The sequence below is a fragment of the Lathamus discolor genome, chromosome 4, assembly GCF_037157495.1.
Source record: "Lathamus discolor isolate bLatDis1 chromosome 4, bLatDis1.hap1, whole genome shotgun sequence".
NCBI lineage: Eukaryota > Metazoa > Chordata > Aves > Psittaciformes > Psittacidae > Lathamus > Lathamus discolor.
The window spans coordinates 74753800-75741380 of NC_088887.1; the positions used below are offsets into that span (position 1 = coordinate 74753800).

Consider the following 987581-nt stretch of genomic DNA (forward strand, 5'->3'; position numbering starts at 1 on the left):
GCTGCAAGCAGACCCGTGTGAGGAGCCGTGTGGCATTGCTGGTTGCCTTCCACCACTGTGCTGATGTCTATCAAAAAAACTGGCACCCACTCCAGTCACAGAGCTTTTCATGGTGGTTGGCTTTTCTCCCCTTAAAACTCTTCCTCAAATAAGGCACTGCTTCTTACACCTCCCTGCCCCTTTTGTAAGGCTGCAAAGGCACAACCGACCCTGTTAAATCTGAAATACTTTAAAAGCAGCCAGTTTTCCTCTTGCTGGAAAACCCCCCTCCTGATGCTGCTGTAAAGAGCTGTTCAGGGAAGGGATAGGCCAATCCTTAGCACTCAAAATGCAGCAGAAGACATACAGGAGAGTGAGATGGAGGAGTTTCAAGGCTGATAGTTTGCAGGAGACTGACTGACCTTGCAGCTGCTCTCCTAAAGGGGATCTTGCCCCTCTTTAATGTGCCCTTCCTACCCTGTCTGTCCCCAAGCAGCAGTACCAGTACTCATCAAATCCTGATGACCTGGTTAGGTGAGCTAAACCCACCAAGAATGTTTTGTTTTTCTTCTGCTGCTGCTAATGGCTGAGTTTTCTATCTCACTTAAACTGCTAGGTGACAGCCAGTGTCAGTTCAAGGGAAGCCAGGGCACTGTGTGGCCAGGGAAACAGGGACACTCTATTTTTAGGCAGCTAGCAGCCCAAATTAGCTGTGATGTCAACCCACGCCCTCAGGTCTCTGATGGCTAGGGAGACTAAAGACATGATAGAGAGGGTGAAGGAGAGGCAGGAAAAGCGCGAAATCAAAACAGACCAAGGATAAAGAGAGTACGCATACTAGATGCAAAGTAGGGGCTGGACTGTGAGTGTTGATCGTGGGAACAGATGGAGAGATAGAGAGAGAAATGACACCCATTACACTCAAAGTCATATGTATGAGAGAGGGGAGGGCAGAGACAGAGCGTGGTGGGAGAGATGGAATTCACACAACAGGAGAAAGATCTGCAGAAAATAATGGTTTAAGAAAAACTGGAATTAGGACTTACTGTTCACTGGAAAATCACAGCCTAGTTGTATCAGCGCGCTTAGAAAAGAACCATCCTTTGAAAACCAGCTCAATACTTTCTCTTTTAATGTTTGACATTTGCAAGGATCACCTGCTCTTTGTACATTGCATAGTCACACAAGAATTAAAAGGTACAGCATCACCTTTGGCCAGCCCAATAAACACTGGATTAACTAGAGGCATAACATTGCACAGAATAAACTACGGCCAAATCAAATAAAATATTCTTCCAGTTATGTAGGGGATCAAGATGCAAACAAAAAGATTTTGATACTTCCATGGCTCTCCATTGGCACAGGAACCAGAGAGGAATATTCATTAGACCTGACTATAATGTTTATCTTGTGTGGGAGGTCTTAGTATAGCAATATGTATTAGAAACTTGATATTTTTCCAATCAAACCTTCCCACTTCCATCTACATATATTTAATTGTAAGTATTAATTTTCCTACCTGAAGCACTTTAAATAAATGTACAATAACCACGTTCTACACAGAAGATGAGCGAGTATCTTAGGAAACTTGTGATGAGCCCTAGAACTGCTCCATCCTCCACACAGCTGGTCCAGAGCAATGCAAGATGATCCCTCCTGCCAGCCTGTGGGGGGTCTCATAGACCAAGTCGATGATCTCACCCTCATTTCTCCTGAACTGGGATACTTTCCCCCAAACCAATCAATCACAGTTGATGCAAATTGGCATCTATACCAGTGGAAAGGTGACGGCTGGTAAGAAGATGCCCTCTCACACACAGAAGTGGGTTTCTTCGGAGCACAACCAACTTCAGTTTACGCTTTTCTGAGCACTGAAATATGCGGGCAATAGAATTAATATAACTGCGGCTTCAAAACAGAACTGCAGAATGCACAGAAACTCTCAAGTGAGGTGACGTCATCTGACCTCAACTGAACAGTGCTGTTCAGCGCAGCCTTAGGGGAGAACATACTTTGGCCCCTTGCAGTGGTGAGGTGGCAGGAGCCCAGAGCTGCCCTACCCCTCTGTGAGGATTCCCTGAACACATGGCACCTTTCAGCAGGCACAAATCCACACCACTTAGGCACTGGGGCTACGGGCATACTGCAGGAGTGTTTTTGATCGCTGCTGTCACCTAACGCACAGTTGACATAGGGTGCATCACGAGTTCCTCAGATGTATGCAAAAGCCCCAGTTCGTGACAGGAAACATACTTTTTCCTTCATGACGGAAAGCGCATTTTAGAAAAAGAGAAAGTTTTCCAGGCAGGATGCACTGATTGAAGACAACTGAAAAAAGGCTGGAAGCTATTCTTTCAAGATGAGGTTATGAAACCAAATTGATAAAATGGGTAACTGTGAATAAGCATGAAAAAAGCGAAGTCTTATCAGCTGGTTTCACAGAAGATGTAAGTTGGGAAGAAGAGATAGGCTTTCACATACTCAAAACCACTCTTCAGGCATGATCCAGAGGCACTTAAACTTCAAGCTAAAGACCAGGTGAGGATGAAGCTTTGTAAATTAGTCATACTTGAAGCCTCCCCCCAAGATATCCTGTACTGAATCAACTAACATCTTGAATATTATTGCAGTCATACTGACTACTGCTACAGTATGCATTAATGATTTAGTAACATAAAATTGGGGAGTAGTGGTATTGAAAGAACACTAACAGACCCTGGGTAGAAACGCATGTCCTTTGTACTGCTTACCATGAGGAAGCCATATTTAATTGCCAGAGTCACATTAATAGCAAAATTAAAATTTTATTTTCAATATCAAAACTAAGAGGATAATGTCACCAGATGACTTATGGGGCAATCTGGAAAAGATTAAGAGACAACATCTTACGCTTTGTATTTACAATCAGATTAACTATGAATTCATTTTATGAGTTGTTGTAGGGTGTATTTATAAGGTGAAATTAAGATATCATTTACCTTAATATTGACCGACTGAAGTCAGAGGGACTACAGGAAGTAAAAAAAAAAAAATACTTCTGGAGAATAAAACAAATAGAGTATCTGTTCTGAAAGCCACACACAGTTTTTTTCTGCATAGGTTAAAACTTTAATCATAACGGATTGTAAACTGTAAAGCAGTTCTTGTGTTTATCAGAAAATTCTATTTTATGTGTGAATTTCATGTCTTATACATGAGGACAGATAGAACTCTTCTACTGCATTATTGGAGACTTATCAAAAAACAGGATGCTTTTTTCTTGTGAAGATGAAAAGTACAGAGATAAGCAGGGAAATAAAGACTGAAGTTTAACCAATAATATTTTTGTGTGGTTATCAGAGGAATGTAATAATTAATCTTTTAATCATTCTGAAGATTGTGTGAAATCATAATATCTCATCTTTTCCAGCCTCAACCTGCCATTCTTGATCTGAATTACAAACAATAAGAAAGGAGATGATTTAATGAGCAACTTTGTCATGTTGCCATTTTGCCTTAGTCAAAGGCAAATGTCTAGTTTTGCCTCTAAACTAAAATGGAATAGACTTGAACTATGCTTACAACTGAGGCAAACATGAACAGAAAGTTAGGGCTATTTTAAAGCTAGAACCCCGGTGTCTTCACGTTTTCATAGAGACATAACTAAATATTTAAACTGTTAAGAAGAAAGAAACATTAATTTACTAGAAAATAAAACCCATTTTGTGAAGAAACACGCATGTATGAAAAGAAGTCTAACATTTGCTGCATACTAAAGTAAACCCATAAAGAAAGATTTCACTCACAATGGTAACAGGTATGTTCTTATTATGAAGGAAATAAAATGTCAGCATGATTTAATCATAATAAATAGGCACTTCAATAAAGTATACATTTACACTGGCTTTCTGAATGCTAGGGCATCACAAAGTAGTATGGCTTTATTACAATGGATGGAAGATGGCAAATACTTAGGACCCAGTGCCAACATGGATTATAACAAATCCAGTGAGTATTTTGTTTTTCAATTATTCATAGAAAATTTAATCCTGATTAAGTATCCTTGGGCAGGAATTCATGGGTAGTTGATGACTGAAACCAACATTTATTTGAAATGCTTCTGTTAATTTAATCTGTGTATATGGCTTAATTATGATTGAATCCTCAATGTAACAGAAATGAATTATATCAGGATTAAAATTCTAGTACCACATCACCCATTCCATTTTCTTTGCCCTTTTTTTTTTTTATTTAAAAGATGCAAGCCTGCTGTTTTAACTACCTTCATGTTGCTATGTCTTCTAAGCCTCAAATACTGTTTAAACCTTCATTACTGGATTAAATTTGTAGTTACATTTATTAAAAAAAAAAAAAAAAAAAGAAAGAAAAAAAAGGCAGATAAACCCTATTTTCCTTCCCCTTAAAATTTTAACCAGTATGAACACTAGTTGCAAAATAGTCTTTTCTTTTACACCAATAATAAAGCAAAGTTTCTCACAGGCAGTTGGGAACATTTTACATGTGTTTTCTAGAGGACTCCCCTTCTTTTGTTTGTCCTTCTTTTATATTTATACATAAAATACATTTTCTCTAAAGCATGAAAATAAAGGAACTTTTACTCATCGTTACACATCACACCAGTTTCACAACTGGCCAATTTCAGACTTGTTTGAGCCTGTACGTGTTTTAAGAACTGCATTTTGTAAGACCTTCAAACCTTGTATCGATACAAAACAAGGACATTTTTTGTGTGTCTGTGAACGGGAGAGAAAAGATTCATTGTACTTCTCCATGATATAGCTCAACACCACATGCTGCATATAATATTTATAAAATTATTCAAATTATGGATTTTTCTACTCCACAATACTTTTAACAGATCAATCTAGGGACCTTGTCAGACCAAAGGTCTGTGAAGTGCTCTTATATTATTACTCTTTTCCAGTGAAACCAATGTATGACACACCTGTGACAAAAATACCTGTATATTTAAGTCATTATTGCACATTTATTACAGAAGGTACACTTCCTAAACATCTCAGAAGTGGTGTCGATTTTTATGTCCAGAGGATACTGTTAGTGGCAATGTCACTGATGACAGTGAAGATACTTCCCAATATAGACTATGAGATAGAAAAAGTCTGTAGAGGATAACCATGGAGATGCACTGACAGAGGATAACACCCATGGTAATAATCTAGACAAAAAAAAAAAAAAAAGGTGAAAAAAAAAAAGTGAAAAAAAAAAAACCCCAAACCAAAACCCAATGAAACCCCAACCCAACCTGCACCAAATAACCCACAATAAATTTCTACAGCATACTGTGTAAGTGCTTGAGGTCTAACTTTAAACCTTTTAATACTGCTGCAGTTACAACAGATTTGAACATGAGTCTCAAGTCCAGGATTCAGACTCTAACACCTGGGTGTTTTTAACTTGGTAGGTAGCCCTTGGCAAGTCACATAACCCTTCTGGCAGTCTCTGTTCTGGGGAATTTCAGACTTGCAATTCACCACCCATGCAGTTTCACAAGCAGAGGTGATGTTTAGATATTCTATTCTTACAACAAACAGAGTTGGGGAGGGGGAGGGAGGAAAAGCCTGGAAACACTTTGCACTAACACAGTCATGGAGCTGTGAGGATAGTGATTTATAAGTCTCACTTAGCCAGACCTCTTTTCAGCACAAGTCTCTTCAGGTGTAAAGGATATCTGAGGTGGTATTTAGCAGACATATAAAGTTAACTACTGTTCCTGAGAAAGCAGAAGTCTAAGTATACAGAGTCTTCTAAAATACATGTTTTCCTTACATAGACATGATATTTACTGATTGTGCATTTCTTTATTGTATTGAAGTGCATTTAAAGAAGGAAATACAGCTAAATTATCATAGTTCATATAGGAACTGCAGCTGCACACAATGGTTAAACTTGCTCAAATGCAAGAGCAGAGCAACTGCACTCACTCTTCAGCAAGCTTAAACTCTCAAAACTTCGAAAGTTTCCTTTATCGATCTCTCATGTTCTGTTGCCCTGATGATAACTTTAATCAAACAGCAATTAAAAGGCTTATTAGTAGCTTTAGAGGAGCCTTTTTCTCCTTTAATATCTTTTTTTTTAAATCAAAGTATTTAATTTACTATATATTTTTGGTGGAACCTTTTTCTTTCCCTTACATATCCTCTATACAAACAAAAGCTCAATTTCTGAACATATTTGCATACAAATGCACAGATAGTTATAACCATAAAGAAAAGAAGCAAACTTTACCCTGGAATGAGGCAGTCAATCACCTGAGAATAGTAGTGCTTTTTATCTGAACGTGGCAGGCTCCACACACTAGTTCTCTAGCTCCCAATATGTTTAAGCAACCAAGAAACCCAGTGAGTCCACCTTTGCTTTTAACTGTTTAGCGCTTAAAAACCAAACTACACAGTTGGACAGATTTCTTAATCTAAAGAATACAGTTCAGCTACACATTCCCTGACCTATTTAGCCACATAAAGCTTTTAAAGGATGAAGACTAAAAAGCAAACAACAGAAAAAATCCACTGATTTATCTTTCTACTAGCTTTGTTAAAAGAAACCCCAAGGTGTTTTTAATTAAGAATAAACAAGCAAACAATAAAACAAAACACCCCTCCACATTTTCCTTTGACTTAACAATCTCCCCCCTCTCCCTCCCTTAACCTAGAAATTACTACTCTTAGATGATTCAAACCCTGTATGCCTTTGTAAAATATGACTCACATTAGCATCAATGAGAGCTGTGTGACTAAGACTTTTCAAGTTGCTTTGGGGTCATAAGATTAACCGCCTAAGAGCATGAGTTTGCTAACAAACACTGAACATGAAGAACAACTACTATTCAAATTCCATCTCTTTTATCTTGCCTGTACATACCTTTTCTCTTTGATATTCTCTGAATATTACAGCAATGGTTGCAAGACATGGGTGGCACAAAAACCAGAGAATGCAGGCCTGAAAGAGAAGATGAGTTTAAGTTATAAAATGACTACATGCCAGCTTAGAAGAAAGAAATGACAGTTAGAGGAACTGCATTTACATTTCTGTCTATTTTATGAACCCATTGTTTAATTTTCAATCAACAGAATGAAAACCACACAATGAAAGGTGGGATTTCTGTTTAAAAAAAGCTCTATACTCCTTGTCAAATTAATACGACTACTCAGTTTGATGACAGAGTGCAATTTAATCAAATCAGACACTTAAACATTAACTTTCTTATGGAAGAAGAGTTTAGTGCTTCAGTCAACTGCATGCCACAATTATATTTACAGCAGAAAGGATCAGTTTTCCTGATGCAGCCCATACTTTGGCAAAGGTGATATAGAACTCCCTTTTCAGCGTGCTTCTCTCCACTGTGATGATCTGATAAAGACCAGCAGCCAGTGATAAAGCTAGGCAAACTCTGAGGCCAATAAGCAGACCGCTTGCTAAGCCGTGGTGTGAATGGTAGCTGTGGTGATTCGTATCTTCAAACTGCTCCCAGATTAGTAAAAAGCTCTGGAAAAGAACAGCAGCAAAGCACATTTAGAGCAAACAACGTTACACTAAACCTCAATTAATCTTCCCATCACAGATTAAGTTATTTGCACAACTGGTCCCTAGCCTGAACTGCTTTTAGTTTGTCACTTATCTATTCTCCAAGTGCAACTGGCAGGAACAGTCTCACTTCCTGAACTTCATAACTTTCTAAAAGTTTGACAAGATAAAGTTTCCTTTAATTTGGACAGAAGGAATGTGGCACCTTAGCATAAGATCCCAAAGAATCTAGTTAAACATAACCGAGTTAAAAATAATCTAGCTAAGGAGTAGGCCTACTCAGCAGGAAGCCCACTGAAATGATTCCACAGGGCTACAGGGAGGTGTCTCCTTCCACTTCAGATCCACAACCTGTAAAGCTTGTTTCAAAGGCAGGCGACTACGCCTTTTCTTTCAAAATCCTAACAGGATTCACTTTTCTTTTCAAAGATGGGGAAGTAAGAGGGTGGTGCTGCTGCCCCTTTTATACAATAGCCTAAAGGCTCAAGCATTCACCCAGGTTGAACTTGGATCTCCCACAATTCCTTTCTTTGCCTAAAGGATATCCAGCTCACATCTCCCACCTCCTTGGAGAGTGCCGCAACTGCCAGGCTATAGGCTGTTCTTGGGTGGGCCACTCTCCACCCCTTCTATTGAAGCTGTGCCATTGTGGAGAAAAGAATTCAACATCAGCTAGGTCAGAAAGGTGAGTGAGCCTGACTCTGCAAGCCAGCAGCTCAGAAACCTCTGAGGGTCCAGGACAGAGAGCAGTACAGGTTCCAAATACTGTTCCAACATCTGGACAAATGCTCTAGCCAACAGATAACTACACAAAAGAAAGTAATCCTCCTTAACTTTCAGCACTGTATCCATCTGCTGCAGAACCCAATTCTGTAGGAGCACTGTGAGAAAGAATATTGACAGATCCTCTAATGAAAACCAGACTAAGAAGTGCCTAAGCTTATGAATCTTAGTAGGGTAGGAGGCAGGCGCCTACTTGTTGCATAAAAAATGGGTCTTGCTGAAGAATACCTTTTTAAGACTTTGGGAATGTTAACGTTATAAATTAGAATACCCATAAAGTTTAGATTCTCCCAGCATCATGTAGCAGCTGAACGGCATTTTACGACTTGAATATACACTGGAATCCAGTCTACCTACTACACACACCTAACCTGCACTTAGGTTTCAGGTGCCTAATGAAGCAGGCTTTCCGAAGAAAGGTAGGCAAATTTGATTTATGAGTGAGGTAGCTCTGAAGACCTTCAGAAGCAGACACTGTGTGCCTCAATTTAGAAATCTAAATTAGTCAAATTCCTTTCTGAACACATTCAAAGCTGCTCTCACTATATTAACTGCATAAAGACAACAAGGTTACTGATATTAACTTAAAAAAATAAAATCCACCTGTGCCTTTCAAAGGTAGGTGGCCTTGAGTCTCATCAGTCAAAACACGATCATTTTTGCTTAGAATATCCTCAGAGAGTACTCTCACACTTTTCCCTTCCCTTACCTAGGCCATGACATGGGCAAGCATGACTGCTTTCATTTCAGTCATTCCTCAACCACCTGGATGGAAAATGAAAGGATGGGAGAAGGACAGACATGAAGCATGCATGTCTTGAACATCACTGATCACTAGTAAACAATCTGACCAACAGGCTTCAAATGTCTCCACCATAGCTCTCCGTTTCTGAGGAGCTCCAAGCAAACATCTTCAAACGATCACATTATTTGACTGAGAAATCTGTCAGGGGGTAAAACTGAAGTAAGACTAAATGGCTCCCGAAACCCCAAAATACAGTGCAGTGTTTGGTAAAATTGTGTCTGCAGCACTAGTTTTGGCACAAAATTGATGTATTCCTGTCACAGAATTTATTTCAGTCCGGGTAGAATATGCTTAGGCAACAAACAAGAGTTCCACCAGTTACACAAAAGAACTTTGTAAGCTGTGTTACACTGCAGTCTTGTACAGAGCATTTTCCCTTTTGATGTTTACACTTCCCTGGACTGGACACACATAGTCTGAGAAAATAAAGAACAGAGCTCACAAGGGATTGAATTTTCCTTAACCTACACCAATAGTAACAACAATGAAGGAAGCCACTTTTATGAGAAGATGACAAAGAGCTGGAGTAAAGGAATCATGAGAACAAAGTCCAAATCCTCATGGGAAAATAGTGTCTGACGACAGGGTATGCTCTGGACTAGCTGTTTAAAGAGTGTAAGCTGTGTAAACAACACAGGAGTCAGTTGATCAAAGACTGTGTATAGTAACAGCAATGTAAGATCACAGAAATCCAGCTTCCTTCAGTTTCATTAGATTATTCCAAAATAAGCAGAAGGCAGAGACATTAGAGGCAGAGAGAGAACCATCCATGCAAGACACTAGAAACTCAGACAAGGTGAACATGTGTCACTACTCTTATTATGAGCTGGGATAGAAAAGGGGGATCCTATAAAAGAGAATTCTCTACTATGAAGTGCTCCTAAGTTACAATGGATTAAGCAATCTGTTCTCAATGAAGGAAGAACCTTCACAGCCAAGCATGATCTCTTTAATTTGCTATGCCTGAGAAACTAAGGTCAGTAAGTCCTGAAGTCCCTTATCTTGATCACAGAAAGGCATGTATCACCTCACTTAGATGCAATATCAGGAACAAGCTGAAAAAACACCCACACAGCAACCTGCTGAAGTGGATATCAGGGACATTTTATTTTGTTGGCAGTGAGCAGAACCATGTCTGAGCTCTGAGAAGAAATCAAGGGGGGAATTCTAATTGTTATCCCAAAGAACAACTCTGCTTAGGCTGTAGACAAAAGAACTGGATGCACTAGGTAGCTGAAGAGCTGACTCACACTAGCTATGCCCAACATTAAAGTAACAACTGCTTCTTTGTAAAGGAGAATGACAATCTCCTTATTTACATAACACACTGTTCAAAATACCTGACTTCACCTGCACATACTTCTGACCTATGTTGGTTCCCAGTGGACACCAACCACTGGCCAACCACGGTCTTCCTCTTCAAATGCTAGAAGAATGTTTGCCACGGACATCATGATGATGTTCCAGATATACAAGCTGAACCTCCACATTCATACAATGAAGAACCAGACACTCTTCCTTTTTTTCATGAGTAAACAATTATGGTAGAACTCCTTGCCTTCTCTATGCCAACACTGACTTCATGGCAAACCAAGATAACATACCAATCTCCAGTAAAGGCAGGTTCTCATGGGACAGATCAGTTTTGAGACACAAGGGGAAGGGGGAAGCAAAAGTGAAATCAAAAGTAGCAGCAAGGCAAAGTGGATTAACTACGTGCTTCTAACCATATCTAGTCCTTGGGTATCTGATGTCATGCAATACCAGTACAGTAAATTGGTTGAGATGTAAGGTCAGAGGTAGAGCTCATTCTGAGCACACCTTTGCTGCGTACCTAAGAACCCCTGTGAAGCGTGATATCTAATGCAGCAAGAATCTGTGTCATTTTGGTCAGGTATAAAGTGATCAGCTGTCTTTCCAGAATCATTGCCTCCACTCCAATCAGCCCTGAAAGCTGAAACTGCTCATCACACATCCCATCAGGTCTATGTGATGGGAAAGGACTGCCATCAAGAAAGTTTTGAACAAGGTTTGTGTCTCAGCAGCAGAGGGTGGAATATATAGAGCAGCCTGGGAACCTTTTGTTTTGAGGCTGAAATAAAGAACAAGTTAAGGCAAAGGGAGATGCTGAATGGCAAACTTGTCCTCTTTTGGAGCTGCAAAGACCACAAAGAGATTTGCTGACAGCACCTGAAGAAGTGGAATCCTCCACACCTCCACAGTGTAGGCTGTGTCCACCCTACATTGACTACCTGTAAACACAGCTTGGGAAACTGCTGTTGTTTCTAAAAGAACAAAAAGAAAGAATCCACAGCATTGGTACAAAGAGGATGAAAAAACCTTGAAAATTTGCTGAGTAATTTAATCTAGTAGCAAGCAAACAGGGCCAGATAGTTTGCCAGTCAAAATGCAGTAAAGCTGAAGAATAACATTTTCCCAGACTGTCCACTTGCTTGAGATGAGGACAGGCAGTGAATGGCAATAAAATTAACATGGTTCAATCTCCATCTGTTGCATTAGGGTAATGTAAGTGGTTTCCAGTACCCTCCACAACAAGTCTTCACAACATCTTTGATCATCCACGTAAGTCTGTCCAAGCTCTGGTAGGGGAGCAAACTGGCTCTCCTGTAAGAATTTCTAGGAAAGAGCAGAATAGAAAGGAAACTGTTCTAGGTTTTAGTCATTAGAAGTGCTATAGCAGATCCAACACCCACATCAACCTAGACAGACCAGTGAGCAACAGAATAATCCAGAGAATGAAGTCATGCACTCACAATCTTTGATATAGGCAATGAAGTCTGGAACCTGCACCCCTGCACTCAACAGCTGCATGCTGTATTAAGGAGAAGAAATGCAGTGGAAGGTGTATTTTGTATGTACTGAACCATGAGATGGAAAGTATCTTCTCCAGAAGGGGCAAGGATACTCTTGGTGCCAGTAACTTTTGCTGCAGACAGCAGACACTGAGACGGGTGTGCAAAACCACCCAGACAATGACATACTCCAATATCCATATTCTGTTCCTACAAGACTCCTTCCGAGCCTGACATCCCCACCAGTACCAGGAGATGGGGTAGAACTGTGGATTTGTGGAGAAAAGTAAAATAGCCAATGCACCTGCAGTGCTCAAAAAGCCAACACAAATGTGTAATGGGTCAACACTGGGGGAAGCAGCACAGACATGATACCTTCCCCAAGTTTTACCACAAGTAACAACTAAAAAAAGATCAAGCTGATGATATTGTGTCCTTTCCATGTATAGTAAAAAGGAAACAACAACAAAAAACCTTTTCAGTCTCAAGCGACAAACTACTAACACACCCATGTATGTACAAGTGGAGAGACATGAATAAAATTATACACTTTAGAAGTCTTCTTTACTACCAGCATGTAAAATTTCTGGTGCTAGACGGGTGTCAAAGTAAGGTGGAATGAACCTACCTTTAAAATTCAACACTCCCATTGACCTTAATAGCCGTTGGTTTATATTCATAATTAGCAAGAAACATCAGCTCCCAGCTACTCTTAATGTTTTAGCAGTCCACTTATTTAGTTTGGAAGCAGCACTAATTACAGATACTACTCAAATAGCATAAAATCTTCAGTATAATCTCTTCCTCATTACTGTCTCCAGCTTCTCCCTGCTCTTCTCTTTCTCAATGGCTTTCAGATTCTCTTGCCTTTATGCTGTGATTTAAAAAAATTTGTTTACAAAAGGCACCACGAGGGTTGCAAGATTTCCATTACAATTTACTTTTAAGTTACTGGTTTACTTGACTTTCTAATTCATACTAATGGAAAATATTTGAATGAAATTATGTGTCAGACCATTTGTATATTTGCAAGACCAATCATGCACATGAACATTTCAAGAATTCTCTGATATTGACTGCAAAGACCATTAAACATCCTATTTGAGTGGTTCTGAGAGATGGGCACTGAGGATTTAAGATTTTTTTGTGACAGAATCTCTGACAGCAGCTTTTCTCATCTTTCCTCTCATGCTGCTTGCTGTTACCCTGCACAATGTAGCTCACAACCCCTCAATTGCACTGATTACAACTATTTATAGGACCACATTATAAATCAGATCAGCAAAATTACTGTGCTGAAATCATTCTCTCTCTCTCACTCTTTTTTTTGTGTGTGCAAATCTAGATCATTCCACTGATCCGGTTTACAGCATAATGCTAAAAACAGTTGGCACAACTAGGAGCTTGAAAAACTGTGGGAACTTCTTAGGTGGTTTTACTACTGAACAAAAACATACTGTGGAGCTACACCTTAAATTGTTCAAGTAAAGAAAAGGTGTTGTTTCCTATTAGGTATACTGGGTGCACATTATGCTGTGGGTTTTTTCCCAGTTGATACTCTCTCCCTCATAAAATATTGAAATTAGCTGGTTCATGGTTCTGTCATACTTAATAGCAGCTGTATATTTCAGTATAAGAATGAATATAGAACACAAACCTGTGTAACGACAACTACTACAGCAATGCCAGTAGATGTTGGAGTGGAATCCCACTGAAGAGGTCTGCCATGAGATTTCTTCATTCTGCCTATCGTCCAACCCATACACAGACTCAACAATAAATATAGCATTTGTATCTGTGAGACTATGTCACACACTATTGAAAACAAAAGAAAAACAGAGAGTCACAACAAAAATAAGTTCGTTTCTAAAGCAAAAAGAATGTTCTATATACCCACAAACGAAGGATGGAAATTTATGCCTCTCTATCACCTTTAGTCATAATTTTGATGGTAGTTTGACTAGATGAGATTGTTTTGCCACAAAATGTGGATATTTTGAGTAGTTTCCAGTGACAAAACAGACCACTATCAGCTTTCCCCTAGTTACGCTGCAGTTCTGCAACAACACAGACACATCCTTCCAAGTCCCACTCTTGGGTCAAAGATGTCTGGGCTCAGGAGTCCATCTGCATAAATATACTTATAAATGCTAAAGAACTAAAATCATATGTATGCTAATCACACTGCAAATATAAAACATGATGAAATTAACTCCTTTTTTTACTCTGAAAACGTTTTGTTCAAAGGTCAGATAGTTGCACTGTAGTTTAAAGTAATTGCGCTGTATCTTAAGGATGCAGTAGCTTGCAATAGAAAGCACAAATATTGAGGACAAATTCCACTCTGAGATACTTAAAGGGGAAAACATAATGAATAGCCCTAACACAGACTTCATTTGGAGTGACATCTTGCCTGTATTTCATTTTATTAAATGCAAACTACCTTTGCCTCATTTTGCTATGTCCATTTTTTCCCTTTGTTTGGGAACAATTAACACATACACCATAAAGTTACATTCTTAATCAGCGTCTCAAACCTGCGTTTGAAGCTCTATCTGAATACAGAAAACTTCAAGCTAGAATATATTAAAAGCCTTTACTTGTTAGCCTTGCTGAAGTACTACTGATGGTAGAAAGAACTGAAGATTCTTTCTAGGTGGTTGTTAGCTTTAGACCTGATCAGCTGGGTTGTATTATTAAAGATTAATGTACTTTGACATTTACTAAAAATATTGGAACAGAAAATACTGTCCCTGCACAGAGATTAATATGCACACAAGAGAAGTATGTTGAATGAAGATCAGCTACAGTATTTCCCTGACAGCAAACACTAGCAAAATATGGCTATAAACAGAATTCAGTATGTTATTCCTGGGATATATCTGGTATTCTCACAGTCTGTGTGCTTAAATGCTTCTAAATGTATTCCAACACCTTTGCTGTTTAAGAAATGTCAAGAGCTTTTAGTAAATACAAGTTTGTTCATTCTTTAGTAAAATGAAGTGGCACTGATTTCGGACAAAATGATCCTGAGAGTATTTTACAATGCTAGCAATAGAGACATAGTACTCGCTAGAAAAAAATTATTACATGAACCAAAGGCATGCCAAACCAGTGTCACAAATCCAAGCTAAAGAAATGACTGAGCAAATCAGGATGTTCTAGAGAGCATTTTATTTTCTGTCACTCCTTAAGATAACTTGCTCTATGAAATATAGCCAGACATCATCTCTCAATCACATCTTGGATATAGATATTGCTCAGCTTCAGTGTAGCAACAATTCCAAGTAGATTCCAGGACAAAATGGTATAAGACAAAAATTCAGCACCAGCTTTAATCTGTGACATCTCATACACCTTGTCAGAAAGTAAGAAGGTTGAAAGAAATTTCTAAAGTTGCAATAATCCTATGATATCCAGGGTCACTGTAAAGTCACATGCTACTGAACTGACACCATAGTTACCTGATTTCATCACAGTTCATCTTTTTTGCCCATTCAACAGGCATAATAATATTATTTGACTTTCACATTTCAATCTTACAAAAAAATAACAGAGCACTATTTGTGATGCTTTTGAGTATTACTTGTGTGATTTACACAATTAACTTGAGTAATAAATTAGACTGAGGGTCAGGTCTTTATATATGGTGAAGACTAAGTGATGGTATGAAAAGAGTAATTGTTTAGGACAGTATCTGAACATGTTTCTAGAAAGCAATTCTGGCACCACTGCAGTGAGCAGAAATTCTACCATTTATTTTTAACTTGGATTTCTGTTCTGATATAGGAAAAATGGTAGCACCTTCCGCTTTCAAACTACACTTCTTCCTAACAGACATACCTAGAATTGTAATTGACACTGAAGCTTTCCACATTTCTATTACTTCACCTCTTCTACTTGTTTGGGAACCACAAACCTTAAAAACAGTAAGGATATCTGAATTTCAGGTTATTGATTAAAAAAAAAAATAGAATATTTTATTCTTAATAAACTTTGCCTTAGCAAGTAAAGTTGGCTCTTCACTGCGACACAGAGAAAATCTAATGTGCAGCTACTCTTTCTGAAGTTCTGGCTGGGTAGTTAATATTGGTTTTCTCACTGTGAAGGAGTTATGACTACCTCCATATTCTTGGTTTAATTTCATTTCAGGAGAAAAGAAGGAAAGGTTAATAATACAGTTGCTGGAGAGGCTGCAAGGAGCTGCTAACTCAAATTGTTAAAACAAGAAAGAGACAATTACTGTGGTGCCAAGTGCCACCAAGAGGCTGTTAATTCCAACTGCAAGCTTCTAAATGAACTCTAAGGGAAATATTTTTCTGTTTAGGCTGTTAACTCTCCAATGTAATCACATTACCACAGCACTACTTTCCTGAGGTTTTTCAAGCCAATCAAAAGGCTTAGACAGACCTCCCAGTGCTTCAAAGGTGAACTACAGAAAAAAACCCACCCCAAACATCCCCCATTCCAGCAGCTTTTAACCCTGAAGAACACAGCAGGAGTAAATTAGTGCATTTGGGGAAGGGATGTTACAGGAATTAAGTTCCAGTGATAACTCAGAATATTTATACAGAGTAGAAAAAAGTATTTTGTTAACGTCAATTCTTTACATCAGCATTTTTTGCATCATAATAGTCATATCACTCGTGTTGCAAAAGGCTGATGTTTTTTGTTATAACTTATGTTAAATTTGCTAGTGAAATGACACACCCCATAAAATGTGATTAGGTTTCCTAGAAAACTTCACTATTCTAGATCATGCAAACTCCATAAAACCCGTTAAGGTACCAAAACATTTACTCATGTGATAGGCACCTATTTCAATGTTTGTAGGAAGGAATCTTCAGACAAGAAAATACTTTAAAAAATCCTAAATGATACCAGAATTGTATAAATGCAGTTACTGTAAACAGAATGAAATCTGTTTTTCAGAAGAGCAACTTCAGTACTTCAAAATAAAATTACATTAAAAAATTTAATTAAAAAATCCAGTGCTACCGTACAGTCCAGCAAGGGCATTTGCTAATGTGTTATACAGATTAATGTGTACAAGTATATAAAAAACAGTAGACAACCATACTCACATTCCGACAAACTTCCCATAAAAGGTACTCCTATTCCATCTTTAGAATAACTGATGAAAGAATAAAAAGATTATATTTTTAGGTGAGTCTTACATGCATGTTCCCTATTAAAAGTACATTTAGGCAACAATGTAGTTCTAAAAAGTCAGGCCTATGTTTTGTCACAATTGACACAAAAGAGATCATGTGCTGATGTTTACAACACAATGTTCTTGAAGTCTCAAGACCTGAAAGTAAAAATAAATAAAGATACCTTGAGAAATGCAGGTAGTTGGCAAGAGCTGAACCAGCCTGCAACAGTAATGCAACTGTCAACACCCTTAGTACAGTATGCATAGGTCCACGCTTCTTAAGTGTTTGCCATAGGGACTGTGCATATATGCAAGCAGTTACGAAGTATGCTAGGACAAGCAGGAAAAAGAATTCATGCAACCCTGTGGGGAAGGAGAAAAAAAAAAAATAATAAATATGGGTTAGTTTTTGTAAAGAAATGTTGCTGCTAGCAGTAAATAACTAAAACTATGTTGGGTATTTTTATAAAATCACTGGGAAATACATAATAACTGTCACCTAAAAGTGATAGTACAGATAAAATGAGTAAATCCTAGCCTATTTTATCCAAGAAAGTCAATGAATTTTTTCAAAGAGCTATTATTTGATCTGATAAAGTATTTTTTATTCAACAAAACCTTTTTTTGAGAGTAGAAGGGATTCTGTTCAAATAGGAAGAGGTTTGCAGCAATTACTGAAACAGTATGAAGTGGCATACAGATTCTTGATAAACAGAAAATAATTGTAGCTCATTTGATAAGTCAGAAACATATTTATTAAAGGACTCTTAGCTCTTTCCCCTGCCCCCCCTTCAATTTTTAAAGGCATAATCTGAGATACGAGAAACCCAGAAAAGACTTCTGTTGAATCTATTTAACCACTGGGTGTCACTCGTCCTCCACAGAAAATGGTAAGTCCAAGTAGCACTGTTGACCAAGACGGAAAATTTTTAGATAAACGGGAAGAAAAACAGCACACACAGTAAGTTCATGGAATGAATTTTTTTTTTCCAATTTGAAAAAATGCCCCAAGTTTTTTGTATTATTTATAAATGAGAAATCCTCTGATTTTTAGTCTAGAAGTACTCCAGTAAAATGCTTCCCTGAAGACCTGCATCCTGGCAATCTTTTTTATTGTCTGGAAGCTTTGGAACCCATAATACGAGCTCTCAAAGGGTCAAAACAAGTGAGCTACAAGCAAATATGGGTAAACAGATGTTTCTCACAGAAAATATGTTTTCCTTCTCCAACCTTCCTTTAAACCAAACACTGCCCACAAAAATCAGACTCTTGAGCAGTGTTTTTCCTTCAGCAATAACTCTACAAATAACTTCTAACAGGCTCCACAAACAGATTAGAGGCAGTGCAATCATACACATTTCAATATCTAAGTTGAGAAACATCACAACTGGTTGAGTTCTGAATAGTTGCTAGTACTATAACTTCTATGGCTAAACTGAATTATTTTTTATATGCTTATAGTGAAATGAGAGAAACAAAAGCGTAAGGTAATAAAGACTCCTAAAAAAAAAAACCAAAAAAAAACCCCACTCTGCTTCTCTTGCATACCTACCCAAAAGCATGATGAATGAATGACAAAAATATGCATTTCAGATCAAATCTGTTATTCTTCCTTTTACTTTTTATCTTTATGCTTCAAAAAACACCCACTGAAGTTGGCAGGGATTCTGTAGATAAGTTATTTCTCACTATGATGAATGGGTACACATGGAAAACTCTTTAGGAAAATGAACTAGCTTTTAATAAACATTTAAGACAGAAAGCTCCTTCAAGCCAAAGACAGATTGTGGATGATTGGCTTGAGACCAAAAGGATTTAAATGAAAGTTGCACTGAAATACAACTATGAAAAACACAGAAAGGTAATTTTCAACCTGTCTTTAAGTTTCCTGACTTTCAAGTAACCTAGAGTTGACAAAGAAAATAAAACTTACGTATCTTAATCTGAAACACCTAACTTCATCTTCAAAATGCTGTCTAGCTTGTCAACTTGTCTTAGAAACCCTAGCTTCCACTGGTACCATGTCTTATGTAAAAAACCGCTACCATGTAAAAAGATAAAAGGCTACTTGCCAGGCTTCCTCTCTCTCAACACAAACATTTCACTACATTACAGTCTCAAATACTTCACTATACTTTCCTTATAGTTCATTTAATTTTCAGATCTCCTGTGTCAGGCCACACATGTTCAGTGGAACATGACCTAACTAGAACCATCTGTAACTACGCATTTTTTAGTTGCCTGTATGAAATGACCAAGAAATGAAGCTGGATCTTCTCTCTGATACCCTAATATTCTAAGCTGCACACCTCTCTGGAAAACGACAAATATTATTCCCCAGAAATGCATTAAAGAAAAACAAAACCAAACTAAACCCCAAAACCAACAAAAAAACCCAACCCAAACCAACAAAAAAAAAAAACCAACCCAAAACCACCCCACACAAAACAAAACCCGAACAAACCAAACAGGAAAAGAGAGAACAAAGGAGACATGAAATTCATTTCAGTTCTTTGTAAGTAGACACAAGCACATAACCTCAGGATTTATGGCCCTGATGCAAGTTTTAATTCTGAATAAACAGAGGTGTTCCTCTGCAACTGTGGAAGAAATGTCATGTACAGCTCATCCTATTTCCTACTTGTTATATCTAAATATGTGCACCTAATGCATCTGCTCAGCATGCAAGCTGTTCGGAGTTCTGCTACAAAGAGCTCAAAATCTGCCTACAAAATTAATACAGAGCTGAGATACCTCTCTAGGAGGTCTGTACACCACTTTTAGTAGCCACACAATGTCTTATAGCTGCTCTGCCTCTTGATTTAGAAAAAGAATGCCATCACTGTTTTTTGAGAATTAGTAAATTAACCTTATTGGTTCTGGATATGGATTCACCAAATAAAACCTGCCAACTAAGTTTGTAGATTAAGAAGCACAGTTAAGAAATTACAGAGACAGGTAAATCAATTTATAAGCCTTGAAAAATGAATGATTAACAGTGCTAATTTCTTACAGATTCTGCTAAATGTTTCAGGGAATATTTTCTTCCCTCCAGGAAGGGAACTGCCTTTGACCAAGAATAAAGAGCAGGGAATGTGATTTTGAGCATAGCAATTATGCTCATTTTGGGTATGTAGGCTAAATCTGCATACGAAGGCAGACTAAACCTATGGGACTCTTCCCTTACAACAGACCTAGGTTAGTGTTAGTGACAGGTTGATGAGGCCTCCCAGAGCAGTGCAACTAAGCACTGTGGCAAAGCAGGTATTAGGTTGCTTCAGATTGTCCAAAACATACAATTTCATAGGCATTTCTCTCACTGCTGTCTTGAGCCACTTCTAAGAAGTTTTTCCTTGCATGCATAAAGATTTAAAATTGCATTTCTTAAATAAAATAAAATAAGGACTGACAAATATTTAATCCGCAGTCTGTGACAAAGATACTTAAAGACCTAAACACTGAACTGGCATATTTTTTTGTGCATGTATTCATGTTTCACAGAATAAAACTTTACACAGCTAAGGCATTTAATGAGTTCAATAAAAATCAAGATTAAATTCACATTCAAGTGGAAATTTACAATTTCAACATACGAAAAATACCTATCAAAGATAGCTAATACTAACTTTCCTTGTGCATCTGTACTTCCAGTTAGGCAAGTTTTGGAAAGCCAGTCTAAAGAGTCTTCTGTAATGTCGGAAAACAAAGCTTACTCTCCATGAGAAAGCAGAATATAAGAGACTCTACCATCCATTCCCCATACTTCTGCAAGCACAATTAAGTACTGATTTGTTTGGGTGATCAAATCCTTAACTTACAAATCTAATTTTAAGAAAAAAAGTCTTACCAGATTCCCCTGCGCTAAAGTGATCTAATGGATTGCCTTCTGCATCTGGGTTTAGTAAGACCATTTCAAACTGAATATCCTCGGATTCAGAATAATTCTCCTCGCAGGTAAACTTGTCTACATAAAACACATACCATGTTTCCGGATAAGGAATCTGGGACACTGTCAGATTTTGCTCTGTGTGGTTCACAGTCACTTTGGAAGAAAAACAAAAACAGGATTAAATATTTGATTAGTTTGGGTTTTTTAGAAAAGTCATCTTTGAGCAAAGATATAATTTAAATCCACATCATGATATACAGGTTATAAACAACAAACAGTACCAAACAGTCTTTGCTTTCAAAGCTAGCCATAACACCAGAGATCAGATTTCCAACTTCATCTTTCGTTTCGAATGGGTGGAGAGAAGAGTTGGTGAGGATATGTGCTTCATTCCATCTCTCAGCTTTTAGGCTGGCTGGCAGGGCTCCCTTCTGCCACAAGCCAGTAACTGCAAACTATGTCTCTTACGCTTAGCACATTTCCATCCTCTAGTACAGTACTAACAGGACTAGCTATTCCGCAGATACTTCTGCAGTATGAAAACTACCTTTGTGGAATTTATTCTGTTCTGTTTTCAAAGATATTTAGAGCACCAAACAGGAACAAGTTGGATTGTTGGAACAAGCCATGTGTGAGCTCAGTAAACAACAGCATGCATGCATTAAAGATGCAAATTAGCATATTTTACAGCATCTTCCCAAGATCATAACAGAGTGAATTTCAATTGACAGCTAAGGGCTGAGACCAGTGTCTAATAAAACTGCATATTTCAAATCAGATTATATGTAAAATCAACTATGTAAGAGTCTGAAGTTTCATCTGCTCACTAATCTTACCACTGTTTCTCCTAAAAGCAACTATTAATTAGTACAGTCTCTCCAAAACAAACGTTTGCTGCAAATGAAATCTGTAGCTATGCATGTCGGGGTGAAACTGCAAGAAGTGCAAATACTATTACACTGAGTACTGAACTCGAGTGCTGATCGGGTTCAACCATAAATGAAAGCCATCTCTGTAGAAGAAACAACAATATAATGACTGGACTGTAATTATTTAAGCTTAATAGTTTGAAGCTGACAATGGCCGAGGCTGAGGAAAAATTTTCATTTAAAATCTACACAAAAGCCTTTCCAAATGAAAACATATTCACATAACAACCCTTAGCAAACTCATTATCCCTATAAATTTTGTAGGCAAAATTTAGAACTAATTCCTAACTTGAAGCCTACCTTGAAAAACGTTTATGTAATTTAAATAAACTTGTTTCAACTTCATTATTTTCTGTTATCTAAAGGTGCGAACTGATCAACAGTATGATCCAGCAAGAATACATTTCTTTGTGGCAATTGCCATGAAGTACAAATTCAGACACAAGAACCATAAAACAGTGTTCTAACACGGGTGATTTGTCTTGTTCAGGTAACGATAAGCATGCATTCCATTCTGGAGCTACATATCCTATCAATCAGATTATGCAAAGTGAACCACCTCCCTTCAAAACAACCAATATTTTTAAGAACACAGATTTTAGATTTCAGATGATGCTTAATCCCAATGAAAGGCAAACTGCAGCTGACAGGGTTAGCTTTACTCTCCACCTCAACTCTCAGCTGAGTTCTGACACAGTTATTTGCATCAAGCCTAAACACCACACAGAGTGTATTTTATCAGTTCTCCATTAAATCTGCAAGCAAACGCACAGGAAATGAAGATAAAATAAAAATGCAACTGATTTTGCTCAAGATCCACAAACAGATCCAACTCACCCTGTGGTCACGTCATTCTTAAACACAGTAGAAAACAGCGATACACCACTGGGACAGACAGGAGTGACAGACCAACTGCTAGTCATTTCAGCAGCACTTCATGTTCAGCTCAGATCAATAGTAAGGGAGCTACATCATTAGAAGTGACATCTGTGAAAGATTTCATTGTGACAGCGTTCCAGGAGATCAATTTGTTACTCTAGGGATTCTGGCCGCACAGAGGAAACATATTTTTAAAAGAAGCTGTATTCATTCAAGATATATTTGAATGAAGTTTCTAATGTTAATTTGATTTCTTGGAGGAAAATTTATGCTTTAAGTGGGTCTCGCAACATTACGATCAATAAGTGGCAAAAAAATTATTTCAGTATGTTTGTCTTCCAGTTACATAACTGGATGCTTCAGTTTTTTACTGTTCTTTTACATTTAGATGGATACTTAAGCTTTATCTGATTAGCTCATCTTTGCTACTGTATTAAAAATTTTCTAACATGTTTTGTACCTCAAAGCATGACAGGTTTGTGCCTTCATGAAAATGAAAATACAATTTAATTTTTGTTTTCTCATCTTTGAAAAATGCTATTTCCATGGAACTGGGGAACAAGACCCTCCTGACAAATGAGAAATGTTCCTTCATAAACAGAGTAACAAGATAACCTGCCTATTCTGTACTGGTATAATTCCAAGCTCAAATATTAAAAACATGTGAATGTGAGATTCAGTGATGAATACCAAATTATAAAATTAAAGGGTGAAAGAACATTGAATGATAACAGAGGCAAGATATAAAGTAATGCAGCAAAACCCAGATTAATTTTTGCAGATAACATTACAGACCGAAAAAAAAAAAGAACCTCCGGAAAAGTAATGATTATAAGGTTGTAAAAGAAAATCTCTGCAGGTACAAAATTACACTTTTTTACTGTGTACTTGGGCTATATACTCCCACCTTACAAGCATTCACTTCAGAAGTTTGGAAGTAACTGCAGCAGGCTGCCTCTAATTTTTTTCATTCCACTGCAATAAAACTCAAACTGTACATTTGTAGCCGCAACTTAAACTGTACATTTGAAGCCGCAACTTAAAACTGTACATTTGACTGACCCAAGCATTTAGATTCTCAAGTTCTTCAGTTTCGTATTACAGTAGTATTCTCTGAAAATTCTTTCCAATACTCAACATTACCTTTTTAATGGTAAAGTTTGAGGTAAAAAAAACCCCAAAACTTTTATTCCAAGCAAAGTTAAAGAAAATCTCTGTACTGAATGAGGAATGAAACTTCAGCCAAACATGTACCCTTTTTGAGCTGTGTACAAGTGACAGCATGAGGCTAGAACTGCTCATAAAGTTTGGCTGTTTGAACTGAAGCCATTACTAGCCAAGGATTGTTCATTTTGCAGCAGTAAAATACATAACTTGCAAATGAAGTCTTCTGGAGTGATGCAAACAAAGCAATTTTACTTCCTTGTAATAATTCTTAATTACAGAAGGACGAAGTCATGCTTTTACTTCAGTTGATGCAAAGTCCAAATTCACTGAAGTAAATATGCATGGGCAACTTCACAGGGTGCTAAACACACAGAAAATTTAATTAGTAAGGGGAGAAAAGTAGCAACTCACTTGTCAGCTGAGCTTTGGAGAACTTCTCTGTACAGCTCTGATCTTCGATGCCATTCTGCAGCTTCTGCCATTCCTGCGCTTGAAACAGGTGAAGTCTAGCTGCTTTTGTCACAGCTACTGCTACGTTCTTGATTCTGACACACAGAACAGCATGGTCACCTTGATTTTTAAAAAATAAAATCAACTAATCTGCTTTGATGGCAGTTACAGGCAAAAAGCTAGTGTAGCATAGAGTTTTTTTTATCAGTAGCAGCACTAAAGCTTCACTTTATTTCCTAAACTTTTACCACTACTTCCCATAAAATTCTTCCAACTCTTTAAGAAAAGAATTTCTATATATCTCTAACACAATACTGCATGCACAATTTCCTGTGATGACACTTACACGAACCTTTGCCCTAACCCAAATGTCATTAGCCTTCTCTACTAGAGCCTTCCCTACCCCCTCTTTTTTAAATACAGAATTTCAGACATTTTATTTACTTCCATGCCAAATTTTATTTTCCCAAGTTCAAGTAAAGACAGTCCCTCAACCAGTTGCAATAACTGGTTAAAGTCTAGTGTTTTATGACCTTAGTAGCACTATTATGAGCATCATAAAATAGCTCTTGAATCTAATACCAGAAGAAGTTACGTAAATTGGCCTTCATATTATGGAATGATTAGAGCTAAAATACTTAATTGTAGATGACAGACATCAAATCGATACAAAGAAAACCAAACTTCAAAAGTGTTCTCTAATGTGTCAGTCTACCTATGGGCTGCATCTTGGCCTAGAGAAATACTTTAACCATTTTAGAATTAGCTTATTTAACACAATTATCTTGTCTGGGTAATTCCACAATCCTCAAACTTACTTTGATAAATTCTTTCATTATATATTTCCATATAATTCTTTAATGTAACAGTATACTAAATTAGAAGAAGATTTAATGAAGAAAAAAACCCAATTAGTACTGCAAGAGCACAAACTTATTCAAATTTAAGCAAGCTTTGTATATATTTTAAACCATCAGAGCAATCTTCTCTCCCACCTAACCTAGGCACCAGCGGGATGTGAGTCAATGGACTACTACCAGCTTCAAATAAGGCTTTGCCAGGAATATCTGCTTGTTCAGAACCAGCTGCAAGATAGCAGTCCTGAAATAAAAATCTCAAAAAAGGTAATCTTCTGGGATCTGAAAAATGTTATATGGACTACAGTTTATCTAAGCTGCTAATAAAAGATATTGAAAACTTAACATAAGGTTCTTAAAAAAAGACCATGTCGCTTCACTAAGACCCCAAATACATATAGTGGTAGAATAAAATATATTTGAACACCTAAACCACTCATCTTGAGCCTTAACATTCTTGTCTCAGGTTTAAGCACTGCTGTTTTCTTCAGACCTATTTAGAGCACTTCTACAATTATCTTCTAGGACAGCAACAATTAACTGTTTTCAAGTCACTACCCAAGCAATCCCCACCTTATCTATCATCTTTCATTCAGTACTGGAAGGTCACATTCCAACTCTTAGGGCTTATGTCACATTTTCCTTCATCCCACTAGATTTTGTTTCTTGCAAACATTTTTGTTTTCCTCTCACAGCACTCCTCCAGCCTGGGTGGAAGCCTGAATATGATCTTCATGGTTGTCTTTTGAAGCTTTCCAAAGACTTTTTGTAGAATCACAGAATCAATTAGGTTGGAAAAGACCTTTAAGATCAAGTCCAACCATTATGCCAGAACTGCCAAGACCACCACTAAACCCTGTCACTGAGGGCCTCATCTACGTATTTTTGAAAACACTTTCAGGGATGGTGATTCCACCACTGCCCTGGGCAGCCTGTTCCAACGCCTGACAACCCTCTCTCCAAAGGAACTGTTCCCAATACCCAATCTAAACCTCCCCTACCACAGCTTGAGGCCGTTACCTCTTGTCCTGTCATTTATTACTTAGGAAAAGAGACCAACCCCCACCTCACCACAACCTCCTTTCAGGTTGCTGTAGACAGCGGTAAGGTCCCCCCTCCAGCCTTCTCTTCTCCAGACTAAACACCCCCAGTTCCTTCAGCTGCTCCTCACAGGACTTACCCTCTAGACCCTTTATCAGTTTCCTTTGCCATGAAGCTAACTAATAGCTTAAACTACTGAAATCCTGCGCCTGTAGGAAAGGCATGCTGACCAGCATAGCCTGGTTGTATATGGGGCTCACTAAGCTTGCATTCTGCAAAGTAAATCTGTGTAGCACAGTGTCAGTTCCAACCTGTATTTGTGCACAGGCTATTCTAACAGGATTCTAGCCCACTGCTAGGCCTCTCAGAACTAACAGTCAAGAATTATTACTAACGAGGAGTTAGTAACACAGGGAAGAAAACCCAACCGGAAGGGATCAGCCGAGAACTTAAGTCCCGGTGCACGGTGACACTAGAAACGCCCAGTGACGTGAAACAGCCACTTGCAGGGTCCAGCACAGCTCTGGCTTGGTGGAGCTCCAGGGGGAACAATCAGAGCTGCATATCAAAGTTGAAACGCCCGAGCGCTCCCAGCTACTCCCGCCACGTCAGGCCGCGGCACACCAGGGCGGCGCGCCGCCCAGCGCCCACAGCGGCACTTTTCCCGTCTCCGGTAAATAGCGGCGCTGCCGGGCTCCTACCAGCAACTCTTCGCTGCTTCGAGCGGTTGGAACCCGCTCCTGACTCAGCCGCCCCTCCGGTGCCGGCCCGCGGCGCGTGTCAGACCTGTTGCACACCCCGCCTGAGGCATGCCCACCCTACCGGCTCCCCCGCCGGTTCCTCCCTCGAGCACGCACCGTGGAACTGGAACCGCGCCACCGGCCGCCACGGGTCCCGCCGCGAGGCGGCGCTGCCGAAGCCGCCCCTCAGCGTCTTGCCGCCGGCGCCGCACCAGCGGGCGGCGGCGCAGAGCAGCCACAGCAGCGGCCACCGCATCCTCGGGGCCTGCGGCCGCCGACCGCCGCCGGGTCACGTGACTGCGCCCACCTCCCGCCCGCGTTACAAGCGGCCGCGGGGCAGCCGAGGGGGAGGGCGGGAGCCGCACGACAGCCAATGGGAGCCGCGCGAGAGAGAGCCGTTAGTGAGGAGCCGCCCACCTGAGGCCCCGCCCCGACCACGACGTGTCCGTTGCTGGGTTCAGCCGTAAGTTGAGACCCAGCGTCGTAAAGTGCGACAGTCGCCATTAAAGGCGGAAGTAAAGCCTTGTTCTTTTCGTGCCGCTGCCGCTCGGTTCGGAGGCGGCGAGTTCTGCTGTTCAGACGCGCGGGGAGAGAGGAAGGCGTTTTGACATGGGGGCTTCTTGCTGCAGCTGCGGCTCCGCCTGTGGAACCTGCGGGGAAGCGGCGGCTCCGGCCCTCTTGGCGCATGCGCAGTGGAGAGACCGTGACGCAAGGCAGTGTGTGTGGGGATGAGGACTGTTGCCGTAAAGCGCAGACGATGTCGGAGCCGCCTGTCTTCGAGAAGCGGTTGCTGGTGACGGGGGGCGCGGGGTTCATGTGAGTGGCAGCCGCGGTGCCCCAGTTCCCCTCGGGTGGGCATTGCTGGCTCTCGTGGTCCGGATGGGACCGGGACGGGGCGGGGCGGGAGGGATTCCGGGGGGCTGCCTCCCTTGGGTCTGTCCCGGGCCGGTTCCGCGGCGTCGCTGGCTCGGGCCGCGTTCGCTCAGGCTCGAACTGCGGGGCGCACGTCGGTTTCTACCCTGCCGGGTTTGCCTTAGAGGCTGTCTCGCCTGTGTCGTGCATCAGTTATTTGGGGATGTCCTGCGCCCGCTGGCGGTGGGAGTCGGTGCTCGGCCTCAGCCGTGGAGGGGTAGCGGGTGGCAGGGCTTTCAGTCAGCTCCTGTGTTTAACCTCCACTCTCTAGTGCTGTGGGTTCTGCTGGAGAAAAAGAAACTTCAAATCCATGTTAAGCTTGAGCCTGTCAGCGTGCTCAGAGCCTGAAATTGCGAGAGGACTAGATCTCTGTGTACCCCCCCTGCTTGGGAGGCTGGAGATGATGTGAATAAGACCTGCTAAAGCTGAACGTGCAGGATGAGCTTCTTATATACACGACTGTTCCAAAGAAAAAGGCTACCTTGCAGTCAGGCAATCGTTGCTTCTTACACCTAGCAGTTGTGACAGAGGGTTGAGTGTTGAGAGTCAATATTGTGGGTTAGGAGATTTGACTGTTTAGTTCTTCCTAATTTATAAAATTAATGGTGTAAAGGTATTTTAGACTGGCAATTGAAATGTAGCATGGAACAGCCTCGTTGGAATTGGTTTTGGTAGTTTTTTTTTGGGGGGGTGGAGGAGTGGGTGCTGTGAGCATTGCTGCTCTTTTTTAGTTTGACAGTATGCAGTTGTGGGCCTTCCCAATAGAATAATATTGACATATCGTGAAATATATTTGTAAATTTCTGTTGCTTGTCTTGAGTACAGCCCTCTCTAAACCCAAAGCTCTTTGTTGTTGTTAAACTTATAATTTATGCGTCTGTTACCTTAATGCTGTTTAAGTAATTGTAAAATATTTTTCTTCTATTCCACAGTGCTTCACATGTAGTTGTCTCTCTTGTGAAAAACTATCCAAACTATCTGATTATAAATCTAGATAAGGTAATAGCTTGTTTTCTTTCTTGATATGGAAAACTGTTTTAAATTACTTTTAATGCAATCTATAGCATGTTGAAATTTATGTGGGTTATAATTCTTTATTATTTTTGTTTGACTATCTGTTTGTTCCTATTAAAAAAAATCATCTACTGTTCATGTGCCCATCACAAAGAATTAGTTAAAAAAACAAGAGGCTTTTTTTGAGTTCTAGACTTCAGTTTAATGTTGTTTTTTTTTTTTTCAGTTAAGGTATATTCCAGAGTTTTATGTTTTTAAAACTTCATCATATCTGCTTGCAAAATAGCCTTTTCTGTTATAAATTTTGTTCTCAAACTTACTAGTGGTTTGGTGGGATTTGTGTTAGCTTATTTTCATGAAGCTCACTTAGTGAGACTGTGTGCGTATTTCTCTTTAGCTCAACTACTGTGCAAGCTTGAAGAACCTTGAAACTGTCTCTGAGAAGGAAAACTACAAGTTTATCCAGGTAATAAAGGCTTCCTTTCCAGGAAATTTAACTTTGTCCTGATTTTTATGCCCTTGTATCAAGGTAATGTCTCCATGTCTCCCCAGACTAGAAGCCACAGTTTCTATTTATGGTCAAGTTGAAATCACTGCTACTAATTCTGTCTCTTACATGAAGTAGTCTTTTGGAAATTGATATATTTTATTGTGAAATAAAGGTACAGAATTGGTTAAAGCCTGGTCATGAATGTGAGTGGTTCTAGGGATGATTGTTTTACCTTTTGATAGATGGTGATATGGACAAGATGGACTCATATTAATCTCCTCCATGCCTCTCTGATGCTCTCTTAGATTTTGCACCTTCAAATGCTGCCACTTGTCATATTCCATCATGTGCAACGTATTCTTTCTTGTTCTGCTAGTATTAGACATCAGGCTAATTACTTTTGCTGCTGTAGATGCTGTGTAGTTCATAGTTGTTTTGGAACAGGGTCTCATGGGACCGTTCAAGGTATGATTTCTCTTTTAAAAATTTTGTCAATTAAATTAGTTTACTGTTTCCACGGTTTTATCTTCAGACATGGGGTAGATTTTGATTTATTGTTCAGACAAGTGTTCTGATGGGTGGGTTTGTATGTTGAAGTTTTTCCCCTCTGTGAAAGTTGGTACTAATGCTGATCTCTCTATCTATCTGGGCTGCCTGAGGTTGCAGGACATGGGAAAAATGTATATAATTTAATTTTCTGGAATAGCAACTTTGTGGCAACGTTGTTGGAGGTAGTAGATGTAACTTAAATGTACTTCTTGGATTCAGGCAGGGTGGGGAATTGAATTTGTCCTCAGCTGTTTGGTGACACCCATGGCTGTTTCCATGTTTGTAAAGCACCTGTTTATTTATCTCTAAGCTGTTGAGATAAAAGCTTCATGAGAAGAAAGGGGATGTCTGCTAAGCAAATGTAGTTTCAGCATGCCCAAACTGGCTTTCTGGTTGTTTTTTTCCTAATGTTTTTGATGGTTTCCAGTATGTGATATCAAATGTATGAAGGCTTTAGAAAGGCCCTGTTACCTGGTTGTATATTAACGTTTAATTGCTGGGGATAGTATGGACTTCTAGAAGGCACCCTATAAATAGATCCCTGTGTGAAACGGGGAATAGCAATAAGGAATGATGTAGCTATACTGCTTCTGAACTTGGGTAGGAATATATTCTCACAAAAATTACATCAGTAGAATTATAATAGTATAAACTGGTTTCTTTTTTAACAAAGGTTGGTCAGAGCTTAATATGCAGCTGTGATGCAGCCATGCAGCCAAAGAGTTTACACTGATAGGAAAAAATGTTCTGGAAAAATAATCTCTGATGGGCAAGCCCTACAGTTAGAACTTTAACACTATTGCTGGCTTTAGAAGAGAGCAGGAAGGATAAATGCTGTAGTGGTGTTGTAGAAAAGAGACCTGTTTTGGAAGATAGAGAGGTGAAAGCTTGCAAAACTTGCTTAAGGGACTGTATTTAAGATTCAGTTTTATCACAGTTTCTGTGGTTGCTCAGCCCAGATGTATGGAGTTTGAATTTCATTTAAGAAAAGAGAGTCAATGTATGAGCCTGAAATGTATTTATTGGAGTGTTTCAGATCTGTTCAGGGATAAGAAACAGGAAAATCAGTTCATCTTCCTCCCATGTCTGACATCTGAGGCTGTTGTTCAGAATTGTTACTTGATAACTTCTTAAAACATACATGCATTTGAACTGTTAATTGCCTTGTCTCAGGGACAAAGACTTGTATTTTCAATAACATCTGTGCTCAGGTACTCTCTTGTTTGAACAAGTTGAGTCAACAGATAAATACAAAAACCTGTTTCCTAGCTTGTGTTTACCTTTAAGACCTGCTGTTTTTTCTGTGTCAAACTAAAGAATGGTTTGTGTGTTGATGCATGACTCTTTTCTAACTATATCTGTTTAAAAAAAAGTTAAATAATTACCAGGACAAAAATCAAAATGCAAAATCCTTGCAAGGCATCCAACCATGTATTTTGACTAGTGGAAATCCAGTTCACCTTTCATAACGCCACTAGATGTCACTGTCCGCTAGCCAGACTCCTACTTGGTGAGGGAACTTGTCATTCCAATCTCAGCATTCAAACTAAACATTGTACTTATGTTGTGTATGTTTTGGAGGCAATGCTGTTTCTAATGTTTAGTAGTAACAAAAGTCCCGAAATAAGTTTAATTGAGGCTGTTGCTCAAAATGTGTGACATCTATCCAAGACATGAGACAAATTGCCTGAAACTCAGTTGGTAGTAAACTGTGCTTTCTTTGTAATGGTTTGTTACATGGTGCTTGATACAAATGAGAGCTTACTATTTTCTATCAAAAGTAACTTGTTCTTTTTTTTTTCTGTTTAGGGAGATATTTGTGAACCTGACTTTATAAAACAGCTCTTCAAAACTGAGAAAATAGATATAGTCCTTCATTTTGCAGCCCAAACACATGTAGGTGAGCATTGTTGCATGTTTTGGTATTATTTTGCATAAAGGAGAGCATGAATTACACTTAGAATGCCTTTCACCACGAGCAGAAATACTTGAAAAATTCTCCAGGAAAATGCTTCTGAGAATTGTCAGATTGATATGAACTAAAACAGTTGTTAGTTAATTACTGGTAATAGGTATATATACCTATTACTGGTACATATATATATATATACACTGGTGTATATATATCTATTACTGCATCTTGCTGATGTCTTTGAATGATACTTTTCTTTCTGCACTCGGCCCTTCCTAGTGCTGACGGGAAGTAGTTCTGTTGCCACTAAAAGTTAGATAATGCTATTTCAAATGGAACTGTCCACAGTCAACAAGCTTTTACTCCCAATTCCAGCCTCTTGTTGAGAGGAAGGATTTTGTCTTTAAGTGTAGAGTATCTTTAATAATGACCTTGCTATGTGACAAAGAAAGCACTAGTGGTAAAATCCCAGTCTACATTACAGCCTCTAATATTATGGTTCAGTCAGAAGCCATATCTTGCCTAAATTTAATCAGAATTGTCTGATGTTTTTAATGTAGATCTTTCATTTTGGCATGCCCTGGAATTCGCCTATGTTAATGTTTATGGCACTAATGTGCTGGTTGCTGCTGCACATGAAGCCAATGTGGAGAAGTTTGTCTATGTTAGTACAGATGAAGTATATGGAGGCAGCACTGATGAGGTGAGTTTGGAAGTGTGTGAGGGTTTTTCTAGCTTTACTTGCTTTCAATAGTGAAAACAAAGTTGTCATAACTTTGCTTGGCCTCTGTCAGTGTATGACTTTTGAGCTATTCCTGGTAACACTGGAACTTGTAAACAAGCATTGGTTGTTTCTAGAAAGCCAAGTATCAAAACTGTCCTGAATTCTTTTGTAGCATGTTCTATATTGAATGTGTATTGCCTAAAGCAGAGAGTTTGGGGTCATTAATGACATGTGAATACTCCTCAGAGATACTATCAAATGAATGTATTGCTCAAATTTTGCCTTGAAGTCATGAGACTTCAAGCAATGGGCACAGTATATTTTGGCTTTGGTTTTTCTTTTAAATATAGTTTTTTCCTGCTCTGCCTTGACTGTGAACTGGACAGGCTGGGAACTGGTTTTGTACTGCTTTTGTATCTTTTCTTGATAAGTAGACAGTCTTCTGCTGTAAGTGGAAAGGTGACTTTCTCAGGCTGGTGTGCTTGGTTATTTAGGGATTTTTATTTCCATTGCAGCTGTAGCTTTTGTAATGTTTTAAGATTTATCTGGGTGAAAGAAATGACGTAATGCTAATTTTCACTTTAGGAATTTGATGAATCCTCACCAAAACGTCCAACAAATCCCTATGCCTCCTCTAAAGCAGCTGCAGAATGTTTTGTTCAGTCTTACTGGGAAAGGTACCAAGTAAGTTGATGTAACCTTCAAAAACTTTGAAACCTGTCCTTCATTGCTATGTCTTTCCTGATTGTTATTCTTCTTTGGCTATTCTTCTTGTTTGGATGTGTTATGGCACCACATACATTTGGATGTGTTATAGCACACCATACATTATAGGATGGTGGGGAGAGGTCAAATATTTTTATATTTTTGCAAATCTGAACTCTAATGTCTCAAAATGTTCCTGGATAAAGTGGTAAACAAAGAGAACATTAGCAATTGAAGAAACAGTGTTAAGATTGAAGAAAAGTTTATAGAGAAGTAGAATATGTAATATTCAAGTTGTTTTAAGACTGGTCTCATAGTGAAAGCAAAAAGAAAAGGCGGGGGAGAAGGGAACAAAACCCCCCTATTATTCAGATTCATTTAAGCAAAAATATTTAACATTTTTAATACTTTAGTCTTATTTTCTTGACATGTCCTTCTGCAGAGCTTTTTGACATAGCTTACTTGAATAAGATGTTAATGACTGAAACATTTTATTGGAATGAGTAGTAGTAAGCCAGTCTCTAGTGGACTATGTATATCTGTAGCAGGACTGAGATTGCAAATATTTGTCACCTGTGATGATTCTAACCAACTGAGAAGGCTGGAGGCCCTTGCCCATTTGGTGGATAGCTTAATTCATTACTGTTTGTAAGGCCTTGTAGAAGCACTGTGTGTCAGCTTATTACTGATCAGCAAGAAGCCTGCAGATTTTTACATACTTTCTTATGTAATCATATGCACTTTTCATGCTTTTCAGTTCCCTGTTGTTATCACACGGAGCAGTAATGTCTATGGACCACATCAGTATCCAGAAAAAGTAAGTACATATATGCTTTTCTCTGAGCTTCAGTATACTGTAATTGAGAGTTACAGCGTTGCTACTTTTTTGTTATGAGAATGGATTGATTTTTAAAAAAAACATTGTCTTGCAAGTATATATGTCCACACTTAGCTGTGATTATGTATTTTGGTCTCACACTGATGTGTCTTAACTATCAGCATAATGAATACATGTTGTTTTGCTTGTCACTAAAGCATCAGAGATTCTAGTTATTGACATGAGTTTTACTACAATGACTTTGTTTTGTAACTTTGTTATTTTTCAAAGGATATTTAACTGCCCTATGTCTGTCAGGGTTCCCCTAGTAATTACAATTAACTCGCATGTTATGCTGTAACAGAGAATGTTTAATAACTGAGGTAAGTGCCTCGAAATAAATCGAGAGCAGTATGCCCAACGTAGTGATGTTCCAGCTGTACAGAAAATTGGTAAGATGAAGCTATGGCAATCAGCTGTGAGATGGACAGCTTTGCAAAGCAACTTGTTCTTTGCATGTACCTTGCAGTGTAACTATTTAAAATGGTTATTGGTGAAAGGGAGTTGCCTTTGTAGGCAATACTGCTATGCTAGTGAATGGAAATATACTGACAAAAAGATAATCCTGCATACGTTTTTGGAGTTCAGAGCTTTTGTGAAATGTAGCTGTATTTTGCAGTTCTAGTGAGGTATTTCTTAAAATTTGAAATCCTTTCTGTGTGTTGGGTTGGGTGTTTCCTTTTTTTTTATATTTGCATATTTATTTTTCCCTCTGTTATTGCAGGTGGGTAAGCAATGGTTTTAAGAATGTTTTTCGCTGATGCATGGCTTGGGCAATGTCTGTTTACAGGTTGCATGATGTTGGAAGTATATTAGGGGATGCATCATTGCTTTTGGCCTATATAATTTCTTCCTCAAATATCCACTTCTAGTTACTGCTAAGACGTTACTAGGCTGGATGGATCTTTAGTTTTACTGACTATGTCAGCTCCTGTGTTTAGGGTAGTAAGTTAACAAAATTAAAATAATTGGAATAGCATTCTAATGGCTAATAGTTTAATAACTGTAATAGCAGGACCAACTGTTCTGAATGGATCTAAACTTGTAGCTGAACATAATACTGTAAATCTTTATGCTCACCTAATGTGATCTGTGTTTACTTATCTTGAAATTCTCTTCCAAATGTTTGAATGACTTTTTTGACTATAGACAATGCAATTTGCTGGATGTTTAAATCATGTTCTAAACATTTTCCAATAGTTATGCCTAATGAGACTCTAGAGCAGTTCTATGTGTGAAAAGTAATTCATAGAAATGTTAAGTTTGTAACAACTGATCTGTAATGGTTGACCAGACAGATAACCTTTACAACAGGCACATACTGTTAATGCCGCCCCCCCTCCCCCCCCCCAAATCGTTACAGTTCCTAGGCTTGATGCACTTTTTGATTAGACTTAAGAAAACTTAGAAGTATTTAAAGGGTCTTGTTAAGATACTTCATGGCACTTACTGGTGAAGCACAATGTTCTTTGTAGAGTAATAGCTTCAAAAATAGTGATTTTTATTTTTTTTTTTTTCCTCCATCTTCTCCTGTTCCATTCCTTAGGTTATTCCAAAGTTTATATCTTTGTTGCAGCAGAACAGAAAATGGTATGTAATTTGCTTTTTTGTTTGTGGCATTTGTCCTTACAAACTATACCTCATACTTATTTCACAGCTAAGTTAAGAATTGCTTATTTTGATAATATAATTTCCTTAAGCTAAAGGGTTGCTTGCATATCAGCTACTTAAGATACTTTCAGGTAACAGCTGAGGACAAAACTGCTTAAAGTGCACACTAATAAATTGAATAATTCTGTTTAAGGATTAACAAAATTTTTTTGTCTCTTCTTGGTTTTAAGCTGTATCCATGGTTCTGGACTTCAAAGAAGGAATTTCCTTTATGCAGCTGATGTGGTAGAAGCATTCCTCACTGTCTTGAAGGAAGGGAAGCCAGGTGAAATTTATAACATTGGAACGAACTTTGAGATGTCCATTTCCCAGCTTGCTAAGGAGTTAATCCATTTAGTAAGTAAACAGTTATGATGCTTTCCTTTACCAGTCACTGCACATATAAACAATTCTACTATAAACCTTTTGTAGAGAGAAATGAGAGAAATGAGGCTTGTGGTGGGTCTTAGAAGGTAATCGTAGCAGAACAATGTGCTACCCTTTCTGTGGCAGCTGTACTATGTAAGTTTTGAGTACAAGCTATCATGCGTTGCACTACTGCATCAGTTATCTGGGACATTAATGGTTAAATACCAATTGTTAGGGGTTTTTCATGCTAGCTGCTTCAGTTCTAATTTGAGAATGTGGCACTCAGATGAAGAAGCAGCACTGAAATTGTTCTGGATGGTTTTAATAATCTCTGTAGTTTAAAACCTCTGTTTAGGCAAAGACCATTTCCATTTTGTATATGTGGATTCTTTTTAAACAGACTTAAATCTTGCTAAAAAGTCTATTTTAAAATTTATGTTAAGATAGTGCAGAATGTATGGGGGTGACTTTGTTTCTCTTCTTGACAGATAAAGAAGACCAGTTCAGAATCTGAAATGGAGCACTGGATGGATTATGTCAAAGACAGGTAAGGAAATCGTGAAGGACATGCAGAATAGCTCTATCCTGAGGAATTCTGGGACTCCTGCCGAATAGTTACTTTGTGGAGTGAGAGCAGTTTATAAAAAGTATAGAAAAACTATATAGTATAGAAAAACAATATTTCCATTTATTATTTGGATCTTTAGGTCAGAGTAGATACCTGGAGACGTACATAGAAGAGCGTGTATTGCTAATCTGTCTTAACTTTACTCAGACTTCTCACTACTGAAGTGTGCTTTGGGAAAAGGGCTGGTTTTACACAGTAGCTAAATATTTTATTAAGAATAGTTTAGATAATTTATTCAGTACTTTCTCTTCAACTTCACTTGAGTGAGGTGAATTCCATCATCTCTCATGTAGCATTAGTATGTTGACAATAACATAACTAGTTCAGACTTAAATGCGCTTTATAGATAAGACCTGCACTCCACAGGCAGAAATACACACCTGTGGCGTGTAGTTAGTTTTAGATTCCCAGCTCAAGCTGAAACTGCTATCTCAAAAGTAGATGTAAAATTCTGAGGTGCCAAACTTAAGGTGGTGGCAGAAATTGCTAACTTTTATAAATATGCTTTTGGTCTGTGTTTTTGTCCTTAATTTCAGGCTTGGTTTGGCTCTGTTCTTTTATCTCCTTTTTTTTTTTTTCCTGCAACAATGAGTCTGCTTACCTTAGATACTGCACTCTCACTAGTGATTAGAAATGACATACCTGCTGATAGCAGTTAAGTATTATGTCCTTTAGAATTCTCACTTTGTTTACATTTGAATTGTTACCCAAATGTGTGTCAGTTGTTACTGAACTGAAGTGTCTTTAAATATACTAATTTTTGTTTTTAAAAGGAAGTGTTTTTCAGAAATCCGGGTGTATTGCAGAACTTTAAATAAATTGTCTTTGGCTCACATGATTTGGGTGTTCAGTAGGTCTTAGCATAATTCAGATTGAGGTGTTTCTTCATGTGTACTGGCTCCTGTTTGCTGACACTTAAACATTAATGGGACTGAGAAAACTAACCCCATAGGTATACATCTTTCAGAGAATGTTGAGGTCTTACAAAAGATTAAGATACCTAACTAGCAGTTATTTAATTCTAGAATGAGCAACTTAAGGGTCATGGGGGTTATTTGCCATGGAAAAATAATTTCTGCTTCTGCTTGAGATCAGGATGTTTTAATAAGTAGTTGGTTTCTCTGTGCACATGGAGATCCAGTATGCTAGTGCAGGAGGGCTAGACGAGAATGTGTAACTGCCAGACTGTGAAAGGGAAAGTATGTGTCATGCATAAATGTAGGAAATCTCTTTCTGTGTTGAATCTTGCAGGGTTCTGGGATTCTACATATTGAGTATTATTAAGTTTGCGTAGCTACTGAAGGACTGTAACGACAGTGCTTTGGAAGTTTATGTATTTCAAATCTGAAGTAGGTGAAAAATGTTGGGCTTTCAGGATGAAAATTGTGAATGCAGATACTAGAAAACACTTGCTTGGATAGTGACTGTCTAAAGCATTGCAAAGGCACTGATTTGCACAATTGCATTGGCAGTAATTTAAGTTTTGCATTCATTTCTGTACCAATACGATAATAATTCATATTTATACTACTCAATTCCAAGAAGTTAACTGTACAAACTGAATTGTGGTGTAGAAGCTGTATTCAGTGCCACATAGTTTTTGAAGGCAATATAATCTGTTCATGTTGATGGGAATTTTCAGAATTGAAGCATATGTAATGTTGGAAGACAGTGTGAGGTACTGCATTTCTAATTAATGAAGTAATCTAATCAAATTGTTTTTCATCTGCATTTTATATTTCATCAGACCTACCAATGACCTGAGATACCCCATGAATTCAGAAAAAATGCACAGCTTAGGTTGGAGACCTAAAGTGCCTTGGAAAGAAGGAATAAAGAAAACAAGTAGGACTGATGACTTTTACACTAATTGATTTAGAAGTGATGGGAGGAGGGAAAGGGTCGAAAAGGGGCATATAGGTTTGTTAATGAGAAGCTAAAGAGAAGAAATTTAGCGTTTTAATTTTCCGTAAATGGACTGTTCTTTAGGAATTTACCTGATTAAAAATAAAAAAAGGTTAATCACAATAAAGCACGAGCAACTAGAATTACTTTTTAATGCTAGATTAAGTCTTGCATGAAGACTTTACAAAACCTGCACTAGATTTCTTTAAATATTGTAGGTTAAACGTTTGCATAATGAACTACTAACATGTTTATAGTCCTATGATATGTGTGGAATATTTTAATTTCCCTGTTATTGCTGGTCAACTTGACTCATTAGCATTCTCTTCATACTAGTTGAATGGTACAAAGAAAACTTTCACAACTGGAAGAACTCGGAGAAAGCTTTGGAGCCCTTTCCTGTGGCAGAGCCGTTTGCACAGCTCAGTGGTCCCTAGGGTAGCAGAGAACCTGAAGGAGTTTATTCTACCTCATACAGCCTTTCCTTCAAAGCCTGCAATCAAGTGGCCTCACTGAACTCTTAATGTATTCAAGATACAGGAACCAAAATTAATACGGAACTACAGTATAGCACAAATGTGGAAGGGTTGCAGCACTTTATAAACTGAATCTGTTAATTTCAGCGTTCGGTGCAATAGCTGTTGATTGTTTAAAATCACTAGGTATTGATTTTAAAGACGTTTGCAGGTTGAAGAATATTTATAATGCTATAAATTAGTGTAACTGAAGTCGAATCTGCCTTAATGAGAATAATTTGTGGTTACAGCTTTTGGTACATTCAGTGGAAATTCTTTTAGTTCTGGAATCATTGATCTGTATTAATTTGTTTTTACACTGTAATATATTATTTTTGTCACTTTAAAGAGTTGCATTTTGGTTTTAATCAGGGGGAAGAATGCTATATTTTTCTGGAGAGTATAAATCAGTCAACAGAAGCTAGCTATAGCACCCATATGGTTCAGTCCTTTTCTCTGTTGTTGTAGTATTCCCTTCTGACTGATTGAACTGTTACCTATTCCATAACTTTAAATGCCCCTCTTTAAGAGAGGCAGGGAAAAAACCAGTGTCAGGACATAGCAGGTGTTCTCACTGAGATTTCCAGAAGCATTTTCTTAAACTGCTCTGTTTTAGATATTGGTTTGGTTTATTTGTTTGTTCTTTACCTGTATTACTGTCTTTTACATGTTAATTTCCATTTCTTAACTAATTGTAACCAACTTGAAATACTGTAACATGGTTAACATTCCAGTGATGTTATTTCGTGTGATATGAAGGATATTTATGGAGAAAAATATTCAACACTTCCTTGTGGGTTGGAAGACCTTCAATGTCATGTTTCAGAATTTTTTATTTTTTTTCTGGTGACAAACATTTTAAAGATCTGAGTTTTAATGTAAAGCTTGGGAGGAAAATTCAATTCTAGGAATATGTTGATGCATATTTTTCAAAGTTGATTTGAGTAATAAAAGTTACAGTGTAACTGTTTTCTCATAATTAAGTAAACATGTTGAAAAAGCAGATGGTGGGTTTTGTGGTGCTTTGTTTTCTTTTTTTTAGTATTTCTTACTTTTTTTCAGCATACAGCAAAAACTGTCTTCACTTTTTTGGCTTTTATGTGGAAGGTACAGAAGGGACATCTCTTCCTGCTCTTAACCACTTTAGCTTCTGTACTTGGCACAGTCCCAGACCCTTCTTTTGCTCCTGGGTAGAGCTGCAGAAGGATAGGACTAAGATGCTATGGTATGCGTGGAAATTGCTGAAACTTTTAAAGACTCTCAGCAATTGGGAGTTAACTCGCAAAACAGAAGTATTTGCAGTTCTTCCCTCATCACCCAAAGTGGAGGGAAGGACAGAACTTGGGGCATTTGCCTTAACAAATACCTGCTAGAGTTTCAGTAGTAACTGAACATAGAACTTAATAGTACTGATCCAGGTAGTCTACAAATAGTGCTGCCTTTGGACCCATTCTGCTCCCAGCTTCATAACACCTCTTACGTGTTGGGGGTTGGAACTAGGTGATCTTTGGGTCCTTTCCAACCCTAAGTGTTCTATGATTATATGTATTGTATGGAGCTGTTGATAAAATGCCACTTGCTTGTCAAGAGTCATCTTGAGGCTGAACAATAACGCTTGCAGGCTTATCTTGACACCAGTTACGTATTCTAAAGTCCAAGAATGTGTTACTGAGGGTGAGTTTTCTAGGACAAAGTAGGATAATAATAGTATACTAGAATTACATTGCACTTGTATTTTTTGGGAGTTTCTGATACTTGGTTTGGTAGCGGAAACCTCCATTTGGGAAGGATGAAAGTTACAGGACTTTTTATGTCTGAGATTATTAGAATACTTGGCTTACCAGATAGTTAAGATGAATCACTTAAATTTCATTGTCAAACATACATTGTTGTCAAATATTTTCTTAATTTTCATATTCTCTTGAGCTCATAGAATGATAGAATAGTTAGGGTTGGACAGGACCATAAGCTCATCTAGTTCTAACCCCCCTGCTGATGGGCAGGGACACCTCTACCTAGGCTGTGTCACCCAAGGCTCTATCCAGCCTGGTAGTGAACACTGCCAGGGTGGAGCATTTACCACTTCTTTGGGCAGCCTGCTCCAGTGCCTCACCACCCTCACAGTAAAGAATTTCCTCTTTATATTTAACCTAAACTTCCTCTGTTTGAGTTTGAACCCATTACTCCTTGTCCTACTGCTACAGTCCCTAATGAAGAGTCCCTCCCCAGCATCCCTGTAGGCCCCCTTCAGATACTGGAAGACTGCTATGAGGTCTCCACGCAACCTTCTCTTCTCCAGGCTGAACAGCCCCAACTTTCTTAGCTTATCTTCATATATATCTTCCTTGCAAAATGCAGAAAGTTACTTACCCATCTTACTGTTTTGTATTTTACAAAAGTCAATACCAGAAATAGCTGAAGTCCTGCAGAGATCTCCTTTAGCTGTGGCAGCTGCTTTCTGTGGACTGCATGAAAGTATGTTTGTTTCACATGTGCTTATGATGGAATACTGGTTGTGTGATTTGCCTTTAAAGTATAGATTATTAAATTATTTAAACATTGCAAATAAGTACAGTGTCTTTGGAGCACTAAAAATCAATTAACTTGTGATAGTGTTATCAGATTAGAACTACATAGAAGAAAGCAATAGTGTGTGTTTGGTTTACTAAATAGATCTTTCGAACGTTTTGAATGTTTAGATGCTGAAGATGCAAGCCTTGACATTCATGGGGCTATCCAAACAAGTAATATTACTTAGGAGCAGTGAAAGGATCAAAAGGATTAAAAAAGGATCATTTAATTTTTAGCATATTTAAGTGTTTTTGCTGATTTAATCCTTCAGAGTGTTTGAGATTTTTTGCTTGGTGTTCAAACTTAAATTTATATGAATATATACATATACATTAAAAAAATATACAAATATAAAAAATAATCTAGGAAGCTTTTGCTTTGAGCTGCTGTGCTCTGTAGTGTACTGTAGATAGATTGCATTAGCAGGTGAGTGCTCTGGTAGGAGTGTTCCTTTCACAGGGAAAAGTCTTTTTACTGTTAAAGGAAATAGCTTTTTTTGCCATTAAAGTTCTGGCTTTTATAGGAAGAAGAGGACAAAGGATCTACTAGCAAACTGTTCATGTGGAGGAGTTTAATGCTTTTAGCTTTTATTTCTCACTGTTTCACTCGGAAGGTAGGAAGAAGCAGTTCTACAGAAAGCTAAGGTAGTGATTACAACAACATTGTGAACACAGGAATCTTTCAGTCCACTTTCCTCAAGGTTTGTCTGGCAGAACAATGTGAGGCTACACCGATAAGAAAAATAAATGGAGTAAACGTGTATGTCACTTAACTTGCTAAAACTTTATAATGGAGAAGGGCTGGTCTTTGCTAGAGGGTTTCTGTCCAGGTTCTGTCATGCACAGGTGGCTCACATATGGGAAATTATTTGGGGACAGTTGTCAGGTCTGCACCTCTTTTTGGAGTTACTGCTGTTGTTCGGATCAGATCTTCAGGAGCAACTCCTGAAATCCCTTCTGCCTTGGGCAAAACCAGCATCGCTACCCCGTTATCTTGGCGTACTCCTGCTGATCAGTACATCCCTTGAAGTAGCAAGTGAAGGGATTGGGAAGATGGTGAAGCCTATAGCTGATGCAGGGCTGCCAGGAGTCCACCTGCCCTGCAATTCGTGGCCTGTGCGGCCTGTATCTCTGTATCTGTTCCTGTTTTCATGATGGGCATAACCCTTGCTGTCCCCAAGGCTTTCTCCGCTCTGACCCTGCCAGTTCCTTGCTTGTATTTGTGTGCTGCTTGGCATGAAGGGGCTCCAGCTGTGTCTGAGGTTGCTGTATGTTGTCATAATGGGATGGACTCGGAAACAGCTTTTTTTTGTCCAGCCTGCCTGTTACCAGATATAGGAGAGAGGTTGTGGGTGAAAAAAGTGGTGGTGTTGGTGGTTTTTTGGTTTTTATTTTGTTCCCTTTTCCGCTGCCTACTCTGGAAGGGTACAAAATAGTACAAATCTGGTTTACCATTAGGAGAAAGTTCTGAATAGCTTCGTCTGGACTCAGGATGCTCCATTTTGCTAAAACTCTGTTCTTGTGCTCTTCAAATGGCCATGAAATGCTGCTATGTTCCTGCTTTTCAGTAAGAGGAACTTTCATGCAAACCCCCAGCTTTTGTTTGGGAAATGCTTTATTAAATATGTTATATCTGAGGCTGAATTCCTTCTTATTTTTGTTTTGTTTTGCATTACGTTTAGTTTTTAGCTCAAATTTTTGTGTTAATGTATGACGATGCTAAAGTGAATAGTGTTTTTTTGACTTTTACGCCTGCAATCGCACATCTGGAGTTTATCTGCACCAGAGATCACAAGATTATGTTAACTGCATCAGTAGGAGACACGCTCATTAAGTGATTACATTCATCATTTCTGAGTGAAACAATCGCTGCCAGTGGCAATGGAAAATCATGAGAGTATGAGATTTTGTACCTGTATGTTGTTAGCACACCTCTTTAGCACAATGGTGGGGGGCTTGGGTTTGTTTTTTTAACCTCTTCCTAACTGAATTTCTTTTGTTATGGAGGTTTTGTTCCCAGACACTGAACTGCTGGCCTAGGCCTCAGCATTTGACTTCTGAAAATGTCAGCTCATGAAGAACAGTGGTTGTTCACAAAATGGTGTAATTTGAGGAAAAAATACACTGAAAGCAGAAGGAAATGTGTGTGTGTGTCTCCAGATACTCACGGGGGTAGTTTGGGAGAAGGCTGTTTCCACACTCGAAAAGGAGGGATTTGTTAAACTCTGTTGCTGCAGAAGAGGCAGAGGTTCGTTTGGCTCTTTCTTTTGACTGACACGAGGGAGCAGCAGTGGACAAGCTTGCAAACCGGCTTTCCTCCACACACAGCGTGCAGGGAGCATGGGTAGGGGATGTTCTCACAGGGAGCTTTGTCTAGATCCATGGGATATACAGCTATGCACAAACTTGAGTTGTGAGTGTCCAGCACCAGCACCACATGTGTCAATGTGCACACTTGGGTGCATCCTTTGCATTTGACATGTAGCCATGCATGTCACACTGTAGGAGTGTGATAACAGTTGCCCGTTGCAATGCATGCCTATCTGGCAGTGTGAGGATGAGCTGTTTTTCCTTACAGCTATGCTTAGTATTTGTGAGTTGTGCAGACACGCAGATCCTCTCCTGTACGTCTCTGAGCAGGACCAGGGAAAAATGAGGATAGAGATGCCCTTGCTGTTCATGTCTGTGGTACATCATCTCTCTGCAGTTTGTCAGACTTCAAAATAAAGTCCCTGAAAACTGAAGCACAACCACTGCCGATTTAACCCTCCTGAATACCACATATTCTAGTTCCTGTTGCTCCCCAAATAATCGAGAGAGCCACAGCCGAAAAACCTTTATAAACCTGATACCAAATGCATGTAGGTTGTGCATTGTGCATGGATGTATAGATGTAGTTTAGTGCTATTATTACGTTTGCCCTTGCCTTAAGGCGTTTTATTTACAAAGACGGGTCAGCAATTAGTTCGCAGTATTCATGGATCGGCCATGTGGGACGGGTGACGGCTGTCTCGTTTAACCCGTCGTGTATGCCAGAAGTGGGTGGAGAAGAAGCGGTTAGTGTTATCACTTCGAAGAATCACCTAACGCAGCCGAAATAGCTCAGTTGGGAGAGCGTTAGACTGAAGATCTAAAGGTCCCTGGTTCGATCCCGGGTTTCGGCAAGAGTGTTTTCTTCCTTTTCCTGCGGCTGCGAGGAAGGCGGCGGGCTGCTTGCCTCCCTCCCGCGGGCTCTGACCGATACCGGCGCCCCGGCCGCTTCCTGCCTGGCACGGCCGCTGCCTTGTCTCCGGGCCCCGGGGCCGCTTGCTGGAGGTGCTAGTGAGAGTGCCGCTTGTGGCACCGCGTCTGTGAGCGCGCAGCACGGTACGTGTTATTCCTGGCCATTACCCTGGAGCCGGTGTCAGCGCTGGACTCAATGGCCCCCCCGCGGTGCTCCCCCAGGGACCGGGATTTCCCGTTGCCTACCTCAGGTAGCTCATTTTAAACCAATAAAAAGCGGCGGAGGCATTGCCAGTGGTGAGACTGAGGGAAGCGGTGCCTTTTTTTGGAACGCTTCGAGTTCCTCATTTTAAAACTTTCTCCCGCTTTCGGGTGAATTTTTGTAACCTTTGTAATATACTGACACCAGAGCAATAGACAGAAAAGGGTCTTTCACTATTGGCATCACCACTGCAAAACACAGCAGTAAATCAGCTCCTTACCCTTATTTAGCATCTTTCATCTATTCATGAAAAGGTACCGCTGGTCCTTTTTAATCACAGCATCCCATCAAACACTGCTGTTGAATTGCTTGTCTGATACAAAGAGCTCTCACTGCTGATGAATATCCTATTAGCATAGACAGAAGTGTTACTGAGACTCTTACTAGTAAGACAGATAAGGCATTGTACAACTGCTCATATTACTACTTTTCCTAAAAATTTCTTAAGCCTTTGAGAGAATATTGAGACTGCCCAACTGAGTACTCTGTGACAGATGGGAATGTTAAAATGGAGGTTACTTGTGATTTCTCATCTGCACTTTTGCACATGTGATATTAGAAATAAATACTTTTTTTTTTTTTTTCTGCAAAAAGTGTTAATTATTCATCAAAGACTTTAACTTTGGGAACTAATTAGGAAGGTATTGATTTCTTGCAGATGTGTAATCAAAGAGGCAAATGAGAGAATGACCGTTTACTTTTTGATGCTTTCCATACTGCTGTATAAAAGAGCAAGCTTGAACGTTACACCTCTCTGCTTGCCTTTTGCACAAGCACCCTGGTAGCCAGCTCTTTCCAAGGTACGTTTGGTATGGAGGGAGCTGCCCCATGTGGTGCAGACACCAGCTGGCTAGTGCCACTCACGTGGCGGGGCAGGATGTGGCCCAAGGTGTCTGGGCATACCCCATCAGTGTCGCACCAGAGGTTGGGTCCCCTCTGCCACTGAGTTCCCTGAGGGCCAGGAGCGGTGTGGGTCACTCTTGCCTTTTCAGAGGGTCTGATTTTCAGCAGGAATACCCAGGCACATGGATGTATGACAGTGGTGTGGTAGTGTCTGAAACGTCTATTTTTAAGCTATATTACCTGTGGTAGCAATTCCATTCCCAGAGGTTTTGTGATGTTAAACAGAAATTTTGTGGAGCACTGAAATAACGAGGGTGATAGCCATGGGGACGCTGAGAAGAAAATCTCATTTTTGTTTCATATAGAATTTGGATAGCATGTGCTGAATAAGGCTTCAGGTCTTATGTGGAAGAAGAAGATAAAATTAAGAGATAACCGTAATTCTGGTATTTAATAACTTCTGTCTGTTTGATTTTGCAGGCTTGATGCAGGTTTCTAATGCGATTTGGCAGGTTCTGGGAAAATAACCCCAAGTGTTGTCGCTTTATTGCTTTTATGTCACAGAATATTCAGGCATATTTCATTCAGCTGTATCTTCTTTACACCATCTTTTTGCTAGCAATGCTGCTTTCTAGGTTTCTTCTTGCCAGCAATAATTTCTATTTGCATTTATTCTTCTATTTGTCATGGTTTAAGCCCAGCTGGCAACCCAGAACCATGCAGCCGCTCGCTCACTTCTCCCCCTTCTTCCCCTCCCTGCTCCCAAAGGGATGGGGAAGAGACTGGAAAGAATGTAACGCCCATGGGTTGATGTCCTGGCTTCAGCAGTAGCAGTCGTTTTTCTCCTTCGTAGCAGCTGGTGCAGCACTGTGTTTTTGACTTTCAGCCTGGGAACAGAGCTGAAGAACAATCCAGTAACTAAGGTATAACACAAGCCAGTACTGCTGCCACCAATAATAATAAGAAGGGAAATAACAAGGGAATAGAATACAACCACTCACCACCCACCAATCGATACCCAGCCCGACCCGAGCAGTGATCTAGCCCTCCGGGTAACTGCCCCCAGTTTATATGCTGGGCATGACGTGCTGTGGTATGGAATACCTCTTTGGCTAGTTTGGGTCATGTGTCTTGTCTCTGCTTCCTCCCGGCTTCTTGTGCCCCTCCTCATTGGCAGAGTGTAGGAAACTGAGAAGTCCTTGGTCAGGGCAAGTGCTACATAGCAACACCTAAACCAGCAGAGTGTTAGCAGCATTGTTCTCAGACTAAAGCCAAAGCACAGCACTGCACCAGCTACTAGGAAGGACAAAAATGACTGCTACAGCTGAACCCAGAACACTATTATATTGTCCCCTCAAGATGAACCCCCTGCTAGGAAGCAAATCCAGACTGTTGTCATGTCTGTCTAACTATGTTTTAGTCACAAGGTTCTTTCTCTGCAGCTAGGAAACTTCCCTGCCATTACAGATATGGTTGCATATGTTTTTTTAAAATGACCATCACATACTGAAGTTGATACCTCACAGGAGCTCAGGGGAAAAAATCGTATTTTAAAATGTTGTTTCAGCCTCCCTCAAATATTCAGAATCTGGTGGCAGTTGTTCACATGGTTTTTCTTCCATGACCATCCTTGGTTACCATTTTAAGTGAATGAAACCTGGGGCGGAAGGAGCAGCTCAGGAGGAAGTGTACCCCACATCTTAGCTCTGCTGCAAGCTACAGCCACTTGCATCCACAGAACATGACAAGTAAGGAAGAAGCTTAAAGCTTTACTTTGAAATACCTCTATTTGGTATTTCTGACAGTGGTGGGACTAACTTGCAGTGCCTGGCATTTTCGATAGGCTTTCTGAAGGTTCATGTTGAGGTGTTGCTCAGATGAGATGCTTCTCCTCCACCTCTATGTCCCCAGACTTGCACATCCCCCTCCTTGTCCCTGCATGCAATTTCTGCTCCTGATATTTGTTAGTCATGTCTGCCTCTCAGCAGTCAATAAATGTTACTCTTACATGTAGTAAAATTTCCTTCTTCTGGATGGAAAACTGGGTTTGTCTGATAGAAAAGATTTGTTTGTGTCTCTTGACTAAAAGATCTCTGATTTTGTCTCCTGTACTGTCTACAGACATCTGGTAAATCTCGTTTAGTTAAGCAGCATGATTGATTTTAGTTAAGCAGTATGATTGATGCAAGGGATTTAGAAAACAGGAGTCAGGACTCTCATTTAGTTTTTACGATTTTATGTGTATTTTTAATAACAAGTCTTAGTTATTTCTATCCAGTTTTTCTAGAAGAGCTACAACTGTGGTTTTTAACTTTCTCAGAAAGGTGTTTAAAAAGAGAAACAAAACTTTCAGCTGATGATGCAGTTATAGAATCTAGCACTCTACATTCGAGCCTTTTTATTTTGTTCCCTATGAGTGACCAAGTTAGGAGAGCTTTATTCTGTTTGGGTTCAGCTCAGGAACCCCATGTAAGGAGGGATTTTCTGATCCAGTTCCTTGGGAGTTTTGGGGGCTTTCCTCCCCCTTCCTCCCCCCAGCAATATATTCCAGGGTTCTTGGTTTGGCTTTTGTAGGAGCATAGAACTTATATTCCATAGTAGAATAAGACAGATTTGGGGCAGTTAAGTGAAATCTTTACTTCCAATCCTGCTATGGTTATCAGTGCTATCTTTATCCTCAGTGAACCTCAGGGGAGGCATTACAGTTTTTTGGATGTACATACATCTACTTGCTTAAAGCAAGGGAGCATTCATTACTTTGCCCAACAATGTTCTTGGGATTTAGCCCACATGACATGAGGGATGAATGTCTTTTGTTCCATTTTATATTTTCCTTTGGGATAAGTAGTGGAGTTAGTTTTTTTGAATAAAAATTGTGAGAGAAAAGTATCTTTTGGAATTGGCCCTTGAAAGAGTAATATAAGGTTAAGGCTTTAGAGAATTTATAATGTTATTTTAAATACTGTATTTGTACAGTCTTTCAGATTGATCGATTTATTTATTTATTTATTTATTTATTTTTAATGTGGTACAGAGCCAGATCTGTATTTCCTTCATATTTCTTTCCCTGGGACAATTTGTTGCATTGCTGAATTGTAGGGATGTGACCCTCTGTCCTACTCTTCCATGCTGAACATAAGGTTTTAGGCTCATGCCTTCCTGACCATGTCCTGAATGACAAGCCTCAAAGGCAGTCTGTGTGCTAGCTGGGCTGCAGGCTCACTACAGCTTTTGCACAACATCTGCAAAGCTCCACATATGCCAAAAACAGGGTATTAAACCAGATTACATTTTACTTGTCTTCTTTATCAACCATTATAATTTTACTCTGTGTAAATCGGGTCCTCTCCTGCCACAGCCATTTAGAGTGACATTTGCCTCACTTCACTTTAGACATTTAGTAGTTCAGTGTCCAAGATCAGACTATTCACCCTCACCTCCTTTTAAGGTCTGGACAGAGAAATGAGGACAGAGAGAGGTCATATGACCTTGCCGAGATGCCTGTCTGAGAATGGGATAAGTTGTTCCATGGAGGTTCTACTTTTCCTTCACAGACTATTGGGAAACCACAGGCTAACTGAGATTTAGCTCTCTTACATTCTAGATGCCTGGGTTCCTTAGGTGAATCATACTTTACATTCTGTGACTACCTTTATAGTTAACCCAAGCTAAAAGCTGATGAAGTAACACTAGCGTTGAAGTTGTCTTTGGACGGCCTTTGGGCAGGTGGTGCAGAAGCAGATACAGAGAGGGTCTCAAGTGGTGGATATCTTTGACGTTATTTACACATCTCTTGCCAGCTGAAGATGCTGAGATAAGTGCTGTTGCTTACTCATCATGGTTTCATCTGCCAGTCAGTGTTGTACTTGTCTGAACTATAAATAGGTTAAGGTTTCATCCATGTTCCTGCATACTACGGACACTGGAAAAAATGTGCTTGTCTAGGTAGAAAGTGACATGGAACTGAGTCTCATTAGCCAAATCATGGTACTGCTTCATGATCTCTGAAGAGGTTTCTCAGACAGGTTAAGTGAGGGAATAGAATATAACAATATAGCATATATAACAATATAACAATGTTAACATATATAACAATATAACAATACAACAATACAACAACAATAATAACAATAGGTTGAATTCCTGGCTGCAATCTTGTGTGTTTTTCTGCAAGACATGACCAGATTACTCTTCTCTGAGTCACTCTTTTGTTCTAACAATATGTGAACAGGTTGTAGCATATAAACTGTTTTTCAGGAAAGGTCCATAAGTTAGAAATGGGCTGGATAGATAACTTAAATGTGAGAAAGCAGGACCTGATGAGACTCTTCATGTGCAGAGGGATCTTTTGCAAGGGCAGGACCATGAGACCTCCAGATCTGCTTTGTGTGAGCGAACTTTGGCCTCATTCTTCTGGTGTCCCAGGTTCAGCAGTAGCAGTCATTTTTCTCCTTCTTAGTAGCTGGTGCAGTGCTGTGTTTTTGACTTTCAGCCTGGGAACAGTGCTGATAACACCGATGTTTTTTAGTTGTTGCTAAGTGATGTTTACTCTGAGCAAGGACTTTCTGAGTCTCATGCTCTGCCAGGGAGGAGGGGAAGCCAGGAGGAAGCAGAGACAGGACACCTGACCCAAACTAGCCAGAGGTATTCCATACCACAGCACATCATGCCCAGTATATAAACTGGGGGAAGTTACCCGGAAGGATGAGATCACTGCTCGGTTGGGCTGGGTGTCGGTTGGTGGGTGGTGAGCGGTTGTATTCTCTCCCCTTGTTATTTCCCTTACCATTATTATTATTGGTGGTAGCAGCAGTGGTTTGTGTTACACCTTAGTTACTGGGCTGTTCTTATCTCAACCTGTGGGAGTTACATTCTTTCAATTCTCCTCCCCATCCCTCCAGGAGCAGGGGGAGGAAGAGGTGGGGGGGGAGTGAGCAAGTGGCTCCATGGTTCTGGGTTACCGGCTAGGTTTAAACCACGACACCTGGCTACAGGACAGGGAGGCAGAGGGTAAGGTGGTGAAGGAAAGAGTGAAGACATGAATGAATAAAAGCCTGTGTAAGAAAGGAAAAGTAGAATGTAGGGGAGGAGAAAGAAAATTTGGGAGAAAAGATTCAAGGGCATCTACTCTTCAGGAAGATGGTAAAGAACAGAGATGAGCAGTTACATTGCAAAATGAAAAGGAGAAACTTTTCCAGCACAGAGATAGGAATCAAAGGCATAAGTACAACAATATAAAAGTTTGAAGAAGCATCATCAGACTTACTAGAAATGAATTATAATCTTACAAATATATAGAAAACGACATGGGTAGTGGTTCAACATAGAAGGAAGTGGGAGCTACTCTTTTCTTAGGTCATCCATTATTGCAGTTTTGAAGGATTTGAAAATGTTGAAATATTAGAGAAGCTATTTTTATGAGATGTACTGCTTTGAGATGTAAGCCTAAGAGAACAAAGGTTGTTTCTGCAAGTGTTGAGTCATTTTTTCCCAGGTATAATGGCTTACTAGGTTTTGTGTAGAATCTGGTTGCACTTAGGTAACTCAGAGAGTCAAATAAGACCAAGATGAGGAGATGCAGAGAAGCCTTTCCTCGCACATATTTCTGTTTGGTGGCTGGTTTTAGTATCAGGAGCAGCTTTTCTTTTCATGTGCAAGCTTTTTTTTTTGTCAGGGCACTTAAAATGGCTCACTTGTGGGGTCCCTAGTGTCTGGTGATGCATAATCTCACTGAAGTGACTGCTACTGCTGAACCCAGGACAAGTCTTTACCTCTGGTGAGGGACTTAACAGCTCTCTCTTCTAGTTGCCAGGTTTCCTGAATCTCATAGGAAATGTATGTCTTTGAGATCTCTTTCTTCTGGGTGAATTACTTTTTAGGGTCTATCCACTATAATGTTTAAGATGTCTATTGTCTATAATGGGAACTTAAAGACGTGTAGCTTCTAGATAAATGCATACATATTAGATGCATAATAAAGGTACCTTAGTCTTGAATAGTCTTTCATCTTGTATGATAGCTTTGCTTCACACATTTTTCAGTGAGAAACCCTCATGAGTATTCAAGTAACACATTTCTGGTGGCACTGCTGGAAAACCATGCATTAGATCATGCTTCTTACTTTGTGAGCTCTGGAGCACAGAAATTCACAGTAGTTAAAATCAGCAGCCAAAATACTTATCTGCCACTTAAAATACAAACAAAAGGTTAATTTGATTCAAACTTTCAGTGAGAATTAGCATGATTTAATTTCCCTTCAAAACACTCAGATTATGGCCAGTTTTGTGTCATGTGTAAGTTATAGATATGTTACATGATCTTTGGAGTATATAACGATAGAAACTTTCTCAGGTTCTTTCGCAGGTGAGGTTTATGACATTGCAAATACCCCTAAATGAATGTAAATGTGGTTTGGCAGAACTAATAATCAGAGGTGTAATATTTTCTTCAGAGAAAAGAAAATAAAAAGTATTACAGTGGCTAAAATTTCCAGAAATGCTCATAACTTCTGGATATACAGCTTGAGACACAATGGATTCGAGTCAGTGAGTTTGCTTCTTAGGATCATAGAATAGTTAGGGTTGGAAAGGACCTTAAGATCATCTAGTTCCAACCCCCCTACCATGGGCAGGAGCACCTCCCACTAAACCATGTCACCCAAGGCTCTGTCCAACCTTTCTGACACATCTGTAGGTGCTTGAAAGATAAACCACAGAATTTAGGAAAGACCTGTGGCTTTCTTGGTGGCAGCTGGAGACTGGACAGGATTTAATAAGGCAGAGAAAATGCAGTAGAAATTAGGTTTTAGAGAACTCAGTCCTGCCTACAGTATCTAAAATGTATCTACTTACGAGACTGGGAATCTAAATCGTGTCTAGAGTGGTCTCTACTTTCTCACGAGACTAGACTACATTGACTGTATTGGTGATCTCCACTAATTATGGTAGCGATCCAGTTGCCTAGCTCACACGTAGATACGTGTACTGACGTTATTAAATTTAGGTGAAACAAATCCCACCCCATTTGCCCTGATCACAGCGCCTTAGGTACGTTCCAGTGAGCATACGCAAGTCACCTGGGTTTTGACATACTGAGATTGCACTTTAGTGTAAATCGCAAAGCCCAGACTAGGATTCTCAAGCAAAGGAGTTTAATTTTTCATGTTATCAGAGGCCTCACTGCTATATGAATGCCTTAAGGAAGCTAAAGCTAGTTATGGCCAATATAAAAATCAAAAAAAAAAAAAAAAAGCAATCAAAAATTGTCATAGGTAACATCTCTAGTTACTCAGCTGGATCAAAGAAAGCCAATATTCAGAACCCTGCTCTGCTTTGAAAGATTGTTAACATGGATGTAGCTCTTCTAAGAAAACTGCCTAAACACTGTCAGTGGGAAGCGCAACTATTCCAATCTGGAAAACAACAAAGTGCTTGGTTTTTACATGCCTTCAGATGTAAGAGATGTGAGTTTAAATGGTTAATGCAAATCACTTGAAATAAAAATATCACAGTTGAAAATAATATTCTCAAGGCCGAGCCTGTTGGTTCAACTGAACAGCTGGTATTAGAAAAACAAAATTGAATTAAGGACAACAACAGGTTACTTATTCTTTAATATGATAACTGTTACATGACTGTTCATACTGGCCAATAGTCCAGCAATTCATAGAATCATAGAACCATAGAATCATAGAATAATTAGGGTTCGAAAGGACCTTAAGATCATCTAGTTCCAACCCCCCTGCCATGGGCAGGGACACCTCACAGTAAACCATGTCAACCAAGGCTCTGTCCAACCTGGCCTTGAACGCTGCCAGGGATGGAGCATTCACAACTTCCTTGAGCAACCCATTCCAGTGCCTCACCACCCTCACAGTAAAGAACTTTCTCCTTATATCCAATCTAAACTTCCCCTGTTTAAGTCTGAACCCATTACCCCTTGTCCTATCACTACAGTCCCTAATGAAGAGTCCATCCACAGCATCCCTATAGCCCCCCTTCAGATACTGGAAGGCTGATATGAGGTCCCCACGCAGCCTTCTCTTCTCCAGGCTGAACAGCCCCAACTTCCTCAGCCTGTCTTCATACGGGAGGTGCTCCAGTCCCCTGATCATCCTCGTGGCCCTCCTCTGGACTTGTTCCAGCAGTTCCATGTCCTTTTTATGTTGAGGACACCAGAACTGCACACAATACTCCAGGTGAGGTCTCAGGAGAGCAGAGTAGAGGGGCAGGATCACCTCCTTCGACCTGCTGGTCACACTCCTTTTGATGCAGCCCAGGATACGGTTGGCTTTCTGGGCTGCGAGCTCACACTGAAGCCGGCTCATGTTCATTTTCTCATCGACCAATACCCCCAAGTCCTTCTCCGCAGGGCTGCTCTGAATCTCTTCTCTGCCCAACCTGTAGCTGTGCCTGGGATTGCTCTGACCCAGCTGTAGGACCTTGCACTTGTCATGGTTGAACTTCATAAGGTTGTCATCAGCCCACCTCACAAGCGTGTCAAGGTCCCTCTGGATGGCATCCCTTCCCTCCAGCGTATCAACCGGACCACACAGCTTGGTGTCATCGGCAAACTTGCTGAGGGCACACTCAATCCCACTGTCCATGTCAGTGACAAAGATGTTGAACAAGACCGGTCCCAGCACTGATCCCTGAGGGACACCACTCATTACTGGTCTCCAGCTGGACACTGAGCCATTGACCACAACTCTTTGCATGCAGCCACCCAGGCAGTTCTTTACCCACCGAGTGGTCCACCTATCAAATTGATGTCTCTCCAATTTAGAGACAAGGATGTTGTGTGAGACAGTGTTGAACACTTTGACAAGTCCACGTAGATGACATCAACTGCTCTACCCCTGTCCATCAGTTCTGTAGCTCCATCATAGAAGGCCACCAAATTGGTCAGGCAGGATTTCCCCTTAGTGAAGCCATGCTGGCTGTCACCAAGCACCTTGTTGTTTTTCATGTGCCTTAGCATGCCTTCCAGGAGAATGTGCTCCAAGATTTTGCCAGGCACAGAGGTGAGACTGACTGGTCTGTAATTCCCTGGGTCATCCATTTTCCCCTTTCCTTCTTATCATATGGTGTTTCCTTTCCTTTCCTTTCCTTTCCTTTCCTTTCCTTTCCTTTCCTTTCCTTTCCTTTCCTTTCCTTTCCTTTCCTTTCCTTTCCTTTCCTTTCCTTTCCTTTCCTTTCCTTTCCTTTCCTTTCCTTTCCTTTCCTTTCCTTTCCTTTCCTTTCCTTTCCTTTCCTTCCCTTCCCTTCCCTTCCCTTCCCTTCCCTTCCCTTCCCTTCCCTTCCCTTCCCTTCCCTTCCCTTCCCTTCCCTTCCCTTCCCTTCCCTTCCCTTCCCTTCCCTCCCATTCCCTTCCCTTTCCCTCCCCTTCCTTTCCTTTCCCTCCCCTTCCTTTCCTTTCCCTCCCCTTCTCCCTCCCCCTTTCCCCCCCTCCCTCCTCCTCTCCCTCCCCCTTCTTCCTCCCCCTCCCCCTTTCCCTCCCCTTCTCCCTCTTCCTCCCCCTCCTCCTCTCCCTCCCCCTCTAGCCCCCCTTTCCCCTCCCCCTTCACCTCTCCCTTCCCTTCTCTTCCCTTCCCTTACCCTCCCCTGCCCCTTCCCCTTCCCCTTTCTCTTCCCCTTCCCCTTTCCCTTTCTCTTTTCCCTTCCCTTTTCCTTTTCCCTTTCCCCTTTCCCTTCCTCTTCCTCTTCCCCTTTCCCTTTCTCTTTTCCCTTCCCTTTTCCCTTTCCCTTTCCCCTTTCCATTTCCCCTTTCCCTTCCCTTTCCCCTTTCTCTTCCCTTTTCCCTTTCCCTTTCCCCTTCCCTTTCCCTTCCCCTTTCCCTTTCCCTTTCCCTTTCCCTTTCCCTTTCCCTTTCCCTTTCCCTTTCCCTTTCCCTTTCCTTTTCCTTTTCTTTTCCCTTTCCTTTTCCCTTTCCTTTTCCTTTTCATTTTCCCTTTCCCTTTCCTTTTCTTTTCTTTATTGTTTTTTCCTTTTTTGTCCAAAATTCCAAAGGCTAAATATTTCTCTGGCTTGAGGCTAATCTTTGCTTGAGTACAGTAGAAGGAGCTGAGAAACAATACTGTAATTGAGAAAAAAATGTGAGCCCACTGCCTACTTACTGCTCAGGAATTCTGTATTGCTTGGGAGAGTTGTATTCAGTGATTTCTTTGCCTGAAGCTTTGAGTATTCTTTTTCTATATTCCTACCCTTGAAAAATAAAACACGAGTGTATTAACCCATAAAATGCTTTGGCATCCGTGTGATATATTTCTTCACCACCCTTTGACAATAGGGTGAGAAGTTTGCTATTGGGGCTGAACATGGACATGAATCCAGAATATGAGGTAGCTGATACATTGTTTTCTTATACTTTCAGTGTAAAGCCTATGCATCTTAACTAAGAAATTTAACCCAGTTTGAGGTGTGGTAGCCTGACTTGGTAGTTTAGAAGTGTGGACAAGGCAGCACGGTCAGTATTTGGATGACCAGGGCATTGGCCACTGCTCATGTGCTGAGATTCACCGCCTGAGAAGTCTGATAGTTGCTGCAAAGCAGTTCTAGGCAGCAATGCTGACACACGGTACTACTCATTTCTCGGGAGACAGTAAAACTCTGTAGTAAATAAAAAGTCATTCAGCATGCTATTTTGTAAACTGATATAATGCTGTTATTGTCAGCAGTGACTGACAATTGTTCCTTTATTTAAGCACAATAGCCACGGGGAAGCTGCAGGAACTTCTCAAGAGGAAGGCACTAAGGAACGGACAGTGCCTCCTGTTTTCCCAATGGCTAACACAAAGACAGCTGTCTTTTTATAATTCTGCTTCATGGTTTGTCATGCAGCAGCGTGCAGCTGCAATGCTGGCAGGCCTGCAATGGGCAGCGACACCGTGACGCCAGGATGTGGGATCTGTCCATCCTTTTTCTGTCTGTCTAGGTGTTCCCTCCCTGGCATTCCTAAAATGGTGCATTACTGAGGACCAGAGGCCAGTGCCACATCTATACAGGTTCTGCATGCTGAAGCATGCTCCCAGTTTTGTAAAATTACATGGTTGTGATGGAGGGAAGTAATCATCATGAAAGTTACATATGTGCTGCTCTTCTACTCACGGTTTTCTTTCCCTGCTCACTAAGTAATCTCCATGTTATCATCTACCTGCTATTCCTTTTCTCCACACTGACTTCTCTGAACACAACAGATTTCTCCTTTTCCTACACTACATTAGAGGCACTTTTCCTTGCCTTACCTTGCCTTGTGTGCTTCAGCACTTTGCCTTTCTCTATGCTTACTCTTTCTGTCTTACACAGGATCTCAAATGGTGGTAGGAATCTTCCTATGGGTGTCTAAACTGAGCCAGCTTTGATTATAGTGCCTACTTGGACATGTTCTATATATAGACAAGTCAGTTCAGGGGTTTAATCAGCTAACTGAATCCTATCCTTTCTTTTCCTTTGTGATGCCAATAAATGCGTGTTCAATTGCTTTCACATGGTATGTTGGTAACTTTGGTTCAAGACATCATCTAATCTAGATTCAAAGACTCATCTTTTCCACACCAGAAAGGTATATTCAGGTGCTCAGTAGTACAGGAGGTGTGTTGTTCAGAGTGTCCTTGGGTCAGTGCCTCCATTTATAACTCCTGAGCTTCCTCAACATGTTTTTCCAGCAACTAGTTGTTCTTTCTGTCTTTTTCACATGTTGCATTGAAAAGAGCAAGCAAAAGCCAGTTCCAGGTAAATTGAATCCTAAGAGAGATGAGTTGAAACCCATTTCAGACTACAGGGTATTGCTGATTGGCTTTGCACTTCCATAAATGAAGTAGAATCCCATTTTATTTTGTCTGGCAAATAATAAATTTTTGATATAAAGATTTGATAACCTGAAAGTGCTGATGACAGTGTCTGCAATGTGGATGAGCTCTTTAGCTGTCATGATGGCAGTATGTTTGCTGCATAGGTAATAGACTTCTTGTGCCAGAATGGTGCGGTTCAGCATCCATGGAAATATTGAATAGAACAGACACAACCACAGCTGTCTTCATTACGCATAGCCAAAAATGGCTAAACAACAGAGGTGTGTAGGGGGGAGTTAGGGAAAGCTTTTAGTGAAACAGAGGGAGTTGCCAGTTTGTATTCAGTATGATGGAGCTGAACTAATAGCGGTTGCTTCACACTTCTATCATGACTTATCCTTACTTTATTTTGATTTATTAATTTTTTTTCCTTTAGCACATAGGAGATGCGTTGTGGGCAAGTACTACTGGGTATGAGGAGCTTTTTAAAGCAATTTTTGTCAATGTCCTGAACAAAACCACTTGTCTGTGTGTCTGGTGTGTGTATTGATCTTACAGACTGTCTCCTGCCAGGTGGGTAATAAATACTCAGCTGTGACAGTTCTGAAAGTCTAGCCGCCAGACCAGTCCCAGAACAACCTCTGTTGTAATGATGGGGAAAGGATCAGAGAGCAAACAAGGACCATTTACCCTTTAAAAACACTTAAATAATTTATTTTGCATGCAAAAAGGCCATTAAGAAGGGAACCTTCTACTTGCCACTGTTTACAGCACAAGCACTGGAGTTCTGCAGTCAGCAGATGGAGTCTCTATCCCAAACTATTACTACCAGGTTTGTTAATTTTCATTAATGGTGCACCTATATCCACTGTGCTTCCAGTACATTTTCTACTTTTCTACTGTTACTTTTTTAGTGTTACTGTTACTTTTAGTGTGAAGCGTTATCTTGCGCTGGAAGGAGAAGCAGTTTCCTCTTCTATTTATCATCTGTTTACGGCGTTTTGATTAAAAGTTTAAACCTGTTTCTCCAGCCACCTCAGCTAAAAAAAGACCATCAGTTTCTCAAAGCTTGTGAAAGACTTGGAGAAATGAATCTGAGGCATTCACTTTCCTGACAGGCTGCCAGAGCAGAACTTGCTCTCACGCTGGCGTTTTTTCTGTTCTTTATGTCATGTGCAAAACACGAGGATTTGTGCTGTGCTAATCCCTCTAATGAGAGCTTCTCCCAACCTCTATATAAACCCTGCTCAAAGCCGTGGCTGCTGGGCTGGCACTACAGAGCCAAAGCATCCATCTTTTGAACTGCATTCAAGACAATCTGAGACCAGGATTAAACAAACACCCAACACCAGCATCCTCAGCAGTGAGAGGGATTATCCCAGTTGGCTGTGGCATGGAGCCACGTCAAGGACAGATTGTCCCGTGGCGGCAATTTCCCTGCTCCACTCACTCAGGTCCAGCAGAGAGGCAGAGCCTGCACCCAGCCATAATGGGCACTCTAAGGTGGCTCTTCTGGGCTGGGCTGGGCTACCTGGGTTGCTGCTGTCTCCCCAGGGTGCAGGCACAGTTTCCCCGTGCCTGCATGACAGTGGATGCCCTTCGCTCAAAGCGCTGCTGCCCGGCCTTGGGGACAGACCCTGGCAACATCTGTGGGTCCCTGCAGGGCCGGGGATGGTGTCAGGGCGTGCAGGCAGACACTCGGCCCTGGAGTGGCCCCTACACCCTTCGAAATGTGGATGATCGGGAGCGGTGGCCCCTCAAGTTCTTCAACCAGAGCTGTCGGTGCACAGGTGAGAACGGTGCTGGGGTGAAGGGATTGGGATGGATGGGTCCACTTTGGAGCTTTGGATGCTCCAAAGGCCAGAAACGTCCCTGGTGGTGTAAGGCAACAAGAAAACTTTAAATATTATCTGTTTCCTAAAAATACTGTGTTCATGATACTATCAGCTCTTTTTCAGAGCAATGGAGTCTAAAAAGTGTTTTCTTTCATGCAAACTTTTGGGTTTTCCTCTTTGCCTCTGTAGCTGTCCCTGTAGCCATCCATCACCTTTCTCCACAGGGTTTTGGATGTTTCAGTGCTGCCTTCAAACCTCTGTCACTGCTAATCACAGTGTGGTGGATCACTTCTGATCTGATCAGATCTGATCATCGTTGGTCAGAGATATATTCCTTTTGGCATAGAACTTGGCAGCATGATATTATCCCTGTGCACTGAAAAAGCATGGATGTCTGGCCATGGTGTTTCCCAGGGTTGTTAACTAAGTCTGCATCTCACTTGGTTTGTACAATCAGCAAAGAGGCCATCCGTCCTTTTCCTCTCCATCTCCAGCTGCTCCTTCCCACCCATGACTTTGCTTGGGCTTCTGTCCTCATACACTGGAGGTGAAACAAACAGGGATGGGGTCTACTTGAAGCCTAACCTGGCCAAAAGGACCAGATTGTAATAAGACCAGTTCACTAGTACTGGCAGAAGAGGGGGAATAGGAAGGTGACACCAGGCAGAATAAGATGACAGGACCCTTCCTCAGCAGCATCCCTGGTTGAAGAAGTGTTAAAATGAGCAGGAACTGCAACCTCAGCCCAGACTACTTTGCAGGGCTGGTAGGAGATGGTACCAGGAGTCAGGAAAAAGGCACGTCTCAAGCACTGAAGTCACTTGCTAGACAGACATCAAATGCAGCTTAGGATTTCTTGTTGGGAACATGAAAGTGTTTGAATTTTCTAACATGGGAAGAATAGCCTGCTTCCCCTTAACCTGATTCTTAGGACTAGCTGAACTGATTTGTCTAAAATATATCTTGGCTTTCACTGTCAAAAAAGCCGAGATCAAACTGAGAAGGAAGCACTGCAGAAAATTTCTGCCGATGAGGTTAGGTTTTGCAGCACTATTATTAAGTGAAAGCAGAGGGGTAGGGGCAGATGACTTACATCAACACATGGTGTTACTGAAGCTCTTCAAAGTCATAATAGACTTCAGAGTATAATTGGTTTTTATGTTGTCCTTTGACTAGATTTCAAATGCTTGTGCGGAAGTACTTTTCCAGACAACTTACAAAAATTGAATATATATTTTTTTTTCATTTTAAAGACTTACATAACTCCAAAACTGAAGACAGGTATCGCATACAGGCATAGACCATGAGTCAGAAGAGCACTGAAACACATGGGCTACACCAGTCCAAGTGATTAGGGCATCAAAACCTAGGAGTAAGCCATGTAGACGGACATGGTCTGCATAGGCAGACATTTATTTGCTTGTCCAGCTAAAGGTTAGCACTGGTATTTGATATTTGCATTGCTGGGTCCCAAGTTGTGTCACCAGAATGTATTGTCCTCTCATTCAGCCTTACTTCTGCTGAGCTGTCTGCTCTCCTTGGCTTTTTAAGTCCAGCTTCTCCCACTGTGTTTTTATTTCATTTGTATACTTCAGTCTTTATTTACCTAAATATGCCAGAGATAATGTGGATGGCATCCTCAAGGATGATTTGCAGAAAGGCTTCCTGGGCTCTGCCCTTCTTGGTGCTGCAAGCAAAGGCATTCCTGGGTGAACACTAAGAAGTTCACAACTGCACAGGGTTTGAATTAGATCTGATGCTTTTACAGTGGTGGCGGTTGTGTGTCTGTGTCTATTAGTATTTTGTTGCACTTTTTCCACTCTGTTTTATACACTGGTTAGCTGCCTGCCCATCAGTTTTAAATCGTGTGACATGTGGCCTTTATTAGGCATCTAGGGCTATGATGCCTGTGGTAGGTAACATAAATTAAATATCTACATTCAAAAGGACATGGAACAGTGAACATGTCTACTATTAAGGTATCTTACTTTCCAAATGAATGTTATATGCAAGCTGCCTATTTGAAATAGTTCCTGGCTTGAGCAAACTCCAACCCATGCCAAGGCTCCTTCTGGCATTTTAACAATATAAACGGTTGTGTTCCAATGCCATCTTGGCACTGTTTAATTTATAGTTTAGACATGGTGTAAATGGTCAGCTATGGGAACTCCAGCTGCCATTTAGCTAATTGTATTTGCTTAGACACTGCCATTTAAATGTGTCACATAGCTGATGGTGGTGTGGTAGGAAACGTGGAGGAGTTGTGAGGATCAGGGGCCAGGATTTTCCAAAAGGGGAATTCTGGAGTTCTTGCAATAAACTAATCTGCTGAAAACTTACTAGCTAAGGATAAAAGTTACCTTGAAAATCTGGCTATTTGTTGCTGTTCACTGAGGAAAAGTGTCTTAATATCACATCCATCCCGGTCTGGGTGCTGAATATGTTGGGGGGGGGGGGGTAAGAAAAAGAAAGAATATCCTGAACACAAACAGATATTGATGAGTATTTATTGCTGGATCAGATTATTTTTACATTTGCTCTCAAATTGATGTAGATTTTCTAAGGAAAATGAAAAAAACTCCCACATTTTCATTTCTAGGCTTTAGCAGATAATACGCACTAGTCTCTCTTTAGCTGGGGACAAACAACAGCATAAGATTAGTACAACAGAAAGATTCAGCTTTAATCCCCACTTTTTGTACAAAGAGCTGTAATCAAAATGATAATTGTAAGTCTGTTGTCAGGATGCCGCTTGTTGAATGTTTCATTCTGTGTTGGTGGCAGCAAAAATATAATCTCTAGAAAAAAGGATGTGGTTATGGCATGAATGTAGCCAGGAGATAGAAAAGAGGTTTTAGTTCCTAATTTCAATATTGAATCCATTGTATGTGTTCTACAATTGATTTGGGTGTACACAGTATTAATTCAATTTATATAAACTCTTAAAGTGTAATGACCTGATGACAGTTCCTGATAGCGTGCAGTACGGCGTGAAGGGCAATTTGTTTTTCAATAAGGTGTTTTGAAATAGACCAAATGTTGGATGCACCGATCTAACCCTGAACATTGACACTTGTAGGTAGTTACACAACAAAGCAGTATTTTGGTAGGATAGTCAAATTTACTTTAGAAGAATACCGTTTTAGAAGATTTAGGAACTAAGTGATATTTCGAGTTCTAAAAGAAAAGAATGTACTAATGGGATACAGATCTGCCATAATGTCTTAAAACTCAGTACAGAAGGTTATTGTGAAAAAAGTCACTGCAGTCAGTCATGTGGTTGCTAGTACAGATTGTGACATCGATTAACAAAGATGTAGTTTGAATTCACTGAGGAGTTAAGCATAATTCATTTTTTTTCCAGCCACCATTTAAGGCTGGCGTGTGGATGTGTGCTGACCATGACTCTAAGTTTTTTCCATTGAAGTTTTTTGATAAAAAAATATTTAAATCTTTTCATATTCCTGTGCAATTTATAATCAAGCTGGGGACAGAAAGTTTAAGTTCTAATGTTTAGCTGTAAGCAAATTGCCAGGTAAGCCATGTAGCTGATATGACGGTTCTCCCATTAGGTAAAATGAGTTTTCAAAGTAGTTACAAAGTACACTTCATTTATTTATTGTAGGGCAATGCGGCTGCAGGATAACAGTAAATTATAACCATACCTTGATGACCCTGCTAGGTACAGATCTTCCACATTCTATAGCCTAACAGTATGTCCAGAGGAAGAGCTAGAAGAGAAGAGCTATTTGTCTTGCATGATAGCAATCCTGGTTCTACGTTTCAGATACTGCAGTATGCTGGTCTTTCAAATCTAGTGTAACTCCTGTTTTAATGGAATAGCTAAAGAAGTCTGAAAATGGTCCTTTCTCCCCACCTGATAGATGGTGTGTATTAAGCTGGTCTTTGTGAATTGAAGAGGCATGGCAGCTGTTCCAATTTCATCTTGGTACAAAAAAAAAAAACAAGGCAGAAGATGATGAGTGTTGGATGGGTTCCTTTTTACTGAAGAAAAGACACCAAATTGATGGAGTTATTTATTTGTGTTACACTCAGTGCCTGAAGGCCAGCCACATGCTATGACTGCTCAGATGTAGGCAAATCCCTGTGAGGTCAGGTAACCATTGGGATGGAGAAGCAACTACAGTGGTATGTGATAGCTGGTGTTAGCATGCACCAGTGACATATATTAACACATACCAAGTGTTGTGTCATAAGAAATGTCTATTTCTCAATGTCATGCCCATGGACTGACCCACTAGGGGAAGCTGTGTGGCCATAGTGCCTACAGAAACAGTCAGATTCACCCAACTTGACTGGGAAAGAGCACTATTAATAATGGTGAGATTAGACAGAAGAAAGTTCCCAAGCCATGTGATCCCATCTCCAGACAAAAGGGTTAGTGGGGAAGACACTCCGGATGACTTTTATTACCCAGGGGCAGCATGATGGTAATTCCTGAAAGCAGTGGAAAAAGCAGGGAGCATCTGGATCCCATCTGTGACATGGTTTCCTGTCTCTGTGCCAGAATGACCTCTCACACCATATTCTCTAGAAACCACCAGAGGTGAGAATTATCTCTGCTGTTCCTGGCATAGCCCCAGAGAAGGCAATACACTGAATTGCCTCTTGTTAATCAGTGAAGGAAAAAAAGTGCTAAGGCATGAATCCTTGCATGTTCCTAAGGTCCCTGTATTGAAAAAAAAGATCTTGAAAGGGTCTCACTGTCTTCCTGAAAATGTCTACTGTGTGTTATATCCTGATACCATGAGATTGCTTTTCCTGCTTTCCTAGAGCTGTACAGCTAGAGTCCACCATCACCAGTGTAGCAGAAACTGAAGTTAAGTTGTAAGAGGTTGGGACATAACAATTCACAGTGCTATCATCTGGGAAGTCCACAAGGCAGTAAATGGACTTTCTGAAAGCAGCAATGCATCATTTCCAGACCAGTGGCCTAGTAGAATGCTTGAGAAACAAATGCTGAAAAAGTGGTTCGGGTGAGACATAAAACACCCGGGTCTGGGTACTGCAGTCATTCCTGTTTGCAGTGTGGGAAATCCCGGACCTCCATCAGCTCCTCACCGTTTCATAATGACAGTCCTGCGATGCATGGAGTCTGCTGAAAGAAAATGACAAAAAGCAACTTTCTATTTCATGAAGTGTTGCTGTTGTGTGCATTTCTGACAAGAGAACGTTGCCAAATAGATCTGCGGATAATACAAAAATGTTCCACACAATCAGCAGAACTTTGCCTGGAAATTGTCTCCTCCTGTTTGCCAGTATCTTTTTCACTGCAGTCCTCCTTCTTACTCAGTAAAATCTGATCTCCCATCGAAAAGTGTCTGTGGGAGAACTGAGTGAAGGACCACTTAGCTTACTTCATAGATTAGGTGGTTAAGCTGGTTAATTCTGCAGAGCATCAATTGGATTTAATTAGCACCTGCACAAGGGAAACAGGTAAGGACTAACTGGTCCACCTGGCTTCAGATCCCATACAAGTGGAGAAAAACTTTTTCCCCATGAAGATAACTCATAACTTCAGGCTTTCTGCAAATTCCTATTCATAGCCTCAGGGAGGAGCATAATATATACCTAAAATATGGGTATTGTCTGATAAAATGAGCATGGGTATCAAGAGCTGGATAAATTCACAGGGCCCTCATTGAGAAAGGAATGGGCACCATCAGAGCCTCAGCAAGTGAGTGGTGGAGTCTTGTTCTGGTACCAAGACCAGACAGGAGAAAAGCGATGCTGCCCTAACTTTGGTCCTGTTAGTGCTACGTTTCAGTGTGATGCTTATCCAACACTATGAGTAGATGGGTCATTTGAATTAGCGGAAGTGTGACCATCAGTCTTAAAAAAGGTTGCTGACAGATCTTTTCATGGTTAATTTCTGCTTTGCCCCCCTCCTCTTAAAAAGGATTGAATTTTATCTTCGGTCATGAGGGGAAAACAGCTGCTTTCCAGAAGTTCATGGTCCATGTACTGAAACTTCCACAATACATAGCGTAATTGAGGCAGTGTTTCAAGATATTCCCTATACTTGTCATCTGGTCAGTCCAGGCTGGAGTATGTGATAGTCCCTAATGGCTAGGCTGAGTTGTCAAGAGTGAGCAAGTGCACATATAGTGGAATACACCAAATTCACAACAGCAATTCTGCTCTTCTGTTGGGATTCTCAGGATACTGTGATAAAATTAACTTTCCATGTTCCCTATCTTAATCCCTGCCCTCATCATAGTAACATATGCTATCTTATTTCTTTCGCAAAACTATAAGCTGCTTGCTTTTTCTGGCATGTCTTCATCCCCCTAAACAAATGCAGGCCCCTGGCTTTGGGTGCCTTCTGTTCTAACTGAAATGTGGCAGCTAAGCCCAGCTGCTTCTACCTGTAACAGGACAAAATATAAGCCATCCACCTGGAAGCTCTCCCCATGGAATGTCATTGGGCTATGCACAGTCCAAAACCTAGTTGAAGTCTTCACCTTTGTGATCTCTAACCTTAGCACTGGTCCTAAGCTTCATGATAGCATGTAAACCTATAGTTCTCAGAGCTTCTGAAGTAAACATAAGGTTTCCAAACCCACAGTTAAAAGTGCCCATATCCTCTTGGTAGATCTCACAGGAGTGTGTCACAAATGTTTAGAGCTCAGCAGCCCTTTTCATAGAGCTAGCCATAACCTACACAGCCTTCTTGGTAACAGTCCTTGTAGCCTGGAGGTCTTTGGGTCTGGTAATAAGCCCTGCAGTCTATGACAATCTGAAGTCTTTAGTGTTAAGTGTTGATCTGCTCATAGGCTCAACCCTACAGCTGAGGGACATCTGCCTATTGAGGAACACTTCGTAGGCCACTTCCTCATCTCTGTGTTAGCCCAAAGCCTGTCCTGGTCTAGCACTGCCAATATGCATGGGGAGCAGCTAGATTTGGTAGCATTTTGGAAGATGATTGCCATGGTTGTTGTGGAGTGAGTGTGTACGTGGGGTTGGAGGGAGGCTGGGATTAGGGATTCTCAGCGTAGATTTTGGAGAATTGGGTGAAAATCGCAGAGGACCTTGGCTGCCCCTCTGCTCCCTCCATCCTCTGGCAGCAATGCCCACTGTCCTACACCAGTGCTATGCCAGCAGCCTGCCTGTGTGCAGCAGGAGGCTGATGTCTGCTGCAGGAGCAGTTGGTTGGTTGTTCCCCATCTCCCCTGACAGGCAAAGGCAAAGGCAAAGGCAAAGGCAAAGGCAAAGGCAAAGGCAAAGGCAAAGGCAAAGGCAAAGGCAAAGGCAAAGGCAAAGGCAAAGGCAGCAGCAGCGGCAGAAGGGCCTTTCTGCTGCTGGCAGTCTGCTGTGGTGGGTGAGGGGACATGCTTGAAGAAAGCTCTGCTTTCCTGAGCTCTTCCAGGGTCTGAGCTAATAGCCTCGAGCGGACCCAATTACTTGCCTTAGGAATGATGCCAATGGTGAATGACGGTACTGCAGTGTTTCGCAGGCTCTTATTGCAGCACCATTTAATAATGCTTAAAGCATGACCTGCAGCACCCCTGGTGCTCATCCTGGATCGTATCAGGTCTCAGATACACTGTTAACAGGCATTAGTTTTTCCAAAGTTTTGTTCTTAAGAGAACTGTTTTGTTTGGGGATTTTCTTTTTTTTTTCTGTGCAAAGGATCCATGTGAACTGGCCCTTTTTTGGCTTTGATCCTGGAAGCCTGGGAGTACTTTAGGGCTAGTCAAGCAAAGCACTTCACTTAACCTGAAGTGCTCAGCCCTCTGTTCGCTGAGACTCCTCTCATGCCTGAGGGCTTCATGGAGCTCTGAGCATCTTGGAACATCAAGCCCATTACCCAGTGCTTCACCTCCCTGACTGGCTCAGTGTGATTCTTGGCCCTGCTGTGTCTCTGGGAAACAAGCCATCCTTCTGGTTAGGCAACTGGCAAAGCTGCCAGTGTGCTCAGCTGCTGTCCCTTCCAGGAACTGGCATCTCTGGCAGAAAAGAGTGCTAATTCATAATTTTTCTGCATTCACTGTCAGTTTTCCCTGATTCACAATGTCATGACTTCTCTTTCCCTCCTGATTCAGGAAACTTTGCTGGCTATAACTGTGGTGACTGTAAGTTCGGCTGGACCGGCCCCGAATGCAACATGGAGAAGCCAGCAGTTGTCAGGAAGGATGTCCACTCTCTGACGCCAGAGGAGAGAGACCAGTTCTTCAATGCTCTAGACCGTGCAAAGACAACCATTCACCCAGACTATGTAATTACAACTCAGCACTGGAGAAGTCTGCTTGGTCCCATGGGAGAGGAACCACAAATTGCCAACTGTAGTATTTATAACTACTTTGTTTGGCTTCATTACTACTCAGTCAGAGACACACTATTAGGTTAGTGCTTTTCTTATCCAATGGGCTCTGCAGGTGATGGGAAGGGTGAAAAGTATCATTGCTGAGCAAAGGTAAGTATGCTACTGTGCTACACCATTGAGCAGTGAGTCCCAGGAGGGGCAGATCTGAGGAGTGAAACAGCTGATGATGAGAAACTGGTGGTCATCCACAGTTCAGGGAGGTGTGCTTCAGACCTGCTGTGCTCTGGTCTCCCCACCCCATAGCTTCTGGAGTACACCAGCCGCACTCCCAGCGCATCTGCTGTCTGACAGAGAAGTGGTTCACAGGCTCCATTGCTGGGTGAACTGAACTGTGGTCAGACAGTGACTGACTTCAAAAAGGCATTCCTACTCCACAGGACAAGGTAAATGCAGGAGCAGCAGGAAAGGGCTCTGCAGTGAATTCAGAGAACATGCAGACATGTTTAGGACCAGAGTACTACTGCTTTCTGTAACCATCAGCGTCTAATGATGGGATTTGCCTGACTAACCGCAGCCAGCTTTTAAAATCAAACCAGGTCAGAGGTCTGGGTATCTAACACTTTGATTTCTCCCAGATCTGGATTCCAGTCCTCATAGCTCTTCTAGGCAGAAGTACCTATGCTAAGCCTGTTTTGCAAAGACCAACTCTTACTGGAGATAGCACAAGTATGACTTTTCTATCTGCCAGTCATATGTGAAAGCTGAACAGCCCATATCACAGAATCACAGAATCACAGAATCCCAAGGGTTGGAAGGGACCTAAAAAGATCATCTAGTCCAACCCCCCTGCAAGAGCAGGGTAACCTACAGTACATCACACAGGAACTTGTCCAGGCGGGCCTTGAATATCTCCAGTGTAGGAGACTCCACAACCCCCCTGGGCAACCTGTTCCAGTGCTCTGTCACTCTTACAGTAAAGAAGTTCTTCCTGATGTTAACGTGGAACTTCCTATGCTCCAGTTTACACCCATTGCCCCTTGTCCTATCACTGGATATCACTGAAAAAAGCCTAGCTCCATCATCCTGACACCTACCCTTTACATATTTGTAAACATTGATGAGGTCACCCCTCAGTCTCCTCTTCTCCAAGCTAAAGAGACCCAGCTCCCTCAGCCTCTCCACATAAGGGAGATGTTCCACTCCCTTAATCATCTTTGTGGCTCTGCGCTGGACTCCTTCAAGCAATTCCCTGTCCTTCTTGAATTGAGGGGCCCAGAACTGGACACAATATTCCAGATGCGGCCTCACCAAGGCTGAGTAGAGGGGGAGGAGAACCTCTCTTGACCTACTAACCACTCCCTTTCTAATGCACCCTAAGATGCCATTTGCCTTCTTGGCCACAAGAGCACATTGCTGGCTCATGGTCATCCTCCTATCCACCAGGACCCCCAGGTCCCTTTCCCCTTCACTACTTTCCAGCAGGTCAACCCCCAACCTGTACTGGTACATGGGGTTGTTCTTCCCCAGATGCAAGACTCTACACTTGCCCTTGTTAAATTTCATCAAGTTTCTCCCCGCCCAACTCTCCAGCCTGTCCAGGTCTCGCTGAATGGCAGCACAGTCCTCTGGTGTGTCAGCCACTCCTCCCAGTTTTGTGTCATCAGCAAACTTGCTGAGGGTGCACTCAGTTCCCTCATCCAGGTCATTGATGAAAATATTAAACAGCACCGGTCCCAGCACCGACCCCTGAGGAACTCCACTAGTCACAGACCTCCAGCTAGATTCTGCGCCATTGACCACAACTCTCTGCCTTCTTCCTTTCAACCAGTTCTCGATCCACCTCACTACTTGATCGTCAAGCCCACACTTCCTTAGCTTATCTATGAGGATGCTGTGGGAGACAGTATCAAATGCCTTACTGAAATCAAGAAAAACTACATCTACCGCTCTACCATCATCCCTCCACCTAGTCACTTCCTCATAGAAGGCTATAAGGTTGGTCATACATGACTTCCCCCTCATAAAACCATGTTGGCTGTTCTTAATGACCCCCTCATCCTTGATATGCCTAGTGATGGAGTCAAGAATAAGTTGTTCCATCACCTTTCCAGGGATGGAGGTAAGGCTGACCGGTCTATAATTACCCGGGTCCTCCTTCTTGCCCTTCTTATAGATTGGTGTGACCTTTGCCATCCGCCAATCCTCAGGCACCTCGCCCGTTTCCCACGACTTACCAAAGATGATGGAAAGTGGCCTAGCAATGACCTCCGCCAGCTCCCTCAGCACCCGTGGGTGCATTCCATCCGGACCCATCGATTTACAGATGTCCAGATTGCATAGCTGATCCCTAACCCAATCCTCATCTACCAAAGCAAACTCCTCCTTTGTCCTGACTCCTTCTGGGGCTATAGAAATCCGGGGCCCTCGGGGAGAGTCTGCAGGAGTAAAGACAGAGGCAAAGAAGGCATTCAGCACCTCTGCCTTCTTTATATCCTCTGTCTCCAGGGTACCCACTTCGTTCAGCAGTGGGCCTATATTGCCTCTTGTGTTAGTTTTATTTGCTATGTATTTGAAGAAGCCCTTTCTATTGTCTTTAACCCGACTAGCAAGATTGAGTTCCAAGGAGGCCTTAGCTGTCCTAATTGCCTCCCTACATCCTCTAACAACTGTCCTATATTCCTCCCAAGCGGCCAGCCCCTCCTTCCATAATCCATAGATTCTCCTTTTCCACTTGAGTTTGCCCAGCAGCTCCTTGTTTAACCACGCCGGTCTCCTAGATCTCTACCTCCTTGCTAGAGGGTATCTGCTACTCTGCAGTGGGTTTTCTTCAGTGTGTCCTTCTGACACTGTTCTATTTTGCAGGGCTGAAAGAAACAGTCTCTAGCCTAGCAAGAGCAAAGGTCTTCCAGGGACAGCACAGAAATGTGGAAAGGGAAAGATGCAACTGCTAGTGCTGCTGCAGTGATAAATAAATTCATATGTGGGTTGAAGCTTGCTGCGGTAATAAATCCATACGTGGTTTGAAGCCTCCAGCCTTTGAGTGTTTTAATTCTCATGTGTAATAACAAGAACAAAATACAAGAAATAACAAGCACAATTTAAAGAAAATTGGCAAAGAACATTGAATTACTGTTGGCAGGTTATGGAAAATGCTGAGGTTCTCTATTGATACATTGTGTAGATCCTGCGGCTGATCAAGAGAATGAGATAATGCAGTACATATTAGCAAGGAGCTAAGATTTCAGACAATAAAAATGTTTCTTAAAAGCAAAATCCACTAAAGTGATAAGAAATCTTCACAATGTCCAACTTTAAGGGGAGTGTGAAGTTTTGAGAAGCACTGAAGTGAATAGCTACAGAGGAGTTTGTTTCACTTGTCCCAGGTAAGTGTTATAGCTTGTGATGTGCATGCTCTGTCTAAAGGTGCAGAGCTGCAGGTTTTTGTTTAACTCCACTCCAAGTAATAGAAGAATGTGCTGCCTTTCTCTGAAGCCTCATTTGGTGCCTAAGTGCTTATTTTATCTTCCCTTTGTAGGACCCGGCCACCCGTTCACAGGTATCGATTTCTCCCATCAAGGACCTGCCTTTGTCACTTGGCATAGGTACCATTTGCTGTTGCTGGAGAGAGACCTGCAGGTTAGCTGAACAGTCTTCCTGTTCCTCATGCAGATTTTATCTTTTACTATGTGACTTTGTTGAGCCAGACAAGGGTAACCTATTTCCTAGGACAGCTTCTTACCCAAATTCCCAGGGGTGTTTGCTCACTGATCCTTTTTTTTAAAGTGAAATTAGTGCTTTCCAGGTACTGATCAGTTTCTCACTGTGAACAGTGAGGTGAAGGTTATCATGGAGATTTTTATTTCATCTCCACAACAGAGGACAGAAACTGTGAATTAACACTATTTTTTAACAAAATCAAAGCAACACATACACGTAAACCATGGTAACAGGTATCGTCTGGTGATGCTGAAGACACCAACCTAATGAAAACAACTCTCTTATGCAAATCTAAATATCAACTTCTTTAAATGTGCCAATGTATACATTTAATGCATACATATATTTAGCAATACATCTTTTAAAGAAATATATGTTAATATGGCTGACAGTCAGTTGTCGAAGCATTGACTCATTTCGATTTGCATTACTTCTATTGGCAATGTTACTGTCTTTCAGCCTTGCAGTTCTCTAATGAAAATGGTTGATATCAAAATATCTTCAGGATCTCACTTGTGTGAAATCGTAGCTAACAAGCAAGCACAAGCAAATGCACTGTGTTCCTCTATTAATACAAGTTCAGATTCTTCCCTAGGGCTAGGCTTTCTGGAGCGAAAGCAAACCACATGCACAATTTTACCCATTACCCACTTACATCACTCAGAAAGCCTCTTCGTTGCTTACGGCTCAGTTCAGGCTGTTCCTGCTCTCCTGCGTGGTCTCTGAGTTGGCAGAAAGCCTAACATGGCCAAAAGAAGTGCAGTCCAACAGTAGAGAAACTAGTGACAGTGTATTTGCTACAACTGACTTAATGCCCCAATCTCTTGAAAGGAGTTGAAGCAACACTGTGAAATGCACATAGCTGAAATGCAGAACAAAAAGCAGACTATCCAGCGAAATACGCAATGAATACCCAATAAAAAATCTCACAGGAGTCCCTTTCTTCCTCTTTCCTTTGAAGGTGATTTCTCTAACATGTTTCTGTCCATTGCAGCGACTGATAGGCAATGACTCCTTCGCGCTGCCCTACTGGAACTTTGCCACGGGTAGAAATGAGTGCGACATCTGCACGGACCAGCTCTTCGGAGCACCACGGCCTGATGACCTGGGGCTGATCAGCCTGAACTCCAGGTTCTCGAGGTGGCAAATAGTTTGTAACAGGTATGAGAATATCCAAGGCAAGCTTGCATACTGACCAAACATTGCTTTAATTCAGTACTGACAGCATGGGCTCCCCTCTCAGTGGGTGAGAGCCAGGAAAAGAGCCAAGTCATCTTTCTTAAAACTGGGAGTCATGATCAGTGTGTGTGTAGATGGTGCTGTGTAAATTCTCTCCCTGGTATTATGGAAGTATATTTTTTAAAGATGACTCTTGATACAGGATTTTAGTTGGTTCAGCCAATTTGAGGATGCCAAAGGTCTGCAGAGTTTGCACATTGGCAAGTAACTTTTTAAAGAAGAAATGCCGGCACGTTGGTTCTCTCTAACTCAACTGATTCTGGCAGCAGAAACAGAAAACTGTTTTGGCGTATAGGAAGCTAGAGACAGTCTGAAAAATCTGTTCAATTGTATTGGGTGAGACCTTAACCCTGAAATATTTAGTGCGGTTTGGGGACTGACTTCAAAGTGCTTGAGATTTCACATGGAAAACAACACAGAGACAACCAGGAGCTTGCTGCCAGCTCTCTGTAGACATACACTGATCTGGGTAAGAGTAGGGCTTTGACAGGTTATTCTTATGCAGGACTGTGGTGCTTATGACATATGATGCTGCCTGTTACAATACCCATATAACATTCTCCTTTCGGAGCAGGAGTAGTGTGCAATCAGTCAGATGGAGGTACCAAGAGCTCAGGGCTTTTCAAAAGAGTCTCTTTCTCTGGGTACCTAAAGAGCTACTTGAAATTCTAGCTTTAGGCACCACTTGGCTTTAAATCTCACCCCTACTTTTTCTCGAAGATAAATAGGGCTTTGTTTTTTCTGAAAACTGAAGTGACTTAACTTTTGCCTTGCCAAGGTCAAACAGAGAAGAGGTTCTGTTTACTTCAGGAGTTTCTGAAAATGCAGTTTCATCTCACACTGAATAGCATAGAATTTTTTCACAAGTGTTACGCTGTTTTTCTCCTCTGTCTTTCCTCTTTCTCTCCCTGATATAAAGGACTTGCTCATCATTAGCTACTGGGCAACTGTTGCAAAAGCAGGATGTCCTCGAGACCCTGAGAAAGAGGATGGAAAGCAATGCAGTTGCTTTCCTTCTAGAGGAGATGAGGGATGGAAAGTGAAATCCTATTTTCTGTTATTCCTTGCATTTTCTCAGCCCACTCTGCAGCTCTGCATCGGGACTTCCCTCTTTTTTTGAGTTAAAAAACTAGTCCTCACTCAGGACTGAAAGTTTGTCAGTTCAGAATTCAAAAGAATGTTTTATATTGTCTGGCAAAAACTGTTCTTCCAAAGCCCTTGAGAGAGAAGGTGTGAAGGGAGTTGTGCTTGCTTTTCTGAAGCATCCTCTCTCTGTGGACAATGAACCTGGTAACTCTTGTCCAAATGACAACTCTTGTCCACAGAGGATGCAGAGCCATGGAAAACTATGGCAGAGTGACAGTTCTGCAATGAATTTATCTCCAAGGACACAGGGGGTAAACTGAGGTGCCCCAGGAGGTGTCAGTCCCTGACCCCTGCTCTCTCACACATATAGCCAAGGCCTCGTTCATACTATGGGTCTAAAAGCCATCAAGTCCTCACCTCATTCTGACTTGTGTTTCTGTTTCACACTCAGCTTGGATGACTACAACCGCCTGGTCACGCTGTGCAATGGGAGTGACGAAGGGCCGCTGCGGCGGAGGCCGCCTGGGAGCTCCAGCAAGCAGCTACCCACTGCAGAGGATGTCAGGAGGTGCCTTTCCCTGCAGGAGTTTGACAGCCCCCCCTTTTTCCGCAATTCCAGTTTCAGTTTCAGGTTTGTTCTTCGGCTTCTCCAGAGCTGGCCGGCTCACAGGTTTTCTCTATGTGAGCATGTCTCAGCAAAATATGGTTACTGGATGCTGCTTTTACCCATCCACAGGAATGCGCTAGAGGGCTTCGATAAACCAAGTGGAGCCCTTAACTCGCCAATGCTGAGCCTTCACAATTTGGTTCACTCTTTCCTGAATGGGACCAGTGTTCTCCCTCATGCAGCTGCCAATGATCCCGTCTTTGTGGTATGTCTTTTTTCCCCAGTGTGAGTGGCAGTGGCTGAGAAGCTCCTATCTCACCAGAGATTTGCAGAGCAGAAATAAAGTGAATTCCAAAAAATAAGTCTTTTAAGTAGAAAAGGAAAAATCCTGTATCTTTTCTTGAACATTGCTGCCCCTGCACAATGGTCAAATAAGGAGAGAAGAAATCTCAGGGTGATTTGCAAAATATTAGTTTCTAGGGAGAAAAGCTGCTATTCCAAGTCATGTTGCCCTCAGTCCTTTCATCAGGTGGTATCTAAATTTAATGGCTTATACCAGACAATTTTACAGCAACAAGGTAAGCTGAAAGTGGGGCTAGTTAGTCTGGAGCAGTAGACTGAGCAGTTTGTTCCTTTGTTTCAAATTTCACAAGCTAAAAAGAAGCACATCTGATTTCAGGGGCTCTTGGGAAATAGAAATAATGTGGTTTCACTGGTGCTCTGGTACAGTGCTGCACTGCAATGAACAGCACAAACACCACTGTGTGAATAAAACGCCAACAGTTAACTCCGCTTGCACATCTTTGTCTTCTGATAAATTTATGCCAATTGATTTTCCTCTTTGTTAAACCACAGTGATTACATAGATAAATTCTTGTGCAATGAATTTTTTCTTACCTTTATTTTAAGTTTTCAATCTTTTATTGGAGAAATTAGTCCAAATACTTATGTATTGTTCTTCAGCTTATTTCCTTAATAATTCTTGAATTCCTACATTAATTTCTTTCTTACACAATGAAATCTCCATTTCACAATGCTATTATGTTATGTGCAAGTTTATTTTCTATAGGATATTTTCTAAGTTTTTTCTAGGGTTGTAATAAGAAACCCGTGAGTGCCTCATAAATTAATTTGAATTGCCCCAGACATCTGTTACAGTTGCCAGAAACAACTTTCCCATATTTTAGTGCTTTATAGACTTATAAACTCACTGGAAAGACCTGATCTAATTCACGGGTACCTGGAGCTGTGGAGCTGGTGGCACGCTTTAAAATGAACCTGAAGGAATTAAATTTCATGCAATTTTCCATATCTGCTCAGAGACGAGAGAGATTAAAATATGTTTGAGAGATATATTCAGTTGAATGAGGTCAGAGGGCACTCACCAGAGAGGATGGGCCTGCCTATTCTATAGCCAGCTCATATTAAGCCATCTGGAGGAAGAGCTTATTATGAAAAAGCAGGAATAAGGATGTATACAGCCAAATGTCCTATGTAGAGCAATTTACTCAAGTCTCATGAGCTTTCCTGGTTTCTCATTCTGTAAAACCCACCTAAATTAGATTGCCCTCTTCTCTCTCTTTCAAAAGCTGCTGCCACATTAGATGAGAGTGTTTTAAACGCTGCCAGGTTCTGAAAGAGCGTAATAAATGTGCTTGCCCACAACTGGCTTTGCAGGTTCTTCACTCCTTTACTGATGCCATCTTTGACGAGTGGATGAAACGGTTTAACCCCCCTGACAACACCTGGCCTGAGCAGCTGGCCCCCATCGGGCACAACAGGCTCTACAACATGGTCCCTTTCTTCCCTCCTGTGACCAACAATGAGCTCTTCCAAACTGCGGAGCAGCTCGGCTACACCTATGCCATTGACCTGCCAGGTACGTCGCAGAGGTGTGCAGGCTGTTCCAAGCGATGAGACAACTCATGTTTTCAGTGACACGGGCATATGGGAAATAAGGCACCTTTCACAACAGGCATGGGTCTGTTCACATGGTTGCTAGCAAGCACACACAGGTAGTTACAACTCATCATGTAAGCTGTGGAAACTACAAGTCTGCATGTACTTAGTTTGCTGTGCCGCAAAATGCATCAACTTGAACTGCTCCATTCTTGACAATAACGCTTCTTTGGGGCTGAAGGAGCCTTTGATTTTGGCTCCCATTGCCAGCACTGTTTATACCTGTTACAGGGTCCTTTAACCTGTCAGAGGTCAGGCACTCTGCCAGGGAGCTTGTCTGGCTAATGTCAGTCATTTTAGAAAATACTTGTTTTGAACAGGGCCCTGAATAATAATGTGCTGAAAATCTCATTAGAGATGAACTCTGTCAATCTTTGGATACCCTGGGGAGATGTACCTGGGTGTTTTATGTTATAAACCCCTAATTTTAAAGTTTTTCCATGTCTGTAAGTGTGATGCGCCTTAGGGTTTGTCTGTTCATTTGAAATTACCTTCGACACAAATCAGCTAAATGTAGAAAAACTAGAAAGCCAAGTATTTATGCACAAAATCCAAATTTTGCAGCACAAGTTGCAGTTACTCATGCCTTTGTAAAAGGCACAAGTGTAACAGACGCATGAAAATCAAGCTTCAGCTGCTTTGCCAAAGATTAGATTGGAACAGTTACTTTCTTCACCTCTGTATTCCTTTGGGAGGCAGTAGGTGCTTATCTAACCGGTGTGGCCAGGAATTTCTTCTAAATGCTACCATATATCTGTGGTTTTAATCTGTGGAGACTGTTTAAAGGTCTTTAGACTGCAAAAGATTGAAAACCTTGTCCTCAGGCTGCATTCACGCAGGAGAGCCCTGACTTAGGGAGGTTTGCTAGCTGCTTCTGCAGTGCTTTTCTCAGGGGTGTCCCCAGAATTTTCCCTAAAAATTTAAACTTCCCCTTTTATGAAATTTCAGTTTTCTTCCTTTTGGAATACTGTCCCACCTCCTGCTTTGGAAATGCTACTGCCCCTTGGGCATGAGGTATGCAGAGGGGAACAAAGACATCTTGTGATTCTGCTGCTATTCTACTCCCACCTAAACAGTTAGCTCTCTGTGAAGCTGCATGTCTGTCCCTGTCTGCATGGTCTGTGTTCAGGCAAAGTTTTCATGCCCAAGCCTTTCCCTTTTATATAGATATATGGGTTGCTAATTCTACTTCATGTAACCACATTAGAAATCAATATACACTGCTGGCTTTTACTTGAAAGATGGTAAAGTGGTAAACAATTGATTTTAGGACCTTATTGAATTTGGGCATGATTGCCTTGACTCTTGTTGGCAGAGACTGCAGATTGGGGCACACAACTTACAGCTTTTACAGAGCAGTGTGACATCTCCCTGAGCCATGTCTCCTTAAACCTGCATGTCTTATTAGCTTCTGAATACCTCAAGTCCTTTTGGGAGGTTTTTTGTGACTATTTATGCAAATGTAATTATTGCCATCTCAGGATATGTATCATTTTTCAGAACAGGAGAGCAGGCAATTTTTGCTTCTGAAAGCATAAAAGAAAACTCAAAATTCAGCCGAGTGGAGCAGTGTTATTTTAAGAATGGACAATATTATCTTAGAAGACGGTGGTTCCTCAGAAGTGGTTCAAATCAGACGATAAAATCTGGAGTTGGTCTGCAGAATGTTGCTAAGTAGTGCTTTCAGTTAGAAGTTTGACAATAGGCTGCTTTGTGGTCTTAGGAAAATTTGAGGGTTTTCTGTTGACTCAAATAGCTTGGAAACAGCTATGCTGAAATGTCGTTATAGAAAAAATTGCTTAAATCATTCATAACTTTGGACAAATTAGATAAGAGAATGGTCTTTTGGTCTTGTCACTGTTAATCTTTCCCATTCTCAAGACTTTAATTTGTATGAGAGGTTGAAATTTAAATTCAGCTGTAGACTTCTCTGGCAGGAAACATCTCTGGCTCTGTTACATGGTGCATTACCAGCTTCCCCTGTGGTCAGTGGGTCACTGAACTACACAAGCAATCATAATTACCAGGCTGTGGGACATGGTTTTTCTTCCATGTGATTTGAAAAATGAAATTATGGGCTGTCCTCACTTCAGACTTTTCATATTTCCAGGTTCCCTTGAAGAGACTCAAGTGTGGGCTGTCATGGTTGGATCCACAATTGGAGGAGCACTTATAGCTCTGGCCATGCTTGTTCTGTTGCTTGTACTTTTCCAGCACCGAAGGCAGAGAAGAGGTTTTGAACCACTGATGAATGTGAGCTTCAGCCCCAAAAAGTACATGGAAGAGGCCTAGAGCCCTTGCTCGGTTTCTCTGCTTATTCTTGTAGAAACTGACCTTGATTGCCTCATTGAGAGTTTATCACACACTCCTTTGGCAGCTGACTGCATTGTTCTCATTCAGGTTTTCCTGTTATCTTGTGAACTGTAATACATAAAGTCTCTGGGTTAAAGGCCCAAGACAGGACAGACTTTTCTCATTACCATATGTTATCTGGAGTGTGTGACACTTGTAAGTCATCCTCTATAGATTTAGATCAAGACAGGTAAGAATACAAATAGAAAAAAACCAACTTAAATAACCAAGATAATTTTTCACCTCAATGTGTTTTTGATTTCATTTAGCAGCTCTGAGATGTGCTTAAAATTATTAATTCTACATATATATTTGAATAACATTATTTTACAGTTATCAATAAGTATGCTGAATAACATAGTCTTTTTTTAAGGTTCAGAATGTTTCGTGCTGTTTGACAAAATACAATAGGAACCCCCTGGTCACAGTTTGTTTCAGAACCATGATCCATTCTGTGTGTTATCCCCAATCAGGATGATGTTAGACATAGACAAACCTCCAATATTCTTAAAATTTTAGAGCAGAAGTTGTCTATCAGCTAGGTATACACTTGTGTTTTACCCCTAATGTTATGGACCTCTGACAGAGTTGAAAACGTTGCTCATCCTTCTCTATTTTGGCTCTGCTGCACTGTTCATGCATCTAGGCTTAAATTTCCCAAGTCCAGAACCCAGGGCTCAAGGTAACAAGACTAAGATAGCTCACATTACCCAGCCTGCAGGTGGGGAATCAGGTTTGGCTATGGCACTCCCTAGGCCCCATCATAAACATTCTTTTATACATTCGCTGTATATTCCTTTATTTAGCCATAGTTCTGGACCACATTTAGGTAGCTTTCCTATGTTATCTTGAGACGGGGTTTTTACACAGCCAATGAAGTCCTGAAGAGATTGTGTCAGTTTTGGTGCTTAATATGTTACATTAAAGGAGTCTCAGATTTTGCATTTTGTTAGGTCCTGAGTCTTATAAAAAATCTGCTTTTGTAGCCTTGAATAAAGAATTCCAGTTAGTCATAATTTTGTGACATTTTTTTCTAGGCCTGCTCAATACTAGTGTTGTGGACTAGAAGGAAGATCTCAGTAGGTCTTCATTTAGTTTTGGATATGTGTAACTCACAAAAGTTACCTCTAAAATGCAGACTTTTTTGGGCAAAGAAAAGTTATGATTTGCTCACCACATGCTCATATCGCCCTTGCTGCATCAAGTGGACAATGATCTGCTGCTATTCCTGCTCTTTTGTGTGCCTTTTGGGGGTCCCAGTGTGCTTGTTCCTGGCTCATGCCCAAGATGTCAATGGTTGGAGCACTTTCTGTACAGCTGCTCAGCCAAGTGCCCTAGCTCCCAATCCAGGCTGCTGTTTCGGTGGTTTTGCCATGTAGGGACCAGTGTTACATGGTACTAAGGACATCAGATGAGGTCTCCAGGGACCTGGCTTGGGCATGTGTCGTATTGGTTAGAACATGATCAGTTTCAGTTTGTAGCTAGGTCTGAGGTTCTCCACATGCCCTTCTCGGGGAGATGTCAGCCACTTTCCAGCACTAAAAGACTATGAGCCTTCACAGAGAATCATAGGATGGTTTGGGTTGGAAAGGACCTTTGAAGGTCATATAATCCAACTGCCCTGCAATGAGCAGGGACACCTTACACTAGATCAGGTTGCTCAGAGCCCCATCCAGTTTGACCTTGAATGTTTCCAGGGATGGGGCATCCACCACCTCTTCGGCCAGCCTGTGCCAGTGTTTCATCACACACATTGTAGAAAAAAAATCTTCCCTGTATCTAGCATGAATCTCCCCTCTTTCAGTTTAAAACCAGTACCCCTTGTCCTATCGCGACAGGCCCTGATAAAAAGTTTGTCCCCATCTTTCTTATAAGCCCTCTTAAAGCATGGAAAAGCCACAAACAGGTCTCTCTGAAGCCTTTTCTTCAGTCAGAACAAGCCAAAACATGCACCAGTTAATGCTAAATACTGATTTAGAGAGATGCTGTTGGACAGACATTGACACGTTTTTGTCTTTCAAGTGATATGAGCACCAAAGTTTAGGAGACAGGATAGGCTGCTATTTCCAAGGGTGAGTGAGATTTTCCCTTGGAGTCACAGGGTACCAGACTAGCTTCACTATGTTGGAGTCCCAAATATTTGATTTGCAAGCTGCCCTGGATACAGGCAAATGACAGTGGCAGTGGGGTAGAGAAAGGAATTAAAAGAAGTGTAGAATAGCAGATAACTTATTAGAACTGATTTTGCCTAACAGAGGAGAGTTCTGTTCTTGCTTGTAAATCAAGTGGAAAACTATTTTCATTTCCAGAAAAAAACCTCAAACACTGGGGACACTAGACTGATAATATGCACATAAAAGATACTGGGGTCAGAGATCCATGCATTAGTCTTTCCAGTCGCTGGTCCTTAGTTTAATAATTAGGGCTTTAAAAATGAGACTGATCTTAGAAGTTGCTTGCGAAGACCTGGCAGAAGCAAGCTGTCTAGAGAGCACAGCCTGCCCTCTCGCGGCTTAGTGGAAAATTACCTGGTGACACCAGAGAGCTGTTTTTCTCCGGTTTTAGGAAGTACAGTCTGGGTCTAGCAGCCGAGGACAGTTGTGTCCTTGGTGAAAGGGAGAAGCGTAGGTAAACTCTACATGAAATGCTTAAAAAGAAAGGAAGTTGAGCACAGCGTATTAAAAAACGGATGGAGGAAATCCTGCAGCAAGTAAAGGTTGGTTTTACATGTTCTAATGTTCCATTCATCCAAACCTACAGAAAAGGGACTTTTTTTTTTTTTGTTGCTGGTTTATGCAGTTGTTAGTAAATATCTGCCATCTCATGTTGCATAAATCGTAGTGTTGCTGCTGGAGTGGGATGAAGAGGAACTCTCAAAGGCTTCCATAGACTCCTGAGATGAGGGGAAACTGCTGAAAACACACTATACCACATCTCCACAGAGCCCAGCACTCTCTGGGTTTTTGCTCCTACAAATCATTGCAAAGCCTGACCTCAGCTGGTGCCCATGGACCATCTCTGCCCATCACTTTTTCCTCTCAGATTCATAACTGAGCAGTCATCCAGCCTGGCACAGGGGGGAAGGGTGGGGGACCAACACATCCATCTTTGCGGTTGCTTTTTGCTCTAGACACTTTGCTGTCAGATGGGAGATGCGCTCCTGAAGGAATTCAAGCTGAGATGGGTGTAATCATCACTACTCCACTGCACTCCCACCCCTAAAATAATTCTTGCTGAATCCCTGCTTTCTTCTGACAAAAAGCTCTGAATCACACAGGAACATGTAACATAGCTGCAAATGAGATGTTTAAGCTCTGGAGAGGGAGAAGTGCCCAAAACTATGTCTTTGTCAACCTTTTTGTTAGCTAGACCCATCCAGCTTCCAGCTCTGTATGTAGGGCTTTTGTATGGATTATCTTTCTAAGGAGTTTAATTCTCTCTAGTCACTAGTTAATTGCTCTCTCAATTGGCTGTACTGGAGCTGTGGGCAGCTAATGCCTCTTTCCGAGTCTTCCAGTGGGTCAGATGCCTAATTTTTTGATTCTGTAGTAAGCTGGTGGCAGCCACATCATCTCTGTCAGTCATGGCCTGAGCCTTTGTGCAAAGGATTATCATGAAAATACTCTGAAGGAATTAGTGAGAACCTGGTTTCAGAACTGAATTAAATCTCATTGCTGGCTGTTTAGCTAATTGCTTAAAAAGGAATCTGTTACCACTCTGCCCTTGGTTTAGGAAAGTAGCAATGTAAAGCAACCACATCTTATGGCTATTATTGTAAAATTGGAAGTTGCAATACCAGTACTGACTTCCTGTCCTGGGTTCAGCAGTAGCAGTCATTTTTCTTCTTCTTAGTAGCTGGTGCAGTGCTGTGTTTTTGGCTTTCAGCCTGGGAACAACGCTGATAACACCGATGTTTTTTAGTTGTTGCTCAGTAATGTTTACTCTGACCAAGAACTTTCTGAGTCTCATGCTCTGCCAGGGAGAAGGGGAAGCCAGGAGGAAGCAGAGACAGGACACCTGACCCAAACTAGCCAGAGGTATTCCATACCACAGCACGTCATGCCCAGTATATAAACTGGGGGCAGTTACCCAGAAGCGCTAGATCACTGCTCGGTTGGGCTGGGTATTTTGGTCGGTGGGTGGTGAGTGGTTGTATTCTCTTCTCTTGACATTATTATTATTATTGGTTGTAGCAGCAGTGGTTTGTGTTATACCTTAGTTACTGGGCTGTTCTTATCTCAACCTGTGGGAGTTACATTCTTTCAATTCTCCTCCCCATCCGTCCGGGAGCGGTGGGAGGAAGTGGGGGAAGTGAGTGAGTGGCTGCATGTTTCTGGGTTGCTAGCTGCGCTTGAGTCACAACAGTTCTTTTTGGAGCCCAGCGTGGAGCATGAAGGGTTGAGATAACGACAGATTTGACCAGAGTGTGTCTCATTGTATTTGTGATAAGCATTCATTGTTTTGGATTAATAGTCACTCATCACAATGCTGATTTATTGGCTTTCAAAGTTGTTGCTCTTGATCTCGGCGTTTCAGCATGTCGTACCTTACTTACAGCTGGTATTTGCTGTGTTAGTGCTTATCGCCTGGGGGCCCTGGGGTAAGGTTTTTGTTTCACTGTACTTTATGGTAATGACTTATAATACAACAGACTCACTGATCACGAAATTGATCTGGCTTGTGTTCCCAGTATGGTCACCACCTCTATACTTTGGGAGGTATATAATAGAATTGTTTAGAAATTACACATCTTTTTTCCCCTCCTTGGGTGGTCAACCTGTGAAGGAGACATTCCCTTACTTTCCCAGCTCCCCCACCAGACTGTTTACAGCATCATTTGAGAGTTCTGGAACTTTTGAATGGCCTTTGGGTACCCTTGAGACCTGCCTGCTGATTGTGATGGGGATCGCCATGTTGGCATGCATACAGAGTGTGTTTTACCCACAGAACTCATCTGGTCTCATCAAAGTTCATTCCTTGTGGGGATGATGGTCGGAAGGAAGTCAGGGCAGTAGCTGGTGACCTGAAGACATCTAATTGATGGGCTATAAAAGTGCTACATAGCAGGCAACAGCATACAATTAAGTTCATTGGCTGTTTTCCCCTAAAATCAAATCCCCTTGAGGTATGCATCGGACTTCCCCATTTTCCTGCATTACCCACCAAGTACATCCGGGCCCCTGAGCAAAAGCAATCCCACGAGTGGGTTTGCCTTTACCTGAAGCAGGAATAACCCAAACTGTCTTCCCCAGCAAATTCTTCATGTGCACCACAGGAACTTTGTCCCCCTCTACAATATGTAAGATTTCTGACTGGGCTGGGCCAGCTCTGTTGGCAGATCCTCTGGTGTTGACCAACCAGGTGGCTTTTGGTAAATGCGTATTCCAGTGTTTGAAAGTCCCACCACCCATTGCTCTCAGTGTGGTTTTTAACAGCCCATTGCACCATTCGGTTTTCCCAGAGGCTGGCGCATGGTAGGGGATGTGATATACCCACTCAATGTCTTCCTTTTGGGGAGATGTGTGCCTGTGCTTGTGATGGGAGAAAAAAGAGAAGCAGATCTAAAGACTGTCAGCTGAATTTAGTAGTGAAGGTACACACTTACAGCAGTAGGCATGTGGGTTGATGGCAACCAGGAAGGAAACCTAGCTCCCTAAAGTACCTGCTTTGGCCCTTTATGCAGTGTATGTGCCCAGTTCAATGCTCTGCACAGGGCTGCCTGGAGAAAGTCAGGTTACGAACAAGGCTGCATCTATGATCCTGCTCTGCTTCAGTACTCCTGCAGCTGAGACACAGCAGATATTCATTATCTAAAGCTTTTTGCTAAAACTAGGCTTTCTGAGACCTGGGTTGCCAGAAGAAATGGTACCAGTGCTGGCCATCTTTTTATACACCAGATCTCTCTTCCTGTGAGATCTAGGAAGAGAGATCTCATCTCCTCCCCTCCTAAGGGCTGAAAGACCATGGACATCAAAAGTTACCTCTACACTGGGTTTCAAATTAAGCCAATGTATAAGCGATTGCATCGTGTAGATCCAAAATCATGCTCTGATACTAGTAGGGTACCCTCTAAGGATGAAACATGTGAAGAAAGTTCCAGACATGTACCTAACTGCAGAATCTGCATGTCTGGTTCATTTTGCCTGTGCTGATCTTCTTCACTGACCCTGTTTGCACTCCTGATGATGTTACCATCCCCATGTGCTCCCCCTTCAAAAGGTCTTGTGCCAGGACAGATGGGATTTGCAGATAGCAACTAAGCTAGTAAATGTGATGATGAGAATAAGAAACCTGACATAACAAGCTATTCAGTAAGGAGGGAATAAGCAGCCAGGTCTCTTCCACAGCAAGATGATCCCTCCCTGTTTGCCTCTCCTCCTTTCACTGCCTTGCTCTCCTCTGCCTGTTGGCAAACCCGTGAACCCTGGAGCAACTTCAACAGGCAGGATGGAAAGAAAGAATGGGCTGACTCCAACCGTGCCCTTGGCAGCACTTCCAAGTGCCTGAATAAAGGAGACAGTCACTTGATCTCCATCTCAGATGAAGCCTTTTCAGGGCTTATCTCTGTCCTCAGGCTTTCTTAGACTAAAGAGCTCCTTTTGTGGTTCTGCCTGTGGTGGGTCTCTTTCTGTGGTTCCTAATTTTCTGCAGTCACATAGGAAAGAGCTCAGCAGTCTGGTTTGGATATGGTGAATTGTATTATGTGGGTTGATGCCTGGGAGACAGGTGCTTAAGTGTTCAGTGGTGTGGCCACAGAGTCCCCTCTTGTCACTGCCTTCACTTAGTGATTATGTTGCTGCATTCCAGGCTGCTTCCAGGCCTGTTTTGTGCCATCTATCTCTGATGGTTTGGTCCATCCCACCTCTCGGCAGATTTTGTCATTTCTGACTTAGAAGAGAGAAGAAATCTCTCCTGAGATTTCACTGGCTTTAGGGTTTTTTTTGGTGCCTTTTGCTTGAAAGCATCTTTCAGCAGCTTAATTTTTATGTGGAGACATTATTGCTCAAATATCTGTAACAGTTCCAATGCTGGCTCCTCTGCTTGAGTTAACTGAAAAGCTACTAAACACATTAAATGCTCTGAAGCTGTTATTGTCAGGAATAAGACTGACGACTGACTGACTGACTTCTTTCGGGCTGGTTGCCACCAGTCTCAGATAGAGCCTGAAATGCTTACGAAACCTTCCTTGTTACACTTCTTTTTCATTTTTACTGGGGACTTTCAGACTCCAGAAAGTCTTTTATCAACACATTCTTCCACTACCTTTATTGCTGTCTTGCCCTGCCATCCCACGGTCAGCAGCTGCTCAGGGTGGGGAGACCTTGCCTTAGAGCTGCTTCTTTCTCTGTTGCTCTGGTTGGCTGTGCATGGCGAGAGAATAATGAGGAGAGCTGGTGTGCTCAGCCCTTGCAGATGCACATCAAATTTACTTACAGTCCAAAGGACCCACGTTAACAACTGGCTTTGTGGTTAGCAGGTGCACTCATGCTGGCATGCTGTGCTCCCACTGGTCCCCTTGGCTTAGCTGTCCAGCAGAGATGTGAACAAATGGCTTCATTTAGAGCAGCTCTAAGACTGTTCACATTCATGTCACATCCCAAGGCGGCTGCATCTCCTCACCAAGCCTGGAGATGGGAGCTTCGATGAGACATAGAAAGCCTGCTTCTTCTGCAGATGTGTACACCCACTTGGTCTGCCAAATCCTATGAGTTTAGGATTCATCTCAGAGCTTTGAAAAATACCACTTGTGAAGGCAAAGCACAATCCTTCCTGGGAAAAGAAAAAGCTGGATTTTTTAGCAGAAGGAAAAAGCATCCTTTTATTCAGACCGTGTACACTCTTTCCTACCTCCTTTTCTTTTCCCTCCAACACTTCCCATGTGTAGTCTTAGGATAAGACCCGTGATTTTGCAAAAACAATTAAGGCACTTGTTTTTAATGTAGAACTTGTTGTTTTTAAATGCAACCTCCCAACTAAAAATATTTGATCAGAGACATGGCATATGGAGAGAGAAAGGGCAGAGCTCAGTGTTCATTTACACTATGTCTTTCTGCTGGTGAGAAAGAAGTATATCCTAGTGGCTGTGCTAGGACAGAGAAACAGAGAGATAAAAGGTATATTTCTACTTAAAGCTGAAAAGAGAGGGAAGAAGTGTCATTTTTCAGTCTTGCCTGTATCTAGATATTTTAGCTTGCCCTGGGAATTGCTAGTCATGTTTTTCTGATGTACATTTAATTGTGTTATTTAGACACAGGAATTTGTGTCAGATCATCGCAACAGCTTGTCTCATGCTCATTTTTGCCTTAGTTGCTGTCAGTCACTCAATATCAGTACGGTTTTTAGCTGGAAAGCACATCTCTAGTAGCATTTCACCAAATTGCTCCCTCCACTTTTCTCTAATATTCCATGATTTATTTCACTTGGAAGCAAGGTAAGGGCAGGTTTTACAGAGCAAAGTGAATGGGAATGGGAAGTTATTGAGCAACAAAATGACTGCTTGGAATATTGCCTTTGCCTGACAAGTTCCAGTAAATTCATTTTGCAGCCAGAGAATATCAGATTTTGTCTTCCACATTTTGTGGAGTGTGTAGCAGTGCAGCTTGCTCTACAGTAGGAATCCCTTAGTTTTTAGGTGTGGCTGGGGCATGGGTGGCTGAGGATCTTTGTTTTAGGGAGGAGTCCCCCCCCCCCCCCAGATATTTCAGCATTTCTGGGCTGTAACTACACATACAATGAGAATTACTTCACAGCAGTTGGGAAAAAGTCCCAAAACGCACAACTTCTAGTGCATTTGTGCTGTGCTGCAGGATTTTCCCAGCTGTGTTTTCTGTATGGAAGTGCCCAGATTTCACCTCTGCTGGCTCCTCCGGTTCCTTCTCCAGCCTCCATCTTCTCCTCCACGTTGCTTGCCTTGTCCTTTTGGCTCTTTCTGCTTTGCTTTACAAAGATGCCTATTTCAGCCTCCTGTGACTTATCTATTAACATTTATAACAGTGGGAGAAGGTAGAACAAAGCTTAAACTAGCTGTACTTTTAAAATCATTATGAAATGTGTGGCACAAATAGTTGTCCTGGGACTAACCATCTGTATTTTATATACTCTTTTATGCACTGTATGCCGGTTTAAACATAGTCAGGGTTACAGTTAAAAGATGGAAGCTTTTAAAATGTAATTAAGAGTTTGTGAGGAATCTCCATGTTTATATTAATGTTATTGATGATTTTGTTAACAATTGTTTTATTGATAATTAATGTGTGTGACAAAATGGAAAATAAATTAACCAGAAAACAAAGAAACAACCAACCAACTCAAAGAAGAGAAACTTCATCCCAAGAAATAAATTCAGGAGCCATACTTTGCATCTTTATCTGTTTCACTTTAAGGATATTTTTACTGACACTCAGCTCAATTTTTAACTCTTAATTCTATTATTCTGTGGCTCCTGGGCTTCTCCCATTCTCCTCTTCTCTCTCTTCCATACTCACCATCTCACCAAATAATTTATATGCAGTAAGCACAAGAATCAAAGCTGACTTGTTGCAGTAGGCTGGGCCCTTCTCCAAGCCCCTCACCCTTTTAATGCTGTCTCATTGCCTCAGCCCCAGAGCCCCTGGGTGGGCAGGCTGTCCAGCCCTGCACTCCCTCCTATGGGTCAGGCTTGGTCAGATAAAGCTGATCTCAAAAGTGAAAACCATCCATTATGCGGATGAGATGAGCCATCATCTCTCTTCTTATAAGCCTTCCCCTTGCAGATCCAAATTCCAGGGGAGGTTTTCTTGTGTTTACATCACATTCTTTATATTAGCTTGGCATCTGTGTTTGATGGCTCTCTGGTAAGTCTGAGCTTAGCAATGCATTAGAAAATTTTTCCTTAGGCCACAGTTTTTCCTGGATTAGTGACAACATTCGATTGGATTTATTAATGTTTGCCATCTATACTACCCAAGCATTCAAGTGAATGGATATGCATTTCACAGATGCAAATATGACATTACGTTCAATAGCATATTAAAACAAGAATGTGCTAATAAATTTAGCAAAGCCTCAGAGTTTAATATATCAATACCATTTCAGTGCTAAGGCTGGTTTTCAAATGTCATCTCTAAAATGTAAAAGAACAGACCAGAACCTTTACTTGCCATTCAAATAAAAGCATCTGTTGTTTTCAAACAGTTAGCTAGCTCAGTTTTCACTCTTTTTAATACTTTATCACATTTCATTCTCCTTGAATTTTCTTGGAATTCTGATGAGACAAAAAAATCGTAATGGACTTGCAGTGTTTCATACACTCATGAAATACCAGGAATCTGGTGGAGAAAACGGTCGTCATAGTATATCTAGACTGAAGGGACTCAGTGATGTTTGAATAGGCAGATAGACTTTGGACTCTTAACTGAATCCAATCTAGCAATTCACATTTCAATTCTGTTCCAGCAGGATTTAAAGCAAGGCATCATTAATTAATAGAACCTTGCGGTAGGTGCCTGAGGAAAGAATAATAATTAAAAGGAGTTACTAATTGCCAGATTTTCCATGATTCACAGAAGACTCCATGCACCATTGCAGGTAACGTCTCTTCAGGCAAGTAGCAGAAGTTCAAATTGATGCTTCCACTAAGCTCTTCTATGACAAACAATTGTTTTTTCCTCCTTATGGAGCATGCACAGCAAGGTTTGCCTTGTGTTAAGAAAGTAAGGAATATTGTAAAATTATTAGAACCTGGAAATCATTCTTTGGATGCTTAAAACTGCAAAATGCTATTTTTTGTTTGAAAACTCAGTGTTTTGGTTCAGAATGGGGAACACAGCAGCCTGCTCTTTACAAATGAGTGCATTCCCAACCCTGCCCAAATAATTAGTTCACAAATGCTGTTTTAAAAGGAGCCGATCTCTCTCAATTCAGTGACAAACATCCCCAAGAATTAGCACGCTTCATCTTAGACATGTAGTATGGCTACCCAGAGGTAGGTAATATAGTGCCACCAGTGATGCTCAGTGGTGCCACACATTTGCTCCAGCTCCTATCCCAGAGACGTATGGGTTTCTTGCTGCTCTGCATGGTTGACAGCTACACACAGTTACCTTGGATGAAATACAAGCTGTGGCTCAACAAGCCCCACAAAAGCAACTGATGGCATTTGAGATATCCTAGAAAATTCAGGGTGTAATGAGTGGGACTGGAAGATGTAGGCACAGGATACACAACAGATCCAGCAGGCAGCTGAACCGAACCCTGCAGCAGAGGGCACCAGTGCCTCTTCTTAGAAAACAAAACCCCTCAGGGTGAGATTCAGTTCTCCCAAATCTAGGTTTCTGCCAGGTTAGGGTGGGGTTCAGCTCACCCAAATTGAGGTGATTCTTTTGCCTAGACTTAGGCTTTCAGTTTCATTTAAGGTTCTTGACACCACCTCACCCAGACATCCAGCTGCCAATCTGGAAGGGTGTAGGGCCTCTGCAGGTCCTGTGTCATGCCTGCTGTCTCTGGGCAGATGACTTGGCTAGCCTAAGCTGTTTCAAGTGACACCAGACAGCAACATTTAGACAGCTGAAGAAGACCCTAAAACTTAGAACCTATTCAAGAGAAAAATTTAAAGGAGTCTGTTTTGAAAGTTTGAAAGCCTAGTATGAAATCTTATACTTCACTACAGGAATCAGAATTAGTCAAATCAAAACAAAGAAACAGTCCCCTCTGATTTGCCAGATCCCCCATTTCTTAGAGAACAAGACTGGTTTATATTTTAAGACTTGAGTATCATGGGCATATAAAAAATAAAGTGTTCAGCACTTGCAATAAAATACTATAATTAATTAAGCTCACAATCTGATTGACTTAGAACTAGTAAGTAAAAAAAAATAACAGTTGGGTATAATTTTTTAAACTATCTTATGTATAGTCATGGAAAAATCTCACCTTTTGCAAAGGAATAAATAAATAATTCCTGCCTGAAATTTCATCTTTAGATGTCATGACTTCTGATACTTCCACAATGTTCTTCCCTCTCCACACAGGTTTCAGGGGAACAAGCCTAGTACAAAAATATAGCTGGAAAAAGAATGCTGTAGAATGAACTCGTAAATTATTTTAAAGATTCATTTTACCTCATGATACTCAGGGAGCTGACAATCACAGGGTTAACATTGCTGGCCTGCAGAGACCACTTTTTGTTTTGCAGCCGAGAAACCACAAGACACAAGGCAGATACTTACTTCAGATATTTATTGTAGTCCATCAGAGAATATCAAATCCCTGTTTTCAAACCACCAATATACATTGCCTTCATGGTGTGAGTGAAGGGTGATGAGAATGAGAAGAACTGATGAACATGATTTAGGTTTGTTTAACACATCTCAGATAAAAATGAATTGGACGATTAAGTCAGAGCAGTTATAGTTTTATTCTTTATATGGTAAAGCAATCTAACAAAACCAGTACCATAAAAATAACAAGAATGAATAAGGCATGTCGAAGTCTTCACTGAGGTGTCAAGTATATATATATACATACAGTACTGAATATTAAGCAACAGTGTAAAGGATCGCCCCACACTTTTATTACTGTTGTAATTACGAACTAATAAAGTCAGTGTCATCAGTGTTGTTTGCGAGATAGACACTGAGGATATAAGCACAGATTTAAATGGTGTTTTTCAAACTTCTTAGATATGCTTCTCCTGATACTGGAGCTGATGGCAAACTCTCGCTAGCTTCAGTGGAAGGAGGACCGGAAAGGCTGGGGAAGGCTTTTCTGATCCTCCATTGCATAGTCCTCACACAGCATAAATTACATTGTCCAGGTTGCTGTAACACTTGGAAACTTTGGATTGAAAATGGTTACTTTGGGGAGTCCTTATCCATACACACTGGGAATAGTTACCTCACCAAAAATGACTACTTCTGATCACCTATCTTTAATACTTGGGTTAATGGGCTGTGCTCAAACCACCTACTACGGCATTGTGCATGTCTATAATGGTTTCTAAGCTGAAGACAGTCATGGATCCTTCATGTGGCTTATTACGCCATGAGGCCGAATCAAGCATCCTCTATACTGTCAACGGAGAGAAGTAGGAGCAACATATAACATATGTACCTACAGCAGGTGGAGAGAATGTGTTTCCCTCTTTCTGTCTGTCAATACCGTAGGCAGTCGAGATCTCATGGCAGTGGGTGGCGTATAGTTTGACCTCCTCATTGTTTTCTTGACATTGCACGCCACAGTAGTTGCTGCAACTGGATAATTATAGTAGACAGTCTGCATGACTCTGTGTACTGAATCAGTAAGACTTTCCTGACATGAAATCTGATCCTGTTTTAGCTGAGCTATTGCTCTCTTTGCATGAAGAGATGGCTAATTGTGGATTTTATGTTCTAATGCTTTACCAGTTCAATTATAGCAAGATTAATATAAAGGTCAATATATCTTCTTGTTTAACTGAGAAAAGTCTTTTTATTTCTCATTGCACAGACAACTGGAGAAGCTGTGTTTTCTAACATTTTAAACACAGTGTTTTTGTGGAGATTCACAGATAAAGAGTTTGCTGTGATTTTGAAAACAATATCCTTCAGATCTAATAACTAGAATTAAACTTTCATGTAATGATCAGCATTTTATGTAATGGTGTCTTCACAAAAGCAAAACTTTGGCTAGTAATCAGTGACAATCAATTAAACTTTCCAACAAGCCATTGCAAATATAAAATATGCATATGAATAAACAGTAGAATAACACTATGAGAGAAATAACTTGCCTTACACTGTCGTCAATGAAAATACATATTCATTAATATATGTATACTATGAAGCAGGGAAACTAACAAGGTACAATCTGTCTGAAAAGCATTATGTGGATAACATTTGCAGGCAAAAGGCAGGACAAATAAAATTAATCTTTAAGAATGCTAGTTATTGTCTCAGTCTGTTACTGAGTATTACAATCCTATCCTAACTCTCAAATGTGTTGTAAGCACTAAAAAAGGATTTTTCAATAGTCAGCAAAGAAAGTATTGATTTAGAAAATAAAATGTATGGCCTTTTTCAAATGCCTTTGTCTAGTAACGTAATATTGCACTAGTCAAAATTGCCTTTGCTGATAAGCAAGGTCTTCTAATGCCTATATTTCAGGAAGATGCGTTACAAAAAATGAGTTTAATAGGAGGTCATTCATTACCTGGTAGTAATTTTAAGGTACATAAAAGAAGCAGGTGCAGTATTACAAATATATATATATATATAAACGTAAATGACTGTTAATACAACCCTTTGAGCAAAACATCCCTGCAGTCAAACTTTTCTTACTAATGGACAGGAACACAGCAGTTTATGGTTTAACTGTTCTGTGATTTCCAAATATCATCTTTAACATCCTTGACATGACAAATTGTGAAAGAAAGAAGCTTAAGAAACACAGAATTCATTATAAGTCTTGAGGGAAGAAATGGTATTTACATTACTGATCACTGCTTTGTGAAAACCATATTAACTGTTGTGCACTGGACCTAATAAAGACTCAAGGGGAAATGGAAAACCAGTGGGCCGAACAGTATCATCTGAGATCGTCTTGAAAATGTCAAAACACTTCCCTTCTTTTTATCCACAGGGAAATCTAAATGCATTTCTACTAATCAAAAGTTTCTGGAGAAAAGTGTGTGGAAAGGAAAGAAATGCAAAAGACCCAGTGGCTGTTGGGGTAAACCATTGGGTATTGTTGTGTCATACCGGTTTTGGGTGATGGACAGTGGTAGTATAATTATAAATCTGTAATTCAGTTAAGGGTGTGTGTGTGTGTGTGTGTGTGTGGTGGTGAGATGACACCATCAGAAGTAAAAGCCACTTTCTACGGATTATGAATTTAATCTAAAACACCTAAACCACCAAATAGGATGATGGTTTTGACCATCAGTATTTTACCCAAGTAATTTTTGAAGAACACATTTGCATAAATACAGAAAAGTTATAATTTAATAGTTATTGTAGACTGAAAAGAATGAGGTAGGGGTTCTGAAAAGCCTGGCAAGCTTTTACAAGTTTTTTGTGTTCAAATAGAAGACAAGAAATAATGAAATTATTATTAGTAAACCCCCAAAATATTGCGAACGAGATACCACCTAGGTTGCTTTTTCTATCTGGATAATTTTTTTTGTTTTTTTACATTTTCCTTGCCAGTGCCAGCAGACGTTGCCAAATAACTTCTGCAGACTCGCCCTTTTCCACAGTTATTTCAGAAAATTGCAACAGCACTTATACACTTACACAAGCTATAATCATCCTAAAGCACAGGTCCCTGCCTGGGACTCACCTCGTTACGTCTGTGTCAAGTATTGTGGTAAATGGAGTCCTTCCAATATTCTTTCATAGCATGTACACTTGAAATCTAATGGCTTGTGGCTGTATTTATAGAGATACATATGTGTGTATATGTGTAAGTAATTGTATATACAGGGAGAGAGATGTACACTCGCATATACTATATGTGTGCCATTCTCAGAAATGCAAAAAGGAAAACAAAGTGGAAGAGCAGGAGAACTATGAAATTGGACACTGAATGCGTGCCTTACAGCTCGGGCTTTTGGTTTCTGCCACATTTCAAGTACCAACCCCTAAAAGGGAGGGTGGGGAAGGAAAAAGAGTCTAATTATGGAGTCCCAAAAGATTCCAGAGGATACAAATGAAGCTGCACTTCATTATTTTCATTTTGTTAAATCTTATTTTCTAGCATAACAACCAGCTATTTTGCAAGAGGTATGTTAGCAGTTTGTCAGCATCAACCTGTCTATTTTAACCTTGCTTTCCCTACCAATCTCTTACAAGTTGTGTATTTTCATGTCATTGGGGCTGAGACTGAAAAACAAGTGCATTAATGATTAAACTCAAAGGGTATCTTTATCACAGTTCTCACTCTTGAGGCACTGTATCAATCTGCTTTCTGCCCTTTAGTGGTGTGCACCTTACTCCACACTAACTCAGCTGGCTTGAGCCCTCTACACTGCTTTCACCACCTTGGAAAGGCATCCAGGATTTTGGGAGAGATCTGTTTGAGCTCCAGCCCTTGTGCATATGCACATTGGTTGCAATTGCATTGCGTATTTGTAGCTAGGGTGGTTGACAGGTTCAAATGTCTTACAAGGAAGAATATAAACATAACACTGGGCAGTATGCAGCACAATGAATTCATGTCGGTTTTATGTCTAGTTACATCAGGGGTGGTTTGGCCCAGAAACAAAGTCCTTACACTCTAACTTCCCCAGATGGGATCCCCTCTAGAGGCTCCTCACTCAAGCACTGGCATGAAGAAGAGGCACCTCTGTGCTAACAAGGAGGACAGGAGAGAGTCTGGGCAGAGCACAGATCCCCTGTCTCACCCATGGCATCTACCTCCAGGCACTTAAGCAAGGTGCCTAATAACAGGCCTCATCATCCCAGGCTGCCTGTACATGGAAGAGAGGTAAGCTGTTTCTCAGCTATGGAGGTGCCCATCTCTTTTGACTAACTAGAGATCTAAAAAGACAACCTTGCTGAGCAATGTGCTCCTTGAAGTGCCTAGTACTAAGTGGGATGACATGAGGCCCTAGGACACAGCTGGTTTTCATGAAGACAGATGGGGTGAGAGGAAAAGGAGTTGGTGGGAAAAGATTTCAAGCCTGAGAGAACATAGGGATTGCCTAGAGGGAATGTCTTGGTGCTCTCTGGCACTCTCATCTCTTCTCGCTTCCAAGCTGTGAGTCTACAAGTGGACCGAAAATGCATTTATAGCTAAGAAAGCAGAGCTTTTATGGTTTGTCTACTGTAGTTAACAATCATAAGGCCATATATGATTGTAGTGGAAATAAAAGTCTAGCGTTGCATCCGAAGTAATTATTATAAAAGGCTATATACAAAAACAAATTCAATTGATTAGCCCTACAGAAAGTGATTTAAGGCATTTTACACAAAAAATATTGGGCTCTGTGAAGCCTATTTTGCAAATGTATCAAAATGATTGTAAATATTTTTCTATTTCTGTCCATGGTAGATAAGTTCTCTGAAGTTACAAAGCCATAAAGAATTTCCTTAGAAGTCAAAACTCTGCCTTGCTACACTGCTATATATATATATACACACACACACTGCCATATGCTGCCAAATACTCTATCTTTGTAAGTAGTGCTTGGAGATGGGAGATCTTGGGATTTTTCTTTAGCTTTCATTTTGATTGGAACTCTTCCAAAACCGAAACTGTACCATTTAGTTTCAGGTATGATCTATAAACAGGATCTGTAGGTTGTTTTTCTTTTTGTCAGATTAGGCTGAAATGCTAAAATTGAATCAGTAGCAAAGCAAGTTTAATGCTTAATGATATTTTTTTTCAACTCAACCCTATTTCTGTCTAAAACTGATTTTATTCTAAACTTGACTTGCATTCAAATATCCCCCCTATCAATTCACATTTAACTATATTAAATACTAATCTAGAAATGCAGTGTCGAAACCAGAGCTAACAATTTGCATGTTTTCAAGCAATGTTCATTGCCTGGAGTTGTAAAATTTTAACAAGCAAGTATAAATATCAATTGATCCCCAAATCAAGACATCTGACCTTTCTTTGAATTTGAGAAATGTAACAAAATTGCTAGTGGAAACTAAATCATATTGCTCACCAATAAAGCAAAGTAACCTGGGAGAGGTTGGTATACAAATGTCCATCGACAGACACAGTTTGACGTCCCTGAACATCTGAATGTAAATTCTTCATCTGAAAATTTGTGTCCAGATTATGTAAAAGTTGAAAAAAAGCTACAGAGCTACAGAATATTTTGGAGATGCAAATGCTCCTTTCTCCCCCCCTCAAGTACATGTACATATTCACAAATTGTTTACAAAATATTCTTGCAGCTTCAAACTCAACTAATTGCACAAAGCTGAAACCTGAACTTCTCTGATTTCTCTTTGGACAGATTTTTAAGACTTACCATCCCTTTGTAGCTTTTACAAGCAAATTAAGATTGAGTGACTACTTCATATTAGCCTGTGATATCTAAAGATTGAAAGAGTTAATCTGCAGTTACGTTACATCCATGTAACTTAATATAGAATCATAGAATCATAGAATAGTTAGGGTTGGAAAGGACCTCAAGATCATCTAGTTCCAAGCCCCCTGCCACAGGCAGGGACACCTCACACTAAACCATCTACATGTAGCCAATGTGAAAGTAAATCAAATGGAGCTTGGCATGTTAAAATTAAATAAAAGGAAAAAAGAAGATCCAATACAAAACCTCAAAACAATCAATTCCAGAACTGATACAAAATGTTTCCTGATGTTGTTACCTGTTCACTTAATCTTGCTATAGAAAAACCATAAATTCTTTGCCATTGGCCTTGCTGGCTCAACAGCATGGCAGGCAATAACAAAACAGAAACTATGCTATAGTTAAGAGGAAGAGAAAGAATTTATGTCAGATGATCCAGAACATACCCACAGCAGAACATGTTTAGAATAGAAAATAAAAGCTAAAGGTGGGGTCTGATAAAGCCTGAAAACCCTCCACAAAATAAGTAGAACTAATCTCTTTGTTGCTATATCGCTATATCCTCTATTTGAAAAGAGAAGCAGTGCTTCCAAGAGAAGAGTGCTACCAAAGTCAGAGAGATCTGGGGAAGGGAGACAGAAAATCCAGTGAGTTAAAAACGACTGAAAAGACAGTTTAGCCTGGACAAGAAAATGGTCACAGGGACACTGATGACTGCAAGATGGATGGGATGTGTGGCACACAGGAGGCGAGCAAGACGGGAAGCTTTAGTTACAAATGTTTATCATCAGGAAATACGAATTTGCCAAAAAGGACTTTTAAACATTCATATTTAAGGGTTTTTCAGGCTCAGGATAATACTTTGAGGTGAGGAGTGATGAGAGGAGGGAGGAGAAAGCGCATAGCCCACCTGTGACCTTGTGCTTGGGGTATTTAGTGGAATATGGGAGACCTCTAAGAAACCTTGGCTGAATGACTGAAGTTTGGGCATTCTCCAAAGCCCTGTGAGATATGTCTTCAGGCTTGAGAAGAAAACTCACTAGGTGCATAATGGAATTGAGCAATTGTGAGAGATGTGAAGGACTTTTGTGCCCAAATAATGTATATTTTAGGAAAAGAGAACTACTGACACACAGAAATCTGTTTTAGATAGTAAGTTCTTCACACACTGAAAGATACAGAATTAGCCAGCATACCTGGAAACTAAGAAAAGAGAGAGAAACCTTGCAGCAAACTACAGAAACACCACTCACTTGTGAAGCAATATTTGGGCCCTTGCTATGTTCACAAGTGGATGGTTATAATTAGATTACACAGAAAGTTCACTGATGGTAGACCGAAAGGAAGAGCTGGTCACCTGTGAGGAGCACCACCTATACCTTGTGTGATTTTATTATTAATCCCTCATGATCATATATCTGCTGGGTCCCACTGTGGAGTCACTGCTCCTCTCACTTGCTCCTCAGTTGTCTCTCTAACCACCCTGGAAGAACAAACTCCACTGTTGACAAGGGACAACCTGCATGCCCAGAAGGCTCCCTGCTTCAGGTGGTCTGTGTGGGAACTCCAGCAGTTGACTGCAGCAGAACTATCTAAATGGCTAGCCTCTCACTTTGAAGAAGGCCAATTTCTTTCCAGCTTCCCCAACACTTGGAACAGAAAGCTGTACCCTTTGGAGTTTTTTTCAAGGAAGAAAATCATACTGATTTCTGTTTTAGAGGAAGTAGATTTGTCTTCCTTGGAAATTTGCCATTAAAAGGTCTTCAGAGGTACTGACAGATGGTACACCATATATCTAAGATAAATGGTTGCCATTCTGTACCTCTTTTTTGCAAATGATGAATGGATACTCTCTTTCCCTACTCCCTCTTAAGAAAAAATACAACTTCTTTTGGTAACACAGCTGTTCTGAATTTAGTAAACAAACTACACCCCTGGATGCTGCCTAGTGCTTGAAGTATTAAGCCTCACAGAGGTGCCAGAATAAAGGAGGAAAAGGAAGAAGAAATTGTACTATGAGACAAAAGGCTTTCATGCATGTTACACTGTTAACTATCAATGCTCCCTAATTAAAAATAAAGATGAAATGAGAGCTGACTGAAATACCCATTTTCTTGAATTTGTTTGATTTAACTGTGTAGACTTTAAGCTATGGAGAAACCTACTTGACTTTCTTCAGCTTCTGGACAGGCCAGAGACCTTGGCTGTGGGAAAGCTGGGCAGAAAGACTGCAACTGCTTTGGAGCAAAGTTTGGAAACTTGCAGGTGAGGATGCTAAAGTCACCTCTTCTATGGACAAAGTTACTGTCAGAAAGAAATCAAATACAAACAGATTCCAGAAAAAAAGGATTTACTTTTTTCTCCCTAATTATAGTCGAAATCCTTGTTAATGACAAAGTTCTCATTTGCTTTGTCACAGAGACAGGATTTCACACAGGTGTAATGCACAAGTTTGTTACATAATCACATATGATGCATAATCAGAATTGTAAACTATGTAGTCAGTTTAATAAAAAAGTAGTAAGTAATGTAAGTGAACACTTTGTGTTATGTTGGCAAATTACATTCAGGCTACTGGTTATATTGGTCAGCAGATGCGAATAGGATAGCCTGTCGGAAAATGTTCTGATTGAATTAATTTTTGATCATCTCTCTTGATTGATGCTAGAATTTTACTTTATAAATCAGTTCCAAAGATCTTGGTTCTGCTTTACATTTCCTATGTTGTTTAACAGATGAGAAAATGGTTACTATCATGTTTATCTTTCTATGTGCCCTATTACTACGATACTCAGGTCTTTATCATTGTTTTATCAAAAAGGGTCACAATCACACAAGTTAATATGATTCTTGCAGTCCATGGGAGTAGCTGTAATGGAAACATTGCCCCGTTCAGTGCATCACCCGCCCTGATTTTCTTGGAAGTAGTCATTGCTGCGTCTATTATATTTTGACAACATTATCTCAGCCCCACAGCTAAGACTTAGCCTTTGCCTGTTTAATTCACTTTGAAATTACAGTTTTTGCAGTTCTATGTAATATTCTGCTGTTGTTTATTCATTCTCATCTAGCAAGTTTGAACATTTATGGGTTAATATAGTAAAAAATAGCTTTGTGGTCTTTGAAATGTGGATTTCTTCTTAACATCTGAAGCCTGTTCAGATATTTGTTTCCATAATGCAATCTGTAGAAAGCTGATTTTCCCAGCAGAATCACTCTATAATTTTCTGTATTCAGTTTTAATGGATTATCTCTGGAAGTAAATTAAAACCAAAACCCACAACTTGCGTCAGTGCTCTACTTTATTTTTCATGTTAAAGTAATAAAAGTCTAGGTTAATAAGTATAGTTACATTTGATAATGATTCAGAGTTGATTAGTGAACTGAAGGCAACTGCTGCCTGCTGAGACGCTGCACACGCAGTCCCCCTCCCAAGAACAGCTCTAGCTCACAGACATTTTGCATGGAAGCAAACTAGTTCACACATCTGTGGGAATCATTCTTCCCAAAAATCCCATAGAACTGAGATGCTGTGTATGTCTGAGGCTCAGATTTTGGGAGTTTTCCACGGGCAGAGCTCTGCAACGCCTCTTAGGGAACTGTGATAGGTCAGCCCTTACCCAGAACCCTGAGACACATGTTCCTCTGCTCTTCCTCTTTAGCAAGAATATCTACCCTCTTCTTGTTTTAATTTTTTTTCCCGGATTATCTTTCTTGAAGTGCCAAAGTTTAGCCAGAGTTCAGGCAGTCTGCACTGCAATTACAGCAGTGTGTACTGATTCATCAGAAGGAAAATTTGCAGTTCATTGAACCCTAAAAATTTGGGGATGATGCAAACACAATTCAATTAATATTAAAATGGAAAACCTCACAGGGGTCTACAGCACTGGTTATTTTATTAATTGCATCTATTTTTAATAGCGTCCACTTAAAAAGAATATATAATGTCAAGAACTTCTGGATTGCACGGCATAAAAGGTTTACACAATCAACAGATTTTTCCTCAGGACTTAAGTACTCTTTCTTGAACAGATAATTGTCTTCTTTATCATCTATTCCTTTACCAGCTGCTAACAGAAGAGAAATATTTAAATTGTGGAACACCAACAAATTACCTTAGAAGAAGAGTTACTGGATGCAAAGGATGTGCAAATAGAAACATTGGAAACTATGCAGATTCTCACATTTATGAACATGAATGCTTTTTCTTCTCTTTCCTTCATTCCCAAATTCATTTGCTCTGTAGATTTAATGGCTCTCTTAATCTCAGAAAAATGCAATGTATGAAGACAGTATTCAGCCTTTAGGGACTATTAATGAAATGTGTGCCTAATACCTCATGCAAAGGCATCTCCATCTCCTGACAAGATATCACCATGCATAGTAGGAAACTAAGAGGGGAAATAATATGGAAGACATAAATTTCTGGCAGATCACCCGCGAGACAATCACATTCCAGCAAAGATTGGTCTTGTTCATTGTTTCACCAGCAGTTTGTAACATCCAGTCCAAGCAGAGCAGGGCCCCTCCTGCAAGCTCCCCGAGTGAAAACAGCCTTCATCAAGCCCCCTAGTTTTTAGGTATCCCTCTTACTCCTTGCCCACAAGTCCCTTAAGGTCCACAAGCAGCTGAGAGCACTGTGGATACCAGTTTGGCTGCACCAGCTGAAAACTGTCATTGGATTGCCTAAATACTGACTGAAGCTAACAGATCCTAGGAGTCCATCCAGGAGCTACTTAACCAGCAGCGTGGAGCAGGTACAACAGAGGACTTGCCTTTGGACTTTGTTACCTGTCACTAAGCTTTCAGGTCCAGAATAATCAGAAGGAAATAGTATTTGTTGCCACGGAATACACACACAAGGTAATAAATCAAAATGACACTCAACTTCACCGGAAATAAAGTTGCTGAGGAGGAGAAGTGTAGAAAGGATGTGTGTACGGATAGAAAGAGGTGGGCCAGAGAAGAGTTTGAAAGGACTCTCCTTGAAGAAAGCTGCATGTGCAAGTTCAGGAAAAGAAATTAAAAGATCCTCTGCTTGGTACCTGCTGTACCAGGGCCAACAAAAAAGCCTGTGAGAATTGCTTTAAACTCTGCTGTTTAACCTCCTGAAGACATTAAATGCTGAATCACAAGACCTGTTCTAGAGGGAACCATTAGAGAAGGAGGAAGGACTGCCACGGCATGTGTAAGACGTGTGAACTGAACACCCAGACAGCAACTCCTGCACACTAGGCTGTGCCCAGAAGAATAGATCATTATACTTTAAAGTAAGCAAACAAATGGGAAAAAAAGGAATGGATACAAGTGGCTCAAAACCTATGTTTTTTGTTATTAGACATAGTATATAGACAGTCTCTAAATACTTTGTGGCAAAAGTGCTTCAGTATACTTTATCCTAATGTGCTGTGTATTTTCTATTTTAATTTCATGCCTAAATCAATAGCTAATTATAATCTGACAATAAAACAAGATTGCAGTGGATATCATCTACCTGCTCTGCTGTTAAATTGTAATGTGGCTGCCTAGCTGTATAGTGTTACCACAATTTGTCTATGCCATTTCCAGAGTCACCATAAGAATCAGGAAATAAATTTCTAGCAAATCATTTCAACACCATGCAGGATTTTCCCAGAAGCCCTTTGTTTGTGGCTGATGGAAGGTTTTGATGTCTAATTCTTGACACTCAGCTGTCCAGCTTCCATCCCGGGTCTTATGACCAGGCGCAACTTATGGAAATTCTGTCCAGGACCATAGTTATTTACGCAATGATTATTAAAGCAATGTATCCTTGAAGAATCTGAGCGTACAACTGCCATCTAAATAACAACCATGTCCTTCTCTAGGCCTATCACACAAACTCACATGTCCCCCCCATATACACACATTATGAGAGTGTTTTTCTCTCTCATCCTGCAAGCCTGTTAATAAATGGACAACTGGGTATGTAAAAAATTCTCTTCTCTGTTTTTCATGCTCACCAGTCATTAAAAGGTTACTTTTCAGAGCAGCACAAAAAAGAAGAGCTGGTTGACCAAACGTTTTTTTTTCTTACAAAGAGGTGTCAACCCTGAGCTTGTAATTAAGAAGTTAAAATCTGTGATTTATATATATTTATATATATAAAAATAGATGATCATACTAAGACTAAAAAAGTGAAAGAAATCTCCATGTCAGTACTATATATTTGTTCTGAAATTTTGTAGAAGAAATTCTTGTGACATTGAAATTAACTGATATGAAAGATGTAGTTAGGTGTGAAACACACTATTGATCCCGTCGCTGTTAGTCCATTAGAGAATTTCTGTCTTGGTAGGATAATGAACATAGTAGCAGAAAGTCCTAATCAATGTCAGAACAGTGACAAAGGAAAGAGATTATATCACAAGAGATTATTTTCTGTTCAAACCCTTGAGGGCAGGTTTGTCAGGAGCGTTGTTTAGCATTACCACCATGGCTGATGGTGAGCTAAGTGGAAAACTGTGCCAATTGTATAACATGGATAAATTCTAAAAGAAGCTAGGTGAAATCATGCTACTACTCAATTTTTTACTGGGCATTAAGATTTAAATCCTAAACAACTGTAACATGATATTCTGAAGCTAGTGGAGTTACTATCATATTAAAAGCTAAACTTATTTTTCAGCTTCTCTACCTTCATACCAATCTGATGTGGTTGGCAGATGGAGTGCAAGACATTCACCGCTAAGACATACTTTTGTGTTGGAAAAAAAATCCAGACTTCCTCCTTAGAGCAATGATCGTTCTGATGACCTGAATCATCCTACAGAAGTTCTTAAAGAAACCTGGCTGCCAGTGAAGAACGGTTGCTTTTTTTTTTTGTTTCTTTTTTTGTTTTGTTGATATGCTGTTGAAACACAGCAGCCTTGAGTCAGGCCTGATTCAGAAAGAAAACTGTTTTCTTGGTTTCTTCCCCCCTCTTTTTTCTCGTTAGGGAAAAACACACACGGTAAGATCCTTTTTTTACCTTTGCAGCATAAAAGGAAATGAAGCTCAGAAAGTCTGTACTAAAGGGTTGAGAAAGAATTCTCTCAAGAGTGGATAGAGTCTTCAGAGATATCTGAAAAAAGCAGGAAGCAGTTCAGTCTGGCACCTGGTACTCTTTGGGAAAACAAAAAAGGGAAGCAGGTTGCAGTACTGCTCTCTTCGTGTAGAAAACTGCAAGTGTTTGTGGCATGGTCCATTGTCCAAGAGTATAAGAAAAGAATAAAGTTGGCTGTTTCTGTAGCTAAAACACAGTTTCTGTGACCAGATCCAGGATTATCTCCACTGTCTCTGTAGTACAAGACTGATGAAGATGACAAGCAATGTCTGCAGTGACCAGCCAGGCTGTGTGGCTGAAGCCTCCACCTCCCTCCTGTCGGAGTCAACTGGTGGTGCTTCAGTGGTGATGAAATCGAACTCGGTGGGACATATGTCATCTGTACAGCCGCTTCCGCTGCCTGAGCCACTCGTTTCATCACCTGGCACAAAGGAACGAGGGAAACAACATGAGGGCCATGGGTAACAGGGTTCATTCCCTTTCTCTGTTCCCGTTCCACCCTGTATGGATGAACACCTTGGAAATGGGAAAGTTTCAGTGGTGCTAACTTTCATTCAGTAAAGCATCCAAATGAAAGCCACCATGACTCAAATAGGTACTTAAGAGCTCTTTTGAAAAAGGAGTGCACTGCATTTGACATGCAGATAAGCAAGAGAAGCAAAAGAAGCAAATATATAATTGTAATTTCATGGGACAGAATAGTAATTTTTTTAATATCAACAGCATAAAGCACAAAGACCAAAGAAAGCCATTGCAACAGGACCAATGTATAAATGTGTTCCAAAAATATGCTTATTTAATGATAGTTGATGGTTTCTTACTTGTATCCTGGAAGTTGACATCATTTCCATTATACGCATTCTTCAGTTTGTTAGTCATGACACGTAAGGCCATGATTTGTTGTCGAATGAAGGTGTCTGGCCTTGTGATGTCCACATCTACTTCTGGATTGTTGATCTGGTTGGTCAAGCCATCACTCATAATCTCAGGCAAGTACCTATATAGCAGGATGAATGATTAGTTGAAAATGCATTAAATTTCAGAAATACAGCACTGCACAGTAAATACTGTGCTGAGCACTTTGATAATGATTATATAGTTCTTAAGCAGATCCAGCGAAACCACTTCAAGACATGTTTTTTAATTTCACAGACTCTAAAGGGTCTTTTTAGTACCTCAGCTGCATTGAGAGCAGAAAGAATTTAAGCTCTCTAACCTCCTAACCCTGCACATAGTCCACACCCAAAGGCACTGGCTCTGTGAACAATGGAAGAAGTTCACCAGACAGGAGTAAGTCACTGCATGTTCATTTCCTCTACTGATATGAATGGTTGCACACTAAATTAAGCATCTAACAATGCATACTTCTGTTTTTATTTCTTTCTGCTTAAAAAATATGAACTCCTTTGTTATATTTAGCATATTTGTTGTTCTGAGATAGTTTAGAAGGTTATCTTGAGGCATTATGATGCTCCTTGTTTAAAGAAAGTGATTATTTTTCTCATTCAGGTCTCCCTTTTTTGACCCTTGTGAACAACATCTCCAGTCTGTGTTGTGAGTTTACCAGACTTCAGTATTCTCTTTGATTTGGTCCTTATTCCTTACAAATAGGTTATACTTGCATCTTGCATATGCTTTGTATGTAACATATTAAAGGTATGGTATTTTCTATTTATCTACACATTTGAATTTTTTATTCAGGCTTTTAGCTTACCATTTCTTGATTACTGCATCATTCCCTTCTCTGACCTTGGCAAATGCAGTCTTAGGCTGTTCGCAGGCATTAATTGTGCATTTGCAGGTATCCCTCCCCTTCAAAAATCAGCCCATATCTCCAATCATCCTGTGGTGAAAGTCTTTATCATCTTTTGTTAAATACACACAATTTGACTCCTGCTGCTCTTTGTCCTCAGGAAACTCTCCTTTTAAGCATCTGCAAAGATACCCGTTTTCCTGCTTTGAATCTCTCTTAAAATTTATCTGTGCATTTTACAGCTGCTAGGCTGATAAAGGGCCGACATTATTTCTCTGTGCTGGCATGGTGTCCTGGGAAAAGACAGTATCAATGCTTCTGTGCTGTCTCTCATCCTTCTTTAAATACCTACTATCTTTGTCCTGTATTTAGACTGCAAGGGATTTGGGGCAGACCTACCTTTCCTTCGTGTTCTTTATCAGGATATGATCTATTTTGTAATTAGGTTGTATACCAGGCTATCCCACTGATGTTTGTGGGACTCCTTGTGTGGGTATGTGCTCAGGCAGTAATGATAGCACAGTTTAGCCTACTAATAGCAAACTATCACGATGCATGGTTTCAAATATAGTTTAAGAATATTTCACTTCACTCTCACTTGTGCCAGCCCAATTCCGTCAGTATTCAAATTTGGCATTAGTGCTAAGTGTTATTCTCATATTGGTCTGGAAAATAAATATATCGCTTGAAAATAGCCGTGAAAGTAAGAGAGAGTAAAGGACTTTCTCTGCTGAAGTCATGGTTAAGGGAAAATAAGTTTTGTATTGCTTCTGGAGGTTCACAAAGTGATGAGTGCTTTGCCGCACCAGGGAAGGCTTTAGTCTTGCTGTAATAGGTCCTGGCTTTGCAAGATGAGACTCATTTGTCATCAGTGGCCTTTGAAAGCTTACATGAAAATAATCCTGGGGGAGTGTGAACATATAAGAACAAAACATGACTGCCAAAAATAGCCAGCCTCAAACTGCGTGTCCCATTGTTTCATTAGTACCATAACGAGAACTAACAATGCTGTAGGCATCTCATCCAGACTCCTGTGGTACAGGTTTAACTATGGTGAGAATACAGATCCACCTCCCCTAGTACTGAGGATTGCAGACCAGAGTGTTATGAATCACAAAGATAGAAATTGGAAATAATTCTGCAGAGCTGCCTGGAGGCAGCAGGATGGAGACCTTGACATGCGGGGAAGCTCTGGGCTGCAAAGGAACAGTACCTCCATCTGTCACACGTCTCTACAAATGAAATAGCTGCTGCAGATAAATTACTCAGCCTAGAAATAAATCAGTGGTATCAAGGTGCAGTTGATTAAAAAGGTAAAAAATGTAAGAATTGCCCTACTGGCTCAGAGAGGATGTCCATCTTGCCCAGTATCTTGTGCATGACAGTGGCCATAGCTGTTAGCAGACAGAAGTGATTAGAAATCACTGAGTGTTCATGTGGATTGCTTTCCCTGTTTATGAAGGGTTAGCTGCTCTTTACTACAATCCATACATGAAAAGCTATGGATAGTTCTGAACAGCAGTTCAGAGGCTTTCTTTGACTGATTTATGTTTGATTTTATCCTGTCTTATCATCAATAATAAAAAAAGAATGTACTGACTTCTTAGTGAGCTTTTTATATGGAGATAGTATGAGTTAGTTTGGAGATTTAAAACAATTAGAGAGTGCTGTAGTGTGTGCTTTTTACTGAGGGTCATATTCTGCACTGCCATCAGTGTGGATCACAGTGTCCTTCTGAAGACCATCTAACTTTAATTGGACTACCCGATCAGTTGTAGGAAGTGATCCATTCAGACTGTCACACCCTCTGCAGTACCTGCCTCAAGAACTGGTGATGCCCAAAGCATTCCTGGCATGGAAGGAGAATGGTCCAGTGATTCTCACATAGGTGTTCAAGGGAACCATACTGGATGTGAGTCAAAAGAAATCCATTACCTTATGATTGCCTAAAGGTTAAGTGGATACTTAAGTTCCCAGGTGAATGAGCCTCTTGGCACTTAAGAGTATAAAAGCAAAAGAATTTGAGAGGCTGAAGATTCTTCTTTAGGTTTATACAGATACCAAAACCCGTATGTCTAAATGTAAGTGTCTGCATATGAGCAGAGTCTCACTCTCATCAGATCGAGTCAACACAAGACCTAGTCAAACCCAGTCAGGGGTTTATTTGTCAGTGGAGTGGGGACAGCTGTTGGAGTCCCATGTGCCTTTGGCCAGATGACTGCTCATTAGATTTCACCTGCTGGGATTTAGTTGCACAAACATAGACATCTGGTGCCATTTGAATGTTTTCAGTTATTCCACCTCTTCTCATTACTAGCCCTGAAAGGTGCAGCTTTCTGCATCGTATCTCTAGGCTTGAGGGGAAGGTCTTGGACATTTGGGGCATCTAAAATTGTATTAGGTATCTTTCTTTAGGCAGCTGAATGGAGTCTTGAGTGCCACTTTAGCTACCAGGATGTATGCTGCTTGGTGTCCTGCTGCCACTCCAGCAGGGTTTAAACATCCCGTAGGTCCAGTGTCTTATTTTCCAGTTCCATGAAGGTGTCTTGACTATTTAGACCATCTCACATAGCAGTAGATAAATGTGTTTAGGCAGTGGAAAACTGCCTCATTGACGACATGACAGGATATTTGGGCTTTCTTCAGGCACACTGACATTGGCGATTATTAAAATACTCAAGCAGTTCTAGCCTAGACTCTGGTCCAGACGGGAAGTAGTGTCCTGTGTCGTATTCACCTCAGACATGCTGGAAAGTCTCAAATGAGACTATTCTTACTTGAGCAACACAAACAACTCCTTATTGTCTCGCCAGTATTTATTTAAGTGCATGAATTTACATGTCTGAATGTGAAGCTGGATTCTGTCCTCATCATTGAACTAGTTCACCTGCTCCCTCAGTGGGGAAAAAAAGGCAGAAAAGCCAATATTGGATGTAAATATTTTGAATTGTTTTCCTTTCTTTAACGGACTGGTAGAGACATGGGAACATGCAGCCCAAGGTGTTCTGTGAGCGACAGCCTCTGAGACCCAGCTGGCACATGTTCTGACAAAAGCATTTGATGTGTGTGGGGTAGGGTTAAGTCACACTGATTGGAAGCCATGTCTTGGGACCAGCTTTTGACAGAAGATTTGTTGCTGGCTGGGAAATGTCGTTGGACACATCTGCTTTTGCTGCAGCTCTGTAAGAGGAGACACCCCTGTGAATTTTAAGCTTTGCTGCTGCTTCTGCTCTTGTTAATGATCTCTTTGTAGGCCTGGCCATTACAAGAACTGTATGCCCATTATAAACAAAGTGCCAGACTGAATCAGTGTCTGTTATTTGCATCATCCTAGCAAAAAACCCAAAAAACCCCTAGCTTGCTTTCTTAGCCCTCTGAGTATAGAGAAGCTGAACAATACTGTTTTCTGCTGCTTGCTCCTTGCTCGGTTGTCAGATTTTAGTGTAATTTACATTGTTTTCTAAAATATTAATGCTTTCTGTTTCTCTTAGTCTTCCCATAGTTCTTGCTTGTCTCAGCAGACACAACAAAGGTGTTCTTTTGGTACATCATAGCCAAGTACCACAAAGCCTATTTAAAACCTTTTTTCTTTTTTAATATCCAGATAATGTTCCAGGGTGTGTGCTACCTTTTCAAGTCTAAAAATGACTGATGAATCAGGTCACTTATATAAAGGCTGTAGCTAACCCTCTCCCCCCGCAAAAAAACCCAACCCCAAACCAGAGAATAAATCTTTTGTTTTTTAAAAGACATCTGCCTCAGAGGGCAGCATTCTTCATATTGTGCTGCCACAGCAGCTGCTTACAGTACAACTGCAGCATTCCATCTAGGCAGCACTGGAGCTTTTCCAGGTGCACAGAATTGTAGGCAATAGAGTTCAACACACAGCACAGGCTTACTCGGTCTGGGAGGGGTGTAGGCAGCCACATCTGGTCCAGAAAGACAAGTGCAATGGAAAGTTGGCTTGTTTGGCTAACTAGACCACCTGACCCGATTCTGTTTGCTCAGGAGGTAGTCCCCATAGGATATTTTCAGGGTTGTTTTTTTTTCCTCCATCTTGGAGAAAAGCTTGAGGAGACAGAAGGGAGAAAATGGTTCATCTGCCAGTTTGTTGGAAGGAAGAAGATGTAAAAATAAGCTAGAGCCATCAACTAAGAACTGACAGTTTTCGCACTTACCAAGAAGTGGTTTATTCACACTTTTACTAGTGGTGCTAAATGGTTATCTTTGCCTACTTCCTGGTAAAGACATCCAACTGATTCTCACTGCAAGTCTTGTTGGTCAGTAACGAGCAACTTTTCCAGAGCAGCCACTGATCTGTTGGGTCTTTCTTCCTACCTGAACTTCACCAGAATTTAAAGGTTCTCTGTCAGGGAAGCAGGCACTCCCATACATGTGGTAGAGTGAAGAAGAAAATTTCAGGCCACCTGAGACTATTCTGTGTTCATTTTGGTGAAACACCTTGTAGTTTTGAGCTAGACTTTGAAAATTACAGTGTTAAATTTTCCTTGTATTCCTCACCTTTCTCTAGTTTTAAAATTTGTTTCTAATTGCTGTCTGTCTCATATATAATTCCATTTCTTCTTCTTTGTACTTGGAGGAGTAATAGGTTCCTCACAGAACAGAATGCAGGTCTCACCTCTGCCATAGATTACAGACTTCCAGAGCTAAGAGATATTAATGAATCTATAGTCCTGGTGAGCCTGAGCACCAGGTTAATAGTGCATGAGGACAATCTCTCAGATGGATTGACTGAAAAGAGTTAGCTGAGTTAGTTGAACAATCTGAGGTTCTTCTCCTGAGCAGAGTGGTTGCAGATTTGTTTACTGTTCTCACTTTAGTAATAGTCACTCGTTCAAAGGCTAATACCTTGTATTTGGTTCAAGTCATAAAGCCTGGTTTCCATAATTCTTGGGAAAATTCCTTAATTCTTGGTGAATGTCTATTAGTGAAGAGGTTATCAGCTGTTGTTAAGAATTTATCCATGTATATGGAGGGAGCTAAACTTCTTAGGTTTGATATTAATGATGTTTTTCAGTTTCTAAATATCTGTAAAAAAATCTGTCTTTGTACATCTGGCAGAAGACATTAATTCTTTCAACAGAAAATTACGTGCTTTTGTGAATACGGATATGGTGGCAAGTTCTGTTGGACATTTCTCTAAAAAACATTTTGTCTGAAGTAGCTGTGTATTTTATGTGGATTTTTCAAAAAAACCCGTATTCATCCAGCTAATAAATGTTCTCCCATTTCCACAGTGCTGTTACCTGATGTGACCTGATTAAAACCAGTCTTCATACAGGATCAGCAATGAGCCAAGTGCACCCTTCCAGAACACCTTCCACAGAATGGATGGCTCTGTTATCCCATGATTATTTCCAAATTGGTGACCTTCATTTGGCAACCTGTTGTCACTGTAAATTAATCATGGCAGCAAAGTGGTATCTGGGGAGTGTAATAACCACAAGTGACCTTGGTGTAATGACTCTCTCAGGAGAAAAGCTAGCTTTCATTTTCTGTGACCTCAGGTTTGTAACTCTTTTCCTCTGTTAAAAGCAGCATCAAAAGGTGATGCGTAAAACAAAACATGAAGCATAATGCCTATGTGGCAACTCAAAATTTCCAATTCCTTATACCACCACAAGATCTGATCAAAACCCAGCAACAATCTCCTTTCTCAACAGTTGCCAACACCATGTTGTCTTTTTACTTGTGGTATTAATGTCTAGGAAAACAGGAGATGGCTAAATTTCATATTTTCTATGATGGGTTGTCATATTCTCTGAAATTCGAAATGCAGCTCCTCATATAGCACAGGGGTGCTTATGAGGGGTGACACTGTGGACATGATTAGATATATGCATATTGGCCAGATTTTTGCCACCCTGGTTCTTGTGAACTAGTGTTTGATACCAGATACTAATCAATATAATGAAAGAAATATTTATGGCTTTTATTTATGCTACAGTAAATGTCCTTGTTCAGCAGTCAAGAGGTGATTTTACATCTAAAGCAAGTTACTTTCAATAATATTTTCAATAATATTTTCAGTATTATTTCATATATATGCCATGGCATTCTATGGTATCTTCTGATTTATTACTGTTCTCTCTACTTGAAGAATTAATTGAATTCTGTTATTAAGACTATGACTATAAATTGATTCTGTGAATGGACATGAAATAGAAACTGGACAGAGGTGGAGCGCCTGGGCTGGCTGAAAATGTGTTTTCAAGTGATGCTTTGAAGCTGTGTTTTATGAGGGGGAAGTCATGTATGACCAACCTTATAGCCTTCTATGAGGAAGTGACTAGGTGGAGGGATGATGGTAGAGCGGTAGATGTAGTTTTTCTTGATTTCAGTAAGGCATTTGATACTGTCTCCCACAGCATCCTCATAGATAAGCTGAGGAAGTGTGGGCTTGACGATCAAGTAGTGAGGTGGATCGAGAACTGGTTGAAAGGAAGAAGGCAGAGAGTTGTGGTCAATGGCGCAGAATCTAGCTGGAGGTCTGTGACTAGTGGAGTCCCTCAGGGGTCGGTGCTGGGACCGGTGCTGTTTAATATTTTCATCAATGACCTGGATGAGGGAACTGAGTGCACCCTCAGCAAGTTTGCTGATGACACAAAACTGGGAGGAGTGGCTGACACACCAGAGGACTGTGCTGCCATTCAGCGAGACCTGGACAGGCTGGAGAGTTGGGCGGGGAGAAACTTGATGAAATTTAACAAGGGCAAGTGTAGAGTCTTGCATCTGGGGAAGAACAACCCCATGTACCAGTACAGGTTGGGGGTTGACCTGCTGGAAAGTAGTGAACGGGAAAGGGACCTGGGGGTCCTGGTGGATAGGAGGATGACCATGAGCCAGCAATGTGCTCTTGCGGCCAAGAAGGCAAATGGCATCTTGGGGTGCATTAGAAAGGGAGTGGTTAGTAGGTCAAGAGAGGTTCTCCTCCCCCTCTACTCAGCCTTGGTGAGGCCGCATCTGGAATATTGCGTCCAGTTCTGGGCCCCTCTGTTCAAGAAAGACAGGGAATTGCTTGAAGGAGTCCAGCGCAGAGCCACAAAGATGATTAAGGGAGTGGAACATCTCCCTTATGAGGAGAGGCTGAGGGAGCTGGGTCTCTTTAGCTTGCAAAAGAGGAGACTGAGGGGTGACCTCATCAATGTTTACAAATATGTAAAGGGTAGGTGTCAGGATGATGGAGCTAGGCTTTTTTCAGTGATATCCAGTGATAGGACAAGGGGCAATGGGTGTAAACTGGAGCATAGGAAGTTCCACGTTAACATCAGGAAGAACTTCTTTACTGTAAGAGTGACAGAGCACTGGAACAGGTTGCCCAGGGGGGTTGTGGAGTCTCCTACACTGGAGATATTCAAGGCCCGCCTGGACAAGTTCCTGTGTGATGTACTGTAGGTTACCCTGCTCTTGCAGGGGGGTTGGACTAGATGATCTTTTTAGGTCCCTTCCAACCCTTGGGATTCTGTGATTCTGTGATTCTGTGAAATGTCTATGTTAATCAAGGAGATTATCAGCAGAGGATACATTTTCTTAGTGGCTCCAGAACATTAATCTGAGAAGACATCATGAAAATAACCAGGCTCCTCGTAAGATAAATACTGCAAAAGGAGGGTGAAAAACTAAATGCACCTCCATAACTCCTAACAAATGTGAAAGTTGTGCCAGACCCTTCAGTGCTGGGGAAGAAGAGAGCTGAAAAGTATCAGCCAGATGTGGTACAGACACTAGTGCTGGTCATTGAAACCAACAGGGCTATTTGCAGGTTAGACTGCTCTTTTGTAGAAAGCATATATCTCTTATTAATGCATGCATCCTGATGTGACTCATGGCATCCAGCTAGGAAGCCTGGAAATTCTGTTTAACTGCTGCAGCACACTGGCCTGCGGTCATATCTTACAAAGCCCGCTGACAGAAAGAGATATAATAGAGGAAGATAAAACCAGTTTTTTATTTCTATCTTCACATTGTTCCTTTGTGATGAGTGCTGTAACAGCCAGATGCTCCTCCTAGCTGTCTTTCTCAGAGTCCCCACGGGCTTTCTTTGGATCTGAGACTTGCAGACTGAGGAGTGACTTGTGCCTTTGGACAGATTTGTTCATGTGCATGTGAAAGTGGGTTTAAATGGGCTAGCAGCATCCCAAACATCCCTCTATTCTCGTCTGTAAAATGAATTCTTTTGAGCATTATGTAGTAAGGCTAGGAAAAACGGTGTGCATTCAGTGCAAAACCTCCCCCTGTAAAGTGTGCTCCTTATAAAAAAGATTAGATTATGGGTTGGGTGCAGTCTGTCTATGTATCTGTCCTTCCACCCATCCATGCAAAATTGCCTTATTTTTATTGAGTTTTTATATTTTATATGCTTGTCTCACTCTCCCCTCTCCCCTACTTTTTTTTTTTTATTTTTTACCTTTTTTTTTTTCCTTGGTTTTGATGCATTTTTTATTCTGGATTCATATGTATCTTCAGGTAAAAGGAAAATAAAGCTTCCAGTCCCCGAGTGCCAAGAAGTATCACTGCTCTCCTGATTCAGTGCTCACCAGACACTCAAACCTCTCCACAAACCTTGTCTCCCCAGAAACAGGCTACCACTGCAGACCTGAAGCCTGACTGCCCCTGGAATGGTCCTTGAATCAACTCCTTCCCCTCTCAGAAGGGATAATCAGACCCTCTCGTTTGTCAGTTGATGAATCCACACTGGGACCTTTGGAGACACCTGCTCATCTGCCAGCTCCAGCCCTGCCACAGCCAGAGCCAAGGAAACTTCACAGAAAACTCATCACAAACAAGGGTGGATGGCCACAGAATCTCTGATCAAGTAACATAAGGTCAAACCTTCTACAAAAGTAGGAGCGTTAAATTTATTCTCTGCTGGGTATTTTTCAAGTTTTTCTTATTTTTTTCCCCGGCAAACAGCCCTAAGCTTTGCCAGCCAATCACAAATAGAGCCAAAATTCCAATTTCTGTTTCATCCCAGTATGATATCCCGAGAGTGCCATTGCTTCACAAGCTGTCAGTCCCAACACAGGGATGCTAAATGGAGCTAAAGAGCTCTTTGAAATCTCAGTATAAATTATCCTTCTGGAGCTGAACCAGCGCACATTTTCTGTGTTCACATGCTTACACACTGTGCACATTTACCCCGACTCACACTGTGCACATTTACCCTGGCTTTAATGGCACTTTGACAATACGTAATCTCAGCTACAAGCTGCAAGTGGACAATTGTTCTCCCCATTTCTTTTCCACTCTTACAGACAGTTTCATGAAATACCCTTAGTTTCACGCTTGCTTCAGGCCAAATGAAGAATTGGACTGAGCATGGTGGAGAGGAGTCCACCTCACCTTGCCTTGGTGTGGCCGTTCCAGCAGTCCTCCTCGATTGATGGACCAGCTGTCACTTGCTCATCCTTGCAGATTGTGTAGGGTAATGCTGACCAGAACTTTTTAGAGAGCTTTAGCTTTTCTTTAATATCTGTTACCTGATTAAGAGACAACGAGAAGGAAAATAAGTTAAAAACTTTAGCCACGCTAACTATCATGTTCAATAGTAGGTTGTTTAATTCCATAATGGTGATGATGTTGAAGGTTAAAAGGGCTGAAGGTGCTAAAACTTAGATTCCTGTATTTACAAGTAAGGCACTCAGCATTTGGGTTCAGAGAGTACAAATAATCAAAGTCACCTTTTTCCACAGGCAAGACATTAATAAAAGTGTGTTACATCTTGCTCTTTCTTGTCTCCATTTGTCTAAGGTTTTCTAAATATATATATTTCTAAGAATTAATATGCTTTGCAGTCTGCTGAATGTAAATTCAGTTAAACAGTGTACATCAGATAAAACGTTTCACCCCTCAACTTGGTCGTGTCTTAGATAAATATTATATTTAGAGCTCCATGCACAGGTTCTAAAAAAAATGGTGCAGTGCTGAGCTGATGTTGAACTGATTTAAGACACAGGCTGAATACATTGCAGTACATTTGGATCTCAGTAACAGCAGGAAGTTTGTGTATATACATGCATGCAGAGACTACATCCATCTTTGAGGTTAGGAGTAGACAGATATCTGTAGCTGGATACGGAATCCACATTCAAGAAACATTGGGACAGTATCAAAGCAGTTTATGTTATAAATTCCTTGAACAATAATTTAATTTGTCATGATTCAGGCAGTAAGCAGGAACAAACTGATTTTCAAGCATCAACTTAATAAATAAATGCTCTGGCTAAAATGTTATCAGTTCTTGCTTTGCATATGGTATACCAGAGTGCAAAACCCTACAGGAATTGATAGAAAGCACAAGAAAGGACAGACTACAAAGGATGAACGGTGCCACTGTTGTTCTTATGGAAACAGATGCATTTCGCATTAAGTTGTAATAGGATTTAGGGGAGCTTGTTGAATAGCTTTTAAAGGAAATCGCTGAGCTTTATTCTTTAAAAACAACAAGAAATAAAAGCTCTCCATTTCTCCATTCAGTTCTGAGACTGGCTTTTAGGTTGTTGAGGCACAATATTGTACTTGGCTGTTTATCTCTTTTATCTTTTGTTCTGAAGACATGATAGCTGTCCGAGCAAATGGCCCACGCTGCTTTGCCACGTTTAAACTCTATGGAACAGTCACTTTATAAGGCAGGAGATAGAAACAGCCAGAGATATTATTTCAGAAGCACTGTCTGTGTTTTCATCTGTAAGAAGTTAAGTAGGACAGTATTTGGCTGCATGGGTTGTTGACAGTGTTTCTTGTCATGACCGACACCTTATAAATCTCTGTGCCCCCTGCCAAGCCTTTGTTGCTTTGTTTTCATAGGAGATACCAGCAGCATTTGCAAGCCTTTAAAGTCTCAGTAGGGGAGCCCTGTCAAGGCAAAAATTAAATTCCAGTAGACAGACCATGGACAAGCCTTCAGCACAAGTGGGGATGATCTCAGGATGCCTGCTCTTTCTGACGTCTTTGGTCCACAGGACTAGGGACTTCGGGCAGACAGCAGCCCCTCTTCTTCCGCTTCTGCCCACGCTGAGGGTAAAACCCCTAGGTCCCTACTGGTACAATCAACCAACACAAGAAACTCAATTAAACTGTGTGGTGTTCATGGAGAGGTATGTAAACTCCTGTTATGCCACAGTGCAGAAAATCAGAGAAATTGTGTGTAAGACGTAGGAAGAAGAGTTTACAGGGAGGAAGGTCTATCCATATGAGTCTGGGGAACGCAAGAGTCAAAGTGACAGATCTCATTTATTCCTTTTGCCTGGCTAACTATTTACACAAGCAATCTGACTGATCAGCGTTGAGCCATTAGTTTTCAGAGCAGTCACTTTGTTGTTAGCTGGCAGTTAGTTTAAGCTATTCAAAACTCAGATGTTTGGAGTTATATTCAGATTTCTACCATAATCAAATCAAGAGTTGGTGCTTTAGGACCTGCAGACTTCTGTTTTGAACCACAGTGAGTTAACATACATACATAGGAAAGTGATTTCCCCCCTGGCCCTTGTAAGGGCTGCAATATGGAGTACAAACCTTGTATTTTCATAGAGGTCAGCAAAAGAATGGAGGTTCTCACAGCTCACAAGCTGCACATGGTCTCCAGATACTCCCTGAAAATCAGAATGACTCCCATTCCCCCGTCACTTCTGAAGTTATTAAGTGATGCTTACATACTCTACATGTGTATGCATACAGACAACAATTCATTAGATTTCCTAACAATAACTATGGGTTTGGGGTTTTTTTGCTGTTTGTTTTTTTGTTTGTTGTTGCATTACAGAAGTACACCTGGTAAAGGTCTTACTTTATCCAGGATTGTTGGTAAATGGCAGCTAATTAAATTCCACAGCCATCCCCCCTGAGGTGTCATTTCCATTTTTGAGCCTGGGGGAAAGGGAGACATTTACATGAGTCACAAAATGCTTCAATAGCAAAAGTGAATGCAGTTTAGGGAAAGGTTACCATTTGCAGCCCTCTATAGATTCTGCCAATTCTGGTGCATTCTAACACTTTTTTTCCCCTCAAATGTTTCCCTTCGCAGCTATTCCCCCCTCCCCAGTGCATTATTTCCCCATTGAGCTTTAAACAACTTGTGGATTCATCCTGTGAAGTCTTGCTCTTTCCCAGTGTGTGACTGGATCTCTGTTAACCCTTTTGGTAGTGGAGTTTACACATCTACCTACACAGCTCCTCGAACTTCACCTTGAAACTGGTGTTCTGGAAGTGCAGGGTGGTTTCTGATGGCCTTGAAAGAGGAATTACGTACACTGATTGCTTGATCTCCGCTTTCAGGATGTAGCCTGATGGCCACGTTCACTTCTGCAGGATGAATGTATGGGCAGGCAATGACTTTGGGGTACGTCTAATGCAACTTTAAATGCAGAATAGAATTGGGCAATGTCATGCCTGCCATCACATGCAAAACTTTTCCCTGTGGGTTTTGGTGGCTTCAGTTTGGGATGTCCTCAAGCATGACCACAGAAAGTCTCTTATTAGTCCCCATGGTTATACATGTTCCTTCGCATACCATTTTGCTCACCACCAGCACTTAAAAAATATGTAACAGATGTACAGTCCCTTGAAAATGAGATAAAAGCCACTAAAGGATTCTGTTAACATTGCTTGCTTGTGATTTATGATGTCAGGCTGCTGTATTCCCCTAGTGACCTGCGGCCTTGTAAATGATTCCTTGGTATTTCCTATTCTTTGAATTAAAGATTAACTTTCAAACTTGGTTAGACTTCTGTGGAAGCATTCAAACATGAGACATATGCAATTTTGATATTTTACATATTTCCTTTCCACTTTCTCTAGCAGAGATTTATTTGGATTAAGACAGCTGGATTTCTTGGGCTGTACTTAGCCTGACTTTCCTTAGTTATCTTCCTGACATAGCCCTGATATTATACTGAACTCTTTTTTCAGCTACTTTGAAAGTACTAGATTTGTTTTGAATTGCAATACTTTCTAATGAGAAGAAGGATATAGCAAGAGCCATGCAAAGAGTTAAATTTTTAATTTAATGGGGGGAATATATAGAAATGGATATTAGAATACCCTGGCCTTCATTTAGAATTGCTAACAGAGGAAAGCTACTATTGTGTAGGTGAGAAAAGTTAAATATTTGCATCATTTCCAAAGAGAAATTCATAACCAGAGTTATGGAAATGGTATAGTTACATGCCATACATAGAGAAATGCAGTTAATTTCTTATTCCGGACACTGACTTCTTATGAGACCAAGTCACTCATGTATGTCATGCAATTCCTCAGCAGAACTTGGCACAGCACCAACAAACTCGGTTCTAGTCCTAACAGCATGGGCACGGTTATAAGTACGTAAATAAAGCTGACCAACATTTCTGTGTTATTTACTCACCTTGCACTCCAAAGTAATGAAGCAAGCTAAAAAGCAAGCCCATCATTTTAGCAGGAATTAGACCTTAGCATTCCTTGTTTTATATTCAGGACATCTGGATAAATGGAAAGACTCACCAGGATAGTTTAAAAAGGCATTGAAAATACCATGCAAAACTGGAAGTGACACGACTGCATTTTATAAGGCATGGAAGATCCCAGGAAGACACTTGCTTGTGAAGTGGGCAGCCAAATTGTTTTAGGGTCCCCACCTTTAAAATTTGCTTTTTTGCCCCCATTGTTTCTGAGCACACATTATCGTACTGCTGAAGAAGCGTGCTTCCATTGGAAACTAAACTTCAGTGTCACGTATTCTTTCGTCCTTTAATTCTCAGGCAACATTTAACTAATGCCACTTCTTCATGCTACATTATTTCCAGGTGAAAAACCAGGCAGTTTTCTACTGCCTGCTGCTTGCTTTCCTCTAGACATGTCTGTCATACCCAGCCACACACCCAACACCCTTGCAGTCTTTAATAAAATGATGTAGACCTTGCATAATGACAGGCATCTGGATAGCACATTTATGGATACGGTGCTTCATCACTTGAGCTACCCAGTGGGATCATGAAAAGCATGCTAGGGCATGGCTAGGGAGGAAGATTTTTGTTATGCCGTACTAGCAGAAAAATGTGCTGGACTTTCATATATCAGTCAGTATTTATGCCCATTAGGGATTTAATCTAAAAGCATTCTAAGGCTAATGGCCAACAATTTGTTTAAAAGGACTAAGTCAGCAAGCATATTTTATATACTGTTTCTAGCTGGTCGTTATGTTTATGTCTCTGCTACACGTGGGTGTCATAGGGCAAGAATCATATGTCCCAAGCAGGTTAGTATAGGACAGTTGGGCATTTTAATTGCCAAACAGTTTTCCTTGTAAACTGAGCTTAATGAAAAACAATTACTTGGACCTCTAAGTTTCAGGGGCTGCCCCTTGAGAAAGATGCATCTCCTGTATGTCCTGTTTTACATCTGCCATCTTCATACAGATGTCTCAGAGGCACTAGACACTTATGTATAAACAACTGAACTGGGCTCCCTCTGTATCACCCAGGTATTTGAATTTAGATAAGGAGGACCTCTCTCTTCAAGCTTTTTAAAAGGCACCTTCATTTCTCCACTGATTAGATACAGGGAGTTTAATATGATTTTTGTTTAGATATTTTTGTTTAGAACAGATGCCCAAAATTTTGATGTACATTAGCTACCTCAGCGAGGGCTACCTGCTTCTATTCAGAATGATTAAACGCAGAACTTTATTTTTTCTATATGGAGATTATGTCTTCGTACATTGCACATTTCCCCACTCCCTCACAAAATAATGTAAATGCCAAGCAGTCGCTGAACCACCACACGCTTGACCACGGATCATTTTTCAGCCTTTTAAAAAATGAAGTGTGTACGGGGAACAGATTTGGCAGGATTTGAGCATCACATTACCCCAGCTGACGGGGAGCAGCCTGGATCTCGGGGGGGGGGGGGGGGGGGGCGGTCCTCAAGATGGCAGTGTTGCTCAGCCTTTGTGCTGCTGCCAGCCCCCCCACAGTGCACATCTACAGGGTTTCCCAGAGAATAAGACCGTAGATTGTTCTGCTGAATATAAAATTGACAACCCTGTTATTTTAAACTCGAAAGTGACAGGCTGTTATTTTAATGAGGTCTGCCAGTGCCAAGGTTAACCAAAGCTTTATTTTCCCTACAAAACGTTAAGGCTGCGGTTCTAAAAAGGGGGCTGTGAAATTTTAAGGTTATTGATACTTTCTCAGGTCAGTTCTAAGAATTTCACCTGGACCTTCTTGCACCACAAATGCTTCTTGGTTTCCCCCCTTTTTTATTTATTTATTTTTAATTTGACTTTGTGACTTTAAATGGTCCGGAGCTCTACCGGTAACTGCCAGCTCATGATTCACATTTCTGCACAGAAAGGCAGATGACAGCTCTTCTAATCAAGAACTAATGCCGAATCCCAGTTCTAAAGCACAAATGGGTACTTGAGTGATTTGCGAAATAAAACAAATGAGCTAGGCGACTGTCCAAAGCAAGACTTTTCTCACTGGAGTATTTTAAAGTGAAATGAAAGGATTTTTTGTTGTCGCTGTCTCTAAGTGCTATCCATGTCTTTGACAAGAAAAAGTTAAAGCTCCCATTAAAAGAGAGGAGATTTATGCTGGATGTGAGGAAAAAATGCTTTACAGTGAGGGTGGTAAAACACTGGCAGAGGTTGCCCAGAGAGGTGGTGGATGCACCATCCCTGGAGATATTCAAGGCCAGCCTGAATGTGGTTCTGGCAACCTGATCTAGTTGAAGATGTCCCTGCTCATTGCAGAGGCTCGGATCAGATGGCCTTTGAAGGTCCCCTCCGACCCAAACTATTCTGTGATTCAACGATTCTGTGATTCTAAGGAATGACTATTAGCCCTGCTGAATTCTCAGACTAACAGATACATAACTTTGGAGAGTTCAGTTCCCATACTCATAGTACTACATTATGTATCTACATTCACAGCATAGTCAACAGCAACCTGGCACTGACTCAGCTAAGTTTCTAGTGTCATTTGAGACGCCTGCGGTGATCTGGGCAAGTCTGCTTGAAGTTGTGAGTTATATGTGATTGACCTAGTTGCATTTTGTTTCATTCAGCTTTGATCTGAAGCAGGCACTTTAAAGCAATACAGTTTGCCTACTGCATGTTTTTAGGGAAAATAGTTTACAGGTCTGCATGAACGCACGCAGAAGTCTCCCTCCCATCTGTGGCCTGGCAATGCTTTGTACCACACAGTATGCTAGCTGGCTCCAGGGACAGGTACCACTGCCTGTATAAGGGGCTAGACTGTCACTGCTCAGAGCTGACAGCCCCATGCTCAGAAATAATGTAAGCAAAGTGATCAGGTGCCTTATGGCACTGCTACCTTTTCGTGTCTTAACCTGGAGACCCTGACTCCAGCAGTCTCCATGGCTCTGCAGAGAGCTTAACATTGCCTCACATCATCACAAAAACATGGATTTTTTTTTTTAATAGAACCACTGACATTATTGCTTACAGGCAGGTAGAGCCTGACACCAAACTTCCCACATTCCGCCTTCATTTTGGCTGGGGAGAGAGGAAGGAGGGGGTTTGTGAAACGGTGGAGCAACTTGGGCTAAACTTCTACTCCATTTACCCTCACCTTTGCTCTTGGCTTGATTTGCACAATCTTAAGTCTCTGTAAGTAGGTATGTCAGGCCAACTTCACTGCACCTGGCTCCCCAGTAAATAAAAACATTGCTTCTGGAAAGTGGAAGCTACTGGAAACTTCAGTGCCCTGAAATGGAACTCTGCAGGAAATTGAAGCAGCTTTCCCCTTTCCTGTAATACCTGGGAGCAGTGCTAAAAAGCCGGTCTATGAATCTGCTTCAAGCAAATCCAAAACACTTGGAGGAATCAGCTTTTTATTGCAGTTAAGTATAAAAGTAGCGTCAGAAATATGCTGGAATCTTGAAGATAAAGTGCCAGAGGCTTTTCTGTGGCAAGTCTTAGCCGTTAAGCACGGATTCTTTGTGAACAGTCCTTCATCTCACCAAACAAAAATCTTAATAGCTAATGTAAACAATTACTAATTGAGCTTATATAGACTTTCATTCATCCCGGAAATGTGCATCTGGTGCCAGTAGTGAAGCGGTTGTTTCTTGTCTTAAATCTCAAGTGTTCACAGGAATTGCATGTGTTGCAACAGACGAGTAGTTCAAGCCTCCCAACAGCTGTGAGGAGCGTATGATTTCTAAGGGCAGCAAGAGTTGGGATACGTCCTCCCAAAACAGAGCAAGAAGGATAATAGTACTTCGTACTTGAAGTAGCCTTTCATTTAACTTCGTTTCTTCTAGTGGTTACTTCTTGACATAGCTCCACTATCTTCCAAACTAAAGAAGCTCTCAGGGACTCTTAATGCCTTGAAATAACTCAAGATTCAGCAACAAGATGATGGCTACCCTGGGCAGAAGCTTCTGGGCTTCTGACCTTCTCCCTCAGCCACGAGTGGCACATGCAGCCTTTTATCCAGAGTGCGTAGAGCCATGGAGAAAACGTTGTGCTAAGGTGGCGGAAAGGAAATAAATATATAAAGCCAGACTATGCAAGTGAGAGTTTTGATAAAGGATACACTTTAAAATGTTGAAATTACTGTACAACATCATAAAATATTTGCAGTGTCTTCCATACAATGTAAAACCCAGTAGTTTTCCCTATGGACTTCAGGCATCTTTTGTCAGTGTCCATTTTTCAGAGCCCAGCTACATCTTTCCTGAGAGAGTGCACGTGTAAAAGCGCCTGCTCTTCCACAACTGGCATGCTTATGTTGCAAAGTGGTTAATTAATTAATTAGTTAATCAGACTATAGCACCTTTTTTTCAGCCCATTAAACCGCTCTTTTAAGGTTAGTGGAAATATCTTTGCCTCTTTTCCTGTGTGTGCTCCATGGAGATGATCATGTACAAATCCCCTGCATGCCTGGTGTAACCAGGGGTGCACACCCCTGACACCCCTGGGCCTGGACACTTTCCCATCACATTCCAGCCCTCTCATCCCACAGGGAATGTCAGGCCCCACAGGCGCAGCCGAAGTGAAGGAGTTGCAAAGAGTAAGAAATTAGAGCTGGCAAAATGGATTTTTCTGCATCACAACCTGTAAATAATGTTTTAGTGGACACCCCCAAACTTTCAGCCACAGCATGCAAGCTCCTGCTTCCTCCAGTATCAGGTTTTCATTCCATCCAGTGTTAATGCTTGGTAGGTTTCCCTCCCCTAGTGCTTCTGGTTGCCAGTCATTCAGCTTAAGTGAAACCAGAGCTTGATTTCAGTGGCCTGGATATTTGAGTTCTGGATTATTTTAATCCAAATATACAAATCTGCATTATTACAAGTGGTGAATATATAGAGTTGGAAAAGAATTAAAAATCACTGTAGAGGCTTTGTGGAACTGCATGCGCTGATTGTGGTGATGTGGGGTTCTGTAGTTATTTTTTGTTAAATTTTCTTTCCAGACCCTCCAACGAAGATGCACAATTTCATTTTCAGAGTTGATTCAGAGATGAGATTCAACAAATTGGTGTTGTATCACATGCAAATATAATTTGTTAAAACCTCTATGTCCAAAATGAAAATCACAAAAGACTTAGAATGAAAACAATGATATTTTCAGAGACAGAAAGGTTTATCAAAGGACATTTATGTCAAGATGAATATGCTCAGCGGAAGTGCTTATCAGGAAAACAATCTGAGTCAGAGAGAGCCTTGTACTGTAAATCTACTATGTCAATATACTAATGACTTTCATTGCCTCCCTACTAAGGAGAGGCTGGATATCCTCTGCTGATGTGGAGTTGCACTCTCTTGTCCTTTCATGATAGGGTTAAGTACTTCAGTTCTTGGATTCTAACAGAACAACTGCACACAGCTTTCTCAGGGCTGCCAGGGACTCAGACAGGAAACCTAGACGATGGGTAAGGGTCCAGCTACCACTAGCGCTTACAGAACCACTAAGGATCACTCTAAAAGAGGGAGAAAATGTAAGTCCCGTGTGAAGTACAGCAACGTAATGAGGTGTTCTCATAAGATTTTATCCTAAAGCAGCAGAAATCTAATGAGACTAATCGATTTCCTCTTTGCCGTGACCTGGTGGAAAGTCATGAATTTAGATATTCTTGCAAGATTGGCGTGCAATCTAATTTTGAATCAGGAAATGGACCCCTTCTAGTTTTTGGTTCACTTTGAAGCTAAAAGTGCTAGTGCATGCATACATATATGGAGTCTGAGCATTGTGACTCGGCGAGCAGTATGAAAATCAAGGTGCACTGCTCACCTCTGCCATAAATTCAATACACTCTGCAAGACCATCTGTGGAATCTAATCTGGAGAATATAAAGAGCAAACACTGATGGAGAAATTGTGTATGGATAAAAAAGGGCACAGTAGCAAGCACTTGAGGCATATTGTGTGAATCTGAATGAGAAGGCGTGCATCCCAAATAGTTTTCATTCTAAACAGAAAAAGGAAGACCAGAAAGGAATAACCCTTTTATATATAAAAGTATATATATGTGAAAAATTATATGCAAAGAAAATTACTTGAAATCAAACAGGGAGTCACTGGATAAGAAAGGCATTACTCCCACCTCTCTAGCACCTTCTTCATAATGAAAAGTCTACTTTCCCTGCTTGGGTATTGCATGAGGTAATAAACCTCCTCACTCCTCCAAGGATACGTCTGCCTAATAGTTGTGACAACATAGCACAGTTCAAGTTATATTTAAATCAAGCAGGTGAACAGAGCATGCAAGTAGACTTGGTGTCACTGCATGAGTATTTATTGCGGCTCTTGAGGTCTTTTAGGTTGCCATCCATCTCCCTGCCACCACAAGTGTGCTGTTGACATCTGGGCACTGTGTGCCACAACGTGGCTGAGGGGAACACACCATTTTCTCTATGCTGCCAAGTGAAGAGACCTCAGTCAGGCATCTGTATATGTAAAGTTGATTTTGTCTCCCAGTAATGAAGGGCAATCACCAACCTGGGAATGGGAAGACAAGCAGACAGAGCTGGGAAGAGCTAGAGCAGCTGAAGCTGTGGTATGGGAAAGGGGAGGCATGTGCTAGGCAGTGACAGCAGTGATGTCAAGCCTGTCTTCTGAGACAGGCACAAGTGGCAACAGGCATCAGCCATCTTGCTGTGCTTGCCCTTTCCCCTTTCCTTTACTCCTAATGCAAGAGGCCCATGCACCACAGAGACTACAGAGGGAGGGCATGTGTCGTGGTTTAAACCGAGCCACACAGCTCGTTCACTCACTCCCCCCCCCCGCCTTTTCTCCCTCTTTCTTTCCTCACCCCGCACCCCACCCCTCTCCCCCACCTACCCCGCTCCTGGAGGGATGGTGAGGAGAATCGAGAGAATGTAACTCCCATGGGTTGAGATGAGAACAGCCCAGTAACTAAGGTATAACACAAATCACTGCTGCTACCGCCAATGATAATAATGATAAGAGAAAATAACAAGAGAAGAGAATACAATACCACCACCGAACGAGTTCGACACGCCCGGAGAGAGCCCATGCCCTTCCGGGTAACTCCCAGTTACCTCCCTGGGCATGACGTGCTGTGGTATGGAATACCTCTTTGGCTAGCTTGGGTGAGGTGTCCTGTCTCTGCTTCCTCCCGGCCTCCCCTCGTCCCTGGCAGATCATGAGACTCACAAAGTCCTTAGCCAGGGTAAACATTACTCAGCAACAACTAAAAACATCGGTGTTATCAGCTCTGTTCCCAGGCTGAAAGTCAAAACACAGCGCTGCACCAGTTACTAAGAAGGAGAAAAACTGCTACTGCTGAACCCAGGACAGTATGGCTCTGCGGTGACTAGGATGCTGTCACTGGGATATGTGAGGGCCAAATAGGATATGCATCTTCTGCTGTGGGCTGTGAAGGCAGGGTGAGTGATGCAAGCAAAGCCACCAGACCTGAAGCAATCAAGGTGCAATGGATAGCTAGGGAGCCACTTCACAGGGAACAGTAAAATATTCTTGTATCATTCTTCCCTCGAAGCCCAGGCAATCCTCTGCCTCGTCTTCACAGCTCCTCTGTGAGCACAAACAGGTATAACTGAGCGTTACCTGCTGCAGAGCTGCCTATAGCTGCAGGTAGCATCCTGCTGGTTACCCCTTTTGATGGAAGTGAGCAGCTAGACAGAAAATCAATGTTTGGTCCTTGCGCACAGGCAGCTTAAAAGCAGCCTAGCCTCTGTGTCAGCACCCTCAGGATTGAGGCAGTTGCACACTGGTTTATCTGTCTCTTTTGCAAAGCGCCTTCCCCACCTTAGCCAGCTGCTGCATTTCAGTGAGGATTCATGCAAGGCCGCGCCAGGCATTTGGTGTTTGCAGGCTGTATCCCCATGGTCATGAGTCTATCATAAAAAAAACGACATTATAAAAGTATCGAGTGCTGTAGTTTATTTGCCTTCAAAATCTAGAAGCTTTAGAATTCATGTTTTGGAGGATTTAGTAACAGTCACAAAGGCTGGAAAATTGGATTTGCTTTACCATGATTGACCACTGATTTTAAGAAAAGCAGATTCACAAGACATAGGGTGAAAAACCTAGAAAATCTGCAATTTTGTCTACAAAAACTAAACCCAGACTTCTTTACAGTGTAGAAAAAAAATAATCAAAATTAAAAAAATATGTACAGCCTGACAAAGGGCAGTGTCACAAATCAGCTAAAGATAATAATAGAAACATACACATTTTCTCTCTATTTTATCTATAAAGCCACTGATATTTTCCAGCCAGGAGCGCTTCACCAGACAGAAGAGATTACCCTCATTGAGTTAAAGCTACCACTGATACTAATGCATAAAATATAGGCCACTGCCTGAAGTATATTTTCAGGAGCATCCCATAAGGGTCCTGAGCTTCACAAACTCCAATTTCTTATTCTCTTAATTGGAATATTTCAAGAATATAATTTGAAAAGCCTGGGATTTGGTGGCATGGAGTAGAAAAAGACCAGGCAGATACTGGCACAGGGTAGAAGGGTGTTATCTACCCCCCATGTAAGCTGATATGAATATGTGAAGAAAGACCAAAACCTACCATCTCTGGATTACCTGTGAGAGGAAGGACACAGTGTGGGCAGAAAAGTAATACGATTTTAGGCAAGAGAGATGCAAAATGCCGTTTGTAAAATCTTTTCCCCCAAAGGGCTCAGTGCAGTGTGAGAAGATAAAGGAGAAATTATGAGAATTTACCTAAAATATAAACTTGGTTAATTGCTTTACCCATCAAATTGTTCAGCAGCAGTGATTATGCTATAATTTATAGCACATTTACTTCAGTATTTCCTTGAAAATTCCCTGACAGTAATTTATTTAGGTTAAAGTCATATTCTGTCAAATGCGTCTTAGGCTATCATACTTCATCTGACCATCAAAGCCAATAACAGTAGACACATTGAATTTTTGGAAAAAATAAAAAAGGGTTAAAAAACGTAATAGGGGAAGAGAACTCTTTTATAATGAGTGAGATAACGTTTGGGATAAAAAAAATAAGGGTGCTAATGGGTTTGGGACACTGTTCTGCTGCTACCCACTGCTCTTACATCTTTGCGTACAAGAACAGCAAGGTATCTAGAGTGGACCTGGTGTTTGTGGAGGAAAGGGAGCAAATGCACAGTTGCTCTACAAGTGATCAGAGAGGGGTGGCTCAAACAAAATTAAAAGCCTTGTGGAAAGAAACAGCCCAATCTTTACTCAATTCCTATGTGCAACGGAAGAAAGAACATGAAGTAAATATGATGTTCAAGGAAAATTATACTTATTAGCATGCCTTTTATTCTGCACTGTTAGCACCTTGCTATTGTGTAAAGACTGCCACAAGGAAGAAAAAAAACACCAGGAGAAGTACAGAATCCTAATTGACATTTCCATCCTAAGCAGAACACCGTGATGATTGCTCATGCATTTGGCATTCCTGCTCTCCCTTAGTCAGCACTCTGAATGGCAACATTGCCCTGTAATATTTTTGAGAAATAGCCTGACCTACTGGTCATTTGCCAGCAGAACTAACGGTTGTTGGCTACTCTGCCCTGAATATCAAGCAAGTAGTTACATTCTGTTTCACATTTTCAGCCCCAAATAGGCACATATGAGGAGGAACAGTCATGCAGCATTGGTCATATGAATTCAGCAGCTATAGGGAAGGGTGTTGAGGTCCAACTTTTTTTTTGTCACAGCAGTAATAACTTGCCATAAAATACAATGAAAAATTAATTACTTCTCATTTCATTGGATTCTTTTCCTTTTTCTTTTTATATTTTATCTTTCTCCCCTATTCTTATTCCTTTGTACAGAACAGAATTTTCCTCTTCAGCTGTCTCAGAGCTGGTTCTGTCTGTTCTGCACAACTGGGATATGCTGAGGTTGTGGTCCAGCTTTCTAACCATCCTCCAGGACAATGGCAGCTCCATCTTTATTCTGTAAACACTTGCAGGGGAGCTTGCTCTGCTGGGTGAGACAGGATAGACTGTGCTCTGTGATGGTGAACTCATGCAGGCGTGCAGAGATAGGAGGTGGTTTAAGAGACTCTTCCTTGGCACCTCAAAGCTATGAGCCTGCCCGAATGAGCAAAGCTATAGGGCAGGAGATTTGCTGGGTCAAAGCACTGATTTCATACGGGGCTAAGTCAAGTATGCAATGTAGACATGGGGTTTTGTCAGGCTATTCCTTTAACATATCAATTTAACGTAACCAGCAGGTCATTCTAAATAGGTACATAAACATACCCCCTACATTTAACTGCTGCTGCATGCCATGGTGTGTCCTGCAACCCCTGGTGATCTAAATCAGGTACTACTGGAGACCTATGATTCCTATCCGGTCTTTATACCTGGTTTTCCTTTCCCAGAAACCAGGAATTAAACAGGTTCTGGGTGGTGTGTACTTAAGTCTTGCCAGTCTGGAGCTGGGACTCGAGCCAGAGGAGTTACTCCAGCCTGAGCATCCAGAGCAGCTGGGAGCTGTCATCTTGCCTTTGTCAGTGAAGACTAAGCAGAGCAACTCACTTTTAGATATATCAAGTCAGCACACAAGAGGTTAAAGCACATTAAAAGAAGTTTCAAGAAACTTTCCCTTGAAAATAATGTTGCCTGTAGCCACAGAGCAGATGTACTTCTTTGGTGTAGCTCTAAGTCCTATGAGTATCCTAATAAACACACTACACATTCATTGGAACAACGTGCCCCATGGATTTAAACTGCATCTTATCACATTTTCCTGAAAATAATTATCACACCTATTAGAGGCTATATTTGGGATTTTTAGCCTTATACGTACATCTGCTTTCCTCTCTCTAGACAGATATTTTGCCATGAAGGACATGTGCATTGGCAGCCTGATTTTTTCCCCAAAGAACAGAAATAACCCTGTGACTATACACTGAGGCACTGGTTACGGCTTGAATCAAGGTGCCCTTGAATATGGCTTGAAGATACAGGCACTGAAAATCCTACTTTCTAACTGTTCCAGGAGCAACACAAACCTTTGTGCACAAAATACATTTTTACAGTGTCTCTTTTCATATCAGTCCGTTGGATGATCATGTCGTATTCATAAAAAAAGCAATAGAACAAGAATTTCAGAGCAATGTAATTTTGGGGACATTTCTCTTAACCGGTTTTCCAAAACACTGTGGTTGTGACAGTTGATGCTTTGGAATAACTTTCTGAAAAACATCTCCATTGCAAAACAAAGGCAAATGAAACCTCTCTCCTTATTATTATTTTTTAAAGACCTGACAAGTTAGATTCAGCAATGCTACCTAGGCTGGATTCAGATTCTAGGGACAGTTTGTAGATGATTTTGTTTTTCCTTCAAAATCAGACAACAGGATCTTATTTTCATCTGAAATTCAATAGGAATTCAGTAGGTAGAAAGCACCAGAAGAAACCCCAGAAAAATAAACTAAACAAAGCTCCCTAAGGACTGTACAGATTCATGAAAAATCTATGGAGTATTCTTACCAGAAATAGAAAAAAGAGGTAATATCAGATGGGAAGGGGAAAACAACACACAGCAACAAGCCAAGTGAGCGCAATAGGCGAACTGAAAAATTCAGTTACAGAAAGAAAGACATGCCTGGTAACTCTAGGGGTAGAACTAAAATTTCCTTTTGATGGCTGTACAATGGGTACATGTAGTCCTATACAATCAATAACAAAATTATTTTATGCAGACTAAGTTCACAGCATCTTAAAATGTCTCCTTCTCACATTAATTTGACTCAAGCACTAAGAGCTGGTTGCTTGAACACGGTGAGTGGTAGCCTGCATTACAGCTCTTATTTTCATCAAAATAGAATTTTGCCAGTACAGCATCAGGAGTAGATACCTCTTGTTGCCATCCTTAAAGACAGCAAGCTAACCTATTTTCTCTCAGCAGAGTGATGATGTCTATGTTTCTTGCCTCAGCAAAGAAAAAGTACTACTGAATAAAATAAAATCCAATCCTGGGGACTAAAGCATCCTAGAAAATCCAGGAGATAGTTCCTCATAACCTGTGCAAAATGCTCACAATGCAGACCATTGTGGATGAGATGCCTCACATGCAGAAGTAATGATACTGTGAAAGCCACAAATGCTGTGGTTTGCTGATGGGAGCTTGCAATACAGTAATTACAAAATGATCCGTGTATCCACTTGTAAAAAGAAAACTTGTTTATGAACAGCAAAGCCATCTGAAAGCATGGCTCCTTTACTAGCAGCAAAATTCATATTTTGAGCTGATATAAAAATACACGACATATAAATTACCTGTGATTGCCAATGCTTAAAATTAAAAAAAATGCAAATGTAAGGCATATTCCCCTGCCCTCCTGCCCTGAGAAGTCAGAACAAAACTGCTAGTGTCTTTCTAATGAACCACTGTGGATCTAGAAGCCAAATAATAGCACACACAGGCTGAGAGTCAGCATAACGCACTTTGCTGCAACAAACTTAAATCGGAACTGATACTGAATCAATGTCTTGATCATTTGCTTCCCCAGAGCCCCCTTATTCCCCACAACAGGAAAGTCACTGAAACTTAAAGTAACAGTGCATCACAGTACCGATTTGGTTTAGCATTGTAGCCAGGAGCTGATTTTAGCCAGCATTAAGTGCTTAATTCTCATTGACTGTCATTTTGGGGGTATGCACATTACCCACAGACCATCTACTCTCTGTAGGATGTCGGTTACATCAATGAATGTAAATATCTCATATGTCTTAAGCAGGAATGCTACTGAATGCGGTTCTTTGCATGGTATGCTAAGGGAGCTGGCATGTGACGTTCCAGGAAGAGCAAGTACACTTGTTCATCAAGTTATTTTGTCCAAGCTGGATACAGTTATTCTAGGTCAAAATAATAATATCAAATTTCAAGCACACTTTCATTTGTATTCATCCTGTATTTGAAAAATTATAAGTTTAAGTATATACACAAAGGCATTTATTTTTAACCCTAGCATCAATAATGCTAACCACTAGACACTGGCAGTAGATCTAGATTGCTAAATAGAAGTGGAAGAAGGCACAAGCATGGGACCTTGAATGATTCATGGTGCTGAATTGTTAACTTGTTCCTTGGAACCATACTGGACTACTCCAAGTGCTTTTTCCATCACAATGTCCTGGCATGGTTTGGAGAAGAGTTCAGTCCAGGGACTGCTCCCAGCAGGCGATGCACATGCGACTGCATATTTGTGACACCTTCTGTGCAGCTAAGGCCACCCTGGCAGCTTTGCCTTCTCTTGCACAATCATATACCTGCCTGAATATGTTCAACGGTGCATGACATATATGCTCAGCTTCATGGTACTACACTAATGGACCACAGCACAGATCCAACATTATTTCAGATTGTTTCTATTGGAAGCAGATACACAAACAGACCAAGTGGTGTGGTCTCTGGATGCAGGCAGTTTGCTTCTGTGGAAACTAGTCCACAGAAATGTGAACAAGGCAGAGTTTACATTGTATAGCCGCAAGATGCCAGAATCACACCCTAGCCCTCACCCTATTTAGTGGTATCAATGTACCCTTATAGGCCAGGTTGGCATTTCCAATACACGTGGAAAGTCTTTTGCCTAACTTGATGGATAGGGTCCAATTGCCCAAATGTAGGCTGCCATCGACGTTGGAGATGCCTTGGAGAATGCTGTGTGGCTTTTCGCTGTCATTTCAGAAAGGTGTGCGGCTGCTATCCTGCTGAAGCACTGCTGTGGTATGTATATTGTGTCATGTGTGATAGCCCCACGCATATGCCTCACATAATCTACACCACTTCAAAGGGCAGTAGGTACCATATCTAAGCACATGCATTCAGCTCTGACAGCTAAAATACCGGCTGCATACTAAATTCTGGATCATCCCTTTGTAGTTCAAAGTAGAATTGAACCTACGCATACTCATGCTTATCCGATAGTAATGAACAGAACCCGGGAGGTGCTTCTCTTCCATCAACTTGGAAGAGGTGGTCTACAGAACAGGTACAGACCACAGATTGGCACACTTAGGAGAGCTGTATCTGTGGGCAGCCATGGAGTCCACAGGGAGTTGAAAATTAGAAATAGTGCAAAAATCATGCTTTCTTCAGGCAAAATTGGCTGAAAAATTAAATTGCTGGTATATCTGAAAGGGCTAGTGGTAGGAAAAGATATATCTGTGAACTGAATGCATTTATTATTTTTGTTCATGCTTGGGGGGTTCACGCTTAGGCCAGAATTAGCTTAAAGCTGTTACTTTATCTCTGGAACTCTGCTGAATCTGCCTTGTAACTCAATCAAGACCTAGCAAAATGCACAGAAATCTTCCTATTGACTTTGCTGGACTTGGTATTAGGCTCTAGATTTTCTTTTCTATATACAGTTTGATTTGTAAATGTTACACCCGGGTTTGTTTTAAGATGGTATCTGAGTTAGTCTGTTATGTTCGCACTTATGCTCTTTGGAGGAATGAGCAGATGCTTCCTGTAAAATCAAGACTACTTGCTGAAAAAGCTCTGTATGGTGTTATTAGCCTAACTGTGGGCTCTAGTAAAGGAACATGGTGTTTTGTATTAATACTTATTCTGTGCCTCCTGTTTACCTGTGACAAGAGTCTGTTAGTTTGCTCACCATGATTCCAAGCTCAGATAACATCATTCCGGAAAAGACAGTCCAATGTAGCTGAAAAGATTTTATGCATATAGATAAAAAATGATCTTGCCATATCTTAACGTGAGTGCAGTTTCATTGTCTTCAATGAAAATACCATTCCAAGCAACATGAGAATCGGAGAAATTACTGTATCATTAGAGGCAGCCATGAAAGAGACCACACATCTGGTGTCACTGTCATAAAACAGCAGGCTGTCCTTATTAGAGAAAGCCATTTATAGTTCAAAGCGCCTCATGGAGGGTTAAATGCTTTAAATATTTATGAGTGGTGCCATAATGGCAGAATCAATAATAGTCTAAATGACCCCATCTTAGTGTTCCTCAAAACTGAAGGCATTCCAAAATGACACATACCATAAAACTACAATTTGTCAAAAATGGATGATACAGTCTTTATGCTACACCTCTGTCTCCTACCTATCATTAGTTCTAATAGAATAGATGACACTGATGATGCATTCATAACTTGGTAACATATTTCAGGTTCCCTCCAAGCCCAGACAAATAAAGAAACTTCATAGGTAACATTTAATATCCTTTAATTACAGCACTGAAACAATTGGTGCTTCACTGATAAAAAGTGAAAGACTGCTGTGCTGACGGTCAAATGAGGACTTGCCATGTGAGATTGAAAGATTCTCTACCCAGGGGTGTGGAAGAAAACAACAGAAATAAACGTTCAGCAGAGGAGAAGAACAGCTGCCCAAATACACCCAGATAAGACTAGGAAAGAGGCACAGGTTCCAGGGGAGGAACAATCTGTTTCAGGCTTCATGTTGCCCCTGAAAATCTTCAGCAAAACTCAGCATTCAGTTTTATCTCTTGCTGTGATGTACTTTCCCACACTGCACCTAAAAAGGGTGGTAGCAAAGTATGTGTAATCTGCTCCTAAGGATTGCCTATGTGCTGAAGCCATCAGTTCTTCCATCAAGTGCAACTGAAATTGGTTGGCACAGAGACCAACAATGAATGTACAGTGGTAAACTGAAATGAGGGGATGTCACCTCAGCAGCACACTAGCTAACTGGGAGGGTTGTGAGATTTCTAGTTACTGCAATTCACAGCCAGGCTCAGTCACGCACCCACACTTGCCCTAAGATATTTTGATGTCTTTCCTGCATCACCGAATTCGACCAGAGGATGTTCTTGTGCCAGAACGGACAACAGGATAAGGCCCTTTCTAGGTAGGTAGGAGGTTGGAGTCTCTTCATCCAGGGAAAGAAATTAACCCAGACTTTCCATGTCCTGGTGAATGCTATGATAATGAGCTCTGTCATGCTTAGTGTCCATTTTGGAAGATGAGCCCTGCTTAGTGGCTCAAGGTGATAGCTATGCTGAACACACATAGATATATGACCCAGGCTATATGTGGAGGTGCTTCCTGGTACTGATGAGTAAAGTACTGAACATGCCAAGAAAGTCAAGATTTAAATTGTTATCCTGTTTTGAGCAGTGACTGGCTACCTCTAGGCTAGTGGCTACTTAACACTTTTGGACAACGAATCACTGCAAACTTTTAAACTTTCCCCTGGGTAACTTTGTTTCCTTAGAAACACTTTGCTGAAAACACTATAAATAGCACAGTTTTTTATATGTTTTGAATACCAAGCCTGCAGACTGTTGGTTTAAGTTCTGGAATTTGTTTTGTATCTCACAAGGAGGCACAAAACTGTTCCTAGAAATGATACAAGTAGCTCTAACGCCTGACTCAAATCCAAATATTTAGATTCAGCTCTGGGCTCATGCAATGAGTCAATTTTTTTTTGCATCTAGTCCTAAAAGACCTGATTCAAAAGTAATTGACAGCAGTGGGATAATTACTGTTAACACTGGGTCATGTCCTAATGAAGACATAGATACACATAGCTCAAAATTGTCATTAAATTTGTATCACTCATGTTTCCATTGAACAGTACTGATGAGCTAAATTACAAAAAGGATAAACATTTACTTTTCATAACAGAAGATTTCAATACATCATTGTTTGAGAGGAAAAGAAGGAATATAAATTGATAGAGAGAGGATATAGCCTCAGTAAAGGAGGAGTTTCAGTGAAGAGCCAAATAAGATATTTGTTTTTAAAATCTCTGAAAGGCATTGGAGCAAAACTTAATCCCTGGACATTGTGCATATATTAACCTCTACAAAGACTTTGATCAAATATTCAAATGTCACCAGCCTCTCTTCTGGTTCTTATGGGTCATATAACATCACACGCAACATGAGAATTGACCTTTATTGTTTGCAGGCATGCTTGAGGACATTTACATCATCCAGACACAGCCCAGAGATGCCAATCTCTGCTCCTTAAAAGATCTCAGTAACTCACTGGATGCAAAGCAGAATTGCATACTCATAGAATAACTGATTAGAAGGAAGTTATGAAGGTCATCTAGTCCACCCTGCACCTCCCCTTCGTATCCCCATCCACTTCATAGCAGAGACACCTCCAAAGACAAGTCTGTCTTCAAGTTAGATCGGGTTGCTCAGCCTTGCCTCAGTCAAGTTCTGAGTATCAACAAAGATGCAGGCACCACAAACTGTCTCAACAGTCTGTTCTGGTTTTAAACCTGTTTGGTTGGTCATGTGAAAGAGAGCACAAATTCCCCAACAGTCATTGTTCCACAGAAGTATTTCAGTACACAGCAGAATCAGCCCTTCATCCATCCTTATCCATCAGAGTCAGCCCTTACCTTAATATCAGACAGCATGAAAATAGCATATTCATAGACAAAAACAAAAGCCAGTCTCCTTAGTTTTACACCAAAGCCAATGTTTTGATAGCAGTTTATGTACTGTAAGAGCTCTCTATCAGTGGTGCACAAGCTGCCCACAGAGAATAGCAGCTGGAAATCTTCATGAGTGTTTTCTCCACAGATCATGAATAGGAGATCTAAAGTTTGATTATCCTGTTAATTTTTCAGAAGTGCGGGTGTCTAGCTGTGAACCTCTCAGTAGGCGGCACAAGCAAGATGTGTCAAATTTTGCTCAAGAAGCATCAGATCCAGAATGCTTTTCTAACGCACTGACAGGTCAATTAATGTCTACATTCCCAATGGTTTCCACACTGCTGAGGGCTCTGGGGAAATACAAATGGGACAGAGCAGCTAGTTCCTCCAGTATGGAACTCAAAACCACCTCATCCTTCCACAGAACACCGGACCCTTCAGAGGGTCCTGTGGGGCCCCAGAATATGCCATCTATGCTTCTGAATGGATATGCAGGGAAGCCAACTCCCTTAAAATTGTTTCCTGTTTAAAATAAAAGGAATGCGAAATCCATTTCACTTAATGCCATTTGTGCATCATTACTGCTGGGATGCCTGGCCAGAAAAGAGTCTCCAGCGAGTAAGTTTATGCACACCCCCACTTGCAGAGCTAAAATGCATACAGAGGTAATGCATGTCAAAGACCTCCAATTACTGAGTAGGTAAGTAACTTTCCTCTTAGCACACCACATGATTGAGTCCTAATTGAGCATCACGTTCCTCCTGGATGCAAAAGCAAAATCAGTCAGATAGCTCAAGCATGCCTGACAGAGCTATTTACAAGATTCTGACCATTAGTTATCACTTCAGTGATAGCACTTCACTTTTCATACTGACATGAAAGGTGGCAGAGGAGCTATTTTGTCAATTTCTTGCTTCTCCATGAAAGGAGACAAACATCAGGTACAAAATATTCAGAAAACTGTTAGCTGTCTTTTTCACCATCACATCTTCATCTGTCTCTAATCTGAGTGCTGGGTTTGAGGTGGGGAGTGTACATGTCTGAAAAACAAATACTGTTTCTAAGACTTTCAAAGGACAGTCTACATGAAAAAAGATGTGTTTACATATGAATGATTACACTGTTTTTTACTGTGTGGGCTCCATATAGATTTTGCTCTAAAAGTCTTAGACCCAGGTACTTAAATATATGTATTAAATCTTTTTAATGTTTGGAGTCTATGACACAGTTGCCAGCAAGACTGTGATTGGCATAGGTTTTCTTCCTTTGCTGTTAGTAAAAAAGTGCTGTTTCTCAGACCAATGGTATCCAGTGTCGTTAGATGCCTAGTTTTACAAAAAGTTAGAGAATACAATTTGAGGCTGGTTTTATTTAAAATTAAGCAATTCCTCAGTGTATATTTTTGTCTGGGTCTTCCTTTACACACACACACAAAAAGTGCTCACAGTAATGCCTTTCATTTTAACTGAAATGAGGACAAATACAGATAGAAAGTCTGGTGGGACTGTATTGCTGCCTTCAGCTAGCTAATGGGAGTTTACAAAGAAGATGGAGGCAGATTCTTCTCGAAGGTCCACAGCCTAAAAGTGAGAGACAGTGGACATGAGCAGCATATTCGAAAATCCACTTAGGTGTTAAGAAATTTTTTTGCACAATGAAGGTTGCTGAATATCAGAACAGACTGTTGAGACAGTTTGTGGTATCTCCATCTTTATTGATACTCACAACTTGACGGAGTCAAGGCCAAGCAATCTGACCTAACTTGAAGATAGATCCATCTTTGAACTTATCCCTGCTTTGAAGAGAACAGGTATATGAAAGGGAGGTGGGAGGTGAACTAGATGACCTTCGTAACTTCCTTCTAATCTCAGTTATTCTCTGAGTATGCAATTCTGCTTTGCATCCAGTGAGTTACTGAGATCTCTTAAGGAGCAGAGATTGGCATCTCTGGGCTATGTATGTAAATACCCTCAGGCATGCCAGCAAACAATAAAGGTCAATTCTCATGTTGTGTGTGATGCTATATGACCCAGAAGAACCAGAAAGGAATCTGGTGACATTTGAGGATTTGATCAAAGTCTATGTAGAGGTTAATATATGCACAGTGTCCAAGGATTAAGTTTTGCTCCAGTGCCCTTTAGAGTTTAACATGCATTTCATTTACCATGAGGGAAAGTGTGAAAGAGCCGTTTAAAATGCTAAAACGTTACAAATTTTATCAAATATAGGTGGGTTAAAAGCATCAGCAAATACAATTGCAGATGTCTAGGCAAGTAATACCAAAAGCATTTATATCTACCTGAAAATGTGCACCTTTGAGGACAACAGCTCCAAATCAAACTCCCTGAGCTAGTAGTAGAATTACTTAGTACCCAATCTGAATCTCAAACCAAGAATCAAAGTACTTAGTGTCTGAAATGTAAAATGGCCTCCACTCTTCTTTCTTCCTGGGGAGAAGGAAATTGGACAGGATGGGTAATGTGGACAGATCAGAAGGATCAGTTCAGTTATATCCTTATAGATAAAAGACGACTATGTGCGAAACCTAAAAAGGGAATAGAGAAATTAAAGGAATAGAGATTACCTGATATTGCTTTGTTAAAATTTGGTGCAGGCATACATGCTCTGGAGTGAAAATGCTGAGAATAGAAGCCGTACCTCAGAATTTTTTGTCATTTTTTTTTCTGACAAAATTCTGGGGGTATTCTGATGAAAGAGAGGTCCAGTACACAGGTTTGCAATGCCAAAAGAACTGGATAACATTAATTAGACTAACATTAAAGATAATCTATTGCTTGCATTTCCTGACATATTTATGTTAATACATAAGACTAAACCGGAAATCACAGAGTAAAGAGTTTTCTGTCACAGGCATGCTACCTGACTTAATTTTTCTCCCAGACAGAGAATCCTCCTAAAAATGACACATAGTTTTTAACATGCAGTAAGACCTGTCTGACCTCCTTCTGAAAATATTTGCTGTTCGCAAGGACGTCTCTTCGCTGTCACCTACACTTCTGATGATGCCTGAGGACTGCAGCCAGGAAGATACCGTCACTGTTATGTAGTCTATGTAAGTGACAAATTAGTGTTGAAGACATTCAAAGCTGTTTGGCACAAAGATCTCACAGCTTTCTATGTGATTGCGACGTTTTTGTTCACTGATCTTGTAAGGTTGTTTCTCACTGACTCATAATTTGTCATAATTAGTTTACCTTTGGCCATAAGCAATTGGTACTTTGAAACAGAAACTCGACAATGCACTAACATATTTGTCATATTTATTTCTGAAGCATCCAATGACTCAATTTCTTTCTAGAAGATTATCATGTTTGAGTGGTAGCTATATTTCCTATATTTCTGTGTAGCCACTATGAGGATAAAAAATATGGTACAGAAGAAATGTGTACGGGCTTTATGTGCTTGCATGGAATTCTACATGTCCTAGATTTCTTTGAAGTGGGAATAATAATACTATAATAACAATCTTGTCTTTTGTCACCCTAGAAATTAAATCTGAAAAGAAAAAAATACCCCTAACTTGTTCTCTATTTTTTAACTAGATACATGAATGAAACTAATTTCATGTGTATGGGCAATGCCTGTTGGAGAATCATACCAACCAGGTGCTTTATAAACACGAAAAGTTGCAGTTTCCTGTTCTCTGTGTAAGATGTTATTTGGAAGCCTTGGAAGAGTGAAATGGCTGGGTGGCAGCACTTCTTGCAGGGATGGGAGAGAGCTCCCTGAGAACTCTCAGTGGGTCTGTAGGCTTCTGGCTAGGCTAGACAAAGTGTTCAATGCTGTCATGGCAGCTGAGGTATTTAGGGGCAGAAGCAGAGCTGCAGCCCATGCATTTAGAAGCATACTGTCAGTCAAACCAAGACAAAAGCACCTTGGTATCTGTCATACCCTGCATTAATTGGTAGGATGAGACTATCATTGTTAGAAGGGATCAGAGTTTGTAGCTATTTTATTTTTGTTAAAAAGGAAAAAAGAAATTCCCCTTTTCTTGCAAAGCTTTTATGAAAATCCTGTTGCTAATGATTCCATTCTAAGAGAACTGAAGCCCTGTGGGGGAGTTGCTCTGTAGACATAGCTCAGCAGGGCAATGGCTGTGGTTAGCAGATTGTACAGCAAACACAGCTGGTGGGAACATCTCTAAAAAATAAATCCAGACCAAATCTGCAATATTTATTCTTCTGTGATGCATCCAAGATTGTCTGGATGTGTAAGAAAAGTGTTGGGACAAGGTGGGGGGTAGCAAACTGAAAAAATAATCTCCCTGGTAGAAGTCTGTGTGCCCACACAGAAGCCTTGATGCTATAGTTCCTAAGGAGCAGCTCAGGCAGCAGCCTCTAGAAACTCTCCACTCTCTCTGCACGGGGGTGGTTGGACCACACCTGGATAGGAGCCACCCTGCCTCTTCTGAAACATGCTGCCAGCCAGACCGTGAAGGAGTAGCTTTGCCCCATTACCTGTGTGTGCTACCAACGTGATGGATCTTCATATGTTGCTTGGTGTTTTTCACAATACAGTCATGAAGCATTATATTTAGTTCTGATGATCAGTTCTCAAAACGAAGGCCACAGAGTCTCTCTCAGGTTTACGAGGACTGAGGCTTGTAAGCCATTCCTTTTTCTTAAAACACTAATAGTGCATCTTTTTTGTCATATTTTGAAAAATGTATTTTTATAAAGCAGTGAGGGTCAGTACTGCTGGGTCCGGCCCAAGTACCTGTCAGCAGCAAATGTGGCATAAGTGTCAGTGGTTGCCATTGCTACCCTAAACTATTCAAGTACAGAGCTTACTAAATGCTGCCCTACTACTTGCAGAAAAAATTCTTAATTACACTCCTTTAGCCCTCATTTTCTTTTCAAGAGAGTAGAGTTATGATGACCTTCTCTTCTTAGATGGCTGCTATATAAACCTGAGTCTTCATTCATATTTAGCTGAAAGGATTTTCATCTGGTACTCTGCAACAAATCAAAAACCTGCAGCAACCTGCGGATATTTTATAGTCAATCTAGCAAGACTCTGCAGTTTCACACTGAGTAGTAATATATGACCTAGACAAGACCCCGACAAGAGCTTGTGAGAAAGACTGTGCAGCTTCAAAATGATTGCTTTGAACGCAGGAAAGAAATACGGGCAATCACTGGCACCCCCCGACCCAGGGTAGTCTTCTGAGAGATAAGTATACAGCAGGAGACAAAGAACATCTGGGAGCCGGCAGGTTTTGCAGCTAGGTCATACCACTTGAAGCTGAGATTTAAGCTGATGTATATATAAATAAAACTTTTGAACATTGCCCGCAGTGGAGATGAGGGGAATGGCTTGTTCATTCTCCTGGGACAAGGGATTTTAAGCATTGCCAGAAGTGTCTGGAGACAATGTCTATCTTTTAGGATCCAAATAACCAAAACAGCTGCAAAAGTAAAGCCCTTAAAAATCAAAGGAAGGCTTTGCATGGTTGTGAGCATGCAAAGCCTGGGAGAAATGCAGCACCTGGGAGAAATTTACCTAAATGCTGGGAAGTGGTCTGTTGTCTCTTTTAGACCTTACACAGAGGAAAGGTGACTGCATGGGGTATGCATGACAGGAAGCTATTGAGAGCCAAAATAAGCTGTGAGATACAGTACCACTGTTTTGCAGAGCCATATGTCCTGCACTTACAGACCTTCTGCTACTAATGGATGAATGGAAAGTGTGTCCTGGGGCTGGAGTTGGGGTGTGATGGAGAATAATCTTCAGCAAGATACTAATCTCTCTTCTATTGTTTAATACCAGTATTCAGAAACAATTCAAGAGTATCTGAAGGGGGGCTATAGGGGTGCTGGGGAGGGACTCTTCATTAGGGACTGTAGTGATAGGACAAGGGGTAACGGGTTCAAACTTGAACAGGGGAAGTTTAGATTGGATATAAGGAGGAAATTCTTTACTGTAAGGGTGGTGAGGCACTGGAATGGGTTGCCCAGGGAAGCTGTGAATGCTCCATCCCTGGCAGTGTTCAAGGCCAGGTTGGACAGAGCCTTGGGTGGCATGGTTTAGTGTGAGGTGTCTCTGCCCATGGCAGGGGGGTTGGAACTAGATGATCTTCAGGTCCTTTCCAACCCTAACTATTCTATGATTCTATGTGCTTAAAAGAAGAGGCATAGTCACCACAGAAGGAACTTTTACAGGTGTCTGCGTGAGAGCTAGTGTGGCTGCATTGCTGCTTCCAGGGTAGCTCTACAAACTCCTGGCCCCAGAAGGTGAGTGAGAGAGCTAGACTGAGGTTGCAGTACACAAATCAGGAACATCAGGTGTGTATCAAGGGATACCCTAAAATCCTGTCTGTGGAAGGTGGAGGCACCTAAACCTAGATAGCTAGAAATGTGAGCACAGTGGGCAGGGCAGTGCTTGAGCCATTGTTGGTATATTCAAGTATATTATAACCTGTGTATCTTTACTCTGTGATTCCCCTTTTAGTCTCATGTATTATATTATATTAGTATAATATAATCATATTATATTGTTAGTTATATTACTGTGTAGTTGCTATAGCTTGGATATACTCCAGTGCTTACATTTTCTGTTGCCTGTCAATGCACTTTCACCAGTTACTCAGCACACGTATTTTAAATGATATTTCTGAAATTTGGCTTCCTATGCCAATTTAGTTGCCTCAATGTTTTGGACTCAACACTGGAATCCAGATGCTTGAAAATCTGGTGTTGTGAGACATAACTTGCAGGTACCTGAGTCCTCTACTGAAACCAGCCCATGGTGATCACAGAGCAAATGACTTTTTCAGATGACATCTGATTTCCCTGCACTTCGTATTCCTATATGCCCACAATACTGCAGGTGGTTTGTATAAAATTAGATCATAAATAAAGCCTGAGAAAACATCTCTTTAACAGTGACATCATAAAATACAGTGGTTATTGCTTCTCAGTGGTTTCAAAATCAAATTTGCTTTCTATATAAATAAAATGCTGTGAGATTTTTACCTAATTAGCAGCCTTCCCTTGAAACAGGAGGCAGTGTTTTATTTCTAGCTTGGGGATTATTTCCAGCTCTGAATGAACTGCTTTAAAGGCACAATAAAAAAACAACTGAGCTAGCTCAAAATGGAACTGAGGGAGACAGTGGATGGCATGGGGAGGCCTGCATACACCATGTCAATGAAACTTTTACATATCTGTCCCATTGGTTCCAGCTGGTGCAATGAGCCAGTTGACTGAGTACCCCCATGAGTGAGACAGCTGGAAGATGATTAGTTGTCTGCAGATGTATTACAGATCACCTGAGACAACTTGGGTGAACTGGGAAGAGCAGGTGTGAATGCTATCAAATATTATATCAGCATCAAAATGGAAAGAGTGCAACTGCACTGTGGGAGGTCATAGGTGGCCATTAAGCTGTGTTACAGGATCTTGCAAATCTCCAGCAGGCCTGGCTTGCAATTATAGCCCTGAATAATATTTCCATCAATGCCTGAAAAGGCAAACACAACCTCTTCACTCCAATAAAACCTTACTACATACCTTTGTCAGCTGAAGACTGGATTACTGTAACGCACTCTATCTGGAGTGACCTATTGATTCCACTTGGAAAATGGAGTAAGCATGGAATATAGCCACTGCTTCACTGCTTTCTAAGATGTATGCTATGCCAAGAACACATTACACATTCATTTGGATTTCTGTACTAATATATTATCAGTGAACTTTTTATCAAGATCTATTTCAAGTTTTATCTGTTCTGCTGGAAAGAATATTCCCAGTTAACTTTTTATCTTCTGAATTAACAGTCCTGAATCTGTGGATGTTGCAAACAGACAGAACACAGTCTTAAAACTTCTGCAAAAGGACTTTCACCCATTGCCCCTGAATTTTACTAAAGATGGAAAATAACTGGAAAATGACAGAGGGAGAACCCATTATTCCTTGCTGGAAGCCTGGATTCCCACTGCAGTAATTTCTAGATGCCAGTTCAACCTATTCTGAGAAAGTACGTGGTCTGGATGGTTGTGAGATTCCCTTTGCTGCCTTTACACAGAGCCTAGATGGGCTTGGGCTCTTCTTTGTGTTTTAGGCTGCTGAAGTTACGCAGTTCATTTGTAATTTGCACATCAAACTGGACACATCTAAACCAAGCCCTAAACAATACAGATATAGCTGCAGAACTGCTCACTAACAGACTACTTCAACAGCATGAAATAAGCTCCTTTAGGAGAAACAAAATCTATAAACAAGGAAGAATTGTCATAGAAAGCCCTGTGCTATTTAGAAAGGAATGAATGGGGAAGAGGATGAACAAGGGGTGCAGCTACGTCATGGCAATCATAGATCCTTGAGAGAACCCCAGCCAAGCTCATTACAAACCTGGGGGCTGGATGGCAGTGCTATGTCAACTGAACAAGTTAGTCCTGTGGAGAGGCAGGTCAGGAGGTGCAGAACAGTGCTAAAATATCTTTATTGCCTCTAGAACCCAAGCTGGCAGCTTCCCATGGTGTGGCTCAGTGCTGGGTGGCAGAGGTACACCAGCCCACTCAGAGCTTTTAGTCTGTGTTACTGCAGAGTACAGAGCTGACCCGTGACACATTTTTAATTGTAAAGTTCAAATCTGGAGGGAAAAGAGCAGCAGTATCTCCTAGAACAATCAGAAACCATTAAGGACTTTGCATAAGGAGAGTGGAAAAAAAAAAGAGACCTGAAAGAGATGGCAACTTGCCACTAGGTTACTTGTGGGTATTAATAACAAGTAGACCCACAGGGATAAAACAGAGGCTGCAGGGTGAAGTCTTGTCCTAGAAAGTATCTACTTTCCTCAGATGAAAGCCTCAGGGGCCTGCCCCTCTTCTACACTGTGCAGCTTTTAGGCATATTTTCATTTCAGTAGAGTATTATGGAAATGAGCTGGAAATTAGCCAGTCTCATTCTTTCTTTTCAGCTCTGTTTCTGTACAATGAACTCTGCAAATTCCTGAGGCAGACAACTCTTCTGCTTGTTGCTTTTTGCTCCCTGGCAGTTACAAGCCTCTTGATTAGCTGGTGGCCAGAGGCACACCATGGTTCTGGGGGGCAGCTCCCCTAGTCACCATTTGGGAGCATGAACTCTGAAAGATGATGCCTGCTGTGCCTTCAGAAATCAGGGTTGTCCTGGTGTGTCGAGACAAAAGCTCCTGATGCAGTTTTATGAATCCTGGGACTTGAGCTCGGAGCTCACAAGTGCAGGGTGGTGTGGCTGAATAATGACAATGAGATGATGCACAGCTTTGGCCTTAAGTGAGATTTATGGCTAGGGCTGTTCATGATGCAAAGAGTTTATCACTGTCAAAAGAGAAAGACAAAACAGGGTCTGTACATTTTAAGCAGGTAATTGTAGAGGTTGTTCTCTGTTAAATGGAGGTACAGACATGCAGTGTTCAAGATTTTCTTTCCTGGATGCTGAAAACATCTCTGTTTAGAGTGCAAAGTTTTCAGTTTGCAAGTCTGAAAATCTCAGCTATATGTATGTGAGATACACCTATATAATAAAAATATACAAATATCTCTATACCTTTATGAAAATGTTCAGATAAAGACATCCCAGATGCTTCAAATGCTTTTGGTTTACCATAACATCTGGCATAAAAATAATGCTCCAGCATAGCTGTGGTACATCAGAAATGAAGAGCTTCTATTATTCTCTCAACAGAGATCTCACAGACAACATATTTCAGTTTTTATTAATATAGGTGAACAAGAACTTAATTTTGCAGAGGGGACACATTAAATATGATTTTTCTTCACTAAAAAAGTCCAAGAGATAACAGAATTTTTGCCCTGCAATGAATGCTATTTACCTGCACTAGTTAACTTCTTGCTCAAGTATAACTTGATGGGAAAAATTCTCAATTTTTAGATAAAGGCTTTGAATGAAAAAGTATTTCAGCCAGTTTGAATGTAAATATTTTGTGTTTAAGAAAATGTACCTGTATGGTAAAATGAAGCACTCACAGCTTTCCTATATGTAGAGGAATGGGTACAGATGGACTTAAACTTAGTACTAGTCCTTTCACCTTGACACATCACTTCTGCCGTCTCTATAACAACAATCAGGAAATCTAGATAGAGTCTTATAAGAAAACACTAGAATTACTTTTCTTATGTTCCATGACAGGTGGCATGGAAGTGTTTTTATTTAAAATATGATTTGCACCAGTTTCCTTTTGCGCAAATCAGCTAAAGTCCATTAGTGAGAAATAACTTGGCTTTTATTTTAACCAGATTCATAATCCATGAATAAATTACTGCCTTGTAACTGTGTAGGAAATAAATCTAATTCTGTGTCAACCTGCTGCTTGCACACAGAGAGGTCCCTGTGCAAACAGCCCAGTGAAGCTGAAGGCTACTCACAGTGTGAAATCCAGAAGTGCCACAGGCAGGCTGCTGAGCACCCTCATGCTTCAAAGAAAGAATAACAAGAAAATGCTGTTGAATTTCTTGAGATGTGTGGTGAATAACAGCACAGAGCGCTTCTTTTCTTAGGGGGCTGTGACAGGATTCAGAGTTGCCTAGCCCCAGCAGAGAGATAATTGCTGTAAGTCATTAGAGAGGCTCTTTTCTATTTTTCATTACAGGAGCAAAATTTTATAAACTGTGTTGAAGGCAATGGGAGCTTTAATTTCCTGCGGCTGCATATATAATAATTTTATTTCAAGCAACCAGCTGAACCAACCTATACTGGTCATTACATTTCCTGTCTACTTGTCTTTTTGTAGTTTAGTTTCTTCATCAACTTGTGCCTAGTTTTACATGCTTTTTCAATTTCTGTTTCTGGAGGCATACAGCGTTTAAACTCACTGGCAGTGATCAGTTAGCACAGTTTCTGCAGGCTCTTTTTTAGAATAGCCTAGCCAACATCTAACATCGATCCTACATCATTTATGTTTCAGCTGTGCAAAGAGAATGTTTTCACACTGGGAATGACTTTGCTTTAAACTGTGTCCTATTTCAAGATAAGCCTATTTATTTTCCCTGTGCCCTTGCTGCATTTGCTGATCAAAGGCACTTGCATCTAAACAAGTTTTATTTCTTATAGATGCTTTGCTTGTGTAACATTATTCTACAGTGCAACTGCTCATGAAGCTGAATTTGTAACTAACACAGCCGCTGTGTGGATAACTACAGCCTGTGATAGAAAAAGCAAAGTGTTAGTATCCCACTTGCGGGTTCAAGAGGAAGGCAAAGCTGTGCAAAAAGTGTTACAAAAAGGAAAAAAAAAAAAAATAAAAAAGATTGCATGATACTTCATTAAAATCCAGGAGAACTTTACCATTGTGACTATAACTTCTGTAAGATTTGGCTTACAATCGTGCAAGCAGTCAAGCTGTTATTCAAACCACACTGAGAACTGGAAAAGTGAAAAGCATCACAACAATCAGTAGGCTGCTCTCAGAGCAATCCTTCTGCAGGTTTGTCTCTAAGTGGGAGTGACATTCTCCAGGAGTCTTGCCTGGACTGTGCAGACCTATAGATGCATTCCAGCTTCTGCAGTGTTATGCATCAAGCAAGGAAAGCAAGGAGATACCCAGCTGTGATTTATTTTTAAAGCTGCATTTCAGAATACAATTCAGAACCACCCTAAAACTGGAGTACTTCATTTTTCTGAATCTTCCAAATCTGCAAAATGCAGCTGCAATTCAGCTTCAACCTGAGACAACAGACTGGGTCAGAAGCTTATTGTACTTCATTTATTTCCCAATCTCTGTTTCTAGTCCTGACCTCTACTCTGCTCTTGTGAGACCTCACTTGGAGTATTGTGTGCAGTTCTGGTGTCCTCAACATAAAAAGGACATGGAACTGTTGGAACAAGTCCAGAGGAGGGCCACGAGGATGATCAGGGGACTGGAGCACCTCCCATATGAAGACAGGCTGAGGAAGTTGGGGCTGCTCAGCCCGGAGAAGAGAAGGCTGCGTGGAGACCTCACAGCAGCCTTCCAGTACCTGAAGGGGGCCTATAGGGATGCTGGGGAGGGACTCTTTGTCAGGGACTGTAGTGACAGGACAAGGGGTAATGGGTTAAAACTTAAACAGGGGAAGTTTAGATTGGATATAAGGAGGAAATTCTTTCCTGTAAGGGTGGTGAGACACTGGAATCGGTTGCCCAGGGAGGTTGTGACTGCTCCATCCCTGGCGGTGTTCAAGGCCAGGTTGGATGAAGCCTTGTGTGGGATGGTTTAGTGTGAGATGTCCCTGCCCATGTCAGGGGGGTTGGAACTAGATGATCTTAAGGTCCTTTCCAACCCTAACTATTCTATGATTCTATGATTCTAATTATCTGCCTTACTCGTATCTCCTGCCTGCTTTCCAAGGGAAATATGGTTTGATGGCAGAGGTGTGGAGTGGTCAGGATCTGAATTAATTTCTGACTCAAGTTCTTGGTGCAAGAGCTATACATTTGTACAAGTCTTAGATTAATACATCCTGCATTTTGTTGGGAATCCTAAAAAAGGATTACAACGATAAAAGTAAATAAGAAAATAGTCCCACAAATTTAATCACAAAATGTTTAAATTCAGTCAGGCGCGGGAAAAAATGTAGAGTCACTTTTTATTTTATCTGAATGGGCTTACCCATCCTCCTTTTATGTGCATATGCTTCTTGGGTTCAACTATTTTCAGATGATGTAACTTGCCTCACATTATCCCACAGATGGCTTTCAGCCCTTTAAGAAATGTATTATGCAAGCCAAATCTCTCAGATGTTTACACTTCCTTTCAAGGTTTTTTTAGCAATTTTATCTCATTTTATTTTCCTACTTACAAAAACCTGGCAAAATATCAAAAGAAAAATGTGCAGATGAGTGCTCTTCATGGAAACTAGATGGATGTTTAGTACCTTCTCAAGCCAAGCTAACCTTGGGCTTTCTGATTAGCTTGTTGAAATTCAAATTAATTTCATGCTCCTGGATCCTTTCAGGATTAGTACCTCTTCTAATGAAGAGCAAAGTTAGCTCAAGCTGTCTTGTATGGTGCACCCCAAAGGCTTAAAGCTGGTGATTGTGCTGGTGAAAAGCACTCTTGGCTTTCCTTTTATATTCATAAGTGGGCTACCCAAGACTACCTCCCCTGAATTTGCAGTGCAGAGAAGCAGTTTACTCCCATGGGGGCAGCTGGCATGGCATGCTCTGCACTCAAAGTGGCAGGTTATATTTACCAGGCTGGATTACTGTGCTGCTGTCCCTTATCGTGTAGGCCAGTAGGCACAGGGCATTAGGAACTTTCTTGTGCTAATCATATCTTCATGACTTTTCACACCCAAAGCCTACTGGTAAATTACAAACTGTACATATGGGAAAAAGTAAAGACTTAAGTGCTTGCCCTCTTTGGCTGCTGGAGATAGAAAGAGAAAAGGACACAGCTTGCATTCCCACACAAAGGCCTCAAGAGCTCTGACATTCCCTGAATCTTCATGTAAGCATACAGCCGATTCCCAGAACTGGAATTCCTGGCCCCCCTGAAATCCTCCTGTCTGCATATTCACAACATGGGGTAGCCTGTTCAGGCCTCTCCTTATTGTTATCCAGGGCACCTTTGTTGGAAAAATCCAGTATCTTTCTCTGCATCACTTTCTTGGTGTCTGCCATACTCCATGTAATGAGTTTTTTTGCTAGTCTAGCATGGATCCCCACACTAGCCCATGAAAATCACTGCCTTTCTCTTTCACAAATTGCCACTCAGTCATAGACATGTACTGTAAAATAAAGTGAGTTTAGTTCCCTGAAGGTTATAAATGATGGCATATGAAAGAGAATTAGGATAATCTGAATTATTTCCTATGCTGGGCTAACCCATATAAAACTGAGTAGAAAAGAAAAATTGCTTTGACTAAGCAAATATGGTAGTCACATAAAGAACAGAGCTAACCGTACGGAATATCAGAATCTTATTTAAAATAAACATACTTTCTAAACCAGAAAACCATTCAAGTGTTAGCAATAAAATTTTAAAACACTCTGCCTCATCTCTCTATTTGCCTCTGCAATTCCTTTATACCAACATATTATGCCTATGATTTCTGCCTGACAGACCCTTTCCCTATTTACCTCTAGTTGAACTTCAATCTGACTTTTAACAGCTGCCTAAAGATTCATAGTCGGGATTCTTTGCTCTGTCTGGTTTCTGATAACAGGAAAAGCTTGATTAACTTATCCTGATAAGTTACTATGGCAACTTCCACCAGTGCAGCAAGAATGAAGCATTCACAGGTATGTTCTTATCAGTCCACATTTCCCCTGACTATGCAATTTGATCCACTAAAATTAAATGGTGAATTGTGCAAATGGGGGCTGAGCCTTGGACGCCTTGCTGGAAGTTTGTAATTAGCCTGGATTATAATGTAAGTATTGCTTTCTTTTTTATAAAACACTTCAGCAAGCAACAACTAGCAGAGTAAGGTATCAAAACCACGTAACATTGCATTCAAAAGTGAAATAAATCCTAAAGAGAACCTTAGTGTTCTTAATCCTGCAATTTGCCACTATTAATAGTAAAAAATGACAAAACATTCCTGGCTGGTTTAGGGCATGGCTACCTGAACAAGTGCAAAGCAAATCTGGATTTTCTAAGCATCACACACTCTACTGCTTCAAGTGGGGAAAAAATATGTGGGTGCATGGTCAACACGGAACATCTGAGCCCTTCCTGAAAGCCTGGTAAGTTCACTTGCATCTTCTGGAAAGCTTCCAGAGTGTGTGTGGGCACCTGTCAAGGTGTGAAGTTCAGCAACTTGCTCATGTCCCTAGCATCTACTGAGTACCAGCAGGGTATGGCTTATATCCCGAAGTGAGAAGACAGCCTTGGTCATTTGGTCCGGGAAGGCAGAGTTATATCTTAGGGTCATTACAGGACACTAAAATATCTTGGTCACATCTTTCTTACAATGATGCCATTGTAATCTCTGTTTTCTTTCTGATAAAGCAAATGGCTGAGAGAGACAAGAGAGTATTTCAGCATGGGGACAAATGGCCTTGAAGTGATTACGGCGTCTTTGCCATAGGGCGACATTAAGGAACAAATGACATTGAAGAATATGTCCCTATATGTCATTAACTATTTTCTAGATTTCAGAAAGAGTGTTTGCCAGCCGTGTTATTTCACATTTTAGCACAGAAATAAATCAGCATTACAACCTGCGGGAAATAGGATTCTTTTAAAGTGCTTCCACAACTAGCTTGAGAATTCCAGGGGTTTTGTCCCAGGACATTACCAAGTAATTTTGCAGCTGATCACATTCCTTAGTGAGCTACTGCACATTTCACAGGCAGCATTTTTAATTCAATCAATCCATCTCCTGTCTCTCTATATCCAGCTGACTTCATGATAAAAGAGAGTTTTAGGAGACTCAGTTTTGCCATGCTGATTTTTATCAAGCAAGGGGTGACTTGATGAAAAGTGTGATGAAGCTGGGCTTCTCTCTGTGGGCAGAGAGGAGCTGAGTTCACTATTTTCCATCTAACAATAAAGGTCTTTACCTGGATGTAATCTAGCTGGCCTGGGAATACAAAACTTGGTGGGATTGTGACAGGAGCTCTTTCCCAGCAATGCGGACATTATACTGGGAGAGATGGGTTGCAGGTAAAAACAGCCATGGTTTTCCAGTCCCATCACTACTTGTGAAAGTGTTCTGCTCCTCACAAAGAGTAGGGTACTCACAGTCTCCAGGAGCCCTGTGGCCTGGGCAGCATTGCTTCTCTACTACTCTGCACTTAGAGGTGTAATCTGAACTGAATTGCTCGGGCATAAGTGGCAAGGGGAAGACTATGTCAACTTTCTCCTCTCTCTTGTAAACTTGGATATTATGAAGATCATGCTCTACAGAAACAGCTGATTAATTTTTCTGGATCACTTCATTCCAATAGTGCAAATGAATTGTTAGAAAACCATACAGAGACAATGAGCAATGACTGGGAACCCAGCGTCTTCTATTTCAGAAGAAAAAGATGCCTGAAAGATCTCATTAAAGTGTTCAAGACAAGAACATATTTTTAATACATGTTCAATCCCCTGCACAGGGTGACCCCTCGTTGCCAAAACAAATGAAGTAGAAATACCATCAAGGTGTATGATAGTAATTTCACAGTCTATACAGGTTTGTAGACCATGAGCTCCATAAAACAGAGTCTGAGAATGAAATTTATCTCACAGGATGTCAGTGTCTATGTCCAAGCTATGAACTCTTCTGCAGTCAATGACGAGAAACAGGAACTGAAGGGTGCAAGTGTATCTTAATCCAACAGGAACTTTTAAAGTAGCTCAGAACAGCTGTACCCTGAAAATGCCTATATCTCTCAACTGACAGTAAAGGATACACTATTTGAGTAGCTCTGGGGTTAAATACCTCCTTTTTGTCAACTGGACTTTATCTGAAAGAATGAATGAATAACAATTGAAAGGATTTTTATGTACGTATTAGTTCTAAGATTATAAATGTCCTCTGATTGTTAAGCTCATTGACATTCACTATGAGATCATGGAAAAGGAAGTTTCTTACAGGTTCATTTATTATGCAATGATTTTTTTTTTCCCCATAAGTGCTGCTTTTTTCAGCAGGAGAAATATGTTTCTCAAATTCCTGTTATTTCTGCATATCTATCACACTTTAATATATGATCATTGTAGGTATGTTATATCAAAAGAGGCAATGCACTTCAAGCAACTAGCTTTTTACTTCAGTCACTGTAGCAGTTACTTAGGTAACACAGTTATTATGATGTACTGCAAATTTTTGTGGGCTTGAATGTTTAAAGAGAAAACCAACTTTCATTCCAGTCTGGTTTCATTTGGGTTGCTATATAGTATTTATTCTGTCCAAATACATAATAGGAAAGCAAAATTCCCAGCACTTTAATGTAAAGACAATTACCCTAGCAACTGCTAAGAGCTGGGTGCATACCAGCAATGTGGTTTGCTCTGACACAAATGACTAGCAATGCCAGTTGTCCATCAAGCTCTGGTAGCGTGTAGTCTTGCTTGAATTTAAAAGCTCTCAGTGTTGCCATGTTAGGTGGGTGTCCAAGAACCCCACCACAGACAGTGGAGACCTGCAGCACAATTCAGTTGCTTGCACACAAGTATCTACTGCCTTTGGAGATGTTCCCTCTCCTCCGCATGCCACTACAGGTTTCCAGTAGGTCCTGCACTATATGTGAGACCCTCTTGTGAAGGACCTAGATGCCTGTCTCTGGACAGCCTAAGATCTTTCAGTCACTGGAGTGTAGGGAGTTATTCAGGTAGACAGCTGCCTCATTTTGGTCTTATTTAGGACCTTACAAGTAGCTCCTAGATCCCTCATTCAATACAGACATAAATGAACCTAATGCCATTTTGGAGTCCTCTGGAGCATTCAAAAGGCTGAAGAACTTCTGTAAGGCCCTCATCACATCGTTAGCTCCTTGCAGGTACCTAGATAGCTCAGGGCATCTCACTCAGCATGAGGCACTTGTGTTTAAGCATGTGAATTCTGCCTTCTATTGACCACCTTGACTAACTGTTGCTACCATGGGAGATCAACAAACCCAGCTCCACAGAGCACTTATATTATAGACATTGAATAAAAGACAGCAAAACTCCATTTATGTACCCGAAATGACATGTGCATGACATATACTCAGTGCAGAAGCACCAAAACCCAAGAAAACCAACAAAGACATGCACACAACAGTCATTTATGATTGCTGCCACCAGACTGCAAAGCCACCGAACATGGTAAACTTGTGAGCATCTACTCACTCCCCAGTGAGCACACCTAAGTTCTGAATTTTACAGCCTCAGTCACATTCACTTCAGTAGGACTATTTGTGGAGAAGTCAGGTATTGACTGCTCAGCAGGCATTAATCTAACTCAGCTCTAGCCCTCTGTAAGCTAAGTATCTTGTCAAGCCTGAAGCTGTTCATAGTTGAAAGGGAAGCAGTGGCACTTCCAGGGAACTATTCATGCAATCTCAGGAAGATGTCTACATTAGACTGGGAATTACGCTCTGAAAATGCCTGTTTTCTTATCCACCTGTGAAGGGACTCCATATTACTAAGTCCCAAAGCTGTAGCTGGGGCTCTCTATTATGGAGTGCATGCCAGTGTCCAGAGTGGAATCTGCTGAAGCATCTTGTGGGTATTCTTCTGTTTCTCATGGTGTCTAAGAATATGCAGTGGCAATACAGGAGTTATGCATTTTGTCCTAATGTGGAGCCATGGTGCTGCTAGGGCCTACACCCAGACCTGGGATCCAAGAAGTGCTGCTGGATCTGCCAACAGATGCACAACCTCAGACTTGCCTTTAGTGGATGATGGATAAAATCAGATATGGTGGCTCTTTTCCTTCCCCTTTCCCCAGTATTATTAAATGTCTTATCTCCCCCTATCAGTGATATCTGTAACTAGTCACTAAAGCTTTGCTGTTTATAGGCAGCTGCATTCTAGAAGCATTGTATTACTACCCCAGCAACCTAGACAGATACATTGATACAACGGGGGGGGTGGGAGATAAAAGGTGGAGGAAAATACAGGAAATCTTTCCTAATATGAAATATTTGTTTTTGACTAAAGAAAGTTCACAAAAGGGTCACTATTTGTGTGAAGATAAACCTTTCTAGTCCTTGTACTTTACCTGCCTTCTAACCACTAGTAATACACATAAAAGTCCATAAAGCGTCAATTTCTGTCTATTACAACCGAAGAAAAATGTATGAGATGTTTGGCTTGGGAAATCAGTTTTCAGTCCACTGTAACCTACAATTTGTTATAAGTGGAGTCTGGCATTGCACACTTCTGCTATGAGTTCACAATATATCTGTGTGCTGCAGTCTAGCAAAATAAAAATAGCTGCAAAAGGCTAGAGAAAACTAATTGCCAGTAAAGTATAACACATGTTTTTATTTGCAGAGTGAGAATCATTATTTGAAATTAATTGAGAAATTACAAAAACTTTAATTTCTCTGCTAGTATTCACACTTGTGCACAACTAACTTTTTGCTGAAAAGGCATTTTATGGTCTGGAGTCACTTGCACAGAAGGACCCTCTAATTCTCTACTGGTAAATAATCTAGTGATGTGTTATAAACGCATTATTTTATGGAAACTGAGAACTTGTTGGTTGTATTCATATTAACAGTTCAAGATTTCATCACCTTCCAGGAAGGTAGTCAGTTACTGTTTGTACTGTCATGTTACTTGGAAACATCTAAATGAACACAGTTTATGCACAGCAAGTGGGGACACAAGCCTTGTTACCAATTTTTTAAACCATATTTTTTCTTTTACTATCATGTCAAAATGCTAAAGTGCAGAGGATGTTTATATAGTCACTACATTTCTTTAGCATTAACTAGAACATTAAGAATTCACTTTTCCTTCTGCACATATTCATGCACAGACATATGAAATGAAATGTGATCTATCTTTCAGCTAAAAGAGCGGTGTTGATGTATTTCCTGCTTAGATTCATCTTCCAGGGGCTGATAATACAAACTTCCTGTATATTGTAAAACCTATTCATACCCCTAAGACTTTCCTGGGAATTAGATGATGACTCTCAGTGGGTCTTCACCACCCATCAGGTAAAGAAGTTCAACTAATACTAACGAGTACATTCTTAGAAGATGTTCCAGCAGGCACTGTGTTCAATAAGACAGACAACTCATCACTTCAGGCAGACACTGCATGGCAGTCAAGATCATGCATTTTATTTGACAACTAATTAAGGTAGAAATCTGTCTTTCCTGTTACTGTTGGAATAGTCTTTCGTTGTTAACACTAAGTAGGGTCTGAGCAGCACGCAGACCTATTCCACCTGAAGACAGAAGTGACCACTGTAATAAAGCTCTTAGTAACTGCCTCACATGCATTAGGAGTGCAGTGCATCAGATAGATACAGCAGCATGCAGAACCATTCAGCTGGGGGATGAAATAGTACCACCGTTTTTAAAAACGGGACTTTGGCAGGTCTCCCAAGAGGGTTCTGCCAGCCACCATCATTCATCCACCATTGCCACCTGAAACTGGTATTAACCATGAGGGAAGAAGTGATTGCAGAGACTTACACTTAGATATTGCTTTGGCACAGAAACTGAGAATAAACAAAACTTGACACTAAGCAAACACCTATTTTGGAGATCCAAGCAGATCCTGAATCTGACACCAAATGACCACAACAAACGTTGTAAAACATATTCATTCATTGTGTGCAATGTATATAGACAGCTAATAAGAAACAGAACTGTTTAAACACACAAAACCTGAAACTGGAGGAGCTGTACACCTTGTGTTTTAAAGCAGTTATCTGTTGATTAACATCAGACAGGGTGAAGTGGCATGTCCAACAGCACAGCATCTAAGGGCTGCAGGGGGAAGTAGCCTGTGGGAAGTCAGTGTGCTTCTCAAACACCTGCATGAACCTGTCATCGTCACTCTTAAGAGTGTGACCAAAACCTCCTGAGCTATGAAGTCGTTTACAGGCTCATCGTTTGTATTTTCCCAATGGCCTCTCTATGCAGCTGTTTGAAAAATTAATCTCAGTATTTTAAACCATCTAAGATTTATACTTACTGGGTTTTATTCTAAGGCCTCTAGGGAAATAGAATGTTGAGAATAAACATCCTATCTCAGGAAATTGTCCTAACACTGCATATATTTACCATTTCTAGACTCTGGACAAAAGGGATTCTAACAAAACTGAAACATAAGCACCACTTTCAGGAATGCCTCAGAGGATTTCCTGGGCAGTTCAGATCAATGTCTTCACAGTATATAACAACCTGTTAATTTTAGTCTTTTTATAGCTAAAATGCAAAGCAGGTTTTTTTTTAATCATAGTTTCTACTTCATATAGTCTTTGGAGCACTGGTAAGGAATTGTTCACAACAGATTTATTAGGTTACTACTGCATTTTCTTATTGTAATAAAAATAATTACACAATGGAATAAAAAATAGTTAAAAATTTGACTGAATGGACACTTAAAATACATCCCACTTTATTCCTAAAAAAATATTTCAGGGTCTTTTGCTCATAGAAATTGAGACTTTATTTACTTTATGTTAAGGCAAATAGGAGGGAAGATAAAAGAATATTTTCCTACAAAGTGTATATTCCTTTCCCCAGGGTAAAGAGTGTGAAAGGTTTTCTTTTTGATACTGGGTGCATGCCCATCCACTTATCTATGCAGCCTCTATACTGTACTTGAATGTAAATCACTCGCAAAATGCCACAGCCAATTTCTCATTTGCCTATCTCTATAGTGTGCATATGCATTATGTATTATATGGTTAATAGTGCATCAGCTCCATAGCGGATAATCAAGAAGGCTTCCATGTCCTCCTGAAAGAAAATGTGGAATTATTTCATACACGTCCAGCCAGGTCAGGCTGCAATATATTCTCGGGAGAGACGCCAGATGAATTAAGGCAGCACTGTGCTGTACGGTGATGTGGTGGATACAGAGGTACTTGGGGCAGCTCAAAAGCAGGAGGTAGCATGTTTTTATCAGCATGGGGCTCTCTGTAGACTAATTAGTCCTGCTAAGAAGCAGGATACAACAGTCCAAGCTAAGTCCTTTGAGGTACTTCACAAGTTAGATGATGCATATCTGCATGGTGCTGTGTGTCTGCCTTCCCCTTGGGCTGTGCTGAACCCTGCTGAGGAGGCCTTCTGTCTGAAATCAGGGAACCTCTAACATTTGCAGAAACTTACAAAGCTGGAAAGCATAAGGGAATCTGCTTTCTCAAGCTCCCACAGAGAAGCTTAGTGGTTTGCCCAAAATCAGACACCAAGATAGGGGCAATTCTAGCGAGAGAGCTCAGGAAGGCCTGGGAGTGTTTTTCCATTGCTCCAGTGCTATCTCAAGGCACAGGACTCAGAGCTGAATGCCACTGTGGTGTCTGCATTGCTGAACATGCATATGTGGGGGCTGAGACCACGGGGACACTTACGCCACCTTTTAGCTCACTGAAGGAATACATACCCTCCTTTCTGGGGGTGAGGCATCATCCTTGAAGTGGGAGAATAATACTGGAAGGAACCAGCAGCTCTGGGCACTGGGCAGAATTAAATCAGCCAGAATGCAAACTTAACAGAAAGAACTGCTAGCATTTTAGCCTATAAGACACATACAAAGTAAAGATGGTGAAGATGAAACTTGAGTGTTTTGCCCAGCATTGTACAAAGACAAATGGGAATGAAAGTGAAGAATAAGAATACCAAAGCTTACACCATGTTGCATTGTCCTCCAGATAGTCCTCTGGGAAGCAAGAGGGAAACAGATTCAGGGGACAGAAAAACAAAAACAAAACAAAACAAAATAAACCACAGGTTATACCAAACAGGCAACCACAGAGAAGATAACGAATCTTTATAAGCAGTTGACTTTAAATGAGAAGTTTTAGATCATGCTTTACAGAAGCGACAGAGCTCAGTGGTTAAAATTGTTTAATTTCTGTCAGAAATTCAGGTGTAATTGCTAGATGCCTAGAGTAAGGTTGTCACTTTTTGGCACTTTGTAGTAGAGGTATATGGAATGGTTTCTCTGAGCTGTTTAAACCTTTACTTTAAGAAGTGATGAATCATGCTTTAGAAATATTGGATGCCTATTCAGTTGCCTAAACCTATGTTAAGACAACTGAATGAAGACCTTTATTTTTGTTAACAGTAAAAACTACAGTCATCTAGCCTTCAAATCTAGATAGCTGGTTACAGGTATCTACACTATGGGTCTCTATACTGAGTCAGAAAAGTCCTTGTTTTTGCTTCTGTTGCAGTTTAGTAGAGAAATAGGGTGGAATGCAGTTACTTAAATACAGGCATAGTAAGTGAATCTAGGAGCTCTGAGGTATTCCATCTTACTTCCAGACAGGTCTCCTGTAACTCTGCTTTCAAGTCTGGACATCCTGCAGACCATAGGCATCTCAAATAGTGTTAGGTGACTATGTTTATATAGCTGAGTTCCACCCAGTGGGACATGCAGAGAACAGTTGGGGCTCAGTTCTCTTCTACTACTTGGATGCCACATAGGGTGGCATCCTATACGGTCTTCTACCCAGCCTTCAACTGCCAGTCAGGAGGACATGAGCATCTCAAATTACTGTCCTACCTGTGAGCTCAATTAGATGTCTTAGATACTCTGAGGCATCTCAATGTCACATATCTGCGTGTGGGTATCTCAGCTGAGCTGTTCATTTCCCAGTCTATGAGAGGTGTCTGTGACAAATGGGGTGAATCACTCTCCAAAAATATGTGTCTCTCTCCATTCACTTCAAAAAGAGCCTGACTTTTAGGCCCTGTGCTGTGAAGATGTGATTGAATTGCTTGAGCACGGGTATCTTGAGCTGCTTGAGATGCTGCGGTGTACTCTAACTAGCTCCCCACTGCTGCTCCATAAGTGTATTGGTCTCTTCTAGTCCTGCGCCATATCTGCTGGTCCCATGTTTCAGATACTCTGGAATGTCTCAGATGGTGCTTTAAATCCATGCTTAGACAATTCTCTCAAGGTATACATATCTTCCTAAATACATATGATAATTTTAAACCAGTTACACCACTGCTTTTGGGGGATGTTTTTTTTCATTTTGCACAATTCATTTTGATCTATTTGTTATTTATCAGGCTTTGCTTGTTACAGCTATGACAACAATATAAGGAAACTGCTCTTCCTCCTCTTGGAATGGAATAACTGAATTAATCACATTAGTTCAGGCAAGGACAAAGGAGCACTTTCTCAGATGGGTTCAGTACCTGATGATTTCAGTGTAGGCTTCTTATGAGTTATGTTCAACTGAATTAAGCTTATAAATGGGGATATGAGTAGGAGTAAAAATAAATGGTTCAGATATGCTACATGTCTGTATAAGATTGAGATGCAGAGGAAATACTTTCTAAAGTTGGTGTCTTCTGAGGACATGCTGTCAAAGACAGATGAAAGCAGAATAGTTTGTCACTTCTTTTGAGGTTTATATCCCTGCACGTTGGGACTTTGCGATGACAGTTTAAAGTTAAGCGGTCTGACAGTATTTTATGAAAACAAATTCCAGAATAGACTTCTAAAAGCAGTAATGTAACACTGAACAGTCACCTGACTCAGGAAAGAACTGCTTCTTATATCTGTAATAATCAAAAGGGGTTTTAATTGCTTGACAGGACCATCAAAATACTAATATTGCTGTATGTTTGTATTAAGCACTCAGGAAGAAATGATCATTGTGCAGACTGGAAAACTGCTGTGAGCAGGATTCTCCTTGCATTCTGCTAACAGCACAAGGGTTAGGAGGATCTAAACGAAGCTGGTCCTCCAGGCTCTGTCTATAGTTAATGAAGAGAGATACGTGATTCAGGGAATGATTCAGCACATTAAACACTAAGGATTTAATGTAGGCAGGTCGAATGGTGTTCCTGTGAGGCAAGAGTGCAGCATTTATATCCTTCTGGATAAAATTACCCAAATTGGTGTGAGATGCAGGCAGTGACCTTTCCCAAGTGTTGCTAAGGGATTACAACTCTGAAACAAGGCCTTCTGCTCAAATCCACATAAACAGCCTTTCCTCGCTTCAGCTGAGATCAGTGGCCACCTCTGACTTGAGGGATTGCTGTTCTCAGCCCAAAAGGAGATAACACGCACATCGCTGCCATTTGGAGATGGATTTGATACCAACACTCATCACAAACAGAGCATAAGTAGTTATTCTTTTAAATATCACTAGCAAGAAAAACAAATAGGTATTTGGCTTGAACATTTTTTAAAGTAACAGCAGCAATGCTAAGCTCTTTGTTTTTTTTCTGAAATAATGCATGAACAAACCTAGTTAAATCATATGGAGACAAGTTCCCCTTTGAAAATCTACAAGTTATTACGAGTTAGAAAGGATTTTCTGCATTTGCAGTTTTCATTAGTTACAGCCTTTAAAGGCTGGCAGCATATGACACATCTCTGCTTTATTGAGGATGCTGCTCAGTATTTTCAAAGCTTGTAGTTTAAAAAGGGTATTAATGTGTTTAGAAGTATTCTCCTTATGTCAATATGAAATGTTTCTTAAACCTGTCTTTTTCATTGAAAAAACACTTGAACTGTTCTTAGAACGTAAGTTTAATGCAAATTCAGCTGTGCTAGCAACCTTACATTTTATGCTCTTCCTCCTACCTTCTCTGTTTGTGACCTTTAGCTTTGATAGAGCATAATTGAAACCTACAGGCTTTGATGACTTTTAACTTCACCGTAGCCAATTCTAGACTAAGATCCAGGCCTCTGCACTGAGTGATACACAAGGGCTGGTTCTCTGAATGCAAAGTGAAAGGGTAAAATTAAGATCCTGCCAAATATGGATTTAATATTGCCATACAGATTTTTTGCCTGAGATCCTACACTGGGTTACGAAACTGCTGTGGTAGAAAGACCTAAGTCTACCATGGAAGTAAACATCCTTTTCTGTTTCTCTGTTTGCGATAACCAGGGTACATTGTTTCCAGAAGAGCAGAGAACTAACAAATGCTGATTTTTTGCTGCAGGGTAATCCCATGTCTTGACTAGAAATGCCATGTTATTTTCCATTTGAATTGCATGAAGACTGACAGAATACAGTAAGTGGAATACAGCATAGATACAGGTGATTGGAAAGAATTTGCACTGTGGAAGACTACTGTGATTGTCAAAGGGATTTGTTGAATGATGGTGTTGAGAAGATAGCCAGGTCCTTCTCTGAATTAGTATATTTGGGTTCCTGCCCAGCGATTTAAGCTGCATGTCAGAGAAACCTCTAGATAATTTAAGCCTCTTGATCAGAACCATAGCAAGACATTTTGGTGCCCTAGTGAAGTCAGCACCTGCCTGGCACTCAGCACGAGTGCAGGTCACAAACCCTCACACCCCTGATAATGGTGGCTGTTTCCAGCTAGGATCTCTACTCATTCTTGCTACAGTTCTGAGCACAACTCTCTTTGGCCAGACAGACCAATGCTGTGCAAGTGTTCAGCAATAAGATCGGCAAGCGGAGGGTGTGTGATGCAGTCTGTTTGATTCAGACACTTTACAACTCTTTAATTTTGGTCATTGGCTTTACCTTGAGATGATTGCTGAGACAGTATTAGCAGCTATCATAATTAGCCCATCATAATTATCCCATTATACTGTATAGATGTGTAAATAGAAGGAACATCGAAGTCTGAAATGTAAATCCAATGACTGGTAGTAAAGAAAATAGTGTTATATTAAAGTCTTGTTTTCAAAATGATAGAGTAAATAAAGCAAGATTAATGATCACTGAAGTTTTAGCTGATAAATGTCAAATTTTGGATGGAATGGATGGAAAAAGAGCAGTGGTAACTTTATAACTAAGTAAATAACTGAAACAAATCAGTGTGCCTTTGCAAGTGTATATGTTAAAGAACTAGCTGCTAAAATTTGCTTTGTTACATAGAATTATCTTTAATAAAAAAAATAATATTGCTGTAGATCACTTTTCAAAGAGAATTTATTCAGTAAAGTACCTGCTGTGGCTCATCTGCTTTTTTGGCCTTCAAGAAAGAGCATATTCTCTTCTAACATTTCTAATACATAAAACCTGAGTCATGTTGTTCTCCTAGAATGCAATTTTTTACCATTTCAGTGGAGAAAAAACAATTTACTGAATGCTGGAACAGCTGGCATAGAAATTCTATAGAGTGATTAGGAAATGATTACAAAAATAGTTGTCAGGAGGCTATCACTCTTCCACTACATTACCAAGTCATTTCTACTGATTTGAAAGTGGAATAAATTTTTGCCTTACCAGCCTATCCAAACTTGTGCCAGCAGCAGTTGTAGGTCGCTCCTCTGGGTTATATGGTCTAAACCGCGCATTGAAGTTTTCAGGGACAGAACGGGAAGATCGCAGGGCAGGTGCTGGTTTAGGTTGGCCACATCCTTGGAAAACCTGAAAAAGACATTGCAGGTTATATTAGAATCATAAAAAAGAAAAAAAAAAGGTAGCTGGTATTTTATAGCCTCTTTATTCTCTCTTTCATATATTTGAAATGAGCTTTGACTGACATTTTGATACTAGTGAATTGAGCACTTGCCCTGCATTAAAACTCAGGTTAACAATTAAGCACTATTAATTACTTGGTTAAGGTATAAAAACATATAGGGACTCCCTTAACTTAGGAAGGTGATTATTGTAAGAAATTAACATCTGAAAGCATTTTAATTGCTGTCTTTATAAGACAAATAAGCAAAATAAGTCCTTTGTGGCAGGACTTAATTGAAAATTGGTTTAGCTTTTGCTAAAATGTGGTATTTACCCATTAACACAGCTCTTTGATAATCCCTAACCACAGCTCTCCCTACCTTGTAATTTTGTTTGTTGTCTCAGAGAAATGGCAATGATGGAATAGTCTTATTAACTAGATAACTTTCTTATTCCCTACCAATACCTCCATAAAAGAGGGGTGAGGCATATTGAGTGAGCAATAGTGAGGATTATTTTCAGATAGTGTGTTTGTTTTCTAGGTATAAAAAATAATATTCAGGGTTATTAAAATTTTCACATATTTCCACTTGGAAAAAGTTTCAGTAGCATATAACTGATGGATGCTAAAGGACACAGAAAACACTTTTGACTAGTGGGTGTCAAGTATATATCCCAGAGGGTCTCTCACAGAAGCTGCTCAACTGAAAGGAGTTAAAATATTCAGAGTTAAGTTTTTCAAGTGCTCTCATGAAGCAGGATCCTAATGTTTGCCTTCATGCCAACTCTTTCAGTTCTTTTTTGTGACCACTGTAGTTTGGCTGTTTCAACATTTTGCCTTCATTCAGAGAAAAGAAGAAATTAAATGTCAGAATTTCTTGTAAGCTGTAATTTACAAATCCCTAATGTCATAAAACGATCTGTCTGAATGAGCTTTGTGGAGGTGAAAACTCTTTTACAGGTGCTGTGTTTTGTTTGTAGGACCAGATTACTTTTTTTGTGTTGCAAATAAGATGATGAGCTCATGACCTATGTTGTTAGACAGTGATCAGAAAGAATCACATTTCACTTTTAGACCTTTAGATTTGGAGCCTTGAGCTGCTCTGTCCTGAGGTAGCCATGGATGGTGTAAGTTTTGTTGGTTTCAGGATACATTACAATCTGCTCTTAGGTTTCATGATGTTAATTTAGAGACCCCAAATGATTAAAAATTCACCGAAAGAAATTGATTCATACTAAATTTATGTCTAATCATCAGATCTATTTCTGGCTCAAAGTCCAGCAAGTCAGCTGTTATATAGCCACTGGGATTTTTAATTTATGAGTGGAATACTGCTTGGTCTAGTTTGGCAGGATCTGTAAGAATTTTTTAGGAGTTTCTAGCTTCTTTAGCCATGGTGACCAGTAGACAACAAGCTCATTTAATCAGCCTGGAAAGATGATTTTAGCTTGTGAAGTTTCACATTTTTCAGCAGTAAAGAATTTTCTTTTTCCTCTTTGAAGAAAAATTCAACTAAGATTAATGTTCAGGATTTCTACATGATTGCGTACGCTACTGTACATTTTAAAGGGTAAAATATATATGTTGGGGTCATCAGTTACACTTACAAAAGTGTATTCATATTTCTTCTGACAAAAGATAAATCGTGTGCAGAAAAAAACATTTATTTAGATATCTAAGAAATTCTATTTAGTCAAATAAGCAACCGGGTATTTGCTTACAAAGGCAAGTTATCCAAAGCATTCAGCTTGATTCTCAGGGGAAGAGAAGTGAGAGTACTGAATCTTCTCCTTAAATTTCACAGTGTGTGACTGCTGGGCTACTTTTGTGACGTATGTAACTGTGAGCCTACATCATTTATATTTCATCTTTCCTATGACATATTGAATAAACTGCAACATAGACTTTGTGGCATTTAGCGTCATAGAAATCATTGTAGCAAGTGATTTTATGAACAAATTTACCTACAGCCAGACAATAACAGAAATGGAAATTAGGTAACAATTTTTACATGACAGAAGAAGAAATAAGTTACTATTAAACTGACCTGGCAGAAATACAGTAAGGATACAATATCCAGTAACTACATTTTGAGTGCAAAAGAGACATTTTCTAATTTGCGTCCAGGTATTAACTGACAGAACAGAAAATGTAAAGCCGATACCTGAAATTAACAAATGCTTCCTAAGAAGAAGGACATGGAATACTTTCTTTACAATGCTACTCAGAGATATTGAGCAATTTCTGGAAAAATATCCAGATGTATCTTTATGAATGCTGTGAATTGGCAGCATTAATACACTCTCTTCAAAAAATTGCATTTTATATATAATTGGTGGAGTCCATTTCAGCTGAATTTAGAGAAGGGATTCCCTTTTAAATCAAGAAACCTTAATTTAGGTGTGTACATGTAGGTGCCTATATTTAAGCTAGACATCAAAACTTCCATTATAGACAGTGGAGATCAAAAGCTCCCTTCAGTTGCTCTCACTTCAGCATCTACAATAGTTTGTGATGTCCTGGCATATCTGAGACATTAAGGCTGTCTTAACACAAGACCATTCTGCACTGAACTGCAGCTAAAATTGAAATGGGATGGGATATCCTAGGGTGTCACAAGACCTCTACGGGCAGAGATACGAGACGAGCCATGAGATCAAGCTAACAGAGCCAGTTAAGAATTACCTCTAGCGAGCTGACTGAACGGAGGTATATACTTCAAAATGAGGACACTGATACTGTAAAAAAAGTCCTTTTCCCAGGAGACTTGAAGTTTTGAGTCCTAGCAGATAGAGCTTGTTATCTGTGAAGTCTTGAGCTATACTGTTATTTAGCCATATGCTAGTGTTCAATGTTTCCTATTGAGTTTCTCTGTTTGATTGTGCTCCATTGGCTCTTTCATCTTCACATAGAATAGAATTGATTTTTTCCTGAAATGCCATTACATTTTTTTTGCACAGAGCTCTGGAAAGAACACAGATAAATGAAGAGGTTACGCTAATATTAGATTCAGGGCTATTTTAAGAAGAACCTTGGATGTAGTTTTTATGAAGATTTCCTCCTTATAAATAATGCATAGGTAGTCTGCTATGTCATGGAGCTCATTCATCCTTTTAGCTGAAGTTAATTGCTGAAAAGGAAAATATATCTATAGGTTAAAATGGCACATCCATCAGCTCAGACAAAAGTAGATTTAAGACTTACGAAGAGGAGACTCAGTTATGGGATGGCCTTTATGAAAGTGGAAAAATCTTGGCGTGTCAGCCAAATGACACACCAGCCAAACATAGCTGTATAGAACCAGATTGTTTAAAATGCAGGAGATAGGCCAGTTGTTGTGTTTTGAGTTGCATTTTGAGGCATAATTATGCTGACGCAACCAGATTAGGAATTTTCTTCATTTTGAAGAAAAATGTATGTTATAACTTCTTTTCTGCTGTTTTTTGAGTTTTCCTCCACCTGTAACAAGCGATCTCTGCAATGTCAACTAGTAAACATTCATACTGTTAAAATGGAGCAGATATAGGGCTTACTCTTTGACTTGAAGCAGAAATCAAAGGTAATGGTACTGTCAGCATTATGGGAAGACTTTAAAGGTCCCCCAAACATGTTTATTGTGGCCAAGATTGAAATGAACAATCTATATGTTATGACTCTCCGAATATGACTCCATGAACTACCCCAGGGAGAATGAGAATAAGGTAAGTGTATGCTATGACTAAGTAAGTCTTGCATATGAACTGAGCCATGGGAAACAATATGCAGAATGCAAAACTTTTACCTGAGAGATAATTAAACTGTTGCTGAGACTGAGTTTGGCACTATAATGTTCAAATATCAAAGAAGTGTCACTGGCAAATAACAAAGAGATATCAATAATGAAGATAAATGTCTCAGACATTATCAGGAGAAATCAAAAGGTAAATCTATTGCAACCTGACTTCTACTAGAAGCAACATTCAGGGAACACCACTGAAGTTTTGGCAGACCCAGATTGAAAAGCCTACTCTTAAAAAGCGCCAGTGTCTTGGGAGGCATTTCAGACAGCCCGCACTGACTGTTTTTGAATTCTGTGGTTTGTTTTGCAGATGATGATCTGTCAGAATGGCTGCCAGTGTTAGATGATGAAGCTATGGAAACTGGTTTTGATGATCTTCAGTTCTTGCCTTTCTTTGGAGATGGGAAACCCAGGTCTGATTCAGAGCACATATATTTCTCTAGCAGAAAGGACCTGGAGTCTGAATTTCTAAACCACTGCTCCTTTTTGAAAAGCATCTCCAGATATTGCAGCTGTCAGGAATGGGACTTTCCCCAAGGCAAAATAAGGAAATCGTGTGGCTGTCTTTCAGGGACATGGCAGCCACACATGGTTGAGCAGTCTATGAAGCCTGGTGATTTGTGGGCCAGACTTCCTAGACATACAGTGTGAATACAGGCTGTAGAAAAATACCACAAAAACACAGAAAAATTCCAGCTTTAGGATGAATTTGAGGATCTTAACATAATATTAGTACCTCGTTAATGCAAACTGTGCTAAAAGAATCAACTACAATCAGCACACAATCAAGTTAATGGCCTAGAAACAGAGATGCTCCATTTTATGCAGTGACAGGTGCCAGGATGTGGCTGAGTCTGTATGTCCTTGATCGGAAGTACAAAGATAGAATAAGTACCTGTGGCACCTCTATTAATTCTCTGTCTTGATATTGATGTGCACCCATCAAGAGTCGAAGACAGAGGATTTGTGTCTTCTAAGGAAATGAAAGACAAGGCATGAACCCAAGCAGTAAGCCCTGAGTGTCCACACTGATTAATTGTTAACTTACTGGCCTTTTCTTGGACTGCTCCAACTTGCTTTTGGCAGAATGAAACAGCTCCAGAGTAGGTAGCTCTCAGCAGTACAGAAATGAATCGGGCTGTGACACTTCGGCCTCAAGATCAGGCACTGGTCTTTGTCCCCCTTTTATTTATTAGTATAACTGTAACCATGAAGCCTATTTCTCAGAAAAATAGTGCTGAATAGGAGGTGCAGGTTTATAGGAAAAAGATATTGGACAAAACCTTCAGTACTACATCAAGCAAAGAATGGAGGGACAAACCATAGAAATGGAGACTTAGGAAGTTCACAATGTATTTTTCTCCTGATGTTTAAAATGAAGACTTCATAATTCATGAAGAGCACCCATTTTTACTTATTTTTATACACTTATTATTTTGGAGAGTGTACATTGTTGCTCATTTAATTTTGCCTCCATGTACAGTCAATGCGTTATATCAGACATCTATTTTTCTCAAATAGACTTCAATACATGATTGCAGCTGGTATAATATAAAACATCATTTGGTGATACTAAGACAATTTAATGTGACTGACTTTTGAAATAGGGACATTTTAGATAAATACTTGAAACAGGAGAGGGATGGATTTGGGGTTAAATGAATTCTGGGTCTTCTGCCTACAAAGACAGTAAGATTAGTGAGAGGTTCTTGAGGAAGAAACTGTTTTCATTTGTTCCATTCCTTTTAAAAGAGAAACAACATTATTCAAAATGGCCCAAAATTTTACTGAATACAGCATAGAGCCTCTTCCCATACATCAAACAGGCTTTTAGGTAGAAAAAGCTGCATGTCGGTGATGAAAAATAATCTGTGTGTATGTGGGTGTTGCAGGCATAACATTATTAGCGCATCATCATTTTCCCATTGTAAAAGCATGCTGACTGACTTGTGGAAATACAGCTCTGATTCCTAGTCATCACATTTTTAGTGGGTACAGCCAAACGCAAGATACAAAATTGTTTGAAGATTTCAACACCCTGCCTGAAGCTTTCTGAGCAGTGTCTCAGAATAATTGACAAGTGTGTCTTTTCTCCTACATTAGGTCTGCAATTGCATTCCATGCACCCCATTACATCCAGCAAGGTATCTGTCATTCTCACTGAAGCTCTAAGTGGTCAGTATGTATAAGGGGGAAAAATTAGACAACAGATGACTGATTCGAAATCTGCTCATATATCATATCTACAGATCTGACAGGATAGTGGAGAATGCAGCACCAAACCCAAAGTCCAAAACCAAAGAATAAAGCATTTCCATGTGTTAGAACCTGGAAAAAAAAAAAAAAAAGTATGGATATGACCTAAGAAAACACGGAAATCACATTTTAGGAGAATAATGGTCTATACAGAAATATACAAAAGCCCCTCAAGGATAGACAGTTCTGTTATCTATGAAAATATCATACAATCAATTTCACTGATATAATTTGGTTTCTGTATCTCAAGATTTAAAAAACATTGGCTAAGGTTTCTCTTTGAAAAAAATCTTTACATTGTAAATGGAATTGCTGTGATTTATTAATCTTTGCAGCAAATAAAATATTTCTTAGGGGCAGGAGAAACAGCCTGCTCTGCTGCAAACAAGTAGTGAGATGAGTTTGTGCCAAGATGTCATTGGATGCTGGCAGGGGACGTAGGTTCCTGACTAACGGAAAAAACTGAGAGTTGAGCAAGTAAAAAGGAAAATGAAATACACCTGAGCCTTGGGCGAGTTTTCAGTAAAAATATTTCTTATTTCTTTTCCTGAGCTACGAGCTGAGTTTGCTGAAGCCAGCCTTTCATTCCCAAAGTATTGGAGAGAATTCGGCTGTTAAATGCCTTGATCATGGCTGCCAGAACAAAGTCTCATCGTGCAGGATGTAGACAGCTTTTAAAATCCAAGTAACTTCATGTAAGTTGAAAGTAAAAAGCGTCTTGAAGGAAATCCTTAAAAACCTTCAGCATTGGGGCCATAAAAAGCATCTAATTTTGGGTTGGCAGGAAGAATATTAACCTCAGCCTCCACCTCATCCCCACATTTTTCCTAGCTATGCAGCTTCCTTCCAAGCAATGGAAATTCACCATCTCAGATGGCAGCCTAGCCAACACCTAACTGACTACTGGCAGATCAATGGGGTGCAGAAACTCCTAAAGCAGAGAACCTGCAAACTGTTCACTTTAGATTTTGAGCTGCAGTGCACTGATGAATATTACGGAAAAGCCATTAATTGTTGACTATTGGCCCAACAGCACCTGATACTGAATTCAAAGGATCTTATTAACACAGGGTTCAGAGGTGGTGATGATCTGTGTACACACATACACACTGAAAATGGAAAGCAGGAAGCTGGTATCATTAACTCTGTTTATCTTTGTGTCAGAATCCAGACAAAACTCTATCAAACTGAGGTCTGGTAATCACAGACTGTCCAATGTAATGTTATTTCCCTTGAGTGGCTATTAAAGGAGGTTAAACGGAACATTTTGTGTATTCACCTCAAACACATTGTACTTCAGTTTGACCTAAACGGATCAAAATGTGTTCAGAAGTTAATGTGGAGAATCACAGATGAGACACGAGCAGAAGTTACCAAGCATACTCTGCAGGATATTGCTTACAGGGTTATTGCTAATTTTTGACATTCTCTGTTTTCCTTAAACCTCTTACAGCTATAATTTGGAGTTAGCTAAATAGTACCTTTCTCCCTGTCACTCCCTTTGGTAAACTTTGAGCTCGCTTAACTAGGTGAAGGATTCAAAGGCAGTCTGGTGCACGGTCGAACAAGCAAAAGCTATTTCTAGTGGTCTGGACAATTCTTCTCCCAAGTCTAGACAGAAAAATGGTGGAGAAATTTTTCCCTCTGCTTGTGACCATGCAGCAACAGAAAAGGCGCGACTCACACAGTACCTTTGCCGACACCTGCATGCTGTTTTCTTGCATGTTCATGATGGCTTCAGAAATCTTGACATCAATAGGATCCATGACTGATTCAATGTTGAATGGTCCCTCTAATCTCTCCGCTACCAGAAGCATAGCATCTGTTGAAACACAAAGCAGCCATTCCCTTAAAGAAGGAATACCTTTAGGTGACTCAGGCAGACCAGCATTGGCAGCTGGAGGAGTGGGTATTGAATGCTCCTGAGCAGGAGCCCATGGGGACACGTGGCAGCGAGACCATGAAGCCTGCAGGGCAGCTTCCCAGCTATCAAAAGTATCTTCCACTACTGCTGCCACCATAGAAAGAGGAAGAAATGCTGTAAAAGCTAGATTCGTAATAGTTGCCATAACATTATGGAGCTTGGGGTAAAATCATTTTACACAGCATCGCTCCACTTGAAGCAGCCATTAGTGCTTTGGCATGTATTTATATAGTTTCCTTCCTGCAAAAAAGCAGGAAGATAAAAGTGAATCCCTGGGGTATGTTCTCAGAGTTTGTGTGAGATGATGAAAACTTTGATATGATATATCAGGGTGTTATAATTAAAGCAGCTGTTCTTTCTGACCTTAATGATCTCATTTTCTTGCAATATAAACAGCAGATGAATATTGGATTTCTGCCATAGTATATAGGTATAAACCATATTTGCCTTGCTACATTTTCAAAACATGTTTTAAAGCTGTATGCAGAATCATATATTCTTTGCATGTTTTGGATTTTAAAAACGATTGTTTGCTTAATTTACATCAAAGCCCCTCTGCAAAATAATTTTATCTTTCTGTGTTCATTAACAAGTAGAAACCAAGCGACTGAACAGAAATTAATAACTAAAAAGGGTTTTGCCATACATCACATATGTTCATCTACACAGAGACACAGATTCATCACACTTTCTAAGACAATAGCTGTGCGATTTATACTATGCCTTTGAACATCCTATTTGATCCTTGTCTCACATGTTAGCATTTAACATTTTCAGCATCTAATTAAACAGACGCCACTTGCAATTTTAACATGATAAACAAAAATCTTCACATGCTCTCTTACTTATTCCTCAGACTTAGACTCCAAAAGGTACTAAACAGAATTCTTTCCAAAACAGACCCCATGCATGCTCTACTATTGTGAGCACTAGTCCCATGGCAGCTATGTGAGCTTCTCCGTCCCCACAGGAGCACATGTGTGTGGATGTACGGGAAGAAGAGGCTGGTGTCTCCCCTTAGCAATTGAGACACAGACTCCCATGCCCAGCCTGACCTGAGCACTACAGTATGTTGTTTATATGCACTCAGTGCATGCCCAAAAATCCTACTGAAACTGAAATTACTGGGCATGCAAGCCTAAGCACTTCTGCAAATTTGGGTCTAATATTTCAGAGTATTTTTAGACCGGAAAGAGTCTAATGTCAGTTACTTGGAGTGGGGCGTGCTGCACTTGTTGCTAACTGTGAGAAACGGTGAGATGACAGGAATCTGATTCCAAACAGAGGTGATATTTTGACTGTATGTGATTTTAAAATTTTTTAGCTTAAACACTTCCCAGTGGGAATCTCGATGAAAACAATACGTAGCTCTGACAGAGGAAACGAAACAGGTTTTATACACACAAAGGTAACACACACACACATACACACGCACAGGCATACACTTAGAGATTCCTGCAACAAGTTAGCTGTTTTTCCACATGCAAAGAGAATAAAATATTTTCTTCCTCACACATTTGGAACGACTTGTATACAACATTTATGCCTTAGCACTTTGTGAGCAACATGATCAGCCTAAATCCTAGCTGCCACAACCAATAGTAGGACACATGTCTTGGTGGCTGGATTTTGGTGATTTAGTTCAGGATTAAGGTAAAGATTAGGGTTAATGCATAAAAGAGTCATGCGATAGTGTTTTTTTTCTGTGTGGGTTTTTTTTGATAGGAGTAGCCCAAAGCTTAAGTTAAAGACAGGTGCCTCTGCATGAGCACACTTTAGTTGTGGAACCAGCAGGTTGGACAAGCCTAGTGCTAAGCTCAAGAACATGTTTTGGATAAGGGTCTGTGTTGAAGTAGAGTTCAGTAAAAAAGGTAATTGCTGGAGACCTCTCATGTGAATGGGTGTCGACTTGAGTCTACTTGCCTTTTCTTCTAATGGCATGGGACACTAGTTATGAATTAAAACTTGAAGCAGAATCTCAGCTACACAGCAGAAAAGTGCACCATTTAATTATAAGATTAATTAATTAAGATTTAATTATAAGAATAGCCTTTCCTCAAGTAAAGTGTCTTCAATTTCAAAATTAATAGTTCCAGGAGTTGCAAAGATCTGCTCCTGACTTACACAGTTTCTATTTTTAGAGAGAACATCCTTCAGTTCATCACCTTCTGTTTTCTGAACCCTAACCCTATCCATAGATTTATTCTTTCTGTAGTCTTTGAACTGGAAGTTGGCAGAGTCTGAGATGTGGATAATTTCTAGCTGCCAAAGGTCTGAGCTTTTTGCTGTGGTGAGCTTCCTTGTTTAGTATAGTATGGTATGGGCCTGATGGTGGGTTCAAGAACTTGGGTTCGAGTTAAGACTAGAGGCAAGTTTATAAAAAAGGAAAAGAAAAGAACAACAACAATAATAAAAGAACAGAGAGCAAGATCAAGCAGTGGATCCCAGGTTGTCCATAACCTTTAATTGCTATTTCCTTCTCTAGTGTGGAACGACTCTGGGCCACTCCAGGCAGCTACTCACAACACAAATCTGTGGAGAAGTGAGCCTGAAGCGTTGAGGCTGTGAGCCAAGAGTATCACTTGACATTGGAGCCCTGCAATCTTTTATTTAGTTAGCACTATAGGAGCATGGCTAGGGACCAATGTGTTACGGGAAAGTTTAATTTGAAATTTCCACACCTTTATTGATGACAGGTACATCTTTGTATCAGCAGTCTGTATTTTTGTTTTGGAGCTAGGATGTGGGACAAGACTAGTGTTAAATTAGAAGCCCATACAGGGACATATTTGCAGAGGCAGAGTCTAAGAAACGGATTAAATGCTGGGATGAGAGATGCCTGAAGGGCTAAGGTGAAACAGGTTCCTCCTGCATCATTATTTCTGAGGCTGACACGAGTTGTGTTTCCAGTTAAAGCTTATTTTAGGACTCACTGGACTAGAAGTCTTGGGTAATTGCACAGTTTGGATGAGCTCTTGCACAAATGGAAAACTAATGTTGTTTGAGGACTCATTTTATCTTCTTCAGTTTTAGCAGGTGTGTGGGGCCACGGCTGATTTACCATTGACTTGACTGCTGGGTTACTCATGTCTGCTTCTGGTAGGAGCATGACAAGCTCAGTTGAGCAAAATAGGATGAGCAAGTGCCACTTCTATAAACTCCTAAATTATTTTCTTAGCCTCTGACTGAGCTCTTCCTTTTATCATTTCTCTAACCATAAAACTGTTCTTAATGCTAAGTCAAAGCCATCCAGATGCTACCTGACAGCCTTAGACCGAGAGAAGCCTTGAAGATCAAGGCAGTCATTCCAAGTGTGCAAGCCCCTTGGGAACATAATCACTACTGTAGTTAACCAGCTTCTACCTACTGATTTTTTGAGTTAACCCTCAGATTAAATTTCAGACTGAATTTCCTATCCTTAACATTGTCCTCTACAAAAAACCAACCAACAAACCAACCAACACACCCTCAGTGTGTTGTCTTAAGGTGAATTCCTCCTTTGGAAAATATTTCCTTAGCTCATTAGGTTCATCTTCTTGTCAACTCTAACCCTCACTCCATTGCTAAACCTTATTATGCACTTGCCCAGTACTATATGAATACATACAATACACACACACCAGGTATCCTATGCAACCGAATGAAATAAAAGCTGTTAGGTTGAATATAGTGAAAATCAGATGAAATTTAATCTGACATTTATGATACGACAGTCAAAACGATGTAACGGTCCTTCCCAGACTGTAGCTCTTCAAATCTATAATCATATAGAAACAAAAATAACGCTATTGTCCCAAATATTTTTTCTCCTAAAAATGTTCAGAACAATATTACAGGAGAAGCTGGAAAGATTTCAAAATGACGTTAAGAAAATCTATATGCCTCAGTCTTGAAATCTTAATTCTCAAGAACAGACCCTTGAACTCAAAGAAAGCCTAATTCTGTTTAGTAGGACTCTGTATGGGCTTAATAATCTCTCAGTCAGTTCAAATAGCAGATACTGGGAGCTAAATTATTTTGCACTACAAAAATCTGAAAACTGATTGATTAATTGACTACCTGATTCTTTATGCTGTTAATACACTTGGACTGTGTTGTTCAGTTACGTATGTTCTTTATTTTTACCTGTTTTGCGTTTTTCAAAATCTGCTTTGTTTAGGCTAAGTACCTGTCTTCTCTCTCCATATACTACAGCACTTGGCAAACAGCTGGCATCTAAACAGTGGATCAGGAACTCAGTTTAGGTAAGTCATTCTTGTGTTGCAGGCTCATTAGTGACTGGGAAACAATAAACATGACTAACTGCTCACTCAAACAGGCCTCCAAAACATTCCTAAGAAAGTGCAGAGCATATGGCACACTAGATTCACCATCAGTGCCACTGCTCCTAACCTCTTCTGGTAGATGCATGTTACTCAAAACAGGAGTGGAGACCTTCCTGATAAAGCAAAAGCCACAAGACTGCTGAAGTCCAAATGTGTAGTCCCAAGGGCCCCAAAATGTCTCTGTTGGCTAGGCACAGCAGCTCTGTTTAACTGCTTTGGTATTCCCTTGTCCACACCAAGATATACCATAGGCATTTGACAGAGGTTCTTAGCAGGACATTGTTTCATTTTAAGCAATATGTTTAAAAAGATCCCGCAGAAATGTTTGGTTTACTTCACAGATTATTATTTTTTTTTATTTTAAGTTTTTAATGACAAGCACAGGACATAACTGATCATCGTGCTAGATGATTCATTGTGTAACTTGAAAATTCAGAAGGCCATGTGTGAATTTCAAGAGTTGATGATGTTTTGTGAACCCTGAGCATCTTCAGGCAAAATAATGGATAGACTAATAATATAAATAGACAAGAATCTGACTCCGTTTTCTAGGAACTGCACCAAAGCCACTGTTTTTTTGACTTATGTTGATACCAAAAGTGATGGCTTCCTGTTCATGTTGCATTTCCTTCAGGGCAGGTTTCCAGAAAACTTCCTGGTAAATCCCAGACTGAAACAAAATGATCAGGGACAAGAATACTGATTTATGAGACATCTGACAAGTGGAAAACCCCCCAAACTAGACTGAAATACAAAGCTCCTGTAAAAACAATTAGCACCTCCTTTTTCTTGACACCTCTCTATCATCAAGAAAACGTGAAAAGTCTGAAAGGAAAGACTCAGGGAGCTGATAAGGGAAGGCATTTCTTGGGTCTATGTGAGCTTGGCTGCGACATCAGTTTTTCCTTTCATGCACGCTTTTTTCTTCTACTTTTAAATTATCAGTGAGAGTCCAGCAGTGGCTGAGCTTTCCCCAAAGAAATCCAGAAAAGCATCAGTGGATAAAATCTCTAAAAATGTTGTTTCTTCAGGGAGACAAAGAATGGTGAAATACTAGATTGCATGTCCTATACAAAATCTTAAAGTATATATTGTTTTGGGGAAAAAAAGGAAGAAATTCTTAAATTTCCTATCAGGAGGTTCCTGTTTTTTCTACTCCTTTATATGTTGTCTTACACTTATGTATGGAGAACTGTGAAGTGCTTGTTCACATAGTTGCTTGTGAAAGAATATAAGGATAAATTTTTATTTGGGAAACTTCAAAGGATTTGTCTATGGACTAGTCTGTGGATTGCAGAAGAAGAGAGATGAACCAGCTGTAAACAGGCTGAGCAACTTACTGTAGTTGACTATGACCTTGAGAATGGCAATGACTGTTTTGGAAAAGGATGTAACTGTTAAAATGCTGGGCTCCAAAGCAATGGTCATTTGGTAGCTTCCCAAACTTCTGACCAAAAGCGAGAGGAGGCAGAAGGGTAGCATTTACTATGCCATGCAGGCGAAACTCAGTGAGTTTTCCATCATGACGCTAAATATAAATAGTGGTCATAAAATCTTTAGAGCATTATATGGTAAATTAATGAAACAAAATAAAAAGTAAAAATTGAAAAATGAAGTATGGGTACATAGTGACTTTTTAGAAATATAATAACAGAGGAAATACATCCCTGTAATACTCTGCCAAAACTTTTACTGCTAGATTATGATTTACTAAAAAAACTCAAGAAGAGGAAAGTAGAACTGCACCTTACATTTAATTAGGTACTAAGAACTCTCTTCTCAGGAAATCAGAGTAAGACATGGCAGTGATGCCAAAACTGCTATTTTACTTCGGGTCCACAGACCCCTTTTTTACTTCATTATTCATATGAGAACGTTGTATGATACTATTGTGATGAGGCTTAATTGACAGATTTCCTCTCTGACTACGCAGTACGAATATCCAGTTTTAAGCTTATCTGTTAAGGTATGCAGGCAAATGACTAGTCCTTGCCTGAGGTTTAGGTGAATGAGGCAAACCATGAGATACTGCTGGACGTGGCATGAGGTTTTCTTGGAGGTAACAAGTAACAGCATAGGCAGCTGAACAAAGGTCACAGATGGCTAGCAGAACATGGAGCATTGAAGAAAAATCACCTAGGGTGGTTTGTTTAGGTGGGAGAAAACAAGGGTAAAGGAAAAGATGGATTAACATGAGGTGGGAAAATAGGACAAAGAGGGCATATGAAAGCGCCATCCATGTGGAACCACTGGTGGTCAGCAAACTTGTTGGCTGCCTGATCACTGCAGTATGCTCTATATTCTTATTAAACTCTATTCCTAAACATTTTCTGGTTGGCAATAATAGTGGGGGTATGCATCATATTCTCTGTGCATGTATGCGTGATGTCATGCTAGCAAACTATCTGGCAAATAGGAGGAAACTAGCAGCTGGAAAAGACCCAAGGTGTAAACTGGGTACTTGGTGAAGGGTCTAGGTCTGGGTGAAGAGTCTGGATAGTGTCTGGATGCATAGCCTGGAGGTCCATGCTGTGGTTCAAAGGAGCTGGTTCAAGATGTTTGTGTGCATGTGAATAAAGGGGTCTACATGCATTCTGAGAGAACACTGGCAATGGGCAAGGCAAAAGTTAGGCCCTATACAAACTTCAGGCCAGTCTTCAATGTGTTCTAAAGCTTCATAACACCTCATGGCAGTCTGAGGGGGATCTCTTCACACTCTCAGCCTTCTGAGACAATTGTTTCTGTAGCTCTGCCTAGAGCACAGAGTTCTTCAAAGGAATAGTGAAGAAGAATGCAGTCCTGAAAGTGCCTACCGTTACACTGTACACAGAATCCCACACTGAATATTAGAAATAACTAGGAAAGGAACAGAGCACCAAATAAAACATATTTATATTTAAGAACATATCTACAATGAAATAACATCTTGGATACTGCATTGCAGAAGACGTTGTAAATGTAAGCTTTCAAATATGACAAAAAAAGTAATCTTGAATTAGAAGAATTATAGGAGGATGTAATAGAGGCCAGCCAAACTGCAGGTGACATGAGAACATGTCAAGGTTCATTGCCTATTCCAGTACAGGAAGGGTGATGTAGAATATGAAACTAGAGGATCACATTTTATTAATTTCTTAATGTTATAATGAAGATGCCTTGTTAATCCTAAAACTATGCGGCAAATGTCTTAGTGTTGCCATAACTATCAGAAAACATCTCGATGCTCCTCAATTCCTTTGGTAAATTCAGCCTTTTATTCCTCTGAATCAAAGAAAACTTTTGCCCTGTTTTGTGTGGGAAACCACAATTGCTATTAAGATCTGAAATACATATTTCTCAGGTACCAATGCCAGATTTCTGAATAGAAATCCTATGAGAAATATCTTTCCTGTTACTTTGCCACTAAGCTGACTTTATGCCTTTCCTTGCCATAAATAAACAATCAACCTATGGCCAGCTTTGCTGGCATGACTCCATCCCAACGGAAGAGCTCTTAGGGAGGTGTCATACACAGTTGAACAGACAAAATTGATTTTTGCCTCTCATCTTATTGATTAATATGGAAATGTACTGCAGATATCCCATTGCATTTAAAACCCTGCCACTCTGCAGAGAATTTTGATGCCTAACAGCATTTTCTCCTACTGAGCCTCAATACAGCAAATAAAAATAGTGGGCTCTGCCTCCTCCCCTAAGATAAATGTTTGAATCCCAAATGACTGCGTGCATCAAAGTTGTCATAAATCAATACAGCTGCTGTGACTGATCTATTTATCGTTTTGATATTTCTCTTAAAAGGAAAGAGCAATTTCTCTATGTTTGCCCAGCTGCACTAACTATATTAAGGGGATAAAATAGAACTAATCAATAAGATAGGGCAACACTGTAAAATCCTACACTTGAGCTCCTTTATTATTCTAAATTATCTGTGTCCTAATCTTTTAAATGATTGGGAGATCAAGAGTAAAAATGTTTGTCCAGTGTAGAGAAGGTCAAAGTAATATAAAAACCTAATGTTCATCACACAAGGCCACTTGCCTGATATGTTGTAATCATCATAAATATTAATAACAACACACAGACAGTGTTGGAAGAAAGATCTGTTCCCACTAAAACTTTCACAGCAGGAAAAAAATGTTTTAGCTGAGGGTGAAAAATTTTTAAATGGAACAGTTTTCACTGAAAGATGCTGCCTGGCTGCACATTGGCTTGCAGGCCAGTGTCCAGGGAACCATTCCATTAATACTTCCTCAAAAAACCCCTATTTTCTAAAATGAGCATTTTCCAACAGAAGGAAATTCATCCAATCAGTTCCAGTTTCATCTAAGAGAGACTTATGAATATGAATTAACTATATTTCCCCATAAGAACTGAACTGAACGTCATAAAAACAGACTGGGGAATCTAGGGACTTACGGGGATGTTTTGAAATCAATTCTCTGCAACTGAATTAGTGGAACTCGCAGTCCTCCCCGGTTCCCTGTGCACTAAATGAGGAGATGTTTTCATGCAATTCCTGAACTTTATGCACATCCACTTAACCCAGCTCCTCTGCTTACTGGAATAACAAATGTTGGTGAAATTCTGCTATCACTATCACTATCACTGGCTATAGTTCTGGGATGTTAACACTGATTTTATCACAGCTCTGCCACTTCCATACAGGCATAAGCAAGAATGTGTGGAGCCACTAGCATAGATAGGAAAAAGAATTAGGCTCTATCCTATGTTGTTGTACCCATGGTTTATTGCTATCAAAATAAAATTGATTTCAGATTTTCTGAATGCCAAACTGTAAAGAAAAAAAAAATTAAAAAAAAAATCTTTAAACATGATATCTTCCAAGGAAGACATCAAGATTATTATTAATACTTCTGTCTGCCAAGCAAATAGGGTGTGATCCAAGGACTGCTAAAGTCACAAAGCATCTTTTCAACAACGTGGTTTAGAGGAGGCTGTTCCAATTTTGTTTCCCTTTGGCTAAGCATACAGCAGCAATTGAACAACTATTATTCTCAGTAATGTACTGACAGCAGTGGACAGTGCTATACAAAAATCAACATGTTTTGGCAGGACAGGACTAGGTGGTAATTAAGTTGGTATTTTTATACTTATTAAACAAAATAAGCCATTCTAGTTTGCCTCCACTCAAAACACGGGGGAGAAAAATTAGTGTTTGTCAAATGGAATAGGATGGCATCGATGGGGGAAACTGTGCTTTCAATAGAAAAGAAAAGGGAGGAGGCAGAAAAACTGCATCGATCACTATTCTAAAAATGGATATGGTAATGTCTGCTTTCTTAAAATGCTGGTTACAGTTGTCATACATTTTTTCGAAGAAAAAAATCGGAAAAATCTAACACTAAATAGGACATCATCCAACACTGTTGTGTCACACTAGATACTGGATCCTATCTGTTAGGAGGGGAAACTAGTTCATAGGCACTTAACATTGATGGCATGAAGTAAACAAAAGAGGCCTCCAAAGATATGTCAACTTGGTTCCACTTCAGTAAAAGGAAAATTTAAGACACATTTTTTATTCTCATTGTTTGCCACAAGCTCTATACAGAAAGCTAACAGTTAATAATACAAGTAATGATGATTAATTCAGTAACATTATGTTCCTCTCCCAACAAAAAATACCAAAAGGCTTTGCCAATACTTATATCAGGGTAGCAACACATAAATATAGATTTAAAATATCATCTATATTTTCTTTTAGAAAAGCAAGTTAGGCAACCTGTTCTTCCGAAGGTGAGTCGAACAAATGGAACTGGAATAAGTCTGCTCTCTCGGTGATGTTCACTAAAACCATGGAATAGAAATACTCATTTTGATTATTTCAAACACATCTTTTTCTCTTTCTCTCTGGAAACACAGCAGCCATTAAATTCAACCCACCCCTTGCACTGACCATATTGCTTAACTTCCTTTATTTGTTTATTTTTCTCCAAATATTGGTGTGCTTGGTGTTAGTTTACTACAAATCTGTAGAGGAGTTTTTAGTCATGAACAAATTATTGTGCCTGTGCTTTAGAGGAGTTTGTTCAGCCTTGTCACATGCACCAGCCAGCAATTTCTTGACAGAAATATGACACAGAGAAGTTTCATTAAAACATCAGTCACTTAAATGTAAAAATACATGAAGCACATTTCTTATTTTTCGCTTTCCTTTGATAAGAAGGAATCTCACTAAATTAAAAAGAAAGAGACTCTGACAAGGAAAGAATATGAAATATTTCCATACCTCTATTACACCTCTTACTACAAAGCTTTTACTTCTTTCCTACAGAAAGGCTAGAATATCTAATCATGGACTGGGAATCTGAATGATCAGTTACAAAATACACATGCCAGATTGGCTAAAATTCCTAACTGTGATTCCCTTTAGTGTAAGTAGTTCAGTAGAACTGAAAATCCACTTATATTTATGAAAGCTGTTCTTTGACATGTAGTAAAAATGACTGCAGTCATGGCATGATTGCATGCTTCTGGATACTGCCTGAAGGAACGAGGGACACAACAGTGTTCATGTGTCTCCTCAGGCACTTTCTCCTGTCCTGCTGCTATCCTGGATGCACGATGCAGCCTGGAAATCTAAATGGAGTAGTGTAAAAGAGGACTGGGATGTTATGCTTGGTGGAGATAACTTCCAAGGGACAACGCAGTGGCAGAAGACTCGCCAGCTGCGCCTGCCGAGCTCAGTGTGCAGTCACACAACCTGTTTAAGCCAACTGAAAGAGTAACTTATTCTCCCCCACACCAGAGGACAAAACTTCATCCTGCTCCATGCCAGCACTGGTGCTCAGGGAGTACAGAGGCAGCTGCAGGGAGGATGGACCTGACTGGAAACAGAATCGCTTTTTCAATCAGGTTCATTTTCAGCAGGGCGTGACTGACTGCAGAGCAGCCGGAGAGACAAGCAGAATGGGAAGAAGACTGCTTTGCAAAAAACAGCTTGCATGAGGATGGCTTTTACAGGTACTCAAACCGCTGCTGCCATCTGCTTCAGGATTTCAAGTGGCGCCCACCATCCCAGGTGTTTGCAGGAAGAGGTGACTGCAGGGCAGTACAAAATTGGCACCAGGGCACTGTGAAAACAGCACCAAGAACAAAGTTCTGCCCAATTTCTGCTGCTCAGTTGGGCTCCTTTCCTGCATCTGCTGTTGTTCTTAGACTTTTGTTACTTTACAGTAATCACTGTGTGCTTCGAAAGCACTTGGGAAGTTTTGAATGCCTCCACAGAATAAATGAAAAAGAAAACGTAACAGTAAAATGACACCTTGATATGCCAAAACATAAAGGCTTTTCAATGAATGCGTGATACAAAAATTAATTGTTCCTAAGCAATAAAGGTGCCCATAAATCAGTCTTGTTTTAAAAAGTAAATGCTTTCTAGTCCTTTGTATTTTGTGGAGAAGCAGGAAGGTGTAACAATAAATGCTAGTCAGGAAGGCTGCAATGCGTTGTACCACCTTCTGTTCATTCCAGCTCCCGACTTTGTGTGCCTGAGAAAACAGTGAGCATGTTGTAATAGCAGACTAATGGGTTCTTCTGGCTGATCAGAAAATCTGAAACACAGGGGAAGAATGGGGGAATCACAGTCCTTTGCACACTGAAGAACACAATGATTCATGGGGACAGAGGCCACTAAAGACATATTTATTCACAGTATTTTTGTTCAGTTAAAGATGGATATTTATTATTATTGTAATTTACAATAAATCTAAGGGTTTCTGAAGTGTGGTTGCTTTGTAGAGCTTCATGTTTGAAAGATTGTGATTTCTCAGATAAATACTGTCATTATGCAATTATTTATCCCTTTACCATTAGGGCATCCGCTCTGATTAGTAGTTTACAGATTTGTTTACAGAAGAGATTGCACTGTTATGCATGTTCCTGACAATCAGATAAAATACTCTTGTTTGCATTCAGCTTAGTTGTTTCACACTTAGCTACCCAGTTTGTATAAATCACTTGCTCACATTCTCCCTGAACTCTTAGATGAGTCATTAATAAAAAAAAGACATGGGTCTTTGTAAGCTTTGAATTTCTTTCATTTCTCTTAAAAGTGGACAGTATTTTGTGTGGGTATCTCCAATCCTATCTTACCCAAAACACTGCTTGATGGCATGGGAAATAAGATCGTGACAGTCAATCTGAAATGCACCTTGTCTGCTCCTATTGCTTTCCTGCAGTAAGCAGCAGATTGTGCAAGCACAGTTTAGGGGCAAGAAAATAAGTCTCTGCTGGCAGTTGCATTTTTTCCTCATGGGTCACACACTGAAAAAATTCCCAGATATGACCGGAAGGTTTACAATGCATTTAATTTTGTTAGAAAATTAACAGTAATTTCCCTGATGTCCCATATTCCCCCAAATATCATGCACAAATTGGATGCAGTCACCAGAAAGACATTTTATTTACCAAGAATTTGACTGAATTTGAAGCAAGACAATAGACACTTTTTTATTCCAGATAGTGAAGAAGTATAAGAGACCATGTATCCAAGCAACTGAATTTCTAGGTTAATATGTTTGTTTTCATACCAAATTGTCACAAAAGACAGGTGTCTGCCACCCCTTAAGCTTTCTATAAAAGGCCTCTCTACAGTGCACTCCGAGGCATGTGGATGACAAATCTTTTTCTATTGCAGCTAAACCAAGAGAAAAGTACATCCAAGAGAGGGAGCACAACCCAAAGTGCCTTGCATAAGCTCCATCTCCCTGAAAAGAGTCATTCCACCATTACTATTGCCAGCAGAGGAGCCAGGACTACTGGAAAATGGAGCAGACTGCTTGCATCACACTGGGAAGGAGAACATGGAGTAGGGCTACGTTATGGGGATAAATGTCTTGCTCCTGTTATGTAAGGCACCTCTCTAGTCAGAGCTGGCGAATCCTGCAGCACAGAGCTGCAGGTAAGAGGGCTTCACCCAAGTAACCATACATCTGCCTTTTTGTAACAGTTGTAAAAAACTTTACGCCTTTGTTCAAAACCTTTTCTCATTTTGTGTTTCATGCTCTCTCTACTGCACTATTAATGGCACATGGCAAGAGGTGCTTCCTCCCCCTGCCATTATTTGTTTTAAAGATCAAAGAATTCTAATTGCAAAGTCTGCTCTGATTCATCTATTACTTAATGTTAAAATGCATAGTAAAGGGTGGTAAAAGAACTTTATATTGACTTTGGTGAGACCTATTTTTATCATTTAGATTACTGAAGATTTGTCTATTTATGCTATTTCTATAGAGAAGGTTGGAGTTTTACCCATGTGGATATACATGCACTTGTATTTTGCAGGGCTGTGCTTTATGCATGCATGACTATATATATCATGTATGTGAGCACATACGTGTGCATCTGCCAGAATGCATACAAATTTCATAATTGAAAGTGCAAGTAAATAGACACACAGACACACAGATGCATATCTGGCTGCAAACACCAGGATGTTTTTTTTCTGGTTGCTTGTACTAAGTTATGGCAAATAGACTCAAAATCTACAGCACATTCATCAATTTTAGCAGAAACTTCCAGCCCTGTAAAAACAGTCTTCAAAAGCCACTTGTTGATTTGTTCTTTTTTTTTTGTCTTGGATCTATTCAACAAAGGAAATCTAATGAAATTTATTCTTCCATTCATTTGCTAAATTTGTAATAGATACTGGATGGCTTCAGGGATTAAGGGCAGGACAAGACAGTTTCATTCATGTGAAATATTATTGGCATATCTGTCCATCATATTTGAAAAATCATGGCAGTCAGGTGAAGTTCCCAACGGCTGGAAAAAGGGAAATATAGCCAACATTTTCAAAAAGGGGAAAATGGAAGACCCGGGGAATTACAGACCAGTCAGTCTCATCCCTGTGCCTTGCAAAATCTCGGAGCAGATTATCCTGGAAGGCATGCTAAGGCACATGAAAAACAACAAGGTGCTTGGTGACAGCCAGCATGGCTTCACTAAGGGGAAATCCTGCCTGACCAATCTGGTGGCCATCTATGATGGGGCTACAGAACTGATGGACAGGGGTAAAGCAGTTGATGTCATCTACCTGGACTTGTGCAAAGCATTTGACACTGTCCCACACGACATCCTTGTCTCTAAATTGGAAAGACATCAATTTGATGGATGGACCAGAAAGCCAACCGTATCCTGGGCTGCATCAAAAGGAGCGTGACCAACAGGTCGAAGGAGGTGATCCTGCCCCTCTGCTCTGCTCTTGTGAGACCTCACCTGGAGTATTGTGTGCAGTTCTGGTGTCCTCAACATAAAAAGGACATGGAACTGCTGGAACAAGTCCAGAGGAGGGCCACGAGGATGATCAGGGGACTGGAGCACCTCCCGTATGAAGACAGGCTGAGGAAGTTGGGGCTGTTCAGCCTGGAGAAGAGAAGGCTGCATGGAGACCTCATAGCAGCCTCCCAGTACCTGAAGGGGGCCTATAGGGATGCTGGGGAGGGACTCTTCATTAGTGACTGTAGTGACAGGACAAGGGACAATGTGTTCAAACTTAAACCGGGGAAGTTTAGATTGGATATAAGGAGGAAATTCTTTCCTGTTAGGGTGGTGAGACACTGGAATGGGCTGCCCAGGGAGGCTGTTAATGCTCTATCCCTGGCAGTGTTCAAGCCCAGGTTGGACAGAGCCTTGGTTAGATGGTTTAGTGTGAGGTGTCCCTGCCCATGGCAAGGGGGTTGGAACTAGATGATCTTAAGGTCCTTTCCAACCCTAACTATTCTATGATTCTGTGATATTCTGTGCATTTGCAGTGCATGATTTATTTATGCTGCTTAAAACTGACCTGCACAAGAGTCCAGCAAAGAAACTGGGCAGAGAGGTGAGCAAAAAACGATGTTCCTGTCCCTGGAAAATTCAATAATTTTGCAATGCATTTTTGGCTTGTACATTCTTATGATTTACAACAACTGCCCACAGAAAGGCGGAAAACACTACGGAAAATGAGATAAATTATTTAATGGTTTCAGCTTCATTATTTGTAAAATGGAGCAATTATCTGCTCCAGTTCCTGGGGGCTCCACATGCTATGGGACCGGGAAGCAGGAGATCTCTCCAGCTGGCTGGTGGAACATACCCTGCCTCATGATGGAGAAGCAGTAATATCTTGCCAGCCACCATTTTAGAGCTTGGAGATCCTGAGGTGTCTGGTCCTGAGTACAGAGCAGGAGCTGCAGGAGTGTGGGGATCTCCATGTGTGTATCCTGCATGTCAGCACTGAGTCAAATAAGCCATATGAGATTTATGCGCAGGCTGGCAAACATGCATGTGTATATGTACATGTATATATGTATGTGTGTATGAGCACAGTCCTGCACGCATAAATATCCCACAGGATAAAATATATATGCATCTACAACCAAGCAGGGAAAACCTAAAAAATGGAGATGAAATGATGTGAAACATCTGATTAAATGTTTTTGGTGGATTTTTTTTTTTTGACAAATTAGTGTTTTTCATAGAAGCCCGTTTTGTTAGCGATTTTCTGATGCAGTCTAGCTGGGAGCTGATCGACACACTGCTGCCCAGTCCCCAGCTCTCGAAAAGGCCATGTCCAAAAGTTCTTAAAAATCAAGCCATTCATTTAGTCCTTATGGATGTTATATGGATGTTAATCAGCAGGCACACTGGCAAGGAAGTAAGAAGTCCTCACCTAACTTCTGTTCACAGAGGTTTTCAGGATGCAGAGTTCTGCATCTTTCCCCTTTCAGAGGCTTTTCAATGAAAAAAAGCCCTGTAATGTTAAGTGGTGAGTTGAGCAATGACAACCCTTGCGGCTGAGCTCTGGTGCATACCACTGCCTGCAGAACCTTGGATATATGAGTGTGCATTTGTCTCCAACCAAGGCTGCAGAGGGAAAGCAGCGGTTGTTTTACGTGCTGGCAGAATATCAGAACCCTAACCATACAATATGACCTTGATTCAAAACTAGTTACCCGCCTGGTATATTGGAATAATTCCAGAAATGACGCCATAATTTTTTAGAAAAGTTGGGGACAAAATGTAATGCATCAGTTTTGCCTATAATAAGCAATTTAGGGCCCTGGCAAAGCTCATACAGAATAGCTTCAAGCACTGATAGATTGCTTGTGTATTATCCCTACTGATTACTGAACACTGGATCTGGATAAGTACTTTCCCTCTGATCGAAGATCCACTTTGATAAAAGTGAATTAAATGACCACTCTGCAACGCTTTTCTAACTTCAGGCAGAAGACAATGTGAGCTGGAGCTGAAACTGTGTCTCATGTACAGTGGGAAAGAAGAGTTCGACTGAACGATGTTAAGGATCTTTTCCAACCTGAATGATTCTATGACGTCAACAGCAGATCAGTGTCACCAACACACATGTCAAACTGATTTATTGGTAAAAGAGGATTTTTTTTCTGTTTGCACTTGAAAGTCACTAATATTAAATAAATTTATTTTCTTCCAATGTTATGTAGGTGATGTAGGCACACAGTAAGTAGATTTCTTTAGTAATGAAATGAAAATTAGTATCTTGGGCTAGTAGAAGCTGCTGCATGATGTTTTGTTTGATGCACCACACTAGGCGCCCAGCTCCAGAAGGGCATCCAAAAGCCAGGAGCCTTGGGCATTAGCTATTTCTGACTAATGTGCCCACTGACCTGAAAAGCAAGCGGATTCCCGCTTCCAGTGGGAAATGTGCCTAACGGTGGGCATTTTTTCACGCCCTCCTCTCCCTCACTGGCCTTCCCACATGCATCAGGGCTGTGAGTGGCTGGCTACCATTGGTCTCCCGTAGGAGTGGCATAGCGAGACCCCATTCCTTTCCCTGGCTGGTGCACAGGAACTGCTTGGCATTTCTTACACTCAGGTTGTGACCTCCTGGGGCCCGGCAGCTCCAGCACACTGCCAAACATCACCAGAGCAGCTCTTCCCAGAGCCAAGGCTCTGCAGCAGCCGCAGGGTGATCACCCACCCACAGTCCAGAGGGCTTAGGGGAGACTCAATAAGTCCCATGACGATAGCTGATATGTGGTGCCTCTTTGCAAGCCTTCGCTGAGTCCAAACCCTTTATACTTCTTCCTCCTCCTCATCTCATCTCTGGCTTTCTGCTCTGCTTTGATTTATCCTGCTTAAACTTGGGCACTGAACTGAAGTACCAGGGTTCGAAGCCAGACTAAGTCAGCATCTGCGTCAGAACATCACTGGCACAAATGACTGCATGGGGTTATTTTCCTTTTATTTTAATGCTAATCATTTAGCACTCATGCCTGGCTGTACAAATAAACCAAGTGTTATGCTTGTTTGAGCCATGTTAGCTAGAGAGAAGTACAGTGAGAGCTCTGTGAGAACGGGCTGCTCAGCAAGGCAGTGGCAAGCAGAAAGTCAGCTGCCTTCTTGATGTTTCCTGTTAAAACGCATCTTTACTCATTGCCTAATCTGTTCTGCAAATTGTCAAGTGAGACCTCAGTTTGAAAATAAAACGTGCTCTCCTTCTTTCATCAGGTTAGTTCACCTTCAAAAAAATTCCTTTTTACTTTCTTTCTTTCAGAAGGTGCAGCTGTCTCTATAGAAGCGCTGCGGCCTCTGGGTTTCTCATAATTTCAGGTTTAACTCTTTTTCCTTTCTTTTTCTCTCCTTCTGTGATCCATTCATTAAACAGAGGCGAGGTAGAGAATAAAGAAAGAAAAAGTGCTGCAAACTGATTTGTCACGTGCCACCTTGCTTTACTGCTGTAGATTCAGCTGCCTCCTGAAACCCTTTGAAAAAGGACAAGGCATTCTTTCCACAGGAAAACTGAGAGAAGTCCACCACGAGTCTAGCTCTCTCAGCATTTTGAGGATTTCTGTCAACAACAAAAAGCTGACCAGTAACACGCCAAGGGCAATCAGTATCCAACTGAAGGCAGTGAACATCTTGCTGATTCTCCCAGCCGGAACAATCAGCTTCGATGTTGCAGAGGCTGTAGTGCCTCTTTTGCTGTCGCTGTTGGCCGTACCGGAGCCCTTCGTGCTGGTAGCTTTTGATAGCAATGGTGTCATAGACACAAGCATTGACAGGTCTTCTTGGTCCAAAGGTCGTTCGCTTTCTAACAACTGGGTCATTGATACAACCATAGTAGGATCGCTGTCCCAATCTTCCGGTGCACTCACTGCCAGTCATTTGTTTTGACTTAATGATTGAACTGCTCTGTTCCATTGCACTGGCTCAAATTCTTTCTTGATTTGTTCATGAGACTTGTTCTTCACCCAGTCCATGAGACCCATGGTGTCTAGTGCTTGAGAAGGAAACTGAACCCCCATTCCAGTGTTTCCCATTTTTGACATCAGCATTTCTGCTCCTTCCGCCCTGGTCGCTGAATAAGAGCAGTGTTGTCCTTGTCCCATGATGTTCAGAAACAAGGTATTGCTGTTCCCAGGGCTGAACTGTCCCCACAAATGAAATTCTGTGTTTTGTCTCTTCTGGCTTTTTTTTGGTGTTGTCCCCGGCAAGAGGACAAGCATCATATATGATTATCTTTAAAAGAATAAAATTGGCCTTTCTTGGAAATGGTATTACAACAATTGTTTCTGAAGGAGGATATCAGGAGAGGCTTTGATTAGAAAAAATGGAGGGAATGTAAGTGAATATAGTGCAAGGATGCTTCCTTTCAAAATGGGTGTACTGCAAAATTTAGGAGGTAATTTATAGAAAACCAAAACATTACTACCACTCAGTAGCCCTTTGAAGAGTCTTAAATTCACTCTACACTGAAACGTAGAGAAGAGGGATAGTTGCAGCTATCCAAGCTGCAGGGCTTTATCCAAGGTACCCAAGAACAAATCTCTAGAATGTGCATCTGTGCCTTGTTATTCATTTTAGTTACTTTAAAATGGGCAAGGAAATAGTTCCATTATTGACTGAAGGTAATTTTGTTTGATCAAACACTACATGCAATTTTGATACTCTTTTCCTTAGACAATGAAGTAAAGGCATCTGAAAAAAAATGACAGAAGATTATATTCAAGAAAAAAAAAAGAAAGAAAAGGATACAGAGAAGTCTAATTTCTTTAGATCTTTTTAAGATTTGAAAACTCAATCACAACAATTTTAGTTTTGAACATGTAAATGAAATAGCATCCTAAATTAGGTATCCAGCTTGCACAGAAAGTTTAATTGTCCAGTGAAACAGTTAATTACTGTGGGTGCACTTGCACTAGTATTTTAGCCCAGATCAAGATCACTTTTTAAGTGCATTCCTGCATTCCTTGCCTGTCCTCATTTAGTGTGCTTTGGTTCACTTTGCAACGTGGGCTCAAGGTACACAAACTGAATCCCTTGGGGTAGAAGCTGCACGGGAAGATGTACGTCACACTCACATCCATTTCATTCCCAAGTGTTGCTGGGTATCAGTGCTCAGGACGAAGGGAGAGTTCTGAAATGCATATGCTGCAGACATCAGGTCCTCACCACCAATTGGTTTGCTTTGCAAATCCTCCCCTGTGGGTCCACGCTTCTGGCTAATGTATGTAAAATTTCTTCAGTTGGAGGGGAGAGGTGGCAGCAGAAGCCTCCAGGAGATCCTGGTTTGCCTAAAACCAAGCACCATAACCAGTCTGGCAAGATTTCTCCTGAGAGGTTTTTCAGAGCCACCTTCTTCACTGTCTAGATAAAGGAATATAATATTTATAAACCTAAAGTTCGGGTGCAAGTTGTAACGAAGTAGAGTTCAGCTTCCTTGCTGACTGAGTGCTGGCAGCCCTGCTTTTGAACTCTCTTTAACCAATTATTTTGAGCAGACACGTAGATTGATACTTTTCTTAAAAATATTAATATGTTTATTGGCTCCCTAACTTTTCTTTTATGTGTACAACAGACCAATATTACTACCAAAGTTCTTCTCCTCTCTAAAGGAACTCCCTTTAGCAGGTAACAATCATAAAATAAAACCCTTTAGAAAGGATTTCAGATCTGACTTTTGATTTACACTTACATTTTACACAAAAAGTTTTAAATCTCTTGCATTTTTAAAGTAGCCCTCAGACACTTTCTATTTCTGTAGTGTCCTACTTCCCTCTCTCTAGGTCTCTCTCTTTTTTATATGTACATATAAATATTTTATAGAAAACAGATGGTCTGGTAAAGTTGCTATCCACTAAAAAGGCAGAAGATGAAACAGAATGGATCATATTATTCCCTAACTTATGCTCATAAAATAACTCTATTAACATCAAAGTGGGTATTCAAAGCTGTAGGACTTACCTCCGCGTACTGAAGTGAGTTACCTACATGGAGCCCAAAACATAATTATTGTTCTAGGATGATAAGTGTACTTAACCAGAGAAGCCTTGCAAGCAGAAAACAGTGTGTAACCACATGGTGTTTATACATGATTAAACAGGATGAATATCCACTGAAAGGGACATTATCTTTCTCTTCCTCATCCTGTTCATCAAGAGATGGTGACCTTCCATTCTGCATATTAAAAGGCCTTTCAAGTTAGTGAATCCTGGGAGTACAGATCTGTGTTGCTCCTACTTCTATCACAGAATGATGCAAACCAACTTCTAAGCTCTGGCGTTTCAATAAAAAATGGTCTAAGGTAATAAATGATCAAACACCTGTTTCTTTTCTTTATAAACAGTAAGTGTAACAGTTGGTTCTAGTCTGAGGAGACACCCTGAGGGTAATTCAGTCTTTCTTTTCCCTGTGCAATACCAAGTGGTTCCTCTGAAGAACTGGAGAAGTTTGACAAGTCACTGCAAGAGAGGTGTCTCTAAAAGTAGGGCACATACCAAGAATTCATCACTTTAACTACATCATCGTTCAGTTACAAGGTCATGTAGTGACAGAACAAAAGGGAATGTCCTTAAGCTGAAAGAAGGTAGATTTAGATTAGATATTAGGAAGAAATTCTTCACTATGAGGGTGGTGAGGTGCTGGCACAGGTTGCCCCAAGAAGTTGTGGATGCCCCATCCCTGGCAGTGTTCAAAGGCCAGGTTGGACAGGGCTTGGAGCAACCTGGTTTAGTGGAAAGTGTCACTGCCCACAGCAGGAGGGTTGGAACTGGGTGATCTTTAAGGACCCTTCCAACCCAAACCATTCTGTGATTCTATGATTCCACAGTTCTATGATTCTAATAAATTAAATTGGTATTTACTCCATATTCAAACCAGTAGTTACTGAAAATTGAGTTTTCTATCAACTGACTGCAGAAGTCCACCAGAAACACGAGCTAATTCAGGGAAAGGATGAATGTTGTTTTAAACAAAAAAGCTTCCCACCATACCCTTATTTCAGCACACCCTTTTCAAATGGAGTATTTTGAGTATTTTAGTATAACATTAGAAGCTGAACAGAATCCTTTTTAACCCTTTAAACTGTTGGGTGAAACAAGTTTTTTTTTAGCTCTTGTGAGCTTTTTATACTGAAGTTGGTTTTCTCTTTTAATAGGGAAAAAAGTATGGGATGCTACTATTGTAACTCCTAAAATTAGTGAACTAATGTTGTATGAGTGTTTTCTGAGCTACTGAGCTAGCAGAGCTTACATTGCCCACGCTCTTTGATTGTTCGTTCAATATGCATCAAGACCCAGTTCAGATTTTTAAACTATACATGGTAGCACATTCAGATTTTGATTCAGACATGCTGTTGACAATTTACAACACTACTGACCACACACATATTAAAGAGCTGAGACCACAGTTTAATCTGTCTGAATCACAGTGTTAGTCAGAGGGACCTTTCCAGCTTAAGATTCCAACCCTTAAAATAGGTGGTTATATGTTATTATGTTCATATGTTATTTCATGATTAAAACATTTTTTTTTGATAAAAAAGTAACCTGCAAGGACTTTAAATTTGCTTTTTAAATGCAAAAAAATTTAAAAAAGTAGTGCTTGCAATGTTTTGAATCTATGATTCATTTCACACTAAGTATTTGAATGCATCGGACTAGAGCTCCTCAGACTTTTACAAGCTAGGAGTGCATAAAACTTTAAAATCAGGGCAATTTCTCCAAAAAATATGGATTTTTGTGTCATTTAAAAATGCTTTACAAGGTCTCCCAGGACAACACTGCTGGAAAAAAGTCCTGTTGTTAATCTTAGTGTCAATGCCAACATATTTAGAGACTCACAACACTGACTTCTGGGAGGGAGATTGTAAATGCTGATATATATATGGGATGATGTGATGGGAACTAGTGATGTGTGTGTGCATGTACAACACCGGGGCTGGAAACTTATTTTATTTTAGTTGGAATGCAAGAAAATAAATAGTGAGAAATTCTGCTGGTTCCTGTTATAATTTAAATTGAAGTCTAAACTAAACTTTGCCATATGAAAGAGGCTTTTGAAGGATGAATGGAGTAGTTATTCCTCTATAAAAAAGAGAGTAATCTGAAAAAAGCTGGCCTATCCAACCAAAGGAATCTGCCTGCAGCAGAGATATTTTTTCTGTCTTTAAAATGGTGCTGTTAAAAGCTCTCCTGCATACCCTTATTTGAACCCCTCGGCTCTATTTCCTCTCTGTGTACTCACTCATAAGTAAAAATAGTCATTTGTGTAAGCACGCAGTCATGTTTTTCTACTGAAATATTTGCATGCAAATGTTTCTGACTCTTTCATTTTGAAAAACACTTAAAAAAGCTCTTTTTAATGAAAAGGAGCTACCAAGGACTTCTTATTAGAATCAGCACTTTACGAAAAGGACAGGCCAACTTTACTTGAAAAAGTCATGCTGAATAAATAATAATAAATAGCTTCACTTTGTTTGGCATAGAGGATTTCTTATAAAGTGTCATAATGACAAGCACCATAGTGGGAGAACACCAAGAGAAGACACAAGGTTTTGAACTAATATCAGGAACAAGCAGTAAAGCAGGTGAAGCAAAGGGCTGTTCTGCTTGGCTGGAGAGGAAAAGGAGAAAGTTCTTGTAACCATTCTGGGAAGATTGTATGAAAAGAGTTTATTAATACTGGGTATGGAGCAACTGAGCAGTTAAGATAGCTGGGATGGGATTTGCAAAGGTCTGAAAACTATTCTGAAGAGAGATATGGTGGGAGTTACTTTGGACTCCCAACGTAAAAAGTAAGAAGCAGTAAAGTGAGAACAGAAAAACAGTGTTCAGGGGTGAGCACTTCAACCTGCGCTCTAACCTGCTGTACAATATAAGCAGCTGCAACTGCAGATACACTCCCAGAATGAAATCCACCTCTGCTGAAACAAATAGCTAAACTCGTGTTGGTTTCAAGAGAGCTGGTGCTTCAATTCTGGATAATATATATGCAGTAATAAGAAGTAATTGTTATCCATATATCACAATTAACCACACAGGACTATTATTATTTATTTTGGGAACCAGGGTTGCATGCCAGACAATCTGAGGAAACTTGCAAAATATACATATATAAAAATAAGTAAACAAAAATGTTCTTTATCCTGTAGCCTCTGCTTGTTTTATGAAATAAAAACCTACTAGTTAAAATAGTGAAATAAAATCACAGAATATATATTGTGGTTATCTTGCAGTTTAATTATCACAAACCGTTATAAAAACCTTCACTACAAATGCTACATAACAGTATGCATTTTATAAGAGTAAGATAAGCAAAAACCAAAGAGAAATAATGACACTGAGTACAGCTTTTTAATTACCAAATGTTTTTTAAACTGTCCTTTTTTCTTTTAATAGAAAGTTTATAATACAAACAGATAAAAAAGTAAAATACAAAATGTACTGCATCTAATACACCTAAAATGTACTGACACTATTGTTTCCTTCCACAGTCCTTTTCCTATGATTTAAAAAAGAACCCTAATAAACATTTTAGGAGAAAAGGATGAATGCTATAGGCTCGTATATATTAAAGTAATAATACTTTCATATATTGTCTTCCAGTCGTGGGCTTAAAAGCTTTTTGAAAATATTCTCTTTTAATGGCAAAACTGAAACAGAGATTTTCTATTTCACTTCTTTTAAAAACTGGCTTTTGAAAATCTTTTTTCCCTGTCTCTTAACTTATGAAGTAAAACATACACATTTAGAAAGTCTCAATCTGCCCACTCAATTCATGTTGAAGCTACCTGCCTAAATGATTAGCTACTTCATATTTGACTGGAAGATAACTGTTACATTCAGAGGAGACTGATGCTTGTAGAAGACAAGAAAGCAAATTAGATTTAAATAGGACCTAGGTTTTTTAAAGTTAAACGTCCAATAAATGTCATAGATAGATAGACTGGCTAAACTAAACCTGGCTTGAGAGCTGGGTTTGTTCAGCCTGGAGAAAAGGCGGCTCAGGGGAGACCTTGTCACCATGTTCCAGTATTTGAAGGGTGGCTGCAAAGAAGATGGTGACTCCCTTTTCACTATTAGTTGCATGGAAAAGACAAGGCTTGAGGGGTAAAAGTTACTCCTGGGGAGATTCTGACTGGGCACAAGAAGACAATTTTTCACAATGGAACAATGAGCCATTGGAATAATCTCCCCTTGGAATTGGATTCCCCAGTGTTGGATAATTTGAAGATTCAGCTGGACAGGGTGCTGGGACGTCTAGTCTAGGTCCTGCTTTGACTAAAAAGGTTGGACCAGATGATCCTTGAGTCCTTTCCAACCTGGTATTCTATGATTCTATGAAACCCTTATGCAAGGTAAAGGTGTATTTTCTTTGAGGACATCATAACTCACATTCTAATGTCAGTGTGCTTGGCCACCTCAGATGATACTTCTTCCAATTTTTTCTTGCACATCATGTTAAACGGCAGACAAAATATGAGCATCTTAAAAAATGTCCTTAGATTCTTTCCTCATTGTTACACAGCTTGCTTTCCTACAGAAACACTTGAGATAATTCAGACCCACAAACTCCTCATAACATTTTTCCTTCTATGCAAATGCTTTAACTTTATTGTAAAGACAGTCTTACACTGTCAAGGTTTTAAAAAACAATACATTTTCTTCAGTTGGGAAATGCATAAGTGCACTAATCTTTCTTCCTTGGCTGTAAATCAGATGTGTTTTCTTAGAGCATTTTAATTTTGTACAAAACCCTCCCCCAAAACCTTAAACCAACCAACCAACCAAAAAACCCCACAAAACCACAACAAAAACCCATAATGTTGCCAGTATTTGAAAGAAAACCAAACGCTTTGAGATATTGTAAAAATGATGAACTAAAATAACAAAGAACAAGATCTGCAAAAGGAAATGACATATGAATTTCATAATGCAAGATCCATAACTCTTTATTTAGTGCCTTTCTTCACTTCTCAGCCCAGATCCTGTCTAATGTGCTTAAATTTATATTGACTATCACAATACAGTCTTCACTTGTGTATAAACACACTGCCAAATATGCAAACCCCCCCCCCCCCCCGTTTACTTACATAGGAATACAAAAAAAGGAAAAGATTTTCACTGCCTATGAAAATGAAGGTCACATAGTTTTGCTTAGAGGGAGATAGGTGTAGGGCACCCTTACATGTCTGATGTCAGCAGTCCCGATCTCCCCATGACAGATCTAAAATGAAGACAGGGTACATGCAGCTCCTGGATGGGTGAGCACTCCTATGGGTCTGCACCCATCAGGGTAGGCATACCTGCACACGACTTCTTGTTGCATAGGTTCTGTTCAGCCTAAGCATTTCACAGTTGTGTAGTGCTCCCTCACTAAGATGTATACTTGTGCCTCCTGGGTCCTTTCCAGAGACACACCCGTGGCTGTAAAAAATACCTTTAATTCTTATGATTGAAAAGTAAGCCTGTTCTGAAACCAAAATGTTTCTCAGGTTCTGTATCTTGCTTCTGTAATTTTGGGACCACCTCAGACTTGTATTTGACCCTCCTGTGCTCCCTGGTTTGCATGGAAAGGAAATCAAAGGTGGTCAAATGAGAGCCAAGGTGCATTCTTACAGGTCCCTAACCTTGATGACAAAATATCTGAGACATCTATTTGCACTGGGATGGCTGGATTTGTTCAAGGGCTGATCCACTGTGCAGCTGCCCAGTGTGTTCACGTGTCATTTAAACTACCAAGAATGTCCTTCGAGAGAATAAGATAGAACAGCTAAATATGTCTTACAAAAGGTATTTCAGTCAAATGCCTAGAAAGTAGGACCTGGAGGCCTAATTTATTTTGACCATTGCTAATACAACTACTATGTCTACTACATGGCTGTCAATTTCATGGCACAAAGTCCAGCAGGAAATAAGAAACAGAAATATATGAACTTCGATTTTGCTTTCTTCCTTTGGCAATTTTCTAGTATACCAACAGGGGGGGTTGATGAAGTTTGCTGCGTTTCATCTCATTTCTGTCATTTTGAGAAACTCAGTTTTCAGAATCATTTGAGAACCACTGTTAAGATAGAGTTTAAAAGCTCTTCTAAGTGCACCGCACTCCTGCCTTCACACTCTTCACTTCTACACTTGTGCATTAGCTTTATGATCCATGCTAACACTCGCCAGTTATCATGGTTTAAGCACAGCCGGCAACCTAGAACCATGCAGCCGCTTGCTCATTCCCTCCTGCTTCCTCCCACCGCTCCTGGAGGGATGGGGAGGAGAACTGAAAGAATGTAACTCCCACGGGCTGGGGTAAGAACAGTCCAGTAACTAAGGTATAACACAAACCCACTGCTGCTACCACCAATGATAATAATGATAAGGGAAATAACAAGGGAAGAGAATACAGCCGCTCAGCACCTGCCGATAGATACCCAGCCTGACCGAGCAGTGATCTAGCCCTTCCAGGTAACTGACCCCAGTTCTACATCCTGGGCATGATGTGCTGTGATATGGAATACCTCTTTGGCTAGTTTGGGTCAGGTGTCCTGTCTCTGCTTCCTCCAGGCTTCCCCTCCTCCCTGGCAGAGCATGAGACTCAGAAAGTTCTTGCTCAGAGTAAACATTACTGAGCAGCAACTAAAACCATCGGTGTTATCAGCGCTGTTCCCTGGCTGAAAGTCAAAACCACAGCACTCCACCAGCTACTAAGAAGGAGAAAAATGACTGCTACTGCTGAACCCAGGACACCAGTATACAGGTTGACACTGCTAAGTCATGTCTTCAAGGGATGGGATTTAAACCCAGATTTCTAGAAGTGAAGAGTTAAAGCACATTCCACAGTTTCATTTGTGACTTCCCCTACCCTCTCCTTCTGCCATAATTTTAAAAAACTAGATTACACTAAGTGAAACCATTACAGCTGAATTCCAGCCACACTAAATCAATCCATAATTAATATCTTACAGGTTTAGTTCACAGTTTGGTAATGCCTTATTGTTCTTCATGATAACAGGCTGTGGGGGCCTATTCTTCTGTACATACACATAAGGATTTATATAATTTACCCCCACTATTATTAATGGAAGCAGTCATATATATTCAAATAATATAGAAATATAAAACAGGATGTGATATAATGGAAGAGACTTGCTAAGTTTCACACAAGTGAAAACCGATACAGAAATATTGCTTACCACTGTATACAACATGTATACAATTGCTACACTGATTTATACAGCATTAAATAAATAAGTAGGTGGTTTATGTTTTGTGGATGTCTAAGGTAGTTTTAAGAGCTGTAAATGGCTATATCAGGTCCGACTAAGGTTTACATAATTCACTAATGTCTGACAGTGGCTAGTAGCAGATGTCCAGAAAAGCATGGAAGAGCAGGTCAGGCACATACTGAAACGTCAGAGGAGCATCTTTGTACTTGAAAGCCCCTACCTCATTTTTCTTTAATGTTTTCACTTAACCCCTTTTCTATACTCATAAAAACTTTTCCGGCACCCACACCACCACCTTGCACTACGATATGAGGCTTACCTGTGCAATGTATGGAAAAGCACTTCTGATTTGCAATTTGCTATCTGTTGAGGCCGCATCTGGAATATTGCGTCCAGTTCTGGGCCCCTCTGTTCAAGAAGGACAGGGAATTGCTTGAAGGAGTCCAGCGCAGAGCCACAAAGATGATTAAGGGAGTGGAACATCTCCCTTATGAGGAGAGGCTGAGGGAGCTGGGTCTCTTTAGCTTGCAAAAGAGGAGACTGAGGGGTGACCTCATCAATGTTTACAAATATGTGAAGGGTAGGTGTCAGGATGATGGAGCTAGGCTTTTTTCAGTGATATCCAGTGATAGGACAAGGGGCAATGGGTGTAAACTGGAACATAGGAAGTTCCACGTTAACATCAGGAAGAACTTCTTTACTGTAAGAGTGACAGAGCACTGGAACAGGCTGCCCAGGGGGGTTGTGGAGTCTCCTACACTGGAGATATTCAAGGCCCGCCTGGACAAGTTCCTGTGTGATGTACTGTAGGTTACCCTGCTCTTGCAGGGGGGTTGGACTAGATGATCTTTTTAGGTCCCTTCCAACCCTTGGGATTCTGTGATTCTGTGATTCTGTGACTGAATCAGATATTTCTCACCTCTTGTACTACGAGAGACAGGAAATACTCTGTGCACATTCCCCTTCTTTCTCAGGGTTTTATAGGTCATTGCAACATTTTCCTGAAGGTGTCCCTATTCTAAGCTGAAAAGTACTGGTTCACAGAGTCATTCATAGCATGGAAGATTTCCTGCTTCTTCATTCATCCTCTTTGCTCTGTTCTGTATCACATTTGGTTTTATTCAAGCTTTTTCAAGATGTCTTCTCGACAGAGCTTTACAGATGGAAAAGACAAAGCTTTACAGAGTATTTAACATCAGCTAATATTACAGTTTAGATGTAGAGCTCAGCGATAACATATGAGCTTCTGAGCAAGTATCTGCTTTAGTATAGAGTGTGTAGAGACATAGTGTGACCATTTTTTGTATTTTGGTAGCATTATAGACCTTAGTTCCAATTTATGTGGCTGCAGTTTGCATCTAAAGTTTTTTGATGCCTGTGTGGTGAATTACAGGTTTCATAAAACATACCACACCTTAAGTGTGGCTTCATATTTTATACTGTTGATGTTTTATTTAACTACATATTATCCAAAAGATTTTCTCCTGGGGGAAGAACTCTTAACACTAGCTGCTTATACTCTGAAAAGGTGTTCCGTTACCCAGGGTTATAAGAGGGAGATGACACTTGTTCAGGAAACGTATGTCCATTACTCAGATTTTTTTCAGAAGATCACTCATGTGACATTGGAAAACACAAATCTCATTTTCTGGGTGATCCTTGAACATGAAAGGCTAGTAGGTGTGATAAAAACACAACTATATTTGATTCTGTATGATGTTTATATTTAGGGACAGTTAACCTGAATGCTCTAAAAAATCTCAGTGATGTACTATTATAAAGTACAGACAACTTCCTGTGGCATATGACAGTCGTGTTTTCTCCAACGGGAAGCTGAGGGATACTTTCGCAAGTTATCTGCTACTCTGAGTTTCACTTTAAGCTTTGTTTTGTCCAAAGAACTTGTTTCATCTCACCTGCAACGTGTCAACTTGAGACTGCACTGCACTAGAGAAGAACAAAACACAAATTACCTAGGTCTAATAAAAATACTGTATGCAGGTTCACCTCTTCCATGTAACTTTAAACGATCTTCCATTCTACAGGAGTGATATTCACCAGGTGTGAATTACACCAGTTCCTTGATGGTTACAGGACCTTTCTGTTTGAACTGATTTTGATTTATACATGTTCCAACACCATGTGTGCCCATCAACACCTTGTATGCCTTCTCTCTCCTTGGGACTAGTATAGCTGTGAGAACAGCTAGACCATTTAGACTGAGACCCTCGGTTTAAGCACCAGGGAGTGGTAGTGGTGCTAAAGACACCTCCCTAGTTCTTTCAGTTGATCTGAGTGCACTGGGGAGAGTAGGAATGATTAAAGGCACACAGAGGGCCAGCTTGCTTGCGAGAGGAGATGGAACTGGGAGAATGTTTGCCACAGTGAAGGGAACCATTGCTACAGGCTTTGAACTAACTGATTGAAGAAGCAGGTAACAAATATATTTATTTACATTTCTATAACTGGTGTTAAGACTAGCAATAGCAGTGATGAACAGGTTTGATATTCATATGTGTTAAAAAAAATAAATGTGGAGGTCTGGATTAGAGGTTCTACTCTAAAATTGCCACATAATAAAAAAGCGGCATCAAATTTTTAAAGTAAAATTATTTCAATATGCAAATGCATCTTACTATCCTATTTATTATTCACATAAAATGAGCCTTAAAATACCATTAAATGATGCTCAGTGGTATCAGACACAATTATGATTAACTGAGCTGATTTACCACCCAAGTTTGTCAGATTCAAATGCTTCACATTACCATATTTATTTACTTAAATTGAGCATTCATCTACTTGTTCTTAACAGCTACAAAAAAGTCAGACTATAAACTCATGTTCCTCTAGTATATCTACCAGTACAGTTTCACTTGCTGTGAAATTATAATAGCTGTTTCTCACTCTGGTTTTAAGAACTAGTCATTACTTTTAGATATGATGTTCTCCCTCCAAGTAGAGGCCATCATGAAGTGCAATATTCAGATGCCAGTTTGAGCTGAACTGTGTTCATGAGTACTTGATTCAAGCTTACCTCAAAATTATCAGGTTACTCTCCTGAAGCTGTGATTTCTGCCTCCATGACAGGATGACTTGTCATTCTGATGATATTTACTAAAATAATTCTACCAATACAATTTTTGCACGGAGACTCTTATTTCTAAATAATATCTGAATTTCTCCCGCTTGGTGAGTTATGCTCTTCCTACAGTGGCAGTGTAATTATGCTTCTACATTTCACCACAGAAGCAAATGCTAAGCTTCATTACCAATCTGCAATAAGAAAGTGATATTGTTTTTTCATGAATTCCTACGAGGCAGTGAGATGTACTGTATTTATTTAAGAAAAGAAAGAACAATAGAACTTTTCAGACTTGGCTCTTTTGTGCAATATAGCCTTTTTCTTACCATTCATATAGGTTGAATAAGTGGCTTTAAACAGCTCTTCCAGAGTATTGTAGTAGGAGATAAAGTTATTATTCCTGTCCCTCCAAAGACCCTACAAATGAAAAGTCTTCATGAAGTCAGTGAGAAAAAACTTTTCTCAGTACTATGTCTGCCAAAATCACACAGAATTTGGGCAACGTTTAGGAGTCTTAAATAGCCCTGAACTGCAATTGAGTTAGAAGCGCAACTAAGAAGGCCCAAGGGTGGTCCAAGCACAAGTCCAACACGTACTCTGGCTCCTTGAAAAAGAAGGAATGGTAGATTTGACTGACTGCATGTCATGTTCTGTAAATTTTGGGTTTTTTTTGCATAGATTGAAGTAATACTTAAGACCTTCAGAAGCTGTTAAAGTTATTTCAGCAGATCCCTACTGAGATGTCTGAAATCTTTCATTCTAATTCAGCACTCAAAATCTCTGCATGATGAACAGACAGTCTAACTAATGAGACTGAAGGATACCTCATAACCTTACTGTCAGTGAAGCTCTGTGGACTGACTGAAGACTGGCACACTCACACCTGGTAAGATGCATGGACTCATGCCGGGATGCTATTAGCACATACATTCTCATTTGTTATTGTCTCTTTAATCCCCTTTCCTCATTTTTTTTTAATCAAGTATTAGGAGGCTTTCTCAAAGATGAAAATTTTCTCTACGTTTATTTCCCTACAGATGAAAATAAGCCCCCCACAGTAACCTATGTTTAAAATCAGGAGAAATATGTCATTTCTAAAACACAAATAAGCTCTCCATGGTATTCTGTATAATGTAAATAGTGTCAGTACATAAGCAGAAAAGAAAGCATTCATACTATTCAAGAAGTGTCTACCTTCTCCTCCAACTAAGCCTGGAGGGACTTGACAAGACATGAAAGCACGGCATGTTCAACACTACTTAGGCATTGGTTGTTTATCCCTTTTGCCCTTGTTTGCCAATAAGTTCACTTTTGCCATAAGTAAACTTATAAAAGTTCACTCTAGAGCACCCTAGCAAAAACCTTGTTTACTCTGATTTTTCCTGATATGTATACATACACATACATAAGAAATCAGCACATTTTTTCATTACATATATTTCATGGTTTTTATATTTCTTTGAATGAGACACAAAGACATACACACAAGATGGTGGAAAGCGTTTACATTTACTCAGGAGTTTAAGATTTTTCATCATTCTTACTGAAGCACACCTAATGCTTAATATTTTGGGGCTGCCTTTAATCTGTATTTGAAAAGTCTAATCTAATTGCCTCTATAATAAAAAATGGAACGAATACATCACAATTCTCATTCTTATATTCTCTGAAAGAACATGTCTGGGACAAGAGTGTCACAGCAGAATTTACTGTCTGTACTGGAACCGTGCTCATAAATGTCATAACTGATTTTTCTTTTTTGGTGGGCTTTTTTTTGTTTGTTTATTTGTGCTTATTTATTTTTTAAGAGAGTCCAGGAGGAACTTTCATTGTAAAGATCATCCTGAAATAAGTATTGAATTTATATCAGGGGTTATAGGCTCAGAGAAAATTTTCTTAGTCTTCACATGAGATGTTGCTTATATATTTGTGTTGTAGAAAATTACTGAAATAACTTAGAATTTATAAGGTCCTTGCAAGCAATTAACCAAAATTCCTCTTGCCTTTTTTACCCTACTGAGACTTACCTACACATGTATTTTTATCTTCACCTTCTCTAGCAAAGAACCATTTTTAAGCTGTGGGAGTCAAAACTCCAGCTATGGGGATTAAAACTATCCTAAATTTCCACTTAGGCATACAGTACACAAAGGAGAATTTTACCCACCCAGCCTTCACTGATTTCATTTGTAGTGCTGAGCTGTTAGAAGAAGATTCTGAAAACAGGGCTGTTAAAGACAAACAATGACAATAATTTCATGCATTGTGTAATTTATCTTAGCATATCAGTCTTGATCAGAATCTGCAGAGCAGGGTTAGCACAGCCTAACTGAAAGAAAGCACAAGAAATATAAAAATATGAAAATTCATATTGTAATTTCTGTAACAACACACATTTAACACCAAATGGAAGATACCTTGGTAGCAAGGAAAGGAACCTCTCCTAAATTAAAGTTATATAGAATCATAGAATCAGTTATGTTGGAAAAGCCTCTTAAGATCACCAAATCCAACTGTAATCATAACACTGCCAAGTCTACCTCTAAGTGCCACATTATACCTTATAAATACCTCCAGGGATGGTGGCTCAACCACTTCCCTGGGCAGCCTCTTTGAATGCTTGACAGCCCTTTCAGTGAAGAAATTTTTCCTAATATCCAATCTAAACCTCCCAGGTGGAACTTCTCCTATCATAGAATCAGAATAGTTAGGGTTGGAAAGGACCTCAGGATCATCTAGTTCCAACACCCCTGCCATGGGCAGGGACAACTCACACTAAAGCATGCCTCACAAAGCTTCGTCCAACCTGGCCTTGAACGCTGCCAGGGATGGAGCATTCACAACTTCCCTGGGCAACCCATTCCAGTGCCTCACCACCCTCACAGGAAAGAATTTCTTCCTTATATCCAATCTAAACTTCCCCCGTTTAAGTTTTAACCCGTTACCCCTTGTCCTATCACTACAGTCCCTAATGAAGAGTCCCTCCCCACCACCCCTATAGGCCCCCTTCAGGTACTGGAAGGCTGCTATGAGGTCCCCACGCAGCCTTCTCTTCTCCGGGCTGAACAGCCCCAACTTCCTCAGCCTGTCTTCATATGGGAGGTGCTCCAGTCCCCTGATCATCCTCGTGGCCCTCCTCTGGACTTGTTCCAGCAGTTCCATGTCCTTTTTATGTTGAGGACACCAGAACTGCACACAATACTCCAGGTGAGGTCTCACAAGAGCAGAGCAGAGGGGTAGGATCACCTCCTTCCACCTGCTGGTCACGCTCCTTTTGATGCAGCCCAGGATACGGTTGGCTTTCTGGGCTGTGAGCACACACTACCGGCCCATAACAACTACTTTACAGAAGCTAAATCAAAACTGACACAAGATCAAAACGTTTCTGACTTTTATTTAGCAGCTTGGTAGAACACGAAGAAATCACCTCTTCTGAGCAGCACTTGACATGCACTCTCGATGGAACCACACATACTCTTTGGTAAATGTAAAGAAATATGGAATGAATACAACAGGTGGGCTATTCCTCTTTTCACTTTCCAAAAGTGGTGCCTTAGCGCCCAAATGATATCATTGCCCAAGTGCTTCAAGAAGTTTAATTAAATGTATCACTTCCAATAAATTCCTTGGGCAAAACAAACTACCATAGGGGCACATAAAGAATGTGAACATTAATTGCATTTGAGATTAGCCTTGTTGAATTGAATTCTCACACACTGATACCCTTTTTACTTATACCATAAATATCAGGCATTTATATACCCGCCTATTGGCAGCTTTACTGTAAAGTAATATTCCCACTAGACTGCAAACCAACACAGGAAAAAGTTTCCACTGACAGAAGTACCTGCTTACAAATGACCAGTGAGACAGACAGAACCTCTCTTTGAAACCCTTTATAAATGAGGTATTTCTGTTCAATATCATTCCATTAACAACCTCTGCATTAGAGAATTGTAGATGAAAAAAACTGTAGTTATATAAATCATCAAAAATTTTTGAGGAAAAAAAAAAACAAATCAAGGACACCTAATGAAAAATCCAATTTGCTGATAAATTAATTAAATTCCCTAATGATCCAACCCTGACTAAACATATCCCATTTGGGAGAGACTGAAAAAAAAATTTGCTAATTAACGTTAATGCAGAGACTGGAACAATTAGAAGAATAGGCTCACAGCAGAACATCCCTTTTTTCTCGATTAAGTACAAGCATGATAACTAAATTTTTACATTCACAAGAGCTACTGTGAACTAAACAAGTCCATTACACGCAACACAAGCAATAATATCACAGTCCCCTTGTGGAGGGCAATGTAAACCAAGTGCGGAATATCTGTTCCTTCTAGGTTTACATTTAATCATGTCCCAGTGTCTTGAGAAAACCGTAAGGAATTGCTACTACTGTGGCATTTTCAGTACTCTAAAAGATTGAACATCTTTTCTAGGCATGTTCTAATAAAGACTTTTAACTTTTTGTAATCAATTGATTATTATAACTGTCTTTCAGTGAATATAGCTGTAAAATAGAAAAGTGGATAAACTAACATGTATGGTGTTATAGACTAATGAGAGATGGGAAAGCTCTTGATGTCTCAGATTAGAAGCGGCTGAATTCCCTTTTCCAGTGCTTACTTTTACTACTGATAAAGTTAATTTTTATAATGAGTAGATGAAGACTGCATACATGGTGATGACTTGCACAACTCTTTCCTAGTTTTAATAGCTCTGTTTTAAAAATTAATTCTAGATGAAGTAAGCTTCTCAGCCTACACAAGGGAATCTCATAATATCAGTTTAGTTTTGAGTTTATTGGTTTCTACATGAAAGCAAAAATAGTGCAAAAGATATTTACCAGTTCCTGATGTTTTCTACCATTTCTATAAATTACTAGTTTAAATTTTTTCTATGATATATTTCCATTTTGCCACCATGCTATCTCTTAATTACTGATCAATATGACTCTAAATATAGATCTACTCAAATGGTAGACTATAAGGAGCCATAATGAACTACTGGGTAACAAATGTCTGTTTTAACAGGTCCATAACCATGTATTTGCTGTAGGAGATACTTTACTATGGCTCCAAAGGAGCTATTACAAACTATTGACTGTGAGCACATTCCTTCCCATCTAATTATGTATTAATGTTACTGCTGTTACTGTCACAACAAAGAGAAAGTTGAAGTAAGAGAAAATGTTAAGAAGTGAAGTAGATGCAAATTTATTTAGCATTGAAAATTCTAAATGAAAAGTTTCTTGGTAGAAACATAAATTGGAGAACGGTTGAAAGAAATAAGGATGTCTACTGGAGTTTAATAACACCCAGTGAATCCAGTTTCCAGTAAGTTAGACAGTTGTTTTGTTTCATTCTGTATTCCTGAACAGAGGCATACCATAATTTTCTCTTTTAATACTGAGCTGAGTAAAAGGAAAAAGTTTGCTTTCTTTAACACCTCTGCCATTGCTCGCCACATAATTTTGAACCAAAACGCTTACTAAGAAGGGAGTTTAATTCCTTCTGATTTATCTGGATTTAATTTTTGGTTATGTAAGGAAATATGAAACAAGGAAAATTTAATTTATTTCTTCATTTTACAGTGAAGAATTTGCACAGCTTCAGTCCTGACAGCATGGAAAAAGCAAAGAAACAGAACAGAGACATGATATCTTCTGAAAGAGAAGCAAAGCTAAAATGAAGGAACAGCTCTCTGCAGATGAACGAAGTATGTATCCACCTTCCTGAAAGACAGTAAGACCTTGAGCTATACTCCCATCTTTTCTGCATTCAGGGGTTTGACTGTTTTCATATTTGCAGAAATAACAACAACTACCTAAGACTGATAGTGGAAAAGCCACTGCACATATCTGATAGTGCAATCAAACACAAAACAGGGACAGGATAATTTTTGAAAGACAGCCGGTTTCTACACCCTTCTCTGTCACATTAAGGTACACTAAGCACTCACAAATATGTGCATAATGACCAGGCAATCCACGTCTGGATATTTTACTCTTCCAACAGATAGCAGACATAACCAACAAAGTGGGTCAATTCCTGCTGTAAAGCTTTATCAGAAGCTTGGGATGCAGACAGCAGAATATTTTTCCTTTAAATAATAATAATAAAAAATAATCTATAACTCTATTCTTCAGTAGTGTACTCGGTCTTTGGCACCTCTAAAATCAAGACTTTTTCCCAAAACATGCAACAGCCCTTATGTCCCAGGGGAGAGAATGGAAAATAGAATTTTTCAGCAAAATTGCTCCTGGACATGATTTGCTGTGACTTCTGACCAAAGACTTCCTGAACTGAGAATGAGTCACCCTGCAGTTATGGAATACTAAGCAACAGAGGCTTAGAAATGTCCACAGAATGCATACTTTCCCAAGCCACATGATTCTAAACATTACCTGAAATCTTAGATGGAATCCATCTCACCTAATTTCAGGCATTGGCGATGTAGATGTTTAGAGCTGAGCTAACCAGTTAATCTAGGCAACTTTTGTCTCTTTTTGTCAAATGACAAAAGTTTGAAAGCGTAATTCATTTGACTTATTTTAACCATCTCTACCAGAATGAAGTGATCTACACTGCAATATAAATATTAAAAATAAATATAAGATTTCCAGCTTATATATGTAGCAATCCATATTTGTTTGATTATTTCTCCATAAAACAATGTGTAAGGACAAAAGACTACAAGCTACATGCCTGAAGGAACTACACTAAAGAACACGATCAAGAGATTTTCAAGTCTCTTTTATAAACATCTCACCATTAATTACACTAAGTTACAGATCATATTAAAAAAAGAACCATTTTGATAATTTTGCTAAAATAATCTATTGAGCAATGTGTTATGGGTGCTCAATTATGCTTCAATTATGCTCAAATATGGCAATCAGTAGCTTGAGATAGCTAACAGCTTAGGTTATAGACAGACATGCACACTGTTTCTGATGTCCCCACTCAGTTTTAAACCACCCTGACTACAGTAGCTATATTTGATATGTATTTCATAGAAGATGACTACACTGCAAGTGACAGCACAGGAAAGAATGAGCAATCATGGCTTAGCTGCATATCTGGAACAGCCTCAAAGAAATTACAAACACTGTAAGCATAAAATCAGTGACTGAATTAATTAACTAATGAAATGTCATTTCTCAGTTCCCGCCTGCATTGCAATACTGTGTGCCCTTGAACCGTTGCCTGTATTCACCCACAAGTCTACACTGTTGGAAAAAAATGAATGACATATACAAATATGTACTTCCTATTATATATGTTATGGACAATTCCAAATCATGCCAAATAGTCAGAATAGGGTTGCAAAACTGCTACAAAAGCAACACTGATGTGTGTAATTTTGGAGCAGGAAACAGTTTTGCAGTATCATCAAAACTGTAACGAAGCTAGTGAGTATAGATGTAGTCATATTTTTATTCTGTATGGGTGAATGGTTCATTGCAACTCGTGCTTTCTGCTATATATTCTGAAATGAAAATGAGGGCAGTTAGGCATGGTTTTACTAGGGTAGGTATATCACCACCAAACAAATCAAACCAAAACGATTTGGCCTTCATTAAGACAACTGAACCTTGTAACTGCTCCTTTCAGAAAGAGTAAAATAAAGATACCAAATAGTGGTAGATGTCCACGTGCATCATTTCCCCTCTCCTTTTACCTCATAAATTATAGCTTTAAGGTGATTCAATGCTGTAGGCAAAGCAGAATAGTCCCATGCTACAGTCAGTGACCCCCATTTATGCTGGCATGTGCACACTGAAAATAAAGGTGTCTGGGTTGCACAGAACCACCTGTTTTACATACCAATGTTAGTGTATGATGCATCACACCCCTGAAGTGTATTTCTCTTCCATGAACTTACAGGCAGCATGAAGAAACAGCGCTTCTGTCTGCACATGAGATAGCTGGAGTAACAAGTGTTGGAGCAAATCTCAGCCAGGCAGGCAGAAAAGCTGCTTGGAGCTTTCCAGGGCTGGAAACTGTGTCATGAACAGAGCCTGCAGACAGCATTTACAGTGGCTGTCAAGGAGTGGGCAGCTGTGGTATTGGAGAGTGACCCTCCCTCACTTGCCTGCAAGTGCATAGTTCAGTGCTGCGGAGTGTGGGAAACATGTCTGGAGTACAGGGAGGAAACAGAGCTGGAAGCAGAAGGGAAAACAGAAACAAAGTTGGTTTCCTGGTGTGGAGAAGGTGAGGGAAAATTAAGGAAGTGTGTGGATTACTTGCTGGGTAAAGAACTGGCCGGATGGAAGCACACAAACAGTTGTGGTCAATGGCTCAATGTCCGGCTGGAGACCAGTAATGAGTGGCGTCTCTCAGGGATCGGTGTTGGGACTGGTCTTGTTCAACACCTTTGTCACTGACATGGACTGTGGGATTGAGTGCACCCTCAGCGAGTTTGCTGATGACACCAAGCTGTGTGGTTAAGTTGGTACGCTGGAGGGAAGGGATGCCATCCAGAGGGACCTTGACATGTTTGTGAGGTGGGCTGATGCCAACCTTATGAAGTTCAACGATGACAAGTGCAAGGTCCTACACCGGGGTCAGAGCAATCCCAGGCACAGCTACAGGGTGGGCAGAGAAGAGATTCAGAGCGGCCCTGCGGAGAAGGACTTGGGGGTGCTGGTCGATGAGAAAATGAACATGAGCCGGCTGCAGTGTGCGCTCGCAGCCCAGAAAGCCAACCGTATCCTGGGCTGCATCAAAAGGAGCGTGACCAGCAGGTCGAAGGAGGTGATCCTGCTCCTCTACTCTGCTCTCGTGAGACCTCACTTGGGAGTACTGTGTGCAGTTTCTGGTGTCCTCAACATAAAAAGGACATGGAACTGTTGGAACAAGTCCAGAGGAGGGCCACGAGGATGATCAGGGGACTGGAGCACCCCCCATATGAAGACAGGCTGAGGAAGTTGGGGCTGTTCAGCCTGGAGAAGAGAAGGCTGCGTGGGGACCTAATAGCAGCCTTCCAGTACCTGAAGGGGGCCTAGAGGAATGCTGGGGAGGGACACTTCGTCAGGGACTGTTGTGACAGGACAAGGGGTAATGGGTTAAAACTTAAACAGGGGAAGTTTAGATTAGATATAAGGAAGAAATTCTTTCCTGTGAGGGTGGTGAGGCACTGGAATGGGTTGCCCAGGGAGGTTGTGAATGCTCCATCCCTGGCGGTGTTCAAGGCCAGGTTGGACAGAGCCTTGGGTGAGATGGTTTAGTGTGAGGTGTCCTTGCCCATGTCAGGGGTGTTGGAACTAGATGATCTTGAGGTCCTTTCAACCCTAACTATTCTATGATTCTATGATTCTGTGATTTGGGGTCCTGGGTTGAGCTGCTGAGGACAAGGGCTGTGGAGCTGTTAGGCTGAAGATGGGCGTTGTGCAAACTTTCAAGATGGTGGGGAGGCAGCTTATTATGCTGTGTTTGGAAAGGTGGGACCCCTCTAAGCTTTCCTTTCACCTCCACATTATTTTAGGCCATATTTAAGAATACATATCTTTTTCTATCATGTGAGGATGGGATATGAGGCCAGGCCTCTGTCATGCTGTGAGTTATCGTAATCAGCAGATCCTCAGATGACATCCCTGAAGAAGAGCTGAGAGATATAGTCATGAATAATAGTCCTCAAGCACAGAAAAAATACAAAAAAACCCCCAAAACCAAAAAAACCCAAACACCCCCCCTGAAAAAAACCCCATAACAAAAAAAGATGAAAATTAATGTGAATACAGAAGCTAATTTATACAGAATGAGAGGATGATTTAGAACCAAGGAAGAAAACACATCCCCTGTGTGTGCCCTTTTCCCCATTCCCTGTTCCCACTCACTGCATTTCTATTGTCTTCTATTATAGTTTCTGTTCAAGTTAAGCCAGTATCAAGAATTCAAAGATGATTAAATTAAATAGCTTCTTGTAGAAAATAAATTACAAAGGATGACCTATTAAAAGCAGCATCTTTAGAAATGAATAGTAAATGGCAAAATTAATATCCATTCTGAACTGAGAATAATTCAGGTTTCTGTTTGAAGCAGTAGGAATTCAAGAGCCCAAAGGAATTTGGAAAAAATAACAGCAAATGAATTGACTAATGGTTTAGGAAAACTATTGAATAAGTAGGTAAAAGTTCTTACAAATCAATCATTAAGGCTGCAAGCACAGCTTTCTTTCTCAAGCCTTTTCTTTTAACGCAAGTCAAAGAGCTCTTTAAGACATTTGCCTTATTTCATATGCCTCCTTTCAAGCACTGGCTTTCTTTCTGATCAAATAAAACTCTGCACTGGCAAGGATCATGTTGTAAAGTGTCATAAGTTAGTAAAGCAACTGATCAGAACTGAAGTTTTACTAATGCCGGGTTGCATGTTGTTCTGTTCTTCCAGATAACCAGGATACCAGCACCAGTATGGCCAGCAGTGAAAAAGTGCTAAGAGCTATACCTAAATGATACATTTCCCAGAGCTCACATGAATGTCATGACACCTTTACTAGAGGAACTGCTAGGTTAAAAAATGGTTGTGATATTCAAACTGAAAAAATGTCCAATGAGTCGAAATGGCTTTTTCCAATTATCTCTTCATCTAATTGTGTATGTTTTCACAGAAATGTTCTCAGTCAGTAGCAGCATTGTCTAAGCACAAAGCTATATCATGCTGCTGTCTTGTACACAGAATCCAAGGGTTTTGCTTTTAGTGTCAGCATGCATGAGAATAGGATTTTCACAGCTGCTTTGAGTTGTATTTCTTGAGAGATAAATAACTACATATTTTGTACATTATTACTGAATATGAAAGTGCACCTTAGGCTAGTGTTTCACTGTGTTTTTTTTCCCTCCTGTACTGAAATGCTGAGCAGTGCTTCATTTGGCAAAACCAGATGCTTCTTCCTGCTTCTCCTGTAGCTGAATGCTTGATTTGGATGGGGTTTTGCATCTGTTATGTCAGTTATGGGAATTGCAGGAACTCATTAGCACTCAAGCCCTACGTCAGCAGACTTCCTTTGGGAAAGAGAGGAAAATAAGTGCCCCAAAAATAACCCACAGCAGGAGGTTTCATCCTTTCAAAGATATCAAGACAGGTATCTCTAGTTCTGTAGCTATTGCTTAGGCATTTCAAAATACCTACTTTTCTCCATAAATATGCTTATATTATCTGCTGCCAATGAACAAATCTGACCATTGACTTTGCTGGGAATAGAAATACTGGAGCAAAAATCTGTAATTTGTTTTTAGGTGACCTTTTATGGATTTGACTTACTTTAACATAAGGAATCCATGTTCTGCAGATACCGCTAAAATAAACTTTGGAGGCTGCTTCTCAAGCAGCTTTCAATCTGCAAAGCAGCAAGGAAGTGGTTTATCAGTACTTATACCACAAGTACTGGCAAAGCTCTTCTCAAGATTTTTCTTTTTTCCCTTTTTATTGGCACCTTCATAGGACAACGCCTTGCTGGCATAAGAATACACCCAACTGCTCTCCCCCTTGATAACAGTGGCTTGTTGTTAGAATGCATACTGTCCAAGAATTTAACGCAACTGAATGCTTGTGACAATTCTATCACTTCTTTTCAGGAAAGAAGTTTTTAACTAGCATGGCAAAATAAGAAAAGGAATATATTTGTTTTCTTTGGCTTTCTCCAGAATTTCTTTAGGGCACAAAGGTACTGCCACTTGGATGCTTTAAAGTATAAATAGTGTATTTGCTCCCTTTTATGCTGAATAAACAGACCAAGCCCCTATAAAATGTCAGATGTATTCTTGGCAACTGAGCTATTTCTCATGAAGGATGGCAAACCTAAGCATTTTTTCCTTATGTATAATTAGCAGCTTTGCCTTTCCAGTCAATCCTTTTTTACATCTTAACATCCTAGAAGTCCTCTTCTGTTCCCTTGGAGGTCTGTTGCTTGACACATATAAGATAATGTTTGTTTTTTGGTGCCGTATCCCCACGAAACAGGAATTACACTGCCATTTATTGAGTGTTTTTGAGAACAGTTGCCCAGTCGCCACCTCTTAAAAATCAGTTGGCTAGTTATGCCACACCACATACGTCTTCCTAGTGGGTGCTATGAAAAGTATGTATGTTCAATGTCTTAAGTTGACAGATATTGCAAAGCACTAAAATACATTGTTGAGAAGACCACTGAAGACTGAATGATTATTTCATATACATGAAAAATGGCATAACTGAGTGATTGTGTAAAGGAGCTTTGTTGAGCAGAGAAGGCTGCTCAATAATAAATTCAAGAATTAATTTCAGAACTTCTGTTGTTAAAGGAGTGCAGCATTTGGCCAGATTATTTTTGGTTTGACAGTTGTGATAAGGAATCCACTTTGTTCCACTCCTTGTAGTAAGTTTCCTCCACTTATGCCAACCAAAGAAGCCACACAGAAAATGACCGGATACAATTCATACCACAGCCTATGAGAACAGAGGCTTGTTTGATTTCCAAAACCATCCTGCTTCATACATTATTTCTGCAATTTAACATAGTGACTTTCTTAATGTCTCACTTGGATTTACTGCAGTGAAATGTCCTTTCCTCTCCCTCCCCTCAGTTTCCTGTTTAGACATTGCAGATTAATGGGAATTTACCTGGATTAAATGAATTCTACCCCATCAACTCTCAGTTATTTGTGGGTGGTTTACAAGTTGTGGGTTAGTTGAACTGCAGATGGAGGGACACTAAGCTGTCTCCTTGCAGAGCCACGTCTGGTTTGGCAAGGCCTGTATGCTAATATACAGTTCTGTGGGAAGGTGAGTCTATAGTTTCCACAGTCAGGTTGGCCCAGAAGTGGTTCAGACACTTTACAGAGCCTAAACTAATACCATGTGGTCTCTCTGCACCATGCAGAGTCAACCAAATGGCTTTGCATGAGCTAGTCCAAATCTGGGACGACTGGCTGGGAGAGGAGGTAAAGAGTTTGATGGGCATTGCATGACAGCTCATAGAGCTTTTTTTCTCCATGTCTCTGTGCTGTTTTACAGCAGCTCTCATAGTCCAAGGGATTATTGCTAAGAGACAGAATGGAATGAATACACATAGCCAGCATTGGTCTGATGCCATGGCCAAGCTGATACACACTGCTACAGTGGGAGTCTGGGACAGAGACAACTGGATGGCTCTGCTAAGGTCAGCTGGGTCTGAGGAGTAGGTATTTCCACAGAAGAGACTCTAAATTGCTTGTGCCTATTGCAACTACTGTAAACAGATTGAATGCACAGAGTGAAGTGGTCTAGAACCACTGGAGACAAATTGTACACTTCAGAGGATAAAAGAACCTGGTTTCTATCCCTGCTTTGAGTTGGGAATCAATGAGGAGACGTGACTGGGTGGGCTATCTCTAGGAGCATCTTGCTCCATGCTATTTATCCCTTAGCTGCCTGGAAGTGGACTTCATTCACACACTGGCTGGGAAGGAAGTTCCTTCCCTGTTTTACCTTTAGATGATATCTGACCTGCAGTCACTGCAGATATACCTTAACACATTTTAACATTATCAGCAGGCTGCAGCAGCAGGGAGTCCAGTGCCTGCTAACTGACAGGATATTTTACTTTTCTTGATGGGTGGCTTCTCCCTGCATTCTGAGCTGTGCTACCTCAGCTAAACAGCTATCAGTGTCTGAAATGACAAATATAAAGCAGCATTGTTAATTCAAAATTACCTGCAGACACTGTGCTTCAGAAAAGGGAGTAAAAGCAATTCTTGATGTTGATATATTTCTTCTCAAAAAACTTCTCCTAGCAACGAAAAACAAAGGACTGGAAGAGATGTGGATCACTGAGATTTGGTATTTCAAGATTCTTACAACACTTGTCATAAAATTACCAGGCTGCACCTTAAAAGTGATCAATTTTGTCCTCACTACTTGAATGAAAAGAAATTCTAGAATCTCACTGCTCTAATTTTGCAAAGCTCTTCTTTAACTTCCAGAAAAAAAAAAAAAAAAAAGATATTGTGCCATCATCCTTCAATTGAAATTTCTCTTTTCTTTCCTTCTGCCTTTTTCTCAGATAATGTACTGGCTGGGTCTGCCTGGGATGGAGTTAATTTTCTTCACAGCAACCCATTGGTGCTGCGTTTTCAATTTGAGACTAAAACAGTGTTGATAACACACCAGTATTTTGACTATTGCTGGATAGTGCCTGCACATTGAGACTTTCTCTGTTTCTCTCAACACACCACCAGTGATTCACTGGAAGTGCAAAAGAAGTTGGAAGAGGATAGCCACAGCTGGGACAGCTGACCCCAACTAACCAAAGGGATAATCACACCATGTGGTGTTGTGGTGTTGTGCTCATCAACAAGAGCTCAAAGAATGGAGGCGGAAGAGAGCGACATTGATGGTTATGGTGCTTGCCTGCACAAGTAACCATTACACACACTGAGGCTCTGCTTTCCTGAAAATGGCTAGCAAGCTGCTGACTGATGGAAAGTAGTGAATGAACACCTTATTTTGCTTTGCTCCACACGAGCCTTTGCTTCACCCAGTAAACTTTTAATCTCCATCCACTGCTTTTTTTCCAATTTTCTTCACCATCCTGTTTGGGGAGAGTAAGCAAGTGAAGAGGTGGGTCCTTAGCTGGCCAAGGTCAACCCACCACTGATACAGACAACAGTCATGTTTTCTAACTCTCTTCCAGTCTTCATTTTTCTACCCCTTCTCAGAGCCGGAACATACTAAACCGTTCTCTACCAGTTCCATTTTGCACCCTCTATCCTGACTACAAACTGCCTTTTATGCCATCAGGGGTTTTTGTTTTGTGTTGTTTTGTTTTGTTTTTCTCTAATGAAAATATTTCTACTGATGCATCCCAGGATTTAATTTTCTTTTTCCATTGCACTAATGGGTCACACTCAGATACACTAAGTTTCTGACTGCCACTTCCTGTTCTTGTGGATATTGCCAACCATTTCTTCTCTGACCAGCACCGCTCAAACAAAAGGAAAATGCTGTTTACATCATCAGAGATGTGTTCATTCTACTAAAACAAGTCAAACAATAATTTACTGTTATTATGTATTATGATGGCATACATTTTCAGGAAAACATTTGCACTTGCTCACTTTTTTTAAAGAACTGTAGAGTGAGGTCAGGATTCAAATCTCTGAAGCATCAGTGGTACTTTGCAGAGAGTAAAGTGTGAACTCTTTAAGCTGTGTGCTTCATATTTTCAACTATGTAAAATGTGCAAAATATTAAGGTTAGAGCAGATACCACAAATCTTACAATAAAGCATTATGTGCCTATCATGGATAACAAGGTGAAACTTGGTTGCCTGGTCCCTGGGTCTCAACACTTGCCTTGTCCAGAAGAAATTGGCTTGGGTATGTTGTCTCACAAAAATTTAGAGTTGAAATACCTCTGCCAAAACACAGATTTAGTTTGTCACTTTTTTCCCCTTGTACATAAAAAGACAGGCACTGATAAGGCAGAGTTCATCTTGCCCTGAATGTAAACATACAAAATAGTAAGATAAACCTGTTTCTGGGCAGATTAAAGCCAATTCCTTTTTTGTCCTTTTAGGGATACAGGGATGGTTACTTCATTTCCAGGATACAGCTGCAATTCAGCTCAAAATTCAGACATATATGTGTAAACATTTACATCACAGATATTTAAATTAAATTGCCTGAGTCTGGAGCTGAATGCTAATCTTAATATTAGGTGATATGAATACTTTTTGCATTATTTTGCCATTTCAGAAGTATTTCCTAAATACCCTTCACTTCCACCTTATTTCTCTAACTTTCATTTTATAATTTTCTAAGCCAAATTCAGTTTCTTTTCAGCTCTGAAAAGAATACTGAATTCTTTGACACAGTAACAAAGGACCATGAAGATCAGATTAAAATTAAAACATAAACTTAATTCCCTCTCCTTCTTCCCCCAGCTAAACAGATTTGTGAATGCTTGCTTCCTGGCACATGAAGTTTTCTTGCCCTGTATTTTAGCTTTCTAATTATGCTTTTTAAGGGTGAACAGAATTTCTCTCAAGCCAAGATACTTTCTTACTTGGTAAAAAAAAAGAAAAAAAGAAAAAGAAAAAGCATCATATACTTGTGAAAATTACAGAAAGACAGTTTACGGGCTGTAGCAAGTAAGAACTGATGATGTAAAATGATTATCAATTACTCATTTTCAACCAACTATCTCGCTGGATCCATTCTACCTACTATAGTGTAGTGCATTTATCAACTTAATTCAGGCAGTTAGTCATCCAATTTTCTCATTTCATTATTATGTATAGAGAGCAATTGTTTTTGTAATTATGGTAATAAACTATACTCAGACCTGATTTACCCTCCCACAACTTTGGGCATCTCAGTTAAGTGCGTAAATTGTGATCGTTTTTAGTCTTCCTGGTAAAGATGCTCCCTTTACCTTTCGTAGAAGAAGCAAGGCTGTCAGAGAAATTTGGAAGTTAAGTGGCCACAGTGAGAAACCTGAATCAGCCTGGCTGGGTTTTGGCTATGGCCATTAACGCACAGGTAACTGATTCACTGTTTTGACCTCCAGGATGGTTCCGGGAAATCTGGAACTGCTCTCCTTTAACACACTTCCTTGAAATTTAGTTTAAATTTTTCTAAAGTTTTTCTCCATCTGCTAGCTTGAAACTTAGGAAGACTTTCAGCTTTCACAACTTCTGATAGTCAGTTACCCACGTAGCAGATATATACACTGTATCTCTGAGGATCTGGGTTACTGGAGTGCAATAGTTATTTTTCTAAGGAGGTGTTGGGTCCAAAGCATGGATAGGTATCAATAGCAAGAGGTCGATCTCCTAACAATGTACATGCTACCTATAAAAGAACTCATAAAGTGGAATGTGTAAATGGGTGAATTCACAAGAAGCATTTAGAACTAATTTTAGGGTTTTCGTATAGTCCCTTGCAGTAGCTTAACAAAGTATTGCAAAAAGTAAGTATCAGCGTTGCAGTCCTCAAGCACAACAGTTTCTGCTCCGAATCCAAAATATCTTTGACAGTTTTTGTTACTTCTTTCACCATCTTACATTGAAATCCTGCTCCCTGTAATTATTTTGGTCTTTATCATCTGATAACTTCCAAATCCAAGAGCTATTTTCTGCCTTGACAAAATTATATATTTTCTTACTAGAAAATGTATTCTTGCTATTTGTTAAATGTACTATTATCTTTATCTCTGACCTTTTGTTTTTCAGCGCTATTCATTTCATACAGTCCCTGGGATATAGCTAGAGTATATATTTTCAGGTTTGTGCTTCTTTGTTCATCAACATTAGCCTTCTTTATTTCTGGTGTATTTTTAGCGAGATTGCATGCATAACCCTTGGGCATACATTAATTTATCTTTGAATGTTTTCCATTTCCCTCTGAGTCCTTTATCTCTATTGATTTATTCTACTTGATTTCATCCTGTGCTTTTACATTCCTCTAAAATTCACTCTTTGAAATTTAACATCCTTTTTTTTTCCTTTTGTGGTTTTACCTGTGTCCTAATTACCACCCTAATTAGGTTATGAACACAATTGCAAAGAGCCCTATTCACTTCTGCAATCCCTTTATATTTACCACACACAGTCCTAGCCAAAGATTGATTTTTTCTCTAAATTCTTCCTTTTTCCCTACTGAATATAGAGTATAATGCTGTGCCTTAACCACAGAACTAATAAATCTCTTGATCTATTTATCTTATGTAATGAGACTAAATTTACTAATTCAGAACTTGAAACATTTGCTTTAGACTCCTCATCTCTTCTCTTCTAATTTGGTATTTACAACTCCTGTATGTTCCTACACATTTTTCAACTGGAGGCTATCAACTTGGTGTTTTTCCTTTTTTTCTTTTGCTCTAGCCTTACTTCAGAATATGACAAATGACCTCCACTGTCACATTTTCAGATATAAACTGTATTTATATCTGTCTTACAAAAAAGTTTACAACTTTGTCTTCCTTTTTTTCCTCTGCTCTTTTTAATGTTTGTTCTTTGAAATCTGTCTTAAATTGCTGTTCAAAATTTGTTCTTTGTTCCTCCTCCTCTACTCCTGTTTTTACTTTCTAATTTAAGTTTTTGTAGCAATCCTTTGTAGACTTTCATATCATTCATGTGATCAATCTTGAATTAACTGTATAACACACCTTTTTCATTTTTATGTGTCTGACAGTCTTTGCCATGGTGACAACGTCATTGTAATTGCCATGCACAGAAAATTAAAATTGTTCAGGAATGTACTAGGGTATTGTACAGCTGTGGTGTAATATTCAATTTGCAGTTGCTTGTATACTAGGAGTAGTTAGGTCCAAATACTTGATGCTTCTATGAGAATTTATGTGTGTCTACAGTTAAAAAACCCCAACCCAATGTTTTGTCTTCTTATTTGTTTCTCCTTCCTCATTTAAGCAACTTTCCCTTGCTGACAGTAGCTGGTTTACATGAGCATACTCTCCCCCCTGCTGTCCAGCTCCTTCCTACCACTATTTCTGGTGAATGCATTTAACCTACTGAGTTGTCATTTCTTTCACCTACAACAGTTTTGTGGACCAGAAAGCATTTAAAAAGACTCAAGATTTTATTATTTCCTATCTCCATTATATTTATGACTGTATGTTCAGAAAACTATTCTGTTTCTTAGAAAATTATCCTATTGCATTTTTCTGCAAATTGCTTTCCAGCCCCCAAGACTCACAGATCCTGACAAATGGTCAGATTGCCTTCATCCCATGGATAACTTGCAGGCAATGATGTAGGAACTTCAAAACTGTTCACCTTAAACTTCATTGCAATTTTGGTTTTCAACAATGTTGTACTGAAGTTCAGAAAGTACTGGGAATGATTTGAAAGCCTGTAGTCTCTTCATTTCAATTCCCAATCCAGTCCTGCAGTGTAAAACATGTTTTCTTTTCTTTTTCAGCAGCAGCTTTGTCTTTATTTCCCTTTAGTAACTGCTGCAATAGCACTGGGGTCTGTGTGTGTGTAGCTGTAGCTACTTGTGCAGTGACCATAGGAAGGTGGAGTAACACTGGGAGGTGGTGAAGTAAGAAAGCGATATGATGCATATGCGACTTCCTCCTTGAAACCCTGCTCCCCAGATTGGGGTATATCAACTGCCCACACCACAGTATGTGGCAGTCCCCGCATCCATGTTCTTAGTGTGTGAGTGCAGCTGTTTCTGCACTGTGTTTTAAAACATTTAAATCTCTTATAATTGCACGAGTTAGACTAAAAATCACCCACATAACATACATTTTTTGTATGACTTCATGATCTACATAATTTTTTTTTTTGCAGTATTCACTTGTGGTTGTTTCTAGAAGGTTTTAATTCTTTACCTCTTTAGTTTTCTCTCCCCAAGGAGTTCCTCTTCCACCAGCAAACTGACAGGTGGTTGAAAGTTTCTGAATGTGGCTTGGCATCTAATAAACTCTTCTTTCCTCAGCATCTTCTTTTTCTCTTACTCTGTCCTCCCTTACTAGCTCTAAACCCAGGAGCTCTTGATCTTATTCTTGCCGTGCTCATCTTTTCCAGATATCCTTGCTATGAAATACTCCTTCTGAACACCAGGTAACTCAGTGCATTAACTTGAAAAAATATAATGGTGTCAGATACTTTGGTGAATGTTGTAGATACTGTATGTACCCACATTTCTCCTTAAGTGTCCTCCTTTGGAAATCAGCATATCCTGCCCTAGTTACAAACTTTACGTTTTACTAACTCTTAAGATACACAGTCTGTCACATTTTACAACCCACCAGGCTGAAGTAAAAGAGGATGAACATGACACGAAGCAATCAAGGGCCTCTGAAGAGGGCCCTTGTCACACCTAGTCAGACCCCTTGTGTAATCCAACTAAATTGAGCAGTTTGCAGGAAAACCCAGAAGATTAAACACACTTACCCAAGCAAACCTACTTCCTATCACTTCGGGGGTATAGCTCTGGAAACATGCATCTCATTAAGTTGTGTTAGGCTTCCTAAAATGGCAATTAAGGCTAAAAGGTTGGAGAAAGATAATAAAATGTTATACGGAATCATCAAACTCTATCTCCCTACACCTCCCTCTTCTCCCCAGCCAGTGCCAGCTGTTTTCTAATTAACCCAATGGTAGCAAGGTGTTCACAAGAGGATATCTAGTGATTAGCCAAAGAACTCTCATTTGTTCAGTGCTATTAGGTTTGTGCTTCTAAAGCTCCCTGTTTTGCAGAAGTCTTCAGGCATCGTCAAACTTATGTCTATGCCATATGCAACTACATTAGCTGTATAAAAGAAAAGCCACACAAATTCAGCTAAAGTGATTAACTCATGCTAACTGTTAATAGTTATGCAACTGAGACCAAGATGGTGCAGTGAAATCATCAATGTTCTCATTTCCACCTTTTCCTCAGCTTGTAATCTCTCTTTCCACCTCCACACAGTATTTTTTAACTCCTTTTCCAACACTGGAGTGTCAGTCAGATGCTGTCCTTAGGGACTAGGATGCTGCTCCAGTGAGTAGGAGCACCTCAGCAGGCTGCCATCGCCTGCTCCCTGATTTTAGTAGGTTAGGGTTTAGACCTGGATTTCATTTAGGGGAATAGTCAATGGAGGCAACAGAAGTTATCAGCGCAGAGAAACAGGTACTCTGGAAGACCATATAGCCAAACTAAGGTCTGGACTGCCCATTGGAAGTATGCGGTATGTCTTGAGTCATTAGGCTTTCCACTTAGGGGTCTAAATGTAGGCGGGACAATTCAGTTTCAGAATATAGTCATTAAAGCTGATGTCTTTTAATTAATATGGCTTTAAATATTTAAGTGGAGTAAATTACAATAATCTTTTATGTGAAAGGAGAGAAATTGATCTGCCAAGTCTTGGTCTGTTAAGAGACATATTGGTAATTCTAGCAACAAGATTAATCCTGCCTGTCTTAATACTCTTTTTATTTCTGTATGTTTCAGGTCCTATAAGGTAATTTGCTTCATTTCTTTAGCAGAAGAGAACACAACCTGCAAAACATTTCCTCTTATTATTACTAAAATATCTAAGCATATGTAAGACTTTTGTTGATCTGACATTGACAGATGATATTTTATCTACAGTTTATATAGCTGATTTGAAAGAGCATTTCTGCACCGTCTGTACTCCTGTCTTCTAAGATACCTTTTGAAAACCTATCCCACTTTCTCACACTATTTAGTTACAGAATCACAATAATTAAAAAATTAATACTAGAGCTAATTTTCTATTATAAGTTGATTTTATTTTGTGCATTCCATAGTGACATCTCCTGAAATTTCATATGCCACTTCTCAAAATATTTTTTTTCCTTCCTCAGAAGTGCTGTGACAAATCCCAACCTGAGTTTTTTCAAAAGATGTAGTGTCAAAGTTGGTGCAGTGTAAGTCATCTGGGGATGACAGTGATAGAGAAGTCGTTTTATGAAATGCTGAAACTTACTCCTGCTATGAAACTTTCTTTTACTTGACAGTGTTTAGGTGCCTGGATTGTACAGTATCTTCTATTATTTCATTATATCCACAGGCAGCTCCAAAGTTGAAAGGTTTATGTTGCTGTACACTACATGTTGTAAGTCTAGAGTTTGTTACACTAAAACACCAAAATAAACACTATACTGGTTTAAGTGTAAAATTAAATAGGATGTAAGTGAGAAAGCTGTAATTGTTGTGGTTTGGTTGTTTTTTTCTGTTGGTCCCCCCCCCCCCCCCCCTTTCTTGACAATATTCATTATCTAGGATAATTTGTTATTTTCTATTTATGCACCAGTCAAAACTGAAAGCACATAGCACATGGTTTGTCCTACTTTCAGTGTGAAAATCAAGCTCTTATTACTGCTAATGATAGCTATATATTAAACATAGATGGGAGTACATATTCCTTTTATATTTTTTTTTTTAATTCTTCAGGCAGTGTATTAATCTCCAGATTTAAAATGCAGATGATTCAAGACAAAAGTTATGATCTCTGTCTAAGAAGGGAAAAGGCAACACATCATTAATTAAACTACAAAGTTGGATATGATTTATTTGAAGAGCTGCAACTTTTTTAAAATAGAAGTTTTTAAAATATAAAATGCCAAAGGTAAGTCTAGATGTTTCTTTGAAAACTGTGCTTTGTTGGTAATGAATAAGTTTTGTTGCACTATTAACAGTCCATATAATTCATCTTCCTCCTGTGCAATAATTTATTCAGTGCACACATAAATTCGTTTCTCATCTATAAAGACTTGTTTTAAGATCTTTCAGAGCACTTATTTTAAAAAGAGCAAATGCTTGTGTACATTTATTTCAGGATCACAACCTATTTGAAAAGTTGTAAAAGTTTGCTTTTCCAACTTCTGACAATAAAACATTTGTAGTCTTCACAGTTGACATTTAATAACCATAGTGCTGTAACATATTTCGCCTAATTTATAGACAGTTTAAAGGAAAACTTTATTAAGAAATTAAAAACATTCAAACTAGGAGTATAAAATGAATATAGATATATAAGGATAATAAAAGAAGAGGGGAAGAAGTAGAGAAGCAGTTCAGTAATTGACACTTCTATTTAAATTTAAGCAGGCCTTAAGTAGCAGAAACATATGAAGAAAGCTAGTTTTAGAAATATTTCAGACAAAACAGTGATGTGGGTGCTACAGACCTAGTAAGTAAAGAGCTAAAAGATGGAACTTTAGTTGTTCAGTAAGTGAAGCTTATGGAGATCAAATTTAAACAGCTTCTTAATGAGCTGTAAGATCAATGGAGATGGTAAAAGTGTTGAATTAAGCTTACGGAAGACATTTGACTTGATGTTACATGTCACTTTAATTAACAAATGAAAGTTATTTTAAAGCTCTGCAAGGGATATTTAAAAATGATTAAAGATGGCTGATAGGTCTCAAAATGTCATTATAAATTGAGATTGTTCTTGCTCATCATCAAATCTTTTCAGTGAATTCCCTTAGGGACTAGTTCTTGGCACTTGGATGCATCACGTATTTGTCCAAGATTTGTAAGAATTAGTAAAATTATTACTGGTATTGTGTGAGAAAGGGCCAGGGTGAGCGATAAAAAGAGGCTAACTTCCAGATGCAGCAATATGGGATTTGTCATAAAAGGAAGGAAGAGCCACAGGGCAAGATGTGCTCAGGCACTTCCCACAGTCTTGGCCTCCCAAGGCCAAGGGACCTGCTTTGTCATCCAGAGAGAATTTTCTTTCACTGAGAGCCAAACTTCAGAAAGGGAAAATTATTTCTGATCCTGACCTGCAGAGCTCGGGTGTAAATCCACAGCCAGAAACAGGGAAAAGGTCCTAAAAGCCTTGGTTTAAATGGAATGTATTTTTGCTTCACAACCCCCATTTAGAAAATACTATACCTGATCAGGACTGGAGGTATCACTGACACTGGACCCAAAGCCAAAAAATGGGGATCTGCAAGACAGATCTACTCTTCAGCCCACGGGACAGGTGTATGAAAAGGATACTGAAGGGTACAGAAGTAATTTGCCTACACATCTGTTACTGACATGTCTGGTATTGACATACTTCGTTAATTCTTTTTCTGCACTTTAGTAAGAAGGATAAAATGGAAATGTTTCAGAAAGCCATGAGAATATTAGAAGAAGAATTAAAAAAAATCAAATTCTGCTTACTGAAAAGTGATTTGTTGTAGTTCAAAGATAGTACCTTGAGCTTTCATTTGGGTTCGGAATCACAACCAGTTCTGTAACCATTGGTACATCCTCCAAGGTCCAAGTCCTATGATAACCTTGGCAAACCATAATACATCTCATGCCACCTGCTTGCCCCCCTTGCTTGTTAAAAACATGAGGCTGTTAAGTATCTTAAACCGTTCACTTTACCCATGAGTTTTGCTTGGGACAAAAACATTGTTGTCACCATTTTGCAGAAGAGAAACAGGCTCTGAGAGGTTTGATTCCTGGAAAGATACTGGTGTACTACACTACAGCTTTTCAGAGGCTAGAATTTTATTTTTTCTTTCACAACTTGTGTCTCTTAAAGAAGAGTAATTAGAATTAATACTTGTTACTGCAGTGCTGGCCTGAAAAAGAAGGGAAAGGATGTATAGCTTTTATCTGTGGAAACAGCCTACCCAGTTTTGAATGTAGACATTTTCTGAAGTGTGTACTAGACACATATAAGGGTTTACGGCAACACACTACTTCTGTGTTTCTTGATTTTCTGATATTTGCAATTGTGTGATTAATGTAGAAATAAGAACCATGACAATAAATCAGCAAGGCACAATTCATGTGAATATCAGCACTTAAGACTAGTGGTAAACATATGGTAGCCTGTATGCATAGCTTCTCAAAAAAACCGCCACTAGATCTTTAATGAGAAAGCATTGTGGAATGCCATTTATTTCCATATTCTCCTATTTGCCAATTTTCCTTTAATCACAACACAACCAATAATCTTTATCTCATAATACTTTTGCTATAGTTTTAAACTAAGTCAATAAATTACGGGTAGTTGAAGACCAAAAGACCATCAGGCTTCAAAACGAAGCCTGATAGAAATCGCAGTTGGAAGTATCTTTGAGTGTTCAAAGCCAAAGAGATATTACTTAATGTGTATGTCATTCTTTTCTTTCTAAATCGCTACTGCCATTATTTCCTCTTCAGTGTTTAGGAACTCGTCAGGGAACATGCTCACCAATAAAGAACATTTTGTCAGGGATAAGAAACACAGTTGTGACTGAAAACACAGCAGAGAACCATTACTAGAAACATGTCTATTACTGTAAACACTCTGGTTCAACTTTATAATATAATAAAAGATGTGTTAAACCATCCTTTGCTGTCTATGAAAGCAAAGAAAGATTCTGACCTCTGGAAAGCCAAACCACATGGCCCAGCCCTGCTGTGTGACCCCATGGCAGGATTCCCTGCAGTGAACAGACTGGGAGCAGCACTGCTTGGTCTTGCACTGCTGTGATTTTAGGCACTGTTGCTGCTGCTGGGACACCCATCCTCTCAGAGCTGGATTGTGGAGCACACTTCTGCCAGCTAATGCGTGCTGTGTATCTGCATTATGAAAAAGGAATGTCTTCAGTTTCATACAAAGAAAGCCTGCAAAACCCATGCACTAGCAAACTGATATCCACGTGTCAGTCCAGAAGCATGTATAAATTCAGTTTAGCTAAAGAAAGGTATTAACTAATTAATGTATGGGTGATATCTCTTTCTTTTTTTTATTACCAGAGCTTCAAGAAAGATTTCAGGCCCACTATGAAAAGAGCTGGTTTCTTTTTCTTTCATTACTTAGACATTGATCTTTTTCTTTTTCAGCAGAAAACAGCTTCCAGGTGACATTTCAAAAGTCCTCAGGACCAGCACGGTGCTGCTGCAGTGAAAGTTTTACAATCGCCAACAATGAGAGCACCATCAGGTTAAAGCTCACTGAGTGTGCCTGAAAATTATGCCTGCAGCAAAGCTGTATATTTACAAGAAGTTTATAATTTTATTCTCAGGACATAAAGAAGACCCCAACCAGCAAAACCAAACAAAAACCAAACCACCAAACCAAGTAATTTTCTCTTGGGAAAGCTGTACACATGCTTTGCTAGAGTGATAAGTTTAAAACCTATCAATCAAGCAAAATTCAGCAGTTACCTATGTATAAAGTATTAGCTATGGTATAAGCTTAGTATTTACTTAGAAGACTGCTTAATATCTTTAGTTTACTATCTGCAGTTTAATATCTGTAGTTTACTTTATAGTTTAATTTATTACTGTGTTACAGAATTCTTCCAAACATTTCTTACAATATAGATACAACTGTGTCAGATACAACTAGATTATAAATAGCTTTCAAAAATATTGAAAATCTGCCCTTTGGATGCCAGACCCTTTTGGTCTAAAATATTTAATATTTTCTGTCTTTGAGGAGCTTAGAATATATACTGCATTAGCATGAATTATGGCTGAGGTCACCATGTACCTTATCCTTCCTCATAAAAAATGATCACACAATAGATTGCTATAAATGCTCTGCAAAGCTTATTAGATCCACTCAAATTTGTTTTCTTAGATGGAAAATGAATTTTAAAAATCTGGTCTACAAAACAGTACCTGAGTTGACTTCTTCCAAAAGACAAAATGAAAATCTATACTATTTTAAGTTATTTTGCAATTCAGATACTTTGATCTTGTAAGTGCCTTATCAAGTGAAAAAGCTTACTTCTGACTTATATGAGAAGAATCACTGAGTACTGCAGACAGTTTTAATGTGAATAGAATTATTTGTATGCTCAGGTCCATCCTTCATGAAATGGAGTCCAAGCAGATTGCTATATAAAGACATATATCAGGTAAATTTTTATTTTTTTAAATTTCTGTATTTCTTTATAGAAAGGAAGTCCCAAAGTTTTAACAAACACCATTAAGGATCAGCACTTTAAAGTCTATTTAGATGGTAAATGAACATAGGTTCTTTTTACTCTGAAAGCACAGATTGTTTGAAATGCATTACCCCAAGGGATTATCTTCTCTTTAGCAGACAGATGTATTTTAAAGTTACATTCATCTGTTATTAAGTGTAAATTCACATAGTTCAGGATCAGGACGCAGAAGATGATAACAAAGTGTTGCTTTAATAGATGATCCATAGAAATCCTAGTACCAACAGGCAGGTGCCTCATTTGTATGCATTTCTCATACCCTGCCTGGATCTCAAATGGATAGCTGCCGATTTGCTTTCTTTTTCATCTAAGACCTTCTTGTTGGCACATAATATATTTTCATCAGGAAAGCATGAATATGTAAGAACCCCAAACAATATAAAATATGTATTTGTATAATCACTCATAGCCAGGTCATATTACTGCAATAAATTATACTGTTTGGTGTAATAAAATGACGATAATAATAAACAGAGAGGCTATCATTATTACCGTTCTCATTGTTCTGGTACCATGATCATATTATCCTCATTTCAGTCATATTTTTGTCAAGGCAGATGCTATAAAAATCATAAACCTGATGGTGCATCTAGCATTTTAGAATGAACTGCAGAGAAAAACAAGACCCATGCATAAGTTACGAGGAACAGCAGATGAGTGCTCTGCTTTCCCCTTTGAATGCCGGACCACTGCTAACAGACTAACTTGCAGGTCTCAAATGCCTTCGTGTTAAAAGCATTATTATAGTGACTGGAATGGTACCTTCCAATGATGCGGAAGGACTGAGAACACTCCATATTCCTAGTGGCTGCACCAACTGTGAAACCTTCTTTTGGATTTTTGATTAGGGTATTGTATGTCAACATTTTCCCAAGCTCTGTTAAAGACAACTTTGTTTTTACTCTTTTATTACCTACTCTTACTCTTAAAAGCCTAGGTTTATCCCACACTGATGTTATCCACCTGAAGCTGGTCACTGAGTGAGAGTAAGACAGAGTATTGAAGAGCAGAGTCATGACTCCTGGACTTCCCAAAAGACTCAGCCATATGGCTATTCTTGCAGGGTTTGCTTTAGTGAGACTCAAACACAATTATGGTCTTGACTCAGGAGCCTCTATTAGGTGACCTTCAGTATATTTGGCAAAAGTGCACCCTGAGACTCCAATACATCAGTCACCTAATTTGGTGGAAATGTTTTATATGGTAATTTTAGAGATTGGTGAAATCACTGTACTTTTTAAGATACTGTGTTTCTGAAAACTTCGTAATTTTAGCCTTAGTGGCTCTAATCCAGCTATGGATTAGCATAGATCTTACAAGAATGTTCCAGTTTTCAGACTGCCTAATTCCCTAAACACGGGGAGAGGCAAGTGTCTCCAGAGTTACTGGTCCAAAGTCTGGTCCGGCCAAGCATATGGTGAAGGACATGAATACAGCTAATTGTGAGAAACAAACGTCAAAGCTAAAAGTATGGATGAATCCCTGAAAATTCTCAGTGAACATACATAGTTGGCTATCTGCATAAATTATTCCTGATACTATAGTTGTAGATACTGGTTCAATGTGAGACTGGAGCGATGCTTTCCTAAGTGTTTCATGACCACATTGTGATAAAAAAACCTCTGTCACAAACTAAATAAAATCTATCTGTGTGGTGTTTACAAAACAATGTTTCATACACCAAGAACACCCATACATCCTACTCAACTAGTTTTAGATGTGAGGAGCTATGAGTATGTACCTATGAAGAACCGTTTCAGAAATCTGTTATGAAGATGATAGTGTGACCAAAAGGTAATTTCAAGGTATTTAGTAATCACACAAAGCCTCATACCCTTTTACTTGCTACATGACTAGAATTTAGATTTTATATTTATTGAGACAAGGATTGTATCTTTATCCTTTTGATCTGCATATCAGATTGCATCAGTGGATGTTACATGGTCTCACTGCAAATATAGTTGTTTTAACACTTCATAAGCAGGGAACACAAAAAGGGGGAAAAATAATAATCACTGAACATCTAACATTTTTCCCAAGTCTTCTCTTGTGAACTGATGGCATCATGAGATAACTTCTAGCTGCTGTTGGTGTCTATCCTCAGGCACAATTTCATTGCTAATTATTTTTCTTATTATCAATACCCGCAATTAAAATTTTTGTAATTAGAACACCATGTTTTTATAAAACAATTTGCATTTAGTTAATTTCTCATTATTTTGTTTATTATCTCTCACTCCCTCCCACGAATCACAGTGAGATAGTCTCAGAATGTGTTTTCAGAAAAGATTAACTGGTCCTTCACCTGAAACCAGTTAAGAACCATTGGCCTACACACCATCCAAAACATCTTGGGCATACCTGTATGTGAATATAACTTTGGGGAAAACATACCAAACTCACTCTTCATAGAGTGAGTTTGGGAGTGTGACACTACCATAGCTTTTCTTTTTGCCAGGGTATGTCAAAAATTAGCTTTCGCAAGTGAAAAAGCAGCTACTACAGTTAGAGTTAAGAAAAACTGTAGACAAGCAGGAATAAATAAGATCTTGCCAAGAAGTAGATAGGAACTGTATGGGAAAAAAGAAAATATTCTACAGTTAGGACTACTGAGATGTAGTAAGCTGCAAAAAGACAAGGGAACAGCTTGTGAATATCATCTTAAGCTGTACATTTGGATCTGGATCAACTTTCTGAAAGAACAGGGATGTTTGTCCTTAAATGTTTAGATGAAATAAAGGAGGAACATAAACTGAACTAATTTCTGAAAGTTATTGAGCTGGTGCTGAATTGCTATGACATGTGCTGGCTATTAATATGGTGGCATGACCCTCAGTCACTATCTCTGGAAACCTTCCTGTGGTTCTCCTGAGTCCACAAGGACACTGACGATTTTCTTGCATCCTGTTGATGCCATCTGTTGAGTGCAGAGGTCCACTGTATTGTAGCTGCCCACTCCATCTGCTTTTCACTCCTAACCTGTTTCATTTGACATGTTGGGTGGGTGGACAGCAGGCTAGCACACTGAACTGCACTTCTCGAATACTTCTTTTTTTCCTCATTCAATATGCTTTCCCATCTCAGTAATATGAATTGCCTCACATGGCTGCAGTCAGCTCTGAATTCCAGCAGTGACCACCGAGCAGTTTAGAGTAATTGTTTTAGGACAAGAATCACTCCTGGCATTTACTATGTATTAAATGGGTGTAAACTATTGAAATTGGTGTACTTAAGCAAGGAGACCATGCACCAACTTAGGCACTCTGCATTTCATGCAGTGTTAGGGAGTGGCCTTACTTTGTATTTGATATGCTGGACTTGCACTGGCTTGACAGGAAGTAACTATTTTGTAAAATTACAGAATACATGTAGATTTTACCTTCTGTGCCTAGTTGGCATCTGAACTCTCTCAGATTTTGTTAGAAGTTTTTTATACCTCTTGGCTCATGTTGTAGACTTATTTCACTTGGATTCATGAAAACCCATCAAGGTTTTGTGTAACTATTCATCATGCATCTCAGGTGGATGCCACTCCTTGCAGCTCTTCCCAGTCTGTACACATTTTCAATGCACAGTTGAATTTTTTTCCCCAGTACCATACTTTTGCAAAGTAGTTGCTCTTCACAGTCTTTTTACTCAAACAGCTCTCTTGTTTGATGACAGAAATTTATCTACCACATACACTTTTGGGTTTATTACATTTAGCAATAATGTACCATGCAATGACTTCCTAACAACCTACCAGATTTCTGGCTGTGCAATGCACTGGGTTTCTGGTTGTCCAGGAATATAAGACAAATAGTCACAATCTGCACCCAAAGTAACTCCATGCTCTGTGTGCAATAAATCAAACACAGCCTGGACACTTTGAACTCAGTGCAGATATGACACCAACCCACATGAAGACTGGCCTCATTTGGGACTTGCAGGCAAGAGCTGGCCTGTGCACATACAGCATAGACCAGACTCACAACACATGTATAGATGGTATTATGAACACTTTGGATTCCTACCATTTTCTTCATTAGAGTACTGGCAATTAAAAGCTCTTCTTAGTATGGGAAAATATAGAAGATATTGTCACATAAAATTCCCTTGGCTTCCAACTGCAAAGGATATTGAGGAATATTTTTTTAGAGTAATCTTATCCTGCAATACTAAAAAGGAATCCTGGTTATAAAAACACCCTATTTGGTGCTGTGCATTTTAACTATTTACTCTTTCTGGTAAGATTAATTTTCCAAAAGTTGTGTTTAGTATAAAAACATCATTTAAGGTCTCTCTCTGCAAACAATGAAGAACTAGAAGATCAGGCACAGAGGATGACTCATCTCACCAGTCTTACGCACCCATCTATCTCCGTTTACTACGAAGCCATCCCAGGTGGCCACCTTAGACTAGGTATCCAGGTAGACTAGATATCCAGGTTTTAGATGGCTGAAGAAATTGAAGGAGATGAATCCTTATCTCTAGGTGGTTCTAGCCTTTGTTCAGGTCTGAGGCAAAGGATGGAAAACTAGAATCTACTCTGCTCTTGTGAGACCTCACCTGGAGTATTGTGTGCAGTTCTGGTGTCCTCAACATAAAAAGGACATGGAACTGCTGGAACAAGTCCAGAGGAGGGCCACAAGGATGATCAGGGGACTGGAGCACCTCCTGTAGGAAGATAGGCTGAGGAAGTTGGGGCTGTTCAGCCTGGAGAAGAGAAGGCTGCGTGGGGACCTAATAGCAGCCTTCCAGTATCTGAAGGGGGCCTATAGGGATGCTGGGGAGGGACACTTCGTCAGGGACTGTAGTGACAGGACAAGGGGTAACGGGTTAAAACTTAAATAGGGGAAGTTTAAATTGGATATAAGGAGGAAATTCTTCCCTGTTAGGGTGGTGAGACACTGGAATGGGTTGCCCAGGGAGGTTGTGAGTGTTCCATCCCTGGCGGTGTTCAAGGCCAGGTTGGATGAAGCCCTGTGTAGGATGGTTTAGTGTGAGGTGTCCCTGTCCATGGCAGGGAGGTTGGAACTAGATGATCTTGAGGTCCTTTCCAACCCTAACTATTCTATGATTCTATGATTCAGTGGGTAATGGGCAGAGCATCTCCTCTTGGGTATTTATTGTCCCGGGTCCTGGTCTGGAGCTGAAGTCAGACAATTGGGTAGCTATGCAGTTGCTGTCAAAAGATGCTATGTACCATCTCAAAGCTAAGGTTCTCTTTCATGAACACTGCAGCTGCAATGTCTGTGCCAGTATGCTTTTTCACAGAATTAGTCTGAGTCCCTTCTTATGAGCTATCTGGGAAATGCACTGTGCCTGACCTGTGAGGTTAATCAATTTTGCCTGTGATACCTGAAAACTACCATCTTGTATTAAAATTATTCTGCAGAAGAACTACATTAGACATTTTTCTCACTCGTTTGTTTGATTAAAAAAATCCTGCTATTAGGTGTAAACTACTACTTGCTGACCATCATGAAATAGCTTTCACTTCAGTTTTTGCAGTCATTCTCAAGCTTTTTTATCAGCTGAAAGTTAAGGAGACAATTTCATACATATATTTCTGAAATTTCTACAAATAGCCTATGCCGTACTCTCTTGAAAAAAACCCCACAGGAAAGTTTAAATGTTCTGTGTGGAGTAAACAAACAGAAGAGACATTTCCACTGAGACGTTTTGATGACAGTAGAAATGCCTTCATTTTGATCAAGCTTTTACTTGTCGCTCAAGGGCTTTTTGATTGAACAGGTCAAAAACCTGCTGAGAAAAATATAATTTCAGGCTATTTATAGAATCCCCCAACTTCAAAAGAAAAAGCTTTACCTAGCACATACCCCCCCCCCCCCCAAACCACCAACCCTCTAAACTATTGGGAAAAGTATGCACAGCTAACCAAAGAAGACAGCTGACAATGTTTCAGAGGTCGTATGCCAGATTATATTAGAGGGGCTAAGAGATGCTCCTTTTCAAAGGGCCCATTCTTTTGGCATTAACTTATTGTTCTGTTTTTGCTGAATTGGGGAACTTGAAGAAACTGTTTTCTTCTCCCAGGGGCTTGCTTAGGAGGCTGTAGCTCCAAACTCCACCACCCAGAACCTGCCTATGCCACCTCCTTGGTGTTAGGTATAAGTCAGGTATAAGTCAGGCATAAAGCTCTGCAGTAGGCAGTGGCAGTATGAAATGGGAAGAGATTTCAATCTTTCCATTTAGAGTTTCTTTCTTGGAATCCAATTCATCAGGATGCATTGCTCACTCGGATGTAAATAGATGAGCATATTTAAAGCCAGATGCCAGACATCCGTGCCTGCGCAATCCACCTGTCTCTGCTGCAGAAACAAGACTAACGGGAAAAACTGCCAGACCTAGAAGCTTTTGTGTGGGAAATACAACCTCTGATGAAAAGTACTGGGTGAACTGACTTTTCCTCTGGTTCCAGCGGGTCTACCGGGACCTTAAAATATCTTAACATCAGTCATGAGAAAGTAAGGTTGCAAGAGCTTGCAAGGAAGAGAAGCACTCACTGTTGTTCTCTGTGTGCTTGCAGGAGAGAACCTGCAAGTTCTGCTTTAGGTAACGACCTAAAAGATTTAGAGAGCAAAGATCCAGTTCTGGTCTGCTATTTTTAATTGGGAAAAGGTATCATCAGATCTGTAAATCTAAATAATGTCCAAGAGGGAAGCAACTGGTTGAATATGAAATCTTTCAAATTGTGCTATTAAACTTTCAAAGACCTAGTGGTTTCTACGCTTAGTAAGAAGGGAATTATGTAGACATTAGTGTCTACTAGCAAAGATGCTAGTTCCTGCCAGAAACTAGATTATTCTACATAAGTAACTCATCTTTTGTTCTTTTTATTTTTTTCCTCCTTTCCCTGGTCAAGAAGGGCAACTCAGGGATATTGTTTGGACCAAATGAATAATGAGAGCTGTGCAGGGAGAGAAGTGAAGGCAGAAGCACCTTCTGTGATAATCCCCTTAGGAAACAAAATGACACTGAAGGGGTGGCAAATAGGTTATAGTAGTGCAGTTATCCTGTGACGGGATACAAATCAAGTGATTTCTCATAGCAGAGAGCTGGTTAGGGGGAACTTCACCCTGGGCAAATGCCCTACCATTACACTGCAGGAACAGCACAGTGATGTGCTGTAGCTTCCTCTCTCCTCAGCTGAACAATGTCTCTTACTGTCAGACCTGAGTGAGAAAAAGCTCACAAATGAGGAAGCATAGAGGTGAATGAGCCAAGACATGAAGCAGTTCCCAGATCCAATTCCTCTTAATAAGAACAGAGAGAGAAGAGGAAAAGAGAAATGCTCTGTAAACATCTCCTGAGGGAGATGGCAGCAGCTCCCTCTATTGTGGAGGGAGAGGAGTCAGAGAAAGAGTAGAAACAGGAAAGCTGGTATAAGTTGGAAATTTGTACCATTTTGCGAGACCCAGAGTGAGACAAAACCAATCAAAACAGTTATGCTGCCTGACCCATGGTCACTGGGAGGGTGCACCTCTTTGCCACTGCTTGTAATGAAATAGCAAATGAAACCAGCAGTGTTTATGTGCATTGCTGTTAATGGGTGACACTAAAAAACTATGTCCACTTGCAATTATGGGCCTCCCAGAGTCGTTACTAATCTGTAGAATTTTTTGCTCCACTCAGCCCCAAGGCACAAACACTCATTGCTTTTCTATTTCTCAAGTACCTAAAAAAACACAGGCAAACCAAAGCAATCATTTAGTTTATTATATGGCAAAGGTACACTAGACACTTGGGCCCTCTCTAAGGAGCAACCTTGGCAGTATTTATCTTATTTTTAAGAAGGAAAAGATTGGATGCAAGCTGTCAAAAAACGTAGCATCTTTGGGAAAAACAAATGAAGAAAGCCTTAATTTTCTTAAGTGCCCAGCTAAGCAACCAAAGATAAGAGAGAAGGTGCAGCAGGTAAACATTTTCAGGGGCAGGAGTGACAGTATTGTCTTTCACACTGAACTATTCCTGCCTTTCTGCATTCTTTCACCCGCCATGGTTGATGCTATTATTCTACGGTTCATTAAATGCGTACCTAGTGCTCCCCCTGCACACATTTTTCCTTCAGGCAGCACTCTCAGCCATCCTTTGCTGCCAGTGGAAAAACTTGATGTGCAAGACCAGGCTCCATGACAAGGGCAGCTGACTACTGATACAAATCAAAACCACAAACTGCCACTTCACGATTTAGCAGGTATGCCTGTATCTATAAATCTATTACATGTATGTTAATTATATAAAAATGAACACATTGGTTTTCTTCATTAATTAATAACATGTATTTTATAACACATTACATTTTAAAAGAGGGAATTCACAGCTAAACTGTGTTTGAAAGGTAGAAATATATTTGATACATTACACATGTATAAGGGAGCCCCATAAAGCCCTAATCAATCTCGTGTAATCTCACAACTGACCATGCTCTGAGCAGGAGGCTGAATTGGACCTACTGAGGTCCTTCCCAGCCTGGGTGATCCTGGGAAACCAAAAACAAGACAGTAGAATTGTTCGTATCTGTCAACACCTCATTAATTTGGCCAGGCTATTTTATATTTTTTGCTTTTAAAACTCAGTATGTATTGTCATTACCTCTCTTTGACTCAATCTTCACAAAGCTGAGATAACAGCATCTCAAGTGAACATGAACCAAACCACAATCAGCCAATCGAGTATGTTGGCATTCTTGTTCCAAACAGATTAAGGTTAACCTGTGTGAATAGTTTTGTAAGTAATTTCAATTTTCTGCCAGGAGAATAATTTTACTTAAGGACTCTACTGTTAAATTTGCAAGTATCTATCTCAGTCATTTCATTGCTGAGAGGAAGTTGATCAACTCTCTGTGAACACAGTTGTGAGGTGGAGGCGTTTGAAGCTTTTAGAGTTTGGCCCTGGGTCCACCTCACAGAAAGCTGGGTACTTGATGAAGAGGAAAATTTACTTGGCCTGCCTGGATTTCAAAAGGGAGAGGGAAGCAGCTCAGACCTTGAGGTAGTGTTATGGATTTACTTCTATTCTGACAAATGGAGGGTGCTGTCAGAATCACCAGTGTATATGATTACCATAAATCTGACCTGCGGATGAGTATTCTTCTAACACAAGTTAGGCTAAGTAGATTTTCTCCTGAACCACTCAAGTAAATTTAGAAACAAATTGTGAGTACATTATAAAATAACATTGAATTAATATGTTAATTTCATGGTCAGCTAACCTTTATGTCTCTTTAATAATTAGTTGCTTTAATACTTTGTTAATGCTATTAGTTTCATTAGTTTATGATCTTTTTTCTTACCTTTGGCCTTTTATTACACTAGGTCTATAAATTTTCATAGAACTGATTAGTTACAAGAAAGAAGTTGTTACACTTTAATACTGTTCTGGCTTTCGTGGCAGGGAAACACTTCTAATTTTGTTACATATCTCTCTTCACAAGGATAATTGAAATACAGTGATTGCTAATTAAATTAGTATAGCTACGCTAGCTCTGTCACAATGTTATGATTTAGAGTTGTGGTTAAAAAAAATTGAGTAAAGCCAAGCTATTTTTATAGCTATGCTGTTCATGTATAAAGCTGTATTTTACTCTTTCCAGTAATGTGTCATGACCTCTCCCAGATTATGTTACTTGATCATGCAGGGACAAGGACAACTTGATGCCATATAACATAAAATATTCTAGACAAGAAAAGAGCAAAAGGGTCAGGTCAAGCATTTCATACTATATGTTGCATCAGAAACATTAAACCCTGAAATATTAATGTGGGAGGCACTAGCTTGTTTCCATTTAGTTTCCCAAATAAAGTGTGAATTTGTAAGTATTTTAAGATGCCACTGAAATAAAGTTTTCACATTAAAATAAAGGCACACAGAGATAAGCAATCAGACCTATGTTTCAATGGCTTCTTTGTTCGTTTGTTGACTTTTTTCCTACGATCCGGGACTGACTGGCTTAGTTAAAATCTGTTAACTGCCTTGACTTACTTAACATTGCTACCGTCTAAAATCGTTCCCAAATTGCAAATGAGCTTCATCCAACACCCACTAAATTGAATTAAAATGTTCCCAGTGGCTCAAACTGATACTAGAGCAGTTCCACTGTTCGTGTCATTTACGGGCATTTTGTTTGGCAAGATTTGGGAAGTCCACTGATAACATTCACACCTTTTAATCTGCATTAGGTTTGCTTTCCAAAATTCTGTCATTACTAGAAAGCTTTATAAAAGATGTCTAGAAACTTAGCATTACTTGAAGACTAGTAATACAACAGTCTTTAAAAGATAGTTTTACTGCTGATATAAATCTAGAACAATCTGGTAACAAATCAAATTTCAGAGCACATTCTTTCTTATTGATCTCTTCAGCTTCAGGGAGCAATTTTCAAGTCATCTTACACTTACAGAGTAGTCACTCAACTTGCTGCAACAACTAGGTTTAGACTGAAATTGTGACTCATCTGCACAGTACTAGTCTATTGCTTTACTGGTCATTGCAGAATGTCATCACAGTTATATTAACTAAATTTAATTTCTTTTATATAAAGTAACATTTTATTGCTGCTTTTCACACCCTAAATATCCTAGTAAACAAGATGTTTCTTGTAATGGATTTTCCTGGCAAAAAAAAATGTATTATGTAAATGTACCCAGTCCAAGGTAATTTGTGCAAGATAACTGTGGTAACCGTATTTGAAAAATGACCGGTTTAACTGCCAAAATGAAGCAAATTTCTTCCATATGCCAGTAAAGGTAGCTGCTCCAAGTCAGATTCTGTGTTAGATTAGAGCTAAATTAGAGCTTGGTCCATAAAAGTTAACTTAGGGTAATTTCTATAACATTACAAGGGAAAAAGACTTAAATGTAAATATTAAGATGTTTGGACAATGGCCAGTCTACTGCACAATATATGCCATGGTTAGAAAAAACACTTTCAAGTTCATGTTTGCAGAATAACGTGTTTAAGTCAGGGAGCTTAAGCAGCAAGTCAACTCAGCTGAGTTAAACTGCTTTATATGAAGCTTGATTTTTTCATTCAGATTAAAGGAGTCATTAAGCATTTCCAGTTGTTATTCATGTGAAGCTTCCTTTTCTTAAATTTAAAGTTTTATCTCACGGATATGAGACGCAATTTAGCATGAACTGATTCTAAAGTGAATGTGGAGAACTAGTGAGCAAATCTTAATTGATTTCATCTGTACTAGCTTTCCTTTTGCGATACTTCACTGATTTCAGTAGACTCACTTCTTACCCATAAAAACGGGATGAAAATCAGACCCAGAAATGCAGTATATATTTAATTTACTAATATTCAAGGAATAGGTTCACAAACTATTAAACTCACTTACTGACAAAACTATAAAATATCCAGTCTTAGATGTCCGGATTTACTTTTTTCTAATCTTTATAAACATACAGAACAGGAATGTATTTTTTTTTTTAATAAATGGCATAAATGTTCCAGCTTACCTATACTGTACCTTCCGGAATTAATACCTATACTTAGATCATAGTGTTTGCTGAAAAAACAAGTGACAAAATGAAAATAATGGAATTCTTTTTTTGTTGCTAACTGAAAAATCTCTGTATTTATTTCCATATGGTTAGAAATGGTTCACTCTTAGGAGCAATTGGAAATGCTAAACCTAAACTTACTACAGTGACTTGGGAGCAAGGCAATTGCTGTTACTGGGATTTGACCGGCAAGGATAAAAAATGGTAAGATGCTGGAGGAAGCTGGGCTTCTCTGCATTAGAAATGCATCTATTATGGTTAAGGGAAGGGAAAGGGTGATTGTTTTGTGTATAGAATCATAGAATCATAGAATAGTTAGGGTTGGAAAGGACCTTAAGATCATCTAGTTCCAACACCCCTGACATGGGCACGGACACCTCACACGAAACCATGTCAACCAAGGCTCTGTCCAGCCTGGCCTTGAACACTGCCAGGGATGGAGCATTCACAACTTCCCTGGGCAACCCATTCCAGTGCCTCACCACCCTAACAGGAAAGCATTTCTTCCTTATATCCAATCTAAACTTCCCCTGTTTAAGTTTTAACCCATTACCCCTTGTCCTATCACTACAGTCCCTGATGAAGGGTCCCTCCCCAGCATCCCTATAGCCCCCCTTCAGATACTGGAAGGCTGCTATGAGGTCCCCACGCAGCCTTCTCTTCTCCAGGCTGAAGAGCCCCAACTTTCTCAGCCTGTCTTCATACGGGAGGTGCTCCAGTCCCCTGATCATCCTCATGGCCCTCCTCTGGACTTGTTCCAGCAGTTCCATGTCCTTTTTATGTTGAGGACACCAGAACTGCACACAATACTCCAGGTGAGGTCTCAGAAGAGCAGGAAATGAAAAATCCCCTTTCAAAATCACATACTATGTTTGAAGATGCAATTTTCAGTCACTATTTTAATTAGCTGTTGCTCCCTAGGTGGAAGGGCTTATAGGTATCGGCGTGGTTGGGCCATGTAACACAGATGGTAAATGAGATGGGAATCTAACTAAAGTGTTAGGACTGCACAGGTACATATTCAGGCTTGTATGTGAACAAAAATACCCATAATTTTTGGGCCAGATCACCGGATCCAGAACCATTAACTATCTAGGTCTGCCATGATAGAGCCCTAATGCATGAGTGAAGCCTGTAACTATACAGGTAGCTTTTTCTTACGAAAAAAACCCAAAGAAACAAATAAACTCACCAAAGCCAGTAAAAAACCACCAACAAACCAAACATAAAAAACCCCAAGTAAAAATAGATTTAACTCCTGCTTATTTCTAACTTTTGCTGTCATTGCTTACAACTTAAATTACCTCAGCATTTTTAAACAGCACACACTACGCTCTCTTCCACAAGTGTAACTCAGTATGCTCTGTAACCTCATCTTTAGATCAGGATGTATAGGTCATGTTACTTGTAACATTTTCTTGGAAGATCATTCATAAACATTGAAGATCACAATACAGGTTCTTAATGAGATGGATGCAGTTCCCATTTCGAGCTGGTGATTTTAAAGACAATTTCTCACAATCGTACAGGTATCTCAGTAAATAGGTCAGTTAGATTCAATTACAAAATAAAAGCTCAGCTAAATCTTTCTTACCTTTACAGACCAAAGTGCTGGATTATATGTAGTAGCTAGAGCACCTGTTGCTTAGTATCATATAAAATACTGATTAGACTGACCTTCCATCATGTTGCAAAGCACTGCTAGAGTCCTAGGCATGTGGAAGAGAAAACAGTTTGGTTTACATACTGGTCTGGGGTTCTGCTGAACGATACTGCTGCTTTTATTTATTTATGGCATTTTAGGTTATGATGATATGGTGAAATGTAACTGAATTCAAATGTGTCTAAAAAGTACAGACAGCTGTTCTTTTTGGAGTGTGTGAGAAGGATTTCCTAGTGTGCCTAAATGATGTGAGGCTAATGAGTCTTAAAATGTCTAGCAGAATTTATAAATCTAAAAAGTGGGCTTTTGGGCAAATACTGAGGTGCATGCATAAAATAAAAAAGTATCAAAAGCCTTCTGAAGAAGACCCTTAACACAATGTAGTGATGAAATCAGAAAGGTCAAACGGTGTCCTGTAATGACATTTTAAGTCTTCACTGGTAATTTGTGACATATTGTATAAATCTTCTCTGCTGTGCTGTGCATGTACACTTATGTTCCGTAACATCTGGAATAAAGCAGCTTTTGCTACAAATGTATCAACCAGGGGATTTCTAACAGATCATAGTTTTGTATCTAACGGAATAATTTCTGCTTTCCAAAGGGGAAAGCTAGAAATGATATTTAGTGTTCACTAATCATTAAGTCAAATGGTCCAATATTGGAATATCCAAGATAGCTACCAAAGCTATTAGAAAACGGTACTGCTATTTGAATTACTATTTCTACCAATATATGTACAGGTATTATTTTATGATTCTGTGTTGTGATTCTATCTGTAGAAGAAGATCAGAAACTCTGAGCTGTTACAGAGACATTTGACTGATTTAAGACATCTTTCATTCTTGAGTGATAGGACCTTCCCTATGAAAACACACTTAAACAGGCATCAGGATGTTAAGGCAGAAGAAAAACTCTAACAAGTCTCACATTACTCTGTACACTGAAGTATTTTTTATCCCAAGGGATGTTACTGGTCACAGTAATGTCTTCCTGGTCACAACAGGCTTTCTTGATAATAAAGAAGAGATTTTTTTCCATTATATCACTCTATAACAAGCACTGAAGAGCAGCTAAACCGGTAACATAAATTGAGATCCCTGTTGTCCTGGCTGTGTTATTGCTCATCCATAGGCAGTTATCTGATAGAGGCGTGTTCAGCTGGAAAGACATTTCTCGGGCCACTGAATCCTTTCCGGTCATCCTCCAGCCCTGATTAAGACAATGCTGTAATATAACATCAACTCCATTTACTTTCCAAGGCACAATCTCACAATCTTCCAAATACCCTATTATAAATCTATAAATCTGTACAATAGGAGAGAGCAGAAGCTACAAGCGATAATGAGCCATGAGGGGAACTCAAGGTCATCACCCATGTCTGATAGGCCTTCAATATGAGAAGCTTTGTTAGCTGACAGCAGTGGATTTGGGAGAATGCATCCCCTAAGGAAGGCAAAAAAAGAGACGAACTCTCACTGTCTGATAAAATCTTCTTTCCTCAGTCTGTTAACCTTAAAATTGGAAACAAGGTAAGATGGCTTCAGAACAGGCTAGCTGTGAAAGGACACAGGGCAGCAGGCTGTGAGCACTGACAGCTGAGCTCTACCAGCTGGAAGCCAGTCAAAAAAGGAACTGGAAAATTTATTGCTTGATGGACTGCAGATTAATTTAATAGTAATGTTGTGATCCATTTAACTCTTGTCCCTTGCATTCTGTCTAGGTGCCCTTGTGCCTGGGACAACAAATTCAACAAAACCAGAACTGATTGGTTTGGTAGAAATAAAAAAAAAAGATAAAAGATGTCAGCACCACATGTCAGCGGAAAAGGAGTAGAAGAAGAGAATGAAGCAAGTTTTACATGATGACTTCTCAAAGGAACAATAGTAGGAGCCATAAACTCAGTTCCTGCAGCATATTCTTTACCTGGTGTGACTGTCCAAACACTTTAGCTTGCTTTTGAAAGCCAATGGACATCTCCAGTTTGCATCATTTCTTTCATATGTTCTTATGCCAATGCATTGAGATATTCCTGAAGGAATTTGTTCTTTTTTTTTTTTTTTTTTAAATCATCATCAGCGCCAGCCTAAAGTTTTAAGAACTTTCTTTTGTTTGAAAATAGATGCCTGTGTGTCATGGTTTAAACCAGCAGGTACTTGAGCACCACATAGCCACTTGCACATTGGGAGATTAACTGGAGAGAGATGTGAGATGGGGAGAGAACTGGAAAAATAAAAAAGGTAAAACTCATAGGTTGAGATACAGGCAATTTCATAGGACAGAGATGGAGGGAAAAACAACAACAACAATACTACTACTACTACTACTACTAATAATGATGAGAGTTTGAATGTGCAATACAAGTGATGTGCAATGCAACTGCTCACCACCTGCAGACATGCCCATCCAGTTCACAAGCAGCAACCTCCCAGCCAACTTTTCCCCTAGTATATATGCTGAGTGCAACGCCATATGCTATGGGATACCCCTCAGGCCGGTTGGGATCAGCTGTCCTGGCTATATCCCCTCCCAACACCTTGTGCACCCCCAGATGGTGGGGTGGGTTGAGACACAGAAAAGACTTTGACACTATGCAAGCACTGCTCAGCAACAACTTTAACAGTATGCTTTCAACATTATTCTCATTCTAAATCCAAAACACAGCACTGTATCAGCTATGAGGAAGAAAATTAACTCTATTCCAGCTGCAATCAGGACATTGTGTCAGCTCAGACTAAGGGGGAATGTGATTATCAGGATTATCCTGTTCAAGCTAGCCTAAAGTGTAACTTTATACTGCCTACTCTGGAACATACACAGACATAAAAAGCCTCTCAGAGGAGATGTCCTTTTGACTCAGTAATGAAATGCCACTTAAACAGCCTGCAATCAGAACTGGGGAAAAAAGGCATCATCAATGCAGAAAAACAGAGTCATGTTTCAAAGACTGACAGCATACCAAAATCTGTATGCCACAAAGCAAAGGCCAAGTCTCGCTGAAGCTAACAACAACCATTCTCTCAATTTCAGTGGGGGAGGAAAGTGGATGTTTATCTGTGCTTTCGTATTCTCAGGGGAAGAAGAGCACAGAGGGGCGGAAAAGGTAACCAACAAATAAAGTACTATTTAGATGACGGGAAACAATAGCAGCAACTTTTCAGAGTGTATTAAGGTAGGGCTCCTGGGACCTCTTTCCAATTTTACCACTTATGTTGAGAAGTAAGTCACTTTGTAGATGGTTTTGAAAGTACTGTCTATTTAGTCAGCCAGCTGAGGATCGTGGCTCATGGCATAGTTACACAAACCAACAGAACTATGCTCGTGTGAGTATCTGCCTTAGGAATCATAACCCACTGAAGTGTCAGGAATTTAACGTTACTTAGGAGCGGACCTTTTCACAACTGTTTCACAACACCTATACATTTGTACCTACTTTGACTCACAAAGGACTCAGCATGAGGCTTACTTTTTTTTTCAGCATTCTCTGGTTTTATTTATATAAAATAGTACCAGAAAACTAGCATACCTCTGTACTTCGGATTATTACAGGGTCTGGAAGGCACAAGCACTCTAAAGAAATTAATTTCATTAGTCATCCAGCCTTTTAGGTGCCAACAGAATTTCTTATGTGTTACAGTCTCTGAAATGAAGAATAAAGTAAGGGCGGAAATAAAATAAAGACCAATGCAAATGTCAGAAGTGAAGTACAATTAAAAAGCTTTGTAAATCTAGAGCACCAAGATTGTTGGTTGATATTCAAGGATCACCTCCTACAAGCTCAGGAGTATTGTGTCCCAGCTAGAAGGAAGTGCAGCAGGAGGACCAGGAGACCTCCTTGGATGGATAAGGAGCTGCTGAGGAAACTTTGAGGGGAAAAAAGGCTTTTAAAAGGTGGAAGTAAGGACAGGTGGCTTGGGAAGAATAGAGGGAGGTTGTCCGGGAAGCTGGGGACCAGGTTAGGAAAGCTAAGGCCCAGTTAGAATTAAACTTGGCTAGGGATGTTAAGGATAACAGGGAAGGATTCTATAGGTACATTGCAAATAAAAGACAGACTAGGGACAACATGGGCCCTCTCTGGAAGCTATCAGGAGAACAGGCTACACAGGATTTGGAGAAGGCTGAGGTTCTTAATGACTTCTTTGCCTCAGTCTTCACTGGCAAATGCTCTGACCACAACAACCAAGACTTGGAAGGCAGACGCAGGGACTGTGAGAATGAAGACCTTGGGCCCACTGTAGGAGAGGATCTGGTTCGAGACCATCTTAAGAATCTGAACGCGCACAAGTCTGAGGGACCTGATGAAATCCATCTACAGGTCCTGAAGGAGCTGGTGAATGAAGTTGCTAAGCCACTGGCCATCGTATTTGAAAAATCATGGCAGTCAGGTGAAGTTCCCGACGACTGGAAAAAGGGAAATATAACCCCCATTTTCAAGAAGGGGATAATGGAAGACCCGGGGAATTACAGACCAGTCAGTCTCACCTCTGTGCCTGGCAAAATCTTGGAGCAGATTCTCCTGGAAGGCATGCTAAGGCACATGAAAAACAACAAGGTGCTTGGTGACAGCCAGCATGGCTTCACTAAGGGGAAATCCTGCCTGACCAATTTAGTGGCCTTCTATGATGGGGCTACAGAACTGATGGACAGGGGTAGAGCAGTTGATGTCATCTACCTGGACTTGTGCAAAGCGTTTGACACTGTCCCACACAACATCCTTGTCTCTAAATTGGAGAGACATCAATTTGATGGATGGACCACTCAGTGGATGAAGAACTGGCTGGATGGCTGTACGCAAGGAGTTGTGGTCAATGGCTCAGTGTCTGGCTGGAGACCAGTAATGAGTGGCGTCCCTCAGGGATTGGTGTTGGGACCGGTCTTGTTCCAACATCTTTGTCACTGACATGGACAGTGGGATTGAGTGCACCCTCAGCAAGTTTGCCAATGACACCAAGCTGTGTGGTCCGGTTGATACGCTGGAGGGAAGGGACGCCATCCAGAGGGACCTCAACACGGTTGTGAGGTGGGCTGATGCCAACCTTATGAAGTTCAACCATGACAAGTGCAAGGTCCTACAGCTGGGTCGGAGCAATCCCAGGCACAGCTACAGGTTGGGAAGAGAAGAGATTCAGAGCAGCCCTGCGGAGAAGGACTTGGGGGTGCTGGTCAGTGAGAACCTGAACATGAGGCAGCTTCAGTGTGCGCTCGCAGCCCAGAAAGCCAACCGCATCCTGGGCTGCATCAAAAGGATCGTGGCCAGCAGGTCGAAGGATGTGATCCTGCCCCTCTACTCTGCTCTTGTGAGACCTCACCTGGAGTATTGTGTGCAGTTCTGGTGTCCTCAACATAAAAAGGACATGGAACTGTTGGAACAAGTCCAGAGGAGGGCCATGAGGATGATCAGGGGACTGGAGCACCTCCTGTATAAAGACAGGCTGAGAAAGTTGGGGCTGTTCAGCCTGGAGAAGAGAAGGCTGCGTGGAGACCTCATAGCAGCCTTCCAGTATCTGAAGGGGGCCTATAAGGATGCTGGGAAGTGACCCTTCATTAGAGACTGTAGTGACAGGACAAGGGGCAATGGGTTACAACTTAAACAGGGGAAGTTTAGATTGGATATAAGGAAGAAATTCTTTCCTGTTAGGGTGGTGAGGCACTGAAATGGGTTGCCCAGAGAAGCTGTGAATGCTCCATCCCTGGCAGTGTTCAAGGCCAGGTTGGACAGAGCCTTGGTTGACATGGTTTCGTGTGAGGTGTCCGTGCCCATGTCAGGGGTGTTGGAACTAGATGATCTTAAGGTCCTTTCCAAACCTAATTACTCTATGAGTCTATGATTGTAAGATTCTGTAGTTCCAACAAAAGATTCTTGTGGTTCCAACAAAACCAGCAAAAAACATTGCTCACAGGAAGAAATTAGTTGAGATGAAGAAGGGACATAACAGGTATAGTCAAACATACTCTAAGTGAGTGTTATATCCGAAGTGCATAAAGATTTATAGTCTCCTGAATATCCCATTACACATTTGATTTTGATGGGGCACTACTAAACACTATGGCAGGTGAAGGCTTCCATCAATACATGTGTTAATCTGGCCCTTGGGATGCCTGAGGAATTCCTGTGGAGAGAACTACTACAGATATGCTCAAACTCACAGAGAACAATTGCGAAGTGTTAAATTGGGTGTTCAAGATTTCTGAAACTGTCTGATATCATATAATAAAGTTGAAACAGAATTTAAATAACACTTTGGCAGAATACTGTCTTTCCTAATCATAGACTCAGGGGGAAGGTTTCCAGATGGATGATGAACTGAATTTCAATGATGGTAAAAAGCAGAGAAGACAGACTGCTCCATGGGTGGACAATGATGTCTTTTACCTTATTCATTAGTAATGACAAAATAATTCACTCTTAGTTCATACAAAATTATTTAACTTACAGGAGAAAGAACCCCTAGCTGTCTGCACTAGAACAAAAGTCTTTTTCTCCAAACATTAAGGTGTGCACATGAATACATATCTAATCTGCATGTACCTCTGCTCAATAACCGTACTTACATGATATAGTATATAATCTGTTCAATCATCATGAGCTGATCAATGGGTGCACAGTTCCTAAGGGTGAATCCAGGAACATACTATAAACATCTCAAACAAATAAGTATAAAAGTTCCTTGTAATGTCAATTCATTGCATATTCTTTATCAGACACTTTACAGGAGAAAAAAAAAAAGAATATTTTAGAGAGACTTCATGTTTTATCAGAAATATATTTTCTCTTTTCAGTCAAAAGCTAGAGTGGCATTTTCAGTCTAGTAGCATAGGAATCAAAGGCAAAAAGAATGTATTATTTAAAAATCTCTCATCACTACAAACAAAATTAGTGTTTTTCTGTAAGTGAAAATATAGAAAATCTAGAATCTAATGGCTTTATAACTGCCAAATATTGCATATTTCTATTTTTCGATTACCAGACTCTTTCTTGAATGGTTGCAAACCAAGTGGATATGAACAAGTCAGTACGGACCCCAGGCTTGTAACCACAACAGATCATAAAATCACAGAATCACAGAATAGTTTGGGTTGGAAGGGACCTTCAAATCTAATTCCAACCACCCTTCAATAAGCAGGGATATCGTCAACTGTATCAGGTTGCCCAGAACCACATCCAGCCTGGTCTTGAATATCTCCAGGGATGGTGCATCCACCACCTCTCTGGCCAATCTGTGCCAGTGTTTTACCATCCTCACTGAAAAGCTTTTTTGTCTCACATCCAGCCTGAATCTCCCCTCTTTTAGTTTAAAACCATCACCCCCCACCCTATCGCAACAGGCCCTGATAGAAAGTCTCTCCCCATCGTTCTTACAGGACCCTTTTAAGAACCAAAAGGCTGCAAAAAGTTCTTCCTGGAGCCTTCTCTGGTCTGAACAAGCCCAACTATCTCAGCCCTTCATTGTAGGATAGGTGCTCCACCCTCTGATCAGTTTTGTCACCCTTCTCTGGACCATCTCAAAATACTTATTTTTACTGAAACAGTTCTAGCATTGAAGATACCTTTCCTTAGATTGCTAGTCTGTACCACTGAGGCAAACTCTTGAATGCCTTAGAAAGAATTTATATGTACTTAAAGGCCTACAAGATAGACACGTTAAAGTGAATTAGTGACTGTGACTAAACTCCTGCTGCCTTCAACAGAGATCTCAGGCGGTATTCAGCTCTTCCTTCTAGATCTGTAATCACTGGGTATCAGGTGTAATTTACGCAACTTGGATTTCTTTCATGATTGATGACAAAAAGAAATAAATGCTTCCTAAAAGGGATTCATCTGACCTATTCCGACCTCTGTCTCAAGAATGCAACAACCTGCTGAAGCTATCTGCTTATCTCCATTGACAGGAAAGACAAATGACTACTTTTAACGTAATGATCTGCCTTCAAGACTAATAGGTTATGTAAAAGCTGGTTGCTTTCTGTTATAGCAATCAGTCGGTACTAAAGATCTCCAGCAGCGCCTGCAGGGCTTCCCTCCATTCTTTGGGATTTGTTCCCAAACCATCCACATATACAAACTGCTGTGGAATGCTTAATTATCAATGCAGGCTTCTGAAAACATTACATCTCAGTGACCTAAGATTTCTCTGAATCCTCAGAGAAAGAGCAATGCCCTTATCGACACTCACAACCATTTAACATTTGGAATCCATAACTTCTCTGGACAACCTGCTCCAGTGTCTCACCACCCTCACAGTAAAGAATTTCTGGCTAATATCTAATCTAAATCTCCCCTTTTCAATTTAAAGCCATTTCCCCTTGTCCTGTCCTGTCACGCCCTTGCAAAAAGTCACTCTCCAGCTTTCCCATAGGCCACCTTTAGCTACTGCAAGGCTACTAAGATCTCTCGGGAGCCTTCTCTTCTCCAGGCTGCACAACCCCAGCACTCAGCCCATCTTCACACGTCTTCATGGCCCTCCCTGGACTTGATCAAAAAAGTCCACATTGTGTTTGAAATCATACCAGACTATGCAATGGCCCAGGTGGTTAGGAGAACACACTTTTAGAAACTGCATGTTACCAGTGCTTTATATTTCTTTGTTGATTTCAGACAAGAAAATAAAGTCCCCTACTGTTCATGACTAAACATGTTACCATAAATTCCCTTTTTTAAAATAACATCAATGATAATCCTAGAGCAGGATTCACTACCTGGAATTTGGCATTGCACTGAAGTGGAAATACAGTTTATTAAACTTGTCAGCAATAGCTATTTTTGGCTTCTCTGCAGAGAACATTTTAATGTAAAGTTAACTTACTACTCACAGCCATAGAAAGAAACTCTTTTATTATTAGAATTTTTAAAGCCTTACTATAAATTGCTTGAGGTGAATTGTACACTAACACTATAAAAATAAAATGGAAAACCTCTGAAGTGCTGCAATCCAGAAAATATACACACTGTTATCACAGATCACAAATACAGCTACAGATAATTTTAAACACATGGTAAGCTTCTCCTTAAGTACTTACATTATAGGGAGCATAACTGTGCTCTAAATCTTATTGTAGTCACAGAATAATTTTGCTTTGAACATTTGCGTAGGAAAACCTACTGATGCTCATACTGATATTTATTGAAGCTGGATTGGTTTACAATTTGCAACTCATTAATTCAGTATATAATTCCAAATAAACAAGGAGTTTCTTGTGTAGCTATTTAACTCAAGGGCAATACATTACTGTAAAGTATCAGCTAGCCTTTCTACGTATGAGATGCTCCAGTCCCTTAAGCACCTTAGTGGGCCTTTGTTGGACTTGGTCCAGTATGTTCATGTGTCTTGTGTACTCTGCATCCTAGTGCCAGAGTGAGGGAGCACTGAGTGAGGCTGACCGGCATGCGGGCCAGCACAGATCCATGAGGAGATGCCACAATCATAGCCCACTTTGTGAGAGATGTTAGACTGATCCCTTCCCCTGGCTTATTTCCCCAGCCAAGCACCTGGGGTAAGGATCCCCCACACTGTGTCTCTGATGGTTGTAGGCAACTGATCAGACTGTCTCACAGTGCCTACAATTATCTCTCCTGATGTTTTTTTTTAAGCACAAACAGCAGCTTTTTTGTATTGTTCTAAACAGCAAAGGATCTGAACTTTCAAAGCTGCCTGATTCTAAGCAGAATCCAAATACCTATTTTCAGACACTGTTCACTCAAGACTTTGTTTGTTTGTTTGACTTGGATCACTGCCACGTAATTTCATCTCAAAGACAGTAAACTTTTCTTCAGCGCACTGACGGCTCATCCTGACCTAAGTAACTCAAATTGTGATGATTAATGGATTAAGCAAATTTAGACTGAATTTGTTAGGCATTTCTTAACACTATATGTCATTGGCTACTCTTAGATACTTTCACACTCTCAGAAGATACTGTAATTTGCCCCTCAGCTCAGGCTGCAGATGTTGTGAGACTGACAAGTGCTTCTCAGTATACTCCCCCAAGACTCTGGAGGTTCAAACTCAATCTCAAAGATAATTTTCAGTCTCCCACTTCATACATGTTGAGTTCAAGTTCACTGTACATAATTATATTCAGCACCCTGTTGCAACAGGGGATAAATCTAGCCGTACTCTTTAAACCACCAGTTTATGCTCAGCATCTAAAATACGTTTTGTGGAATTTTACAGTTGCAACATCTAGAGATAGCAGCAGGAAACACTAGAAACATCCAGTGACCCAAAATCCCCTGGAGAAGTGAAGTGCAGAAAGCACTTGCCTCCTTTTATCTCAGAAAAATACTTTCAAGATTTCGTTGATGATTTCCGATTTTTGCCAATGTGCAATTTATGAGATGTAGTCAATTGGATAAAATTATTGTGAAAAATCTGTTTTTTTTTATTTCAATCTATGGCTGGAGAATTTTGTCATTTTCTGAAAAGCTCTGTACCATTCACCAGATTAGGCACAGTGAAAAGTCATTAACCTTAATGACCACCCTACATGTCTACACAGAAGGTGTGCTCTGGAGGCTAGTTAAAGGAAGCTAAAGGTAAAAATACAAACTTTCCATTTGGGGCAGCAAGACAAAGTGACAAAACAGGGAACTAAAAATGACTCAGCAGGAATAAAAAGTGCCAAGAGGAGACTGCAGGCAAAAGAGGACATGTGCTGCTTATTGTCTACTAGCCACAGCCATGGAAAGCTTCTGGCCTGGGGAAGCTCTGAGAAGGCTGCTCTGGGGCAGTACATGGGACACAGGAATAAGCCCAGCCAGCAAAATACAAGCAAGTCTTTGACTTCATCCAGGCTCTTTTACCACACACCCTACCACGTGAAGAACAGGTTTGAATGTCTACACATGAGCACCTATATAAAGCAAGCATGAAAGACTAAGTGATGCAACCTGCTTTGCCCATGTGTCAAGTGTCAGCCTGAGAAGGAAGGCAAAAATATCAGGCCCTACATGCTCCTAAAGCACAGCCATAAGAGCAGTTTCTGTCCCTTTTCAGTTCAGCCTCAGATTCAAATAAGCCAACTTTATCCTTGTGTGCAAAGCAGAACATCCCACCCAATTTATAAATTTCTGCCCCAGCTAACAAGTGATCTGCAAGGCCAGAAACAAAAAGCATCACTGGACTTTGACAATGCAAACATATTTGAAGAATGTCTTAGTGCTGCTCACGGCTTCACAAGGTTTCCTGCCGCTTTCATAGAGAATTTATTAAAACAGACATAATTTCATATGGCAGACACTAAAATAATTTCCAATCATTATATTTTCTTATGATTTAAGCATTTTTATTTTATAAGAGAACATTATGCAGTTAAACTCAATACCATTTCAATTAATATGTTTTCTATTTAATCTCCAGCTATGGTGAAATTATTAATGTTAAAACAGTTATTAATTTCAAGCACATGTTAAACTGAAGAAAATGTGAAGCTTTATCTGAAATTTGTCTTTTCAAACCTAGAATTGGCATTTTTTTTTGTAAATATTAAACTCTCAGTGTTAAGGTAAAGAATATGTGGAAAAAAGAAAAATAAAAGTAGAACAAACCAAGAGAGTGCCATTTAATGTGATATGACAGGAAAACAAAACCAACCCACCAGAATAAATGGGGGCTTCAAAAAAAAAAAGTTAGCTTCACACCATCAAAGCCAAAACATAGAGGCAAATAGTTTTCACATAGCCATCACTTTAATAAAACATGTTGTACGAAACAACATTCTTGCACTTAGGCCGAAATCCAGAAATGATACTGAGACGCCTGTATCCAACTGAAATTAATGGTCTAAATCAAAGGGAGGAGGAATTTCAAATCTGATTCAATGCTGGGCTTAAAGCACTATTCATAAAAAGAGGACTCTCTCTTAAGCAATTCAGACATCTAGCTAATGGCATGCTGGCTGACAAGGAGTACACTTCCATGTGTCTTTTTTTATATACTCTGTATAGGTAGCGGCACCCTGGGAGCCAGACACCTGAAAATCAGATATAATGATACTCCCTGTGTCTTAAATTCCATATACTCAAGTGCAAACCACTGAGAATCCTAAATAATTTATGCCTGTGTGCTTTGGTGGAACTCACTGTTAGGTTCACAATATACAGTGAATATGGTTCTCTATTACACAACTTCTATGAATGGAAAGAACCATTACCAAAAACCTGCAGGATTATGGCAATCTTGATGATGAAAATGACTAAAAAATTAATTAGAAAGGAAATTATCAAATGTTCTACTTTCCTGACTGAATACCAAGTTAGTATCAACCCTTCTAGGCACAAACATAAGGAGCTCAGGAAGAAAAATTAAAAAAAAAAAAAAAAAAAAGATAAAAAAGAAGAGACAAAGCATAAGACAGTGTTAAAACTGGAGCACAGCTTCTATACCCATGAGATTGCTTTTTCTTTAAAGTATTTCAATTACCCTGACAATAAGAGAAAGAACAGCTACACTAGTATATTATTTCTGTAAGTTACCTTCAGTCACTCCGGATCTGACGAATTTCTACATATATTTCACCTAATGAGCTTGTTTTGTTTTTTCCCAACCCCCTTGATGAAGTGTAAAACACATTACAGTTGTGTCACTGGAGGCTTGTTATATGCGCCATCCTACAGAGCCTGTTGCTAAGACAGAACATGTGGTGAGGTTTCGTTGTGGCAGCAACTACCAGCTCACAATGCATTAAAATCTTCAGCTCCTCAATGTTAAATAGGGATTCTATAATCTGAACAGACAGAAATCCCCTGCTCTTTCTGGTAGTTTTGCAATATCAGCAATTGGCTGCTGAGTCCCAGGCAGTATCCCAGATGACGAGAAGAACATCTGCTTTGGCTTATTAATGGCCACTGGCTTTATATCATTATGTTTTTAATTTGGGCAGTGTATTGTTTTTAATTCCCCTCTGAAGACAATGGAACCTATGAAGATCATCAAGAAAGTTTAGTCCTCATAATGAGTGCTCCTGAGAAGGTTTTTTTTAACCTCATCAAACCCTACCAGACGTTTTCCACAAGGAGGCTTCCCAAAGCTGTGGTTGTGCCCACAGAAGGCTGGTTTTAAGATTCAGCCAGTCAGCATTGTACATGTCACCCTGTAAAGTGTCCTGGGTATATCTCCCAAAACAGATGATTCCCCAAAGAATAATAACCAGTGTCTGTACAGAGGCATTATGTCAAAAGACTCTATTATTAATGAGATAAAACTGATGTTGTGTAGCAATCAATAGACGCAGTTAAGGAGATCTGTGCAGGCTTATAAATGTTACAAATTCAATTATTTCAGCAAATGTAAATACAGAGATATAAATATGCTAAACAGTTCAAAGTTCTTTGATGAAAGCTAAAACTAATTTGTGTGCTATAATATACAGTCTTGTTGAAGGCAATGTGAACTGTAGCAATCTTGACCAGAGTTTAAAGGCATCCACTCACTGAAATGTTCATTAAGCATTATCTCAAGAGGCAGTTCTGTTTGCTAGAATGATCTTTTTTAATTAGTGAATTACAGAACCACATAAAATACCTTCAGCTGTCATTGCCTTCTGCTTACAGAACATCTTTATACTGTCTAAGAACAAAATTGCTCTGTAATTGTATCCTCCACTGCAAATGAGCAAAAGATGTACTTCGCAAAATCTCTAGCAGTTCTTATGATGGATCAAAATAACGATAAAGAAACAAACACAGGTTATTATGATCAAGGGTTTTTTTGTGTCTTTTAGAATCCTTTAATGGTAGCTATTTTGTTAAGAAAAATGACAAGGCTGTTGATGTCATATGATCTCTGTGAAACTGAGGTGGCCTTTACCAAACAGAAATATCAGCCACATAAGGCTATGGCTAAAAATAAGGCCAAAAACCCAACCCCTGGAAGACGGAGAAACACTCATACTGTTCTGAAACTGTGCAATATCATTTGATCAAGCACTGAACATAGACTTGTCCTAATACTCTTACATCAACAGAAATATATTCCAGCTAGATTTTTATAATGCCATGTTTGTGATTAACTCTTCTTTTGACTTGATTAATCATAGCTCAGTGTCAGAATGACTGTCTCTTGCACTCTTATTGTCACGTGATGGAGAGAAGCTGGGGATATTTTACCGATAATTATCCATTCAACCAATCAATTCTGCTAATTTAGAAAATGGTACTAAAGTGACAAAAATTAGTAGCTTCTAGAAGAATATTATTTCCATCTCCTGATCATGAAAGAGACTGATCTAAGCCTGTGTATATCTGAAAATTTTGGCTACAACAAGAGACTGTAAATGGACATTATGTGTAAAGATCATCAAAGGGTGTGCAAGGTTGACATGATGAGGTTTCGGAGAACCAGTTAAGTATGTGTAAACAGTTAGTCAGTCAGTCACTGAGTGTGCAGAAAACAAGGGAGCACAAAACTTCCAATATAGAATTTAGGATAAACAAGTCAGCACTTCTGAAATACTGTTAGCATGCAGATAAGCAATAGATATGTAGCTCAATAGGTTATCGGAATGCAAACACCCAGCCTGTAACTTACCTGCACTACTGACTGTACAAGGCTTGAGCAGAGCTGTGAAAACATCAATTCACATATGCCAGTTGCAGCAGAAAAACAAATACATGAACCAACCAACCAGCCAACACCACAACTCAGATAACAGCTATTTTTTTCCATCATTATCAATATATGCATGCCTTAACTGACTAGAGAGTGAAGGAAAATCAGTCACACCAAACTGCTCTCTGCATTAGTTTAGAATAAATGCACAGTGACCACAGGAGAAAAAACATATAAAAATAGTAGAGCTGGAGAATTCAAATAAGAAGCTGATAAAAAAGTACATGATCCATAAAACACCCTGGAAAAACAGACGGGGTAGAGGGAAACAGATCTGCAGCAGTGTAAAGGAGGAAGCTGAAGGAACTGGGGACAACACACACTTTTATTGTCTCTTTTTTACTTTCTGGGGCTGAGTGACAATTTAGTCAAGAAGTAAGCCTAAGTGCGCCCCACAAAGACGACAGTGTAGAGGTAATACCACCCTGAGCAAGTGGCACTTTTCTTTGCAACTTTGAGCATTTCTCTGCCAAAGACACATTTTAAAGGAATTGTGTTTTGTTTCTCCTCTCAGAAATTCAGCAACACAATTCTGCTCTTCTGAGACCTCACCTGGAGTACTGTGTGCAGTTCTGGTGTCCTCAACATAAAAAGGACATGGAACTGCTGGAACAAGTCCAGAGGAGGGCCACGAGGATGCTCAGGGGACTGGAGCACCTCCCGTATGAAGACAGGCTGAGGAAGTTGGGGCTGTTCAGCCTGGAGAAGAGAAGGCTGCGTGGAGACCTAATAGCAGCCTTCCAGTACCTGAAGGGGGCCTATAGGGATGCTGGGGAGGGACTCTTCATTAGAGACTGTAGTGACAGGACAAGGGGTAATGGGTTAAAACTTAAAACAGGAAGTTTAGATTGGATATAAGGAGGAAATTCTTTCCTGTTAGGGTGGTGAGACACTGGAATGGGTTGCCCAGGGAGGTTGTGAGTGCTCCATCCCTGCCAGTGTTCAAGGCCAGGCTGGATGAAGCCTTGTGTGGGATGGTTTAGTGTGAGGTGTCCCTCCCCACGGCAGGGAGGTTGGAACTAGATGTTCTTGAGGTCCTTTCCAACACTAACTATGCTATGATTCTATGATTCTAAAAAAGCATCAAATGGTTTGGGTTAGAAGGAACCTTGAAGATCATCCAGTTCCACCCCCCCCCCACCCCCCCCCACCCCCCCCCACCCCCCCCCCCCCCCCGCCACAAGCAGGGACACCTTCCACTAAGACCAAGTTGCTCAAATCCCCATCCAACCTGGCCTTGAACACTGCCAGAGGTGAGAATCTACAGCTCTTCTGGGCAGCTCTTCAAGTGTCTCACCACCCTCGGAGTAAAGAATCTCTTCCCAGAGCCTGACTCCCCACAGAAGCAGTCAGCACAGGGATTAGGAGGAAAGGACCTCAGTTCAATTCAGCTGGTCAATGCCAAGATCAGAAACATATGCACACAGGTAGCTCTTCCTTCTGATAATCATCTTTGCTTTCATATTTTAATGAGTAATGACTACATGAAATTTTGAGGATGAAATGTAAATGATATTCTAATAAAAAACATGTCACAGGTCAACAGCTTCATGGACATGGGGGAAAAAATCATTAAGTGCTTGACTACTAATGTTTGGTTTGAACTAAATGAGGGTTCAGTTTTGAGGTCAGTTAAAATGCTGCTGCATCTTCACCTTAGTCATTCTTGAATTAATAGCTACATCTCCTTAGCACAAGCATTTTAAGTTTTTTTGGCAGTCTCAGGTACTGTACTGTTATACAGGGTGATGTAAAGGAAACTAAGTCTTCCATACAAGACATAATTTCCAGCTATTTCTGGTCTTCTTGTCTGTCACCAGCTGCTGAAAAAATTTAGCGGAAAGCAGAGCTTAAAAATGCAAGTTCTCATCCACTAGTGCCAATTCCCCTAATTTTCAGGCCTTCGGAAATAACAGAGGCAGAATGAAAAAAAAAGTATTTCTTCTGAATTAAAGGTTAATAAATGTGAAGATATTTTGGATAAGCATGGTCTTACAAAAGTCACTCTGTCACTACAGAATTTGCAGTATTTTTCTCTTTTGCCACATGCCCATTCATGATACTGCAAAGGATTTTTTTTAAACTTGAATGTTGAGAAGACTTTAAGAACTTCAGCAAATGACAAATTAGAGCAAAGGATTGCACTAGTGAGCTGAATTTCAAAATCATTTTCTTCTGGTATTCTGGCAGCTCTCAATTTACTAAGAGTTTAATAAGTCTTGTTAAGAACAGCACGTCTAAACCATTTGATCACCTATACTGCTTAACTCATAGTTCAGCTTCCTACCTATGATCTGGATTATTCAAAAAATATGTCCCGTAGACAGTTCCAAAACATTGCTTGAAAGATACATCATTCTGCTATCCTTTCTGAAAGTCAATACTTTTTGAGACTGAACTGCATCAGGTTTAATCTCCTCCACGCAACACTCCTCCAGCCAGCTTTATGCCCTCGGACATCCCTACATGCCAGTTGATGCATCACTGCTCATGCAAAGCAATAATTTTTCATGCTATAGAAACATCACAAGGTTTGTATAGAGTCCTCAAATCATATCAGACACCGCACTGAGACACAAAGAATTTGAATCCTAAGGACAGAGGAGCTTCAAATGAACTCTAGAGCCTAATAGTATGTCCTGCAGACAAGGCCTGTTCTTCTGTGAATACAGCTACTACTGAGCATGGGAAATCCAAGCCAGTCCGTGCTTGGCTTCTTCAGCAGTGACACTAGGGCCTAAGATAATTCTGCCCCTATTTTAATAGAGTTTGTTCAATGAGCAGCAACACAGGCCCAGTGAAAACCATGAAGAAAAGCTGATCAGCTCAACCTCTCTTCATTTTTAAAGTTTCTTTCTCAGGAGCACTTTGCAAATATTTTTCTTTGAAGTAACAGACCTATGACCTACAGCCCAGAAAGGTCTAGTACCAGTGGTTACTCATGCAGCTTTCCTCTTCTGGGAGTTTCTTCATGTGGAGGTCAGATACATCTTTGCATGATTCAGAGGGGAAAAAAAAAAGGAAAGGGCTTGCTGTTATTCCTGCTTTTCCATAATTCTCATGATCAGTGAAGCAAGCAATTTTATCAAGACAACTGTTATTTGATGAATCAAGAAGCATGACAGATAGTAAAGGATGTTTAAACACAGACATCTGCACAGAAAGAATAATCTTCCCTGTTTTTCTTTTCATATCTATTTCTGCAAATACCTTTATAGTATCTTTCTAGTACAGATTTAGTTGGCATTTCCTCAAATAACCTAAATTTTAATATACAAAATATACACGATTGGAACAAAAAAAAAGAAAAGTAGACTTCCAGGATAAAACTGGAATTTTCTTCAGTGCTACAGAAGGTCCTTCTAGGAAAACCAGGAAGATTTAAGCAGCAGGCACAGAGGCAATTGCATTGGTCTCTACCAATTTAGCAGTGTATCCCATCCATAAATTCTATTTCAATTCAACCCAGACTTCATAAAAAAGGTAAATGGTAGTTTAGTTCAGATATTATAATGGAGCTCTACAGTGATTAAACTTTGAAGGAGTGATTATTTTTGTTTTTATAGAAACAGGAATTGTATTTCTTATTATATTACAGTAAGTCAAAAAATTAGGAGACAGATATTACTTCAATAGCTAGTGTCCTATGTCTGGAAAGAATCAGCAGGCCATTAAGGTAATTACTATACTCATTTGGGATCCTTATAGGCTCTTAAATAGTCTGTCATTAAGATATATACAGCACATCTCTTTAATAAGATCTCTTGATTTGATGAAACCCTTATTAATACCATCCAAGGTCCCAGAAGAACACCTCCATTTTATGTGAGTGTTCTGTTCAAGATTACTCTAGTGTCACTGACATTGCTTTTTGTATAATTAGGCTTGCATGTGGATTCTCTTCTTGAATTTTCAAGACAGTTTAGCAATAGTGTGTATGTACCAATGTGGTGTATCTCCCTTTACAGAAGCAGCTGCTAGCATGAAAATAATGTATTTCTTTTTGATTTTGCTTTTCAATTGGTACAGATTCTGGTTCATCTACAATTACCCAATGAGGAGAAATTGTTTCCAGTGTTTTTATAGCAAAAGCATGCCACTTTAAAAATCTGTATTCCAAAACAACTTATTTCCATTAGCTATGTCCTTTTGTTCCTCCTGTTATACAATGACTGCACTGCAGTTTGCAATAGGAAGAAAAAAATGCACTAATACTCATTCACCAGACTGGAGTTTATATTAAGAACGGGTGGATGCTTTTGTTGTCTCGTGGGAGAAACAGAATCTGTCCATTGATTAAGCACTATATCCCAGATATAGCCCTATTAGTCCAAGTTAAAAATGATTGCTTGATCTGGAAAGTGGAAGAAAAAGTGAAAGCTTGAATGGATAAACATATGCTACTTACAGATGTTAAAAAAACAAGGACCCCTCTAACCCATTGTCACAGCTGTGACGTGTGGAAGTGACAAACTGTTTGAAAGCTGTCAGAAAGACCTGACAGAGGCCATGAATGCTGGTATTTCCCGAAAATCAGGTTGCTGCTGCAGATACTGGATGCATGTCTTGGTAATTAAACAAGCGCCAAAAATCTCCCAGTCCTCCTATCCACATGAATTCATCACCTTTAGAATTGCTATCATTTCAAGTCACATGTCCAGCATTCAGCACACCCTAAAGAAGCTGTTTAGAATCGCACGCAGAGTAGTGTTGAAAACCTGGCCACTCATTTATGCATTTTAACAAGACCAGGACTGTTCTAAATACCTCTTTATATTCACCTTGTGAAACAAACTGTTGTGGTATGTAAGTCTTAAAATGCCGTTGAGAGGGAGAGACAGAGAACTGAAGGAAAGCATGAGAATTTCTAATACCCCCACGTTGTTTGATGACAAAATCTCTATGAAAGAATACTAGAGGAAAAGTGTTCATTTTAGGACAGTTTTTATGGTCCAGGAAGTTTTTATAGTGACTGTGATTTAAAAATGAATTAAAAGTTACAATGCATTCAATGCAATTTTAGACACCATTAGTCCAGACAATATTTGTGGAGTTCTGCATGGGAAGGACTTACTTTCTTATTGCCTGTCATTCAGAGGTGCTTTTGGGTGCACTGAAGATTTTCCTTATCCTTTCCTTCCTTTTTTTGTTATAAACTACAAAAACATTTACCACAAGAAAGAAAAATATGGACATGTCCAATATTTTATCAATATACTTAAGATAAGACACTTCTCTAATTCTCTCTGAGGTGTGCCCGATGTTTGCTCTGCTCATTCTGCATAATTTCTCAAGGGTTAAGATGCATGCAAAAATGGGTAGATAATTCAGAATGTGGAGGAGAAAGGGAATCTGCCAACCTGAGACAAGCAAAACCTGGGAGAATCGTGTAACTAGCTCGCAGTCAACACATCTGTCCACCACTTTTATCCAAACAAACACACTTAATGGGCAATAAGTGTGTTAAGTGGCAATACCCCCATTCCCTTTCAGGAGATCCTCTAGGATCTGCTGAAAATGGATGCGATGGAGGTTTGCTTTAATTGCAAAGCAGGACCAGTGGCAATCATCACAGTCCTGTTGCAACCATTATGAAGGATGGATTTAGGCAATTTCACTAGCCCTGAAACAAGCAAATTATGCTAGACATCATGATTTCTAAGAGTTCCCGGAGGATGACTGCCTTAGCTTGTTTCCCAGTTCTCTAGGGCCCTTGCAAAAGAAGAAAAACCCATTCAAATGCTTTATCTGGCAAACAATTAGGGTAGCTTATTGTATATGAGCTGGTTCAACTTTTCTACTGTTCAGTGTTATTTGTTCTCTTGAATTCTTTACTATTCCTAAGACTATTGCCACAATTTAGAAGGAAAAAAAAAAATAGTGAAGAGACAAATGATCATGACTAGCAATATAAACAATCTTTTGTGATGGAACTTTTCTTCCAGCAATTCATCTGCAAAATCTTATACTAAATCAGGCTGGGATTATTCAGTTGTTTAAAAAAAACCTCATGTGCTTTCACATTGCTGGGCTTAGTCCAAGCATTCGCTCTTTTCCTACTGTACTTCTGCATTCTCTTTTTACTTTCACCAGCCACACCAAAACAGCAACAAATGCCTTAAAAAAATGGCATTATTTAGGCATGAACTGCTGTGTGGGTGCTTAGCTGCTGGCTCAGGTCAACCCACAACATGAATTAATATTAAACTAGGGATCCCATAAATGAAAATCATGGTCTTTAATGGAATCACAAAATTTCTTCAGGGATAGCTCTTCTTTTTCCCAATCACATATGCCCTATAAATTTTAGGACTCTAAAAGTAAAATAAATACAGTTAAAACTCTTGTATCTTGAGAACAGTAAAGAAAGTTAAAGAGTTCAGGTTCTGTTTGACAAGCCATTTACAATTTGCAATACTGCACTTGTGAACCCACTTCTTTTTAATTAAAATGGGCATTTCAACATTAAATAAAAGCTCTAATGGGAAGAGTTCATGTAGTGCTGACAGAACATCTTTGAAAAGTATCAATTTACAGGTGGAAGGATAAATATGTGTTAGAACTATGGAAAGGTAGTCAGGAACAGAAAGAGAAGTGTTGCCAAAGCTATAGTGGGTTGCAATTATAGTAACTAAACAGCTGTATTCCCTTTAGTCCAACTCTGCGCTACAGTCGGTTTATTCCTACTGGAAAAATTAGTACTAGTTTCTAGTGCTATAAGGTGGTGTTATGTTAATAGGAAAATAATAAATATTACATCACTTTAATTTTGGACTTAACAGGGGCCGATTTTAACTTTAGCCCCTAGAAAGTATTCATAGATGGTAACAAAACACCAGATGTTACCAAAACTTTGACTTTGCTTTGAACAGTTCGTCAAATACACCTTTGATGTTGCCAGTACTCCGGCTTGTTCCATCAATTAAAAAATATTTATATACTACCACTTCAAAATAACATGCACAGTCATGGCTACGATTTGGTTTGAGGAAAGTATGGGTTGGTATACTGGACACTTTCTTAAGTTAAGAAACACCCTTTGCTTTTAGAAAACCTAGAAGTGTTAAGTCTCTCTCCCCTCTCTTTGTTTCCAGTTTGAAGCTGATTAATGCACATTAACAAACGTATACTGTATTCTGTTAAGCCATTAAACAGATGTTTGCAACTTAAGGAAGTATTCTTTAGACCTGACTTGAGATACAGAGTCTATCCCAATGACTGTCTTTAAGAAATTAAATATTAGAAACCTATTACACGTTTGCCACTGAAAGGCCATGAGTGTTTTACAGCCAAAGTACAGGAGAAATCTACCATCAAAAAGCTTTTCCTTCTTCAGTTTTTCCATACCGAGCCTGTCCAAGAACTTCGCTTGGACAAGGCTCTTAATTTCTGTGACTATGAGAAGAAATACAAGCTATGTTCTGCCACTGATTATAGGAGAGTGGTTCCATAACTCAGCTGTCCCTTCCAGAAATGTATTCAAAATGCATTTTATTTGTTTTACAGATATGAAGGGAGCAAGATGGGGGGACGGGGAGGGGGATGGGATGGGCACGGGGACGGGACAGGGACGGGACACGACAGTCATAGAACACCTGCAAGCAAAGTGAATATGAAAAAAACAACCAACCCAGAAAGTGACCATTCTGGAAATTCTGGAAATTGGAGCTCAAGGGAGGTATGCAACACAAACGGAACTTGGAAGTGGGGTTTACAGCTTTCCGAATGAATGAAGACAAATGAGCCAGAGAGGCTCCATTCCAAGAAAATAAATCAGCCTAGTCTAACAAACCATTTACTTAGCTTTAAATGTAAGGGTCAACTTTGAGATGTTGCTGGAAGGATACTTATGTTTACTGTTTAGGTCTATCCTGGACCTAGGAAAGTGGTAGTATGTGAAGGATCCAACCCTTCTGAAGCTGCTGCACTGAAGAGCAGCGCAGCCCCAAGTAACAAATTCCTGCTGCAGATGCAAGAGCTTGAAAATCAGGAAATTTCATAATTTAGGTTATACACAAAACTTTACATCTACTGCTGCCCCTGTGTACATGTGATGTGACCACTTTTTAATGCCATGCCCACACATTATTTTTCCCAAAGGGTGGCTGTTTCACCTAATATGCACAACGGTTAATGCTCAAGATATTCTGTTAGGAAGTGGCTTTAGTATTTTTGTGAAACTATAATTCAGTCTTTTACAAGCTTTTCAATCCACCACTCATGAGCCTGTGGAAGCCTGTAACCAACCATTTCACCTACAATACTACCTTATGTATTCCACAGCTGGAAAAAACAGAAAGCCTTTTGAAGGCAACGTCAGGGCCCAGCGGTAAATGAAGGTTTACAATTCAGGATCACCAGGCATGTGTTCTGACATGACACATTCCTTTCAGGTGGATGAACACAAGTATGTCCAGACAAGGTGAGACTATGCGCTATCACCCTGCCTCTGACCTCGGGACCCAAGAGGGAAGTCTGCGAGGGCAGGACAAGCCCGCAGTGACAGAAGTACACTGCAAGTATTGCAGTACTTTCACTATTTCCCTTGCCGAGGGGAGCAGCCCCAGGGCGGAGCCCCCGGCCCCGCAGCGAGGGCAAACCCCGCCCGCAGGAGCCCCAGCTCCGAGCGCCGAGAGCCCCGAGGGAGCCCCGCGCCCCCGCCAGGCCTCGCCCGGGAGCCGCAGCTCCGCTGGGGCGGGCGGGGACTCACAGGGGGCGGGGCCAGGAGGGACGGCCCCGCCCTGCGCGGGGAAGCGCGGGGACAGGGCATGGCGCGGCAGGCAGGGCGTGGCGCGGCGGTTGGCGCCGGCAGCGCGAGCGGGCGGGCGGGGGAACGCGCGCGTCAGGGCCAGGGCTGGGTCTGGGAGCTCCGCGCGCTGGCTGCCCCGGCACCCCATAGATGTCTACCGGAGAGCAGATGAGCGCAGGTCTACTTCTGGCAGCGTCCAGAGGCTGTTCATAGGCATCAGTGCCTGGGACCGGCCTCCCTTGGGACCTGCACTGCAGGCAGCCTCTCAGACCTACGACAGAGCTTGCCATGCAGGACTATATGCATGACATACTATAGCTGTTCTATTCTCTTCCATTCCACTGTCTTTTGTTAAATTCTATTCCGTTCCATTCCATTCTGTTCCATTCCATTCCATTCCATTCCATTCGCTGCACTCACAATGAACTGTATGATAAGACCATTATTTACCTGAAGTGCCAATGCGTTTTCAGCACCAAAACCACTTTCAAAGACACAAATCAGAATGGTTACAGGTGGAAAGAGTATTTCATTTATTTATAAATAAAGTGATTTTATCTGATTTTAGTCTAGCTTAGTTTAGCTGAGTTGATTTTAGCCTAGTCTAGTTTAGGTTATATTTTCTTTTCCTGACTCTGTCAGAGCGGTGCTGTGGTGGTGCGAGAGCAGCGCAAGAAGCCAGCCAGAATGGGCCGGGGAAGACCTGACAAGGGGTGGTGCTCAATGCTACAGAGGACAGGCAACAATCCCGGGGCCACGCTGGGGCCACCCTGGGAGTCCAGAACTCTGCCTCCCCCCGGATGCGGGGCACGAGGGCCAGCTGCGTGGAGCACGAGCCGCTGCCTTTGGACTGCAATAGCCCAAAGGAGCCCCGTGAAGGGGCTGTGCTCGGCTGCAGGGGAAGGCAAAAAACCCCGGGGACACTTGCTAGTCCACCTGGGGGCAAAAAAGCTCTTCACCCCCCCCAGCTGCAGGACACGAGGGCCACCTTCGTGGAGCATGAGCACCGGGCGATAACCGAGCCGGAATGCACCGAGGAGCCCTGCCAAGTGGTCATGCTCAGTGCTCAGAGGAAGGCAAAAAACCCCCGGGGACCAGTGCCAATCTGCCCCGGGGGAAAATTCCTTCCTGACCCCAGTGCTGGCGATCGGCTACTCCCTGAGCACGTGAGCAAGACCTGCTCCTGGTCCACGGGCTGGTTATGGCTCTTGGGGGACACTGGCACTGCCTTTTCTGCCTCCACCTGGAGCCATCTCAGGGGCTTCCAACAACAGCAAAATGACCCTGGCCTGATCAGCCCTGGGGGTAGGAATCCTTTCTGCGCCTGGCAGTGGGAGCTCCAAAGCACTGCGGGAGGGCACTGGGCCATCTGTGGACCCTATTCCTTATGGCTGCTGCCGCTATCTCCCCAGAAGATGAGGACTGCGATCTCCGTGCAGACTCAAGCAGGATTTCCATCCATCCGATGAGCTGTGAGCGTGGCCCCTCCAGGGGCTGGAATTGCAGCAGAGAACCTTCCACAGCTTCGGGCAGTCTTCTACCCTCTGCCCCTCCAAGTAATTCCACGGGTGCCTCAAGGAATTCCTCTCGGGTGCCTTCGGGCTTCCAGCTCTGTCCTGGTGGCTGCGCCGGGTACTCTGGCAGTGGGACTCGGGAGAACGCTGCCTTATACTGCCCCAGGGCATTGTGATGCTGCGTTGGTGGGTGGTGGCCCTGTGACACGGGGGTGACGGGGCCTCCACAGCCCTGCCCACCGCAGCCCTGCCGCTGCTGCCCCTTTGCCCAGCATCCCTTGGAGAAAGGCCGTTGGGCTGCTGGCCCTGAGGCAGTGCCTGTGCCCAGGAGGCCCCCAGGATGTCCCTGCCCATGGCAGCCACACACTGGGCACTGCTGCTGCGTGTCCCTGTAAATTAATCGGTGTGTTCAGAGTGCATCAATAAAGGCATTTATACCACGGACAGTCCTTTGACTCTGGTGATCCCAGAGGTGAAAGAAAAGGGGTTTGGTTCCCCCTGCATGAACTTTGCAGAAACGTAGAGAGCACACAGGATTTCCTCACCATTCCTTATCAATACACCACGTGGCATTTGCTCCCATGCTGCTTATGGTGAGGTCTTCTCCTTGGAAAGAAGAAGAATTTCAGAAATCGCTTTGCATTTGTGACACAGGGTGTTTAGATATTTGCCTGTGTTCATTATCATTCATATGTCTAGTTTGGGGGTTTACCTCTTGTAGTACTACTTGAATGTAACACTTCACTGACTTCTGCCTAATTCCATGTTCTTGATAGTTCAGTGAAGCGTTTTGATTCCAGTTCAGTTTAAACCATGTGGACTGAGCAGCTTTTCCCTGCAACATTCAGGAAAAACAAGTAACTGACTCAGTTATGTAGGACAGTTTTAAACTTAGTGTTTAAACTCAGTGTTTAAACTCAGCTAAATATCATGTAAAGGTATGGCATAGAGGACAGAGATTTAGCAATTGGCAACAAATCCCCCCAGCACATTTGTTCAAATCCCTAAAATGCAGAATGATGGCTGGTCTCTCTCCCATGGGCTTGAGTGATCTGTTGGGGGGGGGGGGGGGGCAGAAAGGGGAAAGTCACCAAGTTTGTTACTGGAGATGCTGGTGTAGGCTGCAGAAGACAACTCCAGCTGGGTTCCTATCTCAAATGAGGAAATCTTTGTGTCTGTCTGAACAAAGTGTTCTTTTAGGTAAACACCTATGTTTTTCACATACAATAGTAGAAAATGCTACTGCCTCTGCCCAGTTCCAGTAGAAAGTGAGGATAATCACCTCTAGTAAGTTGGGGCTGTTCAGCCTGGAGAAGAGAAGGCTGCATGGAGACCTCATAGCAGCCTTCCAGTATCTGAAGGGGACCTACAAGGATGCTGTGGAGGGAGCCTTCATTAGGGACTGTAGTGATAGGACAAGGGGTAATGGGTTAAAACTTAAACAGGGGAAGTTTAGATTGGATATAAGGAAGAAGTTCTTTACTGTAAGTGTGGTGAGGCACTGGAATGGGTTGCCCAAAGAAGTTGAGAATGTGCCACCCCTGGCAGTATTCAAGGCCAGGTTGGACAGAGTCTTGGGTGACTTGGTTTAGTGCGAGATTTCCCTCCCCATGACAGGGGGGTGGAACTAGATGAGCTTGCTGTCCTTTCCAACACAAACCATTCTGTGATTCTATGATTTTTCCTGATAATCTTTCAGCCTGAAGTGATGTCTGATTCTGGGACTTCCTGATCTGTAAGTGGTGGGGTTTTTTACCAAATAGCTATCAGATTTATTATATATAAGTGTATGTATCAACATATGGTTAGAAGCAATAATCATGTAGAGAGCTCTAAAGGTTTTATTGCCAGTGTGCCACTTGTGAGTTATACAGGTCATCCCAAACAAGTGGCAAAACTTTTACAGCAATATTCACTATTATATTTCACTCATGCCACAGAGAGTATATCACAGCAACAACATTAAAGAAAAAAAGTTTAGCAAGGTTTTAAAATAAAAATAAAATGTTGTTATTCTTCCACCTGCAAAGTGAGTTGGCTGCCAATAAATCCTAAAGGTTTAGGGAACTCTCTGCCTTGGTTACCTGATGCACATATTTAGTGCATGTACTTAGTGAAACTATAATGCTGTTCACTTCTTTTAATGTTAATTACCTTATCTTTGTTGCACAGTTTATTTTTTAAAATGCGTAATTATTTATCCGTCTTCTTAACAAGATAAAATTCTATTTGGATTCCTCACAAATGAAAATTACTTTTTCTGCCACACTGTTATATGTAGTTAGGCTTTAAATTTCACTACCTGCCTTGAGCTAAAATATATGTGAAAGGAGGTGCAAGGTCATCTACACAGGATATTAGCATTTATACAAAACAGGAAACAATTCTACCCATATCACACTGTGCTTCCAGTCCTATGGCATTAATAAACCCTGCTTACACACTGTAGTTGTATCAAAACCTATTAAAATGCCAGGGATCACTTATTCAAACAGGGCTTTTATGGTTAATCAGGAAATTTAACATTGATTATACTGCATCTGCTTTTAAATAAAGTAAATGAAATTTGCCCACTTAATAGTCATGATCAATCCCTTTGGGACAGTGAGGGGAATTAACATATTTAATTACCTGGCGATGAATTATCTTTTCACTTGCTTAATATTTAAGACATACTGTATTACTGCAAAAGCTTCATGAACTTTACAAGAATCCTGGTGTTTCAAGAGGGAGGGGGACTGCTTTTATTTCACACTGCCTCAGGATGATGAATATTTTCTTCTACCCATTCAAAGACATTTGGTACTTAAGCATGTCAAGTGGGAGTGTCTCTGAAAATACTTTGTCACTACTAGACAGTGAGGTGAAAGTTGAATTAAGGAACAGGCACACTCTTGAGAGCCCAGTTCCAGGTTTCCAATTTTATCTCCTCTCCCCAAATCCAGCGTCTTTGGATTTCTGGTAAAGCTGCAACTGTTGCAGTAGTGCCTCTCTGTATGCACATATGGAGGTGTACAGAAGCAAGCCCAAGATCAGGACCAAGAGCAGATTCACCTCCTCTCCACATTATGTGCTGTGGGAGTGTCTTCAGGGCTGCCTTTGGGATAACTGGGATAGTCCTTGTGAAAGAGTTCACATGTTCCCTAAAAATCACACTCAGAGTATGTGTGTGATCCCAGAGCACAGAGCAGTTTATCTATTTGTTTTTGCAGTAATCTTCCATGATCAATGCTGGTCAGAAAAGATTGACCATGGTCCTTCCTAGAAAGGTAGATATATCACCTTAGGAAGAAGCTGTGAATCCATAACACAGTCTGCACATCAGGAATGGGGTTTCATCCAGGCCAGGAGTAAGCAGCTCAGCTACCTTGTAGATGTGGAGGTAGTTCACAGCACCAGAACCATGTGCAAGCCTGCCAGTTCAGCCCATGGCCCTGCTAGTTCTGGATCTCACTGCAGACCCTGTTCCTCCGGAAAGTTTTCTGTGTGGAGCTTCTGCTCAAGGCTTCTGGTCCTATTGTTCAATTTTCCCCCTTCCTGCACTGATTCAAAATGAAGGAAAGTGTCTTTTCCCTTTTATAAACTTTTCTGTTATGTGAATACCTCATCTATACTCTCTATACGATTTCTTAATCAAGGAAAAGGGATTGGAGTTTTTTGTTGGTGGTTATTGCTGGATTATTAATTGCCTTTAATTACCATGTAACACTAAGATTAAAATACATTCTAAAACTTGACACTTCAACCTTATTAGCTTAGAACAAGAGTACGGTAGTTTCTAACAATACTATTTATCAAAGGTAAACTGCTTATAGAGACCTTCTAATTATTAGTGTAATCAATCTTCAGCAAAATTCCATTAGAGAGATATAAGCCCTTGAGAAAACTGCTGCTGACTCTTATGAACTTGACCAATTCTGGAAAGTATAAGAAACCTATTTTCTCTCACTATGAGTTACCTATATTCAAATTTGCTACCTTGATTCTTTAGAAAAAAAGGCTTTTGGGTGGTTGTTGATACGCCACTGGAGTGTTCTATTCATCATGTCAATGCTGATGTTCTTATTACTCATTTTTGTAACAATTTTATTCCACAAGCAGATAACTCAATGATTGGGGAAACAATTCATAAATCCATTAGAGGACATAATCTTTTCCCCAGTGTGTTTATTGGCTAGTTTAGAAAGACTGTTCTCCCTCTACTTTGCCTCTTTGCATAACCCGAGAGTCATCCTCCATGCTACTTAATTTGGCTCCTGTTTTCAGTATGCAGATGGACTGTGTATTTCTTAGGTCATCCACACATTCTGCATTTGGAATTTTCACATCTTGCCCTATATGTTAATTTTGGTTGTCTGTGTTGTTGGACTAGAAACTCTTTCCATTCCCAGGTGGGTGACTTAGTTACTAATACTGTGATGGGACGAAACCTGGGCTTGCAGCATTGTCCCTTCCTTGCCTTCAGAATGCTCTGACCTGCCTTCCAGGCTGCTCAGGAGGCCATGGCTGTGGGACATAGGTGTATTCACCCTCCTCACAGCACAGACATACGCTCAGTCATTTAGTTCACCTCCTGTCTTCTTTTCCTGTGTGCCAAACAAGGACACTGCTCACCACAAGATACACAAAGAAAGCAAAGATGATCACTATCACCAAACATGGATCTTATTTTTGTGTGTGTTTCAAGCTCAAGGAAAGGTGCTCTTTATGAACTTTTATGAACTTTTTATAATCTTTCATGAACTACTTTGCCTAGTTGACTGTCTCAGGCACATACTTCTGCCCAAGCCAACAGAGATACACACAAAAGTAAAATGACGCCCCACTAGGCTTCTTGGTTGTGTCACAGAGAGACAAGGGAAGCTCATTTGATAGCCTTTCCTATGTGAAATGAAAGTAGCAGACTTTTTGCTCTTAGAAAATTCTTCCTGGGAGAAAGAGCAGAAGTAACCTGTCCTGCCTACAAAAGATGGAAATGAGAGTTAATTCCAAACAAAACAGTGAGTTCCTTTATCCCAGACGAACTGTGACCTTGAGAATCACAGCTACTCTTTTAAAGATTGTTCAGCATGGTGACAGGTTATTCAACACTAAGCTAAAATGCTTGCTTTCATTTTCTGTTGTTTTTCTCACATTGTCCAAATCAGACTGTATTTCTCTCACTTTATACAAGCATTCAGAGTGTGTCCTCACCTATACTTGCTAGCATTTACCATATCATTTTACATTTCGCCATCTCATCAACTTCATACCTTTCTAAATCCCAACAGAATATTTTCTCTTTCATATATGCCTCCTAACAATCTAGTCCTCATAATGTATCCCAGAAATTAACGTACGTTTACTTACCCCAAGCTAACTACAACATCTAGCAATTTTTTGTACATTCTTCTCTGCACTGTTAAGACAACAAATGTTCTGGATAAAGCTGAATTTAAAATGATGCAAAGGCATATTACTCAGCCTTTGCAGTTTTTACAACGAATTAAACAGGAAAATTATCTTTATTTGAATGGTTCTTTTAATAAGGTTTCATAAAATGAGTTTTCTGCTTGGAGAGGAAATAGAAAATTGAAAGAATGTATTTTCTAATTCTCCTCTGCAAGAACTTGTGTCTTATTTTTCAGTTGACTTAAAATGCATCATGTTTTTATGCAAGAACATAGTCTTCAAAAGCAACATATAGAAATCTTTTTCATTTGCTTCCACCACAGAAATCTACTAATAAAAAACATGATCAATATTAGAAGAGGCTGCAGATAATGAGATTGCTTTTAAGGTTCCTCAAATGGAATTCAAGTTCTATTTTATTACGGATGTGTTTAGCCAGTTCAGCCCTAGACATGTGGAAAAAGTTCAGTGTTTTTTTCATAGCACTTGAGAAGGTATTTTGAAAAGGATAATAAAATTTTGGGATATGAAAGGAGACTTTTTTATGTTTTTTTGTTTTGAAAGTATAAGATAATTTCTACTATAGAGTTGGGCTTATATTCCTGGTATCTATTTTTGTTTGAGTTATAAGACTACTTTTGTCTTCTAATTAACAGTTTTTATTTGAATGAAGTTACTTTAAAGTAAATAACCTAAAGAAGACAAATATATGTTAAAGTCTATACAAGAATTTTCATTCTGGAATAATCATAAAGGCTTTGAGCCATCCTGTACATTTTGGAACCTCATTATTCCTTCTACAGAGTAGAATTTAATTCTAGTTAAAGCTATCTAGTTAAAGCTGGTAACATTATAGTGAAGATTTCATTAAGTAGGATCTTGCAGTATTGTGTACAAATATCTGCAAGATTTCTGCAGAGCCCTGGTACTTCCATACCTACTCAGTTCTTCAGGACTGCTTCAGAAAGACGTTAATTAAGAAATCAGATGTATCAAATGAGAATTATTGGTAAGGTACAAATAAGTATCCTTTTTTTCCCTCTTGCTCAGCTTCACTTATTTTAAAACCAAGAGTTATATACAGGAGTGAAAAATTCTGGACATACTACAAAACAAAAGATCAAGGGTTATGATATTTTATCCCTTTGGATACTCTTTTTTCATTCTATGAGCTCGCACCAGTACCTGTGTTCTTTCCTACTGACAAAGTGATATATTCTTTCGTTAGCATACAGACCTTTTCAGCTTTGTCATTCATGTAAGTAAGGTTTTCTTATAAGCCATTTTCTGCCAAGTTAATACACGAAAGCTTTAAAGGTAGAATACAAGAGCTTTTAAAAATGTTTCAGGGTACCTTCCTTCATACAGTAAAGAGTAACTGCAATCCATTTAAAGTCAAATGCTTCACATAAAAAAAAAAAGCATTTACAGCAGCAGGGTTGTTTTTAAAGCAATTTATTTTATATAATGCTTTTGGCCCAGCCCTTTAGTTCTCAATAGCACTTAACTCATAGACAGAAATCCTAATTTTCTACATGCAAAGTGTAAATGAAAGTTTCCTATGTAACAGTCTTCAGAGCTTGAATGGTGGTAAATATTCAGGCCTTGTTATTTGCTTCTGACTTGCTTGTAATAGCTTAGTGTTGTGATAATGCAATTAAATGCTGTGACTTACTACAAAGCAATAGAACATACATTTGCCATGTGGTTTAGGTTGACTGTGGAATATGGCCAGTAATGGATGCTGTTAATCAGAGAAAAATGTGAATGTAAAATCACAATGTGCAGGTAATAGGCAACTGATCATCAGACCATCTATTTTCAGGCATCAGATCAAAGAAGTATTAGTATCATTCAGTCAGTTAAGTTTTGAGCTGCTCTGGCTTGATGGGTAAGCAAGATCTAGATGTTGCCTTTCTCACTGCAAGTAAACCATCTGAGTTTTGTTTAAACATGAGATACTAGAGTTTCCCTCACGCCCTGGGGGGGCACTCAGGTCATGTCCCATCTGGGACATCTGGGATGAAGTTGAGACATAAAGCTCTCCTCCGTAACTTCTGAAAGTAAGGATGGAGGCACAGTGATATCCAGTGCACTTTGGCCAGGAGGGCAGGATGCTGGTATGCGTTGTGGATCACAGCTGACTGCAATGTGTCTTTAGCTTTTGCCACTTCAAAAAATGGGCCTTATTTGATAAAAATCTTAGCTAGAACATTGTTTTCATCCGTCTCTCTAAATGCTCTTTAAAATTCGTTTACTCCATGTGGCAGAGGTGCAAACCTCTTTACATGGACTTTCTTTCCTTAATCCCATTTTGTGGAGTATTCAGACAGAGCTGACAAATCCCTGTTCTCTTGACCAAGCACTGACAACTTAAGGTTAAATGCTCTTGAGCTAGAACATAACTGTTCATTTGTAGATTTGGCTTCTGAGCCATCTGAATGCAGTGTAAGGCCGTATCTATACATTTTAGGAGAAATACTTCGCTCCAGTTTCTCTCTAGAAAAGTATTCTTTATTGCGTGCTTTGGCATTAACCTATTAATTTCCTTTTAAATAAACAAACATCTTACCTGTTTCCAAATGTAAAAGCTTAGGTTTTATTCTTTTCCCCCAATGGCATGTATATTCAGCTCTATTTATTTGTTTCGTTAGTAAGCCCTGGGTATATACCAGATGGGAAATGACAGATCTGCATATCTCTATATAATTCTGACATCTTTAAGTCTTTTTATAAAATGACAAACTTATATTTATAAGGACCTCTAAAATGAAAATACATGCACTTTAGGCAAAATGTTTACAGTTTGCTTATCCACATAACAACCGTTTCACAGATCCCAAAATATTTATTTTCAATATTGAACTTCTTTTTATGGTTGATATACTCTCTTTCAAAGCTGTTCAGTTTATACAACCAGTAAATTACTTTTCCATAATTGCTGTAATTACAGTCCTCCTCATGTGCTTACTCTTATCTCAGAACTGTGCTACTGTTGAACATTCTGGTAACAGAAAACCTCATGTTTATTTAGGAGATAACATAGAATGCTATGTTAACTAAAATATCTATTTAGGAAGCTCTCTGTAGTTAACAGAATGTGATATTACTGTGATTTAAAAGGCTGTGGCACCATACCAACCATACAAAAAGCTTTAAAGCCAATGTATAGCTCAATGAAACCTTGAAATGTTAAAAAACTTCCTGTTAATAAATCAGGCTTAAGCCATGGCTTTATTATGTAAAGCGAAAATATACTAAAAGTAAGAGAAAAAGGACAAAAACCTCACCAGTATAGTCTAGGTCATTCCTAGGACTTGTCAAATCCACATTTCTGCTTAACCATCTTTGAAGAGACAGTTATTATAACAACTCGGGAGTGTGCATTGTGTACTTTGACAAGAAATTGTATTTTATCTTTCTTGGGCAAGTTTCATCAAGAGTAATACTTCCTCATGTGCACAACTATTCTCATTGTGTTCTAGTTCTCGCTAACATCTATATAAAAAGCAACCCGGTTATTTAAAGCATAGCTATGAGGAAATAACATTTCATTACCTGAAATAGTCATAATAAGGAGGATGGAGAAGACTTCATCCTAAATGATAACTTTTTTTGTGAATTTAGTCATAGTTTTCACCTTCAGTTCCTCTAGTAATGCCTTCTGTCAGTTTTACTATCAGTGCTGATTATCCTAACCTGCTCTTGCAGTTCTAATTCTTTACTAACAACCTCAGAAAAACAAGGAAAGAGAGGGATTGTCAACACAGTTCTGAGGTGGACTGAAGCAGTATTTCTCAGAGCTTTCAGCACTGTTGGCCTGTATTCACAATTGCTTTTTTATTTTCTCATGGATATGATGAAAAACAACTATATTAAATATAGAATTAATCTCAGAATCCAGATTAAACCAGACCTCTCGTAATACTCTGACATATTTACTGCAAGGTACCACCCAGTCTTTGTGTTTCATATTTCACCATTCATTCTGTCTAATACTATATTTGTCATTTTTCATTTTGTTACCATTATTCAGGCAGTAGCCTTCTTAAATGAAGCTTTTGCCATCTCTGCCAGCTTTCCTACGTATCCCTGTTTATCCGCCCACTCAAAAGATTGGGGGAGGGATTATTTCATTCTTGGGTGATGATCCTGTTCACAAAAACATCCTATCAGCATCAAAGTTGAGTGCAAATGGACCAATTGAAATACGCAGCCGTAGGAGGTCATAGGGATGAAGAAAAAGAAATTGACAGGATGCCTTTTCTGCAGTGGTGACCTCAGCCACCTCATGTAAAATTATGATCTGCATTTCTACTTGAGATAGTCACTCCTTGAGTTACTGCTGCTCACCAGTCTGGCTGAGAATTTCAAACTATTTTCCCCCTTATGGTTCATCTTCTACCAGGTTAGTAGTCTGGAGAAAGCTTGGAAAGAAGAACAGAAGGGAAACAGAAGAAGCATATGGCTGGGAAAGGGTTTTCTGCTTTTGATAGCTTCCAGATCTTAGACTGGCTCAGGCGTCTCAGGATGCTTCACCTTATGCAGTAACACCTTGGGATGTTACTGCTAAATGCATCTATAAAGATCTATTGATGAAGATGAAATTAGCTTTCCACCTCTTGTATTGCATTATTTCCTTCCACCATAAAATTGTGGTATATGAGTTAATTCAGGTAGCTGAGGCAGCAGAAAGGATCTTTTGTGGTGGCGGTTATCTTTCTGATGGTTCTGGCCCCAGTCAGCTCTCTGCAGGCTGAGGGCTGCTGGAAAAGACACAGCAGAAACACATGGTGAGGACAGAAATGTGATTGACCTGTTTGCGGCAGTTACCCATAGTTTCATCTCTCTGTAACATCAAACTAATCTCTTAAGTCACAACCTGACTGGTATGTCTGTTGATGTCACTGACCTAGAGAACTCTTTTGCTCTTCTCCCAGTGGCTCATTCTCAGGATGCTGCCTGTCCCTGCTCTGTATTGGCAGTGCTGTTTGTCTGTGCAAAGGATCACAAGATCAGGGGACTGCTGATGATACAGGAGTACAAACCCCCAGGTGGCTGCTCTGTGGGGACTGCCTTAACTGGTTTAAGCAGATGGATACAAAATGTGAAATAGTGGCCAGACAGTGATTTCCAAATGTAACTTGCCCAGATGCTGCCTTCATAGGACTAGAAATGTTTTCTGTCACACCTTCCCACTCTGTGCCAAACCATATGCTTAGGAGAAGATGTGGGACTGCCCCAGTCCCTCACATGAGACAGTAGTAACAGCAGTGGCAGATCCTTGCTCCTTCACACAGGAGGTGGTTTTCAGGTTCTCCTTGTCTCCTCTGAGGAAGAGGAGGGAGATTACTTGTTAGCTTTTGGGTATTGTGTTGACTCCTAAATATTAAAAGGTGAATGGGCCTTTACCTTACTACACCTGACCCTAAGTGAATCTCTGAGGAGGGTCTAGCTAGACCTTTTGCGACTGTAAGGGAAAAGGACTGAAAAGTACTGAACAAAAAATCTAGTGTTTGGTTGGTTGGTTGATTAGTTAGCTTTTTGTTATAAACTAGGATACCCTATGCAAGTGAATTAGATCACAGAGCATCTCAAGGTGCTGTTTCACTGTTTGTTTCATTGTTCACATCTCCTCCTTTGCCATGGTGCCAGAGCTCACTGGGTCACAGGGAGAGACAAATCAGAGAACAAATTCAGCTAAACACACTCAATGAGAAAAACAGAAAAGGAAGGAAAAAAAATAACAAGTGGTTATCATACAGATCAGCTTTCTGGCCTCTGGAGCTGGGATTGGAACACAGGAAAGTGCAAGCGTGTGTGCTTGGCATCATTCTTTTCTGAGGCAGCATAGTCTTAGATCAATTTAGGTCAGCTAATAATGAAGACACACCTTCAGGCGACATTCAGAATTCTGCATGAAAAGCATGTAAACTGCACATCTACTCTCATGCCTGGGTGCAATCTGCATTGGTCAGCAGCTGCTCAGAGCCCATGAGACTGTATTGTTCGCTTCTTATGCTCTTATGCATCATTGCTACATATATTACGCAGAAAATCCCTGCAGAGAAAGAAATAATTTCAGCTGTCTTTGGTTAGACCTTCCTAAAAGCACAATTGTCCACATTTATGAGAAATTTCAGATGGTCATGATAACTTATCTAAATATACATTGAAATCTAAAAATTATGACCTTAAAGACTGGGAATTGAGTAAGCCTTTTCAGATTGAAATTCAGTGATGTAGAGACAGAGTCTGAATTATTCTGGGAATTTTGAGATACCTTACTAGTAGTTTATGAGTACATATGCCCTAAACTGTGATAATTAATCTCTTTTCAGGTTTATACCTGCAGGAATTGTACATATTGGAAATCAAACAGATTAAAACTGTTATTCAACATCTCTTCTTTCGTGCACATTTCTTTCCCTAAAAAAAAAAGGCAATTAACCCATTCCTTCAGTCTCTGTAGCAAGAGGGAAGACGGTACTCTGTTTGGGAATATCCACAGTAGTTTCACAGGTGCTAATAGACATGGCTGGGCTGTTTTACATGCTCAATACATGTTACAGTTGGGAACTGTAAACAACAAGACTCAGTTGGGAACTCGGGGAAATACAGTAAGCCTAGGCTCTATTCTGTGTTGCCATTTTATACTGTAATTAGTATTTAAACCAGGTATCAGTACCTAAACTAAATAAAGCTCAGGATGTACCTTACCTGCAGTGTAACCATGTGACACAGCATCTTCCCAGTATCTGTTTCACTGCGCATTTAATAGTAACATTTTTATGGTGTGACCTGAATTTCCAACACATACAAACTCCCCTACTCCAGCAAGCCAGCGTGAGAATTGGCATGTGTGGGTAAAAAAAGCCCAAAAGGTGACACTGTCATTAGGCAGACAATCTTTCATTTAATGATAGATAAACTCAATTTTTCAAACAGTGGGAAGGGATGTGTAAGTCATCAGGGTGCTCCTAGGTGCTCCAAATGACAGCAATTCACCCCACAATTTACTGCAATAATTAGAAAATATTTTGTGCTAATCCAGGTGCTCCATCCGGGATGCTGATCATCCACATGACTCCATGATTGCTGTGAAAATTTTCTAGTTTACATGTAAGGAAAACAGGAAGAAACCTCTTGTTCTGATGTCCTATCGTCTAGCAAAAAAACCCCACCCTGATTCCCAAAGGTCTGTTGTTTGTATCTCTGTGCTTCTTTAACTCCCTGAAAGGTGACATGCTTACATTTGCAGAATGTTGAATCTTTTTTTCTTTCAAATAGTAGTATTGTAAGAAGGCACTCTGGTTGGAATGGTGCCCATTCACATTCTTAGCACTTCTGTAAAGCCTATGAAGGCATTTGCTCAGTTTGTCCCAAATAAACAAACTACAGCTGCTATACTTCAAGAAGCACACTGCTGCCTCTGCTTGAAAACAGCTTTTTAATGTAAGAAAATGTTAATATCCTTAAATTTTGTTTATTAAAAAGTCTTGTGACATAGTCCTGGGAACTAACTCAGCTCCCATACCTTTAAGTTTGCTAAATACGAAAAATAAATAAAATGCAGCCATGTATATAATACAACGCAATAGCACAACTCTACACCTTTTCTCTTACGTTTTACATACATTACCTAACTTCTCCAATTTTGTCTCAGATGAGGTCACCTTGGATAGTTTGGATATAGTGAGCTTGTTTTATATGCTTCATCAAAATGTCCACGAATCAAATAGAAATCAAACAGAAGGATTTTTTCCTATCTTATCTGCATGCGTTTAAATTAAAGGAATCTGACAGATAACCAAAGCTATGAATAACTACGGAATTCAGACTGAAATGAAGAAAATTCAATAGTTACATAGTTTCCACTGAAAATAATGGGATTTTATAGCTTAACTCATTTGCCTTGAATTCTAAATTTTCTGCAAGGAGTCTGTGGCAATATAATAGCTATTTATTCTATTAATTTCAATAGAATTTCAATAAAAAGTAATGCAAAGTAGTGAGTGCACATCCAGTGACTACTAATTCAATACCATTTTCACTTTTTATTTTAAAGAGTATATTTTTGCAAGTACTGAAAGGTAATTCGGTGTACAGGAAAAGCTAATTATTTTTTTTCATGCCTGTATTAGAGATCCGCAGTGCTTGGAATAATACTTTCATGCATGAAGAAGGTCTTGTAGTCAATCCTGAACTCTATTCTGAACTAGAGGGGAAAAAAATCAGAAAATCTAGTTCCCTCAAAAAATCCTCTCCTGAAACACAGTAAATCAGAGATCTGAGTGTCTTTCATCTCTTTTACAACAGCTTAGCAAGTATGTGTAGCATATACTGAAAGGCAGATTTTCCAAGAAAAGGATGTTATGGTAACATCTGCAAATAAACCAAGCTAGAATTCTAAAACATCATGAGATATAGAAGACTGACATTAGGCAAAACTATTTACTTTGCATAGTATTCCCAGATCTCCCAAATTTTCTGAAGGTTTATGGGCAAGCATTCAAAAATTTGAACAAAAAGACTTCTGATAACACAAGAATTTGTAACCAAGTTTAAAAGATTATTCAACTTCATAAATGCTTATTATTTTCACCCACAGCAAAAGCAGTGTTCTTCAGCTTAAATATTTGTTTCAGAAGTCCACAGAGGTGAAAGCTACAATAAAGTAAAATGCTCTTAGAAAAGTAAGTGAAAAATTGTGATGAGTAGAAACACATCTCCTACAGCACTGATTAAACTGTAGTATGATTCCTATGTGCAACATGCTTTGCATATTCATATGGAACACTAAAAGAGCTTAGAGATGAGCACAACTGGGAAAACCCTTACAAACAGCAACAACACTACGTATACTGTAATTAGTTGAAAAGGGCTGCATTCTTGTCACTTACAGTGTACTATAAAGTCACAAATGAGAATTATTATTCAGTGTTGTGTACTTTGGAAAAAGCTATTTGTAACCTGTTGTCTCCCTCTGAGACTGTTTATTCTTCAAAGAGTGCAAGTCACGTTTACCTGATGGTTTCTTTCCCTGTAAGGAGTAGCTGTCTAGAAGTTGTGCCTTGTAGCTTGTTCTGCTTGGACAGTAGCAACAAGGCAGATTGGATCAGAAGTATCTTCATGTAAACTCTACCTAGGCTTATACCTGGATTTAATATTGCCAGATTTCAAACGAATATAAATGCAACTTGAACCTTTTTTACAAAACTAAGCTTAGTCTACCCATCAGACTTCATGCAACAGCTCTGCTTTTGACTTCATAACCTGTATAACTAGATATTCAAACTATGAAATTCCTTTTTGTAACAGGAGCAAAAGCTCCCCAAATTTTAGAATCAAATTACCTTCCTGAACTGAATGGGGACCAGGGAACTTGAAGGTGCTTTCACAGAAAGAAAAATAAGTCCTTGCTTTCCTCATCTGTCAGGAACAAATAATTTTGGAATTATTTTTTGGAGATACATTCAGTGTCAGTGGAATTAGATCTTTTTGTATTGTTCACTGCCATATTTCTATTAGTACACGATTTGCATCAGCTAAAGTTCTGCCACACTGTCCCTCCTGACTTCAACCTGAGTACTTTATTATACTTTTATTAAACTTTTATAAAAAAGCTTGATCACAACTGAAACAAGAGAGGCTTCTTAAAAAGGAGGTAACATATCATTGCCATAGTTTATCTTCTTTGTAATTTTAAAAATGTTAATTTTTATATGCACTCTTCAAAACATGGATCAGACAGAAACTAGGTTCTATATGTATTTTTCTCGCAGCTGCATTTGAGCAAACCAAATATGCACTTACATGAATAAAAGACTGAAAGATACTGTAAGAATGTATTAATCTTATAAGGCAGTTAAACCAAATATTATGAAAGGTCTCAAAACTGTCTAATAATTTAGAAATGATTTATTTGAGTGCAGTCAATGACCTAAAATGAGAATGTCAGTTATTAATATCTGGAATAGAAGATTTCCCTATTACTAAAATGTGTTCTTAGCCATCAGCATAGCTTGGAGCAGCCACCTCTTCTGCCTCCCACAGACAGGTTTTCCTGACAGAAAATCTTCCGGGATAAAGCAAAAAGGAAACACAACCATTTAATTTTCTAATTGGTATGAAAAGCTAATGAAAGAGTAAGTGCAGTGCAAAGATGAGAATCTGATTTAGAGTTTTTTTCCAGCACTGCAGATATCAGCAGTTTCAACTAACAAAACATTAATGGATTTATTTTTAGTTTGTCAGAAGAAATACATAACCCCCTTCTTTTGAGTGTGTTACTGAAACACAAATCAAAAACTGTAGCTAGAACTGTCACTCTCATGTTCCTATAGTAGGGACAGTCTATATCCTGTTTATCAGCTTCCTTTAACCAATAAAAGAATGCTGAAGAATAACTAAATGCCCAGTGGGTGTGATCCTACATGTTTTGTTAGAATGAAATCTACTAGAAGACATTCTGTATAATTTCATTTACGAAATTCAAACTGGCAACTTGTGAGTACTCTATGTTTTATTGCTTTATGCTCAGGATAACTTATTGCCTTTTTGGCACTGTCCATTTACTATGGCATATCATTCAGTTTAGTGATAGTTTTCATCTCATCCTACAGTTGAGCTAAGCATGATGCTATTGTAACTTGCACACTGAAGGCAAAGACTGACCTTCATCTCATTTCACAACATCACAATGAGACACAAAGCTTAGTTGAAATATTGGATTGTCTTCTGAGGTCAGCAACAAATATCCAATGGACCCAAAATTGCATTCTTTATTTTTCAAGCTGTTATTTTTCCCCTACATAGTTATTTGTATTTTAAGAGTTAACAAGACAAGACAGAAAGGCTCTTTACTGCTGCTGCAGATGGAAGTGTGATATTATGAAGGTGAGTTCCCACTGACATGGAAAGTTCAGTATGTGCTTCTGCTGGCTAAATGAAAAATACCTGTCATGGGAGTTTAAACTCCCATAGGTTAACTTGCAATATGAACGACGTTAAGGGATGTTGAATGTTATATTACAGGGCAGGTGACAGAGTTACACAAAGAAATAAGAAATATAAAGAGCTGAGTTTTTCATATTACCTTAATATTACCTTCTAAACACATTGGAATCTTCCAAATGCTTCAGAACGTTTTTAGATTTCACAGTTGCCAAAATGCTGAATGAATTTTGTCCGTAGCAGCTCTGTCATAACACTGTTGGCCAAACTGGTTCTTTTGACTATAGAAATGGTAACACTTTCTGATATTAAGGTAAAGGAGGGAAAAAACCCTGTGTTTTTCCCAATAATTCCTGCATATGAAAAAAAAAATAAATTACAAGATGAAATGGAGGCTTCACATACTGCAAGAAGGGAATTCGTAGGACCTTTTCCAGAAAGAAAGGATTATTCACTCAATCTTTTACTGTACTAAAATTCTGATCTAATGGTTTCAAGTTTTTGCTTCAAAAACTTGAAGTTTTTACTTAAATCTGGTACTGATATGAGGTACTGTGTAGGGATCTTTATCATCATCTCTTTGCCAAGCCGAAATTTATAGCTCTGTCAACCACTTTTTTACTCTTTTCTATCAGCTTATCCTTAAAAAGTCTATCTATGCACTTGTATATCTATGTGGCATCATTAGGAAAAAAAAAACAACCCACTATTTTGTTTACATTAAGGAACATATTTACTTAAAGGAAAATCCATACAAAATTATATACTCAAATAGGTTTTGCCATATTGCGAAGAAGGTTTGGAGCTTTTGGCAACATGGTGTCATTTATGTGCCGGTCAAAAAAGACCTACTACATAAGCAGTTAAAAATTAAAGGAAATGTAGTGATTTATACTGAGACTACCTACACATTTGAATTCTTTTACTGAATTTTGGTTGAGTTTTTATTCTTCAAGAAACATCAAACTGAAACTTGGAAGTTCAAGGAATAAAGCAGCATAGGGAAATTATACTAAGAACCCCCTAAATATCTTATTAATGGAATTTGGCAGATACAACCCCAAATCTCCTTTTTTGCATATTGTTTATGTAGAGCATTACAATTTATTTCTAAAGGGAAATTAAAGCTGTATTTCAAGTAAAAAAAGAGTGCAGTTTCCTTTTAAGGTCCCAGGACAGGATTGTAAAAACCGTAATGAACTACCTAAGAGATTATTATCATAAACAGATTAGCCCTCATCAGGCAATGGCTCAAAATTACAATAAAGTGAATCAGTGTCAATATTGCTTTGACATCATTGTGGTAAGGGATTTGCACCTATCACCTTGTATTGATATTGTGTAATAACCTCAGCAAAGCATTTACAGACATAACCATGTGTTTTGACAGTAGTAAAGTAGGGAGATAACTTGCTGTAGAATAAATTCGGTGTGAGTTACACGTATCTCTCAATTACATTTACCTGGATAATGGAGAACATAATTTGACATTTGTTTCTAATATGAAGTTTACAGAATCTGGAATAGTTGGTAAATCAATCTATCAGAAAGGACAGATAATCTAAAATGTTATGTAGTCTCAAGTTCTGTTTTCTGTGTATGCAAATTGATTCTTCTTTATGCATTTTCTAAAATAGATGCAGATTCCAAGACAAAATTTTAAAATTATAAAATGGTGTCACAGTGCAACAAAATACAGATAGGTGGTCTTAAATACAGCTTAATACAAAAAGAAATAAGACACAGAAAAAATAGACACAGAGGCAAAAGTTGAAATATAACTTCTAGTATTCCTCTGGGCAAAATTCAAATTATTGCATCATTTATGTTTTCCCTTAAAAATAGGAGTGACTGCAAAACAAAATTCAGATCATCTTAAGTTTATTGATACTGAACAAGCCAAATGATCATGTAACTGAAGACATGTTTATAGAGATAACATAATTTTTACCCTTCCTAGTGTAATACAGCATTGCCCCAATTAAGTACAGCCAAAGTATCAAGTTCAAACCAATTAAATTGATATTTAACCCCTCCTGCTCACAATATTTGAAAGAAATCACTTTATATCGTTCAAAGTAGCACACATTACTGGTTAACCAAGCTTTTCTTAAAGTGGAATTTATTTTTATTTCTGCTTGGGAAAAAATTAGAAAGTCACATGTCCTTCATTTGGATTTGTACTCCTTGAAAAAACAACTGCATTGAAGTAGCTCTTTCAGGTAACTTAACTGTAAGAGCATGGCCAGATTTTGCAGTCTGGGTGTGTGCTCTGTTCACAGCCTTATTTCATATGCCAGGGAGACATGGTATCCCAAAACCCCTTAAACCAGAAGTGAAACTAGACCAGGTAAGAAGAACAGTAATTTGCATATCGTCCCTGGCCTGTGAAACAGGGAAATAAGCACAGTGAAGTGCCTAAGAGGTGCCCCTATAGATAAACAGGGATTCAGGCCTACATATGCCTGATTAAGTGAGAGCTACATTCCTCCACTGAAGAGAAAACTCTTTCAGATGTTAATATACACGGTATCCTAGGACAGAAAAAGCAGTACTGTTTACTGCACTCCTGCAAGCAAGAACTCCCTTGAGGAAGTGTAGCGATAGACTTGGAGACGTACAAAATAATAATGCTTGTTTCATGCAGTATTTGAGCAATAAATAATTAACATGTTCTCCTGTTTCTAGAAGTGTCTCCTGTAACAACCCTGTGTTCATTCATAGCATTTTGAAGGGCAGTAGCAAAACAGCTCCCCCAGCACTTCCCATCCCTTGAATGTAAACACAGACACATTTGCTATTCTATGCAACTTCTAAGCTGCACTCATGACCCATTCATTTCACTTTGATGTAAAATGAGGTGAAGGAGTTGGATGTGAAGAATGAAAATGGAACTGAAAGTCATCATTTAGGTCCAATGGCTTCATTATAAGATCTTTTAAACTTTTTTGACAATGCTGATCAGCTTTGTTATTTTCAAAAGATGCTGTACAATCTAAATGCTGCAGTCAACTTGGGGCTCTGTTATGTCTGGTGGAAACGCTGAGTGTGCAGCTGTCATACCACTTCAAGTTTTGAGAAGCTTTTCCCTACAAATGCAGAAATCATACAGTTCAGGAGTATTGCGTATGGGTGGCAAAGGCAGAATTCTAGAACTGCTGACTTCAATCTTGTATTTTTAGCTGTCACATGACATGATGATGGGTGATGTGCTTCACATGCGCTAATATCTTTCTACCCTTAACAAAAATGGCATAGTTAATCACCATACTTCATTTCCACAAGTCATGCCAAAGTGCAGGAGCCCAAGAAATTTGCTGCTATCATTCAGCTAAGCATTTGCATTTTCAAGAATCCACAGCTCCTCTTCAGGAGCTGCAGGTTTCAAGAGTCACCTGGAGTGAAGCCATTAGCATCCTTTCAGGATGCATCCTCCTAGTACAGAGTTGCCAGCAGTGTCAGTGAACAGCAAGATCAGGACAGATGAGTCCTAGCCAGTAACTGGAGCAGAAGATTCCTATAGTCCCACAGAAGGAAACCTCCTTCTTCAGCGGCATATGCTAGAGCAAATATACAGGGCCAGGGATGCTGTGAGCTGCTTGTAAGAAACTGTATTGCCCCAGGAGGAGTCACAGAGATTTAGCAGGGCAAGTAGAGTTTAAGCAGCAGGCAAGTGCTGGTGCTATTTGCATGCTGCTGTCACTCCCACAACTTCAGAAGGCTTCTCTCAGGCTGAATTCATTACCATCTGAGGAATTGCATGCCCAGGTTGTGCATCCTTTCTACTTCGGAGGGCAAAAAACCAGTAGGGGAACAGCTAATACAGTTTCCTTCTTCTACACATTATTTACCTCACTGAATGGTGATGTTCCCTTTATTTCAGCGATACTCCTATATATTCTAAGTAAGCCATTAGGTCTTGGTGTCATACTTAAATTATAGGCAGTGATTCTATCATTTCTGGAAAACAAGGGGAAAATATGGGATCATGGAGGCTACTGCTTATTAGAGAATTTAAAAATTATAATACTGTAATCTTTTGTTATCATCAAGTTGAGTTTACATTTCATTTGTGCAACAACACATTTTTATCCTGAACTTACACAATTGTTTTATGATGCTAAGACTGGTTTGTTTTGTTTTTTTTCAGTAGCCCTGCAAATTCCTTCATGTAGGCTACTTATGCATTCTGGAGACTGGTGGGCCTGAAGCACACTAAAGGTTTTTTCATAAACAACATTGTATTTGCATCCACAAATCTGGTTCTCAACTTTCGAGCAACTGAATTTCTGGTCGTACCACAAAACAGAGCACTCTGCTCATTTTCCCTTGCTTTTGGGAAACATAAGCTAACGTGGGAAAAAATAATTCTAAACTACAGATTCCATTTTTTCATATACAATCGATGGGGCTTCACAACCCTTAGACCTATCCACCAAACCCTGCCACTTCAACTAAGGGAATAGACATTGGTGCATAGTAAGACCTACTGCAGCCTGTAGAGACAAGAGACTTACAGAAGATGTTTCTTCTCCAAACTCTGGAGGCACTGATGTTTCTCTAAGAAATGGGTAGCAAAAATGAAATCTATCACAGAAAGAACAGATAATTTAAAATATTATGTAGTTTCAAGTTCTATTTTCTGTGTTAAGATTTATCTGTTCTCATTTTGATGCGAGGCAAAGATGGTTTCACTAGAGGTGTCATGATACATTTCATTCAGGGAGAAAGTAAGAAAGGATGATTTTAGCCTAAACAGTTAAATATTTGCATGTAATACTGTTGACACTAACTGAAAATAAAGCTTTATATTTACAGGTTTTGATTTTTAGGCTGAATTTTTTTTGGTGAATGTTGTCAGTTTTCATATGAGCACAAGATGAACATTATGAAATTTAGTGTTTGCATTCAAGTACCCATTCAATTGTTGTGAAACCAAAATTCATTAATTTCTACCAGAATTTAGAGCCATGGCACTGCAGGAATGCAGGAACCTTCTGCAGTGCCTCTCCATGAAGAGAATAAAATTTTTTTCTCCCAGAGTCCTTATGATCATACAGCATACTGTCTTATAACGATTAAGGAGGAGGGTTGCAAAGGGAAGAGACTCAAGAGCCAGGTAACCAAGACTGCTAACATGCCTGGTTTTAGCTCTTACTTAACCATGATCAAGCAGGAGCAAGACTTGGGTCTATTGAGACAACAGATTGTCAGACATTGGTCTGTATTGGTAAGGGTAAATAGAAGTGACAGATATTGCACAGTTCAGAGAAATAAGAGGTGAAAAGCCCTATCTCAATCCACTTCAGAGCTTTCCTATTTCCACGAACCTGATATGTAGATGCCTAACAGCTGTGGCTGTGTTTATTTACAGTAGCTGTTCACACAGGAACAAGAAAATTGTAAAGGATTACTATTACAGACTGATTTTTCCATGAACCAAAGTGAGTCTTGAAGTTACTGTTCTAATAAGCCATTAAAAAGGACAAATTTAGGTGGTCTTTGGAAGCACTAAAAAGAAAATGTTTATCATTGTCCTGAGGGCTTTTGTAAGCATTAAATAAAACTGACTGTGTATTTTCATCACTATAAAGCTTCCATTAGGAATAAGTAGTCAAGGTTTTGATGGGGAGTTTTGCTTAAAACAATCAAGTGAGACTGCATGGTATGCTGTACCTCAAGAGGTTTCCTAAGGTGTCTGAGTCATACTGATGAGAATTAAAAAGAGGGATTCTTAAAGCACAATAACAAGAAAATTTATTTGTCGTGCAGAGCTGCTGTAGTGTCATTACATGAAACAACTTCAAGACTGGAAGGAGAAGCTTTTGCTGAAAATTTGCAGACACGATTTTCTTCTGTGGCTAAAGTCTGGCACGGCAGTGGCAGTAAGAGGTGGCTCTGGATCTCTCAGCCTGGATGCCAGCTTCGCTGGCCTTGAGCTCTACAGTGTAAACACACCACATGCTAATCTGCCTTGCTATATACTACAGAGCTTGTCACATATTGAAGAAGCTGCTAGCAAAGCCACTTGCTCTCCAGCCTGATCAGAAGGATGGCTGTGGATACGAACTAGTGGATAAAGCAGTGGTCAGAATGAGATGCACCTGCTTTCATGGAAATCATCTTTTAGAGGTTGTTGATTCTGAAGCTGAAGGAGGGCACCAAGAGAAAGTGTGGTGCCCACTAAGGGGAGCTCATTCCTTGACTGACATTCCTGCTTGAGAAAAAGAGCAGTTAAAGGGAAATAAATGATCAATTGTAGAGAAAGCCAACGTTAAGGAAAGTCAAACAATCTTGAGATAGAAAACAGGGACTGAAATACAGAGTATCTAGAGAAAGACGACTAACAGTATTGCTAATATTGAAAGTAATTCCCTAAGATAGATGGGGTTTGAATTTTTGTAAATGGGAATAATTTTATCTGTCTCTTCTGTGTTTCCATGACAGAGCGAACAGTGGGATCCCTGATCCTTATTGCTGTTAATTGGTATAGCTTCACAGAGAAGCATAATTTTGACTATATCTGTTGGGCCATGAGACAGAGAAAATCCCTTTTTCCCCACTGCACAGAATCAGTCAGCTCCTCCCCTGAGGCAGCCTCCTTCCTCAGCAGTACAGTTCCTCTACTCATTCTTTCTATCTTGCACTTGCTAACTTTATTTGAGGCTGGTGCAAAGGAGATTATGAGGCGTAACTAACAAGCAAAACAAGCTTTGCCAAAATACACATGTCCACAGTCAGTGTGGCTGGTTTACTTTTAAATACCTCTTAAATATTTTATATAGATACCTAGAAGAAGCATGTATTTATTATAGTTTTATAGCTATATTTATTAAAGACTGTCTTCCTTTCTCAGGCAAAATTCTGAATTTTAGAGGATTTCTGCTAGAGTGAGATGTGGTTCATTTGGCTTCTATTGTGCAGTAATGAAGGCAACAAAATACAAAAAGTCTGTAATGAAATTGTACATGAAACGGACACAGACCTTAAGGTGACACAAACAGGAAAAATATAATAATAAGCCATGCGTCATGCTGCTGCAGCTGTTTCGCCTCTTCCCAATTTTCACAGTCTATAAAATCTTGGAAAGCACCAGATGTTTAGGGGAAGCTGTCCCACTCTCTCTAGCTTTGAAAGTAGAGGCAAGATTTATTAGTGCTATATAAATGTGTTTTCAGTCCCGACTTTAATATTTATAAACTAGGTGGAACATGTAACACATCCTGTTGTCAGAGACCCCATTTACTTTCCCCTGCTCCTCCTCACTGTATATCTTGGGTGTTGCTGGACAATTGCAGGAACTACAGGACAATACCAGAGGCAGTCCAAACTACAGTATTTCCTTAGTTACTGACAACACATCTGAGAGCTTTCTCCTAGTACTAACTTCTGCCAAAACATCCTTGCGATACATAGATGATGAGTGAAGCAAAACTATCTTCTTGTGTATGAATTCGGGATTCCTGCCTATGCAGAGACTGTTAGTGCACAAAATTATTTCTTTTTTTTTTTTTTTCTTTTTTCCTAGTGCATGGTTTCTAGTATTGGAACAGAGATAAAAACTGCTCATGCATAATTTCCAATCTTTCATAGCTCAGCGGTGCTGTAAAGTGCTGCCGTCCGTTTTAATTCAGTGAGTAGAAGTTTTGTTGTGTTTAGTACTAAGGGAATTATGTGTGTTATTAGAAAGACCCTGACAGCTGTCAGAGACAGAGACAACTTGCCACATTTCAATCTTTTATAAGGGAAGGACTAAGGATCATTCTCAACAAAACTGTCAGAGGCCTCAAAAATGGGATAAAACAGAATACCTTTTCCAAACACAGGAAAATCTCTGTCTCTCCCTCTCTATTCCCTTCCCCATCAAGTTGTTGAGGAGAAGTTGTATAGGTAGAAGAAAGAGGAAACATTTCTTGATGTGTTTGTAGTTTATAGTACCTTGTCATCACTGACCTGAAGGGATAATTGCCTTTAAGCCTGCTTACCTTTAAGGAAGCACATAATGTATTGCACAGCATTTAATGAATTACCACTCTGTTTTAACATAACTTACAAGCTTTCATGCAGTTTTTCTTTTCTGAGAGCAGGAACAATAAAAATCTGAAGGACAGTGATGAAGACAAGGGCTTTGCATCAAAGACTCTGAAAGTCTCAATCTGTAAGCATTTCCATGCTCTCCAACACATACCTCACCCTGCCAGCACTCTTACAGAATATTAAAGCACCAGAAAAAATGCTTTCTCTTAGGACCTGAAATCCTGCCTCTCAGCTTTTGATTTGAACAGCTGTCTGCCTTAATAAAAACACTGCTGTTTATTTCGATTAAAATGTTTGGGATTTTCTTTCTTTGTTTTTCTAAAAGCCTACATTATTTTCTTCTATCAGAATTGGTGACAATCCAGCTCTTTCTTACTCTTTAATGGTAAAGGGTAAGTAACTTATTCAATGGCTTCAATAGATTGGTATTGTTTTCTAATCAGCTCCTACTTAGCTTTCTGAGGATGAACTGACTCTTCTTTTCACACCAGTAATCCCACAGTTATCCTTCCATACAGCATTGCTTGTGGTGTCAGCTCCTTTAACCAGTTGGAGGAACTAAGAAGACACATTTATTTTCAACATTTGTTTATTATTGTTGTTTGCATTTCTGCCATATGCTATTTTTATAGAGCACTGGATGTTTTTCACTCCTCATGCTCTGATTAATTTTTCAGCCTGTTTTCTTTTCCCTATCAATCTTGCACCACTGGGTAAAGTGAAAATCCATGAATGAGTCAGAGTCAAATTTTTAAAGTCACATTGGTCAGTGGGATTTTAAATTAAGAAAGATGAGATTGCTTGTATTTTGTCTTTTCAAAAGTAGAAAATACATTCCTTTTCTTTGGTTGTGATAAAAAGAGTTTCATGCCATGTTTTCCAGGTGCTTTTACTTTCCTGAAATCCAGTCTAGACTGATGTTCATTAGTGCCTGGTGTACTAGCTGTTTCTCTTCTTTCTGTATTATCATTAGCCTTATCTAATTCTTCATTCTATCGTGTCTATCATCAAAAGCAACTTGAAGCTCTTATTTCTTGTGAAATATTACTCTTCTGTGTGATTTTTTTGTTTGGGTTTTTTTGTTTTTTGTTTTTTGTTGCAGGATATCTGAATGGCTGTTTAAAGGAAATTTTTTAGTTTACTTGAGTAAAGAATTATATGAATAAAACTGTAATAGCAATCTTCCTGAAATACATACTCTGTGCTCAATCCTAACAGTTTGATTGCATGTTTGGTACTTTCTATTCAACACAGTGAAAGGGAGACTAACATATTTCAGTCAAGAACAAGGAATTAATTATTTGTCATTTATGTAACTTTTGAAGATTTTTGCCTATATACTACCAGAATTAAGAACAGCAGCTGTTGTGATTAATGTTGACTGGATATATAGTGTTACTCTCTTAGCTTGCAAAAACCTAGTTTTCAGTTGTAATACATACTATTTCTGCCACGTCAAGCTCATTATCGAATCCTCAACGAAAGCTTTCTCAACATTTCACGTATCATGTAATAATTCAGCTCAGAAGCCGTAACACCACACCATTCCTTTTGAAATATGAAATACAAAATGTTACTGGCTCAGGAGGGGAAGTGTAATCTCCTACTGCAAGCCATAAAGTCAGTTAGAAAGTAAGGAACATCTGCAGTAGCTTCATTGCAAATATCGACCAACAGTGTCTTCTAACCTCACAAAACTCTGCAGATGTTTGCCATTATAAGCATTTCCTTTCACTAATATTTAAACTCTTCTTACCTATGAACAGATTCCACTCAGTATCCAAATCAGCCTGATTTGCTAGGCAGCCCTTCATTACATTGAGGCAATAGTTGTTGCAAGGTTTCACAGTGGGAAGTCCTCTGCAGTAAGGGCAGTACAACATCTTCATTAACGCCCGGATGCACCCTGGGGTGGGACTGACCTGCAGAATTTAAGGCGGGGGAAAGAAAAAGAAAAAGGAGGAAATCAATCTCCTGTTCTGTGAATTTTGGGATTGCTGAGATTACGCCTTTCAGGCAATAAGTGCAGAAGGGGCAATTTGTGGAAAGAACTCAACCCTTAATAGCATTCTCCTATGAGACTAATCAATTCCTGTCAATTAATTTCATTTAGTACAGCCAGCAGTGATTTTCAGGAACACAAAAATCAACACTCACCTACTGATGGCCGTACTTGTGTGCCCAGCCCTCCCACACAAAGTCTACCGGAAAGAGAAGGAAAAACTTTCAGGGAATCAGCTGGACAGTATCTGACTGATCCTACCACAGAGGATCCTGAGGAGACCCCATGCTCTTCCTACTCAAGCTAGAACTGTCAGTCACATTATCATTGGATCAGATTCTCCACTTCATTAAAGCATAGTAAATCCAGATAATTGTGATGATTTCTAAAATTATTCAGAACTGCACAATGACAGAGGGATATCATTCTGTTTTCAGGAAAAAACAACCTTCTGTCTTCTTAAGTTTCATAAGGAGATTGGGCAGGGGTTTTTTTATATGCTTGCAACATCTTGAGTGACAAAAAGCATTATCGACAGCAGTCTAATGCTTTTCTATTTCCATATCAGCATGGTACAACATGGCTGCAAGTGGTGAACTTAAAGCAGCCACTAGCATTAATGGAAAGTCACCCAATGAGTTTAGGATTTCCAGTCAGTCATTAACACTGGGCATGGCTGACAGAAAGAAGTAGTGTGTAGATATTATTTTTTAGTAATATGTGTTGCAGTTTGCTCTAGAATGGCATAGGTTTCCTTGAGAGGGAACATGGAGGTTAAAGAAAGGTTTTTGCATAAGGCTTCTCCATTATTTTTTCCCTTTACCTCATCTTTTTTAGTCATCAAAATGCTGGTCATCTATTCAGGAATGTATCTTCTGTGTTCAGTGGAGAGATATAAGTCCTTTTTGGGTCGTTTCTTTATCCTGCCTCTGGAAGGGTATGGTAAATCATCATCTGGAGGACATTCACTGAATCCTCCATACTTAAAATGCACAAATTAGTCACGTCTGACAATCATGTGAAGTTCCTTGAGTAAATATTATTTCCCTCATCCTCTCATTTCCATATTTAATTGTTTCATCTCAGACTTAAAATCCTATGTACTACTACAGTATATGTTTTCAGGCCAGAAATCTTGCATTAAAAGCATACATTAGGTACTACTGCAATAACAACTTGTCATGGTGCAGTGGAGCGCAAGTTTCTTGTGCTGAGGTGACAATCTAGAACAATGACAAAGGGCTACAGGTTCCTCGGTGATTTTGAAATTCCTGGACAGGAAAGCGCAAAGCAATGGCACTCCTTTCACTCATTCTGTTGCTTTATGAATAAACACAACACTGATTTTTAGAGAACTATGCAGAACATACTCTTCACACTGGACATATTTACATGAAAATGACTCTGTTAAGAGTTATAGCAGATGCTTTTGAGTATGCTCAGGAGTGAATTTTGCCTTGGTTTCTTAGGGAAATGCACTTTACTAGCACAACACCCTGATGGTGTGTGTGAAAGTATATTTATCCATCCTTTTCTGATAGCTTTTGAATCTTTAGCCAATTTCAATCATGTTTGACAGAGGACTTCAGGTCTCGGAACATGAAGTTCCTATAAGATTTTTGAAAATAGCTGGGAGAAGAAAAAGAGAGGTTCCATTACTGCCTTTATTGAGGAAAGGGTGAAGCATGAGGTCAGTTCCTCACAGATATCAAAGAATCCATGTGGAGGAATGATGTTATGAATGAACCATGGGTTAAAAAAGCACCGGGGGGAACTTTCACCATATTAAACAGCAGAAAATGCAAAAAAGGAAAGCTGGGCTTCATTTTCCACTGCTCAGAACTATTTTTTAGAGGCTCTTACCCAACTGTTTTAACTTTTTACCTCCAAACTTAGAACAGGCCCATTTTTACAAAAAGTTTAGCACCAAAAGCAGGATGTAAGCAGAATACGTATACTCAAGGAATCTTCAAAATTACTTTGAGATTGCTGCTTAAAGCCTGAGTAATTTTTTCCTGTGGGCACTGAGAGTTTTATCAACAAAGTTCCTTTTATGCTTAAAACTATGCTTCTTCCCACGCCCAAAAGTCTTGTCAATGTAAGGTTGTCAGCACCTAGTTGACCCCTGAGTTCAGCTGGAATCCACATGTTCTCCCATACAGAACTTCCCAAACTACTTTGTACTTCTGCTAACAGCACATATACCTATAGGATCTTGAACTTGCACAAAATCTTCCTGACAATTTCATTCTTTAAAAGCATAGCTAGAGGAAAGAAGACAACCTCTGTCTTTATATTACATTTATATGTATCAAATATAAATATTTAGTGAACCTTATTTTATCACAAGGGTAGTCAGAGAGGTTAAGCAGCTATCACATCTTGTAAGTCTGAAGGCTAGAAGTTAAATACTGTGTTACAGCAGTTAAGTGCCTTTGAGAAGGTAGCCTTCACTGAACAGCCATGTTTTAGTTCTCAGCCTCAGCTGTTTTTTCTGCACCTTTATTTTCAGAGAATACGGTCAGGTCTTTTTCCTCCCTCAGCAACAGCTGAAGTATCTTTCATGCAAAAAAGTAATGAAATTTTGATCTAACATGCTGAAATATTTGTTAAAAAAAATAAAATATCCCAAATATAAAAATAGTGTATTTCAGAAAGCTATGAACACATGAAATCTGGAGATTATCACAGACAATTGATTTTCAAACACCTGTAATTGTCTTGCTACTTCTTGCTATTGGCAAATTCTGTGAAATGTATTTTCAAAGCCCATTTCTATCTTAAAAAAAAGAAAAAAAATAATTAAGAGTCTCTCATGGCTAATACTACTTTTCTGCAGAGCAGTCAAAAGGCAGATACTCATTTCATTCAGAAGTATTCAAGACCTGCATTTGCTGAGGAGAGTTGATCCTCAGCTCGGTAGTTTAAATATTTTTTCTGCAACTGATATTTATGGATGGATACAGCTTTTATTTGTGTGCGTGTTTAAAATACATTGCAGTTGGCTCTGTGCTAATCACAGCAGAGACATTTCCATGAAGTTCAAAGTTTAGAAATAAGTACTCCTCATGTAAAACATGTATTATAAATCAATCAGATCACACTGAATGATATAACTGGGGAAACTGCTATAAAGGAGTCATTAACTATATCATGCTGTCTCCCTGACTGACTAGGACATCTTCATTCTAGTATAAGCATATGAGGAAGACAGTCCATTAGAAAAGTGCATTTCTGAGCTTTGATTGAATCTAGTAGCTGCAGGACATGTTACATCACTGCATTTTGTAACATTTTCTGACAACTTCAGCTTTATCTAAATGTATGTTTTTGCATACATGCAAAAAAACCCCAAAGCAAGATTCTCAAGGGCTTTATTACTCAACACTTGTTTTCCCCTTCAGAAATTTTAGAAGGAGTATTATTTCATTTAGAAAACAGATTTTGCAGTGGTGAACTTGCAAATATAAATAATTGAGGAGAGAACTTCTTTGGTAAAAGCCATTAATTGTACTCTCCTGTAACGCTGCATTTGCAAATGCTGCTTTGTTATGTAATTGACCTGGTTTTTATAATCAAAAACCTTGGCTTTGTCAGGTACACAAACATAATAAATCTTCTTTCTGATACACACAATCAGACAAACTGATTAAACAGCCGGTCACCTTTAGAAGGATCAAACATACTGACGTGCAGTTTCTCCACTTTAATTTACAGATTTCCTACCAAAGTAGCTGGTATATGTTGTCTGGTAATAAAGTAGCGGGTATCTTTCAAAGAAGGTACCTAAACTCACAGCATAAAGCCATACTTAGGTCCAGATACTGCCATTTCTTGGCATATAATAAAATCTTGTCATATAATAAAATCTATGAAATACAAGCAAAATTAATCCAAACTGAGTGCCATCCCAGAGACAACAGCTGGGGGGATATAACTTCTTCCTGCATTTCCTATGCTCCCAAAGAAACTGATCCTGTTTGGAATCACACAGAGTCACCCGTTAGCATGAAGACCTTGGGGGGGAAACTGGCGGTAAGAACCTGTTGACTACTAGCCAACTGACCCAGGAAGTAGATACTCTTTTAAAATGCTCTACAGTAGAATAACCCATAGTCTGGGAAGGAGAAGGGGATTGAATTTTATTTCTTACAAACTTGATGAATGCATTAACAACCAGCCACCGGATAAAAAGTAAAAACTTCTACTTCCTTCCTATTTGGTGTTCAAGATGTAGTATCAAATACTTTCCTTTAGACAAGAAGGTGAGTTATATTCCTGCAATCCCATGTAAATGGTGCACAACTGGAGAGAGTGCTTATGTCCAAAATCTCCACAGTATAATTCTAGTATTTCTAGCCAAAATTATATTTAAAATCAAATGGGACATAAGGAATAGAAGTTCATTCTTGTAATTTCGGAAGAGAGGGAAGAAAAACCTTTAATTAAGAATTGCTGATTACTGCATTCAGCCTGCTAGAACTGAGGACACTTTTCCTAAGCACAAAAAAAGGGTTTCTTATCACCCATTGCAACAGTGAAGTAACTTAGATCAGATTGAGATGTATCATGAAGTAAACTTTATAAGGTACACAGGATTACAGCAAACCTTTGGATCACCCATCCTAAGAGCTAGAGGTCCTTTTTTCTTTCATTTTTAATTCACTTCAGTACAAAGACTAAAGTTTAGCCCAATCACTTGCTATTTTTGTCATACAGCTTTGAAACTATCTTCTCAAAATGTTATAATGATCCCTATTTTTTTTTTTTTTAATACTAGGAAAAGCAGGTAAAGCTTGGCTGGCAATGACGCTTTTCTTCCTTTTGCTCTTTCTTTTCTTCAAACAAGATTTGCTCACAGTTGGATCCAAATGATTTGTTTTATTCCTTGTCCATATTTTAGCTATTTTCATGAGCACTGTGCTAGTGCTGATTTTATTTAATAATGTAGATATCAAGCAAGTTCCTTTCATCAGATTTCAGCTGAAAATATCTCTGTAACTACATAGAAATATTCATAAGACATGTGAATGCTTTACTGAAGTACTTCTCATTGTTTCAGTCTGGCGTTTAGATGCTAAGATCTCAATTCACTGCTTTAATAGCACAACCTGATATAAAACCGGAAATACCGCATCAGCCATACTCAGTTGGGAATTTATATTGTAGATCAGTTTGAGAATACTTGCTTATATCAACCAAATGTCCATTCTAATACTAACCTCCTAAAGATATAAATAGTTATCTTTTTAACAATTCATAGCATTCCAGATGACTGAAGGGTAGAAGACCTGGTTGGAGTACTACAGCTTCATACTTGCGTCTTTGACTTTGTGCTTGAATAATACAAAAATAAAAGTAAGTAACTACAGCCAGTTAAACAGATGTAAGATTCCCCCGATTCTGGGACAGTATATCTCTAGAATGTGATGAGCTGAAACAAGGTAAATTTACGTGTAATATTTTTACATCCAATAAAATATGTATTTTTTTAGAAAATAAAGAATTTCTAGTTCAATATGGTAATTCAGCTATTAGAAAAAAATTTAGGGCAATATAATTGAACCCTAGAAAATTTTATACTGTAAAAAAGAAATTACACATTTACTATTTGATACAAACTGTGCAGCATTAAGCAGTTACCACACTGCAACTGAGAGGAGCCACCTTATTTTTTTCTAAAAGAAGAGGAACTTTTAGCCCTTGTCCTTGTCTAACTGAGATGTCCTTTTTCATTGTCAACAATGTTGAAATCATGAGAAATATGGCAATTCAATACTTTATTAAAATTTGAGGCATTTTTCGTACTTTATTATTTGGTCTTCTTAGTATGTCTATAGTTGTGTTCCTGTGTATGTATGCAGTTCTGGAAGGCTGACAAATATTGCTCTTCCATTTTGCAGATAAAAAAAAAAATAAATATCACAAGCAATTTTTAAAGGTATATATACAGATAAAACCCTAAAAGCTATGTACCATAATTTTTCAACACTGCTCATAAGTACCATTTTAATCTGTGATTTACCTCAGTTATCATGACATGTAATTCTGAAACTGGCTACAGGAAAATAAGGACTGCAAGTCTCTAAGTGATTACATCAGGAGGTTGTATATCAAATAATAAATTGTTCTTGGAGAAATGAACTGTGGAATTTCACAACTTCCCCACAGAAGTCAAGGGCAAAATCACACAAGGACAAAATGGGTGAGACTGGACCTCTATTTACAGAGGAAAAGAATAGGGAAAAAAAATAGACTTCTCCTATTTTTAGGAAACTGGGAAAATTACTTATCAGATTATCTGAATGCAGAAAATCCAAATTTAGAAAACCACTTGGAAAGCTGCAGTCACAGGGATATTTTTTCTAAAGCTGTTTTTTTAATCTCTTGAATCACTTCTGTGAGATGTTTTAAAGCATTATTTTTTTTACTATTTAAGTTTTTACAAAATAAAATGTTGAACGCTCTGATGTCAACATTAAAATGTTCTTCTTACATACCTCAAGTTTTACCTGTCAGAGGCATAGTCAATTTCAAACAAACTAGCTGGAAGCATGCTGCTTGATTATAAATATGATTAAACTGAGACTTTCTTAGACTAAAAAAAGTGCAAGCTGACAAAATACTCCAGTATATGGGGGTTTACGTGCTGTGACATATTACTGAGCTGAAAAATGTGTCCTGCAAATTTTCTGGAAAAATATTTACCTTTCACATCTCTTGTTAGAGTAAGCCCACATTAAACAGAATTTGAGGTATGGATTTTGCCTGTTGTTTCCCCAGCATTTCAAGAGCAAAGATAAGGTGAAAAATCTTTGAAATAATTTATTTCTTTCACTCCCAGGAGATGAGAAATTTTCTGTTGCACAGAAGTAAGGAAGGAATCTCGCAGATTGTTAGGCTTTTCAAATCCCACCAGCTCTTCTGGCACATAAACTTTAAGACACTCTCTTAATAGAAAGTACTTCCTCTGCTTTCTTCCTGGAGAAAACAACCCACTGCATCTCACTTAAAAGGGAGTGTGCTGATTTCTTCCAGCCTCATGTAGAAATGTCTATGGCTTCCAATAGATCCTGAGGATCTATTCCACTTTGACTCATGAGGACATCTGCTTTAAATATTTACCTTCAGAGCTCTTTTATAACAGCATACATGAATTTGCACATGGAGGTGTCAGTCTGGCTCTTGAGGCCAGGTGATGTCTTCCTATCAAATTCGCACAGGTCAGGATTTAATTCCTAGCTATTTGCTGCTTCTGGTGGTTTTCATCTTCTGTGAGTATGAAGAATTTATGTTACACCTTTAGCATGCAAATACGGCTGGCAAGGTTGTGGTTATCTTTCAAAACCTGTGTCCTCTTTTGTTAAAATTGTTTCTGTTCTACATGGTATGGCTGTGAGATGTGAACGTTGGTGTGTATAGTATAGCTGTTAGTTTAATGGCTTGAAAGGTAATGCTACTTGGGAGTCTAATACCCCTGTATTAACCCATAAAACGGCTGGGCTGCTAAAACATTAGGTATTTTTTAAATTCTTCTCTTAGGTTTTCTCAATTATTTTTACAACTGTTTCTAGGTTAATCATCTCTGAATCAAGAAATATTACTGGATTTTCAAGATGTAATTTCAGTCACATCTCTTTCAGCTTCCAGACCCAGTGAAGACTTCTGCTTCATTGTCACTCTTGGCATTAACTTCTGTCTCTGCTCAACCTCAAGCTTTCTGCAATAGTTTGTGTTAGTCCTAGAAAATGGGCTCACTAAAACAGCAGTCAAGTTTCCACCAAAGCAGACTGTCTGACTCCCTGTCTGCCACAGGGAGGGACCTCTATCAGGGCAGATTGCTCTGAGCACAACTGGTTCAGTCTCAGTGATCTCCTTAAGAGCAAATCAAGTATTGACTTGCACTAAGAACTGGCCCCATTTTTCATTTCAGGTGTGAAAAGTCCAGTCTTATGGCTACTCTCCTTATTTGAGCGTGACCATCAAATTCATGTCAGAAAGCTAGACCAAATTGGACACTGGCACCTATGTACAAAGTGAGCACTCTGGGCATTTCAGTGTCTGACGGAGTTTACCTCAGGTTTTCTGTTATGACCTTGCAGCTTTTTGAAATCTGCTGTCATCAAGGGTTAGCCTGCTAATACAGCCACTGCATTTTCTTCAGAGGGAAACATCTCATCAGTAGCTTCCAGGCATTGTAACTGCACATTAGCGTGCAGAAGAGCTCTAGCTCTCATGAGGGTACCCAAAGGTAAGTAAGCCCTGTGAAGAGAGTAATAATTTATTTCAGTTAGCCTGATCTTCAGGCCAAATGCAAAAAGACATTGCAGGAAGGAGCTTTTCAGTCACTGGAAATTAAGCCCTCCCTTAATGTTTCCTGAAAAGGGACAGACTTAGACTCTATTGTCTTCAGTGAGCACTTCAGTTTTGTATGTGGGATAATGGAGATAACAATGTGAATTTTAATTTAGAGTTTGTCGGCAGAAGCCATAGTGCTCAATTCCACATAAACGCTTAGATGAAAAATAAAAGCATGTAGCAAAACCAGAATTTATATTTCCATAATCAGAAAGTTCTTGTAGTCAGGTTTCTGCTCTTCATCTTTTAAAAAAATATTTTACTAGCTGAAAGCTTATAGCAGAAGAATTATCATATGTTTAGAAAAGCTTGTTTGACATGAAATCTCATTTGAAGAATAAATCTTTCCTATAAAATTAAAGTTGAATGTCATGTCAGTTTCGTAGATTTTTCTATTATGATTATCTTCATTTACTTTTCACAGAGTTAGTGTATTACATCACAGTGGGAAAACAGACTCTGGTACCTATCAGTGTTAGAAGAAATGCACTCACAGGAGACAATAACGAAGATTCATAAGGAGCTGCAGTAACACATTTTATACAAATTGACTTTCCATGAGTTTGTTGCTCCTTGCTGAATAGCAGTCATTAACTACGAGACATGGCTGGCTTCATGGAGAGTTCTAGGAAGGCTTGATTCATTTATTAATAAGAAATCCTGAACCTGAATTGACCAACCAATTTAGATAAGACCGTCTGTTGTCTAATAATATGTGACTGTAATCTGAATAGTGCTTTTGTAATAAGTATATTATGGGATGAAGGACAAGCAGATCTCAGCTTTGTCTTATTGGCTTCCAAGAAAAAAAATTAGCTGATTTGCCACTGTGGAACATGGAATGTTTTAACTCTTAGCTTTTATCCTGTGTACAAGTAGGCCCCCTGTCTGTACTTTCTTTACCATGTAATAATGTCAAAACCAAAAAGAAAATGGGCTCGAAATGGGTTACAAATGGGTTACAAATGCACCTTTTCGAACACACTTATGGTCATTCATTAGTGGCAATACATTCATTTTGTTCTAGCTTGATTCTACTTGGTGTTACTTGGTACTCTGACTGATGTGAAGATGAAATGGCAGGCCCTAGTTTATCAGCTATGTCGATGTTACTTGGTTTTGCATTGTTTAGTTGCCCTTTCTGGACCAATACAAGAAGTTAATGTCAGCTAAGTACTGACAGTGCTGGAAAACGGTCCTTTTATGTTTGGATGTTTGGCAATAAGAAAATGGAGAAAGCACATGTAATGCTGACTTGTCAGCTCAAATTCTCCTAGCAGCTTTCCCAGTTTTTTTATATGGATTTTAAATAATACTGTGGATTAAGCTTTATTACTTACTATCATGCTTTTATTAACGCTCTAAAACTGAATTTTATAGAAGCATTGTCCAGTTAAGTAACAAAGATAAACCTTTTCTTTGGTCACACAAAATCAGGCATTAATCCACATGAAGATAAGGCAGAAATAAGTACAGATCTGTATGTCAGTGGCTTTGCTAAAAACACATTTCGAAGAAGAATGTTACGTATTTTGTACCCATTTTCTATTGAGCTATTGCCTCTTCCTGCATCTGAATCTATTTGAGTACAGGAAAACAAACCAAATGAACAACAAGGAATATAGAACTACTGATTAGAATATTGTATTTAAAGAGTAAGTTATGCTGGATGAAACATAGCTGTTCAGAAACTTCTTCATATGTCCTTAGGAGTCTGTGTCATTTGGAGCATTCAGTAGATCCTAACCGGCTGAGTTCCTATATGCTTAGCTTTGTAAGTTTAAATTTGGAAAATAAAATGAATAATGAGTGTTGGGAAACTCCAGAAAATGAACCAGACTGGAATTTTATGGTTAGTGTGACAGTGGTGTGTGTAATAGTGTGGGTTTTGGATGTCAACACAGCAGTGCACCCTGAAGTGGTCATGACTACCAGTACCTGAGTATCAGCAAGTTCTTGAGTCTCTTAGTAAGTGCTGTTCCTGCATTTATTTATACTGGTATTTATATTTCCAAACTGCCTGAAACAGTAGCACAAGGTAGTACAGGATAAAACCACTATGAAAAAAATCCATTAAGGAAGCCTAAATATAAAAGATACTAAATTTCCTTTCACTCCTCCTAACTGAGTTCTTTGCTATGGATATTGCGATGTGAAAAAGTACATCAATTCATTTGTGTGCTTCTGTATTTCAAACACACAGATACAGGAACATAAAGCAGCAAACAGTACCAAGCTCTTTGATCTTCCTTACTCTCTGCTCTGGTGGTAACTGTCTTTTATGGTATGAATGCTGAGCTTCAGGGACCAATACTGACTCTGAACACTGAGGCACCTTTTAGGCAAACAGCTGGCTACCCCATTTCCTAGTCAGAGGAAGAAAGCAATCCAGTGTCTTGATGAAAGTAACTTGGCCAGGTCTGGCACAGAATTAAGGCAGGGCATAACATGTAGTACAGGGCCCTCGATGGATGTTAGACTGAGAAGGTGAGGCCACACTCAGCTTCTAAGCCTTCAGGAAAGCAAAGAATCTGAAACTGATTCTTTTAATAAAAAGATCCATTTACTGTATTGACTTTTCCACAGACGGAGGATAATGAGTTTTCTGTGCAACTTAATGAAGTATCACCAGAGAAGAAATCACATAATATGAAATCTTTAGATAGGATTGAAAGAGCACGTTTTGTATTTCCAGAACAGTAAAGATTCGTTGCAGCTTCTCATTTCTTAACAAACCCTGACATGAAAATGCAGTCTGTCCATAAATCCCAATCTATCAGTCTGGACAGGGAGCTGCTTTATGTTTGCATTCATACAGTTTTAAAGCTATAAAACAGTACCCACAAAATTTTCTGTGGCAATTCATTTTTTTAGTAGATCTCTGAAGAGATGTAAGGAGCAGGAAGCCTTTTGTATTTGCAGGAACAGGAGATCTCTGACAGCAAATACAATCCAGGCGAAATTAAAATGTACTGCAGGTGCTGACTGCTGAATGCTAAGATCAGAAGGTTCTTTCACATGGAAAATAAAAACAAAAAAGACACCAGCAGTAAGCCCAAAACTTGCAAATCATATTGCAACATTTTAGTCATAATTGTTTTGCTTTCTTTGTATCTTTGTACATTGTTTTTTCTAGCGTATTTTTTGAGTTATGACCTAAGTTCAAAATGCAGTGTTTACTTTCAAGGAATATGCAAGGCTTAAAGTAAAAGTACAGTGGTTTTCAGCCAAGGCTCAGGTAAGTTAAGCATGTATCCGTTTTCACTATGTTTTAGAAGACATTTTTGCATGAGGATTGTTACACCTGTTACACCTTTTAAAATTGAAGATCATGTCTTGTATATGTGAATTCTGCTGAATATGATTAATTGCAGAAAGTGGCCACTGAAGCCTTGGAGAGGTGAAGAAAAAGAAAAATAACCCAAACTTCTATTTTAAAATGAAGGTTATAGTCAAGGTTAATTCAGCGTGTCACAAAAGTGTGACTGTGACAAGATTTAGTGACAATGTAAGGGCAAATTAATGCAAGATCAGTGGCCTGACTATTGATTCTTACCATGGGATCCTGCTGAAACGAAGTCATTATTTAACTACACTTTTACTTAGACTATTAATGGCTCTCAGAATAGACTGCACTCGAGTTTGATGTCTGCAGCTCCATCTTCGCTTTTCTTTTGTGTTCATAAGTGAGTAGGGAATGCAATATGCACTCAAGAAAATTTTCATGTATTATACCTCACGTACTGTTATTTTCCCATAAAAAGCAAGCCAGCAAATGTTTTCGCTTTTCCATTCAGAATATTCTGTGATATAATTCTGAGTACAGGAAGCACGTCTTGAATTCTCTGAGGGTTTTCAGATCAAAATTTCTCTACATTTCATTCAATCAAATCAATGTTCAAATGGTTTTCCTGCTCTTTTTGAGTGGTTTATTTTTTTTTACCATCTGTAGAAATAGACTCTAAAGTTACTGTTCATACTAAATGCAAGTCATTTAATTGGGACCTACAAGAAGTTAATAAGTAATTGGGATTTAAGATACAACAGCAAGGGGGTTGCTATAGAAATATAAAATTTAAGCATCTATAAAATGACACCAACATAAACTGAACAATAAAAATTGCATTGCTGACTATTAGATCCTTGATTCTCCTAATTCTGAAACAGATCTATTTGGCAAAGTTGTGACTAATAAAAAGTTATCTCTTTTGTACCAATCTCTTGTGTACCAATCTCTTGTGTACCACGATTTAATCCATTTTGTCAAATTACACAGATTTTAAGACTCAACAACTAAGAAGCTGCAACTGGTTGTCATTATAATGTTATTGTATGAAAAGTAACACGTAAAAATAGGCAGAATTCACATTTTAAATGCAGGATTATGTTTAGTATTTTAGGACATGGAAGCATCTAATTCTGGGCTTGTATTATACATAGTACAGTGTAAACAGTCTTGCTTAGAGCAAGGATCTTAGACAATAATTGTATTGTGGGAAAAAATAACTCAGTTTCACAAAAAGTTGATTAGAGATTTAGAGTCTAATTAATCAATAAAAGGGAGTAAAATCTAATTTTTTTTTTTTTTAATAAGAGCAATACATAAAATCCATCTGCAGAGTTTAATCACTGTATTCCACCATATTAATGAAAGCTTCATCTCCAAAGACTCTTTTTTCTCTGGTATACTGAATTTTTACATTATTAAATCAAAATAAACCATATCATTCACAGAATATGAAATATAATATATGCAATGCATGAAACTAACGCAGCTTTCTGCAAATACTACTGTACTCTCAGTGACATAGCCAAGTGTTATTTAGTCCAACGTGTGGACTTTTCTCCTGCAAATGATATTCTTATTTTAAAACTTTTCCTGAGAGAGATAAAAACTCAGCATATTAGATGAGTAAGTAACGTAATAGCTCTCTGTAATAATCATCTCCAGTTGCCACTTACTAATCAGACCTTCAAAAAATAAACAAATAAAATGGAGTACATAAGGGGTTTGCATGCTAAATCAGTATCATGTGACTCTCCATTAAATGATAGTATAGTATAGCAAGAACAATATGTTAAAACAAATATGGAAAATTGAAGAAATTTCTCTCTTATGCACCAAAGTTCATAACTAATAGTGTTAAAATTTTCACATCTATTTTCAACTACCACAGAGGGAACATATATATCTAAATTGGAAAGATAATATATAAAATGCTTTGTTAATGATTTTCCTCTGAATAAAGAAATCCAGCTACAGGGAAATTATCCTGGTTCAGGTTGTCTTTTACTGCCCTTGACACTTGAAAATTCTAAGGTTTAAGAGAGAGACTTTATGTGCTTCAACATTCCAGTCTTGGCTCAATGTATTCTCTTTATAAAGTCTTTTTACTTTTAATGTCTTCAACTTTTCCTTATCACAGTAGGTGCCCAGCAGTTCTTTTTGTCTGATCTCTAGCAGCAGCAATGTCACTTACCTCACCATTTTGTAAGTCTGTGCATGCAGCATGGTAGGCAGAGGAGGAAATGGGAACATGGGTTTTAAAGAGCCGATTATAGTAGGAGCCCACTGCCATGAGTCATTTTGTACAAGGAAATATTTCTATATTTTTGTACTTTTATTATTCCAATATTATTTGCCAAAGCTGTCTTTGGGTTTTATATCTGCAGTGGTTGACAATGCACAGAACAGCCGAATCAACCCTGGTGTTTTGGCACTTAGTGAAGGGCAGGTCTGGGCCACCTGACATATCCTAATCTACTTACTAAAGACTGACCTTTCTGTATTAAGAAAAAACTCAGCCACCCTCACAGCTCCATTTTCTATTCTCCTTGAAAGCCCAAATGTTCTACACGAAGAGAAAAGGAACAAAGTCTGGTTGAAATGTGTTTCTGAGGTTGGAGGAGAGTCAATGTCACTGACCAAGACAGCAAAGAATAATGCTGAGAGAATAAAGGGAAATATACATAGCATTTAGTGTTGACATTAAAACAACCCCAAGCTTTCTCATCTGTGTGTTTTATAATAATTTCCTGATTGATCTAACTAAAATCTGAGACTTATACCTCCTTAAATCTGAAGTTGACTAAACCCTGTATTTGTTTCTCTCTATTATCTCTAAAAAGGTTCCAAATAACTACATCAGATGTTGGTGCCTAAATATAGAATTAAACACGTAAGTGGTATTAACCACACACATTGAATTGCATTTTACTGATACAAGGAATCAGCAGGTGATCCCAGTTTGATTACTGGGCCAGAGATGCTCATGTTATAGAGTCCAGTTACTGTTAGTTGTTACATTTAAAATATCTTATGTAGGTATTCTGAAAATTAAGTAAGCATAAGCGAATTTACTCTTTCTTTTGCTCTGGAAGCAGTGCTTCAAATCCAGGCAATACATGGGATGGCCAGGAGACCCTGCACAGCTTTGAACCTCACAGCATTTGCCCATGTAAATAAAAACTTGAACCTTGGTAGCTGTCAGTACAGCATCTATTTTATTCACTCTGCTGCTGTTTAAGAAAGAAAACCAGGTGTCTTCTACCCTCTAGTTTTTCATTAGAAATGTTTCAGCAGCCTTGTAAGACATAGATCTTTAAGAACTAGTATTCTACTTATGACATTTATATCTAGAGATAGTTGGAAACAATGTACTCTTTGCTGAACTGGCTGGCATGGGGAAATTGTCCTTTTTTATGGTGGTTTATGGTACCTGTACCAAAGTTGTCAGGTTCAGAATCTGTTCCAATGTCCACCTTAATATACACAACACACTACCAAGTTTGTGGCATTTCTCATACCCATTTGAAAATTTGGTCTCTCCATCAAAAATTTACATTAGTACTAACTTCACAGTGATGTCTCTTTGTCTTCTTCACTGAAAGTGAATTAAAGTACTGCACTGATAAGGAAGTCTCCCAGCTTGTGAAATACCTTTGTGTTTTGAACATGACTGAAACTTCACTTACTTTTAAAAGGTCTGGAAAGAGGTTGTGGTACTGTAGCTGACAGTTCATCCATACCGGAGATGGTAATGATGAGACATCTTTCAGCAGGCATTATAAATGGATATCTGGCATTGAGAGTGCCTTTATGGTTTGAGCATGTTTATCCTTGTGGTTCTGGAAACCAGACCACGAGGTGGATTATACTGCTGTATATAAATTGTATTCCAGCATGTTTTATAAATCAGGTGGCTTAATCAGATAAAGACAAATGGCAGTGAATTGGCTTAAATACAAATTTACTGTCAGGTAGCCATTATACAGTTCTGTATTTTACTTTCACTGGATTATCTAACTTAGGCAACAGTAAATTCAGTCATTTGCCACTTAGAGACATGAGTCAAACTGTTACTCAATCCAGTCTCTGTGGTCCTTTCAGGTTCACCATGAATGGGGTTTTGCCATCTAGCAGGGACTGACATCTTATTTAAGAAGCTGCAGAACATCTTTCACTCTGTTAAAGGAGAACTTGGCATGCTGGGGGAGAAATACAAAATCCCTTGCCCTGGTTGGCTGCAGGTGTATTCAGGACCAGTTCAGCCCACACCATACAGAGTGGTTTTATGTGCAGATATCACATTTTGACACACAGTCACGATTTGGCCATGGTTCCTGGTAGCACAGGTTGATTGATGTATAGAGTGGATGAAAGAAGCAGGAACTCCTTCCCATGCCCTCCAAATCCATTTAATACAAAATCTTCAAGTTGAAGATGTATCATATATTAAAATGATAAGAAAAGATGATGCACTTGATCTAAGCAAAAAGCTGGGAAATCTGCATCTGGGACAGGGTCTTCAGTACGTACTGCAGAACACTTCCATCCCACTGAGAATGATATAGGATAAGTGTTTTCAAGGGCTGTTGACAGATATAAACTATAACACATAAATGTTATTTTGTATGAGTGATTTCTGCACTTAAGAAAGTAAGAACTGTAAATCAAGACAATTACAGTAGTTTATTGTGATAATTGAAATTGTTGGGGTTTACATTACTATGGCAAAATGTCTGAGCAAAAGAAAATAATCTGAGGTTATATTTTTTTCCCAGCTTAACATTTTCTTTTAATTTTTATATTTATAGATCTGGTGCCTTCTAGGTCCTTGCCAGTCCAACATAGAATGCATTTTCTTGCTCAGTTTTGGGTAAAGAAAAAAAAAACAAAAACAACCAACTACCACATATCTGCTGAGAATTTATAAGGAAAAAATATTAAGAGGAATGTTTTCATATGCTTTTAGACTCTACCTCTATTTTGTGCATCAACCTAAAATTCACAGTAGATTAAATGAAGTCTGAATAGTAAATTCACATTTAGTCTATCTCTCCTTAAAAGGAAAGAGCAAACCTGATTGTTGGATATAATTTTATAGCGTAAGTTTCTATTTGCTTCCTGCAGGAGTGAACAAATAATCAGTTTGAACTCAGCAAGTTTTCTTTCATTGGGTACTCACTTATTTCAAACCAGTGCTACAATGTCCTCACTTTCCATTAGAATACTTTCCAAAATTTATCGTACCTAAGCTGTCATTTTATAAAAAGTGTAATAGAGGCATTTTGCTGTTGTAATTCACCCTTCTGTTAAATATGAGGGAACAAGACAATGCATCTAATTTTACTATATATTTAGATGATTGTTTGTTTATGTGGACATGAGTGTGAATGAAGAAGAAAGATGGATCTTTCACAAAGAACTAGTTTGTTTTAATATGATCCAATTAAACAATTTCAGGAAAATTATATACTTGACTTCATATAATGTAGTCATCTAGTGTCAGTACTTTGGACCATGTGTTTCTTTAGCACACAACTTAGAGACAAACACTGAGAAGAATCCCTATTCTTACTGTAGAGACATTAATTTTCCCAACTGTTATAAATACTTTAATTTCTCTTACCATGGCTTGGAAGTAAGACACACAGATACTAGTGAGGACCCCTCTGTTGATACACTTTGTGTCTATAGGGAAGGAGGTACTAGGAAGGGATTTAAAAGAAAAGAAAATAAAAGAAAAAATACTTAAATGGTGGGATAAAGATCTACATTTACTTTCTGCTATGCAGTTCCAAAAGCTGCAGGTGCAATACTCAGCAGAAATGTGGGCATACATCCCATAAACGGGTCATTCCAGACCATAGTCATCATCACAAGGTGCACTTCAGCATCTGTTAAATATTTTATATATAGTATTTATATTTACAAGTAGCTTTGTGAAAATCTAACTAGCATTTGAAAGACCATAAAAGAGGAAATGTTAACATGGAGCTATAAGGTGATCTCACATGATTTGGGCCCACATAATGCAGTGGGGATTTATTGATCCTATAAATAGATAGTGAGCTATTTATAAAGTATCATTCTGCTTCTGTGCTACTCTGTATATATTAACAAGACATTGTGTATTGTATTGAAGAGACTGTGGTTGATTATTAGAACCCAGCAATGTATATTTAAAGTATCACTTACTGGGATACCTTAAAAATCTGACACTCTTCTTCACTTTAGAAATCAGGAAAACAATTTAAGATGCTCCCTTTCAATCTCTGTACTTGCATATGATCCACACAGACTTTGTTTTACTCTCCAGTCTATTGTGCTCAATCTCGTGATTCATTAACAACATGAAATTAAACAGGAGCATAAGCAAAGCATTATATACTCTGTTGTGCCCTGGATAACCACCATCTTGCTTTCTATTGCACAGGAAAGTCTTCAGCAAATAGGCAGTCTTTAAAGCATGCTTTCAATTTCTTTTTGGCCTTTTCAACTTCATGAAGAAGGACCAAGAATATGGGCAACTTGAAAAAACATGTTTTGTTTCTACAGATTCCTTTGCTTTTTTTTTTTTTTCTTCCAAATAGCCCAGGGCTACTTGTGGGATTTTACCCTTTGAACTCTCTTGAAAAATCTTCGATGTAGGAATATAATGAAGTTTATCAAGTAGACAAAGCTATCAACCTTGGAGTCGCTTGCTTTGCTAGCCCTAAAATCTTATTTCTCTCTCTAGTAGAATACTCTAGTGCTAGTCCACCAAGTCCCTACCCTTTACTCACTGCAAATATGCAGCCCAGATAATTCATCAGTCATGTGGGAAGGCACCTGTAAGGAATCTGCATATACTTACTTGCTGGGTCTAGGAGATTGGCATCATCAAGAAATTCAGATAGTGATAACCTTACTATAAAGTGTCTTTGACTCCATCCATGTTTGTTAGTGCAGGAAGGAGCTGAAACATGTTGGGTCAATCTGTTGTCACTTGTCACCTCAAATTATTGCATAATTTATCATTGACCAGGACTGCCAATATGATGTGTGCATTTATTTCTTTCTCATCAGAGCTAGTATGTACTTGCTGATGTTGCACAACTAAGACATCCCACAGCCCTCTGCACCACTCTCAGCATAATGCGCTTTTTAAGTCAGTAAAACAATTCACAGGTCAGCGAACAGCAAACAAGACTTAGTGAGTACTTGTGGGTTCTTATGAGTGATCAGAACAGTTTTGCTGCTCTCTTTCTCTGAGAGAACTGATTTTCTTCTTAGATGCTTTTCTGTTTTGCACTGGGATCATAGACATGCAGTCAGCAAGACTGCTCTCAGGTATGCAGTCTGCATTTCAAGCTTCTCAGCGGTTGCAAGCAGGACTAACTGACCATAATTCACACCATTTTCTTATCCAGCTACTACTGCACAATGTGTCTAACTGCTCAGTTTGATCATTGTCTCCTGCTGTGGCAGTTCTCTTTTTCTGTCTCAAGCCTTTTTCAGAGTTTTCCCTTCTGCTTATCTGGGGGTTTGACTTCTAGATTACCAAGGACTTCCTCTCCTGTTTCTGACTTGTACCTGGGTAATACTTAACCTACTTTTCTGCAACATTTTTTTTCTTCCTGGTGAGCACAGAACCACTTTTGCTTGATTATGCAGAGCCTAGTCTGGCATTTTTTCCTCACCATTCTTTCTTAAAGCCTCTTTCAACTTGGCTCTTACGATTATTCTACAAGGCAATTGCACATCATTGCCCAGTAACATCCTTCTATTTTTCCAGTTGAAAAAAAAAAGGTGGATTCTTGCTTACCTTTAAACACACATGGAGATACTTGTGCATGAATTAGTCATTATAGCACCAAAAGAGAGAGCAATAAGAGAGAATTTTAGATGCCTGGTTTTGGGTTGAAGTGAATATGTTTAAGGGAGTGTAGGTTAGATTTTGGTATCCATGTATAGTTGAACAAATCACAGTACGGACCTCTTCTAAAATGCTGAACATTATGGGTTTTTTTTTTTGCTTCCCAAATTATTTGAAGTAGCCAATTGCAGGGGGATTTCTGACGCTATTGCTTACAGTCATGTCCTACTCTATTTTCAGCCCTGGAAAATATAGTGCATACTTTCTTCTTAATCCAAGGTGAAGTGAAATACACTCTCTCTTTCAAAGAGAGAAAAAGGATTTGCAAATTTTGGGCTTTGTCTGAAGAGGGATACTGGATATATTTAGTTCATCTAATTTAATGGGCCCAATTTCTTTGAATTCCCTGGCATGATAACAGTTTCCTTCTAGTGCTATTTAATATAATTTTGATTTTATTTATACTTGATGCCAACTTTTTTGGGTTTTTTTTTTATTATTGCTTGTAAATGAGGAGCATAAGATGGGTGTTAAAAGAAACAGATGCTAAATTACAAGCTATTCATAAAATTACAGCTTCTGATTTATGTGAAAAGCTAGGTTTGCGGACCAAGCTTTCAAAAAAACTCCCAACTAAGCATCTCTACCAAAATTAGTCTTTGGGTAATTTCAAAATGACCAGACATCTAACAAATCCTATTAACTGGCATGGAACAGACTGCTTAGCCCTTCCAAAAATTAGGTGATTAAACTTAAGAATGTAAATATAGGGTTAGGAACTTATCATCATGCTCCTATAATAAAACATGCAAAACAAACAAACAAACAAACAAACAAAAAACAACAACAAAACATACACACACACAAAAACCTAAAGAAAAAGCCCAAACATTTTTCAGAAAGTAATTTGTATCCATTGAAAAAAAAATTTAATGCTTTATAGAATTTCAAAATAGAACTATTACTTAAAGGTGCAAGAAAATCACAACTATCCTGGGTTCACTAGTAGCAGAAAGAATGACACATAGAAACTCCTCTAGACAAATGAGAAGACATTCAATAGAAGCATCACATAAAGTTCGAGAAAGAAGAAGACTGCTTCAGTCTAAATACTTATATGTTGCTTTATTCTGTAAGTGCACAATGTCTGGTGCAATCAGCAAACGCAACCTTAACAGCATCAACTGCCTTGAAAGTTTTTATGCTTTTTATTACAGTGCAATGAACTGTAACATAATAGAGGCTATTATAATGCACAGAGGCAAAGTGATTTTGAGGGGAATATAACCCTTTGTGATGCCACAAATTTCATAAAAATTTCCTGAAAAAGAAGAGAAATAAAGCAGTAGAAGAAATGATTGCATATATGGGATGTAAGTGATCGCTGACAGTAGTGTAGGAATGCAACAAGAAGTCAAAAAACAGCTTGCAGAGAAGTGAAACTGCTACATAATTGTAGGGGTGTGCAGTTTGGCTGCAGTGTGTGCAGACTTCCACCATTCTCTATTTTTCTCTAGAATCTCTTTCATCTATCTTTGCCTAAATTAAAGAACCTCAAACTTCTTGCCCATCCCAACCCCAGAAGTGAAGAGGATCTCCTATGAAGAGCTCTCTTTAAGTACAGTAGCAGAAATTAAACTTCTGAATGCTCTTTTGACAGGTCTTTCCTTGCTGTTTTCACGCATCTTGCACCTAAGTAATGAAGTGGAGAATGGGAAAGTTAGTGCTTATTATGTTTTAGGGTAGGAGTAGGCCCATCAGGCACCAGGAGACGGGCTAGGTAACAATTAAACATACAGAGCTTGCCTTAAACTACAAACATTTTTAGAATTATTTTCAAACAGCTCAAACAACTGTAGAAAGGTATTTTTCTGATCACAAAGAAATTAAACCCAAATAACAAAATTATTCCAAACACTAGTCTTCATATTTTGAATCCATCAGCCGGTGCCACAGTATCTCCTACTAAGAATCTCTTTTCTGTGTCTGCTTTGTCTCTTCACTTTTGTTACATGATTGTTCCTACCCTTTGTAGGATTTCCTCATTCCTGCCAACTTCTCACCCAGATAAACCACTTAATCAACTTTCTTTGAAGAATTAAACTTTTAACAGGTAATTCTCTTATGTAGTTTTCATAAACTGAAATTTAATTTCCTAATTCAATACTGGAAGGATCTATGATAACTCACTCAATGCACACTCTAATGTTATTAATAGTTTTAGAATAAAATCAGAATGATTGATCCATGACAACAATTGTTTCTGCTCAAGATTTTGCTGGTTTGTGGCTTTACAAGGCTATTGGGTGAAAAGCAATTAATCTTCAAATACATGTTTGTCCCTTTATCTATGTCATGCGATAATCAAAGTAACCTTGAAACATAAAATTAAGAGCTTTTGCCACCATTTCTTATTTTTTTCTTCTACCTCAAAGTTCTACAATATTATGGCCCTTCCTCTAAAATGGAGATTCTGGAATATAAGATGAAGTAACTCAGTGGAATGAGGATTACTAAAATAATTAAAATTAAAGTAGGAATGTGAAAATAGTGCAGAATGAACTCTCTTTACCCTTTTAAGAGTTGCAAAAGACTGGTACTTCTTAGTCAATAGCAAAACAGGAGTGTCAGCTTGACAGAATTCCCCCAACATTGACCATTTCAAGGATTAATCAAGTCATCAATTTCTTTTTTCCTCATTTTTGTATGGTTTAGAAGAAGCAAACAAAATCTTGCAAGCAGCCCTTACATTTTGGCCTTGGATAAAAAAATAAAGTCTCAAATCTTAAGGCAAACTGATAATGGCTATATTATGGCTCCAGTCTTGCAAAGTATTCTCGTCATGCAGAGATCACTGCAGGATCCTGGCTTCTGTTCATACTGTCTGATGACTGTTTGGTGGCCAGCACGAGACAAAGAGACCAGTTAGGGAGCTCCACCCATCACATCACCACCATCATGTTTTGCATTAAGTGGTATTCTTGCTGCAAACTGAAGAACTATACTGAGGATGCTGAATCAGTCTGTTATCCATGCCAGTCTCCAGTAAAAAGGATAAAAACTTTTACTGCTGCCTTCACTCTTCAGCTAACAGAGCATTTAATTCTCCACAATATTAATATGGCACTATTAGCAACTACGTAGTTCTCTAAATAGTTATAAAAGTTTTGTTTGAATTACATTGGTTGTTCTTGGCCATAAATGGAAACAAACAGAAGGTACATTCCATTCCCAGGAAAGAGTTATGCTGTGCTGCAACAAAACAAAACAAAACAAAACACACCAAACCGCAAAAAACTGACACTAAGAAATTCTGAGGGGTTTTGCCTTTCTGTCCAGAAGACAGACTGATGAGTTCTGTTCCACAGTGGGAATGTAAGTCTGAATTGCACTGCATGAAATTACACTTGCCTAAGCTTATCGGAGAAACCACCTGAAAATGACTTACAACTCAATTTGTTGGAAAAAAAATAGCAAAGAATTCTGGGATGGTGAAATGAATCTTTCATGCTTTGAAGTTTCTGGATATTTTTTTACAATAACCGTAACATAAAATAAAAGAAACTACAGATTAACCTTCTCTGTAAAGTAGGAATTTACTGATAGATGGTTGTTTTCTATTTCCAAATGATAACTTACTGAATATATTTAGGCTATTTTATGAAAATATTTTTTATGTCAAAAGTACTAAAGCTAAAGAAAAAGAAAATCACCTTTGGACATATAGTACATATTCCTGAAAACCTAGATTTTTCTTCACAGTGCAAATCCCTTCCATACCTCTCCTGCAGGAAGAACTTATTTTCTAATCATGTTTGGAAGGCTCGTACAAAGCTAGACATGAAGGTTTAGCTCCTGTGTGAAGCAAAGTTTTCTGAATGATATTTTTCTGCCTAGCTTTTATACCCTTATGAAATATCTCCCCTTTCAGCTTGAAATTCAGGTCATCGTATTAGATACTTCTGTATAATACAGCTAGTAAACTCATGCTCATTTAGCTTGCTCTTTTTTTTTTTTTTGTAATAAATATTAGTTTGTATCTTTTCATTGTTCATTAAATAGCTCCGATTTCAACTTTTCTGACTGGGAATTTGATTTCTTTGTTTCCTTTGAGTGTGTGATTGTTCATTTTCCTTATGAACCCTCAGAAGAGAGCTCTTTGCCCATATTTTCAATGTCTTCATATTCCTTCCAATTATTTCTCAGGCTTTGTCCCAGGCTATGACACCTGCAGGTGTCATTAACACAGTGTTAACTCTGTCACTGAGCTAATTTAGAAAAATACTTCTGTAATAGAACTGAGTTTGTTATCATAAGGGTGTCTGCTGGTCCATCCCTTCTTCACCTACAGTCTATAAACTGATCACAAATAAAAAGTCTATGAGGTCATCTTCAAGAATGTATTTGGCTTGGATGCTTTTAGTGCTGCTTAGTAACCGCAGCCCGCATTCTAAACAAAGCCAGTCCATTCTTCATTCTACCTATTTACAACATAAAATAATGATCTGGGTAACTGATTATACATGGATTTGCTGCTCCCTTTTCCTATGCTTGTTCAGGAGAACACTACATTACACTGGTTGTTTTCAGGTCCCTCGTATTTTTAACCACCAATTAATTCTATTTCTTCCTAACAAAATTTCTTGGTAGCATCATTTTAGGAGTTCAGAGAAGAGGAAGTTTCCAGAATCATTCCTTTAGGAAAATTCCTCCTTTCAGCTACTGTGAAAGAAATGAAGCAAATTTGGCTGTTTTACCAAATTGACTTCAGCACTTTAGGACATTGTTTCTTTGCTGTCATGGTAAGGGCAGTTGTGTGCATTCTGTCAGTAGACAAAAGCACCTTTGTGAGTTTTACTCATTTTGCATGTAGGAAAAAGAGACAGTGTGAATCCCAAATCCAAGACAAAGGCTCTTGGATTATGGTGCAGTGAATCATATCACTTTTATGATTAGAGCCCTTAGTTTTGGCAAAAAAAGCAGAGTAAATCTAAATTGTTTCCTTCAGATGTATGATTCCCTTGTCCACTTTCACCAAATCCAGTGCAGATGAAAATGTGAAATGGCACATCTACCTTGGTGTCCATGCCAAGGCTGAGGTGCCAGCTCTGGCTTGTTGGGAAAGGTCCATCTGGTGTTCAGCTGAGCCACAGCCACCAGCACATACAGAGGGAAATGGCTATGTGATATTATGTCATATTAAATAACTACACAATAATAAGCTGTATCTTCTCTGCATAAAAGAAATTAGTGTTTCATGGCAATCTTTGTCTCATTCTTATTCAACCACATTGTACTGGAATTGCACACTTGCTATAGAATTGTTAACTTGTTTTATCCATTAAAGTTTTAGTCATGTTAACTCAAACTGAGTCCTCTTGAAAAGTTTAAATAAGAAAGAGAGGAAAAAATAACAAACCAGTGCCCTGTACACAATCATGTATGTACACATTTGGATTAAACTATGTTTCTTCAGTGAAAAGGTACTAATGAAAAAATCAAAATGAACTGCAGAAAGAAAAGGATTTTTTTACAAAAAGCACTAACTGAAATAAGCTTAGGTAACAAAACCTTAAGACTAGGAGGATTAAAGGAAGCTTTATTTTTATCAAGTTAAAACATGTATTCCACCAGCTTCAGCTTTCTTTTTGTGACACCAAAGCCAAGACCTTTTGTCTGTGCATGCAATGCTTTTGCAGGCTGGTACATCATCACTGCCTCACATGAATGATTCCCTGATACAAACATGACCTTGTGCTCCAAACCTGCAATCTTCTGAAAGCAAAGCATTCACTGCTTCCTTCAGGATCATCATCAACCATGCAAATCAAATAAGATATAAAAAAGATGTGTGTGTTTCAGTGCTCTAAACTAGAATGTGTTGTGCCACCTAAAAGCGTTGGTTGCTATGCCTGTATCACAAGGCCGAGAGAATCTACACATTATTGTTTGACAAAGTAAATGAGACTGGGAAAAATAATAGGAAATTAGCTATGCATGGAAACATCACCTATTTTATTTTTCTTAATCTTAGTAGAACTGCTGATTAAAATAATGCAAAATAATGTTTAGATGTTAATGCTAACTAGTAGCAGAAGAACCGAGAAGTAACCTTTTGTTATAAAGGTCGGTCCTAGTGATGTTTTATTCTCTTCTTCCAAGTGTCAGAAGCTTTTTGACAGTGCTGCAGAGTGGGGAATATTACACACTGTTTTTAAGAAAGCAACTTCTCATCCTATTTTTCTGTTTTAACAAGAGAAGTGGTAAAATTAACCACTACAATACTTCTGGAAGGATGAACTGCGTTCATTTAGTAACAGGAGCCTTGATGCTGTAGAAAATTAACTTTGGTCACGCTTTATGACCTAAAGAATGACTTTTAAAATATTTGCTTCCTTATAATAATCAGGATTGCCCTTCCAAAACAAAAGCCGATTATTAGAAATCTAAAGAAGTGTTAAACTCCAGCCATTTAAGTGCAAATTTCTATAAACGTGAACACCTTGAAAGGAAAGAAAAAAAAAAAAAGTAGCTTCTAATTTATTTACTTCTATATAGCACAACTATTTCCATGGTTATTTCAACTTCAAGAAGACTAATTCACCTTTCAGACCGTTCCAAATCAAAATGCAATCAGATCAAATTTATATAAATCAAACAAAATTAATTATCTGCTGACACAATTTTGACTGCAAGTGTACCATAGAAAGTAAAAGGAATGAATTTCTATATTAATGAAGTTTAAATTACAATGAAGAAAAAGCTGAATATGCTTCAATGAAGAGCAGTAATCCTAAGAGGGCCACCTGACAATTACATTTAATATGCTAATGCTATAACAGTACATGAAATTTTTTATTCTGCCCATAAAGGTCTTGTTAACAGTAATTAAATGCTAAGACATTCAGCCCTGTAAAGAAAAGAGATATAGTGAAATTATTATCACTAGAACCAGTGGAAGACATTTTTTTAATTAGTGTTTGAATAGCAAAAGATTGAATTCTCACTACTCAGGGACAACAAGGCTGATCAGGACTGTCAAATTACATGCAATCATACCTTCTTCATTTGAATTGCAAACGTTTGTGTAAACCACTGGTTTTGCTACTCAACCGATGTCAGGAGTTGATGCTAATTCTCACACCCTCCTACCCCTCAGCATGTTTACACACAAGAGCAATGACCTTTGCTGCTGGCTTTGGAGATCTGTGTTTCAGCCTCTAGTGTCAGCCATCAGGCAGTCTCCTGAAGGGGAGATCACCTAGGATTAGGTAAGCAGTAGGTCTCAAGTGCTGAGAAAACACTTTCGAGCAGCCAAAAAGATGACCCACTGGAGAGTGGGTGCTGTTGCTGTGGTTTGGTCTGCATGGGATTCAGGGAATGACAGTCCTTAATGTTATGGCCCTGGCGGCTTGTTTCAAACTGAAAGAGTTTATGTTTTCCAGCCCTGGTGTTCCCTGGCATTTTGTCAAAATGACAGGCATCATGTTCATGCAAACAGACCCTCAGTTCTGTAAAGAACCTCTTGAAAAAATTTACTTTTTTGCAATAGTGAAATAGACTCTTTGCCAAGAGCAAGCACTGGAATTGCACAGCATGGCTTCCAATAAAGAATAATTGGATTCAGTCTATAAAACTAATTAAGATTGCCACAGCCACTTTGGGATCCTAATGCTGCTTTAATGCTTGCTCATAGGATTTTACAAAACATCCATTTGCAATGAAATTTGTTTGCATAGACAAATATATATCAGCTAATTCAAACACATAAAGAAAAATGAGGTCCACTTATTACTTAAACTAGGTAGAAACTTAAGAGCAAATTCATTCAGATTAATATTTAACGAGGTCCTAAATCAAAACTCATGTGACGAGAATATAACTAGAAGTAATCATCCATACAGCATAACAGTGATTGTTGTTCCTTAACAACTTGGCCCCAATTCCACAGCATCTACCACCGTACAGAAATACTTGCCAAATATTTGAAGCAAGAAGTCGAGAAGATAAAGTGCTAAATAAATACTGTAAATCTTTAAGTTTGCATCATATCATCTCACAAACTTGTAATTTCAAATTCTGGTGATAGCAGTCAATTTTATCAAGCAACGGATACCAATGCACAGTTTCAAATGCAGAAAAGGGGAGGGCTATACCATTGGAAAACTGCTAAACATGAGCTATAATTTAATTCTTTATGTAACGTATTGTACTGTTCTAATGTTTGGCCATAGTGACATGGAGTTTCTTTCTATTCTGGGAGGATGGACAGCAGGAAGCTTTGTTCCACTGTTTAAAAAATGTCTGTTGCTTGCTTCCCCAATCATCTTCAGCTTCCAACATGGTAATAGAGTGGTTATCCTTGGAACAAACTAAAATGAAAATACACTGGTAAAGTCTTTGTGAATCAGTAGGTAAACTTCACGTAACACACTCTTTCTGAAAAAACACTGAACCAGTGTGGGTGACTGCACTCAAAATACAAGCTCTTCATCTGACTTACAGTCAGAAATGATAATCAAGATCTCATGGAAGAGAAATTCTACTGAATGCCAGTGACCTATTTATCCTAAAAGGATCTTACATATTCAATGACTTTACAGCATCTCTATATTCTGCAACAAATATCATTTGTGCAATGACTGGAGAAACATCCTTCCCCCTCTTCCTTCCCATGCCATCTTATCTTTCCACAATAAAACCTGGAAAACAAAACCAGTTGCTGTATCTACTGCACAGCTTGCAACAGGAAAAGAAAACGAGATAAAATACTTGCCATGTTTTTACAGCTTATGTTCCTTCCAGTCAACACTCCTCTAACAATTTCTATATTTAGTTTGCTCAGCTGTTTGCCAAGAGGACTCTAATGACCTCCATCTGCAGTTATGCCAGGTATCACTTCATGTAGATAAGCAGGAACTTGGCTAAATCTTGAATGAGAGAAGGTGCACTGTGTCATACGCTAATGTTTTTAAAGTCTGCAGAACAGCTGAACATACCTAAGTCCCCTATAATGCATTCCAATCAATATTTTTATTTTTTTTTTGTTTCAAGTTGGTATACGTTTGATGGCAAAGGACTAAGAAGCACTAAAACAACACTTTCTGGTTACTTGACTAGGAATTACAGAAGAAGCTGTGAAAGCTGCTTACTTTTAAAGTTGACCATTGATAACAAAAATTAACAATTATTAATAATAAAAACCCCACAGAGGCTGATGTATCTCATAACATTACATGCCTTCTGGTCCACCCTTACCAAGTATTTTCTAGTACTAGTCCCACCTATGCAAAACTAAAAGGATTTAAATCACCTTCAATGTCAGCATTTCCACCACTGTAGAACTTGCTTCTGGAAATAAAAAAAAACCCACAAATATGCAAAATGGGACTTTGCACAAGTTCTGGACAGAGCTTGCCAAGAGTTACTTTAAGAATTCCGAAGCAGAAGCAATGGAAACAGAAAGACTGAGAAAGAAAATCTTGCCTTGTGCTCTATATCTTCCCATTTTTCTTGGGCAGTGAGGACTGATCACTCTTCTATCCATGGAAAACCCAAGTGAAACAATTACTTTCTAAGAGCAAGGAGCCTGAAAAGTGAGGGAATACAAATTACAGCGCCAATTTCTGGAAAGCTCATGGTCTCAATATGTGGTATAACAAACTCTTTAATACAGCATAACAAACTTTGCTTAATGCAAAGTTAGCAGACAGTAAAGCTTGTGCCATTTGACACGACTAGTCTCTCCCTGATTGGTGTCATAACTCTACTGATGAGGTGGATGGTGGGAAAACAAGCAAGTGAGTGCTTATGTCTGGGAGGAAATGTAAATTAGTGCAAAACACAATAATTTAGAGTCTGTTAGCTTGCTTTAAAAGAAATAATTTCTTCTGGCTCAAGTCACCTATTTGCCAGCACAGAGATCTAGTATTCCTGCTTACTTCTGGATCCAGTATTTTGACTATATTCCAGTTCCAATACTAACACAACTTTCTTTTAAGTGAAGATGAATGGAGCTAGAAGAGGACAGGAACTGCAATTTCCCTTTTTAAGTGAAAATATGCTGCCATACATCTCAGAACAATACTGACTTCATTCTGTCTTGCCCCTCTGATCTTTTACGCTGAGCATTTGCTTCAGACTAAACAGATCCACACAACAGGAAATACCTGCTATATAGCTGATACACCTAGTGGCAGCAAAAACCTTACGCTTTTCTAAAATTGCAGATTTGTCTCACAATCTCCAAGCCAACAAATAAGTCCTATCCCCTTCTAATTTTTAATGTTACAAGTAAATAACAAACTTCTGACCCACATCGAACCCACAAAAAATTGACCTGTGATTGTAACGCACCAGATACCCAGAAGTGCTATGGCAGTCTCCACAAATAATGGTATTTCTGACACCACTGCATATTATAAAAATTCAAGTCATGTTTGTTTTATTTTTTTTTTCCAAAACCCAGGGGAATAGGAAATGCAAAGAAAGACTTCAGTCAGAATGATCAACATTTTGATGTCCTTAGAAAACTCAAGTAATGTTTGAAAATGAATTAAAAAAGCCCTGAAGCTGCTGTAGTCAATAACTGAAATTTTTTAGAGAAGTTCTTCAAACATCTGAGAGATTTCTTAAACAGGTTTTGTTAAAAATAAATGAGTAGTTTAAGATAAACACTAAGAAATATGAAAAATCCTCAGACTCTGAAATTAGGCTAATGTAAATAGTGTGTCCACAGACGAAGATCTTCCTTTCACATTTGTAATAAAATGGAATTTCCACAGACTAACACCATAACACAATATTCCTGAAAATGATGTAGCTTGTATTCATTTAAAGCATTCACTCAAGGCCAAGTTTCTTCTGAGCTACACCGAATTAACTTTTGCATCCATTTTTTTTTTTAAAAGTCGGCCTAGAGACAACAGATAATGAACAACCACAAGGTCTTGTCTACAAATGAGATACCTGATAGTAGAGAAAAAGAATTTGGTGAGCAATTCCTATTGCTAACAATAAAAGACTGAATTTTTTTATATTTTAAAATTTCGCTTTATACAGGTATGAAATTATTGATTTTTCATGAAACAGTCATCAAGCCCAAGGTTGTGTAGTGAAGTCATTTACAGTGATGGAGAGTGTCTGCCTTACCATCGCATTTGGTTTTGTTTTTAAACCGTGCCCGTAAAGAGTTATATAACCATTCCCCTTTAGTTTTAATGTACATGGGTTCATTCAGTTACAGACACATAAAAGTGCTCTCAAGTTATTGCACTGTACATTGATTTGAAAAAATACAAAAGACCTTTTTCTTTGATGCAGTCTTTGAGCATTATTACCACAAATGTCTGTAGTTGAAATCTCTATCACCGATTCCAGGGTTCCCAAAGAAACTCAGGCATGGTGGCATGAGGGCGATCTGAATGCCTGGGAGACAGGTCTCCTGAGCACATTACCCTGGCAAATCTTGAGGAGGCCTCTGGCAGACCATCACAGCCTGTATTGCAACCTAAGCCGGGCTAGGGTGAGGGCTGGCACACATGTCGATATGTCTAACTGTTAACAGTTGCTGTGTGGCAAGCATAAGGACAGCCTGCATTGCCTGGAGCTTTAGCAGACAATATGTATCCACAAAAAGCACCTTTGAAAAGGCCAGCCTGCTTTGGGGTAGAAAAGAGTTTAGCCCTTATGGAATCAGCTATGCCATGAAGCCACCATCCATGGGCTAGAGAATAGTCCCTAAACCTGTTTCCTGGCATATGCATAGCCTGTTCTGCATCTGTTGACCATCTCAGAAGACTTGCCAAGAAATTAATACGAAAAGCAAATAATTTAACCATTTAGTGGGAAAAAAAATAAAATTAAATTATCATATATGGCCTGATAGGAAAATTACATTGTTTTTACAGACTAATCTTTTAAACAGCAAGAAAAAGATCTCCTGTTGAGGTTACCTAACCCTTGTCATTGTAAATGTATTTTTGGCACTTAAAAATCATCTAAACAGTCTTTAGCAGAACTGTATCATTTCATAGTATGAAATTTAGAAGTGATTGTGAAAATGTCTGTGGCTATCCTTGTGAAAATCTGTTGAGATTTAACTGAGCTACAACCAGGCCAATGTTGTCATTTGTACTATCCTCTGTAGAGCTTGCTAAACCACCTGGAATAGAAATTGTGAACAGGCTGCCTGAATTAGACATGTTCAGTTCCATTGAGGCTTCTGTTGCGATGCATATGTAGGCTACGCGTAGCACACAAGCTTTACTACAGCAAGAGACTACAGCAAGGATGTCGCAACTGAAATTCTCTGCTGCACTGTAATAAAGATTAATGTGTACCGTTATTTCATTGCATATTGAAACCCTAAGAAAATGTATTGAATGTATTTGAAAATTACCTGAAAATTCAGTCACAAATCACATTCTGTTACTTTGGGAAAAATAGATGGATACATGGTAATCCTTAAAGACATCAGAGTCTATCTTTCTCTCCAAGGAAAAGTAAGAAATGAATTCTAGTATGCAGATAATAAAATGCCCTTATATTAACACTGGATAAGTAATCTGCTGACTTTCTGATGTGTATTGGTCCTCATGCAACAGTATATGTTTTGGATCACAGTTCTTCCTCTGAACTGAGAAACAATACCCCTCACATGTGTCATTACTGGCGAGTGATGAAGCCATTATACCCTTGTTCTTGAGGACTTTGAAAAGCCCCAGACTTTTTCGGTATTCGAGTGAGTTTGTGATAAAAGTACAATCAATCAATTCTGACAGTATCAGTTCTGAGCCAGATTCTGTTAGCCTGGATTCAGGTGGAATGGTGCCTTTTTTAGCAAGTGGTGTGATTGAGTTTCATGGTGTTAGTTGCCAAATAAGAAACTATTTAGACTAAACAGGATATCAGAAGTCACCTTCTACAACTAAAACCAAAAACTGTGAAGACTACTAGACATTTAATATACTCTGAAATATATATTTTTTTAATGTAAAAGCTCTTGAGCAAAGACAAATTGATTCTTTTTAAAGGACCCTTTTAATTTTAATGTTTTTTTTCCTTATTTTTCTGACCAGTTCAGAAAACATATATAAAATGACTTTTCAAAAAGCTACAACAGAAAAAAAAAAAAAAAGAAAACAACCTGAAACCCCTATAGCTTGCACTCTTAAGTAAGGCTTTTGCCAAGGAAAGCCCCAAAGTTTTTCTTTCATTCCTTATAGAGATGTTCCTTACAGAAGAATTGCTATCAACAGTGTTATTACCAAAAATAACATCTCTGTAAGCTGGCATCAGAGTGTGAACCAATTAGCGCTATGAGATGCTGTGGAAGTTAAAAACCAAATGTGGCAATAACCATCTGGGTAGACAAAATACTCTTTTTACCTGCGGGTCCTTGAACACAGCAATAAACATATGGCAGAGAGAGCTGGGCTTGTTCAGTGCATTTCTAATAAAAATCTAGGTGACACAAATATGCCATGATAGGTGTCATAGAAACTAGTGTAATGACCTTTCACATCTGGATGCCTCATTTCTAATTAGGAATGAATAAGGCATAACAAGGTCAGGTGACACTGTCTAACAGAGCATATTATGTGTATATGGATGAGGCATTTTGATGAAAAACTTCCAAAGTGTTTTTACCAATTATCTTACCTAACTCAGTATGACAGCAGACTATCCTCTTAAAAGAGCTTCCAGATGTGAAAGGTCAGAATTTTTATCTTGGAGTATGCAGTTTATTCTTCTTCCAGTTCTTTGTTATTGTGAGCTGCTTTTAGTCACTTTTTGCTATGTGTCCTGGTTTTACCAGGAGCCGTTTTGCTCCTTCTTAGTAACTGGTGCAAGCTCTGTGTTTTGACTTCCAGCCTGGGAACAGAGCTGATAACACCGATGGTTTTTAATTGTTAAGTAATGTTTATTCTGGCCAAGGACTCTGTGAGTCTCATGCTCTGCTGGGGATGAGGGGAGGCCGGGAGGAAGCAGAGACAGGACACCTGACCCAAACTAGCCAAAGAGGTATTCCATACCACAGCACATCATGCCCAGGGAGGTAACTGGGAGTTACCTGGAAGGGCACCGTCTCTCTCTTCGGGGGGGGGGGGGGGGGGGGTGTCGAACTCATTTGGCAGTGGCATCGTATTCTCTTCTCTTGTTATTTTCTCTTATCACTATTATCATTGGTGGTAGCAGCAGTGATTTGTGTTATACCTTAGTTACTGGGCTGTTCTTATCTCAACCCGTGGGAGTTACATTCTCTCAATTCTCCTCCCCATCCCTCCGGGAGCGGGGAGGGTTGGGGGTGGGGGGAAGGAAAGAAAGAGGGAGAAAAAGAAAAGGGGGGGTGGGGAGTGAGTGAACGAGCTTTTGTGGTTGGGTTTAAACCATGACACTATGAAATGGCAATAGGGAAACAAAAACAAAGAGGGGAAAAAAAAAAAAGAGACAGATGGAAATGGTGCTCTGAAAAACCCATCAGTTTGTCTTACAGTTCACTCAAACAAGGCCATTACTGACTGAAAATGATCATTCTTGCTCTTTCGAGGTACATGTAGAATAAAACAAGTCATAATATTGGCATGGTCAGCTCTGCCTTCTTCCCAATTAGACTAATTTTTCACACACCTTTAAATTACTGCTTCCTTCTTTGTGTTTAAGATAAAGGAGTAAGAAACATTTATTACATTTTGAAGATCAAACACAAGCCACCTTAATACAGAGCAGAAAGTAAACAGATGTTTTAGTGGTAAAAGAAATAATAGAAAAGGAGAGAGGCGATGTAATACATGATGAAATTCACAGCATGTTTAGGATAACATGCAGACCATTGTAAAGGCTCATGATGTTTAGTGAAATCAGTCTAGGGAGATGTATCAGGAATTATTCACTTAATCTTTGCTGGATCTGAAACTCATAACTAGTTATATTCAAGGTGAGGTTTCTTACGGAGAACAGAATATAGTAGCTGGTTTTAAAGCAATTTAATTTTAGTAGTTCTTGGAATATGAACAGTGTACACCAAAGGGCTGCATCTTCTCCTACAACTTGGCAATCCACTGAACTTGCAATTCTTCTGTTAACATGCGCCTACTGCTTAGTCTTAGATTTGAAGTAACTAGTAAAATGTAGCATGATGATTCTTGAGCTGGAAGATAATTAAACTCTGGAATTGCAGTAGCACGGTATTATCATCTAAGCTAAACAGCCTTCTGAAAGATATTGTACACTTATAACGTGGTAAAGGATATCATTGCAGCTCATTTACACACATTTCCAACATAAGCAGCGTAGAACCGGGATACATCTGTTTTTAGATCTTCAGTTTTCTGAGTGGGCCTATGCACAGAAATACCAGTCACTAAAGCAGTTATTCCTAAATCAGTCCTGGGGTTTTTTTAGGACTTCTAATATGAAGTTAAGGCTTTGGAAAAAATTCAGACTGATGCATTCTTCTTTCCTTTACGTTCTTTACTGTCCTGCTGCAGCCTACCTATCCCTACTTAATTCCTTCCATCTTTTCACTCAGTAATAGCTGAACTTGGTTTTGAAGTTTTACAGGACCAGGGATTATGATCTATCGTGAGGACAGTAAGACACCTACCATATCACACGCACTGTAAAAATAATAGTAACTGCAATAACTAGCATTCCATGTTAAAATCCTGCTTTATTTCAAGCTCTCAGTCAGTGCAAAAGTGCATTTTGTATATTTGCTTTTAACATATGCCAGTCTGTATTTCTTCAAAACTTTCTGGTTTGAGATGGAAGGTTACTAATCACACAGTGCTGCTGGCATGGTTTTCCTGCAAATGAGTCTGCTTGTCTCAGAAGATTTGCCTGCACTGACTACGTATATACAGATTAGTAAAAAACTAGGGAAAAAGCAGGTATTTGCCCCTGGGTTTGGCAAATATGTTCCTTTGGTATGTCTATTAAAGTAAATGTTATCTTTGCACAGCAACCTAGGGTTTTAGATGTACAGTAAAAGATGAAACTACTCAAGGTCAGACTTGAGCCCTGGTTGGTCATGGGGCCTTAAAGTCAACCAGGAATCAGTCAAAGTTCATCCTTCAATGTCATCAATGTTCTGACCTATTTCACTTTGTTCTGAGCAATCATAGTCACTTCCCAACAAGGGAAGACTTCTCAATTCACACAGTCAGTACCCTGAGGAGAAGAGGTCATGAGCCAGCCACTTTCCTACTTCCAACCCTACCATGTAGGGAAAGAGCATCCTCATGTTCAAGGCCCGCCTGGACAAGTTCCTGTGTGATGTACTGTAGGTTACCCTGCTCTTGCAGGGGGGTTGGACTAGATGATCTTTTTAGGTCCCTTCCAACCCTTGGGATTCTGTGATTCTGTGATTCTGTGATTCAGGTGGTCTCAGACAATCATCTTTCTTATGAAGATTTTTGTTCTGACATAAATGAAATTCAGGAGACCATGCACAATGTTAGCCTTAGCTCTCTATTTAAACAGTATCTTTTGACATATTGCATCACCTTGCAATTAAATGATTATGAGTAAGATACAAGATGGAGTTAAAAAAAGAAATTCATAAAGCCCTAAGTATAAATATAGACAGCAGCTGTTCTTTTCTGATGGAATAAAAAGGGGAAACTGATACATGAAGCCGAATGGTTTCCTGCAGATCTGTAAAGAATGCTGTTAAAAATAAAATATTTATTTTTTCCTAGAAGAAAAACAACACAGACTTTCCTCTGTGCTTCATGATACCAGAACAGGTTTTGCGAGTAAAAATGTCTCACACAAGTCTCTCTCTCTTTTTAATAATGATTAAAGCTTTCAAACCACTGCATTTGACCACTACATCAGCTACATTGGAGCACAACGAAATGTATGCTATGGGTTTCATCCCTGCAAATGCATGAATTCTTATACTAACTATGCCAAACGAGGATACACCTATCAGATAAAATGCTAGACTATTTGCCTTTATAAGATTCCTTTCCATAAGACTAAATATAGTGCAAATGACTGCTACACTGTCCAGGGATACTTTCTCAAATTACTGTATTTTGGAAATGATTTGTGAAAAGGTCAATTGAAAAAAGAGAAGGAAAACAAATCCTTGTACTGCATTGCACAAATATACTTAGTTCCTCAGATGGTTCGTAACAGAAGAAAACCCACACTACTTCCAATTACTTCTAATCAGATAATCTGCATTTACAGGAAAACCTCTCCTCTGCAATGAAAAAACAGGTCTCAGTATCTAAAGACTGATAATCTGTACCAGGAGAGGAAGAGGACAAGGAATCCAGCTCTAACCCATACCAAATTCAGAGTAAAAAAAGGGACTCTAAGCTGCTGGGATGAAGTGCCTTTCATTCTACATATCTTCATCTTCCTCTAAAGAATATAAACCCCATTGCTTCCAAGATGAAGTTTTGTTTTGTTTTGGGGATTTTTTTTAATATCTCTGTAACAACCTATAGACTATGCACATGTAATTCTTCCTCGTTTGGTGTTTTCAGTCACTTTGCAGAACTAATGCAACAGTATTTGCAGCTGAATGGAATGAACAAAATGTTTCTTTGCAAAGGCTGAGGTTCTAGTCCTTGAACCCCTGGAAAGGTGCACCCTCACTGCAACTGCTATTAATGGCTTGTTTGTGATCCCTCTGTCTACATGGATAAAGAGGGCAATAAGCAAACAAGACTAACAAACAAATTATCCAAGGCCTAGACTGTGTTTGAGCATTTTCACCAGCACCAGGATATTTCTAGATTCTCCATAAAGCTGCTGCTGAAAGACAGCACAAACAGCATGAGATGCAGTGCTGGCCTTCCTCTTCAGTTTTTGGAAGCATTTGAAGACAGGGCATTGATGCTGCTCACAGTGCCATCTGTGATTGTGGTAAAAGTCTGATCTGACTTGAATTCAGAATCTAATTTTAAACCAAAGTTGTTGTTCTTATTTTTATTTTCTAAAATAAAAGAGTATTCAATTTCTAAGTATTTTAATCAGAATATCTGACATTTCAAATTACGTTTTTCAGATTCATACTAAATAAGGAAGGAAGGGGGTGGAATATGTAAAAAGTTAAAATACTTATTTTGGATCAGGACAGTTATTTCAGAAGACTAATTTTTCCTAATTTAGTCTTTTCCCCCTCAATTTTGTTAGTATGCTACCACTAGTTGATGGCCATCCCATGGCAGTCATGATCACTTCAGCTGGTCTGAATATGTTGTACACAAAATGGTTCATTGTCATGACACTTAGGGATGCCAGACCACTGTAAATGATATTTTTTATGTTACCCAGTGTGCTGTAGACAGGCAAGTGTCAGATCTGTTTTAAATCTTCCATAGTATTTTATATACAAACCAGTTATTTTACAGATGAATAAATTGTCAGCTGTGAGGACTGGCTTTTTATTTGTTTATGTGTTTACATATTAAATAGCGTTCCTTTTCACTCCCGATGTGGATGGTCAATTTCTCTACCTGCCTGTTTTGTTTTCGCACTCCATTCTTACATCATCTGAATGCAGAACATCATTGACATTAAAATTCACATGACATTCTCTATAGCATACTTTTTGCCTCATTCAGATTTGTCAACATTACTTTCTGTTTTCTCTAAAATTTTGCAGTCAGTTTTTTCTGCTGCAAAATAGGGAGTCACTCAAAACACCCTGAAAATCAGGCTACTGCTATGGTTGTAAGATAGGAATGACTAGCCCTTAATCTTTCTAGAGTGTTCCAACTAATGTACCAATAAGTGTCATTTCTGATCTTGATGTTTATGCACTGAGACCTGGACTGACAGTAGAAGTTATAGCCTACCAAAATGAATTCATATAAATACATACTGAGTTTACTAAATTGTGAAATAATATTGTAAATGCAGTGTTCCCTTAAAAAAAAAGGACAAAGAATCCAGACAACACTTCAGGCTGGTGTTTGGGTTATTTTGCCTACAAATAACAAGTTTCACACTGAAATCTTAGAACAACATTTGCAAAGAAAACAGAAATGAAGAAAAACTCTGTTCTCTTTCCAATATAGATCCAAGTTTCATACCTCAAAATGCCTCATTGATTAATTAACAGTACTTTATGTGGGGAATTTTGGTTGACTTATATCCTTAAACCATGACAGTCATTTAAATATGCTATCTGTTGCGAACTTGCATGTTCATGCAGTGCATTTATGACTCTTGAACTCGCACTGATGATGATCTAGAGAATTCAGCAGTTGTACAACACAAAACAAAGTACCTGAGACAGTGAATAACTAAAAGGTTCCCTGAGGGGCAGAGGCAGAGCCTGAAAGGCTAAAGTTCAAATCCCTCTTCTGCATGACCAGCAGGTTTATGAAGTAAGGGTTTTTTTTTGCCTCTGCCTAACAACTGTTCAATCTTCCATGTAAAATAGAACAGCTACAAAGCTGAAAAGTGGAGTGTATAAGCAGTAAATGTATTGCAAATGTTTTGTTTGGGTAACAGGTAATGAGATTTTGGTGTTTCTGTGTTCACACTCAGACACAGCAGGGATCTTTGTACTTATTGTTTAAAGAAGTCATCCGTTATTTTGATTCGACTTCTTCCCTTATGCCATTTCAGCAAAATCTTTGTTAAAATCAGTTCTACTCAGGGAAGAGAGGAAAAAGATTAATTAAAAAATTCTCTTTGTAGACCCATAATAATATCTTTACATAGGAATGCTTGGTGGAGTGAGCAAAATATCTTCTCTCAGGAAGCATATTTACCATATGTAATCAGATGCCATAGCCAGTCTGAATTCCCAGAGATCTGTTTGGCATTTTTCAAGTGCAGTACTCCAGAGCTGCAGGTGTTGGGTATTTTTGATCTTACTATTCCCAGTTTTGCTTGGCAAAAAAATAGGAAAATTCTCGACTGAAGCTTAGTTTCCTTCACATATTCACCTCAGATTTTAAGTTGCTATGTATGTGATTTCCTTATTTATTCTTGCCAGCTGGGGATCAGGGAATGCTATTTTACCTTTGGTAATACTTATTTCTAAAAAGTACCAGAGAGAACAGCATAGAGAAAAAAACACCCCAAAGCATTGCAAGGAAAAAAAATTGATAATGCTCCATCTAAAATGATCAAGTTGTCAAAGATGACACTGATATCAATTCCTTTGTTATTTCAGATGAACCAGTATAATAGCAGGGGACAGAACATGAGCCAGATTTGATTTGTCAAGTTGTTGCTATTATTTTGACAACATTTCTGCAAAATTGTCACATCTGTTGAAATTCTGCTAGAAAATTAGATGTAGCAAAGAACACCAAACAGCCTTATTTTCTCCTACTGCGTGTGTTGGGATTTTCCTTCGGTGAATCATCAGCCGGCAGCAACAATGAAGTGTCAAAACAATCAAAAAGATACCATCTGTTTAAGGGAGATGATCCAAAAGCAGACATGTATCTTTCTAAACATAAAATCCATCAGCACAAAAAACTAAACACACACAAGTGTGTAAGTTTGCATACATATATATCATTTCTGCAATTCTTGACATATTATCAGAACACCCGGACAGCAGTAATTACAAAATTTCCTGTATGGATTTCTATCATCAGCTAAAGCCACAGATGATAGTACTTGAACTTCGCATCATGGGAGCTCATGACATTTGGAAATAAGGAGTATGTTTTCCATCACATGGTGCTTCTCACACCTGGTGCTTGCAGAAATGAAGCTTTGATGATTAGAGTGCTTCCATTTCTTTCAAAGTATTTTTAACAAATACAAGCACAATGCATAGCTCTGCATCGCCAAGAACACCTCCAGCAAACAGACTACAGGATGACTACCGTTATAGGACTCATCCAGATGACCTGTTTTTTTAACTTTTTTAACACTATGCACGTGGAAATCCTTGTTTCACTTGAATGAAAACTGTTTTAAAAAGCTAGTTCTCCTTGCCAATCCTGGCAGCAATAGTAAATGTCCACAAATGTAAAATTTTCATCAGTACATTTCTCGTGTGATAGAAAAAACATCACTGATGCATTTTCCAAAGTGAACATGACAATGAATAATTTGGGGGAAAAAAAGTCAACCATGTTTTCCAAACATGCAAAATTAAGCTTAAGGAAACATCTGCATTGCAATTAATGAAAATATTGACAATGAAAAGATTATTATTAAAGAGGCAAAAAAAGGGAGGGCTGATTGATTGCCAATGTAGCTTACTCACTCTTGTTTAAAACTTCATTGATACATAACAGCAATACACTCTAGTGTTCATACAGAGGCTTATACTTATTTTTCTTTCATTTATACCACCCAGACCTTTTAAAACAAAGCATAAAGAAAAAGAATGATCATTAGGTGACGTAAATGTTGCTGTGTTCCTTACAATTCTCAATCTGTTCTCATTACCACAGTGGGCATCATGAAGTAATTCCAAAAAACCACAGACATCTACCTTCTCTCTTTGACTAATATTTAGCCCCTGGATCTGTTCTTATGCCTTCCATTAGAAGGTAAAATGTAGTTAAAGTGACTTAGGTAATGCACCCATAGAACCAAAAGGCAATATCCAATAGCAAAATCCCAATAGGAGCTGTCTAATGATGTTAAAATAATCAAGTATTTTATTTAACCCCTGTGCTTATATTTAAACAAAATGCTTAAATATGAGCAAGACCAAGGATAACAAAGTTTTGCTTAAATATCTACTGTTTTCCTGAATGTGTTCTCATGCAGCATAAAAAAAAAAAAAAGCTTATTTCTGCTTAAATTTCCGAAAACATATGTCTGCTTTTCTATCTTTCTTCTAGAATTCAAGTGATCTGTGGCGCGGGAGTGGAAAAACTGTACTTGCCTTCACATAAATGTAAAGTGAAATGTATAGATACATGCCCACACTAGATTATAGCAGAAAGCTCAACTTCACTGAAAAAAAACCCAACAAAACTTGAACATGTTGCAAAGGAACCTTCCTACTCTATGTTATTCTCCACCCTTAATACTGTAACTTGGTCAACTTTTCTTTACGCCACTTCTGATGAAACATTTTATTTTTTTCCTGGGTGTACACCCTACCTGATACATCAACATTAGGCCATGCTGTTACTAATGAAATATAATATAATGCTGCCTAGTCATTTTACATCTAATATAATGATTTGCACTAACACAGAGATAGTTACTAATGACTGATTTAAATCTAATCTAAATTTTGATAGTATGCCTAGTGATTTTGTGATGACCGATTTAATTTTGTATGCTCCCACATTAATAAATAAAAAAGATAAACCAAGTACTTCAAATCTGACTGCAAATACATGCAGCAGTAACAAATGACAAAATTAAAGCCTGTTTCTAAATGGTGGCAAAGTCTCAATTGTTCTTGGTGAATTCTCTGTGAAGGTTCCTATGAACAATACCAGGGATTGTGATGATGGTAGTGACATAAAAGAAGAAGAACTTCACTGATGAGAAATTTAGTTGGACTAATTAGTCAGATATAGATTGTAGTAGGTCAGGTTTCTATATGTTACTCTCTGCCACACACATGCACACAAAAATGCAGTGATGCAAGCATGTTACATTCTCAAAATTCAGCCTTAAGGACTGTAAGTATAAAAAAAGAAATGGCCATAGGTACGATGAAATATGTAACAATTCCTTCTTATATATAACAATAACTTCAGCAATGGGCAACAACTTTAACAGTTCACCTGACATAAACAGACCAACATCAAGACCAAAACCCCATGAATGGTTAGTCTTTGAGTAAGCACACTGGAAATAAAACACATTTGGAAAAAACATTTTAAAATGGAACTCAAACAATGTTTTCAAATATGCTTCATCATTCTAGCTAGATGGGGTATAACTGATGACAAAATGTGGTTTTCTGCATTCAGTCAGCAGAACTATTGCATTACATGCATCTTTTCACTGGGAGTGAAGATGTGTGTGGAATGAAAACAAAGTGACAGATCAAAATGAAAGAGAAGTGATACCACATAGATAAACTTGTCTTGGACATATCAGTACTTGCTATTTCATTTCTCTCATATGAAGGATGGATAAAGTAAAACCAATTTTGGTTGTCAAGGGCGGCCACAAAATTGGGAGAAACAACATGAACAACAAAAAGATGTCAAGAATAGGTCTATCAATAACACTAACTTATTTTACACATACACAGTAAAATCCCATCGAGCTTCCAACTTCACATAAATAAAATACCATTCCATTTCTACTGGTTACCATAGTTGCAGAAGACATCTACTGCTTCACCCACTACTCAGATGTCTCAAACTACAGAAGTCAGTTATCTGAATATCTTAACATTCCAATACTACCTCTGTACAGTCTTGAAATTGTAAAGAACTTGTACTAAAACAGTTATTCAACTAGGACTCTACTGACACATTTTTTGAAGATCCTGCACAAACGTCTTGTTGAGGGCAATAGAAACTTTGGCTGCTAAGCCTCTTTGAAAGTCTGTTCATATATTTTTATCTCATTGGTATCCACTAAACATAATCCCTGCAAAAAATAAGAAGACTGTCCAGACAAGAAGGTAAATAATCTGAACAACACTATACAGAGTTCAGGAAGTTATAGAAAAATACATTTAAATTTACCACACAATAAAAAATATAGCTATAAATACCAAATGCATCCTTGAGCTGAGCTATGAGTGAAGTTATGACAGAAGAAAAATTAAACAGCCTGTAACAAAAGAAAAAAAAAAAGGGAAGTAGGGAAATAAAGAAAACCCTTCCTATGTGGAAAATCTGCTGAAACAGTAAGTTTTCTGTAGAAATCTTAGTGTCATAAAACACTGTCCTTTTATCTTCACAGTAAATCTTATATTAGAAGATATAAGCAAGCTGCTATTGTGTAAATCAAGATTCTCCTAATTCTGGTTTTGTCAATAATTTACTAACTAATACTGAATTGATTCTTGGACTAAATCTACATGGAATACATATTATCAGTAAAAGAACCTGAAAGTTACAACACAGAACACAATCAAAACATGAAATAACAGAGTGTGGAATTAGGCATGTGATTTAAATTGAACCGTAATAGAAGGAATTTAAATGGTAGAGATAGCTACATGAGATCTGACCTTCTACCTTCCTTTACTACATGATCAGATTGCATTTCCCAGCAAAAGTAGTATCAACAGCTCTGTGCAGTACCTGCCAAAGTAATTCTGCTAAGGACTGAATACTTAGCCACAGTGGTTTGATCCAGTAGTGTTGACAGGAGTGATAGATAGCTTGGACTTTTTCTTCTATGATATGCTGCAGAAAACTCTTTCAAAGGCTTTGCTTTATCTAGTGTGATCAGGTGATTTCTTCAGAAAACAAAAATAAGTAATTAAATCAACTGCTCTTAAAAGAGATACAGTGAATGTATATGAAAATTAAATGCATGTATAATAACAGAGCTCAAACAAACCTCAACTGAAGACCAACCATGATTTCTAAAAAAAAAAATAAAAAAAACATTACTATACAGAAAATAGATGTCCCTTCAACAAAGTAATGTAATACAAGAGATACATTTAAAGGGATAAGCCTTCATGTTACCCATGAGGATCAGGAAGTGACACTGACTAAAAATCTGACTACTATAAGAGTACGTGATATATGTGATTAAGAATAAGCATACACATAACCACGAGTTCAGTTTTCTTTAAGTTACAACGAGCACATCCATCCCATGCTACATAGAGAACTTAAATGAAGAAGGTTCTCTTCCCATTTGAGTGAGTGAGCAGAGTATTTTCTCTTCCTTTTATACAAAGAGAATAACTACCACACTAGAGACAAAATAAAGTAGCGATGTTGGAAAAATGTCCACTACTCCAATAAATAAAATGCATTGAGCTGGTAGCTGCCTTGTCTTTCTTTAGGTCACACAAGGAAATTTAAATGGCAATTAAGTGCAGCCCCTCCAAATTTGAAGCCATAAGAACTCACCATGACAGAACATTTGGAAGGTGCTTAGAAGCTTAGGGTCTTGGGACCAAAATTTTGGATGCTAATAATTCATGCAAGTGAGGAAAGTTTACTCAACTTACCTAAATAAACAATTCAGACTAAAAATAACCCAACAAAAGCAAGAAAGACGTCACCAGAAGTCTGCTGTGTTATTTCATTTTATGTTTGTATTAGCCTTCAGAAACATTCCAGTTTTATATTAACATTGCTGTCTGGAACAGCAATTCCAGGGCATTTTCTGTGCATACGGTTTTACCAGGTGCAGATCAGCACTGACAGTAGCAAAAGCCTCCTGGTGGTGCTTCATCATATACATCCGTGAACTCACAGCTGTATTCAAATGAGCCCTTCAAAAAGAGATGCAGGCAAACATCTCTTCTGTACTGCCTGGTAAAAAAAAGAGCACTAAATGTGACCTAGCTCCATAAATGGGGAGCCTTTTCCCTTCCCTTTCTCCCTTGCAGAAGCTTCTTTCAGAAGGCTCAGAAGACCTCTGCCTAGTCAGTACAGGAGCTGCAGCTTACCAGTTTCCTCTGGCCCAGAAGGGAGAGGGAAAGGACTAAAAAAAAAAAACCCAGAAGATGCTGTTCTGCATCTCTGCCCAGCTTTATGAACAAAACATCTTGAAGTTGGTGCCGTGGTACACCTGCTATTTAGTCATCAGGACCCCAAAAGCTGTTGCTTCACTCAGTTATTTTCACACCACAGGCTACAACAAAAGGAGGATGGCCAGCAGGTCAATTCTCCTCCTCTGCTCCACTCTCGGGAGGCCCTGCCTGGAGTCCATAACATAAGGAAGGTACGAACCTACTCAAGCAAGACCAGAGGAGGGTCACAAAGATGCTCAGAGGGCTGGAGCACCTTTCCTACAAAGACAGGCTGATAGTTGGGATTGTTCAGCCTGGAGAAGACTTGGGAGAGTTTATAGCAGCCCTCCCGTACCTAAGGTACAAGAAATATGTAGAGGGACTTTTTACAAGGGCATGTAGTGACAGGGCAAGGGAGAATGGCTTTAAACTGACAGAGGGGAGATTTATATTAGCTGTTAAGAGGAAATTCTTCTCTATGAGGGTGGTAAGGCACTGGAAAGAGGTTGTCCAGAGAAGCTGTGACCTCCCCATCCTTGGAAGTGTTCAAGGCCTGGTTGGATGGGGCTTTGAGCAACCTGGTCTTGTGTATCTGCTCAGTGCAGGGGGGTTGGAACTAGATGATATTTAAGATCCCATCCAACCCAAACCATTGTATGTTTCTTCCCAAGAGCATTTTACTTGTTTTATACAATATATACTCTATTGAGAGTATTTCCATTTGTTGATAATAATTTCAATACTGATATCTGATATGATTTCTAGTTTGTTTGTTTTTTTTTTTTCTGTTCTGACAAGACAAAATGTCTGAGAAGAGAAAAAACAAAGTAGAACAGATAATCAGATAAGATTTTCAATCTATCTGAATATTTTTCTTGGAATGAACCATATGATAGCTTGAAAAACCAAGGGAGAACTTAGGTACTCTAAGCATGCTTTACACAACCATTAAATACAGAAAACTCTAACTACTTAATCTCCATCCAAAGGCTGACTGCCAACTGTCTGTTTATATAGATCAAAATATGTAGATCACTTCAAAACTGCTGTCCAAGGCTGCATTTTCATTAACGATCAGCTCAGATCTTCTCTACTGTTATTTAGGACTGGACACTCATATTACCAAAGCATGAATATAGTCTAAATGTAGACTGAGGGTAGTGTATATATTGACCACAGGAAAATAAAACATTGAGATGGGAAACATATGCAGTGGCAAAACATGGGACTTGTCACATCAGTTCAGTGTTAAACCGTTATCAGTCCAGTTAATTCGGACTTTCATTCACATCTCCCCACTGCAAACACTCTTTCTGACCAAGAATTTTTACTGACTTTTCAGAACCCACAAATAGCTTTGTATTTTAAATAACAAAATCGGTAGACATCTTATTTATCTAGTAACATGAGAATGTCTTAATGGTTTCCTAAACATGTAAAATATCTAAGTGCTTCAGGCTGTAAACTTACCTACAAAATTATACACATGGCTTTTTAAGCCTTGTGTTGTCTGGAGCATGGAGATACTACCGAGTCAGTGCTGGTGAATCATTCAAGTGAAAATTTGTTTCAGACTTCTATTGACTGTGAACACTCTAAAGCAGCACTTTCCCCCTGATGGCTTTTTCATGATTTCCCTGCTGAATTTTGCTTTTAATACATTGGGATAAGTAAATAAGCCATTTCATTTTTATTTTCCTTTCTGTGAAATGCTTCCCAAGTAACTTGATTAATGTTCAAAACCAATATTTGAGCAGCCACATAATGTAATTAAAATTTCATAAAATGGCTATAATCATCCTAGCTTGGTAATAAGCAACCTTATTTATCACACAAATGATTTCTTTGGATTCTCAACAAGCACTTGATTTAGCTAACTAAATAATCTGTTTTCTGCAGGAGGTTTGTGTTTTAAAACAGACAATTGAAGTCACAGCCAGAATGGCTTGCCATACAGAGCCAATATTTAATCACAGGAGGTTTCAGCTACGTGTGCATTGAAGTTAGCCTGATTTATCCAGGCAAGTGTGCTTGACTGAGTTCCATTTTAAACCTGTCTGCCCAAAATGCGTTTTTTATCCTGAAGTGATACTAAGTGCACAATGAGCTAATTTAAAAGGAGAATGTTAGGTGAATAGGACTTTTTTCTTGAGTAATGTGCAGTAATGTGTTGATATCTTTAACGCCGTATCAGCCTTTGCTGTCAATAACAATAACTATGAAATCTGCTAGTTGCTGAAGAACCTTAACCATGAAGAGAAATGCATTTGATTTTTTATTACTGTTCTTTACATGATCTCTATTTCCATACTGTCCCTACAGTCCAATTCTGTTTGAGACTGAATAACTGAAAGGTCATTTTTATCTATGCGTCTGTTCTATAAACCTTCCTGGAGACTGGGAGCTAAACAATGCTGTTTCTTCCATGCACAATATTATCAGAAAACCTTTCCACTGGGCAAATGCTTCCTTCGGGTACAACTGGGAAAGACAAAGCATTACTTCAAATCCTGCCCTCATTTACCTCTCTCCATGTAGCCTAGGGCCCACAGTGAGGCTAGAAAGATGCAACTCAGTACTTGTTTGAAGCTCTAATAGAGAGGGCTCTGCATATTTAACAGTTCATAGTTATGCTGACAGTATAAACAGTAGAAAACTATTCTGCTTTCTACTGCTGAATGCAGTCAGTTCTGTAGGTATGATGGGATTGGAAAGGAAATAGGAAAAAAAACCCAGTTTATTTTCCAGAATGTAAGCAGGAAAAGCTGTTTGCTGAAAGAAATTGTCACTGTATACTGTCATTTTTTAGGGACAAAGCTGAGTTAAATATTATTCCAAGGTTCAGTACTACACCAGGAATCTTTTCCTCTGTGAAAATACCAGTCACAGCAGTTGATGATTTGTGACATTGTGTTACAGTCCAGAAGGAACTTGGAATATGACCAGAGGGCGTTACTAATATTCTGCATGACTAATTATTGAACCTTCCTCTGGGTTCAAACATCCCAGTGTTTGCACAGATGATGCTTTTGTTCATCCATCATTTAAAATGCCTTGTAGATGAAAAGCTAACAACATTCATAAAAGTCCATTCAATAAAGCCCTCTGGCTGGGGGGGTGGGGGTGGGCAGGGTGACAGTTTGCATTTTTCTGGTCTTTTAACTTCTTTGCTTCTGATCATGATTACAAATATCATGAGCCACACCCACTGGGAAGGTGATTTGTCATATTTTTCATAGAGAAAAAATGAAATATATTACATTAAGGCAACAGTCAACAGAAAATCTGGTTCTTCTAAACAAACATTTTAGTTCTGTGCTGACAACAAGCTGGAACTTGTTACATCACAGTGCTGTTTTCACCAGGTCTTTAACAAAGGGAATCTGGAAAGGCAGGAAATGAAGGAAGAAGTGGAGCATGTCTGAAATTTACCTTAATATGGAGACAGGACGCAGAATTGGAAACTGCTGGGTTCTCTACTCTAGATTTATTTTAATTGATTATTATAGTGACATGGAAAAATGTCACTCTTCTCTGAAAGTCATTTGAAATAACCTTCTGCTGTAGGCAGAGAGTTGAGGATGATCAGGACTCTGTCCATTACAAGGTACAAATTCTACATCATCTTGAATCCATGACCAAACCCTGCTGATCTTTGTAGTTACTTCTCACTTTGACCTTTGTGAACTGACTACATCTTCTTCCAGTATTAAACAAGAATCCCATGTATTTTTCAGGTCTTATGCAAAGTTCCTGGAAAAAGAAGATTAGATTTAAGCTCTGGCCTTAAATCTCATAAAAGCTTTCATGACTCCAAGAGCTGTAACAGTCACTGTAGTTTGAAGTATGTCATGAGTAGAGCACCTAGATAGCAAGAGAACTGTCCAAACTTCAAGTATTTATTTTCATAGACTTTGCTTTGAAGAGAGTCATGGACATCAAGCTCAAAGCTCCAAAAAACATATTCCTCTTCAGGAAAAGAGAATGTACTAAATATTCTTCCAAAGATCCTCTATCTACACTCAATTTCCTTTCCTTTGTCAGGAGCATTATTATTAGAATTTTTCAGCAGAAAATCAATACTTATTTAATAAGAATTAAGTTGACTTTGAATTTGAAATGGAAATTGAACCTTGCAAATATTTGATTCTTCAAATATGAATCTGTGAAATGGACCCCCATAAGTCTGTTTCTTCCCTCGTTTTAAAGAATGGATGTGCACAAAAACACAGAGGGAAATTACTGGAAAACTCACATACTTGCTAAGTAGATGAAAATTATGGAGAAGCCTAGTGCTGTGTTCAATAATAGCTACTTATTCAGTGACATCCCTGCTGATGTTCTTTTCTGTTTCATATTTGAATGACAAAAATTCACATGTGGTGCGCATAGCACGTCTTAAGCACACATATGCATGTACGTGTCAGTGCACAGGTATCTGCACCTGTCAGATGGTGAGTCTTTATCACGTGTTGAAATTCTGTTTCTGAAAAGAGAAAAGAATAGTCTGCTGAGATTAAAACACCACTCAATAAAAGAAAGATATCTGTGCAGCTATCTCTACATGTTTGCTAATTTTATAAATGCAGGCACTGACTGCAAGGGCTGAATGAAAGATTTCCACTGGCTGCAGAAAAATGGGGTTTAGGATTTAACTCTTATCATCTGAACATTAAACACACTCAATGGTGCACAGTCCTTGCTCCTGCATACAGCCCCGTTGATGAACGGTTACTTACAAGTCCAGGGGAAAAGCCCACAGCCCTTGTTTATGAAATTTTTAGTAATAGGATATTGTGAAGCAGAAATTACAGAGAAGTGGAGTGCTTCATTGAAGGAACAGAAGCATCACAGCCCCTCTCTATATTGACTATATGACTACAAAGTATTGCATTAAGCTTTTCATTTAATAACTTTTTTTCCCTTGGGAAGTATGTTCTGATCTCTTGACATATGATGAATTAGTCTTCAGCACAGTACAAAAGATTTTCTTCATATGACAGAAGCGTTAGTGGAGCAAGGTGAGAAGTATCTATTAGGAACCTGAAGACAAGTATCTATTATAGACAAACAGTTTTAGCCCTTAGAGCTCCAGGAAAGCTGGTCTTCCCACTGAAGAGGGTCAGGAGAAGTACTGATGAGACTAAGGTTATGGTTCCACACACATTAATACTAAGTCTGAGCATTGCTGAATCACTAGGGCAGTACAAAATAGGTTTGGACAAAGCATGAATCAACCATTCAGCCAACCAACCAACCAAAACCATTTTGCCTCATTAGTCTGAAATAATCCTAATCTTCCCCTGTGCCTTAGAGATCACCAAAGTTAGTTCCAACCTATCAATGTTGGAGAATTCCCTTGCATCCTGATGTCTACCAAATCCAATAGCTTCTGAAAGCTGTCAAATTACACAGCTCTTTAGCAGTTGCATTAACATGGGAGCACATCCAGAAAGGTAAACTCTGGGGAACTCTCCACCTAGAGAAGGCAAAGCATCGTCATACTGCAGGCCATTGCAGATCACCATAAACATCGCCCTGATTAAAGTCTTAGATGACCTGGCAGAGTCCAGGATGCCCTGCCCTTGTTTTACACAACTCTTTTCTGATCAGAGATCTGTGAGCAGCTCCAGATCCAGAGCACATTATGAAAAAATGACTATGGTTATGTCACCCTGATTTTAGCAGTTAGTCTGTCTGATGTTGCCCTCATGGAACTATGATCTAGGCCTCTCTTAGTTTAAAAGTAATAAAGAATATGGGCAGTTTTCTCTACTTAGAGCCTGAATATTTTACTTATTTCACTGTTAATAACAGCAGGTACTGAGGAAGGATATTGCCAAATGGACCATTAGAATCACAGAATCATAGAACCATTTAGGTTAGAAAAGACCTTTAATATCAATCAGTCCAACCATAAACCTAACACTGCCAAGTCTACCACTAAACCATATCCCTAAGTGCGATGTCTACATCTTTTAAATACCTCCAGGGATGGTGACTCAACCACTTCCCTGGACAGCCAGTACTTCCTTTTGGGGAAGAAATTTTTCCTAATATCCAATCTAAACTTCTCCTGGTGCAACCTGAAGTCATTTCTTCTTGTCTTACCACTTGTTACTCGAGAGAAGAGACCGATGGGGCTTTGAGCAACCTGGTCTAGTGGAAGGTGTTCCTGCCCAGTGCAGGGGGGGTTGGAACCAGATAATATTTAAGGTTCCCTTCCAAGCCAAACCATCCTATGATTCTCTGATTCTACGATTCTGTGACACCCACCTCACTACAACTGCCTTTCAGGCTGAAGAGAATCTCCCCTTTATCCATAGGAAAACTTTCCCTCATGGCATCTCTTTAGTTTTTGTGGCATCCCTCTCTGTCTTGCTGAATGCCTACCATTAGTCTGTTCTCCCAGTGCCAGAAGCCTTTTGTCCAGAGCATACTTAGCTACTTTTGTGCAACAAGAGCAGCCAGAATGGAGGAAAACAACTTACAATGCACAGGGGAAAACCAAAAACAGAAGACACTGTGCCATCTACCACAGACCTGCAGGTGGGAAAACCTCTGTATGAACCAGTTAGTCTGGCTAAAAAGCAAAGAAGCTGAAGTGAAGATGGAATTTTATCATTTCATTGAGTCATATCATTAAAAGTGAGTTTTAGCCCATACCAAACAGATAAAACTATGAAATGCTGGTTCTTTGCCCTGCTCCCCTCCTGCCATCCCCTTGCCTGCCCAAAGCACTATAGGTTTATTTTCCCCTCAGAATGTCAATGTTTGTTCACGTAGCAGCTTTCCCAAGTGCAATGAAAATTTAAATGGAAAGCTTTAAGCAGTATTATTAAATGATTTCCTCACTCTTTGATAGAAGAACATACAAAACAGATATCTTAATAGGGAATATGTATAGATAATGAACCCATATAACCTCAGTGGGATAGAAATGGGCTGAAATGAGAAGAAAGAGATAGTTGCTTGTTGCGAGAAACTTAAGTTTCTTTCTTCCATTCTGCTTTTTGAAAGAAAATAGAGAAAAGTGTATGTAATATCTTAAGACATTGCAAGTAACAGTGAACTTGCACCCAAAAGTCCTCTTCACCCTAAAGGGAACCAGTAAGCCTGTCAATCTCATGGAACTTAGCAGTGTAAAGATATATCACACAGACCATATTCAACTCATGCTCAAAATTTTGAAGGAAGCTGCACTCCACCTGAGCCATTAGGTCCTAAGTCACAAGTCCATGTACCCAACTTGCAAAGCTGGAAAGTTGGAAAGCTTAGGGGTTTTCCATATTAACAAAAGAAAATAAATAATGAATAATGAACTACTTGCACAGTTCATGGGAATGGATTACACTAGCAATATCTGGTTTGTCGGGTTTTTTTCACTAGAAGTAGCTTATAATGTCTTATAAATTAGCAATTAATAAAATTTGAAAGAAGAGAGGACCGTAATTTAGTACTGTGCATGTCCCAGTAACATAATCAGTGGATAGACCAAGGTGTCTTTTTCAAAATGCTTACTAGTATGTGAAGGATTCAAAGCAACTGCAGAGAGCCCATTACTCCTCAATGCATCAGGCAATGGAATTTAGAGGTAAAACACCACCATTGAGAGGACTGAAAAAATATTTCGGCAAATCTTGCATGCTTGTACTAAGCAGAAATTCTATTTCCTTGTTCAAAACTGAAGGTTTGATTTCCCTATATAAGCTTTTTCTTCAGTCTTTTAAGTTCCAAAAAACCCCTGAAACCTCCAACCCCCTCTATTAGAGAAACAAAAATAAATCTGTCAAAAAAAGGGCAGAAAAGGCAAAGATTTTTTTCTTCTTTAATTAACAAGTCTCTTATGCAGTCATTTTCTGCTTCATTTATCTGTGGCTGAAATACTACAAGAGATTTCAAAGGGTTTTCATTGACCTGTAAGAACAGGATTGCAGAGTTTAATAGTAACAGCATTTAAAGATCATGCAATATTCTGTCACCAGGGCAATGTCAGAAAGGGACAGTTGTCCTTATTCTCATGGAACATACAGCGACTGTGACAATTCCACCTCATAATGGTTTCCCTTCCCATAATTGCTTGATTCCTGGGCAAGATAGATGGTATAAACATTACATAAACCTCCTTTCATTTATACCTTTGTGCAAAATTCAAAACCTGCTTTTTTTATTAGGAGGTATGTCTGTGAATAGTTTTCAGTAAGCTTAGAATTTCTATGCACACAATTTAGTAAATAATGCTAATAATGCAAGTACAATGAAAAATTTTAGAAGATGAAAGATTTTAGAAAATTATGAATTTTAGTGTTCCCTTCTGCATATTAGCATAGGGTTGTGATTTTTTTAATTATTATTATTATTTATTGTTTGTTTATTTAGAAACAAATTTTAAATTAACTGAAAAAATCCAAAACATACTGGTTTTAAAAGGTTTTCTTATAAAGAACAAAAAATATAACTCAATTTGTAAGAAGAATTAGTTTGAATTAAGACTGGGATTTTGTTCTTTTGGTTTGGTTACTTCATTTTTTTCTCTATAACATTTGTTCTATAAATATGAACAACCTGAGCTAAAAACTACCCAGCCTGGTTCTCAAAGAACAAATTCAGTGTTGTTAGCAGTGGTTACTTGTTGCTCTAGCCTTACTTCAGAATATGACAAATGACCTCCACTGTCACATTTTCAGATATAAACTGTATTTATATCTGTCTTACAAAAAAGTTTACAACTTTGTCTTCCTTTTTTTCCTCTGCTCTTTTTAATGTTTGTTCTTTGAAATCTGTCTTAAATTGCTGTTCAAAATTTGTTCTTTGTTCCTCCTCCTCTACTCCTGTTTTTACTTTCTAATTTAAGTTTTTGTAGCAATCCTTTGTAGACTTTCATATCATTCATGTGATCAATCTTGAATTAACTGTATAACACACCTTTTTCATTTTTATGTGTCTGACAGTCTTTGCCATGGTGACAACGTCATTGTAATTGCCATGTACAGAAAATTAAAATTGTTCAGGAATGTACTAGGGTATTGTACAGCTGTAGTGTAATATTCAATTTGCAGTTGCTTGTATACTAGGAGTAGTTAGGTCCAAATACTTGATGCTTCTATGAGAATTTATGTGTGTCTACAGTTAAAAAACCCCAACCCAATGTTTTGTCTTCTTATTTGTTTCTCCTTCCTCATTTAAGCAACTTTCCCTTGCTGACAGTAGCTGGTTTACATGAGCATACTCTCCTCCCTGCTGTCCAGCTCCTTCCTACCACTATTTCTGGTGAATGCATTTAACCTACTGAGTTGTCATTTCTTTCACCTATAACAGTTTTGTGGACCAGAAAGCATTTAAAAAGACTCAAGATTTTATTATTTCCTATCTCCATTATATTTATGACTGTCTGTTCAGAAAACTATTCTGTTTCTTAGAAAATTATCCTATTGCATTTTTCTGCAAATTGCTTTCCAGCCCCCAAGACTCACAGATCCTGACAAATGGTCAGATTGCCTTCATCCCATGGATAACTTGCAGGCAATGATGTAGGAACTTCAAAACTGTTCACCTTAAACTTCATTGCAATTTTGGTTTTCAACAATGTTGTACTGAAGTTCAGAAAGTACTGGGAATGATTTGAAAGCCTGTAGTCTCTTCATTTCAATTCCCAATCCAGTCCTGCAGTGTAAAACACGTTTTCTTTTCTTTTTCAGCAGCAGCTTTGTCTTTATTTCCCTTTAGTAACTGCTGCAATAGCACTGGGGTCTGTGTGTGTGTAGCTGTAGCTACTTGTGCAGTGACCATAGGAAGGTGGAGTAACACTGGGAGATGGTGAAGTAAGAAAGCGATATGATGCATATGCGACTTCCTCCTTGAAACCCTGCTCCCCAGATTGGGGTATATCATCTGCCCACACCACAGTATGTGGCAGTCCCCGCATCCATGTTCTTAGTGTGTGAGTGCAGCTGTTTCTGCACTGTGTTTTAAAACATTTAAATCTCTTATAATTGCACGAGTTAGACTAAAAATCACCCACATAACATACATTTTTTGTATGACTTCATGATCTACATAATTTTTTTTTGCAGTATTCACTTGTGGTTGTTTCTAGAAGGTTTTAATTCTTTACCTCTTTAGTTTTCTCTCCCCAAGGAGTTCCTCTTCCACCAGCAAACTGACAGGTGGTTGAAAGTTTCTGCATGTGGCTTGGCATCTAATAAACTCTTCTTTCCTCAGCATCTTCTTTTTCTCTTACTCTGTCCTCCCTTACTAGCTCTAAACCCAGGAGCTCTTGATCTTATTCTTGCCGTGCTCATCTTTTCCAGATATCCTTGCTATGAAATACTCCTTCTGAACACCAGGTAACTCAGTGCATTAACTTGAAAAAATATAATGGTGTCAGATACTTTGGTGAATGTTGTAGATACTGTATGTACCCACATTTCTCCTTAAGTGTCCTCCTTTGGAAATCAGCATATCCTGCCCTAGTTACAAACTTTATGTTTTACTAACTCTTAAGATACACAGTCTGTCACATTTTACAACCCACCAGGCTGAAGTAAAAGAGGATGAACATGACACGAAGCAATCAAGGGCCTCTGAAGAGGGCCCCTGTCACACCTAGTCAGACCCCTTGTGTAATCCAACTAAATTGAGCAGTTTGCAGGAAAACCCAGAAGATTAAACACACTTACCCAAGCAAACCTACTTCCTATCACTTCAGGGGTATAGCTCTGGAAACATGCATCTCATTAAGTTGTGTTAGGCTTCCTAAAATGGCAATTAAGGCTAAAAGGTTGGAGAAAGATAATAAAATGTTATACGGAATCGTCAAACTCTATCTCCCTACACCTCCCTCTTCTCCCCAGCCAGTGCCAGCTGTTTTCTAATTAACCCAATGGTAGCAAGGTGTTCACAAGAGGATATCTAGTGATTAGCCAAAGAACTCTCATTTGTTCAGTGCTATTAGGTTTGTGCTTCTAAAGCTCCCTGTTTTGCAGAAGTCTTCAGGCATCGTCAAACTTATGTCTATGCCATATGCAACTACATTAGCTGTATAAAAGAAAAGCCACACAAATTCAGCTAAAGTGATTAACTCATGCTAACTGTTAATAGTTATGCAACTGAGACCAAGATGGTGCAGTGAAATCATCAATGTTCTCATTTCCACCTTTTCCTCAGCTTGTAATCTCTCTTTCCACCTCTACACAGTATTTTTTAACTCCTTTTCCAACACTGGAGTGTCAGTCAGATGCTGTCCTTAGGGACTAGGATGCTGCTCCAGTGAGTAGGAGCACCTCAGCAGGCTGCCATCGCCTGCTCCCTGATTTTAGTAGGTTAGGGTTTAGACCTGGATTTCATTTAGGGGAATAGTCAATGGAGGCAACAGAAGTTATCAGCGCAGAGAAACAGGTACTCTGGAAGACCATATAGCCAAACTAAGGTCTGGACTGCCCATTGGAAGTATGCGGTATGTCTTGAGTCATTAGGCTTTCCACTTAGGGGTCTAAATGTAGGCGGGACAATTCAGTTTCAGAATATAGTCATTAAAGCTGATGTCTTTTAATTAATATGGCTTTAAATATTTAAGTAGAGTAAATTACAATAATCTTTTATGTGAAAGGAGAGAAACTGATCTGCCAAGTCTTGGTCTGTTAAGAGACATATTGGTAATTCTAGCAACAAGATTAATCCTGCCTGTCTTAATACTCTTTTTATTTCTGTATGTTTCATGTCCTTTAAGGTAATTTGCTTCATTTCTTTAGCAGAAGAGAACACAACCTGCAAAACATTTCCTCTTATTATTACTAAAATATCTAAGCATATGTAAGACTTTTGTTGATCTGACATTGACAGATGATATTTTATCTACAGTTTATATAGCTGATTTGAAAGAGCATTTCTGCACCGTCTGTACTCCTGTCTTCTAAGATACCTTTTGAAAACCTATCCCACTTTCTCACACTATTTAGTTACAGAATCACAATAATTAAAAAATTAATACTAGAGCTAATTTTCTATTATAAGTTGATTTTATTTTGTGCATTCCATAGTGACATCTCCTGAAATTTCATATGCCACTTCTCAAAATATTTTTTTTCCTTCCTCAGAAGTGCTGTGACAAATCCCAACCTGAGTTTTTTCAAAAGATGTAGTGTCAAAGTTGGTGCAGTGTAAGTCATCTGGGGATGACAGTGATAGAGAAGTCGTTTTATGAAATGCTGAAACTTACTCCTGCTATGAAACTTTCTTTTACTTGACAGTGTTTAGGTGCCTGGATTGTACAGTATCTTCTATTATTTCATTATATCCACAGGCAGCTCCAAAGTTGAAAGGTTTATGTTGCTGTACACTACATGTTGTAAGTCTAGAGTTTGTTACACTAAAACACCAAAATAAACACTATACTGGTTTAAGTGTAAAATTAAATAGGATGTAAGTGAGAAAGCTGTAATTGTTGTGGTTTGGTTGTTTTTTTCTGTTGGTGTCCCCCCCCCCCCTCCTTTCTTGACAATATTCATTATCTAGGATAATTTGTTATTTTCTATTTATGCACCAGTCAAAACTGAAAGCACATAGCACATGGTTTGTCCTACTTTCAGTGTGAAAATCAAGCTCTTATTACTGCTAATGATAGCTATATATTAAACATAGATGGGAGTACATATTCCTTTTATATATATTTTTTTTTTAATTCTTCAGGCAGTGTATTAATTTCCAGATTTAAAATGCAGATGATTCAAGACAAAAGTTCAGTTATGATCTCTGTCTAAGAAGGGAAAAGGCAACACATCATTAATTAAACTACAAAGTTGGATATGATTTATTTGAAGAGCTGCAACTTTTTTAAAATAGAAGTTTTTAAAATATAAAATGCCAAAGGTAAGTCTAGATGTTTCTTTGAAAACTGTGCTTTGTTGGTAATGAATAAGTTTTGTTGCACTATTAACAGTCCATATAATTCATCTTCCTCCTGTGCAATAATTTATTCAGTGCACACATAAATTCATTTCTCATCTATAAAGACTTGTTTTAAGATCTTTCAGAGCACTTATTTTAAAAAGAGCAAATGCTTGTGTACATTTATTTCAGGATCACAACCTATTTGAAAAGTTGTAAAAGTTTGCTTTTCCAACTTCTGACAATAAAACATTTGTAGTCTTCACAGTTGACATTTAATAACCATAGTGCTGTAACATATTTCACCTAATTTATAGACACTTTAAAGGAAAACTTTATTAAGAAATTAAAAACATTTAAACTAGGAGTATAAAATGAATATAGATATATAAGGATAATAAAAGAAGAGGGGAAGAAGTAGAGAAGCAGTTCAGTAATTGACACTTCTATTTAAATTTAAGCAGGCCTTAAGTAGCAGAAACATATGAAGAAAGCTAGTTTTAGAAATATTTCAGACAAAACAGTGATGTGGGTGCTACAGACCTAGTAAGTAAAGAGCTAAAAGATGGAACTTTAGTTGTTCAGTAAGTGAAGCTTATGGAGATCAAATTTAAACAGCTTCTTAATGAGCTGTAAGATCAATGGAGATGGTAAAAGTGTTGAATTAAGCTTACGGAAGACATTTGACTTGATGTTACATGTCACTTTAATTAACAAATGAAAGTTATTTTAAAGCTCTGCAAGGGATATTTAAAAATGATTAAAGATGGCTGATAGGTCTCAAAATGTCATTATAAATTGAGATTGTTCTTGCTCATCATCAAATCTTTTCAGTGAATTCCCTTAGGGACTAGTTCTTGGCACTTGGATGCATCACGTATTTGTCCAAGATTTGTAAGAATTAGTAAAATTATTACTGGTATTGTGTGAGAAAGGGCCAGGGTGAGCGATAAAAAGAGGCTAACTTCCAGATGCAGCAATATGGGATTTGTCATAAAAGGAAGGAAGAGCCACAGGGCAAGATGTGCTCAGGCACTTCCCACAGTCTTGGCCTCCCAAGGCCAAGGGACCTGCTTTGTCATCCAGAGAGAATTTTCTTTCACTGAGAGCCAAACTTCAGAAAGGTAAAATTATTTCTGATCCTGACCTGCAGAGCTCGGGTGTAAATCCACAGCCAGAAACAGGGAAAAGGTCCTAAAAGCCTTGGTTTAAATGGAATGTATTTTTGCTTCACAACCCCCATTTAGAAAATACTATACCTGATCAGGACTGGAGGTATCACTGACACTGGACCCAAAGCCAAAAAATGGGGATCTGCAAGACAGATCTACTCTTCAGCCCACGGGACAGGTGTATGAAAAGGATACTGAAGGGTACAGAAGTAATTTGCCTACACATCTGTTACTGACATGTCTGGTATTGACATACTTCGTTAATTCTTTTTCTGCACTTTAGTAAGAAGGATAAAATGGAAATGTTTCAGAAAGCCATGAGAATATTAGAAGAAGAATTAAAAAAAATCAAGTTCTGCTTACTGAAAAGTGATTTGTTGTAGTTCAAAGATAGTACCTTGAGCTTTCATTTGGGTTCGGAATCACAACCAGTTCTGTAACCATTGGTACATCCTCCAAGGTCCAAGTCCTATGATAACCTTGGCAAACCATAATACATCTCATGCCACCTGCTTGCCCCCCTTGCTTGTTAAAAACATGAGGCTGTTAAGTATCTTAAACCGTTCATTTTACCCATGAGTTTTGCTTGGGACAAAAACATTGTTGTCACCATTTTGCAGAAGAGAAACAGGCTCTGAGAGGTTTGATTCCTGGAAAGATACTGGTGTACTACACTACAGCTTTTCAGAGGCTAGAATTTTATTTTTTCTTTCACAACTTGTGTCTCTTAAAGAAGAGTAATTAGAATTAATACTTGTTACTGCAGTGCTGGCCTGAAAAAGAAGGGAAAGGATGTATAGCTTTTATCTGTGGAAACAGCCTACCCAGTTTTGAATGTAGACATTTTCTGAAGTGTGTACTAGACACATATAAGGGTTTACGGCAACACACTACTTCTGTGTTTCTTGATTTTCTGATATTTGCAATTGTGTGATTAATGTAGAAATAAGAACCATGACAATAAATCAGCAAGGCACAATTCATGTGAATATCAGCACTTAAGACTAGTGGTAAACATATGGTAGCCTGTATGCATAGCTTCTCAAAAAAACCGCTGCTAGATCTTTAATGAGAAAGCATTGTGGAATGCCATTTATTTCCATATTCTCCTATTTGCCAATTTTCCTTTAATCACAACACAACCAATAATCTTTATCTCATAATACTTTTGCTATAGTTTTAAACTAAGTCAATAAATTACGGGTAGTTGAAGACCAAAAGACCATCAGGCTTCAAAACGAAGCCTGATAGAAATCGCAGTTGGAAGTATCTTTGAGTGTTCAAAGCCAAAGAGATATTACTTAATGTGTATGTCATTATTTTCTTTCTAAATCGCTACTGCCATTATTTCCTCTTCAGTGTTTAGGAACTCGTCAGGGAACATGCTCACCAATAAAGAACATTTTGTCAGGGATAAGAAACACAGTTGTGACTGAAAACACAGCAGAGAACCATTACTAGAAACATGTCTATTACTGTAAACACTCTGGTTCAACTTTACAATATAATAAAAGATGTGTTAAACCATCCTTTGCTGTCTATGAAAGCAAAGAAAGATTCTGACCTCTGGAAAGCCAAACCACATGGCCCAGCCCTGCTGTGTGACCCCATGGCAGGATTCCCTGCAGTGAACAGACTGGGAGCAGCACTGCTCGGTCTTGCACTGCTGTGATTTTAGGCACTGTTGCTGCTGCTGGGACACCCATCCTCTCAGAGCTGGATTGTGGAGCACACTTCTGCCAGCTAATGCGTGCTGTGTATCTGCATTATGAAAAAGGAATGTCTTCAGTTTCATACAAAGAAAGCCTGCAAAACCCATGCACTAGCAAACTGATATCCACGTGTCAGTCCAGAAGCATGTATAAATTCAGTTTAGCTAAAGAAAGGTATTAACTAATTAATGTATGGGTGATATCTCTTTCTTTTTTTTATTACCAGAGCTTCAAGAAAGATTTCAGGCCCACTATGAAAAGAGCTGGTTTCTTTTTCTTTCATTACTTAGACATTGATCTTTTTCTTTTTCAGCAGAAAACAGCTTCCAGGTGACATTTCAAAAGTCCTCAGGACCAGCACGGTGCTGCTGCAGTGAAAGCTTTACAATCGCCAACAATGAGAGCACCATCAGGTTAAAGCTCACTTAGTGTGCCTGAAAATTATGCCTGCAGCAAAGCTGTATATTTGCAAGAAGTTCATAATTTTATTCTCAGGACATAAAGAAGACCCCAACCATCCAAACCAAACAAAAAACAAACCACCAAACCAAGTAATTTTCTCTTGGGAAAGCTGTACACATGCTTTGCTAGAGTGATAAGTTTAAAACCTATCAATCAAGCAAAATTCAGCAGTTACCTATGTATAAAGTATTAGCTATGGTATAAGCTTAGTATTTACTTAGAAGACTGCTTAATATCTTTAGTTTACTATCTGCAGTTTAATATCTGTAGTTTACTTTATAGTTTAATTTATTACTGTGTTACAGAATTCTTCCAAACATTTCTTACAATATAGATACAACTGTGTCAGATACAACTAGATTATAAGTAGCTTTCAAAAATATTGAAAATCTGCCCTTTGGATGCCAGACCCTTTTGGTCTAAAATATTTAATATTTTCTGTCTTTGAGGAGCTTAGAATATATACTGCATTAGCATGAATTATGGCTGAGGTCACCATGTACCTTATCCTTCCTCATAAAAAATGATCACACAATAGATTGCTATAAATGCTCTGCAAAGCTTATTAGATCCACTCAAATTTGTTTTCTTAGATGGAAAATGAATTTTAAAAATCTGGTCTACAAAACAGTACCTGAGTTGACTTCTTCCAAAAGACAAAATGAAAATCTATACTATTTTAAGTTATTTTGCAATTCAGATACTTTGATCTTGTAAGTGCCTTATCAAGTGAAAAAGCTTACTTCTGACTTATATGAGAAGAATCACTGAGTACTGCAGACAGTTTTAATGTGAATAGAATTATTTGTATGCTCAGGTCCATCCTTCATGAAATGGAGTCCAAGCAGATTGCTATATAAAGACATATATCAGGTAAATTTTTATTTTTTTAAATTTCTGTATTTCTTTATAGAAAGGAAGTCCCAAAGTTTTAACAAACACCATTAAGGATCAGCACTTTAAAGTCTATTTAGATGGTAAATGAACATAGGTTCTTTTTACTCTGAAAGCACAGATTGTTTGAAATGCATTACCCCAAGGGATTATCTTCTCTTTAGCAGACAGATGTATTTTAAAGTTACATTCATCTGTTATTAAGTGTAAATTCACATAGTTCAGGATCAGGATGCAGAAGATGATAACAAAGTGTTGCTTTAATAGATGATCCATAGAAATCCTAGTACCAACAGGCAGGTGCCTCATTTGTATGCATTTCTCATACCCTGCCTGGATCTCAAATGGATAGCTGCCGATTTGCTTTCTTTTTCATCTAAGACCTTCTTGTTGGCACATAATATATTTTCATCAGGAAAGCATGAATATGTAAGAACCCCAAACAATATAAAATATGTATTTGTATAATCACTCATAGCCAGGTCATATTACTGCAATAAATTATACTGTTTGGTGTAATAAAATGACGATAATAATAAACAGAGAGGCTATCATTATTACCGTTCTCATTGTTCTGGTACCATGATCATATTATCCTCATTTCAGTCATATTTTTGTCAAGGCAGATGCTATAAAAATCATAAACCTGATGGTGCATCTAGCATTTTAGAATGAACTGCAGAGAAAAACAAGACCCATGCATAAGTTACGAGGAACAGCAGATGAGTGCTCTGCTTTCCCCTTTGAATGCCGGACCACTGCTAACAGACTAACTTGCAGGTCTCAAATGTCTTCGTGTTAAAAGCGTTATTATAGTGACTGGAATGGTACCTTCCAATGATGCGGAAGGACTGAGAACACTCCATATTCCTAGTGGCTGCACCAACTGTGAAACCTTCTTTTGGATTTTTGATTAGGGTATTGTATGTCAACATTTTCCCAAGCTCTGTTAAAGACAACTTTGTTTTTACTCTTTTATTACCTACTCTTACTCTTAAAAGCCTAGGTTTATCCCACACTGATGTTATCCACCTGAAGCTGGTCACTGAGTGAGAGTAAGACAGAGTATTGAAGAGCAGAGTCATGACTCCTGGACTTCCCAAAAGACTCAGCCATATGGCTATTCTTGCAGGGTTTGCTTTAGTGAGACTCAAACACAATTATGGTCTTGACTCAGGAGCCTCTATTAGGTGACCTTCAGTATATTTGGCAAAAGTGCACCCTGAGACTCCAATACATCAGTCACCTAATTTGGTGAAAATGTTTTATATGGTAATTTTAGAGATTGGTGAAATCACTGTACTTTTTAAGATACTGTGTTTCTGAAAACTTCGTAATTTTAGCCTTAGTGGCTCTAATCCAGCTATGGATTAGCATAGATCTTACAAGAATGTTCCAGTTTTCAGACTGCCTAATTCCCTAAACACGGGGAGAGGCAAGTGTCTCCAGAGTTACTGGTCCAAAGTCTGGTCCGGCCAAGCATATGGTGAAGGACATGAATACAGCTAATTGTGAGAAACAAACGTCAAAGCTAAAAGTATGGATGAATCCCTGAAAATTCTCAGTGAACATACGTAGTTGGCTATCTGCATAAATTATTCCTGATACTATAGTTGTAGATACTGGTTCAATGTGAGACTGGAGCGATGCTTTCCTAAGTGTTTCATGACCACATTGTGATAAAAAAACCTCTGTCACAAACTAAATAAAATCTATCTGTGTGGTGTTTACAAAACAATGTTTCATACACCAAGAACACCCATACATCCTACTCAACTAGTTTAGATGTGAGGAGCTATGAGTATGTACCTATGAAGAACCGTTTCAGAAATCTGTTATGAAGATGATAGTGTGACCAAAAGGTAATTTCAAGGTATTTAGTAATCACACAAAGCCTCATACCCTTTTACTTGCTACATGACTAGAATTTAGATTTTATATTTATTGAGACAAGGATTGTATCTTTATCCTTTTGATCTGCATATCAGATTGCATCAGTGGATGTTACATGGTCTCACTGCAAATATAGTTGTTTTAACACTTCATAAGCAGGGAACACAAAAAGGGGGAAAAATAATAATCACTGAACATCTAACATTTTTCCCAAGTCTTCTCTTGTGAACTGATGGCATCATGAGATAACTTCTAGCTGCTGTTGGTGTCTATCCTCAGGCACAATTTCATTGCTAATTATTTTTCTTATTATCAATACCCGCAATTAAAATTTTTGTAATTAGAACACCATGTTTTTATAAAACAATTTGCATTTAGTTAATTTCTCATTATTTTGTTTATTATCTCTCACTCCCTCCCACGAATCACAGTGAGATAGTCTCAGAATGTGTTTTCAGAAAAGATTAACTGGTCCTTCACCTGAAACCAGTTAAGAACCAATGGCCTACACACCATCCAAAACATCTTGGGCATACCTGTATGTGAATATAACTTTGGGGAAAACATACCAAACTCACTCTTCATAGAGTGAGTTTGGGAGTGTGACACTACCATAGCTTTTCTTTTTGCCAGGGTATGTCAAAAATTAGCTTTCGCAAGTGAAAAAGCAGCTACTACAGTTAGAGTTAAGAAAAACTGTAGACAAGCAGGAATAAATAAGATCTTGCCAAGAAGTAGATAGGAACTGTATGGGAAAAAAGAAAATATTCTACAGTTAGGACTACTGAGATGTAGTAAGCTGCAAAAAGACAAGGGAACAGCTTGTGAATATCATCTTAAGCTGTACATTTGGATCTGGATCAACTTTCTGAAAGAACAGGGATGTTTGTCCTTAAATGTTTAGATGAAATAAAGGAGGAACATAAACTGAACTAATTTCTGAAAGTTATTGAGCTGGTGCTGAATTGCTATGACATGTGCTGGCTATTAATATGGTGGCATGACCCTCAGTCACTATCTCTGGAAACCTTCCTGTGGTTCTCCTGAGTCCACAAGGACACTGACGATTTTCTTGCATCCTGTTGATGCCATCTGTTGAGTGCAGAGGTCCACTGCATTGTAGCTGCCCACTCCATCTGCTTTTCACTCCTAACCTGCTTCATTTGACATGTTGGGTGGGTGGACAGCAGGCTAGCACACTGAACTGCACTTCTCGAATACTTCTTTTTTTCCTCATTCAATATGCTTTCCCATCTCAGTAATATGAATTGCCTCACATGGCTGCAGTCAGCTCTGAATTCCAGCAGTGACCACCGAGCAGTTTAGAGTAATTGTTTTAGGACAAGAATCACTCCTGGCATTTACTATGTATTAAATGGGTGTAAACTATTGAAATTGGTGTACTTAAGCAAGGAGACCATGCACCAACTTAGGCACTCTGCATTTCATGCAGTGTTAGGGAGTGGCCTTACTTTGTATTTGATATGCTGGACTTGCACTGGCTTGACAGGAAGTAACTATTTTGTAAAATTACAGAATACATGTAGATTTTACCTTCTGTGCCTAGTTGGCATCTGAACTCTCTCAGATTTTGTTAGAAGTTTTTTATACCTCTTGGCTCATGTTGTAGATTTATTTCACTTGGATTCATGAAAACCCATCAAGGTTTTGTGTAACTATTCATCATGCATCTCAGGTGGATGCCACTCCTTGCAGCTCTTCCCAGTCTGTACACATTTTCAATGCACAGTTGAATTTTTTTCCCCAGTACCATACTTTTGCAAAGTAGTTGCTCTTCACAGTCTTTTTACTCAAACAGTTCTCTTGTTTGATGATAGAAATTTATCTACCACATACACTTTTGGGTTTATTACATTTAGCAATAATGTACCATGCAATGACTTCCTAACAACCTACCAGATTTCTGGCTGTGCAATGCACTGGGTTTCTGGTTGTCCAGGAATATAAGACAAATAGTCACAATCTGCACCCACAGTAACTCCATGCTCTGTGTGCAATAAATCAAACACAGCCTGGACACTTTGAACTCAGTGCAGATATGACACTAACCCACATGAAGACTGGCCTCATTTGGGACTTGCAGGCAAGAGCTGGCCTGTGCACATACAGCATAGACCAGACTCACAACACATGTATAGATGGTATTATGAACACTTTGGATTCCTACCATTTTCTTCATTAGAGTACTGGCAATTAAAAGCTCTTCTTAGTATGGGAAAATATAGAAGATACTGTCACATAAAATTCCCTTGGCTTCCAACTGCAAAGGATATTGAGGAATATTTTTTTAGAGTAATCTTATCCTGCAATACTAAAAAGGAATCCTGGTTATAAAAACACCCTATTTGGTGCTGTGCATTTTAACTATTTACTCTTTCTGGTAAGATTAATTTTCCAAAAGTTGTGTTTAGTATAAAAACATCATTTAAGGTCTCTCTCTGCAAACAATGAAGAACTAGAAGATCAGGCACAGAGAGAGACTCATCTCACCAGTCTTACGCACCCATCTATCTCCGTTTACTACGAAGCCATCCCAGGTGGCCACCTTAGACTAGGTATCCAGGTAGACTAGATATCCAGGTTTTAGATGGCTGAAGAAATTGAAGGAGATGAATCCTTATCTCTAGGTGGTTCTAGCCTTTGTTCAGGTCTGAGGCAAAGGATGGAAAACTAGAATCTACTCTGCTCTTGTAAGACCTCACCTGGAGTATTGTGTGCAGTTCTGGTGTCCTCAACATAAAAAGGACATGGAACTGCTGGAACAAGTCCAGAGGAGGGCCACAAGGATGATCAGGGGACTGGAGCACCTCCCGTATGAAGATAGGCTGAGGAAGTTGGGGCTGTTCAGCCTGGAGAAGAGAAGGCTGCGTGGGGACCTAATAGCAGCCTTCCAGTATCTGAAGGGGGCCTATAGGGATGCTGGGGAGGGACACTTCATCAGGGACTGTAGTGACAGGACAAGGGGTAATGGGTTAAAACTTAAACAGGGGAAGTTTAGATTGGATATAAGGAGTAAATTCTTTCCTGTTAGGGCGGTGAGACACTGGAATGGGTTGCCCAGGGAGGTTGTGAGTGCTCCATCCCTGGCAGTGTTCAAGGCCAGGTTGGATGAAGCCTTGTGTAGGATGGTTTAGTGTGAGGTGTCCCTGTCCATGGCAGGGAGGTTGGAACTAAATGATCTTGAGGTCCTTTCCAACCCTAACTATTCTATGATTCTATGATTCAGTGGGTAATGGGCAGAGCATCTCCTCTTGGGTATTTATTGTCCCGGGTCCTGGTCTGGAGCTGAAGTCAGACAATTGGGTAGCTATGCAGCTGCTGTCAAAAGATGCTATGTACCATCTCAAAGCTAAGGTTCTCTTTCATGAACACTGCAGCTGCAATGTCTGTGCCAGTATGCTTTTTCACAGAATTAGTCTGAGTCCCTTCTTATGAGCTATCTGGGAAATGCACTGTGCCTGACCTGTGAGGTTAATCAATTTTGCCTGTGATACCTGAAAACTACCATCTTGTATTAAAATTATTCTGCAGGAGAACTACATTAGACATTTTTCTCACTCGTTTGTTTGATTAAAAAAATCCTGCTATTAGGTGTAAACTACTACTTGCTGACCATCATGAAATAGCTTTCACTTCAGTTTTTGCAGTCATTCTCAAGCTTTTTTATCAGCTGAAAGTTAAGGAGACAATTTCATACATATATTTCTGAAATTTCTACAAATAGCCTATGCCGTACTCTCTTGAAGAAAACCCCACAGGAAAGTTTAAATGTTCTGTGTGGAGTAAACAAACAGAAGAGACATTTCCACTGAGACATTTTGATGACAGTAGAAATGCCTTCATTTTGATCAAGCTTTTACTTGTCGCTCAAGGGCTTTTTGATTGAACAGGTCAAAAACCTGCTGAGAAAAATATAATTTCAGGCTATTTATAGAATCCCCCAACTTCAAAAGAAAAAGCTTTACCTAGCACATAAACCCCCCCCCAACCACCAACCCTCTAAACTATTGGGAAAAGTATGCACAGCTAACCAAAGAAGACAGCTGACAATGTTTCAGAGGTCGTATGCCAGATTATATTAGAGGGGCTAAGAGATGCTGCTTTTCAAAGGGCCCATTCTCTTGGCATTAACTTATTGTTCTGTTTTTGCTGAATTGGGGAACTTGAAGAAACTGTTTTCTTCTCCCAGGGGCTTGCTTAGGAGGCTGTAGCTCCAAACTCCACCACCCAGAACCTGCCTATGCCACCTCCTTGGTGTTAGGTATAAGTCAGGTATAAGTCAGGCATAAAGCTCTGCAGTAGGCAGTGGCAGTATGAAATGGGAAGAGATTTCAATCTTTCCATTTAGAGTTTCTTTCTTGGAATCCAATTCATCAGGATGCATTGCTCACTCGGATGTAAATAGATGAGCATATTTAAAGCCAGATGCCAGACATCCGTGCCTGCGCAATCCACCTGTCTCTGCTGCAGAAACAAGACTAACGGGAAAAACTGCCAGACCTAGAAGCTTTTGTGTGGGAAATACAACCTCTGATGAAAAGTACTGGGTGAACTGACTTTTCCTCTGGTTCCAGCGGGTCTACCGGGACCTTAAAATATCTTAACATCAGTCATGAGAAAGTAAGGTTGCAAGAGCTTGCAAGGAAGAGAAGCACTCACTGTTGTTCTCTGTGTGCTTGCAGGAGAGAACCTGCAAGTTCTGCTTTAGGTAGCGACCTAAAAGATTTAGAGAGCAAAGATCCAGTTCTGGTCTGCTATTTTTAATTGGGAAAAGGTATCATCAGATCTGTAAATCTAAATAATGTCCAAGAGGGAAGCAACTGGTTGAATATGAAATCTTTCAAATTGTGCTATTAAACTTTCAAAGACCTAGTGGTTTCTACGCTTAGTAAGAAGGGAATTATGTAGACATTAGTGTCTACTAGCAAAGATGCTAGTTCCTGCCAGAAACTAGATTATTCTACATAAGTAACTCATCTTTTGTTCTTTTTATTTTTTTCCTCCTTTCCCTGGTCAAGAAGGGCAACTCAGGGATATTGTTTGGACCAAATGAATAATGAGAGCTGTGCAGGGAGAGAAGTGAAGGCAGAAGCACCTTCTGTGATAATCCCCTTAGGAAACAAAATGACACTGAAGGGGTGGCAAATAGGTTATAGTAGTGCAGTTATCCTGTGACGGGATACAAATCAAGTGATTTCTCATAGCAGAGAGCTGGTTAGGGGGAACTTCACCCTGGGCAAATGCCCTACCATTACACTGCAGGAACAGCACAGTGATGTGCTGTAGCTTCCTCTCTCCTCAGCTGAACAATGTCTCTTACTGTCAGACCTGAGTGAGAAAAAGCTCACAAATGAGGAAGCATAGAGGTGAATGAGCCAAGACATGAAGCAGTTCCCAGATCCAATCCCTCTTAATAAGAACAGAGAGAGAAGAGAAAAAGAGAAATGCTCTGTAAACATCTCCTGAGGGAGATGGCAGCAGCTCCCTCTATTGTGGAGGGAGAGGAGTCAGAGAAAGAGTAGAAACAGGAAAGCTGGTATAAGTTGGAAATTTGTACCATTTTGCGAGACCCAGAGTGAGACAAAACCAATCAAAACAGTTATGCTGCCTGACCCATGGTCACTGGGAGGGTGCACCTCTTTGCCACTGCTTGTAATGAAATAGCAAATGAAACCAGCAGTGTTTATGTGCATTGCTGTTAATGGGTGACACTAAAAAACTATGTCCACTTGCAATTATGGGCCTCCCAGAGTCGTTACTAATCTGTAGAATTTTTTGCTCCACTCAGCCCCAAGGCACAAACACTCATTGCTTTTCTATTTCTCAAGTACCTAAAAAAACACAGGCAAACCAAAGCAATCATTTAGTTTATTATATGGCAAAGGTACACTAGACACTTGGGCCCTCTCTAAGGAGCAACCTTGGCAGTATTTATCTTATTTTTAAGAAGGAAAAGATTGGATGCAAGCTGTCAAAAAACGTAGCATCTTTGGGAAAAACAAATGAAGAAAGCCTTAATTTTCTTAAGTGCCCAGCTAAGCAACCAAAGATAAGAGAGAAGGTGCAGCAGGTAAACATTTTCAGGGGCAGGAGTGACAGTATTGTCTTTCACACTGAACTATTCCTGCCTTTCTGCATTCTTTCACCCGCCATGGTTGATGCTATTATTCTACGGTTCATTAAATGCGTACCTAGTGCTCCCCCTGCACACATTTTTCCTTCAGGCAGCACTCTCAGCCATCCTTTGCTGCCAGTGGAAAAACTTGATGTGCAAGACCAGGCTCCATGACAAGGGCAGCTGACTACTGATACAAATCAAAACCACAAACTGCCACTTCACGATTTAGCAGGTATGCCTGTATCTATAAATCTATTACATGTATGTTAATTATATAAAAATGAACACATTGGTTTTCTTCATTAATTAATAACATGTATTTTATAACACATTACATTTTAAAAGAGGGAATTCACAGCTAAACTGTGTTTGAAAGGTAGAAATATATTTGATACATTACACATGTATAAGGGAGCCCCATAAAGCCCTAATCAATCTCGTGTAATCTCACAACTGACCATGCTCTGAGCAGGAGGCTGAATTGGACCTACTGAGGTCCTTCCCAGCCTGGGTGATCCTGGGAAACCAAAAACAAGACAGTAGAATTGTTCGTATCTGTCAACACCTCATTAATTTGGCCAGGCTATTTTATATTTTTTGCTTTTAAAACTCAGTATGTATTGTCATTACCTCTCTTTGACTCAATCTTCACAAAGCTGAGATAACAGCATCTCAAGTGAACATGAACCAAACCACAATCAGCCAATCGAGTATGTTGGCATTCTTGTTCCAAACAGATTAAGGTTAACCTGTGTGAATAGTTTTGTAAGTAATTTCAATTTTCTGCCAGGAGAATAATTTTACTTAAGGACTCTTCTGTTAAATTTGCAAGTATCTATCTCAGTCATTTCATTGCTGAGAGGAAGTTGATCAACTCTCTGTGAACACAGTTGTGAGGTGGAGGCGTTTGAAGCTTTTAGAGTTTGGCCCTGGGTCCACCTCACAGAAAGCTGGGTACTTGATGAAGAGGAAAATTTACTTGGCCTGCCTGGATTTCAAAAGGGAGAGGGAAGCAGCTCAGACCTTGAGGTAGTGTTATGGATTTACTTCTATTCTGACAAATGGAGGGGTGCTGTCAGAATCACCAGTGTATATGATTACCATAAATCTGACCTGCGGATGAGTATTCTTCTAACACAAGTTAGGCTAAGTAGATTTTCTCCTGAACCACTCAAGTAAATTTAGAAACAAATTGTGAGTACATTATAAAATAACATTGAATTAATATGTTAATTTCATGGTCAGCTAACCTTTATGTCTCTTTAATAATTAGTTGCTTTAATACTTTGTTAATGCTATTAGTTTCATTAGTTTATGATCTTTTTTCTTACCTTTGGCCTTTTATTACACTAGGTCTATAAATTTTCATAGAACTGATTAGTTACAAGAAAGAAGTTGTTACACTTTAATACTGTTCTGGCTTTCGTGGCAGGGAAACACTTCTAATTTTGTTACATATCTCTCTTCACAAGGATAATTGAAATACAGTGATTGCTAATTAAATTAGTATAGCTACGCTAGCTCTGTCACAATGTTATGATTTAGAGTTGTGGTTAAAAAAAATTGAGTAAAGCCAAGCTATTTTTATAGCTATGCTGTTCATGTATAAAGCTGTATTTTACTCTTTCCAGTAATGTGTCATGACCTCTCCCAGATTATGTTACTTGATCATGCAGGGACAAGGACAACTTGATGCCATATAACATAAAATATTCTAGACAAGAAAAGAGCAAAAGGGTCAGGTCAAGCATTTCATACTATATGTTGCATCAGAAACATTAAACCCTGAAATATTAATGTGGGAGGCACTAGCTTGTTTCCATTTAGTTTCCCAAATAAAGTGTGAATTTGTAAGTATTTTAAGATGCCAATGAAATAAAGTTTTCACATTAAAATAAAGGCACACGGAGATAAGCAATCAGACCTATGTTTCAATGGCTTCTTTGTTCGTTTGTTGACTTTTTTCCTACGATCCGGGACTGACTGGCTTAGTTAAAATCTGTTAATTGCCTTGACTTACTTAACATTGCTACCGTCTAAAATCGTTCCCAAATTGCAAATGAGCTTCATCTAACACCCACTAAATTGAATTAAAATGTTCCCAGTGGCTCAAACTGATACTAGAGCAGTTCCACTGTTCGTGTCATTTACGGGCATTTTGTTTGGCATGATTTGGGAAGTCCACTGATAACATTCACACCTTTTAATCTGCATTAGGTTTGCTTTCCAAAATTCTGTCATTACTAGAAAGCTTTATAAAAGATGTCTAGAAACTTAGCATTACTTGAAGACTAGTAATACAACAGTCTTTAAAAGATAGTTTTACTGCTGATATAAATCTAGAACAATCTGGTAACAAATCAAATTTCAGAGCACATTCTTTCTTATTGATCTCTTCAGCTTCAGGGAGCAATTTTCAAGTCATCTTACACTTACAGAGTAGTCACTCAACTTGCTGCAACAACTAGGTTTAGACTGAAATTGTGACTCATCTGCACAGTACTAGTCTATAGCTTTACTGGTCATTGCAGAATGTCATCACAGTTATATTAACTAAATTTAATTTCTTTTATATAAAGTAACATTTTATTGCTACTTTTCACACCCTAAATATCCTAGTAAACAAGATGTTTCTTGTAATGGATTTTCCTGGCAAAAAAAATGTATTATGTAAATGTACCCAGTCCAAGGTAATTTGTGCAAGATAACTGTGGTAACCGTATTTGAAAAATGACCGGTTTAACTGCCAAAATGAAGCAAATTTCTTCCATATGCCAGTAAAGGTAGCTGCTCCAAGTCAGATTCTGTGTTAGATTAGAGCTAAATTAGAGCTTGGTCCATAAAAGTTAACTTAGGGTAATTTCTATAACATTACAAGGGAAAAAGACTTAAATGTAAATATTAAGATGTTTGGACAATGGCCAGTCTACTGCACAATATATGCCATGGTTAGAAAAAACACTTTCAAGTTCATGTTTGCAGAATAACGTGTTTAAGTCAGGGAGCTTAAGCAGCAAGTCAACTCAGCTGAGTTAAACTGCTTTATATGAAGCTTGATTTTTTTTTCATTCAGATTAAAGGAGTCATTAAGCATTTCCAGTTGTTATTCATGTGAAGCTTCCTTTTCTTAAATTTAAAGTTTTATCTCATGGATATGAGACGCAATTTAGCATGAACTGATTCTAAAGTGAATGTGGAGAACTAGAGAGCAAATCTTAATTGATTTAATCTGTACTAGCTTTCCTTTTGCGATACTTCACTGATTTCAGTAGACTCACTTCTTACCCATAAAAACGGGATGAAAATCAGACCCAGAAATGCAGTATATATTTAATTTACTAATATTCAAGGAATAGGTTCACAAACTATTAAACTCACTTACTGACAAAACTATAAAATATCCAGTCTTAGATGTCCGGATTTACTTTTTTCTAATCTTTATAAACATACAGAACAGGAATGTATTTTTTTTTTAAATAAATGGCATAAATGTTCCAGCTTACCTATACTGTACCTTCCGGAATTAATACCTATACTTAGATCATAGTGTTTGCTGAAAGAACAAGTGACAAAATGAAAATAATGGAATTCTTTTTTTGTTGCTAACTGAAAAATCTCTGTATTTATTTCCATATGGTTAGAAATGGTTCACTCTTAGGAGCAATTGGAAATGCTAAACCTAAACTTACTACAGTGACTTGGGAGCAAGGCAATTGCTGTTACTGGGATTTGACCGGCAAGGATAAAAAATGGTAAGATGCTGGAGGAAGCTGGGCTTCTCTGCATTAGAAATGCATCTATTATGGTTAAGGGAAGGGAAAGGGTGATTGTTTTGTGTATAGAATCATAGAATCATAGAATAGTTAGGGTTGGAAAGGACCTTAAGATCATCTAGTTCCAACCTCCCTGCCATGGACAGGGACACCTCACACGAAACCATGTCAACCAAGGCTCTGTCCAGCCTGGCCTTGAACACTGCCAAGGATGGAGCATTCACAACTTCCCTGGGCAACCCATTCCAGTGCCTCACCACCCTCACAGGAAAGAATTTCTTCCTTATATCCAATCTAAACTTCCCCTGTTTAAGTTGTAACCCATTGCCCCTTGTCCTGTCACTACAGTCCCTAATGAAGAGTCCCTCCCCAGCATCCCTATAGGCCCCCTTCAGGTACTGGAAGGCTGCTATGAGGTCCCCACGCAGCCTTCTCTTCTCCAGGCTGAACAGCCCCAACTTTCTCAGCCTGTCTTTATACAGGAGGTGCTCCAGTCCCCTGATCATCCTCATGGCCCTCCTGTGAATTTGTTCGAACAGTTCCATGACCTTTTTATGTTGAGGACACCAGAACTGCACACAATACTCCAGGTGAGGTCTCAGAAGAGCAGGAAATGAAAAATCCCCTTTCAAAATCACATACTATGTTTGAAGATGCAATTTTCAGTCACTATTTTAATTAGCTGTTGCTCCCTAGGGGGAAGGGCTTATAGATATCGGCGTGGTTGGGCCATGTAACACAGATGGTAAATGAGATGGGAATCTAACTAAAGTGTTAGGACTGCACAGGTACATATTCAGGCTTGTATGTGAACAAAAATCCCCATAATTTTTGGGCCAGATCACCGGATCCAGAACCATTAACTATCTAGGTCTGCCATGATAGAGCCCTAATGCATGAGTGAAGCCTGTAACTATACAGGTAGGTTTTTCTTACGAAAAAAACCCAAAGAAACAAATAAACTCACCAAAGCCAGTAAAAAACCACCAACAAACCAAACATAAAAAAACCCAAGTAAAAATAGATTTAACTCCTGCTTATTTCTAACTTTTGCTGTCATTGCTTACAACTTAATTTACCTCAGCATTTTTAAACAGCACACACTACGTTCTCTTCCACAAGTGTAACTCAGTATGCTCTGTAACCTCATCTTTAGATCAGGATGTATAGGTCATGTTACTTGTAACATTTTCTTGGAAGATCATTCATAAACACTGAAGATCACAATACAGGTTCTTAATGAGATGGATGCAGTTCCCATTTTGAGCTGGTGATTTTAAAGACAATTTCTCACAATCGTACAGGTATCTCAGTAAATAGGTCAGTTAGATTCAATTACAAAATAAAAGCTCAGCTAAATCTTTCTTACCTTTACAGACCAAAGTGCTGGATTATATGTAGTAGTTAGAGCACCTGTTGCTTAGTATCATATAAAATACTGATTAGACTGACCTTCCATCATATTGCAAAGCACTGCTAGAGTCCTAGGCATGTGGAAGTGAAAACAGTTTGGTTTACATACTGGTCTGGGGTTCTGCTGAACGATACTGCTGCTTTTATTTATTTATGGTATTTTAGGTTATGATGATATGGTGAAATGTAACTGAATTCAAATGTGTCTAAAAAGTACAGACAGCTGTTCTTTTTGGAGTGTGTGAGAAGGATTTCCTAGTGTGCCTAAATGATGTGAGGCTAATGAGTCTTAAAATGTCTAGCAGAATTTATAAATCTAAAAAGTGGGCTTTTGGGCAAATACTGAGGTGCATGCATAAAATAAAAAAGTATCAAAAGCCTTCTGAAGAAGACCCTTAACACAATGTAGTGATGAAATCAGAAAGGTCAAACGGTGTCCTGTAATGACATTTTAAGTCTTCACTGGTAATTTGTGACATATTGTATAAATCTTCTCTGCTGTGCTGTGCATGTACACTTATGTTCCGTAACATCTGGAATAAAGCAGGTTTTGCTACAAATGTATCAACCAGGGGATTTCTAACAGATCATAGTTTTGTATCTAACGGAATAATTTCTGCTTTCCAAAGGGGAAAGCTAGAAATGATATTTAGTGTTCACTAATCATTAAGTCAAATGGTCCAATATTGGAATATCCAAGATAGCTACCAAAGCTATTAGAAAACGGTACTGCTATTTGAATTACTATTTCTACCAATATATGTACAGGTATTATTTTATGATTCTGTGTTGTGATTCTATCTGTAGAAGAAGATCAGAAACTCTGAGCTGTTACAGAGACATTTGACTGATTTAAGACATCTTTCATTCTTGAGTGATAGGACCTTCCCTATGAAAACACACTTAAACAGGCATCAGGATGTTAAGGCAGAAGAAAAACTCTAACAAGTCTCACATTACTCTGTACACTGAAGTATTTTTTATCCCAAGGGATGTTACTGGTCACAGTAATGTTTTCCTGGTCACAACAGGCTTTCTTGATAATAAAGAAGAGATTTTTTCCATTATATCACTCTATAACAAGCACTGAAGAGCAGCTAAACCGGTAACATAAATTGAGATCCCTGTTGTCCTGGCTGTGTTATTGCTCATCCATAGGCAGTTATCTGATAGAGGCATGTTCAGCTGGAAAGACATTTCTCGGGCCACTGAATCCTTTCCGGTCATCCTCCAGCCCTGATTAAGACAATGCTGTAATATAACATCAACTCCATTTACTTTCCAAAGCACAATCTCACAATCTTCCAAATACCCTATTATAAATCTATAAATCTGTACAATAGGAGAGAGCAGAAGCTACAAGCGATAATGAGCCATGAGGGGAACTCAAGGTCATCACCCATGTCTGATAGGCCTTCAATATGAGAAGCTTTGTTAGCTGACAGCAGTGGATTTGGGAGAATGCATCCCCTAAGGAAGGCAAAAAAAGAGACGAGCTCTCACTGTCTGATAAAATCTTCTTTCCTCAGTCTGTTAACCTTAAAATTGGAAACAAGGTAAGATGGCTTCAGAACAGGCTAGCTGTGAAAGGACACAGGGCAGCAGGCTGTGAGCACTGACAGCTGAGCTCTACCAGCTGGAAGCTAGTCAAAAAAGGAACTGGAAAATTTATTGCTTGATGGACTGCAGATTAATTTAATAGTAATGTTGTGATCCATTTAACTCTTGTCCCTTGCATTCTGTCTAGGTGCCCTTGTGCCTGGGACAACAAATTCAACAAAACCAGAACTGATTGGTTTGGTAGAAATAAAAAAAAAAGATAAAAGATGTCAGCACCACATGTCAGCGGAAAAGGAGTAGAAGAAGAGAATGAAGCAAGTTTTACATGATGACTTCTCAAAGGAACAATAGTAGGAGCCATAAACTCAGTTCCTGCAGCATATTCTTTACCTGGTGTGACTGTCCAAACACTTTAGCTTGCTTTTGAAAGCCAATGGACATCTCCAGTTTGCATAATTTCTTTCATATGTTCTTATGCCAATGCATTGAGATATTCCTGAAGGAATTTGTTCTTTTTTTTTTTTTTTAAATCATCATCAGCGCCAGCCTAAAGTTTTAAGAACTTTCTTTTGTTTGAAAATAGATGCCTGTGTGTCATGGTTTAAACCAGCAGGTACTTGAGCACCACATAGCCACTTGCACATTGGGAGATTAACTGGAGAGAGATGTGAGATGGGGAGAGAACTGGAAAAATAAAAAAGGTAAAACTCATAGGTTGAGATACAGGCAATTTCATAGGACAGAGATGGAGGGAAAAACAACAACAACAATACTACTACTACTACTAATAATAATGATGAGAGTTTGAATGTGCAATACAAGTGATGTGCAATGCAATTGCTCACCACCTGCAGACATGCCCATCCAGTTCACAAGCAGCAGCCTCCCAGCCAACTTTTCCCCTAGTATATATGCTGAGTGCAATGCCATATGCTATGGGATACCCCTTAGGCCGGTTGGGATCAGCTGTCCTGGCTATATCCCCTCCCAACACCTTGTGCACCCCCAGATGGTGGGGTGGGTTGAGACACAGAAAAGACTTTGACACTATGCAAGCACTGCTCAGCAACAACTTTAACAGTATGCTTTCAACATTATTCTCATTCTAAATCCAAAACACAGCACTGTATCAGCTATGAGGAAGAAAATTTAACTCTATTCCAGCTGCAATCAGGACATTGTGTCAGCTCAGACTAAGGGGGAATGTGATTATCAGGATTATCCTGTTCAAGCTAGCCTAAAGTGTAACTTTATACTGCCTACTCTGGAACATACACAGACATAAAAAGCCTCTCAGAGGAGATGTCCTTTTGACTCAGTAATGAAATGCCACTTAAACAGCCTGCAATCAGAACTGGGGAAAAAAGGCATCATCAATGCAGAAAAACAGAGTCATGTTTCAAAGACTGACAGCATACCAAAATCTGTATGCCACAAAGCAAAGGCCAAGTCTCTCTGAAGCTAACAACAACCATTCTCTCAATTTCAGTGGGGGAGGAAAGTGGATGTTTATCTGTGCTTTCGTATTCTCAGGGGAAGAAGATCACAGAGGGGCGGAAAAGGTAACCAACAAATAAAGTACTATTTAGATGATGGGAAACAATAGCAGCAACTTTTCAGAGTGTATTAAGGTAGGGCTCCTGGGACCTCTTTCCAATTTTACCACTTATGTTGAGAAGTAAGTCACTTTGTACATGGTTTTGAAAGTACTGTCTATTTAGTCAGCCAGCTGAGGATCGTGGCTCATGGCATAGTTACACAAACCAACAGAACTATGCTTGTGTGAGTATCTGCCTTAGGAATCATAACCCACTGAAGTGTCAGGAATTTAACGTTACTTAGGAGCGGACCTTTTCACAACTGTTTCACAACACCTATACATTTGTACCTACTTTGACTCACAAAGGACTCAGCATGAGGCTTACTTTTTTTTTCAGCATTCTCTGGTTTTATTTATATAAAATAGTACCAGAAAACTAGCATACCTCTGTACTTCGGATTATTACAGGGTCTGGAAGGCACAAGCACTCTAAAGAAATTAATTTCATTAGTCATCCAGCCTTTTAGGTGCCAACAGAATTTCTTATGTGTTACAGTCTCTGAAATGAAGAATAAAGTAAGGGGGGAAATAAAATAAAGACCAATGCAAATGTCAGAAGTGAAGTACAATTAAAAAGCTTTGTAAATCTAGAGCACCAAGATTGTTGGTTGATATTCAAGGATCACCTCCTACAAGCTCAGGAGTATTGTGTCCCAGCTAGAAGGAAGTGCAGCAGGAGGACCAGGAGACCTCCTTGGATGGATAAGGAGCTGCTGAGGAAACTTTGAGGGGAAAAAAGGCTTTTAAAAGGTGGAAGTAAGGACAGGTGGCCTGGGAAGAATAGAGGGAGGTTGTCCGGGAAGCTGGGGACCAGGTTAGGAAAGCTAAGGCCCAGTTAGAATTAAACTTGGCTAGGGATGTTAAGGATAACAGGGAAGGATTCTATAGGTACATTGCAAATAAAAGACAGACTAGGGACAACATGGGCCCTCTCTGGAAGCTATCAGGAGAACAGGCTACACAGGATTTGGAGAAGGCTGAGGTTCTTAATGACTTCTTTGCCTCAGTCTTCACTGGCAAATGCTCTGACCACACCAACCAAGACTTGGAAGGCAGACGCAGGGACTGTGAGAATGAAGACCTTGGGCCCACTGTAGGAGAGGATCTGGTTCGAGACCATCTTAAGAATCTGAACGCGCACAAGTCTGAGGGACCTGATGAAATCCATCTACAGGTCCTGAAGGAGCTGGTGAATGAAGTTGCTAAGCCACTGGCCATCGTATTTGAAAAATCATGGCAGTCAGGTGAAGTTCCCAACGACTGGAAAAAGGGAAATATAACCCCCATTTTCAAGAAGGGGATAATGGAAGACCCGGGGAATTACAGACCAGTCAGTCCCACCTCTGTGCCTGGCAAAATCTTGGAGCAGATTCTCCTGGAAGGCATGCTAAGGCACATGAAAAACAACAAGGTGCTTGGTGACACCCAGCATGGCTTCACTAAGGGGAAATCTTGCCTGACCAATTTAGTGGCCTTCTATGATGGGGCTACAGAACTGATGGACGGGGTAGAGCAGTTGATGTCATCTACCTGGACTTTTGCAAAGCGTTTGACACTGTCCCACACAACATCCTTGTCTCTAAATTGGAGAGACATCAATTTGATGGATGGACCACTCAGTGGATGAAGAACTGGCTGGATGGCTGTACGCAAAGAGTTGTGGTCAATGGCTCAGTGTCTGGCTGGAGACCAGTAATGAGCGGCGTCCCTCAGGGATTGGTGTTGGGACCGGTCTTGTTCCAACATCTTTGTCACTGACATGGACAGTGGGATTGAGTGCACCCTCAGCAAGTTTGCCAATGACACCAAGCTGTGTGGTCCGGTTGATATGCTGGAGGGAAGGGACGCCATCCAGAGGGACCTTGACACAGTTGTGAGGTGGGCTGATGCCAACCTTATGAAGTTCAACCATGACAAGTGCAAGGTCCTACAGCTGGGTCGGAGCAATCCCAGGCACAGCTACAGGTTGGGCAGAGAAGAGATTCAGAGCAGCCCTGCGGAGAAGGACTTGGGGGTGCTGGTCAGTGAGAACCTGAACATGAGGCAGCTTCAGTGTGCGCTCGCAGCCCAGAAAGCCAACCGCATCCTGGGCTGCATCAAAAGGATCGTGGCCAGCAGGTCGAAGGAGGTGATCCTGCCCCTCTACTCTGCTCTTGTGAGACCTCACCTGGAGTATTGTGTGCAGTTCTGGTATCCTCAACATAAAAAGGACATGGAACTGTTGGAACAAGTCCAGAGGAGGGCCATGAGGATGATCAGGGGACTGGAGCACCTCCTGTATAAAGACAGGCTGAGAAAGTTGGGGCTGTTCAGCCTGGAGAAGAGAAGGCTGCGTGGAGACCTCATAGCAGCCTTCCAGTATCTGAAGGGGGCCTATAAGGATGCTGGGAAGTGACCCTTCATTAGAGACTGTAGTGACAGGACAAGGGGCAATGGGTTACAACTTAAACAGGGGAAGTTTAGATTGGATATAAGGAAGAAATTCTTTCCTGTGAGGGTGGTGAGACACTGGAATGGGTTGCCCAGAGAAGCTGTGAATGCTCCATCCCTGGTAGTGTTCAAGGCCAGGTTGGACAGAGCCTTGGTTGACATGGTTTCGTGTGAGGTGTCCGTGCCCATGTCAGGGGTGTTGGAACTAGATGATCTTAAGGTCCTTTCCAAACCTAATTATTCTATGAGTCTATGATTGTAAGATTCTGTAGTTCCAACAAAAGATTCTTGTGGTTCCAACAAAACCAGCAAAAAACATTGCTCACAGGAAGAAATTAGTTGAGATGAAGAAGGGACATAACAGGTATAGTCAAACATACTCTAAGTGAGTGTTATATCCGAAGTGCATAAAGATTTATAGTCTCCTGAATATCCCATTACACATTTGATTTTGATGGGGCACTACTAAACACTATGGCAGGTGAAGGCTTCCATCAATACATGTGTTAATCTGGCCCTTGGGATGCCTGAGGAATTCCTGTGGAGAGAACTACTACAGATATGCTCAAACTCACAGAGAACAATTGCGAAGTGTTAAATTGGGTGTTCAAGATTTCTGAAACTGTCTGATATCATATAATAAAGTTGAAACAGAATTTAAATAACACTTTGGCAGAATACTGTCTTTCCTAATCATAGACTCAGGGGGAAGGTTTCCAGATGGATGATGAACTGAATTTCAATGATGGTAAAAAGCAGAGAAGACAGACTGCTCCATGGGTGGACAATGATGTCTTTTACCTTATTCATTAGTAATGACAAAATAATTCACTCTTAGTTCATACAAAATTATTTAACTTACAGGAGAAAGAACCCCTAGCTGTCTGCACTAGAACAAAAGTCTTTTCCTCCAAACATTAAGGTGTGCACATGAATACGTATCTAATCTGCATGTACCTCTGCTCAATAACCGTACTTACATGATATAGTATATAATCTGTTCAATCATCATGAGCTGATCAATGGGTGCACAGTTCCTAAGGGTGAATCCAGGAACATACTATAAACATCTCAAACAAATAAGTATAAAAGTTCCTTGTAATGTCAATTCATTGCATATTCTTTATCAGACACTTTACAGGAGAAAAAAAAAAAAAAGAATATTTTAGAGAGACTTCATGTTTTATCAGAAATATATTTTCTCTTTTCAGTCAAAAGCTAGAGTGCCATTTTCAGTCTAGCAGCATAGGAATCAAAGGCAAAAAGAATGTATTATTTAAAAATCTCTCATCACTACAAACAAAATCAGTGTTTTTCTGTAAGTGAAAATATAGAAAATCTAGAATCTAATGGCTTTACACTGCCAAATATTGCATATTTCTATTTTTCGATTACCAGACTCTTTCTTGAATGGTTGCAAACCAAGTGGATATGAACAAGTCAGTATGGACCCCAGGCTTGTAACCACAACAGATCATAAAATCACAGAATCACAGAATAGTTTGGGTTGGAAGGGACCTTCAAATCTAATTCCAACCACCCTTCCATAAGCAGGGATATCGTCAACTGTATCAGGTTGCCCAGAACCACATCCAGCCCAGTCTTGAATATCTCCAGGGATGGTGCATCCACCACCTCTCTGGCCAATCTGTGCCAGTGTTTTACCATCCTCACTGAAAAGCTTTTTTGTCTCACATCCAGCCTGAATCTCCCCTCTTTTAGTTTAAAACCATGAGCCCCCACCCTATCCCAACAGGCCCTGATAGAAAGTCTCTCCCCATCGTTCTTACAGGACCCTTTTAAGAACCAAAAGGCTGCAAAAAGTTCTTCCGGGAGCCTTCTCTGGTCTGAACAAGCCCAACTATCTCAGCCCTTCCTTGTAGGAGAGGTGCTCCACCCTCTGATCAGTTTTGTCACCCTTCTCTGGATCATCTCAAAATACTTATTTTTACTGAAACAGTTCTAGCATTGAAGATACCTTTCCTTAGATTGCTAGTCTGTACAAACGGAGGCAAACTCTTGAATGCCTTAGAAAGAATTTATATGTACTTAAAGGCCTACAAGACAGACACGTTAAAGTGAATTAGTGACTGTGACTAAACTCCTGCTGCCTTCAACAGAGATCTCAGGCGGTATTCAGCTCTTCCTTCTAGATCTGTAATCACTGGGTATCAGGTGTAATTTACGCAACTTGGATTTCTTTCATGATTGATGACAAAAAGAAATAAATGCTTCCTAAAAGGGATTCATCTGACCTATTCCGACCTCTGTCTCAAGAATTCAACAACCTGCTGAAGCTATCTGCTTATCTCCATTGACAGGAAAGACAAATGACTACTTTTAACATAATGATCTGCCTTCAAGACTAATAGGTTATGTAAAAGGTGGTTGCTTTCTGTTATAACAATCAGTCGGTACTAAAGATCTCCAGCAGTGCCTGCAGGGCTTCCCTCCATGCTTTGGGACTTGTTCCCAAACCATCCACATATACAAACTGCTGTGGAATACTTAATTATCAATGCAGGCTTCTGAAAACATTACATCTCAGTGACCTAAGATTTCTCTGAATCCTCAGAGAAAGAGCAATGCCCTTATTGACACTCACAACCATTTAACATTTGGAATCCGCAACTTCTCTGGACAACCTGCTCCGGTGTCTCACCACCCTCACAGTGAATAATTTCTGGCTAATATCTAATCTAAATCTCCCCTTTTCAATTTAAAGCCATTTCCCCTTGTCCTGTCCTGCCACGCCCTTGCAAAAAGTCACTCTCCAGCTTTCCCGTAGGCCACCTTTAGCTACTGCAAGGCTACTAAGCTCTCTTGGGAGCCTTCTCTTCTCCAGGCTGCACAACCCCAGCACTCAGCCCATCTTCATAGGTCTTCATGGCCCTCCCTGGACTTGATCAAAAAAGTCCACATCGTGTTTGAAATCATACCAGACTATGCAATGGCCCAGGTGGTTAGGAGAACACACTTTTAGAAACTGCATATTACCAGTGCTTTATATTTCTTTGTTGATTTCAGACAAGAAAACAAAGTCCCCTACTGTTCATGACTAAACATGTTACCATAAATTCCCTTTTTTAAAATAACATCAATGATAATCCTAGAGCAGGATTCACTACCTGGAATTTGGCATTGCACTGAAGTGGAAATACAGTTTATTAAGCTTGTCAGCAATAGCTATTTTTGGCTTCTCTGCAGAGAACATTTTAATGTAAAGTTAACTTACTACTCACAGCCATAGAAAGAAACTCTTTTATTATTAGAATTTTTAAAGCCTTACTATAAATTGCTTGAGGTGAATTGTACACTAACACTATAAAAATAAAATGGAAAACCTCTGAAGTGCTGCAATCCAGAAAATATACACACTGTTATCACAGATCACAAATACAGCTACAGATAATTTTAAACACATGGTAAGCTTCTCCTTAAGTACTTACATTATAGGGAGCATAACTGTGCTCTAAATCTTATTGTAGTCACAGAATAATTTTGCTTTGAACATTTGCGTAGGAAAACCTACTGATGCTCATACTGATATTTATTGAAGCTGGATTGGTTTACAATTTGCAACTCATTAATTCAGTATATAATTCCAAATAAACAAGGAGTTTCTTGTGTAGCTATTTAACTCAAGGGCAATACATTACTGTAAAGTATCAGCTAGCCTTTCCACGTATGAGATGCTCCAGTCCCTTAAGCACCTTAGTGGGCCTTTGTTGGACTTGGTCCAGTATGTTCATGTGTCTTGTGTACTCTGCAACCTAGTGTTAGAGTGAGGGAGCACTGAGTGAGGCTGACTGGCATGCGGGCCAGCACAGATCCATGAGGAGATGCCACAATCATAGCCCACTTTGTGAGAGATGTTAGACTGATCCCTTCCCCTGGCTTATTTCCCCAGCCAAGCACCTGGGGTAAGGATCCCCCACACTGTGTCTCTGATGGTTGTAGGCAACTGATCAGACTGTCTCACAGTGCCTACAATTATCTCTCCTGATGTTTTTTTTTAAGCACAAACAGCAGCTTTTTTGTATTGTTCTAAACAGCAAAGGATCTGAACTTTCAAAGCTGCCTGATTCTAAGCAGAATCCAAATACCTATTTTCAGACACTGTTCACTCAAGACTTTGAGTTTGTTTGTTTGACTTGGATCACTGCCACGTAATTTCATCTCAAAGACAGTAAACTTTTCTTCAGCGCACTGACAGCTCATCCTGACCTAAGTAACTCAAATTGTGATGATTAATGGATTACGCAAATTTAGACTGAATTTGTTAGGCATTTCTTAACACTATATGTCATTGGCTACTCTTAGATACTTTCACACTCTCAGAAGATACTGTAATTTGCCCCTCAGCTCAGGCTGCAGATGTTGTGAGACTGACAAGTGCTTCTCAGTATACTCCCCCAAGACTCTGGAGGTTTAAACTCAATCTCAAAGATAATTTTCAGTCTCCCACTTCATACATGTTGAGCTCAAGTTCACTGTACGTAATTATATTCAGCACCCTGTTGCAACAGGGGATAAATCTAGCCGTACTCTTTAAACCACCAGTTTATGCTCAGCATCTAAAATACGTTTTGTGGAATTTTACAGTGACCCAAAATCCCCTGGAGAAGTGAAGTGCAGAAAGCACTTGCCTCCTTTTATCTCAGAAAAATACTTTCAAGATTTCGTTGATGATTTCCGATTTTTGCCAATGTGCAATTTATGAGATGTAGTCAATTGGCTAAAATTATTGTGAAAAATCTGGGTTTTTTTTTATTTCAATCTATGGCTGGAGAATTTTGTCATTTTCTGAAAAGCTCTGTACCATTCACCAGATTAGGCACAGTGAAAAGTCATTAACCTTAATGACCACCCTACATGTCTACACAGAAGGTGTGCTCTGGAGGCTAGTTAAAGGAAGCTAAAGGTAAAAATACAAACTTTCCATTTGGGGCAGCAAGACAAAGTGACAAAACAGGGAACTAAAAATGACTCAGCAGGAATAAAAAGTGCCAAGAGGAGACTGCAGGCAAAAGAGGACATGTGTTGCTTATTGTCTACTAGCCACAGCCATGGAAAGCTTCTGGCCTGGGGAAGCTCTGAGAAGGCTGCTCTGGGGCAGTACATGGGACACAGGAATAAGCCCAGCCAGCAAAATACAAGCAAGGCTTTGACTTCATCCAGGCTCTTTTACCACACACCCTACCACGTGAAGAACAGGTTTGAATGTCTACACATGAGCACCTATATAAAGCAAGCATGAAAGACTAAGTGATGCAACCTGCTTTGCCCATGTGTCAAGTGTCAGCCTGAGAAGGAAGGCAAAAATATCAGGCCCTACATGCTCCTAAAGCACAGCCATAAGAGCAGTTTCTGTCCCTTTTCAGTTCAGCCTCAGATTCAAATAAGCCAACTTTATCCTTGTGTGCAAACGTGACTGGTGCCAAAGGCAGGGGTTTGGGTTTTTCAGTCACGGGCTGCTGTATGGGACACCTGGTTTGCTGGTGACAGGCGGGATACACCAGTCCCAGAGAAGAAAAAGGGTTTTGGGGCAGGAGTTAGCAGGGCTTATTGACAGGGCTTTAAACTAGTTATGAAGGGGGGAGGGGATTTAACTGGGCCTGTTGGGGACAAGCCCAAGAGGAACATGCTAGGGATTGAAGGATGGCGGGCTAAGGAGGACTATCAATCTCTTGTTTCACTTGTGGGAAAGGATAGCTTTTTAGACCCTGTCCCGCAGGGGAAAAAGGGTACTAGGACTGGCTCCCTGAAATGCCTGTACACCAATGCACGCAGCATGGGGAATAAACAGGAGGAGTTAGAAGTCTGTGTGCGGGCTAAAGGTTATGATCTAGTGGCGATTACAGAGACATGGTGGGACAGTTCACATGACTGGAATGTGGTCATGGATGGCTATGTCCTTTTTAGGAAAGATAGGTCAGCAAAGCGAGGTGGTGGAGTTGCTCTTTACGTGAGAGAGCAACTAGAATGTATTGAGTTCTGTCCGGGGTCGGATGAGGAGCAAGTGGAATGTCTGTGGGTACGAATCAAGGGGCAGACTGGCACGGGTGATACAGTTGTGGGGGTCTATTACAGACCTCCTGATCAGGACGAAGGAGTTGATGAGGCTTTCTACAGGCAACTGGAAGTAGTCTCGCGACTACATGCCTTAGTCGTCGTGGGGGACTTTAACTACCCCGATATTTGCTGGAAGACTCACACAGCCAGTCATTCACAGTCTAGGAGGTTCCTCGAGTGCATTGATGATAATTTCTTAATGCAAATGGTGGACGTACCAACTAGGGGAGCAGCGCTGCTAGATTTAGTACTCGCCAACAAGGAGGGTTTGGTCGAAGTGGTGACGGTCAATGGCAGCCTTGGCTGCAGTGACCATGAGATGGTGGAGTTTAGGATCCTGTGTGGGAGGAATAGAATACCTAGCAAAGCCACAGTTCTGGATTTCCGAAGGGCCAACTTTGGCCTCTTCAGTCAACTGCTAAGGGAAGTCTCATGGGAAAGTGTACTAGGCGGTAAAGGGGCTCAAGATAGTTGGTTAGCATTCAAGGACCGCTTCTTCCAAGCTCAGGATCGGAGCGTCCCAATGAGTAGGAAGTCAAGTAAGGGATCTAGGAGACCGGCGTGGTTAAACAAGGAGCTGCTGGGCAAACTCAAGTGGAAAAGGAGAATCTATGGATTATGGAAGGAGGGGCTGGCCGCTTGGGAGGAATATAGGACAGTTGTTAGAGGATGTAGGGAGGCAATTAGGACAGCTAAGGCCTCCTTGGAACTCAATCTTGCTAGTCGGGTTAAAGACAATAGAAAGGGCTTCTTCAAATACATAGCAAATAAAACTAACACAAGAGGCAATATAGGCCCACTGCTGAACGAAGTGGGTACCCTGGAGACAGAGGATATAAAGAAGGCAGAGGTGCTGAATGCCTTCTTTGCCTCTGTCTTTACTCCTGCAGACTCTCCCCGAGGGCCCCGGATTTCTATAGCCCCAGAAGGAGTCAGGACAAAGGAGGAGTTTGCTTTGGTAGATGAGGATTGGGTTAGGGATCAGCTATGCAAACTGGACATCTGTAAATCGATGGGTCCGGATGGAATGCACCCACGGGTGCTGAGGGAGCTGGCGGAGGTCATTGCTAGGCCACTTTCCATCATCTTTGGTAAGTCGTGGGAAACGGGCGAGGTGCCTGAGGATTGGCGGATGGCAAAGGTCACACCAATCTATAAGAAGGGCAAGAAGGAGGACCCGGGTAATTATAGACCGGTCAGCCTTACCTCCATCCCTGGAAAGGTGATGGAACAACTTATTCTTGACTCCATCACTAGGCATATCAAGGATGAGGGGGTCATTAAGAACAGCCAACATGGTTTTATGAGGGGGAAGTCATGTATGACCAACCTTATAGCCTTCTATGAGGAAGTGACTAGGTGGAGGGATGATGGTAGAGCGGTAGATGTAGTTTTTCTTGATTTCAGTAAGGCATTTGATACTGTCTCCCACAGCATCCTCATAGATAAGCTAAGGAAGTGTGGGCTTGACGATCAAGTAGTGAGGTGGATCGAGAACTGGTTGAAAGGAAGAAGTCAGAGAGTTGTGGTCAATGGCGCAGAATCTAGCTGGAGGTCTGTGACTAGTGGAGTTCCTCAGGGGTCGGTGCTGGGACCGGTGCTGTTTAATATTTTCATCAATGACCTGGAAGAGGGAACTGAGTGCACCCTCAGCAAGTTTGCTGATGACACAAAACTGGGAGGAGTGGCTGACACACCAGAGGACTGTGCTGCCATTCAGCGAGACCTGGACAGGCTGGAGAGTTGGGCGGGGAGAAACTTGATGAAATTTAACAAGGGCAAGTGTAGAGTCTTGCATCTGGGGAAGAACAACCCCATGTACCAGTACAGGTTGGGGGTTGACCTGCTGGAAAGTAGTGAACGGGAAAGGGACCTGGGGGTCCTGGTGGATAGGAGGATGACCATGAGCCAGCAATGTGCTCTTGCGGCCAAGAAGGCAAATGGCATCTTAGGGTGCATTAGAAAGGGAGTGGTTAGTAGGTCAAGAGAGGTTCTCCTCCCCCTCTACTCAGCCTTGGTGAGGCCGCATCTGGAATATTGCGTCCAGTTCTGGGCCCCTCTGTTCAAGAAGGACAGGGAATTGCTTGAAGGAGTCCAGCGCAGAGCCACAAAGATGATTAAGGGGGTGGAACATCTCCCTTATGAGGAGAGGCTGAGGGAGCTGGGTCTCTTTAGCTTGGAGAAGAGGAGACTGAGGGGTGACCTCATCAATGTTTACAAATATGTAAAGGGTAGGTGTCAGGATGATGGAGCTAGGCTTTTTTCAGTGATATCCAGTGATAGGACAAGGGGCAATGGGTGTAAACTGGAGCATAGGAAGTTCCACGTTAACATCAGGAAGAACTTCTTTACTGTAAGAGTGACAGAGCACTGGAACAGGTTGCCCAGGGGGGTTGTGGAGTCTCCTACACTGGAGATATTCAAGGCCCGCCTGGACAAGTTCCTGTGTGATGTACTGTAGGTTACCCTGCTCTTGCAGGGGGGTTGGACTAGATGATCTTTTTAGGTCCCTTCCAACCCTTGGGATTCTGTGATTCTGTGATTCTGTGATATACTGGACATACCCTAGCAACAACGATCTTTAATTTTTAGCACATAAACTTTAAATTGATAATTTACCCATAGAGATTGCAGCTGCACATAGTTTTTTAAAGAATCCTCAGATACCAGAGAGGGGTAAGAGCAAGGAAACTGTAAGATGGGCAAACAAAATGGTTGCAGCAGATAATTTAGCTGTAGTTACCAAACAGTGCAGTAAGGAGATGACAAGATTTATTTCATTGACATCTCTTCTTATAATATATTTGAATTAGACATTGCAATATTCTGACTGTAAGATATGACTTTATGTAAACAAGCCTATAGCATGAATAGTATTATAAAGAGACTTATTAAAACAAATGCTTAAGATCGTTTGCAAGATTTTATTTAAAGCATGACTAAATCAGTTACTTTTCTCCTAGACTTGGAGAATTGCCTGCCTTCATAGCCCATTAGATTTTTCAGTTTGCACCTGCTAGAATTATTGTTCAGAGGCAGTTTGTAAAAGAAACAAATTAGACTGTTTTGCCTTCTTTCAATGCCACCTGAATTCTGTTGCTTGACAGCTTGACTCCAATGAAAAGTGGCTTTTCATGGGTATTAAAAATGCCTGTAAAAAAATAAATAAAGTAGCAGGAAAGAAAGAGTTCTAATCAAAAGGTAATACAGCAAGGAGATGCCGTCTGCAGGAATCTACCTGTTTTAAACGTAAAAGAAAAAGAAAACTGTAAGTTGAATTAGGCTTTTGAATCAGATGCAGAGAAAAACAGTTTGCTCGTTGCAAGAAACGATCAAACTATGATCTGGGTATCTAAGTCCCACAGGCTTGTGTGCCAAACCTTCAAATCAGTTTGGTAGCTTCCAGCCCAAATTCTAAGGGGTGAAAAAAACCCCTATCTAATTTGATGGAGTAGCGCATTGCTATAAAGCGGGTTCAATTACACAATCCTTCCCTGTGCTTCTGGATTTTTTTTATCCTAATTTTTTGGATTTATATCTTCACCTTATATAAATGCTTAGAAATTAGCCAGTACTGTTACCATGAAGAAATAAAACACTCAATTGCTAAAATCATATTGTTATGAAAATCCATTTCTAAGCACAACATGTGAGTTATTGTATAGCTTGCACTGATTTTCACCTCTGGGCAAATCTTGAGAAATCTGTTTCTCACCTATATGGACTATTGGTTTTATGCGCTTTCTTTTAATTTTCTAATTTAATAAGCATGGTTGCTGAATTCTGCTACCGGAGAATGATAATTCAGAAATAACTCTTTTCTTGACTGAAGGAGTTCTTGCTACACTACATAATAATACACACAGAAATCTCTTATAAGCTTAAAGTTCCTAATAATGTAACACAATACAGCTAAGCTGTATAGACTAAAATAATGAATCTACTGTCAATCAGCCTGAGTGGGCACTTAACCCTTCAGAAGCTATGAGGGACATGATAAATCTGAGACGTTCATCAGAATATCATGTTCAAAGGAACATACGATCACTACTAATCTTGTATGCTCATTTTCAAGATTGTGGATGCATACATTCACTTCTTCATTATTTTATTTTTCCTGGTAGTAAAAGATTTCAATTATTTTCTTTTCATTGAGAAAAATGCAACTATAGTAATGAAATATCATTTAAATAGTCCTTGCCCATGGAAAGTACCTCATTCTAAGTTGTTACATGAAATAAATACAAATTAGCTTCTAGTACTTCCTGCAAACAGTTCCACCCTATTAACAGGTAACATGTTACAATAAATCCTGAAGTTTTCCCTTATTTTTCTTTCTTTTAATTCATTACTACCATGAACTCTGGCCATAAATCAAGACCTGATGAATAAAAAAGACTGTGAGAAAAAAACCCCAACAAAACAGGACAAAGGAAAGCATATAGACTGAGCATAACAGAAGAGTGGAAAGAAGCTGCTGTCCACAAGAAGTGAACCAAAAACTGATAATCATAATAGGCAGTAGAAACACGTAGCACACGAATAGCACAGATGATGCCAGTTTCGGTGTTACTTTGTGGACATTTCAGGAGATCTAAAAGTGGTTGTAACTCAGGATATTCCTCAATAAGAATCAGGAGCAGACCAATGATGGAGGCTTTTTGTGAGCTATTTGCATGTTTCTGGTGATGTGATGAGAGGAGGAGATAAGCTATGAAGGTAACCTGAAGCTTATGTTTAATCTAATAAAAAACGGGATCCAGTGGAGGACTGCAAAAGGAAATTTAAAAAATCCAAACCAACCCATTGGAAGAACAATCTTAACAGCATTCTGGAAGCTTTAGCAAGATTGCTGAGTAAAAGAAGGATTGCCTTGGTCAAAGCCAGAAAAGGATGACATCTGATCTGGGAGCCTGGCTAAAAGCATTTTAATGCAGGAAAAAAGGATATATTTGATATAATGTACAATTAGTCTATAATACTTGGGTGTAATCTGGAGGAAATGCCAGGTGGAGACCAATATCTGCAGTTCATACAAGACCTTCTGGTAGAAAGATGGCTGTTGTTCAAAATGCTGTAGAGAAAGGTAATACAGGAAGATTTTGCAGGTAAATTTAAGAACAGGTAACCTGGAGGTATCAGAGAAACAAGGTTTTAGCTTGAGCAAAGGAAACAGGATTGGTATTGATAGTAAATTACATACCTTCCAGTAGAAAAAGTAGTAAATCAGATTGCTGTTAGATGAGATTACCCCCAGGTATGGTGTAGTGGAAGGAAGGAATAAACTAGGACAGACCTTAGACGGCCTTCAGATAAAACTACTATATTGGAAGGGAAATAAAGAAGTAGAGAATCAGAAAAGAACAGAGGCCTAGGAGCAGAGACTGAAAAGATTTCAAGATGATAGAGGTCCTGAAAGTGAGGAAAAGATAGAAGGTAAAAATAAAGTTCTTATAGTTTAACTTAGCTCTGAAAAATTATTCTCATGAGGGCTGTTTCATTAGAGTAGGATTACAGGTTACAGGAAAGAACTGGGAAATAGCTCAGCATGCCGATGGTAGGGCATGTACTCTGTGATCTTACTTCACTGACAGCATAAAGTGAGGTTTGCTGGCTCGCAAATTAGACATCTCAGTGTGTTACCTTAGGGCCTCTTTCTAGCTAATTTATCTGGTCTATCGAAAGAGATGATGAATCAAACTCTTGATGGATCTTCAACTGACTTGAAAGAGGACACAGACGCAGAATAATCATATGCACAAATTAAGGCAGAAATCCTGTCACAAAGATCTTTGTAAATCTGGCCTGAGGTCATTGGTCTCTTCTCTTTCATGGTCTTCCATGAGTTGAATTTGGCTACACTGTCTATGGGAAGATGATCAAGGACTTCTAATTTCTTTTCAGTATTAGAAATATATATATAAATATATTTTTTCACCAGCTTAAGCACAGTTCTTAATAGATCTATTATTTATTTATATACCTTTGGTCCATCTCTCCCCAAACCTTTCCTAATATTTTTCTACCTGTCCTCTTCTTATAAGGGTATGAAAAATCTGGTGTTGTGAACAAGAAAAAAGGTTAAATCCTAAAAAAAAAAAAAAAAAAAAAGACAGTATTTCATAATATAAAATCATAGAATCATAGAATCATAGAATAGTTACATCTATGTTAAGGTAATATTATTCTTACCTTTCATTTAAAAACCAATCTGATCACTTGTTGCTATAAAATTCAGTAAACTCTGCACTGATCCATACCCCAAAACACCCTTGATGTGCACAGCACACTGAAAAGCAGCTTTCGCAGTGCTCACGAATTTCAGATGCACTTAGAGTCTGTTTCATATGTTATTTTTTTCAACATACACCACTTTTTTAGGGGACTGCAATGGTTTCACTAGGACAGCACAAGCCTGACACATCATTACCACCATATCAGCATTGGTCCACCGCACAAAACATCAACTTCTATTCTTAACTGAAACTGGCATACCTGTTCTCCTTTAATCTTTGCCTGATATACAATATGCACCTATACAAAAAGAAAAAAAAGGCATGATTCTTGTCCCTGTTGCAAACAAAGCACTAAGCTTCAGTGTTCCTGTTGCTGGTTCTGCTGATGGGTTGGTCCATATGAATTAGAAGACATTTGAAGATTTGCAGCTTTTTTTTTCTTTTTGCATCTACTTTTTTAGATGTTTTAAGTAGTCTGTTTCTATTCTAACAATTGTTGTTTGTTATGGTATAATACATTTCTATTATTTGTTCATAGCACCAGATATTCATCCAACTGAACCTTTCTTTCTTTGGTTTGGTCAATCTAGGATTTTCAAAACTACATTAAACAAAAATCCATTTACTTACGGATATGAGGGTCATTTCCCCTGTATTTTACAAAAAATTGTCTAGTTAGAAAGTGAAGCATGTCAGTCTAGAAAAAAACTTCACAAAAGTGGTAGGTTACATTGATGCAACTATTCATTGATATCACTTTATGATACCAAGTATTTGAAACAGCCTTGATTCTAAGGAAGTTTTCAGAACACTAGTACTTTTAAGTGTGAAGACTATTAAAATATCCTTGCCCATGGCAGGGGGCTTAGAACTAGATGATCTGTAAGTTCCCTTCCAACACAAACCGTTCTATGATTCTATGAAAATGTAACTGAGATATATGTGCAAACGTCTGTCTGAACTATGCAGTCTTTAAAGTTAAGAGTTTCTTTCTTGTTACGACTGTATCTTTTGGTAAACGTCCAGAGACTGTTATCCTAAGATATTTTTGAGACTTCTTCCATATTCTGCATTTGTCTGATACAAAAATAATTTGCAGCACTAATACAAAAGTTCTGGGTAAGAGACCCAAACCTTCTAAATCATAACATTTGCTTTTTGCCTTTTTTCTAGTTTCTCAGAGTTCATATATTCTACTTCTGGAATTTAATATAGTTAATATAGTTTTAGCTTTTGTCTTCTGTCTCTACAAATAGACTTCCTATGGGCTCCATTTCTTGATATGTTTTCTTAACAGTAAACTAACTGCTGGACATTTATTATCCTGTAATCTTTCTTAAAACAAAGCAAAACCAGGTACAATTTAAATAAGTAAATCCTAAGTTTGTTCCTTTGCTCATATTCAATGTATTCTTTTCACTTGTGGCAGTGGGTAGTATTTTATCCATTAGTAGAATAAAAGCAACAGAAGCTTCACACAAACAAAGGCACTATGATTTGGTTTTGGTTTTTTTTCTTGAGTGACAATTTTGTTTATAAATATGGTACAAAGGATACAGCAGAACTGTTTCTAAAGGGTGTAGCTGGAGGAACCAGTGCAAAGAACTGCAGCGGGTTGGGCATCTACACACTGGCAAGCTATCATTTTTCCATGTAAGAGGGACAGAATGAAATCATATTTTACATGGGTTTATGTTGCATTTGTAAGATTGATATGCTTCATCATGAATGAAGAACCATCAATTTTTCTGCAGCTGATATGTAAATGAAAACTGGAATACTTTCAAGATATTGTAATGCCCTAGGTTTTACTGACAGGGAACGGAAACCAAGAATGTGAACCAAACAGCAGTGGAAAGGAAATATTTCCCTTCTATGCCTCTGACTTCTACAACCTCTTGTCAAGCTAATCTCTGGTTAATCTCAACCTCACTGTACCATATGTACAATGTGTACCTACACACAACCCTTTCTGGCTGAAGACGATTCAAGAACAGCTTTATGTATCAAATTTCTTTTTGAAAGACTTACAGGACATCATACGTAAAGATCAAACTTGTAACAGAAACTATAGGGTTACAACCAGTGCCGACAGAAAACAAGGGAAACTTAGTAGATAAGCAATAAAAAAGGGTTTGATCATACTCAATGTCTATATATTTATATAAGCATCCAAAGTGACTGCTGGCTTGCAAGATTAAGTAGTAAAAATAAGCTACATTATTTAAAAACAGTCTTAAAATGGTATCTTTTTTTTGTCCATATATGAGAGCATTGCTAATGTGAACCACTAAGAGACACTGGCTAGCAGTTACCTCACCTATAGTATCTAAAACGCCACAAACTTTTACCGGAATGCTGGGATGAAGATAGGTCTCTTTTACAGTAATCTCAGTGCTCTCTCCGGAGAAGAGACCTTTATGCCACCACATAGAGGTGTGTTTTCCTACTAAAACATGAAACGCTGGGGAATACAGGTGGTTACACACCCAGGCAGCAGGAAGAAAGACGACGCTGCCTCAAATGTTGAGTCACCTTCTCCCATGCATTTCTACAATCCACCCACATGTTCAAGAACACAAAATTGTCTCAGGAAAAGATTCCTAGGGATATTTGATTTTTTTTTTATGATGGTAAGAAACGTGCAGTTTGAACCCTGAAGTCCTAGTGACTGTGTGCTAGGAGATGAGCCCAGCAGCACAGCAAATCGGAAGCCTAAGTGCTCATTTGCCACTATCCTGAGGGACAACCAACTCTGCAGAAAAAATACTGTCTTAGTGCAGGGACTTTATTTAGGAAATACCAGGCTATCTATTCCTGTGAGTTATAAATTAAAAAGTGACAAGAGAAATTACGCAGTTGATTTCTACTGATAAGATTTGCCAAGATATAAAATATTTTTAACTTGCCTTGGCCTGTTTGCTGTTTTCGTCACTGAATCATGCATTTGCCACTACAAGTTCTTTCTTTTCAGGTTTCATCCTGGGATGAACCTCTCCCCTCTGATTTTCCCTCTTCCCTCACATCATCTGGAAAATAGGCCACTTTTTTCCCCATTTTACACATTCAAGGTTATACAGCAATTTGGTTTGCTGCCTTTATTTTATTTATGCAGCATTTTTTCATGAAAATGTTTCCCTAAATTACATAAAAGATACCCATATTTCACCTGTCAGGTGCCAGCCTTTCAGCAGATGCCATCTTGCCCTGTCACTAATGATAATTATACCAGAGGTCATTGATGGAGGCTTACTGTCATTTCACTGACACAATAGAAAATGCTCATAAAAGCTCTTCATTTATGCATTACAAATTTCCTCCTAATCTCATCAGTAATTCCACTGAACATTTGTGAAAGGAGAGCATAAATAAATTTGTTGACTACAAAGCTAATTTCTTATCATCAGCAGGGATTTCAGCCTGTGTATGCTCTAGTGAATTTTTGCAGAATGTGGTATTTCACCCCTGCAATCCAGCAGGTAGCCTCATTTTCGTCCTAATCATACAGTATCAGTATCTGTTCAGTTTTTATCTTGAATGACATCTGTTCAGGCTCTTGTCCTTATCTGACCTTGATAAACTTATTGTGTTTGTGAAGCCTACAATGTGCTCTTTTAGACTCTTTCTCAGATGAGTTATTGGTTGAGCAGTTGGATACTTGGTTAATCTTCCTGTGCCTTTGGGCAAGAAATCATCTCTCCTGAAAGCTGCTGTGATGAAACTTAGAAAATGTTCTGCTTTACTGGGGAGGGAGAAAAGGTGGGGGGTGAGGGATCTTTCAATGTTCTACTATTCATTTTTATTTTGTGGCATTGTTATATCTTCCAAAGAATTTAGAGTGTATTGTTCCCTTCTGAATAGCAGCTTATAGGAATACATATGGTAGCTTCTTCAAAAGATTTTCGTGTCCCCAAGGGAAAGAGACTGCAAGTCGCTGTTCATGATATATATTCTCAAGTTGCTGCTGAAAAAAGTCCTCTGAGTTGCAACACTCAATGATAAAAAGAAAAAAAAAATCAACTCCGCTAACAACTAACTTGCACACTTGACATAATAAATTATTGTTTCTTATCTCTGTTGAAATTCAGACTGTTCTCGCTAAATCTACAGAAAATTTTGGCATTAGTTTTTAATGAACAATACTATAAACATTCTTTTTTATAAGTCTGAGAAGAATAGGAAGAGGGATGAAAATGCCAAACCTTGTGGCAGCTTCCCACCAAAATGTCAATAGATACCAATGGTAGATGGGCATGAGACAAACGTCCTGGGAAACTATACTGTGACCAGACTGTATCTCCACTCAGACACTGGAGTGGTTTGACATCTCCTACAATTTGGCAATGCTCGTTTAGCTTGCCAGTAAAAAGTATTGTCAGATGGCAAGTAAATCAAACTCTTTTATATGTTTTGTCACTCAGAAGCTAAGACTCATGAACGAGGTGCTGAATGTTTCTGCAAATACCCTCAACCAGAGTTTTAAGACTTATGGACATCTTTGAACATCACCTGGGACACTGACAGTTCTCACTGTGGTGCTACAAAGGTAGGTCTGTAAATTCCTGGTTGACCAGACAAAGTGAATTTTTTACTCTGGATTCACTGGAAAAAGAACACAAACAATTCATATTCACATCTTAGAGCACTGCAGGAAAAAAGCCTGCATCACCACCCACTAAAACAACAATGAAAAAGAACCACTCTTTAACAAACAGTTATTTCAGCAGTCTCCTTCAGAATTAATGTGGAAATAGGGGACTGGAGCACCTCCCATATGAAGACAGGCTGAGAAAGTTGGGGCTGTTCAGCCTGGAGAAGAGAAGGCTGCGTGGAGACCTCATAGCAGCCTTCCAGTACCTGAAGGGGGCCTATAGGGATGCTGGGGAGGGACTCTTCATTAGGAACTGTAGTGACAGGACAAGGGGTAACGTGTTAAAACTTAAACAGGGGAAGTTTAGATTGGATATAAGGAGGAAATTCTTTCCTGTTAGGGCGGTGAGACACTGAAATGGGTTGCCCAGTGAGGTTGTGAGTGCTCCATCCCTGGCAGTGTTCAAGGCCAGGTTGGATAGAGCCTTGGGTGACATGGTTTAGTGTGAGGTGTCCCTGTGCATGGCAGGGGGGTTGGAACTAGATATTCTTGAGGTCCTTTCCAACCCTAACTATTCTATGATTCTATGATTCTATAACAAAGCTGGTCCTGCTAACCTGCAATCCCTTCTTCAGCAGAAGGAAGTATCTTCACAGGATACTTTCTGTTGCTAGATTGAATAAAAAAATGTCTTAGATATTAAGATCTGTGACACTGGGCATTATTTGCTAGCAGGGAGACAGAGCAGACTAATGAGTCAAGGAAGGCTACCTTCAAAATCACCTTTCAAGTATTGTAAGGCTTGGTCTGCTATGCTGGGTAAAAATGTAGTCAGAAGTTGGTATTTGAGATAAACTAATGATTCCTACCATCCACAAGGAAAAATGCTTCAGGGAAGAAACCCCATCTCTGCCAGCATCACCAGTGTCTTATTATAACAAATCTCTTTTTTTTTAAATATTACATAATCATAATTTTAATTACATATACACATACATTATAATTAATAGTGTGGTATGAAAAGAAAAAAAAAAAGCCTTACACTGCAACTAAGGAATACAAGAATTCCAACTGCAAGCTGATCTTTAGCAGGTTAACAGCCTGATGCCTCCTCCACAGAAAAGATCTTTTGTTCCCAGACCCTGCAGTTATTACTATTATGGCTGACATGGCTGGGCTCAGAGGACTACCATGAAATGCAGGAAGGTGCAGAAGGTAAACAGAGAGGTAACCGAAGAGGAAAGCAGGGCCAGGTTTCAAGAGGAAAGGATCATCGCACATGTTAGCTGTGAGAAAGCCAGTAAGTTACATTAGCTTGTTTGTTCCTCAAGAATATCTGATTGTATCAAATCAAGTGATTATACATGTTAATACTCATCATGCTTTTCCCTGGATTGTTATGATAAAACCATATATATATATGTTAATACAATATACACATTTTTCCCTCTGAACTTTGAAACATGTCACCTCACTGGGCCATAACTGATTTGCCTGAAAATATTTACAAGAAAGTCTTTGATTTAGTTGTTGATTCATCTAACTAATATGGATGAATATATGAATACCTACAAATATTTTAAGTCTCTAAACTTGAAGACTGCTTATCTGCTCATACCCAAGTGGCAGCACATTGTTTCATTAGGCATAACCCCAGGACAAAGGGTAATGGGTTAAAACTTAAACTGGGGAAGTTTAAATTGGGTATAAGGAGGAAATTCTTTCCTGTTAGGGTGGTGAGGCACTGGAATGGGTTGCCCAGGGAGGTTGTGAATGCTCCATCCCTGGTGGTGTTCAAGGCCAGGTTGGATAGAGCCTTGGGTGACATGGTTTAGTGTGAGGTGTCCCTGTGCATGACAGGGGGGTTGGAACTGCATGAGCTTAAGGTCCTTTCCAACCCTAACTATCCTATGAGTCTATGATTCTATGATCTTGCTAACAACAGCATTTGATAAAATGCTGATTGCTGAGGAAAACCAGCAAGACAAAAGTCAAATTATCAGTTTTGTCATTTGGTAAAACACAGAGAACATTTTCCAACTCTGAATTTGCAGATTAAAATAAAATAAAATAAATAAAATAAAATAAAAATAAAACCACAAACAAAACAACCTACACCTTCTGATTCTAAACTTTCCAACAAGACTACAAAAATACTTGCCTATCCATACAGACTTTTCCTTGACCTGTTTTGCTCTGCTGCTCAACAACTTTACAGCCAAGCACAGTAAAGAAACAAGAAGGAAAAGCATGTAGATCTCAGTCAGCATGAAAGCAAGATGAAAAATGAAGCATTAGAAGAGCCAAAATAGATAACAAGAAGGCCTGTTGAATGTCTGGCTTTCTGCTTGCCAAAAGAAGTAGAAGCTTTAATTATGATTCATGGAGTCATTAATTCTTTTTTAGACATGAAAGTTAATGGAATAGTGATTTTTAATCGCTGTGGGATGATTCTTGATGTGCCTAAACAAAAATTATGTATAATGCATAAAGAACATTTCAAGAAGGGGAGTCTCACCAAAATAAAAGGATACTTAAGCACTAAGTGCTCATGGAGTGCCTTTCACTGTTTCAGTCCAGAGCACCGGCACTCAGGAGCCTGAGCTTCCAGAACCACAACAAACATGCAGCTGAATACTAAGCACCACTTTTGCTTCCCATGAAAATAACAACAGCTTGCACTGATTCTTTTGAGGCTCTTTCTCTGCAATACCTCCCTGCAATGTGGTGATTGTTGCAGGGCTTACTTCAGTGGAGATGAAACCCATGTCAGTAGGGGCAGACTCTGCTTGGCTGCAGACTGCCTTTGGATTGAAGTGCACCAGCAGCAACTTACTGGCAAAGCTTGTCTGGATTGACTAATTTCAGCAGTTTTGTTTCTGTTCTTATTCAATTTAAGTCTTTGTAGCTAATAAAAAAAAAATTGGTTTTATTTGGATGTAAGATATAGCATTTTCCAAATTGAGGTATGATTAAAACATATGAGACTGCTATGAAGATTTGTACAGAACAGCTCTACAGCCTGCTTGTATTTCTTTATATTGTAAAATACAAATTAACCTGAGTCGTCTTCTAGCTTATTTTTTATTCTTGTCTATGGCCTGTGAATCTTGTGACATATATCACTTTTTACTGTTTGCTTCTGTAGTTTTAACTCCATTCTCCCCTACCTCTCTTCTCCCCCTCCGACACCTTTTTGGTTTGCTTTCTGGAGTGGAACAGGCTGCTTGACACAGTAATATCTGACTGCTGTTTCTTGAGTTGATTAAGCATTTATTTATTTATTTCCTATTTTGTTGAGTGTAGATGTGAGTATCTGGAATAGTCAATGGGAAGTCCAAGACTTCAGCCACGTGTTTGAGAACACTACTATCAATGTCACAATAAAAAACATCCTTGGTTACTTCAGGCACATTTTAAAAATAGGCAGTAGTCAGAGACAGAAAAAAAATAATGCCAGGTCTTCAGTTCACTTTCATATGAAGAGCAGCGCTGCACTCTCTGTCTCTTGTGTATCAAGTTACAAGGACTCCTTAAAATTGCCATTATGGCTCTGGAGAAATTCCACTAAAGTGTCTGCCTTGTATTGTATAAAGACTTCTACTGATCTGCAAAGGTGCTCAGCATGCTCAGCAACTCCTGATTTTGCTGACAAGCTACAAGACCCTCACCTTTTCTGTAAAATAAGTACTTAAGTTAGAATTTAAAGGAAAGAATGCATAAAAAGTATGTTTTAATCTTAATGTTTGTATCTTTAAAGTAGCCTGAAGACAATCACTGACAAGCAATCAGTGAAATGCTTAATTTCCAGGGCACCTCTAAATAAAGCCTAGGTTAGCTCAGTTCCACATCCACATCAACTAATACAATAATTTTGAAATTCAGCTACTTTAACTATCTCATGGACAACAAACTCTGCCAAAAATATAGCTGACAGCTATAAAATATTGCCCTGAGAACTGACGATACAGCTGTTATGTCACTAAGGGTATTAAGGGTATTATTACTCAATTGAGATAACTTTTTCAAATTTTATTTCATTTTTAATATTTCCGAAGATGGAGATTCCACAGCCTTCCCCCATGGAGAAAAAAAAATCCCAACATTTCCAATGTTGCAGCTGGGGTTTGTTGCCTCTCATCCTGTTGTGCACATTTCAGAAGAATTTAGCTCCCTTCTGCAAGCACGCATTGGGTATTTATAGATTTATAGATAGCAATAGGATCCCTGCAAAACCCTCTCTTCTCAAGATTGAGCAAACACCATTATTTCAGACTCTCCTTCTACATCATATCAACAAACATAGCTGGGTAAAACACACAAATAAAAAAGTGAATAAAATATTTATCTGCTGTTATGCACTCATGGATTAAAAAGTGATCAGCTGGAAAACTACTCTGCCTTGTATGCCCGATACAATGAACACATGACCACGAGCATTTTTAGAATCAGGTTTTTCTCCTAGGTAAGTGAAATACATTTCGATTTTTAATGGTGGACAAGAAGGACTTGAAAAATAAGTGGAAATTCTCTGCTGTCTACTAATCTTAGATCCAATACTGCTTGTAGATGCAGTTTTCTCCTACTCATAGCTTTTCTTCACACTGTAACTATTTTCTTTTTATCTCCTTGGTCTAGACACCAGGGCTGACCGGAAGGCCAGAAAGGGAGGAAATGAAAGGTTTGGGTTTTTTTTTTTTTTTTTTTTTTTTTGTGTTTTGGGTGGGTTGTTTTCTTTTTTTGACAACCAGAGCAACCTGTCGGGTGGTGGGGTGATATGTGACCTTTATTGGACACATATAAGTCAGTACTGACATGACCAAGGGGGTCAATAGATGGATCAATGACCAGTTAGATGCTTACATTATGACCATCATATACAGGCCAGGACTAATACTGGAAAGAATTCTGGCATCCACCTCATGTGCCTCACCAAGAAGAAAGAAAGTGTTTCTGCTTCTCTCAGATTTGTGTTACAATTGGTGAGGAGGTTAAATGATCCAACTTTCATACCTCAAAAAAGCAAAAGTAGCAAAAGTAGCATCCCCTCTGCAGATGCATATCCACAAGAGAAAGGAAATAATTGATAATACAAATTAAATGCCAAATATTTCCTTTTGGGATGAATATAAGAAAGAAAAATAAAATACAGAGATTATAGAAAATACTATTAAGATGGAAGTATGAATGTGTGATGGACTAGGGAGCACATAGACAGAGGTGAAGACAGGAAAACGTGAATCCAGAAAAGAAAAGGAATATTGCTTAGGAAATTAAAATGGAAAGGTCTAAAGTAAAAATTGAAAATCCTATTAGGTATTGCATACTTTATCTTGTTACCCATGAGCTAAGATTTGCAAATGAAAGCTTGCAAATAACAGCAGCCTTTGAGGAAGGCTCCTCAATGTCCACTCATACAGTAGGTTTTTTATTATTTAATCTTTGCATTGTCTTGCTATTTATGCATGCCACTTATTCACTACCACAAAAACTTGTGCAAATATTTCTAAGAATAAATTGTTCCATAAACAGATTCTTACAAAAGTAATGTCACAGTTTAGTGGCAGCTGTCATGCTACCTGCCGGATTTCTTTGAAATCTGCTTCTCCCTTCCATCGATGGGATTTGTCAGTCCTCCACTTCCACTGAAAGGTGTATCAGTTGTTAACTTGTGACTGGAGTGTGAAGTGAATGTTCAGTATGGAGACTCTTACTAGCTTTGAATTGCAAGATTTTTTTTTTTTAATGAGAGGGTGTTAAGGATCATTCTTAGATTTTATTGTTTTTCCAAAGCAGACTAGTATCCTCTACATTTTTCCACCGTACTCCAGTGTAATTAGACCTTCCAGGTCATCAAGAGAAATCTTGTCTGTCCATAGGTACCTGTGAAGGAAACGACCCATGTCTTTAAGACTGTCCTTTTCTCTCCCTGCTTTTACTGCTGCTCACAGAATGTCTGAGATGCAATGAGAGCCAGGAAAAGATCGATCTTATTAACAACAAGACAGGCAAACAGAATAGAAAAGCTTTCCAAAACCTTTTATTAGAGCTATGATATAGAGAATACAACAGGGAATCAACTCCAGCCCTTGTGGAACTGCATATATAAGCACTAAGTAAAGTAGTGTCTGGCTAAGTTAAAAAAAAAAGAAAAAAAAAGAGATGCCCTTTTAATATTATATATTAAGAGAAAATTATATATATGTGTGTTACCCTAACTGATGCTATGGTTTCCTCTCAAACAAATTCTCCTTTCCATGGGTTGTCTTAGAATGGGTGCAGCTACATCTGTGCTGCTCTTAGCTCTGGAGGTAACTCGGATGAGTCCAGCTTTCAGGATTCTGCTCCAGACTTCATCATGTGATGCAGATTTAACACCTGCTTTTATGCTTTCTTGTCTTATCCAAACAGCCAATCCAGACAATTTATAGGGTAGTCAAAATCCTGGAGTGCATTTAAGTCACATAAGAAAAGATATATATGACTTTGACATATGGGAAAAATAATCACAATTCACTTATCTGGGAATGTGATGGACTATCAAGCAAATACAATAGAACGGATAAACTATTTAAGGCATATATGAGGTAACACTGCCACATCTGAGATGGAAAAACGAGACAGCAATTAAAGAGATTCTGGATTTTCTGTTTTCTCATATTCCCCGTGCTTAGTTTAATAAAAAGGGCATAACCCTAGAATCTGGCAGCTCAGTGCACTGCAGAGACTCTCTGCTGACTGATTTCTTTGTTCAAGGCAACAGAACGGAGAAAAGCAGCCAATGATGATTATCTGATTCCTATTTATGTTCTATATGCCTTGGTATCTCTCACCTTTTGACCTGAACTGATCCATTGTTAAGAAAATCCTACAGTCAGTAATGAGGACAGCTAATTCCTTTTTCTGAAAGGTCAAGCTCAGAAACAAATCCAACTCTGAGTTTCCTGAAGTGCTAGAAAAAAAAAACATTCCCTTCACCCTACTCTGATCCTAGGGCACGTCTGACCTGGAGAGAATAACTACAAGATAGGACTGGTGCGAAAGACTTGAGCATTTAAAATTATTGGGAGAATTGCTGTTTAAATGCTGCAGTTTAAAGATGAACTTGCATCTACATGCTTTCTTTTTTGAGGGGTTTCTTCTCTTATCGGCAGGAAAGTATAACAGATATCTTTGGAAAATAGAAAATAGAATATATGTTTTGCCTGCAATGAATATATATCTTCATGCCCTAGGGTACAGAGATTCAGGAAGGAAATCTGTGAATTAGTCCACCCTGATGTCTGTGGTACATCATTTTGGAGCAGGGTTAGAAAGAAAAACTCTTTAAAATAAGCAATGTTAATGCAGGGTCCAAAGTCTGCAGGGGCTGCATCCTCACATCTGCCCTGGTACAGCTTGTGCCTATCATCTCATCCATGGCAGGTTTTAGCCTCAAGTTAGGCTACAGATATTCTGCAATGTAACACTTCCAGCATTCTTAAAGGTTTTGGGTCAGGTTTGTCTGTTCGCAGTCATGGTCTGACTTTCTTTTTATTATAAGCTGGGAGCAAAAGGCAAAATATTCTGAGGAAAAAAATTTTTTTCAAAATCTGGAGGTGAGAGAAGTGTCAGAAGGGGAAATTTGATTCCCTTCAAGCACCTCACTTCAGCTGAGCTAGACAAGGGCAGACTACAGGGTTAGTCTTTTGTTTCACAATACACAACACACTATGTGATGATATCCATTAGAACAATTCAAGATTTGTTTCCCCTTAAGAAATTAATATAACCTTTGAACTTTTACAGTCTGCATACAAACACCCTTGCAAATAGCATTATGTGAAACTTCACATATTGGCAAATGAACATGCTAGTCTTGGCAAGGCAGCAATATGTCAGGTTAAATCTAAAACTAGGCATCTGAGAAAAGTCCTTGGTCTATGTCTGGAGGTATAATCTTCCAGTGTGTAACCAAGTTAAAATGATTCAATTTTATCGGCTTTCCAACCCAATATTGATCTTTAAATAAGGATACATGAAAGCAGAGCAATTCCTTATTTACACTGGTAATTTTTAATGTAAGAATGAAATATGTCGACTGAGACTAGTGACCGTTTGGAAAGTTTGTTTAAAAGCACTTTTGTGGGACTCAGACCAAACTTTCACTGGCCCTAGGGCACATATACTGCACACAAACAATCTATTGATTATATTCTCAGATACGTGCTTTCTGAACATCACTTCTTTACAGCTGAAAACACTGAATCACAAAAAGTTAAATTTCAGCAGTTAAACTGCTGTATGCTTTCAGCATTATTTTAGGAGGAAGAAAGTTGCACAGTTGCGCCCACTTCTCTGAACAGGTTGCAATGCTGAATACTAAGAATTATTGGGTTTATACCAACAGGACTTTTTCTGTGGTCCCTTTCCTCACTGAGGAATCAGAACTCATTTAGACTGAAATATAAACTAAATGGATGAAACCTGAATAATTAATGACTTGAAATAGAAAGAGTCAGTGTTTTTACAAACCACCTGGCACTAATTATAAAGAATTCTAATACCTGGGAAAAAAAAAAGATTTTCCAAAGTCCTCTAAGTGTTTCAAGCCAATGATCTGAACATCTATCTCATGTTTGAAAATGGGATGATTAGGCTAAACAAATCTGTCTCTGGGGTATGAGGGACTTCTTGAACAGAGTCAGCATATTGCACACCTATGCCACAAGTCTTGAAAAGAAATTACTGAAGTTCATATGTTAATACATATATGTAAAGCTGAAAATAGAATTTTTTAAAATCCACATTAAAAGGGAATACATATCTACTGCTATCAGTACTTAGCTGCTTGTTACTGAGTGCAGCAACAGACTTCTTGCTCCTGCAACAGCCTTCAGAAGCCTCCTCCAGACAGAAATAAGTGGTCCACAGGCAGTCAGGGGAATTGAAGACACTGAGGGGATCCAGCTAATCATGTTCAACCTACTGTAAGCAGTGGAAAGCAAACCCCATGTGACAGCAAAACTACCAGAGAAATTGCAAAGCAGTAAGGAAAAAACAACCCCCCAGAAAGAAAAGCTCACATCGGTGAATACCTTAGCATTCATCTACCTCCATAGTTTTTACTTGCATTCTTTTCCATCTACTTTCCAATCTCCTCCTCATTATTTTTCCTTTTCCTCATATTTTTTTTCCCTTCTTTATAGGAAAGTGAGTTGTCTACAAAATATATTCTTAAAGCTTGCCTCCCTAGCCCAAATGTCTGCAAATCCACCTCTACAACTAAGCAGTGTGACCACGTGAAGTCTCTGCCTTTTGGCTCTACTGATTATAGGTTTTGAAGGGATTATTCTGTTCAATATGCAGGGACAAATATTGTTTCTCTTCACTTTTCTGAGCTTTTCATTATTGTCTTCTATGTTCTACACAAAACTGAGCTAACAGACACTGAACAACAGCAAAAAAAGTCCAAGCAAAAGAGCAGTTAGTCTGAAATACTTTCATTGAAAAACAAAGGCTAAATCAAGAGCAAGAAGAAAACCTCTTTCCCTTCCCAAATCCATTTACAATTACTTGATGTAGTGGTACTATGAGAATCTAAAGAGAAAAAGATGTGGCCCATCCAAGCTTTACATCAAATTACTCTGTAGGAAAAAAACCACAAACAACCCCAAAAACCCACTACTGCCTCATACAGTGAAAAGAATTAAAATCAGTTCTGTGGAATAAGGCCTTAAGGTTACAGACGTGAATTGTTTGCAATAAAACTAATACATCTCTCCCAGTCATTTTATTATAGATATTGCTGATTGATTTGCTGCATTAAAGTGCAAAGATTGTTGTGCTATAAATTAATATTAACTCTTCCCCCTTTGGAGATCTAAATTTTTTTTTTTAAAATGAGAAAGTGATAAGCAATGTACAAAATAAATATCCTAATTTATTTCATGTCATTTTAATAGCTTCAAATTACTTTTTTTCCTTAAACAAACATCAAGTTCCGTTGAAGATGATAAGCCTTGGCTATCATAAGTACATCTTTGTGCTCAAAGTTACTAACAAAATGTTAATCAGGCCTATTTCCTGCCCAGTGCTATTAGCTATCACTTCAAAGCAAAGCTCCTAAGATTTAAAGACAGTTTTTGAACAGTCAAGACTTCCCTGTGGCACTAGAAATTAAAGTCACTTTTTCTTCTTCCTTTTCTTGGATTGCTTATTCCATCAGGAGTAATTTACCCTAATTAGAGGCTGTGTGTTCTGAAACCATAACTATTTCTCCAGAAAAAGTTAAATGATATTGTGTTGCCAGCTGCTATGCCCCTATCAACTTCATAAGCAAACTTTAAACGTGAATAAATTAAATCTAGAAACACAGCGTTTGTCAAACTGGATCAGACAACTGGACTATCACAGTGCCCTGCCTGTCATTGGCAATGATCAAACACTTCATGCTCTTTAGCAAGACAGAATGTGTCTAGTGCACCCAAGGCAATATTCTTTGTAGGGGAAAGAAAATTCCTTCCTGACCTCTGCAGGTGATGTATTGTCTCCCTGAAGGTTAAGATTTTATTATGACTCTGCTTTCACTTCTTTAACTAGAGAAGTAATGGATATCACGGTAGGATTACTTATATATAAAACCAGATACGTGCTCTTTATTCAACTTGACTCTTCCTTCTTGCCTTGGAAAAAAGTGTCAGGAAGTGGCTCATGCATAAATGCTTGATTTCATAGAAAGCAAAACATCTCAGATCAATGACTGCAGGGTCTGAGGGCAGTCTGTGGAAAAATGCCATCAGTAGGCTTAGTGGGCCCTAGTCTTCCTAGCCAAGTTTACCAAAGGGCTTCCTGTTCTTTCAGTAGTGTAACATGCCCACCTCCCACTGAACGATATAAAAAAGACTTTTTTTGCTCTCATTTTCCATAGCTCCAAGTGCTTTTATTATGGGAGGGTTTTTTTGGTTGGTTGGTTTGCTTTTTGCTTTGAGTTTGGGTTTGTTTCTCTTTTTTAAATTTTTTAGCTATATAGTAGTTACTCATTAGACTAGGACATTCCTGGGTGATGCTGTTTATTTTGTAAACATCATCGTGAGACAGTGGTTTCAGTCACAGCAACATCTGCCTTAAAGTCATAGGATCAAAGATATAAAACATAATAAAGCAAGAGAGAAACATTGTTTGGTTCACAATGTCATCTTTATGACTTTATCACTTTCTGGCTTTTTTACTTTCTTATTTGAGAAGATTTAATTTTTTTTTTGAGATGGCTATTTTTTCAGCTAAGCTGTCACAAATAGCACGAATAATGTCAAACAAAAAACTTGCAGAAGAAAACTTCTTCTTTAGACGAGCCAGTCTCTCCATCCTCTTCTCACCACTTCTCATCTTTCAGATGAGACCAAACAAAACCCCAAACCCCAAACCCAGTGATTAAATGAACATTATACTCAGCTTGGTTGAATTTGAACTTCATAGGCATCATGATGCTCAGGGACAGAGGTGACTACATCCGTATAACTTTTATTTTTAATTGCCCAGTCATGTTAATCAAAGTAAAAATCATTCAAGTGCTGTTATTAATAAATATCTGACTCATTGCCCACTATCACATCCAGATCATTAACCTATATGTTTCTTGCTTCTGACCTCAACTACAGCATTGACTTTTCTTTAAGATGAAGATTCAAAATTGCCCTGTTCTTTTCCCTCTCATTTAAATAGTCTGTCTTAAAAAATAGTTTATTCCCTTCTTTCTTTCCTTTTTTTGTTTTTCCTTTTCCCCTCTGTCAATCTTCCAACAGTGCTTTGCAACAGGCTTTTTGGTCTCATTAAAAAACCAACCAAACAACCAAACAAAAAAAACCCAAACCCATAGATAACAAAAAAACCAACCAACAAACAAAACAAAAAGAGGAAATGATCAAAAGTAATTATATTTCTGAGCTCATCTTTTTCTTTTTTCTTTAAAGTAGAAGACTAAGAAAAACCATGACTCCTTTAACCAATTTAAAAGCTTTTTTTTTGCTACATAAACTTAGCATAGTATGACACTATAACTCTAAAATTTTAGTTACTATCCAATGATCAAAAAGAAGCAATGTCTTTTATTCTTTAACTTTTCCTTCTTTCCTGAGCTTCTTAAATGTTAAGTTTGATTTTAGAATTTGTGTTTCTACAATTATTTCTTTTCTTTCTTTTTTTTTTTTTTTTTTGGGGGGGTGAAGCTGCTTAACCCAGAGCTATGAACTCTGCTTTCAAAATTAGAGTTGTCACTTTCTTATTTTTCTCTCAAATAGTACATATGAGTAGTAGATTTAGATAGTTGGTTAAGAAAATGAGAAACAGCTTTTAAAGATGAAAGCATCTCAGCAATAGTTCTAATCATTCTATAAAAAAGAGGTGTAACTATGGCTGGTCCAGAAAACACAGTGTTATTGGAATGGTTACCTATGGTGTATTTATAAAGAAGAAAATAATATTTCAGGATGAAAACGCACCCCGCTGAAGCAGTTGCAATCCTCCATAAAATCACTGGAAATGAGTAACACATTAAGAATGCCATGCATCTCTTTTTCTGTTGACAAGAAAATGGATCTAACTTTGCAGGATAACGGCATTTTTGTGATACATCCTTGGTGCACACTGTTCTGTCACCTTTAAAAGTGCACAGACTCACTTTCAAAAGTTTATGAAACGTCCAGGGCCTTCAAAAACTGATAATACATTCAGTGCAGTTGTTGTCATTCCGAGAAGGGTGAGCAGATAATTTGCAGCATTACTGGAAGTGGATAGAACTGCCTGAACTTATTATGGAGGGGTTATATTCTGCATTAAAAAGCTTAAAACAGATGTTAGAGGGTTTCTCAGTATATTCAGAATGCAAAGCATTAAACACCTTTAGGCTTTATCTTACAAGAATAACTTTGATTATATACACTGGAATACATCACCTGAATGTATGTACTTACTACGTTCATGGGGATCTGTAGGATAAAAATTTACTAAAGGAACCCTTGCACTGGTACAACACATGAGTTTTTCTGAAACTGCACTTCTGTGGACCTAGGTTTTAAGAAAGTAACCCCAAAACAGACACACTATGTGAAATATAGTGAAAGATGAAATTGGCAAAGAAAAGGAAGCACAATCATGATCATAACTGTCTAAATGACCTATATGAAGTGCAAACTAGAGCTTTCCAATTTATAAAGCACAATCTGCACAAATTTTTAACTAAAGCAAAGCCCCATGCATTTTCAGCTTCTGGTAGTACATATTTGCTTTCCAGATATCAGCTCAGAGGATACTTTACAAAAAGAAAAAAAAAAAAGCCAGAGATTTTAGTTAATTAGATAATATGCATCGTCTGTCTCCCTTAAAAGAATACGAAGTCCCTCTAAGAAACGTGTGTAGCTGTCTGTAAAACTTAACAGTCATCATACATATACAACGAATACACACAGGATATAAATAAAGTGTAAAAAAATATGGCAACATTTTTAAGAAACAATGGAAATGCAGCATTATTGGTATTGAGCTATTCCTATTTAAAGATCTTAATTCACTGTCAAAAAAGCATAGTTTTTCCCTTTGCTTTCCAAATACTATTTCCTATTGACAGTAGAAACTTTTACATGAAAAGACAGTTAACTGTGAGCAGTGTGCTTTATCTCAATTAATGTAAGCCCTCTAGGAGACACACGGTCCCAGACAGCAACTCTTCCCAACTCTGTTAACGCCTATAGGAGAATTAACCAAATTGCTTTTGGAGGTGCCATCTCATTCTGATCACCAAGGCAGCAAGCATATATAACTAGTGTACCCTACTAAAACCCTTTCTAGATCATTACAGTTAAGTTAGATGAAGCCTGCCCTTTGTTACAGAAGTTCACAGAATCACAGAATCATTAGGGTTAGAAGGGTGGAGATCATCCTGTCCAACACTCCTGCCAAGGCAGGGCTGCCTAGAGCAGGTTACACAGGAATGCATCCAGGTGGGTTTTTAATGTCTCCGGAGCAGGGTATTTTAAATAAAAATAAATATAGTGTAGGTGACAGATATGTTTGCGAACATATCATGTTTGCCAAGCATGGAGCTCAGTATATTTTTTTTTTATGATGGATATTTTCTTCTGCTTGAATGTGGAAAAAACCACCATGTGGGAACACTCAATCTATACAGCATATTTCAGTAACTCTTTGAAAGTTACAGGGACCTTTAGGCAAGATGCAGGGTGCCACATGTTGAAAGCACTGTCTGTCCTTGGTGGCACCAGGACTGCATTACGAAGTCTTTCCCTTGCCTAGAAAGAAGAGTGATCCCACATATTCTGCAATGTAATGTGCTCTTTAATGAGTAATGAACTTAGTAGTGATGTGAATCACAAAACACACAACAAAGATAAAATTCGGGAATCCAATTTTGCATCGTTTTAGAACACCCAAAGTTTTAAAAAAATAATACCCAGTGAGGGAAACTTTCACACTTGAATGTAATTTAGCTCATTTGGTATCTCTGGTTATTAGTCTGATGGAAAGCTGATGTATGTTAGCATCTAAGATGTTTCATAGTTTATGCTGTAGCACTGAACTAGGGAGGACATTAATTCACATGGAGAATTTTGGAGCCAGACTACAATAACTCATAAATATTATATATTCCATTATTTGCTTCTTATAAAAGGATTACCATATGAAAACCCAGATATTGTCTGCATATAAGAATAAGGAATCAGAGTATGCAAAAGAAGACAGTTTGTAAATCTGGCAGACTAAAGAAGGAAGAACACATAAGGGTAAGGTTTCATGATTTGCTGACAACAATTCATATTAGGCAGAAAGCAACAGCCTTGCCTCGGTGGCCAATTCCCATCATTTCCTTTGTGCTGGCATCACAGCTGACAAGACCGCATGACCACAGAGCTACTCTGGAAAGCAATCCTGCAGAAAACCTCAGCACAGCTGGGTTTTCAAGTAGGTCTGCTCTGCACCCTGGCAGGCACTGCAACCTCACAAGTGCTAGCACGTGCGCAGGAGGATGAAACCAGGGGACTGCTGGCTTCAAGCAACCAGTCTGAGAGTGGGAGGGCTGCATGAGGCGTGCTGTGAGGACTGGTTCTCACTAAGTATGCCAGTGTTTGCTGGGAGAGGGTTTACTTTTATAGGTGAAGGAAGGTAATTTACATATAGGAATCTTTTCTGTAACCTCATTACTGATTTAGTTCCTACTTGCCACTAACAACTTCTGTACTTGCCTGAGTGCTTAATGCTTGCAATTGCACACAGCATAATCACCCCCTTTCTTTCAAAATTCATACCCTCCATTATTTAGCTGTCATTAAACTAGCAAGATTCTGTAAAAGTTGACTAAATCAATCTGCAAATTACCTTCCTGTTTGAGGAACACCCAAAGTTTTTAAAAAATAATACCCAGTGAGGGAAACTTTCACACCTGAATGTAATTTAGCTCATTTGGTATCTCTGGTTATTAGTTTGATGGAAAGCTGATGTATGTTAGCATCTAAGATGCATCTCTGAACTATTAATTCAGGAGTGAACTCAGCCTTATGCCTTTGGTCTCAAATAATATACTTCAGGATGACTACAGGCAATGTGTGTATTTAAGTGTGTATATCTGTGTGTGTATATCAATGTATATGTATATTATGCATATTATGTACAATATGCATATTATATGTACATGTATAATTTTATTTATATTCATGTTTGTTTATGTTTGTTATTCATACTGATATTATTTATATTTATAAATTAGCTCATGTACTAATTGTTCATTGCTCTTAAATCTCAGAAATAAAGAGTAAATCATGAGTTCTATTTTAAAATGGAATACATCTGTCTGGTAATTCACTGGTCCAAATTCTACCAGTAACTTCCAGAACCACTCATTTAAGGAATTTCTTTTTGGCATATGTATTTCAGCATATTTCTTTTCCTAACTATTTCAAGCATCACTGAGCTCCCTGGTTGTCCTTTCCTGAGCTGTATAGAGAGCTTCATTATCCTTTTCTATGACAATTCCCTGCTTAGCTGCCCATATCACCTTCAAAACTTTATTTTAGAACTTACCTAATTAGCCTTTGATCCACTAATTGGCCATTATCTGCAGATCTCTTTGTTCTTTCTTGCACATAAAGTTTTGTTCCTTTCATTATAGGAACATACAAATTGTCACGCTGGGACAAAACAATGGGTCACTTAGTCTTACTCTGTCTTACTAGGACAAAGACATCTCAAGCAGGCATTCAGTACCCTGAGCCTGCTCCTGTCATTCTCCCTTGTGCAAGTCTTGAACTGAAATAAAAAGCACTTAACATTTTCCCTTAGGCTGCAAGTGTGCACTGAACAGATGTCTTCATTGAACTGTCCACAATGGCATTCAAGGCTTTCTTTTTTTTAACTTCCCCTGAGAGATTATAGCCAATTCAGAGCTTAATCATATGTAAAATAGTGTAGATGTCATTTCCAAATAACATTTATGCACTGATTTGTATACCGTTCCCCTTAATGCTGCTGATTACAGGTAGATTATCCAGGGATACAGTCTTTTCAGGAAAAGCAGCAAATCTAAGTTCTTAACTTTTTCCCAGCTGAACTTTGTCTTTTGGTTCCAATGTAAAATGCATTTGCACTTTTTAGGCTTAAGAGAAAGCAAGTATAAATACTATATTGTAACAGTCTGATTCATTTTGCTTTATTTAAAAGAAAAAAAATCAATCCCATCTTTTAGAAGATAGACCTTAACAAATGAAAAATCATCCTCTTTGAAATATTTCAAAAGCTTGATTCTCAGTATTGCCAAACTTATCCATTTAAATTTTATGAACTAGGCTCCAGAGATCTGTAACTTTCTTGAAATAAAGCAAGATTCTGAACAATATTCCAACCGACTGCTGAAATAGTGAGTGGATGACCTTATATCTACCTTCACATGCTTTAAAAGTTCAAGTGTTCACTCTTTTTTGAAAAAAAAAAAAAATTAAAAGAAAAAATATAGAGACTAAGAAAAGCACCATGAAATTAAATTAAAGAATCAAAATTAAGCAGAGAGCTTTATTTCAGTAATAAAATGAAGGGAAAGAGGAAAGAAGAAAGTGTACCTGGAGCACTGTGTCCTGTTCTGGTCCCCACAATTCAAGAAATATGTGCACAGACTGGAGTGGGCCCAAAGAAAGATCACAACGATGACCAAAGGGCTGGAGAGCCTGCCCAATGAGGAAAGACTGAAGAGGTTAGGTCTTTTTGCCATGAAGAGAAGAGTCAGTTGGGACCTCAACACAGTATTCCAGCATTTAAAGGGTAGCTACAAAGAGGACTGTGGCTCTCTTCATAAGGAGACACATGGAGAAGACAAGTGGCAGTAGGTAAAAGTTGCATTGGGAGACGTTTCATCTTGGCATAAAAGTCTTTTACAGTGGGAAGAATAAATGACTGGGACAATCTCTCCAGGAATGTGGTGGAATCCCCATCACTGAAAGTTTCAAGATGCAATTGTACAGTGTTCTACATAATCTCATCTAAGCTCCCTTTCCCACAAAAGTCTGAACCAGATGATCTGTTGGAGTCCCTTTCAACCTGAGCTCTTCTGTGATTGTTTCTATGATTCTAGGAAAGAGGAAAGAGAGAATGAAGAAAGAAGGAAAAAGAAAAAAATTAAGAAGGGGGTAAAATTGTACAACACTGATTTCCAAGACCACAATGTGGAGCACTGCAACAGGCTCTGATGAGAAAAACAAGAGTTCTCTGAAGTGTTTCTTCCATATGAAGGGTGAAATGACTGCTAGCAGTGCTTGTGCTTAGCTTGAACTCTAAATAAAACAAAATCTGAATACCTTCTGGTTGCCAGGGCTGAATAATTCCAGAGACCTTGCTGCAGTTTCTGTAGGTCATTACACTAATTTAAATTCACAATGCTTTCATCTCTGCTTTAAATGTAAAGTACCTCACACTCATCTGTGCTGCGTTTCCTTTTCTGTGTTTAGTTTCAGTTATTTCTTTCTCAAGTGCTTCAGAATTCATTCTCTCCTTGCCTATCATTTTGTTCTCAAAAGAATGCCATCCCAATTTCAGATTATAAATAAAGAAGCTGTCGGGATAAATTTAGCAATTGAAGTAACTAAATGTGTATCTTTGGCTTAAACTGAATATATTTCCGCTTATGACAAGGGAAAAGTGGAACTTAATGCAAAATAAATTACTTTTAAAACAAGACAAATTAGAGTGCTGTTTCAGCTGAGTCACTCTGTGTGCATGCTTGTCTCTTAATCTTTAGCAAATACTAAGGTAGATATGACTGAGTTTGACTAAAGGTCAGTTCAACTCATATGAACTACCAAGTGGACAAGAAGCATCCTAAATTGATGAAACTGGCTAAAGTATTTTTGTATGTGGTCTTAATTTCTCACGTTCTCCCATGCTCTCGTTATGCCATGTGTTACTGAGTACAGTCATTTACAGCTGTGGAAGGACATGAGATGCTGCGGGCTTCTTATGATGATGTTATAGGTTGGTCATCCTGGAGCCCAAATAACCCCTGCCCAGTCCTCAGCCCCCACTGCAGTGCTGTGATATGATGACATGAGAATCACTGTCCTCTCTGGCTTGGAAATGCTTCCGGAGCAATCCTCCCTGCCTAACTACCCCATGCAGGCTTTGCCCATGGTCTTGAACAATATCTGAACCACGAGACAGCCTTCAGCTTTTTCATTATGTGGCTTTCAGAGAAGGAAGGCTGGCACTCTTTCCTAAGTCCTCTTCAAAATTAGCCAAAAAATGAGTTCAAAATGAGTTAAAAAAAAAAAAAAAAGAAAAAAGAAAAAAAAAGGTGACCAATAGAACTCGAAAGACCACACACTTAAACTAGCCTGCACAGAAAAAGCATGGTGCTATACAGGCAATAACAGAAACTCAGGCCCCAGAAAATATCCAGAATGAAAGTATGTTGGAAATAGGGTAGAAAACTACGCATGGCAACAGTTGGGTTTGGTTCCCAGAGCTTCCAAGAAACCACCCTTTCAGAAGCAGAATTCTGACGAACAAGTGAAGAAATACCCTCAGGAGCCATATTTTGTCTTAGAGAGGAGATGAAAAATGTGAAGAAAGCAGAATAAGAAAAAGTGAAAAGAAGCATCTCTGAGTTATTTGAACAGACAAGAAAGAGAACTGGCAAAGAGAAAGATAATTGGAAAAAACATCAAAGCTAAATGAAGACTAGAAATGACCACTGCAGAAGTGAAAACTTAAACCAGCTTTCAGTAAAACTCTTTTTTATTTTCCTTTTCCTTTGCTGTCTTTTACTTTCACTCTTCCATCTTTTTATGCACTTCTTCTCACTCTTCTTTTTTACTTTTGTTTTTTTTTGCTCCAAATTCTTTTCTCACACATTTGCATTTGATGATGGCGTGTATTAATTTCAGAAGTGTATCCCTTTATTACACTACTCACTGATTCCCACACTCTACTCCCAGTGAACAGTGAGATATTTCTCTACCAAGCCTAAAGGGAAAACTAAAACATAAGCTGCCTTAACATTATGCTACTTGCAGCCTTTTATAGAATCGTAGAATGGTTTGGGTTGGAAAGGATCTTAAGATCATCTAGTTCCAACCCCCCTGCCATGGGCAGGGACACCTTCCATTAGACCAGGTTGCTCAGAGCCATGTCTAACCTAGCCTTGAACACTGCCAGAGATGGAGTATTCACAACCTGTCTGGGCAACTTGTTCTAGTACCTCACCACTCTCACAGTAAAGAACTTCTCCCTTATATCTAACCTAAATAGCCCTTGTTTAAGTTTGAACCCATTGCTCCTTGTCCTATCACTACAATTCCTGATGAAGAGTCTCTCTCTCTGCCATCCTTGTAGGCCCCCTTCAGATACTGGAAGGCTACTATGAGGTCTCCACGCAGCCTTCTCTTCTCCAAGCTGAACAGTCCTAATTTTCCTAGCCTGTTTTTCTATGGGAGATGCCTCATGGCCCTCCTCTGGACTTGTTCTAATAGTCTTTCTTCCATTCCATGTCCTTCTTAGGTTGGGGGACACAATGGCCACTGTATATGAACAGGCTAAGCCTACAAATTACTTACTTAGACCACCCTTTAAAAAAATGTGCTCAAATACTTCTGTCCTCCTTGAACCAGTGTTTTGCATTTAGAATAATTCTTTAGAGTACATAGAGCAGTCATAAATATCCAGCAAATATTGCCAGCTTTGAAAATAACCCCAGATACAATTTCCCATAAGCTTAATTTGGATTGGCAAACCTCTCCTTATGCATAGGTTTTGAATACGCCACTGTTGCAGACTAACAGTATCTTCCACTGGTTTTAACTAGACAAATAGAAGATTCCTAGTTTTCCCATCATCAAAAATACAATTCTGTCATCAAGATCTCCTCTCTTTGTGAAATTCTGTGAATAAGCAGATACATGTTTTCCATTACTTTGTTCTATTAAATACTGCAATTGAACAAATTCCTTTAAATGTTTTCATAACCATTTTTTCAATTCCTGAAAGAAGCAAGCTATAATTTTATATCTCTTTTCTCAAGTGATCTCCTTCGTAACATATACTACAATAATTCTTGTCATTAATAGTTTTATTTACAATTTACCAACCTGCAGTCTGTAGAGGAGTTTTTTTTTGTTAAAATATACATGTTAACACAAACGGAACATTTTTCTTCAACACAACTTCAACACTTTTTAACCTTCTCATATGGAAACAAGATTAACCTTCTATTCTTTCAGTTTTGCACTGCGCATTTTTCTGTAAGCACTCTGGTTTTAGTTTCTACTTACACATGCAAAGTTTTGAACAGAGTTGTTTCAAAACCTACCATAACTTCTTGAGGTAATGCAAAGCTTCCAGCTATTTCATACCAAATACTTCACCCTATTTGGATGTTCCATTTTTTTTAAAGCCACAAAATAATGCTGGAATGCTACAGGTAGATGTGTGTGTTATTAGCAAATAAAGCTCCTCACACTTTCTGATTAGAGAATATAGGAAAACAATTTTGCTTAGGAAACTGAATTTATTCAATCATTTTTGTAAAATATGGAAGACTACATCCCTTCCTACAATCTTATTGTAGTCTTGCAAGTAAATGCTCCCACATTTGAAATAATAATTTCTCTATTTACTTCTACGGCCTGAAAAAAATTGCAACTTTTACTTTTTAAAGGAAGGAAGAATAAGGTTTGAGAGAGTCCTGCAACTGCTTCATCGTGAAGGGGAAGGTGAAATTGCTGGAAACATGATAAAACACAAAGACCATTCTTCTGGGTCAGCTGTGAAGCTAAATAATATAATTTTAATGTAAGTAACTCAGAGTTATGACATCCTTTGAAAAGGATGTTGGAGAAATTATGAAACCAGACATGTTAATGAAATTCTCCTTGTGTTTCTAAAACCTGATTCTAATTTGAGAAATACAAAGCCAAAACCCAAAGATACCTGCAACAGACTCTAAAAAGTTGTCTAATTGTATTGCATTTACATGAAGGCTGAGCTGCTTTTAAAGCCATAACTGAATGAAAGTGCTATGATGTTTAAAGTGCTTTCCCACTCCTCCTCTATACAAGAAAGCACTTCCTATAGAGTTCTGAGGAGCAGTCCTCTCCTACCTATCATGTGGGGCCTTCTGGTTTGCCTTGCATAATATTCCAGTGCCAAAATTGCTCAAAGTTGATATTCAGTGAACGTGAAAGGAAATTTGTTTGTCTGCAGAAAACCAGGAGATTGCTGCGTTTTTCATTTATTAATTACTGAAAATGGAAGCTCGTTCAGTTACTCACCCCCACCAATTCCTACCGTTCTGAAGTTATATAGAAATAAGGTGAAAAGCACTTCACCGAAGCATTTAATATTGGCACTTATTTGTATGCAGAACATGCAGTACTGGTAAGGTGTAGAAAATATTTCTCAGTATAAAATATGCTATGGGGATTATGGTGTCATCTTCAGAATCTGAAAAATTACCCAGTGTATGAAATGTTTAGACACGGTGTCTTATTTGGGTTGCACATGAGTGGCAGTAAAATCACAGGGTCTCCAAGACAAGCTTGGAATTTTGATTTGATTGCAGAGAGATTCTGGCAGGACCCTTTCCAAACTGCAGTTGGTTTCTTTGGCTAGAATTTGGCATGTAAACAAAGAGAAGATTTTGCCATTTATTTCATTCCATATTTCTGGATTTCTGTGCTATCTCCCTGATGATAACTTCTTTTTTCTTCACTCGCAAACTGCTCATTTCTTCAGTAGCACCTGGGATGGATGGAAAACTAACACTACAGATGCAAGTGCTAGAAGGAAAACAAGCCACAAAGCCTGTTGCAGTGTAAGGGTGCACAGTGTTCCTTGTCTCTTGGCATCTTTAAAGAGAACTCACCCCCTCAACTGTCATTTTTATTCCAGGATGATTAATCTTATTTCTTCTTTGGAGTAAAGACTACAAAATAGGCCAATCAGTCACTGTGGTTGTATGTGGTGAAATTTTTCCCTATTATAACTGCAAAGTACAGTGAATTTGAAGCTGATCAATGTGAAGGGTACTGAATTTCCATGTGCATGCATCTCACATCAATGCTCAAACATACCTTATGTCAATGCTCAAACATACCTCAAACAAATGAACCAAAGGAACTCACTGCTCAGTGGATGATGTGGTACTTGCAATGACACTGGCACATTTCTGTTATTGGGCAGCGTAAGAATGCAAGTTAAAGAAAGTCTTAATGGCCCAATCCAATAAAATGTTAATAGAAGCCTAATAGTAAAAGCCAAGTTTATTTTACTAATTTCACTAATATAATGCAGAGATTCATTGTTTTCTGGATTGAGACTAGAGAGCATTAATGCACTTGCATAGAGACTGGACTGAGATACATGCTCCATACTTTTTTTTATTATTATTTTTTTTGTGTATAGTTCAGGGGACTGAAGAACACTTCTAGATGCCTATGCAAACATTTTTCTTTCCCTAAAATATTTTCTAAGAAAGGAAAAAATATCAAAACTACCATATCCCAAATTAAATTTGCAATTTTAATTCCACAGATTAAAAAAAAAAAAAAAAAAAAAGGATGATTTTGGTGCCTTTACCACTAAATTAAAAGCTAAGCCCTCCTCTGCCCTATGAAAACCCACTATCTCTACATATGAAGTAAGTGATAAATAAGTCCACGATATATAAGAAAAAATATTAAAAAAAGGAGGGGGGAGAAGATCAGATTCTTGGTTCCATTCAGCTGCCATAAATATCAAGAGAAAGAATACGGATCCTTAGGCAGACTATCTCTCAGTTTAAACTCAAAACAGCAGACCAGGTTCCTCTTAAGATTTTGTTTTTATTTGAAAACACAGAAAGTAATTTTTTAACACTGCTAGGGACAGAGGTGTTTGGGTTTTGATGGTGTCCAACTCCAGTCTCAGTCCAGGGAATATTTTGCGCATATTCTTATTCCCATTTGCAGGATTAAACAAGCTCTTTAAATGGACAGGTTTAATAGGGTACTAAGTAATTTATGACTTTGAGCCAAAATGGACAATGTCCAAAGAACTCTTCAGCATGATACAGGAAAGAAAGTTTTGTGGGTGCCTTGCCTCCATACATGTTCATCAAAAGATGGTTTTGAGATCATTAAGGGACACTGTATAAGAAGCAAACATCTTACTTCTGACACCAAGGTCAGGAAAGGGCACATGGATGAGTGAAATATAATTCAGAGAACTATAGGAACCAGTACATCAACAAATAATGGTGGGATAAGCTGAGGCAGAAAGAACATGGATACAGGAACGGCATGGCTCTCTGCCTTGAGGTGTTCTAAAGACAAAGGAACAGCCTCTACTAGACAGCCTCTCTAGACAGCCTCTACTAGACCATCTCATGAGGAAAGGGTTTTAACGTGGAAAGAGTTTCAGGGTTTATAGTGACTTTGTAAAGAAATACCTTGGAGGTTTGGTTCTTGACTGAATAAAAATGTTCTCTCAGTGTCTAGGACAAGAGGTACCATGGGCATCTCAACTTATTACAAAGACTTAGATGACTGACTTCCTTAAAGGAGTATTACGTCCTAACGGAAACACAAAAATTGGTTATTAAAATTGTAAGCAGAGCCCATCTATAACCAATGGCACAGGATCTAGACAAAGCCCCAGGTTTCTTTTAAAAGGGTAACTGAACAGTGTTATTACTGGAGACATTTAGGCAGTGTGTGAGGTATGAATCCTGGGTTTTGCCATACACAAGTGGTAGAAAACACGAAAGACATAAAATTAAAAGTGTAGACTTTTTCAACAGTAAACTTCACTGGATTAGAGAAAGCACTACTATTTTTTCTTAATCTTTTTTTTTAGTTTTCTATAGTTTTCCTGCCTTCATCAGGTTTACTAGGTTGGTTGCCAGCAAGGATTTAAACAGTACACAAAGGTTCATAAGAAGAATCTTATGATTCTGCTGTAGCATGATGCTACAGAACAAGATGACAACTATCATTGATATGTATAGGCAACATATAAGCAGAGACTAAGAGATCAAGGAATGAGTTCAGTATCTTGGAAAAGGAGAGTAAGGTAGGTCAGAAAACAGGGGGGTGGTCTCTAAGCCTAAAGATGGGACAGAGCCATAGCAACCTTCCAAATGAGGAAGATAAATAGGTGAGAATGCAATAGATGCAAGGCATTTTTTTAAAATAAGGATTTGCTCTTTGCAGTATTTCTGAAAATTCAGTGGTAGAGCATAATAAGATTTGATATGAAAAGACATTCCTTGGCTAATTCATATCCTCCGCTTTCTGATCTACCACCCAAATGGCTTGGTTTATCTGCATTTTCCCTGCATGTTAAATAATGAATATAGTAAGTGTTTAGCAATACAAAATAGCACTGAAACCCTAGAGACTGGTGAATAATACATTAAGAAATGTAATTTCATTAGTACCATGTTTCCTACTCATTCTATAACATGCTTAATAGCTGAATGAAGAGAAGAAGAATGTATGACTTTCTTACTAATAACATCAGCAGTATGAAGGAAAGCTGGACTAAAATAAATTACTGTTTCTACAATTACAACTCTTCTTGCATCGGAATAATATCTTAACAGTAAGTGTGCTTAGCCATAGCTATCCCCAGAAATCAACTCAAAGCCATCAAGTCAAGCAAAATGGGACTGCTGTAGATCAATTATTGAGACTACACTGGGAGAATTTAAAAAGTATTCTCTAATTTATGCAAACAGCAGTACCATCTATAGCCATTATACCCATGTCAAAAAGTTACAAAAATTAATTCAGAAACATGAATGCAATCAGGGATTGCACAGATAGTCTGAGGAAGAAATCCTCTTGTCAGAAGTAAGTCCCACAACTGGATAGGTGCATGAGGCAACATTTTCATTGGAAGCATTAGATATAAACCAGAGTGAAACGGAACAGCAGTTGAGAAGCTTCACTTGTCCATATAGGCAAGAAGTCAGTTCTTAGTCATACTCTGAATGTATTCTCTTGCAACACTTTCATGTCTTGAAAAGCATAATACATGTCATTAGTCACTCCCAGAAAAGTATGTTTTCATCATTCCTTGTATTGTTAGCTTTATCTACTTCAAGGTTTGGTTTAGCATAAGCCACTGGTGCATCATAGAGCTATTCTGGCTCAACATTCCCAGTGTGCAACCATCACAGTGTGCTGCCAAAGCGGAGAACACCTTCCAGTTGAAAAAAAATAAATCATATTTAATGCTACATCTTTGAAGGATGAAACAGATAATCTGGTCTAAGAGATTTATTGCACTGGGCCCCTTTAAGTATTTTATAAAGAGGGGACACTTTTAAAGAATTCTTCTTTGCAGAATTTTCACTCAAATTAATCTTCTAAACAGTCATCTCTTTAATTTTAAAGTCCTGTATGATCTACACATTGTGTATGATCTGTTGTTATTGTTGTTTTGTGGTTTCTATCCATTCTCTCAGGAAATTTTGGCTGGAGAAGGCACGAGGTACAAAATGTGTGACTAGCAGGAAAGCATCATTTCCCACCATGGTCAGGTGGCATCTAACAAATTTATCTTAAAAGTTAAGATGTTGGGAGATGAATCTGTGTGTAAGGAAATTACAAATGCGGGATTAGGCTTTGGGTTTCAGACACTTAGGTTAAGATGTCTTACAGCCTAATTGTCTGTAAGTGAGGTCAATGTCCAAGCTCCCATGACAGCCAGAGGAGGATCTAGTTAATACAACTGATGGAGGCTGCAGAGATGTTCACTTCACACTAAAATAGATATGGATACCTGCCCAGCTGAATGGTTTCCCCATTACTTTGACCTCACTGACTAGAAGTGGACAGCTTACTTGTGCTCTCCGTACCTCCAGTGTAGGCACCTGATATTAGGGAGAGCTAAATTCCTCTGACTTAAGCTTTGGCCTATGATGATGTGGCAATATGGCTTCACTTGACGTGCTGTTTGTTATCTCAGTCATACCTGGCATTGCAACACCTATTCCTCTGAGTTTTTCACTTAGTGAGAAAATGGAATGCTCAAGGAAGTTCTAATGTTTTATTTTTCATCAGAAATGAAAGATGTTTAAGGGTTAATAAGCAAAGAAAGAAAACTACTATGCAAATAATGTTTACTGAGGGGAAAACCAGGGACAGATACTCTACCATCCAATAACTGTCACTGCACACAACATACAGATGTTTCCATCTGCTTTGTTACTTCTAGCTAAATTTGTATTATTTAGGCTATTACAAGTCCAGCATGGATATGATTTCTAATAACAAGACACAGGTGTTCCCTTTAATTCCCTTTTTCACTGTTTGCTTGACAACACATTTTACTTCAGCTGTTGGGTGTTATTGCTTTAGGCAGACTAATGCTATAAAGTGAATATAATGTAAAAATTATATTTTGGACCCACTGAAGCAAGAACACTTTTAAGATGTGCAATCTAAATAAAAAAATAATGAAATATGTATTTCCTGTTTTCTCTTCTTTTTCATTATGTAAGTTGATCCTGGAACACTAAGTTCACATTTTGTCCGACAGCACTTTAACTGCTATGTAACTAATGCAATGCTGTGTTTTTTATTGTTATTTTGAAGCCAAACTGAAACCAAGAAGCAACTCAAGCCCCTTCCTAACCATCCTGAAGTATGGAGACTTGTCAATTATTTAAATAATGGAAATAAAACAGAGACATTAACTAAAACCAAGAGGTCAAATAGTCTCTGAGATCTGAACTATGACTCAAAAGAAGAGGAAATAAACCATATAGGAAGTGGCAAGCAGACTGCTCTGCTCTTTTTTTCTGAACACATTAACAGAGCCATTCTGTTCACAACAAAGTAATTCATAGACCATTCCCATTACAGCCACTGCCCTCTCCACACAGCTCATTCACTCCACGGTCATTCCTCCCACAGTCTTACTAGAAAATATTGCTTGCAACTAATTGGTTGACAAACTGCAATTGCTCCATTTACAAGTAACGACATCCACCATATTCCATCATTTGGTGAAGACTTTGCTTAACCTGAACCAAAAATTCAATGTGAGAGATAAAGTTTTGGGAAAATAAAATAAATTATTTCTTATTTTTCCTTGATCTGACAATTTTAAGTATGGTTAGAAAGTGTTGGCAGTCTTATTTTAAAGGGCAATTAAAAATAAGAAAAAAGACAAAAACTAACAGGAGATGTTGCTGAAAAACTGAATGTGGGAAATTGATGGTAAAACTGCCATTCCAGAGAGCATAATAAAGGTTCTGTTGTGGAGGTACAGACCAGAGCCAAATCTCACACTGTTTAAAGAAAAAATAAACCTCAGTCTATTTCCTTCTCAGAATCACTTGCCTCCTTTCCTCTACATTTTTTAATCATTACCATGGCTCAAACCAGGTCTCAAACACAGCTGTACAGAGGAGACAGCTCCATTTATGTAAGACAATCCATCCTTGGAGCACCAAAGCCTCAGTTTCTTCCTAGTGTAAACTGAAGGTCATCTCTAGAAAATGCAAGCATTTGTTATCATGGTGGATAAAATGTAGATATGCCTTTCTGTCACATATAAAGGACCAAAAGATATCATAATCATAGAATAGGACTCATTTTCTGCTGTAAAAATGGAAAAAAATGTAAGCTGCATTGTTAAACCTGTAATGATACCACTATTTCCTTCTGTGATATCTCCACATATTTGAAAAATAATGCAATATTTTTCCCATTTCGAAGATATTATTCAAGGGACTACTGTATGTATGAAGGTAATAATAAATTCTCAGGTATCCATAATATCTGGCATAAGGTCTAAAATATATCCATAAATACCTTACATGAAACTACTTCCTGGCAAAGAAGTGAATGTTCCTATTAACTAGCATTGAGTGTACAATAGGCACCATCAAAGGGAGATTATAAAATTAAAATTGAATCAGTTTTATGAGATGAGTTAAAAGTAGTTTCAAGGACTACATCTGTCCATTAATTACCCTGGCAGTGGGCCTGATCTAGCAGAGAGCTTTACAGAAATTCTATTTTTTAAAGCATACAAACAATATCATTTTCCTCAGCTTTTTTTTTCCTGCTTACATTCAAAGCCATGCTTAAAACCAGGTCTGGATCAGGGTATTAAAGAGAGAAATGCAGAAAAATATTCACCCTTGAGAATTATTTTTCTTTTTGCTTCCAACAAGGTCTTTACAACTAAAGGTGACACAGAATAGCTGGGGAAACCCACTGTACGTGAAACCCTGTCAAACACACTAAATAAACAGAACAGGTGAAATATTTCAACCTCTATTACCTTATAGTTATCATAACTTTATGTAAGCCTTGAAACAAGGCTTAAAGTACTTTCAGATGCAAGTGAGATTTCAAGCTGGCGTTGTCCGCTCATAAAACCAGTATTTAAATCTAGTAACATATCAAGCAGTCCTGTCAGTAACACAGTACTTCCAATGACTTAACATAACACTGTTAAACTTTTGGTAACCATATAAACAATCTTAATGAACACATCTGTGCGTATTCATATATAAAATATGCCTACATGCACATATGAATAAGGAAACATCTGCAGTAAAGTCCATTAGGATTAGTTATACGATTAGCAACAGCTACTATGCCTGAATCCCTTTTCAAATGCTGCAGGTGTGTCCTGGCTTTTTCAGGTGACCAGAACAACATGAGTCTGCATGTTGGTACAGCTGCAGTTATACTCCTCATCCCCTCCCCAGGAACCTGTGCTCAGAGCCACTCCTGTTACACCTCCCCTGACACTGTGTTTCCCCAAGCTTGTGTTTTTAGATGGAGCTCTTTCCTTTATTTCTGTCAGTCACTGACTCCTCTGTGTAATCTTTGATACCCTACTGTGGTTTTTCTTTATTTATGTTATTCCATGAAGTGTGAAGAATTCATTGTTTTCCAGGAGATGATGTTCCTACCCAGCTGTGTTTTATTTTCATTAAAACTGAGGGAAAGTCTCCAGCTGCAAGGGAAGCTGAAAAGTAAATCAAGAAAAAATATTTCAGCAGAAATGTATCTTGGAGGTACCATTCCACCTATGTGGTGGCCACAGCAGTGTAACTTCAAATAGTGTGGCAGCTTTTACTAGTTATGTCCCAATATTCTCTGCTAGAAATAATTTTCAGCCTTATTTCATGGGTCCAGTACTGCTTTTGCTGTATACCAGCTTTTTTGCTTGTAAAGTTTCATGGATTTGAAATTAGTTGTTCTGCAGCAGCTTCTCAAGAGAAGATTAAAAACACTTGTACATATTTGCCACATTATGTTTCCTGGCTTTATGTGATTCAGTGTAAAGCACAGCTAAATATAGCAGGCCAAAATCTCAGCTGGTGTCAATCATATCAGGTCCTTTCAAATCAATGGAGCTGGGCTGACTTGTCTCCTCACCCAGATTTTTATTGATACAAGAAAATGGTGGTTTTATAAATATGCAAAATATGTAAATGAGTAAGCTTGCTTTGCTTGATTTTGATGCCACATGAACACTGGTTCCAAAGACAGCTGGGGCTAGTGCTCCAGGTGTCACAACACAGGATACAAACAACACATTATTTCAGATAAAATTTGGAAAAAAATACTTAGAGGTTGGTAAGCGAGACCCCCCCCTCTAGATCGCAGAAGTTTGACATTCAGTGAGTAGAAATAAGAGTGACAATACACGTATGTTAAAAAAAACTGTCTCTAGAGTTGTTCAATGTCCATGAGGACATTAACAATGTGGACTCAACAGGTTTTTTGCCTTGGTCTTCAGCAGCAAGTGCTCTAACCACGCTACCCAGTTCACAGAACTCAAATGCAGGGACTTGGGAGAATGAACTGCCTGTTATAGGAGAAGATTAGGTTTGAGACCATTTGAGGAACCTGAATGTGCACAAGTCCATTGGACCTGATGAGATGCATCCACAGATCCTAAGAGAACTGGTGGACTAAGCTGCTAAAATACTATCCACCATATTTGAGAAGTCATGATAGACCAGTGAAGTTCCCTCTGACTGGAAAAGGGGAAATATAACCTCCATTTTTAAAATGGGAAAAATGGAAGACTCAGGGTTAGTATTGGGACTGGCACTGTTTAACATCTTTGTTGATGACATGAGCAGTGGGAATGAGTGCACACTCACCAAGTTTGCCAATGACACCAAGCTGTGTGGTGTGGTTCATACCACAGGGGAAAGGGATGCCATCCAGAGGGACCTTGAAAGGCTAGAGAAGTGAGCCCATGTGAACCACAGGAAGCTCAACATGGCCAAACGTAAGGTCCTGCGATTGGGTTGGGGCCAAACATGGATATTGGCCATTGAGAGCAACCCTGCAGAGGACTTAGGGCTATTGGTGGATGAAAAACTGAATATGAGCTGTCAGTGTGCGCTTGCAGCCCAAAAAGACAACCATAACCTGGGCTACATCAAAATAAAGTGTAGCCAGCAGACCAAAGGAGATGGTTCCGCCCCCTCTATTCCACCCTCGTAAGACCCCACATGGAGTACTACATTCAGCTCTGGGGTGCCCAACATAAGAAAGATATGGACATGCTGGAGCAAGTCCAGAGGAAGGCCACAAAGATGCTTGGGGGATGGAGCACCTCCCATATGAGGAATGGCTGAGAGAGTTGGACATGTTCAGCCTGAAAAAGAGAAGGCTCCAGGGAGACCTTAAAGCAGCTTCCAGTAGCTAAAGAGGGCCTACAAGAAATCTGGAGAGGGACTTCTTATAAATGCATGTAGTGACAGGACAAGGGATAGTGTCTCTCAACTGAAAGAGGGTAGATTTACGTTAGGTATTAGGGAAATATTCTTCACTATGAGGGTGGTGAAATACTGGAACAGGTTGCCCAGAAAAGTTGTGGATGCCTGTGAATGCCCTGGAAGTGTTCAAGGCCAGGCTGAATAGGCCTTTGAACAACCTGGTTTAGTAGAAGGTGTCCTTGTCCGTGGCAGAGGGGGTGGAGCTAGATGATATTTAAGATCGCTTTCAACTGAAACCCTTCTATGAGTCTATGATTCTATGACAGAGTAATAGAATTTTACTATAATAATTTACTGTTCTTCATCAAAAAGACAGACTCAAAGAAAAAAAAAATTAAAAGCACTCAATTTGCTTCTGAGCTTCTTCCCCTGTGAGAAGTGTGATTTTGAGCTGCATGAGGGTAGCAGACACAGATGTTATTTAACAATCAGGCAGTCCCATTGACCTTCAAGTGGAGGAAAGAAAGCATGCTATAACTTCAGGTGCAACCCACACACTAGCCTAATGGGGAAAAAGGCTATATAGACAGCAACTCCCCAGGACACATGTTTTCCTCCCACTACTTTAATCGAGATAAAGTGGGACAAACAATGGTAACTGCCACATACAGCAGAAATAGATGTTTTGTAGAAGGAAGAAATAACAGGATGGCAATACTATGTACTTGCCTTGTCTCTCAGTGAAGAAAGGCTGAAAATGATGAATTGAGACCAAAATACTGTAATAGTTTTACCTTCAAGTTGAGAAAAATTATCTTCACTGATCTTCTGACTGAAATGTGGTAGTTCCAGTTTTGTTTACCTTAAAAAAAAAGCACCGGACAGGAACCTGAAAATAGCAGAGTGGTTTTCAACACAAGACAACTGCAAAGAATAGCCCTCTCAAAACACTTGTACGAAATGATCAGTGAGGTCAATAGGACAAGTTTTCTGGAAAGATAATCTATTGCCAATTGACCTGATGAAATTCAAAGAAGTGAAGTCCACAGTATATCTATGGAAAATAGCAACTGCTTCCATTTGTTTACCAACACCTTGACAATGTATACAGCATGAGGAGAATGCATCTGGAGCATAAAAAAGTGATTTTCAAGAAGGGGAAAATGGAAGACCTGGGGAAATACCGACCAGTCAGTCTCACCTCTGTGCCTGGCAAAATCTTGGAGCACATTCTCCTGGAAGGCATGCTAAGGCACATGAAAAACAACAAGGTGCTTGGTGACAGCCAGCATGGCTTCACTAAGGGGAAATCCTGCCTGACCAATTTGGTGGCCTTCTATGATGGGGCTATGGAACTGATGGACAAGGGCAGAGCAGTTGATATCATCTACCTGGACTTGTGCAAAGCGTTTGACACTGTCCCACACAACATCCTTGTCTCTAAATTGGAGAGACATCAATTTGATGGATGGACCACTCGGTGGATAAAGAACTGGCTGGATGGCAGCACACAAAGAGTTGTGGTCAATGGCTCAATGTCCGGCTGGAGACCAGTAACGAGTGGTGTCCCTCAGGTATCAGTGTTGGGACCGGTCTTGTTTAACATCTTCATTGCTGACATGGACAGTGGGATTGAGTGCGCCCTCAGCAAGTTTGCTGATGACACCAAGCTGTGTGGTTCGGTTGATACGCTGGAGGGAAGGGATGCCATCCAGAGGGACCTTGACACTCTTGTGAGGTGGGCTGATGCCAACCTTATGAAGTTCAACCATGCCAAGTGCAAGGTCCTACACCTGGGTTGGAGCAATCCCAGGCACAGCTACAGGTTGGGCAGAGAAGAGATTCAGAGCGGCGCTGCAGAGAAGGACTTGGGGGTGTTGGTTGATGAGAAACTGAGCATGAGCCGGTTTCAGTGTGCGTTTGCAGCCCAGAAAGCCAACCGTATCTTGGGCTGCATCAAAAGGAGCGTGACCAGCAGGTCGAAGGAGGTGATCCTGCCCCTCTACTCTGCTCTCGTGAGACCCCACCTGGAGTATTGTGTGCAGTTCTGGTGTCCTCAACATAAAAAGGACATGGAACTGCTGGAACAAGTCCAGAGGAGGGCCACGAGGATGCTCAGGGGACTGGAGCACCTCCTGTATGAAGACAGGCTGAGAAAGTTGGGGCTGTTCAGCCTGGAGAAGAGAAGGCTGCGTGAGGACCTCATAGCAGCCTTCCAGTATCTGAAGGGGGCCTATAGGGATGCTGGGAAGGGACTCTTCATCAGGGACTGTAGTGACAGGACAAGGGGTAACGGGTTAAAACTTAAACAGGGGAAGTTTAAATTGGATATAAGGAGGAAATTCTTTCCTGTTAGGGTGGTGAGGCACTGGAATGGGTTGCCCAGGGAAGCTGTGAATGCTCCATCCCTGGCGGTGTTCAAGGCCAGGTTGGACGAAGCCTTGGGTGGGATGGTTTTGTGTGAGGTGTCCCTGCCCATAGTGGGGGGACTGGAACTAGATGATCTTGAGGTCCTTTCCAACCCTAACTATTCTATGATTATATGATTCTATATATGTATAGTTTTATGGTATTTGTCACTATAACATATTTACAGCAGGTCACAGCTTGGGTTTAAATCCTAATTTGTTATGTGTGCACACCATTTGATTGCTAAGCTCTTAAACATCTATTTTGACATCTCTGGAGTCATCAAGGCAAACCTACCATCCATGTCAAGCTCTGACGCACATGGTGGCTTGAAAGTCTCATCTCTCATTTGTCATTTCTCAGCAGAGAAGAGGACACGGCAATAGGAGCACTTTCCATCCTTTACATTCATGGGAGATGATTGATAATTGTCTCTTGTCTGAGACCATTGCTGAAACAGAAAGGCCTTCCAGGCACAAAGCAGAGGAAAATGATGAGTGTCATCAGGTTCCCAGCTGGGAACTCATTTTACAGCACCAAAACTGACACCCAAGCCCATCATGTAAAGGCTTGGTTCCCACAACAATCCTGAGAGATAACCAGCAACCTTGGCAATCAAGAATAAGGGCTAAACCCAAATGCTTAAATGAAGCCACCTGGAACCAGAAAACTATGCAGGTCTGAGCTGAAAAGTGACAGTTACTAATGGTTATCACAACCTGGAGAATCTGCTGCCATCTGCCTCCCTGCTGACTTTGGATGCATTTCCACCTAGCAGGGTCACTGCCCACAGCTGAACCTTTGCTCAAAGCAGGATGTCAACAGAGCCAGATATTAGGATAATGAAACAAAATTAGTTCTCCTGTCCAGAGACAGCTTGGGAGTGAAAGGTCCCAAGGATATACGAGAAGTTCAGCCTGCACCTCAGTAAGGAACAGTGAAATTACTTCTTGCAGTGTTAAAGGTTATCTGATACTATTCCTTTTCCCTGCACTGGACAAGATGACAGCACATTGGAATTCTGCCTTTTAAGTTCTAGTGTTGAACATAAGCCTACATAGCTTGCAAATAGCACCAGCTCTATGAACAGTACAAGTCAATACTGTAAGCATCACAGCAAAGAGCTGGATTCTCAGAGAGATTTACTTCAGATCAGCCAGTATCTCTTCCCTGCTAATCCTGCATTAGCATTTATTTCAGAAGCAGTATTTTTCAAACACAGAAGGAAATAAATAAATAATTAGCAATTATGAATGTTTCTGAAATTACAGATCTGATTACCCAAATATAGTTACCTATCTGGATTTTTTTTTTTTTTTTTTTTATATTGTTTCTTTTTGGATTACTTAACAGCAGCCTTGTAAGGAACAGATGAATTTTTGCTTTGCTAATACTTAATGACATTTCATATGTTTCTCTTTTAAATACATTGAAAAGTAACTGTTTGGAAGCCAACTGCATATTTTTCAACAATTTCAACCTTTTATACCCTTTTATAATGAGCAGAGGACTGAACATGCTGTATTATGTTGCACCTAGAACATTCACAAAAGCTTTACAGAAGCTTGCATGCAAGTCATTATTGAGTATTTCCAAGTACATGACAATTCAAAGCCTAGAGTCTCCCACAGAGCCTTGTCTCCATCTTGCTCTTGCTTTCAACATGGAAAAAATCCTGCTGCTTTACAGCAAACAGTGTAAGTACACTGGTCACTTATTACGATACATTGTGTTAAAAAGGGTAAGTAAAGAATGAAAGTTTTACATACTTCCCACTCAAAAGAAAATGCAATGAGATCATAAGAGTTACAGAAACATAGAATGGTTGGTACTAAAAGAAACGTTAAAGATTAGATCAGAAGGGACCTTAGTTCAAAAACACCTGCCATGGGCAGGGACACCTTCAACTGGACAACGCTGCTCAAAGCCCCATGCAACCTGACCTCAAAAACTTCAAGAAATGAGGCATCCATAACCTCTCTAGGCAGCCTGTTCCAGTGTCTCACCAATACACATAGTAAATAATTTCTTGCTAATGTGTAATCTAAATCTCCCCTCTTTCAGTTTAAAACCATTCCCCCTTGTCCTATCACTAAACGACCTTGTAAAAGGTCCCTCTCCAGATTTTTGTAGGATCCCTTTAGGAACTGGAGGACTGCTAAAAGATGTCTCCGGAGCCACTCTTCTTCAGGGTGACTGTCGTGGTTTAAACCCAACCACAAACCTCGTTCACTCACTCCCCCCCTTCTTGCCCTCCCCCTGCTCCTGGAGGGACAGAGAGGAGAATCAAAAAGAATGCAACTCCCACGGGTTGAGATAAGAGCAGTTTAGTAACTAAGGTATAACTCAAATCACTACTGCTACCACCAATAATAATAATGGTAAAGGAAATAACAAGGGAAGAGAATACAACACCTCAGCACCAGCCAACAGATAACTCGCCCCACTCCCCCCAGCTGAGCACCGACCGATACCTCCTCCAACCCTGCAGTCCCCAGACCTTCCGGGGTAACTCTCGGTTACCTCCTGGGCATGACGTGCTGTGGTATGGAATACCTCTTTGGCTGGTTTGGGTCAGGTGTCCTGTCTCTGCTTCCTCCCAGCTTTCCCTCTTCCCTGGCAGAGCATGAGGCTCAGAAAGTCCTTGGCCAGACCAAACATTTGAGCAGCAACTAAAAACATCAGTGTTATCAGCACTGTTCCCAGGCCAAAAAATGAAAGTATAGCACTGCACTAACTACTGAGAAGGAGAAAAATAACTGCTACTGCTGAACCCAGGACAGTGACCAAGCCAAACTCTCATAGCCCGTCTTCACAGAAGAGGATCTTCAGTCCCCTGAACATATCTGCGGCCCTTCTCTAGACATGCTCAAGCAGGGCCAAAAGATTTGGCAAGCCCTTTGCAGCCCCACCATCCCTGGAGCTGTAGGCTTTGCAGGCTGTCTGAACCCTAACCCAAATCTAAAAGGCATCTTGGATCTGAGGCTGAGGACCACAGCACGAGGGGTAGCCCAAATGAGAGAGCTGTTGAAGGGGCAATGTTGGTGCATATGTTGAATACAACAAAAAGATATTGAGCATGACACAAAAGCACACTTTATTGAACAGTTTACATTTCTTTAATAAACTGGAATGTCTTTAAACTCCATTCCAACACAAATCATTCTATGATACTATGAATTTTTGTGTTGACAAAACCCACTTGCTAAGTAATTTTAATATCCTATGCAATGTTTTTACAGGGAATGCTTCTTTAAAATCTCCTGTATCATTATTGGTGCTGTAATAGCTGACCTGATATTTTGAAGTACCTTGGATGATGACATTTGTTTATATGCTTACAAGGAGTTTTGGTCATACCTTTAGGTTGATGTTTGTTTAACCTTAATGTCATAAATGATATTCAAATTATTCATGTAATCTGACATTCATAAATAACAAATTGTCTCTCTGAATCAAATATCCGTGTTTGACCAGTAAGCAATGCTAAATGGATATTTAAAATATCTTTTAAACCAATCTACACTTCAGGGAGACATCACTGTAGCCTAGTACACTCCCTAATCATTTTACCTTCTGAAGTCTCACATGCAGTTTGCGTACTCAACATTGCAAGAATTGACTCACTGAATGAGAAATATGTGTACGTCAGTAGATAACACAGGATTTTAAAGTAGCAAGGTGATTTCTTTCCAAAGAAATATGATGAACTAGTCCCCTTTAAGGGGGGAGGAATTTGAACATTTACCATTTAACTAAACTGTTGAATAGGTTTAGCTGCAATTCAAGAGGAGAACGTGTTCTACCTTTCATTCAAGCAAAGTTCATATCAGAGTCTAAAAGTGTTTATTTTTCTAATGCATTCTGTGAATACAGAGGCATACCTCACATGTTTCACATTCTGGATGGTACACTTCCTGAAATCCTATACCCAAACCTGCATATGCTTTAGACTTCCCGAACAATGTGTTCTGCTGCATTAATCTAGGTTATACTCTGCAGTACAGCTCTGTGGCTCCTGTCCAGTAAATAGGAACACCCTACATCTTATCACCTGGCTTACCCCGGAGATGAGGTCCTGGAGATCATGCCCTCCATGATCTACAGTTTTATTCTACAGTATGAAATTAAAAGCAGTACGAAGGGATTTTCTTTCATATGGGCCTTGGACATGGCTAATAAAATCTGCTTAGCCTCAATGAGAAACAGGATGAGGCATAGGCTTTGCTTTACAGAGTGGTATTGTTACGCAGACAAAGTAAGATGGAGACCTGTTCCTTCACACAGTTTGTGAGTGGAAAATCTGCGTTTGAATAGCATCCAGCACATGGGATCTGTAGTCTAGGAGTGAGGGCTTATATATATAGTGAAATTACAAATTATTAATATCAGCATTAATAATAATAGCAGGCAGCCCACATAGGTCACATACTAAATTACCAGAATGTGAAGTTATTCAGTAAGGGTCATTCAGTTCTCTTGAGCAAAAGATCAAAATACTGAGAAAATTACTTCAGGACAGCTCTTCCTCACTGAACCTATTCTCTGCTGTTTTATCTGAGTGCTCAAAGTGTGGCCATAATATTTAGTAAATGAGTGTGATCAAGGTAAGTTTCCACATAAGCTTACTATAGTCATTCTGTTCAGTTCTTAACCTTTTTATTGACAGCATCTTAAACCAGAAAGAGGCATCGCAGTAACCTCTTTTAAAGACTAGCAAAACACAGCCAGTAAGTCCTCTTGGAACGAATTCCTACTTCAAGTCAAATAACTGGGTTAAAACCACAGCAGAATGGTTTGGAAAAGCTATTCCAAAAAATATCCAATTTAATATTCAGAATTTCAAGTGCTAAGGAGGCCATCATAACCTTTCAATAGCTGTTTCTATGGATAATTACTCACAATAAAAATGTGTGTAGTGAATAGAGCCTGGATTTGTGTGGTTTCAGCTTCCAGTCTGAGGATATTCTTCTATCTTAGTCAATTAAAAGCAAGTCTCTTCAATCATCAAGCTGCTGTTCAACACATATGTGTGTAAAAGCTATGATTAAATCAACTTTTATACTGTTTGGTTTTTTTTCATTGTAAATGAAAAAGAGACCTTCAGTCTCTTCCTACAGGGCATATTTTAATTGCTTCTAAATATTTTTATGACGTTCCTCTGAGTCTTCATTACTGTTTCGGTATCTTTCTTGGACTGTTGACACATGGACACTGGGAACACTTTTTCAATTCAGACTGTGGCCAAATCTTTTTCAGACTGAACTAAACATACCCACTTGAATCTGAAAATTTTATCATTTCATTTTATGATAATTCAAGTTTATTTGTCAATTTTTCATCCACTGCAACCTTTTTTAGTCAAGAGGTTGCTATCTGCTACTCTTTAGAAATAAAATACTTATTTTTTCACTTTTCATGTATTTCCAAGGAGCTCCCTAAGCTCCCTTTTTATTCATCCCTGTATTTTCCTGACAACCGTTTAAAATGGCATGTTTCTTGCACTATACTTGTGGTGTCTTAATCTTTCTTCTGCACAGAAATCTGACTCTATTAAGTTCAAGTTTTACAGATAGAACAATTCAAAATTAATAATAATTCAGGGTTTGTTTTTTTTTTTACTTAGGTTGATGTAGGAGAAGGAAAACAAAGAAGAGGAACAAGCCAGAAAGGAAAAATCAGTATAACAATCTTTATTCTAAGATATTCCTCCCCCCCCCCCCAATCACCAAACTGACGGTTCTTAAAACACATTCTGGTGCTCATGCTACAAAACTGCTCTGGAAAGAAAAAAAACCCCAGAGAGTCACATCTAAGGCTGTGACGTGTAACCATACAACTGCTTTCAAAATGAGAAAATTAAGATCTTCCCAAAACTGTTAGGTCAGCTCGCAAAGCCTGGTGAAACAAACAGAAGTCTAAGCCTCTGCGTACGCTAGATAGCCTGGAGTTTCACTGAATCAGAGAGTCAGAGAATCACAGAAGTTTGGGTTGAAAGGGACTTTAAAAATCATCTAGTTCCAAACCCCCTGCCATGGGCAGGACACCTTCCACTAAACCAAGCCGCTGAAAGCCCCGTCCAACCTGGCCTTGAAGCCCCATCCAACCTTTCCTGATGCAAGATTTATGTATTCTAGAAAAAAAAACAACAAACCATCTCTGTTTCAAGCTACTAGTTTAAACCAATTTCTAAGGGGTCTGCTTTCTGTTAAAAAGTAAGCCAAGATTATGAAAACTGATTAGAGAATCCAGATGCCCAGACTGAGCATTTCAGAGTCCACAGTTTTAGAAACTGCTCAGTAGTTTCAGAATTCATGGAATCCCACTTCTGTGGTGTCTCAGACTGAACTGCACAAATCTCTAGCTGCTTTTAAAACTCTTAGCTTTAATGGCATCTATGTAATATGCAAAAGTGAATCTTAATTTAGTAATTGCACTGAAAGAGTAATAACTTGCATTAGGGATATGCAGGCTTCTCTCAAAAATGAGAATAACTTCATTTTTAGGAAACATCAGTCTACATGATTAAATAATTTTATTTTTGATCATTTTATTGTAAACATCATATTAGTCCTAATTCTTGAGCATACTAGCCTCAAAGAGAATTGATTTTATTTAAAATAGGAAAAAATTAGACTCATCAATCCCTTTTTCTTTTTCCTTTAAAAAAATAATTAAATAAATTTTATCTTTAATCCCTACTAATGCTGCCATAACAATGAGCATGACAGTACTCCCTGGACAGTAATTATTTAATATTAATTCTGATAAGGATGTCATCTTGAATCGGCGTGGTAGAAGCCATGAATTACTGGTTGTGGAAAAAAACCCATATTCTTTCTGTGTGACTTCTGCTGAGTAACAGCTAAACACTTCAAAACCACCATGTGAAAGCATTACCAAATCTTATTCACTTTAAAAAGAGAAAAAGGTATTTCTACAAATTCAATGTATATATATATATATATATATATTACATTTTATTTGTGCAGCCCATGGCCCTGATTTAGAAAAGTATTTAAGTGATGTTCCTAGTTCTGAATTAGTACATCAGATAAAAAAAGATGAATAAGTTTTTAGGTCTTTTGTCAGGTCCTAACTAACTAATGTACAAAATCAACATACTGAGATATATTACAAACAGTAACAGAACAGCAAGCACAGAAAACATGGAATGCTCCTATGACAGGGCAATGAAAGATGCTTTTGAATTTCATATTCAGAGAAAAAAAACTGAGATTTTTTTCTGTTTCTTTTAAGCTAGAAGGGGGTTGCAGACATTCACCTGAGATTCATAATACTGTTTTGCAGTGATTGTCATGCCTCCCTTTGTGTAATATATTGGTTCCTCCTATGAATTACAACATCATCAAAATCTCTTGTATGCAAGTCCAATTTGCCAGGGAAAAAAAGCCCTTATAAAAAGAAATCTACATAGCCACTGCATACAAATAGGATTAACGTACAGTTAACAAGAACTGCATTCAAGAGGAGTCAACAGCATTTGCAAGATGTTTAACAGCCAGCATATGAAGTAATTCTGAGATGCAGCTGCATCTGGATCATTTTATAGCTTCTTTGTTCTTAACAGGATGCTCTCTCATATTACTATTTTATGTGCAGTTAATCAGCCTTAGAGGTCTTGTAAACTCACAGTAACAGCATTCCCATCCACACAGTGGATCAAGAAATGTACGGAAAATCTCATTTCACTCTTTAAAAGATAAAATAATTGACATCTGTAATCCTTTCTGTGTGAGGATAGTGTGCAAAACACCATAAAGCCAAACTCTAAGTCACTTTAAAATGTGGTATTATTCATAGGCATGACATCTCTGTTGCAGGAGCAGCTCAGTGGTCCAGAGACAGATTTATCACAATGGGAGCAGAGAAAGTTTAACCTTCCCATTAGTATGTGAAATAGGTACCTCCACACAATATCACTCCCACATCATCTCCGGTGCACAGCCCCTCCCTGCGATTAGCACCTTCTCCACTCCCTGAAATAAAGGCCTGGGAAACTTGGCAGTGAATACTAATTCTCATAGGGAGTTCACCTTGTCGGCTTAGTAATATGGGCTGACTTTATAAAACGAAAGGGAATAAACTTGGGACACCTCCACCTACTGACACTCCAGTTATTTTAAAAAGTGCCAGTTCTATGGTTTTTAAGGCTGAATTCTCATAACCTTGCAATGGGCTGTGAGCAAAGTGCTGACAGCATATTCTTTCCCTTCTGTAAATTTGTCGCTTGCTGGAACATCTAAAAGATTTCATACTGTTTGCACTGTGGTTGTGAGAAACTTGCAGCTGGAGAGACTGCACTCCAGAGACCCTCAGAGCGGCTGGACGAGAGCCGTGTTTTGGATGTGTCCTTCCACGTGGGGTTCTCATGTACTTGCCCACCCTGCTGTGAGTTTTCTCAGCCCGGTTGGCAGCCAGCTTATTATATATTGCTGCTCTGCTGGCAATTACAACACAAAGCTGAGCTGAAACTCCACATGATGATCATAACACATTTTCCTGTGAAAGGAGGGAGAGGTGCTGAAAACCAGCACATAATATTCCTTTTTTTTTTTTCCCCCAGGATGTAAGCTTACTCTTCCCTGTAAAAAAAATAAATCTAGTTTGTGCATGAATGTGGAAGGCACTATTCATTGTACATAGTGGCAGGGGCATGTAAATGTGAATTAATCTGTGTCATTCAACTTTGAAGCCAGGGTTCAGTCCCTTATCCTTTTTGTTTTATCCATGTAGCTGGGGCTGAATGGCTAAAAGTACCTGGGAAAAGTGAGGCGATTAAAAAGAGAGTGAAATAAAATGCTCCAACAATATTGGAACAAATTGGGAGGGTGCAGGGGCAGTTCATTAGCCTGCTTAAAAACGCTAAGGCTGGACCAGATTTTTCATAATATAACTAAATGTGGGAAGCCAGTAATTTAAAATAAACCTTGACTTTCATATTTTTTAACATATATCTTATCACAGCAAAAAGCGACTTTGTCAGCTGCCTAGGGATAAATGGAGGCAGAATGTAGAAAAGGTCAAATAAAATTGCCCTAAAAACTGTGTGATAAATCAAAATTCATTTTTGGTCTGAGAATACAGTATGCAAAAATGTCAGTATGCTATTAACATTCCAGACAGCTACATGCATTCAGTGTTATATTTGTCTGGTAAGAAAAATCAAACACCAGTATTTTTTACTCTTCTTTGTACTACAAACTGCACAGAATTTTCGAGGAATGAACTCAATTTTGTTCTTGCTTCTAGGTCTCCACAATTGCTCAGTGTTTCATCCTGTTCCTCAATACAAATGTCCCATCCACCTGGTGTGAAATCAGAACTATGTACGAACCCTGTCTCAGTGGATCTTCATAACAGCCAAACTGAGCCTACTTTAACATCCAGGTTTGCTAATTAAAAAGTCATTGTAGGGTTTTTTTTAACAATCTGTTAAAATTGACTAAATATGATAAATAAATCTGTGAAGAAAACTCAATTCAAAATGGCTCCAGACATATTTTTCTGATCAAAATCACATTTTTAAATGGTAGCTAAGTTTGTCTGATATGTGCTGTTTATTGTAGTATCTTATTGCGTTATCTGATTTCCTGAGTAAGAAGGTGTGGTCTGCACCCATGAGTATGGGCAAGGCTCAAATCATTCATTTCTTTCTTGTCTTTTGTCCTAAAAAGACAGTGGTATGAAACATTCATTTACTAGCTTTGATAGCATCTAATTCACTACTGACCACAGACTGCTTCTCAGAAGCATGTGTAAGAGAAGACATCAAAGCCTAACATGCTTAACATATTTTCTGATTTTTCAGTTCAAAATATTTGTGAAAGCTGCATATCTCCATTTATTCATGAAAGAGCACAGATATCTGTGCTGTAAATATTGTATGGGCAATTATCCTTCTTATGTGAAAGACAGCAGGCTCTGTGTAGAGACTTCTGCATTTAGCAATAAAGTGAATAAAGACTTCAAGCTTCTAGCCAAGTGCAATGACTTGGAATCAGTTCTTGAAAGTTAACAGCTGATATTCATTTGTGAACATTTTGCTGTCGAGGTTCTGGATTGTCTATGGATGGCAATATGCCTCTTGCAACGTAATATGCCAGTTTTTCAGGACACAGCTGTCAGTCAGCTGTGGGTTGAGGTGTAGAGAGTATATTGCACTGCCAAGGTCATCCCGTATCTGCATGAATAGCTTTGTTTTTTGAGAGAGTAACATACCAGTGCCAAATACCCAAGCCAAAATGAGATACATGAACAAAGAAGAGAGGATGATGTGGTGGTGCAGGCACTTGACTCTGCCAGAGAGTGGATGAACTGCTGTAGGTACCCTGGGCTGCCCAGGAAGATCACAGGTGTCCAGCTTCTGCAGCAATAGGTGCAGTCTTCAAGCGCTCACATATATACATCTATGTGAGGAAACTATCTCAAGCATCGGTAAGCTAGAGCCCAGGATTCACACATTACATTTGCCTTGAGAAAACTGAGTTAGTCCAATCACATGCTGTGACTGATGATGGGATACTAGGTATGAAAGAAGCAAACTTCAATAGGTACATTATTTACATTCCAGTCATGTTCTCAGTTTTTGTTGGTCATGACTTCTTCTGCCAACCAATGTATGCTTTTATGTACTTACATAACTTTTTATGTAACTCTTTAAAGTTGTGTTTTAAAAACCTTTCCAGCAATATAAATTCTTAAGCCGTACAGACACAAATTGTATTCCCAGGGTATTCAACACTCATGCTAATGTTTTGCTTTTAATGTAAGTGCTACAGAGATCTCTGTGCTAATTGCAGAATGTTAACCACAAGCACACCAGAAGTCCGATGTAAAAAGACGAATAAAATCTAAGCATTTTCAATATGACGAACAAATGCAGTACTGCAGTAGTACTGCATAAGCCCATGTCTTGAGCTTGATCCATTTAATGACTTTCATTCAGCTGTTGAACCAGCACTGGTAGAGGCTATTTACATCATACTGCTGATGGGAAGTAACTGAGCTCCTAGCCAATAAGCCATCTAAATTTGTTTGAATTAATAAGTCCTTTCTTGGTAAAAAAACCCCAACAACCCAACAAACAAAACCAACAACACAGCACCACCACCGCCCAGCTTAATGAATGAACAAATTAATTAATGATTGAGTTACTGGGATGTAGGGGAGCAACAAGGAAAATGTGAGATACAAACCATGATAAAACCAGTAAATATAATATTGATTAAGATTCATGGCTATAGAACCATGTAGGCATTATATATTATAATCGTAATCCGTATATCTGATGAGATATCATTGTAAATTGTACAGGTTATGAGATTTAGGGTGTTTTTCTAATGCTGACAAATTTCTATTTCTCTTGATGTCTTCATTATGCAACAGCATTAGCACACCAGAACTTAAGAAATTATGTTTACTATTGATTTATTTACAGACTGGGTGTTTTAATTGGATAATTCCATGCCTGACTAGTTTGCCATGTATTTAGATCCTTTACTGAAAATAAAATTCTTCAGCTGCTGACAAACTGACAGCAGGCTCCTCAGATAAATATTGTGGTTAATTAATTTACAATTTACAAAACTTCCAAGAAAGAAAAAGTAACAATTGTATTTAAGATTTTTTTCCTACCTAATATTGTGCATGTAACCAAAGAACATAAGTGAAGAAAATATTACTTCTAAGAGTTATTTTCTCCTCTACAGTTGGTAAAGAAAGACAGCAACATCCTGAGGTCAACTCATGTTACTGGGGATAGGAACTGCCTCCTGGAGATGCTTATTTCTTTTCATTGCTTATTGAAGAAGCCTATGATAAATACACTCCAAACCTACATAACTTGGTTAACCTAAAATCAGGATTATCTGAAATTCTGTTGAAGAAAGTAACACTCTTTTGCTTAAAACCAGGGTAGCTGAGCTAACCCAAGGGACTTCCATGTTCGGAGAAACCTGATTCTGAATAAATCTGTATGAAATAAATCAGAGAAGGTCAGCTTTCACCTACAGCTCTTGACTGCTTAGTTTAGTAGCTGAGAAGTTTTTTTGCCCCCCTGATGAGAAATATACACTAAAACTAGTGCATAGAGTATAAAAATTGTATAGGAGAAACAAGAAAACATATTTTTTCCCCCTGTAATGGAAACAAAGAGGTAAGGAATCTTTCAATACATGTAGTTAATCTCTAGCTCAGAAAGTAAGTTTTGACACAATCTAAAGTTTTAGTCTCGAGTACATAGTTGAAACTCTTATATCAAACATAATATCAGACTGATAAAATTGTTTTTAAGTACTCCTAAGTCCAACACAATGTGAAGCAGGGTGACTGACAAGGCTGCAGAGAAGACAATACATGACCAAACAGCTCTTTCCCTGTTGCAGTATGGCTAAGCTAGTGTAGGCTGTTACTTCCAACTACAGCTCCCCTTGAATCTTACCTACCATCTCCACAGCTTCCTGAGGCAGAAGGGATTTCTCTCACAGTAAATCAGTTTATACCTTTCTGACTACACAAGAATACAATTTATGGAACAATCTGAAGTCAATTCTCTCATTAGCTAAACCACATGCTTTAAGATGAGACACACTGAAATGCTCAAGCACATCCCAGAAAATCAGTGTTTGAATTTACTGAGGCAGTAACTCCTTCACCAGGTTCATTTCATGCTCTCTATAAAAAAGGAAAACCCAGAATATATCAACTCTTAGGGAAAAAAAAAAAAAAAGGAAAAGAAGAAAATTATGGTCCCAGGGGGCAAAAAACAACCACTCCCCTTATCCAGATCAATAACACTCAAAGGCAAATCTACCTGTCTAAATGGAACATAACTATTTGGGAACTTCAAAATAGCAAAGCAGAACTTTATCGATACTCAAGTGACATATTTATCTGTATTTTCCTTTTTTTTTTTTTTTTCTTTTTTCCCAGTGGGGATATTTGCTTTAAATAATTGGACAATTGGGAAAAAATCCAACCTCTTTTACAAATAGCTCTGCTTTATTCTTCTGAAATTACACCTGTTTTTCAGATCTACCAGCAGCAAACCCTACCATTTGAACATTGACAGGAGCAGTTCTTGGATGATTTACAGCAGATACCTGCCAATGTCTATTTCTGACTCACTTCACGCACAGTACAGGGGTAGGGATAGGATATTTTAACTTTTTTTTTACCCTGATTATTGCTCTCTGACCACCATTTAATTTGAGGCAACTGCTCAAAAATCCTCACTTTTACCTCATGCCAAAAAGTCAGGAAATATGTTTGACAGCAATCAGAACAAAATCAGTTGTGCATTAGGATATAGATTCCTATCTCAGGAAAAGAGTAAGACAATAATATAATATTGGCAATTAAAAAAAAAAATTAAACAGGTGGACTCACATTTCTATACTCAGGTATTGTTTCAGAGGATACTAACCAACAGCTGTAAATTCATACCTATTACATTTGCAGTTATGCTGTAATGTTGCTGTAATGTAATTTAAAGGTTCTTTTTCCTAATGATTTCTAAGAAAAACAAATTGCAATATTGTTATAAGTATGCATAACAGCTGAACTCTTTTGTCATGTCACCCATTCTTTAATTTACAAGGTCTCCTTATTCTAATAATGAATAATCTATATACACCTGTAGGAACAGATTAAAGAGGACATTTCAACTCCACAGTAGTCCCACTTTTTATAGTCTGATTTCAGGAAAATGAATTATGAAACACCACATTTTATATATAAAGGAAATTAAGGTTAATTCTGTCAAAATTTTAATCCTTATTCATCATCTTCAAAATTAGCTTCTGATCACTGAGTTATTGTATAGTTGGATGAATACAGGTTATGCAAGAAGACATTATAATTCTGAGTTTAATCAGTTTTTTATTTGTTAAGAAATAAGTAATATAGAGCTAAGTGGGAGGCAAAAAGTAACCTTCTGGGCTCCTAAGGAGTGCACCATCACTATTCTTACCTTGCCTCATGAAATCCTAACCATGATTAATAAATACCAACTTAAAGAGTAATTTGAAAATGTAAACTACAAGCTAATTTCAAAGAAAACAAATATTGCAAACAAACGACACAGGTGTGTTTTCTGCAGTTGGGAAAAAGTACAGAAAAGAATGTAGGACTTTTATGAAAGGTTGGCAAGAACACCTCAGGTAATTCCCACTGTTGGGTGCAGAAGAAGTTTCATTAAGTTTGTGGGATGTCCACATTATCAAGGCAGTTTTACTGTGGACTAGTTATAGGCTGGCTCATGCATTGAATGGCCACTCGTGGTTCTCTCTGTTCCCTCTCCTTTGTTGAGAGACTGTCAGCTCTAGAGCATGATTCAACATGCACAAGATGTGAATACCCCCCTGGAGGTGCCTATTTTTCTCCAAGGATTGCAGAAACAGCATTAAGTCACTCTGTTTTCAACCTAGTTACTTTAGATCAGTGCCTATCCTAGGCAATATGAATGTCTTGTTATTAAATATCACTCTTGATCTTAGCTTCCAAGAACACCTTTCTTCTACTTTTTCTGCATCAAGCATTCTGCTGCTTAGCACCTTCTCAACTCATTTAACATTCTCTGCACTATAAACCTTTAACCTTTCTTGCTTATGAACACAATTCTAAGCATTTTCATCTGCCAAAAAAACAAAAGTCCATTCTTCTCACATCTGCCCATTTGCCACTTTCACATTAAACACAGCATTGTATTTGAGTATCTCAGGGCATTTAGGAAACATTTTACTTCTGAAGCTTTTTGGATCATGCTGCAAATAGATGTAGGTAAAAGCATAGTAGTGAAAAATGTCTCCATTAGAATACATTTGTTTATTCTTACTGTTTTTAAAGGACATCAGCTTGACAGCACAGCAGACTCGAGTTCTTACTCACTGATAAAATTTAACAAGAAAATGTGACTCTCAGCATTGCTTCAGCTTTGAATCCGAAAGACAAAATTAAAGCTACAAAAGTTAAATCTATATGGTACAGAAAACCTAAAGTAATTTTCTGTACTTGTTGACTTCCTCTGCATTAAGATCAACTGCAAATTTACTGGACCAAAGACTGCTTTCTGTGATCTATGTACATACATATATTGACATTTCGCATAGTGCAATAAATATTCATCAGATGGTAATAACATGTAGTCATTATAAGCTCAAACAGCAAAATTTGTGTGCTATTACGTGATGTTAAGATTGTGTACCCACATGCATATACATACTCTACTCCTCTCATGCTATTTGTATGCTGAAATATATTTGAGCATAAACATAAGTGAGTGGACCTCCACAACCTTTAATTTTTAAAAAGGAAGATAATCCAATTCACCTCTCAGAACAGGATGAGTTTTCCCACTACTTCAGTTGCCAACATGGAACTCTGGGAATCTGTATGTGTGTGTGTGAAGACAGGACAAGACAAAATGTTGACATGGATCGTCACTTCATTAAGCAGTAAGATCAGTCTCTTTATGGGAATCTAATAATTCATCAATAAGTATTTAGTCCTCCTACTAAGATGCAGTACACAGTCACTGAGAAAAGAATTTTGATAATTAAAAAAACCCAACAATTAAATACATTTATATAACACATTTCTTTCTTCCACCAAAATGACTGTCTGTTCGATGTCATATCTTAGCCAGCATTAAAGAATACCTTAGTGCTTTATACATGCCACTGTGTAGGTCCTATGCCACTACATCAGCACTATTACTGCAAAATATGTCAAGGCCTATTAAAATTCTTTTTGATGTATAGAATCATAGAATCATTAGGTTGGAAAAGACTTTTAAGATCATCAAGTCCAATCATTACTCTAGAACTGCCAAGTCTAACACTAAACTATGTCCCTAAGTGGCGCATCTGCACATCTTTTAAATACCACCAGGGATGGTGACTCAACCACTTCCCTGGGCAGCCTGTTCCAATGCTTGACAACCCTTTCAGGGAAGATATTTTTCCTAATACCCAATCTAAAGCTCCCCTGGTGCAAACTGAAACCATTTCCTCTTGTCCTATTGCTTGTTACTGGGGAGAAGAGACGACACCAACCTTGCTCCGTTCTCCATTCAGGTAGTTGTAATGAGCAATAACGTCTCCTCTCAGCCTCCTTTTCTCCATGCTAAACAACTCCAGTTCCTTCAGCCGTTCCTCATAAGACTTTTCTCTAGACACTTCACCAGCGTTGTTGCTCTTTTTGGACATGCTCCAGCACCTCAACGTCTTTCCTGTACTGTGGGGCCCAAAACTGAACGCGGTATTTGAGGTGCAGACTCACCAGTGCCAAGTATAGGGAATGATCACTGCCTTAGCCCTGACAGTCACAGTAGTACTAATACAAGCCAGGATACTAGTGGCCTTCCTGGGCACACTGCTGACTCATGTTCAGCCAGCTGTTAACAGTCTCTGCTCTTAAATCTCCACACTGTATATTGATACTGCTTAAGGGAATGTCCTTGTAGAACTGAATATTTGCAGATGGGATGATGAAAAAGAAATACTTAAAACTTTAAGTTCCATCTCTAGCAGAGTTTTCTCTTCCAACACCTCTTCTAAACAGTGTTTTATGTTGTTACTCTATAGCTATTGTTCAAAAAAACGGCTTACAGAAGATTTTAACTCACAGAGAAAAAACTTTCTTACAAAAAGATGGATAAAAAGTAGATGAAGGATCTCAATCCATTTTGACAGATACACCTTTTTCAGGGCTTTGTATACATGCTGTGACTGGACCAATCAGCTGTCAAACAAACCCTGGCTCACTAGAGTGAGCAAGAATTTACCAAGTCAGATGGAGAAGGAAATTTTGTTCAAGTTCTTCTTCATGTATGTAATCTCTTCTGCTTTTTTATTTGTAACTAATTGCTACAGGACACATGAATTACCCTAGTTCACATTAGCAACTGTGAGCACTGTGCTCCCCAGTTTGGAAAACGTCTCTTGTGGCAGGTCATGTGCTTCAGAGATGTATTAAATTTTCACAGTGTGTTTAAAGAAATCACATGGGTGAAATTTCACTGATGATAATTTTATGTGAATTTAACTACATATACTGATAGTCTATAAACATTTTACCTATGTTAACTCCTAAGTGCTGTTCTTATGCCTTTAAATGGTTATTTCTTGACTGAAAATCTGTTATTCCACCCAAATTTCCTCAGCAATAAGTTTCTGTAAGCTCTTCAGTTTCCTAGTAAAGGTCTTTGCCTTAATAAACTCTTGTTTTATACCTGATTTTTATACAGATCTGAACAATCAGACCCTAATCAAGTTCAGATTGAAGTCAATGGCTAGAGGTACTTTTTACTGATTCAGGAAGGATAGTGGGAGGAAGGAGAGGGAGGCACAGACTGAATCTTAAATAGAGAATCAACCTTTACATATAAAAATATGCAATATACTGATATATGCACATTCACAGTGCTTCAGTACTAGGCTAAGACTGGAAGATGTTTATCTCAGAAGTAGTTCTGGGTAATCAGACAGAAAATAAAATATGGCCTTAGGATGCTTTCTCTGGAGTCAGGGTAAAAATAAGACAGTCAAGGCACTTTGGGTTTAACTTTTACCTCTCCTGCTCCTTGTCCTCCCCTTTTTATTTTTAACAAACTTTACTGCATACTTTATAAGACTGTAAAATAAAATTGAAGAAAAAGTAAATATATAGTAGTAAAGACTCCAGCTTCCTCTGTTAGCTTTGGAGACTCCAGAGTGTAAGTTAATCTGCAAACATTCTTCACCCAAAATTTTAACTGTCATTCAAGTGAAAATGTGAATTGCATTAATTTCCAGTTGGTGCATTCTCTCTTACTTTTAAATGTTGAATGGTACCTACAATGAATTATGTAGCAATAAACTAGATGTAACACATTAGGAGACTTCTTTAATTTTATACTTATGTCCAGGAAACTTCCTGAGGGTTTCCAAAAGAACTTCAGTTTTGAGGTACAGTGTGTAAGCTTCTGACAGTAGTTTGTCCTGTTGTTTGGTTTCTATATGCTTTTCTTGCAAAGCAGATGTGCAATGTTCTTTACAAACGGATGGGTGATGATGAATGATACACACCTGCATATCTTTCCTACAAAACTACATCTTACAACAAGGGATAGGTTCCAAAGAAAATGTCAGTGCAAATTCAAAGCTAATACTCAGGTTGGAAGAAAATATTTTCTTCTTTTTTTTTTTTTTTTTTTTTTCAGGCTGTCCTTTGCAAAACAGCAAACAAAATTAAATTGTTTCAAATATATAATGAATTGACTGGCACTCTAATATTAATATAGTCAGTTAAAGCTAAAAGCAACAAAATAACAGATCTAGCCTGAAGAAATTGGATGCATAAATGACTTTAACAGGGAAATAGGCAAATATAAAAGGTGGTGTGGCCAGATCCAAAACCAACATAGTAATCTGATAGCGAAAAATGGCAAACATGGCAAAAGGGGTTTGGGCGTGGAACGGGCAAGGAGGAGTTTGTCACTGAACATGGGTTTGTTTTCTGGCATAGTGAAAAATGAGAATTAAGTACTTATGGCCACACCTATATGGGTGAGAATTAAGTCAGACTTGCCCCAACCTAATTCCCTGTTCCATCAGCACTGAAGACCATACAGTCATAGAATCATAGCTTGGGTTGGAAGGAACCTTCAAAGGTCATCTAGTCCAACCACCCTGCAATGATCAGGGACATCTTCAACTAGATCAGGTTGCTAAAAGAAGGTGGTGTTTGAGCTGAGAAGCTCTTCCTTATGTTTTTCTGGCTCCTGGGCCAGAGCTGCTTTGACTTCATACGGCTTAGATACAACAGACCACAGCTGGTCGATTATTGCATTCCCCAGGGAATATTAAGTGCTTAGATCTATATGCATTCACTTGTTTTGCCTGAAAAATGGTTCTTAACAGCTGCCACAGTGTGCCATAACATCACAGTGAGTGATGGTACTGCTGGGCCAGCAAATTACTGAAGAATGCAGCTTGTAATTTCTCTCTTTCTTGTATTTAAACACTGAAGGCTATTTTTATGAAACTCAGATTCATGTCTGTGGCCGCTCAGGCTTCTCTCTACCAAATGGATGCATAAAACCTCCATCTGAAATAGAACAATCACATCAACGTCTCTGTTGTGGAGCACTAGCCCTTCTTAGCTTTGTCAGCTTGCCAGATACTGCCTTACAAACACCTGCTTTTGGATCCATGGAGAGTGCCAACACATGGATGTGAATGAAAGAATCATGGGAAGAAAAAGCACAAAAGGCAAGTGTAGACGCAATTCTGTTGCTTGGTGATACAGGTAAGACGGAGTGAAGTGAGGAGTCTGTACATGCTTCCCGAATAAATCCAGCAATATCTCCACTGGTACATTCATGCAAAATTGATAAACCTTTTAAAATCAAAGACCTGAAGTCAAACTTGACCAGTACTGGGACAGACCTGAACATGAAAACATCCCCAGCAGTTTTAAAAGTAAAACCATTTGCAAGAATGGGGAAGGTGTTCACAGGCGAAAACTATGCTTAGACGTTGGGAAATGGCAAAACGTTGTATGTCAGCTGTCAAAGGATGGCAACCCACTATGAAGGACCAGTAGGCATTTCTTATATTAAAATCCTCTCTCAATACACGTAGTTTCTGCTCTTGGCCAGATAATGGTGACAGATATGTATAGCTGAGTTCAGCTAAATCCTCCTAATCTTATTCTAAACTCTACTTTTCCACTATTTTGTCTGGTACATTTAGTTTTCAGTCAAAAAATCGAATTCTTCCTAAGGGCTTTAAAAAAAATTAAAAAAGGGAGAAGGAGAAAGGTAGAAGAAAAAGAAAGCAATGACAGCCTTTGACACGTGGACTGGACAGAAGCGACATTTTCTCTTTAGAAAAGATTATGGAAAAAAAAATCAGCAAGCTTCTGGAATAAAAAATTCCCTTTAGAAGCAGACACTGGAGTATGGAGATAAGTTTAACATTTTATAGATGACCAGAACTGTTATTTTCCAAAATGAAATACTTCATTTTGCATTCCTATTTTGATACTGTTTTTCTTTTGTTTGAGATATATTTTGAGATTCAAGACTTCAGCAATGAAGCCAACTGTCACTGACCTTGGAATAACTGAGAATTGAACTTGGAGCCACACTGTTGATTTCCAAATTAATTATTTTAAAGTCTCAAAGAAAATTTGACCTTTTCAATGTGCTGCTGATGAATTTGTTGACTATAGCACTTAAGCAGATATACATTTAAATTCCAGTCAGTATTCCTGACAAGTTTTAGGTAAATCAGGTATATTCTTGACTAATGTTTTCTGCAGAAACCTGAAGGCAGAAGAACCTATTAGTTTTTGTGATTGTGGCTCACATGAGAAATAAAATTAATTGCTTTTAACAAATCGCGATTAAAAAAGTGTTTCCATAAGCTACCTTTGAAACAGGATGAAGACAATCTCTAAAAAGAGGCATTCTACAAAGTCAGCATGCTGCAAAATGATACAGATCTTCTCACACTGCTTAACCTTCAGACTTTCTCATCTTCCAATTTCCATTTGATTCTTCTGAATTTTATTGTACGCTCCTGTGCTAAACCAGCAAAAATGTAAATCCCGCTGTAAGATTAATTACAGAGAAGGTCTAAATCTAGCAAGGTCAGCAAGCTCCTAGGTGAGCTTTGCTTCTTCACCATTATTTTTATCATGACTTGGCTGTGTATCATGACATGCATTAGGATACATCCTTTGTTCCAGGAATTCCTCTGGAAATGTTCTACATTATCTCTTTAAATAGGTTCTGCAAGTGCCATACCAACATCTTTTATAGGTGAGCAATACAACTGGTAAGAAAACTTCGTGTGCAAAATGTGCTTTCCGGCAATCCTAAAGAAAACCTTGATTTGAGTAATTATTTTTCTAATGTGTCACAACAGTTTTTAATGACATTACTTTCATTTGGCTTTTAATATATAGTTAGAAGCCTCATGTAGAGCTCATAAAAGTGCATTTTCTGTGTCAGAGGCATTCTAAAAAAAGACATAAACTGAGCAAAAGCACTGTAATCAGAAGATCTTTGCTTATGAATGATACAAAGAAGACAGGATTAATGCAGATTTTGAGATGTGCAATGATACATAGCAGGAAACCGGGTTAGTAGACCTACTTAAGGGGAACTGAGCAAGACTGAGTATCTTACTGAGTGGTATGACTCAGCTAAACTCAAGCTAGCTAGAAAGCTAGCTGAATGAAATTTAGAGACATAAGGAATGGAGAAGCCAGGCGGGATTATATCTAACAATTCTAAGAGGTCATGGACAACAGCTTTTGCAGACCTCCTGTTTTCCTTTTGTTGGAGTTGTTGTTTCATTTTAGGCCTTTTCTCCTGAGTAGCTCCTCTGGGACATGTTCTAGTGCACCTGCAGCAGCCTTGAGATACCTGGATATAATTTTATTTTTCCATGAAATGTCTGCAAATTAACAGGATTGGTTTATGTCTCTTTTTTTTTTCTTTTTTTTTTCCTTTTTCCCCAAGAAAGTAGGAAAGATTTCCTGCATAGCTGGAGAATGTCAATTCAAAGGATACTCCCCACAAAGCACTCCAATGTAGGTATCATGCAGTCCTGCTTCTATGTCACAGGCATCTCTAAGCTCTGAAATTCCTCTGTCTCGTTAATCCCTGGACTCCCTTGCCTGAGGAACACCAAGGGATAGAAAAGTTTAAAAAGAACATGGCCCATTCATGGATTGGTGTGATCCAGTTCTTAGAAAGACAGATTAATTCAATTAAACCTCAAAGAATGAATGACTGAAAAAACCTTAAAGCAATAGAAACAAAAAAATAATAAAAACTATGCTTGCTCAGCTGGGCTGTTCCTAACTAACAATCTGAACTAAGGATTATTCAGTGAAAACCACAGTCCTTTTTAGAATTCCTTCCCTCTGTGACTTAAAATGCCAAACCTCTTCATCCAATGAAGTTAAAATATACAGGACATGTAGCTTCTTATCTGTCACACCCTGCAAATCACATTTTCCAGCACTGAAGTACTATTTGTTTTGGCTTTTAATTACCTGAATTATCAGCATGTCATATTTCTCCCCCCCTCCGTGCAATAATTACATGCTGAATCAGTGTGACATTCAATATTGACCTTTGTTTATGTGTCTCACAAACTGTTGAATGTTTACTTATAAACCATGAAAAGCAGAGTTTGTAAGAATATTGATTTAGTGTATTAGAAAAGCAGTGGCTTGGCATTCTGTGAGTAGAAGTAATTCAGGCAATTACTAGAGACTGTTTTTCACTACTGATCTTAGGTTTAACCTTATAATTTTATTACTGAACTTGTTTTACTTTGCCCATTTATCACCAGATTCTAATAAGAAGTCTGATATTAACATAATTTGATAATATTCAGGGGAGGAATGGTTTTAATTCGTTTAAAAAGAGGGAGACATATAGTCTATGCCATACAGTGAGAAAAGTATTGTAACAGCCTTTTTTATTTTGCAATAAATGATAATTAATATTCAAATGCATTAATGAAATAAGTTCTTAGTGGCTGGGTCACAAATCTTTGGTGTTTATTCCACTAACAAAATCACTAACTGCTCCTAATGATGCCCCCGAGCTAAGCTTCACTTTACTTCTGGTATAAAAACTACTTTTGTTGCCAGCAGCACAAATTTGCAAGTGTGAAAGGCGAAGTCAAACTAAGAACAATTCTTCTTGTCCTTATTCCAGTATATAATGGGAAGAAAGCGGTCAAATTTGGAAATAAACCCAACAAATCACAAACCAGTCAAACTTAGGGAAAAGCAAAACTGGCAGACAATAACTAAACCCCTAGATCTATGTAAATAAAAGTACTCTACATTCACGTGCTGTTCCTAGTGAACCAGATTCACTGCAAGAGGCAATGAAAATATAACTGTCTGCCTAGGATTAAATTAGAGCTCTGAACAGCAGTGGGGTAATGACAGCTGGCTAATGACTGTGCTTTTGGATAGGATTGTCCAGTCATAAGTCATTATTTGTTTTTTCTCTCAACTAAACTCCTCTGTTCCTAATGTGAGTTTACCCTGGTTAAAACATGAAATTGGAATAAGTCAGGCTTGGGAAATTATGCTCATGAAACATAAAAAAAAAAGTGTTTTGTTTTGTTTTTGTTTTTTTTTTGTTTTTCCCGCTCCTGTTTTCTATAACTTGCAATGAGAAGTATATGGAAAGAAAATGTTTCCAGGAAAAATCTTCCTTAGGTGGAATGCTATCCTCAGTTTCGGTCTTAATCCTTTTGTTTTGGGAATTAGTTCTATTTTCTACATTCTGTGTTTGGTCTGGAACTCTTACTTATATTCTTCCTTATTTAATGAAAAAGATTCTCCAGTACAAGCAGCTTTAAAATTGTCTTAATTCAGTTATGAATATATTTGCAAAAAGTATTTCAGGAATAATAAGCTCCTCAAAAGACATAAACCCTCCCTTTTTAAAATTTTCCTCTCCATTTTTTTTTTTTCTGCTACATTTTCCACCACTCAATGACGGTTCAGTTCAAAGAGAAAGAGAGTATTCTGACCACTGAGAATGCTTTGCTTAGAATCAGAAAGAATAACTTAGCATTATTTTCTTGTAAAGTATCCAGAACATGAAAATGAAAAATATGCACGTCTTTTCTATCATATTATTGGCAATCACAGCTGGCAGCAACTTCAGAAATATTTTCAGTAGTTTGTTCAGTTTAGCATTAAATACTAAATCACAGCTGGTCAGGAAGGTTTGGGTTTTTTTTTTTTTTGAGAAAAACATAATACATTTAAAAATACTGAATTTGAATATGCTAGAAGATAGCATACGGGAGAAGGATAGCACTTTTTTTTTTTTTTTGCCACCAAATGGTCACAAAGCAGAAAAGCCCATTCTACAGGGTTTTAGGATCTGACAAATTAGTAGAAAAACAGGCAGCACAAAATTTTCCCAATTATTTCTGAGGCTGTGGCTCAAGTCTAGAAACAGCTATTAGCTATAGCTTAAAAAAGTATACTAAAAACCCTGCTCCTGTACTAACCTTTAAATTAATGATCTTTGAGGAAAAAAACCCCAACTGAATAAATGTTTGGTGTGCCTAAATGACAGTTCTTATGTTATATATTGAATATTATATATTGAAGTTGCATCAGAGGAAGTTCAGAATGGACATTAGGAAAAGTTTTTCATTGAGGAGGTGGTTGGTCACTGGAACAGACTCCCCAGAGAACTGGTCACAGCACCAAGCCTGTCAGAGTTCAAGGAGCATCTGGACAATGTTCTTTAGTCATACGGTTTAGTAGATAGTCTTGCAAGAAGCAGGGAGTTGGACTGATGATCCTTATGGGTCTTTTCCAACCTGAGATAGTCTATGATTCTTATATACTGATGAATGAATAGGTTACATTTTTTCACTGTTAGAAATACTGTAATTCCTTTTTGCTCATATGCATACACATCTTTACAAAGCATATCTAGAATTTAATGAGCTGAGGTCTAGTCAAAGCAGTGGAAATAAATACACTGCACTGAGTGGAGATTTAACAAGCCCTTAGCCACACAGACCGACAAAGTTTTAATGCAGTGGTATGAGAAATAAAATGACTTTACAATCTCCGAAAATTAAAAAATGCAGTTGAACTTTGAGATCATGAAAACACCGTTCAACTAAGACTGCACAACTTCAGAGAGATTGAATGTAACTATGACTACTTACAATTGAAATATAATATCAGAAAAAATTACAAACCCAAGATGCCCTAACTACCCTCCCTCCCTATTTATCTAAATGGGACTTATCTAAATGATAATCTCACTGATATAAGTAAATTGCAAACTACTATTGCAAGTGGAAAATATTTGTGATATGTGTTGCCTATTTTGCATGTGCTTGAGAGCATGATTAATTGGAAAGAGAGGGAGGTATTGCTCTTTTGGAAGGAATTCGACTGCCTCGTTTTCAGTTAGTACCAACATTTCACCCTCTCTGAAATCTTTAGAAATTATGTGTCCCTGACATTAGATAGGGAACAAATACTTCTGAGTGTGTGGCCCACCAACTGCTTTACAGAAATGGGCCACAAAAGGCTGAGAAAATAAAGGCCCAAAGGAGATGTTATTACAACTTTCTCAATAATAAAACTCCTTCTCAGAGTTGAAAGCATAGACTCAACATTTTTCTGTGTGAGTGGCACTTGGCAGTGACAGTTCAGTGAGATAATGGGTCCGCAAATACAAAGCAAAGAATCATTTTAGCTTGTGATGTTGCAGCTAGGAGACCCCCCCACTGTTCCCAGCCAGTGCAGACAATGGACAAAAATTTCTGTAAAAGATCTGCAACAGCTCTTTTCATTTTCTCTTTTTTTTTTCCTTTATCTTGACTTTCCCAGATGTGGCACTCTTATCACAGAATCTTTCAATATTAGAGTACAATGAAAATGAAATCCATGCTGAATCCAGATGACTTCCAAACCAGCAACTAAAAATATTTACATGCCTCTTTTCTGCTTCTAAACTTACATATAAACTCTAACGAATGGCTGCAGGGATTTTTTAAGAATGTTTAAAAAAAAAGGGATGTCATTTTCTACATTTGTCACTTATGCTGGTCTGCCTATGACTACACTTTTTGTAGTAACACAACAAAAAGGCTCTCTACATGATTACAAGGCTAGTAGTTCTCATTACTGGATCATAGGCTCATTTACAGATCTTGTGACAAACCCTGTTCTTGAAAGGGCTTATGTGCCCAAACCACAGCAGGCAAGATAAAAACATTTCCTGGAGACACCTGCACATTCTGTACAGAACAAGGAAAGTGACATCTCAGCAGACAATTCAAACCTTAAACCCTTAATCTGTTTGGGATTCAGAAATTATACATCTGTTGCACAAATTACACAGCTTACTCCATACAGTCTGATTCAGTTGATGCAGCAAGACCTCATGCCTACTGACAATAGTGACATCAGAGCTCAGCACTTTCTCTTAAAACCTGTCCCACAGGGACATCATCTCTCTTCAGAGGAAATCTGGGGCTGCAGATCTATGAGTTCAGCAACTTGGAGGCTAAAGAGCTGTATCTTCCCCGTATCTATCAGACTATGTGGACTGGGACTTCATGGAAATGCCCTGCCACTGTTTGGAAAGGACTGCAAGCATTGACAGTGTCAGAAGAAAAGGGAAGACAACCTTATAGTCCAGGAAGCACTTGGGAGGAAGAGACCTTGGTTCTAGCTGAGTGACCAGGATCATGTATTTCATTCACTGACTTCCAAGTGCAAAATGACCCTCTCCTCCCATACAGTCACCTAGACATAAAAATCAGGCTCTCATTTGATGACTACCTCTCTGTCTTCATGGCTTCTGAATTTGTAATTGTGAAATATCACATAATACAGGATAAGAAAAGTTTAGAAGCCTCATCTTGTTGAGTGCTTGAATTTTCAGTCTACTGAAAATCTATCTCTACCTCTACCTCACCTTCTGGCTGTGATTTAAATGAAGCAAGTGAGGCAGTCCTCAGGAGGAAGATGAATGGCTTATGCTTGTAAATGCAAGTACTGCATGGGGCAAATGTCAAAATCATTCATGCACTTATTGTTCAAATGTCTTTGGGCATTTGATAGTGGATCTCACTACAGCATTTCAGAATACAGTTAAGGTCCAAATATACTGCAAGGAATGTGAAATAGCCAGTTCACAGAACAGGTATCTAGCTGGAAGAGCAATTCATAAAAATAAACCTGAATTTGAACCACTGTATAAGAGAAAGTAGTTCAGGCACATTTCTGGTACCCAGATGGGTTATTTCTCTGTGTGTTTTTTTCTTACATAGCTTTAATTACGTGAAGCCCTCAATTACAATTATCACAAATATTTGCATAGGTAAATAATCAAAACTAAAATAAATGTGAGTCAAACCATCCTTTGGGAAAGCTCAAGCTTCAGAGGTGTCACTGTTTGTCTATTTTCTCATCAAAAACACGACTAGACATTTCTAACAAAATCCATCACCCAGCTGCATGATGAATGAATGCTGGGAGAGCTGTACTGCGCTAATGAACAGCAGCATAAATTTGCTTGAAACATCTAAATTCTGATCATAATCATCATCTTTTATATATGTAGACAGTTTTGAATTACTAATGACAATCAGTATCACGCTATAACATTGATGTATATTGGTATTTCATTGTGTCTTAAGCACAGAGAAACGCTTTCCAGTCAGTATTGCCTTAATATCTCCAGAAGGAATTAAAAACAACTGTTGCCCCTATTTATAAACTTAGGATGGGTGTATCAGTAGACATAAAACCCAACCAATCAAACACCCACCGATCATAGTAAAAATGAAGTTGCACAGTCACATTTCAATTGTCTAGCAAGTCTGAGATAAATTCAAGCTCAACATCTCACCCCCCCGATTTCAGATTACCTTGGATACTCTGTTCGCAACCTCTCTTCCTACTGTCAGTCCCTGAACAAAGGTCCGTGCAGCAATGAATGCTCTAGTCACTTGAACCTTCAGCTTCCTGGGTACATCTCCAAATGGCTTCAGCTGGTCTGTGTACTTGCTTACACACTCCAAGTAGTCCTCAGTGAAATGGTACTGGGGGTTTATGAGCTGGAACATCCGCTCCAGCAGCCGAGCCCAGAAATCATTCAGCATTTCCTCCAAGTTCACATTGCCTCCTGTGTAATACCGCTTCAGCTCCGTGAAAAGGTCCTGGAACACCTCTGAGTTCTGCATGTACAGCATGCCATATGTCCGGACAAACATGTCATTTAAGGATCTTTCTGCATTCTCCAGAAGTTCTCGGAAAAATTCTGCAGGGGAAACAAGCAAGTGTTAATGGATATAGTAGTAAGGTACAAAGGGGTTTTTGATTGCATTCTTGTGGCCATTAGTAAAGTTTGTCTAAACATGTTGCTACCACAGTACTTTACTAGTGACATTCATCTACTTGGATAGGAAAAGGCTTAATTTAGATGTAAAGAAAAATTGATTATAACCTGAATTCCCCAAGCAGAAAGATACACAACCTGTAACAGTGAACATGAAAAAACCATATAGAGAACTTCAGTGAAGGTAGTTCCACTTCTTCTTCATGGACTTTTTGAACATGGCAATCTCTGTCCCTTTCAATATCCTCCATAGCCACTATACTACATCTTCTAAGCTAGAAGTGAAGTCATTAATATGATGATTTAACTGAAAATTTAAGGATTTCAGACTAGCTAGATAATTATAAGTTCGATTTTGCTACAGTTTTTACATTATAGAACAATATACAATATAGAATTGAAACAAATCTGAAAACTTCTTTGCAAATAATCTTGAAGAGAATTTGAAAGACACCTGAGTGGAAATGAACAGGATCCCTCTTAAAAGGATTATGTGTCTAGGCAATACTAAGAAATTGTTAGTATTTTCAATAATTTGCTACTCTGCTGTAGAACAGTACTAGCACCCTCCATTAATCATGTCACAGCCAGCCTTCTAATTCCAGTTTGTGCTAGTTGTTGGTTTTTGAACAGCAGACCTTAAAATTTTTTGAAAGGATATCAGACTTTACTGTTTCTGTGCCTTTTATCTCCTGAGGCCAAAACTATAACCTATTTCTGAATTTCAGCTTGTGGATTTTATTCACACTGGAAACCAAGCCCATGAGATACAGTGGAAATATGTTATCATCTCTTCTGCTAAAATCCTTGAACTGCCATATGGTGCTTAGGTTTTCCCAAGAAATCCACTGAGCATGTACAGGAGTTCTTTAAACACATCTGCCAAGAGTAGGCATAGCTTGTCCTGGCTTTTAGAAGACCCCATCTTCTGCTTGTCAACCTTCTTAAACCTCTTTTGGGAGAAAAGAGTTCATTGACTGTTGTGGCCTGTAAATTTGGCACTGCAGACAGCAAGGCAGAGATGGCAATACCTTTGGCAAAACATGTATATTTGCTGCAATTAAATGATTCACACTGATGCAGGAGTCATCTCCACAGCCAACTCTGGGATACCAGATTCTACATATGTGGTCATTGCCCATAGACGCATCTGTGTGTGCTAACTGCAGGGATGTGCTGACTTCTTACAATCTTGGCTAATGCTATAATGTGAATATTCTTTTAAAATAGGGCCCTGCTGCGGCTGCAGTGACTCATAAAAATGAAAAAAACACTGCAATGCTAAAGACATGATGGCAATTAAGACAGTGTAAGAAAAAATCTACACTAAATTTGAGGATTTGCAACTATGAACAGCTGAAAGCAGAATCCACTGAACACTATGGACCAGTCTACAAGGACTCAGTAAGAAAAAAGCCTCATCTTTTTGGCAGAAATTGTGCAGAGCTTCAGTCTTTGATCTCCCAGATAACTGCAAAGGACTTATCATGAAAATGTATACACAGAACATTAAGAATGTACTCACTACATCAAAGCATTTATTAAAGGCAAAATATATTCTAATAGATGTATCAACGTCTAAACTGTCATTAAAACCATAGTTCTTCACAGGCAACAAATTCCAGCTGGAAAAGAATATGCTTTTGCCAAATATTTTATATAAGGAGAAGCAAAAAAAACCCCCAAAATACCAACTCCCCAAAATCACCACAACAAAACACACAATGAAAAAGAAACCCATGCTATTCTTTGTTGCCAAACAGAATAACTTGAGGTACACAACACAGTCTTTTCTGCTGTGTTTCCAAATTATCCACTAGTTCTAACAAAGCTATTTAAGAGAAAAGCAAAACAAAGCTGTTTTTCACGCTAACCCTGACCTGGTGTTATCCTTGATGTCTGAACCATCCTGATTACTATTTTATATATTCAGCATTTCTTGGTCTAAGAAATAATGTACACTGGCTGTACTGCTGAATACATCTACCTCTCTAGTCACACAATCTGAAAGGCAAAAGGATGGCAGAGAACTTGAGGCTGAAATTAGAATGTATTTTAAAGTTTAAGCCAGGCTTTCAGAACAGTGCAACTGAATGACAACTGGGAAAGACGATCACAAAAAAAGCAAATCCAGGACCCTCATTTTCTCTTCCTTAATTCCCTGTATGCTGGGGGCCTGCTGTAAGCAATTCATATGCTGGATCCTCCCAATCCATAGCTATACTGGGAATCCAACTATTTATCTTAAAGGATGATGCCACTGCATAAGTCAGTCACAGCAAAGCATAACTGAGCTTGCTGACAGATGCTTTTGTCTGAGATTGTTAGCCTACTATTTCTTTGTGCAGGGATATCATTTAGCAATCTCATAGCCAGTTTGCTGGAGGCCAATCAAACTTTTCAGGGAGGGGTAGATATTTATTCTGTGCTTTACAGCATGTAACATAATGTGGTCATGCTGGTTGCAATCTTTATTTATACTGCAATACAAACATTATCAGTAACTCCACATGCTTAAAATTTCATGCTAGTCCAAATGTGACACCATACATACGCATTCTGTAGGAAAGCTAATATCCTCTAAATAGCATTACATTTATTCAATTTTTAGTCTTCTCATAGGTCTCTAGTCTTTTGAGAGCTATTGCTTAGAGTAAGTTATTATACCATTAAAAAGTTAAACTGTTAGTCTTCTACATGCTTTGATACAAAAGACAGTTTAAGAGAGTTATCTGCATCAGTAACACTATGCAGAGTCAGGATAATAAAGGAGCAACAACTGCAAAATTGAATACCTCTTTAGTTCCAGGAAGAAAGAGATCTCCTGTTGTACTAATTAGAAAAATTCTCAATCAACTCTGTCCAGCAAAACAAACGCTGCTCTGAAGAATTACTTGCTTTTTTAAACCTCCATACATCAAGACAGAAATCTGATTTGCATCTTATTTTATGTAATCTTATGTACAGAAACTGTGTCCTGGCATAACCGGGCACTTGTCCAGTTAGATCAGAAGAAACTGTACTAGCTTCTGCAAGGCTGAATTTTCCCATGGTCTTCACAGTAATGTAAAGATTTTATGTTCATTGCAAAGATGATATTTCAGCAAATTGCAGGTAGCTTTTGAAAAATAATGTAATATTTCAGCTCAAAGTAAAAGAACGAAGATGAGACAGACATTAGTCATCTTGCTTAATGTGCTTCTGGAAGGCACTCAAGTACTAGGGTGGGAGAGGAGAATCTATATAAGACAGAGCTGCACAGTGTTTTAAAATATATATCTTGTGATTTTTTTTTGCTGCCAAAATAGGCTGTCATGAGAAGTATTAACTCTGGAAATAACTTTTCCTAATTTTAAGTGGTGATTCATTTATATGACAGAATATGTCCTGGCTACATCTTATGTTGCAAACACTTTTTTTCTACAGTTCTCATCTATTACCCAGATGGTCTCAGGAAGCCCATTCCATTCTGCTTATGAGGTAGCTGGAAAAGATAAGTTCTAAAGCACACTGAATTACTGAAAAGATGGAGAGAAGATTGCTGTTGCAAACCGTTACATGCCCTATATAGGCTTAAATGGTAGGTTTCCAGTCAATGGATAACACTTCAGCTAGCTTTCATTTTTAAATATTATTTGTAAATTAAGGATGAAAGATAGATAACAACAGACTCTGCAAATGAAGTCTGAATTGCTTTAAAATGTTCTGTCTGTGATAAGACAACTCAGTTACAAAGTGAAAGGACACAATGCATTACTAGATTTTTTTACGGAATGATAGGTACTGCTCTTAGATTAAAAGCAAGGTCTTGCTAGCTCTCACACTACCTTCTCAATTGAAAGTGGACTTCTTCACTCCATTTTAGCACAGATAATCTAGTGTCATTGTGCAATTCAACCTAGGAGCTAGCTTAATTCCAAAGTGATGACTAGTCGCTGTAAATCAGTGCATCAGGACTGGGCTAATATTGGAGTATGACATGACGTAATACCTACCTTCAACAAAATATATTCACAACCATCTACTGGCAATTATTAGATAAAAAAAAGTTGTGTTATGTTGGAGTTGATGTTCTATGATCATTTCTAGCATGATAAATTCCCCTGCATTTTCTTTTCCATCTGTAATTTTAGCAAAACCAACATCTGACTGTAAGACAAGATGCGAAGCTAGAAACAGTTTGTTGTACAATTCTCAAAAACAAAAAAAGATATGCATGAGCTTTAAGACCAAAAAGACTAAAAGGAAATTTCATTTAATTACCATATAGTCTGCTCAGCTTTCTTTTTTTAGCAGAACTTGAGATCTGAATGCCATACTATGGAGCATCTGATATACCGGACAAGCATTCTCACTCTTACCTGAAAAAAAACAGCATAGCTGCACAGAGCACTTTAGAGGCTGTGGACAGGGATATATGTCTGATTTTAGATCAGCCTTATCAGCCTTTCTGGAAAAGACTGATCAGGGCAGCATACCGATTTAATCCATCATTGACTAACACCACCCAAAACATACAGGCAATACCCTATTACAGCCTTGTTCTCCTACTTGTGGGCATTGATTTGCGAAGAGCTTTGAGAATTTAGATGTACAAAATCTATTGATCTACCATTTATTGTGAAGATTTGCATGCATCTACACCCTATGTGGGCTTTAGTTACCTAAATCAGTGTCACGTCTTTGAACTTCCCAGTCCTGATAAGGCTGATGGTAAGAAGGATATTAGGATTCAGGTAAGCTGACTTTTTAGACAGGTTCTTTGGGGGTTCTTTAGGTACAGATACTTACATTCATGACATACATCAATCGCAGTTTTGTTGGCTTTGGGTTGGTGTGGGTTTGTTTTGGTTTTTTTTCCACTGCCCTATTTCTGCTTTTCTTTGTTCACAAAGTCATTCATGAAAAAAATTTTGTGGACTTCCATCTTTTTGCAGGATCCTTGCAAAGGCATGCTTTTCTTTTTCTATTTTTTTTAAAAAAGAAGTATTTCACAATGCTATCAATCAATGAAAGCTGTGATTTATCTCAAGGAAATTCAAGTGAAATTAATCTCTCTGGTTTCTATACTTTTATATTTTCCAAGTGTTTTATTTTTGGTTTCTAGAGACATTCTTCTAGCAGTAACTAACCTTACAAAACAAAAAGAACTCAATTTAACTTCCTGATTGAGAAAACATTGCTGTAAGGAGAATACTTATAGCAGATGATGTTTTCCCCTATTTTTTGACATTACATTTGTATCTATATTCAAGAGTGAATTAATCGTATGCATAAGGCTAGCAGTGCATTGCTATTACTTTTTTAGTGAGCCTGAATAACTAATTTTAAAATTCCCTTATATCTTTGACCTTTAGAAACACTCAACAGCCACAACGCGGAAACCAATTTCATCTCCCATTAGGAACAACAAAAGCTGCAGTTTGATGAGGTCTGTTGAAAATCGTTCTCATTTTTTTTAACTCATTTTGAATGTATATACACTGCATTTAAAGTTAAGAAATAGAACTCAGATAATTGTGTAATTGCAAATTCCAAAATAGGTGATTCACATCCTTTACTTAAATGCCTTGGGTAAAATCATCTACAGGTGAAATGATTTAGCTGTTCATGGATATAGATACCTTTCTAGAATCCTATGTAAATATCATGACATTATGAAATGTTTTGGAGCCTACTAAATTTGTTAAAAGACAGTGCAGTCTCAATGTTTTAAGTAAAAATGAGGCTACCTATCTCCTCTTTAATCCCTCCATTTCTCAGATTACTGCAAGACTTGTAATTGAAGACACTTCACTGTGATCTTCTTCCCTGCCTCCTTCCCAGAGTCCATGACTTCTTTCCCCTTATGGGTCAATCTTCTGTGAGGAAACAAGGACACAGAGGAGAAGGATCCAATGACGTGCCCTCCTTAACCACTCCCCACAGTGGAGAATGCAGACAATGCAAACTGCATTGTCGTGTGCTAAAATGAGGGACATGAGGATGGGGAAGAAACGTGAACAGCTATCATGGGCTGGGTTGGACAGGTTAGATCAAGTGTGGGCAAATGGGAAAAAAACCTCTAGGCTGATATTTATACATCAAATGCCATTATCACAATGGCAACTTAATCCAGTGAAGAATTTAAGGCATTACTTAACATGGATGTACAAAGACGTTACTGTAAAAATGAAAGTTAATATAGACTTATATGAGCTGTCATCTACTCAAAGCTGATTTATATGCATTGATAAAGGTCTATAAGACCTTATTATGAGACACTGAAATCAATGAGAACTTTATGAACAACTTCAGGGGACGCACTTGCAACATTTAAATGCTAAACTTACTGTTTCTTCACTGCAGAAGGTCATTTACTAACACCTGAGTATGTCTGAAAGGGAGACTTGATCCTGCCATTGATTCTATATAGACAATGCTGCAACTAGGCAAAACATAACACTTTCAGATGAGAACAATTAAATTAGATATTAACACATACTTTTTGAAGTCTTTACTGCTTTCTAGAATCTAGAATATGTTGCATCTGGTACTTTATACTGATAATGTATCCTTGATTATAAAGATGAAACCTGAAATTCCCAAGATCCCCTCAAAGAATTTATTGAACTCATAGCAATAACCAAGAAAGAAAATGCTAGGAATAAAAACAAAGCAATGAGATAGTTCTACACATAATTTTTTTATATGTATGTGTATATATATATATATATATATACACCAGTAACTATACCTGAAGGTTTGACTTTCATTATCAAGTGGAAAATACACAAGTGAAGTACTCATAAAATGCAAGCAAAATGTGACATGGCATCAGAAGGGTGACATTCTAGAATATTTATAAACGGGCATTTAAATGCTTACAGCAGTAGTACTGTCATGAATATCCACGACCAAAAAGACGCATGTAGCATTTCATGGCTATCTGTGAATTTCAGAATGATGAATGTTACATCATATGTTCATAAAAACACATAACGCCTCATGAAACATTCATGAGTCACCACGGTTTCTTCTGAGAAACATTAAAAGCTTTCACGAAAATTATATTAACAAAATATAAACTATAGGACCCTGTGCAGCAATTGTTTTAAAATATAAAGACTGTTCTGTTTTTCCTTACACACCACTAGAGGCTACTAATTATCTACTTCTATAGTCAAGGATATTTACCATCTAACATTTTGTATGAAAATTCTTTGCCATGCCTATAATCTGTATCAATCTTTTAAATGTATTAAAAGTTTGCTGACTTTTAATATAGGGAAGCGTAAGGTGGACTAGAAGACACGGGGAAAATTAATAACCATTTCTAGCCTTGCTAGAATCCAGATAAAACTGATTTAGGCCAGAATAATTTATATATTCTCCCTGAAGAAGGAAAAAAGAAAAAAAGCAGGCAATTTTTTGAGAAGCAGGTCCTAAACCACAGGCAGCATTTGCTATCAGTAGACTCAGTCCTGTGGTGTTCAGAAGCCAGGTGCTGTGCTGGGAAGGAATGTGGTGCTGAAGTCACTGTGATCCTTCACGCCTGTTCTCAGAGTAGACAGCTTGAATTGACTAAGGGCAGGAGTCATTCATCTGGAAGAAGGCTTTGGCTGGCCAGAGGAAAACACTGAAATCTTCATTTACTTTTATTTACTATGTGGTGATTAACCACAAACTGACAGCAGTGACACTTTGGAACTGGGCTTTGGAGGTAGAAATCTCAAAATGGATTTACACACATAAGAGATTGAGGACGGCTTCTTTGCCTCTTCTAGAATAGAACAGTGTCTTTTCTGCTGTTGTTGTTTCTTCCTCTGATTTTTAAAGAAAGTAGACTACTGTGAAGAGCTGTCATTGAGAACTTTAAAAAGCTGTTCTTGGGCCCTATTTAGCGTCAAGACTGGCGTGTTTTCTGAAGCATCCACTGGATCACATCTATTTGGCAAAGGAGTAGGAAGTGCAGTTCCTGAATCCCAGTGTGGAAAGACAGGTATCAGACAGGTCAGACTGGGTGTATCACAATATGTTTAAAATGAGAACTGCAGCTACGTTCACATCACACTTGCAAGTGCAGAGAGCTAAGACATATCTGCACAGTTATATTTATTAAATGTAACTGCTGTAAATCCATTGCAGTTTTCTTTTCCATCTCATTTCACCTTTCTCTCTCTTTGAAACAAGCTCATTTTAGTATTTTTAAGGAAATCAGAATATAACATAAAAAAACCCCTCTAAGATGTGAGACCAGAGACAGATGTTACTACAATAACTGCAAAGAATTCTATTTGAGCTAACTGGCAGAAGCCTGCTGTAAGAGCAGTTTGAAGTTTAACTTCCTATTGAAATTATTATATCTATAAAGTCAATTTTGTATATAAGTCTGCAGTTTAAGAGGTAATGAAGCCATGTTGATGGCTCTTCCAGACACCCCTGAATGCAGCTAATAATTCTGTTATGGTTTAACACCACTAAAAAAAAAAGGGTAAAACTACCTGCAAGATAGTTTGCTTATTTTTAAGCTTATCCAGTTTCCCCACATCCACACTCAAAGGAACCCCATGCACCATTAAGGCCAAGCAGTATTACATCCAGGCTGTTTTCCCAGTTGTTTCTTGACTGTTTGTACACTGCATGCTGTACTATTTGTTACACCAATAATACAGAGGTATGATCGAATTTCTTGCTTGTAAATTGAGCTACACAGTCAAACTTCACTGAAGTAAAAAAACTTTTCCTTTTGTGACATCAAATTAAGTTAACTTGAATGTCAGAATGTCAACTTAGATGTTCTCAGATTGTTAGAGGAATGATATTTTTTTTTCTAAGGTAATAGCAGGAAAGCTAAGGAGCAACAATGGTCTTGGAGAGCATATTTGGGCAGTCAATGACTTTAGGCAATGCATAAAATCATAGATTATGCATACAGTTAAGAATAAAGGTTAAGGATAATACAGCTGAATTCAAAGAAGTTACAAATGTAGGAAAAGATCTATTATTTTGAAGGAAACTATTTCAGAACCTGGATCTGCTTGCATGTACTGGTAGGAAGATACTGGGTTCCCTACGTGGTTTTGTGAAGTCAATAAACTTTCATACCTGGATGTTTCAAAGATCAGGGATCAAAAAATGAAGTTTGTATTTGAATAGCTTTAAAGTCAACAGAAATCTTCATCTGCAGACATCAGTTCACTGGGTCAAGAAACTGCACGATCGATTTTTATCTGACCTATCTTCTGAACAGAAAACTTCTTTTCTTCTATGAGTGTGTCTACTGGGAAATTTTTTCAATCAGAAGGAAACTTCGATGTAAGATGATACAGTATCATGAGCTGAAAAAATGATCTTTGCAAGATTTCTATATGTTTAGGCTTATATTAGATACCAAACAGTATAATCTACTTTTTCTTTGATTAAACTACAGAGGAGTGGCCTTAAAATTCCTAGGACAAGTTTATCTGGGGAATTCTTCCCATTTATTAGCTGCTGTATTGCATGTAATGCTTCCATCTAAATGGGTATTTCATGTAGTGATAAGGAAGTTTTGTGCTTCTATGCTGGTCTGTGGATTAGTTGCTTAATATATTGAACATACGGACAATAATATTTCAATGAACCCACAAGTTAATGACTTGCTAAGCAAATAAACAATGCCTGTAGCTCCTTCCTATGGTCCTATCATGAAATGAAGTGTTATGTCTCAGCAGAAACTAGGCAATATATAACCTATTTTTGGATTTTTGTTTAATGTTTTTTTGTTTGTCTGTTTGTTGAGGTGTTTTGGTTTTTTTTTGCAGAGCAGACACTGGACTTCCAGACTTTCTGCCATTTACTGCTTCTTCCATCTCTGCAATCTTGAGACCCCATTGGGTGCTCTCTGTACTGTACAATCTTCATCCTTGTCTCTCAGACAGATGTAATTTTTCACATTCTGTGGCTTTTATCAGACAGATTGATGGGGGAGTGTAGGCACAGGCCAAATTTTCCTCATTGGTGTCCAGTGCATCCTCCTGAGCCTAGTAGAGATTCCACGTAACTTTTGTTGGCAAAGTGTTTCCATTCAGTGACTAGAATTAGTGCTAGACATTATTTCCTTGTGTAATATTATAGTGTTTTTCTCCACCTTTTTTTCCCCCTAACATTAATGCTGTGTCATGTTTGAGCTGAAACTCCCACTGTTCTTCTCATAAAAATCATGCAAGCTGAGAGTGACAGCCCTCTGAGATGGAGTTTGAGGAACACGTCAAAAAGCTGATCAGTCCCAGTGAGCAGCAGGCAGTGAAGTGTCCAGGGTGAGTCATGCTGACTACAGGCCTTATGTTTGTTTTCCTGCACTATACTATTGCAGAAATTAAATGACATTAAAATATGGGAGTATAAACAAGCATAAATGAGGCAGTACAGGCGTCATGGGAAATCAAAAGCCAGAGAGGACAAAAATAGTAGTAGAGAAGATAGAAAACCAAGGAAATGGCAATTGAATAAAAGGGAGAAAGAAATAAGAAGATAGCTAAATTTCAGTTTTCCAGAGGTTTCTTGGATACAGTCTATCAAAGCCACATAGGCAGAACACGGATCCCAAAACACGTCTATCTTGTCAAATGCAGGAGGATCTGTAGTTCAGGCTACATGGTACTTCATTCCAGATATGGGACTGAGGAACCATGGCATGAAGCCTTGCTCCAGCTCTGCCTTTATGTTCTCCATGGGGAGAGGAAGAAGGCTTTAGATCAGAAGTCTGGCTGTGACTTTAAAATGGGAGCTCCCTTTCACACCCGCAGGCCCCTCTCCTCATATTGACCCCAATGGATCAGTACTAGTATTTTCATTTAATACACGAGTATATGTATTATTGCTTGATAAGGTGATTTTAACGCTTCTTCTACAACTTCATCTGAAAGACTAAAGTTTTTAGCAGTCTGGTAAGATAGGGAAGTAAAACAAATAACTATTGTAAAAAATTATTGTAACTTTTTTTGTCCAATAACTTTTTTATTTATGTTTTCCAAATGTATATATACTAGTTATTTAGGAGAAATACTGAGACATAAAACACAGTAAGGGGCACATATATCAGTACAGCTAGAAAAAAATATACGTATTTCTTTGAAAAGGGCACAAGAGAGAATACACTTGGTTTTTAATTGAGACAACATACTGCCTTGAATGGAGAACTAAATTGTGAGAAGACTTTCCAACTCACAATAAAACAGCAATAACTTCTGAAATGAAAACATTAGGTATGCTACATATTAGGTGACACTAATTACACTGCTCCTTTTCCATAATGAGAAACTTCATAAGTACATTATAATTTTATGTAGCCTAGATGACCTTATACTTTCAGTGCTTCCCAATTTACATAACATATAATTAGAAATGTGTTTCAAATAGGTGACTTTCATATTAGGGTTCAGCATTAAATTCTATTGCTCATTCAACCCATTATGTAAAAAATATTATTCACTTTCACTGAAGAAGCATTATTTTATTAGTCACACATTCCTCTTGTAAAGACCATACGTCCACTCAGAGTTGCCTGTAATATGTGTATTTATAATACATTTCAATTGAAATTTCTATGTTTAATGTCACAATAACTGCAACAGGTGCCATAGAGCCTACCTAGTACATATTTAGTCATTAAGCACTTTTAACTAGAGTTATGCACCCAAGTATTAGTGTTAGTCCCTTAAATACAGGAAATTAGTTAAGTAGCTGAAAATGAACTGGGGAGGGTTCTGAAAAATCTTTTTTGCTGATTACACAGAAACAACAGCTTTTGTCTCTGGAATGAAGTTGTACAGAAATATTTCATAACATCATAAATACCCCGGATTTTATTGTTTTTGTTATTTGCTTTAAAATTGGCCTCTAACACTCTAACACTTTTACTTATTCTAAGGAGACATCAGGGTTTGTACCTTCTGTCACAGGCTCTGATTTAATCTGATTATGCTGAAAGTTATGATTTCTTATACTGTGAGCATCAGGGTAAATTACTACAAATTCAGTATAATTTATTACAAATTGAGATTTATTTTGGCATTGGTTTGCTTGGGTTTTGTTTTTTATTTTTAAATTTTGTGACTACACTGCAGATACTGCCTAAGAACTAAACAGATTCCTACTTTGTATGCAACCATTTCTACTGCTTTAACATACCTCTGCCTATGGAATACCTCAGAACTACTTCTATTTCTTTTTCCTTTGTGATGTTATGAAGTTTGACAGCAAATAAAAAATTCAGTCTCATGTTATTTTGCTGCTGGCTGATACACTGGCATCAGGGCCGAAGGGCCTCTTGTTATCCTTCAAAGCCAAATGTGAGATCATGAATACATGGTCTGCTCTGGACAGATAGAAAAGCCAGAGGCACAAATCCAGACCCACCAGGAGGAACTAAAGGATTAGAAAAATATACACATTTTAATTCTTTGGAATACTTCTATATTCTCAAAGGAATGCATAGGGCTGGAGCTGACACTGCCACAGAACAATGAAGAACTGAGTCATATTTCTATTTTTAAAACAAGAAGGAAGATCGCCACTGTTATTAACTGAATCATATGTATAAATCAGAGCATAATACAAAATTAGAAAGTTCAGACAAACAAGGAGATGAAAACAATGCCTGTTCACAGAAGTTTTTTTCAAAATGTAAGCTTTAAGAAGACATAACACTGGAGGAATGATTTTTACCTGAGGTAGGAGAGGGACAACTTCTGAATTAATAAACCCAGAGCATTATGTTTTAATACCACAGAGTCTGCCTTCTTTGCCTCTGTCTGGTGGACATTAATGGTGAACATTAATCTGGTCATGAGCCCTGGATTATTTTTTTTTCTTTTATTATTTTCTCATTTATTCCTTCAGTCTTAACTTTTTTTTCTGGATAGATATACTGAGGAAGTGATTAGCATTGTAGGCAGCAGACATTTGAGTCTGCTAATCTGTGACACAAAATAAAGGATGGAAATAAAGTAACATTACTTTGCCTGGATTATTTTTAAAAGGTTTAAATCTTTGCTGACATTTTGCTCCTATGATTTCTGCTATCCCGACCTGGGATATACATGGTCTATGTTGTGAACCTGCTTCCCTGAGCATCTGTTTACCGAGTCTTTCTTTGAACTGCTGATGGTAATGAATCGCCTTCCTCTAGCCCAAACTGCTGCATTCAGTTATCATCAAGCACAGGCATCAACGAGAGTTCTAATCTTGCTCTGATGGATGGAATACTAACCTTTCACAAGATTAGAGACACAAGGTGCTCTAGAGATAATAAAATTCAAATAGGTTTATTTCAAAGGGCAACTCAATCTCGATTTTGTTCATGGGTCACTTGACAGATCATTTGCCAATGTAGTTTTTGTGTCCTCCTGTGTCTGGCTTCTGTACAGTCCTCCAGGTATTTCAAATTAAGGGGGGCCCAACAGACAGAGTTTGGCAAGGGTCTAGTTTCAGCAAAAATAGCAAGGTACTCACATTCAGCATGGCACTGGCAACTTCTCTAAAAGTACACCTTAGGTGGGTGGTGCTTGGACGATGGAGAAGTTTTTCTTAGCATTTTCAGGAAGACACAGAAATGACAATAATGAAAAGCATCTTGAATGCTTCAAATGTTAAGCTCCTGTTTGATCATGGAAGAAAAATCTTGCTAGCATCAGGACAGTCAGCTGTGCAATGTATGCAGTAGCTGTAAGCTAAGAGATCTGTAGCTCATGAGTGACCATTTTTAACATGCTTGTCAAGCACAAGTCTAAGTCAGGTATCTACAGACATGAAGATAAGGCTCTTACAGGTGCTCTAAGAAGATTCGTTGAGATGATAGTTTTGGTGTTTGTTGCTACATATGTCAATTAGGATCCTCTGTGGATAAAATAGATAAAATCTCCTGCAACCTCTAAGGTTCTGGTTTGCATCTATTAAAAAATACCAACTGACCTAGTTATGTGGTTTAATAAAACAAAATTAAATTATTACAACTAGTCTGCTTAGAGAACAAGTATTATTGAAACCAGCGAGTATAGTGTCTGGCCTTCATTTAGGAGAAGGATAAAATTAATTAAAAGGCCTCTATAAACCAGAAAGCTAAAGATGCAGGTGTATCAGTTGTATGTAAACTATGGCACTTCCATGACGTAGCCAGGAGGATGGAGGCTGGGGGCTACCTTGTCTGTGGGGATGCTAGCAGCCAGACTCCTCTCCAGGAGAGAGAGGGAGAGAGGGGATAAAAAGCAAATTATGCAATTTAGAAGCGCACATAAAAAGAGCCAGGAAAGCTCAGAGAAAGTCGAAGAGATGTTGTATGCTCAGATCTAAGACAGCACTGAAAAAGAGTATGCTCTAGAAATAAAACCCAATAAACAAGCAAAAAATTGCTCAAAAATTAAACCGCCTTTCTTCTATAGGACTTGCTTATTGCATATTTATAGGGGTGACAAGTTAGAATAACAAACCCTTTGGAGGTAACATTGTATTCTTTTAGCTTCCCAAAACAAGGACAACTACATCATATTTAAAATTCAGTGGTTGATGAGTTCGCATGATAACTAAGTAGGACAGATTTGATGGAATATGCATCTAAAATGTGTACTGGACTAAGTCTGAAATCTGGAAACTGAAAAAGAAAGTTAAAGATTCCTCTTACTGTTTTTAGAGCCTCAGAACTACATTAAAAATGCATTTTCAATTTGAATGTTTTAGCTGTGACAGCTTGCAAACTACTCTATTCTTAGAATTGCAATCGTTACCTCTGGAATCCATTTACATTGCTTAAATTTCATAATCGAGTGAGTTCTCAATATTTAAAAAAATGTTTCTGTTTTCATAAAGTTTTAAGATAGTTCACTTGTCATTACTGTCCTTTATAGTAACAAGCTCTTGAAATTAATTTTATGGTAAATGTCTTTAAAAATGGCAAGAAATAACCCACTATACATGAATCCTGTGATCAATTCATGAACTTATGTGTTTCTTTCCCTTGTATCAAGCACTGGACATTAATTTTCTGTAAATACATGCTAACGTAATCTTTAGGCATGCAAGAAGGGGGGATGCCCATACCTAAGGAGATAAGTCTTTTTCTTAGGGGATGTGAATTTTTCAGATAATCATCTGTCTTTGCCACTTCACTGCCAACCTTATCAACCTTTGTGTAATTTTCTACCTATGATAGATATAAAATGGGGTATTAAATTGTCACAGGATCATACAGGCTAGAGAATATAGAATTAATGTCTGCGTTACCTGAATTGTTCACGCAAAAAGGGACTATATAAAATCAAAACCTTTCAGGAATACCAAAGCTCCCAAACAGCTATGGAGAAGGGTATGACAACTAACAACCCAGGCTGCAGGTAGATCCTGTAGCTCTCCAAGACTCAAGGGCTGGAATGGAGGAAGGAGAGATGAGGAAGCAGGCACTGTGATCAGCCTGTCAGACTAGTAACTGTCTTACCTCAAACATTTACCTACACGAATTTTAGTGGTATGTTTCATCTCAACACTTTGTCTCCACAGACTTCTCTACAGCATTTGAAATCTTGTCAGTATATACAGGTGAGATAAAAAAGCTAAAGACACATGAAGCAGGAAGTGTGACTGCAGGAAGAATTTAAAATTGTCTCTAGAACAAAGTGTGTATTAAAACTTAGAAGATTTTAGCTTCTAGAACAGAACTCCTTTAAATGACGAAGGTATCTCTTCTTCCATATTACATAATTAAAGAAATGAATTTTACTGACATTCAAAACATGCCACATAAACTAGTGTGATAGGCTTTCAGGAAATATATTTCCAAATAAAGGAATTACTGAGGAGCTCATCCTCCGGTTTAAAGCCAGGAATAGGTACCTGGAAGCATGAAATCTAGCATCAGATCTAGTTCCAGAGCTGCTGAAGCAAGTGCTCATTAATCTTTCCTATGAAGCCTGATCTGCAAGCACACACAAAGAAAAGTCAAAGGACTTAGTCGATTTAAACACAGCTGCCCTAATCACACATAGAAACAATCACAGTGCTCAGACTAAGCTCTTTTCCAAAGAACAGCACTTAGGCTAAACACTGTAACACTATGCTCTTCATCATTAACTTTGAATTTTCCTGCTTTTGTGGGATCAAGTCAGACCCTTAACATTATGTTAGCTTTTTGTGGTTTAATTACAAGGTTTCCTCTAGAGTGTAACATAATAACAATTAATCAGCTAGTTCTTAACTTCCACAAAAGGAACTGTCATCTGTTATTATCTGCACTGCTAACTCACCACAATGTCAGCAGAACAAAAACCAAATAATTATACCACAAAAGTTACACACAAATAATGCCTGTAGCTTAAAAAAATGAAAGCAAAAATATCAGACTCATCCCTTAAATTCTCCTTTTCCCATTACTTCTTATATAAACACCACACAACTAAAATTATTTAAAAGAATACCACAAGTAGAGTTAACCTAGCAATACACAAACTGACTGATGCAAGTTGTGGCTGGAAAGTCATCTGAAAAGGCAGAATTCAAAGCTGATTCTGTTTCAGGATTTACTACCTTCTTCCATAACATCTAGATGTTAATTCTCTGGTTTATTTTTAGGTCAAGCTTATTTGCAGAGCCACACTGATTATATTTGCCAGAAAAAATCATTAGCGGATGCAGAGAGTAATTAATGTGATAGACTAAAATAATGCATTTTAAATACATGAATGTGAAATTCAATAAATGCTTTATGAAAAAATATGAAGACAGGATGCTGGAAATTAAAAGCAAACGAAAAACCAGAAAGTCACTGAGGGCATTTAACATTTAAATGTATGAAAGACTCGATCCTATCAGCACTGAAGCATTCCCAGGTTATGATTCTCTCCTCGTTGTGGGCTGGGTACAGAGATGGATAACATTTGCAAGCAGCTGGATTGAAATGTGAAATGAAAACTGAAATTCTGCTGTTGTTATTACTTTTTCTCTTCTACAGAGCAGTTTTCTCTAGGGTGCTGTTCGCCTCTCAGAAGTCACCACATAAAAAATGGCAGTTTGAGTCAACAGATTTGTTCAATGACAAAATATGTTCTTAGGTCTCTTTAGTCCTTTTAGCTCTGAAGCAATAACATGGAAGAGGGGGGCAGAGAGGGTCCTAGTAACTTTTGTTAGGCATGAACAGTGTCTCAAAAAACACAAAAAACAAAACCAAAACATCAACAAAAAACCCCAAACAAAAAAACAACAAAACCAAAAAACCTGCACCTCCCCCCCCCCCAAAAAAAAAAAAAAAAAAACAAAACCAAACCCCAAACAAACAGTTATCATAAGACGTAGTTGGAGAACTCTGAAATAATTGGGGATATCCAGTAACTGCTTCCCAGTCTTAGGTATAGCTACTACTGTCAATGGCTGCTACAGTTCATGTGCCAGCAGTTTTATAGAGTGTTCAATTCTTTTATAGAAATTATGGTATTTATCATTTATTATGTTGCATTTTCTTAATGATGTATATCTAAATATTAGGTGTGGTTTTAATACAAAATGTTTGGAACATTAGCAGGTCCCTGTAATGGATCAACCATAATGCTTGTTGTAATACATTTTTTTATTTGTAGCTACAGCAAGTTTCAAAACTGCAATCTAGTTAATGAATCTAGTTAACCTTTTCCTAACATTATCTCTGGCATTATGGATTTAAGCTCTAGCTACAGTCTTTCTGTGATCATGGGCTGTTTATGCTAGCTTTTCAAAGGTATCCCATTCACTCTTTGTGGCACAAGTCACAAAGAAAGATAAATCTAACATTCCAGCAACAGCTATCACTTCGTTCATTAGTAACAGAGCCTGTAGCAGTGGGATTCACATTCACTTTAACTGCTTTTTTCTTTGCACCTCTAAATTGCTTGTCATCATGAAGAAATGACAGCAGTTCAATAAGAGAAGAATAATGCACAGCAAGAAGACTAGAGCCCATTTTCAATGGTTAATTGTTATACAAAAAAGCTAACAAGTGATTAAAAAGATAAATCAAAAGTTTGCAGAAAGACTAAAGCACCCAGTCAGTTTTATGGCTTCATTTGAGCTACAAAGATGTTATTATACGCCCATTTACAAAACAATGAGCTCTTACTGTTTATGAAAGTTTAATCTCTTGGTTTATTGCTTTAATATATCTAACACTGCTAAGGTTTACTTTAAAATGAAATCTCTGACTATATGATGTGGATGTTATTTTTTACATTTGGTCTGCAGACAGAATGAATAACATAATAATTGTACTCATCTATGAAACAATTAAAGTAGTGGTAATTGCTTCTTCTATCTGCATCTAAAGTAAAAGAATTAATATTTTATCATTTGGCAATGCTTCTCGTTAGCACAATATTCTGACATCTATTTTTTGTTTGGCCACAGGCATGTGAGCAAATGCTGGAAAAAGTTCTGTAGAACCAAAGTGCACATTGCTGGAAAACTGTTCTAAGGAACACATCACCTTAGGCTGACATGTCTCATAAAACTTTGGCTGTTCAAGTAACATCAACAAAAAAAAAAAAAAAAAAAAAAAAAAAAAAAAACCCAGCTTTGTTAAGCTACTAAACCCAAAATTTAAAGAAAATAAACAAACAAATGAACAAACACAGATTGTCTGAGAAGTTGCTGCCCCTCAAATGATATGCCTATCCTAGATTGAACTACAAAATTACAATAATTCATTACAATAACAAGTAATTGTAGCAGTTACTGCTATTACTAAGGATTTTAAAAACAGGTTTAAAAAGCTCAGAATATCAACTGTATGTGAATTCACTACTGTAAACTGTCATTTCTGAAAGAAGCCAAAAAAGAGTCCAGAAAACTATTTCCACTTTCTTCCTACCCTGTCCAAGAAGGTATTGACCTTGGCAGTTGAATTGATTTTATTTTTTATCCATTATTTCAGGAAACGGCTAATGACATGCTTTTAAATTCCTGAGGCAAGTCTTAATGACGCAATGTGAGAGACTGTCTCTCAAGTACCCCTGAGAATTAGCTTGGGGAGGAGAGAGAGATTCTGAAGGATCACAGAACAGAAAAAAGAAACTGCTGGTCCTCTGAAGTGCCAGAAATGTCTCCTACCTTTCAAAGTTATAAGGTCTTTTACTCACTTGCTGTCTCATTCTGCTTCTCATTTGCAGATCAAGTTCTGTGGCCTGAGTTTGGTTATCTTTAACACACATGCTACAAGGTCAGCAATCCAAAACCTCAGTGGTCTCTTCACTTTGCCAAGTGGACACAAAGAAACCATTATCGACCCCTGCCAAGATTTATTCTCTGTATACCTACCAAGACAGAGATTCAGTTCCCCATGCTTCTTCACCAGACTAAGGGCAACAACCAGCACAGTAACTCACATACACATATAGTATTATAATGCAGATATGGTTGATCAGACATGGGTTGGGCATGCAGCTGTTGATATTGAAGGCTGGCCCTCTTGTTATCTAATTAGAAACTCCACTGAGGACATAGGTCAACAGAAGTGAACGAACTGTCCCCAAAGATGAATTTGTTGTGCCTATGATTAAAAAAGACTGTCATGTATCAAAAGAGATTAAGAAAAGCACCAAAACCAACACTTATCCACCACCTCAAATTTTCTTAGCAGTTTTATTTTATTTTTTTTTTTTTCACATTTGGCCATTAATGAAATATATAGACTTTGGACAACCTGTTAAAACAGTTGGACTGTGTTAGCAACTCAGGGCTCACCACAGAAATAATGTAATTCTCTTCCCTGTTACTTATCATAACCTTGCTCCAGCAAGCTCTAAAGACAATGCCTGTTTGTGACTGAATGGTAAGAATGCATATTTTAGCAGTCAATTTTTGTCAAACGTGCTTAAACTTCTTACTGCTAGCATGATCACTTGCAAATGCGATATAAAAATCAGATTCTATTAATTCTGAGTATAGTACACAGTCTTCTCTTCCATAAAAGTTTGCTAAATATGTTCCCAATGCAAGATGCGCACAGAAAAAAAGGAAAAAGAAAAGCATTAAGAACATAAAATGCAAATGCTCATGCCAAATTGTAACAAGGTCATTCACACAGTCCTTTTGGAGCTGGAGGTCTGGAACCTTGAAAGAAAGGTTACACCAATCACTGTTCAAAAGAGTGAAGATCACCATCAAGTAAGAAGAATTATGCTTAGTTTTTTAATAAGCATGTGACTGACCCTTTCCATGCACAAAAGATAAGCTCTCCAAAACCCATCCCAAACAAACAAAACCCAGGAGCTGAGGAAGAGGCCTGAATCAACCTAAATGGTGCAGAGTGAGTCACAGAAATCAAAGCAGCTGATTCTTTCTCATCTTCCTCTCAGCATGACTTCTGACATATCACACTCAGATAATAAGCTACTGATCACCCTAACACAATTCTAACATTATCCAGCATGTTTTGCTGTCTCTCATGTGTGGATATTTATGCATGTGCATAAAGATGGAACTTTTAAAGTCAGTATTATACATCTTTATCCACACTAATGTACATACCCACAGGATCTTTATCAAGTGTGCATAAAATACAAAACTGTGCATCAGAGTATTTCTAGACGTTTATCATAAACCCTCAGAAAGTAATAAATCTATGACTGTTAAAAATAGACATGATTACCAATTCATTGCCACTTTTAAAGACTACCATTACTTAGATCCGCGCTTGTAAATTTTAAGTGCAATTCTTTTTATGCTACAATAAAAATAATGCTAAAAATATTGACTTACTCTCACCAACCTGCAATAACATGCATTGTAGGCCTTTTCTAACTGTATAAACAACAACAAAAAAATAATACAAAAAATGCATTCTTTTCCATAGAAATGCCGACTTGGCAAGAAAATGTTTATTTCTACAAATACATAGCCAGAATTTCTGACTGATTCATTATTTCCAGATAACCCTTTCACTTCATTCGTCATCATCAATAATACTTTAAATATTTATAGTCAGTGACTGAATGTTAAATTTAGAATTCTTAACCTCTTATGACTCTCTTTTCCTTTTTTGTTCTAAATGTTTATTTCCCTTATACAGCACTTTAAATTGTCTCTGGAGAAATAGTTAATGAGTGTGACAGAGAGGAGCATTCCCCTAAACTGCTCTCTATTATAGTTACAAAGCATTCAGGTTACAATGACCAGCTTGTAAACAAGAAAAAAAAAAAACAACCACACAAAACATAAAAATAGTAGGGGTAAAAACTAGTAAAAAAATGTATATTATTTTATTTTGTTCTTTTTACTGATAAAACTAGGGAAAAAAAGCCCCACAAATTTTTTTTTTTTTTTTTTTTTTTTTTTTTTATTTCCCCTTCATAGTAGAATTTGCCCATGGTCAGATGTGTTAAACCAGTGTAAACTGTGCTGCATGGGAGAGAAGTGTGTAAGCGCGCATGGGTGTGAGAAGATATAAAGGTAGGTGAAGCTTGTGCTAATTCTGTACAGTTTATTAAAGACATGGCTGTCCTCTGGTCTGAAAATGCTGTTTTGTCACATTTCATGACACAGAAACACAGGTAATATAGCATTCACTTTCACAAGTCTATGCTTATACTACAAGGTAAAGAGTGAGTTTGGGGAAAGGTTTGATTTGTTACTATTTATTTAAGGATGTGCATTCATGTCATCTAAGTTGGGATGTTGTCAGTGCAGATACCTGTATCCAAATTGGTCACAGGAGGGTCTCTTTTTAGTTAGTAAATAGGTTCAGTGCTTCTTAGAAATACAGATAGTGCTTCTTAGAAATACGGACAGTGGAGTGCACATTAAAGACATATTCTTCACTGAAAGGGTGGTGAGACACTAGAACAGTTGCCAAGAGAAGTTGCCCTGGCAGTGTTCAAGGCCAGGCTGGATGGGGCTTTAAGCAACCTGGTCTAGTGGAAGGTGTCCCTGCCCATGGCAGGGAGTTGGAACTAGGTGATCTTTAAGCCCCTTCCAACGCAAACAATTCTGTGATTCTGTATAAACTGCACCCTGAAGTGCTCTTAATTTACTATAAAAACACCAAGAGTGACAGTGCAGATGAAGATGTCTACATTGTACCTGGTCATGTGAATTGCAGAGTGTTTGAAAACATTCTGAAAACTCTCCCTATTTGAAAAGATAAGCCTGTGATTATCTGCCAGCTAGATTCTTCAGCCCTTTTAATGACTTGACCTATCCAGATTGCTGATGTTAAGGGACCAAGTGATTCCAGATCTTCCCCTCCAAGATTTTTCTAGAGCTTCATGCCATTTATATAAATGAGAACAGAAAATAAATTTTAGACTAATAAAACTGTATTTCTGGCCATACATTGTAATTTCTTATTATCTATACAAGTCTCACAATATTTGTAAGATATTTAGTCTGCATATTGTACTGCTACTCTTCTTTTCCTCCTAATTAAGCATAATATGCATGATTCTAGCCCAAATAAAAGCACCTAACACTTTGCATTTATTTACTGTTCTTCATCTAAAGATCTTAAAGCACTTTATAAACTGTTTTCAACTATGGAAGCTTCTGAGGAATTTCTATTTTATAAAAGAAAAAACCAAAAATCAACCCCAAAAACAAAACAATGCAAAAAACCCAAACCAAAATGGTAGCTCTAGCAGTTCCATATGTTGTTTTTATGCCGTTATAATTGGAGTTTCATTCTGGCAATCACATTCCTGGTAAACATGTCTAAAGATGACAGAACACACTGCAAACCCTGGGAGATAAGAAAGGCAAGTAGGCACGTGCTAATTGGCTTGATTGACCAGCAAGTCTACTTCTATGACATGAGCCATTTCCTCCAGGGCACAGAAACATTACTTCTAACTTCAGGGTAACTATTAGATGTGGGATTTTCCATGGAACAGACCTTGTCAACCTGTAGCTTAAAAGTGGAGTGGGTGATAGCAATTTGGGAAACAAACTGTCAAGCAAATGCTGTGCTGAGGCTGGCTTAAAATAAGGTGGAACTCTGTGCATTTGAGTTACATGTGAACTGCTCTAGTAGCTGCTGATTTGATGGCTGATAAAGAGTGAAGTCCCAGTGGGCAGAAACAAGCTGGTAAATCATAGCGGCCTTCTGATGTTCATTTGATTATAACCACAGCTTATGAATGTCATAATTATGTTTAGGGGTTATTAGCTACTACTAAAATAAGGACAGAAAGGACCATTGGAATGAATGTGCAATGAATGGACTTCATTTATTTGTGGTTGTCTTCTCAGCACTTTGAAAAGAAATATAATAATAAATTAAACATATCAACAAGGGATTAATTGGTCATTTTAATGTGACCATTAGGATAATCAAAGGAACAGAGAATGTGTCATACCATGGGATGCTAAAAGAATGTGTCATGCTTAACCTAACATTATGATGGTTGGGTAGGGGCCAGATATGACTACATTCTAGTACATAAGAGTGTTAAACACCAGGGAGAAAAGAGAGCTATTTAAGATGATGGATAAAATATGCATAAGAACAAAAGGCCATTAATACAGCTTGTCTAGGAATTAGATAATTTCTATTAAACATTAAAGGTGATTTCTTCAACACATTTCCAATAAAAATAACTGGGTAATAAACCTAAGGAAGGCTTTTAAGAAGACACATTCATGCTTTAGCCTTTAGACGTGGATAACCTATGGTATTTTGATTAATAATGAAACCTGATGAATATTATCTATACAAAATACTCCATTACAAATGAGTAAACAAAAAAAAAAAATCCTTATCCATTAAGATAGTGAGGATTTGAAAATAATGGCAACATCAAAAGTTTATACACAAAAAAAAACCCTATTTTGTCTAGTTATCTTTCCTTGAGTTGGTAGAAGGCAGAGACCCCCTAGCAGCCTAAGCCAGACAGTAGATTTTTTTACTCATTAGGTTGTAATGGATAACACTATTCTATTTCTGTAAATATTTATAACAATTAAAAAATGAATTGTCTATGACAACAAGAAATAGAGATACAGAATAAAAATTGAGCTAGTTTTCTAATTTGTCACATGATGCTAACACAGTTTTTATTTACACTGGTAGTTTTCCTTAACAAAACACATTACACATACTTGGTTCACAGATAAAATAATATACAAGAAAAAGCACCACATTTTTTGTAGGTATAAGTGAGGCAAAACGTATTTTAGGAAATTTGCCATTTCGTAAAATATTCTGTATAAGTACCAATTAGTTTTTTCAATAAGGTAGCATCACCATCTTTTTCTAATGTCTTTCACAGGTTAATTTCCTCCTTTTCTGACCTATAGTATTTACTTCAGCCACCTTCTGACATAACACTGAGCATACTGATATGTGATCTCATCCATATCTATCTGGTAGGTGACCTATTTGTCCATCCATCCAAATCATTACTACTTGTTGGATTTAATACTTGCGATTAGTTAGCAGATTCCACAAGGGGGAAGTTTATGTCTGACTGGGGACACTATTCTTTACACTGAAGAGATGGATCTACATTAGAGATTTTAGTTTGGATCAGGCATGCACTTTGGATGCACTTAATCATGCTTTTTTTCCACATGGCAGGATGGCCCTGTTCTGTGCAACTAGATTCCGTTGAAATTAAACCAATCCAGGTGTTCTCTGTGAACACAGCAAATATGCTTCAGCTGGTGTTGCGACCTCAGCCAAGAAAACAGTATTTTATATTTTTTTAGCTATGCAACTATATTTGTATATTTCAAGTAAATTTTTGCTGGAAGATGCTAAGTTTCATTATGCAAGAAAGAAAGAAAGATACAACAGAGCTGCAGTAGGAAAAACCATCATTTATCTTCAGAAAGTGTGAAAAACTTCCTGCGGAATGAGGATTTTACAACAGCGTGACATCCTATGAGAAATCAACTGCTATTATGAGGCAACATCTGGTTCTTCCAAAGAGATACATCCCAAAACAAAAGCTAGAATCAAATCCCAAGAATCAAAAGGTAGACAAAATAGCAATTAAAAAGAATGAAGAGACAGGGATTAGTTCCTGAATTCTACTTTTTTTGAGTTTTTTTTTTTCTATAGCACAAAGTCAAAGCTTAGCACAAGAAATGTCTAAGACTACATAATTTCTCTCTTTTTAAATTATTTTAAAGCTTTGTTGCAGGTACCTATTTATCATTACTAAGTGTCTCTGACGTACTATCATGAGAAGCCAAAAAGCTATCTCTGTCTGTGTGGTTAAACCAGAAGCACTTAGGCAGCCCAAGTAAGCAATGGTAGTTTAATATTTAAGGAAATGGTGACGTGTAGTGATTTTGTCTGAGAAATAATCTGTAACTATGGAAAGCCCTTTTATGCTGGAATTTCGTGTTGCTTCAACTACCATTGGGTCACTGTCTTTAGCGATGACAGCAACTTGCTACCATACATAAAAAGAGTGAGTAAAATCACAGTAACCAGATAGGGAAAGGATGTTTCTATACACCTCCAAATAATGTACTGCCCATGAAAAGTCACAACTCATGCCTTCAATGCATGTAGCTATAGGAATTCCATTATATTCAGCATTTCATATCAATATTAAATGACTTGCTATTACAGCATGTGCAGTAGGGAGCAAGTACCTTTATCTCATTTTAAGCAACACCAGAGAAATAAACCTCTGTCAGGCGTTCATGTAGCCTAAAATGTAGGCACTCAAGGCTGAGATTCTAGCTCCTACTCTGATTTTCTTGGCACTTATGCACAGAATCTCTCGCAATCTGAGTCAAGTTATGTCTGTCTGCATTCTGATTTGGTAGATGCTGACGTAAAGGACATTAACTTTTACTGTAAGATCCTACTAAGGACACCATTTGTAGGTCCATCAGAGTGAGGTTTCTGCTTGCCAAAGATCTAAGCATAACTTTATGCTTTAGTCCCTCTTCAGAAAAATGGGACTAATCAGACTCTCCATGCCTCAGAGAGGATTTGAGAGCCTTAACAACATACCCAGTCAGTCTATGAAGTATTTAGGTATTACAGTGACAGAAGTCATAAAGTATTCTTCAGGAAGCTAAATGCTAAGCATATACAAACATTTAATTTAGCCAAGGTTTAATATTTTTTAAGATAGCTTGGGGAAGAAACAGCAAACACATTTGGACTTTGGAGGAAAGCGCAGTACAAGATTTATATTGCTTATGTGTTTCTTCTGATGTAAAATCTAACAGAATCGGATTAAGCACTATCACTTGCTGTTTAATCTTGGTTTTACAAGGTGTTGGTTGCTTGACCTGATTTTAAAGGATTTAAAATGCGAACCTCTTATCCTTAATAGTGATTCTAAACTTCATAGCTTTGAAGAAGGGAGAGGAGAGAAGATCTGCTGCACAGCCATTGAGATTAGTAGTCTCAGTGAGTATTCATTCCTGTCATGTACAGAAATACTTATATGGCTGCACACTGGGAAACATTACATGCTATTTATGCAATTGAAAACTGAGAATTGAACAGGTAACTAGGAATTTAAGCTGTCCTGCTTGGAATTACAGGTGTACAACCATAACAGACAGATCTCAAGGTTCAGGTTAGATAACTGTGGGAGAATAAAATAAAATACGTAACCCAGTATTTTCTGAAATGCTGGTTGAAATTACTGTGGGCAAACAACAACCCTGTCTTGGCAGGAATCTTAACTTTTACATTATACTCCTGCTCAGGGCTGAGCTGAAAGCAGCTATTTAGGACTTCTGTTCTTCAAAAAAGGGTTTAACTGGTACTCAAAGGTGGGGGGAATTGTTTGCATTAGCAAAAGAAAGACATAATGACTAGTGCTTCTTCCAAGAGCCCTGCTTATTTATCAAAAGCCAGGAGATTTGCAAGCACCACAGTGCCCAAAAAGCACAGAAAATATTTTTTCTTACAAAGCTAGGTTTTTATCCAGTCACCTGAAGACCTCTTTCTCTTTTTTCTGGTTGGTTGTTTGGGTGTTTTTGTTTTTTTATAGTGTTAAACATGCTTCTCTGCAGCTCTTAGTATGGCTTACCTGATGTTCTGGGTTTACCAGGAGCCGTTTTGCTCCTTCTTAGTAACTGGTGCAAGCTCTGTGTTTTGACTTCCAGCCTGGGCAGAGAGCTGATAACACCGATTGTTTTTAATTGTTGCTAAGTAATGTTTATTCTGGCCAAGGACTCTGTGAGTCTCATGCTCTGCCGGGGACAAGGGGAGGCCGGGAGGAAGCAGAGACAGGACACCTGACCCAGGCTAGCCAAAGAGGTATTCCATACCACAGCACGTCATGCCCAGGGAGGTAACTGGGAGTTACCCGTAAGGGCACACTCTCTCTTCAGAGGGGTTGAACTCGTTCGGCAGTGGTATCTCTTGTTATTTGTTAGTGGTATGCTATTGGTTATTTGTTATTTGCTATTTGTTATTTGTTAGTGGTATGCTCTTGTTATTTTCTCTTGATTCTCCTCCCCATCCTTCCGGGAGTGGGGAGGGTCGGGGTGGGGGGGAGGGTGAGTAGACGAGCTGTGTGGATTGGTTTAAACCACGACACCTGAGTGAGTCCGTTTTAAAATAGGTCATTTTTCCAAGTTAATACGACAGTCCTGTAAGGATTTTCCAATCCCTCTGAAAAGCACCATGTTGTGAGTAGCTCATGGTTGGTATAAAATGCACATTCCTATTTGCATTTCGAAGTTTGAAGTGGTAACTAATCCCAGTCACATTCCCTGTTATGTACAAGTCCGACACTAACTCTTAGCTCTTAAATATGCAGAATGTTTGTCCTCTGTTCTGATTTAGGAGTATAAACACTGGATAAGGTCCTGCCCCAGGTTTTCAGCAATAAATTCTTATCATGTCATTGTGAATTTGAAAGAAACCATTAAGTTTTAAGAGGTAAGATAGGGGGTATAACTGCAGACCGAAGGATCCCTTGAACTGGGGACATCCTTAACAAGAATGCTTCCAGTGAAGGATCAGATCAGTCTCAGAAAAGTGCTTCTCTGGACTTGCTGGCCAGAAATTGATGTAAAGAAACGAAATCCAGGCTAGCAGCAGCAAAGAACAGCGTCCTCTCCCTGGACGGTGTGGTGCTGGCAGAAGGCAGCAGGAGCTGGCTTCTCATGCAAATATTACCTGGGAAAACTACCCCTTTCCCATTTCAGTGTCTGACCTTGGCTGCTTGTTCAAGTTCTCCAGTTCCTAGGCAGCATCATCAAGGCTTCATATGAAGGATATGAAAAAGAAATGAGGGAGAAAGGGAGACAGTGGGAGAGCAGACAGAAGAGAATTGGGAGATATACTGTTTAGGAAAAGAGGCTGACAAAAAGCAAGAATTACAGTAATTTTAAAACCTAGAAATAAAAGCCAGCAAAATATTAAAAATATTTCTTTTAAAATATGCATTAACCCCCTGACTGCCATGGAACACTTTGGGGCTGTCTCACTCCCCTCACATGAACAGGAAATAGCCTGGATGAAGCAGCTTTGCTGGTGCATTTCACCTGCAATGGCTAATCTTCTTCTTGCTTGCTGTAGAGAGGATGCTCAGCCACTCCTCACTTGCTTGAGCTGGGTTCTGCTACCCTCCCCTGCAGGGGAGAAAATCCTTGAGGGAACCCATCATTTGCTTTCAGCAATCATCAAGCAGCAAAATTTGCTCATTGCCCATTTGAAGTCGCTTAACACTTCACTGAGAACCGAACTTTCTGCCAGGCTGAAAAGTGATGCAGCATTCACTAAACATTTAATCACTGGCTTTTTGAAACAAGATGATTGTTCTAAGGAGAGACAGAAGAGGGGAAAAAAGGCTTTTACTAGTGGTTAAGCCTGAGAAATGTTAGCTGTTAGAGATCTTTTGGGGTTTTAAATTATTTTGTTTTAGTTACATAAAATTTCTTTGCTTTTTTAAACATAGTAGCTCTACAGCGTGGTACAGGAAGAGGTAATGATTTGGCACATGTTCTTAAATTGAGACTAGGGAAAACTTATGTTCTCCAGTAAAGGAAAGAAGGGGTTGCTGGTCAGTTGGATATTGCTTCTTTATTTCTGCACCATACCCTCTGAGCAATCTTCTGTACTTCACAAGATGTTATTTTACAAAGACACAATCAACATCCCTAAATATAGAAATGTTTTGGAAAATGCCAACAAAAAAAATGAGTTTGAGAGCTTGGTTTTTGAGTTGACAACATATCCAGAACACTTGTATTAGACATTGTAATATATTATAAAAAGAAAAGATGATCCTAAAGCTTCACAGAAAACAAAATGCTATTCACTGCAAATTTCACCAGTATTAAAATATCTTCCTCCCAGTTCCTGAAAACTCACAGTCAAGAAAGCCTCTGAACTTCTGCTTTTGTCAAAGTTCTGAAACTGGAGGCCCACTGTTTCAACAGCTAATTTACGTGTCTTTTATGGAAACACATTTTTCAAAATGTCTTTGGGTTTTTTATAATATAATTTTTTATAATTTAATTTTTGAGCTTGTTCAGCAGTCAACAAAATATAATTTGCATCATGTCTCTTCCCTCAAATTTCTGAAAGCTAACCTTTTCCTTTAGAAAAATCAATTTATATGTAAATTATCACGTATCTTTCTATAGTCCTAAATAGTTTACCATGCAAATCTTTTCAGCACAGATCTTTAGTGTACCTGAGCCCACTAACCATGCATTGTTTTTGATAATTCCAGTTTTCTTCCTTTCACCAACTGCAAGGCTTCCGGAATGAGGGAAACCCGTAAAGTTACCAAGGAAAAAAAAAAACACCGACCTCAACATTTTTTCTTTAATGTAAGTATTTCTGAAATGCCTGTAGATTAAGCAGTGAAATAGGCACTAAGGCCTGCTAGCTTTTGATACTGGAATCCTATGAAACGGGCAGCACAAAAAGACCCCCAGTTGTACAACATGTCCCATATCAAATGCTGAATGACATAAAACTCGATAGCTTACCATCTAACCAAGTTACCCTGAAATGAGCTCCTGTGGCAGTGAAGAGAAATTCTCTTTTCTTTTACTACAAAGAAAAGTGTTGATTTCTTAGATTGCAACTGTTCACACTGGTTTCTGAAAACTCACAGGGATAGAATTCTGAGTTGTGGTAAATCACTAAAAGTCCACTTCAAGATAAAAATGGAAGGCTAGGATGATATTTTTTTCTTAAATATATAACCTGCAATGAGCACAATGTTTACAAAAATACAAAATAACAAAGTACAAGAAATGTAATAATATAGATTTTCTTTAGTTCTGCTACACTTCAAGTAGCTCTTGACACTGACTAACTTTCATTCCACGTGTTTTGTTACCTCATCTTCTGCAGAAGTCTTAAAGCAAAAATGTGCTACTCGTATTGTTCTGTTGTAGATGCAGTCACCCTCAGACAATGACTTCTATCAGGAATAATTTAATTTTTACTATTTATCTGCCCTTATTTTAAGAATGCATGACTGTAGCTGAGCCACACAGTATCTCAGATTATCTACTCACTACTGTAATTCTGGACGTGCATTGTAAGTCACAGCTACCATGTTATATGTAGCTCTAGCTACCCAGTCACACCTGCCAATCTTGTGGCTACATTAATGCACCTCAAATGGGCAAGAAGGGCAACTGAATCAAGGTCCACATCTCTCCAGACTAAAATGGGACCATAGATACAACATCACATATAGACACCAATTTCTACATACCTAAATGGAGACACCTATAGTCTGAAATTGAAGAGTCTCACAAGAAACTACTGAGACTGTCTCAAATTGCTCTAGCTTAGGGAAGGTTCTTTCTATCTTACGTAAAGACTGCGCTACAGCTCAAGCAGCAGGTGATGATAAGAGGTATGATGTCAACCATCTCCTCAGGACCTGCATAATACAGAGCTGTGCCTATGTATACCAAAGTAGATACAGAAGACAGGTTTTTCTGGGAGAGTCCTTCATCTACAAACATCTACAGCAAGAACACTGCTATGGCAACTGTCACTGTAGAAGCCTTCCATATCATGAAAGGAAACAGAAATCACCATTGCATTTTGCGGGGAATCCCATCCTACAGGTTGCTTTAGGAATGCTCCATGAATAACAGTTAGCTGCAACTTCTGGCAAGGAGTAACTATGTTTTGTGATTATGACTTCATCTGTGCCATTCTGAGTGGTGTGGAAGTGCAAAAGTTTAAGGTCAGAAAGCAAGGTGCATGTGACAGGAGCTCAGTTTCTCCAAGTACATTGTAGGAAATTTACGTAAAACATCAGAATTGCAATTTTGCCTGTACATGCTTAAATACTGTCCAAATCCTACGTAGCTGTTTTATTGCATCCTGCTTTAAAAAAGCGGCTTGAAATAACAAAATCAAGCCTTCATATTAGGCAGCTGTGACAATTCATATCTTTTATAAACAGGTATAAGATCATGGTCTAATACACTTCCACCAGTGGGTTGGTGTCACTTTGGTTTGCTCTCCTTATGTTACATGACAATCAATTTTAAAAAGGACTAGCCCAGATCAGTATTGTGAAAGAGTTCAGAAGGTATAGCTGTTCTTCATGAGTGCAATAATTTTTATCAAACTTATGGAGGTTCTTAAGCCTTTGAGAACCTCTTGACCTGTAGTACAGTCAGTGGAAATTTCAGTGCAGGGATTCAGTGCAATTTTGTATTTCAAAAGTCTGCCAAACTCCAGCATCTACTGCTCTTTTTTGAAATGTCTTTAAGCAACAAATTTTATCTGCTCATCTCTATTCTTAAACCATCACTTTCAGCATAGGAGTTGAGACAATTTTTGATGAAAAAATAAAATCTAGTGACTTTACATTTAAAAATATAATCTGTAGGATTTCTTTTCTATATTAACAGGGCTTTCCAGATGATTGAACTATCTCCAAAGACTAAAATGAACACTTTGGTCGACATAAAGTCTTCTATAACAGAAGAATCATCCTTATACAATCTTGTTATTTACAGATCTGAAAGAACCTTTCCGTACTTCCTAACAAGGTACCACAGCAGGAAGTTGATTTGCTGAATTGAAAATATTTTACCTGGACTTAATCTAAATGGCTCAGAGGCATATCAGAGCCTGAAAAGATACACATTTCAGAAGTTAACCAGGATTCTGCACAATAGCTAGTTTTTAAGCGTTAACCATGAACGCCAAGAACACGTAAGATTCCCTTTTGGCAAAGATGTTTCACCAGATAACAGTTCATTGCTAGGTACAGACTGATTTCTAGCTGTGATTCATACCACAAAATGCAAATACTGCACGGGTTTTAAGTCCCTGGTTTCTCAAATGTAAGAACAGTTTGCTACCTTGAACTGTTTTACTCATTTTTTTGCTTTACAGTACATGTGGCTATAATATATATACACATACATATGTAAAAAGTAACATATTTACAGCTTTATGGCTATGTAGCTTTTCAAAGAGGTATGGAAAAGAACTAGCTAAGCTTAAGTTCAATATTGGCACAAAACCAGGTGAGTATCAACTGGACACAAATTGATCAGGAAACTTAACCACAGTTAATAGCAAACATAATGAAGGTGCAAAGCTCTGTAAAACTCTTCCATCAGAACTGGGAGTGGTAAAGGGAAGGAGACATCCTGCTAGGAGCTGCTTTAACTGCTCTTTGCTGGGGCCTGGAGATGTGTTTCAGGTCTCAGGCCTGATCCTTTTGTTCATTTTAGGATGAGGCCATGAGAAAACAAGATGAATTCTTTCAGAGAACAGAATGGAATGGAAGAAGAGAGGAGAAGAAAGGAGAGGAGAGGAGAAGGGAATTAAACTATTACAATTGGAAGGGACCTACAATGATCATCTAGCCCAACTGCAATGTTTGTATTTTTCATATTTTTTGTATTTTTCATTTTAATTAAGTGGAAAATTTTATTCCCACAGTGGAAAATATTGTGAGGTATCAACCAAACTTGAAATTCATTTGCTATCAACATCAGTGTAGGCTCAGGATGACTAAAGAAATAAAGCAACACTAAAATAATTTCCATCATGGTCTAGTGCTGTCTTCTAGAGATTTTTTGTTTTTCCTTACCATGGCATTATTCACATACTCATTCCTCACTAACTGAATTTGAATACCTAATAGAGCTACTGTTCATTTTAATTTAGGCATCTACAGCTTGCATTTGATTTAGTTCCAAATAAAATACCACTGGCTTGTCTTTAGCTCAGTATTATACTTTGCATCTGATATGTGATAGTTAACCCATGGTAACAACCTACCTTTTGGCAGCAAAGCCCTAAACTGTATTTACAGCCTCTGCTAGAAACACTCTGATTACCAGACTAGCCATAAATGTCCTCTCCCACCAAATCAGAGAATACATGGATAAAAAATGTGCTGTAAGTCTCACTATTTTTTTCAGAACAGGAAAGTGCTTTCTCATGATGATAAGGCAGTCAATACTCAATCTTAGTCTTATTTTTCAATTCTCTCACCTTCCTCAGATATTCCTGCAGTCTAGTTTCCTACAAGGAAAAACAAAGACTGAAAAATACTGAAAACATGTAATTTTGTAAAGACTCGCATCTTAAGTCAGTGATGCAAAAAGCCAGCTGTTTTCCCAGAAGTTAAACAGATATAGGAAAAGAGCTGGATCTGAGCAAAAAGATTTAAATTGGTTATTTAAAGTATGAAGATCAAACACAAAGCTTCCCGTCAGCTTTAAGGGGATGGAATCCCTTTAAAACTATTCACATTATTCCCTCCCTTCCTAAAGAAACACCACCCCTCAAAACCCCAAACTAACACCAACACAAAAAGACTACTGCTATCTTGGAAGGAATGCAACTGCCTCTCTTGAAAAATTAACTGCCTCTCTTGAAAAATTAAACATTCATATAAAATTTTGCTTTCCGCATTGGTATCGATATTTTTTCTTTGTTTAAATCATCCCTACCTCCTGACCAAAGTCTTTATGTACAAAACTCTTATTTCTATCACAAACAGACTATGCAAGTATATTAGCTGGAAGGATCCTGACTTTCAGTGAGAAGGCTACATTTCTAATTCCTTCCTCAATCATCACCCAAGGAATTCAAACCCAAAGGAATTTCTGATTTTCTGGACAATTTTGATTTTAATACTATATTTTCACCATCTTAGCTACGATGTCAAGCAGTAAAAGTTCCCTGAAAATAATGTAATTTTGCAATATTTGAACAGATGCTTTAACTGTCCCTTCTAAGTCAAAGGTCACCTCCAAAAGATGCCTCTGAAAGGAGATTCTGAAAGCTCCCTCTCAATTATTCCAAACTGAAATCTGAGAAGTGGAAAACAAAGGACTTCGTGGGTAGCCTCAATGTGAAAAATTTACTGTGTATGCAGGCCAGAAAATCAATGTAGCCCACAATTAACTGCTCTGAGCTTCTGCTCATTTAACTGTTTTGTGTTGAGATTGGACATTCATTAGGGATGTTTCACGGCATAGAAAGATTCCTGAAAACCAATGGAAAACAAACCTATTCTTTCAGAAACTTCTATTCTTACCAGTTGTTTATGTAGAAACATACTCATTTACAGGTGAAATATAATCAGATATTATCAATGTTCTAATGACACATTTAATTTCTCCATAGAAGTTTCAAATTAGCCTCAACTTGAAGCGCAGAGAAACATTTATTGCTTACAGCTTCAGGGCCAGACCTTAAATTTGTTCCTTATTCTGTGCACCATAACAATATCATAACCCAAAATCTGCAAACACTTAATTCCCATTTGGATCCTACAAAGCCTCCTACCATCGCACCCATATATACAGTCTTAAAAAAAAGGAATCATTCAGACACTGAGATGATCAGATTTTGCTGTGAAAATCTCTGCTGGCCTCAGATTCCTAAGCAGGGTGAAAACAACTGAAATGCTCGCACTGACATACCACACCACGTCACGTGCAATAAGATATAGGTAAATATATGTAGTTGCTCTCCTTTTTCTCATAGCTTTTAATGCTATATATTGCCCAGGAAAAAGCCCCGTGGTTTTGACTCATTCAGCATCAGCATTCTTACCTGACTTTCTGCTAATACCTGCTGTATCTCCACTGTTAGAAGTCTCTCTGCTAGCACTGCTCTTACACATATCATCTCATCAGCCAGTATGCCAGTCTGGTTCTCTCACCAAGCCCAGTGCTGTGCTATTACAACTTTTCTCCATTTATTAAGTAAAGTCAGGAACAAAACATACCTGTGAGTTTCTTGTATAGAAAGACAATTTGGTTTTGATATTCAGTCACAGGCAAAAAACATGCAAGGATTTAAGTTCTTTCTGTTAATATTTTTATTTTACTGAGCTTGTGCTTCCACCAGAAATGCTGCAGATCAGGACAGCTTCTGATGTATTTAGCTGTGAAGGCAGTCGGTGCGATTACTGCAGAGATCACAGCACATTAAAACAAATAACAGTCTCAGATATATATTTTCTCCATTTAGTTACATAATAATATAGGTAAGAACCAAGGAGAAACAACAACAACAACAACAAAAACAACCATGTTCTGTGAAGGCTATAATTTAGGTTTAAAACTTACTTCCATTTACAATGTGTGAAAGAGAAGGATTTTAATCCGCCTTTCCATGAAAATGAAACCTCAGCTCCAGAACTATGTCCTAACTTCTACAAACCCTTTGGTTTTGTACACTTTTGCTTTTCTAAAAAATAATCATATTCCCTTTCAGCAGAAAAAAAAATCTTAAAAAAAAGCCATCCCTTAAGTTGGAATGTAAGAAAGTGAGGAACAGATACAGTTGGAAGAAAATACTGAGTTATTGGAAAAAGAACCCCATCCCCCCTCCAACTTTTATCTTTTGTTAACATTACACTAAAAAATGCTAAAGAAGAGACAAAGTGCAGTATATGTATAAAATGAAACTAGTCTTCAGTGTGTGAATCCTCATTGTGACTAGTGCCTGATAACATTTCTGCGTTGCCTGAGCACCTCTGTTGCTACCATTTATTTAGAAAGCAATTAAGAATAAACTTACCTGATTATGTGCCTTGGCTGTCTGTCCTGAACTCATTCACAATCTGCTGGTTAACATGCCAAATTGACATGGATGCTTCCCTATTCTGTTACAGTCAAATACCACTTTCTTGATGACAGATGTTTTCTGAAACCATTCTTGATTATAGCTGGTGTGTGATATATTCCAGTCCCCTTCAGTGCAAAGGTGAATAGCTTATTTTAAATTGTTTTCAACTGAAATCTTCTAACTATTGGAAATGGTTAGGATCAGCTTCCTAAATCTTCAGTTATCACACAAAATAACCAGTCTTAGTACCAGATGGGATTGAAGCACTTGTAAATCACTGGAGATGGAATTTATCTCATGCACCTGTAGCACTCTGTACACACCTACAATAGATTTTGCTGTTTAATATTTTCATCAATGACCTGGATGAGGGAACTGAGTGCACCCTCAGCAAGTTTGCTGATGACACAAAACTGGGAGGAGTGGCTGACACACCAGAGGACTGTGCTGCCATTCAGCGAGACCTGGACAGGCTGGAGAGTTGGGCGGGGAGAAACTTGATGAAATTTAACAAGGGCAAGTGTAGAGTCTTGCATCTGGGGAAGAACAACCCCATGTACCAGTACAGGTTGGGGGTTGACCTGCTGGAAAGTAGTGAAGGGGAAAGGGACCTGGGGGTCCTGGTGGATAGGAGGATGACCATGAGCCAGCAATGTGCTCTTGTGGCCAAGAAGGCAAATGGCATCTTAGGGTGCATTAGAAAGGGAGTGGTTAGTAGGTCAAGAGAGGTTCTCCTCCCCCTCTACTCAGCCTTGGTGAGGCCGCATCTGGAATATTGCGTCCAGTTCTGGGCTCCTCTGTTCAAGAAGGACAGGGAATTGCTTGAAGGAGTCCAGCGCCGAGCCACAAAGATGATTAAGGGAGTGGAACATCTCCCTTATGAGGAGAGGCTGAGGGAGCTGGGTCTCTTTAGCTTGGAGAAGAGGAGACTGAGGGGTGACCTCATCAATGTTTACAAATATGTAAAGGGTAGGTGTCAGGATGATGGAGCTAGGCTTTTTTCAGTGATATCCAGTGATAGGACAAGGGGCAATGGGTGTAAACTGGAGCATAGGAAGTTCCACGTTAACATCAGGAAGAACTTCTTTACTGTAAGAGTGACAGAGCACTGGAACAGGTTGCCCAGGGGGGTTGTGGAGTCTCCTACACTGGAGATATTCAAGGCCCGCCTGGACAAGTTCCTGTGTGATGTACTGTAGGTTACCCTGCTCTTGCAGGGGGGTTGGACTAGATGATCTTTTTAGGTCCCTTCCAACCCTTGGGATTCTGTGATTCTGTGATTCTGTGATTTAGTTTTCCAGACCTTCTTTTTTCAGTTGTAGTGAGAAGTAGGGACTTTTAGAGAACAATTAAAGTAGTCTGTATCAGATCTCTACCTAAGAAATGAGGGGAACAGCACTCTAGGTGTGACTATTCTTTTTTTAAAAAGGAATCTTGAATGACCACTTCAGATACTGCCAACACATTATAGATGCATACACAGATCAGAGACCTCCTTCCATGGATTTTTGCTGAAAAAACAGAGGGCTTTTGAAAGTTCATCCTACTCTTTCCTGAGTGAGTAAGTATTTACGGTACTTTTCACAGCAGAGTCAAGCAGTTTAATTTGAACAACCGATTTCAGAATCTGGTTCCACTTCACTAGCAGTTCGCTACCAGCTCTCACTGACACTGGGAACTAGAAATTCCAAAGTTACCGAGTCTCTGGAATTGATTTCTCATCCACTACCTTTATTCTTTGTGCACTTCATATGAAGTCTTAATATGCACCTGAATGTTATACCAGCATACGCACAAAATCTTAGTGCACCTTTGTATCCTCCATAACTGTCTGGATACACACCTCCTAGGCCTTTTTTATTTCCAAGAAAATGTCTAGAACCAAATAAAGATGTTAGGGTCTATTCTCCTATATCACTACACTCTCTTTTATTACTAAAGCATCACTTCTACCAGTCAAATTAGACCTGAATAAAGGTTCAACCTCACTGTAAGATAAGTATGACATGCAGGAATACAATTATTAACATAACATAATTTTCTTTTTTTTGGGGGGGAGGGGGTGGAGAGTAATTTCTGTTTAAATTTCTGGTCATGGCTCTGCATTAATGTCTAGACTTGCACTAAATATGCACAGACAGAATGTATTTCAAAATCATATGCAAGCAGCCAGTTCATTCCACCAATATAGTACTATATTGGCAACTTGGGAAGCAAAGGGAGTCAAGGGTAATGATCATTTAGCATTGTTTTTCTTTTAGAAACACATCTCTTGACTCAACAAGGAAAACCAGACAAAATATGATGAATCTCTAGGTTGTTTTTACTTGTTTTTTTTTGTTTTTTTTTTTTTTTTTTTGCAGCCTTCAAGTTGATTAATAGCATTACATTAAAAAAAACTTGGTGGTGGCAGTCTTTGTTGCAAAACAAACGGATCAAATTAACCATCCTGTGTACTACAACTCTGGACAACAAAGTGCCAAACAGTACATGGGTGGGTTCAGCACTTTTAAAATGCTCTGTATATACCTTAATGCTTACTTCAGCCATTGATTGATTAGACTACAGTTATCATGTAAAAGGATCAGCCCCATTACAAAGAAAAAGAAGGAAAAAAAAAAAAAACAGCTATCAAGTACTTAGACCTCTATTAATATCACCTGAGAAACACTCAGTATAAATGAGAGCCTGAAATGCAGGCCAAAGGTGAACTTTTTCAATGCTAGTAATTAATTCTTGCTTTGCATAGGGTAATTGAGGGCAAACATAGAATATTGCATGTCATTTCATTACCAGGCCATAAGATGGACTTCTACTTGCACACCCTAGTAAATGTGTTAACACAGGAATACCTTGGCTGCTGGACCTATGCTGAAGATAAAAGCCTCCTTAACCTTCCTGTCAGTCCCATCATCCTTTTAAATGTAATTTCCCTTTCACTAACTATGTTTTCTGCAGACTAAACAAACAAAGAGAGAAAATGCAGAACCTCATGTTTTTCTTTGCTTTAGGATGAAAAAGAGCAGGAATAACTAAAATAAAAGCATTTTGGAACAGCAGTAAATATGATCTAACATGATAATGAAATTCCCTGCCTGGGATTTTCATGCTATTATGGTCACTGCTCTCATAACCCTTAGCTTCCTTTCCTATGCCTGTGCAAATCCCTTACACAGCTGCCTAGCCCTCAGAAGCAGGCTGTGAAGAAAGTCAGATGCAGCTGCCAGCAATACTAGCTAGAAAAATAACAGGTCCGTGACAGAAATCAACAATCAGGTTCCTTGTTTCCCCAGAATTCCATGAACCCCCCCTACAATATAAAGTACAACTCCATTGAAAGTTTAAACCTGCAAAATTTGAAATACACTTTTTCGTGGACCTTTCTGATAGCAATTCACTCAGTAGTGAAAGTTTCAAGACCACCATACCTTGTTTGACTGAGCACACATGTAAATTATTAAGAGAGATTAATCTTCCTACTGCATGATAATTTGTGTTGCATAGTAATATGCTTGCTTCTTCAGAATTTTGACACAAATCTTATGTTCAGTGTGATTAAGAATTCCTTTGATTAATTCCTACAAATTATTTCAGGTATGACAAGTGATAAAAATACAAGTCTATAAAATAGATTAATGCTCAGTGGTATCAGATTCACATACCTTCCTTTCGGGAGTTTAAATGAGAAGTCTGTAGACTTCTTGTACAACATGGAGTTTTCTGTGCTCTGTTGAAATTTGAGATCTGAATCTCCGGAAGTGCACCTCTTTCTCCTCAGTGTGGGATTCTACGGAAAATGTATTCTGACCTAGATATTTTTGTCAAATGCCTAAATTACACAGAATAAACCTAGGCTTCAGTGCATCAATGAAGAAGATAAGGATTTTTATTAGTAAAGTCCTTCTAAAATAAATATGGCCTAAGCCCAGTGCTTTGAAAATTTCTATGCTGTTTGCAGTATTTTGCAGAGCTGCTTTATCACCATGCCAGTGAGCAAATGACGGTGGGATCAGAGCCTTAGGGTTGATATTACATACCAAGCCACAAAATGTGGATAAAGTATACCCTTACCACTATCACCCAGATATTTGTGTCACAATGTTTTCAAATAAAGTGAGTTTTAACATTTCCGCGCATGACTGCTTTATGCCACACAAGCACAGCCTTGATCACCTGAGATGTGCATGTTTGTCAAAGCAGTGGGCAAATTCTAACCAAGAATTAAAACTGCTGTACTCATGAGACAGCTGTAATCACAAAACTAAACTGTATTACCACTCTCCTCCCACTAGCTCCTGACTGGGGGTGCTTCATTCTTCTGTAGCAATATCCAACAGCTTTTGGACTAGGCAGCAGTCCTTATAAAGGCTGAGTGGCTGACACCTTCTGTTTGGTCAAGAGAGAGCAAAAGAAAATATAATCAGAAATGGTCACAGGATACAGCCAACATGAGCTGGGTATTTTTTTGCATACATTGCATCTTTATAGCAACCTTTATGTTGCTGAAAACATCAGCTCTACAGATCACATTAAAAGTCTCTCTGTTCTCAATGGGTTTGGATGGCTGTTTTGAATATCGCATTCTGATTTCATTTTGTATATACAGCTGCATATTTACCTGCTGTTTGTGTGATACTGTGTATTCTGCTACTGTGTATTGCTGGAGATGAATTAGCAAAACAGCAGGATGCAGGTACTAATACATTCAGCTTGATACCTAATGACAAAAAACCTGAACAAACAATCAAACCACCCCCAAACTAGTTTATTCCTGTATACTTTTCATGTTCCACAGGATGGTTTTCCAATCTAACACCCCTCTCCCGAAAAAAACCCAGAAAATGAGCTCATTGTTTTTAGTATTATCAGCAGCACAGTTGTTGGACCTTTCGTTAAACTGGAGTCCATTGTTTTCATATAATGCTACAAGGGGTTTTGTTTCTGCTATGATTTAGCTTCTTTTAAGTAATTATTCAAATGAAAAAGAATAATTAGATAAATTTATTTTAGCAGATTTTCTAAGAAGGAATTCTTTTTGCAATACTATTAACAAATCTTACAGTCTGCGGATTCCACTAGTAAGAAAAGGAAGGGAATTATTTTCTTTTTTACCACAAATCTTTTATTTTTGCTTAACAAATCTTCACAGTTTTGGGGATGTCAGGGAAGATTAACCCACTATTAAAACAGCCATTTATTACAATTAACAGAGAGGAACATTTTCTTGCTATAAATGACTCATTTTTTTCCATGAACTGAAGGCTGCTATCCTTAGGCCTTATTAAACGTTCCAAAATGTTTGTCTGGTGTTTCCAAATAGCAGGTATTATCCAAAATGATGTTTTATTGGGCAAAAATCCTGGATTCTCCACTACAGTTTTTATTATCCTTCATTCCTATCGGATGAATTTCTATGTGCTCCAGCCACACACCCTGACATAGTACTAATAAATCTTTTTTTCAGCCATAATAATATTGATTTTAATGGAAACTGCACTTCTTAAATAAGAAAAAGGAATTTAATACCATATGTTTTTCCAGGAAAAGAAAAAATTCCTGTTTCTAAAACATGACCATAATATGCCTTTATTTTGTCAAATGTCATTATGTCCTTCCTTAGTTATGCTGACAGAGAAGGGCTTTTCTTGGAACAGGTAAGAAAGGAAAACATGTCTTGATTTCTCAGCCCCTGAGACTGCGAGGCCTTGTAAAACCAGAATACATGCGGTAAGAAGGGACTAGCACATTATGTTGTTGAGACAGACTCTTGTTAATACACTGCTGAAAGATTAATTTGTTTATTTTTAAGCTGAATTTAAATCCATCATCAATGAAAGATGGAGCAAATAAAATAAGTGTTCCTGAGTAGGGTACTACTGGATTTAAGTGAACTTTATACCACAGGGCTTTTTCTGATAGGGAGGAGGTGTCTAGAAGAAGAACGCAAACAACTTGCAAAGCATTGTCATATCTGGTATGCCCCTCTTTTGTAAATTACACACGAAATCGATACTTAAAATATGGCTGTCAAAACTGCCTAGTACTAACATATGAATGACTCTAAATTAATCACAGATTATCGATCATCCTATCACTAGAACAGCATTGGTGGGGAATAACCAACTAGTTTTGTTTGTCATCAGTTCTGAGAAATGAAAAAATGCAAAACACACCTACTGAATGGATCTTGAATATAAACCCTTTTTGAGGACCTGCACATCATTCTCAGTCTGGAGGATTTACATAGTGTGTTCTTGCAGTGGAGGCAATGGGCCATAATTACCTGGATTGAATGCTGCTCTGAAATAGCACAGTGGGAGGAATAACATTTATGAATCACAATTAATATGAACCTTTCCACAGAGGTGGATCATGGAGCTGCTGTTCAGTGATGCCCCACAATAAAGTAACTAAATAATTCACAGAGCATTACAGGTCTTTTCTCCAATCTGAAACAAATAAGAATAAATTAATGCAATTTTAGTTGAAACCCATCTCTAAGCTATGGCATTGATTGAATGGTGGCATTAATCGCGTGCTGCTGTTGATAGTCATTTTATAAATTGTTTAGGAGAAAAGCGACTGCCTACTACGAAACTTTTATTTATGCACACAGTTATGTAGGTATAAGCATCATTTAATAATTCATAAATTGCACTTCAGTCATTATAAATGGAATTAAGAATCTCTCCAAGGGTCATCTTGTAGAGTTCTTTGGGATCATATGGGAGAAAATTACCAGGTATCTTTTTCTAATTTCCTTGCATAGGAAGCAGTGACAAAAGTAGCCCAGAGGGAAATAAATGTGTCCCTCAGCAATGGCCACTGAACGACAATACTGACAGCAACTCAATCCTTCATTTGCCAGAAGCATGGTCTCTCTCTCAGATAATAAATACTAAGTAATGATAGTATTGCAAAGACTGCATATACTTCTTCAACTGTGAGAGTCAAAAGAGGTGACATCTATCTCTGACTCCACGCAAATGATCTAAGCAAAAGCTTTATCTCCTCCTTTTTCTTCTGTGCAAGTCATAATCTCATATGCAGTGGCAAGGGGTGTCACAGGAAACAGATGATTTTCAGGAAACTTCAGGAAAAAAATATGACCAGAAATTTAATGACAGGGCACAGCTGAACTTTAGAAAACAGAGGCACAAATACTCTAATACATTCATTGCATAACTTCTATCAGTTAACTTATCCTAAAATATCAGGGTCTGAAAATAAAAGAAACAAATTTTTGCTCACAAGTCTCTGTGTTCGCAATGCTCAGGATTATCAGAGTGAGCTAGTTAGAGATGTCCAAAACACATCAAAAGGCTGTCCTAAAATAAATGGTAGAGATGACCAGGGATTGAATTTTCAGGCTGATTTCCTGTGTCTCTTTTATCAACATCGATGTATTTGATCATGAGGGTATACTCATCAACAGCATGCCGTACTGTGGAACAGAAATATTAAATGATATTTCCCATTTATATAAAGTTAGATATAAATCCCAAACAAATTCACTGTATTTTAGTTCAAATTTAATTAAATTAGCATTAGTTATGGACAAGTAATATTTGAGATAAACTTACATTATTTTTAAAGGCATGTGCTTCACTCATTCTTTTTATTAAACAGCATTGCTTTTCATTTGCATGGAGAGAAAAAATGATCAATCCAGTGTAGTATTAAGAAATTAAAAGTTTACTTGAAAAATATCTTCCTTCTCACTTGATTCTTTTGAAGAGGAAGAGAGGACCCATTCTTGTAAGAAAAAGAATATGAAACTATTTGAACCATTGTGGCACCTAACACTGTTAACTGTACCTAAAGTCTTCATTGTGGCATTTCCATTGCCAAAGCTCTCAGAAATGAGAACTGCATCTGCCAAAACAACCTGTTATGCTGTAGGACATCCTCCTGCCATCACCCTTCCATGCAATGTAGCTTAGAGAACCATAAAGTACTCACTTTGAAGGTAGCAACAGCAGCTTTAGTCCTCAGTATTAACAGTTGCTCCTCATCATCCCCATATTGAGCTGCACTAGAAAGTCACCTGAGCCATCTTTCACAGTGACTGAAATTAATTCAGATGGTATGTGCTGAAACAGAGCGAGAGGACTCCCACAGGCTGTTATTGGGCATCATCTGTGGGGGCTGTAATGCTTACCTAGAGAAGCAGCAATAAACAGCTGTGAAAAGTAAATTCAAACTGTTCTAGCTAGATCTTGTTTGTCTACGCACTAACTTAATCAGCATCATCCTAAGCACAGCTGAGTTCTTAGGATTTCATTCATCCAGTGACTGAGAAGGCTGGCCTGACCTTTCTTAGCTTACAAAGCACAATGAGATCACACCCTATTGCTCCAGGGGGAAAAAAAATAGCAAAAGATTAGTTTTTATGATGGAGATTTAATAATTTTGACATGGCCACAGGGCATATCTCATTCCCAGATTTCACCTTCCAGCACATTCTTTTATTTCCTTTAATAGTCTGCAGCTATAAAACTCAAATTTTTGCTTTTTAATATAAAGGAAGATGTGAAGCTGCAATAGCAACAAGTTGCTGGAAGTCCACGGAGAAGATTTTGGAAAGAAATGTGAATTCTTTAATTCATACCCTAGAGAAATCTCAAACCCCAAAGTTTCAAAACCATATTGTTTAATGAACAGAGAAATAATAAACCTTAGCAGGGATTAAAGGAGCAAGTTTTGAAACTTTAACAAGATCTCTAAGGAAGTTTAGACAAAAAGCTAAAGAAATGATGTTGCTAAAACTTAAAAAAAAGAAAAGCTGAGGTAAAGTTTTAATGTCATGGGCTTTATCTGAACCCTGGATAACCTGGCCAAACTGAATTCTCAACAAAACATCTTTTGTTAGTTGAAGGACAGTCTTAAAAGGTCTAACATTTTCTAGAAGCTCTATGAATCAGAACTTAGAAAATCAGAGCAAAAGCAGATCCTGTAAATTCAAATAGCCAATTCTGCATACCAATGTATTTTCTTCAATCATTATCACTTTAATGGATTTTTTTTAGTTATCTGTTGTTATCTGCTATCTTACGATTATTTATTACTTTATGAAGACTAAGGCTTTCACCTAAAAAAAAAAATGAATATAGGTACCCATGTATGTGATCCATACTTACCTAGTTATAGAATCATGGAATAGTTAGGGTTGGAAAGGACCTCAAGATCATCTAGTTCCAACCCCACTGACATGGGCACGGACACCTCACACTAAACCATCCCATACAAGGCTTCATCCAACCTGGCCTTGAACACCGCCAGGGATGGAGCATTCACAACCTCCCTGGGCAACCCATTCCAGTGCCTCACCACCCTCACAGGAAAGAACTTCCTCCTTATATCCAATCTAAACTTCCCCTGTTTAAGTTTTAACACGTTACCCCTTGTCCTTTCACTACAGTCCCTTATGAAGAGTCCCTCCCCAGCATCCCTATAGGCCCCCTTCAGGTACTGGAAGACTGCTATTAGGTCCCAACGCAGCCTTCTTTTCTCCAGGCTTAACAGCCCCAACTTTCTCAGCCTGTCTTCATACAGGAGGTGCTCCAGTCCCCTGATCATCCTCGTGGCCCTCCTCTGGACTTGTTCCAGCAGTTCCATGTCCTTTTTATGTTGAGGACACCAGAACTGCACACAATACTCCAGGTGAGGTCTCACAAGAGCAGAGTAGAGGGGCAGGATCACCTCCTTCGACCTGCTGGTCACGCTCCTTTTGATGCAGCCCGGGATACGGTTGGCTTTCTGGGCTGCGAGCGCACACTGAAGCTGGCTCATGTTCATTTTCTCATTGACCAGCACCCCCAAGTCCTTCTCTGCAGGGCTGCTCTGAATCTCTTCTCTGCCCAACCTGTAGCTGTGCCTGGGATTGCTCCGACCTAGGTGTAGGACCTTGCACTTGTCGTGGTTGAACTTCATAAGGTTGGCATCAGCCCATCTTACAAGCATGTCAAGGTCCCTCTGGATGGCATCCCTTCCTTCCAGCGTATCAACCGAACCACACAGCTTGGTGTCATTGGCAAACTTGCTGAGGGCGCACTCAATCCCACTGTCCATGTCAGCGACGAAGATGTTAAACAAGACCGGTCCCAACACCGATCCCTGAGGGACACCACTCGTTACTGGTCTCCAGCCGGACACTGAGCCACTGACCACAACTCTTTGTGTGCGGCCATCCAGCCAGTTCTTTATCCACTGAGTGGTCCAACTATCAAATTGATATCTCTCCAATTTAGAGACAAGGATGTCATGTGGGACAATGTCAAATGCTTTGCACAAGTCCAGGTAGATAACATCAGCTGCTCTACCCCTGTCCAGTTCTGTAGCCCTGTCATAGAAGGCCACCAAATTGGTCAGGCAGGATTTCCCCTTAGTGAAGCCATGCTGGCTGTCACCAAGCACCTTGTTGTTTTTCATGTGCCTTAGCATGCCATCCAGGAGAATGTGCTCCAAGATTTTGCCAGGCACAGAGGTGAGACTGACTGGTCTGTAATTCCCCGGGTCTTCCATTTTCCCCTTCTTGAAAATGGGGGTTATATTTCCCTTTTTCCAGTCGTCGGGAACTTCACCTGACTGCCACGATTTTTCAAATACGATGGCCAGTGGCTTAGCAACTTCATTCACCAGCTCCTTCGGGACTCACGGATGGATTCCATCAGGTCCCACGGACTTGTGCACGTTCAGATTTTTAAGATGGTGTCGAACCAGATCCTCTCCTACAGTGGGCCCAAGGTCTTCATTCTCACAGTCCCTGCGTCTACCTTCTAAGAACTGGGTGGTGCAGTCAGAGCCTTTGCCAGTGAAGACCGAGGCAAAGAAGTCATTCAGAACCTCAGCCTTCTCCAAATCCTGTGTAGCCAGTTCTCCCGAAAGCTTCCTCAGGGGGCCTATTTTGTCCCTAGTCTGTTTTTTGTTTGCTACGTACCTGTACAATCCCTTCCTGTTATCCTTAACATCCCTGCCTAGGTTTAATTCTAACTGGGCCTTAGCCTTCCTAACCTGGTCCCTAGCTTCCCGGACAACATCCCTGTACTCTACCCAGGCCACCTGTCCTTGCTTCCATTTTTTATAACCTCTTTTTTCCTTTGAATTTTCCCCAGCAGCTCCTTATCCATCCAAGGAGGTCTCCTGGCCCTCCTGCTGCACTTCCTTCTAGTTGGGATGCAGCACTCCTGAGCTTGTAGCAGGTGATCCTTGAATATCAGCCAACAGTCTTGGGCCCCCCTGCCCTCCAGGGCTATATCCCATGGAACCTTACTAAGCAGGCTCCTGAAGAGGCCAAAGTCTGCTCTATTGAAGTCCAGGGCAGTGAGCTTGCTACACGCTCTTCTCACTGTCCTGGGGATCTCAAATTCGACCATCTCGTGATCACTACATCCAAGGTTGCCCTGGAGTACCACATTCTCAACAAGCCCTTCCCTGTTGGTGAGCACAAGGTCAAGCATGCCACCTCTCCTTGTCGGCTCCTCTATTACTTGCAGAAGGAAGTTGTCTTCCACACAATCGAGGAACCTCCTGGATTGCTTGTGCCGTGCAGTGCCATCGTTCCAACAGATGTCAGGGTGGTTGAAATCCCCCATGAGAACAAGGGCCTGCGAGCGTGAGGCTTTTCCTATCTGTCTGTAGAGGCTTCATCCACAGGTTCTCCTTGATCAGGCGGCCTGTAACAGATCCCCACAGTAATGTCTCCCATGGCTGTTTTCCCTTTAACCCTGACCCACAAACTCTCTGTAAACTGCTCACCTGCCCCCAGACAGAGTTCCATACTCTCCAGCCTATCCCTAACATAAAGGGCAACTCCCCCTCCCCGCCTGCCAGGCCTGTCCTTTCTAAAGAGCCTGTAACCTTCCATCCCAACACTCCAGTCATAGGAGCCATCCCACCATGTTTCTGTGATGCCCGTTATATCATACCCCCGTAGATGTGCACACATCTCTAATTCCTCTTGTTTGTTCCCCATGCTACGGGCATTTGTATAGAGGCATCTGAGACAAGCTCCAATTGAAGCCGGCTTGTTGGCTGGAGCAGCTGGAATATATCTACATTGTTCCGAGCATTTATTATAGGTGCTGGCAACTGACTGGGTGTGTTGGGATGGAATGATGCCCCCCTCCCCCAACACATTTAGTTTAAAGCCTCTTTGGCCAGTCTGGCAAGCCTCCTACCAAAACTGTTCTTCCCCTTCTTTACCAGAGCAGCTCCACCACCCCCAGTAGACCTGGCCTACTAACTTCAGTCCTGTGTTCAAGACACCCAAACCCCTGACTATGACACCAAACCCCTGACTATGACACCAGTTGAAGAAGTTAATCCAGCAGGTTTAACCAGTTGATCATTCCACTAAAAATAATTTTTAAATTGTTAAAATTTATTTCATTTAATTCAATTTAATGATTTTATTTTATTTTATTTTGTTTTGTTACTGTGCTTGTGCTGAATCTGGGTATGGAAAAATCCTATTTACTCAGACAGGAAGGTTGGTTTAGAAAACATTTGACTAAATTTTGGCAAAAATCCTATAGGCACAAGGAAATCTTCTAGATGTATTCAAATTCTAGAAGAGAATTTGAATAGGTAACTCTTTCCTGACTCAGTCTTCTCCATTTTTCCTCTTGCATTTAAATCTGTATTGAAGTCCAGCTGGCTTATAAAGAATTAAACAGAATTTTAACATAAGATGGTCAGTACAGTGTGTCATGATCTCTATTCAGGATAAAGGAGAGGGGTACTGATTTCCAAAATCCCCTAAGACTTTCAGGCAGTGCAAAAGACCTGTTGCCCACTATAAGCCGACTTGGAAGTGTAGGTAGCCTTATCCTTGGGATACAGCAAAAGGTGAAGGTTAAAACCGCATTTTTTCCATTTCTTAGACACCTTTGGCTGCTTACATCATCTGAGGAGTTGTAGCAGGAGCCCAACAGTAATTGCCAAACCACAAATGGCTTTCCGCATGTAAGACTGAAACATGGGTAGCACAAGTAACAACACTTAAGACTTTTCCTCCTGCACTTGTTTCTTTGCAAAAGAATTGGCTGAATCAATATTGCTTTCTGCACTGTCAAAATGTGTATCCTCATGCACATCAGGCATTCTCAGACTCCTGGATTTCTTGATTTATATACCATTTAAGAGACTTGAAATGATGGAATTTGAATGCAGAAAGAAGCAACAGCAAGGAAATACATTACTGGAGCTATATCGGGGCTTGCAGATTTTTCATCTTACATGGAACCAATTTTTAGGTAACTATCTTATAATTTTTAAGGCAAGAAAATAATGTTTTACCTTTTACTATTAGATATCTGCCTTCTAAACAGAGCAAGTAATAACTTTCTTCATAGAGTAGATCTTAATCAATCCAACATTTTACACTGTTATTTAGAAAACACTTTCTTCAGCTGCTCTGTAAGGAAAGCAAAAGGCAGTATTTTCTTGCCCTACATGGTCTTGCATCCATGACCATAGAAAACCTCTATCCTTTCTTATCCTGCTTTTCCCCATGCCAATTTTTTGGTCACTCAGGGCAATTCTAACTGATCTATCTTAGCTCCAACTACACAGTTAATATCCTGAGTGGGTGAAAGATTAATTATTGACACTGAGATGTCGGACAGCAGAGGCCAATTACAGACAAAAGCTATCACAGAGTCGTCACTTCCAATGTCGTGTCAACACCAATCCCAAATGCAAAGGAAAACAATTTCATGCTGAACTGAGAAAGCACTAGTTTAAGTACATCTTATGTAGCCAGCATGCTGGTGTCACTATTATCCATTTTCCACAGCTGAAGGATATGCTTTGCTGAGCTGTGTGACTCATCTTGCAAGCAGTAGTAAGCATGTATGGCCCAGAGCAGTGGGAATGCTAGATGGGAGGTAACAGACAGCACATCAAACATGCTTCTGGTACCCAAGGGGAACAGAGGTTGGCGAGCAATTGTGACTTAAAGAAACTCTTCTGCGTGCTGCTCATTGACAGCTGTTATTATGACATCTAATCTGTAGTCATTATTTGTGGAAGCAGCTCAGCCAGGATCCTGCAGTCATTCTGCTAAACCCACTTAGTGGATTACCTCGTGCTGTAGTTCCCTTCAAGTTCTCTTCTACGGTTGCAAGAGAACGGAGTAGAAACCTTGATCAGTGAGTGGCAGCAAAACCACTCCAAAATGTTGAGAAAGAAAGGAGGAGAAATAAATCTGGATGCATAATATGTGCCAGGAATCCTCAGTTGAGGAGTGACTGCTGAAGGCTAGTAGTGCCGAGGGATCCTTACCAAATGGGACTAATTTCGAAAAGCATAGAATGTAATTCTTTGCTATTTCAGGTATCATACAGCATTATCTCCACACAAGTTAACTCTTCTGCTTCAGTCCTACTGCTGTCACTGCTTTGATGGCTGGAGGATAAGTGATGTCCAGCCTTCAACATGCTCTGAATTATATTGTTTCCTGTTGGCTCTGGCTGACCTATGTACATTTTTGTTTCCTTGTTCACAGATGCTCTTTTTGGTGAAGTCACCAGATTTCAACCTTGCTTATTATGACTGCCCAGTTTTGAAGAAATTCTACCTTGGATAAAATTATTAAGGATAAATTCAGCAGCCAGGGAAGTCACTTCGGCCATTGCTGATACTAACTCATCAATTCATACTTAATTAGTCACACAAAGTGGAAGAGCTCCAGCAGGAAAACCTGAAAAAGACTAATCCAGAATAACTGCCTTTTCATGCTGGAGACCACAACCCTACACATTAAATCCAGTTTCTCTCACTATTGGTTTTGACCAAGAGCTCCATTAGGGAGTTGAGAAGGCTTTGGCAGCAAAAGCCCGTCCTATACTGGCACAAACCAGTAAAGAGCTTCTGTTTCAATTAACTGGATTTTCTAGCTAAAATAAAACAAACAAAACATTGTCAGGAAGTTCTTGACCACTTCTAATTTGCACAAAACAATTCCTGGACTGATTCCATCTCCAACATTAAGACCAGTTACAAGTTAATGTATTACGGTTTACTGAATTGATTTGAGCATTAATTATCAAACTTCAGTAGTAGGTTTGACAGGTGCATTGTTCAGTCATGCTGTAACATTACTCCAATAACTGTCACTCCACCATGTATCTAGCCAGTAATCATCATGGTCCTTGCTAGAATTGGGAATAATGTATGTTTCTACTCTGGGTCCTGAGAAGAGAGAAAATCACCTAAATTTCCTTTTAAAAAATGATGGGTTTCTTTTTTTTTTTTTTTTTTAACACAACATCAAGACTTGGAATGAAGAAAAAAAAAAAAGAATTGATTAAGGATTCTTCAGCAGTGTGAGTCAGGGCACTCAGTGAATATCAATTAGCTGAAGAAAACTCAGTTTCAGTGCAGATTATCCTTAAGGTACCACTGCTTGAATGAAGTTTCAAGATGCAAATACTGTATGTTAGTGGCTGGTCTCCTCAAACATCCACCTCCACCCCCCGCCCCCCCCAAGATCTTGCATAGCTATAGGATGGTCTCTTGTGTGACTAATGTGGGGTTTGATTAACATGAATTCTGTGACCTTACATCCTTGACTTTCCCAAAGAATGCCCAAGTGAGATTTTTAATATATGTCTAATAGAATGTAAGAAAGATGACTACAGTATAAAGGAACATTAGTCAATTCTTTATGCTTATGATGATGTATGATAATTTACAGAAGATCTGAATCACATAAGAAGATTTACACTCAAGCTCTGCAGAAGAGCCTGTAAACAACGGATCCATTAATTCACAAATATTTACAAAAATCAGGATGATGATACCAGGTAAACAAGTAAAAGGCAAACAGAATTCTGTCTTTCAGCAGGCAGAACGCTATACTGTAAGAAGCAGGTATATGTGATTTAGGGAACAAACATCTGATTAGAATTAATTACTAGAAACAGTGCCTCTGTTTTACAGCGTTAGCATGGTCTATTTCTATCAGCTGTATAATAGAAACCAAGGACTCATGTCAATTCAGAGAATAATCAGACAAGCTCCCCGTTGATAGGCACAGCAGTGACTCAAACACAAGTTAGGAAACAGAATTACTGTTATTCCTCTGCAAAAACAAATACCAAGCCTGACGCTATGAGTACCCTTATGTATGACATCTTAACTTTGAGCATTATGATTTGATTCACTGCATGTGGTGCTAAAAAGTCGCATCATACAGTATAATTCAATTTCAAGGATTGTAAATACTTTAAACTTACGTAAATAACACTTTATATGAAATAGACAAAATGGCAAAAGGCCTGTAAGTAAAGTCAGCATATCAGCAGTATATCTTGGTAGGAACTCCAGAAAACAAACTGGCAACAAAATTACAAATATTTGGATATATAATTCAATCCAAACAATGGTTTGCTCCAGCAAGCAATTCAGCCAATACAGAATATATATGTGTGGGTAGCTGAGCTGAATTAAATGGTTTGGGGCATTAGAGATGACACACATTAAAGGAAGTCCAAAGTACAGATGTCACCATTTGCAACATGATACCTCTATTTTAATGTAGCTGTTAAAATCCATCACACTTTGTAATGCTTAATATATTATTCAATTAATGAAACAATACGGATTGATTCTATTGGGAGTCATTTTCCACTAATACACATTTATTTGCCTTGGTTTACCTCAGTGACAAAATACCCCAAAACATTTAATTGAATTTTAAAGAAGGTAATACTGGTCTAGGTGCTAAAATAAAGCAGAATAACACAGTTCTGGCGCTTTTAAGTCCCAGTTGAGAATCACAGAATCATAGAATAGTTAGGGTTGGAAAGGACCTTAAGATCATCTAGTTCCAGCCCCCCTGCCATGGGCAGGGACACCTCACACTAAACCATCCCACACAAGGCTCTGTCCAACCTGTCCTTGAACACTGCCAGGGATGGAGAATTCACAGCTTCCCTGGGCAACCCATTCCAGTGCCTCACCACCCTTACAGGAAAGAACTTCTTCCTTATATTCAATCTAAACTTCCCCTGTTAAGTTTTAACCTGTTATCCCTTTTCCTATCACTACAGTCCCTAAAGAATAGTCCCTCTCCCCAGTATCCTTATAGGCTCCCTTCAGATACTGGAAGGCTGATATGAGGTCCATGCAGCCTTATTCACAAATACACAAGAGTTCATAAATTACTTACACATACTACATGAACTATATAATGCTACTAAATATATATAATTTGAAAGATTAAAAAAGAAGAAAAAAAAAGAAGTAGTTATACAGAGAAAATATTCTTGTATGGACCTTTTAACACTTCTTCCCTCATGAACCATGTTGTGGTATTCATGATATGATGTCAACACCAAGACTGTTGCCCAAAGAAGTTTTGGGTGCTCCATCCCTGGAAGTGTGCAAGGCCAGATTGGACAGGGCTTTGAGCAACCTGGTCTACTGGGAGCTGTCCCTGCTCATGGCAGTGGGGGTTGAAACTAGATGATCTTTACTGTTCTCTCCAACTCAAACCATTCCATGGTTCCACGATCCTATGATACTATCCTAAAATATAAAAAAGTAAAAAAAATCAGAGCCATAGCTAAGCATTTAAGCAGCTATGCAGCTAAATGTGCATTTATATAGGAATATGTGAAAAGACAGTTTTACACCAGTCATGAACAATACAGTTGTTTCAAAGAAATAACAAATATTTTAAATGTTGAGGTTCATTTTCCATATTATTTATAACACTGAATGAGCATCCAGCATAAGTCTCTGACCCCTTTGTAAGGTGTTTAAAATTGACAACGAAAAGTAAATTATGCACTATAGTTGTTGCAATTCTGTCAAAATTGTGAGACACTTCTAAGTGTAAAATACAGCCCTTAATATGACAGGAGCCATAAACTGACACTAGTATGCTAAGCTAAAGCTACGAGAAACATATGCTGGATAATACTTTTTTTCCTTTATTATAATTCTGAGTGTTAATCATTCACAGCAGGAAGTGGTTTAGAGGTCTGATGATTTGTTCTAATCAAAACTGTCACAGAAAGAGATGATGCCCTCCAAGCAAAAAGAACAAGTTAATTATACGTTCCATTCATTAGTGGACACGGAATTGACAGCTTTTCCAGTGGCTCTTCTAGAAATAGGAATAAGCTGATTTTTACTTCTTTTCCTCAAAACTGCTTCTGTCTGTTTACTGGGGTAATAAAACTTGTAATGAGCCAGTGAGTCAATTATTTCACTCATTTCTCAGAAACCAGAACATTTCAAATTACTATTTACTGCTAAACCTTTTTCTCTATGACCTGGTTTCTGTCCTCTTTTAATTTTCATCCTGGGCTGTTCTCAAAGTCTGTTTTATTTAATAGAGATAATTTTCTCTCTCAAAATCCCAACAATTTCTTAAAAAAAATCCCAAGAACAAAGCAAACCAGGTATGAATCCCTATTTAGCATTGTTAGCAGAAAGAGTTCTTGTACTTTGCCATAAAGAAATCTCTCCTTTTAGATCTTGCCTCTTTGCTCACAAATCTTATTATGTCTTCAGAAAACATAAGGAGTCAAATGCCTTAATGACAAGGCACTAGAAGTTCTTGAGATTTAAGGCAGTGATGCACATAAAATAGAAGGACACTTGGATTACACAGCTTTGCATGCTTCCTTTATCATTATTGATTTTGCAAAGGGAATTTAATGCATCTTGCAGCTGGAAACGTAATATCAAGGAGACCAGAAAGATCAAGTGTATTACTAAGCAAGTCTCACGCTTGCCTAGAGAGGAATTTGATCAACTGGGATTTGAAACAGAACAGGCCTAGGGTCTGGGGAAGAGGTAGAAGCCACATTTAATTGGAGCAGATTTTTGTTGTAAGAGGTTCTTAAACAGGTCATGAAACATCCTGTCTAGAAATAATCTATTTCCTTTTCTTTTCATTTTTTAATACTAAATGTACTAACACAATGAGTAGCAGCATAATATGTATCCAAGACCCACTTCATAAAACGTTTACAAGTAATAGGAACAAGAATGCAAAATGCCGTAATTTAAAAAAAAATAAATTAAGCATGTTGATGCTCTGTTTGTCTCTCTATTAGTTGGAGGGGATAACCTACTTCTTCTACACTACAATTACAGTTCTCCATCTGACAGTTTCTTTATAACTCTTCCAGGTTTCCATTAGGATTACTCTTCTCTGGAAATAGTACTCTTATTTCTTCTTTACATTTTAGCAAGTCCTCTGTTTGGACTTGGTTGTGAATAACCACTCCAGGGTACAGTGAGGTATATCATATAAAGTAACTAAAGACTTTCATCAGTATACCTCAGTCTCCAGCTGATACTGGGTTTTCCCTCACCTCCTTTGAGGAGAATTCCCTGCTATTTTCAGCAGGAGAATTATAATGGCAACAATTTTTCCAGGATTTCTGTCAAGGCAACAAGACCTCCTGCAGGACTTGATGGCTAATTGCCTTGGAGCACAATCAGGACACTCTTCCAGGTGTCTTCTCCCTTTTCTCTCAGTTTTACCAAACATTCTTGTGTTGGTGTACTTCTCCATCTTGAATTCAATATTTTGGGGCTGCCAGTATGCGGAGTTTGTGTCAATTTTACTATAAGCTAATTAAAGCTAAACTTGAACTTATTTTTTGTTCAGTATTTATATCTTGGATTTGGTTGGATTCTTTCCCAGACTTTCAGAGGGACTACAGAGGAAATTGTGTCTGATCTAACATTATTCTAATGAAATTGTACAAAAATTCACAGTGAAGAATGGAGACCGCATTTCTATAAAGTTATTATTTTAGTTGTCCAAGGTAACAAAAAAATCTGGCTCAGCTACTTGCACAAAGTGATATATAAGGTCAGTCAGCAATTACAATATTTTTGTGGTTTTAGCCCAGATGGTAACTCAGAACCACGCAGCCGCTCGCTCACTCCCCACCGCTTCTTCTCCCTGGCTCCTGGAGGGATGGGGAGGAGAATTGAAAGTATGTAAACCCCATGGATTGAGATAAGAACAGCCCAGTAACTAAGGTATAATACAAAACTACTGCTGCTACCACCAATAATAATAATGATAAGGGAAATAACAAGGGGAGAGAATATAAAACTAAAAGGGGAAAAGGAAAAGAAAACAATAAACCCAAGTGATGCACAATACAATTGCTTACCACTGCTGACTGATACCCAGCCTGACTCAAGCAGCAATCTGGGCCTTCTGGGCAACTCCCCCCAGTTTATAAACTGGGCACGACGAGCTGTGGTATTGAATACCCCTTTGGCTAGTTTGGGTCAGGTGTCCTGTCTCTGCTTCCTCCAAGCTTCTTGTGCCCCTCCTCACTGGCAGGGCATGAGACTAAAAGTCATTGATTGGAGGAAGCACTACTTAGCAACAACTAAAAACATCAGTGTTATCAGCGTTGTTCTCAGACTAAAGTCAAAAACACATCACTGCAACAGCTACTAGGAAGGAGAAAAATAACTGCTACAGCTGAACCCAGGACTGATCTGAAACCAGAACATTTTGAAGTTAAATTCTCTACATTACCTAATAACTATGGAACATATGGGTGGATCATAAATTATTTACTTTAAATCAATATAAAACATGGGACCTAACTAGGAAGCAAAATAAAGAAGAAGAGGTTAGAATCCTGATCAGACCAAAAGAACTGAAAATGCATACAGAGGATATCATCACTTTCCCTGGAGTAAGGCAGATCTCCAGTTGTATGTGACACTTATGTTCCTAACATGACTTGCTTTCCTGTATCCATTTCGTGTTGACTTCATACTTCTTCTCTACAAACATTTCCAGTTGCAGAGCCACACCAGCAACCCTGAACATGTTTTCTATCAACATGAAAAACACTGCAGGAGAAAAAAGACCTAAAATTAAGTGCAAGTAAAAGAAGAAGGTAGAGAGAGATGACCACACCTGTATTTGCACAGGTGCATCCACCAACTCAGTGATTTATGGATGTGATGAACTCTACCTCAGAGTAAGGATCTATTTCATAGACCTGGGGACTAGAAACACTCAGCATGTTAGGGTTGGTTCTTGGTAATAGCAGAAATACCTTTTTCAGCTGTATGATAAGTGGTTACACTTTGTTAACAGGGAATGTCAAAACAGATGTGTTTAGCAGATTATGCCTTCTAATCCATTCCATTGCAAGCTTGCTAGCCTTAGCTGCTTAATACATTCTATTTTTGTTCGATTGCAATAAGCTTAGCACTAGAAAGGCAGCTAATGATAATATCTCAAACAGCTTGACAGTGCCACAAGTTTGCTGAGTGTCAGACTAGACGACAAGATTGTGTGTAATACCTGGGTTTTTTTTCAAAAGCAATGATGTGCAATTCTGCCCTCATCACTGATGCTGTATTTTCTGCCTTATCTGTTCCTCTCACTTTTGCATGTGTTTGATTTATTTTGTCTTCGAGGAAAAAGGACAGAACTGGAGTAGTGAAAGCTGCAGTCCTTCTCAGCTAACCTTTTCCAATAATATCAGCATTACTACCTAAAAACTGTGGAGCAGAAAGGATTGTTTTTCTAGAAACTCTTGAGGTCATTAGAATTGCAAGAGATTGGATATCAGGCATTTTCAGCCACTTGAGATTTTTTTATTTCCTTCTTTTGCATGTTTAATAAAAGGGAAAAGGTGGTTTCCATGGTGGCAGCTTATCTCATAGACTTGGGTCTTGGTATTTGAATCTGAAGTGCATGTAGCTGTTTGGTTGTGTGGGCACAGCTGTGTATAAAAAGTTTGACACTGAGCCCATTCCCGCTATCAGAAAGTATATGGCATCTTCTTTTGTACTGGGGGCTTCAGCTCTGTGTGTAACATCAAGTGTGCTACTTCTAATGCTGTTCAGTGTTCTGCAATATATTAGCATGATGAGAGCTGTAAATGCCTTACGAAAATCCCCACTGGCTGCACTGGGCTTAGCTTTTTATGTTAAGACCCTGCAGCCTTACGAGACTAGTTTCTGCCTGTAGTCCACAGCTGAGTTATGCTCCTATATTTGTGGTGGATCAGGCAGTGCACCCAAAGGGAAAGCAACATTGGCAAATGCAGATTCACAAGAAGCATTTTGAAAGATTTTCACAGTGTTACCTAGATATTTTGTAATATAAAACAACAAATGTGGAGAGAGAAAGTTATAGCTTAATTTGGAAAAAATATTTCATAAGATAGATTGGTTTCAAAGCCAAACCAGACCAAGCAAACCAATAAACCTAGGACACAGAGATACTTGGAAAATACTTGAAGGCTGGAATGCTGTGTGCACAATGCATGGAGAGAGACAGATCTTTCACAGCAATTAAGAAATCAAACATTTTAGCCTGACATATGTTGTGGTCTGCTATTGTGGCATCCTTTAGATGAAAACTCCAAGGGTAGAAATGTAGGAGGTAGGATTCAACCTTCACTTATGATCTGATTATAAGAAAAGCAGCAATGAAAATATTTATAATTGCAGAAAATCCTACCATATGTACTAGAACTAAAGGCATTTTAAATCTGTGCCTAGGTTTTGCAACTCATGCTTCTACATGTGGTTTTGAATGTCTGCATTTTATTTCAGAATAGAAAATGAAAGGTACTTTGCTTGATGGATTTGGGGATTCTAAAAAAACTTTAGGAGGGAAATTAAGGTGAGGGAACTGCTAGATGCAGGTGAGAATGGACCACGTGACCACTTCTGATGGGCAGTGGGTTGAAAACAGTGTCTGAAGGCTTTACAATGTTTTTAGTATGTTAACAGTGTATTGGCTGATGCACAGCAACTGTTCTACAAATCTATGGCAAAAGGCAAGTAATTCACTATTCTGTTTCTGGTATCACTGAGAGTAAAGGGCATTCGACCTTGAAGAGCCAACGCATGTTTTAGCAGTGAGACATTGGTCCTGATTGCTTCTTATTTATGTTATAAGCTTTGATATGAAATATTCCAAATAATTGCAATGCTGATTTCTCTCCCTTTGTTTGATGTTCCTCCAGACTGTGGCTGTGTGAGCTGAAAACTAAAAACTGCCAGATAAGCAGCAAGGACTAAAGAATGGAATTTTTCTGTTTCATTTTTATTCAAGGTTTGCCTTACTAGTGGGGTGCATGCAGGGCACATTCAAATAGCTTCTTCCTGCAAACAGTTATTCACATGATTAACCTTTCATGTGAGAATAATCTGCAGTATCTTATCGGCAGTAAGTATCAAGTCCTATGGATATGATGATGTTCTAAAAAGATATGCAGGTCACTTTAACAGCTAATGGTCACAAATTTCCTCTTATGGAGGAAATGACAAAGAAAATGTGAAGAAATGTCATTACTTTCTTTTGTCATTTTGCCCTGCACTTTATCAAACCATAAAAATATTCTGTAGTTGGATTAGTATAAATTTCAGCTAAAAATTCAAAGGCCTATAAAGGTATAACTTGTGGGTTTTTTTCCCTGGTATATTTCATAAATGGTATTGAAATTCATAGTTTAAATAAAATGTTTGCAAATTTTAATTATTAATGATATGGTTTAATCTACCACACACTAAAATGGTGCAGTTGGTCTGTGAGTATGAACATATTTTTATATATATCTGGAAGACTGAACTTCATCTTAATGAATATAGATTTCTCAGATGAATATAGCCATAGTGTCAGACTTTCTTCTACCTTAATGCATGTCGGTTGGAGAACACGAGAGTGTCATGTTCTCCCTACTTTCATATTTCTGCCTTACCTGCTTCTTGCTGACATTCAATCCAGTTCTTACATTCAGCACATCAATCTGCATGCTTAAATGTACTGCTCTTCTTTTTCTGCTGAGAGTCAAGAAATATGATCAGACGACTCTTATCTCGAGGGATCTGCACTCTATTCTGTCTCTGATGCACAACATCCCACTGGAGTGTTCGATTGTTTATCTACTTCCACTCAGGCTTATCTTCTGCATCTCGTAATGTAGTACATTAAAACAAGACTGTTGCCCCATTTGTTTGCTTACTGATTTAGCAGTGACAGTCCCCTTGTTGCACGATTGTTGTACTCTGCTTTCTTAAGCATACACCTTCTATAATTATGATTACTTATGTTAATTCTTTCCTACAGAGTAGGGCCCCTACATGTTCTAAACACTTTACAAATGCTATCAAAATATTAGTAGAATCATAGAATCATTTAGGTAGGAAAAGACCTTTAAGATCACCAAGTCCTTTTGTAAACCCAAAACTGCAAAGTCCACCACTAAACCATGTCCCTGAGTGCCACATTCACATATCCACCTCCAGGATGGACTCCACTGCTTCCCTGGGCAGCCTGTTCCAGCACTTCGCATGCCTTTTGGTGAATAACTTTTTCCTAATATTCAGTCTAAGCCTCCCTTGGCACAACCTGAGGCCAGCAGCTGAGGAAAAAGTAATTTAAGCGGTAGGTAGGTCACTATCATAACTAGACTTCTTTCAGAAGAGCCCCTGTTTTTAAAAGAAAGACTTCAATTGCAGTATCTTATGTACTCTAACAAATATCATTTTAGAGGACTATTACAGATCTTTGAAGTGTATTAAATTTTTCGTAATTTAAAAATATAAATAAAATATAAAAATATATATGTGCTTGAGCGCATTGTTCTATCCCTAATTTGTTCGGACCCAGATGGACTTTTAACTTTCCAAGGCAGAATCATTAGTGCATGCCTATATAGGTACTCACATATTTTGAAATCATAATACAAATGCAGAAATGTTAATGCTAAAATCTAAATTACCAGAGAATTTGAGGACTAAATTACACCAAACACTGATGTCTTCTTGGTAGTGGCTAATATATATCCTCTTATCAAAACAAGGCAAGATGTATTTCTATTGTCTAACAGCAGTCCCAGAAAAACAGCTTTCTTAAGTCCTGTTTTGTGGAAATTTTCACCTTCAAAATTATGATCTAAGATATTAGTATCTTCCTACAGGCTCTACTGAACAAAGAAATAACGTAAGCTCTAATTTTTTCCCAATTACTTAATTTAATTTCTCTAATTATTTCCCAATTAATTCTTTTCAAATTTCATCACCAGTATTACTATATAAGCTCAAGGAAGATAATTTAGACAGCTTTTTATAGAAGGTCATGCGTTCATACAATCACCTAACTCTCTGTGACAATAATAGGACAAGTGTACCTGGCATTCCATTAAGATGTCTATATTGGATTCTGAAAAGTGAATGAGTGACCCATTCTCCATGCTTGCCCATCATATTTAAATTCCAAAGTGTAACTGTGAAAAGACTAAGCTGCTAGGCATTGCAGAACTGTGTTGTTTATCTAGGACCCTGCTGGGATGTGCGATACTCTCTGGGGTAGAGGAAGGGCAGAGCCCATGAAAGCTATGAACAGTTCACAGTTACAAGTAAATGTGGTCTCATATCCTTCCTTTCTCATCAAGCCCAAGCTTTTTGATCTATGCGACTCAATATAAAATAAGTGAAAGAAAGCTACTAGCAGACGGAGTTTATGTGCAAATATGGTTTAGCTTTGAACGACAAGTTTAGAAATTTCTTTGGTAGTGGGAATTATTCTGTTTCTGTATTGTGGTCATTTATAGCACATGACAACTGACAGATTTAGGTGTGTGATGCTATTTATATCATGCAAGGTGTGCATTACATCAGTTGAGCATTAGGACTGAGAACACCACTTACGGGACAAGTGAGCAGTGACACTTTATTTCTCTACTCAGAGCAGAGAAATCCTCATGCACTAGCACACCAGGATTTCTCTGCTCTGAATAGAGAAATAAAGTAACTGTGAGAGACTGAACTGAAATCAGACTCCACTGTCCACTGTCTCAAAGACTGGTGTGAGGAGCCGAGGTCCACTCTCTGAAAGATGGGTGTGAGGAGCTAAGACTCCACAGTCTATTGTCTCAAGGATTGGTGTGAGGAGCTGAGGTCCACTCTCTGAAAGACGGGTGTGAGGAGCTAAGACTCCACAGTCTGTTGTCTCAAGGACTGGTGTGAGGAACTGAGGTCCATTATCTCAAGCATTGCTGACAGACATGTGCAGTTGAAGAGCTGGTTGCAAGACCAGCAAAACTGGATGCACATGATCAACCAGGAATGTGTAGTAAATGACAGAGGTACTTCCCCCTAACACATAATAAAAGGGGACGAAAGTAATCACCCGCGTGGCCACACCCCGCTGAAGACTATGGACCCTAGGGATGCCACTGGATCCACGGTGGTGACTATCTCTCTGTACTCTGAATACTTGCTTAATTTCTATCCTCTTTTCCAATCTGTCCTCTTTTTTATCTTGACCGATTGTGGTACTTGACCTTGTTTGCATCTTAATTTCACTCTGGGGATCACAAGCAAAGTATTTCCAACACTGGGTTTTATCCAGTTGGACCTTGACACAAACTCACCAAAGCAACAGCATTTTACTACATCAGAGTTGCACAATCAAAACTATAGCAGAGTAGGTGTGCTCTAGAGTCATCAAAGCCCCACTTGGCAGGTAATCTGCAGCAGCATCAAGATCTTCCCTTGCCCGGGGAATGCACATCACCCCTCAGAGGAACAGATGTGGGTTCTCGATACATTGAGAAACTATTTCCTGGACTCAAAATTCAACTGTAGAAATGATATGCAACTACAAGTATCAGAATTGTTAGATCCAAGTCCTAGCTCAATTCCTTCTTAAAACTGAACAAAATTAATCACAACCGTACACAAGAGCCAATAGAGAAATCTTTACAGATCTCCATTTATGTGAGATACAGACATGTTTCCCTTAGTAGGCACAGCATCACCCAGTTCAAAAGTCAGAAAGCATATGCTTAATTATTTGCAGCCCTCTGTTATACATATGACATCTACAGCAAATATATTAACATCAAGGGGTAGAAATACTTTGCTGACATCCAGGTGTGAACTGTGGTTGTTTTTAACTCATGCTAAAATGATTGTTACTTCATCCACACTGTGCATGTTTTTACACTTCCAGAACTGTGAACCTCACAGAAATCCAACCCTGACTCATGACCATGCTCAAAGCTGCAGAACTCTCTGAGTCCTTACTCGTTCTCCTTCTCCTTTTGAAACGACTAGCAAAGCACACTGGCAAATTTTTTAGTGGAGAACCACTGTTTAGCCATGGCTTCTGTCTTACTGGCTCCTTTTTGCTGAGATGCTACTCCTTCCCCAAACAGAGCTGGAGTATTTGTGTGGAAGGAGGGATAGTATGGCATTTTCCCATTCTGCACACTGTAGGTTATGACTAGTTTATGCTTTAAAATATTATCAGGAAATGACAGATTGCCGCTTGCTAATATTCCCATTGAACAGTCTCCTGTCTGACAATAATTTCCTTACACTTGTTTCAATAAGCTGTATAAAAATCTCCCCTACGCAAATTGCCCATACAGCATTAAATTGTAACTGGACTGACCCAGATGCAATCTGAGTCTCCGACTGGCCTCAAAAGCCCTTCTATGTGCAAGAGCACTCATCTGCTTCTGTACATCATTGCTCATCAGTAAAGGATATCACTTCCATGTTTCTCCCAGTGGATTGTGGCACTCATGAGAGGTGAATCTAAGTAAAGGTCAGAGATTTGACTCCTTATGCAAGTTAATTCTCTTAATCCATTCCTGGCAGTATCATTTTCTAAGGCCCCTTTATAACATCCAGGGATAAAGTGTAGTAATGTCACGGAAGGGCATTAACTCTACAGAATTTGCTAGAATCTTGGCAGATACCAGCTAAGCAAACAAGATTTTTTTTTTTCAAAATCTCATTTTTAGTATTTTTATGTTATTCTGCCTCCCTGAAAATAGTGTAAGCAGTAATAACCTGTTATTAATATAAAACATTTAACTTAAAAATTCAACTTTTTTGAGGGTTGCACCATTATTTTTATCTTTAATTTAAAAAGACAACTTAGAACTTTTGAAATAGACCTTTGAGAATTTTATGTTTGAAGAATTTGGAAACAGGGACATTAGTATATATATTTGTGAATACGTTGCTTGAGTCACAGTAAAGACTGAACCTCTTAACTCCACATGGCATGAGAACACCTTATCTTTGGGGCTTTTGGCTACTCCCCTTCTCATTCAGACATTTGTTCTCTGACTGACACAATCCTGTCACTGAGACAGAGCATTGATTTCAAAGCATCAGTATCTCTGGCAAAGAAGCAAACAAAGCACAATGGAAGTTTCTCTTTTTGGGTGTTAGAATATCAGCTGCACTGGGACCTAACAAAATTGCATGAACTGAATAACCACTGGAAAAGCCGAGGGTAAAGGAAGGCAGCAGGCGCTCTTCAAGCAAAGTACGTAGAAGAGCCCCATGGACTATGAGCAGCCCTCACAAACAATAAAAAAAAAATTGTTTCAAGCTCCCAACTCTCTTATTTAACGGGAATAAAGTTACTGCTACTTTTAGCATCATGGTGTATCAGCAAGGTGCACTCCAAGGATTTTCTAAAGTAAAGGCTATCTCCTGTATCAAAGTCTATTCTTATGACAACAGGCATTTTGAGTTGCAACAAACTTACTGAAAAATGTAAAAGTTTATAGCAAATTTAGTAAGTCAAGAGAGAACAATGATTTTTTATGAAAGGCCCAGAGAGCTTTTTGGGACAACAGGGAGGTCTGGGAAGAGACTTTTCTTTATATACACCTATATATTGCCTTTTTTCCCTCCTTCACTCTTCATTTGAACCATGTATGATTAAATAAAGAGGCTAGTTGGAGCAGATGTGACACCTTATAGGACATTGTCACACCATTTGGTAAAAATGTATGTACCGATAGGACACTTCCAGAGCAGAAACTGTACTCAGGGAAAAGATGTGAGGACAGCATGGCAGCAGACCTTTGAGTATGTACATCAAGTTCCAGGTGAACACTAGAGTTTTTTAATACAGAGACATTTGCTGCAAAGCAAGCATACAAGTGTAGGGAGAAAAAAACAACAAAACAAAACCAACAAACCCACAACAAACCAATTTCTCTCTAAAAAACAATTGGTTTTATGTAGAAGATGTAAACCTTTTAATTTGAAATATGCTGAAATTAAGGAGATGCAGGCAATTTTGTTTGGTTTTGCTGTTTTTCTGAAATCTTATGACAAGTTGCTACTACACAATTTACACAAAATATAATGAAGCTCATTCAGCAGACAACATTAAGAAATGATGTTTCATAAAAAGATACACAAGATGTATTTATTATAAAGCTGGTTTCATGTTCATTTAGTCTACCTTCTAGCATATACAGCTGTACACTGAGGTATACCTTGTTATCCATTGACTAAAATTATAACAACTGGTTTGATTGCCTCAGCACAGGGGAGATAATGACTAAATTAGGCTGTTGGCAATAACAGAGTCATCTTTTTAAATCATGTCAATTAGCATTAGAGTTTCTTCCCTCAGGTGTCCCAGGGGTCCCTTTTGGTTGCCCTTTTGCTTGAGATAAGCAAAATCCTAAAATCCTTTTTTTTTGGTACCTATATCTCTGCTAATTACTTCTTTTTTTTGTTTTTTGTTTTTTGTTTTGTTTGTTTGGTTTGGTTTGGGTTTTGGTGGATTTTTTTTCTTCTCTTTTCTCTTTTTTTGTTCCCCCAGCCCATTATTGTTGTCTTAATGAGCTAGAGTTGTTGATAGCACTATGTGCTGGTTTTGGCTGGGTCAGATTTTCCACGTTTTGAATTTGTGCTCAGAACAGTGTTGATGACACAGGGATGTTATAGTTACTGCTGAGCAGTACTTGCACAGAGTCAAGGCCTTTTCTGCTCCTCACCCCATTCCACCAGTGACTAGGCTTGGGGTGCACAAGAAGCTGGGAGGGTACGCAGATGGGACAGCTGACCCCAAATGAGTCAAGGGATATCCCCAGACCATATGGCATCATGCTCAGCATATAAAGCTGGGGGAGACATTTAGAGTGATGGTGCTTGCCTTCCCAAGTAGCCATTACATGTGACGGAGCCTTGCTGTCCTGGAGATGGCTGAACACCTGCCTGATGATGTGAAATGGTGAATGAATCCCTTGTTTTGCTTTGCTAGTGCACATGTAGCATTTGCTTTACCTATTAAACTCTCTTTATCTCAACTCACAATTTTTCTCACTTTTACCCTTTAGACTTTCTCTTGGCTGTGTGGGGTTAAGTTGATGGCTGGGGTTTAAACCACAACATACTGTCAGCCACAGCCTTGGGAGAGAGACTCTTATCCCAGTGGTATACTGGAGCATCATGTTCTAAGCCTGTGAAGTACTCCTATCCTTCTTCCTGACCTCAATTTACAGCAGCATACCACTATGCTATTTAATAAAGTGTTCTGGAGTGTGTTAAAACACTTTCTTCTTTGATATTAAAAGTTGACAGTAAAAATTATTAATAGTGAAGTTCCTGACACATAAATTTGATGTATAGTCTAGCTGGGTCACTGCCCAGCTAGCCACACATTGCAGACAGTTCTTTATGTGAATGTTTTTCGCAATGAGAGGCAGAGATTGTTTTCTAAACAGTCGGCACTTCACCCAGCATGGCAAACCAAAGCATCTCAGAAGCAATATATTAGTCTATACCAGAAATAACACATCAGTGTGCATGTTCTTTAAGAAAGATAAGAGAGCACTGGAAGCCAGACTGGTGACTCAGTTAACTGTGGTTTATTATAAACTGAAACAAATGTTACTGAAACCAATGTTACGGAAACTGTCCAACAACACTAAGTATTAATAGATGCAGACATTGAAAATATGTGATGTATGTATTTCAGATGGGGATAGGAAAGGACATCATGCCACCCCCACCCACCTGAGATCAGAATGGGGGTGTGATTTGCTGATGTTGGTTATGCTAGCTAATACGGGAAGTTTCACCACTAAAATGTACTCCTTCCATGACAAATTATTCCCTGGTTTTTATGTAATCCAAAACCCACTAAGCACAAAGAATCCTTTGAATTTACAGTATCATAATTAGGACTTGGAAGGGATAGGATCTGATCCACTGTTCTTTATACCAAAATTTACTTAGACATATAGTAAACTTCTACGAACTTTGCAATATATTCAAGAGGAAAAAGTAGGAATGGAAACATTAAATAGTTTAGTGTTGCCACTACAGGCTATTTAAACTTCTGCCTTTCTAATTGAAGTGGGATATCCAGGAATGAAGGAAGAACCCATTGAAGATAAATCATGAGAAATAATTCCCATCACACAGAAAAGAATAAACACCTCACCCCCTCCATAAACTCAGGGGTACACCAGGATATAAAGAAATATCAATCCAAGCTTCTAATAAGATATTTGAAGGTAGGTTACCCATTATCACTGTAAATGTTTTGTTATTTCTTGTTTCTCTTTCTCCAGAAATGTCTTTTTACAGAAACACATACAGAATTTTCCTGCTAAACCTTTCCTATCAGCTTTATATAATATTGCAAAAAGTCCAGAAGTACTGTATATGAAGCATCATCTTAGCCTATATGTAGTCTGACCTCAAGTTAAATCCCAATAGAGAACAGAAAAATATCCACAAAGCCCAACAGCTTGCAAAGAACAGCTTGCTTGTTGCATGCTGGTTTTCTACAGGAACTCAGTGGTGTCTTATTAAATTGAAAGCATACCAGTTAAAAAGACTGAAAGAACCCAAATGAAGATTTTTTTTTTTATCTAACTGCATGATACTAATATTCCCTACTTCACTTTCACTAAGTTTTTTTAAGATAAAAGATGACAAAGGGAAGTGCTAAAAGCTGCTCTACAGATTTTAAGCCTCGTTATTTTAAGCCTCTGAAGCTAATTGAAATTTATTGATCTGTATTGAGAGAGCTGGCTGCTACAGAAAGCAAGCAAGAAAGAATCCCTACACGCGGCTTGCACAACCTTCGCATCAGATCTGTGAAGGGAGTTTTTTGTGTCATGGCTATCCTGACAAAATCCTTTAATCCTAAAGACTGAGGTGGTAACCAAATACCTTGCAACTGTGAGGGCTGGAGCTTTCTGCTGTCTATTAATCCCTCCTGGTTTGCTCTCCGCAGACCTAGCAATCAGGACTCAGGAAGCTGCTCAGGCTACACATTAACACTCAGAGGAGGGAAAAACCTACAATATTTGTTTCAAAGGTGTCACTTCTGAACTAGGAATAAGGCTGATCTGACTTGCTGTGCATGCTCCCCATGCACACAGGAAGGCAGAAGAGGTAGGCAGAAAACCATAGTGGTCAGAGCTGTACAAGGCAGCTGGGGAAGAGTAGCGGTGGCAAAAGAGGTTTTTTGGTCTGGTGCAGTTGTGTCAGGAGAAATGTGAAAGACGTCATTGCTGCAGATTAATTTTGTGGATTAATTTTGTGTAGATTAATTCAATTCCTGTTATCTTGCTCTTCCTTAAGAAAAAAAATTAAAAAAATCGGTAAGTCTCTCTGTGTAGCAAACCTCTTCAAGGTCATGGTTATGGACCATTTCTCTAAAATTAGGCTTCCTTGCTGCTTCTGGTTCGGGTCCACTGATGTTATCAGAGCTGGAAGTCAATGCCCCAACACAGGTTTCTTGCTAGCTGCTGACATGGTTTTAATTGGACCTGACCCTGAAAGTCTGCTGAGTGTTAAATATATACATGTTCTTTGTAGGACTACTATCCATATTGTTCAGAAGTGCTCACAGAATAGGTAATGAAGAGAATAAGATACCCAAGCTGGGAAATCAGCATATTTCCTGAGAACTGTGTCCCTTCCGCCATGGAACATCTTCCGACTGGGAGGGCTACAGCACCAAAATATCTCCCTTTAGGAGAAAGAAGCTTCCAGTTGTCCATAGCTGTACGGCCACCATCTGGACTATGCTTATTCACTGCATAATGGATAAGTACATTGCCAGTGTTGTGATAATCAAACATACACAATACTTGCAAAGAAAATAGAGTATACACTTTTCTGTATACAGAGTTGTCCCATAACAGCTCCAATAAAATAGCCAGACAACAGATAGGGCAGATTTCAGACTGCTACTGTGGCCCACTCACAAGATGACAAATACTAAGATGTATGCTTTCCACGTAAGTATTAAGTTGTATGCTTTCAACTTGAGTGGAAAATACAAAGTGAATGCAAGTTATAAATATTTCATGTAAGTAAAAATCAAAGGAGGCGATTGCTTTGCATTCTGTTATTCTCTTTTACCTCCTCCAAATGTATTCTCTTTGGTGCAAACAAAATTAGATCAAGCTCTTTGGTCTTACTTGGACAACTGAGGTCAGATTATAAAGTTCATATATATCAGAGTCAAACTATTTTTTCCTGTTAATACCTTAGATGCTATGCTTTACAGTCACTCACTGAAGAAGAGATCCTGACACTACCTATAGGCAGTCACCACTAAATGGGTTTGACCTCTGGGTCAAGTTTTACAGTATCATACTACAGCAGCTGGCAACAAATGCTTGTCCTGGAAAACATTTTTGTTTCTTTAGCTTTTCCTTTATTCTTACTTTCTGAAGTTAATTACTTTTCTGGTAGGCTCGGTACTGATTTCCGTAGCAATCCTCACTGGCAGAACTTTCTCACTAGATTCACAAACTGCAGTTTTGCACTGTGAACTGCACATTCAAATGGGGGCATTGGGTCTTTTGCTTTTTCTTCCTATCTGGGAAAAGAACTTTCTAAAGAGCCTGGATCTAGTTATTCTCTCTCAGACAGCTGACTTTTAAGATAGCTTGTCTACACAGGCAGGAGGTGAAATAATCTTTCAAATACAAAGGGCAGCATTCTCATCTGCCAAAGCTCCACAGTGTCATGATAGCTTCCTGCTGACACAAAGCAAGACAGGCTGAGAGACAGAGAGCACGCCCTGATTTTAGGGGTTCCCTAGATTTCCCTAATTATGGATTACCTCTGCCTTAAGCTTTAAGAGTAGAAAATAACCAAGAATTAGCTCAAAAAAAATGTCCAGGAATTATAGGAAGAAAAAGTGTTAGGCATGCTTTGTAATTATTTTAATGTGCACACTCACCCAGAGAGACCATCATGAACTTCATTAAATAAACAAGCTTATGTACACTATGTGTCAATTAATGCATTAATCTGCTGAAAGGATATGATATCTAGGCTGCAGTCACTTGGCTTCCAGTGTTTGGATGATGCACACAGATGATAAATTTACACTCAATGCAAACTCATTTAAACTCATTGTATAAATTTTATGCATAACTTCTTGTAACTTCACAGACAAAGCATATTTTACCATTATTATGAAAGGGATAGATGGATCATAATTTGATTTCATATTTTTGTATCTTTTAAATCAACTTGAAAATATATACTACAGGTACTCAGAATAATTTCTGAGTCATTTACATTTTGCATCCTCTAATTGCAGCTTCCATGACCACTCTCTGTTTCTATTATCAGAAAGCGTTTTGGTTATAATTAAGTAATTTGATAATTTAGTGCAGGAGAAGTTCTACAAGATACCACCATTCCTTTAATTGTAAAAAGTTCTAGTGTTATGGTTTTATATTACAATAAATAGAATGTATCATCCTTTAATCTTATTTTGATATTTGGTTCCTACACAATAATATGCTAAAGATACGTGCATGTAATTGTCATGGGAATGCACTTTCTATCACTAAACAGCACAAAATGTTTGTACACAGGAAAATCTGGGAGGTCGCTTGTCCAATCTCTTGCTGAAAAAGGGTCAGCCACTCAGTCAGATGAGGTTCTGGGCTTTTCCCAGACTGGCTTTGAAAATTTCCACAGATGAAGTTGTTACCCAGATTTATTTAATTTTGTTTAAGTTAGACCCAAGAAGAATAATGGCAGTAGTTTTAATTTTTTGATAATTCAAAACCCCATCTTGAAATAAATTTGAATTTGCAGGGGATGATTGGAAAAGCAGAAAGCAAACATTCTCACACTGAAAATATGCCACTGTAATATCTTTTTATGATAGGAATGAACAGTGCTATATAGAAGCCTTTGTTCAAATCTGGCCCTATAAATTATCCTGTCTCAAAATATGCCCTTCAGAGAAAATAATCAGTCCTCTGTGCATCTGAATTTCTTCCATCTATAATGCAGCATAAAGTTACCTAATTTTCTTGCAAGGGTGTTGGGACTCCTACTTCATTAGCATCTTCAAGGCATTTTGTCACCTTCAGGAGGAAATCAGTGATACTAGCAACAGCAGCAGCACCATCTCAATATACAATTAGGTCACGCTATAAAGGGAGGATTAATGGACTAATTTTACTTTTGCAAATGACAGTAAATATACCTTAATGAGAGTTGGTAGACAGTCACTTCACTGCAGGCAAGAATGACCTCAAAAGCTGATTTAGAACACAAAACATTCAAGAACATATATAATTTTGCAAGTTAGAAGAAAAGTTGAAATTGAGACACTGACCTCACCTCCAATCTAGTGCAAGTATAACAGTGTCATCTGCACAGCCTCTGTGCAAGGGAGTAATTCCTGTCACTCCTAACACAGATCTACTCACATTAGGTCAAAATTACAGGTTTTTTTTTTTTTTTTTTTTTTTTTTTTTTTTTTTTTTTTTTTTTTTTTTTTTTCCAGCAGATACTTAGATTTTGACTCCCAAAGTTTTAGAAGATCTTGGCTATAACGGCATGGTACAATGCGGAGTTCCTTAGGACTTTTTCTCCAGCTGAAGTTCAGGGTTGCTGTGGGTAGGTCAGGTTGACTTTATAGGTCTAATGTTCTCAAACATGAAGTAACATGCTGGTTAAGATTAGGGTTAGGATTTGTCTCTTCACGTTACAATATTCATTAGATGTGTGAGAACAGCATTTTACACAGAACATATGCATCAAAAAGGATAAGCTATGGGAATGAAAGGGTTCCATGGAAAAATGCCATGCTATGTTATGATCCACACTGCAGGCATCCCTTAATTCTTTTTGCTGAAGGTTCACAGACTGAAAGGCAATATTGGTACCTGCATACAAGGCCACCAAGTCAGGCTTACTTCATGGTCCCACACACCTTACATTCCTAGCAATACAAAGACCCAGCTTCAAGAAGAATTTACCCCAAACATACAAACATGAAATTATATCCCCACAGAATAAGCCTGCAAAATAACCCAGGTCTGCCACTTTTTGGTACCCATTGACTCGATGATCTTAAGGATCTTTTCCAACCTAAATCTCTATAATAAAAGAGATCAGATGCCTCTTCTGATATAACAGCTTTTTGAAAGAAAAGAGTGAGGCAATTATTTTGAAAGGTAAAAATTATGTCAAACTATTTCAAAGAGGTGGTCTTTGGGAGATGTCTGTAGTCAGTTTGTATATACTTCAATCAAAATGTGATCTTATATTTGCTTTAATGTCACCTTTGTTAACGTTTAGTAATTATTTTCTAACAATGATTTCATAAAAAAAATCAAAACAAACATAAATTGTGTTTCACAAAACTGAGAAAGTTAACTTAGATTCTCAGTCTGCCTGCACTTGAACAAGAAAACATGAATTTCAAAGAAGCAGCTAAATCAAACCTTATACTCAAAAGGACAAAGTATTAACTTTCTGTTAATTTCAGTGTTATGTTGAGGTTCTCTTTGCATTAGTTAAGACATTATTTCTGGATAGGCAGTAAAACTATTCATCACAAGGATCAGAAAAAAACCAACCAACCAACCCCTTGAGATTCTGCTACTGTGTTTGCTATCAATATTTTTGTCTTAACACAATATCCAAACCTTGTGGGTCCTGTGGGATTTAAAATACATGCACAATATATGAACTTGGTGCCCTCACTGGCAATCAGCTACCTCGACTCCCTCCTCTTCTTTTTTGAAAACACAGGTATAGAGATGCAATGACCTCAATGCCCTCTCCCCAAGCTACTCAAAAGGGATCATTTTCCTGTAGGAAAGTGAGCCTGGATGTTAGCTGTGGTTTTCTATTTTATTTTACTTTTTTTTTTTAATCTGTAATATAGTAGGAGAACGAAACACACAGCAAATGGCATGTAATGACCAAAATATGTTCAAGCCTTTCAATTCCCCGTTTAGGCACCAAGTTGAGCAAACAGAGGGAAGAACTGCAAGAAGTGAGAAGAGGCTGTAAAGAGCAGAAGAAGGGAGCTGAGGAGAGTCAGAAGCATCTTTACAGATGAAAGTGTCACTTGTTACAGAAAACGCTTCCTACAGAATCCTATTTCCATGTTTCTCTGCTTCAGCCAAAACTTAGTGCACACAATTTCTTTCATGAACTTGAAACCATATGTCTAAATCAATGCAAAATCCAAATCTAAAACAGAAGTAAGTGAGAAACATATAGGAACATTTCAAAATTTCAAAGATGGAAAAAAAAAGAATTAACAAATCAGGGAACTCAAGTCAGTCTCCCTACAAAAATAAGAAAAATAAGAGGAATCTAATAAAAGCTTTCAGTTTTGAAAAGTTTTGTTGAAATACTGTTTCAATTTTCACCTGTTTATTCTTCTTGAAAATTTCTAGCATAATCACTTAGAATTTCAAAATTAAGAGTTATTTTATATTAAACAAAACCAAGGCTTTCCAGTGAAAAAAACAGCCTTACTGTGAACATGAAAATATTCTGAAGTTGTACTTGAGATACAGTGATGGTCATTAAACTGCTGATAAATTAACATCATGTATAATTAAACTCAATTGTTTTCATCATACAGCTGATTGCTATTCCTCCCACTGCAAACAGGAAATGACTTCATGGAATCAATCGGTGACTGCTGACATCTTAATGGAGACAACTATAATGTAATTCTGTCTCTACACAGCACAACTGTTCCCTGAAGTACATTTTCTATTGATATTTTTGTAAAAATGCCTTCTATCCAGTATATTTCAGGGTCTGCAAAGCATGCTTTTGCACCCTGACAGCTTCATGATGAAGTTGTATGGTATCTTGCATAGTGTTTCTTAATGTTTAGGAGGACAAACATGCAGGCAAAGAATGAAACCTAATCTTTTCCTAAACATCTCTAGCTACCATGCCACTATCCCCAACAGTAGTATGTGCTGTTTTCATTTCTCATAGCTTTATTTATTCCTTTATTGTCTCAATACTTCTTATGTAATCTACTTAGAAATGAATGCATATTTGGCCAAGGGAGAGGCATACGAAGAAAGCAATAAAAAGTCTCACTCTGGAGAGAATTAAATTACCTTTGTGAGAATACTAAGTAACAACATTACTTGCACAAGGAGTCTGATTTAGTGATTTTATGTATATATATATATATATATATATACATATATTTGTAAGTAATTGATTATAGAATTGGGAACCAAAAGATTATAAAAGCACTGTGGGCAATCAAAGCATGTTTGGTTGGTTTAAATAGGATGCAGAGCTCAAACACTGTTAATTATACTGACAAAATGTGTGGGCTGGAGAGCCAAGCAGGAATGTAGAAAAAGTGCTTCAAAGCTGTAATTTAAAAAGAAGCAAAGACAGAAGCACCTGAGGGTGTCTCCTGAGGATATATCAAACCAATCTGCTGCTTGGATTCACTTGAAAAAAGTTGCCTCTGTCCATGACTAGTACTTTCAATAACAAGGAATAGCACAGCAAAAAGGGCAGGGAGAAAGTTTCCAAGTGATTCAGGATATATTCCACATCGTTGTCACAGAAAAGTTACAACAGATTTCAGTTGCTGCTTTGTTAAAAATAATAATAATAATAAAAAAGATCCCTGCTATTTTATTCAAAGATGAAAGCTAATGTAGTGTGAAAAAGGACTTCAGCACAGTATTATATTAAAGGACATTTGCCTTTTCAATCTTCATTTTACAGGCCATTTAATATTTTGTTAAATGAAAACTGACCCTGGGAAAAAAACAACATGTCCTAAATTAAATTAAGGTGGATGTAACATAGCATACAGCCCTGTTCCTGTTCTCTGAAGTTACCATGGAAATAATACCTAAAGTACAAATTACTCCCATGAGAAACTGCTAAAGAACATCTTTTGAACACTTCTAAAAGCATTTAAAGAGACTGAAAATACAACTTTATTTTCTAAAATAAGCCATAAGTGAAAAAAAGAATGATGAGGTGATAACTACTTAATTGACTGAATGGGCTATGTATCTGTCAAGAATTCCTGCAAGACATCACAAGGATTGGTGTGTAGAAGAGAACGGTACAGTATCGAATTTAGAATATGCAGGTAATCACTTCTTCACCCTCTGAGTTTCTCCCTAGCAGTTCTGATTCAGCAAAACACTTAGGGCATTTTTAACATTAAGATCCAAACCCTTTCAAAGGAAAACTTGTAATTTGATTTTCCTGCAGCCTATATGTAATCCCACTGACTCAAATGATGCTCACATTCTTAACTTAACCCCTCAACAAGGGATCAGCCTTGTTTAAATGCTTTGTAGAACTGGGGCTATGGTAGAAAATTAAAAGCAGCAGATCTGGGTATTAGAATCAGGTTTCATGCCACGCAGGTGAGAGCATTTCAGTGAGGATGGGTATACGTATGTATGGTTTACTTAAGCAACAATATATATCCAGGTGGTGATGAAAGACACCATGTGAACTATTAGCAGGCAGCTCCTGGCCATCTGTGCAAAGCTACAGTTTTCTTTATTTTATGCTCGTTACATATAGTGACAGATGACAAGAATTAAGTTCTCTGAAATTCTATTACTTATGGATAAAATTAAAGAACAATAAAAGATAAATGGGGTAGCTGTGGCCTAAATGACAACCATATGGATAATACAATTTAATACATGATAAGAAAAATTTTCAGTGGGGTGAAATGTATTCTGATGTCTATTAGCAAGGTGTATTTTTGTCACTCTGTAATTTCCAAAGCAAGACAAGGAAGCTTAAATGAAATTCACTCACAGTGTGGGTGGGAAATATATGTGTGGGGCTAAACAATATTCTAATTACTTTTGTTCTATTCTACCTTTTTTTTTTTCTGTAACTTACTACCCATGGCTTGTAAATAACTTAATGAGGTTTTGTAAATGATATAGTGAACATGTTTCTCGGCTTGAGGGCATGATGTGTACTTTGATTTCCTTCTGACCCGATTTCTGAACTGTTTATTTGAAGTGGGACCAACTATTCAAGAAACCATGAAGTTTTGCTGTGTTAATTGCTACTGATCTAATCATAAACAAACTTCAACTGCTTTCTCACTGAAGAATTTCTAACAGCTGAAAAGTACTGTGCTTTCATAGTTCTTTTAAAAATATACACAACCTTAGAGAAAATATTTGTATTAGGAGTCAAGTTTCTTGCATTCAGTATAATGTATATAAGAGCTTAGACATGGATCAAGAATCCATCCTGATTGCAAAGATCGCAGATTCTCAAAACCCTAGTCTACAGGGCATCCCATACATAGTTGTTTTGTTCTTTCATTCCTCTATCTTAAATTGCAGTTAAAATATATTAAATGCCATGACTGCACTACTTTCGCATAGAATCATTAGCTTTGATTTTCAAATGGTTCACATGCAGTCATAAATATAATAAAATGACGACAGGTGCACAGGCACATTCTTTGTAGTAAAAGCTAGTCTGAATAAAAAGATTTTAATATCACTATTTACTGAATTTTATCAGTTGAATTACTGATTTTCACTACAATATTGATAAGCCAAATATGAAAATACCTTAGAGACAAGAGATTCTTTAAGATCTTCCCGTAGAAGTCAGACCTAGTAATGTTACACAAGAGTTTAGTGAACTTGGCAGCATTAGATTTACAGTTGGATTCAGTGACCAGTCTTTTTCAACCTACGTGATCCTATGATACCTTTTATTTTACAGGCTATTTATGATTCACCAGGTATGACTTTCTTTCAGTGCCATTCCCTTACATCATTGACCACATGCCTGCAAAGACTATAATTTAAATGCAAAATGTAAGAAGAAGCCTGAGCACTTGAGCTATCTACTGAGTTTTGGACCAAAGAACGTAAGTTTTATGCTTGCTCTGAATTAGGTCTCTGACAGGTCCCGAAACAGATTATCTTTCTGAATGTAGAACTTGTAGCAATTGTTTGTTTGCAGCACTCACTCTATTGCAAATTTAAAACCTGAAGCTGTGCATCACTTTTTTCTTCTTTTTAAAGTGCTGTACTTAATTAAGTGCATTTTTTACAAATTCTGACATATCATAAAAAAAGAGCTTGCAAATTATTAATGATGTTTCATCACCATCAAGGCTAGCAATACAGTTGAAGAAAGCATGGTATCATGTATATCCATTTGACTAATAGATACAGTGCCCCTGAATTTATGTGAGCTGCACTTAAAGACACAATATGTGTTTCTCATGACAGCAGGAGCAATAAAATTGGTAAAAGGGATGGAAGAAAGCAGGGAAAAGAAAAACATGCTCTCATGCCTAACTGGTTAATGCTATGGCTAGCAGATACGGTCTTAATCTAATTCTAATTATCAATTACTAGAACTTCATTATATTATGAAGTATGTACAGGCAACTCATGAAAATATACAAGTAATTTATTACTTTTTATTACAACTTATTATTTATTATTATTACTATTACATTTTATTACATTTGAAAATGTATTGAATATTATGAACAAAGCTTAGCACACAAAGGCTGATCATGAAATATAAGTTAGGGACATTCAGGGATGATTAGATAGTGGAGGAGATTCATATCCTGAACAATTTCAGTAAGAAAATGCAGTTTCAGAAAACTGTAGGTGCCATTTCCCTCAGAATTCCTAGAAATGTGAAAGAAATGAAGATTTTCAATGAGTTTGGTGAGGACATACAGCGATTCATCTTATCTGATTTTCCTCTTTAGAACTATCTTCCAAACAAAGCATTTAAATACTTAGGTATCTGTTGCATAGTCAAGTTTCTTTTCACTTTAGTAGACTTATTCAATTAGCATGCAAGGTCACGTGAACAAAGAAAGAAATCTGTTTTCCTAAATTCTAAATAAAGCCATGTTGCTGTCAAATTTCTTGGGTTTCTGAAACTCAAAATGAGCTTGGGAATCCTTGGAACTGGGTCACGTTCCCCACCAAACTCCAAGAACTGGCTTAATGTCTTGCCATAGCAAATCTTTTGATGATGGGCACTTTTTAGTAAGGAGCAGTCCGAAGGTGACACAGTGTGAACGCTTTTGTCAGAGCACTACTTGTGTCTTGGCTATGTTAAGGAAAAATACTTAACGTCCTTTCCTTTTTTTTAGGCAATGTAGGAAAAGTTTGTTGTAGCTACATTTCTATTCCATTGCTATTAGGAAGATAAGCAATACATTTTAGTGAAAGTTGGAATTTCTTTTGCTATTGCTTGGAATAAACTCTATTTTCCAGTTGTGAAGACACAACTTTTGTTCTGTTTCTGGTAGGACTGTGTTTGTCATATGGTGTAAATAGGATTAAGGAAACTGGAAAGATCACCTTGCCATTCTGATGTTATGATTAATGTTACTGGACCCATGGGGAAAAACACTTATATGAATAATATTAAGTAGTTTAAAGCTGATTATCTGTGTGATTACAAAAGTGACTAAAACACTGAAGAGTAATTTAACTGCAAAGATAACTGTAAATAAAAATTGCATTAACAATACTTTTATTATCAGAAAAGTAAACAGGTGTGTTTTCTTGGAGCTCTTTTAGCAAACACATGTGCTGATTTTTATCCTGATACTTCCACTCACATAAAAACCATCTGTTCATTCTTTTAAATTCCAATTAGTGCTATTGACTGATTTACTTCATTAATCTCTTCTACAAGTATTTCTTCTAAGTTTTGCCTACATGAGTATTCTCCTTTGATAGAAATACTAGAGAAATATGGCTGCTACCATGAAGAAGCTAAACTGCTCTTCGCTCTCAGGTGTCCTTTTTTGCACCCCAAGACATACAATATTAAGACATTGTTCTGAAACTTCTGTACTCCTGCAAATATTTTGTAGCTGCTCTTAAGCATTCTTAAAAGGTGCTTCAATGAAATGGATGGTTATTCTAGTGCACAGCTAAGCACCATAAATAAATAATTTACGAGATTAAGGAGTCTTCTTCAGGGAAGAAGAAACTGTACTTTTTACTTTAAAGCCTTTCTCCACACCCCCAATGCCCCCTTCCTTACACGAGGTATCTGAATTAAATTAGCGAGAGCTCCCAGGAAAAGATCGTATTATCAGGGAAAGAATGGTATGCATACTGTGAGAAATATGCCAAGGAAAGTCGAAGGGAAAAAAGTTAGTTGCAGAATCTTTTAAGGCACATGTCCACAGCTGGTCAGCAGTTTAGGAAAAATCTTAGACTACTCATTGGTAAAAAGATTTCATAAATGAATGAAGAATACCATCTTCATTGATGAGAATAATTTATTCCATTCTTGGTAGATGATGACCTGATATCATCTGATGGTTCCAAAATTATGTCTCCATTGTATACAGCAACACAATCTAGACAGGAAGCCTCTGTCACTGAAGAAAATCCATCAAGAGTAAAACAGGTAGTAGGTCATAGCTCCAGCAGAGTCATTTACTCAAGAACAATAAAACAAATCTCTCATATCTCCCCTATTTCATCTATGAAATAAAGTTTAAATCCTCAGTTTCTGCCTACAGGATACCTGATGGTTTAGGCCACTGTAATTAAATCACTTCAGACTCTTAGACAAAGCCTGTAGTCAAATTTTGATTCTTCTAGAACTGTCAGAGACAAGTATAAGGATAATCTGGGCAGCTAAGAAGGCTTTCTCAAAGATTAGTCATGATCTGAAGTAGAATGCCAGAGGATTTAGGGATTACAACATACACCCCTAGCAAAAATAACTGATAGTTATCAACAATAATTAGACAAATTTGGAGTTCACAAAAGCAATCAGGACACAAGCTGTGATCAGAAGCAACATGTATGCAGCTGTTTTAAGTTTCATCCCCTTTTACAGCAGTACATCAGGGTTGTGTATATCTATATATATTAAACAAAAATAAATTCCCACTCATTAAATAAAATATTAGATGACAGTGATGAATATTTTTAATTCCTGGAATGAGAATCTACAGTGTAAGAAAAAAAAAAAAAAAAGAAACAAACCAAAAGAGATTTTGGCAAAAAGGCTTTTTTCGTTCCTCTCTTCCGTAATTTCTTCAGTGCTCAGCTTAATGGAATTCTAATTATTGAGGATTCCTGTATCTTCTAGTGGTTATGTAATGGAAATCTTTATGCATTGGTAGAGAATAATATTTACTAATTTTCTTGTGAAAAATCTTAATTAAAATAGCTGACTTCATTATGAAAGCATCCAAGATTTTCCAGCCAGGTGCAGGAAGTCTGCATTTGTTGCATTTTTGTATGATGATGGCATATCACAAATGAATCCTGGCTTTTTAAAATTTAAGGGAATGATTCATAGTTTCTTTTTTCTTTATATATGAATTATATAACATTGACTATTCTATCTAATTCATTTTCTGTCTAACATGTTTTCCATCTATTCACAGTGACTGATGTTAAGAAAAGCTATATTCACACAGACAATCCCTGTTCTTACACACATATGCATAGACATCCTTACATTCAAAGCTTGTCCTTTTTTGATTGTTGCAAAATGAAAGAATAAAAGCTCTGCTCTGAGATGATGATTGCTTGCAAATAAACAGAAAAGATGTATCTACTGTTCTCATTCCTTTGGGAGGAGAAAGAAATTACCTTGATGGACTTACTTAGAAACTTCTGATATGCAAAGCATAAATCTGTACTGGGATTATTTTCATTTTACTTATTCATTATACTCATTTTACTGAATTTGTAATTGTTGCTTGTGTTAAACTTTATTTGTAGAGAATATGTTTCAGCATAGCTTTTAATTTACTTAGTTACATTCATAAAGTATTTAAGTGTTTTGTAAATAAATACGCGCTATAAATTTCACACGGACAATCGGAATAGTAAAGCTCTACCATTAGCAAGTATTTTCTTATTTCCACAACTGCACTGTCATGCCTTCACAATGAATGAGGTGACAGGATTACCTATAGAACTAACCTAAATATCACAGAATCATAGAATTGTTAGGGTACGAAAGGACTTTGAGATTATCTAATTCCAACCCCCCTGTCATAGGCAGGGAAATATGCTGAAGTGAATGAAATATCCATCCTTATACAATACCAATACACATAGTAAGAGAACATACATGTAAAAAGACAGAACACCACGATAGTGAACTGATTGGATTTTTTTGTTTTGTGGTTTTTGTCTTTTTATCTGGAATTACAGCCTTAAATAACTGATTTATAGTATTTATAGTTGCATTGCTGCCACCCAAACCCACGATATTTTGCACAGCATGTGGTGGATGCTTGCTCCCCTAAGCGTGATGCTAGCATCACAGGTTTGGAAACAGGGCTGCTACAGTTTGTTCACTTGCATCCTTGATCTAATGATACAATCATCAGAACAAATGAATTGATATCTCTGCTTAAAAGCCTGATCATTTAGGTCAAAATAAACTTTGTAAGAGTGAATACTTCAGGCTGAATATGAACTGAAATAAGACAGCATAATCTCATGTTTATGCTTCTGTCTTTACTGATTTACATATTGTCACTTTACTGACTTAGATATTGTCACTTCAATTTACATCACACAGTTTCACTATGTTTCCCAGGCCTTATCACTGAGATTTTAGACAATTTCTGGAGACACAAATACTAAACAGAACCTTAAAATTAACTTCCTCTTGCTTTCTAGACATTGAGGTTTCTTATTCTGCACAAAATTCGTAGGAGAGCATCTTGTCTTTGACATACACCCCTGTTGAAAGTTGTGCGACTGCTCTGCAAACTCTGCTTTCTGGCAGCAGGTGCATGGCAGGAAGACAGTTCACCTGGATGACCAGAGTTTGGAGCTATTCTGCAGCTCTGACAATTACAAAACCATCTCTTCTTTATGCAAAAGACCAATCTGTCTAGAAAAACAGTAAGATACGATGATGGCTGTTTTTGCAAACAACCTTTCAACCTGTATCCAGTCTTTCCATAACTAAAGATTTGATTGCTCTTCAGTGATTTATACTGTCATTTCTCCAGGCCAGAAGAATGACTTGCTTCATTATATATTAAAAATTTGCCATACAATTCCCTTTAGCCAAGAATATTTTAAAGAAATATTTACTACTCAGAAGATTGCTGTTTAAGAATTGAAGTTATGAATATTTGTTAAAGAGTAGCTATGTTTTCTGTAATAAGGCACACCATAACATTATATTGAAAGCTTTTAAATATTTGTCTTTCACCTGCTGCAATAGCTTTGCTCTGAGTTTATATATCACCATTGACACAGCAGAATCATTAGGAAACCTTTTACTTTTTGCAACAGATTCAGTATTTGAGTCTTTTCAATTTTAAATCAATGTATTATCTAAACTACATTAACTGTTAACTCAATTCACACATTGAACTTATACCAGTATTAACTGCATTACATTTTTTGGTATTTATCTGAACTACGAAAAAATGTAAGATATTTTAATTGCTGAGTAAAATGTAGTTGATTTTTAGCAATATGCTTAGAGTATATTTGCTACATATACCTTTTTAAAAAAATTCTTCAAAGATGCTTTTAATTTCCAATGCTAGATCCAATCGTTAATCATCCCTATGCGAGCCGTTCCAACCCAGTGTCCCTTCAGACTGTAAAACAGTTCAAACTGTTTGTCAAAAACAAGGTGGACATTAGCATATCTCTCAGGAGCACTGTTTAACCTTAGTAACTAAGCTGTTTATTGAACCTGAGATAACACTGTAGGGGTTTATCTGTACATTTGTTCCAATATGATAAGATTCAACACCTGTGACAGTGCAATTTGAAATTGTTTTTTGAATTTCCCTTTCTCAAGCAAGGGCAAACTCTCTTCTGCTGCATAAACACAGAAATACAGCAGTTATCAGCAGACTTTCAGTATACAATGTGCTTTCTGAAGGAACACTCCTGAACTGGCACAGCTCTCCCAACAGGGAAATCTGGCTAGCCGTTGTAAAAGACTGTGTGTAATAGCCCTTAAAAATCCCACCTCCCACATGAGAAAACCACCACAAAAGAGTATACAGCAACAGAACCTGGGGTGGGACCGACCTCACTAAAGGCATCTCCTACAGCAGAATTTAGCTAATCTGCTTTAGATGTTTACAGCAGAATGAGACTAATTCCACTGAAGGAATGCCTGGTTTCCCCCACTGTCTGTAGAGAGAAAATACCTGCAACAGTGAATAAAAAAAGGTCACAGAGAGTCCTCTGCGCCAGAAGTGCCATTAGCATGAGGACAGATGGGACATTATTGGCATTGCCGTGTGGGCTCAAGAACTATGTAGGCCAGGTTGGACAAAGCCTTGGGTGGCATGGTTTAGTGGGAGGTGTCCCTGCCCATGGCAGGGGGGTTGGAACTAGATGATCTTAAGGTCCTTTCCAACCCTAACTATTCTATGATTCTATGAACAGCCAGGCCTGGTGCTGTCTTTTTTATATCCTGTATTGGGAATGGCCCCTTAAATGTCCTCCACAAACAACTCTCAGGCACCACCTTGCAATGAAAGCATGCCAGGACTGTGTGGTAAAGATAAGCAGCACCCCAGTTCTCACACCCGCCCTATGTATATGCTTTACTAAGCATGCCCAGTGACTAGGTCAAAAGTAGATACCTGGCTGAATCTGATGGCTCTGTAAAAAAGACACACAGGAAGAAGTTTGTTCTTCTCTAAGAAGGAAGTAGATATGGGATGCATGAAGAAAAAGAGTGTAATAAAAAGGCAGAGATATTTAGGAAAACATATGCAAAGCCAATAAATCAACTCATAACATTAGACTCTCCAAATCAATTTATCTCTTCTATGAGTCTTAATGTGGAACTCATAATAAAAACGGGTGCAACTAAGCCATTTACTTGAATATGACACAAGGTCCGCAAGTGCACCATCACTAGCATTTGTAAAGTTCTGAAATGCAGACAATGGGTTGGAGCAAACCTTATTATTTTTTATACATACTGTGGCTGTCTATCCTCAGTCTTTATTGTTTGAAGATGCTAGTTGAATAAGTGCTTGATATCAATGTTTTCCCTGCTCTACATCCTGAAAAATCTGGAAACAGATATGAGATTATAGGCTTCTATCCCTTTTTGTTTAAATGGAAACCCTGGTGGATAGAACACCTTAAAAAAAAAAAAAAAAAAAAGAAAAGAAAAGAAAGAAAATTTGATATTTGATTTGGTTTTGTGTTCTTTTGATTTTTTCTGGTTCACACAATAATGACAATCCTGCAGGTAGAACACAACTGCTTGTTTTCAAATACAAAGAATCAAGGCAAAATCTAAAATATGCAAAGAAATAAGAAATTCTGGATATTTCTTTTCATCTTTAAGCACTGCTGACTTGCTTTCTTAGCAGTACCCTTTTCTATTATCATCACAGACCTGTGCACAGCAGGCTTACGCTCCCCCTTTACATGTAAATCCCAATAAAAAATATAAAGTGCAAATTATCAAGACAAGAGCAACTTAATAACTTTTTTTAAAAAGAGAATATTGATGCTTTTGTAGCCTCCATGTAGTTAATTTCTTCAGAAGATCGTGACACATAAAAGAGGATGTGAGAGCTGTGCAAAAAAATGCTGCAGTGAGATACACAAACACTAGTTGAATTCATGGGATTGCATGTGCACGCATGTTTATACACATCTCTCTTCTGTCTGTCACCTATCCATCCCCAAAGTCTTTAAACAAATTACCTGCTAAACTCGCTCCAATCATACCTTATTGTTTGTTTTTTATGTATTAGTTTTATAGTGCTGATACTATGCTCTCTAGATCAATTTTTAGAAGATTTTGTAGCGACACTTCAGAGACATTAAATACTCTCTATTAAATGTTAACAATCACCTTTTACTATGTCCTCATATTTGAAGTCTTGATTGCTAGTTTCAAAACAATGCACAGTAAAATTCAAATCAAGGATGAAATGACAAAGGAGAACTGGATTTAGAAGCTTTCCAAATGCAACTTCATATTGCCTCTTCAACAAAGGGGTAAGCTGTCTGATGTGCACAATGAAAAGCTTTGGATACAATATCAACTATACAAAATGCTACATTCTGATCATGCCATGCTGATAAACACACCTTTCACCTTTCAAAAAATTGTTGTTTATTAACCTGCAAAGCTGGTCTAAGAAAAAAAATCTCTTTGACTTAAGTCAGGATTGCTTGTTCCATCATCTCTAGCAAAAGTTTTTAATGTTTGTCAGGAGAGCTACCTATTTGGGAGTACTCATTTGGGAGCAATATTTGCAGGTATAAAAATTTATGAAATTCAATGACCTTCAGAAGCTAATAACTCCTTGTTTGTGGGATTACCTAATTGAACATGCAACCTTTGGGAAGCATCAGGACTGGAAAAGGAATTGGATCAAGTTTCATCAAGGAAAACAGAAACGCTCCTTAAACCGTGATATGGCCTCTGGTGGCATAATGTGGTTTGGAACTGAGTTTAGTGCTACCCTGTTGAAAATCATATCCAAGAGCTTTACACTTTTTGGAAAGCTGGTTCATTTTTATGCATTGTTTTAGTCCTTAAAACCAGCAGCAAAATAAATTTAGTTGTACAACGCCATACACAATGTGTATGTGGAGAGAAGTCCCTTGTTTAGACACGTGATGGCTCACAAATCCTATTTGGGAAAGAACTCCATTGTATATTTGACTGTAAAGCAGACATGTATGTTTTTTCCCTAAACCAGAAAAGAATTCATGGACATGTTTCCACCTAAATTACTACTAACTGAATTTCAGAGTCAGCTTTACTTTATGCACCTTTGCATATGCTTTCTTCAATGGAAATATTTTCCTTAATCTTTATTTTTTCTTAATAAGTACTATATTTCAAGCTTGTATGTTAAATGGTCATCTACTGCTATAAATTTCTACCTTCTTAAAACGTGTCCTTTCCAAAAAGCTATGCTCCAAGTTAGGATGTATATAAAAGAGTTTATGACTTTCCTGCCTAGTCCATTAATCCCCAATTACTCAAAGTTTTCCCATTCTTAGTGAGAAAAACATTTATATCTCTGATAAGTAATGATTTCTATCCTTTCAAGTACAGTCACCATATTCAGAAGGTTACAAAATTTTATAAAAGAACCTATGCTTAAGAATGAATAATTTTCCTGGATTACCTTCTCATTACAGAATGTTCAGAAACTATTTTACCTTAAGCCTAGCAGCAAACTGCTGCATGCTTTTGAATACATTTCCACAGATAAAAATACCTCAGCTTTAGCTATTAGAATATTAACAGCATAAGATTAACATTTCTGAATATAAATTTTAATAATAGCAGAAACCTTTTTTCTTAAACTTGCCCTATTTTAATGGAATAGTTCACAAAACCACCAATGTCTACAGCATAAAGAAAAGTAATTGCACAATGAATCTAAAAAGAATTCTAATTGCATTGTACTGTGCATATAATAGATGGATCCAGTAACTTAATATTTATCTAACAAACTCTTGAAAAAAAGCTGTTTATTAATGTAATTGTTGATGAGATACAATGCTGGTAGTTTCATTCACAAACAATGTCTGTATCATGCTTAAAGCCTGAAAAATATGGTATGAATGAAAATATTTTAATGTTGAAAAGATTGTTAAATGCTGAACCACTCAGAATATTTAAAGGAAACACTAAAAATAAATAGGGTTTCCTAGGCATAGATGACATGTCTTTTTAAAAATATAAATGGAGCCCAGTTTTAAAGACAAACACAAAAGACAACAATAATGGAAGTTCACTCTCCCATATTCCGTGAATCACCCTGATTATACTTAGCTTTTCTTGTACCAAGTATTACTATTTTGTTGCTTGCATCTTCTAAAGTATAGGACAGATCACTGTACCTTGTCCACAGTGTCCAATCAACTTCCTCTATCCTTCCTTGTCTTTTTCATTTTTCCCCTTCTCTTTGCAGAGTTTTAATCTTTCATTTGCCTCTTTCAAGTGAGAAGCCTTATTCTTTGTTTCTTTTTTTGGTAGCTTTATCAGCTCTCACCCATTCCATTATTATGATTTCTTCATAGAAATTAGTATTTTTGGTCACCTTTCTCCTGAACCTATGCAATTAAGTTTGAGCTGGTTAAACACCTCACATACTCTTTAAATAGAATCATACAAGCATAAATAGATTTCCTAGCATTTCTCAACAGTGAACTTATCTGGAACCATGATCCCATTTTCTTAATCCACCTAGCTTTGAGGTGCTACCCATTTCCTTTTTTCTTTAATAACCTGAATAATTTTGTATCACCCTCAAATATGGATATTTTTCTTCCAAATTACTAGTCAGACATCACAGAGCTTACTTCTGAATTTTGTCTTTTACGCCCTACTGCTAACAACCACTTGTGAAAGACTTTATTGGAGTCTCTTTCAAAGTGAAGATGGATTATGCCATTAAGCTTCTCTTCATCTACCAATGTAGTCTACTAAAGGTTTTTAAACAAGAAATGAAAGTTTTGTTTTGTTTTTCTCTGCTGATAGCACTCCATAGGATAATGTTTATCTTGTTCATAATTTCACTCTCCATTAGCATTTCAGTTATTTGACTGGTGCTTAATCAGCATTCACTAATCTGTTCCCAGAAATAAAAATAAATACATGGTCTATATTTCAAATTTTATAAAGAAATCCTTTTTGACATAGAAAAGAACTGCATACACATAAAATAGGAAAAAGAATATACTGTGTTATAGTTAGTCAGCTCAGGCAGATGTTTATTTTGTAAGCTTATGTTTTACCTAATGAAATATAAAGAATGTCAATAAATAAGACATTTTAGTCAGGTCACTAAGCTAGGCATGAGTACATATGCACTAATATAAGGATATAAAGCAAAAGAGTGATACCTGAAAATAACATTGCCTCAGCAATCAGAGTTAGGCAGCTAATGTCCTAGGCATGTTTTAAGGAGTGCCTATGCAGCCTTCCCCTCATTGTTTTCCTCCTCATTTCAAAAGCGTTTTTTCTAGGCAATGGTTTTTAATTTAGTACTGCTTAAAACTGTTTCGTGTTATCCAGAAGTGATATATAATGTTGTTGCTCAGCACTGTGTTTTAAAGAGCAATACTAACAGTCTGCTAAGCTTCACTGGAGCTCTAATGTTAGCTTCATGTGGTCGAGAGTGTACATTTTTACAGGGATTTTGAATATTTTGCCAAAAACCTGCCAGTGATGAGTCAAATATTCTCATTCCCAGTGAAACTATTCTCTCTCTAGATGTCTGAGGGCTGTTTCTGGTCCAGCTTACCTAGATGAAATGAGTATGTCATCATAAATTAAGTTAATGAATCTGGTGTAATTTCCGTTGTTATCTTTGGTAAGCAAACGAACACTATTCACTGTTACTTTTGATAAGCAAATGAAAATTATTAACTGGTCTACAGCCAGACATTGAACCACTGACCACAATTCTTTACGTGTGGCCATCCAGCCAGTTTTTTATCCACCGAGTGGTCCACCTATCAAATTGATGTCTCTACAATTTAGAGACAAGGATGCCATACAGGACAGTGTCAAATGCTTTGCAGAAGTCCAGGTAGATGACATCAACTGCTCTACCCCTGTCCATCAGTTCTGTAGCTACATCATAGAAGGCCACCAAATTGGTCAGGCAGGATCTCCCCTTAGTGAAGCCATGCTGGCTGTCACCAAGCACCTTGTTGTTTTTCATGTGCCTTAGCATGTCTTCCAGGAGAGTCTGCTCCAAGATTTTGCCAGGCACAGAGGTGAGACTGACTGGTCTGTAATTCCCCGGGGCTTCCATTATCCCCTTCTTGAAAATGGGGGTTATATTTCCCTTTTTCCAGTCGTCAGGAACTTCACCTGACTGCCATGATTTTTCAAACATGATGGCCAGTGGCTTAGCAACTTCATTCACCAGCTCCTTCAGGACCTGAGGATGGATTTCATCAGGTTCCATGGACTTATGTATGGTCAGGTTTTTAAGATGGTCTCGAACCAGATCCTCTCCTACAGTGGGCCCAAGGTCTTCATCCTCACAGTCCCTGCGTCTGCCTTCCAAGACTTTGGTGGTGTGGTCAGAGCATTTGCCAGTGAAGACTGAGGCAAAGAAGTCATTCAGAACTTCAGCTTTCTCCAAATCCAGGGCAGCTAGTTCTGATAGCTTCCAGAGAGGTCCCATGTTGTCCCTAGTCTATATTTTATTCACAAAACATCTAAAAGTTCTCTAAGAAGGTAATTTGCATTTACATTATTATGACTTTTAGACTGAAAGAAAAAGAAACATTGACTTTCTGATGGCTGCAACAAGCTTACAATTTTTGATGTTAGGCTATAACACATGACTCCAATCAGAATCAAAATGGTGTGAAGTTCTCCTCAGGACTTCACTGGAAGATGCATTATAAATATATATATAGCTATTATTATCTTGCTGTTTGCAAACAATTACAAGATCTCCTACAGAATCTATAGCGATAGACATAGTATCTGAAAATTAGCTAGCCTTCTTTTAATTATATAATATTATAAATATATTTACAACAGTATTTGATACTTATCTATCTTACAAATGAGGGTTAGTATTTTATTTCTAGCAAAGTTTTATTCTTTCAGTTATGGCTATTCAGGGTACATCAATGTCCACAGCAGTCAGCATTTTATGCCTTTCTAAATGCTTTCCTTTAAGAAGCAGGTTAATGACAAACTGGAACTGTGGAATAACCATGAAAAGGAAAAGGGAATTCAGGCATCTGCTGCAGAAATACACACCAACCACTCCAAGCAGGTGAGCAGTGCATATTAAGTAAGACAGGCAATTAAAATATTTTCAGCATTTTTTAAATGTTAAAGTGTTTTCACTGACTGTGTAAACTATTGATTTTGCAAAGTGAAATGTGCCTAAGAAACAAAATGTAAGCTCAATTAAATTGTCCTGACAGCTTCTTGAGCTTAGAAGCAGATACAGATTAGAAAGAGATATTTACATCGCCCGTTTTTCTCTTGGTCTCCAACAGCTTTATAAACATCTTGGAGCATGCACGAATTTTTGCGCATCAAAGTAAAGGTAGCATTTAAAAATCACCAGAATGTTTTTTTCTAAAATTATTGACTAAAAAATTTCAATGCACTTAACAGGATTTAAGTGAATATAAAAATATCAAAAACAATCATAAGAAAATAGAGCACACAAAAATAGTCTGTAAGTCACTGAAATTTATAAAGATTGTCAATGTATGGGAAAATTAAAGGCTCTAAAATCTGAAAAGTCGTGTTAGCATGAAACTCTGGGACTAGTTATTTAACAAAACTTTGAAAACTTCAGAAAGAAATATTGTATTACTTCCATCCAACTGAGACATAGCTTGCTTTGTTTCTATACCTATCTCATGGGTCAGAAATGAGAGTCTTTTGAAGACTTAAGAAGAAATATTAATTGAACAAAAAGAAATGAAGTACTGCCAAAGGAGGCTGCCTAAAATACTCATTTTCCGTTCAGTTAAAATGCACGGAAGAACATCCTTTCTAAAACCACATCTCTGGGATGAAATAACAAAACTATAATTCGGAACAATTTAAAAAGATTTAAAAAAAATGTAAAATGTCTTCCTGTGATTAAAGTCTAAATTAACTTTGTGGTGAGTTGTCAACAGAAAGTCTGAGCCTTTTTCATGTTAATTTGACAAATATAAATCAGCTAAGTATTAAATGTCACTATTTTGTACAGCAACTGAATCTCTAACATTGTTCCAATGTGAAGTTAGAATGGTTTCGTTTTGTTTTAAAAGTGCACAAACATGGACCCTTACTCAAGGATCTTGAATAATGTCTAAATCTTTGTTATTACCTTCAGTGACTACTAATGTTTACTTTAAGGGATGGTATATATATAATAATTCACAACAACAGCAACAACAGCTCAGTGGGGTGGGTGGGGTCATAGAAAAGCTAACGGATTCTGGAAGATGCTTAACTTGATTTGGTGGAATCAAGAAGAATATGTGTCTGGTGGGGTCAGGAAATTGAAACCATGTTATTTGTTCTGCTCTACGCAGCAGAACTGGGCTGTCAGACACACAGAGAAGGCTATGCTGTCATATTGATGGAACATCTGGTTGGCCTGAGAGCACTGACATCTTCACATAAGTACCATATCTTGAAGAATTTATCTTCTGTATCTTTACTGCTCTGTACGTGACTGGAAGAAAGTATTCTTTTAGTCCCAGGAAGTACTCCCTAGAAAACTCTTGCACCTGCTGTCAAAACCTGGATTATAAAGCCTGCTTGAGCAGGTAGAATACATTCATAATTGCCTCCCTCTGAACACAGGCAAGTACTAGTAGGTAAACTCTACTGTAGTGTCCTCTGTGTGTGTGTTTGTGTAGGAAAAGCATTATTTCAAAGTTAAATACCAGATTCTGTAAAACTAAATGTCTGAAGTGATTCAATTCTCAGAAAGTGCAATACAGCCAAGAAATGTTGCTTCTACCAGACTGTGTTGTGCAGTCTGTGTAATGGAAAATGTTTTCTATTTCTCTTTGAATTTTAGCTGTGATCTCACTTGCATGTATTTGTGAGTCATATTGTTTTAATCAGTTCTAAAGTTCACAGTAAGTACAAGGGCACAAGAGCTTTTGTAAATGTAATGTCTCCCTGTAAATGTGAAGAAAACACAGCTGAGCAGTACTCAGGGAGCCCTGTAGGTTCCAGCAGGTAGGAGCTCACTCCTGTTTAAGCAAGGGTGCAAAGCCAATAGAAATCCTACGGTAATATCTGTTTATATCTTTTATTTTGCAGTTAGCTAGAAACTCAGTTTCTAATGGGCCTCAGGTTCTCCGAAATGAAGACTGAGTGGCTTTCATTCCTAAGGCATGCCAAAACCGGGATGTAGAGGAATTGTGGGTGGTTACAGGCAAAGGTCACTGATCAGTGGTAGATGGTCACACCAGTGGTGGTGATGTCAGTAAAGCTGTTTCTCTTTCTGTCTTTGATCCTATGCTGACTCCCAAGCATCCACAGTACTTCCAAAGCATATCTTCAAAGCAAAGGAAGGTATTGAAAAGCAGTCTGCCATCGCCCCTTCCTATTTTCTGTCTTTTCTCCCCAGAGATTTCCTGTAGCTGGTTCTACTGCTTGTGTTTCCAACAGCCTGAGATCCCAATTCCTGGCATGTCAGAACGTCTTGGCCCCTAAACATAATAACTTTGAGCTCAGCAAGGTTTTACCTGAGCTATAGCAGTATCTGAATGACACAGATATGAAAAATTCAGAGCAGTAAAAAAGTGGTATTATTTTTAGAAATACGTTCCCATTGTTTTTCTGACATAGACTCACTGAAAAATATAATCTGAGAATTGAGCATCAATTTTCTGTTCCAAACTTGTAACACAGCAAAACAGGTAATTGCGCTTGTCTCCCTATTTCACATGTACACATATGACCCTGTACTTTAGTAAGCTATACAGTCAACATGACTATTTCAAGAAATAAATACTATATTGCATTGATTTGTCTGACATACGGCACATTTAGTCTTCAGACTCACTCCATTATCTTTTTGATATATGATATTAAAAAAATGTAGGGTTGATACAAGAATCTGAAATTCTCACTCCCTGTACATAATGGGCATCAGGAAAAACAGTGGTGTCTTCCAGAATCTGCTTCAGCAGCTGTCTACTCAGCAGGAGAAACAAGCTTCCATATTCCAGTAACTGCTAATTACCATTGATGCACTTCCCTATATAGCCCTTCTCTATTGCACTGCCATCTCATTTCAACAAATGGGGGAATGACTCCGGACAGCACCCAAACAGGCCTTATCTCTGCCTTTGGTTGAGCACCGCATGTCCACTGAGTCTCAGCTGGGGACGTATCTTTTGCTGAAATTCAGGAGATTTAAATTGTATGCATAACAAGGTTTGCCTTTGGATGTCTACTTGATACTTTGTGAATGTGTCATCTGATCTCCTCATAGCTTTATATACCTTTTTAACGTAAATACGTTTTTTTCACTCCTCTAAACCCTGTATCAGAGTTTCATTTTTAATACTTTACATTTAATACATTTACTAGTAGCCATATTCTTTGGTAGAAATCCTTCTTTTGCAATCTGTAGTAGCACACCATTGTTATGTAAAAGTCCATCCTGGCACTCTTTCTTTTCTAAGAAATCCAACTTGAAGCAGTCAAAAGTTATTTAGCAATTGACATTGACATAACTTTGCCACAAGCAAGTGAAGCAATTACAAGACCTGGGTTAGGTGCAGGTGAAACACCTTGATGAGAAAGCAATGAAAAATGACACATCACACAAACAGAATGGTTTCATCAGTGCAACATTAAATCAACATGCATGTTTCTGGCACTCCCCATTCTTTAGATAATAGAATAATCAAACAGAGGGCACGACTGATATTCCCATTTTTTCCTGACAGACTGGAAATGAACTAAATAAAGCATGCCTGTGCACTGTCATATGACTGTATTTTAACCAAGACAGTTTCAATTTAGTGCTTCATAAACCACTTCACATTTTAGTCTGACTTGCCTGTGGCTGGTACAAGAAGATAATCTGTTTGTTGGATTTTTCCTTCATTCCCTAATAAAATCAGTATTTACTATGACCATCGAAATCAGGCAGGATATCACAACAACAAATGAACATATATAACTTGAAAAATAGTTTACCTGATGTTCTCGTGAAGGCAGTATGTCTGAATAGTGGTAAGAGTTAATGAGAGGAACACAATACTCTCACCACTTAGGCTGAAAATGCATCTGAATACCACAGAATTAGCTGTTTCCCTCTTCCTATTAAAAGAAAAAGATTTATCCACAAGAAAGTATTTATTTTTGGGACATTTCAGTTTACAGAACAATTTGGTATTAATTTATTTCTCTTTCTAAGGTTAACCACAAGTATCATTAGATGAGTAAGCTGATTTTATATTTCTCAGAAGAAATTCAGCATTTCTAATATTTCACGATAATTTTCCCTTCATTTTCACTTACAGTATCAGCAAAGTCCCTTTGAGAATATATCCAGATGAAATGTCTTCTTACCCCTCAAATGCTACCACATATAACAATTATAGGACTTTTGTGAAGCAGTAAGGTATTTTATTCCAACACAAAAGGCAACCTTTACTTTCAATATTTCCATCTCTTGCCAGGCAAAAAGATCTTCCTATTTATGCATTTGTATTACTGCATCATAATGCTATATCAGCTACAATAAATAATGAAAACCCTGTATTAGAGAAGGAGGTTTCCAAAGCTGTGACTGGTAGAAGCAATGCACCATGGCACTTGCAAAGTCATCCTTTCAAGCTGCAAGGGTAGAGCCTGATAAATAGAGAAAAATCTAAATAAGTCTATAGAATCTACACTCTAAAGAGAAGCATTTAAAGAGAGGGTGCAACAAAAGGGCAAAGCATAGTAAGTGGTTTTAGTAAGAAAAGTGAAAATTATACATTTGATTCAATGTCTTAATGATGTTACTACACAAATCTTCACGAGTCCAAAAAATACAGCAAAATATTCTGACACTATGCATTTATTTTTTAAAATAATTTTGTTTTTTTCTTTTGAAAACAAGTGCGCAAGTCTTCTAGTTATTACAGTAGGAGAGTGCACTGTAAACACTGCATATATTTTGATAGCTATCTCTAACAATGTATTTTCCTGCTTATTGAATTATGCTGCTATATAAAATGAGAAAACCTCCAACCTTCTTATAAAAAGTATAATACTTCAAATTCAAGAATGCAAGGCTTAGAAAGTGCCATAAATACAGAGAAATAGAACTTCTAAGAGTAGTATCTGCCTTTAGCAGAAACCAAATATTTGTTGATGTCTCACAGCTACTCAACCTACTGAAAACACTGATTGCAATAGGTAGCTTCAGCATCAGTGTCAGTTCTGTCTACAATAAAAGCAGCCAGCAATCACATAATTCCTAGTAGTCAGTTTATTTATATTTAACCTTATATTTTTTATTTATTTATTTATATTTTACCTCTGTATACATAAGCAGCTATTGATTTCTGCTGAATTGACATGTCTATTGCTTGGGAACTAAGAGATTATAAATATTGTATCTTGAGATTGGACAGAAGTAAGAGACAATCTCTGTCATGGTTTATTACATTATCAGTTACACCAGAAGGGTTTTTTTTTTAGTTTTAAAAAATGTTCTTGCCTCACTGCACCGATCCTGTGTACAGTATCTATAAGAAAAGGTGTTAAAAAAGGGGTTTGAGAGAATAATTACCATAAGAGATTAAAATAATTTTGGGTATCATTTATTCCAGAGGCTTCTTTAATCATCATTATTATCATCTTTCCCTGTTATACAATGATTACGATAACATCATATTTTCAGTTCAACTTCCTGAGATGTACATTAATCAGAAAGACAGTTTGTTTATATTTTCAGTGTTAAAGATTTCACTAGGTTGAGTAATATTAAAACCTCCTATTTATGCTGCATCTACCAAAAAAAATCCTCACGACAGACCATGATATAACATTTCAAGATATTAAAACTCAAAAGTACAAAATCACTACTGAATGTAGTAAAATGTAAATAATACATTTACACAAGTGTGTAAACTGCTACTATCAAATAGTCATGTGGTTTTCCTTCATAGAAAAGAATCCAAGGAAATGATGGTAACTACACTCAGCATAGCAAAAGAAAAGCAGCTCACATTAGGATGTAGGTAGATAATTCTAAGCTTGAAGCGGGCACAGAACAGGCAAAAGAAAGAATAAGGTCTCCATTCTATGATGGAGGAGCAGAAGAAACTAATATTAAGAGCTTCAAGGGGAGCCCATGACCTATTCTGGCTAGTTTATAAAGCTGACTAGTAGGTGCCTGATCACTTTACCCTTCACATAATTTTTGCAGCAGCCCAACTCAATTTTGGGGAAGAAAGTAATTATACATCTGAAAATTAGACTGAACTAAATTAGACTCATACTTATTTGAGCGGGCTTTAAGGCACCAGAATTCCACTGAGCATGCTGTTTCCAACATATGGAGACATGTAAGCTAACCACTTAGCACTGAACCTAGTAATATGAACTCTCCTCATACTCATTGTCTCTGAAGACAAATAGGTTGATTCAAAGGAAATTAATGCATCCTAAAATAAGAGTCCGAAAGGTGCCTACATTAAAACTTACAGTCAACTGAAGTTCTGGCTTCAGACTTCTAGGTATCTGTTAGGGTTAAGGACTGCTATCATTTACTATCCTTATAAGCAGCACATTTTTTTTAACAGAGGAATTTACAAATATGTATATATGTATATATTTATATAATTATATATACTCTGTCCCATGATATTTAGGAAACAGATGTTTGACACTGAGACTGTAGATCTTAGGTTTTCTTCCAAAACCTCAGTCTCCCACGAATTTGGAATAATACTTTAAAGTCAGGTAATTCTGCATACTGAAAAAAATGTCTGCAGATTAGTACATTCATAAACATTGTTAGGTAATTTAGGAAGAATCTTCCTTGGCCTCTTCTGATAAAACTGTGCAGTTATTCATAAAGAGCCCCTGAATCAAGTGCTCCTACATTAGAAATGTATTTGAGGACAAACAGAAAAACACAGAAGCCATACTTTGGTCCAGACACTTAGTAGGTAACTAGAAAATTTGCACAGTCTAGTACTACATATCTGTACAACAATTCTTCTAATTTTCTTATCTATCATTACTTTTTTATATTGTTATTATTAACATCATAGACACTTTCACCTGAGTGGACCCACTGGAATTGTTTGAAAGCAATCCCATATCGACACAATGTGGTACAGCCATTTTGCTTTTAAACTTCTTAATAAAATTTGAAGAAAACCTACTGTATATTTCAGGAAAATGTTGAACGTATTATCATTTTCATAAGCTCTGTGACAAATATACAGTCAGGATGATATCATTATAGAGTTAATTAGGTATTTTAATGCCTACACTGATTATTCTTATCATGGTATTTCCAGGAATCATAGAATAGTTAGGGTTGGAAAGGACCTCAAGATCATCTAGTTCCAACCCCCCTGCCATAGGCAGGGACACCTCACAATAAACCATCCCACCCAAGGCTTCATCCAACCTGGCCTTGAGCACTGCCAGGGATGGACCACTCACAACCTTCTTGAGCAACTGATTCCAGTGCCTCACCACCCTAACAGGAAAGAATTTCCTCCTTATATCCAATTTAAACTTCCCCTGTTTAAGTTTTAACCCGTTACTCCTTGCCCTGTCACTACAGTCCCTGACGAAGAGTCTCTCCCCAGCATCCCTATAGGCCCCCTTCAGGTACTGGAAGGCTGCTATTAGGTCCCCACGCAGCCTTCTCTTCTCCAGGCTGAACAGCCCCAACTTCCTCAGCCTGTCTTCATACGGGAGGTGCTCCAGTCCCCTGATCATCCTCGTGGCCTCCTCTGGACTTGTTCCAGCAGTTCCATGTCCTTTTTATGTTGAGGACACCAGAACTGCACACAATACTCCATGTGAGGTCTCACAAGAGCAGAGTAGAGGGGCAGGATCACCTCTTTCGACCTGCTGGTCATGCTCCTTTTGATGCAGCCCAGGATACGGTTGGCTTTCTGGGCTGCGAGCGCACACTGAAGCCGGCTCATGTTCATTTTCTCATTGACCAACACCCTCAAGTCCTTCTCCGCAGGGCTGCTCTGAATCTCTTCTTTGCCCAAGCTGTAGCTGTGCCTGGGATTGCTCCGACCCAGGTGTAGGACCTTGCGCTTGTCATGGTTGAACTTCAAAAGGTTGGCATCAGCCCACCTCACAAGTGTGTCAAGGTCCCTCTGGATGGCATCCCTTCCCTCCAGCATATCAACCGGACCACACAGCTTGGTGTCATTAGCAAACTTGCTGAGGGCGCACTCAATCCCACTGTCCATGTCAGCAATGAAGATGTTAAAAACTCAGATCCTTATGATATGTGCTAAAAGAGAATTTATTTTGGTCATTTAGCATGGGATTTCTGACTTAAGATATCTGCAATGTAGTTTATATCTCTGCTAGTCACGGTAAGATCCTTGTACAGTCAATGAGGAGAAACAGGCAGCGTAATCCTATAGTCAGATTTAGAAGTCTATTTCAGGATGCAGTGAATCATACTCAAGTTTTGTTGTTCTCCACTGATTATAAGTGGAAGTAAGTATGATTAACGCAGATGAAGACATCTGTATTTTAGATATCTGTGTTCAGTTACATGAATTCATCCACAAATTGTGCACATGCACATTTACGCATCTGGATATTATTCAAAAGAACTGCATAAATCAGCCAAAACCATTTCATGTCTTATTTAATGAACAGAGGGAGCACTTCCTACTTTTCTTAAAGTAATACTCCATCATGCATTGATATTCTAATCTATGACAAACATATCTGTGAGCACGCAATTCACACAGTCTTCATTAGCATATCTGTAGTTTTCAATGAAGCACAGCATAGAAGCATGCAAAACATCCCAATAAGAGACAGATCATATGAAGTTGGTGTGGCACCAGGTCAAAAAAAAACACCTGAGGTCCCCAAAGCTGTCTAAATTCATTAGCGTGGTCCTAATTAACTTTGCTGCCTAGAAGGAGTTTTGATGAGTTCGGATTCTGTTCTATACCAGCATGCCTATATTGCTGCCAGTTGTGGAGTGTGCTAAAGCAGTGCTACTTTGCAGTTCCCTGTTCCATACTTAATTGTATGGCACAAGAAAGCGACAAGCATAGCAAAGCATCCCACTGCACCTCAACCTAGCAACAGACTAATATTTCAGATGATACAGTCCATGTTCATCAAACTTTTCTATGGTCTTAAACTAAAAATGTGCACATTGTAGTCCTAGACTTTTATTTCTTCCACATTTATTTTATATTGGAAATGATTGAGAGAGCACGTTTTCAGCTGGAAGTTCTTTGGCTAGAAAATTCATATAGCTGTGAGTCAAGATCTGTCCAAAGAAAACTGACCAAAAGGGACTAAAAATGATTCCTCTGTGATTATGAAGTCATCAAGCGGTATAATTCTAGTACAGCTCTACACAGCTTGTCTGTGGATAGATGGAGGATAGAGGGTCAGATAGGATGGTGCCAATGAAGGGATAAATGCAATAGCTTGCGTAAGAGAGTTTCATCTCTGTTCTTCATTCACTTCACTATCATAAAGCTGTGTATGCTCTCTGCAGCTATACAGATACACCACAAAAGCCAGCCATCAGAATGCTAAGCCTGACATACCTCTTATTCATGGAGATCACCTTTTTCTTACTAGGACACATGCTCATGCTCATGTCTATCTCAACTCAAAAGCATGAGAAATGATGAGATGCCCCTCAGTAAACGAAATCTAAACTTTGTAAACACTAATAAAATGAAAGATGTTGCTATAATGAGAGCTTTTAAAAGGAATAGCTTCTGTTCAAACTGCTGATACAGGATTATATAGAATTCTTTGTCTTTTTAGAGAATATTTTCATGATTTAGAGTAGGTCTGTGTAAAACTTACATCTGTTCTATTGTATTTTGACAAAAAACACTTAAATTTGGAAATGTGTAACATAGAGAAAACTTAATTTGAACTGAGCAATCTGTATAAGCAGATTTATAGAGAGGTCTGTGTTCTTAAAACCTACTGTAAAGTCTATACATCAGAGCAATTAGGAAGACTATTTTCTCAGAATAACTAAGATAAAATAATTTTGACAAGTAGAAACGAATTGAAATTCATAAACTCATGCTTTTATATTTTATTAAAAAAGATTTTTCTTCCAAATGTCACTGCAGTAAAAAAAAGCCCTACTGTAGCGGGTACTTAGCCTGAAAATACTCACAGAAGGATTGTATAATTAAAGCCTGCAAGAACTTTGTTGTAAGACTGTTTAAAGTCTTCCATTACTTCTAGTATATTTTCCGGTAGCTTTTGAAAACTTTATTAAATTTACTCAGGTATTTCAAGAATAAATCTGTTTTCCTGTACTTTAATTTATCTGATACAGAGTCACTTGATAGTCCCTTTAACAACAGTGACTTTGTACATCATCTTGAGAGAAAAAGAAGCCCAGAAGACTTCCAAGAGATTCTACTTTTGAAAAATACATTGAACGCCAAAATGGCATGTTTCTTTTCAAATAAAGTAGTATCTTTATTTGCAGAAAGGCCAGTGAAAACCTCCTCTCTGTTTTTATCTCTGAGAACTCTTAGATCAGAAAAAAGGAAACTCTTAACTCAGAAATGTGATTTCTCCTCTTCTCTCTCTTTGTCATCATTCTGTTTGTATTCTCAGTAGCTAAATATCTCATGGTCAGTGATATAATTCTTTAAATACTTTAAATTATTTTTGACATTTTTTTCTTGTTGGAATTTCACAACAGTTCACCATGACAGACATATTTATTTATCTGTATTAGGGTTACAAATGAAAGCAGGTATAAACTGATTTGAATAAGCATCTTGGTTTTTTAATCAAAGGAATTTGATAGTGATTAAAAAAAATCCAGTATAAGAAAGTTTCACTTCATTTGAGCTCAATTTGTTCAAGAATCATAATGTTTTCTATAACATGACACGGAAAACAAATGATTATGTCAGTGGCATGTTGTTTACTGTTATGAAAATGTTTGAGATAAGAGAAAAAAGCAAAATGGATAGGCTACACCTCCTCAAATTTTATCTGTCCAGAATGTAGGCCTGTGTATAGGTTTGCCATGTATGTTACCCATATCTTGCCATTGATTTTAGAAATATTTCCAGGGATCATTTCCCCCATTATTAAGTAGGTGAGTCACTCTCTAGATTGTAAAGTCAGCACACAAGCTTCCAATGCCATATGAGAAGCCCTGCCATACAGAATAGTCACACGGGACTAGTAGAGATGATGCAAGATCTATAAAAACACCATAGGGATGTATCGGGTGTGAGAGTGTGCATCAGAGGAAGGATCATGTGGCACTGGATCTTGTGGTTAGGTAAATGAATTGATCCCAGATTTCCATTAACTCTGACATAATATAGATAATTCAAATGTTTGTGTTTACCTTTAGATACTTCCATCCAGTCCAGAGTAGTGATTTTTTGCAAGACTGCAGAAGCTGTTCAAAAGCAGGCTGCCTTGTCATAGAGGTGCATGCAAAGCTGCTTTCCACTAGAGTACCAGAGCTCTATCAGTATGTTCTGCCTCTAAAAAGTAGTTTTCCTTCTTGCATTATGTATCAATATCACATGATACCACTCACAGAACATATAAAATGCTAAATGGACTTTTCCTGTTTATCAAGACAAATTTTGAATGATTCTTGAATTAAAAAAAAAAAAAAATCCTAAAATGTAGTCATGTACAACATAGTCTGTGCATTTTGTGGTAAGGTGAAGACTGATGGAAAACATATAGTTTGGATTTCTTTCAAGTCTCAATAAAACTCAAGGCTTTAATTTACAGGCATGGAATTTAATTTCCAAGGCACAGAATTCCTGCTGGGTTTATGAACAATCTGGTATTGTGATATCCAACTTCTAATGTATGCCTTTATTCAAAATTAGTGTGCAGCATTTGTGTTAAACAGTGTAGTTCATATACGTTTAATTTTAGTCTTGTGAAAGCAGGGTGAGATATGACTCCATGTGAACAACAAGAATGCGAAGTCCTATGAAAACAACCTTAGAAAAAGCCAACCCTCAGACAAGCCAGAGGGAATGTCTATTCCGAACGGTGTTGTAACCAGTAACTCCAGCTGTATCACCAGTGGCTATGTAGGGAAAGGGGCCAGTAATGGTGGAAGTGGCTCCAAGAGTGGATATGCTACGTCTAGGAAGCGGAAAGGCAGGCACAACAGTGCGAAGGGTTATGAGACCTTGAATCTAGTTCAGGACAAAATAATGCAACAGGAGGTCAGTGCACCAACCTTAAAACAGGAACTTGAGAATTTCAAGCCTGATTATAGTGAACAAAAGGGGATTTTTTTTTTTGCCCAGGTAGGTTGTGAATATTCCATCCCTTGTGGTGTTCAAGGCCAGGTTGGACAGAGCCTTGGGTGGCATGGTTTAGTGTGAGGTGTCCCTGCCCATGGCAGGGGGGTTGGAACTAGAGGATCTTAAGGTCCTTTTCAACCCTAACTATTCTATGATTCTCTGATTCTCTGATTCTATGATAGTATTCACGAATCACAAGAAAATGGATATGCACAAAAAAGGATTTGATCTGTATTAGGCAAAGCACATAACGACAACATTTACAGCTCCTATCATTTTTCAATCTACAGTGTAACTGTATATAACAGGAGAGGTCAAATATGTAGCCATTCACTGTCCTTAACAAGAATGATATAGTAGCTGCAAAGTCTCATCAGCCTAAATGCCCACAATATTTCCATTTGAGTCCTAGCTGTATAAAGGTAAATGCTGATTAAATTAAAAGCCTACTGTTATTTAGAGCACATGCTTTTAATCTGACTAAAGAGGTCAAACAGAACTGTCCCAAAGCATACTTAGTGATACAGTAAGCATATATACATCATCATCTCCTTATCACAGTCAACATCTGTCTCTTGTTTTTCCCTCTTTGTAATCTGAAAATCACCACACCTGTTTCTCGCTCCAAAATGAAGACACCTCCTCTACCTTCACAAAGAACTGCAGCATGCTCTTTGCATATTACATGTACTATTTTAAACAGGTTTGGAAAGCACACAGTTCTGTAGGGGTGTAGGTGTGGTTTTATGTAACCAGATTAGGGGACCTTATACTGTACCCTTTAGTAAAAATGAATCCTACATTGTCTGTTTTAAATACTTATTTCTGATTTTAGATAACATACCATTAAGTCACAGATTACTGAAAATATAAAATCAGAAAATAAAATCTGATTTTCATTTTCTGAAGAAATTTGGAACTCAATCCTGATTTTCGTAAGGCAGCTTTTTTTCCTATAGCTGTACAATATTTTATGTTCACACTTCTCTCTATAATTCAATTATAAACCCTTGCCTATGATGTTTCACGCTGATACTCTGTGATGTTCAGGAGTTGTAGCAGACCCCAACAGACCCTGGACTGGTGGAAAAGTCCGTCATTAGTATAGATTTTGTCATTCCTTGGCATTATTTTTCATTTTCAGATAAAAAAGTCTGAGCTGCTGAATGACACCATCTCATATTTCAGCTGGTTTAATCAGCAAAAACGTCCCAAAAGAATGAAATGATATGCAATAGAGAATGTCTTATTTCAGTCAAAAATATTCAATAGGATTAAATACCCAAATTGGATATATATTTCTTAATACTATTAAAAGTTCTCTCCATTTTAGAGTCTTTAACAAACAAATCTTTAGACTGTGCTCTCTTCCTACATTGGCTGAAAGCAAAACAGCAATAAATATTTTAAGACTTTAATCATTTCCAGACCCCTTAAGGTACCAATTAGCATATTAATGCAGTGGTTCATTGGTCTTATCCAAGAAGTTAAATTTCTAAATGACTAAATAAAAAGCTTTTATTACATGACTATGTGAAGACTGGTGTTACTTGCAAAGGAACAGGGAGAGGAGAGTTAAAATACAAACCTTGTATTTGATAAATTGTTCAGTCAAATAATTTCAAAGGTCTCCTCTCTTTCTGCAATTAGTCTAGCAATTAAAACTTGATCTATATACTGAAAATTATATTTGACTTCATAATTATGTTTTAATCTGCTAGTAGAAATTCAGAAAGATCATGTAATTAATTAATTTCTAGGTATGCTCATTACTATGTATGTCTTAAAACATTCAGCGTATTTTCACGGAGTTCCCTCCAGAAAAAAACAAACCAGCAAACAACTGTATTTGTTGGTGGTGTTCAGAGTTGGTGGGCAAGAGGTTTTACTGGTACGTGAGCTTAGTGTTGGAAAATAAAATGGGTGGGAAGAAGACAGAACTGTTAAAAATTTCTTGATTTACTTGCCAACATAAATTGGCTACCCATAAAAGAAATACAGCGTGTTCCTTAAACTCTTAAGTCTCAGACATACTCATGAAACTGAACAGTCTTTAGATGAAGACTCTGAAATTTGGCTTTCTTTGATAACACAAAGTGCTCTACATGTCACCATAACCTCATAGGCAGGAAGACTGCACAGACCTATTCCCTGAAAAGGTCTACTTTGGCCAGATCAAGTTTCTTTTGGTGTCATTCAGGGCTACAAAACTGCGCGCAAGAGAGGCTCTAAACCGTTCAGATTAGTCAACTGCATCCTGATTTTTGCGTCCCAGGTTGCAAAGGAGAAAGCAGGAACATGCCACCTGCAAGAAAATTTTCTAGGGCATGTGCTGTTCCAAGCACAGTACATTCACTTCTATGATGACTACATGTTAGCAACATTAAAAAATAAGGGGAACATCAGCGTTTAAAGCCCAAGAGTTCAACTCATCTCGTGTAGCAAAGGAAAAGATGTAGTAGTGGAGGGATTTTTCATTTACACGAATATAGCTGTAGGTGATAAAATAAGCCTAGTGCTGCTAATGAAGTTTTAGAAGGTCCTTTTGCAGACAGATCTACATAACAAGATATTTTTTTCAGATGGGAGCACTTGATTCTGCCCTGACCCTTTATTATAATATTTTTGGCAATCATGATAAAGAAACTTCTGTGAGGCAAAGCAGGGTACCCACAGAAGTCCCCATTCTCATAAACTTGTAGCTGCAGGAAATGGTGAAGATTTCACTTTGCCTTCTAAAATATCAGCTTTCTCTTTCTTTTAAACAAAATTTTCAGATCTGCTTCACTGGTTCATTTTTTTTCATTGAGTGGTCTTTTTATTTTTATTCCAAGTTATTATGTCTTAAAGCTTTGGAAAATGAACAGCTAGTATTTCAAAATTGTTCAATAACAGCAGGATGAATATTGTCTGCTCTACAGATTGTTTTAAGACATATGAGCCTACTGAAAACAAGCAGTATCTACCAAGACCCATAACTACAAACTTAAAAGATGGGAAAGGCTTAATACATTCCCAAATCCAGCTAGTTTTTGTAATCTGATGAAGTTTCCTCTAGGTTTTATAAAAAGGTCTGTATTATTAGTCCTTAAGACATCATAGCTACAAAATGTGCGCACAAAATGTAAATGCACAGAAACACATATATGTATAGTAAGTACACAAGACGAAATATACATGCTGTGGATACTCACAAACTGAAGTTACCGGCTGGTATGGAATCAAGCCATTGTGGTAGAAGCAACCAAACATCACCTGCTGAAGGGTGTCCAAGTACTTGAGGTAAGAATGGGCACTCTGGAGTGATGTGACTGACAAAGAGATTAGCTGGGAGGGTATATCTGGGAAGGTTAGCCAGCTGTGGCTACTGATGTGGGGTATCAATGACCCTCTGAGGCTAAGTTTAAGGTCATAAATAAAGGGTGAAGCAACTCATATGATCATACATAGTCTTGTCATTGTTAGTCTACTTTCTGATTCTATTTTGAACTGTTCCAAACATTTTTTTTTTCAAAAGAGGAATGATGTGGAAAGTAGTGAAATTGTAGGCAGTATAGATGTGAGGCAGCCCATGTCACTCGCTCTCAGGGACAAGAAGCACTCCTCTTTGCTTTACCAGCATAGGACTATCCATAAGGCCCAACCAAGCTCTTTCCCATGACAGGGTGCTACAAGTTGGCCCATACCTGTTATTTCTCCCTGGCACACTAATAGTCATGCTCTGGCTCTGAGACACGTTTTTATGGCCATAAACCTGACAAAGAAGTGTCTCAGTGTGACTTTGAAAGTTGACCAACTTGTCATTTGGTTTGCATTTTACAGGTTTAAGATGTCAGTGCAGGATTATGTTTCCAAACAGTTTGTGAGGGAATGGATGATTCACTGTTGGAAATAAATAAATAAAGCTGCTGGAATTGCTTTTCTTCCTACTTTCCTCTGTTACTAGCAGCAATGAAGCTCAGAGTTCTTCATACAATCATTCTGTGCAGTAAGAAACCTATCAGGTCTGTCTTCACACCTTTCCTAATCATGATCATAATTTTTGTTTAAATGACCACTCTTTTAACTCAAAAAGACCCCACAACCCTTTGACCAGCACAATCTGTTTTACGGATTTCTTAAGTGTGGAGGGGTAAAGTTGCATCATACAGGAAGAAAAAAAAGACGAATATAAAAGTATGTTGCCTTCATGACAGCTTAGTTTACCATTGGAACTCAGATCCACAGAAGGCTGTGACCATAACAGAAAGAACAGCTGGCAGACAAATAAACTAGAAAAATAGCTAAAGAAGAGCAGTTACGTGAAAAGTGCGTAGAGCTCATCAGAAAAGGAACCTATCACAGGGACAGGAAAAGGTCATGAATCTGCTAAAAATCAGTTATTTCCAATATCTCTATGAAGTCGAGAAATCTTTCAGTTGTTGGGGGACTTTGTTTTAATTTCTTCAGTAACAGAGTTCAAATAATACACAAATTAAATCTTTTTTCCTTCTTTTTTAATTTCCAAAAACCTTTCCCCTCAAAACAATGACTATAAACCCAGGTTCAAATTTTTCTGATGTTACTTGCATAAACTGAGTCCTGAGGGAGCTAACTGGTTTTCTGTTAGTACCTGATCCTACTCTTTAATGTGCATTGGATCAGATCCTTAAAGAACAAAGACTAATCCAGTACAGTCACCAGAATAAACAATTTAAAAGTACTAGATTATAAAATAATACAGGATTACATGTTTAAAATAAACATATGCCAGATATACAGGTCACACATAATTAGTCAGCACCAACTTATTCTCTGTTACAAATAAATAGCCTTTCAGTGGTAACCTACATAAAATTTTATATTATTCTTCCAGCCTCTATCTGTGTTTCCAAATGCTAAACATAAGCAAATTATGGAGGATGCATTAAAAAGAAAAACCCTGCATTTCTGCGCCAAGTTGATCTTCTTCAGAAACTGCCCAACATAACACCATATCATAGTCAAGTATGTTGGAGCACAAGATGGTTTGTTCGTGTATGGTAATACTCCCCAGACTCTTGCCGTGTTACTTTCACCATTATACAATTTGCTTGGTCTGTAATTTCAACAACAAGCATTGTAAAAGTTTCTGGAAAGATTTAGTAATCATCTAATGTATTCCATGAAGGGATTATATTTAAACTTTCACAGCATCTTTTCTTGGTTACAAAGGTGCTTGGCATTTGGTGTTTGAAGCTAGCTATAACAGAGAGACATCTGTACCACTCTATTTCAAGAGGGACATTAATTTTTATCTTCATTGTGTTCTGTAGGAATCCCTCAGTGTGCTTACTAGACAAAAAACCCCGTTGGCCAAAAGTCTGACCTCTTTACTATGCTTGGTTGCCTAGTATTTCAGGAATACAGTAAAAAGTAATAGCAAAGAGCAGCGCAAAGATAGAAGGAAGACATCTGTAAATGGTACCAGCTCTCAGAAATTTTGACAGCATCTGCTGACCTACAGCATTAACATATTAGCTTTTCACTTTTAAAGACCTGAAGTGTAAAGAGCAGTTTCCCATGCAAAATGATAGGCTCTAGTCAGCCCACACGGAGAAAAAGATAGTTATCCAAAGTGAAGGTCAGTGCTTAACTCTGTAGTTTTGCATGCACACAACTCAGCTACCGAATACTTGCCTGTTCCTAGTTTTCTATCATTACAGTCTAAGCAGAAGGAAAAAAAAAAAAAATAGTGTAGACAATTGATTTTATCTTCTGTCAACTATACTTTTGAGTGACTGATTCACTGAACTGATGTAATACACAATTGCACAAGTTTGAAATTTCTCAGAAAGCTCAGTTTAACATGTCAAAGACCTCTGGTTGAAGCTATCCTTCATTTCATGTTGCCTAGGCATATGCATGTTCCCGTTTTCCACTAGGTGATATATTTTCAAGGAAAACTGCATGATACTATGCAAATTTACTACATTTGCTTTGATCTGTGTTCAAGGTCATGCTGGTTCTTTCTGACTCAGGGGACTAGTGGTATGAAAGGGCTGAGTACAGACAGAAAGAAAAGAAAGGAAAGAAAAGAAAGGGAAACAGAAGAGGAGAAGAGAAGAAGGAAGAGAAGGGAAGGGCAGGGCAGGGCAGGGAAGGAGAAAGGAGAGGAGAGGAGAGGAGAGGAGAGGAGAGGAGAGGAGAGGAGAGGAGAGGAGAGGAGAGGAGAGGAGAGGAAAGGAAAGGAAAGGAAAGGAAAGGAAAGGAAAGGAAAGGAAAGGAAAGGAAAGGAAAGGAAAGGAAAGGAAAGGAAAGGAAAGGAAAGGAAAGGAAAGGAAAGGAAAGGAAAGGAAAGGAAAGGAAAGGAAAGGAAAGGAAAGGAAAGGAGAAAAAAGCCATATTTACAATAAAAAAAATTGAACTAAAAAAAATCTTTCTAGCTGTCAGAATATGTAATTTTAAGATCTCTTACAATATAAATCAATGTGAACATTTGGTCCTTCATAATCTTCAGTACTAATTTGATTTAATAAGGACTGTACATTGCATATATGCACACACATACGCAAACAGACAGCACTAAAGTGTGGACACTTAGGATTAACAACATATAAATTGAGAACATAAGCAACTTATTTTTATAGACTAAAAATGCCATCAATATTTAGCATTAATATACATCCTCTGAAGGGAGTAAAAAGTGAGGAGGCTGAAACTAACGTAAGCATTTCCTAGTGACAGAATTTTGAAGGGATGATGAAGCAAAGCCCTATGCCATTTCTGGGAGAAACAGGAAGAAATGTCTTGAAATTGCCAAGACATAAAACCTTCCTGCAAAGAAAGTATCAGTACATTCCACAAAAGAAAATAAGACTGACAGAAGGGAAGTTGGACAAAAAAAGGGGTTAATGATTTTGAATATGCCCTTATTAGCAGAGCAGAATTTACTAGAGGTGGGCCTGTGTAAACCAAGGTGGGCCTGTGCAAACCTGAGTTCAACAATGCCAAGTGCAATTAGTAGCTTCTTCTTAGTAGCTGGTGCATTGCTATCACCTTTAGTCTGAGAATAGTGCTGATAACACATCAATGTTTTTAGTTGTTGCTAAGTAATGGTTATGCTGATCAAAGCCTTTCTCAGGCTCATGCTCTGCCAGTAAGGAGGGTCATAGGAAGCTGGGAGGAAGCAGAGATAGGACACCAGACTCAAACTAGCCAAAGAGGTATTCCATACCACAGCACGTCATGCCCAGTATATAAACTGGGGGCAGTTACCCAGAAGGGCTAGATCACTGCTCAGATCGGGCTGGGTATCGGTTGGTGGGTGGTGACCGGTTGTATTCTCTTCACTTGTTATTTCCCTTATCATTATTGTTATTGGTGGTAGCAGCAGTGGTTTGTGTTGTACCTTGGTTACTGGACTGCTCTTATCTCAACCCGTGGGAGTTACATTCTTTCGATTCTCCTCCCCATCTCTCCAGGAGCTAGGGGGAAGAAGAGGAGGAGTGAACGAGCGGCTGCAGGGTTCTGAGTTACTGGCTGGGCTTAAAACATGCCAGCTGCATTCAGATCTGGGGCCCCAATGCAAGAAGGACATGGAACTGTTGGAGTGAATCCAGAGGAGGGCCACAAAGATGCTCAGAGGGCTGGAGCGCTTCTCCTATGAAGACAGGCTGAGAGAGTTTGGGCGGTTCAGTCTGAAGAAGAGAAGGCTCTGGAGAGACATTATAGCAGCCTTCCAGTACCTGAAGAGGCCTACAAGAAATCTGGAGAGAGACTTTTTACAAGGGCACGTAGTGATAGGACAAGAGGGAATGGCTTTAAGCTGACAGAGGGAAGATTTACATTAGATAATAGGAAGAAATCCTTTACTATTAGGGTGGTGAGACACTGGCACAGGCTGCCCAGAGAACCTGTGGCTGCCCCAGCCCTGGCAATGTTCAAGGCCAGGTTGGATGGGGCTTTGAGCAGCCTGGTCTAGTGGAAGGTGTCCCTGCCCATGGCAGGGGGCGGTGGAACTAGATGGTCTTTAAGGTCCCTTCCAATACAAATTAATCTGTGATTCTGTGATTCCATGTGGTTTTGACCATCACTAAAGAATGCTGCTACTATATATTACTCTGTAGTAAGACTTCAGTGTTCTTGCACTTAACATCTAAATCTGCTGATACTGGTAACAGTGTGATCAGACTCGGCTTTATGCATTACAGAGTATGAGACTACCAGATTATGAGATTTTGTTAACTGCTGAAGATCAGCTGTGATCTAGATAATGAGTGCATATCATTAATGGGCAGAATAAGCCAGAAGAGCTTCAGAAACACAATACTGAGTCCAAGCTTCCAGTCAGACATCTCTGCCTTATTTCCTCTCCTTATTATTTCATTCCTTTCTACCGGGCGAAAATTTTACAAAATAAGGAGGTAGGAACTAAAATGCTATGTGCCTTTTGATATAACGTTGAAGCAACTTACTTTTGCCCTTTTCCAGCCTGTTAAAAATCATAGAATCATAGAATAATTAGGGTTGGAAAGGACTTCAAGATCATCTGGTTCCAACCGCCCCACCATAGGCAGGGACACCTCACACTAAACCATCCCACCCAAGGCTTCATCCAACCTGGCCTTGAACACTGCCAGGGATGGAGCACTCACAACCTTCTTGAGCAACTGATTCCAGTGTCTCACCACCCTAACAGGAAAGAATTTCCTCCTTATATCCAATATAAACTTCTCCTGTTTAAGTTTTAACCTGTTACCCCTTGTCCTGTCACTACAGTCCCTGACGAAGAGTCCCTCCCCAGCATCCCTATAGGCCCCCTTCAGGTACTGGAAGGCTGCTATGAGGTCTCCACACAGCCTTTTCTTCTCCAGGCTGAACAGCCCCAACTGAAATCAGCCCTTTTTCTTATCACTTTTGACTTCCATATTTTGTTTGATCAGATTTTGTTTATATTGTTGACTGCTAGGGGTTTTTTTGCTTTTTCACTTATTTATAATTGAGAAGGTAAGGGCAGCATCTTTTTTAAAACTAGATTATCACCACATAATTAGAGATATTGATTTCACTGTAAACTTCCTACGTTTCCTCCATAGGGATGGAGGAAATCAAAGGATACCATCATCTTTCTGCTGATGATTTAAAAACTGCTACTAATGGATAGTGCAGTGAAATTACATTTTCTTCCCCTCTTCCTCTTTGTCTAAGTACTATTAACAGGTGCTGGATTTCTTCAGTAGAAAAAAAAAAAAAAGCCACTATAATGAATGCATTAATTTTTTATCATCTGATTTGTTTTCTTCTTGTAAAGTCATGGTTTTGGCAATGTTAAAAACATTCCTAGCACTAGACCACAGTTAGGGAGCACTGGTATTCATTGGTAATTACGAAGTTGAGTATCACAAGAATTTATAAGAATTTATATCCATTTGCTGTATGCAAACACATCACATATTTTCCTTATGTTTATATACACTAGTATACACATAAAGACATTACGTGAAAGTAAATTGTATGAATATGAAATATATTCATCCAGCATAGGACTTGTTAGACAGCACAATCATAGAATCATAGAATGGTTTGGGTTGGAAGGGTCCTTAAAGACCATCTAATTCCAACCCCTCTGCCATGGGCAGAGACATATTCTACTAGACCAGGTTGCTCAAAGCCCTGTCCAACCTGGCCTATATCTCCTTTATCTCTTTTTGCCTATTCTGGTGATAACCGCACATTTCACTCAGAGAATTATGCTGAAAACAACACAACAAAGGACCATAATACTTAATGTCCTAAGGTCCTAAAATCTCATCTATTAGTTCTATTAAACTCTGATTTGACTATAGGCGAAATGCGAACTAAACCTTAATTTCACATTAGTCAGTAGTCCATTTATAACCACTGCACAAACATAGCCTTTTGGTATCAACAGGGAACTCACAAATCAAGCAGAAAATAGGACAGTTAATTGGTACTTTTCACAGCTGAGAAAAAGGTACATTGGGTAACATTACAGCAAATTTGCTCCATCAGTTATTCTGTGAATTTTACCATGCTTCTGTCGATGCTACCATAGAGCTGGTATTCCAAAAAGTCATGAGGCAGTATAGAAGACTGCTTAAAAATTATTCAAATGTCAAATTTCTTACTTAATGTAATGCAAATGCTAGTTTTTAAACCTGATAAATGAGTTAATCTGTACATGTTCATGCACCATAGAATCATGGAATCATAGACTGGTTTGGGTCGGAAAGGTCCTTAAAGATATCTAATTCCAACCCCCGCCATTGGCAGGGACACCTTTAACTAGACCAGCTTGCTCAAGTCCCTGTCCAACCTGTAACTCTTTCTACCTCTATTAATGTCTCGTACGATATAACTTGTTGAAAACAGTACACTGCTGCATACTCTGGTCCTTCCTGAGTGATAAGAAAGCATTTAAGAAGCTTTGTAAAAGCTGTTAGTCCTCAGATATTCGGTAGAAAACCTTGCATATTTTGAAATCAGCTAGCAAATGTTTCTAAGGGAGCCAATTGCACCCACGGGAAAGAATTGGGGTTACACCACCACTGGCCTCATTCATCACTTCCTGACAGTGGCCTAGTTAAAGTTTGCAGTTTTTCTGCTTTGTGACGTGAAAATGCACCAGGTGCTGTGACTCAGTTTCAGACTAACACACTCCTTCAAACCAACATGTAAAGTATATAGCTTTCACTAACTGCATGCAGTCTATATGAACATATAGAATATCACATGAAGAAAGCTATGATTTACATATGTGATAGCGCTTATTTTGTTTTGGTTCCATAGCATATGATTATATGCTTTCACTATGCATTTTACCTGTATCATGTGCTAGACCTGGGCTCTATAAGCTACTTTTAACTGTTTAACCAGTGTGCTTCTGCATGCTCTGATTTTCTCAAATGCTAATACTATTTAATTACTTGGATATCGCCAACACCTGCAATATAGGGACTGGGTAACTACATATTTGCAAACGGCAAACTTTTTGCCCAGTTCCATAAACTAACTACAATCCTGACTGACAGAAACAGTTTTCTCCTCTTTTCTCTTACCTCCTTATCACCCCAGAATTTCCTAATAAGTTATTCCCTAGTTCCTCATGTAAGTGAAATGGAGCCGTGCCTACAATGATGCATTTTAAAAGCAATTAGATTTGTATTCTTACACTAATCATGATGGTATCAGAGTATTCTGCAATACAAGTTTAAAAGTGATGTATGACAAGAACTATAACTTCACTTTTCTATCTTCTTCGCTGCTGAAATATTTTTAACTAGCTTTCTCTTGTGCTTTTCTAATTCTTTTTTTATATATTTATATTTAGTGTGTTTTAAAGGAATAAAGAATAGAAGAAAGCATTATTCATTTTACAAGGATATCTTAGAATCATAGAATAGTTAGGGTTGGGAAGGACCTTAAGATCATCCAGTTCCAACCCCCCTGCCATGGGCAGGGACACCTCACACTAAACCATCTCACCCAAGGCTCTGTCCAACCCGGCCTTGAACACCGCCAGGGATGGAGCATTCACATTGTCCTTTGGCAACCTGTTCCAGTGCCTCACCACCCTAACAGGAAAGAACTTCCTCCTTATATCCTATCTAAACTTCCCCTGTTTAAGTTTGAACCTGTTACCCCTTCTCCTATCATTATAGTCCCTAATGAAGAGCCTCTCCCCAGCATCCTTATAGGCCCCCTTCAGGTACTGGAAGGCTGCTATGAGGTCTCCATGCAGCCTTTTCCTCTCCAGGCTGAACAGCCCCAACTTCCTCAGCCTGTCTTCACACAGGAGGTGCTCCAGTCCCCTGATCATCCTCGTGGCCCTCCTCTGGACTTGTTCCAGCAGTTCATGTCCCTTTTATGTTGAGGACACCAGAACTGCACACAATACTCCAGGTGAGGTCTCACAAGAGCAGAGTAGAGGGGCAGGATCACCTCCTTCGACCTGCTGGTCACGCTCCTTTTGATGCAGCCAGGGATATGGTTGGCTTTCTGGGCTGCGAGCGCATGCTGAAGCCGGCTCATGTTGATTTTCTCATCGACCAGCACCCCCAAGTTCTTCTCCGCAGGCTGCTCTGAATCTCTTCTTTGCCCAGTCTGTAGCTGTGCCTGGGATTGCTCCCACCCAGGTGTAGGACCTTGCACTTGGCATGGTTGAACTTCATAAGGTTGGCATCAGCCCACCTCACAAGCGTGTCAAGGTCCCTCTGGATGGCATCCCTTCCCCCTAGCGTATCAACCGAACCACACAGCTTGGTGTCACTGGCAAACTTGCAGAGGGTGCACTCAATCCCACTCTCCATGTCACCGACAAAGATGTTGAACAAGACCGATCCCAACACAGATCCCTGAGGGACACCACTCATCTCTGTTCTCCATCTGGACATTAAGCCACTGACCACAATTCTTTACGTGCAGCCATCCAGTCAGTTCTTTATCCACCAAGTGGTCCACCTATCAAATTGACGTCTTTGTGCAATTGTACAAATGTACAATGTCTTTGTACAAAATTGATCTTTGTACATAAATGTTCTCCATCCACTACTAAAACTACTTAAAAGTGCAGAAAAAAAATGTGACTGCAAAGGGTGTGATGGCAGCTTGCTACACAGTATGTATTTAGTAGAGGTGAGCTCATGAATGTACTATAATGTTACCACCTTTAACCACTAATTGATGTTGAAGGTAGATAAGCTGATAAAAAAAGAAAAACTCTTCTGAAGAAGAAATGTGAAGACAGGCTTTGTGCATGAAACGAGTTGAAACTTCCTCCTCAAATCCTTTTTTGTCTCCTTACAGACTATCTTGAAATACAGAATCATATCCAGCGCAAATTATATACATCTCCCACCATGCTATCTCCTATATTCTAGACAGTAGTCCCACAGTGAAAGAAAAAGTAAAATAGTAGCCACATTTTCTTCAGGGTTTTGCCACAGAGGAAAGTTAAGATGGAAACTGAAGCTTGACTGTACAGTTTCCCCTTCTGTGGAAAATACAGAAGGCATTATCCTAATCACTACATTTGTATGCAGCCTTGACCTCATCCCTCCCACCACGCGGTGCAAACATTGTTGACACCGGAGTCATCACTGTGGCAGGACTGCTGTTCCTGTAAATCAGCATTAACCAAGCATGAGCCATAATCTGAAAATGGTGAATGAAAAGAACACTTCTCTGAGGGTAAATGCCTGTGTGTGGTGTTTTTGTTTGTTTTGTTTTGTTTTTGGTTTTTTGTTTTGTTTTAAGCTGATAATCTCCAGCATATGTTTTACTGTATTCTAGTTTGAACTTGTCATTCCCTGAAACTTCAGTGTGGTGCTGCAGTGTTTGTTCACCACTGATGCATTAAAGGATTATAGAATAGTGTAGTGATTCTGTTTCCAAACTGATTCTGGGGTGTATTCTTTTTTATGGGGTTTAGGTGTTGATTTTTAGTTGTTTTCAAGTTAATTTATATCCATCCTCTTTTGATTATGTGATAATATCAAGAAAGAAACAAAAAAATTTTTCCTTTTTAATTTTGTTATGCAAAATATTTTTTTCCAATGAGCACATCTAGAAATGCATCACTTTTGCCTATCTATTCATGATTCATGTGACATTTTTCAGATGAAACACCTATTTTTACTTTGGTTACCCTTAGCCTTCTTAATCAGTCTGATTTCACAGCTGTTTGTCATCTCCTATTTCTGAACTGGTAACACAGGACACTACCTACCTCTTTATAGATTTATCTTGTGTATAGCAGTATGTAACTTACAGTTTTGTGTTCTTCAAACATTCAGGAAGTTACACAGCTATTAAACTCATCATTCAATAGAAAAGTATTTTTCTTGGTCTCATCTATTTCTTTTGCAGGATGTAAAACCTGCAGGACTGTAAAGCCTCAGTTTGTTTAAACAATAGTAGAAGGTTGTTTCTTCAATACACACCAAGATATTGAATAATTATGGCCAAAGTAAATCTGTAGCTCCATAATAGAAAAAAAACCCAATCCCACAAAAAATACCTCAAAAAAAATCTCTGCGAAATTCAAATATGAACATTACCATAAGTGGTGGGAGAAAAATCTTCTATATAATTAAATTGTCCTTAAAAACAGAGCTGTAAAATATTCTAATAATATCTTAACTAAAGATTTCATATATGGATATGTTTATACTGACATGACTCACTCCTTTCAAAACTTCATTTCTATGTAAGATTCAGATTTAAAGGAAACACATTATTGCACACCACAGGTTTGGATTAAAGTTTGCTAATTATACTTGTCCTTTAACTGGAGGTAGTCACTCAAAACTGATCGTGTAGGCTCTGTTTTTCAATCCATAAAGGAAGACTGACACCTCCACAGTCCTTTCCTTATAGTCAGTTATTAGTTTTACACTAGATTACATCTGAGGAGAAGACAAATCAGTAAAAATACAAATTGTAATGTATATGGACAAAAATTATGATCAGAAAATCCTACAGAACTATGACATGAATCATATAAAGTGACTATTGGTGAATACATAATTCTGGTTAAACAGATGAAAGACTGGAAAGATGAAAGAAAGGATAAGTTGGGTGACAAGAGAACCATAGTTCCCTGTAACCACACCCCACCTGCTGTAGATTTTACACTACTGGCAGTATTAGAGAATCTGCTTTGGAGCAACTGAGAGGCTTTAACAATATTTAGTGTTTACTTTTAAGACTCTGGGATTGGAAGAATTCCCTGACATCTCAGATCAAAATCTTTTCTTGATCTTTCCTCACTGACTTACTTGATTAAATGTCTATGACAATCTGATGATGAAATGTTCCTCATATGCAACATAGCCTGCAAAACGTCTGGTATCTCCCTAGACCCTTTTCTATGCAAGAAAGGTTTATAAAAGCTAACAACTCTTAAAAGCATGCATTGCATCATGCTTTAATTATACTCAGCCACACTAAGAATGATATGCTGTTGTGTTAAATGCTCCTTACTGCTTTCTCTCACTGCTCTTAGCAGGTACTGCAATGAAGACAAATAAATTCCAGTCATTATGTGTCACATGTTTTGTTGCTTCTGGCTATAACTATTTCGCAGTTAAAGACTTCATTCTTTAGGACTACCATTTACGGTCTCAGGAGCATCAGGTTCACTAAAATGTGTAAATGGGGGGAAAACACACATTAATTGAATTTGATGTGAATTTCACCTGTGATACAGCTACAACTGCATTCCTGATCTCCAGTTGTTTCAGCAACCACTGCTAAATTCAGTTGGAGAAGAGATATGAAGACATAGGGTTCAGAAAAAAACCCCCACAACCAAACCCAAACCCCAGAAAATATGATTCCTTACTTCTATTATATCTTAAAATTTGTTCTGTATGAATTGCATGTAAAAATGAGGGAAATACGGTTGTTAAAAACTGCCTTGTATTCAGAAAGTCAATATACTGAACACACAACTTGAACCCTTTGTTCACTTCTCAATTGCCTTTTACCAGCCCAGGATTTTTACCTTTTCTTTTTTAAAAAAGGGTAAAATATGCCAAGAGAAGTAACATTTACACGGAAACCTTTTGCTTGTAGACAGACCTTACTACATCAGCTATGAATTTCAATCTTTTCAATAATTTCCAACCTATGCTAACAACTACATTCTTCAGAAGCTGATAGTAGCAATGGAAATGCATGTCCAGTACCAAATAACTATGATGCTGCTGCTAGGTTATTTGTAATGTCAGCTTCTAAGTACTGTGCAAAAACTTCAAAGACAATAGAAGTGTGGATTAAAAAGCAATAAACTCATTCTAAGTCCCAAACCTTCTTGGCTAAGCTAGACAAAGACATATATTAAAAAATTTTCTCTGCTTCCAGCTTGAGATGCTCATAAAAATATCATATGTTAAACCATCGGAGGTCATCTTCAAATGCCAGCAACAGCAATATTAGAACCTGATGACCTCCTCTATGCTTCTCTTGGTATATATAATATAATATTACAGTGTAATTCATCCTTATTATTTCAGTGATATGGATCTTGTTCTTATTTGAATGTAACGAAGAAAAAAATAATAATTAATTGCATTTGCACAAGTTGTAGGTACTGACAGTGGTACTGTAAGAAGGTTTTTTAGAACTGGAATATAATGCCATTTTAACAACAGGTTTCATCTGAGTTACATAAGCGCTTGACTTTTATAGCCATGTCGTGGTTTAAGCCCATCTGGCAACCCAGAATCATGCAGCCACTCACTCACTCCCCCTCTTCTTCCTCCCCCTGCTCCTGGAGGGATGGGGAGGAGAATTGAAAGAATGTAAATCCCATGAGTTGAGATAAGAACAGTCCAGTAACTAAGGTATAACACAAACCACTGCTGCTACCACCAATAATAAGGGAAAAAGCAAGGGGAGAGAATATAAAACTAAAAAGGGAAAAGAAAACAATAAACACAAGTGATGCACAAAACTTCCTCACCACCCACCGACTGATACCCAGCCCAACTTGAGCAGTGATCTAGCCCTTCCGAGTAACTCGTCCCAGTTTGCATACTGGGCATGATGTGCTGTGGTATGTAATACCTCTTTGGCTAGTTTGGGTCAGGTGTCCTGTCTCTGCTTCCTCCTGGCTTCCCCTCCTCGCTGGCAGAGCATGAGCTCAGAAAGTCCTTGGTCAGAGTAAACATTACTCAGCAACAACTAAAACCACTGGTGTTATCAGTGTTGCTCCCAGGCTGAAAGTCAAAAACACAGCACTGCACCAGCTACTAAGAAGGAGAAAAATGACTGCTACTGCTGAACCCAGGACAGTATCCATCCCTTACTCCATACCATTGACGTCATGCTTAGATCACACATTTTTCAATATACCATCCTTTTTGTCTCAGATATATATATACATATGAATAGTTTTTATCATGTTCAAGCTGTCAATAACATTTTTCCTCATTTTGATGGATATGAATCTCATAGTTTATTCACATTTTCTGGTTCAGTGAAGGAACGTGACTAGCACAAAGTGACTGCAGGATATTTTCTTTATTGCTTTATCAGGAAAATCCCCCCACACTTCTACATATTCTATATTAACTTCCTTTTCAGAACCAAGGTCATAAGATTATGATCAGAACAGTAAGCAGTGTAGCTGTAAACACCATCTTCAATACTGTCTTCTCTGTCTGGATAGACAAAGATTGTGATCTTTAAAATCAGTGTGGCTGCACTAATTCCTAAATGTTTTTTTTTACTTCTGGAAAATGTCCTAAGTGTTAAAAATAATAATAATGTATGAGGTTATGCTTACAAGTATTCTATTAACCAAAAGGGAAATTGTCTCTTTAAAACCAGAAAGCAAGTTCAGAATAAATTCAATCTAATCAAGTTATCTTTGCACCTTCAAAAGTCAATATCACACCTTCAGCTCACAGGGAAGAAATATTTCACTTTGCTATCAACTCATCATCAACTGACAATTCATGGAAGGCAAGCAATTCCTGGGGGCTGTTTCACTGCTTTTAATCTCTGGATACTGTGGCAGCCTTGAATTTCCCTACACTGCTTAGTTCCTTAAAACCTTTAACACAATTTTAGCATAGATTTTGATTGATATTTTAATTTCCTTTATTAAAATATAAAAGGAAAGGAGTCTTTTAAGCTCCCAACTGATAATGGAATAGTACTTATATTGTCATAGGGAGCTAACTTCCTATTAATACAATTGAATTTGACATTTCCATTAAAAAATCTTTCACTAGTGTTATATTATTATGTCTGTGACAGCTCACTCTGGGTTCTGTGGTTACATACTGATTTCAGATTATTGCTTTACTTCATTTTTTTGTTTAACCTACGTAAGTGGTCCACTTCAGAAAAAGATTAATCTGTTTGTTTTCTAAAAGGGTAGGAAGAAGATACTTACTGAGTTCAATTAAACTTTTGCATAATAAGTGTATGTGATGCTCTTAATTTAAAGAAATTTAAAGAATCTCTTGCTTAAGGGAGAATCAAAATTATGCTCTGGAAGTAGCATAAACCACTTTGCGAATTTTATGTCAGTAAAATGTAGGTGTTTGGAAAATGTAAAGGGATACCTCTCAGGAGACACTATGAAACACAGAAAGCCAGACATAAGTGAAAAAGGAATATGCAAAGCAAGGCACTAGACCAACCAGGCAAAATCCCAGACCCAGCTAAGTTTAGGTTAAATTCTGAAGAATACGATATCAATCACGCTCTCATCATAAGACACTTTTAAGGATACACAGCAGCACAGAAAAAACAGCCTTCGGGCTTTCAAAATCATTATATCTTTAAACATTTAACAACATGAATGTGACTTCAGTAGCAACATGTGATTTCAAGCACTACCTTAAAATGCAAGTAAGACAACTTAAAGACTGATAACAGTAACATCACAAGGCCAGGTAGGTACCTCAACAGCAAAAATTAATTTCAATACAGTATCTTTTATACAAAAAATACTTATTCAGGTACATGATATATTCTGTCTGGGAGCTTAACCTCTGATTGTCCTATGATGATTGCAAATTTAGTGAAAAACATTGAGCCAACCTCAGATTTTTGTTTGTTCAGAAGATTATCCTTTCTACATTATTTCACTACCTGTCATTTGACCTTGTCTTGAAAATCACTGCATGCTTCTCATGCCACTGCATTCACTGTTGACAGCTGGTGTTTATCACCAGAAGCTGTGGGGAGAAAATTAGTCAGTGTAGTGCCTAGCCCACTTACAAAAGCAGATAAAATAAAAAATAAACAGAAATGAGGAGTCCCTAAATACCAGCAGATAGCAGTTCAACAGATACAAGGAATGCACAATGGTTATATCAGGTTTCATTGTACAGCTGCTGTCAGCATTCCTACTGCTCAAGAAAATAGCTGAAGTGATACCTGTGGTTTCTAATATCAGAAAGCACTAGCTTTAAAATATGTCAAAATGCAGCATGTACTGCTATTTTCTCTGGTAGCCTAAAACCTAAACAAGGTAGTGACTGATCACTGTTTGCCCCACTTTTATAATCATCCATTACTGGCAACTGTCAGAGACAAATTCTGGGCTAAATGGACCTGTAAGCTCAGCTGGTGTATGGCTGCTCCTCTGTTTTGATAAAACACCTGTCAGATGCAGGAAGCGGCATCAGGATGGGGATGTGGGGGACATAATATTTCAGGTGTGAAATACAATCCCAGTCCCGGCTAAGCTTGGCTAGTAAAACTACACTACATGTTTTCATTTAAAGGCATCAACTCTTGTATCATAGACAAATACAAGAATTTACCCTTCGGTAACTGAAAATACACTAGCTTGCAGCTCAAAGTGTTAGTCTAGCTGTGTTCCTGCCAATACTTTTCTACTGATGACAAGAAGTGTTGGAATAGCCACATTTTGGTCAAGGTAGGCTAGGCAGTTATATTTAGTTTTTGTATTTATATGTTTAGTCTATTTTGAAAGCTCATTAGTGTTGTTTAGAAACAAAAGGGCTACATATAGTGAGCAGTTAATCTATTTTCCCTAAATATTGGTTTCCACACTTGGGAGGTCCTGCTCTTTCATTTGCACTTATCAATGTTCATTAGCTCCTTTGAAACCCTTTTCCCTCATTTTACCTTTCTACTATCTGAAAGCTGCGAATGGCATATGCATAGGGCCAAAAAGGTCCCTATTGACAGAAATGAAAATCCATCAGGCAAATTAACATAAAGACAATACCCCTGGCTCATGAAGTACCCGAGTATGGATCATAGGATTATTGGAAAGTGATGTGTATTATTGCAAAAGCTTGATCTAAAAGAGTTTAAGACTATGTTCTTCCCTGAACATCCAATTGACCATTGCTAGGTAGCTCTTTGTTTTGACACACTGAAGCTTTTGACACATTAAAGGGAACATGAAATTATATTCTCTCCAACAAGCTTTAGTTCTGCTTTCTTGACTCATCTTACTTGTTTATATTACACCTTTATGACTTAGACATGCAAACTGCTCATGACAATGAAGCCTGCCTTGTTTATAAAGAGGTATGTGCACAGCAAAAGACTAATTCTATATCCAAACATAAAATTAATTAGGCTTTATGAAAATTGCTTGGATTATCATAGAAATAATTAAGCCGTGATGGACACACATTATTTTGAACATGCAAAGCTGCCAAACTGAAAAAAAAAAGTTTGCATTGCACAGCTTTCACATATCAGTATTAATTTTAAGGGACGCAGCCACTGAAACAAGTAATCTTATATGTAATACTACTCATCCAGTACTTGTTCCTAGTCAGTGAGCAAAACTAGAACAAAGAAGGGATAGAGGAATGACTGATGACTATTCTTGCACATTAAAGGCTAGCGGGTTCACTCACATGTGACTCTTAATAGATTTTTCAATCTTGTGGCTTGTGGGCTTGTGGAAAGTGAACAAGTGGCACAAAATGTAATTCCTGTTGTAGGAAATAAATAACAGTTTTAATTGTTCTTTTAAAGTGCGGTCATCCAAATCTTCAGGATGATCCTATGTATTTGGTTCTGTCCCTAAATATGCTAGAAGCTTTCCATAAAAGAGAAAATAGCTATTAATTTACAAGATTTTTAAAAGATTGTTGACAAAAAATGTTCAACTGTTTCTGATTTGCTCACAACAAAGACATTTTGGAAACTTGCGTCACTATCAAAAAATCTGCATTCCATACAGTGCTTCAAGCATACTTGTAAACCAGGAAATAACATTTGGATGTTTCCTTGAAATGAATTTAAGTCTTCTCAAACAACATTTTGAATAATTTCATGTAAATGAATTCTGAGAAGTCTACAAAGGGATTTCTTCAGTTGTCAAAGTGATTTTTAATTAACATAAAATGGGAGTCTCTTTCCTAGTTTCCATCAGTACTTATGATGCTACTAGAGGAGTTGTAGATCATCTTTATAAGGCTTACTTAATGCTTGAAGACTCATGGAACTTAGTCATGTATATAAATTAGCAAAATAAAAACTATAGCACTCTACCTGTTTTTACATAAGAACTAGCACTATCAATTCACAGCATCTAATTTCAGCCTGGATGAATCATAAGCAACATAATCCCAAAACATCTAATTATTTATTGTTCGTAGACAAATCATGGTTAGACACAGTAGCAAAACCATCTGAAAAGTCAAGCTTGACCAGAGAGGTTCAAGGCTTCCTGATTAAACCTTCAAATATCCCAGCTCATCTTCCTATGAAGTTTTCAACACAAAATTATTTAATTCACCTTAACAAAACACATCTAACATCTGATAATTTTGGCTATTATATTTTTCTTACCACTATGAATCCAATATTGTTTGTAATGAACACAAGTAATAAAGGCAGATCTAGAAGCTGATTATTAGATGGCAACATGAAATACGGCTACGCTCTGACAAGCAGCAAAAATCAGCCTCCATATGTATTTGGGCATCAATTTAGGCATGTGGGATGAAATTCATGAATATGAGGGAATGTTCATTTTCACCAGTGGAACAGTATTTCATTCCCTTTGTTTCATGGGGTTTAGATTCCAGTGTCAGCTCCAATTTCAGTGAGCTCTTTTTTTCAGTGGCCTCTTCGCAGACATTCATTCCTCCGTCATCCAACTTCTAATCAATAATTTATTAATAAAGAGCAATGTGGTTGTTTTTTAAAATAAACTGCCTTTTCAGAAGGAGTGCTACAGCCCTTCTAACTGTCTACTTCTTGGCAGTAATTTGACAGTAATCTCCATCCATGCTTTTCCTTTGCCAATGCAATCTTTACCCTGAAAACCCAGCTGCTGCTGCTGCACCTTCCCTTCCCAGGTGCTAATACCTATTCTTTTAAACAAAAAACCTCATTTAGAGGTAGGAAGGTTATGGATACTGACCAACATACTTTCCTCAAAATTATATTCAGCATCTTTGCCTTTGAGTTAAGATGCCACTTAACTGTAAAATCCATCTCTGTAAGAAAACATGTATTTAATTGCCCTCACACAGCCAAAAAACTCAGGCCTAACAAAAGCTTTGAAAAATCAACCTACCTATGATGCCTAAAAAGTACCAGTTTAACAAAATTATGTCTGCTGAGGTTTGGAAGTCAAAATTATGTTATCTAAACATCATTGTTAAGATGAAACCATGCAATATTAAATAGAGAAAACAAAATATTTTTTAAAAATTAAAAGCTCACAGGGTAGTCTATAGATAATCACATATATAATTTAAAGGAAAAAATAGTAATCTAGATCAGTCAAACCTTTGAAAATAAAAATGGCCTTGTGCTACTCCATCTCTCCCAATTAAGCTGTGAAAGCTCTATACTCAATGTTATTAAAATGGCTAAAGAAAAATGTATTACATATCACCCTCATTTTTATCCTAAATTGTCATGAACAGAATATGTATTTCTGAGTGTAATGGTGCATTATCTTTAATCCATTTTTAAACACAAAGACTTTTAAGGTCATTGCTAATTAGAAAAAGGTCCAAACTCTTCATAACTTAAGGCTTTTGATGCATCACTATAGTTAAGCAAATTTACCTGTTTGGATTAATATAAACATTTGAGAATTAGACCAGCTTATCCCAATGGGTTTCTATCATTTAACTAGCACTTATTTCTGGGCAGGAAACAAGATAAACTTCTTTCATCCAAATAAGGAGCAGTATTGCCAATAAAAACATAAAACTGAATGAAACTATGAGGGGGATTCTGTTTTCTGCTAATTTCTCAGAATTACAAAACTACTGAAGGGAGTAAATAAATGTCAAAGAAGGAATGTCAACACTAGCATTATAAGGACAGAATCAAGGAGAAAGAAAATGTCAATGGAATGTTGTACCTAACATACTTCCTTTTAAATGGCTTCACATCTCTAAATTAGGCAATTCAACAATAACCTTAAATTATTGACTGTGGGGCATTTTGCTCTTTATAAACTAAATACCAGATATACGTTCAGTACACTTTACAGAGTACCATTCTGATTTAACTGACTGAAAAATATCTGTAACTTTACAGACAAGCAACTGTCACTTCAGCATTTCCTTTACACTCTGTAAAGTCACGTAATTCTGTGGAGTCTGTCCCTCCTTTGATGCACTCCATTTGGTTTGTGATAAAGTATTTTATATACCCTCATTCCTCAGTGCCACAATTGTCTTTGCAAATTGCAAACCCATTTAGATCAGTCAGTGCTACCCAGCCATGGATAAGAAGTTTGATTTTGCTCTCAGTGCTACAGTGAAAATAGACATATATCTTACCAAATATTTTCCTCTGCAATCTCATTTTCAATGCTCAGTGGCAAGATTTACTTCACAATATAAATCAAAATTCAAATATAACAGGAAAGTACTGGTTCAGCTGTGGTTCCAAAGCCTTTCTTGGAAATACTCACCTAGCCTACTACATATCTCTGAAGGAATTTCATATTAGTCCTTGTCATTACTACTTGTTGAAAAACAAAACTGATGATCTAAGAGATGTGGGCTTATGCAATGGAAAAAAACATAGTAAGACTAACCATACAGATCTAGCTGCTGTGCCCAAAACGAGCAAACCCCTCTCAACTTCACTCCTTAGAGGTCTTGAGACAATATACATTTAACAGAAAGAACCTGAAATACAAGAAATATAAGGAAATGTCAACTGACTGTCTGTCAAGCAAAATTCTGAATGAGAAGGAAAACTAATACAATATTCTTACCCCAGATATTTCTCACTGATTTCTCACTGATTCTCACTAGACCTATATATTCTTCTCCTCTGAACTACTGCGCACCTTGACCATTTTCCACTTTTAAAAATACAGTTCTATAGGTCCTCTCGCTTTAATGAGGCATATATGGAAACCAGATTTTACCTGGCTACACTAAAACTTGGATCAATTTGCAGAGACAAACATCAAGTAGGTTTTCCTTTCCAAGCCATTCCACACATCAAACCATTTGGACCAGCTTCAATAGAGGACTGATGAGTGGAATTTCCTTCCACAGAATTATACATAAATTAAAAGCAAATGTTTTGTGTTGAATAAATAAACAAAGAATACTGAAAAAGTACAGTATAGGATTTGGGTTTTTTTGTTGGGTTTTTTGGTCTTGTTTTGGTTTTTTAAACTTCAGAAAGATTCTTTAAGTATTCACTGCTATGGTACTAAACCATGAAATTGAGTATCTTTCTTCAACAGGAAGAATACATTTCTTCTTCTCTATGGTATATTTTTTACCACAGTGGTCATACTACTGACCAAGTTGATTGCTACAGTCTGTAACTTGAATTAGCAAGAAGGAAGTGAATAGGTTAGCCATGAAAATGTTTACATTTATGTTTCCATATTACTGGCAAAGAGTAGGAATCTGTAGAGAAAAGTAACTTCTAAAATGTCCCTTACCACTTCACACAGTTTTAAGATGCACTGCTTGTTTTTTTACTTACCAGTAAAAGCCAAGGCAATAGCTAAAATGATTATGCTTCAGTAACTAGATTTTTACTTTTTTTTTTTTAAAGTATATGTTCAGCTTCTCAGTAGCATTATTTGTTACACAGCATTAATATGCCACCTTTTTCTTAAATGCATGTACAATAAAATAAAATGGACAATTCTCATTTAAATAAAAACTACCTTGCAAGGACACATGCTAAGAATGAAACGTCTTTAAAATAAAGTACTCTTTAAAAACACTTTTTATGAACACTTAGAGACCAAGATGCCATAAATCACAATTCCCACAGCCGATCTGAATTTGTTTTTATGATGCATTGTTAAGTAAAAGTAGAAATCCACAAGAACTTTCAAGTCCATTATGTTTATCCCCATTCAGCTGCATTGCTTGCTTTAGTAATTTAACATTATTTTACCAAAATAATAAAATTTATTCTGTGATGAGGAATCCTGCTGAATCAGATATATCGGCTTTTCATAAATTAAAAAAAAAATAATTTAATCTATCTGACCTGTTCAGACACCTTTTTAGTTGTGAAATAATTAAAACATCAAAATTACATTTTTTCTATTCCATTAGTACTATTTTAGATGAACAACTATTGACTCAGTTCCGTTAGCAAAAGTACATGGACAGAAGCCTATTTTGTGTTGATAGGTGTTTAAGCAAAGTAGGAATTTTAGCTTTATTAGGAACAAGAATTTATGCTAAAACTTGAAGCCCTTTTTACCTTAAAGCCCAGGAAATTTACTAATATTATTATAAATGGGCTCAGACAGTCAAGGTCTAATTTCAGCTGCACTGACTCATCATATATTTCACATCCAAAGACAAAAATAAGATTTTGAGTTCTCATGTCCTACGGAAATATGAAGTATTTTATAAGTGACATCTTTTCAACACTTACTTGCTACATTTAAGACTAAAGAAAAAACCAAACACCAAGCCCCTCTTACAACAGCAAAAAAACCCTATTGCCTTACCTCTAGGATTTCAAAGCAATGTCACCAGCAGCACAACTGGGACAACAGTAAGTCTGACATTATGAATGTGCTGTGGAATGTGCAGTGAAGCAATGTTAGCCTTGCCAAAATTAATATAGAAGCATATGGCTGCCCAGCCCCCTGGTGTTGCCAGAATACACATAGGAGGAGGCACTGAATTAGTCCCAGACATTGCTGAAAGTCCAGATGAGCCAACATACACTAGCGCATTTACACCTGGACTCAGACACCATAACAGTAAATGTCAGAGATTTGGAAACATTCCTGAAACCTCATCAGACTTTCCCAACTTTACTGTTCTGGAATGAAATGAAATGAAAACATGAGAGGTTCATAAAGGTACTGAATAGCTGTGTTCAATCACATTTGTAACTTTCTTTGTATAATTCTGTACCATGCAAGTTCCCTGAGCTTTCAAATTTGGAGCAGCAATCCCTTAATTTTTAAAATTCCCTCTCTTATAGAGAAACTATGCTCCACAACATGACTAAATTCATCCAGTAGAACATAATGGTACACTAAAATAAGTGCAGCATGGGAGAGCAGGAAAAGACATGCAGATTCAGAGTAACAGAATCATAGAACGGTTACAGCTGGAAAGCAACATTTAGATCCAACCCCCCTGCCATGGGCAGGGACACCTTCCACTGGACCAGGTTGCTCAAAGCCCCATCCAGCCTGGCCTTGAGCACTCCCAGGGATAGGACAGCCGCAGTTTCTTTGGGCGATTTGTTCCAGTGTCTCAACACCCTCACAGTAAAGAATTACTTTCTTAATACATGTCTGCAAATTCCAGTCCAGTATAGCATTCAGGCACATCTCGCTACCACCTACACCCCATGCTAAATACACAGAGAGAATCATGAGGCTGCCTTAGGTTCTTTGGGAAATACTGGGTGGCTTTTACCAGCAATTGCTAAAAGAATAAGTTTTCAATACAGTATTGCTGGCTTATCATAATTAGGATGGTTGACACTTTGTATTAATACCCTAAAAAAAAAAAAAATCAAGATCACAGTGTTTGCTAATTTGGGCTCTGAAACGAATTTATTGCCCCCTTCAGGCAAATAATTTGGGCTATTTTTTTACACCGTTGTTCCAGAAGGCAAGGTTTGCCACACCCAAATCTCATCTGAATAATCTTCCTTTGCTGCACTTTTGATTGCACAGTTTGCTTCCTCTGGCACACTGCCTAGCCTTCTGAAGGCTAGAGAGGTTTTATCTAACTAATGTCTCACACAGGTATTATATTGCAACATGTAACTTTATAGATGAATATCCACATTGCATTTCAGGTCTTGAGATCTTCTCAAGGCTCAGATATTGCCAAGACAAAGACCTAAAGACCAGATTGGATATTTTATTGTGTTGTCTGGGCTTAAGCTCTGTGATATTTTAGTAGATAAACTATGCTGTAACTAGTAATAGTTACCACCTCTCTTTTTTTCCCAAATTTACATGCCTGCTGTTAGCAGCATATCTCTACTCCATGTTAGAGACAAATCTCTTGTCTCACAGTTGCAGTGACTTCTGGGATTTGTGGCACTTTGCTAAGCTGACCTAGAAAGCAGATCTACTGTAGGAGTCAGTTAACCAGCACTTAAATAATGTCCATATGTTACCTTGTTAATGAAAATATATCAGTTGATTTAAAAGTGCATTTGTAAGTTACTCTGTTTTGGTCTGATTTTATATTTTGATGTAATATTTCCTCCAGGTATCCTAGTCCTGTGGGTTACCTTCCCTTTTTATAATCAAGAGTGTCTCACTGCAGAAAAAGTAACTCAAATATGACCAAGACTTGAAAATTAAGCAATTTGATATGTTTATTAATTCTCTGAATTAAATTCTCTCTGGTTGTATCATGACTTACATTTCAACTTAAAGGGGATATAGCTCAGCACAGAGAGTAAAAAAAAACACAAATGCATTAACAAATTTCCTGCTTACATATAGTAAACCAAACACAAATTGGATTTAAAGGGAGTGGGAAGAGACTTAATGGAGTACAACTTCTTCCTCTCATAAAACAATCCGAACAAAATGCTTACGAATCTATATTTGTCTCCTGCTTTAAAAGGTGAGAAAGAGAGAGTTTCTGTGATTAAAAAGGGAGAAAAATATTTCACAGAATATTTGAATAGCACTGAATGCTAAGTAAAATGAAATATGCAGTATTCCAAGACTAATAAATAGCAACATTATAATATATCCCATAATCAGGAGTCAAAGATCAGGGCTTCAGAGTAAGAATCTAGTCTACCAAGTATTTGAGCAGGATTAACACAATGAAGTATGATTTTGGTTGACAACAGGTTTGGAATACCATGGGACAACACAACCTGTAGGATCACAAGTAGTCTTATAATTACTTTAGAATTTGTAATACTGCTTTGGGTACTTACAAAATATTTCTTCAAAAGCGGAAGTATGAGAGAATGAAAAAGAAAGAATGATTTCTGAACAACGCATCAGTTTTCAACTGTTCCTTTGAAGAGTGTCATATCAAGGTAAAGGCACAATGGTTTTTTTCTATATGGTATAATGTACTATATATTGGCAATGAGCCAATCTGTATGTTAATATTCTGCTGAATCTGAGAACTGATGGCATTTGGAACACTGATAAAACTATGATTAAAAAAAGTATGGTGCTTCAGAGATCTAAATTCAAGGTATCTATCATCATTGACTGTCTTAGGTGAATGCATTTTAATTGTGATGGTGATAAAAGAATACTGCCATATATGATGACTGGGAAGCTGCATGCTATTACAGCCTTAGAAATAGTTTCACACCCTGTCCCAGATACACACTATTATTGTTACCAAAACAGGGTGATATTTCTAAAATGACATGGATTTTGGAACATACCTTTCACCCTATCTTAATCTTCTCTCCTCACACTTTCTTATATGCTTTAATCAACCATGATACTGCTAAGCCTAAGGTAACATAATAGTCATGAAAGTGTTGACATTGTCATTATGTTTATCTCATCTCTTAATGTGTGATTACACAAAGATACTAAATTAATTTTTTCTTTTGTTTCTTCTGTACCATCCCTAACTCCTACATCTACTAGTATGGCGTCTGGCAAACTTACATCCCTATTTTTCGTAATGATGAAATATTCATACAAAATATGCCAAATCTATACGGTATATCCCCAGCATACACAAAAGCTATCAGATGACACAAGTTTATCCTTGATCTTATCTCCTCTGATTTTCCTTAATCACAGATTTTTGTATTATTATGTGATATTAGGAAAGTTTTAATAGCAAGCTTCTCATATTATATACATTACCAGCCTTCACATGTTACACTATAATGTTTAACTGTCAGATCCTCTATTTTGAAGTAAAATGAATTAATATATACATTCAAGCTACATACAGAGTTGCTGCAACTAAACATAATTTAGGATAGTAATAATCTGACAGTTTAGCTCATATCTGTAATTTCCTTGTTGGGAGAGAGGGCTCATGACACGTAAGAGTTCCAATATTTATAGCTAGTCTTCTGCCCCATTACTGATGGCTAATTCATCAGAGATTTTTTTAAATTAGGTATTAAGACTGATTTTTTATTTGTTTAGAAAGAGGCTTTCAACCACCATTAAGTGCATTCCTGCTTTTGAGAAAGCTTAAATCTTTAAGCCTATACAGTTGACCAATTGAAAACTGACTGAGGACCACTTTGCTCTGTGGCTTTCCACAATTGCTGCTGACTCCCTAGAGTGTTGTAACTTTTTCATTACAGGATTTCGTAAAAGGAATGACTACATCTGGCAGGTACCCTAACAGCCAGAGTTGCAAAAGTAATGCAAAATAGTCTGTGCTATTTATTGGAATTTTCATTGAAATAATCTCTCGTGTAGTGAGGAGCTGAGATGGGGGAGCTTTCACCAGCAGATGCAATCTGCATTGCACGGATGTAGGCTGTTCAGGAAAGACCAACTGGGATAGTGATGAGGAGAGGTGAGCTCTGAGCAAAGGAGTAAACTGAATGGCTAGAGTTTGGCCTTAGGACTGGTGATGAGTCAGTTCAGAGGACAGACTGACACAGCTGACACCATGGTATGCTTCTGCTACAGACTACCTGACTGAGCAGAGGAAACAGATGAAGCTTTCTTTAGAAAGCTGGAAGAAGCCTCGTGATAATAAGCCCCATTACTTATGGCACATAACAATTCTTGTATCTGCTGGAAGGTCAAATAGCAGAGAACAGAACAGAACAGAACAGGAGCAAAGCAGGAGTAAACCCTTGAGACTCCGGAAGTGTACTTGTAAACATTTCATGACACAGGTGATGGGCAATGTAACTACGGAAGATGGTCTACTGGAATGCTACTCAAAAGCAATCAAGAAGTGTTTGGAGACGGGGCAGTCAAGGGTAGCCTTGACTGCAGTAACCTTGAGACTGTGGAGCTTAAAAATCTCACAGGAGTGACCAAGAAAAATAATTACAATACTGAACTTCAGAAGAATTTATCTTGCTCAGTGATCTAGGCACAGGCTTAGAACAGTTCATTCAACTTAGAGGGCAATCTCCTCAGAGCACAAGAATGGCCCATTCCAGTATGCAGAAAGTCAAGCAAGCAATATGGAAGGCCAGCATGGATGGACAAGGAACACCTAAACAAGTTCAAAACCAAAAGCAAAATACAGAGAAAGTGTAAATGGGGATAGGCTACCCAGGAAGAATTCAAGGGCACTGCCCAAGCACGAAATGATGCTGTTAAGAAAGGCAGAGCTCAGCTGAAGTGGAAATGAACTCGCAAGGTGAAGGGCAACAAAAAGAGTTTTTATATGTGTATTGGCAGCTAAGGGAAGTAGAGGTCCACAGCTCAGTGAAGCGGGAAAACTAGTGATATAAGACATGGCAAAGGTAAAGGTACTCAATGAGCCAGGTTTGCTCTCAGGTGTCCCAGGCTGTGGGAGCAAAGCAGTACCCAGAGGCCAGAAAAGACACACCTAGGAAGTAATGCATATGTGTATATATATAGAAACAGAGAACCAGACTTGCTGACATTATATGGGTAGAAGTGCTTCTTATCAGTAGGGTACATTTCCTTAAAGAAATTGTAATGATCTTCAAAGGTCTTCAATATTTTTATACTTTGGGTTCCTTATGTCACATTATCCACAGCAGCTGGCACATATATGATTCATAGTCTACTGCTACTTGTTACTCCACTGCCTGAAGCTGAAGCAGTTTGTGGCACTGATCGGAAAAATGCTTATGATCCTGATTCATTACCAACACAGTTATAGCTGATCAGATGGCAGATTGTTTTCTAAGAAGTTAGAAATATGCAGAATTCTATTAATCTGGAGTATGCACACCCCTTTGTGAGCAGAATGTCATGGTTACATATTCAAGCACCCTGAAGTTTGTCAGAAAAATTGCCTATGCATATGCAACTTTATAGCCTCTTTGACATATTCTTCATAATATTTTTAGTTACATGACTCATTATATTTCTACCTCAAAGCTTCTAGTTTCATTTATTGTTACTCAAGGTAGCATTTTTGTTGTTTTCTTTATTCAGTGTTTGACCCCGTATCTTACTTAGCACACACTATTCAAACCTTGTATTGAAAGTGAAATTATTTTCTTCATCACTGTTTCCATGGCGGCTTTGCTATAGTCAATGAATGCTTCATAAACACAAATTCCTAAGATTTGATTTATTACAGCTAATTTTCAGTTTCAAAATTAATCACAGTTGTACTAAGATGCCCACTAGGTTTTTTTTACACACTTTTGATCACTTGAGACCTGACTTCTTCATACGCTAATTTATAACATTGTCCTCATTGAGGGAAGTCTTAACTGATTTTATTTACAATTGGAAACACAAGAGTTCTGCAAATCTGACCTCACATTTTTCACGGTTTATACTTACAAGAGTATTTAATGCACTAGATGGAGGATATATTTTTGAAATTCACATGTAGGTTCCAGGAATTTCCTTTTCCTTCCCTCCAGACTCTGCCATGCTGTACAGCTTTGTCTCTCTCTTTCCCCTAAAAGATAACTAGTCTATCACCCCCCATTTTCTCTTGTGGCTCTCTGCTCTGTAGGCTACCTCTTTCTACTACAGGTGGCATAACTGATAGATATCTGAGCAACCATTCTCAACAGGGGCATTCAATCTTAAAATCTGCTGCTTCAAATCAAGAATAGAAAAAGAGCACACGTTCATAAAAGCTTTTCTTATATTTCCACTTATAAAGATACTACTTTTAACATGGCTGCATTAATGATGGTATCATCCTGTTTCACAGTCATCAGTTACACATGTTCAAAACAGAAATAAATGAATCAGGTAACCTACAGGCAGCATTTTCTTTCAATGAAGCCTGAGAGAACGAAGTATTGGCTTAAGGCTCTTTAAAAATGTACATGATCATACAAACAAAGACTATATTATCAGTCATGTGTGCAGATCTTAATTTTAGCATTCCCTAATGCTAGTATTCTAAGTTCTAATGCTAAGTAAATATTCAGTAATGTCCCCTGCTATAGTTTTTTTTCCAACTGTTTGCATATTTACAGGTAAAACACACATATATCACAAAGTATACATATACCCAGACTGATTCATTTTTTATATTAGCTAGCTATGAAGATAAACAAATCTCACTGAATCATCTGGAAGTATATTAAAAAAGATATTTAAGCATTGTAATTCCAATTGGTTAATATGAAGCACATTTTTTTTAATTAATATTAGTACATAAATAGCAAATGGATGAATCATAGAATTACAGAACATAGAATCATGAAGCTAGAAAGAAAGTTGAAATAAACTGATTGCTAAAAACAGGCATCCTATTTGTACCAGGTACATGTTTTCCTGCTAAATAAGAGCTATCTAGACCAGCTGACAGCCAACCTCCTGTTAACTCTCACCTGAATTTATATATTATTTTCTAAACCCAACACTGCATTCCCCTACAAACCTGTGATTCTGCTGTATTTATAGCTGTTTGGACTTCTTAAGACCTTCTGAAGGTAAAGACATAGTAGATTCAAAGTTTCATATTTCATATTTAGTCATATGCAGATCCTTGTTTCTTCTCCAGAACCATACATCAACTTTTCCCACCAGTGTTCCTCCCACTGCCAGTGGGAAGGATATGCTGCTGCCCAAGCTGATAGCCTTCTACTCCCGGGTGCCATGGGAAATCCCACTTTGGCACAGGTTGCTAATGGGACTGCTGATCAACTGATATAATTCTTATTTTATGTCAGAATAAATAGACTAGAGCTTGAGTAAAAGAGAAAGAGGAAAAAAAACAACTAACATTAAGATACAGCAAAGGTTGAAGAGGAGGGGATATTCTTCATTAAAGGTTTCCCTCTTGTGTCCTGCGATACTCGCATAAATATCATCTGCAGTGCTCAAGTTTGGCAGAAATCTGAGCCCTGATGAACCCCATGACTTCAAGTGTGCTTAGTTGCTGCTATTTATCAAGTGGGATAGCATCCAGGGATGAAAGGGCTGTAAACACCACTGCATTAATTTGTATACATTTGACAGTGATGGTTGATGAGGCTGGGAAAGATTAAGCTGCTCTGTGAAAGGTGAGCAAGCCAGAGGAGGAGGCTCAACAAGAGGACCTAAATCCCAGTTATGCAAAACAAGAGTCTATTGTTTGAGATTTGCATCGATGTCTGCAAATACCTTGTGTCCCTTAGGCATTCTGCAGGTGAAACTCTGGTTTAAAGAGTCAGAAGCTGACTGAAATTAGTTTGATAGGAAAAAAGCTTTGTTGTCAGATCAGTATGAAAACCTGACAAATAATAAGGAAAAAACTAAACCAAAAATAATCTTCAGGCATTGAAAGCCTGACAACTGCCAACCTGAAAAATACTTCCCTATGTATTGCAGTTTCCTATTTTAAGTTATCCTATATTTTGAGACAATGTTACAAGATGACCAGCCAATCTCTTAAATTACCCACATCTCAGGAAACCAGATGAAGTCAGTGATATATTGAAACAGAACATATTCTAAGAATAGAACCAAAACATAGCATGTGATTTCCTCTGCTGAATTCTATTACACCATAAATTAAATCCTAGATGTTGTCAATACTAGAATCACAGACATCAAAGGCTTTCTTCACAGTAGACACCATGTGCTTGACAGACTAAACACTCATTAAAAATCTCCAGCATACCTGTGTTACTTAAATGTGGACTTGGAAGACAGGATGGTGTCAGTTTGCTGAATTTGGATTATAGGGTAACTCTACAGTCAGAGCTACAGCTGCTAAAGGCTAAATACAGCTGATAATGAGGACATTTCAAGTAAGAGAGACGCATACACACCTAGATGGAGAACTAGTGTTATGTGATAAAAGATCGTCAGAGACCCACAGCACACCAGGCCAGTATTGTGAAAGCATTCGTAAAGGGGGAAAAAAAGCCACTTTTTAGTCTATAAGAAACATTACAGAAAACTAGTACAGTGATTTTATTTCTTTTTTTTTTTAACAGGTGGAACACAATGAAACAGAATGGAATCAGACAGAATTTAAGCTGCTGCATTTGGTATTAACTGAGTCTCAATATGGCAATATTTTGAAGGTGGGAAAATGAAACTGAAGATAGAGCAAGCACCAGATTCTCAAAAATAGATTAGAAGCCATAGAATTCAGACGGACTTTTTCACACCTAATATGCAGAAATGGTGCTTTGAGAAGATATTGAAAGTTACTGGCTGCAAGGGAACAAAGTTGCTGCGTGTGAAATGAACAAAATGCTGTTTGAAGCAGAGCAATAATTTGCAACAATTATTTCATGTCTGGAATCAGGCCACAGGTAGGCAAGACAATTAACTAGAACGAAACAGGGTCTTAGTAGCTGGGATAGAGTAATTCTCTGTATTCATCATTTATCAGAAAACCTGGCTTACATAGGAGATGGATTTTATTGTAGTTCAGCATGAGAGAGAGAAAAATAAAAGGCTAAGAGTTCACTTATCCACTTTCTTTCAGAGATGAGTGTTCCAATACAGGTTTTGGAATTCAGATTGGTATGTGACGACAAAAGCCTCTGCAATGGATGAGCTTAAATCTGACCTTAATACTGGCTCAGCTTCATGTCAGCTTTAGCTGAAGTTGCTGGATTCAGCCACTGAGTGAAATGCAATACACAGAAATTCAGACTAAATGGGCTAACAATGACTTCTGCTTCAAATGATGCACAGATTAGTTAGCCTTAGTTTAGGCACCTCCAGATTGCGAATTTAAGTCTCAGGTAGTCATACTAGCTCCCTTTACAATCCATGAAGGGAAATTAATCTTATGCTAAGAAATGCATCTAAGAAGAGCAAGATGAATTACATTCTGGAACGCTTATCTCTGCGGACTTTAAAAGAAGCCTAGGGAACTGGCTGAGATTTACGTATCTATGCTTTACATTTGTCAAAGCTGGGCAGATAAATCTCTTTTCAATTTTGTTGGGTTTTTGGTCAGGTTTTTGTTTGTTTGTTTGGGTTTTTTGTTGTTGTTGTTATTGTTGTTCCCCTACCTCAAATTTGTGTTTAAAACCACAAAGAAATGTTTCCATTTTTACTGTTTTAAAGCTTCCTTGCTGTTTCTGTGACCATCCAAACTCCCTAAACGTCTTTTTACAATAGATGACACTGACATAATTATTTACAGATTATGTTATGGCAAGAATAGTAAAAATACAGCATAACTGTTCATGAACATACAACAGATGACTACAGAACTACTGGATAAATAACAAAAATCAAGATTTAAATACAAGCTCTCAGCATTCTTCCAGAAGTATTATGGTGTGCTATGGGTGATGAATACAAAGGAGAGATCTGTTCAGATAAAGAATAGGTATATGCCACTCTTTAAGTGGACAGATTGTAGATAATTTTTCCATGGTAACCAACTAATGCAACATTAATAGTTCTAACAGATGGAGGATTATTAGTTTGTCAAAAATACAGACCCTAAATTAAAGTTAGCCTCATAATGAAAACTGATAGAAAGAAAATTCCTTTTAAGTTTGTAAATCAAGCTGGCAAAACATAAAGTAAGGAAGCAGATACAACAGATGATACTTTGGAAGAAGTGGCCCTTCAGCCACCATCCAGTCTCATCTTCTGATGTCTCCCTGGAAGCTAATTGTGTAAGTGACATAGATTCTGTTTGTCAGAATTGGTTTTCTATTATTTGTTAGCTTATAATTACTATTTCAAATCTTAGCCAGTCCTTGATCTAATGTTAAGCTGTACAAACAGAACCAAAAATCTGCATCTGTGCCTTAAACAAAATCTTATCCTGAACGTATCTGAACTTATTTTTACTGCATCTGCAGCCCTAATCAGCTAGGGCTGCACCCTCCTTAATTTACTTAACCCTAAAAAGAGGCAAACTAACCCACTACAGTGAGTTTCAAAAAATTGCTGATCTAGTTAAGGGCTGAAAATCACAGTTTCTAGATCAACTTGCATAACTGCTTATTCACATAGCCAGATCATTTATCACTAATGGACTTTGTGGAAATTGTGATGGAAAAGCAACTTTAGAAATGGAACAAAATTACTCAAGTGTAGAATAAAATCTCTGATATTTTTAAATAACTTTATATCACTTTTTTGTTTATCCAATGAATTCTCAGTACCTGCAAAAAAAAAAAAAAAAAAATCAGATTATTACTGAATATGTACTGAAATGTTACATAACAAACCACATTATGGACTCATTTTTATTAAAAAATGTGAAACACAAATGAAAAATTCCAACAACACACATCACAAGCTTCTCAGTTGTAGAAGTCTTTCCTGAGCATTAATGACATAAGCTGAGAAATATTTAATAACATTTCAGCTTATATATTTCAAAGACTCAGAATTGTTTCAGTATTGTCATATTCGATATACTAAGCTATCTTTTTTACTATACAAATAAAATACTGCATTTGTGTGATTAGTACACAGCACTTGCAGGAGCTAAAAGTAAGCACTTTAAAGTTCGTGGGTTTATTTCACAGGGACTTAATATATTAGTATGTGTGGGTGACTATCAGATCTTACGGCATTTTACTACATCCAAGCAAGGAGAAAGAGATTCTGAAATGTGTATTTGACAGTCTATTGGAAATTACCACTACTGCTTCGATTTTTCAAAGTGTGCATCTTGTTGCAAATGTAAAACCTTCAAAGAAATTTGAAAAACACTACAGAGAGTGCTGTATGCTTTTGCCATCTGAGTTCCCCATGGTCTATTCTAAAGATACCTAGACCTTATTGTTGTCTGTTTAAATCTTTCCTAAAAGACTAATTTACAGTGTCAAGGCCACTGGCTAACATCCATTTCGACACTGATGAAATTACCTGGAGTGATACAGTGTCTCCAATGGCACCCTCTGTCACAATTAATGAAATATGAAGGGACCAAAAAATTTTTTCTGGCTCTGCATTAGAGAGCAGAGGAACAAAAAGGTAAAATAGTAAAAGAAATGAAGAAGAAGAAGAATAAAACACTTTGAAAAGTGTGAGTGAAGACATATTTGCCTCCAAAGTAGTCTTCAAATCCCACAGAAAGAAGAAAGATTTTTCCAGTCATGGTCTGGAACAGTTCGCAAACAGTGTTTCAGCATTACAGTCATGGTATAATGTTTTAGAAAGGCAGAGGAATGGATGATAAAGTATTGTTGCTGAGTTAAACAATGAAAAGAATAACATTACAAGACTACTTCTTGCCAAAACCTGAGTAAGTACTCAGGCTTTCTCAAATCTCTCTACCAAAACAGTCTTCCCTTACAACAAAGCTGAGTATGCCAACAGTCATTATACTTGCAGAAATGATAGATAACTATTCTAATTTTGTTACAAAGGGGCTCATAATTGCATACAAGTCAGATGGAAATTACACTGAAATCAACAGGCTTCCAGTAACTCCAGAGGATTTTGGATTAAGACATATGAACTAGCATCTCTGGGAATTCTGAAGCCACAGTTATATGCAGTTCATGAGGCAAGAATGCAATGTTTGCACTGCCCTTGTACTAGAATATATAATGAGGAAGGAAAGCTGTGATACCTGTCCAGTTTTCAAGTACTGAAAATTTTAGCCAGCCACCACAGATATATATAAAAGAATGCAGTGAAAAAAACTAAAAAATGCAACAAATTTTTTAATGTCTTTTCCCTATATATCTCATATTTGAAGGATTATTACCATTATCATTTCAAAGACCTCTATCAGGCCTCTATTATGACTTTAATAATTTACAGAAATGCTGTACCTGAAATATCCTAGTTGTTAGTTACTGGGTGTGCATCTCACTGTAACCTCCTAGAGCTCACCTTGTCCCTCCTTATTCATTTGGTTACTTCTGGGTCTCTATTTCCAGCAGCTTCACCATAGTAGATTTGTCATATTGAAACGTTAATTTTGGTCAATTTATGGTTCATATGCTTGGAGGGGGTGTTAATAATTTTAAATTTGGTGCTAGTATACTCACTGATTCCATTAAATCCTTTAAAACAAATTGGGGCCAATGGGAAACATGACAGCAGGTGTGAAGCAGAGCAAGTATTCAGTTGCTGGTACAGTGTAATTCAGACACATACTAAGTACAGTGAAACAGAAAAATCAGTTTCACTCTTTTTACTTATAATCCTTACAGGAAACAGATTTTATTCAATTACTTAAAAAAACCAGAACTAATCAACAATATTCAGAGGGACTAATGTAACAGGCTTAAAAGCAAACTTTTGTCTATAGTTCTGGTTGGAAATATTATTCCCAGCTTGATACAGTTATATTAAATACCAACACAAAAGGCATGAATTTATGCCTAACAATTACATGCTCTGAATACTACCAATGCATCACAATACTTAAAAAAAAAAAAAAATTAAGCATCTGATAAGCCCCCTCCTATCCTAATATTTCTTTCTCTGTACCACTTACAGAAAATCTAGATAGAAAACTGAAGATTGTTTCTGGGGCTTTTATACCTGTTGGGCTATATGAATACATGCATTGCACTAGTGGTGCTTCAAAAATCTCTGCTTATTCCAGTGGTTAATGAAAATTACCTAGGGATTCACAGTACCATCCACAAAGTATTATTTTTGCCCAGAATGCCAGCATCATTATCAGAGATATGTCAGTCCACCAGAATATATTTTTCTACTTATATAAGAAAAATTAGTATTTCACACAAAGTTTATTACATTTTTTAATGTAAGTGATGTTGATTTCTACCAAATTTAGAACACAAAAGAATTTCACACTGCATTTTGATATATTCACTTCTAAAGAAACTTTGGCAAATTAATAATGACCAAACTATTATGTTTAAAAGCTGACAGATCATTTTAGATACCTATATTTTAAGATGCTCCAAGTTAAGTATGTGTCATGAGGTCTTTTTTCAGCATTAGCAGGATGCCTGAAAGCTTCGTAAATTCAATGTCCGACTGAATGCCTGTAAGCCTCTCTTGGAGCATTATGCATGTAGCAACAGGCACGACCCAGACAAAACAAAGAAAAAGTGACATACAATTACGTTCTCAAACATTAGAGCACTTGATTTGAGGATAATGCCACACTAATAACTGAAAGATGACCTCCACTCAATACTGCTATGGCAAAACAGGATCGTATCTTACAACAGATATGAATTATACATGAATTCTACATACCCTTATTACACTACTGACCCCTGCCATGAAAAACACCTTCCAACCTTGCTTAAATGAGCATTTTTAGTGTTTCATAACGTTCTACTCTAAAATCTGCTAAAAAAAAATCAAAGTAATTAACCTGTTGTAATCTTTATAGAAATAACACAAATCAGAACATAATTTCCTGGTGCAGTGCTTTTTTTTTTAGCCTAAGAGCATCTTCTAACTTCACTTAACACTCTTAGGGGGATAATCCCCCCAAATTAACAAGTATCAGTGACATGAGACCATTACAGAGTAAAACTTTTCAATTTGCCTTCTAAGCTGCCATGGTTAATTAGTTGGACAACTGAGTCATCAAAAGCTGCATGCCCTAAAGCCATTCATCTCAGGGTGTAATACATTTCAGTCACTGCAGAGAATGTCCTTGTTGAAGCCATATGGTTGAAACCAAATTACACCACATCTCAAAAAGAAAAAGCCAATTGGCAGAGGACAGAAACATCCAGTTGCTGGAGGAAACCATTTTTCACAGAACAGTCTCTATATCACTGTTCTCTCGGTCCCAAACCTCAAGTGAGGCCTATAAAATACCTTCAACATATGAGCCTGAAAACCAAAACCCATTATTATACCAGACAGTAAAAGTTATGGACCGAATAAAGATATTGCACATTCCATTCTTCCCAGTGACATCTGTCAACTACCCCTGAACGTTTCATAGGCATTCACCACCTGCTTCTGTCAGCTCTGTGCAGAATAATCATCTTCCCACCTCTGCTTTCTTAACAACCTCTTCTTTCACTAACTGCCAACCACCCTTTTCTCTCAAATTGCTTTACTGATTAGAAGAACGAAACTAAATACAACTGTTTCTAACTGGTGGCTATTTTATAATTTTTCTGTTTCTGGTACACATCTAAACAATGTGGTTTAGTGTCCTGTTTCTCCTCAGCTCAGTCAATCAATCTAACAAAAGACAGTAATTTTTTTTTTTCTGATTTGTAAATTGAGTTTTTATATGGACACATAATCCCGCAGAAGCTTCCCGTACTGATGTAATAATACAAAGTGTAGCTCTTTAGTTAGCTCTTTTCAGGGTAAAAAGTAAATGAGTTGAAAAAATGACATGAAGTACCATGCAGGAGTTACAGAACTATTTAATTTTCTACCAAAAAAAAAAATCTCCTTTGTAAGATATATAGGCATTATGCCTAAATATGTTTATATTGATTATCCTGGACTAAGGTACACATTACAGAAAAAATATCTGAAACTGAAGTCACTGGGAATTGTGGATAGTTGGCAATTACCAGAATCAAATCCTTCTTTATATATTAGTTGGTAGTCATCTTCAGAGCCATTTAACTATGTTTTGAAAGTGAGTTATCAGATGAGGACAAACAAAATGCCTGAGTCCCCATTAAAAAAATAAATAAATAAAAAATACCAAAACAAATTTGCAGCACCAGCTGTTTCCAGAGGAAGTCAGATACAAAGTAATAACTTTCTCTTTTCAGCATCTGTATTCAATTTCTAAGGTAGATCTGTCACTTTATTTTAACAAACCCTAACAAGATCAGTTCACAGCCATCTGTGTCTCTCTACCTTGCAAGTAATTGAGGCTGCATTGCCTTAAAAAATACCATTCAAAGCAAAGCAAAACTGCAAATGATTACAGATGATATTTTGAAGTTCATTACATCTTACAGTAGATATCCCCATGCACTTGTAAGATTGCTTGTTCAAGTGTAGGTGAGTTAGGAAACAACACAGAGCTTGCAGAGGAGGACCACGAGACCCCCTTCAGCAGCAATTCTGTTGTGTTCCCACAGCATTTAAGTGGTTACAAGTTTTTGACATACCATGGTGCTCACATACTCTTTCCTTTAGTCATTCCCTACTATGAAACAGACCACAAAGGTAGGGTATAATTAACACTTGCACTACCTGAGAATCCATATAGCAGAAAGCTAGCAGATAGAGGAATCAGTCTTTCAACAGCAATGTACCAGAATTCTCCAAACACTGAGACTACAGCCATAGTATCACCAACAGAGAAAAGTTAGCTATTATCCCACTCTGCTCTGTGCTTGTCAGGTTACACCTGGAATACTGAGTCCAGTTCAGTTTTAGTTGCTGCTATACAAAAAAGATGTGGATAGGCTAGAAAGGATCCAAAGAAGGTCCATAAAGATGACCAAGGATTGCGAAGCCTGTCATATGAGGAAAAGCTAAGAGAACTGGGCTTATTCAGTCTTGAGAAAAGAAGGTTCAGGAGAGACCCTGTCACCATGTTCCAGTATTTAAAGGGTAGCTGCAAAGGAGATGGAGACCCCCTTTCTACAAGGAGTCACATGGAAAAGGTAAGGGCTAATTGGCACAAGTTACTCCTGAGGATATTCAAGCCATACACAAGAGGAAAATTTTTCACAGTGAACAATCAGGCATGGAATAATCTCTCAGGGAAGTGGTGAATTCCCCAACATTGGACACTTCTTAGGATTCAGCTGAACAGGGTGCTAGGACATCTAGTCTAGACTGTGCTTTTGCCAAGAAAGGTTGGACCACATGATCCTCAAGGTCCCTTCCAACCTGGCATTCCATGATACTATGATAGGTAACTGGGTGTCGTGGTTTAAACCCAACCACAAAAAGCTCGTTCACTCACGCCCCCCCCTGACCCTCCCCACTCCCAGAGGGATGGGGAGGGGAATCAAGAGAATGTAACTCCCACAGGTTGAGACAAGAACAGCCCAGTAACTAAGGTGTAACACAAACTACCGCCAATGATAATACTGATAAGAGAAAATAACGAGAGAATACGATACCACCACCGAACGAGTTCGACCCCCCCGAAGAGAGAGACCGTGCCCTTCCGGGTAACTCCCAGTTACCTCCCTGGGCATGACGTGCTGTGGTATGGAATACCTCTTTGGCTAGTTTGGGTCAGGTGTCCTGTCTCTGCTTGCTCCCGGCCTCCCCTCATCCCCGGCAGAGCATGAGACTCACAAAATCCTTGGCCAGACCAAACATTACTTAACAACAATTAAAAACAATCGGTGTTATCAGCTCTCTGCCCAGGCTGGAAGTCAAAACACAGAGCTTGCACCAGTTACTAAAAAGGAGCAAAACGGCTCCTGGTAAACCCAGGACACTGGGCTATAGGTTGCTCCTAAGCAGTATAGGTAAAGAAAAAGCAGAAAATGTACATACAACAAAGTTGCTTAAGCACAGTTTTCTAAATTCCCACTTTAGAATAAACGGTCTCAAAGAATGTGTATCCAAGCAAATTCTTTAACTAAAAATAAATTAATAAGGATAAGCCTGAGATATCACTGGGTATAGTCTCCCTGCCTTGTATAAATAAAAATCTACTTTGATCCACATGGCATCAAATCACATCTGCGAGAACAGCAGACATTTGTAAAAACAATGTGTGGCATTAGAAGCAGAATTTCTGATGCAGAAATTAGGACCAAGGGAGAGACAGCACATTAATTCAGTATTAAATGAAGCCAATTTAAGGGAATGAAAACAAAATAAAACAAAAACCCCAGAAAATTATCAGATCAGAGCCAAACACTGTGGATTTAATTCAGTTCCCCTATAGTCATATAAAGCATTTATTTTTCCTCATTTGTAGAAACAAAACTGTGCTATTAGTAAAGAAAATGAGTTGTGGTCTAATTATAAAAATGATACTTCTGTGTAAAGATGGAAGTACAGTTTTTAAACCAGGCAATTTTCTCTTCCAGTTTATGGTTGATTATGAATGTCAGTCAGAGCCTAAAGTCACTTACAGATGAACAGCTACGTGTAACTGAATCCTATCTATAAAATGGAGGAAGCTGCAGCTAGGAACCAAGCTTTTGCACTAAGGTAAATGCTGAGTGCCATAAACTTTAGGACACATTGTAAAAGTAACACATCCAAATCATTACTACAGAATCAATCAGTTAACAACATACCAGGCTCAAAGGGATAAAAAAAAAAGCCAACAACTACAGTGACAAGGGATTATAGACAACACTTAGCAAATCAACCAAAGCCAACAAATATGGCAAAGGCAACAGCCTGTCAAGAACCTAAGGCAAGTGCAAGGTTAATTGCAGTGAAATAGGCAGCAATTTGAAATTACGTGTAATGGTCAGGTTATAAAAACATTCCAGTAGCTCTAAACTGGAATTTAATGAAACTGTCGACTATTTCAAGCAGCAGGAAGAACTAGAGATAGGACTCTCTTGCTTACTGGAGGTAATAATCTATGCTCAAGTGCATCACAAAAGCTAAAAAGGAAAGGAACATCTGAGGTCATGCTACCAGAGACTTGGCATCTTGGCAGTACTTCATGGCAGCAAGTATTTGTGAAGTGGAAGATGTAGACCTCTGAACTGTAAGAAAGCCATGTTCTTATACTCTTACGTATATCAACATCTGATTTCTTTCTCTCATTTCACAAAGATTCTATCTACACTTCAACTTTTAAAGTAAAAAATACTTCTGTGGTAGTTTGTTGACCCTCTCTGACTAGCAAAAAAGAGCTGTTTTTGGTTAGTTGAGACCATACCCCTGATAATGCTCCTATAAAGGCCACATGAAAAATCAGCATGTGTACTAAAAAGTATGCATGGGTGACAATGTTTAGTACAAACACAAATTCCTTTATTTTCTCTTTACCATTACTAGTATAAATGCTCTTTATTTTCAATAGTTTCTATTTTCAAGAAAGTCATAGGTCATTTCTTACATGTTCCCAGAGGAGATTCAAGTCTTTGCTTAATACTTTGATGAAGAATGCTACACCAAATACAGCCAAGAATGAAACTGACAGCATTCAACACCTCAGTGGGAAAACAATTACCTCTCCTTCTACTCTTCACTTTGAGGCAAAAAAATACCCTTTTTAAGTATTCTAGAGTATCACTCAACTCTTAGAACAGTAACATTTCTGTAATGAATAGCAGTTTCCTTCTTTTGGGGTCCTTAGTGTTTTGATTTTTTCCCAAATCCCATAAAATCTTGGGTTATTTACACAGTAAACAATTATGGATACTGCTGTACTGGTTTTGGCTGGGATAGGTTAATTCTCTTCATAGTAGCTAGTATGGAGCTATGTTTTGGATTTGTGCTGGAAACAGTGTTGATAATTTAGGGGTGACTTCTGTACTGCTGAGCAGCACTTACATAGAAACAGGGACTTTTCTGCCTGTCACCCCACTCCACCAACAAGCACAAGAAGTAGGGAAGGGAAAAGACAGGACAGTTGAGCCCAACTAACCAAAGGGATATTCCATACTGTATGATGTCATGCTCAGCAATAAGAACTGGGAGAAGGAAGAGGAATTGGGGATGTTCGTAGTGATGGTGCTTGTTTTCCCAAGTCACCATTGTATGTAACGGAGCCCTGCTTTCCTGGAGATGAATGAACACCTTGCTGCTGACGGGAGGTGGTGTGTAATGCCTTGTTTTGCTTTACCTATTAAACCGTCTTCATCTCAACCCATGAGTTTTCTCACTTTTACTCCCCTTATTCTCTCCCATATCCTACCAGGGGGAAGTGATCAATTGGCTGTTTGGGTCTTCGTTGCCAGCTGGGGCTAAACCACAACAATTGCCCATATATTGAATAGTACGCCTACTTTTGATGTGAAAATATGAGTAAATCTTACTTAGGAGATACATGACTTACCTAATTTATTGGAAGGACAACACTTTAAAAAATTGTAGTCATTATTTTTAATTTACAGATATGTAAGACTGATTTTATTTTATTCCTGTTTCCAAATAATCTGAAGTCTTAAGAAACTTACACTTAAAAACTACTTGCCATTATATTTCAATTCAGGGTCACTTTCAGATTCTGAAGCTCTTGAAGTGTTATCACTTGCCCAGGGGGGTTGTGGAGTCTCCTACACTGGAGATATTCAAGGCCCGCCTGGACAAGTTCCTGTGTGATGTACTGTAGGTTACCCTGCTCTTGCAGGGGGGTTGGACTAGATGATCTTTTTAGGTCCCTTCCAACCCTTGGGATTCTGTGATTCTGTGATTCTGTGACATATACGCTAAGAATTTCCCACTGTGACCTAACCTAAAATGTCTTAGGCCCTTCAACACACCCTATTTTATCTGAGATATTTGTATGATCCTGGTCGAAGTGATGCAAGATTTATGAGAGATTCATGCTCTTCTGGGCTTTCAGGTAGAGGACAGGAAAAATACCACAGGCATCTCAAAAGGCACAGACAATTACATCGGGGGAAAAGAAAACAGACATGTGGGATGTCAACTCTCAGGTAAAGATACCTATATTTATCTACACACCCCAGCTCCCACCATCATCAGGGATGAAAATTTTCACTAACTTTCCTGAATGTAAGTATCTAGCACCATTTTAAGTTCTTTAGGATATCCTGCCGGCCCTTCAGCTGCTACACCAGAAGTCACGTTAAGTGCTGTCTCATATCTGTCAGCCCTGGAAAATCATCTCAGAAAGCCTGCAGTGGCTCAAGTAGTACTAAGCACCTATGTGAAAGAACCAGTAGGCATCCTTGGCCAATTTAGTCAGAGCCCTGGAAGCTAACCCCTAATCTTGGTTCAATTACCTAAGCAGTGTCTACTTCCATCTGAGATGTCAAATGAACATTGAATTGAGACCAGTAACTAGGTTGTCTGTATTTAACAGACCTCCACTAACAGGATAGGAATTTAGTCACTTGGCTCACTTGTAAGCACCTGTATAGCATACAACTGAATTTAAGTATTCTAGTATCCAAAGAATACTCTTCCCTAAACATAAGTTTCTAGGTACCTTGTATGTACAGTACCATGCACCTTGAATGGCATTAAGCACCTCTGTTTAAGCAATGGCATTCTTCTCCAAAAGTCTAATAAAACTTCAGTGTCATTTCAAGTGCCTAAACAGAGATGTCTAGTCTTATTTGGGATGTTCTAAGATACTCGAGACATGAGGCATTATGCCATGGGATATAGCAAGACTTGTACTTTTCTGATGTGACAGCTGGAGGTCAAAATCAAAGTGCATTTCAAATGGCACTGGATGACTATATATAGGTACTTTAATAAGGCCATTTCTGCATGATCACAGACAACTTAGTTTAGAATGCTCCCCAAAAACCTGCGTGGCTAAATGTTGAGAAGCCAAATATTCCAAACCAAAGAAAGAAAATCCACAGAGAAGGCTTTCAAGCAAAACTACTTTAAGAATATAAACTGTTCATTAAAATACAAGAAACAGAGCCTCAAAAAAAAAATCCATTTATTATAAATTCATTGGTGTACAATCACTGGTTACCCATTCTGAATGAAATGTTAAGACCTCAATGTAAAGACCTACTTAGATTAAATCTTCAGTTGGATGAGCTCTCTCCAACTATCACCCTGATTTCTTACCTTGTATCTCTTCACACAGACGCATTTTGTTCAGACACTCTAAAATTGCTTCTTTCAGAAAACACTGGCTAATTAATTTTTTTTGCATGCTCTAGCTGAGCTGCTGTGATACGCCTAGTAGGCAAGGAACTTGTTCAAAGTTCTGTGAAACAATTTATTATAAGGACTACTTTTGAACTGCTTTAAAGAATTAAAGTAAGGCAGCACTAGTAACAGTGAAGAATTTTGCTACTAATAAAAATTAATCTATTAAAAAAAAACCCTACAACCAAAATTAAACTGCTGTAAAGTTTTTGATACGCTCACTTTGTATCACCATAACCTTTTACTGATAGAACAGTTTCTCCCTTGGCCATGCGTTTTACTGGCTCAAAACGTTATAACCTTCTAAGAAGTTAAAGGGTCTGCATAATGGGCAATTCTTGATTTCTTATCTTATTTCACCCCATTCTGAAGACAAATCACGCAACCAAGAGTGTCAAATATGGCAGAAGCACTAGTTCCCTCCATTCCCAGAGGCTTCAAGAACTTTCTCAATTTCATGCTTCCTTGCACAACTTTATTTACACTAAAACCATTCTCCTATGTGCTTCAGAGCAAATACTTGGTCTTGATCTCCCTGCAAATCTTAGCTATATTATTTGAACACTCTGTGAAGCCTTGAGTCTTTACTATGGACTGTGGCTGACATATAAGGTGAAATACAAGTGAACTGCATAATGGAAGTTAATGTGCCATCAAAATGGGGTCAACAGGATACAATCAAACATGTGTATATCATCTATTCACAGTGTTAAAGCTTTTCTTCAAAACAGTATTTAGATTTGAAGTGGCTGCTGTAATGCTGATATTTGATCTACATTGGTGGGGTGCTGCTAATTATCTTTTTGAAATTCAAGTTGGTGTCAGAGAGATTCAACAAGAGATCAATAATAATTTAATTAAAAAATTATAATACTTGTGGTTTCTCAGCAAAATTTCCACGAATAAACATAGCTGCAAATATAACCCCAAATACTACTGAGGCTGCATTTAATTACAAGCTTAATTACATGGGCTTTTTAAAAAATTGCTTTTATACTGTTTGATTGTCTCTGTAAATTATCAACTCACATTCAAGCATTTACCATTATGTCTCCATAAAAAAAATCTTCATGCATGTATGTGAAGAAATACATTTTCTTCTTGAAAGATAGACACTCTCTTTTAACACTCAAAGCTTTTAAAAAAATCAGTAAACGCTGCTGAATACCTATCCTTTACGGAGAACATAAAACTTCTCTTCAAAGCTCTTATTTAAATATGTTAACTACTTAGACACTTTTCTAATGCAAATTGGCATGAATTGAAAGACACACTGAAAACCATTTTTGCTCCATGCCATTCAAAGTTAAATGTACCTGTTTTGTACTTCTGTACATCTATTTCTTACTTTCCTGGAACTTTTCTCACAAGAATTTAAATTATAAGATGAAAGAGAATACTTGTGTTTCACAGTGTGATGGAAAGGAGCTGGTTCAGTTTCTGACTTTGCTTGTTCTGACCCAGTAACAGCGATTTCATTCAAATTAAAGAGAAAAGAATGTCAGCTATACAGCAAGTAACACTATAAAATTACAACTGTATTACAAAACACTGCTGAGCAATTTTCACTGTTATCACACAACTGCACTTTCCTAAGTTGCTTATCTAAATTAAAAATGCTGATGAAACTCAAACTCAATCTTCTAAGTACTGAAAGATCATTAGATGACTACACACTCCCATCTTTAGAACTACACTTGGAATTTCAGATCTCTTACAGAAATTATTTTCTTTCACAATCACAGAACATCTGTGTAAACTAATGGAAAAAAAAATTACTTGTGGAGATAATGCTATTTTACATTTAAAGTTAGTTCATAAGATACCTTCCAGTTTCTTGTTGGGATGCGTGAATTTGTTCTAAATCAGGCGGTGTCTACAGTTGGCAAGGACTTCTTATAAAGCCTTTTGAAAACTCTTTTATTTTACTGCTTTTTCTCAAATGGCATAAAAGGCTGCTTCACCAATGTCAGACAGAAGTTTTTCACATAGATTTACTGCTTTAGATTTATTGTATTAGAAAATAAATCACACATTTAATTTTCATTATTTGCAATACTATTCTCACAACAACTTCACAAAGGTATTTCAAGTGAACCTACTTTTATACTGACTGTTCTGTGACGATGGGAGTATGTTACTTCTGGGAGGGAGGTGTTCCCCTATATGCAGCTATTTTTTGGATCATTACTGTTTTGGTATACAATTTATGAACTTTACTCTCCCCAAATCAAGAAACAATAGCAGAGATAGCACTAGTTAAAATCAACAGATGCTTTGCAGATTGCCATAAAGCTGTGTCTGATAGTAAATACCGACTTATCTACGATACTCAGTTCTTCAATTCTTAAGACATTTGCACAAATCACCAGCTTTAAAGCACCATGAATTCTACTCAATCTTATGTTTTTGGTTTTGTTGGGTTTTTTGTTGTTTTTTTTTTTTTGTTGGTTTTTTTATAATATCAGAGAATGGCTGAGGTTGGAAGGGACCTGTGGAAGTCAGTAGGTTCAACCTCCCTGTTCGAGCAAAGCCTCTCAGAGCAGGTTGCTGAGGACCATGTCCAGACAGCTTTTGAGTATTTCCAAGGATGTGGAGACTCCACAACCTCCCTAGGCAACCTGTGCCAGTGCTCAGCTACTCTCACAGTCAGAAAGTGTTTCCTGATACTCAGAGGGATCCTCATGTGTTTCAGGTTGTGCCACTGCCTCTGGGTCTTTGCATCCTCCCTTCAGGTAATTGTACACACTGGTAAGACACCACTGCAGACCCACTGACCCCAGACTCTTCTGATCCAGGCCAAAGAGTCCCATTTTCTTAGTGGCTCCTCAGTACGTCCGTGTCTTATACCTCCAGGCTCTTTTCCACCAAGCTGCTTTCCAGTCAGTTGGCCCTAGCCTGTACTGGTCCCTGGGGTTATTTCTCCCCAGGCTGAGGACTCTGCACTTCCCACTGTTGAACTGCATGAGGTTCCTGTTTTTCTTTATCCTTCTTAAAACAAATTATGCTGGGATAGCACTCTGAAGAAATACAACTAAAAGGTCAAAACTATCAGAAAGCTTAAACTTCTCGGAGTTTAAGGTACTATGGCCTTTTGAAAGAGCTTCAGGGATTTTACTTTGTAAACTTTTGTGTTTGTGGTATTTCTTTCTTGAAACAGTAAATCCATGCCTTCCTCCTACTGTCATCCAAAAATAAGACAGTTTAAATATAAACCTAAATAATGAAAAAATTGAGTTAAGAAATGGAAAAAGAACCAAATCCCATATCTGAAATAGCACAAATGTTTGCCTTTTTCATCTTGTCTTAAACCAGTATTTTAAAGAAAAAAACTTCTCTCTACAAGCCCATGTGATATTTTAAAAAGTCATTCCCTACATTTCCATTTTGTTTTCCTTACCTTGAAATTTTCTATTTTCTTTTTTACTTTCTGTATGAAGCCATGTGATCATCATTTTATTGTCATAGTGCTGCATGACAGCAAGAAACAAAGACGTATTCATCATGTAACACACCTGCATGAAACTATATGAAAGAAGACATACTATAAATCTTCAGTATTTATGTCAGATAAGTGGTAGGCAAAACTGTCATATTATCTCAGATTTTCCTTAAAACAATCTAACTCAATGCTCTGACTTCACCACCTTGATCTACAGACCTCTCTGTACCTCTGATAAAATTTTTTCCACCTTGAGCATCTGAGAATTTGATGTTAGTGAAGATTTTTCTTATATTTTCCTGTCTGTACTGACACGAAAAGTACAAAATTAAGATAAATTCTTCTGGACAGGAGTAAAAACTGGACAGAAGTCTGCAAACTTGTTTATCTCTAAGCCAGGAATTAGGTTACAATTGCAAATTCAGTTTCTTCATTTAGCAAAATGATTGTGCTGTGTATTCCATTTGATGTGCCACTGTTATTCTGTCCTGGATCTTGTTTTGGTTTATCTCTACGTCAGTGGTCTAACAACCAGGTTGCTATAACTTAACTTGTTCTAGCTTTAGCTTTGTGCAGTTCTGTGGTGGCACAGAAATAGTTATGATACTTTCAGTTTGTACACACACGTGTGTATGTGTATACATATGTAATTAAAGGATAGTAACAGCAAGCTGTAATTCTGTATTGAATGTACATTATCCATTGTTTTATAACAAAAATGGCATGGAATGGCACATATTCTCTGGCTCTAGAATAAAACTGTCATGTAGAGCAGCACGAGTGTAGGATGACAGCATAGGCTGCGGAAGTGCTGATGTAAGACAGTAACAGAGGTTCCAGCACCACAAATAAATAACCAAAGATCAATTCCTGATCAGCACTGGTCTCAGGAGCTGGGTAAAGCTGGGTTTAATTCACTTCTAAAGAATAATCTTGTTCACATAGGGTTTGAGGTAGACAGGATATCCTTCCACAAACTTTGTTTTTCAAAACAGTACATATTCTCTTGCTTCAAGTCTCTTTCTACTATGATTTTCTGCACCAACTTGTTCTGGAGCTCATCTGTATTCTACTTCAACATTTGGAAGTATTTTACATTCAATGACAACACTATTTTTAACTTTTTTTTTTTTTAATTCCTAGTGAAACTCTGAATTTCCTTCACAATGTCTTCTTGCCCAAATATATGGAAAATTCACTTTGGGGTTCAATACCTGACATATTTGAAACATTGATCCATTAAGTCAAACTAGTTCAGCATGAGCTTACCTCATTACACAGTGGCAAAATGTAAGCACTGGATTCAGCTTACTTTCGTGAAAAACAAAGGGTTTACCTAAACCAAAAAAACATTTTGTGAATTTCAAGCAATGCAACTGGGCTAGAAAAAAAGATCAAATAAAGTGGGATTTTTTTTTTTTTTTTTTCCGTGGAGATTAATTTGTGCTTACTTTGTTCTCTGAAATGTTATTTGAAACATTTTAAAATGCCCAAATTCTCCAGACACTGTTTCATTTTAATTGAAATGCTCATTCTAAAGATATCCATTCTCAGATTCATTAAAACTTTACAGAGAACATACTGTATATTAATTGATACATCCTCCCCTTACCTATTCTTATTTGACTAATCAATGTTCAAATAAAAGGAGAACTATAAACTTACTTAGGAGAGAATAAGTCAGGACAGGACCAGAATTACATCTTTCATCCTTAAGCAGTGCATGTAAGGAATACTTTATTCATGTATCTGTATCCTACTGATTTCAGTGTGATACAGATATGCACATGCACAAAAGTGCACGCGTAAGAAACAAACACAGACTCATTCTGTCTTAGATATTTAAGCATCCTCCTTTCCTCCACCGTAAAAACTATCTGGATATCTATAAAAAAAATTCAATGTCAATAGATTAAAAAAGATATATAAAATGAACTATCATATTATTATCAGTATCCTTACAACAATATTAAAATAAGTTCCATCATAGTAAAATATGAACTTTTTATTCATTTCCATGCCACAATTCATGGAGTGGAAGAATGTCCTCTTCCAGTGACAAAAAAAAAACCCAAACAAAACACCACCAAAGTGTTAAAGAAGTGGGCAAGAAAAATATTTTAATAAAAGCTTTATAGGTGCTCCTTCTCTGAAATTCCCTTTAGAAGATCCAATTTCCCTTGCCAACTATGTTGAATTTTAAGCTACATCAAGTCCTGGGAATGGTAAAGCCTCCTGTTATACTGAGTGAAGATCTGGGTAGCTGATTGGTCTCAATTCAACTGTTGAAGACCAGTTGCTAAAAATTAATGCCACTGAGATAACTGAAGATGTATCTTGGATTGTACAGGCCATCCCACATAAAATTTGACACAAGCAGCTTGACAACTAACATTTCTACATTTATTTAGGTAACTGTGTTCAGGCAAATGAATCAGTGGATCTGAAGAGCTGCTCGGTTTATCCTACTGGATAGCTGAAGAAATGCCAACATCTAGTGATGATTTTGGCTAGAGTGCAAGCACTCACTCAGTTCAGTTTCTATATCACAGACATCTAGTGTCATTTGAAATGCATTACTGTAATCTTCCTGGCCTTGAACTGTCACACCAGAAGAATGTGGGTCTCAAAAATGTCCTGTGTCATGTCTTTTTATTGAAATTAATGGACAAATTCCTGTTAATTGCAACATACCTGGATTAGAACACTCATGAAAAAGACCAACATAAAGCAAAGCAGACCCACCAATGTCTCTAACGAGTCTTGCATCGTATCTGCTACTCTGGTAGATACATTCTGCATATTCTGCATATTCTGTTGTGGTTTTTTTTTCCAATGAAACTAGACCCTGATGCTTACATAACTGGTTTGTGACTCCTTTGATTTCAGTGGAAGCTCAGATAGCTAACGCGCTACTGGTGGTAGTGTTGAATGCTTTTAACAAGTAAGATAGTTCCCTCAAACTACATGATAAAAGGTTCTTTCTCAGGTGGAATCAACCAAAGAGCCCCACCAAACCCCAACCTACCACATATCTTTGCTGGCCGAGTTGAACAGCGAAACCGTACATTTTTAGATGTACTGTTTTTCTGCATATTTTCCAGAAGAATGTTGGAACCACTTTGCTTCAAATTAAACTTTAAAAAAAGTCTAGCCTACATGTTGACTCATGGAAAACAAAACTTCTAAGAGTAAGGAAGAGCTTAGTACATTCTAACATTAAGCTTACAAACACAGTATCAGCAATAGGTAAAATGAGATTCCTTTACACTCTAAAGATACCAAGACTTGTAAGAGCTGATTGTGAAGCTGGACAATTTAATTTTACACAAATTGTTCTGCTTTGTCCCCCCCTACTTCCCACAGCTTTGTACACATTTCTGCTACATTTCTGCAGTACAATCTACCTACATAAAATTAATCTTGATGACATCATGTGGAGCTAGTTAGTCAGAACATTTAAGGAGGATAAAGCACTTTAGCCTTAAGGACTCTTAAAATGAGAATCATTTATTCTCTGTTGTCTTCCATGAAATGGATTCTTGCTGTTGCTAATGTAAAAACCTGCTGCTAAATGTTTTGACTGTACATATTAGCCAGCTGGTGGTTCAGTTCTTACTATTGAGTTGCCCATAACTGAAATAATTAATTTAGCTAAGAAAAGTATATTGTTTTGTACCATTTGGATTTGTGACAGTACTCTGTAATCACCAGGGAGCTTATTTGGATTTGCAGTAGTACTGGAGTTGGTAATCTGTAATGGTAGAACAGCAGCTCACAAAGTAAAGCTTACGAAGCTCGGGGTTTTGCAGGAATAAGTTGCAGAACTTTTTATAATATGGATGCTCTTAGCAGCTTACAATTGGCTAAAATTTTAATCTGTGTTATCCTAATAACCTGAAAACAAAACGTGAATTTGAAAGGTCTCTTTCTATGCACAGGTATCCTTAACATTGTCTACTCATATCTGCATAGCAAGAAATAAATCAAAGCTCACTGCAGTGTGCAGAAAGGCTCCTGTTGACTGTCGAAAGATTGGATTCAAGTTCTCAACAAAAATACTGCTTAAATCCAAAAGATCCATTAATGTCAATTTATAGGAATTTTCACTGCGTATTTCTGTTGTTATATCTGTTTACTTCTTTCTGCTCATTGCTTGCGTTACAACAGGCTTCTAAAAATGTATTATGTCAAGACTAACTAATACTTGGAAATTGCAGTCACGCAAACACTGCAATTCAAATATATTCATTGATTATTTGATCCAAACTGCAGCTTGCAAGTAAGAAGATTAATATTTGTAATACAATATTCATCATGCCAAGCATTGTGTCTCTTTTATTATTATTTTTTTTTGTGTAAAACCTCCCTAATGGCAAAATGAGACATTTATTTATCTTTCTTGCATAAAGACTACCTACAGTCCTTATGCAAGAAAGATTAGATATCCTTCTCAGATATCTAACAGAGCCAGATTCTGATGTTCCTACCCTGGAGAACACGGAAGAACTGGAGGATACTCTCAGACTCTAAGTCTCTCAAAGCCATCTATTGTAGGCTCTGTTTCCTAAACAAAATGTGCCTCTACTTGCAGGAGCGGGTGGTTGACCTGGTGATTTATTGATTTTACATTGAAAAGAACTGCATTGGTCAGGTTTGGTATACAACAGATTCCAGTACTGCAGGTGACAGATCACGAGTAAAAGGGAATGTACCATCATATGTCACTGCAAAAAAAGAGAAAGTGAGAATCTCTAATGGCGTCAGTACTAATCCCTCTGAAAGACAGCTGTGTTTTGTTATTATTTTTACAACAGTGCTGAATTTCGTAACTGTATATTGCTATAGTTTGTGTTTTAATAACACTTTTCTGTATTTTTAAATTCAATACTAGTCTGTTCAGATAGTTATTTGCACCTGTTTAATTGTTTACAGATGTAAAACATCATGTGTTTTAGCAACTTGTTTCTCAGTAGTGACCAAAAAGTGGGTTTTGAATTGCTAAAGCCGGGAAAAGAGTATTGAAATATTTAGCAGTCTCTTTCAGTCCAGGTGTGTACTGAGCTTAATAAAGTTACTGAATACCACCCTTATTTAAAAATAGCAAATACAAACTGCCAGGTATGACTGTGAACATCACACTGAATGTGTACCATAACTAACAATAGAATCATAGAATTATTTAGTTTGGAAAAGGCCTTTAAGATTTTTGAGACTAACTGTTAACCTGACACTGAAGTCTACCACTAGATCGTGTCCCTAAGTGCTGTATTTACACAAGTTTTTAATACCTCCAGGGATGGTGACTCAATCACTTTGCTGGGCAGCCTGCTCCAACTCTTAACAAGCCTTTTGGTGAAATCCATCACCAATCCATCACTCCTCATAAGTTTATGTTCTAGACCCTTCACCAGCTTTGTTGTTCTTCTTTTAACACATGAAGGGAATCCTGAAAGCAGTACCTTATTTTAATTTCAATATACCAGAAACTAGTATTGAACCAGCTTTATTTACAGCAAAGGTAAATAAGAGAGTGAAGAACTACCATATTATTGCTGCACCATTACTTGAATCCTCCCCTGGATTCAACAAGCCAGAGCAGTTCTTCCTTTAAGAAACAGCAACAGCAATTATACAATAGCAGATGTCTTAACAGGGAAAGCATGTAATAACACTTAACTGGAGGGAAATTGGGATTAAGACAAGCAGAGTCCTTGCACAAAACTGGCAGCCACACCAATAGCAATTTCCTTGATAAAATATCTTATTGAGAAGGAAACTGAAAGTTCTTTTTTTTTTCCTCAAACACAAAGTAGAAGGAAACTAAAGAGTTACAGACTTATGTCCTACCTCTCACAAATCAATTTTCATAAACGAAGATGTCTTGAGTAGTATTGCTTTCAGACTTCCTAAAAAAATTTATATCAAAAGATATACATAGAAAAGCTGAAGTACATTGTTTATTCATTTTTACCTAATAACAGCATTTTGATGCTGGATTAACTTAGAGATGCCCTTGCAATCATTTTTTGAAACTTACATTTACATAAAATACTCTTTTTCACACTTCAGTATTACTTGTATATAATAGTATCATCCTTGGACAAGAAAATTAAATTTTCCTGTGATGGTTTTGAAGGATTTACATTTATATGCAGATTCTGGCTTTTACCTCAGTTAAAATGCATTCATTGAAACAAAAGAAAGAAAATAAACACTGGTCAAAACAAACAAACAAACAAAAAATCTCAGGAAGAAAAACATCAACTGTAATAAAGCATGAATTAGCTTCCTACTGATTAGCAACTCCATTTTCCCATTAGGATTTATTTTATTGATATTTCTTTTACTGACAGGAAAAAAAGTCTCTAAATATCCAAACTGTCTTCTCATTACTTTCTCTCTGCTTTATTACTATTATTTATTGCTCTAAGCCATACATCTTCCTGACCTCTAAGGCTTGTGACTTTGGGGTCCTACTTTGTTGGTGTTTGAAAGTGGTATCTAACTTTTCCCTCTCCATCCTTCACACTACAGCAGGAGGCAAAACGCTCCTGGCTGCTCCAGCATTTGACCATTGCCTAAACAACTCCAGCTTTGATTCACAGTAACATCCTCATCCCAGGGCTTTTTGGCATTCATGTAATTACCATGCAGTCAGCAGCTGAAACTATCACACCTTTAATGCTCACCAATTCAAAACATAAATGCCAGCCAATCAGTTTCTACTGGGGTGTGTTTGCCATGCACTGATAAAGCAACCTGACGCATGTGACTGCTCCATGGACAAGCTCTTTCTACTACTTTCTTTTCTTTTGTCATCTGATCACAGAAACACTGCCTTTTCCATTTCTCTTAGACAAGGAGTTCCTGGGTTTTTAGTCAGTATCTCCTTGACTTAGGCTTATTCTGCACTTAAAAAAGCTGATGGCTCACTTCGGTTATCCATGTAGAAGGGTCTGGTGCCATTTGAGATGTTTTAAGGTATGCAAGATGTCCTCACAGGTCTAACAAGACTGGTGCAGGACCTCCGGGTCAACCATACCATTTTGAAGGGACAGTTGAAGGCCAGGCAGGAAAACTGGTGGTTTTTCATAGGTCACTAGGTGTATTTCGGAGGAAATGTTGCTCAAAAGCAGATATTCTGCACATGAATCAGTTGCTGAAATACAAAGATATGGTATTTGAACACTCCAGCTCTCCCACACATGTTGTATTATGTTTGCCAAACCTCTGTATGTGTCTTGGAATCCTGAAACATCTTAAATGGCAAACATGTCTATTTTTAAGGTGAATGAATCTGCCACCTTGTAATTTGATGTGTGCTATCTGGAGGTGAAATACAACCTGGAACAAAAAAAAAAGCTAACCACAGGCATATTTTTCTCAACAAAATAGTTTAAACATATCTGATTGAGTTTGACAACCATTTATAAAATCAGAGACAGCAGGTAACTAACAATACAATGCAATTACAATGTATTGTTCCTAAATTCACATTTTCATTTAAAATGCCAAGAATTTTGGTTTAAGGCCAAGTAACTTAAATTTGCAATGTATTCATAAGAAAGTTTTAGAAACAAAAGAATAATTTTGATGGTCAAATGAATTAAAATAGTATACTCGTTTTCAATTTTATTATGACAAAAACCTGTTACGTTAATTTTGGAGAATAGAGGTAACCAAGAAAACCCTCTAACCCCATAATTTCAAAGGAATAAATGGTGAATATAATAATAGGCAAACATACGATCCCTGCCCTTCAGCAAATTTTGCTTACTTACAAATGTAATTTCTTGTTCATCAGCATATCATTCTTCTCGAAGGAGAACAATTACATGTGAAGCCATAATGAGCCATGCAAAGCAGCCTAACACTGACCATAGCAAGATGTTACTGGGATATGCTCATAAGAAAGTCTAATCTATCTAGTAGCAGATGTCTGGCATGCAAGCAAGCACGTATTTTTTAAAAGACCAAACTCTTTACCCATAGTGAATATGTCTGTAGGCAGAAAAATGAGTTATTTGTTTATAATTACATTTTTATATATTGAAAACAAAAAAAGTAAGTACTAAGAAATCAGGGTCAAGAAAGTTTTCATTCTGCTTTTCAAGGGCAAAGAGACAAAAGTATCATTTTCAAAACCATGCTAAAATCCCCACTTCGTGCATGCTACAAATGAACCCCTGACTGTGGTTAAGCAACATCTAGCAAAACTATCTGTGTAGTAGCCAGAAAGTAAAGAGAAAATAGGCTGAGGTGCTATGAAGTCATATGAAGTACCCCAGCTATGTAAGAAGAGGTAAGGAAACAACATCTCGGTTAACTCAAGTTATAACATTCCTTATTAGAGTGGGAAATATTCAATGCTTGTTCTGGAGGAAAAAGCTTGTGCAGCACTGTCCTGCACTTTCCACAATGCAGAACACCCTTACAATGAACAAAGAAGCCCTCCTAGACAGAGTAGACTGGAGAAACCACAACAAAAACATTTAAACTTTGCAATACTTGCCACACATTTGATTGGAAATGGAAAAGTTAAAATACCGTAGAACAGGTTTATTCTGTGGATTATACAGAACCAGCTGTACATGAAATAAAAAACAACCCACAAATAAGAAATTATTAATCTAGGCAACAGTACCACGCATAAAAGAGATGGACATGGGTTCATGTACGCATGCTGCACACAGGGACTCAGTGAAAAGGAATTTTTCTCTGCAGTGAAAATCAAAGTAAATATGAATGTGGATACTTCATGATATCCAAAACAAGATGTGGGGCTAACCTAAATATACAACTGCATCTTTGTTCTTGAGAAAGATACAAACAAAATACCTACATTATGGCTCATCCAGCATTATGCTAGAGCAGCATTACAACATCACATTCTTTACACTGTCACACTCAAACTTTTTGATCAAATAACCAAATGCAAAATAAGGAGGCTTGTGGCAGTATGAATAACATCAGACCCTTTAGTCCTAATATCTCAGTGAGATGAACAGGAATTAGACATCAAGAATGGTGTCATTTCAGAGGTAAAGTCATTACCATTTACTAAAAAAAGATGAGAAATATTCCATTGTGAGAGATTGTTTTTTCTGTGACTTGCAATTGTCTCTGTGCTGCTCACATGAAATTCAGAGAGGGTAGAAAAAAAATGCTTTTATCAGGCTCTTTTGTAAAATGAAGTGTGAGGAGAGTTGCTTCTTCACATTTAATTTTGTTTACACTGTCACTGGAAGTGACTTTAATTTCAATGATCTAAAATATACACCAACTTGCAGTCCAAGTTCCAAGTTCATCTTTTCAAATCTGTATTTTTCAGTGCAAGTGAAAGACAAAGGTGTCCATATTTGTGCAATATTATTTAATAATATACACAGGTTTATGCTCACATATGCATGCAAATTGCTTGGGCTGTATTTTGTGCCACAAGAATGATTAACATGGGATGAAAACATGCCTGTAATAAGAAAGGACAAAAAGTCAGTCAACAAATTAATAAACAAACTTTTAGGTCAACCTTTTCTCTTTTAAATCATAGTTTTAATGAAATCTGGGAGAGTAGGAAGCCTGGTACTTGATGATCTTACACCTCTAAAGCAGATGGCTTCATTATCGCTTGTGATTGGAAAACCTCATCTTGTAAGAGTCACCAGAGATTTCATGAATATCCAGAAATAAAAAATTTGGAGGTTTGCTGCTATGTCTATAAAATTAGCCTAATATTGATTTTCTGGTGCATTAAATCTGAAGTGAGCCAAGTTTAAATCTGAGGAGACTGGAAATAGTGCTACAGCATTGGCTACTTTATTGTAAATCAAAATATTCTAATTATATTTCCCATGAATTTGGATCGCTTAATGTCCTCAGCCACATACAAGGAGAGTGTAAGTGTCTGAAGTCTTGATGCAATTATTACTACAGTCCAGTTATGATAAAGAGCCATTAAAATCTCATTGGCTGTATATTGCTATAGTTGAAACACAGCAGAAGCATTTTGTACCAGCCAATAATGTTATAACATTTCTCAGATTGGAGAACATTGACGGTATGCAACATAACAGAGGCCAGTCAGTTAACTGGAATGCAAAAAATAGGAAGGAAATTACCATTAAAAAAAAAAAAAAGAAAAAAAAAGAAGTGTTTATTCTTCTGTTGGATGAAATCTGCATCTGCAAATCCAGCAGTCACATACCCAGTACTTTGATCATTTTTTTGTGAGTGTGACAAGCGATTTCAGTACCTGAAACCTTCTCACACATGCAGACATAAAATGCTGTACAAAAAGGAAGGAAATAATGTCTCCATACACTGTGCCTGTAAATAAAAAAGCTTAAAAATATGGTGAAACACAAAAGCCAGCACAGAAATTTAGCCAGGGAACTTGAATATGGAAGGAATAACAAGTCCTTAAAACATGAAGAAGGAATATCTCCTATTACCGTGGGATAGTGGCAGCATGGTTCCTTCTGGCTGTGATCACTCTGATTTATTGTGATATCACCTTACCTAACTTCAGATATCCGTGGCATGCATCTGAGAGGCTTAATCTTAATTTCTCGTATTGTCAGTAGAGAAAAGAAGCCAATATAAGATGTATTCATCTAACCTATTCTGAAATAGGAAATATGTTATGCCCTGAGAGTTCCTATTTCTTTCCACTGACTATCAAGGGAGTTGAGACAATTTGCTCAGATGAAGTCATCCATGCACTGGCTGACATTCCCATTCAAAAATGAGAGAGAGGGAGTGAGAGAGAGGGGAAAGATGAAGCGAGAGTTACCAAAGATGCAGAACAAAAGGAACTAAGCTAAATAGAAAAGGCCTATTTTCAGAAAGGTGACTAATCTTTTAAGTCCTATGTAAAGAAAAAGAACAATCATCAAGAACTGGGAGCAGCAACCAACACAAGTATTTTAATTAATAGAAAGTGAGAGGCCAGTGTTTGAAATGCTAGTGGAAAAAGTACAGCTAGATTGACACTGGGACATAATTCAGAACTGAACAAGGTGATGAATAGATTTAACTGCCAAAGGCAGAGAGGAAAATGCTCTGAATAACTATATTACCAAGCCTGAGGAAAGCATGAAAAAAGGTATAAATGTGCACAAAGCACTGAAGCAAGAACACAACAGGAAGGGAGACTTCCCAGCCTTCTGCACAAGGTTAACTCTTCTGGGCCCATACAGCACTGTTATGTATGTGGTTAAAAATAGCCCACTTCCTTTTTCATATGTACACTGTTTGATTGTTGCTCCTATTCAAGAATTTAAAATCTTTTAAATACCTGAAGTTCTTTCTGTTCTGACTACTCTAGATATTGCCACAAGACATACCACAGAATCTCAGAAATGCTGGTTGAAAGGGACCCCTGAAGGTCATTAAACCCAACCTCCCACTATAAGTACAGCCAGCTGGGACTTGCCTAGCCAGAGCAGCAAAAACCTCCATGGATGGAAATGCTACAGCCTCTCTGATCAACCTCTCAGCTTCCTCCTGGAAAACTGTTTTTGTTTTTTTTTTACCTGAAGCTTTCAAGCTGCAATTTGTGGTCACTGTCCTCTTCAGTGGCTATGCTCCTCCTCATACATCCAAGTACACATTTGTCACAGTAAGGCAAAAAGCAGACTGTTCATACCTAGCCTGGCTTCCACACTGACCCCTAGGCCCCTGTTTTCTAGCCTGCAAGTGGCTTGTCATTCCTAGGTGCAGTGCTTTTGTAAAAGGTTTATTCTGTGTCACCATCAAGGTCACAGATAACGATGCTGAACACTGTGGGCCCCACCACTCACCCCCTAGCATGCTGTGTACCTTCTCTTCAGCCTCCGCCTGCTGGGCATCTAGCCACTGATCACACTGCACTTTAAGTCTGACAGCCCAGACAATTTCCTACCCACGTAGCAGTCAGATAAGGCAGCCAGGGTCTCCTCAGCTACCAAATGAAAACACTGTGGGAGACAGTGTCAAAAGCCTTACCAAAGTCAAGGTATATTACCTCCACAGCTCTTCTTCAATCTGCAGAGCCAAGTCATTTTCTCAGAGAGGCAATCAGGTAGTAAAAGCATGATTTGCCCTTCAATGCCTGCCGTGAATGCTTGCAGTGCCTGAATACAGCTGGCCTCACAGTCTTTTAATTTTAACACCTGCAAACTGACAATCTCAGTCCTGTAAGGCTGTTGAACCCCAAACTGATGTTGAAATGACCTGCTGCTATTCAGGACATCATAGATTTGTAATTGTTTTTTTCAGAGTGCTGTTTCTAGGGATGGCAATAGACCCTGTAGGATCATACTTGCAAATTAACAAGCAAGAATAAAAATATTAAATTCCTAAATGCCTCCGTATCTCATTTTGGGGATGTCTCTTGTTTCCCTTATCAAGCCTTAAACCTAACTTAAATTAACTTGAAACTATTGAGTAATAAACAGAAAAAAAGTGTTTTTAAGTCATTTAGCTGTTCTAAACATTAGTTATAAGGCTTCTGATTAAAAGCAATTCTTAATGCAGTCTTCTGTGAATAAACGATAACATCTATTAAAGTTTACAAGAATATACAGCTATATACAATACATGTACATCTTAGGTTTACAGGCAAACCAAAGGTGTGTTCACAGTAATTACTGTTATTGTGAATACCATCACCTCTATTAATGCAGCATTTTCAAATATCAGGTTTCATTGTTTCCGTTTAAAATAAATAGCATGTTCTGAAATCATGGCAGAGCTACCTTTTAAGGCATGCATTTCTGTCTGTCAGAGGCAAAGACAAACAGATCAGTTACTGAACAGTAAAGGTCAAAGTATAAATCAATCATTTCACTAATAAGCTATCTTGTCAGTGACATGGACAGTGGAATTGAGTGCGCCCTCAGCAAGTTTGCCAATGACACCAAGCTGTGTGGTTCGGTTGATACGCTGGAGGGAAGGGATGCCATCCAGAGGGACCTTGACACGCTTGTGAGGTGGGCTGATGTCAACCTTATGAAGTTCAACCATGCCAAGTGCAAGGTCCTACACCTGGGTCGGAGCAATCCCAGGCACAGCTACAGCTTGGGCAAAGAAGAGATTCAGAGCAGCCCTGCGGGGAAGGACTTCGGGGTGCTGGTCGATGAGAAAATGAACATGAGCCGGCTTCAGTGTGCGCTCGCAGCCCAGAAAGCCAACCGTATCCTGGGCTGCATCAAAAGGAGCGTGACCAGCAGGTCAAAGGAGGTGATCCTGCCCCTCTACTCTGCTCTCCTGAGACCTCACCTGGAGTATTGTGTGCAGTTCTGGTGTTGTCAACATAAAAAGGACATGGAACTGCTGGAACAAGTCCAGAGGAGGGCCACGAGGATGATCAGGGGACTGGAGCACCTCCCGTATGAAGACAGGCTGAGGAAGTTGGGGCTGTTCAGCCTGGAGAAGAGAAGGCTGCGTGGAGACCTCATAGCAGCCTTCCAGTACCTGAAGGCGCCCTATAAGGATGCTGGGGAGGGACTCTTCCTTAGGGACTGTGGTGATAGGAGAAGGGGTAACAGGTCCAGACTTAAACAGGGAAAGTTTACATTGGATATAAGGAAGAAATTCTTTACTGTGAGGGTGGTGAGGCACTGGAATGGGCTGCCCAGGGAAGTTGTGAGTGCTCCATCCCTGGCAGCGTTCAAGGCCAGGTTGGATGAAGCCTTGTGTGGGATGGTTTAGTGTGAGGTGTCCCTGCCCATGGCGGGGCGGTTGGAACTAGATGATCTTGAGGTCCTTTCCAACCCTAACTATTCTATGATTCTATGATTCTATCTGCAAGCAATAGCTGTATAAGGAACAGAACATTTAGCTTGATGTTCTCTGCACAGGTATTTCAAGAGAAAAGGCTCAAGATGATATCCTGATTCCCATCCGTCTTCTGAGAACAGTGCTTTAAGATGCTGGATATCTCAGAGCTGAGCACTGTAACAGGCAGGTGCTAGGCCAGCCAGGAAAATAATTATGTGCACTGTATGGTGTCAGTTGAAGGAATGGACATATAAGCGTATTTGTAGTATTTACAAACTAATTTCCTATCATCTTCACCTGTTGATGGCATAGAATGCACCTCTTTTTCCAGCTTTCTGGTTGATTATATTTTTTATTCCTGACTATGCTATGCACTTCTGGTCCTTGTGAAGAGATAATGGTTAGTTTCTCCTTTTCTATTGTTTTCATCTGCCTATATTTTTGTTTGTTTTGTCTATTTGTTTTATACACGCATGCTGACATTCTGGGTATGCTTTCACAAGTATTTCTATCACACCAAGTAAACAGTGATTGTAACAGTTAATTTTATCAGAGAGTATCCATTATTTTGCAGAAGCTGAGCTGAACTGTTGTTCACTGTTGTTAGGTATCACAAGAGGACAACACTAATTTTTCAGTTCTGTATAGAAATATGGTAAATATAAAGTGTCTGGCAACTGAAATAAGGATGACTAGTTATTTACTGGCTTACAGACATACTAGGCACCTTAACAACCAGAAAATGGAGTGTTCAATGCAGTATTCAGAGAAACAATTTTAGTGCCAGCCAATCTTAAGTGTCTTTATGAACACCTAATCTAAGAAGGCCACAAGTCTACTGCAACTTGGTAACAGGTCTGAAGAAAAAAGCTTGCTTTGTCTGATAAATAAACGGGGTTAAATAATCCACTTTAGCTGTGGCATGAAGCTGCACAGCAGAAATTTGATACAATGAGAGCATTGTTGTTTCAAAAACATCAGTGATGACAGGAAGTTATGGCAAAATTTCAGTACTTTAATTAGTTATGTTAGCAGTATATTCCAAAGAGCTGGTGTCACATAAAGAATAGGCGTTTTTTGAAAATGAATCATCTATTAATCACCTGGTAGAAGGAGTAAACAGCACATTCATTTAGTTTGTAGATAATTCCAAAATGGGAGGTGCTGCAACAACTTCTATAGAGGTAAGACAAAAAGCCTCTAGTGATCGAAAAGAAAAACTGGCAGTCAGTAGTGGAGTAGGTTCTATCTGAGAAAAATGAGTGAATGCATTTAAGACACGTAAGAAAAAAAAAACCACAACAGGAATACCTGGGGAAAAATAACCTGACAGTAATAAATGTAATGTGAATGCATAACACATTGTTGCAGCAAGGAAATAAATCAGTTTCATTTCATAAGGCAAAGGACATTGTAAACGAGAAACCCCTTCTATGGCAACATGGTACACTCACTGAATATTGTGTATAGGTCTGGACACTTCTACAACAAACATCTGAACTGAAAGGAATTTACAAAAGGTAATAAAAAGTGACAATGAGAGAAAAACTCATGAGGGAAAATAAGAAGTATTCCTGCTTACAGAAAAAGCTTCTATCTACGAAAATGGGGAAAACCCGTGACTTTCTCTAAAAACTTGACATCATTAAATTCAAGAAAGGTGACGTTATATCTAAAGGTCCAAGACAATGTAGATGAAAAGCAGCCCTTGTTACATTTGCCATTTTGTTGCTACCAAACTCTGTGACCTCAAGAAAGTCAGACTGCCTTTATGTGCCTCAGTTTCTTCATCATCTTTATAGGTACATCAATACTTTCCTAGTTCACAGAGAACTGACAAGACTTTAATTAACCCATCTTGATTTAAATTATTTTAAAAAAGAGGAAAATATAAATAGTAGAATAAAAATTCATGGGGTGAAAAACAAAATATGCCAAGGATACTTTCACATACAGAAGAACTGTCAAGAACCGGATAGGTGAAACTGCTTGAAAGAGTGAGTTAACATCCTTGTGGTTCAAAGGTTTAGGGATGTGTGACTTACATGCTAACTTAAAACTATGATTTCCATCTCTGTTATTCTGAGACACTGATCCTTTGTATATTAATCCCCCTGTGAATAATATCTGAGAAGTCTTTCTATGTGGCTGGACAGAATTATGTATTTGGTTAAAATATGACAATGAAGGACAACTCCATAAAATCTGACTATAGATTTGCTTTTCAGCAAAGTGTCTTGAGTCTTATTTCAGAAATGTCTGAAGCAGATGCAGATTTGAAAACAAGTTCTGTTATTAGGTGAATGAACATGCAATTCATAAATGTCTTTTTTGGTAGTGGATGGGGATAATATTTTTCAGACAATGTTAAATTACCTACTGAGTCGTCATCGCTAAATCTGTTTTCAGCCTTTTTTAATATCTTACCTAAGAAGGGATGTCAACATTAACGGTAAAGCCTGACAAGCCATAAGCATGTTAGATATTCTACCATTAAAATATGACAGATAGATTGATACCAGCATCAGAAAACCTTCTCTTTATTAATTATCTGGGAGAGTAATTTCAGACTCATGCTTTCACAATGAATGTAACCTTAGAACTACTCTACTCTCTAGGCATTTCTAAACTATTCCACAAATTCCTTCCCAAATGGCACTGAAATCTTTGGTAACAAAATCAGATTCTTTTCTTTCCCTTAGTCATATAAAATGGGACCATTAATGTAAACTTTGAGCTGCCCTGGTTTACCCAATAATCAAGTTGGCAAACACAGAGACATTAGACTTATTTGGAAGAAAACTTCCTTCCAAGAAGGAACAGCATAGTAATGTATAGATGATAAAGATTTAGGAACAGAAAAGTTGTCGTCCACATTTATCATTTAATGAACAAATAACACTATCATCTTGCTGGAAAATGTGGGCTGCTTCCACTGTAAAGCACAGCACATCTAAGTAAAACCTAGATCTATTTCCTGAAGAGACTTCACGTTAATGTGCCAGGACTATGTAATTGTGATACTCCATTAACTCACACATGTTTTGCAAACAGAAGCTGAGAAGAAACCTTTTAGCTGTTGCAGAACTTGCTGCACTTGTTTGTAGATGGTCTATTATTGAATTTGATAGTGTGCTGTTTTGCTGGGTAGCCTAATAAAGTCTTTTAAAGAGACTAAGTGAGGCATTGGTGGGAGCAGGGTCTGGTCCTTTCCTAGGAGTCTGAAATCTGCATTGGTACTTCGACGGTTTTATGCCACGGCCAAACATAAGCAAATAACCAAGCATTAAGTTATCAAGTTCCTCCTCCAAATTTCCACCTCCTAATTTTGTTACTCTCTTGACAGTATTTTGTTATCTCCAAGATTTACCACACTACATGGCCAGAACATTTAATTTTCACCTCTCTCTCTTTCTGTACCTCCCTCCCCTTTCTTTTATCTGAAGAAACCACAGCACATTTTTGCTGATTTAACAAGTTAACCAGCTTAGTTGGTTTAACGTTGGCTGATGGTATGCATGCCCATCACAGTAAGGTGACCTTGTGGTTGATCCTAAACTTCCACATCTAAAATTCTTGAACAATATGAGTTTAACTACAACCAGCCTAAATATGTTCATCATATTAATGAAGGAAATGTCAAGTGAGAACGATATGTAAGGTCTGAGTAGGAAAACGGTGTTTTAAAATAAAGAACCCAGACCTAGGAACACTGAGGTCCTGTATACAAGTTGTATGCAAGGAAAACAAAAGTCACTCATGAAACAAGAGTAACTTCGGGCAGCATCATTTAAATCTCTGCACACAGAAGTATTTTTTTTCCCCTTTTTATTGTAAATTTAGTCTTTTAAATGATTTTTAATGTTTTGATCTAAAAAATATAGCTGTTATAAAGATGCCTTATTTTGCTACCTGTGCATCCTATAGCCATCAGAAAATTATATTGCTACTAGTATGTCTAGTAATCGTGCAAAAGAATTAAGCTTCTGTAAGCCACAAGCAAAAATATTGAGCAAGCAATAAACAAGAAATAACACATGGCCACAGTATTAACTTTTTAATTTCACATGGGCATGAACAGCACAACACAAACTCACAAGTAATATTAACACCTGAGTCTCAGATTTGGGACCAGCCAATAGAATGTCCAGGGAAACCTTCTGCACACCTACAGCATTACAGATGCACAAATCACACCCGTAAATGGTCACTGGGTCTGTGTTCTTTTCCCCTAACACTGCATTTGTTTTAATTACAGAGATAACATAAAAAGCCTCTCACATCACTGATAGTCCTAGCTAGATATGGATTATTGCTTAAAGTAGTAAAAATAAATAAATACAATATATATTACTGTTATGGGCATTTTCAGTCTGCATAGGAAAACATTTTATCTTTAGGGAATTTGTAAACCACAGAATTAGAGAAGCAAATTAAAGAGATGGAAACATGTAGAAATTTTAGTCAAATCGGGAAACTGTTATTGTCTTTATACTGTGTTAAGATTGATTTCTTTCAAGCTGTGCATCTGAAGGCCTAATTACAGATACTCCTTGCATTCTGAAGTCTCGAGTTGAAGAGGAAAAGTAGGTGCCACAAGGTGGGCAGATTTGCTTACTACATAATGCTCAAGAACAACAAAAACTTCCTGCTGGCAAACAATCTTCAGATAACAGCTGCCTTATTCTGTTCATACCTTTAGATGATTTACCAGATCCTGCAGCCTTTGCCAAATAAATCCACTGACTTCAATGGCAGCACAGCTCAGTGGCAATTGCCAAGGTGGCCTTCCTCAGGCCACCAGATTTCAATGCTTATCCACCCTTTCATGGGATTCAGAGGCCACCATGGAAGTATAGTCAGTTCTCATCTGTCCTTCTCTCACCTATAACCTTCCCTTACTCCTCTGCATGGTTTTTCTTTCATATGCTTCATTAGAAACAGATGAACAAACCCATTTCCTCCTAGGCACACAGCTACAAAAGTGATAAAGTTTTAGCAAGCAATCTACTGATCTGTAAGCAGAAAACTAGATCATGCTACAGAAACACATCTCTCAGCAATGTAACTACATAAATCATGTGCACAGCCCAGGTGAAGGTGAGGGAAAGGAGTTTGATTTCAAAGTGCTTCTTTTAAAAAAAATGGTGGGCTCAACATTGCTTTGGCCTGCTGCATTTTGCATTAGCTGAAAATGCAATTGATCCCCCTGCAAAGGCCTGGCATTAAGCCTGTGCATATTTAAGTCCAGCACAGACTTATCCTTGAGCTAAGAACCGAACAGGGATTTTTCTAGTTTATGTATTGTCAAGTGTTTCAGTATGTAAGAAAGAAGGCAGTTCAAAAAACCCAGTCACATTAAGGAAAAGAAAGTACGAATGTAAGACGCCAGATAATCCAAATAAATCCTTATGCTTTTAGGCTTCCCTGTGAACAGTTAAGCATGATATTACTCTGGCAAGAGTAGTATTGTCTCCTGACTCTGTTGCTAGAACTGACCAATTACTACTTCCAACTAACACTTATATTTTTCTTCTGTTTAAAAACTATGTAAAATCAGAGAAAACCAGAAGTCAAGTACACTCAGATTCCTCAGACCATCAATATCTTCCTTCTATAAGAACCATTATTGAAGGACCATTTGAAAACTTTCCTGCTTCTTTTTGACTTTCCAAAGCCTCTCCTATTTTCATGGTATTTAGATCTGGCATAAAAAGAAGTACTTACACAAGGGTATGCAGATTTAATAAGGTGGGTCCTAAGCCAATAATCACATCACTGCTAAAAATACTAAAGATATGCCCATAGTTATTCAAGAAGTGTGATACTGGTGATACTGTGACTGTAAAATGGGGGGGGGGGGGGGGGTTGGGGGAAGAGGAAAAGTCTATGGCAGGGTTATTTCCAGTCTAGGAGCTGTATAAATTCTTAATCTAAAATTCCTTAATGATCACTTGGTACTTAACATCTCATTTTTATTTATCAGAGAAGCTGTCACATAGGGATGGCTAACATGCAAGGCATTTTATTCTATCTTTAATTATGTCACCATACAACTTATTTGAGAAGCCGGTGTGTGGCAGAGGACTGATTAAAAAAAAAACAAGAAACCCACATTAAAGTAACTTCAGCTTGGATGCAAGCTTCCACAGAATCCTAAATTATTTATGTCAGTCCCCTTATTGGCATGTATCTGTGCCCAGTGTAAAAAGTGTGGCATGAACATGGATAGATTGATATTTAAATAGTACAACTGTGTATCTATCTGCTATGTAATACCTTTAAATCAACAGAATGAAGACAATGAAATTGAATATTTACAATATTTTAATAGTTGGTATTGATAAAATTTTGTGTATGCCAAAGCATTAGAAAAGTGTTTAAGGAGGAACGTGTTGGAAGACTTTTATTTATTAATGACATTTTGGTAACAAACGCCAGGAACCATCCTAGAGACAGGAATGTGTGATAGTAGGTGTTCCCCATCAGCTTATTTGAAACTGTTACTAGAAACAGTCAGTGCTCCATTTCTTCTCCCCTATATCCAAACTGTTCTCATGCTGCTGTGACTTTTCAGACATGGCAATCCAAACTCTACACTGGTGCAGAAAAATGCCATGTGTGGTACACGGTGCATGATGAACTGGGAAGTAAAAAAGGTTGGTTGATTTAGCAGTATTTGCCTCTGTCTGAAATGTCATCATTCCCACTGATTGTAGTGCTAGAAGAGTCTGAAGAAGTAACACTTCAAGAATGATCAGATTCTAAGTTAATGTGGCAAAACTGGCCCAAGCAAGATGTGGCAATGTAATGAGCCTCACTAAACATTAAATTTTCACTGGTTCAAGTTTCCAGCTAATAGAAACAAACAACATTCCTCCCACAGTGATATATAATTAGATTAGAATGATGAAGCCTGTATACCCTTACTTAAAATCCAATAAGTGAATAAATAAATCACAACTTTTAGCAGCTGATTACCAACAGGCTTTAAAGGGCACAGTGGCCTTTTAAAATATCAGACCATATATGTTTTGGTATCAAAATAGGAAGCTGAATCTCAAATATAGACTACATATAGGAAAAATCTCAAATATAGACTATATATAGGAAGAAGATGGCTTCTGGACATCACGCTAAAAAATCCAGACTGACTTCACAGCTGTAGTTCTCCACTGGCTGTAGCTCGCTCTCTTCACTAGGCAGCAGATCCCAGCTTGCTGAGTTTGGGGAGAGTCCAAAAATGATCCTGAGATCCACTCCTCATAGCCTAGAAGCATTTTCAGTCCATGGCCAGTACTAAAACTTCATTAGCGCAAGAGAAGGTGGGACAGATTTCCCCTGCAAGTTGTTTAGTAAGAGCTTAAATTAACATGTTTGTTACTTATTTGTAGGAGTGCCAGGAAAGCTATGGAGATATATACATCAGTAGAAACCGAAAAAACCTCCTGAGAGTGTTTGAGATTTGCTTGTAAAGCTGATCAAAGTGTTAACATCAGAAACCTGAAAAAAATGAAAAATGCAGTGCTGATGCTTTTCACAAATTCATAAAACTTCACTGTGCCATAAAATACACTATTGGAAAAAAGCTTATGATAACTTGCTTCCTCATTTTAAAATGCAAATGTTGTATTTTTTAGTTGAAAATAATCTTCAACATTCATTTGAAATCCTTCAAAATGAAATACATATTTCAACTTCAAATCTTGCTTCTTGCTTTGTGTGGTGATTGAAAGGTGTTTTCTTCAAGTAACTGTCTCCAGTTGTTGAAAATTAAAAAAATCCAGTCATCATCTGCTTAATCTTAGGAGTTTATTGCTCTGAGAAAACACTAAATATCCTAGTGTGTGTTTCTTCACATGTTATCTATTTCTTGTTATGCTTTGTAAGCTTTTTGTACATTTCCCCTCTAGAGATTTTGCATACTCCAAAAACTAGGTTGCAACAGGCAGAAATTGCCTTGTCTTCCAGTGGTAAATCCATGGAGCTACCAAACTTCAACAAGTATGTATAAATTGATATCTTCCTTAAGATACACACCCCCACGAAAATGCTTTGATGTCAGAAGAATGAAAAACCAGACAACATAATTTATTTCCTCAGTACAGTTTTAGTACCTGCATAGTCACGTTGTTCTTAATAGGGTAAAAATTAAATCACATACATCATACCCACTCACTGAAGTAAGTACTCAGTAACCCCCCTTTGCCTTTTTTTGGCTGTGATCTTGCTGAGATTTCATTGACTGAAATGTCCTACATTACTGAAATGAGCTGTTTTCACCTCCGTCCTGCTTCAGATATACCTAATGTTTTCACTTTGAGTGTAGCTCTTCAAAATCAAGGATAGCCTCTTTGCTGCGTGATGATTAATTTCCTAATCAGAAATAGCAAATGGCTTGATACCACGAAAAGGTATCTATCATTCAGAGTAAATAATTTCACCTAACAATGTTTAATTAGTAAGTTGCCATATATTAAAGAAGATCTATTTCAGGCCTTAAGATTTGTTGTTCATTTGATTAAAATTCTTAGTATAGCTTCAAAGCACACTTCAAGTAGCAATGGTGTCCACCATCTGTCTCTCCACCAATATAAAGACTACCTTCCATAAAAGCTGCATCAAGTTACCATCTAAGACTGATCATGGTTATAGACATAGTAGATCACTCATGACATACATAGTATTTTTGGTCCTAACTCTCATTCCCCCTTTTCCAGCTAATCTCTAACTCTATGCACTATTACAATATTACTGCTGTTAATGGCAGGTAACTGACCTGCACATTGCTGAAACATTCAGCTGCTGGTTCAGTGATAAATCATTCTGAAGGCACAAAACATGCAGGTTAAACTAGAAGAAAATGGAAGAGTTTATGCCTGATAAAGCTTGTAAATTAATCTATACATACCCTGGAGTAAACTGAGCATGTGATGGATATACAATAAACACATTAAGCAAAAGCATTTCAGAGTAACTTACATGGGAAAGTTTAAAATAAAGATCCCAATTTATGTAAATATCCCAAGAAGTGAATGAGTGGGAGCTGTATCAGTAATATTCAGAAAAGAATCCATAAAAAGCATTATGGAGAATCAGTGAAACTGAGTGCTCCAATATATTTAGGAAAATTGGAACATTTTGATTATAGAGGTTCCTCTATCTACCACGCCATGCATTTTTTTTAAGTCCCAATGTTTCAGAAATGACACCTGAATGTTCACGTACAGTACAAACAAGCAGGAAATCCTGAAGTATGTATAATCTGGTAGGATTTATATCTTGGTGATCTAGTTTGATTTTGTCTGCAGTGGTCTGGCCAGCAGCAACTGTGCTAGTTATGGTGGTGTCACCTCTCACAACAGTTGCACGGCAAGCATGGTGTTACACTAACCAGCTTGTCTGCACAGCCCTCGCCAGCTCTGAGTGGGGCTGTCAACACAGAGACCGACTGCTGCCTCCTTTCTAACAGCACCTACACAGGCAAGCAGCTAGATTGCACTGTGGATGTGTAGGCACCATATGTGGGGGGTTTACCTCTCAGCTATCAGAGAAGAATGAGTGCTTATGTATATAGCAAGCAGGGAAGACTTCAGGAGCAATATCTCTGTGCCACATCTTTCCTATTTTCTTCCTGAATATCTGGTAGCTCTGATTTATTTATCCAGTTTTCACAGTTACCACTAAGTACAGCGCAAGTGGCCACTATCTCTAAAAGTATTCTTAAGGCACATAGGTATATAGCTCCTTTCTCTCCTTAAATAATTCATCTTACTGCTAAAAGTGACATTCCTGTAACATTCCTCCAAGAAAAAAAGCCATTTCCATATTTTTCTGGTAGACCACAGAACAGAGGTAAAAGGGAAAAAAAGAAACTTTAATTTAAAATAAACTGTAAAAGTCTTTTACATCTTTGTCTACAGAGATTTAGTGAATCCCTGCAAATACAGAGACAGAGATTTTTCAAATATTCCAGAATCCTTCTCAAGATACATTATTTTAAGTTTGCTATTAATTTCCCAGTTGTTTGGACACACAGGCCAAAGAATTAAGAAGGGCAGCAAAAAGACAACAAAGCCCGTGTATTACAGTCAAAATATTAATCTAAGAGGTAGTATTCCTGCATTTAATGAGGGTTGAGGGTAAGAAATGAGAAATTATAAGGCTACAGTTCCTATTATCCAGGGTGCCGATGCTATGTATGAATACCCTTGTTTTGTAGCTTGTTTTCTAGATGCAGTCCCTATTTTTGATTCTTAGAGCATGTTTTTGTCCTTGCTGTGTGTCAGGTGAACACCTACTGTCACAGTGAGAATCAGATATGGGTAACAGAGCCTCTGACGGCTGATTGTCAGAAGACTGATGTCTTTCATCAGTGTTATGGACTTGAGGCTAAGTCCTTTATTAATCCTATTTTTGTCCATAGGCATATAAAGTACCTTTAATCTCGGGATTTTTGTGTATTTGTAAATCAGTAATTTTACTTATGGGTTACTATTTTTAAGTCTTGGATTCTAAGTTCAGAAAACAATTTCCATCATAAAATATTAAAAACATACACTATTCAGTGCTTCAGCAAAGATTAAATGTCATTCAAATTTAACAGGACAGATTTTTTTTCAACAAGCTTACTTGCGTCAATATTTTTAATGTCTTTTCCCCCACAAAATACTACAGAAAAAAGGATTACTTCTGTAAAAGAGGTAAATAAAGCACAAATAGAACCTCAGAAGTGTGTTAGATTTTTCACTTCTTTATTCCATTCCTTGGGGTGGAATTTAGCTGAACAAATGTTTAAGTCAGTCCACAGTATAGGCATGTATGTCTGAACTAAATGCCCTCTCTAATCAATATGAAGAAATAAGCACTTGAGGGAGAGATTTTTCCTGACCTATATCTGAGGTGTAAACTTCATACCAGCATGACTTGCACCTATCATTCCCTATCAACTTCAGAAGTACCCTACACCATGGACATACAATATTTGGCAAGGAAAATTCTGCTTTCTGTTTAACAGGAAAAACACTGCATCTCCACCCTCTCAAAGCCTGTTTGGATTTGCCTATACCTGGACAACATGCCTTCTAACGAGATTCATTTGAGACTGCATCGGGTCCGCCTGTTCCAGCACAGGGTAGCAGCTTGTCCTTTGCAGCTTCATAAACCTGATGCAGCTGGTTAGAAGATTACATGCCCCACTGACCAGCTGCTCTTAGAAAATGAAGCTGCAGAAGAGCAGAGAGAACAAGCCATCCAAATGCGTGAAAGGCATTTACAGCTGCAGGGAACATGCAGAAGACACCAGTTCCCATTGTGATGCCTTTCAGTAGGGGACTTGACCAGGTTACAGGAATTTGCACCCCTGGCTGGAAACTGTTCTTACTACTGGGCCAATGCATCCTTTCCAAGTTTCATAGGCTTGCCACCTCTCCTCTTTTGGTTAATTAAAAAAATATTTTGATCTAATGCAATTCACAAATTTTGACATAATATGCAAAACTGATAAACAGTGATCTCAGGGTAAATCTTAAAGGATTAGACCCTAAAATCATTTGTATGCAATAGTGACTCCTCTTAGGCTATTATTAACTCTGAGGACTTCAAGTAATCTCAGCACAAATCTTACAGGATTATACCCCAAAGTCATTTGTAGAAAGCAGAGATTCCTCTTAGGCTATTATCAATTCCGATAGGATTTGGATCAGGTGTAGAATATTTTATTTTCAAATTACTGGTTTTTGTCAAATATAAGGTAAGGGTTCTTTTATCAAGAACCTCTGTAAAGTTTAGAAACTTGTACCAGATGTCCAACAAAGCCAGCAAGCGTAACTTTTTTTTTTAAGGCTTCTAAGTGCTCTAAGGCCTGTATTTGGGCAAGTGTAGAAGTTATGTAGTGTGTTAAACCAGTATGAACTATACTGAAACTGCGGCCCTGCCAGCACTGTTACAGCTGACCAGTTGTGGACTTTCAAAAAATCCACCTGTCCTACAATGGACTTTGCATTTGATGGGGAACACACTGCAAAGTGACACTGAAGTCTGTAACACAAGGAAAGAAAACAGAACAGAATCCCACCACCTTCTCCAGAACTAAAACATAAAATACCTGGTGTCCCAGCTTTCATATGGTGTACTCTATGTTCTGTTGCAGATATGGCAGCAATAGAATAATATGAGTAGTTAATAAGATTATGCTATATCTATTTGACTTTCCAGACTCCTTAGAAGCCTCCTGCCTCCCAAACAGGTCTGAAGAAAAGGCAGACCTTTCTGATTCTCTGCTTCCAAAAACCGAAGAAACAACCCAAAATTTTCCTGTGAAAACCACTCCCTTTCACATTCAAAGCAAGCAAAGCTTGAAAAAATTATCCTGCTGAAAGTCTATCCTTCATCTACCAACCATGACAGCACCGGGTGATAGCACTGGTGTGCAAGTGCGCTCTTGTGCTGCAGCACTACCCCTCTTCTGCAGAAGTTCATGGAGGCCAGTGCAGCTCCAGGCATGCACTGGGAGCAGAGGGCAGAAAACTTGCATTGACCATGCAACTGAATCTCAGTTAATTACAACTTTCAGCATCTCCATTATTTTACTTTCCACGCTTTTGTTTTTTTTGTTGGTTCCCCCCCCCCTTTTTTTTTTTTTCTTTGCCATGTTTAATGAGATAATTATAACTGTCTACAAGTTTTCACTTCCTTGAAGTGTTCATAGAATCATAGAAGGGTTTGGGTTGGAAGGGATCTTAAAATCATCTAGTTCCAACCCCTGTGCCCTAGGCAGGGACACCTCCCACTAGACTAGGTTGCTCAAAGCCTCATCCAGCCTAGCCTTGAACACTGCCAGGAATAGGGGAGGCACAGCTTCTCTGGGCAGCCTGTGCCAGTGTCTCACACCCTCACAGTAAATAATTTCTTCCTTACTTTGCTCTTTGTTGGAAAGCAACTTCACAAAACATACTTGTCAGTTCTAGTATCAAGGAAAGATTCAAACCCACTATTTTTCCCCAAGTTCTTTCATAAATTGTGCAAGAAAAGAAAAGGGAATATAGGATGTCTGGGATAGTATCTATACTTGCAGGTATTGTTTTGGGAAATTATCATTGAAACTTTCTTTCCTGCCCTGTAATTTACACTGCTACTGCTGGTAATGACTGTAAGAAATATAACCAGCACTAATGGGTATGGATCACTGTTCTCCTAGACCGTAAAAAAGAGGAGCATAGGGAATGATGAACCTGTAAGAGAAATCAGTGCAACTGCAGATTGGTTCTTACACTATTCAGGTTATTTTCCTTAAATGACATCATGCCTCACACATTCTGCTGAAGGCTATCCATATCCATTTAAGTTCATGACAGCTATTCTTAGAGAGTCTTTAATTTCTAATACCATTACCAAGCCTATTACCATACTTTTTTTAATGAGGAGACAGTGTCTCTATTATCAGGTTCAGATCTATTTAGCTTAAATTAAATATATTTGCTATAATTGTCCTGTAGTTATTCAAAGGATTAGTGAAAAAATGTCATTGAGCTGCTAGTTCTCTCTTCATTAACATTCCTGACAAAACCTCCTGGTAGGACTGGTTTCAGATGCTGATGGAGCAATACTTTAAAGAAATTGGCTAGTCTGTGAAACAGCTATGTCACTATGCATGAACTGGTGATAAGAAGATGATGCTATTACAGCTATACTGGGAGTATAATATATTTTATGATGCTTTGAGGCATACAGTGGGGGTCCAAGAACTGGAGGTCCAAGAATTGGAGCATGATTGCTTATCTATTACTAGGAACTGTATCTGATGGAACTCTTCACCTGTGTGTTTCCTACCTGCTAGGTTTTTGTTTCTTTTCCTAGTTTTTGGAAGAGTTTGTGAGTCATATCACTGAGTCAGATATTTCTTTGCTAGGAACATTGAGGACCTACTGTTTCAAGGGAATTCTTCTCATTTCAAGGCTTGCTTTCTTAGGCAAGATTCCCAGGAGATTTTCTGGATCCTCATTCACTCATTAGTGAAATTCCAGACACTGATTTTTTTGAAATGACCATCTAGTATGGCAATGCAATGGCAAATACACAGGTGTAGACAATACAGCTATAAACATCATAAAAGGCTCTGCCAAGAAACAGCTGGCAGCTGGTATTGTGTTGTGTAGTGACTCATGTTAATTCACACCGATTACATAGAATATGGAGATGGAACAAAAAATACTATTGTCAGACCTTTCGCCCTGAGGAACCTTTGAATGTAACATACTCTGAGGAATAAAACACTTCAGAAAAAATGAATCTAGAAGAATGGAGCAGTTAAAAGTCTCAAGACAATTACAGACCCTTAGAAATATGGAGGACAAACATGTAAGAAATGAGTAAGACTGTATAAGGTTTAGGATGCAAGAACTGATTGCCAGTTAAAAGAAAGGCATCATTTCTTCTGATCATAGTTGGTTCCAAAATGCCTAATAACTTCCAAATCTCTGTTATGAATTTAATATTTAGCTTCTCCTACTTATTACAGAAATTAGTTCTTGTAGAGATTTGGAAAGTACTGCACTTCACATAAAATTAAATATAAAACTTACACAGAAATTATGTCGGAACATTGCCAGCAAGCTGAGGGAGATGAACCCTTCTCTCAGCTCAGCACGGTTAAGGCCACATTTGGATTGATGGGTCCAGGTCTGCACTTCCAAATACAAGAGGGATATGTACATACCAGTGGAAGTCCAGCGAAAGATGATGGAAGGACTGAACCATCTGTCATATCAGCAAAGGCTGAGAGGGCTGGTACTATTCAGACTGGAGAAGAGAATGCTCAAGGGGGGGAAGTCATCAATGTGTATATATGTCAGGTGGAGGGAGACTAAATAAGATGGAGCCAGGATGTTCATTATAAAGGCCAGTGACAGGACAAGAAGCAATGAGCACAAATTAAAAACAAAACCAACAAAACAACAACAACAAAAAGAAACCAAGCAAAACACCAAACCCAATACCATGCCCCACCCCCACCCCTCCAAAAAAAAAAAAGCAAACCCAAACCAAAAAGTAAAATTCCATCTAAACACAAGAAATCACTTTCCTACTGTGAGAATGGTCTGTGAGAACTGGCACAAGTTGCCCCAACAGGCTGTGAAGTCTCCATCCATGGAGATATGCAAAATGAGGCTTGAGGCTGCACATGGTCCTGCACGACATGCAATAGCTGTGATGGGGGTGGGGTGTGACTAGGCCGTTTCCATTGGTGCCTTCATATCTCAGCCATGCTCTGATTCTGTGATTCTGTGTAAGAATGTGTACCTTACATAGAGAGGCTAAAGAGACAATGTTTAAGTTACAGCAGATTGAGTTCCTTTGTAGATTAGATCATGAATAGGAATCTGAGATAAAATCCTGAAAAGGAAAACAGACCTCAAAACACCTCTCAAAATGGAAATCAAAATTATTCCATCAATGCTTAAGTGAATGGTTGTGGGGCAGAAAGCAAATTAAAAAAGCGAGACACATAAAGGTCAGATCATAATTAAACAAATTGTTTACATACCTCCGGAAAGTCTTACAAATCGTCACCCTAAGACATGTCTGGTACAGCAGAAAAAAATGCTACAAATGTCTGCACAAGCAAAAAGCTTGGCAGCACCACTAGTTTAAATTAATTCCTCACAGGAGTTAATGCTTAGATAATAATGTTCTTGACAAACACAGGTCCTGTACACAAAAAAATCTCCCACAAAATCATCACAATTTGCTGTATTTGTTTTCTTATTTGTGGTATAGTAGCATCAAATGGCAGAATCATCCATCAAAACTCCCTTGTGCAATCAAAGTACCAATTAAAAAAAAAAAAAGAGATAATTCTTGAAGAGCTGAAATACTGACATTATCTAACAATCCAGTATTTGCTTTATACCAGAAATCGTCACCCTAGTTTAAACTACAAAATATGTAGATTTTTTTTTACTGAAAGTCAGCCTGTTAGGAAAATACATTCTTCCGTTAATGTACTTGCCTTCTAGAAAAACTAAGCAGTTTTTCCATATAAGTGAACAACGGAATAGTTTTAGAATAGCAACAAAATAGTGACAGTATACACAAAGTTCAAACGCCCTTTGATAAGGCTTCAAATTGAAAATTACCTTTAAAACATCAATGATAAACTAGGACAAATCACTACGCCTTTTAATCCAACTTCCTGCAGAGCAGATCCCTAAGAATCCCAGAAAATAGTGCTTACAACAGGTCAGTAACTTTCAGCTACGTACCTTCTCAGCAGTATTAAGATACAGAATTTCAGGTTACTCAAAAAACCATAATGTGCTTAAGTTCATTTCAATATAAAAAGGCCACAAGTTGCCAAAGATTTAGTGAGGTGCCATCTGAGCTCTGGTCAATGACCCCAGTGTTTGCAGTAAACTACACTGCTGTTCTTGGTTTCCTTCTCCAAAAGAGGAAAGACCTCTATGTATAGACATTTTGAAATGTCTGCTCTGTGTGCATACTCATAATACTGCACACAACTTTTGGGTTCTTTTTTTAGGCCCTTCAAAGACAAGTAAAATTTTGAAAATCCACTACATAAAAAGTTCCAATTTCACATCAAAAAGGGAAGCCATCACAGTGCAGAGAACAGCAGTCATCCACACCACAGCCTTCCCAAGGACTAAGGACACTTAGGACACTTTCTATATTATATTAGCATCTGATCTGCTGCTGGGAACTTTTGTCCAGCTCATCCTCATTTTCCATTCTCTCCTTTTATAATTCATCTTCCCTTTTGTGTCATCTTGAGACAATATTAGCAAAAAGAAGTCTTTAATCGGATAGAGAGGATGATACAGAATTACCCTAAGGAGTTAAAGACATCTTCACTTTTTTCTGAAGGCAACCTCAGAATTTCGAAGTAATCTTCCAACTTCAGGGATAACTTTCCTCCATTCTCCTATATGTGTGCACATGCCCGTTACTGGGGTTAGCCATCTTTACCATACCTGTTTGCAGAATTTCTACCTGCATGCAAAGCTCTTTGCAATGTCGATTTACACCTCTTAGTGTCAGACCCTTTTGAGCTTATGCATATGCAGAAATGCTCAGGGGGCACTTTCTACGCAAACACAGATTTCATATTTAGATAAAACCATGACAGAATATTCTGAAGCTCTTTTACTCTTTGCTAATCTGCAGTTTATGAGAAAAGCTAAATAAAGTATGACTTGTAAATACAGGCACAACCATAAAAGCTGCTTAGTGTTCATTATTAAAGACAAACATTTAGTAAACTGAGACACTGAATCCTTGATGTTACAAAGATCTTACAAAGGATGAGGACCAGAAAGACGGGAGTACTGATTAGAAACAAATAAAAACCTCAAACTGTCCTTGTCAATTCTTTCTAGGTATAAAAGATGTGTTCCATACTGCTTAAGTGGTTTGCATGACAACCCCTCTCAAATGCAACTGAGGCCTTAGTGTATGGAAGCCAGAAGCCCTCTAAGAGACTCTGTACACCACAAGAAAATAATGCAGGAAAAAACTACTGCCTCAAGGCTACAAAAAGGCAGGCTACAAAAAAACCTGCTTTGCAAGTACAAAAATCAGGGGAGATCATAGTTCATCTTGCAACAGTGAACATAATTGCAAACCTAAACTTTGCATTTGAAACTAGGAGACAAAAATTATAAACCCCTCTATGCATATCTAATCTCTTTTTTTCAACATTAGCCAAGCCTGCAAGCGCTTAACAGCCTGATTCTTGATGTCATTGTAATTAAAGGCAATACTCACAAGGCTGATAAGCAGACCAGCTGTAAGTTAACCTTTATCTTAGCCAAACTGACAACTGCAAATGTGATACCTAATTGTAAAGAAAAGAACACTGGAATTTATTATTGATTACTGACTTTTAAGTCCCATAACCTTGAAAATAAGTAAATGACATCCACCAGCCTACCATCAAACTTCTTGTGCCGGGATACAAAAGTGGTGCGTACAAAGTGACTTGTCTCATCCACTAAATTTTCAAACTCCAGTTTGCTCTGTTGGCTTAACTTGTCTTCCATTTCTGAGGTGCAACATGTATATTCCTGAGGGCAGATTCTCAAATGTTCCCCTGGAATGACAAGAAAAAACAAAAGTTTAAAATATCTGGATACATATAGAAGTGTGTTGGTACCAAACATACATGAAGTCTCTTCAGTTAAGGGAGGTGGGGTACTTGAAGAGCTCTTTAAGGCTTGACCACTTGATTGGGAAAACACTTTGAATCTCTAACCACTTGATTGGGAAAACACTTTGAATCTGTATCTACCACTTTGCTATAGTTGGGCATTCCATACACAGGAGGGAAGACATACTTTGGAGACTCATTTTGGTACTTTAGAAGGTACAACTCTCTCATGCCAAAAGCGATTCCTCACACTGAAGAAGCCTTCCTCATAAACAGGCATATACCTAAAGATTTTAAGACAATTGCTTCCTTTCTGTTTATATTTGAAATGCCTGGACAAATACCTAGTGAGATGACCTGTTACAAGTCACCAAAGCTGTCTTGATGTCAAAAGCTGAAAAAGATAGGTCCCACTTGCCCAAATGTATCTGAGCATTCTCCCCTTCTACCCTTCCTTCCCTTCTGCTTGAGTAAGTGTATTTTGATGACTGTGTTTGGATGCCACATTTTCATAGGCAACATTTCTTGTCAGACAGAGCAAATGCTCTGCTGAATAGGAGAAAGCAATGAAGAATTTAATTAATGCTTATGTTATATGGAAATGCAATGTAAAAGGTAATGAAAGCCTCTTATTTAATTCAATAGATTTATCACTGGAAGCACTGTGCCAGTTCTTCTGACAATATTGTTTTCTTTGGTACAATCTGCAAGTGGAAACCAATCCTTTAGCTCATGAAATTAAAATTGTCTGTTATTACATGAAATGTGAATTTCCAATTGACACTGTACTATGGGTGTCAGAAACATTTAGCTCAGTTTCTACAAAGGCAGAAAATTCTACCATTCCCTCTTGAGAAATAAAAAGAATGATCTGCCTCTATGATTAGAGTTACTTGTAAGGCGATGAAAACATTTAGCTTACTGTACACCAAATACTGATTAAAAATCCCGATTTAAAATCCCTTAAAGGTGAAAATAAAATGATATACAAAGCCTAAGGGTTAAATAAATATCAGGGACCTGATTCTCATTTATATTGAGACTCTATCACTGCTGAGGCATAAAGAAGATTTAAATGCAATTTATACCTACTTTAAGGCTACTTTCACCATTCTTAATACGTAGTGAGAAGAATCAGGCCCTAAGATTTATGCTTCCCAGGAGTATAATACATTTAGTTGCTGCATCATTTTGAAGACAGCATCAAAAAGAGGTTTCCATATGCTTAGAATAAACATTGTATTGAGTTTGTCCTCACCTTATTCCAGTTTCTATTTCAGTTTTGAATCAGGTCTTTTAATTTGAAATTTAGTCATTCCTCAACCCTGACCCATCACCCCATCTTAATCTGTTTTTTCTGCAAGAATTCATAATACATTAACTATAGTGCCATGAGATTTCTTTTAGCAGTCTCAAGACTTTTTTAAAAGCTCCCAGCTATACATCTTCAGGAAGGCTCATTTCCTTATTATCAGTTACTGTTCAACAGTACTACCTACATACATGTCCCCGTCATGTCCAAAAGCACCATGATATAAAACACTGTATAAACATCAAAAGAGATGACCGCCAGAATATTGTAAGGATTGTTTCCCATGTTTACTACACCCTTCAACACAGTAAATTACTTCCTTCCCATTCTCAAAATCATACATGTAAGCCATAAACAACACATACAGCAACTGGTGAGCCAGCTGCCGTCAAACATAAATGATAGTGGCAAAATAATGGTTGCCTTACTCTCTACGTCGCTGTCACAGTAAACTGAAACTATTCAACAGGTAACATCTGACTGTGGGGGCATCATAATAAGACACAATATAAATTCTTTTAGTAACAGCAGTGCTCTGAGTTTTTATTAGCTGTCAGAAAGACAAGGAAAGCTGAAAAACTACGTCATTAGAAGCACTGCCATGTGCTTGGTTAAACAAGTAAACAAACAAAAAATCATCCATAACACCTGTAACCCCTTCCTCAAAAAACCCAGGGGGGTTTCCTCACTGGAAAGCACTGGGTAGACCTCCTATCCCAGTTCCAGCCCTGGTGGTAGTTTTTCTGTAATGATAATGTCCTGCAGTGCTGCTGAAGTCAAGAATTTTTATAAAATTCAGTTTCCTGTTAATTTCAGGTTTTTTTTCTCTTCTATCTGGCTCTGTGTTTTTCATAATGGCCAAACTATCAACTGTAATAATGCTAATAATTAAGGCACTGTGCTTAGTAATAGCCATGGGTCTAAAATTTTAAGCTATTACGATACGCTGACAATTATAAAAAAAATAAATCATATTAAACATATTGCAGTCATTTCTGTAGCATTATTTATTTATTCTTGCTTATTTATTTGCAGTCTTACTTCTCTTTGCTACAAAATCAACTTCCTACCTTGGCTGTTACAAACTCATTCCTGCTGTACTTATTTCTTATACTTGTATTTCCATTAAATTTCTTCTTTTTAATTCATTGGAATCTTCATTCATTCATTCTGGAGGCTCTTGACTGATGACATATGAACCTCACATTTATCAGAAATGCTCACACTTCGTATACTACCCCTTTCCTTTTTCCTTTCCTTTCCTTTCCTTTCCTTTCCTTTCCTTTCCTTTCCTTTCCTTTCCTTTCCTTTCCTTTCCTTTCCTTTCCTTTCCTTTCCTTTCCTTTCCTTTCCTTTCCTTTCCTTTCCTTTCCCTTTCCTAACAATGTATCCTCCTAAATCATCTATACTAACCACCACCATTCATCACAAAAACTTTGCTAAACTATAATCAACCTTTTCTAAAACAACATTTCTAGTTTTCTTCTCCTTCCCTGTCATATACCCCTGAATTTTGTTAGCAAGAACTAATAATGTCAATATGCTTTAAAATTCTTTTCCTCTTCCTCTTTCTTGCTCAGGTCAGATTACAGATAAAGCAAAAGCATCTTCCACTGCTCCATGTCAGTGGAGTATTTATAGGCTTAAGAGGTTCAAGTACATCTTGCAAAGATGAAGTCTTCAGAAATTGTGGCTCATAAGCCCTTGCATGTTTGTACTGATCATGACTGGCTGCAGCCTCCAAACGTTCACAACTTGGACAAAATCTTGGACCCTTGCCTGGGAACAGTGGATGGAAATTCTCAGACAAATAGCAATTTCTGTATGTTTAACATGAATTTCTTTTTTTATAAAGTGACGATTACCAGTTAGTTTGTTCCTTTTTCTTTTCGTCTTCTTTTTTTTTTTTTTTAATTTAAGGGGAATGTGCTTTGTTTTGGATTTTTTTTTTTTTTTTTTTGCTTCTTTTGTGCAAATCTGTGATATAACAGACTGCTTGGATTAGAAATAACTCTGCAGGCTATATTTGATTGTGCTTCCTCTATTTCCCTGAACAGGATCATTTGCCATTTGCATTTTGTAATATATTGTTCTATTACTCTAAAAGGAATTTAATACTGATTTGTGTATTTATACACCTTAAGTATTTTGCAAACTGAAAACGTGCTCACAATTAATGTACGAATTCCTACCCTGGGAAACTCTATATGGTCTATGCTCTTATATTAATTTTAGTGAAGATTTTTATGGCACAAGTGGCACTGGATATAACTGACTAGTTTTTCCTTGTTAGAAATGGTGTCTCCCGCAGATAAGTTTGATAGAATGCAGTTATGCTGCACCATCATTTTGCCAGACTAAACAAGTATTAACTCAGCAGTTCCCAGTGACCTACCACAACTCATCTAACCATCCTTTCCAGCTGAAGATGCTGACCTACATATCCCTCCTCATGTGGCTCATGTTATATAAATCACATCAATTGCCTACTACAAATTCAGCTACCAGTACTCAATTTCTGTTTTATTACAGCTGTAATCTCACACCTGCCTTCACATGATCCAAATTGGCAAGTTTTGCAGTTGAATTTGGCAATCCTGTTAGCATGTCACTTTCAAGTGTGATAAAACAATTTATAAAGCACTTGTTTTATATTCAGACATATTGCAGTTCAGTGTCCCCATAACATGTTACAAACCTCATAAGTCTTTAAGAAATTGCAACTTAAAACTCTCAAGCTGAAAAAATGCTTCTACTGTGTATCAAAATGCCAGAACTGATCTGAGCATGGTAACTACTTGCAGAAGATACAGTCTGAAGGAGCAGTAAACCCTATGGAACATAACATTACTCTTGACAATTTCACTGCCAGATTTCCTGAACACTCGATATAAGCATTGGTTACATTATTAGAACTGGAAGTATGGTCCCATAAAATATTTCACATCAGCCAGGATTTTTTTTAGGGGTCAAGTTGCAAGTTTAGTAATCTCCAAAACAATTCTTTCTGAGGCAATCAATATTTTATCGTTTCTATCCTAACCATGAATTAAAAACCCTTATATTGTTCTGTTGACAGAATGGTAGGACTAACTGTATGACTGATGAGAATAGAAACATAGTTATCAACACTGCTTCAGAAATCCAACAATGAATAAATGTTAATAAATTAAAGGGGGGAAATTCAAGGTGTGCTTTCAAACATGGTCAACTCTCATGCCTCAACAGAGCCTAAAAGAAGATAGTTCTGTATCCTTCATCTTGCAGATTAGAATAATGTAATTGGGCATTGTCATTAACCATACTCTTTAAAATTACAAATGCCTGCTTCAGACCTGCTCATATTCAACCATTTGCGGAGAAAGCAGTGCAATTTTTTAACTACAAAGTTTATTACATATGAAGTTTAACAGTCTCGCAACCAAAGAGCCCAGTACAGGCCAGGTCTGTACAGCTGGGGAGCAGTCCTGCTGAAAAGGACCTGGGCTCCTGGTGAACAAGCAGCTGAACAGGAGCAGTGCCCTATGGCAGGAGCAAAGGCAAATCAGATACTGATTCGATCCGCAGGGGCATTACAAGAAGCAACAGAGATATGATCCCATTTTATTCAGTGCTTATCAGGCTGCACCTGGAACACTGCGTCCTGTTATAGTCTTCCCAGTTTAAGGAAGATGCAGACAGACTGGAGAGGTTCCAAAGGAGGGAACATGAAGATGATCAACAGGCTGGAGAACCTGTCCTTTGAGGACAGACTGAAGGACTTTGGTCCCTTCTCCCTGAAGAAGGTTGGGGGGGACATCGTCACAGTATTTCAGCACTTAAAGGGCAGCTACAAAGAAGACTGTGGTTCTTTCTTCACAAGGAGTAACATGGAGAAGACAAAGGGCAACGGTACAAATTGCACCAGGAGAAGTTTCATCTTGACATAAGAAAGAAATTTTTTATAGTGAGAACTACCAATCACTGGAACAACCTCCCCTGGGATGTGGTGGAGTCCCCACTGCTGGAGGTTTTCAAGATGTGACAGGATAGGCTGCTGGACAATCTCATCTATGCTCCCTTTCCCACAATGTCTTGGACCAGATGATCTGTCAGGGTGACTTCCAACCTGGGCTGTTCTATGGTTCTGCAATCACACACTTCAGAGCTTCCTACCCTTGAGAATTATAAAGGACTGGAAAAGATGGAGTTTTGTTACTAAATTAACATTTCCCACACCATTTTCTGTATTTATTTTTATTATCTTAAATTATTTTTAAAAAATTATGAAGAGAGCTAAAACAACTCGTTCAGCTTTAACCCTTGCCCACTGTTTTGAGATTTGGATCTTTTTCTGTACTGGCAATGATGCTTCTGAATACCTGCTTTCTGAAGTTTTCGACTGAAGTGCTCTACTGGTGAAACGAGGAGTGTGGGAGAACTATTCATGATGACATTATCAATTTTCTATTATCAAAAGCTATTCTCCTCCAATACACTTATACCATTCTATCACTCACATATGTAAAGAGAAAACAGTGCTACAGAAAAATCTGACTCACAATCATCTTTAAGCAGTATCGTGTTTTCTGTATTAACTTATTTAGCAGTTAGAACTAAATTAGAAATAAGAGTTACATCATTTCAGCCAATATTCAGATAGTGAAAATTAAAACATCATTTTGTTGTACAAAACCTGTTCCCTAACCAGAAAGTCCTAAGGCTCCTTCTGACTTTGTAATTATCTTCTCTGTGGGGTATAACAGCCCTGCAAGCATCCTCTGTAAAATTGCACCTGACATTCAAGTCGCAGAATTGATCTTTCCTACTCAAACTAAAAGGCAACAGATTATGTTTTAAATTAATTCCAATGTAATATTGGCCTGATAAGTGATGACAAGAGCAATATTTGCACAGAAAATGTCAGCTGAAGGAAGGAATGGAAAGCTGTCTGTATCATACAGATCATGTCATCAGACACAAGGCTCCTAATTTTATTCAATGGAATACCGAACTTGAAAAACTTGTATGTCCAGTAGACTTGAAAAAACCTGCACAACTACCCCATAAAAGAAAATGACTCATTTGTTTGCCTTGGACCCGAATCATCTTTGCCCAGATTCCTTTTGTTCCTTGAGTGCTTTGAGGTCAATTAAAAAATGAATGCCTTCCAAACAGACTGGTAATTTGTTAAGTCTCTTCATTACAGGTCCCACAGGGAACATTCATTTACAAAAGTCCTGACCCTGTTGTCCTTGGGAAGCCCTCAGTAATAAGTTACAGAAGCAGAGGCCAAGGCAAACCTGTTCCAAGACTAGGATTATAAACATGCTAAAGAAAGAGATGAAGTCCCTAGGGTCTTCCTAACTAAGCTACTAGAAGCAGTACCAGTACTCTGACACTCTGGTTCACTTTATTGTCCTAGCATACAGTCGGACAATTAGTTTTTGATAGGACAGTTTGTGAGAAGAATCTTTAGTTGCCTCTTGGGGGGTGTATTACTGGAGTTGTGCTCAGTGCCTCATGAAAAGCAAACGGTAAGGCTGTGATTCAGCACTTCATAGTTCCAACATCTTGCTCTCTACATGGCTGCAATTTTCTGATTTCAAAGCATGTTTCCTCCTGAAAGCGGCAGCCAACCTCCCCTCCCCCTCAATTGATTTTGGCGGTTTATTATATCCCCTACTATAATAGCAGAAATATCTCATACGGCATTATAGTGTGAAGTAGCATACAAGCAGCACATTGCTTTACAATGATGATAAAACATGATGCAGCGAGGTTTTGTATTTCAGCTGCTCTCAGAACAATTTTATTACTAAGATAACAGGGTAAGATGGTATGCACACATAAACTCATACAGATTTTAATCAATATTTGTTGCATAAAACTGAAATCTAAAGCACATGATGTATCAGACAGATTTACACCACTTTGTTCATGTATCCAAAGAAATACAATCACAGTAGGACAGATTGCAGTTAGTTCCCTGAGGCTAACTGGGTATGCTGTACCGCCAAAACAAGTCCTTGACGTAGTTACACCATTACTAATACACAGGCATCAAAAGTTAAGGCTGCATGAGTTATTGTCATGCCATTTGATTGCACTGTCAAGTATATTTTAAAGCTATGCAGATGCCCTGCTGATCACTATATTGTCATGTACAAAATCCGTATTTCTAACATATATAACTAAGCAACAACTGTTTACAAGTCTTTAATCAAAGTGCTCTTTCCTTATTCACGTGGCTTCTGTCAGTCCAAGGAAACCTCTACATGCTACCGTTAAACACGAATCTACCTTCCCATTGTCTGAAAATTTCACGATTTCCTGCAATGCCAATCATAGAAACAATTCACAAAGACAACCACAATGTATGTTGTGTTGGTCTGTCGTGGTTCAAATTGAGCCACACAGCTAGTCCACTCACTCCCCCCCAACCTTTTCTCCCTCTTTCTTTATTTCCCCACCCCCCGCCCCAGCTCCCAGAGGGATGGGGAGGAGAATCGAGAGAATGTAACTACCACAGGTTCAGATAAGAACAGCCCAGTAACTAAGGTATAACACAAACCACTGCTGCTACCACCAGTGATAATAATGATAAGAGAAAATAACAAGAGAAGAGAATACGATATGACCACTGAATGAGTTCGAGCCCCCCGAAGAGAGCCTGTGCCCTTACGGGTAACTCCCAGTTACCTCCCTGGGCATGACGTGCTGCGGTATGGAATACCTCTTTGGCTAATTTGGGTCAGGTGTCCTGTCTCTGCTTCCTCCCGGCCTCCCCTCGTCCCTGGCAGAGCATGAGACTCACAAAGTCCTTAGTCAGGATAAACATTACTTAGCAACAGCTGAAAACATTTGTGTTATCAGCTCTGTTCCCAGGCTGGAAGTCAAAACACAGCACTGCACCAGCTACTAAGAAGGAGAAAAACTGACTGCTACTGCTGAACCCAGGACATGGTCTGAAGTCAAAGGCTCTAATGGGTATGGCAGTGGTAAGATTTTGGTACTTCTGCAAAAGCTCGTTATAGAGATACTTGCCAGCCTAATCTCTTTCATAGTCACTTAAGGAAAAGAGGGTTCAGAAAGGGAGGCTACAACTGACAAAGATCTCAGAGTTCTGTTATTGTACTGATTCAAGGTCTACTCATGAAATTTCAGGGCCAGAAATGCTGGCATTTGTCCTTTAATTTTTATTTGGAAACAACCAGTGTAAAGAGCAAACTGCCTCTGTCAGCTCCTAAGTATTAACCTTACTGTGTCACAAATCATAAGGCAGAAAGCAAAGCACTTTCTCCAAGTCTGTGTGACTTTACAAGGAGGAAAAAAGACTTCCTTCCACCCCCACTCCGCCACCCAAGAAGCATTTGAAGAATATGGCCACAAATGGAATCACTTAATGCACAAGAGTCCAAAACATGCAAAACATGTCTTGTTACCCTGCTGCAAGAGTTCTACAGTTTGTGAGCCAAGTTTATTGCAAGTTTGTGTGCCCTTGGTCCAGTTTTACAGATCCAATTGGTGTTACATTGTTGACTCCCAGAGGATAGGGAAAAGCTTCCCCAGATGCTTCTCCTAATGGGACAAGCATGAGAAGAGAGCACAGTAAGGAAGCGCCTTTTTTCTGCATGCTGCTCATTGCCAGTGGAATCTCCTTCAGGTGAGAGGGCCTCAGAACTAGAGAAATACGTATTTAGTTCTTTCATAAAGGTGCACTAAAGAATGTTCTGTGACTTCCCGCAGTAAATCTCATGCAGTTAAGGAAATCTCACCTTTCTCTGCCCACTCCTAGTAAAATTCACACTGCTGGAATGACTCTCCTTCAGCCAAAGGGCACATCAGCTGACACAGACAGAAAAAGAATGCCACTGAAAATGTGCCAGTGGAAAATTCTCTTGCGCATGATTTTTTTTTTCTATTGATTTTGACTAGTTTTAGACAGTTTTGATTCACCTATATGACAAATTAGAACTTCACTGAACTGAAAACCCCATGCATTAAATTATGAATAAAAATATTCTGAATTACAAGGCTTCTAACTATCAATATGAATCTAAAGCTTCTCTTTGCCTTGGTCTTCACTGGCAAAGGCTCTGACTGCACCACCCAGGTCTTAGAAGGTAAATGCAGGGACTGTGAGAATGAGACCTGGGGCCCACTGTAGGAGAGGATCTGGCTCGAGATCATCTTCAAAATCTGGACGCACACAAGTCCGTGGGACCTGATGGAATCCATCCGCGGGTCCTGAAGGAGCTGGCGAATGAAGTTGCTAAGCCACTGGCCATCGTATTTGAAAAATCATGGCAGTCAGGTGAAGTTCCCGACGACTGGAAAAAGGGAAATATAACCCCCATTTTCAAGAAGGGGAAAATGGATGACCCAGGGAATTACAGACCAGTCAGTCTCACCTCTGTGCCTGGTAAAATCTTGGGGCACATTCTCCTGGAAGGCATGCTAAGGCACATGAAAAACAACAAGGTGCTTGGTGACACCCAGCATGGCTTCACTAAGGGGAAATCCTGCCTGACCAACTTGGTGGCCTTCTATGATGGGGCTACAGAATTGATGGATAACGGTAAAGCAGTTGATGTCATCTACCTGGACTTGTGCAAAGCGTTTGACACTGTCCCACACAACATCCTTCTCTCTAAATTGGAGAGACATCAATTTGATGGATGGACCACTCGGTGGATAAAGAACTGGCTGGATGGCCGCACACGAAGAGTTGTGGTCAATGGCTCAATGTCCGGCTGGAGACCAGTAACGAGTGGTGTCCCTCAGGGATTGGTGTTGGGACCGGTCTTGTTTAACATCTTCATCGCTGACATGGACAGTGGGATTGAGTGCGCCCTCAGCAAGTTTGCCAATGACATCAAGCTGTGTGGTTCGGTTGATACGCTGGAGGGAAGGGATGCCATCCAGAGGGACCTTGACACGCTTCTGAGGTGGGCTGATGCCAACCTTATGAAGTTCAACCACGACAAGTGCAAGGTCCTACACCTGGGTCGGAGCAATCCCAGGCACAGCTACAGGTTGGGCAGAGAAGAGATTAAGAGCAGCCCTGCGAAGAAGGACTTGGGGGTGTTCAAGGCCAGATTGGATGAAGCCTTGTGTGGGATGGTTTAGTGTGAGGTGTCCCTGTCCATGGCAGGGGGGTTGGAACTACATGATCTTGAGGTCCTTTCCAACCCTAACTATTCTGTGATTCTATGAATACTATGGACAGGCAAACTTTCGATGAATAAGCAGTAAATTCTGAAACATTTTTATTAAATGGCATGTCTTTAAGAATCTCAGAGTTCAGCAATGCACACTGTCATTCTTGAAATCCTTTGTTCATTGCTGCTTTTAGATTTTCAGTTTCAATAACCAGCTGCTAGATATCTTATAGCCTGGGCTAGCTGTTCAGTACTACCATCTCTCAGGAAAGTTGGACTCACAGGCATCCCTGTGAAAACGGAGGCTGCCGGTGTGTGTCCCTAGAAGCCTGGAGGTGCTTAGAGTGAGGTGGTTTAGACCTGTGAAGAGCTAATGAAGGAACTGGGCCATTTAGCCCAGAGGAAAGGAGTCTCAGGGGGGACTTTATTGCTTTCTGCAACTACCTGAAAGGAGGCTGCAGTGAGGTGGGGGTTGGTCTCTTCTCCCAAGTAACAAGTGATAGGATAAGAGGTAACAGCCTCAAGTTGTGCCAGGGGAGGTTCAGACTGGGTATTAGGAAAAAATTCTTCCCCTAAAGGGCTGTCAAGCATTGGAACAGGCTGTCCAGGGAAGTGGTGGAATCACCGTCCCTGGGGATATTTAAAAGATATGTATATGTGGCACCTAGGGACATGGTTTAGTGGTGGACCTGGCAGTGGTAGGTTAACAGTTGGTCTTGATGTGCTTAAAAGTCTTTTCCAACCTAGACAAAACTCTGATTCTATGATTTGAACAATCAATTAGAGTAGGGTCCTTCAGAGGTCAAAGTTCTCTGGACTCAAGAGCATGCCAGAGAAGGCATCACAGTGACCCAGACTTTACGAGGTCTCCTGGCTGGAAGGATGATACAGGCCAGGTGTGTGCTGCATTGCTGATGCTGAAAGCTTTGGAATGTAGGCAGTCCTGCAGTCTAACAGAAAGACCTACTTAATATATTTCTTTAAGTCAATATTTTCTAACAGAACACTGTTTGCACTGAAAACTTTTAGCTCACTCTAATTAACAGAAACTATGCTTCCATAATATCAGTCAGGCACAGTAATGGCTGCCAAAAGGAAAGCTTTTTAGAGAAGAGAACAGTAGCTTAGACACAGCAATTGTAGATTTTCACTATTTCCAATAGTGCTTGAGATCTGAATCTACTGCTAGTCCTACATAATGGGGTTTTCTGTTTGTGTTGTTTTTTTTTCTTTTTTTCCTTTTTCTTTCTTAATTGGATTTAGACCCAATCAGTTTTTTAGCTCTTTTTATTACTGTACTTTTGTTAATGCTCTCTATGGCCTGTGACACCTGTCAAGGGTCAGGGTCTTCAAAATCAATAACTGAATGTAACCGAGTTTCTTGCCCTTCAAGTGTTCTAATGTTAAATGCTTGACCTTTCTGATTAAAGATCAGCTTGAAAGGAAATCCATGTCTGAAGTCTTCTCTTAAGTAGCTATACTTTTGAACGGACATTTTTGCCTGCAGAAACAAAAGGCTTCTGTGCCTTTTTACAGACTTAATCAAAACATTTAAGCATAGAAGGATATAGTAATAAGCTAGACAGGTTCTATCAATCCTTTAAAGAATTACCGTTGCCTTCTTTAATACGCCTTTTTTGGCACATTTGTCCAGTACAGTCACAGTTTTTGACTGGCTGCTTACAGCAGTGATCTCTGGTTAACCTGTGGTTAGCTTATGGCCCAAGCTTTGGAAAAAAGAACCCCTAAACAACAACTAACATTTTTTTTAAATTTATTTACTGAAACATCATATGCTGGGTCTGATAGGCACTGTATTTTTCTTGAAGAAGCTACGCAATACTTCTTCATTAGGGCTATTTCCTATAAAGAAGGCAAGGCACTCTTTATTCCTGTTTATTCTGTGTACTTCAGCTGACATAAATGGACAGGTATTTTCCAAAGAGAATCCTTGTCTCATGGAGGAAAATCTCTGCAAATCTATAGCAGGTGCAACTAGGAAAAAATAGACAAAGACTATGTCATAGTTGTTTGTGCTTCTCTTTAGTAGAAGGAAGACTATAAGGCATCTGTCTAAATTCAGAGGCCATTGAACACATTTCTCTCCTGCTTCCTTCTCTCAGAAGCTACTCGGACTAAGGCATTCCCTGGCCTCTACCGTGTGGATGAAGCCACAGTAAGATATATCACAGTAATGACAGGTGGAAATTTAAAGAAATCACTGGGCATGTCTGTACAAACCTCAAATGACTTTGCTCACCTTACCCCAAATACTGTAAAGAAAACAAACAGAAAACTTTATCATAAAAAAAAAAAATGTGCAAGTCTGCATTATAGATGCTGCTATAAAGCTTCCAAGTATTATTATCTCTGAAGGTCTCAGTCTAAGGATTTCTTATTCCCTGCGGAAGTGCCTGTCAGCTTCAATAGGTGCTTCTGGTTGAACAGGTTGAATTTTGCCTTGTCTTCCTGCCCTCCATTCCTTCTTCTATTGCAAGGCTGTTCTCAGAGGGAGCTGTGTAGCCCTCACTACCAAGGGGCCTGTGTAGTGCACTACTGTCCCCATCCAAAAGTAGAAGTGCTTTCTGAGTTTAAGAGGTGATCCTTTACACCTATAACAGGGAACAACTATGGTTACCTATAGACATTTAGCAAACAGCAAGAATAAAATAAGAGCTAGGTCAATATGGACATAATTCTAATATGAATTGCATATATTTAGGAGAGAGTAACATTTGGGGATTTTTTTTTCCTTTTTCTGGATTAATTATGTAATTCAACTCTGGGCTTGACAGCAGCTATAGTAAATATTTCATGGTACTTTCTGGTGCTGTGTTTTGCCAATGCATGACTAAAATATCTTGCATACAATATTTTTCCTTTTTCACCTTGGCAAGAAAACTTGAGGAAAAAACAGCACTAGGCAATACCCCTGATGTTCTTCTTTAAACAGGAGTTACTAGTAATTGCTAAATTCTAGTAATGTTGATATATTCGTTCAACAGTATTAACTTTTACTGTCAATAAAATTATATTCAATAGAAAATGTCCTAATAAAATTCACATTATGCTTTTCTTTATCACTGCCTTTACTGACTATCAAAAAGAGGTCATATTTTATTTTCCTTGTATAGCCATGTACAAATACACCTATAAAATATGACTGTCAAGTTTCAGCTAAGGAATACATCTAGTAAATTATACGTGTAAGCAACATTTAATTGTCTTTTTTAGCCTTTTCAGAGTACCTGTCTCCTTGACAAGTAAAGGCAATGTCTGTTATTTCAGAGGAAAAAAATAAAGTTATCTGGTAAACTGTAAAGCATCTGAAGGAAGGTCTCCACTGACTATTACAGGAACAGCCCTTCTATTTAATCACAGAATCATAGAATCACAAAATAGTTAGGGTTGGAAAGGACCTTAAGATCATCTAGTTCCAATTCCCCTGCCATGGGCAAGGACACCTCACACCAAACTATGTCACCCAAGACTCCATCCAACCTGGCCTTGAACACTGCCAGGGATAAAGCATTCACAACGTCCTTTGGCAAGCTGTTCCAGTGCTTCACTACCCTCACCTTAAAGAACTTCTTCCTTATATCTAACCTAAACTTCCCGTTTTAAGTTTGAACCCGTTACCCTTGTCCTGTCACTGCAGTCCCTAATGAAGAGTCCCTCTCCAGCATCCTTGTAAGCATTTCTGTATGACTTTTAAGTTACTGCACAACTGTGGCACATTTCTTGGATGTGACAGAGCCTATGTAGTCTTTCTTGGTTCAATTTATGGGCAATAAGGAGAGGTACTGGAACAGGCTTCCCAGGGAAGCGGTGGAACCACCGTCCCTTGAAGTGTTCAAAAACCATGTACATGAGGCTGATATGGTTTAGTGGTAGACTTGGCAGCCCAGGGGTAACAGTTTGACTTGATGATCACAGACTCATAGAATACCAGGTTGGAAGGGGCCTGAAGATCATCTAGTCTAACATTTCAAGGCAAAGCATGACCCAGACAAGATGACCCAGCACGCTGTCCAGCTGAATATGAAAAGTGAATTGGTGAATCCACCACTTCCCTGGTGAGACTATTGCAACGGCTGATTGTTCCCACTGTGAAAAACTTTCCTCGTGTTCAGACAGCATCTCTTGAAGTTCTTTTCCAGCCTACTTGATTCTGTGATTCTATGATTCTATATCAGGAGATGTAACTTCACTCTGGGCTGGTGATTAAAATAATCAGTAAAGAAATATGCATAAATTACAAACATTTATACATATACATATACATGTAATTAAATGCATGGCATGAAAAAATACACTTTCTTCTTGTGAAACTGTTGAAAGGCATTCTCAGAAAAAATGAAATTTGGCTGCCTCTGTGATGAAAAATATCAAGTTTGGTCTGCTTATAGTGGGTTTTTGAGACAAGGCAATAAATCACGTTACATAAAAGCCAAGATTCAGTCATCAACAAAACAAGTCAGAATGGTTTATGAAAAAACATATACAAAATATACACACCTGACAGGAAATAATCTCTTCACTGAGTTGGCGCCTTTCTAAATTACGAATTAGGGTTTCATGATCCTAATAAATACAATATACTACTGGTTAATAGCTCTCACAGCATTCTATGCCTTTGAAAGAGATTTATATGTTTATAATGAGGAACAATATAGTGCAGGTGCTATTAACTTCACTAAAAGCTATGCATAGAAAAAAAAGAAAAAGGAAAAGCAAATCCTGTCCATTTTGATTAAATAAAAAATACAAAAGCATTTTGCTAACATTTTTCCTTGTGTACTGTTTTCTCAGGAAAAAGTCTGTATTTCAAGGTGACTTCTAAGCAGTGTAACTAATTTAGTGGAGTTCACAAATTGCTTAATGAGTACTGTGTTTAATGAATATTCTCTGAAACTTTATGGCTATTTTCTACATCCATTCAGCACAAGAGCAGTTTTCAGCACTTGTTGCAGATGTTTCCAACTATTTTCTGCCAAATGCAAATTCACTTCCCGAGCGACTGAATTATCAAAGGCAATTTTAGCTGATACTACTGTTAAAAGATTAATGTCCTAAAGGGAGAATCAGATTACTACTTGCATTCTTTTAACATCACTTTAGGAATACTCTCAATCCCCTTCCACTTGGACAGCCTGCTTTTTAAAATCAATCCCTTATGGCTGAGTAGGTTTAGCCTTCTTACAATATAGTTACAAAGTATCTAAAGCTAAAACTGCATCTTAATGGAGTTACCATCCAAAATTAACTGCATAGTCTCTCAACAAAGTTCTAAAACTTTACATAAACCCTATTAAAAATAAGTCATAAACTAGCCATCTAGGTGATTTCTCGTGTCCTTTAATAACTCACCTGACAACTCATAAAATAACTACCTCAGGACAACATGCCTTCCTAAAATACAAAAAGCTCCCCACAACGTTCAAAAGAAACTGCGAAATGATGACGATGATGATGATAATGATAATAATAAAAATTCCACAATAGCTTCTGCACTTGATAGCTCCACTAAGCTATGGTGGGATGACTTAAACACCTGAAGTTACTCATCCATAAATAATGCCAGAAATAAAATTCAGCAATACAAGCTGCCGGAGTACATAACTTTTATTGATCTTCAGGTTTTAAATTTAATTTAATTATTATTGATCATTTATTGATTATTGAATTATTGATTTTCCTTTTTTAGCTCTCTAGAATAGAGGAAGCTCTGGGGATAATCATGCGTTCCATGCAAAAAGCCAAGCCTCTGTTCTCCTTAGGTTTGGCCAAACAGGATCTAAAATGAATAAAACCTACTGGCTTGTAGGTAAAGTTTTATTCACGATACAGTTAACTAGTATGACTCATGCATCACATTATCAGTTCTTGCTTTAGCCTTTCCTTATTGTAACTTATAAATGTGTGGTCACAATTAAATGGCTACTTAATCATAATCTGGTGATAAATTCAGCTGAGACAACCTTAATGCATTGATGACACCTAAGATAGGTAAGAAAACATCAAACTGAGCACCTGCATTGTCCTCTTCTTTCCCCCTCATTTGTAAAGGCAGATACTGCATACTTCATGTCAAGCTGCAGGACAGACTTTGAAAAGAGAAGCGGCAAGCAGTGATTTAATGCTAATTTGATGCATCATTCAGAGACAAGACACCATCCAAAAACTTGTTTAACAAGACACATTCAAAATACAAAATGATCAAACTGAAATTGTGTCAGTTATGAGAAAACCAAATTTCTGAATGTTGCAGAATTTCCTTTACAAGAGGGTGTAGCATCAAAACAGATTAATTAGATTAAAAGTAAACCTAATACAGTGAGCAATGTCTATACTAGTGAAAGTGTGACTGATCAAAGAAACACATGGAACCATGTTGTCTCTGACTGACTATATCCTACCTTATTAAATGCTCCCATAGCATTACAGGATCATTTCTGCACTTTAATTCTGATGTTCAGAGCTGCACAAATTGATTTATTTATTTATTTTTGTTTCATGGAGTCGAGCTAATATCATCTTCGGTTTTGATCTGCCTAAGTTGCCCTTTTCCAAATTTGAATGAAGCCACAAACCTCAAGAAAATTTAGTCAAGCTTGCCATATTTTCCCTACTTACTTATTCAAAGCATAAGTTTGCATAACTATGAGGCTCAAATGTGACCAAGGATCAGACCACAACCCTTAGATAGTCTCAGTTTGATTTCAGACAGTGTAATTAAATTGTCAAACAAAGGCCTAAAGCTTATGAAATATGAGAAGGAAAGGGGGTCTGAAAGGGGAATGAGAGAGACAGACAAAGTATATTAATAATCGGGGGTATAAACAGTGTAAGATTTGTGCAGAAAGAACTATGTCATTGCTTTTTTAGTTTTCATAAACTCTCAACTAAAGTAGAATATAAAAGCAAATCACCCTAATTGTTTAGACAGGACAAAACACTATTTCAGATACTCTATATTGAATAAATGCACCAAAAATATCACCTGAATAAATGCACCAATAATGCCACAGCATCACCCTATTATGGGATCACAGCAGAGTCAAGGTTGAACAGTATCAAGTGTAGGATCAGGTAGGCAACTTCTGCTCTAGAAGATGTACAGTAATGTCGGTATGAGACTGACTATGCCACATGCTTTGGGGCTGAAAATCAGCCCCTTTTGTCATCAGTTTTCTGGTTAAGCCAGGCATGCAAGCAGAAAACATCTCCAGGTCTTCTACATCTTCTTAATTCAAAAATGGTTCTTAAGAAAGCAAGAACCAGTGTCAGGCTGGATGGTTTGGATATAGGGGAAGCTTTACAGCTGCTCATCTCCAGTAAGTAGCAGTCATCCTTCCTGAAGGTCCACTCTGCAAAACATATGCTGCAGCTGGTAATTCTGTTCTGCTGTCAAGATTTTGCTCAATGTTGTACAGCTTTGCTGTAAATGCAATACCTTGGTATATTTTCACAGAAACCTTGTTTCCACAGTAACTTTGAGGAGGTTATGTTGATTAGCATATTTTTTCATGCCAAAACCCATCCAAAAGAGGGTAACAGCAAGGAGCTCAAGTAACGGGGTATGAGTGACAAATCAAGCATATGGAGTGTGAAAGAGTGAAGTCATTGAGGAAGAGCTAGCAGATAACTCTTCATATGAAGTTTAGTCTTTTCTTGAAATGCTGAAAAGTAGAAAATGCAGTGCTATTTTACTAGATGTAATTTGTAGCATTCCAGACTTCTTGAATTAGTTTAAACAATCTCAATTTAAACAATCTCATTCAGATGGTTTTATTTTACTAACTGATGTTTCTGCGTTAAAGTTGCACTTATAACTATTGCTATTTGTCAGTGTACTGTAATAACAAAACCAAACACATACAACTTTAGGTATATGATACATATAAGGTCTCCATATATACAGTTTTCCTTATTTATAAGGTCATATATATATATACACCTTCAGTTCTCAGAACCGACTGTTTGGTCTCACTGAAATTTACTACAGAGGTTAGGTTCAAAGACAAGCATTATTTTAAAATTATAAATTATCTAACAGCAGCAGCCTGAGATTTTAAAAATATGAATTAAAGCTCAGTTTTAGTAAGAAACTTGACAAAAAAAAAACCCAAACCAACAAACGCAAACCCAAGCAACCCAGCTGTTACACTACAGCTAAGGCAACTAGGCCTTTACAAAAATAACTACAGTTCTTCATACAGTATTTTACAATAATACACTTAAATACTGCTGCAAGCAAAAATGTTTTTTTTTTCCATGATAATAATCTAATACCTCTAAGAAATTAAAATGAAGACAAGAGTTTTCATTGTCAAACCATGATAAGGATAGTGCCTTACCAAGATGCGAAGATTTACATGCTGAGTGTATTATGTTATTGTAGATGCCTTCAGGGGACAAATTTACCTAGGATTCTTCACTCACAAAATAAATTAAGAAGCTTTTCAGTTTCAGCAAGGATTAATTAGAGAAAATAAAAATATATTTTCTTCTCAGTACATTGATGCTTTAATGAGTAACATTTAATGTAAACAGAAAGAAAAGAGAGTTTTCTGGTGTCTGTCGTCTTCAGTTCAATTCTGTACAACAGGCTGCAGATACGATTGGCATAACTCACCAGAAAATCTTCTTTTCTTACCAGTTTTTAAAATCTGTAACTTTATGAAACCTCTTCTGCACAAATATTTTCCATATGCATTTTTCTTCTTATGATGTCTCAGAAAAGCTGCCTTTCTGACTCCTAGTGCTCTGCTTCTCTTTTTCTTTCTGAAAACAGCCAACAATTTGTATATTCACATGGGATCAATCTAAGTATTACATTTAAATAACAGGAAGATCTGACCATTTAAAATTCTTTTCCAACTTTTTAACATTTGACTAAAATGAGCTGTCTATTAAAGTGATAGTCTACTGGGTTCACCTCTCCCCATGTTACATCTCTTATAAATATTCAGAAACTTGTTTTGATGTTGAAAATTATTCTCTTGTTTTTGTATCATCTCACTGTCCTTGAAAAAAAAAGAGTACACAGTACTTGGAAAGAAGTTTTCAAGTATTGTCTACACAAAGTATTGTATTTACTGCACAGCAGAACAGCTGTATGATTTCAATTTATTAGACAGATAATCCTCAAATGTGTGCAGACAAAAGATTAGCTGTTTTACTGGAATCAGAGTCTTAAACCATAAACTTACATCTGTGAGGACTTATATCTCTGCAGAGTAAAGTGCAAAGATTTGTATTAAAGCATTTATGTCAAGGACAGGAATGCAAGAAAGTACAGGCTAACACTGGCACAAACTTCATTTATTTATTTATTTTTAATTAAAAAGAAGAAATAAATAGAAATAATAGAAATAAATAGAAAGAAATAGAAAACTTATTTTCCAATATAGTCCCCTTCAGGCATTTCAGTGCATTAGAATAAATTTTATTTACTGCATATTTACTGCAAATTCCTTTACCGGAAGTAGGAGTTTAAAAGCAAGCAGGGAGGAAGGAACGGGAGGAAAAAAATTCCCCTAAATATATCAGAATTTCAGTTTTAAAATGCAAAACATGCTATCCAACCTGTAAGCTAAGGGGCAACTATTAATTCAACTTCATTCAAAAGAAATGTACGCTGCCTAGCTTGAATATATACCACTTTAGAAAGATATTAATTCATTTCACTATGGTTTAAGACCATATGCAATGTGGGACAAGCTCCATTACATGTTTTCTCTGTGAATGCTCTTGACATGCAGTCAAATAGGTGCAACTTCCGCTAGTAACAAGAAGAAAAGCATCTCCCCAAGTATAACTGCTACAATACTTTCTGGAACCCCCTGCAGTTTAGGAAGCTCCCAAAGCATCCTCAACATTCCCTTGCTGCTTTGGGAATCCTGCTAGATCACTAGTTACTGTCTAACTGCTAAATTTTGCCTCAGTGACTACAGAGAAAAAAAGCATTTCGGTTCTCATTTTGACAACCAGTTTTGTAACAAATCTCAATGTTAGGCAACATTTTTTTCATTTGTTTTTCTGACACTCATTTGTAAATTAAATGTGTTAATCTTGATATAAAGCTTAGCCGAAAAATAGACTTGCAGCTAGTTACACAGAAATAAGAACATTTATTTGATTGTTTGCATATTTATTTATATTGGCATTGTAAGAATACAGCATTATGAATGCCCAGCATTAATGTGAGTAAATTTGCACTGCAAATGCAAAGAATTGGAAGCTGGGAGAAACCTAGATATGCTCTTGTTTCAGTTCATATGTGTTTACATACAAACCTCGATATTCTCCGGACAGAAAGTTCTATCAGTGGTATCAGTTTCCTAGGCACACTGGTGCATAGCTGGCTTGTAATCTAAGACTATAGGAAGAAACAGCGACGGCCAAAGCTCTATTTATTCATTTATTCAGTAGATGTTAAAAAAGAAGAGACAAGACCATAAGAAAAATACGTATGTGTCAATAAATAGAACTGTATCGACATGTTTAGATTTTGGTCCAGAAGGATGTATTCACTGTTTTGACAATATAGGATAAATTGTAAAAATAAAAATGCTGAAAAGAAATAAGGACATATGGGAAAAAATTATAAAAAAAAAAAAAGAGTCATTCCTCCCAAAGAAATAATTTTAAGGCAGATGCCAGTTACTAAGCACTAATCCAATGGCAACATAAACAAATCCTCTTGAGGTTTGGTGGGAAACTATATTTAGATAGACATAAAGAAATCAAGAAAAATATTTTTCCTTTACTCATCTTCTATGAGCTTCGCTATAATTAATTTAAATGGTTTTATTTATTTTGTTATGTTAGTTAAGCCAGGTGAATATGTTCATTAAGATAGTTAAAAGCAGTATTAAACAGTACTTCTTATATTCATTCTACAGTATGCCTAAATCTGTAGCTGTATCTGTTTACCCTTCACTAGAAAGCAGAAGGAAAAGCTTTGCAACCCTCATACACTGTTCGACCACATATGTTTAATTACAGACAACAATACCACTATTTCACTAATGTACCACACTACTCCCTCCCAGTTGTAACTGGATTCTACCACACTACATATTTGTAATAGTAACTACAAGTTGCAGATGTCAAATTGTGAAATCATTACTGCCTGTGACCACCATCCTTACATATACATATTGTGAAAACACTCATAAAGAATGCACAGTTCAAAATATTTCTTGTAGCTTTCAATATTAATCCAACCTTTCACAAGTCAGAGTCTTTAAAGGGAAAATACTGAGACATTTCTTACCAGGCAATTTTAAGACAGCAATACTATGATCTGCCACAGATGTTTTTAAAGGAACCTATTCAAACTAGCACTATGAATGATACTTTTCTCTTTGTTTTAAAGGTGCTACAATTTTCTCTTTGGGTTGCCTCTATTTTCTGATCATTTGCCATTCTTTTGTTTCCCAGGATACCTCTCTGTTTTTACATTAAAAACCCAAAACCAACTAACTATATTTGCCTTGATTTTTTATTATTTTTTTTTTTTCCCCCCCAGGAAAAGCTTTTCTGCTTACTACAAGACACAGATCTCTTCTGGGTATTTTTTTTTATTTATTCTAATTAACCATTATTTCCTTTACAGATGCAAATCTAAGTTTGCTTCTGTTAAAGTCAGTGGTACTTTGTCACTGAATCCAACATCAATATTAAGACTTACGCGGTAACTTAAACTGTCAAGAACAATTTGAAAAGCTTCATATTTTGTAATCTTAATTAATTTATTCTTGCTTGTCTTTCAAATTTTAACAACTTCACCTTTTTTTTTCTTTTTGTAAGCTCTGGCTTAAAATCATATACATGATGGTACGTTAAAATTCTAACAACTTGTTGATAGCTTGCTAGTACATCTCACTGACAAAACTATCTAAATATATCAATAAAACTGTACTTTCTTATATATTACGCTAGATCAATGCAGAAGCAGTATGCACCCAGTAACTGAAAATTAAATGCTCTTATCTTCAAATTTGTCCTATCCTAAGTCGGCAGAGCTCTGGTTTTATGGTTCAAGACTTTCATTTGAGTATTGATGATGCAGCTTCATAGCCCTGCTTCCTGCAAAATGCTGGAGAACCTTTTTTTTTGATAAAATGATTTGAAAATTTATGACTGATTGATTGCACAATTGATTTCTGAATGTTTAGAGGACTTGTCACCAGAAAGTCTGGGAAATAGCAAGGTTACTGCAACAATATTTAAAAATCGAAGTCCATACAGACATTTTGAAACAACTTTTATATAACCATCAGTTAGCTTCTAAAACCTTCTTCTCCTCTGTGTGCTGAGAAATAAAATACCATACCTTATTAGCCAAAGGTATTGTGTAACAGTGTTGTTCCTGATTATTATTAGTTACAAATCATAAAACGCAAAAAAACAAACAAAAAAACCCCCAAAAAAACCCCAAAAAACAAACCCAAAAAGCCCCAAACAGATTTTGAGATATAAAAGCAGAAAAAAAAAATCAAAAAAAACAGACTCCCAAATGTGTCTGTGTTGAATAAAAGATAAACCTAACACTCCAGTGGGTGAGGAAAAAAAGTACTTTGGACAATAATATATTATATGGACAATATAATAAACTGGGATTTTACACCTTTTACTACGTATGTCATCAAGTGGCACTGGTTATTAGCTTGGGGAATGAAAAAATTGCTCTTATCCCAGCAACCTCTGGGATCCTGCATATTTAATGCTGTCTCTGCACTATGAAATTACCTATTTATTAAGCATGCATCTACACTGTCTTAAAAAAGTTAACTAAGAAAAAATGTGTCTTTTATGTGGCATACATATCAAAAGCACTTTTTTACATCTACCAGGTTTGTGCTTTGATTTTTCAGGTAAAAGAGAATGTTCTGTATGCTCAGGATTTGAACCTTCTATTTCACATTTGTTTGACTGTGTATTTTAAATAGAACTCGCCATTAAACACTGGTGTTAGTTTCATATGGGGGCATTACAACAAAAAAGATAATTGTGAAATATTTGTGGGGATTTTTTCTGACCCAGTTCTAAGCACATGTAGAAAAAGGACAAATTAAAAATTACCTTCTCAGAACTACATCTGAGCAATGCTTTCCTTCATGGTCTGTGCTAAGGGTGTGCAATATATATATAAGATTATCATACTAAGCTTCATCTACACTTAAAGAGATTCTTCAGATTATTTTCTGTTTCATTGTGAATCATTAAATACATTTTTCTGACAAGGACATGTACATAGACTCTTCCTCAGAACATCAGAAATGCCATACCAGATGAGGTTAGTTCATCTAAGTACTCAGTTTTTATCAAAATACATATTTAATAGCATTCCTAACCCCAGAGAAACTAAGCCTGCAAATAGCAGGTGTGTTCAACTTTTCTTGTTTTCATTATATTGAAAGATGCAAGTTATCAAGTCAGGGAAGTACTTTCTGAATCCTGTAGGACACAGTAATAGTTACAAATTAAGAAAATAAACAGCCTTTCTTGAATGGCAGCTGAGCAGCCACCAGAAGTTAAAACAAAGAAGTAGCATTGTCAAAAATACCATTATCTGTTCTGATGTCCTTAAAATGGTGTTGCAGAATCAGTGTCCATCTTTAAAAGAGATTATTCCCTATTTATTAGTTGGACCTGTGAACAGCTAATACTTCTCCAATATGCTTCATTTGTGCTTACAGCATTTCTCCAGGAACAGGACAACTAAAGTTTAGTTGAAAGCCTTTAACTCTGATCTCTGCTCCTAAGAAATACATGAAGCTGAAAGTGTCTGGGTTTGCTGCTGTTAATGTGCTTAAAACACACATCACTTGTGTGTTGAAGAGGTCAGGGAGGTGTCACAAACACAGGCAGGCTCAAACACATTTTTACATGGATTGCTCATGACTTGTGATGTGTATGTTCTTCACCAACAGAAAAGCAACTTGATTTAGTGTTCTGATTTATAGCCAGGAAATTCTCATCTAAGTTTTCAACGTGAGCTCTACACATACTGTGGCCTGGTCTCAAACAGAGCTTAAGTAGTGTTTTAAAGTTTTAAAATTTCAGTTAATAAGAATACTTTTCTGTGTCATTTACTCGCCATCACAAAAGACCAGCCTTTATCTATGGAATATCATTACCAGTCACACTGATATTTACAAACACAGGAGGAACCTTATGTTTTGGAGGGGGAGGGGTGGGGAGTCAGAGATTGAGCTAACAGTGTTCAAACTTCATGGCATCTTTAAACTGTATAGTAAATCTCAGTTCTGATTTCAGGGACTTAAGCTAACTACGAGTTCATATATAAGTTTCTGGGAGTTCTATTATTATGGGTTTTAAGGCATCCTGATTAGGTTTTCTAGTAGAAGCAGAAAGAAAAGTGAAGCAAAACTGTCCATCAAATACTGCTTCCAGAGGGTAATAATTTTACTGTATCATCAATTTATCATTTCTGCCATTAGAAATTTCTAGGCCTAATTAGGGCAATAATAAGCACACTGAAAAAAATCTTATGTTTCTAACATGCTACTGAAATAATAAAATACAATTCCATGAAGAACTCAAGCACATTAGCAATTCTTTTTCTGTACTTATACTGTCAAAAGTCAATTTAAGTTACAGCATTTTGGCTAGCAAAAAGATTGAGTAATAGCATTGAAGACTCAAAAGTACCTGAGAGACAAACAGAATGATATTAAATATGTTTATATTTAAAAGGACTTGATAGCTTATTATTGAAAATATCTCTTCTCATAAGAAAACTCTCTGGTAGTATTTCAGTATTTATGTGAAAGTTGAATGATACCTGCTCTTCAACTTATCAGCTGTTAACTGTCAGTGGGCTTTGTCAGTCTACGTGAAATCCAAGCATCATACTACTGAAATACGGCTTCCCTTTCACAAGATTGATTAAAGCTTTTGGACTGTTTCCTTGATAAGATCCAATTACTTTAAACTTAAAAAGAAGCTCAGCTAAAACAGCACACAAAAACTGTTTACTAATTGTGAAGAAACAGGTCCTTCATTTTCAACTTTTTTACAGAAGAAATGATTTCCCAAGGTGCCGGATGTATCTTTCACTATTATGACTTCATGTTTTTTTTTCCCAAAGAATGTATTTTTCAAGCAGTGGAAAACAATTAGTGAAGATGATTGGTCTGTTGTACAATCTTGACTGACAGCTTCAGCAAATTACTCAGAACACTCTGTTAAAGCTTTTTTTCCACTTAAAGGATTTCCTTTCACTTCTCTCCTTATCAGTTCTTTGAACTTCCACTGTGAGACTACTGAAAGGAATGGGTTTTTTTTCCCAAAAATAAACCATGTTATGCAAAATTTTAAAGGCCGGACTGTCCACTCTTTCCTTCTCATTAGCAGTATGTTCACCAGAAAACAGCAGTGCAGGTTGCCAAACGGACTTTATTCAATTTAAATAAATAAAAAAAAAAAAAGTTGCTGAGAATTCACAATTAGTATTTTATCTGTATAGTGTCTACAGGATATCTATAATATCTATACAAATATAATAATATAATATCTATATAAAAGATCATGCTTTAGTGGGGGAACACTGGATTTTTCCTACTTGGCAGCCAAATGAAAAAAAGAATATTTTTTCTTCCTTCTTTTTAGCACTCAGATTTTTTTTTTTTTTCACAGACTAAATGATTCCCAGGTTAGATCAAATCTACCATACAGCTTTTGCTGAATTACATACCTGCTTTTACTGAAGTAAATGTTTGACAACAACAATAACCATAATCATCATGTAGGTGTTGGACAGATTGTTGTCCAGCTAAAGTTTTGGTGTGCTCCCTTTGGCAGCTGTGAATCTTTTATTTGTCAATCTTTACCACAGAAACAGGAAATACAGATGTCCTGTCATTAATATTGTGATCATTTTTAGGTATCTCATCACATGAGCATGAGTTTTAAAAATTTTTTTTTTTTTTTCCAGTGATCAGCAACTGATCACTAAATCTTCTCTGGATATCTGCAAATGATAAAATTACTAACACAGGTCTTATATGAGAAGTTTGTACTGGTATATGGAGAAGTAGGAATATGGTGATTTGGTTTAATTTTCTTAATGAGGGGATTTACCTCTTTGCACAATATACAAACAAGTTAACTCCCTCAGAAAGAATGAGACTATTCCCTGAAGTTTTTAAAGAATTGCTGTTTTATAATGATACCTGAAGGCTACTCTTCTGAAAATTGCCTTCAATAATGCAAGTAGAAAAAAGAAAACTGAGATTTTCGTCATAGGTCAACCTTACTGACATGGGTTAGCGGTGGGCTTGGCAGTGCTGAGGGAATGCTTGGGCTTGATGATCTTAAAAGGTCTTTTCCAAACTAGCTGATTCTATGATTCTAATTAAGAATATTACTAATTACAGATATTTCTTGGCAATTTGGATTACAATTTGAGAAATCCTTTTATTTATTGTTTAGCTCTTAGATTTCTGAGATACCAATTATCATCAAACTTTCAACTTCCCTCTGTTCCCACATTTAGAACAAAGCTACAACCCTGCATGTTTCAAATCTCGTATGTATTATAAAATGGAGATTTTGATCCAAATCATAATTTTCCTTCCAATCTTTAATTAAAAAGTTTGCTTGAATCACCCCAATGGAGATGTAACAAGGCTGTGCAGCAAATTATTAGGAATAAGAAACATACATCAACACTAATCACTTGCTGTAAATTTTTGTCAACTATGATCACAGTATGAAATATGGTAGTTGGTGGGAAGAAAACAAGAAGATGTGACCATAGGGATTTGAGGCTTGTCTGAAGATCAAGTCAGCAAGCCCATTTGCTAGCAGGCTGGTTTGGAACTGCTCTTTGAAGCTGCTAACAAGTACTCTGAGAACTGCACTGCATTGCTGCACTTCCAAAGCAGGGGTGAATAACTAGATAAGGTATCACCCCACTTCATCCTCCAGCTCAGTGCAGCTTGTCTAAATAAAGTGCTATAATAAAAGTAAACTATTTCATGATTTGAGTGCTGGCAAGTTTTGCTGCAAACCTGAGCCTCCTGAAAGATTTTTTTTAAATAATTATATAAACCAGAAGTTTAAAAAAGAAAATAAATATGAAGCTGTGTCAAACTTCTTTCTACTTACAGAATCAGCAGGAAATCAAAATTAAACTCATCTCTACAGCTTCATGTCCAGATTTTTAAATATTTTGTATTTCTAAGGAAATGAAACCTATAATTTAGATTAATTATTCCTGACATTTTTAAATTATGAAAATATTAACCACTCCCTAGCTCTCAAACTACTTCAGGTACCCATTTAAGATGATAAATTTACAAGCAGACTTCCCCTGTTACAAGAGTAAGGATCAAAGGCATCTGTTGCACACAGGGGCAATCCATGTCTCTCTCCCCTTTGAGACACGGATTTCAAAGGCAAAGGCCTAGTCTCCATATCACTGTGTTACGTGGATATTATGCACCACAACAACAAATACTGCTCATCTCTGTGCCACTTTTGCAAAATGAATATGTGTCCATTAAGGAAGAGATCTGTCCTGAATGGCGGGTTATTATATATCCTAAAGAGGTATGTGTATCCTGAAAAGGTTATGTCTCTGTGGCAGCAGGATAGCTAGTGCTTCTGCTGATCTTCTCCAAGACATCTATCTGCTCCTAATGCTCTAATTTAAATTATCTCCCTCCCTGTCACATACTTTTGTTTTTTTTTCAGATGCTTCATAGCCACCTTTCTGAAAACAAATGATGTTACCTCCTGAGCTCTGGGGTACCACTGTAGCTGCCTATTTTGGCCTAAGTTGACATCCTGCTTTCTATTTTGGGGAGATTTGCCAGTCTCAGATCATAAAAGTCCTTCACTTGAAGCTATCAGAGAACTACTGAATCTTCATAGCATACAGATAATTCTGACCACAGTATAATAATAAATGACTTGTTTTGTTGTTATTGGTTGGCTGTTACTGACTTTGACAGTATGAGAAAAAGGAATACACACCAAAATATGGCCTGGATGATACACATCACCTATATTATGGCCTGTTGGTAAACTTTTACAAATATAACTGAGATGAAGATTAAAACACTGATTTAGAATTACACATACTATAGAATCACTTGAGGTAATAATAAGCTGTGATTCAACTAGCAATGTTGTCCCCAGTGACAAGAGGACTATGCACATTGGGAACATGAAATCTATGGATCAAGAATAGACAGCTTGGAAAACAATAGAAGGAATTAACTTAGATTCCTTTTCAACTCACTTTTTGCACAAATAAGGAAGCAGTGATTTGCTTCAAGTGACAAGAAGACAAGAGAGGTTTTCTTGTTGTGTTAGCACAGGCAGATGGCTGTACTTGATGTGTTTCATTGGAACATAATCAGTGCATTGCAGAGGCATGCAAAGAGATGACAGAAGTGACAGAAGAGCAGCTGGGCTTTAGGACTGGCATTACTGATGAAAATGGGGTGGCATGGCTTGAGGTTTATGTGAAAGCCAAACTGGAGGGAGAATGTGAAAAACAGAGGCGTATAATAAAAAAAGGCATGTGCTTTAAAGCACACTTAAGTGGCAATTTCATGTTATACAGGATTTTTCTTTGCAACAAATAAAGAAATATTTCAGAACTTGACATACCAGGTTTTTCTTATTAGAGACAACTTTTTGTAGCATCTTGTTACAATACAATCTGACACTTACTTAGATCATATATTAGTATACCAATACAGGTAACCTATTTTTTTCTATGAATTTGATTTCCTTTCAATATGGACTGCTGAACTTATTCACACAGTGGATTAAAATGGGAAGAAACCCCCAAATCAAAATATGTGTTTTTTTGTGATTATAGCTATAGTGTCATTCACAATAATAGGGCAATTAAAGTTGTCATATCTTCCAAAGAAACCTGGTATTTTAGCATAAGTGTGTTTACCATAATGTTATCTTTAAGATACCTTTTTATGAAAGGAATTCAGTTTATCTCACCAAAAAATCAATGTGCTCATACCGTTTGTAAACCCTCCTTAGGAGATGAGAATAGTCTGAGCAGAAGTAACTTTTATGCAAACTAGAAACAAATAAAAAAGGAGTGAGTTTACTAAGGCAAATTAAAACAGGATAGCAGACATTTGTTGGATATTTGAAAGCATCTCCTCCACACAGAAAGTATTTCAGTGTCTTTTAATTGACTTACAGAGGTATTCAGAATAATTTGATTTGTATATTTCTACTCCAAAACTACATAAACAGATAAAACCTACACAAACGGAGATTTATTTAAACATCTTTTCAGAAGTGTGTCTGAAAAAGCACATTATCTTTCTGTACAACTTTAAAATTCTCATTAAAAGACCTTTCATAATCTGATTTACATTGTATTTACTACCTCAAAAAAAATTATAGCCAAATAAGCATTTAGTTAAATTTGGATACGTGTATTTTCAATTTGTGTCTGCTACAGCACAATCAGTGATTGGAACATTAGAGCAAACAGCAGAATACAGACAACAGGAGAATTGCAAGCCAGTACATTTGATTCACTTAGCTGTGTTTAATCTCACTGCTAGGCAACATTAAGAATTTCACATTATGCCTGTAAACACAGATTGAAATTTGACATGATGATACTGTCAGTTCAGCTAATATTAGCTTTGGAAAACATATTAGGACATGAGACAGAATCTGAGTATACCAGGTTACTCAAAGTCCCATCTAACCTGGTCTTGAACACTGCCAGGGATGGATCACTCACAACTTCTTGGGCAACCTGTTCCAGTGCCTTACCACCCTCATAGTAAAATATGAAATATGAACAGAATATGAAATTAGACAAATTCATCTGGAAAGAAGATCGTATGTTAAAGCACGGACACAATGGACAGCACTTGGGATTCCCTCTAAAGGGTGTGTTTTTACTGAAACAGAAACAACAGGCTTGGCACGGGAAGTGCCAGTGGAATTTGTGTGTCTGACGTTGCAGGACAACAGCAAACCCATGACCCAGCAGCAACATACTCCCAACATGAGTGCACCACTCTGTCTGGGAGAAAGGCACGATCACAGCAGGACAGCCAGTACCCCTTGATTTATAATTAGGAATATTCTCAGTCCTGCAATAGTTTGTCTGTAATTAAAAAATGCTCTGATTGCAATTTGGTATAGATTACCAGTGACTAAGATGGCAAAACTCACAGAGCTATAAGTGTATGTTTATGATGCAATAGATGCAGAGATCCCTGTCAGCAGAGTTGTGCTAGAGAACTAACAGTAATATGCACTTTGTTAAAGAGAAAGGAAAGCCATCCAAATTATGCACTATGTTTTTTGTAAAGCTGTGTGGATCATGCATTTTAATAGCATTAACACTTAATGCACGTAATTCTGCTCTAATTGACTTGACTTGCTGATTGACGCTCACATTTCCTATCATTTGTGAATGGCCTTCCAGCCTTTCCAGCCTTTCCAGATCCTGTTTACAGGGGTCTATTGCTCTTTTAAAAATCGCTTTTTTTTTTTTTGCTGTATATAAACAAAAGAAAGTAAATGTCACAAATGCTTTGTGAAACTATAATGAGCTCTACACTAAATGTTAGACGCACTGGATGTACAGTCTAATTATCAGTTAGTTTTGCAGGCTATGTATACATTAGCAAGTAATTTGGAGCAATAGAAGAGGATCAATAGATCAAAACAGACGGCATTGAGGCCCCTGCGATGATATATCTGGTACAGGAGTTTTACCACAGGTGACATTTAATACTGTCCCCTGGACTGAATGTTCCCACCAGCAACAACAGACCGAAGGACTGGTCCTTAGTAAGGACCTTTAGCTGCTCTCTGAGAAGGATCGGAGTATATTTGGCTTGCACCTGCAGTGAATCTTTTTTGGAGGGGTATGTTCTGAAGGCTTTACTGGTTTCCTCTAAAAATGCAAACAGCTCTGTGACCCAGCTCTTTGATGTGCAAGCAAGTGCGGATGACCTGGAGGTTCTGCCAAGAACTTCAGCTCTGACTCAAAGCAAACAACGTATGTAGACACAACATAATGGAACCAGTTGTGCAAGCAGGATGCTATTTTGCCAGTCTATTTGACAGGTATTTGCAGAAGAATACTGTTTTTGCTTTCAAATTCTGAAGGAAATGTGTGACTTTAGACCTCCCTGCTCTGTCTTTCCTATTTTCCTCCATCTCTAATTTACTCAAATTGCCCCTTGACATTTTTTTCATCCCTTTAGTTCTACAAATTGCCAGTTTCCTGACTGCATCCATCCACTTCTCCTCCATTTTGTCCCTGTACTTCAATGAGGCTTCTCCACAGTGAACATGTGCCAACCTAAGAAACAAGAACATGATTAAGCCTTCAGTTCCGGGCACTGACTCTGTGCTCCCACAAATGGGGCAGAGCAGTTTCCTTGTGTAGCCCTGCTATAGCACAGTCAGGGAGGTTTCATACCTGTGAAGGATTTGAATTCTGTAGTTCAGTACCCAAGGAGATAATAAACTTAAGGTGGCAACATGGATGATAAAATATTTTCATACAAAGAGGAAACAGACAAACTAGAGCTCTTCATCAAGGAAAAGAGATTACTGAGGAAATGTGAAGATCTGTAAAATGATGAAAAGCAGAGAGAAGAGTAGGGAACTCTTACTGGTCGTGTGAATCCACATCAGTGTTTTGCTTCAAGAACACTTGAAGTAAATAGCCACTTTGGTTCACACTACAGAGCAGCTTCAGTGCACATGAAATAGATTCCTTTGAAGGGAAAATAAACTGAAAGATGCACTCCAGATATTCACCTAAAATGATCCAGCCACTAACAGGTGTTCATGGAATCGGACTACAGCTAGCTTGAAGTAAAACCCCTTCAAAGGCCTATCGCTGGGCATCGGATCATCAGTATGAACAGTTTCATTCTACATATTAGAATCATAGAATCATAGAATCATAGAATAGTTAGGGTTGGAAAGGACCTCAAGATCATCTAGTTCCAACCCCCCCGCCATGGGCAGGGACACCTCACACTAAACCATCTAACCCAAGGCTTCCTCCAACCTGGCCTTGAACACCACCAGGGATGGAGCACTCACAACCTCCCTGGGCAACCCATTCCAGTGCCTCACCACCCTAACAGGAAAGAATTTCCTCCTTATATCCAATCTAAACTTCCCCTGTTTAAGTTTTAACCCGTTACCCGTTGTCCTGTCACCACAGTCTCTGACAAAGAGTCCCTCCCCAGCATCCCTATAGCCCCCCTTCAGGTACTGGAAGGCTGCTATTAGGTCTCCACGCAGCCTTCTCTTCTCCAGGCTGAACAGCCCCAACTTCCTCAGCCTGTCTTCATACGGGAGGTGCTCCAGTCCCCTGATCATCCTCGTGGCCCTCCTCTGGACTTGTTCCAGCAGTTCCATGTCCTTTTTATGTTGAGGACACCAGAACTGCACACAATACTCCAGGTGAGGTCTCAGGAGAGCAGAGTAGAGGGGCAGGATCACCTCTTTCGACCTGCTGGTCACGCTCCTTTTGATGCAGCCCAGGATATGGGTGGCTTTCTGGGCTGCGAGCGCACACTGAAGCCGGCTCATGTTCATTTTCTCATCGACCAGCACCCCCAAGTCCTTCCCCGCAGGGCTGCTCTGAATCTCTTCTCTGCCCAACCTATAGCTGTGCCTGGGATTGCTCCGACCCAGGTGTAGGACCTTGCACTTGTCGTGGTTGAACTTCATAAGGTTGGCATCAGCCCACCTCACAAGCGTGTCAAGGTCCCTCTGGATGGCATTCCTTCCCTCCAGCGTATCAACCAAACCACACAGCTTGGTGTCATCAGCAAACTTGCTGAGGGCGCACTCAATCCCACTGTCCATGTCAGCGATGAAGATGTTAAACAAGACCGACCCCAACACCAATCCCTGAGGGACACCACTCGTTACTGGTCTCCAGCCAGACATTGAGCCATTGACCACAAATCTTTGTGTGTGGCCATCCAGCCAGTTCTTTATCCACCGAGTGGTCCATCCATCAAATTGATATCTCTCCAATTTAGAGTCAAGGATGTTGTGTGGGACAGTGTCAAACGCTTTTCACAAGTCCAGGTAGATGACATCAACTGCTTTACCCTTGTCCATCAGTTCCATCACACTGTATTACTTGCTATGGTTAGCGTATCCTCTGTTGCAAAACCCAGAAGGCATCAAATCAAGTATTGGCTTTACAAAGTAGATATTCGGTATTTGACTCATTGCTACATACTCAGTTTGGGTGGTAAAGTTCTAAATGGGTTCAGGAGTTATTAGACAAACAAGATGTCTATATAATATACTGACACAGATGAAATTTCTTGCTCAGAAAATATGAAAAACCACTGATTATCAGAAAATCAAACCAGTTGACACGTAATTCCATGCTTGCCACATTATCATACCTTTTTTTTGTCATGCACAACACGAAGTCATTTCCCATTTTGAGCTGAGCTCCCTGAATTCAGTTTCAATAGACCTAGGAGATTGAGAGTTGCAGGATGGTTTTCTGGTGGTGTTGAGCAAGCATCCGCTTGTATGCTCAAGGCAGAGCAAAACACCATCCACCAAATACTGAGATAAGCAAGTACCTCAGTAGTGTTGCACGCCTCTACACACAGCTTAACAGTGCCTTGAACACAGGCTGGGCATTTTGGAGTTGCTACTATTTGATCAAGAATCATGGGATATTTTGTCTTCTGAAAAGAAGAACATTTTCCCCCAGGTATTTCTGCCTCACAGTGGTCCTATATGCATTCAGTCCATGGGTGTGCTTACTTTAGCATTCTGGTTTGGATTGGGAGTGAGATTTTTGAAGTGAATCTTGCAGTGCCTGCACCTGTGGTGCTTTGATTCCTGTCACGTCTCAGACAGCAGGCACAAACTGCATTGCTTTCCAATTAAACTGCAGCAAGTGAAAAGATGCACTCCAGGACTTCACCTAAAGTATTCCAGTATCTAACACAAATACAGCCCACAGAAATACTACAGCCAGAATGAAATAAACACCCTGAAATGCACATAATATAGACATCGGGTCCTCAATAGCAGCTATTTCACTCTGCAGATCTACTCTTACTGGACTGCACTATTTGCTAATATAGCTATTAAGCCTTATTTCTTAACCACTAGTGAACTGTTTTGTTTTAGTTTGATAAAAATAAATTAAAAAAAACCCAAAACAAAACAAAACAAAACAAAACACACAACCTAATAGAAGGCTCAAAATGGAAGCAGTGATAGGAAAGTTAATGATACACATGTTCTCTTAGCAATGCTAGAAGTCACAAATTTAAAGGCACTACTGACTACCAGGGCCGGCAATTACAAATTAAAGACACCCTACAAGATCCCAAGGGAGCAATTAAAGTATGTGTGAAGAAGCTGACTGCAATGACAAAACACTTCTCAAACTTGAAACAAAGTCTGGAGTAGAACTTAAAAAAGAAAGTAGTTTATTTCATCTGTACAAAATCAATTTAATTCAATTTAATATGTGTTAAGTTTTGACCTAATAATTTCATGTTGCTGCATCAGGAAGTGAGAAATCAAGATCTACCTCACACTTAGGATTTTACACTTTTCAGACCAAACTGAGTTCGGATTATTACTTCTCTGTAAGAGTTCCACAACCAAAACATGGTCCTAATAAAGGTGTGACAATATTAACTGACTGACAATGCAGTCAATAAACTGAAATTTGTTCCACACTTTAACTTCCTTACTCAATCACACACCGATTTAGTGAAAAAAAAAACCAAAACAAAACAACAAACTGTTAAAACTTGAGGTTTTCCATGGCACCACTAGAGACATTTTTATGGTGCTACTAAAAAATGTAAGGAAAGGTGATTAGTCACTGTTGCTTCATGAGTATTAGAAATTGTTCATTGCCTCTATGCACTAGTAGGAATCCTGAGCTTCATTCCCCTTAAACAAATCTAAAAACCCCTGTGATTTATACTGGAACTTAGATATTGTAAACCAGTTCGGGCTTAAGGGCGCACACTGATAGTGATTAGGTACTGCTAAACAAACTATTGCAGGCAGAATCTATAAATACAGCCTGGTGCTTTTGGTGTGGCCAGTAACGGGAGGGAGTCTAGCACAGCTTAAGCATAGCTATGCTTTCGGGAAGTCTGTCTTTAATGCCTTGTCCAGAATATGAATTGCACATATGAAACACAGATGGTTTATAACAGCCCTCTTTCTTCCACACTTTTTGGATTCTATCTCTTTTCCCTGCCTTCACGTTTTGCTTTTTCTTTGTATTCTTGGATCCCTGGGACTCATTCTTTGTGCATGTCTGCAAAACATCTCCGGCAGCGGGAGCTGTACTGACATAGAAGAGGGAGATGGTAACAGTGGTACAGAGGAGCAAAAATACTGACAAGTGAGAAGAACAAAGAAATGGGAACAAGTTAACCTGACTGCAATATGAATTCCTCCGTGTTGGGTGCAGGCTCTTTTTGCTGTTCAGTGGAGTGCTGAATATAGTTCTCTCTCAAATAAGAAATGCACTATTGCTTTGCAGTTAGAGGATGCAGTATATTTAAAGCTGTATTCCACCTATGACCCAAGATAGATACATTAATTACACTCGATCAGGCAGTTCAGCTAAGTGTTGAAGATTGTTACTGCCTGGTTTAATTCTCTAACATTCTTTTTTTTTGCTAAGCACATCTGATCAAACAAAACCTCAGACTTCATCTCCTCTTGACTTACCCATTTAGCCAAAGTAATGCACAGAACGTCAACATGATTTACTTTTTAAGTACAAATAAATCATATGCGCTTAGAAGCCTTTATCCCAGGCTTCACAATTAGGGCGTACACCTACTGCAGAGACTATCAGCAACACTTTCAAGTATCTGGTAGTTACATTCAATTTAGTAGCTTTGTCTCCTCTTACTGTTTCAGCTCAGTCGCTGCTTTTCATGCGTCAGAATCATTAGTGGTCACACAGAGATACTTGTCTCTGGGTTAAAATGTCTGCAAGCTGTCAAAGTGTTTTAGTGTAAATCTCTGTGACTGAATGTTTAGTGGTGCTCTCAGCATACAAGAGATAGGCTTGCCAATATTATTTACATATGATGATAAATGGGCAACATTACTCAATTTACCCTGAAGCAGCCAGTGCTTTAGGATGCTATTTAAGAAATCTTTTTCCCTATTGCATTTTTCTGTTTAAGTGATCTAGTTTTACCTTGTTTCACTTCTTTTTCATATTAATTTTAGGCTGATCATACATGAATGAAAAACATACTCTTTCTCAAAAAAAAAAAAAAGTCACTAACCTGAAAAAAGAGATTGAGAGAAAAATACTTTGGGATGTTTTAATCTGCAGAAGAGAAGAAGGAATAATGCATGTCAGCAGCAACTGCAGCTCAGGGTTTTTTTTCCTGCCACTTCAGAATATATATTAGAAATACTTTTGTTTGCTGTATTACATATATTCCTTCTTTTACTTCTTTTTCTCTCATTAAAGATATTTACATCTGGAAAAAATATTTTATGATGGCTGAAAAAATAGTCATACATCTTGGGGAACTTAGGAAAAAACAGTTCTGTTTAGAAATAATAATTCTGTTTAGAAATAATTTTAATACCGTATTCCTTACCAAAGATATTAAGGCTGAAGTAGAATATTTATTTCTAAGATTTTTTTTTTTTCTCCAGCTGCTTCTCTACCTGAACTTTTCGTAAGGTTTGATAACAGTGCAATTATTTCCATAGCAACCAGTTTTGGTGTCACAAATAGAGGATTATGACTTCAATATACAAAAGAGCAGCAAGAAGATTAACTCTTAGAAACAACCTGGGGGATGGGTGTTTATAATTAATATCCCTAGTACTAAAGAATACAGGAAAAGAATTAAGCATATAAGAGCATGGAACCAGTTCTGAAGAAAAGGGCATGCAAGCACTTTTCGTAAGAAGCAGGATTATTTCCAACTACTAATAATTCTATTATTCTGAAATGTGGGTAGGATTTAAGTTGTGAGACTCCTAATTTACAGGGTATAAGTGGTCTATATATATATATTATGATGGGGGGTGGGGTGGGGTGGTGTGGTGTGTGTGGAATCAGTTGCTTAAACATAGGTGTGAAGCTCCATGTGACATATTCTGGTGTACCTGGTATACCTGAAATTGCTGGCAGGTAAGACAGAAAACATATGGGAGGTGTATGACGTTCTGCAGCTGAAGGTTTAACAGCACGTTGTAGGCCATTTCAGAAAGCACCAGACAGACACCTGAACTGAACTGATGTCCCGCCTGGCAGGGGGGTTGGAACTAGATGATATTAAGGTCCTTTCTAACCCTAACTACTCTATGTTTCTATGATTCTGTGACATACTAAGACTGTCTTGCCAGTCCTGTGTTATAAGGTTGTTCTGGCTATTGTAGCATGTATCAGAAAAAAATGATTATTTATGTTTAGGCAGTTGTACTGAGCTCCTACAATGAGGTGCCTGAATCACAGCCTTAATCCTACCTTTAATGACAATTTAGAAACATAAATCTTGTTTCTGTGATGAAATTTCAACTAAAAAAAAAAAAGGAAAAAAACCCTCCAACAAAAACAGCAACTCTTCATGTCAGTGACCACATGGAAATTTCAGCCTGCCTTTACAAAATATTGTGATGGCTACTTGGAGAGAGATTAGTTCTGTCTGAGCACAAAAATGTATCTGTAAGTAGAGGTTCAAATTTGGTTTAAAAAGATACAAGAACTCTGAAGAGCAGTCTGTACTGAATTCCTCACTAGTGCTGGAGAAATCAAGGGGCAGTTACTGCATTTATCAGGTAGGTATCAGGCAGCTAACATTTTTAACAGAGGCAACAAATCAGGTAAGAACAGAAAAAGAACCAAAGAGGGAATATCTGGCTTAATCAGATGTTGTCAATTCAACTGAATCTCAGGAAATCTGCCTTAGAGTACATGAAACACTGACTACAACAATGTCAGAAGCATTCGTGGTTATCTTTCAGACCTTTGAGAGGACGATGACATTTCAGAAGATTTAAAAAGGTCAAACATAACCTTTATCTCTAGAAAGTGGGAAAAGGAAGAGACAAGGAATTATAAACTACTCATCTTACATTCAGTTCCTGAAACAATACTGGAAGAAATTAAGTATTTCGGAAACCTAAAAGATAACAAGAAGATGAATAGCAGCCAGCTTGTATTTGTCAAGAAAGAAGTCATTTCGATTTCCTTCTAAGAATAAGGCTTTATGAAAAACAGAGTAGCAGAAGACATACTAGCTTAAAAATATTTTTGACATTGCCTCACAAGACATTTTTATAAACAATGTTACATGCCAAAAATATTCTAAGACACCTGCAACACTGGTTTAAGAACTACACTCAAGGAGTAGTCATCAGTAGTTCATTGTAAGACTGGAAAGATATATGATGATCAACAGTTACAGATCCAGTAACTTCATACTTCATTGACAACCTGCATGACAGAATAGAGAATATATCTGAAATGGTTCAGAACAAAGGACCAACAAATTGGCAAAATGGTCTTAAAGAAACAGGATGGGATTCATTACAGAAAAAAACCCCAACAAACCACCAAGAAAACACAACCAAACCCAACCTACAATGCTCTTCAGTGAGGCAGAATAATCAGCACCAAAAATACTAGACAGGAAACAACAGGCAGAGTGGCAGCTGTAAAGGGAAAAGTCTAAGGCATGACAGCTGATAGTAAGCTCCAATGCCAGGTGAGTGGAAAAAGGCTACCATAGTGAGATGCATAAAGAGAAAATATTTTTTGCAAGCCACATGTTTGCAAGCCACATAGAGTAATTCTTGGGATTGGCAAAACCTTTTCTGTCTACTGAGTCTAGTTTTGGGCCTTGAATTTCAAAGAAAAATTGGCCAATTAGAGATCCAACAGGGGAGCAACCAGATGTCTAATAATCATAACCTACACAAACTGGCAGACTTATTGTTCATAGAAGACAAATTACTGAAGCTGGAATATAACAATGGTCTTTAATATCCAGAAGCAGTTGGAAAGAGAAAGGCAATAAGCTACTTTCCATGTCCTCAGTATATAAGAAACAATGGCATTGCATCCTAGCAAGGAAAATTTAGTTAAGAAATATGAATATTCTCTAAGATTAAAGCTAACTGAATACAGGAATAGGTTGTCTGTGGAATTTGTGAAATGGTCACCCTCAGAAAAGGGTCAGATCTGCAGTGTTGTTGGTACAGGACTCTGTCTTGGATCAAAATAGGGAACATGAACCTCTGAAGTTCCTTCTAGGACTTCCTATTTTTTCTGATTCTTTTGATCTTTATCTCATCAGCCTAACAGCTGTAAAATAAGGACCTGCACTTTTATGAAGTTAGTCCCTTATTTTGAATTTTGAAAGTATGTATTTTTTTTTCTACTCTGAATTTTATCTGGTATAGTTTATTATTATTTTTGTTCTTGCTTATAGTATCAGCTTGATACAGACGTAAGGCTGAAAGTATGGCCTTAGAATAATGTCAGTGCATTGCCTGTGGCTTGCATTGGGATAAAAGATCTCTTAGAGACAAAGTAGCTGATATTTTCTATTATCTTACAGGACAGAGAAGAGCAAAATTTTATGGAATTTATCTCATTCACTAAAAATAGGAAGGACATGCATGAATACAAACATTTCAGTCCTGGTGACAGTTTGAGAATCTGTATGACAACGGCATGTTCATATGGCAGTAATCCTATCATCCTTTCATTTCACATACTTATATTCTAAAACTTTGCTGCATACTTAAATTGAGTTTCTACTGGTCATTGTACTATCACAGTTATCAGGCACAGTATTATCTTTCTTGTTACTTTGGTACCATTTTACTTTAGTGTTTTCGTATTTCCCACTTTGGTGTTACAATACATGCTTTATCAAGCATTAATTCATTGCTTCCCATTTCACCTCTCTAGGAGAAAAGATGGATAAAACGGAGGATTAGTTGCATTTTATTCAAATGTCTGTACATTTTTAAAGCTTTGAGTAGAATGATTCAGCCCATAAATATCCAGAAAGGTTGGAAATCATTGGGCATTTAATTCAGCAACTATTTATGAAATTGTAAAAGAAGCTTTCCTTGGAACAAGTAAGAACTCCACCCAATTCTTCTACAAATAGTTAGTCCAGGAAAGGAAGCATAAAAGTTACACACAAAATACTGCCAAAGCATTTCTCTGTTCCATTTCTGTATCATCAGCTGTTTAATGATCTGAGAGGGAAGATAATGGCACCAAATATTGACATTTGAACTGCTCCACTAGATATTAGTTTTCTGTATGCTATTTTGTTCTTTACCATTCACCCTCCCATTAATACTTTTTTATTATTATTGGCTACTAGGGTCTAGGACTAAAGAAAATGTAGCCAAGGAAAGCAGTCCTTGGCTTGGCAACAGAGACCAAAATTAATGTCAGAGATCAGAATCAGCTGGGGAATTGCTATCTTTCTGAATACTCAGTACGAAATGATTTGAGCAGAGAAGAAGAAGTCTGGATCACCAATGAGGCTGTTATGACATTCTGTAAATTTGAGCACAGAGAAGCTATGTTAAATGACTGTTCCCAACCTCCCTTCTCCAAAACCATCACTGAAGACTAAAGAATAAGAGATGCACCAATGAATGTTAAGCTGATGTATTCCAGTGTTCAGGTAACTAATCCAAAATTAGCTTCTTGGGTTTCCTGTACCATGCAGAGATACTTACATACCTTGGAGCATAAAGGTAATTATATAAAATACATTGAAATATAGAGTATACAAAGTATTTTAATACAATCTCAATGACTAGAACACAATTGTTCATGTTAGTGGCCAAAGCAAATAGCAGTTCTGTTGTGTGTCTAAGGACACACTTAAATATGCCCACAGTCTCTGAATATACTTCCTTACAAATAATAATAAAAAAGAAGCTCTTTTTCCTAGGGGCCTAAAGCACATAGTTTCTTATGATCATTCTTCGGGAACGCAGTAAGATAAGGCAAGAATCACCTCCAAAATAGATCAGAAACAACATGTGAAGCAAAGAAATAACATGCGAAACAAAGACTTTTTATTCCCACATGACTTAGAAAACAGCTAGAACACATTAATTTCATTTACACCAAATTCCCAAATGGGACACAAGTGTTCAGCTGCCACTTTCAAATGCCTAAATAAAAAATTAAGCTCCTCAAAACCCCAGATAGCTCTTTTGCCTAACAGCTGCGGTAGATTACTTCCCCAGGTACTTTAACTACTTCAGTGTATTTTCAGCACCACAGTCTCAGTTTTTGACCACACTCAGACTACATGCAGACTGACTGAAGCAAGGCAGGCAGGTTTCTGGCACACATTTAACTACTGCTGGACTTAAAAACTGACTATTCGTTCACATACTTCCCTTAAATGACCAAACTGTATTTCACTGGCTAGAGATTTTACTCCAGCTCAGTTCTCTACCTCTGCCTCAGCAAACCTGATTCAAATTCTCCTGGTACTTATATTATCTGTTCTGGATACATTCCACCTATATTTAGCTGTATAAATGTCATTAGTTATCAATGTCAGTACTTACAACAGCAATCTGCTCTTGATGATCATTTTAGGATGGAGTCTTAACTTATGGCTATTTCTGTTTTTTTCCCCCATTACCTAACTCATCCTTAATTCCTGCTTCAGACTAAAATCCTCAATACCTCTTTAGCAGTTAATGTTTCATGAGATGAATTCCAGGCAGGATATTTAAAGTCAAAGGTTGACTCTCTCTCAATTTCTCCTCCCGAAATTATTAAATTTTCTGTGAATAGTTTAACATATGTAAGACATGTAAGATATATTAAATATCTTATGTAAGACAGATACAGACAGCATGATTCTATTGTTTAGAACAGCATTCAAGCAGTTGTGCTGCATCAGCAACTGTGTATTTATAATACACAGGCAATCTTATGGCAAAAAGGCTACTGATTTGAAAGTATTTATAGAATATTTAGAAAATTAGAGCTTTTGTTTAAGTTTCTCTCATGATGAAAGTATTGCTTTATTTTTCCAACAGGTGCATACAAAATCTGCTGTGAAATTAATTTCTGTCTTTTCCACATAACTCCTTTTTCATGCTATTGCTGTGCCTACCAAATATCCTTTTTGAATATATAAAAGCAAAAGAAACATTGGCAATTAAGGCCATCACTAATTTTGGTGCTGCTTTTAGATAAAATAGGGGGAAAGGGTTGTTATATCCTGTTCTTTTTCACTATTGCTCTAGCAGCGTAATATACAAAGCTCATCTGAAGTGGTGGTAAAAAGTTCAAGATTTAACTATGTTTATGCAATCTCTCCTAATCAATTACTTCATTAGTGGTTTACTTAGGAGGAGAATGAAAGATGAACCTGTGGAAGAGCTGATCTCAGCAAAAAGGTTATAGCATACTTACGATGTAAATCAGGAGAGTGAAGCACATTTATCCCTTAACACCTTTACTTAAGATGTGGATTAGCAGCTTTTTTGATACTTTTCCCAAAATGAAGCAGAGTTCAAGTCTTGTTAGTCTTTATAAGCCATGAGACAAATAAAGGAAATATGAGGATAGCATGCTTAAAACTTATTTTAATCCTTCAGAATATTTCTCCAGAAAATATGCAGTATTCTTTTTGTGAGGGCAGACAGACAAAGATCCTGTGGTAATTCCCCACTTTCACATTAGATCTTCATGGAACAGTCAGTGCCTGACTTGAAAATTTCCAGGTACTTGCCCAGTCTTTTTATTTGGTTACTTGTGAGAAAATGAAGAGTGCAACTCCTCCACCAGTCTTTAGACAGAGCCATAAGAAATTTAAGTTTCCCCATTATGTAATACATACATTTGACATGGCTGTGTGTTAGCTTCCCTCTGTGCTTGTGCAGTGTTTAGACCTGCATAAAATAGATATTAAGTCACAGAGAGATTATTATGGATGATATAATTTACTATGAAAATTACTATCATAGAAGAACAAAATGAACCCACAAGAACTTATGCAAAAAAAAAAGTCTGCTCGCTTATGTTTTTGCTGTATCTATGGATGTCAATCTAATATGTATACTTTGATTATCACTCTTCCTAATATCATCAGTTTTCATGTCATACCTTTGCTATAATATGAGAGCATTTAGTTGTACTATATAAAGATTTTCATCAGTATGAATACAGATTTCTGTTCCAACAGCTCTTCATGTTTGATCTTGAGAATGTGGTTACTTCTGAGAAAAAAAATAAAAAAATAAAAAAAAAAAAAAAATCCCTGGTGTATGCCTAAAGAATTATGTTTGCTCATTATTATGAAAGCACTTATAATCTTGGCTTACAGTTGAAAACAGCCTGAGGAAGAACAGGATGAAGGAGCAGTAATCTGCATTTATACTTAACTATTTGCATTGACTGCATTTTATAATAAATACCAAATAAACAAACAATACCATAAAATGAAGCAGTAACTAACTGAAAAACTAGATTTTGTGAACTCTGCATGGACTATTCCAGGATGGACACATCTTTAAGGTAATGTATCTTCCAGTCACATCTTGTAAAGCCCATTTAGACCTAACTGAATATCACAGAATCACAGAATCATAGAATTGTTTAGGTTGGAAAGATCATTGAGCCCAACCATTAATCTAGCACTGCCAAGCCCACCACTGAACGATGTCCCTAAGTGCCCATGTAACTAGTTAGGTTACTTACATAAATTCAATTTTGGATTGGACAGCAAGCAAATGTCTGAGCTTCAAGCTTCTATTTCACTAGTAATCTAATAAATACACCACTGATTTCTAGTTTCATCCACAAGGACTTGAAAGTCTCATTCATGCTCAATTTAAAAACCTGGATTTAGCTGCTTTAGGGTGGCTTGCTGTGATTACCTATCCTCCCAACTACTGGCCCATCTTTCTTTTCCTGAAATGCATTTTCCTTTTGGCTCTCTTCCCAAATACTGTTAAGAAGCATTAGTTCCCAAGGCAGGCCTCATCCTTTCCAGTTAAATAGAGTATGAAGTGCTGATTCTACTATTTTACTGATATCCTCGCTGTATTATTCTTTATTTTATGTCTTGTCTCTCAATGCTCCCTGACCTAAGAACTTGCTGTTCATAAAGTGACGTGATTGCTCTTTTCACACAATTATAAAAGAACCCAGCCACCCTGTTACTTTTACTTCCACTTCACTGATCCGAACACTGTTTGAATGTAAATGTTATAAGCTAGTATTTTGTCTGAAAGGAAAGCAAGATAACACTCTCTTAGCCACAGGGAAACGTTTTGATATTTTTTCTGGCTTTTTAAGTGACTTTCTTTGTAAGTGAAAATGAATAAAGACATGTAGGAAGGATAGTCAAGGCAATTCTCTCGTACATTTTATATTTAATATTTTAATGGCTGTTGATTAATTCCAGAGAATTAAAGTATTAACATTTCAATGTCAGGTGAGTTTTACAAAATCATACAGCGTTTTAGCTGCTGAACTCAATGGTAAAACTCCCACTGATTTAGTGAAGAATAAAATGCTATTGCTGGCATACCTGCACCTGTACCGTGTTTTTTGCTACTGTAACCATGTTACATAGGGGATGACAAATAATGTAGTTAGTTTGGGTAAGTGTGGATCAAGATCCTGTAATGTTGCAGAGTTGAGACTGAGCAAGATATCCCAGGCATACCTATAGACCACAGATTTGTAATAAAGCGCTTCTCTTCTCCCCCTGTGATTCTGCTTGCCCTGTGTACCTGTAATATCTTTGTGCTGGGTGCAGTCACAGTTTGGATATATTCTTTCAGACTTCCCCAAATATTAGATATAGGACTCAAAAAGCTGTTAGTTTGTATAAAATTGTTTAACACTTACTACTACAGTAATTGAGGTGGAGACACAACCAGTTCAAGGGAAGAAAGCAATGCATTTCACTGGAGCTTATTTATGCAGTACCTTAAGAATCTTTTCATTACTGATTTTGGCATAAAGAGCAGGAGTACGCTAACTTTATTCAAGATGAAAGACAGAAGGCTTATGATACCGTATAGGGATATGTGGATCTTCAGGAATAACAGTCAAAAGGCCACATAGTTAGGAAATAACATTTCTAAGTGAATAGCAAATAGTAGAAGATATGACAGAACTAGGTTTACTTGTTTACAAGAGGCTAACTAAAAGACACTAGGACAATGAAGGCTACGACATGCATATGTTATGTGTCACACTCTGCATTTGCAGAATTGAAGTGTCACTCCAACTTTGTAAGGAAGAACCTTATCTAGACTACTCTATGCAAAATCCATCGTTCACCAAAAAAGATTAATACAAACTGGAATAAGTCTGAATAAGTGCTACCAGGATTAAAAAAGAATATTTGGAAGAGAACATATACGTTAGTTTGTATTTCACTGCATGTAACCTGAAAATATGAAAGCCTTGTGAAGCTTGCGAAGCTTATGAAGCAAGGCTCCATGGGTCTATTTCAAGTGCATTAAGGACAAGAGGTGACTGTGAACAGCCATCACAAATCTACCAAGGGCAAACTACACTTGGCCAACCTGCTTGCTTTCTGTGAGGCCTCTGTGCATGTTGGAGGTGGTGGGGAGAAAGCACTGGAAGACATTTATTTTGATTTTAGTGGAGGTTTTGGCAAAGTCTCCTTACAACCAAACTGGGGAAAGCTGGACTGAATGTGTGAATTACAGGGTGGCTGACTGGTTGTGCAAATTAGAATGAAGGCTAATGGTGCAGTCTAATGGGCAACCAATTCAGGGTACTATTTCTCAAGTTGATTCTGAGGCTGAATGAATCAACTGAATGAATCACTGAACTTCTGTCAGTGATTTGAATGACACTTCAGAACAGACCTCCAGTAAATTAACAAATGACATGCTGAGGAACATCTGATACACATGAGGTCAGACCTACTGTTCAGAAAGACTTTGAGAAACGAAGAAATGGGACATCATAAACCTCATGAAACTCTGCGAAGACAAGTAACAAGTCCTGTCTCTGGGATGGAACAACAACATGTGACTGCACTAGCTGAGAATGGCTTCAGGTTCTTGGTAGATGACATGTCAACATATAACAATGTCTACTCTACCCTGGGTATCCAGGGGAGGCAATATTCCAGATGTGTCCCCATGGATGCTGAGTAGAGGGAATGACCACTTCCTCCTACCTGCTGCCATGCAACCTATACACTCCACAGTATACTAGAAGAGCCTGTTCGGTAGGCTGCAACACAATCTTCATATTATTTCAGGCAGGTTTAGTAAAAAAACACACACACACAAAGAATTGTGTGCTAGGACCATAGGAACACTACAGGCGGCTGAGAAGAGACTCAGCATTATGAGCCAGATTTAGCCAACCTACTCTGGAAGGGCTAATGCAAAAATGGACAAGAGCCAGTCTTGAGCTACTTAACCTCCAGATCCTAAGGCCCCAGATCTCATTCATTCAGCATTGCAGATGTAATGATTAGAGCAAACAGCAGAAATCTAGAGAAGAAATAGAGGAACAGGGGAATAGTATAGTGATACTTTTCCTTTGACATGCTTCCAGCTGGCACTAGTCTGTGGTTCAAGGGTAACCTGATCCCCTATATATAACTGTATTTAACAGCTCGGCTACAGTTTTAACAGACTTTGTGCCGATACTGATGCAATTACTCTTTCAATGCTTTTATATATCTGGGCACAGCAACATCCTGTGAGTTCCACACTTGTTCTACAACTGCAGGTCATGTGAGAAAAGTGCTTACTTACATTTCTTTTTAACTTACTGCCTGATAATTTAATTAAATGCCAATAAGTTTTTCTTGTACAACACAACATGGAGACCCATCATGACCTGGCCATTTTCTATGTGTGCTATGGACATCTCCAGCATCTCCCTTGATCTCAATCAATCATCTCCTTTCAATACTGCAGAATCTTAGTCTATTTAGTAATACTTCCTATGGTTGTAGGGAAATCTGTATTTCTGATGATATTTTCCTGATTGCCTTTGGGCATTTTCAAGGTTTTCTTATCTATATTTTATTAGAGGCGAGCATAATTGAATGAAATGTTTAAGGTGAGGGCAAAACATTTATTTGGTAATTGGTATAATGATGCTCCTTTTTTCACTAGCCATTCTTAAAAATTCCCAAATTAGTTTGTGGGGTTTTTTGTCTTTTACAGAAGTGAGATTTGATATCTGTCCTCTAAGAAATCTTTCCTGAAAAGTAAATCTATCTAATCTATCGATCAGCATTGTGAACTCACACACATATTAATGCATACAGCTGTAACTATAATATAAACTACTTAGGTTTATTTTAATCTCATTACCTTTAATAATTTGATAGTATCAACAACTTATAACAATTTAATCACTTCAGTTTTATCTCCCCTCTCCTATCTTTTTGGTTTTTTTTCAGGTCATTCATAAAGAGGTTAAAGAGCACAAGTCTCACCTCATGCTTGAGCGGAACCTTTCTCCTTTGAAGAAACTGATCATTTATTCTTCACTTTAGTCTCTTTTAAACAGTTGTTACTCCCCTAGAAAACCTGAGGAGGACTGAGTAGTTTCTTCTTGAAAATCAAGTATATTTTACACCTTTATAAATTCTTTTTCGGTGATCTTCTGTAAATAAAGCATGAATAATGCCATTATCTGTGATAAGTATACATATGTTTACAACTTTGTTTCCAACAGAGAAGTTAAACTAACAGGTCTGTATTCCCCTTAATCTTTTAAAGTCACCTTTAAACAGTCATTTTGCAGTTGTCATCTCCAATTACTCTGAAACCAAGGGAATTTAAACAACAAGGTATACAATTTCTGCTAGTTTTTAACACTGCTTTCTGCTGTCATGTAAATTTGAAGCAGTTCCTTCCAACTCCATCCAGAAAGCAAAGAGTAAACTTAAATAAAATGGTGAATCATTTAGCCCTGGTCTTTGTCCACCAGTCAATTGTAATTTAAGTTCTCACACTTTTGGTTGTATTTCTCTCACAGTGGCTTTCAAAACTATGTAGAGGAATACCCCAAAGCAGAAGCTAATCAGAAAGCAGTAAACCCATAGTATATCCAATTCTAAACACAAAGCATATTCACCTTTTCCTTGCTATTTCCTTGTTCTTTTTCATCTATATTGCCTCTCTCTGAACCTGTTACCATGTGCTTGTAATTCTGTAGAGCTAAACCAACTCACTGCCCATCAAAGAGTTTGACCATAAACACAGATGAGACAGGAGAATTGTGTTCTTGCAGTGCTATACTATTAGCAAAATTATTTTCCTATTCTTAACCTGGAAGTTTGACTTATTTGCAATGGGAGTATCTTGAGTCAGCTGCATCTCATCTTACTGATGATGGCCATGCCATCTCTCCTTGATTCCAGCAGAGAACTTTGTTCCACTACAGAAACTCCCAAGGACACAGAAGGATAAAGCTGAATATTTGTTTTCTTACAGTAAGTTCTCATTCTTTCTAAACTACTGCTTATAGTCACAGCTCAGGTTTCCTAATATCCTACTGTGTCCTGAATACAGCTTCCCAATCTCAAGGTGATATTGCTGCATTAACTATACTGCAACTGTTTTCTTGCTGATATCATCACTGTCTTCAGCTATTTTTTGGAAATATTTTTCCCAAATACTTTCACTTATATAAACAAGCTTCAAACAAAAATGAAAAATACTCTAGTTACAGAAAAAAGTCATATTGAAAGCATACGTATTTCTGATAACACATTTTCAGTGTTGAAAATCTGAATACTGGTGTAGCATTTACATCAAATCTCCACTTCAACACACAGTGCCATTTGAATGGACTTGCTTTAAAGAAATAAAACTTACAATCATACAAGGTAAGTTAATCAGCTTTCTGCAGAAACGTATAGAAACTGTATTTTTCAAATGGATAAACATAGGAATTATTAACATTGACATAACTCCAAAATCAGGTTACAGAGAACAAAAATAAATAGCTGAATATTTAAAACACTCTTTTTCAAGTTTATAAATATTCATTTCTGAAAGGAATGCACTGTGGTTACTGTTTTATCCAAGTACCTTATTTTTCTGGATTAAAAATGTACCTGAATTTATTGCCATAAAACTATTTGCTGGATAAAGATTTTTTTCAAGCAGCTTTCAGTATCAAAGGATGGAATTCCCTGTGAAGCTTCTTTTGGAAACTGAGATTGGTTGGCTTGAAATCAACAAGTTCATTTTATTTTTGTTTCCAATTTTAAGTCCTGATCCCTAAAACTGCACTTTGCCTACAGATCTTTAATTTCAACCCATCTCAGATAGGCATACCAATATAGTATACACAATTTGTGGATGTGTGATTTTCATATCAAGTTTCTGGTATCCATATGCAAATTCATGTATAAGTTTATTGTTCTTTTTTCATTCCATATAGCTGCAGTGTTTTAGCACAAAACAAGTAAATTAATTTCCTACACTATTCACAACTGAAAGAGCTGCAAAAGGATCTATTTACTAAGACTGAAAAAACAGATGCTGACGGTCACAGAGATTTCACAAGTGCCTTCTACCAGGCAGTCAAGAAACTGGGTACCAAACTTTGGACTAACTCCACTGTAACACAATCAGTGGCCCTTCTTGTAAATGTAATTAAATTTCAGAAGCTAAGAAAGTAAGATTTACTTACTCCAACTACCTATCTCTCCACATTGTAGGTGTTTACATTTGGGCTAGCCGCATTTACACCATATGTCAGAGGGATAAAAAGTGATACAGAGAAGTCTACACCAGGTAAAATGAATATGATCATGACAGTACTAAAAGAAATGCTGCCAGTCTTCCAAGTCACATGTGATTGTATTTCTTGTTTCTCTTCTACCAGATGTCCATATATGTGCCTTTTCTTTACTGACCTTTCTCCGTAGTTAATGGAGATAATTTAGCTGCCTTCTTAGAATCATAGAAAAGTTAGGGTTAGAAAGGACCTTCAGATCATCTAGTTCCAACTTCCCTGCCATGGGTAGGGACACCTCCCACTAAACCATGTCACCCAAGGCTCTGTCCAACCTGGCCTTGAACACCGCCAGGGATGCAGTGCTCTTGACTGTCTCTCCTACCTACAAACACATCCTAGCTCACAATTTAGATAAAATGACGTATTTAAATAACTTAGAAATTAGATTACGTGAATTGTAGTGCTGACTTCTAGCTAAGCTGAGAAAAAAAAAAACCCTTTCTGAACATATGCTACTTGAGTGTTTGAACCATTTCCGGTAGCTCCAGGCACAAATTCAGTACTGCAACAAATGGTAAGGACCTCTGCTGATCACAACAATGATTTTTACTACGTAAAATTACATAATAATTTGGGATTCAATTGCTGTACGTAAGTTGTTCCCATGTTTATCACAGTTTCAACGTTACTCTGAATTTTCACTCATCTTTCCTGCAGTGACATAAACTGGGAAGGATCTAGTATGACAAGTGCAAAAGCCTGTTTCTAGGAACAAAATAGAAAGATCAAAGTCTTAAATTGTTGTTTCCATTAAACTTTCTAATGCTAACTCAATTAGTTCATAATATCAAATTCAAATATTAATGCCTTGTGGATTAAGTTTGGCCTGAATAGTAAAAAGAGACCATTACTCTCCATGATGTTGCTATAGATGGGCAATCATTTTTAATGAATAATTTATTTGATGAATTTTGTCCTTTTCTCTGGTCATGAAGACTTCATACTCTTCTCAGAGTTAACAGGAAAAACTGAGCAATAGAAAATTTGTAATCCATTTTTCTTTGCACCCTGAAAAGATTGTGACTCAGTTGATATTTTAGTATTTCTGGTTTGAACAAATTTAGAGTAGAATTTTACATTATACATTTTGAGTGAATAGTTTGTGAAAATAAAAAAATAAAATTGCAGGGTTTCATTTTCAGGAAATGGTATGTAACATTTGTACACAATTCGCAATTTACATTAAGTTTCTTCCCAGTTCAGTTACAGCAATGCTCCAACATGAAACATCTAGTTAGAGAAAATGGTTTTGGCTTTTAAAAAATGAATAAACATTATGAATACAATTGTAATACATTTCCAGTTACTAACAATAGATATAAAGTTGATAATGGCAAGCAATCATCTGATTCCTATGTTATAACATAAAATGAGCTGTTTTCTTCCATTCCTTCCAAAGAATATGGAGAGTTTTGTTTGCAAAACTTGTCAGAAAAAAATAGTACAAAGTCACAGAAATTCATCGTCATGCTTCTGAAAACTATTTTATCACAGAAGTGAAACAATAAATGGTACTTAACAATGAATATTACTCAATGCAAATTCTGTAACTACTCTTAATCTACCCTATGCTATTGCCTTACAGAGAACTGTACAGAGAACTAAAGTTCATCCAGAATATTCACAGGAGTCCCCAAGTTGATTTCTAATCTTCTGCAGTCTTTGAGAACTTGATTACATGCCAAAAAATGCCAGTGCATCAATATTCTGCAAGTGCTGACTCTCAGTAAGAACCTACTGACACATTTCTGAACACTTAAATGAAATCACATAGTGGTAATAAATAGAGGAGGGTTACAGAATCATAGAATCACAGAGTTTTTTGGGTTGGAAGGGTCTTTAAAAATCATATACTTACCGCTTCTGCCACTGGCAGGGACACCTTCCACTAGACCAGGTTGTTCAAAGCCCCATTCAACCTGGCCTTAAACACTGCCAGGGATGAGGCAGACACAGATTCTCTGGGCACCCTATACCACCGTTTCACCACCCTCAGAGTAAAGAATTTCTAACCCATATCTAATCTAAATCTCCCCTCTTTTACTTTAAAGCCATTCCCCCTTGTCCTATCTCTACATGCCCTTGTAAAAACTGCCTCTCCAGCTTTCTTGTAGGCCTCCTGCACTGGAGTGCTGGAGTACTGGAAAGCTGCTAGAAAGTTCAATCAGAAAATGCCATTGTTATGATGTGCACGCTTTCCTAGCAACTAAAGAGACCTATAGAAAAAAAACAGATGTGAAAGACAGCTAACAAAAAGATTTATGCAACATCACAGCATATTCAGAATTTCTCACTTTTCACAATAAAAAACCTCCACAAGCTGAAAATATTTAATATATCTGAATTGCAATAGAAAAAACATTCACTAATTTCTCTGCCTTCAATTAAAGCTATTGAAAAGTATTCTTCTCATCTCTCTGTAAACTGCTATTTTCTGGCGCTGTTAGACTGTAATCAATGGGATTGATACCAACATCACTCCAATATTCAAACTCACATTCATTTACAGACACAAATTTTCTATTTTGTGTGGTTTATGAGTACAGTATGCAATGTATACGGTGTCGACTAATCAGTTGTTGAATTGCGCTTTCCACATTACAAATTGAATTACACCTATTCAAATTTAAAATTACTTCCATGAGGAACTGCCTCCACGACACCTATTTTTCAAGAGCAGGGAGGTCACATTTCAAGGACACAGAGTGGTTACTTCTTGCTACGCCAGCAATCTGGCAGGCGGTCAAATGCTCACTCCTGCTATCTGTACATATTTTTAGTTTCTTTTCTTTCAGGTCCCTGGATTGTGTGACATACACAGAATAGGACTGCATTCCTTTCCAGTCTATTAGAATGGTCAATAGAATTTACTGACAATATATAAAGGCACATGTGTATATACACACTGATATACAAAACCAAATGCACATCCACAGATACACTAACATATTTTCCATATTTTTTTCCCCTAAAATTTATATCTGGTCTCAAATTGAGGCATGAAATTGAAGCTCATCTGAAACTGAACCTGGCAATGGGAAGGAAAGGCAACAAAAAGGATCCGTATAGGTAGATTGATAGCAAATATCAAACTGGGGAAAGTATGAGTGGTGGAAGAGGTTATATGAGAGAAGAGAAGGCTCAGGGTGGTCTTCTCAGTGTATACTTGGTGGGTGTAAGGAGGACTGATCCAGATGCTTTTCAGTGGTGGCAGAACAAGAGGCAATGGACACAAACTGATACATAGGAAATTCTATTTAAACACAAGAAAAAACTTTGTTTTTTGGAGACTTCAACCTTGGAGTTGTTCAAACCCAGCTGGATTCCATCCCAGGCAACTTGATCTTGTTGCCTCTGCTTTGAGCAGAGGGGGTTGGACTAGATGGTCTTCAGAGAATCCTAAACTCAATCATTCCCTAATTCTGTAATGCAGTGAAGGAATTAGTAATTTAATTCAGGGAATTGCTACTGCCACCAGCAGCATAATTTCCCTGCCTTGAGTCCTCTGCCATATTAAGTGCATCAGAAGAAAAGAAGCAGACATCCTGAAAAATCGAGTCCCTAGTACGTATATACATACACATGAATGTGTATTTCTTTCTGTATGTTAATACGAGTAATCATCTGAAAAAAAAAACAAAAAACCTAACAACACTCCATGTACAAAACTTTCTAAAGTTTAGATTTTTTCCTGACTTAGGACTATCAGGACTTTAAGATAGGTTTAAATAAATCAATGTAATACACAACTATATTTTGAAATTGGTATTAACAATTTTCTGAATTGTCGCAATTTTCTCAAAGCTCTCACAATAATATTTTTCTATTTTAACTCAAAGCTATTTTTTTACCCTTGCTAATCAAACATCCCCTGATCTAAAGCAGCAATCCTGTCATTTTTAAACCTAACTGTATTATTTTAATGGGCTTGAATATTTGGATGCTTTGGCAATTTAGCATAATTGTCTCAGGCTTGGTTAGGAATAAAGAAACGAAAAGGAAACAAAGCATACTTTTAAATGTTATGTTGCCTCGAGAAGAAACAATAAAGAGAGATCTAGTTTATGTGTAGTCTTGTTGCAACTGAGTATGTTAATTACTTTTTATCAAAACAATTTGATGTTACTAGGAAACAGAGCGACAAAGGCCACAGTTGGTAATGAAAGAAGGATGCCTTATCAGAAGTGACTAATAATGCTTGAGTTGCCAAAGTAACCAGATTGTCTCCTAAAAATGTATGCTTTGACATTCACTTATCAATGCTGCTGAAATGCAACTCTTATCATAGCAAATTTCATTTCCGTTTAAGTAATGAATATGCAGATTCTTCCATTATTTGAATGTCTCATTTATATCTTTTTCATGCATACAGGAAAAGAAATGCTTCTTGTGGGCAGATTTCACTCCCTGAAAGGGATAGGCAGTGGTTTCACTTTCTTAGTTTTGCTTTTGGGCCTTGGGTGATTATGCAGTACTTTCACTTTGGATTAAGGGGTAATAGTTTCTCTTTGCTTTGCCAAATTATTTTTATTATGTTGTCATATGTTACATTGCCTCTTTTAGCCACAAAACGCTACTTACATATGACAAAATAAACTAACAGTGTGATTTCCTAGAGAATCAAAGAATTTTGTTTCAGATATGCTTCATGTCTGTATTGCTGTAAAACCTCAAAAAGCCTTCGTCGGGTCTGAGTCACAAGAGTCTTACATCTTTAGTTGCCATTTTCATCCCTGCAGTAAAGACAAATGTATATGTTTCTTAGTTTTCTCCAATATTATTATAGAAATCTTCTGGAATAGACTGCGAAGGAAGTTGTGAATGCTCCATCCCTGGCAGCGTTCAAGGACAGGCTGGACAGGGCCTTGAGCAACCTGGTCTAGTGTGAGGTGTCCCTGCCCATGGCAGGGGGGCTGGAACTTGATGATCTTAAGGTCCTTTCCAACCCAAACTATTCTATGATTCCATGACTCTCTGTTCTATATGTTAAAGTGACAGCTACATGATCGTACACAGGACAGCAAAAAGGGAAAATGTCTCTTATGGGTGTCTTGAAGGAAGACCAGGCTACAAGGAATGCCCTGACAGCATTGTTAATATTTTATTTATTAAATTGTACATGCAGCTGGTCAGCAGATTTCAGAGCAGTCAATGCAGCACTTTTTGTGCAGGGATTCATGGAGTAGGAGAGAGACCGTGGGTCTGTACAGCAAATATAAGTGTAATAGTAAAGAAACATGAGACAGGAATCAAAATAGAAGGGCAAGAATCTCTTGTTCAGTACATGGCATTTGACAGAAATTAATTCCATAAAGCCAACTGTTTTGATTTGCTGAAGGTTTTTCTTGTCACATATGTAAGTGATTACCAACTGAAAGATAGTACAAAATCAAATACTACTTCCTTGGTTGATATGAAACAAAAGTATGACTTTCTCACCTTTGAATATTGTCTGTATAATTTTCACCAACACAGGCATACAATATAATCTTGGGAATAAGTGATTTCTGATACTTCAGAGCAGGAAATCAAAATGTTTCTCAGCTGCTAAATATTACAGGCTGCTCTCAGTACAAGGTATGGGACCAATATAAACAGATCTCATTGGAAATTCAGCCAATTAGTTATGAAATTGAGCAAGAACAACATTTGAAATTTCAGGTAACACTTTTTCCTTAAATAATATTTGCCTATGTGCAGTGTGTAATCTGTCTAATGTAAGAAGATTTATCTCTTCTAATTTCAGACATTTAAAAATTGTCTAAATTTGAGTGTTAGGATATGTACAATGATGAAGAAAAAATAGACTTCACTAGAACAAATTTTGTTTAACCCATATAGATACCTATTTCAGGATGAGAGGAATTCTCTTGGGAAATACCTCTTCCTTGACTGTAAAGGGAAGCTGAAAGTTCGTGCTTGGGCACTGAAGTTACAGTTACTTAAAAGACGATGTAAAGCTATCCATGGTGAATGCAAGAAATAAAAAAAAGACTGTTCAAACTACTGACACTTGATGTGCATGTAAAAGCGTCAAGTTGAAACAGTCTATAGTGTGAGACTGTAACAGAAAGTAAACACTAGTCTTGAGAAATGTAACAGAAATCTTTCTAGAAAAGAAAAAAAATATTTGAGCACAATTTAAATTATAAATGGCTAAACATTTTGTGAGCCTGTTTACAAGAACCTTATGAAAATATATTACTCCCTAAGAAATCTGACAGTTTCTGAAGTCTTTAATCTGAGTATAATCTACAAACAACATTGCTTCATTATCACTTTGGCATGGTTCCGCTGAATGTAGTGTCAATGGGGCTGTTTAAAGAACACACTACTCAGTGTCCTAGTGTGGCCAAAACTAGCTTTCCTCAGTCATTGCTTGTTTAATTAAATTCAAGAAAGTTATCCTAAGGCTGAAATTAAACTTGTAAATAAGACTCTATCTTCTTCATGAGAAATCATGAGCAGACTAAAGGTTGCAACGGAAACTGGCTTAGACAGGAGTTTAGATCTTCAGATGCTGATGTATTAGCAGCAGTAAATATTCAGTCAAACGTTAGTAAAGTTCTCAGGCTTTCCATTTATCACCATCTCATGTATCAATATTTCTAGGTTTTGGACTGAAACATATGAACACAGATAAAATAATTTAAAAGCAAGTACTGAACATTCTCCCCTCTGTCCAGCCCTCCCCAAAGGCTACATGCTTTAAAATCTAATAAATTTATTTACTTTTTTTTTTTTACTATAGTTCAGACCCAACAATAACTTTTTTTTCTAAAAAAGTTATTACTATCTTATAAACTTTAATTTTCTTCTTGAATAGTTCATTCTAATGTTTTCCAGTTAAGCTACCGGTCAAGAATGTACCAGAATCCAGAAGATTTTGACTCCCGTAAGTGATAGTATTGTCAAATCTGAAAATCCTGGCTGTGACTCACAATAGGCTCCAGAGTGGACCACTTGAAACAGCAAAGCTGATTAGTTTAGAGGTATTAGTCTATTGAAATTATTCAGGAAAGCTATTCTACCTGACACTGAGGAAACTGTTACCCAAAGATTGCCTCAAGGGACCTAATATCACCCTTTCACAGGCAGCCAAAAATTTCACTTACGGTGCTTGCAAAGAATGGATTACTGGAATGTTTACATTTATTATGGATTGTAGACTTTAAAACCAGTGGGTTATAAAACTATGACATCAAGACTTCTGATTTAGAAAAATGAATGCAAATGTAAAGATAAAATGGTCTGGGCATAATCTGTGCCTCCTTCAAGCTATCACATAATGTCCAAGTTTAATATTTATAGCTTTGAGTATATTTCTTAAGTAAAGTACATATTGAAAAGGAGGTTTATAATACTAGAAGGGATGAAAGAGAACAGGATTGGGATTATGCAAGGAATACATGCAGACAAGAGTGACTATTACAAAAATTTTTTACTCCCTTTTATTGTTGTTGCTTTGAATAACACAGTGAGGAATATTAGTATTTTTAAAGGGAGTAAACAGCAAAACAGATTCTGCCTGATTAGTACTAATCTCTCACTACAAGGCTTTATATGTCTAACCATCTAGATTGGTATTATGAATATGAACGTTACTTACAATCTTTCCTTTTATGTCATGTATTACATTGTTGTTCTTAAATAATAACAGCTCTATAAAGTACCCAGCAGAACAAGGGTGGCCAATTGTTAAACACACAGTGAGAAGCATACACTGTATTCCTTTCCAAAGAATTAGCTTATATAAGGCAAATGGGGCCAAGGGAAGAGAAAGAGTCTAAGTGGTTCGCTCAGTGAGAATGGCAAGTCAAATGCAAAAACTGAATCCGGGTCCCTCCAGTCTGAGGTCCCTTTTCTCAAGTCATTTAGCTCCATGTTATCACATGGCCTATTTGAAGCCTCTCACTTTCCCATAATAGTGATCATGTATTATTTAATGTCGAGTAAAAATGTTATTGTAGTTGCTCTTAAGCCGTATCACTGCATGGTACCACTAAGGGAAGTCAAACCAAACCAGACTTTAACATTCGATGAGAAAATGAACATGAGCTGGCAGTGTCCGCTCGCAGCCCAGAAAGCCAACCGTATCCTGGGCTGCATCAAAAGGAGCATGACCAGCAGGTCGAAAGAGGCGATCCTGCCCCTCTGCTCTGCTCTCGTGAGACCTCACCTGGAGTATTGTGTGCAGTTCTGGTGTCCTCAACATAAAAAGGACATGGAACTGCTGGAACAAGTCCATAGGAGGGCCACGAGGATGCTCAGGGGACTGGAGCACCTCCCGTATGAAGACAGGCTGAGAAAGTTGGGGCTGTTCAGCCTGGAGAAGAGAAGGCTGCGTGGAGACCTCATAGCAGTCTTCCAGTACCTGATGGGGGCCTATAGGGATGCTGGGGAGGGACTCTTCGTCAGGGACTGTAGTGACAGGACAAGGGGTAATGGGTTAAAACTTAAAACAGGGGAAGTTTAGATTGGATATAAGGAGGAAATTCTTTCCTGTTAGGGTGGTGAGACGCTGGAATCGGTTGCCCAGGGAGGTTGTGAGTGCTCCATCCCTGGCGGTGTTCAAGGCCAGGTTGGACGAAGCCTTGTGTTGGATGGTTTAGTGAGAGGTGTCCCTGTCCATGGCAGGGGGGTTGGAACTAGATGATCTTGAGGTCCTTTCCAACCCTAACCATTCTATGATTCTATGATACAGTCTTCAACACACAATAACAAATGCATTATTCCCATATGCTTCACATTCTTAATTATTTGGGCTGAAATTTTCCAATGCCTTGGGAATTTGCTTAAAAGAAATACTCAAATAGATAAAAAATCTGTCCATTTGAACACAAATTCAAAGTCATACCCCAAGTCATAACTACATTACTTAGTTCTTACCAACATATAGCTCACATGACTTCTGCCATAAAAAAATTCATAGCAAATTTTTAATATCACTGATTTATAAGGGCAAAAATTTGGAAGGTCTACTCAATCACAAGTGTACCTTGAAGTGAGACCGTGGTTTACTGTCTTCTGCAGAATGAAGAATGGTATCTAGCCTGGACACGATCTCTCTCAAAACGAAATACACAGCTGTCATCCATCCTCCACTTCTTGATGTGTCTGATATTGTTGAAAGATTTTTATGTAATTTGCTCTTGAATTTTCATTCAAGTGCTTCAATGGCCTTAAGTGTTAGAAAGTTTATAATGTCATATGCCTATTTCTTTTTTTTTTTTTTTTTTTCTAATTTACATCTGGAGAACTTTTAGGTTCAGGGGTTTTTATATGTACTTTTTTCATGTTTCAAGACATTCTCTTAACTGAAAACCTCCAGTTTCGTCCATCTTTTCTCAGAGTAACATTATATTGCCTCATAATTCTTGTTACTCTGGCTTTACTATTTGCAATTGTTCTTTCTCAATTGTGTCCAAACCCGGACAATCTGCAACACAGCATGGAATATTTATGTATCTTTCTGAAAATGCTTTGCCTATCCATCCCATTATATATTTTGGGGTTTTTTGGCAATGTCACACCATTTGTGACTTCTCAGTTTGTAATGCCTTATGGCCATAAAAGGATTTTTCTTTAAAATGTTAAATAATAAACCATTCCTTACCCTGTACTTTTACTGCTATTTCTCCCCAATTTTCCTTTTTTTTTTTTTTAATTTGAATTCACCGTATTTTCTTCCTAACAGTTTCTCCAATATGTCAGAATCTTTTTCTTTAATGTTGCAGATTCAACCACGAGCAGGTTAGTATCATTGAAGATTGAATAAATATTGTTCTAGAGTCTCATCCAAATCAATACCATGAATATTAAGTAACACCAGATATAGAAGAGACCCTGCAGAAACTTTCCAACATATTCATCTAAACCAGCACTGAAGCACTGATTAATCTTTGAGAAAGAATTTCCAATCAAGGTTACGTACAGCCAGAGTTGATGACCAGTAAATATACAAAAATTAAGATAAAAACCCAGAATGGACTTCATGTCACTCAGAATGTATTACAAATTTATAATTGCATGAAGTTTGACAGCACTGTTATACATGTGCCAAAAGAACATGAACAGAGAATCTTATTCAAAACAGTAGTCACTTTTACAGCGTGAAAAATTATTTTCCAAGACTCTCTTATTAGCAACATCATGCATTATACAACAGTGCTGCTTGTTCAAACTGTTTTTCTGATAAGAAACACTGCATTTTAAAAAGCAACTTCTATTTTAATATTTAATACCTCAGCATATCTAGATCTCCAAAAGTAGTATGCTATTTAGGCAAGTTGTGCACTTTGTGTAATGTTAAAAGCATTTCTGGCATTTTATGTTATCTGCTTTTTAATGACTATATTTTCCTAACATTAAAAATGGATTAATATCTTTCCTTAAGTAGTCTGCTGAATGCTGAAAGAGTAAATCTGACATGGTTACTCATACCTTGCATATTATGTAGAGACCTACACATTAGTTTGTTTCTCTTACTTTTGAAAGGAAATCGGTTTGCTTCAAAGCTCACTATATCCAAAGCTCATCACAGTTATGCCTGAGCACCAAGGAAAAAAAACACACACTCGTCATTTTCAGATTTCTTTAAACTAGACTGTCAAATGCTAAGCCACCACTACTCTTACTGGCATTTAAATGCAGCGATGAAGGAGCCATATCAGTTCTTCAAAATTGCATGTGGTCTAAAATTTGTAGAAAAGATGTATTCAGAGCTGTGTGGTTAAGTCTTAGGAACACTTTCAACAACAGTAAAATGAAGACCAACACTTTATTTTATCCTCATCCCTAATGTAAGTTACTTCATTGTCTGTGTTTCCAACTTTGTAGAAAATATGCACTTATGTATGCATGCTTAGTAAAGTTTGGGTTTTTTTTCTGAGGTTTTTGTTTGTCCCTAGTAAGAACAGAAAATGTTTTATTGATTATAAAACAGCAAAAATGACCATTCATAATATTCCTGAGGTAAAACAGGAATCATGGGATTATAATCAAATATTGTGTACTGTATTTCTGTGGTTTCCCCATTTTCGTGGTTTTTTTTTCCCTCATATTCACTTCAGGTTATGTATTGCATTCTAAAAAGCAGCCTTCACTCTAACCTGTGAATGGCCTTATATTTTATCAGCCTTTTTCTCTTTTTACCCTCCAGTAAGAAGTGAAAAAGAAAGAAGTGCATAAAACAGACCAAATTTTCCATCATTTCTTTAGACAAATGGAAGTCAAAACATCTCCAACCATCTATAACAATTAGAAAGGTTAAGTCAGAGAACTTGTTGTAAGAAATAGCTCTTCATGACAAAAGATGTAACAAAAAAACAAAACCAACAACAACAACAACAAAAAACAACCCCCCCCCCAAAAAAAAGAGAGAAAAATAAGGATGAGTCTATCAGAACCAAACCAGTAGTAAGAAATTCCCTAACAATTTTTGCATATTAGGAAGATCATTCTGTCTTCCCACTTTGACTGAGTTCCTAAATTTCTTAGAGATTTGTGTGGAGCTTTGACATAAAAGATGTTAGAATGGTCCGTATGACCTAATCCCATTATAAACCATGCACATTCATTCATCCACCATTTAGACACCATAGCTGTGGAACTACAGTGAACTGCAGCTGATGTTAGAAAACCACATACCAGTATTTTTTTCATTAACTTTACACTCTGTACTGCAAATATTGGCAGTGTTTAATGGGAAACAAATGCTTCACTGAGAGTGCTATATTAAGCTATTCCCTAAATTAAAACTAAACTAGACTAGGTAACAGTGGCAATAAAAAACATGCAAAATAGTTTCAGAATCGAGCCTCAGAGACTTAGTCAATACCTAAGAATTCGGAGATCTGCTTGCCTGTTCCTCCTCCGAGACCACATGAATATACATCATTACTCCAGAAAAAGAAGATAAAATCTTCCCTGCCCTTGGTATGCAACATGGTAATAGCTGCGTAGCAGTAAAGGCCTAAACCAAAAGCCTGATTGTCCTAATATTCTGTAATCCATATAATTCAGGTTTATCCAACATACTTATTACCACATCCAGAGATCCGAACTCTGCTATTCTGCTCCATTCTTACAATGTATGCACAACAATAAAACTAGTCTGTTTTTATACAACTACAACAAAAGTTCCCTTTTCCTCTGTAGCTGCAGTTGCAGCTCACTATGTAGGGGATGTAGGAGACAAACGGGTAGTGTGATGCATGAATGGCAAGATCAGTTATAGCACCTATCCTTGGAGTGATAAGTGAATGTTCCTTGCAGGCATACTGCAGGCTCTTTGAAAATGTTGTCCCTCATTACAGTGAATAGAGGCTTGATATTAGTGGTTATTATATATTGATTTCCTTTTAGAAGCAATGGTTCCTTCACCCACATGATCTGTTAATCATGCATGCTGACATTTCTAATGTAATATCTTTAAATAAAGTAGAGTAGCCTACTTGTCCTATTCACTGGAATTACTCTCTAGAAACAATGGCAAGTATTTCAAAGGATTTCATAAATTTCATCAAAATCACCTACATCAAATTCTAACAAAAGCATCTATAATTTGCTGTTTTTGAAACTGCCAAAGAGTGCTTCATTATCTTGACTTAGTAGTGCAAAGAAACTTTCCCATAAGAGAAAGCCAACTATTTTTCACACTAGTAGCACCACTATAATTAACCCCCTACTGAGCTGTCCTTAGCCCAGGGCTCAGTCAAGAAATTATATCTCGAAAACAGCTTTTGATTAGGATAAACTTCTAAATTCATTATGCAGATCTCCTGGCTATTATTTAGTGTGGATAATTCAAACTCTTTTTTACAAGACAATAAGAATCCTTGGTACAGGATATTTGAAGTTCCTACTAGTATACATGTACTATTATATGTCATATATATGCCTTGGCTCTGTGTTCAAAAACAGGTGTTTGAAGAAAGACTAGGAATTAAAGGCTACTGGAGAGTGTGAGTTTCTACATAACTGTGTCAACAAGGCTCATTTATGTCATGGAGCAATACCTCAGTGATTCAAGTGAAAAAACAACAAACCACAAACAAATGAAAATTACTAATATTTCCTTCCAAGTATAATCTATCATTCCTTAAAACTAAAAACGAAAAAGGGAGACTTTCTGCCTGTGACAGATTTGCTACAAACTCCATCAAGAAGATATAAATTAGTATTAATACGGAGTAAACCTCAAGTGATTCAGAAAAGTGTTAGGGCTTAGTTCTGCATCTCAGAAACTGTGAATAACACTGTGAAGCATACCCTGTTGGAGCAATTTCTGAGGCAACATGCACAGGCCTGTGTTGATTCAGCTCTCAGAAAAGGCCAAGACTGTTTTACTATCATCTTGAATAACTATCCTGGTTATTCAAGGTGTAGTTGTGGAGAGAAAAAGATCTTTTAACTCCTTATCAAGACTGGTTCCCCTTCCACTCTGCAGTGGACATTTCTGGTTTTATGTACTCCTTCTTTATATCCATCCCATAGTCCTGACATTCATATGGGCCTAGGAAGACAGCCCTCTGGAAGGGCACAGAAGTGGTGGCTGCTTTGCTGATCAAATATTTGCCACAGCTGTGCCTCTCTGACAGCAGGGCATTCCCTGCTGCCACAACCAGGAGTTCCACATTAGCCCATGAGGATCTATACTGCTTCGCTTCTTCTCACCAGCGATGCTCCCATGACTGCTTGTGTTCCTCTAAGAACAGCACTTGCCAGTCTGAACCCTCGGGTAGAATGGAAGGGGGTCTTTTTTTATCACGGTAGGTGGTGTTCATGCCTGAAAGTCTGATTTCAAGTTGCTGCACTGCAGCAGCCCCTGTGTGAGAGACGAGAGTGTCTCAGGCAGGTTTGGCAGCTCTGTTTTGAACATTCGTGTTGTTCCTACCACACAGCAGTAATAGTGCAAGCAGATGGGAGGCCCTATATTGGTGGGTTTATGCAAATTTATGCAAATCAAGATTTAAAAGTACAGCCTGAGGGTTAGAAAGGTCTTGCTGCCAGGAAAATTCATCTCCTGCCAGGATGTATGAAGCTCCATATAAAGTCTGGAAAATTTGAAGAAAGACTAAACCAGGTAAAAAACATACTCAGAAAAAGAACCCTGACGTACAGCAATTCCTGTAGTGGCAGATATGGAAAAAACAAAGTTAGGAGTGACATGTGGCAGCCGCTGCGCCCATGGGCATGTTGCATACAGCAACACCTGGAGGTGAAGAGAGCTCAGTAGGCAGGTACCAGTAGGCAGTGTTAGCCCCACTGCTGGAGGACAGCAGGTCTAATTTGCTACTACTTGTGTGGCCAGAATCTTCCAGCAGACTTGATGAAGTCATTTCTGTTCAAACATATTTTTTTTTCTTTTATCTCAGTAAATGGATGCTGGAATGAATGGTTTTATTTTTACATAATCCCGGCTGAGATTTCATCCAACCTGGAAACATGGCAAAGAGTACACCAAGGAATTATTTAGATACTTTCCATCCTTGCAAAAGGAGCACAAAACTTCAATGAGAACAGCAACAAAATCAAAGGAGTGCTAAAACTCCCTGGCCAAATGTCTCACCAGGTCTGTCGTCCTTTTACTGTTCTTCATTGAATCACAGAATCATAGAATGGTTAGAGTTGGAAGTGACCTTAAAGCTCATCCAGTTCCACCCCCCCTGCCATGGGCAGGGACACCTTCCACTAGACCAGGTTGCTCAAAGCCTCGTCCAACCTGGCCTTGAACACTGCCAGGGGTGGGGCAGCCACGGCTTCCTTGGGCAACCTGTGCCAGTCTTCACCTGATTCCTTGTGCTCCAAAAAACCCTGGTGAAAATGCATTTACATGGCTTCTCTGCCTGTCACTACTGCTGGATCACCTTCCTTATAATCTTCATATGGTTCTCATGAAAGTATGCATGGCTTGCATGGTGCCTTTTGACTCCTCCCGCCATGAGCCAGAGGAGCACTAACATCATAGCCACAAAAGTGGCCTGTCCCCATCCTGTTTGCAACAGGTCTGCTCTAAGCCCACTTAGGAGGCAATGAGAAGTTTTACATATGTAGATGATTAATTTCCCACTTATGTGATATATTATTGTTATTCTGGAAACAACCAAGGACACTGAATGTGAAAGTCACTATAATTCTACTGTGCAAGTGCCATAACTTTATACTGTGAAGCTACCTTTAAAAATATGATTGGAGTATTATGTTTCTGTGTTATTTTCTTACTGGAACACAATAAATTCTTGTCAAGCCTGCTAAAATTGGAGGATTTTATTCAGCTAAAGCTTAAATCAATCTGACTTATGCAAAATTTAAGAGGGATAAGAAAGGTGCCCTTTGCCATATCTCACTGGTACCACATATACCTTGAGATCAATGTGCCTTTCAATATTCATCATGATGGGCTTTATTCTAAATTCCCATAGGCGCACCTATGATTTTTCGTGTGCAGTCAGTGGAAGTGAGAGCAGGCAGAGTGTTGTTCCATGTACATTCAGCTTAGAAAATAAAATTAGAGAAGATTTGTCCATTACCATTTTAAGATGCATGCTTTTTAAGCAGCTGTTTTTGGTTCCGAGCATTTCTGTGCTCAGGCAATTGTCCTCCCTTTGCCATTAGTCTTTACTTCGCTTGATCAGGTGGCCTGTCATTTGGTACCTTCCTGTCGCTTTGTTAGCCTCACAAGATTTGATGGGCTTTTACAGGTGGAAAGGTCTTATCATGTCTTCAAAATACAAAATCCACATCTGCTAGCTATGGGGAGGGAGGTCCAGACAAAATGGATAGCTGTTATTGCATGGAGAAGCTTTATGCCTCCAAACAATGACAGAAAAATCCTCTGATGTGTAGTGTGCACAGTCTGTACCTGAAATTTGAATTAACCGAGGAAGGAAGCATATGTCATTAATGTATACGAAGAAATGGTGCCACATAAAAAAAAATTAATTGCAAGTAGAAAATAAGTTTCTCTTATTTCATCTGGAAATCCTGCTTATCTTCTTTCTAAAAAAAATAAAAAATCTAGAAAAAATCTGAGGCTCTATCTGCTTTCTGTATGCTTCACAATTTCTGAAGGTTTTTTCCCAAGGATGATGAGGGACAAGATCCTCGTTAAAGAACACTTTGAATCTCATCCAACAAAGATGACAATAAATCTTCAAACCATTTCTGACCATATGTCACAACTCCTGAAGGCGAATGGAGGCTTTTACAGCTTTTAAATAATCTTTGGCAATGGCAGTTGTTAAAGACACTTCTCTTCCTCCCCACTCTTTCCTTTGTCACAATTGAGAGGGAGAGGTTGTGCTTTCATTCACCCTGTTTCCAGCATCACAAATCATGACCTAAACTTTAAAAAAACCCATGAAAGGTCTATCTAATGTGTGCAAATTAAGAAACTTGTTATCCACACAGCTCACGCAGTTTTCAAAATTAAGAAACTGCCTTACATTCCTAGACTATACTGCTGTTGAAAGGCAAACTGTATTTACTTTGGGTTTTCTAAATCAGCTCCAGACAGAGAAACAAGTAACTGTTAACCTCTGTTTAGAAAGCTTGCAAAGGCTGAATTCTATAAATCACTATATTTACCACACTTAATAATATGATTTTTGCATCTGTTTTCTCCTGATGAAAGGCTCAGATCAGTACTGAGAATCTTGTGAGTTATGCAGACCAGTCTAGCAAACCTGGGAGAGGGCTGCACTGAAACAGCAAGCATTTTACCCATAAGCACGTTTTTTTACATGAGAAGTTTTGAAACAGAAGCAAATCCCATTGCATTTTAAAATATTTGTTGACAGCATGCATTTATCCGTAAGAACATTTTTCTTTATATCATAGGTTTAGAAATAGAAGCAAAAAGCACTATGTTTTGAAGCATTTATTGTTGAAAACAACCCCAAGACTGGCCAGACTTGTTACTGGAAATGTGTCATTTCCAGAAGCTGAAGACTTCATCAGTAGTGAAGTGCTGTGTTTATTGCATTTTACTTGTCTAGAAACTACACAGGGAACCCAAATACAAAGCATATCCTCTGTTCAGCCATATAACTTAGCTTTTAGATTTCTTGCAGAATTCTTAGTCTACAGATCCAATCATAAATTTCATACACAAACACACACTTTTTTCACTATGGATAATAATACACGTGACAGCCAGGAGTAAGGAATCTGATTATAATGTTCTAAATATTCTTGATCACATTTATTTGTCTCAAAAATCAGCCTTAAAAAAAACCAACCTCAATCAACACAAGGACATTTGTTGTATTTTGAAAATCTTGCCTGACACCCAGGCTTATTTTTAATTATAATTTAAAAGCTATCTACAATTTACTGTGACGAATAGATGCACAAGCTGACGTATTTCACTGGCCTCTGCGTATTTAGGAGGCAAAGTTCCTCAGGCATGAAACAGCGGAGTTTCAGATCCTCAGCTGTGCAAAGCCTTACATTTAAAATACTCTTTGGCACAGACATACTTCTAAAAGTCTAGACCCTGATTTTAGAAAGCTTTACTTTCACAAGTTTGATGCCAAGTTGGTTCAGAGCACGGGCAGTGTGAGCTTGTAGCTATCTATTCCCATCTGGGCATTTTCCTTGGTGGGGAAAAAAATGTGTCTAGGAATAAGGCATCTGTTACAGAAGCAGAAGAGGTATGGGAACTAGAACGTATCTGGGGATTTATGAAGCACGGGGATGAATGACCTGGAATTTCCTCGGTGTCATAGCGATGATTTTACACATCACATTTGAGGCAATCAGTTGACTTCTTTCCTTTTTCTTTTTCTTTTTTTTTTTTTTTTTCAAGAAACAGAAGCAAAGAAGCAGCTGAAGAATGCAGTGGTGGTTCTCACCTTGGAGTCTACCCTTTAAATGGAAGATCTGGGTTCAACATTTACCTCAGCCAGGAGAATATGCCTAAACCTTCTACCTTCCAAGTACATGTCCTCATCCCTTCTATATCTTAGAGTGAAGATTTCTGTTCCTATTGAAAAACATTGCCTATGGTGAGTAAACAAACAGAACACATGGATGAGGTCTATCTCAGTACTTCTAAGTTAAAATAATGGTATGTGCCTAAAGAATATTATAAATACATACAATTAAAATTAGAATTCTATTTAAACCTCTATGCAGTTATCTTCCTGCAAAATATACTTAAAACTAACCTGTCTGGCAAAACAGGGGTCTTCACTTTCATGACATAGTGAAACACATGCCTTACGTCAAGTATTTGTTGAACACGTAAGCAGAAACTGGTACACATATGCCTATGTATTCTCTGTGATGAATGAAAGACATGACATACATACATGCTTTGAAATCCAGGCAAGTTTCTCTGAGCTGTATTTTATACTTCCCATTAATTATATAGGAGAAAAGGGAAGATCTGGAACTGAAGCAGTCCTTAAGGAGGGAGGCAAATAAATAATTGAATACTGCATTGCTTCAGATTGCCTCCACATTCTTTTCCCCTAAGATATCTCTTTCAAGCTTCAGGGAATTAATAAATTAGACCACTGATCCATATATTGCACCTGCTGTGGGGGACCACAAAAAAATGAAAAAAAATAAATCAGGATGGAAATATTTCATCTTGTAATTTATTCCCCTTTACTATTGCTTAACATCTTCCCAACTGAAAAAAAAACCCAGCAGAAAGTCCATTTAAAACCTAGATTTAAAAGTGGGTGTGACTATCTATTTATTTATTTAGTAGTTTACATGAAAATGCAAAAGTCTGCTTCCAAACATATACAGAAAACAGTTTACCTCCACAGGTAATTTGTCTCACATATATGTGTTTTAGATAATAATTGTTTTTGATCTAAGATATGCCGCATTTGATGAATTATGATAAATTATAAAAGTTGTGGGAAAAAAATAATACAAAAATCATAAGGCTCTATTCTTGAACTTACTATATAAGAAATGGCAGTTCAATCTAAATCTAGCCAAAATTCATGAACTGTGTTATTTCTTAACTGAGCCTATGTGCAAGGTGCGACCTAGGAATATGCTGTGGCTGTACAGTCCCTGTTTGCCATTAAAAACAGAGCTTGAGAAGGAGGTGCTAATGCCTCATCTGCCACTTAGTCCTTCAGAGGTTCAAGCGCTCTGTCACACAGGCTGGAAGATTAAAGTTAAATTTCCTTCTCTTCTAAGGTGAGACAGGGATCAGCAGATGGGAGTGTCTTGTGATTTTGGCATGAATTCATTTCTGATGAACACCCTAATTTAGTAAAACAGAGTCCCTGGGTGAGAAAGTAGAATCCCAAGACCGTCCTTCCCATTCTCTTCACAGCCAACAGTTGTCTTCTTGAGAATTTTCTTCAGACTTACATGCTGAAAATTTATGCCCATGGCTCCAAATTCTGTAATATATATTCCTGTAAAATAATTAGTCTGTTCTTGCAGTGTCCCTTTTTTTTTAACTCTCTAGCTATGAAAACACAGTGTACCCAAGAAAACACTGTGAAGGAGCTGCTATTATCTATTCCTTCCCTTGTAATAAAAAAACCCACCAAGAATACCCCTTAAATGCCACAGTGCAATATGGATGAAGATTTAGACATTATCATTAAGCTTTCAAACTGTCTAGTTCCAGATTTAGCTGGCTTCTTTCTGCTGATGTCATTTAATTATAAATGCTGAAGCTTTTAGTAGCACAGAATCAGATATGTTTGGTTATGAATGATTAAGTGTACATAAAGTTTTTACCAGCACATTAATCATCGGGTATAGAATGAAGCATGACACTGGTTAAAAATTCACCGCTTTACTGCCCATGGGAAGTGTAAAGTTTTAGCAGACAATCAGAGATTGCTTACCTTTATGACAGGCCAAGCGCTGAGTAAGATTCGTTGAATTTGCATTCCCCTAAACAGTACTTTCATTTGGTTAATGAGAGTAATTGTCCTTTGACAATATGAATAGGAGCAGCAGGAACAACAGCAGTGGCAAAATCAGATTAGGAGTTTTAATTATGTTTTATTGGATGCCTGCTCCTGGAAACTAAATCAGACTCTGAAGAACAAACTTGTTCAGGGGAACACAGGAATCTTCATACAGCCTTGTATTTACCTGCCTAGCTCTGGCCAAATTGCCCACTTTTACCCTTGTGTGACCCAGCATAAACAGTTTTACACAGCAGAACAGCAGCACACAGGAACTCCAGAAAATGTGTGGCCCCTCTGTGGCAAGTTTTGAAAATACACTTAGTAAAGGGCTGTTTTTCTATTTTCAAATATGTACAACTGTAAGCACCTCTGGGACTTGGGACATTCACGTGAACTTCCTATTACTTTTACTCTAAAGAGCCTTCCTAAATGTCATTCATCTCTGAGCAGGAAAGTCCCTTTCCTGGCTTCTGTGATGCTAGCTTTCAGACTGGGCCAAGTTATGTCTATGTGTCAAAACTAGAAATAAAGCTAGGTGAATGTAAAAGTGTCCCCAGTGGTCCAGTTTTAGTGTACAAGCATTATTTCTCCCCTAAATGTTCAAGAAGCATTTTGATGACCCTCCACATTTCCTTTAACTCAGATAGCATAGTATAAAAAAAGACCTTTAAAGCAAATGTTAAATAGAAAGCAGTTGCAAATGTTTATATCAATCTATACTTAAACCAGATGTTTGAACTTCAAATCTAAAAGATTTCTCTATATATCCAGCTCCCAGAGACACCCTCAGGGATCCTCCTGTCCTGCATTCCTGTTGCACATCATTAATGAGCGTCTGTTCCTACTGAAATATACTGGGGTTTATAGACTATTTCTCTGGGTGTTCTCTGGGAGTTATACACACATTTAATTCTTTCCAGTTCCCAAATTTATTTACCTCTTTGACTTATTGGGGAGATGATTTAGACAGCCCTCCCATCCAAAAAAAAGTTGTTGTGCTGCTGCTGTAGAGACGAAGCAGAGCAGTGTTGCTTCCTGCATCTACCTGACCAACTACAATCTCTTTGCTTTATGATAATTCCCTTTTCAGCCTGCATAAAAATGTCAAAGCAGGAATTTCAGTGACTCCACTTATATACATAAGATCAGATGATTTTTTTTATGTAAACTTGAAGATTATCAAATATACTTGATACTAATACAAAAATGAGATAAATATGGTTAGCTCGCTACGCAACCTCATAAATAAATACTGAGCCTTTCCATTAACCCTGCTGAGATGGCAGTTGTTTTGGAGTGACTATCCCCATAGCCTACCTTTGGAAGGTAAAATGGAAAGACTAGTAGTGCCAACATCTAGTTAGGCAAGAAGCACTGGAATAACAGTAGGGATTTAAAACTCTAGAAAACCAAACTCAGATGTTGCAAAAGTGCAAGCCTCCAATGCAGTGGGAAGATACCACTGCGAAAACTCTGATAAAAAAAAACGTGTGTATGAGAAGCCATGTAGATTTTAAATCTGTCTCTTTGCAGCTGTGTTTGTAACTTGGACAGTGCAGATACAGAAACTGTATCTTAAAGAGATATTTTCTTTTCATAAGGGAAGTCCAAATAGGGGAGTACAAAAATGAGCAGGCAAGGCTATGGCGTGCACCGCCTCTTTTTTTGGTAGGCTTAACTGTTAGCTCATCATGCTTGAGTTTATAAAACAGCATATGAAGTTTTCACAGTAGAGCTCTGCAAAAATATTAACAAAAAGCATGGAAACTCAAATAAACAATAATCGTATGTATCTCTACACAAACTGAAGACTTAAAAGAAATCTTTCATATGCTGTATTAAAAGATATTTAGTACTACTCTCAATTATTAAACTTCAATGGATTTGTGATGGTATTTCAGGGATCATTATTACTTTGCTTATTTGAATAAAGACACTTTTTCTGCAAGAAAATATGCTAAAGCATGACTGTTAAGCAATTTCAGTACAAAAAACTTCCATATTCTACCCAAGTAATCATCTGATGAATAATATAATCTAAGAAAGTTTACAATAACATTAAATAAATATGGTATGTGTAATGAGGTTGAAAACTGAGGCTACTCGGCGGAAACCATTTACTTTTTTCTAACATTAGCATAAAAATAAAACCCAACTGAAAACTCTTTCAGCATCTCCCTGCAGGACCAGCTATCCCCCCTTTAAAGTGAACTTTCAGGATAATAAAGAAATGGCATGATGAATATTCTAAAAGGTCAATACTAATTAACTGCATTAGTGTATCTTACATAGAAACAGCTCTTTGAGGACACAGGGATTTTTTTTTTTTTTTTTCACATTTGTATCAGCAAAAGTTCCTTCAGCAAGATTTCCGTGAGACACAACTTGAAGGAAGATAGAATCATAGAATCATAGAATAGTTAGGGTTGGAAAGGACCTCCAGATCATCTGGTTCCAACCCCCCTGCCATGGGCAGGGACACCTCACACTAAACCATCCCACACAAGGCTTCATCCAACCTGGCCTTGAACACTGCCAGGGATGGAGCACTCACAACTTCCCTGGGCAACCGATTCCAGTGTCTCACCACCCTAACAGGAAAGAATTTCCTCCTTATCTCCAATCTAAACTTACCCTGTTTAAGTTTTAACCCATTACCCCTTGTCCTGTCACTACAGTCCCTGACGAAGAGTCCCTCCTCAGCATCCCTATACCCCCCTTCAGGTACTGGAAGGCTGCTATGAGGTCTCCACGCAGCCTCCTTTTCTCCAGGCTGAACAGCCCCAACTTCCTCAGCCTATCTTCATATGGGAGGTGCTCCAGTCCCCTGATCATCCTTGTGGCCCTCCTCTGGACTTGTTCCAGCAGTTCCATGTCCTTTTTATGTTGAGGACACCAGAACTGCACACAATACTCCAGGTGAGGTCTCATGAGAGCAGAGCAGAGGGGCAGGATCACCTCCTTCGACCTGTTGGTCACGCTTCTTTTGATGCACCCCAGGATATGGTTGGCTTTCTGGGCTGCAAGCGCACACTGAAGCCGGCTCATGTTCATTTTCTCATCGACCAGCACCCCCAAGTCCTTCTCTGCAGGGCCGCTCTGAATCTCTTTTCTGCCCAACCTGTAGCTGTGCCTCGGATTGCTCCGACCCAGGTGTAGGACCTTGCACTTGGCATGGTTGAACTTCATAAGGTTGGCATCAGCCCACCTCACAAGCGTGTCAAGGTCCCTCTGGATGGCATCCCTTCCCTCCAGCGTATCAACCGAACCACACAGCTTGGTGTCATCAGCAAACTTGCTGAGGGCACACTCAATCCCACTGTCCATGTCAGCGATGAAGATGTTAAACAAGACTGGTCCCAACACCGATCCCTGAGGGACACCACTTGTTACCAGTGTCCAGCCAGACATTGAGCCATTGACCTCAACTCTTTGTGTGCGGCCATCCAGCCAGTTTCTTATCCACTGAGTGGTCCATCCATCAAATTGATATCTCTCCAATTTAGAGAGAAGGATGTTGTGTGGGACAGTGTCAAACGCTTTGCACAAGTCCAGGTAGATGACATCAACTGCCTTACCCTTATCCATCAATTCTGTAGCCCCATCATAGAACACCACCAAACTGGTCAGGCAGGATTTCCCCTTAGTGAAGCCATGCTGGCTGTCACCAAGCACCTTGTTGTTTTTCATGTGCCTTAGCATGCCGTCCGGGCGAATGTGCTCCAAGATTTTGCCAGGCACAGAGGTGAGACTGACTGGTCTGTAATTCCCCGGGTCTTCCATTTTCCCCTTCTTGAAAATGGGGGTTATATTTCCCTTTTTCCAGTTGTCGGGAACTTCACCTGACTGCCATGATTTTTCAAATATGATGGCCAGTGGCTTAGCAACTTCATTCACCAGCTCCTTCAGGACCCGCAGATGGATTCCATCAGGTCCCACGGACTTGTGTGCGTCCAGATTTTGAAGATGATCTCAAACCAGATCCTCTCCTACAATGGGCCCCAGGTCTCATTCTCACAGTCCCTGCATTTACCTTCTAAGACCTGGGTGGTGCAGTCAGAGCCTTTGCCAGTGAAGACCGAGGCGAAGAAGTCATTCAGAACCTCAGCCTTCTCCAAATCCTGTGTAGCCAGTTCTCCCGAAAGCTTCCTCAGGGGGCCTATTTTGTCCCTAGTCTGTTTTTTGTTTGCTACGTACCTGTAGAATCCCTTCCTGTTATCCTTAACATCCCTGGCTAGGTTTAATTCTAACTGGGCCTTAGCCTTCCTAACCTGGTCCCTAGCTTCCCGAACAACATCCCTGTACTCTACCCAGGCCGCCTGTCCTTGCTTCCATTTTTTATAAGCCTCTTTTTTCCTTTGAATTTTCCTCAGCAGCTCCTTATCCATCCAAGGAGGTCTCCTGGCCCTTCTACCACACTTCCTTCTAGTTGGGATGCAGCACTCCTGAGCTTGTAGCAGGTGATCCTTGAGTATCAACCAACAGTCTTGGGCCCCCCTGCCCTCCAGGGCTATATCCCATGGAACCTTACTAAGCAGGCTCCGGAAGAGGCCAAAGATGATCAGAGTACAGGGCTTTACAAACAATACAGTACCTTTGGCATGCATGTGTATATTTTTTGTGTCTGTGTGTACATACACATAAATATGTTGTTGTAAGTTTCCCCCATCATTAGTTTAGCAGTGTCAACATTTGCAAAGAAAACAAATCATATTCCCATACATACATCAGCATTGAAGGAAATGAAACATCCGCCCAGATGCTGTTAAGTTAGCTTCTCTGTTGGCCTAACTCTAACTTACAAACTTCATCTAAACACTTCATATAGGTTCAGCTACAAGGAAGCTGTTACTACAAATGATCCATCATGTTGTCAATTTGCCTCTTAAAAAGATGGGGTTTTCCACTTCAAAATGGTCTAGCTGTCTGTGATAGACGAAGAAAATAAATTCCTGGGCTTGTAGCTGTGCATTGTCATCTTTACCTTACCAAACGGCACCGCAGCAGAGTGATCCGTAGAACAAAGCTCTTTCTGCTGAGTTTTGGGGAATTTTTACTACAGACTCATTCTAGTTCATTCTTATGGTGCACACGAGATTTGCAGAAAATCATCTGGTTAAGTTTCATCCCAGAAGCCTTCATGTTCTGCCCTCCAGCACTGTTTCCATGATAGTAATGGAAGTATTTAAAGGTGGGATGATCAGAACACCTGCTTCAATGTAATATTTTCCATCATAAATAATATGCTAATATAGATGTGCCTGTTGCCAAGACATTACATGCAGTCGTTATTCGACCTGAAGATATGAACCTTTCTCTTACTATGAGTCTTGCATCTTGCAACTCAATCCATGTATCCTTCATAACCCATTCCAAAACTCAGTACCACTTGAAAAGGAATGAAGAAATAGTTTCAAATAGCTTCAAAGGCAACTTATCATCTACCGATACTCCTAGGTCCTCCTCAGATGAACCAGTCACTAGTAGGTTAGCCCAAAATCTGTACTGGTACTTGGGGTTCTCCCTCCCCAAGGGCAGTATCCTACACTTGCCCTTGTCGAACCTCATTAGGTTTCTCTCTGCCCAATTCTCCAGCCTATCAAGGTCCCACTGAATGTCACCACAACCTTCAGGTGTATCAGCCACTCCCCCACCTTTGTATCAGCAAACTTGCTGAGGTTACTTTCTAGTCCTTCATCCAAGTAAATGATAAACAAGTTGAGTAAAAACAGAAACCAACAGTTGATCAATCAACTCAACTGTATACAAACTTGACAATGTGCGAAGAATTTCTCTTTACAGTGAAACTTTTTTACAGTCTTACTAGTTGCCTTGTATTCTAATTCTGGAGACAGAAGCCAAGTGTCCAGTTCCACCAATGCTGGAACACTGCAGCTGTTAACTCTTCTAGTGAGACCTTCAAAATATTTTCTCCTGCACATAAGGAGCACCTAACTTCCACCTACATATAGCTTATTTACAGTAGTCTAGCTTTTTAGCATGAGTTTCCTCTCCTTAGCTGGAAAATCTTTTCCTCATTTTGCTGTCCTAAAGGCAACTACAGTTGTTACCACTCTACACATGCAGTAGTTCAAGAGTTAGAACAAACTTGGCATGTTGGCCTGCTTTTATTTCTTTAACATTTGCAAATAACTAGCCAGTTTAAAGGGCGGTTTTTGGAGAAGGAAAACAACATATAAAAAGTCAATATTAATTCTTTCTACAGCATGTGGATAATATTCTAAGGAAGAATGTATTTCTCTTCTGCAACCCAAAGTTTATTTCAGATCACTGGAGGAAATTCTGAACTTGAAGGAATGAACTATTATTTCAATCAAAGTAACAAATATTTTTCCTAAAATATTGCTTTTTCTTCCCCAGTGTGAATTTTTGTACTTCTTCAGTTCACTTCTGGCAATAAATGCAAACAAATCCCAAGAACTAACACTTCTATAGTTTCTTCAGAGACTAAATGAGCTTTCTTTTTAGATGATCACAATGGGGAGTTTCGTATTTTTCAGACACCTAGTTGGCAAAATAACAACTTATTTAGCTCACATATAATATTTACCACTATATTTTAGGCTGACGAGTCAATAAAGCTTCCATTCCATAAAAACGGAAGGAACCATTAAAATGGTATAAAAAAGATAGACGTGACATAAAAAAAGACCTAATTTTTTTCTTTAACGGTGTATATGCCTCTGCATTCTTTAAAAAGACAGAACATGAATCACTTTCTAGACAGCTTCTCTTTATTGGATAAAAGTATAAATAATGCCAGTGCAAAATCTTAAAGCAAAAGTAAAGTGTCACAGTCTTCTTTGGAAACAGTACCTTTGTCCTAATGACAGTTATTGACTGTAACAGCTAAATGTCAAAGAAAATAGAAGAGAAAAAAGATTTAACACTAAAATCTACAGACAAAAGAGGGCATTTTCATCAGTCATTAGAGCAAAGTTTCTTTACTGTTTTCTTAAATTCTAGCTTTGCTTGATACAGTATTTTTATTTATATATCACTATAATGGTTGATATAGTAGGAAAAAGACAATTTAGTAGAAAATGGAGAAAAAACCCCAACTGTTCAGTTTCATGGAAAATTACTGTTCCATAGTTCTCTTCCATTCTCACAGTACAGAATAATAAAAGCAGAGAAGATAGAATAAATGTCAACCCAAAATACTGCTGAGAGATTCAGTTCAAGCAATGGGTTGTGGGCTACTGGCAAAAAAACCTTAAACCTGATTTCAGAGTGTAAATAGCTAAGTCTAGCTCATTTTTGTGAGCTGACAGTGTCCTGAACAATATTTCTCTTGTATATGTTGATCTGCTTCTCTCATTTATCTTTTCATTTGTTCACAATTCTATGAAATTTACAGAGATTATTTCCCCTCCCCACTCCTCAACCAACATTGTAACTCTGCGAACCTTTTGATATCTGTAACTGGCATGTGAGGACATCAGTACATATGCCTAAATTTCCATAGGAGGACCCAGATGTTAGAAAGTAGAGTCTCCACTACTAAACGGATCTCCTGACATTGTAACTGAGACCTACAGAGTAAGTATACCAGATTTGTGCTTCTGGATGACAAGCTTAAGCCCTAAGGAAAAAGGGAAAAGTGCATCTGATGGTGCTCTGACTCCTTCAAGTTTCACAGACCACAAATTACCACTCCCATAATCTTGAGTCTTTGCTCAGAGAAGCTCAGAACAGTTGCAGTGGAAACACTAGTAAAGGTCATAGGGAGATCTGTAAGGACCATTTAATACCTGTGCTATTTATTAATCTATCAAGTTCAGAAGTGTTAAATTCAACTACAATTTTAAGAAGAAAACTAGAAAATACATTTTTCCTGATAGTGCAGTATTGAAGCTCATATTCACTTCACTCTTATTATGAAGCCAAGACTATAAAAATCTTAACTAAGCTGCAATTCTGTTGTTCGTGCTTCCAAGTATATTTCTACAGAAACTGAATAAAAATTTTTAAATGAACCATTAAGGTACAATATCAACTCTAAAAAGAACTTTTTTATAGAATTAAATCAGCATCATTTAAGGCTGAGTTGGTTCTTAACGCATATTTTGTCAGAAGAAATTTTCTTAAAACTGCCTTGTTAAACAACCTTTTCTGATGGTTTTCAAAATCTGTCTGCTATAGTGAGTCCAATGTCGGTATTTCTAGTATATCAAAGATTTTCTAGGAATATTTTTACAAAATTATTAATTTGCTCTGATTCCCATTCTAGCCAAGCGGTACTAGAACCACTTGGTTTTAACTGCTGAATACAACAGACACACTAATCATGATCTTTAGCCTGAATGTAAACCTTGAAATCTTTAAGATGTGCTGAATACATTCAGACAAAAGAATGAAAAATAAAGAAACAAAGAAAAAAGAATCATCTAAGATAAAAAGAGCTCCATACTTCAAGTTACCAAGGGTCATAAAGCTGAGTAAATGTAACATTTGGTTGTTTTTTCTCTCTGGCGCATTCAACAGGGTTCAAGCTTTGCTACTAAGAGTAAGTAACGTTTCAGAATATCTAGTAGTGCTCTATGAATTGCTTCAGAATATGCCTATATGTCCCAATAGAAAGCAACACTCAGTGATTTGATGTAAGTCGTAGGCACACTGCAGTCGCTGACAATTCTGTGTTGGACACGATTTTTTTCTTCATCTCCAGAAATTATATTTATTTTGGGAAAGTAAATGTATGTCACTTAAATGACAATTTTGAGAAATCAATAAAAAAAGAAAAATATTTAAGGAAAGTTTATCAGTGTTTACAGACCATATACCATCTATTTTTGACTGAGGACACAGCAAATCTGTAAATTTAGAGGTCTGTGTTAGCACACCCAGCAAATAGAAGACCAGAAAATACCAACCTTAAACATGCTACAGGCATTTTACTACTTGTTATCTCACAGTGAATTTTTATAAAGGAAAACTGTATTTCTGAGGTGCAGTGAATGAGATTTGCTGCTTATTATTACTAGGTCATATTTATGTGCCCTCCAGACACAGCATGTTTACCTATTCCCTATAGTTGCAAGTTACTGCAATTGAGATAACTTATCCAGTTGCAGTATTCTACTCCTCTGGCAAAATGAGGATGTCTTGAGAGACAGCAGTCATTTATGACACTACTTACATATTTCATTTCTAGGAGATATCTAATCATGCCTTCAGTGTAGAGTCTAATGAGTGACAGGTTTGAGAACTTCTCCCGGCTCAGGTGAGTAGACAAATAGCCTCAAGAAGATGCTAGCAAAAGATGTTAAAAATGTTTCTCTCAGCTAAAGTGTGAAATCCAAATGTCTTCTCAGTTCACCTGGAACATTCAGGATAGTCTGAAAAGCCTGACATACATCATGAAAGATATTTTACTGCTGACATCCAGGAGAATGCCAAGTCCACGTATCCAGCAGCTCCCTTTGCCCTTACATTTTACTTTTACAGCAAAGTGTCATGATTATATGTGGTCTACTCTTGTTAGCAACTAATAACATTCTTCCAGGGTGGTTAAATGATCATCTACAGATATCCACAGCATTTTCTGAAGCTTCAAGAAATAAAGTAAGGAAAAAATAGCATGTGGTGATCCTTCCAAAATATTCTAAGTTATACTTGACGACACTTCAGGCATCTCAGAACTGTTCTTTAATGAAAAATACCAGGCAAAAAATAAAAACAAATTTATGGACACTCACATTTTTGTGTACCACACTGCATGCAATTTTAATACCTTGCAGCCTCATCCTGTCATTATGAATAATTTTATTTCACTATTAATACTATACAGAACCATTCTGTAGAAAGTTTTCCTAACATTACATTTCTCTAATGGTGTTAGCATACTGTGCATATAGTATAAAAGCAGTCTATATTATGTAGAAACAAAAGTGCTAAGACTTCCTTGTTATGTGAAGACTTCAAATACATGAATAGATGTAATGTTAGAAGGATTGCTGGAGCTGTTAGAATCATAGAATCACAGAATGGTTAGGGTTGGAAAGGACCATCCAGTTCCAACCCCCTGCACTAGACCAGGTTGCTCAAGGCTCCATCCAGCCTGGCCTTGAACACTGCCAGGGATGGAACATTCACAGCTTCCTTGGACAGCCTGTTTCAGTGCCTCACCATGATAACAGCGAAGAACTTCCTTGTATCTAACCTAAATCTCCCCCCTTTAAGTCTGAAACCATTACCCCTTGTCTTATTCCTTTTATATTTTAATCACTGAAAAAAAAGAAGAAATAAAATCTTTTTTTGTCAATACAAACTCTTTTCTTTAACTATGTCCATGAATACAATATGAATGATGAGTATCAGATTATGATGTATACTGGGTGATTTTACACTGTTTAAAGAATTGTGCTGTTTCATCTGTTTTTCCTATTGATAGCTACGTTGTAATTAGGGTATGTTCTAAAATAACCTCAAATGGACCATAAAGTCCTGACTTTCTGTAATATCTGTAAACAGTTAGAATAATTATTATCTATATTTTATGCCCTTTGCATTTGCCATGAAGTTTTCTTTATGCAGATTCACAAACAGTTTAAATTTGAAGACCTGGAATGTAGCTTTCTCTGATTCCTTCCTCTTTTTTGCCTGGTTCTCTTTCATAAACTGTCATGAAGAGAAAAAGCAGGGAGGACATTTGGAGAAGATTAAGACATGCAAATATTTTGGTTTCAGAGAAAACTCTAGAATGTTGCTACTTGATTATATGCTCTTTTTAGCTGCTGTTCCTGGCACATGTTTTCAATTACTGTTCTGAAGACAAACCAACTTCATGGTAAAAATAGTATGAACAAATATTGCTGTCCAAGAAGCACTCAGTCATAAATTTGGAGGTTTCAATTATCCCAAAGTTGACTGACAGGAAAGGCTGAGCATGCATTATCTGGTTGACCCTGACACAGTGTAGACTTTATTGGAGGCTGGCATTTACATACGTAAAACCCTAACAAATTACTAGTGAAGGAAACTGGTGTACTGAAGGCTAATTGAGGAACAGCTCAGGGTACACAAAACTTTTTTAATAACAGAGTTAAAGTTTTCTGTCAAGTTTTAACTCATAATGGATATGAGTTTGCACACAGCTCCATATAGTTGACAATGGAACTGGAGTGTTAAAAAAAAACAAAAAACCATATGGTTTACAGGCTAAGTTGTAACTCAGATTTATATTAAAATCTAGTCATGATAGTCTAGACAGAAGATTATGCAGTGCATTATGAAGCATCTACCTGCTTCTTAGTCAAGTTTTGCAACCTGTACCAAGCTCTTAATTGCTAAAGACAAGATTAAGATGACCCAATAGTTTTAGAATAATTAATGATGAACTGCTTTATTTAATGTTAACCTAAAATCCTGCTTCTCACAGAAAACTTAATGTTAGAAATACACAGGATTAGAAAATAAAATTTTAATCTAAAGATAAGAGACACAGTATTAGGCAGATTTTATTTTTTTTTAATAATCTTGTTTTATTACAGTCTAGGATAAAACTGTAAGTAAAAATACAAAGGAAAATAAAAGGACAGACCATTTTGGAGAGCTGAGAATTTCTGGTTATGCAGCTTCAAGAAAAATTAATGAAATAAATATCCTCTGGCTGATTTGGGAAAAAAAATAACATTGATTTGTCTAATACTATGCAGAGTACACAGCTGCTGTGGATCCATATGTTTTATTACACTTCTAAAGAGACTTTAACATGTCAGTAGCCTAGAGGTGCTAAACTACATAAGTGAGCAGTAGACATCTCCTTACATAAATGAGATGAGAAAAAAATAAAGGAGCAATAAACATTAGTTCATTTGATTAACACCGTGGCCCGAAGGCGTTAGGGACAAACATGCACACAATGGAGTTCTGAAGCAGCTATCTACATTTAAGTGTTCTTACAATATTTATGACAGTAATTATAAGGAAGAAAAATATTCTTAGAAAGTTTAATAATTTCAATTCACACAATAATTCAAACAATTTAAATTTTACTTCTATCTCTTTTCCTTACCAGTATATGTCTTAACCTTTTTCAGTATGACCTTAGCTGGCCCATTTTATGGAACACAGGGGAAGTTAATCACTATGCAAATGTGCCTGATTTCCCTGACAAAAAGTAACAGCAACTGGATATTCTCAATCAATTTTCAGTGTCCTTTAGGGCTCCTTGGTATTTCTTGATATTTCTATTAATGACTGCAGGAATCAAAATTCCTCCAGAATCATGATGTTGAGGCTAAACATCTGTCTCTCGGATGGTGCCGTTAGTAGAAAATAAAAACAATACTACTGTTCAGGTTTAAAACTGAACCGCAATGGGATGAAATAATCTTAACAGTTAGAATCACTGTTACATCATGTACATGTAATTGCATTTACCATATGAATCACGGAAGCAGACAAAATATTGAAGGAAGGTATTTTAAAAGAATATACTGCATCGGCAGTCTTTGTAACAATACTACAAGGCAAGAGGTCTTCTTCATAAAGTAGTACTAATAGCTGAGATGGCAATTTTGTGACAAGGCATTTTAATGCAATTATGTTTTCGTAGCTGCCATGATGTCTGTGAAACTAGACAGTATAGGTTAGAACACTTCCTAATATCTCTGCATTGCATGCTTATATTTTTACCTGATCGGTTAATTGTGATCACAAAACATGTCACCTTCCATTTAATGAGTCTTCCTTCTTAACTCAAGTAGGCATGTGTGTGTCTATATATATATATGTACATATATGTAGCATATAAGAAATTTATGTGAAATATATACATAATATATAATGCACAAGAAACACATACATTTTAAAAGTGGAAAAAATACGTATAAAGATTGAAGTCTGATATCATATTGTTTTTTTTTTCTTTCTGATGGGTAGTGTGTACTTTCAGAAGGTGATTTACCAATCTATCGCAACACAGAAGGAAACCTAAGCCTTTCAAGGCATTTTTGATCCTTTCAAAAGTTTGTTTGCTGTATATCTATTTACACTATCACTTTATGACTTACAAAAGGGATCTTATAATCAGTATTATGTATTACTTATCTCAAATATGTAGCACTTTTTTACCTTGTAGCTGGATTCCAGGTGCTGATACAGCTGCAGTCAGAATTCGGCATGAACCTGGTCAAAATCTACCAAAGGCTTTGCATTTTGCCAAGCTTTTTGCTAAACTGCCAAATTTAGGCAATGCTGATAATAATCAGTCCATAGAGACAAATACTGCATTTTTTTTTTTGTCCTCCAAAGTAAAATACAAGCCTGCTTGTGATAGCAGTGCAGATATAAAGTGTTGAACATCTGGATTTGGGCACTGATCATTAGGCCAGGGCAAAAGGAAATGGTGGCTCAGAATCTAGGTCTGCATTGGAATCATTAGAATTGTAAGTCCCAAAAGCTTGTATGAGGTCATGAGCTTAATCATTTATCTTACCTAGGTCACTATACCTAGGCAAAAGTGATAAAGAATATTATTACTATTTAAAGATCTATGTTAGAGGTAAAAATAGCCCAACTTCTCTAAAACAACTTCAAGACGGATGGAAAGTACACGACAAAGGTAATGAAAAGTTAAGCCCTGATAATGTGAAGTTATAAATTATCTCAGGTCTTTTGAACTCTCTCAGTTATACATGGTAACTATTTTGTTATCTACTTGGATATTCACAGACACAGTTTTAATTATATAAGTAAATAATACTGACTTTACAGAACAGAAAGACTTTTAACTGTAACTGTTAACACATTTAGCCCTTCTCATTCTAGTCACCTACTTATAGAGCTACTTTTATCACCAACTCACTCCTGTTAGCAAAATTTTTGCCCTTCTATTGCATCTTTTATGACTGAAAGAAGTTAGAAAAGAATGCAAAACTATTTGCAGAATATGATCTAAGACCTTTTTTAGCACCTCTTTGCCTTAGAATTACAAAAACTTCTTAAATATAACATATTGTGAGCAAAACAGTGTATTATATTATTCTGATTTAATGTCCATCCTTCTAGAAATATACTTCAAGACCATGTTTGTCTCCTTCAGCTTACTAGCATCAGCAGAGACTGTTTGAAAAGCTTTTATCATAACCCCTTTCCCACTCCATTATGTGTCAGTGTGCTTTCCTCCAAAACCAATCATTATTACTCAAGTAGATGACCCCTAATTTTATTATCTTGCAATTTATGTATTAAACAGACTATGTAATTTTCTATAATTATAGGAAATTTGGTTTTAGTTGATGAGGTGTGTTCATCTGGTTTTGCTATAATTCCATTTTTAGATCAATGGTTTGATGTTACAGAAATCTCTGATGCTTTCCTAATTAAAACCTTTCCAGGTAAAACACACTTAATTACATGTATAGTAAACACATTAATCCATCAGGATTACCCAGTAGTCCAATGTTCCTGGACAGCTGACAATTTGTTTAGAGTAAAGTATTAATATGGAGCAGTACAACTGAGTTTATCAAGGAATGTTTAAAAATACACTATGCAGTAATCTAATTGGTACACTGTGAGATGAAACAATTTTTAGGGGTTACTCCTATAGTTATTTTGACCAAAACAACAACAAAAAAAAAGATAGTTTGCAGCTGGATAGTTGATGTATAGTAATTACTGATAAAAAGCTGCCAGCTGCGCTAAATGAACTGAGAACAAACAGGCTTATTTTAAGCACAAGTACTACTAATGTTATTTTTCAGAGAAAGGAGTACTATTGTTGTTGGTAAAACATGGCACTACTTTCCAGTTTCTTAAAATAGTGGGCCAAGATTCTCTCTTTACGTAGTAGGCAGTTTGATGTCCTGGACACTCCTCCATAAGGCCCAACTTCCTCTGACATTCCTGCAGGATCAGAGGCATAGCCAGGGCTCTGAGACAGCATGGGCATCAACATACGGAGACAGCCTGGTATGCTGGCTGCCACACAATGTATTTGAAAGCATACCCATCAAACTTGACTTACAGAAACAAATAGTAGAGAAGAAGTTTTCTTCTGAGGCACAGAAAAGGCTGGCCATGAAATGATAAAAAAACTCTTCCCTAAGTGAAGCTTATGAGGCAAGAAGCACCAAATGCAAGCTAAAAGCACATTACCCAACATATCGCATATTCAGGGATGTAATTTTTAACGTATCTCCGAATTAATTTAAAAATCAGTGGGTTAATTTAATGCCATTAACAGTTTGAACTTGAGAGGCAAATCACATTTTCTTGTCACTGGTAATCTGCTTTAGTTATTGCTGACCTCTCTACTGGCACCAACTGGTACAGTCTGCCACAAAAGGACATGACGTAGAACAGTCTGGACTGAAAGGGTCCAGTTCCACCCCCCGGCCATGGCAAAGACACCTTCCACTAGACCAGGCTGCCCAAAGCCCTCTCCAGCCTCGCCTTGAACACTGCCAGGGATGGGGCAGCCACAACTTCTTGGGGCAATCTGTTCCAGTGCCTCACCACCCTCATAATCTAACTGCTTGGAATAGACAGGGGTGTCCGCAGAATAGCTGCAACCTCATTTATTCCGGAAGAGAAAGAAAGGAGCACAATATGCAAACACCAGGCTATTTTTCATCCCATTAAAATATATATTACTTTTACAATTTGAATAATAATTCATCATTTTCTTTGTATTTGGATTTGTTAATAACAAGTTTAGAAGAGAATAATGAAGATAAATATCTTTAATTTTCTACTTCATTTTGCCTTCAGAATACTCAGGCAACCTGCACCTTTCTTCTTTTTACTACTAATTCTTGACATGTGGTAAACTGAATAAAAAAACTTGAGCAACGGAACCACTTAAACAATTAGAAAGACAATAGGAACTTAGAATGCAGAAATTTTAAAACAACCTTTCGATAGTAAAACTGCATCCAGATTCACTGGCCGAACCCTCAGACTCGGCAAAATCCAATCAACTGCACTTCTAAACAAACTTTCATCTGAAATAACTGTCTAATACAAGGATGCCCTGAAATCACTACCAGCAATATGTACGTGCATTGGTTAATTCATACCTTGTATTCTGCAAGTGACATTTGTCCCTCTTGTAATTATCTTCTGCATATTTTGGGGACCTTCTTTACCCATCACTGGTTTTACAGCACCAATAAAAATGGGATCATGATGCTCAGTTTATGCTATTAAACACTACAAAAATACAGGTAACAATTTACTATATTAAATAGCCTTAAAGAACAAGGTCAATTTTCCCAACAGTTTTTCAGGAAGAAGAAAGGTTTTTAGAACTTCTGTGAAATAATAATTTCCATAAACCAACATTTTTGAAGAAGCATTTTAAAAAACACTTGCTGAATGAGAAAAGAAACCTCATTAACTACTGTAAAACATGAAGTAGCAACTTCACCTCAAATATATAACTGCCACAATTTAAGAATAGAGATGACTGCTCCAAAGAAAAGGTGGAAGGGAAAAGGTAAAGCTTCCACTTTACTGTATTGGCACAATAACATCTTTGGCATCCCAACAGAGACCTTCCTCCTTCAGAGCCTTGATAAGGCAGCATTTGAACATCCCAGTTTGGCAAGATGTCAACAGAGGGTTTAGCATGATACGAGCACAAACATTTCACACACACTAACTTCTATGTATTTTTCAGGCAGGCACTTTCCAAACTCATCTGCATTGCAGTGATGGAAGGCAGATGCAGAAGCAGAGTCTGAATATAAGTTTTTACTGGCCCTTACTAAAGCTGGTGATTTATAACAGCCTCCAGTATATGAAATTATTACCTACCCCTTCCTCCCCTGATGTCAGAGAAAAACTACATGAATGGATTTTAAATTGTATTACTCAAAATAAAATAAAATGGAAACATGAAAACAACCTTAGATGAATGGTTCCAATGGCCAGCTAAACTTGACAGCATAGGAAATAGCGTAGAGCGAGTTTTGGTTCTCTGAGCCACTGCCTCAAAGCATCTTTCTTGCACACTCTATCTTCTAATTTTCAAATTCACATTTTCAATATTTATGGAAAACCAGTATTAAAAATAAGTTTAAAAATGCAAACAAACAAACAAAAAAAAAAAAAACACACAAACAATCAAATAAAACAGCTTCTCCCAGAAAAGAACTGATGGCTTCAACTGGATTAAAAGGATTGATAACGTTGCTTGCATGGAGCCTTTCTGACCTATACTTGTGATTATTTTTCACAGAAGCCAGTTTTTTGTTTAATGGGTTTTTTTTTAATGTTTTCTCATAAACAAGTATGTGCTGCTAGATTTAAATTACACAATAATCTGTTGCCCTTTATACATGCATGTTTCCCTTTTAAATACACAAATAAATGGCTACTTTAAAAGCATAGTAATTTATCATTTTGGTAAGGTTTCAATATAATTATGTTAACTTATCTACATTGTTACATTACCTAAAGTGAGCTATAACTACGTCCTCTTTAATATTAAAAGCAAAGCAGCAGCTTGGTTTGTTAGGCAGTAGATTAAAGTTATTTCCAGTCTTTCTCAGTTCATGTTTTTCAGAGCATATACTCCCCCTGACAGTATACTCAATGTTTACTGATATGCTCTGGAAACTGCACATATACCTTCGCTTTACTCTCTCCCAGATCCATCATCTTCTACCTTCTTGTTTCTAGTGAAGCAGCTTCATCAGAAATCTTCATTGCATGAAACATATTCTTAGAATTATAATAATTACTCAGGATATTTTAGAATTCATGGTTATAAGATATTCTGCCTGACTTTTTTGATGGCGTCAAAAATGCCTTCAAAAGGTCTGTTGTTAAAAGCCTGCCTCTGCTGTAAACTTACTTCATGTTTACATTTTAATGAATATTAATCATTATATAAAACTACAAGAACTATTTCAATCTACAACTACTACCACAATGAATTCATACAATACGTAAGTTCATTAGCAAATATTTTGAGTTAAAAGATGTGCTGTACTTCTCACATTGTATTGAAACGTTTTATTTAAAACAGAAGACGTATAGACATCTTTTCTTGAAATTCAGTAGCAAGTATCAGATTGCTGCTTGTTCCACATTTTGTAAAACTCCTGTTCCTTTAACTCTCTTCTCTTAACACTTGCTTTCTAGCTCAGGAGAAAACATTTTCACTAATGTTGCCCCAAAGGCTTAGGAGAGTTGTTAGTGACCAATAGCTACTTTCATAGCTTTTCTTCCTAACTTAAGTCCTCCCAGAGACACCTTTTGATTGATAGCACTCCCTTCCCACTGAAAATTAGGAAATACAGTATCAGGATTCTGTAGCTCTTAGTGCAGCCATCAGGTCTGCCCTTGTTCCTAAATAATAACGGTAGTACCCTCCTCTTAATGATGCAGGTAAGCAATTTCCTCTTAAGGCCAGCAGAAAAAAAAATGAACACCAGTAACACAGGGAACTTCCACCCAGAGAACCAAAAGACACAGGAGGAAACCTTGGCTCTGTTGAGCACAATATAAAGCACTCTATTAATCCCTATACCCTGTTTCCAGTAATGATCAAAATATAACTATACAAATAAGATAAGCATATAGGGCAACACGACTAACAGTCAGTTCTTGCATTTCTGCAGCATACAGATTTCCCGATTCAGAGATGAAAATTCTGTATTTAGGAATTCTAGATGGCATTTATTCCTTTAATTTTTAGGATTCCCTCTTGGACTCCTGTACAGTTCTGATATCCACAATGGCCTATGCCAGTTTTGCAGGCTACAAAGTAACCCACGGAGAAGAACCACTTGCTTTTTTTTTCCTGTTGATGCATTGATTTTTTCTTTCATTTCATTTAATTATTTTATTTTAATCTTTAAGTTCCACTGAGGATGCTATTGCCACTTAAGCCAATAGGAACTCCCTTCCCCAGCCCTGAAGGATGAATGATTGTGATGTAGGTATAGATGAGCCTCTTTGCTTTATACACTACACTTTTACAATATTTAACCATGCCAAGTGCAAGGTCCTACACCTGGGTCGGAGCAATCCCAGGCACAGCTACAGGTTGGGCAGAGAAGAGATTCAGAGCAGCCCTGCAGAGAAGGACTTGGGGGTGTTGGTCGATGAGAAAATGAACATGAGCCGGCTTCAGTGTGCACTCGCAGCCCAGAAAGCCAACCGTATCCTGGGCTGCATCAAAAGGAGCGTGACCAGCAGGTCGAAAGAGGTGATCCTGCCCCTCTACTCTGCTCTTGTGAGACCTCACCTGGAGTATTGTGTGCAGTTCTGGTGTCCTCAACATAAAAAGGACATGGAACTGCTGGAACAAGTCCAGAGAAGGGCCACGAGGATGATCAGGGGACTGGAGCACCTCCCGTATGAAGACAGGCTGAGGAAGTTGGGGCTGTTCAGCCTGGAGAAGAGAAGGCTGTGTGGAGACCTCACAGCAGCCTTCCAGTACCTGAAGGAGGCCTATAGGGATGCTGGGGAGAGACTCCTCATTAGGGACTGTGATGACAGGACAAGGGGTAACGGGTTAAAACTTAAAACAGGGGAAGTTTAGATTGGAGATAAGGAGGAAATTCTTTCCTGTTAGGGTGGTGAGGCACTGGAATGGGTTGCCCAGGGAAGTTGTGAATGCTCCATCCCTGGCAGTGTTCAAGGCCAGGTTGGACAGAGCCTTGGGTGAAGTGGTTTAGTGTGAGGTGTCCCTGCCTGGGGCAGGGGGGTTAGAACTAAATGATCTTGAGGTCCTTTCCAATCCTAACTATTCTATGATTCTAATGTATCATCAGACCTTGAAGTACTGCCCTTCTCAGACCACATCCCGAGGTACACTAGACAACACCAACCATCCTCCTCAGAAAGTATCACTTTGCTGAGCTGCAATTTGGCCCTCACTTTATTTCAGGGACTTTGAGAAACACTTGCGACAGTCCTCACGCCCAAGGACACAGGTCCTGCTCCTGCAGCAGTAACACAGGCCTCCTGGTCACACTCAGTGCAAAAACAAAGGCTTCCTGTGCCCTTTGGCTAGAGAACAAAGATCTTTCCCTGGGGCAGACACCTACAGAAATGGAGAGATGGCTGTAGGGGAACTCACAGAAAATATCAACAGGCTAATAAGATCTTTACCTTTTACCTATCATGTGGAACTCCCGTGCCCTCTCTCATCATTTCACATATATTCCGGACAAGGAACCCAAATAATTTCTAGGTTTGAATGACACACATTACTAAACAAATAAATATACTTTTTTACTTTTGATATTTTTATTCACATTAAGCCTTCTGAAACTGCATCATGCAGATGGCAACTGTTTGCATAAAAAAGTGAAATTCCCTTGCCTTAATTATTTTTTAAACCAATGACCTTCTTATAATTTTAAACACCTTGAAATACAATATGTAAATACACATAAAGACAGTCTTGCGAGATTTAGCAGCTGGGGAGCAGCCCCAAATACTTTTTGAAAAGGTCACGCTGCTGTTTCTGGCAAATGTACCGCTGATTATTAGTCTTTTGCACTAGGCACATAACTTATATGATACAAACTATTCCCCAGTGTATTTACATGGCTGCTTCTTAGAATCATCCTGGGATGTATTTCTGTCCAACCACCTGAAGACAAAACAGGAGCTACTTCCAGCTACTGTGAAAATCACCATGTAAAACACTTTCTTTTTTTGCTTTGTTTTCACCTTCTTATCTGTGTCATGGTCAATCGGGTGAAGCATAAAAGACCTGCTTTATCACATAAAAATATTTTCTTTGGTGATCATTTGTAGTTTTTGCACAAACAAGTCCACAATCTGTATTTGCTTTGAAGAATTTATCATCAATGCATACTCCCCCCAGCTTCTCTCATTCAGCATTTCCACAGATTATAAACCACATAGATCAAATGACTCCAGAAGAGACACTGTCTTCTTTCACAATGCAGGGTGTACCAACTGTGCTTTGAATTGTGATGACATTACAGACAGTGCCTCTAGATCAAGCTTTGCTTCATGATGACTATGCACTGACCCACACAACTCCAACTTCATTTAGATGTATTCTTCAAGTAGAAAAAAAAATCACAATACTTTTTCAACATTATTTCACTGAATTAATTACTATGCATCACTTTGAGAACTCCTGCTTTTAATACTCTGTATTAAAAGATGTCAGCACTGACTGACTCTTAATAAAAGATCTGAAATAGTAATTTAACAAAAGAATTTTTTCTGCCACTTTTTCAGTATACAAATATGCAAGTACTTCTCCAACTGCATGTACCTGATGATAGAGCACAACTGACCAGTCAGCCTTACTCTCTTTTCTTCCCATTCACGTATGTCTGATTTTTCAGAGCTAACAACATCACATGCACCATTGATAACTTACTAATCAGTCTGAAATTATTTCATGTTTGGACTCTTGTATGTTTCTGTTAGGGACCAGTCTGATCTGTGCTATTTAAAAGAAAAGCTTTTTCAGGAAAAATGTTAAAAACAAACACTGTTTTTCAGTGTCTGTGGTTCACTTCAATAACATGACAAAATATGTTCTCATTATAAACTGTGATCTAAACTTGCAGACTTCTAACCTCACATAAAATAACAGAGAGACATTATACTATTTTTTTTTTTCTTCATAAAGCATTCCTATTGATAAGTGACATGGTTGAGTTTAAGCCACATAGGCATTATATTTTTTAAAAATATCTCTCACCATGAAAGCATTGATTATCCTTTTGAGGTCAGTCAGTTGAGGAGGTGGGAATACAAGAAAGCAGCTCTTCCAAAGAGCAAAAGGTGAAATTTTCGGTATTGAGATTTCAAGATCCAATTACATCTAAGTTTATGAGCAATGAAAAAGACTCAGAAATTCTATTAAAACCTCAATACCAGAGAAAAAAATCTTAAGAATGCTCCTGTAATGTAATTGCAGGACTGACTAAAACTGTTCTATTAGCCTGACTGTGAAAATCAATCATCAGCATCATGTACGAGCTAAGCTGAATGAACTTCATTTAGTATTCACTTTAATGACAGTCCTACACCAGATCTTCAGGCTATGAGCTCCCTGATATATAACTACCGTTCTCACCAGTAATGCTTGCCTTATGAATGCACGATAGGTATATCTTCACTAATCGACAGAGGTACAGGCACTTTTTCATTGTTTATTTACCTCTCCAATGCATTAAGTAACATGAAAATTGTGTTCAAAAAACTATGTAGATGAGGCCCTTTGTGAAATGATTTAGTGGTGGTCTAGGTAGTCCTGGGGTAATGGCTGTATTTGCTGATCTTCGAGGTCTTTCCCAATCTAGTTGATTCTATGATTCTACGAACTAGCTATCAGAACAACTGCGGACATATTTGTGTATGAAGGTTGTTTCTTCCCAACCGTGACACAGTTCTTCTGTATAGAAAATATTGTGAAACAAAGACATTTATTTTTTTGCTCATTTCTTCATTAGCCTTTTTTCCTTAGAGAAAATGTATTTCTGCCCTTATTATTGATTTCAACTGGTGCTCACCTGTGGAAGACCTGCAGAATGTAACCTGTACATTATTTTTAAAGAGAGTTTCAGTTAACTGCCCAGAGAAGCTGTTAAAATTGGCAGATGATAACAAAAACAGCATTTGAGCACCGTGTTTTGGTACTCCCACAATCAATGGCATGGTCAGGAACCTATTGATCTTCCTGAATTCTCCACTCCTGAATTAATAACCTTCAGCCAACTGTATTTTTCAATGGGACTGCTCTATGCCCATCATATAGTTAACACTCCAATGGATGTACTCCATACAAATATTACAGCCAGGTGCTAGGTGCACCTCTGTGATGCATCTGTAAAAGAGCAGCAGAAGAGCAATATGCGGTTCACATGCCCTAGGAACTAAAGAATATTTATCCTTTTCTTTTCTCCCTCACCACAGTAACCCTCGCCTCCTTCTCTACATCCACTGGCAAGGAAGACTGGAGCTGTGGTGATCACAGAATTATACAGCCATACACTGCCAAGCTGAATTCTCCTGAGTATTTCATCAAGAAAATAATTTTCCGGTTTCTCTTCTATTCTCTACCACTGATTTTGCCCCATGTTTGTGAATTTGTCTGTGAGATTTCTACTGTCCTTTAAGCTTGGGTGGAAGTTAGCCAGTGAGCTCCAAATAGGCACATGTGCATGAGTTCTTTTAAAATCAGGTTATCTTAAACGAAAACCACCCTAATTTTACTATACAGGAGCAACAAATGCATTGCCAAGTTAGGTCTTCTGAAAGTGGTTATCTGAGGTTTCTAACATACTCAAAAAATACTGTTGGTACTAAGATCCCCAAAATATTATGAAAGAATCACTGTCTAGACATTGATTTGCAATAGTTATTTGTAGTGAAGCAAAGCAACAAATTAGCTAATTGAGGTGTAATTACATCAGATAGTTATCCTCTAGCTAACTACTGCACTGTGGGTATTACTCAAAGAACATGGGTCAGAAAAAGATTTAATAATAAATGTTAGCCTTTGAACAGCCTAAAAGAGAAAGAAATATTGATCATAAACCAAATGTTTCATATTACCTTTATTTGCCTTAGTCTTGACACACTACCAAAGTCCAGAATATGACTGCAGAGATGATTTGTTTCGTCCCTTATATGACAGCTTGGTGAAAGACCTCTAGAAACAACATTTACAAGCAGAAATGTGGTTTCCTTTATCAAACTATTCTCACAGTAGAACACAATTTACAAGTTTCTTTAACCCTGCAACAATATTTTGTATGTGTTATGCTCTTGGTGTCAACTTTTTCTCTTGCCTTTGCCAACACATTGCACTGACAGACCACACAGTCAAGCAGTGTCTGTACTAGTGATAAACTGAACACCAGTTTTTATTTACAAGCATCAAGTGTAATTGTTAAATAGGATGAATAATAAGTACGGGAAATAAACAGCACAGTATCTCCAGCAGAGAAGAACTGAAAACATTTATCAATGCAATGTGAGCAGTTACCTTTACATATATAACTTACTATCTATGTCTTAAAAACAGAATGTATGGTCACAGATCTGATGCATGTGCCTTTGCCTGAAGACACTGATAAAATGGGTTTTAAAAAGACAAAATACTTTTTTTTTCTTTGCTTCTTAAGAGTTCTAGAAAAAAAAAAAATGTGCGTGGAATATGTCACAGACAGAAATTTCCCTCAGGAGGCAGACCTAATGTCTAACTCGACATTTCCTTGGTTTCTTTTGTGTTTTCAGATTATTAATACTTGATTATTTTCAAAGGTCTGGGGTGGAAAGAATATAATTGCAATTAAATCCTCTGCAGATTCTCTGAGATCTGCTAATTGAATGTTCTGGGTAAAAGCTCCATGTTAGTAAGTATTGTGATGCTAAAACCAGTTAAAAATAAACAAGCATTGTTTAATTTTCATTGCAGCATGGGGATAGCTTTTTCTTCAGATTCACAGCTAAAATACTTTCCTGCATATTTCATTTTCAAGCAACATCTGCTCTAATTGATTTCCCTAAAAAGCTCTGGGTAAAGATTTTTTAATGAAATAAACTAGGTAGTTAGTATCTCAAAATATTTTCATATGGAAATTCAAGCTGTCTTTAGAAAAATTAGATTTTTTTTTTAATTTTATGATTTTATTTATGTCTTGGGGAAAACTGTTCACCAGAATTCTTTCACTGAGCTTAAAATTGTATATTGCAAAAGCATTATTTAACCATCCCAAGAAATTTGTCTTACCTAGAGATATTATAACTCCTTATTGTAACTAAAGCTTTACTATTTGAATACTTTTTTATGGTATAACAAAACCCAGAAGCACATGAGAATAGGTTTATATTAACAATCATTTTGCCTTAAAAAGGTGTCGTGGTTTAAGTGATATATCCTTAAGTGACATATCCTTATCACAAATATAATGAGAAAGATTACTTGTTAGAGTAATCATAAAGTATCAACAAGAATTGTCAACATTCGCTAGAATGGGTATGCTACTTTATGGAGTTTTTTAAGAGTGTTCAAACAGGAATGTCTTCTGTAAATGTATGTGTCTTAACACCATTGCATGAATTGTCCTAATTAATAAAACAAAATTATAAAAGATCATACTGCATTCCTATCTTAAAAGTTTACCACACACCAGTAAAGCTGTATGACTCTGGACATTTCCTTTAAAATTTGTCATTAAAAAGGAATATTCAGATCTAAATTATTTGAAAGCTGAGAATGTAAATAGTCTATTTAATTAAATAATTATTTCAATTTTTTCTCCCAAATTATGTGAACATTTTCATTAAGGTATATAATTTCAAATACAACAATCAGTGGTTTGAAGCTTATTTTTCTCTTGGCATTCACTTATGCAAATAATTGACATCTAATCACAGATTTCTATCACATGGTTTAAAATTTGGTTTTAATGGTGATGGTAATTATTTATTTCATAACTCATCCTTCCCTAGTGATGAGAAGGCATCCCTGAAGACAGCAGGCACAGCATTAAAATGACCACAGCCAATCTTCTCAGCCTCCCAAGGTCTTTGCATGGCAACCCCCACACAGCCTTTCCATGCACATCTTGGCTGAATCACTCACATCAGAAATGACCAGGGGAGTGAAATATCTCTACTCTGTAAATACTTCAGTATGCGCTCTTAGTTTCTGCTGACATTTTACTACCTTCTTTCACAATGTACTACTCCATGTAACAATTTTAACAGTTGCAGCATTTTTTTGCTACTTTCATTGGCTCAATTATTTATAGCGATATGAAGTACATTTTTTTTACAGAAATAAGTTTACACTTTAGCTACAAGTCAATTACAAGCACTATATAATTCAGGTGTGTGCTCCTGAAAACATCAATCTTCTATTGAGCAAGTTATTGCTCAGCTAAATAGAAATTAACAGAAGGATGACATTCCTCAAGTGATGATTAATTGTCCAAGTATATTTGACTGGGTATATTGGCTGGTTTTTCACAATACAAACAAAGTTCAGTCCAGTTTATTGTGATTTTGTTCCAAGTAGTTTTTCAGCTGTATGACTACAATCTTTCTCTAGACACTTAAAAGAAATTGAGTTAGTGAGCTGCTTATCTAAGATAACTTTCTGTAGCACTGGGGGGAAACTGTAATGACTGACCAGCAGGTCTAGCTCGCTTCTTTGTGGTGCCTGGGCAGACTTTCCAACAGTGACAGGAAGGACAGCAGCATATAATTCTGATCTCAGTGAAAAAGGACAAACCCTTTGTTTCAGTTTCCCAGCAGAGGGGATATGAGTGATGTAGAATCCATGCATAATCTCAGAGTTACTAATTTCACTCATGCATAAATATGAGTACTAAAATGAGACAGGCTGAAGGACAGTCTCCTTTAGGAACCTGAACTCAACAGTAATACCAAAATCCCAGCATCATCTCCACCCAAGTGATATTTTGAAGTCAGAAACCAGTGCAAAAGCAAAATTCAACTTATTTTCATAAGATCCCGCAATAATTCAGTTTCGAAGGGACATCAGTGGTCTGCAGTCCAACCTCCTGCCCAAGGCAGTGTCAGTCACGAGGTGAGCACTCCCAGCCCTTAAGAGTCTTTCCTTTTGCTCAACATGAATCAAGTGTTCAATTTATTTGCATGCTTTTACATGTCTGGTGCCATCCAACATGTCCAAGGAACCAACCCCTCATGGCGTCCTGCCGCTAGGCCCAGAAGTGCTAGATCTTCCACATGTTCTATAATCCTATGATTCTATGTCACCAGTGACTTTCGTAAGTGCCCAAGTCATATCTGCACAACTACAAAGTGCTGCACATGGAGTCTAACACCTCTGAATAGGATGAGCTGGGACCACTTGGTGTGCAAAGTACATGTGGGAACAGAGCACTACAACCTGCATGGTGAACGGGCCAGCATGTTATAGCTTCTTGCCGGCAGAAGACTGGTTTCTAATTAGCCAGAACAATTCAGTTTATTCTGAGAAACACGTAATATAAGATACTTAACAATACTTGGATGCCTTAAACATTAGAAGAGGATCCTTCTATTAATTATTGTAATCACTTACTCCATTCCTTATTCTTTATTCCTTATTCCTTATGTGTACTATTGTAACTTTTACATCTATTACTCGTTACATTCAATGCATGGTAGCTTCAATATCACAAGTTGATACTTCCTTTACTGATTATAATTGCCTTTCTCATACAAAGGAGCAAACATGCTTACTTAATTCAATAAAGCATTTACAAACAGTAAACTATATATATATTTACTGGTTAGCAAATTTGTCTTTATCTGCTCTCAGGATATAACCACAGCATTCATAATACATATGCAGTGCTTCCAGATAAATATTACCTGTACCTTTTAATACGGTGATGTTAGTCCATGATATTAATACTAGAAGAAGAAACACTATGTAAACTGCAGTAGAGATAGCAACAGAAGAAAAAAATCAGTGCATGTCTTCAATCACACTTGCCATTCAATCAAGCAATGGGCAAGTCCTCTCTTCTATGCGCTGCCACAGACTCCATGAACAGAGGTGGGGGGTTCTTGTGAATATGGGTTTTTGAAGGTGAATCCTGTGTTGTAATCCTCAGACATCTCTCTTCAGTGTGTAAAAGAGTCTCCATGCTTACTTGGAAAGAGCTGTGAAGACTCAATGAGAGACCAGAGGGATTTTATAAACCACTGGGTGCCTCAAACAAATAAATATGTCAGCAGGAAAAGCAGGCTGTGATAGCAGCTGAATAGTCCCTTTGTCTCAACAAAATCTCCACAGATTTTTTTTCCCCAGCTCACTTAAGCAGATTGTCTGCAGCAAATTCTGAGGCAGAAGGATCAATCCTCTTGACACAGAGGTTGCACTGCTTCTTCTTAGCACAGAAGTGGTAGTGAAAAAGGCTGGTTACCCTGGCACTATCACTCGGGAGAAGCTGGGAAGTACTGGTAGTAAACCAGCTGGTTCTGAATTCTGTGTGGAAATACTTTTCCAAATAGTCAGTTAATAAAATTAAAATTAGATATTTAACCACAATTATAACCCCCCAAAATAAATATCTGAGAAATCTGAAAAATTTAAAAAAATTCCTGAAAATTCTGAGAAATGTTTGCACAATGTTTGTGATTCTTGATTAAAAAAAGCTAACACCTGCTAAGCTAATACATGTTCTTATATTTCATAATTATTGAAGTTCATATTTTTATATTTTAAAAGTGGAAATGCTTTGCAAATGGAAAAACAAGATTTTAATTTACCAAAACACAACGTAATGACCAATCTACTTTTTACACCTCCCAATTTTCTTTCATAGCTGATTTCAAAATTTCCCAATAATCTCAATTAAAGAGAAACAAAAAACCCAAAAAAAGTGGATTTTCTAATGATCTCTGGTTAACTTTAGTCAGTAATTAGCAGCACTAAGTAGAAAAGGAATTCAGTTACATTTTCCTCTAAGAATATTTTATATAAACAATTTGTAATCTATTAATTTCCCCACTTTTTATGTCTTTTTATATCATTATTAATTGGTAGAAAGTACTTCTAATGTCTGCTTTTTGAAGCCTTTATTCTCATTGAGCCAAAAAAATCATGCATGTTGCACTGCATTTTTCCTAAAATGATAACAATAAAATGTAATTAGGAAAGTTCACCAGTATTCATGCATGTCTAGAAGGTAGAAGTATTTAATTTCTCACAGTATAATAATGCTAATGTTTTCAATTTCATTTAATTTAAAGTAAATTATAGTTCAGCTCTCTAACGTCATTGTTTTACTTAATGGCTTTAATTCAGGCCTGATGTTCAGATTAGTAGCTTTGATTATTTTGTTTATATCTGCAACTGCCTCAGTTTACGTACAAAGGACTCCAGGGCTTGGGGAAATAAAGTCCATGATTCACAAGACTTATCACATGAGACTATTACAAACAGGGAAATGATGTCATTAGCATCAAAGCAAATGAACACGTATTTAAATATGCGTTAGCAGATGCAAAAAATAAAGGCTGCAGTCCAAAAGTAATTTGCTTTGGAATGTCTTTTTAAAGAAGAAATAACCTTAGAAGGTTTCTAGTTTTTTTGCTTTGTGCTCCATCAAGCTTCATGAACTTGTGTATTCAGTTTTTCTTATGTTTTCCTGCTGACTATAACATCAAAACAAGAAAACTAAGCTGAACATGTTCTAGAAGATGCTTTCCTGTTTCATTTTTGCCTACTAGACAACGTTTGTTTTTTTTTCTGTGCATCAACACCTACACAGTTCTGCCCACTGTCTTCACTTCTGGTATCTGCTTTACACCAAAACTTCAGGACTTAGCTAGATAAACACAACTAGAAAGTCACAGAGGTCATTACTGATTACTAGAAGAGAGCTGCAAACGCATATGCCCCCAGTGGCTCTAAAAGGCCACATTAAACATGAGTCATCATGCATAGAGTAGCTTTTCCAAGATATTGCTTTAGCAAAAGACCACCCACAATTTTCAGAAAATTGTAACAGATCAGCCTGAAGCCCACTGCTGCTTAGTAGTTGATTCCCTTTTCTTTTGCCGTGACTGCTTTTATGGGTTGTTGAATGGTAAAACTTCTTCCACAAAGCACTTACTTGGACATGGACTTCCCTCTAATTGTAAGAAAAGTCTAAAGAAAGCTAGATGCAAATGTCTATAGGGCACAGTTAAAGAGGAAAAGTCTTCAAATCTCTGCAAAGTACAAAAGAAGATATAAAGCTACAGCTAGGGCTTATTTCCTTTGTAAGGTGAGTCAAAAGGGTAGAGAGTAGTGACTTCTCCCAGTGGTGATTTCTCAGGAGTAAAGAAATAGACTATAAACAGGAAAAGACATAGGAGGACATGTTACCTCGCAGAGGTAAAGGGCAATAGAAGAAAAACATTAGAAGCAAATGAGATGTTTCTATCTCTAAAATTCAGATGGAACTCATTGAAGCCCACACAAAATGGTGGGTTTAATATGTCTGTTTCTTGTTAGACTAATAAAGCTGAATTTGCAATACTGTGTATGCATATATTTTGATGTAGTAAGAGCAGGACAGTAACCTTCATTAAAACTAGGTTATGTGGTCATCTGCACAGCTCTTGGCTGCAATGCAATATGTATTTTCTTCAAAAAAGACTTCTGAGAGAGCATGACCTTTCTGAAGAATAGACTGGTATCCTGCAGAGCAGGGATCTGTGGTCAAGAATCAATACAGCCTTCTGGAGATGTCTTGTTTGGTTTAATGGAGAGTGAGCAAAAGAGCACAATGTGCGGTATAAATCCATAACACTATTCAAATGTCATTTGAGGTGCCTTCAAGGTTAACAATCATTGCTATCAAATAAGCTGTCAGAATGGCAGGAAGTTTTCGTTCACTGAAAGGTCTAAGGTCTAAGCCAGAATACAAAATAAACTGTTCTCATGCAGTGTACCAATGTGCTGGAGAATCCTAATGAGCAGCTAGCACTGCTGCTGCTAATTGTAATGAAACCTTTACTTCTGCTCAGGCAGCTTTGCCTTTGTTTAAGCATCTGGTGCATTAAGTGCTTTCTCATGTTTCTAGGACCATTCCTCTGCAGTTTGAAAAGAAAGATTCCCTAAAAGCAAAATAAAAACTAATTTCTTAAAACTTGTAAAAACCCATATCCAGATGAAGCACATTCACTTCTCACAGTGCTTTAGAGGCTATAACACAGAGAAGGAGAGAAACAGCTGTTACAGAAGAAATCCTCTCAAATGCATTATACCTTCCGGGTCTGCATTTAGACGTCTTGGGACACTGTGGCTCTGCAGAACTGCATAACCCTGAAAACACCTCAAGTGCCTTCTCTACCCTGGAAATCACGCTGCTCACTCATGGAAAGGCTATGGAATAGCTTAAAAGCTACTACTGCTGTCCCCTACTAAAACCTTCCTGGGGGAAAAAAACAACCAACTAACCAGCCACAAAAGCATCTGCTATATAGGTGGCTGCAATACAGGAATGTGACGATTATGAACAGGACTGCTCAGAGCATTCTCAAATTTAAAGCTTCTTGTTACAAATAAGGGTATCTTCTGTAAAAGTCCTCTGCTTGAAGGAAGTCAAACACTGCTGGCCACCCAACAGGCCTCTATAAAGATGAGGGCTGGCAGGAGTCACCTCTGCCCAAATGCCAAGTCAGTGAAGGGCCAGCAATAGCAGGATATGGGATATTTTGAAATGCCTAATGTTTTAAGGACAAAGTCCTGGTGTATAAGCCTTTAAATGGATAAATCAGACTGGATTTCCAGACTGCAAAAAGCCTGTCTGCAACTCCTAGGCCTGCCAAAAAGCATCAGACGTTATTTTTCAGAGCTGAGGCAGTGCTCCTCAATGATAGGTAGAAAGTGCCTCCAAAAGGATTTTCAAACCTGAAATTTGGCCTCACAGACCTAAAAATGCAGACCATATCTAGATGCAATTAGCTTAAAAGCTTCTGTGATTGAATAATTGAGTATATCCATACGGCAAACTAAAAGAGGGCAAGCAGAAAGCTTAAGCATGGGATCTCTCATCGCCCATTTAATTGCTTAATTGTTAGTTCATTCCTGGCTCTGGTCACATATCGAGGACTCAATACAGAAAATGATTTTAGTCACAAGACTGGTAGATACCAGGCCACAGTCTATCAAATATCCTGGAAATGCAGCACTCCAAGAGAAAAAGAGGAGCTTTCACATTTCTGGTCTTTGTCCTAATAAACTGTATTTGCCTTAGGTCCTAAACCAACCGCAGCATTATTAATTATTTAGTTCTTCATAGATTTATTAAAAAGCAACAGGAAAAATTTACATTATGCTGGACTAGACATTATATTTCCTTGAATAAAGTCTCAGAGTTTGAGAATGTTAAGCTTTTAGAGTAAATGATTTAATAGTCTCTTAACTGTGGAATATACAGAGGAATAATTCTGACAAAAGGTGACTTATCTTTCTGGGACAGCTATCAAATTGCTTATGCAGATTAAATACGTGCTCCAAACTGTATGCATACAGATACTAAAATCACAAAGTACGGCTGAGAACATCCAAAATCATCCCTTGTGTAACTCTATTGAAGCCAGGGGAATTACATCTGGCAGACATTTGTCACATTTATAGGCAGATTTCAATCTCTGTGACAGCAGAACAAAGGTCCCTGGCAGCAGCAACTCTGCCAAAAGTTCTCATAGGGAGAGATAGAGAGTACATAAGCCCCATTATTGACTAGTTCAAGCCCCAGGAGACTGAGCCAGAGCTGGTAGAAAAGGTTCAACCTACTGCCACTTCCCTACATGCTCAAGTGAGATCCCTGGGTAATCAACCTCAGGAGGGTTTTAAGGCTGCTGTCTCAGTGGGCCTCAGAACCTCAGAACCATTAGTGTAACCTACAATATTTCCATTAACTTCATAAAAGCAAATGCCATGTCTCAGATCAGATCATCAATATACTGGAGTGAGGCAGAGAAAGAAATAATTGCTCAAGATATGAAAATTATCAAGATTTTTCATACAGTTCCCCACCTTCATCCATCCCAGCTAGGGCACATTAAACAGAAAATGCAAACTAAAAGATGGAGTCATGAGTAAAATAAAGCACAAGTGAATTCGTTTTGTAACATATGTGCAATGTGAAATGTGTAATTTCCATCTAAATATTTCTGATGATGCCTGGTTTCAAGTGACCACGAGGAAGTTAATAATAACAAAATACATACAAATTCAGTGTTTCTTCAATTGTAAAGAGAAGGTACTGTTCTAATGAGAGGAAATTATTTCCCAAACTGATACCTTAAAAACCAGATTGAAGTATGACAGCAGCAACTACTATGCTTGCTCTTGCTATACTCTGCTCTTGCCTTAATAAGGAGACTGCTGCTAAGCACTGACACAACTGGTCCCTCTTCCTATCTCTTTCACGTTAAAATTACTGCACAGACTGAAATTCTTAATGAGCCCTGGAGTGGAGAGGATAAAGCAAAAGTGTACAGACGTACAGCATCAGCAGGAGCAATGGAGATAACAGAAAATAGACATCACACATCACTGTATTTCATAAGACAAAAAAATAATGAAGCTAATGGCAAAATAAGTATTGTGGGTTTTTTTAAATACACATAGGAAAATCAGGTAAATGAAATTCAAAGGGAGAAATACTAACTAAAACTGGTGGTTAAGATGCACAGTGGCTAATTTTATTTCTTATTGTCAGTCTTAAAGAGGGAAAGAGGAGTTGCTGTGCTCTCTTGAAGACATTTTTCAGGAACTGATCCTTAGAAATTGAAATCTCTAGGGAGAATCCTAAGTGCAGCAAATCACTGACTGCAAATCAGATACTTGGACAGCTCTGTAAAAAGGTTATTCACTACAGATTCAGTTATGCTATGAAGCCAAGAATCAAGGAAGGAATGTAACAGAAACATCACTGTAAAGGACAATTGCCCACAGCTCCCGAGACAGGATATTGAGCCAGTGATTAGAGCAGGCCTTGCACTTACAGTTGCAGAAAAAAAACAAACCAAGCCATAACCACATTTCTTGACTTATGCAAACACCATGCTTTAATGCCTCTATTTCATTGAAAATCTTTTTTTGTCTATATATTCAGCTCCAGGAAAAAAAACTTATTATACAGAGTACTGTAGAATACGCAGTCAATAGTAGAGTTTCTGCTTTTTAAAAAAGTATGCAAACAAAATATGATCTAGCATGCAGAAGAATATTAAAAATAACAACCTTGTGAGAAGGCCACTTATCAAATAAATAAGTAAATAGGGAAATAGGTAGGTAGATAAATAAATGAAAATCCTGTAGTATGTTAATACAAGACAATCTAAAAGACTGCTTTTCTCAAAGAGACAGTTAACATCAATATGCTAAGTAAAACTATTCATTAGTATACTGGAAGAGAAAGTTGACTAAAGAATTTAAGCCTGCAGCTGATCATTTCAGTTAATGAAGTATGAAAGATTGTAAATAATTTCACATAGATTTGCACAACTTAGGAGACTGAATGAGAAACACCAATTTCTGGTAAACTATCGTTTGTACCAGGAACAAAATGCCTAAGACTTCTATTTTGTAATAGGGCATTTATCTAGACTTTACAAAAAGCTTATCAGTAAATAATAAGTGTAAGCTTAAATTAAAAGGGTAGTTTGTGGAATTACGAAGTACTGGTACATAACATAGAATCACAGAATAGTTAGGGTTGGAAAGGACCTCAAGATCATCCAGTTCCAACCCCCCTGCCATGGGCAGGGACACCTCACACTAAACCATCCCACCCAAGGCTTCATCCAACCTGGCCTTGAACACTGCCAGGGATGGAGCACTCACAACCTCCCTGGGCAACCCATTCCAGTGCCTCACCACCCTAACAGGAAAGAATTTCCTCCTTATATCCAATCTAAACTTCCCCTGTTTAAGTTTTAACCCGTTACCCCTTGTCCTGTCACTGCAGTCCCTGACAAAGAGTCCCTCCCCAGCATCCCTATAGGCCCCCTTCAGGTACTGGAAGGCCGCTACTAGGTCTCCACGCAGCCTTCTCTTCTCCAGGCTGAACAGCCCCAACTTCCTCAGCCTGTCTTCATACAGGAGGTGCTCCAGTCCCCTGATCATCCTCGTGGCCCTCCTCTGGACTTGTTCCAGCAGTTCCATGTCCTTTTTATGTTGAGGACACCAGAACTGCACACAATACTCCAGGTGAGGTCTCAGGAGAGCAGAGTAGAGGGGCAGGATCACCTCCTTCGACCTGCTGGTCACGCTCCTTTTGATGCAGCCCAGGATACGGTTGGCTTTCTGGGCTGCGAGCGCACACTGCCGGCTCATGTTCATTTTCTCATCGACCAGCACTCACAAGTTCTACAAAACTTTAGTGGAACTTCAGAGTTCACCTTTTTTTTTTTTTTTTTTATGAAAATAGAAAATAATCTGAAAGATCCAAATTTCATATTGATTTGTCTTCCAATTTTTAACTAATTAACAAGCCTTTCAGTGACATTGTTTGCAATAGGATTTTAACGCAATGAAATCTCCAGACTCACTGAGCCCATTTTCTCTGCAGCTTGTTTTGGGTCTTGTTTATTTGAACAGTGTATGATAAAGTGAATGGGGCTCAAATCAGACCTTTGTATCTTCAGCACTTTATTAGAAATACCACATTTTCCCTGAAGTCCTGTTAAGAAGTTTTCATCCAACATTCTTACTGGGTTAACCTGAAACATTGAATGTCCCAGAACACATCAATGATATGGAAGCTACCAATTCTGCAACTACCAAAAAGGAGATCTTTGCCACTACTTCTAGTCTTCTGGATCCCAAGTTCTTGAGGAACTACAAGTATCTGGAGAAGCAACAAGTAACTTAGTAGAAAGTCAGCACAAGGGAAGTTAATTTCAGGTAGAAGAAATAACCTGGGCTGAATGGCCCACTTATTGGGAGATCAAGCTACCACACACAAAACATTCACCTAAAATCTGGAAAGCTTACAAACACATTATCAGCCGGCATAAACACTTCCTTCTCACTAAATTTACATGAAGGAAAACTATTCATTAAGGATATGGGATGCTGGAAATAAACACCAATATCACAGATCCAAGTTCCAAACATCTAGTGTATACAATGCTACTGAAGCCCTTACTCTTCCCATACTTAAAAAAAAAAAGAGCATCACATATATAGTTCTCTATGAATTTAAAAAACCCACATTGCTAAAGCTGCTATTCACATATTATGAGTTATTTTACTAATATTCAGAGGGATCCAGCTAAATCAGAAGACTCATATTTCTGTATCTTTGATAAGACAAGCACAAAGATGAAATAGCACAGCGAGTCTTAGCATTAGAGTCTCTGAGGCACACGTTTTAATAGATTCCTATTCTAAAACCACTTTCATTCTTTCTCTGCAGTGATAAAGAAAATATAAGATTTAATGTTTACATTTCAGCATGAAGATCAGTCTGCTAGAAATACCTATCTCCCTCAGCTATTATTAAGGCAGCCTAGGGCAAATAACCTGCTAGTTTAGGAACATCAAGAATATTCCTAAAGCTAGGTGTGATGAAAATTGATACTAAGGAGAAAGGAAAGTAAATTGCTAGTAGAGGAGAAAAATAAGTAAACCAAGTCATATATTTTCAAGGCTTATCTTTAAGTATACTGAACTGGAATACCACTTATGATCTAGGGATACCACTTAAGAGACTCTGGGGAGTCTCCCACATAATTTTATCTTGATGGGTGATCCTGCAATCACATGAAGTGATCCAAGGACTTAGAACCTGTTGCACAGAAATCCATTTGTGACTTGTTTTGCAAAGACACAGCACTACAGGAAACTGTAAACTGTAGTAGAAAACAGGATCTAGAAACTAGCAGAAACGACTGAGCATTCAACAACAGAGGAAATAAATTAGGGAGCTAAAATATTCTTCCTCCAAACCAGGGTTTAGGTAAAATTACACCAAGCTCTAACACTGCTACAGCAACCAGTATTTCAGATTAAAACAGAATATAGCCATCTCTTCCTATTTTTACTGTCAAGTTATCAAAGCTCTGTTTTCCTTCCTGACTGAATGGGTGCACGTGTTGCATGCCAGTACAGACCAAGTCATGCCCTCAGTCTAGCCTGTACAGAGAAAACTATCCCTGACAAATTGCTCACATCATGAGTTGCCATCAATATCACTTGCCCTTCAATCTACACATTCCCAAAGCCTGCTAGCACTACTCACAGTGTCACTAAAACCTGTTGTTCTCATGCCCATCCATTCAAGAGTAAGGTCAGAGCCTTCTCATGGGCTTTCACAGGAATTGAAGAAAATAATCCCTCAGGTGAAGGTTACACATGGGTGGGTGGCAATTAATAGAAGCACTCTTACTGCTAACATGCTGCCAAAGAGAGTTCAGCTGGCCCTAGAACTGAGGCAAGGTCAGTAGGCATGGCAGGTCTGGAAGAACAACACTGCTTTACTCTCCAGCAAGTTTTAGCTGAAAAATCTGAAACACATTAAATATGGAGGTCAAAATCACACTCTCAATAATCTTGACTGTGTGTCCTTTATGTCATTACTATGCACGCTCTTTTTTATCCTGGTGAATTATCACTTTTTCTCTCTATGATCTGGGATGTTTTAAGGACAGCTAGATCCTCACTATCTCCCTTATAGTGATAAAACATGAAGAAAGAAAACAGTGGGATCCAGAAGCAGGGGAGGCTATCCCACTGATCTGATAAGACTCAGAAGGTTAATCTTCAGCTACATCTTGCTCATTAGTCTAAATATACATTTAAAACATCAATGTGCTTAAAAGTACTTTGTCAGTACCCATTAAGAATGTGCATTGCATATTCCAGACATGTCTTGATAGTAATAGGTGCAGAAAAGCAGGCACCGTTCATCTTTTTAATGAGTGGTTTTCCGTCTGAGTTCAATATGGAGCTATGATGCACTATAAAGTGACACTGGTATGCCCTGTAGACATGCCAGAGCAACCCATTCTGTGAAAATCAGGCAATTATAAGGCGTAATACATGAGCATGCCTTCAAAGCAGCTATTCTTTCAGGTCTTGATTGCAAGTTCTATGTTTTCACACTGATTTAAGGGAGGTGAGGAGGTCTAAGAAGACCTTTCTGTTAGTAGCCACTGACACTGGAACATGGACAGTGAAAAAAATGAGCCACTGTAAGGCTTTTATTCCACCTCTGATACATGGTACACTTTTCCACATCATTCTGCTAATGTAGCTACACTGTGAAAGTAAATATCCTGCAATACGTAGATTAATTGCACTTCCAGTTAAGGACTACACTGCTAACCATCCCTGGGCCCCAGACCATATAGTGAATAACCTCCTTCTTGGTTGGACTGGCAGTACCGAAGCCTACAGTCCAGTCCCACTCCCTCATTCAGTATCTGTGTGGCTGTTAGACATAATTGTTTGGTTTTTTAAGTTTCAGTTCAAAATACCTGAAATAACAGGAAGGCTGTCATCCAATCTCTCAGTGCAGAGTGGTGTGTACACAGTGTGCCACTAAGGCAATGAAGGATATGGCACCAGAACATATGTTTGGCATTGAGGACCATGCAGGACAGAAGAAACCAAACCTGGCATAGTCCTGGCTGAGGAACAGTTTGTCCTCAGAATGAAGCATCTCCTGAACTGTAGCTGCATTCACCTCAGAGGGGTGAAACACTCTGGTTTGCTACACTGGAGAGCCTGGGAATCAAGTGATGTACCTACTACTTCACAAAGAAGCAGCTGATTTGTTTGACATTGACAGTGCATCCAAAGCATCCTTTTCACAGAAGCTGCAGGAAACAGCTGTGTAGTACACATTTTGTGTGCCACCACTCTGTAAAACACCAAGGTAAGAGTAGAGGGTTTCACAACTAAGGACAGGGCCAGCAGCAGGGGAATGGCACCATGGCTGTTAAGAATGTGGTAATGATGGAAATGGGTTTTACGTGGCAGCTCAAACACTGCTCACACTGTTACTATGGAAGCGCCATCTCCTGTTCCTCTTAATCACGCCAGATGGGACTGAGTGCATGTGAAGTACTGCTCCCCTCAAGGCAGCAGTCTAACAGGGAAGTATGATCATGTATACGCGTAATGAAGGTCTTGCACTGTTCATCTAAAAACATAAGAGACCAAGAAGATAATTCTGTGACTCTAACAGGGATATAGCTTACTCCCAACTCCTGCACAACAGATGAATAAATGAGCATGTGAAAGGGAAGCCCAGACTCATGATGACTTAGGAATGTCAGATAATGCTTGTTCATATGTATAGATGTTTCTCTTTTCTTCACCCGTTAATGATTTAATCATTTACCACTAGGTGAGCACATTATAGAATCATAGAATAGTTAGGGTTGGAAAGGACCTCAAGATCATCTAGTTCCAACCCCCCTGCCATGGACAGGGACACCTCACACTAAACCATCCCACACAAGGCTTCATCCAGCCTGGCCTTGAACACTGCCACGGATGGAGCACTCACAACCTCCCTGGGCAACCGATTCCAGTGTCTCACCACCCTAACAGGAAAGAATTTCCTCCTTATATCCAATCTAAACTTCCCCTGTTTAAGTTTTAACCCATTACCCCTTGTCACTGAGGAACTGCAGTTCATCAAAACTAAACACAGTAAGTAGAATCTATGTAGCCACATTTTCACAGCTATTTGCTACATAAATTGAGATAGAATTAAAAAAAAACCCAACCTTTCCACCAGTAACTGATGGTTAGCAAATGGCTACTGCCTTTCCTTTGGAAGAGTATGTAATTTCAATTTTAAAATATTCATCATCTTCAACTTTGTTCCAACTTTTCTTCTACCTTATGCTGGATCAACTATTGTTATTCCATAAACTGCACTTCAGGTTAAGAATCAACAACATCACAAGAAACCTCTACTGGTGCCCCTAGAAATTGTTTAAGACCCTGCAGATAAAAGAAGAAAAGCAGAAAGCCTTTAAAGCCAGTGGTTGAAAGAAATGCTTTAAATAATGTCTAGATATTTATAAAAGGAATCAGTCAATGCCTTCTGTCAATTTCAGACTGAAAAGTTCATATTAATTACTTTTTCTTGATAAGGCAAGTAAGAGGAGAAAACAATTACTGCCAGAATCTTGTAATTGATTGGATGTAGCTGATCAGTTAATAAAGTATTTGGGACTGTGTTCTTCTGTCTGGACTAGAAGATTTGGTATATTAACGTTATTAAGAGTTCATGCTATAATTATAGAGCATTGCTGGGCAGGAAGAAGAAGAATTATTTTGTGCATCTGCAAACAATTTCATTTTTTCAGATGAACAACAGTGCAGACATAGTTTAGCTATAGTTTTTAAAGAATTTAGATTCATTCAGTAGTATTTCAACAACACTGCACTTTTCAGGAAACAAAACAGTGTTTAAACTCAGAGAGTAAGCCTAATAGTGAATGCACAGACATTCATTTAGAAATCCCCATTTGGATTCAGTATTAAGAAGAATGAGTAAATTAGCGGGTATAAATCCACACAGATGCACTGCAACTGTCAATTTATATTTACTTGAATAAATGGTCTCAATGTCACAGTAAGATCCTGTAAATTTTGAATACTGAGTGGTAACCAAAGCAGCATTAACTGGGAAGAGAAATACACAGGACTCAAAATTAGCCCTAGATGGCCATGAACTTAAGGCCTTCAAACACACTGGCTTTTTAATTTTCTTTCTCTGAGACACTGGCAGAAGGAACCTGGTAAGGAAATCTCATACCTATAAAATGGATCAAAACCCAAAGGGTTGATTTCACTTAGAATAAATAAAAAACATTCCTCCAACATTTCTGTAACGCTACATATCCACAGGGTGAGTTACAGGAAGACTGGTGACATGAGCTTTGGAAATTTTATCTTTACTTACGGAAAACTTACACATCTAATATTCAGTGTCTGTTAGAAAAGGATCTCCATCTCTCCCATCTCTACCCTCAAAACAAAGTCAGAGCAAAATCATTGCCTCTAATTTTTGAGCAGCACTGGTTCTTGAAAATTTCCCCTACATTTGCAACTGGATGAACTTATTGCTGTCAGTCTCTTCATTAAATTAACATGTCTTCTTATGCCTTTTAAGTTCATATAATCATATAGAATAGTTAGGGTTGGAAAGGACCTTAAGATCATCTAGGTCAAACCCCCCTGCCATGGGCAGGAACACCTCACACTAAACCACCTCACCCAAGGCTTCGTCCAACCTGGCCTTGAACACCGCCAGGGATGGAGCTTCCCTGGGCAACCCATTCCAGTGCCTCACCACCCTTACAGTAAAGAACTTCTTCCTTATATCCAATCTAAACTTCCCCTGCTTAAGTTTTAACCTGTTACCCCTTGTCCTGTCATCACAGTCTGTAATGGAGAGTCCCTCCTCAGCATCGTTATAGGCCTGCCCCATATACTGGAAGGCTGCTATTAGGTCCCCACGCAGCCTTATCTTCTCCAGGCTGAACAGCCCCAACTTTCTCAGCCTATCTTCATACGGGAGGTGCTCCAGTCCCCTGATCATCCTCATGGCCCTCCTCTGGACTTGTTCCAACTGTTCCATGTATTATTTAAAGAAAAGACTGGATTTTTCTCTTTCATTCAAGACACCTATTACACATCAGGGAACACAAGAACAACTGTTTTCATAGAAACTCTGATACTTACACTGTTAAACTAGGATGCAACAATTTAACTGAATTAATTTGATTTTACAAACTTTAATGAGATATGTTCTGGAGTTGAAACACTGGAATAAAGAGTCTCTTTTATCACAACTACCTGTATTTTACAGTAGTGAAGTAAGAAAATGTGACCAGACCTTTAGCTTCTGCAGAGGTGTGAATTTTACTGTTTTCTGCAAGTTTTCAGTAAGACACACTGTGGGCTGGTAGCACAGTCACTACACAAAATAAGATTGGTTCTCCTGGGCCACACTTCGATAAATTTTATTCCTGACAAGAGCAGCAAAGGCAACAAAAAGCAGTCTAGGGAGACATACTAGGAAACAATAAACAGTATTAAAAAGCTTGCAAAAGGAGAATTATCCACTTTGAAGCAACACAGCATCTGCTGTACTGCTTCCACCTCCCATTCAAAGGCAAATAAATTCTCAGTGACAGCTCCTAATGGTCTCTACAATTGTTCACTGAACTTGCCCTCAAATTATAGGGTAATAAAGGAATAACAACCCTTGACTGACTAAATGAGGAGATGGGCCCTCCCAGTAAAAGCATATCTTTCATGACTTGCCCTTTTCTCTTGCTCATCCAGTGAAGTAATATTTCACAACTACAACTAAATTGCTACCAATTAACAGACTAATATACCTTTATTCTGCTTAAATCTTTCTGTGGAACATCACTGTGGTAATGCTCCAGAGATGGGTTATAGTTTGTTTGCTTAAAAGTTAGTAACATAGTAATAACAACAACCCTTACTTCAAGTAAGCATACAAGGCACTTGGTATTATTCTCTCTGTAATAGTATGCTGCCAGGTTTCTTTTTCTAGATTATTAAAGTTCATGCAAAGCATATAATTGCGTTTCTGTCAAATGCCACTTTTCCTATTTGTCTGTTATCAGCTTTTTAAATTTGGGTCTCCCTCATAGGAGGCCACCTACATATACCCTGAAAATTTGAGAATTACATCTGTGAATACATCTGTCCTGACCTGCTTTCAGCTTGACATCCCCACAAAGAGGAATATAATCTAAATTTAGTTGATACAAACAGGCAAGAATTTGCCTTGATAATCACATTGCTACAGGTTAATTTCCACCAAAAATAACTATTGAATTTGGATGAAAGCCTTATTCTGTCCTACTTTCACACACACAGGCTTCCTTAAAGGACTTTGTATGTACCTAAACTAGGGACCTGATTTGTCTAAATTCTGAAGTCAAAGATTATGTGACCAGTTTTTAAGGGTACTGATGTCCACTGCACTTCAACAGAACTTCAAAAAGGCTCTCACTGCACCAAGGTCCAGACAAAGCCACAAAATTTATTCAAGGCAACCCCACAGCTTCTCATGTCACTGGAGACAAAATTCTTAAAGGTTACTCATATGAAGAAAGCAACCTCCTTATGCACACTCCTCTTTCATACATGAAAATAATGGAAATACCCATCTCCTTCTCTCCAGGCATCTACAGCTGGGATTTTTCTGTTTTATATGGTTAACAGTTTGACAGGAAATTTCGGAAAAACTAAACATGATTTCTAAAATGGAAAACAACCTGAGACATAACAGTAATTTCAAAAAATGTTTTACTAAGCAGTGCTGATGTTGATTTTGCTTTTATGTTGATGAAGTCAACATGTTGATGTTGATTTCATTTACCCATGCGTATCATTGATTTTACCACATCCTTTGCATATAAATGGGAATGGGGTAAATTAAAGAGTAAATATATGTTCTACGTAATAACTTTTGTGTTTTTTTCCTCATTCTTTATCACGTTAACAAAGATACTTTATATGAGTTCTACAACTAATATTCTATTACCAGTTCTCCCTTCTCACAGTAAAAACTAGGGCTGTTCATAGTTTGGGATGGGAGGATTTTCACACATACACACTTCCTTCTACCTAGACACCTCAACTCCAGGAATTTACAAAGTTATTTAATTGATCTGGCACATCAAACATGATCCACTTATTGTATCTTCATCAACTATTTGATGTATGTTGCAAAATAATTCTATGAGAGTAAGCCCATTCAATTTCCTTTTGTCCTTACGTTTGGTTTTTTAGAGTTTAGCATCCTCCTCTTTGAAAATACCAGGGACTCCATTTTGCACAAGAGTAACACGGCTTATTTTATCAACATTCTGAGGAAATTCAGGTATTTTTCATTTGTAGATGTTGATCAGTTTTGAGACTGGCATGTGAATGTATCTTTTCTCAGTAAGTTATAAAGTCTCTGACACATTTTATAGCCATAAAAGCATGATGGGATACAGCTTTCTAATTTACTGTTCTTTTCTGCTGAATTTGCAATTGTTTATCATATATGAATGTTTTTAAAACTCCTTGCAATTAAAATACCATTTCTATCCTACTTTCTATCATATGAAATCACACAAACAAAGGTAAATGTCCTGCCATACGTTTTCCACACACTTCTCTTACAAAATAGTGTTAAGGAGTATAGACTGGATTATATGCACTGGTTTACTGTCTGTATAAAACAGTGTTGTAAAATGTACATATGTTGGTTATTAAGACACTGCGACAAGCTCTACATGGCAAAATACAAACAATTAAAAAAAAAAACCAAACCAAACCAAAACAACAGAAGATAGGACCTCTGAGTCATCAGGTGGCACTTTTGAGTCAGTACAGAGCAAATGCCCAGACTCATGCTCTACGTTGACGGAGGCAGAGTCTTTCATGTCAAATATGGAACTGTGGTCCTGATTGCTTATAATTAGAGAGTCCCATGATAATTTTTTTTTGAGGAATTCAGAGAAATCAGGTCCAGAATCCTGGTGAGATTCCAGTGCTGGTAATTACAGTATATCCTTCATTTTTTCCCCTTTAACTGAAGCTCAGGAAAAGAGTTTATCTCCTTTTTAACAGTTCTAAGAAGAAAAACATAAAGCCCACTGTTCTCCTCTTGCTGATGGGAAGAGATGTAGTGCTTCTAATCCAAAAAAGAATGTGTAAAGTGTCTGTAATTGCACTTTGGGGCAATGAAGGACAAATGTGAGATATTGTTTTTAATAAAAAAGAGAAAACCTGTTGGCTTTTTTCCCATAACATAGTTATATTACTCAGTTTCTTTCAAAATCATCGTGTATTTATCATAGTGACCCAAAGCAGCAGATCTATATAGGATTTTGCAGATTCTTCACAAAAATAATTTATCTGTTCTAGGTCTGGTGATTCCCCCAGAAGAGATTTTATTTTATTATACTGGTTAGAATATTTGCCGACACTTAGGAAAAAAGTATATTCTAGGGTTCAAACTATGCAGTCTTCACTGATCTTAAAATAGTGAGAATGCTGTGGATAGTCACCTTAAAAGAGTTGGTAAAATTGATTTTTAGCAGCAGACGGACATCTGCCAGCTTCCTTTGTTTAGCTCCTTTAGGTCTACCATACCTAGTGGCTATCTTTCTGTATTACTTTATCAGCTTCTGCTGAAGCACCTTGTGCTTTCCACCAAACTGGGTTTCTTATACAGCTCTCCGGAAACTAGAGAGACCGAAGAACTGAGTAGAAGTACAATGTATGATTTCCAGAAGTTGACACAACATTTTTAGGCAAAAATCTGAGCATTTCTCCTTGAGGAATATAATGAAAAAGCAGAAGGAACCTGGAAGGCAGAGCAATGTTACAGCTTGGGATTCAGGGTCAAGGGACCTGCCTTGGACCGAAAGCGACATCAGCGCTGCTCAAGATTCATACTAATGAAGGATCTTGACCAGTTTTCACCCTTACTAACTCTAGCACCTTCTGGCGTGACAGATGGTGTTATCCTAAATTCCATAAACACAGAGAGATTGTGCGTCCCTCCTTTATATGAGAAATTAAATACCTCAAAGTCTCTTTGCATCCTCTGGAGGTGGAAGAGTAGGGGTATCAAGGAGACCTTGCTACAAGAGATACTGCTACTAGAATCAGCAGAAAATCATTGTAAAGCATGAAAGTCCACCGACAGATTGTCTTGTTACCTCTGGTTAGCTATTTCTGTTCTATTTTAAATCAGTACAACTCCCACCGTTTTGCATTTTGTGTATATCTTTATTATTTGAAGGCTATATGAATATAAAAGTCATCTAGGTAGTTTCAAGCACTTGAGAAGACAGCAAATGCATTTTTAAAGCAGAAAGATCTGCAGCTTGTTATTCTAGAGGAAAATTGTTAACCTTTCACTATGCAATGGTCCATGAACCTGAAGAAAAAAAACAGGATGTGCATCTCAGTTCCGTTTATTTTCTCCCTTTATTCTTTAGAGATTCAATTCACCTCAGATTAAATGGCAGTTCTTTCTCTGCCATTAAGGTTTCCGAGAATAGAGTCTAGGGTTTAAATATAATTTACATCACACTCAAAAGAATAGTCACATAAATAAGAATTTATGAATAATTAATCACAACTGCTATTACATTAGCACAATACTATTTTTAATTTATGGGGACCACAATGGTATCTTTACCAACCTGGCAAGGGGCAAGTAGCAATTAAATTAGCAGTGATTAACTGATGAGTCACTGTAAAGGCATAGAGATTGATTGACTTTTTGATGGATGGACTGATTAATGAATTTTTTCACTGTGATCATGTCACAGCGTGCCTGAACAGCAAGGAGAATCTTGTGTTACAAAAAGTGTCCTCAACCACAAAAACATAAAAGTCCCACAAACACAGAGAAGTATTGTTGATGCTGTTTTCACTGAAAGAGAATAATTTTGCTCTCAACAAAAGAAGGGATAAAATCTAAACCCTGTTGCAGCTGCCACAATATGCTGAATGCTTACAATTCAATGGGGAGAAAAGAGCTCTGCTGAAGTGCTCCAGTAATGATACTTCTGCCTGAAGAGTAACTGAAATTTTCAAAACACTCAGAAAGTGCACATTTTTACATTCCTGATAGTGAAAAAGCCTGCGGTGTTCTTCTGAAAATGTCAGATAAGATACACGCCCAAGTTTTGTGCCTTTTTTTTCCTACTGTTTCCCTACCCAGATGTCTACTAATCTGTACAGCTCCATGGACACAGAACAACGGACTAAAAACATAAGTGAAAGACTAAGGTGCAGTTACAAAAGGAAATTTTAAGAAGAAGCTTTTGGTTTTGTGTTTCCTTCAGGTAATAACATGAGAAACTGCTACTTAAAGTGTATTTAAAAGCAGCAAAAGATAAAAGTACAGATCTCCATTTTTCTATGGTAAGTTAGGCTGGTATTTCAAAGGAAAAATACTGCAGATGAAGACAGTCGGAATTTTCAGACAAAAATCATTGCATTTGGCTGCCGAACTGAAGCTTTCCAGAGTAACATCGTGTCATTTTTACGAAAGATGGAAACAACTGTGAAAGGGAGCACATACACACATTCATCCAATAGACAAGTGATCACAAAGCTTATATGTGATGTTTGAAAGGCAGGTTGACAATGCTGTTCTCCCTAATTCAGACACATAACTTCATCTTTATACTCATGTTGTTATTCCAAAAGGTAACGGATTTACTCCAGTACAATACTGGGAGAAACCCTGAAATACGAGAAGTATCTTAAGAGTGAAAGAATAATTTCCTTTCTTGTTTTGCTTTCAAGACATAAATATTGCCTGCAAACATAGAAAGATCTGTATGACTTACAGTAGGCTTTCTATTCCCAAATTATTCAGATAGAGGAATTGCAAAAAAGATGCTACAAAGGTTCATCCTAACTGTATATAAATTTATACTCTAAATTGTCTATTAAAGGTAGAGCATATATTCAACAGTTTAGATTTTAGTAATTTCCTTTTCTGTTCCAACAGTCAAACTGATTAAGACAATTTCTTATTGCCAGAAGATGTGTAGAATACCACAACAAAAAGGAAAACAAGTGCTCTAGCAAAAAAAGATGAAAGTTCAGTTATGAAGGAGGGGATGGAGACATGTTTATTTAGTCAACAGATCAAATAAGATGAATTAATACAGACAGCTTCTACGTCTTTTGTTCCAGAGTGGTATAATTAGAATCCTTAAAACAAATGTCTTTTAAAATCAGATGTCCCTTCAAATTCATGCAAACCATTCACTCCAATACCTACCTGGAGATCAAAGGAGAGTCATATAACCTAAGTGAAGTGTTAACAGAGAGTTAGTTAGGGCATTTCCACTACTGTCAACAAGGAGGAGGCAGTGTTTTGCATACAGCAATTACATCTTCAGTAGGTCATTGTCTGGAGATGTGTATCTAGGTCCACTTTCTATGTGGATAGCTGAAGGCCACCGTGTTTCCTATCTGGTAATTTCTGCACAGTTTGTTCACAGTCACAGAATCAGTCACAGATTAGTTGAAGTCAGAAGGGACCTGTGCAGGTCATCTTGCCCAACCCCAACTATGTGTCATACATAAGTTTCTCAGACAAGTTATGCTTTGGTTAAACGACTTGGAAACCGAGCTGTTGCCAACGCGCTGTTTCACAAATGTCTGGGACAGCCCCATAGCAGCTCCAGGGAAGGAACACTTATTGAGTTTCAGGACAGAACAAACACAGCCCATTTCCCGACCCAATGGCAGGCTCCTAGCAAAGATGGGCACAGTGTGTAGACAGCTCCACTGGACTGTACACAGGCCTACCTATCTTTGAGACAGGGTGATTAAAAAAATGCAGAGAAGCAGAGGAAGCAGGCAACAAAGCAAGCAGGCAGAAGAACCGAATCTGCAAATAAAAGCCCATCTCCTATCATAATGTGCTTCAGGAACAGTACTTTGACACAACCCTACTTATTTCACAAAAGAAATACGAAGAGGGATTCAACCTCATTGTCATTTTCTCTTCTAACACAAAGGATCCTCAGGACTGTAATTACTAACTTCTCACATCAAGAAAGAGAAATGCTGGTAGGAGACACAGAATTTATTTTTAAGAAGATAAAATTGCGAACAGGCTTTTCTGATGAACCACAAAAGAGAAGATGCAAGCATGTTTAAAAAATTCTAGAATGGACACAGTAATTTTAAATAAGACTAAAAGACAAGAGGTGCAAAAAGGGATCAAAGCAGCATCTGGTGATTTCTGAAAAAAAACAAGGAGCTGACTTTAAAAACAATGCTAAACCTTTGTTGTATTGGCAGTTATCAAAGGCTTCAGTAGAAAAGAATCAGAAGAACTGATGAACAGCAGCCTGCTTGTCATAATTTTAAGTTTTCTGTGAAATAACCAATGCCAGTCAAACTTTTCTTCGGAATTTGCTAATGGAAGTGACCTATAACTTGAACTTAAAAGCTAGAAATTATGTTTCATACACACAGTATGTGTCAGTCATCTGGATACAAAATTGAGCTTGACATAATACTTTAACAGATTTTGTATATATAAGACATCTATTCGTTAATATACTGACACTCAAAGGAAGAGACATGAGACTGTTCCAACAAAAAATTCCTTTTATTTTGCCCAAGGAGGAGCTTTCTCTGAATAACAGCCAGAATGACTGGTTGTAGGGAACAGGAATGGGGTCACTCCCAATTGGCTAGACATTTTAGACCTCTGGGGCACAAGGCTTTCACCAAAAACTTGCCAATATTATGCAGACATGGCACAATTTTTGCAATACATGCTTCAGAGTAAGTAATTAAACTGAGCTGCCCAAAGCCCGTGCAAGAGAATGAAGCTGCTGTCAGGCAAGAGACATGAATGCAAAGGCTGTACTGACAAATTCAGCATGGTATACCCATTACTAGCCTATGTGCATTTAGAGAATTAAATAAAGAATTACTGGATTACTTGCCACTTTTAGCCTCCTTATTACACCTAGACATAACTAATGTATGCTAGCTACACTAGAAACAACATATTTAAAAATTGCATGAGGGTATTTACCCATCTTCAATCTGAATGGAAATTAACCTATCGTGATTCAAAGAAGTAATTCACACTGACTTTATGCTTACAAAATGAACAATGAAGTGGTGCAAAATGACCAGATCCAGTGGATCCTTGCAGAAATTAAGAGCTTTATATAATTATAATCATACTAGTGCATATTTGGGTTTGCCATACTTACATCACTTTCTAAACAGACTATGTGAGAAACCACTTCTTTAATCAGCAGAGAAAAATCAATCTTGAAGACAACTCTTGCAGGTGCTTCTGTTTTAGAATTCTTGCTTTTGAGACCTTTCTAGAACTGACCATATATACAAGTGAAGACAGCACAAGAATGAAAAAGAGCATGAGAAGACAACGGTTCTTTACAATAAAAACTTGATTTGAGGGTATTTTTTTTTTTTTTTTAAAGAAAACCCAACAGAAGATAATGGCAACGCTTATTATTAAACTGCTTTCAGTGTTGTCGATGTTTAAAGAAGCTTGAGGCTGTGGTGAGCTTTACTCCCTTTCAAGAACTCTCTTGAGTCATGAATCTCGGAACTTAACAGATGTTTTGGAATTTCTCAGTGTTGTGGTAATACAACAGGCTTGAGTCACAACAGTGTAATGCTAAAGCCTTAACCCTTCAACAGTTCCCCCAGTGGACACCATTAATATTGGCCTAAGTAGAAGAACAAATAATTCATTGTTGAAAGGAATACTTGTGCTCCAGAAGACACGGCTACCTGTCTCAACCATCAGAGAACAGAAAAGTCTTCTAAAACAAAGGCAAGTTTGTTGCAAAGTAGACATGAAACAAACAAACAAAATGAGAGAAACCCCCCACAACTCTAATAGACTCCCTGAAGCATCTTAAAATTTGACTTGCATTGCTGTTAAAGGTCTCTATCTGATTTTGACATGGAGATCAGTCTTCCAGCTTTCCAGAAGAGCCAACGCTCAAGATCATTCCTGGTATCATGCTGGAGATTCATTTCCTCAAAGGCCTTTCAATTTTAAATGCTATGGATGCATTTTAAATGCTATGGATGTATTTTCTCTCTCCTACTTTTACAGTATCATCAAGGCTCATCAGCAACTTCTTGTGGAAATAGGGAAGCAGCAAATTGTTAACAACGTAATATTGTCTATCTACTCCTAAGGCTCAACATGTAATAAATTGTAATTTGGATGCAAATTTGTGGTACTTCACATATAAAGAGAAAGCTTAAAATAAAGCAAATCTGAACATACAGAACTGTTATCTAGGAGCAGGCAAGAGGAAGCTGTGTTTATGGGTATGGGTACTGCCTTAATGCAATGAAAAAAGTGCATGTAAAACAATAAAGTTATGAACCCATGTTACGATTTAAACACTGCTGGTGACTTAGTCCTTCCAAAAGCCATACAGACGCTTTAGGATAAATGTATTTTTCTGTTGAGAAAATGATAGCAGAAAGTATATTACAAAGACACAGACTGTTAATCATTAAAAGGTTTTGCTTTATTTAAGAGTAAGGTTATTGAACAATAATATGCAAGCTTTTGGACACCTTCATCAAGTTGGTCATCCCTATGCTACCTCATAATCAATGAGGAGAAATCAGCTCTCCGGAGAGTTAATTTTATTCTGACTGAGAAATGTGAGATGACTAACTGCTGAAGAGAGAACTGATGCAAAAAGCCTGATCTAGATCTTCCCACAACATGGCTCACAATAAAATAAGCATGTACAGGATTGCTACATTTGGACAGTGACTGAGAGAGGTAGGCATTCTAGAGAAGCTATGAAAGGCCTCTGCTGCTTCCAAAATTATGTCATGTCCTAAGGTTTCAAGTCTCAGTTTAGAGTCTGATTCTCAGGGGTGCAAGGCACCTACTGGACATCTAGATTCAAAGCAGAACTGTGCAAGAGAAATGAGTTAGACTTCATGTCTAAGAACAAAACAACACTCCTCAGCCTATTGATGATCAGGTCTTTTCTTTGCACATATTAGATTAAGGTGGTTTACCTATTGTTCAATTAAAGCAATGTACTGAGCAAGTTCATAATGGGTGTAGTTAAGGTCACAAAGAATTTCAGGGAAACCTTCCAGGTTGAAAAAATACTGAATTTAACAGCAATATGTATTTCACTTTTCTATATAAAAGACATTAAAGAGTCTACTCCTGACTTAGATCCTTACTGGTGTTTAACCACAATGTCAGTCTCCACTGTGAAGCTATTACATCTCAATGAGAAGCTTTGGAAGAAACTGATATTTCACTGAAGTTGTACATCAGTGTATGTGGTTCATTACAAAGTGAAATGTGCTCTTTTGCATTTAAATGCGAGGAGATGAAAACATTAAATTGTGGTTCATTACAAATAAACATAAGACTGTCCATTCATTATAATCTCTCTCCCCCTGACTCAGCTGGTGAGTAACCAAATCACTAATACAAGCTGTGTATATGTGAAAATCTGGTATCTTGATACCATATGAAAGGTTTGTGCCTTACTACACTTACAGAAAGATGTTGATTTGCATCCAGCAGAGTAACTAATATTCTGTAGCTAATTGTGTGCACTGCCATGACAGAACATCTAAAGAAGGGCATTGCTGTATGCATCTCAGAGGGAATAGGAAGGTACTTCATTTATAGCCACCCATCTGTCTAGTCATGGCAGAATCACGTACAAGCACAATGCACAAATTGGTATGTCCTTCAGGAACCGCTCTCCCAGCACATCGCCTGGCTCCCTGCACAACTCAATTCACACACCACTATGCTGTGTTATAAGATTCTGTACATTGTCTGCTTGATGACAGGCACAGAAATATGAATTAGAGAGTTAGAGGGGAGAAGACAAAGGTAAAGCTTAATATCAACATGACAAGCAACAACTGCATTTAATTTTTTTTCCTAGTAATTATGTTGCTGGTGTCTCCCAGTGGGATATTGTCCTGTAAGTGAAAAAATACTGCAGTTTTCAGCTTCAAGAGGTCTTGCCCAAATGTAGCTGACCAAAGACGAATGCTCTTCTGGAGAACAGAAAATAAGTTTATTTTCAGTTTTCGATGATTCGGAGATTTTTTACAGCGATTAACTGTTAAGAATATTGAGAACATAATTCATCATCGACATGAAAGTAAAAGGAAGTCATAACACAGGCTTCTCAGTGGCATACTCGATAAACACATCTTTTTTTAAAGAGTCAGAGAAAGCACTCTTATGTGTAAGCAAGGGACTCCATAGGGCATCCTTCCACCACACTGCAGATTACTGACGTCCTGAAGCTAATGCTGAACAAGCTCCTGTATCTGCATGAGGCAGCTCAGCAGGATGCACATGTCCTAACAAAAATGCAATATTACACCTAAGACAGAATATCTCTCAGCAGGAATACAGAATGGATATGGCATCATACAAATGCTGTTGCATTGCTTGCAAATTACTTAATTGTAAGTTACATTCCATGATGCCAGAGTCAGTTGAAGATGCTGCCAGCTCTAGCGTTTCTGCAGTGGCTAACGTTATGCAGTGTAGGTGTACAGTGCTGTCAATACAACACTGTATGCTGACATATTTGGTTTGGTCTATTTTCAAGTACAGATGTGTCTGTGGGAGGCATTTTCATGTTTATGTTTCTGGCAATAAGTGTCTGATCAATTCCTATCACCCTGTATGGATTTCTGCTTCATACAGTTTTAATCTGCTCTGTCTCTTCTTGCTGTTCAATCCAGACTAGACTTCCTCAATTTCTTTATGAAAAACAACTGCATTTTCATTCAAATATTGTTACTCGTTTGATGATAGTAAGTGAAAACAGTGCAACCAAAGTAGGCATAGCCGAAAAATAGTCCCTTTTTTTGCTCACATTTCTGATATTTCCATGACTATTAAGAAATCACTGTACAGATTAATCAGTTATATCTTAATTTTTGAATCTGCAGTGAGTCTTGTCAATTATTTTTGCTCAGAGAAAGAAGTTCTGTTCAGTAAGGAAGAACGTGTCTTAGCTAAAACTAGAAGTAAGGCACTAACGCAGGCTTTGTCCTCCCCTTCCCAATGGACAAAGAAGGAGTTGTCTAGAGAAAACTCTTTTCCCTTCTGTCAACCATTGAAAGATTCCCCTGCATGGCTACCATGACTAAGGAGGTGGGGAACAGGAGGCAGTGAATCGTACTTCAGCAGAAAAACCAATTAATGACAGCAGAAAGACTGGAATCATCTATTAAGAAAAAAAAAAATAATAGAGACTGGTCAGATAAAACAACACAAAACAGACAAAAAAGTCAAATCTATAAAGGCCTTTGGGCCAAGAACTGAGAGATACAGTTAATTGCTTAAATATCTCAAAGACATACTTTAATCTAGACAAATACATGTGGCAGTTCTTATCAATTTACACGCATATTCATTGACAGTCTTTGCATACTTTCTCTGACATACAAACTACAGCACTTCTAAGGCATACCTGCTGGTTATGAAGGGGTCAACCTCCCAGGTTGTCAAACTGAAATTTTGCTCAGATTAAAAAAAAAAGTTACTGTGTCAACTAAAATTGTTGACACAGAAGCATGTACTTAACCAGTATTCATACCTGAGGACAATGCAGCTGTGGTATGTTACTAGCCATTTCTGAAGATCAGCATAGTGAACAGGAGCTGATGTTCCCAGAGGGGTGAAAGGTTTGCAAAATGTATTTTTAAGATATCAGATATTCCATCTGTGGCACCTTGCCACCAATGTAACAGTTAAAGAAATGTCATTTTAAGCAGCATCCTCAAGGAAATATGAATTTGGAGGTTTTCATAAAATCCCATCAGGGAGACAACTGTCTGGAAGAATGCATTGCAAAGTCCACCATCTCTGCAAGAAGTTTAAAGGAGTGACATTGACATTTTGTGTCATTGACATTACTGAAAGACTGTCAGGAAAGGACAAAATACTGTGTAACACTTCAATAAAATTTAATTTTTTTTTTTTACTATTTTTTATGTACAGGAATGTTAAGAGGTGGAAAAAAAACACCCACTGCTAATGTGCAATAATAACAATGCAAGTGTCAACCCACCTGGCCTAGTAAAAGTCAAATTAAAAACAAAGAGATCTTTGGAACAGTGCTGACCCTATTCTTTAATATTAAAATCATGACACTAGCACACCAAATAATGTATTTTAAAATATTTATTCTGATGGGACAATGTTTCATTTTAAATATCATGCTGTTATTCCAGGCATATGATTCAAAACAAAGCTTCATTTGGTGACTGAAGCATCCTCACTAACACAAGAGGGCATGGTCTAACTTGCTGCAGTGTGCTCTTTGGGGGTATTTTAAATTTATGCAAGCAAATCAGACAGACCGGTGATTGACCCAAGAACTGTGCCACAGCTCTCACTAGTAAGAGAGATATATACTATGAAGTTTTTGGAGTGATGCTGTGTGGATATTTTAATCCAAATTTTATTTTAAAGACAAACCAGGAGTCATGCTTTCAATGATGTAGTAGCACGAAAAGACTTCACTGCTGTTTCTCATACTCAGTTTTCTGTACTCACAAGGCACAGTCCTACTACTGATCACTGGCAAAACTCACATAATCTAGCAAAGGGAACTGCAGCGCATTATGTAATTAATCTCCTAAACCTGAAGATAGACCTCCAATAATGCCAGTGCAAATATTATCAGGAATCCAGAATTTTTCTTTATGCCACAGGGTCCTAATGCAAGAATTTTGTGGGATATTGAGACTTTTTACAGAGGCTAAGGATAGAAACACTGTCACATTAGTAAGTGGAAAAAGGCAAAATACTTTGGGTTTGGGGGTGGAGCGGTAATTTTTGGTTGCAGTTATTAAGTAACAGTTCGCAAAAAGTAACAGAGTTTGGGGAAGGAGGAAATCCCATGGCTGTTTTCTTCCACATCCCTTCCAACTAAGGCACCTCCCCTGTTGTTCTTCTGTGTCACAGGCTATGGAAGGTAAACACCCAAGTATGAAGCTCAAGTTTGTCTAGAGTTGCAGCTGTGGTGCATCTGGATACCACGGCTGTGCCCGTGTAATGAATTCCCTGAGTGGCCCAGGACAGTCTTTTGCTCAGATGGGCTAATGGACTGGCTGAAGAAAAGGGACCGACTTGAAGCTTAGGGACTGACTTGAAGCTAAGAGACTGACTGAACTTCGAGCCACCTTCTGTCATGATGAATTATTTGACTGAGGAGCTCTCCAGGTGGGAATTTCAGAGAGTTGTAGAGATTCCCCCAGGCAGCTCCTGCCATGCCTCACTCAGTTTTGTTGAATCAAGACATTAAATGTCATGATAAAGACATTAAATGTCTTGATTCATGTCCTGAGTGTCCCAGTCAGCTCCTACTGGAGGAACTGATCAAATTGCATGTAGGTAAGATACATGAAAATAGGCTGTAAAAACCTGCTGCAGATGCAGAAATGTTTATGTCTTTTGCATGTGGTTTTAAGATAGCTAGATGTTTTGCATGTCAGTTAAGACAGCTCATGAAAATCAACCATACATGCCCTGGAGTGGTCAAGTAGTATCACAAGCCAGTAGAAGAGTGCTCTGGGGAGTCTTGTCCAATCTAATAATACCATAGCACAGACCCTTGCAACAAAGACTACATTTCCCATCTGGACAGGAATCAAATGCTTGGGTGACTGCATTCCTTACCCAAGTTTTAGCATGTGTCCAGGTCCTACAATTGGTGGGTTTTGGTTTGTTTGTTTGTGGTTTTTTGGTTAAAAAAAAAAAACAACCAAACAAACATCAAGTTCTGTGTCCATAATTGTGTGTGCAACAATTACTCAGCATGAAAGAAGCATCATTCACAGAAGGTGTGGATCTGGCTAAGCTCTCCAAACAGGGGAAGGTGTTAACGCTATTTCTTATACCACACACCCAAGTAGGAAGTGTGGTAGTAAGAAATCACAGCAGGATGGGAACCGCAGAATGACTAACTCTATTTCTCACCTTCCCATAGTTTGGGTTTCCACAGAATCCATAAAACTGTAAGATTACATATAGAAAGAGCTGGCAACAATGTATTTAAAATCCAGCTCAAAATTGCAAACTGAGAGATAAATAGTATTTGTTTAATGAGATTCAACACAAAGCTAGGAGTTGGGAAACGGCAAATCCTGTGTGACATCTGTCAACAAATGCAATCCCCTTAATTGTGCTTTACTATGTCTTGTAAAAAATCCCTCAAACCTTAAAATGTTCATTTTTAACTCCTTCTAGTCTCATCGTTAATTTACATTTACATTTGTCACACAAACTCAGACAAAAGTTTTTAAAATTCAGTTGTTCACAAATTAATTAAGTAATGGACCCTCTGTAAGTAACATCAGTTAGGAAGGAAGGGAGGGATGGAGGGAGTAAGGAAGCCAGGAAGGAAGGAAGGCAGGAAGATGTAACTTGTCTCACAAAACACCATGAACATAAGGAACTCTGCAGATGTTTTACAAAGGTTCCAAAACTGACTGGACAAATTCATGGAAAAAAGCCCATTTGGGAATAATTAAATACAAATCTATCCTTATGGCTCAGGAAGCCTTGGGAAAATTTCTGTGCAGTGTTGCTTTCAGCTTAGACTCTTCACTAGGCTGTCAATACCCTATAATTAGTATATTTTAGTCAAGATATGAATTGAGTAAGCATTTTGTCTAATCTGACCTGCTAAAGCAGGTTCACTTAGAGCAAGTTACACAGGAATGCATCCATGTGGGTTTTGAGTATCTCTAGAGAAGGAGATTCCACAACCTCCTGGGCAGCTTGTTCCAGTGCTCTGCCACCCTCAACATGAAGCAGCATTTCCTCATACTCAGAGGGAACTTCCTGTGTTTCAGTTTGTGGCTGTCGCCCCCTAACTTGTCACTGGATATGTATGTCACTGTTTAGTACTCTGAAATCTCCAAGTATTGGACAGTAAACCACAATTTATCTTCTGGTTTTTACTGTTCTTTCACATTACATTTGCTTAATACTTAGTCAAAACCAAAATAAAAATATGAAATATCTCTATTGCAGCACTCACACATGAAACCTCAGTGAGCTAAGGTACAGGTACATCTTACAGCTAATCTCAGGTACATCTTAAAGCTAAAAACCCCAACCAGTATCCAGCATTAAATATTATCTTTAAATATGTGTATCTTTGGCAGCTGCTGTAGCATCATCAGCTTCTCTGCTCTGTGGCCACTGAATAATGAAGTTTTTCTAGGAAATACTTTACTGGAAATTATAGGAAGATATTAATGTGTAAACAATAGAGAAAATATTTTGAAGTGCTCCTCTGCAGCTCAGGTAAGCATTGTTAAATTCCTACATGCTGCTGGCTACACGAGGAACAACAAAGAAACATGCATCAACCAGTAAAATTGAAGATTTTAATTTGGTATCAGGAAAACCTGTATTTTGTGGTTTTAGTGCTGGAAACATCAATCTACCGCCTTCTTCTTCCTATATATGATACATCCACCTTTTTAGCAAGGAATCACTGATATTACATGTTCCCTTAGGCTTTTTTTTTTTTTTTCCCTGTATTTCCATTTGGATTATTTTCTCATTTCCACTTCTTGATTACTTCTCTCTTATATTAAAACCAGCTTTTTAATGAACCATAAGCTTAACCTGGCAATCCTGCAATATTGCACTGAGTACAGTGCTTGCATTTGTACTTCACAAACATCTTGACATTTTTACAGGACTATTAAAAGAATAAACTTCGAAAAATGGTGCATTCAAAGTAGCAATGCCTAAGAAGGAAAAAATTTATGTATACTTATTAGATTGCCTCTTCCAGATCTATTAAAAAAAAAAAAAAAAGTAAAACAACAGGAATGTTTTCAAGTTAATGGACTAACAATAAACACATGCAATAGATGAATACTCATAATTTAAAAATACCAGCAACTATTTCTATTTATTTATGGAAGTAATGTGGATAAGGAGCAGTGACCTGCAGAAAGACACATTAAATAAACACTAAAAATGTGCAAAAATCCACAGAGGAAAAGTGTTTATTGGGAGCCAGGCTGTGACAGAACATTTCAGTAAGAAATCATGTTATGCATATACTCCTATTTGTTAACAGGCTGCCACTGTAACTGCAATCACACTTCATTATTACCTTTACCTATTTACTAGTGTGCTAAAGGCAATATATTTACAAAGCATTTCCATACACACTGCATTAAAAAAGTATGAAAAACTGTATCCCAGTATTTCCACTCCAGTCTACCATGCCAAACGACAGGCTGTTACAGCCTAGAGTTGCTGAGCCTGTGCACAGTTTCTCACCTGTGAACCTCAGTTTATGTAGTCTAGAGCTATACAGTTCATTCCTACATCTGTAACCATCCCTGTGGCCCCTCCAAGAAGTCAATTCCATGTACTGGTCTCAACAAAATTATTTTATTGACACTTCTCAGCTGAAAGACTTTTGCAAATACCATCCAATTTTCCAGCTCTTTCTAAAAGATCAAAAGACGCACCTTACATAGTAGGGAGGAATTTACACTGATGAGTGCCTATTGTCTTGAATACAAATGCTGCTCATCATGTTTGCCCACAGCTAAATGTGTACGTTTCTGAAATAACTAACTGCAGTTAGACCACGAAAGCATCCTCGCATTGGAGATAAAACAAGTCGCTGTTGGAGAACACCTTTTGCTTGAACAGCCCCCAGGCAAAGATCTCCAAGGCCTCCTAATTAGGAAGGATAGCACTGAGCTTGAAAGTTGTCATTCCAAATAAAACAGCTGGTAAGGACATGTTATTTCTGCTTGGAAATAATAACAACTGTTAGGTTATTGCTACAGATAATGAGTCCTGAAGGTTGAGAACCACTTGTGGCAGAAATCTGTAGGTAGCAAACCACTCCAGTCCCTGGGTTCATCCATGCACTAGGAGGCAACCTAATGGACTTCAGAACCAGAGGGCAAGTTGGCCAAGTCACTAACCTATCCCATCTAAGACTTTCTTTCAAGTATAGAAGTATCATATTTAGCTAGTGTCCAGACAATATCCCTTTCTCAGATCACCCCATTATACAGTCTTTATTAATTTAGCTGTCTGCATTAGACAGATTGTTGCTCTTTCTGTCCCATATCAAGGTTAGCAATAAAGATCACTTTATCATATTAGTTACTTAGTATATTTAGAAGATGTGAAATTAATTTATAGTATTTTTCAAAAAACATTGCTGGAGAATAAGGCATTTTTAAATCTCTCTCCCAATTTCTCATATTTTTGATGATCAAAAGGATGATACTAATTTTAAAACTAGTCATAAATTTGTAAGACTTCAACTCTCATATGCTCACTAAATCATGAATTACATGCACAAAAATAAGTCATATAAGTTACTTTGAAAAAGTAAAAAAAAAAAATCATTATTATGATCTCTGTGCTCTGTGAGACATATGGTTATGGGGATATATTTTATCCCACTGGACATATACGCCAAGAACAAAAGGGTGAAAAAAGGTTTTAAGGGGATATAAGTAGCAAACAAGATACTTAATTCTCTTAAGTGGTGATGTAAGGCGTATCCTTCCTGAGTAACTTACTGAAAGTACCATCTGCTTCACAGTGCATGCACAATAGCATTAACTGTACTCTCAGGTAGACACGAATCGCTGTAGTGTTTTTAAGATTGTTGTACACGTCAGATCAGAAGGCAGCATTACTAGAAGTAATTTAAGCATACGTCTAACAATGTCCCTAATGTAATCCTAACAGCACCACAAACATGAAAATAAATTGTAGGCACTATAATGTTTTGAGACCATGTTAAAGACTTTCTTATCCTTGCTTCTGGTACGAATGTTTTTACACCAATACTTTGCAATTCGATACATCTCCTTTGATGAAACTAAACTTTAGCAATTTAAAGATACTTTTTTTAAATATTCAGAAAATCTGAATGTATGCAGATATTGCAAAACCACATATATTTCAGTATAGCCACAGTGGAATAAATTTCTTTTTTCTATTCTTGCTATTAAATCATACAATCCAATGAAAACCTATTTTACATTTCCTTCTATGTTCTTACTAAATTAAAAATATTAATCCAGAAAAAAATAAATTAAATTTAAAAAGTCATACAAGAGGCTATGCAAAAAATACTTTTCAAATGGATATTATTTCATAGCACTGGGAAAAAGTATGTTAACATATTTACCAACTTTTGAATATGCAGAAATGTAATAATCATTCTGTTCTGTAATGAAAATTAGAACTCTAGTATACTACTTCACAATTTCAATGCCCTGTATCTATATTTTATGTGTAGCTAGCTATCTAAATAATTTTTATTTTATTAAGATCATTTGTTTTAGTAGCACTCAAAAGTTTTTACAACTCCAAGACAAATGAATTTGGCTTGTGTCCCTAATGAAAGATTTTTCAGTGCTTTAAACGCTTCACCACATACTTATGCCACATAGTCTAATTTCAAAGAGAAACAATTATATTGCAGACAATTTTCACAAAGCATATCTTCAGTTTTAAGATGGAGATACAGAAATACAAGTAATTCCTACACTTCAATGATTCTGTGACTCTTTAATACTGCAATTTTGCACCTTTCAGGAAATCTGCAGAAGCAACTAAACTCACCACTTTCAGAAGACTTCTTTTGTACTTTGAAAGCTAAAATTAGTTAATTAATTGAATGGACAGAACATTGCTTATGAAACCCATGATTACGGTGGCATGAACTCCAATAAAAAGTTTACACTAAGTACTTTTACTTGGGAGAGAGGGAATTTGGGGTAAGTTTTCCAAGAATTCCAGAAAACGGAGGAGAATTCCTGGTATCTCAAATCTTCTCACTATAGTAGCCTGAACATGTGGTAGAAGATTCTACCCAGACCTACCTCATATTCTTTGGTTTATAATCAGCACAGTCTTCATTCAGTCTGTTCAATTGCTCCAATTCCTCGAGTCCTCAGAGAGGGCTCCTAAACTAGCAGTAGAGATGAGTGGATGAGGGTGTCTTCTTATTTAACACCTAACTGCTCTTTCCCACCTGTCCTGGCTCCTGTGCACAGACAAAACATGGCAGCAAGTCAAAGGAATTAGCTCCAATGTTTAATATTCCTCAAGATACAGTATTTTTTTTCTATTTCATTTTTAGAAGATGAATTGCAGGGGAAATAAGCCTCAAGTTAGGACTTCTTCACGTATTTATATTTATCGCTTTATAAATATAATGCTTTATATTTACATGCTTATATGTTTGTGGTTTATATATATATAAACATATGAGAAGTCAAATATATAGATGTTTATATAAAATACACATATACATAAGTATTAACATACTTTTTGAGAAACATTAAGTATGAGAGAAGGGAAGACTCAGTCACCAACAGTGGTCCCTGTCTCTCAGAAGAAATGAATGGACTGGAGAAGGTGAAGGAAGAGAAGAACGGAGGAAGGGGGAAGGGAAGAAGGAAAGAAAGGAGGGTGGAAGACAGAAACGGAGGAAGGAAGGGACAGAAAGGAATGAAAGAAGGCAATGCTCTTATTTATTAAGAAGTAGAGAGAGACTTAGTCACTAGAGCATCCACTTTGAGCTGCTCAAAGACAATTTTTAGCACTTGAAACAGATAAAATCCCACTTAAAAACTCTCAAGCCAGGGACTCTGAAGCTGAAAGCAGAGTGCTATTTAACCTGTTAGCTGCCAGAACACTGATAGAACTACAGAAAAAAAGTTATTGCTATTTATTTTGGGTGTGGCTTGTCTGCTTGGGGTTTTTGCTTAATGTTAAATAGTTCCTCCAAATACATTTTTAAATATACACATTTTCCCTGAAGACGGTTGAGGCAGGGAAACAAAAATAAAAAGACAGAAAAATAATAATTTCTGCTGATTCAACACTGTGAGAGACAAGAAGACTTTCACCAATACAGGCTTGCCAACTTTCAAAACCAGCTCTCAGTGCACCATACATTATTCTGAGGTATACAGCAGGTGACAGGGTGCGCACCTTCTACTCTACTAGTATGTTAATGTAATATATACAGCAAAGCTAAAGTTCAGAAATTATTGCTAATAACTATTAGCTGAAATTCAGGTCCTGAAATTATCCAATAAATGATTATTTGATTGTCTGTACTGCAAAATGTCAGCTGGCATTCTTTGAACCACCTTCCTAGGAGTCTGCATGACCAAGGAGACAGGCTGTGCTGCCCTGGATGTGGTCTTCCTCCCACAGTGGCCTCAGTACCACAAAATGACCTTTAACACACATTTGCTATAGTAGACTGAGCCTGAGAATCCTTCAAAATCACAGAATTCTTTTGCAGTTAGGGAGATAAAAACTAGGATTCAGGCTTGCATGATGAATGCTTACATATAGGATATGATGAAACCACTGAAGCAGTGACTGTCCCAGATGTATGCTCCTCTCTCTGCTGAAAGTTATATGAGGAACAGCAAAAAGGAAAAGCTGCCTGTGCAACTGGTGCTTCCAGTCCCATGCATTTTCTAAACTGAAACCAAAAGCACTTGACATCAGTAAAGCTAAGTGTTCAGTATAGCAGCAAAGGAGAAAAATAAAGATCTTTTCAGTCAACTTGCAAAATGTCTGTAAACATGAGCCAAGGTCCTTCGTATCCTCCTGCAGTCCACTGTTTCAGCTTCCACAGGTTACAAAATAATGCAAAAGGAGCGTAAGCAAACATAAAACCACAACTGCAGTTTCAGATCATTTTCACCAAACTGGAAAGCTGCCTGCCTTGCACAAACAATTTCCATCTGTGGTAAGACTTTTCTCTGGTTTTGACAGGTTCTCTGATGCCTGGAATCATTAGGAATTAGGAATTTCCTAATGATTCCAGGATTTCATCAAATTAGTAGCTTTATAGGTTCTGTACATAGTACAGTAAAATAATTGTTTTATATAACTCAAAAGATATAATATATGCAGGCTATAAATGCTATAAAGGCTATAAATTCATAACAAAGCTATTTATAAATCAAACATATTCTGTAAGTAAAATACAACCAAATATTGTCTATTTGTATTAAATAATTTAAAGCACTGGCTGGCAGCTAACATAAAAATGCCTTAAAACAGACTTAAAATAGTAAAACTACATGACTCAATATCACCTAAAAATGAATGTAAGATAGAGGTAAATAAATGGTCCCAAATTCCATTTTTCTTGTAAGTACAAACATTCACTAAAGGCACTTCAAATAACTTGCACACATATTAGTGATTATCCTTCCTTTGTTTGTGACAGCTTATTTTTGCAATGACTCTTTTATTAGCTTGTGGCACTGATTTTTAATTCTGTTATTGACAATGTATTTTTTCAGCTACATAGCCTGTTTTGCATTCCAGTGAGTGTAAAATCCGGAAGCTGAATTTTTCTTGCCACTTAAAGAAGGTCATGTTTGCCATACAATAATTCTTACTACCTAAGATATCTGGATGTCCCACTGTATTTGCTTTCTCCTTACTTCTACTATTAAGAACTATTTGTATCAGAAATAAAGATTCTTAAACTGAAGTTATAGGAAAGTAGTTTTGGTTTTGATTTTTTATTATTTTTTTTACAAAATGAATAAATCTTAAAATGAATCCCAGAGCATTTTAAGATTTTAAGATTTTCTGCCTCACGAATATTTGCTTCTCTCATTTTTATTTCTTGTTCCACATTACAGCTGGAAATTTGGGCTTTGGTGGGTTGAGAAGTACATTTTTCGAACAGATTTACTGTTCAACATGGTGTTTCTCTGCATCAGCTGACTTGGGCAAAATAGTGTATATGTGAATATAATTTAGCTAAATTCAGCCCTCTAATTCCATGACTGAATTAGTCTCTGTGGGCATTAAAAACAAAACAAACCAAAACGAAGACTGCATTAGCCTTATTGCTGCTTTGTAGTAGTGGGAACGAAGTCAACACTGGAAGTGTACGGCTTCAGAAAACTTTCATAATCAACATGGCTAGGTTTATCAATATCAAAATGAATGTCTGAACTTCACTCAACTAAAGGCATATCTGCTATCAATGACGTAGATTAGTGCTGTTTCTGTCACATCTTGCTCAGAAGGGATTGAGCGTTTTTATGGACTTACTTGTTTTTTAACTTAGAGTATTGCAACCTTCACTGGCAAAATGCAGAAACAATCTTTCAGACACTAATAAGTCAGTAAATCCTGACTTTGTGGGCAATGCACATACATTTGTTATGATTGAACAAAGGTGACACAGCAGACTTTGAAAAGAACGCACTGCTCTTCAGCGCTCTCAATCTTTACCACATTACACTTTCAGTGAACTACAATGAATTTCCCTATTAAAAAATAATACTAAAAATAATCATCTGTAGCAAAATAATATCAAAGAATTTTTGCTGTTTATATGATATTCAATGGCCATGTGATCAGAAGACACATTAGATGCATTATATAGTAGAACAATATGTAATTGATTACCAATCTTGGAAAGCCAGTTGGTTGACAAAAAAGTAATGGTCTTTCTTTCAAAAAAAAAAAAACCCTCAGAAAGGCACTCATGAGAAATGCCACAGCTTAAGTTTCAGCATAAAACTAACAAAAAAGAAAAAGTTAAAATGACAGACTTAAAATCCCTTAAAAGAAAAAAAAAAAAAGATTCATAGCCTTTCAAGACAGGAGCAATATGATGTGCCTTATGTCATGCAGCTGTTGAGGGGTTTTATTTTAAAACCTGAGATTAGGGGACTAGGCTTGAAAGTACAACACTAAAATATTGATTCTCAGACTGAATTCTTGAAATCTGAGAGGTACTTAGCTGGGCAACCACGCAGTTATGAACATTCAAAGCTGTAAAGATATTAAAAAATAAAAAAGATTCTGTGGTGACAGAAACTTTTCCAAAAAGAACTATCCCTCATTTTCGCAAGTAAAGGAGTCGCCCTTTGAAACCTTGTCATCCCTCCTGCTTTTTTTGATCATGGAAAAATCACAGTAAGTAAAAAAAGAACATTGCTTTCTACAAGGAAATCATGCAAAAAGAAACAGACTGAGTCAAGCATCTGTAAGAGAAAGTTACATGCTGCAACAATAGGTTAGGTAGGATCACAACTGACGTAGATGTCAGCTTCTACCTGTAGCTATCTTTTCCAAACAGAAATGACTGAAAGGATTATGTCAGGCTATACCCCATCATCAAATTTACTGTAAGGTTAAATGGAAGGTTGCCTAAATCATGAAAGAGAATTAGATTAAGAACTGTTAGAAAAAAATGACATAAGACCTATAAATTCACTGAGTTTGGACAAGTAGTCAGGAACAACATTTGTATCTTCCTCAGCCTCACACTATTCCTTCATCATCCAATAGTGGTGGCTCTCAGATATACAATATTACAGTATTATACTACTTGACTACCTGTCTCTTGGGATTGATTCAGAGCTATCACTCGTATGGTTTAAGCTTAGTGTGTCTAATAATGCTCTGGACACTGGAGATGCAGTACTAATCTGTCCAAAACCCTCACACATTTCCACTTTATAAAAAAACACAAGAGAAACAAGTCATAATCAACCACCTGCTTTCCCCAACACCAACATCTTAAATATTCTTAGAGTTATCTCTGAGTTAAACTTTTTCTCTAATTATACTTGGTGTCTAGAGCTCCTCTGCTTCAGCACGACTCCTGTCCTTGTATTCCATGAACACAACTGTTTGAGAAAGATTCCCTATGTTTTTTCTTAGGCAAAAGCAGAATCAAGGTTAATTTTCACCCTTCTATTTTTTTTCCAACACTTCTGAAACAAGAATTTTCTTGAAATACAGTTATCTTTCAACATCTGAGATCACTCCTTTCAGCATTTTATACTACTTTTCCAATTTGGCTTTAACGTAACACTCCGATATATTTCAATAAGTTCCTAACTACTGGCTTAAGATGATAATGGCTCAAAGAGAACTCTCAACTTGACTATTCAGCCTGAGAGCTCTTTACTCTTTCTTTTCTGTATGTCTGTGAACATTTCCATCCTCCTCCCCCGATACAAACCCTAAGACTTATCTCAAGTGTTAGCTCTAGTTCCTTATATTCAGGATATATCTCTCTCTTGCAGACTTTTTCAGCAAACCTTTTAAGAGAAACAGCCTTTCATAGCCACATACGCAACCTGTGCATTTCCCAGATCCTGAACCTGTGTCTTCACTGGTGCAAAATCCTTTTATGCATCCTTTATAGATGCTGTTTCACCTGCTTATTCACTTCTCTATAATATAATACCCTTCTCTGTAGTAACCGAAGAGATATTAAAATAATTGCATGCGCTTTATGCTAGGGAAGGAAGAGTTTGAATAGTCCTTTTTCACATATCTCAGAAGTTCCTTTCACTGGAGTTCATATATCAATTTGACAGAAAAGCAAGATGCAGCAAAATATCCAGGGTTTTTTTTAGCTTTAGTAATCAACCCATAAAATCCTAAAATACTGTAGTGAGGAAGGGTCCCTGAGAAAACTCTCTGAAAAGGCATGCAACATAAAATCTATCACTCCTGTTACAGGCAATCAGAATGTTTTTAGTCTTCCTTTAAGTACAACTTCATTCCCCTACTTAGAGCATAAAGTGAAAAGTATAGATTGAAAGCACTCCTGGAATACGACTGACTGGCTTTCCAAAATATTCAATTTAAGTACTTGGGCACCTGGTGTCATTCATGAGAATTCAAATTAACTTTAAGAATTTACTGAACTTTTCCCCCTCAGATCTCCAGAAATGTTATTCCTTCCTTGCTCTTTTCATGTATAAATTTGAAGCACAAGCATAGCAAAGGACATTTGTAGTCAGACATGATCTTTGACTGCAGTCCCCATAGGTAATACTCAAATATTTCTCAGCAACTCCAAATTAAATTCACATCTACTACTTAGGAATGGATACATGACAGCATTCCTTGAAAGAAACTAGTTTCGTTTATAATCTAAACTTTTCAAATAAGATAGCTATCCTTTAAAAAATCTATACATGCCTAGCTCCTGTGCTTCTGTAAGACTTTTCCACTTTCCAGTTGACTGGGGATGGCTCATCTTCACTCACCTTGCTGTTGTCACATTTCTTTTTCAATGTCATTGGAGTTTCATTCTCAGGCATTCTTTGGTCATTTGAATCCTTAGAAATACACTTCTGTTACTGTGGCATCTGGAAAACGATGCCACATGGGTGGGAGAGTATTTTTACAGAACTGTATTACCACAACTATCTTACCAATTGAGCCATGTTGAATTGCATTTAGATTAATCCAAAACTTCAGTCTACCTAATTACTGTCATTCAACTCTTAAACTTTTTATTACTATAATCATACACTTATGTATTTTCATGATACAGCATTTCTGTATCTGTTATTCGACATCTTTGAAGACACCTACCTTCCTCAATGCACACTTTTATACTATCTTGTACATGGAACAATAATAAAAGAAAACAAGATCTACCTCAGCATGCTTATAATTATAATAATAATAACAATAATAGTATGCAAAGCCACACACACACAAAAAAAAAAAAAAACAACACTATGGAAATAATACGGGATCTAACACTCTTACACTATTTACGTAAGAATTAATTCCAGAAACATAGTTAAGACATAACTTTTAGAAAACTGTTTATCATAAAATTCCACAGTACAGATCCACCACACAGAGAAACAATGAAAATCAGTTTAAAGGAGACTTTGGTACCAAAAAAAATCCAATATATTTAAATAGCATAACATAAAACTCTTGACTTACTACCAAACCTAAGTATCAGTTACCATCTGCTCGTTACAAAGATTCAGAACCATATATAAGGTCATTAATTAAACTCTTGACCAACAATTTTTTTTAAAAGATAGGCACCAGATGGAAAATCTGTGAGCATTTTATCCCTAATAAATTTAAGGGTCTTCTTCTCAAAAACTTTAAAGCAGTCTGCATTTTCAGAGTTTGAGGGCATACAAAAATCTCATTTTGCCTTGGTAAAACTTTTATCCTGCTGAAAACACAAACAGTAAAGTCATTAATTAAAAATTTATACCTTACTGGATGGAATGAAGCATTTTTCATACAGCAGATCATGAAAGCATAAGTACAGACGGCACAATTTACCTAGCCAGAGGACTGACTAGCAAGGGGTACTGGGTGGGAAATACAGGGCTTCACAGTGCACTACCTGGATGCTCCAGTTTTAGCCGGATAGCAGAGAAAACAGCAAAAAAGGAAAGGACAGTAGAAACAAATTATGCTATAATCACTTTCACTCTCCAGCTGAATCTTACTGTATTTAGTGCTGTCATTCAGCATTACTCTACCTCGCCTGTCTTCTTGAGACCTTCTTCATGCTCTTACTGCTTGAGTGAAACTATGGCATTATTTCATGTCTAAACATTTGTGACACCTTTAATTCACCATAACTGAATTATGGTTACTCACATGAGCAGTACGGCAAGTGCAATATGTTCTGCTGACCCACACTTCTGTGTTATGAATCTTTTATCTTCCTTGTAGGTTTTAAATTCATTACTAGCTTATGGGATTCAGAAGTGGTATATTTAGAAAAAAATATGGAGGAGATCGACAAGGACATAAATTTCTTGTCCTCTCAAAGCGGTTAGCTACACTGTGTCTAGAACAGTCATGACTCAGTAATGACTACATACATTACTCCCTTTACATATTTGCACCAAATGTATTCTCAGTATCTAGACCAATACAACATGTAAGGGATGTTTGTCAGATGGAGACACTTCTCAGCAGGTCAACAGATAGGGGGGCAGTGTGACACCACACCTCCCTTACTCAGAGGTGACCATCAAATGCAGGATTTGATACCTGACCATCAGAGTTATGTTTGCTCCCTTATGGAAATGTCTGTTCCAGTTGGAGGAACAGTAAAACTAAGTTCTTACAGAAGTAGAAGTTACTAAGGCAGAAAGAACTGAAGGAGAACATGCAAATCTATCCAAAGTCCTACTCACATTCAAAAAAGGTTAGTTATAAAGTTTACACTTCTGACAAGAAGCAGCGCTTTCGCAAAATTAACCTGAATGCCGCGTCGAAAATACAGCCCTTTATGTAATGCATAGGGACACCTTTCAGTTTTAATCGTGATGTCAGAAAACAAATCCTTTTTTTCTTTTACTTACTCATCAGTTTTTCAAAATATTTACAACATGCAAAATAGACAGAATGGTAACAGACTATTATTATCATCATCATCATCATCATCAACAACAACTTTGAAGTAGGAGTAATTGCCAGGCTTTTTCATCCAGGACCACCTACCATATTTGTAAGTGGGTATTTTGACAAGCTAACAGGTGCTTTATCTCCTCAACACAAATTCCAGAATATCCAAAGTACAACAAACCATTCTGTCCTTAGAAAATACCTGGATCAGCTTCAGAGCTTGCAATGATAAGGTTGAGGGATGAAGAATGTCTTTCAGTGACTATAAAGCACAGATTTGCACTGGGGAATCCAAAGCATTCCCAATGAGCTAGTTTTAGATCACCTTCTTGACAGACAGATAAAGACCTGCTCATTGCATTTCTATTATCATTGGTTTAATTAACATATCTAGTAGTTCTGACTGGCTAATTCTCCTGACACCATCTACATTTAAGAAATGTAGAGAATCACACAAAACATTCACCACACCAACTTCTAGTACAGATGTAGCACACCTGTCAGAATAAATATGACCTACATGGAAAATACCAAGAAATAGACAATTCTGGGAGACTGCATGAGTAGGAGTGGACAACAGGCAGAAGAGACGGAGAATATTTTATTACACAGTGTGTTAATCAGTTCATAATCATGGAAGACACAGTGCACTTATGGTAGGTATGGAAAACAGAAGGTTTTGGGAGATAAGCTGAAAAGGCATGAAGAAAACATCCATTCTGTTAAGGCACTCCCATTGAGTTTAATAGACTTTGGACTATGCAGTTTTCCATGGCAAGGATGACTTATTTTTGTGCTTGAAGTTAGATTATGTATTTGTTGGCATGTTTAGTGAACTACCTGATACTATTGTGAATTCAGTTCCACAAATCCCTAGAAAAAAGGATTAATCTTTCAAGAGAAGATACTGCATTTTGGTATTTTACAAATAACCCTTAGTTAACAGCTTGTAAGCATCTCCCTATGCAACCACTGAATTTTTATGAGAAAATTGTTAGTGTAAAAATTTATTGTTTACCTGTGCTATAAGAGGGCTGCAGAAATCAGTTTTCTAGCAGTAGCAGCAAAGCAAGCCAATAATTTAGCAATAACTGTCAATAATTGTCATTTATATACTACCACTGCAATATTTCATTAACACAAAACACTGTAACTACTTCAGATGTCTGACTTTGAAGATTCTACACATGAATTTCTGGATTTATACAGGAAATTCTGAAGCTCAGTAGTCACGCAGTCGCACCAAGGATTTCCAGCATGATCACTGCTCAGAATCATACACATATTAATAAATTATGCTTCTACTATCACAGCTAAGCTGCAGACTATATCAAGAGCATAAATCTGCCTGGGAACCAAAAGCTACAGATTCTGAGATAGCAATGGAATACAATCCTTACATGAAAATGAGCAGAAAAGCAGCAGGTTTTGCTGGTGCAATCCCATTTCTAGATGCAATGCAACAAGACAACATGATCCTTAGAGCACTCAATTCAAACTGTCAGTGCAAGGCTGTCTCTTAAATTTCTCCCCACAGCCTGTTTGAAAACCTGGACAGTTTGGCTGGAGTAACATGGGCTTCTGTTTCCATTCAGCACTTCCAGATGAAGAGAGAGGATAACAGTTTTGGTTTGTCCAGGCAAGGTTTGCACCACATAGCAAGAATTCAGAGGGAAATGAAAAAAAAGAGACTGCATTTATGAAGCTTCAAACAAATGTGTCAAGTATTTGAAAACATAAGCCCTTATTAGAAAAAGCTACTGCATCTTTTTGGTGTGCCCCTCACAGGCTATACAGTTTATAGGCCCTAATTCAACTCCCCAGAGTAAAAGCTTTGCTCAAAATTGTATTCAAAGCCTGAAAATTAATGTCAGCATTTTTGAGAGATTCAGTTCTCGCATAAGCAGATCCTATGTAACTTCAAGTTAAAACCGGAAACCGACACAATCCAGACACAATTCTGAGATATTAATTAGGACATGTTTTATAAACAGACTCCAAAATAAATCCTCTTCCTTCCTAGCAGATCTCAGGATTACCTTTGTTATGCACATTAAATTGTGCAAACATTTTCTTGCAATCACACTGTTAAATTATTTCTCCAAAAAAGGCTGAATGACTGTAGGAGGAAAACAAATAGATGTAGATTTCAGTTATGTGCTTCCAAACCATAGGATTGTTTGCATATCCCCCTTTTCAGCCAACTACACTGCTTAGAGTTTAATGCATAAAACAGCATAAACTACAGACTGACCACAAAGTACTTGAAACTGCAATAGGCTTTTTGTTGTTTTTATGGGGTGGTTTTTTAATCATGAAGTTTCACCTGTATGCAGCCAAAAGCAATCTAACAGGGATTCCTTAAGCAATTTCCATAGCAGCCATTACTAAGAAGCTTCAGTCCAGGACTCAGAAGACAGAGCTCCTATTTTTCTCCCTGCTCCCCACACTTTTGAAATCATTATTTGATTGGGACTTTTACTCTCTAACATTATTCTTTCACTAAGGCCACCCTCAGATTTCCAGCTAATCCTTTCCTTCTGTGGCCAGCAAGCTGTTCGATTTTATTTCTGCAGCTATTCAGAAAGATCACATGAGATCTACTTGAACAAAAGGAATCTGATGATAGATTTATGAATGCAGTGCAAACTCTGAGAAGCATCCCTGCTGTTCTGGAAAAGCTTTAATGTATTGGTGCAGGAAGATGAGGTGAGAAATGTTCCTTTATGCAAACTTCATGGAAAAAAAAAAAAAAAACAAACAAGAAAAGCCCCCATGTGCAATGTCTTCACTGACATTAACACCCACTGGATGTTCCTTTACAGCAGATGCATTCTTCAATGAAAATGCTTCTGTTTAGCACTAAGAATCTTCTCCAAAAATTAAAAGCTGCTCAAAGTAAGTGTAAGTGCTTAGTCCAATTCAGAACTTATAATAAACTAGACTCCAAAGCTTACCAGTATGGATAAACATATTTTGGAACAGAAGTACAATTACATGATTTTGAAGAAAAAGATTTCTGCTTCCAAACTCTGTTATATTACACTGTATATAAATGTTTTCTGCACGTTTCTTTTTAATAGTCATGAGGACCAGATGACAAAATGTTGGTCTCATCCCTAGTGGCATGCAAGCTGATTACAGTATACTCACTTTTTACAGTCTATCTACCAGATGCACCCATAGGCATTATTTTTGATCATTTGGTTTGGGCCATTTTCCATTTACACATTCAAAATGAGGTATCCCAGGCAAAAGGTTATAAATAAACAAAAATGTATTTTATGGAAAAAAAAAAATCTGTTTTGCATTTTTTAAAGTGTCTTTGAAACACTGCTTAGGAAGAATTAGAAATTAAATTGTGTATGCCCAATTTTTTTCTCACAAGCTGCACAAAATGTAGCTAGTTAAAACTTCTGGTATCTCTGTGATATCAGAACCATAGCTACTGGAAATTACTGGGTTTTGCATAATACTCTCAGCACCAACACAACTGTGCTAAATCCCTTGGCCCATAATATAAGAAACATTTTATGAAAAACATAGTTATTATGCAGTAACAGCACTCAATTTAACTTGGTCCCCTAATCAAGAGGGCTGTACATTCAACCATCACTGGCATTTCACAGACATGCAAAGGAAAAATGGAGATCAGCTTCTTGAAAAAAACCCTGCATCTTACTTTGCTGTATGTAATTATAATGCATGAAATTTCAGAGTTGTCTGAAACATATTTCAGGAACTCAGCAATTTGGAAGTGTTTTAAATGAAGTGGGAGTTTCCTGTATCTTTCCGTTTTGATTGCTCCCTCCTCTCATTTTCCCCATGTCTCAACTAATACAGTGCTTGTATTGAGGCTTGCTGTAGCGTGAGCCTCATTTTGATGCACAGTCCTCCTTCCCCAGGATATAGAGGAGGACTGTTTCTCAGGGGACTATAGCACTGCTCTGTCCTCCTTTTCACTGCATGTGATTTTTCAAGTATGAAAGGAAGATGACACCCCCCTTTGTGAGATTCTATATCTCTTTATGTTTAAGCTTTTTCTTGCTCTGAAGCCTTACTTCTAGATCTGTGTATCTTGAAAAAAGTGGCAAGAAATATGGATTTGAAGCCACAGCTGGCAAAAGAAAGGTATTAAATCAGTTGTTTTCCTCAGTTTTAATCATTACCCTATTCTGGTCATTCCTTAGAACACAAAAAGTATCTCTGAAGAGTTACTTTTCCCTACACATTAACCACATGTCACAGAAAGGCTACAACTTAGTTGGTATGAGTAAGGGGAATGAAAAAGTAATTCTCAGTGAAAAATCTTTGATTTATCATGAGGTGGTTTTTTGTTACTTCTGGACTGCATGAAAATATCAGATTCTATTTAAAGAGCCTAATAACTGCTCTATCTCAGATAAAGAGCCATAACAAATTTAATAATTATTTCCTGAAAACCAATTGAAATTAGAGGGTCCAGACTAGCAATAGCATCTTCATCCCCTTCACATCCAACTCCACTTTACTGTCCAGGAAATCCAGTGAAGCTACAGGCTCCTTGGAAGGTGCAGAAAATAAAATGAGTATATTTCCTGTAAAATATAAATACTATTACTTCCTTTTATCAGGCTTACTGAAAAGTAACATCCTAACTGTAAGGTTTATAATCAAAACCACTACTAGTTCTATGACACTCACAGAATAATACATCTCATCCACCAGGTCTACCTGAAGTGCACTCAGCAAAGTAGGCAGCTGTTAAGTACAACACTACAGCACAACTTTGTGACATGAGGCATGAAGGAGGGGTTACCTTGTGATAAATTATGGAACTGAGGCTGCAATGCAATAAAGCAGGAAGGAAGCTGTCTAGAGGAGTGCACACCTATCTCCTTTTTCAGTGTGTCCTCTTCTTCCTTTCTCTAACTGTCTTGAGAACATTAAATTACACAAATGGTCAGGCTGGCTTTGACCATCTGCCCTCCATTTTTGTAAAGTTGGTACAGCACAAATAATGCAGTTTTATTATGACCCTAACTGCTGAAATCATAAAATTTATGTATGGTCCGAAAAAGCCTTCATGTTTTAATTTTCTTTTGCTAATAAATTTGAACAGGTTTAGGCGTCATCTTTTCCTTCCCAGAACAGAAAGTAATGGAATGGTACTTTTGAATGTCTTTATGTAACCATTCACCTTAAACAAAACCTCTATAAACACTGTATACCTTCCTTTGCTCTATTTTATGCATGCTATTGTCAGTATGCATCATATGAAGCTCTAAGTACATATACGACTATAAATGCCTGTAGAATGTCAGCAGATCTGGCCTTTATAAGATGTCTGTCAATCCACCACATTGATAAATGTGGGTTGTCACTGTAACAGCAATGTCTTGTATATTGCATAGGAATGGCCACTGACTACTGAGCAAAAGGTTGGATTACACGACACAGCCCTTAATGTTCATATCTGATCCACATTTCAATGCACCTGAAATGGTGATTAAACTAACTACAAGCATACAGGCTCTGACTTACCACCAGTAGGCTGCTATCTGACTATTGTTATTTAGAGACTTTCTGTACCCTGAACTAATGGACTGATTGCTTTGTTAAATAAAATAATCAACATATGTTTTGACAGAATTCAAACTAATATTAACACACTAAATGCACCAAAAAGAAAAAAAAATCTTGCAAGGAAAGAGCATTGACAACATTTGTCAGTTTAAACACTTCTTGGCAATAACTCAGCTTGTTAACAGGCAATGAAAGACTGCTCTATTAAGCTCAGGGTGATGCTAAAATAGTTTCATACAAGACGATAGCAATTTTCCTTACCACCAAGTTAGGCTGCCTATGGAGAAAGGCCATGGCACACTGCAGGACTTTGCTATTCATAGGTATTGACAGTAATGAGGAAGACATTTTATTGCTAACTAGCATTATACTGAGTTACATGAACAACTGTTTTTATTAAGAGCTAGGAGTCATATAAAATGACTGAGACTGCTGCTTAGCTTAATAGCATTTCCTTTTAACTGGTTACATTCCGTACAAATAGGAAAACAGATAACACAATCCTTTGTCTTTAATTTAATACAGCCTTTGAAAAGGAGAGGGTTTAATAAATGCTACCTTTTAGAATTTACCTATCACTTCCACGAATAAAGTGTTTTTCCTGATCAGAAATGGATTAATTTTTGTTGCTAAGTGAAATTCCAAGTTCTTGGCAGTCACCCAAGCGTGTGGGAACCTGGCCTCAGTAAATATTGCAAGAAAACCTTATTGAGGCATAAAAGAATAAAAAAGAACAACAGGAAAGAGTGTCTAGCAACAGAGAGGGAAATGTAAACCTGGTTAGTGTCCAGAGGAGAAGAGAAAATTACAGCCTCGGCTCTTTGAACTCCGTCTGCATTCTGTGGACTCCAGGCATCATGCTGCACAGTAGTACTTTTTTATTTGGGCATTTATTTGCCAGTGTAACATAAATCTCTGTTGGATGGTTGCTTTAAACTCCCCAGTTTAAATATCCTGCTAGCCAAAACCTGGTAAATGCAGGACACAGGAATGAGTTTTATTCTATTTCATATGGCAGGTATATTTTAGTGCCTACATAATCCACTCTGGTAGAGGTGGGACAAGTTCCTGATGGACCTCCTTCATAATCAGACTGTTGAAAGCCCGCAAATGCTACCAGTCCCAGCTGATGGGCTGGCTGCAGCTTTGACCTCTCCCATATTTAGAAGATCTGAAAGAGATCTCTGATTTAACACTGTATTGTCCCCATAATTTCCTACTTGCATACACCTTTTTGAAAACTTGTCAGGAATGTTGTCACCCTTTACATACAATATCCTTCTATCACAGTCCAGATTTCTGACTCACAGGAAGGACTCCACCAAGTCCATAAGAAAATAAGCACTTTATAGAGAATGCCACAACATTTACAGGTGCAGAGAATTATAGAATCATAGAATCATAGAATAGTTAGGGTTGGAAAGGACCTCAAGATCATCCAGTTCCAACCCCCCTGCCATGGACAGGGACACCTCTCACTAAACCATCCAACACAAGGCTTCATCCAACCTGGCCTTGAACACCGCCAGGGATGGAGCACTCACAACCTCCCTGGGCAACCCATTCCAGTGTCTCACCACCCTAACAGGAAAGAATTTCCTCCTTATATCCAATTTAAACTTCCCCTGTTTAAGTTTTAACCCGTTACCCCTTGTCCTGTCACTACAGTCCCTGACGAAGAGTCCCTCCCCAGCATCCCTATAGGCCCCCTTCAGGTACTGGAAGGCTGCTATTAGGTCTCCACGCAGCCTTCTCTTCTCCAGGCTGAAAAGCCCCAACTTCCTCAGCCTGTCTTCATATGGGAGGTGCTTCAGTCCCCTGATCATCCTCGTGGCCCTCCTCTGGACTTGTTCCAGCAGTTCCATGTCCTTTTTATGTTGAGGACACCAGAACTGCACACAATACTCCAGGTGAGGTCTCAGGAGAGCAGAGTAGAGGGGCAGGATCACCTCCTTCGACCTGTTTATGCTAAAAAACAAGCCATTCTTGGTAACTAAGTAATGATGGCTGTTTATTTGCATGTTCAATATAAAGTTATATGCTTTAATAGGTACCTTTGCATGATTCTGAAGGACTGTAATGGATCGTACTTGTGCTGTGCCATTCCATTTGATTTAGCAGAATCACACCAGTTTAAGCCTGTTTTATGGAGAATATGACAGGGAACCAAGAAATCTACAAACACTAACAAATTCCATAGTCTTTATATGGCTGGATACACATGCTGGATTCTTCATTAATATGAGAGCAAGGTGGCACTTTGCATTCAGGACTACTTGCTTAGTTTTCATCGAGTCATGACACTGTTATTAAATATGTATAGATTTCACCTATATATTCTATTCTTTCTTCCTAGTTCCTTGACTCTTACCTGTCATCATATAACAAAACCTAAAGAAAAGAGGTGAAGAATGTCAAAGAAAACTAAGTTTCAACACCACAGAGGCCAGTGCCCCACATGTGCCTACATTTATGAAATCTGATGTATCTAAGTTTGAAGCTTAATGACCTGAAGCTGCTTCTAGAGCCAATGAAACAGCATATATGCACTCTTCCTCAGAGCAATCAAGTTTTAGCACTCTCCTTTAATGGTAGAGGGCTCCTAGCCAGCTACTCTTCCATCTCCAGCGCTTCAAGCAGGTGCCTAACATAAAGAATGAGAATGGCCTGTGTTGCCACCAATTAAGAGCTCATGTTTCTTTATGCATGTAGGTTTGGCACAAAAATTACATTTTAAATATTAATTCATATACAAAAAGGTGAAACACAATTTTCCCATGGTTAAAGAACAAGACTAGAAGCCATAATACCTGAAAGATAGATCTCAATTTACTACTCATTATGGGTCTTCTTTTTTTACCTTGCCTTTATCAGTGAGGATCATTGTATTTAACCATGTGGCCTCTAAGACAGGCCACAGGTCTCAGTTTCCAAATGCAAGCATCTATTACTCCAGGAGAGCAGCAGCTGACCCCACCCAGCTCCTGCTCCATTGGTGCCTGGAGCAGAGCTGACATAAAGGGCAGTTTCTTTTAAAGCCCCTCTGTCTCGATGAATAGTCATCTCTGGTGAAAAGTCTTTTCAAATATCCCTAGTGATATCAAAGAAGTTCCCTCCAAGTTAGTGTATACTGTGGCCCATAGTATTAAACCCCTCAGGGGTATCTACACCTTCAACATTATTAGCAGTAGAGAACTGCCTACACACAGCAGCTTTTCTTCCTGCAGTGTTATTTCTATTGTATAACACATGCTTGCACAATTGCTTTAATTTGAATCTGCTGCATAGCAGAGGGCAGATCAACCTCTGGTTTTAATAAATGATCACACTGACAATTAAAATTCCTGGTGACAGGCGAATTACTGTTAAAAATCTATGACTGATTTCTAGCAGAAAAATCTGGAGCAGCAGGGAGTAGAGCAGCTAGCAGAAAACCTTATTAAAAATCAAGGTAATAAACCTTTTGCAAATATCAATTTTAATTATTTTTTAAATTACCTTTTCCTCTTTCATCTCTTTCATATGGCCCAATCATGTGAAAAGTTAATCATATTTTACAATAAAAAACATTTAATGTACTTTTTTATTCATCATCTTTAGTGGAGTTTTTCAACAATATGAGCCATTACACTAAAATGGTATTTCTTCAGCCATCAGAGCACACAGCTGTTTCATAGTTAAACTCTTTCATATCAGTAGAGTTTTTATATACAAGCAGTGCAGCTTCCAGAGCAGGATTTTGCTACAAGGTTTTTATTTCTAAAATCCTGTATTTAATTTTTAATAATATCCACACAATGACTGGCCAATCTCTTTGCTCTGATACACTGCTTTATTCAGAATTTTTGAACTACCTGCAAATAATTAAAAAAATAATTCTGTTTCAAAATCCTTACAGTTAAAGCAGAGAAGTTTCTAAAACATGCATGAGGAAATTGTAGAAACGAAGTGCATAGCAAAAAGATAGCCTTAAAGAAAGGCTTCCTTCAAATTTTTCAAAGACCAGTGACACTGAATATTTTCAACTCACACTCTTCCTCTCCCACAGGTTGAAAGGATTTTGCCAAGAAAAAGTTTCCAAGGTACTTGTGTGTAAGCTAACAGATACAGTGCACTGCAACTTCATTTTCAGAGGTGAAAGACAGATCGAAGTTTTAGAAATTATTTGTTTAATGGAAGAAAAAGTGGTACAAGGGCCACTAAAAAGTGACACCAGCAGCGAAACATAAAAACCTCTGGGTGCATATAATGTTCAGTTTCATGCATCCCACTTTGTTTTCAAAAGTGCTTTTTACTTGTACTGTAATGATCTTCAAATGGGTGGAAATGAAGAATAATGAACTTTGATGACTGGAATTGGTCAGCTCTAATTTGTGACTTGCCATGACCAGAATGTATATTAAATTGTATATCACAATCAGGTATTTAATTACAGCTCTTTTTATTTATTTATTTATCTAGAATAGGTCCTGATCTTCTTCACGGTTTACTGCCATCAGTATGACCACTGCAGTTTAACTTGACTTGCTCAGAGGCAGATAAAGGACTAACTCCAAAGAATTGCTTTATGACTGCTCTGACCTTTGAGAAATCACTGAGCAGTCTGTTATTCTGTACCATTTCTTTTGTACAATGAGTATTTTACTTTTTTCAGATGGGGCATGAAACCAATTGACCAAGGGTGTCTTTTTAATACACATTAAGCAAACGTGTGCATGTGGCCACAGAGATGTAGACTAGTTTCTTGTGAAGCCCACTTAATTACCAAAATATCCAGGTAGTGACTTAGCATCCCCCAACTAATGCATTTTAAATTCTTACTCTAAGTTCAGCTGGTTTGACTTTCAGAGACATATATCTCCTTAGCAGCAGCTAAGGATCAAGGTTTATAGCCTCTTTCCTGTCACATGGCCAAGGCTGCAGTACTGGAGCTGTTAGCACTGATGCCTATACTAAGCTTGTGCTACCCACAGCACACAGCACAGGTGGGTTTGAAGAGATCCACTTGTAAAAGGGCATTCAGTGGGGTGCCACAGACATCATGATTCATCTGGACCACAGCATCTACCAGAACATCCCAGGCACCTCCCAGGAGCTGGATGTGACTGGTTTGATGGACTACATGAAGTATCCTTGCAGACCTCAAAACCTGATGAACTCGGGCTCACAATCTTGTGCAACACACTCAGAGAGCACAGAAAAAAAACTCTGGATGCATGAAGAAGAAAACTTGCTATTTACAGAATGAGTTTATCAGAACTGATGTTTGTTCTAGTAAAAGCTGTTGTACATATGAGCTCAATTTGATGCTGCGTTGTTTAGCAGCAGACAGAGATAATACAAAACATAATGCAATTTACCGCTTCATTTCTTCATAAAGTCTACCCAGAAACATTTACTGTCCTATGTTACAGTAGAGAAGTTTAGCAAAATGAGTGAAGTAAGGAGTGTGCAAAACTATAAGTAATGCTCTCTGCTTTCCTAAATAATATTTCACAGTCTAGTGAAACAGCGTAAGAAATTTTATTTTTTAATACCGTATCTTACCTGAATTGTCTCCAATTTCGAAACTTGAGTTACTCAGCCTGGACTAGATTTGTATTTATTGTTCTGTCTGTTGACAAGATGGAAAACTCAGTCTGCTCTGCCTGTGGATTTTGACAACAGAGAAAAACTTGAGCAAGTGTAATTTTCAGCTTCCAATTTTGTTTTTAATTACAACATTGAAAGCACTGAATTCTGTTCAAGTTTCTTCTCAGTTGTCAATCACAAAGGATATTATTAAACCCAAGAGATTTTAAAACAAAACAATGATAACACTTTATGGTTTTAGTCTGCTTTCTGACTTTTTCACTTATGAAAGCAATCTTCTGTTGCTTCAGCCCCAAAATGTGGAATACCATATTCTCGCTCATAAACTGTAGACCTCCTGTCAGACACTGGAGAGAGGTAACACATAACCATTCTGGCTTCTGGGCAACATGGTTGATCACCTCTTCTGTTTGCTTCCCTAGCATCCTCCAGCAATCCCCTTAATCACTCACCAGGCATGAATTTTGAGGATGAAACCTTTTATATTTTTAATTTTTTTTATTTTTTTTTATCCTTTTCATCATCATTTCTGGAAAACTCATTTCTCTCTCAATGCCTCTGTTAGAAAGGGTAGCTATTTTAAGTGTTTTGCTTAATATGAGTTTTGGGGCACCAGCTAGTGTCTCTCTACAGTACTGCACAATGACGCAAGTTAGATGCTAGTCAGACTAAGGTTATCAACCTTTGTTCTGTATTCTTCTGCAGCGTAGATCTACCTTTAGCTGTTCTTTTAAAAATAGATCAAACTTGGACAAAAGCATAAATTTTCCAATTCAGTACAGATTGTAAAAGACAGAATGACAACCTTGGACTCAAATGTGTCACTTCACAAGAAGACCTGAAGATTTTCCAAAACAGAAATTGAAAACATATTTTCAGGAAGACCTAAACTAGGTCTAGAACTAAACTAAACTAGATCAAAAGACTATGTTTTCAGGAAGACGTAAGAATGAGATAAGATTCAACTTGGACTTGATGGTATTTACAGGTCTTTTCCAACCTAAATGATTCTGTGATTCTATGGTAATAAAACCAAGGTCGTAGATAGAAAAATAGCCTTCAGCCATAAAGCTAACCACTTGCAGATATGACCACTGCTGCTCCTTTTGTTTTCAGATTATTTGAATCTACTGCCCATTGACAGGTGCTCAGTACAAAAGAAGCTGTCCTGAATCAAAAGCACAATTTTAACAGTTCAAAAATCTATGCTGAAGTTATGTAGCTTAGTTTCAAGAGAAAGTTATTAAAACAGAGCAACACTCAGAAGCCAGTGCTTGGTAATTTAACCAAAAATGTAGCTAATTTAGATGTAAATGCTTCATTCCTGCTAGGTAAAATTACCATCTTAACAGGTCTACAGTACTTGATTCAGCAACTTCAAAAGAAGTCACAAAAGATGCTACATGCAGTTTTCAGTTTGTGCAATAAGAACACAAAACCATCCCTAGGCCTAAGTGCTTTAAGTATTTTCCAGTGACAGTGACCCAGCCTGACTTGAATGAGGTGTGATACCTAAATGTCTTAAATTGGGTAAGGTAAAGCCAGGCCTCTAAGTTTAACCTGAATGTTACTAATCTTGCAAAATTCTTCTTCACATCAGTGGTGAACTTATTGTTTCCCTTCTTTGTTCTCTGCATACCCTACTCAAAGCTTTAAAAATGTTAAGACTACCTACACATACATATGTTCTGGAATAGGTAAGAGTCAAATGTTTTGATTCAGCTTGCTTCCCCCCACCCCCAGCTTTGAATTCGGAGCATTTAGAGACAAATGCTTTGCCTGAAATAAAGCATTTGGAAATTCACTGCCATTGTTCTCCTCTTAAAGAACACAGTGGTATTTAACTAGCAAATATGAACCAGAGGTAATGCTTCTTTTCTAAATCTATCATTATGCCCTTCATATTTTGAGCAGAGATCACAGGATTCTCAGCTTTAACGTTTTCTTAGTTTATTCAGAGTAAGGTTAGCTCACCATTAGCAAAATTTAGGAGCACCATTAAATTATATAATTTTATTTAATGAACCATTTTTCAGTCTAGATGAACGTAACATTTACTTTTTACTCTCCCTTTTGTATTTTACACAAGACATCTCCTGGAAATGCTCTTTATTAACATATGGTGAAGATTGCTACAGTATGAAAATAAATGCAAAAAAAAAAAAAACAAAACCCAAAAGACAACCTATCTGTGTAAAACTGAAAAGTTGAGACAATGGTAACAAGTCAGTAAAGAGTCTATAATAACCGTACCTATAAAAATATCATTTTAACATTAAATACCGATTCCTTTCCAATGGGTTTGTAATTCATAGAATCACAGAATCACAGAATGGTTTGGGTTGGAAAGGACCATAAGATCATGCAGTTCCAACCCCCCTGCCATGGGCAGGGACACCACACACCAGACCAGGTTGTTCAAAGCCCCATCCAACCTGGCCTTGAACACTGCCATGGATGGGGCAGCCACAGCTTCTCACTGGGCAACCTGTCCCAGTGTCTCACCACCCTCACGGTAAAGAACTTTTACCTAATATCTAATATAAATCTACCCTCTTTTAGTTTAATTCAGTAATGGAAGACTGTTATAAGGTCTCCCGGAGCCTTCTCCAGGCTGAACAAGTCCAACTCCCTCAGTCTGTGTTTATATGAGGTTCTCCAGCCCTCTGATAGTCCTTGTGGCCCTCCTATGATTGATGGCTTGGCTTCATGAACGAAGATTTGGGAAGGGCTTTACCCATGCTTACTACAAGCACGATGACCAAGGGCATGTGGGTTATGCAAAACTGGTTGGAAAAAAGGCTGCTTGGGCAATCAGGAACTGTCCAATCAGGACTGTCATCTCCTGGGCAATTACGAGCAACCCATGCCCTGGTCGCCTGCATGCAAGGGTGGATCTGCAGCTTCCTATGCACCTTGTCACCTGCAGTTTTGACCCTCGCCTGCCCATACAGACAAGTGAGAGCAAATCCTTCCAGCCTGTGCAGTGGATTTTTTAGGTGAGGGCAGCGTGCACAGAACTGGCCCCACCCTTTACACCTGAGGTTTAATTGCCACAAATTAGCTAGCTAGGACAGTGACAACAAAGTCCGCAGGTCACAGGTTTTGTAAGAGTGTCTTTCTCTTAGATGGAAGACCTTACAAGGCTAGACGAGCTCCATCTGCCTGGGTGTGAAAACAGGAGTTTTCCTCCTCCTGTGAGGAAGGCTTGTCTTCACTAACGAAGATTCAGGAAGGGCTTTAACCCACGCATTCTGAACAAGACTGTCATCTCCTGGGTCAATCTCGAGTGACCGATGACGCAACAGCACAACATCAAGCGTCAAGGCGCGATTCTGACTTAGAGGTGTTCAGTCATAAGCCTGCAGATGGTAGCCTCATGCCAGTGGCTCCTCAGCCAAGCGCATGCACCAGGGGTCTGAGCCTGTGGTTCCTCTTGTACTGAGCAGGATTACTATTGCAACAACACATCATCAGTAGGGTAAAACTAACTCTATAGACTCTCTCCAATAGGTCATACCCCTCTTGTGTGGGGGTTCTAGAGCTGAATGCAGTACTGCCCATGGGGTCTCACAAGAGCAGGGTAGAGGGGCAGCATCACCTCCCTTGACCTTCTAGCCATGCTCCTTTTGATGCAGCCCAACATACAGTTGGATTTCTGGGCTGCAAGCACACACTGCTGGATCATGTTGAGCTTCAAATCAACAAACAGTGCTTGAATAAAACCGGTTTTTTACTAATGGTGAAAACCCATGCCCTAAAATTAGTGTTTGTACCCACCCACTGGAGAGAGTTTCTAGAGTATCTAGTGAGGATTTTATAAAAAACCTTAAATATATTCTAGAAAACTCTTGGCTGAAAACATTATAAAAGATGAATGTTTTTTTTTATTAGTTAGCAAAAATATTATTATGCCACTGTAGTCTAAACTCAGGACCATGGACTATAAACCCAACATAATTGTTCCAGAGGAGCATGTGGGAAAAAAAAATAAAAATTATCTATAAATCAAGAAGTTACAAGGATTCAATCAAAATGTCCTGGATTCTAAATTTGGGGGTTTTCCTTAAATTCAAAGGTGTAAGTTCTATCTTTATTACTAGCAACAACTTTGTACAGAAATCAAAATTAAGGATGTTGAAAGACCTATATATTTGCCCATGTATACCTTCATAATGAACTAAATGTACAAGTACACTATTTAAATTATTTGAAACTTTTCTTAAAAAAATGAGAACAAGAATCATTACTAAAATCATGCAAATAACATCACTGACTGTAAAGAGTAGAGCCAGGTCATCTAAGGTTAAATTCAAAACGTGCTTCTCCTTGTATGTGAATCAGGATTTTTTCCCACCTAAAATGAGAACTTGGCTTTCTCAGCACAGAATTGTGTTGTTTGGCAGGGTTTTTTGACTTACCAATTTTTGAGGTCTCATCCTGCTTGCTAATTCAGCTGATCCTCTCACCCATTTTGGTGGAAATTAATTAGAATAGTCTTTATTCCACTGTCCATGTCATTACTATAAATGTACAGAAGTACAGGATTGAAGATGGATACCCATAGAACACACATCATTGCTTGACAGGGAGCAATACACTTTGCATACCTTCCTTAGTAATTACACACTCACGTAATGGCAGTGCAATTTCATTTTTTCAATACTTTCTTATGAAAACGTGATGTGCGATAATATCAGAAGATTTATTTGTCAAGACAAATGACATCTCCTGGTTCATCTTCTTCTCAAGAACTCTTATGCTGTCACAAAAGGATATTAGACTTTTATTACACGATTTCTCTTTGATAAATTCATTTTGGCTATTAGTCATCTCTCCACTACTCTGCAGGTGCTTACAGGCTTACAGTTCAATTGATATGATTATTTGTTCCAGTATTTTTTATTATTTTTTTTAGAAAATTTAGATTATGCTGATGCATAATCTAAACAGCACTTCCTTCCTCTCCTTTGTAAAGGCAGGCACTGAGTCAGCTCTTTCTGAGTTTTCCTCCAGTCTCCGAAACAGAGAACTGCTAACGGATCTTGAGAATGCTTCATCTAGTTACATAAATACTAGACAATAAACTTCATTAAACCCAGCTCATTTAAAAATATCTAATTTCTCTATGTACTATTTCAGAAGCTCCTTCATCACTCCAATTTAACATCTTAGCCCTTTCTTAGGCTTAGGAACTGTGTTAACTTGAGCACAGTAGCTCCAGATAGGGAAAACTGAAAAAGATATTGAACATTTTTGCAGGTTTAATATTATTTTTCAATTTCTTTCATGTTTGATAGCATATCAGCTTTCTTTTTTTCCTGCTGTTATTATTAATGTGTTTAGAAAATGATGGACTGGATGATCCTTTAGGTCCCCTCCAACCTGGTATTCTATGATTTTATGATTGCAGTTTCCTTTTATAACATGCATAATCCTTTGTCTTGGTCTTTCCAGTTTTGTCACCTATCACATTTGGTGGTACTAATATGGTAATCTGACCTAGTTTTCACTTTCTGATGGATTTTTTTTTTTTTCCTGGGCCTTAGGCCACTGAAGTAAAAACTTAAGGGAGCTACTTCTATGCTTTGCAAGTATTGAGATGGTTTGTGCTTCTCCCTTAAATGTAATTTCTAGGGGGAACTGCCAGTGCTTGTAAATGTTTTTCCCTTAGATTTATTTGCAATGAGATCTGACCCATCAGCCCTACCAGTTGTTTCTTTCATAATTTATTGGTTTTATTATGATCTGTACTTTCTGTTCTTTGATGTAATAAATCATTTTATGTCCCCACTAAGCATGTTAAAGAGAGAGCAAACCCTTTTGTATTTTCACCTACATTTTTTTTTCTAGGGGCTTCCTGCTATCTACCTTCAAAGAACAGCAGAGCAACTGAGGTTGGGGGGGACCTCTGGAGGCGATTAGTCCAAACTTCTGCTCAACACAAGGCTGACTGCAAAACTTAATCAGATAGCTCTCAGCTTCAAGTCAAAGAACATTTGAAAATCTCCAAGGAAGAGGCTGAAGATCCCTCTGGGCAGCTTTCCCTCATGATAAATCATATTTACTCTAAATTATTGTTATTCCTTATACTCAAGTGAAATAGTTCGTACTGCAGTTTGTGACAGTTGTTTGTCCTTCCATTATGCACTTCTGAAAGAGTCTAACTTGATTTTTTCTGTAACATCCTACAGGTAGTGGCAAAGTGCAGTTAGGTTGCCCTCACCTTTTTTTTATCCAGGCTGAAAAAATCATTTCTCTGTGCTTATACTTGTACACCAGCCTCTAGCTTCCCAACAGTCTTGACAGCCTTCCAGTGGACACTGCCCAGTTTGCCAGAATTCCTTACTGTAGGGTCCAAAATTGGACATAGTTTCCCAGATGCAGTTTGGCTAGTGTCAAACAGAGAGATCGATCGGTCCCTGTCACCAGCAGACTCTGTACTTCCTACTGCAGCCCAGTAGGCACTTAACTTGCAATATTGCAAAGGTTCAACACATATTAACGTGCAGATTGTTATCCTTCTGGACCCCAGGTCCTTATTCTGCGGAGCTGCAATGTGGTGGCTTGTCCTGTGTGTACACTGCACAGGGTTACACCGATACAGGTGAAGCACTCCATGTTTAACTGCATGAGATACCTGTAGGCCCATTCCAATGGCCTGCCGCAGCCCCTCCAAATGGCAGCCGTGTCCCCCAGCCTGTCAGCTGCCTTCCCTCCTCTTCGGTGTCAGCCACAGACATTATCCCACCACCCGGCTGCAGATGAGGACATTAAACATTATCCATTCCAGTCTCAGCCCTGAGAAACACCCCTCGGACAGCAGACAGGCTTGGTGAATCCGTTCTGGCTGCTCTCAATCATCTTCTTGTCTTCATGTAGCTCTAAGGGGTTTCCACAACAGCCTGCTCCATATTTTGTTATTTTTTTGTGGGTGGTGAGACATGGGAACAAGCTGCCCACAGAACCTGTGGCTGCCCCATCCCTGGCAGTGTTAAGGCCAGGTTGGATGGGGCTTTGAGCAACCTGGTCCAGTGGAAGGTGTCCCTGCCCATGGCAGGGGGGTTGGAACTAGATCTGTAAGGTCCTTTCAAACCCAACCCATTCTATGATTCTATGATTCCACAGGGACTGAGGTGAAACTGATTGGTGTGTAACTCCTTGTATCATCCCTCAAGTTGCTGCAACCTTTCAAAACTACAACCTTAGCTGCCCATGAAGGATTTGCGCCTGTACAGCTCACCTGAACAGTCCTCAATTTTATCCCAGTCTCTGATGGATAGTATCTGTCTCCAAAACTTTGCTCCTCTACCTGACAGACCTGAGATAAGCCTTGCCACTGCAAAACCAGCACAAGGAACGAACTGAATACTCTGGCCTGTCTCTCCCCTGCCCTGCATCTCCATATTGCCTAACTTGTTTTTCTGCAAGCCCTCCCACATCTTGCTGTTGTCATCTCCTAGCTGGTGGCTGGAGTTTGCCACTAGCTGAAAATATACACTTTGGATAATTCAATCATTCATCAATTTCCAATTTCCAATGTACAAGTAATAATGGCATTAAAGTTGTAAACCTAAGAAAGTTTCACAGAATCACAGAATCACAGAATCCCAAGGGTTGGAAGGGACCTAAAAAGATCATCCAGTCCAACCCCCCTGCAAGAGCAGGGTAACCTACAGTACATCACACAGGAACTTGTCCAGGCGGGCCATGAATATCTCCAGTGTAGGAGACTCCACAACCCCCCTGGGCAACCTGTTCCAGTGCTCTGTCACTCTTACAGTAAAGAAGTTCTTCCTGATGTTAACGTGGAACTTCCTATGCTCCAGTTTACACCCATTGCCCCTTGTCCTATCACTGGATATCACTGAAAAAAGCCTAGCTCCATCATCCTGACACCTACCCTTCACATATTTGTAAACATTGATGAGGTCACCCCCCTAGTTTCCTCTTCTCCAAGCTAAAGAGACCCAGCTCCCTCAGCCTCTCCTCATAAGGGAGATGTTCCACTCCCTTAATCATCTTTGTGGCTCTGCGCTGGACTCCTTCCAGCAACTCCCTGTCCTTCTTGAACAGAGGGGCCCAGAACTGGACGCAATATTCCAGATGCGGCCTCACCAAGGCTGAGTAGAGGGGGAGGAGAACCTCTCTTGACCTACTAACCACTCCCTTTCTAATGCACCCTAAGATGCCATTTGCCTTCTTGGCCACAAGAGCACATTGCTGGCTCATGGTCATCCTCCTATCCACCAGGACCCCCAGGTCCCTTTCCCCTTCACTACTTTCCAGCAGGTCAACCCCCAACCTGTACTGGTACATGGGGTTGTTCTTCCCCAGATGCAAGACTCTACACTTGCCCTTGTTAAATTTCATCAAGTTTCTCCCCGCCCAACTCTCCAGCCTGTCCAGGTCTCGCTGAATGGCAGCACAGTCCTCTGGTGTGTCAGCCACTCCTCCCAGTTTTGTGTCATCAGCAAACTTGCTGAGGGTGCACTCAGTTCCCTCATCCAGGTCATTGATGAAAATATTAAACAGCACCGGTCCCAGCACCGACCCCTGAGGAACTCCACTAGTCACAGACCTCCAGCTAGATTCTGCGCCATTGACCACAACTCTCTGCCTTCTTCCTTTCAACCAGTTCTCGATCCACCTCACTACTTGATCGTCAAGCCCACACTTCCTTAGCTTATCTATGAGGATGCTGTGGGAGACAGTATCAAATGCCTTACTGAAATCAAGAAAAACTACATCTACCGCTCTACCATCATCCCTCCACCTAGTCACTTCCTCATAGAAGGCTATAAGGTTGGTCATACATGACTTCCCCCTCATAAAACCATGTTGGCTGTTCTTAATGACCCCCTCATCCTTGATATGCCTAGTGATGGAGTCAAGAATAAGTTGTTCCATCATCTTTCCAGGGATGGAGGTAAGGCTGACCGGTCTATAATTACCCGGGTCCTCCTTCTTGCCCTTCTTATAGATTGGTGTGACCTTTGCCATCCGCCAATCCTCAGGCACCTCGCCCATTTCCCACGACTTACCAAAGATGATGGAAAGTGGCCTAGCAATGACCTCCGCCAGCTCCCTCAGCACCCGTGGGTGCATTCCATCTGGACCCATCGATTTACAGATGTCCAGTTTGCATAGCTGATCCCTAACCCAATCCTCATCTACCAAAGCAAACTCCTCCTTTGTCCTGACTCCTTCTGGGGCTATAGAAATCCGGGGCCCTCGGGGAGAGAAACTGCAACTGTTTTTGTTACTATTATAGGTTACTATTCTTGTTACTATTATAGGGATGTTGGGGAGGGACTCTTCATCAGGGACTGTAGTGACAGGACAAGGGGTAACAGGTTAAAACATAAACAGGGGAAGTTTAGATTCGATATAAGGAGGAAATTCTTTCCTGTTAGGGTGGTGAGGCACTGGAACAGGTTGCCCAGGGAGGTTGTGAATGCTCCATCCATGGCAGTGTTCAAGGCCAGGTTGGACGAAGCCTTGGGTGAGAGGGTTTAGTGTGAGGTGTCCCTGCCTATGGCAGGGGGTTGGAACTAGATGATCTTAAGGTCCTTTCCAACCCTAACTATTCTATGATTCTATGATTATTTGCACCTCACTGTACAAAACTGAAGACAATACAAGTTGCCTCTATTATGAGAAGATCGCTCTTTCTTTATTCTTCTAGTTTTTAATCTGGTGCAAGTACTTCTATAAAGTTTCTAGTTGTCTGTCTGAATTTTTTGCTTAACTCATTCTATATAACCTCATTTGCTTTAGAAGTAAAATAGCATATATTCTTATGCATAATGACCGATCATTGTATGTTTTGGAGTCAGTCTTCAAAGGGAAACTGGGGTATTGCAAGCCATGTACTTGCAACACTGCACTTTAAAAGCTTTTAAAATTTCCTTGAGGCATCTCTATTACCTGCCAGAAGCTAGTATGTTAAAAGATTCATCACAAAAATGTTCCTGTTATGGCAAAGAGAAACTTAATTTTCAGACTTTCATCTGAAACCTAAACCAATAGTAAACACTACAAAGAAGACTTTACTACTGAAATACCTTTGTTAAAACCTAATCTCTATGGCATAATCTCACATGAAAGATGCATAGCTGAGGCACCCATGCCTAAAATGCACAATCACATTTGCTATAAAAAGATGCCTGATTTTCTTTGTAAACCTGAATATTCACTTCAGCTCTAGAACCAGAATAAAGGGTCTGTAAGGCCATGATATAGTGGATTTTTTTAGGAAGCAACATGTGAATTTATTATTTTTCTCACCTATATACAGCTTAGGTATTTTGCAAGGATTTTGCCAAACACTGGAAACAAATGAATAAATAACACAAGCCAGAGTAAATTGGGGGGGAGGGGGTACAGACACGGATGGAGGACAGACAATAACCCAGCAACTGGAAGACAGCCTGCGAGACTAACTCTCCATCAGAACAAAGCACATCCCAGATGCTCTCTACTCCACCACCAAGAGCCAACTTTCTGACTATGCAATCCAGTATCTTCATAGATAAAATTAGCTGAATATTTCTGGGTATAACAACATTACTCCATTTTCATCAGTCATAAATCACACTTTTCCACTGCAGCTCACAGAGTTCAGATCAGGACTACAGCCTGACAAGGCAGCTAGAAGTTCCATTTGACCATGTAAATGTTTGTGTAAATGTTTAAAAGAATCCATACCCAACTTCTAATCTCAGCAGCATCTACCTAATCTACAGCTAGTACATATAATCCCAAACATAATTTAGAAACTCTTAAATGAGAAGTAATTTAACCACAAGTTAACTAGTGATTTCCACTGAAAAAAAAAAATGGAGAAAAAAATCAAGACATAGTAAGCAAAGTACTCTTCAAATTTTGTTTTTTTCAGGCTTTATTCTGCGGCATAAGGCCAATGCAATAATAAAGACTAATTTCCTGTGGCAATCATCCTCAAAGGGAACTAAAATGAATGCATATATTCTGGAGCCATACTGATAAAAAAGGTTCAAACAATCCCCATTATTTCTAATAATGTTGAAAAATGATAGCGAAGAAGAGTTTTCAAATTATTTCTAGCTATCCATTTTGGATTAACATAAAATATGCTACTTCCAAGTATTACTATCCATATACAATGTATTTATATCAATATGATTACTGTCTTCAGTGAAAGGTTTAATATCAACATATATGTTATTACCGGAAATGTTTCAATTTATATTAAAAAATGAAACTGTAAGATCAGCAACAACTGCCTCAACGAAACCAAATGATCTTCCCACAAGCCACATATAAATGTTCTCATTTACTGAAGTTACACATCTGTCATAGCAAAAACTGAGCCACTCAACTTCATTTCTAAAATTATCCTTAGCAACTTTGCTGACTGTCTTTACACAGGACTTATGTGTAGTTTGACAGGATCTCTTCTGAAAGCACTTGATGTTTTGTAAAGGTGAAGAAAAATAAAAATCGGAAAATAGACATTTATGTAATACCAATGATTACATTATTTTACTTATGTATGACATCTCTGCACATATTGGCATTGCAGTCTAACAATATTCAAGGTAGGATACCATCATGTTTTGGACACAATGATTTCCTTTTACAGATGAGGAGGAAAAAAAACCCAACAAACAAAAAGGTGTATTTCTAATTGGTACACCAAATTGTTTTTATTTTGAATTAATGTGTTTCTAAAATTTAATGGAATAATGTAATATCTTTTTAAAATATATATTGATGGATCTCGTTAAAGGGCATAAGAAAAGAAAACTGGACCAGAGGATTCTTTCGCTGTCCACTTCTGAGGGAAATATGAAAACACGCCAAATCTCCCCAAAACAATAATGAAGAGTTCAGCTAAGTCTGAAGAAAATCAGTAAAACCAGCCTATAGGAACATTTTACATATTTATGCATAATTTGACACCGTGAGAAATCAAGTCAGGTCATACCACAGATATGTTTTTGAAATAGGGTCAGAGGCAAAAGGAATAATATAGAACAGTCTATGGTAACATCTGAAAAGCCATGGGGAATAAGAGAGAGAGAGGGGTATGCAGGCACTCCTGAAACAAGGCTCATGACGTGGACCTTTTGGGATCAGCCTGTCCTGCTGGACCACAAGACCTCTCAGCTGGAAGCCAGGTAGAAAACAGGATTTTTTCAAACAGATCTGGCGTCTATATGAGACATGTGAGCAGAGCCCCATATGGTGCAAAACATGTTGAAAAAAAATGCACAAAATGCTGCTGATGATTCTTTATAATGACCTGTGGGACAATCATAGCAACCATATGGGCAACCATAATCCAACAGACCTACATGCCTCTATAGTCTTGGACCCAGTTTCATCCAGCATCAGCAGAGTGGTTAAGAGACTTTGCTTATAATGCTCACAGGGTACAGCATGCCTCTGAGGAAGTTTCTGAATAATTGTGCAGAAAACCAGAACACCATGTGAACATGGCAAGCCAAAGAAATCTACTGACATAATCTTCAGTGTGATACTTAAAAAGGGGCATAAAATATAATACCAAAATGACAACAGCCTGGAAACTCAGCAGTATGATGAAAAGTGTCTGAGGTTTTAATCGATCCCTAAATGCATATGAGTCATCACTAATTGCACATGACACCGCTGCATGAAAAAAAAAAAAAGCAGTATCGCTTTGACTTTGTTAACATATGAGACACTGGAAGTATTTACTTTCTTCTGTTTAGTGCTAGTGGACCTTTTCCGGAGAACTGTCAGTGTTTTGGGGCAAGTAAGCCTAGGCAAACTGAAGAGCCCAAACAAAACCAAGATACTAAATGACCAAAACATGTAATTTTAATGTAGGGAAACTGAAAGGAGTCCATGGGTTGCAGCCAAGGGGAAGCAGCAGTGGGAAGGGGCAAGAGGAGAGTAGGCAGAAGCTGGCACAGAAAACATGATGTTCAATTGTTCTTTGTAGCCAGGCAGGATAAGAAGAGATTATATTAATTTGCAGCAAAGAAGATTTACGTCTGATCTCAGGAAAAGCTTTCTCACTTTAAGAACAGAATATACACCAGCATCTGTCACATATGGATGTACTTGATTCTACTTTCAGTATAGGTAATGAATTAGATGATCTCTTCGAGCCAATTCGAGCTTTACATTTCCATGATTTAATGATCTCAGCTGTTTAAGAAACTTAGGAGTTGTGATAAGAATGACTGCTTATAAAAACCAGCTTCTTCTGCAACTTAGCGAGAACACCAAATTCTATGACACCAATTAATAGGTACTAAAAATGCGACATTCCTGATTTAGGAATGCAAAGCTTATCGTTCATTATCCCATTTCTAATTCTGTAAACCATTTAAGCCTTATGTCTGGTTAGATGTATCAAAGCAGGATTTCTGTTGACAAACATTGTCAGCACTGTCATCACAAATGCTCAATTCACAGAATCACAGAATCCCAAGGGTTGGAAGGGACCTCAAAAGATCATCTAGTCCAACCCCCCTGCAAGAGCAGGGTAACCTACAGTACATCACACAGGAACTTGTCCAGGCGGGCCTTGAATATCTCCAGTGTAGGAGACTCCACAACCCCCCTGGGCAGCCTGTTCCAGTGCTCTGTCACTCTTACAGTAAAGAAGTTCTTCCTGATGTTAATGTGGAACTTCCTATGCTCCAGTTTACACCCATTGCCCCTTGTCCTATCACTGGATATCACTGAAAAAAGCCTAGCTCCATCATCCTGACACCTACCCTTTACATATTTGTAAACATTGATGAGGTCACCCCTCAGTCTCCTCTTCTCCAAGCTAAAGAGACCCAGCTCCCTCAGCCTCTCCTCATAAGGGAGATGTTCCACTCCCTTAATCATCTTTGTGGCTCTGCGCTGGACTCCTTCAAGCAATTCCCTGTCCTTCTTGAACAGAGGGGCCCAGAACTGGACGCAATATTCCAGATGCGGCCTCACCAAGGCAGAATAGAGGGGGAGGAGAACCTCTCTTGACCTACTAACCACACCCTTTCTAATACACCCTAAGATGCCATTGGCCTTTTTGGCCACAAGAGCACATTGCTGGCTCATGGTCACCCTCCTATCCACCAGGACCCCCAGGTCCCTTTCCCCTTCGCTACTTTCCAGCAGGTCAACCCCCAACCTGTACTGGTACATGGGGTTGTTCTTCCCCAGATGCAAGACTCTACACTTGCCCTCATCACTACACAGTTTATTACACAAGGCTAATAAATTATGGTTACCCCACCACTGGAGCTTCCCATTATTTCTGATGTGTTTTATCTCATCTGTTCATTACTGTGGTATGTAGGTTTTTTTAGTAAAGAATTTCTTTGGAAGTAGCTTAAACATTAAAACAGTATCAAATAAAACCCATAAATTTTCCTATTCCAAATGCACTCTTTTAAGAGAAATATAATAATAACAAGATGGCAGATTTACAGCAATGCAATTCCTTGAATTTAGTCGGAGCCGTGGCTGAGGTTAGTGGCTTAAGGACTCCTGATAGAGCAAACTTTTTTAGGAGTTTGTGACATAAATTAGGGGCATTCCATTTTTGACAAACCGAAGTGAAATAAATAGCTTTGGAAAAAGGCATAAAACCTTTTGAAGGCCAATACACAGTATAGGCTAACTCAATATTAAGGTAAGTGAATGGGTTATCGTTAAGTGCCACTGAACCAGAGACCTGTATAATAGCAGAGGCTGGATGCAGACGTGCTGACATCTGCTCCCTGTCCTGAAAGTCAATTTTCTAGCTCTTTGTAGATTGGTGTCAACTAAATGGACTCTCTTCTCCTTTCTCCCGGGTGTCAAGGATATTTTAACTCTTCATATGTGATCTCAGAAAAGAAACAGTAATAATAATAAAAAAACCCACCCATGCCAAGCACCCTCTCCTCCATTTGAAGCGAGTAAACACTGTTTTCTGTGTTGCCTGGATCACTCTCCTCCCACCAGTGTTTCTGTGCTTCTCGGTGTTGCTGCTGTCCCCGACACCAGCATTACCACTGCCCTACCTCTCCCAAGGAGCGGAGATTGGTAAAAATGACACTCTTCTGCCCGTGGATGAGCGCATTTCCTCTGCAATAAGCTACATTTAATTCTGAAATTCACTCCCATATGGAAAGGAGAGTACGTAATAGCCATTTTACTGCCCACTGCCAGCAGCTAATTGCACAAATAGACATGCAAAGCATATATATGCACCAGTAAAATCTGTTAAAAGATATATGGTTTATTGCTATTTCACAAAACATTTGGAGAACTAGAGTAATAAGTATAAAACAAATGATAAATTTTCATATTTTCATCTTATCAGGCATGATTAAGGTCTGCCTCCTAACATATTTGTCATCTTCTTTGAGGAGGAAAGCCTATTCATTTCAGTAAAATGGCCCGAGAATTAAGGCAGCATTCATGCAAAGCAGCTGAAGTATTCATCTGTTCATAAAACCAACAAGCTTTAATCAACAAGATAAGATGCCCCTTTCCTTCCTTAAACCAATTTATTGTCAGGCCATAGCAGGAACAAGTTCCATGCTAGAAACCTTCAAACCAAGTGTGAAAATGCATAGCTATGTGCAAACAATTCTTAGGAAGCACGTTTGACCGAAAAACCACAGTAACTCTATAAAAAAGTGTTCAGTCTTTTATTGATTTTGGGGTAGGAGGTGAGAATGATCCCTAAATTGGTACATTTTTCACTCACTACCTCAGACTTCATAAAGAAAATGTTATTTGTATTCTCTTCATTAATGACATATTAAGAAAGAAAATTAAAACTAAACATATATTTAATATTCTAAAGTTTCTCCTCCATCAAAGAGCACCAGCCTTTTTATTTCGGTTCCCATACAGTTTTGTGGCTTAATATGTTTATTTGCACTAAGGATTTACAGAAATTTGTTTCGCAGGTATAAGTGTTTCACAATGACTTCTAGGTAAACAATACTGATAAAACCTAGTATTTTTCATAATCTAAAATAATTGTTCTATTTACAACTTAATCAATGCAGTAACTGACCTTTTACAGTTTAGCCACAAAAAAAAAAAAAAAAAAAAAAAAAAAAGAGAAAAAAGAAGTTTTTAAGCTTTTGGTTATTATGATATACCATACCCTTAAATCTGAGTAAATTTACTCTTATTCAATATGTAAAAGCACACAAAAATAAATACAGAAGGCAAGAGGACCTGAATAGTCTCTGAAAGCTACTTTCATACAATACTGTTTTGCATTTTATGTATTCTATGCAAATATTCCCCCAAACAATGTACAGAGCATATTACAGTTATTACAGCCAACAGAATGTCACATCAATCATAAAAAACCGCACTATGAGAGACTATTATTTATCCGATAGACTTTCTCTTGCTGTATCATAATTCTGCAATTTCACTGTAAACTTAAGCTTAATTATCAGTTTTCTCTTGTACAGCTTTCTGATTGTGATTACATTACTGGCTATTTCAAAGTTCGTGTGTTGTAAAGGAATAGTTAGCTGCAATTTGGTTTTATATCTACTTTAAAATATATGTATTGTATGGGATTTCAACTCTGTTAGTTTTATTCTGGTCTTTCAGTTGAGCAGAAAACTTACTGGGATGCATTATAACTGTTTTCTAGGCTAACTGGATCCTAGATATAGGTCTGTCAAAGACCTGCAGTGCTGTGTCACTTTGGACAAAGCACTCAACTCTCATTAATTATACTTCCGCTCATTGTATTTAAAATCAGACAGTATTTCTATCCCCTAGTGCTGTTTAAACAAAGTTAAAACATGTGCAGACACATTTTGCAACTTATTATTTTGTTACAATTTATGTAATTGCCACTAGTTTACAGCATAAAATTGTTAATGAAAACAGTTGTGGCTTCGAAGATGATATAGCCACTAGCAATAAATGCAACACGCAAAATACATAAATAGATGAATGAATGAATGCATGCATGCTTGAGGATACTTCAGCTGAGGTGATCTCTAGGAGTGACAGATGTACATGAGCTCAATCCACCACCATCAAGGAAAATGCAATGGCCAGGGCAAGCCAATTGCCAGGGTAGTTACACAAGGTCAAGAACCAGAAGTAGCTTGGTTTTATTAATACACTGCTGCAACTGTAACAGTGTGAAACCCACAACAAAGAACTGACACTTAACCAGATGGGGCACAAAACTGGACCGAATGGGGGCTTTATATTCAAGGTAGCATGTCCATATGCTGCTAGACAATCTTGTATGATGCTACCAGCACATCTTGTGTCAGCTTGGGTACCACAGATGTCAGAGGGCCGTGCTTTCACATTCCAGTGCGGAAAATCACCATTCTGAGACTCTGTGACTCAGAAAAGATCCTTGATGCTGCCCTAGAAAGCAGTCTCAGTCTTTTCAACAAGTGGTAAGAAAATATCATTCAGTAGCAGTATTTCTTACAAGGATCAGTAAGGATATTATAAGGAACCTGCAGGGATCAAGTGGGGCAATCTGGGATTCTAATGTTGGACCTGATGGTATTTTGAGGTCCCTTCCAACCTGGGCTGTTTTATGATTCTGTGATTCCTGAAAGACAACATCTAACATTAACCATCAATTTCAGGTTTGATCTAGATACCTGCACCCCTTTCCAAACCAGTCTAGTCAGCTGCCAAACAGAAGACCAAGGAAGGTCCAAAGAACACAGAGAAGAAAGAATCCACATTCATCTATTATGCTCTTTTATTCAAAACTAGACACATCACAGTCTGACAAACCAATGCGTTCATCAGCATTACAACCATTTTGCTTGGCTTGGAATATAGCTCTTGAAATATGAATAGATCATATGATTTCGATAGCAAAGCAGGCCCTGCTATCGAAGCAATGCTGCTACTTTCTCCATCAGACAGAAAGGCCTCTCACCATTGAACAAACCTTTATTAAAATATGCAGCTATTCTGAAGAGTCAAGGGGCAGCAATCCAAATCCAAGGTGCTGAGCTATAGGGAAATCCTTCTCATAACCTCATTGGCTTTTGGTTCATACCCTGTTTATCCTAGACATCTAGGAAGGCATATGAGAAGTTACACATTTTTTTTCCTGCAATGGAGATTCTGATTATTCTTGATTGTTTATAAATATTCTATAAGGAGCATTTTATCACTTCTACATATGATGCTTTACCACAACTTCATACTTACGCAGAAGACATTTTGAAAATTGCTGGAACAATAGCTTTCCTAAAAAATGTTTCAGTTCATAGGCCCTGTCTGAAGAGTATTATTACTTCCCTATGAAAGTAACTGAGAGTATAATGGAATTTAATTTGTTGTACTTGGTACAAACATTCTGATTTAAAACCAGAAAAAATAACCCACCGCTTTATCCCAAAGAAATTACTGAACAAGAAAAGTAATTTTTAAAAATCAGTCTTCTGACGTATCTTTTCAAATTCAAAGCTAAATATGTCATTTTCTTGGTACATACTTGACACATGGCCTTAAGTTCTCATAAGATGTGTATAAACCTTGCTGGTTTGTTTACACTTATACTGCATTTAACTCAATATATAAATGTTTGAAACTGAGGACCCTGTAATGTTTTACACATCCTGAAAAACAGCCTGAATCTTCATTTAGTTCCCTAAATATAGTCATTTAGTATCTAGTGCTTCTCTGTCACTAAAACATTTCCATTTCATTTAATAATATCTTCCTTATGCATTTTACCAAGTAGGCTTACATTTGAATTAGAATATTACATCTTTACACTATTCTGTCATTAAATGCAGAATCTGCTCAACTCAATCAACCTTCCCATAAACAAGCTGAAAATTGCTTTTCAGAAATACTCATCTTTAAATAGAATTTTTAGTTGGGAAAAAAATATAAATTCCTTAAATGATACCAAAAATATAGGTTATATATGTATACTTGCCTCTATTAATGCAAATGATCAGTTAGCATTAATGAAGCACTGTGTTTTCATCACTATAAAATGAGAGATGTTCTGAATGGGTATTTATCTGTCCCAGTGTTTATAGCATAGGTATCTACCTCTAAGGAATTCATGCTATGCACTTTCTCTAGTCACAGGAGAGAAGAAGGCATCTCATCTTAATACTGACCAGACTAACAGTTTTTGAAAAGTGTTTATTTCTTTCTATTAAATGGCATTTACAGTTACTGCCCTGTTCATCTACAATGCAGATACCTAAAGTCAGGTAAGAAAACCTCTTTTTTGTGTCCCTGTTACTCTGTCACCATTAACCCTTAGCCAACATAAGGTGAGCTTCTGGCAAAGGCAGTGTACTTCTGAAGAGTACTATATAAACTAATACATCAGGAATACTTTTGTGAAGACAGAATTTAAAATGCAACCCACTTACCAAGTTAAGAAAAATGAAGGCTTTGACATACGGTTAGTCCCCACTGAATTTTCATCCCTGCTAAAAAACCCTTTATGTTATCTGAGAATTTTAGACCTTTTCTTGCAATCTTTACAACATAGAACATAAAGAGCGTAACAAGGGTATTTACCAAGCAGCAGTTAACTGTCTAGCATTTTCAGAGGCAAAAGGAAAAAAAAAACAACCAAGTGCATCCCCAATTCACAAAAACAAAATCCAACAAACTAGTTCTTTTTCACTGGAAAGGAGGCATAGGAAATCTCCTTCATGAGACACAATTCAGATGGACCAAGATGCAGATTAAGCTATAGTTTCACCAATCCTCTTTTTCTCATAAGGTTTATAAACAGGGAAAAGTGCAAGCCGCGTTCTTATCGTCCTGCAACACTCCTTGCACCAAAAGACCTCCCTGTACTGTGCCTTTTGGAAGCCCAGGGATTTTCTGCAGTGCTATTTATTTCAAAAGCAAAAAGACTAAGTCATAACAATAATTAATTTCAAAATATTGTCTTTGGAATGCTTCCTGTGAAACATATATAGTACGCTGGAGGAAGTGTAGTGAATAAATGGGATGAAATGGTAGTTAACAAGTACACTGCTTTCTCATCGGTGCTTATAAAACATAATTAAACCCATCTTATCGTACAAAACATCATCATTGATAATGGTTCCAATCTCACTCCTGGCAGAAGTTGTCTGACTATAGGCTTTTAGGATACGACAATGACCACATCACTAGATTTTATTACCCTACTTAAACCTCCTGTAACAAAAGATGGAGACACACTTACAAGACGATTCAACATTAGTGTTAAGAGCAAAATTATGTTCAAGAAGTGAGGAAGGATTATAAACAGATAACCTTGCAAAGCTATTGATGGGAAAATCCTGCTTGTGTGAAAAGTAAATGACTGAAGCTCCCTGTATTATCTTTAAGGGTATGGAGGAAATGTCAGCTATCACCTGTCACCATAGGCTACATTCTCAGCTGGTATAAATTATTAACTTATTGATGCTGAAATACTCTAATGAAAGATTTAATCAAAAATATGTATTTTGAGGCACAACAATCAGAAATGCAATAGCTGTACTAACATATTTGGGGGTTTTTTTCTCCAGATTCAAATTTAAGTTTTTTATCCTTTATCCCACATGTACATAAAAATACTGTTGTTCTCAGATAACATAATGTGGTAAAGAAGACGATTAACTATGCAACTATTCTACTGAGTGTTGCATACATATTCAAGTACCTGAAATTTCAAATTTTGAACACCTGATTAAAGAAAAAAATCCATATTTGTCTCATGATTTTTATTTTTCTCTTATTTCTACATAAATACAAAATATTTCCACTGCCAAACTGCATAAACATAGGAATAGTCTTAAACACACCAAAATGATGCACTATAAATAAAGTCTATTTGTTTTGGGAAAAAAATAAATTATTTTTACTTCACTATAATATTTTTGTTTTCCTCAACTTGTGTTTTTTTCCTAAGTATTTATGACAGTGCAATATCTGAAATCATCCCAGTAGTTCCTGGGTAAGAACGAATTCTTATTAGTTAAAAACAGTGAATACAGAAAACATTTGTAGATAATCCAAAGTTGTTGCAGACATAAAGCAATGAAGAAATCGGTAAATTATAAAGAAAACTTAAGATTCCTTGGTAATGTGGAATACCTAGAGCACTTCGAATTTCAGAGGTTTAAATGTAAGGTTCAATCTCAAAAAAGGTAATACAGATTATACTCAAGAGACAGAAGAATTTCGGTGGAATTCAGTGAAATTGAGAAGGACTTAAAATTAAGTGTAAATGACCAATTAAAAATGTACTTTAAGTGTGATGCTGCATCTAAGACAGCAAATACTACTTTTGGATGTATTATGATATTTACATCATCGCTGAAATGTTACATTAATTTTGTTCACATTTTTTAAAAGCAGCTCAAAATTCATTTTGTTGTGGGTTTTTTAATTGAAAAGACTGAAGTTCAAGATTTTAAATTCAAAACTTTAAAGCTCTTTCAAAAGAGATCATTAATCATAATTTTCCAGTGCAACACGGGTAACGATACCAATTGTATTGACAACACAAACTTTGCAAATGGAAATAAATTTGTTAATTATATCATTGTTATGAATTACATTTGCAACGCTACTTGTAGTAGAAACATTCAGAGATGTAAACTACAGTACCAAAGGGCAAGCAGTGGACACTGTCTACCTGAATTTCTCCAAGGCTTTTGTTTCCACAACCTCCTCCTAGAAAAACTGTCATGTTATGGCCTTGACAACTGATGTGTGCAGTGGCTGGGGAACTGGCTGACTCTGCTGCACCCTGAGGGTGGTGGTGAACAGCTCCTTTTCAAACTGGTAACCTGTCAATAACGGGGTATCCCAGGGATCAATACAGAGTGCAATGCTGTTTAATGTCTTCATAAGTGACCTAGAAGATGGGATCAAGTGTACCCTGATGAAGTTTGCCAATGACACCAAACTGAGTGGAGAAAGGGACACTTCGGAAGGAGAAGCCACCCTGCAGGATTACCTAGATAAGCAGGAAGAGGGGGCTAACAAGAACCTTATGATGTTCAGCAAGGTCTAGCATTTGGATAAATACAGTCCATGAGTTGCATGATGAGACCATTATTTACCTGAAATGCAAAGCGGCTTTCAGCACCAAAAAAAAAAAAAAAAAAAAACCACTTTCAAAGACACAAACAAGAATGGTTACAGGTGAAAAGAGTATTTTCTTTATTTATAAATAAAGTGATTTTATCTTATTTCAGTTTAGCTTAGTTTAGCTTAGTTGATTTTAGCCTAGTCTAGTTTAGGTTATATTTTCTTTTCCTGAATCTGTCAGAGCGGTGCTGTGGTGGTGCAAGAGCAGCGCAAGAAGCCAGCCAGAATGGGCCGGGGAAGACCTGACAAGGGGTGGTGCTCAATGCTACAGAGGACAGGCAACAATCCCGGGGCCACGCTGGGGCCACCCTGGGAGTCCAGAACTCTGCCTCCCCCCGGATGCGGGGCACGAGGGCCAGCTGCGTGGAGCACGAGCCGCTGCCTTTGGGCTGCAATAGCCCAAAGGAGCCCCGTGAAGGGGCTGTGCTCGGCTGCAGGGGAAGGCAAAAAACCCCGGGGACACTTGCTAGTCCACCTGGGGGCAAAAAAGCTCTTCACCCCCCCCAGCTGCAGGACACGAGGGCCACCTTCGTGGAGCATGAGCACCGGGCGATAACCGAGCCGGAAGGCACCGAGGAGCCCTGACAAGTGGTCATGCTCAGTGCTCAGAGGAAGGCAAAAAACCCCCGGGGACCAGTGCCAATCTGCCCCGGGGGAAAATTCCTTCCTGACCCCAGTGCTGGCGATCGGCTACTCCCTGAGCACGTGAGCAAGACCTGCTCCTGGTCCACGGGCTGGTTATGGCTCTTGGGGACACTGGCACTGCCTTTTCTGCCTCCACCTGGAGCCATCTCAGGGGCTTCCAAGAACAGCAAAATGACCCTGGCCTGATCAGCCCTGAGAGCAAGAACCGTTCCTGTGGCAGCTCCAAAGCACTGCGGGAGGGCACTGGGCCATCTGTGGACCCTATTCCTTATGGCTGCTGCCACTATTTCCCCAGAAGATGAGGACTGCGATCTCCGTGCAGACTGAAGCAGGATTTCCATCCATCCGATGAGCTGTGAGCGTGGCCCCTCCAGGGGCTGGAATTGCAGCAGAGAACCTCCCACAGCTTCGGGCAGTCTTCTACCCTCTGCCCCTCCAAGTAATTCCATGGGTGCCTCAAGGAATTCCTCTCAGGAGCCTTCGGGCTTCCAGCTCTGTCCTGGTGACAGCGCCGGGCACTCTGGCAGTGGGACGCGGGAGAACACTGCCTTATACTGCCCCAGGGCATTGTGATGCTGCGTTGGTGGGTGGTGGCCCTGTGACACGGGGGTGACGGGGCCTCCACAGCCCTGCCCACCGCAGCCCTGCCGCTGCTGCCCCTTTGCCCAGCATCCCTTGGAGAAAGGCCGTTGGGCTGCTGGCCCTGAGGCAGTGCCTGTGCCCAGGAGGCCTCCAGGATGTCCCTGCCCATGGCAGCCACACACTGGGCACTGCTGCTGGGTGTCCCTGTAAATTAATCGGTGTGTTCAGACTGCATCAATAAAGGCATTTATACCACGGACAGTCCTTTGACTCTGGTGATCCCAGAGGTGAAAGAAAGCGGTTTGGTTCCCTCTGCATGAACTTTGCAGAAATGTGGAGAGCACACAGGATTTCCTCACCATTCCTCATCATCACACCAAGTGGCATTTGCTGCTACACTGCTTATGGTGAGGTCTTCTCCTTGGAAAGAAGAAGAATTTCAGAAATCTCTTCTGCATTTGTGACACAGGGTGTTTAGATATTTGCCTGTGTTCATTATCATTCATGCGCCTCGTTTGGGAGTTTACCTTTTGTATTACTACTTGAATGCAACACTTCACTGACTGCTGACTAATTCCATGTTCTTGATGGCTCAATAAAGCATTTTGATTCCAATTCAGTTTAAACCACGTGGACTGAACAGCTTTTCCCCACAACACTCAGGAGGAACAAGTAACTGACTCAGTTGCATAGAACAGCTTTAAAAACATTAGCTAAGTATTACGTAAAGGTACTGTATAGAGGGCAGATATTTAGAGACTGGCAACAAATCTCCCCAGCACATTTGTTCAAATCCTTGAAACACAGAATGATGGCTGGTCTCTCTCCCATAGGCTTATTTCTTGTGTGGTCTATTGGGGGGGAAAGGGAAGGTCACCAATTTTGTTACTGGAGATGCTGGTGTAGGCTGCAGAAGACAGCTCCAGCTGGGTTCCTATCTCAAATGAGGAAATCTTTGTGTCTGTCTAAACAAAGTGTTCTTATAGGCAAAACATCTATGTTTTTCACATACAATATTAGAAAATGCTACTGCCTCTGCCCAGTTGCGGTAGAAAGTGAGCATAATCACCTCTTGGAAACAAGAAGGCAAAAACAATATACCCAAACAGAAACACACCCTTCTCTATCTATAGGTATATCAGCTTTATCTCTGTATCTCTACATCTGTATCTACATCTCTGTCCCTGTCCACCTATCTGCTAGGTTAGTGCAAATAAATCCTCACATCACAGCAGCACTGGTAAGTGCAATGGAGGGTGTGTGCTGAGGACACCAGTTTGAAACACCAGAGCTGCAGGCAAGGCGAAAGGAGACAAGCTGCAGGGAACTGCAGTGGCGATGCTGTTGCAAAAGCTTTCATAATTGAAGGCAGGAAACAGGAGAAGCTGTGAAGGGACAGCTTGATGCCAATTCACACGGTGTCCTGAGTTGGTACCAAAAGGGAAGAGTGGGTTCCAGAGGGAAACGATCAAGGAACAGCGACCTCCCGAGGTGGGGGAAGAGCAGGGCCGTGGGGAAAAGGAGGCGATGGATTGAAGTCTGTTCTCTGTGTTACAGAAACACATTGCGTGCTCGGGTAAGGGGAGTACTGACGCGTTTTGCTCTGCCAAGCAAAGCACTGGTGTCCTTGGGCACAGGCTGGCGTGTCCATTCGTGAGCCCCAATGTCAGCCCTGTACCCATGGTCCTTTACACAAAAATTTCTCCTTCTAGTTTCACAGGTATATGTCTGTTTATGAGAATAAATCAGATAAATGGAAACTAACTGAAGCCCCAAACTGCAACTCTGCTCTCATAATCCAAAAGGAATTACTTAATAAAAGTACTATTTTTTAATTATGCAAAGAGGTTTCCCTTATACAACTATGATTTCACCAACAGACACTTTTCTGAGATATGAAGACTTGAAGCTTGTCTGCAGGTTTTATTGTTTCAGGTCAATTGTATGAAAGGATGGTAAACAATCCACTGAACACAAAACCCTGGATTACAGCGCAGTCATCTGTGGGGTCTGGCAGAATCATTAGTCCTCACTTTATTCATTATGACATCTCCTTTACTGTGGACATGTAAAACTGGCATGCAACTCAATGCGATCATGAGGCACAGTCAACATGGGTTCACAAAGGGAAAGTCCTGCGTAGCTACTTTGAGATCCTTCAGTGATAATAAGGTCACCTGCCTAGTGAGTGAAAGGATGGTGGTGGATATCAGTTTTCCGGGTTTCAGTGGGGCTTTTGGTACTGACCCTCTCGGCATCCTTCCGGACACATTGTCCAGCTGTGAGATGAAGAGATACACGGTGCGCTGAGTGAAGAACTGGCTGAAAGGCAGGGCTCAGAGGATCATAGTGAATGGGGCTACATCTGGCTAGCAGCTGGTCACCGGTGGTGTTCCTCAGGAATCAATTCAAGGTCTAGTTCTGTTCAATCTTCTTATCAATGATCTGGATGCAGGAATTGAATGCATCATTGGCAAGTTTGCGGATGATGCTAGGCTGAGAGGTGCTACTGATTCTCTTGAGGGACAAGAGGTCTTGCAGAGGGATCTAGAGAGACTGGAGCATTTCGCAGTTGTCAATGGCGCGATACTGAACGTGAGCAGACACTGAATTGTGCATCCGGGATGGAGGAATGCCAGCCACAAGTGTAAACTGGGAGAGGGGTGGCTGGAGAGCAGCCCTGCAGAAAGGGCTCTGGAGGTGCTGGCTGGCAGCAGGCTCAGTGTGAGTCAGCAACCCCCCTTGGCAGCCAAGAGAGCAAACCACATCCTGGGGGGCATCACACGCAGCATGACTTGCCAGTTAGAAGAGGTGATTGTCCTGCTGTAAGCAGCGCTGGTGCAGGCTCACCTTGAGTACTGGGTGCAGTTCTAGGCCCTGCCATTTAAGAAGACCATGAAGGTCCCTGAATGCATCCAGAGGAAGGCAACAAGGCTGGTGACAGGGCTGGAAGGCATGTCCTGTGAGGAGCGGCTGAGGACACTGGGGTTGTCTACTTTGGAGAAAAGGAGGTTGAGGGGGGACCTCATTGCTCTTCCCAAGGAGGAGAAATGGTGAGGGAGGTTCTTGCTGGGATCCATTGATAGGATGTGTGGGAATGGTTCAAAGCTGCTCCAGGTGCAGTTTAGACTAGACGTTAGGAAGCATTTCTTTACCTAGAGGGTGGCCAAACACTGGAACAGGCTTCCTAGAGAGGTGACCAATGCCTTATGCCCATCAGTGTTTCAGAGGCATTTGGACAACGCCCTTAAGAACATGCTTTACCTTTTTGCCAGCCCTGAAGTGGTCAAGCAGTTAGACTTGATCATCATTATAGGTCTCTTCCAGCTTCCAGTTTTTTAATCCGTTTCCTTCTTTCCCTAACAGTACACGCTGAAGAAATCCTGGATGATATTACTTCCCAGGACAGCACTAGTGGAAGGGATTGAATGGGTATCACGTCCCATCACAGGCATTGGCTCTGTCACTCTGTGGGAAGGAGGCCTGTGTCTTCTGATGGGGGTGAGAGATGTTGATTGTCTCTGGATCATTTGAGTTTGTGAACAGATTTGCAAATAACATCTGTGAACTGGTCTGTGAAACTCTTCTATGTTCATCCAGTTTATTTCGGTTTCCATGGGATAGCAAAGGACCACATCTCTGACATCAGTGAGGCTTAAACATCCAAGCCCTCAGCCTGAAGCAGGATGTGCTCCTGAACTGAATGGTTGCAAATCTTGTTCATGCAGGCAAGACCTGCTCATTTCCTTGTAATTTCCACCCACTCCCATCCTCACCCCTCCCCCAAATACTGGTTTCTAAAAATGCCTGAGTTGTTTCTTTTGGAGAAATAGAACAAAACACAAGAGCCTGAGAGCAACAACGCTCCATCAGGAGTCCATCTGGCCCAGTACTCTCTCTCCTGTGTCACCCCATACTTGTCTAAAGGAGAGTAGATGAGGAGTGCAGGTCTACTTCTGTCAGGGTCCAGAGGGTGTTCATAGGCTTCAATGCCTTGGACAGAGGGATCTGCACGGCAGGAAGCCTCTCAGACCTATGCCAGAGCTTGTCATGAAGAAACAGATGCATGACATAGCACAGCTGTTCTGAACTATTCTGTTCTGTTCTGTTTCGTTCCATTCTATTCCCTGCACTCACAATGAGTTGCATGATGAGACCATTATTTACCTGAAATGCCAAGCAGCTTTCAGCACCAAAAAAAAAAAAAAAACACTTCCAAAGACACAAATCAGAATGGTTACAGGTGAAAAGAGTATTTTTTTTATTTATAAATAAAGTGATTTTATCTTATTTTAGTTTAGCTTAGTTTAGCTTAGTTGATTTTAGCCTAGTCTAGTTTAGGTTATATTTTCTTTTCCTGAATCTGTCAGAGCGGTGCTGTGGTGGTGCAAGAGCAGCGCAAGAAGCCAGCCAGAATGGGCCGGGGAAGACCTGACAAGGGGTGGTGCTCAATGCTACAGAGGACAGGCAACAATCCCGGGGCCACGCTGGGGCCACCCTGGGAGTCCAGAACTCTGCCTCCCCCCGGATGCGGGGCACGAGGGCCAGCTGCGTGGAGCACGAGCCGCTGCCTTTGGGCTGCAATAGCCCAAAGGAGCCCCGTGAAGGGGCTGTGCTCGGCTGCAGGGGAAGGCAAAAAACCCCGGGGACACTTGCTAGTCCACCTGGGGGCAAAAAAGCTCTTCACCCCCCCCAGCTGCAGGACACGAGGGCCACCTTCGTGGAGCATGAGCACCGGGCGATAACCGAGCCGGAATGCACCGAGGAGCCCTGACAAGTGGTCATGCTCAGTGCTCAGAGGAAGGCAAAAAACCCCCGGGGACCAGTGCCAATCTGCCCCGGGGGAAAATTCCTTCCTGACCCCACTGCTGGCGATCGGCTACTCCCTGAGCACGTGAGCAAGACCTGCTCCTGGTCCACGGGCTGGTTATGGCTCTTGGGGGACACTGGCACTGCCTTTTCTGCCTCCACCTGGAGCCATCTCAGGGGCTTCCAAGAACAGCAAAATGACCCTGGCCTGATCAGCCCTGAGAGCAAGAACCGTTCTGTGCCTGGCAGTGGGAGCTCCAAAGCACTGCGGGAGGGCACTGGGCCATCTGTGGACCCTATTCCTTATGGCTGCTGCCACTATTTCCCCAGAAGATGAGGACTGCGATCTCCGTGCAGACTGAAGCAGGATTTCCATCCATCCGATGAGCTGTGAGCGTGGCCCCTCCAGGGGCTGGAATTGCAGCAGAGAACCTCCCACAGCTTCGGGCAGTCTTCTACCCTCTGCCCCTCCAAGTAATTCCACGGGTGCCTCAAGGAATTCCTCTCGGGAGCCTTCGGGCTTCCAGCCCTGTCCTGGTGGCAGCGCCGGGCACTCTGGCAGTGGGACACGGGAGAACGCTGCCTTATGCTGCCCCAGGGCATTGTGATGCTGCGTTGGTGGGTGGTGGCCCTGTGACACGGGGGTGACGGGGCCTCCACAGCCCTGCCCACCGCAGCCCTGCCGCTGCTGCCCCTTTGCCCAGCATCCCTTGGAGAAAGGCCGTTGGGCTGCTGGCCCTGAGGCAGTGCCTGTGCCCAGGAGGCCTCCAGGATGTCCCTGCCCATGGCTGTCACACACTGGGCACTGCTGCTGCGTGTCCCTGTAAATTAATCGGTGTGTTCAGACTGCATCAATAAAGGCATTTATACCACGGACAGTCCTTTGACTCTGGCGATCCCAGAGGGGAAAGAAAGGGGTTTGGGTTCCCTCTGCATGAACTTTGCAGAAATGTAGAGAGCACACAGGATTTCCTCACCATTCCTCACCACACCAAGTGGCATTTGCTCCCACGCTGCTTATGGTGAGGTCTTCTCCTTGGAAAGAAGAATTTCAGAAATCTCTTCTGCATTTGTGACACAGGGTGTTTAGATATTTGCCTGTGTTCATTATCATTCATGCGCCTCGTTTGGGAGTTTACCTTTTGTATTACTACTTGAATGCAACACTTCACTGACTGCTGACTAATTCCATGTTCTTGATGGCTCAATAAAGCATTTTGATTCCAATTCAGTTTAAACCACGTGGACTGAACAGCTTTTCCCCACAACACTCAGGAGGAACAAGTAACTGACTCAGTTGCATAGAACAGCTTTAAAATCATCAGCCAAGTATCAGGTAAAGGTACCGTATAGAGGGCAGATATTTAGAGATTGGCAACAAATCCCCCCAGCACATTTATTCAAATCCTTAAAATGCAGAATGACTGATTATAGGCTTATTTCTTGAGGGTTCTATCGGGGTGGGGGGGGGGAAGGGGAAAGCCATTGAGAGTTCCTTTTATGCTCTCTCCATGGCTCTTGCCACTCTGAACTGAGGCTCCTGGACACTGTGTTTCCCCACGGTCCAGTGTTGAAGGCGCCCTTTCTGGAGCTACTGAACTTGGCACCTCCATGCCTGGCAGGACCTTGGAGCAGATTCTCCTGGAAGGCATGCTAAGGCACAAGATGCTTGGTGACAGCCAGCATGGCTTCACTGAGGCGAAATACTGCCTGACCAATTTGGTGGCCTTCTATGATGGGGCTACAGAACTGATGGACGGGGGTAGAGCAGTTGATGTCATCTACCTGGACTTCTGCAAAGGGTTCGACACTGTCCCACACAACATCCTTGTCTACAAATTGGAGAGACATCAATTTCGTAGGTGGACCCCTCAGTGGATAAAGAATTGGCTGGATGGCCGCATGCAAAGTGTTGTGGTCAACAGCTCAATGCTCACTGGATACCAGTAATGAGTGGTGTCCCTCAGGGGTCAGCGTTGGGACCGATCCTGTTCAACATCTTTGTGAGCGACATGGACAGTGCGATTGAGTGCACCCTCAGGAAGTTTGCTGACAACACAAAGTTATGCTGTTCAGTTGATATGGTGGAAGGAAGGGATGCCATCCAGAGGGATCTTGACACGCTTGAGAGGTAGGTCAATGCTAGCCTCATGAACCAAGCCAAGTGCAAGGTCCTACACCTAGGTTGTAGCAATCCTGGGCACAGCTACAGGTTGGGCAGAGAAGAGATTCAGAGCCCCAGCCAGCCTGGACTTGAGTATTGCCAGGGATGGGGTATCCTCAACTTCTCTGGGCAGCGTGTTCCTATGTCTGACCACCCTTATAGTGAAGATTTTTTTTCCTAATATCTAAACTATATCTACCCTCAGTCATTGTAGATTTTACTAAATTTTTAATCCTGTGCTAGGAGGCAGAGTAGGGAACTGAACTGTCCTTGGCAAATGAAAATTCACATATGCACAAGTATATGCAGAATCTGGCTCTTAGGGAGCGCCATTTGTACAGTGGTACTGGAGAGTATTGGAACACACATTAAGGTACTGTGAATTTGTAGACAACAGTAATCCTTAAAATAACTTGAGACTTCTCTATTTATACTTTCTACACTTATATTCCAGTTGCTAGTAAGTGATTTCCAGGACCACTTTCGGATACTTCAGGAAAGAACAGGCAGTATAGGAGAATCCAGTCCTCAAACACTTTTGTGAGCCCTCTAGTGTGCTTACACCGTCTTCTCTATGCCAAAGCCATCCCAACCTTATCAGACCACCCATCAAGACATTATCTTGGCCCTGCACTTCGATGCACCATGTTGCTAAGTGTGATGGCTAGAAATCCTGTGCACAAAGCCCAGTGTCCATTTCAACAAGTGTGTTTCCTTGCAGTCTGGAAAAAGGAAAAGCTGTAACAAGTTTAAGCAATTCAAGAAAACCAGTGTTCAATTTATACCTATAAAACCAATCCAAACAAGGGTTTTTTAGAGCTTAAATTCCTTCCATACAGTTCACAGTGATTAAAATCATGAAAAGAAACTTTTTAATTTCCCCCCACTCACCTGAAGTAACAGTTATGTTCTCAGCCTTACATCAAACCAACAGAGATGTTGGCAGATCACCGCCTACTGCCTAAGAGCATTAATCGTAACTAATAACTACTGTTATTGTAGTACACAGTGAAAATAATTGAATTAGCAGTTATAGACTTTGTTGTTGCTGTTGTTCTTGTTAAGGAGTTTTTGTGCCTTTTTTTTAACTTTAAAACAAAGATCATGAAGCAGTGAACATTAATAGGAGAAAAAAAAAGAAAAAATGTCAGAATTATATTTATTCACCTTGCTACCACTCCAGATACTATAGTGCTGCCTCAACGTAATTTCCTCTTAATCATGTTATACTATCTGTTTTGTGTTGTTCAGGTTAAATTGAGTCTGAGGTAAAAAAAATAAGTAGAAGGGTCAGAAAGGGATGGACCAGACTTTCAGAGTAATTGGTTCTTAAAGAATGCAGCCTAAATTCCCGGAAAATCAGTACCATCTCCAAGAAAAGTTCGCTTTCATCTAACTTAATAGAAAGTATCACAAAAAATATATACAGGACATCAGTCTTGACACTAGATTTCCTGCATTTTACTTGTCCACCTTTCAGAGATAACACTATTTAAAGCAATATCACCTATATAATATCAGGTTTGAAATATTTTGCAAAAAATATTTTTTCAGACTTGTAATTTATGCTTTAAAAAAAATCCGTACACATTTATCAAAGAGGACGGGGAATCACTCCTGCTTTCTGCTTAAATTGTGCACATTAAAAAATAATGCTTAATTTCATTTTAAAAGTACCTAGTCAATTTGAGTAAACATAGTAAAGCAAATGTAAAATAAAAAAGTTTTACAGTAATATAGTAATATAAATTCTGTAAGTAGTATGATTTATGAAAAAAAACCCTAACATTTAGCCTAGCATATAATTAAAGTACATTTTTAGGAAGTTTGCTATGCCCATCTAAAAATGATAGCAGTAATGTGATGAAACTAAATTGATGATAGTGTGCCACAAAATTAACCAATTTATAATTTCAAATCTTTTCAAGGGACTGGAGCACCTCCCATATGAAGACAGGCTGAGAAAGTTGGGGCTGTTGAGCCTGGAGAAGAGAAGGCTGCGTGGAGACCTCATAGCAGCCTTTCAGTATCTGAAGGGGGCCTTTAAGGATGCTGGGGAGGGACTCTTCATTAGGGACTGTAGTGACAGGACAAAGGGTAACGTAAACTTAAACAGGGGAAGTTTAGATTTATATAAGGAAGAAATTCTTTACTGTGAGGTGGTGAGGCACTGGAATGGGTTGCCCAGGGAAGTTGTGAAGGCTCCATCCATGGCGGTGTTCAAGGCCAGGTTGGACAGAGCCTTGGGTGAGATGGTTTAGCGTGAGGTGTCCCTGCCCGTGTCAGGAGGGTTAGACCTAGATGATCTTAAGGTCCATTCCAACCCTAACTATTCTATGACTCTATCTTACCTTGGCTTCTTCCCTTTAATATCAAAAATGAATTTATCTATTACTGTAAAAGTACACATATAAAACAAAGGAACCCTTAAGAAAACTGGCTTTAGATGCCAACAGAACTTTAACCCTTTCCTTAACAAATAAAATATCTACCTTTTTCCACTATGCCTTATGGACCATAAATGTCGTTCCTCCTCAAGTAATGAAAATGAAAAGATAAAGCATTCCAGCATTTGAGGGCCAAAACACACAAGCAGGACTTTAAGTCAGTCAGGAATCCTACGCTGGAACCAATGGTCTAACAACAGGAAGCCAAGTCTTGCCCTTTTTTCACTGTTCAGGTAACTGAATAGCTGTACCTTATCTGAACTTTTATGAATATCTAAATTAAAAAAATCTTAAGATTAAAAGGACAATCTTACCTTCAAACCTTCACATTCCACTGATATAAATTATTTTTATTCTCTTACATAAATACAGAAAATTAGAGAGTGTAAATGTAAAATATATTTTAAACAGATAATGAAATATCATCAGTGGTTTAAGTTTATACAGTGTTACCAGAAGTCTTAGATTATTTAGTATTTTCCTTAGATATCCATTTGAACATCATTATTCATGACTCAGCTTTTATCTGAAAAAAGAGCCACTCTTATAATAAAGAAAAAAAAAAAAAAGAAGTTAAGAAGCATATATAAAAAAGACCTATTGCAGTCATTAAAGTTTGTTTTAGTACAATTTCATAATTAGGGGATTCTGATTTATAATATTTGACTATATATTACACAATCTGAGAAAATACAAAATTGTAAAGAAGAATAAATCAGAAAAGAAGCATGAGAGGATTAATGCTGCAATGAAGGATTTTGCAAATCCTGTAATGAATTTGAAGATAATCTGAAATGCAAAGCATGCTGCACAGTGTAAGAAAAGAGGTATTTTTTTCTGATAGTGCTCTGAAGGCACAAAAACATGAGGAAATAACACTACTTCTGCATGAAGATAAGTACAGCTAACAATACAGATGAGTACCTCAAATGTAAGAACATCATTATTCTTTGGGTTGGCTAAATTAATCCCAGCTCAAGTATGATTTAAACACCTAACATAGGGTATAACATTAAGATTAAGAAACATTGAATTTATGGTCTTAGGTCTTCTAGGATTTACTTCAAGAGGCCAGGAGCTTCTCTGCCATGGACTGAAGAAGGCTAACCTTCCCCATGACACCCATATGCAGGCACAAGCAGGGTAGAAGACCTCTGCCCTTAGACCTCCTTTTTGCCCATGGGATGAAAAAAAACCAACCAAACAGCTATACTTGTACCTCATTAAATCTGAAACCATGGCTGACCAGTAAGCTGCCAAATGAAGACAGAAGTGAACTCCTCAGACCCTTATCTCAACAAACCTGTACATGCATTTTAGACCGCAAAACGTAACTACCAGAACTAACTGCAAAAAATTAGAACAAAAACCATTTTCAAATGTTTGTTTTCATAAGGACAGTTAAGCTATTTGTATACTACTCCTGCTTTCCTCTCTATTACTGTGGTTGCAAAGCTCAGTATGATGACAGTCCTGTATATGTATCAATTTATGTCTATCCAGAGTAGTGAAAGACATCTCTGCATTTTTACATTGCTAAATTTACACCATGTAGTTACTTTGCTTTGGAAGAGCTCCTAGTGAAGTCCATAAGCCTGCCTGCAAGTGATACAAGACACATGGTGAGACTTCTCTTTCTTCCTCAGTAGCGTTGCAAAAACTTGGTTCATATTAACCCACCATAAGATCTCTTTGAAGTGCCTCTGCAGGTACACAACAACTAGGGAACATACAGCAAAGACAGAAATGGCAAAGATAAGCGAAGTTATGGATCAGCTTCTGTTTGAGAGGAGTTTAGTGTGGTGCGTTGACCCTGGCTGGAAGCCAGGTGCCTATCAAGCCTCTTTATCACACCGCTCCTCAGCAGGATGGGGTAGGGAAGAAAATAAAATGGGGAAGACTTCATAGGTCAAGATAATGGCAGCTGAATAAAGCAAAAGCAAAGGCATTACACAGAAGCAAAGGAAAACAAAAGATATACTCTCTACTTCCTATCAGCAGGCAACGTCCAGCCACTTCACGGGAAGCAGGGCTTCAGTACATGTAGTGATTGCTTCAGAAGACAAACAACTAATAATATAATAATGAATGTCCCCCCTCCTCCTGCTTTCTTCCCTAAGCTTTTATTGCTGAGTGGACATGATTTGGTATGTAACATCCCTGCAGTCAGTCTGGGTCAGCTGTCCTGGCTATGTTCCCTACCAAGATCTTGCCCAGAGCCCTAGCCTGCTGGTAAGGAGAGAATGCTGGAAGGACAGCCTTGGTGCTGGGCGAGCACTGCTCAGAAAGAGCCAAACCACAGGTGTGTTACCAGCACCTTTCTGGGTACCAGTACAAAGCACAGCACTATGAGGGAAAACGTTAAATTAATACCATGATAGATAGATAGACTAGATAGATAGATAGTCACTCTCTCATCCTGTGTATTTTTGAACTGCAGAACCTTCTATGGAAATTAAATCCACTAATTCATTATGCACTGTATGAAAAAATATTTGCTTTTCCTAGTTTTACACATGCTGCCTGGTAATTTGATTTAATGATACATGCCATTTATGAGAAAAAGTGCATAATCATTTTTCTACTTAACCCCAGCATGATTTTGTACACTTTTACCCTATTCATCTTTAGTCACTACTTTTTTCTTACTGAAGCCTAGTTAGATCTCCTCGCTCAGACACCACTCCATACCTATGATCAAGCTGTCATTCCTCTCCAACGTTTTATAGAACTACAGAGCTTGAAAATGCATTTTCACAGTTTTAGCAGACAGTTCAGAGACAAGCCCTCACATGAATAGGTAAGACTGGTTTTCCTCAGCATGCCTGTCTTTGGATTTATCATTATGGAATTTCATCTGTTTTATCACCTGTTTACTCAGTATCTTAAAACCATCCACTTTGAGTATACTCCCCTGCATAGCTCTGTATCACTAGAAAACTTTATCACTTTCCTACATTGGGATGTATAGCTGTAGAATTCCGCTACCCTACTATTGCAAACATTTTTTATGTTTGCAATATAAATGTTTTATAAATATTTATAGAAATTATTTTTAATATCATTATTATTCTTTCCTTCCTATCTTTAAACAGGGTACTATGGAAAGATCTTTCCTCATTCCACGGAAGCTTAACTTCTTATTGAAGACTTGGTAAGGAATTTTCCTGAAACATTTTTGTAAATCCAAGCAGACTATACTAACTAGATGTGCCTTGGTCCATATGCTACTTTACTTCTTTCAGAAAACTTTTAGCAGACAGCAACACAACTCCTTTCCACAAAAGCCATGCTGAATGATCTCCACTGTTTTGTATCTCTCCATGTGTCCTTCAGTTTCAGATCACTCTTACCAGTAATTTGCCTGCTCATCCAGTCAGCAATGCACAAACAAGTACTACGTTCACTTCACCAATGTCAGTGCCCAGAACTTTCCTTTATAGGTCTGCTTCTGTATTTTTCTGTATCGGTAAATTGTTCATCTTCATCTTTGTTAGTTTTTAAGCTGTCTCAAACAGGTATTCTCTGAATAATCTCCATCACCTGGGCAGACAATTCAGATGACACAAAGCACCCAACACTTTGCCCTTTTAAGTAAACAAATTTATGGTTCTACTTGAACAGTTATATTTACATTTTCTCTATAAAAAAAGAAGTCTGAATAGAACTTAAATATTAATCTTTCTAGAAAAACATGCAACATATCTTTATGGAGGTTCTGGCTTCACCTAAGGGCTCAAGTGGATTAAGGGAAAAAAAAAAAAGAACAGGGTCAAATGAACCAAGTTCTCTTACTGTGTGCAACATGAGCGATGACTGAATAGCTCATTCTTCAAAGTACAAGTGTGCTCACCTTTCCATGAAACAGCAACACTGAATAAAAAAATGTTAAGGATATGGTCTAAAATGAAAGTAACAACAATAAGAAAGATCACTAGTACATAAAATGCATAAAATATAACGGCTCTTTCTTCTAAACACAAAAGGAATTAGGACTTCGAAAAGAAAATTAAAAAAAAAAACAACCCCAGATACAGGCCCAGCTTTTTAACTGCACATGCAAAGGTCAGTTACAACAAGAAATTCTAAACTTGCATAGAACTTAAATAAATAATTTCTGATACACAAACTGGAGAACCGTTTATGATCATATCCTATGAATAGCAACGATCTGTGTACTAATATAATTGTCCCCATCACAGTACTATGAAAGACAAGCTGATGACCCATGACCAGGAACACAGCATTTGCACACAGTGTGCACAGCTGTTTGTACAACTGGGACAGGAGCGCTCACAGTAGCTTTAATCCAGGTGACCCTGTAGCAGTAGCAGCGAAGAAATGGAAACCATGAGATCAAAAGTGGCTGGAAAGCCTGGCGAGTGGAGATCCCACCAGCTTCATACAGCACACGCTGAGACTCATGCCATCACATTTTACCTATGCTAGCACGACTAAGGTTTGCATGACTCCTTTCACTGTTTATTTAAGGGAACAGCAGAAAACACCATTTAAAAAATCCTGGCAATAGCTGACATCTGTGACATCAGAAGGAATTAATTTATTCAGGTATCAAACTTAAAATCTAAAACCGGTATCACCTACTCCAAAGGGATTTAAGCAAACACTTGTCTCATCAGACAAATTACCACTTTTAAGGCCATCAGGACATCTCCAGCACTTCAGGGTTCTTTTGTCCCAGTTTCTATTAATGTTATTCATCTAATGGGTGCTTCTTGACAGAAATCACTAGGACCCTATAATAAACATTGTCCACCCAGTTAAGAAGGTTGAGTGCCCCCGATTTCTGCTCATGCATTTTACAAGTGCAGATGGCTATGGTTACAGAGTCATCGCAAGTTCCCATAGCTCCTTTGACAGACAATAGTCATGAACCTCTGGGTCTTGCTATCCTGCTGTTGTCTGAGCAAAAAAGATTCAAGAAACATAGTGATGGTTTCTTTAAACTGTGTGCTTGTCTTAGGTATTTGCAAACCTGTGGAAATTGAAAGTAGTATAGATAAGAGACCATTTTAATCAGGGAATGACAGCATTTCCCATATTAAAGGGAAATACCAATACATAATTACCTCTTGCTGCTACAAGATAAATAGGACGTTTTTGGTTGCTATGCAAGAAATAAATGACCCTTGGAAGTGGCAAAACTGGCAACAAATACAATGACAAGAAAACCAGCTAAAAATTAGAATTCTACTGATTTCTAAAGTTACCTTATCACAAGCTTCTCTAAGGCTGATAGATGTAGCTGTTTGTATGTGTACAACTTTTAGATAACCTGTACATCATATCACCAAAATAACTATATTCTGTATTTATATCTTGCAGTACTTACAGTTTTTATCCATACTAATACAACCCACAAAAAATGTTTTATGTATAAAAAATGTAAGGTCATTTCACATTATAACTCCTCAGCAATGCAGCATCAGCACTGAACAATCAAATACTGATTTCAATTGGGTAGTTAGTTAATCATCTGGCAATGTTTAAGCAAGCTGCCAAGCTCATAAAGACAAGAATGAGCTCTCCAAGAGTAAAAACAAACAAAAAAAAAAGTAGAAGTTGTCAGTAACTTACTTGACATTAAAAATTTTATTTTAAATACTAACAATTACTTAAGTTTGAAAGACTGTATTTGAGGTCTGTAATACTATATAAAGCGTTAGGAAAAATGACGCTTTTATTTCATCAATGTTTCTGCAACGTGAGGCATCACTGAGAAATTTAAAAAATGTGAAAACCATTGGAGAGTCAGAAATGTCGATTCTTCATAATAAATTCAGTTATTCAAGATACACATATCAAGATGTGCATAACTTTGCCTTCCACTTTACTAATAAACTTCTTTCTGACATTTCTTCACAGATGTCATAGTAAGAATTCTGCTATCTCAGTTCTGCTGAGGAACTAGTATTTGATCCTCCCAGGCTGTCATTTTAGGTTAAATCCACCACTTATCCCAAGACTAATTTTGTAGGGTAACTATATAGACAGAAGAATTCATACTTCTGTCTCAGAATGAATACTTAGAGCAGGAGTGTGCTACTTCAAAATCTGACAGTAATCGTGTTTTCAGTGGACTGACACTTAATTCCAGCATACCTGGTGTCACATGGCCTTGTCAAGAACAAAGGCAATGATCCTCTGGCTCTTGCATAGCTTTTTCCTTGTCAGTATACACAAGTGTATCTACTGCCTTTTTGCACAAGGGAACTCTCTGCTACCATGAGAAGCAAGAAAAAGCCTTTGTGTACAGTCATCACAGACTATCAATCACATTCAACTTACCCAGTTCAGACATCTGAAAAATGTCTAGTCTAAGGTACTCATTGAGGATTTCTCTGCAGTTAGTGAAGAGAATCTTTAGCTCATGAATTCATACTAAACTAAAATTGATATCTTAAGTAACCATCTAGTGTGCGTGATACATATCTTTTTCTCTCCACTTCAGCAACTAATCTAGGCTGGATGCTCACCCTTCAGGTGACTCAGAGTACACATTATAGAATCACAGAATCATAGAATAGTTAGGGTTAGGAAGGACCTTAAGATCAACTATTTCCAACCCCCCTTCCCATGGGCAGGGACACCTCACGCTAAACCATCTCACCCAAGGTTCTGTCCAACCTGGCCTTGAACACCGCCACGGATGGAGCATTCACAACTTCCCTGGGCAACCAATTCCAGTGCCTCACCACCCTCACAGTAAAGAATTTCTTCCTTATATCCAATCTAAACTTCCCCTCTTTAAGTTTAAGTTTACGTTACCCCTTGTCCTGTCACTACAGTCCCTAATGAAGAGTCCCTCCCCAGCATCCTTATAGGCCCCCTTCAGATACTGGAAGGCTGCTATGAGGTCTCCACGCAGCCTTCTCTTCTCCAGGCTAAACAGCCCCAACTTTCTCAGCCTATCTTCGTACGAGAGGTCCTCCAGCCCCTGATCATCCTCGTGGCCATTATGAAATCTAGCCCAGAAGATTAAGAACTACCAACAAGATGATGAAACCAAACCAAACAAAAAAAAAAAAAAAAAAGAAAAAAAAAGTCATAACAAATACTATCCTAGGAGTATATGGAGCAGAAATTCAGAAAAGAAAGAGAACAGAGCCTGTGCTATTTCGTAATGCACCCTGTCTGGAATATTTCTGCCCCATACTCGTGCAAAATGAAGTGAGAATGTAACAGTGCATTGGTGGACAGGGTAAATAAGAAGAATAAAAAATGTAAGTTGGCAAAACATGTTCATTATTTTTAAAATACGTATATTCACAAAGGGGACAGCAAGATGATCTGCCTGTGGTACATACAGGGCATGATTATTCAGGAGGCATAATCTAGTAATGCAGTACTTTAATCAAATTATTAGAATTCTCTTTGCTTCCCATATGCATTCCCTATAATCCTCTAAACTATCACAAACTGTTAACAACAAAAACTCTGAGAAGGACTGCATTTTCATTTAAAAGAGCTTTTGCATGAGAAACATGGTGTCTTCTCACCAATGAATTACCAGTTTATTACACTTTTTCATATGAAGTATCACTTTGGTGGAGATATCTCTATGTAAAACTTAATTGTATGGCACAGCACTGGTTTTTCAATGAGGCTTATAGACTTTATGCTGTGTTTTTTGACTTCCCTATGCTGTGTTTTTTGACTTCCCTTGAAAAACACAGGAATCTGAAGACAGACTGGTAGAGATTAATGGTAACTGAAAATATACTGGCTTCTGAAGAACTCAGGGGGTTATGAATAACTAAATTAGAATTCCACAAGAAAACATCTGAAGAAAGGACATAAAAAGCATTTCTATGTGTATTAAATAGCATCTACGCTGTATTATGCTGAATACATTAAAAAATTATATCCCAGATCAATGCTGGAGGGTATGTGACTATCAAACACAAACTGTGCAACATTAGAGTCACCTGTCTGTCCACCTGTCTGTCTGTCTTTCTCATTTCCTCTCTCTCCAGTAACTCTTAGAAACAGGGAAGATTCTTCTAGTACTAATTTATATGCATATCCACACTTTAAAAGAAAGTTCAAAGGAGCTGGAAGGTGGACTATTTATTAACAGTAGCTTTGTAATAGTCTTGTTATGCCTTGTACATAGTGTTATTAAGAAGGATTTGGCATACAGTAATTTTACAAATGTCTTTAAAATGTAAGATAGAAAATATTTTTTTCTTGGTCTGCTACTCTGACACTATTATAAGCATATAAACAGAATATCAAACAACAGCAATCTGCATAAAGGAAGAACAATTTTTGTTTCACTTCTCCCTGTTAGACGTTGGGAAAGCTACAGAAAAAAAACTGTCACAGAAAGCAGATAACTACCATGGTAAACCTTTGCAAAATTCAAAAACTCTAAATCTAAAATAATCCTAATCTGAACAGCTAATCACGGTACTAAACTATGGTAATGTGCATCCAATTATAATCACTATTATGATAATGGCTCTGTTACTAATCTTCTGCACTATTTCTCATTATTTCTAGAGACACTGTTAAAAGCAAAACCTTGACACTATTTACAGGAGATGGGAAATTTCAGCACCTGTATTGCTCAAGATTTTCTACAACATTCCCTACTACCAGGAATTTTCAATTTTGCCAAAAACTCCTCCACCTGTTATCTGGTTGAGGTTCATAGTTTAAGTATGCAAAAAATGTTCAGATACTCAATTCCAGGCTTAAATTAGACAGGGAAAGGTAGGAAAAGATTTACTTTGCCAAAGCTTTACAAATTCTTTCCCCAGTCTCATCAGATAACTTGTCACTTCACACTCTGGAGCAGCAAACTGAAATGTGTAAACAAAGCTGCTTTTTTGTAGTTCCTAGAGGAAAACTACTGACTGAACAAAACACAAGCTCTTCTGGAAGACTGCTCTCCTGACATACGCTGTGGAAATGAATTTGGCAACTAGATGCTCCAAGAAATCCTTCAATGCTTGAATATACCCTGGTTCAAGGCTACTGTTGCGAAGCAGGGCATTAGTAGAGCTTGCAGTGATAGGGCAAAGGGTAATGGTTTTAAATTAAAAGAGGGTATATTCGGCCTAGATAAAAGGAAGACATTTGTTATGATGAGGGTGGTGAAACACTGGAACAAGTTTCCCAGAGAGGTGGGAGATTCCCCATCCCTGGAAACATACATAGTCAGGTTGGACAGTGCCCTGAGCAACCTGGTCTAATTGAAGATGTTCCTTCTCATTACAGGGGGAGCTGGACTAGATGATCTCTAACGGTCCCTCCCAACCCAAACCATTCTATGATTCTATGATCCCCTGGGTTACACCTTTTTTTGCCGCTCTGCCTCTCAGAAACATGAGCTATGCCTGCCACTAAGAAATAAACAAGTATCCCAGCTTTTTTTCTGCTTGGAATAAAACATGTATCTGGGTGCAAAGTCTACAGGAAAGCTGACATGGACCTAGTAAACTGGACAGAGGTGCAGGAAGGAAGAAAGGTGTGTGAGGCCAACACAGCTCATTAATGGAAAGCACACGTAAGAAAAACGTGGAAAAGAGTGAGTAAGAGAAGTGGAAGATGAGGAGAAACACTAAGCATACTGGGCAGGGATAGAGAATCTTGCATCAGGTAGATAAGAAGAAGCAAGCAGATAGCTGATGCCCTGCGTAGCTCTACTTCTTCAGTACATCCTTCTGCATCCATACCCAGCACATCCATCACCGTATCTTGGGCCTCTTCTCACTCCTGGAGGGTAAACTGGCTCAAAACAGGTTTGATCTTCTCTCTCCTTTTCCAGGAATGGAGAGCTCAGGACGGAGATTAGAATGAACTTAAAATATTAACAGATTTTCAAAGATTATAAAAGGAAAATGGGAAAAGAGAGCAAACACCAAAATGGCAAGGCTTTAGCTTTCTGTTGCAATGGTAACAGCTGCTTCCTTTTTCCTTGCCCTGTATCTAGCATCTCCTGAGGAGAAGGGATGACTGCTGCTTGGCCTCTGTGTCAGGTCAGGCTGGTAACTTTGACTCAGAGAAGAAAACACTGGAAGAGGCTGAAATAAACAGAATGATCCTGTAATAATGGCCGTTATTCCCCCTCAAGACAGAAATCTTCCAGTGCTTCATTACTTGTGGTCCCACAAAAATCAGCAAGAGGTTAAGTATAACAGAAACAGAAGCAACAGCCTGGCTCTACACTGAAAAGACAGTCTTCCAGGAGAGATCTTTGAAGACTTAAATCTAGTCAGTGTGGTGTTGACTTAATGGGAATTTTGTAAATGCAAAAACAAGTTTCAGTGGTTTGAAGCACAGTATCATGAGAAGGATTGTTTTAAGATAAGTTCTTAAGACAGTAACATACACCTGTGATTCTACTGCAAACTACTACAGTCTGAAGTGCATGTATTCCAGTATCGATAACTGGTATGCCAGTCCATTAGGCACTGCAAACCAAAGGAATACAGTCTTGCAAAATATGAGTGATATAGGTGAAAAGTCACATACATATGGATTTGGCACTTGAACACACTTGTCTCTTAATGGATACAAACAAGTAAGTGCCTATGATTTTATAGTAAACTTTGAAAAATAGTTAGAAATTACATAAGAGCACTGATAAATAAATTAATAAAACCATGCATATGAGACTTGAACAGAGCTAGTTTCCATGGCTTTGTTCCCCTTGTACTGGAAGCCTCCTGCTCTCACTTGTCCTTTCAGGAATATTTCCTAACCCTTCAGTTGCATCTTAAATTATATTATAACTCTAACCAGCACCGCTTTCCTACTGTGCACCTCCACAAGTCTCCACACAGTAGACTCTTGACCATACACAACCCGTGAGCAGCAAAAACTCCAGAAATACGTATTTCAGTGCATATACATTCCTCCAGTGACAATGGCAAACAATTTCTGGTTGCAAGCCAACATGGCATTGCAGCCTAAAGTTACTACACTGCAACTCCATAATTAACCATGAATTTATTTTATGTTATTAGAATGACTAACAAATTCAAAACCATATTACTATGATCTTGCTATTTCTGTAGCCTTTAGAAATTATGTATTTCTTTCAGATGTTTCGCCTTGTCTGTATTTTTCCCACTGCACAGTATGTGTCTATACTATAAGACATGAAAAAGCTTTCACATCACACAGGTCATTAGAGGTTTAAATGAACCAGTTATAAACGTATGATTTTGACCTCATTACTGTCCTCAATCAATGAAATAAAAATGGCGGTTGTCATAACATCATATCTTGGATACATTACTCTGGGAATCTGCAATCAGAGTCTGCTCCTCAGATGCTAAAACTGCTATTGAATATATTTGCTCGTACTAAGCCTGATTAAATAATAATAGATAAACCAGAAGATTTTTAGAATTCAATAAGCCAATCAAAGTACCTCTGAGCACTCTGGAGGGAAAGATATTCTACCTGCATCTTGTCATAACCTCGGTCCACTTGCAAAATGCTGCAGAAAAAAAACCAAAATCCTCACCTTGCAGAGTTCCTATGCCACCCTAAATACATCTTAATATGCTTGTATGTCACATGCTCCAGATGTCATGACAAAAATCAGCATGTCTTAAGTGCTGCTCTGAAGGTGAAAGACATGCCTTGAGATCAGTGACAATTTTTTTTAAAACACTCCTTATCTTCAGTATGAGAATATCTCTTTTCTTCTTTTTTGTCTACTTTTATGGGAGTCATACACTTAGCATGGGATGAACCATACTCTGGCGATGCCCCTTTCTCTCCACTGACTACAGAGGGATTTGAGGTAACAAATTTAAGGCTTGATGCTTAACCCTTTAACAACTTACTGCTTTCTGCGTGTCTAATACAAATGAGATAGATTATGTATGACTGTATTCAATTTAAGTGAGTTTTCAGTTACATGTACTAGGTCATTTCCAGAATTCTACACTTCTGAATATATTACTATATAAGCAATCATTATTTGGATTTCTAAAAATATACAGATGCTTTCTACTGACCAAGCCTTTAGTTGGTACATATTTGTGAAGGTAGTAAGCTGGTATTTGTATACCTTGGCTGTTACATGTACTGGACATACAACGTATGTTATTTTTGATAGACTTGAGTGATCAGTACTTACCCCAAAGGCTCAATAATTAATGAATAATCCAGAGCTGCCATATTTTCCCTTGTCACATGTATTAAATATTTTAGCCTATAGAACAAACTCACAAACACTTGCCAAATTTCTGACATGTCTGCCAAGCCAAAACTTGCACTTTCCAAGTTAAGCTATTCTTACTGATTTAGTTGCACTTGGTGTATAGACTCTGACCGGTTTTTAATACAGTTTCATTTTTACCATTGAAATAGTGGTGGGTTTTTTTCCTGATAATTTAATGTTTTCTGAGATGTGTGAAGTCATGTTATTAAAAATTTCAATAGTGTTTTGTATATAATATTCTTTTCATATGAAACTATTCTTAAAAGTTCCTGCTACTGAATCATGTATCTCTACAGGATGCTGGGGTTTGATAGCTCTTTTGTGATTTAGCCAAATATTCTTTCCTTCGCTTTGTCATGCACCAGTTACGTTCTACAAGAAACTGCTGCAGTATACAACTCGAAAGTCATACCTCCGGTTTCTTTCACAATGTACTTTCAATTAGTTTCATAATGTTCCCCGCACACCTGTAGAGAAATAGAGATTTGAACAGAGAGGCAAAGTGCAGGCAGAAGAAAAGACTTATCTGGATCTTCAACAGCAGGTATGGAAGAAATGTTTTGCCTTTACATAGTCCTCCCTTTCTTCATCTACTTCTCACAGGCACAAAAAACAAGATGTCAACCCTCATCCACTGGAAGCAAAGTGAGAAGGTTTGGGCAGAGGAGGCTCTCCATAGGTGATTGACTCCTATCTACACCTGCTCCCGTGAAAAGCTGCTTTCTAATAGAAGCTGAGTATTTGGCATTGACACGTGTGCTTAGGCATACTATCTTCCTGAAAAGTAATTGCTTCAGAGTATCCTCAACTATGTTATAGGTCTATAGGCACACAGATTGCAAGGAGATATTTTCTGGCAGAAGATAAAGCTCACTTTTATCAGGCTGTTTTTAGCCTGGTTTCCTATGGAAACAAGGCTGTGTAACAGTATAATACAGTCTGTCTGTCCTCTCCCTGGAATTTTTGAACTAAGTAGCCCAATTTCAACCAAATGTGACTGAGCAGATACAAATCTCAAAGATAGTTATGCTCTTTATAGATTTTGAAAGTGGCAGCTGCTGGAGAGAAGAGAGACCAGGATCCTACCATTAACATGCAGGATGCTAACAATCTTATCAGCCCATTTCTCCTGTCAAGTGTGGCAGCCTGCATATCATTACCAGAATAGATGTATATTTAGAGATAAAAGAAGACCTCTATAATTAAATTATTAACCAAGAGGCATAAATCCATAAGAAGATGGTCCTCTTTAGTTCTGGTTCTTTTAGCACTTCTCTCCTTTAACTAGACAGCCAAGATACCAGGCTGACAAGGGAAAAAATAAAAAGGAGGAACAGTTTAAATGAAAACAGTCATACAAAATCCATATTGTAGCAGAAGAGGTGGAATAAGGAGTTTATCAGCTACACAAGGATGGACAAATTTTAAAGTTATGTATTATGGTACATTTAAATCCCTTTCCGATTTTACCAAGTTCAGAACTCTTACACACAAACACAGACACACACAGAAACATGCATACAGAAGACTGTGAGCTTCACTTTGTAGCTGCATCCAACCAAACATATTAAGCAACCCTACTTTCTCATGCAGATATGTGACATAGATTTTTCTCTTCGTTGCCTATATTCTATAGCCAAGCAGCAATATAGTGTTTAAAGAACAGGGATTCCTCCACCAAATCCATTTTTACAGCTCTTTGGTGATTAGTTTGAGATGCTCTACCGTAATTATCTATGCCACAATTTCCCCTTGCCTGGTCCAAAAATACTCCCCAAAATACCATCAAATACTCACTGATTCATTGTTGAAATGCATGCACTGACATGGGGAAGTGGTATGAAAAGTTATTTGCTACACAAAGTAGCATAATTCTTCATTACATGTCCAATATTCTGCCAGTATTTACTATAAATAAGACTGTTCTGTTCCAAGATTTCTCAAGACAGAAGATGCAAATTCCAAGCTCTCAGCCAAAAAATGTCAAAATCTATGAAGTATTTCTCAGCTAGCAGTTCCTGAAATATAACTGATATTTAATCCCTCCCTATTAATTCTCAAGGAAAAAAAAAATAAAGAAATGAGCTTTGCTTTCACTCATTTTTGTGGCAACAGCTCTTTTTTTTTTTCTCCTTTTTTTGTCCATACTGTCAGATATCTTTTCCCTCGCACTTCCTTTGCTCATGCTGGGAATCAGGCGCGTGCTGCCAGTAGGACACCTATCACCAACAGACTTACGTTTGCTACAGATACACATCTCAGCCAGAATAGAATTCAGAGCAAAGATTTCAAATTTCTGATTTGTTGGGTCAAGGACATACTCAAAAAGTTTTCAAGAGATGACAGATCAGTCCCTTTCTTTGTCTACTTTATTTCGAGCCCCTGTCTCCCAGTACCCTGGAGGTTATGCAAAACATCAAGCTATGTGACCTGAGTAAGGAATGAGGTATTGGTGGCACAGGTCCTTGCACTGTACAGTTTTAACATATATTTATCTTTTCTGTACAGCTCTTTACACTGTACAGACGTAGATACCCAACTGTACAGCTCTTTACACTGTACAGACATAGATACTCAATCCAGGCTGAAGGAGGATCCAATTAACCTCAGAGAACAGTGCTGAAAACAGCCTGGAAGTAGCCAGCTACTAGCAAAGCAGACCCATACATAACTTAGCAGACCAATATATACCTTAAGTGCTATCTCTCTCTAGATCTCTGCAGAGGTACACAAGGCAAAAATCTTTCCTAAGAAACCCTCTTTCAAAAAGGTACTTGGTATCACTCTTTTCCTTCAGGTCACACAGGTAAAAATCCATCTGATGTTTCCACTTCCCCTATATACACTTGCCTAATGTATTCAGTATTTCTTTGAGCAGGCAGAGCTGAACCTTTATTTTATCCCTAGCATCCAACTTCCCTGGAAAGTGTTTTCACAAGTGGGTTGTACATTATTCTGTCTGCCAAAGCGCCCTCTCCAGCCTTTTCCTTAGTCAAGAGGAGAAGAAAAAAGAAAGACCATGATTCTGTAACTTCAGGGACAGACCAGCCATGTGTTCCAGGTCCTTCTGTGGACCACTCCTGAGGCAGGTTTCAAACCCTCGACTCCCTGTTTGCCCCACAGCAGCTGTGCTCCCTTGCACCCAGTTCTCAACCTTTCAGCCTATACGATTGTCATGAAAGAGATAAAAAGCTGTCATGCCTACCTACTGCAACTTCCAATACTGGCATTTAAAGATTAGTCAGTGGCTATGCAGAGCATTCAGTACCTAAAATCTTATTTTTATTAGGTTTTTTTAATAGTTTATTTCTAACCTCCATAAAGAGGCCATCCAAAGAAACAGACGACATACAACATTGTAAAAGAGACAGAGTTAGCAGTCATGAAAAGTACAGAAGGTTTGGAATGAAATATGTACTTGCATGGGTGGTAAGGATATAAAAGAAGCACATTTACAATGGCATCTGAAAGATGAATCCACAGACACTGAGGTGTTAAAGACACCTTACTCAAGTCACTGTATACCTGATTTTACCTTACTTAGAAATGGATAGGTGAGAAACGGGTGCTGGTGGAGAGTCCACTGTCAGTACACTTTCCTCATGATTAAGCAACATGTTTACTAAGCTCTGGGAATTCTCTGCATTTTGAGGACCCCATTTGGGCACAGGAGCCCATATGTCTAATCCTAAGAGTTTAGACTGTCCTCAGATCTAAAAAGAATGAGCAATATACGTCAACCAGCAGAAACAGCAGAAACAATATTCATTATAAAGTTCGTATTTTTATAAAATATTTAAATACTTATTAATACAGTATTTAAAAACCAATCTATTATGCAGGAGATAAAAGACTTCAGGTAGTGTGAGAAAGAATTTAAAGATGAGCAGGAAGCATAGTCTAGAAATGAGATGAATGAGCTGATCCTCATCAAAAGTGATGCCACCTCCATGAAAAACATCTATGCAACAGTTACCAATTGCTCCTTTCACTGTGCAATACATTTATTGCCTGTATCTTGCTAAAACCTAGTGCCACTGATTAGGGTGCAAGGCTTCATCAGGCTGAAGAAACAGCAACACATTCATGTAGCTTTTATGATGTGTATAGAAAATGAGAGACAACAGCTGGATCCAGCAGTCAGGAAAACAGAACTAAAGCACCGACTCAGTTACTGCACTCTTGTAAGTATGTCTCTCTTGACAGTATTTTAATCAATTGCTCTTGAACTTGGGCAATATATCTGCTGTATTTCCCAAGCCCTTATATACAATGCATTTCAAGCTGTTACAATTTATAAATGGACCTCACATTGCCTTCCCAGTTATTATTAAATACAACCACAAGTGACCATTCTACTACATACTCGACTGAATCTATAGCAATGACCACACTTCAGGTTTGAGAAAGGATACTGAGAAGTTTAAAACAGAGAAAAAGAGAAGGAAAAAAAGAGAAGTGTCTCATAAATACAACCCAGGGCTGCCCAGATGAGGCTGAGGAAGCAGGAAACATATTCTGCAATTTTTTTAAGTAGGCACAGTGAACTGTGTGCAATGACACTAATAATAAATCCCGATTTAGAAAAGACCACAATTCCAACTTTTGCCCAGGGGTCTTTAGAATATTTGCGTGCCCCTGATTTGGCAGCATTTTTATCCTATATTGGTACCTATCTGGTACCATTTAATTGAAGGAATTAAAGTGGAAATACGTTCTCATGAAGGAATAACATGGTATACTGTTAGACAGAACCAGACAACTGAACTAAATAAAGGAAAATGCAGCTGATTCCACATAAGTTCAATTGCTAGGTTTTAATTTTATGTCAGCCCTTGGATGCTATGGCAACTTCCATTTCTGCACTGCCTGCAGAATGCAGAAATGCCCCCATGACAGAGTAAGGGCGTACCAGGAGTGGTCACAGGGGTTTTTCTTGGGGACACAATAGCCCAATTCACATGCTTATGTAGCATCTGGAGAGCTGTTCAGGGCAGATTTTCAAAACAGCACGGAAGTGTCTTTGGTTGCTCCCATGAGTTTTATGGAGGTCCTCGAGAAAAGCTTTTGAAAACTCCATCCTGAAAGTACAGCTGTTAGGTCACCTGTAATGTTACATCAACCATTCCTTTCTAAGCCTCTCAGCAGCTGAAAACCCTTTCAAGAAACCACTTTCATACAGATCTATCACTTTCTCAGGGAATTACACATGTACCTGAAGGGACAGAGTTTGTTCCTATTTAGAAGAGAGAGTGCAGTATACTTACAGCAAGCAATAACAGAAAATACTACTGAAATTACATATATTCTCTAGTGGTTTTGAAAAGGATCTAAATGTACCTCTATGGTATGCTTTATCCCCTGCCTTGTAAAAATTACCATTACCTCATCATTCCCATTTTGTAAGAATTCTATATTCCTAGATGTTTTTTGTTGGTGGAGAAGGAAGTTTTAGTATTGCTTGTCTGGTGACATTCTCATTTATAGACATGCTGGCTGAAATCAAAACCTTTACAGCAGTCATGCAATTCTTCTGAATCTAGAGTGATAAGCTGAACTATACCAGCACCTGCCTAACCTAAATAAATACGCAGAGGATGCCAGGTGGGCTTCCTAAATGGCTTATTCTGACATTAATTAACTTGGTAAGATCAACGATCAGAGATTCCCTCACAAGTTCTTGTGACTGTGGACTTCCTGCTTCTGAAGAGTTGACAGAAAAAAATGTATGAATTTGTACAACCTCATTAAGTGAATCTCCCCCAGGCAATACCCAGGAACAAAGTGGCTGAAGGTGAGAGCTCCCAGTTGCTAAAATGATTTATCAATATTCAGAAATAAGATAGGGAAAACAGCAGTTACAACACCTGCATCACCGATAGCTTATCAGGATTAAAAATTGTTTCTGCATCTATGTATATTGCTGAAATAGTTACACCTTTTGCGTTTCTGACTTTTTTTTTAAGCTACTTTGTTTTCTTTTTCTAGTCTGAGATTTTGCACTTGCTTTAACATTTTGTTGTCTAAGATGCAATAAAAGCTAAAGCGATATATTCTGAGTGTCCTAATAAAAGGTCACATCTTATGTCCAAAGCTTGAAACACCTGAGTCATTTTATTTCTCATGCAAAAAGGAAAAAAAAAGGCACAAAATTCACTTTTTTGTGAATGAAAAGGCATATTATAAAGTCCATTGATCCCAGACAAATCTCAGTAAGTCTTCTTAGGAGGGGTTCTCATATGAATTAAGCACACACACCTCCATCCGGCACTGCTCTGTTCACCACTTTGAAGTAAGCAGCCACTGAAGCATTACCCTGAGAACCTTGGGGAAGAAGCAAAGTAACACCTTCCTCAGTGCTAGGGGGACTTATCACCAGGAGTGCTCAGGAAAAAGGAGAAAAGAGCCTATCATCTTACATGACAAGTAAAGAGATGGAAGCATTCTACACCAGGGATGGCAGAGGAGGAAAGCACAAGCTTTTACTTGGAGACGTTTTTCTTCAGTGCAAGCAAAAACTAAAAAGGGTCTCCAGATAAGCTTCAATTTAACAGAGGAAGAGTCTGTCTTGATAGAAAAGTGAAATGAAACCTTTCAGAGAGGCTAGAGCAGCCAAGGAAGATTGCTGTTATTAAGCGCAGTCTTAATTCTGTTGTTGTATCATTCCGTATTTAGATCCCATTACTGCAAATTTATATTTTAAACATATGCTATTTAGTTCTTAAATAAGGAACACTGCCTGGATGACCCAACAAACCAGAACACGTTCCTGATAAAAAGTACATGGCAAATCTTCAAATACAGGTAGTGAAGCCCTTAAAAGTGCCCAGCCCCACAACAGACAATTTCTAGGGCATCCAGGGAATAACAAATATATTTCTTCAGAATGGGATATTTTAAGAATCAGCACAACAATCAACAGGAAAGGAAGAAGCATTTTCCAATGGTTTCCTGGCAATAGCAAGGAAAAACTCTCTGGCACATTCCACAGCAGTAGAGAGGAAAGCTAGTGTATGACAGAAGGATTAAGGCAAAACAAACTAATAAAATTCTGAGATGTGAACAGCTTTTTTTTCATCCAAGAATTTTAAATCCTGTCCAGACTTTTAGCAAGTAACGTAATAATGTCTGGTCTAACTAGATTTAGCCTACCTGACCTCAGTCCCATTATTTGACCTCCATTTGTCACTCCATTTTAAATCTCACACTTTTTTGAAGTCACCAGCTGTAGCGCCCATGCTGCTCTACTGCATGAAATGCTGTTACAGTGACAGCACAACACATCAGCTATATTCTCTATGCCTGCACAGTCCCTATCACATGTATGTATCATGCTGCTCACAAAACCACTGCAGCATAAAATCATTTTTCTCAGAGAATTTTATTTACTTGAAAACTGGTAATTTCATTACTGAGGAACACCCAGTCTTCACAGTTAACCTGCTTCCAGTAATGGTCAGTACAGTGATGCACATGCATCCCTCAAAGAAGGGAACCTTGGTAATTTGTTTGATCTGTGGCCAGAGGCATCCCAACTGCAATTATCCTTTGACAAGGATATATACCTACACATATACTATATATAAGTATATATACCTATGTATATATACCTATGTATATATACACCTACTATATGCACATTCTTAGATATACAGGTGTACATAGCTACACAATCAGAGAAAAACAATGACAAGAAAGCACAATATATCTCTATATAGTTATCTATTCTTATGCAAACACATATATACCTATGTCTAAGTCTCAGAGACTGGTTGGGAGCATCTTATCCATACACTAACGTGGTCCTTCTGGATAGGAAAAGGGCTAGGCTAATTTTTTGCTTCAGGAAAAGTGTTTACACAAGGGCTTTCTAGTGTTTTGTCCCATAACACGACAAATTGGGTATACGTGTGAAGTTTCCACCCATTAGGGACACTTGGCCCCTTTTACCCTCACAATATGGGGGGAAAGAGGATAACTCTTCTACATTGCCTGGAGAATGACTTTCAACTAATTTTAGACTACAAACAAAGCACAATAACCTGTTGTCATAAGCTGATGTTAAAGAAGTTTCTGAGGTCTAAGGTAAGAAAAATGAGCTGGCTGTATCAAGGTTATATTTTCTGGAAAGCAGAACAGAAGCCTGAGAAGAGACTGCAAGGGAAGAGTTAATACTGATACAGTAAAAATACCAGGGAGACTGATCTTCTCCAGGGAACAACTGCTCATCTGACTGTTACAGGGGGACAGGGGGAGCATTGTAACTACGCTGAGCAAGGAGGGCATTTTTCAGTGCTGGTACTCTAGGACAGGACATGACAGCCACTAAATCAAATCACCTAGTAGTGTTCTCTAAATACCTAGGATTTAACATTTATATTAAAAAAAAAAAAAAGAAAAAAAAAAGAAAAATAAAAAAGAAAAAAAGAAAAAAGGGCTATGTAATGAGCTCAAGCACCAATTCTACACTACTTAATTAGCATCTTGCTCCAAGACAATTTTAAACTGCCTTAACTAGACTCCTTCAAAATAAATGTTTCTGGGTTAGCCTAAGACCCATCCTGACTGTTGTACAAAGATATAGGCAAGGCACGGCTATTATTTTCCAGTAATCTCTGGTAAGCAGGGTAGTTTTTCAACTGGTTTGTGCTGAAATACCCTTGAGGAAGGCTCATCTTGAGCCTAGATCACCATGTTAGTTGTTCTGGTATTCACAGTGGTTAAGTCCCTTTTTTACTATTTTCTTACAACATATATAGATATTTTAAAATCCCTGGTAAGTGATGAACAGGTGAAAAGATTTTGTCTGTCCCATTTGTCAAAACTACTTTGGGAAACACTCTTTAAAAATACTGGGCTTTATGGCACATAATAATAGTGTCCTTGATTCAAATAATATTGTGGTTAAAAGACTAGGAGGTAGAGGATTGAATTTTGTATCTTTTATGTTCTCAGCTTCTGGGACTCGTAACTTTTTATTGGCACTTCAAATGTGGTCACAAAGAACACACTGAAAGCAGGCTACCATTAACGCTGGCTAACAAAACCCATAGCTTAACATGGGTTAGGGGATAAGGATGGAAGATGAAAGTTCAGGGAAAAAAATAACATATATGCAAGCCACATAATAAAAACTTCAACAATGCAAACATACCATAATTGGATTTTGTAATAAAATGACTCAGACAAGTTGCAGGCATGGGGTTAGGAGAAATGGGAACAGAGAAAGCAGATCTAAAAGTTTCATATATCTAAAGTTTAATCTTCTAATGGCAACATTTCAGCCACTTAAAAAAATCCCAACAGAATAGTCTAGGGCTATTTAATGGACCTCACATATACCTGATGGCTTTTTTCAATAAATGAGTTAAAGAACAGAAATCCCCCCCTCCTTGTGATCTTCGGTCACAGTTAACTGTTGAGATTAACCTTTCCTACAAAGATCACAAGTCTGTTAGGACTGGCACATATTTATCCCCGCAACAAGAGGGCAAAATCAAACAAGTGATACCAGATCTCACTCCTTGAAATTTCAACCTATATCAGGAAACTTTCACAGTCAAGTTAGTTCAGTGTTACATTCCTAATAGACTGGTTTGAATAAACAAACTGAAAGGGGGGGGGGGGGGGGGGATTGGAGATAGAGGGAGAAAAGGAGGAAGATTTCTGGTTCTGCAGAACATAAGAATTTACCATAATGACATAAATCTCCATATTTTTACACAGCATTTCTAGAATATTCTGATCTGAGGACTTCTATCACTGAAGAAAGCAACCTCCAGATAAGCATCATTATACTTTTTGTCCATAAATCAACTAATGTGCAATTTTTCACTGTTATGAGCTTGGAAAGATAAATCTTGTTTGGAAAACAAGATCAAACTCTAACTATGGAAATTCAAAACAAACTTTATATATCACATGCAATTTCTATCTTACTCTACTCTGTATGACCAATAGCATAAATGATAAATTTATGTACTGATAGCCATGCATCCACTCCCATAGATCCCAAAATAGAAGTCATGACTTCTCTCCCTCAGATTGATAGTGCAGCTATAAAAGCTCTGATACTTACCTGAAAGGAAGAATGCTATTTGGATTTATTTTGAAAATGAATGCAATGTGAGTTATAAGAAGCACTCAGCTGAATTAATAATGTGATTCCATATCTTATTGTAAGTGCTTTTAGCTTCAGAAAAGATGTTTGCCTGAAGATTTTGGTTGTATTTCTCTAGTCAAACAGACCTCCTTACAGTAGTATCTCTGATCTTCATGGGTCTGTAAGAATAGTGTTCCAAGGTCTTCACTTTTCTTGTCTGAAATAAAAGAAGTAACCCTAAGAACTTAATTTGTAGAAAGAGGTTTTTCTTTGAGTATGCTGATGACATAAGTTAGCAACCTCACTTACTGTTTTGTACCATGCTAACCTTTGAAGAGCTATAGAAGAATCTCACAATACTGAATCAAAAAAAATGGCAGATGAAATTCAAAGTAGCTACCTGCAATCACTGCATATGCAAAGCAAGAAGAGACAGCCCTAACTACAGACAACAATCATGGACTCCTATAGATTTCATTAGTATTAATAGCCAAATTAAATCCTTTGATTATTATTCTTCATGCCCAGTAGTAGTTAAAAACAAACTGCAATTTTAGGAATTATTAATTAACAGGAAACAAGACCAAACAGAAAATTATTTACTGAATAACCTTACAATGCACGTCTGCACAATTTCAACAGGATGGTATACTTAGCAAAAGTATAGAGAAGGAAGCCCACAATGAATCAACATAAGGAAAAGCCTCTGTACCTAATCTCTGAAAAGATTAAACAGACTAAGAAACTTTCATTTGAGGAGAAACAAAAACAAAAAAAACCCCAACCAACAAACAAAAAAACCCAGCAACAAAACACCACAACACACAACAACAACAAAAAAATCTGAACACTGAAACAAAACAAAGCAAAAAACAAAACCAATTTGGATTTTATTAATACTGTCTGTTGTATGCCTGTCTTTGAGGAGACCATCAAGCTCTGATTTAGACCTTTCTCTTCAGGATGATGATGCAGACTGTACCTATACTCATATGGGACTGTAGGGATTGAGCATGGAAGTTAACTAGGAAGAAAGCATATTAAGGTGGGGGGTTCATTTTGTCTTGCTTTGTTTGTTTTTGAGGTTGCCTCTATTATGCTCCTTGAAATCTACTGGGGCACCAGCTGCTACAATTATATCAGAAGACAGGAGAGGGAGAAGATGGAAATCTTCAGCACGCAGAGAAGGCACAAATGGAATGAGATGTGGGCAGGGCACACATTTTAGAATTAGAATTTAAAATTAAGCCTTGAAATTAAACCTCCAACAGGGAAGATCAGCTTCTGGGAAATCCCATCTGAGCTGTCAGTTGCTGTGGAGACAGGTAAAGCAATACAGAAGGAGGAGCATTCATTGACAATGAGTGACATGTCTTACTGACACCATACCACTGGCTGGTACAAGGTCATGGAGCTGCAGATAGAAGATGCATTACATACTGCAAACCTCAGCATAATGAAAAATGTTCGTGAGACCTATGAAAACAAAACCCTTACAAGGTTAAAATAATAATAGGAGAAAAGCTTCTCAAGGCAGGTATGTGGTAAAGAGGCTTGTACCAACTGAAATGCATTAGATGAGCGGTACCACAATATGGTATGTCTCCTAAACCTTGCCACTTGCTCATATCCTGTAATTCAATCATAGCTGTAACCTCACTAACCAGAGAGAAGGAGGAGATAAGCCAGGCTTCTCTTTTCATGGAGGTTCTGAAATCTGCAGTATAATATCTGAAGTAACTCTCAAAAGGAAAGAGAAACAATAATAAACTACTCAATAGTACATGAAGAGTCTAGTCGACTAAAAGTAAATCATTCTAACTGAAACATTTGAAATGAATGAATGTTTTAGCTTTCAGCTTTGAAGAACTGTTCTCATTTTTGTGGAGTGTTTAAAATAAGTCTACGTCCCATATGAACCTGGCACTTCAGCATGCTTAAAGGAGTACTTTAGCAGCTGACACTTGACCTGAACATACTGCATTTTTCCCCTTTCTGGAAAAGCTCAGGCATAAACCAAACACTTGTTCTTCAACTGTGCCTTCCCCCCACCTTGCTGCTGACAAGTCTGCTCCACTTGTAAAATCTGTTTTCTCATTAGTTGTCACTTGGTCCCCCAGCGACAGTCAGTCTTGGAGTAGAACAAGCTTCACAAAGAAGAGGACCTGTAAGTCAAATCCCAAACCACCCTCTTCATGCATGTATGGACCTGAATGCCACTCAGATGCTCAGAAGAATCAAACTGTACACCATCAGGTGGCTTTTTTTCACCCATAAATGTCCTTCTAAGGCTCCTCCTAACCTTGCAAGGCAAGAGCGCCACAATGTGGTGTTGTTTTGGTTATCATTTGAAGCAGATCTCCCAATCTTATCTACTGGTCAAAGTCACAGAACACTTAAGTGTGCAGCTGAACTCACATTTTTCAATTTCTGCCATCATATTCCCTGTCTCTTTAAATACAATTCTCACTAAGCTACTACTGTATGAATATCAGGGAAATTTATCACAATACAAAGGAGCCATAAGGCACTTTTAATGAACCAAGATGCGATTTGGGCAGAACAAAGACCACAGGAAGATAGATGTGGTGTGAATTTTGTACAGAAGGATTACATGGCAATAAGAAAGTCTAAATTCAGGCACCTTCACTGTAACTTTTATAAACAACTAAATAGTCCTGTTTAAAGATCATAATGGAAGTTAGAAAAGGAAGCATTCATAGGATAAAATCGTACCTTCTGTCCTGCATGCATATACATCACAATGGTGAATGGTATAGGACTAAACCGGTTTTAAAATGAGTGAGATAGAGTATTATTCAGTCTGCAAGTCTTTTTTGATGAACTTGGAAAGCATTTAATGAATGGAGATGGGAGTTTCAGCTAAAGAAAGGATAATCTCATGAGTATGAGATTATCATACTCAAGAGCATTTCCATGGAGAACTGCATTGTACCATTCTTCTTGCTCTAGTCTCCTGTGTCTCAGCCAAATTTTCACAAACGGTTCTCCACTTACATTAACCACTTTCTGATGTTCAAAATCAGACACAATGGAGCCTGATATGCAGAAGATATACTTGGACACTGAAGGTGAAACCAGTGTTAGTAAAGGTCTGAAAATACAAAGTGCTAAGTACTCATATGACACAAGCTGAGAATCTGAAACTTTAAAAATAAGCCACTTTCTCACCCGTAAAAGAAAAATTAACATCTCAGAAAGTATTGTGGCAATAAAGAGAATTAATCCAATTTCCAAATATGGCAGGTGTAAGAGAAAAGGGTATGAGAATATTTATACTCTTCAGAACAAAATCTGAATAAAAATCTAGTATAAAACAAGGAAAATAATTATATAAATGCAGTTGATCATATATGAGGATTTGTGATTATACTTCTACAACTATCTTTACTCATATATACAAGGGAGCTAAATGGAAGTTCTTGCACCAATCTTAATTATCTATATTTTTAATGCTGGATGCCGAAATCCTGAATTTCTCATAATATGCTAGCATAATACTCTTTTTTTTGGTCCTACATATGAGCTAATGTAGTATTTTTAAGTGTTTTAAGTAGAAATATATGCTACAAAGGCTACAAGAATCAGTAAGTTACAGAAAAGTACATCACTAAAGCCTGCACTATTCTGTACTTGATTTATTATGGCCCTGACAGGAGAAATGTGTACTGTTAAACTATTCCTTGAATGAATTGAGAGGTCTGTGTTTTCTGGGAGGGAGGAACGATATTGAAATTGACAGTGAAACAAGATTTACCAAACAGCTTTCAACAGAACAAGCTAGGAAACAGAAGTTAATGCTAGTAACAATTCAGATGGCTTACTTAATAGTTCTAGTACAAGAATCAAACTGTTTTGTGACAGCCAAGTGATTACAAATAGCTGAATGCAAGTATGGAGAAGGGGGTGTCTTAAAAAAAAACAAAGGCAGGAGAGGGGGGTTCCCTATTTTCTATTGATTCTTTTTTCTTTTTTCCTTTTTTTTTTTTTTTTTCTTTTAAAATATCACCATGTCTCTCTCAAACAGCAAGCAGTCAAGAGCTGGATTCGCACTGATGGGGTGCAATCCCCACTGCATTCTCCCCCAGGGAGAATAACTCACTGAACAGGACTGAAGTAAGAAGCGATACACAGCTGCTGCCTGTATTGCTTTGCTCTGTGTTATGATATGAACGCTATGAACTGTGTATCACCTACTTTCAGATAGCTAATGTGAACATTTCAGTGTCTCAGATTTAGGCACCTCACTGAAGCAGAGCGATTCAGACTGCCTGTGCTGAAGGACCCAGACTCACCCTGTAGCTAAAAGAGACAGTGTTGAAGAAATCTCAGTTGTATCTCTATCAGGAAGCAGTGGAGTGCAGTACGAGCAAATCCTTAGGGTAAAATACGGGTGATGAGAAGCTGACACCTGCACTATACATACAAAAGGCTCTGGACCTACTCTGCTCTGGGCCTCTGGATTTGAATATCTGGTAATTGTTGGAGCACATGTTCTCGTTAACCAGAAAAAGGAAAAAAGAGTCCATCTTGTGCTCTCCAAAACCGCTCTGTGATATGAATCCAAGCACAGCATGTAGAGACAATGAGGAGCTTTACTTCAAAAACACACTCCTAATTCATACAAAATTGCTAATGCAGGTAGGTTCTCTGAGTGCTTCCAGGGAACGATGCAGAATATCTTAATTAGAAGTCTTTCCTTCTCCAGAGACTGCAAGTGACTACAAACGGGAAAAACCCCACATATATTTTGTATTTTCCTTTTACATACTATAAGAAGAAAACATAGACCATAGAAATCTATGTATTTCCACGGGAAACTGCAAGGCATCCATACATCAGAAAACCAGGCATGGAAGGGCTCACAAACCTGATTAAGGAGATGTCTAAATCCAGCTGGGATTCCAAGTGCCAAACACTACTTTTTGGCTGATGAACATACACAGGAAAATAGCACTCCTCTATCTCAGTAGCCTAATGGCTAGCAAGTTGAATTTTCTGCCCCAAAACAGACAATGCAACTGCTGGGGCGGCTGGGGGGGCATGTTTTTACAGAGGCCGTGGTTCTTGAGAAGAAGCTGCCCCAACTGCTCTCTAAAATTTTAGTATTCAAATTTTGCGTACAAGCCTTGAAAGTTCCAGTTTAGTAGGTCTGCATATGCATAGGTCCTGCATAATTGGATTATAAATTCACACAGTAAAACATGTAAAATACAGCCTCCAATCCAGCCTTCATTTCCAGGTTGAACAACCTTTCATTTTGCTTGCTTTTCTGTTTGCTAGTATCACACATCATTTCATATGCTGAGCCTCTCTGATCTCACATGTATAGTAAAAAAAAAAAGTTGTTTCACAAGTGTCAGCAAATGAACAGTTTTGCTTTAACCACCTGTACAGACCTATACATATATACATTTGCACCTCACAAACACGAGGCAGAATTCGACCTGTAATAAATCAATTCCAAGATTTTGAAAGTATTCAAAAACTGACTGGCATCTTAACATATTAAGAATATATTTTGTAAAAGTCCCCCACTCCATTCTTAAATGGCATGTCTTAGAACATGATTCTTTGCTCTTTTTCAGGTAGTCAGGTTCTCTTCATTGCAGGAACATATATTAAGAGTCAAAACCTTTAAAACTGACTCTCATTTATGCGACCATGAACAATGATCCCCTACATGTTTATATTTAACAATTTCAGTCTTTGAAAACTGTACTCGATTGATAGAGAGTGATTAACTATGAGAACCAAAGCAACTGCATGGAAGATTTGTTGAAGGAACTAATCACAACTATGAAGTTCAGATACTGTCAGAAATAATCCAACAAGCACTTGTGACTGATGAGATTTTTAAAGCAAACACAGTTCTACAGACTTAATGTGCAAAACATGCGAAAGAAATTAAAGCCTCACATCCAAAGAGAAAGTACCACATGCCACTTCCTTCACCTCCACTTCCCCCCAAGTGCTAGAGTGCCTCTTCTCTTTCCCCATCCTCTTTCTTTTCCGTTTGCTCTTCTTTTGATCCTATCGCAAATAGGTTTCCAAGTATACTTCTTTTTTGATCTTAGTTACTTGCAACTAGCACCATACAGAAATACAAATTCAACCAACACCTCACCCAGTTCAGAGACTTCTCTTATTTATTTCCCCAGCTCTGTTTTTTCCCCAGCTTCTGTTCAGAGTAAAGGTTTTTCTACCAGTATCTGCTCATGAACTGTAGTGTAAGAAATAGTTTTAAGCAGTTGATCACAGTACCTGGTTTGGTATGTGTATTTGTATTGTTTGTGCTCAGAATCTGAATCAGTAGTAACTACCAATTTTTCGCAAGGAATAAGAAAGTGGATTTTTCACTTTTAAATAAACATTCCTTGCTCTACAGATACATGGCATGATACCAAAAGACAGAACTGTGGGCTGCTCTGACTACTTAAGTTAGTAAAACAGCTATACCTTGACCATGTAGTTTTTATACAGTGATTATAAAGGCAAATTAGTCACAGGTAAACAAGTGGCATGGAACACCACCCCTACTTAACGTTAACCCCAGAATACAACTTCAGAATAATTTTGCTGATGCAATACTTTTCACATGACACGGCTTTAGGTTATAATCGCAATTATGCTACCATGTTAAATTGCACTTTTTTTTTACACAATTAAAAAAATGGTTTGGTTTTTCTCTCTTTCTCTCCTAAAAGTTTGATTTATTCACTGTTACTAAAATCACAGTTAACATAAAAAATGTCAACAAAGTTCACACCTGCTGAACACGTGCAGGCAAGGAGGGGAGATTAAAGGAGCACTAAGTGCATGAGTTCAACCTGTGGTGCACACACTATGTCCTGGCACAGTCCTGATTTAGACAGAAGTTGCATCTGTCTTCAGTATTCCACACTTTAAGCTAGCAACAGCTTATTTCATGCATTATTCTGAAACAGCCTTCTTTGGGTCAAAACCTCCACTTTCTACTTTTGTTAATAAAAAGAGATAATTTATACTTTTTTTCTTTTTATTTTTTTTCTAATTTTTTAATGAAGCTTTTTTCAAAGTCCATGTGTCAGCTTTGGCAATTTCACGTTAATTTTACATTTGGATTTGATTATGCTGATTATTTTTCAGTGTTATTCAACAGGATGAAAAAGCTATTGGCAATGCTAGACATCTCTGCTCCAAACTTCACGGAGTAATTATGAAATAATGGCACTAAAAATTGCCATGCTAATGAATAATTTTCCTCTTCCCAAATAGAGAATCAGACTTTTCATCTTAAAAATCAACATAATGGTAAACAGTAGATGAGCAGAGTTTTGCTTGGAGCTAGCTTATTTTCATGGCAATTTTGTCAGGCTTCAGTCTAGCAGACTGTCATTTTTTATTCCTGTATTATGAAGAGGATTTTTACTTTTCTGACTACAGCAGAATGGCAAAGACAGTGCCTTTTCAACACACTTCTGTGTTGCCACTTGTGCTTTTTCCTTGTTTTGCCCTTGTCTGCATTCTTCTCAAAGTGTTGATGACTGAGAAGTAAAAATATATCCATACTGCTGCCTCTCCCTCCTTCAAATGTGAAGGTAACAAATGTAATAAACCTCTCATTCCTAATATCTTCATTTGATGTCATGTCCTATCCAAATTCAGACTGATCCTAACACCTTCTTCTAACTCTGCATAGCACTTTTCACACACTATCAAATAACTGCATAAGGTGAGAAATGCTGCTACTCCACGTAAGTAAATATATTCTGCACAGGAGCTGTAGAGGGCATATTTAAGGCTAAATTCCTGACATTCTGTGAAGTTCAGAAACACACTTACATATGTACATATTACTCACTGGCCAGCCTGTGGCTGATCTGAGTCAGGTGGGACACAGAATCATCATACAATCATAGAATTGTTTGGGCTGGAAGAGACCTTAAAGTTCATACAGTTCCAACCCCCCTGCCATGGGCAGGGACACCCGTCCAACCTGGCCTAGAATGCTACCAAGGATGAGGTATCCACAGCCATCCACGGGGATGGGGCAACCTGTTCCAATCGCTCACCACCTGCACAATTTCTTCCTAATGTCTAATCTAAATCTCCTCTCTTTGAGTTTAAAGCCGTTCCCCCTTGTCCTATCCCCACATGCCCTTGTAAAAAGTTCCTCTTCAGCATTCTTTTAGGCCACTTTTGGATACTGGAAGGCTGCTAGAAAGTGTTCCTGAAGCCCTCTCTTCTCCAGGCTAAACAAGCCCAACCCTCTCAGCCTGTCTTCATAGAAGAGGGGCTCCAGCCCCCAGTCATCTTTGTGTCCCTCCTCTGGACTCACTCTAACAGTTCCACGTCCTTCCGATGTTGGGGGCCCCAGCTTGGGCCATGCCACATCATTTGCAATTGGGCTGCATGGCAGATGGAGGTGCCAGAGAAGCTCGTTACAGCTGGCACTCCCCTCACAGCAGAGCAAGAGGACCACTGGAAAGCCACTGGCATCTCCTACCCACAGCCCTCACACAGCTGCCCTTTCTGCTGGTCTACGAAGGCTGCCTCTGCAGCTGTTGTGGGTATACCAGGATTTTAACAGGCAACTCCCAATGCTGTGCCAGGCATGTGGAGGGATGGCTAGTGGTTTTCATATCTTTTTTGAAAAACTGATGGAAACTCACTGGCTTTTAAGTGTCACAGTCTAAGAATAAAATGCAGAGACTAATTATAGATGGATCATAAAAATATGAGTTTGTAAACAAGATTCTGTCAAAATCTAAGCAAAATTGCTATAGTAACACACACAGTAAAATTATGACAGATTATTTTAGCTATTGCTTCTTTTGTTCAAGAACATACTACTGCTAGACTTGGACTGTGTTCATCTACTTTCAAATAGCTCCGCAGAACCAAACTTCAGTGCTTCATGCTTTTGCTCCTCAACACCTTGTTCCTCCATAAAGACTGATGGGACTTTTCTCTATATCCCCAAGGACAAAAAGTTTCTTACATACTGGTTTAACTGTCGAGCAAATAATGTATATCTCCAAAATAAATAGTTCAGGAAAGAAAATTCTACACAAAGAAATAAATCCTGACCCTACTAAAATCCAACAACGTTTTGACAGACTTTGGTAAAAATCAGCAGTGTATCCACCAGTCAGGAACAGCTGCAGTGGCAGACCCCATCCTCATATGATTTCAGAAATATAGATAAAATCAACCTTGTGCCTGACAAGGTAAGAAACTACTCCCAGAAAAGGCTGACAGAAAATGCACTGAAAGGAGGCTACATTATGAATGTAAGCAGATCACACTCAATGATACATCTTTTGGAGTAACCGGCAGATAAAACAACAGTCTGGAGTTGCAGAAGCAAAATATCAAGATAATTTGAAAGGGGGTGTGTGTGTGTGTGCATGTGTGTGTGCGTGACACGACACAAAAACCAACAAACTGTTAGTAAAAGATGGAGCAACTGGAGAAAAAGTGACATGGAGTGAATCGACAGGATATTTACTGTCATGCTATCTTTATAATAAAGGAAACACAAATTAAATACTAAACTCCCAACAAGGACCAAGGAAACAATATTGGTGGAGGAACTCTGATAACCTAGTCAGTGAAAACCAATGACACTGAGCCAGCTACCCCTGACTACCCAAGAAGAACGATTTCTTGATGAGATTGTTGTATCTAATATGAAACCAAAAATAAGTCAAAGAAAGAAACTCCCTTCCCAGAATGCTGTACATACAAACCAGGGTAACTGTCTACAGAGGTGAAGGATTCTTCATTGGGTGAAGAAGGAAAAGCATTTTGAGACTATATCAAATTTTTTGAGATATGCTAAGGGGGCTGTGAAGAGGTTGAAAACTTATGGGATGTTTAGAAAAGGACCAAAGGAAAAGAAAGGGAAGAAACTAAGGGGAGAAACTTTCAGAAAGACATTACAAAGGACTGATGCAGTTGTTAGTCAATCAGGAGCACAGTCAAACATATATGATTAAAATCTCATATCCATTTTTTGAGCTAAGCTCCTACCAAATGACTACAAAATTCCTTGTACAGGAGGTTTGATCCCAGTTTCATTTTTGGGATTGATGGCACTAAGGAAAGAATTCATACTTAAAGTGAAAGCTAAAAAAAGACCCAATCTCAGAAAACCTTGTAAGTCAACCCATCAGCGTCCCACCAAATATTCAACTCCTCAGTCATGGTTATATCTATGTAACTGCACAAGAAAAGCTTCTGTAGTTCTTATGCATCACAGTTCTGCAGCAAACTGAGTGTAGACATACCCCAGTCTCAAAGCTCCTCTGAAAACTGTTGTGTAAGTTCTGAATGAATATAATGTCGTGAATGAATATAATGTCCTAACTGAATATAAAGTCCTGAATGAATGAGACTATAATGGTGTTAATCACAAAGGAAAGCTGTTCTCATTTATTTAACTGTTCCCTGAAATAATCTTGCCAAAATGTTTTTGGTCTTGTTAAAGTTTCATTTTAAGTACTTCATATTTATGTACTGCTTGTTTTTCACAAGAGAAGATACATGAAGATAGGAAAACTCAGTAGTGAAGGTCAGCAGCGTACAATCAATACATTCATCATATCAGGTATACAGAATTAATCAGAACTTAATTTCCTTAAACTTTATGATCTTAGAAACCTTTTGCATTTTGATGAGCAGCCTCTCTATTTCTTAAAAAACAGCCCAATTAAAAAATAATGAATCTTTTTCTTTTTTTTCTGAAAGTGACTCATTATCCTGATGGTTTCCAACAGCAACTTAGAGCTCAGTTTTATATCAAATTATTTTGTGCCTGTTGGCCAGTAATACCTTTCTAACCTTCTAAGGTGTTTCTGAAGTCAAGCAATTTCCCCAGGAGAAAATCTGAAAGCTGCTGTTATTCCCACTGCTGCGTTTGTATCTAGACTCAGAAAGCAAATAAAACTTTCAGTGAAAACAGACAGAACCCATGGGATGTTCAAGACCTCTCTCTTCCACCTTAACCTTAGTGGAACACCTTAGAAGGCGAACAGCTTCATCTTCAGCAGAGAACACAAAGATTTCTGCTGCTGAGTCTCCATGGAGTATTTTTTGTCTGTTTGTTTTTTATAGTATTATTCTTAAAAAAAACCCAACATATTTATAGGATGCAAAGCGTTTAACCCTTTAGCAGGGGTCTATGAGGAATCACTCTGCACCACCCCCCACTCCCACTAAAAGGAAAATAAAAGCATCTTCCAAGAATGCCTTCTGTTTTGTGCACACCAAGAAAAAAGGGTCACTCTTGCAGAAAACAGAAAATATTTCTGTGCAGAAAACATTTATCATGACAACTCAGCATCCCTTTTCGAGGATCCTGGCCAGTAGGAGCAGGCAATACATGCCTTCTGAGGCTGGGAGCAAAACTGGTATCTCAAAAGGGGTTGGACTGCCTTTTGTGGGAATCCACAAGCAACTGGCCCCTACAGAACCTCACATTTCAAGTTGTAGATGCTGGTTTTCACTGTGGTTTGTTCCTTTAGAGTACTTAAAGAAAAAAGGTCTTCTACCATTACTGAAAAATCGTAACGAGGTGAAAGGAACACGCAATTCATGGCACTTTGTCTAATTCAGGATACAATGGCTCAAGCAATAAGTTTCCCATCAAATTAGCAGATTATGCCATAAAACAAAGCGTTTGCCAAACATCTTTTTGATTATTGCTGACTGCCTGCAATCTAGTATTTGATTATTAATAATTTAAATAACATTATCAGTACAGAAAAAAAAATGTTTAAATATTCCTCAAGATGGAAAAATAAGGGGAAAAGAAAATTCTTTGCTGACCAATTTTAAAGTTAAGTTTTTTATTAAGAAAAGCGTCAAGATCAAATAGCAATACCAGTCTACTTCAAAGGTACCTTATGTTTAAATAGATTTACTATAGATAGGGCAAAGAAAAATGATTTTGACAACTTGCTCTCAATCTTTCCTATTACAATATTTTCTGCTTTGCATGCAATAATTATTTCTTGGGCAGAAACAGAGTGAAGAAGCTATCTAGCTGAGTAGATCTTGCCCTCACAGAGGAATTGCAGATCTGGGATGCTGCTTTCAGCCTGTTTTCCAGTAGCTACCTTACACATTTATGTATTTGTTGGACTTGAGCCGGAGAGAATATTGCAGGTCTTTCAGAACAGTGTCCTCCAATGTGCTGACAAACAGGCAGGAAACCAAGCACCCTCTCTGGCTTAGTGAATGTGGTATTATTTATGCACGGTGAGATCACTTCAAAAGGAAAGATTGCATGACTCCCTCCAAAAAGGGCCTCAAAGATGTTCTCCAAAAAGGTGAGGAGTGGGGACTCAACTCTCTCACTCATCAGCATCACTCACACGATTTTTCTCCTATGATAGATTCACTGGCTGATTACTCAGTTCTGACTAACTCTCCTTGTGCATCATATCGTGTAGTCTTCTTTAAGCACCTTTATGAAAACTTTATCCTACAATGTAGGAAGCTGCCTAAAAATAAGGGGATGTATCAGTAAATACAGGGATGCCCTAACTCTTCATGGAAGCAATAAATATTCCAGCAAACACAAGAAATGTTAAAAAATTATCTGTTATTTCTTCTTCTTTTGAAATGCGGAGGTATGTATGTGTCTATGTAGCATAAACATGAAATATTTGGGGCATAACAGAAATGAATGATTTAGAAAGAAAAGGAAGAGGACCCCCCCATAAGCAACTGAGAAAACATTCCGAATATATTCTTTAGCTTGTCTTTGTAAATTAACTCCTCACTGCTGAAAGGCAAGCATGCAGCTCTCTTGTAAAATCCCAACAACCAAAATGTGCTTTCAACAAAAATTTGTTTGAATATTGAGTTCCTGCTATAGCTAACACAAGTTATTAAGTACCTTTGCTCCAAAGGGGTCCACATGATTAGCACTTGCAGATCACAGCAGGGCGAAATAAAAATGAGACAAGTATTTGTGGAATAAATATCAGTAATGTTTACAAATTTGCCTTTCATATGAGAATGTCAAAAATACAAATAGCTGTTGATCAGAAAATATGTCTGCTAGCTATTACTGTCATTTTCCCAAAATGCTTACTGTTGAAAATTATAAATAACTACTCTTGTATTTGCCAACTCAAGCTAATTAAGTTTGTACTGTATATCTATATAGAATTGACACAAGCTTACAGAAACTCCAGGTACCATTTGGAGAAGTTTTAGTCTGCTACTTCAGTGCTTCTGACTCATCTGAACAGTTACTGCATGCCACAGTTTAATCAGCTCCCAGTATCAGGCAAACCACAGAATGGAACAAAAAGATAAGCATTTGTGTGTCAGCCATTAAAATGATGATGATCCTAATTTGCCAACTCCATTAGTCTTTCTAGAAAGGTTTATTGTCTGTGATGTACAATAACTGTAATAATGTTGTTGAAAGGACTATAAAAAATAACCTAAAACTACATAAATCAATAGCAAAATTACATGTGTGATTCTTCAGCCCAAAAGAAATTTATGGAGCTGCATCAGATTTGTTCAACAATAAAGACTAAGACCTGGATGAATCTCCTCTTAATTGCAGAATTTTCTTCATCTTGAATTTGACTTTTGCCAGTGTTTCAGGCAAAAAGCACAGAGAAATTCTGTCGTTTCCTCTTATGTCAAAAGCAGGTTTAGTTTGTGAGATCCACCAGGCATGAAAGTAATAGCAATGACCATCCTGTCACCAGAAAAATTGAAATTATTCTAGAATATTCAAAGAAGCAAAAACTAAAAAGGAATGGAAAACTATGCAAATATCAAAAAGAAAATTGGACCTCACTTATAAAGCAAAAGTTTTCCACAGCGATTTTTTTTCTTTTTTTTTTTTTTTTTTTACGAAAAAAAAAAAAAAAACTGTCAGGTATATAATATAATTTCAGCAGACTTTTTGAACAAAAAGAGCTGTTGGGTACATATGTCTACACAGTGGACATAATACTTCAGTGCATTCTTCTCAGTTTAAGAGAAAGCATTAGTTACTTGGGCAGACCTTGAGAGAACAGCAATTTAAATTTATTCACCAGATACAGATAAATTCCACTTGAGCAATGGTCTCTATTTACGTGTTTAAGTTTTGACAGTAACAAGATTTTGGTATACAAGGTGCAAAGAGTTTGTGGTTTAGCCAGTTTCTATAAGGAGCATAGACTGTGCTCTAGACAATGATGTACAGTGTCCAGCTGGAGCTGCTTAAAAGGAAAACTCAGACTTTAAAATACAAATTAACAAGGTACAAAGATACTTGCACAAAGTATCCATCAATTATTGTGGCAATCTCAGCAGGATATGCAACTGGTGTCTTTTAAATGGAAAATTTTAAAATTAGGCAGCATATCTATTTCTACTACATTTGTTGTTTATGTAATAGAAAAAGGTTTAAATGGTATGTACATAACTATAACAGAAATACTGGCATAAATATAAAATGGAAGCTCTCTGCAGACAGGACTGTCCCTTCTTTGCATTGCTTCAATGCTTTACACAATTAAATTGCAATTTTGAATTTACTAAATTTACAGAATCACAGAATCCCACAGAATCCCAAGGGTTGGAAGGGACCTAAAAAGATCATCTAGTCCAACCCCCCTGCAAGAGCAGGGTAACCTACAGTACATCACACAGGAACTTGTCCAGGCGGGCCTTGAATATCTCCAGTGTAGGAGACTCCACAACCCCCCTGGGCAACCTGTTCCAGTGCTCTGTCACTCTTACAGTAAAGAAGTTCTTCCTGATGTTAACGTGGAACTTCCTATGCTCCAGTTTACACCCATTGCCCCTTGTCCTATCACTGGATATCACTGAAAAAAGCCTAGCTCCATCATCCTGACACCTACCCTTTACATATTTGTAAACATTGATGAGGTCACTTGTATCATTTACTGCTTTGCTTACTTGTGTAAGAATACCTGCAATTAATTCTCAATCAAATTCTGCCATCAGCTGCATCCAATGGAGATAGATCTGCAGAAATCAGGTTTGGGGGTCTTTAACTCAGAAAACTACTAGTAGAAATGTTCATATGCCCCACAACCAGTCTGATTACAGTCAATTCATAGATGGCTTTTAGTATGCTGTCTTAGCAATTAAAGAAGAAGCAGCTTTGAAGTTCTTATTCAAAGAACGGTACAGGACTTCTGAAGATCAGCTTTAAGAACAAGCTAACCACTGTTTCAGTGTTCAATTTCAGGAAGCCATTTCTGTGAGTCCTTTCACTTCATCGGCCATGCTACGTTGCAAAGACAGGTGTTTGCATTTAATCAATGCATTTTAGTTATGTTCCAGGTATTCATTTAACAGTGCTCATTGCCAGCCCATAGTCAGCACGACAGACCATCTTGGGACAGCAGCGGTCAAGGAATATTGCTCCTGGCTTTACACCAAATTCAATAATAAACCTCCCCTGCACCATTCTTTTAAATACCTTTGGTTTTTTAATTAGATCTTTACTTTCTGCTAAGAAACACCTAAATCTCTGTTGAGCCAACAAAACCTATTTCGCCATTTTGATTAGCATGATCTGTCTTCCCTGCTTTTTTTTCTCTTTTGCAGCTGGACTGCTAACACAGCATAGTCTACTTCAAAAAATAAAAAGAGATGATTTTGTTAAGGAAGGTTTTACTGTGGGTCAGCTTTGGCATCCCACTTACATTTTTGAAACATGCATGATACATAAAGTCTGGACTGGACAAGAGTCAATACTGTAAATTGCAATGACTCTAACTGGTTAAAGAGCACATGTCTGAGTCAGAAACTGTTCAATAGGTATTTTCCATAGTTCTCAGATAATGCTGACACACAATATGATATTACAGCTACTTTCATCCAAGGAATCTAAATTGTTCATACACACCATTATCTTGTATGCTAAAAGTTGTAAAGCCAAAAGCTAGTTTCAAATAAATAATATTTGCATTATGTGTTAACGCTGTAAATCAGTTCTGTGCAAATAAGACACAGACACTGTCTGTACTTACAGCTCCTTCCTCTGTGAAACATTAGGCCAGTTTAAAAGAAAAGATGCAAAACGTATCAAGTTTAGCCACTGGACACTGAGTGCTCACCATCCCTTGCCTTTGATCTGTCACTGAACTATTTAGGTTTCTTAGGGACTAGCACATGAGGGTACTCAGAAATTAACGTACATTTTAAAATCATGCAACAGCTTCTGGAGTCTGCTGACTGATGACTGGATACTTATGACATGAAAAGCAGCATCCTGACACTGCTTTTAACAGCTTGTATTTCAGCACTACTATACGCACAGTTTTATTTTATATGTCAAAGGTACATATAGCTGGGAATGGGTACCCTCAGGTGTAGAAAAGATTTAAAACATGAAAACAATAAATAGCAGTATAAAAACCTGCAGTCTAATAATCTGATCCATTTGCCTCATAAGCCCCATTTCAAGGTGCCATAAAATCAGCAGACACTCACTAATATGACTACATTAACTATAACACATTGACATAGTAACAAGCAGGGAATTTCCCTAAGGTAGTGAAGCATCCTCAGCGTGATCCCACATCTCAGCAGATGTTCGGCTCCTCCAGTTCTGGAGAACAGATGACTTTTGCTAGTATGGTTTGTCAAATTGTGGTGATGCAGTCAGAAAGTCAAATGCAAAAGTGGGAGCAATAGCCAAGAATGCTCAGCTGCTGGTATTATAGAGAATAGCTTCTCTATTATACCATAAGAGTACTATACTACTGCCACATGAGAGAAGACAGACAGTCCTCTTGCAGTTTCATGATAATTATAAGACATCTAGGAAAAGAAACAGAGCACCTCTGCTCCCTCCCTCCTTCTTTCCATCCTATTCATAAAAATCCTTGCAAGAAAGCATGAATGCAATTTCCCTTTTTTTTTTTTTTTTTCCCTTCTCCCAGAGCTTTAATTGTGCTCTGGGAGAACAATTAACACAATGAATGCAAAGTGACTCAAGCAATGAGAGAAAGAAGTGCTCCCATTTGTGTTTCATGCACCCTTCAGTAACAGTCCCTTCTTCAACAATTCATCCTGCCCTACATTCTCTCCCTGGTTCTCCAAGTCACATTTTTGCTAGGTTCACTACCTCTACTTAGAGCTGTGTATTCGGACTCCAAAGTCACGTGTCGCTACCTTCATGAGACTACCCAAAACCAGAACACAGATCATTGTGGCATCTACTGGGCAAGAGAAATGGTTGTTCCAGATTCAAATGCCGCAACCATAAATACCAACACTTTATCCAAAACATTACCTACACTACTTGATTGATATCACCAGGAAAATGAAATTTAGACAAGAACAGCTCAAACATTTCCTGAAGACAGGAAACTGAATCCTGAACTGAAAAGAACCTACAAGAAATGTACACAGGACCTGACAGAAGCCCCCCTGGGGGCTGGACCATCAATCAGCACCATTGCACTTTTGGTAGGATAACTGGGCATAAAGATCTTTTCCCTAATGTTATGCTTCACTTCTTGAAAAATAATTCCGTGTAAGAAAGCCTTTTTAGTTTCTTGTTTATAGACTCCCAAAGTAAAACTCCAAGGTCATAAGGGATACTGTGACTCAAAAGCCAAGTGCAAACATATGACATGAGAACTACAGTGAGGCATTCACAGACTACATTTTGTCAGATCTTTCTTCCACAGGTTTCACAACCACAGCAGTATCCACTTATATCCTCACACTACACCATACTGCAGTCTGACACCCAGAAGTTCAAAAAACTCATCCCATGCATTGACTTCCCTCCAAGCCAAACTCACAAAAAAAGCCAGATGGGTGTCCAAGCAGCCTCTAGTATGTTAGAAACTCAACACACAGGTCAGAGGGATGTGGACAAAAACACCAGAGAACTATGTGATTCTTCTCTGTCATAGACATCCAAGAGTTACAGCTACACAGACCAACAAAGAATTTGCTTCCAGCAACAGAGGACCTAGGTTGTATTTCCTACTGCTTAGTCAAGCATCAGGCTTGAACTAATAGGACTCCCCAAACAGTAGGATTAGCATGACTGACTTGGCCCTTGATCTTTCTGATATATATGAACTGAGCCCTGTGCAGGTTTTTTTTACTGTACATACGTTTGCATTCATATGTGGTTTTCAGATGCGGCCCATTAAACAAAAGTTTCAACCTGGTTTGCAAATACCTATCCTGATAACATGCAGCCTCTCAGGCTCTTTCAGTGCTTAAATGTGACTCTGAGGCCACTCCAGGTGAAAGCCGTAATTTTACCCCTGCATGCACACACATGCATACGCACAGATATGACCGTGTTATTCTGTAAGCGTACCTAATTTAATTTAACAGTCCTACAAGGCACCTGTTAAAAGCATTCAAGACTTCCACTTATTCCGGGAGATTTGCCCTATTTTAAACCCAACAGGTCAGTGAGCAGGTCCAAGGCTCCATTGTTAGTTGAGTGTCTGTAGAAATGCTTCTTTCAAGAGGAAAAAAAAGCACAGCTCGGGATGCTCGGTGCCCTTTACATCTGCTGCTCAGCTGGAGATGCAGTTAAAAGGCCATTAGAAGTGCAGGGTGACAGACCTCGCAAGCGAGGCGAGCCAGAGAGCAATTTGCTGTTTGCATTAGGAGTATCAGCCCTTGCTGCTTCTTTCTGATGGACCAAAAGTGGCTCCTGTTCCATGTCCTGAAAATCAAGGCCAGACAGCTGGAGGGTCTCCATCCCTGGGCTGATGCTGCCCTATAGAGCCTCCTTCTGGGCACCCTGGTTCCTACAGTGGACTGGTGGGACACAAACCCTCCCAGAGCTATTAATAACTCTTGGCTTTGCTCACTGGAGACTCACTCCAGAGGGCATAAGCAGTAGAGTCCGAATTGCTCTCACCCTTGCAATCTGCAGGAGCGCCTGCCTTCAAGTGCTGTGTGTCTTCTGTGGTTTGCAGCAGCTCAATAGAATAAAGTACCGTTGTTTCACTTGGCTGGAAGGAAAAGGTCACGATAGCCGAAAGCAGCTCATCAGAGAGAGCTGGTGTCGCTGTGACAGCCTCCTCTAACAAGAACTAAAAAAAATCTTACTACGGAAGCTTGGTTTTTTGGATGCGTGCAGGAGCTACGGAGCAGTAAATAGTGAGGAAAGTAAACCTTAGTTTCAGTGCGGTTTAGGCTGATTTTACATACAGAGGAATAAAGTGCTATGAATTTTACCAGGCATATGTTTTCCTGCCATCTGCAACACATTTTAAATTCCTTCTGCATCTTGTAATGTATTCTCTCTGTTTAGCATAGTAACTATTCTGCCTTTAAACACCAACCTTTATATGCTGTTCTTAGGAATTTGTGTAGAAGTGTTAATTCTTTTACACATATTTAAGCTGCTGAAATAATTATGCCTGGTAGTACGAACAGTCAAAACCACAGAATGAAGGTTCCCTTCCCAGGGAGATAGCACCCATTAAGCAGGTATGAAGGGGCACATACAGTCATAGTTCATTGAAAACATAATTTCATTTTGCTAGTAATGGGAGTGCTGATACTTTGATACCGTAATGGAGTTTTAAGCACCATGCTTGTTATTTCAACTAGAAACTTTAATGTAATTATGCATTTTTACTTTACTAAGCAGAAAGGAAGATTAGTATGCATAGTTTTCTTACATGTGTCGTGGGGAATAAGACAGATCTCCAAGTGATACTGCAAGATGCTCGAGTCATTCAAAAGAAATGGCAGGTGGTAATTTTAAAGACAAATTACCCAGAAAAGCTTTTATTGTTGATCACTTGTTATAAGATTTGCCATTTGCAAGTAACTGTACATTCAGCTGAAACTGACCTTTTATGAGAGCCAAGTGGTAATATAAATGAAATTAATATATTCTTTATTGCAGTAATATAAAAAGAATGGCCAGAGCTTTTAACATAGTGCTTGACCTCTCTGGTGTCTGAACACCACCTAATCTCAGGAGTATTTCACAATAGCATATGATGAAATAAGCACTAATACAGTATTAGAACAGTTAACATATTAGCACTTTAATTAGCACAGAAAATATTATAGCTTTAAGTATGCTTTTTGATTATAAATCACACTGATGACAGGGAGAAAAAATATTATTAGAGTACAATACACCAAAATTCATCATTACAATACTTATTAAAGCATCGCCTTATCTTTCTTAAAGTCCCACTTTCCAAGATACTCTACTATAAAGTCGCATTGGGAAACTCCGGACACTCAGATTTAAAATCCGCAATCAAAAGTGGATTATTTATGAGCATTAAAAACATGTTATTTCTTCACAAAGGCCCTGATCTTACAAACAGCACCTTTAGGTTTAGAAGTGCATATGTAAGTTGTATTTCCTTTAATGGCATCAGTCACATACAAACCAATAAATATGTACAAAAGTGACAGCAAAGCCAGGTCTTAGAAAAGCTGTACTTCCTCCTAGCTAAATGCACACACTGTTTTATTATCATGCACCACACACTTGCAACGGGAAAATAAGGGAGACCATATGGGGAGGTGACCAGAGAGTCTCTTGATGCTGCAGTTACTGAAATCTCAAACAGAGATTAGGAGCAGCCATACACAATGTGGCTATATACTGCATAATGCTAAAACAAAACAAGTACAAAGTTTACATGAAATTCCATGTCCATCTTCATTGTCATCACTAAGATCAGGAGTGAATTCATCTCTAATGGCCTGATTCGGATTCCACAAACTTGCATTGATTGTATTATTGATTTCAGTAAGGATATTGTTGGGTTTTTTTACACTCCTGAGACAACCACACAATATGCCTGTGAATCCCCAGTTGCCTCTTGGTCTACAGGCACTTTCTTTGCACAACTCTCAGTGACAGCACTAGAGAAACAGTACAAGAAGGCATTAATTAACAAGCGCTTTCATACAAACTCGGTCAGGAGGCTTTTCTGCTGCTCTCCTGTCAATCTATCATTACATTTTAGAGCTCCTTAAACGAAAGCAAAACATTCAGAAAGAGTATCTTGGGAACATCTGACATGGACTAATAGCTCAACTGTGTAAGTGACTGCTGAGTTTATTTTGATTATTATTATTACCACTTTAGAGCTACAAGCAACTGTGTTATGCTTGCTAGCTTTCTTCAGTCAGCACCTCTGTATTATGCTAGTATGAAGCCCATTCATCAAAGTACTATTTCAAGTGACTGCTTGACCTTCAAAATGAAGAGTTTGCTTCTGCTTTCATTTCAGTTACTTTCACTACGATGTCCCTGTTTTGCCAGAATCTCGCCCCGTTCATCGCCTGCATAGGAGAACAAAGCTCACCAACTTCTTAAGCAGCATTTAGAATTCAACATCTTTACAGTTGAACGCTTTCCCAGAACACTTTTAGTCCTTCTTTAAATACATTATTTTTCAGCATCTAGTAAAAAAAAAAAAAAAAAAAATCCCCCAAAAAGAAACAAACAAAACAAAACATGCTTCTCCTTTCAAAATCTCTAGATCAACTGGAAGTGGACAGGCACCAATCAGGCACATCCATTACTTTTAAATCATCAGACATTCACCTTCCTTCAGAAAAACTTTGAGGCAAGGACACACTCCACCTTTAACTTTGATGTTTCACTTTCATGGTTTCCTGTAAGATGCTGCAAGTTATTGAAACCATGGCTGGAGTTAAACAAGTATTGCTAATAGGTATGTGCTGTGATTTTCCTCTTTTGTACTGACTTTCAAGCAACAAATTTTCCTACAGCAAAACATTTCCTTCGAAGTCCTCGGGAGCTCCACTCTGTGCTTGTGAATGCTGGGTCACAGCAGCGTGAGTTCAACTCTTCTTCACATGCCATATCCTCCACAGCAGCTATATGAGAGGGCAGATTTTACAATGATAGAGTAGCACACACCACAAGCTGCTGCTACCCACCCCGCATGTGGGTGATGCACAGAAACAAGCCCATGGCAGCATTTTACATATACTTCAAATATTCTTCTTCCCCCAACTCCCAGCTGAAGTTTCTCTATTGAGGACTTACTTTGACAACCAACTTTAAATGCTCTCCAATGTAGGTCACAGCACGAGAATTTAGTGATCAGACAAGATGTCAGATGCAGCAGGCTGATTATCAATAAGTACTGTACAAATTACATGGAGCAATTTAGCACTGTTGTAAAAGCATAGCAGATAACCAATCATGTTATTACCAACTTCAACACATTTCATGGGCAACAGAATACTGCAGGAAAACTATGCCTTACAGAGCAAAACCTGACAGCTTTTTGAATCTTTAATTTCTACCTTCTCCATTCAAACGTGACTGCCAGTATAAATAATTCTACAAAAGTTATCTATCTAACAAGCCTGGCTTTGCAGCTCCATTCAACAGAGGGCTATCTCTGTGTCCATAGCCTCTCCATTTTAAACAGATTCTTCAACTCTTTCCATCAGCACATACATACTACCTCCGCAGTTCACCAGCTTTCAGCAGTCCTAGCTATAAAGCAGCTTTTAAACAAATGGCAAATGAAAACATATGACTACCGTTAAATTAAAACACATAAACCATACCGAGTATTACTATTTTCCATCATATTATCAAGCCATTGATGCAAAATGTTGTGAGAACACAAGGTTTGTTCAGAAATATGACTGTATTTGAAGTTCTTTGAAGTCTTTAAAACATGAGGCATTTGACAGAATACACTTCTTTCGTAACAGCAACAAATTGCTTCCTTAACCAAGTCAGTATGGAGGAAAAAGACAGAATGAAAAAAATATATAGAGAGATTCTGAAACCTGTACACTGATTGCTTTAATTAAACTTCCAACACTGCACCGGCTTTCAAACACAGAGCTTTCACATTAACAAGAGCAGATGCTGCACAGTTATTGCACAAGCTCTCAGCACCGTACACGAACAGCGTACTACAAAACACACAGAACAGCTCAGAAGTTGATAACACCAACTAGCAATGAGGCAGCTAAACCACAAGGAAAACAACTTGTAATAGGAAGCTCTGAAAAAACAACCCATACCTGCATAAATCACGCACTTAAACCATAAAAGTATATATGACTTACAAAGTTTAGCAGGAACTGAGGAGTAATTTGGGATTGAACTACTTACTATTAAATATTTAAGCACCATAAGTCTTCCTGTACTGATGTATGTTAACAGAAATTCGCATATGCTGTGCTTACTTAAAAATTGCATGGTGACTTTGTACTGTACATTCAGAAAATAAATAAGGCAGTAAAACTTCTCCATGAGCTGAATGCAACAAGTGTTTACCCAAAGTTACTGGAAGTCTGGAATTCACTGGAAATTACCATTTCTTTTTTTATATAAATGGGACAGGGCATATACTACCACCCTATCTCAAAGATGACGGAGTAACAGTGAGAGAAGGGAAAGCACTATTGCATATTCAAAGGCTCTGTGGCTAACAGGAGAGATTTCATGATTTAATGGAACTGACAGGAAACCTGGAAAGAAATCTTTAAAAAGACCACAGTAAGATCGGTCAGCTGTAGGGACAAAGGTGTCTGTGGAATAGTTACTTACACACACAGGCCCTTTACTCTCCTGCCTTGCCCTAAAGCTCATCAGTGGGTCAGACCTACTTGTTCGATGGACCTAAGGGGGCTACGCAGGGATCCGATCTGTTCTGCACTGGCAACGAGGAACAAGCTTTCCCATGGTTTTGTGAAATACATCCTCGCTGTCCAGAGATTTTCCACATTTATCACTCCTCATGTAAAGTGCTAAACACTGCACAGTGAGTAACTGTGGCTTTATTTCACCTCAAGGAAGATAAATTTACTACTTCCAACCTTAAAAAGGAAGCAAGCAAACCAAGGGGCATCTAATTCACTCTTATAAACAGCAAAACCTAACAGCAAGTGCCAGCAGCAAAGCGGAAATCTTTCTCAAGGGCTCAAGCAGTCTGATTCAAGCAGCCCAAGCTCATGCCTTCCCATATCATTTCTCTTTTTGTCGCGCTCTCCGACTGCCACAGGGTTATCTGCCCCGGACGTGCTTTTATTCATTCAGTCCCAAAGATGCGGGAGGGACAGGTTGTGAGGAAAAGCAGGAAAATAAAATTACAACAAAAAAACCCACAACCCCCTCAGCTTCGTAGGCAGATTGAGATATAACCTGTTGTAAGCATGTTTCAGCAGAAGGAAGAGCTAAGTAAAAGGCTGCCTGGGGTCTAGGGCGAAGGCGGGGGTGTGTGTGTGTATGTGTGCGTGGGTGCCTTTCCCCGGCAGCCGATGCCTCTCTGCTCGGTCCGGGCCGCCGCGGAGGCGCCCGCCTGCGCCCCCAAGGGACGAGCTGAAGAGCCCGGGGGTGCGCGGCCGGGCTGGCCCTCGGAGGGGCGCGACGCTCCCCGGAGCCGAGGAGAGGCCGAGAAGCAGCGCTGCCTTCACCCACCAACCCCTCCGCCGCCCCCGCTACCGCCTCCCTCAGGCCCCGTCCCTGCTGCCAGAGGGCAAAGTTATTCCCCGCACAGGGCGGCAGCAGCCGCTGCGGCACCGCTCGCTGCCTCTCGCAGCCCGGCTGCAACTCTCAAGAAGTTTCTGCCGGCGAAAAGAACCGCGGCTGAGGCTCGCCCGCGTCCCGTTCGCCCCCCGCGTCCCTTTATTTTTTCTCATTTCATTTTTTTAACCCCCGTTAGACTTTATATTTATTTACTCATTTACATGCACAGACACACGCCCCGCCGGGAAGCCCCAGGGTGCCACTAGGGCAAGCCGCGCCGCGCCGCGCAAACAACGCGGCAATTCACGGCCCCGTTTCCGCGGAGAGTGCTTCCCCTGAGCGCCGGTCCGCTTCCCCCCAGCCCCGGTCCGCATCCCCCCCGCCTCCGCCCGGACCCTTACCTGCGATCTCCTGGTAGGGCACGCTGGCCAGGCTGAAGCCCTTAGCGCTGTACGCCTGCCGCACCTCGCCGCAGCTCCGCGCTTTGCTCTCGGCACCCGCGCCCGCGGCCGGCAGCGGCGGCGGCAGCAGCAGCAGCAGCGGCAGCAGCAGCCCCGCCAGGGCGCAGCGCCGCGCACCCCCCTGCGCCGCCGGCATGGCGCGGCGCGCAAGTCCCGCGCAGCGCGCAAGTCCCGCGCCACCGCCGCGCCCCCTGGCTGCGGAGAAGGCGGCCCGGGAGTCCCCCGGCAGCCGAGGCAAACTTTTGCGAGGCGGGGGGCAGATGGGCGCGCACCCACACACAGGCGCGCACGGCGGGGGAAGGAGAGCGACAGCCTCGTCGTGTCGTCCCCCCCGGCTCCTTCTCCAAACGCAAAAATAGGAAAAAGAAGAAAAAGGGGGGTGAAAATCTGGCCGTAGGCTGAAGACTGAACCCGCGGGCGAGTTGCTGCGAGCGGAGTCCCTCGATCCGCCGCGGAGCTGTGCCGGCCGCCTCTGCGAGGCTGGAGGTGGTGGGGAAAGCAGCCTGCGTGGGGATGGACTGGACAGCGGCTCTGTGCGTGCCTCTGTGAGTGTGTGTGTGCGTGTGCGCGTGCTGCACTGGGTGCGTGTGCCTGTATTTACGGGATCCGGGGAAACCTCTGCTCCGCGCAGCGCTGGAGCAGCCTCCTGAGCCAGGCAGGAAGGAATCCTGGAGACAGACACCGCGAGGGAGAGCCGCACACGGACACACGCGTACACACACACACACACACACACACACACACACACACACACACACACACACAGAAACGTGCTACACATTGCATCGCCGAAATACGGGAGCAGAAAGCAAATCCTGGCGTGGATCGCTGTTTGCTGGATGAAGGAAGGAAAAGCACCCACAGCCCCGAAAACTTCCTCCGCATCAGGAATCCAGCCGCCTCAAGCCCAAAAATTACAGATCGCCTGCTAGCGAGAAGTCAAAAAAGACACTCTTCCTCGGTATTGCTCTCTGTGATGCCCGGATTGGAGTGGCACTTGTAGATACTTCCCTCGCTCTCCCCCCATTAATTGTTATGTTGCACACCTAAAGACCCGAACTGAAAAGCTAGAACGAGGATGAGTCCATTGTCTAAAAGAGAGAGAAGGATGTTTCTGTGCCTCAGACAGAGAAGAATGAGGAGGAAACAAGAAAGGAAGTCTTTGACCCCACTAATTTGTGCCACCTTAGGAGAGAAGAGCAAGGGATAAAACCATAAATTCTCTAACACAAATGAGCATTTGCAAAAAAACTAATGGGAGAACTGGAGAAAATGCCTGCAAGGTGAATTCAGTCTCCGCTTAGGGAGAGAGAAAAATACTCTGTTCTTCAGTATTTGATAGTAAAATCCAAAGTTGCAGTTTCAGAGGCTTGATTGCAGTGCTTTTTATGAGCACTGTAGAGAACTGTGGTATTTTATCAAAAATAGACAGAGAGATGTCAGGCCCAGAATGAAGTGGAGAAGGCCAGCAGAAGGCATAAAAGACCATCATCAACTTGGAGACTCACTTATCAGTGAGAAGCCATAGGACAATATAATTTGAATGCATGAAGATGCGTTCAAATTAGAACAAAATTATTAGGTGTCAGTAGTGCTGTGATGTAACATTAACTGCAGTTTTATTTTGGGGTCTGGCCGGTGTGCATAGGATGGTCCCACTAGATATTGTGTGTTCCCTTTGCCTCCTATACTGTTTTCCCTCTCCCACATTGTCATTCCTTCTTCTTCCCACCCCTTTTCCTGATCAGCCAAGTGATGATGCTCTGACACCGCTTGCGTGCACAAAAGAGAAACAGCAGAGTGTGTGCAGCCCTTGTCCTCCCTCTTCCTAGCAAAGCTCCTTGATGTGCAGAGCCAGGGGGGAGGTCAGGAAGGGATGGTGAGTAGTGGATTTTATTAGAATCTTGCAATCCAGTCAGAAAGGTGGGGTTAAACACCTGTCACTCCAAGCTCCTCCTAAGGTAAGATGTCTTATGGGACAGATGCCAGAGCCCAGTGAGGTCAGGTTGAAATGCAAAGTTTTGGGAGGGAGTTTAGCGGAAGCGACCTTTCCTTCCTTTCTCCCAGTCCACAAGCTTCATGGGCCTAATTATGTACCACAATCCTCAGTAGCACTAGTTTTGGGGAACTGGGGGGCTGATGAGTAGGTACTGTAATAGCGTCAAGTGCTATCACTCAGCTTCATCTCCCAGAGGACAGGTTGGAAGGCTGGACACAGTCCTGATCAATGTGCTCTAGGCTACCCTCCTTGAGCAGAGAGGTTATACTGAATGACCTCCAGTGGTCCCTTCCAACCTCAATCATTCTGTGAAGTCACTGCTTTAGCAACCCACAGAGAACATGTCTTACCAGCCCACTACAAATAATAAGCTGATAGCATGTGTTAGTGACCCCATATTGATGAAAAGTCAGGCAAGATCTCTATATTTAGTGTGTGGAAAAGTTTTGACAGGTCTGTAGGTAATATCTCAGTGTATGTAAGATACACACATTTCACCCCAAGACAGGGTGTTACAAATGTTACGTATATCTCATTTTCTTCTGGATTGCTCCAACTTTCCTCTGCATTGTGGTCAAAGCAGAGCATTATCCTGCTATCATATTAACTGCCCCACAATCCAACCATCTTCAACATTTCTTCAACCCACAGGAAAGTAATTTGACACAAATTCAAGGATGCAAATGAGAAAATCAGCAAACTGGTTTGAAGTGCAGAAATCATTGTAAAATAGCAGAAGAGATTCTGTAATTAACTTAGGAGTGCACCTAAGGATTTTTTTTTTTTTTTAAAGAAAATTGTGAACTTTCTTAGAAAAATGGGGCTCCTGCATTTTTTACAAATACCAGTATGACAGCACTTTTACAGAAGGCAATGAAAACGTGGTATAATCTTTACATAAGTTGGGAAACCTGCAATGGGAACATCAGGCTCATTTCCATCCTTGAATCCTGCCTCAGGTGAAAATGGCCCAGACAGCCGTTTGTAGTCCTGTGTGTTGAAGGACACCTTACTCTCCCAAGGGCTCATATTTAAACACAGGTATTTAAACCGCTTCAACAAATCTCCTGCTCATCACACGGGAGAATCATTGTGTGCTCTCAGTACATGTGTAATTAATTTTGTACAAAGTGGAAGAGGTCCAAAGAAAGCCCAGGTCGGAACGCACTCAAAGCCAGTGGCTTTAGCAATCCCTTAGAAACCTAACACCTTCTGCCAGGCATATCATAGGCACGAGATAAAAGCTCACTTGTTTCAGAACCCACACTCTTAAGCTATTTGAGGTAGTCACACCATACTCATCCTTTCAGGTGTACTTTATAAAAAAACATGTAACTGTGGTTTTCACAATACATGAAGATACCTCTTTAATTTGTTCTCTCAGAAGGAGGCACAATCGACCCCTGGTTGCTGAATTAGAAACAATTTAATGTGTATAATAAGATGGTGAATAAAAGTCCTCCATCCTCCTCCTTGACATGGAGATTAGTGTCTTCCAGGTTAAAGTATACTCTGGTAGAGATGGACTTGGTTCTGAGCTGCCATGTATTAGTGAGTGCTCAGACCTCTAAGCTGTTGGGTAAAAGGCTGGCTTTTTCTACATTAATTTGAGGAAAAAAACCATATTCAATTCATTTGCATAAGCACCAAAATGAAACGTTTTAGTTAAATGGAGCATTTTAATCACTAGGGAATTTTTCTCTTCTTTTGCATTTTGTGGAAAGAAATAATAATACTTAAAAAAAAAAAAAAAAGAAAACAAAAACCTATTTTTGCCTGCTTGGCAGTCGGACAGAAAATCAATCATTTACCCTCTTTGAGAGCCCCCTACACCAACCAAATTCAGTGTAGTAACATAGATGATTGCTTAGAGTGAAGATTTTGCAATGCATCTACTGGCCAAGTTTACCACAAGCGGGCTCTTTTTCCGTCATTCCAAATTGAAGGTGTTCATTCATACCCAGTTTTACTGATTGTTCTGCAAACTTTTTCCTAAAGTTCTGCCAAAAATGTGGCAGACAAATGATATTTAACTTTTGTTTCCAAATACTTCTATTAAAAAATGGGTTAAAAGAAATCATTCACACCCCATCATAATAAAGACGTCAATGCAAAATGGAGCAGCATGCAGCATTAATTCCTCCAACCACTGAAACACTCTGCCCAACATGGCTGAGACAGTTTTATGCAGTAAAGGAGCTATGGAATCTCTAAACAATAAGGACAAAAATAAATGTGGAATTGCTGCATCATTTGCCAAGCAGCCATCATCTTGAGCTCTGAGCTACGTGAGGACATAGTGAAAAACACAGAATCATAGAATCATAGAAGAGTTAGAGTGGGAAAGGACCTTAAGATCGTCTAGGTCCAACCCCCATGCCATGGGCAGGGACACCTCAGACTAAACCATCTCACCCAAGGCTTTGTCTAACCTGGCCTTGAACACTGCCAGGGATGGAGCATTCACAACTTCCCTGGGCAACCCATTCCAGTGCCTCACCACCCTAACAGGAAAGAATTTCTTCCTTATATCCAATCTAAACTTCCCCTGCTTAAGATTGAACCCCTTACCCCTTGTCCTGTCACTACAGTCCCTAATGAAGAGTCCCTCCCCAGCATCCCTATAGGCCCCCTTCAGATACTGGAAGGCTGCTATGAGGTCTCCACGCAGCCTTCTCTTCTCCAGGCTGAACAGCCCCAACTTCCTCAGCCTGTCTTCATACGGGAGGTGCTCCAGTCCCCTGATCATCCTCGTGGCCCTCCTCTGGACTTGTTCCAACAGTTCCACGTCCTTTTTATGTTGACGACACCAGAACTGCAAACAATACTCCAAGTGAGGTCTCACAAGAGCAGAGTAGAGGGGCAGGATCACCTCCTTCGACCTGCTGGTCACGCTCCTTTTGATGCAGCCCAGGATACGGTTGGCTTTCTGGGCTGCGAGCGCACACTGAAGCCGGCTCATGTTCATTTTCTCATCGACCAGCACCCCCAAGTCCTTCCCCGCAGGGCTGCTCTGAATCTCTTCTTTGCCCAGTCTGTAGCTGTGCCTGGGATTGCTCTGACCCAGGTGTAGGACCTTGCACTTGGCATGGTTGAACTTCATAAGGCTGGCATCAGCCCACCTCCCAAGCGTGTCAAGGTCCCTCTGGATGGCATCCCTTCCCTCCAGCGTATCAACCGAACCACACAGCTTGGTGTCATTGGCAAACTTGCTGAGGAAGCACTTAATCCCACTGTCCATGTCACCAACAAAGATGTTGAACAAGACTGGTCCCAACACCAGTCCCTGAGGGACACCACTCGTTACTGGTCTCCAGCCAGACACTGAGCCATTGACCACAACTCTTTGCATACAGCCATCCAGCCAGTTCTTAATCCACCGAGTAGTCCACCTATCAAATTGATGTCTCTCCAATTTTGAGACAAGGATGTCATGTGGGACAGTGTCAAACGCTTTGCACAAGTCCAGGTAGATGACATCAACTGCTCTACCCTTATCCATCAATTCTGTAGCCCCATCATAGAAGGCCACCAAATTGGTCAGGCAGGATTTCCCTTTAGTGAAGCCATGCTGGCTGTCACCAACCACCTTGTTGTTTTTCATGTGCCTTAGCATGCCTTCCAGGAGAATGTGCTCCAAGATTTTACCAGGCACAGAGGTGAGACTGACTGGTCTGTAATTCCCTGGGTCTTCCATTTTCCCCTTCTTGAAAATGGGGGTTATATTTCCCTTTTTCCAGTCGTCGGGAACTTCACCTGACTGCCATGATTTTTCAAATACGATGGCCAGTGGCTTAGCAACTTCATTCGCCAGCTCCTTCGGGACTCGCGGATGGATTTCATCAGGTCCCACGGACTTGTGTACGTTCAGGTTTTTAAGATGGTCTCGAACCAGATCCTCTCCTACAGTGGGCCCAAGGTCTTCATTCTCACAGTCTCTGCGTCTGCCTTCCAAGACTTGGGTGGCTTGGTCAGAGCCTTTGCCAGTGAAGACCGAGGTAAAGAAGTCATTCAGAACCTCAGCCTTCTCCAAATACTGTGTAGCCAGTTCTTCCGATAGGTTCCGGAGGGTGCCTACGTTGTCCCTAATCTTTTTATTCGCTACATACCTATAGAATCCCTTCCTGTTATCCTTAACATCCCTAGCCAAGTTTAATTCTAACAGGGCCTTAGCTTTCCTAACTTGGTCCCTAGCTTCCCGGACAACGTATGATTATGGATTTTAAACATTGTAACGTGTAGCACATAAGCATGAGGCTGAGATTGTACAGTGAAGTTTTGCTCAATTTTTTTTAGGTTTTTGAGTTATTTCCCATTAGAAGTAGGATAAATGATGTTACAGTGAAATATACAGTGATTTATTGTTGGTGTTATCAAAAAACTCTCATTGATGTCATGGGTATTAAGAGGACTGCATACACAAAAGCATCTTTCACCTGACTTGACAATAAAGCTTTAGCAAATGTCAAAATGTTATGTAACTCAGCTTCATGAAAAAAGAAGCTGACTTCTGGATTCACAGCTAAATCTATGTGTTCCGTAGATTTGCAGCTTTCACATAATGGATTTCTAGCAAGAGGCTTTCACAGGTTGAGGCAATAATTGGTGAGATTCTCAGATGTCTGATAGAATTATTGTTGGTGAAGTGGCTCTAATGCATTGGTTATTTCTGCAGGTGGAGAACTGCTTCTCTGCAATTCACCCCTGTCTGCACCCCCAGGCCCTCAAGCACTGTAGAAGCTGTAGCTCTGGCAGGGGAGAGCTGGTTGTATCCTGCCTTTGTCTGAGGGGCAGATCCATCCTCACACAGTTTTCCAATGCATTTTTTGAGTATAGAACACATCCTTGATGTTAAGCAAGAAGTCACCCACACTCCAGGGTGTACGCCCCAAAATGGAAATCTGAACATCCTCTATTTCTGTAAAACTGTGTGGATAAGTATAAGAAAATTGCATTAAGAAAACGTTTTTATTCAAGGTCTGTATTGTCTGCTCCAGCTGGACATGGCTCTTTAGAAGTCCAGAAACATTTAATTGTATAGTGATGAGGTAGCACTCTGAAACTGAGCTATGATTTCATCCCAGTAGAGCTTTCCAAAGACTGGTCCAGCGAAGGCATACACTGATGAAAGCATCAAAGGTCCCTTCGAACTTTTTTTTCCATGTTATGTCCAGAGCCTTCATAGGAAAACTTTCTTCACACAGCACAAACTGGCCTTCCTTATCACTTTATGCTAGAAGGGGAAATTTAATTTTGTCTTTGCGCTGTATGGTATTTGCTGCAAAATTAATGCAAAGTCCAGTTCTTTCCAAAAGGTGAGCTCTAGAGGCACAGGTGTGAAGAACTCATCTTGCTCTCGAAGTTGCACTCAGAAGTAGAATTGTCAACACAGCTGCTAGATAGGTCCTCTTAGAAAAGATTTTCAGACTCATGGCCAAGAAGACAGACCTGCTAAATACACAAAATAATGAAATACAACTAGCTTTCATTCCTGTGAAAATTTTCAGAGGCAGAAGGTAAAAAATTATCTAAGATTCCATATGCTCAGTTATGCATAATATCAGAGGCTTAGGCTCCCATAAAAAAGGTTTATAAGTGGTAATCAGTGATATCATATTAATTATAAGTAGTAGTGGTTGCTCCTGAAATCTGTAGGCTATGCTATTTTGGGCAAATAGCAGCGCTTTATTTTAGCTGTTCATTTTATGAAACCTTTTGTGAACAAATGCTAGGAGTTTATGCATAGCAACTGAATGGGTAGATTGAAATGCCTGGGCTCTGCAGCAACAGTATTCAAAGGCTGGGCAGAACCATTGCTTCATTTAGGTGAGGATTACAGCAAACAATACAGGGCTGTTGTTCATAATAATAATTTTTAAAATTTATATTTTTCTATCTACTATTTTAAGGTAGTGTCATTTAATCTGACCTTTTTTAATAAGAGCAATGGACCACAGTAGCATTCTCGCTACTAAATAAATATACTAAATAAAATTAATACAGTTTGTATTTCTTTAAATAATCCCAGTTCCATAAAAAAAAAGGGGGGGGGGGGAAATGAAATTATTTTTAAGACCATGGCTTTTCATTACAATAAACAGTGAAACCATCAGACTGGAGTGCACCTATATACATGAATTCTGTTCTTACACTCAATTTCATTGAGTAGTATTCAAGCATTTTTAAAGCTTGAATAAATGTTGGCAAAGTTCCCAAATCTGACTATTTATATATTTGTGTGGATCTTACGCTGATCAAGGAATAACATTTTAAATATTACGTACTGCTTCTTTTGTACCACTATGATGCTGTGCTTCAAAGTGACTGGTGTCCAGCCCAGGCAGGATTTTGGCATTTTACTGCATGTTTCAAGAGCACTTGCCATTTTTCATAAGAAAGAATATATACAGGTCTGGGATGATTTTTTTAAATATATACTTTTATGAATCTGCTGCTCTAGTTAATCCGTGGATAAGATGCAACATCTGTTCTGATTCTTAGCTGTACAAGAAGATTACCTGAAAGATTCCTAAAAATGGCTAAGCATCTTTCTTTTATCTTTGTTTTCTTGCACCATCTTACTATCATTAGAGAGTAAGAATTAAAACAAAAATCACCTTATACACAAAGAAAAATATTGATTTTTAACAGCATTTAGACTGTAGATTAGTATTTTTGAGAAATATTACTTGCTTTTAAACTTGCATATATGACACCAAACCACATAGTATATTGTAGCAATATTTCAGAGTCGAAAATATTCAATATGCAGTAGAAAAATCACTAGAAAATCTGGCTTTGTTTAGATCATAGCCTTGAGTAATGCAAAAGCCAACAGGTGTCCATTGGTGACAATTTTCGTCCATATCTTATCAATTTGCAGTACAGTGTAATATATGCATTAAAACTGTGAATGTGAGGCTTATAGATTTTAAATTACAATTTCCGGGCAATGTGTTTAAAAGTATATTATATGTTCTCTGACAAAGATCAAAGGGCTCAATGTATTTTGTAAATTGCAGCTATAATGATTCCATTTGCAGAAGCTGTAATTTACTGGTCTATTTTCACAATGCCTAACGAGTCACATAAGCTTATACATTCAGCAAAAATACAGGATGTTTTAGACTTGACTTGGAATGTTCATAATGATAATAGGTGAGGTTTTATTGGGAAGTAAATTTTCTTTTCATTTCTTGGCATGCTTGCCTTGGCAGCTTTCTTGGGTGTTTCCATTTCCTAAAACAAAATATGATTTAGGAATATCAGTGAACAAGGTGTGGGAGAAAGTTGCAATGGTGCATTCGTTCCCGTGTACTGGAAAGCTAAGAGAAAAGACAGGTCATGTTGTTAGGTAAAGACAGACAAGAAACCTATTGTGAGGATAAAAGGAAAAATACAGCTCATGTATCATCATTTGTATGATTTAATTTTTCTTGGCTCTTTTAATAGAATGATGTCATGGGGTGGGCATGACGTGCCTAATAATCACAATAGAATATTTTATGGAATGTAAAAGAATGGATAATTTGGTCTCTTTCCCATGGATGTTTAATACAGATTTACATGGATTCATGGAGAGACTTGATAAGCTAATGGGAAAGAAATTAGCTGAGAATTGCTAAGTACACAGAGTTGTGTTCTGGCTCAGAAACAACATGAGCAACCAGTTGCCCAAGATGACAGATTATCTCTATAAATTTGTCCTTTTCTGTACTTTCCGTTGTCATTTGCTTTGGGACACTGATGGAGAAGCCTGCTAGGTCTACTCTTTGGTCAAAGACAGTATGGCAATTTGTATTTTTTATTATTAATCTGGTTTTGATCTTATGTACCTAGAACAGAAGATAACCTAAATGTGAAGTAAATGGCTATCTCCTTGGGTCTGGAAAAAACAGATTACTTTAGAAAATGCATTCCATGAATTCAGACCTCCAGCAAGAAGCAGTGCATTCATCCCCTATGAACTTGCGTGCCTTGTAAATCCCTCATAAACCTCCAGTTTACCAACTATACTAGGCAAGCCTTACAAAGATTGTCAAAACCTGCCTTTTTTCCACTTCCCACAGTCAGGGCAGTTTGCAGGAATTACCATATTCTGCAGGATCATTGGCTGGACAGATACAGCATCTTCCTTCTAAAATATGTTCTGCTTCACAGGAAAGCACAATCCCTCCCTCCCTCACACCACTCTCTTCCAGTAAGTGCCCCTGACTTGCTACCTGGTGGTATTCCATGGGAGGGAATTTTTTTCCAGTCCCAGCAGTAGTTTCTAGTTTGATTCAATGCAGCTCTTGTCCTTCTGACCTTTATATGGCAAAACTGATAAGATGTTATTAAGATCAATGTAAAAGTCTTAGGGTTGGGTTTTGTTTGTTTTGTTTTTTTATCCTCAGGACACTAAATTCCACACATTTAACTGAATAAAAGGATCGCTCCTTCCAGGGAGCGGAAAGCTCACAGAACCTCTCTGCTATATTTACCCACCTATGTTCAGATAAATACCTGCCCGCTTCAGCTTTATGTCCATATTCAGTAAGACACAAATCCAAGCTTACAGAAAAAAAAAAAAAGGTGGTTTTGTTTCATGAGGAGTTTACCCCACTTCCTTCAGGACACTTTTTGCAGACATTGCAAAAGAAAGGACTGTATTCTTTTAACAATGCTCATGTTCAGAGAGTTCTGTTGATTTACAATTTTGATAACAGGAAAATCAGATACGGGTAATGATCTGTCCTTATTCAGTTCTTCGTTGGTTAATTCAGTGGCTGCTAGTTTTTACTGCACTGCTTCAGTACTGCTTTGTAGTTCCCAGCATTAGCTTTAACTCTCCTGTGAAAGTTAGGGATCATTTTCAGCCTCTCTCCAATCTTTAGGCAGTGGCTGGTTTTAATTATAAAATGTGTATTTGTTAAGTAGCTCAGATGCTTTATTTTTATTTCCAGGCTCACAGGTTTCAGGAGAATGCCTTTTTCTTTGGAGATTATTTTCATTACCCCCACATGAACCCTTCATCAAGATGATTCAGTGTGTCTTCCCTTGATACTTTTTACCTTTGTCAGCAAAATTATCATTAGTATAATCATATTGCCATCTTTCTTTTCTTTCTTTTTCTTTTTTTTTTTTCTTCAAAGCTCAGAGTCTTAATGCTAGGATTTCAAGAAAGTGTTAGGAGTGGGAAGGGCAGGAGTTTATTTGCAAAAAGCAAGGGGGGGGGGGAAGCAGGACATTTCTTTTCCCACTGGAAGTACTTCTTTGCAGTTTCCTCTGCACCAACTTCAAAATCCTGACCTTTAAAAATAAATCAGTTCCAAATCAGATAAAACATAGTAGAGAGACTGTGGGAACCAAGCAGATAACGGTGTGCATATACGCAGAGGATCCATCAGTCTACCCACTTCTTAGAAATGACTTGTTCCCCAGTGATTCCTAATGAATGTATGATCCCGTGGGCATGTAAGGCAGCATGGCAGGTGGCCAGCTGCCTCCAGGCAGCCTGTGAAAGACCATTAGCTTAACCTGACAAGCCACAGATAATTCACTAAAACATTTCTGTTATCTGACAAAGTCTTAGGGTGGTGTCTTTGCGAAGACAGCAGGCTTGTGCTTTGCCTTCCCTAGAAGAGAGTAGGTGCTGAGGTAAGAAAGGGCTTGGAAATCAGTGGCTGGGGAGTCACTTTCAGCCTAAATCTTTGAAGATAAGTGTCTCTGCAGAGTTAGAATATCAAGTCAGGTATCAGTTCCTTTAGAATAAATGGAAGAAAGGCATTTTTCTATGTTATCTACAATTCCAGTAGGAGCTTTTTATATGAAGATTGCTGAATATTAAGGTCATTTATAAGCCTATTTGTACTGTTCTCCAAGATTTCTAGAAAAAAAAAAAACCAAAACAAAAACCCTTGCACTTGCACTTTAGTAGTGCTATTTTCAGTAGCAATGGGACCAGATGACTTTCTGAGGTCCCTTCTAACTGTCATGGTTTAAACAAAGTCAGCCATAAATCACACCGTCGTTCACTCACTCCCCCCCTTCTTGCCCTTCCCCTACACCCGGAGGGATGGAGAGGAGAATTGAAAAGAATGCAACTCCCACGGATTGAGATAAGAACAGTTTAGTAACTAAGGTATAACACAAATCACTACTGCTACCACCAATAATAATAGTGCTAAAGGAAATAACAAGGGAAGAGAATGCAACACCCCAGCACCAGCCAACCGCTAACTCGCTTAACCCCACCCAACCGAGCACGGACCGATACCTCATCCAACCCTGCAGTCCATTAGCCCTTCCAGGTAACTCCCCGTTACATCCTGGGCATGACGTGCTGTGGTATGGAATACCTCTTTGGTTAGTTTGGGTCAGGTGTCCTGTCTCTGCTTCCTCCCGGCTTTCCCTCCTCCCTGGCAGAGCATGAGGCTCAGAAAGTCCTTGGTCAGACTAAAACATTTGTGTTATCAGCTCTGTTCCCAGGCCAAAAGTCAAAACACAGTGCTGCACCAGCTACTAAGAAGGAGAAAAAACGACTGCCACTGCTAAACCCAGGACACTAACAAATTATTCTATGACTCTGTGACCTCTATGTGATATGCTGAGAAAAAAAACCCATGAAAGGTTTGTGAAAATTACGTGGCATCAAGCTCCATCTTTCTTTGTTCTTCCATAGGACAGATCTCAGCTATAGCAGTCATGAGCACGACTATTAACAGCAATGATTCCTTTCTTGCTGCTTGTCAAAATGGAATGATAAATGGAGATTTTGGGAGCACTGAAACTGGGATGTGCTGTGAGGCTGGGCAGAGCAACAGCTCTGAGATATCTATGCCTTGAATGCAGTCTTCTGTACTCTTTTCTTCCAGGGTGTTTTAATTGGCTTCTGTTGTCTTTCAGTGCACGTGTAGCAACTTATCAAGAATAAACATTAGCTCATAACCTTTCTGTGTTGCTTTAATAAGCATGTTCTTCTATCTAGCTAAAATGTCTTCCTGCTGTTTGCTTTCAAGCTAAAACATGTATAAATCCTATGGCAATAAATATTTATAAAATACACATCTGACAAACCTCACTATTCTTAGAGTGCCTTTGGAGACCTTCTTAGAAACCATAGATATCTTAACGTGAACTTAGGTGAGCCTAGTATCTTGGCACATACACCATGCAGATCATCTTGTGAACCTCATTTCCCTTTTTTTCCAGGGGAAAGCTACAAAACCGTCTCTTGATGTTTTTCCTATATCATGCACTTACTATTAAATGCAAAACTCAAAAATTAAGTAAAGTTCTTCCAAAACCCATGGGTTTTTTTAAAAGGTATTACTCTGCTCTCAATAGAACTATTGCAATTGATTTCTTCACACATACTGTCCCTGCTCGTATCCTACTAGATGTATGTAGATTGTGTATGTTTAAATGGGTATGCTAAAGGTTGAATAGTTTAGCCAATTGTAGCATGTAGACACACATAGTCTAATAAGACACATCTAGGGTCCTTTTGTCTGGATTTCAGGTTAGCTTTGCTGGAGTCTCATGACTCTAGATGCTGAAAAATTTCAGATCAATAGCCAGAAAAATCAACCCAGGTAACTGATAACATGCAAAAACTTACTGCCAAACAATAAATAATAACAACTACAATTGACAGATGCAGAATGGTCTAATGCATCTTAGATATCTAACCAGACTGTAGAATAAATATGTGAAGTGAAGGAAAATGCCAAAAGGTTCCTTTCCGTTATAATTTGCACACTCCACTTAGTAATAAGTCTATGCAGTCTTTCGGATTATTAAAGATGAGTCTTGCAAATAAGTCCAAAAGGCAGCCTTTGTTTCTGGTCGGGAGGAATAGTCATGCCCCAAGTACCCAGTGCAACAGCCCAAGAGCTTCAGGAAGCCCCTGAAGTTGTGTTTGCATCCTAGTGATTCTTTTCAGTGCTTCTACCCAAGGACTTAATCTGCATGCAAGCCAAAAACTTCATACAATCTTGTCAGGGAAGTTTGGGGCAGAGCTTTGCAGAATCATATCTGTAATCTACAAGTCTGAACATCACTTGAATGCTAAACCACATGCATCTTGCAGAGATGCAAGGATTGAACAGGAGACTCAACAATTTAAATCTTAACTCAGGGGACGTGTAAGGCACATGCAAATATTTAGCTGAAGAGCACATTTCCATACCCCATATGCAATCTGTGCACCACATGATCTTCTCATTTTTGTCAGTTTGTAATAAAGTTATACTGGCATTTTGAAATACAGTGTGATTACTGGAGTGAAAGAGAGTAGGATGAATACTGCGCAGTGTACATTTTCTGCTGTGGTGGGTAAGAAAGATTTAACGCACTAACTCCATTGTGATCTGGAATTCAGCTCTGAAATACCTTTCCAAAGCTTCTAGAAATATGTTTATGCGCTCTTATAAGAGTGGCAGATCATCTGAATTTGAAAACCACATCTTATTTCGTATTTTTCTAAGCATATGTGGAAGTAAGCACTGATAACATAAGAAAGAAATCTGCTTTGCACTTGCAGTCATTGTGTAAGTTTTTTGAATATTAAAATAGGATATTGTTTTAAAGATAATTAATGACAAGGCATTGAATACTGCAAATAGGCCTTTAAGTGTCTTCAGAGAAGGTATGCTCATCCCCAAGAAGTTTATGCTCAAACTGCTAGCTTAAATTTATCAATGATGAATTGTTTCTGGAAAAGAGTGACAGTTTATCATAAATTTATGGGATAGTAGACATATTTATCATACTTTTATCCTATTTGGAAAGAAAAAAAAAAGATAAGAAAATATTGGAGCTGTTCCCTGACCATCAAGAGCAATGGTGCTATTTCTTTGCTTTCAAAGGAGATTTAAGCAATAAACTTCTTTAAAATGATGCTTTAGGTTTAGAGTCTTCAAACATGTATTCTATACATGATGCACATATACTTTGTATTATAACCTGAGTTTAAACATTTGTTACATAGAAAGATTTATTGCTAAATTTATGTCTAATAAAGACGTCAAGCTTAAGATAAATTTCCTTTTTCTTTCCCTGAAAATCCTTGACAGTTGCATTCAACTTCTGCGAAAAGAAACAAGAGAGTTGTAACTCAAAATCTCATTTACTCCATTAAATATTTGGGAGCTTTGTTTGATGTGGTTGTTGTTTAGGGCTTGCAGTTTTTTCCTCCAGGAAAATTAAAGGGAAAAAAAAATAAAAGGAAAATTTAGGCTTAAGAACTTTACTTAGCATCAGGGAACTAGATTATGGCTTTATGAAAAGGTTAGGTACTGTAGCATTCAGAGTAATAACAACTTTATTAATTGGAAAGCAAAACAAAATTGTGACCATTTTAAAAAATGAAAATATGAAAAACTATGAAGAAATATGAAAAATTTTCTAGAAATTCTTTAAGTTATGTGGTTACCTGGGAAGTTAAGTTGCAATAAAATTGTAATTGGGAATGATGCACACTTCAAATTAGCATGCATAATTGATTTTTTCTACCAAAGAACCACATAAGAAAGGACAAATAATGACATATATATATGAAGAAAATCAAGGTAGGTTTTAAGAAACATACCTGAGAGGAACTTCTTCAGTGGTTTTTTTTCACTTGTCAATGTTTATTAACAATTGGCTACCCAGTTCTGCCAGGGTGTGTTACAGGTAAAGAAGATAACAGCCTAAGTCTTGATGGCAAATCATCACCAGATTTTATCAACAGACTTTTAGTCCCCATCTATATTTCTTCATTGTATCAATGATTTTATTGATTTAATTTCTGTTTATTGCAGAGCTTGTGATTAAAGACACAGCTAGCAAAGGTGACCAGTGTTAATCAGACCCTATCTCTCCCAGAGTGCTCACTGTAAAAATACTCTCAGAGAAAAATAACCATGAGACTTGTACCGGGGACATATTTACGGAGGCATTAGTTTAGCACCTAAGGAATCTTGGCCAAAGTATTAGCACCAGAGAATTTTACAGGATGCTTTCCAGAGAAACTGGAATATTTAAGCTCAACAGGGGAGGATGATGCTTACAAAGTCTGTAAATAGAGAGACAGTGACCTCAGCATAATGATTGTTAACAAAACATTAGTGACCTATTCAGTGACCCCATATATTTCCACTTTTCCTTATCTATTTAGCCACTAAATACATCTCAGACTCCAAAAGGTCAAATCTAGTTGATGAGTGAAGTCAAACATTTTCAGCTAAAAGATCTCACAAAATATAAACCTGAAAACTGATGCAGAGTATGAAGCCCCCAGTATTGGTTATACCATCTGCTGCTTTGGAAAGGAAAGGACTGAGTGCAATATATATGTAATTAATATTCCTTCTGGGGGCTACCTCTTATTATGTTAGTGCTTTCTCTTTTCTGATTTTCCTATATATGATATTATGTAAATGCCACAGACCATAAAGTACAAACTTAATCCTTACCAATGTAAAGAAAACCAAGCTAGCTGCTCTTTTTAGGAAGGAGAAAACCCTTGTGAAACTAGGTTTAAGTTCCTGAAGATGCTATTTCTCACAAAGGAGTATGCTGATGAAATGTTGACAAAGTAATAACAATATCCATTTTAATAATACAATTGAAAAGATATAGAAAGGATATTCACAGCAAGCGGTCAAAACCTTGGATAACAGGAGGAAAATGGGAAAAAGAATATTTATTCCACAACAATAATACTGTACAGGATGAATAAATCCTTTACTAGAGTTTTATAGAAAAAAAGGATGGAGATAATCTTCTTTGAAAAAAGTGCTTAAAGTAGATGCTCTTTTGATTCAACTTTCAGGATCCTTGCAATAGAAATGTTCCTCTAACACATTCATTGCTAGAATATGTTTTTATCATCTCAATCTCTGTGAACTCTGAGCAAAAACATTTTGTGGGTGGTAGAATGCCATTTGAGTCACAGCATAATTCTCCAGATGCTGGAAAAGGACAGAGTTTTACTGACAAATATTTACCTATTTAAAGATGCCAACAAAAATACATAGTATTTAATCATCTCAATTTTATTACTTATCAGAGATGGTTTAACATACTGAATTCCAGCTTACAAAGCATTTAGAATTCCAATGCAGGAACAAGCCTCAAAAATTACACCCAATCTCTGTGATACAGGAGATACAGTATGTAAATTTTACAGTGGCATCACTCTTCCTGCTTTCACCATTATTCAAAGATCTAAGTCATCCCTAAAAAAAGCAAAGAACAGGAAAAGATGATTCTAAAACCATAAATTAACATTCCTATTTTCAGGAAAATGATTCCTTATCTTTCATTTAAACAAAAAAAACCATACTTGCTACACTATGTCTGCTCTCCTGTATCTACTTACTTTTATTGGATTGAGAAAAACCCAAACCCTAAGACCTTATGTAAAAAGGAAATGGAAATATATACAATGTATGCTAACACAAGTTTAAAGGACCCTTTTCATAAAACAAATAGACTTCAGCAGAACTGCAAGACTGCAGTTTTCAAACATCGGTAACAACTTTGGTGTTTTCTAACTATGCAGGGTAATTTATTACAATGCTTGATCCAGCCATTTACAAACATATCTTGTGCCATGAAGCTGTTATCAGAAATAAATTACTCTGACTGGAACACCATCTGCAGTTGTGGTATTCACCCATCAGGATACCTATGGAATCATTAAAGGATTTGGAGGGGACGTGAAAAGAACTTATCATAATAAGAGATTTGAGATGCTCAATTTTTTCAGTTTACCTGAAAGAAGAGAGTGTTGGATTACAGTATACCTATAGCCATATAGGTAAAGATTTCAGATCAATTGCTCAAAAGCATTAAAAGATGCAATGCTAGGGAAATGAAGTTGAGCAAATCTAAAACAGAGGGAACAGATTTTTCTTTTACACAGCAGCTTACTGTGGGAGGTGGTCAATTCCTTACAATTCACTTGTAAATCTTTAAATCAGTTGCATATGTTTAAAAACCTGCTGGAAGTTATGGACTGGATTAGTAAGTGGGATATTATGCAGTTATGAGGTTAAGACAGGGTCAGGGTTTTGATATTTAAATGTGTCTCCTATTTTTAAGCATTTGTTTGCATGTAACGGAGCTGGGAAGAAACTATTGGTGAACCTAGTAGTCGTACTCGCAAGCAGAAAACATAACTCATGATATACATGTGATTTATCAGATTGAGCCCATTCTCTTCACCTGATGTATATACCACCTGGCAGTGAGGTCTTCTGATTTTATCAGATTAATCAGTTCCTGGAATATAATACAAAGAGTTCCTGAAATATAATACAAAGAAATTCAGTAGCTGAACAGAAGCATAATCACTGTATTATAATCACAGCATTAATACAGTGCAATCACTGTATTAAAAATGTATAGGAAAGGTTTCTTTAAGAGTGACCTATAATCCCAAATCAGAAAACTTCATATACATTTTTCCATACCTACTCTTCATTATCCTTAACAGTACTACTTCCCTTTTATCTGCAGAAAAGATACAGAATCAGACCATTCATTCAGTCAGCCTCAGATTCTTTGCTTCTTGAGTCCACACTTTCCTCAGACTATATTTGGTACACTTGGAGACTGGAATTCCTTTATCCTATTCTTACCATTCTGGGTTCAAATATGTGGTCAGTACAGCAAAACCAACAAAGACTATTCACTCACTGGATGCGGACTGACATGATAAAATTTTAATTTAGCCCTTGCTATGTTTTAATCAGTAATAAAAATATCAGAAAACAACTCATCGGGCAGTACGTGGTGTAAAAATATATCAGTAGCATAAGACAAGATAAGAAAGCTGGGGCTGTTCAGCCTAGAGAAGAGAAGGCTGCATGGAGACCTCATAGCAGCCTTCCAGTACCTGAAGGGGGCCTATAGGGATGCTGGGGAGGGACTCTTCATCAGGGACTGTAGTGACAGGACAAGGGGTAACGGGTTCAAACTTAAACAGGGGAAGTTTAGATTGGATATAAGGAGGAAATTCTTTCCTGTTAGGGTGGTGAGGCACTGGAATGGGTTGCCCAGGGAGGTTGTGAATGCTCCATCCCTGGTGGTGTTTAAGGCCAGATTGGACAGTCTTGGGTGACATGGTTTAGCGTGAGGTGTTCCTGCCCATGGCAGGGAGGTTGGAACTAGATGAGCCTAAGGTCCTTTCCAACCCTAACCATTCTATGATTCTATGACAACATACAGAAACAAACCCTTGACAGAAACACCAATAACTCATTCTTGCCATAACAGAACAATATTTCAAATCAATTTACTTTATATCTATGCAACTTGTTATCCTTGACTGTATTGTGAGGTTGTAAATTTGTCAGTTGTTGACATAAAATACACTGTGGATTCAGTTAAACAGACTAGGGGGATTTAAAGATATAACCAGAATACTCTGAAATACTTCCTTTTCCTAACAGTTCGGAGTTGGTTTAGTAAATGGGGAGATAGAGTATTATTAAGCAACACTGAAAAATATGAGCTGACCTTAATAAAAATTAGTAGGCGAAGTTATAAATTAGTTTAACAGAAATTTAATATTAGCTGATTCAAATAATTTAATATAGCTAATTCAGATAATTACCATGCTGACCATTTGATTTTTATTTCACTAATAGAGAGGGAGTATAAGAAAGGATGCAGTACAGCACAATAGTTTGGTGAAATTTCATAATTTTTTCTAAACCCCTTTAGCAAATTGCATGCCTTCAAATGAAATTCCATTTGGTGTTCGTACAACTTTCAAACACCACAAAGTTTGAGGTTATCGGTGACCTACTTGCACAATATATATTCTGTGAAAATACACAGGGTCTGTAGTGAGTAAACCCAAGGACTTGATTTTTCACTGGAACAGGTAGGAAATCTGGGAACAGAGAGACATGTTTTTCGTGCTTACAACTGCAAACATACATTATGAAATCAATATTAAATTATTGAATTATGCCAAGTAATGCCTCTCAAACTTTGTAAATAAAACACCCCAATGCTTTTGCTATAAAGTTCACTCTGGCTGCTGAACTTGCAGACACTTCAGTGTATACCAAATTGTATGAAATAACTTCTCAACAATAGTTGACAGCATCATTTCTGCCTAATTTCCAAGCCAATATATGTGTTCATGTCTCACACTGCATGCATGAAATTATTTGTACTGAAATCAGTAAATGAGGCACTAATGGGTGCCTCATTTTTAAGACTAGAAGACCATTTGTAAAGTGATCAGTATTTCTGTTCTCTTCTCTTAAAAGAGTACCTAACATATTTTTGAAACGCTTGCACATTGCTTATTTCTCATGGTCTAAGCAACCTTCAAGTTTTATACAATTCATTTGAATCTGATTTTTTTCAAGCTTTTCTCACTTGTTCTTTTTTCTGTTTTGAAATAAATGAAAAATAAGGCAGTTTAAAATGTAAAATTAGCATTGTCAGTTTTGCTTTACTAGTTTTGACCATATTTCTCAGTCAAGAACCATAAGCATTTTATCTGGCTTTCCTTCCTGTTTCATGCCTGGGAATTTCAGCATCTCAAAGCCTTCTAGTCATTCTCTTTGCAGCTGCTGTTCAGGGACAGTCATGACTGTACCATCCAGATTCAAAAGCAGAGCATTATTTGCTAGCATAATGTATATCCATCCTTCAGAGCGTTTGCTGCTCAGCTGACATGGATAATGACAAGTTCCCAGAAATATCTGACAACATCAGGATTGTCAGGGAGAGTTCTAGAGAGCAGACTGAAGGTCTGGCCTGCCTTGGTTATTGTGCTGCTCTGTACTATCGCGCAGCAACATTAAGTCTCAGAATAAGACAAATCTCTGGAAGCATTGTTACTTAGCATTAAAAAAGCCCCAGAACTCGGACTACAACATTTGTAGTTCCTCCAAGGAGTCATGGTGTTTTTCTGTTTGTTTTTAAATAATACCATTTTAAAATCGTGATAAATGCAGGTTTTGTTCTCTTGGCTCTTTCATGTTAGCATATAATGCTAAAAACTAAAAACCACAAAATTAAAACTTCTTATCAATTAAAGCATGACTAAAATTATGCCTATAAAGAACAGGGAAAAATGAATCTTATTGATGCTATATCTTATTCTGCCCTGTTGGTATTTGACAATATACTATTCATCTTCATATTTTATGAAAGTTTTGGCTTCATATCCTGTGACTTTTCATGTAGTGCAGGCTGAAACTTCACAGAGACGCTTAAAACAAGAAACAAAATTGGCAGACCAATAAACAAGCTGAGATAACATTTCAGAGATAAGTCTTTGCACAGCACAGGAATGTTAAAATACATCTGTTATATGAAAAAGCATGGCTTAAAAATAAAATGAATATTAAAACATGTCAAACCCTTGCTGCACTTTTATTTTAATACAACAATCTATATTTATTCTGAACCAAAGTAATTTTAGCTGTTTTCATTCAACATTAAACAAAATGAAAAAATTGATAGTAATTGAGAAGACAAGAAAAATTATTAACTAGAAAGCCCATTTGCAACATAATTGCCAAAAGTTAATCATTCTTCCATCACCTCCAATCACTCTGTGCATTAATGCATCAAAAATAATGCAGCATGACTATTTATTCAGGGACCTGCTCCTGCTGAAAACCAGTTTCCTCACCTTCCTTCAAAAAAATGCCAGCAAAAGGGAAGTGTCTGGGAAGATTTGATGCATGGGGGAAAGGGAACATGTAGAAGAGTGCAGCATCTCTGAGGGACTGAGACTGAAAGTACTGCAAATGTAAGGAGATTTACCCTTAATTGCCCAGAAAACCACATGAACTAGTTTGGACAAAGAGTAGTGACTGCAGAAATAAATTCACTTCTAAGGAAAGTTAAGACAGCCATGCAATTTGATATTGTAAGCTTTTTCCTTCTTTTCACATCCTTTGGAAACCTTTATTCTACTAGGATTAGGAAAATTGCCTCATCAGTCTGCTCCAGCATCCTTGCAGAATCCCAGGTACCAAACCCAGGCCATCACAGTAACCATGAGTACAAGAAATGGTACACAAGGTCTGACCCAAAAGTAAGGGAACTGTGATATTTTGTCCTGGTAAGCAAAAACATGACAAGCTCATGACGTTGAATGCGAAGGATGTACATGTCAGTTATCTAGGAGCTTAAAGCTGTTGAATCTTGCTAGCCACTCAATTAAGCAAATGTTTTTTCACTCACACAAATTTTAATATAGCTGTATATCTCCTTTTCGGAGAAGAAAACATGCATATAGAGATATCCAGAAAACACGAAGTTAGAAAAAGAATTCAGTGCTCAAAGGCAAGCACAGCAATGGGGTTAACCTGTTCCAGAAATTCCTCATTTATGAGCATACATGTGAGAATGTAAGACTGAAGAGGATGCTATTTTTATTGCTAAGAGTGCTTAGGACTCCAAGATTTCATTTTCAGCTGAATGCATGCATGATATCAGTTAATATCCAGGGAAAGTAATCACAGAGTAATCCATTTTGAAGAAACTGAGCTCTATCTTTGAAAACTTCAAAAAATATTTATAGGAACACCGTTCTATAACAGTGCAGCATGACTATTTAAAAGAAAGACATTTTATTATGCAAAAAATGGGGAAAAAAGAACAGAAAATGAGCTCAGGTAGCTATCTTTATTGTCATGTAAATTAGCTTAATTAGTATTTTTGTAATCTTTTGGGAAAAACCAATAATAGTAGCTGCATTGTTTATGCAAATAGTATCCAAATATGCAAAATGGACATAACCAGATTATAAATTAATCTTCAGCCAAATGATTAGCCTGATTCTATCTCGCAAAAGCAGAAAACCTCATTAAAAACATTGACTTTATATTAAAAAAAGGAGAAAAATTTCTATTTTTCTTCTGTAATGTTCAGGAAAAGTATACACAGAAAATTAAACTTAAAGTCACCTTAAATCTTAAATTTCCTCACAGTTGGACTTTATGTTCAATCAATGCAAGTTCTTTAATGAAATCCTTCTTCTGAAGGGTTGAGAACAGTTTACTTTTTAAGTAAAATAAACGCAATATTTAAAGTAGACTGTAAAGACTCATCAGAATTCTGAGTTCAGGTTGTAGCAATACCTTCCTTCCTGAAGGAAATAATGAAAAAATAGCTATATTGAATTAATTCCCTGACTTAACAGAACAAATGTATTACCAGGAAATATTCACAGCAGTTTGTCAGGCTTGTTTACTCATGCATGCATTGCCTTTGGCAAGTTGGAAGTGAATCAAAACTAGGAGGTAATACTTTAATCTTTACAAAATTTAAGACATGCATAAAAATTAATATATGAGTAAGGATTTTGGTTGCTGCATCTTAAACTTTCCAAAAGCAGACTGCCCTTCAGAAAGTACAAAATCAGTACTTTGAAATTGTGATTCCTTTGAAGATTTGGATCAAAACCTCAAAATTAAGATGCATTATTGAAATATGAAATGACCACGAGATTGACATTAAAAAAAAAGACTTCATAAACTCTCTATTTACAATAAAAAAAAAAAGGAGTAAATATATCACATCATAATTTGAAAAGAGCTGCAAAAAAGAATCAGCACAAAAAAAAAGATGTGTAAGAAAAAAAAAGATGAGCAATCAATGTGCTACCCAAACTTGCATCAGCAATGTGCCTAAACTACTTGCAAAATTCACTCTGAGTTCCAGTATCAGTTCTGTATTTTTGGAAAAATTGTTGGAAAAATTGTTGATCTTGACTCTCAGAACTGGCAAAACCATAAACAAGAAAAGTACAAGATGTAGCTTGATTCTCTTCATCTCAGCTGCATAATCTTATATATACGGCCTAGAAATTTTGTTTTCTCTATGAGCAAATAGAAAGAGTTTTTCACTTACCTATGTATAGAAGGAAGGATAAGCCACTCTGCCAACAGTGAAGTTGTTCCTTCCTATGTCTGACAGTGTTATGTTTCCAAAACCAGCCCTAGTTTCAGTGGATAACACTTCCTTGTCCAAAATATTACTTCAGAAAATGTACATAAAACAAGTAGTCTGCTGTAATAATTCTGTGAGCTTTGGAGGTTGGCAGGTTTAAAACGGAGTAGAAAACCTGTGTATCACAGTAAAAGAAAAAAAAAAAAAATAAAAAAAGCCAACCAAAAAACCCCCACAAAAACCAAACTAAAAAAAAAAAAAATTAAATCAAAGCAAGTGTATGTCTGTGATAAGCTACTCCTTATTTCAGTTTTCCTTTTTCTTTGACTCTGGAAAAGAACTTAGTTCCGAGTTTTTGCTACTCACAGTTCTGCATTGATTTTTTACCCCTAACTGATATATAAAAAAATTTAGCTTGAGTGACTTATTTTTGGTTTGTCAAGCTAACAAGAATTGTAATCATGATTTTACTTGCATTTTTGGGCAGTCTGCATATGCACATTCTTTTTTTAGAACAAGAGTTTTATTTAGACATCCATGAAATGTCAATATTTCAGATTTTTTTTTTTTTCATCTTAAACTGAAAAAAAATTCCAGACTACCTGTCTACAAATGAAATCAGGCAGCAGCAGAGATCTGTTCCTATTAAACATGTTTCTTAGAATGATTATGGTATTTAAGCATTTGGAACAGAGGATCAATATGACTGCCATTATATTACATGTCTTTGGAAAACGTGGCTGCTTTGAAGGATGTGATAAGTAAAAGGGCAATAAAGAAAAGAACTCGATCTAAATATGTTTCTTTGAGTGATTATGGTTTGTGTTAGGAACTTCTGTTCAATGCTGCCGACCATTTCACTACTGTCTGCCTATAAAGCAACAAAACAGGAGTTAAAAAGATAATGTGGAAAGTAATGATACATCAGGAACTTAAAGTTCTCAGATTTAATAGTATGCAAGAGTTTCTCAGTATAAATATAAGTCATTTTATGGTTTACATCTGGACAACTTGAGAAGAGTCTGACGGCTTTTCCATAACTGAAGTACTGTGTGGTTGTATTGTCCAACACACATAGCATATAGAAGCATTAACAGCAAAAGGATATTAAACAGCAAAGATCAGCTTCCAGTTTGGAAAGACAGCAAAGCCAAATATACTGCAGTTATAATACAACCATATTTATCCATAATAAACAAAAACAGCAAGGATCAGTAGTTATGTTATATTCAGACTTACTGGCAAGAAAATAAATAGCAGACCCAGAGCCCACTGACAGCTTTCTGAAGTTCACAGTATCAAAGTCTCCAAGCACTAGTCCAGCTGCATCTAATGTTATGAACTTCAGCTATGTTCTAGGAAAACTAACAGCATACAAATGTCCACTAATAACTCCTTCATAGCACAGTTTTTGGTCTTTTCAAGCAGCATTTAAGATCCACATCCCCTTATCTTATCAACCTCCAAGCATCCTTTACAATTTTTAATAGCAGGCTTGTTAGATAGACTTGAGGCTACCTGCTTTGCCTGCCTGATTTGGAAATGAGGCTCAGCTGCCCTCTGTAAATGAGTACCAGCTGCAGAGAGAATGAGAAAATCTAACAACATGTATGAAGTGTTAAAAAGATTTTTCCAGTCCCTGGCATAAGTCACAGATCTTTACAACCATATCTGAGGACTTTATCCAGGCTGAAGAAGGAGAGTAGTCCTTTGTGTTGAAGATGATCAAATTGACTTGGCAAACGTGCAAGACCTTTCATATTAGTCACCAGAAGGATAGAACCAGCCCCTGGTTCTTCAGGAGAACACCGAGACTTAGAAATATAGGATACCTAAACCCTGTGGGCAGCTTTTAACATGCTGGAGACTCCTCCAGGTGTATTTGTGAGGAGTGATTCAAACTGACATACAGGTTGTCTCAACCCATCTGTAGGGTAAGTAGCTTATACTCAAAGTGAGGGATTTTGTGTTTACCTACAGTGTTCTATACCTGCTAGGAGTATAAGAGCTTGCTTTTGGGCTGTTGTTTTTTAAATCAGTGTTTTGTGAAGGTCCTAACTAGGCTCTTTGTTGGCAGACCCTGTGCCAGGAAGGTGAAGCAGATGCCTTCCCCAAGCATGTTACAGTTTTGATCCTTTTGTCCAGACTAGGGGACTCACCTGAATGCAGTGCAGACATGCTAAAGGGAAGTTCTCTTTTATTCAGAAAGTCTATTAGTTATACCTTCAGGTACTGCATTACCACTGAATATGTGTTGAATTTGTCATTCCCAGAGGAGATGGAGGCCAAACTCCAGGAAGGCCAATTCTCTCCTCTGCCAAAGAGGAACTCAGAAGGGGAATCCTAATATAGCCAAAGGAGTAAGTCTGCTCATTAGAGGAAAAAAACCTAAAATTCAATATTTAATGCAGTGGCAGGCCCAATGGCTACCCAACACCTGAAATCCCAATTCTTTTGGAATTGTTGGTTTCTTAGAAAACTAAAATTAAAAGAAATAAACCCAACACAAACACTTTCACTACTTAGGATCCAACTCTAGGAAACCACATGTGACTATACACTGAAAGACTGAAGTGAGCAGATGTACAATCAAGAGAACAGAATGACAAGCTTTCCACTTTTCAGGACTTGTTTACAAAATTAATAAAGCATTCAACAACAAAATGAAAAGCCTGGGTCCTATTCTCTGCTCAGCTAGAATTAAATTGGAGCACGATCTCCCTATGGACACATTGATTAACTTGTTTTCTGGCCTCTAGAACTTTGTATTCTTCAACACACACTGCCACAGCTTCATTGCATAGAAAGAAAACTAGTTTCTTGCTCTAACGGTAGCTTTTAGATGGGGATTTATGGTTCCTTAGTCTGAGAAGGGACAGGAATCTAGATCACCCACATCTGTTTGATAAGGTAGTGGGCATCTTCAGTATTTTAAAAAGAAAATCATTTGCCTTTAGTAAGGCCAAATGTGTTTAAAGCATACTTACTTTATAAGGCTTGCAGGGATCTAAAGTGCTGCCACTGCAAAGCAATTTGATGGTGAAATAGTCTGATGTAGACAAAGAAGTACCCAGCTGTAAGTGTTTGTAGAGATGGCCATCTGTTAGTTTTGCACCTGGGTATTTAAAATTTGCTTTATACTGACTTAAGAAGCATGAGTTTTTTTTCTTGAAATTGGTCCAGATTTGTCTTTTTGCTGAACTGTTTCTAGTTTAACACCTCAGGTTCTTGTCAAACACACACTGAACAAAGAGGTCAGTGCTTTGTTTGACCATCACAAGATCATTTTACACTACTCCAATTTTGCCAATGGAGCAGTAAAAAGGCAGATTTTTTGGGCTATGTAAATTCTGAACAAAAAGTTTACTGGAATTGTATATAAAATCCAAGGAGAATTGTTTCTATTATGCAGAAATAAACTGAGTTAAAATGCTTTAGAAAATTCTACTGTTTCTTTGGGAATAATCTGCATAGAAAAAAGGAATTAAAATCTGAAAAAAAAAGCATTCATCATGGAATTTATAGCCAGTTAAGTCAGAGTAGGGCAGTGGTGGGAAGACACGGTTAGTCGTTGTTAGGCATTTACTGACGGTATTTTATTTTTCTCAGTTTCATGACAACTGAGACATCTAATGAAAAGATTATCAGTCTTTCAGTGTTCAGATTCTGATGGAAGGATGTCTTTAATTGAAAAGTAACTACAGAAGATCTATCAATAGTATAAATCATCATACATGTGAAGTTGGAGAAGAACTGAAGACATAATGAGGGGAATTTCTACTGAATATTACTAATTTTATTACAAATGTAGCTCCAGCTTTAATGAAAATTGAAAACACTATCCGAATTAGAAGATTTTATCATCCAGTGTTTTTTTTTCCTTTCTGATTAGTTATCTGACATCAAGGAAAATGTCTTTGGTGATCTAGTACATATTCTGATATTGACAAGGTAGTTGTATAATTCTGAACCCTTAGCCAGCTGGAAAAGTGAACTTCAACAAGGAAGTTGCATAAGTACAATAAATTCATAAGTACTGTAAGGTTCTTGCATAAATAAACCCTCTGTAAATGCAAAAATTATTTCATTTTTTAATGACTGTTCCCTTTCTACTTTACATTTGCTCAAAAGAGAGAAGTAAAGAAACTTCTTAATTTTAGCAGGATTCCTCAAGGCTTTCTAATAATTCTTGCTAGCTGAAGATTTCAGTAGTCTCACTGTCAGGTCCAAAGTCTCAAAAGAGAAACAAGTGATTATTGTACTATTATAATAATTAGAGGACCTCAAAGCCAAGTAATGCAGACTGTCTTGCCTCCACACTGGTTGGTTATGACTGTCTCTACAGTAGCTTTGCCTTGGAAGCAGCTAGCTGGAGGAGTCCGTAACAGACATGAAAAAGTATGTTAAAATATAATCACTGTGGATGTTCAGGGGTTCAGGTCTTGAGTTCTGTCTTGACACTGTTGGCAGTGCTCAGAGTTTTGACCAGTGGGATATTAAGCATGATACCAAACTTCAAAATTCCAACCTTGTAGCACAAGTCAGACTCAGGAGTATGGTAGGGCCTAACCCCATTAAAAAGCCTAGTGTTAGTTGATTTGACACCTCATTCTCAAGTATCTAACGTTTCCAGTAGAAGCCACATATTTCTACAAAAGCAGCTCTTCCCAGGAGCATAACATCAGGGCTATGACAGGGCATAGTAATATGGACAGATTTTGTTCTGCTACTGAGAAATTAAGAATTCTGGTTTTGTCCTACTGTGCCTCTAATGAAGAAGCGTGTCTGGTTTTCTGCCTGATATTAGCCACATGTTACATCTGTAGGCAGTGTGAGAAATGTAGAAATACAATGTGGCTATAGACATTACCAGGCATTTGTACATCTTGGTTAGGTCCTTGATGTACTGTCCTAAGCTGCCTTTGGAGCTCAAACTCCCCTCTTTCCCACACACACCATGTTTTGAAGTTTGCTCAAAGCCTCAATATGAGACAAACTTCAGCTTGAGCACAGGAAGCTAGAAAGTAGACTAGTTGTAGCAACAGGGTATGAGGAGGATTAGACTATAATTTCTCACCAGGTTAAGGCCACACAAATAATGCCTGACACTATCTTCCTACCTCTTTTCTTGAGACTTTGTGGTTCTGTGTCCAGACAATGAAGTGATTCAAGGAGCTAATTTGACTTAAAACATTTTTTGTTGACAGGTTAGCTTTTGACTGGCCATTCACAAATTCATATGGCAAGAATTCCAAGGCTGCACTTCTTTTCGTGGTGATTACTAACAAAGAGTATAACACTTCTCTGTAAGGTGCCCACAGTATCTGGACAGAAAGATGTTTATTGCATCAAATTTTTTTGAAAGCTCATTTTGAGATAACAGGCCTAGGAAAATGAAAGGACCAGTTTTGACATCTGAAGGTAAATTGTTAAAATACCAGTATATGAAACGCTATGCAGCTAATTAACTTTTACAGCCAATATATAGCCAATTAACTTTTTCACATATACCATATGTTTATCTTCCTGCAGGGAGTATTTCCAGGAGGAAATTATAATGGGAAATAGTTCTGCTTTTTATGTAGGAATAAGATCTGTTGATGATAGCTACAAATTCTTTCATAGCTCGTGGTAGCTTCAAAAGAGAGTGCTGTTGAAATCTGTGAAGTGAAATGTATGGCTTCAGCAATTAATTTAATGGTTTCACAATGTTCGTTTCCATAAGTAGTTAACTATAAATGATCCTTTGTCTTTTTCCAGACAACAACCCAAAGCAGTCAGTATCAGCAGTACTCAGAAAAGAACAGGACATCAACTCAGACAACAGCTGAATAAATTACTGTCACACAGTGGTACAGTGTGTCTCCAAGCTCCCTGACGGCTTCTCTTGGGAATAACTGTATATTACTCTATATCATACAGTAGCTGTACAGTCCCAGATCAAGTCACAGCTTGCGTTGTTCATGTGAAAGCCTTTGCTCAAGCTTTCATGTGAAGATTTGTCCACCTAAAATCTTGGTAAGCATCTGCTCTTATAAACAAATTGTGGTAAATTTTTTTAATTCTAAATGATAATATTGGCTGGTGCTCCTACAGCCTTCTTCTCTTACACTGCAACCAGGAAGAAATATTCCACTCACCTTGCAAACGTCTGAAACAATTACATGTAGACAAACTTGGCTGGAATTTCAAATGCTGTCTTGAAATTATAAAACTAAAAAACATAAATGAATGCATTAACCCAAATCCAAAGCCTGTGATTGCTAGTGAACTGTTTGGTAGTGTAGCTCCACAGTTCATTTTGCAGTCCTGGCCTCTCCCCAAAAGAACTGCTAGAGCACAATGAAATCTCTTTTTTGCACCTGTGGTTCAAAAGGTGATCCTCCAATGACAACCGTAGGGACTAGGGACTATGAACATGCCCAGCTTTTGCCTAGGCATGCAACTGGAAGGTGCTGGACTCCTGGCTCTTAGGACAGGATTGTAACCTACATGGCTGAGTCACTGGTATGACTTTACTTAGGTGAGGGTAAAGCAGAGTTGTCATTTGTCAACTGAAAGAACCCTCGCTGTCCTAGCAGTAAAAGTGGAAGGAGAAGTACCTGCTTGGGTTTTCAAGCGGTTAAGTTCTTAGATCAGAGAAATGGAATGAAAAGGACTCACGAGGAAGAATTAACTACTGTTGTGGTGAATTTGTTGTTGTTTATCACTGCCTGGAGTTGAATAATAAGTCCATAATGAAAGAAGATTTTCCAGAAATGCTGCAGCAGGATTTGCACACTGGAATGATTTAATTATATTTTTTCAATTTATTCTGATACAATTGCTTATACATTTATTTGATTAACAATAACGTTCATCCTTGAGTAGCAGTGGCAGAATATTTACTGGGAGAGCTGAGGGGAAGAATATGAAGGATTATTTTTAAGAGCCTTGTGTGGGATGGTTTAGTGGGAGCTGTCCCTGCCCATGGCAGGGGGGGTTGGAACTAAATGATCTTAAGGTCCTTTCCAACACTAACTATTCTATGATTCTATGAATTTTAGTTATGTTAAGCCTAATCTTATCGGTATTTTTAAAATGTGAAAGAAAATATTCTGATTTCAACACTATGATCTGACAATGAAAGTAGAATATCTAAAATAAATAAGTTAAGAAAAAAATTTGTTTAATACTAAATATTTTCCCCAAATAGCTGTAGGAAATACAATTATTGTGGGTCAAACTATCACACTTTGTCTCTTCTTTTTGAAAACTCTGCCAATCCAGCTAATATCATAGAACCATAGGGCTGGAAAAGACTTTAAGACCATATAGTTCCAAACCCCTTGCTGTGGGGTGGGACACCTCACACTAATCCATGTCGCCCACATCTCTGTGCTATCTGTCTTTGAACACTGCAAAGGATGAAGCATTTACCAATTCTTTTGTGCCTCACACCCCCCCGGTAAATCAAACACCCTCTTTTTGTCATATGAAAGTACTGATTTAATTTTCAAGTCATTGAGCCCTTTCTGGTTCTGGAGTAAAAAGTTTTAAAACATCAGAGAAATGATTTTTCATTTTGAAGAGAGAACAAATGGTACCTAAAATATAAATTTCATGTATTTTTATTTAAACTCTTCACTAAATTTGCAGATTATTTTGATTACTCAAAAATGCCACTTCTTGCTGAATTAAGTATTTTTTTGAAAAATGTAATTGAGCACTGACAATGATCATACATCAACACAATAATTTCACTAGTTCAGCAAAATACTTTTAAGCTTATTTCTACGTCTGTTATTAAGAATCACCTATGAACATTTTGTCATGGAAAAATAAATTCTCAATCCCAAGTGTTTAGATTTGAATGCCTTGAAACACTTGATGATAGAAGATAATATATCACCTAGTAGGTACTCCAAGCACACTATCAGATAAGATGAAAATTCTAAATTGTCCTGATACAATGGATAAATACTCTGGAGAAAGATCCTCAACCTGAACAGGATGCAATTCTCCAAATACACTGCAAAGTTCTGCACGACTCCACAAAGATAAGAATGATAGTCTTGGTAGCATTATGCAAAAAAGCAAATCAATAGTGATTAATGTCATTCAATTGCAAAAAAAAAAAAAAAAAAAGTAACTATAATTGTTATTAGGATATTGTCATGGTTTAAACCCAACCACAAACCTCGTTCACTCACTCCCCCTGTTTCTTGCCCTCCCCCTGCTCCTGGAGGGACGGAGAGGAGGTTGTGAGTGCTCCATCCCTGGCGGTGTTCAAGGCCAGGTTGGATGAAGCCTTGTGTGGGATGGTTTAGTGTGAGGTGTCCCTGCCCATGGCAGGGGGGTTGGAACTAGATGATCTTGAGGTCCTTTCCAACCCTAACTATTCTATGAGTCTATGATTCTATGAGAATCGAAAAGAATGCAACTCCCACGGGTTGAGATAAGAACAGTTTAGTAACTAAGGTATAACTCAAATCACTACTGCTACCACCAATAATAATAATGGTAAAGGAAATAACAAGGGAAGAGAATGCAACACCTCAGCACCAGCCAACAGATAACTTGCCCCACTCCCCCCAGCCGAGTACCGACCGATACCTCCTCCAACCCTGCAGTCCCAGCCCTTCTGGGTAACTCCCCGTTACATCCTGGGCATGACGTGCTGTGGTATGGAATACCTCTTTGGTCAGTTTGGGTCAGGTGTCCTGTCTCTGCTTCCTCCCAGCTTCCCCTCCTCCCTGGCAGAGCATGAGGCTCAGAAAGTCCTTGGCCAGACCAAACATTTGAGCAGCAACTAAAAACATCAGCGTTATCAGCTCTCTTCCCAGGCCAAAAAATGAAAACATAGCACTGCACTAGCTACTAAGAAGGAGAAAAATGACTGCTACTGCTGAACCCAGGACATAGATAGGACCACTGTCTCACAGGCACGGGATATACCCCTTTTTTGCTTGGTAGAGTTCCTTCTTGTGTGCAATTGTCTGAAATGCTTTCACCTTCAAAGAAGGGTCAATCAACAGCAGGAAAAGAGAGTCCAGAAGGATGTAGTTGTAATGTTCCTGTAATGAAACGCTTCAGCAATGCATTAGAAACATGGAAAGGTACAATCGTGAATGCTGGATGTGAAGAAAAGCATTCTCTATGCTTATTGTACACAGACTATGTGGAGTTTAATTTCAGAAAGGGAAGATTTATTTTGTGTATGATAATACAATATTATATATAGAATCATTGAATGGTTAGGGTTGGAAAGGACCTTCAGATCATTTAGTTCCAACCTCCCGCCGTGGGCAGGGACACCTCACACTAAACCATGTCGCTCAAGGCTCTGTCAGACCTGGCCTTGAGCACTGCCAGGGATGGAGCATTCACAACTTCCTTGGGCAACCCATTCCAGTGCCTCACCACCCTCACAATAAAGAACTTCTTCCTTATATGTCACCTAACTTCACCTGTTTAATTACCCCTTGTCCTGTCACTACAGCCTTTGAGGAAGGATCACTCTCTGGCATCCTTGTAGGCTCCCTTCAGATACTGGAAGGCTGCTATGAGGTCTCCACGCAGCCTTCTCTTCTCCAGCTTGAATAGCCCCAATTTTCTCAGGAGACTAAAAAATCTGCATTGTGGAAATTTCAAAGGACATGGTTGGTCAGGAATTATAGGTAAAATTTATAGAAACTATCATTTGTTTTAATGAAAATCAAGAACAAAACCTGAAATGATTCTAATTATTTGTAACCAGATTTATTGCAACACTTTTCTTCCGTGAATATCTTCTCAAAGGTAGCACATTAATTGCATTACCAAAATGCAGACATTTAAAACTGCCTTGAGACACTCTGAGAATAATTTTTGACATTTAAGTATGTTCTTACCCTTTTGTTCCATAATATTTACAATAAATATATGGTTTATTATATTAATTAATGCATTTGTTATGTGTTTTGTAATTAATCTTCAAAATAAAATCGAAGAGAAACTGAATGTCTGCAATAAGGACATTTGCAAATTAGAACTTGAGCTATCAGAGACCAACTGTCTATACGACTGTCAAAAGTATTCTTTTTTTCAATTTTCCAAGTTGATTTTAATGCCTATGTTAGAAGAAAACCTATTCTACTGTCAAAAGTGTTTGTAAGAGAACTGAATTACTCTTTTGTCCTGAATTTTCTGGGATAAACTGAATAAGCACTCAGCAGTCATGGATGTTAAAGCCCAGACAGCAACTACAATGCCCAAGTTACAAGTTCAAGAATTAACTGCTGTTCACTCTTCAAATAACTTGGTGTAAATCTTTCTTTAATTCTTCATACACTTTTCCATGAAGGGATTAAACCCTTTTGCAGTTCTCTGTCATGGCAATTTGTTTGGCTCAAGGGTTCTTAAATCTGTTGTTCTAAATAACAATGCAAGTCTTTGCACTAATAAAGCAAAATTAAAAAAAAAAATAGAAAAAGAAAAAGATGGTATTTTACTACTTGTGTTTTAAGCAAAAGATAGGAATACATCTGCAGATGACCAGTAATTTTATTTTGACTGACATAATCTTTACTCTTTCAGCTCAAAGTCATCTGCTCCATAGAATGTGCAATAAATGAAGATTCATTTTAACTGAATAGCTAGCAAGTGCCCACATACATACTGACAAAATGTCATTAATGGAAACTTAGTTTCCTGAAATAATTATTCTAATTTACTTTCAGATGCTATCCAACCCTGGGCATTCAGCTGAATCAACAGCTTTGGTTGTGGAAGCCTTATTCCTGTGTTTACTTGTTTATTTCAAACCAACTAATGAAGGAGTATGTTAATTGCTGGCAGCCTCTCTCACTATGTCACTTTAATAACAATTGCAGAAAACTGATCACTGAATAAATGTTTGTTATCAATAATAATCAAACACACCTGGAAAGTGCATCTTTGTTTTCTGTTGTGTGGAAGATACGCACAACACAGGTACAATTTTATTTAGGAAAGCAAATGGCTAGCTTGACTTTGGAATGAAATGAAATGGAATCCCTGAAGGTCACAGTGCATACTAAACCACAGGGTGATCCTGCCGTCGAATTTCTTTCTTGATTAATGAAGCTGAAGTACACATCTATCATGGTTTGCATTTTTCTCATTAGCACTCAGCTTGACAAAACTAGGAGATTTTAAGTGGTGGTGTACATACTGTTTTCTTTGACCCCCAACATTATAAGCTTTGAAGATTCTGAGTACTGCCACTCTTCTTCACATTTGTTTCTCAAATACTTCCATCAACATGTCACACTCTTCATATGACTTCTGCTTGCAGCACTCCTCAGAAACTAATACCTTGACTTTATATTGCCTTCTGTTGACTTATTCATCACAACAATGTTGCAATGTTACCTGGGACAGTGGAGAGGAGTCATTGAAAATGGATAGACGTTCATTCTTTTTACACTCAGATTTTTCTATTTTTACCTTTGCTGGGGAAAATGACTGTTTTACGTATATATTTATTATTATGTTTATTAATTTAAATGAAAAAATAATGAGCATAGATGTAATATATCTAATCCTTTATTCATCTTAAAATTCTAACATACTTCATTCTTATTTATTAGCTTGATCACTATTTCTGTTCTATGACATTATAACAGTGCACTATTCTAAACCAGAACTGTTTTTTCATATTTAATTAATTTTGTTCTAATTTAAATTTTTTTATAGGTGGGTTACTATGAAAATTACAGTGCTGTTAGTACAAATAATTCTATACCAAAAGATGTGCAGCATTCCCTTTTTTCTTTTTCATGTAAAAAAAACATGTCAATGTTGCTTGTTGTTACAATAAGTAGTGCACCACTGGAGCTAAAATCTTTGGATTTGACTTTTCCTGAACTCTATTGTATTCTCCTTACCCCAATTTCACTTTATTTTTGTTACTCATTTCAAAACTGATTTCAGCAATAATTAACCCTCGTAAGCAGTTTGAAAGGTGAACCATATTAAGAAACAAACAGAAATCTATTAAAAAATTTAGTTTGGGTTGCCTGAATGCATTGATGTGCAGGTATTCAAGAAAGCACAAAATGCAGCTGTGTATACTTATATAACCCTTTAAATACAAATAGCTTATAGTTGAGCTAAGAATGGCTAGCCAGATATAGGATGCAGAGAAGGAAGCAACATGATCAAGATGAACACAAGGAGAATGATATTTGCAAGAGCACTTTGAATGGATATTTTTGGCCAATACTGCAATTTTCAAGGCAAAAAAAAAAAAAAAAAAAAAAAAAAAAGAAAATCAGTAATCAAAGTGAGAGATGAAAGAAATGAAATCAAGTTCTTCACTTGTTATCATTTGAGGGTGGATAGGAAAGGCTTTGACTTACAAACCTTATGCATAAGAAATCTGGAAGTCACAACGGCGGCCATGTATTTATTAGCTATAACCGATATTATATTCACTTCTCTTGAAAAGCTGTGTCAGTTATTTCCAGTATTACAATTATATTGCTTTCTTTCACTGCTTTTTTGTACATTTAGGCTTAAATGTACAAAATGTGTCTTAAAATATTCAATTTTGATCTTCTTATTGACCAGATGACCTTCAAGGCTTATGGAACTGGCAGAGGCAGTTGGGCTGAAATGGGACCTGAAGATGATACGCAGGCAGGGATGGACCTTGAAGGCACTGCTGGACCCTTGATGGGCCTGTGCCAGGGCACATTACACTGGTTGCATGACAATTGCTGAAGAGTACTGCTAAATGCATATTCTCAAAATATTCCTCGAGGTGATCCAGGAAAGTCATTTAAAAGCAGCCTGGGAAGAGATATGACTTAGAGCAGATATGAAGACTAAATCTGGTCCAGGACGTGGATTAATGTGAGGTGGAATGTATTGCTTCAAGGCTGACCGGACTGTCCCAGGGATCAAATACCACTCAGGGCTGCAGTCAGGCAGCTGAACCCACATCTAGAATGTTCAAAAGAGAGATTAAAGATAAGTCTGATTTATGTTTTCGGTTAGGGACAGAGTTATTTATAATATAGCATTCTTATTTGATGTTCCTGTCTACATTTAATTTTATTTCTGATAGCGATATCTCTTGCTGCTGTTATTCTTCTGAGCCCTGCTCATTTTTCCTTTCCTAGTCACATATATTTTTGTGAGGTCCTGCTTACACATAAACATTTTCATTTGGTCAATGTCCATTTTACTTAAAGGAATAGCTACAGAAATGTTTTGCAGATGTAACACTAAGGCACTGTTCTCTTTAAAAAACAGTTCTTGATATCATAACAGGAAGTAGTTAATATATATTTAAAATATAGTACTAATTGACATGTTTTAATAGTTTAGCTATGATAAGGAAATTTCAAATTTCTTTGGGTAGTTGACAGATGCCATTTTAAGATTATTGTAAAGAGAATGCCTTTTTCAGATGGGATATGAACATAGGTTGTATTTTAATTCCATCCTTCGAGCTTGACACGCTTGTGAGTTGGGCTGATGCCAGCCTTATGAAGTTTAACCATGACAAGTGCAAGGTCCTACACCTGGGTGGGAGCAATCCCATGCACAGCTACAGACTGGGCAGAGAAGAGATTCAGAGCAGCCCTGCGGAGAAGGACCTGGGGGTGCTGGTCGATGAGAAAATGAACATGAGCCGGCTTCAGTGTGCACTCGCAGCCCAGAAAGCCAACCGTATCCTGGGCTGCATCAAAAGGAGCGTGACCAGCAGGTCGAAGGAGGTGATCCTGCCCCTCTACTCTGTTCTTGTGAGACCTCACCTGGAGTATTGTGTGCAGTTCTGGTGTCCTCAACATAAAAAGAACATGGAACTGTTGGAACAAGTCCAGAGGAGGGCCACGAGGATGATCAGGGGACTGGAGCACCTCCCATATCAAGATAGGCTGAGAAAGTTGGGGCTGTTCAGCCTGAAGAAGGCTGCATGGAGACCTCATAGCAGCCTTCCAGTATCTGAAAGGGGCCTATAAGTATGCTGGGGATGGACTCTTCTTTAGGGACTGTAGTGATAGGACAAGGGGTAATAGGTTAAAACTTAAACAGGGGAAGTTTAGATTAGACATAAGGAGGAAGTTCTTTACTGTAAGGGTGGTGAGGCACTGGAATGGGCTGTCCGGGGAAGCTGTGAATGCTCCATCCCTGGCGGTGTTCAAGGCCAGGTTGGACAGAGACTTTCATGAGATGGTTTAGTGTGAGGTGTCCCTGCCCATGGCATGGGGGTTGGAACTAAATGATCTGAAGGTCCTTTCCAACCCTAGCTATTCTATGATTCTATGATTAATTGAGGGATGCTAAAAGGAAGGTGCTACAGATCAAAAACTATTTCAGATGTAATACTCCAGTAGAAAAAAAGTGACTGACTTTATGGGGCAAGAAAGGGAAGCTAAGGAAATCAGTCTAAAAGGTGATTGGGTGACTTGCCTAAATAAATTACAAAAAAATGGGCTTGTTAGAGTACTGGGAGTATATACATTATAGAATGCTTTACAAAAGAGGGTTGTTCTTAACTTGGTTGCAGATTATTCTCAGCAGCATGAAATTAATCAGTTCAGTAAGGCTGAATAATTCTAAAGGCAACATTTCTCTCTTTCACAGGTTAGATGTCTGAAAGTTAGGTTTCTAAGTCAGAAGATGTCATCCAAATTATTTTTGGTGATGATGGAAAGAAACAAGCACCTGTAGATCAGTCTGGCCTGTCTTAGGTATCTATGTTAAGGTGAACTAAATTTTATTTTGGATCTCTCTTTCTTTCTCCCATCAGTAAAAACTGATGATGGCAGACTTAAATAACATTTTGGATGTCTATAGTCAGATGAGAATAGTATCCCTCCCTCTGAGTCTCCTACCTATGTTCATAAAGGCTTGTATGCACACCCTTCCCATTCTTCAAAGTATGATATTTTCCCCTCACCTAGTACATTTCTGCTTTCAACCTTTCCAAAGTTGGTTTCAACACAAAGCACAGAGAAGAACTGTGAATAAAGAGCTTTAATGAGACTAAGGAGAGACAGTTTCTAGTTCTTCCATGAACCAGATAAAAGGAGTAGAACTTGAAAACCAGGTAAGTCATCTGAGAAAATGGGACAAGCTGAGCAGGAAATAACTTTATTTTGAGGGAATATAAAAAAAAAATCTATAGAATATTTAATATTAACAAAAATAGAAGTATTTTTTAAAAAAAGTTCCCATCCCCAAGCTTAATAATTTAAATGTAATGATTTTGTTATCTTTTTTATTATTAATATTATTTTCAGTAATTTTTGACAAAAGGATCAGAAGGGTTCTCAATAGATCAGTCAGCAAGAAAATTATTAAAAGCTGATACGTCCTTGAAGACAACTTCATAAGGTAAGAGTTTTAACTGTCAGGGAATTCTGCTTTTACTAAGCTAGCCCATGGTTTGGTAAAATATGTGTAGCACATACATTGTGATGTTTTTCATTTTCTTTTGGGAGTTTTACTTTGTTATAAGGCTTGATTATATTCCTCAGATACAAAGAAAACCATATGATCCCCTGAAGTCTTCTTCACACCAGTATAGGTTAAAATGATGTGCACATTTTCAAATCCGGACAGGCTTTCATACCAATCTGGCTGTGATGTTTCAGTGTTGTGCATTAGTCTGAAAGTTAGGTGTCAGCCAGAGAGCTTAAATACATGAACAAGTTCCCACAGAGTAAGAAGTTAATGAAAGGAGGCTAAGCTAGCTCAAATTACCACAAGCTAAGACCTTGTATACAGGCATCTGCCACAAATCAGCTGAGGTTCATGAAGATGTTGCACCACAATGGCTTGTTCATTTGTACAAGCTCTTGAAGGTGCTTTGAAATCTGCTGTATTTTGGTATAGTAAGCATCATAGGTTGTAAATGCATAGTTAATAGACTAGTTCTCTGCTTACCTTTTACCAGTCAATTTCCTCTGGCTGACTGGCATGAAAGTATGCATTTCAAAAGAAACGCACTCACTATTGAGCTATGTTGATTTCAGTTGAAGTCCTTAACTGATTTATATTTCCTCCTCCTCCTTTTTCTTATCTCTCTCTCTTTGCCTCTGTGAGGTTTCTGGAAGACAATATTAACAACTGAGTTACTTTGAAAAACCATGAGAGGTTTTCTCTAAACTGCCATACCTGCAAAGAAGCTGGAGAAAACTGTTCTGTACTGCTTCAACCAGAATAGATTATCATTAAAATTTGAGTGGCATTGTCTTTATCTAGTAAATACAACACTGACAGCCTGTGGTGTATTACACTGCGCTCTCTTCTTCCCTTGTAAAACAGATGGTTTTTAAACACTAAATGAACACACAGCCTTTAAAATGCAGATATTCTTTGCAGCACTGTGTATGTTGTCCTCACTATCCTCTCTGATATAACTTTACTGAGATACATATATTTAAATTGAAGTAAAAAATTATTTCAGTATTTTAGTTATGAGCCATAGGTGATACCAATAAATTCAGCAGGCTCTGGGAACTCTCGGGAGAGACTGAGGTCAGCTGTAGTGCACAGCATTAGGAAGGATGAATCACTCCCATCCTCCCATTTATCAAGGCTGATATCCATGACAGGCTGAAGGAGAACCAACAGTCATAGAATATTTAGCCCCTGAATTAAAAGAGTATTTTGAATGTTTGGTATCAATGCCTGCCCAAAACCACCTTTCTCTTGCTGTGCTTTTTGTCAAATACTGTTGAAGTACCAGTCCAAGTTTGTTTTTATGTAATATTAGCATTGCAGGCGTGCTTTCTATTCAGACATTTCAGATTTTTTCAGTAAATCACAGAATTATGTGTCTGAATTATGCCTGTAAATCTGAGACGTCATAAGGAAGGAAGACTGGAGTTTAAATACAGTAATGAAAGAAATTTTGGTTGGTCATATCCAGTGCAAACAGACCAAGTGATCAAATTCTCAAATACAGTTATACTAATCACGACACAGGATAGGATTATTGACACTGCAGCTTATTGAATGCAGCCTGAAATCTCTGTAAACATTCAATTGCTGGACAAGGGAATGACTTGTACCATTAAAACTATGGAGTCATGCTATGTATGACCCTTTAAAAAACCTCCAGAGAGAAGGAAATATATTTCAGATTTTAATTAATAAATCTTGTTGAAAACCAACCTATGTTGAATAGTGTACACTTGCAGCTGAATAACATAAGCCATTAACAGATTCCAGTGGTGAGACACTGGAACACGTTGCCTAGAGTAGATGTTTCCACATCCCTGAAAGTGTTCAAGACCAGTTTGGATTGGGCTTTGAGCAATCTGGTCTAGTGGAAGGTGTCCCTGCCCATGGCAGGGGAGTTGGAACTAGATGGTCTTTAAGGTCCCTTAACCAATGATTCTGTGATTTTATGATTTTTTGTTTCTTTTGACTTCAGCTTCCTTGATGCAGACTAGAGGAAGTTTCTTCTGGGGGAACAAGTCAAGAGATACCAGATGAAAATAAATACTATACTTGGCATAATTATTATGTTACCAGTCACACAGTAACCCTCCCTCAAAGGAGAATATAATGCAGTATTCATTTAAAAGATCTTTTAACAGTCTTGTATGCTGAATGTCATTTTGATTTGGTATGATATACTGTTTTGTTTTGAGATTATTCTTTTTTGCAGTTTAATTTTATTAACACAGCAAGTTAGAGAATGATGTTCTGGATCCACATAGTAAATTATTCATTGCAGTTCAAATATAAAGTTGCCATCAAATGCTTTCTGATCTGCATTACATAAAGTCATGCTGAATCTCTAATGTCTGGACTGCCTGTGTAATGAAGAACCTCTCAGACAGTGTTCAATCAAAATACACTTGAGAGAAAGCAGACACAATATTTTGATAAGCATCATGAGTACCCCATAGTTTTTTCTTGTTTGTTTTGGTTTTGTTTCCTAAGCAGGAATAATCTGGAGATCACCACATCTTTTCTTCTTAGAAATGCCTGCTCAAGGACAAAAGTTCTTATTTATAGTTATTATAATTACATCAATTTGTGAGTTTCTGGGGCTACTGCTACTGGTAAAGCAGTTAAAATAATGTCTTACAGATCTCTAATTTCTAAGGCAAAGACTATACTGTCACTATTCTGTGTAAGAAATGTGATGCTGTGTTTGAAAATTGAAACATCTCTGTAATATGGCATTAGATCACTGTCAGAGAGACTGTCTTTCTGTATTCTCTTAGAAAATAGAAATATAAACCCGCAGAACTCATATGAAGAAAAACATAACTTTTAAAAAGCTGAAAAATATAATGGGATAAATAAGAGTATTAAACAAAATGTTTAAGAAGTCTAAGTCAGAAGAAGGGAATGTTAGTTTTTATACATTAACTGAATATACTGCTTTTTCTTTCAAAAGCAATTGTTTTTTTCTTTTTCTTATCGCTTTTTTTCTTTTAAACAGGCTGTCTTACAATTTTATTTTTTATTTTCATGTCTGAATGACCTGATCTCTGTTTTAGTATTTCAGTTTCATGGGCACAAATAATAGAAGACAAAATTTGAATCATTCAGATACACCTGGTCTTTTCATTTTGCTTCTTTGTCCTTGGAGGTCTGTGAGAGAAATTTCAGTCACAAGTAAAGCTATGCTTCGTGCTGTGCGTTTAGCTGTTTCCATGGCCAGTTTTACGTCTTGTAAGCATGCAGAAACAAGGTTGCCCTCGTGATACGCTACAATTCCTGGTGAGTTTTAGTAGCCTTTAAGCTGTGATTCAGTGTTAAGTCACTAGGTGGCATGTGGCAATGAAGTTAATATTGGGAAGTTCTAGTGAATGCAGCTGGCGCTGGGCGCCTTGGAATAAACACGTCAGAGCTAATGTACCACCACCTGCGGTACATTTTATTCACTTATTGGACAACAGACTAGTTGTCTATTGCTCAGCATGCCTTAATTCATAAATGATACTAAAATGTGTTCCAATATTTCCTTTTGGTGACTTTATGAAAAATCATTCTCTGTGCCTGATAGCTGTAGAAATTGAGTCTTTTCCATCACTCCCATCCTCTGCCTACTGAAAGCAGACACAGTCTGCTTCTTGCTAACAACAAAACTAAATTATATAGAAATAAAACTACAAATTAGAGAGATGTATGGGGAAGAACAAGAAGATGCCAGTATTTTCATGTATATGTGGCCACATTATTCTCTGACTCTGGTATGATTCAAATAAGACATTTTTATTCCAAGCATTAAACTTATAAAAATTTCTGTCCCTGCTATATGTGACTTTGAAAGGAAATGTTCCACCAGTTAACAAATCTCTCTGTTGTGGAGATCTGTGTTCTGCAAGTAGAAGCACAGGTAGCTCATCTCCCTGTAGAAAACAGTTATAGGAACAGCAGCCAGGTACACAAAAACATTTCTCTTCCAGCTCTCACCATTTAAAAGTTTCTACCCATCTTCTAGGATAACACTGGTTATACAAAAATCAGACACAAAAAGGTAGCTTCTTTGTAACTTTGCCTTTATTCGTTTAAAACTGTCAGAGGCTGTGGCCTTCTGTGCCAAAATATGAGGGAAAACTAAAATGTTTGGTCATGTATGCCATCCCATGTCTCTAGAAAAACAATCTTCTTATTTCTAGATTTTGTGCATTATCTGTCTCCAGGTAGCCTGTGGTTGTCAGTTTAGCATTTTGGCATCCTGCCCTGTGAGCTGTGTTCGATCTTCCTGTTACCCCTGAACGCTCGCTTTTTGGAAAGGTTTACAGGCATGGCTATCTCAGATGGTGTCCGGGTGGCACCACAGAGATACCTCTCCAGATTTTTGCTTCTCATTTGCTGCCATGTCTAATTGCAGATGCAGAAGTTGGAGGGCTTTGAGGTACACAGGAGATGAGAATTTGGGAAATGAAAGTTGGCAGTACTGAATGCAGAGCAATGATGAATTCCAAAATAAAACCAGAGAAAGTGCCTGTGATGGATGTGTATAATACTTTGTCTCACACAAAATGCTAAAAAAATGGCAAAAGACTAATCTCCTTTCTGGCCTTTTGAAAACCTCAATTCCTGTGTAACAGCATCAAAATCATGTGCCATCAGGCAGTGCTGGTGGACCTCAGCACTGATACCTTCCATACCATAATTCTGTACCTTGTGTCCCTGTCATCAATACTTTTAGCTACATGGCACTGAAATGCACACATTCTAACTGTATGACACACAAAGGAAATGGCATCTGCACATTTGGGTGCATGTAAGTGCTCTGGTCACGCAGCAAAAAAGACACAAAGGTGTTTTCATCAAAAGGACTTACTGTGAGCTAAAACACTAAGGTAGATGCACCTCAACAAGATAGATGCAACCAAGAAGAACAAATGGAAAGTACTGCATTTTTAACTCTACCTTCACTTACACACTCAATTCTGTGAGTAAATGTCATCATTAATCCCAGGAAATGGCAGAGGTGATGCTTTTACCCTGTCTGTGAAGCCCATCCCTTCTCTAGGATTCTATAATTTGGGCTCTGCAGGGAACTCCCCAATCAGGCCAGCTGGCTTTATGCTCTGCCTTCATTTCTGATACAAATGTGGGTGAACTACTCTTGTGACTTGGGGAAGCTGTCCTTGAAGGCAAACCAACTCTGGGATTCCTTTGCCTTTCAAGATACTCTCCAATTCCCACCACTATCTATCAGCTACTGAAGAAGTCACTCAGCTCATCAGAAGTCCAGTTTTTCATTCAGATACTTGGTTTCATTACTGCTTCATTTGTAAGAACCAGGGCATGTGATGGGCCAATTCTTTCTGCTAGTTTAAGAAGACATTATCCACCTTTTCATCTTGATTTGCTTAGGCTATATGAGCTGCCCACCACCATGTCTTGCCTTTTGGCTCTGTGGTAGTTAACCTTGGTTGCCTGACAGGTGCCCATCAAGCCACTTTATCACTGCCCCACCGTAGTGAAACAGAGAGAGAAAATAAGATGAAAAAATCATGAGTTGACAAAAAGACAATTTAATAAGGAAAAGTAAAAGCCATGCAGTGAAGCAAAGAAAGGAAAAAGATTTACTCTCTACTTCCCCTCAGCAGGCATTGTCCAGCCACTTCCTGGGAAGCAGGGCCTCAGTACACACAGTGGTTGCTACAGAAGACAAATGCCTTAATGAATGACCCCTGTCCTCCTCCCCCAACTTTCTCATAGCTTTTATTACTGAGCATGATTTCATATATTACGGACTATCTCATTTGGGTCAGCTGTCCTGGCTATGTTCCTTCCCAACCTCTTGGCCACCCCCAGTCTACTGGCCTTTGGGGTGGGTCTGTTGGAGGGACAGCTCAATGCTGTGCAGCACTGCTCAGTAGTAGCCAAATCTTTGTTGGCTGTGTCATCAACACTATTCTGGCTACAATTACAAAGCACAGCACTAAAAGGGCTACCACGTGGAAAGCTGACTCCTTCCTAGCCAGACCCAATTCAGGCTCTTCTCTGATCCTGAACAATAAGCTCTCAATTGGCTGCTCTGTAGCAGAGGTCCATGGTCCGTGGTTGCTCCTTTGTGTCTGAAGCAGTCCACACTGCATGTCTTTTCCACATACGTTCATTTTAAGAGCCTGTATTTTCAAACAAAGATCCTGACAAGAGAGAGTGTGTACTTTTTAAATACAGATTAGGGGTCATTAGAAGGTCTTCTTGTGGAGCCATTGGTATATCAGAGGTGGCAAAACATCCCTTCAATTTGGCATCATTAAAGAAGTAGATCAGATGATATATGAAGTCATAAAAAAGGAAGAAAAGTTGAGCCTCCTTTAATCAGAAAGGAGGAAAATATATGGTATTTAAGCAGACAGATGAAGTAACTGATTTTTTTATCTGTGCAAGCCTTATCATTAACTAGCCAAAACACAAAAAATCCCTCATATAATGAAGTAAACGTTCTTTCTTTATGGATAATTTAAGTGCAGAGCCAGAAGGTCATTTAAAGTTAATCAAGAGATTCATAAAACATAGTCCTACACTGCCTATGTTGAGACATAAATTACCACTACATCTGTGATTTTTACTTTTACTTGGAGTATTTGTATGTAGTTATTTCTGCACTTGCTTGATAGAATACATTACTTTCTGAAACCGACCTTGATGAACTGCCCTGACTTTTGTTCTATACAATGTCCCAGTTTTTGGAGATAGCTAAAATTAAATTTCTCTTTAATAAGGTGATCTGTCTTAGCAGACATTGATTATCTACTTAAACTAGTTTTTAATCACTCTTAATAGGACTGCAAAGTATCTTCATAATATAATGAGGAATAAGAATTGTAAAGGGAAATAAAAAGGAAAAAGAGAGATATCTCTGACTGCCACTGAAAACATTTTATCTACAATTAGCATTGCATTTTAGGATTCAAATAAGTGAATTAGGATGCCTACATTTGATTAGTTGTCCAGACTGTCTTTGTAGACAATGGGTCTGATTTCAAGATGCCTATTTATCTCTATTAACACTAAGGGGAGCATTGCAAACTAGTTCGATTTTAGCTTTCTATGAAGTTGAGTGAGGTGTATCCTATCCATGAGGAAAAAAAACATTTCACTACTGAAGAAAGCTTCTTCGTTGGGGAACTGCCTAAACAGAACTTGTTTCAAAATCACATAATAGGAGAAATATCTTTCCTAATTTTGGATGTCTAAATCCAAGCTGGATGCTTTTAGAATGAGTTCACTTCACATGGTTTTGACATTTGTATTAGGATGAGATTAGCTTAGAGATGTGAACAGAGAGATTCGTGCCACTTACATGGGCATGCAGTGAGGACAAGGGGTAATGGCTTTAAACTGAAAGAGGCGATATTTGGGTTAGGTATTGGGAAGAAATTCTTCACTATGAGAGTGGTGAGACATTGGAACAGGCTGTCCAGAGAAGCTGTGGGTGGCCCATGGCTGGAAATGTTGAAGGCCAGGTTAGATGGGGCTTCAACCTCGTCAGAAGGTTTCCCTGGCCATGGCAGGCAGGTTGGAACTAGATGAGCTTTAACCACGACAAGTGCAAGGTCCTACACCGGGGTCGGAGCAATCCCAGGCACAGCTACAGACTGGGCAGAGAAGAGATTCAGAGCAGCCCTGCGGAGAAGGACCTGGGGGTGCTGGTCGATGAGAAAATGAACATGAGCCGGCTGCAGTGTGCGCTCGCAGCCCAGAAAGCCAACTGTATCCTGGGCTGCATCAAAAGGAGCGTGACCAGCAGGTCGAAGGAGGTGATCCTGCCCCTCTACTCTGCTCTTGTGAGACCTCACCTGGAGTATTGTGTGCAGTTCTGGTGTCCTCAACATAGAAAGGACATGGAACTGCTGGAATAAGTCCAGAGGAGGGCCACGAGGATGATCAGGGGACTGGAGCACCTCCCGTATGAAGACAGGCTGAGGAAGTTGGGCCTGTTCAGCCTGGAGAAGAGAAGGCTGCGTGGAGACCTCATAGCAGCCTTCCAGTACCTGAAGGGGGCCTATAGGGATGCTGGGGAGGGACTCTTCATTAGGGACTGTAGTGACAGGACAAGGGGTAACGGGTTAAAACTTAAACAGGGGAAGTTTAAATTGGATATAAGGAGGAAATTCTTTCCTGTTAGGGTGGTGAGACACTGGAATGGGTTGCCCAGGGAGGTTGTGAGTGCTCCATCCCTGGTGGTGTTCAAGGCCAGGTTGGGTGAAGCCTTGTGTGGGATGGTTTAGTGTGAGGTGTCCCTGCCCATGGGAGGGGTGTTGGAACTAGATGATCTTGAGGTCCTTTCCAACCCTAACTATTCTATGATTCTATGATTCTAAAGGTCCCTTCTAACTGAAACCATTCTATGATTCAATGGTTGTCTTCCCTCATAAGAAAAGACACAATTGCTTGATGTGACTGTGAATGGTTGTTTACAAACGGTTTATCTTCACATCAGCAATATTACTTTGACTCTAGTTGTATGAGAATTGGTACCCTACAGTAATATCAAAGTAATACCTTAGTTTTTGTCATTATCAAGGGTAGCTCACTAGAGACTGAAATATGACTGAAGTACTTCTCATATGTATTTCTAAGTTTCCAGCATGCAACAAGTTAAGTTTGTACTTAGTTCAATATAATGTTTGTTGCATTAGCTCAACTTTTATTCAGCTCCACTGAGATATTCTCAGGTTTTGCCATCTGTATCTTTTTCATGCTCATAAATTCTTAAAAAGTGGCTTGTGGCTGCTGTGAAAAGAGAAGATAGTCCAGAAAGAGCTTTGATATATAGTCTTTTAAAAGTTTTTTAAAGGTACACTATAAAACATTTAATATTTAGAAATAAGGAGACTGTAATACAAAAGTTACCATAGGAATTTACAAATTGAATGAATTATATTTATAATATGACCATTTTAACAGCTCTTGTTTTGGCTTAGGGATGTATCTGATAAAATATGCAAGAATCAAATATCACATTATATTCCTCCTTTCTAAATACATTATTTCTAACTTTATTGTCTCTTTTTTTTTCCTTTATATACTTACATAAACATACTCAAATTTCAATGGGTGTCTTCTGTATCAGGGAAACGGAAATTTAGCCCACTCTTTTTCTTACATAGTCTAAAAATTACTTCCATATTTTGAGACTGAAGTGTGATTTACTTGGTCTTTTGTTAAAGAATTAATATCAAAACTATATAAATCATCATTTTGTAGTGGATATATCTCCTGTACAATCAAGAGTTTAAATAGGTGTAAATGTATTCTAAATATCTGTGATTGCAACTTAGATTGCAAGAATTTATTCTCTTGGCACAAAATTACCTTGCTAACAGAGATGAGCAGAAAAGAGCAGTAGGAGAACTTCAGGATGCCAGAATGCAACTCCATTCCCAGCCGGAAAGAGAAGCTCACTCCTGGGCTAAAAGGGCTCACTTCTGTGCTCACTCTAACTAGAAGCCGTAGCTTGATGTGATCGGAGACCTGACTACAGTTTCTTATTCTGTCATTTAAATCTTCTTAAGATAGAAACCTGTCTGGTTTGAGTATCTGTTTAGCAAGTGAAACTTTCAGAATTGATTGTGATTAGTGAAATGCTTATTTTCTGAAAGTATGTCAGCAGTGAGTGTCTTGATAGGCTATGCTAACAGAGAAGAATATGTGTTAAAAAGTTTTGTATCTGTCTCAGAGACACAGATGATTAAAGGGACTGGTTATGGAAATCAAGCATTTACCCCTGTATTTCATATGAATGTAGAACTGAGTGCCACTGGAGAAAAATTTCTTCCATCTGAAAGTAGGTTTCAACTCTCCATGCAATGAAGTGCATGTTCAGTTAATTTCCAAATATCTGTATCACTGACTAGGAATGCATCTGACAACAGCTGTCTCAGAAAACAACCCGCAAACCAGGGCTTTTTAAACTTTCCAAACGTGTAGAAGAACAAAACCTACCTCCACACAACTCGAAGTTCATAAAATCTTATTGAACACAAATTTAAAATTATCAACTATCTTGTAAATATTGGTGATAGCCCTATACAACAGTTTAATTAGAAAAGAATATGTTCACAGTCATGCTTCTCTCTACACAGCTGGAATAAAATTGCAGAAAGGCTTGACAATCTGGAGCAAGAAAATTCCTGTTTCTATGAGTCCTGTGTTCCAAAGAACTCTGTTCTCACTCTGAAATACCCTGTTTTTTGCTTTCTGTCCATGATATAGCTTGCTAACTGGTCCCTTTACCCCCTGCCTTTGCAGCTCTGTCCCTAGAGCCAGCTACCATGCAGGGCGGCCTGCATTAGGAACCACTGAAGAACCATCCTGTGCTGTGACATCGTCTAGAAGCATGATTCAATTAACTGAAAGGTCTTCTTAAGGATTAATTTGTGCTTAAAGAGACTGATCTTATTTTCTTCTTTAATAGTCAATGGAGAGAGACAAAGGCTTCTCAGTTGTTAATTTAGTTAGGTTCTTCCAGAGAATGATTCAAAGCAGGATCCTGACTTTTTCTCAATCAATTATACGGGGGACTGGACTTTGTTAACACCATTGAGATATTCCCTGAAGACTTACCTTTTAATACAAGTGAGCACATGGTAAAGTACAGAATAAGCTTGTCTAAAACTTTCCCCTGATTCCAATATTTGTGTATACTTCAAGCTTTTCTCTTTTCACTTCTTATTCAGTGAGGTATTACCTCCATGTAGACAGTAGCAGTTGCACGTATCATCTCCGTACATATACATCCTTTCAGTAGAAAAGGGCACCTACTTTTCATTGGAGAGTATCATTTAAAGTTATGAAAATCAAGGAGAAAAAAACTTTTAAGGAAAAAAAAAGCATCAGTGTAAACTGGGAAAATTCATTCAACCATCCTAGCCCTCACAGCCCTCCCTCTTGTGTTGGCAAAACGATTAACTAATCATGTGAGCAAGCTTATATTGCTAAACTGTCTTAGTTACATCTCATTGTCCATCTTCTTTATCTGCTTTCAGGTTTTTCAGGTTTTTCAGGTTTTTCCACAGGTTAACTGAGGGAAGATGTTTTTCTTTTTGCTGTTTCAATGCTTTATGGAAATGCAAATATACAACATATTGTCAAAGCAGGTACACAGAACTTAGATGCCAGATGAAGTGAAAAGATAAATGTTAACAGTGTCATGTTAAGAGTGTTTAGATACAGTTTTTGATTAGAAATTACTGACAAGTCAATATCTATAGCTTTAATTTAAAGCAAATGTCAATTTGCTAGCCTCTAAAGTACCTTACCATTGTTATTTATTTCCGGTCTCCCCAGTAAACAGGAGAATACAATTTTGTTTCCAAAGGTCAGAAGTGTATAACAAGCTGCCTCTACAAATGATGAAAATACTTAACTCTTCTTAACCTAAAAATAAATGTGGCTTTGAAAAGGCCAAATTATATGAGATTATTTGTATTTTTTCAGCCTGGCAGTAGAATTTGAGTCACTTGGAGTAACAGATGTCACAGTATACATACACAGTTAAAAATTTAAAGAATGGAGAGCTGAAAGTTTTAATTTCAAGGAAGCACATTACACTCCCCATAATAAGGCATAGATATTCAAAAGTTATTAACATTTATTTTAAATGTCCACAAGGTTTTTAAAAATCATCAAATCGTGATTCAATGACAACATAAACAGTTACTACTGAAAAGAGGAATTCTTTCACAGTTGTTGGTCTGTGCACCTCTCTTTCTTCTACCAGTGTTATGAACAGCATGAAAAAGCTGACAGTTTTTTATTATTCTGTTGTTTAAGTCTTGTTCATTTAGCAAGGTGATTAGTTCAACAGTGCTTGAAGTGAACAGCTAATTGTGCATCATCTGCTTTATGTGTCAGCAAAGACTATGTAAATGGAGCTCAAAGGAAAAATAGATGATCTAAAGTTCCATTGGAAAGGTCCTTTAAATAATTTATTATCAAAAAGAAAGAAGCACACTTATATCACCTAACAGGCATATTACACCACATACAGTTTTTAAACAAGTATCTTATGAATATTATTATGTTTAATTAAATTAATAGATTTTTTTTTCCTTATAAGAATAAGAAAAATAATTTCCAGCAAAGTTGTCAGAACTGTGTGATTGAATCATTTATTGTGCATTGGAAATAGAACAAACTCTAGGCTTTGAATTAACCTTTTAAGAAAATTGCTATTTAAACCCCTAAGGTTAATCACTAAATTAGAAAGTAAAGATTTTGGTATTCTATGTCTGAAGAGGTAACCACCCAAAGGAAACAATCTCTTTTAAGGATCTAGTACAGTTCTGTCACAGTCACTGAGTGTCAGTAAAAGCTTTAGAAGGGAAAAAGGCTGGATCATTTAATGCAAAAATTAGTAACATTTAATTGATGATTCATTCATGATGGTAAAAAATGGGTCAAGTTAAAAACATAAAGCATGGAAAGTGAATATTAAAAGGACATAGCTTTAGGATTATGCTACATATTGAAGAAGATTTAAAACCTGAAGGTAAAGGGAAATAACAGAAGGTTGCACCTACTAATCTCAATTTTCCCATAGATTTGCTCAGATAAGACCATTCATGTTTCTGTTCATGAAGACAGTAAAACCTTTGACTGTATTTGCAGATTAGGGAAATAATTTGGGGCTTTTTACTTTGGGTTTACTTGTGTTTTTTTCAGTGCCTCTGCACAGTTTGAAATTAATTTTTTTTAAGTAAGAGAGTTACAGGTTAAATTATACAATTACCTTTTCTAAATGACATAATTTGACTTAATTTTATTTGAAAGAGAAATCAAGATATATTGTTTTAAGCATCCTGAAAATTGTTAATGGAAATGTAGAAGGAAAGCTGTCGAAATTAGAAATATTAAATTAATCAGTAAAGGTACAATCCATCTCATTCAGTTTTAACCCGCTGAAAATGATGAATTTGTTTTAAGCTACATGTGAAATCTTACCTTCACAAATGATGTAAAGAGAGGTCATCCAGAATGATGTATCCCACCTATGGGATCTGAAAATCACTGAAAACTTCATGAGGATTTTCATCCATGTTATCAATAGAATTTGGTCTGCTTTTAATAAATATGAAGATGTGGTGATTTGACCCTGGCTAGACACTCTCTTACCCCCTGCTCCTCAACTGAACAGGGGAGAGAATATATAACAAAAGCCCCATGGATTAAGGTAAAGACAGGAAGAGATTACTCACCAATTAATCATGGGCAAAGCAGACTTGACTTGAGGAAATTAGTTTAATTTATTATTAACCACGTCAGAGCAGGGTAATGAGAAATAAAACCAAATCTTACAAGACCCCTCCCCCACCCCTCCCTTCTTCCTGGGTTTAACCACTCCCAATTTTTCTACCTCCTCCCCAGCAGTGTCACAGGCGGATGGGGAGTGAGGATTGAGGTCAGTTCTTCACAGTGCCTCTGCTGCTCCTTCCTCCTTGGGAGAGGATTCCTAATGCTCTTCCCCTGCTCCAGCATGGGGTCCCTCTCACAGGACATAGTTCACCATAAACTTCTCCAACATGAGCCCTTCCCATGGCCTGCAGTTCTTCACAAACTGATCCAGTGTGGGTCCCTTCCATGGGGTGTAGTCCTTCAGGAACAGACTGCTCCAGCGTGGGTCCCCAGTGGGGTCACAAGTCCTGCCAGCAAACCTGCTCCAGCGTGGGCTCCTCTCTCCATGGAGCCACAGGTCCTGCCAAGAGCCTACCACAGTGTGGGCTGTCTACAGGGTCACAGCCTCCTTCAAGCACATCCCCCTGCTCCAGTGTGGGGTCCTCCACAGGTTGCAGGTGAATATCTACTTCATCGTGGACCTGCATGCACAGGCTGCAGGGGGCCAGTTTGACTTACCGTTGTCTTCACCATGGGCTCCAGCACTTGGAGCACCTCCTGCTCCTCCTTCTTCACTGACCTTGGTGTCTGCAGAGTTGCTTCTCATGTGTTCTCACTCCTCTCTCCATCTGAAAAACATGCAGTTTTCTTTTTTACCTTATTAACTATGTTATCCCAGAGGTGCTATCAGTGTCACTGATGGGCTCAGCCATGGCCAGCAGTGGGTCCATCTTGGAGCTGGCTGGCACTGGCTCTATTGAACACAGAGGAAGCTTCTAATAGCTTCTAGTAGCAACCATCCCTGGCCATACAATACATTCCACCCCTCACCTCTGCCTTATCTCAAATTTCTCATGTCTTTTGGGTGCCAGAAAAGACTGTGGTGGGTTGACCCTGGATGGACAGCATTCTTCCCCTGGCTTTATCACTCCCCTCATCAGTTAGACAAGGGGGGAGAATGTAAGATGGAAAAATACTCATGGGTCAAGATAAAGGCAGTTGAATAAAGCAAAAGTGGAGTTCATGTGTGTGGAAAGAAAGGAAAACAAAAAAAATTATTCTCTACTTCCCATTAGCAGGCAATGTCCAGTAGCTTCTTGGGAAGGTGGGCTTCAGTATGCTTACTGATTGTTCCAGAAGACAAAATTTATAATAATAAATGCCCCCACTCCTACATTCCCTTAGCTTTTATTACAGAGCAGATGCCATATGGTGGTATGGAATAGCCCTTTGGTGAGTTTGGGTCAGCTGTCCTGGTTATGTCTGCTCCCAGCCCACATCCAGCCTGCTGGAGAGGGAATGTTGGAGAGACAGCTTTGATGTTGTGTGGGCATTGCTCAGCAGTAGCCAAAACACTGGCGTGTTATCAACACCTCTCTAGCTACCAATAAGAAGCACAGCACTAAGAGGGCTGCTATACAGAAAATTAACTCCATCTCTGCCAGACCCAATGCAACAGGTAGAAGATAGAATGAAAAAATAATATTTACTTTTTACTAAACAGTTAATCTCTGTGGCTTTGTTGCTTAAGATAAGGCAGTTTAGACAATTCAAATGCAGTGGACAGTTTATTTTAGGGCCTTAACATCCACTGTGTTTATAGACATTCTGTTTTCTATAATACATTTTCAGCCTTAGAAAGCATCAGGTGCCCTGCTGAGGCTGTTGGCCGGAATATATCTTAGCTTAATGCATTAAATTTGCACTAATTTCTATCTTCTAGCCCGATGACTCCACCAAACTATGGAATCTTTCTTTTATAACTGACTTCAAAGCTTAAGGTAATTGCTTTATCACAGCAGGTTAGGAGATATATGTCTGACACAGAGGTTGAGTCCTGAAAATAGTACAGGCTTATGTTTTATGCATCTTTTGAAGATAAATTAGCTTGTTTCAGGAATTTTGATCTTGAAAGATTTAGCTCTGGAAAATATGGATATTTCTTTATCACCCATTCCAACTGATACTTCTGTTAAATATTTCTTTCCCTTTTATCAGAAACTCTTCAGTAAGAATCCTACTTGCCACAGAAACACCAGCGCACTGACAGTGTGTCAAAATCTTCTGGGGACAAAACAGAAAAAAATAATGAAGGAGATTTTCCTGGTTTGTTTGAGGAGTCTTCTTTGTCCCTTGAACCAGATCAGGATAGTATGACCAGCATGACAATCATGCATACCATAGCCATTTTTATACTCTCTCTGTTGCAACAGCAGTAAAAATACTCCACAGTTTAGACATTTGGGAGGTCCCACCCTAAAATGAACCTTTGCAGCTAGATGCAGATATGCCAGGTCTCTAGGAGCTGCCCTTTCTCATGTAAGCCTACAAGCATGCAAAAAATGGATCAGGAAAAGACCCTTGAGCAATGTGCCACTCCTCTACTGGAGAATGGGTTCATTGCTGACCCAGCCCCCACTTCATTTACCCAGTTATTTTCGCCAGATCTCTCCAAAATTGCTGTATGCTTGACAGGGATTTTAAACTAAAAGGTATCATTATTTTAAGAAAGCATTACAAAAGAAACCTTAGGTAAAGAAAACACAAATGCCGATCATCCTCAAAGTACTTCCTGAAATGCCTTAGTGTCACCTAGTTAGTTTAGGAAACCATTTTGTTCTTTTGCTTTCTAGCATATGTAAGCTAAAGTCTTCAACTTGCTGTTACGAGAATTTGACTCCTAATAACTGCTTTTGGACAATCATACCCACTATCTTGTTTTTTTGTTGTTTGTTTTTGTTGTTGTTTGTTTTTTTGGTTGGTTTTTCTTTGTTTAGTTTATACTGGGTCTTTTAGCTTTTTTTTTTTTTTTTTTTTTAACCAGCATTTCCCAATTCACATTTTCTGCTGTACTCTTAAATTTGTAAAGGTTTTAGGCTCTTTTCTCACTCTTATCTTTCTGAAGACACATTTGTGAAGCTGTGTAGCTTATGTCTCAAGAATCACCACAGAAGACTTCAATATTAATTTTGCTGTAAGTGTTGTATAAAGACCAGTCAAAATTCAACAGATGGTGAATTGGGAATGGTATCATTATAAATGTATCATTACAAAGGTATTTCATTCCTTAAACACAGTATTGAAGAATAAATACAACTAATAATGATATTGGTGCTAAATAGCCTTGGCTATTTAGATTTATTAGAGCTGGCAGATTTCTTTGCTAAGTCATTATGAACCAACAAGAAGTGTTAAGTCTATACTGACCTGGATATCCTTATAAGGATTTAATAGAAAATAACCTTAAATAATTCAATTTAAATCAATTATATATAAAAAATGAGCTCTGTAACTCATGTTCTTACCTTGAAGTGACCAGCTTTTGATGAATTTAGGGAATTGGTGATATTGCACAGAGGGGCTAAGCATTGATTTATATGACTATTGATTGATAGAAATTCCAGGACTACTTCACACTCAAAAGAATGATGAGTATCCTGGAAAAACCTCTTGGAAAGGCATCATGGCTTTTCCTATGTGAAAAATTGAGTGTAACAGTATCAGGAGTAAATTTCAAGGGAAAAAGAAGGAAAATACTGGTTGGGAAATGAAAGATGTAAGTGCAGGTATAAATTTCCTGAAGTAAGCCTGAGTTAGACTAATGCAAGTGAAATAAGAACAAAAATCCAAAGCCATTTTAGCTTTATAAATACATGTGAATCAAGAAAAAATACAGCTTGAAAGAGCTACCTCATATACCAGAAGCAGTCCAACTGCATTAGCACTGCACTCTGACAATGCCAATATAATGTTCTCCTCCATTTGCTCTTGAGAAGATGGTATAAAACGTGGGGAATAACACAGTGAAATGTGAGCATGTCCATATGAAAAGGGAAAGAAAAACTCAAAGATGCAAAGTCTGAAGTCAGAAACTTACTTGTTTCTGTCACAGGACCCTGGAAATCCCAGGTCAGGAAACAGCCATCTTACCTAGATTTATAGAGCTAGTTGAGAAGTTCTTGAAAAAAAAAAAAAAAAAAAAGACAAATATTTAAAAACTTATTTACAACAGTGAGCATTATTGCATCTGATGTACAAATTTTGACCCATGTTGCTCTTTATTTTATCTGTTTACACATCCTTTTTATATAAAAGTGAGATTTTTTTTAGGGAAAGAGGAAAGACATTGACATTATATAAAGCTTATACCTGAATTTCAACTTGAAGATTTTGGAAAGATACAAACCATTAACTTGTAGAAAGGGACATATGCTTCTTATTTTAGTGTATCCAAACAGCAGTCAAAATAATTTTCAAGGATTTTTGTCTTGACCAGTATACTTAAGTAACATAATTCCTGGATACAGTCCAAACTCAGCATGCATTATACAGAGACTAATGAGTTTAGTTTGCATCTACTGTCATCAACTGCTTTGTAAGGAAGTAAGTTGTTAAAGATTTCCAGGTAAAGTAAGAGATTAATTTATCTGTAAACTTTTTATAAAAATAAATTTAGGAGATCAAAGAAAACTGGGCATAATGGTCATACAGGTTATCTTCATAAGAGTCACAGGGTCAGAAACATTCTGGTTCATGTTTAAATCATATTTACATTCATTAGGAGTCTGAACACTGGCTTTACTTGCATTAAGGAAAACAGAGTTCAAGCATTAATCATATGAAATAAATAGTCCAATCCTTTCTCAGTTGCACTTCTACATTAGGATTATATTTTTTTAGGTGATTTCTACAGAAAAATAAGTGAAGTTTAAAGTACAGTATAAAACAGTCCAGTAGAAAATGGAAAAATCTCCTGTAAAGAAAAACAAAATACAGCATTACATAAGTAGCCCTGATATTCTGCTATTTTAGATAACTCAAAACATAAAAAACCCCAACCAAACAACAACCTCCCCCCCAAAAAAAACCCCACAACCCAAACCCCAACCCCCTAATCAAATAACTCAGTAATGACAAAAAAAAAAAAAAAGCTTGCTTTTGCTGGAATACCTATTGCACCTAAGGAAAAGGTACATAGGCAGCCATTTAGGAGACTCATATTTCCCATTTAAAACAAACAAAAAACCAGACAAACAAACAAACAAACAAACACAAAATACCCCAGTCAGGAAATTCAGCAATCTGGAACAGTGTGTGAAAATTTGGTATTGCCTAGGATAGATTGCAATGAAAAAACTTCATGTTAAGAAACACATGGCAATCTGAACATTTTAAATCATAGCACATTGTTTTCATCCTCATAACATGCACAAATGAATATTTAAGGCTTTATTTTTTGGGATTACAGTTTTTGACATTTTTTACTTGCTTTCTGCATGAGTTTATGCCCTTTGAGCAGTGAATCTCAATGACTCTGGTTCATGGGACTTGCTATATGGCATTGATTTCAGTATTTAGTAGTACCTAAGCACATATATTCTTGAGCTAAATGCATGGCTGAGAAAATGGAAGAATGTTCCTGCAGCCACAGGCTGTAATGGCACTGCAGAAATGGTTTCACGGGAAGATCATAATGGGAAGCTTCTCTGTTCTCCTCTCAGTCCAGTCCCTTCTGTTTGGACTTCATATTCAGTGTGGACTAAGTTCCATGTGCCTTGACCGTTGGAACCCATCTCTTTCAAAGCAGACCGGGATGCTGGATTACTGCTACCAGTAAAAAATGAGTGAGCGAGGTTGCTGTTGCTTTTGCCAGACAATTTTAGGATAAAGGAGAAAGTGCTAAATGTTGTGAGGGACGTGCTGTTTTCCCTATTAATTTTCCTGGTTCTCCATGTTCAAGTAAAAGTTCAACTATTTGTTTGTTCATAAAACCACAATTAGGAAAACATGAACCTACGTGTTGTATGTGTGCCTTTATCGTAACAAACAAAAAAGAGGGCTGAACATGTTTTTCAGGATGACATGTTCATAATGAATAATAATAGTGTTCACAGAGTCCAATAATTATATCTACAGTGTTTGAGTTTTAAAACCATTTTATGTTTGGTTTTTCGTGGGGGGGGGGGGTTCATACTGCTTCAGGGAGATAAAACTGATATATTATATGCTCAAAGAAATGTAATGGAAGCTATTTAACATCGAAATTCTTTTTGTGTCTTTTCTTGCTTACAGAAGGACGTTTTTAAGGCAACTTTTGTTGTAAAAACTGCCTATTTTACACTCCTTTCAGAGACATTTGTATTGGCTGGCAGAGCTGCAGCTAGCTTATGGATGGGGTGATGCTGAAAGCAAAAATAAGTTCCCCTATACCAACATCATCAGCTACATGAATGTGGTCTACTCAGCTGATTTGGTTTCAAACTGAATTGCAGAAACTTAAGGAATCATTTGCAATGCCAACCACTGTGTCAGCTGAATGCCAGTGTATAGGAGAGGCAATTACCTCAACGGAAATTTTGGAAGGTTTCTCAGCTTTTTATTCATAATGTTAACAATATGACACAGAGATGAGGAAGCATTGTGCAACTGCTGGTAAAGGATTTTTCTGAACTCACTGTACCAACAACCTTGGTTTAGATGATGTGCATGAAACCATTTCTCAGAGTCACTAGATTTCACGGAATCAAATACTTTCTTTTCGTATGTCTTAACTCCTGTATCATTACCTGAGAATGTGAGCTTTTAATTAAGAGGCAAAGAAACACAAAATTATAAAACTACTGCATAGAAGAGCTTGAATACGTAAATGAAGAAGACTGAAGGCAGGAGAACTAGTGGAGTTGGTTTAAACTTCCCTTGTGTTTCAGAATGATTTTTGAGTGCTAGCGGGTGACAATCCATGTCAACCATAACAACTGATTCTTTCATCCTATGCTGATGAAAAAAGCACAGATCTTGAATAAAAGGTTAAAAGAAAAAGTGGTAATCATTTGTTAGAGAGAAGGTGCACCTCAGTTTTGGATAGTGGATAAGCTACCTGCTAGGTAGCATGTCAGGTACGTTCCGTTTCTTTGCTCAGGAGCTTCATCTAAGCCCTTGCTCTTGGTTTTCACCTGTGCAATGTAGCAGTTGTGCCTGTACCCAACCTTCAGCTGAGGAGCCCCTTTGCTCCAGGAGAGGAGTCCTGATCCAGTCTGTGCTGCCCTGCCAGACGAAGCTTAGCATCAGCAGTGGTTCCCTCTGAACATCAGTGTCTCCACTCCCTCCACGTGGTGCCAAAGGTGACAATGAAGTGGACAGGTCAGCAGGCTCTTCCGGGGAAAGGCACTGCTCTGCATTATGCAAGCAAGTATGCAGAGCAGGACCACTGATGGTCACCACAGTCAGCCAAGAGTCCTGTAATCACTGGGCAAGTTTGCAGTGGCCAGTCAAGTCTGAGGTGAAGCCAAGAAGTCAAGTCAGCAGGCTTGGATCAGGTCAGGCATGATCTTACCTACAGCATAACTCAAGTACATAATAGAAATGAGACATTTGAAGTAAGATGTTAAAATTTCTGATGCATTTATTGTACCTGCAGGTACCTGTACCTACAGGTTGGTTCAAAATTATTATAAATCTTATGTGACTACTGAGAGGTGTAAGAAGCCTTCAAAAATATCCCCTTTGTTAGCAAAAAAAACAGCTGAGATAATGCTATCAATCACATCAGACGGCAAATTCAAACGATGTTCAGCTCTGTGTTGCAACATTTAAGTCACAAGTGTTGATCTATCTAGCTAAGACAAGATTGATAGTTCACCTTTGCTTTTAGGAACGTAAAAATACTGCAGTGTTTTTACAGTAAGTTCCCAAATGGCTGCTAAACTTTACAGATCTTCACATTGCAAACCTATGTATTTGCAAACCCATGTATTTACAAACCCATGTATTTACAAACCCGTTATTTTACAATTGTTTTTGTGTGTTTATTTAGTGTTGATAAGACTTTTTGCTGTAGTGAAAAGTGTTAATTACTCTTCTGAACCTTTCTGTAGGACTCATAATAGAGATCATGAAATAGTTCAATTACAGGCTGATGTTGCAGGTATAAATGGTGTTTGTTTCAGAAGCGCTCTGACCATAAGTTTAAATCAGGGTAACACTGGGACAGCAAGATCTAATACTGGATTTATCATGACAAGGAATTTCTTCTTGTTGGAGCTGAGAGCTGTACTTTTATACCAAAAAAAAAAAAAAAAAGAAAAAAAATCCAGCTTTTCTTTTGTTGTTGTTGTTGTTCTGGAGGCTTCTTTTTAATTGGTGGAAAAATTTTATTATAATTGCTAAATCCATAATACATCTCATCACCTTCCAACTAATATTAGCAAGAAAGACTTTGTTCTCAGTTGTCCCTGTGCAAGTGCAATTGCACAAACCTAAATGCTTACTAAGTTTGATACACTAGTTTTATCTATAATTTTCAATGGGGCCTCAGTTCTGTGTCCTTTTGGATGTGTTTTTTTTTTTTTCTGCAGCAACAGTCTGTGCATGTTTTTCCACTAAGTGTCTAACACATACTTAAAAAAGACCCTACTACACCTCATCCTGCATATTTGAATAAAATCTGTAGTAAAAATAAGTGTGAAATGCAGAAAAAATGCCCATAAAAATTATTTTATGGTAATGCTTTTGAATGTATGAGATTGTGAGAGATTTAAACTTTTAAATCTTGTTTTGAAAGTACAGTTATTCAGATATTCTATATGCACAACAAAACTTCAACTAGGGACTGTTTCGGGTGCTTAAGATAGGTGTCTGGAGCCATTTTTATAATCCTAGATCATGCTATTCAGCCTGTTGCCGCTCCAGAAAGGCACAGGACTGCCATACACAGAATCACAGAATCCCAAGGGTTGGAAGGGACCTAAAAAGATCATCTAGTCCAACCCCCCTGCAAGAGCAGGGTAACCTACAGTACATCACACAGGAACTTGTCCAGGCGGGCCTTGAATATCTCCAGTGTAGGAGACTCCACAACCCCCCTGGGCAACCTGTTCCAGTGCTCTGTCACTCTTACAGTAAAGAAGTTCTTCCTGATGTTAACGTGGAACTTCCTATGTTCCAGTTTACACCCATTGCCCCTTGTCCTATCACTGGATATCACTGAAAAAAGCCTAGCTCCATCATCCTGACACCTACCCTTCACATATTTGTAAACATTGATGAGGTCACCCCTCAGTCTCCTCTTTTGCAAGCTAAAGAGACCCAGCTCCCTCAGCCTCTCCTCATAAGGGAGATGTTCCACTCCCTTAATCATCTTTGTGGCTCTGCGCTGGACTCCTTCAAGCAATTCCCTGTCCTTCTTGAACAGAGGGGCCCAGAACTGGACGCAATATTCCAGATGCGGCCTCACCAAGGCTGAGTAGAGGGGGAGGAGAACCTCTCTTGACCTACTAACCACTCCCTTTCTAATGCACCCTAAGATGCCATTTGCCTTCTTGGCCACAAGAGCACATTGCTGGCTCATGGTCATCCTCCTATCCACCAGGACCCCCAGGTCCCTTTCCCCTTCACTACTTTCCAGCAGGTCACCCCCCAACCTGTACTGGTACATGGGGTTGTTCTTCCCCAGATGCAAGACTCTACACTTGCCCTTGTTAAATTTCATCAAGTTTCTCCCCGCCCAACTCTCCAGCCTGTCCAGGTCTCGCTGAATGGCAGCACAGTCCTCTGGTGTGTCAGCCACTCCTCCCAGTTTTGTGTCATCAGCAAACTTGCTGAGGGTGCACTCAGTTCCTCTGCCTTTCCATCTTTCTGTCTGCCAGCTCTGTGCAAATGTTTCACCTAGACTGAAATATTAGACATATTGAAAGAGGTTCAGCTTCCTGAAAAACATACTTTAAAATGGTACTGAATTGCATTCTAAGAAACAATTGGGATTTTTTTATAAAGGTTTTAGTAGCTGCTAAGCTATTTATTGTCTGAAATTATGCATGCAAAAATTATTACATGATCATCAGCATCAAATTCTGAAACACTGTGTAGAATTTCCCACTGCTGGATCTAAAAGCTATGAAGTATCTTTCTAATAGGAATGGAACAATAGCAATAGTCCATCATGGTGAAAATGAATAAAACCCCGCAGATAACCGAATCTTACATTTGTAAGTAATTGTTATAAGAAATTATGCCTCAGAGAGAGCATTGAAAGTGAACTATGTGAAATCTTGTTGTTTCAGTTAAGGACAACATAGACTGTCTCATATACAGAGATGGTAGGTAACAAGGACACCATCCATAAATCTGTAGTTAGAAGAAACAAATCAAAATACTTTTGCGATATTGAGATTGTAACTTGCCAGAACACATAGATAACCAAGTCTAATAAAGCTATGAAATTAAAGAAATAGAAAAGATGCTGATCAAATTGACATCTCAGAATTTCAGGCACATGAGAAAGACCAGACAACCTGCATATTCTTTAGGAATTACTGAAACAGATTTAAAAATAGGTCTGTTCTAGTTCACAGGGAAGCTATTAGGTGAGATTTGCTCTTCAAATCCTTGTTGCACAGTCTGGAAACCATATTTGCACTGATAGCCTTTGATTTTGAAGATTCATCTTAATGTGGTGCATGAAAAAGTGTAAAGAATGTTACAGATTGAAGAGCTGTTACAGTAAAATAAAAAAATTGTCCATGAATTCTAAGGTTTATGTTCAATACTATACATTTTTCCTGAATGGCAATCACATCTTGACAACAATTTATTAATTTAACTAGATGAATACTACAGTCAAGTCTCATTATATGATACTATATAGTATGATCTATCAGGTAAAGGTGAGATTCATTTATCTAACCAGACACAGGCTTAGGGAACCTCCCACTAACTGATGATTCAGACCTCAGAATTTCAGTATTTAGGCTCTCATCTAAGAGCAAGGAAAGACCAGGGAGCCACCCTCTGAGAATGCTGGGGCTCTTCAGCTGAGGAAGGACCTCACATGCCGAAGAGATAGGACTGGTGAAGCACAGGCTTGTCCCAGATTCAGTATACCAAGTCAGAGATGTCAGTTAAGCACCATTCATGCTCTAGATAATCAAGTCGTAAGTGTCCTACAAAGACTGTAAGTTCTCACCTTTTGAATAACAGCTTTAGCTAGAGGAGTCTCTGTCTCTTCTTTCACCTCCTAAGGCAGTATCCTTAGTTTTAGAATATTTTTGAGAAAGAAATTTCGTTTTCCACTCTTGAAAATATGTGTTTCCCTCCGTAACCACTGATACAAGAGACATTGAGCTAGAGGGATGAGCAGCAATGAGAGAAGACCTGGATTCTTCTCCTCATCCCAACTGGGAGGGTAAGGGAGATGGTGAGTTAGTGGCTGTGTGGGACTTAGTTACTGGCTGAATTTAAACCATGACAAACGGTAATGATAAACAAACACTCAACTGACTGAAATGCACAAATTTTGTGGATCAGACCTTAAGAGTATCTAAAATGGCATCAGAATCTGTCACTGGAAGGAGTGAAATAACAGGGCTCTGCTAGTAAAATTGCATTTTATGCTTCACAAAATAAGTCTAAACAATCAATTAAAACTTAGCATCTCAAGGCATGAGTTAGATACAGTATGGATATATATATGTATATGTTTACATATACTTTATATACTACAGTGGTTTATACTATATCTAGATATGTATGTGTCAGTATGCATGGTATATAACACACATTATTTACCTACATTTTTATGTGTTCATTAGACTAGCACATTTTTGGTTGTTTCCTGAGAAGGTAAGGTATGAAATATTATAATTTCTGATATTATTCAAAATAAATTAATTTTGTATTACAGAGCACTGTCACTTGCATTGAACTAAAAGCAATGGCAACAGGCCCAGCAGCATCCTATCGAAAACAAAAGAAAACAGCTTCCGTTATGTAGACTATTTCCTAGAAACAGCTTTCCAGTGTATCACTGTGCAGAAAGTGGTATACTGATAAGCTCATCACAGATTAAAATCACTATGGTCCCCAAACACTACTTAGTTATCCCCAAACTCCTTGACATCATCTTTGAATTAAGGTAACATGAACACTTAATTTTACAGCCCCACATCAAACTCATCCTGATGTTATCCTTCCGTGCTCACAAATCCTTTTCCTGCCATCTCAGCTTTTCTTCCACACAGATGCAAAAGGAAGGAGGATTCTTAGGGATTTTAATGTTGATTTCTTAGTCTTGCAGTCTTAATCTAAATTGCACTCAAAATTTTTATCAATTGGGCTTTCATAGCTGAGGGTGTAAAAAAATATCATCCCTTACTGACATTGTTATGTCAGAAAAATACCTTATGCAGAGACATTTATGCTGATAGAGGAGAGTTTTTGTCATACTTTGTTTATGTCATTCAGAGGATTAGTGAAACTATGATGGCAGGAAATCATTTTCTGCTACCATGCTCTGCATACACACTAGGGACTCTGCTGACAAAGCATTTGGTGTAACCAAACTAGTGAGGAAGACAGGTTCAGCTCAGGTTTGTTGATGTTTATTGTCTGCTCATGCTTGATGTGCTGCCACTGCCACCTCAAGTTTTTATCCTGCTGTGAGTGCTGAGGAGTCTCACACAGCTAAGGTGATACATGGAAAATTACAGGGTGCAAAAACTGATACAAGAGAAGTAAGGCATAGCCCTGGACTAGCTTAGCCATCTTAAATAATTTTATTTCTCAAGGATTTATTTGTTCTTTTATTCCAATATATGTCCAGATCTTGACAATTTATTCACGATTGTCTCCACATGAAAAGTCAGGAAAATAGAAAGGACACAGGATAAAAGTATTTTCTTTAGGCATAAAGTAGTTTCAATTGCAATGCAAGCTCTACTTATCCCTTTGCATTGTTTCATCTCTCAATAGACTGAACATTGAACATTTTTCAGATCAGTCAAAAGCAAAACAAGGAATTCATTCACTACTTCCCATGAGCAGGCAGGTGTTAAGACATCTCCAGGTGAGCAGGGATTCATCACATGTGATGGTTACCTGGGAAAACAAACATCATCACTCCAAATGTCCTCCCTTCCTTCTTCTTCCTCCACCTTTATACGCTGAGCATGACACCATATGATTCAGAATATCCATTTGGTCTGTTGGGGTCAGCTGTTCCGGCTGTGTCCCCTCCCAGCATCTTGTGTACTCCCAGCCTGTTTACTGGTGGGGTAAGAGGTAGGAAAGGTTTTAACACTGCTCGAGCACTGCTCAGCAGTTAACTAAAATATCCCTGAATTATCAACACTGCAGCACAAATCCAAAACACAGCCTCATACCAGCTACTATGCAGAAAATTAACTCTACCCCAGCCAGAACCAGCATATCAGCACACTTATTTTTGAAGCTCTGGCTGTGTTGCTTAGAAGAGATGAGGATTTAGATCACACGCTAGTCCTAAAAACTGGCTGTTATTGCTAGATAGCAAAGGTAAACACCTGTGAGTCAGCTCAATGCACAGATAAAAATCAGTTTACATATGAATTTCTCGGTTATGATGGGTCTCAAAGGGAATCCATTAGAGCTCAATTAAGAAACAGCTTGATGTAAATTTTCTTCCTCCATTTACTCGTTTATGTTTTCCATATATGCTGCATAGAGAAAAAGAGGTATGCATGAATTTTAGAAACAATCACATTCTCCCTTTGACCATTTCATTTTTATAGAGCTTTCTATTCATTTTTCTCTTGTACATTTTACTTACAAAGGCGTTTGCCTATCAGGTCTTTCTGGGAGTTTGTTAAAAACCCCAGCACAGCCACCAACTCATTTCTAACCTCAGAACTTGTTAGTATTACACATAAGCAAAAGTAAATCGTATAGAGGCTTCCTGGAATGCCTAACAACAATAGAACTGAAATCAAATGCATTTTTTTTCTGGGTCTAAACAATGTTAAAGGTGAACACAAGCAATGTTTGAGGAGAAAAAAAGAATTCTCAAAGTGAAGTGTTTGAATATTTTGGAAGTGTGATCTTTTCACTCATTTATCTTTTGTGACCTCTTAAGAAAGCAGCAGCTCAATACCTTTGAGGCAGGGTGGTGAAAATTGGCTGTAATTACTGGTGACAAGCGTTATTTGCTTTACTTTTAAACCTGAAGTATTTGAACTATAGCTTGCAATTAAAGGTACTGAATAGTAATTAACTACTATCTTGGCTGTTGGTGTTGAACCCTAAGTCAATACACTTCAGCAAAAGAGTTTAATAAGCCAACAAAAAAACCACTGTTTTTATTACCAAAGCCAAATTCACTCTGAAAAAGAAATGAAAACCCAACAGACAACCCAGGTCTGCAAGACTTCTATAAAATAGTAAATTGTCAACGTCAGATACAGTTGTTTCTTTTAAAGTTCCTAAGTTGAGTTTATCTTCACAGAGTTAATTTATATGCACATCAGGTAGCATATTATGCAGGTAAACCCAAGAACATTAAGTTTCAAGCAGAGTTTATGCATCTGAGGTTCAGGGAAATGATCAAGACACACTTTTGTACCAGACACAGAACCAGCACAACCTTTTCCTTTTCAGCAACAAGGCTGTGGGTCTGACTCCACTGAATTGTAGTAGTTACAGAGAGGGCAAGTATCCTAACTGGAAATTTTTTAGTGTTATGCACAAACATGTGACATCAACAGGAGAACGGTCCCTGTAGTTTGCAGAAAATTAATCCCATCAAATAAAGCAAGAAAATCTTAAACTCAATCTGCAACAAATACGCAATTTAAATTGCACGTGAATTTGTAGTTGAATGTGTAGATGTAGAGTGAAAGCAGGAGACTAGTAGAGAAGAGGCAGACCAACAGCGATGTCTTCTGGGCATTCAATTAATCCTGCCTGGTTCATCATTCTCCAGTTCTTATTTAAGCTGCCATAAAAAGCCGAAGTTTCCATTAGTGTTGTGGAAGACAGTAGTAATAGAAAGAGATTTATATTCTCAATTTAATATGCTGTATTACTTTCTATATTCTGTTCATTATTAGAGTGTAGGCAGGTCATCCAATCAGTTATCACTCAAACACGCATAACAATTTCAGAGAAGCATGTTCAAGTAACAGTCTGTTCCTACAGAATGAAACTATTCAATGTACTCTTAACAAGACAGTGATGGGGACATACAAGCAGATCAATGTGGTTTAGTGCTGTTGCTCAAGATAGCAAACTATGCCCTTTACATCAGAACAGCATAACTATCATGAGTACTTCAAAGAAGAAAAAATATTTCTATTGCATTCATCATGTTTTAAAATTCCAAGGGCAGATTCAAACTTAAGCTTAGGCGTTCTTTCTGGATCTGAAAGATTTTTGAAATATCTATCTTCGATTAAGTAAGGCAAAAGAAAGGTATGACTAGAAGGGAAAATCTCCCTTTACCATATTCAGTTTCTAACCCGCACAACAGTAAAGAAAGTGCTTAAAACCTGTACCAAGGACAGCCAGTACAGTGACAGGTGCTTACATATTTAGTAGCAGTAGTCTTGTGTTCAGGTGGATTTATGAGTGAAGTAACGATCTTCCAGTAGTCCTGTCAAAACATGTTGCACTGAAGTCTGCCCTTCTTTCAACTATGCATAAGCCCTGAATTAAGCAGTGGACAGTGACTGACAGAATTTTCCAATTGGACATATTAGTCTTATAGCTCACTCTCCTTGTAATAATTCCTGCCGATTTACATATGAGGACCACTGCATAATGCAGTCGTATGGTAGTTTGCACTGTTTTGCTCAAGTCCTTACTTTCTTTAATAATCCTATCTTTCCAAGACAGGCCATTATGATCTGTCTTTAATTAAGCTACAAACTCCTTGAAAAAAAACAACAAAAAAAACAAAAAAATGAAACAGGCCTTAGAATCACATTGTTTACTTGGAAAGGACCTCTGGGGGTCATCTTCTCCAAAACTCCTCTCAAAGCAGGTCCAAGTTTTCCCAAGTGATAGTATGGCAACTGTCTTTTAAAGTACCTCTTTCCACGTTATGTTACAGCAGCTTTCTTAATGGAGTCCTGATCTTGATTTCTCCTTACATTAGGTTAGTTCATCTGCTGCATGGATGGGGAGAAGAAATATTAAATTCTCCAAGCAACTTTAAAATTACTATAAAAGATGCTGTTGAAATTAGAGGGGTAGAATTAAGACACCTTTGGTTCTAACTATCAAGATATTATTCTATTTAATAGCCTGCATGGGAGAACTAGTACTAAAGCAAGCACTTCACCTGGTATTTTATTTAGTATGGTTTACAGATCTTCCTCTCTTTAATGATTGTCTTCCACTTTTAATTCTGTGCTTATCAGCCTCTCTACTTCCGTATGCTTCGGCCTAGAATAAAACAGCTGCAGATTTTTCATTTGGAGTTACTCCCTTTGTTGTCTTTTCTCATGATGCTTACAGTAGCTTAGGCTGCATTAGAACTAGTTGTAAAGAAAAGCAAAATACTTTTTGCAGGGCTGGCAACAGCAAGCCTATGGCTGCCTAATGTATCTGCCAATCAACCTGCAAATTATGAATGGGTTTTAAGATACTTCTAAGACATTTCTTAAATAACGCTCAATTTATCCTAGAATGAATTACTCTAGAATCAAGTGGACAGCTGATTAACTAAATTCTGATTAACAGAAACTGTATGATATAGGGGACATTAATATGTCCCCTTGGATATAGTGACTTTGCTTTTATGAAGGTCCTAAAATATACAAAGGCAGAACTCAGGTTTTTAGGAGTAGCTGTCTCCTTGTACTTGATACCACTCCTGAATTCAAAGCCTCCAACAGTTCCTTCTTGAGTGCAGTGTAGAAATTCCTGACCTTCAGCAAAGTTTATAGAAATCCGAAGTGCCAGACCTGAGCAGTTTTCTTCATGAAGGGCCTACTACAACTGTGTAAAAAACAGCAAAGGAACTTCAGCAAAAAGATATTTCTCTATGGCTTTAGCATAAAAAACCAAGGCCAGTGTGAAGCTAGAAATTAATAAATGCAGTCTAATGGGAGGGTTATTTATTGTCCAGTTATAGATTCTTAAGGACTTATATATGGGTGTGTGCATATAGAAACTTTTATAGGCAGTTGTGCATTGAACTTTACTGGGGAAAAAAAAGCAATTACAAGGACAATATTGTTTAAAATGTTTTACATTTCATTTACTGATCGGCAGTGCACTACAGGCTATAGTTTAAGAAGCTATCCCTCATAATCTTTGGGTCCCTCCTCCCTTCCAAGAGGAATGGGCTAGAAGTTGACTAAGGTAGCTTGGACTAATTTGTCCTGTTTTCTGGCATTACAGACCAAGTGGATAATTTTTAGGTTTATAGTCTGCTTGGTAAAATCTCACCTGATTATTACCTTCCTGATTCCCAGCCCTTCTCCAAATAAGACTGAAATGATTGTAAGTTTTTTAAAGCTGTGAAATTAAGTCTTAGAATATCAGCATAAGTTTCCTTCAGAGGACAGAATGTCTGCAGGTGGTACATACGATGTTAATTCAAAAACCTATCAAGCAGGTGTCTTGAAAAATAGCAAAACAAAAATAATATTAACCAAGCTGAGGAAACAGGATGATGAAGGTATATGGTAATTATAAAGCGAAAGGAGAAAAAAGACAAATGATATCTTCTAAAATGGTCAGTGTTTTTTGGTTTGGTTTTTTTTTGTTGTTGTTGTTGATTTGGGTTTTTTTATTTTTGTTTGGGGGGAGTGGTGTTTTGTTTGGTTTTGTTTTCATTTTTTTTTAATTGGGCCATTGAAATAAGTGCTGTGTACTCAACAGCAGTAAAAAAAAAATCAGTTTTCTGACTATAGCCATCTGCTACAAAACAGCTGCAAGTACTTACTATACTTAAGCTTTTGTGGTGCATATAAAGTGGTGACTGTCTAGCATAATGAATAAATATAATTCAGATTCCTACCTGCTTCCAATTACACAAGAAATTTTAAAAGCTAATTGACCAATTTAATATTTTAATTATTTGAAATTAAAAAAGGAAACAAATATTCTTGCTTTTTATCCAACAGATACAAGGTATTGTTAAGCACAAATGCCATGAGCTACAAATAGGGACTTGAAGGCAAAGTAATTGAGAAGGTATCTATGTTTAATGCTTCTTGTAATCTCAGATCTGTAATCAACAGTATCTCAATTTAGATTTCATTACAAGGAAGCTTTCTTCTGCAAAAAACCACACCACTTTTATTAACAGTTTTGGTTATATTTTTTTATATTACTATAATGTTTTTGTCCTTTAGATAATTTCGTGCAATATCAGTTGACATTCTGTTTTCAGCTCATAGGGCCTTGCTGGCCAATGACTGCACAAAAGTAGCACAAACACCGTGACCTGTATTGAAATAAAATATTATTGTCAATTTTAGAACAGCTGCTGGGTGTGACTTCCCTTATAGTGAATGCAAGGCAATTGCCAATGTAGAGAAGTTGCAAAGCATATTTCAACACCTACATTTAGGTGTCTACTTATAAGCTAGTATCCAATATGCCACTTTATTTGTAGAATATTTTGGACTCAATTCAGGTGCCCACTTAAAGGCTTTTGCAGATCTTGCTGTCTTTTGAGGTATCACACATTGGCAGATCTTACACTCAATCTACAGTTGCCCCATGTCCTTCTGGAAGAGTATGGGCCCAATACAATAATGCATAGTATTTCAAATGTTACCAGTCACTAATATCATTAACACATTATCGTCTTACTGCTTTCTAGCCAATAGAAAGTACAGAATGATCCAGCTGAGGAAATGATACCAGCTTTCATTCCACTGTAATGGGAAGGTAGGCACTTAGGTGAGCAATAACTTTGGAGTAAGGTTTTAGGGCCTGTATACAGGCACCAAGTGCCATTTTGGAAAGTCTTGGACATTTCAGTTATCTACATAGGGCTACTTGAAATGAGATCTATGGATAACCCATGTACCTTTAAAAAAGTGTCTATAGATCAGAAACTATATCCCAAAGCAGTTCAAATGGCACTTGAGCTCCATATTTGGTCAACTTGATCAAAACCCTTAGAGTATGCATTTCACACTTACATAATATCTTGCTGTTGTGGTTTAAACCCAGCCACAAAGCTAGTTCACTCACTCCCCGCCTTCTTTCCCTCCCTCTACTCCCGGAGGGACGGAGAAGAGAATTGAAAATAATGCAACTCCCATGGGCTGAGATAAGGACAGTTTAGTAACTAAGGTATAACACAAACCACTACTGCTACCACCAGTAATAATAATGATAAAGGAAATAACAAGGGGAAAGTATACAACACCTCAACACCAGCCAACCAATAACTCGCCCCACTCCCCCCAGCTGAGCACCAACCGATACCTCATCCAACCCTGCAGTCCACCCTTCCAGGTAACTCCCAGTTACCTCCTGGGAACGACATGCTGTGGTATGGAATACCTCTTTGGCTAGTTTGGGTCAGATGTCCTGTGTCTGCTTCCTCCCGGCCCCCCCTCCTCCTTGGCAGAGCATGAGGCTCAGAAAGTCCTTGGCCAGACCAAACATTTCAGCAGCAACTGAAAACATTGGGGTTATCAGCACTGTTCCCAGGCCAAAAAATCAAAACACAGCACTGCACTAGCTACTAAGAAGGAGAAAAATGACTGCTACTGCTGAACCCAGGACACTTGCAATACCTGAATTTAGAACAAGAATCAATACCCTACTACATTAAACAGAATACATTCTAGTATGTTAGTAAGAGCTGATCTCATTTATCATTGGCTCCCCTAGTGATTACAGGGAATTAGTGTCAATGGGAAAAGATGAGGAAAAAGTACACTTAGGTATGGATAAGCATATTAAAATCATCATTCATAACTGTAATGCAAAGAATTAAATACAATTTTATACACAATTAATAAATCATTAAAAACTAAGTAGAATATTCCCATAGCTGATTTGAAAAATTAATCTGCATAAGAAGAATACCCATCTTTTGACTAAAACCATATTTTGCTTTCTTTCACATGTTGGTTAAATGCTTTTATGTATGTACATGTATATATATATAGCATAAACACTATTGCTCTAGCTTCAGAAATCATTAGCAACAGCAACACTATGTGCAGATTGGCTGAACCTACAAAAGTTGACACCAGTTTAGAGGGATTGTTGTCAGATGAGTGTTCTGCTTGCCTTCCAAAGATCCTATAGATGCTTTGTAAGATTGATTTTCATCTCTCCTATATTGTTGCTCTCTCTCTCCTATATAGTCTTCATAAGGGTTTGAGGCAAGGGAATGGGGCAGGATGATTCTGGCACTCATTAACCATTTAAATTTTCTTCACTGCTCCACCGGAGTGGAAATGTGATGTTTGTACCCAAAATCTAAACTCATCTCTTATGGATTTGACAGGCATCTTCAAAATAAGTTCAGCTACACTGCCTACATACTCCTTTCTGATGAAACAAAGTCAGTGAAACAAATATGCTTTCCCTCTGAAATATCCTTACAGTTAAAGTGGAATTAAAAAAAATAATAATTAAAAAATTCTATAATTCATTTACATTTGTGAAACACAGATAGTAAAGTTTTTAACCGCAGAATCAAAGAATCACAGAATAGTAGAAGCTGGAAGGGACCTCTAGAGGTCATCTGGTCCAACCCTTCTGCTCAACCAGGGTCACTTAGAGCCAGTTGCCCAAGAACTTCTAACCAAAATTATGAACAGAAAAAATGCTTATTAATACTTCACCCTTATCACCTCAGAGTTTTGTGCTTACAAAATTCTGTAGGACCTTTATTTTCTTTTTCTAATTTTCTTTTCCTAATATTTTGACATTGTGGCTGCAATAAGGATCAAACTTTGTAAAATTAACAAATGAAAGATTTGCTGAAAAGAAACAAGAAAATCCATTTTCCCTCAAGATATCAGTTCAACTCCGAGTTCTATTACACCTCTCTCAGCCTTTTTGCAGTTTTCCAAATCCTCTCTGGCACCACAAATAAATTTTCAGTGATGAACAGGTAACAAAAGTGTAAAAATGCAACAAAACAAGAGCATACTAAAACAAGCCCTAAAACATAAGGCCAAACCCCACATTATTCACTTTTGTTTTCAGTCTAATTTTTCATTCTCTTTTCCAATATTACAATGAATTATCCTTATAATGAATTCCACAGGGATTTTAGCAGTGAATATTTCCCTCATCTCTTGCTGTTGATTTCATACTAAGTACAGTATGAAAGAAAACAGTACAAAACCCCATCTCATAATTTATTGAGTACAGAATGAAATAGTTATTAGCTTCTAGTCATCTATGAATTCACACGAATGTCTGTCTTTCTGCTAAACCTGTTTACTTTGATATAAAGGTATAGTTCAGTTTCCAGTGAAGTCAACAGGAAAAATCACATATTTCATGGCTGCCAAAATGCAATTCTAAACACAGAATCATGTGATATAAATACATTTTACAATTTTTAAACTCTTAGTATCTTCAGAGAGACCATTAATGTCTTCAGAGAGAACACCTTTTTAACTATGCAACTTCCATCACCTCAAAAGAAAACACTGTAAAATGTGTCTTTGTGTATTCATGTGTGTATGTGAAGATGGACAGTATACATTAATGATGTAACAGAACATTGATCTTGGTTCCTTGGTTTATCAAACAGCTTCTATAAAAAATAGAATAACTCCTAAAGATTATAGCAACCAGTGTTACTCATGACACTTCATCTGAGTAGAAGGACTAATCAAAGAAGTTCTTGGAGCAGCCAAATCTGAGGTTGTCTCTCAAGTCATGATCTCTGGATTACCAGTCATCTGTAGGACCTGAGCAAGTGGTTCACGTAATGACACCTGTACACATACAGGCAAGGAAACAATCAATATGGGAAAATACAAAAACAACAACTGAGCATTCTGTGCTTAGTATATTCTTTTTAACAGCATGTAGATGAAAACCGTTCTGCCAACATTGTGCCAAAGGCTGTGGTTTTCAGACACTGGTCTAACAGTTATAGTGTAGTGTTTCTGTATTGACATCTCTTAATCTACGACTACATTTCTGCTAACAGAATTACATCCTGAAAGTTTTATACTGTGAATTCTTCAGTGTACAGCTTTTATAAGAAAGATCTTGCATTTCTGCACCATTTTTACATATTTAGTTTACTAGAGGTTCAGATTTGGTTTATAACCTCATCTCAGATGCTAGCAATTCCTCGACTGTTTCATGTCTCTCTCCCAGATTCCTTACATATCCTGTCTACGTGAATCTAAGGAGCATAATGAATTATTCAAGAAAGTACAATCTAACACATGAGCAAGTTAAATGTGTCGAATGTGCACAACTTTATTCATTACCTGAGAAACAATAGGTGAAAATGTTGCACATTCTGAAATAACTTTCCTTCCATTTACCTGATTCAAAGAGAGAAACAAGAAAAATTCCAGCAGAACATACATCTTGACTGAGTAGAAAGTGAGCTAAACAATACAAAGAAAAATATACCTATTTTTTTTGTATGGTATGTTACATTCTCCTTCCCATTTCCCTTATGCCCTTGTGAATCAAGATCCTGCAGAATATTGACTGAAATTATTTTATAAAAGTTATAACCATGAGTGCTGAGCTAAGGGGAAAATGAATTGCATGATGATAACAAAGATTATGACTATTAATATTATCTCTGTAGGACTGAGACATAGAGGATCCAAGTTTAAAACTTAAAGAATCAATGTTGTTATTTAACGACAGTCCCAGACTATTTAATTGTCTCTCTTCAGTGCTAAAGGCTTAAAGCATTGATAACTATCCTAGTGGCTAGGAAACCCTGTTGGGAATTAGTCCTTCACAGTAGTACAGGTGTTTTAAAATCGATGACTCTTCAATGAAAAACAAAAAACAGGGAGCATAATTCAGAAGCCCACAGCCTGACAAATTGCTTTAACCACTAGACTGAAGTCCAGATTCTTCTTATCTTGTAAATCACTTCTACTTAGTAGCTGAGTGCTGAGTTTTCAACAGGAAACTCTTCTGTATGCTTGTCTTTCTCTCCCCATATAACCTTTCAAATGGAAGGCAGGGTAGGCAAAAGAGGAATTTTTCTGGGGTGGATTTGGTTTGGCCTCATCACAAGAACACAAGAAATGCCCACCCTGCCTCAAATCAAATGGATCTTGCCCAGTGTTTTATTCTAAGAGCAGTAAGAATTCCATTTAGGAATACCATACAAACCAACCCATATTGTGCAACCAGTGGACTCCCTTATCTTCCTTCAGGACCACATCATTGTAGTATTAGAGATGCTGGATGACACAACCTTGCCTAGGCTCCAAAGAGTAGCTATTGTTGATGAACTGATGAATGCCACTTTGTTCAAGAACTGTAGTAACACTCTGGCATTACTTACTATGATATAGCAGATGCCTCAGTGACAGATTCTTCTTTCAAGAATGAAAAACTCCGTAACATCCATGTAGAATATTCAGGTAAAACAACATTAGTGTCACTCAAACTGTATGATGGACAGGTTTTGCATTATTTTCTCAGCTGCTATTTGTTGTTATCTATTATGCACATTGTGAATAGTAGCTGTGGTTTCCAATGCATCCTAGACAGGTTATTTAAGCCAGCATAGACAAATTCAGAAAGGCAAGCAATGAAAAAAATCTTCGTTTAACAAGCCATAACAGGTTAAAAAGACAGAGTAATGTATATGAGAGGAGAAAGAGAATAGTAAATTCAGACATGTTTGCATAAATTAAACAGCAGAAGTAATATGTTCCTCCCACAGCCATTTAAAGTGATTTGCAAGTACATAAAAATCAATTATAATATAGAAATCCCGTTGAAATAGTGACAGTTGTACCTTTATTTTGTAACGTTCTAAAGTGGGCAGATGTTGTGGCATTGTTATGCAGTTACCCTGGGTTTTATTTCATTTTCAACATTAATGTCATTAACTGACACCCTCAAGTATAGTTCTACATGCATAATGAGACATGAGGACAGGGCAGCAGCTCTAACAAAATGTGACACTTCTGCAGGCTGCTCAGCAGAACTTGCCCTGTGAAGACACTCAGCAATATCCTCTTTTAACAGTGTGTGTCTCATTCCTGACAAATCAAGAATGCATTGTGTTGGAAAAGAAGTGTCATTGAGTCAGTTCTGGAAGCAAATACTTCGTATGATAAGACAGCTCCATGAATGATGTGACTTCTTCCATTTACCAAGTCCCTTGTCTCAAACTGACCTTCAAGTCCTTCAACAAGTTAGTTTAGTGACAGCACATTTTTAGGACCGTTCCTTAATCATTACGGACCTAACTGCATATTTTCAAGCATTTACCCTGTTTATTGTTCACAGCCAAAGTTCACAGGTTTTGCATTATTTTCATTAATATGTGAAGCTTTTCACAAATGCTAGTAGGGTTGAAACTAATTTCTTCTGACTAGAAAAGGAGTTATATTTACAGAAAAGAAAGCATGGGCTGTCTTTTTTTGTTTGTTTGCTGGTTTTGTTTTTTCCTTTTTTTCCCTTAAATACACTATTTGTTGTTTGCTCAAAACCAGTGAATATCTTTGAATATATCACTCTTGTAAAAATTGCAAAGGGAGTTAGACCTACAAAGCTGTGCTGTGTCCTCATTTGTCCAAAGCTGGTAAGAGCTGAGATATAGAACTGTGGGTTGGACCATGATGGACATTAGAAACTATGTTGTCAAGTTGCAAATTTGTGTGACGTGATAGTAAATGTATATTAAGACCTGGGATTTTGGCTCAGAGCAACCACTAATTTAAGTGAAACAAATCTGGAGGAAGCATTTAATTTTTTTAGTACATAATTCACTGGATGTCCACCAAAAAAATTAATACATGTTCAAAAATATAGCATTTTTTCCCCACGTAGTGAGAATAAAAAAAATTAACAAATTCTTCACATTTCCTCCATGGTTTTCATATTTCGAGATACATACATATCCAAGAAGAAGGAAAGAACATGTTTAGAATTAGGTTTAGATAAAACCTTAAAAATACAAGATACTAGAAACAAAGAAGCTTTAAGGATAAAGGGAAAACAAGTTTCTACAGTTTATGTTGTATTTGTGTCATATTCTATGGCTGAAATATGAGTATTAGTCATGGGAAATCTTGATTTGTTACAAGCATAAATGTAAGCATAAAATAATTTTTTTCTTAAGTGTCAAGTTTTGGTTTCAGATACTAATAAGGGATATAAGTCAAATTGCTGATTTCCTTGTGAATTCAGATGTTGTATTTAATAATATCAAATTATGGATAGATATATAATGTAAAATCAGAACAACACTCTTCAGAAGAGTTTAGCTTCTTTTTTTCTCCTTAATTCCTGTTTACATTCTTACTTCACAAAGAACAATGCTGTGAGATGTTAAAGTTTCCATTTTCAAGTTCAACCCATCAAAACCTGAGACCAGCAAAACAAACTTATTAAAGACAAACAAACAGCTGAAATGTTCTTGCAACTTACTTGATTGGAGTAGAAGTAGGTAATGTTTTTCAAATTCCCTTTTTCATTTTTCATTAGACTTTAGGAGAGTGGAGTTTTTTGGTTTCTGGCAAGAATCAAACAAAGACAAACAAACCATCACATCTGAATGTGAAGATCTGCTTACCTATGTTTACTAAATAATTTTGGCTTGCAGGGTGACAAAATGCAGGATTCAGTTGCCTAAACATAGACACTTAGGCCAGTTTGAGGTACCCATATGCTGCCCCTCATCTGCCATCACCTTTGGTGAGCCATGGTAGCTCCATGCAAGTATCTGAAAAAACAGGAAAGTGGCTACAATGATATTAGTTGCCCATTTTTAAGCAACTAAATTGCTTCTTTCCAAGTTGGAAAAAAACACTGAATATATGAGAGTGTATCTCCATGAAAATGCAAGGGAGAAAAACATCTGTAAAGTTTAATCAAAACATTCTGCTGCAGTAATTTCTAAAACATTTCATCTCAGTTTTGGCTTTTATTTTTCACTTTATAAATGTATTTATATTTTAATATTAAAAGCCTTTTTCTTCTGAAGAGCAGAAAATAGATTTTTAAAAGCTTATAAAAGCTTTGACAGTTATAAATTTATTTTTACATAGGAAATTCAGTGAAGCTATTTTACTGAGATTTTTTCAATAAATCATGACTTTTAAAATTGAAAAACTCCACATGAAATTTGTGATTATTTCCATTTATGATATTTCTTTCAGATGTCACAGTATACAGTACTTTTTTGAGATGGAAAGAAAGAACTTCTATGTCACTGAGTTGGCATATGCGGTATTAACTTGGACATCAACTGCTTCTCATAGATCTCAGTGTACCACGTGTGAAATATACACAGATAATGTAATATTTTTCAAACAGCATAATTAATTTAATTATTTACTTACCCAAAGAAAATTGTGTTTGTCCGAAAACCAGGTGCTTGCTTCTGGGCTTCCTGTGGTGTTCTATGCTAATTTGCAAGGCAGTTTGTTGTGTAAGTCTTTGTAGTTCTCTGTAGCAAGTTGTTTGATCTTCCTTGGCAGGAAATAATTTTTTCAGCATGCCAGAAAGTGAGTCATTTAGAGAAGTCTATGTATTCACAGTACACATCACAATTGTCATCACTCTTTCGAAAATCCTGGTGTCTCAAATCTGTGGTTTAGAGAAATATTATCTTGACTCCTATATTTTCTCTTTCTCTTTCACTAGCTGGCGAAAAAAGAAGTAAATAGTGGAGTCCAACCTTACCATACTACAGCTGTCACTTTCTCAAAAAAATATCTCAAAGCTGAGCCATGATTACTTACTACATGTACAAGAGAGTTTTAAGTTCCTGAAGAGCACGTCATAAGTTCTTTGTGTAGGGAGCACTTCCCAGTTCCAAATCCTTTCACATTGTCTGTATTCATATATACCAACTGTATACTGAAATAACAATGGAGAAATTGCACTGCCTCATGCTGTTCTTCAGATGGAACCCAAATATACAGGTGGAGAAGGAGACATGGGACTTCCATTGATTTTTTGTACAAGACCTAAATAGCCTTTACTCCCTGGATAAGGAAACACTGTTTACCATTAGAAATACTCCATTTGTTACAGTAGTGGCATGATTTCTGAGTGTCTGTCAGATATTATGCGTTGTTCCAGGCTTTAAAATAGGGTAATATTATTGTTCCAATTTTACGGAGAGAGGAATGGGGCAAGTGGAAGTAAATGGCTCTTCTAGACAATTTCACCAGACTCTGCCACCTTCATCATGTGCCCCAGAGAGGAACAACAACAGGCCAAGGACCCTAGTAAATACATGAGTGCAAGAACATCCTGCTTGGCCCAGGGCTGTCCAAGAAGAACAGCAAGCCCTGTATCTGGGTGTTCATCCCTCAAGATAAGTAATGAAGAGAAGCCTACTCCCCAGATGCCTTATGGAGCGAAGTGAAGTATTGCTGAAGAGGGGTATAGGATTAATTATGGGATGCAGGGGAAAGAGCATTTTAGGACTGCTTAAAATTTATTGTGGAATATATTAAAGAGACTGAGAATGTGCAAGGCATACTGTAAAATTTTCATAGGAAAAACCAAGGGCGGGGAAAAGGATGGAATAAGCCTCCAAAAACAGAGAGGAACTGAGATAAGAGGTAAAAGTGTAACCAGTTACCTGCACCCTGCACTTCATCACCTCAGTTGAGCTCATATTCTTATCAAATTGTATTTTTACCTATGTTCTTTGTGCCTATGTGTCATGGTTCGACCTCAGCTGGCAACTAAGCCTCACACAGCTGCTTGCTTATCCCCACTTGGTGGGATGAAGGAGAGAATCAGAAAAGTGAAACTCGTGGGTGGAAATAAAGACAGTTTAATAAGTAAAGCAAATGCCATGCATGCAAGCAAAGCAAAACAAGGAATTCATTCCCCACCTTCCATGGGCAGGCAGATGTTCAGCCATCTCCAGGAAAGCAGGGCTCCATCATATCTAACAGTTACTTGGGAAGACAAATGCCATAACTCTGAATGTCCACCCCTTCCTTCTTCTTCCCTCAGATTCACATCCTTTATAGCTGTTGCAGACAAGTATATTGGCCGCCAAATTCAGCAAGCCTGAACAGTTGAGTCAGAACTATTCACTGTGTAGCAGCTACCCTACTACAATCCTGCAGATGGCTGATGAATCCCTTCACTTGCAGTAACTTCAGTTTCAGATTCTTCAGTGAATAATATTCCTCTACAAGATGGCCAAGATAATAAGATTTCTATTTCATAGCATGTTCTGCTTTAGTTTTTATAGTCTCAAAGTGTGTGCTACTTGCAGAAGTACCCCATATAAGGATGTATGAACATACAAGGTCTGCTAGAATCAATTAGATATTTGTATCTGGGTGAATTTGTGTTTGTAGCTGGCGAATGAAGTTGCTAAGCCACTGTCCATCATATTTGAAAAATCATGGCAGTCAGGTGAATTTCCCAACGACTGGAAAAAGGGAAATATAACCCCCATTTTCAAAAAGGGGAAAATGGATGACCCGGGGAATTACAGACCAGTCAATCTCACCTCTGTGCCTGGTAAAATCTGGGAGCAGATTCTCCTGGAAGGCGTGCTAAGGCACATGAAAAACAACAAGGTGCTTGGTGACAGCCAGCATGGCTTCACTAAGGGGAAATCCTGCCTGACCAATTTGGTGGCCTTCTATGATGGGGCAGGGGAGCTGGAACTAGATGATCTTGAGGTCCTTTCCAACCCTAACTATTCTATGATTCTATGATTCTATGATTCTATGAATGAATCACATTTTCAATGTCAAATCCTCTATCTGCCAGGCTTCTTCTCTGATCCAGTCTGGCTGTTACCACAACTATTATTGATATGAAAGAAGGAACATCAAAACCTCAAAAAGTTGATAAACCTCTGAACCAGAAAGTGGCTCCATCACTGCATTTTTTAAATTTGCTTTGGCTTTGTATTTTTTTGTGTTAAGAAAAAAATTAATTTTTGAAACAAAAAAAAAATCATAAATTTAGATGTGTCGTAGAAAAAATCATGGAAAAGTGAAAGAAACAAGGCAGAAATAATTTATGGTTGTACTAAGTATCTATGCTCTGTATTTTTCAAAATTCAAACTCCCTGTGGATGAGATAATTAGAAATCTTACAGAAAATTTTCAGCAAGTTACTGCCTTACTGTGTCAGGCAGTAAAAATAATCCCCATTCTTTATTAATAACAATTCCTTTAGAGTCTGATCTGGGACTGACACTGTGTCTCTCCGCTGCATTTTCAGTTCACCTGCTACTGTGTTATGCACATACAGGGTACTGCAATTAGCAGTTCATAATGCTACGTCCATGGCTGCAGACCAGGTCAGTCAGGTGAACTTGCAACGAAATTTTGGAATTGAAATTTCTAGATTTAATCTTATAAATGTTAGACACTGAGAAAAATGCATACTGCAGAAAGTCTACTTAATCCTCATGCAACTGCTCACATTAGTAGTCAATAAGATCAAGAGTAAATATTGTGTTGGATTTTTCCACTTCTTCTTACATCATGATTGTATTTCTTTTTTCTGTTCTCTCAATTTTCACCTGTACACAGTATATTTAAGAAAAAGAAAAGACACAAAGGTCAATTCCTTTTTGTTTCCTTTTTTGCTTCTCTTCCCTGCTACTTTTCTTGTTATCTATCTACCTATCTATCTATCTATCTATCTATCTATCTATCTATCTATCTATCTATCTATCTTTCATTATCCGCAGTTTCTTCTACTGCAACCATAGCTCATAAATGAAATGAGAGAAATCAGGTAAAGAAAATAGTGACTGAGCAATATAAGTTTGATATAAGTTTGGTCTGTAGCAAAAAAAATAACAGTATTTTCTAGATGATCTCCTTTTCAGGCAACTTTTGTTTTACCGTTTTATTGCAAATGGGCATCTGTAAATATAGCTTACTTCTGCTTAGCAAAAGTACTCCAAACGTACTGATTGTGACACTTTTTTTTTTAATTTATTTTTAATTCATTTCAAGATAATAACAATAATTGGGAAAACCTAAAAACACTCAAGCTCTACAATTGGAATTGATTAATATTCTCAGTCATTCATGTTATTCACGAGTTTGCTGAATCAAGCCTTTTGGAAGAATGACTGGATGTAACACCCCACTATGATAGATGGGTGAGTAAATGTCGGCTTATATCTGAAGTTGATGAGAATGCTTACAGTTCTCTTAAAAGTGTGCTGCTGATGTGGAAGTATGCTAAGAACTGTCAGGGAAGGGTGTGTCAGATGTGTACAGAGAGGACTGTGTACAAAGAAGAATCTGGAGGCAGGAAACATCTTGTGGAAAGCTATTTGACCCATAAAACTTTTATATATAAATTTGCCTTCAAAGTCCACTTCAAGGTGTTCTGACTGAAGTTAATCAACTTTATTTTCCAACCTAACAAGTGTGCAGAATGAAAAACCTACCAGCAAAGTTACTATGAGAGGTAACTTTTTGGATATCTGAAATACACTGAGATGTACAATCAAGCTAAACATTCTTGGCAGTTAGATGAATAAGTGCTGGAAAAATCAAGTATGTAGTTAAAAGAGAGGGTATGTATGTAATGCCACTTTCTCAAAAATTATGTCTGTAAAGGAGTGCATTGCTGAGTTATATGTGATTTAAAAGCATTCATTTTCCTTTAATACAATATGCAGCTTCTATATAAAGTATAATAAAATATTACATAAGTACATGCATTTCAGTGCGGCTCCTTAATAAAGTAAAAATATAGAATAGAGATTTCTCCTAGATAGCATCATTCTGGAGGTGAGGAGGTCAATGAAACGATGTGAGGTACTGATGCATCTTCATGTGTCCAAATTGTTACTAATGCTTTTATTCAAAAAGTCCATTAGAAAAATGACTTGTAGAACAAGAATATCTTTCCCTACCAATATTTCCTTTGGTTTTGTACATTATTAGTTTTCTTCTCCTTTTTTTTTTTTTTTATTTCTTTATTAACCACAGTATACTTGGCTAGAACGGAATTGTGTTGTGTCCATGTGTTCTTAAGTTACTAGAAAGGACTCACTCACAGAACAAAGTAGACCTTTCTGAAATAACTGGATTTGCTTTTGCGGTAGCTCTGAAAATCAGACTAAATGTGCTAGGAATTCCTGTTGTATTGAAACCTATAAACCGCAGCTTCAGTTCAATGCTGAAATCAAGAATTTAATTATGTCCATTGCTAAGAATGATCTCAATTTTAAATTCTAGTTCAAACCCATGTTTAACCTCAAAAGATGAGGAAAAGAATTTTCTTTTACACTTTTACACTAAATGTTTCTGCATAAAAGGTTTTCATCAAGACTAGGACATTCCAGATCCCTGGAAAGGTTATGGGATAAATTATCTGGGAAAGCTTTTTCAGGAACATGGGAAAGAAGTATCAGGAACAGCCCATCTGGCTTCACCAAGAGCAAACCATGTATGCACTCTGTTTGGCAGGGCCAGGACTGGTTAAAACACTAAACTTTGAACCACAGCTGAAGGCGATGTGAGAGCCTTCTGAAGGATGGGCAGCAAGCAGCCATGGTGACAGTCAATAGCCAGGCACTCCGGGATCCTGGACCAATCATAGTCCAGTACCTTTTGTCCTGCCTATGGTGCTGAGGCACCAGCTCTTTTTTGTCTAATTGAAAATCAGGAAAAGGATCTTCAGCATCCTGGCATCCTCTGAGTTTGTGTAGGTAAAAAATGTCTCATAAGGCAGAACACATTTCCTTACCTTAGAGCTAAGTAAAGAAAATTAATCAAAGCACAAACTAAAAAGATGATGGTTTTAAAATTTTATATATAAAAATGTTTAACTTATATATATAGTTCTCTATATAGTTATATTTATCATTATATGAATTAGATTAATATAGAATAAAAATGTATCAAATGTAAATAAATAATTCTGTATTCAATTTATCTAATTCAATTTATCTGTATAAAGATATTTAGTAAATTTTGTTGACATCTGCAAATACACTTTGTAATTTTTTGAAGCCCAGTATTTTTTAACTTTAATATTAGTATCAAGTTTGCTTCCTAACTGAAGGCTTCTGCAATGAATATTAAATTTGCTTCTTAGCTGGGGATCTGTATAGTTGTAAATATGTCTTCTTTAGAAAAAGGAATTGCAAATGAGGGGACAATTTAAAATATGTCTTAATTTTAAAACTGCTGTAAGTTACTGCATTAAGGGTTTTTTATAAAAATTTCCTAGCTACTTCAGCCAATTATAAGAGTTATTTGGCATACTTTGACTCATTTCTTCTCCTCTTCACCCGGTTGATCCTACACAGAAATATTAATAACATTAAAATGTGTGGCATCTTATTTAAAAAAAACGCAGCTTCCCTGATGTTGAATACTGTAGATTTTTAAAGCTTTTCTCTTTTAAAAAATACACGTGTCTTAGACAACTCTTGCATAAAACTGTCTCTTACTATAGATGTAATAAAAATATCTTGTAAGAAAAACAATTTGAATTATGATTAGAAGTTCGGATCACTCATTTAAACAAACACTGCAAAAATTTAAAAAAAATATACAAGAAGAAGATATGTAACTATAACAATAATGTTTTAAAATATTGGATTGAATGATGAGTTTTCTTGGACGCTTACAGTGCAGTGCAGTGTGGGAAACCACATGAGAAACACAGAGTGTATGTATTAATTTTTTAGTCATTTAATAAAATGTCTCCTTATCAGCTACCTATCAGACATCTTCATATATGTTTCCTAGAAACAGCTGTAGGTAGGAAGATTTTATAGAAGAAAAGTTTAAACTTGTAACTGAATTTATACATAAAAAAAATATGTCGCTGTATGTATTTACATGTCCTTAAGTCACATGTAAATAGATCAAGTTGCAATCAATAGGACTAATATCAACAAGCGGTTATACATAATCATAAAACTGAGATTAGTATGGCTATTCCAATGGATGAAAGGAAACAGTAGCACATGAATTACTTATGTTCATTTGAGGGGGGGGGAATTATTTTAATGACTTTCCTGTCACAATCTAATCTGCAAGGCCCAAATTCTTAAAAAGGCCTGTTCAAAGAGTATCTACAGAATAATACCTATTCACATTAATTAGCCTGAAAGTAATTTGAATTAATTTCATTTGAAATCACTAACTTCCAGTTGACACTATGATAAAGTACAGAAAGATTTATTTTGCAAGTTTTCAATATTCAAGTATGAAACACTTATTTGCTTAGGGAGCCTCTCACAGATCCTGAAAATGGGAACATGCTATGTTCATATGATATTTAAGGAAGATGCCTTCTTGTTCCTCCCACAAAACCAATTTTAAACAATGTAATTTGTGATCTGCAATAAGTCAGATGATAAACCATCTATATATAGGACTTCAGTCCTATATGATTACTTCACTGAAAGACAGGACAGAATAAAAGCAAGCAGGTAGTATAATGAGAGAATGCTCTGAAAAGCATAGATATTTCTAGAAACAGGAATAGGAATAAAGAAACCCCAAACAGCTACTCCATTTGTCTTGATTAGACAGAAAAGTGATTCTTTTCACAAATTTCCTTTTTAGTGGTAATCTCTCTTACGTTTTCCCTTAAAATTATAAAACGGAAATTTCTGCAGAAAAAAAAAAGTAATTATCGTGTTTTCAACTCAGTCAGCCACACAGTCTCTCTCTCACTCCCCCCTTCCTCCCCCACACTCCCAGAGGGATGGGGAGGAGAATCAAAAGAATGTAACTCCGATGGGTTGAGATAAGAACAGTCCAGTAACTGAGGTACAACACAAACCACTACTGCTACCACCAATAATAATAATGATAAGGGAAATAACAAGGGAAGAGAATACAACCGCTCACCATTCGCTGACCGATACCCAGCCCGACCGAGCAGCGATCTAGTCCTTCTGGGTAACTGCCCCCAGTTTATACAGTGGGCATGACGTGCTATGGTATGGAATACCTCTTTGGTTAGTTTGTGTCAGGTGTCCTGTCTCTGCTTCCTCCAGGCTTCCCCCCCTCCCTGGCAGAGCATGAGTCTCAGAAAGTCCTTGGTCAGAGTAAACATTACTGAGCAGCAACTAAAAACATCGGTGCTATCATCGCTGTTCCCAGGCTGAAAGTCAAAACCACAGCACTGCGCCAGCTACTAAGAAAGAGAGAAAATGACTGCTACTGCTGAACCCAGGACAGTAATCTAATATTGTATTTAATAAAATTGACATAATTACATTAGATCCAAATTAATATTCTATAAAATACCAGTAATCTTAAATGTTAATTTTTTATTTTTATATCTCAAAATACATCTGTCAATAAAACAAAAAGCATTGAAATTCCATGGAATTCCTGAAACATAGCTACAGAGAAAATGGAACATTTTGTTATTTAACAAAACAGTCTGATTAATTTATGTTATTTTTGGCCATCCTTTAGCAGTCATTAGATAAATGACAATTTTAGTATGAATATTAATTATTTAAGCTACCTCATAGGAACATTTATCATAGTTTTAATAGGTATATAGTGCACAATATTTATTTAATTGAATATATAGTCTCAATCATTACTCAGTAACCTAATATTTAGCTACATAAAGCATGCAGCTTCTTCACTGACTGCAACTAAGGTCTTCAAAGATTAAATACTGAGCTTTAATGCTGTGCAACTAGCTTTAGATAATTTTCCAGTGGGAATAACTACAATATAATCCCTATGGAATATCTGTAATACAGTGTCTTCCTTCTGTATTTAAATGACTTGTCCTTTCTAAACCTGAGATGAAGAAATAGGTGGCAAAAAGAATGAAAAGTTTGCTCCTCTCAAAGGGATTTCTGACTCACATCTGAGAATTACTGCTTTGAAACTGCTGTGTATTCAAATGATTCCATTATTTATTATTATGCCTTCTTTCATTTCTTGGTTTGCTTCCGAATTAGAGATTTTTCACTTTGACCTTAAGACCAAATTGAACATTTAAAGGTGCCTGGTTTTATTATATGAACTATACACAAGAAAGATTTTTTTAAAGAAGAGTTAAGATATCCTTTGATATGCAAGACCATCAAGCTCTCATGCTATGTTCCTAATCTTCTACTACATTTAATTTGTTTTTCATATTGTTTTTCTAAATTGATTTCCTAGAAGTTGAACTCTCTTGAGATCTTTCAGCCATGTCTTTTCTACAGATTAGTCTGTTGCAGGTTCACTGTTCTGGGCTCCACCTTTCTGTCCAGACTGATGGTGGAGCCAAAGGTAGTTAACATTTTCTGTTAGCATCAGATTTGTGTTCCCTTCATGTGTAATCATGAAAAGAATCACCAGATAAAGAGAGAGCACCTTGATAATCTGCCCAAAATTAAATGGGATGTATCCCTACCTAACCATCTGGAATTACCGGATAGATATTTCATTTGCACAAAATGATCAAGTTATCACTTGGCAGTGCTTCAAGTTCCTGTCCAGTGAAGAATATAACATACAAAAAAGAGATGTTGCCATTACAGATTATTCAAATCTTGATCAAGTAGGAAGATAAAATGTTTTTTGTAGTCTTGTCGTGGTTTAAACAAAGTCAGCCATAAACCACACAGCTCGCCCACTCACTCCCCCCCTTCTTGCCCTCCCCCTACACCCGGAGGGACGGAGAGGAGAATTGAAAAGAATGCAACTCCCATGGGTTGAGATAAGAACAGTTTAGTAACTAAGGTATAACACAAATCACTACTGCTACCACCAATGATAATAATGATAAAGGAAATATCAAGAGGAAAGAACACACCTCAGCACCAGCCGACCAATAGCTCACCCTACTCCCCCCAGCCGAGCACCGACCGATACCTCCTCCAACCCTGCAGTGAACTAGCCCTTCCAGGTAACTCCCCGTTACCTCCTGGGCATGCTGTGCTGTGGTATGGAATACCTCTTTGGCTAGTTTGGGTCAGGTGTCCTGTCTCTGCTTCCTCCTAGTCTCCCCTCCTTCCTGGCAGAGCATGAGGCTCAGAAAGTCCTTGGTCAGACCGAACATTTGAGCAGCAACTGAAAACATCAGCGTTATCAGCACTCTTCCCAGGCCAAAAAATCAAAACACAGCACTGCACTAGCTACTAAGAAGGAGAAAAATAACTGCTACTGCTTAACCCAGGACAGTATCCACCCCTCATTCCATACCATTCATGTCATGCTCAGATCCCACATTTTCCATATACCATCACTCTTATCTCAGTGCACTCTCAGTGCATGGACCAGTCCCTATAAAGCTGCTGAGTCCATCTGGTCCATGATGTCAGGCTCCATCTCTTATAACAGTCTCTCAGAGCAGGAGAGGCTGTGTGCAGTGTTCAAGAACTTCTTTACTGTAAGAGTGACAGAGCACTGGAACAGGTTGCCCAGGGGGGTTGTGGAGTCTCCTACACTGGAGATATTCAAGGCCCGCCTGGACAAGTTCCTGTGTGATGTACTGTAGGTTACCCTGCTCTTGCAGGGGGGTTGGACTAGATGATCTTTTTAGGTCCCTTCCAACCCTTGGGATTCTGTGATTCTGTGATTCACACTCATGAATAACCTGGTCAAGTGTCCATTGCTAAGTCAACCCCTCGACCATGAGTCCATCTCTATGTTGCATCTCTGCCCTGATGGCCTGATGTGCCATGGGCCCACCAGGCTCAAAATAATTCACTGTCCCCTTCAGCAGTTTCTGCAGCTTGTTGCTGGGGACTCCATACAGCTGCCTTCCATCTCCGATGCTTCCAAAGCACTGGACAGGCCCAGTGGACCAGATACTCGCTCATGCTGTCCCACACACCCTGCCACTCGTGACTGTCCAGCCTTGGGGAAAATCTCCTGCTCCTCCTGTATCGTTGTCTAACCCCAGACAAGAAGCAAACCTGACTCTGCTTAACTTCTGAGATCAGACAAAATGGCCGTGGGTAGAACACGCTCTGTGTGTGCCAACATGCTGATCCCCATTACGATCAGCGGGCAGGTCCCAAGGGTACCCAGAGGCCATTCAAACCCTTCAGAACTCTCCAATGACGCTGCTGTACTTGTCCCTGGGGCTGGTGCAGCTGCTGTGCTTGCCGGCTCTCCCACCACCGCCTTCTCTTTTCCTGGGCGCAGCTCTTCCTCCTCTGCCCGGCTGGGAAATGCTGCCTGGGCTCCTGCATCCTCTCGGGGCTCGGCGGGCGGCTCCCGGGGGACGCTCTCGGCCGCCGCGGGGCGGGGCTCGGCCGCGGGGCTCGGCTCCTCCGCGGGGCTCGGCTGCTCCGCGGGGCTCGGCTCCTCGGCCGCCTCCTCCCGCTGCTCAGCAGCCGCCTTCCTCCCGGGCTCGGGCCCCGCTCCCGCCGCCGCCTGGTCCCCGGGGCCGCTCTCCCGGGCCGCTTCGGCCGCCGCCGGCTCCCGGGGCCGCTCCCCCTCGGCTCCCCGCAGCCTCACGGAGACGGAGGCGAGGACAAGGGCCAGGGCGGTGAAGAGCAGCGAAGAGGAAGAGCGGCTGAAGGGGCAGGCAATTCAGGAGGACTACAAGGGTGGCGTGAGTTTATGCAGGAAGAAAATGAGAAAGGCCAAAGCCCAATTAGAACTTAGTCTGGGTACTGCCATTAAAGACAACAAAATAATGTTTCTACAAATACATTAACAACAAAAACAGGGCTAAGGAGATTCTCCATCCTTCATTGGATGTGTGGAAACATAGTGCCAAAGGGTGAGGAAAACTACTTAGTGCATTAATTTCCTCAGTCTTTAATCGTATGACCAGTTGTTCTCTGGGTACCCAGCCCTCTGAGCTGGAAAACAGGGATGGGAAGTAGAATGAAATCCCTGTAATCCAAGGTGAAATGTTCAGTTACCTGCTGCACCACTTAGACATGCACAGGTCTGTGGGGCTAGATGGAATACACTTCAGAGCTCTGAGGGAGCTGGAAGAAGTGCTCACCAAGCCCCTTTCCACCATGTATCAATCTTTTCTGTAAGGATGGTGAGGCACTGGAAGAGGTTGCCCAGAGAAGCTGTGGATGCCCCATCTCTGGAAGTATTGAAGGCCAGGTTAGATGGGGCTTTGTGTGACCTGGTAAGTGGAAGGTGGTTGGAACCAGATGGATCTGTAAGGTCTCTTCAAACCCAGTGATTCCACTCATTCAATATGCAAAGCATTAAGAAAACAGAAATCTTACAAAATAAGAGTCTTAATGTAAAGAAATGTGGTCATTAAAATAAATTCTGACTTGTAAAAAGTAGCCTTTTTTTGTTGTTTTCTATTCTGAATAGACTGATACAAATAATTTATTTTGTAAGAGTTAAGATATGATGTTATAAAAAAAATCCATTGCTTCAATGTTTAGTTTAATAACAAGGCTAAATTTAGAATTAATGAACAAAGTAGACTAAGCTACAGCCCTTCATTAAACTCTGGCTCCAAGGAGTCTGAGCTATTCTAGCTTACTTGCACTGGAAACAAAGGAAAATGCGAAATAAATTTGTCCATATATGTATGCATTTGGGAATAATATATTCTGCTCTATATTCCTAGCAACTGGAGGATTAAAATTATACAATATTAAGAGAAGCTACTAATTCATCACAATTTGTTCAAAATATTTTGTGAGGTGATTCTTCCAAGAGTGTTCTGTGACATTTGTTGTTTGTGTAACAATCAAGCATGTGTGACCTCTGTTCTATTTAGAGGGAGTAGTGAGCAGATATCTTTCTGGTAAACAATCCAGAATGCAAATGAAAAGACAATATTTTTTTCTACTTGAATAAAGAAAAGAAACTCTATACATAGGGTGGACCAATGGTACATACCAGGTTCTGTTCACAGAAGTGGCATAAGGAAACGTATTTTGGAGTGAGATCAGCAGGGGGATACAAAGAGTATTGAGGGGACTGATTCACATGTCCTACCCCTGAGGAAATGTTGAAAGAATAGGTCTTGTTAACCTGTAGAAGAGAGGCCAAGGGGGAATCTTACTGCTATCTAAAAGCAGCCAGTGGGAGAAAGTAGAGAAGACAGAGCCAAGCTTCTTAGAAGTGCAGACTGGAAAAGCAAGAGGTAACAGACACAAGTTGGAACACATCAGGAAATGAAATAAAATCCTTCTGTATAAGAAAATAAAAGCCATATAGGTGGTCAAGCACTGTAACAGGCCACCCAGAGAGGCCTTCAGAAACCTGTTAGATGTGCTCTGAGTAGGATGTTCGACTAGATGCCCTTTGGAGGTATTTTCTGACCAATATGAGTCTGTGATTCTATCTTCGGTACAAGTACAATCCTTCAGAGACATGGGAGATTCAATTTCCTTTCCTGTTGCACTAACTAAGGAAAACAATGAATTGTAGAAGTATCAAGCCAAAATGAAACATTGACTACTCTTACTCTCATCCTTCTAGTTTCTCAAAAGATAAATAAGTCAGATTCCCTGTAAAATTGCTGGATATCTTTAAAAAAGTTCAGAGCAACTCCCAGTTAGTAGAAGAATTTTGAATTGCCAGTTGCTTCAGCACCAAATTGATTAATTCCAGCAGGCGAGATCCAGGCAAATTAATTCTGACTGCACTGAGGTCAAATATAGAAGGGTCAGAGCTAGGTAACAGCACGGACTGTCTCTTTTTCGTAACCCAGTCTGCCTTAAAATTCTCTTGTTGCTGTGGGCATTTTAAGAACTGCGTAAGTCAGCTGCAGTGTAGGTTTTCTCAGGTAGTGAAATGACTAGCAGTCTGTAGAGCAACAGAACCAATGGAGTATCCCTTACATGCCACACACTGAAGCAGCATAACCGTACATCCCAAAATATAAAACTTGAAGCATCAGGAAAAGAGAAAGATGCAGTCCTTGAGGAAGGAATAACACATCCCTAACTGATACTTTAACTACTAAGTAATATGAAAAAGTATCTTTTCCAATCATAAAGTGAACAAAACATTTTTACCAAAATGTATTATTTCATTTTGTGATTTTAGTAACTTGAATGGTTCCTGAGTAATTCCATTTGAACAATCTTATCTAGGTGCTTAAGCTTATAAAACAATTAACAATCAAAGTTATTTTTTCCTCATCTTGGTTCAGGCAGCAGAGCTAGATTGTCAGAATCATCGTGGCTCACACTAACACCTGCTTTTCAAATATGGCAGTACCTAACTTAGGAACATAAAATGGGCTGCACAAAGTTTTCATCACTGTGGCCCATTTTTGCAAGCAGAAGGAAACAGCTTTTAAATGAGTATTTTTATCAGTGACCTGCACTGAAATCTACAGTGGCCAGAGTGCTTAATGTCTAGTGCAAACTAATTAATAGGAAATACTGATGAGATGAATATGTCTTAGACCCTTCTCTTTTCAGGGCTATAAAGGCTCTCTGAACTGTTATCTGAGTAGATCACTAACATGGGGTGGAGAACAAGACAAACTAGACAGGAAAGGGGAAAATGCTATTGAGTTGCAAAATACATTTTTAAGCCTTAATTTTGAGGTTGAACCCCAAATTTAGCTCATGTAATCTTGTACAAAACCCAAATTAGATCATTTAACATACCTTCCATAGTTGACAGACTGATTTAAACACTTTGAGATGATAGTTCTTCTTAAATGTCTTAGGGTTTGTTTTTACAACTGGCTTAAGCCAGTTAAGGACAGTACTCCGAGTAGTGATTCAGATGCCTTTTCTGTCTGTAGCCACATTTTGTTCTGTCTGCTAGCACCAGTCATTACAATGCTTTGCAAGGCATGAGAACATTATACCAATTGAATCCAACTGCTTTCAGAAAAAAAGGAAAAAATATTTTTTTAGTGATTTTGAGCAAGCTCAGCTGCTTTTGAATCTACTCTCTAAAATATGTCTCTTAGAACATAACCAGTCCCATTAAGGGTTTTCAACAGACAAATATAAAAGAGATTGGTAGCATGATTAACACTGTGGCCTCGTGTATACTTTGGTGTTTATTTCTGTATTCTTGAAGTTACTGCTCAATCTCAGATTATCCAGAAGTTTGTATCCAGGCCAGAATTCTGCAGCAGGGTTACACAGGAGTGGTATTTTTGGCTCTTTTGTTTGTAAATTATTTCCTCATTGCTAACAAACTGTTCCTTTTTCTATTTCTTCTGCATTCCTGAGCAACATCTGGAGAAAGCAGCAGTCTGAATGACTTATAAATTTTTCTCCATATGTTTGCCATACTTTCTACTTCATAGCAAAGTAAATGCAGACAAAAAGAAGCAAAAAATATCCTATATTGGTTCAGATTCACAGGTATTATAAATCAAAAAAAGGCTGAAAAAGGCTTTATCTCTTTTGCCCGTTGAAATGGAAGTTTTTCTTACCTGTCCATGATTTCAATATTTTAAATGAGATTTTTTTCTGAGAGATAAAATTTAATATAAACTCAACATTTTTGAAGAGCAGCGAAGTACACGATACACAACACACAACAAAATTGTTTTGTCTTTCAGGAACATTGACGAATTTACACACATTTTTAGGCTGGACTACTATAACTTCATCCTGAAGTTCTTTCTGGTAGGAAAGTTTGAAACTCCTCTTTTAGCATCTTGAAACTGTACATATGGGTGTTCAATAAAGAGAAGTTTGGAAGAGATAGGGAATCAAGAAGGATTTTTTTACGTAAAAGAGCAGCTGCGAAATCACTTATATTCTTTAACATATTCAGTTGACTTCTGTCTTGCTTATTTCATTTTGTAGTGTATTTCTGAGATACACATATCTTGTCATATCTTCTTTCTGTATTGTAGCTGCCATAATTTATTTTTAGTAATGCACATATCTTCCACATGACAACCTATAGTTTTCACTAATATATTAATATTATTAGAATCATAGAATAGTTAGGGTTGGAAAGGACCTTAAGATCATCAAGTTCCGACCCCCCTGCCATAGGCAGGGACACCTAGCACTAAACTATGTCACCCAAGGCTCTATCCAACCTGGTCTTGAACACTGCCAGGGATGGAGCATTCACAACTTCCCCGGACAGCCCATTCCAGTGCCTCACCACCCTTACAGGAAAGAATTTCTTCCTTATATCCCATCTAAACGTCTCCTGTTTAAGTTTTAACCCGTTACCCCTTGTCCTATCACTACAGTCCCTAGTGAAGAGTCCCTCCCCAGCATCCCTGTAGGCTACCTTCAGATACTGGAAGACTGCTATGAGGTCTCCACGCAGCCTTCTCTTCTCAAGGCCGAACAGCCCAACTTTCTGTCATTACTAAAAAAAGAGACATGTTTATATGAATAATAATTAGTTACCATCTCTACCTTGCTTATCAGAACATGGAATGATTCACAATACAGGATTCAGAATCCTGTATTCATGCATACCCCTGCTGTGTATAGATAGCTACTTCGAAATTAATGTGCAAATAGAGTTTTCAGGCTTAGCTTCTTTCTGTCCTTTTCAAATTGTAACTGGCATACTTATCTTTTCATTTGACTATTATATCTGCAGTATTAATAATATTGCTAAAATCATATTCTATCCGTTATGTTGTATAGCATCTGCCATAGTTTTCTTCAATCTTGCAATTCACCATACAAATGTCTAATTAATAATTTTTCCTCTCTAATGAGGTCAGTGTCTTGTGTAGTCCCAAATAGTACATGAAATTACTTCATTAGATGTACCTTGCAATATGCAGAATCCAACCAAAATAGAATAAAAAAGCAATAGATGTTTTCACTTAGAAAAGACTCCTTCTCTTCCCTTCCCTTCCCTTCCCTTCCCTTCCCTTCCCTTCCCTTCCCTTCCCTTCCCTTCCCTTCCCTTCCCTTCCCTTCCCTTCCCTTCCCTTCCCTTCCCTTCCCTTCCCTTCCCTTCCCTTTTCCTTTTCCTTTTCCTTCCTTTTTCCTTTCTTTCCCTTTCCTTCCTTTTTCCTTTCCTTCCCTTTCTTTCCTTTTTTCTTTCCTTCCCTTTCTTTCCTTTTTCCTTTACTTCCCTTTCTTTCCTTTTTCCTTTACTTCCTTTTACTTCCTTTTTCCTTTCCTTCCCTTTTCCTTTTTCCTTCCCTTCCCTTTCATTATCTTCCCTTCTCTTTGCTTTTCTTCCCTTTCCTTCCTTTTTCCTTTCCTTCCCTTTCCTTCCCTTTTCCTTTTTCCTTCCCTTCTGTTTTCCTTTTCCCTTCCCTTCGCTTCTCCTTTCTCCTTTCTTTTTCCTTTCTCCTTTCCCTTCCTTTCCTTTCCTTTCCTTTCCTTTCCTTTCCTTTCCTTTCCTTTCCTTTCCTTTCCTTTCCTTTCCTTTCCTTTCCTTTCCTTTCCTTTCCTTTCCTTTCCTTTCCTTTCCTTTCCTTTCCTTTCCTTTCCTTTCCTTTCCTTTCCTTTCCTTTCCTTTCCTTTCCTTTCCTCCCCTTTCCTCCCCTTTCCTCCCCTTTCCTCCCCTTTCCTCCCCTTTCCTCCCCTTTCCTCCCCTTTCCTCCCCTTTCCTCCCCTTTCACCTTTCTTTCCCCTTTCTTTCACCTTTCCTCCCCTTTCTTTCACCTTTCTTCCCTTTCCCCCCTTTCCCTTTCTTTTTTCCTTTCCCTTTCCTTTTTCCTTTTCCCTTTTCCTTTTCCTTTTCCAGAGCTTTTTGCTCTGCTGCTTCTTTTCTCCTCTCTGCCTCTCCTAGTGCTATTTCTTTTTATGGTTTTGATATGCACAAACCTTCTTAAAAGGCTGGTTGTTCTACAAATTACTGGTTTTGTCAGTTTTACCTTCAGGTTAGAAATGTCCACAGAGAATGTGATGTGCAAATGAGATCGGAAATGGATCTGAATTTAATTTAAACTCCATGACAAGGAGTGAAGGATGTTTTGAATCATGTTCATCCAACTGGCTTGATCTTTTCATCCTATTATATTTCTCAAAGAAAGGCTTCAGATTTTGTCTTTACAATTTTATTTTTTTTATTTGTGCCTGTGCTGATCATGCTCAACCTATTGTTCCAAAACATTTGGGTATAGATGACCTGTAACTTTTGCTCCTTTAAAGTTTTGGAGGACTTTATTCTCTGTCAGTAAGCCTGGATTTTGTCATTCAATCTCTAGCAAAAATAGTAATAATTGTGTGGTGCATTTCAGCTTTCAACAGTATTTGGGGTGATGCGCAAAGGGCAAATTGTACCTGAAGATGAAATGAACATTTTCTTCCACCTGATGTAATGTTCTTTGCTCTTGAAATGACCCCTTCAGTTGTAAGAAATAAAGGTTAAACAAAATATTTTAAGAGAACCATTGACAATCAGTGTACATCGTACCTAAAACTAAGTATATTATGTAAGATGATTAATTGGTAAAGGCTCTGTAAATGGTAATGTAAGTTAAAATGTGATACTGTGTTCTGGGCATCCTACAAGCCCCAAAATCACAAAGGTGGAAAGCCCAACAAGAAAACCTGCCTTGCAGGTTATTTCCCATGGCAAGTAACCTGCTACAGACCTGAGAAAGAATGGCTGCATATTTAATACCTTGCTACCTTCCTCTGATGTTACAGATCTGTGATTTTTAAGTTCTGGGATTTCTGGGTACTGCTGTTCTTACCAGGTGTTTTTGTTGTCATTTCATGACTCCCTCTTGGAGTTGTCATGTTTATTAGCTGACACTCATCCCACACTGCATGTTCTTGAAGCTAGAGAACACAAACAGTGCTTGAAAACAGTTTCTACCATTGTTTTAGACACTCAGCTCTGCTACTTCCAGAGTTCATCCTTTATAAACTGTTTCCCTAACCCACTCCTCCTTCAAAGGCATATTGTTTGTCTGTTTATTTTTAAATAACCTTCTGATTCCAGGATAAGGAAACCAGTAAACTACTGAAGCAGAAACACCATTAGACTGCAGAGATTTTGCAAGTAATGAGTTATTGTTTAATTGCAGCTTTGCAGATTTTAAACAATAGACAACACCACTCTGTGTTGTGGTTCTGTCTGCAAATCTTTAATATTTGCACAGAAGAAATCTTGGCTGTATAAAAGACTATTAGAACTATATTACCTGTTAATAAAACAACTGTAAATTGAGAGCAATCTTTCAAAGAGTACAAACTCTGTCACTCTTAGTAAGGAAACAAACAGGAAAGTGTCATACATAGTTTTTATAAAATACAAAATCCCAGCTTCAAACTCTTTGGTTGTATGCTTTTCTTAATTGACTATTAGGTGAGTTTTCTATCCAGTTTTGATCTGCTGACTATAAACCAGCATTCCCAGATTTGGATGACTTCCCAGAATTGCATTATACTGAGACAATGTAGCTCAGTTTACATATACTTATGTGAACCAAAAAATGGGTTGAAGTGCTGGAAAGGAAAAGCCAATAAATGAAGGTATTAAGTGTGCTGGATATATATTTTTATTATTATTTCAACAAAAGCCAAGAATGAAAAAGTCAGCTTTAATAATTCTGGCTGCAAAATTCATCTCAGCATTATCTAAATTACTTCTACATATGTTAACAACATGAAAAAAAAAACTTAGATTATCAGTTGTACAGCAGTGAAAAGGATGTTTATTCTTAGGAGAAAATAAGACTATATGTTTGCTGCGGAGACATTCCTTATAACAAGTGATTATAGCCTGATATTATGGTTACTTGAAAAATTAATTTCTGCTGGTGTTTCTTGTATCATTTTAGTGAGATTCTTTCAAACACTTTGTCAAGAGTTATTGACATAATCTTTTCAAATAGTTTAAATAGTTTTAAAATAGTTAAAATTGTCACTTACGCTTTTGAATTTTTTTTTAATTACTTATTTGTTTTGTGGGTTTTTTTTCAAACAAGGTTTAAACTTTCTGTAAGTTCACAGCCTTTTCACATGTCCTTTTCAAAGATCAGGCTGAATTCGAAGTGATTTATAATTGCTTGCCTTTTTTCATTTTCCTCTTCCACCTGTACATTGCAGCATCAAAACACACAATAGCTCTTTCAAAACAGCTCTGTGGCAGAGCAGAAAAACATAGTCTTGCAAACATTTTCCCTAACCAGGTTTGAAGATGGATCAAAAAGTTAGCAACTTGTATACAGTCCGAAATACTTAGCTCCTGTAGACTATAGCAATATTCCCCAAGCATGATGTAGGTTGCAAAAAATTGTATTCTGCTAATGCAGCTTTGTAATGGTCCTTACCAAAGGGTGAAAGCTTACCATTAACTACTCTACAATGGTCTACTGGGGTTGGCTGATAGATTTTTGCTAGATTTATTTTAATTTGTAGTAGCTAGAATGGGAGTACTGCACCATATGATGTCATTCTCAGCATATAAAGTAGGGCAAAGAAGGAAGGGAGGGACATTCAGAGTGATGGCATTTGTCTTCTCAAGTAACTTCCACGTTGTCTGGGGTTCAGCAGTAGCAGTCATTTTTCTCCTTAGTAGCTGGTGCAGCACTGTGTTTTGACTTTCTGCCTGGGAACAGAGCTGATAACACATATGTTTTAGTCTGACCAAGGACTTTCTGAGTCTCATGCTCTGCCAGGGAGGAGGGGAAGCTGGGAGGAAGCAGACACAGGACACAGAAACTAGCCAAAGAGGTATTCCATACCACAGCACGTCATGCCCAGGATGTAACGGGGAGTTACCTAGAAGGGCTAGGGCACTGCAGGGGTTGGACGAGGTATCGGTCTGTGCTCGGCTGGGTGAGTTATCGGTCGGCTGGTGTTGAGTTGTTGTATTCTCTTCCCTTGTTATTTCCTTTATCATTATTATTATTGATGGTAGCAGTAGTGATTTGTGTTATACCTTAGTTACTAGATTGTTCTTATCTCAACCCGTGGGAGTTGCATTCTTTTCGATTCTCCTCTCCATCCCTCCGGCAGTAGGGGGAGGGCAAGAAGGGGGGAGTGAGAGAGCGACTGTGTGATTTATGTCTGACTTTGTTTAAACCATGACACACACGATGGAGCACTGCTTTCCTGGAGATGGCTGAACACCTGCCTGACACAGAATCACACAGAATCACACAGAATCCCAAGGGTTGGAAGGGACCTAAAAAGATCATCTAGTCCAACCCCCCTGCAAGAGCAGGGTAACCTACAGTACATCACACAGGAACTTGTCCAGGCGGGCCTTGAATATCTCCAGTGTAGGAGACTCCACAACCCCCCTGGGCAACCTGTTCCAGTGCTCTGTCACTCTTACAGTAAAGAAGTTCTTCCTGATGTTAACGTGGAACTTCCTATGCTCCAGTTTACACCCATTGCCCCTTGTCCTATCACTGGATATCACTGAAAAAAGCCTAGCTCCATCATCCTGACACCTACCCTTCACATATTTGTAAACATTGATGAGGTCACCCCTCAGTCTCCTCTTTTGCAAGCTAAAGAGACCCAGCTCCCTCAGCCTCTCCTCATAAGGGAGATGTTCCACTCCCTTAATCATCTTTGTGGCTCTGCGCTGGACTCCTTCAAGCAATTCCCTGTCCTTCTTGAACAGAGGGGCCCAGAACTGGACGCAATATTCCAGATGCGGCCTCACCAAGGCTGAGTAGAGGGGGAGGAGAACCTCTCTTGACCTACTAACCACTCCCTTTCTAATGCACCCTAAGATGCCATTTGCCTTCTTGGCCACAAGAGCACATTGCTGGCTCATGGTCATCCTCCTATCCACCAGGACCCCCAGGTCCCTTTCCCCTTCACTACTTTCCAGCAGGTCAACCCCCAACCTGTACTGGTACATAGGGTTGTTCTTCCCCAGATGCAAGACTCTACACTTGCCCTTGTTAAATTTCATCAAGTTTCTCCCCGCCCAACTCTCCAGCCTGTCCAGGTCTCGCTGAATGGCAGCACAGTCCTCTGGTGTGTCAGCCACTCCTCCCAGTTTTGTGTCATCAGCAAACTTGCTGAGGGTGCACTCAGTTCCCTCATCCAGGTCATTGATGAAAATATTAAACAGCACCGGTCCCAGCACCGACCCCTGAGGAACTCCACTAGTCACAGACCTCCAGCTAGATTCTGCGCCATTGACCACAACTCTCTGCCTTCTTCCTTTCAACCAGTTCTCGATCCACCTCACTACTTGATCATCAAGCCCACACTTCTTTAGCTTATCTATGAGGATGCTGTGGGAGACAGTATCAAATGCCTTACTGAAATCAAGAAAAACTACATCTACCGCTCTACCATCATCCCTCCACCTAGTCACTTCCTCATAGAAGGCTATAAGGTTGGTCATACATGACTTCCCCCTCATAAAACCATGTTGGCTGTTCTTAATGACCCCCTCATCCTTGATATGCCTAGTGATGGAGTCAAGAATAAGTTGTTCCATCATCTTTCCAGGGATGGAGGTAAGGCTGACCAGTCTATAATTACCCGGGTCCTCCTTCTTGCCCTTCTTATAGATTGGTGTGACCTTTGCCATCCGCCAATCCTCAGGCACCTCGCCCATTTCCCACGACTTACCAAAGATGATGGAAAGTGGCCTAGCAATGACCTCCGCCAGCTCCCTCAGCACCCGTGGGTGCATTCCATCCGGACCCATCGATTTACAGATGTCCAGTTTGCATAGCTGATCCCTAACCCAATCCTCATCTACCAAAGCAAACTCCTCCTTTGTCCTGACTCCTTCTGGGGCTATAGAAATCCGGGGCCCTCGGGGAGAGTCTGCAGGAGTAAAGACAGAGGCAAAGAAGGCATTCAGCACCTCTGCCTTCTTTATATCCTCTGTCTCCAGGGTACCCACTTCGTTCAGCAGTGGGCCTATATTGCCTCTTGTTTTAGTTTCATTTGCTATGTATTTGAAGAAGCCCTTTCTATTGTCTTTAACCCGACTAGCAAGATTGAGTTCCAAGGAGGCCTTAGCTGTCCTAATTGCCTCCCTACATCCTCTAACAACTGTCCTATATTCCTCCCAAGCGGCCAGCCCCTCCTTCCATAATCCATAGATTCTCCTTTTCCACTTGAGTTTGCCCAGCAGCTCCTTGTTTAACCACGCCGGTCTCCTAGATCCCTTACTTGACTTCCTACTCATTGGGACGCTCCGATCCTGAGCTTGGAAGAAGCGGTCCTTGAATGCTAACCAACTATCTTGAGCCCCTTTACCGCCTAGTACACTTTCCCATGAGACTTCCCTTAGCAGTTGACTGAAGAGGCCAAAGTTGGCCCTTCGGAAATCCAGAACTGTGGCTTTGCTAGGTATTCTATTCCTCCCACACAGGATCCTAAACTCCACCATCTCATGGTCACTGCAGCCAAGGCTGCCATTGACCATCACCACTTCAACCAAACCCTCCTTGTTGGCGAGTACTAAATCTAGCAGCGCTGCTCCCCTAGTTGGTACGTCCACCATTTGCATTAAGAAATTATGACCATGGGCAGAATTGAAGGTATTCTTTATTTTGCGTCGTTTGTGCATACAGAATTTACAATTACCATCAACAGTGTCAATTGTGATTGTTACTACAGTCTTCTGATGTTTCAGTAGGACTGCCTTGTGTGTATCCCATTCAAGGATTCTTCATCTTCAGCACTTTCTACATGACATTGACTTTTTTTTTTTTAAGCAAATTGCCTTAAAGACTTAACAAATGATGTAAACGTAGTTTTCAGAAATATATGGCATCAAACAAGAGATACTGATTCTTCATATATGGTCTTGTCAAAGTCCTGTAGAGCAAAGCTAGCATAAATAGAAAAAAATTAAGATACACCTATCTAGCAACAAAATCCCAGGTGAACGATGTAGTCTGAAATTGTCCTTCATATTATCATAGAATCATAGAATAGTTTGGGTTGGAAAGGGCCTTAAGATCATCAAGTTGTAACCCCCTTGCCACGGGCAGGGACACCTCGCAGTAAAAAATGTCACCCAAGGCTCTGTCCGACCCAGCCTTGAACACCGCCAGGGATGGAGCATTCGCAGCTTCCTTGGGCAGCCCATTCCAGTGTCTCACCACCCTTACAGGAAAGAACTTCTTCCTTATATCCAATCTAAACTTCCCCTGTTTAAGTTTTAACCTGTTACCCCTTGTCCTATTGCTACAGTCCCTAGTGAAGAGTCCCTCCCTAGAATCCCTATAGGCCCACTTCAGATACTGGAAGGCTGCTATGAAGTCTCCACACAGCCTTCTCTTCTCCAAGCTGAACAGCCCCAAATTTCTCAGCCTTTTTTCTTTTTTTAATTATCATAAAAAACCCATAAAAACCCAACAAACAAACAAACAGAAGTACTTCATTTTAGAAATAATAGAATATTAGTCATGTGATTAAAAAAAGCTATACAAGTTGAAGTTACATTCCTATAAAACAAATAAATTAATGTGTATTTGTCCTTCATACTAGGAAAACTGTCTTCTCACTTTTCTGTCCCCAAATGCACTGTTTCACAGGTCATTTTGATCTCCATCATCCTAGATATGATCAGTTTTCAAGGTGATTTACAGGGATCACAAGTATTTCTCAAATCCTTTTTGCTGTGCAGTATGAATTATTGACGTGCCCAAGGCCCACCATGCTGTTTCCTTCAGAGTAAATAAGTTATGATCTGCTTACATGAATAGAGAGCAAACTGACACAAATGGGAATACAAGAATGCGGACAGTGAGAAGGTGGTGATAAATATCAAAGCAGAAAAAAAAGCACCAAACATTAAAAGGATTTTTATTTTTTTTTTAATTATGAAAAATAGAAGCAAAAAAAATTTTTAATTTTTCAATTTTAAGTAGTTTCAGTATGAATTCTGAAATATGGGGCATACCTATCTTATTTTTTCTCACGTTTCTGACATCCATTACAGTTTTCTAGAGAGATTATAGAAAATCTTGTAGTCCATAGAAGAATTAATATAGGTTGTCGTTGTGTCTCCCCCACCTCGCATCTGCATAATTTTCTATTTAAGAGTTCAGTTCAACTTTTCATAATTCTCTGGAGAATCTCTCTGCTCTCAAATGCCCTTTTGGAAGGGCAAAAGTCTCCTGTACATCTTTTATCATAACTATTAGACTCATACAGAAGTCTCAGATAACCGTAGTGCAAAAGGTGATACATTCATTTTCAGGAAAACATATCTCCTATGAAGTCTTTGTTTCACTTCTAGCTTTGTTTCTTTCTGAGGTAAGTTTTTTTTAGAGTAACTCTTAAGAGTCTTCTATATGCTAAATTTCTGAGACATGAAAGCTAGCAAGTATGGAAGATCTCCCTTAGGTTTTGTCCAGAAGGGTCACTAGGTACCAGTCAAAAAACAGTCTGGACTCACGAAGCCTTAAAAAAACCTTTTCCTTAATTTTCTACAGTGGTTGCATGTAATGAACAGGTTAGGTGCCATTCACTTTGGTTGGTGTACCACCATTTTCAGCCCTCCCCCAATACTAAACCAAGCGATTAAAATTACATCTCTTAATTCCCTGCTCCTCTTGATCCCCCCTGCAGGGGAGTTGATCGAAATGACCTTTGAAGGTCCCTTCCAACCCAAACTATTCTATGATTCTATGAAAGAGGTCTTCTATATTGATCTCTCCTCCCTTTCCCTGTCAATGATGCACACTGAAACTAGGAAATTTTACTGATTCAGCAACAGGAAAAGTAACAAACAGTATAACCATCTTATTTTATAGAGAACAAGTTTGAATGGTCTAATTTTACATCTTACATCTGTTTTGGAGATTGTTTCCTTCCCTTCCAGTGATTGCCCAGCATAGCAGATGTCTAAAATGCACATTCCTATTTTCATTTTCAATTGCATGCCAAAAGAGCTAGTGTGTCTTTAATGAAACAATACACAGAAAAATAAAAAACTCTATTTAGCAAATACGATGTCATCATAATTCAGTTTTTTAGACATTTCTCACTGCTGCTCGGTAAATTTATTATCACAAATGAACTTTGTACAATCCCTGTTTTGAGTGCTGTGTTGACTCACACATAATAGAGTAAGAAATGTCTAATAGTGATGTAATCCCACAGGAAGTATCTTTTTACTTTTGAAGTAATGCAAATGATATTCTGTGTTGCATTAAATTAGCATGAGGCTGATAAAGAGTAAAACCTATCAGCTGTATCATTCTCAATTTCACTGTTCACTAGTAGTGCTAGCAGTTGCAGCAGCAAGTTGAGAATGATAAAACTGATGAAAAAGTGCTTTATTAGAAGCTCTATATCTAACAATAGTCATGTCACGCCAGAAGACCAAGAAATGTAAATAATCCAAGAAGTCATTATGTACTCATCTTGATTAAATGAAAAGTTAAATGTGGAAAGAGTAGATGGTTAATATGTAGTAGAAGTTGTGACATTCTTTGGTTGTCTTTTGTAGAACTACTTATACTGGGGTATCTTTTCATAGGTTACATAAACGTGCTTTTGTGTTGGCTTTGGGTTTTGGTTTTGTTTTTGATTAAGATAAATTGTGTTGGCTTTGGGTTTTGTTTTTGGTTTTGATTTAAGATAAGTTATAGGGGATGAACTACACTAAAGAACATCTGTAGATTAAACAAATTAATAATGTGTATGGGTCAAAACCAGCAGTCAATGTTGGAAGAAGGTAACAATGTCATGGTTTAACTTGGCAGGGAGCTAAATATCACAGAACCATTTGTTCACTCACCCCCACCTTATAGGTGAATTTATGTTACTAATTTCACCTATAAGTACAGTCAACGTCAGAAATCTCCCAGGCATTTTCATTTTAAGCCCTCTTATAAGACCTAAATCCTTTCCTTCTTTTCACCATCCTCTAGCCTTCATTGAGTACACTTCCCTTAATCTTTGTGAAGAAATAATCTATTTAGGAAGTTTTCTTCTGAACCACCATACCAGCAAATTGCCTGCAATAACAGGGACTGGAATATCCCTGTCATGTATTCCTGTTTAATGAGAAAATGGGTGGTAGTGAACAGTGAGAAGAGATCCATCCTTTATTTATAAAATGGGATTATCAAATAAATCCCTCTTGGATTTAGCTCTTGCAATGAGTTCCCTTTCCCCCCTCCCCCCCTCCCCCCCTTTATTCTAGTAATTTTATTCATTACTCAAAAATACATACTTTAAATATTTTACATGTTTGTGTTAAAAGAATGTTGAAGTTAGAAAATCAAGAAGTCAAGAAGATACAAATGGTTAGAATTAAAGTTGCCTGGGGGTCATCATTTGGTCCTTTACATTGAAGTACATACTTTAACTGCTGGATCATACAGAGAGTCTTCCATGTTAAAGAAAAACACCACTCACAAAGTTGTTTAAAGTGAAATATAGAGATTTAGAAATTTAATTTAATGCCTAAATTCCAATCCCAAATCCCACTAAAAATCCTTGTGTTCATGTAGTAGATCTTGAAATTATTTGGAGAAATGTGTTTATGGGCTTGAGCATACACGGCAAACAGAGTTTTGGTGTTTCCTTCTAATGTATAACTATATTGTATTCAGTGACCGTCTACTATAAAACATGTAGCAATCTTGGGGGCACAATGAAAGTACCCAGTGAGAATCAGAAAGTTTAGGAGAAAGAGTAATCTCAGACTTTTTTGTGGTCAATTGCTTGATGTTTGGCTGGAGACTGGTAACGAGTGGTGTCCCTCAGGGATCGGTGTTGGGACCGGTCTTGTTTAACATCTTTGTCGCTGACATGGACAGTGGGACTGAGTGCGCCCTCAGCAAGTTTGCCGATGACACCAAGCTGTGTGGTCCGGTTGATCTGCTGGAGGGAAGGGATGCCATCCAGAGGGACCTTGACGCGCTTGTGAGGTGGGCTGATGCCAACCTTATGAAGTTCAACCATGACAAGTGCAAGGTCCTACACCTGGGTGGGAGGCACAGATACAGGTTGGGCAAAGAAGAGATTCAGAGCGGTGCTGCAGAGAAGGACTTGGGGGCACTGGTCGATGAGAAAATGAACATGGGCCGACAGTGTGCGCTCGCAGCCCAGAAAGCCAACCGTATCTTGGGCTGCATCAAAAGGAGCGTGACCAACAGGTCGAAGGAGGTGATCCTGCCCCTCTACTCTGCTCTTGTGAGACCTCACCTGAAGTATTGTGTGCAGTTCTGGTGTCCTCAACATAAAAAGGACATGGAACTGTTGGAACAAGTCCAGAGGAGGGCCACGAGAATGATCAGGGGACTGGAGCACCTCCCGTATGAAGATAGGCTGAGAAAGTTGGGGCTGTTTAGCTTGGAGAAGAGAAGGCTGCGTGGAGACCTCATAGCAGCCTTCCAGTACCTGAAGGGGGCCTATAGGGATGCTGGGGAGGGACTCTGTCAGGGACTGTAGTGACAGGACAAGGGGTAACGGGTTAAAACTTAAACAGGGAAAGTTTAGATTGGATATAAGGAGGAAATTCTTTCCTGTTAGGGTGGTGAGGCACTGGAATCGGTTGCCCAGGGAGGTTGTGAGTGCTCCATCCCTGGCAGTGTTCAAGGCCAGGTTGGATGAAACCTTGTGTGGGATGGGTTAGTGTGAGGTGTCCCTGCCTATGGCAAGGGGGGGTTGGAACTAGATGATCTTGAGGTCCTTTCCAACCCTAACTATTCTATGATTCTATGATTCTCCAATTGCATAGAGTTCATCGCTATCCTACAATCCTTCTTCATTGGTCTTATTTTCAGATAAAAAGTAACGTTAGGCTAGGAAGTTCACTTTTACAATGGTGCTTATGCCAGAACTATGGATAAGCACCTACAAAGATTTTGCAATGCTTGGCAATTCTTTTCAGCTGTTATAATCAGAATAACTCCAACAGAAACAAACCTTTCACAGAACTCTGGGGATCATTTTATAATTTATCTTATTCTCACTGTTTTTCAGTGTTTTCCCCTTACCTTCTGAAAACAGGATACATACTTTCTGGTAGAATTTATTTTGGTGGTTGTTTCATTATTAGTCAGTCAGTTGGGGTACTATAATATCTGTTTCAAAATGAAAAAAAACACAAACCACTGACTGAGGGTCAGCATTGTCTATTTAGGTGGAATATCCATGATGAACCTGAAAGATGTGCAAGAAGAAGAGATACTGTGTTCCTGTTTGCTATTACTGTGTAGCAGTACCACTATTGATGTTAAAAAGCAAAAGTTGCATAATCCATTAAAATGCTTAAAATACCGTTCTTGCCATGGATAGGTGAAAGTCTGGGATCAAATCTCACGTTGATTCATAGAGGTGTTCTCTTTCATCAGAAACTGGCTCTGGTCATAATCTGGTTTAGCTCATTGATTACGAACTTCTTAACATGAACGGTGATCTCTTTTACACATAGGTAAAGGCAGAATTACTATATAACAAGTGATAATGTTTTATTCACATTTTACCCTTTGAGTTTTAAACTAGAGTTTTAAACAAAGTTCAGAAAAAGTTTGTTCAGGTGTCACACAGGTGAAGTTTTCTCACTGGCATCATCACATTTTAACCTTGTTTTAAAAAATACAAATGAAAGTTAGACTTTGTTGTGAAGCATGAAAAAAGGAGCATTCTAGATCTCAGAATATGTATATATTTCTGGCCAATGAATCTAACGAATATATGAAATAAAATCTTTGAAAAATGAATTTGTAAGTTCAACTGTCTCTCTGTTCACCATTCCAGGAACTCAGAAATTTCCTCTTCACATCCAAAACCAAATCACATGCCATGTTAAGTCTCTTGACAGTTGCCTAATAAAATAATGGAGAGTTGTTTCCAAACAAAGTGAACTGTTTCTCACCTAGTCAGTCTGACAATATAAAAATATTCCATCTGTTTCCAAAACTGAGTGAACAGCTTGGCAGAAGTTACATCTAACTTATCTGACACCAACACTATTGCAAACAAAATAAAACGAAATGTGTCTTTCCTTCCATGTAACGTGCAAGATTTAAAAGTTGTTTTTCTTTGTATTATCTCATTCTCTTGTGGTCATATAGCTTGACAATTATTGAGTTATTTACCATCCACTTACTACTTCTCAGTTGCTGGAACAAGTCTACTTTTTGTAACAAGAGAAGTGTACTAGACTGGTTTAGATCAGATGGGTGGCATGAACCCAACTGTATGGAATAATCTGGTTGTAGATTTACTTGATCTGAATTAAGTAAATATCTTCTTTGACTAATCAGACTGGCTAATAATGATGCACTTCACAGTGACTAAAATCAGTTTTCCCAGGACAGCACCATGTGATTTCATCCTCTAAACCAGACTAGTAAAATGCTCCACTGCTCTTACACCTGACAACTTCATTTTCACATTTTCAATTTTGCAAAGCTCAAAAGGAATTCTGAAAGTTGTCTGTCTCATAAAATCTTAACTAGATCTCTCTCTAGGAAAATTATTACACTACAATGTTCCAACAGAATGGAAAATAAAATGGGCAAGGCTGACACGATGATTAGGATAAACAATTGTATTCAATAGAAATTTCTTATAGGCACATGTGGTATAAGAAATCTTATCTTATACTCATTTTAAATAAAAGATTGCTGTTGTAAACGAGGAAGAAACTGTCTTGCAGTATTGACCTAATGCTTAAACCTGATTTTAGATTATTCTGAAGGTAAATACTCTTTACTTTGGGGCTTACTTTAAATTTTGACAAAGCATCAAATAAAATCACTAATTCTAGTAAGAAAGGTTTCAAGCAAGGAAAGTTTACCAGGTGCAAGCCCAAGCATTGTTAAGATATGTGTACGAAAACAAGGAAAACCATAATATAAAATACACCATTTCCAAAAATGCACTTAAAAGCATTAATAAATATTAAAAATTGATGGGCACATGCCAGGAATAGATACCAGGCACAATTCTGTGTTTTGTAGACAATTCTAGATGAGGTAAGCAGAAATTATTATTGCTAAAATCACAATTATTACATCACTCATTTAAGTAATTGTTTATTTATTGAACATTTATTATCAGTTTCACTAAATAACTACTCTTTTCCCATCCTGTTTTTGCTTCTTTCAGTCTTCCCTTGTGAATACCTCTTTTTCGTGGTGTAACGTTGCAAACAGTAGCACTTACAGTAATACTATCAGTACTTACACTTAAAATAATAACATAACTTCAATAAGCAGTAGAAAAGACCCATTGGTACCAGGCTGGTATATCAAGATGCTTAACTTCTAACAAAACTGTTCTCTTCTAAAGCGGCTGCTGTTATTAAAGTGGCTCCAATATTAAATTTTATCATCAATCATTTAAATTAACCATACAGCACTTTTTCAAATTCTAAGACCTTTATAAACGTCATGCAAGTTCGGCCATTTCCTTAACAGGGTTTCATTCAAAATGTGGGGAGAATCATTCCCTGTCCTTCTATTGAGATGACCTACCCCAACTACACTGGTGATAAGCCCAGTGTTCAAAACCACATTGAGTGCAAATGTCATATCCATAAGACAAAGTTGCTGTTCATGAAAACTCAATGTAGGGCCTAATTCAAAGCCCATTGAAGCACTGAAATCCATGGAGAAAAAGATTTTTAAAAAGTACTGATTGCAGTGACCATGGAGAAAGCCAAGAAATGCAAAAACTGTGTTCATTATAGTACTGCTGTATAGAATATAAAGGTACCTTCATTGCAATGAATGCAAGTAATGGACAATGGAAAACCCGTAACAATGTCCTGAGCAGAGTGAACAATTCTCACAGTGTAAGTGGGGTTGAGGGAGCAATTTGACAGAGAAGAAGGTTATACAGCACATGATTATCAGCTTCTTTTGCAACACAGAGGGTTATTTAATAGAAAGTGCATGGCAGATTGTGTCAGGAACAGGAAATCTCTGCTGCTGGAAACATAATGAGAGATAGCAGAGAAGGTGGACCTATAGAATGCTTTAAACAGCGTAAATGCAAAAGTAAATTAGGGAGTCAGTGGCCAGGCTGAAGAAAGGTAGAAAACAAGTTCTGAATGATAAAAAAGAAGATAATTTTAGTGGCAGCATGTCAGCCCTCAAAAATAGATGCTGATGAAAAGAACATAATTCTTAAGACAGCAAAAACTACAGCATAGAGAGCTTTAGTTGCAATGTGTTTTCCTCCCTCAGCTTTTGAGGCAATTCTAAAAGAAAATTGTATCACATTCTAGTAAGCGACTCATGTGAAGAATAATAAATGAAACAAGTCAAAAATAACACCAAGTTATTAAGTCTGGGAGTAAAATATTTAATTAAGGATTTAAAAGTTCTCTATAAGGCCTGACAATTATGACTGCAGATTTTGTTCAGTAGCTAATTTCCCCATGCAATATACATGAAGACATCAGGTCCCACATGTGCAGGGAACTGCCTGGCAGGAATGATGAGGGTAGAGATATGTCATAAATTCCAGTGTCGTCTAGAGCTCTAGGTGTATGTTTTTGTGTGCTCTTTTCCCTGTTCATGAGCCACAGAGGATAGGTGCATCTTGGGCATCACCTGGACAAACAGCTTGTGGTGATGGCAGGCCTGTTCACTCTTACATGACAGTGAACTAGCTAGAATGATTGATCAGTGAAAGATCCCTACCTCTCCAGGCCAAGAGGGTTCAGTTTCACATCTTTCAAAGTCTGGGAGTGTGTCCTCATCACCCTAATTTTCAAGTTGCAGGCACTTCTAAAATGGGGATACTGTGCATTTGTTGATTTGAAGTGGTGATCCTGCAAGCAGCTGCTGCTATAGCAAATTGTACTGAGACTGAAAACCAATGTTGATTTTTTTCTGTACAAATTTCCAGGGGGATTAACAGATTGATCTGTCTCACTGCATGGTTAGCTGAAATGCAGGAGGCAGCGGAAGTGTGCAGTTACAGACATGGTGGGGAGGTTAGCACTCTCAACATAGCACTGTCCCACACAAGCTTGAGGCACCTGGGAAGCCTCACTGCCAATAGGTAAAAAAACTATTTGATGATTCTGTTTTATCATGTTGAACAAGTAGGGAAAGGAAAGGAACAAATGAGGTAAACAGTACCAGACATAAACAAAAAACCCACAACCAACCCAAATGCTAGAAGGTGTGTTTTCAACAACACATTCAACAAAAATATTTTGTACTATGCTGTCGTGGTTTAAACTGATCCACACAGCTTGTCCACTCACTCCCCCCCTTTCTTGCCCTCCCCCTGCTCCTGGAGGGATGGAGAGGAGAATCGAAAAGAATGCAACTCCCACGGGTTGAGATAAGAACAGCCCAGTAACTCAGGTATAACACAAATCACTGCTGCTGCCACCAATAATAATAATGATAAAGGAAATAACAAGAGGAAAGAATACAACACCTTAACACCAGCCGACAGATAACTCGCCCCACTCCCCCCAGCTGAGCACCAACCGATACCTCCTCCAACCCTGCAGTCCCTCTAGCCCTTCCAGGTAACTCCCCGTTACCTCCTGGGCATGACGTGCTGTGGTATGGAATACCTCTTTGGTCAGTTTGGGTCAGGTGTCCTGTGTCTGCTTTCTCCCAGCTTCCCCTCCTTCCTGGCAGAGCATGAGGCTCAGAAAGCCCTTGGCCAGACCAAACATTTGAGCAGCAACTGAAAACATCGGCGTTATCAGCACTGTTCCCAGGCCAAAAATCAAAAACACAGCACTGCACTAGCTCCTAAGAAGGAGAAAAATAACTGCTACTGCTAAACCCAGGACATATGCCTTATTGAAGAGTAACAGAACTACACGAGGGAGCACATGTGGGATGGATAGATAGTTACCATGAACAACTGGTATGGCTGCAAACAGAGGTATACACAAAAAACGCTCTGTAACACAGCTTGAACTCTTTCAGTAAGGAAGCCTTACAGAGATAAAGGAACAAAAATATATTGAGGCTTTTATGTTTGTGTATCAGAAATTGAGAAGTATCTACAGAAATATGTCTTGTTGTATTCTGATAAGTAAATAAAAAGGGAAGGAAGGAAGGAAGGGAGGGAGAGAGGGAGGGAGAGAGGGAGGGAGGGAAGGAGGGAAGGAGGGAAGGAAGGAAATATACTTCTCTTGACCATCTCTTTCAGAACTCTGAATATTGTTCTTATCAATATCCTACTCTCTGGATTTTGCTAAGATTTTGCCTTATTAATTATTATTATTAATAATAAAATCCATTGATTGATAATGCATTTGATTAAAATAATTATTTCCTTGAATTTAAAGCTAATGACATTTTTCAGGCAACAGTAACTTTACATTTTTCACTCTGCCAGAGAAGGGAGTTAAACCTCCATTTTCTTTTTTTCTGCTGCCTTCACAGGTAGGATACGGCTTTTAATGAGTGTCTGCTGGTATCTTTTAAGTATTTCCATTTTGTATCTTCAGTGACCAGCTAATGTTGCAAGATGACAAGTAACAGAATGCTGAGAGCAAAATGTTGTAATAAAAGGGCATTTAAATAATACAGAATAAGGCCTAGCAGTTTTAGAGAGAAATTAAGACTATACTCAATATTTTTGAGGATGAATTTAGCATTTGTATTACATTTCATATTCCAAACTCCTCTAAAAAGTAACCATAATTTACTATAGTTCCTAATGAAAAGGAAACACAAAACTCTGCAATAAGAGCATTTTTCCCTGGATGATGAGCAAAACCAAGTATATTCATTTATTTTCAGGTAAAATAAAAATTTATCTCGAGTTGCCCAGCACTTGAAACAATGTGTGCTTTGCCTATTTCCATTTACTTGAATAATGGCTTTAAAACATTTGTATATCCTTTGTTTGGATTTCCCACACAGAATAGTCTGATACAAGTGAGCTGTGTTAGATAAATGATGAATCTTATAAATGTTCTTCATTTCTTGTAACCAAGATGTCCAGAGATTCCTCTAAACAGCAGGCTAAATGGGGATCACTGGTTTGATTAAAAGCATACTGAGGCAAAATGAACTACCTGGACGTGCGTGACACTAGTGAAAAATACTGCTGAAAGCACTTCTTTCTTCTGGGTGGCATCAATTTTTCCACCAGTGCTGGTCAGCACACTTCAGTACATTCATCCACAGATTTGTGCTTCTTGGAAGAGCTAAGCCACCATATGGTGTATTAAAGATCTTGCTAATAAAGCCAGCTAAGGAGACTTCTCCTTCAAGCTGCTTGTTTGTTTGTTTGTTTTACAATGCAGTTTCTGGTTTTGCAGACATCTGAGTCTGACAGTGAGGACAGTGTACTTTTTGCAAAGAGATTCTGAATCTCTGTTGTCTGCATCACTGACTTTCAGTGTTATAATTTTTTTTCTGCTGATACATATTTGTCTTTATGACATCCTGAAAAAAAAATGAAAAGCAAAACAAAATGTGGTATTGGCGAGCAATGAAGGTAGGTAGTGTTTGCTTGCTTTTCTTCCTTTTTTCTCTTTCAAGTGTCAATCAGAAGGAACATTTGCATTCTTACTGTATGAAAGCCAGAAGTTTATATATGAAGGCAGAAGATTAAAGCAAGTGGCAAATTGAAAAAAGATTGTTAGTATATACACCAAGTCTTCCATCAAAAACAGAACAGGTACCATACTTAGGATTTCCAGGATAGCTGCCCTTTAATATAACATCTGAAAGAATAATTTTTTTTATGAGCCTTTCAATTTGTCATATATTCAGATGATGTGTGTGCACTTGTACCATAAAAATATATGTCCTCTAGGCAGTCATATAATGTCAATCTTATGTGAAAAAACTGTAGCTCAGTATCTTTGTTGCTACAAATAAGCCTTTATTTATTTGGGATTTAAAAAATAAATGCTATCAATACAATAGGCAAAATTAACAGTATGTGATTCTATTTTTTAATAGAAGTCAAATATCCTTTCCTTCCTTGAGTCACATCATGTTTGTAATCCAAGCTTATCTTGACTGTTTGCAGACAGAAATTTTTTTGAGATAAAACACAAGCTAATGCAAGTATAGGTCTCTGTTCACTTCTACTGTGTTGTAGTAAAACAACAATTGCTCAATATAGTCAAAACTTCCTGCCATTAACTTTTATATTCCTTTTTAAGAAGGCTTCTCCATCAATAAAGATAGTAACAGTTGACAAAAATATGTCCCACAGAAATAAATATTTTATTTACACTTTAAGCATTATTAGATGATATGTGTATAGCAGTATTTTCAGGAAAACAATTGTGTTTAAAAGTTGGAATTATTAGCTTTTCTTCCTCTCAGGCAAGGAAACCAGAAATCACCTGAAGATACTACAACAATCTTGGATTATTTTTTTTTTTATTGCCATTTAGTTCTTTTTACTCTTCATTTCTAAATCCAAACAGATTTCCTTGACTCGATATTTCAGAAAAGTTTAACTTTCATATCTTTAGTGATATCTGGGAATTTCAAATATTAATAATCCTGTCACAAAAGCACTTAGTTATGACATATTTACATGCCTTTTTCACAGCAATTTATAGTTCCCTAGAAGCAATACTGTTGGAATTTATGAGCTAGTGAATGAAGAAAAATAGCCAGAAAATTAGTTGTAATACAGACTTACTGTTAATTTTGCCACTGGCAAACAGTGTTTTCAGTACTGGCAAGAGGCTGATTAGCCTTTGTATGAGGCATCTGTGATACTGAGTCATATCTTGAGGGAACGTTAGTCTAGTCTTGCCTTCAAGCAAAACTTTATCAATGAAAGCCTTTTCTTACTGCTATTTTGGTGGTGGTGGTGGTTGTGGTGGATTTGGTGCTTTTTATATTGCATTTTGGGGATGTTCAGATCTTCAGACTGCTAGCCAGTCTTATTTGCCAGTTTTAAATACCATCTGAAACAAGCAAAGAACTCATCAGTCCTTTGGAAATGGATGCTAATATAATATTTAATCCATTAGATAGTATGACTTCATTAATTTCATTAGCAAAGATATAAAATTCAACAACCTTTCATTTTAGGTCCAGACCATCTCCATTAATATCCCTTGGAAATGACTTTGTTGTTTTTGAAGTTTACAGCTAGAAGCAGAAAGCTGAATTTATGTGTGCTCCTGTTAAATTGAGTTTGTAGCAATGCTAATTGTTAGCTGGAAGGTCAGATTCTCTAAAAAATATTTTTTTTGTCTGGTCTAATCATGGCTTTATGAATGTACCCAGTCCAAAGTTCTATTACCTGTTCATTCCTCCTGTGGGGCTGATAAAACTGCAGCGCTGGTTGGTTGAAATCAGCATACTGGAGAAACTGTACTGATAGGTGCAGTTAAGCCTATGTTTTTTATTTAGTCTCTAGACCTTGGAAAGGCGTTAGAATTTTTAATCTGTGTATTTATCATCAATTAATTTTCTTACATAATAGATAATCAACCTTCCAATAAAGATTTTCAGAATCATAGCTGTGTTTAGAATTGTTTTAGTTGAAGGAAAGAGTTGATGAAGACAGTATTACTTCTCTCGCTCCTGCTGGACACCTGAGAGATGAATCTTGTTATTTGCTATCTAAAAGCCAGAAGAATTAAAACCTCTTATGTAATTCCCCCTGCCCCATCTTTTTTTTTTTTTTAGTTTATTATCATAGAATGAGGCATTTCTTAAGTGCTAGAGGCTGAGATATCCCTCTAGGTAACTCAAAATAAACAGCCTTCACTGCTAGCTAAGGTATTACTTACTCTTTGAGAAAAAGAAGAGACGACAGAAAAGGTTATAATTTAATCTGACATTTCTTATTTGTGACTATGGATCTTTACACATTCATTTTTCAGGTGTGCCAGTGGAAACTTACATGCCTTTGACATTTTGTATACACTGCTGGTAGAACAGACAGAAGGTTCAGAGTGAGCTGGGCTGTACCTCATGCATTAAAGAAAGTCTGGATTTAATAATATATCTGAAAAGACTTAGAGTAGTATTATCTACAAAGAGGCCTGGAAGTCAGAAACTGTTTGTATTGATCCTGTTACTTTGTGTTATTTATCAAGTTATTTTCAAAGGAAGCAGTGAATAAATTTTTTTAAAATTATTCTTATTTTTCAAAAATACTTGTAAGTTGTAGCTGGGAGTGGGGGAATATTCTGATATTCTAAAATGAGCATTCGTTCACAATGTCCTAACATAAATGTAAATTCATATGTAATGGTAAAAAGAAACCTTAGCATACTTTCAAAGTGTTAATTAAAACATGAAAGGTAAACCAGATACGGAGGTATGGTGACTACCCTGAGTACTTAGTCATGTTACTTGCACACAGTGTTAAGTAATAAGTATGATCTCTACTGCAGAGGCACAAATAATACATTTTTAATCTTTCCACAAGAGGAATCACCATGTATTACATACTTACGTCTAAAGAATCATAGAAGCAAAATCCCAGATCCCACAGACAACATTTTAGTAACTTCAAACTTCCTGAAATTAACAGGTCCTTATATAAGGAGTTGCAAGTTGCTGGTACAACCATTTCCAGGAAAAAAAGTCTGCTATAACATTCTGTTTAGCCTCCTGGATACTTGATTGTAGTAATTTCCTAAGTAAGTCTTTTCAGCATCTAAACCTGGGCCATGTGCCTATAAGGCATCAAGGAGTGAATCCCTGATAGTTTCTTCTCTTAGAGGGTATAAGATGGTGCCTTTTAGGAAGTTTTATTTACTAGAGGTTCTCTGCACAAGAAACTGGCCATTGTTTACAGTACACTATGGATTTTCTATTTTGAGTTGTTCAATTCTTGCAATGAAGGAGAGAATATAAGCTCTCACAATGTACTTACTGTGTCATAAAGGGCAAGGCAACATTTAGACTGGATACGTGAATGTGTCAATTTTATTCAGTTTAATTCCAAAACTCACTGTTTTGAAGATTTTTTTAATAAATGAGACAGAGCCTGAAGGATATAAAGGGCAAAGCAAGGTCTGCAAGCAAGATTTTTGTTTTTAACCTCACAATTTGAGAGTCGCTCCCTACACATGCATCATATAGCAAAGATACAATTTGGTGAAAAGCCAGTGTCAGGGTTTGATGTAAAGCTATTTCAATACAATGTGCTGTAGATCACAAACCCTCAAGAACATTTTATTTAAACCAGCCAGCAATGTTTGAGAAATTATAATTATCAATCTTCATTAAATGCAGGTTTAATTTTGCCTTAATATTTGATAACTTTATGGGTCTTTTCTACAAGCCATTTTTGTGTTTCTGAAATGTGTCAGAGTGACAGTGCAAGCATCTAACATCTTTTATCTAGACACTGAACAAACAACACCTACAGCAGCACTGTAGGCTTTCTGACATTGCCCTGTCAAAGCATCATCTTCAGCTCCATTTTGGAAGAATCAGTGACAGAGAGGTTGGTGCAGTTCAGCTTCTGCTTGTTCAAACCTTTTCCTCTTTGCTGAAACTGCCAATCAAATGCACTAGTAGCAACATGCCTAAAATTGTAGTGTTCAATATAATCCAGGAGAAAGATAAGAATCAAAACAAGAGGTAGTGCTGCTAATTTGCCTAAAATTGTAGAAACTTTCTTAAACTGAAACATCTCACAAATACCTTATCAGTTCCCTTGCTTATCCAGCTCCTGTGATTACTGGGCTACATTCCCTGGAAAAGGCTGGCATATGATAGAAGTAAATTTGTCCTTCTGGATGGTAGGGTCTCTGATGAGATATGTCTTATCACCCTAATAAATGAAAGTAGTAGTGAAAGTGGAAAAGATGACTGATGAAGAAAGTAGCATACATAAACAGAAATGCCTAACATTACTGCCTACAAAGATATGTATGAAGGATACACGGAGATTGGAACCTACCTAGGCACTTAGCAGTGGATGCATAAATATTATTATCCTTCTGAGACTAAAAGGTGTCTGAAGTCATTGGAATTCCTCACCTTATTTTATCTACCCTTGAGAGTTTGATACCTATTTAATGATAGGGTTTTTTAGCGCTTATCATGTGACAGTCATTGTATGCTTCGTTACAGAGTAAAAAGTAGGTGTGAACACAGGACTGGGCCTCTTGATTCATGAAATGCAGTTACCCACTATCAATACAAATCACATTATTACTTCCCTAGACATATCTAGGCCTATCTGAAAAGCACAAAATTTGGGGTTGGGGTTTTGCTGTTTTTCCCACTTGACTCATCAGGAAATCTGATGAAGAAATTCAGAGTTTAGTGAATTTAGAGGATTATTCTAATTTCTGGTCTCAAGTCTGATAAAATTACCAACATATGCCAAATGAAAGTGTCTGGAAGCAAAGGCTGAATTTTGCACAGCAGCAATAATATCCTGTACCTGATGTCTTGATTTGCTTTTCCTTATATTAATAAACTTTATGCATAGATTTTTGGAAGTAAACTCTACAGACATGAATAACATTGGGATTCCCCTTCAGTAGGCAATGAACAAACCTATGGAGGAACAGATCTGCTCTGAAAATCAACAGTCAGATTAGAAATGCAATGCTAAAAGTGACAAATACACAGAATACTAAATAAAATTAGTATGCAAAAGGAGCAGTAGAGTATAATGTAAGAGAGACAACAAGTGATTATGCACTTGTGGGGATGAACTATGACTATGCTAGTCAGTGGTTATACATCTGTGCTTTTGTCTGTGTTGCCAGAGAACTAGGCAGAGTTTATAGTTATGCAGGGATTTAGAAGACATTTAAGGGTAACATTGTTTTGCATGTTAATTACTACTTTGGCCAAGTGTGGTTTAACTGGGAAAAATAAGAACAATGGATGTTGATGACTTTGGATCTTTCACAGAGTCAAATTATCATCTTTGAAACCAGACGCTTTGGTGCACAAATAACCAGTTTCCCATTGAAGACTGGTACATGGACACCTGATAGAGATAGCTAAGAAGTATGCTTATCCTTTAGAGATGAAAATGTGAAAGTAAGTGTTTATGTTGTCTTTCTTCCTTGGGTGTTCAGTCAATTGTGTGTTACCTTTTTCTTTTAATACAGAAAGATGCATCTTCTTATGACTTACAGGAAAAGAAACCACATCTGTTTAAAAAAAAAAAAAAAAAAAAAGAAGAAGATTGTGCTGGTGATCCTTACCTGATACCTGATGTGTAGATGAATGTTTATATATATTAATGTAAAGTTAGCATATAATTTTCCTTTTCTAATTTCTGCCCAAAGTGGTACCTGGATAGAGTTTCAGCACTCAGGAATTCTGATTCCCATCAGCAAATTGTTTCCACCAAGACCAGTGAAACTATTTCTGCTTTTTGGCTCTTCTCTCCTGGAGATTTCTACCTTTTCAGCATTGATGTGAGTGTTTGTCTGTGCCACAGCAATTTAGACCCTAATGTGTTTCTGCAAATTACTAGGCTGTAAGCTGTGGTAATGCAAGAACAGACATGGTATCTTCTAGGGGGACAATTACATCTTTTATAGGCACATAACAAAAAAGCTGTTCCAACATCAGAGGGCACAGACAGTGAGATTCACTCACAGACAGAAATCTTACAGTCTCTGGACTGTGTCAGTATTTTGTCTGGGAACAATTACATTTAAAATGTATAAACCACTTACGGAGCAAGAATGAAATTTCGCAGGACTTCCATCGCAGATTTCTAACTATTGGACTAATGTAATGGTCATTCTTCCTTTATTTCTTTTTCTTTTTTTTTTTTTTTTTTTTTTGTCTTGGTTTTATTGAGTGACAATCAGTGAATTTGGCATCAAGCTTTTGTATTAAATTAACAGAAAACTGAGAAGAAAATCTCAGCAGATGCAAGCAAATTTCATCTCTGTTTCCTTAGTAAGCCACAGA

The 987581-nt window shown here is 38.5% G+C and overlaps 4 protein-coding genes, 1 non-coding gene and 1 pseudogene across 8 annotated transcripts; 3 read left to right on the plus strand and 3 right to left on the minus strand.

The window, feature by feature from the left end:
- Positions 1–2763: 2763 nt before the first annotated feature.
- GPR180 (G protein-coupled receptor 180) lies at positions 2764–27344 on the minus strand. 2 transcript variants are annotated; one of them, XM_065678064.1, is made up of 9 exons: positions 27147–27343; positions 24353–24511; positions 20925–21119; positions 17260–17440; positions 17007–17056; positions 13580–13737; positions 7291–7482; positions 6859–6936; positions 2764–5155 (listed from the first exon to the last, which is right to left on the minus strand). In XM_065678064.1, the coding sequence occupies exons 1-9, from the start codon at positions 27283–27285 to the stop codon at positions 4997–4999; spliced, it is 1311 nt and encodes a 436-aa protein (XP_065534136.1). In that variant the 5' UTR covers positions 27286–27343; the 3' UTR covers positions 2764–4996. The 2 variants fall into 2 exon arrangements, with proteins under 2 accessions (XP_065534136.1, XP_065534137.1); XM_065678065.1 differs by lacking the exon at positions 7291–7482 and having other exon boundaries at positions 27147–27344.
- Positions 27345–27398: 54 nt separating this feature from the next.
- On the plus strand, positions 27399–40282 carry TGDS (TDP-glucose 4,6-dehydratase). Of its 3 annotated transcripts, none has more exons than XM_065678067.1 (13): positions 27399–27492; positions 27659–27845; positions 28874–28940; positions 29353–29421; positions 31804–31894; positions 32467–32609; positions 33216–33314; positions 34093–34152; positions 35759–35802; positions 36054–36219; positions 36720–36778; positions 38607–38704; positions 39101–40282. In XM_065678067.1, exons 2-13 carry the CDS (start codon positions 27715–27717, stop codon positions 39199–39201), a joined length of 1128 nt encoding a protein of 375 aa, XP_065534139.1. In that variant the 5' UTR covers positions 27399–27492; positions 27659–27714; the 3' UTR covers positions 39202–40282. The 3 variants fall into 3 exon arrangements, with proteins under 3 accessions (XP_065534139.1, XP_065534138.1, XP_065534140.1); XM_065678068.1 differs by lacking the exon at positions 27399–27492 and adding an exon at positions 28213–28346 and having other exon boundaries at positions 27756–27845; XM_065678066.1 differs by lacking the exon at positions 27399–27492 and having other exon boundaries at positions 27538–27845.
- A 4658-nt stretch (positions 40283–44940) lies between these two features.
- Positions 44941–45013, plus strand: TRNAF-GAA (transfer RNA phenylalanine (anticodon GAA)). The gene has a single exon. It is a non-coding gene; the product is annotated as a tRNA-Phe (tRNA).
- Positions 45014–59357: 14344 nt separating this feature from the next.
- On the plus strand, positions 59358–79148 carry DCT (dopachrome tautomerase). The gene is made up of 8 exons (XM_065675795.1): positions 59358–59754; positions 67866–68165; positions 71622–71722; positions 72798–72964; positions 74580–74759; positions 74865–75000; positions 76413–76614; positions 78805–79148. Exons 1-8 carry the CDS (start codon positions 59358–59360, stop codon positions 78984–78986), a joined length of 1665 nt encoding a protein of 554 aa, XP_065531867.1. The 3' UTR covers positions 78987–79148.
- Positions 79149–104255: 25107 nt separating this feature from the next.
- Positions 104256–867593, minus strand: GPC6 (glypican 6). Its single transcript, XM_065675796.1, has 9 exons — positions 867398–867593; positions 636622–636780; positions 452357–452748; positions 293118–293283; positions 171402–171532; positions 163499–163642; positions 115230–115366; positions 104935–105110; positions 104256–104534 (listed from the first exon to the last, which is right to left on the minus strand). The coding sequence occupies exons 1-9, from the start codon at positions 867591–867593 to the stop codon at positions 104332–104334; spliced, it is 1704 nt and encodes a 567-aa protein (XP_065531868.1). The 3' UTR covers positions 104256–104331.
- Positions 309369–309509, minus strand: LOC136014188 (U2 spliceosomal RNA; annotated as a pseudogene).
- Positions 867594–987581: the final 119988 nt, after the last annotated feature.

Coding starts and splice junctions, on each gene's coding strand:
- TGDS (XM_065678067.1), top strand. CDS start 27,715: ATGCGCAGTGGAGAGACCGTGACGCAAGGCAGTGTGTGTGGGGATGAG. Junction 32,610..33,215: donor ATGGAGGCAGCACTGATGAG/GTGAGTTTGGAA, acceptor TTTTCACTTTAG/GAATTTGATGAATCCTCACC. Junction 38,705..39,100: donor AGAAGGAATAAAGAAAACAA/GTAGGACTGATG, acceptor TCTTCATACTAG/TTGAATGGTACAAAGAAAAC.
- GPC6 (XM_065675796.1), bottom strand. CDS start 867,593: ATGCCGGCGGCGCAGGGGGGTGCGCGGCGCTGCGCCCTGGCGGGGCTG. Junction 452,749..636,621: donor CCGGCACAAGAAGTTTGATG/GTAGGCTGGTGG, acceptor TTTCCCCTGCAG/AATTTTTCCGAGAACTTCTG. Junction 104,535..104,934: donor TGTCAACTTCCAGGATACAA/GTAAGAAACCAT, acceptor CCTTTGTGCCAG/GTGATGAAACGAGTGGCTCA.
- GPR180 (XM_065678064.1), bottom strand. CDS start 27,285: ATGCGGTGGCCGCTGCTGTGGCTGCTCTGCGCCGCCGCCCGCTGGTGC. Junction 17,441..20,924: donor CTTTAGCGCAGGGGAATCTG/GTAAGACTTTTT, acceptor CCTTCCCCACAG/GGTTGCATGAATTCTTTTTC. Junction 7,483..13,579: donor TAGTAGTTGTCGTTACACAG/GTTTGTGTTCTA, acceptor GTTCTTTTCCAG/AGCTTTTTACTAATCTGGGA.
- DCT (XM_065675795.1), top strand. CDS start 59,358: ATGGAGCCACGTCAAGGACAGATTGTCCCGTGGCGGCAATTTCCCTGC. Junction 74,760..74,864: donor AATTCCAGTTTCAGTTTCAG/GTTTGTTCTTCG, acceptor ACCCATCCACAG/GAATGCGCTAGAGGGCTTCG. Junction 76,615..78,804: donor CTATGCCATTGACCTGCCAG/GTACGTCGCAGA, acceptor TCATATTTCCAG/GTTCCCTTGAAGAGACTCAA.